Source organism: Prionailurus bengalensis, chromosome C1 (assembly GCF_016509475.1).
Source record: "Prionailurus bengalensis isolate Pbe53 chromosome C1, Fcat_Pben_1.1_paternal_pri, whole genome shotgun sequence".
Classification (NCBI taxonomy): Eukaryota; Metazoa; Chordata; class Mammalia; order Carnivora; family Felidae; genus Prionailurus; species Prionailurus bengalensis.
Genome location: NC_057345.1, coordinates 25257741 through 26411173, shown reverse-complemented (window position 1 = coordinate 26411173; position 1153433 = coordinate 25257741). Strand labels below are relative to the sequence as shown.

The following is a 1153433-nucleotide window of genomic DNA, read 5'->3' as shown; positions in this document are numbered from 1 at the left end:
GTTCCACCCATGTAGTTGCAAATGGCAAGATTTCATTCTTTTTGATTGCTGAGTAATACTCCATTGTATATATGTGTGTGTGTGTGTGTATATATATATATATATATATATATACCACATTTTATTTATCCATTTATTCATCGATGGACATTTGGGCTCTTTCCATACTTTGGCTATTGTTGATAGTGCTGCTATAAACATGGGGGTGCATGTGTCCCTTCAAAACAGCACACCTGTATCCCATGGATAAATGCCTAGTAGTGCAATTGCTGGGTCGTAGGGTAGTTCTATTTTTACTTTTTGAGGAACCTCCATACTGTTTTCCAGAGTGGCTGCACCAGCTTGCATTCCCACCAACAATGCAAAAGACATCCTCTTTCTCCACATCCTCGCCAACATCTGTTGTTGCCAGAGTTGTTAATGTTAACCATTCTGATAGGTGTAAAGTGGTATCTCACTGTGGTTTTAATTTGTATTTCCCTGATGATGAGTGATGTTGAGCATTTTCTCATGTGTCGGTTGGCCATCTGGATGTCTTCCTTGGAGAAGTGTTTATTCATGTCTTTCACCCATTTCTTCACTGGATAATTTGTTTTTTCGGTGTTGAGTTTGATAAGTTCTTTATAGATTTTGGATACTAATCCTTTATCTGATATGTCATTTGCAAATATCTTCTCCCACTCTGTCGGTTGCCTTTTAGTTTTGCTGATTGTTTCCTTCACTGTGCAAAGTGTTTATTTTGATGAGGTCTCAATAGGTCATTTTTGCTTTTGTTTCCCTTGCCTCCAGAGATGTGTTGACTAAGAAGTTGCTGCGGGCAAGGTCAAAGAGGTTTTTGCCTGCTTTCTCCTCGAGGATTTTGATGGCTTCCCGTCTTACATTTAGGTCTTTCGTCCATTTTGAGTTTATTTTTGTGTATGGTTTAAGAAAGTGGTCCAGGTTCATTCTTCTGCATGTCGCTGTCCAGTTTTCCCAGCACCACTTGCTGAAGAGACTGTCTTTATTCCATTGGATATTCTTTCCTGCTTTGTCAAAGATTAGTTGGCCATACGTTTGTGGGTCCTTTTCTGGGTTCTCTATCCTGTTCCATTGATCTGAGTGTTCCTGTGCCATTACCATACTGTCTTGATGATTACAGCTTTGTAGTATAGCTTGAAGTCTGGGATTGTGATGCCACCTGCTTTGGTTTTCTTTTTCAAGATTGCTTTGGCTACTCGGGGTCTTTTCTGGTTCCATACAAATTTTAGGATTATTTGGTCTAGCTCTGTGAAGAATGCTGGTGTTATTTTGATAGGAATTGCATTGAATATGTAGATTGCTTTGGGTAGTATCTACATTTTAACAATATGTGTTCTTCCTATCCAGGAGCATGGAATCTTTTTCCATTTTTTTGTGTCTTCTTCAATTTCTTCCATAAGCTTTCTATCATTTTCAGTGTGTAGATTTTTCACCTCTTTGGTTAGATTTATTCCTAGGTATTTTATGGTTTTTGGTGCAACTGTAAATGGGATCGATTCCTTGATTTCTTTTTCTGTTGCTTCATTGTTGGTGTATAGGAATGCAACTGATTTCTGTGCATTGATTTTATATCCTGCAACTTTGCTAAATTCATGAATCAATTCTAGCAGTTTTTTGGTGGAATCTTTTGGGTTTTCCATATAGAGTATCATGTCATCTGCGAAAAGTGAAAGTTTGACCTCCTCCTGGCCGATTTGGATGCCTTTTACTTCTTTGTGTTGTCTGATTGCAGAGGCTAAGACTTCCAATACTATGTTGAATAACAGTGGCAAGAGTGGACATCCCTGTCTTGTTCCTGACCTTAGGGGGAAAGCTCTCAGTTTTTCCCCATTGAGGATGATATTAGCATTTGGGTCGTTCATATATGGCTTTTATGATCTCAAGGTATGATCCTTCTATCCCTACTTTCTTGAGGGTTTTTACCAAGAAACTATGCTGTATTTTGTGAAATGCTTTCTCTGCATCTATTGAGAGGATCATATAGTTCTTGTCCTTTCTTTTATTGATGTGATGAATCACATTAATTGTTTTGTGGATATTGAACCAGCCCTACATTCCAGGTATAAATCCCACTTGGTTGTGGTGAATAATTTTTTTAATGTATTATTGGATCTGGTTGGCTAATATCTTGGTGAGGATTTTTGCATCCATGTTCATCGGGGAAATTGGTCTATAGTTCTCCTTTTTAGTGGGGTCTCTGGTTTTGGAATCAAGGTAATGCTGGCTTCATAGAGTTTGGAAGTTTTCCTTCCATTTCTATTTTTTGGAACAGCTTCAAGAAAATAGGTGTTAAGTCTTCCTTAAATGTTTGGTAGAATTCCCCTTGAAAGCCATCTGGCCCTGGACTCTTTGTTTTTTGGCAGATTTTTATTACTAATTGGATTTCCTTACTGGTTATGGGTCTGTTCAAATTTTCTATTTCTTCCTGTTTCAGTTTTGGTAGTGTATATGTTTCTAGGAATTTGTCCATTTCTTCCAGATTGCCCATTTTATTGGCATATAATTGCTCATAATATACTCTTATTATTGTTTTTATTTCTGTTGGGTTGGTTGTGATATCTCCATTTTCATTCTTGATTTTATTTATTTGGGTTCTTTCCTTTTTCTTCTTGATCAAACTGGCTAGTGGTTTGTCAATTTTGTTAATTCTTTCAAAGAACCAGCTTCTGGTTTCATTGATCTCTTCTACTGTTTTTTTGGTTTTGATAGCATCAATTTCTGCTCTAAACTTTATTATTTCCTGTCTCTTGCTGGTTTTGGGTTTTATTTGCTGTTCTTCTTCCAGCTCCTTAAGGCGTAAGCTAGATTGTGTATCTGGGATCTTTCCTCCTTCTTTAGGAAGGTCTGGATTGCTATACACTTTCCTCTTATGACCGCCTTTCCTGCGTCCCACAAGTTTTAGGTTGTGGTGTTATCATTTTCATTGAGTTCCATATACTTTTTAATTTCCTCTTTAACTGCTTGGTTAGCTCATTCATTCTTTAGTAGGATGTTCTTCAGTCTCCAAGTATTTGCTACCTTTCCAAATTTTTTCTTGTGGTTGATTTCGAGTTTCATAGCGTTGTGGTCTCAAAATATGCACGGTATGATCTTGATCTTTTTGTACTTACTTAGAGCTGATTTGTGTCCCAGTATATGGTCTATTCTGGAGAACGTTCCATGTGCACTGGAGAAGAATGTATATTCTGCTGCTTTAGGATGAAATGTTCTGAATATATCTGTTAAGTCCATCTGGTCCAGTGTGTCATTCAAAGCCATTGTTTCCTTATTGATTTTTTTAATTAGATGATCTGTCCATTGCTGTGAGTGGGGTGTTGATGTCTTTTACTATTATGGTATTACTATTGATGAGTTTCTTTATGTTTGTGATTAATTGATTTATATATTTGGGTTCTGCCACATTTGGCGCATAAGTATTTACAATTGTTATGTCTTCCTGGCAGATAGACCCCTTAATTACGCTATAATGCCTTTCTTCATCTCTTGTTACAGTCTTTATTTTAAAGTCTAGATTGTCTGATATAAGTATGACTACCCCGGCTTTCTTTTGTTGACCATTAGCATGATAGATGGTTCTCCATTCCCTTATTTTCAATCTGAAGGTGTCTTTAGGTCTAAAGTGGGTCTCTTGTAAACAGCTTATAGATGGATCTTGTTTTCTTATCCATTCTGTTATCCTATGTCTTTTTATTGGAGCATTGAGTCCACTGACGTTGAGAGTGAGTACTGAAAGATATGAATTTATTGCCGTTATGATGCTTGTAGAGTTGGAGTTTCTGGTGGTGTTCTCTGGTGCTTTCTAATCTTTTGTTATATATATACTTTTTCATCTTTTTTCCCCTCAGAAAGTCCCCCTTAAAATTTCTTGCAGGGCTGGTTTAGTGGTCACAAACTCCTTTAATTTTTGTTTGTCTGGGAAACTTTTTATCTCTCCTTCTATTTTGAATGACAGCCTTGCTGGATAAAGAATTCTTGGCTGCATATTTTTCTGATTCAGCACACTGAATATATCCTGCCACTCCTTTCTGGCCTGCCATGTTTCTGTGGATAGGTCTGCTGCAAACCTGATCTGTCTTCCCTTTTAGGTTAGGGACTTCTTTTTCCCTTGCTCCTTTCATGATTCTTTCCTTGCCTGAGTATTTTGTGAATTTGACTATGATATGCCTTATTGATGGTCTGTTTTTGTTGAATCTAATGGGGTCCTCTGTGCTTCCTGGATTTTGATGTCTGTGTCTTTCCCCAGGTTAGGAAAATTTTCTGCTATGATTTACTCACATAACCCTTCTACCCCTATTTCTCCCTCTTCATCTTTTGGGACCCCTATGATTCTGATGTTGTTCCTTTTTAATGAGTCACTGATTTCTCTAATTCTTAAATTGTGCTCTTTTGCCTTAATCTCCCTCTTTTTTTCTGCTTCATTATTCTCAATAAGTTTGTCCTCTATATCGCTGATTCTCTGTTCTGCCTCGTCAATCCTTGCCGCCACTGCATCTATCCGTGATTGCAGCTCAGTTATAGCATTTTAAATTTCATTCTGGCTATTTTTTACTTCTTCCATCTCTGCAGAAAGGGATTCTAATCTATTTTTTACTCCAGCTAGTATTCTTATTATCGTGGTTCTAAGTTCTGGTTCAGACATCTTGCTTGTATCTATGTTGGTTAAATCCCTGGCTGTCGTTTCTTCATGCTCTTTCTTTTGGGGTGAATTCCTTCATTTTATCATTTTGAAGGGAGAAAAGGAATTAATGAGGTAGAAAAATTGAAACTAAAAAAATTAAAATTAAAAAATATTAAAATTAAAAATTACACACACACACAAATCGAATAGATGATGCTATTTCTAGGTGTGTTTTGGTCTGGGTGTTGAAAGTGGTTTGACAGATTAGAAAAATAAGGGGGGTTAGAAAAATAAAGGAAATAGTTTGAGAATTTGAAAAATTCTCAATTCATTTAGTAGACTAAATTCATTTAGTAGACTAAATGAGATGATGGGGGTAAACTAGAATTTGAAAAAATATACACAAAAGTAAAGAATATAGTAGAAAAAATTAAAGAAAAATATTTTTAATAAAAATTAAAATAAATATGAATTTTTCATTTTCTGTATTTAAGAAAAAAGAAAAGAAACTAAAAAGAGAAAAAAGAGAAAAAAGAAAAAAATCGTTTGAAAATTTGAAAAAGTGAATACACTGTAGTAGCCTAAAATAAAATGATGGAAGTAAAGTAGAATTTGAAAAAATTACACAAAAGTAAAAAATAGAGTAATAAAAATTAAAGAATGATATTTTTGATAAAAATTAAAAATAAAAATGCATTTTGTCTCTTTCTGTATTCAAGAAAAAGAATTGTAAAAGAGAAAAAGGAAAAAGAAAAAAAACAACAAAAAAAGAGAAAGAATATTGAATAGATGAACCTGCTAACAGATTGAAGTAGGACTGAAATTGCTTCGTTTTCCCCTAGAAGTCAGTCTATGTGGCTCTTTATAGTCCATAAATTAAGCCGGTGGTGAGACTTGTGTTCTCAAAGAGCTAAGTTGGCCTAGTTGGGCGGGGCTTAGTGTAACAGCTCTGCTCTCCACTAGATGGCGCTGCTAGCCTACAGGGGTGGATTGTTGCAGTGCTCATAGGTGCGTATGCACATGCGCGGGAGCAGTGAAAATGGCACCACCCAGCTACCCAGTCTGTTCTCCTGGATCAGCAATTGTGCACCCATCCTCTGTCTTCAGCTCTTGTCCACTCCCAGGTTTTTCACTCTCTGTGACCAGGCCCCAGGAAGTACCTCTCTCCCAAGTTTTGTCTCAGATGTGGTTGTTTTCCCCGGCCCCTTACTTCTGAAGGACTGCGGCTTTGACCTGTTCTGCCCCTTTGTGGGAGCGTCTCACTGAGCAATGACTGAATGAGCAATGGCTGAATATCGGCTGCACCCAGGAACGCCCGCTGGACCCTGTTGTTTCCAGTGCCCCGAGACTGCGGTCAGGAGCCAGCCCGCCCCAGAAAATGTTCGTGAGACAGTGTAGCAGCAGCGTTTCAGGGATTATGGAAAATCACAACACACATCTGGCACCAGGCTTCACCCTTAATGACCTTGCTCCAGCACCAGTGAATGTGGCTGCCTTCCGGGGTCTGCTGGTACCAGGTGGATTCAACAGTCTGTACCAAATGTCCTTCCAGCAGTGGAACCACTTTTCCCCGTGTGTCCCAAGAACCTCCCAGATTCCACTCTGTTCCTGGGGATTCACCCTTCCCACCAGAGCACCACCAGGTATTGAGCTGAGGAGGTCCAGCCTTTGTGCTCTCCTTGTTTACAGTCTCAATGGAATTTAAACCCTCTCCTTTCTCCTTTCTCCCTTTTTAGTTTAGTCTGTGTGCTGTTTCCAATTTTCCACTTTCTCTCCAGCTGCTTTTGGGGAGGGGTGCTTTTCCCGTATCCCCCCCCTTCCCTAGTCTCCATCCTCTCTATGCCTGCAAAAGCAGTTCCCTACCTTTCACAGCTTCTCCCTCCCCAAGTTCAGCTCTCCATGCTGTGTACCTGCTGAATTCTGTGGTTCAGGTTGTGCAGACTGTTGTGTTAATCCTCCAGTCAGTTTTCTAGGTGTGTAGGATGGTTTAGTGTTGGTCTGGCTATATTTCATGGACACAAGACACACAAAAACTTCCATGCTGTTCTGCCATCTTAACTCCTCCCTTGAAAAAAATATTCTGAATACACATCTCTTACTAGGCATATGATTTGCAAATAGTTTACTTTATTCTGTGGGCTATCTTTTCACTTTCTTGGTGGTATCATTTGCAGCACAAAAGTTTTTAATATTGGTATAGTCCAATTTATCTTTTTATTCTTTTGTTGCTTATACTTTTGTTATGGGATTTAGAAACCATTATTTAACTTAAAGTCACAGATTTTATCCTATGTTTTAGTCTAAGAGTTTTATAAGTTAGCACTCATATTTAAGCCTATGATCCAGTTTGAAGTAATTTTTGTGTATAATTGAGGTAGGGGTTCAAATTCATTATATGCATGTGGATATCCTGTTGTCCTAGCTCCATTTATTGAAAGATTGTTCTTTTTCCATTGAATTGTCTTGGCACTTTTATTGAAAGTCAATTGGCCATAAATATAAGGGTTTATTTCTAGTATCTCAGTTCAATTCCATTGAGCTATATGGCTATCCTTATGCCAGCACCACACTGACTTGATTATAGTGTAATTTTGTGGCAAGTTGTGAAATCGAGAAGTGTGAATTCTTCCAAATTTATTCTTTTTCAAGATTGTTTTAGCTATTCTAAATCCCTTGGACATCTTCATAAATTTGAAAATCAGCTTTTCCATTTCTTCAAAAAAGGAAGTTGGGATTTTGATAGGAATTTTATTAAATCTGTAGATGATTTGGCAAGTATTACCATCCTAACAGTATTAAGCCTTCCAGTCCATTAACATAGGATGTCTTTCCACTTATTTAGATCTTTCTAAATTTATTTCAACAATATTTTATAGTTTCAATGTGTAAGTCCTGAACTTTTGTTAAATTTATTCTTATTTTATTTTTTTCATGCTGTTCTAAAGGGAATTGTTTCCTTAAATTCATTTTTCAAATTGTTTATTGCCAGTGTACATAAATACAACTTATTTTGATAAATTGATCATGCAGTGCTGAACTTTATTAATTCTAAAAGTTTTTTTAGTGGATTCCTTAGGATTTTCTAGATATAAAGCCATGTCATCCAAAATAGAGACAGTTTGACTTCTTCCTTTTCAATGTGGATGACTTTTATTTCCTTTTCTTGCCTAATCATATTGACTAAAACCTTAGAAGTCCCAGTGCAATATTGAATAGAAGTAACAAGACAGGACATCCTGGTCTTATTCCTAATATTAGGAGAAAAGCAGTCAGATGTTCGCCATTAAATGTGTGCTAATTGTGGGTTTTTCTTAGGTGGCTTATCAAGTGGAAGAAGTTTCCTTTTCTCCACAATTTCTTTTATTTTTTCTATCCACAATTTCTCGAATGTTTTTATTATGAAAGGAAATTGGACTCTGTCAAATGCTTTTCCTGCATCTTTTGAAATAATTTTTTGTTCTTTATTCTATTAATATGGTGTATTAAATGAAATGATTTTCAGATATTAAAACAATGTACATTCTTGGGATAAATTTCACTTGGTCATGGTATATAATCCTTTTCATATGTTGCTGGAATCATTTTGCTAGTATTTTGTTAAATATTTGTGCAAGTATATTCATAAGAAGTCTGTAGGTTTTTTTTTCTTTATGTGATGTTTTTGTTTTGTTTTGTTTTGTTTTGTTTTGTTTTGGTATCAGGATAATACTGGCCTTGTAAAATGAGTTGGTAAGTTTTATTTTTCTGGTTTTGGAAAATTTCAAAATTTGGTGTTGATTCTCTTTTGGGTATTTGGTAGAGTTCACAGTGAAGCCATCTGGGCATGGGCTTTCCTTTTGGGGAGTTTTAATATTACTAACTCAGTCTCTTACTTGTTACAGATTTTCTATTTCTTCCTGGGTCAATTCTGATAATTTTCATCTTTCCAGGGATTTCCCATTTCTTCTAATTTATCTGATTTGTTGGCATACAGTTATTAACAGGTCTCCTTTATAATTATTTTTATTTCCATAAGATCAGTAGTGATATCCTGGTTTTAGTATTTTAGTACTTTATATTCTTCTTTTTTAAAGTTTATTTTGAGAAAGAGAGAGAGAGCATGAGAGCAGGGGAGGGAGAGGGAAAGTGGACAGACAGGAGTGAAAATTCCAAGCAGGCTCTTCACCATCAGTGCAGAGCCCCATGTGGGGCTTGAACTCACGAACTGTGAGATCATGACCTGAGCCAAAATCAAGAGTTAGACTCTTAACCTACTGAGCCACCCAGGTGCCCCATATAGTATTTTGGTATTTTGTCTTCTCTCTTTTTTTCATTTGGTCACTCTAGCTAAAGTTTTGTCAATTTTATTAGTCTTTTCAAAGAACAATTTTTTTTCATTTTCTTTATGTTTTTTCCTATTCTCTTTTACCTTTCACACTTAGTCTTTATTATTCCCTTTCTTCAGCTTCCTTTGGGTTAGTTTATTCTTATTTTTCTAGTTTCCTTCTTTCTTTTTAAATGCTTACTTATTCATTTTTGAGAGAGAGAGGGAGAGTGCAAGCAGGAGAGGGGCAGAGAGAGGAGACAGAGAATCCCAAGCAGGTTCTGTGCTGCTAGCATGGAGCCTGACATGGGGCTGGAATCTATGAACCATGAGATCATGACTTGATATGAAACCAAGAATTAGACACTTAACTGACTGAGTCATCCAGGTGCCCCATTATTTTTCTAGTTTCTTAAGGTGGAAGACTAGGTTATTGATTTGAGTACTTTATTATAGTTTTGAGTATATGTTTACAGCTATCAATTTTCCTCTGAGTGCTACTTTAGCTACATTCTATGCATTTTGGCATTTTGTGTGTTCATTTTCCTTTTCAAGGTATTTCCTAGTTTTCCTTGTGATTTCTTCTTTGTCCCATTAGTTATTTAGGAATATGTTGTTTAATTTACATATATTTGTGAAGTTCTCAAATTTTCTTCTGTTATTGATTTCTGCTATTGATTCATTATGGAAGTTTATTCTGTGGTCCAGCATGATAGCTGGAGAATGTTCCACGTGTGTGTGAGAAGTATATTCTATTTCCATTATGTGGTGTGTTCAATCAATGTCTTTTAGGCCTAGTTGGTTTATAGTGTTGTCAAGGTCTCCTACTTTTTCTTTTAATTGAGTATCTTTCTAGTTGTTTTATCCATTATTGAAAGAAAAGTATTGAGGTCTCCAAAGATTATTGTTGAATTGTTTATTTTTTCCTTCAGTTGTCTCAGTTTTTGCTGCATGTATTTTGGGTCCCCGTTATTAGATGCATGTATATTCATAATTGTTATATCTTTCTCATGAGTTGAGATTTTTTTTTCGTTATAAAATGTCCCTTATCTCTAGTAACATGGATCCTCTTCCTTACAAGAGAAATGAAATGGAGCAGTTGAGATTCCAGTAGTCTTGGCCTACTGTGCCTAGAGTGGAGCTTCGGCCCTAGGGGTGAGGATAGAATGAGGGAAGGGAGACTGGTACTCTCTGCAGCATCAACCCAAAGGGGACTTCTGCAACCTGAGGCTGGGGGGGGGGATGGGAAAGGCTGGTAGCTTACCCCTGCCAAGATGAAGCAGTAGCTCCAGACTGGGAGCTGATGGGAGAGGAAGCTGTCTTCCTTTTGGCCACACTGACTTGGGGTAGAGATCCTATAATAATGGGGGTATGGGTTAGGGGACAAGGAAAGAGTTGTGGCTAAAATGCCAAAACCTGTCATCATTCTTACTGAAATTTAGTAAATTTTCTTCAAAGAATACTTCTCCCTTTGTTGTATGTCCTCAGGACAATTTCTAGAGATGGTAATTGATATTTTAAAAAATAATTTTCACCAGTTAAATAGTGGTTTTGCTGGAGAGGGAGTCTGCCAAGCTCCTTATACACCTTTCAGGAAGTCCTGCACCTCCATGTAAAATTTCAAAAGAATTAACAGGGCTATGTGTAGCTTGTAGAATGCTACCCAGAAATTCTTAACTGTTGAGGTTTCCATGACCAGAAATGAGGAAAAAACAAAACCTAGCCCTTGGTAGCACCAAATTACAAGGAAATAAGAGCTGGCTGCTGAGTGGCCACATATTTGCCTTTCACTTCTTTGAGAAATCAATCTCATTACTCAGCAACTCAAAATTATGGCAGCAATAAAAGTGCAATTGCATTTGTGTGAAGGCCTAACCTAGCCCAGTGCTTCGTATTGCTTATAAGCTCTGTGGGCAAATGCCAAGGCAGGAGGCTGATTAGAAAGAGGCCATAGATTAAAAAAAATCTAATTATGTAGTTAAAAGGGAAAGTGGAGCTTGGAAGAAGTGAAAAAGTACATTCCCAAACCGAGCGTCTCTTGATAGAAGAGAATCTAGTTTGTGGTAGGCTGATGTAGGCTGGGGAGGTCTCAGATCCTCCCCCATAGTAAAGAGGATCTTTACTATGTTAATGAGGTGACTTTGGAACTGCATCTAAGGATGGGGGCTGGTTCTGGGAAACCAACCATGCAATTAGAAGGCTGGAAATTTTGGTGCTACCCCCAGTGACCTCTGGGGGAGTGTGTAGGTGCTAGAGGTTGAATTAATCACCAATGGTCAATGATTTAAGCAATCATACCTATGCACTGGAGCCTTTAATAAAAACCCCCAAAGGTGGGGGTTTGTAGAACTTCAAGTTGGTGAACAGGTGGAGGTGCTGGGAGAATGGCACACCCAGAGAGGACATGGAAGCTCCACAGCCCTTCCCATGTATCTTGCCCTGGGCATCTCTTCCTTCTGGCTGTTCCTTAGTTATATTCTTTTATAATAACCTAGTAAGTAAAGTATTTCTCTGAGTTCTGTGAGCCATTGTAGCAAATTAATTGAACCCAAGGGTGGGGCCACTGGAACCTCCAATCTTTAGCTGGTCAGTCAGAAGCACAAGTTGATAACCTGGATTTTCAATTGGCATCTGAAGCAGGGAGCAGTTATATAGGACTGAGCCCTTAACCTGTGGGATCTGAAGTGATCTCCAGGTAGACAGTGTCAGAATTTAGTTGAACTGTGGGACACCCAGCTAATATCTGAGAATTGCTTGGTGGTGTGGGGAAAAACCCCATACTGGAATTGTGAGCAGAATTGTAATTAGCTTCCTGGAAGTCCAGGCAAAAGGTCAAGTATGGGAGTTGCAAAGTTGAGATAATCAGAAAGGGGGTCACAGGCCAGTTATTCAGGGCAAATTTACTTTTTTTCTTTCTGCTGACATTGGCCTTCAATACCTTGCTATTCTTGAAAGTAGAAAAAGACTTGTTTAAATTTCTCTTAAAGATGGGACAGAAATTTCACAGTGAATATTTATAAAGGAGCTTTGCTAGACTGCGTCTTGAAAAGTGAAACAAAAAGTATTAAAATAAGTTTATTTTATTGTACACTTAACAGAACTGAAGTTGCACATGCAACTAGCCACCTGCTCTTTGAATGAACAGTGTGAAGCATGGGCTGACCTTTTCGGTGGAATTTTCCCAACAAACGTATATGATAGAATGAAATATCATTCTCAAATTCATGTTTGATTTTTGCAGCATGATCATCAAAAGGGTTATTTTTGCAAAAACTCTTTGAGCACTTTATCAATTTTCTCAAGAGCCTCTCTTATTCCTTTGATATTCAGACTGATCTCTTTCAAAGTCTTCATGGTATCATCGTCCTTGCTGTTTTCCCCTCTTCAGTTGTTAACTGCTCTAATGCTCCCAAATACATATTTGTCAAACCTTTGCACATGATGTCAGTAGTTCTTCAACTTCACTTTCATGGACTTTATGAAATTCTGCCCCCTTTCACTGCAATATTTGCAATTATACTTTGCAATCAGTTTGCATTGTATTCCCAGTGTATTGATCATCCGTCAACCAGTGAGAGGTAGAGCAGCAAAGCTTCTATGGGATAGGAAGGAATAGACCCTAGGGTGAATGTGGGAGAAATGCCAAGGAGGGAGGGCTAATATTATAAATGGAGACTTTTGCTTCCCTAGCAAACTTGCAACTGTAGGGATTGAGGTATGAATATTTGAATAAAGGCAAATCTTGTACTAAACTTTTAGTTTTTCTCATATGGCCCCTTACAAAGAGAAACACAAAGTTAATGAAGCAGTAAGCAGTATGCTTAATAGCAAGTGTGCAGCAAAATTGGTGGCACATTTTACATGGCTGTTTCTTGTAACCATCTCTGATATAAGCTGGGGCAGAACATCCATGCATAGCACATGGAGGTGATTCTGTGAGGAGTTGACCTGATTTAACCCAACATGTAGTTTGCCTGCATTAGTTTTCTGCTGCTATATAACAAGTGACCCAAAACTTACTGACTTAAAACAACAAACATTTATTATCTCATAGTTTCTGGGGAAGAAATCCAGGAGTAGCTTAGCTGTGGGTCAGCCAGGGCTACAGTCACCTGAAGATTGCCTGTGTCTGGAGGGTCTGTTCCCAAGCTTGCTCACGTGTGAGTGGAAGGAAGGAAGCTTTGGTTCCTTGCTAGATGAATCTTATTATAGGGTTTCTCATGACATGGCTTCCTCCAGAACAAGAGATTTAAGAGAGAGAGAAGAACTGACAAAGACAGAAGCCACAATGTCTTTGCAACCTGATCTTGGAAGTCACGTACCATTATTTTTACAGTGTTCTATCACTCTGTACAGTGTGGGAGGTGATTATACAAGGTGTGAATACCAGGAGGCAGCAGACACTGGGGGAAGACTGGGAGACTGGCTGTAAAGGAGAAGTAGTTTTAATATAGCTAAGGACTGGGAAGAGGAAAGGTGTGAAGAGGAGGGTAAAAGGAGGGAACAGACAGAAAAGCTTATGGAGTAAGGGGTGTGGATTAGGGCAGCAGGGCTGCCCCATACACTTATTCTTGTTGTGCACTGTGCTACTTTAGGAGGCACCATTTACATAGATCATTTAGAGCCCTCAGTGGAGGTGAGCACAGCCTCTTCTCTGCAGAAGTTTGACATGGAAGGGGCTTCACTATAGTGAACTCTTAATCATGCGGAAATGACCCAAATGTGTCTGGAAACTGGGTTTATGTAAGCCCATTCTCTGTATAGATTAGGTGGGAGGTGGCTGCCCAGTGAGGGTCTAACTGGCATCTGTGAGCTCTTGGCTCTGGTATGACACTCCCTTCTACTAAGGGAACCAGTGGAGGTGGGTATTATGTGGGTGTCACAGGAGACCCTGGCTCCATTTGAGGATGGTGACATGACTCGCTAAGCAGGAACAACAGTGAGGCAGAACTGCTTTTTTACTTAGCGTCTGCAATTCCATTTACACCTCTGTCAGAAACAAGGGTTGACAGGGACACGATGACTTTGGAATAAGCTACAGAGTTTTATAGATGGGAAGTCAGAAAATTTCAAGCTCTATTTCTGGCATCATCAATGACTTTCTGTGTTGCTCTGTGTTATGGGCTGAATTGTGTCCTCCCCAAAATTCATATGTTGAAGTCCTAACCCTCAGTACCTGAGAATCTGACTGTGTTTGGAGATAGGGTCTTTAAAGAGGCAATTACATTAAAATGAGGTCATTATAGTGGGCTCTAATCCAATAAGACTGGTGTCCTTAGAAGAAGAGGTGATTAGGACACAGGCACACACAAAGGGACAACAGAGAGAAGTGAGTGAGGACATAGAAAGAAGGCAGCCATCAGCAAGCCAATGACCTTGATCTGCTGATCACCTTGAACTCAGACTTCTAGCCTCTAGAACTGCAATGGCTGAAGCCACCCTGTCTGTGATGCTTTGTTATGGAAGTCCTAGCAAATGAATACACTCTGGAGAAGTCTTTCCCCTCTGTGTCCTGGTCTTGCATAGCTCCTTGTCTTGGGTGCTTATAAGAATGCTATTGATCCATGTGGTGTTTTTGTGCAAATTAAGAAAAGATACCCTTTCTCCCAGGCAGTCACAGTCCTACATTGGGTCCTTGTCTGGTGGAGGGAGCATGGGTGAGGTTCCAGTGCTCCATCACCCCTAGGCTGCGTGCATTTGTGCTGGGCACAACCTGCATCTTTACATGGTGACCCTACCCATGGTGACCCTACCCTATTCATGCAAGAATCTCTGGATCCTCAGGATGTGGGGTAGGATGCCAGCTCTGGCTGGGGAAACCAACCATGCAGCTCTTCTCAAGGCGAAAGGTTGAGATGACATCCCTTTCTCCTCATTGCCCTTTCTTAGAGCAAACTCAGTGGAAAACTGCAAATGATGCATTAAACTTTTAGATTTACAACATACTTTGCAAGTCTACTGTACCTTAATAACATAACACACCAAAAGGTTGGAGAGAGCTCCTTTAAAACATTTTATGAATTCATGGCTCTGTATTCCATGTCTCATTCTCATTCTCAACCACAGATACTTACAAACCCAGAAATTTACATATTCATATATAGAGAAATGCCATCTAGCTCTCTATATAAATACATTTTAATATCACTTTGAGGAAATTTGTAGACCTGGCTACCTTGTCACAGATTAATGAATATTTGGTTAGATGAAACTGGCTCTTCCTTGACAAATTTTCTCCTCCTAAACCACAAGCTCAGGAGATGACATAATTCTCTTCCCATTGCATGGGCCTCTCAAGGAAATTCAGGAGAACTGGAGTAGGTCAGGAAATGGGGTCAAACAGACTGAACTTGAGTATGGCATGGCCACTGAGGTCTGTTTGGGGCAAAGTGCTAAGACCCAGCTACAGTCTCTGTAGCTCTGGGCTTGGGACTTTCCCCAGAACTACAGGAGGCTTCTCTGTGTGTTCTGGGGAAACAACAACCCCTGGGAGCAGCCCTCAATTATTGATTGATGGAAATTTGTATATAAAATCTCCCAGCTACTTTGCTGGGGTGTGTGTGGATAATTTTGAGATATGTGTTTTACAGAATTTCCTAGAGTTTTTGTCATGAGATTATGTAGCAGTCCTTCACTGGAGGATCTGGCATATTATCACATACATTTTGGCTGTCTTTCTTTCCCACTCCCCCATAGTGTTTCTGATGCTCCCCGCCATAAATTACTAGCACTAGAACCCTAAACCCTATCTCAGGGTCTACTTCCAGGGGAACCTAAACTATACCTCCCTTTTCATATGTTAAGAGACTCTGCTTTCAAACCTCAGCTTGGCAGGAGTGGATCTTTTCCCCAATTTGGTGCTATAGGGCACCTTTCAGGTTCATATCCTGAAACGCATCCAGTGTGTTTTATAACAACTCTATGAGGTAGACATTACTATTCCATTTATAAATTTTCAAGGTAGATAGAGCAAACAAGTTTAGGAATTGGAGGGATGGAAAGGGAATTTACAGCTAGTGCACACCTATTACATTCTAGATTCTTATACTTAAAAAACTTATAATTTTCAGCTAACAGATAAGTTGCAGTAATAAGATAAAACATTCTTTTATATTTCTCACCTCGCTTTACAGTGCTACAACCTGTGCTATCAACCCTGTATGATACATAGATACAGAAATACAGATGTGCATATTTGCATTGGTTGGTGCACATACCTACATTTCCTAGCTCTGTCTGATGACAGGGCCTAGAAGCAGTGACACCTCAGTAACAATGAGCACACGTGGCACTTAGTTCATGGCCTCTAAGCACCATTCTCCACTGCAAGGAACTGACATTTCTAAGTGAACTGGTTGATTCCAGTGGTGAGGAATGGTACATACAAGATGAGTTTGGAACGTCTGGAGGCTTGTTGAAAGAAACCAGGAGCCAACTTGATGGGGCCTCTAATGGTGAAGGCTGGAACAATTTGAGGTGCAAAAAAATAATTCTGGTACTGGATTTAAAGTTAGAGAATAAAATATATACATTAATTAAAAATTTTTTCACAACAACCCAAGGAAGTGGATATAACTATCCTCAGTTTATAAATTATTGAGGTAATGGAGAAGTAAAGATTCAAATTGAGTTTCAATATAATTCCCAAACTCCACTCTGCAACACACCTTCCCCACTATAGCAAAGCAAATAGCATAACTCAATGAATTAAAGCTCTTGCTTCTGCTTTGATTTGAGCAACACAGAAACTCTCATCCTCATGAGAGTGGGTTCTATTTTCTTTCTCCCCCTTTCCATCTTTTCAGCAAAGCATTAAATCCTACAGGCCTCACACTGACTTTCTCATTGAGTCACTATTTTGTTCACTCTGCTGGCTTAAATCAGAGATCACTGGAATGAGCATTACAATGATCTCCCTTTTCCAAGTCCAGGTGTTTCAAAGCAAGTCTTCCATTCTGTTGCACAACTCAGATAGTCTCAGGTCCGATCTGGGGAATTCTGGGACATGGGAGGGAGTTAAAATAAGAAGTAAGGAGGGCAGAGGGGTGGAAATGTGACATTCCATCCTTAATCACCCCTCCGTGCTTTGATGCCTTCCTTGATAACATGGGTTCCAAATTCCTCATCTGCTCACATTTCCTGGGGAGGAGGGCTGGTGGAGAGAGCTGAGCACACCACACTGCTATAAAAATAACGAAGGTGATGAATGGCCCCAAACAGCAAGGAAGGGAAGAAATGGCATTTCTTTGCCTCTTTCCCTTGGCTGCAGATAAATTGCACCTGTCGTGGCTGGGGCCATGGAGCTTTAGCTGTGATGTGGTTGGGTGGCTATCTGCCAGACCCTCCCTCCTCCACAGCCAGGAAACTGACCCTGCTGGCAAATTTTAAAAAGAGAATGGAAGAAAGGGTCCAGTCTACTTAACAGCTAAAAGCTCTGACTCTCCAGAGCCTGGAAACCTTCACCTCCACATTGGGCAGCTTCCCTCCTGTGCACTGTACAGAGCATTTGTCCTTCATGGCACCCATGGCTGACTATTTAGGGGGTTAAATGCAGACAGGTCCAGAGGCAGGGGGGTGGGTGAAATGACCTCTGACAGGCTCTTTCCTGCCACAGGTTAAGATTGCATGGTAATTCTTTCTAGCTTTATTGAGGTATAATTGATACACACACAAAACTGCATGTATTTAATGTAATTTGATAAGTTTCAGTATATATATGCCTGTGATACCATAACCACAATCAAGGTAATAAACATACCCATCACCTCCAGAAGTTTCCTTGTGCCCCTTTGCTTTTGTGTGTGTGTGTGTGTGGTAAGAACACTCACCGTAAGATCTACCCTCTTCACTTGTTAAGTGCATGACACCGTAGAGTTAACTATAGACATTATGTTGTATAGCAGCTCTCTAGGACTTGTTTATCTTGTATAAATGAAACTTTATATTCATAGAACAACTTCCCTTTCTCCCTCCCCCACTCTCCCACTCCCCCACTCCCCACCCATCCTTTGGCAACTATTGACCTATTTTCTGCTTCTGTAAGTTGACTACTTTAGATTCCTTATACAAATGGAATCATGTAATATTTGTCCTTCTCTAATTGATTTATGCCACTTAGCATAACATCTTCCAGGTCAACCCATGTTGTCACAAATGATAGGATTTCCTTTTTTTTTAAAGGCTAGGTAATATTGCATTACATGTGCATACCACATTTACCATATTTTCTTGATCCATTCATCTGTGGATGGACATTTGGGATGCTTCTACATCTTGGCCAGTATGCATAATGCCGCAGTGAGCATGGGAGTACAGAGAAGACCTACAAATGACCAACAGGCATATGAGATCATAGAAATGTAAATTAAAACCACAATGAGATACCACATTGACTTTGTTAGGATGGCTATTATTTAAAAAATGTAAACAATTAAAATACAACAATTAAAATATGACAAGTGTTGGTGAGGTTGTGGGGGAAATCAGAACTCTTGTGCACTGTTGGTGGGAATGCAAAATGGTTCGGTAGCTGTGGAAAACCATAAGGAAATTCCTCAAAAAATTAAAAATAGAACTACCATATGATCCAGCAATCCCACTTCTGGGTATATGTCCAAAAGACTTGCCCAAGGATCTTGAAGAGACACTTGCATGGTGGTTTTTGGGTTCCAGCCCCAAATTAGTCTGTGATAAAGCTCTCAGACCTATAAAGGAAAGTGGTGATGTCAGTTAATTCTGCGCCTTGTGATTTCAGTTGGGCTAAAACCTAGGAGTTGTTTTTGGCTCTTCCCTCTTTCCCATTCTCTTAGTCCAGTAGGATTGCATATCTTGATGCTTCTGTCTCTTTAACTTCTCCACTGTGTGCCTCTCCTCTCCTCCCAGGGCTCCTGCCTTGGAACAGTCAACTTTTCCCTGTCCTACTCCATGCAACGTCTTCCTAGTTGTCCCCCTGGCTCCACTTTCACCCTCTCGAATCCATCCTATAGACAGCTGCCAGAGTAAGCACACATCTAGGTACACATCTCCTCCAATTAAAGCCTTTCCAAGGGTGCCTGGTTGGCTCAGTCGGTTGAGTGTATGACTTCAGCTCAGGTCATGATTTCACAGTTCATGGCTTCCAGCCCTGCATCAGGCGTGCTGCTGTAAGCACAGAGCCCACTTCAGATCATCTGCCCCCCTCTCTCTCTGCCCCTCCTCTGCTCACACTCTCTTTCAAAAATAAACATTTATTAAAAAATAAAACTTTCCAGGGCCCTCATTCTCATGAAGATAAAATCCACATTCTACTGCATAATGCACAGAGTCTTGTATGATCTGGCCCCTGCTTATCAATCCAGCCTGCTCTCTCCCTGGTCTCTTTGCACCAAACCCTGGGAATATCAAATCTTCTTGTGAATCCTTACAAAAAACTTGCTTTTTCTTGCCTTCAGTAAGATGCTCGAACATGTTTCCATCTTCTTCCCCTGGAGCACTCCTATTTGTTGTCAGAACCTCAGCTCCAGCATCACCTCCTCTGGGAAGCCCTCCTAAGGCTGAATTTAGAGGCCTTCCTCTGCCAGCACATGGAAGCCTCCTTCCATTACTCACCTTGCAATCTCACCAGACTCCTGAATAACGATGCTCATCTCTGCTAGTCCAGCACAGACATTCTAGCACATGATCTGACCATTCAAATCCTTATACCTACCTTCTGTTTAGCATGTTCTTCTACAGATGATGAGTCAAGGCATAGAGAAGTTAAATAACTTTCCCAAGATTACAGAGCTTGTAAGTGACAAAGGCAGGCTTGAACCTAGCCCACATTCTTGACCCTTGGCTGTACCACATGCATTAAGTGACTGGCAGGCAGTTCTGCTTTCTCACAATTTTGCAATTTTTCTTTGAGAAGCTGGGCTGGTCCCTAGCAGCTGTTATCAGGATGGTAGGAGTCGCCCCTGAACTGCAAGGACTAAGGTAGGGAGGGGCCAATTATGCCTTGAGAGAGAGCCACCTGTTCTTGTAAATAGTTATACTGGGACAAAGCCATGCCCATTCATTTACATATTGTTTCTGACTGCTCTGGTTCTACAGTGGCAGAACTGAGTAGTGGGGAAGACATGGTCTGCAAAGCCTAAATATTTACCATCTGGTCCTTTAAGAAAAGGTTGGCAGATCCCCATCAGACAATCCCATATGGCTAATAAGTGGCAGCGCTGGGAGGGGGAAATGTGAACCCACTTCCAAGACCTCTCTCCTACAGCCAGGTGCTGGGATGGCTAATGCTCAATGAGCAATAAAACACAGAAGAAGGCAGGAAGGCCCCACTAGGTGCCTGGTGTCTCAGCTGAGGCTATTGGTTTCTAGACTCATGGGCTAGGCATCAAAGTCTCCATCTTTGCACTAAGTTCCTTCTGGAACAACTGGTCAGCCTCCTCTTGTCCGGTGCCAGCTGGCTCCCCCCAGGCAGGTGCCAAGAATTCATGCCTGCGTTTCCTCCAGCCGGCTTCCTCTCCTGGGGTCCCACCACAGACTGGTTTTGAAGCCACAGATGGACCTGGTTATAAAAATTCATCAATAAATGGAACTGGCAAAAGATAAAATCCCCAGCGTAGAGAAGAGCTGTGTGTATGTGTATGTGTCTGTTTGTCTGTCTGTCTAGCTGGCGTGCTGGAAGGTGTGAGTAGAAGAGCTTTGCAGGAAGGGAAGAGAGGGCAAAGGCCCCAGGAAGGGAGGGTTGTGCAAGGCTGTCAACAGCAAGAAGGGTGATTTAAAATCAATTTCCCAGCCAAGAAGAATCACTCTTGCCAGGGTGAAATATAATATGGAATAGGAAAGGAAGGCAAGCTTGGGCCCTGCCACGATATGCCTCAGGCCCTCCTGCTTATGAAGCAAATAAATAACCGTCTCCATAAGGCAGCCAGCCCAGCTCTGTGATCATAGCAGCGGCCAATGCTGGACACAATCACTCTGGGTGCCAGACTGGGGACGTCAGGTTCAAGATGGACAAGAGGTCCCTGAGGGCTGCTCTGGCTCTACTTGTGAGTGGCTTTAGCATCAACCATCTTGGGTCCCAGACTCACTGTGAGTTCACCCTTTGGCCTACAGTTCTGATATTAGAATTCTTTAGGTGGAAAGTAACAGAAACCCAATCTGATTTAGTGTATGCTCCAGGAGGTTCTATTGACTCACGTTTCCAAATCTCAGGCCAGGTGGGGGCAGAGTTGAGTGTCACACACTCAAATGCTGTCAGGGCAGGACTTCTGTTTCTCAGAATGTCAGCTGAATTCTCCCACATGGGCTTTCTCCACCAGGCTGGGGCTACTCTTGGACTCACAAATCCTAGCTTTCATCACCAGAGAGGAAAATACTCTATTTCCTTGATTCTTTTTTTTTTTTTAATTTTTTTTCAACGTTTTTTATTTATTTTTGGGACAGAGAGAGACAGAGCACGAACGGGGGAGGGGCAGAGAGAGAGGGAGACACAGAATCGGAAACAGGCTCCAGGCTCCGAGCCATCAGCCCAGAGCCTGACGCGGGGCTCGAACTCACGGACCGTGAGATCATGACCTGGCTGAAGTCCGACGCTTTAACCGACTGCGCCACCCAGGCGCCCTCTATTTCCTTGACTCTAATTTGAAATACCAAGGAAGGGCTCTGATTGGCTTCGCATTGACTCATGGCCTCTTCTGGATCCAGGTCCCAGTAAAACTAAATGGTTGAGGTTGGGGGAGGGATATGACTCCAAAAGAAGTGGGCATGTGGTTTCTAGAAGAAAGCAGTGGCTGGACATACAAACCATGATGTTCATCATAGTGCCCACCCCATCTCCCAGCAACAAAGTCCAAGCCCTTGGATCATGAAAGTGTTGTCTATTCTCCCTGCCTTGGTTTCTCCACTCCTAATTTTCTCCTCTGCACCTTGAGGTCTCTCTTCTGGTCCTTCCATCTCATGGAACATCTTCCTTGATGGTTGTGACAAGCTGGATCATTAGGTGAAGTCCACGGTCCCCTGTCTCATTTGCTTGGCCTCCTGTAGGACCTGTATAGTTATTATCCGACTGCAGCTTTGGGAGGTTCTCCCATCACTCTTATATGTGTGAAAGTGTGCTCTCCTGCTCTCTACCCACCTCTCTGACTACTCCTTCTCTAACCCTTCCTTGTTAGCCCATCTCCCAATGACAGGGTTTTCCTCAACTGCTGCCCTTTGCTCTTCTTCATGTCGCCACTCCCCTTTGGTAATTCTAGTTAGTCTCAGAGCTACATTAATACAAGTCTAGTGAACAGGGAAAGAGAGATGATATTCCTGCTCTGTAGACAGACCCCACTGATAGTAATATTCTCAGCTTGGGGCAGCATATTTCTAAAGGAGCAATGAAAAATTAGTACGTGTTCAAGGTCATAACGAGGATAGCAAGAGACTTCATATGGGGTCATGAAGGAAAAAAAAGTAGGAACTAGAAATGTTTTACTTGGGCAGAAGAAACACCTTTGAGCTTGAGAGGCTGCTTCTAGGGAGTTATCCATTTTCATTGCTCCAATCGTGGGATAACGGTGGGTCTCAGAGCAATGACAGGAATGACAGTGTGGCCAATTTCATCTCTGTGTTCCCAGGGCTAGCCCAGGCTCCAGCAGTGGAATGAAGGTCTTGAATAGAAGACTGGGTTGTTCTTTGTGAGAAAGAACCCCCATCCTGGAAACATACAAGAGGAGACATGATTCAGGACACACTGGACACACTGGAGGGGTATCAGGCTGGGTGGGAGCTTTAACTCCCTGATACTTACAAGTCCTTCCAATTTCTAAATCATTGGGGCTCTCTGGCTCAGGGATGAGATTTTGAAAGATGCCTGGGTCCTCTCAAGCTGAGGGGGTGGAGTCAGTGAGTCACTCCTTCCTAGGGGGTCTGGTTTATTCCTTGGCCTTGGGGAGATGCCTGTGCTCAACCACATCCTCCACCAAACCTCAGGGGGACTTTCTTCTCTGTTCAATTATCTTCATAGTATTTATTCAGGACATACTATTGGGTGGGCAGTGTTCTAGGAGCTAGCGACAAGGTGTGTGTAACAACAGCAACAGCACTTATATAGTGCCTACTATGTGCTGGGAACATCAAGGTAAATGGGTCACACAAAGTCTCTGACCTAACGGAGCTTATGTTTTAGCAGAAGAGAGGGGAATTAGCAAGTAAAGACACCTTCACAGTGGTGAATGCTATGGGAGTACACTTGGGTGGTGGGAGGAGTAGAATGGGGAATAAGGCATGCTGAGAGAGGGAGGCTCTGTAGGAAGGGTGTTCAGGGAGGTGCCCCCTGCCTGCAAGACAATTCTGCTTCAGTCCCCAACCCAGCCCCACAGCTGCTCCCAGTCTCCAGACCTCCAGTGGGGAGCTCAGTCAACTTCACGGAGGGACCAGACTCCCCACTGAGGCCAATAAAAAGGAGATTCGTTGACAGTGTCGATACACACAGAAAACACTCTAAGACATAATATCCAAAGAGCATAATGGATTTTATATCCTCCCCCCCCTTTTTTTTCTGTACCAGGAGGAGGTTTACCAAAGTCTGCATATATTGGTTGCGGGAGGGGCCGCACAAACTATTGGAAGCTCATTCTAATTCTTCCCCGTTTGTCACCCCACCACTTACCTCCTCAAGGCCCTTCTGAGCTCGGAGGGACTTTCTGGAGGAGAGTCGTGTGCTGTGCAATGGGTGCAGAGGGAATGTGGGCGACAGCACCCAGAGAATCACTGGCATCATCTTTGCACATTTAAAATTCGAGTTTATGGGCTTTGTCTCTTTCGCCTGCAGTTTCCTTGTTGTGGAGCTTACATTTTTATTTGCAGGAATAAAAGTCAGTGGCGGCTGATGTGGCCCTCTGGAGTTGGAAGCAATAACCATTGTGGGCAATGCAGCCTGGAAAATAATCATAATAATAAGCAGCAAAAGGGGAGACAGCTCTTTGAAGGTGGTTGATAAATGGCTATAGACTCAGGAATACCTTCAAACCCTCCTCACTGCCCCCCACCACGCACACACACCCCAGCCTCCCTTCAGCCCTGAAAGAATCCCAATAAAGAATGCAGCACACAGAGAGCCTGGTACACGGGAAGGAAGCTGAGGAGACTTCTCCCAAGTGTCCTCCAATTAGAAGGCTAAAGTAGCTGCTAGGATGAGCAGGTGTGCCTGGAACAGGGAGGGAAGGGGGATGAGACTCTTTAAGCCTCAGTTTCACCATCTGTATAATGGGATGAGTATAACCTGCTTCATAGCTGGTGACTTATAGAATATGTAAAGCATGGGGGTACCTGGGTGGCTCAGTGTTACCACCAAGGTACCGCCCTGGCACCTACTATCTGTGTGACTTTGGGCAAGGTAGCTGGGAGGGTTTTATAACAATGATGAATGTTTATTGAGTACTGTGGTAGACTGAATACTTCCCGTTCCTCCTCCCCAAAGATGTTCCAATCCCCAGAACTTGTGAATATGTTGCCTTTTATGGCAAGATGGGCTTTTAAGGATATTGATATGAGGGGCAGGGGGATTATCTGGGTGGGCCCAGATTAATCACAAATATCCTTATATGAAGAAGGCAGGAAGATCAAAAAGAGGAGAAGGTAATGTGAAGACAGAAACAGAGATTGGGGTGATGTGGCTGTGAGACAAGGAATGCCAGCAGCCTCTGGCAGCTGGGGGAAGAAAGGAATGGATTCTGCCCTGGAGCCTCCACAGGAGCTGGCCCTGCCCACACCTTACTTTTAGTCAGGGAAATTTCAGTTCATACCTCAGACCTCCAGAAGCGTGAGGGATAAATGTACTGTTTTAAGCCACAAAATAAGCACGGAGGCCAGCCTCCAGAGAGCTATCTGGAAGGTATGCCCAACCAGAATGCCCTTCATGGCTAGGTGCCAGGGCTCCCCCTGAGGTTCCCATCCACCCTACAGTGAGAACTACATTCTGGCTCTTGTTGCAATGTATACACATGTGTGGGCTGTATTTCATTCATGCCAGAATCTGACACATGGGCAGAATTTTTGTAGTAAGCATATGGCTGGGAACCCTCAGATAACATGCTCAGTGGGGACCCATTTTGAACCAAAATTTTGAGTGAAAGCATAATTCAGCAAAGAAATGAAGACTGGAATATGCACAGAAGAGCCCTTAGCCTTCAAATGTAGAACTCCCCGTGTGTGCGTGTGTGTGTGTGTGTGTATGTAGATGTGTGTGATGCCTGCTTGACTGTGCATGTTGGAGTATATCTGAAGGTGTGGCCACCTTCAGGTGTGAATTGCATGAGTCCTTGTGTGCCACATTGGGAAATGTGGCGATTCTGAGGGTTATATGAACCAGTAAGGGGGTCATGGTTTCAGAGTGTGAGTGTGTGCATGGGTGCGTCTGTGCATGTGTATGAGTGTGCCCTGAGCATGTTTTCACAAAAGCAGGTGAGTGTGTCATGTGTGAATAGTGGAGTAAAGACATGTGCATCTGGGAGAGAAAGCAGTTTGTGTGACCATACACACCCGAGTGTGAACTCGTGTGTGTGCGTGATGGTGTGAATGAGTGTGTGTGTTCTGCACCCCCGTGCTTCTGCATCTCAGTGAGTGCTCTTGGCTAAACAGACCAAGGTTGCCTCTCCAGCCTGTGTTTGCAGAGCCTGGTGTTTTATGACCGAGCCTCCCGGGCACAGTTTCAATGATGCCCAAACAACAAGGCCATTCAGCGAAAGATCCTGACAGATGGGCCACAAGTTTCCTTATCTCCCAGCCCCAGGGTTGTGTAGCTGAATTTAGATCCTTCTTTTAGCAAGAGTGCTCTCAGTAGTCCTTCCAGAAGGCCTTGTGGCCTGGGAAACTGCTGTGCACACCAGATCCGCAAAGGCTGTGCCTCCCAGCTGGTGCCTCCCAGCAAGCAAAGGAACACAGTCTTCATCAATTTCCTCGGGGTTCAGTCATCAGAGGCTGGACCTGGGGTCTGATCCCTCCATCACTGCTGTCTCACTCTGCAACGTTTTGCAATATGTTAAAATGGTATGCCCCAGGTTCTTTCAACTGGAGAGGAAAAGATCAGAAAGGATCACAAGGCTGCTTGCAGGAGGTAAAGGCTTTGACTTGGACACCTGTGGCCCATTTTAGCGGTTTGCAATCAAGCTGGGGACAGCAAACAGGTTACCCATTTTCCAAATGAGGGCATTTTCTCCAGTCTGTAGATCTAATGGGGAGTTGGAGGGTGAAGCTGCGGTGAGTTTGAGAGATGTCGGGCAGAGGGCGTGGAGTGCAAGGAAGTGCTGGAGAGGGATAAGTGCTAAGCACTATGCCTGCGGGGGCAGCTAGGCAGTGATCCCTCAGGCTCTGGTTGTAGTTTATGAAGTGCTTTCACATACAACATCAAACTTTATTGTCACAACAACCCTGGGGAGTAGCATTATTCATGTTTTATAGGGGACAAATCCAAGACTTAGAGAAGTTAAGTGACTTGCCCAAGGTCACACAGCTGTAAACTGCTGCAACTGGACTTGAATTTGGGAGAATAGGACTCTGCCGTGGCGTGAAACTTGTGTGATCTAAGTAAGGTCTCAGACTTAAGCAGCTTGTAAAAAGTCACTGTAGCTTGTTATGGAGGCATGTTCTCCCTCCACAGACACATCCACACTCAATCCCTGGGCTTTTTCTTCTATTTTATGTGTGTGTGTGTGTGTGTGTGTGTGTGTGTTGTCCTTTTTTTTTTTTTTTTTTTTAAATAATCTCTCCTTAGCCCCCAAATCAAGACAAAAAGTCATCAGGAGCTGCCGAGGGATAGCTGCCGTGGGTGTGCTCTGAGCCAGGTTTTGTAAAGTGATCAGTAAGAAGAAAGAAATTGTGGCCTTTGTTTATGACCTGCTACAGGAGGCGAGCTTCAAAGACCTGTCACTGTCTTGCTGGGTGACAGTAGGTAAGTCATTTGTTCATTTACTCTCCTTGACAGGGCCATCTGTTACTTTGGCTCTTGAGCAGCTACCCTTCCTTCATAGCTCTACCCCAGCTTTCCTCGGGGGACTCACTCCGCTCTCCTCACAGGGCACTCTCTGTGTGTCTGGATATGCCCTGGTGTCTGGATAGAGTGAGTGGCTCAGACCTGGCTGCTCACAACACTGTGCTCACCTGGCCACGGTGGCACAGGATGGGCATGTGACCCAGGTGGAGCCACAGAGGTATAAGGAGGCTTTGTCTGGAACAGTCGGAGGGGGGCGGTGCTCAATTCTGGACTGGACACAAACTGGCAGAGAATATGGGAGGCTGAGGCCGCATGAGCGGTCTACCAGATGGAGCCTGAGAAAGGAGCCAATGCATAGAGAGGACCAGAGTCCTGGAGAGAGAGCTCAGGTTCTGGTGGCATTGTTGGAGCCTCTGAAACCAGTTATGCTAAACCTGTAGCTGGCATATTAATTAGTGGCAGACTAAATACTATAATGAAGAGATGGACATATGAAATGGTGTAAGCAAAGCCCGTTTTCTTTTCAGGTAACAGCCCAGAGATAAGTGGTCCAGGGACAAGAGGATGGCCTTGCATCCTCAATTCATGGCCTCTTTCTCTAGGTCCAAGACAGCTGCTCAAGTGCTTGTCTTCTCCTTGTTTGGAGGGGGAAGGAAAGCAGGGGAAAGTATTTTTTGTTTTTAATCAGTTTTATTGAGATACAACTTAAGCCAATATAATCAGCCTACTTTAAGCATCCTGTTCCATGACTTTTGACAAATGTATACTGTCATGGAACCACCAGTACAATCAAGACATAGAACATCTCCATCCTTTACTGTTAATCTCCTACCCCAACCCCAGCCCCAAGAAACACAAGCCCATTATCTGTAACTATAGTTATGTGTTTTCCAGAATTTCATATAAATGAAGGCATACAATGTGGATGCTTTTCATCTTGCTTCTTTGATTTAACATAATGCTTTTGAGATTCAGTCATATTTTTGCATGTGTCATTTATCGTTTGTCTCTTTTTATGGCTGAGAAATCGTCTATTGTATGGATCTGTCATAAGTTAGTTTTCCATTCACCAGTTGATGATCATTAGGTCGTTTCCAGTTTCTGTCTGTTATAAATAAAGCTGCTGTGAACACTTGAGTAGAAGTCCTTTTGTGAATATTTGCTTTCATTTCTCTTGGGTAAATACCTAGGAATGGAATTGCTACCTTGTAAGCTGAGTGTATGTTGAACTCTGTAGGATACTGCCAGGCTGTTTTCCCAAATGGCCGCACAATTTTGCATTTCTATCATCAATATATCTTTAGCCTTTCTAATAGTTACGTAGCAGTGTCTCATTTTAGTTTTAATTTTAATTTTAATTTCCCTAAAAGTAACTATCTCCAACATCTTTTCATGTTCTTATTTGCTATCCATGTCTCTTTGGTGTTCAAATCTTTTTTCCACATACTAAAAATACAGCTTGGTCCATACCTTGTACCATATGTAACCATGAACTCAAAATGGATCATATGGATTTTCAGTAGTTCCAGTACCATCTGTTGAAAAGACTGTCCTGCCTCTGTTGGATTTCCTCGGCACTTTTGTTGAAAATAAATTGATCATATATGCAGGGCCTATTTCTGGACTCACTTGTGTCCCATGGATCTATGTGTCTATCTATTTACATACCATAGTTCTTCATTAATGTAATTTTATAGTAAGGCTTGAAGTCAGGTAGTGTGCATTCTCCAACTTTCTTCTCCTTTTTCAATATCATTTTAGCTATTATACTTCCCTTGCTTTTCTATATAAATTTTATTTATTTATTTGTTTATCCATTTGTTTGTTCATTCATTCATCCATTCATTTTTTGAGACAGTGCATGCATGAGCTTGGGAGGGGCAGAGGGAGAGATCATCTTAAGCAGGCTCCACAGCTGACTGTGTAAATTTTGGAAATAGCTAATGGATTTCTATAAAAATTACCCTGGAATTGTAATGGAAATTGTGTTGGGGCACCTGGGTGGTTCAGTTGGTTGGGCATCTGACTCTTGATTTCAGTTCAGGTTATGGGCCCAGGGTCATGGGATTGAGCCCTGCACTGGGCTCTGCACTGAGTATTGAGCCTGCTTGGGATTCTCTCTCTCCCTCTCTCTCTGTCCCCCATTCCAGTTCATGATCTCTCTCTCTTTCTCAAAAAATAAAAAAAGAAATTGTGTTGACTCTGCTGATCAATTGAGACAATTAAAATCTTAGTAATATTAAAACTTCTAATCCATATATATGGAATATCTCCCCATTTTTAGATCTTCCTGTTTTTTTTCCGTTAACTTTTAATAATTTTTGGCATGTAGGTTTTGCACATATTTTGTTAGACCTATATTTAAATATCTTAGATTTTATGGTGCTATTGTAAATGAAATTTTAAAATATAATTTCTATTATTAGCTACTAGTATATAGAAATATGATTGATTTTTGCACATTTTCCTTGTATCATATGACCTTGATAAACTTGCTGATTAGTTTTAGTAGACTTTTGTTTGGTTTGGTTTTGTTTTTTTGTGCCTTATTGCACTGGCTAGAAATTGTGAGAATGGAAATATTTGCTCTGCCTGTCTTTAACTTGAGAGGCAAAGCATTCAGTCCTTCAATACTAAGCTTATTAGTTTTGGTTTTCCTTGGATGTCCTTAACAAGTTGAGGAAGTTCTCTTTAATTCCTAGTTTGCTGCACATTTTTTATTAGGAATGATGCTGAATTTTGTGAAAGGTTTTGCTGAATCTCTTGGTAAGATAATAGTATTTTTTCTTTAGTCTATTGATATGGTGAATTATATGATTGACTATTAAAGCAATCTTGCATTTCTGGGAAAACTTCACTCAGTCATATAGTGTTATCCTTTTATATGTTACTGGATTAGATTTGTTACTATATTGTTAAGGATTTTTGCATTTGTAGTTATGAAGGATATTCTCCTATAGTTTTTTCCCCATAATATCTTTTTCAGATTTTGATACTAGGATAATGTTGGTCTCAGAATGAGGAAGTAGTTATTCTCTTTGGTATTTTCTGAAGGAGTTAGTGCGAGATTAGTATTATTTTTTAAAATTAAGTGTGTAATGGAATCACTTGTGAAGCCATTTGGACTTGGAAGTTTCTTTGTGGTTAAATTTTAGATTACAAAGTAAAATTCTTTAATGGATACAGGACTTTCAGGGACACATGATTTCTTTTGAGTGTGCTTTTGTGTCTTTCAAAGAATTTGTCCATTTCATCTAAGTTGTTGACCTATTGGCGTAAGGTTGTTCATAATAATCTCTTATCCTTTTAATGTCTCCAGTATCTGTAGTAATGCCCTCTTATTCCTTATATTGGTAATTTATGTACCCATAAATTTATGGGTACGTAAATTTATGTATTTTTTCTTGATCATTATAGCCCAAATTTGTTAATTGTATTCCTCTTTTTAAAAAACTTTTTAAATTTTTTTTTTTGACAGAGAGAGAGAGAGAGAGAGAGAGAGCATGGGAGGGGCAGAGAGAGAGGGAAACACAGAAACTGAAGCAGGCTCCAGGCTCTGAGCTGCCAGCACAGAGCCCAACATAGGCTTGAACTCATGAACCATGAGATCATGATTTGAGCCAAAGTTGGATGCTTAACTGACTGAGCCACCCAGGCACCCCTGTATTGCTCTTTTAATATTATTGATTTTTCTCCATTTTTTTCTAATTTTATTTTTCATTGTTTTTGGCTCTTACTTTTTTTTGTTCTTTTCCTACAATCTTGAGATGGAAGCTCAGATTGTTGGTTTTAGACCTTTCTGCTTTTACTGTAACCATTTAATGTAAAATTTTCTCTATGCACTACTTTATCTGCACCCCACACATTTTGATATATTTTATTTTCATTTTAATTGTGTTCAAAATAATTTCTACCATGCTTGTAATTTACTTGTTGACCTATGTGTTATTCAGATGTGTTGTTTAATTTCCAAGCAGTTGAGGTTTTACAGATATCTTCTGTTATTGATTTTTAGTTCAATTTCAATGGGATCAGCCCCTTAGAACTTATTATGGATCATTTTGTGGCACAGAATATGCTCCATATTTGTGAATATTTGTATGCTGCAGTTGAATGGAGAGTTTATTTAATAAAGGGCAACTAAGTCAAATTTCTAAGTGAGGTTAACTTACTGCCTTTTTTATGGTCTACTTCTTCTACTTTTTTAAAGAAGGCTCCACACCCAGAGTGGAGCCCAGCATGGGGCCCAACATGGGGCCCAACATGGGGCTTGAACTGACAACACTGAGATCAAGACCTGAATTAAGATCAAGAGTCACACACTTAAGTGACTGAGTCACCCGGGTGCCCCAAGTGGTCTATTTGTCTTTTCAATTACTCAAATTGGTTTATGGAAATTTCCAACTGTATCTGTGGGTTTGTCTTTTTCTCCTTTCAGTTATATCAGTTTTGCTTCATGTATTTTGAAGTTCTAGCAATAAGTACATGAATATTACTTATTAGTATATTGTCTTAATGAATTTATCCCTTTATCACAATTAATTTTCATTTTTTTGCCCATGGAATATTCATTGGTCTGAAATATTATTTATCTGATATTAATATAGCCACCCAAGCTTTTTTCAATTAAAGTCTTCATGGTGTAACTTTTTTCATTTTTAAATTTCTAACCTATCTATGTCTTTACTATTAAAGTGAATTTGTTTTAGGTGGCATATCATCAAATCTTGCTTTTTAATTTAAGTTGATAGTCTCTGCCTTTTAATTAGAATGTTTAGTCCATTTGAATTTAATAAAATTATCAATATGGTTAGATATACATCTGCTGTTTTGTTATTTGTTTTCTATATGCCCCATCTGTTATTTATTCCCATTTATTCTTCTGTCCATTTTCAGATAAAATATTTTGTTACAGTTCCATTTTACTTACTATCTTGACTTATTAATACATATTTTTTGTTTTACTTATTTTAAGAGTGTACATATTTACCTGTCACAGGCTACCTTTAAGTAATATTATGTCACTTCATATATAACATATGAACTTTTGGTCTTTGTGCTACAGTTGTTATACATTTTACTTTTATATGTGATATGGACCATAAATTCATTGTTTTTGCTTTAAAAAGTCAGTTATCTTTTATGTATATATGTATGTATGTATGTAGCCTCAGCAATGATACAAATCAACAAATATTGAAATAAAGTGTAAAGAGTCTGAGGAAGTAACTGTAAAGAGTCTGAGGAAGTAACAATCAAGAATTATATGCTAATAAACACAGATAACAAACTGATGGTTGCCAGGGTGGGTGCTGGGAGATGGGTGAAGTGAGTGAAGGGGAGTGGGAAGTGGAAGCTTCCACATATGGAATTAATAAGTCAGGGAGATGAAAGGTAAAACACAGGAAACATTCTCAGTGATATTATAATAGTGTTGTGTGCTGACAGATGGTAGCTCCACTTATGATGAGCAGAACATAATGTAGAGATTTATTAAATCACTATATTGTACATCTGAAGTGAATGTAACATTGTGTATCAACTATATTTCAATAAAAAATATATAACTGAATGCTAAAAAATAGACAATTATCTTTTAAAGTTATTTTTAAAATAACAAGATAAATAAATACTAAATAGTAAAAACCTTTATGTTTATCTATGTATTTACCATTTCTGTGGCTCTTTATTAACTTTGTGTAAATACAGATTTACTTCTGTTATTTTTCTTCTGCCTGAAGGGCTTTCTTTAGCATTTTGTGGTACTCATTAGTTGGTAATGAGTTTTTTATGCTGTTATATGCCTGAAAAAGTCCTTATTTTGCCTTCATTTTTGGAAGATGTGTTCACTGGTATAGTGACATTCTTTCAGTATGTTAAGTATGTAGTTCCACTGTCTTATAGCTTGCATTTTTCTATTGAAGTCTGCTGTCATTCTTAATCTTTATTCCTTTGTACATAATGTCTTCCTTCTTCCCTGTGCTATGACTGATTTTAAGGTTTTTTTTTTTCTCACTGGTTTTAGGCAATTTGATTATTAAGCACTTTGGTATAGTTTTCTTCTTATTTCTTTGTATTCATTGAGTTTTTTTTTCTTTTTCAAATTTTTATTTAAATTGTAAATAGTGTAATATTGGTTCCAGGAATAGAATTTAGTGATTCATCACTTACATACAACACCCAGGTCTCATCATAGCAAGTGCCCTCCTTAATACCATCACCCATTTAGCCCATCTCCCACCCACCTCACTCCATCAGCCCTCAGTTTGTTCTCTATCATTAGGAGTCTCTTATGGTTTGTTTCCTTCTCTTTTTTTTCCTCCCTTCCCATATGTTCATCTGTTTTGTTTCTTAAATTCTACATATGAGTGAAATCTTATGGTATTTGTCTTTCTCTGCTGACTTGTTTCACTTAGCATAATATACTCTAGATCCATCCATGTCATTGCAAATGGTAAGCTTTCATTCTTTTTGATGGTTGAGTAGTATTGCATTGTATACGTATACCACTTTTTCTTTATCCATTCATCAGTTGATGAACACTTGGACTGAGCTTCTTGTTCTATGAATTTTTCTTCAAATTTAGAAAACAATCAGCTATTATTCTTCCTATGTTTTCCTTCATATATTTTCATATATTTCCCCTTAACACCCCACATACATACATACATTTATTTATTTATTTATTTAGGTGGGTTGTGTATGTTAGACCATTTGCTATTGTCTCACAGACCACCAAACTCTTTTTTTAAAGTCTTTTTTTCTTTTTGTGTTGTATTTGAGATAGATTTTATTGTTATATCTTCAAATTCACTGATTTTTTTTTCTTCTGAAGTCCAATTTGTTATTAATCCTATTCAGTTTACTTTTTACTTCAGATACTGTAATTTTCATTGGTAGAAGTTCCATTTGAGTCTCTTAAAATGCCTTCTATTTCTCTTTTTATGTGTTTCCCCTTTGATATCTCTGAGTATATTTATAAGATTTATAATAGCTATCTTAAGGTCCTTCTTCTCCCAAATCCATAGTATCTTATCCTTTATGGGTCTTTTTCAATTGATTGATTTTCTTTCTGATTATGAGTTCCATTTACTTATTATTTACATGCCTGGGAACTTTTGATTCAATTCTGGAAATTGGGTAAATAATACTTTTGAGTGCTAGATTTTTATTTTTCTTTAGAATTTTGGAATTTTCTGATGCACATTTAAATTATTGAGGATCAATTTATGCTTTTGAAGCTTTCTTTTAAACTTTATTCTTGAAAGTCCAGAGCAGCCTTTACTTTAAGACTAATTCAATCACACAATGAACGTCTGAACCTTGTGAGGATTCTACTACCCATGATCTTTCCACTCCAGATTTTGGGATGTAAACTATTCTCAGCCCTGTGTGAACTTTGACTGTTTTTTTGGCTTACTGATTATGAGTGGTTCTTTTTCTGGTCTTGAGGAGTCTTACTTATGGATTCACAGATTAGTAGTCAGCCAAAAACTTACAAAGAACTTTTTTCAGGTGTCTGGAACTCTTTCTGAGTACAGTTTCCACTTTTCTGACATTCTGGTCCATGAACTCTAGTTCCTCTAGCTTCCCTAATCTCTGTTCTGTCTCCTCAACTCAGCAAGACCACTGGGCACCTCTATACACTTTATCTTGGAAACTGCCTCCAGACAGTAGGCAAGTGCTACCTTGTGCTAACCTTGCTTGTATTCCTTCTCTCAGGGATCACAGTGCTGTGGTGTCTGTTGTCCAATAAATGTTGTCTTATATATTTTGTCTCTTTTTCTAGTTGTTTACAGTGAGAAGGCAATTTATACACAAAAGAAGCAGAGGTCCTCCAGAGGAAAAAGTTAAAGGGCAAAATTCTGAAGTAGCCTATTTTAATTCTATTAACATTTGATTGTCAAAACTTAGTCATCTAGCAACGTTTAGTTACAACGATGGCTGGGTAATGAAGTCTGGCTGAGTGGCCATGTACCCAGCTAAAATTGCATTACATGGAGGAAGAGGGAACTGTATGCTGTTGTTACTCCTGGTCTTTTCATTTATGTGTCCCAGTTTGTGTTTGAGTATTCTTCCCTTGTAATTTAGAGTCTTGGCTGATAGAATTAGTCAATAGACAGAGGAAAACAAATGCTCAAAAATAAGGAGACATTTAATTTTTACTTAACCTTTCTGACAGTTTTCATATCTGCAAAATTGGGATATGTTATTTATCTCTCTGTTTCTTAAGTTTAATGATTTCATGAATGAGAAAGCCCTGTGTAAGTTGTCTAGTACTCTACAAACATAGATAATATTTATCAGTCTTTTCCTAACCCCCAAGTTCAATTTGTTTTCTTCATCCATTGTACACTCTTAAAACATCTGGTACTCGTTCCTACAGTTTATCTCAATTGTAATAAATATTCATTTGCATAATAATTTTTTTCAGGTTGTATTCCCCAGTAGAGTGAGAGATGCACAGGATGCTCAAAAAGTTGCTATTTTTCTTGTTCACAGCTGTCTTGCCAGCCCATTGCACAGTGACTGGCCTCTGTTGAGTTCTCAAGAAGTGTTTAAGTGAATAAATGTTAACTATATAAGATGACATATCATTGTATGACCTCTAAGGATAACTCAAGGCTCCTCTACAGTCCCTGTACTCCATCCAAAGAAAGGTCAGGATAGAAAGTACAGATATTTATCAGGTCAGGATGCTTGGGAGCCTGTGTATGGGCAGCTTCTCATGAGAATAAAGATTAAAAGTAGTTGTATTCATATAGCATATTTTGTGAGATCTTAATCTCTTTTTGGTTTCCCTTGGAGTAGTTATCTCCTGCGGGGCTGGTGCACTAACATGAGCCTGGAATTATATCCTGTTTAAAAGATGTGCCCATCCTAGGAAAGACTCATGTTCCAGGACTTTGGAAGAAAGGCTTCTCTTCCGTAGGTCCAGTTCAGTGGTAAGACTGTGAGATCACAGTCAGGAATAGGGTCCAAATAGGAAATGTAAGATTATTTTTAGAGTATGTCCCTTTCTTGAATGATCAGTTTTTCCCTCTCTATCTCATATATCCTATTTTCAAAACCATCTTTGACTTCAAACTCCCCCATTACCATTCCACTTATTGGCTTCCTTGTACAGCAAACTCCTTGGAAGATTGATTCTCATCTCTGCCCCCTTATCTTCATTTCCCCTTCCTTTCAACCAATACCCACCATTCTGTCCCCACTGCCCAATTACTCTTTTCAAGGTCATCAGTAAAATTCAATGGTCACTATTTTTCTGACTTGTCCTCTACACAACATTTAGCATAGTTGATCCTCTCTCCTCCTGGAATCACTTGCTTTTGCTGCCTTCCATGATACCACAATCTCCTTGATTGATTCCCCCTTCTCTATCTTGCCTTTAAATGTTGGAACATCATAGAATTATGCTTTCTCATTTCTCTGATTATGTACTCTGTCTAGGTGACCTCATCTAGTTCCATAGATTTAAATTGTACTTATATGCTGATGACTTGTGAATCTTTATTTGTAGTCTTGTCCTTCCCATGGGACTTCAAATTCCTATATTGCCTACATATATAATAGGTATATAATAAAGTCTTTTCAAATTAAAAGTGGCCCAAATAAAACTCATGTTGTGTGCCTCAATTCCTCCACCTTCTTCCTCATATCAGAAAAATGGAAGCAAATCCCCAATTGAAATGCTATTCTTAACTTCTTTCACTTCCCAAATCCAACTATCCAACTAATAAGCGAGTTCTGCAGATTCTACCGTCTACCTGTTTCTCTCCATCTCCAGCATCTACTCTAGCTCAAGCATCTTTCATTTCTCACCTGGACACTACAATGGTCTCATAACTGGTCTTCTTGGTAGCCAGAATTAGATCTGTAAAGTACAAATTTGATCGTGTCTGCCTCTCTTTAAAAATTCTCCTACCTCTCCGCATAACATGGAACAACAGTTGACATTTTATCCTGGTTTTAAAATTTTAATGTGATTTGAACCCTGCTTACCTTTTGGAGTGCACCCCATATCACTTTCCTTTCCCCTTTTCCACTGTGCTTGTGCCATCCTGGCTTGATCTCTGTTACTCAAACTTGCCAAACTGGTTCCCACTTTGGGGCATTTCTGCTAAATGTTCCTTCTGGTTAGACTGACTACCCCCTAGTCTTATCATGACAGACTATCCATCTTCTTTCCTTACCTGAGTCCAAATGTCAACAACTTAGGAAGATCCACCAGATATAAATTAGCTGGCTGGTTTTTACCCCATTACTCTATTTTGCTTTTCTACATAGCATCTTTTCACTATGTGATATCGATCTTGCTATTTTTTCTGTCTCCCTTTTTCTTCCCACTAGACTGTAAGTTTGAGAGTAGGGACATTATCTCCCTTGTTCACTGCTATAACTTCAGTACTTAGAATCACTTGTGGCACAATAAGTGCCTGCTGAGAGTATTAATGAAATCAGACAACTTATTTGTTTTAGAACAAGTTGTCCAAGTCTGCCCCCGCCTAGGTAAAAGGGTTTCTCATAGAACCCTTGGTCCAGCTGAATTTGCCGCAAGACCATAATGAGGTCCAGAACCGTTAATGAAGGCCATGATTTTGGTAATCTCCGAGCTTGGTTTGCCTCCCTCACCAAACTATGGCAGCACTACGTGCCTGGTGGAAGATTTGAAGCCTCATTTCAATGAACATCTGTCAGAGTCAGCAAGGTTTAAAAGATCCTGGTTCCTTGTCATCATACCCCAATCCCTGACTACCTCCTGACTGTACTAACCTCTGTTAGAATTGACTGTATTCAAGCGTTGAAGTGCAGTGGATAATCAGAGAAGAGAAATATTTGCTGGGCTTGCAGTTTTCATGGACTGTAGCTGGTCCATGGTAGGATTAGGATAGATGGGTGCAAGGAGGGATTGTGCTGACAAAGGCATGGTAATGGAGAAAGGGGAGCATTTCTGTGGGAGAGTGAGACTTTTAAAATGCCTGGAAACACTGAATCGATTTTTAATAGTTTTGGGGGTAGAATTTAGGAATGTTGTGTATAATTAAGCCATGTGCAATACTTGGTTTCTTTTAACAGCCTCTAAAAATCTAAAAACATTTATTATTATTATCCCATTCATTAACCTTCTTACCCTGGGCAGGAATGCCCGCTACCAGGGAACTGAAAGGTGGCTTCTAAAACACTAGAGGACTCACTCTCACACAGAGAAGGCCATTTAAATTTTAGAAGCTGGTTATCAGAAATATGTTCCTTATACTGAACACAAATTGCCCTGAATTGGCTGTTTAATGGTCCCTGTTTTGCTCTCTGGAGCATCCCAGAGTGAGCCTAAAACTCTATCCCAACTAATAGTCAGTAATGTACTGAATTATGTCCCCTCCCCAAATTCAAATGTGGAAGCCTTGATCTCAGTGTAAATGTGTTTGGAGGTAGGGCCTTTAATGAGGTTCTTAAGGTTAAACAAGATCATAAGAATGAGGCCCTAATCAGATAGGATTGATGTCCTTTTAACAAGAGAAAGAATGCACCAGGAGTGAATGCACAGGGAAAAAGACCACGTGAAGACAGAGCAAGGAGGTGCCTACCTGCAAACCAAGGAAAGAGGCCTCTGGAGAAAACAAACCTGCTGGCACTTTGATCTTGGACTTCTAGCCTCCAGAACTGTGAGAAAATAAATTTCTGTTGGTTAAGCCACCCATTCTGTGGTATTTTGTTATGGGAGCCCTAGCGGTCTTTGTACACATCAGGTAACAGAGAAGATTCTTTGTAAACTTCTCTTATTCATGCAAAGTGGCTCTAGTTTCTTCAACTCCTCCTCATGAGAACAGAAATGCCCATTAGATGAAGGGTAATGACTAGAACAGAACATAATACCATAGTGAAATATGGTGGATACTGGTCAGAACAGAGGGACCATCGCCTTACTTGTTCCATAGATATTATTTTCATAATAATACAACCGGAGACTAATGCTCTGACAGCTCTGATCTCAGATAAACTTCAGACAACTTAATCCACTCTCTCATAGGTTTTGCTCACACATTCATTGGCATTGTGCATTAAGTGCCTGACTTAACATTGGTCTGATTAGATTTCATCATGTTAGATTTGCCTCATTTTTCAAACCATCCAAATACACTCACTGTCTGCCCCCAACTGCTTGTTATCAGAAAATCAATGCCCTTCTTCAGACATTTCATAAATATGTTGAGTGGGTAGGGGTCAAGAACTGAACCTGATATTATGAATTATAACAGTAACAACTTACATCTGTATAGAACTTTACAGGTTATAGAGCTTTCTGCCAGTTTAGGGATACTGGAAAAATAGGAAATGAGTTTCATCTTTCATGACCTTTCCTTTATGAGTTACTCAGTATGATGAAAAAAGCCCAGGAACCAGGAGCGCTAATCTTAGCTTTGAAGCCACATTACCTCTCTCAGCTTTGATGTCCACCTGTGAATGAAGGGAAAGGCTGGATGATCCTCAAGGTCACTGTATCTTCAATACTTTCTGCTCTGGAAAGCCACCCAGCATAACATTTTTCTTCATGTGACAGATTTACAGATATAGAAAGACCTACATATATATAAAGTCCCTTTCAAGCCAAACACCCCCATTTCCTTAAATAAAGTTCTGTGTTTGGTAAACCCACACTGATTTCCAGGCTTTTTGCTGTTATCTCCGAAGCATTCACAAAACTTCTCAGTAGCTGCTAGTGTGATGAATGTATCTTTTTCTAAAGTAACTACCTCCCTCCATCAGCATCTCGCCTGTTCTCCTTGACACCTCATAGAAAACAGTGGTTTCGTGACTGCATCTGCAAGTCTTCCCAGTACTGTGGGGTGCAGTTCCTCCAGCACAATCTTTTTTGGCTTTGCAGGAGCAGCCAGGTGCTCTCCTGCTCCCTGTTCACCCATTGTGAGGGTTTCTGTCAGCTCTTTGGTCTACACATTTGATACTCATGTCTGCCATATCTTTATTCAAGAAGCCAATAAAAATACATTATGTATGACTTGGTCTGCTCAGAAAATGATCACGTTTTGTATATTTAGGGATGTAAGAGCTTGTAAAGGAGCAAAAAGTTGGGGGGAAATGTGTTATTTCTTGACAAGCAAAAAATCTTCAGAAAAATAATATTTTGGTTTCATTTCTCTCCGTCAACCCCTTCCCCTCCCCAAATATCCACATCTCAATCTAGAGCACATAGTGCCTAAGGGAAAAAAGAAGGGGTTAAAGCTGGATGAGTGGTGTGTAGCCAGACAGAAGTTGCCTAGAAAACCAGGTCAAGGCATGCTAGTTAAATACAGTGGACAGTGGGTAACCATTGAAGATTTTAAGCAGAGCTGTGATGCAGTGATTACATGTTTTCTATCTGTCTTTAGATGGTTCTGATCAGACCAGGGGACTTTCCAGAATTCCCACAGCCAAACAGATGTACATTTTGGCACTTGGCATTTCTTTATTGAGTAGCAGAAGCTTTCAAAGCAGGCTTTTTCAACCTTAGTGTATGTTTGTCTATGTGTGTGTGTGCATACATGCACATGATCCGTTAAAACACAGATTAATTGGATCTACCCCCCAGAGTTTTTGGTTCAGTCAGTCTGACATGGGGCCTGGGAATTTGCACAATTAACAAATTCCAGGTGATACTGATGCTGCTGGTTCAGGGACACATGAAGAACCACTCCTTCGAAGAATGACAGATGGGTCTTCTCATGACCTTTGTTCACTAATGTGATGCAGGCAGCAGTATGGGGCCCAGGAGTAGCCTCTAAGAATAGCTACATCTTTTTTGCCCATGGCAGGACCCAAGGCTACATGTTGGCATATATCCATACATTTTTCTTGGGGAGGCCTGCCTTCAGAGGTCAGATTTTTATAGCCAAAACCACTGGAATTTGAGGTTATGGTCCATCTATTATATATATTTTTAAACATTGTTATTTATTTTTGAGACACAGAGAGAGACAGAGCATGAACAGGGGAGGGGCAGAGAGAGAGGGAGACACAGAATCGGAAGCAGGCTACAGGCTCCAAGCTGTCAGCACAGAGCCTGACGTGGGGCTCGAACTCGCAAACCATGAGATCACATGACCTGAGCTGAAGTCGGATGCTTAACTGACTGAGCCACCCAGGCGCCGCAATGGTCCATCTATTATAGACTGAAGTTCCCCTTCACAACTGAATGGGCCAGTTCATAGATGTAACATTCATCGAATCATCTCCATCTTCCAGGATGTTGCAATTATCCTGGGAAGGATATAGATTAGGTACCAAGAAGAATCTACGTACAATGAAAACTAAATGCACTCAGGGGACACAACAGAAGTTACGGTATATCTTGTCTGGGCAAGAATTGGAAACAAGTTACATTTTCTTCAGTGTAGACTAAGTTCAAATTTTAGAATCAGAGAACATGGTTTGAATAATTTTTTCTGCCTCTTTTTTTAGATAATTTGCCTTGGAAAAGTCACTTAAGCTCTTTGAGCTTCTGATATTATATATATAAAATAAGGATTACCAGGGCTTTTTGTAAAGTTTAAGGAAAATAAAGAGAGTAAACTGTTCGGCACCTTGCCTGGCTCATAGTAGATGCTCAACTAATGTTAATTACCTCCCTTCTAATGTCCTCCTCCCACCCCATAAGAGAGGCCACTTTACCACTGGATATTATGATTATTTTGAAATATAGCAGGAAGGAAAACAGAAGCAGACCTGTAAGGGGAGAGTCATTTTCAGAGACAGCCCCATTGCTGCCAATTTGGAGATTAAATTTTCTCCATGGTTTGAGAACATCAGTGTGGTAAGGGATTTACCTACAGACTGCGGAGAGAAATCGACTCTGCAGGGGGTCAGCTGGGCTGCCTGCTGAGTGCCCCTGGGAATCTGCTTCCTGCTGGCAGAGGGGAGCCAGCAGTGAGTAAGTCTGTTGGGCCTCGGCACCTTGAACAACCTGTCAGAGTCCCAGGTTTGTCAGCTGGGTACTCACTAGGCCTGGGTAATGATCCATGGCAGTCTTGTTAATGGCCTTAGGGTTTCACATATTTCTGTAATTATTCAATCATTTGGAAGTTTTAAGTTTCTAATTATTAGGCACAAATTAAAATATCCTCTGTAATTCACTTCCCTTCAGGCCTTGAGCCAGTGGTGCCGGGTTCCTGTCGCATTATCCGTCTAGTGAATGGTGGGTTATCATAGTTGCAGTCAGCTTCTCATCATTTCTCAGTGTATTTTCCCTCCAGGACCTCCATGTTGTCATCAAGTGTCTAACCCATTACACTGATGTGCTCAGTGATAAATGCCAGATGCTCCTCCTTCTAAGTCTGGCCCTTAGTCCAAGATGAGATTCCCAGCTATGGCTGCATATTGAAATCTCCTCACGAGCTCATAAAATGCCTTTGTAAGGCCCCACTCCAGAGAATGTGATTTAATTGGTCTTAGGTAAGGTGTGGGCACAGTTATTTGTTAAGTACTTCTTAATTATGCCGCAGTCAATTTTAATGTGTAACCAAAGATGAGAACCACTACTTGGTCTAGAGATGGACCTCTGTATCTCCTAATACCTCACCAGAGTTCACTGCAACTTCCTACTCATGATTCTGTTGGGACATAGACTGAATCCCATTTCTAGCTTATTGATGTTCACCATAGACAATGCTAAGACCAGTATGGCAACCTCACCTCCCCTAAATGTAGAGTGGGGATATTAGCTGCCCTTATTTATCTCAAAAACTTTATCACAATAATTAAACAAAATAAGGTGAACATTGAGAATTGCAAATGAAAATGTTTAGCATTAATATATGGTTGGAAGAGGCTAGGGAAACAACAGAAAGGGTCTCAATTCTGGTACAGCCATTCTAGAGCTCATTTAGTGGAATTAGCTATGCACGTGCCCTGGGACCCAGAAATTTCACTCGTATGTATTTACCCAGAAAAATTCAAGTACAGGTGCATCTTGGAACATGGACAAAGATGTTCAGAGCAGCATTGTTGGTGATGGCAGGGAGTTAGGCAATGAAGACATCTGTCACTAAAAAATTGACAAGCAAAGTGTAGAGGATACATTTATAAACTATGGTGACATTAGAACAGAAAAATGGGTATATACACAGGAACACGAATAGAACTGTAACACAGTGATGAAAGAAAACAGGGGACAGCATGAAATCTGAAGCTCATGTCACTTATGTTCATTTAAAACAAACTCATTCACAAAGAAATACTGCAGATTTTTCACGGAGACATTTCATATCCAAGGGCATGTACCAAACGCAGTATAGTGATTATGGGAAATGAGACTGGGCAGAGGGGATGAAGGGGCAAATAATGAAACAAAATCTAGTAAGAGCAGGACCTTAAGCAGGCAGACGCTGATGGTATGTGCTTTGAACCGAAGAGTGTGATTAGCTTAGCTCTCTGCTCCTTCCAAAGGCAGAACAACTGAGCGAGAGAGGGAGGGAAGCAAGCTCTGAGTGTTTCACAGGTAGGAGCAGGAGAAGCTAGAGGGAAGAATGAGAGACCTTGGGAACCAGGAAAGAGAACCAGCAGCCTACCCTGGGCTGGAAAGAAAAATCTGTCTTTATTACTCCCCACAGTGAATCAGGAGAGGCAATGAAAAAGTTTGCTAGGTCGGAAATAAAGGCATTTACAAAAGCCCCAAGATAGAGGGGGAGAAATGTAAAGATATGAGCTGAGAAATTGCACTTCTAGACTTGGAAGGGAGTTTTAAGTGGGAGACTCAGGGATGTCTGCTGCTGCCCAGGTGAGGAATGTGTGGGTTCTGGTCCTCCTGACACCTGAGTTTCAGAACAAAGCAGTTTTCAGAAGAAAATATTTCCCCATGACTAAGGTCTCCTTTTCAGACTTTCCCAGATAGTGATCAAATCATTGAATCATCCAATGAAGAGCCATGCAGTGGGCTTCAACCATGGTCTGGGTAATGGGAAAGTGAGGCCAATCCCTAGCTTCAGACAGGGCCCACGTAGATGACAAAAGCATTCTTTGCTTTGCCGTGATCACTGGGGTTGGGCTGTGCACAATTTCTTTTAGCTTTGGCCCTAGGAAATCATCTACCTATAGAACAAGAAACCCAGTGACTCATTCACTGTCAACCCAGAGAAACACATGCTTGACCAGAAAGTCTTTCCATCTGGGTTATTGGTAAAGAATAATGAACATATGAATTAATACACCAAGGGATCACATACTAAGCTTCTTTTCTTTAGGAATCCAAGAAGAACAATACAAATACCATTAACTTATAGTTGGGAACAACTTTTACATCAGATTAGACTTGTGTACCAGCTAGATCAGGTCCTGCTGCAGTTGGGTGGGACCATGGAGCTGTGCAATCAAATTTAGACCCAAAAAGGTCGGGCAGGAAAGCTGGTGCTTGGGGGAGCCACCCTGGCTGGCCTCTGAAAGTCACACTGGAGTGGCTCTGAGAGCAATTATCCTGGTAGAGCAGCTCTCACTTTGCATTTAAGATCGTCCTCCTGAAAAGGTCATGTGTAAATCAAATTTAATAAATCAAATTCTACACTTCATACCTTGGGGAGGCTCTCTCTTCAAAGGAAGCTGTGAGTGAATCCCTTTTTAATAGAAGTAATCAACTCTTCATTTATCTGATTTGTAAGGTAAGATTTTTAGATATCAGATTTTCTTAAAGTGATCAGCAGAGTTTCTCTTTTTCCAGTGATACAAACCCCAACACAGAATGGTATAAGTGAAAAACAACAACAGGAAGCAAAAAGTTAAGGGGTCTACTGGTTTTAGACGTGGCTTGATTCAGGACCCAAACAATGACACTGAGATTTTGCTTTTTTTCCCATCTCTCACATCTGTCTTCTCTTGGCTTTGTTCTCAGGCTCTACCTGGGTAAAGCAGCCGCAACATCTTATCCTGCCAAGTTCAAGGCCAACAAGGAGGATTACTTGCTTTTTTTTCTCAGTAGTCTCAGAATTGGCTCTGATTGAATCATCTGCCCATCTCTGAATATGGAGTGAAGAACTGATTTGCTTAGGCCTGGTCACATGGGGCTCTACACAAACCACATGGGCCAAGAGTGGGCCAAAGAAAGGGGAAAAAAAAGAAGAAAATCAGGCAGTTATCAGAAGAAATGGGGAGCAATGTCAGGGAAGGAGGACATCAACTCAAATCTTCCCCCTCCCTCACTTTCACACCCAATCCATCACCAAGTTTGCCTGTCCTAGAAATATCTCACAAGGAATTATCTGCACAGCACCTGAATCAGAATTTCTTGGAGTGCTTGTTGACATGCAGGTTTTGGGGTTCTATTCCACACGACGGGAATTCTATTATCTTGGAGTAGGTCCTGGAATTTGCAGTTTTAGATCGTCTCCCAAGAAATTGTTTAAAAACTGTACACTGACTTTTAAGAACTATTTCCCAATGCTATTTCATCTTTTCCACGTCCACAGTAGCTGCCTTAGTTCAAGACCCACCGTGTCTCTGCTGGGCTCTTCTAGGCATCTCCTTACTGGTCCTCAGTCTTTAATGTCATGTCTTTCAGCCACAGTCCCCTCCTCTGCTATTTCTGCTCATGTTAAATAGCCATGATTTCCAAATTCTGACTCTGGTTTACCTCTCCAGCCTCCTGTCTTGTGAGATCTTCTCACTGATCCTGGATCCCAGCCACTGTCATGCCCTCTCACTCATTCCCTGGACTTCACAGGTCCTTTCCCCATGTTCACCTTGACTGCTCCTAAGCTTCCCTCTGCCTCCAATGCCACTCCCTTTTCTCTCCATCTGGTAAACTCAAACTCCAGCATTAAGCCCAATTCTGCTGCCACCTCTTCCCTGAAGCCCCTCCATTCCTTCCCTCCATTCCCCCTGCCCCCACCTCATTCTCCCAAAGAAACCTGTTTATATCTCTTCCTCATCAGAACTTACAAATTTATGTTTGCCATTCCCTCTGGTCCTACAAAGGGGCTCAATAATATGTGTTAAGTCTTGAAAATAAGTCATCCAGCTCAAGATATTGATGAGATATGTGGCTTTGAGCAAGTCACTTCCCTTCCTGAGCCTCAGTTTCCAATTTGTAAATGCAAATATTCATACCTACTGCATAGGTTTGTTGATGGGCTCAATTGAGATAATGAACAGAAATCTCTTAGCACAGTGCATGGCAACATAATTAGTGCAATGAATGCTAAATTTAAAAAATTAACCTTCAAGTCAGGGAAGCAAAAGCCCTCAATCGTACATGTAAATTCATATTTATATAACACTAAGCAACTGTTTCTTAAAACCACATTACTCAAACTCAGACTGTTGGGATGTATGGGTCAAATCTGAAATGGGGCAAATGGACTCCAGGCCTTAAACCGCTTTCCCGTGTCTCTGAGTTCTTCATACCCCTCTTTATCTCCTCCTGAGCTTTGGGCAGCTTTAAGTCCGTCCCTCTGAAATAATCACTTTCAGTCCGTGGAATGCTGACATGGGAGTAGTGCAGATCCCCACAGTGTGATTTCTCTGGACCATGGAAATGTTTCTGCTCCGTGAGAATGAGGAAAGCTAAGGGTGCCTGATGGTGGACAGCCAGTTCAGAAGTGGCAGCCTTGAGCTCGCATAAATGAAAGTCATTAAAGCTGCCTGAAGTGACAAGATTGGTCCAGGAATCGGAATGAATTGATGATAAGTGTAGGAGAGATAAACATTTCATTTAAATGGGCAGCAGGATGAATCTCAAGAAATTTAGCCCTTCTGCTGGCGACTCTTTCTGGCTTGTTTTATAATCTGCCTGAAATTGTCACTCCCTTTCACAATCATGCATCTTGCACTTGGCATGTAAGAGGATATGCAAAAAGCATCACAAACAGAAGTTGGGAAAAGCATAGACAGTTCGAGAACAAATGACTCCAAATTCCTAGTAATCTGCAATGCCCACTACAATGTAGCAGGCATGGGGAATATTTACATGTTGCATATTTGATGTATGAAAAGTATTCAGCACAGTAGCTAGTGCTTTGTAGCTACTCACTAATGTTGATTTCTTTCCTTCCTTCTATCCCTTGTGGAATTTAGTGGGTAGGGGATGGAGTGTGTGTGTGTGTGTGTGTGTGTGTGTGGTGTGTCCACATCCATGCAAGAGGTGGTAAGAAAATGACTTCTGAGTCCTTGTGGATTGCTCAGAATTTAGAGTATAGATCATTACACTAACCTGATCGAGTTTGTCTAGCCAACATGTTAGGGACTATTGTAAATTCAGCTCTCCTCTAGACCCAGGGAATGTGGAGTTTACCAAGAAAACAGAGGACAAAATCCTTGCCTTCCGGGAACTCATGATTAGAACATAAAAATAGACAAGTAAATAAACAAAATACAAGATTAGGCTCCCACGAAGCCAGAGATTAGGTTTTAGGCATTTTTGTTTCCCTAGCACCTCTAGGTTATTTTACAACATTCATAGGATCAAGAAACTATTAGTTTTAGAGACCTGCCTTATTTAAAATCAAATATAATGTCACTGCCACATTAAATATAAATTTTATATAACCATATAAGAGTTGTGCTGAAAAGCAGTTGACAGGTTGACATAAGGTTAGACTTTATAGACTTTCAAGTAGATGCTTGTTGATTTAATTTTGCAGTCTTTGTATTATGGAGGTGATATTAATTATTTTCAGGTCTCAAATATTTCCAGGAACCCTTGAAAGGCTTTTGGGCCCTGAAGACTGCTTTGATGGTGTAATCTATTAGATTACACAGCCCTCGAAACTTCACATCGTGCCTGGCACCCAATGGGCTCTTCATAAATAATGAATGAATGAATGAATAAAGAGATTGAGGATATAAGATAATGATACCATGTGTTACAGACTCCAGTTCCATGAATGAAGGGACTATTTTCATGGCTCTGGATTTCATTCCATATCTCAGTTGTGACTCTTTGAAAGCAGAGGTCTTTGGTTGCTAAGGGATCACAATGACTTGGGCCAAGTATTTCCTTCCCATTGGAAAACTAAAAAAGCCTGGTCCTGGTGGATATTTAGCAAAAGGCATTGAATGATCCAATGTGTACAGAGTGCAGTTAAGCATTGTGAGACTAAGCAGGTGCATTTGGCTGAATTCAAAATGAAGGGGGACAGTAATGTGGTACAAAGTCAGAAAACCTGAGGTACTAGAGGTAATGAAGAAGAGCATGGCCTTTGGAGTCAGACTGCCTGGGTCTAGATCCTGGCTCCAGTACTCCTGGTTGTATATCCTTGCAAATCTCTTAACTTCTCTGGAGTTTATTATTATTACTGTCATTGTTATTATTTTAATCTAAAAGGGGGGAATCATTACAGAACCTATTTCATAGGGTCATGGTGAGGACAAAATAATTTTAGTGGAATGCTTATCACAGTGCCTGACCTGTGGTTGGCATCTCCAAACCTCAGCCATTATTTTGATTTGTTTTGGTGCCATCAGGAATCAGCAGGATGATCTTGGACAAGTCTGCATCTACTTTGAGCCTCTGGTTTCCTTTCATTTGTACTAACGGATCAGCCTAATAGTGAAGAATGGATGGTGTCACCAGAGGTGGCACGGAGTCGGTGGCACACCAAGGCAGAGGACACCAGCTCACAGGAGACTATTGCTAAATTTTCAGGAATTCTGTAAGCCTGTTAGGAAATGCAGCCACTTAACAAAATTATATAAATTGATAACTAATTATATTTCCAAGCAAAGATAATAACTACTAAAACCTGACCAATTTCTAGTTATTTCTAATAACTATCTCTAACGATATATGTCATTTCTAATTGTAGTTAACATAAGATACAGTCTGCTTTACTATAATCTATGCTTTTACAGTTGTTTATTTGTGTCTATGGTATCATTATGATGGAAACACCACATGACCATGTGTTATAGTGTGTCTCCTCCCAACTTCACGTTGGAAACCACTACCCTGCCACCTTGAAATGAGCCATGGTGGGAGCATTTCCACAATGAAAACTGGCAGTGGAAGAAATGTGGGCCCTTCTTCCTCCTGAAAAGCCAGTTGCTAAACATTTACCAGTAAACCGCTGCTCAGAGTTGTCCATAAAGTAGTCCTAATTTCTGTCTTGCACAAATGGATTTGTGAGGTCTGGCCCCACCTGGAAATGTTGTTCCAGATAGAACCATACACTGAACTCAGTAGGAAGATCCTGACACTCACACCCAGCTGCTTGTGGATGTACCACCCTTGTCCAGCCTACTCCTGTGCCAGCACCAGTGACCTTGCCACTGAGTTACAGACAGAACTGTCTACAGGCTGCTTTTTGCAACAGCTTCAAGGCCCTGTTAGAGAGACGAGATTGGGCCTGTTGGAGTTTTTCTTACAGGGATTTTAAGAAAAAGTGGCTCTACATTTTCTCTACTGTGGGCAAATGGTGACATTGTCTTCACCTAACATGTGAAATGTCAACTCTCTTTGAGTATCTCTGCTGACCTGGTGCTCTGCTAAGCACTCAGTGAAGAGGTGGCAATGAATGACACTATGACATGGCCCTCGAGTAGTTCCCAGTCCAGTGGGGAGATGCATATAAGTAAACAACCCCAGGAGATTGTAATGTTCCTGGGAGAGGAGGCAGCACAGGGTTCTGTGGGAGCCAGGAACTGGGGATGACTTGCCTGCATTCAGGAGATAGCAGGAAAGGGAGTCCTGAAGATTTCAGGGCAGGGAAACTGTATCAGAGCTCTTAGTTGCAAACACACAAACCCACCCTGGCTCATTGAACAGCAAAGAGATTTAACAGAGGGTATTAGAGAACTTGGGGAATTTCTAGGAGGGCCTAGACTATGCATTCATGAGCAACACCCAAAATAACACTGTAGAACCGGCTCAGTGGAGATGTTCTGACAGCAGCCAGGGCATGGACACAGCAGCCCATGACCCACTCTGCCGATGCCGGGCATCGGACACTCTTGTCACACTTCCTGCTGCTAATGTCTCTGGCAGCTCATGCTGCTGCGGCCTCTAGATTCCACACAGTACCTGATTCTACAAGTCACAATCTTCTTGTTCAATGCCCAGTGTGATGTGTCTGATTGGTGAAGACTAAGTCATCCCTGTGTCCTTGCTGCAGAGGCAGTGGAGAGCAATGTGGCTTCTGTTAGGGGATTTGGAAGGTGGGTAACTCTCCAAATGTAGGAAAGGTGTTCAAAGATCTAGTAAGTCCAAATAATAACACATGTCCATTATAGTGTAACCTGTTGGCTGGGTTTTGCAGGAAGTTTAGAAGAACATCCAACTTACAAGATTTTAATACAGAATGCTAAACATAGTGGACAGAATATTCAAAGGCCCAGTGGACTGGAGAGGCTGGCACAAGTATTTAATCTAAAATATCTCAGTCTGGCTAGAGTGAAAGTCCTACGGGTGTGTGTGCGTGTGCTTGTGCATGTGTGTGTGTGTGTGTGTGTGTGTGTGTCTTCCTGTCTTTCCTCTGGCTCCTTTAAAATTTTTTTTCTTTCTGACTTGTTTCCCTCTTTATTACAAGCCAATACTGTCTTATTAAAAGCTCTATCAGAGAATATTTCTTTTACTTTTTAATTTTCATTTATTCTTTCCTCATATGTGAAAAAAAAGTTCTTTCCTAAGACAATGGTTTATATTGAACTAAACAAGAAGTGTCGAATCTCTGCAGTCAGTTTACATAGGGTGCTGTACAAAATCATATATTTAAGCCATTTGGTAAAAAAAAATAATTCAAACGAAAAACTAGCAATAATAATAGCTGACGTTGAACACTTACTTTTTGCCAGGTACTGTTTCATTTTTTAAAAGTTTTTATTTAAATTCCAGTTAGTTAACATACAATGTAATGTAAATTTCAGGTGTACAATATGGTGATTCTACACTTCCATACAACACTTGGTGCTCATCACAGGTGCACTCCTTAATCCCCATCACCTGTTTCACCCATTTCCCCACCTATCTCCCTCTGGTAACCGTCAGTTTGTTTTCTACAGTTGAGAGCCTGTTTCCTGGTTTGTCCCCCCCTCTCTTTTTTTTATTCCCCCTTTGTTCATTTGTTTTATTTCTTGAATTCCACATATAAGTGAAATCATATGATATTTGTCTTCCTCTGATTGGCATATTTCACTAAGCACAATACACTGTAACTCCATCCATGTTGCTGAAAATGGTTAAAGATTTTCTTTTCCTTTTGGCTTCATTATCATGTATTTAGATGTGGTTTTCTTCATATTCATTATGGTTAGGATTTGCTGGGCTTTCTTGCATCTCTGGATTAAGTTTTTAAACTCGAATTTGGAAAAAATGTAGCAATTATGTATTTAAAAAAATTTCTTAACATTTATTTATTTTTGAGAGACAGAGAGAGACAGAGCGTGAGTGGGGGACAGGCAGAGAGAGAGGGAGACACAGAATCTGAAGCAGGCTCTAGGCTCCGAGCTGTCAGCACAGAGCCCAATGAGGGGCCCAAAGCCGCAAACCGTGAGATCATGATCCAAGCCAAAGTTGGATGCTTAGCCAACTGAGCCACCCAGGCACCCCTGTATTTATGTATTTTATTTTTTTATTAAAAAATTTTTTTAATGTTTATTTTTGAGGCAGAGAGAGACAGAGCATGACTGGGGGAGGGTCAGAGAGAGGGAGACACAGAATCCAAAGCAGGCTCCAGGGTCTGAGCTGTCAGCAGAGCCCAACACGGGGCTCGAACTCACCGACAGTGAGATCATGACCTGAGCCGAAGTTGGACACTTAACCGACTGAGCCACCCAGGCGCTCCAGTATTTATGTATTTTAAAAACATCTGTTTTCTCTCTCTTCTCCTTTTGGGACTAACTTGCATGTATGTTAGATCATTTTATGTTAGCTTACAGGTAACTGATGTTCTGTTTAGCCCTTTTCTCTCTGTGTTTCCATTTGGATAATTTCTACTGACTTGATTTTAAGTGTACTGTTCATATCTTCTGTTCTACCCAATATTTCTATTAAGCCCATCAGGTTAGCTTTTAATTTCAAATAAATAAATTAAAATTTGTTTAATGTTTATTTACTTTTGAGAGAGAGAGAGAGAAATGGAGAGAGAAAGACAGTGCATGAGCGAGCAGGGGAGGAGCAGAGAGAGAGAGGGAGACACAGAATCTGAAGCAGGCTCCAGGCTCTGAGCTGTCAGCACAGAGGCCAATGCGGGGCTTGAACTCACAAACTGTGAGATCATGACCTAAGCTAAAGGCAGACGTTTAACTGACTGAGCCACCCAGGAGCCCCTCAAATAAATAAATTTTTAGATCTATGATTTCTACTTGGTTCTTTCTAATTTTCAAAGTTTTAGAATTTCTATCTCTTTCCTGATATTATATTTTTCTTCCTGTATTATCTTCATTTTTTTTCCCTACCAAATTCTCTGTTTATAATAGTTCTCTTAAAGTCCTTGATTGCCAGGGCGCCTGGGTGGCTCAGTTGGTTGAGCGTCTGACTTCAGCTCAGGTCACGATCTCACGGTTCGTGAGTTCGAGCCCCGCGTCAGGCTCTGGGCTGATGGCTTAGAGCCTGGAGCCTGCTTCTGATTCTGTGTCTCCCTCTCTCTCTGCCCCTCCCCCACTCATGCTCTGTCTCTCTCTGTCTCAAAAATAAATAAACATTAAAAAAAATAAAGTCCTTGATTGCCAATTCTGATATATTTATTGGTCTTCTGTGAGTCTGATTCTTCTGTTTTTCTCTTGATTATGTGTCTCATTTTTCTGCTTTTCATATATCTTGTAATTGTTTCATTGTGTGCCAGAATATTGCATATAAAAAAGTGGATAATAAGGTATGATTTTTGTATGTATATATGTATTTATTTGTTATTGCCTTTTTACCTTTCATCTGAATCCTTGCCATTGACTTTGACCAAGGGGTTGATCTTATTGAGATTTCAGAATTTACTGGAGAGAGAGTTGTGCTGTAGGTTCAAATAGACTTGAATCACTTTTGGATTAAATTGAGTCCAGCAAGACTGCAAAGTCTAAGAAACAAGGTTGCACAAATTTCCCTACTCTCCAGCTACATTTTCTCTGGTGGCTACTCAGCAAAATTCCTAAATGAGACAGGTGATTGATACTTATGTTTGGGCTCTTCCCAGATTCCTAGATTTCTTGCCTTAAGGTGTGGAAGCTGCCATTACTTTACACGCATCTAGGAGGGCTCATTCCTCTCTGGAATTCAATTTATCAAGGCTTCCTTGCATCTACTGCTCTTTGATATTTTCATAGTATTTTTTGTTAGCTTTTTCCTGGTTGTTACCATGGAAGTTATAGGTCTTTTACATATAATTTACATACCAACCAGAAATAAGAATGGCACCCCCCCCCCCCACCACCACCACTTCCAGAGTGTTATTTTCCCTTGGCAAGTACACTCTTTGGATTTCTGCTTTGAAGGGAGGCCTGTGAGCCTGGATGCCCAGAGATCCCTTCCCATCTTTCAGCCACCTGGGAAAACCTGACTCTCCTCCCCTGGTCTTCCTGCAAAGGCTGCAGCTACCTTGGTGCTAGATGTTATGAAATAGGCCTGGGAAGATGCCCAACCTCTCAGTGATTTCAGAGCATCCACTCTGTACATTTTCAGATACTTCCCTTTAATACCCAACAGGTACATTTAGGTAAATTTGTAATTCCCTCTCTTGTGATTGTTAAATGCCTTATGGGAGTTTTCTATTTAAAGGAAGCTTGTAGTTAATCCATTCATAATATGAATAATGAGAGTAATGAGTCACCTCCCTGTCCTTGACACCCATCCCCATTCCAGCTATTGAGTCTGACATAAAGAGCTTGGACATTGCAGTCAGATAGGCCTGAAATCAAACCCTCTTCTAAACACTTTATATGTGTGTGATCTTATCCTCTGTTTGCCTCAGCTTCATTAGTCATTCAAGTTGTTCTTGTTGCTCTAAATATTTTTCCTTCCTATCTTCCCTAGTTAGATTCAACTCCTCTTTCTGATCTCAACTGAAGAGTCACTTCTACAGGGAGGACTTCTCTGACCTCCTCAATTAGTTCAAATATGCCCAGTTTACATTCTTAGAACCCAGATACCTCTCTGTGGGAGCACTTGCCACAATAATGATTTTAATTTATTTATGTGATTATTTGTTTAGCATCTTCTTTCAGTGTAGAGCACAAGCCCCATGAGGGCAGGACCATGCATGTGTGCCCAGTGCCTCACACAGTCTTTGTCAAAGAGTAGGTGTTCAAAGAATGGATTCCAAAACGGAGAGTAATGATGCTTACCTCTCCAGTGTTGTTGGGATAGCTGAATTAGTTAATAGAAAGATGTTTTAGCTTGGACCTCCCCCAAACAGGGTTTTAGATACAAATAAGGTTTATTTGACTGTGATCCCAATAAGGGCAGTGAAGGGGTGGAAAGGTGAGACCATGTGGGGAGTAAAACCAATCAAGGGCGAGTTTATGAGTTGGTTCTCACTGTGACAAACTGGGGCTCAGTCCTGCTGGGGACTCTCTGAGAAACTAGAACACACCTTGGAATTTTTCCAACTGGGTTATTTATTCACTACCTCCTATGTTTCACTGCTTGAGGGTTACACCTGGAGCTTCACCTCCCAGGCATTCACTCTGTGGTCTCCAGAGAACATCCTCAAGCTGAGAGGTATGCAAAGCCAGGAGCTATTTGTAAGGGAACTGTCTACAGTTGACCTCCAGGGTGGGTGGGGTGCCTTCAGTGACCACTACATAAGGAACGCTTTCTGTGCAATGCAAATGCATATTAAAAGTGCTCTGAGAAATTCTGCCCTCACCTCATCTCCCACAGCTTCACTGGCCCCAGTAGAACTGGGCACAGTTACAGAGCTTATGCCAGGGCTTCCAATGCCAGTGGCCTGCCTTTACCACTGACCAAAAGCATCAGACACAGGGGCAGGTATAATGGTGCCATGAGTCCAAGCTTCACCCTACCTGGGGAAGCTCACTTCCCAGATTGACCTTGGGGACAGTTGGGGAACACAGACAAATTCACCTTGATGTGATTATCTGGAAGCAGTGGGTATTAATCTGACCCTTGCCTAGGATACAAATACAAGGCCCGGAGCCAACGCAAGACCTACTGTTTACCCAGAGCATCCAGCCCAGCTCAGTCCAGGCCTTGCACCTAGTAGCTGTGTAATAAATGCCTATTGAGCAAACACCAAGTCCACCCCAACTGAGGCAATATCAGAAGCAGGACCATCACAGTAAACATACACCAATATTTTACAAGGCTAGTGGCAATAGGAATGATTTGTGGGGATAAAAAGCCTATTTCTTTGATAGACGAGATGGGATGATCTTAATTCCCAGAATATGAAATTAAGGTTTCTTTATTTTCACAATGAGATGAGAATTTCTAGAACATTTGCGCTGCCAAATTTTAGCTCTGATTTAAAACACCTTTATCACAAATTCTGGCTGAGCATAGCTTTTTAGAATACAGAGAGCTGATTCAGCCCTCCCTCCCGAAGAGGAGTAGGTAAGTGAGGGGGGAAGAGGAAGAGGGAGAGGGAGAGGGGGAGAGAGACAGAGAGAGAGAGAGAGAGAGAGAGAAGAGAGGGAGAAGGGGAGAGAGGGAGAAAGGGGGAGAGAAAAGGAAAGGAGATAGGGGAAGTGTGGGAGAGAAGGGGAGAGAGAAGGAGGGAGAAAGGGAAGGGGGGGAGAGAGAGAGAGATTTCTTTTTCCTAGCTTTGCAAACACTAACGTATGTTCATAACTTTATGTATGTCTTCATGCATGGAGCACATGTGTTTCTCTTTTGACAAGAAGGAAAGGTTTCTTCTTTGGCTTTCTCTGTTTCCTTTGGTGTCTGCCTTTTTACCTCTGTGTGTCTCTGTTTCCCTGCCCATCTGCCCATCTCTCTTGGATGCTTTTCTGTCACAGTCTGTTTATCTGCCTGCCACTCCTTTTCTGCTGCTCTTTCTCTCCTCTTTCTCTGGCAATTGATTTTCTTCCTCTCATGTCTTTTGGCATCTGTCTTTCTGTTTTCTTCTGTGGTTTATTTGTCTCTCTATTTCTGTTCATCCTCTTCTTTCCCGTTCCCTCTCTTCCCCAGTTTCTTTCTCCCCTTCCCTTCCTCTTCCCTCTTCTCCCCTCTCCTCCCTTCCTCTCCCTTCCCCTCGTCTTCTGTTCTCTTCTCTCTGAATTGAAGCACCTTGATATACACACACATTCACAGTTTCTTAAAACAAGTACAAAGGTATTTTAAATTTTATCAGAAGGAAAGCGAAATATCTTCAATTTGCCTCCTTCCTCAAATAAATAAATAAATTAAATAAAACAAGGCGGGGGGGGGGCGTGGAATCTACATTACCTTGCTTCCTCCTTCTGTGGTCCTGGATGAGGCTCCCTGAAGAACTATAGAAAGGTCTTCCTTGTTCCTTGTCTGGTTTTGATGGATAACCCCAGTGTATTTCTTTTTTTAGGAGTGCTCATTCCATTCCAGGCTCCAGACCAAGCGGTTGGAGGTCCCCAGGGAGCCTGCCCAGTGACCGGGGTCCCCTGGGTATGTCCTAGGACTTGTCTTATGCAGATGAGGCACCCTAAAGACCCAAGGCTTCTTATTTCCGCTGTGCTCTGCAGAGTCACAGCACAAATCACGAGTGTTCTTTTGGGGCAAAAATGCTGAGTTAAATGAATTGTTTCAAATTAGTTGTGTTACCTCTGCCTGCCATTCTGCATTTAAGTCCAAGTTCCAACACCTCCTAGCAACTGGCAGGCAAATTCCTTTACCCTTTGGTGCCTTGCTTTCTCAACTGTCAAATGAGATGCTACTTATGTTGAAGGCTTGTTTTTAGAATTCGATGAGCTGATGGGTGTAAAGCAGTCAGCACAGCACTTACGGCTAAACTACAGATACAATAAGGAAAATGAGACCACCCTGTCCACTGCACACGGTTGCTTCAAGTGTTAAATGAAGCAACAGTGGAGAATGTGTTTTGATAAAAGGACCACGCATTACACAATGTTTACTGTTATTAAGAAGATAATTTTAATAGCTAACACTTATTGAGTACTTACAATAATACACTTAAAAACCCCTCTGAGGTGGGGATTATTTCAATTTTGCAGATGAAGAGAAAGAGGCACAGAGAAGTTAAATGATGGGCAAGTCACACTAAACAACAATAAAACGTATTTATGAAGCGCTTACTGTGTGCCAGGCACCATACCAAGGCCCTTACGTGCGTTATTTTATTTAATTTTTACAACTTCACCGAGGCGGTTATTATCTTCATTTTTTTTTTCTTTTTAGATTTGAAAATTGAAGTTTAGAGAAAAGTTAAGGAATTTGCTCAAGCTCCTGTGGCCAGAGGCAGAGTCTACCAGATGCTGAAATTTGTTTTTGAAACTTCTTGCTCTCCCACCAGTAAGCTGGGCCTGTGTTGGGTCCCTTGACTTTGAGTTATCACAAGGGGCGGTGGGGCAGGGTCGGAAGAGTCCCAGGCAGTAGGCACCCTTGCCTCAGGGCATGTGGGAGGTGACAAAAGCCATTCCCCTGGTTTCTTTTGTTCCTTTTCCTCCCCTATTCTTCTTGCCCGCATCTTCCTCTCCATAAGCCTCTCTTCACCTCTCCCTGGCTTCTTTTCTTCCTCCCCTTCCCTTCTGAGCCTCCTCTGACTGCTCCTTCCCTTCCTCTGACTTTTCTTCTCCCTTCCATCCCCCACCACCTCCGCCTTCTCACTAACTCTGGGCCCAAAGAGCAGAGCTGCCTGCTGTTGCCATGGAAACCCTCAGCCGCTGTTTGCAGCCTTTTCCTGGCTCTCAGCTGGCCTAGGACCAATAAGAGAAGCCTGATGACGTGGCCCCACATTTCCTTTCTCTCCTTCTCACAGAGACCCCAGAAACCCCTGTCCTCTCCTAAGGCCTGAGCCAGCTGTCCCTGGAAGTGCTAGGGGCAGAAACACAAAGGGTTATCTGGAGCTCAAGGGCAGTTTTGGGCATGGCTTTGGGCAGCTGTGACTTTCATTGACACCATCAGCCCCACTCTCAAAAGACTACCAAGCATCTCTGTGCACAATGCAGCCAAGAAAGAATTCCCTCTACCACCCAGCTGTGCACAGGGGTCTCCATAAAGCTGACTTGTGCCAGCCTTCAGCTAAGCGTCAAGTTGCAACCAGGATTTAGAGGACCAATACCTGATTTTTGCTTCTGCTGGTTGACTGAGAGCTTCACTTCCTAGCTGGCAATGAGAGAGGTCCCATTGAGCCTAAAGCCTCCAGGGCACGGTGGGAGCCCAACCCACAAGTCATATGGGCTCTCCTGGCTTACGCCTCATCTCCCTGCAGGAAAGCCAATCCTGTAGACTCGCTCTTCTCCAGGGAAAACAGTTTCAACTTGGGCTTGTTCTCTGCATCTGCTGCAGCCACCCACCAACTTTCTCACCATGGAAGGGAGATTCAAAAGACCTTGGCCACCTTCTCCTTTATCCCTCATACTCCCGAGTCCTCTGTGGCTTCATTGTTTTGATTTTAATTTAGAGAACATATTTCAATGATCAGTTATGTGCAAAAAATGCAGTGCGCTGGTATAAAGCCCATCTTTACAAATGGGTTACTAGTTTGCAAAGTAGGGAGCTTGTATTTTCCTCTCCTTTGCCTATTCCATTGGAGTGGAGCTTGCCTGGATTAACCCCCTGCCCCTGGGACCATGGCTGTATTAGCCAGCTTTTGCTGTGGCAACACCCTGCACTGCCACCTGCCAAATCCCAATGGCTTACAAGAGCAAACATTTATTTCCTGCTCACATTACATGAGGGCTCCTGGTCAGCAGTAGCTATGCTGGGTTCTTCTGGGTTCCGTTGGGCTTGGCTCAGTTCCACAGGTCTCCTACTCTGGGATCCTGGCAGAAGAGGCAGCGCCCATCTGCAGCGTGCTGTCCTCATGGCAGAGAACAGAAGCTCAAGGAAGAAAGAGGTCAACCAGCAAGCCCAGCAAAATGTTCTGCTCACATGTGGTGTAAGTCAGATTTTCTGGCACACCAGTGGGCAAAGCAAGTCACATGGCTCAGCCTCAGGTCAAAGGGGCAGGAAGTAGGGCTGCCTACAGCAGTGTGACAAGGACAGGGAGGGAATAAATACAAAGAACAGAGGCTGCTACAATGTCTAAACAATCCCATACTGGAGTTAATCTTTTGCCAAGTCTCTTCTCATTTTACTTTGAACAAAAGAACTGAGAGAACAAAAAGTGTATACAAGTTTGGAGTCAACCAGACATGCACTGAAATCTGAGTTCCTCTGCTTACTCTGTGTGAGGCCAGCTGACTAACTTCCCTGAGCCTCAGTTTCTGCATCTGTCAAGTGGGACTAATAACATGGATTTCACATGGTTGTTGTGGGGATTAAGTGGGATCATACAGTATCTGGCACATAGTAGGTGCTCAGCAGATCCTAGCTGGTACCATTATTAGTACTAGTGAATATTAAAAATGAATGAATTACTTTCATCAAAATAAATCATTGAGATATACCCAGATTTTTTTGCTTTTTTTCCTAGTTACCCAAGGTCATAATCCTTGGCCAGGTGCTGTTGGAGAAGGATAATAATAGCAAATGCTGCCAGTTATACTGTCTAAGGGGTTTTAGCAATGCTAATTCAGTCTTTACAAACCTAGGAAATATTTCTATTATTATCCACAGATTTGGGGTGACAGCACAGAGGCACACAGGAAGCTAGAGAGATGGCTTGCCTGTGATCAGGTACTTTGCTAGTGGCAGAGGCTGGACTTGAACCCCGGGCAGCTTAGCTGACAGTCCATGCTGTTAAACGTGCCATGCTGTCTCTCAGCTCAGCTGATGGCCAATGGGCAGACAGAGCCATAAACGGTGTGTGACTATGGATGTGATGCTAAGTCTAGCTTGTTGGGCTGAGAAGAAATTAAGGAAATGACCTGGATTCAATATCTATTTAGACATAAAGGAGCTACGGTGGGGGTGGTGTTGGGCAAAAGCAAGATGCAGAATCTGTGGGACAGTCCCTGGTCAGTTCAAATGGAGTATGATCCCAGTGGGAGGTGAGCAGACTTCCTGGAGTAGGGGGTGACTCTTCCATTCAGAAACCCCAGGCCTTTCTCTCCAGCTAAAGCAACTGCCCTTTGGAAGGCAGGTCTCTGAGATTCTGGTATCTGCAAGACTGGTTATTCTGGCCACCTTACACACAAAGGCAGTGGGATGGAAACTTCGCCCAGAAGCATCCTCACTGAGCTTTCCCAGCACAGCTGAGAATAGTGACATGCCACCCATAACAAAGGGGAGAGCTGGTGGCCCTGCAGGTAATACTGCAGCCAGTGGAGTTACCCACCCTCTTCTCCCATCACACAAAGAGCTGGCCACCAACTTGCAGGCCCAGCTGCTGAGAAAAAAGGCAGCAAACACCTTCTTAAGTCTGGGCCTTTAAGTCAGGCTAGGCCACACTCCTGTGTCCCATGGGACCTTTACCAGGGTGCTCTGGTTATCTCAGTCTTGTTGAAAGCAAAGTTCTTAACCCACTGGCATCAACTCACTAACTGCTTTTTGCTTCTTGCTCGGCATCTTTGTTTCCTCAGCCCCTGACTTTTGACTTCCACTCCCAAATCCCACATTCGCCTCTTAAATGTAAGGGCTGCTTGGGCCTCATTTGAATAGATTCATGGTTTTGATTTTGGAATCACCATCTGAATCCAGCCCCAAGTGTCAGCCTGCATGGCCAGAGTCCCTGGGCCGGCCTCGTTCCCGTGTAAGCCAAATATTGCTCCAATCCAAGTTGGGCACCCTCCTTGGATTTCATTCACTGAGGCCTCCTCCAGGGAACAGGGTCTGGACTTTGTGCCATCAATGGGGAATAGCATTAGTGCAAATTCATTCCTTTAAGAATCAGACTCCCCATCTCTGATCTGTGAGGAGAGTGCTGCTGTGCCCACTTTCACTCCCACCTCTAGACTGGGAGAGGACTTGGTTGGAAGGAATCACCTACACATTTTCTAGGGAAGGTATCTCCTTGCTGGGTAGACCCAATTGTCAAGAGTATAGTCCATATCGGCTTCTGCTGCACCATCTGCCCAGCCCTTGAGCCAGTGAGGACCCAGGCTGCAAGGCCCTCAGGAACCCCTTGCCCACCAGTCAGTAGGCTTCCAATCATCAGTTCCCCTTAGATCTGGTGTGCACAGGGCATGGGGAGTGTTTAGCCAGCTGGGTGCTCAGGGAAGCATCAGACTGCAGGCTCCCTAGCCTGCACTGAGTCTAACTGCCCTCTGTCCTTCTTCCTGGTTTCTGATTTTACCTTAGGGCTGGTTGTTCGAGCCTTTTATGTCTGTACCTTACATACTTTATATCTTACTTGTAATCCATACCATCTTTCTGACCTGTGTATTGTTTCTGCCAGACCTCTCACATGTACTCAGGTGTCCCTCTCATGTTTATAACTTAGGTGCCAGTCAGATGCAAGAAAGTGCTGCTATCTAGAAAACTCACCCAGACTCCTTGGGTATGATATCACATCAATCAGAGTACCTCTGAGTATACCTTCTGGAACACATGGTTTGGGCTGCTAACCTCTTCGTTCAGGGAACTAGCTCTCTTGTCCTGGGTAGTTTCTCCAAGAAAAGCGTCAGCTAGCTTTTCTCTCCTCCACATGGGCTTTTGGGATTCCTCATGGCTTTGCCAAGATGTAGCTATATCATCTCCTTAGATGGGGCCTTTCTTGGATGATTAAATTGTCAAATTTAACAAGAATGAGACATCAAGTTTTATCCATAAGATTGGCCAAAATGAACATGATTGACAATGCTTAGGAAAGGTTTAGGAAACAGATACTCTCAGCATTCTTGGGAGTATACATTAGCATCCCTGTCTACTTTTCTTGGAGGGTAGTTTGAAAATATGTATCAGAATTTTGACCTCAACGATTTGCCTTGTAGGAATTTATCAGGGAATTAGTTGGATGACTTTTCAAAAACATATATGTAAGTGCTTCCTTCAGTGATGCTCCTGATAGCAGAAAAAGATATGGGATTTGTTAAATAATTTATATGACATCCATAGAAAGGAATATGGTGCAGCTGTTAAAGACCTTGTTATAGAGTCACATGCATTGATGTAGAAAGATTTCCATGCCATACTGCTGAGTAATGAAAGAATTTGCACAATAGCTTGTCTAAGATAATCCCAGTAAATGGATTTCATATATATATATATATATATATATATATATATATATGGTGGGGACTGATATACACGTACAAAAAAGACAATTATGGAATGCATGGTCATTAGAGAAAGGGAGGGAAGAGAATTTAAGAGACCCAGAGAGACAGCCAAGCTAAGAATTGAATAAGGAGAAGAGTGATTGGAAGGGGAAGTTGCAGAGATCCAAGCAGATGTGTCTGGCAAATGGTTGGGCATATGGGCCTCAAATCATAGGTGTGACCTAGACCTTCTGCCGTTAGACATTGAGATCACTGGTCACAAGCCTCAGAAGATGCAGAAAACTTCACTGGCATGAGTCCCACAGATAGACCATTGGGCAACAGGTAGACTTGGATGGGAGCATTGATCTTTGGCCCTACGCCCATTGTTTGAGGCAGGGAAAGGCTCCATCTTCTTGAAGTGACTTTCCAAGTTATCCTTCCCTTGCTTGCCCTGCTGTGCCCTACAGCAAAATGACACTTAGTCACACAATCCATTCCATAGTTAAACTTGCACTTTATTAAAATTGCTCTGAATAACTCTGGGGGGAAAATTGTATCCGTCTCCATTCATCTTCAATGGCTTTTACACCTCACTCGACACAACTGTCTCCTTTGATTAAATCTCCATTAGGGCTCTGTTCCATATTCAGCAGCTCTATAAGCCAATTAACCCACCGTTCCATAGGTTAGGACAAAGAGCAGCGCTTCTTCAGAGAGAGAGAGAGAAGAGAGAGGAAGGGAGGGAGCAAGAGTGAGATCGGAAAGAGAAACTTATCTCCCCTGCTAAGGCTGTGGTTAATCAGTGTTTATCATCATGCTCTCATTTCTCTACACTTAATCTGAAGGAAATGGCAGGGACATTGCCAGCAAGATACAATGTCAATCCTGGCAACTCCGAGTTTGGCCGATCCATTATGCCAGACTCCATAGAAGGGATGCTAATTTCCTGAACCAAGGGGTGCTTAAGAGTGTCCACATATCTCTCAATCCTTTCCTCTCCTTGTTCAGCCAGAAGGCCCAAGGGCACTCACCCCCAGGCCCAGCCCCCCATACCCCACCCAGATCTGTGTGTTAGAAGGCCAGTCTCCACTAGCATATCTAGTCTAGTCTCATGGCTTAGGCCATGGGAGTGGAAGCTAAGGCCTGGGTGTCCACAAATCACCAAGTTACTGCCTATCCATGAACTTCCTTCCTCATCCCCACCTTACTGGAGCAGAATGTAGAACTAGCCTCTGTGTGGAGACTTGGCCAGTGCTCAAACCCTCTGGAAAGGCTGGATCCCCTAAAACCCCCTGACTCTCAGTCTAGTTGTCAGGGAACTTCTTCCTACTTGGTCTTGCTTGTTCCTTCCCCTGGGGGAAGTTCCCCACTCCTGGCCATGGGATGGAGTCCTGCTCTCAGCGGGCAGCACCAGTCTACATTTTGGCATTGCCTGAAGGTGGAGAATCCAGCTGATTCTCGGTATCCCACTGAATGTGTGAACACCACTTATTTGGGGCCCTAAATGCCTGGATCCGTGGCTGCACTGAATGAAGTGACCTTGAGCTAGAATTCAGGTGATGTCTTGCGTGGAGGCCAAATGTGCATGATTAAAATGAGGTGACTCAGAAACAAGAGACGAAGATAGGATTGGAGGTCAACCCAAGTCCAGGATGAGGGAACAAGCTGATTCAGACCTGAGTCCATCCAGCTGGTTGGAAAGGATCCATTAGCTTCAGGCTCTGCCCACCTCAGGTCAGGGATAATGGGAGAAGAATCCACCTAGCAGGCTGTCCAAAACTCTCTGTCCTTCTAGCAAATGGCCTTGGGAAGATACTTTTAACTGGTTTTTTTTTTCTTTGAGAAGTGAGGTTTTAAGAGAGAATGAATCAGGGGCCTAAAGGTAGCATCTCTCTGAGCCTCTCCAAAGGGGACAGGTAGAGGGGGTGGCATGAGCATCTGGAGTCCTCCAGCTCAGTTTTCTGACCCCATGGTGGAAGCCCAACCACTGTTCCTAGCTTAATGTCTGTCATTTCCCCCAGGGCCACGCAGCCTTGTCCCAGTCCTCCCTTGATTCCTATAGGCTTGCCTGCTGAGGAAGGGCTCTGATCCTGGTTTGCTCATCACCTCTGCCCTGTCTCCAGGTTCCACTCTGGATTAGGGCTCCTTAGACACTAAACTTCTCTACAGTTGAGGGCATGTGTATGACCTTTTCCTTGGGGCTTGGGCATTTTTTTCCTTCACTGGAATAGCAAAGAAGAACTCCTCTTCCATTTCAGTGTTAGCTCTCTCCCTTCCCCCTCTTTCAGGTCTGACGGAATCTAGACATTGCATGCTGGACCTCCATGGCTCAAGTCAACATTCTCTCAGCACTCTCTGTCTGCTGCAGATGCCCATGAAACCAGTGAGTTCAGAGGCAGCATTAGCACACATACAGCTTCTGGAATGAAGGAGGTGACTCTCCATGCTGAACCTTCACATGGACGGTCTGTGCTAACCTTCTGTCTCAGTTCTGTGGCACAACTGTGTGATCTTGGACAAGTTCATTCATCCTTTTGAGCCTCAGTATTCTTAGCCATAAAATGGAAAGAGGAAAATCTGCTTCACAGGGTTGCAGTGAGGATTGAATGAGATCATATACATCATCTGGCACTCTATAAGTGTTTGATAAGTGATAATCATTTAGTGGGGATGGCAGAAAGACTCAAAACCATTTTTATCAGAAATGTTTGGGAGTTCTGGATGATCAGCCTAGAAAAGTCTGGGGTGAACATGATGGGGATTTTCAAATATTGGCACTGCCTCAATGACAGGGATTAGAATCAGTAGAGTATCTGGTGTAGTTGACCTCCAGAGAGGCTCACTTTTTAACTCCCCTCTCCTCTATACAACAAAATTATTCTCAGTGATAAATGTAAAATGAAACAAACAATAACAATGATCACAAAGGAAAAGAAGACTCAAAACTTTCTTTTATTAAAAAAAATATATATTCATGCCAGTAAAAAAATAAAGCAAATATTACAGAATAAAAAAGGAAAAAAGCAATGGATTGATATTTTTTATTATGTTGGTATAGCTTTTGAGAAAAAAGGAAAACACATATATACAATATGCTGCAGAGAAATAATAACATTACAGTTTTATTTTCCTGATTTAATTCTTTAGTTTAAAAACATTAACAATTAAAAGAGGGTGAATTTCCATGTTAAAGATATTATTCAGATGCAATACAGATGAACGAGAAATTGCACTTACCAAGGAAAAAATACTGCACCTTGCAGTTTTCACTGTTTCAGTGTTTTAAATTTTAAATGCAAATAAAACGTCAAGTGGTCATATAGAATGTCAGAAGTGAAGCAGCTCGCTTCCTATTTTTTTGTGTGCTTCTACCATTATTGTGCTTATTTCTGCAAGTTTGCCATTTAAACAGAGGGACATGTAGTACCTCTGGGGTTGGAGACATGGGCTTGGATGGAAGCAAGCTGGGGTGGTGCAAACCTTAAGAATTTATTCTTGAAATGAACACAGTCTTGTATGTGTTGGCCACTCGTAGAACTGGAATTTCTCCAAATTTTTAGCACCCATGTAGAACACAGTGTTCACTCAAGGATAAGCAATCAAAATGTGCTACATGGACGCTTATTACATACAAATCATTATTATTAAAACTTAACAGTAACCATAACAATTGCTTAGAAGTTGACCAACAAAAACTTTTGTTAAGGAGGAGCATTTTACCACTGACATTTGTTTAGAATTGCCAGTGATGTTGATAAGGAAAAGGTAGAGAGACTTTTAGTTGGTTTGAGGATTGCTTCTCAACCGGTTGGGTGCCCCGCCCTCCATCACACCTTGCTCCTGATGTGCTCTGATTAGAGGGCCCTGAAAAGAACGAACTCAGTGGGAGGAAGAGCGTTCCAACTGTCAGGGCTCTGCGAGATGGAGTGGCCTGCCTCCGGAGGTAGTAAATCTCCTGTCACAAAAGGTGCTCAAGCATAAGATGACCTTTAAGGTCTTTCCAACGTGGGGACTCAATGACTCCATGAATCAGGGATGACAGAGCCTCCTTCAGTCCTTGGGAGAGCTGAGGACTTAGAGACGTCTGACGCTTGGGTACTAACCAAGCAGGACTGTCATAAGGAAGGTGGCAAGTGGAATGCCCTAGATGGGCCTCTTTCCTGAGGGAGGTCCTTCCCTCCATCTGGAGCTCCTCCTCCCAGCCTCAGCCTCAGGAGGGCTGGTGTGTACCCTGCTGTTTGCACCTGGGAGGGATAAAGCAATTTTGGAGAAGGAGTATCAACCCTTAAATTCCCGTCATTCTGTAATCCCCCTGTGGGAGACTCCCATTATCTCTCTAGTACAAGGTGCATTATTAATGGATTATGCCTATAGCAGGTAAAGGTCATTTTGTAATACTTCTAATGATTCCAGCCTAGGTTTTCTTTCCAGAGATAGTATTTTCAATGCTCTGGCTGTGAATATCAGCAGAAAATGGATCACAACCAGGGGCGGCACCCAAATGTGTCTGCCTCATCCTAGGGAAACACATCATTCTGAGTAGTCACTTGACAAGCATTTGCTGAGAGCGCTGGGTCACATGAGGTTCAGGGCACTGGATACCCAGAGATGTGAATGCAGCCTGTGCATTCAAGGCACCCACAACTTTCCCAGGGCAGTCAGACCTGCAAACAAAAGTTTACATTGCAGGCTGATAGATGCACTGATGGAGGTGTGGGAACAGTGCTATGGGAGCTCCATGGATTGGGTAAGCTGGCTTTATTCACTGAAGGAAATGAAAGTGGATTCTGGATAGGGTTAGTGAAAGACACTCAAATATCTGTTGGAATCAAGGACCATCTTGATCACTAAGCTTACAGGACAGAATGGCTCTGGGCAACTCAACAAAGGTAGTTCATAGACTCCTCTCTAGAAAGTGGCAATTTGTGGGTTCTCTTCCAATGACATCCCTGCTCCCCAGCCCCACCCCACCCAGTTTCTGTGTCATTCAGTTAAAATTCCAAATCCTGGGAGACGGGATCTGATTGGTCCAGCTTAACTTAGGTTTTGTCCCCTGAATACTGGAGCAGTTCCCAGAGAAAGGGCCATCATTGTGAGGAAGCCAGCTGCTGCAGAGACAAGGTAGCAACTAATGTTTTCTGCAGGATCAGAGAAGGCTGTTGGAGGTTCTGGCATTAGCATTAAACTTTGAAAGACAAAAGGAATAGTATGTGCAAAATCCTGGAAAAATTAAAGATCATGGCAGATGTGTAGAACTTTGTGTATCTTTAAATTAGACTGTCCACCATAGCACAGTGCTTGACAGTGTAGACTCTGAAGTCAAACTGCTTGGGTTTGGATCCTGCCTCAACCACCTACTAACTCTGAAACCTTGGGTTAGGTGCTCAACACTTTGTGTCTCAGTTTTCTCATCTGTGAAAAGGGATGACAATAGGATTTATTCCATAAGATAGTGGTGGAGATTGAATGAATTAATCCACATCAAGGATGTGAATCAGTGCCTGGCATATAGTAAATGTTCATTAAATGTAATTATTGTTATTATGAATGGACCATTGAGTGGGCAGAAGGAAGTGGGAGTGAGGAAGCTGAGCTAATAGCACTCAATCCCTTTAGGCCAGTGGTCTCCAAAGAACCAGATGTCCACTAGGGTGTGGGAAGAAAATAACAGAACATTTCTTTGTTTTGAGTTCTCATTTTGAAGATGACAAAAAATTTAAGCATTACCAGTATTTAATAAATGAAGCACCATGGTTACCCTCACTTGACCATTCATCAGACACTTGTGTCTCCTAGGGTGCATGAGGTCTCCTGAGGAAGGAGTGGGAGGTCCCCCATGCTGAAGGCTACAGAGGCAACCCCCTCATTCACCTTCAGCTTGATGAGTCACATAGCAGTTGACATGGGCTGGCAGAGTATATTTTAAGTGGTAGAATCTTCCAATAGTTTGTAATGAGAAGGGGAGTGATACTGTGCCACTCAGAGGGTCTCTTGCTAGCTTCTTGAGCTTAATGATGAGAGATATAATTTTCTTTTACAAAAAAAGACAAGTTTTCCAAATTTGCTGACCTTTCTGTGATGACAGGTGGCTCTTGCTATTAGATATTTTCAAGAAGTAAACATCTGTAATCCGCCCTTTCAAGGTAAAGGTGACATTTTTAACAATAAGTGAGAAAAGCACTGTTTTTTTTTTTTTGGAAGACGTTTACACGAAAGAAAGAACATTTAAAAACTGATGTTTGAAGTGTTTCCACCATTATGTGATCTTACTGCCTATAATATTGTCAGTGTGTCATTTGCAAAAACTGTCACATCCACACTCTATGAAAACTTGGAAACAGGATTTTTTAAAGTGTTAAAAAATATTCCAAATAAAAAATCGTAGAAGATTCTGAACACATTGGTTCAAAATGTAAAAATGTTACACCTTCTGATTTATTTGCAAAAACAACTGATGGGCATGTGGAATATGGAAATCTACTAACCAAGTGCCCACATCCTCTGTAATAATTGGTATATGGGATTGGAAAAATGAGTCTAATATGTGGAACATGTAGCCAGTAACATGCTTTCCCCATTTTGATGTCTGTCACACTAAAACCATGTGCAAAATAAGCATGCCTTCAACTTGACCTTAAAGTGATTATATCAAAAAGTGTTAAACTAAGATTTTTAAAAAAGTAACAAAGCATTTACAATGAAAAAACAACAGTCTTCTTCTTTTACTTAGTGGTACAAAAATTTTATATGCGAGGTATTTTATAATTTTCGACTTCACATATTTAATTCTTAAGCATTTTCTGCTGGTTGTATAAAATTTCCACAATACATTAGCACACCACAAGGTATATAATTTGGAAATAAATAAATAAATTTATGGTAAAGCTGCATTCTCAGAAAGTTTTTACTGATGATGTATTGATCATGAAATTTGGAAATTTTTCTTATAGGCAACGGGGCCATCTTAAGGGGAATTAATATATGAAGGCGATACGGACACATCTCTGTTGTAGAGAGGTGAGTTTGGCAGCAGGGTGGAGAATGATTGGAATCAAAGAGACCACAGACGAGGCTGATCCAGTAACTTTAGTGCAAGATGAGGAAGGTCTGAACCAAACCCAAAAAAGTGGGAAGGGAGAAGGAATGGATTTGGAATGCCTCTTCCCGGTCAGTGATGCCTGCTGAAGTCAAACATGTTTTATTCATCTGTCAAATCTTAGCGCCGGTCAATTACTCCAGGAAGCTTTCCCTGACTTCCCTGGACTGGCTTGAGTACCTCTCCTCTGTGCTTTCACAATGCCTGTTCTTTTCATAGTATAGCTCTTCTCACACTGTTTTGCAATTTGTCTTAGTTTTCTGTGTGCTACTTTGTCCAGTATTGATAGTCACTGGAAGGCAGGGAGCTAGTGCCTGAATTTTATTTCTAACTCATAGTAGGTACTCTGTCAGTACTTCTGAATGAACAATGCAGAATTTGATGTTATTCCTTGGATGTCAGGAACTAAAGACAGATTGAGAATTTCTGAGATCAAATCCTTCAAAACAGAGAGCTTATACAGGGCCCACAAATATATTTTCTCTGCTTTCTTGATGTTCTCAAAATTTTTTAATTAGCCTCTAACTTAAAAAATTTGGAGATTTCATGTTAATGTCCAGATTTCCAACTTCTTTTAAAAAATCAGAAGAGCAGGCGACTGGGTCCGTCCATATCCTATCCGGCAGCATCAGCTGGAGTTGGTGAGTGGCTGTCGTACCTGACTGGGGCATGCACTCCATTCATCTGTGTTACTTGTCTAGTTCCATTGGGCACTTTAGTTGGTGACGTTTGCTTTAAAGAGGTGTGCATTTAAAAATTGGCAATGCTTGATTGAAGAAAGAAAACTATTAACTAGGGCATTTCAGGCACCATTAGAAAAAGGGAACTCCCTAAAATTGCACTATAGAGATCACTTGTGAATCAGACAAATCTGCTGATACATACTTCTTGTTATTTGTAGCTATTCTTGCTTCTCATGGACCTTCTGAAGTAAAAATTATTTCCTTCCTCCTAAAGAGAGATACCTTTACCTAAATTCTTTCTCTCTACTAAGTGAGCTGGTCACTTTTTGAGTCTTCTAGTGGTGTTGGATCTCTCAAATCCAGGATTCCCTCATTTCTTCCCTAAAATAAGAGAACAGAGTTCAGGGAATAGAAGACTATCTTCTTCATCATTCTCTGTTACAGAGAAGTCAGTGATCAGCCTGAGTAGTCTTATGTTTATGAGTACTTAAGCCTAAGTAGGCTTATGTTTATGCGTACTTTCTTGAGAAATGCAATCCCAGAGAGCAGAAGTGAGGGACAGGGGAAGGAAACAGGTAAGAAGAGAGAGTCAATATATGGATGCATTATTCAGTTGATTATCACTAATGTTGACTAGTTGGTGGATCCTCCAAGATCATCAACAAACTATATGAAATGCATCTTAAGACCATGTGTCCAGGGATAGAAAGAAGAAAGTATTTATACATCATCTTCTTGTCATCTATCGGTCAAAAGTTGGCCCTATAAGGCATTAACTCTGCCACACTTTTGGATCACAGAGACATAAACACTGAGCATGTTTTCACAATATCCCACACTGTAGCATCAAAAAAGAACCCTCAGAGGGGAGGCAAAAAGTATATGCTGTAAGCCTGAGATAAGACACTCTTAAGTTTCCCTGTGCAAATCTGGTTAGCGGTCTGTGGGATATTAAGACAAATAGGATCTCCTCCATTGATGACTATGTGTGTGGCAGATAGCAGGAGAGTCAACATAGTCCTGGTACAAGAGAATGTGTACTGTTGTCCTTCCCATGTAAAGGTAAACTGCTTTTGAACATTCTCACTGATAAATATGAGGAACAATTCATTTGACAAATCAGTAATCATATACAATTGCCAGATAACATGTTGATCTGCTCAGTAAACATATCACATGACAGCTGTGATTAGGACAACCTCCTTGTTGAGTTTATGGCAATTTACTTTTATCTGTCACAATCCATTTGATTTTTGTATGAGCCACAAAGTAGACACAAAGTAGAATTGCAGAAAGAAACACCTTTAAGTCTTTTGTGGTGACACTGATCTCTGCAATTTTTTTCAAGGATGCAGGATGGCATCTAATTTACTATTGTAACAGGAGGAATGGGGTAGCAGTTTTAGGGGCTTCCACTTGGTTTTTCTGACTGTTGTGACAGTAATTTTACAGGATAGAGGGCCAGTGTGAGGGATATTTCATCTGTTAAGTATATCTATTCCAATTATAAACTTGGGGTTTGGGGAACTAACTACATGGTGAGCCTAGAATCCAGGACCCATTGGATCCTCTATGAGAAAGACTTAGACCAGAACTTCATTGATTACCTGCCTTCTGATGTTCTCTGCTTTAACTGGGGAGCCATAATAGTGTTTCAGATCGTCTGTTAGTATCACCTCAGTCTACATACCCAAATAGTCATCTAAAGGTCTATTTCTCTTTTCATCAGTGCACAGTTGCCCTGACAAATAGCCATAAGATCTTTGGGAAATGATCAGAGATATGTTTTTTATGTGTATTAGCAAAAGCATTGCACTATCCTTCCTCAAGAGGACTTGACCTCCTCTTCAACTAATAGGTCTCCATGACAGTGGCTGGTATCAACCTTCTGCTCATAAAGTCTTGATTTTTCAAAAAATCATACAAATGAAGATGTACATTAGTTGCCTGTCCACCTATTTGCCCCTAGAACACCTTGATATATTAGGTATCTGCACAGATCCCTGTGGATCAAGGCACACTAATTGCCATTCTAGCCTTGCTTCTCTGATGGTTAAGTGTTGACATTTGGCTTCTGATATTCCCATCATCCCCAAAGATCCTGGGGATCCAAGTTTCATGGCATTATCTTTCACTGTCCAACCAGGCCTAAAGAGGAAAACCACAGTGTCTCCAAGTTGATGATGCTATGCTTGCCCCATGCATTCCTTGTTGCTTTACTGGAAAGAGTATCTTCTGGTTCACCCTGGGGCCAGTGGTAGGTTCTTACTATTCTAAAATTCCTAACTCTCTGAGCCTTCAAACCTCTTCCCTGATACTATGCCAAGCCAATTCCAGAATCTCCATATCATTTACTGGAAGCTATGGTCATTTCCAAGTTTCAAGTAGTCATTCCAGTAGACTATTAGGACTGGCTCCATGTTTCCTTCCAGAATATTAAATCCCAAGTCACATATGACTTCCTCCATGCCAATAAATTCTCCCCTATTCCACATTATAACCCCAATTCCCTCCTCTTTAGCATCTTTCACATCCAATTCCACACATGTTCTCAAATTTCTGCTTCTATATACAATCTGAACACTGTTTCCTCCAGGAGCAGGGATCATACTTGAAGAAGCTGTGCTGAGTCCTGACCCCAGTTATTAGTCTGGGACAATGATAGTTGTAAGGGGCAGATATTGAGAAGGACAAGCTTTATTCTGCAAGCACTTGCACTGGGTAAAGTTACTGCAACATCTCCTGACTGGAGACTATTCTCCAGAGAAAAAGGGAAAGGGATACTTCTGTCAGTCTAGAGGGCTCAGGGGAATCTGGGCATTTAAGATTCTCAGGTTTGTCCACACAAATGTCCCCATCCCACGTCTCAAGTGTCCATTCCTTTCCATCAAGGCAACAAATTTGACATAGTAGACCTATTAAGACTGTGCATTCAGTTTTCTTTGCAGCGTTGTCACCCTTTCAGATAATGCTGGCCAGGATTTTGGCCCAGTGTGTCTTGTCACCACAGGAAATGAAAATTTCATAGAGGCCTTCTGGCTTTTACAGCATGGTTTGAATCTGCAGTTTGATATCTTGAGCATTTTACTGTCTTATTTCAAGGTGTTTAATGTGGTTTACAAAAGGCTACACCATTCTATAATCTGTATAATTAATATTGTCTCTATACATTCAAGTGCCACAGTCACCATAACTCACCCTCACCTTCCAACACCTTCTATCAGCCTCAGGTGTAAGTCTTAGATATTGTGATGCCACTAAATTCTGGGGATCATCACCCCTCCACTTAGCACTAGCACATTCTTATTGCCATGTGGCTGGTGAGTGATCCAGCACTAAAATCCTATTCTCCAGGTCTGTATTCAAGGCCACTGTGGGAAACAACCATCTTAGCTCAGAACCCTCAAAAGCAAAGCCTGAGATAAAGGCTTACCTACAAGTACTTTGTGGGCAACTGACCCCAGGGAGCAGAAGTAGAGAGAGTAAAGCAAGGTGGGAGAGTGAGCCAAAACAAGGATGCATTGCTTTGGCTACAGCCATGAGCAGCTGGTTGCTCAATCCCACAAGACCTTCTGATAAGCCCCTAGAAATGTACCTTGGGCAGTGCACCTAGGGATAGAAGGGGATATTTATCTACTGCTTTCTATCATCCATTGGTCAAAGGTTTGCCTCAAGGGGGATTAATTCCCCTGCACATCCAGGTTGGGCATATGTGGGGTGCTGGGCAAGTTCCTCAGAGTACCCCACACCGAGGTGTCACAGAGAAGCCCAAGGGAAGAGGTGAGAGGTGCACAGTATGGCCTGATCAAGGTGCTGTCATTTTGCACCTTCATAAAGCTGGCCAAAACCTGTGCCCAACTGGTTGCAGGACCAGGGGCTGGGATCAGAGGTGTGTGAGACCAGGAGGGTCTGAAGTGGTGCAGAGAGGTGTCTGCTAGTCAGCTTGGCAGGGACTTGCATAAATGAGCACTGTCTAGGATTGTCAGTAGCATAGCATGGAAGGATTGTCTACCTATCAGGCTGTGAGAATCACTTTGAAAGGAAACATTCAAGGAAGATGTGTGTGTGTGTGTGTGTGTGTGTGTGTATGTGTGTATTCACGTGCATGTAGTGGAGAGGCAAGAACAGATGCAGAGGTCTTTAAAGGTGCATTTACCATGTGTCTGAAAGCCCAATCAGAAGGGTACCTACAGAAGAACACTCATTAAGGGACTCCCATCTCCCAGTAACAGGACCACCCAATTGAAGTCACTTAGCCAGCACAGAGAGAGCTGGGTTTTGGCTGTTGTTTCTGCTGCAGAAGCTGCTTTCAGAAGTGGAGTGATACCTCCAGCAGTTTTCCTCCTGCCCAAAGCAATTAATGACAGTCGGGACTAGAACCTGGCTGAAGAGAATAAACAGAAGGTGGTCAGATGCCGATGCTGTATTCTTGGAAATGTTTTTCCTGAAAGGGTCTTTGGTAAATAATGAGATCTGTCTCCCTGCCTCCAACCATGCAGATATTCCAAAGGGGCAGCAGACTTCTGTTATGTGACAGATATAATGCTGGGTTCGTGGTGGGGAGAAGAGAGGTGGGTGTGATTGAAGAACAAGACACTGCCTGATGCAAAGTGTGAGCCCTGGACTAGAGACAGGAGAATGTAATGAGCTGGAATATTCTCTTGTTCTGGCTCAATCCTCATCGGTCATGGGGTCTCAGGGAATCATTCTCTCAACTGGGCTGCAGTTTCTTATCTATAAAATGAGGTGTTGGACTGTGTTGGTGGCTTCCTTCCCTTTCTTCCCAGTGGCACATGGGATACAAGTTGTCAACGTTCACATAATACTAGTCAGAGATCTACCCAGTGTTGAGTACTTCCTTGGTTTGAGCCAAATGCTGAGCATGCTTTGCGCCTTGTCTCATTTAATGATCCCAACAACCTTCACAGAGAAGTTCTGTTATCATCTCCATTTTACAAATGAGAATCCTGAGACTTTGGTAAATTAAATAGACTTTGGTAAATTAAGGGCAATGTCTTGCCAGTTTGGGTTGCTATAACAGAATACCATAGACCAAGTGGCTTAAACGACAAACATTTATCTTAGTTGTGGAGGCTGGACGTCCAAGATCAAGGTGGGGGCAGATCCAGCATCTGGTGAGAGCTCTCTTCCTGGTTGGCAGATTGCCCACATTTCACTGTATTCTCACCCGGTGGAGAGAGATCACCTCCCTCTTGTTTCTTCTATAAGAGCATGACTTCCACTCACCTTCAGGTGGAATTACTTCCCAAAGGCCCCACCTCCAAATACCATCTTAATGGGGCTTAGGCTTCAGCATATGAATTCTGGAAGTTCCAAAATTTTAGTCCATAACAGCCAGAAATATGGTAAGTAATACAAGTAACACAAGGGTTCCTTGAACTCGAGTCTGTCTGTCCTCAGACCTTTTGACATGCCTGACTGCTGCGTCAGAATTTTGGAAGGCTGTTCCTGATGTAATTGGGCAGTGCTTCCCAATCTCTAAAAGCTCACTGCCCCTTTTTGTTAGATGTGGAAATCTCACACTGCCCCCAGAGATTCTTATATATGCCCCTAAAGTGGAGTGTAGATTTGATGAGAATCATTGGGCCCAATCATCTCTAATAACATTTTACAGATAGTAGTTCAATGAGAGAGTTTGCATACAGCAGAGTCCTTGACACAGAGTCAGTCCTCAATATCTGTCAACTTTCGTGGCCTTTGCTAGTTGTCTCATTGGTGCCTATTTCCCCCTTTCTTCTTCCTAAAAGGACCCCCTCCACACATTTCCCATTTGTCCAGTGGGATGGACTTAACCTACTTCCTGTTCAGAAGTGGGCCCTGACTGGCTGAAACTAATAACATGTTCTCATTCACATCTGCACATCATATTCTTCCAGTTAGTTATTCAGGGATGGGCAAGTGACCCAAATTGGTCCAATCAGAGAAAATCCCAGGATTTTATTCAAGGTCTCATACTTGTAATAGTAGTGAATATTATATATACCTAGGTATATAATAAAATATCTAAAGGAAAGAGCTGGAAAACCTTTTTGCTCAAATGGTAGGCAATGAACCCATGAGGAAGAAATATGGGTTTGCAAATGGAGTAGAAAAGCATGATTTCCCTTCTATTTTTGTGTGTCTGCCTCTGCCCTTTGGCCATCCTGACCGCTGAGCCCACTGGTCCTGTCACCCATAGGTGCAGTCCTCATGTCTCCCCCCAAATCCCAGGTCAGTCTGGGCTGAAGCAGGAAACATTTAAGAAATCTGACTCCTTTTCAATCTTGGGGGTGTGGAGGTGGGATGGGGAGCAATGATCACTCTTATCACTCTTAGGCCACCTTCTAGTTTGACTCAGGGACCCAGAGCTCCCCCAGAGCCCTGAACTGTTGTTACCTGAGTTACAGATCATTTCCTCTGGAGACTCCAAGGTCCTTGCCATAGTTAATACCGTCCTCACCACCATGACATATAATTAGGCCTCAGCTTGGATCCCCTTTGAAATAACTTTCCAGGGGTTCTCCTGGTTCCCCAGATCCTGAGAGGCTTGAAGACTGGCCTTGCCTGCCTGGTTCTGAACTGTGCCCAGGATTTGCTGCATGTGGACTGAGCTTCCTGAGGGTAAGTGCCTGCCTGGATGTCAGCAAACCCCTGCCCAGGGCTTCTGGGACACATCTGTGCTTGCACCATGACTGATGGCTGTGCCCTTAGTTGTTGTGTTCTCTCCCCTCCCCCACCTCTGCACCCCAACATCTGTGGTTCCAGACTCCCCTGCCCTACCCCACTCCAGACCACAGTGAGCTAAACACACATAAAGGCTTCCACGTGGTGGTGGGTATAACCTGTCTCAGACTCACAGAGATAGGAGTGGGGTCTGAGCATTTCTAGCTTAGAAGCACAGGGGGCTGGCGCGGGAAGAAGGATTGCTTTTGAAAAGGTAATAGATGCTGGTTTGGGGAGCAAGGGTGGGCGGTATGGGAGCCGGTCTGAGCTGACAGCAATTTTTCCTGTTCCTCTGGATTCAAGATGACAATCTTGAAAGATGACCTGATGCAGTGGCTGGTCAGCTCGAGTGCTTTATTTTTATTTCTTATCCCCAATCAACAATTGCACTGCTTTTATTAGCAATCAGTGGCTGACAGCAGTGCTGAGGTCTGCGGCAGTAAGTGGGAGGAGCTGGCGAAGAGTGGGAGGGGCCTGCGGAGAGAAGGAGGGGCGGCAGAGGGTGGGAGGGGCCGGTGGAGAGTGGGAGGAGAGGCAGAGAGTGGGAGGCACTGGGGAGAGTGTGAGAGGTGGCTGGCCCTGTGGGCGGGCTGAGGAAGTGGAGGGGGAGGACGAGGAGGAAGTGGAGGGGGAGGAGGAGGAGGGGAGGGAGAACAATGAGGAACCTCGTTCGGTTTCTTGAGCCAGAAGAGAGCCAGGACTTCAGGGCTGCTCAATTGGGAAACTGGACAGGGGATTGGTGAGTGGGGGTGTGGCTTCGGGGGATTGTCTCAACATCCACTCCCTTCCCAAGTCCCTGAGTCTCAGGCTGCCCTGGTCTCAGTGGAGACTTTTTCCTCTAATGTCTGCAGCAGGGTGATGTTTCTAGAATGATTCCTTGTTCTCTTTCTCTAGGATGGGGAAGGAGAACAGGCACATTCCGATCAGAGACGACAAAATCCCGCTCACGTATCTGAAATGGAAAAACTAAAGTGTGAAGGGGACACAACCCTCCCCCTTCAGAAGGAGCTGGGGCCCAGATTGTGGCCTAAATCCTTAATAGGTCTATTATTTCATGGTCATAAATGGATCCCTTATTCTGGTTACAGCCTGAAAATGACCACTTGGGGTCTGAGCAGGAATTCAAATTTCTATTTTGCTGTAGAGCCGTTAAAAGAATGAACTTGGGGTCAGGCACCCCTCGGTCTGAATCCTGGCTCTGACCCTCATTCGCTGAGTGGCCTTGCCCAAATAATTCAACCTCTCTGACCCTGAGCCTCTTTGTTAGGGAAATGGGAGACTAAATGAGATCCAGGGGGCAAGCTGCCAGAAGGGCCCTGTGTGTCCAGGCTTCAAAACTGGCAGAGTTCACATCCCTGCTGTGCCAGTTACTGGTGGTGTGACCTTGGGTGAGTCACTAAGTCACCCAATCCCTAGGCCTCAGTGTCCTCCTCAAGTCCCTGTGTTGGCTCTGTCTGTCAGGCAGTTAGAATAGGGGCTGGCTCCTAATAAGCTCTGAGTTCAGCCGATTTAGTAATCTCCTGACTCCATGCGTGGTGTGGCGGGATATGTGGCGGGTATAGCAGCAACCATGACATCATTGTCTAAGATATTATTATCTAGGCTTGGCATCAGGAAGGGAGAGGCCAGCTGTCCTCATTAGAGTGTACTAGTAGCAAAAAAAAAAAAAGTTCGCCGCCCCTGCCCTAGAGCCTTATATCACTGACTGCTAGAAATGGGGTCTTTTTGAAGAAATACAGAGTCTCAGGCTCATTCTAGATTTACTGAATCAGCATCCGCATTTTAACAAGAACCCCAGGTGATTGTGTAGATGTTAAGTCTCGTGAAGCAGCGAACTAAAGCACCTAGGGGGGAGGGATCAGATGTATTCCTGGCGTTCCCTATGAGGTGGTACCCTCCTGCGAAGCCCTGGCACCCTTCGTGCAGCCTTTACCCCTGTTACCATTGCCAATGTACTTGACTGTCTCCCGTGCTAGCTTGTGGGAAACTTGGGGCCAAATCTGTCTCAGCTACCACTGAGAGATGGTATGTGCGGTGATGAAGAACGCTGGCTTTGGACCTGGACTGTGGCACCCTGATCCCACCTCTGTCGCTTACTAGCTGTGACTGTGGGTGAGTTATTTTACTTCTCTATGCCTCAGTTTCTTTATGCATAAGAAATGAAAAATACTAATCTCACAGGGTTGTTGTGAAGAGTGAAGGACTGAATGAGTACCAGGCCTTAGGCATTCAGTATTGCTGCTGCTGTCATCATAAATACCCCTAGAGCCAAGCCTGGTGCCAGGCACACAACACACAGTCAATAAACACTGACTGAATGAGCCATCTCAGCTGGTGCACATTAATGTGTTTCCCACCCTGACATTGGCAAAGCTCTCTCAGATATTGGACATTGGACTCTGCTTCTGTTGTGTGACTTGAATTCCCTGGGGAAGATGAGCGATTGGGACCAGACTCTCTGTGTCCTCCGAAAAGGAACCTGCTGAATGTGCAAGACCACACTGGCTTCTGTCTTCAGGGCCAGGTCAAGGAAAGAACAGCACTTTAAAAAATATGGTGATTATGGTTTACGGAGGCAGCCCTTTTGAGCCAAGTGAGTATGATCCAGGAAAAACAAATGCTGCTCATTTATATTTAAGGAAAAGGCAGGGGGCAAAGTTTTGACCCAGCTTGAAAGCATCCTCTTGCTCTTGAACAAGATATTGTACCTTCAGAATTTTGTCTTTTTTTGCCCAGGATCAACGGTTGGAGGAGGGAAATGAGAGGATCTCCGTACTAAATCCTTGGCTTCTACTTCCATGTACCCTTCTCGAGGTAATTGGAAATGCGGATTTCTGATTCTCTGCCCTCCCAGGCAGTGCAACCACCAGGGAATAGCACGCAGCATGTTACAAATGGCAGAGAATGTTCGAGGCACACCATTTCTGGACAAAAACACTGACTGCAGAAGGATAATGAAAGCATCTTACAGAGGGCTGCATCGGTGTCTATGATCTTGAATCGTCCTGGCAAGCTTGGACGCCTCTCTGCCTCCTAACCTGAGACAGTGGTAACTCTGGACCTGGTTTCCCCCAAGAACTTTGAGCTGAGGTTTCCTTACTGGGTCCTCTGCCTGGTGGTGAGAACTTTGAGGGTCATTATACTATGTTATTCATCGCTGTGTTCACGGAGCTCTGGCCAGGGCCTGACACATAGTAGGTATCAGTAAATGTCAATGTGAATTGAATTTAGCAAGGATCTGCAGCTCTGCAAAGACAGGACACTTCTTAGAAACCACTGTGGGATAAATTGAGGGGCAGGGACTGGAAGATAAGGATTCTGAAGTAATGACAGTAATAGTTTGTCAGCCTCTGAGCAAGGCCCATAACGTGCATTATCCATCATCCCCACATTACAGATGAGGAAACTGAAGCCTCAGTGAAGTAACTTGCTAAAGATCAAACAACTCATAAATCAGTACATAGTGGAGCCAGATGAATGCACTTTTTTTTTCCCTATTTCCTTCATTTACTCCACTAATGATAGTACTTAGACTGGAGACTAGAAATTAAAATCCAGGTAATCTGACATGAGAGGGCAGAATCTTTGTGTTTGAAATGCCTGCAAGTTCGTAGAGTGGAAGCAGCAGTCTTGTGGTGCTCCAGTAAATGGGAGGAGCCATGAGCAGGTGGATGTTAACTCATTGTGAGAACTTTCCAATAATGAAAGCGGGGTCACATGGAATCAATGGATGCTATTGAATAACTTTAAAAAATTGTGTTCCAGGGAATTTTAGACTTATATCCCTGGGGGAAAAATAGTATGAGCAAGGTAGAGAATTCTGATATCAAATAGTTTGAGAAGCCATATCCAATGTTCCTTCTTGAAGATCACAATGCACCTTAGCCCATGAAGTACTCAGAGACGTCCTGAAAGAGGAATGATTGACTTTCTTGAACCCAGTGTTTCCCACATTTATTTGACTAGTGAACGTGTGTTTCAAGTAATGTTTTTAACATTCCGTGGAACTACTATTACACTGAAACTCTGCTGGGGAAGATGGGCCTGGAATACACCCTCGGTGCTCCTTCCTGCCCTGTGCTCCAGTGAGTATGCTGTGGAGCTCTGTGACACAAAAGTCCCACTTAGCCAATTTGTAATGATTTCCTAAATTGGACAAATAACCTCATCCAAATGGCCGGGGTGATAAGCTCCCAGGAGGAGAAGGTGGCTGAGGAAGTGCTGTGTACCTGGCTGCACGTGGGTACCTCCAGTAAGGAGGTGCTGATAGCAATGTTTTTCTTGGGTGTTTGAATTTTTCATCCCACATTTATGTCTTAAACCACAGATAAAATTCACATCCACATTTCACTCAAGATAAACCTAACATAATAATAATACAAAAAGATTAATTCTTTGGGGAAAAATAGAGGGGAACATGGCCTCAGCTTAGAAAGAGTCAACACTCAAGACTTGGAGAATGCGTTTTCTGCAGGACTGCACTCCACACCGGTGTGGGAATCTGTGTGCAGTGCTCTTTAGCACACAAATGTCTGTGCATGTGCCATAACACGCTGCCATTCACATACCCACAAGTGTGACTGCCAGAGGTCCACTTTGAAAGCCCCTAACCTCAAGGTCCAGCCCACCACTTCGGACTCACTGTAGTCTTTTCTCTGAAGTCTTTCCTGACCATGTAGGCATAACTAACTTTTCTCTTCTACATCATCTTGGAGAGTGTGTCAGTCTTTTATGACAGTCTGGTGTGTAATCACTGTCTCCCTGACAAAAAAAAACCCAATGGCAAATAACAATAAGCATTTTTGACCTGCAGCATCTCATGTCTATTGGTCAGCTGGAGACTGGCTGATCTAGGCTGGGCTTTGGTTGTGGGTTTGGTTCAGCTCTGCTTCACACGTGTCTCATTCTTCTGATGCCAGAATGCTACCATGTGCATGTCCTTTAGGATTCCCCTTAAGACCTTGGCTTTGACGCATACACTGTTGCTTCTACCTGTGTTCCACTGGCTAAAGCAAGTTTCATGGCTGAGCCCAAGTTCTGTGGAGTAGGGAAGTGCATTTCTCCAATGAAAGTCAAGGGGAAAGGAGCCAATGTTTGATGAATAGCACATGATACACTTAGAGAGGGTTTGTAGTCATAACCCTGATTTAGGTGCTTGGTTAGATACCTCTGTGCTTTTAGGAATTGTGCTTCTGGGTCTGGCAGAGGTGATAGCATTGGAAGTGAGACTTGAAGAACAGCAGTTTCCTCCGACACCTCTGTGGTGCCTTATGTTCCCCACAACAGTACTGAAGGAAGGATGTAATTAAATGTAAAGTGCATGGACAGTCTGCACTTATGCATGGACACAGTCATGCATCCTGGCTCTGCTGTGTGCAGGTGACCTTAGCAAGCCCTTTATGACTTCTCAGTGTTGGATTTTGTAAGAGTCATAATTAATCATACCCCTCCCTCCTCAAAGTTCCGAAACCAATTTAGAATTATACATGTCAGTTTGATGGGGATGAGAATACTGACTTTTATAACTGGCAAAGCTAAATTTAAGAATAGCTTGGATCTGAAGCTGAAGGTTTTCTTGATACCTTCCTCTATGTTTGGACTCTGAAGACCACCTGAGGGTAGTTCTGGGTCTTCATAACAGATTTTTAGCTAGATGCATGGGCAATTGTGGCCAGGAGAGAGGCCATCCCTTGGAACGGTGTTTACACTTTAGAGAAACATGGACCAATGGGTGTCAACCTTTTGTCATCTTGAAAATCATGCCAATCTCTCCTCCACCCACATTAAAGAGGGTGTGAAAGGTGGAAGGAAAGATGGAACCATTTCCCCTCCTCCCCACCTCCTCTGAGAGGGAAGCCATTTCTGTTACATGGAACAGAAGGAGTTGGGGAGAAAGGTAGAGAGGCTGTAATGGCTCATAGAATAAGGGTGATTTTATATAGAAGGGGCCATTGTTGAGTCAGAAAGCACAGGGCTTTCTATGCCACTTGCTACAGATGAGCCACTGTACCATGTCTAGCATGCTGTGGCAACTCTCTCTTGCTGCCAAGTCCAAATGGGGAACATTCTAACTCCACCCTAAATTTATTCCAAATCTTAACCCCAGTCTTCTCCCATTTCTAACCGAACAAAGCCACGTGTGTTTGGTGAAGTTGTCTGTATATGCTTGCCACCTCTTAGGATGGAGTGCATATAGGTCAGGAGACTTGAATTCATTGTGTTAAATTAAATGCTCTCTTATACTCTTCCCTCTCATCATGGTTGCTAGTTTGTTCTGCAAACAGAAGTTAGAAATAAAGCATGGTGACTGGTCAGAGAGAAGGTGTGGTTAAGCTGAGTGTAAATTTCCAGAGTTTATGAAAAGCTACACGCTTAGCTGGGGGTTTATACTTATTCTTCTGGAGCATAACACTGAGTGAGGTGGAGCTGGAGGGAGGTGCTGTGAAAGAAGACTGCATTAGTGAGGACAATGGTGTCATTATTTATAGTGTTACATTTGATGATCCTAACAATTGAGTTAGGTTGAGTTGTTAAGAGCACAGCCTCTGGGGTAGCTTCCAGGCTTCTTCATATACCAGTTCTATGACTTTAGGAAAGTCTGTGTCCCAGTTTCCTCATTTGAAGAATGGTAATAAAGGAAGATATTGATAATACTTCCCACATAGTGTTACTGTGAGGATAAAGTGACTTAATGCACATGTTGGGCAACCTCTGAGATGGCTTCAGTGATCCCTGCCTCCAGGTAGCCACATCCTTGTGTAATCCCCATCTCTTGAGTGAGGGATGGACTCAGTGACTTGCTTCTAATAAGAGAATATGGCAAAACTGATGGGTGTCACTTTGAGATTAAGGTACAAGAGACTGTGACTTTCATCTTGCATGCCTTCTCTCTCTCTCTTTCTTGTTCTGATGGAAGTCACTGCATATGTGAGCTCCCCAGTGGAGAAGCTCATCTGGGAAGCACCTGAGGTGGCCCCTGGTCAATAGCCAGCTAGGAACCAGACCCTCAGTCCAACAGCCAGTGAGGAACTGAATCCTGCCAACAGCCATGTGAGTGAGCTTGGATCAAGATCCTTTTCCTTGATCATGGAAGTGACTGTAGCCCCCCCAACACCTTAACTGTGACCCATGTGAGACTCTAAATCACAGAACCCAGCTAACTCATGCCCATATTCCTGACCCACAGAGATCAAAATAATGTGTTTATTGCTTTAAGCCACTGTTTTGTAATTTGTTAGACAGTGATAGATGACTAATATGATATATGTACAATTCTTAGAGTAGTACTTAGTGTGTAGTAAGCCCTCATTAAATATGAACTATCTTTATTATTACACTTCACAGATGAGAATTATGAGGATCAGAGAGAGGTGATTTGCCCAGAGTTGCACACTGAATATGTAGTAGGATACAGTCTCTACTCTTGTTCTACCTCTCTTGAAGTCATTGTTCTCAAAGCATTACTATTTGAAAGATGTAGTTTGTGGGGGGTCCCTAGCAAAAGTTATTGAAGATGAGAAGGAAGGTTTTCATGGGAAACCCTGGAGACTAGAATGACTCTCTAAGGTTGCAGAGGGCCTGGACCTGGACTGGGGATACCCATGGCCAGCCCTTCATGGGGCTCTACATGGGGGAGAAGGACTAACAAGGCTTAGTTAGAGGCTAGGTACATGGGAGAACCAATGCATGGCTGAGTCTGTCCCAAGGGTTTTTAAGGCCTTATGTACCAAAGGATGGCGATCTGGTCTCCCCTTGCCTCTCTCATACCCTCCAGGAGCTCATGAGCACAGTGCCTCAGATAAGCCCCACCCAGAGAAGTCCCATCTGGGCAAAAACCATTTTCATTGCTCTCTTGTCATAGTATTGACAATGATGATGAATCATATTAGCTGACTAAAGGGTGGTCATAACCACATAGGACAGCATATTCTTTGAGTGCCGTGACTACTGGGAATGTCAGTGAGATCTTTCAGGTTGTATGAGCAGCAGATGCAGGAAGCCTGCAGGGAGCAGGTGAGGTGGCTGAGTTTTGAGGGAGTGGGTGGCAAGAGGGGTGCAGATTCAAGCTTTGCTACACAGACACCCAAAGAATCAGACAGATACACAGAAGCACACTGGCACTTTTATTAATACGAACATGCTCCCAGACACACAGCCACACTTATAGACATACCTACAGGAAGATAGTAACTCTCAGATATTCAGAGAGAATGACAAAAATGCTCAGATAAATGCCCAGATGTGAGGGAGGAACAATTATACACCACAACTCGTGTTTCCAAGAAGGGGAAGACATTTCTGTTGCACCATCCAGGAAAGAAAAGTATGGAAGAAACTCTTTACACTTTGCTCCATCCCTCCCATTTCTCCTCAGAGAAGTAACTTATCTGATTGGAGGCTGGAAGAAGAAGTGAGCATGCTCAATTTATCCCCTCCTAGGGCCTCTCTGTCTTCTGCCCTGGCCACTTGCAGAGAGGAAATGGCATTCTTGCCAGTTCTTTGGTACTGGGTAGCCAGGGTAATACTCCCAGCTCCCTTTCGGGACTTACCTGATGTGCTGAATAAGTCCATCTACTTCACTGGCAAAGGATTTGCAAACCCATTTGGCTACAGATATACAGTCACACTTTCCACTTGACTTTACCTGGTAGAGTTGACATTCTGATTTCCATCTTCTGTCTCATGGGTCTTATTTCTCAGATGGTTTCAAAATAATTTTCCCTGGTTCCAACACCAGACATTCCTACTGATAGAAAAAAACAGAGACACGGACTGATGTTCAAAGGCACTAGCATGGGCACATAGATGAGATGGTACCTTCATGGTTACAAGAGCAGTTCTTAACCCTGACTGGGCATTAGAATCACCTGGAAGATTGACAAATGCATGCTGAGGCCTAGGTCCCACCCCAGACAAACTAAATCAGAATCCACTGGGTGAGGGCCCAGGAAGTGGTAATCTTGAAAGTTCCCCTGTGATGTCAGTGGGCAGCAGACTCACCTCCCAACACGCAAAGGCTCACACATACTTTTGCCTCCACAGGGGGCCCCAGTGGTCTCTATGTCCTAATCTTTCTTTGACATTACCTGCTCCCAGGTACAGCTCCAAATTTCACTCCCACAGACATCCTGGAGATCCTAGTAGCAGCTGAGGGCTGTTTACTAAGCAGACAATTGCAATGGCCTGTGGCTGCTGCCATTCCAAGTCTTGTGACCCTTCTGATAGACCATGAGGACCTTCTCACTGCCCTTCAAGCTCCTGCCCCAGGGTTCCCAGCATACGTGAATGCTTGGGAAAACTTGGTCTTGTGGTTTTATGTGTCTTGCTCCAGTCCTGCTTCCCCTTGTAGCTCTGTCCCAGGGTCCCAGTGGTGCAGGTACCGGTATGCTGAATAGAGAGCAGCCCCCATGACAGTACACAGGCAAACACTGCTCTCCCCGCAGCCAACAGCACTTGCCCTACAGTAGATAGAGGCCAAACTTCTCCACCAGCAACAGAGATGTCAAGGCCAGGCTCATGGCTGTGATATGGGGAGCTTCCCTGGCACTGGACCTAGAGCTGCCCAGATTCCTTCTCTGCCTTTCTGTATACATCATAGGAAGCCATTGGCATTCCAACCAGGAATCTGGCCTTCTCCATCTGCCCTGTGCTGTAGGCCCAGAATTCTCAAATTTGTGTGCATCAGAGTCACCTAGAAGGCTTGTTAAAATACAGAACTGCTGGGCCTCTCTTCCAGAGTTCCTGACTCAGTAGGTCTGAGGCAGGCCTGAGAATTTTCATTTCTGACAAGTTCCCAGGGGATGCTGAAGCTGCCAGTCTAGGAACCACCATTTGAGAACTACTGCTTTATGCTGCTTCTCCTCCCACTCTTGAGTCAGCTTGGTGTGTTTTGTTTTGTTTGTTATTTCTCTTGTCATCTGAGGATTCAGGGCCCAGGAGGGGGCTCTTAAGTTACTTCAACTACAATGTTGATCGTGCTCAAGCTTCTCCTTACTGACCCCTGACTATGAGCCAGACACCATGCTGAGTGCTTTACATGCATTATCTTCCCAAATCTTCTCAACTATCCTGTAAGGAAGGCACTATTCTTCTGTTTTACCCACAGGGAAACTGAGGTTAGGTAACTGATCCAAGACCACATAACATGGAGTTACTAAGTAGTTGAGCTAGGACTGGAACCCAAGCCAGTCATGGTCTTAAAATATTTATTCATTCATTCATTTACACATGATAAATACATTGCACAAAAATATATTAAATATCTTCTATGTTATGGGCACTATTCTAAGTCTAATGATACAGCAATGAACGAGGCAGAGTAGATAGCTACTCCCATGGGCCTTAAATTCAAGAGGAAGAGGGAAGACATGGCTCGTAAATTAAAAGATGCACGTGGATTTTGGTCAGCTGTTCCTTTGTGGTCCACAGTGAGGGAGGACCTGACTCAGCATGTAGTCAGGGTTCTGGGAAGGGCTCCTGGCGCGGAGCAGGCAGTGTGGTCCTCGGCACCCCCTCGGTGCTCACAGCTGAGGTCAGTGGGTAGGAGCCTGCAGTTCTTGGAAGCAGGGCAGAGCTTGGGGGCAGGCCCAGTCTTGGGATTAGCAGTAATCACCCCCTACCCCCAGAACAAATCCATCCCCCTCAGAGAGCCACTCAGTTCCCTCCTTAGTCCTTTGGTAAGCTGCAGCCCTGTCGTGGTGGTATGGCTCGGTCCGGGCAAAGATCATCTGATACTCACTGTGTAAAGAGAAATGGTTTATTGAGCCACTTCACTGAACTCATTCACAGGGTGAACAGGTGAGGGGGCCTGACATGAAGCTTATTTTAGAAAGCAGCCATCAGCCTGATCTTTATACAATTCTTATTGAACACCCATGTGGATGGCGTGCTAAACTGTCCCCTATTGGTTACACAGGCCATCATCACAGCCACAGTCTGACTCTCCCTGTCATTTATTGATACGTGTCCTTAGCTTACTGTGCATTGTCAATGTAACTCAGTGTCAGGAGTCTGCTGCTTGGGGCCTCCATGAAGGCACTGAATGGATCTTAAAATTCTTAATTTCTGCAGTACCCAGCAGAGTGCCTGACCCTTAGATTTCAGTAAATGTTGGATGGATGGATGGATGGATGGATAGATGGTTGTATGGGTGAGTGAATGAATGAGATACTAACTCCCTGCCCTCTGTCTGTCCCTGCTGGCCTAGGCCTGCTTAGCTACAGACACTAATGACCTCCAACACACAGATTCAGCCTCTGACTCAGCCAGGCTGCATCTGAGGATCCCAGTCACATCAGCAGCAGGATCTGGGGCAAGCTCTGTTGCTCTCAGTGCAGTTTTTGGAGGGGGAGGAGTGGCTGGTCCTGAGTCCTCATCAACCTTAAGCTGCTACCCTCTCCTTTTCCACTGTGCCTCCTTCCCCCAGCCAAGCCCTCTCTGTATGAGTGCATGCCTGACTCAGTTTCCCAGTTTCCCACCAGTCTCTTGCATGGACTGAAACTTGCCTTGATCACCCCCCCCCACCTGTCTTTCTAGGACCCTGCCATCCCACCTGGATCTTTCCAGCCCCCTTGCTTGGGGGCTGAGCCCTGCCTCTGTAATTCCAGCTTTAGGCTGGACCCTCTGGGATCATAATCTCTGGGCTCCTGCCACTTCCCTTTAAGTATCACATTGAATCCATCATTGCACCTCCAGCCCACGTCTGCCATACTCCTTTACATCCCAGATCCCAGTGACTGGCACTGACCATTGTTCACCCTTTGCCTGCCAAGTTAGGCTCCTGAGATGCCAGACCCATGTGGTCCAGCTTCTCCCCTTTCCTTGGTGACTCACTGAGCCATCAGCCTCCCTGAGCATGAAGCCTGCTCAGGCCAGGATACCTCCTTTTCTTACCTTTTCTTTTTCACGAGTCTCCCTCTGGTCCTGGGAGGGTCTGATGAGCATCTCTTTCCCTCTTTCTGCTCACTCTGGGCCAAGCCCTCTGCTTACCCCCAGTGCCCTCTGTCATTCCTGGTCTGTCAACTGTCTCCTCCATCCCTTTCCTCTTTTCCTCATGTCAGCTTCCGACCAGACTCCATGACCTCCCTGAGCAATAAGCCATTCCAGACAAGAATCCCATCTTCCCCAAATCTTAAGTATTCCACCAATCTGCTCACAGGTGCCTTTGGTAATCCTGCTGAGAAAACTTGCTTTAAATATTTTAAGGAGCAGTTAATGTATCAGTGAACAGCCTAACTTCTGGTGTCAGACTGCTAGGATTCAAATCCTGACTCTGTCATTTTGTACTTGTACATCCTAAGGCAAGCTAATGAACCTCTCTGAGGGTTGGTTTCCCCATCTGTAAAATGGGGATAATAGCGATGCCTGCTATTAGGGCTTTTGTGAGACTAAAATGAGTCATTATATGTAAAATGTTACAAAAAAGCTCTAGTGCATAAGAAGCACTCTGTAAATGTTAGCTATTGTATTACACACACTGATTGTGGCCAAAGAGCTGTTTATTCATCCATTTATTCAAGATACAGCTATTAAGAACCTACTATGTGTCAGGCTCTACAAAGCCTGAATAGGGCATGTCTGGAGCTGCCAGTATGAAAGGAAGCAGGAGCAGGTCCAAACCATTCAAAGGGATCTGGGTATGTGTGAGCAGGATAGACAGGGGACAGGCACCCCAGCCCTCCCGGAGGGCTGCATATAGGGCTGCTACCTGAGGGTGGAGGGGGAGGTCTCAGTTATATCTTGTGCTTGAGGCAATCTTGAAGGTGAAGAGCCCCCTGGTCTGTGACAGGACACTAGGCTGGATAGGGAAGCATCTCTCAACTGGGGACACATGAAGCACTGTCCCCTCAGAACCCCAGGAGCCATAGACCCCACAACATGTCATGGTGCCCCAAGCAACAGGGCATCTTGCCTGGCAAGGGAGTAATCTCACCAAGATGTTGGTGGCACTAGAGGAAGTGTGTGGACGGAGCTCATTGGGTCAGTGGACATTGGCGTGAAGGTCTTTGCTACCCCAGAATGAGGCTTGTTTCCTCTCCCAGGTTTTCTTCCAAAGGATGCAGCCATGCTCCTCCCTGCCCTCTCTTGCCCTCCCACCTCAGCACCAGAAAGGGCTTTCTTTAATCTGTTTCTCATCATCTTTGTTGAAGCTTGAGGTCTTGTAGATTTTTTTTTCCCTCAGAATTTAGTGGAAAAACCACGACTGTGGCTTTCTTCTCCATTTTGTTCATGGTTTAAGTCCTATCTCTTCTTTGGGTCTGCCTTTGTCTTCTGCCCTCCCCAGTCAGCCGACTTCTGTTTGCCCACGTTTAGCCCCCACCCAGGATTCCTTGAATGGGCTGGTTCATCCCCAGGGAGCTCCCAAGAGAGGCCTGGAGAGATTGCTGTATCCTGGGGCTGATTACAGTCACCCAGCAAAGCAGTACTAACCACCAATGGTAAATCACTTCCTACACTTGTAGAGAAGATATGGGATATTCCACAGCTCAAATAAACTCAGCAGACAGAAGACAAACATCTCAATGGAGAACTCACAAGCACTCAGGACTTCATTATCCTGAGATGTCCCTAAGAGATCCCAGACATCTGGTAGGAAGCAATAAAAGCTTGCAATGGCCCCATTGTGAGCAAATGAAGCCTGCAGTCAAGGGTAGACCACCCTTTCTAGAAGTTCCCAGTGAAACAGGGGGAGAATAGGGTGGGGGTTTAAAAACCTAGATTGAAAGAGGGTTTTCTTTGGGGAGACTTGCACCTGTCTGGAGCCTGAGGGGCTGTGTGTTTTGAGGGGCAGTGTGAGGAGAAGTGTTTTGAAGGCACAGAAGTGGGGATGGGTGGTAATCAGGGGATAGGCTCCCTCAGGATAAGGGTGGGGCCTGGGTGCTTGTGCTGGAGGCTGGCACCCCTGGACAAGGGAAAGGAAGGAGGGCGGACTCCAAAAAGAAGCGTTATTTATGGAGAGCTCGTCCTGTCCCAGATGTCATGCTGAAAACTTCACACAGATTGTGTCCTTTCCCACCTCAGACAGGCACTGTCATGTCCTCATTGTCCAAGTGAAAAATCTGAAGGTCAACAAGGTTAAGTGACTTCCTCAAGGTCCCAGAAGTAAAAAATGGCACAGCCAGGACTTGAGAGTTCATGTTCCCAATACTGCTTTATCTGTGTTTACATGTTGTGCTTCTTACATTAAAATAATAAGCATTGCTTACATTTTTCAGTTCATACTCTGTGCTAGACACTGTTTTACATATGCTAACTCCTCATTTCCTCTGCAGCAGCTCTATGAAGTAGAGGGTATGGCTGCTGTCTTGTTCTGCACATGCAGTGGGTTGCCTGAGGTCACACAGCTAGTAAGAGGCAACACCTGCTCTTGACTCTGATGGACAGACTCGAGCCCAACACTTGACCCATGTTCCTCACTTCTCTTTTCCTTCAGTGAGAATATGGTGTGAAGGATGATGGGAGCAGAGGTGGGAAGTTCCCACCTGCTGGCATCCATGTTTCCTTGAAGGTGGAGGTAAAGGAATTTCTTGGAGGTGGTATGGGGTTGGAAGGTAGGCTAAGGAGGAAGGGAGGTGGGAAGGCTTCAAGAGAGCAGGAAGTGGGAACAGGGCTCAGGGACCAAAGAGTGGGCAGCAAGGCAGACCCAGTGGCAATTGCTCTGTCCCAGCTTGATGTTCCCTTCATGTCCTCAGCAGAGAGCCCAGCCTTGGGCCTGAGCTGGGTGCCCAGGGCTAGAGATCATGTGTCCTTGAGTCTCAGGGATCAAGAGCAGGTGGGCCCCATGTTAGCTTTGAGAGCATCTGATGGATAAAAGGGACTGTACAAGGAGAAGAGACTTGCAAGGGACCGAATATTTGAGTTCCCCCCTCCCTACCCAATGTGATGGTATTTGGAGGTGGGGCCTTCGGGAGGATGGAACCCTTATGAATGGGATTGTTGCCCATAGAAGAAGTCATGAGAGGCAGGATCGTTCTCTCTATGTGACGATATAACGAGAAGTCAGAAGTCCGCAAACAGGAAGAGGACACTCACCAGAATCCAATCATCCTGGAAACTTGATTTTGAACTTCTAGGCTTCAGAACTGTAAGAAATAAATATTTATTGTTTAAGCCACCCAGTCTGTGGTATTTGTTATAGCAGCCCATGATGACTGAGACAAGATCCCAAGGAAAAAAAGAGGCTGCTAGTTCTGGAGAGAGACCCCTAAGAATGTGCCCTTGGGGGTATTAATGGTAGATGTTTATCTTGGCACAGTTGACCACTGGTCAGCTCCCGCTATGGGGAACTGACTGAATATAGGTTTCCCAATACCAAGTATTCATGGTCTTTAAACCCTTGGGAGTAAGAATCAACCCTTCAGAAGAGACCCTGGTAAGAAACGTCCAGAATTAGTCAAATGACTGTAGCCCCTTCTCCCATGTCTCACAAGTCTCTTTCTGTCTTGGCCCTTTCTCCAGGGGTTGACCATGGCTACTAGCCTTGACTGGTGCACCTCTTGGTCTCTTTGTCTCTCTGTCTGATGATCTCCTCTCATTGGCCTTGGTTGCTCCATGGCTCTGTTTCTGGAATCATGAACTGAACTTGGTCCAGAATTGACCAAGGCTGGGCCTGGGCCTCATTCACCTGTGTTGTGGCTTTATATGCTCCCTGCACTTGAAACTCACTGCTATCAGTGTCCAGTGTCCAAACAGATAATAAGCTGCATGGCTCTAAGTGTGGCTCAGGTAATGTTTGATCCAGTAAGATGAAGCCTGTGGACAGATGTGAGGACAGAGAACTTTCTTTTAATTTTTAAAAATATTTATTTATTTTTGAGAGAGACAGAGACAGAATATGAGTGGGTTAGGGGCAGAGGGAGAGGGAGACACAGAATCTGAAGCAGGCTCCAGGTTCTGAGTTGTCAGCACAGAGCCCAATGCAGAGCTTGAACCCACGAGCTGTGAGATCATGATCTGAGCCGAAATCGGACACTCAACAAACTGAGCCACCCAGGTGTCCCTAGGACAGAGACCTTTCATTCATAGCTGTCCCTTAGGGTAAGAGCCTGGGGGCTCTTGTTCAGCTCTTGCCGGTTGGAAGAAGAGTAGTGCTCAGCTTCATTCTTGAAAGGAATCTCAGATGCAATGACCAGAGGAAGCTGTGCTCAGGAATTAATCTGGAGAGCTCAGAGGACTCATCAGAGCATCATCTTGCTCTGAGAAGTTGTTAGTTATAAGTCACGGAGGGTGGGGGGCTTTATTGCACCCCACTGAGAATTCCCACCTCTTTCTAGACACATATTATTGGGAAGGAAGAATTTTATAGAGAGTATAAGTGGCTAAATGTTCTGAGCATTATTTAAGCCTCACATAATCATGCTCTTTGGAACTGTAGAAACCCAACTCTGTGCTGACTGGGTGGCTATCAGAGCAATTGTGCTGGGGCAGAATTAGGTGACAAACAGACATCCTAATGGTAACACTAGCAGTAAGGTGAAGAGAAGCAGTAATTTATGGAGCTTCTAGACACCAGGCACTCTGTTTTGCACCTGTGCTAGGCTGAATAATGTTTTCCCAAAACATCCAGGTCCTAATCCCTGGAACCTTGTGATGGCAAAGGGACTTTACAGATGTGACTGCATTAAGGATCTTGAAATGGGGAGATTTTCTTGGATTGCCTGGGTAAGCCCTAAAGGTAGTGCAGGAAGATAGAAGGAGAGTCAGTTCAGAAAAGAAGGAGATGTGACAGCAGAAGAGACCATAGTGATGTGGCCACAAGCCAAGGCATGCTGGCAGCCACCAGAAGCTGCAAGAGGTAAGGAGTGGATTTTCCTCTGTAGCCTCCAGAAGGAACCAACCTAGCTGACCCTTTTACTTGAGCCCCAGAAGACTCTTCCAGTGCCTTGCCTCCAGGACTGTCAAAGAATACATTTCTGTTTTAGGTCACTAAGTTTGGGTAGTTAGTTACAACAGCAGTAGTAAACCAATGCAATACCTTCTATACCTTCACTTATTCAACCCTCATCTATCCTCTGCACCATGTACTATTCCAGTCTCTATTTACAGATGAAGCTGTGGCTCAGAGGGGCTGAGAGTTTTGCTCAAGGTTACGGAGCTAGCAAGTAGAAGAGCAGGAAATCAAACTCAAGTCTTTCCTGAGCTCATGCTCTTCACTGTGAATCTATGTGACTTGCAGCTACAACTCAGTATCAGCCATGGTAAAGGTGGCTAGCAAATCAGGCAGCTTCTGCAAGCTGGGCTAAGAAATCATGGAATTGTGACTGAAGCTACTTACTGGAAGGTCCTTGGTCATGGTCACTGTCAGGATAGAAACCTCCAGAAGGGAAGGAGGAGGAGCAGTTATAGGTGTCATAATCAAGATGTTGCCAGTGGTGGGAAGAAGTAGATGGGAGTCTGCCATGGGGAAGCAGAGGTAGTTGGGATGCCAGGCAGAGCAAGGTTGGGAGTAGAGTTACTGATCTGAAGTTTTCTACCCCTCAAAAGGGTGCCAGGGATCAAAACTGCCATGGGAATCTCAGTTATGACCAAGGCAATGTTAAAGGTGTTATTTCCCAGAGGAGTTCACTGTGGGATGGGGTGGATGTGTGTGTGACGACAGCCCTTTAGGTCAGACAGGTACAGCGTTTCTCATCCAGAGGGAGCATTGCCCAGCCCCTGTCTGAGGGGACAGGAAGGCAAGATACCAGCTCTAAGCCCTTGGTAAGGGGAAGAGTGGGTAAGGGTTTGGACCTCCATCAAGTGTTATGGGATAGGAAACAGGGCTCCAGTGGCAAGGGGACTGAGGTGCTGTTTGGGCTGACCCACTCTGCAGAGGCTGGGAAAGCTGTGACTCACTGGGCAGGCACATGCCCAGGGCTCATCTCAGGCCACTAGATTCTGCCGACGCAGGGCCAAGTTCAGCAGAAGCTCAGCCTGCAAGGGAGAGGCTGGAGTTCTTCATTAGTTCCCAGCTCTGCCCAGGACCAGCTCAAGGGAGACTTTCACAATCAACTGGTTGGGCCAGGGAGGCGGGGGGGGGGGGGGTGTAGGGGTTGGTTGGGTAAGAGGGACAACAGGGTGGGGAGGGGGGGTGGGGGGGGAGACTGGCAACAGAGTCCCCTCAGAGGGAATTCCTGGTGTAACCATTCAGGAAGATCCAGGACACTGCTTCTCAAGTGTGGTCCCCAGACCAGGAGCATCATCATCACTTGGGAATTTGTTACAAATGTAGATTCTTGGGGCCCATCCCACACCTACTGAATCAGAAACTCTGGAGTTGGGTCCCAGCAATCTGTGTTTTAATAAACTCTCCAGGTGACTCCAATGCAGGCTGAAGTTTAGGAACCACTGACCTACAGCACCAACTAGGATATCATTGGGTTCCCTTAAGAAGATTGGGGTCGTAGCCTAATGCTTTGCATTTTCTCCCCATGCCACACAGGTGGCAGATTTTTCAAAGATGTTCACAGCTGTAGCTAAAGCAATCCTCTGTATGAAAGGAGCCTTTTTTCGCCTTTCAGGGATGTGAATTCATATCAGCAGATGAGTATCTCCTTTCACTGGGGCTTTTGAATTATACAGGACTGTGGGAGGAGTTCAGGAGATCAGATATTAACTAGACCTTGAAATATATTTTTCCAAATGGATGCGTAGTCTTTATTTAAATAGAAAGCATTTCTGGTTAAATTTGGTGGCTCATTTGTAGGAAAACCAGCAGAAACCTGACTTCTGGGAGTCTCGATGATTTAAACCCTATTAATATTAGCTGCCTGTTGAATCATAGGAAGAAAATCGACAGATTCATTCTCCTGGGGGCAGGGAGGGGAGGGAGCTCCCAGCTGAGCCAAGAATCCGCAAGTGTGTGTCTGGGTGATTAATGGCATCAGACCTCAGTGCCCTCCTTAGCAGTCCAGCCAGTGGCCTCAGGGAACCCTGCAGCACTGGCTTGTTTATGTGGAGTGGCTCCTGAGCAGTGCTGAGGACAGGGTGTAGTGGGGGAGGGTCAGAGAAGAGAGCAGGCCAAAGGAACCATCTCCATGTTCCCTCCCCAGCTGAGCCTGCAGCTTCACGTGCCATGAAAAAATGATGGCTTGACTTCATTAAAGCCTTGTCATCTTTCCCCTACTGACAGCTTGAAAAGAGCACTCTCACCTGAGCAAATGGGATCCCAGAGGCCACTGGGGGCATGGAAATCACAGACTGAACTTTCAGAAAGGAAAATCTTTTTGACCGTGTTAAGCATATGCTGATTATAAAAATGAAGGAGCTGGGGAAAATTTTCCTCTGAGTTTAGGCAGTTCTGGGGCACATATAGCCCAAGGAACTCCATGCCATCTGGCCCGTCCTCTGCTCTGGCCACTTAGTGGAGGATTCTTGAGCTCGGTCATGGTCACAAGAGAAGTCCCCAGAAGGGAGGGAGTAGGAGCCATTACAGGTGTCATAACCAGCCAACATCTGACTTGTCTTGCCTGGCATCACAGCCTGCCTGACCCTATTTTGCCTGTTTTGATCTAATCTCCCTCTAGTCCACATGTCAAGTCCTTGACATCTACTGAACACTTACAAGGCCCTATGATGGGCACAGCCCTATGTGTGACCCCCTTGATGCCTTCTTTGAAGGTGGTATCATTACCTCTATGTTGCAGAAGCAGAGGCTGGGGGATGGGAAGAGAGACTGGGGTCTGGTGACCCAGAGATGACACCAGGTCTGGGGTACAGGCCTGTCTGACTCTGGTGGGCCTTCAGGTCATTGAGACATGGAAGAAAGCCTAGAGTTTCTGTGTTGCACTAAACCTCAGAGATTCAATGCCTTACTGATGGCCACTCAGTTGGTTAGTGGAGGGACCAAAACAGAACCCCAATCTCTGACATGTGCCTGGTGATCTTCTCATTCATTCATTCATTCATCAACTTTAAAGATATTTTCTAATTTCTAAAAAAAATTTTAAACAATATGTTCATATAGTTAAAAATAAATCAAATAACAAAAGGCTTATAATGAATAAGAGCAGTCGCTGAACTATTCTCCCCAGAGGAGGTCATTTAAAACTCTTCTGCATATTTCCTTAACTTTAATTCTCTACCTCTACATTTATGCCTGTACTTCTATTTCATGATTTCTGGGTTGGGATAATGTAGCTTTCTTACAGAAGCTCTCCCTATCTTATCCCCCAACCCCATCGTAGCATTTAGTCCTATCATCATTTTCACTTAGGTAATGATCAGAGTTTATTGCAATTATATTTTCCTTCTTGAAGTTTTGTTTTTCCTTAGAGTTTATAATTGCCTAGTATTCCCTTGCATCCTTTTCTACATTTATATCTTTAAAGTTAAAAAAATCAATCAGACCTGTCATCCGCATAGCATTAGTGTTTATAAAAATTCCATCATATCACATATTTTATTATGCCCCTTTTTATTCCTGGAGACCTCCATTGTAGGGAATTCTTTCCTCTATCTTCCAATTGTGCTGGTTAATTTGTAGACTCCTGCACAGCTATCCTCCAGGGATTTCCTTTACTCCTGTCTTGGGTTGGATCTACCATTTTTTAATTGTTCATCTTCCTCTTTCTTGAACTACTCCCTAATTTTGCTGCAACACACCCTCTAAGAGCTTCTTAAGAAAGGATGCATGAAAAGTAATTTTTTCCAAGCTTTTATGTTTTAAAATATTTTTATTTTGTCCTCACACTATTTCTAGTTTGGCTGAATATAAAATTCAAGACTAAAAGTAGTATTTATTTCAAAATGTTATTGCATTCATTGTTTCATTGTCTTCTAGATTTCAATTCTATGCTTGGGAAGTTAAATGACATTCTGATTATCTATCTTTTGCATAATTTTTTTTTCTCTTTGGAATCTTTTAGGATTTATTTCTTACCCCTGATGTCCCCCAAATTTATATAAGCCCTGAGGTAGAAAATGTAGTCTAGTTCCAGGAAATATTCTTTTTTTTTTTATTATTTTTTTCAACGTTTATTTATTTTTGGGACAGAGAGAGACAGAGCATGAATGGGGGAGGGGCAGAGAGAGAGGGAGACACAGAATCGGAAACAGGCTCCAGGCTCTGAGCCATCAGCCCAGAGCCCGACACGGGGCTCGAACTCACGGACCGCGAGATCGTGACCTGGCTGAAGTCGGATGCTTAACCGACTGTGCCACCCAGGCGCCCCCCAGGAAATATTCTTAACTCAATTCTTTGACCATTTCCTTTCTCTGTTCTCTCTTTCTAATTTTTCTCTTTGTCAGATATTGGATTTGCTGATGGGTTATCTAAGGCTCTTGCATTTTCTTCCACATTTTCCATCTCTTTTTGTTCTGTGCTGTAATCAATTTCATTATCTTTTTCCTCCAAATCTTTTACTAGATTATTGTATTTTTTCTACCCTATTCTTAATTTCTAACAGTTCTTTCTTATTCCTTAATTGTTCCTTTCTTAATAAACCCTATTCTTTAACGAAAGAAATGTCTTCTCTTGTGGGTCTAAGTGTACTAATTCTTTCATTTTTAATTTTTCTTCTGAGTCCTGCATTATCTCTACTTTCTTCAGTTCTTCCCACACTAGTTTTGATATCAGAATTGTCAAGGTTCTTTTTTTATGCTTTTTTTTTATGTTGGTGCATTTTTTCAGAAGTCTAGTAATCATGAAATAGGTATTAAATAGATGACTGAAATCTCTGTGTGTGGGGCTGGGGAGAAGGATTAACAACTGGTAGGTTTTCACCATAGGGTGATCAGATGCCAAACTGTTCCTTTTGGAAAGTCTCAAATGACAATGTGTGAGTCTTCTCTTTGGGGCCATTCCACTTACCCAGAAAAGAACCTTTCAATCCCTTGCCTGGTTGTCATGTTCTGGCATCTAAAAGGTTGGACATGGGACATGGGAAGGGGCCAAAATATCCATGTGCAGCTTTAAAAAGTATTTTTTATGCATAGTAAAATGTAAAAATCTTCATTGTATGTTGAATGAATTTTTATATTTCTGCCACTCTGAAAGTTCCTTCATGCCTCATTTATGCACAGGCTGTTAATTAATTCCTGTTTTCAGTGTTGTACCTGGTTCCCAGCCTCCCCTTCCCCTACACTCAATGCCTCTGAATCCTCTCCTCTCCCATTTCCTTCTTTAGAGAATAATCTTCTCCTCACCACCTCCAGGGTATAGCTGTAATGGATAGAGCCTTGACTTATACTACCTTAAGCAAAAATGTTATTCCATATAACTAGAAGTTCAAAAGGAGGGAGTGCTCTAGATATGGTATGGATCAGTAGTTCAATGATGCCATCCAGGATTTAGAGTTTTTCAGGCTCTTCGCCTTGCTCTTCTCAACGTCTGATTCAAATGAGTTGGTTCCCTTCATGACCAGAATATCGTGCCACAAGGAAATGAGCTATGCCTTTACTACTCAAAGCATGGTCCTTGGACCAGCAATATTAGTATCACCTAAAAGCTTGTCATAAATGCAGAATCCAAAGCTAGTTCCCAGACCTACTAATCAGAATCTGCATTTTATTATTTTTTTATTTTTATTTTTTCAACGTTTTTTATTTTATTTTTGGGACAGAGAGAGACAGAGCATGAACGGGGGAGGGGCAGAGAGAGAGGGAGACACAGAATCGGAAACAGGCTCCAGGCTCTGAGCCATCAGCCCAGAGCCTGACGTGGGGCTCGAACTCATGGACCGCGAGATCGTGACCTGGCTGAAGTCGGACGCTTAACCGACTGCCCCTGGAATCTGCATTTTAATAAGATCCCCATGTGATTCATATGCACATGAAAGTTTGAGAAGCACTCTTTTTATTATATACTTCAATATCCAACTGAAGAAAGTGAGAGAAAATCTCTCTGCTAGTGCTTTTTTTTTCTCTGATGGGGTCATCCTGCATCAACAGGCCACTCTTGGAGCCCATGTGAACCGTTCTGTGCTAACTGGCTCAGGCCAATCAGGTCTCATCTGATTGACCTGGGATTAGGTCTCCCCTTGAAGCACATGCTGTGTGCAAGACAGATTGGTCTAACAAGGCAGGGTTCTGTTAGGAAGGAGGAAACTGAAAAGTGTGCAGACTCCTCACATCTTACTGGAGAGTCTATTCGCCCAGTGTATCCACTTGGGTCTCTGTGTGCAGCCCTGAGCTTCACCTCTGCTCTCCATGGTACCCAGTGCCTCCAAGCCCTGACCTCTCCAGGGGCCCTTGGGCAGAGCACATGAGCTGTCTTCTCTCTAGAAGGACTTGCAGGTGTCACTTCTTCCTCTCTGAAAAAACAGTTACCACCCCTCCTTCCGCTTTGCATCCTCTAAAAATTGTTGAAATCTCTTGCTTGTTGCTGTTCTTTCCCCAATTCTCTTTATCCTTTAAAAGATTTTATTACTGTTATTTTTTAGTGGACCCCGGAGAAGTAGAGGACATAAACACTACGTTCCATCCACCATCTTCAACTGAAAGCCTTCAACACAGATGGGGTTTATAGAGATGTTATGGCACCCCACTTTTTTCTGATCCTTTTCTTCTCTAAGAAGAAGCCAAGGAAAAAGTGGCATAGTCTCTAGCTGCAAACCAGCATGGGCAGTATCAGAGCAAGGGAAGGACATGGCTGAGAGTGGATACATGAGTACAGGAGCCTGACTCTGAGGACAAGCCAAATGGACACTGCCCCAGGAGCTCCAAATCACTGCCCTGAAAGGCCAGTGCTCACCTTTCTCCACATCCCTGCCTTGCTTATCTCAGAACCACTCTGCTTTCAAGTTGCTTCAACAAAAAGGGATGTTTAAATAAATTATAGTTAACACATGTGTGAAGAGGAACATGATTCATCTATTAAAGTGACACTGTCCATATCTACTGATATGGACAGTTTCACACAATATATTGTTGAGGTGGTGGTGGGGAAGCCCATTTCAAAAGAGCAGGTAGAGAGTACATGTCTACAAATAGAATGTCTCAGACTTCACCAGCTTGTGAGAATATATTTCAGCTAATACTGTAAATGACTAGGCTCCATATCTTGGTTTTGCCTGATGTCAGGAGAGCAGGTAGAGTACATGTCTACAAATAGAATGTCTCAGACTTCACCGGCTGGTGAGAACATATTTCAGCTAATACTGTAAATGACAAAGGCTCCACATCTTGGTTTTGCCTGATGTCAGGAACAGAGCCTCCCTCAGAGGGTCATGTGTTCCTTTCTGAGAGTCCCCCAGGGCACGGTCTGCATGCATTGCCCTGCCTCTGCTTCCCTGCAAGCTCCAGGAGACAGGCTCAGTGTCCTGTATCTGGGACTGGTGATCTTCTGCCAGACCCTGCTGGTACCTCCAGGCTGGCCTTAAGAGGACCAGCATTGCTCTTCGTTTACCATTCTAACTCCAGCCCGGAAGAGCTCTTCCCTTAGTTACGTGGCACAGCTAGCACTGGTCTCTGCCTTTTCACTAAATTTCGGGATAACCAAAGGGAACCACCCCTCCAAGCAAAACTGACAAGTCCCAGAAGAAATGACTGCTTTTGATTTCCCCCAGGCCCCTCCTTGGGCACCCCTATGGACTCTCACTGCCTTGCTGCCACCTCAACCAAGCTGGAGGCCATCTTTGTCTCTGCCAGAAGTCTCTGTGATGTCCAGGCTTCCGAGGTCCTGGTTGTTTTAGGACCTAGGGAGAAGAAAAAAGATATTCTTCTCCCTGTCTGAGGCTCACCTGCGTGGGCCTCTCTTGCTTTCTCAGGATTATTCTTTCCTGGCTGACAGCACAAATGCTCATTTCTCCTTCAGTGAACTGGGCGGGCCCTGTCTAATGGCCTCCAAATGGACAACAGCATCAAGTACAATAGTTCAATATCAGTTCATTCCCCTAGAGCTGCAGGAGGGAGGTATTTGCTTAATGTTTTGTTCAAAGGGTTTTTCCCAAATAAACAGTTTACTCCTAAGGTCAATGCTAGTCTGTATCACTTTCTGGACCAAAAACTGTTTTATCAAAGCTTTAAACATCAAGATTTAAAAAAAAAGCCTTAGGTCCAGAATTTCAGCTTGACACATATTTATATATGCACATGTAGGTATTGCAGATTTGCACCAAAATGTGAAAAAGAGTGGTTATTTCAGAATAGTGGGATGGAGAGTCATTTTTCTTAATTTTCCTTTGGCCCATCTGCTTTTTCTGTAATAAACATAAATTATTTGTGAAAAAATTTTAAAGTTAAAAAAAGATGATGAACCACACTGTTCATGTTCCTTCAACCAGATCCTTAATAAAGATGCTAAATGCATCGAGTATGGGCACTGCCTGTTGTTGGCCATGTTCCCCTAAGAGAATCCGTCACCCTTACATTTCCCCAACAGTCAATTTTGCAGCAATTTCTGTCCATTATCATGTCCCAGCAAATGTGAATGCATTTTCAAAGAAGACTAACATCAGCAAACCTGTATTCTAGAATCTGAGTAGGAAAAGGGCCACTAAGATGGACGCAATGTTTTCTGATGGTGACCCAGGTGCACCTCCCTGCCACACCCCTGTCCTGGGAAGAGCCACTACTGGTAGCCACAACACCCTAAGGAGAGGACTAACTCAGGCAGGCTCAGGGCTGTGACAATGCAGGAGACAAAGCAGAGGTGGCCCGTGTGCCAGGAGCAGAGCTGGTCCTCGTCAAGTATGACTCACAAGAGGCTGGAGGGAGCTCCTGGTGTTGCCAAAGGGTCTTCAGGACCTGGGGTGTCAGAAACAGAGTCCACACATAGCCTCTGTGTAGTTGGGGGCTTTGGTCATGGGATCAGAGGACAAGGCTGATGGTGCTCAGATGCTCATGCTGGGCTCCCTCCCCCATCCCATTTGGGTGGGTGGCTCAGGAAGGTATACCCTGGTGCTGCCAAGGGTGTCTCAGGACCTTGACCCCCTGAGGTCTCACCCCAGCAAAGGGAAGATGAGAGTGCAACTATCTCCTTGGAGCAGGACCCCAGCATGCCAGGGAGTGGGATTTAAGGTCCACCTCCAACCCCTCCAGCAGAGGGGCTGGTAGAGCTCAGGGTCTGCCCATCAGGCCAGAAGGCAGGGGTGCAAGGCAAAGCTCCTGCCTCAGGGGAAGACGTAAACCCTGGGCAGAACAACAAAGCAGAAGCTGGCCTTAGAGGTGGACCACTCAACAGGACTGGAGATTACAGGAAAGGAAGTGACCAAGAGGTGTCTAGGTGGTGAGGCCTGTTTCAGGGCTTGAAGTCTGTCCAACTTACTGAGGAAGGAGTCTCCTGGGGTTCTTGTGCCAGGATAAAAGCATTAAAAGTGATTCCAGTCTCTACATCATGGATGGGAATGGGGCTTCCAATATGTTCTCAACCCTGTGGACCAGGCAAAGCAGAGTCATTTAGTGAGAGCACTTACTCTGCCACTGTCCTGAGTGCTTCACACATATTAACTCATGTGATTCCACACCAACTGCATGGGACAGAGAATGTGATCAGCCTCACCAAACTGATGAGGACACAGGTGCAGAGATGGTGAAGAGAACAATATCCTGCCCGAATGGACAGACAGTCCCACCATGTACTCTCCATCTTCCTCTGCCCTCACTTCTCCTGACCTGGAAATACTGATACTAGAACAGAGTCTCCCCGGGGTGGCAGACATAGTGGAGGCCCTGTCCTTGTCCTCTGCAGTCACCATCCTCTTCCTGGTAACAGATTGCAACTGCAAGCCCTCTCCCTGAGGGTGTTCTCTAGTCGGAGCATGCTTGGCGGGAGGTGGGGGTGGGGGTGGGGCAGGATGGCTGGGGAGTTCCCACCCTTGGGAACAGCCTTCAAGCAGCCACTGGAGAGGATGAGTAGCTCAACGCTCACTTTCTGTTAGGTGTGACAGTTCCGAGGCAAGTTCCACACAGTCTCCCAGGGGCTTCCTGAGGGGCTGAGACCCAGGTGCTCACGTCAGAGAGCGTGTTGGCTTCCTTTCCTTCCCTGGGTTACTCCCAACTCTTTCACCTGGAATCACGCCCCACGTAAGCGACCTAATCCTTGTCTCAGTCTGGTTCTGGGGCACCCAGCCCCACCCATCTGGCCTTCATTAAGCCTGACCTTCAGGACTTCTTCGGTGCACCCCCCACCCCTATTGGAGCTGGCCTCTTTCTTCCCTGGCGCACTCTCAAGGGGTGTGGAAGGATGGGGGAGGCACAGTTTCTGGGGACCTGTCAGCTCCGTCCCTGAGTTGAAAGGAACAATGGAACATTGTGCTGTCAGAGAGAGCTGCCGCTTTGCTCCTCAAAAGGCAGGTGCAGGAGCATCCCCTTCTTTACTTGTCTCTTAGAAGTACCGGTTCCCATCTGATTGAGGCAGTCTGTGGAAGACATGCAAAGATGAGGGTGCAAAATTCTGCTCTGCCATTCGGCAATTTGGGAGCAGTGTGCCGCCTCTCCACTGCACACAATTTAACCGGGAGCTCTGAACGACAAAGCCCAGAGGAACTTCCTCTTCTGATCTTAATGGGAGCTTGGGATCATAAAGGACCTGTTGCTGCAGTCAGATTTTCTCCGTTACTCCCCGCCTCGGTTTTCTCATCTCACATGTGGCAATAACGATCCACCTGGAGCACTGTTGGCGCAGAAGCGAGAGCATGTGGCCCACAGTATGTGTGTTTCGTTGTTTTTGAGATGATCAAACAAGGCTGCTAGTTTATTGGGAGGTCTCCACGGGAGGCCAGGGTGAGCTGTGGGCAAAGGGGCTTGAGGAGTGAGAGAGGAAGGCTGTGAAATTGGGACCAGGGGCATTGAAATCTCCATGACTGCAGTCAAATTTCCCTGAAGTTAGTGACAGCAGGACACGTGGTCAGGTCACTGGTAGATTTCTCATAGCTGCTGGCAAGGTCAGACCAATAGGGCAGCATCAGTGCGTGTGTGTGTGCACATGAGTGTGCATGCGGTCGTTGGGGGGGGTGGGTGTGGAGCATGAGCTTGGCCATGAGCTCCCACCGATGGATTGTCTGGTTCCCTAAACTCTTGTTAACCTTAAAAATAAAGCTCCCAGTTGTCTGACCAGCAAAAGATGGGCTCATTTGGGAACAGCAAAGAATTACAGTACTGGACAAGCAAGCTGGGGCAATACCATAGGCAAGTCCAATAAACAAGGGACAGGAACACTATTACTTTGTGGAGAAGAAAGAACTTGAGAGGGGTTGTTTTGAATAAAAGCCCAATGGAAGAAAGCAAGAGTTCAGGGTGATGATGGTTTCTCACCAGCTGAATTACAGGGAGAGTCAATTTCTTATTGAAGATACTGTGTATAGCTTTCCCAGTTGGGCCTGTATTTATTTAATGATTCTTTCCTGTCGAAATTCCTCTGTTAGGGTCTGTAATGGACAATTTTTCCTGTAATTGGCATTCAGTGGTAGGGCTCCCCCTTACAGACTCCCCTTCTAGCCTCCTCAGTCCACTTTAGTGAGGTTTCCCTTTATTAAGTTGAACACTCCCATATCCCTCCTGTCCCCCCCCAGAAAGTCTCTGGGGCCCATACATTCTCCTTAATGGCTGTGGAGTTTTTCCCACTACAGCCTTTGTGTTTAAGTGATATTAGCCCCATCATGACCTTAGTCATCAGGCTCCTGTGCGTCCCCTCTGACTGCTATATGAATGCCCATCTAACTCTCAGTGGTGCGAGTGCCCTTTATGTTCTAATATTTCTACTGGACTTGAACTCATAGGCCCAACTGGCCATTTTTTTGAGGAACTCGGGTAAATTTTATCCAGGGCTGGGTTTGAGGACACTGTTGGGTACCATACCAGATCCGAAGTGCCCTCTCTGAATTTAACCAGAAATAGCTACATTTTAAATACAGTAAAACCTTGGTTTGTGAGCATAAGTCGTTCTGAAAACATGCTTGGAATGCAAAATACTTGTATATCAAAGCAAATTTCCCCATAAGAAATAATGGAAACTGAGATGATTTGTTCCACAACCCAAAAATATTCATATAAAAATGATTACAATGCTGTAATATAATATAAAATAGGAAAGTAAATACAAAATATAAAGAAAAATAAACAAATTAACTTGCACTTACCTTTGAAAACCTTCATGGCTGGTGTGAGGGAGACAAGAGAGGAGGGTTATTGTGTAGGACCACTTTCACTATCACTAATGGAATCACTAATGAGCTACCTATTGGCTCAATGGATGGGGGCCATGGTACATGCTCTCATGGATGTTGACTATAGTACAGTGTTAATAAACTCTTGTCATCTACTGTATTTAATGTAACTGGCAATAAGGTAGCAGAGGAAAGGGTCTACATCAGCAGGCAGTCTGACCTAGAATGAAACAAAGTATTCCTAAGCTTAGTCTTGTATGGAAAAGCAAAGGACTGTTGTCCATAGGTGCTTTGAAGTGACAAAAAATACACTAGCGTCAGGTGTGGGCACCTTCCAACATTCTGAAAAATCACTGATTTCTGCCCAATGCCATGGCCTGAGACCAAGCATCTGAGCATGGGAGATGATCACCCACAATCTTGCAGCAAAAGAGAGAGAGAGAGAGAAGCATTGGCTCACTTGTGATCGCGTGACATTCGGCATCACGTACTACTCATATTGCAAGACATTGCTCATTTATCAAGTTAAAATTTATTAGAAATGTTTGCTTGTCTTGCAGAACACTCGCAGAACAAGTTACTCTCAATTCAAGGTTTTACTGTAACTTCTATTTAAATGAAAATTATAGGGGCGCCTGGGTGGCGCAGTCGGTTAAGCGTCCGACTTCAGCCAGGTCACGATCTCGCGGTCCGTGAGTTCGAGCCCCGCGTCAGGCTCTGGGCTGATGGCTCAGAGCCTGGAGCCTGTTTCCGATTCTGTGTCTCCCTCTCTCTCTGCCCCTCCCCCGTTCATGCTCTGTCTCTCTCTGTCCCCAAAATAAATAAACGTTGAAAAAAAAATGAAAATTACATATCCATTTTCAGGTATGTATTTCTGGGTCTAGTTAATATCTGACCCCTTCAACTCCTATATAAATCAAAGCTCCACTGAATGAAGATACTCTGCCGCAAGATTCCCAGATTCTTTGCTCTGGGTATGGGTATGGGCCAAGAAGGTTTTTGTCTTCTGATTTCCAGTTGGGTTTGGCCAACAGGGAACACCAGTAGATCCCAGGGAAGGAGGAAAGTAAGGGAGGATACTGTTTTCCCCTGCTTCTCTCTTTGTGGGGTTACCTTGAGCTAGCTGACACCACGAAAGAAAACCACAGCTCTTTCTGTCTCCAGATTCCTGTACATCTCTCCTCCCCTCATTCCTTCAGGGCTGAGGTCCTACACCACCTTTTATGGTGTCCCTGCACCCTGCCCACCCCTTTGAAAACTCTCTTTACTTATCCAAACTGAGTGTGCCACCTATTTTCTGCTGAGATCCAGACTGGTACATAGAGCCCAGGTATTTTGACTAGTTGAGAATCTTAGTCACAGGATACCACCTTGAGTCCCAGTTAGGGCACTGTTTCTTCCAGAAGATTCTCTACAAAGAGGTCACAACTCTTATGCCCTAGCACCTGAGACAGTGAGAAAATGAGACCCTGGCTATATAGTTAATGAGATTACATCCTTGCATTTCCGTGATCACTCAGAGCCTTCAAAAAAAAAATGGTGTTCATCATTTTTCTCTTTATTTGTATTTTCTTCCTTACAGATGTCAGTTTTCAGAAAAGGAAACATCCTAAGCCCTAGAGCCTGGGAAGAGGATGCACTTTTGGCATTTTTATAACACTTAACAAAATGAATGGCTCTCTGTTAGTATTTTCAATCGATTTTATTTACTTTCTTGTATGTCTGTATGAAAAGCCCTTTTTTCAAGATTTTTTCTCTTTCTCTCTCTTCTTCTTTTTTTTTTTTTTTAAACTAGAATTGCTGTGAGCTATCCCAAAGGGCCAGGAATCTGGCTGAAGGTTGCTTGTGAAATTGGCATTTTTCTTTTTAAAATGTAACTTTTCTTTAAAAAAAAAATCAATAAACCCATTGTGATACCTTTACTAGAGATTAGACCAGCTTTTCTTTAATAAATATTAGCTTTTACCTCGGGATACCTCGGAGTGATATTTCGACGTTGTGAGGAACTTGGGCCTTGAGGTATCATGTTCTGAAGGTCCTGAAAAGATCTGTCACGTGCCTTGCTTTTTGTTGATAGATGGTGATTTAGGGCTGTGGGTCCCAGGTGCTGTCTGTAGATTCTTGTCGGGCTGGGATAAGTCACCTGGCAGTGGCTTGCTTCCCTGATACATTCCTGACTGTGCTGGGTTGGCCGATCTGTACTCCAGGATGCACTGTGATGGGTGTAAACTGGGAGGCCCCCTTCCTGCAGCCCTCGTGAAGCCACATACAGCTTGCCTCCATCAGGGAGAAGGCAGGAGCCTTAGTTTCCCCATCTGGGTATTGAGGTCAATCATTCTACCTCACGGGCTATATCTTAAGGAGTTAAGGCTTGAAAATTATTGAGCATATGGCCCACAGTCAGTACTCATTGAATGTTTTCTATTGCTATTGCTGTCACTATGAGTATAGTGACATATAGATCCTCAAATTGACAAATTTATATCAACGAAAAAACCTGCCATGTGACATCATAAAATAAAATTCCACACTATCACTGTTCTGCACCCCAAAAAAAATGAAAAGCCCAACCTTTGGGGAAGATACGTTAATCTAAGTTTGCCAGCTGTTTGTTCTTAGGACTGTCGTTTATTCTGATATGTCCTCTAGTTTTGCTGTTAAAATGTCCATGAAATGATGGTGATCGTAGATTTTTTAAAAAATACCCTTGTTTGCCAAAGTAAAAAAAAAAAATTGTAAGTCACGCTTTTTAAAAACTCTGATGTAGAGGCTGGAGGGCTTGGGGCTTGTGCAGTGTCATGTGGAGGGTGACAGTGAGGGAAAGGAAATGAGGTGGTCACGGCCTGCTGTGTGTGAGGGGCTGTTCCCGGTTGTGTGTGGAAAACTCCACAAAGCCTTGAGCCGAGCCCCTTGTGTCTTGGGCACAAGGCACGTACCAAACCGTTGTAGAACATGTCTACTCACAGCGGGGAGGAGCACGGAAGGGAACCAGCATCACGGAATTCATTCATGCCGCCAGTGTTTACCGAGCGCCTATGTGCCAGCACTGACCTAGAGCTAAAGCTCTGAACAAAGCAGGCAGATTCTCTGCCCTCATGCAGCTCACGTTGCTGTGGGACTGTCTGCCCGAAGGTTTACAGTGCCATCCTCCAATAGCCCTGGTGGAATGGCTATAAGCCCTCCCTCCTCAGGGTGAGAAAACCAAAGTCCAGAGATGTTGAGCCACAAGCAGCAGCAGCTCTGGGTTAGCGCCTTGGTCTGTCCCCAAAGGAGCCAGTCCCTCCTCATGGTCACCACTAGGGGCACACTCTGCCAGCTGGATGCCTGGTTCCAAGGTGAGTGAGGACAGTTTGGCCTCAGGAGCTGAGCTACACGATGCACGCTTTTCACTCCGGAGCTCTTGTGTCAGCTGAAGCCACGGCCCTGATGAGAAGTACGGACTCTATCCTGTAAATCAGTCTTGGGTAGCGATGAAACGATGGAAAAGTTCCCAGCTCCAACCACAGCTCTGCCACTGACAGCTGGGTGACCTTGAGGCCGTCACTTATCCTCCTCTTTACTGTGGCCATAATATTCCTCCCTTGCAGAGCTTTTATAACTGTTCATAAAATAGCATATGTGGAAGCACTGAGCTCATCACTTGGCAAATATAGTTGCTCAATAAATGTTAGTTAAATTGGAATCTGAAAAATCGAGGCAGAGGCACTGAGCCTAATTCCTGAGCCTGGAGACCTCATCTGGCTCATTGATTTGCCTTTAAGCGACTGATTTTATATGCCAGGACACACATCAGGATGGTGCAGGAAACCCAATTTAGCAAGCTGGTTTTATCTGGTGCGGATGTGATCTGTGATTGAAATCAGGAGCGTTTCCACTCAGGGCATCCACGAGCTCTATAAACGGATGGCTCAGCACACACACCTGTGGCCTGTGTGGACCTCGGTGCCAACCTCACTGGCACTTCAGTGCCAGGTAGACCCTCCCTCCCCCACCCCCCCCACAGAGTCGAGCACCTTCCCGTCTCTACTAACTCCGCCACACCTAAGATGACAGCCTGATGCCGTCAGTGAACAGGGAGCTCGGGACCCTTCAAAGGCATTCCTATTTGGGTCAAGGAGCCAGCAGTCAGGAGCAACTCACCCCGCCCCCCCCAACGCCGCCCGGTCATTTCTTTAGATGTCAGTGAGGATAGTGAGACTCCCAGCCAAGGGAGCGGACTTCATCATCTTGATGCAAAAAATAGGCGGTGCTGGGTCAAGCAGGAGCTGGTGAAGGGACAGTTTCTTTGCAAAAAGTTCATACCCTCTTTTCTAATGGGGAAGCAGATAGAAAATAAGCTCAGCCAGGAAGTCCTTTGGGCAGACTGGAAAGGAGGGGTTTCTCTTGTGCATGGTTTTGGAGCCTGGGAGCAAGGGCCAGAATGGTGTCCCTGTGACAGAGGGCCAAGACCAGAGACAGGTGTCCATAAGGAGTCATCATGCAAATGTCCTTGTCAGGTGCAAGGGTCCAGAGGGGCTCTGCACTTGGACCTGAGAAGTGCCCATTGCCGGCTCCTGTCTACCCTGGGCATTAGGTGGGGCAAAGCTCTGGCCATGGACCTGACCTGGCCATGGACTCTGGCCATGGACCTGACCACATTAGGTGGGGCAAAGCTCTGGCCATGGACCTGACCACAGATCAGAGTGGACATGGTGGCCACACAGGGCAAAAGGGGAGGTCCCTGGACTCCTCCTGGTGGAGACCAGGATGCAGCCTGGAGGTCAGGCTGCTCCAAGGGCTTTGGCCATGGGGACAGCAGGAGGTGAAGACCTGACCCACCAATATGCACAGTGTAGGCTGAGGTGCTGTGAGTCCTGGACCCTGGTGAAGAGCTGGTGGCCTAAGGACACTTGGGCCACTCTGGGTCGGGCTGGCCACGGGTATGCTCCAGTCCTTGGGTGGCCCCACCCTCAGCAAATGTCTCACCTTCTGGTCGCAGGCTGCCAACTCCTGAACCCAAATGACTGATGTGTCATGCCAGCTGGTGGCCACGCAGTGTGTTCCCATAGACTCTGGCACCCACACAGCTGGTGGTTTGGGAGAAATCTATGGCAAGTGATGTGTAAGGGGGTAGCTGTTGGTAGACTCATCATTTGTCCACTGATTGTAGCTCTGACAAGAGAAGAAGATTCCTTCCCCTCCTTTGGCCCCTTGAAGACCCAGCAGGAGGCCCCCTCCTCAGCCAGCCTGAGCAAAGCAGGGAACTGAAGCAATTAGCCAGATTATTCAGGCAGAAGTCCCACAATGCAGCTATTGAGATGGAGAAAATGCTAGTGGCACCTTCCCTTTAAAAATCCTACCTTCTCTATTTCAATTGCTTTTTGAAAAAACAGAAACCCAGCCGTATTGTGTTAAAGTTACTTTGGAGGTTGACTCAGCTGGGCTCTCATTGTGCTCCCCCCAGGATTCCACATCAGCCCCAACCTTCCCCGCCCCTCCCAGGATGATGGCAGCATTGAGTTAAAATTGAACAGATTAGTAAATAGATTTCCATCTTCCTGCTACACAATAAACAGCATTGGAGGGAACACAGGAAAGGATTACTGGATTTAAAAAAACCCAATAAATCCAATAAGAGGGTAAGAAGTCTCTGCTGGGACAGCAAAGGAGTTTCAGCAAACACCTGGAGGAGTGGGGTGGCTGCAACCACTGAAGTCCCCACTGGGAACCACAGCTCCCCCTTTCCATGAACAGGGGTCCTTGTTGGTCCCTGCTCCTCCATTTTCTGATGAGCAGCAAACTGACCCATCAACAGCAATATCCACACTGCCCCTGAGCCCATGCTGACCCCTCCGGCTCCCAAGTTGTTCCCACCAGTCAGAGAGGCCCGGACTCAGGCTGTGTTCCTGGGCCTCCTGTGTTCATGGAACCAGGCTTTCCTCCTCCTCAGCCTGTGTGCCTGGCTGGCACACTGGCCTCTGCCTTGGGTCTCAGCAGTGTCCTTTGCATGCCCCAGTGCATCTCGACCGATGCCCAGCATGGAGCGATTTTGTTTTTTGGATGATGGAGGGGCATGCGTTAACAGGGGACTTCTCTGTGTCTAGGTCAAGCCCCTAATGGTCACATTCTGAGCATGTAGCAGGAACAGTGGGCTTCAAAATCCATTTTAAGCATACAAGATCCTGGGCTGACAGCAGTGTGGCTAAGCCTGGATCCACTGGGATTCTCACCCAGGCTGGCTTGGGTCAGGATGGGCTTGAGCCCGAGGGGGCCACACCCTGCAGGGATATCTCTAAGTCTAAAGAGAAGTAGGAAGGCCGTGGCATGACGGCACAGACAGTAGGCTGCTGGCTGACTGTATACAAGGGTGACCTGTGGCTCATAGTGGGGACTTTATCCAGTGTCAGCAACTTCTCCCATGCTAGCGTTTGCCAACACTGACTTCATGTCATACCCTCCTGACATGCAGGAGTCATCCCAGACTCCCTCCTGCTTATAACTCGACAGACTGCGTTGGTTGAATTTATTTCCAGTCATTTTTTTGTTTGCTAATTCTGGAGGTATCCATTTGCTGGTACAAAAATACAAATCCTTTTACTAGCATGATCAAATTTAACTCAATATGACAATCCCCAGCCTGATGCAAGCATCTCATCTTTCTAACCCACAAGGTCTCATAAGGAATGAATTTGGAAGCGTGTCGTGTCTTGGGAGTCAGGTGCTTAGCCTGAGCGCGTGTGACCTCTATATGGAGTTGGCCACTCCATATACTGGCCATATACTCCATATATGGAGTTGGCCACTCCATATACTCCACTACTGGATGTAGTGTACAAACAGGGGGGAGGCGTTGTGTCAGCCCAGCAGTGAGGGGACATGGCCACATACTGGACACTGGGCTGGCTGGATCCACCTCTCTTGTGCTTTCAGCCTTTTGATCTCAGAGCCTGGTCCCTGGCCAGCGGTACTCACAACTGCTCCCTGCAATTTGGTGGCTCCTCCCATCCCTCTCTGTGTGTTTCAGAATTCAACTTTGGCTTTGTTCTCCGCTTCGTACAGTCTTTCAATCTTGACGTTCTCTGGGGTCTCAGGTAAGATACTCCATTTTCCTCTTGCGTTCACCACAAGGTAGGAGCTGCTCAGAACTGCTCAGAGTCTCTGTCTGTGGATCTTCTGGGCCACTGGAATAGCAGAAAGAGTGCAGACTTGGGAGTTGAGTGAACACGACTTTGAAGCAAGTCTGTGCCTCCTTATTGCCCTGGGAATCAGCCACAGTTTGCTGCCCCCATTAAGGAATGCCATGCCTAGGGGCGCCTGGGTGGCTCAGTCGGTTAAGCATCTGACTTCAGCTCAGGTCATGATATCACGGTTTGTGAGTTTGAGCCCCACATCGGGCTCTGTGCTGACAGCTCAGCCTGCTTCAGATTCTGTGTCTCCTCCTGTCTCTGCCCCTCCCATGCTCACGTTCTGTCTCTCTCTCTCTCTGTGTCTCTCAATAATAAATAAACATTAAAACAAATTAAAAAAAAAAAAAAAGGAATGCCCTGCCTAAACAGATGACTCCATCGTTCTGCTGTCAGGGTTTCACCCTCATGGGCGATGGGACTGCGAAGGATAGGTTCTTGTTTTTCTTTACCAGAAGTAATGGACACCTACTGTTTTTGTCTACTTCGTGTTCCTTTCTCCCTTATAACCGCATCATCTTTTCACTCACCAGTTGCTGTATAACAAATCCTTCTAAAACTTAGCAGCTTAAAAACATCATGATTTGTTGTCTCTCACAATTCTATGGGTTGACTGGGCTCAGCTGGGTGGCTCCTGTCCTCCTGGTGTTGGCTGGGCTTTAGTCACCTGAGGCCTGATTGGGTGGGGAGGTCTAAGGTGGCTCACTCACATGCTTGTAGGTGGTTCTGGCTGGGAGCTGGGTGCTCACAGGGGCTGGTGCCCGAGCACCTCGCTCTCTTCCACACAGCCCCTCTATGTGGTGTAGGTGTCTCATAGCACTGTTGCTGGGCTCCTGGAGGGAACATCTTGGTACATGAAAGCAGAAATTGTGGGTGTGTTAAGCCCAGCCTTGTAGTAAAGCAGCACTATGTCTGCTACATCTTATTAGTCAAAACAAGCCAAAAATAGTCTGGATTATGGGGCACCTGGGTGACTCAGTTTGTTAAGTGTCGATTCTTGACCTCAGCTGAGGTCTTGATCTCAGGGTCTTGAGCTCACACCCTGCGGGGGCTCCATGCTAGGTGTGAAGATTACTAAAAATAGTCCGGATTCAAGGGAAAGGGAAATAATCTCCACCTCTCAATGGTAGGCATGCCAAAGAAATTTTGACCCTTTTAGTTTACCATGACTTCCTTTGGAAAACTGCCTGGTGGGGATGCCAGTCAGACCTCTAGCCCCCTGGCCACAAGAATGGACAATTGGTCCAGGCCTGGATGGTCAAATTTCCCTGTTTGTACTTCCATCCCCACAAGCCCCGCCATGACATTTGGCCCAAGAATGGGCAAGTGACCCAAGCTGAGTCACCCAGTCTTCTTCTTTTGGATCTAATATATGGGCAACAGAAGAGATAAGTTTCCTTCTTTGCTGTGGGGTTGGGTAACTGGGATGAGGTAAACCTGAGGTTACCCACAGCCAGAGTGCAGCTCCAAGCCACTCGTCATGGAAGCTCCTTTGACTAATGAAGCAAATGTTCAGAAAATAGTAGGAGAGAGAAAAAGGGCATGAGGAAAGCTATGGAGAGGATGGAGAAGATTCAGAGGAAAATGGCAATGATGGTGACAATGTCATTTGTCAAGACCTGGAGTCCCTAGACTTCCAGTTATATAAAACCAACAAATTCTCAATTTTGATAAAGCTAGTTTGAGTTAGTTTCTATTACCTATGATCAAAAGGGTTCACTCATTAAGGTTTGATTTCTCATCTAGAAAATAGTAACAATTCTAGCTAGAATGTCCTGAGCTTCTACACAGGGCCAGGCACTGTGCTCGGTGTGTTACGTACTTTTCCTCATTTAAGGTTCATTACGGCCCCAGAGAGCGTGGGTCCAATAGTACCCATTTTACAGATAAGGAAACTGAAGCTCAGAGAGTTTTAGACCCTACTCAAAGAGTAAATGGCGTAGTCATACTTCCAACTTTTTGAACAACCAAACGCCTATATTATGCCCACTACTCCGTAGTGCCCTGGGTTGGGTATGCAGACCAGCTGGACAAGGCCTGCTCAAAGTCAGCATGACGTTGGGAACAAGTGTGCCAACAGCACAAGGCCATTGTGAAAAAAAGGTGGATCTCTTGGTCCTTCTAAATCCTCCTTCTTTGGGGGCACCTTTCAGAATCACTAATTCATGGACAGAGTGCAGAATCAGGCCATAGATGATTCTCACGTTTTAGGGAAGGAGCTTCTCTTTACATTTCCCGTCCTAATAAACTCTGATTGTTGAGGAAGGGGAGAGGGAATCAGTAGTGTGTGAGCCGCCCACATCCCCTGCCCCCCACCCCCAGCTCCAGGGAAGAATTCATCAGGTTCTGCCCAAGTCCTGGGTCTCTTGGTCCGCATTCTTAGCTCTCCTGTGGGAGTCACTCCCCATCTGTTGTTTGCAAGTCAGTCTGACAATTGTCAACCAGATGGGTGTCTAACAAGGAGTAGTCATAGCAGAGCAGATTAGGGCATTTTTGGGATTGGACCATTTGACAAACGCAAAAACCACTTCTCTACCCTCATCCTAAACATCGATTCCAATACCCATTCTCCACAGGGGTCAGCTCAAGGCCGGGAAACTAGAGTCGGCAAATGTCTGTGAAAGAGGAGAGGTATGCATTTCAGTACTATTTACTGGGCACCTACAATACACCAGAATTGACCAACCCTGAAGCTTTGATGCCGTTTCTTTTATCAGGGGCTTATTATCCAAAATCTCATCCCTAGGCTTCCTGCCCTCTGCCTCCAGGCAAAGAATTCTGCAGAATTCAATTTGCTTCCTGATGGAAATGGACTTGAGGCCCTAGCGAAATATATAAATAAGCACACACCTGATGCGTGCAGCATACCTTTTCCTGTCATTCGTAACTCTGCCTGGCCCTTGCTTAGGCTGCACAGATTGAGGCAGCTTTTAAAATGACACATGCCAGACCCAAGACCCCAGAGATGCAGTGGCTGCCCTAAAACCTCACTGGCAGGGCAGGCTCCCCGGTGCTGGAAATGATGGTCTTGCCATATTTGTCCTCCCTTCCTCCCTTCCCCCATTTTATAGCCTGGGTTTGGGTATCATCTCCTTCACTCTAGATTCTCTCACTGCCCTTCAGAATAACCCTTCATGGCTCTAAAACCTGGAGAAACTAACTTGCCAGGAGATGTGAAAAATGTAGTGCAGGTGTGCGCACACACACGTAGCTCACAAAAGACATCAACAGTAATTGACCGTGGGAGAGGACTCTCCCCATTTGGGCGACAAGAGTGGGGACTGGCCTTCTCAGGAGGAAAGGCCCCTTTCTTGGCAATTTGGGAAAGTAGCTTTCGGACCTCCTGGGATGCTGGCTCTCCCCCAGATCCTGGTGGCCCCTCTGCTGAAGCTGGACCCTGCTTTCAGACATTTCCTGTATCTTCCAGTAAATGCAATGCACCCAAACACTGCCTAGAACTCTGGAAACCACCCCTTGCCCCTCCCCTTTAGGCCAGAATCCTTAAAAACCAAGGCTGCACTTGAACTTGCTCCATGTCCTTGGACTTGTGAGCAGAAATCACAGCCATCTTTACTTACCAGGAAGACCCTCTTCTCCTACCTCAGAAGGTTGCCCTGAGCTGTGCAGGAACCCACTCAGTTCCTCTGTCCCACCGCACCAGCCCCCACTAACCCCCACCTGCTCGCAACTAGGGCTGGGTCACACATGCCATTTAGGAAGATGTGTCAAATGTCAGGAATCTCCTTCTCTGTACCAAACTGTCCCTTTGCATTTGCACTGAGAAGCCTCTGCATCATCGGGGGTTGGGTGGTAGGGCAAGCCATGAGAGAGGATGTGCAGATCAGGAGGAAGGGTGTGGGGCTGAGAGAGTGTGTGCCAAATGAACTCTCAGTGTGGGTTTGTTAAGCATCCATCCTGGGGGTCAATGCACCAGGGAGGAAAGAAGGTCAAGTGGATGCTGGGAGCAGCCTCAGACGGACTGAGCCAGGAACTGAAGCAGCTTCATGTGGGCAGGGCAGCAGACACAGAGAAGAGAGGTGGTGGGGACTGAGCCGGCTTGCTTTGCCCCCCTAGAGCAAAGCTTGTTGTGGTGTGGGTGTGGGGGAGATTCTCTAGCAAGCGGCCGTGCTGGGACCCAAGGAGTGAGGCTGAGCCCTGTGGTCACAGCTCAGTTCCTTCATTCTAAGAACGGCTGGCTGGCTGTTCCCCTCTTTGGAAACCCTGTTAAACACTGAAACACAGCCCCGCTGCCAGCTCCCTTGGCCTGAACTTTTGCCTCTCAGAGGTACCAGTGGAGACACCTCCACAGGCCTGCGGGATGGCCTTTTTCTCCCATACCAAGGACCACACCTTTGGTCCGGTGTGAACTGCCCCAGAATGCCCCAGATGTGGTCCAGCCTCCTGTCTGCACGAAGCACAGAGACTCTGCTGCCTCCTGCAGGCCCCGTCTGGGTCCAGCACTCCCTGGACTCGAGGGAAGACTTCCTGACCTGCTGGCCACCTCCCACTCCCACCATGTCCACGTTTTTGTGGCCCCAGCATTTTCACCCTCCTGCAGGTTCGTGCATTCTTCACCCACTCACATAGTATGTATGTAGTACATGCCTCCTTACTGTGTGCTGGGGCTCCAGCAATGAGCAAGTCAAATAAGGTCCCTGTCCTTATGGAGCTTACTGACTAATTTGGAGCAGGCAAGCAATCCCATAAAAGCATAAAGGGCATATCCTCTGGTGAGAGGGCGCACCAGCTCTGGGAGCACCTAGCTGGAGCCTGCGTTAGTTTCCTAGGACTGCTGTCGCAAATTGCCACAATTTGGGAGTTTAACACAGCAGAAGTGTATCCTCTCATAGCTCAAAATCAAGGTGCTGGCCGGGCCGTGCTCCCTGGGAAGGCTCTAGGGGAGGATCCTTTTGTGTGCCTCCTTCGCGTCTGGTGGTTGCTGGTAATCCCTGGTGTCTTAGGCTCCCAGCCGCGTCTTTGCCTCCATCACCGCATGGCATCTCCTTCTGTGTCAATGTCCACCTTACCCTCTTCTTCCAAGGATGCCACTCATTGAATTAGGGGCTCATGTCAGTCTCATGTGACCTCATCTTAACTTGATTATATCTACAAAGACTCTTTCCAAGTAAGGTCACATTCATAGGTACTGGGAATTTCAGGATTTGAATATAGTTTAGGGGACACAATTCAATTCACATGGGACCCTTAGTATAGACTTGGATCATCAGGGCAGGCTTCCTGGAAGAAGTGAAATTAGCCTTTAAAAGCAAGTAGAAGTTAGCCAGGTAAAGAAGGAGGAGGAACAACCATGTGTGAAGTCCAGGGGCAGGAGAGGGTTTGGAGCGCTAAGGCTGTAAAGGGCATGCAGTGTGGCTGGGGCAGTCATAGGAGGTTGGAGTGACATGGTAGACCTTGACAGGGGGTGCTTGGTGCAGAGCCCTGTATCATGTGTTAAGGGGTTTGGATCCTGTCCTCAGGTTATGGGAAGACACTGAAAACTTTTATGCGAGGGACTGACATAGTCATATTTACACTAGAGAGATATCATTCTTGGAGCCGCACGGGGAATTGATGGGAGAAGGCAGCCAGGGGGTGGGGATGGGAAGGTGCGGGAGGAACCTTGGTCATGGTCCAAGGTAAAGAAGATGATGGCTTACACTGTAGTCAAGGCACAGGGAGTGGAGAGGAGCAGATGAGTAGGGGAGTATTTACAACAAGACTGCATGATTGAGGGCATATGGGGGAATGAAAGAAAAAGCCAGACAGGATTTCAGGCAGGCCTCTAGCCCAAGAGATTTCCAGAGAGGCTGGATCATACTTCCCAGGGGAGCTTATGCCAAGAAGGAGGGGGACCCCCACATAAGGAATGCACATAGATGTCTGAGGCTTTGATGTAAAACGCATACAGCATTTACACAGTGTGGAGCGAAATGCCCAGAGGGCAAGGGTCCTGTCTTCCTTCAAAGAAAGCTGCAGTCAGGTTTCCACCAACATGGGGAAAACACAAATTGTGACCTTATTTGGAGGAAGAAAGCTTCAAAGGGGAGCGGTCCAGTGCAGGGCACTATCTTTAAGACTGGGGCTAGGGTGGGGACTCTGCATGGGCAGAAACGGAGCAGTAAGAAGGGCTTCTGGGTCTCCATTCCACCTGACCTTTCTCTCTCTTGAGGTCATAATGTCCTCCCATCCCCTCTGCCCTCCCCCCACCCCATGCTCTGAGCTGCTGATTTTTATGCCCCGCCCCCAGCTGGCCTGACCTGTGTGCTCCTGGACTGCAGCCTGCAGGTCTGCTCAGCCCCACGGAAGCTTCCAGCAGACCCCCAACCTTGCCCCAGGCACTCGCTGCAGCCCCGGTAAGTGGTCTCAGGGGCTGCTGATCCAGCCCCCCTCCCATCAGAAAGCAGCTGACTGAGAAACATGGAAATGAAGTTATTTTTTTGATTCTGAGAATTAGTGGGGTTTGGGGACACTGGGTGAGAAGGGACCTCTGGTCGCTCAGTCAGTTAAATGTCCAACTCTTGATTTTGGTTCAGGTCACAACCTCACAGTTTGTAGCTTCAAGCCCTGCGTCAGGGTCTGCACTAACAGCGCAGAGCCTGCTTGGGATTCTCTCTCTCCCTCTCTCTCTCTGCCCCTCCCTTGCTTGCGCATGTGTACTCTCTCTCTCAAAATAAATAAATAAACCTAAAACAAAAACAAAAACAAAAAAAACCCTCCAGGATAATAGGATCCGCTGTTTTTGAAGCCAAGCACTGTGCTAAGTGCTTTGTAGACATCAGCTCATTTGACCTCCACACCCAATATTGTTATTTCCATTTTATAAATGGGGAGATGGAAGTTTGCAGAATGAAGTAACCTTCCAATGGTCACACAACTTGTCCAAGGTCACACGGCTGGTATGTGGCAAAGTCAAGGCTAAAACCCAGGACTGTGTGATTCCAAAGCCTGTGCCGACAGCCCCTCCATTCCCTGCCTCCCCAACCTGACCGTGGAGCCCCTGCCAGGAATCTTTGTGGTGCTGCATCCCCCACCCCCGCCCAGGATCCCAACAGCTAGTGTTAAGATGGTCCCAGGCCAAAACAGCCCCACGGTAGACTCACTTGAGATTAAAAACAAACAACAGATCTCAGATACGGAAATTATGTTTATGATACTCATTATCACAAAAAGTCTGTGCGAGGCCTTCTCTTGTTTTATGGGCTTTTTCCTACTTTATCCTCAGTCCTCATGCCTGTCCCTTCTCCTCCCCTCGGTATTCACTCCAGTGTGTCTGATATATGGCCTAACATCCTCATGGATCCTTGTTAAAATATAACGTTGTTTTGTGGTGTGTATGTGTTTTTAATTTACACTAATGGTATTGTGCCATAAATCTTGTTCTGTTTCTTCTTATTTATTTTTTTTCATTCTGCACTACGTTTTAAAGATCTATTCCTGTTGCTTTTTACATAGTTAACTTCAGGCGTGCCTACTGCCTTTCTCTTGCCCATTCTTCCAGGCTTTAGCTAACCCAAAGCAGCACCAGGATGGTCACCATGGTGCACGTGTCTCAGGAATCTGGTCAGGAACCTGTCAGGCTCTACACCCAGGAGAGGATTGTTGGGTTACGGACTTTCCACAGCACTTTCCGGGATGTCTCTGCTAATGTATGTGGTCACCAACAGGGGCTCTGTCTCTCTGTTTTTTTCTCTAACGCTTGGTTCCATCCACCTTTCTACATGTGTAACTCCCTTGAGATTGGCTGGCACCCAAGGGAGGGGATTACAAGACCACAGGACTGAGCCAGTCGCCTACCTCAGGATCAGCGCCTCCTTGGCTGCTGGCCTCCAGAAGTGTCCATGCACTGGCCCTGCCACTGCCTGCTCTGTGGTGTCTGTGAACCCCTCTCTTTATCTGCCTGTCCTGACTTACGTAGCCCTGTTTAATCAGAGTCACCCATCAGCATGAGTAGAACTCAGAATTAGTTGTGTTGTCTGGTGTTCTTGTGTCTGGGGATGTGCCCACCATACCAGTCCACCTCTAGGGCCTCACTAAGTTCGCTCCAAATGTAACGGGGCTCCTCCCTCAATTCTAGTGCTGGTCCATCAGGGCCACACTTATTTCTGCCTGTTTCCCTGGTCCTCTTAATCTCAGCTACTTATCTCCTGCCCCTCCCTCCCCACCCAACCTACCTAGGGGGGCAATCTTAGCAGGCTCCCCTCCCTAGGACAGATGATTATTTGCATAACAGAGTGACCTACTAAGGAGCTTGTTTTTTGGTTTTTCATTACTGTAGCAAGACATTTCCCTAGGGGGAACTCACAGAAAGGAACAGTACTCCTTCACTTTCACCGCACCCCCTGGGAAACATGGAACACTTCTTTGTGTTTCTTCCTGATTGGCTATCAAGTTCCACTGAGGAGTGGAGAGGTGGGTAAGTCCTTTGTGCCTGAGATTTGACAAAAGACACAGTCTGAGGCTGAGAGACATTCTAGGGCTGATGGTAGATTCCTGAGAACCAGCTCAAGAATCTATGAGGAAATCACATGTAAGAGGAAGAGAAACCAATGAAGTTGACCTTTCGGAAAAGAATAAATGAAGCAGAAGAACAGAGAAAAGCAGAGACAAAGACCATGAAGAATCTGAGAGCAGAAACCGAAATGGGGAGAATCCTGCTTGACACCTATGGCTGGTTAACAATTGCCCCCAAATGCTGTGTAACAAGCAACCATAAAATCTCAGTGTCAAGGGCCAAGTGTTCATGTAGCCTATGCTTCTCTTGGTCAGCTGGGATGGGCTCAGTTGATACTGGCTCAGCTTTGAATGTCTCTCATTTTTCTCCTGGGACTAATGGACTGGCCCAGGCATGTTCTCATGGCAGTGGCAAAGCGCAAGATAGGGGAACCTGGGTGGCTCAGTTGGTTAAGTGTTCAAGTCTTAATTTCAGCTCAGGTCATGATCTTGGGGTTCGTGGGTTCGAGCTCCACATCAGGCTGTGTGCTGACAGTGTGGAGCCTGCTTTGGATTCTTTCTCTCCCTCTCTCTCTCTGCCCCTTCCCTGCTCTCTCTCTCTCTCTCTCAAAATAAATAAACATTTTTTAAAAAGCACAAGATAGTAAGTCCAATCACACACATGCTTGCGGCAGCTTTGGGCACATGATTCTTGTCCTGATCTCAATGGCCAAAGCAAGTCACATGACAAAGGTGAGGAAATGAGAGGTGAAGATTTGGGGCCATGAGTGCACTCTACCATGCAAACTTTCAGTTCCTGTGAGGGTTAGTTGTGCTCTCTGTGGTTTAGTTTGCGAGTGGGGCCTTCTTCCCTTACAGCCAAACAATTCCCAGTCAAGGTGGGGTGTTAGGATATAGCTTAGGTGATAAGCTTGACTTCTCTTTGCATCGTTCTTATGGCAGAGGGCATGGGGCCAGAAAACACATTGGACTCTTGATAAGGAGAAACTGATGGGTTTGACCTGCCAGGGGGAAATGATCAAGAAAGCAGTGTTTTCTATGGCAACCTGACCGAGTCACCACATCGGACCCTGGTAGACTCTACTCCTGGCAGGGCTGCTTTCAGTGAGATTGTCTGCAGAAGTGGGGTAGGATGGACACAGTGGCTGGGCTTCTGGGCATGGTGGTTCTCAGCATCAGGTGGAGTGTCAGACAGGGAGGCCTCTCTGGGCCAATGTGAGGACTTCCAGAAGGATATTTGTCTCAAGAAAGGAGGAAGGACTGGCATGAAAGTAGACCCAGGGGTCAGAATCCAGCTGGTCAGGCAGCAAGTCAGCTTGGGGCCCACGTCCACAGAGAGCTGGGGTGAGAGCCAGGCACCAAGCCGGTGATAGAGAGAAGTCCCACCAAATGGAGAAGCAGCAAGAAAGGTTCTGGCTCCATGTTTGCATGAGAAGTGTGGAAATGAGGCACTTGGTGATTCCCAAATCCAGAGAAGCTCCTGGTTGCCTCTAGACCCAACTCTCACTGGCCTAGGGCTATGGGGTGAAGCCTTCAAATGTGTGTGTGTGTGTGTGTGTGTGTGTGTATTTGCGGTCTTATCACTCTACTTCAGTGGGCCTAGGACAGATAAGTACTACAGAAATAAGAACCAGAAGCCTGGAAACTTAGGTGAGAGCTTCCTTTCTCTTCCTCCACCTTCTAGGAGGATGGGAGCAGCCTTGGCTACCCCAGCTGCCTGCTAATGCTGCTCAGACTTATTGGTGGTCCCAGGGGCCCTATCCCTCACTTACAACAACTGCTCAGGAGCCAGATCTTTGGGACATTTATGGGAGATGAGAATGTATGACCCAGAACAAGTTTGACTCCCTGACCCCCCATTGAACTGGCAACAGGAGAAGTGAAATCAATTCTGGTAACCTGAGCAGCAGGAGAAAGCCAGCAAGAGTAACGGGAAACTGTCAAGGTCATTTTCTCACCCGCACAACAGGGAAGAGGAGAAAAAAATGAGCCAATAACAACAAAATGATCGTGTATTGATGCCCACTACGTGGCAGGTCTTGTACTGAATAATGAGATATGAAAGTGCATGAGGTATGGTCCCTGAACTGGTCCCAGACTAGAGCTGACAGTGAGGGGCACCTGTAAACACATAAATAAAACATGCATCCATGGGAGAAAAGGCAGAGTGCTGTTTGAGCCTAGAGGAGGCAAGACCAGCCAGCTTGGTCAGGGAGCATGTATCTGTCAGCACAAGCTAGGTTATACTGCAGTAACAAACAACCTCCGTACCTTGGAGGTTTTGAGCAAAGGTCTCTCCATTATGGGTTGGTGAGGCTTTCTGCTCCACATGATCGTTCTTACTGGGATCCAGTTTATCAGGGCAGCTGCTATCTGGAATGTTGCTACTTGCCATGTCACAGGAAGAGAAAGACGCTAGAGAGCATCACATGACAAGCAGGTGCTCAGGCGCAGAAGGGACATGTGTCATCCTGCTCAGGACCCATTGGCCAGAACTAGTCACAGGGCTTCATACACAAGAGGCCCAGAAGTGCGATCCTATTGCGTGCCCAGCATGTAGGAAAAATGAAATATCTGATGAGCAGCACTCATGACGGCCAGCAGAATGTTTGAAACTACTCAACAGAGTAGAATCTTGAGACAGGGCTTAGAGATGTAGATAATGAGGCAGAGAATAGGGAAGGATGTTCCAGGCTCATAGGCTTCATGGAGACATAAAAATGGGAGGCATGCTCCAGGAACCCTGGGGACACAGCAAAGTTGGAACCCAGGGGTGGTGGGTAGTAAAAGGGAGAAGAGGGTGAGGTGGCCTCACTCTGAAGTTTCCTGTGAGTCTTGCTTGGGAATTAGGAGTTTATCCTCCAGCAATGTGCAGGCAGCAGGCATGGTTCAGCAGCCCAGCACTGGAGATGCTTAAAAGGGAAATACCCGGGAGGATTTGGGGAGAGCTATATTGGGCACTGAGCTTCCCAAGCAGGGGCCTGCAGTCAGCTGGCCTCAGCCTTCATTGTCTTTGTTTCCCTGGATAATGCTTTTTATAACTCTGTAACATCCAGCACTCCCTTTTAGTATAAGATTTTTAAAACCCGCTGTTTTGACTAGGGTGCAGTTAGACCGTCTGAGCTGGGATTCTTAGGGTGAATGGAATCTTGGTTTTTGTTGTACTTTGGAGACAATACATACAAGTGAATGCACTGATGCCAAGAGCTGGGCAGCTCCCGGATGTGCCAGAGGCCGTTCTCAGGGCTATAGATCACACGTCGCCACGTGTGGAGACAAGAGCGGGCAATAGGCTTCTGTGGTCAGACTCCTGAGGACAGTAGTCTCTGGAGAGGATATACAGCTGCAGTTTCAAGTTGCCTGCCACCTCACATCTCTCTAGAGAATTCCATGCCAACATAAAGGGAGGAGGCTGGAAGGGAGGGAACTTTGAAAGAAATTGAGATGTGGGAAGGGCTCAGTCTAAAATACCTTTGTTAAAGTTGAGTACTTAGAGCCACGACTGAGCATTGTGCAGAGAGGAAGATGTGTTCACACGTGGTGCCCCTGTGGGGAAGCCCTTAGCACCCTCCCTGTCCCCTGCTTGTGCTGGGTGGAGAGGACTTTGTTCCTGGTCCCCAAGAGGACTAAGTGTTGGAGAAAGCTCTCTTGGTTTCTCTGTTCCTTGCACTATTGTGCTCCCTCTCATAACTGTGTCCTTTCTGTCATGAGATGAAGTTGCTGCCCACGTAGGTAGACTTTCTTCTTCCTCAAAGAAGACCTAACTGCTCTTAAGGGCTTTCAACTGATTAAGTCAGGCCCACCCAGGTTCTCTGGGGGATGATCTCTCTTACTTCTGGTCAACTGATTATGGAGTTGAATCACATCCACAAAATACCTCCACAGCAACACCTAAACTACCGTTTGCTTGGATAACTGGGGATTGTAGCCTGGCCAAAGTGACACATAAAACTGACTATCCCAAAGGGCACTGTCTATTTTCCTTATACCAGAGACTGATATTGCAGAAGATTCACTAGAGAAGCACACAGAAGCCTTTGGTATTGCTTGTTGGTGACCACAACAGGATAACAAACTCCAGAAGTAGCTTTTTATCAAGTGCCACCTGAGGTAAGGAGGAGTCTGGCTGCGGGATCATGCGAATCTACCCAGAGGTCCAAAAGAAGGATTTACATAGCCTCCAGGCAGAAATCCCAAAGAACTGAGCTCCCACATTGCCTCCGGTATAACATGGGAATCCTGATAGTTACTTCAGAGGGTGTTTCTGAGGATTAAATAAGCCGGCAATAACTTGTAAGCGGTAATGCACTGCTCAGATGTATCAGCTTCGTTCTCATAGAGATGATAAAATAATTTCTAAGTACCAGCCTCCAGTTCTAAATGTCTTCCCCGATAAGACTGGTGTTCCTCATCTATTATCAGTCATCTGTAGTTGTATTATATGTTAGATTGCAACAACATAATAAGAAAGCTTAGCTTTAAAAAGCACGGACCAGTATTCTAGAAAGTTATGTGAAGCTATTTCAAGAAGTGTGGCAGAAATGACATTTATGTGACTCGTTTTGTACATAATCTTGGAAAACGCCCACTTCTCACGTCTAACTGAAATGTCACCTCCATGGGGAAGGCTGTCCTCATCTTCCCAGTCCTGGTTCTGTGCCTCATCCGAGGGTGACCACTGGTGATGGCGGTCGGAATGCGGCCTCTGCCACTTGCTGCCTGCCTCAGCCACCCCGACCTCCAGCTCAACTCTAGCCCTCGCACTCATCTGACACCCATGTTCCTGCATGCTGGTGTGTTTGGAGCCCCACTCCCTTTGATGAAGGGGGGGCTGGAAACCTGTTCCCAGGAACTGAGGTCTGGGAGGAACTGAGCCTGGTACCCAGGGACATGTTAATAGCTGGGGATGGTCTGCCATGTTTTAGGCGCTGTACTGAATGCTTCATGTGCATTATTTCACTCATTCTAGAATACAATACTAAGAGTAACCGACATTTATATGTTGATGTATGGCCTTCTGTATTTCAGGTTCTTTTCTAAAAACTGGTCACATATTAATTTATGGAACCCCATAAATAAATGTACAAATAGGTACTATTATCCATTGTACAGATGGTAAAATTGAGCTTAAAGGTCTTGCCCAAAGTCATACAGATCGGTGAGTGACCGTCAAATTCATCTAACTCCACAGCCAATGTCCTCACCCACTATCTTGTGCTATCTTCATTAAAAGAGTCTATGGGGCACCTGACTGGCTCAGTCGGTTAAATGTCCGGCTCTTGATTTCAGCTCAGGTCATGATCTCACAGTTCATGGGTTCAAGCCCTGCATTGGGCTCTGCGCTGTCAGTGTGGAGCCTGCTTGGGGATTCTTTCTTTCTCCCTCTCTCTCTGCCCCTCCCCCACTTGAGCATGTGTGTGCTTTCTCACCCTCTCTCAAAAATAAATAAACTTAAAAAATAAGCACCCCCCTCCCCCCAAACTAGGAGTTTCTGTTCCTGTTTCAGTTCTTGCCATTCCCACCCCCACATGCACACACGCACCACTCAGGCCCCTAAGATATTACTTTTAGTTTGGAGTTTGTGGCACCCCAGACCTGGTGATCTGAGTGCCTCCTGCTCTCCTGACTTAGCTGCACCTCCCTCCCCTGTCAGCTCTCCGGGAGCCACAGAAGTCCAGCGACTCCTCATGTGCCCCCTCCCCCCCCGCCCGTGACACTGGCCCGGGCTTCTATTCTCTCCTTCACCACACTGTCTATATCTGATGTGTCTCCATCTCTTCAAGGGCCTGTGGACTCCTTTAGGGCAGAGATTGCATTTCCACCTTCCTCTCCTCAGATCCTGACTCAAAGGAAGAAATGATGGAGTGAGTCGATCTGTAGCAATGGTTGGAAAACCCCTTCTTTGGCACAGGGTGGAAATAAAACCAATTGAAAAGGTTAAGGGGACCAGAGAGGGCTGGATGTGTCCGTAGCTGCTGCTGGATAGGGCTGGAGAGCAGCAGTCTGCTATCCCACTGAGGAGCTGGAAAATTCACACAAGGACCCAGGCTCTGCCAGTTGGGGGTGTGATTAAATGTGGCTGATGGCTCCCCACTTCTTTTTTTTGTAAATTTTATTCATTTTTGAGAGACAGAGAGAGACAGTGTGAGTGGGGAAGGGGCAGAGAGAGAGGGAGACACAGAACTCGAAGCAGGCTCCAGGGTCTGAACAGTCAGCATAGACCCCAACGGGGCTTGAACCCACAGACTGTGAGATCATGACCCGAGCCGAAGTCCGATGTTTAACCGACTGAACCACCCAGGCTCCCCACCCCCGCCCCCACTTCTGCTCAAGCATCACTGTCTGATTTCTCTGCCATTCGCATTTATTGAAATTTGGTGTTATTTCCCAGAGAATGACAAAAGTACAAACAGACCCATCTTAAATAGCTTGGAGGAAGAAAATAAAGGAAGGAGAATGAGAGGGAGGAAGGAGAGGGCACAAGAGGGAAGGAGAGAAGGGAGGGAGGAGAAGATGGGGGAAAAAGTAAAAACAGGGGAGGAGAGGAAGAGAATATTTTAAAACAGACTTCAAGAGGTTCCATGGCTTGGCTGTTCAAACCAACAATCACGTTAGTGTGTTCTCATCTCATCTCTACCATCTGTCTCCAGAGTCTCAGTCTTGCCTCCTGTAAAATAGGTAGTAACACATCTTCCCCTACTCTAGACTCTGCCACAAAGAAGGACTTAGATATGATTTCAAGGATGTGGTGATTTCTCAGGATCTGCCTCCCTTCCCAAGAAGGTCACAAAACTTGTCAAGTCTTTTGCTGTGGAAGATAAATCAGCCCCACACTGCTCTTGGTTTAGGGGCACAGGGCTAGTTGGACCCCAACTCCCAGGGGGCTGCATGTAAGGATGAGGGTCTCTCAGCAGGAGGAGCAGCTATGAAAGATAACAGGGCTTGAGGGAAAGTACTGGAGCTGTTTGGTGTCTTAAAAATTATTGAGGATCCCAAAGAGCTTTTGTTATGTACATCATATTTATCATATTAGCATATTAGAAATTAAAGCTGAGAGGATTTAGGACAGCAGAATACACAGGCACATACTCCCTCACCTCTCTGAGCAGTGACACCATCAAACTTCAGGTGGGTGCTGGAGAACTCCACTGTATGCTTCGGAGGGAAAGGCAAATAGTGTCTTAGTGTAGTTATGAAGAATTTTGGTATCACAGATGCCTTGAGAAGGTCTTAGGCTCTCTCTGGGTCCCTGGACTCCACTTTGAGGACCTCTGATCTACACACAGAATGTTGTACTTAATGGAATTTCTCAAGCCCCCGGACAAGACCCTAGGACACTGAGCAGTGGAATCACAACCATGATTGGATTTCTTGAACTATGGGTATCTGTTGATGTGCAGACAAGTCAGGATGGCTCACCCAGCCAGAGGAGCAAAACCAGAGGGACCTAGGAGGAAGTATGGGCAGGAATTTGCAGAAAGCACAGAAGAGCCCTGCATCCATGACAGCTGTGAGATTTAGGGGTTTGGGCCCAATCTGTATAAATCTGCCAGAAGCAGAAAGACCCCAGGTATCATTGAGGTCCAAGCTTGTTGTGGTTATTCCACTCAAAGAACATGAACCCTCCAGTAGCATCTGTACCCAAGCTGTGAGGTCAGTGCCTGCCCTCAATCCCCCACTGCCCTCCCCTTCTCGGTGCTGGAGGAAACAAGAAGCTGCTGCAATCAAAATGAAATGTCAAATTTTTTAAAACCAGAGGAATAGCTGTAATTTGTGAGGAGACAGAATGCAATTAGCACACACTTGTCAGAATGGGAGCCGGTTTTGCGAGCCCCATGTAAGACTGGGCTGATTCCTGCAATTCCATTTGCATTTTGCCCCATTAATGGCCAAACCAGTACAATAAACAGGAAGTCAGTGGGGAGCATTCATGAGCAGCACAGGCCTGACCCTTGAGCTTCTTCATGGAGGACAGAGAGGAAGTAAGTGCCTGCCTGTGACTTTCTGCTTGGGGCAAGGGCAACTGAAGACCCCAGCCCAGGATCCATCAGGCCTCTGGTTTAGCACTTTGTGTAACCCTTGCTTTCCGAGTCACAGCTTTGGGGGAGAAGGCAAGAAAATCAGGGCAGATGGTAAGTAATAGCAGTGTTAGCCTGATCATCTAGATGAGGCCCTCGGGGGAGAGGGAAATCACAGTTCCATGGCAGGTTCCAGGGTGGCAGTTTCTGCTGGGGCCTCTGTCTCCCCTATGGACTTGTCTGCCCCTACCTGACCTTGAGGTTGCCACTGGGGCTTGCCATCCAACCCATTGTTTCTCTCATCGCTGCTGTGGCCTCTTTCCCTGGGTTCTGCAGATCCTTGGGTCTGGCCAAATTCCCTGGTGGGGTTGGGGAATGGGGATTACCTGCCTCTGGGACCCTTCGGACATTTATGTGTGTGTCCCCAGTCCTGCTGGAGCCTCTTCCCTGGGCTCCATTGAAGGAGCAGCTGTATGTTGAGCCAGCACAACCCACGGATACAGCTGAAGTACAGTTTTATTTTTGCTACCATTCTCCCTTTAAAATGTATGCAGCGAGGACCATTTCTTGCCTGAGGATGAGATCTCTGTCTCAGGCAGGGCCCATAATTTTCTCCTGGCTTTTCAGTAATAAAAAGATCTCTGGTCACTTTAAACCACAAATACAGCCTCAGTTCAGTAATTAAAATGGTCTAGTTCGAGATAATAAAAATTCTGAACTCGTTTTAATGCCAGCTCCCCCCCTCGCCCCTCCCAGCTTGGCCAACGCCAGAGGTCCTTTGCCATGGAGAAGGGGAAGGCTCTTTGTTCAGCTTTGAGCCCAGTGTTTCTCCTCTCCCAGCTGAACTGGTAGTTGCTGAGGTTTCTGATCCTTTCAGAGTCTGGCTCGGAGCAGGCAGGATGCGGAAAGGGCATGGTTTTTCAGGTGGGAGCAGTTTTGTTTTTTTGTTTTTTTTTGCAGACCCCTCAGCCTCTGGTTTTGCAGTGTCTCTGCCATGCAGCATCATCTTACTGGAGCACCTTTGCCTGGGTCTAAATGGACCCTTGGCAGGATTTGGACAGCCTCAGGGCTGCATGCCCTGCTTGGGGAATGGTGCACAGACATTTTGGGGGAGCCACCCTACCTCCCTCCTTAGCCATGTGTCTTGGTGGGGGTTGACTTCATCCCAAACCCAGCAGTGGGTCCTGTGGCTTAAGCCAATCAGCTTACTCTGTCCTTTCTCACCACAGGGACTGGCTAAGCTATGGGCGCCTCGCCAATCAGAGCAGAGAAGGGGGAGGAGACACAAGCTGGGATTTGTGTGTGGTCTCTGTTCTGTACAAGTGACCAAAATCAGCAACCTCTCTCTGCCTGAACAATGGGGTATAAAGCAGTGAGGTCTGGAATTGTGACAGCCATTTTGCTACCACAAGATGAGAGTGTGGAGCTGCCAGGGGACCACCAGTGGACCCTAGGATGAAGCCAGGACTGCAGAAAGCATGTGCCTTGACCAAGAGAAGCAGGTCCTAGTGACACTGCTTAGCATTCCCTAATGTCAGATCCTCAATGAGGGGATATGGGTGGCAGTTTTGCCCCCCAGAGGACATCTGGCAACGTCTGGGGGCATTTTTGGTTGCCACAACATGGCCGTTACTCCTAGCAACCAGAGGTAGAGGCCAGTGATGCTGCTAATCATCCTGCAATGCGCAGGCGAGGCCCCCACAATGAAGAATTATCCAGCCCCAAATGTCACCAGTGCTTGTCCATTGAGAAAGCCTGGTCTACAGCCAGTACTATATCTGGACTTTTCCATTATATGAGCCAATGTGTTTCCTTTATTTTTTGATTCAGTCTGAGTTGGTTTTCTTGTGATTTAAAATAGAATCTTAACTGATAGTTTTCAAAAACAATGCCACCTCTTCTTTCCTCCCCAAACTCTCTCCTCTCTGCCTCTCCTCGGCCTTGCAGATTTCCTCTTGGACACATTGACAGAGTGACTCCTTCTGCCTCCTTGTTAGGCACTTTCCAGAAATAGAGTCCTACCTAATCCCTGCGTCCCTGTCAAAAATCCCATCTCCTCAAGTCTTAAAGATACTTGGGTGAAAGCATTTACAATTTTGCTTAAAAATTTCAAGGTTGCTATTGAAAACTTTTATTGTGAAATATATCAGATGTACAAAATGAGTGATATAATAAGCACTTTCATGTACTCATTTTCCAGTTTCATATTCTTCTTCCTCAATAACACCTTCCTCTCCTTCCTCAGGAGAAACTAATATCTGAAATTTGAATTTACCTTCTCATGCATAGTTTTTGTGTTATACCATTCATTCATGTATTCCTAAGCAAAACTTAATATTTCTTTGTATCTTTTATATGCACGTATATAAAGTGCTATTACATTGTATGTGTTCTCTTGTGGCTTCTTTCTTTGTTATGTTTCTCAGAATCCTTTAGGATTTTAGGCTTTTAGATAGCTTTGGGTCTTCCAGGTCTGCATGGTGGTCCATTGTGTGAATTTCTAAATCCATTTGCATGGAGAATCATCTTCCAATTTTTCATAAGTAGAAAGGGTGCTGCTCGGAAGATTCATGAGCCTTTGTTCTAGAGTACATGTGCAAGACTTCCAGTAGGTCTGCCTAGGAGTGGAATTGTTGAATTACAGGGTATGTGCCACCTCCAGCTCTACTCACTGTTAGTCTCAAAGGCCACTTTGATTTTATTTATGATGTATGTGTTGTATAGATATGTTGGAGGACATAGATATTGTTCTTGGTCTTCATCTGTCTTGACCACTCCTGAGATTCATGGGGTCTTTGTGTACAAAGACTATATGAATAAGCGTGATAGAAAGAATAATAGCCTCTCAAAAATATATACACACTCTAATTTCTGGAATTTGTGAATATGTTACCTTACATGGCAAGAAGAACTTCGCAGATGTGATTTAATTAAGGATCTTGAGGTAGGAACATTATCCTGGATTATCCAGGTGGGCCCAATGTAATCCCAAGGATCCTTATAAGAGAGAGGCAGAGGGGTCAGAGTCAGAGAAGGGGGTTGGAGTGGTACAAGGAGGAGTCTTTAGCCAAAGAAGGTGGATGGCCTTTAGAGTCTGGAAAAGGCAAAGAACAGATTCTTCCTGGAGATTTCAGAAGGAACATAGCCCTGCTGACCTATTTTATACCTCTAATCTCCAGAACTATAAGACAATATATTTGTGTTGTTTCAAGCCACCAAGTCAGTGGTGATTTGTTACAGCAAGCCATAGGAAACTAATACACAAAGCCAACTCAGAATAAAATTGAGAAGGAAAAGCTGGTCTCTAGTGACTCCACATACTTACTATTGTACCTGATTTATAGCAGATGTTTAACAGATGTCTTCCCCTTCCCCTTCTCCCCATTTTCAATTTGTCCCCACTGCTGACCCTTCAGGCTTACCTTTAGGTTCTATCAAAGGGGCAATCTACCAATTCAGGTTCCAATGTGAGGATGCCTAGGAGAGCCTCAGGAGCTCTAATCCAAGAAAATCACACTTATTATATGTCAGGTGCTGCCCAATGTGCTTTCACACATATCTTATTTAGGCCTCACAACAACCCCAAATGTAAAAATAATAGTACAATAACCACTTACTACTGAGACTTTATTATTGGTTCCAGGATCCATTCAAAGATTCTGTTTAACCATACAGCTAGGTATAGTTTTCTCTTTTTTGCTGAAGAGGAAATTAACCCTGGCAAGCATTTGTAACCAAGGTTCATGTGATGTCAGAATCTCTGCTTCTTTTATGACCACTTCCTGAGAAAACAGCTGTGAAGGTTTCCCTCCATAGCACTCAGCTCTGGTCTTCCTCCTATACATGCCACATGGCCACCAGGAATCTCTATCCCTCAAATACAAGAGATACCTCTGTTCTGTGGTCACTGGCTATGTTTGCTGAAAGAGGAATATCTTCCTGCTGTTACTAAAGCATGCTGACAGGACACTCCCAGACAAAATACAGTAGTGACTTCAGAAGATGGAATGACTCTTCCCCAGTTCAAACACCCCTGCAAACATTTCCTCTTCCATCTGCTGATGATAACCTTCTGGTTTGCCTCCTCTACAATCAGAGGAAACTAGCACAGGGTATCTGTAAGCAAACTCTGATGGGTTGCTGTCAACGTGTTCCTGTGTGTGTGTGTGTGTGTGTGTGTGTACTTGTACATCACATATGTGAGTACTTGACTCCTGTGTGAGCCCCTGTATGATGACTGGGCTTGACCAAATGTTCCAAGCATGGAGATCACTGCAGTCTTTGATCTCTTGATGAAGCTTGGAGACAGGAGTGGGGCTGCAAATGAATGAGGAAGGTGCAATGGCCATTACATTTTCCTAGCAATGGCAGTACTATGGGCCAGGAAAATATCTCATCTCTGAACAGGCAGAAAATGGGTTTAAATGGCAACTCAGTTTCCCCAAAAGAGACAGATTTAGTTATGTCCTCCAAATCTACTGTCCTCCCCTCCTAAGCTCCATTGCTCCCTCCCCCAAATTTATTCTCTCCTTCCTTAGTACACATGTGCTCAGAGACTATTTCCCCAACTTTTCTTGCAGGTGGTTGTGGTCACATGACTAAATACAAGGCAATAAAGTGTGAGCAGAAGTGATATGTATAACTTCTGGGTCATCTCCAACAAAGACAAGCTGTCTTTCCTGGATGTGGCTCTGTTTTTCCCTTCTTGAGATCTGAATGCTGATGTGCCAGTGAATCCAGCTTCCACAATGCAAATCAGGGGAAGGTCCTACAGGAAGAGCAACAGGATGGAAGGGGTCTGGGATCCATCCTTCATGGAGCACAGCTGCCCATCAGCCTAGACTGTCTGGACTGCTACATAAATGGGAAATACACTTCTCCTTTATTTAAGTTGCCTTATCTTGGGGAATTTTTGTTATAGAAGTTGAGTAGTTCTACCTTAACATCTACACTATACACAGCACCAAAAGAGTGATTTCCCAGGCTTTATAATGCTTGCAGAAAGGATTAAAGTTATTTCAGGGAATAAGCCTTGATTTTTTGACTGCATGGATTACAAACTGGATTATTCCTTCATCTTTATTCTCAACTATACAGTACAATTGCATTTTAAATTGGGGTTAATTTCTGAAGTTAGGGCATTAGATAAAAATGATTAACACTCAAAATATGCTGTAATACTCTCAATACATCCAATGTAGCAGTATTTTCTTCAAACTTTGAAATGTGGTTATCTTTGGTTAAACTTAATGAAGACTGACGTTTAAGGACCTTATTGTATAAAGAATATATTTTTAATATGCTTGTTTTTTTCCTTTCTCTCCAACTTTTTCTTTCTTTCTAGTGGATAGAATTGAATGCACCTAAGTTTAATGTGTGTATGAAGCAATTCATCATAAACACTGGTGGCCAACAGCTTGGCTGCCAGGAATAAAGTGGACTCTGAATGCTGGAGGCCAGAGAGCTCCCAATCCATCTGGTTTGCTTCAGGTGCAGTCCTGCCTTGGGTTAGGGAGCTGGACACAGTGATTTAATGAGATTGCTTTGAGCAAAGACGGGCAGCTCCCGGAGTGGCAGAGGAAACAGTTGCTTGCATGGGTAATTATTTCTCTCTTTCCCCCTCCTCTCCAACATCTATCCTAACTATAGTCTGATTTACACTTAAAATTCCAGAATTAAAAATCTCTTTACTCTGACTCAGTGCATTAATACATGTTTCAACACAAATCATCACAGCATTTTCTATTTTCATCATTTACATATCATCTTTGCAGCCTCAACTTGCTTATTAAATGTTCACTATGGACATTTGGTAAAGAAAAAAATATATATAACTCGTACTCCTGTTACCCTGCCTCAACAACTACATTTATTTTAGTTCAATCACTCTCAGTCTTTGTCCAAATGGATATATTTTTCCTTACTTGTAATTAAATCAAACATACTGTTTGATATCTTACCTTTTTTTTTTCAAAGTTTATTACCAATATCTTTCTATGCAGCTACATCTTTGTAATTATAGTTTTAAGAGTTTCACAAAAGTCTGTTGAATTTATGTGCTATGTTTTACCACACAGCTGTCACAGCCTATAATGGAAAGAACAATATCCACTTCTCAGAGTTGTTGAGAGGTTTACGTGTGGTGCTTCGTCCAGCACCTGCTACATCACAGGATTAGTGGAGAGCATAGTTTCTGGACCCAGACTTCCTGGCTTAGAATCCCAGCTTCACCTCTACCTCACTGTATAGCCCTTCAGAAGCTATTTAACCTCTCTGCACCAGTTTCCTCATCTATAAGATGGGAATGACAGTATTCTAGATCACAGGTTTGTCATAGGAATTCAGTAAGTAAGGGCTATATGTGTAGTTGTCATCATTTTTATCATTGTGAGTTTCATTTCAATCCAATATACTTGGTCTTTGCCAAAGTCCGAGAACCAATCCTTTCAAGTAATTCAATTTCATGTCTTATTGCTTTCTCTAAAACTCCCACAATAATAATAAACTATTGTAAGGTTATTTGGCATAATTGTTCTGTTGCTTAAAGTTGATACATTTTTACAGTTATCATTAAGCATACAGTGGGGGTTTTGTATGCAGCGAATATCATTTTTTATATATAAAGGGGATATTTTTGTTCCTTTTGTTAGAATTCTGAACATAAGAAATAGCTGCTAGATTGTATCAAATGCTTTGTATCACCTACTAAAACAGTTGTGTTGTTTCTTGCTTAACTATTGAAGTGATGTCCATTTGTTCTTAATTAAATTTATGAGGTTCGGCATCTTTATCAAACTGTTTATTTATTATTTCTTCCTTTTGGTGTCTTTTGGGTTTTGATCTTGTTCTTTTACTGCCTCTGCCTACAGCCTCTATACATATATTAAGTGGTGAGAAAATTTACAAAGGCCAAGTGAGGTGACATGAAAGTTCTAATGGCCAAGTGAGGTCACATGAAAACTTCTTCTATTCACTTTTTAACATTGACATTCACAGATGACTAGCAACTAGGTGCCTAGTTAAAAGAATTTAATGCATTTTGAGTGCTTATTTACTTAACATTTGAAAATAAACCTAAGCATTTCTATAATATGTAATGTTAAATATTTCATCTATTTTGAACTTAAGAGGATTTGTTCTATATGGTTCTGTGACTGTTACAAGAATGGACTTTTGACAGAATTTGCTTATACCCTTGGACATCTGTATTTAGTCACAGACAATACTGTGTGACTTTCTCAAGAATTTTTTCCAGGATTCATTAAGTGTTATATCTCGCAAGAATATTATTATTAATTGTGTTTACAATCGAATATGTGCATAAATAATTAAATAGGCAATATTAATAACTATTAGGATCTTCCCAAACAGCATATGTTATGCCAAGTATGGCTGAGAGTAATAGATTTCCTCATTATAAACCACCTTTATTTTGCTGCAATAAATTATATATGCTCCTGGTATATTATTCTTTTATAGGGCTGATTTTACTTACTGATATTTTACTTCAATACTTTTATTTGTATTATTTACATTCAGATACTGTGTTGGTATAGATTTTATTTTGTTATGGTATCTTTATCAGATTTCAGACCTTGTATCATACTGACTTCATAGACTAATATGGGCACCCTGAAATTCTTTTCTTTGTTTTGTAATAGTTTATAGCACACAGAAATTACTTGTATTAGGAACAATTAGCAGCACATCTCAGTGACCTTTGTCATACATTTGATAATCTTCTACTAAAGCCTAACAATGTTTTCCAATTTTTCTTGCATCAAGTTTGGAATGCCATGTTTTAAAGCCTTTTTTTTTTCCATTTTATTGGAGTTATGTTTATCCGACAATTTGGCATAATATGCCTTTATAATTAGAAAAATATTTTATATTGGTTGTTACGTCAGATTTCTGATTTTAATATTGTTAATCTGAATTTGGTTTTGATTAGCTTTACTAGTTTAGTTTTCTTTATTTTGTCATTTACTTCGTTTTTCCTTTCTTTCTTCCTTTGAGGTTCAGTTGCTGTTATTTCTGCCAGTAGTGCCCTTGCCCATATGACCCTACTTCCTTTCCTTAGCCACAGATGTTTGGCTGATACAAGCATGGGTCTTCCAAAAGGTAGGGCTAACCATTATATTCTTGCTCACTAGCAATGCAGTAAGAGACCCAAAGACTGTGATTGCTGACTGTAGGGAGCCGAGCTACAACATCAGTGTATGTAGGAACCAATATTGTCACCAACAAAGCGACATGTCAGCTAAAATTAAGGGACAAAAGGATACCAGTCTGAGCTGTGGAAGCTGGTAGGGGAAAAGACAGAGACCTGCAGAGATAAGCACAGATTAGGGACCAAGTAGCCCCAGGGAGAGGAAGAAGAGAATCTAGCTGCCTTTTGTTCTTCCAGCCCCTTAGGACCTGACTTTATTCCTCACCATGAATTTCCATGAGGATATCCCCCTATTTTTATATAATTCCATTTTGTCCTTAAGCTGGAATTTCTGTTTCATGCAACTAAACACATCTTAAGATTTTCTTATGCTTTAAAGCTTCATGCTTATTTGACTTATTTTTTTAATAATAGAAGAATTTTAAAATTAAAAGCCTAAAGTAATACTAATCCATCATTTCTCACACTAATTATTCAGAAGCATTCATACCCCATGATTCTTTGATAATCTTTGCTTTGCCCATTTTCTCATATACCTACCAGCCAATAGCAGGACACAGTTTTTTTTCTCATAATGATTGTCTTAAGTTTCTGACAAATAGTTAAGGTACCAGATTCTCATCTCATTCTTTCTCTTTCTCTCTGAATTACAAATCAAATTAAGCAAAAAATCTTACAACATCTCTGTGAATATATATCTAAATCTACATAGGAAAAAAAAAGAAAATATACCAAAATGTTATCAGTGGTTATCCGCAGTTTTTATTTTCTCTTTTGTTCTTTCCTATTTTCTGCAAACAATAAGAGCACATTATTTTATAATCAGATAAATGTAATTATATGATACTAAAAAATGAACAGTTAATTTTCTCTGAGTCTGAATTTGCTGTACTACAGAGGTTTTATATATAGTGTTTTTATTTTCATTGATTTCCACATTTGCAATTATTTGACCTTAATGCAATTTTGCAGAGGATTTTTACTCTTGCAAGCTTTAAAAATGTTTTGTCTGTTCTAACTTATATTACTAATAGAGCATTATTTACCTGACCACCAGACTTGGAAGAAATAGAGTCACAACACTTGTTTCTCTTGACTGTGTGTCTGCTCTCTTAACTGGTCCTGAGCTGTCTTTTCCAGGCACTGGTAGAACAAAAATGACGGATGCAGGTACCTTTTTTCATTCATTGTTTTCAACAATTATTTGTGTGACGCTTACGGTGTGCCTATCGCTGTTCTAGGGTCTGAGGATACACCCTAACAATACTGAATCTTCCTATCCTTGAAAGTGGAGTATCTCTCCATTTATTTAGATCTTCTTGATTTCTTTTATCAGAGTTTTGTAGTTTTCTTCATATAGCTCTTGTACCTATTTTGTTAAGTTAATCTCAGTATTTCATTTGCGGGAGGTGCTAACGTAAATGGTATTGTATTTTAAATATCAAATTCCAATTGGTTATTCCTTACATGTATGAAAGCAATTAACTTAGGTATGTTAACCTTGTATCTTGCAACCTTTCCATAATTGCTTATTAGTTTCAGTGTTTGTTGCATCTTTGGAATTTTCTACATTGAAAATCATGTCAATTGTGAACAATGACAATTTTATTCCTGCCTTCCCAATCTTCATACATTTTATTTCATTTTATTGTTTTACTTCCTTAGCTAGTACTTCCAGTATGATGTTGAATACATCGGTAGGAGTGGAAATCTTTGTCTTGTTTCTGATCTTGGGGGCATCATCTAGATTCTCACCATTAAGTATGATGTTAGCTGTAGGTTTTTTGTAGATGTTATTTATCAAGTGAGGAAATTCCATTTTATTCCTAGTTTTTAAAGAATTTTGATCATGAATGAGCACTGGATTTTGTCAAATACTTTTTCTGAATCTATCCATGTGATCAAACGATTTTTTTTAGACTGTTGTTGGTGTGACAGATTACATTAATTGAGTTTCAAATGCTGAAACAGCCTTACATATCTGGAATAAATCTCAGTTGGTCATGGTGTATAATTCTTTATATATATATATATATATATATATATATATATACACACACATATAGTTGGATTTAATTTGCTAGTGTTTCATTGAGGATTTTTGCATCGATGTTCATGAATGATATTAGTGTGTAGTTTCCTTTATTTGATTTTAGTTTTAGGATGATGCTGACCTCATAGAATGAGTTAGGAATTTTACCTTCTGCTTGTGTTTTCCAGAAGAGACTGTTGAAGATTGGTATCATTTCTTCCTTAAATATTTGGTAGAATTCACCAGTGAAACCATCCAGGCCTGATGCTTTGTATTTTAAAGATTTTTAATTATTCATTCAATTTCTTTAATAAATGTTGACATATTAAATTTATCTATTTTCTTCTTGTGTGAGTTTTAGTAGATTGTGTCTTTCAAGGACCTGGTCCATTTCATTTAAGTTAGCAAATTTGTGGGCATAGACTTTTCATAATACTCCTTTATTATTCTTTTAATATTCATGGGATCACTACTGATGGCTCTTCTTCCATTTCTAATATTAGTAATTTGTGCCTTCTCTCTTTTTTTTTCTTGGTTAGCTTGGCTAGAGGTTTATCAGTATTATTAATCTTTTAAAAGAAACAGCTTTTGGTTTTGTTGATTTGCTCCCCATTGTTTTCCTATTTCTCTTTCATTGTATCTTTTAAAATTTTTATTATTTATCTTTTATGTTTAAAAAACATAAGTTTTAAACTTTAAGTTTATTTGGCTCTTCTTTCTTCCTCTAGTTTCCTAGGGTGGAAGTTTAGATGATTGATTTTAGATATTTACTTTTGTCTAGTATATACATACATTGCTAGAAATTACCTGCAGAGTATGGCTTTTTCTGCATTCCACAAATTTTGGTGTTATATTTTCAGTTTCATTTAGTTCATATTTAAAAATTTTCTGTTGATATTTCTTTTTTTTGACCCATGTGTTATTTAAAAGCATGTTGTTGGGGTGCCTGGCTGGCTCAGTGTGAAGAGCATGCGACTCTTGCTTTTGGGGTCATGAGTTTGAGTCCCATGCTGGGTGTAGAGATTAAATAAATAAACTTTAAAAAATGTGTTGTTTACTCTTCAGCAGACTGAAGGGGTACCAGGGGAAGCAGGGACATGAGTTAGAAGATATCACAGTCATCCATTCCAGAGTGGAATGGAGTGACCAGCCTGGTAGCCATAGGGATAGTGAGTAGTGATCAAATATGGGATGTATTTGGAGAGTTAAGCCAGTTGGGAAAATACAGAAGAAGAAAATTTAATAATACTTCTAATAGCTTCTTTCAGAATGAAAACTCTTATTACCAGCTGTCTATCTTTGTGTTTTTTACATATATCTGATATTTTATTTGCTACTTTCTCAAGTACGACAAACATTTTTCCACATAAATAAGTTCTATACTAAAGCCCAATTTTAATTAATACATAAGATTTGATTATGAGGTGCACCAAACTTTACTCCGCTCATTCTCTGTTGTTGGACATTCGTGTTATTGCCCATTTTTCACTGTCTTATAAACACCTACCACATGTTTATTCTATTAGCTAAATGCATGCATTCCTACTTATTTCTTTAGAATACCTTCCTAGATGCAGACAAATGGCTTGCAAGTTAATATACATTTATTAATTACCCTCCAAATTATCCTCCTATCAGCAGATTATGAATACCTTTTCCGTAGCACCCTTATTAAGCATTATCTATCTACTTACCACAGAGTATTATCATTGCATTTAATCTTTGCCAGGTTTCTAGGCAAACAATGTTATCTCATTGCTTTAATTGGCTATTCTTTGATTTTAAGTGAGGTTGAACATTTCCTTGACTGCATCGATTGACTCTTCCCTAGTCATTACTCTGGTCACAGTTCACCTGTGCTGGCATGAAGGCTAGACTAGGTGAGGGGGCGGGGCATTTCCACTGCAAGTGACAAACAACCCAACTAACATAATCGAAAAGTCCAAGGGTAGAAAAGCCATATTCAGGTCTAATTGGATTCAGGACTCAAAGGATATTTTCTGGGCTTCATTTGTCACTGTCGTTTTTAGTTCTGTCTTCTACAGTGTTCAGTTTTTTGGTCTCAGGATCATTATGGTACCTCTGTGGTGGTGGCCATGGCAGAGCTTACTCCTCTCAGCATCAAGCAGAGCTGGCAAAAGCACCTGCCTCTGCCTGGAAACCCCACCCAAAGCCTCAGGCATGCCATTGGGTCTGAGGGCTGAGCTGTCAATCCCAATCCAAGCCTGGGGAGGGTGGGGCTCTCATTACTTTGGATCTGGGGCATGTGTTCTGCCCTTAGGACTAGGGGTAGAGGCAGCCTCATCTGAAATGGACAGAGTAAAGGAAAATGGGGAGTCCCAACTGGACATTGAGGTGCTATTATCATTTTGGAGCAAAAATAGGAAGCTTCTACCACAGAGGAAATAAATTGCCCTTCTTTCTCTCTACCCTCTCAGATTACCTGAAGGCATCAAGGACTCTTTTCCTAACATGTATGGCTCTTGGCTGGCCATGAACAGAGAGTGGCTAACCAGCCTCGTCTTCAGTTTAATGCCATGTAGTATATATTTATTGATTATATACAATAGGCAAATAAATAACCATGGTGCTGGAGAGGAAGGAGAAAGATACCAGGGTTTCTTAGACATGGTCTCACCCCTTAGTGAGTTTTCCCTGAAAGAGGCAGACACAAACAGCCATAATTAAAAATGAAATTGAAGTGAGGTCTAAATGCAGGTGAAATGACTCAGGGAGACTAGATAAACCAGCAGAGGGGGGAACAATCTAGGAAGGCTCTGAAGGGGCAGTGCTTCAACTGAGCCCTCAAGCCTGAGCTGGTTTTCCATAGGTAGAGAGAATGGTGATGACACCCCAGAGCCCACAGCATTCAATATATGGCTTCCAAACCCTTTCTCGCAGAGCTTTGTGCAAATGATGACTTGTAAATTACAGGGAATTAATTGCATCATTTATATTCCCTACAGATCCAAGCCAGATCTGGTCTCAGCCTCTTTAAAGCAAACGGCACGGCCACTTTCCTCCCCTATGGCAGATACTGCTTCTATCGATAATTTAAGCTCATTTGCACCCGATGCTGGGGCTCAGCCACACAGATAGGCACTCTGGCCGATGCCTCAGGTCACCAGGAGTGCCAGGAAGGCAGGTGAGGCAGCACCAGGCTGGCCCCAGCTGCGTTCGGTCTGATTCTGATTGGGAAAGACTTGTTAGTCAAAAACCTTCCTAATAGTTACTGTTTTAAATTTCTCCTGAAATATCGGCAGGAGAAGACTGCGGGAGAAAAATGAACCTCGAGAGATTATTCATGGACACAAGGTGCAGCCATGCTCACAGCCATGCCAGGTTGCCCTATCAAAGGCTGCTCTGTCCATTCCCTCTCCCCAGTTCCCATCAATAACCCACTAACAATGACAAATTGCTACATGACATCCCCACTGTGCAGTTGGGGCTAAGCACCTGATGAGGTGTTTGCAGGAAACCTGACTCCTCTCCTTTCCTTTCCTGTTCCTATTTCATAGAGTCCACAAATATTTATGCAGTGTGCACCTCGGGCCAGGCACATAGCAACCAAGGCTGGGAAGGACCCTCCCTCTGTGATACATTCTATCATTCTCTGGAGGGACACAGACCCAGACGAAGAAAAACAAACTTGCCACTCTGCAGTGACAAAGGCTGCAGAGGAAAGAGAATGGGCTGTTGCGAGAGGGATCATTGGGCACTGAGGGAGGGAGAATATGTCCTATTGAGTGGTTAAGGGTGAACCAGGGGAAGAACAATCCAGAAAGAAGAGATGAGCCAGGAATGTGGGGGATGAAGTGAGAGGGTTGGGGGCTGAGCTGTCATGGGCTGAGGGAGGGGTGAAGCCATGGAGCACATGCCCTCTTCATCATCCTCTCTCTAACCACCCCCCACCCCCCTTGTCCCCATACCCTCCTTTGCCTACAGGATTCCTCTCTGTCACCCCTCGGTCTGTATCCTCCACACTCATTGACTTCTGGGAGTCCAAGATATTGGGTTTTTTTTTGTTTTTTTTTTTGTTTTTTTTTTTAAAGTTTGGCTCTTGGCAAAGAGCCAGCGCTATTTCCATCTTGTGTGGAAAATATAGAATTACCGTGAATTATATTGAAAAATTAGATTCATTCACTGCTGTGATAATTTATCTCCCAATCTGTCTCAGAGAGTTAGCAGCTGGTGAGAAAATAAAATGTAATTTAGGCAAAAAAAAAAAAATCACTTTTAATCTATGTCTGGCGGGGAGAGAGCCTATTAAGTGAGTTTACTCTTTGCCAATCAGGTGGTTTTCTTTCGCACCCCCTCAAATGAAATGTTGTGATGGAGATTAACGGGTGGCTTGTTTCCTTGGATGGGCCCTGCCGACCGTGGGTTGAGAAGTGAGGCCCCACTTAAAATTCAGGGCTTCCTAATGAGGCACTCCTCCCAGAGCTCATCTCCCACGATCCTACAGGACTCGCCCTGCTAAGAGAAGGATACACTTTATAGCACTGGGGTTTTCCATGATAGTCTCTGCTTCACAAAGGAGGAGAAACAGCCCCCAACTTTAAGCCTTATCGATTTAAGGTGTTTGAAATATTCCTCTCCAATTGGTAATGACGGTCATTTTTCTTCTCCGGAGTGCCTGATTATGTGCCCTGGAATTATCCTGACATCACTGCATGAGTCAGAACACTGAGCTAATCGTACTCTGCCCAGAGTTGAGTCCAGAGCTCCCCGTCTCTGTGAGTCAGCCCTCCCATTAGCAGGCCAGGCGAGGCCACTCGGGAATGGCGGGCTCCAGGCTGCACCTTTTGAGACATTGACCAACGCCCCTCCCCGCTGCATCCTGTAGCATCTGAGCAGGCTTCTCCCGCTCCTTGCAAGGGTCCTGGCCTCCCTGAGCAGAGCAGGGCAAGGTTAGTGCAGCCCACCTGCTTCCTGGAGAATGAATTCCCTGGGTAGCAAGGCTGGAGGGGCTGGGTAGCAGGCAGTTGCTGTTTTCCTTTCTCCCTAGCCTAGAATCCTGCATCCTTGGGGAAACTGAGGCACTACTGAGCAGGAGTGTTCTGAACTGGAATCAAGAGACTGGGGATAAAGTGGAGGTTCCACCATTTGCATATCATATGACCTTGGTGGGGAGTCTTCACTTTACTGGAGCTGCCTCTTCTATAAAGTGAGGAGCCTGAGCAAGATGGGCACATTCCCTTCAGCTCAGAGTTTATTAATCTGTGAATTTGGAATTCAGGCTACACAGATATGTGCCCAGCTCCACTCTCCCCCCACTGGGCAGAGCAAAGATCTTGCATCTGCATGCAAGCCTACCTGGAGTCCTTGCTCAAAAGACAGTGTCTCAGGTGACTTCAGGGAATGGGGGCGGCTTTCATTTGGGAGGTACCAAGTAGAGGGGCACACCAACTTCTCAGTGATTGCTTACACACTGGGTGCATCTGACAGGATAATTCACTGTGTCGACGGCTGGTTTTCTCCAGGTGACCTAGGGACTTCTCTTCAGCAGCCAGTGGGACCTTCCCGATTGGCAACAGTGACAGGGAGCTGCGGAGGGCCCTTCTAGAAGTCACCTGACCCAGCAGGTGTCACTCGAGACAGAACTGTGCCTCCTCCAGTTCCCTAAAGATCTCGACAACTTCTTGAACGTGACCTTTGAGGTCAGGCAAAGAGAGAAGGGTTTGATTTAGATTCAGTTTGAACTGGCAAGAAAGTCAGAGCTGTCATTAGAGATTCCACTTGCCCCGCCTCCTCCCTCCAGCCCTGGTCAGGTTAAAATTACCAGTGGAATATAAAAACAGGGAGAACATACACTGGTGCTGTAAAGTAGGCAAAGCTGATGGAAATGTAGGGAGACTTTTGAAAAATAGAAGGCAGGCTGGCCAGATGGAAGGAGGGCTGACAGTGCCTGCAAAGGAATGGGCTACATCTATTCACGCATCCAACAAGCACTTACTATATGCCAAGCACTACTCTAGGCATTGGGGATGCAAGCAGGAACAGGAAAGACACCTTCTCTGTTGTCATGAAGGTTCTGTTCCAATTTGGGGAGACAGACAGAAAACTAATACATAAAGATGTAAACGGGGTATTTCAGAGTAAGAAGCTCTGTGAGACCTAACAGAAAGAGTGTGTGGGTAGGCAGGGCCAGCCTTTCAGGGGAGGTGAGCTTCAGGCTAAGAGTTGATAGATAAGAAGGAGCCAGTCATGCAGACAACAAGGGGCAGGATATTCCCAGTGGTTTCTGAGATGGAAGCAGCCCGAGTGCTGGAGGAACAGAGGGGAGGGCAGAGTGGCCGAGGTGTGGGGAGGTAGGTGAGGAAGAGGGCCAAGAACGTAAACAGGCCAATCGTGTAGGGCCCTGCGGGCCATGGTGAGAAATCTGGCTTTTATTTTAAGAGTGATGGGGAGACACTGAAAGGTTTAAACAGAATAAATAACTGGTTTATATTTTTTACCAAGCACTCAGTCTATGGAGGATAGATTTAGTGCCCTCCTAAGTTAAAGCAAGAGATCCTGGCAGAAGCCCACTATTATCAGCCCCTCCCCCTTTTCAAAGGGAAGGCCTGAAGGTAAGGGTGGACTGTGGGCATGTCAGAGGCCTCTACGGATCCAGCCAGGGCTCAGGAAGCATGCCAGAGTCATGGGGGCCTCACTGTGCTCGAAGTCACAAGTGATAGCGGTTCCTGACTGGGTCCAAGGAAGTAAGAGCCACTTCCCCGTTACTTTGGGACACCTTGCCAGAAACATCCAGACCACCTTTTGGAGCTTAGACAAAGAGTCTCAAAGCACCTGTGTCTCTCCTCCCTTCCTCCTCCAAAATGCAGGGTCTCTAATCACCTAGGACATTTACAGTCAACCTGTTCTTTCCTCTTCTTCTTTCTGCCCAAACCTGACAGATTAGAACAGGGGCCCATCTTGACCATCTCCGCCAGAACTGATCTCACCTCTCAGTACTGAGTGAACCAGACTTGCCCCGGAAAGGCAAAGGGGCTGAAAATAACCAGACACAGAGAAAGAAACTAAAGTTCAAAAGAAGGTGTCCGTCTGGGACATTGGATAACAGGTCTTCCTAAATAGTAAAATTACGGGAAGAAGTGGGAGATAATTTTAGACAACTTTTAATATTCCTCTCAACGAGATTCAAAATGTCATTGCATCTATGAATCTAAAGCAGAAGTTCAGCCGTGAAACTATGAAGAGAGGACAAATTAGGACAAACTGGGCTAGAAGACCACACTGGGCGAGGGTGAGGAGGCTCAGCTGAGAACAGCTTCATGTTTTCTGGGTCTATGGTCCTGGACAAGTTCCAGAACTCATCAATTTCCCATGAATTGGGGATTTAAAATAAAGCTTCTTCCTAGAGCATTGCACATCTTAAACCAGACACTAGCGTAGGATCCATTCTTAGCACGATGCCAGGCCATCGAGAAGCACCCAACACACATTATTCCTCTTGAGAAAGTATGCAAAAACAGAATGTGACTGCCTGATGGATAGATCACTCTGAGGACAAAGAACAGCGGGTTAGATTCTGTAGAAAACCAACTGCAGAGTAGAAATCAAGTTTAGGACTCTTCTCTGATTTGAAGGAAAAGTAATAAGAAATGAAAATACTAAGGTGTTTTTAAAAAAAGAGCTATAAGTCACAGGGGCAGTAGATACAAGACAGAGAGAGCAGGTTGAGTAGGTGAAAACAGAGCAAATGAAGATGGATTAATTATTTTTTATACAATAAGAGACCATTTTATGCTATTTCTGCAAATTGAAAGAACTGACTGAGCCACAGGAAAGGAAAACGGACTGACTAGAAACATCCTCGTAGAAGTCTTGAATCGCAGAGCAAAGAAAAAAGATTTGCCGAAGGTAAAAGAAATATAAAAGAAGTTTATTACAAAGGAAGAAAATCAGGCTTGCTTTAGATCTCTCCACAAAACCAAACAGCGGACGAGAGGCAACACCAGAAGAAATGTACGATGGAAAATTCTGATTGTCATTCCAGATTATCATTCCTGTGAGGGCAGCAGAAAGGTTTTCTCATACATGAAAAGACTCAGAAGTACAACTCTTATGGGACTGGGATAAAAAAAAAAATCACTTGAAGATATGGCCTAATGCTTAAGAAATGAATTAAATATAGAATTTAAGACTGTGGAAGACATAATTTGAAGAACAGGAAAATAAACTATGAGATGGAGTTAAAGCTAACTGATTATCCTTAATAGCATTTCACAATATGCAAATATAAGAAATAAACCTGAAAATAAGTTACTACTAACTCAGGCTTGCAATCCTGCATTTCTTTTGCATTTTTCTGATGATTGAGCCTTGATTGATGATGTTGAACATCTTTTCATGCATCTGTTGGCCATCTGTGTATCTTTGGAGACATGTCTGTTCATGTCCTCTGCCCATTTTTAAATTGGATTATTTTGTCTTTTGTTTTGCTTTTTTGGTTTGTTTTATTTGGTGTTGAGTTCTTTACATATTTTGGATATTAACCCCTTAGCATATGTCATTTGCAAATATCTTCTCCCATTCAGTAGGTTGTCTTTTTGTTTTGTTGATTATTTCCTTTGCTGTGCAGAAGCCTTTTATTTTGATGTAGTTCCAGTAGTTTATTTTTGCTTTTGTTTCCCTTGCCTTCAGAGACATACTTTATAAGAGTCGAGATATGGAAGCAACCCAAGTATCCATTGATAGGTAAATGGATAAAGAAGATGTGGCATACACACACACACACACACACACACACACACACACACACACACACAATGGAATATTACTCAGCCACAAAAAAGAATGAAATCTTGGTATTTGCAACAACATGGATGAAGCTAGAGAGTATAATGCTAAGTGAAATAAGTCAGTCAGAGAAAGACAAATACCGTATGATCTCACTCATATGTGGAATTTAAGAAATAAAACAAATGAACAAAGAAAAAAGAGACCAAAGAAACGCCACTCTTAAATATAGAGAAGAAATTAATGTTTATCAGAGGGAAGGCGGGTGGGGGGATGGGGAAACATGTGAAGGGGATTAAGAGTACATTTGTGAGGAATACTGAGTAACGTATAGACTTGTTGAATCTCTATATTGTACACCTGAAACTAGTATAACACTGTATGTTAACTATACTGGAGTTAAAAGTAATAATAAAAGGCTATTTCAATTAAAAAAAGAAAAAAACCCTGCATTTCTTTTAAAAAGGTTTTATTGAGGTATAATTGATGCATAACATTACATTAGTTTCAGGTGTACAACATAATGATCTGATATGTATATATATTGTGAAGCAATCACCACAATAAATCTAGTTAACATCCATCACCACAAATAGTTACAAAAATGTTTTTGTTGTGCTGAGAACTTTTAAGTCTACTCTCTTAGCAACTTTCAAATACGCAGTATAATATTATTAACTATAGTCACTATGCTACAGCACATCCCCATGACTTATTTATTTTATAATTGGAGGTTTGTACCTTTTGACACTCTTCACCCATTTCACACACCCTCCACACCCCTGACTCTGGCAACCACCAGTCTGTTCTTTGTATCTATGAGTTTGGTTTTGTTTTAGATTCCACATATAAGTGAGTACATTTGGTATTGGTACTTACTTCACAATGCCCTCAAGGACCACCCATGTTGTTGCAAATGGCAAGATTTCCTTCTTTTTTATGGCTTAATAATACTCCATTGACATATGTGTCACATCTTCTTTATCCATTTATCCATCAGTGGACCCTTAGACTGCTTCTATGTCTTAGCTGTTGCAAATAATGTTTCAATGAACATAGGGATGCATATGTCTTTTTGAGTTAGTGTTTTCATTTTCTTTGGATAAATACCCAGAAGTGGAATTGCTGGATCATATGGGAGTTCTATTTCTAATTTTTTGAGGAACCTCCATACTGTTTTCCAGAGTGGCTGCACCAGTTTGCATTCCCATCAACAGGGCACAAGCGTTCCCTTTTCTTCACATCCTCACAAATACTTGTTGTTTCTTGACTTTTTGATAATAACCAATCAGCGAGGTTCTTTTTTTATTTTTATTTATTTTTTTTATTTATTTTTTTTACTTTTATTTTTTAATTTTTTTATTTACTTTCTTTAAAGTTTTATTTTTTATTTTTATTTATTTTTTTTTAATTTTTTTTTTCTGAAATTTATTGACAAATTGGTTTCCATACAACACCCAGTGCTCATCCCAAAAGGTGCCCTCCTCAATACCCATCACCCACCCTCTCCTCCCTCCCACCCCCCATCAACCCTCAGTTTGTTCTCAGTTTTTAACAGTCTCTTATGCTTTGGCTCTCTCCCATTCTAACCTCTTTTTTTTTTTTCCTTCCCCTCCCCCATGGGTTCCTGTTAAGTTTCTCAGGATCCACATAAGAGTGAAACCATATGGTATCTGTCTTTCTCTGTATGGCTTATTTCACTTAGCATCACACTCTCCAGTTCCATCCACGTTGCTACAAAAGGCCATATTTCATTTTTTCTCATTGCCACGTAATATTCCATTGTGTATATAAACCACAATTTCTTTATCCATTCATCAGTTGATGGACATTTAGGCTCTTTCCATAATTTGGCTATTGTTGAGAGTGCTGCTATGAACATTGGGGTACAAGTGGCCCTATGCATCAGTGCTCCTGTATCCCTTGGATAAATTCCTAGCAGTGCTATTGCTGGGTCATAGGGTAGGTCTATTTTTAATTTTCTGAGGAACCTCCACACTGCTTTCCAGAGCGGCTGCACCAATTTGCATTCCCACCAACAGTGCAAGAGGGTTCCCGTTTCTCCACATCCTCTCCAGCATCTATAGTCTCCTGATTTGTTCATTTTGGCCACTCTGACTGGCGTGAGGTGATACCTGAGTGTGGTTTTGATTTGTATTTCCCTGATAAGGAGCGACGCTGAACATCTTTTCATGTGCCTGTTGGCCATCCGGATGTCTTCTTTAGAGAAGTGTCTATTCATGTTTTCTGCCCATTTCTTCACTGGGTTATTTGTTTTTTGGGTGTGGAGTTTGGTGAGCTCTTTATAGATTTTGGATACTAGCCCTTTGTCCGATATGTCATTTGCGAATATCTTTTCCCATTCCGTTGGTTGCCTTTTAGTTTTGTTGGTTGTTTCCTTTGCTGTGCAGAAGCTTTTTATCTTCATAAGGTCCCAGTAATTCACTTTTGCTTTTAATTCCCTTGCCTTTGGGGATGTGTCGAGTAAGAGATTGCTACGGCTGAGGTCAGAGAGGTCTTTTCCTGCTTTCTCCTCTAAGGTTTTGATGGTTTCCTGTCTCACATTTAGGTCCTTTATCCATTTTGAGTTTATTTTTGTGAATGGTGTGAGAAAGTGGTCTAGTTTCGACCTTCTGCATGTTGCTGTCCAGTTCTCCCAGCACCATTTGTTAAAGAGGCTGTCTTTTTTCCATTGGATGTTCTTTCCTGCTTTGTCAAAGATGAGTTGGCCATACGTTTGTGGGTCTAGTTCTGGGGTTTCTATTCTATTCCATTGGTCTATGTGTCTGTTTTGGTGCCAATACCATGCTGTCTTGATGATGACAGCTTTGTAGTAGAGGCTAAAGTCTGGGATTGTGATGCCTCCTGCTTTGGTCTTCTTCTTCAAAATTCCTTTGGCTATTCGGGGCCTTTTGTGGTTCCATATGAATTTTAGGATTGCTTGTTCTAGTTTCGAGAAGAATGCTGGTGCAATTTTGATTGGGATTGCATTGAATGTGTAGATAGCTTTGGGTAGTATTGACATTTTGACAATATTTATTTTTCCAATCCATGAGCAGGGAATGTCTTTCCATTTCTTTAAATCTTCTTCAATTTCCTTCATAAGCTTTCTATAGTTTTCAGCATACAGATCCTTTACATCTTTGGTTAGATTTATTCCTAGGTATTTTATGCTTCTTGGTGCAATTGTGAATGGGATCAGTTTCTTTATTTGTCTTTCTGTTGCTTCATTGTTAGTGTATAAGAATGCAACTGATTTCTGTACATTGATTTTGTATCCTGCAACTTTGCTGAATTCCTGTATCAGTTCTAGCAGACTTTTGGTGGAGTCTATCGGATTTTCCACGTATAATATCATGTCATCTGCAAAAAGCGAAAGCTTGACTTCATCTTTGCCAATTTTGATGCCTTTGATTTCCTTTTGTTGTCTGATTGCTGATGCTAGAACTTCCAGCACTATGTTAAACAGCAGCGGTGAGAGTGGGCATCCTTGTCGTGTTCCTGATCTCAGGGAAAAAGCTCTTAGTTTTTCCCCATTGAGGATGATGTTAGCTGTGGGCTTTTCATAAATGGCTTTTATGATCTTTAAGTATGTTCCTTCTATCCCGACTTTCTCAAGGGTTTTTATTAAGAAAGGGTGCTGGATTTTGTCGAAGGCCTTTTCTGCATCGATTGACAGGATCATATGGTTCTTCTCTTTTTTTTTGTTAATGTGATGTATCACGTTGATTGATTTGCGAATGTTGAACCAGCCCTGCATCCCAGGAATGAATCCCACTTGATCATGGTGAATAATTCTTTTTATATGCCGTTGAATTCGATTTGCTAGTACCTTATTGAGAATTTTTGCATCCATATTCATCAGGGATATTGGCCTGTAGTTCTCTTTTTTTACTGGGTCTCTGTCTGGTTTAGGAATCAAAGTAATACTGGCTTCATAGAATGAGTCTGGAAGTTTTCCTTCCCTTTCTATTTCTTGGAATAGCTTGAGAAGGATAGGTATTATCTCTGCTTTAAACGTCTGGTAGAACTCCCCTGGGAAGCCATCTGGTCCTGGACTCTTATTTGTTGGGAGATTTTTGATAACCGATTCAATTTCTTCACTGGTTATGGGTCTGTTCAAGCTTTCTATTTCCTCCTGATTGAGTTTTGGAAGAGTGTGGGTGTTCAGGAATTTGTCCATTTCTTCCAGGTTGTCCAATTTGTTGGCATATAAGTTTTCATAGTATTCCCTGATAATTGTTTGTATCTCTGAGGGATTGGTTGTAATAATTCCATTTTCATTCATGATTTTATCTATTTGGGTCATCTCCCTTTTCTTTTTGAGAAGCCTGGCTAGAGGTTTGTCAATTTTGTTTATTTTTTCAAAAAACCAACTCTTGGTTTCGTTGATCTGCTCTACAGTTTTTTTAGTTTCTATATTGTTTATTTCTGCTCTGATCTTTATTATTTCTCTTCTTCTGCTGGGCTTAGGCTGCCTTTGCTGTTCTGCTTCTAGTTCCTTTAGGTGTGCTGTTAGATTTTGTATTTGGGATTTTTCTTGTTTCTTGAGATAGGCCTGGATTGCAATGTATTTTCCTCTCAGGACTGCCTTTGCTGCGTCCCAAAGAGTTTGGATTGTTGTATTTTCATTTTCGTTTGTTTCCATATATTTTTTAATTTCTTCTCTAATTGCCTGGTTGACCCACTCATTCGTTAGTAGGGTGTTCTTTAACCTCCATGCTTTTGGAGGTTTTCCAGACTTTTTCCTGTGGTTGATTTCAAGCTTCATAGCATTGTGGTCTGAAAGTAAGCATGGTATAATTTCAATTCTTGTAAACTTATGAAGGGCTGTTTTGTGACCCAGTATATGATCTATCTTGGAGAATGTTCCATGTGCACTCGAGAAGAAAGTATATTCTGTTGCTTTGGGATGCAGAGTTCTAAATATATCCGTCAAGTCCATCTGATCCAATGTCTCATTCAGGGCCCTTGTTTCTTTATTGACCGTGTGTCTAGATGATCTATCCATTTCTGTAAGTGGTGTATTAAAGTCCCCTGCAATTACCACATTCTTATCAATAAGGTTGCTTATGTTTATGAGTAATTGTTTTATATATTTGGGGGCTCCGGTATTCGGTGCATAGACATTTATAATTGTTAGCTCTTCCTGATGGATAGACCCTGTAACTATTATATAATGTCCTTCTTCATCTCTTGTTACAGCCTTTAATTTAAAGTCTAGTTTGTCTGATATAAGTATGGCTACTCCAGCTTTCTTTTGGCTTCCAGTCGCATGATAAATAGTTCTCCATCCCCTCACTCTCAATCTAAAGGTGTCCTCAGGTCTAAAATGAGTCTCTTGTAGACAGCAAATAGATGGGTCTTGTTTTTTTATCCATTCTGATACCCTATGTCTTTTGGTTGGCGCATTTAATCCATTTACATTCAGTGTTATTATAGAAAGATACGGGTTTAGAGTCATTGTGATGTCTGTATGTTTTATGCTTATAGTGATGTCTCTGGGACTTTGTCTCACAGGGTCCCCCTTAGGATCTCTTGTAGGGCTGGTTTAGTGGTGACAAATTCCTTCAGTTTTTGTTTGTTTGGGAAGACCTTTATCTCTCTTTCTATTCTAAATGACAGACTTGCTGGATAAAGGATTCTTGGCTGCATATTTTTTCTGTCTAGCACCCTGAAAATCTCGTGCCAATTCTTTCTGGCCTGCCAAGTTTCAAAAGAGAGATCAGTCATGAGTCTTATAGGTCTCCCTTTATATGTGAGGGCACGTTTACCCCTTGCTGCTTTCAGAATTTTCTCTTTATCCTTGTATTTTGCCAGTTTCACTATGATATGTCGTGCAGAAGATCGATTCAAGTTACGTCTGAAGGGAGTTCTCTGTGCCTCTTGGATTTCAATGCCTTTTTCCTTCCCCAGTTCAGGGAAGTTCTCAGCTATTATTTCTTCAAGTACCCCTTCAGCACCTTTCCCTCTCTCTTCCTCCTCTGGGATACCAATTATGCGTATATTATTTCTTTTTAGTGTATCACTTAATTCTCTAATTTTCCCCTCATACTCCTGGATTTTTTTATCTCTCTTTTTCTCAGCTTCCTCTTTTTCCATAACTTTATCTTCTAGTTCACCTATTCTCTCCTCTGCCTCTTCAAGCCGAGCTGTGGTGGTTTCCATTTTGTTATGCATTTCGTTTAAAGCGTTTTTCAGCTCCTCGTGACTGTTCCTTAGTCCCTTGATCTCTGTAGCAAGAGATTCTCTGCTGTCCTGTATACTGTTTTCAAGCCCCGCGATTAATTTTATGACTATTATTCTAAATTCACTTTCTGTTATATTATTTAAATCCTTTTTGATCAGCTCATTAGCTGTTGTTATTTCCTGGAGATTCTTCTGAGGGGAGTTCTTCTGCTTGGTCATTTTGGATAGTCCCTGGCGTGGTGAGGACCTGCAGGGCACTTCCCCTGTGCTGTGGTGTATAACTGGAGTTGGTGGGCGGGGCCGCAGTCAGACCTGATGTCTGCCCCCAGCCCACCGCTGGGGCCACAGTCAGACTGGTGTGTGCCTTCTCTTCCCCTCTCCTAGGGGTGGGATTCACTGTGGGGTGGTGTGGCTCGTCTGGGCTACTTGCACCCTGCCAGGCTTGTGATGCTGGGGATCTGGCGTATTAGCTGGGGTGGGTAGGCAAGGTGCTCGGGGACAGGAGGGGCAGGCTTAGATCGCTTCTCCTTAGGTGATCCACTTCAGGAGGGGCCCTGTCGCAGCGGGAGGGAGTCAGATCCGCTGCCGGAGGTTTGGCTCCGCCGAAGCGCAGAGTTGTGTGTTTGCGGGGAGCGAGCAAGTTCCCTGGCAGGAACCGGTTCCCTTTGGGATTTCGGCTGGGGGATGGGCGGGGGAGATGGCGCTGGCGAGCGCCTTTGTTCCCCACCAAACTGAGCTCTGTTGTCAGGGGGCTCAGCAGCTCTCCCTCCCTTTGTCCTCCAGCCTTCCCGCTTTCCGAGCAGAGCTGTTAACTTATGACCTCCCAGACGCTAAGTCGTGCTTGCTGTCGGAGCACAGTCCGCCCGGCCCCTCCGCTTTTGCAAGCCAGACTCTGGGGTTCTGCTTGGCCGGCGAGCCGCCCCTCCACCCCGGCTCCCTCCCGCCAGTCCGTGGAGCGCGCACCGCCTCGCCGCCCTTCCTACCCTCTTCCGTGGGCCTCTCGTCTGTGTTTGGCTCCGGCGACTCCGTTCTGCTAATCCTCTGGCGGTTTTCTGGGTTATTTAGGCAGGTGTAGATGGAATCTAAGTGATCAGCAGGACGTGCGGTGAGCCCAGCGTCCTCCTAAGCCGCCATCTTGCCGCAATAAAAAAGCGAGGTTCTTTTTTTAAACTGAGGAATGGGGGTGATAGAAAAGAAGCTAAACTTTATTAGATTTTTCCTCTTTTCACGAGGAAGTATTGATAAAGTGTTTCTTTTTTGAGTTGAAGTAGGGAGGAGCTGGTCATTTTTACATTGGAAAACAAGTTTTCAGGACAAAAACAGGGTGGAAATTTCAAATTCGTCAGACAAAAACAGAAAAAAAATGCATTTCCAGAAAGCAACAACAAAAGAGAACAAAGAATAATACACAACCATTGAAAACAAAAGCTTAAAATAACAGAAATAAAACCACCTATTTTTTCATTGTGAAAACAGCTATGAATGAGCTCAGCTCCTTTGTTAAAATTAAAAGACTCTCAATGAAATAATGAATTGAAATCCATCAAGTTTACACCACAGGAAAGTTAAAACAGTGCTCTAAGATGTAAAAGAAAGTGAATTAATGACAAAATGTACCATGTCCCTGGATAAGCAATCTCAACATCTTAAAGATTCAATTTATTTCTAATTAATTCATACATAAAATATCATTCTAATAAACATGCAAATAGAATTTTTTGGAACTTGGCAAAATTGTTTAAAGTTATTTTAGAAGAATAAACATGGGAAAAATCAAAGTAAAAATTTAAAAAAATGAAGCAGTGGAATAAAGGAAACACTTATATTTTTTATATTAAAACGTATTTTAAAGGTACATTAATTAAGAGAATGTGTATGGATATGAAAATGAAGATATCACTGCAATGTACTAGAAACCCCAGAACAGATCCACATAAATAAGGCAGCATTGTATACAGTTGGGTGAAGAATAAGTTATTCAGCAGTGCCCGGGTGGCTCAGTCAGTTAAGCATCCAACTTCAGCTCAGGCCATGATCTCACAGTTTGTGAGTTCAAACCCCCCTGTCAGGCTTTGTGCTGACAGTTCAGAGCCTGGAGCCTGCTTCAGATTCTGTCTCCCTCTCTTTGCCCCTCCCCCACTCACATTCTGCACTCTGTCTCTCTCTAAAGTAAATAAACATTAAAAAAATTTTTAAAGAGAATAAGTTATTCAATACATCATAGTGAAATAAATTGCTAATTATTTGCAAATTAATAAAAAATTGCATCACTACCTCATAGCACATGCCTAACTGAAGACCAGATGAGTTAAAAGATAAATGTAAAGGTAAAATCATAAAACAACTAAAATAAAATAAACGTAAAACAAAGATAAATGTTTGCTTGATCTCTGGGCAAAGAAGGGATTTCTAGACCCCAAAAACAAAGGAAGATAAAAAACACAATAGAAGAAAATGTAGGAGAACCTCATTATACTATATAAATATAATAATAATAATAATAATAACTCCTCTTTTTGAAAAAGCCCATAAATGAATCTAAAGGAGAATAAACAAGACTAAAAACTAATGTTTACACACACACACACACACACACACACATTAATACCTTGACTATATAGAAATTAATATTAATTAGAAAAAATATAAGCACCAAACAGGAAAAACTGGGAAAAATACACAACCTGGTGAATTACAAATAAAGAAACATAAGTGGCCAATCAATATGAAAATCAACCAATATCAACCTCAATAGTAAATAAAGATATTCAAATTCAAGCAACATGTCTATTAAATTGGAAAAGATTAAAATATATACAATTACTGAACGCTTGAATGCTGGAGAAGCTCCAAGAAACAGACTCCCTTACACCCATGGGTGGAAGTTTTAGCAATATACATCAAAATCCTTATAAACTTCAAGATCTTGGGTATCCCATTCCTAGGAATTTCTCCTAGGTAAACGTCCAAGGATTTGCACTAAGATTTACCTGAAAGGATGATCTTTACAGCCATTTAGAGGCAGGTCAGGATTGATATAACAAATGTAACACCTATTTATTGAGTACATAAAATGGACAGGCGCTCTGCTAAGCCCTCCACACACATCTCATGTTATTCTCAAACAGCCATGTGAGGTCCCTCCCATCCTTACCTCTGTTTTACAGATGGGGGGGGGGGTAGAGGATTAGAATGACTTCAATGCCCAGAAGAGGATGGGTACACGTACCATGGAACAAAATTAATATGAGTGTAGTATAGCCATGCAAAACCATATTTCTCAGAGAATATAAAGGGGCATCACTAAATGCTCACAGTACATTTGTAAGTGTCTGTGTGTGTGTGTGTGTGTGTGTGTGTGTGAGTGTGTGTGTGTGTGAGAGAGAGAGAGACAGAAAGAGAGAGACAGAGAGAGAGAGAGAGTGGGGTACCAAACATGTGCCCACGACTGTGGGGGAAAAACATATATAGAACATATGTATCTCCCTAGGAATGAGGATGGAAGGTGAAAAGAAGTAAAGAAGGGGGATGATGGGGAGGGGACAGGAGGAAAGGGGAGGGGGAGGGGAAGAGAGAGACAGTGAGACAGGGAAGTGGGATGGGTGGAGAGAAAGCTGTGAACAGTGGTTTTCTCTATCAAGGTTATAGAAAGATGATAATACTAATTTTCTTCTTTTTATTATTCTTTGTCTTCAAATTTTCTTCAGTGCACATGCAATTTTCAAATAAAATAGAATTTTATTTAAGGGGGGCAGATAATTGATGTCATTTCAAAGGTCTTTTTAATAGAGAAACAGGATTGTTTTCAGATTTATAGCTGAGCCCTAATGGTTTATCCAGGGTTGCCAGGTCACTAAAGTTCTCAGAGCTACCTGAGTCCAGAAGAAGAATAGGGCTGATTTATTTACCTTGGAATAATTCTACCCTTTGGTCCAGAGAGACTCTGACTTAAAAGACACTCCTTAGATCACTAAGTCCTCCCTCTGGCTAAGGGTTTTGTTCTGAGGCTGAAGCCCTGTGCATTTTCCAGCTAAATATATATGTCTTGATGCTGCATAGTGATATGTCTGAATACTTCCAACTCTGTATGCTGGTCTGGATGGAGCTACAAATTCCACTGATAATCTCCTGAATTTCCACAAGCCATGGTTTTCACTAACAGGGAAGAAAATCCAAAGATTTCCTGGTCCCATCATTGTGGCAAGGTAAGTGGGCTGCGGAGAGAGGGGCTTAAACATAGAAGGGGGTGTTAGGTCAAGTTTGGCTGGCTTCGGAAATGCAGCCACCATGATGACTACCAATGGATGGGTCACAGTATGCCCAAGGCCAAAACCCACAGCCTGGAGGGATCCTTCCAGAAGGGCAGAGCTTCAGAAATCTTATAGGGGATGGTCATCAGGTCAGGGAAATAAAAGGCTGTCTCCTTCTCAAATAAGGCAGAAGAATACCAAAAAGTCTCCTGCTGGCAATGTGTGGTTCTATTTGGTCTTTAAATTCACCTATTCAATCATTCATTCATCCATCCATTCATTTGTTCAAAAAACATCTATTTAACCCTTGAAATGTGCCAGACATTGGAGACATAGGGATGAACAAAAACAGATAAAATTCCTGCCTTAATGGAAGTTTATAGCTTGATAGAATTAGACACGCAATAAACAGGTACATACATAGACAAACAGGCCAATGCTCAAATAATGCAATAATTTCAGAAAAGGCTAAGTGCTCAGAAGAAAATAAAACAAGGTGATGAGATGAAAGTGATTGGAGATCACATTCTAGATGGCCATGGAAGGCCAGGCGAGCTGACAGCCAAGCCGAGATGATTGAGCTGGAGAAGCCAGCCATCCTAGACAGCACAAGACTTCCTATTTCCCCCAGCCTATGCCTGTCCACCAGGCCCATCTCCTCTGGGAAACCCTGGAGGACTTGGCCATGTTGCTGTCTTTTTCCCAGAGCACCCAGACTGTGCCACACAAACCATCAGATGCATGTGGGTGGCTATGCACACACAACACACACACATGTCCTGCCTTTCCACTAAGCTACATAGTCAGTGGGTAAGCTAGGGGTACATCCTGCTGGTCAGTCTACAGCTAAGGGGTCTGAGGTCTTCCCAAGTACTGTCCTGGATTCCCTGATGCAGCTGATCACTGAGTGAAGTCACCTGCATCCCCCCAATGCCTTGTGCTTTGTACATCTAGAACTGAATGCATTACTTTCCCCCTTCCCAAGCCTGCTCTTCCTCCTATGTTTCCTGTTTCGGTGACATCTCAGCATTTATTTCTTTAAGGGTCTGTGTCTGTCTCTGGCAGGATCGATGGTGTGGTTGAGCAGTTTGTGAAGTGCACAAAGGCCAAGAACATGAGTGGAAGCTGAAACCTGAACTGTACTCTCAGTAATCCAGTCCGTCCGGCACGAAGCTGGATTCCCCCAAAGGAAAGGATGCCTTTCTTTGGCCCAGTCCTGCACCACAGGTTGCATTTGCCAGAGAAGGTAGCTTTTTCTAATTTGTACAAAGATGCCAGCTTGCCAGGCCCCAGCTCTCCCCTATAGTGTGATCTTTCCAGCATATCTTTGTATTTCAAGTCAATCAATCAATATATATTTAACATTACAATCCACTGGGATTTTTTTTAGTTTATTTATTAATTTTGAGAGACAGAGAGAAAGAGAGAGAGAGAAAGAGAGAGAGCAGGGGAAGGGCAGAGAGAGGGAGAGAGAATCCTAAGCACTCTCTGTACCATCAGCACAGAGCCTGACAAGGGGCTTGACCTCGCAAACTGAGAGATCATGACCTGAGCCGAAACCAAGAGTTGGATGCTTGGGGCACCTGGGTGGCTCAGTCGGTTGACCCTACAACTTCGGCTCAGGTCATAATCTGGCGGTTCATGGGTTCAAGCCCCACATCAGGCTCTGTGCTGACAGCTCAGGACCTGGAGCCTGCTTCAGATTCTGTGTCTCCCACTGTCTCTGCCCCTCCTCCATTCACAGTCTGTCTCTCTCTCCCTCTCTCAAAAATAAACATTAAAAAAAAAAAAGAGTCAGACACTTAATTGACTGAGCCACCCAAGCATCCCAGTCAATATTTCTTCAACTACCTATACCTTCTCCAACCTTCAAGATCATTCTAAAATCCTCCTTCTTCCAGGAAGTTCTCCTGTATATGAGCCCACAGTAACCTCTCTCCAGAAGCCACAGCTCAGGTCTCCTGCACTGCTCTCCTCTCCTTGCCCCTACCTTCCGTAAGTGAGTCTTGCCACCCCAACTGGACTGGGAGTTTGCAAAGGCTGGGTTTGTGTGTTGGGCCTCAGGGCCATGCAATGAATAATGCATGGATCCTGGAAACCTCAAACATGCTCCCTCTCCCTGCACATGCCTCTCCACGTGGCACTGTTTTCGAGTGTGGCTTCCGCGGACTGTCTGCACCAGAGTCACCTGTATGTTCCTTGGCCCATGCTGGACGTACTACATCAGAATCCCTAGGGAGTGGGTCCCTGGGCTCTGAATAATCAAGAACCTCTCAGGTGGTTCCTCCACACACTGAAGGGTGAGAACCACTATGTCAGTCGCATGAAATCTCCAGAGAAAAGAGCACCTTGAAATGAAAGGACCAGGCTAAGAGGGACCCTGTGGATCACCAGGTGGTGGTTCACTGTTCCTTGCATCATCCTTACATGTTTCCAGCCCTTGGAAAGAATGACAGACACCTCTGAATGCTTATTGGAGCATTCATTTGTTTGTTTGTTTAGAGAGAAAGAGAGAGAGCACAAGTGGGAGAGAGAGGGAGAGAGAGAGAAAATCTTAATCACACTCCACACCCAGCATGGAGCTCCATGCGGGGCTTGATCTCACGGACAATCAGATCATGACCCGGGGCAAAATCAAGAGTCAGACACTTAATCAGCAGAGCCACCCAGGAGCCCCTGGAGCCTTTTTTTGAGATGTATCTTTAACTTAATAAAAGCAAAGTCCAGACATCAGAAGAGTATGTAGAATGCTGTAATTTGGTACAAATAGTTAGATGATAGATAGATGGGTGGATATATGGATGGATAGATACAGATGTTTATGCACATGTTTGGAGGTGCATACGATATCTCTGGAAGGATACATAAGAAGGTAGTAATGGAGGTTGCCTCTAAGGAAAAGAGCTTGTAGGTTAGGGTAGTTGAGAAAAAAATTTCCTCATATACATTTTATGGCCTTTAAATAAAAACAATAATTGTGCAATATAAAATTTCTCCCATAGTGTTATAGCAAACCATTATATAACAAGTACCATGTGCCAGGCACTGGTTTGTGTGGCTTTATCTGATTTAACAATCCTAAGAAATAGATACTATGATTCTTTTGCCCAAGTTCACACCAGTAATGACCAAATAGGCACATCTCAGTGCATTCTGAGCACATCTCAGCACATACAGGCATTCTGGCTCCAGAGGCCATGCCCTTGACCACTGGGCTGCACTGCTCCTAGGGTCTTCAACCCTGGATTGGTCATTGGGAGAAGTTCATTTGTACTTTGGCCCTAGCAGGGTCCATAAAGTTCCTGACCCAAGTATTTTCTTCTCTCTCCCCAGCTGATGGGCCAATTATAATGCCAGGCACAGGGCTCCAACCCATGTGTAGAATATCTAAAAGTGAATGAATGAATGAATGAATGAAGTCAATCAGTGAAGCAGGAGACCAGTCAATGGAGCAGGTTCTTTTACAAAGGCCATTAAAAGGCAGACCTCTCTGACAGATGAGGTTGGCCAGGAAAGGGTGAGGGGGGTTGGCCACGTGGAGGTGGAGGAAGTGTATGAATAGAGGTTAGTGTGTCTGGAGTGCGGTGAGGTGGAGCAGATGACCGGAGAGAATGGTTGGAGAAGTAAACAGGGGCCAGCTCGTGCAGGGCTTTACAGAGGATTTTGAAATGTGTCCTAAGAGCCACTGGTGGCCACTGGGAGACTTTAGGAGCACAATGACTTTCCCAGTTAGGCAATGGGGTGAGGTGTCAGCAGTTGGAAACTGCCCTGCATGACAGCTGCTTGCAGTTTAGAGGCTCGTGAAAAAACATGAACGGGGTTGGGGAGTGATTCTGTCTCTAGCACACAAATGGGGGGCCCAAGAGGATGCCCAGGAGTGTCTGAGGGGCTCTTAGAAAAGAACATGCTAGAATTCCCTACCTCTAACTTATGTGCTGGCTCTGGCCTCCGTCCATCCCACCCCCCTAGTTGGCCTGGACTCACCTTTTCTCCAGTCAGAATCTTAGCCAAGAGTTGGCCTTCCAGATGGTGGCCTGATTCCCCAGGATTCTGAGTCCTGGGGCCAGTGCTGGGAGAGGTGAGGAGGCCAGACACAGAGATGTCAGCACCTAACAGTCCCTGATCCTGTGGGGCCAGCCAGGCTTCTGCTGGGGTCATGAGGACAAAGAAAATTGAAGCACATAGTCGCCCAGGGAGGGGACAGAAGAAGTGGAGCCCATCCAGGTCCATGCAGCCCTTCAGCCAGAAATATTGCTCTGGCCTTGGCACTTAACTCACACTTGAGCTCTTCTCAATGCCCCAGCTGCATCAAAGAGCTGCATAGCCCACATCTTTGCAATCACCTTGCCCGAATCAAAAAGCTGGGACACAACTGTAGGTGTGAGACTCAGGGAGAAGTCAATTCATCTCATTACCAGTTGTGCTGCAAGTTCTGCAGGTACAGAGACACACAGTCTTTGCTTCTGGGACCCACAATCTGTGTGAGAAGACAGACTTCCGAGAAACGATCCTCTGACAGAAGTGATAACAAGTGCAGTGACAGGACAGATGGGCAGGGGTCCTCCTGCTGGGGGCAGGGGATCAGGGAGATTTGAGACAGAAGGAAACAGTTGAGCTGTACCTTGAAGGTTGAATAGAACTTCAAGGAAACAGGAAGGGGAAGAGCATCAGAGGCACAGACAGGGAAAGGATAGGCAAAGTCAAGTTGGCATGGGTGTCCTCATTGTTTCAGAAACAGACGAGCAGAGTGATGAAGCCATAGGACTCTGAAGCTAGACTGCTAAGGTTGGGATCTGATGGCCACTTACTAGCTGTGTGAGTCTGGGCATGTGACTTAACCTCTCTGTGCCTCCTTTTCTTCATTATTTAAAAGAAAAGGCAGTAATAATAGTAATAATAGTAATAATAGTACTGGCTTCATAGGATTGGAGTGGGAATTTTGAAAGTTACTATACATGAAGTTCTTAGAAGAGTGTCTGATGCGTTAAGCACTATGGAAGTAGTGCTGTTACTATTATTGCTATTGTTGTTGCCATCATCTTTGAAGGGCTGCCCAGGGTGGATTCAAGTGAAGCTACAGGTGGACGAGTGGTCAGAAACCAGAACCGGAGAGGGAATGGCAGAGCAGCAAGCATGTCAACCCTCCTCTTCCATGGTGATTCGCCGGAGCAGGCCAGAGGCGCAGTCAAGGGGAGGCTTACACGTGCCGGTACCCTGGGCCCATGGAACAGAAGCTCCCACAGAGTCGGAGCCCCAGGTTCAACCCCTGCTCTGGCCGTCGGGTGGGCTCAGTGTGTGCTCCAAAGATGACAGAATCACCCACAAATTCCCCCATTGGTCATGGGGGCCTGAAGGAGAAAGTGCAGGTGGCTTTGTTCAAACAGGACAAACTCAGGTGAGTCCGAAGGGCAGCCTGGAGGTGTGGGAGAACCTAGCTGGGGTCAGGACCTGCCTGCTTCATACACAGAGCTGACTCCTAAAGGAGATCTGGGAGTCCAAGGGCAAGATCGATGTGGGACACAGCTAAGGCCACACGGAAGGTGAGGACTGAAGCAGCAGTACCCATACCGAAGAGGGAATCCCTGGTGTGGGTCTGAGCCCAGCAGAGGCCCTGGTGAGAAGCAGCCTGGATGCCAGGGTCTGCTGCCAGGTGGGGAGTTCTGTGTGGGCTTCTGTCTCACTGGGAAGGTGAAGCATGTAAGATGATGCCCCGAATGAGCAGGATGCCAGGGTGAAAGCAGAAAACAACTTCCTTTCTCTCACACCTGTGCTTTTAATCTCTGCCTTCCTACCTCTGGGGTGATCTCATAATCTGGGCCACTCACTCCTTTACCATCAAGGCCTCTGGGCACTTTCAGGCACCCAAATTATCTTGTTTGTAGTAACTGAAGTGCCCTGCTCAGTATAATAGTTAAAACGCAAAGCTTTAGTTAAGCATCCTTCCTTCCTTCCTTTCTTCCTTCCTTCCTTCCTTCCTTCCTTCCTTCCTTCCTTCCTTCCTTCCTTTCTTCTTTCCTTCCCCCAGCTTGGGCCTCCTTCAGTACAGTAGGGGCAAGTGCAGGAGGGTGTGGGGCCATGTACTCTCTTACCCTGCTTGCACATCTCCTTTGCCTCATCCATGCCCAGCAAGCTGTCTCTGACTCCTCCAGGGATAAAGCAAGGAATGGGAGAGAAAGTTAGGGCAAGGCCTTACTAGTCCTGCTGCAATCAGTATGGATTCTCTCTGGGATTGGCTGATGTCTGTCCCTGCTCAAGGACGCTTCTTGGGTAAATTCCTTTTTTGTTGTTGTTGTTTTTTAGCTTTTATTTATTTTGAGAGAAACAGAGACAGTGCAAGTGGGGGAGGAGAAGAAACAGAGGGAGAGAGAGAATCCCCAGCAGGCTCCATGCTGTCAGCACAGAGCCCATCACGGAGCTCAAACTCACAAAACTGAGATCATGACCTGAGCCAAAACCAAGAGTTGGATGCTTAACCGACTGAGCCACCAGGCACCTTGGGTAAATTCCTTTTGAAGATTGCTTCAGGCCAGTGCTCTCCCTGTCCTTGTGACCCACGGGGAACGTGGCCTCCTCCTCACTGATGGAAGTATAGCTAGTCTCCAGTGCAACCTGCCCTCTCTCTCCTTCACCCCACCAGCCAAGATTTGACCTCTTGCTGTAGATTTCTCAGATGAGTGTCAGACACCAGGTCATCATCTCCCCTTATTTCCAAGGAGCACATTTCAAGATTTCCAAGAGGTCGCCTCAAAGTCCTCTTCCCTACTTGGCTAAAGGTGAGGAAGATGTCCCTCCTGTTCCCATAGGGTGGTGGTGGTGGATGCATGGCACATGGACTCTCTAGTAAATCACTCTGGCTCTCCCCCTGCAACATTTCAAACTGGACCCTGCATAACCTTGACCTGGATGATGAGCTAAAGTTCTCAAAACTGGTTTGGCCACCCCTTCCCACTAGCAAGTACTGCATGGGCAGTCATCTGCTTCCTTTCTAGATGGAGGGGTCCTGAGGACAAGGGTTGTGTCTAGCCACAGCTATCTTCTCAGCTCTCCAAACTGCATTGGACACTCTGTTGCTGTAGTAGGCAGAATAATGGCTCCCCCAAAATATACATGTCCCAACCCAGAGATCCATGAATATGGTAGGATGCATAGCAAAGGGGTTAAAGTTGATCAGACCTTGAGAAAGGAAGATTACTGGACTTTGCATGTGGACACAACAGAATCATGAGGGTTCTTTTAGGTGGAAGAAGGAGGCAGAAGATCAGAGTTGGAGAGAGATTTGAAGATGCAACTCTGCTGGCTTTGGAGTTGGAGAGAGCCCCAAACCAAGAAATGAGGGCAGCTTGTAGGAGCTGGAAAAGGCAAGAAAACAGATTCTCCCCTGGAACTTCTGGAAAGAAACACAGCCCTAATGATACCTTGATTTTAGCCCAGTGGAAGTCGGTTGGGATTTCTGATCTTTTCTGAATGTCTGTAAGGTAATATACTTGCGTCGTTTTAAGCTGCTAAATTTGTGGTAGTTTGTTATAGCAGCCACAGAAAACTAATGCCATCGGTGCTCAATAAATATTGGTTGAATTGTGATATTACATTGGAACGGAAAGTTGTCTGAAGAATGGGGAAGGAAGGAAACACATCTGGAGGGCTGTTTCTTCCAGACCACAGGGAGTCTGTTGAACCATCCCTGGATGCTCTGCCTGCCCACATCTGTAGTGACAGGTGTTCAGGTCCCTGTGCTCACTGGTGCTCTCCCACCAGCAGTGCTGGATCCACAGTGCCAATTCCTGGTTTGTGAGCTTCTCCCTTTCCAGTCTGCCTGCAGACCACTTTTTTTCTGCAGTGTTGTTGCTGTTTTTCAAAATTATAAATTGATGTATGCACCTGCTGAACGTTTTCCCTGCAATTCAGAGACATTTATAACAGAAAATAGAAGTCTCCCTGCTCCCAACCCTCATGTCTGATCTTAAGAGATAAATGACTGTTATTTCTGAGGATTCTTTTGGAATTTTTCTACACGTATACAAACATACATTTACATATTTCTTTGTGTATGGACATACGTGCACACAAACACACACACATAAAGTATTTTGACGCAAAATGAATCATGGTGTTCTGCAATACTGTTATGCAAAATATTGTTCTGCAATATTGCTTTATTCATGTTAAATCTTAGAGACCCTCTCCTGTTGGTACATATAAATACACTTCATTCTTTGGAATGGTTGCGTAGTAGTCCACCGTACTATAATTTCTAGAACTTTTGCCACAATGGCATTAAGGCAGATTGGTGTACAATAAAGCGGATTCTTTAATATTTAATTACATTCCCCCAAGACCACACATTCATGGGCATTTTGTGACTTTTATAGACCCTGCGTACTCACTGAAGTGCACCCACATTCCACATCAAATATAAATTTTTGTCGTAAAAACTGAAAGGATTTTTATGATTTTTGCTTTTGAAATAATTTGGCTCTAAGTAACTTCATTTAATTTATGGTTGACTACAATTTCTCAGCAATCATCATGCAGACTCAGGAATTCTCACAAAGTGAGACACTGTAACCTGCAAATAGTTTGTTAAGTGTGATGACATTTTTGTGGATATTAAATTTAATAATCAATGAATGTGACCTAATGTTACTCTTCACAGACATTTAAACAAACACTTACTCATTTTTGTTTTGCTGTTTTCTTTTTGTTTTTTAAGGCCAATTGTAGTCTTTGTCAGACCTCACATTTGTCTTAGGGCTTTGAGAAGATTGCATTTCCTAGAAATGATGAGTAGAGTACCCGAGGGGAAAATAGCCTTATTCCCACTATCCCTTCGTCACTGCCTGGGCTCACTTGTCAGGTGAAAGGGCAGGAGAATTTAGGTGTACCTGGGCAGGAAGCTCACAAGGCTCCCCAAATTGGTATTTCTCAAGGTCTGAGGCAGCAGAGCAGTGTATGAACTGGAATGGGTCATAAAGAGGAATGAGAGTCACAGCTAAAGAGTCAAGGGATATAACCCAGGGTTGGCCTTTTATGAAGGGAGACAGACAGGTCAGGACTTGAGTGGATTTCCTCATCCACATATTCCAATATTGTTTCTGAGAGGCTTATTTTATTCATTGTTATGGGGAGGGTCTCCCTCATTTCCCTCCCAAGGGATGGCCAAAACTTTAAGGCCTGGGGGTTTCTAATTTTATGCTCTGCCTACTGTAAAACCAGAGCAGGCGATGGATGGGCAAGTGAGGGGTCTCCATCAGGAGGTAAATGTCCCCATCTGCATAGCTACATGTGAAAATGTCATACTGATCAGAGCAGTAAGTGCTCAGGAGGGAAGGGCAACATAATGACAGAGACAATTTGGCATCTCATTTGATTTCCTCACACAAAAAAAAATTAACATTTTTGAAAAGATTGACTTTCTCCATGGAAATTCCTCTCCAATGTAAGCACTTGCTCGATGATGGGCTATTATAAATGCTTATGATCATGAGGATGAGATTTCTATAGCATCAGATGCTGTTATTACTTTGAATGAAATCACTGTGAGGACAATTTCAGGTCCTACAAGCAGCTCTTAGCTTTAAGAAGTCCCTGTGGATCAGAACACAATTTTCATAGCTCAGTAACACAGGCAGCCAAGGAGCTGGGCACAGCCATGGGGAGGGGAAGGAGGCCAAGGGCATGGGATGCTACGTGACCAAGAAAAGAATCAATGAGATGAGACAAAGATGCATAATCCTGTCTCTGGGGTTGTCCCACCTGGGATAGGGAAGAGATCACAATTTCAGGCACACACAGTATTTACCTAGTTTTGTCTTTATAGACTCTGTGGGACTCCTTGGAAGCTTTTTGCCAGGGTCCATGTATACTCTAGATTTTGGGGTTTTTTTTGGGGGGGGCCATCATCTTCCTCCTGTCTGCTATAGGTCACTGGAAATGACTCCTGCCACAAACAGCAAACACATCCTCTCCTATAGTGATGTTTAAGACATCAATATTGCAACTGCTATCCAGACTAGCCCTCCAATTCTAGATCAAGATTGATGTCACCCAGTATCAATGTTGTCTACCCCGGTGTTTTCTTCTTGTGGAAGAGAATGACTGTGGTTCCCCAATACCTATATATATATCTTTTTTCTTAGTAAAAGAACTCAAACTTTTAGCTAGACATATTGCCATCCATCAAGAAGATTGTGGCTTCCTTGTGGCTACATGTAACTGTGAAAGTAAGTTCTTACCAGTAAGATTTAAGCAGAAATTCTGTGAGAGACTTCAGAGACTTCTCAAAATGCTGAGAGTATGAAGGTAACCCTGCCACTTCCCTTTCCTTTCCTTCTTATTTTGCCCAAAATGCAGCAGATGTGATGGCTGGAGCTCTAGCAGCCATTAAAGACCCCAACATGACTTTGAGAATGGAAGCCACATTCTGAGGATGATAGCATCTTGCTCCCTAATGACACCATGGAGCCACCACACCAGCTTGTGTAAGCCACTTTCATTTTTGGTATTTGTTCATTCATTCATTTAAAAGCCAAAGTAGTTTCTTTCATATTTATTAAATAAGTTCTTAGAAAACACAAATAGGTGTTATCTACCATAACTTGCAGGATCATCTTCATTGTTTTTAATCAATATATAATTGGCCTATAACATTGTATTAGTTTCAAGTGTACAGGATAATGATTCGATATTTGTAGATGAACACCACTATAAGTCTAGTTAATACTCACCACCACATATAGTGACAACTTTTTTCCTTTTGATGAGAACTTTTAAGATCTACTGCCTTACCAACCTTCAAATATACAACACAGCACTGTTAACTAGAGTCACCATGCTGTATATTGCATTTCCAGGACTTATTTCTCTTATAACTTGAATTTTTTACCTTTTGAACTCCTTAATCCATTTCATCCACCCTCCTATCCCCCACCTCTGGCAACCACCAGTCTGTTTTCTGTATCTATGAGTTCAGGTTTTTCTCTTCTTCTTTTTCTTTCTTTCTTTCTTTCTTTCTTTCTTTCTTTCTTTCTTTCTTTCTCTTTCTTTCTTCCTTTCTTCTTTCTTTCTTTCTTTCTTTCTTTCTTTCTTTCTTTCTTTCTTTCTCAGAATCCAAATATAAATGAGATCAGGCAGTATCTGTCTTTTGCTACCTGAGTTATTTCACTGGGTCTTTGTGTTTTAAGCAAACTGTTTGCTAACTTATACACAGACATTGCTGTAAAAACTCCTGGCTCCAGAGCTTCTGGAAACCATACAGTGATAGTTCCCTGAGATTTTTCTCAGTGTCCATGGAAGTCTTTTTATCCTGTATCCAGACAGGAGTTCATGGAGGCGAGTGACACTGGATAATAGATGAGGCACTCTGCTAGGCTCTCTGTGTTCTGATAATCACACCCCTGACCACTCACTCACCACATCATACACCTCTACCCAGTCATTCCTAGGGTGACTCACACCCTATAGGCTCCTCCACATCCTATCAGAATAGATCCCTGGTGGACCAGCCCCAACAGTTGTTTGGCTCCACTTTAGTCTCAGGGTGGATACAGTTCATGATAAAGCCATGAGTCTTATTATATGTGAAATATATGTGCTTCCTGTGAAATATATGTGCTTCCTCATTCCTGACCTTCCTTCAAGGTGGCTTCCTTGAAAGATGAGAGGCTGTGGCTTCTTGTAGGCACATTGGACTTCCCCACCTGGCATCTCATAGCCCAGCAAGAAGCACGGTTGTGTGTGTGGGGGGGTACTTTTCCCTGTTATAACTGGGGGAGTTTGCCCTTGGGTCAGTGAGTGCTTCTGGATAGTGACTGTGATAGTTAGATATTTGTTTCACAGGTAATTTCTCCCTGTCGCCCCCACCTTTGTGAGAGGGATAGTCTCACCCACTGATGCTAAGCTTCACCATGTGACTGGCTTTGACCAACAGAATGTCCATAGAAGTGACAATATGAGAGGTCCAAGTCTTAAGACAATGTGCCTCAGGAGGCATCCCATGCTTCTGCTTGTCCCTCTGGAACATCCCACTTATGCTATGAGAAGAATATTCTGGGCTCCAGAAAGATACAAATGGAACAGGTCTTCTGTAAATAGCCTAGAGTATAAAGCAGAGGCACCCCAGCTGACCAATAGACCTGCAGGCTTGAAAATCAACAAGTACTGTTTTAAAGTTCCTAGATTTTGGGGTGATTTCTTAAAGTAGCATTATTTTAGTAAAACCTAGCCAATATGATACGATAAGAAGCCCCTCTTGTGCCTTACAACATCTTTCAAGTTCTTGGGTGGATAAAGACCCTTGAATCCACTAGATGTGAATTCAGATCTGTGAATATGGACAGAGTGGACTCAGGTTCTCTGGGGTCCTCTAACTTTTGATTTCTCTCTATACCAAAAGACAAAAGGTGTGGATCACAACTCTTGCCTGGAGGAGGGCCTGCTTCATCTGATTTGTTGCTAGTTCCCTCCAAGACCCACCATTCCCATGTGTTTTCATAAGCAGTAGATTCTTTTCAAACCACTCTCCAACACATAGCTAGAGCTGTCATCTCAGCTGGTCTTTGAACATCTTAACTGATCATGTCAGCCTCATGCTTACAACCCTTCAGCAGCTCTCTATAAATATTTAGTAAAAGTTCCCATTTCTTAGCTGAAAGGACAAGGCCCTTCATGATCTGGCTCCTCCCTCCTGGGTCTGCCAGTCCACACCAATTCCACCCCTCTAACTCTACAGAGGACTAGTAGTTCCCAAAGGCATCTTGCCAGCCCATGCCAATGCACATGCCTTCCGTGGCTTGCATGCCCTCCCCTCATTCCCTGGGATGTAATCGTCTCACAGTGACAATGATAGGATTGATAGAAAGATGCCAGCAGCCATAGGAAAAGAAAATGAGTTTCTTCAATATAAGTTAAAGGATACAGCTAACTACACAGAGCAAGGGATGTAGCAGTGGGCCCCATCCAAAAGGGCAGTAGTTAGGATCTAGTTTAACTGCTGTCACAGAGAGACCCAAATTCCCAATGCATCCTTCAAACCCAACTCAAATCTTACCTCATCAGGCCTTCTTTGGTCTTATTTGCCACCCACTGCCCAAGCTCTGGGCTCCCAAGGTAACTGACACACTATTGCACCGCTGATCTGTGCAGGTCAAAGAACCAGTCTGGGAGCTTGGGGAGGGCAGGTGATCTGTCATGGGCTTTTTTATTCCCCAGACATTACTTGGCATACTGCAGGTGCTCAGTGTCTATTTTATGAGCACCTGGGCTGATTGGGTTGGGGACTGGGAAAGGTAGCCGCCCAACTAGTTGATATGTGCCACCTGTATGACCTGCCATGGACTTGGAGGTATGCCCTTGTAGCTGCCTCCCTGCCTCTGGGCTTATCTCCAAAATGCAGCCAAAGCAATTTTCTATAGCACAGAACTGGCCATGTCACTCCCCTTCTTAAAGCCTTCCAAGAGTCCCCATTACTCTGAGGTTAAAATCTGAACCCTTCCAAGTGGCCAACATGGGGAGGGGGTTGCTATACTTAGCAAATCAAATAGGACACCCAGTTAAACTTGAATTTCAGGTAAACGGTAAGTAATTTTGATATAATTATGTCCTGTGCAACATTTGGGACATATAATAAAAACAAACTTGTTTATCTGAAATTCAAACTGAGTAACTTGAATTTTAGCTGGCAACCCTATTTGCAAAGCCTCTGGCCCTGCCTTCCTCAACATTTTCCATCTTCAATAAGCCTTTGCCCCAGCTCCATGAAGCCCTTCAGTCCCTCCCTTTCTTCCTCTGTACTTGCTCCTGTGAATATCAAATGAATTAAGACCCATAAAGTACTTAGAACAGTCCCCATTCTGTTTGGTTCATGGGAGGAGATACTGAAGTTTTGCTGTTAGTACCCACCCTGTTGGGCACTTCCACCCCACCTCATTGCCCTACATTGCCAGGCTAGCTCTTACCTACCCTAGAGCAGGCTGGTAATCTCAGATCATCGAGTCTCTACCTTAAGAAGCTTTATCCAACCACACTTTGGACAAGATTGGGAGTATATGCTCTCAAGTACCCCGCACTTACTCTGTCACAGCTCTCATCCTCCTGTGTTATAATTTCTTAGTAGTTATAAGTAGATTAAGTACTATAAGTAGTTTCTGTTTCTGTACCAGACTGTAACTTCCAAAAAGAAGGGATTGTTTCTATTTTGTTCATCTCTGCCCTTGGTGCCAAGCACAGCACTTAGAGTAGAGGCAGCGCTCAGTACATCTTGAATGAAGAAATGGCACTCTGCGGCCCCTAAATTATTCAGGAGATGGTTTCCTAGATAATTCAATCTCTTTGTGGCCAAGGTCAAGAGAGAGTCTCATGATGCCCAGTTGGGGTGCCTATTCCACTTGGGGTGCTCATTCCCAGGCTTTGTAGAAAGGAGGAAGAATAGCAGAGTTTCCAGTGGGGTTCTACATCACCATCTGCAAACCATGTTTGACATCAGGAAAGTTACTTCTGGCTCTGAATGTGGTGTCCTCACCTGAGATGTGAGACCATTAAATCCACATGGACAGACTTGTGGGAGGGTGGCAATTAACTCTGGTCATCCTGGTAAGAGGGCCTGGCACATAGCAGGTACTCAGCAAAATGCTGTTCCTCTCTCCCAGTAGACTGACCAGGGCCTTTTACCTTTAGAGGAAATACAAAGTTTGGAAGTAGGTGACTGACACCTGGTAATGTATTTAAAGCAATGTATTTTGGTTTCAGATCAGAACCAAGAAACCCCACACTTTAAAGATGAGAGAGGGAAAATGTGGACATGAGAGAAAGAGAAAGGCCACATGTAGGGACTTGAGAGAAAGAAAAAAGAGTCTGGCAGCAGCAGTTCAATCATCAAGGTGAAGACTTAAAAGATGATTGATTTTTCTCCTTGATGTCCACGTTTCAAGGGCCTTGTGGGATTCCTCCTGGGAAATCAACTTTGAGGCTCATCTGTTGTACAAAGTCATTTCCTCTGAGCTCTGTCTCCAGTGGCTCCCAGACTCTGGGCAGGGAAGAAACATCAGTCCCTTGAGATCAGTAGCCTGATCTTGGGGCCATCCCTTGCTCTTGCCCTGTAGCCCGATGGTGTCCAGAGCACTGAGCTTAGAGTACCTGGGTTCAACCCAGCTGCCTGGCTCTGTGGTCTTTGGTGAGGAGATTCACCTGTTTGACTGATAATTACCAGATAACCTCCAGGGGGCACCAGTGTGTGGCAGAGATAAGTAGACAGGATAGGGATAAGCCAGATGATAGGGACATGTGTCCTTGGGACCCTCAAAGTTAGCACGAGAGCCAATGTTTCCCAAGGTAGAGTGCAAGGAGCAAGAAAAAAATAGGGGTGGAGATGGGTACAAAGTGAGAAGGGAGTGGAAAAAGTAAAAAGGCCCATGCTTGCTGGGAGATGGGAAAGGCAAGGGGCAGAGGGTCTGGAATGCCCAAGGCCCAAGTTTATCTATCCCTGGTTGATGTGGGCAAATCTGGCTTAAAAGTCTAGGGTTAAGGTCGATCAGTGAGACTCTGACCCTACAAGGATGGCATGAGGATTACATGAGGTAGTGAATGGGAAGTCCTGTCACATAGGGCTTGATAAATGGGCTGAGTTAGAAGAAAAATATGAGTCAAAGGATAAAAAATGAATTGAAATTTATCTTCCCTGCCTCAGAAACATGGATTCTCTGCTGGACTCCTGGACACCTCAGGGCTCCTGTGACAAGTGTGACCAGAGCTGACCTGCCCCAAGCAGCAACCCAAGCTAAGCCTTCCCTATCAGCAGCCCCTGAAGTAGTATTGGGCTCTTTATCTGATTTCCTAAGGCACCTGGGACCTGTGGACCAAATCTGACCCAATGTCTATTTTTGCAAATAAAGTTTTATCGAAACACAGTCATGCCCAGTCTTTAACATACTGTCTTTGGCTGTTTTCATGCTACAACAGCAGAGTTGAGCCATTACAACAAAGACCATATGGCCTGCAAAACCAGAAGTATTTATTATCTGGCCCTTTACAGAAAGTGTTTGCCAGTCTCCACATTAGGTACATAAATGTTTGTGGGTGAGGCCAGACTCAAGACTTCTTGTCCTGCTCAGGCAACACCATCTTTTCCCAAAAGGCTTTGGAAGACTGCAGCTTGGATTTTGTTGTTCAAATCAGAGGAAAAAGGAAAGAAGGAGAATTTCAGGGCTGGAAAGAAGGAATCGTAGAAGAGACAAAAGGAAGTATGCTGGTCTGACAAAAATTTCTATCCTGCTCCCAAAGTGAGGGGCATCTGGGAAAAGAGGCAAATAGGATATAAAAGTTAAGAGCAAGTTGACTCAAGGTCAGTTCCATCCTTCCCTCTCCTTGCTGTGTGATCTTCGGCTGTTACTTAACCTCTATGAGCTTCAATTTCATTTTCTATAAAGTAAGAATAATAGAGAATGAGAAAAATAATTCTCACAGAGTGGGGAGTGATGTCATCAATGTGGCTACATAGATGTTCCTGACTTTACTTCCCCTCACAAGAAGAATGACTAATACCTACTCAAGAACAAGACACCATTGAGGGAATCCTAGAATACAGGAATGAGGCTGAAGCGCTCCCTGCACCACAGAGACCAAGACAGACTGCATTAAAAGGGTAAGAGAAGTGTTTACACAATGACCGCACTGCACCTCCCCCATGCAAGCACAGCCCCATGTCAAGAGGTTTCCCCTGAGCCTCCAGCTCCTCCAGTGGGAGACCCAGGGGGGGACAACCAACATCCTCCCCAGCATTGTGGGTCTCTTTGAAGGAGCCCTTACTCTGATCTCACACCACTGGCATTGAAGGGGAATCTATGGGGCTCAACCACTGAGAATCTGACTGTGAAGGAGAAGTGGGGAGAGGCTTGCAACAACCAGCAAGTGGATCATGGCAGGCCAGGTTCATACCTGTAGTGACCAAGAAGTAATCCCAACCATAGGATTTACTCATCTGCACAACCAAGTCAGAGGTGTACTCTGACTAGGGAACATGATGGGGAGCAGATCTGCCTGATTCAGATCCTTAAATGAGGAGTGTTGCTGTCCCTAGAGCCTGTTGTGTGTGCCCATGTCAGACAAATGCTAACTCACAGTCCCAGCCACTGTGGAGAGTACCTTCTGGCCCCATCTGACCAGAAGGGCTGATGACAAGTCCTGGAAGCAGTGTAGCCCAGCAGTGCTCGAGTGGAGAAACAGGCAGAGCTGATTGCCTCCAGCACAAAGGGCAGCATTTGGGAGAGTGTCTATTTGGGAAATTGAGCAATCAGCCCCTTCTCCTCCCACCCAGTTGGGGGAACTGTGATATAACCCCACCCACTGTGAAGAATATCTTCTGACCTCTTCTGACCAAAAGGGCTGGAAACAACCTCTGGAAGCTGTGTGGCCCAGTGGCACCTGAGCAGAGAGTTGGGCAGGCAGAGATGATAGTTTGCAGAGCAAAGCCAATGACCCTATTCAATCAGAGAACTTGGGGTGTGGGTCAACTTGAGTTAAGACAATCAACTAAGAGCTGTACCGGCTTTAAAGCTGCTTCTCCTGCTGTACCCAGTCAGGGAATGTGATCCATAGCCCTACTCATTGATGAATACAACCTTCAGACTACCAGAAAACCTAACCACAGCACACAGGAAGTTCCATAACCCATTCAATGACCCTATGTACAGTGACATTTGAACAGAGAGCATAGCCCATGGCCTGCTCCATCTGCAGAGCAGAATCAGTGGTTTCACCTGACCAGGAAATTCATTGTACACTCTGGCCTGATTCAGGTCCCCAAACAATAGCACTGAGTTGCATCCTGCTGCCTTTCCAAGGCAGGAAAGCTAACTCATAGCCCCATCTAGTACTGAGTATAGTACCCAGACCTGACCATCTAGTAAGCCTGACTGGAGAATCTAGGCAACCTTGGAGCCCATCCTACAACCTCACTTGGGCAGGGAATCAAGCCAGCAGTCCTATCCAATTGTTCTCATCCAGTGGCACACATACACATCCCTGTCTTCAGGGCTTCAACTTTAAACTAAAAATGGTAAAAAGAGACAAAGAAAGTCATTATGTAAGATAAAGGGACAATACATCATGAAGATATAGCAATTATAAATATTTATGTGCCCAACAGTGGAACACCTAAATATATAAAGCAAACACTAACTGAGCTAAAAGGAGAAATATACAGTAATACAATAATAGTTGGGGACTTTAATATCCTACTCTCAACAATGGATAGATCACCCAGACAGAGAATCAATAAGAAAACAGCAGATGTGAACACTATAAACCAAATGGATCTAACAGACATATATGGAATACTCTATCCAACAACAGCAGAATATACATTCTTCTCAAGCAAATATGGAACATTTTCTAGGATAGACTGTATATTAGGTTAAAAAAGCCTTAGTAAATTAAAAAAGATTTAAATCATACCAATCTTCTCTAACCACAATGGAGTGGAACTAGACATCAATAGCAAGAGGAAAACTGGAATATTTATCAACACATATAAATTTTTAAAAAATGCTCTCCTGAACAACCAGTGGAACATAGAAGAAATTAAAAGGGAAATAAATATTTCTTGAGATGGACAAAAGTGGAAACACAACATCCTAGAACTTGCAGGATGTAGCAAAAGCAGCTGTAAGAGGGAAGTTCATAGCAATAAAAGCCTATATTAAGAATCAAGAAAGATCTCAAAGAAACCAACCTAACTCTACACCTGAAGGGACTAGAAAAAGAACAAACTGAGCCCAAAGTTAGCAGAAGAAAAGAAATAATAAAGATTAGAGTAGAAATAAATGAAATAGAGACAAAAACAATAGAAAAAAATTAACCAAATAAAGAATTGGTTCTTGGAAAAGAAAACAGAAATGAAAACCCCTAGTTAGACTAACCTAGGAAAAAAAGATAAAGGACCCAAATCAACAAAGTTATAAATGAAAAAAAAAACATTACAATGGATACCACAGAAATTAAAAGAATCATGAGTCTACTATGAACAGCTATATGCCAACAAACTGAACAGCCTAGAAGCAATGGAAAAAATCTTAGAAACATGCAACTTACCAAGACTGAATTATGAAGCAATAGAAAATCTGAGTAGACCAATTACTAGTAAGAATTGAATCAGTAATCAAATATCTTGCACTGAAGAAAAGCTCAGGACCAGAAGCCTTCACTGATGAATTTTAACAAACATTTAAAGAAGAACTAACACCAATCCTTCATAAACTCTTCCAAAAAATTGAAGAAAAGGAACACTCCCAAACTCATTTTATGAGTCCACTGTTATCCTAATACCAAAACCAGAAAATGGTGTTACTAGAAAAGAAAACTAGAGGCCAATATCCCTGATGAATATAGTTGCAAATTTCTCAATAAAAGCAACCTGAATTCATCAGCACATTAAAAATATTCACCATGATCAAGTGAGATTTATCCCTTGGATTCAAGGATGGTTCAATATAGGTAGATCAATCAATGAGATACATTACATCAGAATGAAAGAAAAGAATCATGATCATCTCAAACATGATGCAGTAAAAGCATTTGGCAAAATTCAACATCCATTCATAATAAAAACTCTTAACAAATCAGGCATATAAGGAACATATTTCAACATAGTAGAGGCCATATATGACAAATCCACAGCTAACGTCATACTTAATGGTGGAAAGTCAAAACCGTTTCCTCTGAGATTCAGAACAAGGGTGCCCACTTCTACCACTCCTATTCAACATAGTACTGGAAGTCCTAGCTAGAACAATCAGACAAGAAAAAAAATACTATCAGAACTGGAAAGGAAGAAAATTGTCTATTTGCAGAGGACATGATTTCATAGAGAAAAATCTTAAAGACGCAACCAAAAAACTTTTAAGCTTAATCAATGAATTCAGTAAAATTACAGGATACAAAATTATCATAAAAAATCAGTAGCATTTCTCTACACTAACAATGAATTTTCTGAAAAAGAAAGAAATTGATTCCATTTACAATAGCATCAAAACCAATAAAATACTTAGAAATAAATTTATGGAAGGAGGTGAAAGATCTCTATTCTGAAACCTACAAGACATTGATGAAGGAAAAAAATTGAAGAAGACACAAATAGAAAGGCTTTTAACTTTTATAGATTGGGAGAACTAGTATTGTTCTCATCAAAAGGAAAAAAGTGTTTTTTTCAATATATGAAGTTTATTGTCAAATTGGTTTCCATACAACACCCAGTGTTCATCCCAAAAGGTGCCCTCCTCAATACCCATCACCCACCCTCCCCTCCCTAAAAAATTTTTTTTCCTTTTTTTTCCTTTTTTATTGTATCTACATGAGAAGATGCATGGTAGCTGAACCCATTGTGGTCTTCATTTCACAATACATGTAAATCAAACCATTGTGGCATAGGTCTTACACTCATACAATGATAAATGTCAATTATTTCTCAATAAAACTGTGGGGAAAAAGAAAGAAAAAAACAAAGCCAGCCTTACTTTCACTATCTAGATATAACTACTGTTAATATTTTCAGGTATTTTCATCTTGTTTGAATGTTGTGCCTGTTTCTAATTATCATGTTATGGTATATTAAAATTAAGGATAGTTTTTAAAAAATAATAGCAATTTTCACAGGGCAAAATGCATGTGAAGTATTTAGCATGGTGCCTGGTACATGGGAAACATTTATAAGATGCCATTATAATCATTGTCACTATAGACAATACTTGAGATGGAGAAAGGGGCCTATGTTCCTTTCACTCCCAAGTTCCCAAAAGGGAGCCATTTTTGAGTGTTTGAAAAATAAAAATTTCCCCGAGTACAGGAAAGGCTGTAGAAATTGTAAAGCAGAAGTCATGGTTCTACATATTCTGCAACAATGAAGTACTAATAACTGTCCATCACATGACAAAATAAAAGTTACATCTATGTCCATTTGACTGGTGCCACCTACCCTACCCCAAGTTTTTAAATTGGCCAATGAGCATGAGGTGAGGTGCTTCAGCTTCTCCTCCAGTCCCCATTGCAGCTCCAGCAGGAGGGAGACGTCTGCCCTGCCTGCCCTGTTTGTGCCCATCTCACTGCCATGGAAAGCTCTTCCCAGGCCTGTCCATCTCGCCCCCCTCCCACAGGCTGTGGCCTCCACATGTGGGTGAAGGATGCTGGGGGAAAGAGTCTGAGATCAGCCTCTCTCTCACCAGCCCCCAGTAGGGTGCTGGTTAACCAGCTCTCTGGGGAAAAGGAAAGAACTCTGGTAGCATTTGCTGGTTTCTGCTGTGTAAATACTCCCACCGTGGCCAATTTCATACTGTCAATGGCTTGAAAATACCTGAGCCAATGTGAGCCAGCTGCACCACATCTGTGTCCCTTCTACCCCCCATGCTGTACTTAGCCCTATTTCTCAGCTTCAGCTATCCTATTTGAGGGCATCTCTTTGCACTGCCTCTGGGGAACACCCTCTTGGCTCTGGAGCTCCTATTGAGCTCTTCCAAAGAGTTTGGGCTACTGAGGCTCTGCTCTTTATACCACCTCTGCCCCTGATTCTGGATGGGTCCATACTGTTCCTTACACCAGAGCTAGCCTCCCCTGTGACCCACCAGCTCACAAGCTCATCCCTTCCTCAAAGGCTCACCTGCATCTCCCCTTCTTCTACCCCACCCACCCATGACTTTCATTCAATCATACCATTTACTCCCAGACTTGGCTGCAGCCTCCTCACTGGTTTCACCAACCCCAGATATTCTCTCCCCAATTTATTGGGAAGAGAGCTCCCCAGAGCTACCTGAGAAGTCATTTTAAATCCCAAACAAAATTTTATCATCCCCTCCTGCTTAAAAAACCTAAAACATAGAACAAAAAACCAAAAAATTGTTTGTTTCCTATCCCCTACATGAATAAAGTGAGGAATACTTTTCATTATTAGAGTGGGATTTTTGTTTTGTTTTGTTTGGGGATCTTTTTTAGATCTCAGATACAAGAGGTCAAGTTATCACATACACTCCTTGCTCTGTGGGATGCTAATGTCATGATCTATGTAAGACCACTCTTGATTTCATTTATTTATGCGTGCTCCTCTCTCACTAATCCTCTCCTTATTAAAGGCAACTGCATGAATACATTTTGTGTGTATTCTTGAATTCCTATGCATCCTTGGAAAATAAGGATTGTTTTAATTTACAGAAGTGGTACTGTGCTAAAGGTCTTTTTATATTTCCTGTCTTTTCACTCAGCACTGGGTCAACTTTTCTCCACTCTGTCATTCATGCACCTGGTTTCATTGCTTCCAATACTTTTTAAGAACACCTAGCTGACCTCTTACTCCTCTCCTACAAGCCTTGCTGCTATGTGCATTCCTGTGCATGTCCCCTGTGGACTGATGTGAGAATTTTTCTGGGGAATCGTGGAGTCATAGAGTATATGCTTTCTTAGTCGACATGGTCCCACCACATTGCTCTCCAGTACAGTTGCACAGTCTATATCCCAGCAGCCCAAACCCCATCACCATTTGACCTCTGGCCACCTTCCACCCCCATCCTAAGTTTTTGCCACTCAAGATACTCACTCATTCATTGAAGGTGAGTGTGTTTGGAGACTGTTTAGCCCAATTCCCTTATTTTACAGATTAGGATGCAAGTATCAGGAGAGGGGACATTACTGGCTCAAGTTAACCTAGTATAGAATGGCTTACCTAGGAGACCCTGGGTGTCTTGACAATCCAAGACTTTTTTCACCTTACTCCAGGATCAATTTTGTCCCCCATTTTGCAAGAGTGGACAAGGAAGTTCCAGAATAATGAAGTCACCAACTGGGTTACATGAAAAATTATAAGAGGAAAGAAAAGTCATGGCTCTTTTGACCCTGAAATTATCTTCTTTCCTGGCATAGAATAAGTAAGAGCTGGACATTCATGTCAAAGAAGCCTGGGGGTTGTACTGGGCTCACTCCAAATCATGTAACACAACAATAGCCAGGGCTCAGATGGCCCACCCCACTGTGCTCACCTGTCATCCAGCACCAGACTGAGGTCTGGATGATTGAATGGGTCTTTTATCAGCCTGATCTTCCTGAGGCTTCAGCTAGGGGTAGTGCATTTAGAGTGAAGTTTGTTTCTGTCAATTACTCCAATGGATCAAAGTGGGTTTGGGAAACCCAAGGCTAAGTTTAGAAGTCAGTTTAAGCTTATGAAATTGTTTGGGGACAATAATAATGTAAACAAGCTGCCTCTTTAATATATTTTAAATGATTTTTTTTTCATTTTTCATGGGGTTTTCATCTCCTGTGTCCCCTGTACCTTCAGGGCATCATCATTTTTATACTGAAAAAGGTTGGGATGGAGAAAATGGAGTAGAGAACAAAGTGATATGCGGCTGCCTTCCTTGGGGTACCTTTTCAGGCAGACTAGTCACAGGGCACCCTTAGGGGGCTGTTCCTGCACTGAGTCAGAAAGGGAACTCCCCATCTGGACCCCTAGGTACCCATGGTCTGCATGCCCAGATTGTATCGCTTTCCAGCCTCTGATGTGAGAGGCAGGAAAATGGTCTTCTTTGGTGCCTGATCTTTATGCAAGAACAGCCACATCCTGCCTCCAAACCTCTGCCTCTCCTTGGCTCCCCAAGTCCACCCACAAGTTACAGGCAATTTAACAGGGAGATCTAATCTCACCAAGACTTCAAGTCTATCCCGCCAGTGCATTCTAACTCTGTTTTTCTCTGCCTGTTCTCAGCCTCCTTTTCCTCCTCCTCCTAAACTACATCACTGCAGAGACCTGTCAGAGGGATCAGAGGCTCTCCCCCTTTTGGCTTTGGCACTTTCCATTGGAATTCACAATGGAGGAATACAAAGTCTTTAGCCTTTCTGGTAAAATGTAGTACAAAATGACTGAAATCATGGACCCTGGAGCCAGGAAGCCTGGTTTTTATGCTTGCTTTCTGAACTTGAGCAAGTTACTTACCTACTCTGTGCCTATGCTCCCCAGTCAGAAAAATGGGAGTATTAACATGTACCTACCTATTAGCAGGACCTACCTCATAGGCTTGTGAGATTTAAATGTGTAACATGCTAAGACCAATGCCTGGTCAACATTAAGTGTCTCATCAGTGTTTGCCATTATGAGCATGATTGATTATGGTAATAATGGTGATAAAAATAATGGTGATGGTGATGATCAGCTTCAGGAGGGGAAGAGATTGTGGGAATTGGTAGAATTGATTATATGTGGATCATCTCTCTCCATTTTCCTTGGCACTCAGAGAGTCTACGTGTATACAAAGGAACCTCCAGGAAACAGGCTTAAGTTGGCTGGAGTGATGTCAGTAGTAGGAAGAAGTCCTGGACTTGGAGGAGAGTGGAGCTCATCTGATACAAGACTTCTGCCCAGATGGCAGGGATTTTATCTTCTTAGGACAGAGAATTAGCATCCTGCCATATGAGGTGTGCTAGTTTTTCACTACTAGTGAAAATTAGTGTGTCTGATAATGAACAGCATGAGCTCCCCCTGGAAGTTTATCAGATATGCAGAATCTCAGGTCCATCCCATATCTACTCAATCAGATGTGCATTTTTAACAAGATGTATGTATTTCAAAGTTTGAGAAGAACTCTTCTTGTCCAAATGCAAGGGGGTGGATTTGGTGGCCCTCCTATAAGGTCCCATTGGACTGTAAGTGCCATGCTGGCATGGACTGTGTCTGTTTTATTTTCACTGTGTCTCTAACGCTGGCATCACCCTTTCACTTGGTGAGCACACATAAATGTCTGGCAGAGGGATAGATGAGTGAGTAACTGAAGAGGACAATAGGTGAATGCATGACTGCTGGGCTCAGGAGCTCTGTTGGTTTGTTTGGTGTTTTTAGTGAGTAGTGCTGGGATATCCCAGCAGGAGACAAATGCCTGAAGCAGACAGATGTTTCTGCAGCACCTAATTCACCACTGAGATAGAGTGAGATTGGCTTGAGAGACATTCTGTTTTGTGTAGCTGGGCACAGCTGGGGCAGCCAGGGCCTGACCTCATGTCTACCACATGTCCCTGCTCTCATCCTCAAGTGTCCCTGACAAAGAACGAAATCAGGTCAGTATGACATGACTTGTTCTAAATGTGCTTGTGCAGCCTGACAGGAGCCTTGAGTCCTCATCAGGGCACTCAGCGTCCAGCCCCTACCAGCACTGGATATGCTTTCCTGGGTGCAGACAATGGTTTAGAGAACTCATCCTTTCCAAGGCTTTGAAAATATGAATGACGTTTGCCTGTTTCCAGGCTTTCAGTGGCTACCAGACTTTCATGATTTCTCAAAGATCAACAAATCACAGTTGGGCAATTATTGCCTTTGCAAGTGTTTTTAAATGCCTTAGCATGTCATTTGTCTGGGCCAAGAGGCAAGGGACAAACATAGTAGCTCAGTGTTTGATTGTAGTGACCTCTTCCTCCTCTTTTGGATGTCTTTTATCCCTACTAATATTTGCTCTAACCTTTACAGTCTAAAGATTATGCTAAAGATCTGTCCAAAGGATTGGGGCCTTGTGTGATAGACCCAAGGCTTTTGAAGATCTGTGGACAGCTCAGAGAGAACCCTGCTGTTTAGGGCTCTCTTTATCTTGGTCCCCGCTGACCCCTTCTCTGTGATTGCTCAATTATAGGAGAATCTTTAAGAAAGGAGGCAGAGGGAATGTGGTCAAGGTTTGATGCCAAACAGGGCTTGGATGCCAGCTACTGAGGAGCAGACCAGCAGTGAGTGCTGTTCACTGGGCACAAGGGAATCTACGTCCCTGCACACCTGTGAGTGTGAGGCTCTTCCTCTCCTCTCATCTTCCTCCCTGCCTGGCACTTCTCCCAAGCTCTTTCTCAAAGCAAAACATTCTTGCTCCCACTTTGTCACATGAGTTGGTAAGTATGGAGGACATAATGGTTGCCTACCCCCAGTATCCATTACCACCTCTGCCTTGCTCCTCCCCAATGGAACCCTTAGTTTCTTCTAAATCTACCTTCCTTGTGTTGCCCTGTCCCTCGGAGGAGAAGCCTTGGCTGTAAGTCCTAATGAGTCTAAACCAGTCTTGGCTGTTCCCATTTCCACTTCCAGGGACTGGGAATCAGTTCTGGACAGTAAAGTGTAAGGGAAGTCTGCAGAAGAGCTTCTGAGAGAGATTCATTTACTCCTGAAATCACACCCATGGAAAAGAAGGTATTGTCTTTTTCTCAATGTCAGCAGGTCTAGATGGGAGGCATGGAAATGGCTGAGGCTTCGGGGAGAACCAGACTTAAGACAAAGCAAAGATATTTTGGATAGCAGACAGAAAGTATAAAAGGAGCTTGGGTCCTTGATGACATCTATGGGCTGCTGAATTAATCAACCTGGGAACTGCCCTACCTCTGGACTGGTTGTAATATAAGATAATAAATCTTCTTATTGTCTGGAGCTGTTGAGTTGAGTTTGCTGCAGCCAAAAGTGAAAAAAGCAAAATATGTGATTAGATATAGACATCTCAGGAGGAGCTGCTGTACATCTGTCTCCTTTGCGGTGATTGATCTGAAAAGAAATCCAGTCCTCAGTGTCAAGCTTTATGCCTCTCATAAACACACACACACACACACACACACACACACACTTCATAGACACTCACACAGATGTGCGTGCCCAAAATCAGCCAATAAATGGAAGCAATTATGTAAATATTCTTATGAGAAGAAGCTAGTTATGCTTAAAGTCCAAAGTACAAGGGCCCAGTTTTGTTCAGATCAAGGAAATGAAGCACCACCAGGTAGGTTTGGTGAGAACAAGCCAATTAAATTGTGGCATTTATTAGCATGTTGTCCTTGAGTGTGGCCCTAATTGGTATAAGTTTATTTAAGAGAGGAATTTGGAAAACATAATTCTGTTTCTAAAACTAAAGCTCATCCTTTTGATACAAAAAGTCCTTCTCTTGCTCGGAGCGCATCATGTTATTTGAGAAATACACACTGTCTGAATTAAAGTTCTTGTGAGAAAGGTAAAGAAGATGGCACCAAGCCTGCCTCACTGAGCCTCATTCATGCCAGCATGTTGTGGCCCCAGGAGTCACCTTGCATCCATCCATTGTTTTCAGCCAAGCAAAATCCAGGACCTTATACCTGTCTTGGGAGATAGAGACTTGCACACAGGAAATCTATTGTGTAGGAATGGGGGCATGGGAGGGTGTGCTGTCAGGAACCCCTGAAGGGAATGAATGAGGGAGACAGGATTAGACAGAAGGGAAGTTTGAATTGAGGTGTGGTAGTTGTGTCTGAGATCTCAGCAGATACTACAGGGCACTTCAAAACTAAAGTGACCCTTCTAAGTTGGCCAGAATTAAGGCAAGGGGATTGGGTCTTTGACCCTACTCACAGATCAGTTATGGGATATAGGCTGTCCCTGGAGAAGGCATATCACCTTGGATGAGACAGCACCCTTTGAAGGAAGGAGGACATCTCTGAAACCTCTGATGTTTGAGCCACCCACTGCCAACATTCCTGACCTCTTGGGGAATAAGTGACTTAATCCTACAGGGGGCTTTGGGTGGCACACCACAGCATCCACTACACATCTGATGTAGATATTGGAAAGCGCTGAGCAGAAATGCTCTTACTCTCCCTCTATTCCCAACACCTTCCAGAATGCACATTGTAGGTATTTTGCAAACATTCTTGGATAAATAATGATGGACACGCAGGACCCAATTGAGACAAAGATGAAAGCATCCTGTTCCCATCTTCTCTTCCCTTCTATTACTCCCTTCAGAGGAATCACTGTTCCCTCCAGAGCTGTCAGGTATCATTTAAATTGCATAGATGTGCTTCAGATTAAGAAAGAAAGCATGACATGGCTCTGGGAGGGTTTGTTCACTATTTGGGAAAAAAAGTTTAAGTTACAGCAATTACTGCGTAACATACAACAAAATAAAATTCAGAGGTTAAAGAGTTAAATATAAAAGAATTGAAACCATGAAAAATGTTAGAGAAACATTCCAGAGGAATGTTTTTATAAACTTAGGGTGTTTGGGCCTTTCTAAGCATTACCAAGCATTCAAGCGTTTCCAAACAAAAACAATAAAGGAAAAGATTGATGAATTTGATTACTTAAATAGAAAAATCTTCACTGGGTCAAAATCATCATAAGCAAAATTAAAAGGAAATGACACAGTGGGGGAAAATGTAATAAACATATATTATAGACAAAAGGCTGATCTATAGGTTATGCTCTCAGAAGTCAAAATGGAAAAGATAAGCACCCCCATAAAAAGGGGTAATTGACATAAGTAGGCAATTCACTAAAGAAAAATTACAAATAGACAATAAACATAGAAGAAAACATTCAGCCTCACTGGGGACAAAAGATATGCAAATTAAATCCACAATGAGTATGGGAAATTGGGCATTCTTGTACACTGCTGGAGGGAGTGTAGTTTGGTACAAACTTTTCAGAGGGCAATTTGATAATACCTATCAAAAGCCTTAAAAATGTGCATATAGATATTTGACTTAGTAATTGTATTCCTATGAATTTATCTAAATGATTAAAGCAAATATATGTGCAACTATTAATATGTAAGTATATTCGATAAAGAATTATTTATGTTAATGAAACCTGGATACAATATGCATATTCAACCATAGGCAGTTGGTTAAACAATTTATGGAATATCCATACTATGGGATACTATGGAATCATTAAACTGAAGTTATAGAAGAATACTTAGTGACATGTTTGCAACATATGGATGAGTGAGAAAAGCAGGCTAAAAAATAATATAGATAACTCCATAAATGTTGTGTGCCTGTGTGTGTGTATCTAGAAACATGTACTTTCCAAATATTTATGTTTTACTTGATGGTGAATTACTGATTTTTATTTTCCTTGTGTTTTGCTATGTGTTGTCTAAATCTTCTGAATTAATCAAGAACTACTTTTGTATTTAGACAATAAAATGTCATGAACAAAATAATCAGATTTGATAGAATTAGCAAAATTCATATATAGTGTTGACTATCAGTAATGGACCCCTAATTTCAAGGTGAGTCACATTGCTACCTGTCTTATGTTTGAAGTTGAGGACTGATAGCCAAAGAGACACTCACCTGAGTTCCACAGAAGATGCCCAGTGTGAAGTGATTGGTGGTATAAGACCATTGGTGGTTTGAGGGCAGGGATGAGTCCCAAGTATCTCTGTGATCTGAATAGGACAGATAATGAGTTGAATAAAGGTATGAGTGAGTGGCATAATTATTAACCCTGCCTCTACCCCTCCCCTCTCATGTGAAGTTTACTACACATAAAAAGGCAAGCCCTACTCCTTGCTCCTGTGGGAACCAGCAGAATGCCCTTGTCACCAGGGCAACCTGATTGTGAACAGAGGTTGTGGCTCTATGGAGGCCACTTTCCACCTTGGTTCTCTTCCCCGTGCCTGTCCTTCCTCTCACCCTTTGCCTAAGTCTTGGTCTAGGGACTCCACATCAGTCGCATGGTAGAGAGAATTGATTGCTCTACACAAAGAGATTTTGTGTTAATCTTGGATTGAAGGCACAGCCACATAACTCCTGAGGCCTCAAATACACACTGTATTGATCCAGCTTTACTACTGGAACAGAGGGTGAAACTGTAGCTAAGCTTGGGTGGATGGATGGGTGGAAGGGTGGCTGGCTGACTGGCTGACTGGATGAGATGTTACATTAATTCTTATCCCAACCAGTTTCTGGTAAGCTCACTTCACATACACCTGAATTTCATTTAGACTCAAGATGGGATCCTTGTTAGAGTTGATATGATTCTTCTCCATTTTACAGATAAAAAAAAAAAAACAAACAACAACAAAACCTGAGGGCCAGAGAAGTAAAGGCCCTTGTCCAAAGTCTCACAACTAACAAGTGACAGAGCAGGGATTCAACCCAGGCCTAGTGGATGCTCAAGTCTTTTCTTCTTCCCACTCCACTATCTCCAAGGAAAAATGTTGGAATCTGTGGTTAAGGAGGTGCATGACATTGCCTCATGCAGGAGCTACATCACTGTCTGTCCCCTGTAGGATAGGACCTCCCAGACAATGTAGGCATTTCCTGCTTCTCCATTGCCCCCTACATAATAAATCCAAGCTAAAGTTCCCCATGGATGGCCCATCCCAGTAGCTGGTTTGCCTGCCCGTTGGGAGGAAGGTGGCAGCTTCATCTGGTGGAACCAGATTTTCCCCTGCTTATCAGCCAATTTGCATAGTGACATCTGAGAGACCAACTCTGTGCTGTGAGTCCTCCTGACCCCACAGGCTGCCACAGGCTTTCCCAACGATCTCTGGCTTAGAGGAGCAGCAGCCCTGAGTAGCATCTCCATGGGCATCTGGAGAAGATGGGTCAGTCCTTTGGGGTTGGTTCCACTAGTGGGGTAGGAGCCCTTTGGGGTCAGAGGCTCCTGAGAGGGAGTCGTGCCTGTCACATGGATTGGAGATAGGTCTCACAAGTCCCAAGCCACAGCCTCTTTGTCTTGGGTGTGTGCTTGGTTTCTACTGACAGGCTTCTGACCCAGTCCCTGGTGTTTCCTTCTGCCTCTAACTCCTGAATCATGGCAGATCTGTTGGCTGGGGTCTTGCCTCCCCTCCACCAAGATGCCTCCATGCCTCTCTCCAGACTTGTCTCATTTCCCTGTGCTTTGAGCCACTATGTGGGTCCTATGGGCCCACATAGTACATTCTCAGCCTGGCATGATCAGGGCCACCAACAGCTGCCTTATTCCTGCTTCTAGGACCAACGCTTTGGGTGTTGACCTTGACTCAGCCCAAAGTCCATTGGGCTTCTGAAAATTTGGGGTTGGACTGCTGGCCCCTCTCTCAAGCCCAAGTAGAGTCTCTGCCCTAAATTACTGCCAGGCAGAGCTCCATTGAGGCTTTCAAGTGGATAGAGCTGAAAACCATGGCTTTGATTTTCAGTGGGAGAGTTTGGAAGCTCCCTCTTGCAGAGAAGATAGGGCCTCCATAAACCTACAGCTATGATTCTGTAGATGAGGGGCCAGGTGATGCACAATAGTGAATGCCAGGCTGGACTCTACCCTGCAAAAATCACTAAACAAGAATTGGGAATTGGCTTCACAAGATTACACACATGTGCGTGCTTGTGTGAATTTTACTAAAGAGGCTTCCATTGCTTTTATTAACAACCACAAATATCTACTCAAACTTACTGTATCCCAGGCACTCTTCAAAGCTCAGACATATTTAGTGATTTAATCCTTATCACACCCTACAAGATGGGTACTATTGTTTTCCTCATTTTATTCACGAAGAAACAGGCACAGAGAGGTTGTGTAACATACTCAGATCACACAGCCAGCAAGAAATGAAAGGTTATTTGAACCCAGATTTTTCTGATCTCAAATCTATGCCTTTAGCCTCTACATTTTATTAAAGACTCAAAGATATGTGTGTCCCAACAAAGGCTAAGAGCCTCATATGAGGTAAAGAAGCTGAAAAGGTAGAAAGGTACCTTGACTGGGTCACATGCTGAGCAAGGGAGCATTAGAGAAACCAACATCTAGTAAACACTAGCAGCATTCTGTCAGGCCTTTGCATACATTTTTTTGTTTACTCCTTATGACAACTGAGTGTCTCAGGACTCACAAGGCCCATTTTACAGGTGAGTAAAGTGTGGCTCAGGGGGGCGCTATAACCTTCCCATGTACAACTTGCTAGTAACACATGGTGGTCAGAAATTCAAACCCAGACCTGCTTGAATCTCAAAGCAGTGCAGTGTGAGAGGTTCAGTTTGCTACTATTGGCTTGCACACCATGGGCAGGGGTGGTAGCGGGAAGAGAAAGGATCCCTGTTCCTCTTTCCTTGGTCCTGCCCATCTTCTCCCCTCCCCTGCACCTCCCACCTCCGCCCCATCCACCACACCTATCCCTCTTCACTTGCTGGGGATTAAGTTAGGAAAACAAAAATGAAATGAACACTGCTCCACCAACCCATCCCTGGAGACGCTGACTTACACGCGTCTGATGCTCTTGATGATGTTCTATCGATTTCCCCTCTAATTGCTGCAGCTGGATCTATATTCATTTTCTGTCTCAAACTTCTCCTTTGTTGGTTCAATCAGCTAAATGAAGGGCCCATTTCTCTCTGCTCCTGTCCTGAAAAGCCAAAGAAGTTTTAAATGAAGAGCTTTATTCAGAATTCAAAGAGGTCAGCAGACTTAAGGACAAAGAGGGTCAGAATTAGATGACTTTTGTTGATGACCTGGCAAAGAGCAAGGCTGGAAAACAGAGACCCAGGAGACAGATCCAGGTGGCAAGAAGCAAAGCTATCCCACCTTGAATTCACACACACAGCTGTTTACTCACTCATTCAACACTGTTATGGAGCACCTACCATGGACCAGATCCCATGGTGGGATCCAGAAATCTTCAGGACATAGAGCTGCCCTCATGGGGTTAAATGTGAAATGGATGGTGGATATTAGTCAAATAATGTCATGAATAAATAATTTGTGCTATATAAAATGTCTAGGTCAACCTCAAGCACTACAGGAAGGAAACTCAGGGAAGAAATCAGAATTAGTTCAAGCAAGATGCACCTTTTTCTTTGATAACTCAGGAAGCTTTTGAATTCCACTCAACTCAAGAGACACGATGAAGGCAGCAAAGTACTGAGGGGGATCTCCAATCTGGACAGGAATTGGTACCATTCTCCCAAGAGCTCACTATATTACAGGGAAGCCGAATGCTGAGGCAACTGCACCTTCTTGCATAGGACCTTGAGAAGAGGGTGCAGTGAATACAAAACCAATCCTCTTCCTTTGTGATTTGTATTTGGCTTTGGCCCTTTGGGGAAACGTGGCAATTTCTCTTGGTGTTCATTCCTGACTGTTCCTTCTTTGCTCAAGAGGATTTGATATTCAGTCCCTATGCTTGAAATCTGACCACACCTTATCTTTCCCACTCAGTCAATTGCCAGTTACTGGCCTTCGCCTGGCCATTCTTCTCTCAACCCTTTAATCATCAGGCCAGGTGAGTATATGAGTTATACAGTAGCATTAATCAGAATAAATTAGGTTATGCTGCAGTAACAAACAACCTCAAAATATCAGTGTCTTAACACAACAAAGATTTGTTTTTTACTCATGCAAAGTCTGCAGCAGGTTTAGGGGCCCTCCAGGGCCATTCCTTCCAAGGAGTGATTCAGGATCTGATGGCCTTCCATCAGTGACTCTGGCATCTCAACACATGTTTTCCATGGCAGGGGAGAGGGCTAGAGAGTCCTTTAGGAGTTTTAACTACATTTCCCCCAAAGTGGCACACATTATTTCTGTTTACAATCTCTACCAGAATTAGTCACATGGCATCACCTAACTTCAAAGCTTCCCAGGAAGAAGAAAAGAATCAGATCTGTAGAAGTTCTAGTAATGTTTACTATAATTTGTCCAGCCTCTGAACAGAGAATTTACTTGCAGACATTCTTACCTGGGGATACAAACTTTCAACCATCATAGCCCAGTTTCTTATATCTCATCCTTATTTCTTTGATGTGACCTTAATTCATGGTCCATATCTGTCTTCTCTAGACATATTTCTTAGCCAGTAACTGGTAGGCTATGTTTCAAGCTCATGGCTGTCTTCAAAAGGAAAATGCACACCTTTTCCTCTACCTTAGACTACCTCCATGGGAAAGCTCATGTGCTTGAAGAAATTCTGTTCTTTTGGGGACAGTAATCTTGGGTATATGAAAGGTAGGATAACTCATGTGTCAGGGTATGGAGTTTAGTTCATGAAGTGAGGCACATATAAGTTCAACTGTCAACTCTGCCATTTATTATTTGGGTGACCCTCAATGAAATGGCTTAACCTCCCATTTGCACATCTGTAAAATGGGAATTGTAATAGTACTAACTCAGAGTGGCTACAATGCCAAATGAGCTAATATAGTTAGTAAGGGCTCAATAAGCAGTTACTGCTATTAGTATTATTATAGATTTCTAGATGTCAATATCTAATTAAGAGTTTGATAGTGTGTTTCAGACTCAATGCTAGAGATTCTGGGAAAAGAAGGGGAGGGAGACAGAAGCACTTGGAGATCTGAGTTTTCTGTAGGCTCCAAATAAGTTGTCGGGCAATTAAGCTGCCAAGAAAGTCAGGATGGTGAAGGTATTTCAGGAATGCACCTCAAGAGTAATGGAGCCTGGAGATAGGGGTCGATAAATTTCTGAGTATAAGGAAGAGGTTAGGGGTATGCAGATGTAACCTCTTTTCTCTATTCTGCAACCTTGAACTTGGGCTGGCTCCAACATTGCTTGAATTAAATATCACCATGCTTGTAAAATACACAGCACAGTCCCAGGCTTATAGTTGATGCTCAATAAATAATAATTATTATCATGATGATAATTATGATTCTCATTCTATCCCAATAAGTTGGCACATTAAACTGGGAGATCATAACAAAGAAGTTATCTCAAAAGAGACTTACTCTATGAATTGCTGGTCTCCACCCACAGCTTGTTAGAGGACCCTATTCAAAAGCAAAGCTTCCCTTAAGTAAAGTGAGTTTAAAACTAAGAAATGCACTGTTACAGACCCTTGAGGAGCTTATGTTCTAGAAATAGAGTTGGATATGGTGCAAAGACTAAGTGTGTGGAGCACCTTGTCTTATATTGTGCACAAAACTAGTATGATCTCCAAGCCTCACAGTAGTCAAACAAAGTAGGTCTTATATTTCCCACTTTACAGATGAAGAGAATTAAGCCTCCATTCCTTTAGTCTTAAAACAAGAAACTTCCTTGACTTTCTATAAAGATTAGGCATAGCACCTATACAAGGCATGGAATAATTCTAGACACAGTGATATTACAGAAGATGATGGAGGAGTCTCCAGTCACAGAACATTTCTAATTAGTTGTCTGCCTGTACTAGGAAGGAATATGGGAGGGGTGGTTGGTGACCCAGGAGTCTGACAGCTGGAGTAGCAGATAGGAAAGATGTGTTGAGTGAAGGCACAGGCACTGGAGAAGGATGGGGAAATGAAGGAGGGAATGAGTGAGTGAAAGGGTGTGAGGGAGGTGATATAAAGCATGTCAGCTCATCCCTAGGGAGACAAATCTCAGACCTACAGGGGTGGCCAGTTGAAACTATTGCAGGGTTATGACCTGGGGCAGATTTCTCCCTGTCCCAAACCTCCACTCCAGCCCCCAACCAGGGTCAGGATAATCCGATGGTCACATCCAACTCCTAGCCTGAGATCTAAGGACTGCCTACAACTTTGGATTCTTGTATTTTCCTTAAGTCTCCTCTGTAACCAGCCAGATCCAGAAATCAATGTGTGGGGCAACTCCAAGTTTCCCTACAACCTACTACTCCCTCCCTCTGTATCATTTCAGGGTGTAAGGTTAGGGTTCTGCCTCTTATTCCCATTAGCTTCATTCTGGAATGTGATTTGGTACCATCACCTTCTCTGCACAGGCTCTGCTATATGTGCATATCTCCTTCCTCTCTGCTCCTGAATATATGACTCAAGGTGACATATTTACAAGACCACAAGGAAGACTTTTGCAAGAATAACAGAGACACATGTTTCTCATGGTTAGCTGGAAATAGCCACCTCTAGGGTAGACTTTTTGGAAGCCCCTTCAGTCCAAAATTCTCCCTTTTGTCTGTAAAAGTTCTATAAATTCCACCATCAGAGATATTTTATTTTAATTTGGATTAAGCTTCCTTTAAAGTGAAAATATTTCTAATAAGGGCAACATGTTATCAGAGTTCAGGCGAAGTCTTAAAAAGGGGGGCATCTTGATGAGGTTGCCTGTGGCAAAGCCAATAATCAGAACATAGCAGGATGGAGACAGCAGTCAGAGTGGACTTCATAAAACCATGACCATGGAGAGTTCCTTCCTGGCTTGTAGCAATTTCAGGAAACTTTCCAGATTTGCATAATCTCTGTAGCCACCATTGCCTGCAGGCCTTCAACAAGAGTTCTCTCACACAGACATTAGACCATCAGTACTTCATTCCTGGAGAAAGGGAAGGGTCTTTCTTCTGAACAGAGTGACAGCTTGGCTAGTAGTTTGTGCCCAAGAGATTGAATTGGGACTTAGGGACACAGACCCCTTTCCTGGACTTATCTTGATGATCATCATGATGGTGATGGTGGTGATGGAGATGGTAATAGTAATGACAACTAACACTCACTGTATATTTACAATGTTCCAGTGCCACTGTTTCATGTACTTCACATGGGTTATTCACCAAATACTCAGAATAAGCCTAGAAGGTGGGTACTATCATTCTCATTTCACAGATGAGGAGGCCGATACACAGAGAGGCAGGGCTTTCCTGTGCCACTGCATCACACACATCCAAGTGTCATTCTCCTTGTGGTCTATGTGAATGGTGCCCCTTGGAGTTGTGCAGGGCACAAATTGTGCGGTCTGCAGTAACTTACCCGAGGTCACACTGCTACTAAGAGGTGGACTTAGAACCAGGAAACAAAGTTCTTGAGTTCCTGTTCTTAAGCACTACACTTGATGAGACTCTCTTCATCAGGGCTTTCTCTTCAGGTAAATGTACTGTGGACATAATGGGTCAGGCAGTAGTTTTTAAATTCATTTTTAATCTTTATTTGTTGTTACAAAGATAATACATACTCCAGCGGCAAATTCAAACATTACAAAAGTAATCAATGCAAAGTAAAAATTCTCCCCCCTGGCCCTCTAAATTCACATTCTCCCCATGGATGTCTACCCTAAACACTTCCACCAATGCCCTACTGACAATAGGAAGGGAGGAGATGATGCTAGACTGATTTGATTCATATTTGGGAAGGGGGTGTTTATATAGGAAGAGAAAGAAATGAAGCTTGAATTTCATGACAAAATTTTGGCACTCACAGATGTCCCACTTGGATCTCTCCCATCTGGAGTGGTGAGACAGGGATTCATCATATATACAACTTTCAGGAGTATTTTTTTAAAAAGCTTAATGAATGGGGCTTTCAGAGCCATCAAATATCACCACCACCTATTAGACCCCAGCTAGGAGATCGAAGCAAGCATCAGTATATCATACCAAGAGCTACATGGCTTCTGCTCTCACTTTATGACTCCAAAGATTGTGTGGCTCTTTTGAGCACTTCCTTGGCCATAACCATAACAGCAACTGCAGGGACATTGCTAACCAAGGGTCATTCACCCTAAGATAACCCTTCTAATCTTAAAAACATATGCATTATTTTCCTTTATCAAAATGAGATTGTACTATATTTGCTATAGTTTTTCTGCTCGACGTACCATTACATGTCATGTGCATCTCCCCACATTGGGACAAAAATCCTATGCTTCTTTCTAATAGGGGTGTGGTGGCCCTCTGTGCAATAGCACTACAATCTTTTTGTCAGCTTCCTGCTGATGGGTATTTAGATTATTTCCAATTTCCTTTTTTAAAAACAGTTTCAAACAGTGCCATTACAATTGTTCTTACATATATCCTTTCATCTTGCACTAATATTTTTGTATGAAGGGGAATTGCTGTGTCAAAGGATATGCAATTGGCCAGTTTTAATGATATAGCCAGATGGCGTGAGAAACAAAGGAGACGCACTCTAATAGGAGGGTGGAGGCGTAACGGCTTGGAAGTGGTCATGAGGAGCGAGGAGAATGCTGACCTGAGTTTTTGTACCTAAGCAGAATGAGCAGTCTCCACTTGAGAGGATTGTGAAGGCGGCAGTGTCCTCTGGGGAGATTTCATTCTCTGTTAAGGTGGGGAGTGCAAGGACTATTCGGGAAAATGTCCAACTATGCAGGGAAGTCTGGGAAACAGACTGGGAAGGACTGGCAGGGTGGAAGTGGTGAGGCTGGATCAGGGGTGAAGGAGCAGAGAGCAGTGTGGGGATGTGAGGGCAGGAGGAGATAGAGCCTTGAGGGGAGAAAGATTTCCATCTATGAGGTGCATAGCCACAGACGACAATGCTGTGAGGTTAGGGGATTGTCTGGCCAGGAAATTCAAATGGATCTCAAGTGCTAGTCCCTGAATGGCACCCAGGGCTTAATGACATTTGCAAAACATGGTTTTAGTACAGTGTCTGTCTTGGGTCTGACTCCCTAGAAATAGAGCCTGAGAGATTTGGATGCAAAATCTCTCATTTGTTGAGAGAGGGCTCTTTAGGAAATCCTGTAAACAAAGGAGGGAAGCAGGATAGGGAATGGGAAAGAGCCAAGAAAGTCTGTCGCCTCAGGGAAAGTTTAACCTTGCTTGACCCAAAGGGTACTCTGGAGTGTCACATCACAGAGTGGTCATTCAGTGAGACAAAGGGGCCAGGTATTTGTGTCCTCATGTCAGCCAATTAAGTCATTGGACACCCCTGGAGGAGGGAGTGTAACATCCCAGGCTCTCCTGGCCAGGAAGTTCCTATCAGCCACAGATGCTATATGCAGAGAAGGTCACAGTTATAAGCCATTAGCTATAGCACTTTCAGCAGTTTAGGGAGAGATGAATGAACAGGTAAAGGGATCTGGGAGACCTAAAAGTACTACCAGCCAGGAAGGGAGTCTCCAGAGCTCTTGGTCTGAGCAAATCCAAACTGACTTTGCTCTCAGTTGGACTAATCTAATACATATGCCCTCAGAGACATACAAGCCAGACATAGAAGGGGGGCAGGGTTCACTCATTCCCAGGAAGCTTGCCCAAGAATGCCAGTGGGTGGGAGGACTCAGAATTCCTCAGGTGAATGGCTTGCCAAGGGCTGGCTTGGGCACACTTTAGAGGAACATTTGTTTTGTGAGGAGTGGCAGTTCTGAGAGCCAAGACTAAAGGCTGGTGCTGACATGGGGCATCTGAACTGGTCGTCATCAGAACTGGCTGTCATTTCAGGGCTGTAGAAGGATGTCCAGTGGATCCTGGAAGATGTGAAGTAAACTGCACACAAGGCTAGGGTTGTATACCCCCTTGGGATCTCCCTCTTGGGAGAGAGAATCCCAAGTAGGCTCCACACTGTCAGCATGGAGCCTGATGTGAGTCTCGAACTGGAACTCAGATCATGATCTGAGCTAAAATCAAGAGTTGGATGCTTAACTGACTGAGCCACTCGGGCACCCCTGGACTTAGGCCCTTTCTAACTAAATGAGCTTAAGTGAGTTACCTCACCTCTCTGAGTCTCAGGATTCTCATATGAAACATGGATGAGATCGTAATCACATCACCAAGTGGTTGTGCAAATGATATAGTGAGTATAAAACACCAAGTATATAGTGGATGCTCAATAAATGACAGTTGGATATATAGTTGTATCTTTAAATCAATATTATTGTCATAGTTCTGGAGTGTCTATGTCAGCTCTGTCTTTGCCTACAGGTTTAAAAACAAAAGAATTTCTCCCTGTCTATTCCTCGGAAAGTCTTGCCAAGCTCTGCTTCCTAACTCTGTTGGTCCACCTTGACTATTCCTCATTCATGACTGATTGCAAGAGATTTGCATTTTTATGATTTACCCAGAACAGGAATGAGATAGGACCAGATGGGACCAGGATTGAGCAGGTGGCTGTGCTCTGGGACGGGCATCCCAAAGAGGTCACCATCCATCGTTTATGTCGTACTGATAGGGGCATGGAGAAGTCAGGCTGGACTCCCACAGGCCCCTGCATAGGAGGATGAATTCAGCTTCAAGCAACAGAAAAATTGGTTTAAAGTGGTTTAAACAAACAGGAGTTTGTTTTTCTCACACCACAAGGAGCCTAGAGGTAAAAAAAACTTCTGGAAATAGCTTAATAGCTGGATGATGTCAGAAATGCTTTTGGTCTTTGAAATGCTCTTGGTCTTTATCTTTGCATTTTGCTTTATGATTACAAGATGGCTGCTACAGCTCTGGACATGGCACCCATGCTCAAGTCAAGAATAAGGATGAAGGGGGAAAAGGGAGAGACTGCGTCAACCTGCCTTTCCCCTTTTATCAGGAAGTAGAAGTCTTCCCAGAACCATTCAACAGACTTCCATGCAGGTCCAGTTGGCCTTTGTACAAGAAAAATTCACTCCTATGTTTCTCCTATACTGTCACACTACTGCCACACTTCACTATTGCTTACCAAATGCCCAGGGGCTCTCTCTATACATCAATAATTCCCCAAAACTAGCTAAGTGTCTACAATTTAACTCAATTCTGACACTATCTATATGGAGGTGGCATCAGATGCCACAGGTTAAAGGCTGTCCCACAAGACTCTTCCCTACTAGTTTAGATGCCAATTGTAAGTCCCAGGTTGGCATCTGTACTTCTAACCAACAGTCGTAAGTCAGGGTCCCCATGACTCCCTCCTTCAGTTTGATGATTTGCTAGAATGGCTCATAGAACTCAGGGAAACACTCACATTTACCAGTTTATTATAAAATAAAGGATATAATAAAGGTACAAGAGAGCAGCCAGATGAAGAAACATATAGGGCCAGGTCCAGAAGGCTCCTGAATATAGGAGCTTATGTCTCCATGGAATTGAAGTACACTGCTCTCCCAGCACATGAATGTGTTCCCAACCTGGAAGATCTCCAAAACCCATATGTTAGGGGTTTTATGGAGGCTTCATCATTTAGGCATGATCAATCGTCAACTTAATCTCTAACCCTCTCTCTTTCCCAGAAGATGGGGGTGGAGCTGTAAGTTTCAAGCTTCTAATCATGACTTGATCTTTCTTGTGACTGGCCCCCATGTGGAAGCCCACCAAGAGTCACCTCATTAGAACAAAAGAGGCTCCTATAACCCAGGGAATTCCAAGGGATTTAGGAGCTCCTGTGCCAGAAACCAGGGACAGAGACCACTATATATTTGTTTTTTATTATTTCACAACCCAAATGAGTCCAAAGGCCAGGGCTAATTGCCAGGAAAGCTAGGACTAGTATTGTCACATTTGGATTGGAGACTAATTAGAGATCATCTCCAAAGACTGGGCACATTGTTGTTCTGAACAAAATCAGAGTTCAGTGGGCAAGGAAGAAAGAAAGAATGTATATTGAGTAGGCAGTAAACAGAGTCTGCTCACCTTCATACCAAAGGAAGTCAATCATCAAGACTGTAGATCACAGCAGAGGAGCTACAGCTAATGACGGGTAACATCCGGAGTGTGTGAGGCACATGCCCTCACAGCTCTGCCTCAGCTCTCCAGATCCTTGCACCATTTCAATGCACCCAGGCCAAGGTGTGTTTGCTCCCATCCAGCTCCTGTGTCTCTTTGTTAAAGGGCTGTTGTGGGACACAGGAGTTCATTTGCCTGTGCACACAGACACCCAGAAGGCTATAAACGCTAGCTCCCTAGCTCCTGATTAGGGCAGCTCTGAGGTGTGACTTGGGTTGTCTTCAGACCCCCTTACAGAATTAAGCCCAAGTTACCCTAAATAGAATTTTGCTTGAGGTCACACCTTGCCTGGATTCTTTCTTCATTTGCCCCACTTTCCCACTAGCCTGCTAGATTTTCCTGGAAACCCTTGATAATAAATCACTTTCACATGGATCTTCAGGGTCTGATTTTGGGGGACACAACCTCACATCCTGTGACACTGGTATGATTCAAGTAGTCTGTTAAGAGGAGCCATTGAGAAAAGGGGGCAAGGCAGGGTCCTAGAAAGGCCTGAGCAGTGTGTTAGGGTTGAGCTGAGCAGGCTCGAATTTAGGACAAGTCTCCCAGCTCGGTAGTAACTGTGGGAGAAAGAAGGAAATGGAGGCAGAAGCTTGAGTAGAAGAATAGGAACAGCATCACAGGAACTAATCCCAGGCCACACCTCCCACGGTCTAAGGGACCAGTTGCCTTATAGCCTGGGTCAGGTTGTGCAAGGCTGGGGAATGAAGATACCAGCCCAGAGATCATGCTGAGCACTGTATGCAAGGAGAGTGATAACTCATGCCACCCCAGCTCACGTCACTTAGGTGAACATCAGAGCCAGGGGCAGTTTTTACAATGCAACTCCCAGAGCCTCTGTGCTTTTAGCATTGAACTTCCATATACAATTGCATTTGAACAAAAGGATCCACTGTTAAGAATAAAGGTTGAGGGGTGCCTGGGTGGCTCAGTCGGTTAAGTGTCTGACTTTGGCTCAGGTCATGATCTCATGGTCCGTGAGTTTGAGCCCTGCGTCGGGCTCTGTGCTGACAGCTTAGAGCCTGGAGCCTGTTTGAGATTCTGTGTCTCCCTCTCTCTCTGACCCTCCCCCATTCATGCTCTGTCTCTCTCTGTCTCAAAAATAAATAAATGTTAAAAAAAATTTTTTAAGAATAAAGGTTGAAAATCATCATTGTAGTTCAACCCCTTGGTTGAAAGCTAGTTTCTCCAGTACTCTAAAATTCCACCTGCACCTGTGTTCCCTGAATTTACCAACCTGATAAGTGAGAGTTAAGGTAAAAATAACATTTCAAGCCATGGTTCAAAGAGCCATAAATTCAGAGTGAGGGTCATTCTGCACAAGTGAGTTATCTTGGGTAATTGAGGTAGGATAACCAAGCAGTGAAGAGTGTGGGCTCTGAGTTCAAATCCTGAGTCCAGCACTCACCAGTCATACTACTAAATGATACTAGGGAACCAACTTCTCTGATCTCCCATTCCCCATCAATGAAGGGGAGGGGTGATAAATAAAATTCATAAAGTAAGACCCATACCTAAAAATTATTTGTTAAATGAAGTCTGTGAAGATCAGTAAAACCTGGCAGAGTGGCTTAGACATAATAAATACAGGTGAGATCCAGAATATTTACCAGCCAATATGGCACTAGTGCCAACCAGTCAGTGTGCTGCATTGACCAATCAGAGTAGATCCACTGTTCAGTAAGAATGGATGCCTGCCTGAACCGACCTCAAACCAACTCCCATGGGTTCTCTCTATAACACTTACAGTAGTTTTATAAAGGCTGTCCAGCTAGCATGAACTCCTAAACAATTTTGTTTTGCTCCTTGCTACAGAAATTCCAAAATGTTCCAGTTAATTTCTGTATCATAGTCAATAAGAACAGACTACTGTTTTCCTGAGTAAGGGTGATTTTCTGTCTTCCTTTTTCCCTAATATGGGCCTCCAATGACTATGGAGAGGGGGAGATCTGAATCATTGCTCCTCAGTCTTAGGCATGCCCTTGTCTGAACCAGAGCAGTGAGAGGAAGATCAACCATGGGAGCATCCCCCTGGGACTCCTTCAGCTTCTGTGTTGGGAAGCCAACATCTGGATTAAACCTCTCACTAAGAACAGTGTGTTTCACCCTGTGCCCTTGCTCAGGATTCAAAGTTTAGGGAGACAGAGTCTGAAAAGATGAGCTTTATTCATTGGTTTATTTTTGACTGTACCAAGGCACTGAGCAAAAGGATCCACCAGAAGGAGGTAATTCTCCAAAAAGAAACCGAGGTGTTAGAAAAGGGAGATGCCCAGAACATTGGGCAGCAAAAAGAGAGAGACAGACAGACAGGCATGTCAAATGTACAGATGAGTCACTCTTTAATGTTCATCCTCTAAGTTATGACAAGACCTCAATTCACCAACTCACTGGAAACCTTATCACATATACTGTATACCATTCAACTCCATTCATTCCAGTGATGGTGACCAGAGGAAGGCAGAGAGATGTCTCCCACCAAGATTTCCTCCAGGTCCTGCCAGTTCCAAGTGTCCAGGTCCTGCCAGTTCCAAGTGTGATTTCTTCTCTACATCTCTTTCAATTTGTGACCCTCAGCACCCCTCATAGTTTTCTGACAAATGTCTTTTTTCTTTAAGATACCCAACAAACCTTAACTAAAAGATCATAAATAACAGGTTCCCTTCATGCATAAAAAATATGACATGATTAATGGACACTTGTTGTACATATAATAATGATTGCACAGGTTGTGCAAAGAAAGTCACCCCAAACTTGTTTCTTTACAATCACACCACGACCTTTTTGCCTCCATGACTCAATGCATTTGTCAATGAGACAATGAGACAATGTCCTGTCTCATTGAAATAGCCATCTCTTGGCGTGGACATCAAGCCCATGATGACGCTTCTTCTTATAGAACTGCCCTGGATCAGTGGCGGGGTCTGAACTAGCTGAGCTGCTTCTTCTGGTCCAGCTAAATAAACCAGGAATTAATCTCTGACTCCAGGTGGGGCAATCAGATTCTTCTAGGAATCTGGAATTTTGAAAAGAGATGCCCACGGGTAGAGATGTTGGTGGAGGAGAGTTTGGTCCATGTATGCTCTCTAGAAAAGAAAATCATAGATCCCTGCCACCAGGGTCTCCCAAACTTCTGGGGTCTTGCCATTCTTGAGATTTACTTGTTCATCTCTCTCTTGGATTCCTTGAAACAACCAGGGCCCTTACAATAACAGTCTTTTATTTAAACTAATCCATCCATTTTTGTTACTTGCAACGAAAATAACCTTATTAACACCCTCCCAATTCTCTGTTTCTTCAAAACTGCTCTGTCCCTCTTTCTGTGAAGCCATCTCTGGTTCACATCCCCTGGCAGGCAAAATTGGGCCCCTTCCTCTTCTGTGTTCCCATAATACTTGATGCTCACTTGTGCTGTAGCATTTTGTATACTATTATGTAATTTGCTATGCATTTAGACACATGGGTTTTTCAAGAAAAGAGGCAGCTTTATTTATATTGGTGTCCTTAATGCTGATCTTAGTACTTGCAGCATAATAAGTGTTTATTAAATTCTTCTTGATTAACTGATTAAATGAATGAACAATTAGAGCTAAATTAGAGACAGGCTCCATGAAGAGTTAAACCTTATTCCTTTTGTGTATGTAGGTGAATGCTGCAGAGCGATGTCGGCAGCAAACCTGCTCCATTGAGCTCACATCTCTGCCACAATGAACTCTACAAGCTGTCAGAATCCCTTTGTCCTATTGGAGTGTCTGTTTATTGCATGTTGCTTAGAATGAAAGGCCATCAGATAGGGGACTAGTGATTCCCTTGGCTGTACAGAGATTTCTTGTTTCCAGAGGGCCTGATCTGGCGGACCTTCTGGCCGTCCTATTGACCTCTGGCTGTCTGGAGTAGGTCCCAGAGGAGTAGGGAAGGATGCCTCTCTGCCTGGGTAAGGAGGGCTGATGAGAAGCATCAGAGACTCTAGCCAACTTCTTGTTCACAGGATTTATTCTGAAAGGCTTCTGAGAGATTCCTGAGTGTGACTCTGAGATGATATTTAAAGACAATTGCATCATGGGTGGACATGAGGCTCCTGGCAAAGTCAGGATTCCAGAACAATTGCTCCAATGAATATAACTCTGACCCAAGCTGCACAAAGCAAGTGCAATTATGAAAAAGCAGGGTAAAAGTGAGAGATGAATCTGATGCTGATCAAAGTTCAAGCACTCAGAACAACTGCTAACTGAAAAGTTGGGCCACAAGGCCACGAGTTGGGCTTCAATTGAGCTGCAGCATCTATAAGAAAAATGCAATCAGCCTCAAGGGGTTGTATTTTTGCCATTTGGGCACTGGATTAGAAAGGTAGAAACAGCCAGAAAGGATAAGTTCTCTGAACCAAGGACCTAGGCAAAGGATGATTAAAATTATGATAAAATAGTGGTGATATATTAACAATAATAGCGGTGAACATGCCAGACACAGTTCTGAGTGCTCTAGAGGTATTATCGCATTCAATCCTCACAATATCCTTATGAGATCAATGCCTCTATCATACAAAACTGAAAACAGCCTTGGACATTCTAGGACTTGTCTAAGCCTACGTAACAGGTGGACTTGAGAAGTTGACCCAGGCAGCCTGAAACCAGAGCCCTCACATGGAGCCAGCCTCCAGGCCATAGATGCTCTTAGCTACTCTGGGCTTTTTCCTGCCTCAAGGCCTTTGGATATGCTGTTGCCTTTGCCTAAGACACTCCCAACGACTGATAATAATGTAGCATGATGGATACTTCCTCCAAGCCTCTGTGCGGTAAATCTCAAGTATTAGCATAGGTTGTGAGATAGGCCAGTCAGTAGAATTCAGTAGAAAAAGCAAAAAACCAGCCAAGTGTGGGCAAATAAATAAACTCTTAACCCTTTTGAAGGGTGTAACAGGACTGGTAGAAAAAGGAATTGGGGGAGAGAATATTTTAGAGAGTGAAAACTAAGGTACAGTGATTTTAACTTATCCAAGTTTACCCAAAAAACAGAATTTGGTCTGGGACAGGCTTATGTTGACCTTCAGTTTATCCTTTATGGCAGCTACGAAAATGTTATTCATCAAAACAAATTCCTTTTGGGAACCCTTGTGCACTGTTGGTGGAAATGTAAATTTCCATTGTGAAAAATAGTATGGGGGTTCCTAAAAAATAAGAAATAGAAATATCATATGATCCAGTAATTCTACTACTGGGTATTTACCCAAAGAAAATGAAAACGCTAATTCAAAAAGATATATGCACTCCTATGTTTATTGCAGCATTATTTACAATGACCAAGATATGGAAGCAGTCCAAGTGTCCATCAATAGATGAATGGATAAAGAAGATGTAGTGTGTGTGTATAGACACACACACACACACACACACACACACTGGAATATTACTTGGCCATAGAAAAGAATGAGATCTTGCCATTTGCAACAACATGGATGGACCTACAGGTTATTATGTTAAGCAAAATAAGCCAGGGAAAGCCAAATATCATATAATTTCACTTATATATGGAATCTAAAAAACGAAATAAACCAAACAAACAGAAACCAAACAGATTCAAATGCAGAGAACAAACTGGTTGCCAGAGAGGAGGGGGGAATAGATAGAATAGATAAAGGGGCTTAAGAGCTACAGACTTTCAGTTGTAAAATAAATAAGTCACACAGATTAAAAGTACAGCATAGGGAATATAGTCAATAAGATTGCAATAATGTTGTGTGGTAACAGATGATGACTACACTTATTGTGGTGACCACTGAGTAATGCATAGAACTGTTCAATCAATATGTTATACACCTGAAATTAATATTGTATGTCAATTATACTTCAATAATTAACTTTTAAAATACTACTATAGTCAGTTTAGGCTGCTTTTTTATTAAAAAGGTAGCATAAACTGAATGTCTCATCAACAACAAAAATTTATTTCTTACAGTTCCAAAGGCTGGAAAAGTCCAAAGTCAAGGTACCATCATATTGGGTGACTGGTGAGGGCCCACTTCCTGGTTCATAGACAGCTATCTTCTTGCTGTATCATTACCTGGTGAAAGGTGGAAGGAAGTTCCCTCTTCTAAGGGCACTAATCCCATTCATGAGGATTCCACCCTCATGACCTCAGCACCTCGCAAAGAGCCCACTTCCTATTATCATCACACTGGGGATTACTTTTCAACATATGTATTATTCAGGGATACAGGTATTCAGCCTATAGCAAAGACTAGTGAAATAATCCAGGTAGGAGATGATAATGTCTTTGGCCAGCGTGGTGGTGTCAGTGATGGTGAGAAATAGTCTTATTCGGGCTTGATTTTGAAATGAGAGCCACCAGGATTGGCTCACAAATTGGATCTAGAGGACAGACAGAGGCATTGAGATAATTCTAAGATGTGGAATTTGAACAGCTGGAAGAATCAAGTTGCCATTTTCTGAAATAAAAACCTTATGAGTCAGGTGCTCTTATTACTCCCATTTTGCTGATGAAAATACTGAGACACACAGAGAGATGAGAAGACTTGTCCAAGGCCAAGTAATAAATGACAGAGTTAGAAGTGGCATCTCAGCAGTTATAGCAAAGCACAGAGGCTCTACCATGACCACATGCCTCCCAAACACCCGCAAAAACCACAGAACCCTGGGCTTTGCCATATATCTTGGTGGCTCATGTAAAATCACAGATTTCCTAAATTTGGATACCAGATGGGGAAACACATTCTATTTATTGCCTAATTTCTAAAGGGCTCTAACTTAGCTCAAGTTCTGGAGGCATGCTTGTTTAACAGAGGCATTCTACCCCAATTACAAGAGTTGGAAAGGAAAAAGAATGATGGCTGGTAATTCATAGGCAGCAAATGGGGGTGGGAGAAAGTTTGCCTTGATTCCTAAACTTCCTTATGATTAACAATATTGTGACTCAACAGCACATCCACACACACCCACAAACATTTGCATTTTGGCTTTCCAAGGACAGATGCCGCCATATCCACCGTGCTTCTCTTTGAGTAGCCAGGGAAATGACCTCTTCATCCACCCAGAGATATCAAGGAGGTGCTTCACCTAAATATTTTAAAAAGTAGAATATTATTCCCCTAAATCCTATTTCCTTCAATGGTGTTAATTCCCTGGTTCCCGTGCCCCTTGAGCCCCTGACCATCTTGCCATTTTAAGCAGCTATTTCCAAATGTTTTCCATCTGCTGGGACCCAGCCATTGCTGCTTCATGAAGGTAACCCACCTTTTCCCGTGCATGACTGTTCCTGAGGTGACAATATCTTTTTGGTAAAAAGCATCAAATCTCATGTATAAGTGGTTGGAATTGTTAATTTTGCTTTCAGCACTCTTAAGAGGATAAACTGACCCATAAGACTCCTACAGGAAGAAATAGGTCAGTTAGGAAGAGAAGGGCATGATGGAGGTGCTTCAGGGCCCAAGAAAGAGCACAGAACACCAGAACAAAGCCAGCTGGAGATTTAGGTGAGATGGAGAGAGGCAGGGCTGCCCAGAGTGAACCATTTGTTTACGCGAAGGCCCCAGGGGTCTGCTGGGCTAAATTATGGCTACTGGACGTTTTTGATTTTTAAATAGCTCAGCCCATCTAAATAGGGTGGTGAGTGCTGCCTCCTTCCCTTTCAGATTTCTGTCTTGTGTGTGGTGATGACACTGACTGGTACCATCCCTTGGACCCAGGCACTAAAGGCTTATGTCTAGCCCTCCAGCCCCCCAGCTCCTGCCATTGCTTGGGCTGCCAGAGTGGACACCGACCCTTCTCCTTCCCTTTCCCAGCCTACTTGCTTGGAAATGGGGTAACCTCTGAGGACAGCCACCCCATCTCTCTCTCCAACACCAACTTTATAGGAACTGCAGGAGTGTTGTGGGCAGCACAGAGAGGAGAGACAGACAAATGCAGCTCTAGGTGACCCCAGGGGAAAGAAGTTACATAATGGAGGTCAGCAGTGAATTCAGGAGCCCCAGAAGAGCCCCAGGGAGCACAGCCGAGAGCCTAAGGGAGGAGCAAGCTTCACTGGGCACCCAGCACAGGGCCTGACAGCGGCAGGCTCCAAAATTCTGAGTGGCAAGTTCAAGGCCTGACACATAGCCGTGTCTCTGAAGCTTGCCTTCGTGGTGACCTAGAGTGGCTCTCCTGTTGCATTTTTTTTTTTAATTTAGTGAAGTAGTACATTTCATTGTTAAGAAATTAAAGAAGTTGGGATAAAAGGCAAAAAATCCTATAATCTCAACATAAAGACAGACACGTTCACATTTTGATATCTTTCCACCAAGACATCTATGTGTATCTCTACACATAAATATATTGTACACAGATGGCTTTGTACTGTATGTACTATTTTATAACCTTCTTTTTCACTTAACAATATGTCATATTCAGTTTCAATGTCAACACACCTAGCCCTACATCATTTTTAATGACTGCACTGCAATCCTTTGGGTAGGTATACTAAAATTCATTTAACCAACCCCCTATTGTTGGATGTTTATACTGCTTTCAATTTTTTTCCTATTATAAACAAAGCTGTAGTGAATATTGTTGGACATACAGTCTGTGCCCTTGAGGAAATCACAGTGTTAGGATTTGGGAGGGGGATTCCATTACTTGAGTTTATAGCAGGTGAAATAGTGTTGTTTTTAATGATAACACTGATAATATAAGCCACCTTCACTGAGCACTTACTTTGTGCCAGACACTGTGCTAGGGGCATTTACACACATACATCTGCCATTTGATCCTTACACCAACTCTGTGAGGTTGGGATTATTAATGTCCCTGTTTTGCAGAAGAGGAAAGGAAAGCTTGAAGGAGCAAGTGATTTGCCCAAGGTTTACACAAAGAGTGTGTGGAGGAGACAGGATTCAAGCCTAGGTCTGAAGGCTCCAAAGCACAAGCTGTATACCAAACACTAGACTTTCTCTCGACAGTTACTTGGAACCCATGTTCCTGGATTTTAGCCTCACATCCACTCTCTATCAGGTTCACTTTGGAATAATGGAACAGCAATGACAGAGCGCTTGTTAGGTGGTTTGTTCCCTCTGTATACGCACTCCTTCTGCAGGGCAAAGAGCTTCTCCCTTTGAGTGGAACCTGTTTCTCTAACTCTGGGATCAGTGTCGGCCTTTGTGGTTTGCTTTAACCAGTAGAATGGGGCAGATGAGATGTTGTGCCTGTTCCAGGCTTTGGCCTCAAAAAGCCCTGCGGCTCCTGCCCTCGTCTGGGAGCCTGCCTCTGTCAAGTGAACACACTCAGGCTAACCTGCTGGAGGATGAGAGCTATGTGGCTCAGTGGCTCTGTGTCCACACTGAAAGAAACTAGCTGATGGGCAGGTGACTGAAGCTGTAGGAAGAACCCCAACCAAGCCCAGCACAGCCACCCACCCAGTTGTGAGCTCACAATGCTTATTGTTTTGAGCTCACAAGCTGTGGGGTGGTTGTCAGGAAGCAAAAGCTGACGGGTCCCGGGTTCAGTTAGTGTGGGTGATGCAGTCCTGGAGAGGGGGGCTCTAGTGGGGGTTGTGAGCCACGTGGCTGGCAAAGCTTCAGAGAAGAGGTGACAGCTCGCGCGTTGCGGGGTGTGCAATAAATAGCAAAGCCTCCTGAAGCAGAACAGGGAGGTGGGCCTGCATGCACAATCAGATAAACCTCACCGCTGAGGCTGCAGGTTGCCCGAGACGTGTCTCCAGAGCCTGAATTAAGCACAAACCTCCCTCTGGCCGGAAAGGCAGCTAGACGTCATTTACACACCAATGCGAAAAATAAAACACCTGGCAGATTCCCTGGCAGCCTCTCAGGTGCGCCCTGAGGGCTGGAGCAGAGATAAGTCAGATGATGGGCTCCCTTTCAAGTGGAGAATTGGAATTCCAGTCTCGGGCCAAAGGAAAATGTTGCTCCTTTTCCTGCATCTCCTCCCGCAGACCAAGGCTTGGCCCTGAGGCATCCTGTGCCCTGGGAAGTCCTGAAGGAACAACTTTCCTCTACCCCCAGACAGGGTATGCAGTGCAAAATGTTTTCAGGAACCCTTACTCACCTGACATAGCAAGGCTGCTCTAAGCTCTGTCTTGATGGAAGAACTGAGTCAAAAAATCTGCCAGAATGAGTGGTTCAACAAGTCATTCATTCATTCATTCACTCACTCATTCATTCACTCACTCAGTCCACAAACAAACACTCCCACAGGGTCTAAGATGCCCCAGAGAAGCTCACAGCCTAGTGTTAAAAGCATATCTTAAAAATTCTGTGCCTTATCTTAACTAAATTTAGTTGGAAAAGCAGGTGGTCCAGAAGGTGGACCAAGAATGGACCCTTCCTGTTCTGGGTTTGTGTTAGAAGCAGTGAGCTCTCTTCTCCAGCATCTAAAGGAGCCTGGGGGCCTGGAAGCATCAGAAAAGAAGGATGAATGGTGAAGGGCTGTGTCTGGATGCTGAATTCAAGCACTTCTAGGTTTAGGTGTCCACAAGAAGGACAGTAGGGACAAGGGAGGAGTTGCTGAGGCTGTGTTCTTGTAGGAAGCCAACGTGATAGGTTGGAGTCCTAAGCGCACTGTCATCTGGTATTGTGCCATCATAGTAACAGCAACAATTTTTCACACCTGAAAGACTTTTTTAGCTCTTGTTTGTTAATGCTGTATGGTATTGGCCTGGTGGGAGGTTTTGGGAAGCTGAAAAGGATCCTGCCTCCAGAAACTCATGGCCTGTTGGGACACATAGGTCCTCAGACAAGTTACTGTATTCCAAGGTGATAGACACTGTAATGCAAACAAGCCCAAGATGCCCAAGAAGCAGAGGTGTAAGGCCAGGGCAGGGCAGGGCAGGGCAGGCTTCAGATTGGAGTTGGGTGAGTAGGAGTTTTTCGATGATGAAGGGACATGTCAGGAAGAATAAGGAATTGAACACACCAAGATGCAGTGGAATGAAAAACATAGAACACTTTAGTGTCCCTGAGTGTAAGATGAACAGGGTTTGGTGGGAAGCAGGCTGAAGCATGGCAAGCAGGAGTCAGGCCACCCAGAGGTTTATGGGCCAGTTGGAAGAGACTGAACTTCAACCTGTGGAAAAATGGGGAGCCCTTGAGAGGTTTTGAGCAGAGAATGATGTGGTCAGAGCTGTCTTTTCAAAGGAGTTCTCTGATAGCTGTGTGGGAGATGGTTTAGAGAAGGGGAAGACCAGGGTGGTTTTACCATTTGGGAGATGCTGAAGGAATCTCGGCAAGAGATGATGGTGGCAGATACAGTGGGAGAGCATTACTGCACTGGTTTTGCACAAAAGCTCTGGAGCCAACCTCAGGGACTCAAAGCTTACCTGGCTCCCTTACCAGCTGTGTGATCTTGGACAAGTTACTTAACCTGTCTGTACCTGACTTTCTTCATCTGTAAACTAAAAATAATAAAAGCAACTACCTCCTAGTAGTTGTTCTATGAATAGCATGAAATGGCCCATGTAAAGCACTTGAACCATCCCCGATACATGGCAAATGCTCATGATGACCGATTATTCTCATTCAATACATTAGACCTGATGATTGCACATGGACAGTGAGTAGAGGGTGAGTCTAGACTTACTTCTACAGAGCTGGTTAGGATGTTGCCATTCCCAGAGATTAGAAATATGAGAATATTGCAGAAAGTTTACTTCTTCCAGGCCCAATGCACAGAACTAAGCTTATGTCCTCCACTTCTCTCTGAACACTCGTAACAGTGTCTAGGTTTTATATTAGTAGACTAGATCCCTGCCCAAGACCAGCAGCAATAATGAACATCAGCAGAAGTTGTCATGCCTACATATCCTCTTCAAGCCTCACAATAAGCTTGTAATACTGAGACAGGTACTATTGTCCCCTTTTTGCAGATGAAAGAAACTGATGCTCAATGCCACTGCCAAGGAAAGATGGCTAAAAAGGGAAAGATCCATGAGTCTGAGACTCAGGTCTTCTGACTCCCAAATCCAGTACTCTTCCCATGACCCCAAGTTGCTACCATCATTTTGCTTCCTTGTGAGCTGCTTGCCAAAGTCCATGTGACAGCACAGAGCCCCACCAAAGCTCCAAACTGTGATCTTCCTGTCTTCCAGCGATGGAAGGGGAACTTCTAAGTACCAAAGAAGGGGTGGAGTAGGAGGGTGTCCCCAGCTTTGCTTGAGCTTCCATAGAAGGAATTCAACCCCTTGAATGCCCTTGCTACAAGCCTGGATGTCACCAGCAACAGCAAGAGGAGAGAGAGATGTGACACTTAGCCACCCTTTAGAGAGTGGCCCAAAGAAGATCAGAGAGAGAAGAAAGAGCTGTGATTCTTCTCTGAGTCCCGTGTTCCAGGTGCCAGACATTCATCATCTCATCGACTGCTCATATCCACCATGAGGTAATCAATATCATTTCCATTTTTCATACAAGGAGACTGAAAGCCAGCAAAGTAAGGTACCTAAATTCTCAATCATTCTCCTATGACAATCCTGCCTTCAGATGGAGAAATAAGGACATAAACCCTGTGTTAGGGCAGCCTCCTCAGACTGGGCATGTTTTCTTATCAACTCTGGAAGGTATTCTACCTCTAATCACTGCTTTTGTGAGGACAACCCAGTAAATTAAGTACTGTTTTTTGGTTTTTTTTTTGGTTTTTGGGTTTTTTTTTTGTAAATCAAAATGCACCAGCATTCTTCTCAAAGCTAGAACAAACAATTCTAAAATTTGTATGGAACCACAAAAGACCCCAAATAGCCAAAGTAATATTGAAGAAGAAAACCAAAGTGGGTGGCACCACAATCCCAGACTTTAGCTTCTACTACAAAACTGTAATCATCAAGAAAGTATGGTACTGGCACAAAAACAGGCACATAGACCAGTGGAATAGAATAGATAACCCAGAATTGGACCCACAAATGTATGGCCAACTAATTTTTGACAAAGCAGGAACAAGTATCCAATGGAAAAAAAACAATCTCTTTAACAAATTAAGTACTGTTAAAGGGGCTTTGTGGAGTAGTGGGAGTGGGGAAAGGGGTTTGTTTTTTCTCAGGCTCAATGTGTATCCGTCTCTAGCTTGAAGGAATATTTAACTGGAACATATTAACTGCCAAGAATGTGGTAAGTGCTTTATATACATGATTTCATTTACTACCCCCTAACAACCTTATGAACCAAGTTCTTTTATCATCATCCCATTTTTTAGCTGAGACACCTGAGGCTCAGAGTGGTGGAGGAGCCTCTTGCTCCAAAGTCATACAGCCACCCACTCAATGGCAGAGCTCAGTCCATTTTCTTAACTGATACCTTCTGAAGAAGAGAATAACCCTGATAGTGACAGGAGAGGGCAGGCATGGTGCATAGCCTGCTTGGGACATGTGGATCCACGTTGGAGTCCAGAGGGCAATCCCTGAGGTTAATTAATCTCTGATATGAGCCTAAAACAAGAGTTCTCAACCTTGTTTTTTGTCCCTGAATGGGGATCCACAAGCTAAGAACCCTATATCATCCCTAACTGGGCTTCACAGACCCTTGCTTAATAGATGGACAGTGACTGCTTATAGGCTAACAGCATTGGCCTGTGATATGAAAGACCTAAGATTCTGGTCCTACCACTTACTAGCTCTTTGACCTTGGGCAAGGGATTTACTTTGTTTGACTCTCAGATTCCTTATCTGTAAAACAAGGCCAATAATAGCACGCAATGTTCTAGTTACTATTGCTTTGTAACAAACTGTCCCTAAACTTCTCGGTTTAGAACAAGCACTTATAACTTTGAGGGTCAGGCATTGAAGAAAGGCAAGGATGGGAAGATCTGCTTGGAGATTCCCATATGACTGCAGTCATAGGTCATCTGGGGCTGCTGCCATATGAAGGCTCAACTGGGCTGGGAATACATGGCTGGCAGTTAGTACTGGCTGTGGGCTCAAGGCACAGGTGGGCTACTTCTTGAGCACTTACACATGTCCTCTGCAGCTTGGCAGTCTCAGGGTTGGACTCTTTTTATGGCAACTGAAAGCTCCAAAAGGAAGTTTCCTCCAACAAGGGGAAGCCACACCCCCTTTTTATCCATGAGCCTCAGAAATCAGAGTCATTTCCACTGCACTCTGTTGATTACAAGTGAATCATGGGGCATCCAGGTTTAAGGGTAGAGAATTACACTCTGCCTCTTAATGGGGTAAGGATCTTGAAGAACAGGTAAAACAGGAGGTATTGTGGCCACTTCTGGAAAAAATCATGTGCCAAACTTGCATTATGGAATTATACACAGATTAAATAAGACATTGCATGGAAGGTACTTAAGACAACACTTGGCATATAGAAAGTGGTCATAAAGGTTAGATATTGTTACTGGATGTCACATGTTTGTGAGATGTCTTTCGATACATCAGGAGATGGAAGGAGTGAGGAAAGACTAAAATTGGTTCAAAGCAATGACAAAGAAAGATTCCTCCTAGAGGTAGAGTCACTTGGCCATTTAGCTAATCAATGGCCCAAGGGAAGAGAAAAGGGAGAGTAAAGAAGTGGGTATCAGGTTTATGCTGGCTGAAGTGCTTGAAGTTTTGGTCAGGGAGGTGTAATCTGGGAGCCAGGCAGGAAGAGATGAGTGAGAATGAGAGCAGGACTGACCAAGGCTGAGGTGAGTGGGAGCAATGCATCCTGGATTCACGGAGCATGAGAAAAAGAGAAGACAAATCGAGGAGGGAAAAAGAGTTGACCAGGTCTGGCTGGGGTGCAACATTCAGTCTGGAGCTGCCCAGCTCAGTCCATGGAGACTGGGCTTGCATCTTGGCTGACCCCTGATGACAAGGAAGTTGGTCTATAAATGTGTTCACCTTGGGGGACAGGAGGATGGACAGGAGGTGTCTGCTTCTTGGTTTCCTTAAGCATTTCCTAACCTAGGAACTCTCAACAGAGGGTAAAGGTGGCCATATCTGAATTTCCTGAGAAGATTCAAGAAAATATTTCACTGTTTTATTATTGCTTTTACAATAAAATCCAAACTCTGTAGCATAGCCTACAAGAATCATTCGGCCTCTGCTAGCTCTGCAATTTCATCTTGAACACTTCTCTTCTACTTACTAGACTTCAGTTCCATTGAGCATCTTTCAGATGCTTCAGCTGTAAACTTCTTCTTGCCTCAGGACCTTTGCACCTGTTATTTCCTCTACTTAGAATGGCCCTTCCTCCTCACCTTTACATGGCTGGCCCCTTTTCATCCTCTAGACCTCAGATGGAATGTCACCTCTTCAGTGAGGGCTTTCCCAATCACTCAATCTAAACTGTCTGCTCCTTCTTATTCTCTTTTAATTTTTAAAAAATATTTATTTATTTTTGAGAGAGAGAGAGAGAGAGAGAGAGAGAGAGAGAGACCAGGGGAGGAACAGAGAGAGAGGGAGACACAGAATCTGAAGCAGGCTCCAGATTCTGAGCTGTCAGCTCAATGTGGGGCTCAAACTCACGAACTGCAAGATCATGACCTGAGCTGAAGTCGGACACTTAACCAACTGAGCCACCCAGGTGCCCCCCTTCTTATTCTTTTTTAAAACATGATATTGTTTCTTTTCGTATCATGTATCACAATTTTGTGTATTTATGTACTGAACTATTTTTCTTGTTTAGTGCCTCCTTTCCTGCCAGATTGTGAGCTATATGAGGGCAGAGTGATGACTTACTTTCACTCTATATCCCTAGCACCCAGCTAAGAGCCTGGTACTCAGCAGCTATTTAGTTAACTATCAGTTGTGAGAAAGTGTGTAATCTCAGTGTGGCTGAGCTAAGGGGTATGGTGTTGGTTCACTCTGCAGCCCCAAAGCTGGGACAGGTTACAATGTACTAGAATGTCAGAAGTGCTGGAGGCTGTGACCTTTCTCGTAGGAACCTGTGGGATTGGAGGGCTGAAGTAATGTTTGTTCCTGAGGGCCAAGACCTTCTGAAGGTGGCCATGTATGAAGCCGATCTCCCTCTGCTAGTGTGTTTCTTTTGAGATGATTTTCCACAAGACACTTTGCCTGTGCAGATGAATTAGAGCATTTGCTGATGTCAGAAAATGAAAACCATGTTACCCAATGTGCTATTGCTACCAGGAACAAAGTCTCATTTATGCGGACATCACTAGTACACGCAGGTTAGGCTGCTCTCCTTGGTTCTGATATGTCCTGTCTTTATACTGTGTCCTCTCAGAATCCTGCATCTCAAAATACCTGGAAGAACACAAATCCACATGTGCGTGTGTGTATGTGCATGTATACACACACACACACACACACACACACACACCTGTAGACACAAATACATCATAAACTCATCCACACGCACTCTCATGAATAGTGAGATAGCAAGACTCATTTGATAGTAGGCATTCTGTTTCTGCTGTATTCGTGCCAAGAACTAGGGTAGTTTAGTCTCTTTATAAAAAACAAAGCGTCACCATATTTCCTGAGGTAGGTTGTTTGCAACTCCACAGTTATTTCCCTCCATCCATGCTGGTGGCAAGGTGAGTTTATACATTTTCCCATCTAGAAGTACAGTCTATTTCCTCACCCTCTGAGTCTGGGCTGATTTTATGAATTGCTTTAGGCAACAGGAAGTGATAGAGGTGGGACTGTACCAGTTTCAAGCCTATATCTCAAGAGGCTTTGAACACTCCCATTTCCCCTGTTGGAAACTTGCCCAGCTGCCACATGAACAAGCTGAGACATTCCTGCTAGCGGATGAAGAACCACACAGGGCAGAGATGAGCCATCCTAGCTGAGCCCCTTCTGGACGAGTCAGTCCCCATAGGACAACAGGCACATGAGTAAAGGCTCCTGCAAGTCGACTGGCCCAGCTTGGGCCAGAAGAGTTGTCTAGTCAATCAGCAGGCGTATGAGTAATAATAAGTGGTTGTTGTTTAAAGTCACAATGTTGGAGGTGGCTTGTTACTTTAAAACAGCTAACAGATCCACTTCCTTACATGAAGGACAGAATCTGACCTATTCCTGAAAGTAATATGTCTTTACAAGTCAGATGTCTGTACGGGACCCTGAAGCAATTCTACTACTGATTATAAAGCCCCAGTAGGATGTGGTCAAAGAGCACAAGGAAGCAAGGAGATTTAAATCTGTGTCCTGAACTCTGCCACCAACTGACTGTGTGACCTTGGGCAAGTCACTTGACATCTCTGGATCTTGAGTCTTTTATAAATTGAAAGAGCAAGTTTAGCCTATTTTAGGCCTCCAGGCTCTGACACACATTCTGTGGTCCCATGCTTCTCAGTCTCTCCTACTTTCATCTGTAAAGCAAGAAAAAGATAATTCACAATTCTTTCTGTCTTGCAGGATAATCCAAAAGGATGAAGTGTTATTTCCTCGGTGGCACCTCTGCTTCCAGACACTTTCAAGAATTTGAGTGTCTATGTAGCAGGAACAGACACCCTGAGATGCTGGCTTTGTGATAATTCACTAGGTTTTATCAACATATGTGAACACACAGATTTTCAGTTAATATTAGAGGCTGAGATGGAACTGATGAATGTGATACCCAGGGAGTCTCCACCACATCTCCTGAAAGATGTGCAAGCATCCTATTGAAAGATGCATCCTGCCCCACCTTCTTTTCTCTTGGGTTCCACTAGAGGTTAATAAAACTTTATTTGTGAGATTGGTTTCCCAGGCCCAAAGAGATCCTGGGCAGGCAAAAACATATCACACCATGATTGTAAGGGAAGGTTGTTTAGAGCTATTTGCTTGCTTCTGACCACACATAGATCAGCATAAATGTTGAGTGGGGTACAATTATTCCTTTGGACAGTTCCAAATGAACTCTCACAATTTGACTGAAATGGGTTCCAGAAATGGTATTTAGGGAGTGCCATAGACACCAAAAGCTAGAGTCTGGCTCAAGACAGTGTTGGTGACTCAGAAGGACTGTGGGTTGTAGGACAGGATCAGGCATTCCTTGAGAGAACACCAAAATCAAGCCCAGCAGAGAGCCACCAGTCAGTCAAGGACTACGCACCCATGGTCAGTACCAATACGAATGCACAACAGAGGATAAAGTAAGTAGGGAATCTTGTGCAGGCAGTGTTTGAAGACAAGATGAATAGTGCATTGTTCACATTTTTTTTTTGACTGCAAATCATAGAAAATCCAACCCCAAATGACTGAATCTCAAAGAGTTTAGTGAATCACAAAACTGAAAAGGTCAAGGAAAAGGACTGTTTTCAGGCATGGCTTCATGCAGGAGTTGAAACAATGTTACCAGGACCCAGTTTTCTCTGCCCTGCTCTCCCCATGTGTTGTAATTGACAGGATCCTACTTTATGAGCACAATGAAGCTACAAACTGCACTAGATCTTTCATCCTCTACAATATACACTGGGTAGGAAGGGAGAGACTCTCATTCTGTCTCTCTCTCTCTCTCTCTCTCTCTCTCTCAACAGAATGCACCAAGTTCTGGGTCTGACCCTTGTTGGTCCAATTAGGTCACATGATCATACCTGTACCAATCCCAGTGCCTAAATAATGCATACACTGATTGCCTTAGGATGATGAGGGCTTACCCTGAGACCTGGCAGGTGCCAACCCCATCCAAGCCACCGGAACTTAGGAGAAAGAGTGCCTCCCCACAGGAAATTCAGGCCCACAGGTATCCACTGCAGGCAGCTATGGATAGAAATGTGAAATAGAATCAGAAACCTTCCAGGCTGAAGGTCAAAGATTTTCTGAAAATAAAGAGTAAAAGGTAATTGCAGATTGGCAAGGGTCTAGATGAAGAATATTAGTAAAATAAGTCAAATCATGGCTACCAATGAGGGAAACAGGCTTCCTGGAGACCTCCTTATGGATTGGAGGCCTCTGGGATTCTAAGAGTCCAGATCTTCTGGAGGTGGTATCCAGAAGAGGGATCTCCCAGCCCAGGTTGAATAGTGTTAGGCAATGCATCTGAAACTGTAAAACCAGTTAAATGGAATTGATGTTTCTAGGGACTAGGGCTCAGAGTAAAGATTAGCTACCACGAAAGGGAACAGGTTTGATTTTTTAAAAAATCTAGACATATTTTAAGGCATATCAAACAGAGCTCTGATTCTTTCGTTCATTGTGTATACCCCAAATGCAGCCTGAAGATGCAAAGGAGGTCACATTTAATACTCAAATTACCATAGCTCCAAGCTCCCACCTGCTGGATTACAACATTTATAAAACCGGATCATAGTCTTTACTACGACTCCCTCATACCCTGTCACCTAAACCCAAAGCAGTTCCGATTGTCCCCTGAGTCCACAATATCTCTCAACAAAACAACTCAATCAGCTGTTGGCTTTAGTCCTCTAGCCAGTAATGCTTAAACCTAGCACGTGGAAAAACTAGGGAGGAACAAATATCATGGCATCTCTTCCCTCTGTTTCTTCCATCTCTATCCTGTACCTGGACTCCAGTAAAATGCTGTCCTCCTCCCATAGCTTCTCAATAGATACAAATAAATATAAATGGGTGATGGTTCATTCATTAAACTAATATTTATTGAGTATATAATATAGTAGGTACTTGAGTTTACAGTTTAGTGGGAATGACAGAGAATGAAAAAGTAACGATGTCTGTGGGTGTGTGAGTGTGTGTGTGTGTGTGTGTGTGCATAACTAGGTTAAGTGTTATTAAAAACCACCTGGATAATAATTAATGTAATCCATCACATCAGCTAGCTAAAAAAGAAAAATCGTATGATCGTACTGACAGATGCAGAAAAAGCATTTGACAAAATCCAACACTGATTCATAATAAATACTCTTAGCAAAATAGGAATAGAGGGGAACCTCCTCAACTTGATATAGAATACCCACAAAAACCCTCCAGCTAATATCACACTTAATGGTAAGAAACTAGATGATTTTTGCTAAGACCAGGAACAAGGCAAAGATGTCCCCTTTCACCACTCATTTTCAGTTTCATACTGGAAGTCGTATCTAATGTAATAAGACAAAAGAAAAAAATGTATACAGAGTGTGAAGGAAGATATACAACTGTCTTTGTTTATAGATGACATTATTCTGTGGAATATCTCAGAGAATCATTAAAAACAAAAAACTGAAACTAATAAGAGATTACATCAAGGTTTCAGGATACAAGGTTAACATATAAAAGTCAATTACTTTTATATAAACAAGCAATGAACAATTGGAATTTGAAATTTAAAACACAATATCATTTACATTAGCATAAAAATTAAATAGTTTGATATAAATCTAACAGGATATATATAAAATTTGTATGCAGAAAACTAAAAAAGAATTCTGGGAAAAGAAACAAAAGAAGATCTAAACAAGTGGAGAGATATTTCATGTACATGGGTGGGAAGACACAATATTGTCAAGATGTCAATTTCTTACAACCTGATACATAGATTCAATGCAATGCCAATCAAAATCCCAGCAAGTTCTTCTGTGCTATAGACAAATTGGTTTTAAAGTTTATATGGAGAAGCAAATGACCTAGAATAGCTAACACGATATTGAGGGAGAAGAACAAAGTCAAAGAATTGATACTACCCGGCTTTAAGACTTACTATAAAGCTATGAAAAACAAGACAGAGTTGAGTGAAGAACAGACGAATAGATCAATGGAACAGAATAGAGACCAGAAATAGACCCCCACAAATATAGTCAACTGATCTTTGATAAAGGAGCAAAGGCAGTAATACGGAGAAGGGATAGTCTTTTCAACAAATGGGGCTGGAACAGCTGGACATCCACATGCAAAAAAAAAAAAAAAAACAATGACTCTAGACACATACCTTCTGTCTCATAGCTGAATAATATCCCATTATATTTAATATATGTAATATTTAATATATTATATATGTAATATAATATTTCTATATATATAGAAAAAATCAAGAAAGCAAAAACTCATTCTTCAAAAAAATCAACAAAATTGATAAATTTCTAGCAAGACTTAGAAAAATAAAAACAGAAAAGATGCATCAATCACCAATAGTAGAAATAAAATAGAGGTTATCATTGCAGAGCCTGCAGACACATTAAAAAGATAATAGAAGAATATTACAATTTGGTACTCATAAATTTGACAACATAGAAGAAATTAAGCAATTCCCCCAAAGCCCCAAACTACCAAAACTCAGCCAAAATGAATAGACAATCTGAATCAGTCCTGAAACCAACAAAGAAATTGAATTCCTAATTCCAAAGCTCCTAAAAAAGAAATATCCAGGCCCAAATGACTTCACTGGAGAATTCTAGCAAATATTTAAAGAAGAATTTGCACGAATTTTACAGAGCCTCTTCAGAAAATAGAAGAGGAGGTTGGTAAGCAGGATAATGATGCTGAAACCTGTTTCTGTTACTTTGCAGGGCAAAAAGGACTCCATTAAGAATTCTGGGATGGGGAGATTCTCTTGGATTATCCAGGTAGGCTCAGTGTAACCACAGGGGACCTTACAAAGTGAAAGAGGGTAGCAGTAGGGTCAGATTCAGAGAGAGATTTGAGGATGCTGTGCTGTTGGCTTTGAAGATGAAGGGAGAGGCCATGAGCCAACATCTGCAGTTTAGCCCAGTGAATCTCCCTCCAGACTTCTGACCTCCAAAACTGTAAAATAATACGTTTCTTACATTGCTAGTGTTAATGTGTTACAGCAGCAATAGGAGACTAATATGAATAGAAAACTAACACAGGGAGGAAACATTTCTCGGCTCATTTTATGAGGTCAGTATTGACACCAAAACCAAACAAACACAGTACAAATAAAGAAAGCAGGCCATTATTTCTTATGAATTTAGACACCCAAATATGAAAGCATTAGTAAATTCAATCCCACAATGTATAAAAATAATTACATGCCAATATATATATTGTATATTACCAATATATGCCATGACCAAATGAGACTTATCCCAGGTATGCCAGGCTGGTTCAATATTCAAAATTCAGTGTAACCCACAATACAAACTAAAAAATCATATGATCATATGAACCGATGCAGAAAAAGGTTTTAACAAGATTCAACACTCATTTATGACAAAAATTCTCAGCAAAATGGGAATAGAGGGAAATTATTTAGACTTGATACAAAGCATCTTCAGAAAACCTGCAGTTAACATTATACTATTGGTGAAAATTTGAATCTTTTCTCCCTCGGACTGGGAATAAGACGTTGGGATGTCCACTCTCAATACTTTTACTGAACAGAGCCGGAAGTTCTGGCCACTGCAAAAAGGCAAGAAGAAGGAAATAAAAGGAATACAGGCTTGAAAAGGCAGACATAAAATAATTTGCAGATGAGATGATCAAATACAAGGAAGACCCCCGAAAATCTTCATACAAAAAAAAAACCCTCCTAAAGTTAACTAGTAAGTTCAACAGGTTGCAGGATATGAGATCAAGACTCAAAAAGAAATTGTATCTTTACATGCTATCATGCACACCTATGAACATGCAGACACCAAAAACTAAAAACACAATACCTTTAAAAAAAAGCAATAGTTTTGCTCTAAAAAAAATAAATTAACTAGATATAAAATTAATAAGGCATGGTATTTGTCTTTCTCTGATTGATTTATTTCACTTAACATAATACATTCTAACTCCATCCATGTCATTGCAAATGGCAAGATTTCATTCTCTTTGATGGCTGATTAATATAATATTGTGTGTGTGTGTATGTGTGTGTGTGTGTACACACACACACACACACATACACACACACACACGTATATATATACATACACATACCTGACACATCTTCTTTACCCATTCATTAGTCAATGGACATTTCGGTTCTCTCCGTGGTTTGACTACTGTTGATAATGTTGCCATAAACATTTGGGTGCATGTACCCCTTCAAATCTGTATTTTGTATCCTTTGGGTAAACACCTAATAGTGCAATTTCTGCATTGTAGTGTAGTTCTATTTTTAGTTTTTTGAGGAAACTCCAAGGAAGGAGGCAGGAAGAGAAGAGAGGAAAGCAAGCCACAAGAGACTCTTAATGGTAGAGAATAAACTGAGGGTTGATGAAGACAGGTGAGTGGGAGATGGGCTAGGTGGATGATGGGTATTAAAAGGGGCACTTGTGATGAGCACTGGGTGTGGTAGGTAAGTGATGAATCACTGAATTCTACTCCTGAAACCGATATTGCATTGTATGTTAACTAAAATTTAAATTAAAAAATTAATAAGGCATGTACAGAATCTGCATACTCGAAATTACAAAATGCTGATGAAATAAAAATCCTAAATAAATGAAGAGTTGTACCATGTTCATGGATTGGGGTTCAACATAATAAAGATGTGAATTGTCCCCAAAATGACCTATAGGTTTAATGCAATTTTTCTAAAAATTTCTTCAAATATTTTCATAAACATAAACAAGACAATTTAAAATTTATATGGAAATATATCAATCTTAGAATAGCTAAACAATCTTTACCAAAAAAAGAATAAAGTGGAAGAAATTACCCAATATTAAGTCTTACTATATAGCCACAGTAACCCAAACAGTGTGGCATTGATGAATAGACAGATAAATCAATGGAAAATAATAGAGAATCCAGAAATAAAGCCACACAAATATGCCTAACTGATTTTTGACAAAAGTGCAAAAGCAATTGAATGGAGGAAAATAGTAATGTAAAAGTAAAGCTATAAAACTTAACAAAAAAACATACGAGGATGTAAATCAAACCATCATGCCTTGTGCCTTAAACTTATACAGTGATGTATGTCAACTACTTCTCAGTAAAACTGGAAAAACAATCTTGTTTCATCTTTAACCTATCAATTTTATATCTAGGAATTTGCTCAAAGGAAATAGAGAAAAAATACTTGCATTCATATTTAGCTATTAATAATAACAAATTACTTTAAAGCAACCTAAATACATGGTAGGTAAGTTGCCAAATAAAGTTTATTGCATCCTTACATGGAAAAAATGTGAGCATATTTTCAGGATCTAGGGCTAGGCAAAGAGTTTTAAATTTGACACCAACAGCATAATTCCTAAAATGAAAAACTTGATGAATTGAATCTCATCAAAATTTAAAACTTTTGCTCTGTGAGAGGCCATGTGAAAAAGACAAAAATATAAAACTGGGAGAAAACATTTGCAAAACACATATCTAGGAAAGGACCAGTATCTGGAATATATAAAGAACTCTCAAAACTCAACATTTTTTAAAAATTAGAAAATTAGCAAAAGGCATGAACAGATATTCTACCACAGAAGAAATGCAGATGGAAAATAATGTGAAAAGATGTTGAACATCATCATCCATCAGGCAAATGCAAATTAAAACTACACCGATCAGAAAGGCTAAAATTAAAAGTAGTAGCAACACCAAGTGCTGGCAAGGAAGCAGAGAAACAATCATTCATGCATTTTTCAGGGAATGAAAAATGGTGCAGCCATTCTGGAAAACAGTCTGGCAGTTTCTTTAAAAAATACACATGCAATTACCATAAAACCTAGCAATCACAATCTGGGGCATTTATCCCAGAGAAGTGAAATTTATGTTCACACAAAAATGTCCACATGAATGTTCATAGCACCTTTCTTTGTAATAGCCAGAAACTGGAATCAGCCCAGAACTTCTTCAACATGTGAATGGTGAAACAACTGTGCTACATAGATACCATGCAATACTACTCAGCAATAAAAAGGAAAAAACTAGTAATACATAGCACAACATAGATGAATCTCCAGGGAATTGTGCTGAATGAAGAAAGCCAATCACAAAATGTTGCAAACTGTATGAATCCATTCATATAACATTTTTGAAATGACCAAAGCTTAGAAATAGAAGACAAATTTGTGGTGACCAGGGGTTAGGAAGGGGAGGTGAGGAGGATGGGAGGGAAGTGGGAGTAGTTATAAAAGGATAGCATAAGAGACCTTGTGGTGTGGGAATTGTTTAGTATCATGACCATGGTGCTGGATACAGGAATTAACATGCATACAGACACACACACACACACACACACACACACAGCATACACAAACAAACAAGTAAAACTAGAGAAATCTGAATAAGATTGATGGATTGTATCAATATCCCTACCCCGATTATGATATTATACTATTGTTTTGCAAAATATTACTATTGGAGAAAACTTGGTAAAAAGTACAAGGGATCTTTCTTTATTATTTATAATAACTCCAGGTGAGTCTACATTGATCTCAATATAAATTTATATTAGAAAATCAATTAGCAAACAGTAGACCTAAATTCAAATGTATCAATAATTATGTTAAATATACATGGATTAAACATTTCAGTTGAAAGGCAGATATTTTCAAAATGGATTATAAGAATCATGGCCTACCTATACGCTGTCTATAAAATATACACTTTAAGGGGCGCCTAGGTGGTTCCGTCAGTTGGGTGTCTGACTTCAGCTCAGGTCATGATCTCGTGGCTCATGAGTTCAAGCCCCGCATCAGGCTCTGTGCTGACAGCTCAGAGCCAGAGCCTGCTTCAGATTCTGTGTCTCCCTCTCTCTCTGCCCTTCCCCCACTCACACTCTGTCTCTGTCTCTCTCAAAAATAAATAAATGTTTTAAAAAATTTAAAAAAACATATACACTTTAAATGCAAGGATATGAATCGTTTAAACATTTATTTATTTATTTATTTTGAGAGGAAAAGAGAGCACAAGCAGGGAGGGGCAGGGAGACAGGGAGGAAGAGAGAATCCTAAGTAGGTTCTGCAATGTCAGTGCAGAGCCTGATGTGAGGCTTGAACTCATGAACCGTGAGATCATGACCTGAGCCAAAACCAAGAGGCAGATGCTTAACCGACTTGGCCACCCAGGAGCTCCAAGAGTTTTTTTTTTTTTTTTAAAGAAAAAGAATTTTAAAAAGTAAAATAAAATAAAGAAATAAAAAGTAAAACAATTTCCCAAGCACAAATATATACTTAAAAGGCACCTGGGTGTCTCAGTCAGTTAAGTACCTGACTCAGCTCGGGTCATGATCTCGCTGTTTGTAAGTTTGAACCCCACATCTGGCAGAACGTACTTCAGATCCTCTGTGCCTCTCTCTACCCCTCCCCGGCTTGCTCTTTCTGTCCCTCAAAAATAAATAAACATTACAACAATAAATAATAAAATAAAAGTGAATAGGTTTCCTTAAAAAAATAATAAAACGTGAAGTGACATTATAAATATCAGACAAAATAGACTTTAACACAAGGAATATTATCAGAAATACACCTCATAGGATTAAAATGTCACTATTTTAGGAAAATATAAGAAGCATAAATATACATGCACATATTAATAGGGCTTCAAAATACAGGAAGCAAAACCTGATAGAATTAAGGGAGAAATGAGAAAATACATAATCATAGTTCTCTCTTAGGAATTGATAGTATAACCATATGTATGTGGTTAATATATATAAATTTTTATTTAAGTATATTATGTATATGTATATGTATATGTATATGTATGTATGTATATGTAGTATCTGTAAAGTTTTAAAGGAACTACGTGATATAGCCAAACCCTTTGACCTAATATGACAGAAAATATATGATTTCAGTGTTCACCAAGACAGATAATATGTTGGGCCATAAAACAAATCTTATACTTTTGAAGTATTGAAATCTTACCAAGAATATTCTGTAACTTAGAGATAACTAATAACAAGATACCTAGAAACCATAAATATTTCCAAATTAAATAATCCATTTCAAATCACAGAGAAGGATAGAACTAGTTCACAATGAATGATAATGAAAGCACAACATATCAAAATTTGTAGAATGCACCTAAGAGCAGGTGCTTAGAGGGAAATCTATAGCTTTAAGTGCTTATATTTACATGGTCAAAAATCAATTATCTAAAGTTGCACCTTAAAAAGCTCTAAAAAAGGTGCCAGTTTGGGGTAAGATGGACTTAGCACCTACACCCTGCCTCTCCTACTGAATGTGTCTATAAAGCCAGAAAGGATATGTGGAGCAGCTATTTGAAGACTCTGGAAAGAAAACAGTAGTGAGCAGATTGGAGAAGACAAGAATGCAAAACACAACTGGAGGTGAGTTGACCAGAATTTTTTCTCTTCCAGTATCCCTGACTCAATCTCAACACAGTCTCAAAACTCTGAAGTGAGCATTGGGATACAGGAAAAGAGAGCACCAAGAGAATCACTCTAGCTCTGGATCAAAGAGTACAAAAAGAAATTCCTAATACTCATAAGTGAGCACATAAAGTTCTGGTTTAGTCTCAGGATGGTGGGGGCAAAATCTCATTACTTTCTCACTTGCTATCTATGTATCTATCTATCTATCTATCTATCTATCATCTATCTATCTATTTTCATGTAGCTTGGCCTTGGATGTTGGTACAGCTACAGAAGCATGTGGCAGAGTCAGTTAACTAAAGCTACAACTAGCTGCCCAGAGCACCAAAGAGTGTTCCAAATCCCAAAGAAGGAGGAACTCAAGAAAGAAATCCCATAAAGTTGTTTGGAACTCTTGGGCTCTCCCTCCAGCTACACATGTATGAATCCAACCCAAACCAGCATATCAAAGACTTTGAGGATTAAACTAACATACAGACTAACATCTGGGTCCAAGACTAGCCTCAAGGTGGCACAAGGCGGTGGGGGGGGGTGGGAAACACTAAAACAGCACTGCAAAGGCTTCGAAAGCTCAACTGACATTGGAACCACAGTCCACAGAAAGCCTGAACTTGAAGCCTGATGCTAACCAGGTTGATTTGCCTGCTAAAACAATAATATCAACATCTGCACTGGATTTAAAGAAGACTCAAACTCTCATAGTATAATATTCAAAATGTCCAGAATACTACCCAAAAATTACTCACTGTACAAAGAAACAGGAAAATCTCAACCCTTGTGGTAAAAGACAGTCAAGAGATGCCGATCAAGATGGCACAAATGTTGGAATAATCTGATGGACTAAAGTAGCTCTTACAAAAATTCTCCAACAAGCAATGTAAACATTCTTGAAACAAATGGAAAAATTAAAAATTTCAGCAAATAAATTTTGACCTGAAAACACAAATGACTGAAATGAAAAACTCAATGGCTGGGCTTAATAGCAGAATGGAAAGAAGGAATTTGAGAATGTATCAATAGAAATGATCTAATCCAAAATAGGAAGAAAAAAAGTTTTTAAAAAGTGAAGAATAGAGCCTCAGGGACCTGTAGGACAAAAACAAATGTCTAATATCTGATGCATGCTGCAACATACTCATTAGAAGAGCAGGAATTCAAAATCAAAACCACACTCAGGTATCACCTCACGCCAGTCAGAGTGGCCAAAATGAACAAATCAGGAGACTATAGATGCTGGAGAGGATGTGGAGAAACGGGAACCCTCTTGCACTGTTGGTGGGAATGCAAATTGGTGCAGCCGCTCTGGAAAGCAGTGTGGAGGTTCCTCAGAAAATTAAAAATAGACCTACCCTATGACCCAGCAATAGCACTGCTAGGAATTTATCCAAGGGATACAGGAGCACTGATGCATAGGGCCACTTGTACCCCAATGTTCATAGCAGCACTCTCAACAATAGCCAAATTATGGAAAGAGCCTAAATGTCCATCAACTGATGAATGGATAAAGAAATTGTGGTTTATATACACAATGGAATATTACGTGGCAATGAGAAAAAATGAAATATGGCCTTTTGTAGCAACGTGGATGGAACTGGAGAGTGTGATGCTAAGTGAAATAAGCCATACAGAGAAAGACAGATACCATATGGTCTCACTCTTATGTGGATCCTGAGAAACTTAACAGGAACCCATGGGGGAGGGGAAGGAAAAAAAAAAAAAGAGGTTAGAATGGGAGAGAGCCAAAGCATAAGAGACTGTTAAAAACTGAGAACAAACTGAGGGTTGATGGGGGGTGGGAGGGAGGAGAGGGTGGGTGATGGGTATTGAGGAGGGCACCTTTTGGGATGAGCACTGGGTGTTGTATGGAAACCAATTTGTCAATAAATTTCAGAAAAAAAAAAAAAGAAGAGCAGGAATTCAAAGGATTGACAACAAAATATTAAGAAGCAGGTGGAGCCACCAGAACACTCCTACATTGCTAGTGGGGTTATAAAATAGTACATCTACTTTGGAAGTATTTCTGGACATTTCTTATAAAGTTAAAAAAAAAACTACCTACAACTACTCTGTGAGCCACTAATTCCAGTTCTGGATATTTATCAAGAGAAATAAAAACAAATGTCCAATCAAAGAGTTGTTATTGGCAACTTTATTCCTAAAGTTATTCCAAAAATAACCCAAATGTACAACAGTATGAGAATGGGCTTTAAAAATTGTGGTATAGTATAATGGAACATTAATCAGCAATATAAGGGTATGCCACTGATACACACAATATGGATAATGATCATAGATACTATAGTGAGCAAAAGAAGCCAGACACAAAAATTTTCATGTTATACTAGCCCATGTATATGAAATTTTAAAATAGACAAAACCAATGATGAAAAAAATCAGAACAGGTGTTTGCCTTTGGGTTGAGGGTGGGAATCAACTGGGAGAAGATATGAGGGAACTTTCCTGATAGGGATGTGGGTAACACAGATGTATTCATTTGTCAAAACTACACAGCTTATATTTGTTTATTTCAATATATGTTGCATTTTATTTTAAAAATAAGAACTATTTTTTTAATTACTAAATAAGACATGAAGTAAGAAGGAGTCAGTCATGCATGGTGGGGCAGAAGTATAGCCAAGGTAGATAGAACAGCATCTGTAAAGCCTGACTATAACAAAATGATTGTTCTGTTGAGAAGGTGAAAGGTCCATGGAGACTGGAACAGAGCTGTTTGGAAAAGAATGGAATGATAACATCACTGAGTTAGACACGTGCACATCATGTATGCCTGGTTAAGCCAGGATAAGTGGTATTCATTTTCTCTAAAGCATAGTGGAAAACTACCGGACGTTTTAGCAGGGAAACATCATGGTCCAATTTGTATTTTTTAAAAGACTACCCTTGCTGCTGGGTGGGGAATAAATCAAAGCCAAGAGCCAATCCACAGTAGCCAGAAGAGTCCTGTGCAGTTGTCTGGATAAGAAATTTGAAAGTCACTGGACTAAAAGTCAGCCACATCAGAGAAGGGAGAGTCTGTTGTTTCCAGCTATGTTCAGGAGATGGAAAGAATTGGACTTGATAAAGGATTGGACATGGGGGGAGAGATGGAAAGAGAGGGAGAAAGAAGGATGGCATCCAGGTTTCCAAGCAAGGAGGTTGAGTAGAAGGTGGCACCATTTGCAAAGGTGTGCGAAACTAGGGAAGGTTGGGACGTGGAGAGGAGGAGGATCCTGCAGACATTGGGACATGTTAAATCCAAGGTTGTCAGCTATGCATGCATGAAGGTTTGCTGTGGGGGTTTGAATTAAAGAGTCAGCAGCCTGGGATGCCACTGAAAGCTCTAGAAATGGTTGAGAGTGTGAGGAGAGAGCAAAGGTCCCAAGGTGAGACCTGGGGAACACAGAGAAGACAATACAGAAGTCTGACACACAGCAATTGATCAGAGAAGGGGAAACTTTAGAAGTAGCCAGAGGAGAAAGGGAGAAAATGGAAGAAAGTGATGTCACGGAGAGTGTGTTGAGAAGGGAATAATCAACTGTGTTAAATGAAGCCCAGAGGTCAAGAGTAAAATGAAGCATTAAAGTGCAGGATTTAGTAACAAGGAGGTTGCTGGTAACCCTGCCAAAATCAATTACACTTGGAGCAGTGGTAGCTGAATCCAGACCACAATGAGTAAAAGAATAACTAGGAATTGAGCAAATATAAAGTATATGTGGTCATCTCTTTCTAGAAACTTTGCTTTGAACAAGCTGAGAGAACAGGCATGGGAGGTTTGCAAGAAGAAAAGCATGGATTAGGTTTGGGAAAAGAGGCTAAGGATACAGGGAAGTTAGCCAATCAGAGCAGGAGTCAACATTAATGGCCTATAGTGTCTGTGTATGTAGACACATGTGTGTATGGTGTGTGTGTGTGTATGTGTGTGTGTGCGCACATTCTATCTATTTCCAAACCACCATTCAGCCTTTCCCATATTCCAAGCAATAACTCTCGTTTTCTACAGCCTATGTGGGACATTTTCACCACTTCAGATTGGTAGCTGAAAGAACCACACTTACTCAATGGTAACATTGGGCCATCTGTGAAATGACAGCTGACTCTCCCATTGAACTTTCAAATCCATTTGTCAATTTGTTCCTAGTGAGTAGTGCCCCCAAAAGCTCACACAGTCAGCTTTCTTTCCATTATTCCAAGGATAGCTTGAAGTTAAAGAATCATATCTTGGGATGTGGTGTCTCCGCTGGCCTCTCCCATCAAAAGGATCCAATTAAAGTGCCAGGGGACAAAATGCTTTTTTATTTCGTTGATGTAAGGCCAGGTGATTCCTCCCTTCAGATTTGTACATTAATGTTCAAAATAAGAAGTCAGCTGCATGCAGTGGCTTAAACTAATCCTACAAGATACATTTAGCCAAATAAGCATGTGCAAATGCAGAAATTTGAGTTTTGAGCCGGAACATCTGAAGGACAGGATGTGCCTGCACGTTTAGTACATTTTACTCCGTGGAATGAGCCAGGCACTTTACTAAGATGATGCATTGCCGAAGACTGTCTAGAAACAGAAAAATGAACCTGAGCCAGGGCAGGCTCAGCTTAAATAGACAGGAATCCAAAATGAGGACCTAAAGGAAATGGGCTGAATTTGAATTATCTTAATCACTAGGAGGAAAAAAATCAGTTTTTTTTTTTTTTTTCAAGAAATTGAATGTGAGACTATCTGGGCTTCTCTCTTTAAATCATGATTAAATCATCATGTAAATAATTCTATTTTCATTCATTCAACCAGAATTTTTAAAAACCATTTTGTTTCATGTCATATATTAGGTGCTGGGAATATTGAAAGGCACAACTTCTCTGTCTGAGGATCTCCTAGTCTAGGAGGAAGACAGACAGTTACAGATGGTATGAGTTGCCATTTGTCAATGGTCTAGACTAGATCCTGACAGGATCCTGTAGACAGGATCCTGGGGCAGAGAGCATCCTGATTTGCAAAGTTTTACTGCGTGAGGCATTTTCTAGGAAAAAAAATTATTTCACACATATATATGCTGCTTTAAAGGAGAGTGGATAAAGCTGTGGTTAATAAAAAGAATATTCATCTAAAAGCTTTTCTGAACTCATGGAGTTTCTTGCCATTATGTATTTTTCTTTTTCTAAAATATAATTTATTGTTAAGTTAGCTAACATGCATTGCATACAGTGTGCTCTTGGGTTTTGGGGTAAATCAATGGATATTAAAAGTATAGCTACACCTGGCAGATTACGAAATATTTTGAAGTTCAAAGAGGGGCTTCAAATCAGAAAGAACTAGGAACCAGGGGTCTAGTCACCAGCATGGAACCTCTGTTTCGAGGGTAATCCTAGCCCAGTGGAGTGCAAGGCTAGATGTTTCCTCTGATTCAAGGCTGAACCCCCATCTGGGTTCCAGATTCCATGGCCCTCTCCATTTTAGGAATCTCACTGCTGATTACATCTTCAATTTGATATCTTCACTCTCTCCTTACAAGAGCTTTGCTCTTATCCATATTCATGCTCAAGTCTCTTTATCTTTATAAGACTATTTTCTGTCATGTCAGTTTCACAGACATTTATTGGGCTTGTGTATGACCTCATCTGGAATATCACGGAAAGATTCCCTGAGAAGGTGGAAGTCGACCTCAGAATAATGAGTAAGGAGTAACCAGCAAGCAGAGGAGCAGGATGTAGAACGGGTGTTCCAAGCCTTTCACTTTATCTCCTAAAGTGCCGCTCAAAGTCATTTTTCTCCATCTCCAATACCAGCTGGCACAAACTGCCATCAACTCTTGCGTGGATATTATAATGTCCTCGTAACCAGTTTAACTGCAGTCGCTCTTGCTTTCTGTCTGTCTGGTCTCTACTCTGCAGCCAGAGGGGTCTTTTCAAAACGTGACTCTCCCCAACTTCTTGCCACCAGTGCCTCCAGGGCCCCAGTGGTCCAGCCTCTGCCTGACCCTCCTGCCTCACTGAAAATCCCTCAATCCCTCACTCCTTCCTCCCTAACCCACACTGGCATTCTGGTACTCTTGTGTTTGCTCCACTCACTCCCATCCTAGGAACTTTTCACATGAACTCAGCCTCAACTCAATGGTAAGGAATTTTATTTAATTTTAAGAGTGATAGGAAGTCTTGGAAGCAAAGGAATGGCTATACATGATATGACTTTCATTCCTGAAAGACCAGCCTGGCTACTGTGTGAAGAGTGAGTTTGAGGGAGCAGAGGATGATGCAAAGAGACCAGGAGAGAGGTTATTTCTGAGGAGAAATCATGGTGGCTTGGACCCAGGTGCTGGCAATGTAAATGGAGAAAAGTAAACAGACTTGAGGATTTATTGGGAACTGGAACCAATAGGATTTGGAGATGGATTCAGTGACAGAGAGTGAGAGAAATGGGTTTCTCAAAGATGACTCCTAAGATTTTGTCTTAAGCGATTAAATGGGGGCTGGTTTCGTTTACTGAGAGCCTGTGGAAGGGACAGATATGGAGGCCCACTATACCACCTCTACTGAGCATCTGCCCTTTCCAGCTCTTCTCAGGTTGTGAGTTGTTAAGGTAATTGGGATGTGGAGTGCTTGATTAGCAAACTGAAAGGCACTCCTTAAAGATGAACTTGAGATGTTACCTTCCTGGCCCATGACATCAGCATTCATTTCTATTTGTATATCAGCCCCCTCCTGTCTTTCCTTCCTTTCCTATCCAGCCTAGATCCCATTTCTCATCACTTCAGCCTCTCTCTTACCAAATACCCTTGCCCCACTCTTCCCCCAATTCAACTTCTGGCAAAACACCGACTTGGATGAATCCAGTTATTGCCTGTCTCTGGTTGCTAAGCACTGCTGGAAATCCACACAGATTGGTGTCACTGTAAATCACTGGTGCCACTCTGAATTTATGGTTCCCAACTCCAAATGGACCCTCAGTGCTGCCTGGAAATCCTTCTCTATTTCCCTTGTCAGCTCTCTCTCATTCTCCATGGTGGCTATTTCAGATTTTAACTATTTCTTAAACCCTACTTCCCCATCTCTCTGAGCAGATGAAGTCCCTTCTACTCTTCACAGAGAATATACAAGGCATCAGAATGGAGAACTGCCTCAGCCTTCTCCCATCAACCTTTATTGAGTCTAAAACTATCGTTTCTTATCCCTCTCCAGTTACATGTTTCTTCCTGAATCTAAAAGTAATTATTCAGCTGGCTCTTTTTACCTTTTACTTTTCAGGAATCTTCTTTATTTATCCCCATTCTTCTCTATATTGTTCAACCTTTACCTGCTCCTTCCCAATGGCATTGAAACTTGCTCAGGGCTTCCCCATCTTAAATTTTTTAAAGAATCTATTCTTCTCTCTATTCTTAACTAGTTATTGCCAGATTTCTCTTCTCCCTTCTCATTAAAACTTTTTGAAAATGTTGTCAACACTGGTTTTGTCTCCAATTCTCAATGCCCACTCTCTTCATAAACCATGGAAGTCTTACTTTCATCATGAACTGATCTTCACCATTGTCACCAATGACCTCCATATGGAATTCCAATGGTCACCTTTCAGTCACTGTGTTTCTTAGATTCTCAGAAGCCTTGATGCTGTTCACCACATCTCACATCTAGAACTCTCTCTCCCCCTTTGGCTTTTTGAACCACACTCTCCTCATTTTCCCATGACCTCTTAGGCTATTGTCCTGTCCGTCCAGTCTGCGTCTTCTTGATCTTGAATGACAGACTTACGTGCTGGGATTTATTTTCCTTTTCTTCTATACCTTAATCTTGGATGCATTCTGTGACAGATTATTTGCAAAAAAAATGGTACCAATGATCTATCCTTCCTTATATTTGTACTCTTTTTTATATAATTTTGCAATTCCTCCTATGAAGAGATGGAGTCAATTTCTCTACTTCTTGAACCTAGGCAGGCCTTGATTTTTTGACCAAAAGAATATGGTAAACCAATATTGTGCCAGTTCTGAGCCTGGGTCTCACTGTCACGTGAGCAGACCTGGGCTACCCTCCTGGACAATGAGAGTCCTATGGCCCAGCTGCCTCAGACAATAACCAACCAAACAACTGGTGAGTGAGGCCGTCTAAAACCAGCCAACCTCGGCCAATTTCCCAGCTGACCATAGACATATGAACAAGCACATCTGAGATCAGCTGAGCCTGACGCAGATTACAGAACTTACAAACTCTGGAACTGTTACACATGGTTGCTTTAAGCTATTAAGTTTTGGGGTGATTTGCTATGCAGCAAAAGCTAATTGACAGTTTCACCCCCTTTTATGCCTCAGTGGACATCTTTATGTTGATAATTTCCTAGACTACCTCTCTAACATAGATCTACCTCCTAAGGCCAAATTCACATTTATACTTACCTACTAGACAATAGCATTTATGCAGCTTTTTATATGGTCCATTTGCAATGCTACACACATTTCTCTTCACTTCTCAACCCCCCTAATGTGGTGGATTTTGTTCATTACTCCATCTGACAGGTGAAAAAATGGAAGCAAAAGAAATTTAATAACATGTGCATGATCCTACAGCATAAATTGGTAGGTCTAGGATTTGCACATGGGTCTTCTGGACTTCAAAATTGATGATTGCCACCATTATATTGCCTTCCCCCACTACTTGCATTCCAAGGACATACCACATTCTCACATCTCTCACTTTACTCATGTACTCATGTTGACTTTTCTTCCTTAGATGGTTTACCCTTCTGCTCTTTCTGGATAACTCCTACTCAGTTTTTCTGGCTTCCCCTCAGAACAAATTAGGTGATCTCTCATCCCCTGCCACCACAGCAACACCTGCATACTTCTACCTATTATCACTGCATGGTGTCATATTGAAGTTGTGTCTCTCTCCCTAGATTGTGAACCCCTTGAGGACAAGGATTCTGGCCTCAGGAAGGTGTCCAGTGGGTTCCAGACTCACTTCACCCAGCGAAGCACCATGATCCAATATATTCCAAAAGAATAGTTGCTCAGATATCACCTTGGCACAGCCCAAAGTCAGATAAGTAGAACTGGAATACCTAAAACTTCTCCAAATGCCAGCTATTCACATAGAAATGGAAATTTCAGTCTATTTGGCAATTTCTAAGACAGGGGGCCTTAGAATGAACTTTTCACAGACAGAGAATTTGCAGAGCCACTCATCCCAAACTCTAATATGTGGCTTGAAGAGAAACTGCAAGAGATTACAGAGTTCCTGCTCTTTCTGCTTTCTGTTGTCAATAGATACTTTCTCATGAAAACACACTCTAGAAGGTACTGGAAACAAGCGATTTAAGGAATGGATGAATCACGCTAGCCATATCTCAGGCAATGCAAGATTCAAATGGGTCCAAAAGGGCACTTTGCTTTTGCAATAAGAAAAAACCCTCTCTAGGGTGACCAGGGCTTCCCCAGAGACCCCTGTCTCAGAAGCTGCTGTCATCAAGCTGGAAAGAGAAGATGCCATATAGTATAGGGCCATCAATTCCACTTCAGGCATCTTTGATGTGATGAGACAGTGATGAAAAAAGCTGCCTTCAGGAGAGGAGAGGCCTTAGAGAACAGAATCTTGGGTTCTAGCAAATGTCTCAAGCAATTAAAAAAAAACATTTCAAAGTATGCAGGGCGCAAAAATTGATAAGGCGATATAACATGTCTAGAATACATTTTGCAAAGTTTCTCAGAGAAGCAGCTACCTTTTAAACCATGTACCTTTTTAGAGCTTTCTCTTAAAAGTCCTAGATTCTAAAATTAAGCACATACCCATAAGGAACTATGGAGCCAGTATAATCATGCGGGGCTTTGGGTTAGTTTGTCCTTGAGTTAGTGGTGTTTGCATTGTAATAATGGTTTGGTATTATTTTGACATGTAGACGTGTTGTACGTAAGTGGAGAATGATTAGTGATGGTTGCACAATGATGTGAATATATTTAATGTCACTGAACTATACACTGAAAATGGTTAGCTTGGTAAAGTTTATGTTATGTATATTTTCAAAAATTTAAATAATTTTTAAAAATTTTTAATAAGTTTAAAAAAAATTCCTGCATATGCCCAATCATGCTCTTACTCCTTTCCAACTGGCTGAAATGGAGACAATCTCAAGACAATCTTTGAGGCCAGTGAAAATATTGAAAATAACAGTCTCTATAAGCATGGTTACAAGTACTAGAGATAAGTTTCTATTGTATTTGAACCACTATACATACCAGGGTCTGTATTAATAATTTATTGCTGTGTAACAAATTGCCCCAACTTATAGTGGCTCAAAACAACACCACTGATTATCTCAAAGTTTCTGTGGGTCAGAAATCTAGATGCAGCTTAGCTGTGTCCTCTACTTCAAAGTCCTTTGCAGCCTGAAATTAAGATATCATCCAGGGCTATCATCATCACAACCTCAACTGGGGAAGAAAGTACCTGCTCCTAAGCTCACTCATGTCATTGTTGGCAAGATTTATTTCCTCATGGGCTGTTGGCCAGAGACAGCTCTCAGTTCCTGGCTATATGGACCTCTCCATGGGGCAGCTCACAACACGGCAGCTTGCTTCATCACAGCAAGTAAGCCAGAAGAGTCAGAGAGAGTGAGCAAGACAGATATCACCATTTTTTATAACCTAACCTCAGAAGTGACATCCCATCTTTTTGCTGCTTTTTGTTCATTAGAATCAAGTCACTAGGTCTAGCCCACACTCAAAGGGAGGAAATTACACAAGATTATGAAGGCCAGGTACAGGGATCACTGGATGTTATTTCTGAGTCTTCCTACTACAGGGTCTATTTGTTATAGCAGCTATCCTAACCTGACTGTTACAAGAAGCCTAATAGATCAGTTTGCAACTTTTGTATTAGTGAGAGTTTTGAAGGTTGTTTGAACATTTTATCTCTTGCATCCTGCATATTCCTGGGAACAGAAGCAGAAGTACTCAATTTCAGGTTATTCATAACTGAAGAGATAAGTGATGACATTTTAAAGAGGACTGAGTTTTCCTGGCATGATTCACAGCAGCATGATGACCACAGATGACCAAATCCAAGACCAAGTGGAGAATTAGTTTCTTCTTACTACCAGATGCTCCATCTTCCCTACACCCAGTGACTAAAAACCATGACAGCAGGATTTTCCCCGCAATGGTGGCTTTGCCACCAAGCATTCTGAAGGGTGTGGCCAGTTCCTGATACTTTGAAAGGTGGAGAAGAGCACATGGGTTTGGCTTTCACAAACCCTGGATCGAAGAGGGGCTGGCCAGACAGCTGTCAGATGCAAGGATCCTCCCTATGTGTATAGTTCAACTTAATTGCTCATCTGGCTAAGCCCCATTCCTCTCCAGATGTTGTATCACGGCACTGTTGGAATTGCTGCTTTCAGCCTCCTCTCATCACCCTAATTAAGCCAAAATAATAAGGCAACATGTTAGACACGATGATCAAGTTTTAATTAGACTTTGATAAACCCAATGTGAATTTGGTCTCGTCAGGTGCAACATTTTTGACAAGCAGTGAGGCCAGTGAATCATGAGATAGTTTTGGTATAAATAGCAGCCATGGTTTCAATCTGATCTATGTGGAGGGAATCCAGAGATTGGATATGTGCATAACCATAATAACCCTTTACATTAGAGGAACACTTTACAGTTTGCAAAGTTCTTTCAGCCCATCGTTATGTGATTGTGTAGGCTGAGGCTCATTTGGCAGCAAGATATCCAGGTCCAGATGGGGAGAAGAAGGAAGAAGCTAACATTTAGTCAGTTCCTAAGACATGCCAGGAACTGTGCTGGGAGTGTCATATATGGAATAGAAGTCAAATGTCTCACCCCAAGTCTCAGGACTTATGAAGTGTCAGGGTGAGAACGCCCACCCAGGTCTGTTCATTTCCTTTGCAGGACTCTCTTCTCCACTTCATGCAAACAGTCTTCCAAAGCCACCCTGAAAGGCAACCATCACAAAGGAAGAGCCACAGAATTAGAGCTGAAAGTGCCCTTAGAGATAGATGCAGCCTCTTCATTATACAGATGGGGAAACTGAGGCACAGAAAGGCACAGGCATGCACCTTGGTCACACAATGATTCGGTGGCAGAAACAGACAAGAACTTAAGTCTGATACTGTTGCTGTCCCTAATTTGTTTGACTCAGTCTGATTCAACAAATATTTGTTGAACATTTACTACATGCCAAGCACTATTTTAGGGATGTATCAATGGATTCAAAGGGATAATCATTCTGGGTGTTGGGTAACTGAGAGTAAACAATAGACAAGTAAATTATAAATATTTTAAGAAAGACTGAGTGCTATGGTCAAAATTAAAAAAGTGGGGCAGGATAAAGGGGACTGAGAATAAAAGAGGTGGGCAAGCTTAAATTTAAAACAGGATGGTTAGGGTAGGTCTTATTGTGAGAGAGAAAGCTTCCTAAAGGAAGTTTTTCTCCTTTCTTCCTTCCTTCCTCTTTCTTTCTTTCTTTCTTTCTTTCTTTCTTTCTTTCTTTCTCGAGAATTTACTGAACACTTACTTGTGTCCAGTCTTGTGACAGAGGTGGGCAGTGATGTCAGTAGAACCCAGCCAGTCATCTCTCTCAAGGGTCTCTGTTGAATTCCCAGGAACACCACCATGGTCTGAGGCACATTTTTACTAACAAATGGCATTCTCCCAGCTCATGAGCAGCCAAGTGGCTTCAGTGCTACTAACCATTTCTACGTGGCATAGAACATCTGGATGCAGGATGAAAAGTTTGATAGCCAAGCTGTGGTTGGGCATGAAAGGAACAAAGCATTCCCAGCCCCAGTGGTGAGCAGGCTGTTTGTCTGCAGGAGCCTTCCTCTCCTCCCTAATGTACCACACATTGCACCCCTACAGGTCTCTCTGGAAAATGCCCTACCAAACCTTTACCTGCCTCTCTCCTTCAAAATTTCCCTAGACTGGATCGAAGTCCTGTTTGAAATCCTTAGATGTCAGCTAATTACCCCTGTAAGCTACATGAATTTGGATTTGTGGATTCCTGTGTCTCTTCCAGTCTTCTAGTTGGAGTCTACTGACCCCAGGCCATTCATTTTTCCCTCCTACTAATTTGTTGAAGTAGCATTATAGAGATAAGTGGTCTCTGTCAGAGGCCTTCATGTTACACTATGTGGGAGCAATAATCTTTTGCATTTGGACAGAATTTTACAATTGACAAGGCACTTTCATATCCATCATGTTATTTGAGCCTCACAAAAGTGCTGGATCATTATTCCTTTTCTTTTCCCCAGATGAGTAAACCTATACTCTCAGGAACAAAAGAGTTTTCCAACATCATACAGCCACTGAAATACAACTAGATGTCCAGTGCTGTTTCTAAAGCCCCAAACTCCTGGCCTTGTAGACAACATTTGGTGGCAGGCCAGGGAGACAAAGTAGAGGTGGCCCAGCCTCAAGTTGGATGAAAAATAATAAAAGAGCATGAAATCTGGGAGCAGTGGAGTATAGTATTTCCCAAACTCTGATGTGTACAAAAATTTGCTGGGGATCCTGTCAAAATGCAGATTCTGGCTCTAAACGTCTGGGAAGAGCCTGTAATTCTACGCTTCTTTAAAACTCTCACGTGATGCCAATACACAGCTGGTCCTCAGGCCACACTTTGAGTAGCAAGAAGGTGACACAAGCCCACACACCAAGTCATCCTATTGGAAGGAGCTCAAATCGCAGTCCTTTAGCTGACTGTGACTTCAGGCAAGTCTCTTCACCACACCAGAACTCAGGGTGGTTGTTATGTTTTTCCCCCAAACTCAGCAACAGAGAAGTGCCGTGGTGGGCACTCAAATGCCTGAGACTATCAGGGAGGGTCAGGCAAGACGTGCCCTGCACCCATGGAAGGGTGCATATCAGCTGAAATCCAGCCTGCATTCTACTCACCATGTAGCATCCTCTGTACAGGCTGCATCTACACAAGGGTACTACGGGAATCCCTGGAGGCTTCTATACCTTGCCACCATCCTTGACATCTTTATGGTATAATTGATCCATATAATTATACCATCCTTATGGTATAATTGATCTGCTTTTATAAGGTTTGATCTAGTTGTCGGGCTTCTTGTTTACACTGTCTCCTTCTCATTCCGATAATGACCTCTGTGACTTCTCTTCCAGGCCTCTGCTAAGTCCCACCCCCATCAGTAGCTTTGTGGTGGGGTCCATGTTCATTCACTAGCATTCATTCATTCAACAGCAAGTATTTATGCAGTGTCTTCTGTATGCCAGGCATGGCTCTAGGCACTGAGAATATAGTCGTGAACAAAACCAGACAAAACCCCCACCCTTCTGGAACTACCATTCCTAAAGGAAAGAGACAATCAAATAATGTTTAGGATAATGGCAGGCAATCATATGCATAATGAGGAAAATAGGCAGGAGGTGACATTTGAACAAAACCTGAAGGAGGTGAAGGATAAGCCTTGTGGGCTGGCATTGAGAAGTGCAGTTTGGGCAGAGGAACAGTCTCTGCAACAGGTCCTAGAGCAGCAGTGTGCTTGGCGTGACCAACACAGCTGCAAGAAAGCCAGTGTGGCCAGAGAACTGTGCATCAAAGGGAGACTTTAGGTCATGTGGAGAACTTTGGGTTTTCTTCTAAACATGATGGGATAACATTTAAGAGCTTTATGCCACAGCCATTGCTGCTGCTCAGTTATGCCCCACCCCTTTGTTTCCAGTTTAAATGTTTTAAGGGGATTGGAACATGGCATAATTCATTCAACAAATTCAACATATGCATCTTGAGTCCCAACCATATGCCAAGCACTTTTCCAGGCCCTAATCTAGGTCCTGGGAATATTAGCAGTGAGCCAGATAGGAAAACTCCCCACCCTGATGGGGCTTACACTTTTTTTATTGAAGCATAATTAACATACGCAGTTATATTAGTTTCTTATATTCATTTCAGGCACACAACATACTGATTCAACAACTCTATACATTACTCAGTGCTCACCATGATAAATGCACTCATCATCTGTCACTATATGTTGTTACTATGCTGTAATAGCCCCCATGCTGTACTTTTCATCTATGTGACTTATTTATTTTATAACCGGAAGTTAGTACCTCTTAATCGCCTTTATCGATTTCACCCACCCTCTTACCCATATCTCCCTAGCAACCACGAGTTTGTTCTCTGTATTTAAGAGTCTGTGTTTAGTTTATTTCTTTGTTCATTTGTTTTGTATTTTAGATTCTGCATATAAGTAAAATTATATGGTATTTATTTTTCTCTGTCTGACTTACTTGACTTATTTTTCTCTGTCTACCCATGTTGTTGAAATGGCAAGATTTCATTCTATTTTATGGCTGTGTAATATTCTGTTGTATATTTACACCACTTCTTTATCCATTCACCTATTGACAGACACTCGGGTTGCTTCTCTATCTTGGCTATTATAAATAATACTGCTATAAACATAGGAGTGCATTTATCTCTTCAAATTCATATTTTTGTTTTCTTTGGGTAAATATCCAGTAGTGGGATTCCTAAATTATATCAATGGGAAATGAATGTCCATACTGCTCTCTTCCTGCTGAGATCCACATGAGGATGAAGGTAAAGAGACTCTGTTTAACAGAGCCACCTCTCTTTAGATTTACAAATTGGCCTGGAGGTGGGACAAGCCATAAAAGGTTGAGGGACACACTACTACCTACACACAAATGCTTTGTGTTGGTGACTCTTATGGAAATCAAGAATAAGAGGTTGATAACATGTTGGGGTCAAGGTGAGGCAGAGAAAAAGAATAGCCCTGGGAAAGAAAAGCCTGTGGGGCTGACCTTCCTAAGGGACCTGGAATTGACCTTGGGAGTGAACATAAGCTTTGGGAATGCACATAAATTCTGGGAAGAGAAGGAATGGGACAGGAAACTCAACATTGCTTGTATTTGCATGCATGGACGCAAGCATTCTGCCAAATTGTGCTTGTCCTTCAAGATCCAGCTTTAAGGACCATCCTTAAAAACCTTCATCACTTCTGCCTTCCAACAGATTTCTCACCTGGTATCAGTGCTTCCAATGCCTATTACATAACCTGGATCATAGCAGGCACTCAATTAATATTTGCTGAATAACGGGTAGATGGATGGATGGATGGACAGATGATATCATGCCCACTGGGGTATAGTTTTATCTCAGAGTAGCTTGTTGGCTCCAAGTGTGTGTCTGTGGGGTAAGGGAACCTGCAGGTAAGATCTGAGACTGATTAATCTCTTTATTCTATAGCACCTAGACTGTGGCCCTATACATAATAAGAGCCCAATAAGTGTGTGCTGAATGAAAGAAGATAAGCTTTGACCAGAAATATGAGCCTAAGGGTTCAGTTTTTCCCATGAAACTTTAATGCCAAAAAGGATTTCTGCATATGAAATTCACCCTTCTCTGCTCACCTTTACATAATTCAAGCAGCATGTGGTTCCTTGGGGACTTCTTGGACATTAAGTTCCCTCTCAGCAGTCCAAGGATTGAACAGCTGCACTTAAGCAATTACCATTGATTTGTCATCACGAAGGGGGTATGGAAGCAGTGGGAAGAAGGGAATGGAGATGAAAGCCAGGGGACAGAGGGACCCAGTGGCTGAGAAACACGGGGATTGCAGTTGTGGAGGCAGGGAGCTTGAAGAAGTCAGTGCCTCTGGAAGTACCAGAATGCTGGACAAGGCCATTAACACACCCCAGAGACATGAGAGCCTTTAAGCTGTTTCTTGGCATGCTTGTTTCTTTCCCCCTGATCAGTATCTAGCTCATGCCCCTCAACATCTGCTTGACAAGCACATTTCAACAGGCAAGACAGAAAAGGGAAGAGGTCGGAGAAGCCGCCTTTGTTTTGCAGCGCAAAGCCAGGAGATGATGAGGAAAAGCATCGAGGCACTCTGAGGATGGATGGGAGTCCCCAGGGAGCTGTCAGAGGAGCGGAAAATGGCTCAGACAGGGTTTGCCGGCTCCCCCACCCCCCAGCTCCCAGAAACTCCAGCATTGATGACTGCATAAGGAGAGAGGACTTGGTAAGTGTGGATGTCTGGATAAGAATAGATCAAGGTTGGAGGTGATCAGGACTGCAGAGGAGCAGCTGGCCAGGACCTTCCAGGGGGAAAGATAATAAATGACTCCTGCAGGGCCCCAGAACTCAGAAAGGGGAAGCCCTGAAAAAAAGAGGATTTCCCTTCCCTGACTCCTCGTTGAAAAGGAAATTCCCTCCAGTGGAGGTAGGCTAAGAGAAGAAATCCTTCATCCCATCCCACTTCGTTGTGAATTGGTAGTGCTAACCCCTCTTGAGGACAGAGACACCTGGAGAAAAAGTGGGGAGAAAACCAACATTTAACATCCACGCTGCTCTGCAACAAGCAGCTTCACAGACTTTGTCATGTCAAATCCTTACAACAATTCTCTGAAACAAGTCCTATGACACCCATCTGTAGTTTGTTGAATTGTGGCCGCCCCCCCAAAGGTATGTCCTGTGACCGGTCATTGTGATGTTATTTGGAAAAAGGATCTTTGCAGATGGAATTAAGGGTCTTGAGATGAGACCATGATGGATGGCAAATGGGCCCTAAACCTGATGACACGTGTCCCTATAAGAGACAGGACAGAAGACACCCACACAGTGGGGAAGGCCATATGAAGATGAAGGCAGAGGTTGGAACAATGCAGCCATAAGCCAAGAAACTGGGGCCACCAGAAGCTGGCAGAGGCACAGAAGGATCTTCTCCTAGAGCCTTCAGAGGGATTGCAGCTCTGCTCACACCTTGATTTCATATTTCTGGCCTCCAGAACTATAAGAGAATAAGTATTTGTTGTTTTAGGCCCCTAAGTTTGTGGTCATTTATATAGCAACCATGTTACATACTTCATAGATGAGAAAAATGAGGCTCAGAGAGGGTGAGCAACTTCTCTGAGGACACCTGGCTCCAGCAAGACAGTTCTGGATTACAGACCTGTGAGTGGAGCAAAAGATTACATTTTCCAAATAACACCTACAGAAAGGGTCCAGAAAGGCCAACTGAATACACCCCCATAGTCAAAAAGTTGGGAAACACTCTGTTTTGAAAGTTCTCTGTGCTAAGTGTGTATGGTAAAAGCTCTCAGAACCCTGCTTATACATTATTTCCTCAGCTGGGCTTCCCTTCTTTGCACTTACAACTGCAAGCCTAAGAAAATGAATATTTGGAATTTGTTTTTGACTAATGTCTTCCTCCCGAACCAGACCATAATTTTCCGTGAGAAGCAGGACTATGTCCAATTTCTTCCCCATGGTGTTCCTAGTTCTGGGCCCAACACTTGGTACAGGGCAGGTGCCCATTAATATCTGCAAAATGGATGATCAAGAAAAAATTGTTTAACTTTATTTACTCTAAGGTTTTCCAAACTCACATAACCATTAAACCCATCCCGCTGTAGCACCTGAGAATATCAGATTTGGGGAAGAGTGGGGGTATCTGCCAGCAAGTAGGTCTGATGACACTGTTTTCCCCTACGGGAGGCTTGAGTACAGAGCTCTCCAACCAAAGGGTCTCTTGACCCAAGGAGAATCTGCTCTCTCCTTGGGAAAGAAACACACTCATGAGGCAATGAAATCCAATGATCAGGTGCAAGGAAGGGATTTAGGGGGTGAGAAGGAACAGACCAACAATTTAAAGTCTGTAGGGAAAAACAAACACAATAGCCAGGGACATTCTGAAATTTAAAGGAAAGAATAAACAAAAATGACAAATATTGCCAGATATTAAGACGTAATAGAAATCTATAATACTTAAAACTGTTTGTACTAAGACAAGCCAGTTGAGTAAAGGAAAATAGAATCCAGACAGAAATCCAAAAACACACAGGAATTTGGTATGTAATGAATATGGTGTTTCAAATCAGGCAAAAAGGATTCTTCACCTAGGAGTGTGAAGACAACCAACTTACCATCTGGAGAAAAGTAAAGCTGGATCTCGTCTTCACTTCTCATGTCAAAGCAAATTCCAGATGGAGCGAAAATTCCAACATAAAAAATAAACCCATAAAAATACTAGAAAGGAACAGGGAAAACTTTTTTTTATGACTGTAGAGTGGAGACAGCCTTTCTAAGCAAGATACAACCTCTGAACTGAAAAAATAAAGAATTGATTCATTTGAGTAGAAAAATTAAACTTTTAGAACTTCAAAAAGTACCATAAGTCAATTTAGAAGTCAATCAACAAACTGGGATGAAAAGTATCTGCAACTCATGTGACAAACAAAGGCCTGGTTTACTTAACATATCAAAAGCTCTTACAGATCAATAAGAAAATGACAAATAACCTGACAGGGAAAAAATGGACAGAAACCAAACCAAAACAAAAAGCAGACAACCCAGAGAAAAAGATCTGCAGATAGCTAATGCTGTAAAGATACTTAAAGCACCTTTTACAGCTAAAGAAATGCACACTTAAAATGAGGTGAGCAAACCAGAAATTCAATACGACACAGTGGCAGCATGGGGTAGGGAAATAGGTACTGTAACGCCTATTGGTGGAAATATAAATAGGTGCAGGCCCTTTGGTGGGGAGTTTGGCAATCATCTATCAAAATGAAAAGAGTGAGCCAGATGCTCAACAGATACAGATCACTGCTGTAGCAGTGCTTGGCTGAACCCTGGACAGCCACTCTTGGTGTCCCAAGGCCACCTCTCTTCAGCCAACTAACAGCACCCACATCCCCCTTGAAATACGACCAGCACAGGAGACCTCCCTCTACCCCAGACCATCATGGGATTCTGTGCCTCCTGCATGTACTATCCATGTCTCGCCCCATGGGGGTGGAAAGGCTTTGGAGAAATCTGTCCTATCTTTTCTTCTCAGATCCCATTAAGAGAGGGAACATGCTGAGAAATCAAAAAGACTGAAGAGCCTACAATGTGGCTGAACTTTCTTCAGAGCACCAAGAAAGAAGCTTACGGCCAATGGGAGGGAGATCGAATCCCACAAAATGTGCATTTATGCTTTAACAAGGGTGTAAATTTGTTGTTAACAGAAATTGCACTACTTGGCTGCTGACCAAATGACCCCCACCTTGGGAATTCTCTAAGATCCATCACCTGCTAAATAGATGTGATCTATCAAAGAATGGAGTGACCATTGAACCAACTTCTCCACCATGGAACTAACTTCTACAAGAGGTGGCCTAGGAGTCCTTCATGGTAAGGTATCTTTTTTACAAGCACACTCTCAGAAGACAGTGACAGTGGGAGCTAAGTCCCAGGCTGGCTTCCTTATAGCCATGGGGGTGGCTCCCCAATGCAGTGCATATGCATCATTGGGTCCCCTTTAACTCTTCTATAAGCCATACCAAAACATCTACAATGTTTTCTGAGAACATTTCCACTATTCCTTCCATAAAGGAATCGTGTACGTCTTTGTCAGTACAAAAAATTTACAAGAAAAAGGCCCATCCCGTTTCACTGCAGGCCAACCCCACCCTAACTCTAAGGGAGAGAAGATCTATTCCCTGAAAAGTGAAAATCTTCAGATATGGATCTTCTCTCAACCCAACAGTCCAGAGCATAAAATTGGGCTTTTGTTTAAGGTTCATCATCCAAAATCTGCTTCAGCATCTGGGCTCCCAGCAAGTATAAAATGGAGCTGCTCTGTTCTAGCCAGACCCCTAACTTACAACCAGGAGGCAGAAACCCATTTCTGGGGTACATATCTCCATTACCAGCTGCCTTTGACACGTGGAGTATAGCCTGCAGGGAATACCCACCACCATCTCCTGGAGTCCTGAGTCAACCTCCTGCATGAACGCAGCCTCCTGGAGTATTTACAATGATACCTGGAGTATCAGGCATCACTTCCTAGAGTGCTGAGCTCTGCCCTCGGGAAAGCCAGGTACTACTTGCTAGAGTCATCAGGTCAGCAAACACTGCATGCAGTGCTGTTCTCTGGGGTCCTGAGTGCTCTGCCTTGACTGTTGATGGCTGGCTGTCTGGAGCACAGAGCCCTGCTTGCTTAGAGTTCAGAACACTTCTGTCCTGAGCACTTTGCTGCCGGGGACTTGAGCAGGGCCCCTGAGTACTGAGCACCACATGCATGGACCACGGGGTCGAGTGTGCTGAGGGTTTTGAGTGCTGTCTCTTAGAGATGGGATCATTGTGTCTGGCAGACTGGAAAGGATTTCTACCCCCAGCACTACCCCTTCGTCGTGAACCACCACTGTTTCAGACGAGATTTTTTTCTTCCTGCCATCTGACCTGATCTTCAGCATATTCCTTGGATAGCTCTAGCCCACAAAACAGTAACATATTTATTGAACACCTATTGTGTGCTGGATACATGACACATAGAAATCTTGTAGGATTGGTACTAATAGCAGAAGACGGGACCTGCTTCCTCGACCCAGGTCTTGCTCAGATGCATGCAGGGTGGTCTGGCAGTTTTCTGAGTTGCTCAGAGTGAGTTTAGCAGCCAGGATATAGATCTTGGCTGGCCAAGCTCCCAGAAAGCTGAGGACTAGAAAGATGGATTGACTTCATTTCAGGAGAGGCCAGAGGATCTCAGATTGGTTGTGAATGTTGATAGATTGGAGCCCAAGATGTGCCAAGTTAGTCTCAATGTGGATCAGGGAAATCCATACATGTCCTATGGGTCAGAGGCTAGACTAGGGGGTTGAGGGGCATCCAGGCTATGCCACAGTACCCAAGACCCTGTCTTTCTCCTGTCTTGGCCCCTGCATTGCCCACTCCTTCCCCCAACAACAATTCAGGCTAGAGTTATAATTAAACCACTCCAAGTCATGATTGCAGATTTTGTCAGGTGCTCCCTAGTAGGTGGCATCAGCTGCTGGCTTGCCTCTGGGCTGCCAACCTGGGCACATGGTCAATGGTTAACGTGGTAAATTTAGTAGTCAGTCTCTGCTGGGGGTCACTTTCTCTCCCACTCCTTCCCCATGCTGATCTATATCCCCTGTGCTGACCCAGGCTTTCTGGAGAAAGATGCCTCCAGGCAGTCTCACACCTGCTTGAGATACGTTGCAAATTGTAATATCAACCAGAAAGTTCTGCAGCCATGAATATCAGGTGTGTCACCTCTCATGGTGTCCAGTCGTAACTAAGCATAAGAGAGCCGAAGCCAGGACACCTGGCTGCAAATCTTAGTCACAGAAAATTGCTTAACTTCTTCATGCCTTAGTTTTTTTTTCCCCCACTGGCAAAAGGGGATAAAACTCGGATCTATTTCACAGGGTTGTTATGAAGATATAATGAATTCACATATCGAAAAGCACTTAAAATGATGCTGTCACAAACTGTGTGCTCAATAAATATTAGCTAATGTCGCTATTCACAATGATATGCCGCGTATCAAACACAGTCCTTCACACGCACCATTTTATTAGATTCTCACAGTGCTCAGAGGCAGGTATTATCATCCCCCTTTGATTATAATATTGAGTCACAGTAAAGCAAAGTAACTTGTCCAAGGCCTGATGTCTAGAAAGCAGGGGGGCTGAAATTGGAACCAAGGAAGTTGGTCCCAGAGCCCATTTTGACTCTAACCACTGGACTATACTGCCCAGCAAAACAGCCTCCTCAGATGGGTTTGTTAGAAGCATCACTGGACACCAGGATTCTTCAGAGTCAGGCAGTCTGCAAAAGTCCCCTTCTGGCATGCCATTCCTTCCTTGTGACACAGAAGGTTACTTGGCTGAGGTCACTACAAGAGTAGTTCTTGGTGTCAGTGAGCTGGCTCCAGCAAGTGCAGGGAAATCAGGACAGGTGTAGGCACTCATAACAGCTAGTGCTTACCTAGCACTGAGTTATACACTTCCTCCTCATTTAACCTTCAAACTTCAAGTAGCCCTGTGAATTAGATACAATTTTATCCCATTTTATAGATGATGAAGCTGAGACACAGACAAGTTAAGTAATCTACAAGATCACACAGCTAGGAAGTGACAGAACCAGGACTAAACCCCAGAGAGTCTGACTCCAGAAGCCGTGTCTTAAACACTACCCTAACTGGTCTGAAGTTGGCAGCCCAGAGCACATGCCCAGAGAGTTAAGCGTTGGCCCACCAGGACCTCCTACACTTCATCAAAGCAAGAAGACTGGATCCTGAGTGATCCAGGAAAATCCAACAATCCCAACAGGAGCATATATATGGAACCTGCCAGGAGGTGCAGGACTCTGGTCACCCCTTTGTGTTGGACTAAGATCTGCAGCGAGGAGACTGCAGAGCAGAGGGCTGGGGCCTTAGGAACTGGGTTCTTGTTGCAGATGTGTGACCTATGGAGTATCATTTCCCCTCTCTGAGCATCAGTTTTCTTGTTTGTAAATTAAGATGGCCAGTTCTCTTTTGTCCTGCCACTCTATGATGACAAGAGTATTATGGTCCATTCTGGGAACAGAGATTTGTCACGGGTTGATCCATCTGAAGCTGACACTTCCCAGAGAATGGGGATTACCTCTCTTGTCTTCAGAGGAGCCTGGCTGGGTACGAAAAATCTCATTAGCATTGGCAGATGCTGAGAAAGCGATACCTGTACCTCTGATGCCAGTGGTCCTTCAAGGGGCCCAAGAGGTGGGATGAATCCTGGGCAGCTCCTAGGTCAAGGTTTGGGCGGAATGTAGAAGCTGAAATAGTACAGAACTTAGTTAGCTCTTTCCAGGAAATTCAGTGTAATGAGTTATCCCTATGAACGAGAGAGCTCCCCATCACTGAAATTATCATGCAGAGACTCATTTTCATCGACAAAGGCCTTGCAGAGGAAGTTCTTTCCTTCCTCAATGGATTCTAGACACACCATTTCTTAGCCCGTTCATTTACTATCATTTATTCTCTCACCCAGTGAATATTTAATGAACATCTACTATGTGTCAGGCACTGGGCTAGGAACAATTGATACAAAGATGAATAACAAAGGTGTACCATAGTATCAGGGGTATTAAAAAGGACTCTCAATCACTGAGTTATAACCTTTTGGTGAGTCATGCACCCACTTGAAGAAAGCTTTGGACATGCACGCCTTCACAATATTTTATATCCAAATTTGAAGTCCACAGGGGAATGAGAGATGGTGTCCTGCAGTCAATGCTTCCAACTTGTTAGCTCCCATGCTCTCACAGCTGAGCAGAGACTGGCTAGTGGCCAGTGGTGCTGGGAAGATGGCGGATACATCCAGGTACAAGAGTAAGGAGCTAGAAGGGATGTAGGACAACTGTAGATGTCAGTCACGGTGACAGAATCCAAGCTTAAGAGGGCACAAGACCTATTCCACTAGTTCAGGGTCCAAGAGAAATTAACGTTTCTGGCAGGATGAGCAGGGAAAGATGTTTCAAAAGTATAGGGTAGAGATTAGAGGAGAGAGACTCAAAACCAGGAATTTCAGGAGGAAAACCAAAGTAAGCTTATTCTGGGGGCAGTGGGAGTTGAAATCCCAGACAAAACCAGGCTCCTTCAGTCCCTTGAAGGATTAGATGGAGAGGTCTGGTCAGAGAAGAGCAGGCAGGTAGCCCAATCTCCCACAGGGATTTCTCTGCTTTTTCTCTGCAGAGAGAAGTCAAAACTATTTCTATCCCACTGCTGTTTCCAGGACAAAATCTCTTTCCATTGGGCTCAGTGGGAGGATAGGTCTGGCCACAGACCAGGCATACCGAGAGGGGTAGAACTTGAATGGTCAAAGACTGCCAAGAACCTATAGAAACACTACTAGATTCCAAGCCCAGGGTCAGTCCAGGTCATGTGCGGGGCAGGCTGGGGCCTCCAAGCAGCCATCTCGGGGGCAGTCCTGGAGAACAGAGGGCCTGAGACCTCTCCTGAATAGGCCATAGAGATGGCAGAAAACTAGATGAAAGTTGGGATTAGAGACCTGCCTCCCAGACGGAGCTGACCATTGATTCATCTTCCATCAAGAAGGGATTCAAAGAGCTTCTGTCAGGGTGACGTGGTTCCCAGCACCGGTCTTTCATCATGAAAGCCTGGGGTAGCTGCTCTCATCAGCAGGAAAGCCCATAGCACAGAGGCAGCATGTCTCCATCCACCTCGCCATCAACTTTAAAAAGACACAGCCCACAATTTCCCTCCTACTGTATGCCAGACACTTCCGGCCACTTTGCTCACATATCTCCTACAATTCTCAGATACCATTGTTATCTTTATTAGCCAGGTGGGGTGGGGGGCAGAAAAGGGATGATATGTGGACCTTCATTCATTTTCTATGATCACAAGTTAATAAGAGTAGAGCTGGGACTCAGACCCAGTCAGTCTGGCAGCTGCCTGGGCAACCCTACCCCCTCATCACTTGTCCTGACCTGTCTCCTCCAGTGATGTTGCAGGGGCACCTTACTTCATGGCTTTTCACACTTTGGCATTTTGATGACCACAACAGCCACACTCTTCTTGGTAGGGATCTGGACTCAGCTTCTGGTTGGTCATCTCTCTGGCTTTCTTGCTCAGATGGCAGCATTAGCTCCAGGCGGCTGGCCCACCTACATTTCCACCCCCACTCTGGCTTCCTCCACATGGCAACTGACACCTCCATGCATGGGTCCTTAATGCCAGGGTTCCTTCTTTGGTGATATTTTTCTCCAAACTTCACAACAGTGCTATTGCTCTGCCTAATCCTCACTTGAGTATCAGCCCACCCATAGCTCTGCCAGCTGGGACACTGGAGGCCGGCCGGCTGGACCTGATGCCATCCACTTTGTCTCCCCCTCACAGTAATCCCTCCCTAAATATCTTCTGATGATGTCACAGGCTCTAAGCCTGAGCCTCATCCACATTTAGTGGATCATCTTTTTCCAAAACTGGTTCTGCCAGCTGAGATTTTCTATCCTCAAATGGTCTGCCCAGGATGTCCAAAAATCTGTCTCTAAGTTAACTGAGGTCTGCTCCATTGCATCTCAGCCCAGGGTAGATCTGGAAGTTCAGCATATTGGCCACCAGGATCCATAAGAGGAGATTGACCTACTGTTCCATCTGGCACATTCTGAACAAGCCCAGGCATTTGGACCCTAAACAAAGGCCATTGTGAATTGTGACTTAACTGTTTCTTCTTTTCTCACCTAGATTATAGTATCCTAAAGTTAGTCTCATACTACATGTTCAGAACAACTAACTGAATCAAGGATTGGATGAGGAAGAGAGGGAAACTCTCATTTACTGGACACCTACTTTGAAAAAGGCACTAAGGGACTGCTATGGACTGAAGAGTGTCCCCGTCCAAAGTCAAATATTGAAGTCTTAAACCCCTGTACGATGGTATTTGGAATGAGGCCTTTGGGAGGTGATTAGAGTTAGATGAGGCCATGAGGGTGGGGCTCCGATGATGGGATTAGTGCCCTTGTCAGAAGAGATACTAGAGAGCTCCCCTCTCCTTCTCCTACCTCACCACTTCTCTCCCTCTCTCCCTTTGTCTCTCTCACATGCACACACAAAGGAGAGGTCACGTGAGCACACAGCAAGATGGCGGGTGTGCAGCACCCGAGAGAAGAGGCCTCAAAATGAAACCTACCTTGCTGGCACTTTGACCTTGGATTTCCCAGCCTCCAGAACTGTGAGAAATAAATATTTGTTGTGTAACCATCCAAGTCTGTGGTATTTTATTATGGTAGCCCAGTCAAACTAGGATAGGGGCAGCATTCCATCTTCTACCTAACAACCATATAAGGTATTAGGGCAGGTTTCTACCTCAAGCCAGTCTGCCTTCTTCCTTAGTTTATAGAACCCCAATTTGCCTTCTGTATTAGGCAAGTCTAATGCACTTGGGAAGGTAGGTCCCTTCTCCATCCTCAGCTTCTCAAATTTCACCAGAATCTAAAGCTGAACTAGTGAACATGGCCTATAGAGCTTGGGCTCTATAGACAAATTCCCTGACTTCACATCTTACCTCTGATAATTATCTACTAAGTAGCTTTGGGCACAGTTTTTTAAACTCTCCTGCACCTTAGAAATAGCACGTATTTAAAAAAAATTTTTTTAATGTTTTATTTATTTCTGAAGGAGAGAGAGACAGAGCATGAATGGGGGAGGGGCAGAGAGACGAGGATTCACAGAATCTGAAGCAGGCTCCAGGCCCTGAGCTGTTGGCACAGAGCTTGACATGGGGCTCAGACTCCTGAGCTGTGAGATCATGACCTGAGCCCAAGTGGGACGCTTAACCAACTGAGCCATGCAGGCGCCCCTATTGGGATTGTTTTGAGTATTTAGTTAGCCCATGTAGGTATTTAGAAGGTGCTTGTTATGAACTAAGTAATCCATAAATGTCACCATTATTATTATTGTTGTTGTTGCCATGACTGGTAATGGGGAAGTCTCCTGGGTGCTTTTATGCAAGATTATACTCCTTGATAGAAAGGGAGATGACAAGAAAGGCTGCCCCCTTCTTTCTGCCTTGAATTTGATTGTGATATGATTTGTTGCCTGCAGCTGCCATCTTGGGATACTGAAACAGTAACTGAAGACCAAAGAAGCAAACACATAGATATGGTGAGATAGAAACTTGGAACAGCCTATTTCCAAACTTCTCTTTATTTGAGATAATGATTTGCCATACTACACTATTTTATTTTTACTTTTATTTTTATTTTTATTTTTGAGAGACAGGGAGAGAGCAGAGAAGGGGCAAAGAATGAAGAAGAGAGACGGAATCCCAAGGAGGCTCTATGCTGTCAGTGCAGAGCCTGATTCTGGACTTGAACCCACTAACTGTGAGATCATGACCTGAGCCGAAATTAAGAGTTGGACGTTTAACTGACTAAGCCACCTAAATGTTCCACAATTTTTCATTTTGATGTTTTGAGTACAGTTGACACACAATGTTACATTGATTTCAGACGCACAACATGGTGATTCAACAGGTTTACATTATGTTAGGCTCACCACAATTGTGCTATTCTTATCCTACTGTACCATTGAGGAAACTGAGGCTGGGGGAGGGCTGGGTAATGGTTAAGTAATTTGCTCAGGATCAGCTAGATGGCAGATCTGGGATCCTAAAGCAAAGCCCAGACTTTTCCCTTAGAACCTGTAGGTCTGGAGGCTTGGAGAGAAAAGTGCATGCCTTAGAGAGGAGGTGAGGGAGGGGTATGCTCTGCCTGACTCTGCTTCCTCTGGAAGAGGTGTATTGGAGCAGGTGCCTGCCTGCCTCCAGTGCCTTGGCTGTCAATAAAACCCCCAGCCTGGCTGTGGCAAGCTGCAGATTCATGCAAATTCAGGGCCTATATTTAGCAGTAATTTAGCTGTCATCAGTCAGAGGGAGAAGAAAAGCCCTCCCCAATGTAATGGTTATTCATATCGGCTACCTACTCCTCCGGTGCCTTATAAATCCAACAGAATTTGACTCAGAGTGGTGGTGGTGCTCTTGGGGGCTGGCCGTCTTGGATTATTTGACCCCCACCCCACCCCAAGCAGAGATGATGGGGCAATGGCCTGAGTACAAAGGGAAAGAAGATTCATATTCATTGGAGGGTGATGATAAGGGAGAGAGATGGAGAAAGATGAGTCAATCGTAGAAATCTAATAAAAAACCTGAAACAAGAAGGATGCCAATGAGTCAGAGGCTGTCGGAGCTGGGAGGGCCTTGGGAAACAAAGCAGTCTAACCCCAAGGAAACTGAGGCCAGGGAGGAGAGCAATTACAATAAAAGCTATCATAATTACCATAATTGAAAGCTTGTTCTCTGTGCCAGGTGCAGTACTGACCACTTCACAGGCAAGTAGTTACTCGGTCCTCCTAGTAACACTACAAGATCAGAATTATTGTCCCCATTGTACAGAACAAAGACTAGAGATGTGGAGAGATTCAGGCACTTTCCCCAGGCCCCAAAACAGCAGAGCCAGGATTTGAACCCAGATCTGCCTGATGCCACAGTCATTTATCATAACACTAACAACACTGTGTGATCTTGTCAGCAGTTTCAGGGTTAATGTCAGAGCTGGACCAGCTCTTGGCTTGACCGACTCCTGGTCCATTTTTTTCCTGGAAGAAGAAGAAAATGAACATGATAGTGGAAGGGAGAGTGGGTTGCACTTGAGGTGATTGGAAGCTTGAGGGAAAAAAAGAATGTGCTGTTTACTCCCTCTGGTGATGTGTCCATTGGACTTATTTGAAGGCATTGTGGGGTGTCTGGGACTGAGAGGAGAGGCTACTTTGGGAAGGATCGAGGCGGGCATGTCAGAGGAGGCAGGATGAGAGGGGGCTTCAGGAACATGGGCATCCAGTGGGTGGAGGCACCAGACCCAGAAACAGAAGACAATGAAGTTAACTCCACCTACTCTTGCCAAAGTTCTTCTGTTCTCTTGCTAAGGCAGACTAGGCACCACATCTCATGAGGAACTTCAGGAAAAGAGAGAGTCCTAGGAGGGAGTGAGGTGCAGGCAACACATGTGACCATATAATGGTTGGGCCAGGAGGGGGCCATGTCTCTGCTTGTACAGAACCTGACCACAGACTTCAAGAGAATTCAGAATGCACATCCTGAGCTGGTGCCAGGACCCCTCCGTCCCCCCAACACAAGCAGCCCCTCCAGGACTAAGCACATGGACTCTGGGGTCAAAGTGACTGACTTAAAATCCTTATTAGCTGGCTGACCTTGAGCACATCACGTGACTTTGCCATGCCTCAGTTTCCTCAGCCATACAACAGGAGTAATAATAGTCCCTGCCGGCTAGGGTTGATGTGAGGATGAGATGTGTGAATAAATGTGAGGCGCTTAGCACCACGCCTGGCATGGAGTCTGTGCTGTGTAAGTGTTAGCCATCACTCTTCACCCTGAGATGCTTTTTGTCTGCCAAAGCAGAAGGTCTATGGGACTGAGTGTGTTCCCTCCGTAAACTCAGGATGATTAAATTATCCCCCAGCTATGCCACAGAATATACACACCACTCAGATAATATGCAAAAAATATTATATTTCTATTCCTCTCCTTTTCTATCATTTCTCCCCACCTCACCCCACCCACCACCATATACACCACCTCCTCATCACTACATTTATCTGGATAATGATAGAGAAATAAATCCTCTGCTTTGTCCTCAAATTGCTCAGGTATCTCAAGGCCAGTTCATCTGGGGATACTTCTGCCCAGAGTGACTCTGGCCACACTCCTCTTCTGCCTGCACCACCACCCCCAGCCCAGGCTGCTAATATGCCATGTTCTCCCATGCCTGCCTCATGCCACTTGGTGTCATGGGTCACAGACCATCACATCCCTCCTTTCTGCCCTGAAAGTTTTAGACATCCAGTGTGGCTTCATAGTCAGCACTTTATATTCTGAGCAGCCAGCAAGAGGGATTGTCACCAATAACCGTGCTAATGGAGGTAATGGAAGGAGGGAGACTGATGTCTCCAGCTCCTGGGAGGGCTGATAGCACAGGCTTGCTGAGGCAAGCCTGGCTTGAACCCTCCAGCCAGCTGCTAGCTTCTAAAAGAGGAATGCTATGGACCAGGCTGCTGATAGCAACTGCATTTCAGGAAAGAGTCCCGCAATGCTCAGGTCTCGGACATTCTGTACATTCTCCTGCCTCCAAAATGCCTCCCCTAGATTTCCTTTTCAACATTCCTCAAAGCAGAGAAGTGTACAGAGAGTAAATGGTAGCATCCATTAGTGGCTCTCAGTGTGCAACCTTGGGCCAGCAGCATCAGCCTCACCTGGGACCTTGTTAAAAATACAAATTCCCAGGTTCCACCCCACATCTGCTAAACACTGAATCAGAAACTCTGGAGGTGGATCCCTGCAATCTGGGTTTTAACAAGCCCTCGAGGGAATTTTGAAGCATGTTCAAGTCTGAGAACCACTGGTCTAGTCAACAGTTCTCAAACTTTGCTGAATATTAGAATCACCTGGGGAGCTTTTAGAACTCCCAGCAGCCAGGCCACACTCCAGCCCAATTAAATCAGAACCCCTCAGGAGGGGATTCAGATATCAGTGTTTTTAGGTTTCTCCAGGTGATTGTGATATATGTTGAGTGCTGTGAACCACTGATCTAAATATTTAATAGACAAATCCACAAACAACCTTTTAAAAAATATAACTGTGCTTAGTAAAAGCTGTAAAGACAGTTTGCCTTCATGCAGGGAAATCGAGTTTATGCTGCATCTATTGGATCTCGAGATGTTATCGTGTCTATTTTACCAAGGCATAAAGGAAGGCATGTATTTGTTCGTAGCTTGTCCGAAGTTAAAAGCAAACCCCCCATAAGGCAAACCATACAAGTCATAAGCCAGAGCCTCTGGCTGGACAGTAGGTCTGAGGCAGACCACACCGCATACTGAGTAAGAGGTGTGCCCCACTATGGTCTCGACAGCAGCGGTTCCTTAAACTACCTCAGCTCTTGTGAAGAAATCACCAGCGACAGACGTCACATACGTGCAACCAGTGAGAACTCAGCAAAGCCAAGATCACACACCAGACACAGAGAGTAGTTTGTCTACACTAACAACACAAGACGGAAATTGAACTGTAGATGTAGAGAGTGTGGCATACTCTACAAAACATGAGAAACTCATTACCTCTGGCTAGTACCTAAGAATATAAATTAGAAATCTTTAAGCACCACCAATGGAAGATATGATGTTAAAGGCAAGAAATCAAAATCAGATTAGGAAACAGGACTGAAACAGTGGTTTAGTCCTGGCTGACTTCACACCCCTTCTCGCCTTGGCTCCTCGACTAGTAAGTTTCAGAGCCAGAATCTGAATCCTCCTCCACCTGATCTGAAGGCTCAGCACTCAATACTACTTTGGAGGATGAATCCTTAGGGAACAATTCCACACAGGCAAAAAACTTCTGGATAAGGGTATTCATTGAAACACTGCCTACAACTGAAAAAAACAAAAAAACACAGTAACAAAAAATTAGTAACAGTACTGGTAATTTCTATTCTTACTGAGTGAGAGTTCCCCATGTTTCTGGGACACTATGTTAAGAACTTTATATGTGTCACTCTATTTTAATTATATGTTATGGAAATTATCAAAATTTTCTAGTTCTCCCTAAGGCCCAGGTAAGATTGTACTTCTGGTCCCCATTGTTAGTGGGTGGAGCCAGGTTATTCTGTCAAGATAGCTGTAAACAGTTGACACATAATTTTTCATCAGCCCAAATCCTTAAGTAACTGCAGTGAACAGAACCACAGTACTACCAATGCCTTCCCACCACCAATTAATCCAAGATGCATATGTAACGTGACAAAAGAATAAACCTTTGCTTTGTTTAACTGAGATTTGGGGGTTGCTTGTCAACACAACATAACCTATGTTGACTCTCTCTCTCTCTCTCTCTCTCTCTATATATATATATATATATAATTTTAACAACATCCCTGAGTGATTAGTAGTGATTCCATTTTACAGATATAGACACTGACGCTCCATGATTAAGACCATGTTCTCAATCACTACACTAAGGAAATGGTATATCCACTCCAAACGACTATTTTGAAATTATTAAAATAAATAATTTTAAAGATAATGTGGAAACAGAGAAAGAATATGTCTGATGAAATAATAAATGAAATAAGCATATTACCAAATGGTGGAAACACTGTGTGATATATATGCACATATAGTATGTATATGAATTAAACCAATAAGGAAATACGCAAAAATAGAAATACTTGTTGTATTCAAACAATGGGATTATGTGTGACTTGTCAAAAGTTTCTCCAGTGTTATTTCATCACTGTTTCATTAACAAAACAAATCAATCTTTTTCAAATGCCTGCATCTGCACAATGTCAAACACATGGGTAGAAGGTAAAAAGTGCCATCCATCAGCAGCATGCATCTCTTGCCCAACGTTAGACATCTGGAAAGTCTGAATGAGCCAAATGACTGAATTTTGCATGCTTCACTCAAGATTTTGGGGAGTGGGGAGGACAGATCTCTCTGAATAGCTGGTGAGCTTCATGGAGAAACTGACTTAGGTAGAAATGCTGTGGACAGCAATGCCCCACTGAAAAAAAGTATGGGAGGGAGCAGAAAGTCTCCCAAGCAAATTGGATGAAAGATGTTTCTCTGTTAAGTCACCTCTACCTCAGCTCCTGGTGAGAAACATGGTCACTGGGGAGTGAACATCGAGCTGGTGATGGTATTTGGGTTGTGGGTGCTGTCTAGCCAAGCCCTGAAGACCCTCACCTCTGAATATGGGAAGCTCTGAAGACTGTTTCAACCCACCTGAAGGAAATGATATCCAGGTCAATATTAATCAAAATACAGTGCAGATGTAGCCTCCAAACAGGCATGCCCATCACTCCCTTACAATGGAGGCTTCTATAAAAGTTGTCATCTGGTGCAATGTGACCACCTTCACCAACACCCCAGCTGGTGCTACTACAAGAGAGAACCTAAGCCAAGGGGAAGACAAGCTGCAGGTTTGCCAGTGGCCTCTCGACTTGGTCTAGCCAGGAAGCTCTACTCAAAGAACAATGTCATCTCACAAGACCAAACCAACTCTCTCCAAGGGGAGTATTAACACCCAGTATATAACAGTAATGGAAGTGGAAAAAAAAAAAAAAAACAAAGGGAGAAGCTGAGATGAGACTGTGTTCCAGTCAACATCATGGTGGAGCATTGGACACACACTTGCTTCTGGGGCAGATGAGCAGTACTAAATGACCCACTATCATTAATCAGTGTTGGATCCTGGAGGATCTTCCAGTTCTGTGCTATCTTCCATTCTCAAAGTTGTGAGGCTGTGTAGCTGGCCCTAGGATACCTTGTTTGGGAATGTTTCCAAGGGCTGTTCCTATAACCTGGGGTCTACTGGAAGGACAAGAATATTTGCTCAGGGATTTAGTCTAGGACAGGGATGCCAAAGCAACAATGGAGGGAAGTGACCACCAAGTTCTGCAAGTGCACTTCCATGCATCTAATTTGTTGATCTAGGAATCAGCAAATTCCTGAAAGGGCCATAGTGTAAATATTTTCACTTTGGGGGCCAAATAGATTTTGTTACAATGACTCAACTCTGCTGTTGTGGCTTGAAGTGAGTCACAGACAATCTGTAAATGTTCACTTAAACATAAAGCTTCACTTATAAAAATCGACAGTGCTGGATTTGGCCTGTGGATTGTGGTTTGCTGTCCCCTAGGTTGGACCATCATGTCCCTCCACCTGACAGTAACACATGCATCTCAAGGATATTGTGCCTAAAGCTAATGAATGCCTTTCCTACACACAAGCAGCTGACAATGGTAGTGGAGGGATTAGTTCAGCAGAGCAACGACATTAGTCTCCTGCTAATGTCACCTTCTCCCACTTTGTGGCCTATAAGTCTTTTGCAGTTCCTGGATTGCAGGGACAGCCTGATAATGAGGAGATATAGGGGTGACAGAGGGCCCTGCCTCTCCTCAAAACTCCTCTGCATTCTGGGAAAAAAACAACTTCTTAAGGTGTGGAAAGATGGTGACTGTTTCTTTTTTTTTTTTTTAATTTTTTTTTTCAACGTTTTATTTATTTTTGGGACAGAGAGAGACAGAGCATGAGCAGGGGAGGGGCAGAGAGAGAGGGAGACACAGAATCGGAAACAGGCTCCAGGCTCTGAGCCATCAGCCCAGAGCCCGACGCGGGGCTCGAACTCACGGACCGCGAGATCGTGACCTGGCTGAAGTCGGACGCTTAACCGACTGCGCCACCCAGGCGCCCCAAGATGGTGACTGTTTCAAGAGAAGAAAATACCATCTGTGAAAATCCTCATCCGATAACATTCTCTTTGCTCATGGTGCTCCTTCCACTTTGCTCTCCTTTCTGTTCCTTGAATCCAGCAAGCCCTCTTTAGTCTCCAGACCTTCACACTTGCTGTTCCCCTTGCCTGGAATGCTCTTGCTCTGGTTCTTTGCATAATTGGCCTATTGTCACCACTCAGGTCTCAGTTCACATGCAACCAGCCCATGGAGGCTGCGGTATCTAAAACCCAGCCCTAAGTTACTGTCATATCCCCATCCATTTCCTTCATACCCTTTATCTTAGTCTGAAAGGATCATTTTGAATGTCTGTTTACTTGTTTATTGTTGCCTTTTCTGCTAAATTCTAATCTCCAGAAAGACAAAAATCTTGTCGGTCTGCTCTGCTGTTGCCTCTGTGAGTACCTGGCACAGATTCTATGATCAGTGAATAATTTTGGTTGCTTGAATGAGTAACCTCACCCCACAACATATGCAGTGGGGTTGGGGGGAGAGCCAGTGGACCTTCTCTCCTTTTCCTTCTCCCTAATCATTCAGGATTCTTAGTCTTAATTACTTGACTCGAATTCCCAGCTTATAGAAGGAAGGAGGGGGTGTGGGGGGGGCGGGGGGTAGGAACAGTTAACAAGAGATCTACCTTCTTAACAAAGTTTTAAGTGTATAGTGCAATAGCTAACTATAAACACAATGTTATACAGAAGATCTCTAGAACTTACCTTGCATAACTGGCTTTATACGTACTGAATAGCACTCCCTATTTCTCCTTCCCTTCCACCTCCCTGAAAGCTTTCTACTTCTATGAGTTTGACTATTTTAGATACTTCAAATAAGTGGTATGATGCAGTATTTTTCCTTCTGTAACTGGTTTAGTTAACTTAGCAAAATGTTCTCAAGGTTATCCACACTGTCACATATGGCAGGATTTAAGAAGGGGGTCTTTTTGAAGTGTGCTGGGGGGCCCACATGGACTTTGCCTCACTGCTAAGAGCAGGAGGAATCAGAAAATTGAGGATGTGTGAAGCACAAGATCCCAGAACAGCAGTGGTCCCCCATTGGCCTTTTATATCCTTTACTTCAAGGAAATCCCTTGACTGTGAGTTTCAGTATCCCTGTCTAAGATCTATAATAGCTACCTCATGGGGTACTATTGGGATAAATGAAAGAACATACATGAGGCTAACTTGGTGCAGAGAAACTCCAGAAACTTGGGGCAGGGCTAGTGTTTTAGGGTGCTTCCTTGGTAGGCATATTGACCAATGTCACTTCAGAGGAGTATTCACATTCAAAGACACTCTAAAGGAATACAGGTTTCATGGAGCAGAAACTTTGTTTTGTTGTTGTTGTCTGCCTAGTGTCTACAGCAATACCTGGCACATAGCAGGCACTCAAGATTCAATGAATTTATTAGTGGAAGCCAAGTGTTCTTGTTGTTAGTCAAGACTGAGAGACTGGAATCAGAAAAATTAGTCTGAGGGCTCCTGGGGGCTCAGTCAGTTAAGCATTTGACTCTTGGTTTTGTCTCAGGTCATGATCTCACAGTTCATGGGATTGAGCCCCAAGCTGGGCTCTCCTCTGACAGCATGGAGCCTGCTTAGAATTCTCTCTCTCCCTCTATCTCTGCCCCTCCTCCACTGTGCCTTCTGTCTCTCAAAATAAATACAGAAACATAAAAAAAGAAAGAAAGAAAAATTAGTGTGGGTTAACACAGCTCAAACCCTCTGTCCTTAGCTTTTTGTTTTGTTTTGTGAGCTTTACACCCAATGTGGGGCTTGAACTCATGACACTGGGATCAAGAGTCACATGCTCTGCTGACTGAGCCAGCCAGGTACCCCTGTCCTTAGTTTCAATTAAAAGGGAAAGGAAAGGGAAAGGGAAAGGGAAAGGGAAAGGGAAAAGGAAAGGGGAAGGGAAAGGGGAAGGGGAAGGGGAAGGGGAAGGGAAGGAAGGAAGGAAAGGATAGAAAGAGAGAGAAAAGGAAGGAAGGAAGGAAGGAAGGAAGGAAGGAAGGAAGGAAGAAGAGTATAACAGCATGGTCAGGGCTCAGAAATATCTTGAACTTGTTCAGGAGTAACTATAGGATTTAGTACTCTGCAGTCTTGTTCTGCTGGACTATTACTGCACCCTTCCCTCATCTCTCTCCTGTTTGGACTCAATATGTTTCCCAGCAGCAAGCTTTCCATATTACTTTTCTACCATGCTTCACTTCCCCTAGACAGACTCTGGGATTAACGTGGGCAATCCATTCTGTTCAGATGAGGGAACTCTTCATTTGGTCTGATCATGTATAAATGCAAGTAAATTATTCCCTCACAATCAGTCACTCTTTGTCGACCATGTTGAGAGCAGCACTCTGGGCTCGAGCCTCCCCACCTCCTGTTCTGGTGCCTGAGGCTGATGGTAATGGGGTCTCCAAAGTCGTTTGGTCCTGAGAGCTGCCACTTTCCTTCCAGGTCAGTTCCCAAAGTGAAGCAATTCACGGTAGACATTCAGGTGTCTAGACATACCTAAAGCAAAAACCAGGAACTACTACCAGCTTGGGACATGAGTCTGAACTTTCTTAGCAAAGTTCAGTGCATGGATGAAATTGGGGAGAGAGAGAGGAGGATCCCAAAGGTCATCTGATCCCAGCCCCATCCTAACCAGTCCTCAGTTTGCAAATGTCATGAACCTCTGCCTGGGATGCTTCTTCTACAAGAAAGAGTCTCCCTCTCCTTTTTTGGGGGGGGGGGGGACTTAGTTGTCCCTCAAGATTTAGCACGGCTACTTCCAGGAAGTCTTCCATAATGTCACTGAGTCAGGGGTGCATCTTCCAATCCTTGTGCTGGCTCCTAACACAGCCTGTAACTCACTATCTCCTCCATTACACTGAGAGCACTCCCATGGCGGAGCTTGTCTTATTCCTCTTTGAACACGAGTGTGTAAAACAGGAACTATCACATATTGGCATCAGTGAATCCACTGGGTTTGAATAAATGAAGCAACTTTTTGAAGATCACACAGCCCAGAAGTAGCAAGGCCTGGTATATTAGTCAGCTTTGAAGTATAACACACAGTCCCAAATCTCAAGTCTTCAAACAACACGCATTTACTTTGTGCTTATGTTGCATGTTGGCAGCTGCAAAACATCTGTGGTTCTACTCAGCTTTGCTCTGTGCATCTTCTTATTTGGGACCATAGTGGAGGAAGTATCCCTGTTTGGGATACACCTATGCTTAGGGCAGAGGGGAAGATCAAGAAGCTGACATGAACCACACATTTAAAGCTTTTGCTCATAGTATATGTCCAGTTCACTCACATTATATCAACCAAAGCAAGTAACATGGCAAAGCCCAAAGTCAATGGGGTGGGGAGATATACTTCTCCTTTGGAGAATATTTAAGTAGAATGAAACAGTCTGCCACACTAGAACAGTATGACTGCAAAGTGGCCCGTTGTACCTACCTTCTAGGTTAGAAGCTCCCTCCCTAGGGGCGCCTGGGTGGCGCAGTCGGTTAAGCGTCCGACTTCAGCCAGGTCATGATCTCGCGGTCCGTGAGTTCGAGCCCCGCGTCAGGCTCTGGGCTGATGGCTCAGAGCCTGGAGCCTGTTTCAGATTCTGTGTCTCCCTCTCTCTCTGCCCCTCCCCCGTTCATGCTCTGTCTCTCTCTGTCCCAAAAATAAAATAAAAACGTTGAAAAAAATTAAAAAAAAAAAAAAAAAAAAAGAAGCTCCCTCCCTAGACTTGATCCAGATGCAGAGAAGGAGGCTGGTGGTGAAGAATAACTGGAACACCTTTCTGAAAAAGCTGTGTTTATCTTCCATCTTGATGAAAAATTTGCCATATTTACACCATTGATGCACAAGTAGAACCATGACTTAAGTTGCACATCTCCCATAACCGATTTCATGCATTTTTTGACAGCGATATCATGTCTCAAGGAATCATAAATGTTCTTTCTCCTCCAAGAGCCATGTCCTCAAATTACAATGCTTACAGAAATAAAACACATACAACATAAGCTCAATTCTCTTCCCTCATCTACATTTCTGAGCTACAAAACAACAGGTGATGCAAGAAAGAATTGTCCTGAGCTGGTACCTGCAATGCAAGCTAACATCACAATACTCCCAGATGAGAGATGGCATGTATCCTCAAGAACATGGGCCTGACTTTCCTTTTCCTTAAATGCCCTGCATCTTATGGCACATGTAACATCAGGGTATCATTTTGACTCCTCAAGGATCTGGGAAGGAGAAGAAATTCAGAGAAGGACTAATGCCTACTAGCAAACAAGACTCCCAACTAGTGACAGGAAACATGAAAAAAATCTGGAGATATTACTAAAAAATCCAGATTTCTGGAACCTAGAAAAATTGGAAAATGAAGCAAGGTTAGTCTTCCTTCTCCTATGGCAATGGCTGGCTAGAGCTGAGTAATGGTGCCATTGAGTTATGACTATCCCCTTTAACTGGGACAGGAGTTCTTGTCTCCAGATGGACATAACCACCCACAAATGTTGAATGTGTACCTACCTACGCATTCTAGCCTGCTTCAATCATTTATAGTGCTTGTCAGGCCCCTGTTGGTACCTATAGTTTTTAACTCCTTATTTATTAAAAGCTTACTGTGTACTGTTCTAGAAGCTGCCTAGACTCCTTTTTCAGTGGCCTTCCCCAAGATCAATGGAAAAGACTTGTTCTTCCTTTCCAAACTTCCTATTAAATTTGCTGACGGGTTCATGTAATGACTTTGGGTCCAAGATGAATGATATGCCTAAGGTTCAGTGAATGGTCTTCTTTAGACCATTGATTCCATTCCTCTGGAACATTCCCTAATTATTCATCCATGTTAGCCCTCATAGTTGAAAGAATATAAATTTTTGGTCAAACTGACCTGAACTCAAATTCCAACTCCAAATCACATCAATTCTCCAAACCTGAATTTTCTCATTTGTGAAATAGGCATATTAATTCAATCTTGGTGGGTTGCTATGAGGACGGAATAAATGAGATCGTGTATGTAAAAAACAGATCTTCCATTATAAAATATTCAGTAAATGTTAGCTCCCTTCAAAAATCCCATACACTTACAGTCTTAAAAAATATGAATACCTTTTACATGTAATAATTATATAGAGAGAAAGCTAACAGATATGGGTGGGAATATTCTCTCAAAGGAATAATGAAAAACTATGTGGGTCCATCTGTTTTAGGAAAGGAATGCACTATTACCCATAAACACCATGTCATATGATGTGGCCTCCTGTGGATGAGCTAGTTCTGTTTGAGGTTGTGAAGGTGTTTTCTTATTTATCATTTGTTTGTGTTATATTTCTGACTGTTGCACTCTGCTTTATGAAGTTTGTTGGGCAGACATTGTCCTATCTTGTAGATAGAGAAAGTAAGGCTCAGGTGTTCTGGTCAAGACTCTTGGGTGCAAAAGCCAAAACTACTCAGGCTAACTCTGGTTAATCTAATTAACATGGGTAATCCAATGAACTCTGGGTAATCTAATGAACATGCAAGGACTGACACCAGAATACAGCTGAAACTCACAGGGATATAAACTGGCAAGTCAGGGAACCATGCCATTTTTCTCCTTGGTGCTTCACATCAACTCTCATTTTTTTTTCCTGTCATTATTCAGCTTATAATTGGCCCAATATGACCAGCAGCTTACCTCTATCCCCTATCCTTTTTAACTTATCAGCTTACTATAGCCCAAGGTTGAGTTTCTGTCCTGGAGTCTGAGTTTCTTGCCTTGTTGCTGGAAATAGGATGCCAGGTGGAGGACCTTAAATTAGATACTACACCTAAATCTATGAGTTTTTCCTCCCCTCTGGCCATTTTTCATAATATAATGGAATAAAGGAAATAATCAAAGTGATAATAACTTGGAATTTTCCAGAATTGGTAAAGGAATATATTAATATGTGGGTACATCTAAATACATATTGACTGTATAAGTCATAATTATAAGCATAATGCATAATCTGGGATGTTAAAAATACTGAACAACAATAAACCTGAAGCAGAAAGAGAGTAATTCTAGTTAAAGTCCTTGAATTTAGGGGGGTGGAAAACATATATTTTGCCTAATCTGTTAAATATGCATAATAAAATGTCTAAAGTAGCACTAAAAGAACAAATATAGGATATGTAACTTCTATACTACTTGAGGGATAATGGATAAGTTTAGTAGGGAACCAATCTAAAAGAAAGTTAAAAAGTATGGGGCGCCTGGGTGGCTCAGTCAGGCATCCAACTTTAGCTCAGGTCACAATCTCACAGTTCGTGAGTTTGAGCCCTACATCAGGCTCTGTGCTGACAGCTTGGAGCCTGGAGCCTGCTTAGGTTTCTGGGTCTCCCTCTCTCTTTGCCCCTACCCCTCTCACACTCTCTCTGTCTCTGTCTCTGTCTCTGTCTCAAAAATAATAAAATTTAAAAATTTTGAATAAAATTTTAAATAAAAGAATGTTAAAAAGTAGAACAGAGTGGAAACAAAATTAAAGAAAAGGGCAAGAATAATAGGAAGCACAAAATAAATGTAATAGAATAAAGTCCAACTCTGTAAGTGATCCCAAAAAATATAAAGTGACTAAATTTTCCAATTTAAATAAAAAGGTTACCAGGATGAAAACAATTTGCTTCTATACAGTATAAGAGACAGAAAGCAAACAGAAACATTAAAGCATAAAGATGGGAAAAGATACATCATATAAATACTAAACAAAAGAAAGCTGATATAGCCATATTAGTATTATCTGATTAAATAGATTTTATTTTTCAAATGTTTATTTATTTTTAAGAGAGAGAGAGAGAGCACAAGCAGAAGAGGGGCAGAGAGAGAGAGGGAGACACAGAATCTGAAACAGGCTCCAGGCTCTGAGCCTGAGTTGTCAGCACAGAGCCTGATGAGAAGCCCAAACTCACAAACTGTGAGATCATGACTTGAACTGAAGTCAGATGCTCAACCGACTGAGCCATCCAGGTCCCTTTGATTAAATAGATTTTAATGCAAAAAGCATTACTAGAGATAATAAGAGTCATTTCATATTGATAAAAGTTCAATTCACTAGAAAGACTAAATAATTCTAAACTTGTATGCACATGGTATTGCTTCAAAATAAATAAAACAAGAACAGTCCAGGTTGGCAGTATTTCTGTTCATATAAAATTCTCAAGACTCTGGTTGGCCTCCTGTGCAACTAATGGGAGAGCAAGCTATTAGACAAGAGAGTACTCAACATATCTTTCCTAAATAACACCATGTCTGTTCTTGGATTATGCTGAGATGGGTGAATGGGTCCATCAGTCACATTCCTAGTCTCTTTGGAAAATGGTTGTCCAGTTAAACCTTTGGCCCTATTTCCAGAGCATGCTTATCTGGATAAGCTGAGATTCTTCCAATCAAATGCTGTATTCTTTTTGCTTAGTAGTTCCTTCTTCAATTTACTTCTGTCTTCTCACAGCAAGGAGACACCATGTTGAAACTTCAACACTTTGCTTGGAAATCTCCTCAGCTAAACATCCAGATTCATCACTTATAAGTTCTTCTCTCCATCTTTCCATCCAAAAAACATAATTCATCCAAGTTCTTTGCCACCTTATAACAAAGGTTGTCTTTCCTTCAGTTTCCAATAGCATGTCCCTTATTTCTGTATGAGAACTCAACAAAAGCATCTTTAACATTCATATTTTTAGAAAAATTCTATTCACAATGATATATGTATTCCTTAAGACAACAGAATCTTTCCTTTCTGAGCTCTAACCAGAATCTTCTTTACAATCTGTATTTTTACCAAAGCCTCTTCAAGGCAATGTAAGCTCTAATTCAACCCACAACAATGTTGAAAGTATGATACATTATAAAGTTCTTAAATCAGACGTAAGAAGTTAAAGAAGCATATTATAAATCCCAGGGTATTCACTAAAAAAGTTTAAAACCCTAAAGTATAGTTACTCAGCCAAAATAGAAATGAAATGGAATACTAAAAACTAAGAGAGAGAAATTTATATAAAAGAAAGTAGGAAAAAGAAAAAGAAATAAAGAGCAGATGGAACAAATAGAAAAAAAATTACAAGATGATAAATTTAAACCCAACCATATTGATAATTATATTAAGTATAAATAGTCTATGCACTCCAGTTATAAGACAGAGATTGTCAGACTGGATTTAAAAAGAAAAGATTGGAGCAACATCAGAAAGATGAAGGAATAAGAAATTCCAGCTCTTGTCTCCCCACAAAAACACCAATTTAATAGCGATCCATGGATAAAAATACCTTTATGACAGCTCTAGAATCCAGCTGAGAGATTGAAGCACCCCAGTGGACCACAGAAATGAGAAAAGATGTATCAATACGTGTAAGAATAGTTTTTATTCAACCACATCAACCTCCCTCCCATAATCCAACAACATAAAGGAGCACCAAGAGATATCTATCCCTTGTCTCAAATTATTCCACAGGGGAAAAAGAAAGTGAGCCTGCCTGTGGATTCTGGCACAGTTCTGTCCACCTGTGGACCTCAACACCAGGTCTGCACTCCCTCCACCACCATGGGTTCTGCCACCTGGCCTACAGAGTCTCTGGCTAGGCTAACTGGTGAAGCCCTACCTGCTGAAGCCATTCTGTAAAAACTGGAAAAGGCAACTACTTCTTCAAATGCTCAGACACCAAGAGAACACTATAAGAATCATGAAGATTAGAGAAACATAACACCACCAAAGGGTCAAAATAAAGCCTCAATAACTTACCCTAAAGAAATGGTGATCTAGTAACTAACTAACAAGGAATTCAAAATATTTATGAACTACAAGAGAACGCAGACAACTAAATGAAACCAGGAAAACAATACATGAGCAAAATGAGAAGTTCAATAAATATATAGAAAACATTAAAAAGAGCCAAAAGAAACTTTGGAGTGGCAGAATACTGTGACTGAACTTTTAAAAATTTAATAGACAGCTTCAACAACAGACTCATCAAGCCAAAAAAAGAATCAGAAAATTCAAAGACAAATGATTTGAAACCATCCAGTCAAAGGAACAAAAAGAAAAAATAACAAAAAAGAGTGAAGAAAGCCTATGGGACTTATAGTACACCATCAAAAAAAATACAAAAACCAAAACCCCAATATGTGCATTATGGGAGTCCCAGAAGGAGAAGAGAAAGAGAAAGAAGCAGAAAGCTTATTTAAAGAAATAATGGCTGAAAACTTCCCAAATCTGGGGATGGACATAGATATCAGGCCCATGAAGCCCAAAAGACTCTAAATAGATGGAACATAAAGAAATCTACACCAAGGTACACTATAATTGAATTGTCAATAAAGATAGAATTTTGAATGCAGCAAGACAAAAGCAACTTATCACATACAAAGAATCCTTAAAAGACAATTAGAATATTTCTTAGCAGAAACCTTGAAGCAAGCAAAGAAGTGGAATAATATGTTCAAAGTGCTAAAAGAAAAAACTGCAAACCAAAAATCTTACACCCAGCAAAACTATCCTTCAAAAATGTAGGAAAGACAAAGACTTTCCAAACAAACAAAAACTGAGGGAATCTGTCACCAGTACCCCTGCCTTACAAGCGCTAAAGGGAATTTTTCAAGTTGAAATGAAATAAAGCTAAACAAAACACAAAACTATAAATCCCACTAGTAAAGGTAAATGTAAAGACAATATAGAATAATATAATACTATGATGTTCGTGTATATATCACTTTAGACACAGGTACAAAAGTTAAAAGACAAAAGTGTAAGAGTAACTATAGCTACAAAAATTTGTTAATGGATACACAATGTGAAAATAATATAGAGTTTTTGTGTGTGATTGTTACCAGCTTAAAATAAGTTGTTATAACTATAATAAGTTTTATGCAAGCCCCATGGTAACCACAAAGAGAAAACCTATATTAAATTAATAGGTGCAAAAAAAAAAAAGACAAAGAACCCAAGTATATCACTACAAAAAAAATCAAATCACAAAGAAGACAACAAAAGAGAAACAAAGGAACTACAAAACAGAAAACAATGAACAAAATGGCAATGGTAAGTCCTTATCTATCGATAATGAACTTAAATGTAAATGAATTAAGTTCACAAATCAAGAGATATAAAGTGACTGAATGGATAAGAAAGTCCACTTATATGCTGTCTGTAAGAGACTCATTTTAGATTTAAAGACACATATAACTGAAAGTGAAGGAATGAAAAGATATTATATACAAAAGAAAGCAGGGGTGGCTATACTTATATCAGATAAAATAGCATACAATATGGTATACTTATATACTTAGACAAAATAGGCTTTATGTCAAAAACTGTCACAAAAGACAAAGAAGGTCAATTGAATAAAAGACTCAATTGAACAGGAAAATAAAATTATTACAAATATTTATACATCCCACAGCAGAGGGTCTAAATATATAAAGTAAACATTGACAGATCTGAAGGGAGAAATAGAAATACAACAGTAGTAGGAGACTTTGATACCCCACTTTCAATAAAGGATAGATCACCCAAACAGAAAATCAATAAGAGCAGATATGAACAAAACTATAGACCAAATGGACCTAACAGACATAAACAGAACATTCAACCCAACAGCAGTAGAATAAACATTTTTCTCAAGTGCTCACAAAAAATTCTCCAGGATAGATCACATGCTAAGTCAAAAAAAAATGTCTTGACAAATTTATGAAGATTGAAAGCAATTTCAAGTATCTTTCCCAATCACTATGGAATAACAAAAGGAAAATGGGAAAACTCATAAATGCATGGAAATTAAACAACACATAATAACAGAGTTTCAAAATACATGAGACAAAAATGACAGAACAGAAAGGAGAAATGGACAAATCCACATAGTTGGATATTTCAACAGTTTTGTTTCAGTAATGGGTAAAACAAAGGGACAGAATAACAAGTATAGAACACTTGAATAATGCTATCAAAAAACTGAAAATAAGTGGTATTTATAGAACAATCTTTGCAATCCCTCAGACCACACATTCTTTTTGTACATTCAATATTCACCAAGATAAACCATAAATAACAAATTTAAAACAAATTTAATAACAAATTTAAGAGTATTGAAATCATATAGAGTATATTCTCTGAATAGAAGGAAGTTAAATGAGAAACTACTAACAAATATATGTAGAAAATCCATGGACATTGGGGGGGAGGGGAGGAGCCAAGATGGCAGAACAGAATGGAAGGGTTTTTTTGGTGTCTCATATCCCTGAAATACAGCCAGATCAACACTAAACCATCCTGCACACCTAGAAAACTGATTTGATGATTGACACAACAATCTGCATAACCTGAACCACAGAACTCAGTAGGTATGTGGCACAGAGAGGTGAATATGGAGAGAGAGAATCCATGGAGGGCAAGGAGCTGTTTCTGCATGCAGAGAGAGGACTGAGACAGGGAAGAATACAGGCAAAGCACCCCTCCCTCCAAAAGCAGCTGGAGAGAAAGTGGAAAAGTGGAAACAGCGCAGGGACTGAACTAAAAAGGGATAAAGGAGAAAGGAGAGGATTTAAATTCCATTAAGACTATAAACAGAGGGAGTCCAGAGTCTGAAACTCTGCAGCTCCATACCTGGCAGTTCTCTGGTGAGAAGGGCAAATTCCTAGGAGCAGAGTGGGGTCCGGGAGTCTTCGGGCCACACAGAGAGTGGCGATTCCCCTGCTGGGACGACATCTGGTAGAGGTGGTGTTGACACCCTAACAGGCAAAAGGCCCCAGTGGACCCGGGAGAACAACCACATTCGTGGGTGCTGGAACAAGGTCGCTGGGGTGAAGCCTGGTGCCAGCTGTGTGTTGTGATTTGCCATAATCCCTGAGACGCTGCTGCTACAAAATCCCGTGAACTTTCTCTGGGGCAGGCTGGCCCCCAGCCGCAGTCTCTGGGCACCAGCAGCACCAAGTCCCGTGAACGTTCCTGGGTGTGGTGGGCACCTGGGCAGTGCTCGGTGAGACCATCTACAGAGGGGTGGAGCAGGTCAAAACCGCAGTCCCTCGGATGTAAGGGGCCCGGAAACACAGCCGCAACTAAGATAAAAACTCAAGAGGGAGGTCCTGCCTGGGGCTTGGTCACGGACAGTGTAAAAGTAGGGAGCATACAGAAGCCGAAGACAAAGGGCAGGTGTGCCATTGCTGATCCTGGAGAACAGAGTTCTGATCCTAGAGACTGGGTACCTGGGTGACGCCCTTTTCACCGCTCCCGCGCATGTGCATGCGCACCTACAAGCGCCACAGCAATCCACCCCAGTAAGCTCAGCAGTGCCATCTAGTGGAGAACGGAGCCATTACACTAAGCCCCGCCCAACTGGTCCAACCTCACTCTTCAGGAACACAAATCTCTCCGCCTGCTTAATTTACAGACTATAAAGTGCTTCATAGTTTGACTTATAGGGGAAAATGAAGTAATTTCAATCGTATTTCAGTGTGTTTGCTGGTCCATCCATTAAATTTCCTTTCTTTTTTTTTTCTCTTTCTCTTTTCTTTTTCTTGAATACATAAAGAGAAAAAATTTATTTTTATTTTCAATTTTTATTAAAAATATTTTTCTTTAATTTTTTTCTACTATATTTTTTATTTTTGTGTATTTTTTTTCAAATTCTATTTTACTTCCATTATTTTATTTTATTCTATTAAATTGTATTCGTTTTTTCAAATTGTCAAACAATTTTTCCTTTTTTTTCTTTCCCCTTTTTTCTTTAATATATCAACACCCGGACCAAAACACACCTATGACCTACCATCATTCATTTGATTGTGTGTGTGTGTGTTGTTTTTAATTTTTTAATTTTAATTTTTAGAAAAAAATTTTACTGCATTAATTCCTTTTTTACCTTCAAAATGATGAAAGGAAGGAATTCTCCCCAAAACAAAGAGCAGGAAGAGATGATAGCCAGGGACTTAGCCAACACAGATACAAGCAAGATGTCTGAACCAGAATTTAGAATAATGATAATAAGAATACTAGCTGGAGTTGAAAACAAACTAGAATCCCTTTCTGAAGAGATAAAAGAAGTAAAATGATGAAATAAATGATGAAATAAAAAATGTTGTAACTGAGCTGTAGTGTCAAATAGATGCCACGGTGGCAAGGATGAATGAGGCAGAACAGAGAATCAGTAATATAGAGGACAAACTTATGGAGAAAAATGAAGCAGAAAAAAAAGAGGGAGACTAAGGCAAAAGAGCAAAATTTAAGAATTAGAGAAATCAGTGACTCATTAAAAAGGAGCAACATCAGAATCATAGGGGTCCCACAGATGAAGAGAGAGAAAAAGGGGTAGAGGGTTATATGAGCAAATCATAGCTGAAAACTTTCCTAACCTGGGGAAAGACACAGACATCAAAATTCAGGAAGCATAGAGGACTCCCATTAGATTCAACAAAACCAACCATCAACAAGGCATATCATAGTCAAATTCACAAAATACTCAGGCAAGGAAAGAATCATGAAAGCCGCAAGGAGAAAAAAGTCCTTAACCTACAAGGGAAGACAGATCAGGTTTGCAGCAGACGTATCCACAGAAACTTGGCAGGCCAGAAAAGAGTGGCAGGATATATTCAATGTGCTGAATCAGAAAAATTTGCAGCCAAGAAATCTTTATCCAGCAAGTCTGTCATTCAAAATAGAGGGAGAGATTAAAACTTTCCCAAACAAAACTTAAAGGAGCTCATGACAACTAAACCAGTCCTGCAAGAAATTTTAAGGGGGACTCTCTGAGGGAAGAAAAGACTAAATAAATAAATAAATAAATAAATAAATAAATATCAAAAGCAACAAAGACTAGAAAGGACCAGAGAACACCACCAGAAACTTCAACTCTACAAGCAACACAATGGCAATAAATTCATATCTTTCAGTACTCACTCTAAATGTCAATGGACTAAACACTCCAATCAAAAGGCATAGAGTGACAGAATGGATAAGAAAACAAGATCCATCAATATGGTATTTACAAGAAACCCACTTTAGACCTAAAGACACTTTCAGATGGATGAACCATCTTTCAGATTCTTCCCTTCAGATGAACTCCACTTTCAGATGGAGAACCATCTATCATGCTAATGGTCACCAAAATAAAGTTGGAGTAGCCATATTATATCACACAATCTAGACTTTAAAATAAAGACTGTAACAAGAGATGAAGAAGGGCGTTGTATCATAATTAAGGGGTCTATCCACTAAGAAGATCTAACGATTGTAAACATTTATGCTCCAATGTGAGAGCACCCAAATATATACATCAATTAATCACAAACATAAAGAAACTCATTGATAATAATACCAAAATAGTAGGGGTCTTCAACACCCCACTTAAAGCAATGAACAGATCATCTAATCAGAAAATCAACAAGGAAACAATGGCTTTGAATGACACACTGGACCATATGGACTTAATAGATATGTTCAGAACATTTCATCCTAAAGCAACAGAATATACATTCTTCTCCAGTGTACATGCAATGTTTTCCAGAATAGACCACATACTGGGACACAAATCAGCCCTCAACAATTACAAAAAGATTGAGACCATACGGTGCATATTTTCAGACCACAATGCTATGAAATTCAAAATCAACCACAAGAAAAAATTCGGAAAGGCAACAAATACTTGGAGACTGAAGAACATCCTACTAAAGAATGAATGGGCTAAGCAGAAGTTAAAGAGGAAATTAAAAAGTACATGGAAGCCAATGAAAATGATAACACCACAGCCCAAAACCTCTGGGATGCAGCAAAGGCAGTCATAAGAGGAAAGTACATAGCAATCCAAGCCTTCCTAAAGAAGGAAGAAAGGTCTCAGATACACAACCTAACCTTATAACTTAAAGAGCTGGAAAAAGAACAGCAAATAAAACCCAAAACTAGCAGAAGAAATGAAATAATAAAGATTAGAGCAGAAATTAATGCTATCAAAACAAAACAAAACAAAACAAAACAAAAAACCAGTAGAAAGGATCAATGAAACCAGAAATTGGTTCTTTGAAAGAATTAACAAAATTGATAAACCACAAGCCAGTTTGATCAAAAAGAAAAAGGAAAGGACCCAAATAAAACCAAGAATGAAAGAGGAGAGATCACAACCAACACAGCAGAAATAAAAACAATAATAAGAAAATATTATGAGCAATTATATGCAAAAAAATGGGCAAACTGGAAGAAATGGACAAATTCCTAGAAACATATACACTACCAAAACTGAAACAGGAAGAAAGAGAAAATTTGAACAGACTCATAACCAGTAAAGAAATCAAATGTAATCAAAAATCCCCAACAAACAAAAGTCCAGGCCTAGATGGCTTTCCAGGAGAATTCTACCAAACATTTAAGGAAGAGTTAACACCTATTCTCTTGAAGCTGTTCCAAAAAATAGAAACGGAAGGAAAACTTCCAAACTCTTTCTATGAAGCCAGCATTACCTTGATTCCAAAACCAGACAAAGACCCCCACTAAAAAGGAGAACTATAGACCAATTTCCCTGATGAACATGGATGCAAAAATCCTCAACAAGATATTAACCAACTGGATCCAACAATACATTAAAAAAATTATTCACCACACCCAAGCGGGATTTGTACCTGGAATGAAGGACTGGTTCAATATCTGCAAAACAATTAACATGATTCATCACATCAGTAAAAGAAAGGACAAGAACCATATGATCCTCTCAATAGATGCAGAGAAAACATTTGACAAAATATAGCATCCTTTCTTGATAAAAACCCCCAAGAAAGTAGGGATAGAAGGAGCATACCTCAAGATCATAAAAGCCATATATAAAAGACCCAATGCTAATATTATCCTTAATGGGGAGAAACTGAGAGCTTTCCCCCTAAGGTCAGGAACAAGACAGGGATGTCCATTCTCACCACTGTATAGCATTGGAAGTCTTAGCCTCAGCAATCAGACAACACAAAGAAATAAAAGGCATCCAGATTGGCCAGGAGGAGGTCAAACTTTCACTCTTCGCAGATGACATGATACTCTATATGGAAAACCCAAAAGATTCCACCAAAAAACTACTAGAATAGATTCATGAATTTAGCAAAGTTGCAGAATATAAAATCAATGCACAGAAATCGGTTGCGTTCCTATACACCAACAATGAAGCAACAGAAAGAGAAATCAAGGAATCAATCCCATTTACAGTTGTGCCAAAACCCATAAAATACCTAGGAATAAATCTAACCGAAGAGGTGCAAATCTATACACTGAAAACTATAGAAAGCTTGTGAAAGAAATTGAAGAAGACACAAAAAATGGAAAAAAGATTCCATGCTCCTGGATAGGAAGAACAAATATTGTTAAAATGTCAATACTACCCAAGACAATCTACATATTTAATGCAATCCCTATGAAAATAACACCAGCATTCTGCACAGAGCTAGAGGAAACAATCCTAAAATTTGTGGAACCAGAAAAGACCCCGAATAGCCAAAGCAATCTTGAAGAAAAAAACCAAAACAGGAGGCAGCACAATCCCTGACTTCAAGCTGTATTACAGAGCTGTAATCATCAAGACAGTATGGTACTGGCACAAAAACAGACACTCAGATCAAAGGAACAGAATACAGAACCCAGAAATGGACCCACAAACTTATGGCCAACTAATATTTGACAAAGCAGGAAAGAATATCCAATGGAATAAAGACAGTCTCTTCAGCAAGTGGTGCTGGGAAAACTGGATTACGACATGCAGAAAAATGAACCTGGACCACTTTCTTACACCATACACAAAAATAAACTCAAAATGGATGAAAGCCCTAAATGTAAGACAGGAAGCCATCAAAATCCTCGAGGAGAAAGCACAAATCTCTTTGATCTTGGCCACAGCAACTTCTTATGCAACACGTCTCCAGAGGCAAGGGAAACAAGAGCAAAATTGAACTATTGGGACCTCATCAAAATAAAAAGCTTCTGCACAGCAAAAGAAACAATCACCAAAACTAAAAGGCAACCAACAGAATGGGAGAAGATATTTGCAAACAGCATATCAGATAAAGGGCTGGTATCCAAAATCTATAAGAACTCATCAAACTCAACACCCAAAAAACAAATAATCCAGTGAAGAAATGGGCAAAAGACATGAATAGACACTTCTCCAAAGAAGACATCCAGATGGCCAACCGACACATGAAAAAATGCTCAACATCACTCATCATCAGGGAAATACAAATCAAAACCACAATGAGATACCACCTCACACCTGTAAGAATAGCTAACATTAGTAACTCAGGCAACAACAGATGTTGGCAAGGATGCAGAGAAAGAGGATCTCTTTTGCACTCCTGGTGGGAATGCAAACTGGTGCAGGCACTCTGGAAAACAGTATGTAGGTTCCTCAAAAAATTAAAAATAGAACTACCCTACAACCCAGCAATTGCACTACTAGGTATTTATCCAAGAGGTACAGGTATGCTGTTTTGAAGGGGTACATGCAACCCAATGTTTATAGCAGCACTATTGACAATAGCTAAAGTATGGAAAGAGCCCAAATGTCCATCAATGGATGAATGGATAAAGAAGATGTGGTATACACACACACATACACACACACACACACACACACAATGGAGTATTACTCAGCAATCAAAAAGAATTAAACCTTCCATTTGCAACCACATGGATGGAACTAGAGGGTATTATGCTAAGCGAAATTGGTCTGTCAGAGAAAGACAAATATCATATGACTTCACTCATATGAGGACTTTAAGACACAAAACAGATGAACACAATGGAAGGGAAGCAAAAATAATATAAAAATGGAAGAGGACAAAACATAAGAGACTCTTAAATATGGAGAACAAACAGAGGGTTACTAGAGGGGTTGTGGGGGGGATGGGCTAAATGGGTAAGGGGCATTAAGGAATCTACTCTTGAAATCGCTGTTGCACTATATACTAACTTGGATGTAAAATAAATAAATACATACATAAATTTAAAAATTTTTAAAAAGAAAATCCATGGATATTTGGAAATTGAAGCAAACTTTCTAAATAATCCACATCAAAGAGGAAAATCGCAAGATAAATTGGAGAATATTTTGAATGGAATAAAAACCAAAACAAAACATATCAAAATTTGTGAGATGCAGCCAAAAGAGCACTTCAAGAAAAATATATAGCTTATATGCTTGTATTAGAAAAAAGAAAGGTCTAAAATCAGTTTCCTAAGCCTCCATTAAAGAAAATATAAAAGGAAGAACATATTAAGACCAAAGTAAGTAAAAGGAAAGAAATAATAAAGAGCAGAAATTAATGAAATAGCCCAAATGTCCATCAACTTATAAGTGGATAAAGAAGATGTGAGATATATATATATATATATATATATATATATACATACACACACACACAATATAATACAAATATATATTGCAATGATGTGGATGAAGCTAGAATGTACTATGTTAAGCAAAATAAGTCAATCAGAGAACTACAAATACCATATTATTTCATTTATATGTGGCATTTAAGAAACAAAACAGATGAACACATGGGAAGAGAAGAGAAGGAAACAAACCACAAGAGACTCTTAATGATAAAGAACAAACTGAAGGTTGATGGGGGGAAATGGGTGGGAAATGGGCTAAATGGGTGATGGGTATTAAGGAGGACCCTTGTTATGATGAGCACTGGGTATTGTATGTAAGTGATCAACCACTGAATTCTACTCTTGAAGCCAATATTGCACTGTATGTTAGCTAACTAAAATTTAAATTAAAAAAAGAAATTAGTGAAGTAGAAAATAGTCTAAAATTTGAAAAAATGAATAGAATCAAAATATGGTTTTTGAAGAAAATTAATACAGTTGTTGATAAAACTATAGTGAGCTTGGTTGATAAATAAAGAGAGAAGACATAAATTACCACTATCAGGAATAAAGAGGGACTCCCTACGTATCCTGTAGGAAATACTATTAACTTTAGGCTAACAAAGTCAACACTTGAGATGAAACAGGCAAATTCCTTGAAAGACAAAATATATTAAACTCACTTAAAAAGAAGCAAGAATCTGAATAGTCTTACATCTATTAGTGAAATTGATTTCTTAACTTAAAGCCTTCCTACAAAGAAAACATATGGTTCAGATGGTTTTGCTGGTGAATTCTATAAAATATTTAAGGGGAAAAATAATACTAGCTTTATACAAGATCTTTCAGAAAATGAAATAAGAAGAAACACTTCCCAAATAATTTATGAGTCCAGAATTACCATGAACCAAACTAGACAAAGATATTACAAGAAAAACAAACTATAGGCTAATCTCATTTGTGGGCATAGACACAAAATCCTTTACAAAATACTAGCAAATTCAATTCAGCAATATACAATAAGATAATACATCTTGACTAATTTGGATTTATTCCAAAAGGCAATATTGGTTAGCATTAAAAAATCAATGTAATTCAGCATATTAGCAAAATAAAAGAGAAAAACCCTATTATCACCTCAACAGATAGAGAAAAATACATTTGAAAACTTCAAGACCTAATCATGACACAATCTCTCAGCAAACAAGGAATAAAAAGGAACTTTCTCAACCTGATAAACGATATCTACAAAAAACTCTCCAGCTAGCATCATACCAAGTAGCAAAAGACTAAATGCATTACCTCCTAAACTGGGAACAAGGCAAAGATGTCTTCTCTCCCTACTTCTATCCAATTTTGTACTGTTGGTCCTAAGCAGTATAAAACATCTGAAAAAGGATAATAAAAGTTCTAAGTAGAAAATCCTCAGCAATGCATAAAAATAATCCAACCAATACTAATAAGTGAGTCTAGCAAGATCAAGATACAAAATAGACTGTACTTATATAAACTGCCAATATTCAATTGAAAATTGGAATAGAAAAACAATGCCATTTATAGTAACATCACAAAACATGAAATTCTGAAGTATAAATGTAATGAAATATGTTCAGACCTATACACTAAAAAGTACAAAATAAAAACAGAAAGTGAAGAAGACTAAATAATGGAGAGATATATCGTATTGATGGATCAGGAGTCAATATTGTTAGGATGTTTGTCGATTTTCCCCAAACTGATCTATAGATTCAATGCAATCCCAATAAAAATCCTAGGAGGATTTTATACAAACTTTGAAAAGATGATCTTAAAATTTATATGGACTTGGAAACAACTAGAATAACAAAGACTATTTTTTAAAAGAAGAACAATAGAGGATTAATATTATCTATTTTTAAGGTTTACTATAAAGCTAAATATAAAGATATAGTAAGCAAGGAAATATGGCATTGCGTAAGGGGATAAGGGTAGACATATAGATCAATAGAACAGTATGGAAATAGATCCACACATATATGATCAATTAATGGTGCCATATTAGTTTTCCATTGAAGTTATAACAAATTACCACCAATTTTGTGGCTTAAAACAACACAAATTTATTTTATAGATCTGTGAATTAGAAATCCAACACAGAGCTCATAGAGTTGAAGTCAAGATGTCAGCAGGGCTATGAGGTTCTAGGAAAGAATCTGTTTCCTTGCCTTGAGGATGCCCTCAATCCTTGGCTTATGGCCCCTTCTCCCACCTTCCAATTCAGCAATGCTGGGTTAAATACTTTTCACATTACATCGCTCTAACTTCTATTCTGTTTCTTTTTTTTTTTTTTCCATTGTTAAGGATCTTTCTGATTACATTGAAAAACCCAGACAATCAGGAAGAGTCTTCTCCCTATTTTAAGGTCACTCTATTAGCAAAATTAATTCCACCTATAATCTTAATTACCCTTTGTCATGTTACCTAATATTTACATGTTGGGTTAGAACATGGATATCTTTGGGGGGGGGGCATTATTCTGCCTACCACATACAGATGCCAAGGTAATTCTATGGGGAGAGAGTAACTTTTTCAACATCTGTCATTGGTACAACCAGATATTGATGTGGAAAAAAATGAATCTGATCATTACCTTACCCCACCCACAAAATTACCTTGAAAAAGATCATACAGCTAACATCAAAATGAAAACTATAAAGCTTCCATAAGAAAATCTTTATGAGCTAAAGGAGGGCAAAGATTTCTTAGGACACAAAGGACACAAGCTAAAGAAAATCAGCCAATTGTTTTTGCATCAATGTTAAAAATTTTTTATCTTTAAAAGATGATATTAAAAAGTCAAAAGAAGCCTCAGAGAAGGAGAAAATATTCACGTGTGTATCTGACAAAGAATTTGTATAAGGAGTATATAAAGAATTCTTACAACTCAACAGAAAGACAAAAAAAATACAATTTAAAACACGGACAAGGGTTGGAACAGACATGTCTCCAAAGAAGATGTATAATAGAAAATAAGTACATGAGAAGACGATGGACATCATTAACATCCAGGAAAATTAAAATGAAATCACAGTGAGATGGATGCTTCTAGACATCCATTAGAAAAGCTAAAACTAGTAAGAGTGATAATGCTAAGTGTTGACAAGAATATGGTGTAATCGGAATCCTCAGATTCCAAGGTGGAGGTTTCTTATGTTAAATGTACACTTAACATACAACGCAGCAATTCCACTTCTAGGTATTTACCTAAGAGACATGAATACATATGTCCATACAAAGATTTGTACTTCAATGTTCATAGCTTTATTTAAAACATCCATTAATTAGAAACAATCCAAAGATCCATCTTCAGGAAAATTATAGTGTATTCATACAATGGGATATAATACAGCAGTGAAAATGAGTTGATAACTATTAAACACAATGCTGATTGAAAAAAAGACCAGGGGTTCCTGGGTGGGTCAGTCAGTTAAGCATCCAACTTCGGCTCAGGTCATGATCTCATGGTTCATGAGTTCAAGCCCCGCATTGGGCTCTGTGCTGACAGCTCAGAGCCTGGAGCCTGCTTCGGATTCTGTGTCTCCCTCTCTCTCTCTGCCCCTCCCCTTATCACGCTTTGTCTCTGTCTCAAAAATAAATAAACGTTAAAAAAATTTTTTTTAAGAAAAAAGACCAAGTCACAGAAGGATATATACAGAATGGTGTCCATATATAAGATGCATAAACATATAAATCATTTCTTTTAGAAGAATTATTCTAAAATCCAGGGAAAAATAAACATAAAATGCAACATGGTGTTTACCCCTGGAAGGATTAGGAAGGAGTATGGGTTCGCAGTGAAGCATGAAGGAAAAGTCAAAAGTCTTGGCAGTGTTCTATCTCTTATGCTGAATGATAGTAATACAGATTTTTATTCTTCCTTATAAGCATACATTATAATTATTCTTTTTGTATAAATATAACACTTATGTTTAAATTTTTAAGGGGCACCTGGATGGCTCAGTTGGTTCAGCATCCAACTTTGGCTCAGGTCATGATCTTGTGGTTCATGAGTTCAAGCCCCGCATTGGGGTCTCTGCTGTCAGCACAGAGCCCACTTTGGATCCTCTGACCAGCCCCTCTCTACCCCTCCTCCACTTGCTCTCTCTCTCTCTCTCTCTCTCAAAAATAAATTTAAAAAAAGAAAAATTTAAAATCACACCACATTTCATTTTTATTATTATTTAAATTCAAGTTAACATACAGTGTAGCTTTGGTTTCAGGAGTAGAACCCAGTGATTCATCTCTTACATATGACACCCAGTGCTTATCCCAAAAAGTGCTCTCCTTAATGTCCATCAACTATTTAACGCATCTCCCAATCCACCTCCCTCCAGCAACCCTCGGTTTGTTCTCTGTATTTAAGAGTCTCTTATGGTATGCCTCCCTGTGTTTTTATCCTATTTTTCACACAGCGTTTCAATGACAGAACTGGGACTTCACTGCAAGCCTCTTGACCCCCAATATCACGGAGTCTATGGACCCTGGGCAAGTGGGAGAGAAGCAGATCTTATCTTTCTGCTTCTAGGTTGAATTTGCATTTTGGGGGGAGGTAGGTAGTAAAGCAACTGGCTGGGAAGACAGCTTTTGCCCTGCTCTCTCCATCACCTATGGATATGATTGACATCATCTGCCTCTTCTCTCCATCAGGTATCTCCTCTAGGTACTAAGACATTGGACAGCAAATTAGATTCTACACAGGTTAGATCCCCACCACAAAGGAGATTTTCTCCTTCCTACTGAAAAGTGATAGACAATGAAGGTGCTGGCTACCAGCAAATGTTTATTGTATCCTGAGTCAGTTGGGATCTCGGGACCAAGCTCTCCATGAGATGAACAGTCCACTGGGCTACCTTCCCTGACCACAGGCAGAAAGAAAACCACCTCTGATATGAAGGAAGGGCTCATGAGGCTCTCTGGAAAAGATTGTATCCATGTGCCACCCACCCTCCTGGTTTGCATGAGGGGCCATTCATTTGTTGCTCCCCTAGGACTATATTAAAATGCACATTCTTTACCTAGGGCAACCTGTTGGCCCTCTCCCATTAGCACATCTACACTGAGGGGATCAAATCTCTTTAGAGGCTGCTCCTTCATCCATTCATTAGTCTAACATTTTTTAAGCTCCTACCAATTGCAAGAGCTGCCTTAGTGGATGGGGCACAAAGATGATAAAGCAGACAAGGTATCTTTGCATAAGGAGCTTATAAAAGGAGAGAAAATGTATCAACCTATAATTACGATGCATTAAATTTGGTGCTAATTGAGTTTTTACAGAAGAAAGAGTAGGAAACTACTGGCCTTGTCAGAGGAGGTGATATTTGATACAGGGTTTGAAAAAGGAGTAAGAATTCACCAGAGGAAGGGGGAGGTGCAGAGACCCTCTGAGAAGGTATGAGAGGTTCTGGCATGCTCTGGAGGAACAAGAGATCCTCATGGCTGGAGCTTGGCTGTATGTAGGAAGATAATGTGCACTTTAGGAGAGCTATAGATAGGAAAGGAAGAGCTATAGGTGGGAGAGGGAGATGATGTGCCCTTTAAGAGACCTGTAGGAAAGAAGAAGTTTGGAATTTAAGTTCTAGGCCAATCATCTTCAACCTTGAAGGGCTCATCTGAGACTTTAGGGGGGTCATGAAGTTATGTGGAAGAAATCTTCAAATTCTTACATGCACTGACTTTTGACTGTTCAATGAATAAATACTGTCAATACATATGCTACTATTTTAAAATAGAAATAAATTTTACAATGATTTTAAAAATTCAGATACATTTGCAAGTCTCGGTATTTTGTGGCATTGTGCATTTTTCAAATGACAATTATGGCAAGTTCAACCGTTGTAATGGGCTGAGGTGCAAGGAGGTGTCTAGGAACAGTTCTAATGTGAAAGATGGGGAGTGATGATCCTCCTAACTGAAGTCCAGGCATTCTCTGAGGCAATGAGGAGAAATAAGACAGTTTTAAATAGTGGAAGGACTTACCATATATCTGTTTTGGAAAGATTGTATAGGCTCCCCCAGGGTGCAGGCTGCATTACAGAAGGTAAGCCTCCCTGGAGACAGAGCCACCAGTTTAGAGATTCTTATAGTGATGAAATGAGAGGTACAGGTGACCTGAGCCAGACAGACAGTGGTGAAGGCAGAAGAGAGAGGCATTTCAAGAGGCATTAAAGAGTCAGAATTGTAGGGGAGGGATGAGTAGGCAAAGCATAGAGGATTTTTAGGACAGTGAAAATACTCTGTACGATATTATAATGATGGATGGATGTCATTATTCATTGATCCAAACCCATAGAATGTACAACACCAAAAGTGAGCCCTAATGTAAGCCATAGACTTTGGATAATTACTATGTGTCATTGCAGGTTCAATTAAAACAAATGTACCACTCAGGGAGAGGGGCTGTTGATAATGGGGAGGCTCCCTCTCCCTCTTGCTTGCCCTCTCGCTATACATGTTGAGAGCAGAGGGGAAATGGCAAACCTTTGTACCTTTCACTCAGTTGTGCTGTGAACCTAAAATTGCTTTTAAGAAATTAAATCTTGGGGCGCCTGGGTGGCTCAGTCAGTTGAGCGTCCAACTTTGGCTCAGGTCGTGATCTCATGGTTCGTGAGTTCGAGCCCAGTGTTGGGCTCTGTGATGACAGCTTGCCTGGAGCCTGCTTTGGATTCTGTGTCTCCTTGTCTCTCTGTTCCTTTCCTGATCACCCTCTGTCTCTCTCTCTCTCTCTCTCTCTCTCTCTCTCAAGAGTAAATAAAGATTAAAAAAAAGAAATGAAATCTTTAAAAAATAATTAGAAAAAAATCAGAATTGGTGGAATATAGTGGCCAACTGGATATCGAAAGTGAAGGGGATGAAGGAGTCCAGGGTGTCTCCAGGTTTCCAGCTCCAGTAGTAACTGAAGCCATTCATCAAGGCTATCTGCACTATCTCCTGTAATCCTATGATTAATCCCATTCCTGAGATGTCCTGGGCTTTGCATTTGGAAATCACTAAACTCTGAATTAAAAAAAAAAAAGCATGAAACCTTGACCAAGTGTTTCAGATGTAAAGAAGCAAAAGAATCAAAGAGAGAAGATGTAGCTACTGATGGGTCCTTATAGGGGAGAAGAGAATAAATGACACAATTCACTAAATGCAGGTGAGTGGTCATTGTCTGGGTCATGGCCAAACAAACAGGAAACATTCTGAGCCTGGATGTGACCAGTCCTGTCTATTAACTGCTCCTGTTGCTCCTGGGAACGAATGCACTGTTTCAGGATGATAAGGAGGGTAGTGCTGAAGCTGGGCTGGGTCTGTGTGGGCCTCTGGATCAAGAGGACCAGCTGCGGCAGGACCGATGGCCGCAGCCTGCTCTGGACAATGGCAAGTGAAGGATTGAGAGGTTGCTTATTTCCATCCAAGCTGGAGCAAAGGTGTGGTTGGGGGGAAGGGTCAGGAGACTGACAGTGCAGAAGTATGTTGAGACTCTATGAGGACACTTCACAAGAATCAGGTTTTCTGGGTCTCATGAAATTGATTTTATTTCTATGTCTTAAGTTTATGCCAGGATATAATTTCTCAGTTGAATTCATTCAACCACTTCTATCTCCAAATTATACTCTCATCCTACTCCTGTAGCCATGCATTCATTCCCACGTGCAAACAGGGACTGCAAGCAAACAACCTTGTTTCCTGGAGGCTAATCATGTTGTCAGCCTGTTGGCCTTGACCAAGAAAAGGAGCACTTTCCTGAGTCTCATAACCTGTGTGAAGTTAGACCTTCTCCCTTAACCATCAGTCACTGGTTTTGTTTTTTTCTTTCTTTTTCAAAATTTCTATTTGCCACATCCCACTTTTTTTCAAAACTGTAGAAATTCAGTGACTATCCAAGTTTAAAAAGTACCAGGAACACTAACCTTTACTTCCTGCCTTTGGCCTCAACTCACAGGCTCCATCCAAACTTCAGTGCCCTTGGGCAAGGCTACATCCTACTTAAGACTCTACTTGCCCTGGAGCTCTATCTGATAGAAGCAGCCTCAGGAACAAGCATAGGGGAAGGGGAGTAAGGATACATATTTACTGAACCCCAATACTGTACCCAGCAAACACTCTCTAGTTGAGTACTCACATTTACAAGACTCCATGCTAAGTACTTTACAAAAACCACAGTGGTCTTTTTTTTTTTAATATAATTTATTGTCAAATTGGCTAACTTATAGTGTGCAAAGTACGCTCTTGGTTTTTGGGGTAGATTCCTGTGGTTCATCGCTTACATACAACACCCAGTGCTCAGCCCAACGAGTGCCCTCCTCAATGCCCATTACCCATTTTCCCCTCTCCCCCATCCCCTCACTCGCCCTCAGTTTGTTCTCTGTATTTGAGTCTCTTATGGTTTGCCTCCCTCCCTCTCTGTTTGTAACTATTTTTTTCCCTCTTCTCTTCCCCCGTGATCTTCTGTTAAGTTTCTCAAGATCACAGTGGTCTTTTTAAATACAAATCTAAGCCTACCACCTTCCTTCTAAAAACCATTCAAGGATTTCCCACTGCTCTTAAGATGAAGTTCAAAGTGGAGTTCTTACCATGGTCTACAAAGGCTCTCTGTGGTCTAGTCCCTGACTATATCTGTAGCCTCACTGCATCACCCCCTCCTCCTTCAACAACTATCTAAACTCTGCTACTTAATCTTTGGATCTCAGCTCAGAAGCCACAGTATATGGAAGGAAGGGGGGTCCAGTGGTTTCAGGCATGGCCCTTGTAGCCAAATTATCCGGGTTCAAATCCCAGCTCTGGGCCTGGCTGGCCTGGTTGGATCAAGTGTTCATCAATAAGCCAAGCACTGGCCAAGGTGATGGAATACCCAGGGATGCCTCTGGGGTCCAAGAGTGAAATCAATTTTGCTGTGAAGATGTGGTTTAAAATCGGGGAGAGTGATTCACCAAGGCAAATCAGGAAATATTGCCCCAATAAGAGAAAACAGATGTAGGAATAACAAATGTCCACTTTGCTGTTTTACAGACTGTGACCACTGTGCTCTCTCTGTGATTCTTGCTTTATTCGTGTATCACACACACTATTATTTAATTTTCTGCCACTCCCTTTTTGTACTTAGAGCCTTATTTTAAAATAAATGTATTTATATCAGTGCTGTACATGAAAAACAAATATTACTTGCCATAAATAGGAGATAATCTTACGTATTTTTTACAGTGAAAACAAAACAATGTTATTAAATTCTAGCTAGAGATGGTGGCCTGCTAAAAATGCTCTGGGATTGTGGCCTTGTTCTCTCTTTGTTAAAAAGAGAGATTATCAGGTGTTAGAGAGGCGTAAAGACATACTAACACCAAACTGAGCCTTTCTCCCTGATGTAATCAGAAAGCCTAAGAAAGAATTGAAAAGGAAATTACTTTCTCACTATGTGATTCAATGTGATGTGATGCCATATCCATACAGCATTGAAAAGTCATTTTCCATGCCACTTGCAATCATCTGGTATACCACCAGTGCTACCTGCTCGACACTTTAGGGAACACTGTCTTAGAGTGTTTGAACTTGGTCAAAACTGTTGAATGAATGGCCAAAAACAGTGAGCCCAGGACTAGTTGGCTATCAGAGAGGGTGGGGAAGCAAAACAGCCAGCACATTTTGACAATAGGAAATTACTCTTTGTCTAATTGGATCTTTTTGATAAGATAGGAAAGAAATTAGTTTAAGTCCTCTTGTTTCTCTCCCTGCTTCCCACCAGCTTCCCCTCCTATAGTCACACACAGTCATTCCAAACTGGTGGCTGCATACTCGTCCTGATGAATGACCCTTCCTTCTGTCCAGCCAGAAAACTGACCTCCATTCTTGACACCCCCTATCCCTTCATCCCCCCTCACCACGACAATTTCCCCCAGCATTTTCAACCATTTCCACTGTCTATTTTCTAAAATCTGTCCACTTCTGTTCCTCTCCACTGCAACCTCTGTATTCACACCACCTCTGGACTACTACCAGTGCTCCCTAAGTATCATACTGCCTCCTCTTTGCCCCCATTCCCCTATCCACTTTCCACCTATCATCCAGAATGATCTTTTAAGAAAGTGGCTTGGCATACTCATTGCCTTTTATTAGGAATTGAATGGTTTATTGAGGTTAGAATAAAAGCATTAGTTAAGTCTACTTGACTGTGTCCTCTGGACCTGCCTCAGTCTCACACCTCACTTCATCCCACCCACAAAGTCCATCCCTACACTGGAGCCTCGTCATTCTTCTTCCCAGGACCCTGGGTCAGGTGGCTCCCAGTCCTTGGAGCCCACACTCTGCCCTGGCTCTTCCTCTGCCTCATTCCTTCTCATCCTTCAGTAATACCTTCCCTTGCCCCCAATACAAAGTATATATGCTTATCATAGGACCCCATTCTTTACCTTTATAGCATTTTTCACTGGTTTAACCATATGTGTGTGTGTGTGTGTGTGTGTGTGTGTTTACCCAATGTTATTCTCCTCCATCTTACTAAAAGCTCCATAAGAAGAGGGAAGAAATCTGTCTTTCTTATTCATTTTTACATCCCCAACCATTGGCCCAGAACTGGCACTCATCTATGTTTGTGGAAAAGCATAAATAAATACTGCCCATAGAGTAAATAATGTCCTTACTGTCCAAAATTGGCTAAGAGGGAAATGCATTGCATCAGAGAAGGAGAACTTATAAGTTAAGCATTAAGTATATTGAATGTATTTGGTAAGAAATTTGGTAGTTGATAAGGTACAATTATGTGGCTAAATATGTTTAGAGATTATTTGTATTTTATGTTTAGCTGGTGGAAAATTTTTTAAACCTGTTAAGTTGGGGAATTCAAGAAAATATTAAGAGTTCATTAAAACATTGGACAAAATGGGCAACTCAGAGGATGCTACATGTTTACCTCCTTGAGATCACAGGCATGAAGTGAGCCATGGACATGACTGCATTCCAAATAAGTAGAAAAAAGGACCTCACAAAGACTAAACCAGTTGATTTTCCCTGTACCTTTTGCTAATCACACCAGAAATGGAAAATCCCCCTACAAATGGAGGGGTACAACATGGGGTCATGCTAGCTCCATCTCAGAGAGGAATTGGGTAGAAATAGAAAAGATTTGGGGAGACTGTGACATCATATGGGGATGACACTGAGGGGTAATTAATAAATATATATATATATATGTATACACACACACACACACACACATATATATATGTATATATATATATATAGAGAGAGAGAGAGAGAGAGAGAGAGAGAGAGAGAGAGACTTTGTACTTGGGAACATCTTGAGAAAGTTACCTTCCTGCATGTTTCTCCTGCAAGCATGTGACAGCCAGTGTTAATAAATTAAGGATTTGTGAAGCCACATTTCCCCCCACTGTTCTCACCACTACTGCTCCTTGGGAGGGAACCCCATGGGGAGCAGAGCAAGGAAAAGTCAATAGTCTCCACCAGCTTTTAAAAGTCAAGTATCTTCCTCCCATTGTGCTGATAAGGCCAATAGTTCCAGCAGACATGAAATATAGACAGGATGGGTTCTGATGTGATCAGTACATTCACAGTTGTGTGTGTAGTCGGTGTATAATCCCCAGGACTTAGAAGTAAGATCACTCTTTGTGAGTGGATCTGTTGAAAGTGTCAATGAGAATGAGTTTAACCATTAACACAGGGCCCTAACTATGAGGCCCAAACTAGAGGTCTGTTGGAGGCAACTCTCAAACTTCAATTGTTAAATTTTCTGAAATTTTGTGAACTGGTTGTTAAACACAGACATTATTAAAAATTAAATTCTCTTAACCTACAATTAAATAAATTTTATTGTACAAAAGATAACAATTCAGAACTCATACTTCCTAATTATTTTACATTTTACTACTATCTATGCTCTTGGGGTTATTTACTTCTATTATATCTGTATAGTGGAAACACTACATAACAGTATACTTACTTTCTCTTCCCCACTCAGAATTTGGTGACATCATGTTGGTGGCTTGAAATTGGCCAAAGTGGGAGTATTTTTACCATGGAAACCAGAAAATGTTAAAAATCACAACTTGATTTATTGTTTGGTTGATTGTCTAGACTTAATATGGTGATGGAGGAAATATTAATAATGCAGATTAAAACTTGAAAGCCCATTGTGTCTGCAAATGTCACATTGGGAATGGCACAAAACTTGAGGATATATTCTTTCAGTATTTAGAAACCATTACCTGGTTCAGCAAAGCAGTCACTTACATCACTGGCAAACAAATGGAGTCCCAGCATGCTTTTCTTGTTTCACTTTCATCTTACTTGTTAACATAAAAGAAAATATCAGCCAACATCCATGTCACCATTCACCAGTTCCTTCCTTAGGTTGGCTGTGGGTACAAGCATTCAGCAAAAATCAATGAAAGCATTCTATGAGAATCAATTGACTATATGGAATTTACAAGAAATAGTGTTACAATTACATTATTTGCAAATTGCATGCTACACATCCTTTAGGTCAGTAGAATTTTAACAAATTTATGTATATAGGTCACCATGTACATATCTTTTTGAGAGCTGGTTATTGAACACTGACCAGCACATCACTTGGTACATCCCAAACCAAAGCAGAGGAATGAGCATAAGAGGTCACTGGGTTCTAATCAATGACATTGATAGTATTGCAGAAAGAAATGCCAGTGGAAGGAAGCTGAACTTCACAAACCCCAAGAGGATCCACAAAGGGGAATTTCACTCTTTACCCACTCATGTCCAAGTGAGAGGACGTGCGGAGACTGGGAGCAATAAGCTTTAGAGAAATCTTTTCTGCTGGGAAAGCAAAGGCTTTCTCAGATTTCACCATTGTCTACACTATGCTTTCTCAAACTTGGTGCCATTTTGGACCAGATAATTCTTAGTTGTGAAAGGCTGTCGCACGCATTGCAAGATATTTAGCAGTCTCCTCCAACTGTACCTGCTAGATGCCAGTAGCACCTCCCCAGTTGTGACAACCAAAAATGTCTGCAGACCTTGGCCCCGGTGGTAAAATTGCCCGTGGTTGAAGATCACTGTCTTTGATGAAATATACTTTAATTCCATTCAACTCAACAGTTTTTATCACCTGCTATGTGTGACGCACTGTTCTGGGCAATTGGGATACATAAATGAACAAAACCAACAAAGGGGCATGCTCTTATAGACCTGCCAGTCTACAAGCCTTTAATGACCCACTGAGTTGATTTTCTCCATCATGCAGTGACCTCCTTGAGAGCAGAAATTGTGTCTCCAGATCTCAGCCTGTTTCAGCACAAAACCTGGCACCCACGTTGTTGAATTGGAATGACCCCAATACCTCGGGTGGGTGAACACACTGCCTACCTCTGCAACCCACACCTTGGTCCACCACTGAGCTCCAGCTGCTCTGAACTGCTGCAGCTTCCCAGTGTCCTCATGCCCTCTTTCTCTTAAAGATCTTTCTTAATGTGACCCCCTGGCTGTGTTAGTTTTCTGTTGGTGTGTAAAAACTTGCTACAAACATAGCAACTTAAAACAATACCCACTTATTATCCCACGATTTCCGCAGGTCAGAATTCTAGGCACACCACACCTAGGTTCTCTGCTCAGATTCTCATGAGTCTAAAATCAAGATGTCAGCTGACTGCATTCTCATCGGGGCCTTGGGGCTCTTCTTCCAAACTTATTCAGGATGTTAGCAGAATTCAGTCCCTTGCTGACTGACTGGGAGGATGGGGGTGTGTGCTCAGTGCCAAGAGGTCACTCTCCTGTCCTTGTCACATGGGCCACTCCATCTTCAAAGCCAGCAGTGGAGAACTTGTCACATGTCAGATCCCCCTCATGCTTCGAATCTCTCTGACTTTGATCTCTTTCTCCAGGAAGGACCTTATCCCCTAAGGGCTCCTGTGAGTAGGTCAGGCTCACTGAGGATAGTCTCCCTTCCTTTGTCATGTGTGTCTACAACATAGCCTAATTATGGGAGCAATGTCCCACAATATTCACAGGTAGAGTTAGAGGGGGTTACACAGCATGGGGTCATTGGGGATTGTCTTAGACTTCTGCCTGCCACACATGGGCTCCCCTACTCTCCTCAACCCCTCTTCAACTTCGTTGCTCCAGCCCTCTTGCCTTTTAGGTCTCAGCTTAGGTGTCACTATTTGATGGCAATAGTTTCCTTTTAACGAGTTATTTCTAAAATCTGTGTGCCATACTTTACATACAGTATTGTATTTGCTTTTCACAATAGCCATATGAGATAGGTATTATTTTTATTCTTGGCACTTAGAATAATAATCTAAGACTCTTCCAGGTAATCGTTATGTTTATTCCTTCACTCCCTTCTGGTCTCCATTCAAATGTCACCTCCTCAGAGAAGCCTTCCCTGATGACCCTATCTAAAAACAGTTCATAGTAGAATACCAATTAATGAATGCGGAAGGGATGGTGGGATGAGTAAATCACCACTTGACAGCCATCATATTAGTAATTGATACAGGCAGGAATCATCAGTGGATGCTAAAACTAGTGAGAGCTTGATGAGGAGCAGGATAATTACACAGGCTCAAAATACTTATTAATTAGAAAGGAAAAGATAGTGACTTTATGATGGAGAAAGTTGGCAAACCCTACCTTGACTAAAGGATTAGAGTTAATATCACCAGTAATGGCACAAAGTTACCTTGTATGGCTCCTAATATGATGCACTGAGGAGGACACATTACTTCTGTGGTTTTCCTATTTTACCAGATCTGTCCAAATTGAGGAATCACACTGCAAAAATAACTAGGCTTTATTCTTCAAACATGTCAAGACAAAGAAAGCCGAGCAACTATCCCTGATTAAAGAAGATTAAAGAAACATGACAAGTAAGTGGGAGACATGTGATGCTGGATTGGATCCTGGACCAGAAAAGATAAGTGTTGTTGTTTTGTTTTGTTTTGTTTTGTTTTGTTTTGTTTTGTTTTGTTTTGTATAGGGTACATTACTGGTACAAATGTCAAAACTTTAATAAGGTCTACAGAATAGATAACCATGTTAAGTTAATTTCCTGATTTTGATAATTGTCCTGTGGCTGTGTAAAAAAAAAATGTCCTTGCTTTTAGAAACTATACATTAAAGTATTTAGGGGAAAAAGAGCATCATATATGCAACCTACTGTTCTGAATCGTTCTGAAAATAAATTACAAAATAATGATGAAGCAAATGTTGGTAAAATGTTAACTACTAGGGGACCTGAGCGAAAGGTATATTGGTGCTCCCTATACTCTTCTTGTAACTTTTCTGTATATTTGAAATCGTTTCTAAATAAAATTTATGAAGAGAAAAGAAAATATAGTAAGAATAGCTCACTGCCCCATTCTTCATACCTTACTCTGCTTTACTTTTCTGCATGGCCATTATTACCCCTGGTTAGAGCATGTACTATATCTAACTTTGACAACATCATATGAAGTAGGCACGTTATTATTCTTTGCCTTTATAACCTCCTCTGCCTGGAATGCCCTCTTCCCCAGGTCTCTGCAGGTCACTCCCTCACCTCTTTCTGGCCTCCATTCAGATGTCACTGGTGACAGCAACGATGGTAATTTCTTCCTTCACTAGAGTACAAACCCCATGAGAACAGGAGCTTTGTTTTGTGGTTGACCCTCATCTCCTTCCATATAGTAGTTATTCAATAAATATGTGTTCAATGGAGCACTCCATTTTAAAATAGTTTTTAATGTTTGTTTCTTTTTGAGAGAGAGAAAGAGAGAGAGAGTGCACGTGGGAGGGGCAGAGAGTCTGAAGCAGGCTCTGTGCTGACAGCAGCGAGCCCGATGTGAGGTTAGAATCCACCATGATCTGAGCTGAAGCAGGCTCTGTGCTGACAGCAGCGAGCTCGATGTGAGGTTAGAATCCACCATGATCTGAGCTGAAGTCAGACGCTCAACTGACTGAGCCACCCAGGTGCCCCAGAACATGTCCATTTTAAAGAAAATGAGGAAAGATTTAAGTGTTGTATCCAGGCTTTAAATTAAGACAAAATGGTTCTAGAGTTACTATTAACCACTCTGTCTTACTGTCTCCATTGTTCCAGGAAACACCTTAGCTTCTATGTACTCCTCTACTCTTGAATATGGGCTGGACCTTGTAACTCACTTCTAATGGATAAAATATGGCTAAAGTGATGGTATAACACTTCCATGACTAGGTCCATTGCAAAAAGTCTGTGACTTCCATCTTGCTAGTACTTTTTCTTGCTTTCTTGCTTATTTGCTGCCATGTTGTCAGATGATTAGAAAGCCCCATGTGGCTAAGAACCAAAGAAAGGCCTCTAACCAGTAGCCAATCTTGCCAACAAATGCATAAATATTCACTTTGGAAGTGGATACTCCCCCACTTGGGCCTTCTGATGCAGCAGTAGCCCCAGCAGATGTTTGAACTGCAGCCTGTGAGAGACCCTGAAGCAGAGGACCAGCTGAGCCACACCCAAGTTCCTGACTGACAGAAGCTGTGAGCCATTAAATATTGTTTTAAGTCACTACGTTTTGTAGTAATCTGCTACACAGCAATAGAAAACTACTACTACAGCCCTCTGTATCTCCACAGCTATGTTCTACGATTGCAGAAACATTTTAAGTGATACTTATCTGTATTTTCCACCCTCCCATCACCCATCCTATAAGCTCTTTGTGTGCATGGAATGGGGCTAGTTTATCATTTTATTTGTGCTTCATAGAACGTTGACTGTTTCATACTTGGAGCTCAATAAATGATTGTCAACAATTATTGACAAGTCCCTCATTAGAAATAAATTGGAGTTGGGTTTATACATCAACCTATGAGTTGGTCAGATCTAAGGACCCACATAATGCTCTTGAATTTTCAAAGCTCAGAAGCACAGCCTAAACTGTGGGCATTCACCAGTCTCCCCTTCCCCCACAAGAGGCCCCACCTATGTGGCCAGCTGGCTCCCTAGATGGTGTCTCTCTCAACTTCTTTAGCATCATAATTCTCGAAGCTGATGTTTGGAACACTAAACCACATGAGAGGACAAAGTGACCTGCCCATCCACCTATTCTGATTAATACACTTTTAAACCTCCGAAGAAAAACCATTTCTCCTCCTTCCTTTACACCAAACAAAGATTTAGCCATAAAATTCCGGCTTAGAGTAATCACATCCTGAATCAATGGCTTCTGTTCTGGGTTTAAAAAAATAAAAGAGAGAGAGCCCTCTAACATGTTCATTTTAATTTTAAAAATGCTATTTTAAATGGTAGGGAGCCTTTTAATTCTCCACTCTGGGTTATAAAAAAATAATAGATAGGCAGAAATGTGTTATTAAAGCTATTTTTCTTGGCGTTCTGGTAATTTAATAAACTGCTGAAGCTAAGCCTTGAGACTTTATGATGCAGCAAGAAGACGACTTGTCTGTTGATTAATAGTTTCTGATCATCCCCCACCCAACCCCCCTGCCTCCTGGGGTGATTCCTGAAGGACAACGGGTGATTTCTGAGGAGTGGAGATTTGGAGAAATGTTGTGCAAAAATGTCTTGTTCAAGAAAGTTAAATCTCCAGGAACATCCATACACCATTCTTTAGAACTTGGGGTGCTAGGGAGCTGGTTGAGGTAGGTCCCAGAAGGTAATGTTTAGGGTAGTTATTTCCATATATGACAACTTCGGAGCATTTCACTCATGTCAAGATCACTGGGGAATGTCTGAGAGTACTTGGGTGCCCATGACAAAATACCATAGACTGGGTGGCTTAAAGACAGATAATTATGTCTCAGTTCTGGAAGCTGGGAAGCCTAAGGTCAAGGTGCCAGCAAGGTGGGTTTCATTCTGAGGCCTCTTCTTTTGGGTGGTAGGAAGCTGCCATCTTGCTATGGGCTCACATGACCTCTTTGTGTACATGTGGAGAAAGATAGCAAGCTCTCTGGTGCCACCTCTAATATGGGCACTATTCCCATCATGAGGGCCTCACCCACATGACCTCATCTAACCCTAACTGCCTCCCAAAGGCTTCATTTCCAAATAGCATCACATTGGGATCACATGTTGAATATGAACTTGTGATGGGCACAACCATTCAGTCCATAAAAAGACTATTATTAGGTTATTATTACTAATAATTATTAATATTAATATTAACTATGTTATTAATAATAGTTATTAAATATTGTTATTAAGTCTTCATTACTTGGCTTCAAATGAACTCCCAATGATCCCAAACCTCTGCAGACCACTTTTCTGTTTTGTCTACTGTCTTTCTGTTAGGCTCTGTTGAGAAGGGATACTAAAGGGAGCCCCAAAGCTGGAGGAGATAGAAGGGGCTTGTTCGTTCTTGTTTGGCTCCTATTCTGGTCAGCATCACCTTAGCAACTTTCCAATAGCAACAGTTGTACCCAGGTTGCCATTTTCTCAGCACTTGTCCAATCAGCCTCACTGTGCCTTCTTAGAACACCAACATCAGTAGGCTGATACCTCCTCCTAAGAGGTCTTTATTCCTACCCCAAGGGCCCCTTCCTCTGAATCCAGACTCCAACACCAAACAGTCCCTGGTTCCCAGGCCCATATATCTGAGTTTCAAATCCTCAGTGCTCTTCCTCTGGGCTTCTAAGTTTTGGGTTTTTTTTGTTTTTTTAATTTGTTAAAACATTTATTCATTTTTGAGAGGCAGAGAGAGACGGAGCATGAGTGGGGGAGGAGCAGAGAAAGAGCGAGACACAAAATCTGAAGCAGGCTCCAGGCTCTGAGCTGTCAGCACAGAGCCCGACACGGGACTTGAACTCACTGACTGTGATCATGACCTGAGCTGAAGTCAGACGCTTAACCTACTGAGCCACCCAGGCAACCTTGGGCTTCTAAGTTTTAATAAATCCATCCTCTTCTCTTTGGATGGTATCTGCTCTCTGCAGTTGTTACTTCTGTGTTACCCTTGAATTCTTTTTCTTTTCTTTTTTCTTTTTTTACTTTTTTAATTTTCCAATTCCTTTATTATTTATTTATTTATTTGCATGTAATCCTTTAAAATGTAGATAGACTAGCATTTTCTAGGCCTGCTTCTCTCCTTGTAAAGGGAAGCAACTGGTAAATACATTTCATGTATGAGACTGACCTCACTAAGTCAAGTTTCTCCTCCTTTTGGGAACTGCTTGGTTGTATGATTGTGACATGGAAACCTTCCTTGTTGGAAAGTTTTCTTTCTTTAGAGTCAGCTAACTCTGTGATGGCCGAGAATAGGATTGTCCAACTGTGTAACTCAGCACCTAGCCCAATGCCCAATGTACAAGGCAAGTAGTCAATAAACTCCTACTATGTGATGAATGAATAATTGGATGGATGGATGAGTGGATGGAAGGATGTATGTATATATGTACATATGAATAAATGAGTGGGCGGATGGATGGATGGATGGATGGATGAAAAGATGACAGTCTGATCTCAAAAACATTTAGTAGTGGGATGAAATAATCCTTTTTGAAGAAATGGTGTTACTTCCTTTTTGAGTATGTGAATTAGGATCAAGTTTGGCTATGTGGGAAAGAAACCTATATGACCATGGCTTTTAAAAAGAGTTCACTGTCCTCTCACAGAAGCAAAGTTTGGAGATAGACACTCCAGGGCTGGCCCAGGACCTCCACTATTATTACAGACTCTCTTCTTCCATCTTCTTGCTCTACCTACCAACTTTATACTGTAGCTTTGACCTCTAGAAATCACACAAAACACTTTGCCTACATCTCATTTGGCTAGAACTAAGTCACATATTCTGGATGGCCATGTGCCAATCTGAAAAATGAAGTTCTCTTACTAAGGAAGAAGGGTGAGATGCATGGTAACTGGAAATCTTGTCATACAGAGGAACAAATAACACAAAACTGAGGATGCCTCCCCAAAGGAGAAAGGCTTGGAGAACCTGAAGTCCTGGAGGATGAGTTTCAAGGCTGAGAGTTGATCTCCTTGCTTCAGAGAATCCCTCCCTTCTGGGGCTGCTTCTCTCCCAAGTCTGCAGTTCACACCTCCCACTTCTTATGACAATGGATTCACACTGGAAAATGACTTAGTTGTCTGAAAACTTAATAGTCATTAACCGTATGATATAAGATCCAACAAAGGTCATTCACTCTGGGCTGTCTTAATATAAAAAGGGAAGGGAGAAGAAAGTAGGTAAGAACATTGAGTCACTTACTATGTGACCTTAAATAAGATACTTAATCACTCTGAACCTTAGTTTCTGCATATGTAAGACACATACTACAGTTATTATGAACATTACATCAGATAATAAAGGTGATGTATACAACAATGTGCCTGCTCCATTGTAAGTGCTCCATGATTAATAGCTGTTATTATTTTATTAAGTATTTCTGAAGCCCACAAAAACATGCTACTCCTCAACTTTGTTGCTTAAACCCCACACGGACTATCATTAGTTTTGAGATTTGCAAATAAATGTTCTGAGATAGGGGACTGGGGATTAGAACTTGAGAACATATCAGATGAGAATCAGATGCACGAACCAGAAATACTAAAAGAGTGATCACTAACAGAGTGATCTAACACTCTGAACTAGGGTGGGCATCCTGCTATGTTCTCTCATATATCCCCATAATAACTTCATTACTTTTTGCAGTAACTGTGATTTAATGTCTAAACTTATAACACAGGGGGGCAGGCACTGTGTCTGTCCGGCTCACCGCACATCCCTAAGAGTCTCAGTGAGTGTGTGCTAGATGAATGGGATGGAGAGCTGGTTGGAAGGGACACAGAGAAGAGCTGGGAGTTTTCAACCCTCTTCAGACCTCACTGTCCAAATCAGGGCAAGCACTCAGTCTCCCTTTCCCCCATTCCCAACCATTTCTAGAATTCCCTGAGAGGTGAGCAGAGTCAGGGAGTGCAACGCACTGGAAAGGCATTGGGCATTGGCTGCAGCCCTCCCTTAACTGTCTCCTCCTGATAAATTTCTTAGGGAAAAAATATTCCTGGGGACTTCTGGAAATCCGACTCTCAGACATCCTGGAATGAAGGCTTGGACAGCGGGTCTGTGTCAGAATGCAGCTCAATACAATTCAACAAGCATTTTTGACACCCAGCATGTGCCAGGCACTCTGTTAAATGGTGTTCTATATACAGTTTCTCTTCTTAATAAATGCTTACTTTTATGCACATAGTCTAAAAGCTAACTGGTGCTAAAAAGTCATGAACGAGGCAAGGACTCCTGTACCTCCATCCCTCCCAAACCCATTCTACTTCTCATAGGTGACTCCTTCAACTCTTTTGGCTCTTTATTTTGAGATTTACCTCCACATTTCTTGATAATTATGTGTGTTCTACTCTCTGGAATCATCGATTTTAGACATTACCTACTGACTTCCTCTTATGGTAAGTGAGGATTTTCGCTTTATTCATACCTCTCTTCTCACCTCCACCCTTTCACCACAGTTATAAACAATTTTTGATGCAGTCTATATTGGAGCTTTTTATTATTATGACCACGTAAATATTGTCCACTGCCAAGTTAACAATTGTTTCATTTTACACTTGAATTTACAGCTATGTCTTCCCACCCCCACCAACCGCTATAAAACAACTCTCAGCACAATTTTCTACACGGTCAACTCTGTCAGGATAATCTGGCATTTTCTTTTTCTCCAGCCCCTAGGGCCCACTGTAGACATACCTCCTTAGGTCTCCAGCTTCCTGCTGGACGGGTGGTAGTGGCTTCCCAGGCTCTGCCACATGGTTTTGAGCTGAGACCTTCCTCTTTTATCACCACAGATGCCTCCTTAGCCTCCCTCCTGCTCACGTTCCATTGGATACTTGCTTCCCACATTCTGTGCCTTTTTCGGCTTATCTACTTGTCTTAGTGGAGAACATCCTCCCTTAATTTGTTGCCAAAGGGGCAAAGAGGTAACATTTTTGGGATTTGCATGTCTGAAAACACCTCCATTCTACCTTTACAGATAAAAATTGAGTTTTAAAAATTCTAGGTAAAAGATCATTTCTGATCTAAGTAATGGCAGCTTTGTCCTGGGATCTTCTAAGTTCACCATATTACTGTTGAGAAATCTGATCCCGTTCTGATTCTTGCACATTTGTATGTGAGCGGGCTTTTCTGAAATGAGACTCCTACCTTTATCCCTGATATTCTAAAATTTTACAGTGATATGCCTGGGTGGGGGGGGGGGGGGGAGTTAGATCTTTTTAATTCATTTTGCTGAACACTGGTTTGGGCCATTATATCCGGGAAATTTTCTTGTGCTTTTCTACTAATACTACCTTCCCCTTTATCTTCACTATTCTGCCTAGAACTCTTGTTAGCCAGATATCTGGTGTCCTGGATTGATCCTCTCATTTTCTCATGTTTTATCTCCTATAATCCATCCCTGTGCCTTTTTTTAGTTCTCTTTTCCATGAGATCTCTCTGATGTTAGCTTCCAACTTTCTTTGCTAAAAAATATCAACTATCACTGCTTTAATTTCAAAAGCACTTTCTTGTTCTGATTTTTAAAAATAAGTATACAGCATATTGTCTTATTTTCTAAATGTACTATCTTATCTCCCCAAGAATATTATGGTCTGTCTCTTTTTTGGTTCCTTTTTACCTTTTTTTGATCCATTTCTTTCTTGTTGGGGATTGCCTATTCCTATTAAGACTCAGGTCTTTTGGAAGCCTGGGTGGCTCAGTCGGTTAAGCGTCTGACTCCTGATTTTGGCTCAGGTCATGATCTCACAGTCATGAGATCAAGCCCTGCATCAGGCTCTGTGATGGGCACAGAGCCTGCTTAAGATTCTCTCTCTCCCCCCTCTCTCTCTGTCCCTCCCCCACTTGTGCATGCTCTCTCATTAATTAATTAAAACAGGTAGTTAAAAGTTGATTTGGAGCTTTTGTGATGGACATAATCATAGGATAATTTTTATTGGTGCCTTCAAGTGTTTTGGGGTCAGTTCAGCTTCTCCAGAGGATCTCCCAAACCCCTGCCTCCTGGTTAAAATCTAGATGCTGGCATTAGGTGGGTATGTGTATTTTGGTTAATCCCCATTTTAAATCTGGACTCTCAATTCCACAATCCTTATGCATGGCGTCCAAGTTTCCCCAGAGAAAATGCCTCCTGTCTGCTATACATGCTATCCATGGCCCCTCGCTTTGTGTGGTCAGGATAGAACCTACCTTCTGCATCACATCCTGACTTTCAACCCTCTCCAGCCCACCTTTCACGGTGTCCAGTACCGGACTCCTACTGAGACCTTCAGGGCTCTGCAGAAGAAAATCGTTTGCTTCTTGTTGATCAGTGTCCTTCAGTGGGCATCTCAAGATGATCTTCCCCTGTTCCACTGAGGTATTTACTATTCCTCTATCCCATTTCTGCTTCTGTATATAGTGGATGGGATTGCTGGCTTCTCCTAGTTTTACTGAGAATGGAGTTCATATGGGTTTTCTTGTTCTTGCTATTTAGGGGGCGATTTCAAGAGAAGAGGGACAGAAACATCTTCACTCCACCATTGTAAAATCTCATGTCTGCATTAAGTAGACATAAATCTATATTAAGTCTACATTCTCTTTTAATCCCCACAACTATTCACATAGCCATTCATAGAGCTGAGGTTTAGAGAAGGTCGATGTCAGAAAGTGGCTTAGAACCCAGGTCTCGCCAAAGGCAAATCGATGCTTTTTCTCCTACTCTCTTCTATCTCCAAACACCCTGAGATCAAGAGATCAAGAGAGATCAAATGGTCCAACTTGTGGTTAATACCTGGAGATACAATGCCAAGAAGCCCTTCAGAAAAGGGGTCCTGAGTTTGTCCGAACTCCTTGGCAACTAGTATCTTTCAGAGTCCATGGCAAATCTAGACTGTTAGCCAAAGGAAAATATATATATACTAAAAATAGTGTCCAGCCTTGGGGAAAGGGGCTAATGAACTCAGAAGGAATCCAAGACTCAGGCCACAGAAAAGGGAAAGGGCCTAAGTCCTAAGAGAACTTAGAAGATAAATTGATTTCCAGCTTCCCAACAGGAAAGGCCAGTGAGGCTAATGGTGTCACCCTCTAAGGTCAAGAGTCATGCTCTTGTAAGCACGGGGCCAAGGCTGCCCCAAGACATCGGTGACTTCCAGACCCTGACCTGTCATCGCTGTCAGGATTGGGCTCAGCCAGGGTGGGGTTGAGCTTTCAGGTAACTAATAAGATTGGTAATAGAGTGACTTATAACTGATACTGTTGGCCTGTCTCATACGTGCATAGCTCATTTTTTTTTTTTGACCCAAGAGTAGGTCCCTAAATTAACTCTCTTTAATGTCATCTTGTTAGAGTTTTCTAAAGGATGATCCAGGGGTTCCATTTCACAGACCATCCCTGATCAGGGATGGCCCCCTGAACCACCATGGGGAAAATGATGGTGTGGCTTTTGTCAGGTCGAGGGGAACCGCTGCTTAGCGATGCCACCTGCCATGGGTGTGGGGGAGTTTAGTATGTGTGCTATTGCCAGATGAGACCATCATCTCTTCCCAGAACTGTGTCCTCCACATGTGTGGTCAGGATGCTCTCAACACCCTTATTCAAGTCACTGATAAAAGCTGATCGAGACAGATCAAAGGGCAGTGCCATCAGGTTCAGTTTTGTCATTGGCCTGGGGCTTGGCATTGATAGACAATCTCTGGATATAGTCCGTCACATTTAGGATTATTTTTGGAATTGATTTCCAGATCAAATTTCCCCATCTTGTGTCCAAGAGAGACTTTTTCTGTAAAACAGCCACCTGAGCAGGGTGTCCTTCTTTTATGTCCACTCCTGAGATACATCAGTTGGGATGTTGAGAAGTGAGTGGGTCACCGAAGAGAAGAGTAAGCCCTTCAGTTTATGGTCCCTGGGCTCCTGTATTTAGACAGCAGCACTTTGAGGACTCCGGCCTGTGGTTTCTTGTCATGTTCTGGGTAAACGCCGTGTCTCGTGCGTGGGAGAAATGAGCAGCGGAGAGAACACAGAACATCACAAAAATAAATAGGCACACTCCATTTCAAGCAGCTCTCACTTTTATCATAAAATACAAACGTTCTAAAATTAAGTGTCTTATTTCTATTTTACCAACAACAACAAAAACAAAAAATCACTCATGTCAGCTAAATACAGGTGCATAGATGGCTGAGCAGGTGAGTGTGAATATGAGGGAGGTGCATGCGTGGCGGGTGGTGTGTGTGAGGGGGGCTATGTGTGTGAGAGAGCTGGTCAACAGATGAGTCTGGTCTTGCTGTTTTCTGTCTATGACCTGGTCGGAGGCTTGCTTCTCCAACTTCATGCCACGCTGCTATTACAGAATCCAGAATTCCAGAGCCCTTAGCCCTGATCCAAGGGCTAAGGTAGGAGGGGGGAGAAGAGAAGACCATCTAAAAATTTATGCCATTCCCACTGGAGGAAAAATAGGGGCTATTCATCAAGGGCCCACCAGCCGTCGAGCCAAACCTGGAAGAGAGAGAATACAGTGTCATGATGAAACTCCTGATGTTAGCAGAGATATTAGAAAAAGTAATACATTAATTTTGTGGCTGTCAAGGACTGGGTAGATCATGACAGGCTTGAAGGCTAAACGCGTTAGCATAAAAAAAAAAAAGCTTTGGCTCTGGGAAAATAAAATATTAAAATGATCCAATTTGAGGGCAATAAAGAGCTTCTTCTGCCACTTTCTTAATGCAAGGAGCCCCTGGCAGCCTGTAAGGGACTGCCTCTCTGGGGCCAGTGCTCCCCCAATCTCCAGGACCACACAGCAGGGAGCTTCTCCGGATCTGAGCACCCTACCTGTGGGCCTAAAGCCATTCTACCTGCCTTAGAGGACCCAGGTGTGTCCTTCAGGAATGCCACCACACCACGGAACTCAGGGCCATGTCCCAGTGGGAGACCCCGGAGTCTAGACCATCCCAGGGCTCCCTGACCCCTTATCAACACCAAACAAAATCAGGCTTTCCGTTTCAACACCAGTGCGAGGAATAAGCACTGAGACGTCACTGAGTGCCTGGGACTTCGCTTAGACCAGCAGGGAAGGAAAAGCCGAGAGTATTTGAGCCTCACCTTCCAAGCGCAGACCACTTTTTCTCCCCGGCACCACACTCCCGTTCATACTTCAAAAGAGAGTTCAGAAGCCATCTCCTCCGTGACCCCTTCCCTGACCTCTCCAGATGGAATCATTTACTCACACTTCTGGGATCCTACAGCAATTTTTTCACCCATCTGCTAGGATACTTGGAATGAATGGGAACGGAGATCAGTACAAATCGCAGTGGAACAAATGGCTAGATTTAGTCTAATCCAGGGATTCTCGGTCCCTTTTCAGCTGGGCAGATGCATATTACAGAAGACGTTCACGTTCACCACACCCTCCCATGAATTAATGAAAGGAGAAGAGGGAGGGGGTGGGGGAGGGAAGAAGGAATGGGAACAAGCCACCGCATTAATTTGTAATGCCTCAGCTGGTATCCAGTTCTCTCGCTCACAGTGTCATGGGCAAGCAAGGCTTTGGGTTAGTTAGATTCCCCTTTCATTAAATAAATTCCAGGAGAGCAGGGACCTTATCTGGACTATTTGCCACTTTATGCCCAGGGCCCAGCCCACGACCTGGCACAAGGGAGATGCCTCATAAACAATTATGCTGGCTCTAACCCCCCCTAACCCCACCTTTTTTCTCTCTTCCAAAAATCACATTGGAAAAGAAATGATGGAAAGTGATATTATAGGGATACACTGGATTCCACTCTGATTTACAAAAAAGACCATACATAGCCCGTACTTCAGCATTTCATAATTACTGGTAACAAATTACTCAGGACACACCTCATATCGGATTGCCATGCCCCATGAATCTAGGCCATCCAGGTTGGGAACTTTCGATGGGTTCAACTGTCAAGGGCATGGTTTGGACAGGACGTTCATTAGAGAGCCAGGAGGAGAGGTAATCCCCATGGACTAGAGTGATCCAGGAGTGACTCCTGGAGGAAGAGGAGGAGCTTGAACTGCCTTGCACATGGCCAATTGTCCTGGTTTGCCTGCAACAGTCTCTACACTGGCATTTCCAGTGTGATTATTCTTTGTGCTCCTTTTAACTCTCAAACTTATTGTTGTTTGGAAGATAAACCGTGTGGTTATCCTACCCCGATGAATGCATGCAAACTGATATGGCAAAGGGAGGGGACCGCTCGGCTCCTCCTTCCCTGACAGCTACCTGCTCCTTCCTCTCCCTCTCCATATGGTTTAGTCTCTTGGTTTGCTTCTTTGCTCCTGACCCTACTTGTCTCCCGGACTACCCGGACTACACTCTCCCCCAGGGCCCCTGCATGCTTCCTGCCCAACGCCGCCTCTCCTAGACCTGTTCCGCCCAGATGACTGGGAACCCCAGACACCACGGCCCTGCCTGGCACTCCCTGCATCCTAGCCCACGTGCTCACATTGCTCTGTGACCCCTCCCTCTCCCCTCCAGGAAACACCTCCTCCCTGGCCTCCTATACTCCACCCTCACCTATTCCTTCACCCACCTCACTAACGCTCCCTCTTAGGGCCTCTGCTGCGTCCTCCACAACTCCCTAACCTCCCTACCTGTAGGAGGCCCAGGGCTCAGTCCTTGGGCCTCATCTCCTCTCGATGCACACATACTCCCTGGGCGATTTCATCCCACCCCGTGCCTTTAAATATCATCTATATGCTAATGACTCCCGAATTTATATTGCCAACCCCAGCCTCTCCCTTGAGCCCCAGACTCACACATCCACCTGCCTGTCAACAGCCCCACTCATATGTGTAACGGGCCTCTCAAATTTTGCATATCCCAAACCAAACTGCATCGACAGACCCGTCTTTAAGAGTCATTTTGACCTTAGTATTTTGGCATTTCCACTTGTTCAAATCAAAAACTGAAGAATCATGCTTGGCTTCTCTCTTTCCCTCCTTCCACATCCTGCATCATCAAGTCCTGTCAGTTCAACCAAGAAAATAAATACTCCAGATCTTTTCACTTATCTCCTTCCCACGGTCTCTGCCCTAGTCCACACCGCCAGCACCTCTTACTCCGACAGCTGTCAGGGCTCCTATCCTGCTCCCCTGCACCAGCTCTTGGCCCGTGGTCCAGGCTTCATACGTTGGCCAATGTCCTCTTCTTTAGACGGAGAATTAGAATACGTCCTCCAAAGGTTAAAAGTGTTAATGGCTTCCCACTGCTCTTAAAACTCCTCACCATGCCCACCAGGCCCTATCTAGTTTGGCCCTGCATCCTCTCTGATTCCAATCCCACCCACTCCCTCTCCTAGGCGCTATGCTCCAGGAACACTTCCTACCTCAGGGCCACTGCGCTTTGTATTTCTGCCCAGAGAGCTCATCACCTATATATAATCCCTCATTTCATTTAGATCTCTGCTCAGGAGACATCCCTTCATTCTCTCTCTCCTAACCTCTGGCCCCTGACACGTGAGCTGCTTGTTTATTTCAGAATTGTCTACTTCTTCTACTGGAATGAGAGAAGGAAAACCTTTGCCTTGTTCCCCCCAGGAACCACTGCCTAGGACAGTGCCAGGCACACACGAGGTCCTCAATAAACACCTTTTGAATGACCAAATCGCCCCTCTGGGGAGACCGGGGCCTGCCCCCACCTTGCCTCACTTGTCCCATCTCCCTTTCCTGAGCATGAATGTTAGTTGAAGATTTGGTGGGTGGGAAGGAGCGGCCGCGTGCTGTCCTCTTAAAACAACAAACATAACTTTATGACTGACCAGCAGGTAAAATGTGTGTGTAATTTTCGGCTAAAATGTTGAGTTTGTGTTGGCTGCTTGCGGTTAAATCCTTCTCATCTGCCGTTTGGGGCACTTCGGAGGAGAAGCGTGAGGAGCCCTGATAAGCAATGGGAGCCCCTTCAGTGGGCCTGTTACAAAGTCAACAGGATGGTGGAGAGATTAGCCTGGGAAGGAGCTCAGGGTGCAGGAAGTGGGGGGAGAAAGCTGTAAGAAGATCGCCTGGCCGTGTCCTGTTGTAAACCAAGCAAACAGGTAAAGGCGGGTGTGTTATGCTCCACTACCTGCCACCTGCTATAGACAGTGCGTCGTCATTCACTACAGCTCTGCAGCTACGTTTCTGCAGCCAGACTGTGGGGCCCAGCCCCCCGATGGGCCTACAGAAGGGGGCCGGCAGGCCCCAGACCGGCCTCACCTCCACACCGGACCGGTCCTCGACCCACACAGCCTCCTGACAGGCCCAGGGCCCCTCCCTCCCCTCAACCATGGAACGAACGTACCAAGAACACACCAGCGAGGCCCGGAGCACTCACCTCCCCTCCCCGGCAGCTTTCTGGGTACCAGGTGGACTCCCAGTGCGAGTTGAGGACTCACCCGTACGCCTGGGGGACGAGGTACTGCGGCCCATCTCCTGCCATGGGGGAAGGGTCTCGGGGATTGGCGGAGAGCTTTGGAGGTGTCCTCTGAGGGTACGGATAGCTGGGCTGCACAAAGGGGATGTAGCCCAGCAGGGGGGTGTAGGAAGAGCGGAAAATCTGCTGTCCCATCTGCTGTGGATTGTACGGTGTCACCTGCAGGTCAGAGATGAGAGAGGGGCTGGGTCCCGCAGAGCCCACTGCTTCCAAACCTCACGGTTCCCAGCTCTAACCCCAGCCCTAATCCCAGGCGCCTCCCCCCAGCCCCTTGCCCCTCACTCATTGGGGGTATACAGAAGGCAATGTGTTGAAACGGCAAAAGCACAGGGCTCAGCTGCTGTGTCTGACTGGCAAGGTACTTAATTTATCTGAGCCTCAGTTTCCTCATCTGTAGAATGGGCAAACACTCCCCTCCCCCAACGGACTCCCCTGAGTCCGCTGATATAAGTGAAGAGACTGGCACGTAATAAATAGTACATAAATTTTATTCCCATTCTCTGCCCCACCTCCCTACCTGTTCCTCTGTCAATAACCATCCCCAAAGCCCTTGTCTCTTACTTTTACTGTCAAAAAAAAGCTGTTGAGATTTATATGTCCCTGGCCTCTACCTCAGGATCTCAACAGATTCCCAATGCAAGACAGCCCTGCCCCGTGGAAATGCCCGTGACAGGTGATGGAGATGTCCTGTGTCTGCACTGCCCAGTATGGTAGCCGCCGGCCCCATGTGGCTATTGACTGACTACTTGAAATGTGACTGCTGTGAATGAGGAACTGAATTTTAAACTTTACTTAATTTTAATTGACTTAAGTTTAAATAGCCACATGTGGCTAGCGGTTACAGTACTGCACAGTGTGAGTCTGGGAGAAAGGGCACAAAAAGGCAGTGGGATTCAGCTCACACTCTGGAGAAAATTAGGAACTCAGTGGGGTTTCAGACACTACCTGGCTCCGACTCCCACCAACGGACACGCCAGGGACCCTATCTGTCTTATCTACTGATATCTTCTCAGCCTTAAGACAATGCCTGGCACACAGAAACTGCTCAATAAACATATAGTAAATGAATGAGTGCAAGAGAGAAAGAGAGAGGAAGAGGAGGGAGGAAAAAAGAGGCCACTAAGTGTCTGCTTGAATACCTAAAGTGATGGGGATCTCATTACATGTTAAGCACTACGTTCTACTACTGACAGCTCCAAACGTCAGAAAACTCTCTTGGACAGCCATCCTCCTGTGTGCCGAAGGGAAAATTGGGGAAACTTCTGGGCTTCCTCTTTGAAAGCAAGAGTCTGGGGTCCAAGCTGCTCAGGGATTCAGCACACAGACAACCCTCTCTCCAACACTTCACATCCTTATCTCATTAAAAAAAAACAAAAAACAAAAAAACTCACAAAGGCTAGGGTTTATTGAGTGCTTAGGGCATGCCCAGCCCTTCATACAGATTCTCTTACTCAAACTCCAAACAGCCCTGGGAGGCAGGACCATTACTATTCCCACTGTAGGAATGAAGAAATGGGGTTCAGAGAAGTTAAGACCTTGCGTAGTAAAGTGCTTCAAGGTGTCAGAGTTGTAGTGGGAAGCCCCAAGGCACACCGCTGTACCGCACCTCCACGCATGCTCCCTCTGGAGGCTGGAGGTACGCTCCTCCATCCTGGCCCTCCCCATGTCTCCCCCAGAGGATACATAGGACTGGGTGATGCTGGACATGGGCACCAAAACCCCAAGATGACAAGCTGAAAGTCAGAAAGGGCCAAGGGCTCAAAGAGAGAACCCAGGAAGACACCTCCCAGGACAGACACCTGCAAGAAAATGGCAGAAAATCCCCCTGGTTTTCTTGGGGGTGGGGGTGGTGGGTGGAGTCCCGGACCTGGGAGGGAACTGACGTGAGAGAGGAGACGGGGGTCCTACAGCTGATACAAACTTTCTTTAGAAAGGTACCCTAACTACATGTAACAGCTAAACACCATACAACGGCCACGTATGCCGTTCTGGAACCATCTCCAGGATACTCTCTGCTGACGAAACTAATGTTAGAACAGTGTGCCCAGAAAGCGGCATTTGTACAAAATGTTTGTATAAATAGATACCACTGGAAAGATGCTTGAGGAACCAGCAACAGTGACTCTGACATTTTTAAAAATTTTGTACCATGTTCTTATATTACTTTTTCAGATGCACACACGCCCAGAAGGTCGCCTCAGTGCGAACTCTTTGGAGCTAGGTGGGGGCTAGGTGGTTGGTATCACTGTTTGTGGGGTGGGGGTGACTGACTGAGATTCTGTGAGCCGGACTGTCTCCTCTCTGTTCTTCTTCAGGATGCAGATTCCCTACTGCTAGAGAAACAGTTCTGGCCCAGCTAATAAAGTAGGCTCTACCTATGGGCCCTTCTCTACCCTCTGGAACATTCCAACATACTTCAGGTCAGGGGGGCAGTTTGCAGAGAAAGGGTGGGGTTCCCTGGGGGGAGAAAGGAGAGCCAAGGAGTGTAAGTCTGAGTGTGTGTGTGTCGGGGGGTGGGGGGTCTGTCCACCTGTGTGTGAGGGGCCAAGACCAGCTTGGGGATGAAGAGCAGTATTAGCTTCTCTCCTCACACCCCCGTTGCTGCCCCAAGACTCTCAGTCTCTCTGAACACACTTGTGTGTGCAGCCTGGGGGCGTGCATATGACTATATCTTCATGTGTGTCTCTGTGTGTTTGCATTTCTCTCTGCTGCTTTATTTTGATACTGTGTTTTTGTGTATCTGTGTCCAAGAGGCAGTAAACCATGGTCATTGGCAGCATGGACTCTGAAGCTGAGCTGCCCAAGGTCAAACTCCCAATTTTGCCGTCGTGTGATTTTTAAGCACATATCCGCTACCCACGGAAGCAGGGGTGCCAGATTTAGCAAACAAACAAAAAAAAGATATCCAGTTAAATCTGAATTGCAGATGAACAGCAAATAATTTTTTAAAATCGGTGTGGCCCATGCAATATTTGGTGCTAACTTCTACTAAAAGTCTACCCACCGTCTATCTGAAATTTAAGTTTAACTGGGTGTCTCGTATTTTAACTGACAAACTGACATGGAAGGGTGTGAGTCCCCAGCCCCACTGATGCCGGGCAAACCCATGTGATTTTCCTTGGCCAGTGGAAAGCGGGTAGGCGCACATCCCACGCGCTGGCTCTACGCGAGGCGCTCGGAAGCATCACGTGTTTCCGCTCACCCCTCTGGCACTCCGGTCATCCACCGTGGCAGGAGCCAAAGCTACCGTGTCTTTTTTTTTTTTTTTTTTAATTTTTTTTTCAACGTTTATTTATTTTTGGGACAGAGAGAGACAGAGCATGAACGGCGGAGGGGCAGAGAGAGAGGGAGACACAGAATCAGAAACAGGCTCCAGGCTCTGAGCCATCAGCCCAGAGCCTGACGCGGGGCTCGAACTCACGGACCGTGAGATCGTGACCTGGCTGAAGTCGGACGCTTAACCAACTGCGCCACCCAGGCGCCCCAACCGTGTCTTGATCCCAAAAGGAGGTCACATGAAACAGGCTTGAACCCAACCCCAGCCCAGCTCAACCAACTCAGAGGCCTATGAGTGAAAAATAAGTATTTATTGTTGAAAGCCTCTGAGGTATTGAGGCCATCTGTTGCCACAGGAAAAGCTAACTAGTATGTTAACTTTGTGACCTTGTGCAAGTTATTTAATCTCTCTGTGCCTCAGTGTCCTCATCTTTAATCTATTTCATAGGGCAGTTGTGAAGTTCATGCAGGTAAAGCCCTTATCTTTTTCTCTCTCTCTCTTTTAAAGTTTATTTATTTTTGAGAGAGAGCTAGCATACTTGGGTGAGCCGTTGGGGGTGGGGGTAGAGAGAGAAGGGCACAGGGGATCCAAAGCGGGCTCCGTGCTGACAGTAGAGCCCGATGTGGGGCTAGAACTCATGAATTGTGAGATCATGACCTGAGCCGCAGTCGGATGCCCAACCGACTGAACCACCCAGGTGCCTTGCCCTTAGTTTATGCAGGTTAAGCCTGTAGAGAACGGCTGGCACATAGTGAGGGCTCTGCAGGTGCCAGCTCTTATCACCAAGGGACACTGGTTTGTCTCCACATGCACACTGGCCTCTGTGCCTGTTCTCTGGGGCTAAGGGCGGGCCAGGAAATATATGGCCAGTGCCCAGCTGGATAAAGACGAGGCAGCAGATGTCCTTCTGACTTGAAGGCCTTTGTGGAGCTGGGACAGAGGTGGGCAGGTTGTCTACTCACCTGTCGGGAATAACAGCCCAGCTGGGGGTGCAGGGCCTGCTGATAGGGCATCCTGGCTGCACGCTGTGGATACAGGCCCTGCAGAGAGAAGGGGGAGGCTCAGCAGTGTGGAGAAAAGGGCTCCCAGCCAGCCAGAGAGCGGTAGCCGCTCAGCCCAAAGACCAGCTCACGTGCCTGGATCGCCAGCCTGCTTGAGTCCGTCCCACCACACTGCCGGCCAGACCCACCCGCCAGTTAGTCCTGTCCAGCCATCAGGCCAAACAAGCACAACTCACCCCACACAGGAAGCCCCTTCTTGGGCAGGATTCATAGCCCTTGGGGTGAGTATTTAAGGTAAGACCTTGAGGAACCTGATTGCCTCTTGAATCCCAGATCTGCCCCTTGGTGGCTGTGTGACTTTGGGAAAATCACTTCGCTTCTCTGAGCCTCTTTTCCCTTGTCTACAAAATTATATGTGTTTGGACCTGGAAAGCCTGTGAAAGTAGCTACATTATTTTTTTTGCTATTTCACCCTTTGTCCTTTCCCCAAACCCCATTCCTGCCCCAAGACAGGAGGTATCGATGTACATCTGTGTGTATGTGTGTGTCAGTTTGCATTTGTGTTTATTTAAACACATCAACACGTGTGCTTCCCTTTGTGTCTGCAGCTGCGTGTTTCGGGTGCATTAGTTTGGGTCCCTGCTGCTGTGTGTCTATGTGCCACATGTACACCTGAGTCTGTACCTTATGATGAGGATTGGCCCGAAGATCAATGAGCTAGTGCATCTAAAGGGCTTAGAACAGTGCCCAGCACATAGTGAGGATTCTGCAAATGTTAGGGATTTTTAGAATTTCTCACTGCTCCCCACCCCTTGGAGAAGCTGTCTGGCAGTTCAGCCTGATGGAAAGTGGAATCTTTATTCCGAACTCTGTCTGGGGTGGCCTCAGGCATCCATGTATACACACACACACACACACACACACACACACACAGAATGTGCTTCTGTGGGTGGTGTCAGATCATGGCCCCTCTAATCTCAGACTGCCTCTACCTGCCAATTCAGAGTCATCTCCTCAGATGCTGCTCAAAGCACCCCTCAGGCCAGTATGTCTTTCCCAAAGATTCCAAACCCTGAGATGTTGCCTTCATTCTGGGCTCAGCTTGTGGCAACTATCAAAGTGTTGGTGGCTGACACTGTACCCTTGATGACTTCCTCAGAGCCCATGAGCTCCTCATCAAAGGCTCCAGAATTCCTGACATGGGGCCTTATCTTCCAGGTCCCCAAGTTTACACATCCTCTAAGAACCTCTCCTTGGTCTCTGCTCCCAACCAATTGACACAGACCGTGGTCAGGCCCCTCCTGCCTCCACCAGCCCCTTCACCTGCATCCCAGACCCTGCGGCCAGGGCAACCCCTTCACCACCATGACCACAGCCTAGTCTCTGTGACCCCGGCCGTGGCCTGACCCTGGACAGAGAAGTCGGACAGATGGGGCTGTTCCAGCCATCAGCCAGCTCCGAGGCCATGTTCTGTGTGTCCGTCTCCCTCCCCATCAGCCTCGGCTCTGTTATACACAGCAGAATCCCCCAGGCCACCATCCCCTCCACATCGGCCTGGGCCGGGCTACCCCTCGGGCCTGTGCAAGACAAACAGCCACCTTCCTGCTCCATCCTGGATGGATTTTCAAGAGGCTGGGCCACATGCATCAGCATGAGCAACACACTATCTGACTTTAAGGATGTTGCTAGTTGTTCAACTTGCAATTCTGGAAAATCGAAAGCAAGGTAAATAAACACTCATTCTTCTTTCCTTGAGGTCATGGAAAGAAGACCTTTCCCTCTCCCTCCTTAACTGGGAGCAGCATTCCTTTATGCCAAGCAGCCCAGGGCACTCTGGAGTTCCTTGGTGCTGTGGACTTAGTCTTTCATGGCTCTGCATCACTCCGCATCGCTCCACAGTAGGGTTCTGAGCAAATTGGCTTTGGGACCTCATCTTTATTCCTAACGCCAAGCAGGAAAAGAGACTAGGATAGACCATTCCCTGTGTCTCCTCCAGGTCTTTGGAGTTCCCTGACCCTGTTTCCTAGGAAGACCAGGGCTGAATAATAATAAAAACCAACATCTGTATCACACTTTAGATTTTTCAAAGCTCTTTCTCACCCATGAACTCAATTAACCTTACAAGCGAGTCAAGCGTATGCTGCTGCTGTGGCTGCTGCTTATTATTATGAGCCCATTTCACAAGTGAGGAAACCAGGGCTCAGAGCGTTTAGCTAGCTTTAACTTGCCCAAGGCCACACAGCTCGAAGGCAGTAGATTCCTTTAAACCCGAGTCTGCCGATTCCAAAACCTGCCTTCTTTTTATTAAATCAGGCCCCTTGACAAGCTGTCTTGAAGCTGGATGGCATTATGAAATCACGAGTAGCTGGAAGAAGGTAAACTGCACTGTTCCCCATCACTACCTGGGAGGGTGAGCGTCTCCAGCCGAGGCCAGGAAGCCGTGGAAGCAGCCCTGCCCTGCAAACACTGGCATCTCTGAAAACAAAGGGTCTCTGCTCAGGTACGTTCGAATCTCACTCCCTCCAAAAAGTCAGATCAGAAGCAGGTGTCATAGCAAGGAGCTGCTATCTCCTCTTTATAAAGCAAGCCATCATGAATCAGCTTTATATGCCGAGCCATGAGTGCACTTAGAGTGGATTGGTTTACACTGCATAAAAGTATGCAACTGCTTCTTTCAGAGGTGGGGTGTGCACACAGGGCTGTTCTTTGATTTGTTCCTGACGTGTGCTGGACTGTGAGCTTGTCTGTCATCTTCGAATGCCCTCGCCTGGCCAATGCTTGGCCTCTAGTCAGTGTCGAGCAAAGGTTTTTGAATTACTTAAATGAATGAGTAAACACATAAATAAAAATGAACACATCGGTGAGTCGGTGAATAAATGCCTGAAGAGTAAACAAGCAAACACAAACGTGCAAGGGTGAAGAGTACTGGAGAAGGGGTCGGTGAGTGGAGGAGGGCATGCGGGCACTTCTCTCAAGACTGATGTAAGGAGGATCCAGATATGGGACCCGAGTGTGAGGCTTTCTGTCCTGCAGGAGGAGAGGGCGGGCCCTTGTCGTCTTTAGCAAACAGACAAACAAAAAAGGCTTGAAAGCAAAACATCAAAGGGAAAGAAAGCTTAGCTTCTGTTTAAGATTCTGGGGCTAAGGCTGGTGCACCAGCCCAGAGAGGCTTTATATGGGGCAGAGAAGATCTGCCTTCTGCTCAGGGGACATCTAAGCCATAAGGCTTGCTGCTCTGCTATAAAAGAGGGAATGACACAGGGAGCCAAGGAGAAGTGGAAGAGGAAGGGACACAGAGAGAGGACAAGATGACTTTCAGGTGTCTTGTCTTCTCTATTTGCTCTCTCCATGCTTTGCTGGGCCAGGCTGGGGCAGCAGGTTCCCAAGGACCTGACTGTTACAAGTTGGCATGTTCCTCCAGTACACCCACGTGCCTCTCTGGAGAGGTGCTGGGGCGGGGGCCAGAAGACTAAGTAATCCTAGACACTGAGCGCCTTTCCTGGAGAAGCTGAGCACTACCTAAAGGGACTATTTAAGCTACTGAATTGAACTCAAGTTTAAACCAGAGTGGACATTGATTTGATTTTTTTCTTCCTTCTGCCCAGTGGGCAGCAACTCTTAAGGGAAATTGACTTAAATAGACAAACTAAAGAAACTACATTTTCCTGCATAAGTAAGTTCTGTGAGTAAAATTTCCAATCCTGCTACATGTGTTTCTGGTCACTAATTCCCTTTAGGCTATTAGGCTATGAACCCAAGACTGAAAATGTGTATGCCAGGCCACCTTCACTGGTACAAGCTAAGACCACTCAGATGTCGTTGAAATAAGATGGCCATACAGTTTGGCGTCCACACCAGGGCACTTGAGAGTGAAAGGACGTGCTTTTAATAATTATGCCGGGACAAAAGTCCTAAACCCGGACTGTCCTGAGTACTCTATAGGACACATACCATCCAGGTAACAAGGAAGCACTAGCAGGTGGGTGGGAAGCTGGGACCACACCATCATCCTATGCTGGGAGTCTAAGCACTTAAACAGCCAAAACTAGCAAAGCAGATCTGGAATACACAGCATAGAGTGAACTGGAATTCAGACAATGGAAAATTTAGAAGTGTGTGTGTGTGTGTGTGTGTGTGTGTGTGTGTACACCACACAGTTGGTCTGATGTGGCTGCAATGAAGAGAATAACAAGTCTAAAGCCTCTTTGTGAATCAGGCTCCCCATAAGCCACAGCTTCTCCGTGGCTGGAAGCTGGACAGCCAGATCCACTCACTCACCTGATACTGTGGGAAGGTGGAGTGATTTGTCAACACGGGCGGAGGTGGATAGTTGAGGTTGAGCCACAGTGGCTGGTTCAAAGTTGCTGAGGTCCAGGCTGTGGCAAAGCGTGGGGTGAATACATTCCCTGTGTACTTGAGGTTGTTCTTGTCGGCCACCGTCACAGGTGGGTTAACTGCAAGTCACAGGAGAGGTAGAGTATTTCAGGGATTGGAGAAGAAAGAGGCCAGGACACCCTCAGCACCGTGACTACCCCAGGATTAACGCTCTCAGATGTCAGGTCTTTTAAGCTCCAAGACTCGGGTTCTTCAAAGTTTGGGTGACTTTCCAACTACAGAAAAACATCGTTAGCACACACCTGGCCAATTTGGAAGAAGTGAGAATCCCAGCATGGTCTGGCTTAGAGCTCTTTCTCCATCATTCACTAGTAAAGGAGATGGTTTAGCAAGAAAAAACAATAACCCAGGTTGCTATGGCTATATTTCACCTAGGTACAAAACCAAATTCTTTCAAGTGCTTTACAAAAATCCAGTTTTATACCAACAATTGCTATGTCGTTGGAATTCATTCTTACCAAGTTATTAAAGCAGTCCCCTGGGACATGTACTTGGCAACACCAAGAACCTTATATAGGTTATTGTACCTATATTGGAAATTTTTAAAAATTGTACCTATATTGGAGATTTTTAAAAATCTCAAACATTATTTAACTAATATGGTACAACCCCAAGTTAGTCTGAATGAATGAGATTTGGTTGAGTCGTTCTGGGATATGAATCCTAGGTTCTCTCCCTCTATAATACGTCCTGTGAGCTTATCACAGAGTCAGAGCTGGGACCTCAGTTTCCCCTTATGGGCATCTTTTTTTGGGAAAGGAGTTCTGACTGAAACAGTTGTAAGGAGAGAAAGCAGGGACACGAATAATCTCAATGTAGAAATAATAAGAAGCATGGATTTTTCTTGGGCTTGAGCAACTTGAGGGGATATGAGGCACCCTGGCTCCGAGTTGTATTCAAATTGACCACTAATGATGCCCATGGGACCCTGAAAGCCACCTGTATTTCCCTAGTAGTTGTATTCCTGATAAGGGACATAGGAGAAAGTCATTTCCCCATTTTATGAGTTTAGAAACTGACACCCAGAGAAAGACAGTGACTCAAAGGCAGCCATTTGGCGGCAGAGTTTCTGGATTCCCTTCCTCTACAGATGCTCCCCTGGGCACGCTCAACTCACGTTTCAGCTCCAGCCCGTCCACCTCCATTTTGCTGCGAAGCTTCAGCTGCCCGCTGGAGTTTTTGGTGGCCCCAAGAAACTCATAGAGCAGGTTCTTCTCGGCTGGCCATACAGACTTCGTGGATGGCAGGGCCATGGACATGGAGCCCATTGGGTCACTGCAACTCTCCTCACCACCGGTGTCCTTCCGGCTCTGGGGCCACTGACTGAGAAAGAGGCTCTCTCGACCCTTGGTTGGATCCTTGGTGCTAGGGTTCCATTCTACAGCAGGAGAGAAACTGGGTCAATGGCTCTGGAAGGCCAAGTGCTGGATGCTGGGAGAACCCTCTTGTGGACAAAGTGACAGGTCCTCCCTAGCACACACCTGGGACTCAAAGCACTCTGGGGCCTCTCTGCCAGCCCAACCCAGTCCTACTCTTCTCCCTGGAGCCTTTGTGGACCATTGCCCATTCCAATCTTCCCCTCTCATGCATGCATACATGGATCCATCCATCCTCCATTTGTACCTTCCTCCCTTCCATCCATCCATTCTCCCTTTCTTCCATCCAAACTTCCTTCTTCCCAATTACCTTTCTTTTCTTCTCTTCTTTTATTTTCCTCCTTCCCCTTCCTTCCTTTTTCCCTCCTTTCATTCCTATCTTTTTTCTTTCCTCACTCCCTCTTTTTTTCCCTCTCTTCTCTCTATTCATCCACAGTGCCGACCCTGGATACAAAGCTGCCTTCAGGGGGCCCCTGGCTTAGTGAGGGAGACACACATTCCTGCAGAGCACATGGTCTGCACCGAGGTCCAGCCCCTCACCATGGACTCTGCTCCTGCTGTGCCGCTCGCTCATGGGCAATGCAGCCCGCCCGTCAGTGCCGGGCCCTGACCTGAGTCCTGAGGACACTGTGATGAGTCAGAGCTAGACTCAGCCCTGCAGGAGCTCACAACAAGGAGGGAGAGAGAGACAGACCCAGAAATAGCTCCAGGACAAGACAGATGGGGACCGTGAGGTGACAGAGGGACACAGTGGGAGAAGAGGGTGGCTGAGACGGCTTCTATCTGAGACGGTCAGAGGGTTTCCGGAAGGAAGCGGGCCTTCAGTGAGGCCTTGCATGCAGGAGTCTGGAAAGGTGGCACTGCGGGAGAGAGCGTCAGGGAGACACGATGAGTCCCTGCATGGGGATGGGGCCAGGCTCAGGTCTCCTGCCAAATAGACTGAGTAGACTGCCAGCATGAGGATGCTGCCTGGACCATTGTGGAACCCTCCACACCCGTATTTCCTTTTGAGCAAAAGGAACTCATTCTTCAAACAAAATTAACTATGGTTGAAATTATATACATGGGGGTTTGTTTGTTTTTAAGGCATTGTCTGGTTGGAGTAGTGCTCCCCACTCCTACCCCAACCTGGAGGTTTTGCAGGTCTCCCTGGAGCTTGGCTGGGAAACGGCCCTGGACAAACAGCAGGTGCCCTCAGATCGTTCCCATAGTGGCTGGATCGGAGGACCTGAGCCCCGTGTCACCTGTTGAGAGTGGATCTGATCCTACCAGCTCTTGCCCCCCCAACAGTCCAGTGGCCTGTGGCTGAGTGTGGACAGAACTGGGCCTGCCCTCCTAGTGCCATCCCAGCCAAGGAAAGAGTGCTATAGTCTGAGCCAATTTAGGAGAAAATGACATTTTTAGCAAAACATGTCCCTAGAGTCTCTTCCAAGAGTTTCTCTGGTTGCCAAGTTTAGCCCCCAGCCAGTGTGCTGAAATAATGGTACCCACTAATAATAGCCCTTTCCCCAGAGACCCACACACCTGCAGTCTCTCACCCACCTCCCATTGCCTTGAACACACTTGCCACTCACTCAGCTCCAAAGCTCCCTCTTCTAACATCTGTGTACACAGACAGACACACATACACACACACTCCTGCCTGTCATTCCTCCGCCTCACTCACCCGTACACAACTATGCACACAAGACACACACATTCAGATGCACTCACACCCGCATTGTTTCTAGCAAGCATACTCACATCTGTAAAGTTCCCTTTGGCACACCTGTGCCCACACATCTATACACACAGACACACACAGGTAGTGGGCACGGTGGGTGGGAAAGGAATACCTCCAACCCAGCGGCCCCATCCATCAGGGAGCTATCCATACATCCTTTCTGGAGAAGGAGATGGCAGGAAAGTCCCACCCTCCGGGTAGGGTTCCACCCTCACACGCACAGCCCATGGCTCTAAAGAGGCCACTGGCTCCCAGAGACTCTTCCTAGGACCCAGAGTCCAGCTTGCTGTCCCCAGCTCTGATTTCTCAGCCTTCCGATAATGCTCCAGAACACAGAACACGCACCTATTTTCTTAAGGAGAGGGAACTGAGCCTTCCCAACACAGGGATCTCAGCTATCCATCCACGCTCACAGCCCGGGGGTAATTTTTCTTTTGGTTGACAGGGGTATGGTCAACTCTCCTAGTAACTGCTGGCTGTGGGCAGATGCCACTGCCATCAGTCTGCCTTGGAACCGTCCAGTCTGAGTGGCTGGATCAGAAGGGGCACAAGATGCAGAACCTGGGAGTGGGATGGGGGGGGGGGGAACAGTCCCAGGGAACAAGTCCAGAGCCAAGAGTCTGAACTAAACGTGGAAGGTTTGCACATTCACTCCCAGGGCCCAGAGCGAGGACCAGTCCTCCTGGTCAGAACAGGTGCCTTTATCGGAAGCCAGATGACACTGTCTGCTAATCAAATTTCCCTCCTATCTGGCTTAAGGTCCCCATGCTGCAGTTACAGCTGGGGTAAACACTTCCCTCAATGTACTTTGAGTACCTGGATTCAAAAAATGAGCCCGTTACCAAATGTGCCTCTATCTCCCCTCAAAGTGCGCTGGGATCAAGGTCACCACGTTTGCTTAGACAAGCTGTGCCCCAGCAGAGGGGCCTGTGGGTGCAAAAAGCAGGCTGCACTTGGGGCCCGCACCCACCAGAGAGACCACTGCTCCCCACTCTGCACAGAGATGCCATCTGCACCTGCTGCAACCCTGATTGGCTTGCTGGTAAGTCCCTCCCTGCAGGCTCATCTACTGGCCCTGCTCCCAGGCCCACTCACCCATCAAGAGGTGCCCCTCCATAGCAGAGTCAGCCTCGGGCTTGGAGCAGATCTTCGCAAACACTGGGAGCTGCCTCTTCTGAGGAGGGAGCTCAGGGAGCTTCTCAGGGGGTGCAGACAGAGGCGGAGGCGGTAGCAGTAGGAATGGCCCCAGCCCCATGGGCTCCCTGGATCCTGGGCCACCGAACATGCTGTTCTGCAAGAAGTCCTTGATGACCCTTGTCTCCTCCAACACCATCTTGTTGTCAGGAGCCTTGGACGTTTCTGTGGACTTGAATGGGAACTGAGCCAGGAGCTTGCCGATCTCTGAGTTAGAGGCACCCAGGCTGTGGCCCCCATCTTCTGTCCCCTTGACACTCTTGACCTTAGCAGCACGCAGAATTCCCGTGACAGTAGACATGACAGAATCACAGTCCGGCCGGCTGCTGATGACAGACATGGCCACCTTCGGCTCAAGAAGCGTGTCACCAGCAACGATGGAGGTCCCCGGGTACTCACTGCTGTCCGCCACCGGAGGAGGTATGAGAAGGCAGGGAGCCAGCTGTCTGGGTCCCTCGGGAGAGGTGCCAGGGGCCTCCAGCTCCTCCGAGCTCTCTGTGACCAAAATGAGGTGTTCTTTGGTCAGGCTTAAGAACTCCTGCTCCACCAACAGGGAGATCTCATCTTTATCACGGCTGAGCTCCAGAGCTCTGCAAACAGGTCAGAAAGACAGGCAGCTTTAGTGCCAGCTCACTAGGGGTGGCTCCGTGGCAGGGCCCAGGCCCCAGGGAAAGGGGAGGAAGAAAACACGTCTCCAGGCCAAAGAAACCTACTGCTTCCTCAAGACAGAAAATGGACAAACAGTGGGTTCCCAAGAGGTTTCTACACATGCCAGCACCGAGAGCACAGTTCTGGGAATCGGGACACCTGGGTCCTCTCCAGACACTATGTCTTGCTGAGTGAGCTGAGCCTTAATTTCAATCCAGCCCTTCCTGTTCGGTTGTGCCCAGGACCTGAAACAAGGAAAGACCAGCTGCACAGGGGTCAGGAGTGAGCCGACAGCTCTGAGCGTAGAGGCCAGAGTGCTGGGGCTGAGCGCCAGGAAGCCCAAGACTCACTGCCCCGTGGCAGGGGGAGGGAAGGGACTGTGGAGTGGACAGCTGGACTCACGCCCTGCCTCCCTCACTTCCCTGCTGGGACCTTGGGTAGGTTGCTTAGCATCTTGACACCCTGTCTCCTCATCTGGTTAACAGGAATATCATAGATGTACAAAGCACCGTGGACAGCATCTGGGACAGAGTAAGGGTGACACAAGGGTGTCTACACCTGTGTCAGCTTGGTTGGGCTCTGGATCCTGGAGTCCATACCGCTTCCCCGCGGCTACCCATGTCCGGTTGGCATGGCCCTCCAATCAGACCACAGTCTCTGGGCTGAGCCCAACTTCCCGTGGGCAGCTGCAGTTGCTTGGTCCATGCACTGATTCACATGCGTCTCCCTGTACCTACACACTGGCCCCTAGCTGCACCTCACACAACAGGATGGCAATCCTGTTGGCCTGGCTTGTGGCCCAGCCTGCCGCACTAGCATCTTTGGCAAGGGGGCCTTGCCAGGGGCCAGGGTCCTCCCTGGCACTCCCAGAAGGACCATGACTACCTAGCTTAAAACCATCTGCTATCGATATTTGGTGGGCTCCCATAAGAAGTCGATGAGGTGCTCTAGAAAGAGCATTCTGAAAACTTCTCAGTGCTCCCTCCTGGGAGAGGGCGGTGAAGACAATGAAGGGGCAATGGGGGGGTGGGAATGAAAATGCCTCATGAATGGAGCTCTGCCAATGGGGACATCTGGAGCACACCCTTACTCTCACAGTTCATCCCGAGGGCTCAGTGAGTCCCACAAACAGGGACTATGAATGTTCCCAGCAGGGATGTGGCTTCCTGGTAATGCTCTTTGTATGCGAGCACATGCACGCTCACCTGTGTGCAAGAGCAAATGCACGCACGTGTGGGTGTATTTGACGCATACACACGTGCAGGCACAAAATGTCTCGCATGTTACCACACACAGAACCAGGGGGAAAGTCACTGCATTTGACAGCCAATCAGAATGGACATAGGCTACAGTCCCAGAGGCTTCCTCTGTGCCAGGTATTACCCACTTCGTTGCCAGGTCTTGATGAGGCCCAGGGGGGTGTAGCAAAGTCGCTGGGTGGCCAGGGTAAATGGGAAACATTGGGAAGAGCCAAAGATATGGGAGTGCCTCACTATTCTAACAACCGAGACAGCCATGCCCCCTGGTCACCAGCTGCGCACGCGGCCTCAGCAGACTTAGAAGCAGAGAGAGGTGCCAGGAAAAAGCAGACTCTGGCCAAACGGGTCTAGGTCTCAATAGGGTGCTAGTGCCTATTTCATGCCAGAGCCCAGAACCTCCAGGCCTCCCCTGTAGCACGGGCGTGACACCTGTACTGGCAGTAATGGCATAGGTCTGAGAACGTGGTGAGGTGCCCGGTGCTGGCTGCAGTGGGAGGGTCCTGGGAGCTCAGGAAGGTGGTGTGGCTGCAGGGAGGCTGGGCCATCTTCCATTCAGGCTTTCTTGATCCTTCCATGCTCTCTCCCCCCCTCCTCTCTGCCCTCTCCCATTCTCTTCCTTTCCTCCGTCCCATGTCTAGACTTTGTCTATAAATAGGCCCCACTCTCACTGCTGTGTCCCTGGGAACAATCAGAATAAAAGAGGCTACCAATCTGGGTTTTAGACCCCCTTCTTCTTCTTCATCATCATCCTCAAAGGGAACAGGTGAGTCCCGAGTCACAGACACCAGACATTTAAAGGACCACTTTTGACTCTCCCCTCTACAAAGCAAGCTATATACCAATAGATTTTCTAGAAAGACCTACTACAATGATATCAATTTTAAAACATTGTGATAATGGTATTGTGGTTTATGCTTAAAAAAAAAACTGAGTCCTTATCTCTTAGAGATACATACAAAGAGTTTACAGATAAAATTATGTTTAAGATTCGCTTTAAACTTAATCCAGCAGGGTTGGAGGGGAAGATGGCAGGGTCATAGATGAAACAAGATGGCCACACATTGGCCATCACTAAAACTGCGTGACTGATAGGTACATGGGTTCATCACGTGCTATTTGCTCTACTTTTGGCTGTTTTTTTTTTTTTAATACAAGTGTTAGACATAGATACACATAGAAAAAAGTCTCACCACTTACTTAAGGCCAACTCTAAGGAGAAGTCGAGGCAGATTCTAAAAAACCCTCAGGACCTTGGGGTCCCTGAATCAAAACCCAGCCACAGATGGTCCTTTCTCAGCACCTGATAAGACACTCCTACCTCTCCCCAACTCAGAATACAGGCAGAAACTGAGTATGAACCCCTATCCTTACTCTGGATACATCACAGCGGTCACGGGCCTCTTAGGAAGCTGGCATCCCCAGAAGGGACGGCACAGTGCCAAGAATGGAGGACCCACTCTGCTGTGGGCCGTCCATGTACCCCTGAAAGGCTCCACTCTGGCTGTGGGCCTTCCACGTACCCCTGAAAGGCTGCCCCCGGGCACCGAGGCTTCCCATGGGCCTCCACAAACCCCTATTCCCCTTGCGTCTGTCATAAATCCACTACAGAACAGACAGGAAGCCAGGCATCCACATACATGCTTGAATTTAATCCTCTCCACATTCCTGGGCAATAAACAGCATCATCCCCACTTTATGAAGGGGAAAAATTAAGCCTGAAAGAGGCCAAGGACCTTGTCAACTAGAAAGGGTGGGGATGCCAGTGGGTCTGGCTGCCTTTGCTGCCTCCTCCTACCACATCCGGCTTCCTTTCCAGGGTCAGTTATCCAGCAAGGACTCCTACTCCATGGCTGGGCTTAGTTCCCCAATCTGAGTGTGATCAGGGCCATTGCTGGTTTCATTCCATCACTCCAGCCTGTGGAGGATCATCGCGGTGAATCCTGGGTCTGTCATCCATGGCATTAGCTGTCCCTGACAGCTCCATTTCAGCTGCATGTCTGATGAGCACGTCTTTTGGGTCTTCCGCCAATTTATGGATAGAAATGTTGAAGGGAACAAGCCCAGGGCCAAGCCTTGGAGACACTGCCGGATACCCTCCCCGCAGCCTGACAGTAATCCTGGCTCAACACTTTGGGGGAATAAATCAATCCAGTCACTATCGGCCCATCTCGACTTCTCCAAGACAGCCTTTATCAAGCACCTCGCCGCAATCAAGATTCATCGCACAGTTACAAGCCCCTGATCAAGGGTCTTCCTACCTGCCCCACCCACTACCAAGAAAACAAGATTCATTTGCTCTTGTTTGTTCTAGAAAACTGCATGCCTGCAGAGTTAGGACATTCTCAGAACTCAGATCAATCCATTTCTCTGTTTATTAACCTCATGTTTAAGCCTTAATTTCAATCCATCCCTTCCTGTTCAGTTGTGCCCACTTAAGTGTTTATTTTCTTCATGGTATTAACCACTACCACACAGCATCTTTTTTTACATCTTTACTTCCCACAACAACATAACTTCCCTGAGGGCAGGAACTGTATCTTGCTCAGCACAGAGCCTCAAGGTCTAGAGCAGTGCCTGGCATACGACTCCAGTTCATCAAGAATTTGTTGAATCAATGGGTGGACTAGCTCATGAACTTATCTTGACATCTCTTGGAGCTCTTGACATCAAGAGCTCTATCGCCAAAGACTTCCCAGTTCCTTCCACTGGTTGCAAACTATCTTGCCTTGGTTCCATTTTCTAGCCGCCACGACTAGCCTGGCACCCCTCTAAGCTGGTCAGATGATACTAACCACATGCTCAGTCCCACCCTAAGAACTCCCCATCTCTGCACAGTGGTCCCACAGCAGACCCCACACAGAGCCCGCCTGATCTTCGCAACCACCATGGGCTCCCAGAAAGATTTTTCATTCTCCCCACGACTTTGCTGGGTTCACTGTCAAGTCTGTTCCCCTGCATTTCCTGGAATCTATCTTTTCTTCTCTCTTCCTAAGAAGTTTTGCCGATCCTGGCACCTCTCCCATGCTATTTGCTTTCTCCTTTGAGTTGGTTAAAACCATAAAATCTGCCACAGACTGTATCACAGTGAATCACTCAGGGAGGCTAACTCAGCTCCCGGGCACTGACAAAGAAAGAAGACAGGACTGGTGCCATGGCCCCAGGGGCCACCGCCACCTTTGTGTTCCCTACCTCCAGAAGTGACAGGTGCCTGAGTTAGTGCATCACGTCTGCATTCGCAGGGTACAGAGTCATATAAAAATAAAGGCTATTGACTGGTTGGCACCCCTTCCCAGAATAATGACTAAGCAAGCACACTGTTAGCTCCCAACAGCGGTTCTGTGTACATGATAACACAGAGCAAAGATGAAAACTGCTATTCAGCTGAGCCAGACAACAGAAAAATGCAAGCGGAAAATTGTTAGTGCTACAAGAGGACACCAAAACAAATATTTTCTTCCCACCGTGGCATTTCAGAACGACGACAAACACAGTACCCAAGCCCAGCGCCCAGGCAACATGGCTGACTGTGACTGAAGCAAGTGAAGGGCTCCAGGTCTGCCACAGACCTGAGCCTGAGTGACGGTCCCTCTGCAGACCGACCTCATTGACTGTGGATGAGGTTCTGACTTCCATACCTGTCTGCATGGCTGGAGCAGCAGAGCCTAGTGGCCAAGAGCTCAGTCCCTGGAAAGAGTCAGAAATGGGACTCAAACCCTCACTGGTTAATGGGGGCCATACCTTAAGCAAGCTGGCTGACACATCTAAGCCTCAGGTTCCAGGCTCAACGAAATACTAAGAAGGCTTAGCACTTAATGGAGAACTCGCAAACCAGCCAGGCACTGTGCTAGGCATTTTCCATGCAAAAGCCTCATTTTAATCCCCAAAACAGCCCCGGTGGGGTAGGGTGGTAGACTGATTACAGTGATACCCCCATTTTATCATGCCTTCCTGTATCCAGGCCCTTTGGTAAACCCCACCCATCTGGATTCAGTAATAAGCAGAAATACCTAGGAATAAATTTCACCAAGAAGGTGAAAGACCTGTACTCTGAAAACCATAAGACACTGATGAAAGAAATAGCAGATGACACAAATAAATGGAGAGGTACACCATGCTCAGGGATTAGAAGACTTAATGTTGATAAAATGTCCATACTACCCAAAGCAATCTACAGGTTCAGTGCAATTCCTATCAAAATGCTATCACATAACTAGAACAAATAATCCTAAAATTCATATGAAGTCACAAAAGAACCCGAATGGCCAGAGCAACCTCGATAAAAAAGAACAAAGCTGGAGGTATCACGCTCCCAGATTTCAGACTATACTACAAAGCTATAGTAATCAAAAGCGTATGGTACTGGCACAAAAATAGACACAGAGAGCAGTGTAACAGAACAGACAGCCCAGAAATAAACACACGCATATATGGTCAACTAATCTATAGAAAAGAGGCAAGAGTGTACAGTGGAGAAAAGACAGTCTCTTCGATAAACGGTGCTGGGAAAGCTGGACAGCTACACTCAAGAGTGAAACCAGACCACATTGTTATACTACCTACAAAAATAAACTCAAGATGAATCAAAAACTGACATGTAAGACCTGAAACTGTAAAACTCCTAAAAGAAAACCAGCAGTAAACTCTTGGATAACAGTCTTAGCAATATTTTCTTCATTGTCTCCTCAGGCAAGAGCAACAAAAGCAAAAATAAACAATTGGGATTACATCAACCTAAAAAGCTTTTGTACAGTGAAGGAAACTAACAAAATGAAAAGGCAACCTACTGAATGAGAGAAGATATTTGCAAGTGATATACCTGATAAGGGGCTATTATCCAAAATGTACTGAAAATTCATATAGTTCAACACCCAAAAAAAAAAAAAAACACCAAATAATCTGAGTAAAAATGGGCAGAGAATGTAAATAGACATTTTTCCAAAGAAGAATACAGATGACCAACAGACACATGAAAAGATATTCAATATCACTCATCATCAGGCAAATGCAAAGCAAAACCACAATGAGAAATCACCTCACAGTTGTCAGAATGGTTAGTATAGAACAGACAAAAAATACCAAGTATTGGCGAGGATGTGGGGGAAAGGGGACCCTCATGCACTGTTGCTGGGAATGCAAATTGGTGCAGCCACTATGGACAACTATGGTTCCTCAAGAAATAAAAATAAAAATACCATCCAGTCCAGCAATTCTACTTCTGGGTACTTACCCGAAGAAAATGAAGACACTAATTTGGAATGATATATGCCCCTCTATGTTCACTGCAGCATTGTTTACAATAGCCAGATTACAGAAGCACTTTAAGTGTCCACTAACAGATAAATAAGGAAGATGTGGTATACACACACACAACGCATACACACACGAAGATTACTCAGCCATAAAAAAGAATGAAATCTTGCCATTTGTGACAGCATGGATGGACCTAAGGGTATTATGCTAAGTAAAATAAGGCAGACAGAGAACAGCAAATACCGTAGGATTTCACTTACATGTGAAATCTGAAAAACAACACAAATGAACAAACAAAACAAAATGGAAACAGACTCATAAGTAGAGAACAAACTGGTGGTTTTCAGAGGGGCTGGGGGAGGAAGGAATGGGTGAAATTTGTGAAGGGAATTGAATTAAGAGGTACAAACTTTCAGTTATAAAATACCCCCCGCAGTACAGCTTAGGGACTGGAGTCAATAATACTGTACTGTAATAACTTTGCATGGTGACAAGATTTATGGTAATCATTCCATAATGGATACAAATGTTGGATCACTATGCTATACACCTGAAACTAATATAATATCGTATGTCAACTCTAGCTCAATAGAAATAGAATAAAAATTAAAAACAAATTATATTTTATACAGAAAAGGAAAAGGAATAAGCAGAGAGTGCTTGGACATTAGGGCTTAACCTCTTGTTTGTCTCGGGACTTAGCAACTTCCATGTGAACGAGTGCAGGAGAGCCTGCTGGACGATGACACAGCCCACAGAGGGAAACCCCAAGGTCCTCCAGTCAGCCATGCCCACCTGACTGCAGATGCAGGTGAACACGAGCCACGTGCAGTCAGGCCCAGCCCCTTGCAGAAGAACCATGCGGCTGAACCCAGGCCACATTGCTGAGCCACAGAAAAGAGAGCTAAGTACAGAGTTGTGGGGTGGAGCCACTGAGCTCTGGGGTGGTTTGTTATATGTCAAAGGCTAACTGACACAGGGAGATACAATTTTCCCAGATTTTAAAATGAAGAAGCAAAGAGACAGAGAAGTTAGGTAATTTTCCCAAGGTCACAGAATTAAGAAGTAACACAGTGGATGCACTGAGGCCATCTTGCTCAGATGGCCACTCTTGTCACCACCAGGTCATACGGCTCTGAAAACCAAGAGGGGGATGCTGCGAGCGGGAATTCTAGGGGCACGCACCCAGGTTAGGGGAGCGGAAAGGGCCTTGTTGAGTAAGTGTCATTTAAGCTGGGGGAGAAAAGACACAAGTGTGTATTCAGGTAAATGACGCAAGGAAGAGCTTTCCAGATGCGGGGAACTGCACGTGCGAAGACCACGAGGTGGGAAAGGGCTTGGTGCATTGGGCAGGACTGATGCTCAAGTGCCTGAGGCTCATTAAGGGCAGGGTCCCATCAGGCAGGGTTAGAGATAAAGGCAGGAGGGGGCACCTTCCAGCCTTGGAGTGATACTAGGGGACTTGATTCTAAAGGCAAGGGAAGCCACTGGGGAGATTTCAGCAGGCAGGTGCCAGGCTGTCGTTTCCCCAGACCAGATGTATTTCTCCCAAGGATCAGCCCAGAGGAGTGACAGGAGGGGACAAGGGCCCGAGCCAGGATCTATGCTGTGTCTTCTAGGTGCCAGGTGTTATACTTGGCACTTGTCCCCACAACAGTTACAAAGGATAGCTGGCATCTTCATTCCCAATTTAGAAAGAGGAAACTGAGGCTCAGGAATCTAAAACGTAAATTCAAGTTCACCCAAGAGCATAAGTGTTGGAACAGGATGGGATCCCAAGTCCACGTGGCTCCAAGCCTCTACCCACAGTCACCACTCCACATTGCCCAGAACAGTATAAGTGGGACACAGAACAGGGGCTTTGAGTTCAAACCCCAGCTCTGTCCTTTCAGCAATTCACTTCCCTTCTCTGCAGGAGGCTAGAGGCCAGGGAGCCAGCCAGGAACTAGGAGGTGGCAGAAGGCAGAACTTGGTGGGCAGGTGAGAGGTTGCAAGTGGGGGTGGGGAGGAGACACCAAAGGTCCCCAGCAAAGAGAAGCCTTCATCGTGGAGGCAGGGGCTCCGGCATACAGCCTGGTCCCATCCCTAGTGGGCACCACCCTTGTTTGACCGAGGGTGGTAGACGTTTCTGGGTCTTCCTGTCTGCATGAGGAGCAGAGACTCATTTTCTGTTGCCTTGGCATATTCATCACAGCACGCAGGATGCCCCACCCCACATGGAGGGAAGGGACACGGCCATCTCGGTCAAAGCTGCCTGTGTCTTCATCTGTCTTCCCTCTCCAGGTGTAAGATTCACTGAACCGCCCTGGGGCTCCCTCCTCATGCACACGCCACAGCCATGCACACACATACCAATCCATGTGTACACACAGACATAGTAGTCATGTACACAAACACACTATAGCCATGTACACATACCCAGGTGCACACACCCACGCACGTACCCATGCAACGACCATACATACAAGGCATGTGCACACACACAACAACCCCACACACACATGCAAACACATGTACCACATCCATGCACATTTGTGCAAATACACCTCACCCATGTGCACTTTCCACACCCACCACAGCCATACACATATACACCCAACACACACATACACGCACACACACGCGCGCACACACACACACACACACACACACAAACACTGCCACAGCCTTGGGGAAAACTGGCAGGAAGGAAAGGCTTGAAAAGGAGGGTGGATTCCACCCATCACAACCCAGGGTCCCAGGCTCTAAAGGGTCTCAGTTTGGGGCAGAGGGTCACTTGACGGAGGCTGCAAATCTGCCATCCCAGCTCCTGTGCAGCTGGGTCCCAAAGGTCCCTGGAAAGCTGCTGAGCTCTGTCTGTCTGGGGAGCGCAGGGGGCCGGGGTGAGGGCCTTCGGAAAGCTGGCCTCCACCCGCCCTTCGCTCTCGGGCTGTGGGAGGATTAAGTGAGAAGGTGAATGCGAAGCACTTGGTAAACTGTAACCAGCGCTATGCAAATGTTAGCAGCTCAGACCGACGGAGAGAGAGAGCCGGTGGTGTGGGAGAGCCAGCCAGCGGGCTACGGGCGGGAGCCCTGCTGACCCCGCGCTGCCCAGGGCCCGGGCTGGTGGGGCTGGAGAGTGGCGGAAGTCGCTGAAACCTTGTCATCGGCACCGTGCGGATGGCGGCGATACCACCCGGCGTTAGAGGAGGCAACCCTGTGAAATCCCTCAGCTGCCCCGATGCCAAGCCTGGACTTCACGTCCCTCTCATTTCTTCGCAAGGCCTTCACGTAGACTAGAGCCCATTTTTTATGACGTCCTTGGCACACACTTACAGCTCACTCAATAAAGCTCAGTCTCCTTCCTTCACGCGCTTCTTTGGAACACCTCCTTCTCAAAGCTATGTCCCTTTTAAATCTGAGGAGCTGTCATCTTTGACCCCCAAAGTACCTGAGAACTTTCATACATATGCACAGGAGTCTGGAAGGAAACTGTTCCAAATGCAGATCCCTGGGCACTCGTGGGGGGATGGCAGTTCAGTTGGTCCAGAGGAAGGTCTAGGCATCTGCGTTCTGAGCAGGTATCCCTCGGCTACCTTCTGTCTCCGCCCCTCTTGGTTTTGATGCAAATGAGGTGGGAATTTCCTTCAGATACCTTCCAGCTCCTCCCAGCTTGCCCCTTAGGGCAGGTGGGACAGAAAGCCAAGAAGGCAGAGCGAGACACCTCCCCCCCACTCCTCCCCACTGCCCCTGGAGGGGACAGGAGGGGACAGGAGAAGCTCAGAACCACTGGGAAGCAGGCAAGGGCGGGGGCTGGCCTGGGACTGGAAGGGTTTGGGGTGGGGGCACTCAGTGGGCTGGAGATTAAGACAGGAGATGCTGGGGAGTGACTACAGCAGTAAAGGAGCTTCGGCTACGGCGGCAGAGCTACAGAGTGATTCGTATTGTTCAAATTATCTTTAAAACTTTTCATTTGAATCTGTTTAATAAGAGAAGGCTTACCCTAAGGAAGAGGTATTTTTTTAATGTGACTTGGGAGCTGAATTGGAAAGAACGTTGCAACAAAGATATTAAAAAGGGGATTAAAACAAACCACCGGTGGCCCATCTCTACAGGCTCCCACAACCTGCGACACAGCTCCTGAAACCATAAAATTAAATTAAAAAGGGGGACACAGGACATGGGACGTTAATCGTGATTCATCTTCCCTCTGCTGCTCATGGCTCCTGGTGCTAAGCAGACACGGAAAAGCTATCCCGATGGGATCCCGGTGTCCAGGAAGGAGCTCAGGTCTCGAAGCCTCAGGGGGTTTCTAGCTCTGCTTCGCCCACTCCTAGCATAGCAGAAGGACTCTGGGCAAGTTGCCTGGACTCTGAGCCTCAGCTTCCTCATCTGTAAAATGGGAGTAATATTGACCATCTACTGGGAAGGGCTGCTAAGACAACGAGATACACAGAAAATTAAAATATAGAGCCTGGCATATATCAGATGTTCGAGAAAACATTAGTTCCTCTCTCTGCAGCTTAAGACAGAGGAGGGAAAAACCCTGCAATGTCTTGCCTTATTGATATTCTGTCCTTGGGTCACTCAATGCTTCCTCTGATGACTGTGACCCATTGCTTGGATCCTGGCCACCTCTGGGCTTCACGCTCTCCTTGCAGTGGCATTTTTATGGTTCATCCATCATTCACTTCCTCATTCATTCATACACACCGCATAGCAGCCACCAAGTGCCAGGAACTCAGCTGGGCACTGGGAAGACAAAGATGAGTAAGACACAGTCCTTGCCCTTAAGAAGCCATGGTCAAGTGGGGGTGGAGGGCTTGTTGCCACAAGGCAGTGTGCAATATGTGCCTGATGATCAGAAACCTCACGCCAGAACCTCACTGACAGATCCCATTGGGATGCTGTGGTATCCTCCCGTTCGGCCGATGGTCAACACAAGAGCTGAGCCCGAACCAACTTTTCCATTCCATCACCCTCATATAAAAGCCATATGGTCCTTAGAGCTAGGGAAGCACTGGTCGTTCCTGATGGTCTCTCCTGCTTTCTCTTATTAGATGATACAAGTTATAGAAACCAACTGCTGTGTTTCCACTATTTGTTCTGGCTGCCAAGAATCCCAAAGCAAAATGCTAGCCTCAGCGGAATAATTTCCATTAGCTGAGGTTTTCTGGTCTAAGTCTCCTCTCGCCATACCATTCTTGATTACTTAACGCCTGTTATTTTATCTTTGATCAGAACAATAATGGTGATGATGATGATGGAAAATAACTTGGGAGCCCTTATCTTATGCCAGGTGCTGTGTGAGTTTTGCATGCACTCTTTCATTAACCTCCAAAAGAATCCTTTAAGGTGGTTCATCACTAAGACATTTTCCATGTTTCAGAATGAAGAAAACGGGGCACAGAAAGTGTTAGCAAGTTGGTTACAGCTAAGAAGTAGGCAGGGATTCTAATCCCGCTGTTGCCTTATTTTGTTTTCTGAGCCACCTTTAAACTCAGGAAAACGAGAAGGCATACGCTTTATTTGAATTAAAAGGAAGAACATGGAAGAGGGAGGAAGAAAACAAAATGTTGAATGGGTGAGCGGTGAAAAATTCAGAAGATGACATACTTATTCTAGGTTTTTAAGGATGGGTAGGATTTCAACAGACAGAGATATGGAAGAAAGACATTCCTGGTAGTGGACTGGTCTGAGCAAGAGCAAGGAGATGTGTGGCTCATCTTGGTTTACAGAGAGTTTGGAGAACAGCAGGACATGCATCTAGACATGAAGGCAGGGCCAACACAAAGATCCTTGAGGACCAGGTCAAGGGGTTCAGAATACCATGAGGGGAGCCATGGAAGATTCCTGAGCAACACTGTTGACATGCTTCAGGAATACGAAGCAGATGAAGGGTGAAGGACATCCAGGAAGGAAAGAAACCAGACACAGCAAGATAAGATGTTCTGTAAACGGCAGAAGAGAGACCAGCAGAGAGGCAAGGAGTCAGACACCATCATGAAGACGACTGGAAGAAGGAAGGGGTGGGGGGCCTTGAACCTCTGGTCTGCCATTTCGTGCACTAATTCACTTGACAACCAAGATGGGGGGGTTGTCCACGTGACTGGGGTCATAGCAGTGGCTGAGACCCAGCCCCAGGAATCTTAAGGGAGGGAGATTCTTAAGTGTCCAGGAGAAAAGGATTCTAACGTGGGGCCCAGGGCATCTTTGACATTTGCAAAGTATGAAAGGATATAAGGATATATTCTTTTAACATTTTTAATGTTTATTTATTTTTGAAAGAGACAGTGTGTGATCGGGAGAGGGGCAGAGAGAGAAGGAGACACAGAATCCGAAGCAGGCTCCAGGCTCTGTCAGCACAGAGCCTGACACGCGGCTCAGACTCACAAACCACGAGATCTTGACCTGAGCCGAAGTTGGACACCTAACCAACTGAGCCACCCAGGCACCACCCCCTTTTATAAAAAATTTGTTTAGGGGCACCTGGGTGGCTCAGTCAGTTAAGCGGCCGACTTTGGCTCAGGTCATGATTTCGCGGTCCATGAGCTTGAGCCCTGCGTCAGGCTCTGTGCTGACAGCTCAGAGCCTGGAGCCTGTTTCAGATTCTGTGTCTCCCTCTCTCTGACCCTCCCCCGTCATGCTCTGTCTCTCTCTGTCTCAAAAATAAACGTTAAAAAAAATTTTTTTTAATTTGTTTAATGTTTATTTATGTTTGAGAGAGAGAAAGAGACAGAATATGGGGGGGGGGGTGCGGAGAGAGAGAGGAAGGAGTATTCTTTTTAAATATTTAAATGGATTTCCTTTCCTTTATTAGACTTTTCTTCCTTCTTGGGTCTGGTTCAGAGTGACACCCACCAAAGCCTGACTCTACAGACCAAGTTCTGTCTGACTTGGGGACATGGGAAGTTTCCGGAGTGCTGCCTGAGGGCCTGGAAGCAGCCAGAAAAGTGAACCACATCCAGCAAGCTCTTGGCCACCTTTCTGCTCTCCTCCAACCCCACACAGGATATGCCCTCAGCAGGGAGCTTCCTATCCTTCCCAGCACCTGCAGAATGCTTTCTGTAGGCTACTCCCTCTTTCTTCTCAAGACCCAGCTCAGGAGACACCACCATGGAGATCCTTGCAGTGACAATCCTGCCATCCTCTGCCCCCAAGGGGCCGTCTCTCCATCCTTCATCACACTCACAGTGCAGGGGTCTTGACTTTCCTTCCAGCTCTCCTCCCGCAGCCTCCTCCAGGAAGTTTTCCCCCAGCCATGTGCTCCCACAGCACTGGGACTTCACCAGCACATTAACCGTAATACGTTGTGATCTGCCTTCCTCAAGACACCAAAGGTCCCTGAAATTCAGTCCCCATCTTTCCCACCATTGTATTTGTTTCCACACTTCATCAGCATGCAGTAAGTGCACAATAAACACTATTGAATGTCCTTGTTGTCAGATGTATCTGGGTCCCTCCCAGCCACCGGAGTGGGAGCTGTTTGAGAGCAGGGCTCCTGTCCTACACATCTCTGTACCCGTGGGACCCAGCACCGGGCCTGGCACTGAGAAGGCGGCGGTGAGTGTTTGCTGAATGAGCCTGTAAACGAAGGAATGAACAAATGCTCCTTCTGAGTCAGGGCAATGGACTCAACAGCAAATCCAAAACTCCACTCCGAGGCTGTGAAGTTTCAGTAACGAGGGGAACGAGTGAGAAAGTAATCCTAGAATATGGGTCAGTAGTGGTTTGCCACGATTCTCTGAGCCCAAGTTTAAGTCTAATTAAAAGGTAACTGAGTAAGATTCTGCAGTTTAATGAACACTAGACAGAGTTATTGATTTCTGCCCCAAAGCCCATTTCTCCTGTTTCTTCCCCACCTCAGTAAATGGCACACTGTCCAAGCAGTGACTCAGGCCCGAGAACCTCAGGTTAGCCTGGTCATCTCCGTTTGAGTGTCCCCAAACCACCAGCAGGTCTGGTGGCTCTTCAGAACACACACTGACTCGCCTGCTTTTTCCATCTCCACTGCACTCACTCTGATCCAGCCACCACCGCCGTGGCACCTCACCTGGACTACTGTGGCATCTTTCCAAGGTCTTCCCACGTCCTCTCTCAGGCCCGCACACCCTCTCCACACAGCAGCTGGAGAGGTCTTTAAAAACAAGTGAATCTGCTCATGCTACACCCCCTTCTTAAAATCCTCCAAGTGTGCCCCATCACATGGAGAATCAAGTCCGAACTCATTACAGTGATGCCCCAAGCCGCCTACACCTTGCCGGCCTGCTTGTCCCATGTCCCATCAAACACCTGCCCCTGTCCCTCTCCATGTTCACCCCCACATCGGGTTCTTCTTTGTAGCTGCTCTCCCATCTGCCTGGAGGCCCTTGCCTGGATTTCACCTGACTGGCTCCTTCTCTGGATCTAGGTTTTACATCCCATGACCATCTCTCCTCAGAGAACCCTTCCCCCACCGCAATCTATCCAAGGGTGTTTCCCCTTGACTTGGTTTTATTTCCATCAGAGCGCTCTTCGCTATCTGAAATTATTTTATGTGTTCATTTTTATGTGTTTGGTTTCCTCCCACTAGAACACCAGTCCTTTTCACATACTGAAACTATCATGCTCTTTTATTTACTTGTTTTGTTTCTGTCCCCTTCTTGAATGTAAGCTCCAAGGAGAGCCTTATCCAGTTCCCGACTCTATCCTGCCAGCACAGTGCCAGGCACATAGTTGATGCTTATTAAATATTTGTTGAATGAGTAATAGAATGAAGGAGTGAATGAACTTTAAATGTGTCCACACAATGAAGCTGGCTCTTAGAGAAAAGTAAATGTGGCATCAATCACCATTACCATGAATACAGAATAGAAACAGGGAAGATCCAATCCGCACTAACTGGATCATACCTGGATTACTGTACTTGATTCTGGTCACTGCACTACCACGAGGACCAGCAGTGCGGGCAGGAAACTGACCAAGTTGGCATGCGAGGGGAAACTTAGAAGACCAGAGATAATCAGTTGTAGAAATAAGAAATCCTAGGAGGAATAGTGTTGCCATCTTTCAATATCTAAAGAGCTATTGAGAGAAAGAGGGGATTGATTTAGTTTACAGCCCTAAAGGCAGAATCCAGATCTATGGGTATTAGTTTGATAGAGATAGATTCGGCATAGGAAGAAAACGGTCTTTCGACAGCCAGCATTCATAGTAAGGGAAGGGACTACCTCACGAAATGGTGAGCTTTCCATCTAAGAAAGTGTACAAGTGGATAACCAGTTGGCAAGAACCTTCAGGAAGAGATTCAAACAGCAGAAGATGGCCTCCAATATCCCTTTCAACCTTGAGTTGTCTGGAGTTTTATGATATGTAGGGATTGAGTCAAGAAAAAAGATTCTGGCTAACAAGAGTTCTAGAACTTACTTCTCTAGTCACCCTGATGGCAAAAAATATCACCAAAACCAGGTCTACAAATTAAGCTGTGGGAACACTAGCTGAGAGGTATCTCGTGGGCTTGCAGCCATCCCAGAAACATACCGTACAGCTCACTGAATTTGAAATCTGTTGTCTATGTGTGACCATTCAGAACACCTGGCTGCCAAATATTGTAATGATCCAAAAAGATGCTTCCATTTCCAGGGGAACATAGACCACACTATCTATTCCACAGTAGCTAAGAATGAACCTGGGTTTGCTTTCTGAAACTCCATCACTTCCTAACTGTAGGGCCTTGGGCAGAGAAACGAACCCCTCCAACGCGTGACCTCATCTGCAAAAAGGATTTCATTTAAAAAGCGGGGAGGGAGGAATCCAAACAAGAATGGCGCAAATGTGGTAATTAATGGGGCTCTGTGACAGACACACAGACATTCACCACACTATTCTATTTTATGCATGGGAAGCTGCATAATAAAAAGTAAAAAGAGGGGGAGTCTGAAATAGTACCAACCTCATGTAGTAATTGCAGGGCTTAAAGAAATCATCATCATCATTATTATTACAAGGAATTTTTACAAATCCTAGTTATTACCGTTATTACCGGGAATGTTTAAATATCCCATTTAATCATCCCAACAGCCCTCTGAAATGGCGGTAATCATCTCCATTTGGCAGATGAGGAAACTGAAGCTCACATAAGTTAAACAAATCCCGCAGCTGGCACAGGGCTGCAACGCGATCTGAAACCCAGTAAGTGACTCCACCATCACAGCTGCCTTGATGTCAAGAATAGCTCCTCGTGTTCTACTTGGTAGAGATCTACGCGGTTATGACATCGCTTATGCATCTAAGGCAGTGGTTTCCCAGCTCGGTTCTCAGTAGCAGAACCTTTTTTTTTTTCCTCCCCAAACGCAGCTTTTACTCAAGACTCCAGGAAGCAAAACCCCAAAAAGCCAAACAGCCCTGTCTGAAGTGGGGATGGGGGCCCAGCAACCAGGCCCCTTGATTCGAGGGTGGCCCCTGAAGCACTCTGGGGTCTGTGAGCATAGTGCGAAAAGCCCATATTTTGAAGCCAGCAACAGCAACAAAACCCCTGAACTCTGAGAATTACATTTAAGGACAGCCTTCTTTGCATAATGCAGCTTTCGGTTTCCTGTCTCTATCACGTGTGATCCTCATTATCGACTCCGTGGTGGACAAGGCAGGGCACATCACCCTTAATTTGCAGATGAAAAAATCAAGGCCAAATGGAGTTAAGCAACTGGCCAAAGGTGCACCAGTTCACTTTTTGGCCAAGAGCAGACTGGAAGTAGAGTCTGTCTCCATTAACTCAGTGTGACCTGGCACAGAGGGTGCCATCTACTGGAAATTGCCACTGACCCTTGGTCCACAAAGTGGACAATCAGCTTCTTGGCCACTGAGAGCTAAGCACAGCCCCAAGGGCCCCCTGCCAAGGCCCTGTCCCAGAGCAGATGGCCATAGGCAGGGGAGAGGGGCTCAGTGCCACTGGAGGGCTGGACAGCAGGACTTTGGCTATAGACAGGCCATTCCCATCCCAGCCATGTCGTGCTGAGCACAGGGCAGGACACTCAATAATAGCTAAAGAGCATTCCACCTTCACCTGCAGCCTGAAAGGGGACAGCAGGTAGGGCGCACCTGGGTAGTGGTTATACTTCACCTTTCTTCCTAGCTCTTTCATAGAAATCCCTGAAACCAGACACATTTGATAATTGCCTAAATTATCCCCCACTCTAGCATCTCTGAGCTGAAGAGGAACATGTGTTGGAACAGGCGACACTTAATTATCACTTAGTCTTTAATTAGCACTTAATTATTAACACTTAATCCATCTGTAAAATGGGGACACTAATACCTGCCTCACAGGGACTCTGGGAGGATTAATTAATGTTTGCAGCCCACTTGGAAGATGCCAAACATTGAACAAGGGCTCAGCACTGGCATTAATGACCATGGTGGTTTACTTGCTTTTCCAATGAGCTCTCTCATCTTCCTCTCCTTGCGGATATCTGTCCCCAACAATATCTGCCCGCCTTTGCCCTGGTGGAGAAACATTTAGCTCTGTGTTTCCCAGACACAGGATTTCCCATCCAGGAAAAGGGCTATTTACAGCCATCTTCCCGCACTTTAATTTTCTATTATGTCCTCTGAATATGTCAATGCCTTCCCAGTAAATATTTTGATGTGTGCTCTTGCAGCGGCTTCTGTGGAGGCTGAATGGGACAGCTGCTCCCTGTATTAGGGAATTCCAGATGTGGTTTTAAACCACCAGACTCATCCGTGCCAATGCGTAGCCTTTGGGGGTTGAGAAAGGGAAGTATCACCCAGTTGCTTCCAGGCAAAGCCACGGGCATCTAACCTTCAGCCCTGGCCAGTGTGGGTTTCCGCCTGTGCAAAATGAAAAATGTCCCCGTAGTGGACTGATAAAGGGGCAACAGAAACCCAGCCCTGGTCTGGCCCTGCACCCAGTAAGTCCAGGACCCAGTCACCTCCCTTATAAAGATGGGACGAAGGACCACAACAGATGGAGGGAAAGTATACAGCCTTTACGGTTTAACCAGACTGAACAATGGGCCAGAACATTCCCCCAGAAGGTCCCACTTCTGCTCTTCCCTCCTCCCCTGGTGCCAGCTACATAGGGGGGACACTCACTCTTCTTGGAAGCCGAGCCCGTTGTCTCTTGGAGTCCCAGTCATGGGGGCAGACAGCTGTTCCTTTGAGGTCCTGGGCTGCAAGGCCTCGGGCAGGCCTTGAACTCTCTTCCAGATTTCGTGGCAAGTCTTGTCTAGGCTGTCTTGGGGTGTGTCCTGGTGGATCCAGATGTATCTGGGGAATGGGCCCAGGGCGGAGGGGCGCTTGGCCACCAGGGCCGAGGATGAAGGGAGCCCATTCCCACTGGCCATCCTCCTCCTCTCTTTCCGGAAGCTCCTTTGTCCACCCAGGGCTCCAAGACAGGGGGACCATCCACCACGGCCCCTCATTCACCGGAAGGGGAGAGGAGGAGGGGCAGAAGCAGGTCAGTTCTGTCTGGCTGTTCCTCCAGCAAGGCGACTATGTTCAGAGGCCTTCGATGTGCGTGTGAGTGGTGGCTGGAGGGCAAGTTTCTTCTGGGGAGGGGGAGCTTAGTTTGATTTCTTTTTATTTGCTCTCTCCTGACTTTTGCCCCCCTCCCCCTCTCCCTTAGAAGAAAATATTTGAAAGTCAACAAAAACCAGTAGCTTAGTAACCGTGGAATCCCCCTGAGCTCAGGAACCAGGCGCCTGAGCGGGCAGAATGACATCTGGGAACAGCTGGAGGGGGAGGGCGGGCTCTCCCCACAGTCCCTGGCACACCCCCGTCGTGAGGCGCCCCTGACACCTTGCGGAGCCTGTGGCTCAGCCCACTGTCGCCCGCTAAGCCGCGCGGATGGATGGGCGAGAGCCCGGCACTGGGCACCTTGCTAGGCGCCGTGGGGGCGGGGACCCGCCATCAGCTCCTCAGTGGGGCCTTCCCAGGGAACCCTGCGCACCGCCCGGGGCCAACGGCCCGCCGGCCCCACCTAGCTCGCCCCTCTGCCCGCCCGCGTCCCAGTCGCCAGCGCCGCTCCGCCGCCGCCTCGGGCGGGAAGGCCCCCGGGAGTGAGGCCGCCCGCAGCCCGCCCCGGCGCCCCCAGCAGACACCTGCCGCGCCCCCCGCGCTGGGCTGCGCTCAGCCTCGACCGGCCAGGGGCCCCGCGCCTCAACAGGGCGCTGTCTCGGCGGGCCGCGCCGGACGTGGCAGCTTGGGCCTATTTGCGTGTCGGTGGCTCCCACACCCTCCCAGTCCAGCGCCAGAATTCCTCTGTGGGTTTCAAACGCAACGGCTCGGTGCGCGGGCCGCCTCGGGTTCGGTGCCCAGGGCCCCACGGCGGGGTGGGGGTGGGGGCCCGGAGGACCCTTGCTGCTGTTGGAAGTCGAGGGCGCCGCGCCCCCGCCTGGCCCGCCGCTCCGTATGAAACCTCCGCGCCTGCCTGGGCCCTTGGCCCTGGGTCGCCTCATTTTACCCCAAACGGCCACTATGTTGGGAGCTTATCGTGTGCCTAGCGCTGGGCTTTCTGTGTCATATGCAACCTAACAAGCTTGTGAAGTTAGCACCACTGTGCCGCGGGGCCGGAAACCCAGTCTCCGAGTCAGAAAGGGGTGTGTCCAAGGCCCTCTTTCTAGTGGATTCAAACCCAGCGCGACCCCCACCCGCCCCAGGCCTGATGCTGAGCGCTCAGCCTTTGAGATCGACCAGTCCCTCCTACGCTGGGGGTGGAGGGTGGGCAGGTAGGAGTGGGGTCAGGGGCTCAGGTGCGGGAAGAAGGGCTAAGTTAGCAGTTTGCCCCCCAGTGGGCTCCCCCCCTCTCACTGGATGGGCTTCGCAGAACTCGGAGCTGACACAGCACCTTCCCCAGGCTCTCTGACCCCACGAATCATTGTTCCTCCAGGGTTTCACCCAGTAAAGGGAGAACCAGATGACTGGAAAGAAGAATGGACGGGAACCCGGACCCTGCCACCACCTAGCTGTGTCACGCCAGCCAATTTTTTGACGTCTCCCATGCTCCCTCCTTCATTTCCCAGTAGTGACTGAGCACCTCCTGGTGAGCGTTGGGGCAGGTGAACAAAGCATCCTGGGGTCCCTGCTCTTATGGAGCCTATATTCCAGAGCAGGGAGACAGGTCACAAACTAGCATAGCAAGTAAATAAGCACCAATTGCAGATGAAATAAGGGCCCTGATGGAAACTAACCAACAAAGGGAGGCAAGGGAGGGGGGAATGTGGCAGAATTAGATGGATATCCAGGTAGGCCTCTTCGGGAGCTAAGGTAACATTGGAGATGAGACGGAAGGAAGAGAAGGAACCTTCTTCTGTAAAATGGTGTTGATAAATTATTATGAAAACCACATTTCTGGCACATAGTAGGCACTCAATAAATATGTGCCGGATGAATTAATGGTATGCCATACGTAAAGCACCTGGTGGTACAGTGGGTGCCCAACACACATCCTTGCTGTTTGGAGAAGGCCCGAGTTCCTGGAGATGTTGACTCTCAATTTTGAAATCCGAGCTTCGTTCCCCTTTGATTTTCATTATAAAATTGAAGATGTGCTCCTTTGGGGAAAATTCTGAGGATCTAGACTGAATAAAATTATAGTTAAGAATGTAGAAAACCTTTTAAGATAGTGTATTTAAAGGAAAAGTGATCATTTCTGATGAAATATTAATAGTTCTGAAAATGTCACTCAGTGTTTGTGCTGCTTGGCATTTGGTTGGCTAACACCTATGCTTAAAGCAGTACACCAACAGCCCAGCACTGCCCAGGCCACAGGATTCTGGAAAGTTAGCCAGCTCACTCGCTCCTCCTCTTTCTCCCCTTCAGCAGGAGACTAGGCAACAGGGGCTAAATTGGAAAGGATTGCAAAAATAATAACAATAATAAAATGTAGCAGGGACAGGGAATAAAGATAGGGGCATGTTTCTTGGAGCACACAGCTGAGGTTTCTAGAAGATTCCGCAAGGGAACGCCTGGGTGGCTCCCTCAGTTAAGCATCCAACTTTGGCTCGGCATGATCTCACGGTTCATGAGTTCGAGCCCCACATCAGGCTCTGTGCTGACAGCTTAGAGCCTGGAGCCTGCTTCGGATTCTGTGTCTTCCTCTCTCCCTCTGCCCCTCCCCAGCTTGTGCTCGCTCTTTCTGTCTCTCTCAGAAATAATAAATGAATAAACCTAATAAAAAATAGAAGATTCTACAAAAAAACATAAGTGAAGTGATTAGAAATCGCATAAAACTATGTCCAATATGGTAGCCACTTGCCACATGTGGCTATTTTAATTCTATTTTAATGTAAATAAAGTTAAAAATGGTAGCTCCTTAGTTCCATCAGCCACATTTCAATATGAGTCTGGTGGCTACCATTTTGGACAGCACAGAGAACATTTTCATTGTCCTAAAACACATGGACTCTAGAACCAGACTACCTGGATTCAAATTCCGAGTTCATGTGTTCTGGCGATGTAGATTTAGGCAGGCTACTCTGTGCCTTGGTGTATTAGTTTTCTAGGGCTGCCAGAACAAAGTACCACAAAATGGGCGGCTGAAACAATAGAAATTTATCTCTTCACAGTTCTAGAGGCTAGAAGTTCAAGATCAAGGTGTCGGGAAGGTTCCTGGTGAGGCCTCTCTCATGGGCTCACGATGGCTGTCTTCTCCCTGTGTCTTCGAATGGTCTTCCCTCTGTGCGTGTCTGTGTCGTCCCCTTATAAGGACACCAGTCATATTGGAGTAGGACCCACACTAACGATCTCATTTTACCTTTACCACTCTTTGCAGGTTCTATCTCCACTTCTAAGGTATGTGAGGTACTGAGGGTTAGGACTTGCACATACGAATTTGGAGGGACAGCACGTAGCTCACAACACTGGTCTCATCTGTAAAATGGGATGATAAGGAACACCTGCTTGGTAGAACTGTAGATATACTATTACTAATGACTATTTAACACATGGCAAGTCCCTAGAATGCCTGGCACCTAAGAGGCACATAAAAGTGCTGTATATTAGTTCCTTTACATTGATTACACTGATTCCTTTACAGTTGATTACATTAAAATGTGTGCTACTGGAGTTTCTAAATAACAGCTTTTGTGCTATGTGTAGGGAGGGAGGACTTTAGCTGTACTGGGGAAATTGCTCTGTGATGGAGGGACAGACTCCAATCATCAACTAAGCCTTTCTAGGCTTGGTTCATTTTTGAGCATCTGCCACAGACCAATAATATTGTGCGAGGCGCAGGGCTAGGAGGTAAATAAGACCTCTCTCTAGCTTAGAGACTGTTACAGGCAAGTGAAGGGAGCAAAGCATTCCATAGGTGCTTGGTACACAGCAGATTGTGGAGGAAACTGAACTTATTCCATTCTTGTTCAGTATAGGTGGCTGTGTTCCTCCAGCACGTATAGATCTGTGTGCCCAGCACACGAAATGGCATCTATCACCACTGAGCACTTCACTTCAAGCTCTGGAAAAGGGCAGGGACCAGGCCTGTCTTCAGCACCTTGAGCGGTAGGTTCAATTTGTTTGGACAAATTCTTCAATTACCTGTTACTGCCCTTATTACCCTGGGCAGGTTGTTGAACCTCTGCATACCTCAGTTTGCTCATCTGGGAAACAGGGATAATAAACCTCATAGAGTTGTTTTGTGACTGCTGAGATAATGCAGGTGCACAGCTTAGAACAGGTACCCAGTGGATATTAAGCTATCGTTATTTAGGATTCAGGGATTCTTGCTCTTCTATTTAGAAGCAGGGAATCCTCAGGAAGAAGCAAATCTCCCTCCCTAGTCTCCAGCCCAAACCTCCACTTACCCGGCTTCCATCACTGACACTAACATGGACAGGATGGAGAGCTCATCCAGGTTGGGCGTGGCCTGCACTCTGTGAAGACCTTCATAGGCGCGAAACCGGCTTCCTCCTGTAGGCCCTATCCCTCATCTAACATTTTAAACACACCCACCTCTCACCACAAATATAACTTTTTGGCTGTAAAACAATTTGAAAGGCTTTTTGCCATTTTGCTTTTGAAAATTTTTGGCCATGAGTAATTTATTTCTTTTATGGTTGGCTATGATTTCTTACCCATCTTGGTGCCTACCTGGGAAATCTTGCACAGTGAGAGAAGTCCAACCTGCAAACTGTTATCAAATGAGATGAAATTTTTATGACTACTAAATTCAACAGTTAATGAAGTTGACATAATGTTACATTTTGCATTTAATTGAATATTTACTGATTTTAATGTTGTAGTTTTCTACTTGGTATTGTGGAGCTAATAAAAACATTCTTAGGCTTCAAATTTTCTTGTAGGCTCTTTTAAAAAACCACAGAGAAACCCCTTTTCTTACCAGGCCAATGATGCCTGAATGGGTCAAGCTGCCCAGAGGGGGGCCCATGCATAGGGAGCAACCAGGTAACCTTGAGCCATGTATCACAGGGACAAGCCTCCCCTGGATATTGTCCCAGCAACTGAACCTGGCCACAGAGTAGCCAGCCATTTCTAGGACTTTGAAAAGGACACCAGAATGCTCTAGAAGCAATGCTATGATGCTGTGACTTCTCTCTCCCAGCAACATCATCAGCAATCCTCACCATCGCCCAGGGAATATCAGCCCTTATTCTTGCCTCCATTCCTTGCCCACATGTGAGGAGATTGTTGAGAGCTTAGGCTGTGGTAGCCAACATACTTGAATTTGAATTCCTGCTCTGCTACTTACTGTGGAGTGGCTTTACACATGCTTAACTTCTCTGGCATTTTATCTTTCATCTGCAAAGTGGTTAAAACAATAGACAGGTTGGGAGGGGGCGAGGTTCAAATAGGAAAACACAAAGTCTCTCAGCACAGTGCCAGGCTTATTGTGTGCCCACAGTAAAAGATACCGATTATTATTATTATTATCAGCTATTATAGTGAAAATGGTAGCTTATGGGATCTCCATTTAAAGCTAGGAACAAGGAAGGAATGGAGGAAATGGAGGAAAAGAATACGACTTGGTAGTGGTGGGAAAGTAAGGTAGCAGAAAAGTCAGAATGCATTTGGCCTTTTGCTTCCTGCTCTGGCTTTCCTGCCAGACTCATCATGACAGGTACCCCAAGAATTTCTGGGGAGGCTTTATGTGGGATCCTTCTCAGCTACAAGCTTGGTGTTCTGCCCTCCCTTTCATAACTTCCGGGCCAGGATGTTGGTCACCAATATGCATTCGTTTAAGATTTGGACTAGCTGAGTGCTGAGATGATTTGAGGCAGCTTTCAGATTAAAAAGTAAAAATTACAACATTGAAGAATAAAGCAAGAACTGACTCCATCTAAAGAAACCAGAAAGAGTTGCTACTCTCAGGCACCTGAATTGGTCAGAACCACGGAGGTAATAAGGTAATAAAACTGAGTTTCCTTATTTGTCAGCTAAAGCAAAAATGGAAACACGTCGGAAGGCAGAGTTTTTATTTTCTGACAGCAGAAAATACACATCTTCATCTGTGGAGACAAAATGTTTCCTGGAAATAACCCCAAGCATGAATTTATCATGAGTCCTTGTGTAAAGGACACTGAGTGACATAGTGGGCAATATATTCAATTCTGTTTTCATAAAGACAGAAATGCCATTAAGTTGGTCAGTTTCTCACATCAGGGTTCTCTGAAGACATAGAGCATAACATTAAATCATAACTCAGAGAAGGCATTTCTTTAAGGAACTCCAATAATGAAGACTAGGGGAGACACCTTTGGGTCCATTCCACAAACATTACTGAGCACCTAGTCAAGCATCCATCCATCCTTCCGGCCAGCCAGCCAGCCAGCAAAGCTCTACTGAATGCCCACCATGTACCAGGCACTCTAAGTGGCACTGGTGAAGATTGCTTGCAAGAGCTGACACCTGGACCGAGTTCTGAAGGACAAACAGGAGGACGCCAGCCACAGCAGGAGGAGGACAGCATTCCAGGCAGAGGGAGCAGCATGCACAAAGGTCCAAGGCGATGGGGAGAGAGAAAGCACGCTCATCTCAGGAGCACAGAGCCTCCAAATGGCTAGAGCATGAGCGGGTGGGTTGGGGGAGCAGGGAGACAGGGGCTAGAAGAGCAGGCAGGGGCAGGTAATGGAAGCCCCTATTCAGAGAATCTAGCAGAGAGCTTGGCCTTCACTCTGGAGGTCATGGGGAACCGTCTTGGGAAGGTGTGGGAGCTGTAAAATCAGGGTAGTGCTTTTGAAATCACTGGTGGCAAAGAGGAAGCTATGTTGGATGGGGCGAGAGCAGAGCTGGGGCACTTGTGATGTGGCTGTTGTAAGAAACTGGAAAGACCGGGAGGGCCCTCACTGGGACCTGGGAGATATTAAGGAGGCAGAATTTAGATGATCTGGGGGCTGCCTGGAGTAGGGACTGAGGGGGTCTGGGATGAGGCCCCAGGTTTCCAGTTCAGGAGCCTGTGGACATGGAGGCACTGAGCACAGAGGCGGGGTGTGGTGACAGGTTAGAGGCAGGGGGAGTCAAGGTGTGAGCAGGCTGGGGCACAGTGTCCTGCGGGACATCCAAGAGGAGAGGATGACAGACACTCTGCAGGTACTAGGGACTCAGACCTTCAGGAGGAGGTTTCTGCCAGAGGCAACTCCCAGTCCACCAGGGTACAGGCGGGACAGTGAGAAATCTTACAATTACAGAGCCCAGAGAGTGCAGAAGGGAGGTTCTCCGCCCTCTCCCCCCCAGCCTCCCCCCCACCCTTCTGCCAGCATCCTGGGCCTCAGGAGTGCTGCAGAAGCCTCACTCTGTCTCCTGGACAGGGCCACCTCTCACCTGCCTTTCTCCCTAAACTAGGTCCGGAGCCCTCCTCCTTTCCATCCCATGCTATATCTCTCCCAGAGTAACTAGTCATGCTTTGTTGTTGAACTCCTTCCTCAATAAACTATCAACACCATGAGGGCAGGGCCTACTGGCCAGGCCTTATTCTTCTTCGTATTTGTTACCTCAGCACCCAGCATGGAACCTGGCATGCAGATTAATGTTTCAGACATGAACAAATGAATGAGTGAGTGAGGAGTAAGCCAATGACTACAGAAAAAAACACGAAGGGATGTGTGAGGGTACTGCTAGCTGCTGTGACATGCTCCCAATATCTCAGTGGCTTAATGCTGTTAGAGATCATTTCTCAGGGGCACCGGGGTGGCTCGATGGGTTGAGCACCCAACTTCAGCTCAGGTCATGATCTTATGGTTTGTGAGTTCAAGCCCCATGTTGGGCTCTGTGCTGATGGCTCAGAGCCTGGAGCCTGCTTCCGATTCTGTGTCTCCCTCTCTCCCTGCCCCTCCCCCACTCACACTCTGTGTCTCTCAAAAATAAAATAAACATTAAAAAAATTTTAAAAAAGATCCTTTCTCAGATAAGGGTGTGTTTCCGGTGTCCCTATTGGGTGGTAATTTTCCTCCACACAGTGATTTGGGATCCAAGATTCTTCCAGCTTGTGGCTCTGCCATCCCCAAGGGACCCACATGCTCAGCCAGCAGATGGAGGAGGAAGGATGAGAGGGTTTTATGGGGTTAGCCTTGCAGTGGCTCACACCACTTCTGCTTACATTCTTTTGGCTGGCACCTTGTTTCATGACTTCACCCAACTACAAAGGGGACTGGAAAATGTAGCCACTTCTAAGTGACACTTCAGCACTATTGACATTTTGGGCTGATTAATTTCGGGGGGTGGGGGAGATCTTCCTTGGGCATTGTAGGATGTTTTGCAGCATCCCTGACTTCTACTCCCTAGATACCAGTAGCACTCTCCAGCTGTGACAGCCAAAGAAGGTTGCAGACATTGTCAAGTGTCCCCCCGGTGGGGGGGGGGGGGCAATATTGCCCCTGATTGAGAACAGTGCTGTGTGCCATGGAAGGTGAAGCATGCGTTTTTGAGATCCAGCTAGCTGGCCATGCTGCAAGGGGCATCCAGCAGGGGGAGTGGGGCGCAGTTAGGAAAGGCTACCTGGGAGAGGCGACACTTGAGCTGAGTGATGGCTAGGACCATTTACTCCACACAGTGAGAAAAGAATGGTAGTGCAGTCAGAAGAAACAGCATGAGTAAAGGCACGGAGGCGTGATAGCAGAGCTGAGTAGAGCTTCAAGTAGAGACGGCAGCCTAGAATAGCCCTTGTCCTGTGCATTATGGCCTCTGACAAGCTGAGAATTCTGCCCTCTTTTGCCACTGATGTGAGCGCTGTCCCTTACCTTCTATCACAAACACATTTTTCTATAAGAAATGTTAAAATTTGGCGGCCCCAGCATTTGGTGGCCCTGGAGGAAGGGCTGACCATGGGCTCTTCTCACTTTCCCCTCCTGGATTCTGTGGTCCATAGCCTCATCACGCTTTGTTCTGGGCTTTTCCTTTCTCAACCCTTGCTGTCACCTTTCCCTGGGAAGCAGATCACTGTCATCTCCACAGTGACAGCCTTGCTCTTGGGAAATACTAGCTTCTGTCTGATCATGTTCATGATTTCAAATCCCCACCCTCCACTCAGACCCCAGGCTTTTCCTTTGAGCCCCTGCCTTTGTAGCCCTTCTCTGCAGTCCTGCTCACCCCTCAACATCCATTTCTGCCCTCACTATTTACAGCATTGTATTTGCCCACCTCCCACCCCTGGGCTTCAGAAAGCTCCTTCATTTTCTTCTTGGGTCAGAATGAAAATTTCAGGGCATCAAGTCTACAGCCCCTGTTTGAATCAGGCTGAATTCTCCAGCGCATCAGGTCTTGTTTTCTTTCTAAAATGAACTCTGATCTTATCTAGATATTAAGCTTATCTTGGCGAGTCACTATACTGCATTGGGCTTTTTTTGCAACATGATATCGTGGAGACATCTTGACCCGTGACTGCCTATTGCTCTGGGGAGAATGGAAGGGGCATGTAGGAAGCCAGCCCCCAGGAACTGGGCTGAGAGCCACACTCCCCTAGGCTACAGGGCCGAGGGTTGTTATCACCTCTTGGACTCCTGCCTCTCCCTTGTCCTGCAAATGTTCCTGAGGCTCCCATCTCTGCCTGTGCCCACATCACTTCCAGCAAAGACTACTGCGGTAACCTCCCCAATGCACTCTAGATATTAAGCTTATCTTGTCCTTCCCAACTCTTCCCTACAGAGAAGTCAGGGCACATGCCAGGCTGTGCCCCTTGGCTTCTACTTCCTAGAAAAAGAAGTCCACCTCTCCAGTATTCAGAGCTATCTACCTTTCCAGGGTATCTCTTGCTAAAGCAGTCACGCTACACACAGCCTTAACAAATCTCTCTTTAAATATATATTCTGACCATCATGCATTTGCTTTCTCTCCTCCCTCCACCTGAAAAGTCCTCTCCTCCTGTTATGGGCTGAATTGTGTCTCCTCCCCTAAATTCATATGTTGAAGTCCTAACCCCCAGGACCTCAGAATGAGGCTATATTTGGAGACAGGGTTTTAAAGAGGTAATCAAGTTAAAATGAGATTAGAGTGGGCCCTAAACCAATGACTGGTGTCCTTTTAAGAAGAGGCAATCTGGACACAGACACATATAGAGGGGAGACAATGTGAAGACATAGGGAGAAGGCCATCTACAAGTCAAAGAGGGAGGATTCAGAAGGAGACAACCCTGTGGACACCTTGAACTCAGACTTCTAGCCTCCAGAATTGTGAGAAAATAAATTTCTGTGATTTAAGCCACACACTGTGTGGTACTTTGTTATGGCAACCCTAGCAAACTAACAAACCTCTTATTTCTCACTGCCTAAGACTAAAATCCAAATTTCTCACCATCCCCTGTGATTCTGCATGATCTGGATCCTGTGCTCTCACCTCCTCCCTCACCTCCTGGGTGTCCCCTCTTCCTCACCTTGATGCAGGCCCACACCCCATCTCCTGTGTCCCTATCCCTTTTGGGGAGCCTTGCCCATGACCCCTGTACCAAAAATCCCTTTCCCACCTCTTGGCATGGCTGTGTTGCTTAATTTAGATCCCACTTTCAAGGTCACCGCCTCGGAGAAGTCTTCCCAGACCCCCTATTTAAGTTATGTTCCCTCATATTCTTTCTCATGGCATCATGAACTTTTCCTTCATTGCATCCTTAATTTGTGATGTTATATGTATTTATTTATCACCTATCTTCATCAAGCCAGGGACTGTTCACTTGGGTGTCTGTTCATTATCTAGTGTCCAGTGTCCATCATGTAATCATGCTCAATAAATATTTGTTGAGTAAATCTTCACCTTGCCAAAGTCTCTACCCAGGCCTCAGGGTCCAGCCAAAATCCTACTTCCCTCCTCGCATGAGCCTTTCGATTCTCCAAGTCCCAAGACAAACTTAGTCTTGATACGTCTCTGGAACATGTCCCTTGCGTCATGGTGATCACCACTGCCATGTGTGTGTGGTTCCCACCTGTGCCCCACATCCTCCCCAGCTGGACTACACACTGTCCACATCTGCATTGCCCACAGCATAGGCTGGCACAGGGCCCAGAGCCCAGGAGGCCTCAGTAAAAATGTACATGGACCCAAATAGATCAGAGAGGGACGAATAGTGGATGAAGTAACTGGGCCATTTACAGGAATGAAAAGTGCGCCCCTGCCCTCCACAGCCCCCAAAGAGAAGGATGATAAATACACCTTTTGCTAAGGAAGGTTTGGGGGCAAACCTCAGTTGTGGGCTGCAGCCAGAGAGCAAAGTTCTGGGGCCGAGAAGGCTGTAGGGAGAGTCCACTGGGCTGGAGCCCTAGAAGTATAGAGCGGCCCAGACTCTTCTGCCCAGCTGTGGGCTGCTGGGGAGGGCTGGGTATCTGCCAGCTCTTCGAACCTCGCTGGCAGAAGAGGGGGAAGGCCCCAGCTTTCGAGCCAGGAGCCCACCCCAGGGAAGGCCCCAGCCAATAGCCCCCCAAGGCCGCCACCCACTCACCGCAGAGCCAGTCCCTCTCTCCTCCCCAGGACTGGAGGGAAAGCCGAGGCCAGTCGTGGCTGGCTGAGCCCTCTCTTTCAGGGGCTGGGCTTGGACAATGGGAAGCGAAAAGCCCCCTCCCCGCCGCCCCGGGGACATAAAGCAGGCCTTTCACTGTGGAGTTCTGGCTGCTTCAGTTGGTTCTTGGCACCCAGCGAGGCAGCTTCTGGAGGGGCGAGAAAGCAAGTGTGTTGGGGGTGGGGATGGGCCGGCGATTCGGAGGAAGCTCGCCGGCCCTGGGCCACCGGGCAGGCTCCCCAGCTGTGGGATGAGCTCATGCAGGGAAACCGGAACAACTTGGGGTGGGGGAGGAGGGGCATCAAGGAGGCTGGGAGATCCTGGCTTTGGGGAGCAAGTTTTTCGTGGGGAGCAAGGACAAGCATCCACTCCTCCGACCCTGCCCAGCCCATCACCCTCCCCATCTGAGATCGACAACCTGAAAGCCCTTTCCAGGCTCTTTCCCAAAAATTCCCAGGCCCTACGGACCGCAGGGCACTGCCCCCTGGGCTCGCAGACACCCGAGCTCCGGCTTGGCCAAACCCCCTAAGCCCGGAGCGCAGCCTCTCCCGGTGCCTTAGGCAAAGGGGGTGGGGTGCTCACCGACTGTAGTGCCTTTCCGCTGGGCGCGCCAGCGGGGGCTTTCCCCACCCCCAGCTTTGCCCCTCCCGGTCCCCTCCGGCCTCTCCCCCCCCCCCCCCGTCCCCCCCGCAGCATCTCTTCCTCCTCGCCCAGAGTTTGGCGTAGACAGCGAAGGAGCCATCGTGACTGACGGAGGAGCCTAGGGAAGGCGAGACAGAAAGGGCGACCGAGTGGGGGTGGGGGATGGGGTGGGGACCGACGCTGAGCCCTAGGGGGCAGGCGGCAGCGGCGACAGGGGAGAGGTGGGGGAGCAGCTCACGCCACTGAGAGAAACTCGCCGGGTTTGGGGCCGTGGCTGGAAGGGGTGGGGGAGAAGCAGCAGGGTCCGGCTATTTAATTTTGAGGATAAATTGTACAAGTAACTCTCGCACCGTCCTTCCACCAACCTCACCTGCCCCAGGCACCCCCCTCCACTCCCTCCCCCACCTCAGCGCACACATGCACTCTTCCCTCCATCCCGATTTTGTCTTAGGGCAGGGGTAGGACCGCACCGAGCCAAAGGGACGGGTCGCCACCTCCCTCCCCTCCAATTCTTAACCCTGGATGTGCGCACGCACACCCTTCTCCTGGGATGGGGTAGGAGGCTATTGCGAATGGGGCTCCTAAACATAGTCCTCGGCCCCAGATTGTAAGTTCAAAGCCACCACCCATGATCAGCTCGTAGGAGCCGTGACTTGGGAAACCGCATCCTTCTTTGGTTACCTTTTCCCAGACAGTATTCCAATTTCCAAACGTGGAAGAGGCTGGTGTGTGTGTGTGTGTATCACTGTGTGTATGTGCGCGCGCGTGTGTATGGGGGGGGGGGTGGTGTATTAATGGGTAATCTTATAAATGGCAACGAGAGGACTGAACTTAAAAGAAACTGGTCAATTGTAAAACAAACAGGAATAAACAACCCTTTAGATGTAATTTGTGGTTTATCTGGAGGTGGAGGTGGCGCTGAAGAGGAACCCCCACCCTCCAATATTTTTTTCCTTTGCTGCGCCTCCACCCCCAGCATTTGGAGCGGCGGAGAAGCGGCTCCGGAGTGATTAATCCGGGGATAATTCACCCCCCCCCCGCCCCCCGGCGCGAACCCCGCGAAGCGGGATTGGAGCGAGTCATTTCCGAGAGCGCAGCGCGCCTCTCCCCGGCCGGGCGGACACTTGGTTCATTCCAGCCGCAGAAGCTCAGGGCTCCCGCGTACCGGGATTTTTTTCCGAGCAGAAAAAAGCTCCAGAGCTCTCCTGACCTCCTTTCTCCTCGGCGGCGAGCGGAGCCTCTCCCTCGGCGCTGCCGGCCGCGCCATGCCGCGCTCGCTGGGACGGGAGCAGGGGCGCTGCGGCCGCCCCGCGGGGAGGGCTCGCGGCGGAGCCGGGATTTCGGCGCTCGTGCCGGGCGCGGGGAGCCGCTGGGGCCGCCCGCCGCCGCCGCCAACGCCGCCGCCGCTGCTGCTGCTGCTGGGCTGGGGGCTGCTCGGCGCCTCGGCCGCCGCGGGTAAGTCCGGCCGCGCCGGGGAGACGCGGCGGCCGCGCGCCCCACCCGAGCCCCGTGCCCACCCCTCCCCGACACGGTCCCTGTCCCTTCCCCCGCTCTCCCCCTTAACCTTCCCCACTCCCAGTCGCCCACCCTCCTGCTCAGCCTCGCTTCAGTCGGCCCCCCATCCTCCCCCCCCCCCCGCCTCCCCCCCCCACCTTCAGCGGCGTCCTCACCTCCACCGTCACCCTCACTGCTACCCCCAGCCCCAGCCGCAACTTGGCCGGATCCGGCCGGCGCGGGGGCCTGGAAGACCGACATCCCCGCCAGGGGTTGAGGGGCACCCGGACCGTGGCTTCAGTTGCTCCAACCTCCCAGCCCCCCAAGGTGCCAGGCTTTTCCCCGATAAACTTTCCTGGAGCCCTCCCCCCACCGCCGCCTCCCGATTCCGGTTGGCACACTGGTCCTGGGGGCTGGAGACGAATGGCGTGCCCCCTCCGCGTTTCCGCGTTTGCGGGGTCTGCCCTTCCTGCCCCCGCCCATTTTCTGGTGAATGAAGCCCGCGCCCCAGCCGGAGCCGCCTCGAGACTGCGGCCACCACCTCCTCCCCAAGTGTCCCCCTCCCCCGGCTCTCGGGGCTAGAAGGGGGGAATCAGGTGGGCGCGCGCCCAGGGCCGGGGTCCCGCGCACGCCTTGCGGGAGGGCTCAGGTTGGGGGCTGGAGGGTGCTGAGCCACGGGGAGGCGGGGGCGGCGGTTGTGCCCGGGGGCGGGGGAGGGAGTGTCGCCGTCAGGTTCCGCGCCGCCACATTCCCCTCGGTTCCCACTCCGCGCCAAAGTGCCCTTTCCCGCGCCCTGCTGCAGCCGAGCGCTGGGGCTGCGGCTGCGGCGGCGCGGGCGGCGGGACCTGCTCCCTGCGACCGAGTCAGGGAGGGGGGCAGACCCGGCGGGTGCGGCGAGTCCCGGAACTTCGCGGGTGTTTGGCTGCAGCTGGCGTATTGGGGAAGGCACGCGGACCTTCGGGAGAACCCAGTCTCCAGTGGGGATCACTGGCCCCGACTGGTGCCCTTCCACTTTATCTCCTGCACCCCTCTGACGCTCAGCTCTAGCCACAGCCTAGAAAGTTCCGCGTGCCCGGGTGGGGACGGGTCCAACGGGCGATGCCTGGGGCCGCATTTTCATTTAGCCCAGAGGCTGACACTCACTGGGGGAGAAAACCGGTAACACCTGCTGCCTAGGCCTGGACTAGGAACACCTCCGGCCTGGATCCGTGCTGTTTTTGTTTTTGTTTGTTTTCTTGTTTTTTGGTTTTTTTTTTTTTTCTTCTTTTTTCTTTTAAACCACCGATTGAACCTCTGAAGGCTTGGCCTCCGCCACTCCAGCATCCCAAGTGCTCCCTTCTTAGAAAGTGCGCCCCTTCACGAGAGAGCTTTCCGCCCCGCTCTGGGCTCCAATATCCAGTGAACACGTACCTGCAGACGGTCACCACCTCCTTAGCCGGGAATGTTCCGGTTGCTGGTCTGGGAAGGCGCCCCAAGCTAGCCTCAGCTTTCCCATCCCGACTTGACAGGACTTTCTGGGTTCTCCTAAGAGTCATAGCTGCCGACACCCAGAGAGGGGCGCCCGCGGTGCGCTCGCCTAGGAGCTCAGGCCTCGCGCACACCCACACCCACTGGGTGGCTGCGCTGTTCACCGCGACACTGCTGGTCACCCAGACTTGCCACATGGGCGGTGGGGGAACCGCTGCTATGGACTGTCAGGCCTCTCCGACGTTTGTCCAGGTGGGGCCCTTGCTCTGGTTCAGCAGACTTAGACTGCTCCTGATGTGATGGAACTGTTTTTCTAGCTAGATTTGTCCCTGCCCCTTGGGCATGTCATGTCCCCGGGGAAAGAAAAGGGCCGACTCACAGGAGCTTGCACACTGCTGGGGGATGCTGCAATCTTGCCTTGTAGAGATCCATTGGATTCCAGCTCTGTGGTCAGTAGAGCAGTGGTGGTGGTGGTGGTGAATTGCTGGGGGGAGGGGGCATTCGTTCTCTGGCGGGCACTCTGACTTACGGTGCTTCCAGTGCATTTTTTTTTAAAACCTTTCCCGCATTTTGATGTGCTTTTTGGCCTTGCAAGCAGCAGAGATTTGGAAATGGACTTGGTGACAGATGATCGCAGAGTTTGGCACTTTAGAGAGGGAAGCACATTCATTTTGTGTTCTCTTCACTCTGTTGACTTTAAAAGATGCTCAGGACTGAGCTGTCTCCCTTCCTTGGACCAGGGAGGACTGAATAAAATGAATATAAGGATTTGAAAAGGGGGAACCTCCTCACCCACCTTTCTTTAGACCTCAACCCCTTCCATGTGGGCCCTGCCTCACACTACGCACCCCCCCCCCCGCCCCCACTGCAGCCTCCATAGAAACCTCTCATCAACCTCTCTTAACTGTGGGTCAGTCTGTCTCCCTTCTTCTGTTTCCCCTTGGCCTGTGAACAGCTTAATCTTTAATAGAAAACAAGCTAACCAGATTTCTCAGCCTTAGTGACCTTCTGTCTACCATCCCATCTCTTTGCCTTTATGAGTGTCTTCAAAGGGGTCAACTCACTTTCTTTGCTACCTCTCACTCACTGCAGGCTGCCTTTTGTCCCTAGGATAGGAACTCTCTAGGAAAGATCACCGATGCCCATCCTAATTATCAAACCCATCCTGCTTACTCTGTGTTTATTTTCCTTTACCTCTCTGTGACTTTGAACACTTTGGGTTACTCCTTTCAAAATTTCTCTTCCTTGGGTTTCTGGGCTACGGTGCTTTGCTGATTTCTCTCCTACCTCTTGGTTGTTCCTTCCCAGTCTCTGGTGGTAGCACTTCTTCCCCTCCTGTAAGTGTTTCCTGCAGTGTTCCGTTCCTTGTGTCTTTCTTCATTTCCTTTCACCACTTTGTGGGTGAGCTCACCAGGGCCCATCCCTTCCACTACCACGGTGAAGCTTCCAGACATGTCTCCTGCCAAGACACCTCTGATATAACTATTGGCTTCCTAGTCCATCGAAACTCTGGGTCTAGACAGCCCATATATCCGACTGACTCTTGGATAACTTCACCTAGATGTTCCCCTTCCAAAGCAAGCTCATTACTTCCTTTCCTGAGCCTCCAGTATTCCACGTGTAGGCTGGTGGCACCTGCAGCCTTCCACTTACCCAGCCCAGAAACCTTAGAGTCATTTTCAATGCCTCCCCTACCAGGTGGCCATCTAGTGCCGACCCTCAATTGCTCTTAACCTAGCTACTTTTCTCTGGATTCAGAGGCTCTGAGCATTGACAAGGCTGCCGTGCCTCCCATATGCTTACTAAGTAACTCAAAATAAAAGCCATATTGAACTGGAAGTATAAGGAATTCCTACGAACTTCTGATTTTTCCCATGCTGACCTCTTCATTGCTTAAAAAAAAAATCAAATAACAAATTATTAAAAAAAAATTCTCCCTGCTTTGCTTGTTCCCTAAGTGCTTGTTTCCAGAGGTTTCTTGCATACTGGGACATTGATCATACCCAGTGTTTGATTATAGTACGAATTGAATTGTATTCACAGTATTTATTTGTTTGTCTCCTGTATTAAACTATGAGCTTCCTGAAGGCAGGAACAGTACTTTATTTCTCTTGATATCACCAGCACTCAGCTCAGGACCTAGCATAGAATTGGAGCCTGATAGATGGTTGTTAAATCAGTGGATGGTTTTTAAATATATTTTTTTTCTTGGACCGTTTTTTAAGGACTGATAAGGCTAAATCAAGAGTTTTAGAGGGCAAGACAGCCAGAGGTGACGAAGATGCCCTGGTCCCCCGTTGCTCTCCCTCTAGAACAAAATATCACAGATTGGTAGATCATTCCTTAGATTTCAGAATCGATGCAACAAGCCTTTAGATATAACTGTCCCCACACCCCCAAGGAAAGGTCTTGAACCACTCAGTCACCAGAGTATGGATTTGAATTTCCATTTGCAATTGAGCAGCAAGTTTATGGTTTTGAAAAAAGAAGCTGAGCATAGCAGATGATGTTGACCGTATCTCCAGCTGGCGAGAACATGGCTTTGTTGAAGGTGAGCCTGGAATCATGTGCAAGGGGACTAGAGAACCAGATTTTCAGGCTCTTAGATTGCAGGGTTTGGGTTTGTCCAGAAGAGTCCAGCAGGTGGCTTCGGCAGCATCACCTTGACCTGCCTCTGCTTCATCATCATTTTCAGGCCAGCAGGTAATCTGATTGCCCAGCAGAGCCAGATGTTCCTTGTGGGAGAACTGGTTGATCTTCAGACCTCTCCAAGCTCACGTTCTCCACTTGGAAAAGGGGCAAGTCATTCCTGCATTGTGGAAAGGACTAGAAATCCGAAATGCACCAGATGCAGTGCATAACCTAGCTCGTCCAGTGTGCCTATTTAGTGGAAGCCAGGGCTGGAGCGGTAACCCTGAGGACAAAGGACTCAGCTGAGAAGCCTGTGATCCCTCACTGTGGCCTGCGCCTCCCCCCACCGCAGCTACCCCCTAGGTATCCAAGGGAGTAACACTAATAGCTGGTGGTCACTGAGTCTTCATCATGTGCTGGTACCATCTCAAGCACTTGCTTGTATTAACTCAACCATCACAGCAATGTGGTCAGGCTGGCAATATTATTATCCCCATTTTGTAGGTGGAGAAATAGGTTCAGAGAGGATATGTAACTTAACCACATAACAAGTCAATGGCCAAGCCAGGGCTTAAAGCCAGTTTGTCCAACTCTGAATATCTTACAACCCCACTGTTGTTCAACTTCTAAGGGGGCCCAGCTGGCGCTATGCCCCGGGGATCCTTTGGCCCAGGCTGCGTGCCTCTGCCCTGCTCTTCCCCCTGGGCTGCCCCCACCCCGAGTTATGCTGTGCTGCTGTTGGCACTCAAGGCCTGGACCCCAGACTTCCAGCCCCTCACCTCATGCGGCCCTGGTCCATGCATCTCCACCATAGCTCCTGTGACTGCAAAGATGTCACCTTGGTCTGCTAGTCCCAAACACCCATCTTGATTGAATTCTGCCATGAACTCTCACAATCCCCAAGCTCCCCTGTTGTAAAACTCATCAGAACATATTGGAATGTCTTGTTTAGCGAGGTGATACCTGTATGTATCCCCTGAAGTTCTGTGAACTCGGATACTCAATAAGCACCTGTTGAGAAGATCAGAGGCAGGTTCCCTGGAACCCAAGGCTTCCTGACCCTCAGACTGCCTTCTTGGACATTCCCAAGGCAAAGGATTTATGGGAGTGGGAAGGGGTGAAGACTCATCCCCTAGGTGGGAGGCAGCCCCAGCCCTTCTGTGTCTTACTGATAGCAGCTGCACTTCAGTGAGTCCGGCTAATGCGTCTTAGACATTACTATTCAATTCGCATAACAATCCAGGCACTTTATCAGATTTGAAGAGACAAAGGCTCACAAATTAAGCAGTTTGGCTAAGATTCTAGAGCAGATAGGTAAAGGAGGCAGGATCAACCCTCAGGGCTACCTGACTCCAGGGGCCATTCTCCTCATTCCTGGAAAGCATTGTCACGGTGCGGGACTTGGTTAGTATTCAGTATGTGTTACTGATGCTGCCGCCACCGCCCACGGCCACGGCCACCACCACCACCACTGGGGCTGCTGCTACTACTTTGTACACCGGCCTCTTAGAATCATGAGGGGAAGGGTTCTAACACAGCGCCCCTCTGAGGTACTGCTCTATGCATCTGCAAGAGTCTTCCCTCCCCGTTCCTCCTGCTGAAAGTACACCCGGCACTTTCAGTGGGGTGGCCCACTCACCCAACCATCACTCCTCTTCCTGGAGGGGTAACAGGGAGGATCCCATATCTCCCCCTAGAGGTTGGTTGATGTCACTGATACTGTCCTGGGGCCTTGCTCCTTGAGACCAGTATGGCCCTACTCTCTGTCCGCGGCACGATTTTCCACAACAGGGGACCATCTGGATGAACCTGAAAATGGAGGATTATTTCAGGGTCCTCTGCCTCACAGAGACACTGTCTTAGGATTCACTGGCTTTGAACACAACTTGACTCTCCCTTGGACCCACAGAAAGAAAACAAAGGGTGATCTATGCAATGTGGGGTTTTCTCAACCTGAAAATGATGGTGTGGTTCTTAGAACTTTTTTCTGGCTCTTGTAAGGTAAGAGAGACAAGGGAGACTCATATTTATTTTCTTTCTGGACTCTTTTTTTTTTAAGTTTATTTATTTATTTTGAGAGAGAGAGTGTGTGTGCTTGTGTGTACATGCCTATGGGGGAGGGGGAGAGAGAGAGAGAGAGAGAGAGAGAGAGAGAGAGAGAGAGAGAATCCCAGGCAGTCTCTGCACCCAATGTGGGGCTGGAATTCATGAACCATGAGATCATGACCTGAGCTGAAGTCAGATGCTTAACCACCTGAGCCACCCAGGTGCCCTATTTTCTTTCTGGACTCTTGAGAGTTCAGTTCCCTGGACTATCTTTCCATACCTTTCCTTTAAAGATGAGATTCTGTATCTTTTTTTCTCCTCTCCCACTCGGATACACACTCAACTGTTAGATGTTTGGGGGAGGGCGAGACCCTTTGGCTTTCTCACGTAGCTTCATGTAACACAAAGAATGGTCATGCCTCTGTATACAATCACAAACAAGAGCCTTGGCAAAGCAGTGTATGGGAGGGGAGGGAATGTAATGGAATACCACACTTTGGGATTGGAGGAATAAAATAATTTGAGATAGACTGAGATCATATAGGAAGGAATGAGTTGGGGTAGGATCAAGAATGCTGGGGAGGTTTTGGGAATGGGATGGGTAGGATGTATTGGGGTGGATTGGGATGGATGGTGGAATGGAAGGGAATAGGGTTGAGTGAAATACAATGGTTTGAGGTGGGTTTGAGAGGGTTAGATAGAGAGTGTTCAGGGGATTGACTGGTAGGATGGGGTGGGTGGGGTAGGGATGGGTTAGAATGAATTGGGGTGGAATGGGATAGGATGGGAGGGGTGGTATTGGGTGTGGTGGAATGGGACAATTGGGATATGGTAGAGTGTAGGTGAATGTGTCCTGGTGGGATGGGGTGGGATGGGTGTGCGTCAGGATGTATTGGGACAGCTTGAGTTAGGTGAATGGGATGGGCTACTGGGACATGTGGGGTGGGCACTATAAGGAAACGGAAATGAGCGAGGGCACCAAAAACTACCTGCTTCACATTATTGTAACATCTCTTTCTTCCTCCCCAGAGCTCCTCAGGTTTTTATTTACCTGAATTGTGAAATCCCAGCAGATAGAAAATCCCCATCAGCCCTTGCATCCAGTCTTGCATGGATTCTAAAATGCTGGAGGCGCCGATCTCCTGCTATCAGAGGTCACTCTTCAGGGAGAAATTGGGAGTCCTCTGTGGCCATCACCACAAACCCTATCAGAGAAATATGCCAGGCACATGCCAGGAGCCCCCGTGCAGCCTAGCACCAAAGAAGGCACTGTGTCCTCCCTAAAGCTAGGGAGTGGGGTGACTCTTCCCAAAAAAAGCAATTTCCTCCGTGGTATAGGGGTTCGCCTCAGTAGCACTCCTTTTTTGGAGCGTCTCCCCATTGGAAACTGCCTTTTACTTTCTACCTATTTGTTTCTGTACAATGTCAGAACATTTTAAATGGAATTGGTTTCTCCGAGGATGTCCATCTTATCCTTGAAAATCATCATCATAAGGAACTTTTATGATGCTAGAAATAATGTATATATGGTTACATTACTGATAGCACCAAGACGACTCTTAGAAACTTATTTGAAAATCTCCCATGTGGTCTAGAGCAGAAAACAAGGGCTCCTGTTGCGGCAAAATAGCCTTCCTCTCTGCCAATGTCCAATTTATACTCAATTAAGTGCAATTATCATCCAGAAACCTCAAAAAAAAAAATGATGTGGCCATCTTCTGGGTTTTCAAATCAGAGGTAGACTAAGTTCCATTATTAAGTAGTTACATCTGTGTATTGAATGGCAGTGAGCAAGTGTGATGGTGTTAAGCTTGAAGGGAGAAAGCAGAGAGTTTGAAATGTAGATCATTTGAGATACAAGTCTGTGTTAGAGAATGCACGGGTGGTTTGTGTGGCTTCTTCTAGGATGAGCAGGCGTGGTCGGGTTGACTCAGCCCTGGGAGGTTTGCCTGCTCGTTGCCTGACTGTCCACTCTCTGCCTGGGTCTCGCCTACCACTTACTGACCCTCACTGCTTCCTCCCTCACTGTTTCCTGAATGGGGGCTGAGTATGGAGAGAGGCGGAGAGATTGAGTGAGACTTGGTGAGGGTGTGTGGGCTTCTGGCACGTTCCTTGGCAATAAGAGGAGGTGAGAGTGTAATGATTCATTTTCAATCCACGTTAAAAAGTTCCTAGCATGAAAACAGCCACCTCCGGGATGGCATCCTCTCCTCCGAGGGACCTGTGTGGCCCTGCCCTTCTGCCCCTCTGTCCCTGGTAGGCCTGGAAGGGCTGACCCACAGCAGATCCACCGCTGGGAGGAAGATAGTCTCATGTGCTTGATATATGTCTAGAAATTTGGCTTGAGGGTCAGGAAACTAGTATTCCAGTCTCGGTCGTGCCTCTCTAACTTAATGCAACAATGATTTCATCTTTGTGGGCCTCTATTTCCTTGCCTATAAAATGGGGATAATATTACTCACTGTGTCTCTGTAATGCTAGACTTGGAAGCTCTTTAATGAACAAAACAAATAGGACCCGGAGATACTAGAATGGGCCATGAGTCTAAGCCCCATCCAGTGGGAGGTCCTGCCCAGTGGCCAGGCTGGCTTGGCTTCCCAGGGATGCAGACCTTCCGGGTACAGGGGTAGTGAGTGAGGAAGGGTGGGCTTGCTGAGCTTCCTGGCCCTGGTCCATTCTTACCCTCCGATGGACTGTGTGGCTGCTCAGGAAAACTTGGAAGGGAGGGGATAAGCAGTTACCACCCCCATCCCATCAGACATATGGTGCAGCCTTCTCTCTACCCACCCGCCAGCCCTGGGGCAGCATCGCCGTGCGTTCAGTCTGGGAGAGGTTGATAGCCCAGGCTTCTTCTTCACTAACACATCCATCCAGAGGACATGCTCTTCATTGAGGCCTTTTAACTGTAGCAAGATGAAAGTTCCAAGATCTTATATTCCAAGACCACTGGGACTCACATCTCCTTTGACAGTTTGCTCCCAGAAACATGGAAAGAGGAAAATGTTACAGAGGTAGTTTTCCTGAGTCACATGGAAGACACAGGTGCTTTTTGTTTTGTGCCTGTTTGTTTGTTTGTTTTAGCTCAGGTACCTGACATTGAATTAATCCCACCTTCAGACCATGACACTTTATGATCACCTGTCTATGCAAGGCTCCTCTCTTGTTTTATTTAAAATTTTTCCTTTCTTTATCCTCAATCCCAAGGCATTGCTGCCTTCCTTTATCTGTACCCACCCTGACATATTTGACAGATATCTTGAAATATGCATAGATCCTTATAATGTATGTAAGGTTGTTTAGTGTGTTATAGGTATTTTTAATTTACATAGGTGATCTTGAACTATACATTTCTTGCAGTTTCTTATTTTACTCAGCACTGTATTTTAAAGATCTAGCCCTGGGGCACCTGACTGGCTCAGTCAGTTGTGTCTGACTCTTGATATTGGTTCAGATCATGATTCCAGGGTTGTGGGATCAAGCCCCACATCGGGTTCTGCACTAAGCATGAAGCCTGATTAAGATTTTTTCTCTCTCTCCCTCTACCCCTCCCCGATTCACACACGCACTCTCTCTCAAATAAATGAATAAATAAAAGATCTAGCCCTGCTCCTGTGTTTGTCTGGTTTGTGGTTTCTAACTGCTGTGTTGCATTATGAGCTGTGTTTCCATCACATTCTGTATATCCATCCCCCCGGGAGAGACCCTGGCTTGGCTGTAACTCCTGGCCACACATGAAACTCTGAAGAACATCCTCATTCATGCTCTCTTGGGACCCTGTGTGAGACTAAGTCTGGGCTATATAAATGGACAATTGGGATCCTTAAGTTAATATGTTTATTTTCTATGCTGTGCCATAATGTTTTCCAGAAAGGCTGAGCCAGGACCCATTTTGACCCAGAGCGGACAACAGTTTCTGTCCCCCCATGTCATCACCAATACCTGCTCTTGTCCACCTTTCTAATGTGTGCCATCCTGATGAGTTTAAAATGCCATCTCATCGTTTTAATTTGCATTTCTCTCATTGCTAGTAAGCGTGAGTATCTCTTATATGCTTAGTGGTTTGAGTTTCTTTTTGCAAATTGTCTATTCATCGTCTTTGCCTGTGTTTAAATTGGACTTCCTGTCTTAATTTAGAAAAATTTTTGGTTGATTTGTAGAAGTTCTTTCTATATTCCAGATATTATCCTTGGTTAGTTTCAGAGGTTACAAATCATTTCTCCCCATCTTTCATCTGTCTGTTTGGTTTAGCGTTTTTCTTTGGACAGGGATGCTTCATGTTGATGTGGCCAGACCTATCAGTGTTTTGTAAAGGGCAGAAGTTGAGACATGTGAGGACATCTGGGTCTACCCTCTTGTAGGACTGGCTCTCTGTTCAGAGGGTTTTGAGGATTTCTAGAACCTTCCTATCCATACTGGGCTCCCAATTCCTGTGAAAGGTCTCTCTTCTGGCTCAAGGCCCTGTGTTTTCTGAAGATTCCAGCTAAAGGAGAAATTAGTTACCTAATGGGTGCCCCGCTTAGGGAATGGGAGGGATTACTTAGTCTTTCAGCAAGGCATTTACTGTGGGTCTGTGCTGTGCCCGACTCTCAGATGCCCTGGGGACATAGACAAGTTTCCTAGCTGCTTTAGTCACAATTGCCCAAAGGTGGAAGCCACCCAAGTGTCCATCAGCGGATGAATGGATAAGCCAAGTGTGGTGTATACACGGGCACAGGGGAATATTACATAACCTTAAAAAGGGAGGAAATTCTGACGCATGCTACAGCATGGATGGCCCTTGAAGACATTATGCTAAGTGAAATAAGCCAGTCACAAAAGGACCAATAGCATATGATTCCACTTAGTTGAGCTATCTGGAGTAGTCAAATCCATAGAGACAGAAAAGTGGAATGGGGGTTGCTGGCTCAGGGGAGAGGGGAGGGGAGAGTTAGTGTTTAGTGGGTACAGAATTTTAGTTTTGCAAGATGAGAAGAGTTCTGGAGTGGTGATGGTTGCACGACAGTGTGAATGTAGTTAACCAGCTGAACTGTATTCCTAAATGTGGTTAATGTGATAACTTTTACATTACATATATTTTGCTACAATTAGAAAAAAGGAGGGGTAACTGATTTTCCAGACTTTAGGGGACGAGGAAGGCTCCTAGAGCAAGCAGCGTTCTAGCAGTGGGGAGTCTGGAGGGTTTGAGCCGGGGTGTGACCTGTTTGGTTGGCTGGGTGGGCGGGCACAGGCCTCTGAAGGAAGGAGGAGTTGGGGAGAGAAGGCAGGGAGGGGGTAAAGGAATCCTCTTTTTTCTGCGTCCCCCCTCACCTCATTGCCTGCCTTCCCAGAGGGAGTAAACATGTGACAGCACTGTCAGGAGTCCAGGAACCCGGCTCCATAAATCATGGACCGTAAATCGCGGGGCTGTTAATCCTGCCACCATGAGAACATCACCAAACTTTCCGCCAGAAGGAATAAAAACAGGAAATCTCCTTACTTGGGTCTGACTCAGCAGACCGTCTGGCGGGGAGACCCTCAGAGCCCCTCCATATCCAGTCACGCGTGCCCCTCCCCACTTCCATCATTCCACCTGCTTGCCGCTCTCTTCCTCCTCGGCCCGTCTCCGTCCCCTTTCCTTTTCCCTCCCTCCTTTTCCTCAGTCCTGTGACCTCCCTGGCACTGTTGTCATCTTCTTCTCACCCCTGTCTTCACCTCCAGTTGGGCCCTCTTCCTGACCTTTGACCTTGTTGTCTCCACCTGACCCCCACCCCCACCTGACCTGGGACCCTCCCTGTCCATGGCCTTTCCTTTAGCCAGGCTCTGGCCCAGCAGCTCTGTCAACAAGGAGGATTTTTAAGGCCCTTGGCCACTGCCATCTGCTTAGGGACAGTGGGCTGCTTGCTGTGGCCCTGGGCTGGGGGTCATGCCTACAAATACCATTTCAAAGCCAGTACCTTCCTCTAAGGACAGTTATAAGCTCCCAGAGGCTCAGGGAGGTCTAAGAGAACAGAGGGGAGGAGGTGGCAGGCCGGGCCTCCCCCAGAGAGCAAGCAGACTCCCCAGGGGCGAGCTTTGGTCCCTTGGATGCTGAGGATGTGGGGTAGGAGGTGCTGGACAGGGAGTGGCTTGGACAAAGGCTGCAAACTGCAGGCAGCTTCTGGGGTGCGTGGTTTGCCTTCCCCTCCAGCCGCACCGCTGCCTCTGTCCTGGAAGCTGGAAGCTGTCCGTTAGGGAACACTCAGGCCCCTGGCTGCGAGCTGCACTTTCCTCTTCTTAAACCCAGTGCTCCCAAGAAGTCAGTCATTTTGCAGATAAGGAAATGGGAATCGAAGGAGATGAAGTTACTAGCCCCAGACCACACTGCGGGGCAGGGGAGAGGCCAGATTTAAAGCCGGTCTGATTCAGGCCCCTTAGGCACAACCATCACTGTAGCCCAGTTTCCAGTGACAAATGTAGAGTCCCAGGCCCTCCCCCTGGTCTTCTGAATCAGAGTATCTAGGAGCGGGATGTGCAGTCTGTATCCCTAACGAGTTCCTCCTACTATTACTATTATGCATCCGGGGTCTGTCTGGGAGCCTCTCAGGCAAACAGCTCCCCAGGTCCCAAGGTGGAGCTCAAAGGACATAGGCCTTCAACCACCCACTCCGGCTCACCTAGCTATGACCCTGGTCTTGACCCCAGGATCCCACAGTGGAAGCGAGCCCCGCTCCCCTCCCTCCGGCCTCGCCCTGGCCGAGGCAGGACCTGTGTCCAGAGGCTGCAGACCCCAGAGCTGACCAGATTTGCCCTGTCAGATTAGGTGGCTTCCTGAGGAGAAACCCCCAAGCTCTGCGGGCAGGCATTTACATTCCCAAACTGCTTGACCCACCCAACAAAAAGCCTGTTGGCGAGGGCTGGCCCGCCAGCTTGGAGCTCCTGAGTCCCAGAGCTCTTCCGCCAGGCCCTGATTTGCTAGGTGAGAAATCAGGGCACTCAGGGGAGTCTTATCCTCTACTTCCTCAGTGTACTAATTCCCATTATTCTAGAGTTAATACTCGTTGAAGAGCAGACACAAAGCACCGAAATGCCATTTTTCCTCGGGCCTTGTGGTGAGAGGCAGCTGGCATTTTAAGACAGAGGCGTTGCAGGCAGGCTAAGGCAGGGTCAGTCAGGCGGGGTCAGGGCGGGGTGAGGCTGGGGTCAGGGCTTGGTCAAGGCAGGCTTCTGGAGGAAGCTCCCAGAGTGAGGCCAAGGAATTCAGGTTCCAGCCCTCTTACCTTCCTGGCTGGAGCAGGACCGGCCCCCGGGGGAGGGGCCCTGACCTAGCGGAGAGTCTGTCTTCCCTGTGCGGAGCCAGGGACTCCACAGGGAAATCGAGGCAAAGGGCCAGTAGCGCAAATAAGGATGCTAAGGCAGGAAGTATAAAGACCCTGGGAGGCCCAGAGATGGCATTCATTTGTGGGGTTGGGGCTATTAAATGAGTGCCCTGGGAGAAAAATATTCATGTTCAGATGAGTTTGGGAAACAGTAGGCCCTTGGTGTCCAAGGTGTGGCCCAAAGCCTTGCCAGGAAACTTCTTAGAAATTCACCACCCACCTGCTGAATCAGAATCGCACTTTTACAAGACCCCAGATGATTCCTGTGCCAGAGAGTCTAAGAAGCACTAGGGGACCCACTTTCTCAGCACAAACTTTGGAGTTAAGTCCAACACAACACAGATCCTGGCCCTAGTTCATTCTGGGCCTCAGTTGTTTCAGTAGCAGGATGAGGCAAACAGCCTGACCTTGCAATTTCGCCTATACAGGTCTGTGTTTGTGAGGGGCCTGGCTCTGAGCACACAGCTCTCCTGCCCCCTTGTCCATGTAAGTCCATGCCCCACTGACGGGTTTGGGTTCTTTTGTTCACGCCAACAGTGTCCCTGGCACCTGAGACGGTGCCTGGAGCATGGTAGACTGTCAGTCTGTGTTTGTTGAGTGAATGAAAGCATATTGAATGGTCGTCAGGGAAAGCTCAACACCTGGAAGAGACACAGTGAAGTTTTCCTTTCTGTTTCCTGTTGCTGCTCCAGATTATGGTAGATTCCCCAAGGTTGCTGAGAGGCTGGGGCAAGGGGGTGGTGGAAATTTTTGATATGGAGTAATGAGATAGCTGGTGTGTGTCAGCCTGTGTTGCAGGAAGATTCTGTTGTCCGTTGTTAGAACTAAATTATTTTGAGGAGTGTTAGCCATTAACACTTTGGTAAAAAATGAGTTGATCAGTCTGGAGAGGTTAGGGTCAGGTAGGGTGGTAAAGGACCCACTGTGTATCTGACACCACTCAGCATCCTCAGGCCTCAGACAGTGAACCTAGAAGTTAGTCTGGCCTAACCTTACTCTTCTTCTTCCTCTTGATCCAACCCTTGTTGGCCTCTTCCACTCAGTGCAGTCCCTGGGGTAATCTGCCCCTGGCCTTTGTGCTCCTCTGAACCACAGGCTCTGTCTGGAGACCATTTTCACTGCTGGGGCAGTCTTGCCCCTTGGCTATCCTGAACAACCTTGTTTCTTCCATCACACAAAAATGGAAACTGCGTGAACCTCGCCGCTGAATTGGGGCTGGGAAGTGCTACCCAGGAATATGGCACAGGTGGAATTGGCATCCCTCCTCCCCACGAGCCCATAAACACACTTTGTTTTCTTCTTAAAAGCACACTGAACAATGTCCCTTCCTTGACTCTGCACCCCTTTCGGCTGTCACCCCCTCTCCCTCTGTTCCTAACCAGGCTTCCCAGGAGGGTGCCCGTCATTTCTCAGTGCCCGTCATCTGCCTTCCACCCTCCCCACTCCAGGAGGAAGTGCTGCAACCCAGGGCACCACGTGACTTCCTACTTCCCAAATCTAAGTGTCTTTCATGGCCTCTAGACCTTTCTCCATTCTGGCACAGCCTGCTCTTGACTTTCTGTCTGTCCCTTCCCCTTACCATGATCTGACACTGATCATCACTCCTTCCCCACCTAAAGTTGCGTTCATATCAGTGTCTCTAGGTTTTTGCCCTTAGCCCTCTTCTCTGTTGATTCTACATTTCCTTCCTTCCTGGGACTTAACGCGGCTGTCCAAATACTGATGATCCCTGCATCCTATGTTTAGGTCTCCAGAACTCCAGATCCAACACCACGCACATGGGCCCAGCCCACCCCCCCTCCCCCCCAGCATGCCACAAACCAAATTCTCCCTTTCTTTTGTCACCCATGTGATCCCACCCCAAGCCATCTCACCATCCCGTGCTCTTTTATGTCCCGACTCCTGGAATTGCCACACTAGCCTTGAATCTTTGTAAACTGGAAATCTGGGAATCATTCTTGAATTCTACCCCCCACCCACCGCCTCTCACTAATCAGATCTTGTGGATTCTGCCTCCCCAATAGCTCCTGAGCCTTCCCACATCTTCTCTAATGCTGCTGTGACCCGGGCCTCACCCTTTGCTCCCGGACACTTGGGACCCAGCACTCTGGCAATGGCGGTGGCAACGGTGTGGTCTACCCCATCCTTTCTCGCCTTCCTCCAATTGGTGATGTGCATTTTGGTCAGAGAGCAGCAGGGGAGGATTTACCCTCTGGGATAGAGGGGAGGGCACGGCAGAGATCAGTGGGGAGTGGCAGACACCGAAGCTGTTGGGATAAGCTCGAGCCTTGGAAGGAGTTCAGGCTGATATGTCAGTAACACCTGTCCCTAACACCCCCTCCCTTCTGGGGTTCAGATTGATGAGGTATAAGGACAGAGAATGCTAGTTGGATGGAAGGGAAAGGACTGATTCATTTATTAATAGCTGGGCAGGTGCCTGATACCTGTCAAAGCACAAGCTTTCAGGTACATCATGTTGAAGAATATGGCTCAGGGCCTGAGCCCAAGGGGTGCTTTCCACCTCCCACTCTGAGTGGAGTGTGAATCTTGGCAACCAAGCAAGCGCTCAGGAGCTTGTGCAGAGTTAGGGCTGGGACAGGGTCTAAGGACACACTCAGCATCCCCTTTCTTAAGCATGAGAATAATGGGCTTGGTCTCCCCACTGCTTTTATGTAGGACAAAGGGCATCTGGTGAAAACACTTTGCCTTTTAGTTCAATGGTTCTGCCCATTGGTAAAACATGGCCCAGCAAGGGGTGAGGAAGGAACGGACAAGCAGCAAAACTGCCTTCGGGACCTTCCCTAGCATGGGGTAAAGGAGGCCTCCCTCTTCTGTGTGCTGAGGCTGCCACGGGGTGTGGGGGTGGGGCATGGGGGTGAAGCAAGGCTGCCAAATCTCTCTCCTTTCCTCAACACATCCCAACTTTGTTATGACTGGGGATGCTGACTTCCTCCCAAGAAACTGGGGTTTCAAGGCACTGTTTCCACCAGACAAGCATTTATTAAGAGGGGATGGATTCTTTCCCCACTTTTATTCTTAAAAGACATACGTAACTGCCAGTTATTTTCTGATCTGTTGGCACTGATCAGCTCTTTCCCAAATCCCCCCACCATGTCCAAGAGCTTACAGGGAGACTCTGCTAGGGGGCTGGAAAGCTCGCCCAAGTCCCCAGCTTCCTTCAGGTCTGCCCCCAGACTGAGGAGGGCAAAGCCACATCCATGCTGGAAGCAGACATGCACCCCTTTCTACCTTCTAGCTCTCCTGTTCCAGAGCACGCCCCCCCCCCCATATGTTGTTGAGGCCATGAGGCGTTCATTTTTCTAATGGGTGGTGCTGATTTTGGCTCTGCGAAAAGGTGTCTTCTGGGAACTCCTTCTCATTCCTTCTATCTGAGGTTGAGCTTCCCCCCAATTCATCCCCCCAAAGTCACTTCATTACAGTCTCCCCTTTTGATGCAGCAGACAACCCTGCCCAGTGGCTACGGTTTCTCATGCAGTAAGCAGAGGGCCTGGGGAAGCCAACATCCCTTCATTCTCAAGCCTGTGGGGCCCTGGGAGGGCCACACCTCCGTGCCACCAATCAGAATGGACAAAGTGAGTGTGACCTCACTGGCTGGGCATAGTTCCAGCCCGAGGCAGACACTCGGCATTTATTTGGCCTGTGCGTTTTGATCGTGGACAAATGCAGTTTCTGTGAGGCTCTGTGAAATATTGAAAATAGCTCACAAACTCTCATTACTGCCTTTGAAGGCCCACAGGGATCCGGGAACCCTAGGCAGGGGCACCGGTCTTGTCCAGTTCCTGCTCTGTGCCCTCCCCACCACGCCTTTCTTCCTTCTCGAGTTTGGGGCAATCGGAGTGAAAGACGAGAGGAGTCAAATGGAGAGATCAAAATGTCAGCTTCGTTACGATGAAGCTGATTGGACAATGTGGCTTTGGCTATGGGGCCAGACTGGCTTGTTGATACATCACCCCTGAGTGGGAGAGATCTACCAAACCTTTCGCAGGCACTAGGGGACAAGCCTGCTGGGCAAGTTTAGGGAGGTGCCAGGCAGGTGGGGCTGAGCTGAGTGGGCCAGGTTCTCCCCCCCTCCCCCCCAGACTCATTATTTAGACAAGTTGCTCCCTGGAAAAATCCGTGTGCCCGCAGTACTTTGCCCTCTGGGGCACGGAGTGGGAACTCTCTCCCTTGCACAGACGGGCCTGGAGTGAGCGTGTGCTGTCCTGCACAGATCCTGCTGCAGCGGACCTGAGCCCGGGCATGTCGGCATCGCCTGCGGCTGAGGGTGGCGGGGCAGGCAGGACCTGTCCCACACGCCTTGAGCGCAGCTGGAGATGCTAGCCAGCCTTGGAACTCTCTCAAAGTCCCTATCCAGACGGAGAGATGTTACTAAGACGTGGATCATCTGGGCTGCTTATCTCTGTGACATACTTAAATAAGAAAATAAATTGTTCATTTTTCTTTTCCCTTCATTGTGTCCTGGAAGAGTAAATGGAGAATGAGCTTCATGCAGGTGAATTGTTAGGCAATGGGGCTGCTGTTTAAAATGCATCCACTCCAGAGTCAGACCTGATTCTCCTTGGTTAACTCCTTGATAGAAACTGATGTCAGATTAGGGCCGGGCACCATACATTTGCTTTGCAGATGAAGGTTCAGAATTGAGTGGAGCAGGTGGGGGATGTTAGGGGAAAGCAGTAGCAGGTGCCAAGACTTTTTCCTTCTTTCCTCTGCCTCCTTCCTTCGCCCCCTTCTTTTCTTCCTTCTAGGCATTCAACCATCCATGCACCCATTCAACCAGTTGTACCGAGTTCCCACTTTGTGCTGGGCACTGTGTGCGTTTCTGAAATGTAGAGCTGATGACGTGCGTGGTATCTGTCTCCACACTTACACCCCCCAAACTTCTATTCTTTCTAATTTATCATTTAAATGCAGTGTGGGGAGTATCACCATAGAGTTTGGCCCAGAGCTGGGATGGAGGTTATGGGCACAGAGAAGAAGGGCAGGAACCAGCCGGGGAGTATCAGGGAGGACTTCTGGATATACTCTGAAGGTGGAGCCCGCAGGTCCAGTGGGAGTCAGTCTGACACAGAGAAGAACAATCCACAGCTTTGTTACCTGGTAGCTATTGTTGGTAATGGCCTGGGAGGCTTTTTCCCTGGGGTGAATGTGTTACCTGGGTGGGGTGCCCGTCCTATTCTGCTTCTGGATTTGTGGAGCTGTAGCCAAGCACCGTGCCACAAGACCCCACGGAGATAAGTTGTATAGTTGCTCCCATTTTATAGAAATGGAAACTGAGGTTTGACGGAATGAAATGACTTGCCCAGGGTTCACACAGCAAGTAATAGAGCTAGGACATCGCCCGTGTGGAGTTTCTACAGCTGTTTCCACCACAGTGCACAAACTGAGGATCCCTAGATGAACCCAGCACTAACCCTAATCACGAGCCATTCCATTAGAATAACAATAATACCATTATCTTCATGTATGGAGTGGTGAGCCACTGTGCCAAGCATTCTATAGGTACCATCTAATCTAAGTCTTACAATAGGTTTGTAAGATACATGGCACTTTTTAAAAAAAATATCTGTTTATTTTGAGTGAGAGAGTGAGTAGGGGAGGGGCAGAAAGAGAGAGGGAGAGAGAATCCCAAGCAGGTTCTGTGCTGTGAGCACAGAGCCCGATGCAGGGCCTAATCCCATGACCATGAGATCATGACGTGAGCCAAAATCAAGAGTCAGATGCTTCACCAACTGAGCCACCCAGGCGTCCCAGATAGATGGTATTCTTATCCCCACTTTGCAGATGGGCAAACTGAGCCTCAGTGATGTTAATTAATGGCTCAAGGTCACACACGGTTGATAAATGTGAGAGCTAAATTAGAACTCACGGCTGCATGACCCCAGAGCTCATGCCGGTGCGGTGAGCGGAATGTTACTTGCTTCCTCCTCTGTAACTTCACAAGAAAACCTAGAGAAGGGGCCCTTCTCACTTTGCGTCACTCTCCGCACGTGTTCCTGTCACTTTCTGGGCCTCAGTTTTCCTTGTCTGTATAGAGGGGACAGTCGTTCCTGCCTGTCTTGACCAGGTGTGAGACGGGGACAGACTCACCAGGGCTTGAAGGGCCCGTTTCATTGGGTTTCAAAGGCAGTGGCTGCTGAGCATCAGGGCTCTTGTCTCCCGAGGGCCGGGTGTTGTTCGAAAAGGCAGAGAGGAGCCGCTGTGGGGCTCGGTGCCAGGGACCGGTTGTCTGATCTGGTCGTTCAGGTCCATTGTCTCTTGGCTGTGCACCATCGGATGTGAAAGGGTAAGAGCCTCTTTGGAGGCTGAGGGGGCAGCTGGGGCGGGACAGCCCCCGCCTCTCCCCCAAAGGCCACACAGCAAAGCAAGAGGAAGGCACAGAGCGGCAGCTCAGGGACACACTGTGACTCACGCACTCAGCGAGCATTAATGGACCTGGCTCCGTGCAGCGTTGCCGAGGGGAAGAGCTCACCTTCCGGTGGGGGCGGCACACGGGGACGCACACACGGTGCCCGTGGTGCCCAGGAACCTGGCCGTCCTCCTCAGCACCTCCCTTTCTCCTCTCCTCACCAGCTGTATCAAGCCATGAGCAAACCCTGTTGCCTCCACCTTCAAAATATACCCAGGATCTGCCCCCTCCTACCACCCTCATCACGGCCCTGGAGTCGGAGCCAGCGTCTCCTTGGCCTCGACTCCTGTGGATGTTCCCCCCGCGGTTTCCTGCCTTTCAGTCTTGCCTCTTGCCTGCCCAGCAGCTGGAGAGCTGTGAACAGTGTTGGTCAGATCATTCATTCCCCTCCCTGCCCAGAATCCTCCAGCGGCACCCACTGCATTCAGAAATAAGTCAAGGGACACCTCGGTGGCTCAGTCGGTTGAGCCTCCGACTTCGGCTCAGGTCACGATCTCACGGTCCGTGAGTTTGAGCCCCGCGTCGGGCTCTGTGCTGACAGCTCAGAGCCTGGAGCCTGTTTCAGATTCTGTGTCTCCCTCTGTCTCTGCCCCTCCCCTGTTCATGCTCTGTCTCTCTCTGTCTCAAAAATAAATAAACATTAAAAAAAAATTGAAAGAAAAAAAAGAAAGAAGTCAAGACCTCTCCACGTCTTTGCCCCTGGTTTCCTCCTTCAAGGGGTTTCGTCTTCCCCAGACTCGCCAGCAACTGTGCTCTCAGCTAGTCTTGGACACCACGCCCCCGGGTATCCACAGGGCGCAGTCCGTTGCTTTCATCAACTAGCTCGGATGTCACCTCAGAGAGGGCCCCTGACTCCCTATCCACAGTCGTACCCACCTTCACTCGCTCTGCCTTAGGTTTCTTCATAGTCCTTTTAGCTGCCTGACATATTACATATGCATTTCTTCCCCGCTTCCTGGCTGTCTCCCTAAGGAAGTTCCCTGAGGTCCAGGGGAGGGGCTTGTCTGTTTTGTCCTCTGCGGTCTGTCCAACTCCAGGATGGCATCTCAGACGTCGTAGGGGCTCCGGGGCTACGTGTTGCATGTTGGATGAATGGAGATGTGGAACGCAGGGAAGCCCAGAAGATGTGGAACACACAGACAACTCCAGTGTGGGTGTGGGTGGGTGGGGTCACTGTCAGATGAGGTGGCATGGAGGGTGGGATGGAGTGGAGGGAGCAGTTTTTGGGGGAAGGCAAGAAGCGGGGCGAGCCCTGGCAGAGCCCCCAGATCCCAGAGGGCCTGCGTTGCCAGGAGCAGAGGAGAAGTTCTGCCCAGTAGGGTGTGTCTTGTGTTGTGGCCGGGGTCCCTGAAATGAGCTGGGGCACATGATTGTGAACTAGACTCTGGGGCCAGCAGATCCTGCCCTGCAGGGACAACCCGTAAGTCACTATCTGATGTGGCTATTTTATCATCCTTCGGATGTCAGAGAACAGTTTTGGGCATTCTCAGAAGCATGAGGCTTTAGAGAGACATAGGCTTAAATCCTGGCCCTGCTGGGTGCTAGCCTCTGCTCAAGAGACTGAATAATCTCTTTTGGTCTTCATTCCCATCTCTACAACGAGAACAAAAATCTCTAATTCACAAAATCTTTGTAATGATGTGGTTAGATGATGTGCATGAAACACTTACCTAGGCCTGGCCTGGTCCTCCGTCATGGTTGCCAAGGCAACAAGGCCGGCTGAATCCTGTGGGATCAGGGACATTGAGAGAAACTTGGTTTTTAAGCTCTTGGTGGGGCCACAGGCATTCTCCAGACATTTACTGGGCACCCACCTGTGAGGGGCCACGTCTTTGCTCAGAGACTCTGCCGTCCAGCCTGCTCCTTCCTTTGGGTCCTTAGAGCGCCATGCTCCCCCCCTGCCTCTGGGCCTTTGCATGTGCTGATTCATCTGTCTGGAGTGTTCCTGCCCCCTTTCACTTCATTAACCAAGACTCATCTCTCACATCTTGGTTCAAGGTTCATGTCTTCCTCCTGGACCCCTGGTCCAGATCATTCTCATAGAATTGTGTTCCTTTTTCTTGGATAGCTTATCTCAGGTGGTAATTATCCATAGATCAGAGTCATTAATTTGTTATTATTGCTCTCCCTCATAGACGGTGAACCTCAGGAGGGCTGGGGCTGTGTGTGTCTTTGCCTGTCCTCTCTTTGGACATGGACAGTTTCTGGCAGATAGTAGGTGCTCAGTCAATATGAAGAATGACTCGGGACAGATGGAAGTTACATGCACAGCCAGAGTGACCTTGCCTTCCCCCGTTCCCTTCGCAAGCGAGGCTGGTAAGATTGAGGGAGGCCCTTCCCCGTGAACCTCACAACATTAGGAGGGATGCCAGTTCTTTTTAAATTTACAACATCAACAAAAACAATAATAAATAACACATACTCAGAGCTGCAGTTGCTCTGCTAAGTACTCTGTAGACATTACTTCATTTAATTGAAACGTCATTATTATTGAGTGAGAAAAGCAAGATGCTGAGAAGTGTGTATAATATGATCCAATTTAAAAAAGATAAACAATGTCAAGCCCCTACTATATATGTAAATGCGTATTTGGGAGTATGTAGGTTTATGTTTGTATATGGTTTTACGAGCAAGAATAAAAATGTGGAAAGATGCAAATGAGATTGTTGATGTGGGTTACGTAGCGGTGTGTGTTGGCTAGTGGGTGGTGTGGGTAGGTGAGGGTGGGGAATGAGGGAGAGAAAGCCAAGTGAGAAAAGGAAAAGTAACAAGCAAAATATGCATAATAAGATCATACTTATGTATTCATGCAAGACTATATATGAATTTGTATGTGAAAAGAAATACAAACATTGTTCCATCGAAAAAGTATGTGTGCAGGCAAGGGTGCGCCATGATGAGCACTTTCACAAACTGCCTGTAGGGGTGTAAATTGTTACAAACTTACTGGAAAGCAACGTGGCAATACTTTCTCAACAGCCTTGAGAATATTCATGTATTTGGCCTCAGTATTCCACTTTGGAGAACTTACCCTGAGGAAATAACCAGAGTGGCAGTCAACCATTTGTGTGCAAGACGCATAGCATTATTTATAACAGAGGGAAAATGGAAATAAATTAGCCAACAACCAGAGGTGAAACAAACTGTTACATCAAAAATAAGTTGTAGTAGTTATAGTCTTATGACAGTCCTGTAGACAGGGGCACCCTTATGGTCTCCATTTTACAGATGGAGGAGAGCAGAGGCTCAAGGAGGTGAAGCAGGTTGGCCGTAGTCACCTGGAAAGTGAGTGGTGAGTGGGATTTGAACCCCCATGGATTTGCAAAGACAGAAGAATCCCTACCTCATGGATAGGCTTGTGAACAGGGTGAACATCAGTGGCTCAGGTTGTTCTCCTGGAGGAAATGGTACAGCTCATCCTACCAACCCTTGAAGCCTCGATGCAGGGCCTGCACAATCATAGGGTGTGGAAAAGACCCTCAGAAAACTTATCAAAGTGACTTCACTTTCTTTTCTATGAAATAATATATAGGAAGCCTTTCTCCAGTCCCTGACAGAGTTGGTGCTCCCTGTGTCCTATACCTTATACTTTACATGATCATTTTCTATTAATTACAGAAACAGGAAAATGGGTCTTTTTTGTTTTTGTTTTGCTCATCATTCTGATTTCTTCTCTCTGGGTTAGCTTGGAAATTGCTCTCTTGGTGGCAGCTCATGGGAATGAAAAGGGCCAAATCTTGGGAGTCTGATCTGGGTTTGAATTCTGATACTGCCTCTGAGCAGCTGTGTGACTTCAGACAAATTACTTTGCTTCACTGAGCCTCAGACTCTCCTCCTCCAGAGACTGCCTAACTCAGAGAATTACAGTGTAAATGAAATTAGATGTCAAATAGAAAGTGCCTAACATAGTTCCTGCCTTGTAGTTGGTGTTTATTAAATGTTCCCAATTAGAAGACACATTCTTCAGCTGAAGCCTTGCTGACTGGCACTGGATTATGAGTGGTTTTAGGCCAGGGTGGACCAGGCCAGACCAGGATGTAAACTGGGGCCAGGGGCGTAAGCATCATGGCTGGGCTTTATCCTGGGCTAGGTTCAATGTGGTAGGTGGAGTAGGAAGGAGAGGAACATGTGGTTACCTGGACCCATGATGGTGCTAGAAGTTACAGGCAAGTTTTAAGCTCTTGTTGGTACTTAGAAGCCACAGCTGATGAGAGACCAATGGGAGAGCCTGGGCATAAAAGAAAGAGGAGGGATGCAAAATTTAGATAAAGACTCATTGTTGAGAGAGCCCAGATATGTCTTGAGTGAAAAGAGCTTAGTAGGCCTTGGGAAAGTAGCAGGGTTTTTCAATCACTGTTTGTTTTTCTTGTGAAGTCATTTGATGTTGGCTACCATAGTGTCTTCACCTCCAGAGGATGACCAGGTCCAGGCTATGGGGTGAGATGAAGAGACACAGTTGATGAATGGATGTGTGGATGGTTGAATGAATGGATGAATAGGGTGGATACATAGTCGATGATGGATGAGTGGATGAGTGGATGAGATAGTTAGACAGCCTTGTGGGATGGATGAAGGGATGGTTATGGGGGTGTGGATGAATGCATGAATGGCTAGGATGAAGGATGGGATTGATGGATAGGCTGGTAAAACAGAAGGATAGACGGGATAGATAGGATGGATGAATGGAATGGATGCATAAATGGACAGATGAATGGAGGGATGAATGGATAGATGGAAGTACTGACTTGGTAGAAGAAATGGGATGGCTGAATGAAAGGATTGAGGGAATGGATAATGAGTAGATTCATTAAGTGGGTAGATTTAAGAGTGTTTAGATAGACAAATGGATAAAAGCAAGGATCCAAGGATGCATAGATGGAAGGATAATTGGATAATGGATGGATCAGGGTTTTCATAATTTATTGTTCAAACAAACCTATTTGGGGGCTGGCTGCTCAAAAGTGGGGATAAAAGCTGAATAGGAGAATAAAGTATATCGGCTTCTTAGAGGGACTTCCTGGGGATATAGGAAGCTGAACTCCTCTTCATCATTCTCTTATCAATTCCCATGATGTAAGCACCAACATAGACCATGCACATACCTCTGTGAAAATGGGCTGTGTCTTTTCTAATGCACAAACATAGTCTTCATTGACTCTGACATGCAAATATGAGATATGTCCCACACTGGCATTTACACTCATATTTAATTTTTAATGGAGACCGCCTGTTTGTACTCTCCTGGAAACCAAATGACATTCAGTGGCCAGCAGACCACACACCCCCAGCTGGGTGGGATGGGCCAGCAGGAAGGAAAGTCACACACACCTCCAGGGGCTCAGGGGCCCTTGCCTTCTTTAATGGGTATGGGGTTTTATTTTTTGTTAAATGAGTATTTATTTCGAAGCCCCCAGTTCACTGAAACTAGTTACTTGTTCATCAAAGCAACCCAAAGCTAGGGCGCAGAAAAGGCCTTCAAGGTTCTCAGTTGGGCATGAATAGTCTCCAAGATGCAGTTGCCCAGATGCTCGAAGTTCCCTCTTCCCCCAGCTGTACTTCTCTCTCTTGTTTACTCTTTATTTTTCTTTTAAGTTAATTGGTTATGACTACTTTTCAATTACTATAATAGTAATATATACTTAGTGCAAGAATTCAAACAATGTAGAAGGGCATATGGTGAAAATAAAACCTTCTCCCTACTGCAGATCCCCAGTCCCACTTACTAATAACTTCTTCTGAATTACTTTGGAAATCTTCAAAACACACGGACAGAAGTATGACACAAGTTCTTTATATCTCACACAAATGGGATCCTTGTAGATACAGCAAATATACTAGTCTGTAACATGATTTTTTTTGGCATTGTCTCGTTTTTGTTTAAGAGGGAGAAGAGGGGGCGAGTGTGAGTGGGGGAGAAAGAGAGGGAGAGAGAGAGAATACCAAGCAGCCTCCGAACTGAGTGTAGGCTAGATCCTGCGACCCTGGGATCATGACCTGAGCCTAAATCAAGAGTAGGACGCTCCACCCACTGAGTGATCCAGGCGCCCCAATATCTTATATGTCTTTCTGGGTGGGCACACACTAGTCCTCCTCTACCCATGGTTCTGTTTTCCAGGGTTTCAGTTACCTGCTATCAGCTGGGGTCTAGAAGCAGATTATTCGCTTTCTGACAGATGGGCAGGAGGTCAACAGTGGCCTAAAGCTACGTGAAAGATACTTCACTACCCTCCTCACTTGATCTCATCACATAGGCATTTATATCACCTCCCATCATCACAAAAAGAAGGATGAATGGTGTTCAATAGGATATTTTGAGAGAGACAGTGACCACCTTCACATAACTTTTACTTTAGCATATTGTTATGATCTATTTTATTATTAGTCATTGTTCATCTCTTACTGTGTCTAATTTATAAATTAAACTTTATCATAGGTATGTATGTATAGGAGAAACCATAGTATATATGCAGGGTTTGGTATTATGTGTGGTTTCAGACATCCACTGGGGGTCTTGAAATATATCCCCTGCAGATACATAGGTGGATTACTGTACATTGTTTCACCTTATCTTATTAATGATTTCATAGTATTTCATAAGTTACCACAAATGACTCAATCAGTCCTTTATAATTTAGGGTTTTTTTTTCTAGTTCCTGGCTGCCCCAGATAATACTACAGTAAAATAATTGGGTGTGTGTGAGTGATCGCAACCTGAATGGACTAGTCTATAGAATGGATTTATTGCCTCAACAGGTATATGCATGTATGCTGAAGAAGGTGCCAAATGACATTAATTTAAATATTACCAATAGTATTTGAGGATTCTTGGTTTCTCTACATCTTAGGGCACATCCACATCAACCCAGATGGTTTGTCAAAGTACAGATTTCTGGGTCCAGGAAATTCTGATTCAATAGATCTGGGGTGGAATAGGTCTGGTGTAGGATTGAGAATTTGCATTTCCACCAAGTTCCTGGGTGATGCTGATGTGCTGGTACAGGAACCACTGCTCTGCACCTTTCCAACAGCTTTTTAGAAACTTGCCAATCTGATGTTTCCAGCATCTCGTTATTGCATTTCTTTAATTATAAGTTCAGTTGAACATCTTTTCATATTTCCTAGTCATCTTTATCTCTTTTCTTGCAAACTGTTCATGTAAATTACTAATTTTCTATGGCATTGTTCATATTTTCTCTTATTGATTTGTGAGAACTTTCTGCATATGAGAGACGTTGGCTCTTTATCTGTGGCAGTGTGGCAAATCTTTTTCCCAGCTTGGAGCTTGTCTTTAGATTCTACGGTTCCTTCCTTCCTTCCTTGCTTGCTTCTTCCCTCCTTCCCTTCCTTCATTCCTTCCTTCCTTCTTACATATAGAGGTTCTTCATTTTTTAAAAAATTTTTTTTTTCAACGTTTATTTATTTTTGGGACAGAGAGAGACAGAGCATGAACGGGGGAGGGGCAGAGAGAGAGGGAGACACAGAATCGGAAGCAGGCTCCAGGCTCTGAGCCATCAGCCCAGAGCCCGACGCGGGGCTCGAACTCACGGACCGCGAGATCGTGACCTGGCTGAAGTCGGACGCTTAACCGACTGCGCCACCCAGGCGCCCCTAGAGGTTCTTCATTTTTATGCAGTCAAATTTGTCAGTGTTTTGGCTTTCCTGTTTGTTTTATACTTAGAGAAAGGTCTTTCTCACTCTAAGATTGTGTAAAAGTTGACAACAAACGTGTATTAATGCTTGTTTTTTGACTTCTAATCTAAACTTAATGGAGCACCTGGGTGGCTCAATCAGTTAAGTGTTTAACTTTAGCTCAGGTCATGATCTCGTGGCTCATGGGTTTGAGCCTGTGTTGGGCTCTGTGCTGACAGCTCAGAGTCTGGACCCTGCTTCAGATTCTGTGTCTCCCTCTCTGCTCCTCCCCTGCTCACACTCTGTCTCTGTCTCTGTCTCTCTCTCAAAAATAAATAAACATTAAAAAAAATAAACTTAATGACAAAATAAAATAAAATGGGGCAGCAAATGTTACTATGGCAGTGCCATAATTACTTAATTGAAAATGAAAATGTGAAGTCTTTATATTTCTGAATTAACCTGAAGGGATCTTTTCAGCCTCTTCACCCCTTAGGCCTATAAGAGAGAAAAGAAGCGCCCCTTGATGATTTCACCCTCTTCAGGCTATTGCTGTAATGAGTTGAGACTAAAAGAAGAAAACAAAAAGGAGTTTGAAGTTTGAGGGCAAAGTGTGAAGGCTGTTTTCAGGCAAACAGATATTTCTAAAGTGAAGGAGGCCTAGAAAGAACCACGGAGGCTGCAAACATGAGGCACCACAGCAAACAAAGCTCCCCCCACTCCCCCTTCTGCCAGTCTGGCTGCCTAAGCTGCCCAGACTTTGATTTACACGTTCTCAGTCCCTGGGCACATGCTGCCTTCCACTGAGCTGCAATGCTCCAGTGCAGGGCACTGGAGAAGAAATGGCCAGGAATGGACAATCGTGAAACGTGCCCTTTTGCACTACCCAGAACAATGTATGCATCGATAAGCATGGGCTAACTGGTTAAATGGAACCCTCATGATTTTGAAAGGCATGTTTTTTCTATTACTCACACAACTTCCTGTTCAGGGTCCTGGGACAAGGTTCTAGATGCCGGGACAACATCCTTAACAAGCCACTGCACTGGCTTTGGAGGAACTAGCAGTCTAGTGGACAATTAGATAATGGTAACAGTGATGTTTTTAAAAAGAGAAAGGCAAATAGAAGGTGCTAGACTGTACCAGGGCAGGGATCATGTCTTACCCGTCATTCTGTCCTAGGACCTAGCACAGAACCTGACACTTAGGGTCTCAGCCAGTGTTTGGTGATTGAATGAATGGCTTTGGGGGCAGAAGGGAGGGAGTAAGGAGGGCTGCCTGGGGAGGTAACAGAGGAGGGCATTTATGAGTCTTAATAGGAAGAAGGGTGACAGAGAGAAGTGGGTCATAAGCAAGATGAGTGTCTGTGGGAGCCACCTGTTGCTCACCAGGGCTCAGGATGAACTCTATAGTGTCCTGTGGCAAGGGTGAAGGCGTAGGTTTTATTAGGGGAATAGAGTGTTGACAAAGTCATGGTCAGCAAGACACACAGCATGGGTTTGCCACTCTCCATTTTCTCTGTGGAAGGGCGTGCTGGGTTGACCATGGTACCATGCCTGATGTTCAGCTTGGGTCTGTGTTTCAGAGGGGGGTCACCTCATCTATGGCTCTTCCTCCTTACAGGTCAAGCATGCAAACTCTTTGAAAATCAAAAGGACATTTTATGCCTAGAATGGAATGAGCAGCTTGGTGAATAGACCCAGAGTGCCCACCTATCCCAGCCCACAGAGAAGCTTGGGCCTGGCAGCTCCGGATGGGGGTCAGCATGAGTCTGTGTCTGCAGCCTGCACCCCACCCCCCTTTCCATGATTCCGGGCAGTGGGCAAGCCCCTCTCAAGCTGGGTGCTGGGGGTGGAGCTGAGGGACGAAGTACAAGATGCTGAGGCCAACTCTAGTCTACTCACATGCCTACAAGAGTGTCGGGTGCAGAAATCCCTGGACTGGGCCAGTCTGCATAAATAGCTTATATGAAATAGTCACCTGTTTGTTTAAAAAAATCAAGGCCATGAGCCTCCACTGCTCCACCCCCCGACTCCATTGAAGCAGGCCAGAAAACTTGGACTCTAGGTCAGATATAACTTGGTCCTCATTGGGTACTGCTACTCCTAGCTATCTGTGCCACCTGGGGGCAAGTTATTTAATCTTTCTGCACCTCAGTTTCCTCGTCTGTAACGTGGGATTATAATAACCCCTGTCTCACAGGGTGGTTGGGAGAGAACATGTACTTGAAAACACTGAGCACACTGCAGGTGCTTGATAGTGTTTGTTAACAAAGACCAAACATCAGTTGGTGAGGTAAGAGGTGGGGGAAATTGGGGGAGGGGTGCCAAACCCTGGCCAGGAAAACACAGGTGCCATATTACAGATATACATTTATTAAGCACCTACTATGTGCTATATCTGGTGGGTAGATACATAAAGGAGAATGAGATGCCATGTCTATCCTTATGTCATAGATAAGATAGCATTGGTTTGTCCTTTAAACCAAGAGCCAAGTGCTGTGGGTGTATAGAGGTGGGGGCCAGGGAGGGTCTTCTGGGGAAGTTGCCTTTGAAAAACGGGCTCAGAAGGAGTTGGGGAGTGGCCTGTATAGCCTGGAGTCATCAGAGAGGGCATCCTGGGTGAGGAGTCCAAGGATGGGTAGGAGGGTGGGAGATGGTGGGGAGGCAGGGACAGGGTTGGGGGTCATAATGATGCAGGGTGAGTCCTTAAAACCCTCTGGGTCTCTCCCCAGGGACAGTAGCTCCCTGGCTGATCTGCCTGGCTTCCCATTGTTGTCACCTCCATTCATTCTTCACACAGCAATGAGAGAGATCCTAACACACAGGGATCAGAATAGGTCACCTCTCCCCACCACATGCATACAGGTAACACCATCCAGATTGGTCGTGGCCTTGACTCCCTCCTGCCCCCCATCTGCTGTGTCTCACCATCCACCACTCCTGCTGCATGGTCTACATCCCAGGGGTGCTGGCTTTCTTGCTATTACTTTGAAACCAAGCTTGTTCATTTACACCTGCCCTTTTCTCTGCCTGGAATATTCTCCCCCCAGATCTTCCATGGCTCACTCTTACTTCCCCTCAGATCTCTGCTCCAGAGTCACACCCTCAGCGGTGGACGACTGCAGATGAGTTCTACCACATCCCTCTGTCTGTAGCTCTGATCGTGCTTATTATATTGTCTGCCCATTGTTTACTTGCTTACCTCCGCCTCCCCCAGTAGAAAACGAGCTATGTGAGGATGAGCATAGGGCATTTGCAGTGCCTACAGCAGGCTTCACCCATAGTTAGCACTCAATAAAAACTTATCCATTGCATGAATGAGAGACACAAGGGGGGGTGGAAGGGAGGGAATGGGTGGTGATTAATGTTTATTGAGTTTCCTGTGCCTGGCATTTCACATCCATAATCTCATTTAATCTTCCCAGTGTGCCTGTGAAGGAGCTATTACCCTTCTCTTATGCCGAAGGGAGCTGAGGCTCAGAGAGGGTAAGCAGGATGCCCAAGGTCACACAGCCAGCAAGTGGTGGAGCAGGCAGTGAATTCAGTTCTGTCTGACTCCATAGGCTGAGCTTGGTCCTCACTGCTGTGCTGTGGGGCGCTTGCTGCACGTGTGCTGGGAACAGTGAGCGGGCCAGAATGGCTGATGTCCTGGCGTGTGTGTGTCTGCAGGAATGGGGTCAGTGCAGATTCAATTGTAGCTATGTATTCCAATGTTGTGTGTACACACACGTACAGGCACAGGCTTCTACTCACGTATGGGCAATTTCCCCAGGTGCGTGCACTGCCCTACCACTCACAGACGCAGCACCAGGTGAAGAGACGCTCAGAGCTTTGCCCAGATCCTTCCAGAAGGCCACTGGGGTCCTGGTGGAGGGCAGGGAGCAAGCAGCAGGAGGGCCCATCAAGCCCTCCATCCGGGCTGGTGGAGCGACGGCATGGGAGAGCGGCCTGTGCATCCATGTACTGAAGAGCTGTGTGCATGTGGCACAACTGTGTGTGAGGCACATTTGTGTGGGTGTATGCATGCACATAATGAACTTGGGTGTTTGTGTCTGGAGATGCCGATGTGCATGTGCCTCTGAATTCTGTGTGCCAGGAGTTCGGTGGCCTGAGGATCTTGCTTAGCCTGGAGCCCAGCTCCTAGCCTGCAGCTCCAGGGGGTGGGGGTCAGACCTTGACCTTCAAATCCCCCTTCCCCAGTTGCTGACCTTCTGGGCTGGCAGAATTTACCGGCCAGGCCCCTCCCAGACCACACTTGAGGGCTGGTTTTTCTCTTCTCCAAGCAGCTTTCCGATGACCCAGGATGTGAGCCTGTGCTTGGCAACCATGCCTGGCAACAGCCAGGGCCCAGTGAGGCCAGCAGCTGCACAGAACCGCGGGCTGGGTGGGTCTTTTGGGAGGCGCCGGCCTGGCACTCTGAGCTCAGCAGGATGGGGTTTATGCCTCCGCCTGACCTTCAGGCCTCCTTGAGCACCCAAGACTTCTCTTTTAGGGGAGCCTCTGCCTCTTTGAGAACCTGCTTTCTTGGAGCCAGCGCGGTCTGTGACTTCCAGTTGGAGGAGGAAGGGAGGAAACACACCCTCAGACCCAAGCAGAGCAGCCCTGCCCGTGGGCACAGTCTTCGGAGGAAATGTGATTCCTCAAAGCTTCTTTGAGCCCAAAAGGTTTTCTTGCCTCTGTCTCTTTATACTCAGTCTTTCGAGTGCTCTGAGGAGGAGCCTCAGAAGCTTCTAGAGCATCTAGGGTGGGTGAGTCAGGCTGAGGTCCGCTGCCTGGGCTTTGTTTACTGCCTCTGAGCAACTGACACTGAGTCTAGAGAAGCCCTCAAACCAGTCTAGACCAAGCTCAGAGTCCAAAGAAAATGTGAGAGAGAGGATGTGCGTGGTCCTGGGGTGGGGCAGAAGTGGGACCAAAGCGGGACCAGGCAGTGGAGGCCGACAGCTGAGGAGGAGGCTGATGCTGCTTCCCCAGCTGGATGAGCTGAGGATTACAGCCAAGGGCCCATTGAGGTCATGGCTGGCCACGACCCGCACAGGAGAGCCCAGGAGCCAGAAGTCACAAGAGGTAGGGAGGGTGATGGCGACACTCGGCCGTGCAAGGCCTCTTTAAAAGCTGGAGGCCTTTAGCAGGCCTGAGCAGCTCTCCTCAGCCCCTGTCCTTTAGGACCAACCCTTGAACAACTGTCCCATGGGGACCCTCCACCTCTACTCCTCTGCTCCCCCTGCTGTACACACAGCAGCTCTCTGCCTGCCCCTTGGGCTGTGAATCCTGCTGCCAGTGCGTTCTGAACCCAGTACAGCTTAGCTCGCTCTCCCCCACTGCCTCTCTCTCGATTACCAGGTTAGCTTCCTGCCTTAATCCTGAGAATGGCCATTCCAAGATGCAAATTCCTGGTCCATCTTAAGGTGACCTGGCCAGTACCCCACCGAGAACAAACAGACCATCAAGAGTGGACTTCTCCTATATTCTGTCCCTTTCTTACGTGCGCCTGTGGTTGCTCCCCCTCCCCCAACTCCCAGCAAGGTGGGGTCCCTGCTGCCCATCCCAGTTCCCAGACCTCTGGATCCCATCTCTTGTCTCTGGGGTTTGGCTCTTTTCTCCCTTTCACCTTTCCCATTTGATTTTTCTCCTCCACTAGTTTTGCTCTTTAAATTTAAAATATATTCATAGTAAAAAGGGGGCTGTCTTTGGGCCCTGAACTCCTCCGGCCATTGCTCTGTTCTTCTGCTGAAAGGTAAGCGGCTCCTGGTAGCCTGTGCTCAGTCTCCCTTTCTTCTCCATAGCCCCGTGTGGGGGCCTGTGTGTTAGGCGCCACCAACGGCCTTTGTCGGGGAGCTGCGGGGAGCTGGTGTTTCCTCCTGTTTCTCACACTCCCTCCATCTCTCTTGTTAGTGTTGTCTGTGTCTGCCCCGGATTTGGTCTTTTCCTTTTCTCTCTCGCCATGTCTGCCTTTGTGTCTCTTTTCTATCTGTCTGCCTCCCGTCTGCCTGCGTTTTTCTGAGCCCTGGTTTCTTCTGTCCTGGTCTTTCTAGCTTTCTACCTTCCACTGGGGTGTCCAGCCATGGGTGGCGTGATGAAGGGGGTCCTGGTGGGTCCTGGAGATGCCCCCTCCAGAGCCTCTCCTGAGGCCTGGACCAAAGCGGCATGGATCTGGCTGTTGTGGGGCCTGATGCAGCCCCCCATGTAAGGAAATGCCCTCCAGGCAGCAGTGGGGCTGAGAGCCCATCTCTATGTGGATCCGTGGAGGTGTGCAAACGGCGGGGGCCTGGAGCGCCTCCAGTTAGTGTAATTACATTCTTCCTGCTGACAATTCCCACCATGGTCTCAATTGGATGTGACATTCTTATTAAATAACTTCACCAGTAACTAGTAATAATAACACCGTCCTTACTTCGTGACCTAAATTGCTCGATGCTATTTTGGTGAGCGGCCCCGGTGCTGCAGGGCTTCTGCAGAACGGCCTGCCGGATTGCTGCCAGCACACACACACACACACACACGCACACACACACACACACACACACACACACACACACACACGTGCACACACACACGGACACGTGTGTGTGCATGACCAGGGCTGACGGAGTGTGCCTGTGCTGTTCGTGCACAGCCTACAGGCATGTTCCCTACGAGCACATTCCAGGGCAGTACCCACTCCAAACTGGGGTAGCCCAGAATCCCAGCCTGACTGTCACCTAGAATGGAGACTTGACTCCCAAAGGATCCCTTGACCCTGTGTCTCTTTCTTGCCCCTGCCCCAGCCTCTGTGCACTTATATCTGCCTTCCCTGGAGCTTATGCCTGTTTCGGGAGTTTCTGTCCCTTTTTTCTCTACCAGGCCAAATTTTATTCATCCTTCAAGGCCCAGTGCAGATGTTGCCTCTTCCAAGAAGCCATCTCTGATTCTGCCATGGTGGAATTAGTCATGCCCTGAGTTCTGCTTTATTTTGTCTGGTCTGGCACTAGGTTCTAATTTTGTTAGCTGGGTATAGGATTGTCATTTGGCTAATAGACCATAATTTCTTTAAGATCAAAGACAGGATCATAACCACTTACAATGGTGCACCCACCTAGTGCCGTTGGAAGACCCACTGTTTACTGAATGGAAGTGGATCTAGGTTTACGACGGGGGGGCGGGCATTGCTAGAAGCTGAGACTGGTAGTGGTGGTTGGGGGGGGGTCTCTCCACAAAGATGGAGTGCTTGCAAGGCCCCTGGTCTGTCTTTGTTTTTATTTTCCTTCTTGACAAAAAATGTGAGATGTTCACTCTCGCAGAACAAATAGAACTGTGACTTCGGTTTCACAATTTATGTGGCTGATTTGGTCTGCTTTTGACAGTTCTGTCGTGTTCCTGACAGTTACAATTTGGTTTCTCTCTGGGACCTCAGGATGATAAGTTGGGATGCCAACTTTGCATTGATCCGCTGGGGGGAGCACAGAGCCCCTTTCGCTTTCTTCCTGTTCTGTGCTCGTGAATCTGGGGTCTGTACAAGCCAGGGGAGGGACAGATGAGGAGATAATAAGGCCGTGAGTATGTGCAGGTGCACATGTGCTGGGGGTGGGACATCATCTGCATCACCTGACCCCACTGACCACCTGAGGGCATGAACAGTACCCACGTGGAGTTCCCCAGGCCTGTTACCCACAGCTGCTTAGTCTTCCAGGGGCAAGTCTAAACTGACTCCCTGCCCTCCTGTGCCCTTTCCTTCCTCCCCAACCCACCCACCAACCTGCAGCGTGTCTCCAAAAGCTGACATGAGCTCTTTAAGCAGAGGGGTCACAGCTGATTTCTCTCTGGATCCTTAATGCACAACACACAACCTCAGGAAGCATCAACACATGTGCACTGAGTGGATGATGAATGAACGAATGGATGAATAGATGAAGGAATTGAATGAGTCGTTCTCTATAGCCTGTAGTTTCCCTCCTTGACCTGAGCATAGAATTGAGTCTGTCTTAGATTTCATTCCTAGGTCCCCTGCTCACTAGCTGAGTAATTTTGCAAGGTTATTTTGCCTTTGAGAAGCTGATTTTCATCTATAATATCCAGAACAGAATCCAAGCCTACCTGGGTTGTTGTTGAAGTGAAAGGCATGAGGGACCATAGAGGGTGTAGTGGTTAAACCCATGGGCTCTGGACTCAAACTGCCTGGGTTCATATCCTCACTCATCTGCTTCCTAGCTGTGTGACCTTGGGAAGCCTACTTAGTCTCTGTGCCTTAGTGTACTACTCATCTGTACATGGGAATAATAGTGGTACCTATCTCCTAGGGCTTTGAGGAGGATTTCATGAGGCAAAGCATTTAAAGTAGGGCCTGGCAGATGGGAGCTACACTTGTAGTGAAAATAACATAACCTATAAACTTGTCGAATTACTGTGTTGCATACCTGAAACTAATATTTCTGTGTCAACTATACTTCAATTCAAAGAATAAAAATTAAAAACAAGGCAGAACCCGGCATATAGCAAGTGCCCAGAACCTGGGCACTTGGATGGGCAACTTGGTGGAGTCCCAGCTAAGATTCAGACATGAAGACTCAGGAGTCAGGCTATGTCCTCTCTAGGGAGCCCTTCTGTTTCCTGGTCAGATGTCTTCTCACCTCTCATGGAAGTTTTAGGTGATTGGCCACACCCATGGAGTTTAGGAGTTTCATGAGGAAGAACTTGAATTTTGAACACAGAGGAGGTTTAGATATATGTAGACCCATGTAATGGGTGGGGGGGGGGGCTCCATTAAAATTAAACTGTAGGGGCACCAGAGAGAAAATTAACCATGAATCAGTCAGTGATCAGGGTTCTGCGGCTTGAGGATCAAGAGAAGACAGGGGTTCTGGATCAAAGACAATCAAATATATCTCTAGATGTTGCCAAATGTTCCCCGTAGAGGAGAAAATCACCCCTGGTAGAGAACCGTTGTTCTGCTAGCTTGAAGGAGACAACTCCCTACCCTCCAGAGAGAGAAGTCAGTGGGTGGGAAAACCAGGACAGTTCCTTCCTGCTGCCTAAGAGTGTTAACGCTCCCACACATCCCAGATCAAGGTGGCAGGTCAACACAGGGCTCTTGGCAGTAGTGGAGTTTCAGTGGCCCTGAGACTATTGAGGAAGGGCACAGTGGCTGAATGGGATGGACTGCAGGGTCCAAAATGGTGGCTCGGCCTTCATGTGAGTTAGCAGCCTTGTTCTGGAACCCCACTCTCAGATGTTCTAATATAATCAGTCTGGGGTGAGGGGCCTGGGCATGGGACATTTACAAAGCCATCCATGTGCCACAAAGTTGGGAACCTGCCAATGTAAGCAACAACACTTACATTCTAGAAATAAATCCCATTTGGTCATGGTGTATGATCCTTTTAATGTTCATTGAATTCAATTGGTTGGTATTTTACTGAGAATTTTTTGCATCAATATTCAGCAGCGTCCATAGTTTTCCTGCAGTATCTTTGTCTGATTTTGGCATCAGATCAAAATCATACCACTGGCCTCATAAAATGAGTTTGGAAAGGGTTCCTTTTCTTCAGTTTTTTGGAAGAGTTTGAGAAGGATTGGTGTTTTTCTTATTTAAATGTTTGGTAGAATTCTCCAGGGAAGCCACTGGATTCTTTTCTTTTTTTGGGAGGTTTTTGATTACTGATTCAATCTCCTTTTGAGTTACAGATCTGTTTAGATTTTTTATTTCTTCATGATTCAGGGTTGGTAGTTGTATGGCTCTAGAAATTTGTTAATTTCTTCTAGGTTATCCAATTTTCTTGCATATAATTGTTAATAGTAGTCTCTTAAGGATCCTTTTTATTTTTGTGGCATCAGCTGAAATGTCTCCTCATTACTTTCTGATTTTTGTTTCTTTAAGTCTGCATGCTGTTTTCCTAGCTAAGGGTTTGTCACTTTCATTGACCTTTAAAAAAAATAACCCACAACTCTTAGTTTTGTGGACTTTTTGGTATTATTTTTCTATATTCTGTTTTATGTCTGTTCTAGTCTGTATTATTTCTTTCCTTCTGCTAATTTTGGGTTGAAGGCTTTGTTTTTTGTTTTGTTTTGTTTTGTTTTGTTTTCTATTTTCCTGGGATATAAAGTCAGGCTGTTGATTTGATATCTTCTTTCTTAGTGTAGGCATTTGTTGCTATAAACTTTCCTCTTGGTACTGATTTTGCTGCATCCCATAGTTTTACTATGTTGTTTTTCTTTTTCGTTTGTTTCAAGATGTTTTCTAACTTCCCTTGTGATTTCTTCTTTGACCCAGTGGTGGATCAGTGGTATTTGGTTTAATTTCCACATATCTGTGAATTTCCCATGTTTTCTTTCGTTATTGATTTCTGGTTTCATTCCATTGTGGCCAGAAAAGATACGTGGTATGATTTCAGTTTTCTTAAGTTTGTTAAGACTTGTTTTGTGACCTAACGTGTGATCTGTCCTGAAGAATGTTCTCTTTGTGTTTGAGAAGAATGTGCTTTTATTCTCTTGTATATGGCTGTTAGGTCCAGTTCATCTATAGTGATGTTCAAGTCCTTTGTGTCCTTGTTGAATGTCTGTCTGGTCGATCTATCCATTTCTCAAAGTGAAGTATTGAAACCTCCTACTATTACTGTATAATTGTCTATTTCCCATCAATTCTGTCAGTTTTTGCTTGATATATTTGTGTGCTCTGCTCTTAGGTGCATATATATTTATAATTGTTATATCTTCCTGGTGAATCAACCCTTTTATCAATATTATAATGTCCTTTTTTGTGACAATTAAAAAAAATTTTTAAGTGTTTATTTTTAAGAAAGAGACAGAGACAGAGTGTGAGCAGGGGAGGGGCAGAGAGAGAGGGGGACACAGAACTCGAAGCAGGCCCCAGGCTCCATGCTGTTAGCATAGAGCTGGACACACTGCTCAAATTCACGAACTGTGAGATCATGACCTAAGCTGAAGTTGGATGCTTAACCAACTGAACCACCCAGGTGTCCCTTTTTGTGGAGTTTATTTTGTCTGATATAAGTACAGTCACCCCTGCTTTCTTTTGATTACCATTTGCCTGGAATATCTTTTTCTGTAATTTCACCTTTAGGGTATATATGTCCTTATAGCTGAAGTGAATCTCCTCAACAGCATGCATTTGGATCCTATTGTTTTTTTCTGTTCACCCACTCCATATCTTTTGACTGGGGCATTTAATCCATTTACATTTAAAGTAGTTGCTGATAGAGAAGGACTTAACTATTAACATTTTGTTAACTGTTTTCTGTATGTCTTGTAGTTATTTTGTCCCTCTTTTCTTCTCTCATTGCCTTCCTTTATATTTCCTCCCTCACTCTGCTTCCTTTCTCATTTCCTTTTGTAAGTTTTCTATAGATACTTACCATTGGGATTACATAAAATATCTTATAGTTAATAAGTCTATTTTAAACTGATAATGTCAACCACACACAAAAACTCAACTTCTTTACATCTCTCCACCTAACTTTGTTATCAGTGTCATGAATGACATCTATTTATGTTTTGAATCAGTAGCACAGAGTTATAGCAATTTTTGTGCATTTATCTTTTAAATTCCATACCAGAATTAAAAGCAATTTTATACAATGACAGTATTACAAGAGTCTTTATTTTCTCTATATTTACCTTTACCAGAGAGCTTTATGTTTTCCTATGCTTCTGTGTTGCTGTGTAGTGTCCCTTCATTTCAGCCTGAAGGACTCCCTTTAACAATTCTTGTGAGGCAGGTCTAGTGGTGATGAACTCCTTCAGCATTTGTTGATCTGGGAAAGTCCTTAGTTCTCTATCCTTTCTGAAGGACAGTTCTGCTGGGTATAGTATTCTTGGTTGGCAGTGTTTTCCTTTTAGCACTTTTAAATGTATCTTCCTACTTCCTTCTGGCCTTCAAGGTTTCTGCTGAGAAACCACCTGATAATCTTATGAGAGCTTCATCATATGTGGCAAGTTGCTTTTTTTCTTGTTGCTTTTAAGATTGTCTGTCTTGACTTTTGACAGTTTGATTATAATGTGTCTCAGTTTGGGCCTTTTGGGGTTCATCCTAGTTGTAGTCTCTTGAGCTTTTTGAATTTGGAGTCCATTTCCTTCCTCAGATTTGAGAAGTTTTTGGCCATTATTTCTTCAGATCAGCTCTCTACCCCCATCTCCCTTCTCTTTCTTGGACTGCTATGATGTGTATTATTGGTCCATTTGTTGATGTCCCCTAAGTCCCTTGAGCTTTCTTCACTTCCTTTATTCTTTGCTCCTTTTTTGCTCCTCTGATTCAGTGATTTCAAATGACCTATCTCTGAGTTTACTGATTCATTCTTTTGCTTGAACAAGTCCGCTATCATCGTGAATTTTTCAATTCAGTTGTTGTATTCTTTAACTACAAAATTTGTTTGGGTCTTTTTTTAATAATTTCTTTTTGCTGAAATTTTAATTTTATTCATGCATTGTTTTTCTGACTTCATTTAGTTGTCTGTGTTCTTTTGTAGTGCATTGAGCTTCTTTAAGATGATTATTTTGATTTTTTGTGAGTAACTCATGGATCTCTATTTCTTTAATTTTGGTTTCTGGAGATTTATTTTGTTCCTTTGATTGGGCTATGGTTCCCTGTTTCTTCATGTGCCTGGTTATTTTTTTGCTCTGACTTATGCATTTGGGAAAGCAACCACCTCTCTCTATTTTATGTATTGGCTGCATACACTGGAAGAACTTCCCTAGTTAGCCTGGCTATAGCTTTTAGAGGTCACTCAAAACTTTTTCCAGGGATGTGTCTTCTCTGGGCTTATGCATATAGTTTCCCAATTAGAGAGGTTTGCCATTTTCTTTCTTGGGAGTTTGCAATTTCTTGCTCCCTCTTGTGTCTGTCTGTGTCACTGCAGGTTCTCTGGTGCTACAGCAAGTGCTGGGCTGGCTCCCTTTTGTTCCCTTTGGCTCCCAGGCATCCAAAGGATGCTGGTTCCTTGTTTGCACTCCAAGTCAGATGAGTTAGAAGCTGGTCCCTTGGGCAGTTCCCTGAAAAGCGTTGGACTTATGTTCTACCCTTCTCTTTCTTTCCCAAAGGAGAAACTGCTGGTTGGGCTAGTCTTCTTAATCATGCTGAGCTGTGCTGGCTTGGAGGAAAGGCTATCGTGGTTGCTGTGGAATGGCTTTTCTCACCTGTTTTACTAAGACTCTTCTTGATTTTGAGCTTGCCTGGGGTACTGTGACTTTGTAACTGGTTTCTGGAGTTCTCATAAAGACTCTTTGGATCATACATTGTTAAGTTGGTGATTTTGTGGGGGAACAAAATCTAGGGCTTCTTATTTTGCCATCTTGCTGATGTCACTCCTCAAGCCCCTTTTTAATAGCACTTCATCCAGGCACTGTCCTCTCTGTCTGTCAGCAGAGACCACTGGACTATAAGGGTTGTGAGGGTTGCCTGGGCCCTATACCTGTAAAGGCTTTGCTGGATCCTGCCCGGCAGGATGTGTGAGAGTTGAATGTAAGGTCATTATGCTTTGTCTGACAAGTGCAGCCAGCATGGTCTCCATGCTTCAGGTGAACATGTGCTCTTACCTATTTCAGGGACAGGTGTGTGTGTGTGTGTGTGTGTGTGTGTGTGTGTGTGTGTGTGTGTGTGTTTTAAGTTTATTTATTTATTTTTGAGCAAGAGAGAGAGTGTGTGTGCATGGGAGTGTGGGAGGGGCAGAGAGAGGGAGAGAGAGAATCCTGACTTGGGACTTAGACTCATGAATCGTGACATCATGATCTGAGCCAACATCAAGAGTCAGATGCTTACCCAACTGAGTGGTCCAGATGCCCTGGGACAAATGTGTTTTGAGAGGACGTTGCACCCATGGAGTTGCCAAGAGTCAGTTGTCCTGGGTACCAGCTTCACAACCCTGGTAGATGTGACATCTCTGGTTTCTCTTTTGTCATGTATGATCAGACCCACACTTCCCTCTTGGGAGGCACAAGGAGATGGGTACCTCTAGATCCTAAGAATCCACATGGGAGTGTCACCAGGAGGGGCACCTGGGGGGGGGCAGGTTCCCCAGCTTATGCTAAGAGATCTGAGCTAAAAGGTGGCCCAGCCAAGGGACAGCTTAGCTGTAAGCAATGAGGATGAAACTGGTCCCCACCTCTTCCTTGATGTCCCTCTTTCTCTCCTTTCTATAAATTGCGTGCCCTTTCCTGTTATACACCTGCTTGCCAGCTGCCATTCAACTAAGAGCATTGTTGGGGAAGCTCTGAATGTCTTGTAGAAGGCCCTAGTGAATACCCATTGAATTGGCTTGAATTCTATCCTTTCTATAGCCCTGTGCTACTCCTCAAGCAAGTGTGTTTCCTGCCAGAAATCTTCAGCAACTAGATTCTAGAGCCTCTTGTTAGACTTTGCCTCTTTACAGATTCTCCCGTTAGAAGGCCCAGTCAGTCCTTTGTTCAGCATTTGCTTTTGATTTTTCTTTTTTTTTTTAACATATTTTATTTTTTGAGAAACAGAGCATGAGTAGTGGAGGGGCAGAGAGAGGGAGACACAGAATATGAGGCAGGATCCAGGCTCTGAGCTGTCAGCACAGAGCCTGATGTGGGACTTGAACTCACAAATATGAGATCATGACCTGAGCTGAAGTCGGACACTCAACCGACTGAGCCATGCAGGCACCCCAACTTTTGATATGTCTTAAAGCCACCCAACAGATGACCCTGGGAGTTCCTGCCCCAGTCTCTGGCATGATGACATCATGTTGGTGTGGCCACAAGAGAAAGAAGCTAGAATTGCAGGATTTCTGGAGGCCTTAAAGGGTCTCTGGGACTCTCATCCACAGAACTCTGCAGAGCAGCCCTCTGGTAAGCACTTGGAGTGCCTAAGTGCCTCTGGATAGGACTCTCAGCTGGAATGAGGAGGCTACTGAGACAGCAGGTGGGTGATTAGGCAGAGGCTGTAGCTGACCAGACTGGAGGATGCCTAGGGTGAGTAGAGGCCACTAAGGCCTGCACTGGGCATCTGGGGAAATGGCCATGGAGATGTCTTCTAAGCAGAAGTATGAGGTCACTGGGGCAGGTTCTGAATTAGATGTTTTCACATGCCCAGCCTCATCATGTTGTTGGCTTGCATGTGTACAGGGGAGGGGCAAGAAAAGATCTGTGATGATTTCCTTTTATAGAGATTCTAAGAGGAAGTACATTTCTCCATTACTTCCTGGCACAATTTTTAGATTATCTATCCACCTACTCAGATACATTTTTCTCACAGTTCATTCAAGTTGAGAGAGAGAGAGAGAGAGAGAGAGAGAGAGAGAGAGAGAGAGAGACGGAGGGAGGAAGGGGAAAGGAATAGAGAGGAAGGTTTTCAAAGAATTAATTAAAATAAAGTCTCTTCTAGGACAAGTTGTGCCATCTTTGTGCTTCCTTTGGGGTGGGGGAGGTGGGGGAGGGGACAGAGCTATAATGGAGTCCTGTCCAGCCAAGAGAAAAAGCTTCTTAGCTCTGGTCAGCAATTTTACACATCCATGCTACATCTGGCATGTGGCCCACCCACTATCTTTCCTTCTTCTTCCCTCCCTTCCTTCCTGCCTCTATCCCTCCCTCCCTCCCTCCCTTCCTCTGTCCCTCCCTCTCTCTGTGTCTCTCTTCCTCCCTCCCTTTCATCCCAGTGCATATAGAAGTATATAGAAAATATATAGAAGTATATAGAACATATACTTTCAGGTCTTAGTCTCAGGAGTCAGACAAACCTGTGTTGAACCTCAGCTTTGCTGTCTATTATATGTGTGAACTTGGGCAAGTTATTTAGCCTAAAGCTTTGTTTAACAGGGTAAACAATAATGCCGACCTCTTTGGGATGTTTTGAGGTTTGAAAGAAATAATGTGAGGAGGATGCTTAGTGCTGTGTGGGGCACAAAGTCAGTGCTGGGTAAATGATGGCTGGAATTCCTTTATCCTTATGCTTACTGACATTTGATTCCTTTGATAGCCCTGTTCTGGGCCCTTAAGGATGTGTTGGTGAAAAAGGCAGACAATGTCCTTGGCCCTAAGGAGCCCAGTCTGGTAGGGAGATGGCCATGGAAGAAGCACTCAGGACCCCCCTCCCTGGTTCTAATTCTATTGTGAGCTGAGTCTGTGGGCCCTCCCATCCCAAACTGTTTTCAGACAGAGCCACATGAACTAGGTTGGCCTTCTGGGCCTTTAGGGAATTGGGTCCCCCTGAGCTGTGTATTTGTGAATGCACTGAATTATAGTTTATTCATTCATTGAACAAATATTTACTGAGTGCCTACCATGCACCAGGTACTCTTCTAGGCACTTAAGATGGAACAATGAATAAAACAGAGACTTTGCTTTTGTGAAATGAGTGGTCTAGCAGGAGGAAACAGACAATAAACAATAAACACACACAAGTAGACTACATAGGGTGCTATAGAGTGATACATGTTATGGGAGAAAGGAAACTGAATAAGTAAGGGAGATTGGAGGTGTTGGGGATGGAGGTGGGGAGTAGTGATTTTATTAAAGGCTGTCAGGGTAGACCTCATTGAGAAGAGGACTACCTTCTGAGCAAAGACTTAAAGGAAGAGAAGGAGTTTGCCGTGTTTTGGGAGAAAGGACTTTGTGAGAAGAGGGAAAAGCAAGTGCAAAGGCCCTGAGGTGAGGGCATGGCCCCTTGTGGGAGGAATAAGCAGGAGGCAGGAATGGCTGGGAAGGGCTGAGCTCTGTGAGAGCAGAGATTATGTCTGTCTGGTGCCTGGCAGGTGGTAGAAGTACAATGAGTATTGGTTGAATGAATGGATCCTTGCTGGCATCTACGTCTGACCTGAGCTGGGCCAGGCCAGGACTGACCTCATTGCTAATTTGCTTGAACAGAGAAGGCTGATTTAAGCTTTCCTTTTTGATGGAAACAATTTTCAAATCACCAACAGAGCTCATATAAAATTCAAATGTGCAATTGGGGGCATCAAAACACAAAGCTCTTCCCTTAGCATGTAAAAAGAGCAGCAGCACATCTGCTGAAGAGTGGGAAAAACAAAATGAAATTGCAGATGACCTTTGAATGCCTAATTTAAAGAAAAGTCTGTATTGAGCCTTCCCTGCAGCTTCTGTGAATCACTGAGTGAGCCATTTGTATTTCCAGCAGATGTCCAGTCTGAAGGTGCTGGAACAATGAGGAGTCAGGCCCTCTATGGAGGAAGAAGAGGCTGCACCCAACTGATGGTTACCATATGTCTTGTCATCCTTTTGGCCCTCAGGATGTCTGATTTTGTGTCTTACTCAGTATCTCAGGTCTCCCCACCCCTCATCTCTAGAGAGCTAGTCTCCTACCTGTCCTGTTGAGGACTCTTTGGCTGTTGAGTACTGAGTGCCAGGATCATCTCAGGGACTCACTCCTAAGGAAACACCCCCCATCCCTCACCCCAGGCCTCCTGAGGCAAACCATCTCAGTGTGGTCTCTGGTTCTGTCTGGTGTAGGGCTGGAAGACACTGTCTCAGGCACTCAAGACTCTGGAACTCCAATGCACTCTACCCTCACCTCTGCCTCATTAACCACCCCCCCCCCCTTGTTCTCTTTCTCTTTTTCTTTCTCTTTCTCTTCCCCTGCTTCTTAATCTCACTAACTCCTTATTTCCTTCTCATCTGGTGCAGAAATCCTGGGAGAAATTGGACCTGTATCTCCAGTAGCCTAGGGTCAGGAGAAACAACCACCCCCAAGGACATTGGTAGTTCAGGACCATGGATAGGGCTCTGTGGCTCCAGCAGCACCAACCACCTATTTATTCACTTGGGTCAGCCTACTCTGGCATTTCTGTGAAAGTGGCCTTGGGAGGCCCATTTTAAGGTTTAGGGGCAGGGGCCTATGTGACTAAGAGACTTAACCTTGCTAGTAAGTGGCAAAACAGAGTCAAGAGCCTAGGCTCTGAATCTTTCCACTGCATCATGTTTCCCGCCCCCCCATTTTTTAAAATTAATTTTCAAATATGAGTCACACAAGGGCAAAGGGCTTGAAGTTGTTTCCCTTAGGGATGAGGCCAGTTCCTCTGTGGATGTGTGTGTTATATAAATATATAAAACAGCAACCATGCGCTTTTAATGAATAGAGAAACAAATGAAAAGCAAAAATTTAAAAAAAAAAAAAAGGCACCGATGACAACTGGATGTATTAATCTACTTACTCAATAAATATTAGCTGAATGTTTATGAAATGACAAACCCCATGTTGGGTATTTAATAGTGAATCAGATGTGGTCCTTGCCACCGTGAGGTGATTAGGCAAGTGGGAGAGACAAAGGCATAAACTTGGCTTCACATATTTTTGATAATTTACTTGTTTCCCAGGTTACATTTTTTCTTCTTTTGGGAAGTACAGCGTGTACAGAATTCCTCATGTAGACTCCCTTCTGATGCTTCACTGTAGTAGGATCAGCCTTAAAAAGACAGGCAATGGGGCAGAAACCAGGAGTTCCAGCTGAGGTGATGGACACTTGAGTAAAGGCCTTCCCAAGGCAATGTTCTTTGCCTTAAGCATGCTGTAGAAAGAGATGTATCTTATCACATTGGCCAAAATAAGCATCTAGCCATGCCTCTCACCCCCCAATCCATCCATCCATCCACCCATCCATCCATGGAGAAGTGGTTAAGATGGCAGAATTTGGTACCAGAATGCCTGGGGTTGAATCCTGTGTCTACCATTTATCAGCTGTCTGACTTTGGTCAGGTTACTTAACCTTCCTGGGCCTCAGTTTTATTACCTGTAAAATGGGAATCATAATAGTACCTATCCAATACAGTTGCAAGGATGGAAAGAGCTTGTTAGCTGTAAAGTGCATGAGCAAGCTCTTCATACAGGAGAAATGTTTAATAATCTGTTATTATTAGACTAAACTCCATGAGGCCAGGGATAGTGCTGGAACACAGTGGGTGCTCAATACTATTTTTTTAAATGAGTCACTGAGTGAATTGAGCATTTTCTAAGACCTGAATTTTTATGTGTCAGCCCCTGTGCTCAATCCCCTGGGTCAAAATCACAGCTCAGATGTCTTCTCAGCTGAGGAGAACTCAATGCTAGCTCCCTGTGTTTTCTATAAAGACTGGGCCAGGGGCAGGTCCAACCTGGCAGAAGGCATCTGACTCCAGATATAGCTGGTCCCTCGTCTCCGTGCTGATCCAGGGATATGGTGCAACCTGATGAATGAGAAGCTCTGCCATCAGCAATGCAGAGATCCTTTTGCTGGTCCAGGATTCCCTGTCAACATAATAAACAACCCCTGGCTGGTGTTGGCTCAAAATGATGACAAATGAGCTGCCTGTGTATCGCCAGGCAGGGAAAATCATATTTGGAACACAGTGGTGGCTTCTGTGTTAAGCATGTCCAGGAGAATCAGAGAGCCTGGAGGTAGAATTAAGAAGCTGAGTGGCATGGGATTACTTCCCCAGAGCAATTGGATGTGGTACAGGGACAAGCCTGCTGCCTCACCCCATCTGCTGTGCATTGTTTCATACCTTTTCTGGATGCATCCCCAGCTTGAGAGGAGGGAGACCCTGTTTTGTTTTTATGTCCCTGAGGCACAGCAACTGCACTAAGCTCTTTTCAATAAATCCTAGGCTCTGCCCCAGTGCTGGGTGCAGTGTGGAAACAGGACTATAGCTTTGGAAGTGTGTCCCCAGATGGTGTGCAGAGTCCTCGCAGCCTGGCAGAGAGAGGCACTTGAGCTTTGCTTTCGCACAGACCTGGGTTTGAATCCCAGCTCTTCCACTTCTACCTGTTTGACCTTGAGTGTGTTTAAACCTTGAGGAGCTTCAGTTTCTTCATGTGTAGAGTGGTGGGATGGGACGTAATAGTCATTTCAAAGGGTCATTGCAAATGTTGGGGAGATAATGTTGGTGAGGCATGTGAATGAACATTGGTTTCCTTCTCAGACCTGCACAAAAGCACTAGTCTCTCTGGGTTCGTTTGTATGTGTTCTCCGCTCTTCCCCTGGGATCCCATAATGAGGTGTCCCTGAACCACTTGTTCAGTGGAGAGTTAGGAAGATGGGCCAAGTGTGTCTGTCTCTGTATCCCACTGTGAACTCCTTGAGGGCATGGAGCACTTTATACAAAATCCATCCTTCCCATCCCCTCACCCCCATACACAGGTGGTCTGCAACTAAGTAACCCTCCCCAGATTTGCTGAATGAAAGATTGAATTTGCTTGGATCTCTGGGGTTCTTGATAGAATCTAGGGGCTTCCTAACTGGGATGATGAAAATTGCATCTTTATTTTCACTAATTTCCTGTTGAGCCTTGGCATTTCTACCAATGATGAATATAAGCAACAGAGCAGAGCAGTGTTAGCAGTATTTATGAATTTGTCACTGATGAAATCACAGGTATTTTCATTACCTGAAAATACAGTTGTTGCAACCATCCAGAAATAGCGTTTATGGTTTGAACTGCAGTATTTATCAGGCCCACTGCTAGATCTTATTAATATTGCATTAATAGGGGAGTACCTATATGACCAGATGACAAATTTTCAAAATAATTTGAAAACTGCATTTCAATATAATCGGTTTCCTTTGCAATTCTATATATTTTGGTTTATTTTAAACATCTATTTCATTAAAAACATTTATTTTATTTAAAAACATAATTTGTGGGGTGTCTGGGTGGCTCAGTAGGTTAAGCGTCCGACTTCAACCCAGGTCATGACCTCGAGGTTTGTGAGTTCGAGCCCCATGTCGGGCTCTGTGCTGACAGCTTGGAGTCTGGAGCCTGCTTCGGATTCTGTGTCTCCCTCTCTCTCTCTGCCCCTGCCCTGCTCATGCTCTGTCTCTCTCTTTCAAGAATAAATAAACATTAAAAAAATTAAAAAAAAATGAAAACATCATTTGTGAAGACTTCATCAAGCTGCCAAAGAGGATCATGCCACAACAAAGGTGAAGAGCCTCTGGTGTAGGTCTGTGAATCCTTTGAAGTGAATGAAAAAGATGGAGGGTTAGCCTTCTTTGTATATTATTCTAGAGAGTATTTCTAGCTTTCATTAGGAACTCCAAAATGGCAAAGAATGCAATCAGTGGCTCTCTACTAGGGGAGATTTTTCCCACCTATGGGACATTTGGCAATGTCTGGAGATATTTAGGGTTGTTACAACTGGGAGGTACTACTTGGCAAGGCCAAGTGGGTAAGGCCAAGGATCCTGCTAAAAATGCTAGATGCAGAGGACAGCCTCCACAACAAAGAATTATTCTGCCCCAAATGCCAGCAATGCCGGGGCTGAGAAACCCGGGACTAGACTATCACACATATCGCAGAGAAATGGACATTTTTCTGATTAAGGTCTCTAGGAAGAAAAAAAAATCAATGCACAACTTCGTCAGAAACACCTGTGATAATTCCCTCGTCCAACCCTAATGCACATGTGCAATGTCTACCAGGTGTTGGTGCAATGTCTACCAGGATTACAGAGAGAGGCAGGGCCCTGGGGGGGCTCTGGGTCTGCACTTCAGTAGGATGTGTGACCTGTTAGGCTCGTGTGCAAGGTCTAGCCATTATGAACATCTCTACTGGGCACTTGGTGTCCAGGCAATGTGCTGGGTTCTGGGGATCAGTTTTAATGTGGCAGAACATGGTCTCTACCCTATGGAATCCACACTTGTCAGGGAAGACACATATGCCACGTGTGATGGTGGAGATGCAGGGTACTGTGAGGACACATGGCAGGGTGTGTGTTTGGATGTGTGTTGGAGTGCAGACAACTCACCTTAATGTAGTGGTGCATGAAGGTCTCTCGTGTAGGGTGGTAAATTTTGACCTGTGACCTAAAAGATCAATAGGAGTTGGCCAGACCAGAAGATGGGGAAAAGATGCTTTAAGGGAATGGCACGTTTGAAGACTCAAGAGTGAGCAAAGGAGCACGGAGCATTAAAGGAACAAAATGGAGGCTGGCTTAGACTGGAGTGCTATTTAAGGGAAAGAGTTGCAAAAAGTGAAGTGTGGGAGAGGGGCGGGGTCTGGCTCATGCAGGGGAGGGGTGTCTTGTGCACCTTATGTAAGGTTAAGGGCTTTATCCAGAGGAGCCATTGAAGGAGTTTAAGCGAGAGCAGCAGACCATTTTTGTTTTGTTGAAAGACACAAACTGGGAGAGAGGAGAGAAGAGACCTGGAATTTGGCCAATGGCTGTTGCGGGGAGGGAGGGAGAGTGAGAGGGAGGCAGAGAGGGTTGGAGGGAGGGAAAAAGGGAAAGAGAAAGGAAGAGGGGAAAAGACTGATGGAAGGAGGGAGAGAGGGAGGGAGAAACCTCCCAGGAAACTAGGAAAGGCTCCTCAGAGGAGGTAGTATGTGAACTGAATTTGGAACAGTGAGTAAGTTTTGCTAGGTGTACAAGGAAGGGGAAGGGCATTCCAGGCCAAGCAACGTGAAGGCCTCAAAGGGCCTGGGGTGTTCGCAGATGATGAACTGTTTGGTGTGACCAAAGCTTGTGTGTAGAGGAGAGGGGCTAAGATGAGGCTCAATGCCAGCATCTCCACAACCATTGTCTCTACCCTGCTCCTGTAGGGTGATTGCAGAGGGCCAAAGATACTGTTTGACCCCTGCTCCTGCCATCTGTTCAGACAAGGTGCCCCTGCCAGAGGGCACATAGACAACTGGGCCAGAGTCCAACTGGAGACTTGAGGAGCACAGTTGGCTCTCTGTGTGGCAGGCGAGACAACTTCAGTGGACATAATGATTTGCCCCACATCTGCAGCTCTCCTCTGAGTTTCCTCTTAGGGCGGTTTCATTAATTACATGGCTTCGACAAATCCATATCTCAGCCCAGTGTGCACTCCCAAATTCTAGTCTACAGCCCTAATTGCCTTCTGGCCATCTCCGACTGGATGTCCCACTGGCTTCTCCAACTAAATTTGTCCAAAATTGACCTTATCAGTCAATAAATATTTGCAGAATTGAATTGAATTTTCCTGCCAAACTTCTCAAAAGAGTTATCTCCTAAAAATTATCATTATTTGTGGACAACATGATTGTGTACCTAAAACACCCAAGGGACCCAACTGGGAAATCTTTAGAATTAATAAGAGTTCAGAAACCCAGTTGGATGCAAGATGAATATATAAAAATCAATAGGTTTTCTGTATATCAGTAATAACCAGCTAGAAAAATAAAATAATGGGAAAAGATGTTATTCACTAGAGCAACAAAAAGTGCATAAAATGCCTGGGAACAACCTTAACAAGATGTGACTGGGACCTATATAAAGAAAAGTACAAATCTTTACTGAAAGATTAGCTGGTTTTTATTGATCACTTATAGTGTGTTGGGTACCGTCTGAGCATTTAGCAATTTAGCAGGTATTATCACATTAATCTATAAAACCATCCTGGAGGTGAGTGTTAATTTTAAAGATGTCAAAACTAAAGCTTAAAGTGTTTACATAAAGTGTCCATCGAGTATTATGTGGCAAAAACTGAAATTTGCACCCAGGGTTTTTGCATCCAAACCCACACTTTTGACCTTTTCCTAAGCCATCTCCCCAATAAGCCATAAATAAATACACAGACAAATGAAGTTGGAAGGTGTTGTCTGCGTATTTCACAAAGATTAATTCATTTCACTCCTCCATTCATTCCCACAGTATGTACTGAGTGTCTACAATGGGCAAGTACTGAACTAAGTGATAGACACAAAAATATGAATGAACTCTCAAGGAATCTACTGATGGCGAAGCCACATAATTACATGTCATTATGTCACCATTGGTGAAGGCAAGGATATTCATAATGAGTGACTAGCAAGTAGAGGAAAAATACATGCCATTGTCTTGCGGGTTCCAAGATGGCTTTTTGGAGGAGGGAAGGAGTCTTAAAGAACCTGTAGTCAGCTAGGTGAAGGAACTGGAGAGACAGCATCCCAAGCACAGAGAGTTGGGTGGGCAATTAATATTTATGAATTCATTCATTCAACCAACAACACTTCTATAAGCATCTGCTATGTGCCAGGTATAGGTCTGGGAGCTGGAGATAGAGCGGAGAACAAAATAGCACCTCTGCTCTCATGGAGATGGCATTCTAATGGGAAAGGGTAGGAAATAAACAGGAAACTATATGGCAGTGGGTGCTAAATGCTATGGAGAAAAACAAAGCAGGAACCTAGAGCATCTGTTTTGAAAGTAGGGAAGCCTGGATTATATGTTGGGTGGTCTCTGAGGAGGTGATATTGGACTCCAGAGCTGAAGGAAGCCAGGGAGTGGGTCACCTGGCTACTGGAGGAAGACATTTCTGGACTCAAGGGTTCCAAGGTGGGTGTGTGATGGGCTTAAGGAAAGGATAGCCTGGAGGCTGCATGGCTGATTATGGGAATGAGGCAGTGGATGTCCATTCAGGTAGGGCTTTGAATGGCAAGGGCTATAGCTTTTATGTTGAGGGAAATGAGAAGCCAACCAGTCTTCCTAGAGAGGTCTTCCTGAGAAACATTAACAAGAAAAAGACAGGTAAATGTTGCTGCTTGCAAACTTAACATTTTAATCTACATGAAAAATCTAAACAAAACCCAAAGCACACAGCCAGGTAGAAAACAATATTTGCAACAAATAGAACAAAAGAGTAAAATCTGGATCCTCTAAAGAGTTAGTACAAATTGATAAGAAAATAGTAAGTACTTACAGAAGATCTAAGTACATAAAATTTAGAAAGCTCTGTAGGTCAAACATCCTCAAATTAAAAGGCCAAAACGGCCACAAATGTATATGTAGTATGTGTGATGTGTAGAAGATACAAATATGTAAATCAGTGAGAAAAAATAAACACCACAGTGGAAGATGAGCCAACGATTTCTCCAGATAGTTCCCAAATGGAGGATTTAGAATTATTAGGGAAAGTTGAAAAAAATGTTGAATCTGAGTTATAAAGAGATGCTAAATAAAGCAACATAGTTGTTTTCTTGGGTGTTTTTTTTTTTTTTTTGCACTATCAAGTAGGGAAAAACTTTTCAATAAGATGATACATAGTGTGAGTGAAGATGGCTTGAAGTAGGCATTCGTAGGCATGGCAGTTGAGGACAGAAGTGGAATATGTTTTCTAAAAAGTACTTGGGCGATCCAGAGCCAGAGCATCACAAATGGTCATACCCTTTGACCCAGTAACCTGCACTCGTGGAAGTATATCACAGGGAAATCATCCAAAAACAAATGCATGAAGAACAACCCAAAGTGTTTAATTCTCAGGATTTCCTTGGGGCCTGAAATGGGTCTCAGCTGTGTCTGGAAGCCACATTGACTGGAGAGAGACATGGGTGAACGAAGGCAACCCATCCTGGGTACAGAGAAAAAGATGCAAAGGGCCCTCAGGTTACAATCCGTAGCAGCATTCTCTTCTGGTCACTAGAAGTGAAGAAGAAAGAATATAAAAACACTCATTTGAAAAGATACGAGTACCCCTATGTTCATTGCAGCATTATTTATAACAACCGAGCTATGGAAGCAATCCAAGTGTCCATGGATAGGTGAATGGATAAAGAAGATGTGGTACATATAGACATGGAATATTACCCAGCCACGAGAAAGAATGGCATCTTGACATTTGCAACACATGGGTGGAGCTAGAAGTTATAATGCTAAGTGGAATAAGTCAGTCAGAGAAAGACAAATATCATATGATCTCACACATATGTGGAATTTAAGAAACAAACAAAAAAAGAGACAAAAAGTACAGATTCTTTTTTTTTTTTAATGTTTATTTATTTTTGAGACGGTGCGAGAGACAGAGTGCAAGAGGCGGAGGGGCAGACAGAGGGAGACACAGAATCCAAAGCAGGCTCCGGGCTCTGAGCTGTGAGCACAGAGCCTGACGTGGGGCTCAAACTCATGACCTGTGAGATCATGACCTGAGGTGAAGTCAGACGCTTAACTGACTGAGCCACCCAGGCGCCCCAAAAAGAACAGATTCTTAAATGCAGAGAACAAACTTGACTGTTAGCAGAGGGGAGGTGGGGGATGGGTGAAATAGGTGATGGGAATCAAGGAGGGCACTTATCATGATGAGTTCTGAGTAATGTATAGAATTGTCGAATCACTATATTGTATGCCTGAATAGAACACTGTATGTTTACTATACCGGAATTAAAATAGTAATTTGTTTTTGGTGGGGGAGAGGGGAAAGTGGGTGATGGGCATTGAACAGAGCACCTGTTGGGATGAGCACTGGGTGTTGTATGGAAACCAGTTTGACAATAAATTACATATAAAAATAAAAAATAAAAAAATAAAAATAATTCTTTTAAAAAAGGTAAAGAACAGGTAGCCCTTTTCTTGGTAAAAATTCAGCATTTTATTTTTTTTAATTTTTTAAAAATGTTTTTATTTTATTTTTGAGAGAGAGAGAGAGAGAGAGAGAGAGAGAGAGAGAGAGAGACAGAGCATGAGTGAGGGAGGGGCAGAGAGAGAGGGAGATACAGAATCCAAAGCAGGTTCCAGGCTCTGAGCTGCCAGCACAGAGCCCAACGCAGGGCTCAAACCCACGAACCGTGAGATCATGACCTGAGCTGAAGTTGGACGCCCAAACAACTGAGCCACACAGGTGCCCCAGAAATTCAGCATTTTGTAGGCTTGAAAGGATGTTGGACCCTTTTGGCATGGACTCCCCACTCTATCAGCATTTCAATCCGGAGTGGCTGCTCTCTGGGTTATAGCTTTCTCAATTCACTAATGAACATCTGATTTCAGGGAGACTTCCTAATGAGTCAGGCTTCTAGCACTATCTGTCTCCGACAGTGCCTGCCACAGAGGTCAGCCAGCCTAATGTGGACAATACCACCACCCCCAACCTCAAAACCAAAGCTGGATGCGGTTACTGCATAAGTGAACATTTGTTCTGGGACTCTGGCCATGGAAAGGCATTTTCCACTGCACTGACCAGCATTCATTCTGTCATCAGACCTTACTAAGTGTCCAGGTCTTATTTATAACAGAAAAAAAAAAATCCAGAAACAATTTAAATGTCTGACACTGGGAGAATGGTTGAGTAAATTCTAGTTTAACCATAGACCGGAATGTTGTGCGTCCATTTAAAATGCTGTTTATGAACAGATTGAATATCTTGGGGGAAAAGCTCATGTTATAATGTTTACTGAATTGTTGCACAAGAAAACCAAGAAATGACCTGAATGGCCATCAAGAGGGGAGTGGTTGAATAAATTGAGGTACATCCATGCTGTGGAATATTACACCTTTATATAAAAAATAAGTTAGATATGTATCTACTGGCCTGGAAGATGTCCCTGACGTATTGTTAAGTGAGAAAGCACGTTGCAGAGAAATGAGCTAAACCAGAATCTCTTTTTAAACAAAATAATAAAAATTCTCCCGGAATGTATCCATTTGTTTGCACAAGAGTGGAGAAGGTTGGAGAGGGACATATACCTGCCTGGTCACTTTGGATTGGGTGGAAGGGAGAGAGATAGGAGATCAATTTTTCTTTATATGTCTTTGTGCTGCATATATGGGTATCTGTGTATATTACAAATGCACCTTGCCTTTTGTAATTTGAGACAAGAATAATTTACTGAAAAAAGAGCATACAAAATTATATACACAGTATTAGCTCCACAATGTGAAATATGTATGGAAAAATCTAGAAAAAAAATGAAAATATTCAACAGCGGTTGCCTCTGGGAGGAAAGTGAGGTTATAATGCTTTTCCTTTTTTATCCTTGCCTATATTTCCCAAATTTTCTTCAATGAGCAAAATGTATAAATTATTGTTTAAAATATAATGGCTTCCACCTTCTCACTAGTCCATCTTGCCTTTACTTGCTACACTCTGGCCTCGGTCCACCTTGACTCCTGCCTCCTGCCTTTGCTGAAATTTATGTATCTATTCAGCACATCCTTACTGAATTCTAGGCAGTGGGGATACGGCAGGAACTAGGACAAAGCTCCCACTCTCTGCGATCTACTTCCGGAGGGACCATTCAGATATCAAACTGAGTGACCTTGCCCAAGACCGTCATCTGAGCCTGGTCTGTGGTGCTCAACACACTGAGTTACCTTATCCTGTGTGGAACTGCCCTCTGGTTCTCTTCCTGCCATTCTTCCTGCTCCCTACTGTATCACCTTTCTTGGCCCTGTGTGTGGAAAGGGGCTCTGTTCCGAGCCCCTTCACTTCTTTTTCCATAGCAGGAATACTGTTTATACCCGGATCCTGAATCAGAAATGGTAGATCTGTGCAGGTCTGAGCCCAGGCAGCAGCCCAGGATGCTGGGGATGGTGGTAAATGTTGGTATCAGTGGTTGTCCAGGACATGGATGAGAGTAGCCTTTGAGGTGTGGTATCTGTAGGGTCTATACTCCAGATGTTCTCTGTGCAGCCCCCATGTGGGTGTATTTGCTTATGTCTGGTCTAGGATCTGGGCCCCATGGTCCATCACAGGGTCTAATCTAGAGGAACTAACAAACGAATGAATGAATGAGTGAATGACATAATGCAATGACATCACCAGGTTTTAGACACCTGAGTAGATCTGGTGCCTGTACCAGTGAGGGGGAGTTCAGGGGAGTGGATTAGGGGCTCCTTTGAAGCTTTATTTCATTATTATTGTGGCTGAATATTTTTCTGGTTTCTGGGCCACTTATGTCTTATTTTGTAACCTAATTTGTTCAAGACCTTGTCCAATTTTTCAATTATAATGCTTGTTGTTTTCCTATTGATTTGCAATAGTTCTTTGTATATTAAGGCTATTACTTTTGTGCCGAACATTTTTGTATTCCTTTCTCTTTTGTTTCTATTTTTTTTTTAACGTTTATTTTTGAGACAGAGAGAGACAGAGCATGAACGGGGGAGGGTCAGAGAGAGGGAGACACAGAATCTGAAACAGGCTCCAGGCTCTGAGCTGTCAGCACAGAGCCCGACGCGGGGCTCGAACTCACAGACCTCGAGATCGTGACCTGAGCCGAAGTCCGCCGCCTAACCGACTGAGCCACCCAAGCGCCCCTTTTGTTTCTATTTTTGACATATATATACGTTTTGCATAAAACTATCAAGCTGGTAGTATTTTCCACAGCTTTTCTGTTCGGAAAATCAGTGAGATAGTTATTTGCCTATGTTTTTTTTTTTTTTCTCTAATTATTTTTTGGCTTGATTTTGTTTTAGCTTCTCTTTTCTCCATCTGAAATTTGTTGTAGTAGATGGTGTGAGTTGAGGAGGTAGCAGTTCTTTTCCCAGTTAAGTCGGTGACCATGCAAAATGTTTTTCTTTTCTCAATGATGTTTTAATGTTGTCCTACAGGTATTTCAGTTTTTATGTATATTTCTGCTGTTTCTGCAATACTATTTCCTGTTCTGCCTCTCCCCTCTTAGACCACTGCCCCACTATTTTCAGAAGCATCATCTGGTAATTCTGGTTAGTATCTTGCCAAAGAAAACAGTGCATTCACTGCCTTTTCAAAAAATATGCACTGTCTGTGGCCATCTCTTTTTCTAGCTAAATTTAGCTATCATTTTACCAAATTTAAAACAGGTCATTGGGCTTTTGGTCAGACTTGCATTAAACTTGTAAATTAACTTTTCAATAACTTTTCAAAAGGTTAATATTCTAAATTAACCTTTCAATAGTTAGTCTTTCCGCTCAAGATGACGTTATGTCTCTTCAATTATTCAATTTTTTAAATCCCTTTCTAAAAGTTATTTTCAGACAGTGCCTGCACATTTCTTACCAAGTTTATTTCTATGTAGTATATGCATTTTGTAGTTATCATAAAGAAGAACTTTTTTCTTTATATTTTTATCTGCCACTGGCATATGGAAATGGTATTGATTTTGTAAACTTACTTTGCATTTGACTTCTTTGCTGAGTTTTTTTTATTAGTTCTAAAAGCTTTATAATTGATTTTTTTGTTTTCGAGTATACTAAAATATCATTTGCAAACCATGTTTTTTTCTTGCTCCTTGCCGTGTGTGTGTGTGTGTGTGTGTGTGTGTGTGTGTGTGTCACATGAGTTAGCTCTCTTCCAATAAGCCATGAAACCTCACAGGTGAGAGTAGCATTTCTGTCTCATTCCTGATCTTAATCAGGTGTTTCACCATAAGTTTGAATGTAGGTTACTGTTCTAAAATGGATGCTTTATCATGATAAGGAAATCTTTTTTTTCCTAGTTCCAAGTGCTTATTTTAATCAGGGTTACATGTCTGATTTTATTAAATGCCCATTTAGCATTTATTCAGAAGACTTTAGCTTTTTTTTTTTCTCTCTTTTTTAATGGGATACTTTGTGTTAAGAGATTTCTCTCAATATTAAAGTCATTTCAGAGATTAACTGTCCTTTGTCAGTTAATCCCTAAAGTGGGCTTTAAAAAAATTAGCGTTGAGTCCATTTATCAGCATCACAGTTAAGGAGGTGGGTCTCAAGTGGCTGCTCCTGTGTGAATCCCATCTGTGAGTAATCATGTGGTTCGGGCTCCATTCCTTAGTATGTCTTTGCCTTAGTTTCTCATTTGTTCCCTGGAGGTAATATTAATAGTATTCACCTTATAGGGCTGTTGTGAAGCTTAAACAACTCAATATATGTAAAGTTCTTAGAAGAGTGCCTAACCAAACATTCACTAAATAGAAGCCATATATTAAATTATTGGGAATTTACCATGTGTGTGGTACTGAGCTTGGGGTATGGATTCAGAGACAGGAAAACTCACATATGGTCTGTCTTCTCATTGAGCTTACAGCCTGGCAAGAAGACAGATACTTATGAAATAATCACATGGAAGCATGGAAATTTGCTTCTATGATAAGTGCTATCAAGGAAAGGTTATGGCATCATGAGAACATGTAATAAGGGGATTGAGCTAGTCAAGGAGAGACACTGGACTGAAATTTGAAAGACAAATATGCACAGAAGGTAGGGAAGAGTATTCTAGGAAGAGAGAAGAGCATATACAAAGGTCCTGTGGCTGTGCAGGAAGATAGTATGGCTGGTACAAAGGACTGAGAGAGTGGGGTTTGACTGGACAGCTAGTGGACACTGGGTCTAAGAGGTCACTAAGAGCCAGACCATGCAGTGACCCTCCCAGGTCTACAAGTGATTTTTCCTAATTGAACAGCAACGAGGAGCCACGGAAGGTTTGGTGTAGGTCAGGGGGAAGGGGAAGTAACCAGATCAGATGTCTGTTTTGAGTAAGACGCCCCTGGCTGCGGTGTTGGCAAGGACCAGAGTAAACATGGTTGGCCAGTTAGGGAGGTTATCATGCAGTCCGAGGGAGAGACTGGTATGATTTGGCAGGAGTGAAGGGGACAGGGTGGTAGATGCCTGTGGGGCTGTGATGGAGAGGAAGGGGCCAGAGGAGAGGGAGGGAGGGGGACATCACTAGTCTGAGCATCCCAAAGGAGATGCCGGGGCCGGAGCTCAGAGGGAAGTCTGGCCTGCACTGTGATGTTGTAGGTTGTTAGCAGGCAAATGGGGAGGTCCTCTAGACTAGACACAGAGGAGAGGTCCCAACACGGAGCCTGGAAAGGAGCCAGAGAAAGAGCAGGGGAAGGAAAGGAGGAGTGGGTGGTGGCATGGGAGGAAGCCTGGGACCACGCTGCTCCAAGTGTGGTCCCCAACCATCAGCGTCATTGTATCACTGGGGGTCCAGTGAGAGGAACAGCCTCTGGCCCCACCAGGATGCTGTCCATTGGAAGGGTCAGAATTCACATTTCAGCCAGGCTCCCAGGCAGTGTGCATGCACGGTGAAGTCTGAGATGCTCTGGCCCAGCAGGAGTGTTTCCAGAAGGAGGGTGTGCATGACCAACAGCCTTAGAGGCAGCAGAGAGAGAGGTCTGTTAAAGTGAAGACTGGAAAATATCCGCTGGACCCATCAGTGACCTTCGCACACCTGTTTGGGTGGATCAATAGGACCTGAAGGCAGAAGTGACAGAGATGGAGAGTGAGTGGGAAGTAAGAAAATGGAGACAGAAAGTATGGACATATTGTGTTTTCTAGAAATCTGTCAGGGAAGGGGAAGAGAGAGACGGGGCTGGAGGGTGTGTGGTGAGAATTGTTTTCTTAGTGATGGAGTCCTGAGCACACTTAGGATGGGAAGGCTTCATCAGAGAGGAAATGATGGAGCCTGTGTAGCATATGTAAGAGAGGAACACGAATCAGGCTCTGGAGGGTACAATGGGGGCGGGATCGGAAGGGCACAGGGGATGATCATGTTTAGATTGGAGCAGGGGTGGCTCCTCCACTGTGAGAAGGAGGACGGCGTGGGGCAGGTTGGATGGGTTTGGAATCAGGGGGACCAAGGGATTCCCCCTTGTGGCTTTGTGTTCTGTGCAGAGTGGGAGGAGAGACAGCAGCTCAGAGGAGGGGCTGGGAGAATTGGGAGTGGAAAATGGAGAAGGTTGCGAATTATCGTTCTGGCATTTGATGTTCCAGAGGAGAAGCCTGCCTTCTGCCCGGTCCGGTTGCTTTTAGTTTCAACTCTCTGAGCCTCAGTTCCTCGCCTCACAGTCATTCTGATGCTGAAGTACAATGATGTACATTTTATCACCTGCACAGTGCATGACATGTGCAAGCTCATGCTCCATCTGTCATCCATCTTCCCTCCCTCTGCGCCACGCCTGGGGTGGCCTGGGAAGCACTTGGAAAAGCGGGTTAATATTCCTCCCGTTTCTCTGGAAGCTTCTAAGAGTTCTGGCCGTACTGATCTGTGCTCTTTCTCTTTCCCAGGCCAAAACTGCACATTCCAACTGCAGGGTCCCAATGGGACAGTTGAGAGCCCAGGGTTCCCATATGGCTACCCCAATTATGCCAACTGCACGTGGACCATCACGGCGGAGGACCAGCACAGGATCCAGCTCGTGTTCCAGTCCTTCGCCCTGGAGGAGGACTTTGACGTCCTGTCGGTGTTTGATGGCCCGCCCCAGCCAGAGAACCTGCGAACCAGGTACCCCCTGAGCTCATTACCGCAGTCACCAGCTGGGCCCTGAGAGCCAAGCTCGCTTGCCAACAAAGACCTCTGTTCTTATGGGGTCTGCCCTCAACTCCTTAGGCTTTCTTTATATTTCCAAATTCCTTTCTCCAGATTGGAAGTACCCAGTAGGCAGGACTGATGGTAGTGTACTTGGGAAGATAAGACAGAAGACACAAGGATTACAGAGAAATTTGAGTCTTTCTATTGAGACTGATTTTGCATGGATTGATGTGTATGTGTGTATATCTATTGGTGTATATTCTTTGCACACATGGAAATCTATTCTCTCCCCTTGGCCCAGCAGATATGTGCTATAGGCTAATAGTGAGTATGTCTCTTACATCCTGTACTTGAAAACCATCAAGATGGATTGTTGGAATTTGCCTTATGTTTACGTGGGGCAAAGTTCCCACTCTCTCAAACCCCATCCTGGTTATTGGAAGAGAAAACTACGGAGAGTGCTTTCCTGCACCCCATCCCCCAAGCTGTCTCCCAAGGGGGAGAGTTCACATCGAGGAGGGAGACGGGAAGGGAGGCTACTGCTTGTCCAGACTTGTCTGGGATGAAGGTCAAGGCCCGAGAGTCCTAGCACTCCAGGTTTTGCTGGCCTGGTGGCCTGCCGTGCTCTGTGGCAAGCCTTGTCTGGGTTCTGCCAGTCAGGCTCTGGGCTCCTCAGGGAGCCAAAGGGTTAGTGGTTTACCAGCCAAGCCCTGGGGAGCTCAGGGTGCTAATGAATGGAACAGTAATGATTAGTTTCCTGGCAAGTGCTTTAACTCTCAAGGTTTTGTTTAAAGATGCTTCTGTGCCCTCAGCTTGCGAGCTTCCAGAGCAGGGTCACAAACAACATTTATAGGGAAGCACCAGCCCTCTTCTCTCCCACCCCCTGCACTCTTAGGGCAGCATGGAGGTGAGGCTTCCCAGCCTGCAGCAGGAGTGGGGGCAGCTGGGACCCCTCTGATTAGTAGTTCCTCCTGAACAAACCTGGGCTTATCCATCTTACCTTGACATTCAGCAGCTTCCGCACACAGTAGGTCTTCAGTGAAAATTTGGGGAAGAGACTGGAGTCCTCTTCACTTATTCATTACACAAATATTTCAAGAGCACCTCTTATGTTCCAGACACTGGCCTGGGTGCAGGGGATGTAGCAGCGAGCAAATCAAAGCCGCTGTCTTCACTGAGGCTACATGCTAATGTGGGAGACAGGTGTGGATGTGAATATGTGAGTTTAGAGTTCAAGGACTTTGGGGCTAGAGATAAAAAATTGGGAGACTTGGGGTATAACACCATGAGACTGGATGAGGTTGCAAGGGAGAGAGTCCTCACCATCAGATGCTGAGCTCAGGTGACACCATCTGGGGGCACCTGTGTCTACATTTGATGAATGTTGAATGACGTTGAAAGATAGGAAGGCTAATGGGGTACTTGGTTGGGATGTGGACAGCGGAAGGCAGCCTCCACTTCTGTTCCAGCTTTCCTTACGCTTATATCCACATGGATGTGGTCAAACCTCTGTTTTCCGATGTTGGGTTTGCTCACTCTGAGAGTGAAGTACAGAAGACCCACCCACTGGAGGTGGGGGGATTGCTCTGGCCCAGAAGGGTGGCGGGGAGTGATGTTGGTAGGGGAGGCCCTGGATGTGTTTCCGGCCCCCACACAGCCCACTCTGGCCAACAAGCCGTGTTTGAGGACGAGGCTCCCAGGGTTTGCACCCTCACTACGTTTGTACCCTCACTACCCACTACCTGCTTGGGTTCTCCCTTCCGGTCACCTTCCCGATCTGCTCATTTTAGTTCATTTCCGTAGCCAGGGGCATGCAGGCTTGGCAGAGGGGAAGGGCTGTAAAGAGTGCTGTGCCTCTTGGGGCCCCCACAGCCAGAGGAGCTCACCCCTTGGAGGACACTAAGAGGGGATGTGATCCCAGAGGGCAGTCCTAATAGCAGGAAAGAGTGGAATATGCAACTCCTGGAAAGTTTTGGAATGGATCTCCTTTAAGGGTGGGGGACGGGGACAGCAAGTGTGTGTTCGCTGGGGTCCTTGTGCAATGTTTTCATGATTTTGCATGGTTATTGGGTTTTCTTCTTATTCAGGAATCAGTTTCTATCTGTATGTTTGTCCAAGAAATCATCCATTTATGGAGATTGTCAAGGGTCTCAGCTTAGAATCAACATATGGTTTCCCTTCTCGACGGGTCTGAGAACACACCTTCTTTCTTGCATCTGCTCCTGTGTGTTTGTGTTTTCTTTCTTTTTACTCAATTAGTATTGTCAGAAGTTTGCCTATTTTATTGGTCTTTTAAACATCCCACCTGTAGGGCTATCAATTTTATTCTTTCTCTGTTCTCTGATTCATTTCTGCTTTCATCTTTATTCATTCATTTTCTTCTTCTTACTTTAGGCTAATGTTGCTGTTTTGCTGATTTCATGAATTGAATTAGTTTCATTATTTCCTGTTTGATAATAAAAACATTAAGAGACATTTTCCCCTAAGTATAACTTTAACCATATCCCATAAATTTTGATGGATAGTCGTTAATTTAGGAAGAGTCTCTAATTGTGGTTTTGTGCCTTCCTTGACTCTGGGATTTTTTTTCCCTCAGATTTCCCTCAGATTTTTTATACTTAAAATGTTATTATCTAGTTGTATTGCATTATGATCAGATGATGATTTCTACTTTGGAGAATTTGTTGGCTTTTTTCCCCACAGCACAAGATCATTTTTCTGAGTGTTCTATGAGTATTTGAAAGAACATATGTGAAAAATTTGTGTTATTAACATTATGCAGTTTTTCTAATTTCTTATTTTCTGAATGATGTTTGTCAAGGATAAGCAATACATTTTTTCCCACATTTTTGTCATTGTTCTTATCAATTTCCCCTTTTATTACTAAGTTTTTACTTTATATATTTTGGTGCTATACTCTTCAGCATGTATGTTTAAAATTAGATCTGAAGAGTAAACTTGATTTTTTTTTCAGTATAAAAGTTATCTTTATTCCCCCAACTTTTTTGTTTTAAATTCTACTTTGATGCTAATACAGTCGCCTTCATTGTTTTTTTAGGTTTGCATTTATTGGGTCCCCCTCTTTCCCAATTCCTCTGTTTTGAATATTTCTATCATTATTTTAGGTGTATTTCTTAGTACAAAATATCATTGGATTTTTATTCTAAAACCTTTACTGAGAGTCTTTATTCTTTAACAGGAAAGCTTAACCTACTCACATTTTTTTTGGTGATAACCTATATGTCTGCTCTAGTCTAATATTTCATGCTTTCTGTTTTAAAGTTTTCTTACTATTATTTCCTCTCCTCTACTTTCTTTTTTAAAACATTTTTTTAAGTTTATTTATTTATTTTGAGAGAGAGCAAGAGTACTCGAGGAAGCGGGAAAGGGGCAGAGAGAGAGGGAGAAAGAGAATCCTAAGCAGGCCCTGCACTGTCAGCACGGAGCCAGACCTGGGGCTCAATCCCATGAACCATGAAATCATAACCTGAGCTGAAACCGTGTCTGACATGTAACTGACTGAGCCACCCAGGTGCCCCATCCTTTTCTCTAGTGTCAAGTGCACGTTTTCTTTGCCTTTGCCTTTTCTGTGATTTTGATTCAGCTAGTGGCTAAATTACTTCTTCAGATCACATTTTAAAGTGTATTTCTCTGTCAACATCTTGTCTGGCTAGGCTTTTTTTAAAATCAGGTCTTACTGGCACGGCAACCTGTAGAAATTCCTTAGTGTTTGTAGCATGTAGATACCTGCCTCTTTTTCATACTTTCCAGAATGGACATTTATATTGGCTCTTTTTAATATACCTTTGATTATTTCCATAAGAACTTAGGGGATCCGATTAAAGGAGAGTTTAACACATTGGCTTGGCTTGAACTGGAAATTTCCCTCTTGAACTGGAAATTTCTTTTTAGATTTGTATTCATTTGGATGCTATTGTTTTTTTAAAAGATATTTTTTAATGTTTATTTATTTTTGAGAGAGAGAGAGACCAAGTGTGAGCAGGGGAGGGGCAGAGAGAGAGAGAGATATAGAATCCGAAGCAGGCTTCAGGCTCTGAGCTGTCAGCATATAACCTGGCACGGGGCTTGAACCCACAAACTGTAAGATCATGACCTGAGCTGAGGTCAGACGCTTAACCAACTGAGCTACCCAGGTACCCCAAATTATTTTCTATTTTATTTCCGTTTTGGATTACTCACTGCTAATATATAGAAATACAACTGGTTTTCTTATTATTGGTCTTATGTCCTGTGACCTTGCTGAACTTATTAATAGTTCTGATGCTTTTTTACATCTGTGAATAAATATTTTTGTTTTTCTTTTGCAATGTAGATGTCTTTTATTTATTTATTTTTTGCTTAATTGCACTAGATAGGATCTTACAGTATGATCATGACTAGAAGTGGTAAGACTGGACATCTTTGCCTTGCTTTTGACCTTGAAACACTCAGTATTTCACTGTTAAGTATGATGTTAGCTATAGGTGTGTGCTAGATGCCTTTCAAGGAAGGTGTTTTTGTAAAGTTTATTTGTTTATTTTGGGAGAGAGAGAGAGAGGTAGTATGCTCGAGTGGGGGGGTGCGGCAGAAGGAGGGAGAGAGAGAATCTCAAGCAGGGTCTGTGCTGTTAACACAGAGCCCAGTATGGGGCTTGGTCCCATGAACCATGAGATCATGACCTGAGCCGAAATCAAGAGTCAGATGCTTAACCGACCGAACCACCCAGGCGCTCCCAAATGAAGGTTTTAGGTGGAGGATTTTGGTACAGTCTGGCTGCAGTGGGGAAAATACACTGGATTGGGGGCCAGGCTGGTGACTGCCAGGCCAGGCAGGAGACAGCCGTAGCCTGAGCTAGATCAATGAAGAAAGAAGATGGGTGTGGCTTTGTGTGATGTTAATGAAAAGGCATTGTCCTTGTCCCCGAAGCTAAGGGCAGATTTCTAAGGACTTGTGGAGTGGAAATAAGAAGAAGAAAGAGGTGGAGGATGACTCTGCAGTGTCTGGCTTGGAAGCAGAAAACAAGAGAGATCAGTATGCAGTGAATTCCAGTCTCCAGTAAAATGTGTTCTCACGGCATAGCCGGGTCTTTTCTGTACTGACGTTTTAATTTATTCGTCTTGTGGAACAGGAGGGCCACCTCCTCGCATGTTGTTTTTCTGTGGCAGGCCTCGATTTATATGCAGGTAGGTTCTACATTTATTAACGCTGTGATCTGTGCAAGGTTTGGCGCCTCTGAGCCTCATCTATAAAGTGGAAGTCACACAGCCCATCTTACAGCGTGGTTATAGGTCAGCCACCCTCTGCAGATCCCTTAGTGCTCCATCAGTGTTAGGAGCATCCTTCCCTGCCTGGGTCCTAGGAAGTTGGACTGCTCTAGAGGGCTTTGGTGACTGTCCTGACATTTCATCTGTGGCCCACTTACTAACTGGACTTTTTAGATCACAGGACTGCAGGTGTGGAGCACAGACACTGAAAAAGGAGTTGGGCTCAGGGCAGTCACTCACTGTGGGTGGTATCACTGAGCGTGTGGTAGCCCAGCAGTGGGACAGGACCACCAAGAAGCCTCTAGCAGGTTTCTCTCTGCCTGCGTAGTTCATGGTTTTCTGCGTTCATTGTCTAAAACTTGATGGGCTTAAGTTTTGCAGTCCTGCTGTCTATGCATCTTTGAACGCATCTCTCTTTTCTTCTCTTACTCTAACAGCGATCTTTTTTCACCCTATGCATGCATTCCAGCAAAAGGCTGAAGAGTCACCTCCCCACCCCAATCCCCAACCCCCTTTAACCTCACCTTTTCTCCAGCTGCTTGCTCATGGGTCGTGTTATGAGCAACAAGCTTCCTTCCTGGTTAGATTCTAAGCAACTTGAGGCTGGAAGTCAGGGCTTCCATCATGCTTTGCTGTGGCAGAACCATGCAGTGAAGTGCACCTCTTGCTGGTGGAGGACATGAGCTTGAGTTGTAGCTGTTCCTTAGCCGCTGGGCATCTGCCACTCACTTTGACTCTTAGCCTCAGCATCCCCATCTAGAAATGGGTGTATCAATATCTGCTTCGTAGGTTGGTTGGTGAGGATTAAAATAGATAATGTGTGTAAACCACTTTGAATTTTGATAAGAGATAAACAAAAGGAATACTTGTATATTTATAGCAGAAAATCAGGAAACATCATTAAGCAAAAAGACTCACAAAGCTCCACCCCCCCCCGCCCCCCGCCCAAGTAAATGTATAAGTCATTTGGTAGAGCAGTGGTTCTCAACCCCCAGGGGACATCTGGCAATGTCTGGAGACATTTTTGGGTGTCACAACTGGACAAGGGGCTATGGCATCTGGTGGGTCAAGGCCAGGGATGCTGCTAAATATCCTGCCATGCCAGGACAAAGGCCAGGAGCGCTGAGGTTGAGAAATCCTGATGTAGGCGATGGAGGAGTTAAGGCCTTTGGCATCAGACATACTTAGGTTCTAATCCTGTTTCAATGTTAGGGACCTTGGACAAGTGAAACAACCCATCCGAGTCGGAGCCTCAGTTTCCTCTACTGCAAAACGGGCGGCTCTCAGTGGTGCTCTGTGCCGACAGCAGCACCTGGCATCGTTAATGAAGAGGTGCCAGTAGACACACTGCGCACGGCTCGTTCTATATGCAGATGCCATTCATCTCCCAGCGACTCCCTTTCTCCACCAGGAGTTCAGAGCCATCTTCTTGAAAGCATCTCACATTTCATCTAGAGCTATTCACAAGCAGCCACATCCCAGGGTGCCAGAAGGCAGCGTCTGGCTGCTTGAAATTAAATTTACAATAGAAGCTGATCAGATTCTTCTCATAATGGATCAGGGTGGGAAGCGAGAGTAGAAGCTGGTCTTGAGAGCCAGGGAGCCTGTAGGAGTTTGGAAATGAGCAAGAAAAGAACAAAGAGCCTTCCAGATAATGCAGTGTCAGCCCTGCCTGGATGAATTATTGCAACAATCCCCACATCTCTGCTTTGGCACAATTAGATGGCCTTTCCATGCTGGCAGACATCCTTTTGCGTTGCAGTTTTAATGCGGGATGAAGTTTTCTAATGAAACGCAGGCAGACGTAATCTACGGAGACGCTGCTAATAAACAGCATCACCGTGTATTGGAGGGTTTATAGAGCGCTGGTGATGACTGCACCAGTTAAGCACAGCTAAGCATCCCTTAATTTAGACATTTGGGCTCAAGTTATGGGAAACACTACAACTCGTTCCCTCAATTACTGGCAATACGCATTCTGTCATCTGCCTAAGGTGGAAATGCAATTTAAGTCATTCGGGGCTGGTTGCAGATTTCACTCAACTGGCGTTAGACACCTGTTTGGAAGTTGTAAAAAATCCACAAATTTGCCAGATTTACTGTCTTCTTATAAATATGTATCGCAGCAGAGGCCCCTGAAGGACCTGTCTTGTTTGGATTCCTTAAAAAGTGTTCCTTGCACATCAGTAGGGGCTGTCCTTGGAGAATCTTCTCCCCGGAGTGCCTTGAGAATGTGCTCTTGTGTGTGGGAGGCGGCTGGAACGGCCCATGGGGAGGAGGGAGCATTCTTTCTGTACACGACTGAAACAGGGAGAGGATGCTGGAAAGGGGAAAGAAGAGATGGTGACGCTGAACACCTCTCATGGGCCAGCCGCCATGCAAGACACTCATTCGTTCCGTTTATTCAACCTTTATGGGATGCCTACCAGCAACACCAAGTGTTGGGGATGCAGCGGTTCGCAACACAGCTTCTGCTTCCAAGGAGCCTACAGTCTCTTTAGGGAGACACATAAATACAGAGGCAATGCTAGTTCACGATGCTACATGCTATGACCGGGGAGCTCTCTGTAGATGCTGATCTATCGGCCTGGAATGCCCTCCCTCCATCTGCCCCTTTGCTTAGTTATTGGTTACGCATTCTTCGAACCTCAACTCACTTGTCAATTCCTCACTCAGGGACTCCTCGGAGATACTCCTACTTCTCAACCTGGTCAGATCCTCCTATGATTACCCTCCTCAGATTACCGTGTATCCCTCCTTCATGGTTTTACATGTGCATATGTGTGATTATTTGATTTATGCCCATACTCCTTGACTGCAGACACTGTTTCTATTTTGCTCTCCATTGTACCTCCAGGGCCTGGCTTTTAGTAGGTGCTCAACAAATATTCAAGGAATGAATGAATGAATGCTCTCTAGAGGAAGGGCATGGAGGGCGGGATGGGGACAGTGTTTTGAACCAAGAGAATAGCGTGTGTAGAGGTACAGGTAAAATCAAGAGAAGGCGAGGTGCAGGCTGAAAGCGGGTTCATCCTGGGGGAGATTGTAGTGGAGAACTACAGGTGTGGCCGGGCCAGATCATCAGGGGCTCTATGTGCTGTGCCAGGGAACTTGTCATGTATTCTAAGGGAAGTGGGGACACCCCAGAAGGGTTTAAGCAGGGATTTCATGCGTTATCTAATCATTCAACAGCACCCCCATGAAATGAGCAGTGTTAATTTTCACTGCAAGAGTTAGATAAGCATCTGAGGTCTCTAAGCTACCAGGGGGTTAAAGGAGGAGTGGACCGTGGGTCTCCTAGAGCCAGAAAGAAACGAGGCATGTTTTCCCCCACACCAAAATGCTTCCTCACTACATTGGATTCATTTCATTTCCTTTTTAAAAATTCATTCCATTTTCCTTTTAAAGCAGTTTCTTTAAAATAGTGAAAGTAATAAGCGCTCACTACTTTAGAAAAGTCGAGCATTCCAGCGGTGCATAGAGTAAAACAAGGTAAGTTCCTCCCTCCCCAGGCCCCTGTCCCAGCCCTACTCCCAGGAGGTAACTGCTGTTAACAGTTTGGTGTGTGTCCAATTTCTTTTTAAATAAAGATTCATTAAACTGCCCGTGAGGCTTATTGGGACATCCATCAGCCCTTTAAAAATTGTTCTGATGAATTAAGTGTAAACTAATTAGAAACATGGATTCAATTACCCTCGAAACACACAAGGGCTTAATAATTAATAGGAAGAGGGCTTGAGGCCAAAGGCATTATGGATTTTATCAAACCCCTAACATCTGAAAAGTAAATATGTTTGATTCACCCTAAATGCTGGCAGATTTGCCATCCGGAGGCAAACCTGTTGGTAGAATCTTTGTATTTAACCAAGAAAGTTATCTGTGATTTGTAAGGAATCAGCTGAAGTGTGTGGAGGCCAAGGGCAGCTGCATATTGCTGGGGAAGGCTGCCTGGGACAGGGCAGTCTCTTTCTGGGTTATGGGAGTCAGCTTTGTTCATGATCTTTTACCAGGCAAGTTTGGGGGTCCACTGAGGTGCCTGATGACTTCGCCGACCATTTCTATGGGTCCAGGGTACCTGAGGAGCAGTACTAGGCCAAGAAACACTGCAGAAGTCATTGGGGAAGGGGGGAGGGGACATTCCATTTATCCCCTTGGGACTATGTGATGCATTAGATGGAATTGGAGGAGAGCGGGGTTGGGGGGGGAGGTCCAAGCACCTGTTGGGCCGGGTGGTTGATTTGCCCTATCTCACTTAATCTGCAACTTCCCCAGAGAGAGGAATTATTACCTCCATTTTTATTGCTAAGGAAACTGAGTCTCAAAAAGGCTACATGCCTTGGGGCGGCTGTGTTCAAACTCCTAGATCTGCTTGACAGCCGGCTTCACATAGGTCCACACAACTACACCAGGGTTGAAAGGGGTGGTGGAAGTGGAGGAAGCAGGGTCCGCCTGGCTTGAGGCTCAGGAAGCCAACTGCAGTGACCCACGGGGCAGCCATGTGCTCCATCACCTAATGCCAAAGGGTGGGTTTGGGCAGACGTGGTGGGGGGAGCGGTTGGCAGCAGTTGATATAGAAAGCCAGGTGGGCAGCAGTGTCGGGGTCCTGAGCAATCCTTCCATTCACAGTAGGACCCTGTGGTTCAAGGTCAAAGTCAGTTTTTGTGGCAAAGCTTCACCTAGGTTGTTCGCCAAGTCTGCTATTTAATAGCAGCCAAAATGTAAGGCCCCGTGGAGCACGAGTCTCATGCCAAAAGGCTACACAACTTCACCGCTCCTCAAGATTGGTTCTGCCCCCAGCGTTACCAGGTGTTGGTCAAAGATGCGGCATTGCCCCAGAATGGAGTGGGCCACCCCTTGACCCTCATCTGCCCCTTTCTTGCTGGTGGTGGCTGTCAGGGGGTTGCTGAGTTAGGAAATTGCCCCCTGGCTTATCCTCAGCTCTTATTCCCTGAACATTTAGGGCGATAGAAATCACTGTGCAAGGACCCTTGTAACCCAGGATACTGTCCTCAGGGTAGAGGCAAGTTTGGACATGTAATTCTAGTCTTTACTCTGTTCATCAGTAGAAATGGTACCCTAACAAGCCACCTCCCAAGTACTGTGTTCCTTGATCCTTTGGAATTAAAATAAATATAAAAGAAAACAAATTGTCAGCTTTTAAGTGAACCAAGAGCCAAGATATTACTTCCTGGTGTGGGTCTGAGCTGCCGCAGGATGTGGTGTCCAGAGCCAGTTGTGGGACAAGGAGACCCGGGTTCCATCCAGCATGGTTCCTGGCTTGCTTGTGATCTTCACCAAGTCTGTCCCTTCTCAGCAGCATCTTCCTGACTTACCAGTTGAGGGTATAAGTCCCTAAAAACTCCAAAGCTTCTTCCTGCTCTGAAATTGTGTGATTGAGTGATGCTAGAAACGTCTGGAGAAGGATTATAAAATACTCCTGATCTTTTTGGATTATGTCTGCCCTACTCAGGTACTGCTCTGGGATCTCTCAGCACTTCCACCATTAGTCTTTGGCCTCAGGGTTTTTATTTTCCAACAGCTTGTTAAGCAGTATGGCAGAGAAGGCTTATTGTCCACCATCTCTCTTGTTCTCTTTCCACGGTACAGAGTTGTCTGTGGGAAGCAGCTGCCTAGCCAGGGACACTGTTTCTCAGCTTCTTCTGCATCCAGGTGCACCTGTGTGGCTTAGTGGTCAACAGGAAGTGGATAGAAGTAACATATATCGCTCCCACGCTTGGCCCAGGAAAGCTCCCCTGCGATCTTGTGTTCCCTCTTCTTTTCAGGAGACAGGAGATGCCCGGATGACTATATGAAGTGGGACCCACCACCAGCTACCGATTGAGAAATAAACTCGTATACACGCTTAGATCTCTGAGATTCCAAGCTTTATTGTCACTGTAGCCAGTGTGTTCTTAGCCATTGTAAGCTCTGAGTCTAGCCATTAAGGAATTTACTTTAGAACCTAGAGGTAGGTGAGGATTCTAGATAGCAGAATCTGCATGCCTTCCAGAATTGACATTCGGTCTTATTTACTTTTGGGGAGATGAAGCTCCCGGGACAATCTGGCCTTTGTGCCTAAAAATTAGGCCGTGGATGCATAGTTGAGATATTTTTTAAAGCCATTTTTTGTGCTCCTGACTTTTGCTGGATTCCTCTTGGCACTACGTAGCTCTGGTTATAGTCCTCATCCCTGTCCCATCTCCTGGGACCCCCATGTCCTTGCTCTGTCTCTTACAAGCTGTGTGACTTTGAGGAAGTCACTCCTCTCTGAGTCTCAGGGTCTCTGCCCACAAAGTTGGGATTCTAGCAGCACCTACTTTGTAGGGAAGCTGTGAATATTCAACTACCGTACAAGGTATAAAGTACGTAGAAGATGCTGGACACATGGTGAGCTCTCAGTAGATGCTGGTTGTTGTCATTATTGTCCTTTCCAAAGCTCACGTCTTCCAGCTACTTCCAGTGCCACCACCCTTGTCCACCCCCACCCCCATTACCTCTTGCCTTGGTTATCACAGCAGCCTCCTGCCAGCTCTCCTTGCTAATGCCTTTGGTGTCTTCAGTCTATCCTTAATACCAGAGCTAGAGGGATCTTTTTATTTTATTTTATTTTATTTTATTTTATTTTATTTTATTATTTTATTACTATTATTTATTTATTTTTATTTTTAAGGAATAATCTTTTAACAAAAATATATAGAAAGGAATAGTTTTAGATTTACAGAATAGTTGTGAAGATTGTACGGAATTCCTATATATGGCTCACCCAGATTCCCTTTCTTTAACATCTCTCATTTGTGTGGTACATTTGTCACAATGAATGAACCGAAACTGATTTGTTATTATTAACCTAAGCCCATATTTTATTCAGGTCTCCTTAGTTTTTACCTAATGCCCTTTTTCTGTTCCAGGATCTCACCTAAGGCACTTTAGGTCCTTAGGTCTCCTTAGGGTCCTTTGGGCTGTGACAGTTTTTCCGACTCTCCTTGTTTTTGATGATGGACAGTTTTGGGGAGTACTGGTCAGGTCTTGTGTAGAATGTCCTTCATCTGGGATTTGTCTGATACTTTTCTCATGATTAGACTGGGGTCATGTGTCTTTGAAAGGAAGACAATGTTTTCATCACATCACATCAGGGGTATACCTACAGTCAACATGACTTGCCCCTGTTGATGTTGACCTTGATCACCTGGCTGAGGTCCTGTATGGTAACTTCTCCACTCCAAAGTTACTCCCTTGGGGTGCCTGGGTGGCTCAGTCAGTTGGGCGTCCGACTCTTGATTTCAGCTCAGGTCATGATCTCACAGTTGTGAGTTGGAGTGCAGAGCCTGCTTGGGATTCTCTCTCATCCTCTCTCTCTGCCCCTCCCCCCCCCCCTCAAAATAAATAAGTAAACTTCAAAACAAAACACAGTTACTCCCCTCTCCATACTGTTCTCTTGGAACTCACTGTGTGCATTTCACACTTGAGGAGTAGAGGGTTGTACTTCATCTTGAAGGCAGATTGTCTCCGTAAACTGTTTGAAATTCTTCGGCACGAAAGATCTGTCTGTTCTCTTCCATTTACTAATGTATTTATATCCGTATGGATCCATAGATAGTGACTTTATACTTTGGATTATAATCCAATGTTGGCTTATTTTGTTGCTCACATTGTTTTAGCCTTGGCCATTGGGAGCTCCCCTAGTTTAAAGGCTCCTCCTGTCTCCTTTGACATTTCCCATCATTGTCAGTTTTTGTTACTGATATTGGTGGTGATGCTGTTTCATCAACACTCTCCAGAGAAATGTGCTCATGTCCCTTTGATTGGAAAATGGTATTAGAACCCAAGATCTGGCTCTGTGTGTGTTCGTTCATTGCTCTTGGGGCATCACTGCTTCCAGACCCTCTTCGCCTACAGAGCGAGGAACTCTCTGTGTATACACGAACCCACGTATATACACCTATCTATAAATATTTTTATGTGTATCCGTCTGTGTCTCTGTTAAGCTGAACATGAGTTCATGCTGATATCTCCAACTCTAATCCAGTACCACCTGGATCATTCTGGACACCTTTCCTTGCTTATCTGGAACCTCCTACTCCAACAGTGAGACACCTGGCTGCCACCACCTGACATGCATTTATTGAAGTGTTCAATTGTGGGATGCATGGATAGCGGTACCAGAACTAGTAACCTGTACCCCGGTGGGAAATGACTTTTTCAAACTGGAGCACAGTGATTACACTCAGTTCCTTTTTGCCTTCAGGTTCACAGATTTCACTTGTCTCAAAAGTTACTTAGGTGAGCACCATGAGGAAAATACACATCAGGGAGCACCTGGATGGCTCGGTTGGTTAATCATCAGACTCTTGATCTTGGCTCAGGTCATGATCTTGCGGTTCGTGGGTTCAGGCCCTGCTTCGGGCTCTGTGCTGACAGTGCGGAGCCTGCTTGGGATTCTCTCTCTCTTTCTCTCTGTCCTTCCCCTGCTTGTTTTCTCTCTCGCTCTCAAAATAAATAAATAAATAAAGATTTAAAAAATTTTAGAGAAAATACACATCAGGGCAATAGTGTGAAGGGTAAGGGGTGAGATTTTAATAGAGTGGCCAAGGAACCCGTGTCACCAAGAAGGTGACTTGTGTAGAAACCTGGAGCAAAGTGAGTTTGGTGTCTCTGCCAATATTCAGATGGCTCTGGGCCACCTGTTTCATTGGGTTGTGTGTCTTCCGTGTGCCTCTTCCTCAGGGCCCAGCAGGTTTTTTTTTTAATTGTTTTTTTTTTAACGTTTTTATTTATTTTTGAGACAGAGACAGAGCATGAACGGGGGAGGGGCAGAGAGAGAGGGAGACACAGAATCGGAAGCAGGCTCCAGGCTCTGAGCCATCAGCCCAGAGCCTGACTCGGGGCTCGAACTCATGGACCGTGAGATCGTGACCTGAGCCGAAGTCGGACGCTTAACCGACTGAGCCACCCAGGCGCCCCGCCCAGCACGTTTTATTAAGGAAATTCAAAGGAGAGGAAGCATGTTTATCAGTAACTTCAGGTGATGTGAAAGACACTCAGGCACACGGATGGCACCTGTCCTTCAAAACCTGCCGCTGACCAGGGTCTCCAGGGCACAGTGAGAAAAGCATTGAAGGCAGTCAAAAGTGGTCTGGCTGGTGAAGTCAGAGAAGTGGTTTCTGACCTCATGATGCCCCTGAGTGTCGTGGAGGCTGGCAGTGTGTGTCTCCCAACCCAGCCAAAGGAGAAAGTGTCTCCACAAGGTTTCTATCGGCGAGCTCCTCTGCACCCGGCAAGGTCTTTATCTGTACCTTCCAGGTTCCATCCTTCCCCCTCCCCTTTGCCCCTTTCAATAAGCACTGGAAGTCTCATTAGGAAGGAGGTCTACACATTTGGCTCCAGCTTCCAACTAGTGGCTTTTTGATGTCCTGGCCAATCAGGAGAGGCACATCCAACTTCTGTCTTCTCCAGCATCCTACAGCCACCTGTCCCAGACAGGGTGGGTCTTAGACATCTATACACCCTACAAAGCAAAGGAAAAAGGTGACACCTTCCAGCTGTCCTAGTCCAGCTGTATTTCAGTCACAGCAGGAATTCATTGCTGTCCCTGGATGAACTCAGAAAGCTAGAAAGTCAGGGTCCTTGGTAAGTGGGGGAGTTGAAGACAAGAAGAGCACTCTTCAACGCTGGAGAGCGTTTGGTCTGCAGACCAAAGCATGTGTGGAAATATCCACCAGCTGCAAGGCCCCACCCTCTGAGCCCTCAGTGATGCTCCTCCCCTCTCTGTGAGATCACTTAAGCTCCTCAGACACATTGTGTTATTTGCTTTCCCGAGTAATCCAGTACTGGCCTCCTCTTTGGTCCTGGTTCACCGAGGAGAAAGCTGAAGTTCCAAATGTTGAATCAATGGTGAATGATAATAAGAGGTGACCAAGTTCTCAGTGTTTTCTACCTGCTCTGACTGCCTTCCGGCCATGTAGACAGAGGGGTCCGATGAGGGACAGGAGAGGGGCAACCTGGACACAGAGCCATCAATCCTAAAGGACATGGGGGGATGAAAGGAAACCTTCCAGAGATAGGATTCCTCTTCCACAGTCGACCTCTTCCTCTGTATTGGAATTTGCCTCGACTTGGGCCAAAAGGAGAGGAGAATGGAGTAATCGCCTTCCCTCTGCTGTGCTCTTCCTTCAGCGTTGAACTAGGTGAAGACCTCGACATGGCAAAGGCTTTGTAGAACCCCAAAGGAGTGGGTTCCTTCTATTTTGGAGTACGTAGAAGAGTAAAGATTTTCTTTAATTAGATAGTGCCGGATAGATTTAATTAAAGCTTCAAACCTGCAATTTTCTTTGTTTGATTGATCAGTTGGTGCTGATTGCCTGGAGTAATTACGAAGCGGGGGGGAGGTGGCGTTTTCAAAGTCTGGTGGCGATAAAGAAGCAGACTGAGTCAGCTCCTGGGTGCCTGGCTGTCGGGGTGGATTCTGAAAAGGTTTAAATTGCACGAATGTTTGTTAGTTGTGGCCAAATAAAAAATAAGGTGTCTAAATTACACTTTTGTCTAAATCGTGCTCCTGGCTGATGTGCTTCTGTAGAAAAGTTCCCTTTTACCTCCTTTCTCCAAATGTAATCACGCCCCCGAGACCAGGCGGTATTCTGTTATTTTTGTCTTTCTTTTGTGGAATAATTGAAACACATTGTGGGGAGTGTCTCATAGATGCCTCTTTTAAATTGCTAGAGTCCATGGAGGGTCAGGCGAGAAAGACAGCCTCCCAAAAGCTCTGCATTTAGGGAGCTCGAGGAGTTTTGAAGTCAGGTAGCCCTGGGTTTGAATCCTAGCTCTGTGACCTTGAACAGGTACCTTCTCTTTTCTCCCTGCTGCAGAGAAGAGAGTTGTGGAAAGGATCCAATGAGTCCGTGTTTGTATGTCTAGTGTCTGGCCTACCATGGGTTCTCCCTGGATGTCTGTCTCTTCCCCTTCCTGCCTCACTGAGGTCCCCACCATGACAAAAGCTTGGTGAGCTCCTGAAACCAGAGCCATCTTGCTCACCATTACAAAATCACTCCTGGTGTGACAGCCACAGCTTGGTACATGGCAGTTCTCAACAACTACTTGTCCAGTGGTGAGTAAATGAATGAGTACCCTGTGCATTAAGTGCCCCTAAAAGTAGGTGGCACCAGTATAGGGTGGAAGAGGTGGCTCCATTCATGAAAGCCTGAGGGGTCTTGGACCCCACTGGACACAGCATCAACAGCATGGCAGGATCTGCCATTTGAAAGCCTTGGCGGGAGAAACTGTTCTGTTTTCTTCTGAACTAGTCAGACAATCCCAGGAGACTGAGGCTACTTCTCAGTCGTGCACTGGAGGGGGGTGTAAGGGTGACAGTCAAGACTGTGGCAGCACAGAAAAATGTTTGAGTTAAAAAAAAAAAAACAAAGCAGGATGGGGCACCTGGGTGGCTGGGTCGGTGAAGCGTCTGACTCTTGGTTTTGGCTCAGGTCATGATCTCATGGTTTGTGAGTTCGAGCCCCATGTTGGACTCTGTGCTGACAGCATGGAGCCTGCTTGGGATTCTCTCTCTTCCTCTCTCTCTGTCCCTCCCCTGCTCTCTCTAAAAATAAATAAATAAACTTTAAAAAGCAGAATAACAACAAAAAAAGCAGGCTGTGGAATTGCCGGTGCATTCTGTATATCACTAGGTAAGAACGTATACTCTGGCAGGAAACACTGGAAGAAAATGCAGCAGCATTAAATCCTTAATACAGGTATTAAGATGGCTGGATTTTGAGTGATTTTTTAAATCCTTATTTAAAAATGTTTCTGTCACATAGTTGTGTTATTTTTACAATAAGAATGCATTTTCGGGGCACCTGGGTGGCTCAGTCAATTAAGTGTCTGACTCTTGATTTTGGCTCAGGTCATGATCTCATGGTGGTGAGGTCACAGTGGTAAGCCCGTGTTGGGTTCTGCACTGAGGACGGAGCCTCTTGGGATTCTCTCTCTCCTTCTCTCTGCCCCTTCCCCTCTCTTTCTCTCTCTCTCTCAAAAAAACAAAAGCATTTTCAATAAACACAAAGTTAGATGTAAAAGAAAAGCAAAAAGCTTCATTCAGTATGTTGTTCCTCACCCATATCCAGAGAAGAGACAGACAGTTCTTCCAAAGGAGAACGACCAGGATGAAGGGAGATTTAGTTTATGTTGCAAGATGGAAATTGAAGGACTTTGAGGTGTTTACTTGGAGGACGGAGACTCTTAGGAGAGATGATGGCTGTTGTCAAAGGCCCTGGGAAAGGACTCAAGAGCTGACATCAGATGGCCGTACTCAGGCCATGAAATGAAGTGTCGGGACAGCAAACTTCAAGCCATTTCCAACACTTGTATCTATCTAGAACTGGGACTCCCTGCTTCCTGCTTCTGGAAGAATCAGTGCAAAAGTTGGGCCTTCTAGGGCTGCCCCATTCTGGGCCACAGATGCCCCACTTGAACAGTGGAGTCTGGGATTCTTAAGATCAGTGATTCTCTACCTGGGGACTTGCCTTACCCTCAACCCTGACCCCTGGAGTTGGGACATTGGCCTCACATTAAATATTCTAGACAGGAGCCAGAGGGAAGGTATATATGCAGTTGAAAAGCATCTTCAGAATAACCAATGCTTTGATTTGTTTCTGTTCAATTTATTTTAAAATTCTAAACATTAAAGAAGAAAGTGATCCTCTCGTGTGGATCACAAGGGGCCCCAGGGTTTTAAAAGATTGACAAGCAGTGGTCTTGATAGGCACTTTGCAGACTTTAACGTGCAGGCAACTAACCTGGGGTTTTTGTCGAAGTGTCGACTCAGATTCCCAAGGTCTGGGGTGGAGCCCAAGATCCTACAGTTCCCAGTGAGCTTCTAGGTGATGCCAATGCTGGCTTATGGCCTACTCAGCATGATCTCTGAAGGCCTTCCTGGCAGTTCCTGGGGTCCAGGCTCCCTGGAATGGTAGCATATCAGTTGCTTATGTATCAACGCTTGGCCGTCTTTTATAGAGTCTGTTAAACGAAGAGGAACCAAGTAAGAATGAAGACCTAGGTGTGAATGAATCCAGGCAGGACTTGAGAACTGTGTTTTAGTAGCAATAGAACTAGGCATTCATTGCTCAGATTTACATCTGCACATGTTCATATCCATGCTCATGACCGTTGATCATTTGCAAATAATGCTCTGTTGTCTTAATCCTACTTTTATGGCTAATGATGTGTGTTTCATTCCGATCAAGCGGAGATTTTGAGTAAACATACACTTCTCAATATATTTCCCTCTGATCACGACCCAGGACTACGAATCATTGAAAGAAATCATGTGTGAGGGAGCAGGATGGTGTCTGGAACCCATCCCCTAACGGCTGCCTTCTCTGGCTGCTGGCTAAGGGCCTGGCAGGGGTGAGCTTGCTCATCCTTGGATGTGCCTTTCGCTGCTGGTTGAGGGAGACCGTGAGACTTTCTGCATGAATCTCCATGGGCTTGAGGGAGCTGCCAACATCACTGATCACTGGCCCCTGCAGAGCAGTCTCTCATTTCCAGGAATTTATGATGTTTCCAGTTTGATTATTCAGTATCGCTCTCCACTGTCCCCATTCCTGCTCAGCTGCAGACAGCATTGCTCCCCAGATCCCAAGGCCATCCTGCTCCAGCCTGACAGTGGAGAGGCTTCATCCTTACCAGAGGGTGGCTCAGGGCTTAGCATCCTGGGCCCGAGGATCTGAGCACCCTGGACACTCAGGTACCTGCTGTCCTGCAGCGTGCTGTCCCCCTGGCTGGTCCCTCCCCTGGGCCCCAGCTCTCTAGGCCAGGGTTTGGACTCTATTTGACTGTCTTTAGCCCACTTCTCCCAGCAGCCGGACTCTGTTCCTGACTCCTGACTACAGGTCAGACACGGTCCCCAGGGACCTGCCATTCTCCAGGCCATGAGCCTCCTGCTTCCCTGTGCGCCCTAATCCACCAGGCAGGCTGGTTGCTGAACCCCAAACTTCGATTCTTCCCCCTCCCTTCCATCCTTTGCCCCTTCCCCCTGCCAGAGCGCAGAGGGTGTTTCATGAAGCGAGCCAGCAGGGAATGCTGAGGGAGAGGCAATTCCAAGGCAGAGAGTGGGAAGCGGGAAGGAGCAAGGAGGAGGAGGGTGGGACCAATCAAAAGCTGGCTTTGGGACAGTAGTTCCTGACGACAAAAATGAACACATGCAAATATTTTTATATATATATATATATATATATATATATATATATATACACACACACACACACATATATATATATAGTTATATATGTAATTATTTCATGTCTTATTTACATACATGTGTGATTTTGTACAAAACACACACACACACACACACACACCACACTTATCATGCACGTGTGCCTGGCATTCTTCTAAGTTTGATACGCACACGTGCCATTGCATGCTGTCAACAACCCCGTGAGGTGGGTATTATTATTATCTCCATATTATGGGTGGAAACTGAAGCGGGTAGTGAAGGGACTGGCCGAGAGCACTTGGCTAGGAAGTGGCAGAGCCTGGATTTGGACCTAGGCTGGAAGACTTCAGAGATCCAGCCCATAGTCTTAATCCCTATGTCATATTGTCCCGAGTTCCCCACTTGGGCAGAGTGGGGGTTATGGACCCCTGTGAACATCTGATCATAGCCATGGACTCTCCCCCGCCCCCTAAATACACACACAATCATCTAACAATGTGTGTTTAACTCTGACCGGTGGATGCATAAACCCATGAGACCTATCTTTGAGCCCTAGAGCTTTGGAGGCTGTGTGGTGGACGGCAGTAATAATAACAACAGAAATGTATACTTCGTTGAGTATTTACTGTGTTCTGGGCACAGTGCTAAAGGCTTTCTGTGCATTGCCTTGTCACTCCTCACCTCAGTCTCGGGAGGAATTCTCACCCTCATTATGCAGATAAGAAAGCTGAGGTTTAGAGAGGTCGAGTCACTGTCCAGAGCTCAAGCATCTCCCCAGCCCCACCGATGGACTTAAGCCTAGGTCTGCTGGCTCCAGAGCTAGAGCCCTGTGTGCTCTGTAGCTGCCCTGCTGAGGGCTGGGTGGTGCTCTTGTATGCGCAGGGGAGAAACGGAGATTTGGGGGGATGGTTTCTAATGGGCGCCTCTTGGAGATTTTGACCCGCACGCAGGCCTGGTGGAGTCTGCTTTGCCATAGCGGCTTCCGGGCACAGCCAGAGGAGTTGCCCCATCTTTGGGAGCAGGAAGACAGCGTGAGGAAGAAAAGGAAGGGTTGGGGACACTCGGGGCAGAGCTGGGCATGGGAGAAGGAGGAAGGTTTGTTCCAGGAAATCTAGAATACGCTCCCAGAGGAAAGCACATTGTGAGGAGAGGAGGACAGAGGGAGGCCGTGGGAAAGGGGAGGGTTTCGGGGAGCATCCTCTTGCAGAATCGGGTCTGGGCATTGGTTTCTGCAGCCTGTTTAGTTGCTCTGCTTCTACAGAGACTGTCGGTTGTGCCGTCAGAGAACAGGGTCTTAAAGACTGGGCAGAAGCAAGGGTGGGGCTGGGGACCATCAAGCAGGATGGGCTACAGTGGAGCTGGGTCCAGTTGCAGAGATTAGAGGCTGCCCTTGGCTGCCCTGGCCTCTGGGATGGGCCCTCATTCTCTGTCCTCATGCTCATGGCCCTTCCCTGCCCACCCTCCCTGTCTTCTGTGTCCTTGTCTTCAGCACAGCCAGCTCAAACGTATGTCCTGAAACGTGGCCCCAGTAGGACTTCCTGGCTTGGTCATTTTGAAGCATCCACATTAAAGTGACAGTGTCAGAATATACAGGCCACTCTCTTGTTACCAGGTGTGTGTGCCATGGACACCCTTGATCGATGATGCCACTGACACATGCCACTTGGTAATAAAAATAGCTGAAGGCTTAAGGGTTTATTTTTAGGCGGTGTCCAAAAATGTTGCTGCCTCAAAATGCCATGGCAGAGTCTCAGAGGGCCTGGGTGCTTGCTGGGACTTGTCCCCAGCTCCTGGGTCCCAGTGAGGTCCAAGGCCATGGTAGAAGGTGCTCTGGATTCGCCAGGGTCAGGAGCTGAGGGTGCCAAGAGCCACAGCTGTCTCACTGAAGGGGAGGCCAGTGAATTCTCCACAGTAGGGTCTTGTCTCGTCCTGGAGCCCCACTGGGAGGATCCCATACCCAGATTCCATACCAGAGTTGGAGAGGCTTAAAGCAAGTCGCCTACCTCAGCTGAGCCAACCATCCCCTCACTGGGACCACGGGGATGTTACTTTTGACTTCTTGGACTGTATGCATGAATGGCAATAATAGTGACAGCTTGTAAGGACTCAGAGAGGACTGTGGGAGCCAGAACCAGAGTGTGAGTGTCTGGTGGTGGGGATGGGTGGCTGTTATGGTGAGTTATGGTGCCCATTGATCTGTTCCACTCACCTGGGTAATATTAATGGCTGCTATGTACTGAGCGCTTACTACGTGCCAGGCACTGCCTTAAGTACTAAGCGTGTCTTAACTCTTTTCAATAGTGCTGTAAAGTAGGTGTTCCCATTTTGCAGATGAGAAAGCGGAGGCACGGGGAGATTAAGTGAGGCGTACCTGTGGTGTTGGGATTTGAATTCAGGCAGTCGGGTCTCTGAGCCCCACTCTTGATAATCAGATGTGCAGAAACATAAGTGGTAGCCTTTGGTGCCCAGGAGAAGCCATGGCTTTGTCCTCTGCTGGAAGAGAGCCTTGATGAGTGTCTGGGTCACCCGAGGACAGACAGGTCAGAGTCAGAGGCTGCCTTGCTGTCGGGTGAGAGGATGGATGCCTGTGAAGGGCCCAGCACAGAGCCTGGCACACTGCCAGGGGCTTTCTCTCCTATGGCACTGCTTTCTTCGGCCCTGGGGTTTCCTCCATATTGTAAGAGAGTTAGCAGCGTCTCTGGTCTGCCAGTAGCATCCCTTTGCAGAATCAAAAAAATGCCTCAGACATTGCCAAATGTCCCTGGAAGGGCCACAGTTGCCCCTGCTGAGAACCATTGCTGTAGGGGGTAAGGAGATTCGAGCTTACATCTGCCCCCAGGTCTCCCCCCAACCTACAGGTTACCACCTCTTCTGTGATTAGCTGCCTCTAATTGCCGCAAAAAGCTGGCTTTCCTGGCCCCTAGGGAGGCAGGTGGGTGGGGCCTTTGTGCCTCTGAGCTTCATGGCAGAAATAGGGGTGGGGGCGAGGTGGGGCATGAAGGTGACGCCTGGCTGCAGTGGGGACCCGACAGCGACCAGCTTCCAAGCCTTCACGGCCTTTTTATCCTGCCCCATTAGCAAGATGCATGGCATTTCTGTTACAACGCTTCCACAAAGAATCAATTGAAAAGATAAAAAATATGGCATCTGGAGAGCTTAAAATTAAATTCTTACAAAATACAAAGTGGAAAAGAAAAGAAAAAAATAGAAACAGGGAGCCCCATGACTTGCACAAATCCTACATTTGTTGCCTGGAAGCTGAGCAGCCTGGCTTCAGATGAGAAGGAATCCCAGGCTGCCCAGGGGCACGGTCCACTGGGGAGCTGGGGAGAGGGGCCACCCTTCAGAACTCACTCCAGGCCGGCTGCCCGCCTCTCCTCCCTGACGGCCTCCCCATCCTCTGCCTCCTGGTCCTTCTTCCTTTCCTCTCCATACAGACACTTGCTTTCATTATATAAACAGATTCCTATTATAGAAAACTTGGAAAATTCAGATTATCATAAAGGAGAATTTTCAAAAATCAGCTGTATTGTTGCCACTGCAAAGAACCACTGATACACCCTGCCCCACGCACTTACACAGTAAGTTGATCAAAACCGCCAATACTGTATATCCTGTTTTTTTGTTTTTTTTTAATTTTTTTTAATGTTTATTTATTTTTGAGACAGAGAGAGACAGAGCATGAATGGGGGAGGGGCAGAGAGAGAGGGAGACACAGAATTGGAAGCAGGCTCCAGGCGCTGAGCCATCAGCCCAGAGCCTGACTTGGGGCTCGAACTCACAAACCGTGAGATCGTGACCTGAGCTGAAGTCGGACGCTCAACCGACTGAGCCACCCAGGCGCCCCTATCCTGTTTTGTAAGTACTTTATTTTTTCCCACTTAATTTGTTCCAGACCAATGGGAGGAATCCGGCTTTTCTGTGGTCTCCCTGTCCCTCATTCTGTCAGCCGTTAGACACCTGCATGAGCCTCCAGTATTGCAGGGGCAGAGAAGGACAGGAATGCCCCAACTCCCCTTGCATGCTCACAGGCTGGAAAGGGGCACAGGACCATTGATGGCCCGAGGCTTGTCACAGGGTAGCGTCTTTATCGGTAAAGACTTCCTGGAAGGACCCAAGCTGGGCTTTTGGAAGAATCAATCAGACTATCTAGAAGGAGGGACAAGGGATGCTGTTCCTGGGAGGGGGTACAGTGGCAGCAGTGGCTGGGGGGAGGGACTGTTCCAGGCACATTTTGGGGGGATCTTGGAAGGGAGGCTCAGGACTTACATGAAACAAGCACTCAGTCCTGCTGACCACATTGAGGATGAACAGGTGGTTGGAAAGGTGGGTGTGAGGCTGCTTACAGAGGAATTGGATTTTCCTGGAGGCATCGATCTGGGCAATGAGGGTGGGCTGATCTGGGCTGGTGAGGGTGGGCTGGAGGGGAAAGGGCTTGATGCAGTTCCTGGAGAACGCCCATCTTCTGCCTCCAAGGTCCTTGGGGCTGCAGCTGTGAGTTGGGCAGCTCCGTTTCGGGGTCTCGCACTGGCCACCTTGGTCACCCCTGTGGTCTAGACCACTCTGGTTTCCTCTTTCCTGCAGCCAGGATCATGCCTTCATTGGCCTGTTCAAACCTCCTCTGGCCTCCTGACATCATCCACCCTTCGCTTCTCTGCACAGTCAGGCCCAACTTCATGAGCGGGTGAGCTGTGTGCAGTCACCCAGGGTCCTATGCTTGGAAAGGGCCCGTGTTGGTTTAATGCTCTGCTGTCATTGTCTTGAAATTCCTAATCACTTTTGAATGTGGGGCATGCATCTTCATTTTGCATGGGGCCCCACATATTATGTGACCGGCCCTACGCGAAGGGCCCTCTCATTTTAGCAAGGGCTTCTTAGAGGCCCTCCTGCCGCACAGAACTGCCAGGTTTCCGTCTGTCCCTCTTTCCCCCAGGCCACCTTCTCCCTGGCTCTCAGGTGCATTCCCACTTGGACTGTTCCCCACAGATCGTCCTCCTCTGCACCTCGCATTCAGCTTCTTTCTGCTCCTTCGCGTCAGCCTACATTGGCTGGGTTATTACCTTTCTTCGAAAGTAAAAAAAATCACTATCTTGCACCTCTACTTGCCCATCCTTCCCAATGGCCCCACCCTCTCCTCCTTCATTTCCTAATGGCTCCCTGAGAAATCTCTGCTTCTTTGTCGGTGTCTGCATCATCGCTGGGGGGTCTTGCTTCTGACCCCCCTCTTCTATCTGCAGATCCCCCAGGAGGACCCAGGGGCCTTTTCTTAGCTCACCCTCCTTGCCCTCCAAGCCATCACCTCTCTGGGGCCTTCTTGTACTGGTTCTCTACTGGTCCTCACCAGTACAGGAATGGAATGGATCCATTCCACCTATGCCCGTGGCTTCTAGAAGCCCAGATAGAAGTGGCCCTGTGGCGATGACCTGATGGTTCAGCATGGCAGGGGGAGGGAGGGTTGGGGAGATGTACGCTGGGACTAACACAGATGAGATGGGAGACCAACCAAGTGACAGTCCAAAGGGTGGTGGCTGATGGGGACTCAGACCACAAGGATCTGGGACAGGAGGATGAGGAAAGTGAGAGACACCTCCCAGGACCTGGGTGTGCTTCGGTAATCACAACAGCGGCTTCTACTGCCTGCATTCATTCATTCATTCATTCATTCTCTCTCCAGTCACTGAGCACCCGTCAGAGCCAGGCACTGAGGGTGACCGTGTATAATGTGTTAATTATACCCAGCCATGTGGTCACCCTGCAGGGGTCAGCAAGGCATTGGGAAAGCAGTGGGGGGACAAAGACACCAATTCCAATTGTTCCCAGATTTAACCTCTAGTAGGAGAAATTAGTAAGTAAACAAAGAAAGTGGTTACAGCTTTTGATAAGCTTTCTGATGGAAATAAATAGGGTGCAAGAAGAGAGACTGGGAGTCTGGTGTGAGTCTTCACAGAAGGGCCCCCAGGATCTGAAGGGTAAGGTGGGTGCACTGGACAGGGGGGCTGCCAGGCAGAGACACACTTGGCAAAAGGCCCTGAGCCAGGGAGCGGAGGCCTTTACCAGGCACTGAAGGAAGTCTCCACTTGCCCGTGCCAGTGGTCTGGGCATAGCCTTTATTGGCGGCCAGAAACACCTTGACTCCTGGTGATATTGATGTATAGTAAAATATCATGAGCCTTCATGACTCAAGCAGTGCCCAGCCAGGCACATTACTGTGGTCATTGCTCATTTTTTCTTGTCCCGCGTGACCCTCCATGCTTCTGTCCCATGCAAGAACCTCAAATATGGGGTGGGGTTGGAAGCAGGGGAGGACTGGGCTGGGTTTCGTTGCCTGGGACAGTCACTGACAAGTGCCCAAGAGGCAGAGGGTCCTAAAAGCTGGTTCAGGCTGGGGTTCCCCCAAGGTGGAAAGCAAATTGAGATCTGAGAAGAGTATACCATCCAGCTTCCAGGCTGCAAAACCATGCAATTCGGGGCTGAAGTGTGGGGAGCAGGGTGCTGTCTTCTGGGGAAGGGGGCTGGCCAGAGCATAGTAAGGCAGAGTGAGCAGGGCTGAAGGCCAGGTGTGTGTATTGGGAACCAGGGCAGGGCACCCTGCAGGCATGTGTGGACCTTCAGGGCTGACCCCCACCCTGACACCCACCAACAGGAAGACAGCAGCACCAGCGGCAGTTCTGGCTCCAGACGGGGCCTCGGCAGGTATAAGCGTCCCTCTGCTGCCGTGGGTCCTTCTCGTTTTTCTATTCGGATCCCACAGCCTAGCAGACTGTGGCCTGACAGCAAATTCCTTCTTTTTCTTTATAGGTCTTCTTTTTCTTCATGAATTTTGTTTGATAGCTGTAGGAATGTAGAGAATTTGTTTTTATATCATCATCATTGTCGTCGTCGTCGTCGTTGTCATCATCATATCAACCCTTTATACCAGCATCAAGAAGAAATGAGGATCAGAGAGGGGAAGGGTGCCTATGGTCACACAGGGAGTAAATGGCAGAGCGGGGGGAGGGGGCGTCCTGAGTGGGATCAGCTCCTGTGTGACACGGGACCAGTGTGGGGGCTTCCTGCTCTCCCAGCACAAAGGCAATCCTTGGTGAAGGGACAGCACCCCTTGGTACACCTGGGTCCCCTCTGCCCCTGGCAGGTGGCTGTGCTCCTCCCTGTCCACCCGCCCCCACACTGGTTCCCTCTCTGCCTTCAGGTCCCCGAAGCCAAGCCTGGCAGCCTTTCTTGAGTTAAAGGAGCGGGTAGGAAGCTGCTAAGGCCAGTGTCACCGCCAGCCTAGCGCACAGCTCACCTCCCCGCCCCAGCCGCCCCACCCCCCGCTTGCCTGCCAGCGCTCAGATGTGTGGTGCTATAAAAAGCCGAATAGTAATATGCAAATCTCCCTGATTATTTATGGCCAAGTTAGTAAATAAGCCAAAGAGACAAGGTGGGTTGTTGTTTTTACGATCTCTGCAGTCCTCGCAGGAACATCTACGGTAAGCAGAGTTCGGGTGAGCAGAGTCAGAGCCCAAGGTTTAATAAACACAGCCTAATTACCAGGCACCAGGGACAAACAAGCGAGGGGATTGTTCGAGGCAGGGCTTAGCAACGCAGCCAGCGGAGTGGGTGAGGGGTGGAGGGGCGGCCGGAGGGCAGGAGTGGGCGGCTGGGTCCTCTCTCCGCCCACTTCTCTCTGGCCCCGCCTCCAGGCGCCCTTTGGGAGGGGCCTAGCTGGCCGCAGTCCCTGAACCTGTCTTCTGCGTGCTGCCCTGGGTCCTGCCAGGAGACTTCAGGCTACCCGGGCGGCAGAAGGGGTGTCAGGACGGAACTGGCTAGGGAGTCTCCGGGAGAGGGAGAAGGGGAGCTTTCTTCCAGCTATCAGCCTGGTGCTGAGGGTGGTGTGCCCCTGGCTGGTTTCCCCAATCGCTGCCGTGGTGGCCCCTGGGAAGCTAGGATCAGGATGGAGTCAGGAAGAGAGATGGGCCAGGCAGGGGTGTGGGCAGGGGCACTCCGGGGACTTGAGAGCAGAAGCCAGGCTGCCAGGGGCAGTCAGAAGTCCTGCTGGGCATCTGTCCCCCACTCCCTCCCCCAGATCGTGTGAGTATCAAATGGGAGTGGAGGAGACACTCAGTAGACCAAGTAGATGCCCTAACCGTGGGGCACTGGGTGGGGCTAGTGGCCCCAGGAGCACCACAGCCAACAATGGAAGGTGGTTTGGTGGATAAACACCCCAGCCTCCTGTCCCTTCAGTAGGACGACTGAGTTGCAATGTCCTACACCCATTCCCAGCATCCCCTGTGAGATTCAATATCATCCTCTCCTATGGGCACCGCATGTGACTAGGACCCCTTTGTGGATTGGCTTCCCTTTCCTGTCTCACTCCGCTTCTCCCTCACCATGCTTCCAGGGGTCAGTTCACAAACCCATCCGTACCCAAATCCCTCACACAGGTCCTACTTTTGTGGAAATCGGACCCAAATGACTATAGCTACCAGGTGCTAAACACTTTGATAGAATTAATTATATTAATAGTTGAGCGCTCACCATGTGCCAAGCACCGTTCTAAACATTTTACTTAAAATAACTCATTGAATCATCCCAATGTTTTATAAGATGAATCCTCCATCTGACAGAGCAGGCACAGAGATAATAAGGAAACTGACCAAGGTCACAAGCTAGGAACTAGCAGAGCCAGGATCCAAACTCAGGCACTACTAGCTTTAGAGATTTTTTAAAAAATTTTTAAATCATCATACTAAACTTCAGGCCTTTCAAATATTCTCCCAGTACCTCTTCATTCCAGGCCTTAGGCTTGGACCTTGGGATCTAGAGATGAACCAGATATGGGTCCTGACTGTGGACAGCTTTGAGGAGATGGGCAGAAATATAAAGGAAATAGACAAGGCAGTGTGGTTTGGAGAGATGTGCTCAGAGCAAGGAGAGTTTAGAGGCAGAGCACCTGGAAGAATCAGGGAAGGCACTACTGAGGAGGTGTCACTTGAACAAAGTCTTAAAGAAGGAATGAACTGGAAGATGACAGGATGGATGGGGTAGGAAGAGTCTGGGCAGAGGAACAGTGGGTGTGAAGGGGTGGAGTGTGTGCACCGTGGTGATGTTCTGGGAAGTGCCTGACATTCCGTGGCTAGAGAGTTGGGGTGAGTGGACTTTTTGCCTGTATGTTTATTGTTATTGTTGTTTGGGGTGGGGTGTGGGCCGGTGACTGATGGGCTGAGAGGCAGAGGCCAGATTGTGAAGGGTCTTGTCACCATGCCAAGGGAAGGGAGAGCTCCCCAGGGGACCTGACCATGTTTGCAATGCTTCATTTCCTTGCTGGTGTTGAATACACAGGTGTTCATTATATTTCTCTCCAGGTCTTCTTGTGTTTCTGAAAGATTCTTTGTTTTAAAAACAATTTAGGGGGGTGCCTGGGTGGCGCAGTCGGTTAAGCGCCCGACTTCAGCCAGGTCACGATCTCACGGTCCCTGAGTTCGAGCCCCGCGTCGGGCTCTGGGCTGATGGCTCAGAGCCTGGAGCCTGTTTCCGATTCTGTGTCTCCCTCTCTCTCTGCCCCTCCCCCGTTCATGCTCTGTCTCTCTCTGTCCCAAAAATAAATAAACGTTGAAAAAAATTTTTTAAAACAATTTAGGAAAGTAGAAGCAGTTAGGGGTAACCGAATCCGCACGGATAGACCAAAATCATCATCTCCTCCCTGTGGACACTAGTCCTGGGAAGACACCCCAAGGTCTCGTAAGCTTTCTTGGGACCAAGTTGCACAATCAGAGTCAGCCTCAAGCTCTAGGAGTGTTTGGCAACTACTTGTACAGTTTGGTTCTAGGACTCAAGGACACAACTTACTCTTCACTGCTGGTCCTCTGGATTAAGTCTGAGGGGACCTTTTGGATTTAGGTCTCGGTCACACCAGCCACAAGTTGACCATTGTGCCATCTCTGTTCCCATACAAGACATTAAAAATTATGGCGCTAAATGCAATGTGGTGTCCTGGATTGGGTGTTGGAACTGAAAAAGGACATTTGTGGGAAAACTAGTGAAATCAAAATAAAGGCTGTAGTTTAGTTAATAGTAAAATGCCAATGTTCATGTCTTTATTTTGACCAACTACCATGGTTGTGGAAGATCAGGAGAAATTGGGTGGAAGGTGTACGGTAATTCTCTGTACTATCTTTGTACCTTTTTACAAATCACAGATTATTCCAAAATAAGGAATTTATTTAAAAATTATGGTGGACAGAGGAGGACTGAGAATTGGCCTCTGTCGCAAAGCCCTGTTCCCAGGTGACATCTGCTCATGGTTGTTGAGAAAGAATCTATGATTGTGATTATGTACAGCCCACCTTTCCTCTTCTTGTGCACTTCTAAATGCCTTGTTGAAACCCAAATATTCCATACATGTCACAGTTTTCTGATTTTCCCACTTGGTAACTCCTTTCAAAAGGGAGTAAAGGTGATGGTAATCCACTTTGCAAAGAGCATTTCACTTGATCAAGAGACTCATCAGAGATTGCCTTGAAATGGCATGCTTTCTTCCTACCTTTTAAGAAGTTCATCTACTAAGGTTGTACTTTCACTTGCCTCTTTGGAAGTTTCTAGAGTAGTACAGACCTGTTTTCCCTAAGGAAGAGAGACCCGAAGAAGGCTTCAAGGGTGACAGAACCCAGCAATGACCCATATTGGACTCCCTATGTGTGCTATTAAATTTAACCTTCTTTGGAGATTTCTTGTCCCCACTTTGCTTGGAGAGACCAAGAATGGACTAATGAGGAGTCAGTCACCCATGGAAGTCACCATAGGAACACCTAGAGATAGTGAGAACCTTTCAGTCTTTCTTAGACAGTGACATGGCAAATTGTGCTCGTTCTAATTGTCCCTGCTGATAAATGAGGTCACTTATGGTATCAATTATTATCCTGCCAAGAGAATGCATATCAGACTGAAACAAATGCCCATGAACTTGCTTATTCTATTAAAAAATAAAGTAATGAGAGATGATTAACGGTATGTGCTCTGAGAGAAGCCACTGGAAGACACGGGCAGGAAAGAAAGGTAGAAATGAGCCTTTTTGACTAGGGGTCAAAAAAGGCTTTTGTTTAAAAGTAGCTTTCTATTGACCCTTTTCCTTTCAATGTCACTTCTTGGGGGAGCCGTCCAGACTCAGTCTCTACATCCTTCCTTCCTGTGGATAGCTTAACCCACTGTAACCCAGTTTCAGCCTTACCACTCCACATAGACTGCTCTGGAAAATCCCCACTATTCTACCTGCCACATCCATTGGGTCTCTGGTCCTCCCTTACTAGTCCCCTGGAAAGCGTTTGCTACCATTGACCTCATCCTTCTTGAAACCCTCTTTTTTCCCCTAACTCCTCTGACACCGCCAACTCCTCATTCATTCATTCACTCAATTTCCCACTGATTTATTGAGCACCTACCGTATGCTAGACGTTGAACATGTAAAGGTAACCAAGATGACAAAGTCCTTGTACTAAGTGGAGCTTATGTTCAAGCAGAGGAGGGTAGACAGTGACCAAATAAGTACATATAAATAAGGCATTTGGTGTTAGGAGTAGGAGGAACATAAAACTGAGCAACCAATGAATGTGAAGACCCAACAGCATCAGGGGGAGTGGTCGGTGGGACTGCTCTGTGAATGTGATGCTCCATCCTTTCACATGACAGTTCCTCAAATTTTGCCGCTGTCTCCAGGCTTCTGTGTCTTTCTTTGTGTCATTTCACCCCCCTGTAGACGTGGGCCGGACCTTGGGAATCACGGGATTGTCCTGGGTCAGTCCCTGCTTTGCACCAGGGACGACTGAAGATGTCATTCGGAGGGTAAAACTCAGTTCCAAATTCAAGATGACAGTTGTCTAATTCTGAGGTTCAGGGCAAAGAGATGAAGTCCGGGGATAAGGCAACAGTCCTGAACCCAGGGTCATCAACTGTGATATGAATCACATTCCTCAGAGTTGTGCAATATGGCGGCCCTGAAAAATCCCGGAAGCCAGACTGGAGTTAGAGTTTCAGGCAGACATGGGGGAAAAGAGCCTGAGAGATTGCCTGACCCCCTGCAAGAAGTCCCAGGTGACCAGGCTGTCTCATGGCCTCTGTGGTTCTGTCCTGTCAGGTCTCCAGCTGAGGGATCTTTACTATTAACTACATCTATGTCTTGTTTGGATATGATAATTTGGGTGGACCCTCCTCTGTTTGCAACCACCTTCACTGGTGACCTGTGACTGGCCTTCACGACATGCTTCATGCTGCATAGCTGTGGCCCAGCTTGCCCTGTTTCCACAGCCTAGCCTGGCCCTGGAAGCAGAGCCCCTGGACTCTTCCTGCTCAGAAGGGAATCTCTACAGTGCCCCCGCCCCAAAGGCCCTGGTTCTGAAGGCTCCTGTTCATCTTGGTTCCCAGAGTATGGGAAAACAGTGGACATGATTCCCTGTTGTCCTGGGTCTGGCCCTGCCCTCCGACTGTGTCCAAGAGGCATTTCTGGCCAGTTATAAGGATAGAGCCCGAGCTCCTCCACTTCATGTCCAGCACCTGCCAGAAGTGGGGGTGCAGGAGTTGATAGTGATGATGGTCATCATTCGCCTGGGCACAGTGTCACACTGGTAAAGTGTTGTCTCTAATATGGAGACCCAGATGCTTCAGACCAGGCTCAGAAGAGGCCCTGATGGCCAACAGGAAGGGCATCGTGGTGCAGGAGCAGGTAGGCGTGAGCCCCTCCATCCTCTCAGTACAACCCCCCCACCCTCTTGCAGATATTTTTAGCATCTTGAGCCTTCCAGAGCTCTCAGAGGCTCCACATGCTCCTTTCCCAGGTGGCCTCAGCAGCTGTCGGAGGCTAGGTGGCCACAAGTCCTCCAGGGGATGACACACTGGCTACTCACTGATATTTGGACAACTGTTGTTGTTTGTGTCTCCCTGGTGCCTGAGAAACAGAAAACGCAAAGCTCTCCCAGGCAGTGCCAATCCTAGTATGGTGCCATCTGTGGGCCTACGGAGGCCCCAGCTGCCATGGAGCCCCTTGGGGTGGTTCAGACATTAGGGCCAACCTTGATGGAGTGGGAGAAATTCTCATTCTCTCATAGAGAGATGTCACTGGCCTGATTTTCAGGAGGTTGACACAGAGGTGGCAGTCTCCTGGAACACCATGGCCCCTCTTCCTCAAAGCCCCCTTCCCCATCTTCAGCCCACATCCCATCTCTCCGTGCTGGAGAGTTCTCCCTCTGTCATGGAAGGGCAAGCTTGGTCAAGGTTTTCCAGGATCCCCGTGAAAGCAGATAAAGTCTGCATCTGCTAGAAGGCTGAGCAGCCTCCAGAAAAATCCCCTCTCTTGGGGAGACTAGTAATTAAGCAGTCATGGCAAACACATGGAGGATGAACAGCTGGTTGTATCCATTTGTTCTCCTGTCATTGGTTGGAGAACAATTTCATAAATTACATGTGGAGTTGGATTTTGTCTTTCCTCTGCTCATGCCTTCCCCTTTGCTTGAAATGACCTCCCTGTTCTCCTGCTACCCTCCATGACTTTTAGATGATTGTCTAACAATTTATCCTTTTGGATCAGCTCTGGCTGATGATGTCGAATTCCCTGGGCACATCCCTGTTGCTGAACTTCCTGGCCTCAGGTGTGTTTGGCTATTTTTCTTGCTGCAGGACTTCTCAGAGCATTTAATACATTCATGCAGATTCCCAGCATTTCATAGTTCGAAGTGCCATGAAGTCCTCCAGTTATTTGTCCATGGGTAAAAGAAATACCTATCAGCTCTACTTAGTAAGTAGTTAGGTACAAATGGCTAAATAAGTACATCCTAACAATTTTATAGCTGTTTGAAAAAAAATAAATATAAATTGAAACAAAAAATCATATTTTTATTTCATCCTTAAATAACCACAATTACTTGCTAATGGAATGTGTGTACTCGTTGGGCTATATAGAGCTTCTCAAACCTTGGAATCGAATTAGACATCATCACCCTTATAGCCTGTTCCATACTGATTTTCACACAGTGCCTGCTTTGTATCACACAGCGCCTGCTTCATATCACACCAGCCACCAAACACCCAGCTTTGCAAAGATACAATGTCACCTCATGGAATGTAGCTTCATGTTGAAGCTGTGAACTGCTTCGAGCTAATACTTTGTGTGTCCAACAGATATTGAGTGTCACAGATTCCTTTGAAAACTTAAAATAGGAGTATCTGGGTGGTGTAGTCGGTTAAGGGTCCGACTCTTGATCTAGGCTCACGTCATGATCTCACAGCTTGTGAGTTCAAGCCCCACTTTGGGCTTTGCACTGATGGTGCAGAGCCTGCTTGGGATTCTGTCTCTCCTTCTCTCTGCCCCTCCCCCCGCTGGTGCTCCCCACCCCCTCTGCTCTCTCTCACAAAATAAATGAATAAACTTAAAAAATTTTTAAAATATTCCACATTACTCTTATAAATTCCCTGCAGCCTCCTAGGGTACCGTGACACACGGTTTGAGAACCATGGTGCTTCTTTGTAGGCAGCATTTCCCAAAATTATTGTTTTCTCAGGCAAATTTACTAACATAACACTGGGTAGTATTCTGTGGAACGTGTTTTGGGAACTGTTGGGATACAGCATGAAGAGAAAATATCCAAGACTCCTTCCTGCAGAATCAGAAGCTGCAGTTCTATGGGAAATACTTCTGGGTGTTGACAGAGTTGAGTGTGCTTAGCATTTGCATTCTGAGCATACAGTGCTGCTTCCTTATTTTTAGCTGTCAGCAGGTGGGCCTGCTATGACTCCAGACTTTGCTTCTAAAACCAGCATGCATCCTAGACAGTGTATATGGAGATTTGGACACCTAGCATTGCTCCCACCCAGCCATACTTCGGACAGGTTTACTGGTCTCCCCAAAATGTATGTACATGTGCAGCTGAAGGCAGTGCTTTGCAAAGCCAGTGGATGTTTTCTGATAGACTGAAACATTTTAGAGAAATCTTTTGGACTTAAGCTGGGGTTTTTCAGCAGATATCTGGCTAATGCCAGGTCATCCTAGTAATGGGGGTTTATGACAAGGACTCCCAGATCTTGGGACAGCACAAGAACCATCTCTACAGATTTTTGGCTACTGTGGGTTTTAGGGTCTCTGAGACCAGGAGTGTGAGTGGTTTCATGACCAATGTGGCAATAGCATGAGCTCTGTGACCTGCCTTCTTCTGGGCATTTCATTTCCCAGAGAGTGTTCCACAGCACCCCAGGCCATTGGTTGCTCCAAGGAAAAGAAGGATTTATGACATAGACACTCAAAAGCATGGAAAACATATTTTTTTGCAAGTTTTCCAGTTTTAGAAGCTCTTGATCCAATGCAAATGGGACTTACCAAAGAGAACATGTGTCTGTAGGGGTGTATGTGTGTGTCTGTGTATTGTGTGTGATTATGACTAATGTCCATCAATTACCTGCAAATTACTAGACAGTGCCTGTAATGATAGTTCTGTTTTTAGCTTAATGGTTTATGTATCTAACTAGTGGCTGCTGTCTGGAGTAGGGCTGCTGGCAAATCAAAACACTATTTGCCAAGCCTGTCAGTGTGACAAATGTTGCTTGCATTTACTCTTTTATTCCCAAGGTCAATTGACATGTCTTTTTTTTTTTTTATCACTGCTTGATGTGCTAAGAGCCTTAAATGAGAGCCATCCAATAAAGGCCCAATTTGCTATATTACTGCTTATTCCTGGGTAATTCTCTATTAGTTGGGCTCTTTAAGATTTCAGGGAAGAGACACGCATGGATCACCCTCAGAAATAGGGGTTTATTGCAAGGATCCCCAGATCTTGGGACGGCACAGGGCCATCACTTCAGCCTTTTTGGTCACCCTGGGTTTTAGGGCTTCTGAGACAAGGAACACCAGCAGCCTGCTGGCCATTGTAGCAACAGCATGAACTTTATGACCTGCCTTCTCTGGACATATAATTTCCCAGAGGGTGTCCCACAGAACCCCAGCCCATGTTCTGCTCTGAGAATGAAAAGGTCTCTCATCAAATGGGTTGGGAACTGTTGGCATCATCTATTCCTGCCTTGGAAGTTTGCTGTTCACTTATTCAGTTCTCCGAAGAGCACTTTATTTTTGTTTATTTTCTGAAAACTCCTCGCTTAACTCTGTTTACCCAGCATGTCCAATTCTGCTTCACTGACAAACACCCTAGAATATCCTCTGAAGAATAATCTTGTATTCGTGCTTTCCAGAAGAATCTGGTTGTGTCCATTTGTCGTCCTCTGTGCTGGGGGTCCCTGCGACCACCCTCAGCTTCCACGATTTGCTGGGAGGACTCACGGGATTCAGCCTATAGCTGCATTCATGGCTTTGATCTGGCACAGTGAAGGACACAGAGCAGAATGGCCACGGAAAACTGTGCACGGGATGAAGTCTGGGGGAAACCAGGCACAGGCTTCCAGGAGTCCTTTCCCAGTGGAGTCGCACAGAACATGCGTAATCACCCCAACAAGGGACTGTGACAACATGTGTGAAATGCTGCCACCGGGGAAGCTTAGTGGAGACTGAGTGCCCGGACTTTTTATTGGGCGCAGCTAACATGGGCATTGTCCGCCTGGCGTGAGCCAAAGTTCCACACTCTCAGGTGTTTAGTGTGAACCAGAATGTGCATACAAAAAACAGTTTAGGCCACTCTTACCAGTTCTGGGAATGGTGGGGGCCCTCCTGAAATCCACATTGAATGCCAGTCAAGGGCCAGCCTTGTAAGCTGGCCTTCAAATGACAATAGTCAGGCCTTTTCTGTCCACTCTCTGATGGCTGAATATTCATTCATTCTATATTTGCCTTCATCAGCTTGGCTGCTATAAAAAATGTTCCATAGACTGGGTGTCTTGTAAACAACAGAGATTTAATTCTCATCGTTCTGGAGACTAACAGTGCAAGATGAGGGTGCCAGCCTGGTGAGGATGTGGTCAGAGCATGCCCACAGTCCAGGCCGCAGACTTCTAACTCTCCCAGTATCCCATGCGAGAGGGCTCCACCGTCACAACCTCATTTAGTCCTAATTGCCTCCCAAAGGCCCCACCTCCTAATTATCACATACGGGGGGTGTTGAATTTCAGCATATGAATTTGGGGTGGGAGACACATTCAGTTTGCAACACTAATGCATCTAGTATGTGCTGTGTACTAGTTAGTGATACAGAGAAAAAGGTAAACCTCGTCCTTGACTTCAACAGACCTCTCATTCAGAAGGAAAGACAGATACATCCCAAGTAATTCAATAAGAAAATCAAATCATTACATATGGAGTGAATATTGTAAAGGAAAAAGTAATATGCCCTCTGAGAACATTTATCAGGGATCCCTGAGGAAGTAACCTGGGAAGCTAGTGGGAGATGGGTAGTGAGATGGTGGCAACCTGGGTGGCTAAGGGGTGGGGAGCAGTGTGTGCAGCCATAGGGGCAGCAGATGCAAAGGCCCTGGGGTAGAAAGAAACATGGTACATTCAAGAAAAGCGTGTAGGCCAGCGTGGTTGGAGGGGAGAGAGACGTAAGCTGAGGCAGAGAGAAAAGCGGGCCAAATAATACAAGGACACAAAGCCTTGAGCCGCATCACCCAAGGGGTCAACCTGTCTGTCTCATCCCCAATTTATGCCCTGGGAGCCCACAGATCTCTGCTTTCACTTGAGGCCTGGAGCACCAGTCACAGCAGTGTTTATTCAGGGTTCTGCCCCTATCCCCAGAAGGCCGCCTGTGCCCCCCCTTTCTCTGGGGAACCCAGAGTAAACCAACTATCTTGTCATTCGCAATTGTCTCCTGATCTTCTGGCCTCACCACATCTAAATTATAGTAAAATCTACATTTTAAAACACTGTGGCAATGAACAACCCTCAAATCTCAATGGTTTATCTCACCAAAGTTTATTTCTTGCTCATACTACATATTCACAAACAGCTTGCAGGGGCTTTCTCCTGGGTGGCATCACCCAGAGACCCTGGCCGGCAGGGACTCAGGATCCCCACAGCTGGTGGGGCAGGGGGATTGGGCAAGAGGTGCACAGGCTCCTCAGAGCTCCCTCCTGGAAAGAGCACACTTGGCTGCTACCCACATATCCTGGGCAAAGCCAGTGCCCAGCCAGGCCTGCCCTCAGCAGCAACGGGGAGATGCCATTCCACTGTGTGTCTGGGAAGACACCACACCAGGGATACGGTGACTTCCACAGGGACCCAGGAGAATGCAAATAGATTGACTGGTCTGGAGGTCAAGGACACGTCTCTCAGAAACACTTAAATGTTGAGACACATGTGCCGGAATTTGAACAAGGAGACATTTTAGATGAGTAGGTGGAAGAGATGTCAGAAAGTGCTTTAAAAAGGAAATGGCATGTGCAAAGGCCCTGAGGAGGGGTGTGTTGCTCATCGGAGGACCTGAAGCCAGGAAGAGCATCCGGGAGAAAGGCAGGGAAGAACATTTCATCACTGCCAGTGTTTGGAGTGTGGACTCATGGGGATAATGTGTCAAGTCCGTTTTATTATCAGCTTCAGATTCTCCAGGGGAACTGCATCCCTTATTGCCTGCACTCTGGGCTGACCACCGGCCCCGCCCTTGACCAAAGAAGACTGGAGGGGCGGAGCCAAGTGGGATATAGGGCAGAGCATCTGGACAGGCTTTGTGGAAGTCCTAGTCCTAATCTTAAGAACCGTGGGAAGCCATTGGTGCATTCTGCACTGGGAGAGTGAAAGATGAAAACTGTGGGGTCTTGGACATCAGTTTCTAAGACCTTGGGTCATTCTGGGCATGGAGGCAGAAGCAAAGAGAAGGCTCTTGAGGAAGTGAGGAAGACAGGGTTGACAAAGTGGAAGGTGAGCGTTAGCTTACATGGGTGGCCACACCACCTATTTGCAAAAGCTGTTCTCTGCACACTTGAGAGTCAGGGGGAGAGAGCCCAAAGCAGCAGGGGCACTTGCAATTTTTGCCTTCATTTTTTTTACCCCATTTCTCTGATAAGTCTATATTCCACTCTTTTTTTTTTAAGTTTATTTATTTTAAGAGAGAGAGAGAGAGAGAGAATGAGAGTAGGGAAAGGGCAGAGAGGAGAGAGACCATCCCTAGCAGGTTCCACACCATCAGCACAGAGCCTGATGCGGGGCTCAAACTCACAGACCGTGAGATCATGACCTGAGCCACAATCAAGAGTCAGACACTTCACCAACGGAGCCACCCAGGCGCGCCTGGGTTCCACTCTTGAAGGATGCCTCACGCCTTTCATTATGGTCTCTACACTCATCAGATAAAAGATGGGAATGTTTGAAGTCTTTATGTGCTTATTCCAGCATACGGCATACAGCGTGGTAACTCTCTGTGACTGTGAGGTCATCAGTTTGTCTCAAATTTATTCAACGATAAAGAGTGGATGAGGGAAGAACGGGCAGTGGGGGAAGGGAGCGATGATTCAACTATCCAGAAGGGAGATTCAGGCTTTTTCACACCCCCTCCCGCATTAGCACTTTTGAGGAATCCTTCATGTTAGAATTTATCTACCAAGGCTGGGAAAGAAATAGCAGAATGGTAAATATCTGATTAGAGAAAATGCCTTGTAAGCCGCAATTCCATATATTGCAAGCAATAAAAGTGTAATTGTTTGTTGACAGTGTATATTAGCTATGCACAGCTTGTGTCAATATAGTACCAAGACACTAGGGTCTAGGAATCTTAACTGGCAGCTCAGAAATATCATGGAACGAACTAGGGGAATAAAATCAACAAGGTCCACCCGGTGGGGTGAATGCCATTCCCAGAGATCACTTCACGGGAGAGGCCTTGGAGAGGTGTGAGAGTCCTACATGCAGCTGTCTGTTGTTGAAGGAGGAGTGTCCCTAGACTGTCTGGGAAGGGCACCCAAGGGCATAATTGTGCAGGACATGGGTGAGAGGCAGCTGCTGTGAATTGGGCCCATTTGGAGGTGGAGACACCCAGGGCTGGTTGGGATGGGGCTTGGAGATCAGACCCAGATAGAGGTCTGGCCTCACTGGGGGACAGTTTGGTATTTTAATGCCAGGGTCCACTGAAGGCAGCAATCTGTCATCAACAGACATGAATATCTGGGTGTGGGGGAAGGGTATCTGCCACATGGGCATGTTGGAAGGAAGCCAGGAGAGGTGAATGATGGCTTTGGGGCTGTAGTATGGTTCTGGTGGTCAGTCCTTTTCCAGCAATGACCCAGCCAGTGCTGAGTGTGTGTGTGTGTAGTGGGGGAAGGGTAGGGTACAATGTAGGAGAAAGAATACACAGGAGGCAGTGGAAGAGAGGGGGTCTGGCAAAGACCAAGCAGGGGCTCAAGGCTCAGTCTAGGGGGACTGAGTTTAGGTCAGAACTCATGGAGGTCTCAGGTGCTGTCCGGTAGAAATGGAGTGTGAGCCATAAATATAATTTTTAAAAGCTTTAAATTTTGAATTCATTATAGATTGACAGGAAGTTGAAAGGATAGTACAGGGGTTCCGTGTACCCTTCCCAGTTTCCCCCAATGGGCACATCTAACGTAACTACGGTAAAATATCAAAGCCAGGAGGCTGATGTTACAGTGTCATTTTAGCACCTGTATGCATTCGTGTCACCAGCTCTGCAATCAGGGTGTAGACCTGTTCCATCGCTGCAAAGATCTCCCTCGTGCTGCTCCTTTATAGTCACCCCACCTCTCTTCCTCTCCCCATCCCTTACCCTTGGCAGCCACAAATCTGTTTGCCATCTCCTTAATGTCATTCCAAGAACCTGATGCAAATGAAATCATCTGGTATGTCATCTTCTGAGATGCACTCCTTTTTTTTTTTTTTCCACTTCTCGTGATGCCCTTGAGATCCATCCAAGTTGTTGCATGTATCAACAGTCCATTCCTTTTTCTTGCTGAGTAGTGTTCCGTGGTGTGGAGGTCCTGCAGTAAAGGGACTGGTGTTGGTCATTCACCTACTGAGGGACATTTTGGTCGTTTCCAGTTTTTGATTATTACAAAAAAAGAAATGCTATGAACAAGTGTGGACAGCTTTTGGTGAGGACACCTGTTTTCACTTCTCTGGGATAAATGCCCAGGCATGTGATTGCTAAATTGTATGATTAGGGTATGTGTAGACTTTTTTTTTTTTTTTTTAAGAAATGGCTTGTTTCCAGAGTGTCTGCCATTTTACATCCTACCAGTAAAGTCTGAGAGGTCTAGTTGCTCTGCATCATTGTCAGCATTTGGTGTTGTCGCGATATTTATTTTATCTGTGCTAATGGTATGTGGTCGCATTTCACCATGGTCTCACTTTGCAGTTCCCGAATGGCCAGCGATGTCGAACATTTCTCATATGCTTGTTTGCCATTATTTTTAAAATGTTTGTTTGTTTGTTCATTTATTTATTTATATGAGAGAGAGAGAACATGAACGAGGGAAGGGCAGAGATAGAGAGGGAGACAGAGAATCCCAAGCAGGCTCTGAACTGTCAGTGCAGAGCCCCAAGCAAGACTTGAACATGAGCCTTGGATCGAACATGGATCGATCCTTCGAACAAGGATCGAACGTGATCACAAGATCATGACCTGAACCAAAATTAAGAGTGGGACACTTACCTGACTGAGACACCTACGTGCCCCTTGCTTGTCATTCTTATATCTGCTTTAGTAAGCTGTCTCTTTGTGTCTTTTGCTGCTTTTTCAACTGGCTTGTTAGATCTTTGACTCACTGTCAGTCCTCGGGGAAAAGCATTCAGTCTTTGGCCATTAGGTGTGAGATTAGCTGCAGGATTTTTGTAGATGTTCTTTATCAAGTTCAGGAAATTTCCCTCTATCCTTAGTTTTCTGAAAGTTTGTGTTTTCCATCAGGAATGAGTGTTGAATTTTGTCAAGTGGTTTTTCTACATCAGCTTATATGGTCATGTGATTTTTTTGATTTTTGGCCTGTTAACATGGTGAATTACAATGATTGATTTTCAAATATATTTTAAATTTTTTTTAACATTTATTTGTCTTTGAGAGACAGAGGGAAACAGAGCATGAGTGGGGGAGGGCCAGAGAGAAGTGGGGCACAGAATCTGAAGCAGGCTCCAGGCTGCTGTCAGTACAGAACCCGATGCCGGGCTCAATCTCATGGACCACAAGATCATGACCTGAGCCAAAGTCAGACACCCAACTAACTGAGCCATCCAGGCACCCACAAATATATTTTTAAATGTTTATTTATTTATTTTGAGAGAGGGAGAGAGAGAAAGAGAGAAAGAGCAGGGGAAGGGCAGAGAGAGAGAGAGAGAGAGAGAGAGAAAGAATCCCAAGCAGTTTTCTCTCTGTCCGTGCACAGCCCTACACGGGGCTCGATCTCATGACCCTGGGATCATGACCTGAGCTGAAATCAAGGTTGGATGCTTAACCTACTAAGGCAGCCAGGTGGCCCTGAATTTCAAATATTAAACTAGCCTTGCATCCTTGGAATAAACTCCACTTGGTTATGGTATATAATTATTTTTATATATTGCTGAATTCTGTTTGCTAATAATTTTTAAGGATTTTTGTGATTATATTCATGTGGGATATTGGTCTTTAGTTTCTTGATTTGTACTCTCTTGGTTTTGGTATCAGGGTGATACTGATCTTATAAAATGAGTTTGGAAGTGTTCCTTCTTTTCTCTATTTTTTGGAAGAGATTGTGTAGAATTGGTGTTAATTCTTCTTTATATGCTTGGTAGAATTCTCTAGTGAAACCATCTGGGCTGGTGTGTATCTTTTTTGGGGATTTTTTAAATTACTAGTTCAATTTCCTTAATAGTGATAAGGCTTTTCAAATGATCTATTTCATACTGGGAAACTTACAGTCGTTGGTGCTTTTCAAGGAACTGGTCCATTTCATCGAATTTGTCAAATGTGTGTGTATGATTTGCAGTATTTCCTTATCATCCTTTTGATAGCCACAAGATCTGTTTTCTGTAACCTTTGCCAATTCTGGATATTCATCAATCTGAAAGGTGAAAAATGAGTCTTGTGGATTTAGTTTCCATATTGTTTTTCATTTGTTTTGTGTGTGTGTGTGTGTGTGTGTGTGTGTGTGTGTGTGAGAGAGAGAGAGAGAGAGAGAGAGAGAGAGAGAGAGAGAGAGACTGAGCGGGGGAGGGGCTGAGGGAGAGGGAGAGAGAGAATTTTAAGCAGTCTCCATGCCCAGCACAGAGCCCTATGAGGGGTTCAATCTCAAAATGGTGAGATCATGACCTGAGCTGAAATCAAGAGTCGGAGGTCCAACCAACTGAGCCACCCAGGTGCCCCTGGTTTCCATATTTTTAGTATTAAGTATGTGGATCATTTTTCTGTTTTTGTTTATTTAATCCTTTGTCATTTTCCTTTATACTTGTTCATCTTTTTCAGGTTGATTTGTAAGTGTTATTTATAGATTATGAATTCTTTCCAGTTTGTATTTTTCTCTTTATTTTTTATTTTATTTTATTTATTTAGTTTATTTTGCTTTGCTACATGTTTTTAATTTTCACATAATTAAATCAACCGATATTTTTCCTTAATCCTTCTGGGGCTTCATGCTGTGTCCGTCAGCAATAGATTGCAAGAGGTAGAACCCAAATCAAACTAGCTTGAGAACAACAAAAAAAAAGGAAGGATGGATGGATGGATAGAAGGAAGGAAGCGAGCATATAGAGGATGAATGTTGGCTCGTGTAACCAGGTACTGCAGAGGTAGATGTCTCTGCATGGCGAGATCAGGGATCTCAACAATGTACCATCAGGGTTCTGTCTCTCTTCTTTTACTTTCAGCTTTGTCTGTATCTGTGTGGGATATCATTTTGGAAAGCAGCTAGGCTCTGGGTAATGTTAAAAAGATGGCTGACAGTCCCAAGCTTGCATTCTAATGGTTTACAATCGAAAACTAAAAGACTCGGAATCTGTATATCCTACCCTACGGAAGGACTCAGAATGACCCTGCTTGGGTTTTGTTTCCTCCCTCTTCTCCATGACTTGAACCAGTCCGTGAAGATGAGGGCTATGCCATGATTGGTCATTTGCCCGGTTCTGTGGCTAGTGAGTGCATAGGGTACCCCACGTAGTGACAGCTCCCTAGAAGAATGATGGTAGAAGGTAGGACCCAAATGAATCCTCTAAACATGTCACTCTTAGAAAGACCTTCCCCAGCATATGATAAAAAAAAAAATAGGTTGTTTTTTTCTAATATGTATGGTTTCACTATTTTACATATAAATTTCTTTTTTTAATGTTTATTATTCTGAAAGAGAGAGAGGGAGACAGAGAGTGAGTGGGGGAGGGGCAGGGAGAGAGAGGCAGATACAGAATTCGAAGCAGGTTCCAGGCTCCGAACTGTCAGCACAGAGCCCAATGCAGGGCTTGAACTCATGGACCACAAGATCATGACCTGAGCTAAAGTTGGATGCTGGACCGACCTGGACACCTAGGTGCCCCTACATATAAATTTCTGACCCATGTTGGAAAGTCAGGGAAATGGAGACTGAAAGTCAGGGACAGGGAGAGGAGAGAATATGGGGTAATGTAGGCATCTTTTGCTGGGAGCTCTTATACTGGAAGAGAACATGATCTTGAAACTGATTTGGTCATCATAGCTCGATCACTTTCCTTCTCTGTTCCTTGAGTTTATTTTGAATTAATAGGAATCCTTTAAGATTAGGATGGTGGGAAGGGCAAGGGCTTCATCTAGCAAAAGGCTTTTCATGGGGGGCATTAACATATACCTGATTCAACTTGTCTGAACCCAGTGCTTATGATTCTAAGGGACATGTTGGCATCCAGATATTATATGACAATGGGAGGTATAGAGTGGGATCCAGGAGCACCACAGGTATCCCAAACTATTTGAAAATCAAGGTAAAGGTAAACCTTGAATTCCTTCCCAGAGCCCTGTCAGGGGTGCAGGAAGGAAGGGTGAGCCTCAGATAGGAGATAAAGGACAGAGGCAGACAGGGGACTGGCCATCTCACTACATCCTGTGTGTGTACTCAGGTCACCTGTGGGTTCCCAGCCGTGGACACCTTCTCTCCTAAAATATGTTCCCAAGCGTTCACTGAAGGCTTCATTATTTTACTTTTTTTTTTTTAACATTAGAAGAATCTTTTACAAATTATTCTTTAGTGCTGAAAACATATTATCTCAGGTTCAACAATTCCTTCCATTTCACCTCTGTTTCTTTTTCTTCACTGAACTCATGGAAAAAAAATTTTTTAAGCATTTTAATTTTAAAAGCATGTATAGTACGGTCCCATTTGTATGAAATTATTTCATTGATGATGGTCCCATCTATTGATCCCTCCATCTATTTGTACATCAACTGTCAAGAATGGTTATTTCTAGATTGCATTGGGTTTTTTACTTTTTGCTTTCATCCTTTAAAAATAATAAGCACTTATTTCTATAAAAGCGGTAGACTTATTCCTTTTAAAGAATAAAGTCTGTGATGAGAAGCATCCACCTTCTGCTAATTATAGTTGAGTATATTTTCCTCAGTATGCAATAAATGTTGTCTGTTGACAATTACTAGTTGTAACTTTGTGGTGAAGTCTACCCAGAGCCAGAAAGGGAAGGGACAGGAGAAGACACCCAAAGAGAAGAAAGGAGTAAGAGACCTACCTGAGACAGGTCCTCCAGGTTGCAAGATGGCCCATGGCTTCCGGAAAGTGGCCTCCCACGTGTCTGTGTCAGGAGACTGCTGGTTGCCGTCACCTCTGCTCCATCACCTCTTTGTCTTTGGACTCCTCGCTTATGCCCAATGTTAGGCTTCTTTCATATCCCTCCCTGTGCCTAAATCAGCATTGTGCATCCAGCAAGCACTCAATAAATGCATAACGGACGCTCACTTCCCAAGGGGGTCATTCTCCCTAAATCGCGCCTCTTTGTCTTCCAGGCTCACAGGCTTTCAGCTGCCAGCCACCATCGTCAGTGTGGCCACCACCCTCTCTCTGCGCCTCATCAGTGACTACGCGGTCAGCGCTCAGGGCTTCCATGCCAGCTACGAAGGTAGGTGCCTCATGGCCCCCACCATGGGGATCTGATGCGTCAGGTCGGAATAGCCGTAGGCGGGGCCAGGCTGCTCTCAGCTGTGGGCAAGGGATGCTTCAGATTCAGAGCTCCCGCCTTCCACAAGGCTGCCTACTATCCAGTAACTCAGTTACCTAAATTGTCTGTGCCATGTTCCCAGGAAACTGAAAATTGAAATCAGAGCTCAGGTGTGGTAATTCATCTTGAGGGCCTGGTAGCATCTATTTCTCTGTCCCCTAAATGCATTTTATTGTGTTTTTCTTTTTTTAATTCTGTTTTCTATTGGACTTAATTGTCCAAGTTGCCTCTGCTTGGTTTTAGAAGTAAGAGAGAGAGAAAACCTAAGGAAAAGAAATTAAAAAAATAAGTAGCAGGAAAAAAATTCTGCTCCATATAGGGACTGCAAAGAGTCAGTTTTATATCATTCAGAAAAGAACAATCAATTTTTCCTTAATAGCACAGATTAGGGTTTCTTGGTTTGAGTTATGCAAATAATTTCCACTTCTCTCGGCTTATTTAAATATGGTGTTGGCATTCAAATTAACACTAATATCTTCAGATTATACACTATTATTGTTATTAACTTTATTATATTAGTTCAGAAGGTGGAACTTCTAGATCTCTGTCATTTCCCTAGGAAATTTACATCTCATTAATAGGTAATTATGCTGCTCTTGGCTAAGACCACACTGCTATTTTGTGTTGAGATCATTAATAGGCATATTTTAAGACTGCTAATGATAATTAATAGCAGTAATGACATAACACCCTAGTAAAGCATGCCAGTTATTCAAAAACTTTCTTTCCCTTACCTCCAAGAACTTAAAGAATAGGTGATGCTTTCTTGAATGAAGCTATAGCAATATGGAAATAGATATCACCTTTGTCCTGGCTAGAAATACACCATGGAAAAAGGACAAGTCCTACCTCCTTGGCAAAGCCCACCCCTGGTAGTAGGGGTGTGAAGGACAGAGTCTGATGCTTCAACCTCAGCATTTGAGGACTCCTGAGAAAGGTCTCAATTAGTCTTAACCAAAGGTTCCTGAGAGGCTCTGTAGAAAGTTCTGCATGCCTTTAACTGAGGGCTTCTGACATAATCCCAGATCACTTTAACTGAGGGCTCCTGACACAACCACAGTCTCCTTTAGCTGAGGGCTCCTGACAAAGACTTAAGTATCTCTAAAGGACTCTTGAGATAATCCAGTTTCTTTGGAAAAACAAAACAAAAACAAAAGCAAAAACAAAAAACAACGATCAGTTTCTCCCAATATCAAGCCTGTAATCTTGGTCATTCTAGCTACATCTTCACCCTGAATCTTTGTCCCTGAACCCAAAGGAATTCTCTCAAAGTCTGAGTTACAGCCTCTTCAGAAGAGGCCTCTTCAGAAACTCCTTACAGTATCTCTGGTCATGAGTTCCTTCTATGACATACTAGGCTTGGGGAGACTGGCTGTGTTTGGGGACGGTGGTGGAATGAGTCAATGACACCAGAGTTGATGCCTGCAGAGATGCTGGGAAGGACTGACCCAGGGGGACCTGGCTGGGCCCTCACGATGTCCTCACTCAGCAGTCATTGTAGATATTTAGCTGAGGCCTGGATTTTTGTAAGGCTTTAGGGAAAAAGCGTCCTATTGATTCCTAACCACATTGTCCCCTCTGCAGAACAATGCCAAGCACTTTTCCACCACATAGAGCAGATCTGCGGTTATATTTGCTGAGGCCTTTTAAATCAGAAGTTGTATGTAGCCTGGACATGAAGGGTCTACCCTTGAAATTAGGGCCAAAATTCTGAATGTAATGGATATGTGTATTTTTTTAAGAAAAGGTCTAGGACAGAGATCAACAAACTATGGTCCCCTGGCTAAATCCAGCCCCTGGCTTGTTTTCGTAAATAAAGTTTTACTGGAATGCAGCTAAGCCCATTTGTTGATGTACTACATATGACTCCTGGCAGGTACTACAACTTAAGAGTCAAGCTACTGGTGCAGAGATCATGTGGCCTACAAAATCTAAAATATTTAGTCCCTGGCCCTTTACAGAAAACGTTTGTTGACCCTCGGTCTGGGGCTGCGCTATCCAGCGTAGTAGCCATTTGCCACAGGGGAATATTTACATTTAAACTAGTCAAACTTAAATAAACTTTACAGTTCATTTTCTCACTCACACTAGCTTCATATCAAGTGTTCAATAGCCACATGGTGGCCACCACAGTGGACAACACAGGTAGAGAACACTTCTGTCATTGCCGGAAATTCTACCGGAAGGAGCTGAACTAAAGCTTCCATCACATTCACCAAGAGTCTGTGATTCAAAAGAGGCCATACAATAGTGAAAAAGAGTAGAGGCTGGTGGGTCCCTCCTTCTATCTGCCTGGCACAGAGGAGGCAGTGCAGACATGAGAATGCTGCAGGACCGGTGGGCCAGAGGAAGGGCCTGCCCTAGCTCAGCCACATAACAGTGACATTGGTGGTAAGAAGACAAAACCTTGCAGGCGAGGCCCAGGCAAACCCTGAACCAGTGCAAACAGGTGGCTGTGGCTGAGTGAGCCCCCATGCGGTCACCCATGCAGGGTTTCTGCTGACTCCAGTCTGTGTGGCTGCTGTCATTGTGCTGCCTGGCAGAGTGGCTCATAGATGCGTGTGCTAACAAGGGAGCCACCCACAGAGAGGCCAAGGCTGGAACTCTCACCAAACCTCACTGATCTGGCCTAGGGACTGGACCACGGGGGTGCATTTGGAAGAGTGTGAACTGCACCGACTTGTGGAACACCTAAAGTTGGGGTGGGGGGGGTAAAAAGTGGAGAGGGTGGGAGGAGCCAGTAGGGGCAGCCTCTGCTGGGAATAAACCACGTGCTGCATGCATTCACCACGGTGGCCTGGGCCTGTCTGTCACCGGGCTTATCAACAAGATACCAGATAATCCCACATTTGGGGGTTGACTGATAAACACTAGCTTCTTAGGCCTATAACTGACTCACTGACCTTGGGCAGAATTTTTGGAACTACCCGGGCCTCACTAGAGGGGGCTCAGGAGATCCAGTAGTCAGAAAGACTGTGAAGATTTGGCTCTCTGGGAGAGACATCAGCCCCTCCCTCCATCACGGAGTCTGCCTCAGTCATTTGTGCCGGACAGTGGTAGACAGACAGACAGGCTCCAGCAGAGGAGGCCCCCCTACCAGCCCGGACTGCCCCCAGCCAGGACGGCCCCCTTACATTCTCTAGTCAGGACAGTGCTGCATCCGTTTAAAAGAAAACATCAAACATCGGGGCCCTGCTCTCGGCAGCTCCCTTTGGCTGATGTCCCCGAAAGTCTGCTATCAAAGCGAGTTTGCCTCCTCCACCGCATCGGGAGAGTGAAACATACAGATAAGGAATCGAACCGCTGTGGGGGTCTTTGGAGAAAGGTGAAGTCAGGTGAAGAGTGTCAGCCCACAGCAGCTGCCGCTTCAAGGGAAAGATCAAAAAGGCCAATCGTCTAACCCCTGGGATGACAGGAGATGCTTGATTTGTAATCCCCGGGGACGAGAGTGTGGGCTGTGGCCACGGACCAGAGGGAAGGGGATCAACTTGTATTGAGTGCTGAGTGTATGCCAGGCACTTTACATACATTATCTCACTTAATCCTCACGGTGGCCCTGCGGACCGACATCGCTATCTCTATCTTACAGATGTATGAGCCGCGCGCGACTTGAGAGTTTTGTGTTCAGCTTAAGGCTACCTGATGGCCAGAAGTTTTTACGTGGCTTCTCTGGCACTAAAGACTATACCCTTCTGTGCCGCACTCCCTGCCAAACTCCTGGAGTAGGGCAGAGATTGGTGACTCCATTTCATGGGCAGGTAAACTGGAGCTAAGTCAGAGGCAGGGAAGGACACGGGAAGCCTGCCTCACCTCCAGTGCACCTCCAGGCTGGTGTCAGGGTCTTCCCGGGGGAGGCCATAAGAGATATGTCCAGAGCCTCTAAGCTAGGGCTGCCAGACAAACTACAGGATGCCCAGTTAATTTGAATTTTAAATTATTCAGATTTAAAAACTTGAATATTTTAAAGTGTAAGTATATCCCAAATATTCCATGGGATATACTTATACTAAAAACTTACCCATTGTTCATCTGAAAGGCACATTTAACAGAGTGTCCTGTATATTCATTTGCTGGCTCTAGTAACCCTTTCTCGGCACAGAGTCCCCAGGAGTCCTCACCCCATTCACTTCCCCCTCCTCCTGCCCTCCAGATCTACCCCCACCCCATCCTGCTCTGCCCATCCGCTGCAGAGGGTCCAGCCTCACCTCTGCCATTCCAGTGAGTGTACATTTAAACAGCTCTCTGCACATGCACATGGGCACCTGCACATAAATGCAGATCCATACATATCGGGAATTATGCTATGTGCTCAGTTCTGTAATCTGGTTAACGAGGACAGAGTTTTTCTATGTTAATAAAAGTAGCCCTGCTTTGTTTGTCCTTCTTAATGAGTATCAGCGAGGGAGCCATTGTGGTTTGCATGTATCACAATTATTTAACCAGTAGCCTTCTGTGGACACTTAGGTGAAGAACATTCTTGTACATACAACTTAAACCCTCATCTAATTATCTTCTTAGAATAAATTCTTGGAAGTGCAATTGCTGGGTCAAAGAGTGGGTAGATTTTACATTTTAATACATAATTTCAGTGTTCTTAGAGAGGTTATACTGATATACACCTCCACCAACAGCACACGTGGGTCTATCCCTCTGCCCCCTACGTTGCACATTGGTGAGTTTTAAGTCAGTTTCATTGGTTAAGATGGGTGAAAAATGAAATCTCATTTGTTGTTATAATTTGCATCTCTTTGATGATAGGGAAGGTTGAGCCCCTGTCATCACTTACTGGCCTTTTGTAGAGCATTTTGTAAATTGCCTGTCCCGCCTCTGCCCATTTTTCTGTTGAGGCGCTAGTATTTTTTCTTATCTTTTTTGTAAGTGGTTTTTGCATATTAAAGATATTAAAGTTATGCGTTTCCTTTTGATGTGCAGGAGCTTTAGTTTTTATGCCACCAGTTTTAAATTAAAAATTTTTTACTTTTATGATCTACCTTTGGTGTCATGCTTAGAAAGGTCTCTTCTCTGCCACAATCAGATAAATATTCATACAAATGTTCATCTTATTCTTTTAGAGTTTTATTTTTACATTGCACTCTCAAATCCCGCTGGAATTCAGTTGTGTTTGTCTTAGTTTCTGCGACGGTTTCCGTCCCTGCCCCACCGGTGCTCTGCCTGTCTGTCCTTCATTCTCCCTCTTCGAGTATGTGGAAGCCGTCACTTCTCAGTTTGCCCCCGGTGATTCTCTCCCTGATATTTCGGCCTTGTCTTCAGGTATTATTTCTCCCAGCCTAGCTGCCAGACTTCTCGCCTTCTCCACACACAACTCTCAAAGACTGTGTGGAGATGTTTCTGTCTATTCCAGACTCCTCAGCAGGTAAACAGGAGTTATTATAAGCCGATCAGAAATGTCAATTAGATGAGTCTCTGCAGGTTTTAAATGCCTGATCTTGGTTGCACCTTTGCATTTTAGGACCATTAATCTCGAGCAGTCCGTCTGACACTTTGGCGAAGGAAAGCCCATCCCTGAGTGCTAAGTCTTAGTCGATCAGATCTATTTAATCATCGAGATCTGAAAACTCGTATTTATTTCTGCTTAGCTAAATCTGTCATCGTGGGATTTCACTATCAAAACATAGGAGGCTTCCTTAAAAATCAGGCCTCTCCACAGATTCTAGAAGGATGAAGGACCCTTATTTTTGCAAATTCCCATTAAGGGGTAACCATTAAGGGGAAAGGTGGCATAGTACAATGATTGAGACCTCAGATTCTGGATTCACCCATATCTGGAATCAAATCCCATCTCTGCCATTCACTTGCTATGAGACCTTGGCCAAGTAATTTCATTTCTCTGAGCTCTGACCTCCACATCTGTAAAATCAGGATAAGAATATGCTTCACAGAGCTGTGAAGACTAAGGAAGAGAATGCACAAGTCCCACGATGTGTTCAGGATAGGGCCTGGCAAATTATCCCTGCTTGATAAATATCAGTGGATTAACGAAGTCGCCCTCATGCTAACCTCACTTGCCTGGGACTATTTCAGGAGATGAAAGAAAAGATAATGTCATCACCAGAGGTCACAGCCCCAGCTCTGCCTCAGTCCCCTGGCTCCTGAGTTTGCCTAAAACCCTCATGCTGTGTCTAGTCTACAAACAGACCGTGGCCTCTCTGGGAAAGGGGCGGAGTTGTCCATCACCGTGAGCACCAGGACTGCCTGTGAGGGCACCCACTGGACAGGGATGAGGCCTCAGGTCCTGCCACCAGGTGGACCAGAACTGTCCAGGTCAAGGCCAGGAGCTTAGCCTTTTCATGACCTCTGCTCTTTCCATCAGAGAGGGTTGGCTCTAGAACTAAATATGCTCATAACACATCCAGCAGGCTCTATACATTGGGGATTGAGGTCATGAACTTGAAAGCTGTGACTGTCTTTGCAGACACACGTGCACACACACGTGTACACATGCATGCTCACACATGCACATGTGTGCACACACACATGTGCACATACACACACACACCACTTCCCTGTATTTCCTTTCATCTAATTCACATGCTCTGAAGCCCACCCACGAACCACTAGTCCACCTGAAAGAATGATCCCAGAGGGGCTGACATCACCCATAAAGTTGATGGTAGAGATTCTTTCATTCACTGAGCTAATATTTACTGAGTGCCTACTGTGTGCAGTTGCTGATTTTTCAACCGAGCCTCACCTTCACAACCACAGTTTCCCCCCTCTGCCCCCATCCACCTGTACTCCCAAAGGGCACCAGAACAGGGGAGGAGGAGGACGCACTCAATGCAGTGTCACTTCTGAAAGAACACCTTCGTGTGCTTTTGCTGCCAGTGGAAGGTCAGCAGTGTCACCCCTGGGGGTCAGATAGACACGTCTGTAGGGGACAGAAGAACAAAGATGGAGCTCCCTTGGATGCTAGACGAGGAGAGGCAGGTTTGCAGCAAACTTCGGGCCAGGGCGTGCTTTCGTGGCTTTTGGAGGTGGAGCAGGGTTGAAGGTGAACATGACACTGTGCACACAGGGAAACTGGGGTCCAGAAATGGGCCCTCCTGATTTTATTTCTTCCTATAATTAGGCCTGCTGATTCCCCATCTCCCAGTCTCTACCTCTTGGACAATTTCCTCATTCTGAAAGGGTTTCCCAATTCTGGGACATTATGCAGACATTTCAAAATTGGGCTAATGGAAGCTATTCAACTCTCTGTGTGTGTGTGTGTGTGTGTGTGTGTGTGTGTGTATATATTATATATATATATATATATATATATATATATATATATATATGCAATTTGCACCATTCAGCCTGCTCTGGGCCAGAACAGCAGGCCTGGTGAGGCCTCCTCTAGGGTGGGAGGCAATGAATGTCCATTTCCTCTGCCCAGGAGGGATGGTGCTTCCTGAGTGAACCTGCTCCATTTCTGATGGCTCTGCCTTGGGAGTTGGAGAACATTCCTTTTAATCAGTACTGTGGAGTAGCAAATTAATACATAGAGATGTGACATTTGAGACAAATTGGGCAGCACGTCTCAATAAGTGGGGAATCAGGATGAATTTCATATCACGTCCTCAATAATTCCACAAACAGTTCATCATGCACAGTGATATTTCCCCCCTTTGGGGAAGAGCATTAACATAATTTGACGATGATATCATACCAAACTCCAGTGCCCTGACCCTCCTCACGTCAGTGTGTTAGAAGACACGGTGATGAAGGGGAAGGAGCCTTTTCAGGTGGCCAGACTACCTGCAGGTAAGGCGGACATCCACTTTAGTTCTCTGCCTTCATTCATTCATTCATTCATTCATCATGCATTCAACAAATATTTGCCACAGATGCTCTATGCCAGGTCTCAAGGTAGGCTTCGAGGAATATGCGTGCATAAGGAGCCCCCAGCTTTAAAGAGCTCTGGGACCTAAGACTCTTGGAAGGGGGAAGGGCAAAGGAACAGGGGTCAGAAAGTGGTGGGTTCAAATGCTGGTTACCTATGAGAACTTAGGCAAGTCTCCCAACCTCCCTGAGCTGATTTTTTGCCAAAGAGAATCTGTAATGCCCCCCTCAAGGGATTGTAATGAGGACTAAAAGAGTTAATGTATATAAAATGCCTGGCACAGAGTCTCTATTCAATAAATACCAACTCCTCTACTGCATGGAGAAAATTGCTCTCCTGCCTGGTAGGGTCTCTGGAGATCATTGCCTTGTCCCCACTGTGTGACTTCGGGCAAGGCACCGAACCTCTCAGCTCCCTCCTATGGAAAATGGGATAACCCACTCTTCCTTTCAAGAGGAGCGTGAGCATTAGTGAAAAGGTCTGGAAAGCACCTAGCATAACATTTGGCACACAGTTGGCACTCAGTGAAAGGAAGCTCTTATAATAGGGCCTGGTGTGTTTTGTGGGCGTGAAAAAATTATTTCCCAACAAAGCCTTTGGTCAAGCCTTGTGGGTCTTCAAGAGCAAGGAAGGCCGCCTATTTTTTGTTTCTTCTGTCACCATGATACCTGAGTCCCAGGCGTGGCACGCAACAGGGACATTTCCCTGGTAGCTAATGCTTGTCTCTGCTAATCTGTATCCCTGCTAGTCCATATAGGGCTTCTGTGCAAATTAGCACAAGTGTCCACCCTGAGGGCACACTGCCCTGTGAGCATATGGCTTAGTGGATAGAGGAGAGGCTGGATTTTGGTTCTCATCACCCCTCTGTCTGGGCACCCTTTTGCGCTCACTGTTTTGTTTTTTTTTAAAGAGGAGAGAGAGAGAGATAGAGAGAGAGAGAGAAAGCACAGAGGGGGAGGGGGCAGAGAGAGAGAGAGGGAGACACAGAATCTGAATAAGTCTCCAGGCTCTGAGCTGTCAGCGCAGAACCTGACACGGGGCCTGAACCCATGAACTGTGAGATCACGACCTGAGCCGAAGTCGGACGCTTAACTGACTGAGCCACCCAAGAACCCCTGCACTCACTTTTTGTATTCAGCCTGAACGACTGCACAAGGGGGCCTTGCCCCAGAGCCTTCCTCTTAAGAGTCTGTAGTCACTCTTGGTCCAACAAAAGATTCAGAAAATCGTTAGATGCTGGGGTGCAAGGATCTCAGGGGAGCTCTCACTTAAACCTTCCGATTGCTTCCAGGATGGAGAGCAAACCCCCTCCAGTCATGAAAGCCCTGGACATCAAACTTACCTCCATCCCCTTCCTCCTCTGACCCCACTGGACTCTCTCCAGTCTCTGTCTCCCCTACATTCCTCAGACTCCTCCACCCACTTCCCCCCTGTACCACCACTTCGTTCCTTTTTTTGTTCTCCTCCCAGTCTCTGCTTAACCCAAACCCACAGGCTGCCGGTGGTGCAGACATGGCCTCTCAGCCCTGGGCCCATCTCCCCCCATACCACGCATCGCTTGTACCTTTCCTGTTCCTCCTTCACCTTCTCCATGCCCATGCGTGCTTCCGGATGGCTGGGACACGCAGGGGAGTGATGGGGAGCACTGAGGCTTCAGGCTCAGGTCTGGGAGGGAGAATCGGCTCCTAGCCCAGCCGGCTAGTAACCTTTGTGGGGGGGGGGGGGTGACCGCCCCTGTCATAGGAAGACACTGATAATCCCTCCTCCATGCGATTCTCACCGGGCACAAACAACGCCTGTTGGGCATTCCTAATGCACTCAGAAAGCAGACATGGGGACTGTTGTGATCACCGTTGACAGCTGTGTCTAGCCCAGGGTCCGACATGTGGTGGATGCTCAATAAACAATGATTAAATAAGATGGAGTTGACAACAGGTGCTCATCTCGCCCATGTAAAAGACCCCAACAAGGAAAGAGATTCGCTCAAGGTATCTGGGACCGTATTCCGCTGAATCTGAGATACCCTCTGTTAGAAGATATAGCTCGATTTGATGTACCACAGAGAAAGAAAAACATGTTGCCAATTGAAGTATGACATGCTATTGATTACAAAACACATCTCAATTTCAAAGATACTAAAAAATGGAAAAATGCGTGCCCTAGAACCGATGAAATATGGTAATTCCTTAATTGCTTTTGACCACGCCTCAGCCTCCTGTGCAGTGGCTCGTCCTTTTGACCTCTTCCCCGACCCAGGGCTCTCTGATGGTCCAAGCTCTTCCTTCTCAACATTCAGGTGGTGGCTCCCTCAGCCATGTGATCACCTCTTAATTTATTCTCTTGGCTCCGAGTCTCATTACTTCTCAATTTTCTGCATTGAACTCTATTTAACACCTATTAACACAGGTCTTCAGTTGATAAACGCCCTTTTCGCGGGAGGCTGCAGGATGCCCCAGCCTTGACCCTTCCTGCCATATCTGTGCCCAAGGCGGGCGAGCCCATTAAACCCAAACATGGCTCACCAGGGGCCATTGCCAGCCCGCTGCCAGCCCCTCCCATAATGGCCCCTGAGGCACTGGTGGGGACGGGAATGTGGTTTCCTCGGTTTGGATGGGAGGTGGGAGGGCCCGCCTTTAACCACTGTTCTGGCAGAGACTGTAGCTGGATGTTCACATCTGCCTCCCTCCCATGGGTCTAGGTCAGGTGAGCCCATCAGAACTTCTTCCACTGGCCCCTGCCCTGGCGTTTGAGAGGACACATGCCTTCCTACTTCCTCTTCCTTGGGGGGACCATCCCCCCCCCCAGCCTCGAGGATAACACCTCCACACAGAAGTATCAGATTGAATATTCCAATCTCCTCTCTTCCCATTGTTTGATAATTTGGAGGTGAGAAGCTACTGTTCTGGATTATTCTTTCCAGCTCCTCCCTTTAATAGTGTGGATAATTGAGGGTTTGCACCCATTGATATTACATTTTAACAGCAGGAGGGAAAACACCTAGCAGGTTAGGTGGGGGAGGCTGATTTGGCCGTTTGGGGGTGGACAGATTGCATCCCTGTCCTTCCGGTCCCATTGCATGAAAGCTGTTTCACAGTCCTCTATCCTCACACGAGCCACAGGATCCGCGCACACCCAGGGCCTTTGAGATGAAGAAAACAAAGGAACCAGCATGTGTTGAGCACCTGTGACGGGCCCAGCAATGCAATGGGAGCTTTGCAGACCCCGGACATCACCACCTCAAGAGCAAGGCCTTGCTAAGATCCCCATTTCACGGATAAGGAAGTTCAGGCCCAGAGAGGTTAGTTACCTCGCCTGAGTTTATACAGCACCTAAGGGGCATGCACACCTCTCCGCTCTGTGCTGCCTCCCAAAATAACTCCCAGTTGGTCCTCCAAACCCACACATAGGAGGCGCTGTGGAGTCAGGGTGCTGGGGTGTTTCCAAGCCTGCAGTTCCTAGTCTTGACCTTGATGAGGACACTTGCTGCCAGCGACCCTGTCTCATAGGTGATGGCTTTGCTTCCCTACTTTTCAACCTGCCCTTTCCAGTTCTTCATTTCCTGCTCTTTCCTTAAGACCTTTATCCAGCTATATTTTAGGAATAATGCAGATTGGGTTTGGTAATGAATTCCATTACCGGGAGTGGTTTTGTGGAGTGGAAGAGGGCAGAGAAATGGGCAAGCCAAGCATTTCAGCCTCAGGGCCTCCATACACTCTGTTCCCTTTGTCGCTGTGCCCTGGAGGCCCCGTAGCTTTCTGCCTTGTCTTTGCTTCAGGCCTCTGCTCAGATGTCCCCTCATCAGAGAGGCCTTTTCTGACCATACTATGTAACACAGCACCCCCACCACCCCTACTCCCTGTCACCCCTTGACATATGATAACGATTATTTGTTTGCTTATTGTCTATCTCCCCTATTAGATTACGAGTTTGGGGAGGGGGCAGGGTCTTCCTCTTTGTTTTGCGTGGTTATTATTCTCTGCAGAGTCCTCAGCTCCCAGAACAGGTCCTGAGGTGTTAGGCACTCAATAAATATTTGGTGAATGAATGAATGAATGAATGAAATCAAAGGTCAGAAGAAAGAAAGTGTAGTGAGCACCTGTAAGAAATCTTGCCTGGCAGAAGTGTAGAATATGAGAAGCTGGAGTAGCAGGAACTGAGCTGGACGAGGGTTGGAGGCCAGCTCCAGCAGGGCCTGGGAGGCCACAAGAAGGAGTTTGGGCTTTATTTGCAGAGAGAGGCCATCACCAAGGGGTGCTAGGCAGGGGAGTGATCCTGTGAGATTTGTACTTCAGGGATGGTGAGAAGGACAGGGGACAGATTAGAGCCAAGGGAGCCATGGCAGATGGGGACCATTGCCCAGCACAGAATGTGCCTGGACCTTCTTTAGCACTGTAGAGGGTGCCAGGACAAGGGGACACCTAGCCCAGGGCTCATGCCACACTGCCCACGTTCCTTATGGATGGGTATCTGAGCTGCTGAAATAGAAGAAATGGCCTACACGTGGAACACCTTGTTTTTGCCAATGGCTTAAACAAAATATGTATGGTATTCCTGTCTGTAGACATTCATGATGTGATTGTAACTGATTGAAAAAGCTCACCTCAAGAGTCCTGATGAACACATGATCCAGGGACTGGGATCTCCAGTGTTAAGTGATGGAGATGAAGCCTTAGGGATGACAGCCGGAAATTTTGCAGAGGATTCCGAGCAGGGAGGAAGAGCAAATACATTGGACACTGATGATTGTAACGATGAATAACATTGCTTCATCTCCTGCCAGGTGCTAGGGACTCTTCCAAGTGGCTTACGCGTCAACATTTAAGCCTCACAGCAATCCTATGAAGTAAGTGCAACCATTATCCCCATTTTACTGAGGAAGCACAGAGAAGTTAAGTAACTTGCTTGAGGCCACACAGCTAGTAAGAGGTAGAATGTGGGTTTGAGCCCAGGCAGTTTGACGTCAGCTGGCAAAAAAGAATAAAATACTTTCATGCAGCCAGGATTGTTGGATCAAAATAAATATTTCACTATAATGGAGCACAGTGCCAAGCTTTGTACTTTAAGGATCTAGCAAAAGGAAACAATGTGCTGATCTGGCTATATTCAAATGTGAAAGTTCTACATAACAAAACCCACCTACAATGGAGAGTGTTGAATAATACTATGCCAGATAGGGTAGGAAAGGTTGATTCTTTATATTATATAACGAGCCCAGCCAGGGTGGTAAGAAAGATATCGGGAGTTCACACCAGAGGAAATAGAGTCAGCAAGTAAATAGGAGAGCTGTTCAGTCTTGCTGGTAATCAACGGAGTGTCAATTAAAACAATGAAATGACACTTTATCCCTAGTCAATTAGCTTGAAGACCCTTAGGCGGAAAGATAGTGCTGGAGCAGATACAGAGAAAAGGCACACTCACAGTTGCTGGTGGTGATGTAAATGAGTCCTTTGGGAATCCAATTTGACAACATGTATCAAGAGTCATAAAATGCTCATGTCGTTTGACCCAGTAACTCCTCTCCTGGGAATATATCCTACGGAAGTAATTCAACAGAAGAAGAAAGTTCTATGTGTGAAAGTGTTGATTTCAGCGTTATTTATAATGATGAAAAATTGGAAACTGTAAAAATGTCCAACAATGGGGGATGCCTATGAAAATTATGGTCCATCTACCTAATGGATTTATGCAGCCATTTAAAATTATAATAGCATTATTTAGTAATATAGAAAGATGTTTACGATATTATTTTCAGTGGAAAAGCAGAACGCAAAATTGTTTCCCCATATTTATTGCAACTGTGTAAAGTAGGTCTTATACGGACAGGGACTGGATGAAAATAAAAAAGGGAAGCACTTGCTGTGGGAGGGCAGTGAGATTGTGGGTGTTTTTGACCTTCCTCTTAATGGCTGCTCTAGTGTTGATTGTGTGATAAAGGGTAAATAGGAGAAAATCCAAAATCCAAAGAGTAAACTAAAATCAACAGCAATGACGTCTGGCTTATGTGAAAACTACACAAAGCTTTCATTTGTCTGTGAATAGAACATGTGCCAAACATCACATGGCTGTATTGACAGAAGTATAGACACCGATCTTAGGAGGTGGACACATTCAGAGGAAGGAAACTCACACAATAAAGCGATGATCAGTAACAAGGTGTTTTTGAGGGTCAGACTGTATCTCCAGTGTTAAGACCCAGCACAGTGTAGGTGTTTGGGAAACATGAATGAGAGAAGTAATGATCTCTAAAGAATAGTTAAAGAGAGGACTTGGAGGTGACTTGAGGATGGGTTACATGCAAAACAAATAAATGTTTATTCTGAATTGTTCCAGAGAGCAGGACAATGTCCATTGCATAGATGTTTGAGAGGTGAATTCCAGCCAAGCCACAAGAAGAAATTCTGCATAGTTTTAATTATTGAGGTAATGAGCTCCCCATCTCTGGAGGTGCTCAAGCAAGGGTTTGACCAATCAAGTTCTACCAGAGATGCCATTAGAATACTTCTCAAATTGGTATGTGTACTGGATTGCATCAATTTAACATTCCATCAATTGTAAGATGCGCCATTATTTTATGCACCACTAAGAAAGAAAGAACACTACCAATTAAACTATGACACACTCTTGATTGTAAAACTCCTTTCAATTCCTGAGCTGTTTAAATGTTAAATGTGGGGAAAAAAATCAGTGAAATACTGTATAGTCCCAGGGGGCATAAGTGGTGTATTTTGAGTGCCCAAATCTACAGGCTCAACATGCCATATCTTCCAGTTTTATCAGGGGTAGCAGTATTAAAGCTTGTACCTTATATTACTATTTATATCTCTGTATCTCTACATACACACATACATGAAAGAGAGAGAGAGGGAGAGACAGGCAGGTCCAATACAAGTAGGCATTTTTTAAAAGACAAAGCAGGACACTTCACAGACACGCCCTGCTGGTGGCCAGCCACACTAGCTTGTTCCCTAGACCCTAGGTGCAGCATTCTTTTCCTGCTGAGGATTTCTTTGGTGTCAGAAGATGGGCTGAACTGGATAGGGACTTTCCCTAGATGCCTTCTATAATGAATGGAAGATCTACGAGTTGCTAATTCAATGACTCTGTGATTCTGGAACTCACTACTTTAATCAGTGATCCCCATCCATTAATTCGATTGACTTTGATCCAAAGCAATTTCTAATCCCTAGTACCGGCCCGGGCCCTGCCAATCAAGCCCCATTAACATTGAGACTGCAGGGATACAGGCACGCAGCCGGCCATCCCCATAAAAACCCTCTACCCGACCCATGTTCCAGCAGCCCCTGGAGCCGCTGCAGCCCTTTGTGACTCAGTAAGCTGTGGAAGGCCAGAGAAGGCATGTCACCTGGGACATTATCCTTCCTCAGGCACAGTACACCTAGAGCCAGTGCCCACATTGCCCCCTCATGCCTGCCACCTAGCTCGTCTTCCACCCCCTTCTAGAGGTCAGGGTAAAGCAGGAAACAGCCAGGACAGTAGAATGAGCTTGCACTTTGGAACCAAATTGTTCTTGGGTTCATCTGTCATTCACTGCATGTTATCTGGAGAACAGGCCGTGATATCTCCGAGCCTCAGTTTTGTCAGCTGTAAAATGGAGTCGATGCCTGAGCTCACTGGAATAAGACCAGGCTCATCTGTAGCCATGCCCAGTGGGATTGGGTTTGCCTCCTCCTGTAGGTCGTTCCTTGCTCTGGGACCATGTGAGAGTCTTGTAAAGCTTCCATATCCATCTTGAATGGATGCTGAGGTGTGGGAAGATTCCTTCCTTTCCTGGGAAATAATGTCTGGAAGGCTGAACTTTTGGCAGCCCCACCATTCCCAAGGCAGGGAGAATGTTCTCTTGCCCGTGCCGCACCCTCAGCTGTGTTGGAGAACAGCATGGGTCCCGCTTAGAGGCAGCACATGGGCTGGCTGGCTGCTGGTGAGGCTTCTGAGGACACAGACAGAGTAGATTCCTTGGTTTCTTGCTGTTCAGTCAAGCACAAAGAGGAGAAAATGTACCAAACAGTGTAAAGGTTATGAAAACCTAGCTTTTTTGTTCATCCATCCGTCAATCCATCTATCTATCCATCCATAAACATGGCTTGAATACATACTCTGAACAGGGCCTGGGAAAACACAGATGGGTAAGATCCAGTCCTTGATCTTGGACAACTATGAGCTAGTTGGGAGATGGATAAGAAACCCAATAGCTCTGATGCAAACTGCTTGAGAGATGAGGGTGTGGGCATGGCGGCTGCTTACTCAGGCCCAAGGAGGAGGGCTCCCTGGATGGACATCGGGGTTCCAGACCACCACGTCCTGGAGAATCCTCAGGCTCTGAGTCAGCAACATCCAGGAGCCCCTGAGGCAAGAGTTTGCCTTGTACATTTGAAGAACAGAGATGAGCCCGTGCGATCAGAGGAGACTGAGCTGGGGTAGAGAGTGGTAAGAGGTGATAAAGTCAGAGAGGGAAGAGGGGACCAGATCAGCACAGTCTTATGTTATGGGAAGGACTTGGCTTTTACTCTGAGTGCGAAGGGACCTGCCAGCAGGTCAGAGGAGGGCCTGACCCGACCTACCTTTTAGCAGCTGCTGTGTGTGTGCATATATTTGAGGAGGGCAAGGGTGGGAGCCAGGAGCCTGGGTGCAAGACCAGGGGGCTGTGACAAGGGCAGCAGCAGTGGAGGGGACGAGAAGCAGGCCTGTTCTTGATGGATTTTTCTGGTGGAGCCAACAGAAGCAGCTGACAGATTGGATGGGGTGGTTAGAGAAAAGTCACGGATGACTGCAAGGGTTTGGAGCAACTATAGCACAGAGCTGCCTCTAACCTGTGGGGAGCAGGCTCGGGGGTGCGAAGACTAGAGCTGAGTTGGGTCTGTTGGCCATCGGGAGGGCCCAATGGGGAGGCAGCTGGGTGCAGATGGTCTGTCTGCAGATACATTGGAGCCTTCTCTCTCAGAATGTAGACAGTATTTGAAGCCGTGGGGTCAGATGAGATGACTTTGAGAGGGAGCAGACTTTGAAAAGAGGGCTTCTCTTTACCCCCAAAGCTGTATTTGCCTGGGGTATCAAGAGAGGGCCCGTCACCCCTTTCTGCCAGTTCTGTCTGTTTCCTGGTTCTTACAGCAGCTGTAGCATCGATTGCTTCCAGAGGTCTGGCCTGCAAGGGCAGTACTGGCCCTGGCGAAGCAGAGCCTCTCCCCGCCCCGGGGCTTCCGGCCCCCTTCCTGTCTTCTGGGAGCAGGTGCCCAGCATCTGTGGAACTCGCAAAGTGCTGCTTGAGTGGAGGGTGTCGGGAGAGTGGCAGAGCCCGTGTGTCCCGCCCTGAGGTCCAGAGAGAAACAAGAGAGGCCCCCGTTGCCAAGAAGTCAATGCTCGGAGCAGCGAGGCAGGTCGTGCGTGCGTGTGGGTGCTGGAGGCCTGAGCCCTGGTGGAGAATCGCCTGAAGCGTGGGGAGTGGAAGCTTGGCTCTGCCTGGCGGGCACCTACTGCCCGGGGAGCTATGGATTGAAAAATCCATAATGGGCATGACAGTGAGTGATAATACTTGAAAGGAAATCCGCAACGTCTGCCTTCAAAGCAGTGCTTTCTGGAATGCAGGCCCCAGCGCTGTGCTGTTCCGTAGCTGTCCTTTGGAGATGTTCCTTGGAACACTTAGCCAGCTTGCTGCTTTTAGCACCCGGAGAGCAATTAGCAAGATTGTGGCTTGGGCTTGGTGTTGGGCTCCTTTCTAAAGGCTAATCGCTGGTTCACAAAAGTGAGGTCTTGGGTGGGGCCCCGGTTCCACCAGGTGGCTGACCCTGGTTCCAGTGATGACGAGGACGACATGCAGACAAACTCAGGGAGAGGCAGGGCTATCACCTGTGTCCCCAAGCCCTGACAGCTATAAGGGAAGAGCTGTTTGGGGTTTGGCAGTAATTTCACGGCTCCGTTCATGGGACTGTGTGCTTTTGACGGAGAATCATTCATTCATTCAACGAATGTTATTGAGCACCAGGCACAAGCTGACATTCTGGACTCGCAGCAGTGAACAAAGCAAACGCCCTCACGGAGTTTGCATTCCAGTATATAGAACAGATAGTAGACAAAATAAATGAGTAAAATATACAGTATATAGATGTTGATGAGTGCAAAGCAAACTGATAAGCAGAGAAGCGGGAGAGGACAGGTCTAGGGTGGGGAGGTTACAATTCTAGATTGGGTGGTCAGGGAGGCTCCTTGAGGAGGTGCTATTTGTGTGAAGACTTAAAAGAGGTGAAGGGGTGAGCCAGGAGTATGTATGGGGGAAGAGTGCTCCAGACAACAGGGATAGCAAGTGCAAAGGCCCTGAGGTGGGCCTGACATGTTCAGGGAGCAACAAGGAGTTGGGTGGCTGGAGGGGTGCCTGGAGGTGGGATGAATAGGAGGCAGAATCAGAGGCCACAGCGCCAGGTGACCTATGTTCTGACAGAGTGTTTCCCACATAGAAGAAAACTCTGAGCCATTCTGCCTATGTTGCCAATTCATCAGATGAGGAAACTGACCCAGTCAGGCAGTGATTTGTCCATAGTCTTTCTGTCAGTAGCTGACCTTGTTCTAACACTCACGTCCCCTGACATCCAGATCATTCCTTTTCGTTCAACTTACTTAGTCATTCAGAAAATGTTTATAGACATTTCACTCACTATTGGAAATGAAAAGTAAACAAAACTGATGGAGAGGCCCAGAGAACCAGAGTGGAGAACGGATGGGCTCTCGTGAGAAGATGCTCACAGACTCTCTGTTTTGACTTTCCATCTGGAAAGGAGCATTTGAAAATACCACCCCCGGGGCCCCTTGTTGGCTGAGTCGGTTAAGCGTCCGACTCTTGATCTCAACTCAGGTCTTCATCTCACAGTAGTGAGTTCAAGCCCCACACTGGGCTCCACACTGGGTGTGAGGCCTATTTAAAAAAAAAAAAAAAAAAAAGGAAAAAGAAAGAAAAGAAAAAAAAAAAGAAAGAAAACATCACCCCAGAGCCAGTGGAAGTTGGGATTTCTCTTGCCCAGTTTAACAGGCAGATTTCTGAGCTTTTGACCGTTTTGCCCTCAGTCCACCTCTAGCTACCTTTCCATCTAGAAGTTATTAGAGTTATTAGACCAGGGCTTGGCCTCCAGTGGGAAAAGAAGTGAAGCATGTAGTAATTTGAGCAGGAATTACTGGCACAGTGTAAGGCAGTGAGGCCCCACTGGTGATCTAGAAGCCTTTGCCCAGCCCTTCATGGAGCTCCGAGCCCAGCTGGGGGCCAGGCCTGCAGTCTGGCACCATGGCTTTGATGGGGTCGATGGGGCTGCGGGTGGGTAGGTGGACGGGTTAGACGAGTTCTCCTAGAGGAAGCAGAGAGGTGAAGGGTGAGAAGAGGATAGCAGGCCTTTCTGAGGCGGAGGGAGATCATAAGCAAATCATGGAGAGAGTTGGTGTGACCTTGGGGAAGTCCCTGAACCTCTCTGTCTCACTTTCCTCACGTACACATGTGAAAACGGTGGAAACTACCTTGCAGAGTTATACTGAGGATGAAAACGGAGAATGCAGGAACACCACCCAGCCCATTCTGCATACTTGCTCGATGGTCTATATCATCATGGCCTTCCAGTACGTAGAGTATAAGGGACCATAACCTCCTGTCTGGGCTCTGCTTCCTGGAGGTGGTGCCACTATGGCTGAACCTTAAGTGGTCCAGTGAGCCAAGGGAGTGAAGAAGTGGAGAGGAAGGCATTCCAGGCAGGAGGGGTGGCCTGAACCAAGACTTGGAGGCCAAGGCCAGCATGGCAAGTATGAAGAGCTCCGTGTGGGTCAGTATTCAAATTAATGAATAACAATTAGAAGGTAATGAAGGTGGTAAGGTGACACTGTAAAAACACGCGGGGTCAAGAGCCAGAGGCCTGTATGCATGTCAAGGATGTGAGTGTTGTCTGTGGTCGGCAGAAACCTGTGGAAGGGCTCTCAGAAGCAAGGCAGTGGCATCACCAGACGTTTCGAAAGGTCACTGTGGCTGCTGAGGAAAGGGTCCAAACCAGAGGGTGGGGGCCTTCCTAGGAAAACAGGTGCCAGGTGTGAGGCCTGAAGCCGAGATAATGGCAGCAGGGTTGGGGATGGAGAGGGGAGGCTGGGGTCGGATCGCACAGGGGCGAAATCAGCAGGCCTTGATATTTGATTAAATTTGGGGGATGGGGGAGGCAATGACAGAAAAGGAATATTCAGAGTGTCTCAGGAGGTCAAGCAGTTTTAGGAAAAGACACTCCCAATGGATTTACGAGTTTATAGTGTGTGTGTGTGTGTGTGTGTGTGTGTGTGTGTGTGTAAAGTGGGGAATTGGCTCACGGGATTATGGAGGCCAGGGAGCCCTACGATCTGCCACCTGCAGGCTGGAGGCCCAGGAGAGCCAACGGTGTGATTCAGTGTGAGTCTGAAGGCCTGAGAACCAGAGGACCTGATGGTACACATCCCAGTCCAAGGGCAGGAGAGGACGAGAGGAGATGGCCCAGCTCAAGCAGCGAGGCCAGAAAAAAAAGGTGCAGTTCCTCCATCCTCTGTCTTTTTATTCTATCAGGCCCTCAACAGCTTGGATGGTGTCCACCTGCAGTGGGAAAGGCACTCCACTTACTGAGTCCACCGATTCAAATGCTGCACCCTTCCAGAAACACCCACACAGACACACCCAGGAACAGTGTTTAGTCCGGGTGCCCTGTGGCCTGTCAGGCTGACACACGACATCAAGCATCACAGCATAGCAGTCAGCACCATGCGAGAGCAGGAGTCACCCGGGGAGAGGCCATCACCGGGATGGGTGCGGGAGGTGGGGGTCAGAGCCAAAACCCTGGGGGACACCCGGGGCAGGCAGAGGAAGTGGCTTACACAGAGGGGCCCTTGCTGGGGCTTTGGGAAGACTGGCAGTAAAGTGCACAGATGCCAAGGGGTCAGGGCCCCCACAAGAAGGGGCAACGGCAGTGGTAAATGGGGCCGAGCCTCTAGGAAGAACAAGCCTGTGCACCTGTCTACTGGGTTCTGCCCCAGGGGTGAGTGCAGTTAGCCATGGAGGTCTCCCTCACCCCCATGCAGGGGGCTGAGGCATGAATGGGAGGCAAGGAAGGAGAGCTGAGCATCCAGACACCTCTTTAGAGATGTTTGAATGATAAGGGGGGATGTGGGGCCAAGTGAGCTTCTGGGTTTCTTTGGCTCTGTTTTTACTATAAGAGAAACCAGGGTGGGTTTAAAAGCTGAGAAGGAGCTTGGGATGACAGAGTCCTGCGTGGTTGAGAAGGATTTCCAGAACCCAAACCTGGTGTTCCGCATAGTTCTCCCTGTCGGACAGGACAATGATAGAGCCCTGTGGCAGACCACTAGAGACTGCCTTCAGATGGACAGAAGCCCGCCGACTCTTTTGCCTTGTGCCCAGGCCTAGCACTGCTCCACCTTGACTCCCAGGAACTTCAGCCCATCCACATAGTGTTCCAGGGGACAAGCAGCAGCTGAAACACCATGGTAGATGGAGTCAGAAACCTGGATTAAAGTCTCAGCCTGGCTCCTCACTAGAGCGACAGGTTTGAGTGGGACCTTGAACCTTTCAGGACCTGCCCTTGCCCCCTTATCAAAATGGGGCCAGTGCTGATACCCGCCATGATTTCTTCATGCGGTACTTGGGAAGGTTGGACCGGGGGACGTGGGGGGAGGAAGATGGGTGGTCAAATGGAAAGCCTGAGCACAGCTGTGGTTTTTATTTCTCACCTGTGCCCACTTGGAGTCAGAGCCGCTGACTGATGAGTGTGGGGAACTGGCAGCACATTTCAGAATCCTGATTTGGCTGTGCGTGCTTTATAAAGCATAATCATTTGTTGGTTTAAGTGAGATCTCTAGGCTTTTTCAAAGAGTCAAACAATTTATACTCAAACTGCAGCTTGACAGCCAGATTTGGAGATGCACGTCTTTTTTTTTTTTTCTTAAGACCACATGTCTTGCTTTTATAGATTTTAAGAGTATTCCATGTTCATGGGAGAAAATGGGGGAGGTGCACAAAAGCACAAAGAAGAAAATTACAGTGAACTGTGATACGACCTTCTAGATATCACCACAGTTAATAGGTTGGTGTTTATCCCTCTGGGTATATGTTTGTAAATGTGTGCATTAAATTGAAATTTTATATATTTATATTGCTATAATTATTTAACTAAACTCCTGTGTTTAAAATTTGAATTGTTTCCACTTTTCCCCTATGATAATGTTGCAATGAAAAATCCCTATACATAAATCATTGGGTGCATCTGATTATTTCCTTAGAATAAATCCATAAGGGCATGGCCTATTTCAAAGACTTTTGGTAGGTGGTTTCAAATTGCTTTCCATAAAGATTTATCTTCTTGCCAGCAATGTACACACATTTGCTCACACCCTCTGCATCACTGAATATTAATACTTTTAAACAATGGTTCGCCAATTTGACAGGTTAAAAGGGGGGGCAGGGTGCGGTCAGAGGAGGCCAGTCCTGAGGGGCTGCCTGTATCCCAGCAGCTATAGGAATTACGGCAGAACCCGTGTTTCTCAGGAGTTTGTTGTTCTGTGGCCACTGCCCTGGCTTGCCCCTCACTTACTGAGGACCCAGTGAATGCCTCTGTGTGTTTGCCCCAGAGTGGGGCACTTCCAGGAGACTGAGGTCAGACAAAATGGGATAATGATGCTCAGGGGCATCTGAGTCCTGAAAAGAGAGGGAGGGAGGGAGGGAGAGAGAGAGAGAGAGAGAGAGAAAGGGCATTTCAGGTGGAAGCAGGCCAGTCCCCTGCATATCATCTTGTAATCCGGGCTCAGATTCTAGAGGCTTCTTTTGGGCATCGTCCACACTCTGGAATGCTCTGTTGTCCACGGGACCTGCCTCATTCTGGACTAGATGGAGACCTTCTGGGGGCAATGAATTAGCAGAGTTTTCAGAGTGTCCATGCTTAAGGCCACTGCCCAGCTGGCTCTCTAGAGGATGCTTCCCCTCCCCACCCTCCTCTGTTCTTTCTTGCTATCTCTCGGGGGCCTCTACTCTCCCAGAGTGGGAGAGTAGGGCAGAAGGGAAGTGCCCTGCTCCACCTAGGAATGGTCATGCCTCCACCCTGGATAAGCTGGAGGCCCGTGGGAGAAGAAGAGGCAGAGAGCAGAAACTTCCTGTGTCAGTACTCAAGAACAAACTGTGCGGCACATTCATTTATTCATCCCATCTTGCATCGTGCTGATATTAGGACAAAAATGAAGATGAACAGGACCAGGTCCTTTGATGCTTTCTAGGAGCTCACAGCCAAGTAAGACAGACAAGCTCATAAACCAGCAATCACAAACACAGGGGTGAGGGATAAGCCTCAGAACAGTTTCTTCCAGACAGTCTGGAAGCCCAGGCTGCTTACTTGTCTTCATCTGTTATTTGCACTTTGGAAAAAAAACAAAAAACAAAAAACTACTCCAGAAGCAGTGTGGGATGGTGAACTGGAGTCAGGGAATGAGAACATTCCCTGGGGTATGAGCAGTTGACCGGGTATAATAAGAGCAGAGGTGAGCAGGGTCTAGAGTCCACAGAATTTTCCAGGTGCATATGCAGGGTCCTCCCCCCCCCCCCCCCCCGCCCCAGGAGGCAAGATACTAGCCTCTGAGTTAGGGGCCACAGGAATCAAGGGAAGCCTGGGAGGACTGCCCCACAGGTGCCTGCTTTGGCTGGGAATCAGGATGGGCTTCGTGATGAACCAAGATAGATTAGAGCCTTAAGGACAGGGAGCCATGTGTGGACCAATAGGAGAATCTGGCAGACAGACCAAATGGCTCTCACCTTGAATGCTGGCATCAGTGAGTTGGTTGTGGCTGCCAAGGACCATGTGTTGAATCCACAGCTAGAATCACTGAGAAGAGTGCATAGATCAGCTAGTGATGTCTGTATGGGGGTAGATTAGAGAAATGTTGGCACGTATGCTATTTTTGTTGTCCATGATCCCCAGGAATCAGGGATGACAGAAAGATCTTGATGGACGATATTGCTGAATGCCAGAGAGGTCAGGGTCGTGATCGTGTGCATGATTTATGCTTGTCTCTGGGAAGCGTGGGTCCCACTGGAATACAGATCTGTGGTTTCAGAGGAGCGGGAGCCATCTGTGGAAGAAAAATTGAACTCAGCGGAGTGTCAGTGTCCCAGCCTTGGTGACCGGATTCAGCCAAGGCTCCAGTCTTAGGGGAGCTGTAGCATCAGGAAGGGAAGCGAGGCAGGAACCCAGGTAATATACACCCAGCCAACCTGGCCGGTGCAAGGGAGACTCCACTTGGTGGGCTCCCCTTGGCTCATGATGTTGAGCCTGGGGCCACAGAGCTAATTTGGATGCTACCTTCCAATGGCCTCCCTGCCCTATTTAGGACCAAAGCAGGACCTGGGCAACATCATATATACAGGGACTGGATGGGTTATACCTAATCATAAACATGTCATGGATTTCCACCCTCAAAGGTGGCCCCATTAAATGCCCAAGCCAAAAATGAACCCACAACCCATCACTGTCTGAGAAGTAGGTCTCTCACTCTCCCTCTGCCTCTTTGCCAAGGCGAAGAGAGCATCCATAGCTGAAAGTGCTTCTGTCTGGACTCATTGTCTTTCTCTGGGAAGATTTCTCCATCTCCGATCTGATTAACTTCCCATTGACAGGTCATTTTCCCAAAACGGGGACTCAGCTCATGAGTTGTCCATGTCAGTAGGAGAGCCATTGAGGGTAAGTGGTGGGAGATTGGGCCCCTGCTGTAACCTTTGCATGTGCACTGTCTTCAGTGGTAATTGGCGAATGACCACTAACAGCAGGACCTGGGCCCAGCCCAGCAGGGATTGGGCAGAAGTATTTGCTGGAGAAGAGGGAGGGAGAAAGGAACAAGAGCCAGAGGGGAAGTCCAGAGCCAGACAGGGAACCCTCTCTCAGAACGATGTCAAGCTCCCAGGTGCAGAAGAGAGTTGGAAATAATAGAATGGAATGGAATTAAGAAGAATTTCCCCAGGCCACAGGAATATGACCCTACCTCAGACCATCCCTTCTTGAAAGGCCCTGTAGGAAGCTCCATATCTCCTTGATTCTATGATGTACACCCTGCCCTCCTATACTCTACCTTGTAGTTCAGCCCTTCTGAAATCAAGACTAATCTCAAAACAGTCAACAAATATGGATCATGCTGTATTTTTCTTTCTTCTTTTTCCAAAAAAAAAAAAATCTTATATTGATGGTGCTTGTCATTACTGATGGCATGCTTCGATCAAGGAAATATGGTATATATACAAAGAATGAAGCTGGCAAATGACCCTTGATTACTAGATAAAATGGTGGCCCCAAATGCTCTTGGGAGCAATCTGGATTCCATCGAAAATGTGTTTAGCTTACTTCCATGATCCTTTTAGCAGTTCACAAGAAAAAGCCAACCTAAGGAAACTTGAACACCAAAGGAAATTTATTGGCTTGGTTTCCAGGGAAGTCCAAAGGGTGGATGGCTTCAGGAACAGCTGGTCCAGTCTTGCCAGTACTCTCTTCATCTTTCATCTCTGCTTCATCCCTTTTAGGTGGCAACAAAATGGCTTCCGGGAGCTTTGGGCTTCCATGATCCTGGGGACAGTGATCTTATTTCTTCCAACATCCATACGGAAGAACTGTTATTGACCAGGCTTGCATCATGTACCACCCCCAAGAGAAATCATATTGGGCTGTGGATGAGGTGTCATATTGATGAGCTAGAGGGTAGGCAGGGCATTGTGATTTGATGGACAGTCGGTACAGGGCCACATGGGACATAGGCAGGGCACTTCTCTAATGGGAAGAAAGAAATGCTGGGTAGATAAAAGCTACAGCTCTCCACTCTTTGATCAGGCAGAAGGGCCTAGAACCAGAATTCTTCCTCCCAGAGTTTAATCTCTGACCACTCTGACTCTGACCTCTTCTGTTCAAGGAAAGGCTAGTGTAGAATAGCCCACTGGACTGACAGAGGACAAGGAGAGGCAGGGACAGAATATGGCAGTGCTCCAGTGCCTGGCCAGTGCAGCACGTCCCTCCCAGGCGGGGGCTGCCTCTGGGCTCATTCCCCACAGAGGGGACCTGAGTGTCTACAGAGAAGGAGCAAAATGTCTAGAGAGGCTTAAGGCAGCCTAAGCTGTGCCGACAAGGAAAGAAGAAGCAGAGGAGAGACTGCATCCTCTGTGAAGATAATGCATGGGGATGCTTAGCCCAGTGCCTGGCACCCGGTGCCCAATCAATAAATGGTAGCTATTATTATTACCCATTAGGGATCATCCCTCAGCGCCTGCAGTCTGGACATGATGGATGCAGGCTGTGTTTGTGTAATGGGGATTATTTATTAGTCACCTTGTAAAAAAGCAATGACAGAAAGGCACAAAACTGTGTTACCACAGAGGGATCTTATCTCACGGAAATCAAAAGCTTCTGTTTTTCCACTAGGAAACAAGAGCTCTTGTTCTCAGAGATTAAATCCAATTCCTCTGTTAAGACCTAAAGGGGAAGGAGGAGATGTAATTCTCACCGATCTCAGCAAAGCTTTTAGGATAATTGTCCTCCAGTCCCTAAGTAAGTACCTGGGACAGGGGTATGCACATGTTGGTGTGGTGGGGGGGTGCGGGGGGCGGGGTTGGAGGGAATGGGAGCTGGTGAAAGTGGGGTGATTGGTCCCCCTGGAGCTCACTTAGGACTTGGCCCCAACTTCCCTACCCTTCCCTGGTTCAGGGCAGAGACGCAGAGGTGATGTTTATGCAAATCCCTTTCTACTGGTTGGGGGAGGCTGGACCACTCTGACCACTCTTCCTCCCCAGCCACTCCTGCCTTCAGCTGCCTCTCCTCCCTCAGTGCTGACTCAAGAACCATTTTATGAAACTGTGACCATCTAGCGGCATATACTATTTTAGAACTAATTTAAAAAAATGTTGTTTGGGGCGCCTGGGTGGCCCAGTCAGTTAAACGTCCAACTGCGGTTCAGTTTATGATCTCATGGTTCATGGGTTCAAGCCCCGCATGGGACTCTGTGCTGACAGCTCAGAGCCTGGAGCCTGCTTTGGATTCTGTGTCTCCCTCTCTCTCTCTGCCTCTCCCCTGCTCACACTCAGTCCCTCTCTTTAAAAAATAAATACAAAACATTAAAAATGTTTTTAAATAAAAAAAGTGTTGTTTAATTTTATATTTTCAGTTAACAAGGTAGCAAGAACATATTTATGGGGCAGTGCTCATGTAACAATTCTGAGCAGCTGCAAAGTCCCCAAGCATGAGATTAGGTCTTCTGCCAATTATTTGTTTAATGACGGGTATGCCTAACAACAGTTGAAGACTAAAGACAGCAATCAGCCATGTTTCGTTAAAGAACAGGGGGACATTTTAGATTTATGCAGAGAGTAGAAGGAAGTATACAGATCACTTCTTATTAGCATGCAATGAGACTTAGTGGCCACTCTGAATCTAACATTTGTTAAGCACCTTATCTTAATTTAAACTCCTTCAAACTATTCTCTGACAGAAGTGCTGTCACCCCCATTTTACAGGTGAGGAAACTGAGGCACTGAGAGATTCAATAGACTGGGGAGTGTTGAACCCAGATGGTCTGACTTCAGAGCTGGTGCCTGGGTTGGTGTCACCTCATCAGGATGTAAAAAGGGATTATGGTTTTATTCTCCTTAAATGATTCACGTTCATCATAAGTTTTAAAGAGATACAGTAAAATTATAAATACAAAGTGTTTTGTAATTGCGCAGAATTCCACCAATACAAACGTCAACCGTTGGTAGCATTATGAGACCATCATTCTAGACATCTGGCTACCTAAGGAGATAGCAAGTTAATGAGGCTGCCGGACAGAACGAATTTGAGACAAAAATGGGGCTGCGGCATGCTCTCCATTTTATTTTTACTTTTTGAAAATTGTACATGAATTTAACAGATGGAAAAAAAATTAAGGAGAAATGGAAGGAATTGTGAAGCTTGAGATAAATAGACATCAGTTCCTAAAACATCTCTCGAAAGCTAAGGACAAAGATTACAGAACACATTGAGAACTTGCAGTCAAGTTTCTGCTCCTGCTTCTGCTTCTCCTCCTTCTCCTCCTATTCCTTCTCCTCCTTCCTCTCCTCCTCCTCCCTCTCCTCCTTCTCGTCCTCCTCCTCTCTCTCCTCCTCCTCCTCCTCCTCCCTATCCTCCTCCCTTTCCTACTCCTCCCTCTCCTCTTCCTTCTCCTCCTCCCTCTCCTCCTCTTCCCTCTCCTCCTCCTCCCTCTCTTCCTCCTCCTCCTCCTCCCTCTCCTCCTCCTTCTCCTCCTCCCTCTCCTCCTCCTCCTCCTCCCTCTCCTCCTCCCTCTCCTCCTCCCTCTCCTCCTCCCTCTCCTCCTCCTCCCTCTCCTCCTTCTCGTCCTCCTCCTCTCTCTCCTCCTCCTCCTCCTCCTCCCTATCCTCCTCCCTTTCCTACTCCTCCCTCTCCTCCTCCTCCTCCTCCTCCTCCCTCTCCTCCTCCTTCTCCTCCTCCCTCTCCTCCTCCTTCTCCCTCTTCTCCTCCCCCTCTCCTCCTCTTCCCTCTCCTCCTCCTCTCTCCTCCTCCCTCTCCTCCTCCTCCCTTTTCTCTTCCTTCTCCTACTCTCTCCTCCTCCCCCTCTCCTCCTCCTCCCTCTCTTCCTCCTCCCCCTCCTCCTCCTTTCTCCTCCCCCCACTCCTCTTTCTTCTCTTTCTCCTCCTCCTCCTTCTTCTTCTTTTCTTCTTCTTATTTTTGCAGTATTTATTAACCTCCCTCTTCAAAACATGGAAAAATCAGTGCATTTATATTTATTTTAATTTCTTCAGCCTCTTTTTTCTTGGTTAAAACAATTTTTCATCTTTTTGTCCGGCAAGGTCTATAACATTTATATTATTTTTGTGCTGTCATTTTCACAACTGTGTTATCTTGGCCACATATTTATAAAAGGATTTAACACTCACCACCAATCTTTTTACCACATGTTTTATATTCCAGAGTTATGTATTTTGATTGATCACTTGGTTTGCTAAAGTTCAATCTCAAATACTTTTTGTAAGAATGGTTCATGGATGTCGTGTTCTCTGAATTCCTATGTGCTCAAGAGTATCTGCCTGTTGTCTAAATAGTTAAATGACAGCTTCACTGGCTATATAAATCTTAAGCTGTAATTCTCATCAGAGCTGGATCGGATTGATCTAAGGCTGTATAGACTTATTTTTCTGTTGTTTAGCTTGTTTTTTTTGCTTGGATGCCCATATGAATTCATCCTTTTTGCTTGAAATTTATTGAGTTTGCCAGCATGTCCTGGAGGTGATTACTGTCCGTAAAAGTTTTGGAGACATCGTGTGCCTTTTGATCTTCAGATTCAGCTTTGTTGATTTCAGGATGTTTTCATTGATTATATCTTTGCATATTTTTCTCGATGGATATATTGGATCTTTTCTGTCAATATTCCATATCTATGATCCTCTCCATAATCATGTTTCTATATTTGATCTTTTCCATTTGTTTGTTTGTTTAATTTTCACAGTTGTGTCCACCACATTACTGATTTGGATTTTCAGACATGCCTAACTCACCCCTCCCCCACCCTCTTCTTCAGTTGCTTTAATGTGATCTTTCTGCCTTTTTCTTTCCCCTGTTCTGCCGGCCTGCCTTTCCTGTTTATCTTATAATTTCCCTTGTTTATCTTATAATTTCCCATTTAAATCCTTGAAACTCTTCTTTCAATTTCCTTCTTTCTTTTTTAATCTGGAATTTCTTTGACACTAGAGAACTATGTTTTTCTGAACTTCTGTTGTTTCCTTTGATAGTTCTTTCTGAGATACTTGTTTTCCATAGCCTTTTACATTATTAATTTCTTCTTTTCTTCTTTTGTTTATTTTTCAAATTCAACTTGTACCTCTGGCTAGTTCCCTACTCACTATCTATTATTTTGAATTGGACCAAATATTTGCTGCAGAATAGTGTGCAGAACTCTGGGGCTTGGGAAATGAGGGATTATGAACTGAGCAATCCTGCATTGCAGGTCAGGCTTTGTAGCTCAGGTAGCCTCCCAGTAAAGCCAGTATTTCTGTTTACCCGGGGTCAAAGCTTCTCTGATGGGTGGTTTGGGAATGGATGCCTCACTTGTCGGCTGCCTTACTCTGCAACCTCCTAGGACAGAGGTGGGGCCATAGCTCATTCAAGTGAACGGCAGCCTGGCCCATCCTTCAGCCCCCTCACCTCCTTTCCTGCTTCTCATGCTGATGGGGCATCTGGATTTCTCCCAGTTCTCCCATGGCTGGCCCGTATTCTGACACCTTGTCAGTTTCATCAGAGATTCATGGAAGCCTTTCGGGTGCTGAGATACTTTATTTTAGGAAGACCTGTGCTTTGCTGAGGGTCTTAGGATGACCTCAACATCCCCTCTTGTCTAGGTCCAAATTCTGCAGTATTTGGTGAATATGCTTAGTGGCTTTTGGTTGGGAGCATTTCCTATTTCACCAAGAACGCAGCTTTTACTTGTTCTTTTTGTTGCCGTCTGTGGATTTTAAGAGAAATAATAGTGTAAATGCCCTTGCTTGATATTTTATTTAATTAAAAATTTTTTTTGACATTTTACCAAAGAAGTCTTTTGTGGCATCATGGTTGTGTAGAACTCCACGGTACCAATTAGCAACATTTCATTTACTAAAATTCTCTGTTAAGGACATTTCTGTTTCCTTTTCTTCTTTTTGAATATAAACAATGCGGTGGTGAATATCCTTGGATATCTGTCCAGTTGCCCTCACCCACATTTTAAAGAGCTGGGGAAAGGCTCAGAGAGGGTAAGAGACTTGTCCAAGGTCAAGAATCTAGTTACTAGTAGGTGTGGGATGGGGCGGTGTTCCAAAGCTGTGTAGTCTGTTCCACAGGCCTCTGTCTCTGTTCATTCTAGCAAAGACCCTTCCCACTACCCATCCTCTCAAATTTTACTGCCTCCTCCGGCTCTACATTCTTGTAGACTTAGCCCCTGTTCTCAGAGGGATTAACTGTAGGAGGATTTCTGTGCAGCTTTTCTCCTGGATTCGCACAAAAGGACTTAGATAAGTCTTGGCTTATGGGGCCTTAATGGGCCATTAGGGGGAACTGGAGCATCTGGGGCCAGCTCCAACCAGAGGAAGGCATCCAGGAGGCTAGGACATGCCTGGGGAGGGCCTTTCAAAACCTATTCTTCAATGCCCTCTTGAACAGCACACTCTGGAAGTCTGGGCTGCTTATGTGACCCAGATATTTAGGATTTCTAAAATTGAGGATTTACCCTTTGGGGGCAGCCACATGCAAATGAAAAATGATTGAGTATCTAACATATACTCAGGGCTGGCTTCAGAGACATTGCACAGGGTGCTGTACTTGGACGGGCCCAAGCTTGGCTTCGTGCCGTGCTGTGGCCCTCCTGAAATTCTTCATTACATTTGAACCAGGGGCCCTGCATTTAAATTTTGCACTGGATGCTGATTATGTCGCTCATCCTTTGTGTGCCAGAGGTAGTACCGAACTCTTTTACCTAGGCTATCTGTGGCTGTCTTAGGGAGAAGCACAGAAGAGGGTCTGAGAGGCCCCCAGGCTGAGGGCTTTCAAATCCTGTAGGCTGCAGTCCAGGCAGCCTGTTGTGAGACCAGCAGCCGGGCAGACGGGAGTACACCTGGACAAGGTGACTGCCCTCGGAGCCCACAGCTGGTCACTCTGCAGAGGCCAGCCATGGGGTTGGGGGGGAGCGGGGGGCGGGTCTCAGGGCTGTACCTGAGATGCCCATCTTGCCTTCCTGGACTGCGGTCCGCTGATGGGGGCTTCTAGAAAAGGCTTTCACTTCCTTTCTGTCCCGTCACCAGCACCATCAGCAAAGAGAAGGAGCCCAGTTTCAAGAATTGTGCAGACAGATCTCAGCGCTCCTACTTAGCTGTGGCTGTAAGACAGCTTCCCTCTCCCTGTCCAAGTCTCTCTCTGTCTCTTTTCTGTCTTCTGTTTTATTAGCTGCACAAGAAAAGATTTTTATTACTCAAATGAGCTCTCAGCACGTCTGCTAATACACTCCTAATGGGTTTTAAGACTTAAAAGCAACAGCACGGATCACCATTTGCTTGCTCAGCAAGAATTTGCCTGGTGGGAGGGCAGGATGAGGGAAGGGAGGGAGGCAGGGAACAGGAGATACCTCTGTTGGCCAGACCCACCATGCAAATAAGCTGGGATGCGGTCCCAACATATTAAATGGATCAGAGGAGCTTCTCGTTCACATGGGCAAATTAGATTAATCAGACCAGACGCAGAAAGAGAAGAATAATAATGCCGTTACTAAGGACACATAGGCACCCGTAGGGACACGCAGGAACTGGACTTGGACTGGAAATCATCTTTGGGCGATGGGTCATGACCTGGCTTCTCTCACCCAGCCATCTAGCCGGGTCCAAATCCATCAGATGATCCCTGTCTTGCCAGCCATCCAGGTCCTGCCTGTTGGGCCTGGCAGCTTCCAAAGGCACCGACGAGGAGGAAATCTGAATTTCTCGGGTCTCAAAGAGACGCAATATGGTCTGAGGGTTCAGAGCACTGATGACACTGACCCACTGCATGACCTTGGGAAAGTTCACACCTCGATCACTCTGAACTTCTGTCTCTGTAGGGTCGATAACTCCCGCCAGAGCTTGTTCAGTGGATTAAATGAGGTAATATTCTCACAGGAATGCCAGACGCAATAAATGTTAGCTGTGATTTCCTTCCCTCCTTTTTTCTTCAGTTCCTGTTTTCTTGGAGTAGATTCATAAAATCCATTCCGTGATCTCTCTAATTTGATCTTCCAGGAGAGTTCAAACCCATACAAACCCATCCCACCCAGAGGGGGCGCCCTTTGAAAATTCCAGCTGTCCGCCTGGAGTAGCCCTGTGGGCAGGTGCCCCGAAACTTCCGTCCTCTCCTGTTCCTCCGTCTCCCTTCTTGAGGGCCTTGGCTCAGCCCTCTTGTCTGCACAGGTCTCAGGAGCCCCAGGACAATTAGGACCACTGCCAAGACATTCTGTTTGCTCCCCGCATGCTGAGCTCTGACAGCCGATACGCACAGAACTCACACACCTGTCGCGATCTGTGGGCAAAGAGAGTTTTGTGGCAAAGTCACGAGCTAGGAGAGAGGAACTTAAAGCTCAATAGGGCATGGCTTCTCATCATCCTTGGATGCTCTCACATTCCTCTGTGCTGAGTTTTATTTCGGCAGGCGGTGAGTGCCCTGTGTAGGGGCTGGAGGGAAGGGTGGCTGGCGATATAGCCAGGGAGTGTGGGCATTGCGTATTGCTCTGCTTATCAGTGAGCTTGAACATCTTTCCGTGTCTATTAGCTATTTGTATTTCCTGTGTATTTTCTGGTCATATCCTTTGCCTGTTTCCTGGGGTCCTTTGAATTTCTTTTCCTTTTTCAGTAATTTGCAGGAGCTGTCAATAATATCTGGGCATTTATTCTTTGTTATGCATTTTGGGCATATTTTCTTCCAGTTGTCTGCTCACCCTTACTTTGTTGATTGCGTTTTTCACCTTGTGCATCACCCCGGCTGACCTCAGTGAGGCCTGCACCAGCGCCAGGATGGGCACCGTTACAGATGGCTAGGGCCAGTCACACCTGGGAATAAGAACTGTCGAGTGTGCATCAACATAAAAATCTCGATGGACCGCTGCTCCAGGTTACTGAATATTAGCACAACTGGACTTGGGGAGTTTTGAAGCATTGCGTTTCCTATTTGCAGTAGGTCAGTTTCTTGCAAAGAAATTGCAGTTGCTTGTGAAGAGAGAGCAGAGGCATGACGAGCTCTCATAGTCCTGCTGGAGCCGGGAACTGAGTATGAATGAAATTGGGGGAGAATACTCCAGGAGCAGGGGCTAGTGAAACAGCTGCTGTGTTTTTCTATTTCCTGAGAACTAAGGTTGACCTAAGGCTCTGGGGGATGTGAAGGATCTGCATAGGCCCAAAGTCTTGATCAGGAGGCCAAGTATTGGCGCAAAATCCCTCCACAGGAGGCCGAGCCGTGGCTTTTGGTCCTAGATTACCAGGCTGGTGAGAAGTGGTGTTCAAAGGCACTGGGGCTGATGTCAGAGCCCCACCTGAGGCAGCCACCTGGCAGCCTCTGATGGTGACCGCATCACAGTCCACCAGTTCAAATGGATGATTCCAACGTTGGCAAGGCCAAAGACCCCTCCCCCCCCCAACGTGAATGCCAGTTGGGGGCGGTCGTTCTGTGAGAAGCCAAGACAAAACAGGTAGTCCAGGTAGGACCTCGTGGGGAGTCTCCCTGGATCCGTGGTGAGAACTCACAGTCTTCGGCAGCATTTCTTCCCTTTCTCTTCCTCACCGAGAAACACATTTACCACGCGCCTCGTGTGTTTGGGACTGATGGGAGTTCATGGAAGTATTCCTCCGTTGCATAAACCAGCTGGCTTGAGGTGAAGTGAGGTGAGGTGTGTGAGAAATGGAAGTGGCTTTGGGGAAGCAGTCCCAGGGGAAAGGAAGTTTTAGCTAACAACTGGCTCTTTTTTTATGAATATTTATGTAATATCTACCATGTGTGGTGTACGGGTTGGGCTCTGGAGAACCAACGGGAAAGAAGAACAGGTGCATTCCTTCCCTTCGTGGATCTGAGGGAAGACGTTAATCCAGGAACGCAGAAACACACGGAAAGGACAACTGTGGGAAGGACCACTAACGCACAGCCCACGGTGCTGTGAGCAGGAGAGGGGGACAACTGGGCCAAGCAGGAGGCGGAGATCCCTGAGCCTGGAGCTGGAGGGAGAGGGATTCACTAGGGAGCACGGCGGGCTTTCCCAGCTCGGTAAACTGCACCCCGCCATCACCCATCCCCTCTCCTGCTCACCTCCCCCGCACCCTTAACCCAAAACACACCCTCTGTATCCAGTTGGTGACACACCCTATTTATTCGGCCTTCTAGAAATCCTGGGATTCTAACCCCAACCCCCCACTTTTTCATGGGCCCCCACCGCATCTGCCTCTCTTTTCCTCTCTCTGCCAGATTCCTCTAAGGATGCCTTCACTGGTCCCAGCAGTTCCCTCCACTAAGTCACACATCCTGGCATCAGGGGTTGCCTCCATACATTGGCAAAGACCTTCTGTACAGAACATGTTCCTTATTCAGTTAGCTGTTGGAAGGTGGTCGTAAGCTAGGCACCCGGGAGGACGGGGGACTTACCCGGGAGAAGGTTTTGGGTTTCTTGGAAGGAGCAGGCTTTGAGCTGCCAGGGCAGAATGGATAGAATTAGACAGAAGGGGTGCAATTCAGTAATTGAATTACTGAAGGGGTGGGTGAGGAAGCCACAGCAGACAAGTCAAAGAGCCGTGGTAAGTGTTGGGGCCCAGGGTCATGAGGCTCCAGAGAAGGCCAACCAGGGGAACTTCCAGAGCAGTGTTTCTTTAATTTGGCGGGAGCACAGGAGAACTAGATAGCACAGGATTGTGAGTCATGTGAGCCGCAGGCAATGGGATAAAGTCCTCTTTCAAGAGGCTGGGTCAGCCAGAGGCAGGAAGTAGCCCCCCCCACCCCCTGCCCCAGGACGCAGAAGTGGGGAAGGGGCAGGAGAGGAGAGCAGCTTACTGATAGAGAAGGGCCCCGAGGAAGCAGAACGGGCAGAGGCAGCCCAGAGGGGTCCAGGGCCCCAGCCCTGAGCCTCACCTTGGACAGGAGGAGGGAGGACCCTTGGGGAGGCGCTGTGAGAATGGGGACGAAGCAGAGGGAGGGAGGGAGCCATCTGACCCCATCCTTGTCCTGTAACCCAATTTCTAAGTGAGAAAATGCAGAAGTCTCTGAAGTGAAAACAGTGCCCGCCTTCACTCATTTGCCTCTCAGATTTTCAGGCCTCACGGTTTGCTGTGTAATTTAGATCTTTTCTGTACATTTGCACCATTGTGCATCTATCGAGATAGAGATATATACATATGCATAGACACAGGCACACACATACGCACACACACACCGATATAGTTATACTTCTTTATATAAATGTGATAATACAAAATGTACTATTCTGAAACTCCTTTTTTTTTTTTTTTAATGTGCCATATGTCTTAAGAGTTCTTTGTATATTTGGACTCATTCTTTCTTGTGGCTCCAAGGATGTCTGTGCCACGAGTTGGCTATTTTACTGATGGACGTTGAAACTGTTCCCCATGATCTCCGTTAAAAGCAACAGTTGGAATGAGTATCATTTTTCATGCACGTCTGTGTGTATACGTGCAGGTCTGTGTGTATACGTGCATGTCTGTGTGTATACGTGCACGTCTGTGTGTATACGTGCACGTCTGTGTGTATACATGCACGTCTGTGTGTATACGTGCAGGTCTGTGTGTATACGTGCAGGTCTGTGTGTATACGTGCATGTCTGTGTGTATACGTGCATGTCTGTGTGCCTACGTAAGAATGTTTATGGGATGGAGATCTAGAAGGGAGATTGCAGGGCCAGAGAGTATGCAGGTTATAATTTTTATATTGTTAATTGTTCTCCCCCAAAGCCATAGTAATTTAATTCCCACCAACAGCCTAGGTTCCCTCCCCTTTCCCAACACTAGATTTTCTCAATTTTTTATATTTCTGCCAGTTGGATTGTCAAATAATGTTATCTCATGTTTTTATTTGCATTTTCCTGATCTTTAATGAGGTACATCTTTTCATATGCTTATCCTCCATTTGTATTTTTTTTCTCCAGTGAATGACGTGTTCATATCCCCTGCCCATTTTTTTCCCCTGTTGGGTCACTTTCTTTCTCTTACTGATTTGGAGCTCTTAATATATTCTGGCCATCACTGTTTTATCCATTACACATGTTGTGACTTTTGTCCCCTACTTTCCCATAACTAGAATTTTAACCTTGTCTTGAGGCCCATTTTACAGATGAAGGAACTGGGTCAGAGAGAGATTTAAGATGACTTACCCAGAGCTATCTTCTGGCTCCCAGTACTCTCTCCACCAGACTGACTCTTCCTTTGCAGAGCAGCGAGGCTGTGTCCTCCCCTGGTTCCCAGACAGAAGGATTGGTACAATTGAAATCACCACTAGGGGTGAGCCAACGTCTTACCAAGCTGCAGAGCCTGGTGAGGAAGGGAGACTCAGCTCTCCTCCATCCCCTTCCATCTCCTTTCTGTATTCCAATGGAATAGTTTCAAAGGTTTACCAGCCCACAGCTCATGTTGGCTTACAAGCTGCTGCTATAAACAGGAGGGTTTCAAGCTGTGTTCTCTGGATCCCTAAAGGTTCTAGGATAGTGTACCCGGGCCACCTGGAATAAGGTTGCTAGATCTCACAAACAAAATTAATAGGACACCCAGTTAACTTTGAATTTCAGATAAACAACTAATACATTTTTAGTACAAGTGTACGCCTTATGTAATATTTACTGATACTAAAAAAATCATTCGCTGTTGATCTGAAATCGAACTTGAGTGGGACCATTATTCTACCTGGCAACACTAACCTGAGGAGGTGGGAAAGGTCAGAGCAACTGGGTAGGCTTGGGTCCCCTTCCCCAGCCCCCAGCGTCAACCAAAAGTTGACGCTTTCAAATGTCTTAGATGTTGAGATTTAGAAATTTACGGTACAAAGAGATCAAGTGACTTGGTGGAGCTGGGATCCAGCTGTTCCCAAGAGATGAGCCCATGATTTTTCCCATGTGTCCTGAATTGGGGGAGGTCCGCTGTCCTCTTCATGCCTCTCACCGTGCTGGGCAGCAGCAGCAAAGGGGCTGAAGAAATAGACCTGTAAAGGGCCTCCCACGTGGACAAAGTATAGGGTGAGGGGAAGAGTAGGGAGAGAGAGTAATGCGTGTTTTCTGTAAGACTCTCATCACCTTAAATGGAGTGCATCCACATTAATTCAAATTAAATAACTATTTAATTGGCTCGAACTCCATTTCCAGGGGCTCACAGCCCATGTGTGCATCCTTGGGCCTCTGATCGCTACAGATCTTACATTACTACACATCCTATTACCGGTTTTTGGTACCTGTTTTGAATGTTGTTGTTGTTGTTGTTGTTGTTTTTTAATCACCTTTATTGAGGTATAATTCACACACAACAAAATGCACCAATCTTAAATGTACAGTTGGATGAGTTTTGACAAGTTTTTGTATCCGCCTAACAACATGGCAATCAAAACATAAACATGTCCACGACCCCAGAAAGTTCTTTCGTGTTCCTTCTAGGTCATTCTCCTCCCTCCCCAACCCCAGGTAACTGATCTGCTCTCTGCCATTTCAGATTAGATTTGTCTTTCTTTGAGTTTCGTATAATAGAGTCATACAGTGTAATCATACAATGTATATTCTTTTGTGCCTGACTTTTTTCACTGTCGTGATTCTGAGACTCATGCTTGTTGCTATGTGTATCAGCAGTTCGTTCATGTTTACTCCTGAATGATGCCCAGTTGTACTAATACACCATAATTAGTTTATCCATTCACCTGTTGATGGGAATTTGGTTTATTTCAATTGAAATTGCAAGTTTTGTGCCATCAAAAAGCTGCTCGGAATGAACGTTCCTATAGAAGTCTTTGTGTGGGCATATGTTTTCATTTCTCTCTGATAAACACCTAGGGATGAAATTGCTAGGCCATGTATGCAGGAAACTGTGTAGAAATTTGCTTGACTGTTTTCTGAAGGGGCTGTACCATTTTACATTCCCATCAGCAATGCATGATGGACATACCCTCAATGTCCTCAGTCTTTTGAATTGTGACTGTTACTAATAAGTGCTTAGTAGTATCTCATTGTGATTTTAATTTGCATTGCCCTGATGGGCAATGGTGATAAACATCTTTTCATGTGTTTATTGGCCACTTTTGTTTGCTCAAGTCTTCTGCTCATTTTTAATCGAGTTACTGAGTTTTTTGGTCTTAGAGTGAGCTACCAGATTATTATACATTAATAAATACATGTATATTTATATATACAGAGAGTCAGGTTCATTTTCTCCCCATATAAATATGCAGTTGATCCAGTACCTTTGGTTGAAAGGCCATTAGATTCTATTAAGATGGAACATGATTGATTCCTTATCAGCCCTTTGACTTCTTCACCTTTTTTCCCAATTAAGGAATATTTGCTGAGTCTCTGCTACGTGTCACACGTTGTTTTAAGTGCTGAGGACCAGCAAGTGGAACAAGTCCCTTCTCTCATGGAGGCCCTAGCCCAGCGGCAGGAGACACACAATCCACACCTTAACCGAAAGCACTAACAGCAGACCAGGTACTAGAAAGGAAAATAGGATGGGGTCAGGGGCCGGAGAATGGCAGGACATGCTGGAGCCAAGGGTGGGGGGCAGGGGACAGCGGGGCTTCTGACAAGGCAGGCTTGAGCAGACCCGAAGGGTGCAGGGGGCAGACTCAGCTGTCTGCAGATGGGCATTTTGGAAAAGCCTCATTGCAAACACCCCGCATTGCCTTCTCAGCTTCTCAGAAACCCCACTCTTGTAGCAGGTCCCTCTACAGCGGCCTGTGTCCTGTGAGCAGCGATTTCGCTGCAAGTCCCCTGGGAGTGACCTTAGTCGACTTCACTCCTACATTCATTTCAAAGGCCACATGTTAAGCCCACTAGGTGTGTTTGACACTGTGCGTGAATCTGGGGAGAAAGAGATGAACAAATAAAGGGGGGTGGGGGTGGGGAATGGGCCTGAGTTACTGCTTCAACAGGAGCCGGTCCGAGAAGAGTCTGAAACGCGCTTGGTACAGTAGGTGTGTCCTCAGCAGGAAGAGGGGCTCCGTGGAGTGGCTGAGGCAGTGACTATTCTTGCTGTTGTTAAGCTCCTGGGTTTCACTTAGTGGAGGGAAATGGGGGACAAATAGGGCTGAGCCTAGCAGACATTGCAATCGTCAGACAGGCGTGATTTAAAGCAGTGGAGACTGAAGGGGGGAGGGGAGTGGGAGAAGGACCCTCAGGTGACTCCAGGTTTCTGAATTGAAGGAAAGGGGCTGGTGGTGCTATTGATGGCTTTTGGGGACACAGGAGGGAGAGCAGGCTTGGAATGGGTGGGTGAGGTGATGATGATCTCGTTTGGGGGCATGCTGGGAGTGAGGTGTGCCTGGTAGAAATGTCTAGGAAGCAACTGCACTTGAGGGTCTGAAGCTCATGAAAGAGGTCTGGGCTGGAGGTCAGGCCTCGGGAGTCCTCCACAGAGAGATCACTGTTGATGCCAGAGGTGGATGAGATATTCCCACGAGGTCTCTAAACAAATACTTACCTGTGTCATGCTTTGCTCCCGGCACTTTGCTAAATGTATAATATGGTATTTATGACATTAGGTTCTGATGCTCAGCTCTGTGGGTTCAAATCTCAGTGCTCCTTTTTACTAGCCACTCACTTCACCTCTCTGGGCCCCTGCTTCTATGTCTACAAAACGGTGATGCTAATACTTTTTCTGATAATAATAAGTTTGCCTTGTGGCAGTCTGGTGGGGATTAAATTATTTAGAACCTGAATAGCACTGAAAACAGTTTATGCTTGTGGTCGGTAAATATTAGTTAATTATGATGTTCTTTAGTTCTCTCAGCACACTTATAAAATAGGGATTAGGATTACCCATTTAACAGAAAGGAGAACTGAGGGTCTCACAGGTCCCTTCCCAAGGTCCAGGAGTCATGCAGTGGAAGAACCGGGACTTCAACCCACCCAGGTGTGCGTGTCCCAGAGTCCACCCTGCAAGACTGCCTCCTGAGCATTCATTGACTTCTTGACTAACTCAGCCCCTCCAGGCAGAGGACTTCTGACACATGGCTGAACCCCTATCACCATTGTGCCATCAGCCTGCGTCAGCTTCTTCCCACCCCATCCTGGAGCCAGAGGGCCCAGCCGATTGCCTGTGGGCCTTATGCATGTTTGAGTAGGACCCCGCTTTTCCTAGCTCCTCCAGATACTTCAGGATCTGATCCTCGCACCTCTTCCAGGAAGCCTTCCCTGACCACCCCAGTTTCTGGAACCTTCTTCCTCCAGGCACCCCTAGCTCTGATGCCCTAGCCCACTTACTTGGGACACGCACGCACACTGCCCCGGGCAACCTTTGTCATCTCGTGGCATGATGTTCTTGTTCCGATTGTGCTATGTCTGAGTCGGGTGCTGTGTTGTGTCTATGGCAGGGCAGAGGGAGAGAGGAGCCTTCGAGTCAGTGCTGACAGAAGCTATTTACTATGCCCGGGGCCCTGGGTTACCCTCCAGGTGGCCTGTTTGGAGAAGAGGGCTAGTCGGGAGCTCTGGCTGAGAGAGCATGGTGGCCGGGGGTTGAAGCCAGGAGAGCAGACTTGGAAGGACTTGAGGATGTTAGCAAATAAAGCACAGAGAGAGGCCAGCAGCTCTGACAGGAACTGGGGTTGAGGGGCTGGCGGAGTCCCAGCGCAGCCGGGAAGCAGGAAGGCAGCCAACCCTGGGGAGGGCACCGAGAACGAGTAGTCCTGGGCTGGAAGCCTGGCTCTACTTAGTTGCACGATCACAAGATGCCCTGCCTCCCTGAGCCTCCATTTCCTTAACTGTAAAATGGGTGTGACATTGGTACATCCCTTCCAGGGTTGTGAGAACTTTGTGTGGTGCACAGAGGGGGGTTACATGTTACCTTGCCTTCCCCCGTCCCTGCCTCCCCAGGGAGGGAAAACTTCCTACAGAGGGCAAGCCTTAAGCAGCATTTGGGAGACAATGAAGGCCCTGGACTGGGAGAGCAGGGGGAAGAGGATATTGCTGCACGGGTCTGAGGCCTGCAGCCCAGGACATCAGCTGAGCCGAGGGCTCTGGGTGGAGAGATTAATGGGCACACATCTATGAAGAGGGAAGAAAGTGGCTACTGTCATTCTATGAGTCCCTCATGGGGCTAAGGTGGATGTTGTGCCACATCTGTCCTCAAGGAGCTCCCAGTGGGGGGACAGTCAGACTCCTCATGGGGCATCTCCATCCGGGGAATTTGGTGATGATCAAAGCTGGCCCCGGGACACAGATCTCCGGCCAGAGGGTGATTCTTTCTGCATTGACTGAAGTGGCCTGGCAGCCTGTAAGTGAGCTGAGACCCCTGTGTTCCTTGAAGGTGGGGAATCAGAGAGGCTGCACAGGATGCATGCTGGAAAGAGAGCACAGCTTTGTGTAAGCAGGACTGAGCTGGCAGTGCCCTGAGAACCTTGCCCTCCAGCTGGGGAAACACAGGGGTGTGAGCTGCCCTGCAGAGCTATGGCCGTCACAAATGGCATGCCACTTAATCCCCCCTGATGTCCAGAGTGTCTCTTTTTTATCCAAAGCCCAGCGAGGTCAAACAACTTACCCGGAATTGCCCAGTGAGGGAATGGCACCACCAAGGTTCCCGCTGGGGTCCTTCCGGCTCCACTAGTCTTATCTTTCCCACATGCCCCCTCCTGCCAGCCTTGTGGCTTCCCAACAGATGGGCCACTCCCATGTCTCTGCCAAGCCCCACAGACACAGCTACATCTTGCCTTCCTCCAGAGGAGCCCAGGCAGCCGCAGGGCCTGGCCCACCATGGTCCCTCCTGTCCTCCCCAGCTGCCAAGACACTAATTAGTGGGCCTGGCGTTGTGGACTCCAGCGTGCTTGAGCAATTGTTCCTCGCAGCTTCCCGCTCACCCGTGCCTCCCCTCCAAAGCCTGGCTGCCGGCTATATTTAGCTGTGGCTGCTTGGCGGGGAGGGGTGGGGTGGATGCAGAGAAGGAAGGTTAAGTCTGGAGCTTTAAGTCTGCACACTGAGTGTGGGGGGGGGGGGTAGTCAGAATAGTCTCCCCTCCATCACTGGCAGGTGCGGCCTCGACACTGTGGTGCTGAGGCTGCTGTACGTATTGGAATATGATGGATGCTGAGGTCCGTGTAAGATAGCAACAGAAATCTCGAAGTCAGACTTCATCAAAGCTGCCTTGTTTTCACTGACGGGCTTTACAATAAGCAAGCATTATACATTTGTACGCATACGATACTTTTATATAGTAATGTTATCTGTTGCATACATTGGGGTTCCGTGCAAGGTTTCTTTTGAGATGGGTTCGTTTCCTTAATGAAAAAAAAACGTTTGGAAACCGGAAGCTTCAGCCTTTAGCGTCTGGTGGCTCAGAGTGTGGTCCACGGGCCAGGAGCATGGGTACCACCTGGGAGCTTGTTAAAATGCACAATCTTGGGCCCCACCCCAAACCAAGTGAATCAGAACCTGTGCTTTATAAGATCCCCAGGTGATTCCTCTGCTGTTTGAGAAGCACTGCCTCAGTATAAGTCAGAATCTTGGTGGGGGTGGGGGGAGTGGGAACTTGTAAAACGCAGAGTCCCTGGCCTTGCTCTGTGGGATTCTGAGTCAGGTCTCCTGGAGGGCCCAGGTAATCTCCATGCCTCATAGCCCCCTGGCGATGCCGATGGCCCCTTCATCTGCTCTCGGCGATGGGAATGTCTGCACTCTGCTGGCAGTATCGTGGAGGCAGGCTGGTGAATGATGTGTGGAATCAGGTTTTCCTGGACAATCTCTTTGTCTCCTTTTCAGAGACATTCTCCCCTAAGGTCCCTGACCCCAGGGGCTGTGGGATGGGTGATGGCCTCTCTATGTTCAGTCCAGGAGGGAAACACACTTGTGACCACAGCTCCACAAGTCTTCCCTTTGGCCTTGTCCAATGACGCATCCTTCAGCTGCAAGGAGAGAAGGGCTAAGACGGCAGACACTCTGGGGACCAGAGGAGGTCCCCAAGAGGAGGCAGCCATGGTCCCAGACCAGATCTGCACGCTCTTCCAGATCACCTTCTATAGACCACTCACCAAGGACTTCATGCTATGTCTTTGCTCTCCTTTCTGCCCTGGCCAGGCTTTCCCACAGGGAAAAGGTCCCGAGGAGAGAGATGATGTCCCAAGGGAGGTGACAGGAAGAGGAGACAGGTGATCAGACCTGCTGGATTATTCACATGCCACAGGATGAGGCCCTGAATAACTTCTTGGCACCTGCTAAGTGCTCAAAGATACCTGTTGTGTATATATGTGTTTACACATACATGTCTACATATATATAGAAGACCATGCCTCACCTGGGTTGTTGCAGGAGCCTTCTAATGAGCCCCCTGCCTCCAGTCTCCCCCATTTATCTCATCCTTCTTAGGGCCTCGAGGCCCTGCCTTTCCTTGTGCTGAGTCCTGTGGCTTCTTGACAATCTCAGGATCTGGTCCACATGCCTCACCGGATTTACAGGGTCTGGTGACCTAGGCCCTGTCAGGGCTGTCCTAGAGGACAGAACTACTGGTCACCGAGGACCCCAATCAGAAAGCTGCAGGTCATATTGGCTCTGGCCTCTGCATTGGCCAGTCCTGTCTGTCTGCCTCCTAAAGTCTCTCACATCAATCCCCGGCCACCTCCCGGCCCCAGGTCCCCTCGCCTTGCACCTGGATGACTGCAGTAGCCTCTTAATATTGCCACAGCCTCTTTCATGCTTGCCTTCCTGTGAGCCATTCTTCCCAGAAACCAACAGGTTTGTGGCCAGTCTGACCAGGTCCCCTGGCTCCTGCTGACCTCACGGGCCACCCTCACTGTCTGTGCTGCTACTGTCACCTGGCCACTGTCAGCACTGCACACGTCAGCCCATCTGCCTGGGGGCCCTTCCCAACCTTCACCCTCAGCCCCACCCGGCCAGATTGAATTGTGCCCATTCTTCAGCTCTCAGCTCAAGATTCATCACTCCGGGCGACCCCCTATAATCACCCCTCCAGTTCGCATACTTTTGCTGTCTTCATGGAGCTGTCTTGAGATGATGCACTTATCGGTGTCATTACTTTATGATCACTTGCCCCCTTTATGAGACTGAGAGCTCCAGCACAGCAGGGACACGTGTGCTGTGGTCGTCACTGTATACCCCGCACCTGGCAAAATCCGATGCAGAGTAAGTGTGCCAGAAATACCCGATGCGCAGGTGAAGGAGTGGCTATAAAATCACATGAGAGAGTGTGTGTAAAAGCCCATGGTACAGTCCCTAGCATCAGACAGGCACTCGATTATTGGCCAATAGTAATTGCTCTTGTTGTTAGAACTCATCTTGAGCAAGCCTTACCTGATGCCCAAAGGGGATGGAAATTGCAAATAACTGGGATGGCGGCTGCAAACAGCTGGAGAGGGATTATACAGAGCTGAGCGTGGTAAGCTGTAAACAGCTGGGAAGGTGACTGAACAGCTGGAGTCATGGTGACAGCAACTAGCTGAGGGTTTTGTCTGCCAACACTCCTGAGGACGAGGCCCGCTAATAAGTGGGTAGTGACTACACACAGCTGGAGGGTTGAGCTGCAAATGGCCAGGAGAAAGGACTGCAAACATCTGGGGAGCAGTACATGGCAGGCATGCATGCGTGTGGGAACGGCCTGCTTTTCTGCATCTGTCAGTGCAGCACCCTGGCCCCAGCACGTTGCCCTCTCTCCTAACAAAGTGTGCCAAGGACATCCCAGAGGTGCCTCTCGTGGTCCACCGTCTGTGTCGGATCACCCAGGTGACTTCTCTCCATTCTTCCTGTGCTCCAGCCACACCGCCTTTGCTCCATACCCCAAATGGGCTGTGCTTCCTCTGGCCACCTGGCTTTCGCAGGTGCCAGTCCCCTCCTCCTGGAAGTCCTCACCCCATCCTGCAGATCTGGGTTCAGTATCACTGTATCAGGAGGACTAGCTGGGATTCTCCTTCTCCATCTTCCTTCCCTTCCTCTTCCTCAGCGAGGACACCGGTCACTCTTCCTTTGTTTGCAGATACTTGTAGGGTTTTATGACTAATTCCCACCATCCCTACTAGACTATAGCTTCTAGAGAGCAGAAGCCATGACCGCACTCAGCACTGTACCCTGAGCACCTGGCCCTGAGTGCAGCACACAGTAGGTGCTCGTAAATGTGAGACGGGGCAAGGATGGATGAAGGAACTGGAGCAGTGGCTGAGAGGGGGGCATAGGTCCATAGGTCACACTCAGAGGTGAAGAAAATAACTATCGTTTATTGAGTGCCTACTGTATACCCGGCCCTGGGATAAGTGGTCCCCTGCTAGCTGGTGCTCAGGATGCACATGAGTGAACCGCTGTATGTTTTTCCAGAGTCCAAAGGCCTCTATCCCCCTGTGGCTCAGCCACTGCTTCGCTGTGGGAGCTGGCCTGTGAGAAAGTCTGTTAGGAAGGACAAAGCAGGCCTACCGGTGCACACACTGACAGCCACCCACTCCTCCAGCCTGCTTCGGACACAGCAAGGAAGAAACCAACAAGCTCCAGGCCTCAGTTTCCCCATCTTTAAGAGAGTACGCCTAGGTGATGCCTGAGGACTGGGGCAGGTGTGATAGTCTGAGTCTGTGGCTAATTTCTCAGCCTGGGACTTCTATTTTCCGTCCAGAACTAGCCAGGCCCTACAAACCAAGAGTGTCAGCCCCGAGACCAGCATCAAGGTGTCTGTCCACTACCTTGGCCAGGAGAGGGTCCAGAGTGAAGGCTCTCCCCTGCTCCGGGTCACACATTGTATCCACTGAGTCGCCTACAGGAATCTCACAGATCCATAAAGCAGGCACAGAACCCAGACTCTCACAGGCACAGAAAACTACAAAGAGACCCCAAATAATAATAATAGTCAACCCTTAAAGCACTGGCTAGATGTTCCCAACTGAGGTTCAGAGAGATTAAGGAACTTGCCCAAGGTCACACAGCTAGTAGGTGACTGGCCTGGGCTTTGGGCTGAGACACTCAGACACACCCCCCACCAGACACACAGACTCCCCAAAGTACACACACATGAAACATACATGGGCTTTTTCAGAGAAGCTGACAGCGTGGCCTCTTTTCCCCTCCTCTCCTGAAGCACAATGAAGGCTCTGCCGGCTAAAAGCTCTGCACAAAGATGGAAGAGGATCTCTCGATAACAGTAACTTTCTGTCTCAGAGGTGTTCCTGGTCTCTGTGCCATCCAGGTTGGAAACGAGGCTCAGCATGCCCTGAGCCTGCGGTTCCCTTGGATACTGTACCCATGGTTGGGGGAAGGGCCGGGGCTGTTTCTCTGCGGGCCCCTGGCCTGGGTTTGACAGCTGCTTTGGATGGTAGCCGAAATGCCTCCTTTGTCATTGTCCCATTAACTCAAAGATGCCATAGGAAACCTGTTAAGAAAAAAAGCAAAATAGGCCTGCCTGCACTCTGCACCGCCAGCGGCCCTGCCTCCTCCCTTCATTCCACACAGCAAGGAAGGGATCCCAGGCAGCCATGAGGGGCTCCTGCCGGGCACAGCCACCTGGGCATCTCACCTGCAGAGGATGGGGCATGGAGTGGGCAGGGGGAACCTGAGCAGAACTGAACTAATCAGCTAAAGGGATGGGAGCATGATAGAGGGGTGCATAGCGCAAGACAAATGTGGGGACGAAGTCCAGGAGCTTCTAGAAAAAGGATGTATGTGTACCTGTGATGCTGGTGTAAACAGTAGAATGGGAGGGGCTGTGGCTGCGCTGTGTGTCTTCGGGCCAGCTACTTGACTCTCTGTGCTTCGGCTCTGTCCTCTGTAAAAGAGAGATGGCGAGAATACTGACCTCTTGGGCGTTGAGAAGATTCAGTGGAGATAGCTTTGTAAAGGGCTTGGTGCAGTGCCTGTGTGTCCTCAGCAGAGTGGTTGCCAGCTCTGATCACTGGAATGAGGAGGAGGAGGATGCGGTGGGGGAGGGAAAGCTAGAAGGGACTGTGCCAGGGGCCAGGGTCCTTGCCAGCCACCTGGAGTTTCTTCAGCTCCTTGGACGTGCTGCTCTGTCCTGGTCTTGCATAGGCTGTTCCCTCTACCTAGAGCCACTCTTCCCCAGTTGTCCTCCAGAGTAATTCCTGCAGTGGGTGCTAAGTAAGTATTTTGGGAATAAATGAAAGAAGTGCTCGTATGTCAGATATTAGAATCTTGTCTCGTTAAGCCCTGGCATTTCTTCAAGACCAGATTTGGCACCTGTCTCAGCATCTTGCTGGTTGCAGTCAGGAGCCCAGGTTCTGGACTCAAACTTCCTGGATTTTTTAAAAAGTTTTATTTATTTCTTTTGGGAGAGAGAGAAAAAGCATGAGCAGGGGAGGGGCAGAGAGAGAGAGAGAGAGAGAGAGAGAGAGGGAGGGAGAGAATCCCAAGTAGGCCCAAGCTGTCTCAGCTGTCAGCCCAGAGCCTGACTTGGGGCTCAATCTCACTAACAGTGTGATCATGACCTGAACCAAGGGCAAAAGTTGGATGCTTAACTAACTGAGCCACCCAGGTGCCGCGGACTTCCTGGCTTTTAATCCCATCTCCTTCCTTTGTAGCTGTGTGGCACTTAACCTTCCTTTTTCTCAAGCTTCTCATCCACAAAATGGGAGTAACAACACCAAGGCCCTTGGGAGGATGAGCGGGTTCTTATACTTCAATGACTTAGGACAGGGCTGGCCCAGGGTGAGCTCTGGGTAAGCCTTGGCCATCTTGGACTTGATGTTCTGCCTGATGTCTGCCTTGCCCACACCAGCCCCTCCTCTCTTCTCTTGGCTGTTTTGGTGGGTTGTGGAAGCTTCTGTGACTTTTCCTCATTGAATGTTGGCAACGTTTATGTCCTCACAAAAAAGCCCCACCAAATAGTATAAGGTTCAAAACAGAAATGAAAGCCATTTTGGTTAGGGCAGGGTGGGGTCTCACATTTCAGCCTTGGTCAGTGAGGCAAGGCTTGCCAGGCCCGATCTGGGTGGCTGGGCTGGCAGCTTCTTTTTTTTTTTTTTTTTTAATTTTTTTTTTCAACGTTTATTTATTTTTGGGACAGAGAGAGACAGAACATGAACGGGGGAGGGGCATAGAGAGAGGGAGACACAGAATCGGAAACAGGCTCCAGGCTCTGAGCCATCAGCCCAGAGCCTGACGCGGGGCTTGAACTCACGGACCGCGAGATCGTGACCTGGCTGAAGTCGGACGCTTAACCGACTGCGCCACCCAGGCGCCCCTAGGCTGGCAGCTTCTGATGCCTCCCAGCCCCCAGCCCCATCTGGGCCCAGGACAGCCCCATTCAGGGCATCCCAGGCTGGCTCCACAGGCTCACAGGCACCGGATCATGGCCTGGCCAGGTTGTTCTCAGCCAGATGCCCTGAGAACAAATGCTGGTGTTCGTGAGTGTGTGTGTGTGTGTGTGTGTGTGTGGGTGGTGGGCAGTCAGGCCATCCCTGTCCCTGCTCATGGCCTTGCATGTGATCTCAGTCTCTGTTTCTGGACTAATTGATTTGTCTTCTGGTTTCTGGCTTGGGCTAACGGTCTCCTCCAAACTTCAGCCTGCTTGTCTGAGTCCTAACATCCTGCAGGCTCTCACCAGCCCCTTCCCTTGGGGTTGGGTCTGCTGTCCATCCCTCTAGCCGCTAGCTGGACTTGCTTCACATCTGGCAACCTCCCTTTCCCACATCACCCAGAACTCTGGTGTAAATGCCTCCCCAGGTCAGATCTGAAGGCCCGTACCTGCTTTACTCATGCTGGACCCTGGCCAGTGCTCATTATGAGCAAACTTCTCTTGAGCCCCTGCTGCACCAGGCACCGAGCTAAATGCAGCGGGCACAGTGGTGAGTGAGACACGACCAGGAAGATGGACCAGAAAATTACCTGCTTGTCATAAATGGCAGATGATCCAGCTGCTAGGGGAACACAGCAGAGGGAGGAGCCCCAAATGCCAGTCTGAGAGGAAGGTGTCTGAGTTGAGGCTTCGGTCCCACTGACCAGTGGGGTTCTCTAGCCCGAGCTCAGCTGTGTTGAAGGGTTGAGCTGGGGAAGGGCGTTTGGGGGACAAGAGACAGGGAAGAGTGTAAATGGAGCTTTGGCGGCCACTCAGTGGTCCAGGAGGCTGAGGTGCTGGGAGGGCTTGATTTGGGTGATGGTGGGTCATGGCGAGAGTTTGGAATCTAGCCTGAAGATAGCAGCAGGCCACTGAGGGCTAAGTAGGGGAAACTTCAGGGTGACATCTCGAGGGAGGCATCCAGAGAGGAGAGTGTGTGGGGTGATGGATGGGGGGGTGTCTGAACACTCCTAAGCTGAATCTCCTACTTCCCCATCTCTCACTGCCTCACACTAACAGGGTCTACTTATGCATCTGCCCATTCCCCTCCCACCCCTACTACCAGGCTGGCACACCCCTGGGCAGGGTCCTTCCCGCCTGTCTCCTTCCCCCAGCACCCTGGACAGGGCCTGGCCCAGAGTACCATGTTCCCTTGGGAACAGAAGAACTGTGCCTTCTTCCTTCCTCTCCTCCTAACTCCTAACTCGTTTCCTCATCTTCCTCCCTCTGTCTCTCTCTCCCTGAATAATGGTCTGGGCCATGAATGGATTTCTCTCCTGTTTCCCCTGCCTGCTCACTCCCATCCCATCATCTGCCACTTCTTTGCTGGAAAAGCTCTGAACTCAGCGACATTTGAAGAAGCTAAAACGGATGGGTTAAAAGAACCAATGTCAGTCGAACCCCTTTTATATGCCAGAAACTATGCCAGGCACTTTACATGAATTACTTCATCTAATTTTGAAACTAACCCAAGGAGGTAGATATAAGCGTCCCCATCTTATCAGTGAGGGTCAGAACAGTTCAAAGCTGCCCAGTGTCACATTGTGGTAGGGCTAGTCCCCTCATCAAAATAAAGGCCTATAGAGGTGGATGTCAGGCGTTACAGTAGGGCAGGGGGAGCGGGATTTAGGAGCAAGGAGTCCTTCCCACGCCACACACATCATGTCCCAGTGATGATGTCCTGTCCCTTCTGCCTTGAGTCAAGGATGCCCGATAGCCCTTCTCTGAGTCTGATTCCTTCCACTCCCCTGCACTGGACAGGGCCCTGAGCAGGCGGGATGAGCATACAGCTCAGGCATGGCTGAAAAGATGGTGTTGGAGCCGGACGAAGAAAGAATGAGGCCAGAGGCCACGTCCCCAGAGGTGTATTGTGGGGTTAAGTCCACACCTTATCCCGGGATCCCCTGGGGGGCCTGAGACCCTTTGTCATCAGTTCCTCCATTTGGATCCATGTCACCATGCCCTCGGTCACCTCTGCCCCCTGCCCCTATGCATGTCTCCTTGCCCCTGTCACAGCCCTTGGCTGGTACAGAAAGCTTTTGTTCTGGACCTCACCGCAGCTGATGGAAGTCCTGAGCCATGCACACCCTGAGCTTCCTCCGAAATTTAAATCAGTACATTCTACTCAGGTGAGAAAGCGACCCTGGTCCCTTGGCTCAGCATCAAAGGGCCTGGAATGATCAGCAAGTTGCTTTTGAAAGAGTAGAGAAACAAAGCATGCGAGGATATAACTTTTAATTTAAAATACTGTGCCCTCTGCCTTTGGGTGTCAGGAGGGATCATGAGTGACATTTGCAGAGTTTCTGGGGTGAGCGTGTGAGGTCAAGCATGCTCATTAGCCGTGCTCAAAGCATTGGCAGAGGGAGTGGAGAAAAAAAACGGTTCCACCAGCTGGGTTTCTCCCTGCTGGAGGGAAGCAGAGCTCAGATTCACTTTGGCATCCCCCAGACAGGGCCACAGCCACACTCACAGAGTAAGCATCCACAGGGGTCACAGTGAAGCCTCAGGAGGAAATCCAAATGGCTCCAAAATGACCTTGGCCCACTAGGGAGGGGAGACCTACAGGTGGCCCCCTTAGAGGTAGCACCATGTGGTATTGTCTCTGCTTGGAGGAAACCAGATTTGGGCTACCCGGAATTTTTATCAGGGAAGGAACCTGGATGACCAGACACTGTGTAGAATTCCCTAACTTAAGGACCTTGGATAGTTACATGGTGTGTGTGTGTGTGTGTGTGTGTGTGTGTGTGTGTGTGTGCTTGGAAGGATCCATAGATCTATTGAATTTCTTCAGATTCTCAAAGGGGTGTAATTTTTTTTTTAATTCATTGAGCAATTACTATATACTGGCACTGTTCTAGGCACTGGGGACATAGCAGGGAACAAAAACAAAGTCTGTTTATACTGTAATACAGGAGGCAGAAAGTGACTACGTGAACAACACATCAGAACCATCCTTGGTGGTTTTGTGTGTCATGAAGAGTAAAGCTCAATAAAGAGAATAAAGATGGATGGGTAGTAGTGCTGTTGGGTGTATGACCCTGAAACCATCAAGAGCCCTCGGTATAGACAATAAGTGGATTCCAGTGCCTGGATCCATTTCACCTTCTAGAACACGTCTGGGTACAAGCCTGGGTACAGGCCCTGGGGCGACACAGTGACCCCTACTCCCCACCCCCCCGCCTCCTTGCACCCAGCCCAGTGTCAGGCGTCTGAAGGGAAGTGTAGAGCTTGTCTAGCCAGGGGCAGTCAGAATGCAACTCTGCACGGTGGAAAGCACCTGGCTTGAGTTCCCAGAGCTGGGTACGTCCAACTGCCTCGTCCCTTGAGAGGTGAGCTGAGTAAACACATCAAGCACCTGGCTTTGTGCCTGGTTCTTGGTGGCTGCTCCCTTCACAGAGTACTCATCTCCTTGGGCTTGTTAGGGACACTCACAAATAAAAAGTGTGTAAACATCCAAGTGTGCTAGTGTGGGAGGGGCCAGGAGACTCTTGTCCTAAGAAGGTCACTCCTTGAGAAGCTCCCTCTCCTCTCTGGGACTTGGTGGCTTCACTGTGCAATATGGGGGCGGGGAGGGGGTGTTGGGTTCTGAAATTGGCCTGTGGTCCCCTTCCCACTCTTGAGTTCATGTTCAAACACTTGCCAGTATTTTCCTGAGGGCTGCTTCGTGCTGAGCCCCGTGCGGAGATGAGCAATGCTTAGCCCTGGCCTTGGGACGCTCAGTCCGGTGGAGGAAATGCACAGTCCAAGCGGCTCTGCCACTGACCAGCCCTGTGACCTGGAGCAAGTTTCTTCCGCTTCCTGGGTTTCAGTTTCCTCAGCTGGAAAATGGGGATAGCCAGAACACCGTCTGGGGGGCTTCTGCAAGGACGAAGTGAGTTACAACATACAGAGCACTCAGAACAGCACACAGTAAAAGACTCCTTGGGGACAAGCCGCCTGACTTACTCATGCCTGCGTGCCTGGTGCCTGGCCCAGTGCCGGGTCCAGAGAAGCATTTCCAGGAGAAAGGCAGAACGAGCAAAGCGGCAGGCGGTATCTCTTCTGCATGCTGGGTTATCAGTTTCTGGAGCCACGTGAGATTTGTGAGGGCCCCTGTGACCCTCAGACAGCTCTCGCAGGCTGCTGTAAAGCTATCGCCAGCACCTGGCCCTGTGAGCCTCCGCATTGTGTATTTGAGCCTTTGATATACGGCGGATGTTTGCCAAGGGAGAGAAATGTTATTGGACATTTTTTTGTGGTTGTAAAGATTACTTCTTGATGAAAACACACACAAAGAAAGACTTACAAGCCGCCCTTAAGGTAGGCAAATGAATGATGTGTGTTTACAGCATCCCAACCATTGCTCAGGGCTGTCAGATCTGTGGCTTCTCGCGGGGGCGGGGAGGGGAGGGGAGGCAGCCCAGTGGCCACGTGCACATGCGTGAACAGGGGACAGTTCTGTGCTGAAACCACAGCGGCCCATTGTTCTGAGCCATCCCTGGACTCCCCTTTCTCCTCTCAGCTTGTCTAAGTTTTTCCTGTAAAAGACTCGGCCTTTTCCTTGAGTTCTGGCCTGATCGCCGCCCCCCCTCCCCAGACTGGAGGGGACCTTGTGCTGGGCACACCTGCCGGGAGCATCCGTCATCTGCCCTGGCACCCTGGGGGCTCAGAGTCTCCCCCCGTGGGAGTCCTGTCTGCTCAGATGGATCCTGAGTCCAAAAGGGCAGGTGCCCTACACTGGCGGCTCCTGGAGGCCTGAGTGCAGCCCCCTCCCTGAATTCGACAGGCAGTCCAGAAAGGGCTGTGGTCCAGCGGGAGAGGGGAACAGACTTCAGGCAGCCGTGTGGGCACTTCCTCACTGTCCTCAAACACTGTCCTCCTCAGCTGAACCTCGTCTCATTCAACCCAGGACGCCCCTCGGGGCCTGTAGAACTGGGGCAATTCATGGAGTGAATAATGAGGCACATCTTCAGCCTCCTTGCTGGCCCTCCAAGCCATTTCAGACCCCGTCTCCTTTGCCAGGAAGCCCCTTCGGCCACCCTCCCGGTGGGGAGGAATGTTCTCTCCCGGCTAGCTGGACTGTTCCCCTCTGGGTCTTCTTGCTGCCTGGCATTGAGAGTTCTCCCTGCTCCACAGGCACATCGGTGCCCTTGCTGTAAAGATGGGGGCGTGCCAAGCTGCCAGGAAACAGCCCCGGAGCATCCTTAGGTAATCAGTGTGGCCAGGGTGGATTCCTGCAGGGCTGGGCTCTGACTGGGTTGAGCCTGGCCTCTGGTTGAGGAAGGAGCCAGAGCCACGCAGGGCCTGGGTCAGCAGAGGTGGCTGGGAGCTGGGACCTGGGGTTTAGAGGCCAAGATTAACCTACAGCTGTGCAAACTTGGACGGATGGCTTACCTTCTCTGAACTCAGCTTTCTCTCGACCGTGAGGGAGAAGCCTTGAATGGAGACCTTTTAGTCTTCTAGCTGTGGGGCTCCCCCCCGCCCGCTCCAGCGTTGTGCCGGGCCTTACAGGGACGTCAGTGGATGGTCGGCAGTCTTCTTGCAGTTCATAGTATGTGTACTGGCTTCTTATTGTCACTGTGACAAATTACTACAAATCCAGTGGCTTAAGACAACACAGATTTATCTTCATATGGCTCTGGAAGCCAGGAGTCCAAAGTCAGCCTCGCTGGGCTGGAGTCAGGCTGCTGAAAATGCTGGCTCCTTCTGGAGGCCGGAAGGGAGAGACTGTTTCCGCTTGCTTCCATGGTCACATCTCCTCCTACCGACACTGGCACCTTTCGATTTCATTGTGCCTACCCAGATGGTCAGGACAACCTCCCCGTCTCCAGACCCCAGGCTTAATCACATCTTCGAAGTCCCTTTTACCATGTAAAGTAGCACATCCACAGGTTCCAGAAATTAAGATGTGGACATCTTTTGGTGGGGGAGATGGGCATTGTTAAGCCTCCCACAGTGTGATAGGTCATAAAACCATTCATCAAATAGTCATCAAATAAATGTATTATTTTGAGCACTGTGCTGTGTGAGTTATAAGGGGGACCTGGCTTAGCCTGTGGGGACTGTGAGGTCTGGGCCACATTTCCCACCTCCCTTTTCTCAAGCCCTGTCTGCCATCCAGAAGTTCCCAGTGAGTCCCTTTCTGTAGCCACCCTCCACCCATTCCCCCTACCCCGGCCCTGGCCCTGGCCCTGGCCCGGGCAGCCATGGGGGTCACCAGACTGTAAGAGTGGCTAAAAGAACTTTAAAATGTTTCTAGGCAGCATGTGGTCCTAGATAGACCAGCTTCCCTAGGGAATATCAGTGACATAAATATAAATATTTGTCTCCTGAGCTGAAAGAAGTTTCAGGCTGTAATTTATTTGGTCAGTTGTGCTGGCTCTCTCTCACCCACCCACATCCTCCAGAAAAAAGCCCTTAGTATGTCTGTAAACAGTAGTCCACCTGCCTCTTTGGAAGTCCTCTGGAAACAGGTTTTACCACCAACCTGGAGGGCTCCCGGGCGGGCTATTGAGGATAGTCAGGGTTGGGCTCCCTGCCAACACTGTCCCTCATCCCTCTCCTACCTTGCTGAAGGTACTAGGACATCCCACTTGGCCTTCCCAGAGCTTCTGGAAAAGGCAAAGGAGCAGTCAGCCCCCGCACCACTGGGCCCCATGGCGAAACCACAGCCTGAGCTGCTCAGAGCTGGTGGCTCTTCTCCGGCCCGTGCACACACAGAAGGGACATCAGAACATGCCTGGCATTGCACAAAAGCTGAAGCAGTGAGGATCAGGAAAAGGGCCAAGGTGGGTGTGCTGCTGCCAGGGACCCTCCCAGAGTTGGCGGAAGATGGGTCACGAACGCCCATGTCTACGAGGCTGCCTGGCCGTCTCACCTGTGCACCCAGGGCCCTGGGGACCCCAGAAGTCACGGCTGCTGTGGCCTGGGCAGGGCATCCTTGGAGGACAGATATCGATGTTCAAACACCTATTAATCTTGGTCATTCTCTCCGGGAAGGTGTCTCTGGCCATGCCAGAAGCCTTGAAGGAGAGCCTCCTAACTGCCAGCGACTTTCGAACAGTCCCTGCGGATGCCACAAGGACCGCCAGAATGATCATGATAATGATCCTGATAATGGTAATCGCTCCCATTTCCAGAGTGTTTCTGCCACGCCAGGCACTGTGCTAAGCTCCTCACACGCAGTCTCCCAATTAATCCTCCCAGCAGCCTGATTATTACCATCCCAATTTTACTGACAAGGAAACTGAGGCTTACGGAAATAAGCAGTGAAGCAGATGGCCGGTGCAGGAGGGAGGTAGTTATGGAAAAAAGAACACCCGTTTTGGAGTTATGCAGATCTGGATTAGAATCCAGAATTTGCCACTTACCAGTTCAATGGTCTGCAAACACTTCCCTGCTCCATGTCTCAGAGGCAGGAGAGGGCGAGTGGGCACACGCAGGTCTGCCTCCTCTGGGGCCCAGTCCTGCCCCCACGTGCATTTCAGCTCAGTCCCTGCAGGCAAGGAACAGCCTCTGGGGAGGCCCCCTCCCTCCTGGGGAGGCTCAGGCTGGCAGGCAGGGCAGGGGGTGGGAGGGTGCCAGGAGATCTTCTATAGAACTGCCTGCTCCCAGGTGCTAAGCCTGAGTTCCATCCGTAGTGCCACTCAGTGTCACCTTACGATTCTACCAGGCTGGCCTCCCTTGAGGTACCAGAGACCAGGGGGGAGATCTGAAATGGTGGTGGGATCAGTATCTGCAGAAAGAGATTCCAGAGGGAGAGTGTGTGGCAGCTTCACAGAGGAGGGGGGGGTGCGTGGGAGGGAGGGAAGCAGGGGTGAGTTCTAGGGTTCCACAACCCAGCCTGCCCTTGCCTAGCTAGAGAGCTTGGTGGCGGGGCTTCCATCACATTGGACACATACACATTTACTCACCCGTTCATGCATCTGCAGAGCCGGCAGAGCATTGGGTACTGGTGCTGGCTGTTGAGTCCCATGGCCGTGGCTTTGCATTTCTGACTCTGTATGAATTCTTGGTGCGACCTTGGGAAGAAGATCACCTAATCGCTTAATCCCTCAGAACCTCACTTTCTGGCTTGCAAAATGGAAATAACAATATCTAACTGACAGAGTAACAATAAGGATCAGACGACATAGAGTCTGGCATCAGTAAATGCTTGCTAAGTAATTCCAAAATATCTATCTATCTATCTATCTATCTATATATCTATCACTCTGTTTAGTAGAAATATAATGTAAATCTCAAATATGAGCCATGTATGCAATTTTAAATTTCTAGTAGCCACATTAAAAGAGTAAAAAGAAATATTGTTATTAAATCTGATAATATATTTTTTTAGCCTAACACATCCAAAATATTATTTTTTAAAAAATTTTTAATGCTTATTTATTTTTGAGAGAGAGTGTGAGTGGAGGAAGGGGCAGAGAGAGAGAGAGGGAAACACAGAATCTGAAGCAGATTCCAGGCTCTGAGCTGTCAGCACAGAGCCCAACACAGAGCTCGAACTCATGAGCTGCGAGATCATGATGTGAGCTGAAGTCAGATGCTTAACCAACTGAGCCACCCAGGTGCCCCCCAAAATATTATTTTTAATTTTGTGATCCTTGCAAAATATATTGAGATATTTTACATTCTGCCTTCCATGTTAAGTCTCTGAGATTGGATACATTTTTATGCTTATGGTACATCTCCGTTCAGACTAGCAACCTCTAAATGTGAGCATTCCATACGGTTCGGTTTTTGTTCTGATCTTCTCTCGACCTATTCTTTCTCCTATGATCTCACTGACTCCCACAGTTTCAATTATCACCTCTAAGTGCATGATGATGGGAATGTCTCTTAGGGGGCCTTCTCCAGGGAACTAGGGAACAGACAGGATGTGCACAGAACGTGCCAAGAGGGGCACACAACCAAGAAAGCAGGGGTTGGGTGGGGGTGGGGTTAGCAGAGGCCTAAGAAAGTAGCCTCAGGGTGGCAAAGTCCCAATAAAGCTGGGTGTAGTAGTTATCATCACAATGATCCATGACCACAATTATGGATTATCGTGATTATAAAATTATCACAAATTTAGAAACCTAACACAATACACGTTTATTATCCCGTGATTAATAACATTAATGCAGTTATCCTGTGGGTCAGGAGTCTGGGCACAGTCTAACTAGATCCTCTGCTCAGGATTTCGCAGGTTGCAGTCAAGTGTTGACTGGGGTGCATTCTTATCTGGAGGCTTGGCTGAGGAGGAATCCTCCTCCATGCTTGTTCTGGTGGCTGGAAGGCTTTGTTTCCTTGCAGCTGTTACTGAGGGCCCCCAGATTCCTGCTGGATGTCAGCTGGCTGCCCCCCTTAATTTCCAGAGGAAGCTCTTGTGTCCTAGAGGATACTTCCAGTTCCTTGTCACATGAGCTTCTCCAACATGGCCACTGAGTTCATGGAGTCTGCAGAGAGAGTTTGTCTTCTCCAGCCTAAGACAGAGTCCTATATAATGTGACATCATTGTGAGGGTGACATCACCTTTGCTATATTCTGTTGGGTAAAAGCAAGTCACAGGCCCCACCCACACTTGAGGGGATGGTATTACACAGTGGTATGAACATCAGAAGGCAGGGAATTTGGTGAGGGGGTCATCTTGGGGTCCATCTGCCACCTGGGATTTGTGAAAAACTGTAAAGGTGAGTAACAAGAGTTCAGGGGACTTAAGATACTCCTCTTATTTGAGCTCTAAGTCAAAGAAAGGGGATGCAAAGATACCTCACCAAACAGGAATCAAAGAACTAGTTCTACTTATAACTGGAAAGGCTGCGCAAAGTGTAGGACTTTGGTAAGGCTAGACTGGAGAATTAGGTAGGGCTGGCCATCTTTCTTCCAAAGGGAAGACACCAAGGCTGCCATGGTTTACCCACTTGGCCACAAATAGAAATGGTGGACCAGAAGGAGAGAATGGCGTGCTTCCCTCTAGAAGGCAGATTAAATTGGAGCAAAATGCAAGAGTCAGCCCTTTTGCTGTTTAAAATATGGCCCGGTGGATTTTAGGTTCTCAAAAATCGGTTGTGTTTCTCCTCTTTTTTTGAGGAGGAACAAATAAGAGGGCAGGAGATAAAGTCTGGAATGTCCTCTCCTCTGTAGAAGGGAGATAGAGACCTGCCTTCAACAAACATAAATGGAATTTACAATTTTGTCGAAGCGGGAGGAAATGCCAGGCCCACTGCTAGTTAATAACTTCTCACACGTGCACTGGAATTCACAGACTCCCAAACACTTTCATGTCCACTGACCCACTGCATCTTGAAAACAACAAATCAGCAGGCGTGATAGTGCCCGTTTTAGAAATGAGGAAGCTGAAGCTCTGAGTGGCGAAGTGACCTTGCTGACAAGTTGCACAGCTAGACCTTGAATCTAAGTTTTCCAGTCCTCCACCTAGCCCTCCTCCCATTCTGTGGCCATATGCTGGCCACAGAATGAAGACAGAATGAAGAGCAGCTCAACCTCTCTCTCATGTCTGCTCAGATTTTTCTGTATTAACCTAAGGGAAAATTTAGCAAGAACTGCTAACTTAATAGCTAGAGAGTATCTTGGTGCTGAACCTGCAGAAGTACACCAAGAATATGTCCCATAAGAAATTAAGAAAATAACCCCATTTACAGTTGCACCAAAAATAAAAAAAAACACCTAAGAATAAATTTAACCCAAAGAGGTGAAAGACCTGTGCTCTAAAAACTAAAAAAACTGATGAAAGAAATTGACGATGACACAAACAAATGGAAAGATATTCTATGCTCATGGATTGGAAGAACAAATATTGTTACAATGTCCATACTAACCCAAAAGCAATCTACAGATCTAATACAGTCCCTATCAGAATACCAGCAGCATTTTTCACAGAACCAGAACAAACAATCCTAAAATGTATATGGAACCACATAAGACCTGGAATAGCCAAAACAATCTTGCAAAAGAAGAACCACACTGGAGGTACCACAATCTGAGATTTCAAAATATACTACAAAGCTGTAGAAATCAAAACAGTATGGGACTGGCACAAAAATAAACCTACAGATCAATGGAACAGAATAGAGAGGATAGAAATAAACCCATAGTTATATGGTCAATTAATCTTTAACAAAGGAGGCAAGAATTTTCAAGGGGAAAAAGACAGTCTCTTCAACAAATGGTGTTGGGAAAACTGAAGAGGTATATGCAAAAGAATGAAACTGTACTCCTATCTTACACCGTGTGCAAAAATAAACTCAAAATGGGTTAAGGACTTAAACGTGAGACTTAAAACCATAAAAACCTTAGAAGAGAGCACAGGCAGTAATTTCTGTGACATTGCCCATAGCAACATTTTTCTAGATATGCATCCTGAGGCAGGGGAAACAAAAGCAAAAATAAACTATTGGGACTACATCAAAATAAAAAGCCAGCAAAGGAAACAATCAATAAAGCTATGGACAAAACTAAAAGACAACCTACTGAATGGGAGAAGATATTTGCAAATGACACATCTGATAAAGGATTAGTATCCAAAATATATAAATAACATATTCAACTCGCTATCCCCAAAACAAATAATCCGATTAAGAAATGGGCAGAAAACATGAACAGACATTTCTCCAAAGAAAACGAACAGATGCCCAAGAGACACATGAATAGATGCTCAACATCACTCATCATCAGAGAATGCAAGTCAAAACTACAATGAGATGTCACCTCACACCTGTCATAATGGCTAAAATAAAAAACACTAGAAACAACAAGCTTTGGTGAGGTTGTGGAGAAAAAGGAGCCCTTGTATAGTGTTGGTGGGAATGCAGATTGGGGCAGCCACTGTGGAAAACAGTATCGAGGATCCTCAAGAATTTCAAAATAGAGCTTCCCATAATTACTGGATTATGATCCAGTAATTCCACTACTGGGTATTTACCCAAGGCATATGAAAACACTAATTTGAAAAGATATACGCACCCCTATGTTTATTGCAGCATTATTTACAATAGCCAAATTATGGAAGGAACCCAAGTGTTCATCCATAGATGAATGGATAAAGAAGATGTGGTGTATATATACAATGGAGCATTATTTAGTCTTAAAATGTAATCTTGTCATTTGCAACATGGATGGATCTAGAGAGTATTAAGCTAAGCAAAATTAGTCAGAGAAGGACAAATACGGAGAAAGACAAATCTGATTCCACTCACATGTGGAATTTAAGAAACAAAACAAACGAACACAGAAAAAAAGAGACAGACAAAAAACAGACTCAAACTAAACAACCTGTTGGTTACCAGAGGGGAGGTGGGCGGGGGGATGGGTAAAATAGGTGAAGGGGATCAAGAGTACACTTATCGTGATGAGCACTGAGGAATGTGTGAAATTGTTGAATCACGATATTGTACACTTGAAACCAATATAATACTGCATGTTGATTTTATTGGAGTTTAAAAAAAACTTTTAAAATTTACCTTGCTTTGGACGATTGGCCAAGCACTGAAACAATATCCGATGTGGGCAGTTCCCATGTTTTGTTATCTAAGAGTGCTTCAATTAGGGTGGTCCTTCGTCGCTCAGGGAACTGTCCAAGGAAGACTTGATGTGCTTCTGAGTTTCTGTTATCCCAGGGGATGCACCCTTCAAACTAGCCCTCCTTCCCCTGTCTCAAGGCTTACCCTGCTCCACCAAGGCCCTTCCTCACAGACCAGACTCTGAAAGTGCAGTGGGAGAGGCCCATTGCCCCAAGTGAGGCATTTCTCTCGGGTTAGTCCAAACCACTCTGCATTGAACTCATTGGGCTGGCCTGATGGGGCATTTCTCCCCAACATGGAAGCCTTGACTTCCTGCTTAGCACCTCGGGTGGGGAAGTGACCACAAATTGTGCGGGGCACCTGGGTGGCTTAGTTGGTTAAGCGTCTGACTTCGGCTCAGGTCATGATCTTGTGGTTTGTGGGTTTGAGCCCCACGTCGGGCTCTGTGTTGACAGCTCGGAGCCTGGAACCTGCTTCAGATTCTGTGTCTCCCTCTCTCTTCTGTGCCCCTCCCCCTCTTGTCCTCTCTCTCTCTCTCTTTCTCTCTCAAAAATATGTAAACATTAAAAAAGCAACTGTGCATGCATTTTCCTCTGGATACCTCTAGAAGACCCTGTTGAGTGACTTGTATGGACCTCGGCTAGGATTTGACCTGGGGAATCAGGAAAGGAGGAGGCGTGATTGCCATGTTTCGAAAGAGAAAGATGTTGGTAGAAATAGCCATGTGGTGTAGGGGAAAGGGTGCACCCTGGAGCCTGAGTGTGCCTGTGAGTGCAGGTGTGCTGGGTGATTAAGCAAGAGCATGCTTGTGTGTGTTCACACCGGGGTGAGTGTGTGTCCCTGGGGGTGCAGATCCTTGAAATCCAAGGAGGGTATATTCTGAGAACCTGACATTCTCAAATCCTCAAATATCTTCACAGAATATTTCTCCTCTTAAAAAATATCAGTAAAGTGTGCACTGAAAAAAAAGGTATTCTGGTGACCTCCTCAGACCTTTAATGATTCCATAAATATAAGACCAAAGCCGTTTATAAAATATTAAAATCAATTCTCCACTAAAATAACTCCCCTCTGCGTTGACTCACATCATTACTTGAGCAACATCCATGTGGAGTTTAAGTAAAGCTTGTAAGCCCGGATAGGATCATGATGAATAATAATGCCACGCCCCTGTTAACTTCTCCCTCAGCCAGGGAAAACACTCTGGAAAAATGTTTAAACCTTCCTTTGTGCTTAAAGGTCAGTTCAGCAGCCACACAACTGCCTCCACCACCTGGCGCTTTATGGAAACATTTATGGGCTCCCAGCTGCCTTCCAAACGCATTTCCAGGGACAGCCGTGGGTTCCCCGGGCACATTCTCCCAAGTGCCCAGCCGCCTTTGTAGCCGTCGCCCAAGTATTCGTTCCCACTCAGCGAGCAATTTTTGCCCTGGCTGAAGCACTTGCTGAAATGATTTCATAAATCGTCTTTTTCTTGTTTTCAAACACTCGCAAATCAGAGCCCCCATCAGTTTCCACATCCACTCCTTAATTCACCCACAGCTTCTCTTTTCTAGCTCAAAACCATTACTTCCTTAGACTCCCTCCCTTGCTTTGCACTTCCATTACCACCCCGGGCAGTTGGCTCTATTTTGGGAGATGATTTTTCACAATAAAATAGAGATTTTCATCATTTCAGAGGAGTCAGTGCAGAAGCCCACAGAACCAGAGACGTGGAGTGGTCGGTGAGGTTTCCTCGCTAGCTGAGCGTCTCCCTGGCGAACTGGCCCCCAGCATACGCGGCCCACACCTCGGCCTCAGCCTAATTGGGAATTACGGCCTGGGGCAAAGGTTCACTCTGTGTGGACTGGGCCTGCAAGGATGTGGAGGTGGGACCCAGGTTGACCTAGAATCACAGTCCTTTGCTGAAATTCCCTGCTGACAGGCTGGCTAGACCCGAGGTCAAGACCAGAAACTCCATGGGGCACCTGGGTGGCTCAGTCTGTGAAGCATGCAACTCTTGGTTTCGGCTCAGGTCACGATCTTGTGGTTTGTGGGATCGAGCCCGGCATGGGGCTCTGTGCTGGTGGCTCAGAGCCTGCTTGGGATTCTCTCTTCTTGTCTCTCTGCCCCTCCTCCACCTATTTCCCGCACCCCCCTTCTCAAAAAAAATAAATAAGCTTAAAAAAAAAAAAAAAGACCAGAAGCTCCATGGACCAGGGAACTCCCTGGAAATTCAAAGAGCCTTATGGGTTTCCTCTCCTATAAAATTCAGATCTTGCATCGTTTCTTTTGGAAGCTACCCCTGACCGGCCCCTTGCCTCTGCACAGCAGGATAGCTACTTCCATGAAGTTCATACCCTCCCCATCACACCTTGGCCATTGGCCCTATTGCTCTGTTCTGTATTTACCTGCTGACTTCTTTCCTCCTCTGTATCCAGTATTGGACTGTGAATTGAAAGCAAGCGCCGTCCTCCCTGTCCCCCTCGGCCCAGCCTTCATTCTGTCTCTCCTCGATTTGTGCCCTTTATGTAGCTTCTTGCACTGAGGACCAGCTTCTCGGACCTGTGGCCTCTGCAGTCACACAGGTGCCGAGGGCCCCGCGTGTGGCTTCGTGCACTGCTGCTATCTTGAAATTGTTAACCGTTTTTTTTTTTTTAATGTTTATTTTTGAGAGAGACAGAGAGAGAGAGAGAGAGAGAGACAGAGAGCATGCGTGGGGGAGGGGCAGAGAGAGAGAATGGGAGACACAGAATGTGAAGCAGGCTCCAGGCTCTGAGCTTTCAGCACAGAGCCAGACGCGGGGCTCAAACTCATGAACCACAAGATCATGACCTGAGCTGAAGTCGGGCGCTTAACTGCCTGAGCCACCCAGGTGCCCCTCAAATTATTAATCATGTTTTTGAGCAAGGGACCATAAATTTTAAGTTTGTGCCGGGCCCTGAAATTATGTAGCTGCTCCTGCCCGTGTTTAATAAATTGGTGAACAGGAAGGCTTGATGTGCCTAGGTGTTTAATGTTGGTGTGATGTTAAATGAGACTCCCTGAAGGCACGGACCGCAGTTTTCGAGCACATTCTGATGGCACCCGAACTTGGGCAGTGGCACATCCTTTACCATTGCCCTTACCCCCTGGCCTTGGTTGGGGCAAGTTGGAAATCAGGAGGCAGTTACCTGCACCTGGGAAGGACCCCTCACCCGGAGCCTTAGACCTACACCTGAAGACTGTGTGTTTGTGGCAGTAAACTTGGGAGGCGTTTGTCTTCTGGCATGATTTCAAAGCCAGACGGCAATAAATCCAGGGATGACAGGCTCTGATGAGGCCTCACAAATCAGGTAGGACACAGCACCATAAACCAGAGCTTTCTATCAGGACTGGTCCCAAGAGGACTTCGGTGGGAAGCAGGAGGCGGGGAGTGGGGGCCCTTAGCCCCATGGTTAAGGGGACGAGGATGAGGGGTGAGCCTGAATAGAGGCCAGCTCCATTGTGGGTTGGCTTCCATTCAGGCTCCGTGAGGTACACCAAAGGAAAGCATGCTGGATAGAGGTACCTGAGCAGGGCCGGCCGTGGGGCAGGTGTGGGGGGCGGGGGGCGGCGGGGGGGGGGGGGCAGGCAGCCTCTGCCTCTGTCCCTGGGAGGTAAAGAATGAGAGTGAGCTTTTCCTGAGTGTTCCCCACGTGCCACTTGTCACAGTGCTGAACGCTTTACCCACCGGTTCCCATTCAATCTTCCCCAGTCCTGTGAGGGAGGCGTTGTGATGGCCATTGTATAGCTGAGGAAGCTGATCACAGAGAAGTCCCATGTCCTGTCCATGGCCACCCAGCTAGTTAGGGACAGAACAAGGTGGAAACCCAGAGGCACCTGGCACTACTCTGGACTCCCAGTGTCGCACCTCACGCTATCCCCACCTGAGGCCAGGAAACCCCTGCACTCCCCAGGTGGCCTCTGGGGTCAGGGGCAGAGCTTTGGATGAGGGGAGGGGGTCATGCACCCATCCTTCTGGACAGGACCAGAGGAAAATGGAGGTTTGAGGTCCCTATCCTCGGGAATAAAAACAGAAAAGCAGAAGTCTTGATGGGAGGGGGAGGGGTGAGTCCCGGAATTACCTCAATGGGCATCAAGAGCCCGGAATGTGTGGACCTCGAGCATTCTAGAACCTTTGTCATTGCCCCGCTCCGGTTGCTCATTTGCCCATCCGACAGTCATTTCCAGAGGGCCCAAAATGTGCTAGGCAAATTTTCTGGGCACTAGAAGTATAGAGATTAAAATATAATTGCAAATATTTACAAGGTCCTGAACATGTTCCAAGGTCTGTCTCAAGCACATTTACATGCACATTCTCACAACCCTATGAAGCAAGTTCTGTTGTTAGCATGCCCGTTGTATAAATGCGTCATAGAGAGGGTAAGTGCCACATCTGTAAGTGACAGAGCTGGGATTTGAACCCAGGCAGTCCTGCTCCAGAGCCTTCTCTCAGTCACTGTATGGCACAGCTTCAACTCAAAGATCGTTTTGATCTGTTTAGGGCAGTTGTTCCAACCCCCAAACTGCAGATTAGAACCACCCGGGAGATTCTCAAACCCTCATGCTCCCGGTGACTGCACATGCGCAATGCACAGTGGTACAACCACCATGGAAAGAAAGTTTGATGGTTTCTTAAAATGTTAAACATAGGCCTGTCTTATGCCCCAGTCATTCCACTCCCGGCTGGTACCCCAAGAGAAATAAAAGCCTGTGTCTTCACAAAGACTTGTGCCCAAATGTTTAGCACCAAAAACTGGAAAATAATACAAATTGTCCACCAACAGGTGAATGGGTAAAGAAGCTTTGGTATATCCATCTCATGGACTATTACTCAGCAATAAACAATGAACTACGATGAGATATACAACAGGGATGAATCTCAAATGAATTGTCCTGGGTGAAAGAAGCCAGACAAAAGAGACCGTATACCGTATGCGTCCAATGATATAAAATTCTAGAAGCTGCAAACATGTGAAGAGTGAAAGAAGGCAGATCTGTGGCTGTCAGGGGGTGGGACGGACAGAGAGTGGGGGAGAGAGAGCAGCTACACGGGTCATCGGGAAACTCTCAAAGGTCATCAGTACCTTTGTTATCCTGATTGTGGTCATGACTTCAGGAGAGCAGGCATAGGCTAAAATTGATCCAAGTGTGCACCTCAAATATGTGTGGCTTGTGTGTCAATTATACCTCAACAAAGCTGTAAAAAAAAAAAGACAACACACACACAAAACCCATGCTCAGACCTTGTCTCAGATCAAATAAATCAGTCTTTGGGAGTAGGACCAACACACTGATATTTAAAAAAAAATCTTTAAATGTTTATTTATTTTTGAGAGAGAGAGAGAGAGAGAGAGAGAGCATGAGTAGGGTAGGTCAGGGAGAGAGGGAGACACAGAATCCAAAGCAGGATCCAGGCTTCAAGCTGTCAGCACAGAGCCCGATGCAGGGCTCAAACTCACGAGCCATGAGATCATGACCTGAGCGGAAGTCGGACGCTCAACTGACTGAGCCACCCAGATGCCCCCATACACTGACATTTTTAAAGCTCCCCAGGGCCTGCCAAGGTGCAGAGGCGCTCATGCATCAGAGAGACAGGTGCGCAAAGAGACGGTAGGTGTTCGGAGAGAGCAGGGCTGCCAGACCCATCCTGGGCACCGCTCAGGGAAAGCGGCTCAGACCGGTGATAGCTGAGGCATGCATGAAGTAACCGTGTTTTGAAGGCTGAACAGGAGTTTTCCAGGTAGGGAAGGTGGAGGAGGCAAGAGAGCTTGGTCCAGCCACAGTGGGCAGCGCCAAGGTCAAAGATGCAGAGGGTGGAGGAGAGGACAGCCTCCAAGCAGGAGCATCATGTAGTCCGTTGCCTGCATCTCGGAGGTTTAAGACACACAGGAAGACACATTCTGCCTTACACATCCTGTAAGGCACAGAGCTCCTGCATGCTCCTGGAGAGAGGCCACAAGCCGGGCCAGGGAGTTTGGCCTTTATCTTCCTTTATTTTTTTTTAAGTTTATTTACTTATTTTGAGAGAGAGAGAGAGAGAGAGAGAGAGAGAGAGAGAGAGAGCATGTGCATAGGCACGTAAGAGTAAGCAGGGAAGGGATAGAGAGAAAGAGAGAATCCCAAGCAGTTTCCACCCTCTCAGCACCAGTCTGACATGAGGCTCAAACTCATGAACCGCAAGATCATGACCTGGGCTGAAATCAAGAGTAGGATGCTTGACCGACTGAGCCGCCCAGGTGCCCCGTATCTTCCTTTACCTTGAAGGTCCCCTTGAGCGTGAGGGAGAAGCCCGTCATCAGGTGATGGCACTACCCTTCCCCCTACGTAGCTCTCCCTGCTGGGAAGGCTTAGGGGCAGCATGGGCTGTGGGAGGAGCTCAATGAGGGGCTGGAAGGAGGAGCGTGAGAAGGGCAGGGGTGTGCTTAAGAGAGCGCTCTGGGGGCTGGGTGAGGAAGGCAGAAGAGGGCAGGACCTAGGCTCTCAACTCCTTGATAGCAGAGTCCTCGCTCTTGGGTGGGTGGCTCCCTCTCTTTGTTCCTCACTTCACTTATTCATTCGGCAGATGGTTACCGAGAGCAACGAGGGCCAGGCACTGCTCTCAGCTCCAGGGATAGGAAGGAATGAAACAAAAAGAAACCCCTTTCCCCACAGAGCTTACCTTCTAGAGAACATAAACAACATAATTAGGCTAAGTATGTCAGGTGCTTCTAAATGCTGTTGAGAAAGCACGCACAGGGAATGGAGATTGGGAGTGGCGGGGCTACAGCTTGTGATATGAAACAGAATGGGCAGGAACAGTGTCACTGAGAAGCTGACATGAGAGGAAACACTGGAAGGAGGTGAGGGAGTGAACTTCGCTGATCTTCTGGAGGAAGATGGTTCCAGGCAGAGGGTGCTGCAAGTGCAAAGGCCCTGGGGCAGGAGGGGTGAGTAGAGGGAGAGCAGTAGAGAAAAGGGCAAGAAGGTATCATTTGTACGGGGCCCTGAGGGCCACTGCAAGGACTTCAGTGTTTACTCTGAGAGCAGAAGCTGTTGGAGCATTTGAACACAGAAGAGGAATAAATCTATTCCTGCAGGGCTGTTTGTAAATCAGGTGTTTGTCAAATGAATCCTGCTTAAAATCCCCTACGAGAACCCGGCTGACCTAACAGTTCTTGCTTGGAGGTGGCTGGTTCCCATGGAGCAGGTGCACTTGTGGAAACATTGCACATGCTTTCTCTGAATTAAATCTTGCCCCACCCTTTCTGGCTGAGAGAGCAAGCCCCCCAGATAGCAGCGCTGTCCACCTGCGGGGTTCCCTGTTCCTCCCTGGGGACTGTGTCCAGGCTGAGCTGTGCCCCTCTTAGAGGTGGATGAGGAGAGAAGAAAGAGCTTGTAAGGGTGATGTCAGGTGGGGGAGGAGTGAGCCACGGCCCTACAGTCAGAACTCCAGACCCAAGGAGCCTGCACACTTGCTCTCCAGGCCAAGCCGCACGAATTTGCTCGAATGCTTTCCACTGCAGCCAGCTGAACCAGCTACTGTGCCCTTCACTGAGCACTTACTATGTGCCAGGATCAGTGGTAGGTGTTTGCATGATGGCTCATTTGTCTCAACACTCCTGATTCCTCATCACTCCCATTTTGTGGATGAGCTCAGAAATGTTTTGCAAATGACGGCTTCTGTGTCCACCGGAAATGATCATGCCCCCACCCCCCACCCCCAAGGGCTCCCACGGCACCTGGCACGGGCTTCAGCTCCAGCACCCCCTCATGTTCCTGGAATTACGTGCTCACACATTTTTCTCCCCACAAGGCTGCGAGCCTTGGTCTGAGCCAGGTCTGAGTCTGATCCATATCCCTGCTGCCGATGCCTGGCCTGGGCTGCTCCATAGAGTTATAAAATAAATTAATGAATAATTAGGAAAAGCTGGCTGCCAGAGAGCACCAAGGTTCCGAGTCAGCGGTCTGATAACGTCTGTGTGAGTGAATCCAGCTCCTGTGTGTGGATTGTGGGTGTTGAATAATTGAGTGAGGTATGCTAGAGGCAGAGCAGATGTAAGATTTCTTGAACCCGACAAACGAAAGAGAGTTTCGATGCAGAGGAGGTGGGGTTGAGACCCATCCTGGGGGTTCATCCTCTGGGGATCCCTGGTGGGGCGGTAAGGAAGAAGGGGTGGGGGAGGGGTGCAGCTTGGCATAGAGGACAGTGGGAAGGACAGCACAGCACTGGACATTCCAGGAACGACAGAAGGGGGCCAGGCAGCTCCGCTTTCTGAGACCCAGAGGGCTGCTCATGTGGTTCCTGAAAGTCGAGGTAGAAGATAAGGCTTCATTTATTCAGTTCAACATGCGTCCTTGGCATGGGGACCCAGCAGTGATCAAGACAGTCACTACCCTTATGGAGGTGACTTCTAGCATGGAGACCGGTCAACAAGTAAATAATCTCATATCAGATTGGGGTAAGTGGCCCACAGGGACAAGAGCAGGGCCAGGGGAGGAGAGCCGTGAGCTGCATCATTTGGGACAGGGCAACATCCAGGAGGACTTCTCTGAGGAGCTGACTCTTGAGCAGACACCTGAGTGATGCAGAGGAGGTCGTGATTTGGTGGCTGGCAGCCCAGCATGAGTGAGGAGCTGTCCCAGGGCCCGTGTGGCCAGAGTCAAGGACACGGGGGGAGAGAAAGGGCAGGTGTCCCACTGTGTTGCTGTGGCCAGCCCAAAGGGCCTCCTGGGACATAGGTCTTTACGTATGAAACCTGGAAACATCCCAGGCAAACTGGGACTAAGTGGGTCATCTAGAGGCAGGGCATGAGAACAGACAGGGGGGCAGGGGCCAGAACATGCAGGGTCACCTTTGCGGCTGTGATAAGGGGCTTGGCTTTTATTCTCCATTCAGTGGGAATGGAAGAATAATGATGGCTCGTTTTTGATTTAACAAATAACTCTGAGTGCCTCCTCTGCGCATGGGCTGTGCTGGCCAGTGAGCAGGGACGAGGTCCACACTCCTGCCTTCGTGGCGTTTCGGGCTTTTGTGTTCTCTCGCGTTGGCAATTAAGCCAGCGGTGGCCCACTGTCACCACATGCCTTCTCTTTTGCATTTTCTGGCCAGGCTCAGGGCAAACAAAGAAAAGCATCCATAGCAGGCCCTTTTCTTGTCCCTCCAGAGCAACAGGACCCCGTGTGCAGACGTCATCTCATTGTGAGGGAGAGGGATGTGCGTGTTATCTGATCCTGTGTTGCGGTCCAGGTCACCCTGAAAATCGAACACTGGCTCACTTTGCGCACTGGAGTGGGAAGGTCACAGGACAGCCAGGGAGGCAGAGATAAGCAGGCGGTTACACCGTAGCACAGCGAACGCCATGGTAGCTGTATGGGCGGGGCCGTGTTGCACCCGCAACAGGGGACATCGACCAGAAGCTAACCATATCAGTTTCTCAGTGCTGTGTACCAAAATGCCACCAACGTAGCAGCCTAAAACACATTTATCTCACGGTTTCCTTGGGTCAGAAGCTTTGGGCATGTCTCAGCTATGTTCTCTATTCAGGGTCACACAAACCTATCATCAAGGTGTCAGCTGAGGCAAGGGTCTTATCGGAGGCTTGGGGTCCACACCTCAGCTCATGTGACTGTTGGAAGAATTCATTTCCTTGCAGCGGCAGAACCATGGCAGCTTGCTTCTTTAAGATCTTTAAGGAAGAATGCTGCTTCAAGTCTCTGACCACCAAACCCTTGGGCTCACCTGATTTGGTCAGGCCCACCCAGGGTAATTTCCTTTTTGATGAACTCCTAGTCAATTGATTTGGGCTTTAATTACATCTGCAAAAGCTCCCTTCACCTTGGCCAAGTATCTTTATCCAATCATGGGAGTGACACCTCGTTGTATTCATGGGTTCCACCCACATTCAAGAGGAGGGGATTATGGGGGTGGGACCAGGGGGCGGGACTCCTGGGGGCCATCTTAGAGCTCTGCTTATCATACCAGCCATGTAAGGAGTGCCGTACTCACACCAACTCATTTCATTCTCAGGACAATCCCGTGAGATAGATACTGTTAGTGTCCCCATTTTGTAAATGAACAAACTGAGGCAGAGAGAGGGTAAGTGACAAGCCCAAGGTCCCACAGCTAGGAGGAGCCAACGCTTTGGTAAAGCATGGCCTCTTGGAGCAAGGATCTCTGTGACAGCCAGGGAAGGAGGAGGGGGGGAGCCCCCCCAAAGTTCCCATCACTGGTTCGTAAAGTGTTGCCATGGAAACCCTGCAGGAAGCATCACTTAAAGAGCTGTTTGATTATTTTTTCAGGGTGGCATCTGCAGCCACATCGCAGCACCAACACAAGCACACACCGTGGTTGAGTTAATGGGTCTGGGGGGCTGGCACATGGCAGGAGGTCCGGAAGGTCCCTGGGTACAGGCGCACACTCATTGGCAATATTGGAGTCCGGCTGCAAGGAACTCAGATCTGAGGAACATTCAAGGTCCCAGGGGTCGTGGCGCTGCCAGTCTTCACTGACCACGGGCTCAGAGGGACTGTGTCTGTCACTGGCCCTTGCCTCCCACCGACCTGCACTCCTGGCCCATCCTTGCCCTGCTCTTGGTGGGCCTTCTCACCGTGGCCCAGTCTTAGTACCTTGGCCCAACTGGGGAGAGGGCTCAGACAGTGTGCAGTTTGTGGCAGGCAAGCCTGGACAGCAGACCTAGGAAGGCCACAAACCTGCTCACTAAGCCCCTTCGATGAGTTCAAACTCCCACCATGACACAGAACGTCCTGGATGCTTAATCATCTTGTCCCACATCTTCAAGTGAGGGTCAGCCTCTCAGATCAATGAGGCAGGAGGTCCAGGGCTATAATTATGATGACAGCAGTGACCGAAATGACTGCCACCTAGTATGACTTTTTGCCAGGCCCCCCGCGAAGGGCTTTGTGTGAATCGTGTTTAATTGCTTATCTGTCAATTCAGTCAACAAATATTTATTGAGCAGTGACTCTGTGCCAAGTTCTGGGTATCACTAGTGAAACGGTCAGATAGCATCCTGCTTATGGGAACCTCGCCTTCTAATTCGAGGAGACGGAATAAACAAAGCAGAAAAAATATCTGAGTGTGGTAAGTGCCATGCAAGGAATTAGAATAGAACAGTGTTGCAGAGAGGGTCGGGAGACTTCCTTGGTTTCTGTAGTGAGTGCAGGCCTCTCTCAGGAGGCAACGGTTAAGCAGCTAGTTCAGCAGACATCTCAATGAAAGGCTGTGCCGGGGAGAAGCGACAGCTGATGCAAAGGCCCTGAGGTAGGAACTGTCTTGGTGAGTTCCAGGAATAGAAAGAAGAGCCCTGAGGCTGGAGCATGGCAAGTAAGGAAGAGAGGATACAAGCAGAGATTGGCCAAGTAGCCTTGGTAGGTCCAGGCAATGTGTGGATTTTACATGAAGGGAGATTAGAAGCCTTTGAAGGCTGTTGAGCAGGGGAGATACATGCTCTAACTTGTGTTTCAGAAGATCACTTTGGCTGCTGTGTGAAGAGCGGCTGTGTGGGGGACGAGTGTGGAATCAGGGAGGCCAGTTAGCAGGCTTTTCGGGGACCGGATGAAGGATGCTGGTGGCTCGTGTCACAGAGGTACGTGGCAGCTGGAGAGGTGTACATGGGTGGATTCAGGTGTGGTCACCTGGGCTGGCTCACAGTGTGGATGTCGGGGCAGAGGAAAGGATTCTGGATTATTTCTCGTTCTTGGTCTTGAGCAACAGGTAGATAGAGATTCCATCCCCGCAAAAACTCGAAGGTGTTTTGTGATCTGTGTTTCAGATCTTAAAAAGCAGATGCGCAAATGCCTGACGGATGCTGCAACATGGGTGAACCTTGAGGGCATTATGCTAAGTGTGAGAAGTAGTCACATTCATAGAGACAGAGAATAGAAAGGCAGTTGTCAGTGGCTGCCGGGAGGAGGGATGAGGAGTCCGTGTTTAACGGACGGACGTGGAGTTTCAGTTTTGCAAGATGAAAAGAGTTCTGGAGGGGCGCCTGGGTGACTCAGTCGGTTAAGTGTCCAACTTCGGCTCAGGTCATGATCTCATGGTTTGTGGGTTCAAACCCCGCGGCAGGCTCTGTGGTAACAGCCCAGAGCCTGCTTTGGATTCTGTGTCTCCCTCTGTCTCTGTTCCTGCCCTGCTTGCGCTCTGTCTCTCTCTGTTTCTCAAAACTAAATAAACTTAAAAAAAAAAAGTTCTGGAGATGGAGGGCAGTGATGGCATCGTGACAGTGTGAATGTACTTAATGCCACTGTCCTGTGCACTGACAAATGGCTAAGATGGTAATTTTTACGTTAGGTGCATTTCCCCCAATTAAAACAAGAAGTACCAAACAGGCCTAGGATCACACATAGTGGCTAAGACGTCCAACCAGGTTTTGAACTGTGCCCAGTGAACTCCAGAGCTGGTGTGTTTAACTGCCGTGTAACTTGTCCCCAGGAACACGGGGTCCAGGCCACATGGGAGCTCACCCACCACCCCAGGTGTGGCTGCTGTGGCAACTGGCTGTGGGACGTTTAAATGGAGAGGGGGCAGTAGAAAGCCGACTGAATCCCGGGACTTCGTTTTGTTTAATAATAACATTGATACATACAAAGAAATGATGATGGTGATGATGGGGCCGATGACCACAACAATAACAACAAAATGACAAAAATGTCAGCTCCCACACCTGGACATAGGTGTGACAAGCCCTTTGCATGGAATATTTTGGCGGTCCTCACTATAACCCTACAGTGGAGGTGCTTTATAATCCCCATCCTACAGATGAGGAGACTGAGGCTGAATGCCATGAAGAGACTCGCCAGGGGCCATCCGCCAGTAAGTGGGAGTAAAAATTCAAAGCTTGGTCTGCCTGTCTGGAAACATCTGGTAATGGCCCAGGGTAAGCGAGAGGACTAATTACAGAGGGATAACTGTACCGCTTCTCAGTGTTCAAGTTTGGGGGGCCAACCTGAAGGGACACAGAGTAATTATTTCCTGGAATGAGCATCTTCGGCACAGGCCCCAGGATGCTCCACGCTCAGCCTCCCGCATGGAAGCTGACACCGCCTTGGCTTGGTGACAAGTCACAGCAAGGCTCGGCACGCTCCCGCCCCGCCCCACTCAGGCGGCACCTCACGGGGTGGGGGCAGTGGGGGGAGAACAAGATAAAACAAAATCCAGCTGAGCTCCTAATTCACATTCCATCTCCGGCAGCTACTCGATGATAAATAATTCTGGAATTGGAAATGAGGTGGGAGGGAGGCCGATGCAGATTTGGGCAGTGCGGCTCAGCAGACCTTTCCGCTGGGGGGGGTCTTCCTCTCTGCTTCTCGGGGCAGCCAGTGGGGCAGGGCCATGGCGGGCCAGTGGGCACCTTTGCCTCCTTCTGTGTCATTCTCTCTCTCTCTCTCTCTCTCTCTCTCGGTTGCTATTTTTAATCCTGGTGAAATAGACATAACAAAGTTTACCGTCTTAAACAATTGCATGTGTATATTTCACTAGCATTGAATGTGCTCCTGATGTGCAACCATGCCCGCCATCCATCTCCAGAACTTTTTCAGGTCCCCAAGCAGAGACTGTGCTCATTAAGTCCCACTCCCCTGCCTCCTCCCAGCTCCTGGCAACCACCATTGTACTTCTGTCCCTAAGGATTTGACTACACTAGGTACCTCCCGTAAGTGGAATCATACAGTATTTGTCTTTTTGTGACTGGCTTATTTCACTCTGTGTTATATCCTCAAGGTTCACCCGTTGTACAGCGTGGCAGAATTTCTTTTCTCTTTAAGGCCGAATAGAATTCTATTGTATGGATATGCCAGTATTTGGTTTATCCATTTGTCCCTTGGCAGACCCTTAGGTTGTGTCCACCTTTTGGCCATTCTGAATGATCCAGCTGTGGACCTGCCCCCTTCTCCTCTACCCCAGGCGTGACCATGACTGTATGATCAGGGTATTCAGGTAGCTGGGTTAAGTCTGTGTCCCCCCCTTCCCCCCACACCTGGACCGGAGTGCCCCATATACCCCTCACCTTGCCTCACTAGACCTCATCCCAGGCCCTGCAGGTTTCCATGGCAACCCCATGTCAATCAGCTGTGAAAGGCAGTCGAGTGCAGCAGTTTGAGTCCTGGTGGTGTTGCTTACCAGGTTTGTGACCTCAGGCAAGCTATTTCATGGCTGGGGTCTTTAGTTTTTTCACCTGTAGAACCTGAGTCATATGCACCAGGCATCATACTAGGTGCTTGGCATGGATTATTCAACGTGGCCCTCACAACTACCCTAAGGAGTAGTTATCCCCTTAGTTGGTACAGCATTATCTATAAAGTTGCCTGCTTGCTGGATGAGGAAACTGAGTCTCAGGGAGGTGAAGGTCTTTCTTGAGGTCCCTCGCCAGTAAGTGGTGAGGCTGGAGTTCTGAGTACTGGGCTTGCACTCTTGCCTGATGCTTTATTCTGCCTCCTGTGCATGGCAGGCACCTGGCACAGGATCTGGTCCACAGGAAGTGCCCAGCAAATGAGGACCAGTCTGATAAACTTTGGGATACGGCCATAGATGCCTTCTGACTTGATGACATCAATCCATCTCCCCCAGAAGCAGAGGCAGAGTTGGCTTTAACAGGCACGACCCTTGTTTGGCCTGGACATTCTGATCTTGCAGCTGGGCTGACAGATCAGATCTGCCGTGCCAGGCAAAAGCATTTGGGATTTGTGCCTGACCTCGGTGATCTGTGGTTCCTGTCTTCCTGGGAAGAGGGTCCACATGTTTTATCATTTCTCAAAAGGTCCAGGATCCCAAAATGAAGACCTTCTGGGATTCCAAGGCCCATGAATCCCAGAAAGAGCCACGGGCTCTGAGCCTTGTGAGCAGCAGAGATTGTGTTATGCCAAAGCTCAGAGAGGGGTCAGCTCCTGGGTCAGTGAGGCTGCAGTTGTTACGGAAACATGGCCGGTCAGCACAGACGTGTGCTGTGGGACAGACAGAACCAGTCAGGCCTGGGGTCATATGAGAGAAGCTGGTCTTAGCAGCAGGGGTGATGAGGTCAGACCACCGAGAATGGCAGGCTAGGCTATGATAGTCAAAAACACCAAACTTTCCACAGCTCAGAAATTAGAAGTTTATCTCCTGTTCATGTGTCAGTCCTGGGCAGGTATTCACTTTGGTGGGGCAGCCCTCCTCCACATGGTCATTCAGGGATGAAGCCTCCTTGCATCCCAGAGACCCACCATCCCCTGGGGTCTGGCCATCCAGCCAGGGTGGAAACTGTGTGGAGGATTTTATGGGCCTTAGGTCACCTTCGCCCAATTCCATTGAAGACAGCCCAGCTGCAGGGAATCTGGGAAATGTCATCTAGCTGTGTGCCCAAAAGAAAGAATGAATTTTGGTGGACAGCTGACCTTTTTTTTTTTTTTTTTTTTTTTTTGCCGCATACAGCCAATTCAACACTTTCAGATGCCTACTGTCTTAGGAAATGTCTAAAGAACAGAAGTAAGTTCAGTAAAGAGGGGTTTATGATGAGTATTCAGCAGCCGATCTCACAGAAGTCTAAGTAGTACATGAAGGTTGCCATCCATCCACTCATTTATTCATTCATTTGTGCAAACCAATAGTTTTTAAGTGTGTTGGCCACTGTGTGATGTGCTGGGATACAAACGTGAAAATGTCAGACAAAGTCTCCCCATGTGGCCCACCTCATGGTGGGAAGAGGGGAATAAACAACAACAAAAACAATAAGAACGTATAAAATGATTACATGTGGTGGTTAGTACTCTGTGGGTAACATAAAAGGTGGTGAGACAGAATAATTGAGGTCGGATTAGGTGTCAAGGAGGTCTCCCAGAGGAGGTGACATTTGAGGTGACATACGGTGGATGAGCATGAATGAACCATGCAAAGCAAAGGCCAGAGAACTTGTGGGCCAGGGAAGGTTGTGCAAAGGCCCTGAGACAGAAAAGAGCTTGATATACTTCAGAATCACCCGCCACCGCTGCTGTCATCCTTATCCACATCTCTTAACCCTTTCCTCTGTTACTTTTCCTCTGTTTAATTCTGCTGGTTCTCTAGCAGGACCCCCAAATTCAGTGGCTCTGTTTCTGCCCTTTCTGGCCTAAGCTCTTAGCAGCCCTTAACACATTGCGGACGATGTTGTCATTCTCAAGGTCCTCTGGGGCACCAGAACCCTCTTGGTCCAGCCATCCCTCTTTGTACAATCTTCCCAGGTCCCTGCTCTTGTTCTCTGTGCCTTTGCTGCAGGGGCCTCCCCACCAGCTCCTCATTCTGGGTCTTCACGGAGGTGAGTGCAAAGCACCTGGGACTATTTGACTTCCTGGAGGAGAAAGACAATGCTTCCCAGAAGTGACATTTGAGAGAAAGTGACACTCAGGCTGAGTCTTGAAAGGTTGAGTAGAATGCTTGTTGCCAGATGAGGAGGGACAGAAGACTACTTCACAGAGGGGACAGCAAATGCAGAGATCTGGGAGCATGAAGGGCCCTAATGGAGGAGTCAGGGAAGGACAGGTGACAGGGGTGTGCATGGTTGGTGTGGGGGAGAGAACACCTGGATGGATGTCTGAGTCCGGATGATAATAAAGGACCCTGAAGGCCTTGCTAAGTAAGAAGCTGACCATTAGCTCTGCCATTCTCAAGGAGCCACAGGAAGCTTAAGAAGGGTGACCAGATTTGTTTCATAGGCAGGAAGGTGTAGAGGCAGAGTGGAGGATTGGAGAAGGGAGAGAGGGGGGCAGGGAACCCGCAGAGGGGGCTGGGTGGGTAGGTGGGAGAAGACCTAGGAGGAGATCCGTTTTTCTCAGCAGTCAGGAATGTAAGGCGCCAGCATAATGCCTGGCACAGAGTGGGCCCACAGGTGTCGTCACCTCACCTCCTCGTGGAGCTACAGCCTGGGGCGGGTGCTCTGTAGTTTCTGAACGAAAGGTGCATGACCTTCAGAGTGTAAGCACTAGCAGGGCAGGAAGGGTGCTCACCATTGGAGCCCCAGCACCACAAGGGTGCAGAGGCGTTGGTCGGATGAGTGAATGGGTGTGCGAGCGGCTCCTGCAAGCCAGCGTGCCTCTTGAGCAGCTGACAGTGTGGAATGACAGATTCTCGTCACTTTGCTTGAGGGTGAGCAGAGAGAACGAGGCCTGTTCTAGACCCCGTCCAGCCCTGGAGATGCCTAAGGATTTGAGGGTGTGGAGGCCAGAGACCCAACCCATGGCAGGCAGGAATCACTGTGGGTCACACTCAGAAGCAGGACAAAGGGGAAGGAGAGACTGGAGTCCCAGGATGTCTAGAAAAACTCCCGAGGTTCTGGGTGAAGCTGTGACACCAGGCTGTATGCAGTTAAGAGCTAGAATTGAGAGCTTGTCTGTCTTTGGGAAACAATCCCAGTGACAGTGATCGGGGACATCAGTTCTCTGGAGACATAGTGGGGGTCCATGTGCTCTGGGGCCTCTCACCCCCTCCTTCTCTGAGTGGGAGTGAGAGCAGTGCTCTCCTGGGAGAAGGGACCCAGCTTCTTCTCCGTGTGCAAGGCACAGGACAGCTGCAGGCCAGGTCTGGAGATGGTTGAGACTCCCTTCATTTTACTTGGGGAGGGGAGGGCTGGTAACTTCTGACCCTTGGGCCCTAGTTCCCTGGGGCTGGCAGCAGTCTGGCTTTGCTGTGAACACTGGGTCTTGCCCCGCTGTGCCAACCATGGTGTTCTCAGCTCTGTCTCCCAGCCCCCCATCCTCAGCAGGCTTTCGTATGATTCACCTGTCCCTGCACATACCCACATGTTACATACATACACAAATTTCATATCTCCAGTCTCTGGATGTATCCACATATGTAACACCAGCAAACGAGTGCACTCGCATAGACTGTGGAGAGACAGTATTCTTGTTCACACACACACACACCCTGTGGCGGAGGAAATATAAGGGGGTGAGTGTCGCTAGAACATTAGGTGTGAGAAGAGACCTTGAGTGCTAAGGTTGGAGACATGGGTGCGGCCAGCTTTTGAAGAACATCAAGTGACATTTGAGGGAGTATGAATCCCACGGGAGTGATGGGAGCCACCAAAGCGCTTTCACAGGGAAGCGACGTGACCCTATCAGCTCTCTGGAGAATGGGCTGTATTGGGGCAAGTCTAAAGACAGAACAGGGAGGAGGGGACTGTCTCTAAGTCCCTGAGAAGAAGGTGGTATGGGGGAGGTGACCCTGAGGCCTCAGCAGAGGGGTGTGGAGGAGGGACGGATAGGAGAGAGGAAAGCAAACCCCTTCCAGAGACTGACGTGGGAGGTTCTGGTGAGGGCCGCTGGACAGACCAGCCAATCCGGGGGACAGGTGGGTTTGGGGCAAGGACAGGAGTTCACTTGGTCCAGGTGCAGCTGGAGGCATCTATAAGACTTCCACGTGGAGAAGCCTGAAGGTGGTAAGACGTAGGGCCTTGAGCCTGGAGAAGATCTGGGCTGGGACTTTGCAGACAGATGAGGAGTCAGCCACGCAAGGGACAGCTTGGAAAACAGGAACGTGCTATGGGGGCTGCATGCTCCTGGCCACGTGCCAGCTCCTCTACCTGGAATATCCTGCCTTCTCTGCCAAGACCATACCTAATGCCTCTTCCAGGAAACTCCTCCGAATTATTCCTTCCCAGCATCCCTGAGGCTGTGTGCCACTGGCTGGGGCAGCAGAGTGCAGCCAAGGAGAAGGGGGGCAGGGGGCAGGGTGGGGCAGGGTCCTGGGCCAGTGTCTGTCACCTCCTGGGCCCCTGTGTTGTCTTCATTTCCCTAGTTACTTTGGAGCTGGGTAGGACCACTCAAATTCTTCTTCTGTTTCTTTTTTTAAGTAGGCTTCACATTCAGTGTGGAGCCCAATGCGGGGCTTGAACTTACAACCCTGAGATCAAGACCTGACCTGAGATGAAGAGTCAGACGCTTCACCCACTGGGCCTCCTAGGCGTCCCCAGAAACTAGTCTTACTAGGATCTAGGGGAGGCCTATCAGACCGGCAGCAGACTAGAAGCAGGCGAAGCAGGCCCCTGCTCAGCTCCGTAAAAGTGGTATCGGTCCAAGTGATACCGCCTGCCTGGCAGAGCCACGTTTCTCCTCTTCCAGGTCCTGGGGCCCATCTGCTCTCTCCAGCTACTGTTCCAACTTACTCTCTTTCTTTCAGCTCTGGCCTCGCCCACACCACCCTGGCAACCTCTCCCAGGGAGCTCCTGGAACTTCTGTGTAATCACATCCCAAATTTATTGAGCATTTGCTATGTGCCAGACACTGAGATAAGTGCTCGGTCTGGATGATCTTACTGAATCCTCTTAGCAGCTCTCTGAGCTGGGCGCAGTGATTATCCCCATTTTATTGGCAAGAAAACTGAGGTGCAGGGTGGTGAAGTAACTTGCTCGGTAAATAGCAAGGTAGGGAGCCTTCTGTCTCCAGGGCCCCCTCTCCTCGCCAGTGTGCTCTGCTAACTGTTATAAATTAGCTGCCAACCTGCAGCCAGAGGGCAGGCGAATTCACAGCCAGGTCTGTGGGACGCCAGCACCATTCTCCAAGCCATGATGCTCTGTGCCTGCCTGACCCCGACAGCCTCACTGCCCACCTCGGGGCTTGTGGTCTGCACCAGCGGCCGCTCGAACCACCTCCACAGCCGAGTCTGCATCCCCGCCTCACTCCTGCCTTCCAGTCTGTGCCTGGATGACAACAACTTCAACACAGGAGCCAGGCAGGCCCTGTGAGTGGGGGGATGGTGACCCTGGCTTCCAAGAGGTGCTCTGCTTGTAGGAGACATCTGTCAGAAAGTGTTAGTCACCCGCGAAAGCTTTGCAGAAGTGGATCTTTATTTGTTATTTTTTTTAAGTTTATTAATTTTTGTGTGTGAGAGAGAGAGAGAGCGTGTGTGCACGAGTGGGGGGAGGGGCAGACAGAGAGGGAGACCGAGAATCCCGAGCAGGTTCCGCACTCTCAGCACAGAGCCTGATGCGCGGCTTGAACTCATGAACTGTGAGATCATGACCTGAGCCGAAATCAAGAGTCAGACGTTTAACTGACGGAGCCACCCAGGTGCCCTAGATCTTTATTTTGATACATAAACATAGGTTGTTTATGTGTGGGAGGGTGTGTTGTGTCTATTATCATACATGTAAATGCAAGAGCTACGTGCAGATGTGTTCTGGGTTGGTCTGTTTTTATATGTGCATGTTTGAATATGAGAGAGAGAGAGAGAGAGGATGTGTGTGTGTGTGTGTGTGTGTGTGTGTAAAGGAGAGCACTTGAATGGATTTGTGCATATTGGATGTGAAAGTTCACCCGTATGCCTGAGTTACATGTAAGAGATCGTGGGGTCCAAGTAAAGAGCTTCTCCAGGGCAGAGACAGTTCTAACTCCTGTAGGGCCTAGATGGGTGGTCTCTACCTGCACAGGGGGCTCCATGAAGCCTTTGGACTTAGGGCTCCAGAGATGAACAAAATTGAACAGACAAGCAAGAGGCAAGGCCTTTCCTTTCTTACTGTGCCTGATTCTCAAGCTGCAAAATGTCCACCAGGCACCATCTTCGGCCCTGTGGGGGGCACCTGTGGGCAATGGGGCCTTCAAAGCAGACTTCTCAGCCGGCAAGATGGCCCCATGCCTCCCTGCCCTTCTCCACCGCCTCACTGTCACACAGCAGCTGAGAAGGAGGGTGTGGAAGTCAGGTGGACTGGAAGGACGTCCCAGCTTCCCCAGTTGCTAGTTGCGTGAATGTGAGCAGGTTACCCTCTGTGAGCTCAATTTCCTGACCTGTGACATGGGGATCGTGCCCATCTCACAGCGTTGTTAGAGGATTAAACGAGACGGGGTTGACTGTACAGTTAGACCACAGAAGTGGTCAGAAAGCTCTGGGCCCACTGATGGAGAGAGGAGGGCTCACAGACCCACGTGGGGACTCAGACGCAGTGTTTCGTCAGCATCCTGGGGCCACTGTATCTGTCATCTCCTGCAGAAGGCATGGGACATAGGGTGATGACAGTGGGTAGACACCTCCCTTCTCAGTCGAATTCTTCTTAGAAAGAGGGAAAACCAAGGGGTCCAGAGCCTTTCGAATATTGTGCCTTCTTCCAGTGGGATGCAAGCTAAATCATTTCTTGCCTTAAGATAAGAGAGGCTGTGAGGAATGCTGGGGATTCCCAGGCCCTGGACAGGGAGCCACATGCAGGAAATAGGGGCCCTGGGCTTCCAGAAGGGTATAGGGGACTAAGGCCCAGCCCTGGGGAGGGGGTTGCAAAGGTTAGGGAAGGTTCAAAGGAAAGCTAGGCCAAGGATACAGCCTGGTGGAATAGCCCCAGCCAGGGAGGGATGATCCCCACTGTGGGCAGCCTCCCTCAGGGTTATGAGCCCCAGTCGCCCTGCCGAGCCAGCTCAGGCCTCCCTGTCTTCAAGCTCCTTTGCCAAGATAGGTTCAGGATTCATGACTTCCTCTCTACGGCTGGGCAGGGCTGAGGGCCTAGCAGGGCTAACCCTAGCCGGAAATTTCTGGAAGTCCCAGCCCACCGGACCCAGGGTCATTCTGCCCCAGCCAAACAGAAGATATATCCTGCTGTAAAAGGCATCAGATGGAAGAAAAACCCTATACTTTGCCCTTTTATAACATATGCTGCATTCAACTGGAGGTGATAAGTTTAATGCTTTGGTAAGAATTGATCCCACCCCTCAAAACTACTGACCAATAGAGCCCAGGAAACCTCAGGCCATCCCAGCTTCCAGAAGAACATAGGTTTGCCCCCCCCCCGCCCCTTGTGCCAAAGGGGGATTATGTCTGTAAAAAAAAAAAAATTTCATGTTAACCCGGAAAGTTCTATGTAAATGTCAGCTATCATTGCTGTGGTCATTTTCTGATGGTGATGATTAATAACATAAATAAAACAACTCGGGTTTATCTTATCTTAGACTCTAGCAATTCCCAAAATGTGTTCCATAGACCAATTCAGAAGTGAAGTGTTTCTGAGGGAAAACAAAAAAGGGAGAGGAGAGTTTCTGAAGTTAAATTTTGGAGATTCTGTTTAAGGTTACACAGGTTTCTCTCCTGAAGAACCTCTTGGATAAATTCATGACAATTGGTTTCTTCTAGAGGAGGGCGTTTCTGTACTATTTCTGCAAAATCACTTGACCCACGGATTGCTTTTCTCATGGAATTTATTTCCCAGTGTTGTCTGGAACATACTTTGGGAAGCATTTCTCAGCTCCATTCTGTAGTTAATCAGATTTAGCCCCAAATTGCATATTTAGCTATTCTAAGTGTAACACTGACCGTATTTTGCAGCATTTCCCCCACAGGGCACCACTGATTCTCCATGCGTCGCTATATCCAGACAAGTTTCAGAGTCCCTGTGCTCGGGTGTCGTGGGGTGTGGAGGGCTGGGCGGGGAGTGACGTGGCTTGGGGCCGCGGAGATCCACAGAGGCTGATCACGGAGGACCTTGTGCCAGCCTAAAGCTGCTCATCAGAGGGGCTGAGGCTTGCCACTGGCTCTAGAAGCAGAAGGACATGTTGGTGCATAGTAACACAGGCTGGAGCGTCCCTTGGGGAGTGACTGGGGGAAGAAGTGGGTAACACAGTCCACTGATCCTCTGTAATCCTGCTGCACCTCAAAATGATGTAGGCCCCACCCTGGGGGGCTCTGAACTTCCCCATCCACAGCCTCTCTTTTTTTGTTTGGTGTTGTGTTCTCTAAAGGCAGGGCTACCTCTCTCCTTTTCGTCTTCCCCATTTTTCCAGAGAGATCCCTGGTGCCTTAAGAAGCTGAAGTCATTGATGTGGAGGCAACTTCCCCCCTCTGGGACAGGGTTGCCAAAACTGGCAAATTAAAATACAGGGTGCCCAATCAAATTTGAATCTCAACTAACAAATACTTTTTAGTATAAGTATAACCCAAATGCTGTGTGGGATATACCTATGCTAACGAAACTATTTGTTTCTCTGAAATTCAGATTTAACTGGGCATCCTTTGTTCTAACCTGCAACTCTATTCTGGGGCATAGGATGTAGCCTTTTCAGTAATGCTTCTAAAGCATGTCAGGTGAAAGTGAGGAGGCCATGGGGTCCTGTGGTTGCAAAGTGCCGAGGAGAATTCCACACTGTCAGCCCCTCTGTGGCCTCTGCTGGTGGGAGAGTGGATGCGTGGACAGCCCCAGCTCATCGGGATGGGGAGAGGGGGCCAACAAGGATTTGAGTGGGTGTGGGTCAAGCACGCTGTAGGTCTGGCAGCAAGAGGAACTGTGTAGGGGCCCAGAGCACTGGCTCCATGCTGGGAAAGCAGACTTGAAGCTGGGGAGATCAAGGTTACCACCTGACCAAGGACACAGCACTGTGGCCAAATGGCGCGAGTTTCATCCCTTGCCCTGATCCCAACCAGCAGTCTGACACTGGGTCACAATGAGCCCTGCTGTTCCTCATCCCCCAGCTCTCAAAAGGGGACAGCCATCGTTCCTCTGTCAGGGGAAGATGTAATAGAACAGCCCAGATAAAGTGCTGAGCGGAGGAGCGCCCGGCTCATATTAAACATCCAGATGGTGGCCATAACTATCATTACAATTAGCCGTGCAACTCTTTGGCTCTCTCAGTTTAGCTCTTTTTCCTACAGTGGGGTTCATGGATGCCAACCTAAAGAGTAGCATGAAGACTGGGGCACCTGGGTGGCTCAGTCGGTTGAGTGTCTGACTTCGGCTCAGGTCATGATCTCACAGTTCATGGGTCCGAGCCCCACATGAGGTCTCAGCTGTCAGCGCAGAGCCCTCTTTGGATCCTCTGTCCAGGCCAACCCCCCCCCCCGCCCCGCCCCTCTCCCACTCATTGTCTCTCTCTCTCTCAAAAATAAGCATTAAAAAAAAAAAAAGACTAAGATAAGTCTGATTTTAATGGGAAAGAGTGGAGACTGAACATAGGCAAGCCCTTCCCTGAAGCCAGCACAGTGCCACCTGTTTCCAGGGCCAAACTGAAGGGAAGGGAAATGTGACTTTGGTCTCAGTCCTCGGGTGCTTACTGCCTGTGTTTGCCCTGCCCACTTTCCACTGGTCACCTCTGTCCAGGGCTCTCACCTGCTTGGTTCACTCTCCTCCCTGCCCCTTCCCATCCTTGATGCCTAGTAAAAAAAAAAAAAAAAAAAAAAAAAAAAATCATACACCTCAGCTAAGGGCATAACTGAATACACACCAGTTCAGGACCGCCAAACTATGGGCTGGCTGCCTGTTTTTTTTTAATTTTATTTTTAATGTTTTTATTTATTTTTGAGGCAGAGAGACAGAGCTTGAGCAGGGGAGGGGCAGAGAGAGAGAGGGAGACACAGAATCCAAAGCAGGCTCCAGGCTCCGAGCTGTCAGCACAGAGCCTGACGCAGGGCTTGAACTCACAGTCTGTGAGATCATGACCCGAGCCGAAGTCGGACGCTTAACCAACTGAGCCACCCGGGTGCCCCATGGCTGCCTGTTTCCTAAGTAAAGTTTTATTGACACATGTGTTGTCTGTGGATGCTTTTGCACGACAGTGAAAGAGTTGAATCATTGAGAAAGAGACCATAAGGCAAGGCCAAAAATATTTTCTATCTGGTCCTCTACAGAAAAATAGTTTGCCAACCCTGCACTAGTTTATTGCTTTATATATATATATGCTAATATATAATGCATATTCTTATATTTATATTATATACATTATATATATGTACACATATAAAATTCATTCAACACATTCCAACAAGACACCCTCTTCCTTCCAGGCATTAAGTCGAACACTAGATAAATAAAGAAGTCATTCCTGCCCCTCGGGGGAGTCCAGAGATGAAACAGGCACCTAAACAAACAATTACAGGCAGGCTCAGCTCCTGCTTGGAAGCCAGGGTGTTGTAAATGAATGGATGAATGAGTTGCAATGTCATATGACAAGTGCAGGAATTAAAGTGCAACTAAAATTCCAACGTAATTCTGTAAGTGGGATCCACAAATTCCCAATCATGTAAGATGTGGGACATGAGATCACAAAATGAAGAGATGACCGGGGCGGTGATAGGGGGTGGGGGGGACCCTCTGTAGTTAATGGGCTGGGAGTTCCGGGACTCTGGGAGCCAAAGGCCAATGGCATTATGCTTGGATGCTTGGATTTACATTCTATCACGATGTGTTCTCCCGGGATTTTACAGTTTCGACAAGACACGAAGGGTATCAAGGAGGGCTTCCCAGAGAAAGTGACATTTAATGTGGCTTTGAAGGATGAGTAGGAATTTTCCAGATGGGAAATTTGAGAGAAAAGCAAGATGTGCTTAGGGTGCCTGTGGTTTAGAATAGCCATAGTGGAGGGGATAAGATTGGGGGGACCAGGAGATAAAGCAGAAGCTGCTGGCAGGGGCCGCCTCACGGAAGGATGGGGCTGCATGAGCCCAAGCTTTAATTTATTCTGACAGCAATGGGAAAGCTCTCACAGTTTTCTTTTTCTTTCCTTTTATTTCTTCTTATTATTAATTTTTCAAATCATTATTTATTCTTGTATTAACCAAGCAAAGACCAGAGGGCCTGCATTCGCCATTGCTTGGTGGTAGGGAAGCCTTTTTGACACATGTGTCCCTGATGGGGTGTGAACAAGGCAGGGCCGTGGTGAATTTGCCGTTCTGGAATGCTCACTCCAGCAGCGGCGAGGAGGTCAAAGAGTGGGGTGCAGAAGTCCGGGGCAGGGATGATGAGGAACGACAAAGGAGAGGGAAGGCTAGGGCAAGTCTGATTTATGGAGCACAGCAAAGTCCAGGAGCGAGGCCAGGCTTGCTGCCCCCAGAAGTCAAAGTCCAGCCATAAGAAAGGCCCTGGAGATTGAACAGTTCACAGCTCGGAGAGGTAAACCCAACAGCGTTAATGGAATAACCAACATGAACAGGTTACTGTGAGTGGTTGTCAATCTCAGTTCCACGTTGCAGTCACCTACATGAACCCAAGCTCCACCTCTGATTCAGTAGGCTGGGGGACAGGCATCAGTATCTTTAGGAAACTCCCCACGTGAGCCTGATGCTGAAGGTTGCAAAAACGGCAAACAAAAGCCGAGAGAACATGCTCGCGGTGGAGGGCGTACACCCGGCACTGGTCAGGGAGGGGCCTGACGGGACAGGGCCCTGTGAACTCGTGGGCGGCACACCCCATCCGAGGCCCTGGTGTCCTTGCCTTTGTTTGATTGACAGGCAGCAGGCAATGGACAGGACCAGGCTCTGGTTGACGCCCCAAGACCTCCCCGAGGAGAACGAGTGTAAGTCCTCTATGACGATGTCTCAGGATATACCAGCCACTGTGGACTCTGTGGAGTCGTCAGTGCGAGCACTGCCTGGTGAGGATGCGAAGGGCTCAGCTGCCAGGCACTGCTGTGGAAACCCAGCCTTCCCCCGCAGCGAGCCATGTGGCCTCGAGTAAATGGCCCGGCCTCTCTGGCGATCATGCTCATCTCCACAAGGGATAATAATAGCATCTCTCTCAATGCGTTGTTGGAAGGATTAAATAAGGTCATTAAGTCATTCAATAAGCTTTTATCAAAGTATTAGTATACATGAGGTGCGGCGTTCTAGGAACTGGAACACAGAAGTGAACAAAAGAGACTACAAACTGTCTTTGTGTAGCTTACATAGTACCAGGGTGAGACAAAGAATATTAAATGTATCAAATATGTAGTGTGTCAGATGGGAGGAGAGGAAGTAGAGACAGCGAGTATACCCGCTTCTCTGAGCACAAAGCACATGGCACTGAGGATAGCACATAGTAAGTGTGCAATAAACTATGTTTACAAGGCCAAACAGCTAAAAGCAAGAGAGTTATAAAGAATAACTAAGATCAGGGTGCCTGGGTGGCAGAGTCGGTTAAGCGTCTGACTTCAGCTCAGGTCATGATCTCATGGGGCGTGAGCTTCAGCCCTGCGTTCAGCTCTACGCTTACAGCTCAGAGCCCAGAGTCGGCTTCAGATTCTGTGTCTCCCTCTCTCTCTGCCCCTCCCCCTCTCATGCCCTGTCTCTCTCTGTCTCTCAAAAATAAACATTAAAAAAATGTAAAAAAAAAAAAGAATAACTAAGATCATGTGTGATGCAGAAGTAGGTACCCAGAAGATAATGGTTTTTATTCCTCCCTCCTCTGACTGCCCACTAACCCTCAGTCACATACGTGCACACGCGCGCACACACACACACACACACACACACACACACAGAATGCCATCTCCTTTTTCCATGTTGAGAGTTGTGGGAAATGCAATCCTTCTCTCTGAATCTTTTTTTCCCAGCCATCCTGCCACTTAGTATCAACCGTATGGCCATGGAGATGAAACAAGTGACTTGATGGAAGATAAGAAATCAAAACATATGGAGGGTGCTTGTCCAGAGAGCATAAATGACTCTTCATTATAATATGGGAACTAAAGTCTCAAATTAAAAATAAAAGAAGGCACGGTGTAGCTTTTGCTGCACTCCAACCACAGAGGAGATTCATTGTCATACAATCACTGAGAATATTATATTGATTGGCAAGAGCCAGGCTTTATAGAAGGGACAGAATTCCCCACAGCTAATCTACAATGGAATTGTTCAATGTCAGGCACAGCTTTAATAATATTGTTCTGGACTGCATTGGATGTAAATATCCCACTCTTCATTTTGTGAGCAATCAAAGGGAAGTTTTATAGATGGGAGAGCATGAACAGCTATAATACCTGTGCCAAAAAACACACGGACAAAATCAAAAAAATCAAAGAATGCCTCACCTAGAAAGGCTTGTTGCTTTGTAGCTTATCTCCGATCTCCTCTGTCTGTCCAGCAAGTTGCACATCAGATACATGACAAAAGCCCACACTTTAAATGTTGCCCTTGACATTATTAAAAAATACCAGGTTAGTAAATCAGACTGGAGAAAAAAAAACAGACTATTAAATCTGGACAGTCAGGTAATCACCTTTCATCTTGTCGTGGCACCTACAATGGTGGAGGGGGGAAGGGAACTCTGGTAGATTAAGCACCCACTGTATGGTGGGTGCTCTTAGTATCACAGTCCATTTAAGAGTGCTGAACAATGGAGCCAAAAAGACTGAGATTCACAGCCCAGCTCTGCCATTTTCTAGCTGTGTGGCCTGGAGGAAGTCACCTAAACTCTCTGTGCCTCAGTTATTTGCATCTATAAAATGAGGATAATAGTTATCCCACCGGAATAGTTTTGAGGACTAAGTAAAATACATTTGTAGCCCAGGGCCTGAAACATTCCAGGAACTCAATAGCAGGTGTTATAGATCTGGTTTTACTTACTGTGCACAACAGCCCTGCTCTAGGTTGAATTGTGTCCCCCAAAAGATCTATTGAAGTCCTAAAACACCTAGTAGCTGTGAATTTGACCTCATTTGGAAATAGGGTCTTTGCAGATGAGGAAGTGAAGATGAGTTCCTTAGGGTGTATCTCAATCCCGATCCAGTATATTGGTGTCCTTATAAAGAGGTGAAATTTGGACATAGAGAAACAATGCCAAGTGAAGACAGAGGATGGGAGTGAAGCATCTATAAGCCAAGGGATACCAGAGATTGCCAGAAAACCACCAGACACTAGGGAGACTCAAAAATTTCCCATAGACTTCTAAACCTGCATATTGTCAGACAATAAGAATCTGTCTTCTTTTTTTTAAGCCACCCAGTTTGTGGTACATTGTTACAGCCCTAGGAAACTAACACAATACCCCCCATGGGAAGGAAAAGTATCCTTATTTTTAGATGAAGAATTGAAGGGCAGAGGTGACAATTACAGCTCAAGATCACTCAGCTAGAGGTGGTTCAGTTGAGAGTGGAATCCACACCTCTCTGAGCCCAACATCTGCCCTCCCGCCTGCTTCACCGTGTGGCCTCTCAGGAGCGGCACTCAAGATAAAAAAGGAGGTGGTGTTGGGAACGAGCCCCCATTCATCACACCCAAGTCCCAGTGGAGGTGCCAGGTCAGAGTGGTCTGATTACGAACAGCTCATTAAGTAAAGAGCAGTGAGTGTTTGAGAGTGACTTTTTAGAAAGAATCGACTTTTATTTATAGTGACGTTCCAGTCATTAATTTCGAAGGAAGAAAGCCCAAAGCAGAAGCAGGTTCATTAAAAATTTGACATTAGTAATTTAATTAAATTGGGTCTTTGCGTCTCGTTGCGGAAAATGGAACGTTAGTTCTACACCAGTTCTCAGCCCATTTCCCCTGGTTGGCTCCCTCCCCTCACCTTAGCTTGCTTTCTTCTCCAAATGTTTACCTGACCCGCCCCTCCAACCCCCTGACACTCACAAACACACACATATCACAGTCACTGCCTCCGTTGCCGCAAGCCAGTAGCACGAGCTCATGGGAAAGGCCGAGGAGGCGGGATCACGGGAACACCCGAGGAAGCCAGCAGCATGGGGTCACGGGAAATGCTAAGCTGGGCTAGTGGACAGGTTGATGGAGGTAATCCTTTCATCTGGGTCATCTCACCTGGTAGAGGTGGAGAATGGACAGGAGAGCTCTTCAGTCCTTGAGATAAGTCTCTCACAAAAACATAAGCCTCTTGAGGGCAGGGACTGGCTTTGTCTAGTTCACTGCTATAGTCCCAGCACAGTAGGCCTGCAATGAGTTTTCGTTGCATGAAGGAATTATTACATGAATAACTCCTCCACACAACCAATTAATGAAAATGTAGTCACGTCCCTACAAGTGCCGGAGTATTGCGTTAGGCTCCCAGGGTACACCCTGCCCTCATGGCCCTATGGCCTGATGGAATAATGCATCTGCCGTTTTCTGAGCACCTACTGTGTGCCGGGCACTGTTGTCAGCCGTGCACCATCTATTATTTGTAACGCCCTCAACCACTAGATATTATTGTTCTCCTTTCGCAGTTGAGGAAACCAAGGCTTAGAGAGGTCACAAGGCCACAGAGTAAGACAGAGACAGGACCGGGCTGCAGAGCCAGATCATGGTGATTCCAAAGTCTGCCATTTCTCTCTACACTATGCTTTCTCCTCCTGGAAGGGGAGGTTAAGAAGAGAGAGGGGCAGACTTCTTTTGGAGGGTTATAACATCAATGCTGGTAGAGAGGGTCCTGGAAGACAACAACGTGGTCAGGAAGAGGGCACAGCAAGGGCCCGGGAAGCCCTCTAGAATCCAGGCTGGCCACCTGTACTTCTTCGTCTTTACTTCTCATCCTGGCCACCCCTGCCCTCTTGTTTCAGGCTGCCTGAGCTCCTAGATTATCTCTGGCCTCAGGGTATTTGCACACGTTTCCTCTTCCTGGAACACTCTTTGACCTAGCTAATTTTTACTGATCTCTCAGGATCCAGCATAGATGTCACCTCTTCCAGGAAGCCATCTCTGACTGCCCCAGACTGGGTTTGGTTTCCTGCCTGGTCCCTATCACATCATAACATTTAAGATACCTTTAATTATGCACACTTCCCATTAAGTGCGGACTGGGAGCTCACATTCACATGTGTCATTCTCACTGTGTGCCAGGGTCTGTCCTGAGCACTTCCCAAATCTTAGCTCACTTAATTCTTACAAGTACCCCGTGGGGGATGAAGGTGCCATTGTGGTCCCTGTCTTGCAAGTGAGAAGACTGAGGCACAGGGGGTTACGAGACTTGCTCGGGAGCCCGCAGGTAGCAAGCCATCAGGCCAGGATGTGAACCCAAGTTCTCGAGTCTGTACTTCCCACCACCCTGCTCCACAGCCTTTCAGTGACACCTTAGCAAATCATCGCCTGGTGATGGACACGCACTTGGATGGCCCTCTGGGTGTGGCTGTGAGCCGCTGTCCCTGACCTGTGGGGACATCCTGGATTGGTAGGAGGTATGACTTTCAGGGCACAGGCAGTTCTAACTCTGGGGAGACAGGCAGAGGACTGGGGGAGCCAGGCCAGGTTGAATAAGCGACTTGGGCAGAGGAGCCGCGCCCAGCCTCCTTCCTCAGACTGGCAGGTCGTGATGCTCTTGCACCCTCCGCGGTATCCTCTGGATAATGAGGCTACACGCACCGCTGGCCGTGACTGCTTCGGCTCTGGTCGCACACGGAACATCATATTCTCCAGCTCCCCAGCTCCCCCTTTAAATGGCTCAGTTGGATCAGAGCTGGGGTTCTCACCTTCCCACTCCACTGCCTGTTCCAATGCTAACGACCCCTTCGACTCTCCCAAACCCACTGGGCCAGAGTACCCCTCCAGCGGCCAGGGCAGACGCACATGAAAGAAAGGACACTCGGTTTAATGAGCACCTACTCCATTCCATGCTCTGCGTCCCTTCCCTGGTCGTGAGAGGGAGTGTGGACTCTGAAATCAGGGCAAGCAAACCCAAGAGATGAAAGTGATTTCCCTGAGGCATCTCGAGTGATGGGACAAACGTAATCCACAACCATGGCTGAGCTGGAGAAGAGGCAGGAAACCTGGATGGCTGGCTATACGCTGCCAGTGTGGCTCCGCCTTAATGCCTGACAACTGACAGTATGGAGGGACTAGGCAGCCTTGAGAGGGCGGGCTCGTCTGCAGGAGAAACGAGACCCGGGGGGTGACCCGCCTGGGCGGGTGCTGTGCAGAAGCAGGTGTCAGGTCTCGAGCCCAACTCACAGGCTGTGTGTCTCCCTCTCACAGTTCTCCCCAGTCACACGTGTGGGAACCCCGGGCGGCTGCCCAACGGCGTCCAGCAGGGCTCAACCTTCAACCTCGGGGACAAGGTCCGCTACAGCTGCAACCCCGGCTTCTTCCTGGAGGGCCACGCCGTGCTTACCTGTCACGCTGGCTCTGAGAACAGTGCCACGTGGGACTTCCCCCTGCCCTCCTGCAGAGGTAGGTGGCCGGGGAGGGTCTGGGCGGGGTGGGCTGTGACTGGATGGGAGGCGGGAGCTTCCAGTGGGACCTGATCTTCAGTGGGGAAACTACACCATGCACTCCAGCAAGGCCTGGGGTACTTGCTATGGGGAACACATGTCTGGGGGCCACCAAGGGTGCTCAGGGTCCCCAGCTATTCTAGAGGCTTCTCAGCCTCACTTGACCTTCTAGCCCTCAGGTGTGCACTCCCTCAATCCTCTACCCCTACATCAACAAACTTATTTTTAGCCAGTCTGCCCTTCTGTCTAGAAGAAACATCTTTTGTTTTCCATTACAGAGTCTGTCCTGTGCATGGCTCTCCCCAGCTGCTTTTGTTCTTACTGACCCCACCCTGGCGATTAGTCTTTTCTCTTTCCTATAAATTCAGCCTCCTCCCTGTTTAATGGGGTCTTAGCCTCCAAATATGCTCAAAACCTGTTTACCCCAACAGCCCCCTCAAAACCCACTACCTCCCTTCGGTGCTATATCAGCCTTAGCCTCCCAGCTATGATGGCTGAGCATATCCTGGTTTCCCTGGGATTTTTCCCATTTTTAGCTCTGAAAGTCCCACATCCTGGAAATGCCCTAAGTCCCAGGCAAACCGGGACAGTAAGTCACCCTCTTCCGAGCCTATTTCTTTCTTTCTTTTTTTTTTTTTAGCATTTATTTATTTTTGAGAGACAGAGAGAGAGTGTGAGTGGGGGAGGGGCAGAGACAGAAGGAGACACAGAATCTGAAGCAGGCTACAGGCTCTGAGCTGTCAGCACAGAGCCTGATACGAGACTCAGTACATGAACCTCGAGATCATGACCTGAGCCAAAGTCGGATGCTTAACTGATTGAGCCACCCAGGTGCCCCTTCCCAGCCTGTTTCTTATTGCCCCTCCACCCCATCATAACTGAGTTTATTTCTAAAGTAATTCCCATTCCTGTAATCTGATGATAAAAATAACATATGATCATTTTTAAATGATCTTATAAAATACGGAAAAGGGTAAAGAAGAAACAAAATTTACCCATTTTAATGATGATTTTTCAGGTATTTCCTTCTCATCTTCTAACACACACTGCAGTATGTATATATTATGAATATGTGTATAATTGAGATTATCATGCATGTAGATTTTTTAAGCCACCTTTCAATGGCTGTGACATTGCACTATAGCATTTCCCCAGGCCACCAAGAACACCTAGCATCTCAAAAGCTCAGTCCGTCCTGGTCTCTCCCCCAACTTCCCATTTACTCCTCTGGAGACTGGCCTTTGGCCCCAATATTCTGCATCATGTTGCCAAATCAGATGGGAATTGCTTTGGCCCTGATATTTCTTGACCTCTCGACAGCCTTCTGCACTATTGACCACTCTTTTCTTCTTGAAACTCTCGTCTTTAAATTGTATGGATCCCTGAACACTCAGATATAGGTCTGGGGGGGATCGTTTCAAGGAGTCGAGAAATGATTGGAACATGTAGCTCCCTTTGGGTTCAAGCTTTGCCTTTCTCTTAGAGGCAGGTTTTCTGTAATTACTATCCAAAGACTAGCTTGAGGAGACAAGCTCCCCACTCCCGCTATAACTATCTACACCAGAGGTGGAAAATACTTGGCACATAGATCTCTTCCCTTGCTCCCACTGCAATGGCAGACATGATTAATTGATCCCAGCACCCTTTCTTGAGCTCACACATGGCAGTGAATTCCTTCCTATGAACAGGCAATCCACAACCAGTCAGTGTGAGTTGCCATCTGCCTCCATGTTTGTTTACTCCTCTTCAACCATGTTGGCCTGTCTTGGTGGAACCCAAGGGAACTAGAATCTCCCTTATCGCCTTCCTAAGTCTTCTCTTAGGCCCCTTTTCTAACTTAGGATGTGCTTCTCATCACATGATTGGTATCAGGAATGACCAAACCCATCGGGTGAGACCTTGGCCCCTCCACACCGGTGTGTGGCCCTGAGTGGCCAACCACGGCTAGAAGCTGCTGTCTCCACTCCTCTTGGAGCATCCCTACCCAGCCCCTGCCCAGAGGGTGCCACCAGTGAACACTCTGACCTTCCAAGGAGGGGTGTCAAGAGTTGTGACATGATAATAGAATATGAAACCTGATAGTAAATGGAATCAAGTGTTCTAGTTGTGAAACAAAACCCACAATTCTCTTTCCTCCCACAACACTATAAATACCATGCTCTTTTAATATGGAAATGAAAAACAGAGGTAGCCCAAGAATCAGGGGCAGAGGGGCTGTCATCCATCCTGTGCAATATACTTCACGTCAATATCTACCTCAGTAAGGTGGAAATCCACAACCCCGCCCAGTGTCTTCAGGGATCTTCGTCAGCTTCAGCCCTCTCTGAACCTGGAGCTCGACCGCCATGCCTCAACTCCCTGGGTTCTGCTCTGCTAACTTAGGTCAGGAACTTGGCCTATTTTTCTTCCATTTCTTCCTGTCCTGGGGGAAAAACAAAACAAAACAAAAAGGACAACCCACTGATAAAGGTGTTTGCATGCAGCGCGGCCTTTATTGAAGGTTTGTGGCAACACAGGGAGTCTGCATCCCAGCAAAGCAAATGGCTTAAAATGAAAGTCTGAGCAATCATGAGCCTCCAAAGCTTTTGGCCCCTTCTCCCCGGAAGCTTGTCCCTGGCTTCTGTCTTAGCAGCCTTAGACTTCCCTGAGCTCAGACATTGCCCCTCTCATCTCGTTCCAGCCTCCTCCACTTGGTGCCTCTTAACTTTGGCCTCGCTGTGGGACTTGTGTCCGCTTAGGCACAAGAGTCCCATTGCCCCTTGACTTGCCCTCTCCTGATAGAAGCATCCCTTCCCAGCCAAGCTATGTAGGCATCAGGTGGTATTGTCCTGAACAAAGAGAGCTTTCACCTGGAAGAAACTTGACTGGCTGTGAAAATACTTTTTTTTATTAATCCACTAGTAAAAGATAAGTGATAAGGGTGACCTCCTGGAGGCTTCCGTTGCTGGCTCGGCTCACTGTCCCCAGTCTAATGCCTGTGTGTCAGGGTGTGGGAGGCAGAGTGGGCTGGGGTAATGCTGCCTCCCCCCCGCACTCACGTCACAGCAGTGGCTCACGGGTGTGGGGTGCCTTTGTGGGGCACGACTGCCTCCCAAGCCTCTCTTCTTCCTCTTTTGGCCTCTTAGGTGATGACCATTCTTTCCCTTAAATGCTGGAGGGCTCAGCATGGCCTCATCTCTGGGAACATCTTACATCTCTTGGAACTTCTCATCCACTACATGGCTTCTAATTGCTGCAGGGAGGTGGCTCTTCAGTCTCTGTCCCCAGCCCCACCCTCTGTCCTATGCTTCAGGTCCACATGGGTCTCAGACTCTACTCAACATTCCCCAGAGAGTGCTTCAAATGGGGCACATCCAAAACCTAACCCTGTCTTCCCAAACCTGCTCTTTTTTCTGCCTTCCCTCGCTCGGTGAAGAGTGTCACCATCCAAGGTGCCCAAGCCAGATGCCCCCTGCACCATCAGCCATCGTGCCCTGGTACATTTCCCTCTGCACCAGCCCTCCCCTCCATGCTTCTGCCAGTGATCTGAGGCCCCGTCTGGTAACATCCAGTGACGAGCCGTTTGCCTGTCCCCCGCCACACGCATCCCAGTCCATTCTTCACTGCTGGAGCAAACTTTCTAAGCCACAGATCTGACAGAATCACTTGCTGCTTAGAATGCCAGTAGTGGCTCTCCATCACTGACGGGGTCAAGTTCAGATTCCTGAACATGGACAAGGCCCATCCAGAAAGACTCCCAGGCTGATCTTTCTAAGTCCTCTCTAAGTACCTTCCAATTTAGTCACACCAGAGAATGCCCTCTTTTGGAACACACTGGGGAAGCCAGCCAAGGACGTCAAGTGTGGCTTCCAGAAGGGCTTTGGGTCCCAGAGGCTCCCTGGCATCTGAAGGAGATGAGATGTGGCTCCTACTCAAAGACTGGGGGAGCACAGGTGGCTCTCCCACTCTCCAAGCCCCCACGCCTCCCCCGTTCTCTGGGCTTCAGGTCCATTTCTCGTTTCTAATTCACCATGAGCCGCAAGCATAGTCTGAGAAACATCCTCAATAACGCCAGTGATTTTTCTGAAAGTGATTTTCCAAACTGTGCTTCCTTAGGAGACCAAGTTGTATAGGAACTGAGGGTGCTCATCATGTGCCCATGCGATGCCAGGAGCCGCGGTCATGCCAGAGTTAACGGTTCATACTCTGGAAGGATTAAAGCCTTTTGGCCTTTTTTCCTCTTGTGTAGAACTCTCAAGGGATGGCATCTGTGCGTGGATAAACCTCATCCACTGGGCAGTGGTCCGTAAATATTTGCTGAATGAGCGGACGGCCGGATGGGTCCTATTCACCATCAGGATCATGTAAGGCGTACGAGCCCAAAAGGCAAATTCCTGGCCTGGGTCAGCCCACCTGCCCAGCAGCACTGAGTGACACAAACTCTGAGTCCAAGGCTTCCTGGAGCAGGTTGGAGGGCATTGTGTCTCTACGTCAAACAGGAAATGCCACACGCCTGCCCGAAAGGTAGACTCAGTCTGGGGACACGGCCCAGGCTAAGGGGGAGTAGCTGGGATCAGGGGGCAGAGCAGGTGTGAGGCTGACCTCCATCGAGGCCCATTCTAAGGCTGCTGGCACTTTGAGGCTTGGTCTAGCTGGCAGAGGGAAGGAGGCAGGGCCCGTGATCCCCCTTTGCTTTGTGTCATTCTGGGCACATCCACCCTAGGAGTCTCTGAGCTTTGTGGAGCCAATTTGAATCACAAGAAGGAAGACCATGTGGGTTTCAGCAAAATGGCCCCTGACTTGTGAGGGGCATTGGCCCTGGAGCAAAGAAGGCTGCGTGGGGAAGGGGAAGGAACAGGGTTCAGATGTGCTGGGTGCTGAGAGGCAGGTGGAGAGAAAGCAGCCTGAGCGAGAAATGCTTGGCCTCAGAGGTTCAAGCCAGGCGCAGCGGGCCGTCCCCTGACAGGGAAGGGGGCACTGGTCTGCAGAAGCTCAGACTGCAAGTGTCAAACTGCGTTCCAGATATTGGAGCCCCGAGGGAGGAACCTGCAGAATGCGAGATGGAGGCAGTGTGCTGGGCATGGGGTCAGACAGGACCAAGTCAACTCTGGCCGTCCTGTGCCAGCTCAAAGCTGCGTGTTGCTAAGTCTCCCCGAGTTTCCAAGTGGGGAACACGAGCAGCAGCCTTGAAGGTTACTCATTCACTCAGGATTCATGCTTTTCATGCACGCCTACTGTGTGCCACCGTAGTGCTGTGTGCTACTGAGTTATGAGCTCAATCCTTAGTTGCAAAGTGCCGATTGTTGGATATTTACCATTCTAGATACAGAGAATTGCAGTGACGAGAAGTCAGACCAGATCCATGATCTCGTGGGGTTTACATGTGAGCAGCTGGGAGGCAGAAAACAGATAAAAATCAAATAAACAAATTTCAGATCATGAGGGAAATGAAGCAGCTAGTGACAGGAAGGCTACTTTAGATGGAGTTGTCAGGAGGGGACTCTCTGAGGAGGTGACATCTGAACTGAGTCCTGAATGATAAGAGGGGCTTGTTATATGAAGACCAGGGGAAGGGCATCCCCAACAAGAGGAACAGCTGGTGTGAAGGTCCTGGGGCAGGAGAGAGTTTGACGTGTTAGAGAAATAGAACACAGTCCCCTGTGGCAAAGTTGAATGGGGGAGAGGGGTTGCTATGGTGGAGCAGGACAAGAAGTTCAGGTTTGGTTCTAAGCTCAGGAGGGAGTCAGGGAAGAATTTTAAGCTCAGGCATGGTGCAGTTGAATCTACTTTTTTAAAAAGATCCTTCTGGATGCTAGGATGAGAGGGATTGTAGTAGGCAAGAGGTGCAACCAGGAGGGCCAGCTAGGAGGCAGCTGTCACAGGCAAGCAGACTGGAGATTCTGCATTTCGGTCAGGGGTGGCCATGGCAGAGATGGAGGGGAGATTGGGACCGTGGTTTGGGGGCATGGCCGATAGTCTTGCTGATGGAACAAAGGGTCAAGGTTGACTCGTAGGCTCTTTCCAGATGCTGGCAGGGTGGGGATGTCGATAACCGAGATGGGGATGACTGGGACAGGGCGTAGGGGGCATGTGCCCTCAGGGGAATCAAGAGCTCATTTTGTCCAGGTAAAGTCTGAGATGCCCATGAGACATCCAAGTGGGGGTATTAATTCTGTGGCTGGGTGGAGTTCTGAGCTGAAAAGAGGAAGGAGAGGGATACGAGATCCTAAGGTGGCGATGCAGATGGCAGAGGGGGTCTGGGAGCCGCACGCTGGGCCCCTTTGATCATATACACAACATTTAGAAAGCACCACTTGTCATCCAGGCAGTGAGGACCTTGTGGAATGCACCATGGCTCCCAGATACCGTTCCTAACTATGGGGTTCCTCTCCTACCACTGGAGTCACCAGTCCTCTAATCACCTTTGTCATCACTGTTGCTATAGCAGAACCATCCAGAATGTGCTCTGGAGTCCAATTACCTGGATTCAAATCCTGGCCTTCCCACTCATGCCCACTAGCTGAGTGACCTTGGGCTTGTTACTCAACCTCTCTGTGCCCCGTTTTTCTCACCTGTAAATAGTAAGAGTACACTACTCAACTCATAAGGTGGAAGTGAGGTTCGAGTTGATAAATGTCATGCGTGCAGCAGAAGGCCTTGCTCGTAGTAATGACTCAGGGAGCATTAGCTGTTGTGATTCTGACTGCCACGGCCACTGCCGGCTGGCATTTATCAAGCACTAACTATGTGCCAGACCCTGCCCTCTCTAATTTAATCCTCACAGGATCCTCACAGAAACCCCTGGAGGTTAAGATGTTGTTCTTCCCTATTCCACATGAGGGAACTGAGGCCTGGAGAGGCGAGGTACTTTGCCTGTGGTTGCACAGCTGGAGGGTAGTGAAGCCAGGATTCTACCCAAGCCCATGTGTCTACCAGCCACGTTCTTGACCATCATTGTTTGCGGCAGACCAGGACGATGGCCTGTGAGCCCTGACAGGAGACTCATGATGACACCGTTACTTCCAGAGCTCCAGCTTGGTGGCCCAGGGCCTGAGAGCTTGATCCTCATAGGTGATCCTCGTAGGTGCACCCCCTGATGAGTCCACCTGGCCAGGGACTTCCTGGTCTCCCGTGGTTCCCCCTTGACCCTCCTCAGGGAAGGGGCCCGAGGTTGTTCTGCTGGGCAGATGCCGCTGCAGGTAGGGAGCCAGGGGCTGCGGGGGGCTACTTTCATTCTTTTTTCTTTTTCATTCTTTTTTAACGTTTATTTATTTTGCACAGAGCCCAGTGCAGGCTCAAACTCATGGACCACAGGATCATGACCTGAGCCCAAGTCAGACACTTAACCACCGAGCCACCCAGGCACCCCTGCGATTTCCTAATTTTAAAAACGGGTGTCCTTGATAAAGCCAAGGATAAGGGGGCAGAACTCCAAGCCCCCAGAAGAGGGCACTGATGAGACCGAGCCCCCCCTCCACGCCTCACAACACTGAGCCACAAAGCACAAGGAAAAGGGGGAGCATGGAGGCTTTAGGGCAGTCACACCCTGGCTCCCTTTGCCTCACACCTGAGTTGTCAGAAGTCAGCGTCCCCCCCAGGGCCTATGGGGATTTTTGTTTTCTCAGAGGCGGAGTAGCCTGGGGGTGGAACTGAGGAGACGGGAGTGGAGGACCCCAAAGCTTGCAGGCCTCCAGGCTTGTGCACTGGCGCTGGCCTGAAATGCAGGCAGGGGAGGAGCAGGATGGAGGTTCCACTGTCCCTACTGAAATTTGTGGGTCACCGGAGAGTTAGCAGACATCCAAGGGGGCCGAGGGGTAGTTCTCTAAAATTATATAGTTAATTGAAGGAATTTCAGTGGAACTTAGAGTCGATCATAAATAACGTCATAAACTTGGAAGGGCGACTCTCAGCGTAACACCTGCACCTTCGAACATACACCACTTAATGGCGGTGCGGAAGGCCTGTTCCCAGAGAAGGAGGAAGTGTACGTTAATATTTAGGAAGTGTACGTTAATATTTTAGGATCGTGGTATCAGCTGAGGGTTATATTTTATGGCTCTGAAGTTGTAACCGTGAAATATGGTGCCTTGTTTAGAGTATGAGAAAATCTCCAAACAACTTTTAGAGCATCTTCAATCGACACAGGATGGTTCGGGAGCAAGGGTGTCGGAGAAACCCGGGAGGCAGGCATGACAAAATGTAAAGGTGCCACCTTCCAAGGAGGGGACTGGCGGCTCCCCCCAGAGGGCCTCAAGCTCTTGAGTCCTCAGTTCCAGCATGGTCTAGAAATCATTGACTATCATGAGGAGCTTTGAAGATTTGGGGATGGCTTTGCCAGACTGCTTTCAAGCAGGAACAAACGGTGTCATGAAAGAGGCCACAGTTCTCATACCTGGGAGACCCACCTGGATTCCTGATTCGCTGTGCATTGTGTGACCTTAAGGAAATTACTTAACCTCTCTGAACTTCAGTGTCCTGTTTCATTTCTTTGTTCAACAGATGTTTACTAAGTGCCTGCCACTTGAGAGGAAGATTGGTGAATGCAGGGGCCATTTTTATTTCTTTAGAGCTGAGTGGCCTCAAGGCTCCATTAAACCCTTTGCTTAATCCCAACAGTCCTTTGTACTTCCCAGCAGGAGAGTACTGCTCCTGAAGTTCTGGGTCTAGAGGCAAAGGTGTGTTGTTCTGAAAGACATGTCTTAAGGTGAAACTTACAACTCACACCTAGAGCAAACTTCCAAAAGCCTCTGACCGTGGAGGCTCCCGGACCGCAGAAGGCACTTAGAAATGGCGATGAGGGGCTGGATGCCATGGAACCTCAGTGACTGAGGAGGCCTGTGCCAGGCCTGCTGCCCACGGACATGGTCCCTGCTGTAGTGGAGTTTACAGTCTAGACATTAGATAAATGGCATAACCGACCAATTAATTTGCGGAAATAATTCGTTATGGGAAAGTATGTCATGCTTTGAAAACTTAAGATAGGGGGAAGGGGTTTCTGTATCTGGAAAGATCCTTGAGGAAGTGACACTTAGACTGGGACCTAAAGGCTGAGGAGGGGCCAGCCAGGGAAGAAGGGAGGTAGGGAAGAAGATTCTAGAAAGAGAAAATGGCACTTTCCAGGTCCTGGAACAGGGAGATGCTTGATACATCAGAAGAACTGGGAGGAGGCCAGTTTGGTGGCAGGAAAGTAGGCAGGGAGAGACTGGTAGGAGGCAAAGCTCTGTAAGGTCCTTATAAGCCACAGATATTCTATTCTATCCTGAGTGACAGTAAGAGTTATTGAAGGTTCTTACGGAGAGGAGTGGCGTCCTCAGGTCTGTGTTTCCAGGATCACTCAGGCTTCTGGTGAAGAATGACAGGCTAGAGCAGGAGGGATATTTGGAGACAAGGAAAGAGGCCTCATGGCTGTGGTTGACTTGGATCATGACATGGCTTTGAGTGGAGCAGGTGCAAGGCAGATGAGAGGCCCATCAAGAACCACTTACAAGGAGGGACGGGGTTTGGTCCCTGGCTACGTGTGGCGTGTGGGAGAGGTTGCCCATGGCCCCAACCTCTGGCGTGAGACATTGGGTGGATAGCGCTGACAGTCTCCGGGAAGGAAACACCAGAAGGTCAGGTTCAGTGGGAGGAGAGCACCAGGTGGTCTTTGTTGGGCTGAGGCTGACAACAGCGTAGGATGTCTTAGAATTCCAAGAACTACGGAGAGGCTGCCGAGTCTCCCCCCATCACCTGCTCCCCTCCAACATTGCCTGCTGCTGTGCGGCCCACCAGGACCCATGGGCCCGAGCAAGTGGGACAGTGTGGACCCAGGGCTTGCCGCTCTGTCCTGCATTCCTGACACTGCTCCCTCACCCCCCACTCTGCCCCCAGGCTTCCTGACCCTGACCCTGACTGCTCTTACACAACTTCCTTTCAGGTGCATTTGCTTTTGCCTGCTGATCATTAAATGTCACTTCTTCCCAGGTCTTCTTTACTCCCCTGGAGCCAGAGTTGCTCTTCCTCCTGCTGACTCCCGGCCTCGCAGGCCCCCTGGGCATCTCTCCTGCCCTCTCTCCATGGGCATCACCACCTGTTTACAGAGTGCAGAGGGGCGGTGGAGGAGGGCCATCACCATCCCACAGAACTGCTTCTCCTCTGGGGCCCCTGTTTACCCAAATAGCATCGTAGTCTGCCCTGCTGCCCTGTTAGAGACCTCCACGTCCTCTCTCCCTCCTCCTCTCCTTTGCTGACCACTCACAGGTGGAGACTGCATCCTCTCCCTTCTCCTCATCCTGGCTCTTGAATCCTTTCTGTTCCTTCTCTTCCTCCCACTGCCGTTGCCATTCATTCAGGTTTTGAAGATTACACCAACCTCTTCACTATCCAAGTTGGCATATAGAAGTAGGCACATTCTCTTGAAATGGACCTTGACCCGGTAGAATGACATTAACGAGACTAGTTGCGGACCACTGAATAAACTCACCTTGACCTCCATCCCACGCTGCTTCTGCATACCCAGCCGTCAGCTCCATGTCTACACCAGGACATCCCACATACATACTCAGCCCTGGGATCCGAAACTGAACCCCTGCTTGCCTTCCCCACCACAAAGCAGCCCCCTCCTGGGTCCCCTGCCACAGGAGACATTTTTCAGCCTACAGATTCTCATGCCCGAAACCTGAAACTCATCCCTCACAACTGCCAAGTCCTATAGATTCTGCTTCCTAAATCTCTCTGAAATCAGTGCTCTTCCCACTGTCCCCATGGCCTCAGCTCAGAGCTCATCTGGCCTCCTCCAGACTTCAGTGACTTTGTCCTACCAAAAGCATCCTGCCCACTCCCGTGATTCAGACCTCCTCCATGCCACAGCCCCAGGGATCTTTCTAAAATGCAAATTTAATCATATCCCTTCACTACCTTTGATTCTCAAGACAAAGGGGAAGGAAAAGGAGAACTTAGCATTTGCTGGGCATCTCCATGCGCCAGCCCCTGGCTGATGTTAGGAACCATCACATTAATGATCCCCGTCAATTATCACAGCAAACCATTGTTCAGAGAAGCAACATGAAGCTGCTGGAAATAAATCTCCCAAGGTCGCATGGCTGGGGAACATGGAGCCTGAATTCAAACCTAGACCTTCCTGACCCCCAAATCCATTTTATTTCCAATAGAGTCCTCTGCTTCCAAATCTTCTTGGCCATGTTCTCTGTCAGGGGCTCCTTCTACATGTCCATTACCATCACCCATCCTTCCTCTCTCTTCGCTGTCTGATAAGCCATCTAGAGCTACTTATCTTGCACATGTCTTGTGATTTTGTGCTTCTGTGCTTATGACATCTGTGCCCCTGTTTTCTTAAATGCCATTCCCTTTCTTCTCTCCCTAGGGAACTCCTATCCATCTTCAAAATCCAGCTCTCCTGGCATCTCCTCTGTTAAGTTTTCCTAAATCGACTCACCCACGCAAAGTAACATCTTGCTTTATCTACATCCTCCAAATATGAACTGCACTCCTGGGAGATAGTGTATTGGTTAAGAGTACAGGCCCTGGAATCGATCTACAGGGCTTAGAATCCCAGCTCCTTTAGTCGCTGTGAGCTGTGTCACCTTTGGCAAGTAACTGAATCTCTGTGTGCCTTGGTTTCCTTACCTGCAAAATGGGAATGATACTTCACAGGGTCACAGGAAGGATTCAATGAAATATGTAGCATAGTTAGAATAGCACCTGGCGTAGTGTAGGCGCTCCATAAATATTAGCTTTTATTGTTCTTATTCTGCTGCTCCTGGTGCACATTTGAACCCGGGTATTGCATTTTTTTCTCTCTTCATCAGTTAGTCCACACCTCTAATACAACATATGCTAAGTGTAGTGTAATCACTTACTTGCATACAGGCTCCAGGACAACAGGCTTAAAGTCTGGATAACTTCTCACTGTGTCACCCAGCTAGTGAGCATCAGGGAAAGGATTCAAACCGAGGTCTGCAACAATTCAAAAGCCAGTGTTCTTAACTATTCTATGTCAGAGCATGTTTCCCAGATCATTTTTTCTGAATATCAAATCTCAGCTGGGATTTCGGCTGGACCAGTGAGACTGCCAGGTTCTGGGGCAGGATGAGTAAAACATGGTCCCTGCCCTTGGGGATTCCTGGTGGAGCTCAGAACCAGAGTGGAAGACAGATGTATGAACAGATCACTCAGCACGAAGTACCGTGTCTGAAGTCGGACCGCTGCTGCGGGAGCCCAGAGGAGAGAGCGGTCACTAAACACTTGGGGGAATGAGGCTTTACCAAGAAGTGGCATCAGAGTTGGATCTCAAAGCCTGAGGAGAACTGCTCTGGACAGAGGGCATCCTTGGCAGAGGGAATGGGGTGATCAAAGATCAGGAGGCCCGACCATGCGGGCGCGAGGACAGAGCTGGCCTGCAGACAAGGAAGGGCCAAAGGAAGGATGATGGAGGTCGGGCCTGGCAACCCTTTGAGTTTTGCCCCAGGGTGCTGGGTTGAGTTTCACCACATCGGAGTGTTACTAAGATCTGGTGGGAAGAGATGTCCTATTCACCACAGTCGTGACCGTGGAAATAAATGTGGCAGCTGGCTCATGGCAGGGCAGTATATGTGGTACTCGGAATGTCAGAGTTCAAATCCCAGCTCAGTGGTTGTGTGACCTTAGGTAGGTGACTTAACCTCCCTGGGCCTTGGTTGGCTCATCTTTCAATGAGAACAACACTATCTGAAATCCTCAGGACAGGGCCTGGCACATGGTAAGGGCTATGGAAGTGTTTGGTACCACTATTACTAGGCCAATTCAGACTAGGATCTTGGTCCATCCTGCCTGTGCATCACATTCTGGGACCCTCTATGCCTGTCACGGGTGAAGGCCACGAGTGCCAGGACCTGGGAACCAGACCACCTCACCCGAACCTCTTCTCTTTGCACCCGCAGCGGATGATGCCTGTGGCGGGACCCTGCGCGGCCAGAGCGGCATCATCTCCAGCCCCCACTTCCCCTCGGAGTACCATAACAATGCCGACTGCACGTGGACCATCCTGGCCGAACTGGGAGACACCATCGCCCTGGTCTTTATTGACTTCCAGCTGGAGGACGGTTACGACTTTCTGGAAGTCACGGGCACCGAAGGCTCCTCCCTCTGGTAAGCACACTGTTGCGTCCCCTCCTTGGTCCCTTGGGAAACTGTGCCTCACCCACAGTCTCCTCGGCATCTGGGCCTGCAGTCTGAGGCCCCTTGGCCACATCCTGATGAGTTGATGGGTTTGGTTCTCATCATAATGAAAACTCACTGCACGTTTTTAGAACCAGGGTCCATTTTTACAGAGATTTGGATACCCAATGTGATGTGCACCCTTGCTGAAGAATTTCATGATGGGCCTTGGTGGAGTAACTTGCACTGAGACTGAAACTGTCCTGGTCTGAGGGTGTGGACAGGGTCTCCGTGCAATGATCTGAAGTACTGTTCCATCTCTGCAGGGCGTATTCAAAGCATCCAATGAAGGGAATAGAATCTTAAGTGGAAATTCCCACTCCCGGGGCCCTGCGAAGGAAGGGCAGGGCATTCTGCCGAAGTTTCTGATGGGAAGGACTAACCTCCCTGTCGTTCTGGCTTTACTAAAATGCACGGGCTTTTCTGTGGTGTGCCCCACTCACCATGGAGACTCTCGATGATGATGGGTTCAGGAGTGGAGGGATGATGAGACTTATCAGCCCCAGTTGCTGGTACTGTCCGAGATTTAGATGCACAGGACATGCCCAAGCAGGGGCTGGCTTTGGGAAATGTTCAACTCTGTTTGGGTGACAAACTTTGAGTGGTGGTGTGGCACTTAGAATATCCTCTCTTATTCTCCTTGTGGCTGTGTTATCAGGCTGAGGGCACAGGGGGACCTGTGTCAGCACACCAGGTGCCCACAGAAGGATGTGTCCAGATGTGCTTCAGACAAGATATGGCATCTTGCAGACTTCCATTGCTGCACGGGGGAAGGCAGGACTCAGGGCCTGGGGATGAGGGCAAACGAGGTGTCCCTGAGGATTCTGAGGGACTCAGAAAGTGGGTAACTGCAAGAGTTGGGGTAGGATAGCTCCTGGAAGGAGATGTGGCAGTCAGTGTGAATGGGGAGGAGGGGAGGGAGAGGGAGCAGGGGCACATTTCCTGAACACCTCTTTTAGACCAGGTTTCGTGCCTTGTGATAGAAACACCAGTTGTGTAAGACATGGTCCTTTGAGGGTGAGAAAATCAGACAGACCCATGGCAGGAGCCAGTTATGACTATTTCAGAGGCAAAAATGGGAACAGATTCCTTCCAATATGGACTCAGAGGTCTGGGGACCAGTGTAGCCCGGAGAACTCAAATTTCCTGGTATGGTGGAAGGCGATCTGACCTGGGAGTCAGAAGACCTTGGTGTCGTAAGCTTGTCCAGTGAACTTGGCCAGATCATTCACTACCCTGGATGGGGGGTTGAGAGAAGCGCATGTGAGCCAAGGACAGACCGCTGTGTACAGGTGGCTATTCCGTCAACTAGTCTGGGACAGCGGCTGGACATTTGGGGCTACGAGCGGGGATGAAAGCCCGGGTGACCCTCTTCTGCACTGGAATCCCAGTGACCTGGCAGCCTGGAGGCCCTCTGTCCCCCTACCCCTCTTTGTTAAATACCTATTTTTATCATTGTAAATGTAATGCATATGCTTCTTGTAGAAAACAGAGGAAATATAAAAAGGTATGGAGAAATGAATAAGAAATATTAAAACTTTGATATATTCTCCTTTGGCCTTTTTGCTTTGCTTGGAGCAAGCTAGCTGCCTATTTATATATATTTTAATATTACAAAATTCAGATCTGAAAATCTATCTGTAGTTATATATTTTTAACTTAGAATTATGTAATGAAAATTTTCCCTGTATTATGGCAGAGGCTTCCAAAACATAATAGGTGTGATAATAGCATCGTTTATTGAGCATTTATTGTCAGCATGTCCTAGTTTGGTTCTAAGCTCTTACAGCAATAATTTCATCTTTCCTCATAGAAACTTCATGAAGTAGGTAGCATCATTTTCCTCCTTTTACAGATGAGAAAAGTGAGGTCCAGAGAGGTTATGTCACTTGCTTGAAGCCATACAGCTGATAAGGAGCAGAACGAGGCTTCAGCCCCAGGAGAGTTGGACTTGAAAGGCCATCTCCGTAGCCATGGCAGCATGTCACATCCTGCTCCATTTGTGAAGGGTCGCCAGGGCTGTGTGGCATGCTCTCGTAAGAAGGACACAGTGTACTCATCAGATCTCTTAGTAGGTCGTTTCCAAGGTTTCACTTGGATGAGCAGATGCCATGATGAATAGCACTGCCGGGTCTGGCTCTTCCAGCCCCAAGGCCTCTTCGACTCACTTGTTTACCCGTGGGCCAAGCAGTCCCCCACAGCCTCTGCCCCCCCAGGTGTGAATCCACACATTGTCCAAACTTCTGGAGTGAAACAAATCTTAAAGACTATTCCTTTTCCTATTAAGTCACTCAGTGGGGGAAGGAATTAAGCGGAGGAAATCGTTAGGGGAGTCATTCAGAACTCTTCGCTATAAGATTAAGTTATAATTATTTATGGGGTTGGTGTCACCATTTCCAGCCAGGATGCATTTGTTGTTCTAATTTATACTTGCATAGCAATTATGGATAAACAAACTTGGAGGCTCGGGACGTGTCTGCAAAGAACCCGCTTTCTCCCCTGCCCCTCTCCTTTATGGATCCCTGGATCCCTGTGAACTGTGAAGCTGCTGGTTTATGAGTTGCTACTTTATATCACCGTGCATTAAGATTTTAAGATGTTTTCTTGAGTTCTGTGCCAAGCCATAGAAAGACTGCAGATCCTGTTAGAAAAGATGAATGTGAACAACTGGGCATCCCTTCACCTATTGAGAAGACAGAGATACCTTCGAGAGAAAAAAATCCACTACCTCCTTTACCAGATAGCAGATTCCCACTGATTCAGGGTTGTGGGTGGGGCATAGAATGTTCCTGACTCAGTTTCCACACTCTCCTCCCCAATGGGCCAAGAGCAGGAGACTTTTAATTGGGGGTTCCGGTTGTTTGGATTTCGCAGGCAAGTAAAATTGCCAAACAATTGAGGAAATGGAGGGTTGAGATATATATATATATATTTTTTTTTTTTTTTAATTTTGCCAAGTGAGGACATTAGAAAGAAACCTGCCAACTCCTCAGAACGTTATTTCACAAAACAAAGGACAATTCAAAGCCAAAAACGTAGCAGGATATAATCAGTTGGCAGCTATGCGCTGGCGCGGAGGAAGGCAGGTGGGCGGAGCGCACAGAAATAGCGGTGTGTGCCCGGAACCACAGAGCACGTGGTGTGCGTACATCAGCCACCGCACTGCTTCTTCCTGTTTCCCGGTCCCTGAGTGGCCACAGGGAATCGGGCAGTACACGTCTTGGACAGGAAAAGGCTGTTAGGATGGTGAGCACTGAACCCTGTAACTATGACATGTTGAGAGGTCCCCAAGTATTTTAGATGTACTCCCTCTGATGTTAATTGCTTTTTTAATTTTCGTTTTAACTTTTATTTTGTGATTGACTGTGAGCAAAAGCTGCGTTTGAACTGAAAGTTACAATCCAGATAGTGTATTTGGATTCCTCCCCAACTGCTTGCGTGCGCGCGCACAAACACACACACACACACACACACACACACACACACACACACCACCCTTGACACATGCCCCTCCAAGTCACCACCGTATATTGCGCCACGTCAGCCGCTCTTACGCATATGCTCTTCTGTCTCTAGTTCACTGAACTCAGTTTAGGGACCAGGTACTCTCTCACTGATCCTTCTTGGTGCGGGGGATGGGGGTGGGCAGCTTTGTTCTGCTCTGACCAAGTCAGTTGGCTCTGTTCTTCATGGAGCCCCATTCCTTCTCCTCAAATGCTAGGAAAAACTCTCACCGTTGCTAAAGTTCCTCATGAGGCCCCTGGACTTTTTCAGATGGCTGGGACTGGGGTGGGTGGTGGTGCAGAACTGGGGTTTAAAAACTCAGTTTTTTATGACCCTGGGTTCTGTGTCCCTGGAGGGTAGCAGGATCATGTTATAACAAGTACAAGCGATTGCCAGCCCATTATACAGCTGGCCTCTCCATTGTGGAGAAAATCAATGAATTAAAGCCCACCGAGAAGACACAAGAGCTAGAATCTCTGCTCTCCTTCCTCTGCCTCATGCTTGTCACTCTCCATTTGAATCTCTCCAGGCTCTTCTTCTGGGGCTACAAGGAAGGAGAGAAAGCCAGATATCCCCTCCAAGAATAGGAGAGGGGGTCTGTGTATCTTGGCATCTAACTGAGGAGAGAGCAGGTCTGGGAGCCAGACAGACTTGAGCTCAAAACCCTGATCCACCTCTTAGTGGTTGTTAAAGCCTATTTACTTGCCTCTGAGTCTCAGTTTCCACATCTGAAAAATGGGGCTCATCACACCAGCCTACAAAGCATGTTGAAAGGGCTGCACACGTAAACTGCTGCCTGGCTCACAATGGAGATGATACTCCTGGGATGGCGACCAGAGTTAGGGGCTCACCCTTTGAAGGGAAGAGGATAAGTGAGGCGTCTCCAGCAGCCCAGAGCCTTGGTGGCCTCATTCTTAGTGATCCCCCTGAGGCCGTTCTTCCCAGCCTGGCAGCTCAGAGGCCTCTCACCGGGCAGGAAGGCACAGCCTGGTCACCGCAGCTGATTCAGCTCCCCAGGGAATTGCCTGGAAACCCAGGTAAGGAGGACTGGGTCAGACCGGAGGATGTCCTTGCAAAGGTCAGAAGAGAGGGTGGTGATTTCGTTGAAACTGCCTTCCCAGAGCTGCAATTTTTGGGCACGTTGCAGGCAGCATCACCCCTTCTCGCCTGGACCCAGCCCCAGACTGACCAGTTAGCTGCCTCGTCCGAAGAGCGGAAGAAGAGTGGACTGCTGCAGCTACAGAGGCTGCTCGGTGCAGGCTAGGAGCAGGGGACACTTCACTGGGGTACAGGCACAGCACCTGCTCCCCGGGGCCTGCCGCATAGGGGAGAAGGAGCAGAGAGTGTGGAGAAGACAGGGGACCACTGTACCGGACCCAGAGAGGAGGCCCATCTCTGCCCGGCATCATCTCGCTGCTGCAGAATTCAGTTGGGCCTTCGTCTCTCTTTTGCTCCTTCTCTTTCTCTGCTTCTCTCCTTTGCTAGGTGGCAGTTTCCTCCTATAGCAGGAAGGGCAGGCAGGGCCTGACCTGCACTCAGAATTGAAGCCATCTTTTCCCTGGGGGCTTCCAGAAGTGTGTTTGTGGTGGGGAGGCTGGTAGAAGGAGTCCATAGCTCCTTCCCACATGAGGGGTTTCTGTGCAGACCCTGGAGCCTCTCCACCATCTTCTTGGCTCTCCCGCTGTGGGTCAGTCTCTGCCAGTGATTCCCAGCCTCTCTTCCTTGCCCCTTTCAGTGTACTTGGACTCCCATTCTTAAATTTTTCAATATTTTACTTTAGAGAAGAGCATGCCAGCTGGGGAGAGGGGCAGAGAGAGAGAGAGAATCTTAAGCAGGCTCCATGCTCAGCATGGAGCCCAATGTGGGGCTTGATCCCATGACCCTGGGACCATGACCTGAGCTGAAATCAAGAGTCAGACGCTCAACTGATTGAGGCAGCCAGGCGCCCCTGGACTTCCATTCTTTATTTGTTTCACTCGGGTCATTTGCAATCTGCCTGTGCATTCTCTGTGTCCCCACCCCCCAAGCCAAGCCCCGTGGACCTCTATGTGATATATTTGCCTCCACCAAACCTTTAAGTAGGAAAGGAAACAAGGCATACTGCAGGAAGCTGCCCTCGGGTGGGAGGAGCAAGGCCCTATTGTGGGGGCTGCATTTGAGACAGACCTCACAGCGTGGGTGCTATCTGGATGTGGGAGGGGAGGAGGCAAGGAGAGCATCATCCCCGGGCTGTAGCCTGGCATCCCACCCCAACAGGAGCTCCCCTGATCCCTGGGATACAGGTCCAGGAAGTGGTCCCAGGATTCTCTCCACTGTGCACCCACCCACCTTGCCTCTGAGCCTACCTGGCCCCTCTGACCAGAGAACATAGAGGAAACTCTGCTGTACTGTCTGGATTTCCTGCCCCCGGGGCCACCCCATAGACCCCGGGCTGTTTCTAGAAAGAGAATTTCCCTGGAAAGCAGGTTCAGCCTACTCTCTGGATCCAGCTCTGAGATTTTTCTTTGCTTTGTTCCCCTTCATTTTTTTTTTTTTTGCTTTTGTTTTTGTAGGTAGAGATACAAAAATTCCCGTCTACTTTACAGACATTCAGTTTGAAAATTTTGCTAGCAATTCTTTTTCCTCTTTGAAAGACTTTGTTTTAATTATTAAGCATTTTACACATGAAATTTGAGCCAACTAGAACCATTTGATCTCAGCGACTTTTAACTAGATATTTCATTCAGGAGTCATTAGATTCAGATATAATTAGAATGAGAACAGCATGCCAATGGGGATTTGTTAATAATAACTATTCACTTATTTATTCATTCACATGTACTTTATCAAACCATTGGTTTAGATCATTTACATTCTTTGTTACTTTTCCCCTATTTATTTTCAGTAATCATTTATTGAGAGCCTTCTATGAACTAGGCTCTCCTAGGTGCTAGGGAGACAAAGACACAGTCCTATCCCCAAGGAGTTGTTTATTCCCTCCGCAAATGTTTATGTAATAGCCATGTATCATGCTGGACCCTGGAGCTCACAGTCAGGGTGAAGAAGCAGAATATAATTAAATGCTTGACAATATCATATGTTAGATGCCTTTACTAAAAGGTATAAAGAAGCTCCCATAGAGACTGAAAAGAAAAATGTAATAGTATTCTTTTGGTTCAAGAAATAGATACCCACCTCCAGCTGACTCAAGCTAAAAAGGGAATGTGTTGGCTTCTGTAACTGAAAAGTCGAGGGATTGGCTTCAGGGATTGCTGGATCAAGGTATGCAAATAATATTATCAGAATGTGTTTCTCTCCCTCCCACAGCTTTGCTCTCTTATGTGTCAGCTTTCTCAGGCATGCTTTCCCCATGAGGGAGCAAAGGCAACCACCATCAGCTCCCTCCATTCTGCTGGTTTAGCAATCCCAGCAAAAAGGAAGCTTCTCTTTCCCGATGGTTCCCACAAAAGCCCTCAGATGAACCTTAATTGGACCAGATTGAGCCATGTGCTCAGGCCTCAACACCAGTGTCCACAGAGAGTGTTCTCAATGACCAGGCCTAGGTCACATGACTATCTGTCCTGCTCAAACCCCCTGGCTGGGAGTGGGGGAGGGGTGGTTCACCAAAGGAAAATTGGGTCACTGAGAAGATAAAGTCTTCCTATCATGATGGGAGGGGCTGCTAGAAGGACTCAGATGAATGAATCCCAGAAGGGGTGACTTTTGAATTCAACGCAGGAATTAGAGTTTGCCACTGTCACAGAGCAGGAAAGGACCCTGGTGTGTTGGGGGCATTGCAAGTGGGTGCAGGGTAGGCACAGGGAGAGTGTGGGTCACTAAGAACCTTGTCCGATGTTCATAAGCTGGGAGGGGATTCCAAAGACTGTAGAAGGCAATGGAAGTGTTCTAAGCGGAGATGTAACATAGTCGCTCTGAGTTTTAATTGGGTCCAAGAAACCAGCTATAAAACTTTTTTGTGACCACTCAGCCAAGAGACGATCCAACCTTGAATTATGGCAGCTGTGAAGGGATGAAGAGGATGGGGTGGCACCAAGCCACATCTCAGATGCAGAATCAATTGCTTTGGGAGGTTCATTGGAAAGGAGGAATGGAGACAGGGGAGAGTCTGAGGTGATCCCCAAGTTCCTGCCTAATGACTGTTAGGATTCTTCACCAGCAGAGGGCTTGGTGGAGTGGGGGATGGTGATGCTCTCTGGCCTCCCCAGGGCAAAATAGGCACAGAGAAGGAAGTCAAGGCCACAGCAAGGAAGGAGATGAGCCTGGATACAGAGACACAGGTGCCCTTGGTTATTGATACACAGTTTTTGGGGGATCTGTAATGGAGATGGTCAGGGGAAATCAACAGCTGTGCCTAAAAAATGGTGTTCGGGTAAATACTGTGGCAAGGCTTTGAGAAGTTATTGTCAGGAACAGCCCGGCACCATCGTTCTCGGCAGTGTCTCCATCATTGCCGTCAGCCTTTATCACCAAACTTTCCTTCATAATGTATCCATTCAAGCAGATTACGTAGGCCCTTCTGTTGCCTGGCATTGGGCTTGGCATGGAATTATAGTAGTGGAGGAGACAGATACAGACTCTGCTTTTGTGGGACTTCTGGTTTACCTGGGGGAGACCTATACTAATAAAGCCACAAAACAAATATAAAATTCACTCGTGTTGAGTGCCGTGAAGGAAATGAACAAGGTGGGGAATAGTAGCAGTGGGGCCCGATTAAGATAAATGAGCCGGGGAGGCCTCTCTGGGGGGGTCAGATTTAAGCAGAGACCTGACTATTGAGCAAGAGCCACAGCGGGAAGAATTCAGGGACCAGCATTTCAGGGTGGAGGGAATTGCACCTGTAAAAGTCCATCATCACGATGTCCTATATGTCCTTAAACTTGATACATGGGAGTGTCATGGGCCTAATGCCTGTCTTCTGGGGTTTCAGCTTGTTTTAATGTCAAGAGCAAGGTAGGGACAAGGTCTCAAGCTGACAGAGATGCTCAGGAAGCAGCTGAGATGGAACATGACCAAGGCTGCCGAACCCAGTAGCACTTGGAACCAGTAGGGGGATGAGACACAAGCACCTGCCTTCCTGTGGGTTCTTGAGGCCCTTGCTTCCCCCTCCTTCCCTGCCACATCACAATTCTTTAAGCCACCCCAAGAAGCTGTTCTCTTCTGATGGAGCCCATGAAATTGCATCTGTTGTAGCCATCAGGAGCCAGGCCATAAATAACCAGCCCTTTAAAATCTCATCTTCCATATCTCCCAGAGTTGGAAATAGCATTCCAAGCCCCACAGCCGAACGCTAGGAAAGGATTAGTGCCCTAGCATGCTGTTGGCAGAACATGTCTGGAGAGTCAGGGCCAGGGCCCCTGCACTCTCCACAGAGTATCAGCGTGACTTCCTGCTCCCCTGGGTGAGAACTTGTTCTCAGAAAGAGAACAAAAGCCACAGCTAGAAGGAGCAAGAAATGAGCCGGGGCTGTCCACTGTTGGCACAGCGGCTCTGCTAGGGCTTGTGATTTGGCAAAGTCCTGTGTGTGGGAAGCCAAGGTCAGGCAGCTGTCTCACCCCCCGTGGGGCCGACTGCATGCAGTAGGTTTGCACTAAGTACATCGTCTGCACTGACTGCATGCAACAAGTTTGTACTAAGTACATCGTCTGTGCGGGGGCCCGTGCCAGGACTGGGAAGGGCACCAGACAACAAGATGCTCTTTTCGACCTCTCTCTCAAGGAGCTGCCAGATGCCTGATGGTGCTGCTAAGACAGATGGAAGGAGCTGTTCTGGGCCCTTCCAGAGGCCTCTCATTCTGGCAAAACCTGCCTTCCAGAATGACCTCAGTTCATTTAGAATGTTCAAGACCCCATCCCTGGTCTCTCTTTTCATGCTTGGCCATAAAACTTTGTGGGACTCCCTCTTGGCCTCTCTTACCCCATGGTTCGCCGTGATTTTACCTGTCTCTTGCTCCTACGATTTTTTTCTGGCTTCCTGAGCCTGACATAAGCCCTTAGTTCCAACCCTGAGCCTATACTTCTTTCATTCCAGCTTTTCCTCATTCAGTGGCTGGGTGGCCAGTGTGTGACCCTCCCAGACTCACCAGGGAAGCAGGATTCCCACAGAAAACCAGCCGTTGACAATCTGATGAAATGACAGATGATCACTGTTGAAGTCAGCAGATCTCATCATCTGGGAAGTGAGAGGGCCAGGTTGGCTTGAAAAGTGGGAGGCTTCCTGGAGGAGTAGAACTCCATCACCTCCAGGAACTTCTCATTCGAGGTCTTGGACCAGTGGTCTTCCTTGGAGTCCTCTATCGGCATTAATTGCTCACCTGCTTCTCCATGGCTTCTATCCCCTGCCTTCCCCTGAAAACATTCACATTAAGATTATTGTCAGAGAAGCACCCCTCACCCCAAACACTAACCACTTCCAGTGCCAAATCCACAAGATAGGTTTTAGGTCTCCTCTTACTGGCACCTCCGCATTCCCTTACATCGTTGGTCATTTTCTCCTTTTAGAACTTTCTCTTCGCTTTATGCTGCTCTCTCTGATGCTTCTTGGACCTCTCTGACCATTTCTTCTGTTTCCTTTGATGCCCCCCAAGACTCTGCTCTTGTCTTACTGCTGTCCTCATCGCCCACACTCTCCCTGGGTACTCTTCTCTGCTCTCATGGCTTCAGGTACCACCTGTTTGTTTAGAACTCCCGAATCTGGCTTCCCAGCCTGGCCTCCTCCTGAGCAGCAAACTGTAGAGCCCACACCTGTTGGACATCTCCACCGTGACATCCACCAATATCTCCAATTCAGCATGTCCCAACTTCACTCATACTTGGCTACTAAAATGGTCAGAGTCTGTTTCCTGTCTTAGTTTATGGTACTCCACTCTACCTAGTCATCCAAGAATCTGGGAACCATCCCTGTTCTCTGAGGTCTCCCAGTGTACCTCCTGTAACATATTTTTCCATCTTTACTGTCACTCCCCCAGTTCAGCCCATCATCTTTTCTTCTTTGTGGGTTGTAATAGCCTCCTTACTGATCTCCTAGCTTCTTGGCACTCTTCAATTCAGCCTCCCCACTGTTACCAGAATGGTTTAATTAAAATGCATATCTGACATGCTAAGCCTCAGGCAGAAACTTTCAATCATTTTCCATTGTCTGTGGAATAAAATTCCAGCCATTGATAAGGCCCTTTTTGATCCAACCCTGCCTATCACCGCAGCCTCATCTCTTGCCATTTCCTTCTCTGAACTTCATTAACCCTGCAATTCAACACATGGTGTAACACCACAAAGGTTTCTTTTTCACTCATGCTACATGACTGCCATGGGTCAGTCGGGAGTGACTCTGATCCACATGGAAATGCAGGCGGGTGTCCAGTCTCAAGGAAGTTCCACCGTCTTATAGATGCACCACCCAGAGTATGTGGCCTTCCCCACTGCCATGGCAGGGAAGAAGAGTGGAGAACCTAGCATGGGCTTTTCACTGCCCCAGCCCAGAGAGAGACACATCGCCCACCTCGTATTTCATTGGCCAGAAATAACCACGTGGTCCAGCCTAGCTGTAAAGGAGCCTGGAAACATGATGCACAGATGAAATGGCTGGTGAATCAGTATCTCTCTGCCACGCCTCATATTTCAGTAGACGTGATGTCCTGGCTCCTGTAAAAAAGCCAGCCCCTCCTTTTATGTTCCAGACCTCATATTCCCCAAAGACTTCCCCTACTAAATTCATCTCCTTCTTCTCACATTCATTATTATTTTTCTTCTCCTGAGTACCGCTAGCAGCACAGAGACATGTTCTAATATCTATTGTCTAAAATAAAAAAGCCAGTGCACACCAAAACCCCGTTACTCATGCCCAATCAGCTACTGCCAGTTACTGGAAATGGACCCTTTCTCAGGGTCTGCCCCACCTGCCACTAAAAGTGACCTTGATAAGATTGCCAGTGACCTCCAGGTTGCAAAATTCATTGTTGCTTCTCCATTGTCCCTGGACTTGGCCTCTAGGCAACACACGATATTGGTCATCTGTCCTTCTTGAACCGTTCTCTTGGCTGACATGGAATGACACAGCTAGCTACCTATGGCCACTCCTGTTCTACCTCCTTTTCTGTCTCTTCCACTGTCCAGCCTCTGTCCAGCCCTTACACGTGGACTGCCCAGGCGGTCCAGGAAACCCTCCTCTTCTCCATTTGCCCTCTTTCCCAGGTAACCTCAGCAAATCACATTTTGTCTTTCAGCATCATTTTCTTTATATGCCATTGGCACTCAATTTAAATGTCCAGGCTTGGGGCGCCTGGGTGGCTCAGTCGGTTAAGTGTCCGACTTCGGCTCAGGTCACGATCTCGCGGTCTGTGAGTTCGAGCCCCGCGTCGGGCTCTGGGCTGATGGCTCAGAGCCTGGAGGCTGCTTCCGATTCTGTGTCTCCCTCTCTCTCTGCCCCTCCCCCGTTCATGCTCTGTCTCTCTCTGTCTCAAAAATAAATAAAAAAACATTAAAAAAAAAAATTTAAATGTCCAGGCTTGAGGAACCTCCTGGGCTCCCTATATCTTAACTGGAATCTGAAAACCTTAACAGGAATCTCAAAATGAACACTTCCAAGCAGATTTTTTATTGTGGTAAAATACACATAAAATTTACCATTGTAATCATTTCTGGATTTACAATTGAGTGGCATTAAGTACATTCACATGGTTGTACGCCCAGCACCTCCATCCATCTCTGGAACTTTCTCACCTCAAACTGAACCTCTGTCCCCATTAAATAACACCCCACCTGTTCCCATCCCCTGATAACCACTTTTCTGTCTCTATGAATTGGACTACTCTAGGTATTTCGTTTTAAGTGGAATTATACAGTATTTCTTCTTTTGTGTGGGCTTATTTCACTGATGATGATGTCAGATTTCATCCATGTTATAGCACGTGCCAGAATTCTAATCCCTTTTAAGGCTGAATAATACTCTCTGGTATATACATATCACATTTTGTTGATTTATTCTTCAGTCCACGGACATTGGTTTCTCATTCCCTCCTCACCCCTAACCTGTCCTCTGCCCAGCCTTCCCCACCTGTCTGCTCCAAAGAGGAAACTGCTTGTGCCCATTCTCTGCCCCAGCATCTCTGGCTGCTCAGTGGCCTTGTCTTCCTGCTTCTGTCCCTCCTGTAATCCATTCTCCATACGGCAACTCGGATGACTGATGTTTATATACATCACATCATGTCTCCCTTGTTTAAGGCTTGCCAACAACTTCCCATGGCACTTAGAGTAACATCCTACAAAAAGACTCTCCGTTACTGGGTCACTGCCCAACTCCTTGACTTCCCTCTATCGCTCTCACCCCGTCACTGTGCCCCAGCTGCACTCACCTTCCTCTTGTCCCTTGATGGGCTGAGCAGTCTTCCTCCTAGAGCCTCTGCACTAGCTGCTCCCAGGGCTTAAGATTCTCTTCCTTCAAAGTGAGGTTATTTTTTAAGACCCATCTTTTTTAAATGCAAAAATTCCACTTAAATCTTCTGTCCTTAGAAAGGCCTTCCCTTTGCATGAAATCTAAAGTAACCCTCACTCACTATCTCAGCATCTTATTTTATTTTAGGCATTTGTCAATACTAGATGTTTTCTTGCTTGCCTATTATGTGTGTGTTTCTTTTCTGTGCCCCTCCCCTTCCCCACCACTGCCTGCAGAACCTTGAAAGAGCCTAAACGCAGTTCTTGGCACTTAGTAGGTGTACAAGTTTGGCTTGTTTGGAGGAGAGACCTGCTTCTGTCTCACCAGTAACAATGTCCTGTGGCTAATTGCAAAGGTTAACGTGGAGCCTCTCCACCAAATATTTTAAGTGATAACCTTCCTGGGGGACATTTGCAAATTAGCCCTGACTCTTGCTGATTATTCATCCTAAACTCAGTCTGATTAATAATTAATCAGCAAACTGCTTGGCCAGAGCAGGCTGATCAGTGCTAGAAAGGATCTTAAATTATGCAAGTCACTTGGCCAGTGTTAAAAAATAAAAAGCTCAGCAGTCGACAGAACTGGAGAGGTTTGATTGCAGTGTGAGTGAGGTAAGGGTTCGCAGTTGTTTGTTTTTCCTTTTTGTCTTTCTTTTTCCCTTTTGACGAAGAAATCAATTAGGCTCAAACTTGCAACCTCAGAGAGAGACTGTGTAGCACAGAAATAGAAATGTGTTAAATATCACTTTCTTTCTTTTTTGTTCCTTCCCTTCAAAAGAGTTCTGGTCTGAGAGACAGAGGGTAAAATTAGCCAGTTTGTTAAGCAAATGGGTGTCTGGCACCTGATGTCAGTTTCTGCAGCCACATCAGTTTCAGCTACCCCTTTCACTTCCTCTGAGCGGCAGCACGCTGGGCCTGGCAATAAGGAGGTGAGGGATTTGATGGGCACTGCTCACAGCCGGCCCTGGGGTTGGGGCAGAATCAATTTACTGGCAACCTGTCCCACTAGGAGTCCTTCTAGTACTCTTTGCCTCCTGCCTACAAACCCCAGGGAGACGGGAGAAAAGGCAATCAGAGGGTGATGAACACGTTCCCCGTTCCGTTCCCCGTTGCCAGGTGAACTCGGTGACCGCTGGCGACCCTTCTCATCCTCGGTCTGTAGCCTCTGTCCTCAAAGGCAGGCTCTGCATGCGATTTCCTCTTTCTTCCAGATTCCACTTCAGGTCATCGGAGATGTGGCTGACGGGGAGAGTCAGAGACAGCCTGAGGTGTCTGTTAACATTGATCTCTGGGCCAGAGAGAGAAAAGGTGCAGGGATATAGGATTCAGTGAAGTTAGTGCAACCCCGATGCTTGTTAGAACCAGCCGGCCTGGGGTGGGACCCAGGCAGATGTAGTTTGAACGCTCCCCATGGGATCTCTGCACCAAGGTGGAAATCATGAACTGGTGAAGCATGCTAGGCTTTTAGGAAAGAGATAATGAAGGACATCCCAGAGTGAAATAAGAAATGAGCTTCTCATGACTTGATTGTCTTCCCCAGACTTGCCTGGATGGTGTTTAGAATGCAGAATCCTGGGTTCTACCCTAGGTGACTACCTCTGAAATTTCTGAGGATGGGGCCTAAATTCGGTATTCGTAACCGTTCTCCCAGGTGTTCTGAAGCAGATTAAAGTTTAAGAGCCACGCTAGACCTAAACAGAACTTTCCAGAGCAATAATATGGAGGGGGTGGATTTTTGCTCATTATGAAATGATTCATCTTTTCATGCATGGTTCCGTGTTTTAATTTCTTGGCGTGGAAATTCCTGGGTTGCATTTGGCTTATATGTTTGGTTGTGGTTTACATACCAGTTTGGGCAAGCATATCTTTTACATAAAATGAGGCACATTGACTCCTCAATATTGTTTTTTATTAATTTTTATTAATTTATTTAACAAATGATTTTTGCCTGGGGGGTGCCTGGGTGGCTCAGTCGGTTGAGCATCTGACTTCAGCTCAGGTTGTGATCGCGCGGTTCGTGAGTTCGAGCCCTGCATCGGGCTCTGTGCTGATAGCCCAGAGCCTGAAGCCTGCTTGGATTCTGTGTCTCCCTCTTTCTCTCTGTCCCTTTCCCACTTTCACTCTCTCTCTCTCTCTCTCAAAAATAAGTAAACATTAAAAAAAAAAAAGAAATGATTTTTGCCTGCCTACTCTGTGTCAAGCTCTGTGTTAAGCCCTGCAATTACAGTGCTGAACTAGAAAGTCCCAACCCTCTGGCTTTGAAGTCTAGCCTCACCTCCTTGTCTACCTGATGTGGGCCTAAGCAAAGGCTGTCTCCTTTCTGAAAACTTGAGACGTGGTGGTGTCTCTGTCCCCACCCTCTGCCAGGTTCCTGCTGCGCTGGCATAAGCCACTTAGCTTCTCTGGCATCCTTCTTCCAACATAAACTCTTAAAGACCAGGAACTTACCCATCATCTCTGAATCCTCAGTGCTTAGCCAAATCTGACAATCCCTGACAATCTGTTGAATAATCAAGAAACTATTTGCCTGTTTATTTGTCTTGACATTCATCCTGTTACCAAAAGGCCCTGAGACCAGGCAGGGTGAATCTAAGTGCCATATGCCTTTCTTTTTGATGGTGGTGAGATGGTGCTTCAGGGGGATGGGGGCGCTGAGGTAGGAGGGTCCCTTGATTGTCTCTATGAGCCAGCTGGTTTCTGCACTGAATGACATCACACATCTCGTCTCACTGAACCTTTACTACCATCTGCGGGTTAGGTATTTGCATACCCACTTTGCAGATGAAGAAATTGAGTCTCAGAGGCTTAGCTTTCTCTTCCCCTGCGCACTGCCCTCTCCAGCTGGGTTCTTCCCATGACGTTCCCTCTGTGGATCCTAGGCCAGCCATTCCAGGGGTCACATCTTGCTCTTTGAGCGGGCACTGGTACAGTCCATCTGGTCTCTTCCAAGTCTCATTATCTGCTTCCTTCCTGCCTTGAGGAGTGGAATAATCTTTAAGAGCCACTGTGTTTCAGGCCCTGTGCTAAGGGTGTCACATGCATTATCCCATTTAAATCCCTACAAAGCTCTTGTGAAAGAATGTATCATCCTCCCTGTTTTTCGGGTAGAAAAGCTGACTCCAAGAGGTTAAGACACCTGCCAGAAGTCATACAGCTAGGAAGTGTCTGAGTCGGGATTTGGGCCCTGGCTCTCTACACCCTAAACCCTGGTCCACACCCACCCACTCACCCCCACCTTCTGTTCCTCTGAGCTCTGATTCCTTTTCTGTTCTGACCCCATCGTTGACATGGCTTTTTGGTTTTCTCTTCTCGAGTCTCCCTGTCCTCTCTGCCCTCCCTGCATGGGCCCTGGTGAGTCAGTGCTGGGTCCTAGCCCACAGAGAACAGCCCCCGCCCACCCTGCACTGCTGATCCTCCAAGGATCTTCTCCTCATGTCCCAGGACAGTCCAACCTGCAGCCAGTCCCTGGCCCTTGAATCAAGCATTCAGTTTTGGCTAGAAGTAGACTAGTGTCTTTTGTGTTCCTAGGGCAAACCATGGAACGTTGGGGGCTGCTCCCCATGTGGGGGGTTGGGGTAATGTGGTTTCTGCACAGCACTTCTCCCATCTCCCAGGTCTTTCCTGACATTCTATGTCGCCAGCTCTAGGAAGGTGGAGGATGTCTGTGACAGGCCCATCTAGAGGATGTTTGTCGGTGGAACACATGGGCTAACTCCCAAGTTGGGTGCTGAGCACTCCCAGCCCCATGCTAGGTCTCCAGGGGCTTGGTCCTCCTACTGAGATGCCCATATTCTTTTCCATGCTGCCATGACTCCAGGTGTCCATGGCCCAAGTGGGGAGTAACAAGGGCTTGGCCTGCTGGACTCCCAGCTCTGCTTCCTGAGCCCAGGTCTGCAGGGAGGAATCAAGTATCAGGGTCTCCCCTCCGGCACCCTGGGAAAGATCCCCAGGACTCCCTGCTCAGCTCTGAACCTCAGGGAAGGCAGTGCAGAGTAATGAAGAGAGCATGGCTTTAGGAGTTAGTGTTGGGTTCAAATCCTGGCTCTGCTGCCAATAATCACATGACCGCAGTTAACTTACTCTCTTGGGGCCTTGCATACAGGTACAAGAAACATTTGCCGTGAAAGACTTTGAACAGGCCCAGCTTCCCAGCGTTTAAATCCTGCTTGTGTCCTTTCTCTGACCTTGCATGGCTAAAGCACCTGGAAGGGCCTCCTCTACCCCACGTGCTGCCCCAACCTGCCCCTGTTCACTCTGCCCCCCCTACCCCCACTCCACTCCAGCAGCCTCCCAGCCTGTGCGCTGTGCAGACAGGTGGCTGCACACTGCTTCCTTCAGAGGTTCCCAGGTGTTGTGGGTCTCAGCCTCTCAGCTGGTCAGTCGGGGAGGCATCTGGGGGCTGGACCCGAACGGGAGGCAAGAGATGGTCATCACGCTCTGGGCCAGGCAGCTCCGAGATCCCAGGGCCATTTGGGTGGTAGCCTGGAGGGCACAGGGAAAGACCAGGGTGGACAATATGGCTTTGACACTTTTCCCGAGCAGGGTGCTCGGTTTCTGAACATCACCCGCCCCACAGTTTTATAAGGCAAGTGGTGGGTCCTTCACACTCTCCCCTCCCCACTCAACCTGCCGGGAACATGCATCTTGGTGCACAGACTTCCTAAATTCTCACGTATAAACACAACACCGCAGATTCCCCTCCAACAGGATCCACCGCCTCCCCCAAGGTGATTTTTCTGGAACTTGGAGGGTTTTGTTGTTGTTTTCTGTATTTGATTATTCACTAATTTATTTATTTTTAATGTTTCTTTTTTATTGGAGTATAATTGACATACAATATCCTGTTTAGTTCCAGGTGTATATCATAGTGATTGGATATTTTTATGCATTATGAAATGATCCCCATGATAAGTCTAGTTACCATCTGTCACCACACAAAGTTATTACAGTATTATAGACTCTTATTCCCTAGGCTGTACATTACATTCCCATGACTTGTTTCTTTTATAACTGGAAATATTTACCTCTTAATCCCCTTCACCGATTTTGCCCATCCCCCCCCCTTTCTGCCCTCTCCCCCACTTTGGTAATCAATAATTTGTTTCCTGGAGGATTTCAGGAAGAAAAGACAGGTACTCTTTACAGAGTGTCAACTCCGGGCCAGGCGTTTACATCGAATCTTTCCTTTGCATCTCTAAGTAACTGTGAGAAACTGAGGCTCCATGAGGTCACATGCCCAAGGTCACAGAGCTGGGAACTTGCAGGTTGACGCCAGGGCCCTTTGCCTTCCAGCCTCTTACCCTTTCTGCCCCTCGGGACTGAGGTAGGGATTCCAGGCTGGGAAGAGACTTTGGGTGTTGGGGAAGGGCGCCCCGGAGCTCCAGCCTCGCTCCTGTTTTCCCTTGTGCTGCTTTTGTCCTTTGGGCTGGGCTTGGTTGGAGCTGGGGGCCGGCTTCCCCGCAGCCAGGCTCATCGAGACCTCGTCTGCCGCTACCTAAAAGACGCCCTGCGAGCACAGGACAGACTGCCGGCGGCCTTCCCCGGTAGGAGAGCCCTGTCACTGCAGACAAATGGCCCGTGTCATTCAGCCACGTCCTTCTCGTTGCTGGTCTGAGGCCTGAGTTGTCCAGATAACCCTGTTCATTTAGTGCTGTCTTTAAGGACGCCATGAAGGTCCCCGGGCAGTGACAGCCCAGCCTTTGCCCCAGCCAAGAAGAGACGCAGGCAGGCCCACTTCCTGACTTCTGTTGGCTGCCCGTTCAGCTCTTGCAATTATCAGAATCTGTCAAGCTCCATCAAGTGGCGTTTTTCACATAAAGGCAAGTGTCCCTTAGGCCTGGCTCCGAGCTGCGGATGACATCCTGGATGCTAACGTGGCTTCCATTCTTCCACTAGCAATTTCCTTCCCAGTTGTGTCTCCCAGCCCTTGCCCATCGATGCCCTCCTCGGCTCCCCTCAAAACGCCCCCAGCCCCCCAGCTGGTAATTACCCTCCCCCAGCTCCCCTCCAGCTCCCGCTGCCCTGGCAAGTAATTACCTTCCAGGGAAGTTGACAAGTCTCTGGCGACTCCTAGCCCAGCTGGAAAAGATTCATTATTCTGTATCTGGAAATAACCAGGCCCATCAGCACCGGGCTGAGATAACACCAGTGTAAAAGTTCTCTATTCAGGAGAATTAATTAGGATTCCTTATTAAAGATCCCATTAGGCAAAAGGGCATTTTTATCTATGATAGTCAGCTGCTTCTATTTTTCTAAAGCTATAACTCCAAGTTTTTTTTTTTTTTAAAAAGGAGAAAACCAGGGGCTGTGTTTTCCTCTAAAACAATTCAGTGTCAGTTATGTCTTCATCAGGATGTGAAAATAGATTTTCTCATTCAATTTGCAATGCTTTATCTCTTCAGAGTCTGGTAATGACTCCACTATATCCCTTTAGCAAAAACCACAGCCCCAGATGGGTATTTGGGGAGTGGGACGTTTAGCTAGAATGACTGCAAGAGAAATTGTTTTTTTAGCAACCTGGGCTGGCAGGAAGTGCTGACTCTGCCATATATGGTCTGTGTGGCTTTGGGCAAGGTACTTAACCTCTCTGAGCCTTACTTTCTTCTTCTTTAAATCTACCTCCCACTGCAGGGGCGGCAGGGGCTCAGGAGTACAGTTGACCCTTGAACAACATGAGTTTGAACCGTGTGTCCACTTAACATAGAGTGTTTTCAATAACTACAGTGCAGTCCTGTAAATGTGTTTCTCTTCCTTATGATTTTCTTAACATTTTCTTTTCTCTAGCTTCTTTTATTTTGAGAACACAGTGTGTAATACATATAAATACAAAATACAGTTGACCCTTGAACAATGTGGGGGTTAGAGGTGCCAACCTCCTGTGCGGAAATCTGCATATAACTTTTGACTCCCCAAACACTTAAGTACAACAGCCTACCGTTGACTGGAAGTCTTACGGATAACATAAACAGTCAGTGAACACATGCTTGGCATGTTACATGTTTTCTCTGCTGTATTCTTACAGTAAAGTAAGCTAGAGAAAAGAAAATGTTATTAGGGCAATCATAAGGAAGAGGAAATTCATTTACAGCCCGGTACTGTAAAATATCCACATGTAATGGACCCACATTCCAAACCTGTGTCATTCAAGGGTCTACTGTATGTGTGTCAACCTCTCCGACCAAGCCTTGGTTTCCTCCTCTGCAAAATGGGAGGAAAATCCCTCCTCCAAGGCTCTGGAAGGGTCAAAAATGAGCAAGTGAAAGTACCCCGCCTGTGGGGAGCACTCTACACGTGTATGTCAAGCCTGAATCAACCTATTTTGTCTTTCCCTCAGAGGAGCCCAGTCAGGACCCCTGGAGAGAGCTGTTCCTCTCCCCACCCTGAAAGAACGGAACTCATTTGCCCGCAGCGGGACCCGGGTATTAACTTCCTGCGTGATTCTAAAGTATAGCTGGGGCTGTGACTCCCGCTCCGCTTCATCTAGGTGAGCTCCGTTGATCGACACACTGTGTCCTCCGTGGCTCTCAAAGGAGACAGTACAGGAGCGGGGAGGGGTCACCTCTTGACCTCAGGGGCTGTCTGCTTTGCTCTCAGCCTGGGACCCAAGGCTCAAAGTCCACCTGGCTGTGTGACGCGGACATGCTCGCTGTAACCCCACAGAGTCTTCTTTGCGTTGTTTAAGAGTAGCCGCAGCTAGTTTATCCTCGGAAAGAGAAGAATGGGAGGAATAACAGAATCTGAGGCTTCCAGAAAGTTCTGTACAAGGTACCTTGTTCTGCTGCCTCACCCCACAGATAAGGACATGCGCCCCAGCATCACTCAGCAAGTGCATGACACAGCCGGGGAGTCCAGGCTTTCTGAGTCTGCTCCAGACCAGTTTCCACCACCTTTGATGCTATCCAGCTACCTGCCACGGCACCAGCTTTTGCCAGACTTCTCATGAGAGAGCCACAGCTTTGTCACTGTGTGTCACTGTGTGTAAGGTCTGTATCCACACAGACTCTCCTTCACACCACATTCTTCTGTCTGCCTGTCCTGACACCCTGTTGCTTGTGCCTCAGTTTCCTCAGTAGAAGAGCCTTATCTTCTGGGTCATCTTCTCACCTCTCCTTCGTATCGTTTTGACCTCGACATCCTCTGTTAAAGCCTCCGACCCCGCTTCCCCTGTTACCTCTCTGACCTCCCTACTCTCTCATCCACTTCTGTAGCCACACTGGCCTCCTTACTGTTCCTCAGACACCAGGCATGCTCTCCCCACCTCAGGGCCTTTGCACTCGCTGTCCCCTCCACTCAGAATGCTCTTCCTCCCAGTCACCCATGTAACTCACACCCTCACCTCTTGCAGGGGTCACCCCTGAGGTCAAAGCCTCAGCGAGGATTTCCCTGACCACCTATTTAAATTTACAACTGCTTCTTCCTACTCTTTAGAACGTCCGTTTATATCTGTTTGTTTTTTCTCAGCTGGATCCCCACATCTCAGCATACCTAGCACACAAGGAGCCTAGAATTTGGGGGTCCCGACCCCTCCCCTTGGCTCCATCCCTGGAGGCTCTGTGCAGAGCATAACGCCCAGCATCCTCATTCTCCAGATGAGGCAGCTGAGGCAAGGAGGTGGCATGTGGCCTCCCCAAGGTCACGCAGGCAGCTAGTGTCATAGGAATGACTGTACCAGGTAACCTGTAAAGGTCGTTGTGCGCTCGGGTTGTTTGTGTCTGTCTGCTGTCTGCATGGTTTGCCCCGGGCCTTGGGGTCTGACTTTACTAGGTGAGGCCTCCCGGGTGCAGCCGTGTTCAACACCCACGTCATGGAGACAAATTGCCCTGCTGCTCAAATGTGTTGCTGGGAGAGAACACAGTCTGGGCTGAGAACCAAGAAATCCTCTCCCCCTCGGTACTCCCCTCCTCACCCCCCACCCCCCTGCCAATTCCCCCATCAAATAATTCCTGATAATGAAGTTAGGATGATTCATTGGTTTTCTGATGAGCGTGAATTCATCATCAAAATCTACATATTTCAATCCCCTGATATGTGCTCTCAGATTCCTAACCTGATTAATATGTAAAGTGCTTTATCCTGTGACTTCACAAGAGAAAACCCAGCTTAGTTTCAGGGGCCTGCGTGGCTCCCAGCCTTGGGGGTTCCGGACGGGGTGGGAGATGCTGCTGGCTCTGTGTTTGGGATGCTAGAAGCAGCAGCAGGCACCTCGGCCGAGAGGGCGTTGGCTGCACAGGGTCAGGCCCTGAGAGGCCAAGCAGTGCAGCTTCACACCCACCGTCTTGTAACCCAGAAAACCCTGGATGCAAAGTTGTTCGACATTCACATCCCCACCAACTGCATGGTCCACACCACATGTCTGGGCGCCTGGAAGAGATGCAGCAGCCCCCCCCCCCCGAGCCCTTCTGGAAGGCCAGCCAGTATGGGAGCCACCTTTCTGCCAAGGCTATCTAAGCCTGATCCCGCTGCACCGTGTCCCCATGCCTCTCCGAGGGCAGGCTCCAGTTCAGCAAGCAGCCTTGAGCCCACCTTCCCCAGCCCGTGGAGCTGGCCTTGGTGCTGCTTACCTCTTGTGCTAAGATGCCTGCCTTGTTAGATCCAGCCCCCGTCATCCCCTCACCTTGCCCACCATACATCCCCACCCCTCCCCCCCCAGATTCTGCTGGGGCCCAGGCTGCACCAGTTCTGGCCCACGCCTCCTTGGATTCAGACTGTTGCCTCATACCCCTAGGCAGGGCCACCCCTGCTTCTTTCAGCCCCCTTCTTCCCTGACCCACAAACCCAGATGCACATCCACACACACCACAGGACCTCCCACCAGGTGCTGTGGCCACAGACCCCATGTGTGGCTGTCTGGCCAGAGGGCTGTAGAGTCACATGAGTTCAAACCTCAGCTCTGGGATTTGGGCAAGGTATTTCAGCTCTCTGAGCCTCTGTTTCTTTAGCTTTAAAATAGGGCCATCAGGAATAACAATTTATCCTACATCAGGCTGTGAATTTCATCCTAGCACTAAGCAGCATGTCTAGCATGTAGGTGACACTCAGTAATGTCGCTGTTGTTGTCATTCATTGTCCTAGCCACTGGCTAAGGTGAGCAGGTGCTCCTGTTTCTCTGGTATGGAAGAGGAAGCTCAAAGATGTTGAGGTTGGGATGTAGTTAAGGGGAGCAAGGTAGCACCTCTTCTCCATAAAAGTCCCTGGAGCCTCTTGGGAGACAAGGATCTGGGACCCTGCAGAAGATGGGAACCCCCCCAGAGATGGGTCCCCATCAGTGGCCTGGACACCCCAACAAGGTGGTGGTCACAGCAGAGAAGCACTGCTTCTCAGTACATCCTGTGTCTGATGCTGGAATTCTTGCCCCTGGTACCAGGGTATTTTCCTAGTTTAGGTTTTTCCAAAAGCAGACCTGAGACAAGGATTCGAGGGCAAATAGTTTGTTTGTTTGTTTGTTTGTTTGTTTGTTTGTTTGTTTTTGAGAGAGAGAGAGAGAGCATGCACAAGCAAGGGAGGGACAAAGGGAGAGGGAGTGAGAGAATCTTAAGCAGGCTCTGCACCCAGCACAGAGCCCAGTGCTGGGCTCAATCTCAACGACCATGAGATCATGACCTGAGCTGGGATCAAGAGTCAGACACTTAACCGACTAGGCCACCCAGGCACCTCTAAGGGCAAGTACTTTATCGGGAGGCACAGGTAACACCAGTAGAAAAAGGGGAGGTGATACGGAGAAGGGAGACTATGTATGGTGACACCAGCCACCACAGTGGGGGCCTGGGGCATAATCCCACAGGGAGACTCTGGGCAGCCCAAATCTGCAGAAGCCGGGTCTTAGAGTCATCCCACCCCAGGAACAGGGAGCTAGGGTATTTATATACCAATTTCTGGAAGTCATCAAATGAGGCTGCTCCTGGGGGATTAGTAGTACCTGGCCCTTCCAGCCTGCTATGCTTGCAGGCAGAGTTGCCTTCCTTGGGGAGAAAATGCCCTCAGGGGTACAAATGCTGTCAGCTGACAGTCAGCTGTCCCATGCTGAAAGATCCAGGATTACAGGTGGGGTACTAACCTGCTACAGATTTAAATATATAAAGATGTGGTGTGGAGATGAACTGAAAGAGTTATAACTCTTGGGGCCCAGGCAGCTTACTAGACATGATCTTGGGGAAAGAGCATCTTCCCTAAGGCCTTGAGGAGCCACTGAGACTGGCAAATCCACAGAAACCTGATGAGGGGGTGGTGGCTCTGGGAAGCAGGTGCAGAGGACAGCAGGACTCCGCTTTCCAGGTAGCCCCATATATGTGACACTAAGCCCCCTCCCCACACCACCACTGCTCTGACAACAGCCTGGAAGCCCCTCAGGACAGGGGGAAGGGTAGACCCAATGTCAAGGTTAGGTCTGGATCTCCTACCCTTCTCAGCAGGTTGTAGTCAGCAAACAAAAGGACCCTTTCAGGGACCAGCATCAACTGCCCCCCCGAGGGGCCTTGGAAAAGACTAGGCTGTCTGCTAGTTTGGCAATTAGCCATTGAGATTTGGAAGATCAGGAGACATGAAACCTATTTTGTAGTCACAGAATGGTAAGTTCTGTGGATTTAGGTCACACACACACACACACACACTCTTACAAAAACCAATTATTCACTGGAAGGTAAGAGTCTGCTGTCAACATTCAAATATTTTTGGAAAGTTTCGCTTTTTTCTGGCTGTGCATGAAGTGAAGTCAGGCTCATTCCACCAGTTGCAGGCTGCAGGGTGAAGTCATCGAGAGCTCATGCATAGTTAAGCAGCAACGCCCACTTGGGGGCTTTATTTAGACACACCCCAGTACTCACTTCATCACTTTCTGCAACCACCTTGAGGAGTTTCAGAACTCAGCCTGGGGAGAAGGGAAAAGGCTCAGAGTGGGAACAGATTCCTGACCCATTTACTCCTCCTTGTAAAGTGTGTGGGTGAAAAGCTCCTCCATGCTTCGCTCCCACACCCTTCCTCCTCTCCCACCCTCCACCGGGCAGGCCAGGAAGAAGAGCCCAGGGCCTGGAGTCACATAGATTGAGTCCCATGGGTCAGCCTGGGGCAAGTGCCTAATCTCAGTGTTCTGCTCTGCAAAGTGAGCACAGCAGTGCCAACTGCGGCACTCCAGAGGCAAGTGGGATATAATAGGTACTCAATGAGTTGTACTCTTCTACCTTCCTTATAACTTTACTTCTCTGTGTGCTCTAAGTTCTCCTCTCCCTTCCTCTGCCATCCAGATTGCAGGAGGCAAAGAGAGAACCAGATGTTTCTGCTGATGTGAGGCATGGCTGGGAGGATAGGGTGGTGATCCACTCATAACCATAATGAAGCATCATCAACTTATCACACACCTACTACTACATGACGAACCTCCCATTAATCATTTTTAAGGTGAGAACACCAGCCTCTCACCAGGCCCATCTGCTTGCTCACATCTCCATTTGGTCACTCACCTCCAGCAGAAGCCCCCTAGTCCCAGCATCCCTGGGCCCCCACCTTTTTGCTTCCGAATCATCCGACCAGCTTCAGTGGACAAGACAGAAAGCATAATCATTTTACTGATTGGCTTTCAGCAAAAAAGGAAACGATGTAAAAAGAATAGAGAGTATTTGTTTTTTATTTCCATTGTAGATTGTAACACACGTCATTAAAGAAAATTTAGAAAATAGAGAAGATCTGGATAAAGAAGCTCTTATGCATGAACATTTGACGTATTGCCTTCCATTTTTTCTAGGCATGGCTTTGTCTTGTTCTTAATTTAAAGAGCTGTGTTCTTGCGGCGTGTGTGTGTATATATATCCTTTTCATTATTTACAAAAGCAATTCATGCTCATTGTGAAAAATTCAAAACACACCCAAGAGTACAGAATAAAATGTTAAAAGTCTTCTGTTTGTCGAGCCCCCCCCTAATTCCATCCCCCCCAGACAAACATTAATAATGAGTTGGTATGTAGACCTGTCCCTATGCGTTTACACACACGTGCGCACTCGCACACACACAGGGGTTAAATGTAAACATGTCACAGCTTGTTTTTATTCTCTTACGTGTGTATGTTAGATATTCATCTATGTTACTTCCTAGATCTGCCTCATTACTTTTTTAACAATTGCCTTCGTACCGCATTTTTCACCATCAAACAATGGTACCGTTAACACCTTCATGCGTCTATCTTCATGTATGCATTACAACATCTGTAGGACAGCTTCCTTAAAGTGCAGTTTCTGGGGCAAAGTGTATGTTTTTGGTTTTTTTTTTGTTTTTTTTTTAAATCAGATTCTGCCAGAATACACTCCAAAAGAGCTGTGCTAATTTAACTTTTTCATCAATCATGTATGAGGCCTACATCCTTCCCAAATTAAAATTTTGCTATTTTTATCCATCTCAATGGGTGAAAAATAACACCTCCTTCTTTTTTTTTTTTTTGATTGCCATTCCCTCAGTTATTAGCAGTTGATAATCTCTTCATGTGTTTATGATCATTTTTGTTTTATTTTTTTGAATCACCTATTTATATGCTTTACTCGTTTTTCTGTTGAGTTGTCTGTGTTTTTCCTATTGATTTTTGGGAGCTCTTGTATATTTTGAATATTAATACTATATCTGTGGCTTACTCCATTCAGCCTGTTCTAATAAAAATACCACAGACTGGGTAGCTCATAAACAACAGAAATTTACTCCTCACAGTTCTAGAGGCTGAGGGTTCCAAGGTCAAGGTGTCGGTAGACTCGGTGTCTGGTGAGGACCCGCTCCCTGGTTCGTAGTGGACAGCCCCTTGCTGGGTTCTCAGGTGGCAGAAGGGAGCTCTCTGGGGCCTCTTTTATAAGGAATCCTATCACAAGGGCTCCACCCTCATGACCTGCCTACCTCCTGAAGACCCCACCTCTGAATACCATCACACTGGGTGACAGGTTTCAACAGATGAATTTGGGTTAGGAGGACACAAACATTCAGTCTGTAGCCATCTGTCCTGTATGTTGTAAATATTTTCTATCAATCAACAACTCGTCTTGTTTTCTTCTTCCTCGCAGCACACATTTTATTTTTATGTGACCAGACCAGTTGATCTTTTTCTCTGTGACTCCTGGGTCTTGCTTGTGTCTTGGCTGGGAATCTTCACATGGAGATTATAAAAATAGTCTCTTTTATTTCTTCCAGAACTCTCAGGATTTCATACGGTACAGTTAGGTCTTTAATCTGTCTGAATTATGTTGTGTGCCAGGTGTGGGATATAGCTCTAACTTTTAGTCCCACATGAATAATGAATTATCCCCAAACCTGTCCATTCTCATTTGAAATGGCCCTTTTATCATAAACTGAGCTCACAAGTATTCATTGTTCTGCGTCTGGATTTTTTTCTTGTATTTCATTTATGCATTATTCTCTTTCTATGCCAGAATCACATATTTTCAATTACCACGGTTTTTTTTAAGCCCTCTCTCATTATTATTTTCAAGACATTTTATTGGCAATTCTTGCACATTCACTTTTCCAGACGAATTTTAGAATACGTTTTTCGGACTTCCTCAAGATATTCCACTGTGATTTTGCTTAGAATCTCACTGAACTTGTAGATTAATTTGGAGAGAACTGACATTTTTACAATAGTGTATTTCCTATACAGGACCACGGTATGCCTCTCATTTTTCAGATCTTTGTTTATGTTCTTTAATAAAATTTTATGGTTTTCTTCATTTAGGCCTAGTAAATTTCTTGTTAGGTTTTATCCCTAGGTAATTTTATAGTTTTTATTATTGTGAATAGCGTCATGTTGCCATTGCATTTTCTAATTGTTGATTGCTGGTGAATAAGAAGAACATTGATTTTGTACATTTCTTTCATGACCGACCATCTTCTTGAACTCTCTCTTTATTTAGATCTAGTAATTCTAAAGTTGATTATTTTAGATTTTGTAAGTTAGACAATCATATTTGCTGCAAGTTACGTAATGTTGTTTCTTCCTTTCCGATAGGCTCACTGGTTGGGTTTTGTTTGTTTGTTTTTTGTTTGGTTGGTTTTGACCAGTGCCCATGGAATTGGAAGTCAACTAACCTCACATTAAGTTTAAACATTATTATCTGGTACTTAAATTAATTAATTAAAATTAAAAAAAGAGAGACGAAAGTTGTGGCAGCCTCATGAGTTCTGCACAGGAGAGGCTTACAGGCAAACACAGATTTTTCTAAATACTGTATCCCAGATCAATACAAATTGCACACTTTCTAAAGAGGTTTTAATTCTCACTTTATATAAGACTGAGAAATCATGTATTGTCTCTATTAAACAATGTTACTATTTTTAAAAATCTGGAATGATTTAGAAGGGGCTGATGGATATTGGAGGGACAAGTGCCAAGAAAGGCAACCCCAAGCAGCTCCGTGGCACCATCACTAAATGATGTGACGCATAATTTCACATCCTGATTATTTCACACTTATACCATTGGCATTTCCCCTGTTGTTACAAACCCGTGGCCCCAAAATATTCCATTAGTTGGATATATCACAACCTACTTAACCATTCCTTTCTCTGTGGGCAGTTAGATCATCTCCAGTTCTTCATGTTATAAATATTGCTGTGAAGAACATTGTTGTGTGTAAAGCCCGGTTTTTTTTCCCTCTCTCTGAATTTATGATTATTTCTTTAGGAGCGATTCCCAGAATGAATATTTTTTAAGACTCTTGATTCTTATTGCCAAATTGCTTTCTAAAAGCATTCGATCATTTTACCCTGCCACTAGCAGTATGCGAATGTCTGAAGAAATGGGACTTTCAAAATTAAAGATTATGAAATATGTTGTAGAGGAAAGAGGATGGGCTTTGGAGTCAGAGATAGTTGAGTTTGGATTCCTGCACTGACAAACTGATCAGATTAAAAAAAGAAAAAGGCTGTTGAGCCTCCATTTCCCTACCTGTAAAACGTGAGGCTAATTCTGCAGTCATACTTGAGGCTGCGTGAGGACAAATGAGATGGCGCTTGGTGCAAAGTAACCGTAAACGTCTTCCTTGTATTTGAACTATTTTCAGAGATTTTTCTTTTCTAACCAGCTGTGGAGACTTCCCCCAAAATGCTTGCTGCAATTAGGAGTGACTTCTGTCCCTTAGCTGAGGCCGGTCTGCCTTGGGGGAAGCCCTTGCCCGCTGCTGTCCACTGGCCCCGGCTGCGTGCTCCAAGACCCGTTCCGTGGAAGAATTTCCCGCGGGCTGAGTGCGGGATCCTGCTCTGTGGTTGGGCCACTCACAAGCCCCGTAAGCATGGGGACAAGAAGGAGCAGCAAGGGCAGCCTTCCCAGTGGAAACAGCGGCCAGGGGCTTCCAGAGAGGCCCTGGCTTCTCTCCTGACTCACTAACTGATTCTCTCCTTCTTGGACAGTGCACAGAGCAGGGCAGTTATCACCTGCTCACCTTTATGGGTTGTCAGCTCCCACCAGTTCTACCTCTTTGATACCTTTCCAGTTTGTCTCTTTCCCTGCAACCTCAGGACCCCCGACGTCGTTCAGCTCTCGCGCCCAGGACACTGAAGCACCTGCTGCCCGCCTCTGGTATTTCTGTCTCCTGTCCAACCTCTATTCTGGCCCAGGGTGATCCTGCTAAAAGCCCATGTCCCACCTTGCCATTTCACTGCTGAAAACCTTCAGTGAAGGCTGTTATCCATAGAGTATAGTTCACACTCTTGGCTTAGCATCTGGGGCCTTCCAGTTGGATATCACTCTCAAGTTGCACATTCCATGTATGCCTCTGTTTATTCAGAGCCATTAATTATCAGGGACCAGGGGGCCTGCATGGCTCGGTCAGTTAAGCGTCCAGCTCTTGATCTCGGCTCAGGTTATGATCTCATGGTTCGTGGCATCTAGCCCCACATTGGGCTCTGCACTGACAGCATGGAACCTGCTTGAGATGGTCTCTTCCCTCTCTCTCTGCCCCTCATCCACTCAGGCACATGCTTGTGTGCTCTCTGTCTCTCTCTGTCTCTCAAAATAATAAACTTAAAAAAAATAAGTATCAGAGATCAGCTAGGCATTGGAGTTATACCTGTGATTTGTTTCAAGCCAGCCAGTCCAGAATAAGAACTGTATTGGCTAATGCTTTCTGTGCTCCTTTCAGGCACTTGGTGCTTGTGTAATCTCTCCTAACCCTTTCAGGAACTCTATGAGGCAGGTATGATTTTTATTTCCCTTTTACAGAGGAGGACACCGAGGCTCAGAAAGTTAACATAAGCTGTCCAAAGTGGCTCTGCTGGGAAGTAGCAGAACCAAGTCCTCTGTCGCTGGAGCCCATGCTCTCAGCCACTCATACATCCCAGTTTCTTTCATAGGTATTATACCTGAGAATTCCCATTACACTTAACTGGTGGCATCCTCTGTATATACATACCTTGTAAGAAATATGGGCAGAGACTTCACAATCCTAATTAGGAAAATTATAGAACTTGCCACTGACCGGGGGCTAGCACGAGAACTTGGCAAGTTCTCCACCGCCTAAGTGCTCCAGGGCAGCCCACGAGATTCTGGCCTTGAATTCCTGTTCCCAGCACTCCAATTACTGCTTTCTCCTAGTGCCCCATGCATAGGTGGGTTATGACTTCCCAAGAGGTGTCTCTGCCTCTCTTTCTGGACCTTCCATAACCAGCCCTCGAAGGGTGCGTAGTGGCCATTCGATAACCACACTGAATGAAATTGGATTCAATTGAACTAAATTGAATCCAGAAGCAGACATTCCCCAGCAGTGGCTAGGATTTAAGTTCATTGTTGTCCTAATCATCTTGTTGTAGATAACATTGCTTCCTCCATAAGCCAGGCTAAGCACTTAGGTGTTTGAGGGTAGTTTATCTTAAGGGGTTTCTGTTCAGACAGGGTGGCTTTTTCTGCATATACCATTGGAAATATATCTGAGTTGTGTGTGTTCTTTGATACAGTTCTCTGATATGCCTCGGAAGTGGGACAATCTGGGCTTAAGCATCACCTGTACCACTTGTACTGCGACATGACCTTGGGCAAGTTACTTAACCTCTTGGAGCCTCTGGTTCCTCATCTGCTCCTGTCCCATGAGGATATTGCAAGGATTAAAATGAAAAATTGAATATAAAGCTCTTACTATAGAGCTTTATGTGCACAGAAAGATGCACAAGTCATAGTAATAGCTCACGGATGTTGACAATAATTATAATAATTGTTCTTCTCTTCCTGTCTCTCCTGTCTGTACTGAATTGCATGGAATGGGGGCAGTGACAGTAAGGGAAGGGTAGAGGGAGGTAATCAGAAGCATGGTCTTCAGAGAGATTTCTCAGTCCTGGGGCCCTGGAAGGAGGAGTTCTCTGGTTTCCTGCCTAAAAAGTAGCTGAAGGATTTGGAAAATGGAGATGGGATGAGCCTAAAGAGGTAGATGGAGGCCAGAGTATTTGCATTTAATTTTGGGGTTAATAGGAAGCCACCAAAAGGTGTATAGCAGGGGACTGACATGATCAGCTTTGCATTTTTGAAAGAGCAGTTTGGCCGCTGCTGGAGAACAGGATGGAGGGAATGGATGCGAGCACAGACACAGACTGCTTTTTGTAGCTGTAACCCAGGTGAGAAATGATGAGGCTGAATTAACACAGACGGTAACAGTGGAGACTGAGTGGAGGGGTGGATTTAGGAGACTGGAAGAACAGAAACACAGAATCATTTGGTTAGTGATCTAGTGATCCTGAGGAACAAAGGAGGAAGAAGAGGAGGAGAGATGGCTCCCAGCTCTTGGCTTAAGTAGCTGGTGGATGGCTGGAGGTGGCCAGGGGAGTGATGGCATGTTAAGTTTCAGATGCCCATGGCATCTAAGGTAGATGGATGTAAGGATCTGGAGTTTGGGCAGGGTGTGTGTTGTATATAGACATTTGGGAGCCATCAGCAGAAAATTGGGTGCAAGGAGAGAACTTACATTGAGAGACAGCAGGGAAAGAGAGTGGCATATGAAGGAGAGAGGGTGAGAGGATGAGGTGAATACACTGGTAGGTGTGAGCACTCACTCAGGACCCCAGCTCCTCCAGAAGGTGGGTCTGGGCTTAGTCACACTGACATCGGGTGTATCAGGGCATTCTGCTGTCCACTGTGTTTCTGCTGTGGTCATGGTGGCCCTCCAGCTCCCTGCCTGGCCTGGAGTGTGCCCTAAGTGTCCACCTGCTTGGCTGGCCAATAAGCCCCTCCGCTGCCCTGCTTCTCCCCCTCCTAAAGGCTGATCCTCTCTATGAAGATTACAGAAATAGGTAAAGTCCTGATCTACCTGGCAGCAATTTCCCAGCCCCCTCCCCCTTCCACATTCCAAATCCCAGGATATGGAGGGACCTATCTCTACTGTTTCTCTCTGAGAGTGAGACATCCTGAAAATGGTGTCTTGTTCCCAGTTCAGAGGCATGTGTCCTCTGGGGTGCCCCCCCCCCCGGGGATCAGATGGGCCCTTGATTGTGGACCCCTGAGAAGCTTTGGAATGTTCTCATATGTGTTAATGCCTTCCAACTTCTTGTCAGCATGGATACTGCTCTGAACTAAACAAATATAAGAGTTTCCAGATCTCACTCTCACAAGACTGCGCTTTAGTAGATTTAGCGCTATGACCTAGAAATCTACATTTCAAATACTCACCCTGGGCCATCATGATGCAACAGGTCGGAAGGCACCTTGGAGAAATAGGACTCAGAAAAAAGATAATGCGAAAGGACCCAACATCTAATCACCACCCCCCATTTTACCATACTGCCAGCATTTCATTTGGTACTCACTACTCCCCCATGAGATAAATGCATCATTATGTGTGGTCTAGAAATAATTTGAGACTCAGACATGCTTAGCAACTTGCCTGGAGCCACACAGCTTGTTACTAGCAGAGTCAGAATTGGAGCCCCAGGTCTGTCTGACTCCATTTATGCTCCAGCATATCACCTACTGAGAGGAAAATGGCACCTTTCTCCAGGTAGTTAAATGTCCACATAGGAAAGAAAGTTTAGGTAATTGGCAGAAACTGAAACAATGGGTAATTGCAGGAGTCAAACCTTGACTCAGCACAAGATCTAAACAGAGGAGCTTTCTGGGGGGAGACCGCTGGAGTGTTAAGTAGGTGCTGGACAAACACTCGTTGGCAGTGTTTTGGATTTGTGGAGTAGGTTGCAATGTGACTGAATCGCTTTCAAGCTTGTGATGTCTACAATACAATGTTTTGACGAGATGACTCCCTGAGTCTGATCCTCATGTTTGCTCTAGACTTATATTATTGCATTTGCAGCCATGAAGGGAGAGAGAAAGGGAGAGGGGAAGAAGTTAGCTTATAGTTCAAGGTATGGGTATTCAGAGCTATGGACTCTGAATCCTTTATCCCTCATGGAGTCATACCTCAATGAGGAGAGAACTGAGGAGACGTGCCTCATGTTGACTTGTTCTGTAAACCCAGGGCATTCATGAGGCATCCTCCTTGAATTCAGATAACTAGACAACTTTTCATATGTGCCCTTCCTGCTAATTCCAGCCCAAAGCCTGGATCTACAAGACAGTAACAGCCAAGAGAAAAGTAGCTATGTTTCATTTCTCTACAGTCTGAACACTCTCAAGTGGGAAGTCATGACCCAGGCAGCTTGAGAGAGAGAGTATGAAATTGCATGTGTTGTCTGCCAAACAGCCTGTCCTTTGAAGCTGTTTCATTAGACCATCTATCTTAACAAGAGTGTGTTTCAGTCCTCCAGACTCAGCCACCTCTGGTCATCCCATTCCCCTCTCCCCACCAAAGCTCCACCATTGCCCTGTAAACCCCAGTGCCCATGTTCAATTCTCAGCCTCCCAACTTTCAAGATGTTTAATCTCAGGCAGGTCACTGAACCTCTTTGCTGGGATTATAAATTGGCACAACCTTTTTGGAAGGTAGTTTGACAGTAGTGATTAAAATGTAAAAGGTGCATACTACTTTTAGGAATGTATTCCAAGGAGATAAAATGACATACAAAAGGATGTTCATTGCAGTGTTATTTATTATAGTGGGGGAAGGAAACAGTGTATCTCCAACATCAATGGTTCAATAAACTGTGGCCATTTGGCTGATAGGACATATAGCAATTAATTTCAAAGAAATTGGAAAATATTCAAAGAAACTGAAAAATGCTTAATATATTGATATTAAGTGAAACAAACCAACATGCAAAACTGAATATGAACTAATTTTTTACATGCATACATATATAATAGTCATGAAGAAGAAGAAAAGAAAAAAAGAGGTGAATGGGGTGTGAATATTTTTTATGTTCTTTTATCTTTTCTAAAAGTTTTAATACAAGCCTGTATTTCTTTCTGGGTACAGAAAAATCAACACAAGTTAAAATACATTTAGCTCCCACCACCTACCAGATGAAGAACAAACTTCTTAACAGAGGATTTTCATATTGTGACCCCACCCTAATGTAGCAGCTTCATCTTCCTCCACTTCCTGTCGTCATCGGCCCCCCACACCATGCCCATGTGCCTTGCTTTAGCCACTCCAAGCTACTTGCCATTCTATAAATACATCATAGCCATTCATCCTGCCATGCCTGCATCGTGCCTGCACTCTCCATCAGAATGACCTTCTCCACATCTTTCAAGAACCAACTCAAGTATCTCCGCCCCTTCCTTGACAGTGAATTATTTCTTGCTTTTTACTCCTGCAGAACTTTTTATATATATGTAATAGTTACTTATTTAGTGCCTGTCAACCCCCACTTTCTCTTTCTTCAAGATTTTATGGGAACCCCAAGGAGGAAAGACTAATAACTCTGTTTTGGAGAGTCAGGAAAATATTCACAGCGAAGAGGACATTTGACTGGGTTCTTAAAGAATGAATAGGAGTTTGTCAGGTAGACCAAAGAACAACAGACATCCCACACAGTTTTGGAACAAGCTTTCAACTGGCAAGTTCTTGTACCTATTCCTGTCATCACCTTTATCTCACTGCATAGTGTGCTGCATGGGAGAATTGTCTATCCCCTACCAGACAATAGGTCTTCCAGGCCAGAAAATGTACCTTGCTTTCCTTGCCATGTGCAGCACAGTGCCTGACACATGCTAGGCATCATAAATCTATTTTTGTACCAGGGTATGAAGGCATGAAAGTACCAATCCAGGAATTACCTTTCTCCTTGTCTTAGTGCAAATGGGGAAAAATCATATTCTTACTGTCTCTTATCACTGGTTTCAAGGAAAGACTCAAAGATGCTGAAAACACTCTATAAATTATCTGTTGATTTGAACCAAATTGAAGAAGTTGCTCACCTGGCAGCCATTAAGAGGATCTTCTGTAACATTTGGACTTCATTTGAGTATAAAAATTCCACCAATATGAGCTTTGCTTCCCCTTTAAACAACATGCCACAGTTTCAGAATGATGCCTTGGAAATAAATCCTGTTTGAGTAATGTTTCTCTTGGACTCATAAAATCTTTATGGCAATCTTTTTCATCTCACAGACTATGAGAAGGAAGAGAGAGCCAGAACCACTGAGCTAGAAGTGGGGAATGCAGTATTTTCTCATATGTGGGTCACACATTTAATGTAAATAGTTTTTAAATGCAAATCCAATACTGACTACACATTAGCTCAAAAATCCTAGCTCTGTCCAAAGTGCTGAATCTGTGAGTACTCTCTGATTAAAGAGTAGGTGGTATGGAAATGATCTATCCGTTCGGATGGAAGGTTTGAATTAAAACATCTAGTAATAGCCATACTAGGGATAACAACACAAATGGCAGCAGAAATGAAACGTGGATGAACAGCTTAGTGCTCCCACTGCAGCAGAGAGAGGAGAGGGCAAGGGTGAGGGAGAGGGAGCAGGAGGGAGAGAGAGAGAGAGAGAGAGAGAGAGAGAAAGGAACAGTAAGTTGATAGAACTGAGCTCTTAATGCAGTTATGCAAAGGAGCACTAAATTGGGAGCCATGCATTAATTCAACTGTACTGTACTGTACATTATACCAGGACATTAAATTAGCTAACTCATAATCTTTGGTCTCCACAAGATCAGCATTTGCTGAACTACTAACCAGCTGTTGACCTTGAGCAATTTACTTAAACCTTTCAAATCTCAGATTTCTCCTTTAAAATTTTGGGATAATAGGATCTCACAAGATTACTCTGCAAATTAACTAAGGTGATGCTTACAATGCACTTTGCACAGAATTTAACATGTTGTAAACTCTCAGTGAACATTACATGTTAGGATCATGCATGGTACATTGTGCTGAGTTCTTTATACCCATTATCTTTTATTCTATCATTTACTCCACACCAGTCACATAGGATAGGTTTTAACATCCCCTTTACATAGGTTAGGAAAGTGAGGCTCAAAAGAATGGAGCTTGTTTACTTGCCCAAGTTCATACAGTTGGCCAGTCATGTGGACAGAATTCAGGGCCAGCACTTTTTACTCTAAAGCCAACGCTCATAATTATGGTGATGCTGGCTAGAGCAGGACTTGAAAACTGTCCATTCAGAAACCAAGGAAATAAGGCCAATTCCACCCTCATCTTGGCTGGCACTTTTGGAAAGGCACATTCTCAGAGAATGGGGTGGGCACCCAACCCAGGTGCCTGGGTGAATTTTAGGTTAGGGATACTTACTGGTTGATGAAAACGAGGAGGATAAATCCCAACCTCCAGGAGACTAGAGCCAAACTCCAGCCATCCAGAAAGAGTTTAACCAGGCTCTCAGCCCACAAGGGAGCAAGAAGAGGGATCAGAAACTGGAACAGACCAGTCTGGCAGATGGGCCACACTTAGATAGGGTGGTTAACTACAAAAGCTGCAGGGGCTAAATCGCACAGGGCACCTTGGATTGGTGGGTGGGCAACAGACTATTTCCAGAATCCATTTGATAATACAGGAAGAGGGTCATGATGAATTGCCTGCTGGAGACTCACTGGCACCTAGACAGGGAAAGTTAAACCCAAATATACGGCTAAGCTCTAGAGGCTGGGCAAAAGCTGGCATCACAGAAGTCACTGTCTCACATACTCCATTTGGAACCTCCAGCTGAGCAAAATCTATGATTGTTCTGGTCTGTGCCCTGTGGGGCAGCAGTGATGGGGCTTCTGAATTAGTGACAACACATTGCTATTTCTATGATAAGAATGTTCTTTTTCTTTTAGTCCAAGAGCTTATGATTCAGTCCTATAGACTCCACATAAATATATATTCTCTTTGCTTTCCTCCCTGTGGGAAGTATAGGGCTACAAAGCCCAACAATACTCCCTCCTCCCCCAAAGCTCTTCAATAAACAATGGGAACTTTGGGCTCCTTTGATTGTAACCAGAAAGGTCACATCTCAGTAGTGTCTTTGGGTCTTGCTTGTCCCATTTGTGACAACCCTGAGCTGTCATGGGGCCTTCTTAAGGTGCCCTTCCAGCTCTGACCTTCCATGGGTGTCTTTTATACATAGAGAGTCATCAGCCATCAGACAGGTAAACAATCAACGAGGGCTGTTCATCGAATTGTGCTCCCAAGACCTCTGTGTCTGCTGCCTTCCACCCCTGCTGCTGCTGTCAGATCAATGGGGGGACCAGATGGCTATGATGTGTCATAACTAATCCTTTTACAGGGTCTTTTCTCAGTCCTTCTCCTTTAAGCTGGGAGGCCATGGGCAACCATGCCCTACACCACAGCAGCTCTGGGGAGGCCCATGTTGGCTTCTGATAAAGGTCAGCAGGGGTGTCCAGAATGGATGGCATGCTGATCTTCCATTCACCCATGGTGCCATCTGGTTTGTCCCCATTAGATGGGAAGTGTAGTTGTTCCCATCTCATGTACATGGCACTCATGGGGCCTGGACTCATGTTCCACTAAAGCTAAGGTAAAGCATGTTGTGACAGAAAGTAAAACAGGAGTTTTCAGTTTATTTCCAATGCCTCACCTTCCTGCAGTAATGGCCTCATGTGCTGGTTCCTGGCTCAGGAATTCAAAGGGTTTATTGAACAAATACAGAGGACAGAAAGTGCTGAAGAACATCTCTCTTGGGTACTGGATAGTCTATTCCCCTATCTCTTGCTTGTTAATCAGTACACATGGTCTCAAATGGTCACTCCAGACCCTGGGTCAGACTGACTTCCAGTTTCTATACCTCTTGATTCAAATTATCAAGAGAGAGAATCTGATTTGTTCAGCTGGCTAGTCAAGTATCAACTCCCATCCAATCAGCTGATACTAAGAAGGGGCACCCTCAGCTGGGACAAGCATAGCCACAGGAGCCCATCCCTCTAGCGGTGGCAACAGGAGGCAGGTGAGGAGCAGGGTAGCCCAAAGAAGAGGGCATGGGCTGGGCACAAAACCCAAGATGTAGCTTCCTCAGTGGTATAAGCTTTCCACCTGCTCTTTGGTCTCCCTCAAAAAAAGTGAAGAAAACTTACTCTTTTCATCCACCTCCTTGAACTAAACAAAATAAGACAAAGGGCCTGGCACTCCATGAAGAGAACTTGAGAGAAATTTCAGGGTGTCCTCACCACCACAGTATTGTCTGTCTGGATTTCATAGTCTGCAAAAGGAAGCTCTGTAAATACTAGGGATTGCTGTGATGATTACAAATCCTCTAAGACTCTAAATTTCCCAAGTTCTCAGAGTTGTAATGCTTAGGGATTTAGAGATGTAATTAAGAACAGATGGGCCTCAAAAAGGTTGATGACAATGATCTGGGGCTGTAGGAAACAGCAGAGAGGATATTGAAGGGAGGTCCAGGACTTTGTCTCCCCCACGTGGTGGCAGAACGCTGCCTTGGGGGAGGGGGAGGGGAGAGGTGAATGGCCTGAAGGACCTTGGTCACTAGAATTACTGGGTCCAGGAGTTCCTGCCCCCCAGTCTCCCAGAACTGTTGACAGAACCTATAAACCCACTCAACAGGTTAGAACCAGGCAGTGTGGAGTCAGCCTTGGACCATGGTGCTGTGGCAATGGTTTTCTGCTGTTCTGGGACTGAGGGAGACCAGCCGCAGCTGGTCCATTTCCTCTAGGGCAGCCATTTGCCTTCTGCCCACACATCAGTCTTGCCACAAGAGGGCTTCTGCTGCCTCATTGGGCCGTTCCCCAACACGCTTTAGTTTTTACTCATTTCCCAGTGTTTTTCTCTGATTCCAGTACTTACTAACAGGCATGGAAATACCAAAAGGCAATACTATGTTTTATTTGATCTATTGACCACGGTGGCCTGAATCTACGGTGTCTGTAATGCCAAGATTGTTTTGACCTTCTAAAAGGCAATGAATGCTCTCAGAACCACAGCCAAGCAAACAGCTTAGACCCATCCACAAGCAAGAGTCTGGGACCCTGGGAGTTCCAGGGCATTAAATTGCCATCAAAATTTGACCAGAGTCTTGAAACCCTTGCAGCTATGGAAGGGAAGGAGCAGTGACCCAACAATTTTCATGAGAGGCCATAGAATAAGGATGTTAGAGTCAGAATGCCTGAGTTCTGATACTTGATAGCTGTGTGACCTCAGATAAGTTGCTTAACCTGTCTGTATTCCATCTTCTCACCTGCAAACCAGAGATTATTATAGACTCTGCTTCATGGGGTTGCTATATTAGATGAGTCAACACATGTGAGGTACTTAAAACAGTGTCTGGCATGCAGCACATGCTCAGAGTGGTCTCTCTTGTTGTCAGGTGGTACATAGGCACTCTACCCTGTGTCTTTTACTTTTGTTCTCACAATAACCTTAGGAAACAGAGTTTTGTATTCCTATATGCAAAAGAAGAAATTGAATCTCTGATGTTCGATAAATTGCCCAGGACCACCTAGCTAGCAAATGGTAGGGATAGATTTCTAAAGTGGAGATCTCTGATTCCAAGGCCTATGTTCTTTCTATTCTCTGCTGTGGCCAATCCCCATCATGGACCGCCTTGCTTCCCATAATCATACCCCCTCCCCTCCCGTTCCCTTTGCACCCACCCAAGTTAAGTCCAGTGACTCTGGAATCACAGCACCACTTTCGGCCCATGACAACTCTCTGAGCCTCAGTTTCCCTATTTGTGTAAATTGGCACAATCCCAGGGCCTGCTGAGAAAGAGAGCAGCAGCCCCTGAGGGCTGGAAACCGGCCTGGCAAAATCAGGCCACTGCTTCGCTGGGAGCTGGCCTGGCACCCACAGCAGACCCTGGTGTTGTCCTGTTGAACATGAACATCAGCATCACACAGGCCGTTCTATGACCATGATGGGTTAAGACAAAAACAGGACTGCTTCATAATCACATCTGAACTCGAGCACAAGCAAGAACATTACCAAGACACAAAGATGACCGACCAGTCCCCTCCCTCTGCATCTTGGCTGACATGAGTGACAGCTGCTGCTCTACCAATTACAACTTTAGTCCTGCTTCATTCTTCCTGCCTTCTAGATAAAATTTATGAACTACCCAGTTGTAAACATATGCCTACTTTGTGACAGCATCTAATCCACAGCAAAGCTCTACTTCCTTGAGCCCTCCCCAAATCACCTAACACAGGCTTGAATCCTATAGTAGGTCCTTTCCAATACCCCCTTCCTGGGACCTCCACAGTTCCCAGTGGTGTGCACTCTGGCTCATTGCCACAAGCCAAAAATGCCAACTTTGTTCAACTACAGGTGGATTCCTGGTGGTCTTTGGCTGTGGTTTGGTGGGTGGGATGGGCATCCACACTGCTTCTGGAATTAAATATGGTGATGCTTGAAGAGCACTTAGAAACGGGGCCTGGTCCAGGGAAAGTGCCCAATACATGCTAGTTACTAGCACTGTATTTATTGCCAAAAATGTCCCTCTTTGGACAAAGCTGGTGCACACCCGTTAACTCTAACCAGCTTCCTTCTTTTCAGAAGTCCATGCAGACACCCTCTCAGGTTTGCCATGGGCACTGAGCATGTCCCATTTGCACTTTACAGACCCTTTCCTCCACACCGCAGAACTCAAGCCCATAAAAACCTTTAGTACCCATGACTTTTGGGACTGCTGTCTGCCCACTGGGGCTCCGCTTAGAGAACACCCCCTCGGGGTGTTTTGACAGCAAGGTGGGTAGAAGAGAGGCCAGGCTGGCAGTGGAGTGATGATCAGGCTTCAGCAGTCCCCTTTCTGCTTGCTGGCAGAGTAGACACTCTACAAATGGAAGTTCCCTCACCCGCTTGCCAGAGCTGCGCAGGCCAGAGGAGTCTGGCCAGATTCTTCAACCCAAATGTACTCACAGCTGCATCCACGAGGGGCAGCCCCAGGGATGGCAGAGTTCTTCATGCCCACTGCTGCTAATTGCAGATAATGCATTAAAAATACAGAGCCACATCTGTTCATTTCAACATGAGTATCGAGGAATTTACGTGGTTTATAATGACAGAGTGTGAGGGGAGGAAAATGCTCACTCTGCCTGCAGACCAGACGCACAGCTGTGAGCAGAGAGCTGGAGGTGTGGTTTCTGGTGCCCAATAAATTCTCTGGATGCCAGCCAAGCCCTTTCTTGGAGGTGCCAAGGGATAGATCCAGGTATTTCTCTGGAAATACTACATTATGTAGCCAGTCAAGCACAGAGTGTGTGTGTTGGTGCTCAAGAAGCCTTCTGGGCCAGCTCTGCTGTATGCAGAGTTCCCATGAGGAGGGGACTGACTACTGCCAGCCACAGGACAGGAGGAGCAGTGTGCCTCTCATGATTCCAACAAGCAGGCACTGAGAAGCTGGCCTAGAGTTTCAGTTCCTTGCCTGCAAAACGGAGGTGTTTAAAGTTCTTGCCTCATTGGGTTTATTAGCAAATCAAATAATTACATCTGGTTCACCCCAAACCGTACCAGGCACAGCATAGGCATCCAATAAATGTTTACTATTATTATTTTACTGCATGTCAAGCATCGTGTAAGATTTTAAAGGGTACCGGGATGAATAAGGCAAAGCCTCTGCCCTTCTCCTCAAGTTTGGGAGACAGTTGATACAATGTGATCTGCAGTGGGATGATGATATGTTACGGGAGCACAGAGGAGGGTGGGAGAGTCAAAGAGGGCTTCCTGGAGGAAGGGCCACCTGACCTGACTCTCATCTGAAGGTAGACGTTTACCAGACCTAAAAGGTAAGGAGGATGGTCCCAGCCTGGAGTAGCATGTGCAAACCCCTGAGGAGAGTGTCAAGGTATAACATTTCTGGGGGAAATACTGCATAGCAGGGCCTTTGGGTGGATAATAATAAGCATCTATTGCTGTGTAACAAATTTCCCCAGAACATACAGCTTGAAACAACATTACCTCACATGTTCTGTGTGTTAGAAATCTGATTGTGATTTAGCTAGGTCCTCTGGCTCAGGGTTTCTCACAGGCCACAGTCAAGGTGTCTGCCAAGACTGTAAGTCATCTCAAAGCCCAACTGGGGAGAAGGGTTTGCTCCAAGCTTACTCACATGATTGAAGGATTGAGTGTCTCCGTGCTGTCAATCAGAGACTACCTCAGTGCCTTTCTGTCGGGCTTCAACATGGCTGCTTACCCCATCAGAGCGAGTCAGAGAGGGAGAGGATAAGATGGGAGTCCCAGTCCATTATAACTTCATCTCAACAGTGGCAGCTTACTATTTTTGCTGTGTTCTACTTGTTAGAAGCAATTCACTGGGTCCAGCCCACACAGAGGGGAGAGGATTGACCGAGGGCACAAATGCCAAGAGATGAAGATCATGTGGTCATTTCTGAAGCTACCTACCACAGGCTGCCCTCTGGCCCCCAATGACTCGTTCCTCTTTCACACACAAAATACAGTTACCCCGTCCTCGGGTCCCCAAAGTCTTATCCCATGATAGTATTAGCTCAGAGTATAGAATACCATCATCTAAATCCGGTTCAGGTATGGATGAGGCTCGTGGGTGTGGTTCCTTAAGGGCAGGTTCTAGAAGACGGTTACTCTGGTGCTATAGTTCTACAAAACCAGAGAGAAAAGTTCTTGGCCCCCACATACCCAACACACAATGGTGGGACAGGCATAAGGTAATGGTTACAGACATTCCTACTCAAAACAGGGGGAAATGTAAGGCATAAAGCAATCCCTGGTCCATAACAATTCTGAAATCCACCCAGGAAAATACTGGAACTTTCTTGATTACCTTCAAAATCTGGGAATAATTCTCCATGAGTGTTCGCTCCACCTTCTGAACTCTTGGTTTCTCCCTCTGAGTCATTTTTTTTCCCATGGGAGAAAGCATATATTGAGACTGGGGAGTCCAGTGACCTCTTTTTATTTTGTGCTGACTCCATCCCTCTCAGTCCTTCTTCTGATGATAGTTTTCTCCAGACCTTTGTGGGTCTTCGCTAAATCTGAGATTCACTCTTTACACAGAAGCCATGCCCACAGATTTCTTTGAACAAAACCCTTCTCTACCTTGAGTTTCTGCTAAGGTGACCAAGGAGCGATACTCTGATGCTTCCTAGAGGCCTTGCTGTTTGATCTGGAGGACCTGTGAGACCACCGTCATCTCTCTAAAGGGCCTTGTGTGACTGAATGACGCCCTGCTCTTTTGGTCTTCCTGAGGTCTCAACCAAAGGCTGCACAGCCTTACTCTCAGCTTTATCTCCAGACCACCTTTCCCTGACAGCACTGGAAAGCCATTTCTTGATTTTAGTGTCCTTTGCTGTCTTGGGAGATTGAGAGTTTTCAAAACTATCAAGTCCCAGAGTACCTGTGTGGCTCAGTCGGTTGAGCATCTGACTCTTGATTTTGGCTCAGGTCATGATCTCAGGGTTGTGAGATTGAATCCCACATCAGGCTTGGTGTGGATCTTGCTTAAGATTCTCTCTCTCCTTCCACCCCTCTGCTCCCCACTCTTGCTCGCTCTCTCTCTCTCTCTCTCTAAAACAAAACAAAACAAAACAAAACCTGTCAAGTCCTGACTCCTTTTTAAACAATTTTTCCCTTGATTTATCTCTTCTCACATAAATGTCAAGAAGAAAGTGGTCAGTGCCTTTGGCACTTTGCTTGGACCTCTCCTTGGCTAGGTTACTAAGTTGAGTGGGCCATGTTGCGCTTTCACATAACTCCAGACAATAGTGTTGCTAAGCTTTCTGCCACTACAAAACAAGGATCCCCTCCTTCCAGTTTCCATAACATGCCCTTGCTTCCTTTTGAGCCTTCACTGGCAGCATCCTCAAAGTCCAGATTTTTCTAACAATCTTCACAGAATATTCCCCTAGACTGCCCACTGTTTCCAAAGCCATCGCACGTTTTTAGGTATTTTCCATGATACTGTGCCTCTCTTGATAACTCAATCTGGATTATCACCTATTGGTTTGTAACAAATTACCCCAAACTGTGGTTGCATGAAACAACAGCATCTATTAGCTTAGTCTCTGTGAGTCAGGAATCAGAAGTGGCTTATCTGGGTCACAAGGCTGTTCAGTAAAGGTGTCCACTGGAGCTGAGGAATGATCCACCTCCAAGCTTATTCATAGTTGTTGGCAGGATTCATTCCTTGTAGGCTGTTTGAAAGGGGAACTCAGTTCCTCACTGGGTGTTGGCCAAAGCCACCCTCAGTTCCTTTCCACATGAGCCCCTCCACAGGGCAGCTTTCAACATATCAGTTTGCTTTGAGCAAGCAAGAGACAGAGACTAGAGAGACCATTTTTTACACCCTAGTCACTGGTACAGAAGTGACATCTTATCACTTTTGCCCTATTCTATTCATTAGAAGTAAGTCGCTAGGTCCAGCCCACACTTAAAGGGAGGTATTACACAAGGGTGTGAATACCAGGAGGTGGGGATCACTGGGAGCTACTGCAGAAGCTGAGTGTGGGCGGCAGTGCAGAGGCAGCAGGGGCTCGTGCTGTGTCAGACTGCCATAGGCGATGGGCAACCACTGAAACACTTTCCTGTTGAGGGGGAAGAGTCTTACATCAATCAGGCATCAGAGGAAGGACTGGAAAGGGAGCAATGGGTAGTGAGAGCTATTGCATGGAAACTTACAAGGGGATGGCCACATGAGCATATTCATGGCATCCCACCAACCCAGAGGTCAAGGCCAGCCTGGAACATCACATGGCCCCCTTCAGGCCCCTGGCTAAGCTTTCTTCTGCTTCAACTGCCTTTTTCTGTGTTGTTCTTCTCTTCTTCAAACCATCCTCTAGACACCAGGGCAGGCACCCTCATTCATAGGGTCCTTCTTACACACCAGCCCTCATTTACTGTGATATCCCAGATGTTTTGTGTACTCTCCAGCACACCTAAGGGCAAGTATTATTTTGGGGAGTGTGATTAGAGGTACATGACAAGAGAGTGTCATCCCCTTGGTGACTTAACCCTAAGGACCATGCTCTGTGCATGGACCTGATCCTCAGACTTAAAGGCCCAGAAACTGGATCATTTCATCCTCAGACAGTTGGTGCTTTAGTGGCATCTAAAATAAGCTATAAGATCCCAACACAGTTATGTGTTCCAGATGCTAATCAATTGTTTTTCAACTGGGATCAACTCCTCTGTAGGGATTTGAGGTAAACCCAATACATAAATATGCTCATTCCCATCAGGTTTGAAGTCCATTGGCAGGTGCAGGAGAAAAACATGAGGGTCAGCCTGTAGCCTCTATTACCAATGAAGTAATTGGAACACAGACCTGAGCGCACTCTGCAGCCAAGGAGGGGTGAGAAGAAAGAAAAGGATGGTCAGCTCCTTCTCTCAAACCCAGTAGGCAGATAAGTCTCACTCACTCTTCTAAGTGAATGGCTGGGTTGCAAGAGGGAGAAGAATTCATCTGTGAGCCCGGGACTAGCAGCATCAGTGTCATCTGGGAACTTTTGGAAATGCAAAGTTTAGGTCCAACTCCCAGAAAAATGACATTTTGGGGGACATAGCATTCTGTGTCCAACATGCTCAGAGGTGATTCTTTTTTTTTTAATGTTTATTTTTTAGAGAGAGAGAGAGAGAGAGAACAAGCAGGGGAGGGGCAGAGAGAGAAGGAGACAGAATCTGAAGCAGGGTTTAGGCTCTGACCTGTCAGCACAGAGCCTGACGTGGGGCTCAAACTCACAAACCACGAGACGACCTGAGCCGAAGTTGAATGCTCAACCGACTGAGCCACCCAGGTGCTCCGGAGGTGATTCTAACATAGGCTCAAGGTTGACAACCACCACTCAAGTGAAAGCTGTTCCACATGCAAACATGAGACCTGGGAAGAAGTGTCCTTATGGAACATTCTGCCACCCATGCCTACCCTTATGAATCACAGGAGTAGAAGTTTCACACTTTTCATGTTTGATTTTTAGCTTACAGTTGCTCCCACGAGTACCAAGTAGAGGCTCCTGATTTTTTCCCCTCCGAAAAAGAGACATGTCATGGGCTTGATATTTGTTAACCTTGCCTCTAGCTCTTGCAGACCTTGGAGGGGCTAGCATCTCCTTGTTGGCACTTGGTAGTCTCTGAAGACTCTAGAATGCCCAATAACCAGAAATCAAAGTGGATGTACATGGCTCGCCCTGCAGAAAACTCTGTGGCTTCCCACTGTACTTAGATGTTAAAATAAACTCCTTTCTAAGGTCTGCCCCTCTCCAGCTGCATGGCATCCACTTGCTCACACCTTGTCATTCTGGCCTCCCTTCCCTCCCTCTAATATGCCAAGCTCACTTCTGTCTCAGGACCTTTGCACTAGCTGTCCCACTGCTTGAAGAACCCTTTCTTCAGACCTTGGCATGCCTGGTTTCTACTTGTCCTTTAAATCCAAACTCAGATGTCATCTTTGGCCACTGATTTAACGTGCCCTCAACCTCCCTTGTCACTGTTTATCTCATTACCCTTGTTTATTTTCTTTGGAGCACTTGGCACTATCAAAAAATGATCCGGTGTGTTTATTTGTTGACTTATTATCTGTCTTCCCCTCCCTGGAACGTAAGAGATCACAGACCTTGCTGTATTCCAAGCATCAGAACAGTTCCTGGTATATTGCAAGCATAAGATTTACATAAATATTTGTTGAATAAATGAATAAATGAATGAATAAATGAACATAGGAAAAGCTTTAGGAGAGAAGGATCAGAGTGCAGTGATTCAGCCATTGAGACAGCAGTGGGCCCAAAGACTCTGCCTTCCTCTTCCCAAGGGCAGGGGCACAGAGCCCACCTGAGTGGGTCTGGAGCGCTGGCTCCACGCCACACTTCCTGCCTGCTTCTCCTCTAGCCCACTGACTTAGTCCAGGCTCCCACCTCTCCTCCTCCTCCCCCTCCTCCTTCTCCTCCTCTTCCTCCTCCTTCCCTCCCTCCTCTGTCATTACATTACAGTCATTAGAAGCCTACAGATTCACACCCTCCTGTCGCCTTTTTCATAAAGGAATGTTAATGGAATTTGTCTTCAGCAGGGGCGATGCAGACTGTTGTCAAAACTATGACTTGGCCACCCACATTCATGTAATTAATCACACAGGAAACCAGAAAGGGGCAGTATGAGGGCTGGGCCCGGCTGTGTGGCAGCCCACTTCCCAGAAAGGAGTGTGGTACAACACCCAACTGCTACCCATCAGGAGCCCACAGGTCAGGCTGGAAACAACTTAACTGGAACCACTACAGAGGAGTACAAGCCAGGATGGACTCTGCCCAGGGCAGGGATGGAGGTGGTCTTTTCCACCTTCAGGAAGTTACAAAGGAAAGGAAATTAAACAGTTAAAGTAGAGGCTAGAGAGAGACATAAGGCTAAAGACAGCCTCTTCTAGAATTATAAGAAATCAGGCATTTATTAAATACTGTATTGGTTATCTATTGTCACGTAACAAATCACCATACACTTACTGGCTTAAAACAATACACATTGTCTCATGGTTTCTGTGGGTCAGGAATCCAGTAACAGCTCAGCTTGGCTGTGAGACCTCACAATGCTGCAATCAAGGTGTCAGTGAGGGCTGGGTTTTCATCTGGAGGCTCAACTGGGGAGGGGCCCACTTCCCTGCTTATGTAGTTGCTGAACATTCAGTTCCTCATGGTTGTAGGACTAGGAGCTTTAGTTTTTGTTGGGCTATCGGTCTGAGACCACCCTCAGCTCCTAGAGACTTACCACCATTCTTTGCCATGTGGGTTTCCTCAGCTTGGCTGCTTCACCAAGCCAGCACAGAGAATCTCTAGAGCAAATCAAGTAGTAAGATGGAGTTTTATATATCATTACATAATCACAAAAGTCACATCTTATCTGTTTTCCTTCATTCTATTGATTAAAAGCAAGTTACATGTTCTGCCCATATTTAATCAGAAGGGATCATACATGGGTATGGATACCAGCAGGGAGAATCATGAGACAGCCACCCTAGAGGATGCCCACCACAGTACCTATTATGTGTTAATGACTGTGTCAAGTGCTCTTATATGTATTACATCATTTATTCACTAAAGCAACCTGCAAGGTGGGCATCATCCCCATTGCACGGGGGAGGACTCAGAGGAAAGAGAATTTGCCCAGGGTCTTGCAGACATTAAGATCAGAACCATTTGTACCACAGCACCAAGCCAATCTGTGCAAGCTTAGAGGCTGAAGGATTTGCATCTTTTCAGTGAGGAGCAAGGGCCTGAGGGAGGCAGGGGAAGCAGGGTAGCAAGTGCGTTACAGCTTCCTGTGAGACTTCAGACCAGGAGGAAGGGATGGGTGTGGATTACATGTTGAGAAAGAAGAAAACAGAGCACTTAGGTTTGATGATCTCTGCTTTCTCAATGAAATAGAAAATGAGGACGTCTCCTGAGAGAGTGGAGGTTGGGCTGCAGGGGAAGCAGAGCCAAGTTGGAACAACAACTGTAGGAAACAGGGAATGGGAAACAGGAATCTGGCCAACACCAGTACAAGGTTGCCAAGTAGGATAAAGCTGCTTCCTCCCTGAAGACTTCAAAGGTTGCCTTGGTAGGGGGTACCTGCTTCCACCCCGGCACTTTGTACAGTCTTCACTTTAACTGTGCCTTGTAGTGCTGTCGCTTATGTCCACAACCATCTCTCTCATCAGAAGGAAAGTTCTTTCAGGGCAGGCACCTAAGAGTAGTCTATGCGGGGCCTCCCGGTACCCAGCACAGGATCTGCCACATGTGAGTCTCCCACAAATAGCCTGATTCCAGACATTGAATTTTGAAATCACTCCACTCTATTACCTTCTATTCCCTAAAGGCTCACCCAGTCCTATAAGACTTTTCAAAGTAAGCCTTTTTACTTTTGTTTTGAGAGTACAAATAGCAGTACAGTATGAAGTGTAAGTGCATCATGGAATAGGAATAGAGATGGAATTAGGGAAGCCTCTTGCATGCATAACCTGGTGACAAAAAAGCATTTTTGCAATTTGGCCCAGTCTTTTTGATGTCAAGAAGCCAAGAGCCATTTCAAAATAGTTCGTATCAATCTATATTGATATGAAACATTGCCCATAGTATACTGTTGCCTGAAAAATAGTTACAGCACAGACACAAAACAATCTGATTTGTGTCAAATTACCAGTTTTGACTTTAAGTGGCAGAAAACCTAATTCAAACTAACTTAGACAAAAAGATGGAATATGTGGGTTCATCTTCAATGAAAATCTCAAGACTATACCCTGATGCCATAAAGACTAACATTGGGGCCCAAGAATGAGGCAAATGGCCCACAACAGCCTCAGGGCTATACTATACAGGGCCATAGGATCCCTTGCAAAAGTTCTGTGGTCCACTCTGATTGGACCAGCATGGGTCACATGACTGTAACTGAACCAATCAGTGTGACTGGAGGACTTCATCTGATCAAGCCTTGGATGGAGGCAGGTGCTATGAACAAGAGGAGAAGGGATGGATACCAGGTAGTCAGAAAGGCAACAAATGTCCATGCCCATGTGTGTTATGCTTATAAGCATAGAAAAATGAGTGGGTGGATGCCCACCAAAATTATGACAGGGTTTTCTCCAAGTTGTAGGACTTGGGCAGAGTCAAATGTCTGTTTTTGTAAAATCAGTCCAGAGCTTCATCCCCACTAGAGTAGGGATCACCACTGGAGTCTCATCTTGGCTAATGGTATGTAAGGCTTGCTGGAGGAGCAGTTCTAGAACTACTGGAGAAACCAAACCCCCCAAGGCCCACCTAAACTCCAGTTTCTCAACCTCTGCTGGGCCTGAACTGGGAGTGCAACTTGAACTCCAGGCTTTCTGGCCCTCCTGCTGAAGAGAATGGCAGGACTGAAGGACCGGTGCTCATGCACCTGACCCTGAGGAGAGTCTTCTGCCCTAGATAACCACTTGCAACCAGGATTCCCTTACCTCCATGACTTCCACTTTGCACCTGGAGACTCCCATCCGACCTGCCCAAGCCAAGCTCTGTAGGTACTGACCTCACGGGCTGCTCTGTGGACACCTTTGCTACCTGTCTCAAAGCCAGCCCTCCCCAGGGTCAGCTTCCAAACCCCAACCTCAACTACCACCCCACTCACTTCCTCCAAGCAGCAGCAGCCACGGCCGCTGTAATGCCACACAGGAGACCAGAGACAGGCAATACAGTTGAATGACATTTTATTTCTAATTGGATCCGTCAGCCTTGTCCGACTCCATTTTCCCTCTTCGCTGGTTCTTAGCTGACCGTTGGTGGCCCTTGTTGGCCTTACGTTGTTTACGGTAAATTTCCAGGTCCTCTTGGTACTTGGCTCTCAGGAGAGCTGCTCTTTGCTCATATGGCTGCTTTTCAGCACCTGTTGTTGCTGACCACATCTTCCCTGAGGCCTTTGCCACCTGCACTACAGACCAGTTCGGATTCTCCCTCTTCAGCTGGGCATAGTGGTCTTGGCAGAAGAGCAAGAAAGACGATGGGGGCCGTCTGGGTGCGTAGGGGTCCCTCTTTCTCCTCTTCTTCTTCTTGCCACCATAATTCATCATCTCTTCCTGGTATCGGGCTTTGTCGAGCTTGGCCAGGGCTTCATATTTGGCCTTTTCATGTTTTGAGATGGATCTCCATTTTTCCGAACACTTTCTAGAGAACTCTTTAAAGCTGAGGTAGGTATTTGGCTGCTGCTCTTTGAACTTGTTCCTGTAATTCAGCAAAAAGTGGATGTAAGAAGAGACATTTGCCTTGGGCCTTAGCTCAATTTCTTTTCCCATGTTCATAAGGTCATTTTTTTTTTTCTGGATTCAGTAACTTGGATAGCAGAGACTTCTGTCTCCACACTCCAGGAACAATCTAGAAGGTGCTCTGCTTGCGGTGAATTTTTCTCTCTGAAGAGCTACGGTCAGGAGTCAGCCTTTTCAGTGGTGGTGGCATTATTGAGTCAGAGGAGGGGACTGTGACATCATTCACCAGCCTGCAGCATTTGCATACAGCCACTCTTATTGGTTGGTTACTTGAGGGTCCATTTCTGCTTCTCATGAGCAATGGTGGTTCATCCAGACGAGGCTAGGGAGCAGCCCCTTCCTCTAGAATATTTCTCCTTGGCTTCCTGGAGGCCACAGGCTTTGCTCAGCAATGGGAGCTTTCAGTCCCTCAGATGTAGTAAAGAGCCATGGGGTCTGCCTTCCTTGCCGTAAGATTGTCAAGATGCCGCATGATCCCTTCCACAGTCAGGATGGAAATAACGAACATGAGGAGGTGGATGGCTCTGAGCTGTCATGATAAAATGTGAAGTCTTTCTGTTTGCCTTGAATGGTGGCAGCTCACACCATTCAAAGAGTTTAGTAGTGACTCTAAAAATAATCAGGTATGACAGCCGTGACTCGGTTCCTGTCAGGACAAAGTTGTCTAATTTAAAACCCGAGCATTTGGGCTATACATCTAAATTCTTCATCGCTCTGAAGAACTGGGGGGCGGGGTAGGTGGAGGGAGGAGAACCTTGAGGTTTTACTAATTACACTTGAGTCCATGAAAGTGGGGTCAAATCCTTGGCTTATCAGGAGGCCTCTCTGCTCTCATCTCAGGGATCCCTGTCTCTCAGGGTTAGAGAACAGAGCCCTAATGGCTACACTCAAACTAGCTGGCTTCTGATTTGTTGTGAAAGCAGTTGCAAATATTCTACCCTTCTTCCGGATGAAGGAAGAAAGAAAGACAATAGAAGTGTCATCTAGTGACCTTTGGACACTTTAAGGTCCTTGCTTGGAAGGTACTGGGGTTAATACAACTCGGTGGTTGATAATAGTGCTGAATCGATAGGGCTGGAAAATGGAGCCTCATTAACACAAAAATTAGGGTAAAATAGCCACTAACAGGTGGGAGTCTGAATTTGGGCTGATTTGCGTGACTCAAGCTTGTGCTTCACGTGCTGCCTCCTCAGAACTGGTGCCTCCGAGGCCGATGGTTCCAGTGTACGGCCTCGGTTACTGAGCCTGATGAGAAAGCTGCCTAAGACTAGTCCGACCGCACTTACAGTCATTCCCAGGGCTCCAGGACTGACTTCAACATCCATCTTCTGTAAAAGAAATATGAAAATTGATGAGCGTCCCTAGTCCTGAATTTTATCCCCAGCTCTGCGACAAGGCGACTGGACTACTGACCAGCCCCTTCTTTCCTGTAAGCCTATGATTTCCTATCTGTAAAATGGGTGCTTTGGACTGGCCAAGAAAGACCCTCTGGGTGACATGCTTTAGTTTTATGGCTGCATTTAGGGGCCTGTAAAATATCAGATGCCAGCTGAGGCAGTCTGGGCTAGTGGTGGGGGCAGAGGGGTCTGGCCAGTGAGAACATTTCTCAGCCTAGTTAGCTTTTTGTGCTGCAGTCCTTTTTCCCAAGGGCCACCGCAGGTTGGCTCACCTGTTTGTTGGATTTGAGCTGGGCTACCAAGGGGAATGGGACATAGCTCCTCTCCAAGATGGAAGGACTTGGCTAACATCTATAAATATTAATCAGACTCTGCTCAGTCTCACAAAAACCCCAGCGGCTCATCTGTGCCTCCATTCATGACCTCCTACCCTTCTCATGATGAAAAGATCCAGAAGGATTAACCCCATGATAATCATCTGGAGCCTAACAGATCTAGGAAGACAAGGTGGTGAAAGGTAAAAGCTGTGGCCACCCTTTGGTGTCTGGGCCACACTCTCAACTTGAAGAGATGAAATGGGGACATTGTCTGGAGGACCTTAAGCATGGTCAACATGCCTGGATTTCTAAATCAATGCTATGTGTGTTGGTAGCTGAGACTTTCCAACCTTCTCCACCCTGCCCTTTTGCCCTGGGAAGGTGAGACCACATCAATGAGTCTCATGCCATCTGGCTTCCATTTCAGTTTGGCCAATGGGGACCCCAACAGTAGATCAGGGAGAGAGGAAGGTGAAGTCAGGACACTTATTCTGGCTCCCTCTTCATGGGTTCTCCGACCCGGGACTGAGGTCTTGGCTCCAACTAAGGGTCTTTTCCAAGTGATTGACTCCTTCTAGGTTCAGGAATTGCTCCCTCTGCTTGTTCTCTCCTGCCAAGGGTGGTAAGAGCTCAGCTTTTACTAGCCTCTGAGGACTCTGCTATGCCTGTGACTTTTCTACACCTTGCCCTTCCCTTTGTAAAGAGCTTCTTTATTAAACACGCCTCAAATTCTTCTAATTTGAATGGCCATCTGTTTCCTACTGGGACCCTGACCGGTGTACCATGTTTCTGGCTTTCCACCATGAACAGCCATGGAGGTGGATAAATAAAGCAAGCGTGGGCACCAGTTCAGTGTCGAGGGTAGTGAGCTTCTCAAGGCCCAAGCACCCAGCAGTCACACAGCCCAGAATGGTCTGCAGGGGCAAACATGCCTGCCAGGGCAGTAGCAGAACAGGGCCAGATGGCCTCAATAGAGGCATCTAACAACACTTGTATTATGAGATGACCTCTAGGAAGGTTTATGGGTCTGGATAACCAGATAGTAAATATTTTCAACTTTGTGGGCCATATGGCTTCTATTGGAAGTACTCAACTCTACCATTGTAGCTCAAAAGTAGCCATAGACAATATATACACCAATGAGTGTGGTTATGCCCCTGATAAAACTTTACAAAAACAAGTAGTGGGCTGGAGGTCAGAAATCTGCTGACGCTGGTCTAGAGATATGAGTTCAGTGTTTTCTAACTTGTTAATTGCAGTTTACAATAGGAAATACATTTTACATTATGACCCATTTGTGCACATGCATAGTTCATAATATTTATATACTGCTTAATGTGTGCCAGTCTCTTTTCTAAGTGCTTTACCTACATCAGTTGATTTAATCTATAACAACCGTGTGTGTGTGTATGTGTGTGTTGGAGGAGGTGCTATTTTTATCCCCACTGTAAAGATAAGGGTCTCTAAACACAGAGTATACAGAAACAAAAGCTTTATGAAACTATACTTACTATGTGTGTGATATACTCTTTTCTATCCTGTTATAGTTCCTATTTTGTTATTTAAAGTGCAACCTGCAGACTGATCTCATGACCTACTTTGAACTGATTTGAAGAACACTATATAGGCAAGCTGAGGGGTAGCTCCTACTTTAGAGACTGTGAGATCCTCTTGACTTAGCAATGAATGATAACGAAGTGGAAAGAACATGGCCTAGAGTCAGGGAGACATGAGTTCAAATGTTAGCTTTGCCGCTTACTAGCTGGGTCTAGCTTGTTACAACCTTATCAATAAAGAGCAATGAGGTGGTAACAAAGCAGTATGGAGCAACTAACGAATGATGAGAATAATGTACCCATGCCATGTGGGCTGGACGTAGGGACTCACTTCTAATGAATAGAGTGTGGAAAAGTTCAAATTGTGTCTTTCCAGTGGAGAAAACTGACAGATACCACCTTAATCAAATAACGATTATCTTTCCCCAATTCCATAACCCATGGTCTAATCATGAGAAAATGTTAGACAAGCCCAAATTAAGGGATATTCTACAAAATACTTGACCGGTACTCTTCAAACATACCAAGGTCTTTTTTTTTTTTAATTTTTTTTTCAAAGTTTATTTATTTTTAAGACAGAGAGAGACAGCCTGAACGGGGGAGGGGCAGAGAGAGAGGGAGATACAGAATCGGAAGCAGGCTCCAGGCTCTGAGCCATCAGCCCAGAGCCTGACGCGGGGCTCGAACTCACGGACTGCGAGATCGTGACCTGGCTGAAGTCGGACGCTTAACCGACTGTGCCACCCAGGCGCCCCAAACATGCCAAGGTCTTCGGAAAGCAAAGAAAGCCTGAGAAACTGACACAAATTAAAGACTAAGTAGATTCAGTGTCTCAGTGCTATGGAAGATGTGGACAGGATTCTGGACCAAGAGAAAAGGCATTGGTGAAAAGACTGGAGAAATGCGAATGAAGTCTTCCATTGGGCTAACAGTACTGTACCAATGTTGATTGCTTAGTCTGGATACATGTAGCATGGTTATGTAAGATGCTAATGTTAGAGGAAGCTGGGTGATGGATCTACAGGAAATTTCTGTACTATCTTTGCAACTCTCTTCTCACTTCAAAATAAAAAGTCTTTCGAAAATCTCCCCAGCTGACAGTAATGTGCACCCAGAGTTGAGATACCTTGACCCTTCTCTTCCAGAAATCTCAGGGCAGATTTGACCCTCAATTGTAGTGGCGTATGATCTTGGCATATCTTCTGTAACAGTGTTCCCCAAATTTGGGGGCATGCTGGAACCATCTGAGGAGGTTTCAAAAATCCCAGTGCTCAGGCCACAAGAAGAAGAGCAAAAGTACCAGGCTTGGGCATCTAGTAAATGCTTTGATGCTTCCTTCATCCCCCTCCTGCCCCTCTTCCAGTGGGGTAGGAATCAGTGACTGCATATGCCCTCTGAGGAAGGTATTTGTGAGGAAGGTATCCTCTTGAGGAAGGATAGGTATGATAACGGCTCCACAGAGATGTCCACATCTGAAACCCAGAAGCCCATGATTGTGTTATCTACCTTCCATGGCAAAAGAAAGTTTGCAGATGTGATTATGTTAAGGATTTGAGATGGGTGGATTATCCTGGGCTACCTGGGTGGACTTTATGTAATCACATGGGTCGCTGTAAGAGGAAGGCAGGAGTGTCAAAAGTTTGAGATGGAGATGTGGTGACAGATGCAGATTATTAGATGCAGCACTGCTGGCTTTGAAGATGGAGAAAGAGACCACAAGCCAGGAAACGATGTGGCCAGAAGTTGGGGAAGACTAGCAAACAGATCCTCCCCTAGAGCTCCAGAGAGCACAGCCCTGTAGACACCTTGATCTTGGCCCATCGATACCCATTTTGGACCCCCATCCCCCAGGATTGTAAGACAATCTGTGTTGTTTCAGGCCACTAAGTTTGTAGTAATTTGTTAAAGCAGCGAGAAGAAAGGAATGTAGTATCTTTCTCATCCAGCTGATGGTCTGTAACATTTCCTGTGCTATTCTTAACCTCTGTTTGTGTTAATAAAGATGAAAAATTTATGCCACCGCTTATTGGATTAGTTGTGGGAGCAAGGAGCATGATCTACTCAATTTTACACACTCTTCTTCACTCACTTGCTGACTCATTAAGTCACTAATTCACTCGTTTGCTTACCAATTATTTCACTCTTAGATTCTTTCAGTTCATTCACTCACTCATTCGCCACTCATGTACGTGCACACATGCGCATAGGCACACACACATCTCAATAAATAGCTGTGAGTTGCTGGAGCAGTGTGACTGATTCTCTGATGGCCACTTATAAGCAGTAATTGAAGGACGGATATTGTCTTAGGAAAGGAGATGGTGGTAGAAAGAGGTATCTGAAATTTCCTGGAAGCCAGACTGGTGGGGAAGGCAGGGTTGTCAGCAGCTAGGCCTAGGCTCTTTGGCATTCACCTCATGCCAAGAACTGTTGCTCAATCGCATGTGACCATAATATTTTAATAATAGTGATGGTAATGCTTTAGGTATATCATTGCCAGAAAAGCCTAGAGAGAGATTAATTTTTCCAAGGCCACACAGCAATGAGTGGCAGAGCCAGGCCTCAGACTCTGGTTGGTTTGACTCTTAAGTCCATGTGTTTAGCCTCTACTGGGAGTCCCGGAACTCCTTGGCTGGGGCCAAGGAGAAGAGGAAGCCAGCAAGGAACAAGGCCAAGTATTGCAGGAGGAGGGCAGGTGGAAGGACCATAAGGAATCTAAATCTCAACACTTAAGGGATTCAAGGGAGACTTTTCTCATTTGGGTTGGAGGATCTCTCATTCCAGATGGATCTGGTCAGTTTATCCACAGTTCGTAGAATGCCCTGAGTCGAACAGGTAGACTGACTGGGGTAGCCCATAGAACCACACCAGCATGTGCAGGTAGGTCCACATGGAACGTGGGTCCACTACTGAGGACAAAGGCTGGTCAAAGCAGTGGACTAGTGAACAAGTAGACAGGAAATGGGACAGATGATCAGGCACAAGAATGGGATCAGCGTGGTGGGGGTCAGGCATACCTGCTTACCTCTGGCGGGATACAAAAAGGGAGGAGAGGATGAGATCTAGAACAAGACCAGCTTTGGGGAGATAATGCCCACAGTGAGCTGTGGATACCTCTCACAGGCCTTGACAAAGCCACTCTCTTATACCACAGAGTAGGAAGAGTGGTCACTGGTTTTTTTGTGTGTTTTTGTTTGTTTTTTTTACAGAATGTGTGTGTGCAGGGGAGGAGCAGAGGGAGAGGGACAGAATCTTAAACAGGCTCCACACCCAGCCTGGAGTCCAACACAGGGCTCCATGTCACAACCATGTGATCATGACCTGAGCCGAAATCAAGAGTCAGACACTTAACCAACTGAGCCAGCAGGCACCCTGGTCCCTGATCTTTTTGTTCAGCCCCCTGCCTCTTTCAATCACAATGAACATCTTTCATTTTGTTCACCTAGCACCAATCCCTCCCTCCCTTTGAGCACATTCCTTCTTTTGGAGAACGGTCCCAAACAGGTCTAGGAGGGGTCCATTCCCTTGGCTCCAGGAGTGGTCACATATGCCAGCTGGACTAATCAGAGGCTTCCAGTGGGCTTTTTCTAATTGGAAGGGAAGGGATCTCTGTATTGTTTCTGGGGAAGTGAAGGTGTGAGGGTGAATCGGAGCTGCTAAGGGAGGCCATGGTTCCAGACTTAAGCATCCGCCATTCGCAATAGAGAGAATGAAGCTAGCAGACAGAGCATAATAGAGATAGGGCACAAAGAGTGGGGCCTTGTGGTATCTGGGTCCCTGGGTCTAGTCTAGTCATCCCTGGGGCCAGCTACAGCTTGACTACAGCAGCCAATAATTTCTTCTCTATTCCAGGCTGATTTGATCTGGATTTCTGCCATTTGAAACCAAAAGTATTACCCCAGATGTGATGGAGATGAGCTATACGGGAAGACAGGAACTCTCCTCTCCCCTGTTTGTCAATTCTGTCCTTCCTATCTCCTTCCTCTCCCCTCGACTTGCTTGTGCTCCACCGTACAAACAGCTGGACCTCTGGTTTGTTATTCAGAAAGTATACATACAACACTGGCACATTGTGGGCCCTTAATAATAATAGTGAATGCACTTTGAGCACTTGCTATGTGCCAAGCACTGTACTTAGAGCTTTTATACCTGTTATCTCTCTTAAACCTCCTATCAGCTTATGAGGTGGGTGCTATTGTTATCCTTAGCAAATAGATGGGGAAACTGAGACCCAAAGCAGGTCAATTACCTGCCCACAGTTAGACAGCTGGTAAGTTTAGATCTGAGCCCTGAACCCAGACAGGTGCTTCCTAGAGCCCATGTGCCTAATCTTACCCCAGACTGCTTTCTTTCATGGCCCTTTGCCCATCAGTCTCCCTTCCTGCATGGAGACATGCCATGATCAAGAATATGTGGCTGTTGCGTCTTGAAGCCTGAGCAGGAGTTTACGAGCATCACCACATCACCCTGAATCATCACAATGCACTGTGAGACACACACTGGTAAAGAGAGACTCATAGAGATGCAGTCTCCCAGGGTCACACAGCCAATGGGTATGAAGCCAGCATCCAAATCCAGCAGCGTCTTGACTAGGACCCCTTGTTCACCGGCCTGCACATCCCTGAAATGTTTTAGGCCATACATCCTCTAGCCGACTGGAGGCTCATACCCTCAGCCTGGGCTTCAGAGCTGCCAGGATCTCAAGCAGGGCTGGCTAGCTGCCTCCTGGAGGGGGAGGGGCACATCGATGATGCTCAGGCTCAGAATGGCAGCCGAGTGGCAGGCAGAGGCTGGCGTGGGAGGCTCCTTGGTAAGCCATCTGCAAACGTTTCCTCTGGATGAGAAGTACTATCCAGATATAATCCCCAGAGGCCTCTGCAAGGTATAGATGGCTACCCTCCCTGAGAGGGGGACAGGTCCCTTCTCTGACTCATGTCTGCCAGTGACAGGTGGAAGATGGACAAGGTTGAGAGAGCAGGAGCTGGTGGAGGTCAAGCTGGGGCTGCCCAAGGAGGAGGGAAGGTGGCTGCCACTTGGAATGGCTACCCTGGGTGCCACAGAGTGCCTTGTCCTTCCCCTTTCCCTCCCCCCCCCCCCCCCCCCCCCCCCCCGCCTCCTGCACTGTTCTATCACCAGAGTGGATGCAGGCATCCTTACTTCTCCAGGGAAACCTAGGTCAGGCTACTCTGAGGTCTGCTTAATCCCTGTGTGCTCTGGAAGGTAAGGTTCAAGGCACTGATAAGATCCCATCCCTTCTCCCTTCAAACCAAAGCATGAGAAGAAAACAGTTCACATTTGTGAGGCACTTGCTGTGTGTCAGGCACAGTCCTGGACACCTTATATATACACAAGTTCACAGGACCCCCATTGCACAGATTAGGAAACTGGGGCCCAGAAGTTTTGGCACATACCCACATTTACACAACTAGAAAACAGCGGAATCCAGACTCAAATACAGGGCTGTGCTGATTCCAGAGGCCCGACCCTTAACCTTTGACCTCCCTAAGCCCATTGCCTCTGTGTAGGGGAACAAGACAGGTGATGACCCAGACAGGTGACATCTCCACCCAGGCAGAGACCTGAGGCAGGAAGGCGAGAGGGTCCAGGTAGAGTGTGAGTGTGCCTTGGTCCCCAGCCAGGCTCCCACGGCCTGCACCCCGTTCCTGGGCCAGGCCTGAAGGGGCAGACTTTAACATCTTAGGGCATAGGACCATCAGGTCTCCAGGCCGGATCGCAGGTCTAACCTAGAGCAACAGAGGCACTGGCTGAGGGCAGGGGATGGCTGGCTAAGGCCAGCTAAGGGTTCAGCAGCAAGGCAGGGCAGAGACTGCTCTTCGATTCTGTCCCAATCAGACCGGAGCAGGACGGGGAGTAGGACAATGAATGTACAAGGCACATCACGTGTTGTAAGAGCAATGAAGCAGGGGTGGCAGCGACCGAGGTGCAGACAACGACGCTGGGCCACTCCTTTGCCGTATCTCCTTTGCAGGGCCCCTCTTCGGCTAAGCCAGTGCACGGTCCGATCAGCCGATTGGCCCCGCTTGGGTCACATGGCCACCCTGATCCAATCAGCTGCGGCCTGGGGGTCACGTGGTTCCGGTGGGAAGCCTCATCTTTAAAGGCTTGTGGCTCTGCCTGATTTAGTCGCGGAGACAGAAAATGAGGGAGGCGGGCGTCCCCTGAAAGGTAGTTGAGGGCCGGCCACCAGCCCCCTCGCCCAAAGCTTGGCCCCGGGCCGCACCTCGGTCTGCAAGACCCAGCGCCAATCTGCTCCGGGCAGCATCCTGAGCACAGCCTCTGCGCAGAGACAGGAGACGCCCCATGCCGCAGCCCTCCTGGGTCAGCCGCTGAGTCGGGAACGCAAGGAACGGACGCCCCAGGCCACTCCCAGACCTTCTCAAGGTGCCATCCCCAACACGCAAGCCCCAGGGGCGCTCACCCGCAGGTGTTGACACCCACATCCCAGGAGCCCTGCCCCTGGCACTCCCGGCCTCAGATACACGCCCTCCAGGGAGCGGTGCTTCTGGAGGAAAAGCGTTTACCTGATGTAGTTTGTGTGGGTTCCCCGGAGCTAACAATTAGCTGAGCAGGGAAGAGCCCTGATAATTTGTGGAGTTTATTGAGTTGCTTCTGGGGGAAGAAGGAACATTTGCCCACATTGATTACCAGACTTCGCTGATCCTGCCCTGGGGATATGTCAGGACGGGAAGAATCCCCCAGAAAGGTACCAGCAGCTGCCAAGTGAATGGGGAGCACAGTGAGGGCTGAGGGACCAAGGGGCTGGGGCGGCCTGGCTTCGTCTTCGTGGGAAACGGAGATGAAACCCAGCCTGGCCTCAGAGGCTCTCCCTACTGTCTCCAGGCTCACCTGCTCGCCTGCCTTTCTCCCCACATATGCCCTCTTCTTTCACCGGCAGGATCTCATTCATTCGTTCATTCATTCAGGCGTTCCTTCTTCTAGTGAGTGGTATTGACCCAGCCCTTTCCATGTATTAGCTTTCCATGCAAGGTACTGAGGAAAAAACTTAAGTAGTAAGACATGGCTCTTGTCTTCAGAGAGCTCACAGTTTGGGGGGTGAGGCAGACCCCTGGACGATGCTTGGTGAGACAAGTACCAGGGTAGAGGAAGTGCAAAGAGTCACAGATACACGGGGGCAGCCAACCAGATTCTCTGGAGCCAGTGGCTGTAAGATCCCCCCTGAAGGTAAGGAAGTAGCTAGAAAAAGGATTGCGGGTGGATCAAAGGGGACAGGGAGAATTTGGCAAGGAGCTGACCCTCTGTCGAGAATGCCGTAGATGAGATCCATACATAGTGAACCTTTAGGCCTAGGAGTCCTCTGAAGTCCTCCTCAATTAGGATTTTAAGATTAGTTGATTCCCACTCTCCTGATAGCCAAGGGGATGTAATTAGAACAGATGCCCCACTATTGAAAGCAAGAGGCCACCCTTCCTTCCTTCCTTCCTTCCTTCCTTCCTTCCTTCCTTCCTTCTTTCCTTCCTTCTTTCCTTCCTTCCTTCCTTCCTTCCTTCTTTCCTTCCTTCTTTCCTTCCTCCCTTCCTTCCTTCCTTCCTTCCTTCCTTCCTTCACAAAGCACAGATAATAAAAGTGCTCAGTACTTAGCCCTCTCCACCAGAGCAGCTCCCTGGGGTGGCTGGCACTCCCACGGCCTTGCTAGATCTTCCTGACCGATGCCTTGTGGCACGTGAAGTGCCAGCTGCCTGCTGGCCGTCTCCCACCCCCACCCTCAATGCCCATGCACCTCATGCTCCCACCAGCTGAGTCTTGCACTTTCTGAGAATCAGATGGGTCTGTTGCCAACTCTCTTGGTGCCAGTCATACTTGTTATTGTAATTATGTGATTTAAATTAAACATCACATAAGCTGATGAAATATGAGTGTGAAAGGAAATAGAGTTGCATCTATGGAAACTAAATTGAATGCTTTGGAATGACTCCATGAAGGAGAATCTCTAAAAAGAATTACTCCCTCAACATTAGGTGTGAGTGACTGAGACAGTTGCACCCCATTGGGTCAGTTCCATTGGGGCAGGGACCAAGTCCATCTTGCTCACTGCGGCCTCCCCAGTGCCCCACACAGAGCCTGGCACATTGTAGGTGCTCAATAAATATGTGTTGAGTGAACGTGCCATAGAAGAGTTAAACATGGTGAGCAATGAACTGTGGGTGTAGTTTGTATAAGGCAGACAGTGTGGAGAACAAAACCATGGTCAAAGGAAAGACCTTGGTCCTACATTAAATGGATTGACGAGTAAATGTGCATTTAAGTATTTGCACACTATAATGAAATGCTTTAGCTGTGTGTGTGTTCTTATGCCCTCCTCACAAATTACTTTTTACCAACCAACTATGTCATCTTCAAGGCTTCAAGGTGTTAGTAAATGTTTCTGTAAAGGGTGAGATAAATAATTTGGGCGTTGCAGGTTACAGTGTCTGCCACAGCTACTCAACTCTGCCGTTGCAGCATAAAAGCAGACAAATGTAAATGAATGATCCTGGTTGTGATCCAATAAAACTTTATCTACAAAAACAGACAGCAAGCTCTAGTTTGCCAACCCCTGTTCTAAGGAATTGATTTGTTCTTTGTGCCAGGCACTGTGCTGTGTTGCTAGACATATCAAGATAAAGGAAATCCTGTCCTAGCTTTTACAGAGCCTGGCTTCTGGTTGAGAGATGGTTGTGATTTGGGGTATCGGCATGATGGTAAGGGCTTGAGCGTGGTGCAAAGGGGTCACAGTGAAGGCAAATGCTTCTCCCGTGGGGGTAGGGAAAGAGAGATGTGGAAAGAATGAGACATTTGGTTAGGTGTATGTGATGGGTGATATTTCCCCAGGTAGTCAGCTGGGGTGACAGGAAAGGACACTGCAGATAGAGGGAGTAGCATATGCAAAGGCACGGAGACATGGAAGAAGCTGGAGCTCGAAGTGGGTGTCACTGGAGAGGGAAGGCATGAAAAAGTCTAGATTTTATGATATTGGAGCTGGTGGGCCTCTGCTTCTGGGTTTCCAACAAGGCAGGAACTTGGGAAGATCTCCCCACAGAGTACAGAGATGGACTGGGGACAGAGGACAGATCAGAAGGCTGACTCAGTAGTCCAGGTGAGGATGACAAAGTTGTGAGGCCCAGAAGACTTGGCCATGGAGGGCAGGAACAGGAGAAGTTAAGAATGATGCTTGGGTTGGGTGACCAGGAGGATGGTGTGGATTATGGGGAGAAAGAACACTGGGGAGCTAGACTGATTGGCAGAAGCTTGGGTTTGTTCAAACAAGCCCCCAAACATCCAGGTAGGTAGCTGGGATTTGAATCTTCATACCGTGGCTCAGCTGCTCAGAGCTGCCTGAACAAGTGAGGTGGGTAGGCACTGCTGAGAACCGGAACCTTGAGATGTCTTTCCAAAGACAAGTCTAAAGACTCAGGGACTCTGGCAGTCCATATCCAAAAGGGAACTTCATTCATCCTGGGCATTTGCCCGATTCCAGGAAAGTGTGTAACATCCTGGGTTTGTCTAAGGAAAAGCATTTGTTTTGACATAGCAAGAATCCTAGGTATTTGGCTAAGGAAAACTGATACTGAAATCATTGGTGATGAGAATGGGTGTGTCAGGACTGAGTCAATAAAGTCTCACTTCTGAAATGAGAGGTGGCTTGGGTGGGGGAAGTGGGAATCGGTTTCCAGCAAAGGCCTTGGTGTCCTTTGCTCACTACCATCAAGGCATCCAGAGGGTTTCCCTGGTTGCATCGTGGTGCCCTCTCCATCCCCCAAAGAGGAAAGCAGATGGCAGGTGGGGAAGGAAGAGAGTTTGGGAGTGGGGATAAAGTGGCCAGCACCTCCTATATTTCACATTCTCCCCAGCCACCTTTGTGGTTGGAAGGATGGTTTTTGTTCGACCCTAGGATGCAAAGAGTCTTCAACCCTGAGTCAAATCCAGGCTGTGCACATAGCTTAGCTAAGAGATAAAGCCCATAGGAGCTGCTCTGGAACACAGAAGCCAGATGCCACTGCCTGAGGAGTGGTGGCTGGGCAGAGAAGGGGACATTACAGTGGAATCTGGTAGATTTCAGGCTTTGCAAAGACTTCCCATATCCAGGGAACAAGTGGGAGTGGCACCCACTGGCAAGCACAGTGCCTTTTATACAATGTGTGCTTGGTGAGTAAATGAATGAGTGAATGTTCTCCCGAGGATGTCAGTTTTCAGGAATACTGAAATCTAAGGCAGAATCTTCTAGTACTCCCCCTCAGATTACAGGTAGGCAGTGATTCCTTGCAGACTCACTGTTTTCATCTCTGCGCCCCAACATCCTAACTGTAGAAGAAGCTTCTTAAGAAGAAATGCTTTCCATGAAGTCTGCTCTGAGCTGTCCTATTACCAAGAGAAGAACTTAGAGCTTTCTGGAGGGGAATTCAAAGCCACTTTTCCCATAATCAACTACATGCATTAAAGGGAGCGTTTGTTTTTTTGTTCTCCCCAAGCCAGATTCCATTAATGAAGCCCCATTTAACGGAAGTCAATTTACCAAAAAGAAAAAAAAATTGAGTGTAATTGCTTAAATACATTTTATGCTGTACTGCAATAGCAATTTCCTGGGCGAACTTGGAATTCCCAAGGCCCCCCAGAGTGAAGTTAATGTGGACAGAAAGGTTTGGAGGGGAGAATCTCTCTTTGTGTTTCTCTCCTTTAATTATGATTCTAAGAGGGAGCAGAATTAAAGAGGATCCTGGGGGGAAGCGGGAGGGGAAGAAAAGAAACAGAATGGAATTCAGCCTAAACTGTTCCACCGCCTTCCTTCATGCTTGCATATATGTGGCAGTATACAACACAGTGGCTGAGTACATAGGCTCAGAGTGGAGTGGTTTGAGTTTGACTGCCACCTCTGCCATTTCATGGCTGTGTGACCTTGAACAAGCTTCTTAACCTCTCTGTGCAGTCAGATGGTACAATGGGAAAGGGCAGACAGAGCAACAAGTACAAAGACAGAGAAGCACAAAAAAGCAATGTGTGTTCCGCTACAAGTAAGGTCTTCGTTTGATTGGAGATGGTGTGTGTGTGTGTGTGTGTGTGTGTGTGTGTGTTTGCACATTTACACGTGTGCTCAGGGAAGGAAGGCAGGCAGGAGTCAGACCAGGAAGACTTCACTAAGAAGGTGACATTTGATCAAAAACTTAGAGGAACTGAGGAGGTGAGCCACATGAACGTCTGGGAGAAGAGCCAGCTAGCAGGTAGGGAGAATGTCAAGTGCAAAGGCCCTGAGGCCAAAAGAGGTCTGGCCAGCTTTGAACCGCAAGGAGACCTGTGTGACTGGAGCAGAAAAAATAGAGATGAGGAGGGGGGAGGTAAGAGAGGTGAGAACACACTGGCTTTTTTAAAGCCTGAGGCCACAGTAAGGTCTTACTCTAAGGATAGAAGCCACTGGAGATTTGTTTTTAATGAACTCTGATCAGGTCTAATTTACACAAAATAAAATTACCCATTTTTTTCAATGTTTATTTACTTTTGAGAGAGAGAGAGAGAGAGAGAGAGAGCGAGAGCCAGAGCATGAGTTGGGGAGGGGCAGAGAGAGAGGGAGACACAGAATCTGAAGCAGGCTCCAGGCTCTGAGCTGTCAGCACAGAGCCCGATGCAGGGCTCAAACTCACGAACTGCGAGATCATGACCTGAGCCTAAGTCAGACACTCAATTGACTGAGCCACCCAGGCATCCCTAAAATTACCCATTTTAAATGTTTTCAGAGCTTTGACCAACATGTACTTCCCACATAACCACCATCTCCTTCAAAATACAGAACATTCCCATGACCCCAGGAGGTTCCCCTGGGGATCCCCACCTGTACCTCTCACCCCCAGCTCTGGCATCTACTAATCTGCTTTCTCTTACTATCGATGAGTCTTTTCCAGGGTTTCATATAAATGGAACCGTACAGTATATACTTTTTAATCACCCAATATAATGCTTCTGATAGCTCCCTGTGTTGTCGTGTGTGTCAGTGATGTTGGAGAGTTTCCAGTGGGGCACGGCACCATCTCAGTGGCAGAGTCTGATGTGATGACTCCAACATGTAAGACCCCAATTATGGGATAGTTGCCAGGAAAACTCTCACATATGCGTTTACGTCCAAGGAGGCAGGAGCAGAACAGAGTAAAGATGTGTAGGCAACACAGGGCCCCAAGAGTTTAAGCCTTGGGGGTGAAGAGTTACCAGGAGTCCTCAGGGTGGGTAAAGGTGTGGGAGAGATGGACAACGGGTGTCCCTCAGAGTTTCTCCAGGCTGCACGCTTGGGGCTAAAGCAGATACTGGGACTGGAGAAGCCTCACTGGCTTCCACTTACCATAGTCGTGATCATGACTTCTCATCCTGCTCTGGGACCCCGGCACCCTCCCCAGATCCCATTTTGCAATAAACATCCTTTGGTTCTGAATTATTCAGGTAAATTCTCCCTATTTCTACTTCCCTTATGTAAATAGTCCCCAAGCTTTGTCATTGATACAGAATTGAACTTGGCCTGGGGGGGAAAAAAACCCACAATACTGTTTGTGGCTCCTTAGAAAACTTCAGTGACTCAGACTGTAATAAACTATTTTGAATGGGATCTGGTGAAATACAGTAATTGGTTTCTATAATAGCTCTTACCAATGGTAATATGGGTTATATTATTAGAATTTGGTGTGTGTCAGCATTTTCATTACAGTAAAAACTCAGTTTTGCAGGGTATGAAGCTCCTTGGTTATTTCCTTTGTTCAATACACATTTATGGGGACCCACCATGCTGGATCTCTTCCATTTGCCCCCTCCAGATCCTCTCCCCAACCTTTTCCACTCTGTTCCATATCTAGGAAGACTTAGCTATAGGGCTGTATCAATATGCTCCTTTGCTTCTGGCTTCTGATTGGGATAAATCAACAGAAGCATCAGTAGGAGGTTGGAGGAGGGGAAAGAGGAGAGTGAGTTCTGGGTTTGCATTTCTTTGCCCCCTCCTAGTGGGACTTAAATGCCCAAGATCTAGGTCCTGTGTGGTGACCTTCTGCATGCAGCCTTCTTTTTCAGGGATAATCATTTCTTCTCCAGGCTCCTAAGTGGTAACAAGCAACAGCCTACTGCCCCATCCCTGGTGGTTTCCCCACTTTTTTGATAAAGAGTCCATTCGTTGAACTCCTGGAATTATTCTCCTATGACTGTGCCATCTGCTTTCTGTTGGAATCCTGATTTGCCTGCTTTGTACCAACCATGGTGCTAGATGCTTGGTACAAGGACGAAGAATAAAAATGACAAAGAATAAAATAGCAGCTGCCATTTACCAAAAGCTCTCTATTTCCCAGGGACCATGCTAAGGCCTTTTTTTGTGTGTATCATCTCATTTAATCTTTGCAACTCTTTGAGGGAATGGTTATTATTGTCCCCATCTTACAAAGTCACAGAGAGTTGAAGTAATTTTTGTAAGATAACGCAGCTCATCCCTCCAGAGCCCGGTCTTCTTCACCATCAGACTACAATGCCCTCCTTGAGGAGTTACCTTAGGGAGACACCTAGATGATGAATCATAGGTGCTGTGGCATCACAGAGGAGGAAAAGGAAAATGCCGTTTCTTGAGCTAATGTGTGTCAGATACTGGGCTAGGTTCTTTGTCCATAGGTAGGTCGCACATTTATTCCCACAGATGCTTCAGGCTGGGCTTAGTATTCTCATTTTCAGAAAGGTTCAGTAACTAGTCCTAGGTCACACTGGTACTAAGTGGTAGAGCCTAGATCTGAACCCAAATCTGTGTGGCTTCCAAGCCAAGGAGAGTAGGAAAGGCTTGCCCCAGGATGTGATGTTTGAGGGCTTCCTGAAGTCCTCTCAGGCAACATGGGTGGTGCAGGAGAGAGGGCTCTGGGTGGGTGCATTCCAGGCAGAAAAGGCAAAGATGTTGTAAAGGACAAAGCATGCATGCTTAGGAGATGTCCTCAATAGGGTGTCCCCGCAGGGGTGGGAGCAGGCAGGAGGGAGGTGTGAGGCTGCCGGGGGGCGGGGGGCAGGCATCGCTATGTTTTGTACCTGATTCTTATGTGGGGAGGAAAAGAGGGAAGACACCAGTGCACAGGCCAGCTCAGAGGCTGTGGGGTAGAGGGGGAAGACAGAGGGGATTCCTGGGGTGCAGAGAACAAGCACAAGGAGGGGGGCTTCACAGCTTAGCCTGAGTGTGGTGGAGAGGGCCAGCACTGAGCAGAGACTCATTCCAGCAGGGGGAAAGGTGGAAAACTTGAAAGGCTATTCTTGTGTAGGCACTAGGGAGCTGCTGAAGGTTCCTGTGCTCCAGGAGGAAGGGTCTGGTGGACTTGGAAGTTGGCTCAAGATGGCAGTTGGTCAAGAGGCTGGGGTAGTGACCAGTGATGGCAGGAGAGATCCTGGTGCCCCACCCCCTGGGCTGGACTGGCTGGAATCCAGAAGAAGCTAATTTAAGGGAGGGGGAACAGACCTAGCATGGATGGGGAGGCGTCTTATGGACGCAACAGGAATAGGGGAGGAGCCAGAGGAGACCCGGGGCCCAGCGAGTGACCTTAGAATGGGCTCTCACAGCACTGAAGGGCCATACTGCCTGAAGTGCCTTTCTATGGACTCCTTGGGGGGTCTGCGGGGCTCACTAGGGGTAGCTGGTCCTGTACCTGGGGGTTGTAGGCTGGACTTTTGCTGGGGGATCAGGGTCTTGGGTACAGGTGGGTATGTGGACATCTGCTGGGAAGGCTGGGCCTCTCTTCTGCCTGTGGTCTGTTGCCCAAGGGAGTGACACTTGTCAACACCCCTGGTGGGGGGAGGGGGTGGGCCTCTGCTCCTGGCCTGAAGGATCCACTGTCTGCACTGCATCTCAAGGTAACCCAATGGTGGGAGGGGCCCCTGGGAGAGCCTGCGGAAGCCGCTCAGGCCCCAGGTTTCTGGAGGGCGGCCTGGGTGGCCCAGCCCTTTCCTCCTGCCCCAGGCCTGGGCAGAGGCCCTACCACCATGGGAAGTGGGGACAATGGATGCTGGCCCCTGCCTCACCGCTATCCCCGCCCACTTGGTGTCCTCACAGGTTCACCGGAGCCAGCCTCCCGGCCCCCGTCATCAGCAGCAAGAACTGGCTGCGGCTGCACTTCACCTCTGACGGCAACCACCGGCAGCGTGGCTTCAGCGCCCAATACCAAGGTAGGCGGGGACTGCTGAGCCTCCTCAGCGGGCCGCAGAGATGATTCCCGGGGAGCTCATCCTGTCCCCAGACTGGGTCCAGCCTGACTGCAGGGAGGACATACGTCTCTTGTCCTGTTCTCATTTGCAACCCGGGGCCTCCACATCAGCAGCTCTGCACCTGCCATGGTGGCCAGCTGCCCGAGGCAGTGATGCTGCCCCGAGCTGCCCCTCCCCAGGCCCCTCTTCGAGCCAGACTCGTCATAGTAGTTACTACCGAGTGCCTTTGAAGAGCCAGGCTATGTGCTGGGCACTTGACAAACGTCGTCTCATTTATCCCCCATCATTCCAGAGTAAATGCCATCACTGTCCCCATTTTATGGGCAGGGAAGTAGAGGCTTGGAGAAAATAAGCCAGTTTCCCAAGGCCATCTGAACTCCTGCCTTTTGACTCCAGAGCCCAAGCTCTTAACCGGGAGAGTTTAGCCTACGCTGGTGTAAAGTGGGAGAGGAGCCATATTCTAGCTCTGTTTTGTGTTAGTGTTACACAGAACACGACTGTATTGGCACACCCACGGGCAGAGGGGCTGCAGGAGTGCTGGATAAGGGGTTCAAATCTGCGAAGAGCTGCCTGGCAGCAAGGGATCAGACCAGGAATGGCAGGTGGAAATCGCAGGCAAGCAGATTTGTGCTCCAATCCTGAAGAATTTGCAAACCCAAGGCAGGGAGCTCTTAGGCACTGGAGGAGATCCAGAGTCCACTTGGTGTATGGGAGCAGATGAGGGCATCCCTCTCAACCTTGAGTTTACTCGAAGCACACAAAATTTATAAACACCAAGGGGGGGCTTTATAACTTGCTCATTAAGCCCTTAACTACTACCATTTATAGGCTGATGTTGGTTCTGATTGATTCAACGGCAAACTTGTATTGCACACCTATTAAGCATAAGGCCCTGGGGAATAAAAGGAGGGGTGAGTTTGTGTCCTGAGTGAGTGAGGAGTGAGGCATATTGGTAGTGTGCACAGAATGGGACAAAGTAGGCCTGATAAAAAGCAAGAAGTGTCTTCCCACGAGGGTGTGCTGGGGTAGGAGCACCGATTCTCAGGGTGGAGCAGGGTGGCTGGCCCCCTCCAACCCCACCTCGCAGGCTGTGGTTCTGGACAGCACCAGCCCATCACTCACCTGGGTGGGGCAGGGGCAGAGTGGAGCCCCTGCCATGAGGCCAGGCTTTCAGCGGGAAACTAGGATAAAAGCACCGCTGCAACTAGAAGCATTACCTTGAGAATCTGGACCTTTCATAAACAGCCTCCTTTCCTTAGCCACCTGTGAAATGTTTACAGAATAAACGTAAAAACAGAGTGGCTGGGTGGCTCAGTGGGTAGAGCATCCGACTCTTGGTTGCAGCTCAGGTCATGATCCCGGGGTCGTGGGATCGAGCCCTGAGTCGGGCTCCATGCTGTGCAGTTTCTCACAGAGTCTCCTCCAAGTTTCTCTCTCTCTCTCTCTCTTTCTCTCTCTCTCTCTTCCTCTGCCCCATGCACATGCTCTCTCTTTCTTAAATAAACAAATAAATAAAAATGAAGTAAAAAAAAAAAAAAAACGAAATCAAAAACCAACCTGATCTGGCCAGCCTCACAAAGCCTCACTCTGAGAGCTTTCCTGGAGGCATTTTTCCACTGCCGATGTTGGGCTTCTGTGAGTGAAGCCCCTGCCTGGATCTTTTCATTGTATTTTCCAAAATAGAAAAGCAGAGACGAGTGTCATCAGTGCGTCTGATTAAGTAGGTGCCGGTGTTTCTACTGTTTCAGGTTCCTGAGGGCCTGTTTGTCGTGGTCATAGGCCACAGCGTAAGGCCAGGCAGTGGGCAAAGAGAACCCAGACACGGCAGCCTCTAGATCAGCAGCACGCTTGCTGTGCACCAGGCCCTGTACTGGGCACTGTGCACACTGCCCCCATGTGGGCCTCCCCACAGCACAGTGACAAATGTGTTTTTGATTCCCACGTTTCGGGACACCTGGGTGGCTCAGTCGGTTAAATGTCTGACTCTTGATTTTCAGCTCAGGTCATAAGATCATGGTTCGTGAGATCGATCCCCAAGTCAGGCTCTGTACTTGGAGCCTGCCTGGGATTCTCTCTGTCTCTCTCTCTCTCTCTTTCTGCCCACATGCATGTGTGTGTGCTTGTTCTCTCTCTCTCAAAATAAACATTAAAAAAATACATTTTAATTCCCACGTTTCAGCTGAAGCAGCTGAGCCTCAGAGAGGTTGTGTAACAAGCCCAACACACACAGATCACACAGGCTGTAAGTGGGGAAGCTTGAATTCATTCACAGGCTCGTGTGAGTTTTCTGCAAACCCAGAGGGCCATCTCTTAATGGTGTTTTGAGTGCCTTATCTTTCCTATTCAACTGGTGGCTTTTCAACTATGTTTTGTTAATCTCATCCCGCTGTAAAGAAGTACATTTTCTATCACAACCCAGTACTCACATCTATCTATAGAACTAAAAGGAAAATGTCACCAAGTGGTATTTATCCTTACTAAGCGTGATGCACCCTGAAAACTTCCAATTTTTAATGTTAACTGCAACCTGTAAATTAATTTCACAAGGCTATAGCAGGGAAAAACCCACAATCTGAAAACCTGCTTTACTTACGAACTTCTCAAGAGGAGGCCCTATCCTGTCCTCTCTCTGTGTCCCTTAATACAGCCCCAAACGAGGTTGTACATTCATATGTGTCAGTGTTTACAGAGGGCTTTCTAGGTCTCAAGCACTTGGCGTTTATTACTTCATTTAGCGCTAACAGCAAGTGTGTGAAGGAGGAACTACCTTTGGCCCCATTTTACAGATGAAGAACCAGGGTTTCAGAGAGGACTCCTGGCCGGCTCCAGATCTCATCGACGTAGTGTGGGAGGCAGACTTGCACCCCAGCAGTATTTGTCTGCAGCTGGCGTGCTTATATACGGGGGCTTAGATATTGTGTTAATAAGTGATTTTACTCTGGGAACTTCTTTTTCTAGTCTTTACCATACTGAGGGCACATAGTGCAAAGCGCATACAGTAATCATTTAGTAACTCAACTGAGGACTCAAGCAGGGTTCCTTGACCTCAGCACTATTGACTTAGTGGTGTGGGTAGTTCTCTGTTGTGGGGGGTCATCCAGAGCATTTGGGGATGTTTAGCAGCATCCCTGGCCTCCATCCATGAGCTGCTAGATGCCAGTAGCATTTCCCCACAACACACGTAGTCATGATAACCAGAAAGTTTCCCCATGTTGCCAAATGATCCTTGCATACAAAACCACCCCCATTGAGAACCACTGCCCTGAAGGAAAGGAAACTTTGGAATGACTACAATAATCAAAGTTTTTCAGCTTGTAAATACAGCACAAAAACATGGCAGAGATAGCTTTTAGTCAGGGGACTAGCAGGAGATAGAAGGCATACTGCCTGGCTTTCACCGAAGAGGGTTTAGTGATGGGACCCTTTACAAAGGATAGGATGGAATTAAGGAACACGCAGGGATGATGAGGCCCTCGGGGATCACGCAGCAGGGAGGGCTTTGCCACAACTGGGAAAGGGCCAGAGGGAGTAGAAAAGGCACTACCTGGCAGAACTGAGGAGCCTGACCACTGCCAACCCACTGCAGGATGAGGGGGCCAGGAGTCAGTAACCAGAGCAGGAAGAGGGGCCAGAATCAATAAGCAGAGCAGGAAGAGGGGCTAGAATCAGTAACCAGAGCTGGAGGAGGGGGGCAGGAGTCAGTAACCAGAGCAGGGAGAAAGGGCCAGAATCAGTAACCAGAGCAAGAAGAGGGGGCCAGGAGTCAGTAACCAGTGCAGGATGAGGCCTGGGAATCAGTAACAAGCACTGCAGCAAGGACCTGGAATCAGTAACCAGAGCAGGAAGAGGAGGCCAGAATCAGTAACCTGATCTCTCTCTTCTCCCTCTCCCTCAAGTTTGCTGTGCCTCCCATCTGCCAACCCAAAAGGAGCCAGGAATAAGGAACAGAGTCCCTGCTGTGTGGGCCTGCTGTGTGCCCTGGGAGACCATGAGCCTTCCCAGCGGGACCCCTTGCTGTAGCAGTCCACAGAGGTCAGGCTTCTGGCACAGAGCAGGCCAGAGAAGCGTGAGGACTGGACCTGGGGAAACAGCAGCACAGGGTCAGTCTTAACGGCGCTCAGCTTTATGGCATTAGAGTCTCAAGTGATTTATGGCACTTCGGAGCTAATAATTACAACCCCCGAACTGTATCGGTGGACAGTTCTTTTCTCAGAAAACAAATCATAAGTTGAACGAATAAACAAATAACCTGAAACACGGTGCATTCCATTCCTGTCTCGGTCCGGTCAGAATTTAGGGCTATTCCTGGACACACACGATCTTAACTACGACTACAGGGAACCAGGGCATCAGGGCTCTAGTGTGACTGTGCCTCAAGCCGGCTGTCAGAAAGCAGGTGAGCGTGTTGAATTTAACAAGCACTCTTGTGTGACACCAGTACCACGTGGAAGAAGAGAAAGGTGGACATGGCCAGGCCACGCTCTGCTCTCAAGGAGGACAAGTTAAAGAGAGGAACAGGCATAAATCTAGAAATTGTGGGCAGCAAGATAAGAGCTGTAATTGAGGCCCAGTGAAGGGTTCTAGGATAAGAGATAAAGGAGCAATTAGTTTTGCTGGAAGCACTTAAAGAAGTCAAAAAAAATGTAGCAGTGACATCAGTATGGGCCTTGGAGAGATGCCACGCAGACCATGAGGAGCAGTCCAGGTAGAACAGAGGCAAGAGAATATGAAAGCGCTGAGTCTCAGGAACCCCAGACACCTGTGTGCGTCTAGAGCAGAGTTGGTCAAGTACAGCCTGCAGGCCAGATGCAGCCCTCTGTTTTTAAAGATTGAAGCAGAAAATCAGAAGAAGAATATTTCATGACACATGACAACTGTATGAAATTCAGCGTCGGTAAATAAAGGTTTATGGAACACAGCCTCATTCATGTACGAATTGTCTGTAGACACAGTAGTGCTGGCAGGCCAGAGTTGGGCAGTCTGCAGCTGAGACAGATGGCCCACAGCCTAATACACCTGCTCCCAGGCCTTTCAATGAAAACATGTGCCGACTGAGCGTGAAGCCTGCTGTCCAGGACACAGGTCAGCAGTGAGGGCAGGGGGCCCTGGGGTCAGAGAGGGAGGCAGGGGTCACACTGTGAAAAGCTGCCCTGAAGACAGGGGATCAGAAGTCTTGAGCAAGAGGGAGATGTGATCACATTTTATTTTAGGAAGATCTTTCATTGCTCTCATATGAAAATGAGAGAACAATTAAGAGTCTTTGAGAATTTGGAGACTACAAGGATCCAGGGTTTAGGCAGAGGCAGAGGCAGAGGGAGACCAAAAGAGGCCTTCCCATGGTCACTTTCCTGGACTCGTTAGATCCGGGAGTGACAGGGGTGGAGGAAGGAGGCAGAGGACTCAGGCCTGAACCTTTGGTTTCTAGCCTGAGTGAGCGGGTAAAAAAATGAGGCTATTAACCAAGGTGGTATAGGGCAGAGGCAGAAGAGAGTGGATTTACTTGGGACACGTTGATTCTGGGGCTGTTGGCATTTCAGGGGCGGGGTGGGGGGGCTGTCTAGTAGGAAGCTGGCTGGTCTGTCAGTCTGTAGCTCAGACAAGGGTCTGTGCTGGAGAGAGAGAAGTGAAGACTCAAGGCAGCGTGGAGTCAGAGGCCACCGATCCCCTCTCTGGGCAGGAGACCTCCTCATAACGATTGTAACTTGAGAGAGGCAAGCCCAAAAGAGTGGCTTGCAAAGTGAGTTCCTTGGAGGCCAGAGGGGTTCTCCCAGCAGCTCTTTTGATAGGGACTGTGTGGGTGGGGCTCCTGGTTCACCCCCCACACCACCAATGTTAACCAGAGCCATTGCTCTTTGATTTGTTTTGCGTAGTAAACATTTACCTAAGAGCGTAATCATAGGCTCCTGCACCAGAAGTGTTTGGCAACCACAGAAATCACAGTTGCTTCCAGTTCTGGGAGACCACTGAGGTTATGTAATCAATCCTTCTGCCTCCAGGCGAGGGCTATTTTCAGTCCTTCTCAGAGCGTTAATTGCTTTCCTGCTTTCTCTTTAAGCCTACAAGGAACGGCAGTGAGAAGAGCCTTTCTTAAATGCCCCCAGTGGTTAATGATCACAACTGGTGAGGGTCTTCCCTGGCAGAGAGGGCAGCACACTGCACTGTTGCCCTGCTGGTCTGCAGAGAGGGAATAATATTAACCCCACGGGTCTACTGGCGATTAAAAGGAGACCCTGTCACAATATCCGGCACATGGCAGGTACACAGGAAATGGAACCCTCAAACCTCAGACTCCACCGGTCACCAGTCTCCCTGTTATATGGGGAAGCCCTTGTGCAGGGAGAGATTGAGCTGGCGGCTCTGGCTTCTCAGACTTGGGCTCTTTGCTGCCACTCTGAGGTGATGGTCATTGTCTACTGCCCGCCCCCCCCCCCCCCCAGCCAAATCCTAGCCCTACTCTGCTGTCCCTCCCACTGCCTATCTTGTCAAGTTAACTCTGGTAACCAGTAGTTGGGAGATATTCCACAGTAAGAGAATCGGCCCCTCTGCTTTCTAGAAGTCCAACTCTAAATCTTAATTGTCTGCAGAATAAACTTGTCCATTGGAAACCAATTTGCATTTATCGAGATGCTTTTTGTAGTAACAAACCAAAGCTTCCGTTTTCCACATGAACTTGTCTTTTTCTTGCTTGTGACTGAGTTGTAGTCTCAGACCAGAGCAGAAGTGCCTCACGCAGCCTGTGGTCCACGCTGAGACTCTTCCATCCTATTCCTGTCCACCAACTAAGCTGTTAAACCCTTGCTAGCCTCATTTTTTAGGTTCTGTGCCTCCAGGGCCTCTGAAAAAATCACAGGGTTGTTGCTACCAGGCTCAGGAGCCCAGAGCTTGGGGTCTATGAAGCCAAGCTTCTAAATTCAGTCAAAATGAGCCTGAACTGAAAACATCCTGAGCATAAAATATGCCATCCCTCACCTCACCTCCTTTCAAGTGTAACTACTTCCTTTGCCAGGAAATGAATTCAAAGCACATATTCTTCTAACAGTTGGTCATTCATCCACTCAGTCATCAGACTCTTCAAGGGAACTGTCTGTGTGCTGGCCTCTGTCAGTCACAGGACATAGACATAGGAGTTTGGGGGACAAATAGCTGGGAGAACAGGACACGATGTTGCAGTGTGATACGGGTTTCAACACATGTCTGAACCAAGTCTTGTGAGGGCAGTGACTTCTCCTCAAGGTGTAGACACAACCACAGAGAGGAGATGGCTGTTGACTCAGGCCTTTACCAATGAGAGGTAGCCACACAGAGAAGAGGGGAAAAGATGTGCCAGGTAGAGAAAACGGCATTGCCAAGGCCACTGAAACCAACAACCGATGGCCATAGGGATTCCTTTAAACATCTTTCTTCTGGTCGTTTTCTCCAGCTGGCTTCTCAGAAGTTGCTTGTGAAGACCACCCTGCAGCCCATTAACAATGGCAAAGCACTATTCTAGAAATTAGAACATGCCCCTACCTGCCACCTACCATGCTGGGGTCCTTTTCTTCTTCAGGAATTCTAGTGGCCATGAGTTTTGCTGTGATTAACCAAGAGGCCACACCAGCAGCAGCCAACAAAGTACTTCTTAGAACCTTTAGTTGCTTTGTACATCTTACAACCCGTGGCTGCACTGATGAAAACATTACCCAGCATAGTGCATAACCAGCTTCTGAGGAACTGTGCATAATTCTCTTAACTATCCATAATCTTTCAACACCTGCATTCTTGGCAGTGGTCACTGCTGGAATTTTGAGTGTTCTTTCATTGTTCCTGTAGCAATTTTTTGCTCTTCATTAGCGGGAGCAGTGAATTCAAGCCTAGAAGGCACCAAAGCAAAGCACCCAGGCGGTGCCTTTTTCAGCAGCAGGTCTTGTATCATCCAGTGCACCTGTGACTGTTTCTCTTCCTTCCCTTCCACGTCCCTTTTCCCGGCAGCCTTCAGCACAGCTATGCCATCTGAAGCAAAAGCCAGGTGTCCCTTGAACTTTTCTTTTCCATGGTCACCAGTAGTGATTCCTTGAACATTTCTCATTTTGAATCTTGTCACCTTTCCCTCGTAAGAATGTGGCATCATCTTCAGTTACAATAACCTCTCCAACCTTTCGTAAGTCATTGAAGCAAAATAGCTTAAAAATTCAGAGTCCGGCTCTCTTTTCCAAACACCACACCATCAATAGCAGCAGCTTTGTGGGTTCCTTCTGTGACGCTAGAACTTGGAGCTTGGGCTCCTTTAACCTGAAAGTCAGCTTTATCCTGTTCTAAAAGAGAGTACTGAGAGCATTGTCGGCAGTCATAACCAAAGACTTCCACTGGGCAGTGGAAGTTTCAAGAGTGGGTACCATGGGCCGGACGGTGGAAATCCTAAGCATCCTGGAATTTCCACTTCTGAACTTTGGATGTATTATTCAAGTAAGGAGATTATGGAATCTTAGTCGAATTCTGTGCCTCCGATTCCTGATTAATCATTCAGGGTTTTCCTGCCCTATATTGTGGGAATGCTCTTTGAACTTCCGTGATCACATTAGAAATGATGCTGCCAATTTGTCTGCCTCCATCTGCAGAAACTGTAGCAAACTGAGCAGTATCTTCAGAAATTATCACAGCTTTCGGGCTCTCCCTAAGTTCAGCCGTAATAGCATCAACATGCGACATCACACCTTTTCTGATTTCCACCGGATTAACAGCTTTGCTAATCTTCTTGAAGCCTTCCATGACCATGGAACGTGCCAGTACAGTAGCAGCAATGGTGCTCCCAAGCCTCACTCTTTGTGTGTTGGCAACATCCTGGTCAAAGCTGGCACAGTAGTTTTATATTTATCCTTCAGGTCAACTGACCTCGCAACAGACACCTCAACTTTTGTGACATCGAGGCTTCCCCAGCTCTGTTCCATATCACTGCTCTTCCCACTGTTGTTTTCCATAGTCTGTACCTTGAAGCATTATATCTTGGGCATCTGCAGCAAATCTTACATCTTTGGCATAGATCTGAGTGAGATGAGGAGCCAGTGTGCTAGATACTGACTTCATCTAGCAGAGAACTGTGAGTAATGCAAGCATTTGTGCAGGGCTGGTGGCCAAGCAGGAGGCAGGCCCTCAATGATGAGGGAGGGGCAGAGTGCAAGATGCATACCCACCAAGTTTTCTAAGGGAAAAATCAGATTCCAGTTTTGAGGAGCTCATGCCCTACAACATTTTGGGGAATGGTTTACAGAGAGTGAATAAAATCCAAGCAAAAAAGAGTGAGTTTAGAATCCTGAAAGAAAGATATACATTGCAAATTTTTTCTAAGGTTGGTTGAACTGGGTGTGGTGAAGGAACAGGTGTGGGGAGATGAAAGGATGGTCCAGCCATCAGGACAGCCAAGTGGTGGGCAAAGGGGAGTGATCGGGGTTAGTGCAGGGGCTCCCCCCTTGTGAAGGGAAGTTTGGCTTCACAGGGGCGAGAAGAAGCTGCAGGTTCCATTTGCTTCGTGATTCCCAGAGCCTTGGAGACAGGCTGAGCACCTCCCCTCCTCCACTAACAGGTCCTTGTCTCCTGCTAGCTCAGCCCAATAACTCATGCTGCAGACTAGAGAGGCATTTGTATTGCCAGATTCTTCTAGCTAAATGTGTACCATGTGTCCCGCTAACCTTTACAACAGCGGGGAAATGTCTTGTAATTAACCAGAATATAAAGGATGAATGGAGCAGCCTGGCAGTCTCCTGTAGTCATTATCATTCGGAGGAGATGAATGTACCTAGTAAGATTTCCATCAACCAGTTAAAGCCAGCACTCTTCTCTGGGAGCCCTGACTTTGTTCACATACAGTGAAAAAGCATGTACAAGTGTGAATTCTATTTTGTATGTGTTTGTAGCTATGTGTACATGAGTACACAAATGTGTTGTTGAGGGCATGTCCTTGTAGACGCGAATGTGTACGTGTGCACGGATATATGTGCAAGCATGTGTTCATCAGGGGTATGCGTTCAAGTGTAGCCAGCCCCGGGGTTCCATTTTATCTGCAGTGCATCAACAGATGCAGAATGGTTACAGAATCCATTTTAGAGACTGGAGCTCCAGTGTAATATCATTGGCACTAGACTAGTGGGCGCTCCATGAATGAATGAATGAATGAATGAACAAATGAACAATGTGAATGAATACATGCCAGAAATTCTGTAGGTCCTTGCTACTTTATCCTTCATTTATTATGTCTGTCAGTAGTGTACTGTGGAGATCTAGAGGGAGAACTGCCCTTGTTCTCTGATGCTTCGTACCTAGTCTACCCAGCTAGTTCTTTGTTGAGCCATTTTGTGGCTGGCTTCCCATGGTGTTCCTTTTTCCCTGATCACTCACCATCTACTTGGTCAAACTGTTTAAAAGACAAATTGGCTATGTATCATTCAGGGTGTGGCCACTTCCTTGGGTTTGCTCAAAAACTGAGACCCCAACATACGGAGGTGATTTCTTGATGCTAACATCTCCAGTGATGTGGATCTTGCCCAGGGCTGAGCCCCAACCAAGGACACTTTCCTGACCCATTCGTCAGCTCCTAGGATGGTGTGGGCCCACTGTATGGGCTCCCCTCCCCAGAACCTGGGCCTGGGCCAGCTGGACCTGGACATACATTTTCTAGAGACTCCATTGTTGGTGTGAGGAATCCTGTCCAGAGAGACCGGCCCCTGCCTTCCCCAGGCTTGTGTGTGGTGCACACAGACAGCATGGGCGACACAGCTTTGAGACCAGCTCAGAGGAGTAAGTGCTCACAAAGTTTATGTGTAAATTAAGAAGCTCCCTGAAGCTTTCCAGTTTCCTTTTTGTTCACTTTTTCTTGCCACTGTAACAAGTTCCATCCTGTGGTAGGTAGAAGGAAGGAAACAAGGGAGGACAGGAGCTCCTTCCTGCTTGGGAGGATGATGACATTATCCACTGCTAACTGTTGCTCCAGGCGTATAAAGCACTGACCAGTCTGGTTACCCAGCCCATCTTGGAGAGGACTAAGTAGAAAGGGTGGGCACAGAAATTGGAAGGATTCCTTCTGGAGCCTCTTCCATGAGAAGAGAGGAAGAAGGGCTCCCTCTTAGCCACCCCTTCATGTCCACATACACCTCATGCTCCCCCTTCAGCAGCTGCAAGGAAAACTCAAGTAGCATTTGGTGCTGGGAATGGCATTCCTGGTGCACTGGCCCCTCCTCAGCTCCCTTCCTCCAGAGAACACTAGAACGTGAAACAAGGCTATTGGAAAGACTCTCACCTCCTTGTTGGCCAGGTGCCTGGAGCCATCTGCACAGACCTCACCTTGAGTAGGAAGCACTGAGTCATGGAGGCCCCTCTCCCCACCCCAGCCCCAGTGCTGGGACATCCGGGAGAAGAGCTTGAACTATCCCTACAGTACTGGGACCAGTCCTGTTCTCTTAGGGATGACTGAATCATAGGAATTTCCCCCCTGCTGCACTGTATTAGCTAGGCTTGAATAATGCATGTTTCCCTACTAATACCCTCTGTTTGATAATGGGTCCACGTTAGTGTTCATTGGAAATTTTCCTGCTGGATACACATGGAGAGTAATGCACATTTATAAAAAGGGTTTGAATGCACGTTGGGAAGCAGTGACTCTGTGGTGGTAACTGAATTTGATCAGGCGTTCAGCTTAGCAGCTTGCCAGGGGACAAACCCTTGGGGAACTTCGTGATGCAGGCAGAGCTGGGGGCTGTCTGGGACTGAGAGATGGGCTCCTACATGCCTGATCATTGTGGGCTTTAGTTTCAGGACTGGCATGTTACCTTGTATGCAGAGTGAGTACCTGAGTTTTCTGGGCCTGAGCTGGGGCAGGGGAGAGATTCTGGAGGCTAACGGGGCCCCTTAGGGGATTGCTCTGGGGCCAGGTCACGAGAGAAGATGCTAAGGTTCAGCCAAGAACACAGCTGCCTCCTGGCTGTGTGACCTATAGCAAATCACTTGAGCCACCCTGAGCCACAATTTTATTATCCATCAAGTAGGTATAGTAACCACGGGTCAAGGCTGTTGAACATATAAGGAGCACACAAAATGATTATCGAGGGCCCACCATGTACCAGGCTCTATTCCAGGCACTGAGGATACACCAGTGATCAAAAGACAAAAATCCTTGCCTTCATGGAACTTAAGCTGCAATGCGGGGTGACAAAAAATCATGAAGTAAATGAGCCAGTGTGTTAGAAAGTTAGGGAGATAAAGTAGCGAATGGTGCAGGGGAGCTGGGGTGCGATGTAATTGTGAACAGTGGTCAGAGAAGGTCTCTGAGGAACTGGTGTTTGCACAAAGACTTCCAGGAAAAAGAGGAAGAGAGTCGTGAAGATACCCTCAGAGAAGAGCATTTTAGGGAACTAGCAGGCTGAAGCAGGAACATGCCTGGCATATTTTTGGAACACCAGGGAGGCCTGTGTGGCTGGAGAAGAGTGATTGAGGTTGAAGATAAGGTCGGAGAGGTGCTGGGAGGGCAGATTGGTCTGTGAAGGCCACTCAAAAGACTGGCTTTTTTTATATGAGAGGCAAGTTGCAGCTGTAGAGTTTTGAGCGAGATGTAATATGGTCTGACTTATGTATTAAAAGGATCCCTCTGGCTCTTGTGTTGAGAATAGACTATGTGGGGCGGGGAAGATGGGAGGTCACGGCAACCAGGGGAGATGTACCAGAGACCTGGAGCAGGGTGGTCGATGTGGAAATTGCACTTGGGATATACTTGGAAGGGTTTGATGGATCCTGATAGATCGTGTGTGGGTGTGGGGGAAATAGACAAGTCAAGGATGCTCATACAAGTAGAGAACTTGAAAGGCATTTAGCCCAGGGTCCGACACATAGGAAGTGCCTGGTCGCAGTTGCCACTTCCATTGCTGGTACCCATCTGAGAGGGGCTGGGTCACCTGGCAGGGGCCAGCTGGGAGGTGGCATGGGGGTCTGGGGCACATGCACCAAGCAGTATATGGTGAAGATCTACATCCTAAAGATAGGATGAAGCCCTTAGAGGCCAGCAGAATGCCTTGGGGAATGGGGGCAGTCAGACACAAAGGAAGTGGATAGATTCAGAGGAATGGCCTGGGAACTGTGCACTTTGGGCTCTGGTGCTTTTTCTGTGCTATGTAGCAGACTCCTGATGAGCTGTGGACTGGACTTAGAGATGGGATCAAAATCCCATTCAGTCATGGGGCCACCACCTGGATGAGCCAGGCACCATCCCCCAGTGACCTCCAGGACTCAGCTTCCCCTGGCCACAGTAAGTCAGCTAGTATAGGCTGGGCTCGGCAAAGCTGATTGGCTCTGCTCCCCATGTTCCTCATCCTCCTGGGACCAGCCCTGTCTTCTCCCAGTGATGGCAGGGATGTGAGAGGGCAAGCCTGATCTGGCAGGCAATTTTCAAGCCTTCAGGCATGTCAGGACCTCCAGAATCCCAATGGCCAAACCCAAAGTCAACGTATGAGGAACTAGACTCCATCTTTTTAATGGAAAGAACTATAAAGTCACATTGCAAAGGGTGTGGATACAGGGAGGGTGACAATTTGGTATATCCTCACCCAGAGGCACTTCTGGCTCTGACCCGCCCAAGCCAAGAGAGAGGGGATCATTCTAGAAGGACCCCATCCCCAGTCACAGATAACAACTTAAACTGTTTTTCCTCTTACCTCCTCTCTAGTCAAGAAGCAAATTGAGTTGAAGTCTCGAGGTGTGAAGCTGATGCCCAGCAAAGATAACAGCCAGAAGACATCTGTGTGTAAGTGTCTGCCTGCCGAGCCTCTCACTTGGGGTCAGACCTGCTGGCGCTGTGACCGCGGGGAAGCCAGATGATGCTGGAATGATTTCCCTTCAATCCTGCCTCCTTCTGTCCTGGGTTCTGCACATGGATATGCTGACCTATGGGCCAGTGAGCAGCCCCAGGGTCTGTCCTTTGCCTTCTCCTCCCCCTCCCCTCCCCACTTCCCTCCTTCCTCCTCTTTCTCCCTCACTTCCCATTGTAACTGCCGTCCAGGGAGTCATTACTGCTACATTTCTCTCTTTATTTTTCCTTTTGATCACTTCCACCTGCTAAGACAGTCCTCTTTCTGTTCCTTGCCTGGGAGTCAGTCACCCCCAGCTGGGATCTTGGAGGCTGCAGGGGCCCAAGTCCAGCTCCCAGGGCAAGACCCTGCACCAGGGTCCCTGGATCTGGCAGGGCAAAGAGCCGGCTAGAGGGTAGGCTCCTGTGCTCAAGCCTGTGGGGCAGTGCTGGGGTCTCTGTGCTTGGCCATGGGAAGATTTTGTCTATGGGAACATGTTTCTGCTATTGGTGTTTGAAAGATAAAATCCCAATGGCTGGGGAATGGGCTGGAATGTCACCCTGGAAACAACGGATTAGAGCCTGTGCTAATGGGCTCTTAGACTAGAGCATAAGAAGGGGTTCAGGAAGGTTCTGGGCCACCCCAGAAGGCTGGACGTGAAAGCACTGGAGATTTTCCAAAGAATCCAGTTTTGTTCAAAGGTGAGTGTAGAGAGCTTTCCCTGGTCTGGGACCCCCCAGAAGACTGGCCTTCTTCTGCTCTACCTCCTCTGCCCTTCCTTTGCTTTCCTGTGTCTCTTTCCCTCCATTCCCCTCCCTCCTTCTTCTGCATCCTCTCTGCTGTCCGCTCCTTCTGTTTCTCCCCTTAGTCTTAACCTCCTTTCACCTCACCTCTACATGCTCCCTTGCCTTGAGGTGCTGGAAGTACTTCCTGAGAGGGATGGAGAGCAGCCGGTGGTGGCTCCAGAGCTGTATGCAGATGTGGGCAGGGAGCAGGGGCAGGAGGCGGGGGGCGGGGGGGGGGGGGGGGGAGAAGCCGCGACCGAACTGGGCCTGGCTGTGGCATTTTCTCTGGTCTTTCAAGTCTCCACTCTCTGTCTCTGGGGACCATCAGCTCCTAGCATTCTGGCCTTGATGGCAGAGGGCAGCCAGGAGCCCTGCTTCTGTGGTGGGCTACAGGAGCAGGGGAAGGGGTGCGGAGAGCCAAGGGTTAGGCCAGGAGTCTGCAGAGCAGGCTCCAGCCACGGCCCTGGCCCTCACAGGCTCATTGTTTCTGTAGCCACAGGAGAGCACACGAACTGAGGTCAGCATGAGTTCATTTCAGACTTTGCCCCGGAGCCAGAAGCAAACTTCAGGGAAATGGCCCAGAGTTTGGAGAGCAAGTTTTTATCCCAGTGTGTTTTCAGGTGACTGTGGTACCCCAGGCACTGGCGTCTCAGGTTCCAAATCTGTGAAATGGGATGCAAAACCTTACCCTCCCTTCTTCCCAAGGGTGCTGTCGGATCTCACATGGGCCATCTTGACCTAGGACTTAAAGAGGTCTGTGAACTAGCTAAAAACTACGTGTGATATTGTGAGTGCATTTGCGGGGGGCAGGGGGTGGGGCATGCTTTTCAGTAGCTACTCAGAGGTGCCGGAAGCTCTCTCACAAAGATGAAGAAATCGTATTCTAACGAAATAATGCAGAAACTCTGGAAAAAAAAATAACACTTCTCTCTACTACAAGACACTGGTCTCCGTTCTAAGATTTCCTCGGGGAGGGATGGGCACACAGCTCAGCTGCCAAGGAGGCACCACCAAATGTCTGCAGGTGTCCCGCCCTTTGTGTTCTGCCCACATTCCCTGTGGACAGATGTCCTGAACTTCAGGCGAAGAGTGGGCCCCACTTACCTATCCTGGACCCCACTTGCTGCCTTCACGAGGTGGTCCGTGGGCACCACCGACCCCTGGCCACAGCCATGACTGCCCATGTGTCCATGTCTCCTTCCCTTTGGGTGGGAGGCATGGCTTTTCTGAGTGTGTTGTGGGTTTGGGGGGTAAGGTCCACTTTCCCGTCTCTTCCATCCCTCTGTAGCCAACAGTGAATCAATAAGCAGCTGGTTTTGAATAGGCGGGGGAGGCTGGGATTAAGGAAAGAGAGGGGAAAGCCCTCTTGATGCCATAACTCAGACAGTAAAGTGTTCATTGAGATTTACCTTTGCCTGTTTCCTGGGGAGCCTGGAAGTTCTTGCTCTCAGTCCTCCCAGGAAGACAGGGCCTCGGGGGCGGGGGGTGTGAGCACTTACCCCTGGGCTGGTACCTTCCAGGATAGTGCCTGAGCCTTACTTCCAGGGGGCGGTTTAAGGAGCCGGGGGGGGGCGGGGTGCAGTGTTGGCTGCGCATGTCCAGGGCTGTGGTTGGGTACGTGGGTACTGCCGTGGCCTCTCCTCTCTGGTCCAGCTGCATCCCCATCCCAAAGCCTATGCTCTGTCTGCTCCCTGGGTGGTTTGAGTACTGAGTGATAGGGCAGGAAACTGCTGTACCGTGTTAATGTGCTACCGGCTGGGCACGGTTCCCATGTGGTGGGCGCCGGGGACTTTGGGATGGGTGTGGTCCGTGGGCAGGGGTGAGTGGGCCAAGCCTGAGGAAGGCAAATGCTTAGCTGACAAGTCCTCAGTACCGGGTGGATCTCGGTGAGGCTGGCTTAGATAAAGCACACGCGCAGCTCAGGACTGACATCCTCATCTTCTTAAAACGGAGCCTTTCTGCCTCCCTGGGGATCCCAGAGGACCCGTTGTCTCCTTCCTTGCCATTGTTTGCAGAACACTGAGGCTCCGGGTAGCAGGAGCTTGCTCTGGGTTTGGAGACCGCACTTCCATCTTATTATCCCAGCCTGGAGGGTCCTGGACAGGAAAGTTTTGGAAGGAGAGGCTTAGCAAGGAAGGGGATGGTATAGGGCTAGTGCCCGCTGGGAGTGGCTGGCTTTACCCTGGCCCTATGGAATGTTGGAGAAGGGGAGGCTGCCCGAGAGGCCTTGAGCTCAATGTCACACGGCCAGGAAGACACCGGGAGTCTGGCTTGTGTACAGTCTGTCCAGATCCCCAGGTCCCCTTGGCCAGCCACACCCTGCGGTACCTAGAGGTTTGAACGGGGTCTACACCAGCCTTCTAACTGTAGAAATGAGCTCCGAACTCAGTGAGTCTAAGATGGGGCTTCACAGGTCCCCAGGTGAAGAAATCCCTTGCTCCCTCCCCCCACGAGTTAGTCTTCCATGACCCCTGGTTATTCTTTCTTCACTACTTCCACTCCCATCCCTTCACGTCAGTCCCCACCGCCAGGCACAACACTCCCCCGCTTGTCCCACAGGAACCGGCATCCCCCTGAGCATCCTACTGTGCCCTTCCCCCTCAGGACTCTTCAGTGGCTCCCCATCACTTTTAGGATCAGACTCTAACCCCTGAAAAGTCTGACCTCTGAAGCGTCACCCCCCACCCTTCCACGTCACTCAATGCCCTCTCTCCTATTCTGGCCATACTGGGCAACCCTCACGTTTGTTTCCATGTCCTCACTTCACCCTTCATGCTCCTCTGTTTGTCTGAACTGCCATTCCTCTGTCACCATGTGTTCAAATCCTGCTGTCTCAGAGGATCCATGTTAAATGGCACCTCTACTAGGCAGCTTTCCATTCTTTTCAGCAACAGAAGATGGGTCTTCCCTTTCAATCTCCCTGTGGCTGCCACTTTCATCACTTCCCCATCGTGGTTCTGCAGTTTGTTTCTATTTCATGTCTTCACTTGGCTGGGAGCTCCTTGAGGACAGTGGTCATCTCTGACATCTGACCGTTGCATCTCCTGTGGTATCTAAATTAGGGTCTTGTACACACTAGGTGCTCAATTAATGCTTGCTGTGCACTCATGTGTGGGAATGAGTGAGTGGGTGAGTGGGTGAGGACTGGAGCCGTTGCTCATATTGTGGGGCATTGAGTGGGTAGGAGGCACACGAGCCAACTCAGAGAATGTCGCTGCAGACCCCCCGTCATCTCTGTCTTGAGGGTGCTGTTGGGATCATGGGATTGGTGAGGCCTTGAACGGAAGTCCTCTGGCCAAGCTGTGTGCCTGGCCCCAGCTCCTGGTCATCCCGAAAGCCAGGAATCCAGGGGTGTGAGAGAGTTCCAGCCTCATGAGTATGAGCATCTCGAGAACAGTAAGCCAGCAGGGGCTGGAGGGTTTCTACCCTGTCCACTGGAGACAGGAGAAAACTGTGTGTATCCGCCGCCCCTGACCAGGCTTCTCCTTTGGCAGAGATGACTTTGTACATGGTTGTGTAAACAGAACTCGGGTGCTGGCAAGTGTGAGAGCATCACACCATCTGCCAGAACCACCGCCGGGGCCATCTTCGCTGGTGCCCTTGGCTGGTGGCATTGGACAGGGGGTGCTCTGGTTATTGCTTACTCAGCTTGAGAAGGCATCTGATGGGAAGAGCTTTCTTGGCAGAAATATCCACTTTTGAGCTAAAGTCCCTGCTTTGAACCTCAGACTGCAGCTTTCTCGTACATTCTTTACCGTTCCTGATCACACATCCACCTTTTATTTAACTTTCTTTGAGTCATTTCTCCATTGGGGGCTGAGGTTGGGGGTGATCATCCCATCTAGAGTCACCACCCCTGGATCCGAAGCACAGGGTGAGGAGGTCACCGGGGGCTGAGGGCCATCCACCTCTGGTCACTGGGGTGGGATGAGGGAATGGGGTGGTTGCCGGTCTGGGGCGCCTGCCTCTGATCCCAAATGCTCTTGATGAATTTCACTTGGACTTGGCTCGCAAAGGAATTTGTCAAAAGCACCTCCCCACCTTACATGCTCGTAAAACCTGAGCCCAGGAGACCCCACAGCCCCACACAGCCGCACGGAGCAGGGCCTCATTCCGTCTCTGTGTCCACCCCCCACCCTGAGCCACTGCCCCAGCTATGCCTTCCTGTGATTACCCATCTCTGTTTGTGCTGTTTTTTGCCTTGTAGTAACTCAGGTTGGTGTGTCCCAAGGGCATAATATGTGTCCAGACCCTGGCATACCTGAAAGGGGCAAAAGACTAGGCTCGGATTTCAGGTAAGACCTGTTCTGGAACTTTCTGACTGCAAGAAGGGTGGGTGGCCTGGTTTGGGGGTGGGGGAGACAGGGGCTGATCTTCTTGGAGATACAAAGCAGAGGAGTGTGGATTCAGGAACAGACACTTTCTGAGGAAGAACCATGGCCTCTGGTGTTCTTTCCTGGGCCAGTCCTGGGAAGACTGCCTGTAGCCTTAAGGAGGAGGGAAGGGCCACAGCCTGCCAGTGGTAGCCAGCACACCTATCCCTGGGGTACAAGAACTGCCCTCATCAGTAATGATGTGACAGCAGGTAGCTTATGTCTCCCATAATCTGGAGATCCAGGGGCCCAAGATGGTGCATCTTGCAGAGTTTCTAATAATCAAGGCATCTTCCCATAATCCTCCATTTTCATTAACGTGTATGGGTATCATCCGCCCACTCTTAGCTGTCCTAATTGGTACTTATCTTAGAGCATGACTGTTTTGCTCAAAAGTCACCTTTTAACTCAATCCTGAAACCATTAAATGGTCCAAAAAAAAAGACGATAAGGAGCAGATGTTCCTTTCAATGGAGACTTTAAGTGATGAAACAGTGGAGTAGAGATTAAAGGCCAGAGGAGAAATAACGTTCGGTGTGGTACTTCTCTGTGGAAATGGGAAGCACTTGGGTGGGCCTGGCAGGCCCAGGGCTGAGCTCACAGACACGCCTTGTCTCCCAGGTTAGGATCCAGCGTCCAGTTCACCTGCAGCGAGGGCTATGACCTGCAAGGGTCCAAGCGGATCACCTGTATGAAAGTGAGCGACATGTTTGCGGCCTGGAGCGACCACAGGCCGGTCTGCCGAGGTGAGGGCACCCTGGGAAAGGGAGGCTGGCCAGGAGCTGGGCTGCGTGTGCAGGATGGAGCCCAGCTCCTGGTCCCTGAGGTCCAGGCTCTCATCCAGACGGGCCCGCCTCACACTCAGTACTCCCCAGGCCTTGGGCTCTGGGTTCATTGGCTAATTAACTTATTACATTTAGTTAGCATCTTCTCATATCACGGCCTGTACTAGGATCGGGAGATACAGAGGTGGGGACGAGAGACATGGCCCCTGCCCTGCATGGACCTTACAGTCTAATGGGGAAGACCCATTGTAGCAGGTTGCTAACTCGTTGTACAAAGACATCACAGCTATACCTAGATGGGAAGGAAGGTCACCTTGTATGATGCTACCCCGAATCTTTCCATTATAACACATACACACCCCAAACCCTCCTTCTCAATGCCTTTGTTTCTTTCTACATACTCAGCAATAAACAGACCTATCAACTCTAGAAGAATGCTCTTAGCGAGGCAGGAGCAATGTGGAGGACCATGATATCAGAACACTTCTCTGTGGGAATCTTCTAACCCCACACGTGGTCGTCTTGTTCTCAAATGCCCTGCCACCCACATCCTCAGCTATCACATGGACTGAGGCTGGCCTGGCCTAGCCCCCATCCCCCAAATCTTAAAATAGTATCCTGAACGTTTTCCTTCACTGGGACAGGACAGCAGCTGCCTGTGTGGTAGAGAAGTCCCTGGCCTCATCCCCCAGGACAACATTAGCTGGCTTTTAATTTTTACTCTCTGTGTGCATCTCTCTTCTGTTTGTACACATGACTGGAGATGGGTTCTTGGTGCAAGAGTAAGCAACCTCTCTGGAGTTTGTGAACAAAGCCAACAGTTGCTCTTTTATTATTATTATTTATTTGTTTGTTTTAAGAGAGAAAGAGAGCACAAGTGAGTGAGGGGCAGAGGAGAGAGAGAGAGGGAGACAGGGAGAGAGAACACAGGGCCCAGAATGGGGTTTGAGCTCACCCGAAGTGAGGCTTATGCTCACCTGATGTGGGGCTCAAACTCACACACGGTGAGATCATGACCTGAGCCAAAGTCATCTGCTTAACTGACTGAGCCACCCAGGTGCCCCAACAGTTGCACTTTTGAGTGCCCCTTTGGAAAAGGAGGTGCACCGCCCACCATAAAGTTATATTTTGGATCCTTCCTAGTTTGAGAAGGAGATGCTTTGCCTCTCTCCAGGCTTATACACCAGGATGAAATTTATGCACAGAAAGGGATCCAGGAGAAAGGGCTTAGGTTAGAGCTGAGACCCACTTCCTTTTTTTCACGTGTTGATGAGTAATCTTGGAAGAGGGTCATGAAAACCCCTTTGAAATAAGCCTTAAATGTATTAATTCTCACTCAAGTTTGAGGCAGCCATGAGCCACAATTAATAATGTACTTTTTGTTCCCACTGATCTTGGCTATATTATTTCAAAGATTCCACTTAGCTAAGATATTTTTAAAAGCAAACCAAAGAAGAATCGTTAGGTATAACTCTCAGCTTTGCCACCAGCTAGCCATGGGCAATTTGGCAAATCATCTATTTTCCCTGAGCTTATTTTCTTACCTGTAACTGTAGATGATGGTACCTACCCTGCCCATCTTGTGTTAATGTGGTCAGATGGAGTTGTGGATATGGAAACATCGAATGAATCGAGAAGAGCTTGACAAGGAAATGAACATCCTCACTCTGGAACACCAGCTCTATAGGGCAAGGACTTTTGTTTTGTTCACTTGCCTTTAACAGGGCTTGGCACATAGTAGGTGTTCCATAACATATGCTGAATGGATGATTGAATTAATGAATAATCAGATAGCAAACACTCCATTTCCAGGGAGCCAAGAAACCAGCTGTATAGAGAGGCATAGAGTTATGAAGTCTGAGGACCAAGGGAACCTTGGCCAATCTGTTCTTTCAAAACTCCTTTTGAGGAGCCAGAATAACAATGCCTTTAGGCAGTAGTGGAATCTGATCTCTCCCAAGATCTTTTCATTGGTGAAAGACTATTCTCTTAGTAACAGTGGTAGTTTACATGACTTTGCCCGGGGTAGGGAAGGGCTGGTGTTTCAGAAGGAAGTTCACAGTCGAGTGGTCCACTTATCTTTTTCTCCAGACATGTTGTGTGGCCCACTCAGGTCATCTCCAGTGATTTTGACACACTGGACTCTAAATTCTCCACCACACTGTTAACTGAGCTTTTGCCTAAGCTTTACACATCCGTTCTCATTTCCTACTCTGCCCCTGGGAAGCGGAGGAAAATCATGGAAAACAAAGCCAGTCAGAACTGCATTCAAATCCAGCCATCACCACTTTTTAGCTGGGTGTCCTTGAACTAGTTTCTTCTCCTCTCTGAATCCCCCGCCACCCTGCCCCCCTCCACCCCGCTCTCTTTCTGCTAAAAGGCAAGGATTATAGACCATGACTCCATGGCATTACCATGAGGACTAGACGAGGTGGTGGCTTTGAAAGCACTCCCTGGGAGATGATCCTGGTGTGCCTGCGAGGCTTGTGCACACTAGTGTTTAGTTTCAGTTTAGTTTCAGCGGCTGAGTTCTGTCTGCACACAGCTTCCCCCAGCCTGGGAGCACACCCTCAGCCTCTATGGTTCACAGATTTTTAGAAGCCTCTTCCCTCACGGTCTTGGCCAATCTTCCTGCAATCACACAGCTCAGGAGGCACACAGACTTTGATGTAGATCACAACTCTGCTGCATTAGCTTGCTGGCCCTGGGCAGGTTCCTGCATCATTTTTAGCCACAGGGCCCTCACTTGTGAATTAAGAAAACAAAACCTCCTCTCCCTAGTGATGGTGAAATTTAAACAAGCCATTTTATGGAAGGTGACCAGCACCCACTGTGGTGGAGAGGGAATTCTCAGCCCAGGTTAGAATGCCACTACCCCCTCCTGTTTTCTCTCTCCAGGGTCACTGGAAAGCAGGAAGAGATAGGCAGACCCTCCTGGGTTTGGACTTGGATGGCCTCCTCTCCGGCTTTCCTGAAGGCCAAGGGCTGAGACAGATATCAGATTCAAGGGTTCCTCTTATTTTGGCCGTTTTGAAAGTTTTTCCTTTAAAAAAATTTCTTGTTTTTAATTAGTTAGAATTACTATCATAATTGTAATATTTTGTTGAAGTTTAAGTGAACCCCACTTTAAAAATAAAAAGGGACAAAACTCTTTGAATTCCAGGATAGCTCCACTAATAAGCAGGTTATCAAAAAGATCATATTCTAAAGAGGATTCACCACTAATAACAGTGGTATTATTTTTCCTCTAATGCATTTAAAATATGATTTGATTTTAAATATTCATTTTCCACACAATTAATTCTACTAAAACATGGAGCCTGGCAAATAATAGGTTCTCAACAAATGTTGAAGGATGACCTGAATGAACCGGTGATTGAAATGAATGAGCAATATAGGACTGTGCCCTCATTTTGAAATTTGAAATTAGGTATTCACAGGTTTTTCTTTTCTTTCAGTCCCACCAAAGAAATAAGTTCCCCAAAAAAAAAAAAAAAAAAAAAAAAAAAAAGAAGAAGAAGTTTCTAATTTGACTCCTAGACGAGTTTGATCATCCAAAGTACACTGAGGTCAACGTGAAACCTACTCATTCTCTTCAGCCCCAGATAGAGGCGGGGTCATAAAATATAGAGCTTGTAGGACTTATTTTACATACAGAGCTCAATATTTAAAAATAAGCTTTTGCAGAAGCCTAATAAATAAAACAGATACAAATGGAGCTTCTTCCATTGAAGTAGGGGAAGGGGATTTGGGGCTTCCCCTTCCCTCTGAGCAGCCTCTAGGCTACCCCAGAGGGACCCTGAGGCTCTAGGGAACACTGTTTGTAAGCCACTAATAGAGTGAAGAGGACCAAACTGACAACCAGGAAACCTGGAGGCCTGGTTTCTTGTGACCACAAATCGGTGTTGACAGAGAATAGGAACGGAGTACCAGCCCCGGATGAGACACAGTTAGTGAGCCATAGAGTAGATACTTGACAGAAAACCATACATTATTTTTTTTCGTGGAAAAATCAACTATTTGCTGTACAAATATATATGTATATACATACATATATATTACAAATATATATGTATATACATACATATATATTTACACATACTTGTGTATCTGTTTAGAAAAAAGCCTTTTTGGTGGATAGAACACCTGACTCAAGACTCAGAGACCTAAGTACAAGTTGCAGCCTTGCTGTTAACATACCATATGGCACAGGGAAAATGACCAAAATGCTCTGAATCATCTCCCTCATTCTCAGAAGATGGGAGTGGAAGATGGGAGTGAAATGTGGGAAATATGGCACAAATTGGCGGAATTAAATGCCATGAAAATTAACAGGTGGCTGTCTTCCTTCTTGGTGGCCTTCACTGGACCAGCTTCTCAGGCCCACTCCTTAAACACTAATTTTGTTCAGAATTCTGTTTTCATCCCCTCTTCTCCTGTCCCCTCCCCTCTCTCTCCTCTACCACTCCTACCCCTACCTTCCTCTCCTCTCCTTTGTAGTTATTACCCCTAGGTGATGTACTGACTGTGCCAGAATATATATATATATATATATATATATATATATATTCTGTATATGTATGTATGTATATGTATGTATGTATATATGTACATGTATATGTGTATATGTATGTATGTATATATGTATATATATCTATATATATCTATATATATCTATATATATGTATATATGTATATATATATTCATACATATGTGTGTATATATATATATTAATGATAAAGCTCCCATTTATTACACCATTTATACTTGTATAAAGCATTGCAGTATGCATTTTTCATAATTTATTTGTGAAGAAAGTGGAAATATCCATATTTTATGTTTAGCTCAAGCTTAGAATGGTCAACCTTCTTGCTCAAGGTAATAAAGCTAATGGGTTGAGCTGTGATAAATCCTGACTCCAAAGTCTCTATCCTACTTGAAAATGGCACCTGGACATCCTTTGGAGTCAGTATACTGGATGGAACCACATAGAAGAACACCCTCTTCCCCCACTTTTTAGTAACTTTTATTATGATTTAATTGTAAACTCACAGACAATTTTCAGGAAATGTGCAAATGTGCATTCTTTACCCAGATTTAGACAACTAATTTTGAGGAGTTAATGAACAAGAAGGAGGCTGAGAAGGATCAGTCAGAGAGGTAAGAGAAGAGCAAAGAGGCAACACAGAAGCCAACAAATGTGAGTTTCACAAAGAGAGAAGGAGCTGTAGGGTCAGATTCTCCAGAGAGGTCAAATGTAGCAAAGACCAGAAACCAACGCATAGGGTTCAGTGGCTCAACTGAGTGGCAAATGTTTGAAGTTGCCTCCGTGAGAAATTGTCAAAGAAGAACACAGATAAGGGAGAGGGCTAACTTGCACTGAAGCTTCAATTACCATGGAAACCATGAATCTACATGGTAGAATTCATCAATGGCAGATATAAGACTATTGAGGGTGTAAGAGTATTGAGGTCTAGACTGGGTAGTGAAGGAAGGGCCAGGTAGGGATCAGTAGGCAGGGAGAAATGAGGGAGCCAGAGGGCTGGAGGGGCCTATGTTAGGACAACAGGAGCATTGAAACCTAGTAACTCTGCTTCATATAGAGGCGACAGGGGAAAGAATGGAATGATGGAGTTTAAGATCTCACAGGTGGACTCTCCTAAGTCCCAGAGCAGCAGGCCCTGGCTACGCTCATGGACATGGTTGACCTTGGGCAGGGACACCAGATCTCATGAGGAGGGGCTGGCCTCTGAAAGGCGAAGGAGCCATCTCTCTGTTGAAATCTGAAGGGAAGAAGTAGATGAGCACATAAGCAGACAGGAGTGCAGATTTGGGGGCTGAGAGAGAGGCTATGCCCACCAGATGTCCTCTGTTTCATCCACAGAGACTAAAGCAAGGTCATCAACTGATAGTGTGGGGAGGCTAAGGGAAGGGTGAGAGGTATGGGGGCATGTAGAAGGCTTAAGTCTTTGAGAAGAGTGTAGAGCTAATGGCAGAGTCACCGGGCAATATCTAGGATTTTTGGGGGTGGGTAATCATGAATTAATAGTGGTATCAATCTTCCTATTCATGTGCCTTTCCTTTAGCAAAGATCTGTTGTATGGGGACAGGGCCTGGAGAATGTAGGTTGAAGGGTTCATCCATGATTGCTGTCATCCAGGCTGATAAAAGGAAAAAGGAGCAAGAGACTTTGGTGGGTCTGTAAGAAAATGATCATAATGGTGGACCGTGGAATCAAAGTTAGATAAGGACAGAAGAGAGGATGGGGAACTTATGGCTAAAGAGAAAATGTTGGTGTCTGTGGGGTGATATCTCAGTGAAGATCAGAGGAGAGTTTCTTAGGGGGTCCAGCAAACATTTGCGAAAGGAAATACTGGGGGGTGGGAGAAAGCTCTCCACTGCAGAGGGCTGCAGGGGAAACACCAGCCTGGGGAGAAGGAGACAGGCTTCAGTCAAGGCAGGAGGTAGATGGGAGGTTTTGAATGATGTTGCAGCTACCAGTCAGGGTTTGTTTGCCTTGGAATTGGTGCTGGGAACCTGGTTTGAGAGGCCTGGGGAAAGGGCAGAAAGGAAGGTCAGTAGCAGGAGAGGTGGGGCAAGGCAGCATGGAATAGGGTGGGAATAAGATTTGGGGAGAAGACCGAAGATCAGAGGCACTAGCATCTGGAGTAGTTCCCTTTCTGGTGCCTAGTTGTTTCAGTGCCAGAATTGGCTCTGGATCCCGGTGGTATCTCCCTAAGCTCCCCTAAGCTCCCCTGGGTTGCTATCTGTATAGCTTAGGCATGAAACGTCCTGGAGAAGTCTCTCATAGAAGTTATCCAGAAGAGCATTTGATAGGAAAAGGCAGATAGAGAAACACAAACGTGTTTATTCATTTATTCAGACCTTGTCCGAACACCTACCATTTTGCCAGCCTGTGTGGGTGGCATCGATGAGCTGTCCATCTGTCGGTGGGATCCCAGAGTCTGGCTGCTCAGGGGGATGTCTGTCTGTCCACAGACCTCCTGACCCTATCCAGACAGCAGAGGGGAAAAGTGCTCTATTCTGAACCTATCTTAAGGTGCCCCGTGTTAACTGTCTTCACATTGTAATATTTAAGCCCTTCAAGCCCCTTAAAGTGGTAAATGCCTTTTTGACCTGTTCTCTCTAATGATCTTCAGCATGTTTCAACAGAATGCAAACACATCTAATTTTCAGAAACAAGTACAGGATAAATTGAGTCTGAAGCTGAGGGCTTTTGAGGCAACAAAAACTGACTTTCCAGAAGAGGTATAAATGGTGCTTGCTAGTGGATCTGTAGGGATTTCCTGCAGGGCTGGGGTTCTAAATCCCCAAGTCCTCTTTGCAAGGGTGGGTGGGATCATGGTTTTGGTTTTGATGGTCTTCTTCTAATTTGGATAGTAATGAATCCTATGTAAAGAAACCGAGGAAAGTAGGAAAAAGATCTTTGGCCTTGAGAAAGGAATGAACATGGCATCAGGAGTCCGACAGTCCCCTTTGTTGAATATTGATGATGTCCCAGGATCTGAATGAGTCTTCACATCCAGTATCTCATCTAATTTCATCCTCACCATGCCTTGATGAGGTGGTATCACTAGCCCCATTTTACAGATGAAGTAGGATCAGAGAGGCTTTCCAACCTAACCAGGCTTAACCAACCAGCAAATGGATTTAAAATCCAGAAGGCTAAGCTGGTAAACTCCACAGCCTGTGCTCTCCTCCTCATGGTGGGCTGCCTTCAGGCTCAGTTGTGTCGAGTACAGTCTACGAATCTAAGAGTTTCCCAGCACAGAATTACAGGCACAGTCAGATGTACATGAAGGGAATGGAGTAAAGGGTTCCCCTAGGGCTTTGTTCAAACTTGACTCAACCGCCATTGGAGCTCATGAGAGAGAAGATCCTTCAGGTGCAAGACCAGGGTGAGCCACCAGAAGGAACATCCTTGCTGAAGGGACTGAACTCATAGAGAAGGAGCAATTCTGAACCATGGCCACTTACAGATCACCCTCTGGCAGCATTCGCTCCACTTGATTGTAGCTGTTTTCATACCTATTTCCTCCACTTGCCAGTGGCCCTTCCGAGAGGAGGAGTTGTGTCCTAGATATTTTTCTCTCCCCACACTCTGCCTGGCCCATAATAGGCACTCAATAAATGTTGGAATGAGTGAGTGCAGGAATGAGTGCATGAAATGAGCAGATTAAATATGTCCAGGGGCCGTGGAACCGGCGTCCCAGGCCCTGGAAGGAAGGCTTTCCTGGGAAAGGTTTATCATGGCCGTTATCCGCATGCGGAGAGGAGCCCTAGGATATTTTGCCCCATCAGAGGAAACCAGGTTTGACACCACTTTCATTTTATATACTTAAGCTTGTTGAATTTGCCCACTATTTCTTTACTGTTAGGCACTTTGCCTACAATTAGGATAAATTGCCATGTGGGCAGCAACAGAACAGACTCATAGAACTCTTTATTAAAATAGCTGAGCGCTAACATTGAAGAATGATGTGGCCAGAACCAAAGAACACGTTTTTAAAGGAGGCAAACACCTAGGTACAATGTAGTACCTTAACTGTTATCAATCACTACTTAATCTAATTAGTTTAGAAGCTATTTTAAAGAGCTTAATTAGATTAAGCTGTGATTGATAACACTTTATATCTACTTGAGTAGAGCACTTCTTCTAATTCACCTTGAATCTTTATGCTTCCAGTCAAAAGCCTGTTTCAGACATGTGCTGAGCGTGGGGAAGGAGTTGGGAAGTACTTGATTAGCACTGAAATCACTCTGGGTGCCCAGCGCCAGGCTGAGCTGGGGGCCTTGGCAGAGTCCTTGGGTGCAGACATTCTGAGACCTCATGGGGTGGCCTTGACAGGGACATCTTGAGATTCTACTTCAAAGAGGCTGAGAGCAAATGGGGACACACAGACAGGTCAGCAGTGCAAGGGGTGAGCCACTTAGCAGGCCCATAGGTGCCTGGGGCCTACCTGGCTTTAAGTCAACATGGGGAGTACTAGTCCATACCCTCTTGGGGGAGACGAGCTGCGCAATCACAGTAGAGTCAGGCTAGGGAGGCTTGCCTAGCCTGACCATGGAGGCTCATCATTGTCTCCAGAGCAGCAGGTGAGGACACGTGGGGCCTGCCCCTACCCCCATGTTCCTGGAACTGTGACTTTCCTTTGAGCCTGCTGAAAACTGGGGAAGGAAATAGGAAGCAGGTTATATTTGGGGAGGGGCTGTATAGACTTCAGGCCCTTCTGGCTCCAAGTAGGAGGTGGGGACGGGAACTAGATCTAGTCTAAACTAAGATGCTTGCCTTTCATCTCCTCTCTGCAGCCCGCATGTGTGATGCCCACCTTCGAGGCCCCTCAGGCATCATCACCTCCCCCAATTTCCCTATTCAGTATGACAACAATGCACACTGTGTGTGGATCATCACAGCACTCAACCCTGCCAAGGTAAGGCTGCCGGGGGAGGATGGGAAGTGTCCCATGGGCAGGGCTGGGCTAGGAACAGTTGGTCTACAAGGGGTTTCAAGCCTAGAACTTGCTTGTGGTAGATTCTCTGCAGGCAGTTCCTAAAAACTGTTTTTCTTAAATATCAAGGAGTAAAATGCATAATTGTAAAATATGAGTAAAATATAAAGAGCATCAATACAACCAACAACTGCATAGTCATCTCCCAACTTAACAAAAACCAGAGTTACCTTAGTGATTCATGTCCCTTACCAATCTCATTCCATTCCCTATCCTTCAGGTACCTTGACTGTGTACTTGTTATTCCTCTGCTTTTCTTTATAGTTTGCATGTCAGTGTGTATCCTTAAAAAACATTATTTAGTGAGCAAGCATTTGGACTTTGTATAAACATAATCATGTTGTATGTATTCTTAATCAACTTTGCTCAAAATTGTGTCTCTAAGATTTATCTATGTTGGTGTGTGTACTTCTGAACCGCTGTATACATCTCTTCATATGTTTATTTCACATTTAGTTTTTTCCTGTGCAATGCCCTTTGTCCTCATAAATTTTACAAGTATCTGGCCAAAATCCACAAAATAACATGTTTGAATCTTTATTTTAATTATGACAAAACTACAGATGAACTCGAGAAGAACTGATATCTTTATGATACTGAGTCTTCCAGTCCATGAGTATGGTACATCTGTTTCCGTAGGGCTTCTTTAATGGCTGTCAATAAACTTGTGTAATTTTTTTACACAAAAAAATCTATTTAATCTGTTTACCTCTAGGTAGCTTTATTTATTGTTACTATTGTAAATCATATCTTTTAAAATTTCATTTTATCCCTAGTTGTTTCTAGTGTTTAGAAATACTATTAATTTTTATTCTTTGATTTTTTTTTAACATAGCAACTTTTATAATAATTTATCTGTGAATTATTTGGGATATCTACAAAGGACAAAGAATGATGGTTTCATTTCTTCCTTTCTAATGTTTATACCTTCTCTTTTTCTTTTTCTTGCCCTCATGTATAATATCAATCCTGCAGTATAATATCAGTCATTGTGATTGATGGGCACACTTGTCATTGTTCGATGTTAAATAGAATGTTTTTATTTTATCATTAAGTATGATGTTTGCTGAAGTTTTTTTTAATTTTTAGTTTCTTTCTTACCCTAGCTTTCTAAGCACTTTTATTGTGAATGAGTGTAGAGTTTTATCAAGCACCTTTCTATATCTATTGATATAATCATGATTTGCTCCTTTATTTTCTTAGGGTGGTGAATGACATTGGTTGATTTGTCTAATATTAAACCAACCTTGCATTCCTGGGGTAAACTCAAGTTGGTCTTTTAGTATTATTGTTATAAATGCCTGATTTGCTAATATTTTGTTTGGTAATTTGCTTCTGTTTTGTTAGTGAGATTGGCCTTTGTTTTTCATATTAACCTTGCCAGATTTTTTCATCAAGTTACTTTTAGCCTTATAAAATGATTTGGCAAGTGTATCCTCTCTTTCTGTCCTATGGAGTTATTAGCAAAGATTGGAATAACTTCTGCCCTGGAAGTTTTGTGGAGCTTTTCAGCAGAACTATCTGGGTTTGGTGTACTTTGTTGGAAGATTTCAAACTATAGATTTAATACTTTTAATGACCAAAGGACTATTAGGATTTTTTTTCTTCAGTCCCTTTTAGTAAGTTTTCAAATTTATTGGTCATAAAGTTGTGCATACTATCTCTTACTATATATATTTTATTCCCTCTTTTATTTCTAATTATGTATCTTTTTAAATCAATATTGCCAGAGGTTTCACATTTTTTATTCTTTGCAAATAACCAGTTTTGGTTCCATTAATATTTCTTTTGATATATTTATTTTTTACTTCACCAATTTCTTTCCTTCTGTTATATTTGGGTTTATTCTGTTATTCCTGTATTTAGCATGTTAATTTTGATGCTTAATTCATTATTTTTCAAACTTATCTAAGCATCTAAGACTATAAATTTCCCCCTGAGAGCTATTTTGGCTACATTCCCACAGGGTTTTATATGTTGTATTTCTATTATACTTTAATTAAGAATATTTTCCAACTCTATTATTCTTTTATCTTTTAACCATGAATTTTTTAGAAATATTTCTTAATTTTCAAGTAAAGGATTTTTCAAACTGTCCTTTTGTTAGTGATTCTAAAGCTCATGGTCAGAGAACATTGTAATTGAATCATTTGAAGTCTGTTGAGACATGCTTTTGGATCAGAAATGTCATTTTTCACATATATTCTTTGCGTGCTTAAAAAATAAACTGTATTTTGTAGTTTTTGTGTTCTAATATCTTCGTTACATAACCCTGTTAATTGTGCTTATATCTTTTTTATCTTCATTGGTTTTGTCTTCTTGATCAGTCAACTGCAGAAGAAGGCATATTGAAATCTCCCACTATGATAGTAGTTTGCCTATTTTTCCTTGAAGTTCTGTCAGTTTTTGCTTTATATTTTTTGAGACTGTGTTATTGGACATGCAAGTTGAGAATTATATATCTTGCTGATGAATTGAACTCTTTCAAAAATAGTTATATAATGACTCTCTTTACCTATAGTAATGTTTTTTACTTTAAAACTTTCCCCCCACACTATCCATCAAGCTTTTTGTTGTTGTTGTTGTTGTTGTTGTTGTTGTTGTTGTTGTTGTTTTTGGTTGGGGGAGGGTCGTTTAACAAATCTTTTCTGTTCTCTTGTTTTCAAATTTTACTTCCTTATGCTTTATGTGTGTCTTATGTATAGCTGGATTTTTAAAAATCCACTCTAACAATTCATCTTTCAGCTAGAAAAGTTAGACCATTTAAATTATACTGTCACTTCTATTTTTTAGAGTTACCCAAGACATATTAATTTGCACATTTAATAAAAGCTAATGTAAATAGTAATTTTATGTTCCTCTTGTAAAGTGAGAGCTCTTAGAGGATTTTAATTACTCCCTCCCAATTCATACTGTATGGTGTGTATTTTCATGTTGCCTTTCTTTTCCTCACAAGTCATGATTATTCTTGTTTAATAAAACTAATGTCCATTTAGATTTACTTGCACATTTACCACTTTGTTCACTATTCCTTCTTATGTATATAGTCCTTCTCTTTGGAATTTCTTTCTCCCCAAGTCCATGCTTTAGAATTTATTTTCCTGTTGATGACAAAATTTCATAGTTCTTGTTTGTCTTAAAATGTCTGCTCTCCCCTTGTTCTTCAAAGAACATTGGTATTCACTAAGTATTTGATTCTTGGTTGATAATCATATTCTCTCTGCACATGGAAGTATTCCAATATCTTCTAGCTCCCATTGTGGCTGTAAGCTTATTGTCATCCCTTTGTATGATATTCTTCTCACTGCTTTTATGGTCTGTTCCTTGTCTTTATTGTTCTGCAGTTTCATAATCAAGTGTCTAGTTGTGGCTATCTTGGTATTTATCCTGCTTGACTTCATTAAGCTCTTGAATCTATGGATTGTTATCTTTCATTGATTTCGGAAAATTTTTAGCCATTGTCTTTTCAACTGTTTTCTCTCCTTTATGCTCTCTCTATCCTGCTCCTGAAATCTGGCAAAGCATATTAATCTTTCTCACCCCATCTTCTATGTTTTATAACTTTTACCATTTTTTAAAAATTTTAAAAAAATTTTTTTTAGTATTTTTGAGTGAAAGAAGTAGACAGACAGAGTACAAGCAGGGGAGGGGCAGAGAGAGAGGAAGACACACAATATGAAGCAGGCTCCAGGCTCTGAGCTGTCAGCACAGAGCCCGACACAGGGCTTGAACTGCAAGATCATGACCCGAGCTGAAGTCAGATAGCTAATCAACTGAGCCACCCAGGCACCCCAACTTCTACCATTTTCTCTCATTCTTTTCACTAATTCTCTGTTAAGCTGCATCTAATCTCTGTTGAATTCATTCCCTGAAGATTTGCTTTAATTTCAAATAGCACCATTTTTATTTTATGAGGTCCTATTTGTTTTTTTAAGTGTTCTTGATCATATTTTATAGTATTTTGCCCCCTACTCATATGTTTAGACCCCTCTTTAATTCTTTAAGTATGTTACACATACTTATTTTATATTCTGTACCTGTTAATCCCAAATCTGAAATCTTTTTAAGTTTGGTTCCGTTATCTGTCATTTCTTACTTCTTGCCCATAGAACCACGTTTCCTTATTTTTTCTGTCTATAACTCTTGACTGTGTGGTTAGAGTCATAAACCTTGTGGGACTTCTCTGAGACCTGGGGAGAAGGTGGTTTCTTCCGGAGACAGCTTACATTCACTTCTGCCCAGTGACTAGTGGCATTACCAAACCAGAAACCTTTTGATAGTAAATTCTTAGTGTGAAGGTTTCAAACCACCCAAGTAATCTGCACACCCATGTGAAGGCAGACTTACTGTGAAGGAGTCTCAAGGGAAGTTTTCTGTGTGCTGTCCACTCAGTGTCAAGATCTCAGATAAATAATCAGCCTCCAGACCAGCCCAGAGGGCAGTCATGGCAGATGAGAAGGCAGGCATGCTTGTTGCTCACTCACCCTCACACTAAGGCTGCAGCTTTATTCAGGGGTGTCACACTAGAGTCCCCACCTTGGTGGGTCCTGATCTTTGTCTCCTGTTCCCTCTTCTCCACAAGGCCCTGAAAACCAGAGCTCTACTTTACCAGTCTTTAAAAATGCACTCAAAGCCAATGCCAACTTCATGCTCTAAATCACATTTAGAGTCCCTACAATCACTGGGTTTGGACTCTGAATATTATTACTTTATTAGTCTGCCCAGACTGCCATAACAAAATATAGCAGACTTAACAAGGAACATTTTTTTTCTCACAGTTCTGGATGCTAGAAGTTCACAATCAAGGTGCCAGCAAACTCAGTCTCTGGCAAGGCCTCTTCCTCGTTTGTAGATGGCCTCCTTCTCATATGGCCTTTCTTCTGTGTGAATCCAGAGAGAGACTTTCTGGTGTATTCTGCTCCTCTTATAAGGACACCAATCCCATTGGATTACAGTCCTACCCTTATGACCTCATTTAACCTTAATTACCCCCATAAAGGCTCCATATCCAGATTCCATCACATTGGGGGGTTAGGGTTTCAACATATGAATTTTAGGGATATATGATTCTGTTTATAGCACTTAATAATTTATAAAAAGCTTTTTTTTTCCTTTTTAAATTTTACTCAGTATTTTTAAGTTGTTTGGTCAAGGTGCTTAGGACCACAGTGCTGGGGACAATGGAAACAGATTTCCTCTATGAGGCATTTCATAAAGAAAGAGTTTATTTCATCAAACCGTTTGATGATGAACCTAGTCAAAGGGGAAGGATGCTTCAGTCACATGGGGATGGAGGCTGGCCCAGAAGAAGGACTTACTACCACAAAGTTATTAAGTTGTTGATGAGAAGACTCTTTCTTGGGTATTGTTAAAGATACTTAGCTCAGTCTTCTTTTGCACCTGAAGATGAAGTGCAAGAGAAAGTGTAGGTAAGGCCTGAGAAGTTTATGAGAAACAATTTGATTCACCCTCCCCTCCCCTGCCCAGAAGAGCTAGTCTTGGCTGGTGTGTGAAGGTCAGTGGCCCCATATCAGTCACTCCCTCACATGTCCTGCAGGAGGAGGTCACACCAACCTGGGTTCCTGAAAACAGCCTCTCCAAAGGGTATCCCTCAGAATGAAGCTGTAAAAAAGGATGTTCCTGTCATCTCCATGGGTTCTTTATGAACTTCAGGCAGTGCTGAGAATCCCAGAAAGGCTGAAGGAAGTCCCTTACTGACACCACACTGGAGGAGAGTCAGGGAGCATTGAGGGCAGAAAGATGGGGGTATAAGTGGGGCAACTCAAAATCCAAGACTAAAGAATCAGAACTGCCTTCCTGCAAACATCAGGGGAAATGCACAGTGTGTTTCTAACTTTGTCCACTGACCCACAGGGGAGATACAGGTGTGTCCAAGGACTGTCTGTCCAATCCCCTTTGGAGCATTTCCCACAGCAAAAAGCACAGTCTCTTCAAGTTCACAATATGTCATGAGATGAGCACTTTTTCATTCATTGACTATAGATATGATCTCTGCCTTTGAGGAACAATACATAGGAGAGAAGACAGGCCTATAAATAAAAAGCTAGAGTTTGGGTAAGTGCTGACGGAGGGGTATTCAGTTCGCTATCTTGGAAAATGTTGGAAGGAGCCACTAACTGGAAGGTCAGGAAGTTTTCACAGAGGAGGAGACATTAGAGCAGGATCTTAAAGGATGAGTTGGCTTGGAAATCATTATCTGAGAGTAGATGCAGGTGTAAAGGCACTGAGATGTAGAACACCTCTCAGAACTGAAAGTAATTCAGCGTGTCTGGATCAAGATGAGGATGGGAAGGTCATAGGATCCAGATTATGGTCAACCTAGATGCTTGGCAGAGAGGCTTGGGTTTTGTCCTGAAACAGATTTTTAAGGGTACAGGTGTTAGACCCTTGAAAATAACGGTAACAGTTTATATGCTGAGCACTGAGCTAAGCCTTCTGTATAAATGATTTTATTTCATCCTCTTCACAATTAATTAGGTTTTAAGAGACCCACTTGATGGATAAAGAGCGTGAATTGTGGATAGGTTGAAAGGGTAGGAAACTTAGCCATAGTGCGTAGCCAGGGAGTGGCATCACCAGGATTGAAACCTGGTCTTTGTGACTCCACTGCCCATACATTTCAGTGGCTGGGCTATGCTGCTGGATGGAACAAGGTCCCAGAGTAAATGGGAGGGTGTAGGACTGACAGCCCTGGGATCAGCCTTGGTAAGGATGAGAGTCCTGCTTTCTTCTGAACAAAAGCAATAGCAGGAAGGTCTGAGTTTTTGAAGGATCACTCTGGCAGCAGTGGAGAGGATTCAAGAGGGATACTGGAGGGAGAGAGACCACTTAGGAGGCAGAAGCAATTACCCAAGTAAGAGAAATGGGGACACCAACCAAAGGCTTTGGAAACATGGAGAGGGAGACAGATTTAAGAGAAATGTAGGGAATGGAATGGGACTTGGTGGCTGACTGGCTGTGAGGATCAGGAGAGAAAGAGCGTCTTACTCAACAATGTATCCCAAGTGACCAGCACAGTGCCTGGAACATAATGATCACCCAGCAAACATTGACTCAATGGACAGATGAATAATGACTTGATACTTTCCGACTTGGCCCAATGGGAGTCTTTAAAAGAAAATGAAACAGGAAGAAGTGTTTTCAGTGGTCAGGATGGAAACATGGTACATTTGAAGTGCCTGTGTTTCATCCAGTGACATTTGGATACACTGGTTGGACACTGGGTCAGTCTGGGTTCAAGAGAGAGATTTGGGTGTTACTTCATCAGCACATGGGTGAGAATAGAAGCCTAAGGAATAGACAACACTTCCTGGAGAGAGTGAAGAGAATAGGAAGATTCTGAATGGATCTGGGAACACCATCCTTATAGATGAAAGAAATACAGTGCAAGACACAGGAAGAGCAGTGTAAGGTAGGAGAATCACACCACAGAGGGAGGAAGGGTTTCCAACCAGAATATGTCTGACAGTGGTGGTGATGAACAAGTCTTGTTGGGGAAAGCACTGGAAAGAGACTGTTGCCTTTGGCCTTGGAAGAGGACCTTTCAGTGAAGCTTTGGGGACGGAAACAACTGTGGGGCAGGAAGTGAATGGGTGCGAGGGGAGGCTCTAGGGACAAGGAGCCTAGATAGCTCTTTTGATAAGTTTCAAGGTGACATAAAGGAAGGAGAAAGGGCATGAGAGGGAAGGAGCGTGGACAGAAAGTTTGGGGCTGCTCAGAGTGTTGGTTTGTTTAGGACGCTAGAAACTAGAGTATGTTTGTAGGCTGAGGGCGGAGCAGGCAAAGAGGAAGAGAGTGAAGATGTAGAAGTATCTGAAGTAAGTGAGAGGCACCTAGGACTGAGACGACAGGGTCTCCCTTGCAAGGAGCAGGTGAAGAAGGATGGTGTTAGGAGAGGCTGAGGTTTGCCTGCAAGTGAGCAGAGCGGGACACATGTCCCTGCCTCTCCTTATGGTCATGAGATGATTATTCATCCCAGGCACCTGGGTATCTGTGGATGTGAGGACTCTTCCTGGAATTCCATTCCCCTTCTAGAACCTTTGCTGGCTGAGCTTAAGAGGGAGGAATGTTCCAGTAACTAGGACTCCCCTCCCCCCGCTGCCCTCAGGAGCCATAAAAAGGTCCAAAGAGAAATAAAATGCTCTGGTGTGGAAATTGCCAAGAACCTATGTCAAGACACCAGCATTGATGGAGCACCTATGGGCAGAGCACGAGCTCTGCACGGTGGGGACAAGAACTTACAGTCTTATTGGGGCAGTGGGTGAATGGTAGGTCTGTACTCAGTAAACTAAGAATAAAACAATTACAAATACCCAGTCCATCTTCCTGGAAGCTTAGCATATTCAAGGAGAAGAGACAAGGCTCAGAGCAAGTGATGCTGGCCTATTCCAAATGGCTCCACATTCTCCCTTTGATTGAGATATCCTTGAGAAATGTCAGCCCCACCTTGGCCATGTGGGCTATCTTGGTCCTTAGAGTCATTCTACCCACAATAATATTCCCAAACTTTGGTTAATCATCAAAAATACCCAGAGAGGTATTTTGAGGCACAAATTCCAGAGCTCTTTGAAGATATGATTCAGTGGATCTGGGATGGATGCCTGGAACCTGTACCTTTAAAGGGTGCCCCTGAGGCTCTGACCAGCCAAGCTTATGGATAAACAACAACCCCCTTGCCTTGCAGCAAAGCGCACAGGGCCCACCCGTCCCTCCGTCCCTCCACTCAGGCAACCCTGGCTTCAGCCGCACTGAACTCCTAGTTTGTAGACATACCTGGCCCTTTAAGACCTCTGTCCGGGCACATCCTATCTCAGTGTGCCTTCCTTTCCCCTCCAAATTTCTGTCCCCCTTTGAGACACAGCCCAAATACCCCTTCTTCTGAGAAGCCCTCCTAGCTCCAACCAAGTCTTTGTTCTACTTCGGTTCCTATAGCATTTTATCAGCACCTGTCGTCTGTGTGGGTTTCATGTCGTGCTATGTTTAGAATCTCCTTCTCCCATAGCCCATGAGTGCCCTGAAAGCAGGGATGGCATTTTGTTGAGTCCTTCTTCAGTCAGCGTGGGTGCTTGGCACAAAGGAGGAGCTCAGCAGATGTTTGAATGTGCAAAGAACTGATGGAGAAGACCTGTCTCTGGGTCAGGTATCTCTCAGGTACAGCCCTGCCACGTGAAGCCTGGGGGCCTCCTGTCAGGTCCTCTCAGTTGGGCCTCCCAGAAGACATACTGATGCCATTTTTGCAGTCAGAACTGAAGCCCAGACCCGCGTCGGTGCCCCCTACCTGCACACATCTACCTTTTTTCTGAAGCTCCTCGGTGTGAACTCAAGACATGATCTGATTTGCACATGAACCTCACTGGATGTGAGCCCGAGAGTCAAGCCACGTTCGCTAGAGAGGAAGTAAAAGCAAGGCAGGGGAGACAGAGAGAGGTGGGAGGAGGAGGGCGGTGGGCCAAGGAAAGGAGAGGGAAAGGAAAGCTCCTGTTATGAACCTCAAAGCCAAAGATAACAGCCTTTTGATGATTGTTCCTTGGGGATTACCAGTATCACTCCCCCTTTGTAGACCTGCAGAACTGAGAAATCACGCCCCAGGCAAATGATCACTTGCTAGTGCAAATGTCAGGAGCACATTTGTTGGCCCATTTGTTCACTCACTTGTGAACATTCAGCAAACATGTACTCATGCCCTGTCCATGCTGGGCCCCATGTAGAGGCTGGCTGGCTACCAGAAGGGTCTCCCCCAAGTCCCCCAAGCCCATTCCTGGAGTGGGACCCTTTAATGACTTCCTGCAAAACCTGCTAAACCTGATTCCGTGCCTCTTACCCTTGTCCTCACTGTATGTCACCTCTTGGTGTTCCTTTCTTCCTTGACCTGGCTGTGGCCTTGGTGTCCCCCCACCCCCTCCTCTGTTCTTCAAGGCAGGCCCTGCTCCTCCACTGTCCAGGACTTTCTGTGGCCCTCATATGTGCCCCATCCCCATGCGTCCACAGTGCCAGCACCCGTCACACCGCGTGGTGTTTTCCACATGCTCCCGCGTCTCCTCTTCGAGACTGAGGTCTCTCAGGACAGTGGCCACGTTTCGCTTGCCTGCAGCTGCCTCTCCAAAGCAGAGCACTTGGCAAATGCATTTTAACGGTTGAATGAATAAGTGAATAAATGAATTCATCAGTCAGTGAGTGGATGAGCCCATGAATGGATGAAAGGCTTTGCTACTCTCAGAGCCTCGAGAATTCAACCTGAGTTAGTGACCAAAGTTCCGGAACTTCTGAAAGTTCTTAGTTTCTGCCCCTGGGCTTTCTTTCCCAGCCTCCGCCAAAGCCTCAAGGGTACTGGCGGCCGCTCCCCTTCAACTCCCAGGGTTACGGTCAGCCTTCCCACTGGCCTGCCTTCCTCCCCAACCCCAAGAGCCACCTGTCCAGCCCTGATCTGAGCCCTCAGCAAGACCCGGCCAGGAATCACCATGCAGGCTGTGCCCAGGAAAAGGGATTCCCTCCCTTTCATGGAACTAGTGGTCAAACTGACAGCAGCATTAGTAAACCGAGGCTGGGGGGGCGGGGGGGGCATGGTCAGCCCTCAGGGGCTCAGAGAAGTGCTCTGAGGCAGAATAGGGGAAGTAGGACTGGAGCAGACCATGGTGGAAGGGAGCTCTAATGAGCTGGGAAGGGGCAGACAATGCCATTTAAGCCTCAGATTTCCTTGCCAAGATGCTGAGCTTAATCCTGGGGATCAAGAGTTGGCACACTTTTCCATGGTGATGAAGCCTTTCTTCAGAACCTGTAGCCAGTAGGTCGTGATTGGCTCTGAACTGGAGAAAATGCCTCCACAGAAGCTTCAGCAAAACAGTTTATTCCCTCATAGACCAGAGGCCCAGAAGTGAAGAGTCCAGGGCTGGTTTCATATTTCATTCAGGTCTCAAGCACCTTCTATTTTTCCCTCTGCCGTCCTCTGTGTGTGGGCTCTTGTCCTCATGATCACAAGAAGGCTGTTCCACCTGGGTCCTCACATCTGTATTCTGGGAAAGCAAGGAGAAAGGTGGGGAAATGCCCTGAGGGCTCTTCAGCTCATGTCTCATTGCCCAGAATCCTGTTGCTTAGCCATCCTTAGCTCTGAGGTTAGCTAGGTTCATTGCTGCACTCCACACTCAGAGTTCTGTTAGGTACGGGTAAACGGAGGGAGAGACATTGAGTAAGCCACAGTCGATGTCTATCACAGAATCCCCAAACATGAACTAGATCAAAAGGAACTGCTTTGGTTGGAGGAGGGCTCTGCCCACTGTGGCTCCCTCTCCACCTGTGTTGGTGGCCAGGGAAGTACCTTCATGGAACCCTCCGGTGCCTGGGAAGTCAACTTGAAAAACCTTGCTCTAGGCCTGGCACACTTTTTCTGTAAAGAGCCAGATGATAAATATTTTAGGCTTTGAGGACCACGTGAAGTTTCTGTTGCACATTCTTCTTTGTAATGGCTTATTTGTTTGTTAAATATTTTAAAATGTAAGAGTACTTCTTAGCTCAAGGGACCATACAAAAACAGTCCACAGGCCGATTTGGCCCAAGGACCATAGTCATCCAGCCCCTACTCTAAGGGATCCTGGGGCACAGAGCTTTGGGTACAGAGTGAAGGAAGGCAGCAGAGGCAGGGAGTCCAGCAGGGAGGCTGTTACAAAAATTCACTCCTTGGACAAAACTGTCTCAGGCTGGGTCTCTTGGATTCCAGCTTCCAAAAAAAAAAAAAAAAAAAAAAAAATATGCCTGTGAGCTGTCAGATCCCTGCAGCCTTACTGAGGCACTGGGCACAGGCTGGCAGGCCTGGGGATCCCTGCCCTTTGGGAGGCCCTGGGCAGTGTTCAGGAAGCAAAGACTGGGGCTCCTGGGTGGCTCAGTAGGTTAAGCATCTGACTTCGGCTCAGGTCATGATTTCAGGGTTTGTGAGTTTGAGTCCCGCATCAGGTGATCAGGGTTTGTGAGTTCGAGTCCTGCACTGGGTGAGTTTGAGCCCCGCTTCAGGTAAGCTCTGCTTCGGGTAAGCCCTGCTTCTCTCTCCCTCCTTCTGTCTCTCTTGGGATTCCCAATCTCTCTCTCCCTCTCCCTCCCTCTCTCTCTCTCTCAAAAAATTAATAAATAAAATAAAAAATAAAAGTAACGTTTAAAAAAAAGGGAAGCAAGGACTATCCTCCAGAACCCAGGGTGCGCATTGCACATGGCCTTACTCCCACCCCCCACTGTTCCCCGGAAGGCAGCTGTGTGCTGAGGTGATAGTCTCCAGACTCCTCCCCCTTCCCACCACTCCAGGGCCCTGTACCAGCCTCCTGACAGGTCTCCCTGCCTCCAGCCCTCCCTTCATGCTGAGTTACAGCTTCCCCTCATGTTCACCATCAAGTCCAGACCACCCGCTCTGGCCTGCCAGGCAAAAGCCAACTGCAGACCCCACCAGGCTGCTCTCCCCCCTCACCCCTGCCCTGCCTTGACTGCCTTCCCTGCTCTTCCTTCCTAGTTCACTATTCACAGGATCTACTGGACAGAGAGCACACCCTTCTCCATCCTGTGGGGCCCAGCACACCTCCCTCCTTGGGCAGCCCCCTGTCATTTTCCCCTTCACTGCCATCTCCAGCCATTACCATCCTCACCGTGCTCTCAGCATTGGGGTTCTGCTTCTAACCTGCCAGGCAGGCGAGGTAACACTTGGGAAGCAGCTAGCTCGGTGCTTGGCACATGGCAGGTGCTCAGTCACTCTGTGCTAGATGATGGGTTCATCTACTCATAATGGGCGCAAATTGGGTGTCTGAGCTGTATACAAATATGCCTCTTTGATCACGCCTGTTTCACGTGCTGCCACTCTCCTGTCTCGGGAAGACACTTTGCGAATGTGATTGATGTGTGTGTTAGTTAATGAGTCATTATAGGATCTCATCTTTAAACAAAGGCCAAAGAGAGGAGGGAAAAAAATGAAAGCATCAGTACGTTGTGCACTGGGGGCCTGCCCCAAAACTGCAATGTTATGTCTGTTATACGGTCTACTCGGTGTAATTATCTCCTGCGTTAGGGTCAGATGCTCTAAAATGCATTTCACATCCATGGCTGCTCTAACCAGTGATGGGAATCATTTTATGGCTCTGGGTTCTGGCCTTCCAAGCAATATTTTCCCATTATAGACATAATAATCATACCCTGCCTTTTTTGGAGCTGGCTTGGTGAGCCAGTGTCCTCTGCCCCAGGGCTGGCTGCAAGGGGGTGATGGTGGCAAGAATGTGCATCCAGGGCCATTATTCCCTGCAGAGGCCAGGCCCCTCCTCCTGCAAAAGGCACTGCCAGCCTTGGCAGGATTTTGTGTGCCCAAGCATTTGCCATGCTGCTGGGATTCAGCAAAAGAGCTTAGGGAGGGTTTGAAAGGGTAAGTCATGGTCCCTACCCAGTGGACCTAAGGCCTCACTGGGGCTGCTGTGAGGCAGCAAGCGGCAAAGAGCCTGGCCTCTGGTGGCCTGGTGAGTCCCAGTTCTACCACTTGGCCGTGTGATCTTAGGCAAGTCGCCTAACATCTCTGTGCCATTTGTAAACTGGAGGTATTCATAGTAGCTACTGTTGTGAGTCAATGTGAATTGATGCATCTAAACTGCTCAGAGCAGATTGAGCATGCTGTAGGGTCAGTGCTTGTAGTGAAGAACTCTTGTTACAAAAAGATGATCAAAAACTGTGATTAGGTGTCTCAAAGAATCTCCTAGACCAGGGGTCAGCAAGCTAGCGTTGCTTTTTTTTGTAAATCAGGTTTTACTGGAGCACAGCCATACCCATTCACATATATATTATCTATGGCTGCATTCGTGCTACAACAGCAGAGGTGGGTAGTTGCAACAGACATCATATGCTTAAATATTTACTCTCTGGCCCTTTACAGAAACAGTTTGCCAGCTTTTATTCCACATGGTAACTTGTATGGGGGACTGGGAGCCTAGCAATCTGTCCTTGCTGGAGAACTGGGAAGGGTTTGGAAAATGTTCTCTGATTTAGCACTGTCTGAGCCCCTGGCACGTGCCTGGCACATGTAGTGGAGGAGCAGGTAAACAGATCAGTGCCAGTACAGCAGGTAAGTGCTGACACAGAGGTGAGGAAGGGTATCAGAGCACTTGGAGAAGACGGGCCTCAGGGAGGAGACGTTGCTAGGGGAGCCCATGGGGAAGGAGGGGTCTGTACAAACCAGAGTCGCCAATGCCCAGATCCCAGCAGATCCCCCGGTCTCCTCCATGTGTGTCTGGCTGGGAAATGGTGACATTATTCTTATAGGACAGGACCAGGGAGGGTGAGAAGGGAAGGAGTTTCCAGCCTGAGCGGATGGTCCCCCAGTGATGCCATTGGCCATCAGGGAGCGTGGGGGGCGATCTTGCCTGTCAGTGGGAAAACCAGAGGGGCTAAGGCATCCCCACTCACTGTTGACAGTTACCTGCTGTCCCCTCTTTCCTAACGCACCCCAGCCGCTGCCTGCTGCAGGCACACATACCCCCCTCACACACACACTGCCACAGCTCAGGCTCTCCTGGGTTTCCCACCAGCCCTCAGTGCTGTTGCTGCTAAAACAAAAATGACACGTCATACCTTTCCTCACAAATCGTCCATCATTTCCCCTTGTCTTTAGGACAAAGCCCAAATCCTTAGCATGACAGACAGCCTTTCCTAATCTGGACCTCCCACTTCCTCCCATCACCAGCCTCCACTTGCATCTGCATTAAGCCACTGTCAGGAGTCTCTAGACCTTTGCCCGTTCACCTGCTCCTCCCTCCGCCTGGATGGCTTCCCCTTCCTCATCCATTTAGGTAACTCGGGTTCATCTCCTGAACTCAGCCTGGGCTTCATTTCTTTTGGGAAGCCTTCCTTCCAGCCAGTGGCACTCATCTCCTCTGTCATCTTGTTCTGTGCTCGAGGGTGTACTTATAACAGAGATGCTCCCCACTGTGAACACCATGCCCCGTGCAGAGGGGCCCTCAGAAATGGTGGCCAGGCTGATGAATCAGCGCAGCAGCAGCTGGCCTCTGAGATCCCTGAAGGCACCTGGGGGGTGAGGCTGTGCAAGTCCCCTAGCAGTTTGTGGGTTTGCACAGAGGACACCTGCACAACAAGGAAAAACCATCCATGAGAATTCTCTACTCCTTGGGTCATAGAATAGAACACAAAGAACACCTCCAGCCTCCCCACTGGGAGGGGAAAGTCTTCATCAGATTGGAACCACAGATGAATGGATAAAGAAGATGTGGAGTGTACACACACACACACACACACACACACACACACACACAATGGAATATTACTCAGCCATAAAAAAGAATGAAATCTTACCATTTTCTACAACACAGATGGGGCAAGAGAGTATAATACTAAGTGAAATAAGTCTGTCAGAGAAAGACAAATACCATATGATTTCACCCATACGTGGAATTTAAGAAACAAAACAAATGATCATAAGCAGGGAAAAAAGAGAGACAAACCAAGAAATGGACTCAAGTATAGAGAGCAAACTGATGGTTACCAGAGGGGAGGAGGAGATGGGGGAGGGTGATGGAGGTTAGGGAGCGCACTTGTAGTGGTGAGCACCAGGTGTTGTGTGGAAGTGTTGAATCACTATATTGTACACCTGCAAGTAATATTACACTGTAGGCTAGCTAACTGCATTTTAAATAAAACCTTTAAAAAAATGAAACCGATAAAAAGAGGCCCAGATTAGCCATTAGGAGTGGTGCCTCTCTGTGTCCTGTCTTCATGAATGGCACCACCATCCACCTGTTCGGAGATCCACAAGTCATCCAGAATCCCGTCCCCTCCCTTGGTCCCCACACCCATCCAGTCACAAAGCCCTAAATATTGCCAGGCCCTGTCTCTCGTTTCCAGCCCCCCCACCCCCCCCACCTCCATCACTCACCTAGTGGAGTACAAATGCCTAGAACCATCCTCACCACTCTGGCCTCACTCCCACCACATCCATTTCCACACGAGCAGCCAGACGGATGTTTTTCTCAAACGCCCATGTGCCCCTGCCACCCACTGTTTAAAACTTTTCTACCACCTCTCCCTCAGGATAAACTCCAACTCTTTGGATCAGGGGAGATTATAAGACCCTTTGGACTTAGCTCCAGGCAAAATTCTCAAGTTCTGGACCTTCTTGAGTCACCTCCTTGCACTGAACCTCCAACCACATCGTCCCCCATAGTGAAACAGCTAGCAGGTGTGCTTAGTGTGTGGACCTTCCATCAACAGACAGTGAACACTTGTTCTAGAATGTCCCATCTCTGCCACAGCTCAGGCCCTGTGCCTCTGGCTCCTCGGAATGGTCCTTCCCTCTCCCAGCATCTTCCTGCAGCCTGACCGTCGTCTGTAGGCTTCAAAACCCTCAGCACTACCACGGACCATCTTCCTCCTACCCCCGGTGCAGGCTCTGTGAGCCACAGGCCCCTCACCGGGACACCTATCAACCAGCATGGCAATTCTCAGTGTACTTTCTGTCTACCCTGCTCACCAAATGCAGGGACCATGCTCACTGCTGAAACCCCACCTCCTAGACCTGGCATATGCTGTGTGTTTAGTAAATATTGTCGAAGGCAGGACTGGAACAAGAGAGAACATTGTTGAAACCTCCTTCCTGGAACATTCATTTATTCAACAAATAAAGAGGGTGGAGCAAAGCAGGAAGAAGAGAGGCTAAGAGAAAGTTCTGCCCCCCAGATCCCTGGGGGCTAGATAGCTGAGATGCCACATGTGGCCTGAAAAATTGACACCAAGTCCAGGAGATTTCTGTGCATTAAAGCATGAAGAAAGAATCTAATCTTCTCACAGGCAGCCAGATGTGCCTGATGTTCCCATAACAGTCCCCAGAATTGGCCAGATGTGCTGTGAACATCTTTGGAAAACATCAGGGGACTCTAGAGACTATGGCCTGGAAAAAAATAGCTCATGCTCCAAGAGGTGGCATGGAAATGCTCAGTTTGGATCAAGGGTTATGTGGGGAGGTGTCGCAGGGACTCTGGGTATCGGGACCCAAGGAGGGAACTTCTCACTGTCCTCACAGCTGTACGCGTGTCTCTTGGCAGCCCCTACCTGCCCCCTAACCCCATGCTCCCTCCCCAGGTGATCAAGCTGGCCTTTGAGGACTTCGACTTGGAAAGGGGCTACGACACCCTGACCGTGGGGGACGGCGGGCAGGACGGGGATCAGAAAACTGTCCTCTACGTGTGAGTGAAGTGGGGCTGTGGTCGGGAGGGTGGGAGCACATGCCCCTGGCACAGGGGTGGTGGAATGATGCATCATGTCCTTTCTGGTCCCCGGGCCACACCGTGTCAAGGACAGGGGTCCTGCTGTGCTGCTGGTTTCAGCCCCTCTGTTCCAGAGCACTGGCCAAATTCTCGCAGGAAGAGAGTATAGAGTGAACCATTTCTCAGGGAGCAGGGAGAGTCAAGGCTTTGTGTGCACGCCTGGAGCATTCCACATGATGGTCTGCTTCTGTGTAGACCCTGCTTCTGCCATCCTCCAGCTTCTTCTCAAGGCCATGTCCATTTATGGCAGTCTGACTTCAGACAGAGACAGGGGAAGTGTTTTGCTAACCTCCCACATGCTAAGAACTATCTGGGAAATGGATGGTTTCAGGGATCTGGGACCACATACACATAATGGCCACATTTCCTGAGCAGCGAAACGCTAGTGTCATGTGGTCTAGTTAAGGGAGAGGGTAATATCTAGCTGTCCTGGGATTCCATTGTGTTGGGTCTTGCATCTGGTGGGGAGCATTAACTCCTCTTTTGCCCACCACCACTAACCTGACATAAACATAGGAAAACACTCCTGTTGGTGCATGTGGCCCAGCACAAACAGCCTGATCTTGCTCCTCTCCCCTGCCCAGATGGCAGAGAGAGGAGGGAGGAGGGTTTCATGTACACCAAACATCCGCCGTGTGCCCAGGTACTGGGAAGGGAAACTTCACATCCGATATCTCATTTAATTTGTGTTATTATCCCCATTTAACAGGTAGGGAAACTGAGACCCAAAGGTTACAAAGCTAGTTGGAGGCAGAACCAGCACTTGAGTTCATGCCTTTTGATTTTAGTCGAGGAGAGCATCCCATGCCATACCCCTTCCTGACCAGGCTAACACCCTCTGCTTTTAATGCTGAAGGAGAAATGGCTATTCAGTAATAGCTTCCCTGTCCAGGAGCTGTTCTGTTCTGGGCCCTTCCCACACCTGCCAGAGAAGATCCTGTCAGGACAGTTAAATGACTCATGACATTACCCTTTGAATCAGGTGACATGGCTGGGACTTGGAATCTCTTAGGAGAAAGAAATGGAATGTGAGCCTGAAGGACATCCCCTCCCCCCTGCCTACTCCACTGTATTCATCAGGGTTCTCCAGAGAAACAGAACCAATAGGATGTACACAGAGAGCAAGGGATTTATTTTAAGGAATCGGTTCACATGATAATGGAGACTGACAAGCCCCAAGATCTGCAGGGTGAGTCGGCAAGCTGGAGACCCAGGAGAGCTGTTGATGTAGTTTTAGTGCAAAGGCCAGCGGCTCTAGACCCAGGAAGAGCTAATGTTTTTATTCAGGTCCAAGGCAGGATGGATGGATGGATGGATGGACAGACAGACAGATAGATAAGCAAGCAAGCAAGCATTGTCCCAGCTGGAAGTCTGGCAGGCAAAAAGAGTTCTTTTTGTTCAATGTAGGACTTCAACTGACTGGATGAGACCCACGCATACTGAGAGGGGGAATCTGCTTTATTCAGTCTACCAATTTAAATGTTAATGTCATCCAAAGGCACCTTCACAGAAACAGTCAGAACAATGTTCGGCCAGCTATCTGGGTACTCTTTGGCCCAGTAAAATTGAACCACAAAACTAGCCATCATACCCCCTTCCTTCTGTTGGTGGATCCTCATCACTCATCTGCCCTATATGTTATATCAGTTCAGTGTGCCCAGAAGGCCAGGAAACCAGTTCTGTCTCCTCCAAAGACAAAATCCCAGTGTACTTTGTCATAGAGAGAACCTTCCAAACAGCAGAGCTGAAAAGATTCTTAGGGATCATACAACCCAAACCCCTTATTTAACATGAAATAAAAAATCCCAGAGTGGCTCAACCACTTGCCCAGGGCCCCACAGCAAATGAATGGCAGATCCAGGGTTTACATGCAGGTCTCTGGACCTATGTAGTTTGGGTGAGTTCCCAATAAGTTCTGTAACAGCCCAGGGGCTCTGCCCTCACACTCCTATCTCTTTAGGCCAATGTCAATCTCAAACCTCAGGGAAACACACAAAATGGTTGGACTCCTTTGTTGTCATATTTGGGTCAAACAGACTCTGCCACCCTAGAGTCAGGAGCCAGCCCTGGCTTGGCCTCAGTCCTTACTACAGAACGCCAGCACCCTAACCCAGTGATGTCACATGGGCCAGGCTGGTGTACCCCAGGTGTAGCTCCACCCCTATGGCACTCATGCTGCGATCATCATCCCTGCAGCCAACTCAATGGCCCTCCAAGCTTTGAGACCCCAGAATAGAGCAGAGATTAAGACCCGTTGATCCAATCACACCATCTACAACCAACTCCCAATCTGTGCTGGTGATCTGTCTGGTCTCAGCAGCAAGAGGATGGTTCCTTATGGAAACCCCAGCCTATGCACGGGACTCCGGCTCTACCGCTCTCCATCAGGCTGACCTTGGTAAAGCCACTGTCCATTCTACACCCTGGTCTCATCTGTACAATGGGGATAATGCAACCCCTCCCTCCCTGGCCTACTGGGGTCATTTAATAAGATAATAGATGAAAAATTGTCTTGTTTGGATAGGTTTTGGTAAATGTGAGTTGAATCAGAATCTTCCCCATGCTTAAACTCTGTTCTTCAGAAAGAATGTGGCCCCAGAGTGACAGTTGCACTTTAAGACTTGCTTCATATATAGAATGGAAAGAGATGCCTCATTCAAAGGAATGGCTGGATTCCGACTGCAGCAATGGGTTTCTGTCTGTGTCTTTTCTGCAGTACAGTTCACATGAGAGATCGAAGGTGGCAGGATTGTAGACACCCCTTCATTAGATCTGACTACAGCTATTCTGTCCCCTGAGAAAGCAAGGACACAGATCACCCTCCTGAGCCCAGGGGCTAAATCCAAGCCCCACCTGTGGCTGAAGGGGAGAGGTGGTGAGTCTTCCTGCCCCTGGAGCACATGCTCTGGGCTCCAGAGTCAAATAGTGTGGGGCCAGGGATTTGCCTGAGTGGCCAGGGCTTCTAGTCATTCAGTGGGGTGCCATGGTGGGGTGCATGCTCTAAATCTCTCTCTCCTGACAGCCTGACAGGTACGTCGGTCCCAGATCTCATTGTCAGCACCAACCATCAAATGTGGCTCCTCTTCCAGACTGATGGCAGTGGCAGCTCCCTGGGATTCAAGGCTTCTTACGAAGGTAACTGCTCTTGAGGAGCCAGTACATTCACTGTAGGATCAGACTTGGGGTCTGGATGTGGAATCAGCAAGCCCTGGGTTCGCATCCTGGTTCTGCCCCGTTCTAGCTTCCTGTCTCCTTAGGCACGTTATCCGACTTCTCTGAGCCTCACCTCCTTCATGCAGTGGGTCCCTGGACTGTTTTGAGGATTATCTGGGATAAAGCACGTGAGGCACAGACCACACAGCACCAGACGCATACATTAGTTTCATCCGCAATTCATACCTGGCTTGTGTAGACCTTTAAAAGACCCCATAAATTTTGGAGCCTTGCTTATTTTTTTATCTTTAGACTGGAAGAAGTAGCTTCCCAAGCTCCCATATATGGGTCACAGTGATGAGTAACTGCGCACAGGGCTGGGGACACACACACCATTGGTGGCCTGAGGAGGGTACAAATGCAGATGACCTGAATCTACTGAGAATCAGCATTAAGGGAACAGCAAACCCTGGGCCCAGGAGAGACCACCACCATCAGCCTTATGTGCACCTCCAGACTTCCTACTGATGATGACTGCCAATGCCAGTCCCCACAGAAAGGGGAGCAGAGGCCATCCCCCTGGACATTTGGTCACATTTCTTTGGTGGCAGAGCCTAGCCCAGCACTAGGGGATCCGATGCATCAGATCCGAGCCCCTGCAAGGAGTTCACACTCTAGTAGTGAGAGGAAAGAACACACAAGCTATCACTGAAGCAAGATACCTGTGGCAAACAGCCAGTGGGAGCACAGAGAAAGAGGCATTCATCCTTTGTGTGGCATCAGGAAAGGCTCTATCAAGAAAGTGAGCCTTGAGTCTTGAAAATGACTCGGTGGCTATCAGAGAGACAGGGCAAGGGATAAGGGAGAGAAGGTATTTACTCACCCCCATCCAGAGACCTGATCATTCTACATGAGATGAGTTGGGGGAGAAACTCCTAGAGACTCTTCTTCTGCTCAGTGTGTCCCAGGGACCAGGGACCAGGACTTCTTCCTGTACCAGGACCTGTGCTCTGTCTCCAGATTGGGTACACAGGAGGTGTGTTAGTTTCCTACAACCACTCTGGAGAAGGCCCACGAACTGGGGGGCTTAAAAGAACAGAAATGTTTTCTCTCCCTGTTCTGGAGGCCAGGACAGTGAAAGTACTGTTGTAAGAATGGGAAGCACGTGTCGAGGTGACACAGAACAGCAGACAGAGAACACCTACAGGGTGACAGGTGCTGGTGGGTCCACATCCTGTTTCTCTCACTTTCTAGCTCCATGGCAGGTCAGGGAGCCTCTCTGGCACTCTGTTTCTTCACCTGTGACATGGATGTAATAATATGCCTTAGGACACAGGGCTTCTGCAAACAGTAAGTTTGATAAAGGATGTGAAAATAAGAATTGCACAACAATTATGAGTGACTAGTGAGTGAGGACACAGGTAGTTAAACCAGTGTCTCTTTGGGTACCAGAGTTATATGCAGCTCTGGGGGGCAGCGGAGGGAAGTCAGGAGACCCTAATTCAGGCCTCTCTGACACTCAACCCCTTGGAAAATGGGAATGGATTTGGACTCAGAGTTTTCCCCATTTCTGAAATTCTGTGCATGTTCAGCACTGAATGTTTCCAGAAGTGGGGGAAGTGATCCTGTGCCACCCACGTGCCCTTAATCTGTCCATATTTTATCAATGGCATGGATAAGACATGAATAGCATGAGCCGGAAAGGGACGACAGTATAGGAATCAGCAAACAAGGTGGAGGAAGACCTCGATGGGTCGGAGCAGTTGCCCAAGTTACCAGGATCAGATGCAGTGGGAATAAATACCATGTCCTCTGTTAAGGTTCAGAAACTTAGTGCCTGGAATTTACCTCAGGGAGTTAGTTGTGCTTTATTCTGTTCTGCCCAGGCACCGAGAATTGGGCTTAATTGTGGGGACAGGTAGGGAGAGGGCTGAAGTCAAGCCCAGTGGCAAAGATTAACGGCCCCCTGAAAGTATATTTGGGGGAAGAGTGGACTCAGGAGAACTGAGAGCTGCATCTAAGTATTTGAAGGGTTGCCACGTGGGAAAGAGGAATTAGCTTTGTTTGGTGTGGTTTCACCAGAAAAGAAAGGGACAGAACATTGAATGCCCTGTTATGTGTCAGGAGGTTTGTGCTAATTTTCTCAAGGTTTTCAAGCAGTGGTGTGCAAAGACTTAGGGTACCCTCAGGGACCACCAGGGTCAGGGAGAGGGTGCCTAGCAGGGAGGGTTCTGCCGCTGCCTCCATGTCTTCTCCATCCTTCTCTTCCTTCTAAGCCATCTTTTACGAGGGGATTTGTGGCTAAACACCAGTTTGAGAAACTCTGCTTCATCTCGCTCATTGTGACAGCTAGCGGACGGCTGCTCCTTTGTGCACGAGGAACCTGAAACTCAGAAGGGTGGAGTGACCTGCCCGGGGTCACACGAAGTCTGGGACCTGGAAGAGCCGAGATTCGATTCTATGTCTCTGGCTTCAAAGCCCACGATTTCCCCCTCTACCAGCGGTCTCCAAAGGGACAGAATTTCAATCCCTTATAAAATCTTTATGGAAGCCAAAGCTTTGCCCTGGTCAAATGGGCCATAGAGCATGAGCTGGGCTCCTCATTACTGATGGTCAGAGTTTTGTTTGTGAGGTCATGTGTCCTCCCGCCCAGCCTGGACTGATGATCCTGTCACGTGAGCAGCACGCAGCTGGGTGCTGAGACTGCAGCAGCAAGCCGCCTGGGCCAGAACAGAAAACCAAAGCCGTCTCAAAACTGTCCTGCCTGCTAGTCACAGACTAGGGATCAGCAGGACCTCTCCTTGACCCCTGGCAAATCAGGAAGATAGTCTGGGCGTTTATGTACATGGCCAACCCACCGGGGCCACATGGGCTCTGCTCACAGAGGCAGCCGGTTCTGTGAAGAGGGAACAGGCTCGGAAGTGGGCCAGACCTGGTGAATCCTGGCTGGTCTCCGCTGTGGGACTGCCCGAGTCATAGGATCTGTCTGAGCCTCAGTTTCGCACTCAGGAAATGGAGGTGATAATGGTGACCATAGAGCCTTGTGATGAGAGTGAAATGGGGTCACAGAGAGCTCTTTGCACAGTGCCTGGCGCAGAGAGGCGCCTTCCCCTGGGCTGCTAACTTTCCCCTGCACCCATGCCTTCCATGATTACCACTGTTCCCCACTGCGGGGTGTGTCCTCTTCTGCCGGGGAGCACATGGCTCCTTGCCTGTCCTGCAGGTGGCCTGGGCTTGCGCTGCTAGGCCTGGCGCCGGGTCCCCGCATCCCACCTGCACTCCGCACCTGGGACCCTCACTCCCCACACTGGCCGAGAATTGAGATGGTTCCTGTGGCCACAGTGTTGTAGGAAACAGAGGCAGAAGTGGCGAGAGGTCACTGAGAGCCTGGAGGCCTCATAAAGAGTCTGCACTTTGTCCATAAGGAAGAAGAACCCATGAATTCTTAAATGTAGGGATGGGCCGGCCTTTCCCTTCTTGTCCCTTCCAGCTTCGACCTTTTATTTGAGGGTAGGAGCCATCAGTGAAGGAGTCATCCTCTACTGTGAATAAAGCTGGGTCTATTGCATCCCCTGGCCTCCTGATGTGACTTCCCATCCTGGGAGCTTCTGCCGCCTGCAGCCTCCTGGGTGTCCACCATCTCTCTGGCTGGCCCCTCGCTGCCCCTGCAGAGCAGGCCCTTCTTGGGGTCTCTCCTCAGCTTTCTGTCCTCTTTCTTCTAGAACCCTCCACAGTTAATTGCATCCATTCCCGTGGCTTCCATCTCAACCTAAACACTGGTGACTTCCAAATCTGTTCCCCATTTGTAATCTTCCTGTGACACAGTTGATACGCTTCTCCCTCAGACATCTCAAACCCAAGGCACGCACATTAGGCTTCTCAGGCAGATATAACAAGACACCATACACTGGGGGCTGAAACAGAAATTTATTTTCTCACAATTCTGAAGGCTAAAAGTCCAAGATCAAGGTTCTGGCTGATTCAGTTTCTGGTCTGGGCTGTCTTCAGACTGCAGCCTATGACTGTGTTCTCACATGGTCTTTCCTTGGAGGCGGGGGGGGGGGGACACAAGCTCTGTAGTGTCTCTTCTTATAAGGACACTGATCCTATCAGCTTTGGGCCCCACCCCTAGGGCCTCATTTAGCCTTTGTTACTTCCTTAGAGGCCCCATCTCCAAATACAGGCACATTTGAGGTTAACACTTCACCATATGAATTTGGGGAAGACACACAGGTTCAGTCCATTAACATCACCCAAACTGAGCTCACCATCTCCACCCCCATGCCACACCCCCTGCTCCAGTGTCCCCGTGTTGATGAATTGTGCCACCATCCATACCATCACTGGGCCTCACCTCCTCCTCCTTCTTCTCGCTCTCTCATCTCTGACTCAGTTCCCAGGTTGTCAGTTCTCCTGCTGCAGTGTCCCAGCCCCTCTGTCACTCCTGTGGCTGAGGCCGTCATCACCTCTCACTTGAATGATGGCCCAGTCCTTCTTCTTCGCCTCCCTGACTCTAGTCCTCCCCCACCCACCATCGGCCACACACATCTCAGCGATCTTTCCAGGATCCACATCTGGCAGAATTCTCTCCTACTTAAAAATTCCTCATGATGACTTCTCATCGCTCTTAGGGTTATCATTCACATGGTATCCAAGACTCTCCATTTATGGTAACTCCAAGCCACATTCTGGCTCCTGTGAACCCACAGAGTGCCCAGTGCCTGGCATACAGCATGCGTTCAGAAAAGCTCTCAGATTAAGGTTTAATGACTTCCTACACAAGCACAACCAAACACCCTTCCTCCACACCCTCTCCATCCCCTCACGGCCCATTTTATCGCCTCTCAGAGCTCAGATGCAAGAGCCAGGCATTCTCCGTTGTCCCCCTGGCTTTGGGGTCAGACAAACTCTGTAACTGAGTTCTGCCATTGATTCTGTCTGTGGTCTTAGCCAGTCCTTCCATATCTTTGATTCTGAGTTTTCTCACCTGCGAAGGTGGACTGATAAACAATGATCTCATGGGGGTTCTTCCCAGGGCTCCGTGTAGTGAGGCTCCCAACACAGGGCCAGCCTGTAAACAGTTAAAAGCCTGCCCCTCAGGGCCAGCCAGAGTAAACAGTTAAAAGCCTGCCCCCTTGCCTGCTTCCCCAGGTCCGCAGCTCCTCTCCCAACCTGCACCCTTGGCCCAGAGCTTCAGAATGACCTCCGTCCCCATCCTAGCCCTCCTTTTATCTGCTTCTGGGGAATTCCATACATGACAGGCCCCTTGGCTCGGTGATAGGAGGATGTAGATGTTCCACAAGTGGCATGAGGCATTCGTGGGCAGAGACCACCCTCCAGGCACTCCTGGCCCCATCATCATCAATAGGCCCTCTGCCCCAGCTCAGGTAAAGAGAAGCTTCCTTGGGGCCGGCAGGTGGCACTGCAGTATAACCTCCCTCCCCTCATTAAAAGTGTGAGCCCTGGGTGGGAAAATTGGGGGATTTACTTTCTAGAAATTCTTCCAGTTCTGCTTGTCACTATCACAGGTCAGGGTGGGGGAGGGGACTCAGGCTCCATCAATGTCTGAGTACTTGGAGCCTGGAACTCAGTCCCCCTCCATGGGGGCAGCCAGCTGTAGGAAATGCATTCAGAGTTGCAATTGCTTTGCTTCCCAGTAGAACAAGAAATATTTAAGGAACAGGCAATTAGCACTTACCAGAAACATTATAAAATTACATACAACTTGCTAACAAGTTTTAGCATCAATCTGGGAGTCTCCTTGCTTCCTGACTCAGAGCCTGGAATCTGGCAGCCTAATGCTAAATCTGGGGATTTGGCTGGCACAGGCAAGGAAGGAGCTGAGACCTTGACCCTGGAGACAATGAAGGAGCAGGGTAGTAGAGATTATACAGAAAGGATGCCCAAGAGCGGGGACCCGTGTTGGAAATGAGGTCAGCTGTGTATTCAATATTATTTAAGCTCCTATTGTGTGTTGCAGACACTATTCAGGACATTGGGGCCCTGAGGACAAGAAGAAAATCTCTGCCTTCACCTAAGTCATAGCCTATGTTCAGTAGAGTCAAGGAAGTCCGAGAAGATGAGGAAATATCAAGGAGGGGCAGATAACGTTGCTTGAGGGCATCAGGGAAGGCTCTGTGGAGGAACAGGTGTCTGGAATGGAGAGTTGTGTAAAGGATGAGAACAAGTTGGTCAGAGGTCCCTGAGAGAGAGAGAACATGAAGTCTGAGAGTGAGTAGGGAGAACACAGGCAAGACTAGCCCTCTGCCCCCCGCACCTCCACCCCCTTCCCAAGAACTTAATGTTGCTGGGAGACATAGGTGAACTTCCTAAAAGTGACAGCCTCAGAGCTGGGCTGGAAAGAAGGCCAAGGACAACAGACCGGCATCATTGGTGCCACTCCTTTTTGGACCCTGCCTCGCTTCAAGCACAAGGCCATTTTTCGCCTCCAGTCAGCTCTATTCAGGATACCTCTGCTTTGTACGTTATCCCCATGAGCTGAGAGGCCCAAACTCCCCAACTTGCCAGGAATAACACTAAGCATGTTCCTAAGACACTCCCTGAGTTTCCATGAGACCCTTAAAGCTTTCTCAGGCACAGAGAGCTAGGGTTTAGCTAGATGCAGGCAGCAGTTTCCCGCTGTCAGGAAAGCCCAGTGGGATCCACGCTGTACCCAAGTCTGTCCTGGCCCCTGGGGGCGGGGGGTTGGCAAACAACAGAGAATGCTGCACCATTAAAATTTGGCAGGCTGCAAGCGGTCTGCAATAAACTGGCATTATGATACTGAAGAGAAAATTGGCAGGAAGTAATTTGTCCATGAGATATGCTCTCTAAATACACGGGCTTTTGCAAATAGCAAGCTCTAGCTTGGGGCTGATGCAAACAGCTTGGAGGCAACCCCAGTGCTCTGTATGTCCACATTTACCCCCTGTCCCTAACCTCCTTCAGCTGTGACATCCCCATGATAGTGTTGTGGAGGAAGGAGATGGGGAAGGAAGAACGTCACCCACTTCATCTACCCACACTTCCACCCAATTTGTGACAGCCTTTGCAAAGAGATGCATGAAAACCCAGATGCACATACAGAAGGATGCACTATGCCCCAAGCCTCCTTGTACCCTTCCCATCAGAAGCAGAGAAGTGGAGTGGGATGTGGTTCTAAGGAAATCCATGAGATCTAGGCATGCCCAGGGGTTGTCTTAAGCACCACAGTGTCTCTGTCACTCGAAAGGGGTTTGTGCTAATTGAACAATGGGTCTGGGCCACTCAGTATGTGTGAGATACTGTCCTTGGTTCTGGAGATACAGAGGGCAGAAGGGATGGGACCCCTGGCTTTGAGGAACTGATAGCCTCCAAGACAACACATAGATGACTCCTCAGTCATGGAACCAGGCTCTTCACGGTGCCCCTCAGACCCTCTCTGTGGTCTCATCTCTCTTCACTGTCACCTCCAGCCACAGTGAATTTCTAACTATTCTCCAGATACTATACTCTCTTCCTTCATTCGTCCTTCCTGCTTCTTTCCTTCCATCCTTCTCTCTGTCCGCCACTCATCATCCTGCAAATATGTACTGAATGCTCCATCCGTGCCTCCCACTCTGCTAGAAGCTGGTAGTATAGACTTTTCAAAAACAGTCTTGGTCCTCAAGAAATTTTTCATTTAACATGCATGCCAAAAATGACAGCAATGGGGCCATGGCAGAAAACTGTCCAAAGGGCTGGGAGTGAGAGAGAAAGATCCCCTAAGTCTGCCTAGGTGATTTGAGGGAAGATCCCAGATTAAGAAGCACTTGAACTGACGCTTAAAGGCGATTCCTCATCTGACAGAGGAGCAGGGGGTGTTCATTCAGGAAGAGAGGACACAGGTGCCATGTGAGAGCCATGTGAGAGCCGGCTGGGCTCCACCAGGCACCGGGTGATAATGAGTATGGGGAAACACCTACTGGTTACTGGTTACATGCCATGTGCCAGGCATTTTGACAATTGTCTTCTACACATAAGTTCATTAAATCCTCAGAACAACCCTGAAAGGTGGGCGTTATTACCATTTCCATTTTACAGATGACAAAAATAGGGCTCGGGGAGAATAGGAAATGTGCAAGATCTCCTACTTATGTCAGGGCCAGGATTTAGATCTCTGCTCATCACCACTGCACTGTTTTGTCTCTCCACAGACCGCTCAGTTTGGGGATGCATAAATCTCAGGGTCGGTGATGGCCAAAGATGAGTCTGGAGTGGGAGGGGGTAGGCAAGATCCTGCCATGTCAAGCTGTTAGGGGTTTAATCTGTGGATTTTAGGCAGCCATGAAAGAATCAATGAACAGGGCATAGTAATGATGGGATTTTTCTTTCGGAGCCATCTCAGCCTGCTTTGCTGAGTACAGAATAGAGGCAAGAGGCAGGGGACCCACTCTCGCCTGATGCCACCATCCAGGTAGAGGGTAGACTAGAACAGTGAGAGAGGGGCTGGAGAGCAGAGGGTGCTGGGATGTTTCGGAGGGGGGCCAGGATAAGGCAGTTAGTGAGGCTGCAGGTGGGGAGGGGAAGGCAGAATCCAGGCTGATTCCCAGGTTTCCAGCTTGGCAGCCTCAGTGAAGCCTCTTTGCCCCTCCCACTCCCTCTGAGTTTCCTCCTCTGCTCTCCCAAAGGTTGTGTGGTCAGGTGCACACCTCCTCCCTTGCCCTCATCATTTCCCTTGTACATAACTTCTGCAGCCATTTGACTGTGACTCTCTAAGGGCAGGGACCATGGGTCACGCCACTGTCTGTCTGTAGTGCTGAGCATGGCATTTGGCACAGTTTCCACGCAGCACCTGTTAGCTGGATTCGAACGTTAAACAGCGTTCTCTGTGTTCCAAGCGCTGAACTGAGTCAATAACGCATAACCAATGCCTGCCTCTGTAGGACTGACATTCCAGTGGACAGGAAACAGGGGAGCCAACCTGGCAGCCAGCGGGAGCGGGGGGGCAGAGTGGGTGAATCATTATGTCCTTCACACCCATCAGACAGTAATCATCTTGGGGGCAGAGATTCTTGTCCTTTTTTCCCCACTGCTATACCCCCAAGTGTCTAGAACAGTAACTAATCACATGAATCAAGGCAGTGTCATGAAGGAAAAGATGGGGAGCCAGGAGAGGCAAGAAAGCGGGAACCACATAAGGTGCATGGTCAGGGAAAGCATCTCTGAGGTGGCCTCTTAAGCTAATCCACAGAGTGACGAGTCGGCCACGTAAAAAGGGGAGGAGAGGAGGGGGTAGCCCAGGCTGAGGGCACAGTGACTAGATGAAGGGACAAATGAAGTACTACCCCTTTGGAAAGGCAGCAAGTCACAGCCCAAGCTTGGACCCCCCTTCCTCCTCCGAGTGGCGCTGTCCTTCTCGGAGCAATCAGATGGTGGATTTAGAGAGACATGATGCAATCGCTCCTGGACAGACGTTGTCATGAAAGAGAATTCCAATTTGGTATTAGAAATGGAAAAACCCAGAAGAAGACTGTAAGGTTGATCACAGATGATGGGGATAAAGCCGCCAAGCAAATGGAGAGCAAATACTTCGAGCGGCGAGCCCATCACAGTGGAATTCTGAAGCACTCACCTCATGTTTGCCAGCTTGCTTTTTGTAGGCAAAAGGAGAGAGGGAGGGAGGGAGAGAGAGAAAGAGAGAGAGGGAGCAAGTCTTATAAAATGGAATTATATTAACCAGATGATAGAAATTGCATGCATGATTTTCTCCAAGTCAAAATTTGGTTTATCAATTTGCTTTTCTGGGCCCTGACATCAGACTGGGTCAGACCGGGAGGGTCAAGGTCAAGTGCCTTTCAGGCAGGCAGAGGAGCACAGGGAGCCTTCTCTGAGAGGGCGAGGGGCCTGGGTCCCTGTGCCCCCAGCAGAGGTTGGCCCTGGGCTTGGAGGGAAGGCCCAGACAAAGACAAGGAGCGTCTGAGGAACACAAGCCAGCCACTAGCCCCTCTGTCAAACTCTCCAGCCACCCTGCTCTCCTCTTCTCCCCTACACCCAGTCCCGGCCCTACACATATCCCTCTCCTATTCTGGACCTCTTCACCAAGTGCTCTCTTAAATCTGACTTCCCCTTGAGGGCTACCATTACCCGGTAGCCCTCTCCTGTGCCAGTCCCCACGAACTTCACGTTTGAGAGGCAGGTTTACAGTTCATCCTCCAGTGCCATTCTGGCCATGTGTCCCCCATCTCCCTGGATCTCATGCTGTCACCACATCTGGCTCTTGTCCCCTCCCATCAGTGCCACCAGCCTCTTCCTCTCTACCCCAAGTCTTGCCGTCACCTTGCCTTCCAGCCACTTGACCTTCTCACTTCATAGCGCTGCCCTCTGGCTGCAGCTGGACCTTGCTCTCCAGCACCTCTGAAATCTGAGCTGCACCCAGCCTGCGCCGGGCCCTTTGTCCCCTCAGCTCTCCCTACCCACTCTGCTCCTGATCATCATCCTCCCTTGGCCTCCCGATACCCCAGCCCCTCCTGCTTCCCCCTCCATCCCCCCACCCCCATTAGCCTGAGCCCCAAGGGTACACCTCTGCCATTCTTGTAATGGGATCCTCAGCTCCTTGCCCCAGTGGCCTTCCCTTTCTCCAAACCCCACCCCTCCATCAGTCCTGGAGCCCCCTTTCTCCACTTCTGCATGCACCAAGCTACTGAGCTGCTCGGGGGCGCCCCGTACATGCATCATCTCCACCCTCCTTAGGCGCTAGGTGGCAGTCCATCCAGCCATGATCTTATCCAGCGTGAGTGCCTCAGACATTCTTGTCAATGTTAAATCCCTTTCCCCACAAGCAGGCCCTGTCCTTCAGCAATGACCATGAACCCTTCCTCCATTGGGAAGTAGAGCCTGTGCCATCGCAGGACCTCCTTCATCCTCCCACACCATACCTGAAAGCTTAGTGATCACCTCCTCCTTCCTGTCATGCAGGAAGGAGCTTCCTGTTGGCTCAGGCTATCCTGCAGTGTGCTCTGGGTCCCCTGCCCTACCTGCCCCAGAGCCTCCGGCTGTCATCCCCATCTGTCCTCCAAATCTTCAGTTAGCCATTTACTCTGTGTGTCTGTCTGTTTGCCTGTCTGTCTCCTTCCCTAGCATTTAAATGTGGTTAAATTTCTCTGATCTTAAAAATATGTTTAAGCTGCCTACTTCAAGGCCATGTTCCTCACAAGTTACCACCTAAGCTCTCTCTATTCCTTCACTTCCAAGAAATGGCTCCTTTAAAAGTCATCTGTTCCTCCTGTATCATCTTTCTCTTCTCCCATTGCATATGGCCCCATCACTGTATGCAACCACTCCTGCCAGTATCAGCAGTGACCTCCTTCTTCTAACCTGCTTGTCAGCCCCACCTAAGCTTCCCTGAACCTTCGAGGCTAGAGATCTGCTCCTCGAAAACCATTTTTCTCCAAGCCTCTGTGACCCTGCTCTGCCAGGATTTCAGTCCAGCATTCCACTGGGCCATCCAGTATTCCTAACTATTCTGTCCAGGACTGACATCTCACTCTCTGTGGGTGGTCACATCCTTCTCATGGCTTCTTTTATCATATGTGAGCTGAATCTCAAATTATGCACCCCTACACTAGACTTTTCTCCTCAACTTAAGACCCATGTAGCCACTTTCTGCTAGATGTGTCCACTTGGAGGTATCACAGGCATCCCCAAAACTCCGCATGCCTTACTGATGACCATACACACCTGCTCTTCTCCCTGCATTTTTGTCTCAGTGAGTGTGCACCCAGGTGCCCAGGCCAAACCCTCAGGCATTGTAGACCCTGGCCTCTCCTTTATCCCTGGCGTGCTCACTCTCAGGATAGCCTGTGGCTTCCTGCTGTCCCACCTCCCAAATCTGTCTACCTCTCCCCATCCGCTCTGTCTTTGCCCAGTCCAGGATGTCACCAAAACATCCCCCACCTTATTGTGAGCCTCCCACCAGAATGGAAACTTCATGGAGGCAGGGCTTGTGTCTGCCTTGTTCTCTGTTGCACCCCCAGTGCCCAGCACAGTGACTTACACTAAGTAGACATTTGTGTGTTTGTTGAATGAATGAATGATCCCCTTGCCTCCAGAATTGCTGCCCCCAGACCATTCTGCAGATAACAGTCAGGGTGATCTTTTAAAATACACGATATGAGGGGCACCTGGGTGGCTCAGTTGGCCAAGCGTCTGACTTTGGCTCAGGTCATGATCTCGCAGTCCGTGAGTTCAAGCCCCACATTGGGCTCTGTGCTGTCAGCTCAGAGCCTGTAGCCTGCTTCAGATTCTGTGTCTCCTTTCTCTACCCCTCCTTCTCTCTCTCTCTCTCTCTCTCTCTCTCTCTCTCAAAATAAATAAACATTAAAATTTTTTTAAAATAAAATAAAATGCACAGTATGAAATGCTAAGTAAAATGAAACCCTTCGTTAACTCCCCACTGCCTCCTATCTGCAACCTAGTCTTGTTAGCAGATTATACAGTGTCTTTCATGGGTTGGCCCTGCACACCTTTTCCAGCCTCGTCTCCCACCAGCTTGTAGAAAATATCTACACTTGTACTTGTAGAAAGGCAATGTGGTGCAACAGTAAGAACCCTGGAACCATATGTTTGGATCTGAGATAACTCAGATGACCTTGGATAATTGCATGATCTCTCTGGGCCTCAGTTTCCTCACCTTTAAAATGAGAATAACAGTACCTAGCTCATAGGGTTATTATAAGGATGAAATATTAGAATGATCAGAGTGGCTTCCAGCACATATTCAGCACTAGAATTATCAGTCATACAACTAACTTAGTTATAATAACGATTAGTGAGTTATTATCTCTGCTTTCATTGCAATCCTACAAACAGTGTCACCCCTGTGACTTTGCATGGCCTCTTCTCCATCTGAACGGTCCTTCTTCCCCCTTTCTCCCACTCATTCCTTTCTTTTTTTTCTAGCTTTATTGAGTTAATAATTGACATATAACATTGTGTAAGTTTAAGGTGTAGAGCATGATGATTTGATATGTGTATGTATGGCAAAATGATTACCATAATCAGGTTAGTTAACACATCTACCACAACACCTCACAATGTGTGTGTGTGTGTGTGTGTGTGTGTGTGTGTGTGTGTTGAGAACTTTTAGGATCTACTCTCTTAACAACTTCCAGATATCTGATAGCATATTGTTGACTGTAGCCACTATGCTGTACATTACATCCCGGAACCTCTTCACCTTCTAACTGGAACTTTGTACCCTTCGACCCCCTTCATCGGTTTCCCCTCCCTACTCCACTATACCCTATCCCACTCATGGCAACCAGCAATCCACTCTCTGGTTTTATGAGTTTGGGTTTTTAGATTCCACGTATAAGTGCGATCACCCAGTATTTGTCTTTTTCTGACTCATTTCACTTAGCATAATGCCCTCAAGTTTCATCCATGTTGTTGAAAATATCAGGATTTTCTTCTTTTTTCTTTTTTACGGCTGAATAATATTCCAGTGGTGTGTGTGTGTGTGTGTGTGTGTGTGTGTGTGTGTGTACATTTACTATATTTTGTTTACCCATTCATTCATGGGTAGTTAGGTGTTTCCATGTCTTGGCTAGTGTGAATAATGCTGCAATGAATCCCACCTATTCCTTTCACCTGCTGGCTCTTGCACAGCCTTCAGGCCTCATCTTAGATATCACCTTCTCCAAGAATCCTTCCCTGATGGGACTGAGCTGAGATAAGCAGTCATCCACCTTGGGCATGAATTGAAAAGAAGCCACCAAAATACTCAGTAATTAAGTTAAATAATTTAATGCAGTATTTTTTTTAAACCAAGATTAATGCAAAATATCTATGATAAAAATGTCAACATTTTAAATAATAAGAAACTCAGATGGCCAGGACTAGGGGGAGGCCAGTGAAGCGAGTCACACAAGTGCTGGGTCAGATCTGATCTTTAAGTTCTGATTATTTTTTTTTCTTTGTGGGCTTTATTTATATGCATTAATTTTGATTTTCTAAAAATGTTAAAAAATAACATGAAGATGTTATTTATCTTGATTGCTGAGGGTTTTTTTTGTTGCCCCCTAAAATTTTGTGCTAAAGTTTAGTGTCTCACTCCCCACACTGCGTTTCCAGCCTCACCCTCTAAATTTGAGTTAAGTGCTCCTTCCGGATGCCTACACACACACACACACACACACACACACGATTCTAGCCAAAGAATGCTTTGTTCTGCCAACTCTCAGCAGAGATCTGGAAGCCCTAGTTTTCGGGGTAATATGAATGTGACAGTCAAGAGCCTGTCCATATAAGGCAGTGCATGGGGCTAGCCTGATCAGCCCACAGAAACCCACCAGTTGTGCTAAGAAAATTTTTGGAGAGTCATCCCTGATAGGGTCACGCACAGCAACTTCAGGGACTCTGGCTCCATGGCTCATAATGGTGTCTACGGCAAAGGCAGGGTTCCTTTGGCCTGACGATCCTGGGAAGGTGTCCAACAAACTTCCCTGGTTACTCCAGTGGCCTCTCTTCCAAATCACAGGCCCCTACCACCCTCACCTCGCTATCTGTCCCTTTGTCCATAACTCCCTGTCTTTCCTGCAAGATGCCTTCCTCCCTGGGAACAGCTCCTCCTCCTCTTCTCCTTCCTCCCCTCCATCCCCTTCGCCCCTCCTTTCCACTCCATCTCTCACAGCACCAAGCACAGGGTTCCGGAGGAAGCTAAGCTCCAGGGACTTGGCCAGGGCATACTCCTTTCCTGAAGTCTCCAGGGTCTAACTGTCCTGTAAGGCGGCCGGCCCATCATGCCCCACCGTGCCCGCACCTCCTCCCGCCCCCCCCCCCCCCCCCCCCCCCGCCGAGCTGTCTCAGGGAACCCACTTGGTGTGTGACTCACCACCGTGGAATCCAATGAACTTTAAAGGCATTCTTAGTCATTTGTTCCATTTTACCTACACCATCTTCAATTGAATTAAAAAAAAAAATTCGGGAAAGTGCTTCCATGTCAGAAGGCAGCGAATATTGATTCTCACTTAATCTCTGGTTTGGGGAATGGCAGCCAGTAAAGCCTTCTCATTTCATGCTTGTCTTTGCTGCTCAGGAATGGACTGAGCTGAAGGTCTATCTAGTCATCTGAGCGCGGAGTCAAGTTCAGTAAGCTCCAGACTGAGATCTGTTAGCTCCGAGACAGGTATCTCATAAAGAATGTAGACCCACCTTCACTGAATGAAAATATCCAAGCACCTAGTGTTCTCTGTGTGGACACAGAGTCTCTGGCATTTGTCAGCTGGAAGGCACATTCATCCCAAGATGCAGTTTTATTTTATTTTATTTTATTTTTTTTAAGTTTGTTTATTTTCAGAGAGTGGGAGTTTTAGTGGGGGAGGGGTGAAGAGAGGGGGAGAGAAAGAATCCTAAGCAGGCTCCACGGTGTCAGCGTGGAGCCCAATGTGGAGCTTGAACCCACAAACTGTGAAATCAAGAGTCAGACATTTACCTGACTGAGCCCCCTGGGCGCTCCCAGGATGCAGTTTTTTTTGTTGTTGTTGTTCTAAAATTTTGCTGGCATTTTATTATTTTTTTCAATATATGAAATTTATTGTGAAATTGGTTTCCATACAACACCCAGTGCTCATCCTAAAAGGTGCCCTCCTCAATACCCATTACCCACCCTCCCCGCCCTCCCACCCCCCCATCAACCCTCAGTTTGTTCTCAGTTTTTAAGAGTCTCTTATGTTTTGGCTCCCTCCCACTCTAACCTCTTTTTTTTTCCTTCCCCTCCCCCATGGGTTTCTGTTAAGTTTCTCAGGATCCACATAAGAGTGAAAACATATGGTATCTGTCTTTCTCTGTATGGCTTATTTCACTTAGTGTAACACTCTCCAGTTCCATCCACGTTGCTACAAAGGGCCGTATTTCATTCTTTCTCATTGCCACGTAGTACTCCATTGTGTATATAAACCACAATTTCTTTATCCATTCATCAGTTGATGGACATTTAGGCTCTTTCCATAATTTGGCTATTGTTGAGAGTGCTGCTATAAACATTGGGGTACAAGTGCCCCTATGCATCAGTACTCCTGTATCCCTTGGGTAAATTCCTACCAATGCTATTGCTGGGTCATAGGGTAGGTCTATTTTTAATTTTTTGAGGAACCTCCACACTGTTTTCCAGAGTGGCTGCACCAATTTGCATTCCCACCAACAGTGCAAGAGGGTTCCCATTTCTCCACATCCTCTCCAGCATCTATAGTCTCCAGATTTGTTTATTTTGGCCACTCTGACTGGCGTGAGGTGATACCTGAGTGTGGTTTTGATTTGTATTTCCCTGATGAGGAGCGACGTTGAGACAGGAAACCATCAAAACCCTAGAGGGGAAAGCAGGAAAAGACCTCTCTGACCTCAGCCGTAGCAATTTCTTACTTGACACATCCCCAAAGGCAAGGGAATTAAAAGCCAAAATGAACTACTGGGACCTTATGAAGATAAAAAGCTTCTGCACAGCAAAGGAAACAACCAACAAAACTAAAAGGCAACCAACAGAATGGGAAAAGATATTTGCAAATGACATATCGGACAAAGGGCTAGTATCCAAAATCTATAAAGAGCTCACCAAACTCCACACCCGAAAAACAAATAACCCAGTGAAGAAATGGGCAGAAAACATGAATAGACACTTCTCTAAAGAAGACATCCGGATGGCCAACAGGCCCAGGATGCAGTTTTAAACAGGGCAAGGCAAGATTTCTCATGAAAGGTCCTGCCTGTGCCACTCTGAGCACTGACTCCTGGCAGAGGTACAGCAGAGCATGTAACGTGGGCCTCTGGCTCCAAGAGAGGTCGGAAGTCACCTTTCGTGTCTGTTTTCTCTTCTTCCTGTCTTTCAGAGATCGAGCAGGGCAGCTGTGGCGATCCTGGCATCCCTGCCTACGGCCGAAGGGAAGGCTCCCGGTTCCGCCACGGTGACACACTCAAGTTTGAGTGCCAGCCTGCCTTTGAGCTGGTGGGGCAGAAGGCAATCACGTGCCAAAAGAATAACCAGTGGTCGGCTAAGAAGCCAGGCTGCGTGTGTAAGTGAGCGGGGAGGAGGCCGCTTTGGGGTCTTCATCAAGAGGCAGGGGGCCCCGTTTCCCAGCTAATTCCAGGGCCCCATCCTTGGGAACCTTGCGGGTCATAACAACAGCTTCTGGTTGGTTTCTTTTCCTCCCAGCGTTGCTGGTTGGGTCCTCCTTTCTGGCAGTAACGTAGACTGTGGCACCGAGAATGATCGATCTTGACATTTGGGGGCCTTCTTCAACATCGTCTTCCCTTCCGTGGTGATCCTTGAGAGCAAGGTAGAGGCCACTGGGGCTTGACCCACCAGGCTCTGAGCCAGACATTTGCTCCTCACTCTTGTTGCCGCCAGTGACACCATACAATCAAACCAGGGTGGAAGGGACGGGCAAGTTTGTAAGACTGTCAACTCTGTACCAGCCTCTGCGTACTGTGGGAAACCACAGCCTTGCCAGGATATGAGAAGCTTTCCTCAAATTGCTTCCTCTTGGATTGGATTTAGGGAGGGATGGGTAATCAAGCTGTCTTTGGATTGTTGATCCTTTGGAGTGCCCATCCAATGGAGATAACAAGGAGGCCCTTTTTTCTTCCTCTGGGAAGGTATGACCTTACCTTCTGGCACAAATTGTACTTTAGGTCCTGGGCCTGGTGGGATTGGCAAGTGTGAGGGGATGTATACAGCAAAGAGCGGAGCCCGCTTGGTCTCTGTTGAGAAATCAAAGGCTCACTCTTCTCTGGGCTACCACGTCTTCTTCTCCCAAGCTTCGCCACCCCACCTCCTCCGTCTCTTTCCATCTGCTTCTTGCAGGGGAGGGCGGAAGCCTGACCCTCTGATCATTTCTCCCACTGCAGTGGGCTGCTCTGGGTCTCCAGGTGCTACACATACTAGACTGCACCGCCCCCCACCCCGCCCGGGGCTGGGGGAGAGAATAACCTGGGGGTTATGAGGGAACGTCAGTTAGGACTGAGACTTTGGTATACGAGTCAGTGAGTTTGGGTCATACCTTTTCAAACAGAAAAATCACTTTGTTTTGACAGAGCATTTGTGATGACTTGTGAGTTTGTGTGGAAATTCTTGAAGAGGTTTAAAGAACAAATTGCTCTTAGATATACATCAAATTGCCCTTGGATACACCCTTGTTGCAAAAAAATAAAATTGCATGAAATCTGCCCATCTCTGTGGCTGGATGTGGTTAGAATATAGTGCCCAACGGTGTTGGCCTCATAGCACACTGGAAACCAGAGGGACTGGGGCCAGGAGAGGCAGGGGAGCCTGGGACAGAACAGCCCAGGACCAGCGGGAATGAGGCCAGAGTGGGTGGACGGAGCAGGGCTCTACCCAGCAGGTTGGAGGCAGGCAACCTGCCTCTGGAGGCAGTCGGCAAAGGTACAGACTGTGGGAGCCCCAGGCGTTGTGGGGCTTTATCTCTGAAATCCATTAGATGAAACAAGGCAAGGACAAGTGGAAGAGGGTCAGGCCTCTGGAGCAGAGAGCCAGTAGAATGAAGTGGGTAACAGAGCCAGCTGGCGTCTTAGGACAGGATGAAATTTCCTGCCTCGCAAGCTGAGAGATGCAGGTAGCAGACCACTACCTGAAGGCTGTCACTCAAGTCCTCCAAGAATTTACTGGACTCTTTGGCCCTTAGGAGGAGCTTTAGGAAATCTTTCTAGAACCTTCAGTAAGAGCAAAGGGTCATGAAGTGCTTGTCAGCAGGCCCTTCATTTCCAGGAATGAGGCAGGCAGCCTCCAGTGAGCTGGGCATTGCTTACAAACAGCTGAGAAGGAACAAGGGCAGAGCCAACCTGGCACATGTGGAGCGGTACATTCTGTGGTTTCAAGTAAGGAAGAGGAGCCTGAGGCTTATTGATGAGAACTGTGAAGGAGACACTCTGGGGGGCAAGCACGGTATTTCTTCCTCTGGATGGTTCTGGGATGTAGGGGGTTGGCATCCCCTAGGCACTCCCATTGCTCAGGTTTTTCTGGTCATTTGGGTGTAACAGAACACAGCTTGAGTCTCAGGGATGCTGGCTTTGTGAAGGAGGCTGGAGAGAGCCAGCTGGCCCCCATGCCTTTTTGCACCACACAGTAAGGTCGCGTTCCTATTGCATGAAGTCAAAGGAGCGCCGTCTGTCAGCTCTCCACTGAGTCCCCAGCCCCTAAACTGACACTTCCACAGGTGGCGGGCTTTGCCCTCAGGTTGCTCACAGTCTAACTGGTAGTGAGAGACGGCACAAAGAAGCCCCAGTGCACAGAGATGGCTTTGGATTCAAACTCTGGAGACTTGTTTCTCAGTCCTGGCTCAGCATCATGACTATGGCCAGGGCATCTTCTCTCTGGTTTTGGTTTACTAATCCACCCAGTGTGGTAGCACTCTGTTCTGGCTCCCCAAATTCCATACCTCTCTCTGATCGTATCTCTGGAACAAGATGACTATGGCACAAACAGTCCTCACTGCCCACAATGAGTGCTTGGAAACCACTTCCGAAAAGTGGGTCACTGACAGAGCGGGTCATGTACTTTGATTGAGGGACATGCTAAACTGGGGCTCCACTCCTGACCTTAGATCAAACGTGTCATAGTGTGTGATCTAGAAGCATCTCTAAAAATATCAAATCATACAGTCTCTGAATCGTATAATGTAGTGATGAAATGTACGTACGAAAGCACCTCTAGCAAAAGTCAGCGTAAACACCCTAAATTTCACCATGCGTTGTCACAATAAATATTAGTACAATATTTAGCAGACAAACCCTCCTTTCCTTCTTAGCATTTAGGAGGAGATTGGAGAAAGAGTTTGATGGTTCAGATTTCTGTGAACAATTGTCCAAAGAAATGCAAAGTGGGGCCTTGTTCTTCTCTTGAAACATTTTCTTCAAAACAGCTCTTTACTAGGGAATTGCCCTGCTGAGACCATACACACTCTTTCCTTCATGTTTCGAAACATTTTCTGTAGCAAGCAGAGACTTCAGAATCATTCCATTGGCGTTTGAGCTGCCCTCGCGGTAGTAGGTGCTCAGTAGATGGTCTTTTTCATCTAGGTTTTAAAGAAGATGATGTTTCTCACAATGAAAAGCATTTTGAAAGAAAAGATGGAACCAGCTTCTCTCCTGTTACTCTCTTCCTCCTTGGTTAATTCCCATCTCCAGGGATTGCCGCTCAGAATCAGTTGGAGGTAGTACCACTTTCCACCCATCTGAAAATATTTACTGAGCACCCATCCTGTCTCAGCACCACATAGTGGATTCGGAGCTGTTCGGCCCCTGCCTAGAAAATGTGCTCAAGCTGGTGTCCTGGTGAGAACACTCTGGCCAGGCTGCACAGTGTCTTCACTCTCCCAGAGCCCTGCCCATCTCACCCCGTTCCTTGCAAAAGAATTGGGAACCTTCTCCACACAACTGCATCCGGTTATTCTTCTACCATAAGAGATACAATGGGAAGGAAGAGACAAATAACTCTGATGGTGGTGCACGATATTTGATGCTTTGTTGACAGGCTAGCAGAATGCTTCACACTTCATAAGGAAGGCAGGAAACCAATTATCAGTCCATTAGCAGCCACTTGCAGAAGAAGTTTCAAAACAGGCTACACCAGAGATATGCCAAGACTGCACAAATGCAGGCTTTCTTACGCCATTTTGTAAACCACTCAAGGAAGGTGTGAATCCTAATTGCTCAGTTCCTAATGTATGTAGCGTATGTGTGAAATGGGAAGGCAGGGCCTACTGGGATGGATACGGTGTAAGTTGTGAATCAGCAGCCAAACCCTGAGAGACCAAGGGGAGGAGAAATGGGTCCTTGGGCACCCAAAGAAAATGTCACAGAGGAACCAGGGCTTAAGCTGGGCCTTGAAGAGTTGACAGGTAAAGGAGGGTGTTCCACACAGGTACGCTTCAGGAAATGGTCTGTTAGTACGACCCTCCTGTCCCTATTCCCCTGAGTTTGTCCCACTAAGCCCCCCACCCTCCCCCACGCTGGATACACACACATACACACACATCTGGACAAAGGAGTGGACGGGGTCATAGGGTCATCTGAATTCGCAACCTTAGCACTATTGACATTTTGGACCAGATCATTCTTTTGGCGGTGGAGGGGCAGTCTTGTGCATTGTTTTAGCAACATCCATGTCCTGTACCCACGAGAAGACAGTGGCACACACAGCCCTCCCGCTGCCAGTTGTGACAACCAAAATGTCTCCCTCTTGGACATGGCCAAATATCCCCTGAGGCAAAAACCACCCAAGATTGAGAACCCCAAGTCTAAGATACCCTGGGCTTATTGAATTCTAAATATGAGGAAATCTGTGTTTTAGCATTTTAAATGAGGCTATGATTAAAGTCTATAGGATTATCATGGTGAGAAACCTGGGGGTAAAGGAGGATGGCAGTATCAAATGTTTTATGTCATTGGGAAGATAGAAAATCTTCCCTACAGCTTTGGAATATTTACTCTCTCATTTTACCGATGAAAACAAAGTTTAAGGAGATGAGGTGACTAGCTCAGAAGTCATAGAAACACCGAGCATTGGGCTGGAATTTGAAGTGTTAATTGACAGAGCAGGGTTCCTACTCCAAACCCCATCCTCTCTCCACTGCTCTGGATTTGCAGAATCCAAGGGCTCACCTGCAGCAGGAAGGACAAAGAAGCCTTAGGACAAAAATACTAGGCCCAGAGCACACAGGCAAACTGTTGGCTGAATCCCTCCCATGCAGTTTCAGAGATTAACAAGCATTAAAAAAAAAATTCGTGAAGGCTGGACCCACGGCCCTTGTTGGAACTGTATGAATGTTGTATACCAATATGCAATATACTGGCGACCAAGCCTTTCCCTAATCTTCACTTTTTTTTCATTCCTTCTACCCATCCATTTATCCATCCATCTTTGATATATTGAGCACCAACTGTATACAGAGTAAGCTGCATAAGAGGATATGGCTGTTCCTGGTCAAATTGGAACCTGGGGGGCCTCTGGGAATGATCTGGCTCATCTGGGGATGGGGTTGAAGGGATAATCTCTTAGTGCCGTGCCCTGTATACTGTGCCGGAACTCGTCCAGGAAGTATCTGGAGCTCAAGGATCAATACTCAGCACAGGCTCGTGGTATATTCTAGTATTAAAAAGCTTAAATAAATTTAAAGATTTAAACAAGTAAAACACTCTTAATGTTTACTTCCTTAAACCAAAACTAATTTCAGACTTGGCCATTTTTGTTCTATCCTTGCTGCTGCACACACATATTTTGTGTGGTTTTCGTCGAAGTGAATATATCTCACATTCTGTGCTTTAAAGTTCACATCGTGTTGTGGGTCTTATCACGTTGCTGCGTGTCTTTCATACTTTTCGTTCTTAGAGCATCTGTGGAATATTCTGTGTAGTGAAGGGAGCCATGACTTAGTCAAACAGTTACGTTCAGTTACTTTACATAAAGCTGTGATGAACATCTTCATGCACATGGCTTTCTTCTTTTTTCTCTTGAACTGTTTCCTTAGGTTAGATTTCCAGGAGTGAGGTTATCAGGCCAGAGCATGAACACTTTTATGACTCTTGACGTACACTCTTACATTGCTCCCCCAAATTGCTGTTCCAGTTCCTAGTGCCAGTAACAAAAGTTATGTGATGAAGAATAAGATTCATATAATATGCTGCCTTCCCACCCAGAAACATGACATCTCTGTCTTTCATGTTCATGTGCTTTCACTTTTCTAGATACAACAACTTGGTGGTCTTCTTCATGTAGGTCGTATGACGTATTGCTTGCAACCTTTATCTACATCACCAGACCTCAAGTTATTTGCGTGACCTTTTAAAAAATTGCTAATTTAATAAGTATAAGTTGAATATATCCCTGGTCGACTTCTCTAAAGTGCCAAATGTCATGATAAGTGCTACAAATCCAGAGATGAATCGGACACAGCTCGCCCTGATGAATCACAGAGCTCGCTCTGATGTAGAGATAGACATAATTATGTAAATTAAAGTGGGCTCTTGTGGTTCAAAATTTAGTTTTTCATTTAGAAAGCATTGGTGATACAGACGCATTTAGGATCTGCCCCACAAAGATTCATTCTTTTATTTAACACCTATTGGCTGAGTGCCTGTGATGCGGCAGATATCGTAGCGGGTGCTGAACGGGGGAGCAACAGCCCGCCTTCTCATGGAGCGTAGAGAAGTCATCGCTGTTAGAACAGTGGGGCCTAAAGGATGGGAGGGCAGAGTGGTTCTCCTGTTGGAACAGGAACATCCAGGGGGGCAGCACTGGGTTCTGAGAGAAGCCATGGGGGTCGGGCCTATGCAGCAGGGGGTGTTCAATGGATTCATTGATGCACACATGTGCCTACATGCATGCACCCCCCATCTGGATCCTTGCTTTGGGTGCTTCCTAAAGGAGTTGGCCGCTGCCAAACGGATGTGAGTGGAAGAAGGAAGGTGTGGGTCCATGGGAGTAGCATCTGGAGAGAGACCGCTGGGTACCCATGGGCCAGAGGCATGTCCCTGCTGGGCCAAGGGATATGAAAGTGGCATCAGGATTTCTGTCACAGGAACCTCGACAGAGATGCCAGTCCTGGCTTCCCTCCAGCCAGCCTGGGTCCATTCCTGTCTCGAGGGGACAGGAGCGCTTGGTGTTTGTAGTCCCTGTGTAGCAACTATCTGTACTGACATGTGGCCACAACGGTGTTGTGTTGGTGTTTTCCTTCCCAATTTGAAGGTACTCTTCCTATACTGTGGGTAGAAACTCTTTGCGGTATTTGATACATGTGTTTTCCCAATCTCTTGTTTCCCCCACTCCTTTATTTTATTTCATTTCATTTTTTTTTCCTATTTTGCATTGTGCATTTGTTTTATATAGACAAACCCTCAATATTTGTGATCTCTTTTCAAAGCTGACAGAGTTATCATTCTGCCACGGATCTGAGAAGCGGTCTGTCCTATTTTTGGTTATTTGTCAGTAATTTGATTTTTTTAAAAATATAATTTGTTAATCCATCTGGAGTTTATTTAGAGGAATGTATAACGTATGGTCCAAACTATTAAGCAGTTTTCCAACACGATGCATTAAGCAATTCGTTTCCCTTTTGATTTGAGGGAAATGAATTGTTTTATCGCACACTGAATCCTCACATGTAGTTAAGTCTGTTTCTTGAGACACGCTTTGTCCTGCTGCTCTATTTCTATCTCGGCCCCGGCATTGAATAATTTTAATTGTTGTTTTATAATATGTTCTAATATCTGGCAGTGCCGAAAACTCCTCCTTCCTCCCTTAATTATTTTTTCTTTCAGAAGTATTCATTGTTATTCTCATCTGTTTGTTGTTCAAGATTAATTTTAGAATCATTTTGTCAGAGTAAAAAAAAAAATCCTATTGGGATTTTGTATGTGCACTCCTATTAAACCATAAATTAACTGGAGGAAAATAGACATTTTTATAATACACAGCCTCCCCATCCGGAAACCTGGCATGTCACTCTCTTTGTTCATCTACTTACATTTCTCTAAATATAACAGCTTTGTGGGTTTTCTTCATATAGGTCACATACATCACTTGCTACCTTTATTTTTAAATAGGCAGGTACTTTATTCACTCTCCTCCCACTCCGACCTCAATGCCCTGTGCACAGGTGAAGCCTGTCCCTTTTCCCCCTCCTCTCTGTGACTGAATCCTGGCTTTTCCTGTAAATATATACTCCCAGATTTTTCCAGGACAAGAACAATTTCAAATATCCTTTCCTTTGGCCCAGAAAATATGATTGCAGTAGCTAGGGTCTTCGGAAATTGCCTTTCTCAAATGTTTGGAGCCGGAATCGGGATCAGCTGAGGTTTGAAAGCATCAGCCTCCGTGCAGGGGATAATATTCCTGGGCACTGCTTGTGATCAGGGGCATGGGGCTGTAACAAGAGCTGTGTGAACATCCTCTGCTGATGTAATGTTCTGCTCAGTTCTCTAGGCTGCCTTAAAGGCCTCGATAACCCACAGGTGGCCCCAGGAGAGGAGCAGGGAACCTGGGGATTGCTTTGGTCCAAATTTGTATTTCAGGCCAATTCCTAGAAATTCAAAACCAGCATGTAAGCTTCTGGGGCCACCTTCTTCTGTTACCCAGTCCTCAAGAACCTGGACACTGAAGACTTGTGGTCTCACTGTGTTAGTGCTCTGCAAAGTTGGGGTGGGAGGTAGGGCACCTGCTCTGTAGAGGGCCTCCAGTAACCCAGAAGAGTCATTTCCTTGGACAATGTCCTGGTGGGGTGGGAGGCAGGGAGGATCTGTGTCTGCTCCTGCACTGGGGAAGGGACACTACATTCATGGCTGTGAAGCATTTCAGCACCACAGGGGCAGCATGGGGAGGGTAAGCCAGGGTGGAGGGAAGCCAGGGCTGGGAAAACTGACCCTGGATGAAGGGATGGCTCATAAAAGTGGCTGCCAGCGTTTCCTATCAGAATGTTCTAGGAAGTAAAGTCAACACTTGCCCTACAGGCCAGTGTGGGTCATACATTGCTTTTTACCTTTACTTCTAAATAGGCAGATACTAGTGGAGGAAGGCAGCTTCTAGGTTGAATCAAGTCTTCACCCAGGAGAAGAAGCTCTACCACTGCAGGGCATCCCTGCCCCAACCAGAAGCTGCAGGATTAGAAAAGGCCTGGAGAGGAAACCAAGAACCAGAGCAGAATCCCAGTCCCGAGGCTGGGGCACACATGGAGTGGATGTGACAGAGAGGAGGGTCCTCAAACCACTGGGCATATGGCTGGGTTGGATTCCTCACAGGCCCACTCAGACTTCACCCCACTGGCTTGAGGGCATAAGACTTCCCTTGACCGTGAGGCAGGTCTGGGCCTGGGCTCAGGACCTGGCTGTAAGAACTGAGCCCACGGAAGGAAGGTCATCAGCAGACCTGACTGAGCAGGGTGTGATCAGGCAAAGACTGGATGAAGGGATGGCTTGCAAAGGAGCCGCCAGCATGTTCAAGGAAGTAAAGTCAACACTCCCAAACAGGCCAGTGTGGGTCACAAACATTACTTACTATCGCTTTATTTTTAAATAGGCAGATATTTTATGGGTGAAGGAGGTGTCTTTGGTGGCCCTGTGCAGTCTAAAATGGGCCCAAATGTAGCCAATCATTAGAATCACTCATAGGCTTTTTAAAATACAGAATCTTCATTCCCAGAAATTCTGATTCAGTAGGACTGGGATGGGGCCCAGGCATTGTAGTTCTAAAACCTTCCTAGGAGATCCAGCTGCTAGGTCAGATTTGTGAGCCACTAACATGGAACATGCACTGTGTGCCAGTTGTTTGCAGGGGAGTTTTGCATTCTTGCTGAGGAGTGTGGTCCCCTGTCTAGATGGCAGCCCCTTGAGGCCTGGAGCTATGATATATGTGGTCATATGTCATTGCTGTGAGTCTCACCAGGCCGAGTCTGCCATAACTCGGTCATTGTGACGGTGGTAACCTCCTGGGATCCAAGAAATGTTGACCTCCATGTTGATACCCGGTGAGGAATGGGATGCAGAGTCCAGTACTCTGACATTCCAACTTGATGCTGCCACTGCCTGCCTCTCGTTTCGTTGGAAGGCAGCAAAACGTGAATGGGCGTGCCTGCTGCACACTGGGCATTGTGCTCACAGTCAGAGAGTAACAGGCATGATTCTAGCATGGCTCTTGCTCTCGAAGAGCTCACAGTCTAGCGAATGTGATAAGTACATACTTGTATTATAAAGCAGCGTTTGAATCATTACAATAATAGACATGGCCACAAAGTGCCCCCAGAATGTATAGGAAGAAAAACATATCCCAATTGAAAGATTCTCAGAAGATTCCTTGGAGGATCATAGCACAGGCGACACTTCAGCCCTGTCCAACTCAAGAATCTGTCCAGAACCAGACTGCAAACACAGTTTAGTATAGGGCCCAGTCTGAGTGCTAGATTCCTACAGCTAAGAGTCCTACTCCAAGGCATCCTGGGACCATACCTCTAGCTACTTGGGTAAAACGAGGCTGGGAAAACTGATCAAGCTTTAGAGGTCTAATCCTGGACCGTGACCCCTGCTTACAGTGGAATGGGGTCTCTATGCCACCCTCACTTCAGCTTTCACCTGTGGGAGCATAGCTAACAGGTTCTTTTCTCTGTAAAATTTCCCAAGTTACGTCTATGCTAAGTGTGTTCCTGTGGCCTCGTTGCAGACCATGCCTTCTCCACTGTGCTCTCCCATGTTTGACTAAGAGAACTATGGAGGAAACACAGAGTTTCCCTGAGGAGGGGCTGTTTTCACAGATTCTGGCTCAAGAGCCAGGGCTTGAAGCTCACTCCCTCACTCAGGAGAAGAGGGACTGAGGACCAGAGAGCAAACCTTGGTCTGGAGTCTTGCTTTGTTGAGCAATGGGCTATGCAAGGGGAGGGGTGGGGAGGCATCTCTCCTGCTGCCTCAGTAGGCTGGTTGAGACTTGGAGATGTGCTGAACAGGAGCATGTGTGGAGACATACCCATCAGCAGCAGAAGTAGGAAGTGCCTCGTATTTCAAATTCAACAAAAATTGATTTTATACCTCCCACGTGCCCAGGCATGGTGCCGCACTCAGTGCCTTCAGAAGCGTAACTTCTACTTCACAACACAGGTGTGATGTAAAAGTTACTAGTCCAATTTTTATACGTGTGGAAACAATGTCAGTGAAGTACAGTAGTCCCCCAATGCCACCTCCCAAAAAAGGTATACAACTAGTAAGTGGAAAATAACAGGCAAACTGAAATTTTTCAGGATTCACATTTGTTCCAATTTGGGGGTGGTGGCTTAGCTCGGCTATGTATATTTTCCAAATAATGTATGATCTGTTTTCAAGATAAAAGCTGAGCCCCAAGAATATAGACTCAGCTTCTTCCCAGGAGTGCAGAGCAGAGATTTTCTTCATGCTTTGTTCCATAAGGTTCTAGACCTATCCTGGGAGCCTGTGACAGGAGTCCTCAGCCAGCAGCTAAGGAGTACATAGGACCCTAGTTCAGAGCTTGGCTTTTAATAGGGTCTAAAAGCTATGCTTAGCACCAGGAATGGTTTGGGTAGGTATTGTTCCTGAGGTGTGGCAAAAAGCAGTCATGGCTGCAAGGTAAAAACCCTGGCAATGGGTTATTCCAAGAGTTGAACAAGAGCGGCCAGGAGCGGCATTGTCAGTTTGTGACAAGAACCTAGCCAACCTCTAGGCAGGGTATGGGGGAGCAAGTCTAGTAAGGGGAGGCAAGAATTTAGCAATGGTCAGAACCTCACCAGCGAGCTTCACTTTAAGACTCCAGCTCCAAGAGGGGATTGGATTGTGAATGAGGAGCTTAAGGCAAAAGCTACCCCCTCAAGATAAAGAGTACTTTTGTGGAAGGAAATAAAAGTACCATGAGTGGGGTGACCACACGTTCATATCTGCTTGGGACAATCCCAGTTTATATCTGTGTCCTAAAGTAATTATTAGTAGTACCATCTTTCATTCTCAAAAGTGGTCCAATTTGGGCAAAGTATTTGTGGCTACTCTAACCACGACCCAACAAACTTTATGCCAAGAAAAGGATTGGTTCTCAGCTGAACGTTTTGGATGCTGAGGGTGATCTCTGAGCCAAAGGTCTATGAAGCACGATATGATTGACCCCTTCTTACCTCTCCCCTCATCCCATGCCACTCACCCTCTCACTTCCTCTGCCCAGACTCATTGCCCCCCTTTCATATCCTCAGGTACCCTAAATTCCTTCTACCCCAGTGGAAGGGGTAAGCTGCAAGTGCAGCTCTCCCATATTGGAATGTTCCTCAGATGGCTGCATCATCCTTATCACCTGTTAACTGTCCCCTCCCCAGAGAAGCCCTCTCTAACCACCTTATCCAAAAGGCAGCCCTTCACTTTCTGAGTTCTTCATATCCCTTTTCATGGTGTATTAGTCAATTTTTGCTATGGTATCAACAGTCCAAAAATCTCAGTGGAACTGAAACAACAGACATTCATTTCTCGTTCACGTCCCATGAGGGCTGTAGGTCAGTTATGGCTCTGTGGGGCTTGGCTGGGCTCTACAGAGCCTCTCATCCTGAGACCCAGGCTGAAGGACCAGTCTGTACAGAGGGCATCTGTTCTCATGGCAGAAGGGAGAAGCTCAAGAAGATAGGGTGAAGCCAGAGCAGGCACTGAGTGAGATGAACCTGGTGTACAGGTTCTATGTACAGAACTCTGTGTACAGTCCTGGTGTACAGGACTCTCTGACTATAGCTAGGAAGGATGGGTGAAAGGTAGGAGGGACCCACAGCACTCAATAGAAGGGATGCTTAACAGAGTCTTCCAAGTGGACAGGAGGAAAGAACATTTTAGAAAGGGAAAATAGCTGGGAAAGACATGAAGTTAGCCTTGCATACTGCAGGGCTGTGAGTAGTCTAATACGGCTGGAATGTAGGGTGCAGTGGGGGAGTGGGAGGGCCTTGGGTCTTTGGAGGTCTTTTGTTTCCTTTTGAGGAGTTTGGGTTTTATCCTCTGTGTAATAGGGAGTATTTAAAGAGGTCCAGGAAAGGATGTAACATCATGAGAATTTATGATTTATGAAATTCACTCAGGAGCCAATACAGAGGATGGACTCAAGGGGAGTGAGCTTTAAAGCTAGGGAACCAGGTAGGCCAGTGCAGCAGGAAGAGCGCCTTGACTTAATAGTGGCATGATGGGGATGTGACAAGTACAAGAGATATTGAAGAGATAGAATCAACTGAAGTTAGTTGCTGATGGAATATGGGAGTGTGGAAGAAGAAGTTGCTATATTTCGCTTAGGTAACTGGGTGTTGTCATTCATGGAGATAAGGAATGACGGAGGCTTAGGAAAACAGATAAAGAGTTCAATTTTGGATATGCATTTGAGACGCCATTGGGATCCCCAGCAGACACGTTCGTCAGACAGTTCCCTACCCAGTCTGCCGCATGCAGGAGGGCCTGGGCTTCTGGAGTTTACTTGGGAGGCAATGGCATAAAGCTGAGTGGCTGGGCAATGAGAAGAGGAAAACCTATAACTGAGTGCTGGCAGGGCTGAAACATTTGCTGACACCAGCGAACATTCCAGACCCTAGAATCTAGGGGAACCAGGTTTGGGAAAAAAAGGCTTTGGAGTTCAGTATTGGACGTATTTAGTTTAATCTGCTGTGACAAAAGCCAAACTCCTTCTCATGGTCTGAAAGACCTTGGCCATCCTCTTCATCTCATCTCACGTTCCTAGTAGCTCTGTGGTTCACTTTGCTTCTGCCACGGTGCTCCCCCCCTCCTCTCCCTCATATGTACCCCCTCCATCTGCAGTGATCTTCCCCTAGGATGGCTGTCTTCTTGTCATCAGGCCACATCTCCGAGACTGCCTCCTCAGACAGGCCGTCTCAGGCCTCCTCATTGAAAGTAGACCTACCCTCCCCCCCCCCCCCCCCCACTGCATTCACTGTTCTCCCTTCACCCGGGCTTACGTTCCATTACAATGTAGATTTCATGAACACTGCGGGCTTGCTTACCTGCCTTGTTGGTTGCCAACCCAAACCCAGAGCAATGTTTGATACACAGCAGGTGCTCCGTGGATACTCAGGCTGGGTGGAAACATTGCAAAGACCACAGGATATAGAGGTCTGGGGATCGGAAGAGTGGTCTGTCCTGGGGGCATACATCTAAGAGTCACATCTAAGAGTGTGGGCTGGGGTGCCCTAGAGAGAATGCAAGATAGGAGAAGACAACTCTGAAATCCATCCCTTCATGTTCCAAATTACGAATGTCAAGTAGAGGGGGAGAGCTTTCCAGTGTTGGCAAAGGGGTGGTCATAGCCAGAGGTGGGAAACCCAAGTGTGTGAGATGGAGGACAGAATGGACATTCTTCAGGAATTAGGGTGGGATCAGCTCTGTGGAAGGCCCTGCTCATCTAACTCAGGGCACCAGCGCCCCAATCTTGCCTGCCTGGGAGGTGGGAATTGGGCCAAAAAAAAAAAAAAAAAAGAAAGAAAAAAGGAACACAAAACCATGAGCACAATCCATGGCCTGTGGATTGGATTACATCCAGTATGAATTTAAGAGGGCACACTGTGTGCTCAGGAAGTATGTGGCCAACATTGCCAGCTTATCTCCGTTGCTCCTTTTGGAAGGTGTGAGTTTCTATAAGGCATCCTCAGTATTGTCCGCACAGAGAACCCACACCTTAACTTAATCTTGTTTATGATAAGGGTGAGCCCTGCCTCACTCCTCCTGCACAGGAGAACTTGAGAACAAGTTCCTCAGGCCCAACAAAGTTAAATAACTCTCTACAGGCTCCAGCACCAGAGATGATGTTAGGGTAACTCCGATGAATATTAACATTATGCTGAGCTTCGGAGCAGGAGGCACAAGAAATTCAAGGGTGGTTTTGTGAAGCCTCTGCTTCCAGCTCAGCTATGGCATCAATCAGCAGAGCTGCCTCAATTTACTGGTCCAAGGACACACAGTGAAACAAGAGCAACCTGATTGGGCGTCTCCCGCTTGGGCGAGCACTGATGGAGAAAATCGCCCGACCAGGCAAACTGACGCTGCTGCGGGTTCATGGGCGCCAGTCTCAGACCTACAGCAGTGCTCAGCCAACATCCATTTGTGCTTCTCCAGTCAGCCCGAGGTTCTCTTCTCCGTGGAAGCTGTCCCAAACACTTGCCACTCCCCTCAAGCCCCTGAGCAGCCCCTGCCCTCACCTTGCCCTGGAGAATGACCTTGACACCCCCCTCATGGGCAGGCAATGTTCCTCAACTTGCAAATAGCAAAGACACCGAGCCTGTAGATTATACTCCTTCTCATCCTTCTCACCCTCCCACCTTTTGTAACGGAAATGTTAGCTCCTCTCTCCCATCCAAAACCAGGCCCCCTATAGATTATACATCCCATTTAGGCTTTGAATCAGGGAACTTTGAACACCTTTGAGCTCACAGTAAGAAATGCAATTTGGTGCACACTCACACACACACTTACATATAATTGAAACAGACGATTCACCACAGTTCTTACTTTTAACGTTTACAGGGCACTCAGATACTTTCCATTCTCTTCCTTTTTTTTCTTTTTTTTTTCTTTTTTTCTTTTCTTTTTTTTTTTTTTGGAATCCAACTCAATATCCCTTTCACGACGACATCACTTTTACAACCAGTGCTTAATGGACTGTTCCAAAAATCTTGCTATAGAGTCTTCTTCACCTCGCACCTTCTCGGGAACCTTTGCCTTATATATAATCTGTCCCCCTTGTTCTGTCTCTCCAGCTCTCCCTGTCTGCCAAGTCCTCCCGTCACCAGTTAAACTGCCCCGTGTCTCTCTTAACTTAAAAGTAGAGATCACCTTGCTGGTTCTCTAATGCTGTCCTTTACACCCAGACTTCTCTGACAGCATGTCTTCCCTGCTGCGTCCATTCCTCACCTCCTGCTCCCTTGTCACCTGCCCATTCTGACCTCTGTGCACCCCACACCTGGGGACAGCTCTCACCAAGGTCGATGATGAGCCTTGTGTTGCTAAGACACAGGGGTCGCTTTCAGCACTCATCATACACAGATGCTCAGCTGTATTTCAGAATGGATAGCCCCTCCCTCCTTCTGGAAACCACTCTCCTGTTTTTCCTCCTACCTTGGCTGCTTGGTCTCCATCTGCCCTGCCAGCTTCTCTCCATTCTCTTGCAAAGTTCCATGCTGTCTGTCTTTCCTCTGCCAATTTGATAGCTCTGTCATTTGACGTTTCTGTTTTCTAGTCATATTGTACATTTGCAACATCTCTGTTGACCAGCTTTATTCTTCCGTTAGTGGCCTCTTAATTTCCTTGGCCCATATTTCTATTTTGAGTGTTTATCTTTTTATTGAGTTGTAGTACTTTATATGGTAAACATAGTAAATATTTAACTGTAATAACCTCCAACTATTTCCTCTCCATTTACTCCTCAGTATTTAGCTTTGTTTATGGTGATTTTTAAAGTCCAAAAGTGTTTCATTTCTGTCATTAAAAATGTCATTTCCCTTATGATTTCTAACTTTGGTGTAATGCTAAGAAAGTCCTTCCCCACCTCTGAGATGACACAAATATTCCTTATTTTTTTTGTCTAGTACTTCTGTAGTACATAGAGCGAGGCACGAATCTAATTTTTCCACAACTGGTTAGCCATTTGTCCAAGCCTCCTTAATTGGTCAGTCCGCCTTTGTCCTCCCAGTTTGAAAAGCCCCCTTTGTCATATACTAAATTTTTAGGTGTCTGTGTCTGTTTCTGAACTTTTCTTTTCCGGCTCCATTGATCTCTCATCTGAAGCTAATACAATACAGATTTTACTATTGAAGCTTTATGTCTGAGTTGGCAAAGCCTCCTTACACTGGGAGAAAGCAGGTGTCATGGCTGAGAGCTTGGGCTCTGGAACTGGTTTGACTGGGTTCGCATCCCAGCCCATTACCCACATGCTGTGTGACCGGAACACCTGCACTCAGCTTCTACATCTGTAAAACTTGAAAGTAGTATCTACCTCAGAGGGTTGTTATGAAGGTTATGAAACGCCCAGAGTCTAAGAGACCCCCAAAAACGAACCACCAGAGTCCAGAGTCAAAGCTAAGCAGCAAGGGTCATTTATTGCAGGTTCGAACCTGGACCTCTGCGCCCCCGTTGCCGGTGACACCAAGAGGCCCTGAGAGAGGTTTTTACACCCCTTTTATAGACAGGTACAAACAAGTCATGGGGAAATCAGGAATTTTCCACAGTTACAGAGCTGCTATTGGTTGGTGTTTAAAGTTGGACACTTAACAGTATTCGATTGGTTCCTGCCTTTAGGTCAGACCACAACCGGGGGTACGGGTATCACAATGATTGATCAGGAATACACGGATGTGCCAAGCAACAATGATTGATCAGGAGTACACGGATGTGCCAAGTAACAATGGTTGATCAAGAATATACGGATGTGCCAGGCAATAATGATTGATCAGGAATACATGGGCGCGCCAAGCAATTGTACAGAAGCGGAACAAGCTGGTTAAGCTTGGTTAGGTTTCAGTTTCCCATAACTTAAGCTTTTAAGTTTCAATTTTCTCAGGCCTCTCAGTTAGTGAGTTAAGACATATGACGATTTTGGAATGCCCACTAACACCTCATACTTTAAGAGGAGGTTGGCTCTTTTCACTTGTGTATTACAATTGTTCTAAGTTCTGGAAGAAAAAAAATTTGTGTGAGTCACACCTGGAATTATGTTCAGTTTATACAATGATTTGAGGATAATTGTCATTTTAATTATATGAACTCTTCATCCAAAATAACAGGTCAATAGTTTGTCTCCCATTGTTTTTTAATGTTTTTAATGTTTATTTATTTTTGAGGGGGAGGGAGAGAGAGAGAGAGAGAGCAAGCAGGGGAGGGGCAGAGAGCGAGGGGGACACAGAATCCGAAGCAGGCTCTAGGCTCTGAGCTGTTAGCACAGAGCCCAACATGGGGCTCGAACTCATGAACCTTGAGATCATGACCTGAGCCGAAGTCAGACACTTAACCAACTGAGCCACCCAGGCTCCCCTCCATTTTTTAATTTTCTTTTCTACCCATTAGTAAAGTTTTGTTGTTCTCATTACATAGGTTGTGTTTTTCGTTGTTTTAGGACTGAATTTAATTTGCTAGCAATTTGCATATAGGATTTCTTTTTACACAGTGTGTATGTTGGTGTTTGAGTAGGTGGGTGTGAATATGTGTATCATACAATTTTGTGGGAGTATTTGTATCAAAATTAATTTAAATAGCATAGCTATGATGGTGTGTTTAAAATTTTAAAGTTCTAGCCATGAAACCACCTACTCCTTAAGTATGTTCCAGTTTCCTCAGGTTTTTCCCTTCACACAATTTTGGTAATTCAGAATCCTAGAACCTTTTGTTTTGTCAAGAATTCAAATTTATTAGTATGTTATAATACTATTCTTTTATAATTGGCTTAGCTCCTTAATTTTACTATGCTGTCTCTATGTATACATACACTCTCTATTTTTATTTCTTAAGTAGATCAGTGAGAAGTTTCCTGTTTATTGTTCCCTCCAGTTATTTTTTTCTGTTTTTATCTTAACTTTATTCTCCTTTCTTTGATCTTGTTCAGTTATTCTCTCTGTAGCTTTTAAGCTTACATTCATTTCACTCATTTGTCTATTATTTAATAATGAATAAGGCTATGAATTTTCTGTGAAATACAGCTTTGACCTAATATCATCATCATTAATATAACTAGTCTGTGTTGACAGAGTCTGTTCCTTTTTGAACTCAAGGTATTAAGGAGGGCCCTTGTGGTGAGAACTGGGTGATGTATGTAGGTGACAAATCACTGAATTCTACATCTGAAATGAATATTGCACTTTATACGAACTAATTAAATACAAGTAAACAAACAAACTTAGTTAAGAAAGGGTTCTATGCATTCTCAAGTGATTTACAGATCTTTCTGTGTTCTTTTATTACTGATTCCTAGTTCATTTGCGCTGTGAACAGAAAATGTGGCCCCCACAGCTTTTGTTTTGTGGGGAAGTTTGTGTAGATTTCCTTGTAGCCTAAAATAAAGTCTATTTCTGTAATATTCCATGGGCGCTTATAAGGAGGGTTATGCTCCTCATTGCTACACAGTTTCATGTAGCACATATACTCTCAGAGTATTTTATAGGTCCTCTTTATCTTTATTTACTTTTGATTTCAGACAAGTATATTTTTCTCCAACTCTTGTATTTTTTAAAAATAGTTGATTTGGTCTGCGTCAGTGCTTTGGGCCATAACATATCATAACTATCATATTTTCATTTTGGGATGTGTGCACCATCCATCTTCTCAATATCATCTTTGGATTTTGTTTTACTTTGTCAGGCCCCCAGTAATTGAATTATCGTTTTGAAAGCAGTGAAGCCAGCAGTGACAACACCAAAAGACAAGATAACAAGAGGGGGTTTTTCTTTTTTAAAAAAATTTTTTTTCAACGTTTATTTATTTTTTGGGGGACAGAGAGAGACAGAGCATGAACGGGGGAGGGGCAGAGAGAGAGGGAGACACAGAATCGGAAACAGGCTCCAGGCTCCGAGCCATCAGCCCAGAGCCTGACGCGGGGCTCGAACTCATGGACCGCGAGATCGTGACCTGGCTGAAGTCGGATGCTTAACCGACTGCTCCACCCAGGCGCCCCAAGAGGGGGTTTTTCAACACGCCCCTTGCGTTTTTCACTCAAGATCCTGTCAAATAACAATCTGATATTACACACAGTAATTAGGCATGCACCCGTTAATGAGTTTGCCACCTTTATTATTTTTCATAAGTCTGAGCCAGGTAAGAGCCCTCTGACTTAAAGGTTTATCCAAGGTCAAGATCCATGAACATAACTACATCCGAATTGGGTAGGCACCTTATCTGCCTCTTTTAACCTGGACAATTGATGGTGATAAGATCCAATGACAACATTTCATGTTTTCCTCATTTTGGACACTGAGAAGCAAACTTTGTTCTCTTAATGGAAAAACTTCAATGTAACATGCAAACATAATTTTCCAGAGTGAGAGAGATTAGACCTTTCTGGAATGATACATGCTCCCTTTTCCTGTCCTGGCAACAAATCTGAGTTGTCTTTTGTGGTGTTAAGACCAAGCTTTGCAGGACCACATCCTTGTTCTATTAGTGTCTCTTTACAAGCTCATCTCCTTCCAGGTACAAGAAGAAATATGTCTTGGTAGCTGCCATAGGACTGTTGACCAGAATAAGGATCATCCACAAGTCCGGTGTGATATTATAACATCCAAGAGGTTGATCTTAATATTGAAACTCCTTATTCATGTGGTTTGCATTTGCCTCCACCAGTCCTTCCGAAAATTTGGTTGCACATATAGGGTCACCTGGGGAGCTTTTTAAACCTGTGATGCTCTGGACCCACTCCACCAAATACACAGGAATTTCTAGAGCCTCGGCATTTGTAAATTCTAATATTCTTCTAATGTGAAGTCTGAGCTGTCTTGGCCCCTTTCTTTTTAACCTCTGAGTCCCTTTGTGGAAGCTACGTATGTTATTCCAAAATGAGGATTATAATTTACTGGGATAGATTAACTTGTATACATGTACTGTCATAAATAATGTTTGTCTCTTGTCTTTTATTTTTTAGCATTTACTTTACATTTCCCCTCTTTATGCTTCCTTGTTGCTTTCCTTTGAATTCCATTTTTTGCTAAATTGACTGCTTTCCTTTTTCCCCTTTGGTAATTTTGAAGATAAGATACTTTATAGTCTATTACTAATTACTCTTAACATCTTTAAAAACATGCTCTAACCTATATTTCTCTAATTAACCACAGAAACTATATAACAGAGTTTCTTGCAAGATGAGGAAATTAACATATCTCCTTGCTCCAACTTTACGCTTTATATCAGTGTCATCTGCAGTGTTTACCCTGGGGTTTAGGCAGGAGTGATATCTTTTATCTTCTCTTCAAAGGAATATTTGTTACGCTTGCATTCTGTTTTAGAACTGTGTTTATAGAAATTATTTAGATTCTTTACTATATGTTTTATTTGCTTCTTACCAGTCTTTTTCATTTTATATTAACCATAACTTCCTCCCATTTGAGTTCTTCATTTTGATTCATCTCTCAGTTGTGTAGAAAACATCTTTGAGGGGCGCCTGGGTGGCACAGTCGGTTAAACGTCCGACTTCAGCCAGGTCACGATCTCGCGGTCCGTGAGTTCGAGCCCCGCGTCGGGCTCTGGGCTGATGGCTCGGAGCCTGGAGCCTGTTTCCGATTCTGTGTCTCCCTCTCTCTCTGCCCCTCCCCCGTTCATGCTCTGTCTCTCTCTGTCCCAAAAATAAATAAAAAACGTTGAAAAAAAAAATTAAAAAAAAAAAAAAGAAAACATCTTTGAGTGTTTTTTTTAATGAAGGTTATGTGCATAATAGATTTTTTATGGCCTTTGACATTGGGAGCAGTTTCTACTGGCTTTGCTGTTTAGCAACTTGGCTGGGTCACTCTCTTTTCTACTCTAAGTTATTTAGGAACAAATCTGTACTGTGTGTATGAGAAATGCATTAAGGGTGATGGCACAGTATTTTTTCCAGAGCTATCCACCTGTTTTTCAGACTTTGGTCAATTCTGTTGCTTTGGGGTTGGAACGCAATGAGGAAGTGAGGCACACGTATTCATGTCCCATCTTTTCAGATGGTATCAAACGTTAAATACAATGAACCCTTGAATGACATGGGGGGTAGAGGCGCCAACCTGCCCCCCAAACCCTGTACAGTCAAAAAAATCCACATATAACTTTTAACTCCTTAAAAACTGAACTACTGGGGCGCCTGGGTGGCGCAGTCGGTTAAGCGTCCGACTTCAGCCAGGTCACGATCTCGCGGTCCGTGAGTTCGAGCCCCGCGTCGGGCTCTGGGCTGATGGCTCAGAGCCTGGAGCCTGTTTCCGATTCTGTGTCTCCCTCTCTCTCTCTGCCCCTCCCCCGTTCATGCTCTGTCTCTCTCTGTCCCAAAAATAAATAAAAACGTTGGAAAAAAAAAAAACTGAACTACTAATAGCCAACTGCTGACCAAAAGCCTTACCGATAACATAAACAGTTGATTAACACATATTTTGTATGGTATGTGTATTATATATTGTATCCTTACAATAAAGTAAGCTAGAGAAAAGCAAATGTTATTAAGAAAGTCATAAGGAATAGAAAATACATTTACAGTACTATGCTGTATTTATCCAAAAAAAATCTTTTTTGACATGTAAGTGGATGTGTGTAGTTCAAACCTGTGCTGTTCAGGGGTCAACTATACTCATTGATTCATTCAGCAAGTATTGATTGAGCACCCACCATGAGTGCACCATGCACAGTGGGAGGCATTAGGGACCCAGAGGCATCAAACAGACAAGATTTCTACTGTCATGGAGTATATGTGCATGTGTTGGGGAGAGGGAGGGATGGACCATAAATAAACGAGTAAACAAGATAATTTTAGAGAGTGATAGGTAAAGCTACCATATATATCTGGCCAAAATGGTGCCCCTGGAGCTTTGCAAGATGGCAACCCAGAAAAAAGGGTATAAAGAAAAAAGAATAATGTGACAGAGTGATGGAGTGGGGGTGGGGGACTCAGATGATGTTCATTAAATTCTCCTGTGCAACAAACCCATTTGTGCACATGCTTCCGTGATGGTCTTCCCTCTGAAATCATAGCACTTCTCTTTGCCTCCAGTCCACTCTGGTGTGGTTCTCCTGGTAGGCAGGGCTCATGATTTTTCCCCTTGTCTTCAAGATCGTTGGCCTTGTTGGGTTAAGATTCCTCACAATTGCCATTATGCTTGCAGCTGGAGATGGCATGGGTTGGGGGGGGGGCATCCATGGCCAGCCTAGAGGCCCCCCACTTCAATGCTAATGTAGTCATTAAGACTGATAGACTGATATTCAGCAAATTTTGAGAACACTCCCAAGGACTCCATTAGGCCCAGTGGGCAGTACTATTCTCAAACTGGAAGAAGATGTTGAGGGGTGGCTATGAGCTTGGCTCCTGGAGTCAGATGGCTTTGAACTTGATGTTTGTTACGACTTACTGGCCGAGCAACCCTGGCAAATTACTTAACGTCTATGTGCCTCAGTGTCTTCATCTTTAAAATGGGCTACCTACCAAATAGTGTTATTGTGACAGCTAAATTGAGTAATTGATGACAGTGCTCAGAACAATGCCTGCACTTAGTAACCGCCACTAATATATTATAATAATCACTGTTAATTATATATTGTGTTGCCTAAAAGCATTTTCATGTCCAGCTCTCTCCTTGGCTCAGACTCTTTCTATACCTCTAAAACACAGATATTACAAGGGTGAGACTGAATGTGTCTTAGGGACGAGGTTCACTCTGCAGAACTGGATGGAAGGGCTTTGAGTAGCAGGTTGGAAAAGAAATACCTAACATAGAAAAGGGGAAGACTGGTAGAGTCAGGGGAAGGAAGGAGAAACTCAACATAAAGAGTGACCGGTTCCTTTGTTTTGTGTGTTTGTTTTGCAAGCATGACTTCATTATTATTTTTCACCTGAGCTTCATTATAAGAAATAAGCCAAATACTAGGCTTACCGAAGTTTCTGTAGTATGAACACCAAACATCAACATAAATGTTATAAAGAGATTCAGATGTTTGTCCATATTATTTCCTACCCTCTTTATACTTTTACATTAAAAAATTTTTAGTATAAGCCTATCTCATTTTTTGCAGTCAGGAAAATTAAATATTGTTTTCATTTTGAAAAAGTATTACCCCAAAACCTATTACTCGGAAACAATTTTTATTCGGGGGCTCATGTCCAGTCTTTATCCACATGTAAATAAATATGTAATAGCTATAATCAGAAGTATACATATAATTTTATGATCTACTGTTTTACTTAAATTGATGCTTAACGTTCTTCTTTCTACAGGGTCATATTTATCACTTTAATGATTTCGCTCAAACAGCATCGCATTAAAGGCTATAATTTACCACCTATTATTAGGCTCGTATATAGGTTGCTCACATTTTTTCTCTGTAATAAAATTATGTCACTATAAACATCTTTGTCCATGTGGCTCTTTTTCTTTTAAATTAATTCCTAGAGATTACTGAGTCAGAATATTTGAATAGTTTTGTGGCTGTTGATAAGAATTCATATACTCCCTTCCGAAAGGATTATATCAACTTTACTCTGCAACTGGCAATAAATACACATGAGTTTCCACAAAGCCTTAACAATATTGGGCTGTATATTTTTTCTTTATTTTTTTACTTGTGAAATGGACTGTGTTTTCATATTAATTCTATTTTTTCTCCTATGAATCCTGTGAGCATATTCTTTGCTCATCTTTGTGATGTTCTTATACAATTACGAAGACTCGAATTTAATATTGATATTTACCCTTTGGCATATCTGTTGCAATTTTTTTCATTGTATTATTTTCCTTTTTAATTTTGGTTTAATGTTCGCTTGTTTGTTTTTCCATTTATAGCATTTCCCTTGCCTCAGCCTTGTTCCAGGGTCTGTTAGTCACTGGCATGAAAAGGGTTGAAAATAAGGATTTTCAGAAGAGTGTGTCCTTAGGGTAAAGTAGGAGAGAGGACAGGAAGAGGGCAAGGCATCCAGATGAGGCACCATGACCCCTGCCCCAGGTTTCTTCCAAAGCTCTGGTCTCTGAGAGACAATGTTTACCCAGCACCTCCTTAGCATACGTATGTAACTTCGAGGTTGCCAGAATCCCCAGGGCATACCTATTATTTTCCCACCAAAAGTGTTTAAAGAGGAGAAATGGACTTGGCATACCCAGACCCTGGTTACCAGCCAACGGATCACCACCAGCTAGGAGAAGCTGGGCTCTGTGACCCTACTTAAGCTTGAAGGATGGTTTTTCCCCGATACAAGGGACCAGGAGCTTACAGACACTTCCTGGGATGAGCACGCTGTAAGGGGGAGAGGGACCAAGAGTAGACCAACTCCACCATGTCTGTGGTTTGCCAGAGGGGCCCTTCCCAGCACCATACTGAGCATGGAGCCAACGTGTCTCCCTCCTAGAGCTCAGAGCCCAGCCAGTCTGGCCCAACCCTGTGTCATCATTTCTTTCTGCTGCTCTTTAGGCTAAAGAAATGTTCCCTGTGCCAACCCTCAGTAGCCCAGGCAGAGTGCAGGGATGCTCACTGACCTCCACCGCTCTTCTCTTACAGTTTCTTGCTTCTTCAACTTCACCAGCCCCTCTGGGATCGTCCTGTCGCCCAACTACCCAGAGGACTACGGCAACCACCTCCACTGTGTCTGGCTCATCCTGGCCCGGCCTGAGAGCCGCATCCACCTGGCTTTCAACGACATCGATGTAGAACCTCAGTTCGACTTCCTGGTCATCAAGGATGGCGCCACAGCCGAGGCCCCAGTCCTGGGCACCTTCTCAGGAAACCAGCTCCCCTCTTCCATCACAAGCAGCGGCCACGTGGCCCGTCTCGAGTTCCAGACTGACCACTCCACAGGGAAGAGGGGTTTCAACATCACTTTCACCAGTGAGTCCCCATTCGGTCCTTCTGCACATCAGCCTCTGGGCCTGGTCCAGGGTGCCCCCACGGAGGAGCATTGACATGGGTGGGCCAGCTCCAAGGGCTTTGCAGGGCTGCAGTGCCCCGGCATGGTGTTCCGGCAAGGCCAGGAAAAAGCAGAAAGCGCAGGCTGCTGGCCAGGGTGCTCTTTCCTACCACGTGGCTCTCTTTTGAGCATCTATTTCCTATAGGCGCCATATGTAATGTATAACAAGGCTGGAACCTCATTTTTCCCTCTCCGCCTCCCCCTCCTAGAAGGCCCAATTAGAACCAGGAAGAGCCCAAGGGAGATGAAGCCTGTGTCAGCCACACATCGTTGCCCATCCCACTCCATTGTGCCCCTCCCTGTCCTTGAACACCTGCTTACTGTTGACTTCAGGGAGCCCCAGTGGGGCTCTTGCACCACACTTTGCCCAGTTCCCACCCCCATAGTCAAATCAGAAACAATGGTCCCAAGCAGTGTTTCTGCTTGGAACTGAGCTTTCTTAGCCTTGTTTTAGGGGCATTTCCTCATTGCCCCTCTCAGGCCCACAGTCCAAAAGTTATCACCTCCAGTTTTCATACTGGGCCCCTTCTCTAGAAGCAGCTTGAAGCTAAGGGATAATTCTTTCCATGACTGTGCCTCCTGGGGTGATAGGGTGGGATGGAAACAGCAAGCTGCCAGTGATAGCAACAAGTGCTTATCAGGTCATAATGAGTTTACTGTAGACCCAGTGAACTTAGCTAATGGCAAACAGTCAAGTGGGGCTGAAGCTGGGTCTGCCTGAGCAATTAACCTCTTCCAGAGGCTTCTTGTGAAATGCAAGCCCCCAATTCACACTTCACTCTATGCACACAAACATTCACATAGTGTGGTACTTTTTTTTTAAGAGAGAGTGGGGTAGGGGCAGAGGAAGAGAGAGAGAATCTTAAGCAGGCTCCATGCTCAGCTCACAACCCGATAAGGGGATTGAGCTCATCACTGTGAGATCATGAGCTGAGCCAAAATCGAGTCAGACGCTGAACTGACTGAGCCACCCAGGCGCCCCAGTGTGGTACTTTTTGACAGAACTGATCTCCTAGCCCCCACCCCACTCCTTGGCATAGAGGTCTTGCTTCCTTGTCCCGCCTGTCCCTGGGGTCTAGTTGAGCTGAAGACAGCAGGTGCCAAATGGTGGACCATTGGGGACCTCAGATTCTAAGGAACTACCCAAGCTAAAGCCCTTTCCTGATGTTCCCTTCAGCACCTTCTTCAGGATAGTAAACTTGCTAGAAACCATCAGTCTTCTCAGGGCATGCCTCCTCCAGGGATCTGGAGATCTTCCCACCATCCACAGGCAGGAGGAAGCAGAACCCAGTCTGTCTTCCTCAGTCTTCCCAGTCTAGCGCTGCCGCTCTAGCTTCTAGCTTATCTACCCTCATCCTTGCTTTACCATGAGATAGTGAGCTCTGGAAAGGTACGGGTATGCACGCATATCTTCCTATCCTCTCTGCCCAGCACAGGGTCTGCGCCTGGTAAGGATCAGTAAATATTTACTAAATGGAGAGATCCATGAATGAGTAATGCCCTTTTTCTCTCCCTGGTAGGAGTAGGAAGAAGGGTAAGAGGTATGCCAGGGAGCCCACTTTGCAGCATGGTGAGGGCTGGAAACTCCGCAGGTTCAGCAGGTGCAGATGTCAATGGGGAGCCTGGGACAAACTGGCTACTGAGTCTCCTAGCTAAACCTAGGAAGTGCCCTCTTTCCAGAAAGCAGCACATGCTAAGTCCCCAGGGGTGGGGGGAGAGGCAAAAGACAGCGGATCTGACCTAAGTGAGGATCGAGCTATTGCCTAGCATTCCTCTCCAAGGCTTCTCTACCACTAGAAAAATGACATGCATCTAACACATAAATACTCAACAAATGGGGCAGATCAAAGAGAAAGTACTAACTACGACCCTAAAATTCCCCCACCCAGAAATGATTCTTGCCAGTAAACATTATTGCAGACATCAGATATTTTTCTGTGCATTTATACAGATAGTTGGATGGATAAATAGAAGTAATTGTTTTAAATCCAGGCCGCATTGCTGAATCAGAATCCCTAAGGGGATGAAGCCCCATAATCTACATTTTTACAGGCTTCTGAAGTGATTCTGCTGTAGCTGGTGCAATAGTCCATGGGCAAGTGTTTGGGGACTCGGACATCAAGCTCCTCTGTCACATGCAGATGATGATCCTCTAGGCTGAGCTTTAATTTGCCCAGTGTCAGGGAGCTCATCTCCCAGGTAGCTTCCCCATAGCAAGAGAACCCTGGGAGGTTCCCCTTGTGCTGACTTGAAGCTTGATCCGGTAACAAGGATCAGTGATCCCATTTTCATCCCCAGCGCTCCTCAGAGCTAATCCTTCTGTGGGGCATTTTGAACAATGTAGATGGTAGCTGCTGTCTCCTGAGCACCTGCTGTGTAAGTGCCTCTGTGGCCATCACCACCAGCTGCTCAGCAGAAACTTCAGTAGCTAAGCTCTTTCTACCCCTTCTACATGCCAGGAAACTGAGGCTTGAAAAAGTGCACAGGTAGAACTGAGCAGTATGTAAATCCTTGATTTAGAACCTTTGTGCCCAGATGTTGGAAGTAGCTTCATATCCCTGCATGTGTGCGTCCCTGTGTGCATGCACATGTGAGCGTGCGCACGTGTGACTGATTGGGTTTTGAAGAGACGTGTGTGTCCAGACTTCTGGGCCCCGAGCACCACTCTTCTTCCCACACCATCTTTCTAAATGTCAAAGCAACCTCACAGTCACCGTTGCTAATGAAGGAAGGTGGGGAGACTAAGTCTGGGCTGAGCTGGGCTTAGCAATTCAGTGGGAAGAGTGCTGGGGCATCCGCAAGGCTGCAAGGGATCATCACAGTCATCTCCACATCGCATGGTCCCGCAGCTCCCCATCAGTAGGAAGGATCCCTAGCTTTTCAGGTCTCTTGCCTCCAGCAAGATCCCGCAGCCCCCGGGCCCCTTCTGTTTCTGGTTGTGCAAATGTTTCAATCACTAGGGAATTTCAGAGGCTTGCAGATTGAGTTCTTAATTTAAGGGGGCATGTGCCTGCGCAGCCATGGAGCCTGGTCTCGCCTGGAAAGCGCCACGCTCACAACAGCAGGGATGCAGACGGGGTGTGGCTCAGAGACCTGAGTATGAGAACCACGGCACCCCTAATCAAGGCAGGCTGGGAACGAGCTCAGTGGAGACCCAGTGGGGAAGAAGGAAGGGGACTCATACTCAGGGAGTACTTACCATCTGTCAGGTGCAGTCCCGAACATTCTCCACTTTCAAATTCATACCAACTTCCCTATTACTTCTATCCCAGAATGACCCTGCCAGTGTAGTACTGTCTCCATTTTATAGGTCAGGAAATGAAGGTTCAGCTAGATTATATAAGTTGCCCAGACCCATGTAACTAACAAGAAGCAAAGCTCAATCAAACCGGCAAGTGCTCTCTTTCCTCTGCCCCATCCCCGCTGCGGTATCACTTACCCAGACAGAGTGAGAGGCAACCTGACAACACACAAGGAAATGAAGGAAATGGCTTCAGACAGGGTTGAGTCCAGGGCACCTACTTTATAATGCTTAGTGTCTCTTAGTGTCATAGGACTTGGAGTCCAGCTCATCTGCAACATAAATGATCTCATACTGTCTGAAGTTAGGGACGCATCGAGTGGATGTGACAGGAGGAGGCAGCCCTGCTCCTAAGCCACGTTGAACCTCAGTTTCCTCATTTGTAAACTGGGGTGATCGTGTCTACTTCCCGGAATCATATGATGTAAATGAACTACATGAGAAATACTTAGTCCACTGCCTGATCGATATATGTTTCTTAGGACGAAATTGGATTCAGTGCTCAGGAAGGCAGGAGATCAAGTCTAACAACCACCCACTTCATGCCCAGTGTGGCTCATTGGTTCTGGGGTACCTGCCTCTAGAGCATCTGGCTCTCTCTCCAGCGTGGCAGGTTCTCGCGGAAGTGGTGGAGGTCTAGGGTTGACTATCATAATGGAGCTTGTTTTCTTTGGGGGTCCCTCTGCACACCGGCTCTACCTAATCACGTCCTTGACCCCCGTCCCCACAGCCTTCCGACACAACGAGTGCCCAGATCCTGGCGTTCCGGTAAATGGCAAACGGTTTGGTGACAGCCTCCAGCTGGGAAGCTCCATCTCCTTCCTCTGTGACGAAGGCTTCCTCGGGACTCAGGGCTCGGAGACCATCACCTGCATCCTGAAGGAGGGCAGCGTGGTCTGGAACAGCGCCGTGCTGCGATGTGAAGGTACGTGCCTGCCAGGGCTGGGGACTGTGGCTGTCAGCCAGAGAGGTTCCTTCCTCTTCTTTCAGGACCCAGGCCACCCTCTCACCCTCACACTGGGATGGCAGGGGCTTTACAGAACTACTTCATGTAGAAATTTGAATTGTAACCAGAGATTAAACTGGAGAAATTCTGGGTTCAGATGTTCAGACATCAAAAACACTTCTTTCAACTGGGAGCTCTCTCAGTACCACAGCTCTTAGGAGCCCTGCTTCCAGCTCCTGCCCAGGGGAGCTCCATGAGCCCAAAGCATTGGCAATGCCATGGAACTTTGGGTCTTTCCGGCTGCTTGCCTCTCTCTCCTCCACGTGCTCATCTTCCCCGGTTCCCTGGGACATCTCTCAGCCCTGGCCTTTGTGCTCCTGTTAAATGCTGCCTTCGTGGGGCGCCTGGGTGGCGCAGTCGGTTAAGAGTCCGACTTCAGCCAGGTCACGATCTTGCGGTCTGTGAGTTCGAGCCCCGCGTCGGGCTCTGGGCTGATGGCTCAGAGCCTGGAGCCTGTTTCCGATTCTGTGTCTCCCTCTCTCTCTGCCCCTCCCCCGTTCATGCTGTGTCTCTCTCTGTCCCAAAAATAAAAAAAATAAACGTTGAAAAAAAAAAAAAATTTTAAAAAAAAAATAAATGCTGCCTTCGTAGCATTTACCCTTGGGGTAAGCCTTCAGAAGGCTACGAGCAGACCAGCCAGAAGGAACACAGCTGGAAGCAAGCACGGGGTTACTATGGCATCCCCTCGATCCTGCCTCGCCGCACAGAACAGGTTTTGACTTAGTTGCAGAGACCAGCCATCCGTTCTACCAAGCTGCAGGCATTTAAAACACAGATTAAGCTTCTCGAGGGCAGGAATCATATCAGATGTGCATACCAAGCACTGTGCCTGGCACAGAACAGGTCCCTGATAATGATGGATGAAAGGTGAGTATCCACGGGCCCCTTGGAGGCCCCCCTTGACGGGGGCCGTGGAGGTAGGGGCTGTAGTCCTCTCCTTTCGGGAGCAGAAAGCTTCTTCCTGTCATTTCACATGATGGACAGAGTTGGAGACCTAACTGACCTCTTTACGTACCCAGTCCCCAGGCCCAAATCTGAGCACCCTGGCCAGCAGGTGGGAAGAACAGGAGAACAAAAGGGGGCCTTAGAGAAAGCACTGCCCGAGAGGTGATGGGTGGGGGAGGGGAGACGACAGGAGAGACCACTGACCACTCAGTGCTTGTGGCAGAGGGTCTGGGTTTACAGTGGGCTTTCGAGTCCTTGGGGTGTAGGCTGGAATCCTGGCAAATCACCTTTTCCCTCTTAGCCTCTGCTTCTTCCAGCAAAAACAAAAGGGAGGGGATAATAATAAGATACATATATAAAGGGTAGCTCCTGGCATAAAGTAAGTACCCCAAACTGTTAGCTGTGCTGTCACTGGTTTGTAAGCTCCGTAAGATTGCCCCTTATTCTCCCTCATTCTGTCCTCTGACTTCTTTGGTTGTCCTCGTCTTGGCCCATCTCATCCGAGGCATCTTCCCCGCTGCCTCTCACTCTTCCCCGCTGTCTCCCTCCCTTTTCCTATTCCTTTTGTTTGCCTTGGGCCACTGCTGGACCACTCTATTGGACACTTGGTCTCAACACCATATCATTTTTCTTTACCAGTTCCGTGGCCTTTGGTCCTGTCTCCCCACCTAGATTCTCTTCCGGGCAGAAGCCCAGTCTCCCAGGGTCCCAAAAGCCTGTGGCAACTTGGTCTCAGTGGAGCTGGCCCCCTCTGAGGAGGCAGAATCCACTTCCTTGCCCACCCTCCTGAATCGGGTGCTTCTAGACCCTAGCTCCACCAGTGCAGTGGAATACTCGAGACCACGTATGAATGCATGGGAGAATTGGACCCACGTTTCATAGGCACAGTCCTAATTTTGAAATTAAATCTCATCCATTCCCTTGGGAGGATGGCGGACCCGGGCGTTCGTGGTCAGCAAGAAGCCAGAAATAGGGGGCAGCCCGTTGGAGAGACTCTGAACTTGGCCCAGGGGAGAGCCTGCTCAGTTTCCTCAGGGTGGTGAGCATTTGCTGCCAAACTGGTTTTCGGGGACTTAGGGAGCGACATAGCAGAGGGGCACGTGAGGGACCCCAACTCAGGTGGCCAATCCCAGACTTAAACCAGTGGAGCAGATGGGGTGGAGGAGCCCCTGGGACCTGGCCTCCCCGTGGCTCCTTTCCCTCAACATCCCAGCCTCAGGAGAACCCCACTTTGTAATCAGCATCTTTTGTCTTTTCCATTTTTTCTAGTTTTGTTTTTGATTAAGTATCCCCACCTTGTGGACAATTAAATGCAGAAGCTAATGGTCTTTTAAAAAATCTTTTAATATATGCTAAGAGCCACTTAGCTTTTGAGAGGCTATAATGGGACAAGGGAGAAAATGGCGTCTTCTCCTAAATTTAGAAAGAAGGATGATCATCTGGTTGCTCTAAAACGCAAGTCGGCAAACTTTCTTAAAGGGCCAGCGAGGAGGTATCTTTGGTTTTGTGGGCCTTATGGGTCTCTACTCGACTCTGGCATCATTACACAGACACAGCCTTAGACAGTGCTTAAGTGGATGGGCCAGATTTGGCCCCCAGGCTGCAGTTTGCTGACCCCTTATCTAGAGAACTGAGGACATAGGGGATCCGTATGTTTAAAGCCAGAAATGTACTAAAAAAGCCTTCCAGGCAGTAAAGGCGTCTACACAGGCTTGCCCGGTTATCTGTCCCCCACATTCACCTCTTCCTCGTCTTTTTTCCGGAAGAACCAAGTAACCATACCCCATGGGGATAAGTATTTTACAGGTGTCACCTCATCTCAGCCTTGCATCAGGCAGGAAGTAGGTATAATTGTTGTCCCCACTGGGGTGCAGAGAGGTTAAGTCACTTGCCCGGGGTCCTCCCAGCTTGTAAGTAGTGGAGCCAGAGTTCAAACCCAGACTCTTGGCTCCACTGTTTCTGTATTTGTCTTGAATTATTTCACTACAGAGAATATAATTTCCACCCTGTTTATGAAAGACTTCAAAGTAGCCACAAATAGGATGAAAAGCAACTTTTCTACTCCTATCCCAGTAGAAAAATAAAACAAAAGGAAACATATTGCCTGTTGCAAAAGGCAGGACACCACATGGAAGCATCAGAAATTGACAGCATAGGGGCGCCTGGGTGGCGCAGTCGGTTAAGCGTCCGACTTCAGCCAGGTCACGATCTCACGGTCCGTGAGTTCGAGCCCCGCGTCAGGCTCTGGGCTGATGGCTCAGAGCCTGGAGCCTGTTTCCGATTCTGTGTCTCCCTCTCTCTCTGCCCCTCCCCCGTTCATGCTCTGTCTCTCTCTGTCCCAAAAATAAATAAACGTTGAAAAAAAAAATTAAAAAAAAAAAAAAGAAATTGACAGCATAAAACAAAATGACAGCTGTAAGACAAACATATCAGTTATGGCAGTAAAGGTAATTAAACTCCTTATTAAAAGACAAAGAATCTCAAACTGGGCTTAAAAAAATATGCTACTTATAAGAAATACACTGGGGGAAAAAGGAGATAAATTGATTCTCATTTTTACAGTAATTCTTGGTGGTTGTAAAAAACTTAAACAATACGTGAGATAAAGTTCAAAGTGAAAATTTTCATTTCCCAGTCCCACTCCCTAGAGGAAAATGGTTTGACAGCTCGGTGTAAACACGTCCACATTGTTTTTCTCTGTATGTCTGCCAGATGTGTTACTTTTATAATCAGAAAATTAAAAAGTCCTGTAAAAAAGACAGAAGGCCAGTCCTCCCCATTCCCACGAGAGGAATCAAAGTGGTAGCTGTAGCTCATTTAGGCCTCCGAGGAAGAAGTAAGAGGAGTTATTGGGTCTCTAATGTGATCTCACTTAATCTTCTGGTCACTCTTGTGAAAAAGATGCAATCATGCTGTAAGCACGAGAAAGCTGCAAATCAGTGAGGTGAATTGACTTGCCTGAGATCCCCCTGGCCAGTAACATTTGAGCATTTACTGAGTGTTAGATACTAGGCCAAGTGCTTTGCATGCATTGTCCTATCGAATCCTCATGACAATCCGAGGAAGTAAGTCCTGTTAGTGTCCTCATTTCACAGATGAGAAAAACTGAAGCACAGAGTAGCTAAGTAACTTGCTCAAGATCACACAGCTAAATGAATGGGAGAGTCAAGATTCCAACCCAAGGACTCTTGACTCCAGAACCACCACTCTTAATCACCAAATGAGGTCTGTCTGACCCCCGAGTTCATTCTCCTTTTATTCTGACATAAAATGGTGGAGTTAGCAGACCCCAGGGCAAGGCTTACACTACTTCTTGTCATTCACGCTCAACACCTAGTCACCTAAAACCCCTCTGAGGGCAGTATGAGGGTGGGCATTCCCACGTGGTTAGCAACCACTTAAAATTTCTGGAACCAGACCACCCGGGTTTGAATCCTGTCTCTGCCACTTCCTGGCTGTGTGCTTCAGTTACCTACCCTCCCTGTAACTGTTTCCTCAACCTTGAAATGAGGCTAATACCAGTACCCTCCTTATGGGTTGCTATGAAGGTAAAACATACAGGAAAAGAAACAGCACATGTAGATCGGTGTCCAGCACCTTGTGAGGCTCCCTGAGGACTAGTTCGTCATACTCTTGTGCTCTGTCACTGTTCCCGATTGCTCCTTGCCTGGCACAGCTTTAACCTCAGAGGTCAGGAGAGGTGGGCCGTCCCTCAGTGGGGACCACCAGCCCCTCACCAGAAGCCCACTGTATTAGTCATCTCATGTCATTGTAACAAAACACCACAGCCTGGGCAGCTTAAACAACAGAAATTTGTTTTCTCTCCATTCTGAAGCCGTAAGCCCAAGATCAAGGTGCTGGCAGGTTTAGTTCCCCCTGAAGCCTCTTCTTCCTTGGCTTGCACATGGCCACCCTCTCACTGTGTCCTCATGTGGCCTTTTCTCTGTGTGCACATCCCTGGTGTCTCTTCCTCCTCTTATAAGGACACCAGTCCTCTCGGATCAGGGCCCCACCCTGACGATTTTATTTAGCCTGAACGACTACCTGTTTAAGGCCCCCTATTAATCAATTAATGCAATCAAACTTCCATGATTATTTAACACTTTATTTTTAATTTTTTAATGTTTGTTTATTTTTGAGAGAGAGAGAGAGACAGAGACAGAGCATGAGCAGAGGAGGAGCAGAGACAGAGATGGAGACACAGAATCCGAAGCAGGCTCCAGGCTCTGAGCTGTCAGCACAGAGCCCAATGCGGGGCTCAAACCCACAAACCGTGAGATCGTGTGACCTGAGCCAAAGTTGGACGCTTAACGAACTGAGCCACCCCGGCGGCCCTCTAACACTTTATTTTTAAAATATTTTTAAAAAATCAGAATCCTCCTTAGGTTCATACATTATAGTTAGCATGTGTGTTTTACCTGTCTTAATCGGTGGATGTCTACCCCCACCCCTTGCGATTTTTTTTGTTGAAGAAGCCAGGTCATTTATCCTGAGGTGTCTCCTGCACTCTGAATTTTGACAATTATGTCCCTGGGAGGTTCTTTAACATGGTCCTGTCTCTCTTATATTTCCTTTAGTTGGCAGTAGGACTTACAAACCTAATCAGATTTAGGTTCCATTTTTTGACCGGAATATTTTACGGGCAGGGCTCTGTGCCACCATCAGAGGCGCAAATGCCTGGTTGTCTCTCATTTGAGGATGTTAGGAGCCATCAGTGGCCCTTGCCTGGGGAGTGCAGAATGCCTACATGCTATCATTTCATCTTTTATAAGCTGGAATACTTAAAGAAAACTCACCCTCATCAACTATTTGGTTACCCTGAGGTACAGTTCATAAAGGAAAGGCAGGAGAAAAACTTAATTATTTTCCTTTTTTTAGCAGTTTTTGTATCAATGAGCTGATTCCCTGACATCTTCTAAAGTTGAACATTTTTAAATATCATTACAGTCCAGTGGATTTGAACATATTTTATGCATTTAAATCCACTGCAATTATTATTCTAACCGATGCTCAAATTGTCCCATCGGCCAGTGGGAGCCTTTTGAAAGTGGCCCAACCTCATCTTGAACATTTTCTGTCCCTGACCTGGAATCAGCCATTTCTCCAAGGAGCCCTGGTCCCTTTTTTAGTGGAAAATGATACTTAAGAGTCTGGGCACCAGGCATAATTATTACTATTGAGTAGGCCCTTGTCTCTAAGGCTTTTCAATGAACAGAGCTAAAGAATCATTTTTTAAACATAAAATGCATAATGGGCTCATTTCATTTCAGATGTAAGAACACTTACTTTTTCACTTTCTTGATGTCATATCAGGACCTGCTCTCATTCCTGCTGAAAATTCCGGCTCCCTACAACACCAGCGTCATTTCTCATTCCCTAACACATACTCAAGAGTCTCAGAATTGAACTACCACCACTGGCAACAGCAATGTGATCACTGCAGATGGTTTAAGTTGCTTTACTTGCAATTCCTCTCATTCCGGGATCCTACTAGGGATGGACAGCGCTCTAAAATCTCTTTCGCTGTTTCTCCATGCGTGATGGTGCTAGCAAGTGACCCCGTACCGTATTCATTTCGTTTACTCTGTTGTTGAGTTTTGAGAAACCGTTTATCAACTTTAAGTCTTTCTTTTTAGTGGTGAAAAAACAGTTACACAGTTCCAAAGTTAAACCCCTAAAAGAAGGTATGTTCTGAGAAAATCTAGCTTTTACCCCTTTCTTCTCTACCCCCTTTCCTCCTCCTCTCCATAGGTAATCATGAGTTTTTGGCTTACTCTTTATCGATTGTTAACATGAGTGAGTGAGTGTGTGTGTGTGTGTGTGTGTGTGTGTGTGTGTCCCTCCCCTCTCTTAGCTAAATGGAATCATACAATTACTTTTTACCTCTTTACCTTGCTTTTTATTCACTTGCTAATATATTCTGGGGACCACTCCCTGGCATTATATAGAATATTCCTCATGCTTGCTCACAGCTGCATCGTACATCTTGTTGATACCCCAGTTCATTCAGTCTGCTCCCCGTTGCTGAACATTTGGGCCCTTTCCACTCCTTTGCTATCACAGGTAGTGCTGCCTTGTATAGCCCTTGTAGGTATACACGTCATAGTTTTGCAAGTGTATCTTTGGGATAGAGTTCTAGGAGAACTGCTGGGTCAGAGAGCGAACACATAAGAGTTTTGCTAGACATTCCCAAATTTCACTTCCCAGGGGTTGGGCTATTTTGCATTTCCACCAGCAAGGTGCTAGAGTACCAGGTTTCCCTTAGCCTCACATGTCATTAAATTTGGGTTTTGCCTATCGTATGGATGAGAAGTCATTTCTCATTGTAGTTTTAGTATCTATTTTGTTAGAGTGAGACTGAGCGTCTTTTCAAATGTTAAAGACACATTGCATTCAGGAGCCCTCCCCCGCCTCCTCTGTGCCTGGCACCTGTCACCCTGGCATGTGAAAATGAACCAGCGGGTGTGAAGGACTGAATGCACAGAGAGGTCATCTGAGCATCACATGGGCAGAAGAAGAGGTGAACCAGCCAAAGCACGGAAACAACACAGCGGAGAAACACAAAGTGGTGACTAGCAAAGGCAGGATCTGGGTTTCCCTGTTTCAGACAGGGTTTTGTTGAGATTTGTGCCCCGAAGTAGCTGTGTGAGCTACAGCTTTCTGGAGAGTAAGTAGTGAGGATATTGCAATCCACAACCCAAGAGGCAGGGCCCTTGCTGAATTGAAGCCAAGAGAGAGTCCCAGCTTCTGCTGAGGCTAATACCTGCATGGAGACCCCAGGGACGGAACAGTAGGCCCACTCCCCTCCACCTCCAAGGTCTCGTGTATCCATCGGAGAAACAGGGGAACACATTCGCAGGTTCAGGGAGGTGCAAGGATGGATCCGGAAAACTGGGATTACCCAAGAAGTGACAATCCTCACGTTGCACTTTACTCTCTTGATATTTGGTATAAATGCTATATTCCTACTTAAGTTTCTCCAAGCCTCAACTTAACTGAAAATGGGGTGATAATCCCCACCTATAAAATGAGGATAACAGTAGTATCTGTCTTTTAGTGTTGCAGTTGTCACAAGAATAATCCACGTTAAGCCCTGACACACAATAAACTCTCAGTCCCTGTGAGCTCATTCCTGCCACTTAACAGCTGTCTACCATTACGTGCCGCAGGGGGATTTAGAGACAGAGGTCTTGAAGTGAAATCCCAGCTCTGACTCCATTAGTTCTTGATCTCATCTTTTAGCCTGCTTAGCCTTAGTTTTCTCCTCTGTAAAATAGGCATAATAACTGTGTAAATGTCGTGTGCCTTTCAATGAGATAATACACATAAAGTAGCATCGTAAGTCATTGGCATGGGTTTCTACTTCTAGTGCGATTATTATTGTTATTATATCTCATGTTAATTAAACTTCCTAATGTAACATTCTATGAAGAGTTCTTGACAATTATTTTTAGATGTTTCCAAGAAGTTTATAGAATTGAGAGAAGAAAAGGTGTATATTTGACCATGTTTTATGAGACTGATTACCTAGAGATAAACATATACAATATTGCAGAGATACAAGTGTGGATAGCTTTTTATTTCCTTCCTGGTCCTGTTCAGGGCATTTTTGGCATCTGATAGCTTCATAGCAAGGGATTCCAAGGGAAGCAGAGGTTCTTTTAAAACTGGGAGCCTGCTTAGTTTAGGATCTCTGGATTTATGCTGTCTTCCTAGGTCTGAATCCAGGCCCTAGTACTTGCTAACACAGGGCTGGTTGCATAACATCCATAACCCTCTCTTAGCTGTAAAATGCAGAGGATAATAGCACCACCCTTACAGGGTTTGTGTTTTATGAGGAATGAACGTGACTGTCTGTGTGAGCCCGTGAGTGGCAGTGGTGGCAACAGTGGCCACAGCGTGGGTGTCAGTTGTAGTCCTGGGGAGGCATGTGTATTAGTCTGGGTGGGCTAGGTTAGACTGCACTGACATACAACCTCTAAATCTCAGTGGCTTGAAAACAGGAGTTTATATCTCACACAGACTACCTGAGCTGCATGTTTGACACTGGTCATCAGTGGCTCTACTCCTCAGAGTCACTTAAAGGCCCAGCTTGGAGGGACTTCCATCTTGACACGCTCTCACAGTCACTGAGGCAGGAAACTGCAAACCGTGCACCGGTTCCTAAAGGTTCCCCGTGGGCATGACACGTGCTGCTTCTGTCCTCACTTTATTGGGCAAAGCAGTCACGTGGCCTAGCATAGCTTGCAAAGGGGTGGGTGATGAAAGCTGACCACGTGCCTGAAGGAGGAGGACTGGAGTAGCTCTAAGGAGCACCACAAGGACCAAGAGTCTGGAGGCAGGAGAGGCAGTGGTGAGGCGGATGGGGACGGGACGCTGAGGGATGGGCAGAGAGAGACCAAAGGACTGAGATAACAGGCGTGGCAGGATCAGAGGCGTGTCTGGACCACGCAGTGTCTTGTGGAGCCACCTGCCATGAACCTTCTATCCATTCATTTATTCATTCAAGCAGCAATCACTGATAACTGTGTGCCAAACTCTAGGCTAAATGCTGGGGATCCCAACTTGTATTAGACCATTAATAAGGTCCCTGCCCTCATGGAGCTTATAGTAGAACAGGTTGTGCTGGTGCTCCAAGCCTAGCATCGGGGTCTGCCCATTGCCCAGTGCCAGACCACGCCAGGCATGAGGAGATTGCCTGGTCTCTGCCTTTGCCACAAGCCTGCTGATTGAGCGAGGAACAAAGTGAAAAACCAGTGTGACCCAAATATCAGCTGTACTTCAGCCCCTCCAGAATGGCAGAGGACTTTGTTTAAAGGATTATTTTTATTTCTCCCCTCCGGCCTTTAATAAAAGTCCAAATGATGTAAGTGGGCCGTATCTATAAAGATCCCAATAGACAGAACTCACAGCTTATATAGTTTACGTAAGTCTCCATAAAAACAAAAACAATACTTGTTGGCAGATATGTTTTATAGAGAGAGTTTTTATCTGTTTGTTCACTTGTCCCCTCAAGAAAACTCCTTCTCTCCCTTCTGTCCCCCAGCCCCCTGCGGTGGTCATCTGACTTCACCCAGTGGTACCATCCTATCTCCAGGCTGGCCTGGCTTCTACAAGGATGCTCTGAGCTGTGCCTGGGTGATCGAAGCCCAGCCAGGCTACCCCATCAAAATCACCTTCGACAGGTACCTGCACCCACAACCTTGGAGGCAACAGCAAGGGGGTCTTCTAAGGAGTGGTGTGGGAGGGCACCTGGGGTTGAGGGACAAGGACCAGCACCGATGCTGAAATGTCAGCCAAGCCAGAGAACACTGGAGCAAATTGCCCTGGGGAGTGGGGACAGACCACACTGGCTTTGCCCTTGGCCTTGGTCCCACCTCAGTAGTGGAGTTTGTGCTGTTTATGACCAGAGGGGTGAGCAGAAGGTGGAGGTATCACTTGGGATGTCAGAGCCTCTCTGGCTTCCTTACCCCCAAGGAGGGAGAATGGGAGATAGACCCACCAGTCACTGAAGCAGTCATTGGCATCTGAAGAGCAGAGCTCTGAAATTTGCAATATGGGAGGGCAGCCTTCCTGACCTCTGACCCAAAGCCTGCTCAGATGCCCCCACTTCCCCCTCCCACCCCAGGTGCTTCCCTTGGGTAGAGAAAGTAGTCACCCAGGTTTGAAGACAAACTTCTTCTGTACAGAGCATCCCCAGCCTAGAACGGCAGTGCTCAGACTTTTCCGTGAGAGCCCGATAGTAAATATTTTAGGTTTTGTAGGCCATTTGTGGTTATCTGTTGCATATTTTTTGCTTTTTAAAAACATACCTCTAGGGGCGCCTGGGTGGCGCAGTCGGTTAAGCGTCCGACTTCAGCCAGGTCACGATCTCGCGGTCCGTGAGTTCGAGCCCCGCGTCGGGCTCTGGGCTGATGGCTCAGAGCCTGGAGCCTGTTTCCGATTCTGTGTCTCCCTCTCTCTCTGCCCCTCCCCCGTTCATGCTCTGTCTCTCTCTGTCCCAAAAATAAATAAACGTTGAAAAAAAAAAAAAATTTAAAAAAAAAAAAAAAAAAAAAAAAAAAAAAAAAAACATACCTCTATATAAATGTTAAAAACCATTCTTAGCTCTTAGGCCATCCAAAAATAGGCTAGAGAACAGATTTGGCCCTGGGCTATAGTTTACTGAATTCTGGCCTAGATCCTTCTGACCCCCATGAGTCTAGTCATTGCACCTCTAGGTCTTAAGATAAGTAGTCTTGGTCCAGGCCACAAGGAGGACTAAGAGAGCTGCCTAGCCGTGGGAGGAGGGGGAGGGGCTAAATGCAGTAGAGAATGCCCTTCTGTATCACTATTGTATTTAAATGTCCCAGCCAGCCAAAATCTGGTTGTTCTGAAGCCCTGGGTCAGGCAGGGCCTTTTGTCATTTGCAAATTAATAAACCTCGAGTTTCTCAAGAAGTCTACATTTCCATCTTTGGCAGATTTAAAACCGAGGTCAACTATGATACTCTGGAAGTTCGAGATGGACGGACATACTCAGCGCCCTTGATCGGGGTTTACCATGGGACCCAGGTTCCCCAGTTCCTCATCAGCACCAGCAACTACCTCTACCTCCTCTTCTCTACCGACAAGAGTCACTCAGACATCGGCTTCCAGCTCCGCTATGAAAGTGAGTCTTGGCAGGGAAGCCGATGACAAGGTGGGCTGCAGTGGGTGAAAGGACCCAGGACTGTTCCAGCAGTGGGCCTCCATCTTAGCCCCATCCCCATGGCTTTCTCAGTTAGGCTGTGCTCCTAGGGGAGGGGGCACTCCCTTGCTCTCAGCCTCTGTCAGAGCCCATGGGAGCTTAGAGGGGAGCCTTTGGAAACAATGAAAGCTGATGATCTACACACCATAAGGCTTCCTCTGCGAGCAGGTGGTTGGGTGCCACTGTGCCGGGCTCTCTGGGGACAGAGTGTTTGAGGATCGTGAGGTTAAAAGGTGATGGCATCTCCTGCTCACCCTCACCCTCCCTCATCACCTTCTGCATCCATCTCTGGTGCCTCAGTTGAAGAAGATGGATGTCCCTTCCATTCTTTGTAGACCAACATAGAAAGTCATGATTGAGAGCACCATGAGGAAAGCCTCATTTTCTTACTCATGTTTGTATCCCTAAGACTTAGTCTGGTGTCTAAACCATAGTGGACACTCAACTTCTGTTAATTAAATGAATGAATGAATGAATGAATGAACAAATAATAGAACCAACTTGTTTTCTCTGACAGACAGGTCTTTAAATACCCTCTCAGCAGATATTGACAGCCACGCTTGATGCATGGGTAAATAGCAGCTTCAACTTTCTGTAAATCAGGGCTCTCTCCTCCTTCCCTTTGTGAGCCAGCTGGGGTCTCTCTATGGTGATGGTGAGCTGTCTGTTCCAGCTGTGGGCTCTCTTTTCCAGCTATAACACTGCAGTCAGACCATTGTCTGGATCCAGGGATCCCTGTAAATGGGCAGCGCCATGGAAATGACTTCTATGTGGGTGCTCTGGTGACCTTCAGCTGTGACTCAGGCTACACATTAAGTGATGGGGAGCCCCTGGAGTGTGAGCCTAACTTCCAGTGGAGCCGGGCCCTGCCCAGCTGTGAAGGTGAGATACACTGTATGGGGGTGCTTAGGTAGTGGATTCCTTTCCTGCCATGAAAAAAAGGAGCTGGCAGGGGCACTGACTCTCCCACTCCATCAGTGAGGGCTGGGGGTGGAGAGGAGATGGCTCCCAAGTTCCCAGGAAGATTGGTTGGGGTGGGGGAGCTCCCCAAGCCACTCCAGTCTTTGACCACCTTCTTCACTCTCGTAGCACTCTGTGGTGGCTTCATTCAAGGCTCCAGTGGGACCATCTTGTCACCAGGGTTTCCCGACTTCTACCCCAACAACTTGAACTGCACCTGGATTATCGAAACATCACATGGCAAGGGTGAGTGGTTAGGCCTATAGCAAGTATTGGGATGTGACCTGGTCAGGGCCCCATGTTCCCCAGGTCGATGTGACTTCCATGGGGATCTCCCTATGTAGTGACCACAGGGCTTAGTCTGAATTTTTCTCATCAGCAAGGAAACTCCCAGAAGCTTCATATCTCTTTGAACCAACAGAATTCATTCAATAAATATTTTTAAGAATCTGAAATCCCCATGCCAGAAGAGATCATAGAGATCACCCTACCTAATGCAGGAATCTTTTTGAGTTGCTTTCTACAAGATGGCACCACACCGTCTGCCTAAACACCCCCAGTGGTGGGAAGGTGGCCAACCCATTTAGCAGATGGGCACCTGCTGTCATTTTTTGATGGATCTGACCCCTCCTAATAGCTTTTTAGGTATTCCTGAAAATTTTTCCTTGTTCTGTGTCCTAGAGGAACATAGGATACACCTACTCCCTTTCCCCATGTCCCCCCTTCAGAAACTGGACCCAGTGATCCTTTTCTTACATAGCTCAACTCTTCCTCAGATGCCATGTTTTCATATTCCTCACCAGGCTGGAGTGTTACCTCAACTTCCCTACCATGAATGATCTTTGGAAACCCATGTTCAACTTAGGGGTTCATGTTAAAAATAAACAGTAAATAATATAGTCTTTGATTCAACAAATATTGATGGAATGCCACCCATGTTGCAGACACTGGGGCTGGGAATAAGCAGTAACCAGGCAGACATGGCTTCAACCCTCAGAGCTTATTCTGAAGTTCATCCAGAGTCATGGTTCTTAACCCCTCTGCACTTCAGCAAATATATTAATGCTTAGACTGCACCCTGGAGATTCTGATTCTCTACATTGGAGGTGGAAAATAAGCATCTTTGATTTTAGAACACTTCACTAGTAATTCTGATGCATGCTGTTGAATAAGAACCTCTGTCTGGAAGAGTTAACATGTAGAAAAGTCAAGAAAATTTTTTAAAAGAAGAGTAACTCTTCCAGATATTAAAGTGTTGTTATCGGCTAACATAATTTTAATGATGTGGTATGAGTATTGGCGTGGACACACATATCAATGGGGGAGTGTAAAGGTCCAGAAGTAGATTCCTTTGTGTATGTGTGTGAGTGTGTGTGTGAGAGAGTTTGTGCACGCACACACACGCACAGTCCTGTGTGTGTGTGTGAGAAAGAGACAGTTTGTAGTATATAATTAAAGTGTCATTTCCAATCCATTGAAGAGAGGATGGATTATTTAATAAATGGTTTTAAAACAGTAGGCTTAAACACTTGGGGAAAAAAAGAAAAGAAGCAAACAGACCTCATACATTTAACCACATGAATTCCAGTACTTTCTAGTCTAACCTCAGGTGGAGACGTACTATAAAGAGTAACACTGAAAGCAGAAGCCATAAGTGCAAAGACTATATAATATTTGACTAAATAAAACTTTAAATGGATTTATGTAAAAATAAGCCATAAAAAATTCAGATAGTAAGTGGACAAAATTAGTTTCAACGTGTATAATCAAATAAAGATTACCAACCTGATGCATCAAAGAGCTCCTAAAAATCTTTAAGGAGAATATACCTGGTCCCTACACCTGTAAAATAAGCAAAGCGATAAGTGCTTCATGATAGAAGAAAGACAAATGAAAAGGACATTGACCCCACTCATAATTAAAGAAAAGAAAACTGAACGAGTAATTAAACACCATGTCTTTTTTCAAGTCAGCAGAGAAAATCATAACAGTGTAGGAGACATTGTAGAGACACAACTGCTCTTCTTCAATGCTGACATTGTGTGAAATGGTTGACACTTTCTGGATAATGGTTCCGTGATGTGAATCGAAAGCCTTCAAAATATACATGCCTTTGGACCCAGCAAATTCCTCTTTTGGAATTTATATGGAAAAAAATAAGTACAACAGTACATCAAGATTCAGCTACAAGGACACCTCCTAAAACACTTTGTTACTTGGAAGATTAGTTAGCTACTCAAATGTCCATCAATAAGGAAATGTTAAATAAACATAGGGTACCTGTGTATAATTATGCATTATATGTGCAGCCTCTAAAAGGCATAATGTGAAAGAATATTTAAAGACCCACAGAGGTAGTTGCAATATGTTGTTAAGTCAAAAGAGATGTTTCCCAAAAGAATATATTCAGTTTATAAAAAATGTACAAGGATATATGCATAGAAAAGTGTCTGAAAAGATCTATCCCAAGATGTTAGTGCTATTACTCTCTTATTTTTATCTTCTCATTTTTTCTAGTTTTGAGCGATAAACATGTATTACATGTAAACTATACTATTTGTATAAAGAAAGAAAATTTGAAAGAAAAGTAAAGTTCCACCATGTGTACTTAAGTGCTTTCTTTCACTCTTGCCTTTAATAGGCCTGACCTAGCTGGGGTTAGGATGACATGGGGCTTCTTGGGAAGACAGGAACCTCCAGGCAGTCAGGGCAGTCAGAGGGCCCGTTGTCCCCTTCTCCCCACAGTATTGTCCCTGAGGAGAGGAACAGAGTCCTTGTTCATCCTGCAGAGCTGTTTCCACCAGGTCCGGGCCAGCATTGGCCACTGCAGGAGCCAGGAGCTCCTCCATGGTATCAAGAGGGAAAGAAAGGCAGCCCCTCGTGATCCCTAGAGGAACAACCCCCTGTAATTTATAGGGCTGTGTGTTTCCCCTTGGCTTTCTATGTGTGTCTTTGCCTAGAAGTCAATGCAATTAAACAAATATTTACTAAATGCTTATTTTATACTTGAACTTACACTGGGTGCTAGGAAAACCCAGAAGAACAAGCCACTCTGGCTTTGCTGCCTTCATGAAGGTTATAGTCTAGTGGTAGAGACAGACAGTCTAATGTACCACGGCCAAGAGCAGATAGGGGTGGGAAACATCCAGAGGCCAGCCTAGAGCTTGGTTAGATAGGTGTCCTGGGGTTGAGACTTAGGCCAGTCTTCAAGGATGAGCAAAAATCAGCCAGGATGAAAGGCGTTCCAGGCAGAGAATCAACAAGGGGTCACTGATGTATGGCAAGGTCACTTCTTCCTTAGAAGCATTTAAAGGCTTCACCAAACCCTTAGCATGGAGCTCTAAATTGTAAAATAGCTGGCATGATCCTATAGCCCTTGCTCACCTCTCTCAGCCTCCTTCAGAGCCCTGTAGACGCTACATTCTAGCTACACTGAAACTCTTTCAGTTCCTGAAGCTTCCCAGGCTTTCATTGTCCTCTAGAGCTTTGTGCATTGAAATGATTTTCTTCTCTCTGGAACACTTTCTCCCCCTGCACCGTCTCCACCAACCCTCTTGTGTGGCCAGCTCTTCATCTTCTGAACTCACTTCCTTTCATGAGCCTTCCTGACCCCCTTTCTCCAACCCTGAGTGTGAGTTGGGTTCCCCTCCATGGGTTCCCACATGATGCTATACTTCCCAGCTCTCATACTTTGCCACACAGTACACAACTTGCAGCTCCATTTTCTGTCTCCCCCTGAAGACTCTCAGATCTTTGAGAGACATGTCTGCCTTCCTTGTTTCCTGCAGCTTCCCCAGGTTCTGGCTCTATGCCTGGCACATCAGGAACTCAAGAAATATTTATATGAATTGAATTAAACTGAACCAAGACCCTTCTCCAGAGGGCAGTGCCTGTAAGAGTGTCTCAGGTTAACAGATCCATTAGGTCACTGACTCTGATTGATCTTCAGCAGACAGAGGAACAGCTGGGGAAACTCTAACCTGTGCGAAATTCAGAATTATTCGATTTCCCAGCCAAAGGGAACGGCCAATTCAGGAGTCCAAAGAACGTGCCCTTGCTGAGACCCTGGAACTGACATTTTTTTAACCATTAAAGCTGCCTGAGAGATGAGTTGAGCAAAGAGAGCACCTACTATGTGCCAGGCACCATGCTGTGGGCTTTGCATCTGCTAGCCCAGTCATGCCTCGCTCCGAGAATTAAATGTCATCTATGAGGAGATGCTATCACCTGCATGTTAGAGTGGAGGAGACTAGAACTCAGGACGTACTGAACAACTGGCCCAGACCCTCTAGCTGGTGGACGGGCTGTAGATCTAGGTCTGTCACCACCCCCACCCCCCCAGAGCCCATGCCTTTTCCACAGCTCTGAATGTGTGCTTCGGCATGGTATCCACGTCTGTCATAGGCTCCTGCATGGTGACTCCGGTCAAGTATTGGTTTGTGTGTGCATCCATCACACCAAATCTGGATTCAAGCCCCAACATGGGGCCTCTCTGTCCCTGTGACAATGTCTTCATTTCCTCACAATGGCCAAAAGAGCCCCAAGCAATCAGCACAGCTGGAAGAGTCTCAGTTGTTTACTCATCCTTAGAATGCCAGCCAAATGTTTATTCCTATGGAGGGGCTGTGTGTGCACGCTAAAGAACAGAGTGTGGGGCTTAGGGCTTAATCAACTCTTGACTCCTTCTACTGTGTCTGACCCACTCTCCGCCCAACCCGTGCTCTAGCCCAGAGGAAAGGACATATATTCCACCAAGCCTTTTCCCAAACTCTGTAGACTGAGAATGGTTTCTCATGTGCACACATGTTAATGTATTGAGAGTATAGGATACACGTGGGCACACATACCTGTGTGTCTCCAAAACGCTCACATCCCTCATGCCAAAGAAGTCTTCCCAACCCTCCAGGAGTAATTGCCACTCTTCTTCTATGCCCCCATTCTGGACTCTCACTATTGATGTGTCTGTCTCCTCCACTAAACTGGGAGATTTTTCTCAGGGCTTAGCTCAGGCCTGGCACTTAGTATGTGCTTAGGATCTGCTTCTTTGAGGAAATAAATAGATGCATCTCAGTTGTCTGGGCACAGGGCATTACAAGCTGCATGCCTGGCTCTACCACCTCTGTGGGGCTCTGTTTCCCCTGCCCACCCACCCCCATAGAATCCCAAATACTCTGGGGTCACCAGCTCCTGTCAACAGAGAAGCAAAAATATGAAAACATCTAAACTGTTTTAGAATGAAGAGCTTGGATCCAACCATCATTTATCAAAAGCCTGTCAGTAATTATCTAGAGAAGTATTCCTCAAACTTTTATGTGCCTACAAATCTCTTGGGCATCTTGTTAGCATGCACATTCTGATTTGGAAGGTCTGTGGTAGAGACTGAGATTCTGCATTTCTAACAAGCTTTTGGGCGATGCCCATGCTACTGGTCCATGTACTTTTAATAGCAGGTGGACCCAGCCCCCCTAGTCTACCCAAGCACCTGCCCTTAGCACATCCAAGGCATGTATTCCCATAGGCATGCTGACGTGTGGGTGGGCATACATGTACACACATGCCCACCCACACACAACTGCCATCTGGATGAGTTCAAGAGTTGCTTTGGGTGTTAAGATCCTGCCACCCCATCTTTCTCACCACCTGACCTGCCTCACCAGCTGGCCACTGTTACTGCCTGCTCTCTCTCTATAGCTTGAGAAGCTAAAACCTTCTCGGTCAACCCCTACAGCCAAACTGCACTTCAGATCCCAGCTCTGCCACCTGCCAGCTGGCTGACCCTGGACAAGTGACTTTATCTCTTTGTGCTTCAGTTTCCTTGGGTGTCAAATGGAGACAAAAATAATCATACTTATGTCATTGGTGGGATTAACTGGGTTTCATATCTTCTCTTCCAATTGATAGGGACCAGCTACAGGGCAACTAAAACACACGGCTTGGTGACACACAGATACTTAGTGCTGAAACGTTAGTGAATATTATTGTTTTTCTTTAGTGCTTTCCAGTCTGCCCCTAGCACATTCTGAACTATGTTCAATATAGCATGTCACTCTGAACTGTAGCTTATTTTTTTTAATGTTTATTTATTTTTGATAGAGAGACAGAGCACAAGAAGGGGAGGGGCAGAGAGAGGGAAACACAGAATCCGAAGCAGGCTCCAGGCTCTGAGTTGTCAGCACAGATCCTGACACACGGCTCGAACTCATGAACTGTGAGATCATGACCTGAGCCAAAGTCAGACACTTAACCAACTGAGCTACTTAGTAGCTTAGTAGTTTAGAAGTAGCTACAAGTAGCTTAACCCCTAGCTACTTGTTTAATGTCTTGTATATCATATCCCCTTGCACCTACTTGACCCTGGATCCCAGCCCATAGGAAGCACCCATCAAATATACAAATACTTGTTGAAAATTAGTGAGTGAATCAGTGAATGAAAAAAGGCTATGAGGCATTCTCATGGATCTAGCCATAAGTCTCCCTTTCAAATTTGATGGCCATAAAGCAGTTGTCCTTCTCCCTGACTTATGGACAGCGGCATGTTCTGGTTCATTTGGGTGCAATCATTCCTGTTCACCCGTATGTATCGATCAGTACATGCTCGCAGTCCTACTCACTGATACAGGTTCACAAATGTTTGTGCAGATCCTGTCTTGCATCTGGGCTGCTTCAGCCATCTCACTTTGTCACCCGGACCCTTCCGGTCTCTTGGCAGGTGTGTTCTTCACATTCCACACCTTCCACCTGGAGAGTGGCCATGACTACCTCCTCATCACTGAGAATGGCAGCTTCTCCCAGCCCCTGAGGCAGCTGACCGGCTCAAGGTTGCCAGCCCCCATCAGCGCTGGACTCTATGGCAACTTCACTGCCCAGGTCCGCTTCATCTCTGATTTCTCCATGTCCTATGAAGGATTCAACATCACCTTTGCAGGTAAAGCATGTCAGGTCCCCTGGGGGAAATGATGGCAGAACATTCTGCCTCTCCCTCTGCTGCCAGCCTCTGGTCTTCCCAGCCCATGGATATCGATCCACTTTCCAATCTCTGGGAGAATGACCTCACTGCTGCAGCAAAGGATAGCTGGGTTAGACACAAGGACAGACCTCCCTGTAATGGGCTGGGAAGCGGGTTTTTAGGGGACTCTCCTTCCCTGAAGGTGTTTAAGATTCACTCTGAAAATCACCTACCCAACTGGTTGGACTAAGAGGTCCCTTCCTACCCTAGTAACTCCTGATTCGTCTCCTGATTTCACTTCCATTGTTTCACAATCCCAGCAATTAAAAAAAAAAGTAAGAAGGGGATTTGAAATTAACATATTGGAGTATTTGAGTATCGTTTGGGGACTTCTTCACCAATGCTAATTTAGTAGCAATAGATATTTATCTCTGTGTTTAGGAACCCTGAAAAGAAAGCTCTTTAATTTAGTATTCAGGGAGAAAAGAGGACCCTTCATTCTTCTTGTCCCAATTACTCCCACCACTCTTGTGCCATTGCCTCCCAGAACCCCCTTCTCATCACATGGATTTCCCCAGGACAGGAAAGAGATATATGGCCTCTAGGAACTGGGACATGGCCAGCTTAATCCCATGCTGTCCCTCCAGCAGAAGCCACCTGCCATGTGCCTGGGCCAGTCTGGCCAGTGGGACATATCCAGTCACTGTGTCTCCTCCCATATAAGAGACCCTCCTTCTCTTTACCAAATAGAGCCCCAGGGACTGTGTCCCAGAGGGAGATACCCTTGGGGGACAATTGAAATTGTCACTTCTGTGCCACCACTAGAAGTATTGTGCAGATCCCTGGCTGATAAATGCCACCCCATCATGCTTGCCATCTGCCTCAAGTGTCAGCGTTACCGACATAGCTTTGAGTGAAGCATTTGGATTCTTTCTCCGGGTGTAAGTTGCCTTCGGCTGGGTCATACATTCTGACCCCTAGGACCAAGCAGATTGAATTTATCTGGGTCAGTGCCTAGGGAGAGAGAGGCTGGAAAGTCTTCAAGCCCTGAGGCCTGGGGTTAATATGGAGATGAAGGGACAGAGGAGGGAAGGGTCAAGTCATGAGGAACCTCATAAATACTCCCAGGAAGCATGTTTCCAGAAACACTGTGTCCTCTCTCTGCTTGCAGTATAAGGCATCCCCACAGCCCAAAGCACTGTGTTCCTCACCTCACTGTATGTCTCTCTCACCCCTGTTCATCTTGGGGTCTCTCTTCTTTTCTCTTTACCTTTTGTGGGTCAGTGTGCATATATTCTGTACCTCTGTCTTTATCTCTGGCTCCTTACTCCCCAGTGTTTGTGTCTATATGTTTCCATATTCTGTGTCTGACCCCAGCTCTCCTGCTGCTTTTCCAGAATATGACTTGGAGCCCTGCGAAGAGCCTGAGGTCCCAGCCTACAGCATCCGGAAGGGCTTACAGTTTGGCGTAGGCGACACCTTGACCTTCTCCTGCTTCCCCGGGTACCGTCTGGAGGGCACAGCCCGCATCACGTGCCTGGGGGGCAGACGGCGCCTGTGGAGTTCGCCTCTGCCAAGGTGTGTTGGTAGGTGGTCACGTGCTTTCATTTTGCTTCACTAATGGGGTGGGCCAAACTTTAGTCGATTGGTATGAGGTAGCGAAACACATATGGGCCAAAAGGCCAATAGGCCTGGGTTTGAGGACTGCCTGAGCACACACTCTTGCCTGCAGTGGGGCATTGGGTGGGAGGCCTGACCTCCTTGCCAGTCTCTGGAGGCTGTTCAGAGCTCCAGGCTTCAGGGGTGGGGAGAAGTAGGGTGATAGCCCAGGGAGCAGGGACAATTGCTGGCTGGCCCTCGTTTATAAAGTTGATGGCTCTGCTTGCTCAGCACTTGCCACACAGGGCTGGATGGAACACAGGCTAGATAGTGGAGTGCTTACCATGCTAGCTGTTAGCATAGAACCCATGCGTCCCATGAAATCTCGCATGAAACCCCAATATACCCCGTAGCTGGAAGCAGCAGTGACTGACTGAAACAGGAGCCCTGAGGTCAGCCTTGCCTGAGACATCCCCGTGGAGCCTGGGGCTCTGCGGAGGACAATTGTAAACAGGCTGGCAAGATGGGCCTGGCTGGCCCTGTATGGTCACACAGGTTCAAGGTCGGGTCTCTGCTCAGCCACTTCCCAGCTGTTAGATCTTAGGCAGGCCACCAAACCCCCTCGGCCTCAGCTTCCTCGTTTCTAAAACAGAGATAACAATGTTCAACTCAGAGGCTTTATTCCAGTTTAGATGACATAATTTACATAAACCCAATGGGGTGCTGTATAATTATCATCATTCTGCCAATAACCTTTTTATTGTTATCTATCAATAACCAAGAACCTCTCACAATCTCAGAGAGCAAACCTGAAGACACATGGATGCAAAATTCCATTTGGATCCATTAAATAATCCCAGAGCTTATCCTTTCTCCTGTAACTACCCCCCCCCCCCCCGCACCTGACCAACAGCATCCATGCACCCTGACCCGGGCACACATTGAAGCACACACATTCAGACCTACACATTCCCCCATGTACATTCAATTTTTCTCCAGCTACCAGAAACTCATTCCTTCTCCAGGAAAACATCCTCAGCTAAGTAATTCTGGGGGAAATCTTTCTTGAATGGGATTATTCAGGACCACAGATGCACACACTCCTTAAGCTCTTGCCTCATTGATCTCATTACATAAACTCATTCTTTAACTTATTATTCCAATTACTGTTTGTTCATGACACCTCACAATATTTTCATTATTACATTTGTCTTCTGTTTCGTGTGTTATTAATAATGCACGGCAATTATAATCACCTCTAATTACCACCAGCCCTGCAACAGAGCCTCAGGCTGGAGGTATCATGGGAAAGCCCACCCTGGGGATGCTCCCAGTTGCTACATGCACTGTGGGTGTAAATTGGATAACTTAACCCACACAGTGTTACCAGGAGACATTCCCAGCTGTGAAGGAGATGAACAGCTCTGGGCTCTAATTCATGGTGTGATAGGGTGACACAGCCCCTGACCTCAGGGACCCTTGGACTTGATGTGGAAGAGACAGCCCTGACTCCAGGGGACCCAATCTGCAGCAGGAGACATGTCTCTGTCCTTGGGAGCCCTGGTGTGATGGAGAAGAGCAAACCCTCTGCCTCCAGAGCCCCAGACTGATGGATAAGACACAGCCCCTGCCCTTAATGAGACCTCTCCTGATGGGGACGACAGAAGTCACAGATGCCACAGTCAGTGGCAGGACTTTCCTGTGCATATGACTGTTTGTTTCTCCGGCACAGTTTGTTTCCATTTATACTTGTGTTTGGCTTTTCAGTGCATCTGCTCACCTCCCCTGTTACTTTGGAAATTCTCCCAGAAGCAAATGTCTTGTCCCTTTACCTTCCTGTACCCTCCCCGGTGCCCAAGACAAAAGCCCTGGCAGGGAGTCAGGCTCTGGTGGTCAGCCAAGGACTGGCCCCATCTGAAGCTACCAGCTCTGTGTCCCTCCTCATAAAGGTGTTGGGTGGTGGCAAGAGGAGAGGGGCATGCTGAGGCAGAGATGAGCACAGAGCAGTTGTGCTCGAAGCCAAGACCAAGAAAGGTGTCCCATAACATGCCAAAGCCCATGCTTAAGGGAAGCCAAATTTAGGAACTAGGCAGAGGGCAAGAGGCATCAGGAATAGCGAGGGTGCCGTGAACACTGGGCAGCTAACGCACACTTCCCAAGAAGCTTCTTGGGCTGTCTGCCAGTCCCAGAGCACAGGCAGTTAAGGCTCCAGATGGAATCAGGTAAGCCACGTAGATTCACCTGGGATGGATGGGGAAAGAGAGGAGGAATAACACTTGTTGAGGGCCTACTATATGCTGACCAATCCTCATATGGTCACTTATTTTATCATAAGATCTCATGTATTTATTCTCTATAGTCTTATACAGATGCTATTATTGCCCAGATGAAGGCAGATGAAGAGAGCGAGGTTCAGAGTGTTGATATAACTTGGCTGTTCATGCTCATCTCACTGCTCCACAGGCCTCTCCCTAGATGGAGGGGAATAATGCTTCACCCCAGAAACAATGGAGAGCTGCTTAAGAGTGCTGCCCATGTGATATGACTGAGTAATAATAACATGGCTAAAAGCCTTCAGCACCCTCTCCCCAAATCCCTGCCCTCATCCCAGGGCACCCAGAAAATGTACACGGGGTGCCTGTCCACTGCTATTGCTTTAGTTTTTTGCCCCAGCTCAGCACATTCATTGTACATATTTGGACACTTTGCAAACAGGCTCTAAGACAAATGGTGGCTGTCTTGGTCAGTTCAGGCTGCTATAAGGAAAATGCCATGGGTGGCTTAAACACTAAATATTTATTTCTCATGGTTCTGGAGCCGAAGCCACCCAAGATGGAAGGTGCCAGGAGATTCAATGTCTAGTGAAGGTCCTCTCCTAGCTTGCGGGAGGCAACCTTTTTGCTGTATCCTTACAAGGCAGAGACAGGGCTCTGGTCAGTTCTTCAGCTTATACGGTCACTAATCCCAATCACATGCCAAGGGCCGCACCTCCAAATACCATCACATTATAGATTAAGGCTTCAACATACGGATTTGGCACAGGATCGTGAACATTTAATTCATAGTAATGGCTTATGTAAACTAGGAAACTGAAGCTGTCCTGAACTGGACAGAGCCCAGGGAGTAGGGTCCATTGAAAAACTAAGGGCCTGTTGTAGAACACAGACATGGTCTTCAAAGGTCTAAGGAGCAGCCTGAGGGACACAAGAATATAAACCAAGACCACAAGAGGCTCAACTCTGTATCACAAGTTCCATCTACACTGCCTTGGCCCAGTACACTTCAGGCTTAGGACAATTAGGGTTAACTAGGTGGTGCGTTGGTCGGTGGCCCATTGATTGACCTCAGAGCCCTTCCAGCAAATACTGTGCCTAGAATAGGGATACTGAGGGATAGTTTGGAGAAAGCAGACTTGCTACTGTCAACCCCAGAGATTCAAGACATGCTCCAAATTCTCCATATGTCCAGACAAATAATGTGCCTGCCATCTGGACTTGTATTTACATCCTTCTGGAACCTAATTATTTTTAGGATGGTACATCTTCTGAGGTCAGTGTCCTCCATATTCATTCATTCATTCATTTGGCAAATATTTATTTTACAGACAATCTGGGCTGAGCCTTGGAAGTTCATAGATTCATTAAGCATGACCCGAGCCCTCAAGTAACTCACAGTTTAGGTGGAAGATGCCGGCAAGTAAGAAGCAATCAGGGTGCAATATGGTAGGCACTCTGATATAGGGAAGCACAGGGAGAGGATCTATTAAACACCCGAGAGAGATAATTGCAGGGTTCTGCAGCCCTGCCCTGCCACCGAGCTACCTCCCCTTTCATCTGCTCATGCCTGCCCTACCCTGGCACTGAGTGGGTGTTGGGCATAGAGAAATGTGACCACATCCCAGAGGATCGACAGTGGAGGAGACGGAAATGTTAACAAATAGGTGAAGTAAAATGTGGTGACTGCTATAAATAAAGATATGGGAGTAATGGGGAAAGAATGACTCATTCTGGAGGAGGAGGAAAAGACTTCAAGAGGAAGGTGTGAATTCATTAGCTGTCAAATGAAACAGGGTTTCAGTGGGTCTATGCTAAAACCTTTTCCAAAGCCTCAGCAGCCTTAAATTCCAGGACCAGGAGGGTTGGGCTCTCAGCCCCCTCCTCTCGGTGAATGGAGAGAATTGATCTAAATGGTTAAGTACCAGATCCTTTATTTTTAAAACAGGGATGATAACTATGCCCACCTTATGGGGTTGGTTGTTGTGACTAATGATTGAAATAATCCTTGTAAAGTTTCAGGATGCTAGCAATACTTACTCAGTTTTCACCTCTCTGAGTTTCTATCCTGCCGTCTCTCCTCACTTTGACCACCCCCATCCTCCCTGCCATCCTCCTCAATCATTCTGCTGCTGTGATACTGTATGAACAGGTATGGAGAAGGGCTGCCTCATGCCACTAAGAAAGTACAGGATGCCTGGTGGGGTAATCTCTATTCTTGCCGATGAGAAACAGACACACAGAATAAGACAGAGAAAGAAATTGGGCAGAATTTCTTTAAAATGCCTACAGATGGGCAGATACTTTAAAAAAAACTTTGATATGCAGTCCTATAGGCCGGCAGACAAATGGACAGAGAAACAGGCATTCGGGCAGATAGACAGGCAAACAACGTGCCATCTTTGTGAGGTTCTCCAGCGCTGTAAGTTGTTTTCCACATGTGGCTGATGGGGGTTAATCTGTGATTATTGTGATTCTCTTTCCAGCTGAGTGTGGGAATTCAGTCACGGGCACTCAGGGTACATTGCTGTCCCCCAACTTTCCTGTGAACTACAATAACAACCATGAATGCATCTACTCCATCCAGACCCAGCCGGGGAAGGGCATTCAGCTGAAAGCCAGGACATTTGAACTGTCTGAAGGAGATGTGCTCAAGGTAAAACTGATAGATTTCATAGAGGATGTGAGTTACGGTATACAAAAATGTGCTCAGCACCTACTTGTTTCTCTCTGTGTGAATGACCCAAGCTTTCTTCTTCCCTCCTGAGTTCCAGGATATTGTCCTCACTTGTCTGGGAGAAAGTGAGAACCCAAAACAGAACAGTCCGTGAAGGTCTAAGAATGTGACTTTAGAGTTTGCTTAGGACTTGACTGTTCTCAAATACATAGGTGGTGGAGTACGGGTTGACTGCAGAATAAATAATAATAATAATAATAATAATAAATTCAGTTGGAGTGGCCATTGGGTCAGGTTTTTCATCGTGACTCTGACCATCATGCTGGATAGTGAAGAGCTCATAGATTGTGCATCTGTGCGTGTGTATGTGCATGTGCATTTGTATAGATATGTGTTTGTGGATGTAGATCCTTCATAAATACATTTCCACGTGTGTATGAATCTGAGTCTATGTGTTTGCTTGGTTCAAGGGACCAGTGTTTGTGCAGACTTGTCTCAGTGTATTTTGTGCATGTGCATCTGGGTATGTCTTGAGGATATGTTTCTGTAGACTAGCAGGGCTGTTTCAGCAGCTCAGTATGCCATGGTGCTGGCCCATATGTGGCAGCAGGGTTAAACAAAGTGGATTTAAAGAAGTGACGGTGCTTGATTATGGATTGTTATGACACTGAGCACACGTACAATTTGTATTTCTTTGTGTGTATGTGATTAATGTGTATCTCCAGTAATGTATGGTGTGTGAGTATGTGTGTAATCAAAGCATGGACTCTGGAGAATTTGTCAAAGAGATGCCTTATTAAAATGGATTATAAGGAAAACCTCACACAGAGTTGTCCATTTTCATCCAATGCCAAGAAACTTTTTTAGCTTATCCTAATACAGTTTTATTCCCCATAGCCAGAGAAGTCTTGACATTAGAAACAATCAGAGGTCACTACTCTGAAAAATCCAAAGAGCAACCATTAAGTGATCCCCATCCCTTAGGATTCTCTCTGGATATGATGAATGTACTGTGCTTTTTAAGCAGAGATGATATTCTTGACTCATTCTCTAGGGCATGTGTTTGCTGGGGTACGTGAGTGGGTGTGGGTGTGGGTGTGCACATGCATTTGGAGGGTGTTTCTCACTCTAAACTGATTATCCTTGAACCCATGAGGTGACCAGTTGGGACCGGGTATGCCTGAAATAAAATATGTGAAGCAGCCCAGGGGGATCAGGGCCCAGTCACTGGCTTCTTTTTTTTTTTTAATTTTTTTTAACATTTATTTATTTTTGAGAGACAGAGAGAGACAGCATGAGCAAGGGAGGGGCAGAGAGAGAGGGAGACACAGAATCCGAAGCAGGCTCCAGGCTCCGAGCTATCAGCACAGAGCCCAACGCAGGGCTTGAACCCACAAACTATGAGATCATGACCTGAGCTGAAGTCAGATGCTTAACTGACCAAGCCACCCAGGTGCCCCCACCCCAGTCACTGGCTTCTTAAGCTCTACTTTGCAACCTCTGAGCTCCCCAGACAGAAAAACGGTGCATCTCCTTTTAAGTGAGCAATATACAAGACTTTATAATTTCCAAGGGCCATGTCTTCAGGCATCCCCCAGACCTCACCTCTCTCCATCCATTTGTTCATCATCAACACCAGATCTTCAGAGAATATAACCGGGGTCAGCAAGGCCAAGGTGATTTCTTCTCTTCAGAGCTGCAGATGGAATTGGTGAAATGTAGAGCCCTTCTTGCATGAAGGTCATTGCCAACCCTGCAGTGAAAAGAATTCTGGAGACATAATTTTCAGGTTTTAAAGGGAATATAGCAGCAGTTCTGTGCATGTGGTCTGATAGGATCAGCAGAAGGACTCCTTGGCTGCCAGAGGTCACATGGAGTGTGGCGGCTACCTGAGCCTCTTCACCAGGGTGGTCTAAATTCAAAGAAGCACCTAAGACATGGTCAACAGGTGTGCACACCCAATTACCCTGTCCATGTGGTGTCTAGGTGAGCAGCTCAAATGAGAGAAGAGAGACTTTTTGAGGCACTCAGGGTAAGAAGGGAGAGACACAGGCCATAAAACCCAGGTCAGAGGTCAGGGAGGACTTGTATAGGATGCAGGACCCCAGGTAGTCCTGCAGGGTTGTGGAGAGAGAAGGATGAATTCCTGTTTTATTGGGGGATGTTCCCAGTCTTCAGACTTTGTCTTAGAGCCATCTGCCCAGCTGGTCCTGCCACCCAGCCTTCTAATAGTGGGCTCCGCCTTCTTGCCGATGACCTTCCTCCTGCTGTGCCCAGGCCTCCTGAGTGTCCCCCTCAGAAGGCTGGGCTATGGCTCTGACATGGCACAAAGGCCACTCATGGGACCCTGTGCCCCCCATAACTCCTATAGAATGGAACCTGGGGAAGGGAGGGCAAGGCACCAAGGGAGATGGGATGGCTTCGTGTCATCCCTTCCTGCTCTAACTCTTTTCCTCAGATCCTGGTCCTCCTGAGGGAGAACCTGGGACATGAACAGGTACAAAACTGTTTCAGAACTAAAAGAAACCCACAGTTTGGTTTCCCAAATAGTCTCCAGAATGGCCGTTCACCCGTGTCAGCCGTAGCGGCACTGCTGTGCCAGCCTGTGACTCTGGTCATCCTCGACAGGAACGTGTGCGGGAGGAGCCCAGCATACCAGTCAGCTCCAAGAACACCTTGTTCTTGCTGTGCTGGAACTCACCCATCTGCCGGAACACTGGCAAATTCCTCACCCTGAGGCCTTGCCTTTCCCTGCAAAGAAATCCCGGTGCACACCAAGGAACTCCTGACCTGTCACCTCCTCCACACCTTATTTATTGCCCAAGATACAATATATCATACATCTGATCAACCTTCCAATCTTTCCATATAGTCTTGTAATCCTGACCCATGGAGTGACTCTTGACTTGCATTTGTGACCCCTGATCTGTGTCTTACCTTTAATTACCGAAAATCCCTTAAACCATGCCCCTATACATACTTCAGCTTGTCTCCCCTAATTACCCGATTCCTTTTATTTTGGCCCCCACCAGAATTTTGCTCTGACCTCAGTAAGATAGGAAGGGCCTCTAAATTGCAATGGTATGGAAAGATACCCTCCAGCTGAAGATGGCAAATGAAACACATGTGTATATATGTATATGAAACCATCCTGCACAGGTCCCCACTGAAATGACTAAAAGGATACAAATGCAGGGGAAAGTGCCCTCACCCATGGAAATTAGGCAAGGGCACATTTCACATATAGCTTAAAAGAATTTTCGCCAAATGGAATATCCAAAAAAGAACCCACGTTGAGAAAGGGCCTAATCAAAGTATGATTCATGTACCTGAAGTGAATCCTGCCCATGGACTCAGTGCCAAAACCCTTAAGGAAATCACATCTAAGAGCAGCAGAGCCTAGAGCCAAGGACATGCCATGTACTGTTGGCCTGGACCAGATCTCAATACCACTAGCTCTTCCAGAAGTGTGCTAGGTGTGAGAGACCACACAGAGCCACGATTCCCTCTCAGCAGGACGCACTGGGCCTGACTTGGCTTCTGTCAGCAAGTCAGATAAAGTAGGGCAATGCCGTGGTTGGCGCCCAACAAAAGTGGTCAGGCTCATCAGAAAAGAGGCTGCCACAATCACACATGCATACTTTAGCACCAGGAGCAGGAGAACTCCTGCTATGCCCTTTTCTCGCTAATTCCTCCGATCCCCTTTAGACACCACTGGGCATTTCCATTCTCCTATTTTATTCTCCCTCTGTGATGGTGTGCTAACAAGAAAATTAATGGGATATGTATAAATATTCCAGAGATCAGAAGAAGGGGACCGGTCTGAAGAGAGTGAGCTAATTGCCCCTCTGTAAGCAACAAAGAAGTAAAACTTTAAAAGCTCCTAATTTGTATTCTTAACAGGATTTGAGAGAATATCATATTTATGACACAAAAATAGGCAATAATGAAAACTGAGCAATCCAAGATGAGGAAAGATTAAATTGAGATGAAAAACAGGATCACCCAATTAAAAAATGGAATGGAGGCCAGGAACAAAAATGGTAAAGCACAGAAAAATGAAATCAGTTTGTTATAAATTTAAGAATTTCTCTCAAGTCTCATAAGGAAATTTAAAAGAGGATTCTTTTATGTTAATAAAATGTACAATCAATCCACAGTAAAACTTTATGTGCCAAATAACATAGCACGAATAAATTAAATAAAAACTGCTAGAAAGGGAAAAAACAAAAATAAAGTTAAAGTCAGGGTGGAAGATTTTAATATACCTCTGTTAGTCTCTGACACATCACCTAGGTTAAAAATAAATAAGGATCTAGGTAGCTTGGATAATATAACAATAAGTCCAAAGAAAGTAGGAGAGAGAGACTTCTTAAAGTCAAAAATGACAGAATAAATACAGCTAAAAATACAGGAGCAATTGTCAGCAAAACCAACTGGTTCCTTGAAAAATAACTAATAAGAGACACAAACCTTGCAGGACTGATCAAAGAATAAAGAAGCCACAGGTACAGAATTTTAGGAACAGAAAAAGGAACAGTCACAGATGAGGTAGAGATTATGAAACAACCAGAAAATATTTAGGAACAACCCTAAGCTAAGAAATCTGAAAGCTCAGGTAAAATGGGAAATATTGACAGATAAAAAGTACTAATATCAAGAAAAAATAAGGGTGCCTGGGTGTCTCAGCTGGTTAAGCCTCTGACTCTTGATTTTGGCTCAGGTTATGATCTCACGGTTTGTGAGTTCTTCATGAGTTCGAGCCCCACCTCAGCCTCTGCACTTGTGTGGAGGTTGCTTGGGATTCTCTCTCTCCGTCTCCCCATCTGCCCCTCCCCTGCTGCCACACTCTCAAAATAAATAAATAAACTTAAAAAAGAAAAAATAAAAACCTGAATAAACCAATAATTACTTAAAAAACTGGATCCTCAGGCACCTGGGTGGCTCAATCAGTTAAGTGTCCGACTTCGGCTAAGGTCATGATCTCACAGTTCATGGGTTCGAACCCCGCATTGGGCTCTGTGCTGACGGTTCAGAGCCTGGAGCCTGCTTCGGATTCTATCTCCATCTCTCTCTGTCCCTCCCTGCCCCCATGCACTGTCTGTCTGTCTGTCTGTCTCTCTCTCTCCCTCTCTCTCAAATATAAATAAAACATTAAAAAGAATAAAACTGGATCCTGCCCATATCCTGTCTCACAGGCCCCAGGCGTAGACTATTTTGCAGGTAAACTGACAAAAGTTCGAGGAATAACTAATCCTGCAATAATCAGACTGACTCAGAAAAGAGAAAAATTAGCATCCATATCCTAATTCATTTTATTTAAATGAGCCAAGTAGAAATATTGATAGCAAACTGAGTGAGGGCCATAGAAGAACAAACTATTGGACTAGTCACTTATCATAGATCTAAACACCCTACATACATACAATGTCATATTGAATCTAGCTGTGTCTGAAAGCAAAAATGACCAAGTGGGATTGATTCCAGGAATGTGAGGATGTGTCAATATTAGAAAAGCTCATGATATTATGTACTAGACAAACCCTATGAAATTGCTGTCTTCGTAGGTCAAAACCAGTCACATATTGGCAACTTCATGTGATTCAACCTAATATCCTAAACAGATTAGAAGGCAAAAGTATGTGATCCTGCCAGTCACCTCAAAACATCACATGATGAAATTCAGTATTCATTCATGATTCTTAAAAAATACCTCAAAACTATGAAGAAAACTTTATTAATCTGATAAAAAGTTCCTACCGACACCTATGGCAAACATTTTTCTTAATGACAAAACTTCCAGTGAAGCCAGTAGCAAGACATGAGCTCTGTTATCACCACTAGTATTCAACATTTTGCTGCAGATCGAAACCACTACAATCAGATCAGAGAAAGAACAAAGAAACTATAAAAATTAGAAAAGAATATATAAAATTATCTCTCTTCTATTTAGAAAATATGAAAGACTCAATGGATAACACATCAGAACCAATAAGACAATTGAGCAAAGTGGCTGAAAACATAAACTAAACTAAACATAAACTAAAATATAATCAGAAAAAAAAAGAGCTCATTCCTAATGGAAGCAAAAACTATAAAACACCTAGGAATAAGTCTAAAAGATGTGCATCATCTTTACTGAGAAAATTATAAAACTTTATTTGGAAGGACATACAATTGAAATAAATGCAAGGAGGTTTCACACTCATGGATGAACAAAGGATATGGACAAGCAATTCACATAAGAGGAAAGTGGAATTATGGGTAAACACATGAAAAGATCCTCACCCTCAGGGATAATCAAAGACATACAAATTGAAATAAGATAGCGTTTCACACCCATCAAATTGGAAAAAATTAGAATGCCTGAAAATACCAAGTGTTGGCGAAGATACAAAGCAATCAAAGCTGTCATACGATGTCAGAGGGATTAAATTTGTATTACTCTTTGGAGAGCAATCTGGCAATATCTAACAAAGCTGAAAATGTGCCTTCCCAGCAACCAGCATCTCCATTCTTGGCGTATGCCCTAGAGAAACTTGAGCACGTGTGCAGGCAGACATACAGTAGTGTCCCTAGGAGTGTCCACATTGTTTGTAACTGTATGTACAAAGCTGCCCACGTAGTGTGGTTATGTTTAAGCCAGCCATCTTGCTGAGCTGTCGTATTAGATGTAATGGTATGGGTCCCTGAAAATATTAAGTGGTACATTTTAATTATCTGCAATTTTTTTTTCTTTTTTTTTTAATTTTTTTAACGTTTATTTATTTTTTGGGGGACAGAGAGAGACAGAGCATGAACGGGGGAGGGGCAGAGAGAGAGAGGGAGACACAGAATCGGAAACAGGCTCCAGGCTCTGAGCCATCAGCCCAGAGCCTGACGCGGGGCTCGAACTCACGGACCGCGAGATTGTGACCTGGCTGAAGTCAGACGCTTAACCGACTGCGCCACCCAGGCGCCCCAATTATCTGCAATTTTTATTTGCCAGTTATACCACAACAAAGGTGAAGAAAATAAAAACATCTACTCGAGAAAGAAAAGGGAAAGGTTAGGTATAGTGGATGTGTATGGGTTCTCTCTGATTACTCAGAGACAAATCCATCACCTGTGTATGATGATGAACTGGACCATCAAAGCATTCTTATAAACAAACAATATTCTGTTAGAGAATAAATGTATACAAAGGCCCAGATGTATCCCAATTGTAATAAAAAGTATAAAAACACCCAAAAATAAGTACAGATTTTTACTGAGAGACATACAAAACAACTTGATTAAATGAAGCCAGATGCCATGTATATGGATAGGAAGATTCAATATCATATAGATGGACTTTTTCTCTTATTAATCCATACATTTTATTTTAATCAGTCAGAATTACACACGTTGGGGAGTTTTGGAAGATGGAGCCGGAGGTCTTTTTTTTTTTTTTTTAATTTAAGAAAGCTCATCTTGAGTTTATCGAGAAGAATAAACATGGGAGAATAATTTTTTAAGTTAAAAAAAGACAAGAGAGGACTTGCCCTACTAAATATTTGAGTATCTTATAAAACTATGGTAACTGAAACAGTATGGGTCATGAACAGGAAAAGACAAATAGGTAGCGTAGTAGAAATAGAAGAGAATAGAAAGTTGACAGACAAAGCCAAATTTATACAACAGTCTATGTGACAAAGGTATATTTAAAATTGGTGGTGGATGTAATATTTATAGTGTTGGGTTAAATGGCTTATCAACCAAGGAGAAAAAGTAGAATCTTATCCTCCTATTCCAGGTGGATTTGAGGACAAGAGTACTAGAAGAAAACATTGGTTTATTTATTTATCATACATTTATTGAATGCCTCTTCCATGCCAGGCCACACATTCCAGACAATGATGTGTGAATAAGGATAGTATGGGTTGGTTTAATTGTATGATGGAAAGTCCTACAGTTATTTAAATGCTGTTGGGGAAAAATATGTAATGATTCAAAAAATATGCACATTATATTAAGTGGAAGAGTAGGTTACCATATAGTATCTATAGTTTGATCTTGTTTTTATTGAAAATTAAGGAAATAAGTATATATAAGGAAAGGCATGCATAGAACAAAGCATAGAAAGATCATCTCCAAAATGTTGTGAGTGTTGAGAGTTATCTTCTGTGTGTTCTTCTGTTTTCTGCAATGAATATTTATCATAATGACACATTATGAACATTTTTGTCCTTAATGAGTTAGAATGAATTATACTTAGAAATTAAGGAAATAATCCTGTTCCCATTACACTTTTATTAATTAACAACAATTTCTTAATATCATCATATATCCAGTGAATATTCAAGTTTCCAATTATCTCATAAATGTCCTAATATTTTTTCTTAATTTACAGTTTATTTGAATCAGGACCCAAATAAGGCCCAGACATTGGATTGGTTGTCTCATATGGTTTTTAATCAATGGGTTTCTGCCTCCATCTTTTTTTTTCCCTCCATCCCTTGTAATTTATTTGTTGAGGAGGTCAGGTAATTTTTCCAGTGGGACTTTTCATATTCTAGGTTTGCTGAACATATTCCTAGAGTATCATTTCATATATTCCTGCGTCCTCTGTACTTCCTATAAGTTAGAAATTGGATCCAGTGACTTGATGTGACTCAGGTTTGATTTTTTTTTTTTTTTTAGCAAAATGACTCCATAAGTAAGTAGTGGTGTTCATGATATCTGCTTGTTTCTGTTACTGTGATGTTAGCAAGTATTGACGATCAATGCCTTGATCAATTAATTCCAGTATGTTTTAGTGGGTAAAAATATTTTTAACAGCTTGGGTGCTGCAGTGAGCACTGGTGAACTGGTGTCATCTCTATGTCTGTTGGAACTCCAGAATTCTCTCAATCTATCAGTGGTGCTGTACAAGGAATCTGGAAACAGACTTGAGGCTCCCAGGGGCCTAAACAAATCTCTGTAATATACTGCACAGTTCGCTTAAAGGATGGCTTCTTTTAGAAAGCTTTGCTTCATAAATAGTAGAATGGAAATATTGTTCCAATTTGCTGGCAGCTGGCACCACATCCGGTGCCAGGCGCAAATATTCATCACCCACCCATAGATCCCATCTTTGATATTTACCAAAGCACTAGGGGGGTCCTTCACTCAATCACAACTTCTGTTGTTATTTGTACAATTATCTGGAAAGGAGCAGCAACCTCAGAACCTGGGGAGCCAGTTCATTATTCTGATGACTGTTGTCTTTGCTGGTGCTCAGAAGTTCAGGGGACAGATGGGAGTGAGGGAAGCCAGATGCCTGCGCGATTCCACCCATGGCAAGCCCAGCAGGCCCTCGCTGGAGCCCTCATTTCAGGAGGGAAGGGGCAGAGGCTGAGCTTGGGGAAAGGAAAGGCACCGTGACACACTGGTCATTTTAATTCCATGCTGCTGCATCCCAGGGGCCATGTCTAGAAGAGTAGTCAAGACAGGCCACTGCCACGGTGGGGTGGGGTCAGGCGGGAGGACTGCTATTTCATCTGGAAGGACAGGATTATTTAGCAATGCAGAGACGTCGGGTGCTTCCAGTGTGCCTGTGTGCAGAAACAGATGGCTTGGGCCTTCAGGCAGCCCCCTCCTTGCCTCCCCAGGCTGCTGAAGAGTAAGCTAGTGCCATATGGGGTTTGGAGGGACAAAGCAGAGCTCCACTGGAAAGGTTAGAACAGCTACCGGTTCCTACAGACCAGATTCGCACTGAGATGGGCTGGGCACAGACCTGGCACCTAGGAGAGACAAGAGGGGCTGATCACTCACCCTGTTACTGGCTCACCGTGCCATCTACCTTGCATCTGATGCCTCACTTCCCCTCTAACAGACATCGTTGGTGCTAAACTCTGGGGATATAGGCCGTGGGATGAGAAACTGTTGTTCAAAATAAGGCCATGCTGACATCAGGTGGGGGGTCTCTCCTACATCCAGGTCTATGACGGCAACAACAAGTCCGCCCGTTTGCTGGGGGTGTTCAGCCGTTCTGAGATGATGGGGGTGACTTTGAACAGCACGTCTAGTAGTCTGTGGCTTGACTTCATCACTGATGCCGAGAACACCAGCAAGGGCTTTGAGCTGCAATTCTCCAGTAAGTCTCTGTTGCATCAGAGTGGACGATGAAATCAGGCTTTCCCTAGTTCCGCAGATGGGGAGGTCTGTCTCTGGGGCATCACCATCATTTTGCAGGTTTGGTTTTCTCTGGCTCACGCTTAGCGGACTGTTTCCTCTAAGACACAGGTATGCCTGTGCTTTGAGTAAGCTGCCCCTTGGCATACAGCTCTAAGGTTTAACTCTGTGGTTAACTGAGGGTCACAGCATACCTGTTACTGACTAATACTTGAAAAATATGAACGCCAAGGCTTTTAACTAAAGCAACCAAACCAAGCCTTTCCTAATCGTGGCATTTATAAAATAAGGTTCAGCTGCAGCCAGATGTAAAAAGTGTGAATGTTAATGTACAATTATGTTATTTTTCACTACTCCCTGAAGAGTTGAATCTTGCTTCTTTCCCTTTTGCATGATTTTTGCTTTGTCTTTTACTCCCAGAGTGTCAAAGACAGAAAGCCCCCAGGTTTGTATGCAGGCCCGTAGTACTTGGGATTACATCCCCACACTTTGGCTTCACAGCCATCGTATTAATTTATTTGAGCTCCTGGACCTTCCCAGTAGATACAAAGAAATGTGCTTTTAGGGCTTATTTTAAAATCCAATGATTATCCATTAGCTGATAATGGATGAACACAATGTGATAGATCTGTCCATACAATGGAATGTTATTTAACTGTTACAAAGGAATAAAGCACTGGTCCATGCTACACCATGGATGAGCCTTGAAAACCAAGTGAAAGCAGCCAGTCACAGAAGGCTGCATGTTGTATGGACTGTCCAGAACAGGCAAATCCATAGAGATGGAAAGGAAATCGATGGTTGCCGAGGACTAAGAAAGTTGGGGGGCAGAAATGTGGACAGGGCTCCTCCAGAAGCGATGAAAAATCTGCAAGTGGATTGTGATGAGAGTTACACAACCCTGAGAATATACTAAAAGACCGAACACTTCAGATGGGCGAATGTTCAGTATGTGAATTATATCTCAATAAAGCTGCTAGGAAAAAAAAAAAAAAAAAAACCTCAGTGAGTCCACTCAAGATTCCTCTCGCCTGGCCTTTAGGCCATCTGGCATAGGGGTCTATGCCTGTTACAGCAGACACATCAGTGGAAGAGAATTTAAAATAGAGTCACATGCGAATTCCATCTCTGTCATCTGAGAATGTGTGACTTTTAACCATTTATTGAACCAGGTCATGTTCTCAGTTGTAAAATGCAGATACTTATACCTCCCTGTAAGACTCCTGTGGGTAACAAATGAGAGCCAGCACAAGTAAATTGCCAAATAGTAGGCGCTTTGTAGAAACGCTCTGCGTAAGCCTTCTCTAGCCTCTCTCAATAAAGCATATTTAAGCAGGACATAATTGAACTTTGAAATATGCATTTGAAGGGAAGTTTCCATATTACACTATCCCATCAGAATGTCTCAGTGAGCAAGATGGAAAGAGCAGCCTTGCTAACAAAATGCTCTGGGGGTCATACAAAGGAAATAGGAAACCCAGACCTTATGTCTGAAAACTATTATAAAGGCTGTCCTGGGAGAAATAACTGAAACCATCACGTGCGGGGGCAGGTGTAGCATCACCTCTGCTGAGCACAGCAGTGTGGTGGCCCCAGAGCAGTGAGACTGCCAGAGGCCAGAGGCACGTGCCTGGTGGCTTGCTTGAGGGCGCAGGCTTCAAATTGAGGGAAGGAAGGGAATGTGGTTTCTGCCACGCCGGGTCTTGCTTACCCCATCTCTCCTCTCGTCGGCAGGTTTTGAACTCATCAAGTGTGAGGATCCAGGAACCCCGCAATTTGGCTACAAGGTTCATGATGGAGGCCATTTTGCAGGAAGCTCTGTGTCCTTCAGCTGTGACCCTGGATACAGCCTGCGGGGCAGTGAGGAGCTGCTGTGTCTGAGTGGGGAGCGCAGGACCTGGGACCGACCTCTCCCCACCTGTGTCGGTAGGAGGCCTCTTGCTCTTTAAGTGACTCCTCGGGTCCCCTCCCAACCCCATGCTCCCAGCTCTGGTCTCATGAAAGCTGTCCCGTCGGACCCCACACTCCAGCACTGTGGGACTGCCTAACTGGACTGAATCCTCCTGTTCACGGGAGTCCTCGCTTACCCTGCCCCCGCTTCTCTGTTCCCTCACTTTCACACCTCATTACACCCGTGTTGCAGCAGCTCAGTCAGGCGGGTGGCAAGCCACCATTGTGACACATTTAGCCAAGTGGGACCACAGCCAAGCCATGCCCTCAGAATTGTAATGCTGGCAACAGAGGAAAGTTGGGAGAGTCAGTTAAGAAGAGGTGGAGCTTTTGCCGGGGTTCCCAGGGTTCTTGCAACACTCAGACTCAAACGAGTCTCTGACTCACTCTGGGCCTCAGTTTCCCCATAGGCAAAATGGGGTTTATGCTCCCTTTCCTGGAGAAAGTTGGAAGAAAGAGTAAGAAAATGAGCTAGCACCTACCTCATTCTTGAGGAAGAATATAATAATGAACCAGCACTTTCTTAAGCCTCTGGTGCTTCCAGAATGTCAGCAGAGGCTCCCTCTAAGCTTTCTTCATGTGTCATAAGATGAGAGCAGTCTGGTCCAGGGCAGAAGTATGAAGTAGGCAGAACCTATCGTTCGGTCCATCTGGCCTTTTCATTTCTCACCACCTACCTCACTGCACCTGTTCTCCTCCCTGCTGAACAAGATTCCCACCCCACTGCTTTGTCCTGCTTCCCCACCCCCAAACACCAGGCCTCTCCCCCATCCCCTTCCCCTTGTGCCACAAACTCGCATGTCTGTACAGTGCTGGTCAATCCTATAAGAACAAGACATCCACTGGGAAAACACTTAAGTCCGTACCAAGAGCCACACACCAGAATTGGTGCAGCTATATGTTTGGGTATGTGCAGAGGCAGAGAAGTAAACAAAGAAAGAATAAAGTATTTTTCCCTACCCTTGGGAAGCCCATAGCCTAGCAAGGCAAATAGACACATAAACAGATACTTATAATACAAGATAAGCACTGTGCAAAGAGTTAGGGCAAAGTGTTGAGGAGATACAAGGAAGTTTTGCACAGACTCAAAAGGATGGGTAAGAATTCACCAGCAGGAGGAGGGTGGGGTGAGGGTTGGGCTTCTGGCCTAGCATGTGTGAGTGCTGAGGGTTTGAACCAGTGTGGTGGACAACGGTAATGGCCAATATTTTTCCCCTAGACAGTTTCATTTTAACAGGATTTCAGCACTGTTGTACAACAGAGGGTCTAAAAGAGAAGATGTTAAGCCTGACAGTGGACAGACCAGCATGGCGACCTCTAAATAGCCTCTCCCTTTGCCCTCTAAGGTTGACCCAGTCTGCAGTCATGCCCCTTCCCTTTCTCCCTGCATCCTGTTTTTGTCCCCTTCTTTCCTTCATGTGCCAGGTCCTATGCTGGGCACTAGGAACTCTGAGGAGGGCAGATCCCCGGCCAGCGAGGGGGGGACATATGCATAAATGGATGACAGTATGATGCCACAGGCAAGCTAGAGCAGGCGAAATGCGAAAGGAGATGATTCATGTTACAAGACAGTTGCTTTGCAGAAAGGATTCACTGTAAGTTTCTTTTGAATATCAGATGTGCTGGTTGGGCTGAACTCAGTGGATCCACTCAAGCAGTGCTGGGAAGAGTACTTAAACTTTGAATCTCGGAGATTTTCCCCGTGGAGACTCCCTCAGGCCCCACACAGAGGAGTGAGGCTATGTATTTGGGGTTGTGGGTGTATATGTTTACACACGTCATGTTGTGGTGGACTTCATCACGGTCTAGCAGAAATGACCACTGTAGTTTAAGACATCGCAGAGGCTTTCTTTGTCGATGAGTGGGTGCTACAGCCCACATGAGGCAGCCAAGGCTCTAAGGATGGGAAGAAGGGTGACAACCAGAAAGAGTAGAGTCTCATGGTCTTGTCAATGAATCTGCAGCATGCCGGCCTCTTGGCTCCTCCCAGATGTTGCGTCCGTGAGGAAGAACCCCCACTGCTGCTGCCTCCAAACACAGGAAGGGCTTCTCCATCTGGAATATGGAAGGAAGCTCTAGCCAAGGGCATGGATAAGGTCCTGCCACCTCTCCACTACCTCCCCCGTTTGTGGGGCCAGACAGTCTTCCTCCCCACACCCACTTGCCAATGGGGCCTCTTGCCCACACCCACTCCCCAATGGGGCCCATTCAGCCCTGCGTCCTTCAAGCACTTCCCGTCCCAACAGCACATGGGGGGGGCGGGGGGGTACTCACAGCAAGGCACGTGCAAAGGATCCAGTCTCGTGAGCAGGCTTACTGGCAGAGCGCCTCCTCCCTGACCGTGCCATAGTGGCCCCGAGTGAAGCCAAGGGGCCCATGAAATACTTAATGAAGGTGAAGGCCAGTCTTCTATCTGCAACCTGGGTCCCATCTTCTCCTGTTTCTTCTAGGATTTTGCATAGTCACTCATTCCCTTTTCTAAAACACTCTTGCAATAATTCTCCTCTTCATTGTCACTCATGCTCCCTTGACTCCGACCCTTGTAGTAATTTTCCTGGAAAGCAGTAAGCGTCCTCATTCATTTGATCATCCATGGATCTCTCCATTCAGTAAACACTTACTAAAACATCTGTAACATGCCAGGCACTATAGCGGCACTGGATGCACAAATACAAGTAAGACAAGGTCCTTGCTGCCAAGGCATTTGGTCTTGTGAAGGAGACAGATGTGACTGTAACATGGTTGTGATTTTAAAAAATCTGCTTCTGTTAAAATGGAGACACAAAGGAGGACAGTGGCAACTGTACCTGGGAGGGGACGGGTCACAAAGGTCCCCCGAGAAAGATGTTTTCACATTGTCAGTCCACATGAAGGCATGAAGAAGCCTCATTGTCCTGGCTCCTAGTGTTCATGAGTCTTGGCTAGACCAAGGGGTGTTGGGAGGGGCCCAAGAAGCCAAAAAGAGCTCCTCTGGGGCTTGGACTTCATTCTGGGAAGGAAGGTTTGAAGCAAGCAGTGACCCAGTCAGTTTGCATTCTAGAAAGGTCCCTCAGGTGGCACTGCTGGGGGTGGGCAACTGTGCCACCCAGAAATGGCCAGAGCCTCGGCCAGGACTCTAGCAACAAGGTCGAGGGAGGTCCATGTGACAAACACCCCAGGGGTTCAGGGGCTGGGTCTCGGAGGCAGATCAGATGTGGGGAGGAAGAAGGCCAGAGGACCACCAGCTTCTGACCTGGGGACTAGGTGCTCCGACGGAGAGTGTAGACCTGATCCCCTGAGTCCAGCTCCACCCTTCATGCCCCAAAGACTGCCACCAGAGTATACTTCCTAGTGTGTAAAGTTCACTGGCGTGTAAGGTGACTGGTTCTTCCCCCGGAGAGTCCCCAGCCTCATGCATGGCGTCCTTGGATGTCTGACGCTTGACCAGCTCTGCGGCCTTGTCTCCCCTGTTGTCCCCTGTCCCCTCAGCCTGCCACACCATGGCCCACTTCCACGACGTTTGCCCTTTCTCTTTTCCATCTGCAGCATCCTCTCCCTGATGTTCCTCCCCCGCCCACTCCACCCCTGCTCCTCCTCACAACTCCTCCTGCCCCAAGCTAGGGGAAGTAGCCCCCTCTCCTCTGAGCTGTCATCTGCCACAAATGCATCTCTGTTGGGGCACACTGTGGCTGTCTCCTCCTCTAGACCATTGGCCCTTGGGATGCTTGTTTTCCTCTGTGCTCCTGGCACCCCATGCAGCCCCATTGCTGGCAAGGCACAGGTTCAAGTGTATGCATCATCGAGGAGGCTTTAAGGAGTTTGGCCGCAGAGTAAGCTGTCAGCCCTCCACCCCAGGACCTTTTTTTAAATGGCTCTATTGAGATGTAATTCACATACCATATACTTGAAGCCCAATGCTTTTTATCTGTTCACAGGGTTCTGCACCCATCACCACCATCTGATTTTTGAACATTTTGTCCACCCAGGAAAAGCCCTGTACCCATCGGCAGTCACTGCCCCCTGCACACTCCCCCCAGGCCCAGGCAACCACCAGCATACTTTCTGTCTCTATAGATTTTTCTGTTCTAGACATTTTATATAATCAGAATCACATAACACGTGGCCTTTTGAGCCTGGCTTCTGTCACGTAGCACACTGTTTTCAAAGTCCATCCATGTTGTAGCAGGTATCGATCCTTCATTCTTTTTTTTATGATCAAATAATATTCCACCATATGGATGACACCGTATTTGTGTATCCGTCCATCAGCTGATGGACATTTGGGCTGTTTCCGTCTGTTAGCTATTATGAATAATGCTGCTGTGCACATTTTTGTGTGAACGTATGTTTTCATTTCTCTTGCGTCTATGCTTGGTAGTGGGATTGCAGGGTCATATGGTGACTACGCTCAACATTTTGAGAAACTAGGAAACCGCTTCCCAAAGCAGCTGCACCATGTTGCAGCTGCACCAGCAATGCGCGAGGGTTCCAATTCCTCCACATCCTCACCGACGCTTTTTCGTGTCTGGCCTTTCGATTACAGCCATCCTTGTGGATGTGAGATGCTATAGCTCATTGTGGTTTTCATCTGCATTTCCCTGATGACTAGTGATGTTGACCATCTCTTCCTGGGCTTCCTGGCAGTGTGCACACCTTCTTCAAAGAAATGTCTGTTCAGACATTTTGCCCATTGTTTGGGCTGTTTTTCTTCTCATCACTAAGTTGTAAGGGTTCTTTGTAGATTGTGGATATAAATCGCATCCAGGGACCTTTCTGTATGCTGTGCTCAGTCACCTGCAGGGCACAAGAGGGACTTGGGCACACTGACAAGAGGAGCCACTGAGTCACTGCTGGCAGTGCAGGCCACCCTATAAAGCTCACTTTTTTGGGATTTCTTTCAGCTGAGTGTGGAGGGACAGTGAAAGGAGAGGTGTCGGGCCAGGTGCTGTCACCCGGGTATCCGGCTCCCTACGAACACAATCTCAACTGCATCTGGACCATCGAGGCTGATGCTGGTTGCACCATCGGGTAAGTGTCTAGGCTGGTGAACTAACCCCTGCCTATGGCTCAGGACGGTCCTCACCAGCATCAGCACCAGGCCACTCAGCTGGTAGCTGGGCCTGCCCCAGAGGCCCTTGCGATCAGTAGTGGTTGCCGTGCCCCCAGGCTTAGGCTGAGGCCTATGGAAAACCTGGAAAGGCCAGTCTCAGCCTCCCAGGACTGCAGTTCAAGTTCAGACAACTCTCTGGCCTCAATGGCACAGTTCCAGCAGAGTAGCTGAGGGCAGAGCTGGAGGTCATACAAACCCCAGCGTGAATCCCAGCCCTGCCACTTGCTGTTTGCAGGACTTTGGGCACAGCCTTTATTCCCTCTGGGTCCCGCTATCTCCTGTGCTGTATCGCTTACAGTAGCAGAGCGTCAGGATAAGGCACTTAAAGGAGACAGCACATGCAGTGCACCCAGCATAGTCTTTGGAACATACTAAATATTTAATAACGCTTCTGTGGTTACTTCTCAGACAGTAGTGTCGGCACAGAGCTGTGTGATCCCAGATTGCTTGCTGTTCTCGGTCTGCGTTTCCTCATCTGTAAAATGAGGACAAAAATGCTGGTGTTTTAGGGTTGTAGAGGGAGTCATTACAAAAGCCCAGCACAGTGTCTGGTGGTTCATATGTACGCCCTCAGAATAGAACTTCCTTTCCATACAAGCATCTGACCAGCAGGAGTTACTCCTGGGAGTTCCAAAGAGTCAGAGAAGAAAGGAACGTCACCATTTACACAGCACGGGACCTGGCACGTATATTGTCTTATCAATTCTCCACAATAGCCCTGTTAGTACTGATGGTAAGTCCCAATAATGAATGGACATAGTTCTCATTCACATTTTATAAACAAGAACACTGAGATCCCAAGAGAATGCACAGTGACTCAGAAAGCTGGGATGCGAACCTGGGTTTTTCCGAATCTTTACACTATTCACACTGCTGGCCCAGCTGGGCCTTAAGCTATGGTTCAGATGAGCTGTGCGAAGAGGAGCCGGTTAGGGGTGCAGGATGAGCAGAGGTCTGGAAGGAGGACTGACAAGACAGCTGGCTGGAGAGGGGGAAGCATGTGGACAAGGAATAGAGCGTGGAGAGGGTTGGAGCATGGCCTGGTCATGGAAGATCTTAAATGCCAGTAGACAAGAGGGAGCTATGGTAGGTTCTTAAGCAGGCTTGTCCCACCGGGGCCTTTTCCAGTGGAGAGAACTCACGCAAAGAAAACCAGTCAGGAGAGGGGCACCTGGGTGGCTCACTCAGTTAAGCGTCCGACTTCAGCTCAGGCCATGATCTCATGGTTCGTGAGTTCAAGCCTGGTGTCGGGCTCTGTGCTGACAGCTCAGAGCCTGGAGCCTGCTTTGGATTCTGTGCGTGTGTGTGTGTGTGTCTCTCTCTCTCTCTGCCCCTCCCCTGCTCATGCTCTGTCTCTTCTCTCTCAAAAATAAATAAACATTAATTTTTTTAAAAAAAAAAAAGAAGAAGAAAGAAAAACAGGAGTCTGTTGTAGTGACCCAGGAATGAAGGGTTGAAGATGTGCAATAGTGGGGAATCAAGGCAAGGAGAAGCATAGCTAGAGACGATCCTGCCTTAGAGAGTCTTCAGTCAAGGGGAACTGGCTGAATGGATATGTTGCTGCAAGACGTACATACAGATACTTGTGTATTTGCTGATGTACATAGGTCCTTAGACTCCATTCAATTAAAATTAAAGAAGTGCATTGTTTGCTATGTGCAAGTTTTTGAGCTAAGCCCTGTGCAAAACAAGGTCAGAAGAGCTCTTAAGGGTTTTGCACTATTAGGGGCACAAGTTAAATGTACAAATTCATCTTGCACATTTCTGCTAGAAGAAGCTGCTGGAAGCACACCTGGTCAGCTCACCTGCTAACCAGAAACCTTCCATGGCACCCACGTTCACAGAAGCTAAACATCTTATCCTGGTTTTCAAGGTCTTCATGACCTCAACCTACCTCCCCAACCTTATTTCCCTCCCTTTCCCTTCAGTGACATCCCGGCAGAGCCAAACAACTGGTGTCTCCTGTGCATATCTATGCTCATGGCCTCGCTCTGTGCATCTGTTTCCACTCTGGCCTCCCTGGAATGCCCCCCTTGCTCCAACGGCTTATGTCTGAAATTCCCCATCCCTCAAAGTCAACTACATGTGTCTGCTCACCCAGGAAGTCTTCCCGATCCCCTCTCTTGGACTCCTGGGAGTCATGTCTCCCTCTTTTGAACTCTCTTTGCCTGCAGCCCGCATTTTCCTTGACACTGACCACTTTGTGCTATATTTGTGCTCCTGCCTTACCTTCCCAGCCAGAGCTGTGGTCTCCACCTCATTCATTTCTACAAGTCTCCCAGTTCTCAGCACGGTGCCCCCAGCACCTGGATCCATAAGTGTCAAGTGATGAATGAGTGAATGAATGAATGAATGAATGAATGAATGAATGAAGCAGGAGTCAGGCACAAAGGGACTTATATAACTAGTAGATCCACAAGAGTCCCTCAGTAAATGTTAAGTGCACAATGAGTGAATGAGGAGTGTAATGACTTTTACTTTAGTGTACATGTGTGCAAATCAGAAGGCTTTCCTACCCCGGAACATCATTCATTCATTTATTCATTTATTCATGTAACAGCTGTCTGTCTGTTTATCACATGGCATTGTCTGGGCAGGGTGCTGGCATTGCATATGTGAATGAGACCCAGACACTGTTGGCAAAGAGGAGACATGTGTATGCACAGTGAGATGGAGAGATAGGGAGGGATAGGGAGTGAAAGACAGTACAGACCAGAGATGCTATCCTGGAAAAGGTGAAAAAGCTGAAGGATGGAGAGGAAGTTGCCAGGTAGCCAGGGAGGAAAGCTGGTGGGAGGGGAAGGGCCTTCTAGACAGAGGAAGTGACATGACATGGTCAGGTGCAAGGGCTGGAGCATCAGCTTCGATTTTGTGGCAGGAGGCAATGGTGGGCAATAAAGCTGGTGGAGCAGGCTGCCGCCCAAGCTTGGAGGACCTTGGAGGCCATGAGGCTGTGTTTGGACTTGTCCTGGCATCCTTATGGAGAATGGAGTGACCTGGGGCTGGGAGCCCAGTGAGGGAGCTGTCCCAGATCGTGGTCGGGATGAGAAGCCTGAACCCTGGCAGTGACAGTGGGGGGTGAAGAAGAAGGGACGCATTCAGGAAACATTGAAGTGTTCACACCAGCTGGTCTCACTCTCGTCAGGAAATATGGAAAGTGTGGTTTCTTCTGTTCCCCTGTGTTTTGTTGCATAACATACAATACGTAAAATACACAGAGAAGTGGGAAGACCAGCCCGTGAGCACCCGAATGCCTGCCACCCAGGCTCAGCCACTGTGGAGACTCTCCCATATTGGCGTTCTCTTTGTTTTTGCCTTTATCCCCGTTTTGCTGAATCACTCGAGAGTACATTGTGGACATCATGGTACTTCATTCCTAAATACTTGAGCACACATCTCCTAAAGCGGAGGCTGTGTGTCTCCATGACGCGGCGGCATTAGCAGACCCAAGACAGGCAGCGTGATCCCCAGGAAGGAAGGTTTAGAACGAGGGCCGGAGGAGAACAGAGGGCCCTAGGAGCAGCTGACAGGCGAGCACAAGAAATCAATGATGGAATTCTGGGCAAGGGTGAGGACCGTTGTCACCTACAGGAATAGTGGGCACGGGGTGGGCTGGAGGGGAGACAGGAGGACCCCTTCCTGAGAAGATCAAGACAAGGACACGGAATGTCCTCTGCAGGGTGACATAGCAAGGACTATAAAGTCATAGGGATGTGCTAAATGTGTGTGTGAGGCCCCTACGATGGGGAACAGCAGGGAGAAGGTGAAGGTAGCTTTGGTCCACCCTCTAGAGAGCTTCTGGGCATCCCACAGCCTCAAGGGAGCTGATGCCCAAGGAGCAGAGGAGGGCTCCCGGCTGCACTGAGAGCAGCCAAAAGATGGAGATGAGAGACAGGACGCCTTTCCCTTTCTCGTTCAGTCCCCCACCCAGCTTGTCTTTTCCTGACAGTGCATGTGATGTCCACACACACATCTGTGCTCGTGCCTGTTTTCTCTCCTCTTCTGTCTCCCTCCCCCTCTTCCCTCTTTCTCTCTCTTTGTCCCCCTCTCACCTCCTCTCCCTCAGTGCCCCACACAAGCCCTTCACCTGACTAACCAGCAGCAAAGTGAAGGGAATTCATGATTAGACCCTAATGAAGACAAACACAAAAAGCCCTGTTTGTGTTTGAGTCCTTATTCAGAATAAGATCTAGCTACTACTTTTATTTTTTTAATGTTTATTTGTTTTTGAGAGAGAGGCAGCATGCAAGTGGGGGAAGGGCAGAGAGAGAGGGAGACACAGAACTCGAAGCAGGCTCCAGGCTCTGAGCTGTCAGCACGGAGCCCGACACGGGGCTCAAACCCACAAACCGTGAGATCCTGATGCTTAACCAACTGAGCCACCCAGGCACCCCTAGTTGTTATTTTTAAAGTGGGAATATCTGTATAGGATTTTTCTATATAAAAAATAGACACTTGTTTTGAAAAATTCAAAATGCAGACAATAAAGAAATTTGTAGAGAGCAAAAGTCCCCTGAATCTGACTCTGTTCTCCTCCACACGGCCCACAGAAGAGAACCATTGAGATCAGTTTGTTCTGGTAATTCTTTTAGTTTGTATGCCGGTAGATGCATAAGGCAAATGCAGCAAATGTGGTTTCTAAAACAAGATAATCTCCATGCATGGCTCAGTGACTCGCTTTTGATTTACTGTTTAATCCTGTATCATCATATTATTATGTCAATATATAGAGATCAGCCTCATCCCATTTGATGGCCACAGAGAATTCTGTTGGAGGCACAACTATAATTTATTTTTCTACTCCCCTATTAATAAAGTAAATATTTTCAGTTTTTCACCCCAGTGAATATCCTTACACATGAATCTTTGAACAGTTGTCCAATTATTTCCTTAGGATATATTCTTAGAGGGCAAATTTTAATACATGATCTCACATTTCCCTCTGGTCACTGTGGCAATTTACGCATCCACCAAAAGTCTGCCTCCCTGCATAGCATCACTAGCTGCTGTCAATCCTGTCTGTGTTTCTCAGTTTGACAGACAAAATGATATCTAACTGTGTTGGCTGCTTCCCGTTCTCGGTATATTTTTCCTTGGGGGAGGTTTTTTTCTTTTCCTACAGAGGACTCAACTGGGTTGATTTTTAAATAGTGTATAATTTCAGTGTAGAATTCTTTTTAATCCCTATTTAAAACTTAGTAAGTGGTGGGGTGCCTGGGTGGCTCAGTCGGTTAAGCGTCCGACTTGGGCTCAGGTCATGATCTCACAGTCTGTGAGTCCGTGAGTTCGAGCCCCACGTCGGGCTCTGTGCTGACAGCTCAGAGCCTGGAGCCTGCTTCGAGTTCTGTGTCTCCCTCTCCCTCTCTGCCCCTCCCCCACTCACGCTCTCTCTTTCCTTCAAAAATAAATAAACATTTTAAAAGTTTTTTTAACTTAGTGGTTATGTGTTTCATGTGATTTACTTGCTATTTTTACTGCATTGCACCCTTTTTACTTTTTGAACTTTTGTGTTATTTATGTTCCATGTATACTCGAAGAAAGTGAAAAGAGCACAGGGTTTTTGTATATTTCTTTTTTTTTTTAATTCATTTATTTATTTGGAGAGAGACAGAGACAGTGCGAGCAGGCAAGGGGCAGAGAGAGGGAGAGAGAATCCCAAGCAGGCTCCACACTGCCAGCACAGGGCCAGCTGTGGGGCTCGAACTCACAAACTGGGAGATCATGACCTGTGCCGAAACCAAGAGTCGTACGCTTAACCCACTGAGCCACCCAGGTGCCTGTATATACATATATACGCATATATATCTCTCTTTTCCATCAAACGTACTATGCTCTTTTCAAACAAAACAGATGATGCATCCTTATTGTTTTCTTTCATTTTTAACTCTTCCTATTGTCAGCTGATTTGATTTAATTGGCTTTGTTTTTCCTCTAGTGATTTGAAAGTTCTGTATCCTATTTTTTTTTTATTCTGCCAGCGATCTTGTGTTTTCATTAATTCTGTTTTCAACACTACTCATCTTGCTCTCCTTTATTTTGGGAATCTTGTTGTTTTCATTTTTATTTTAAGGAAGCTATTCTTTTTTGTTTTCACATTGCCCTTGACAGCTTACTTTTGTTATTTCTATGTATTACCGTCTTGCACCTCCCTGAAAATACTGTTTATGTTCTGTTTTACAATGCCTCCTATTTTTTCCTGCATTAACTGCATCTTTCAGTTGGACCATTTAATCTGATTAATCAGCTGGATTCCTCTGAGGAGCCAATTCTCTTTACATCCCCAGGGGTTTTGTTGTTCATTCAACATCGAGTTGCAGCTCAGAGCTGGACTCTGGCACCAGACTGCCCGCCACTCTGATGAGCCGTGTAGCTTGGGAAGGTCTTTAAGCAGGCACTCTGGGCCTCTGTTCTCTAGGCTGTAAAATGGTGATTTAAGACAGTACCCATCACCTAAGGTTACGATGAGGTTAAGTGAGTTAACATATCTAAGCACTTGGAACAGTGCCTGGCATGTAATTCCCAAGTGACGAGAAACCCCTCCTGGAACTGGGAAGGCGGTTCATTTTACTCAGATGGGGCCCCTCGGCAAAGCAGGTTGTAGTTCACCCCTGAGAGTCCCAGGTGGTGGGTGCCATGCTGCTGGTGGGAACAGGTGTCAGGCGGGCTTCCCCTTGGTGTCCCAGATGGGACCCGATGTGGGAAAGCCCACAGGCCAATCCAAGGGACCATCCCCCGGGGCACAGACAGCAGAAGGCCTGCAGACACCTCTCCTCAGCCTGCCCTTGGCCCCAGCCGAGCACTGGAGATGATCAGAGGGATCTGTGGTCAACCTCACCCCAGCAAGCCGGGCAAGGAAGGACAGTGGGTAGCTGCAGGGATGGCCCTCAGTCCTGGGTGGGGTCCCGGCAGGGAAAATGGGCCCTTCTTGGGTGTGCAGGACAAGCATAGGCTGGCAGTCAGATTCTGCCCTGGAACCCAGGGGCGTCTCCAGCATTTGGTAGGTGTGTTTTCCCCTGAGTGCCAAGAATCGGACAGGCTGACCAGTGAACTCCATCCAGGCCTGACAACCAACAGCAGGAGAGCAGACTGTGCTGCACCCTCCATGTCACTCTTCCTCGTGTGGTCAGTATGTAGAACGTGGAATTTCATCCCCTATGCATGAGACGCCTTCTCAGTTTCCAGTGTTGGGTTAGAGTTTTCCCTGTTATAATCAGTGGACCAGCTCAGAGAAAAATTGAAGAGAGGGAAGCAAAGCCGTCTGCTCTTGGTCCTGCCCTCTACCTAACATTTATCAAACACGTACCTCGTACCACATTCTTGATCAGTTATTACTGTCCCCATTTTACAGATGAGACTGCCGAGGCTCAGAGAGGGTGAATATCTCACAATTACCCAGTGATGTGGGTTTCAGACCCTTTCTGCCTAGCTCCAAACTCTTCTCTCCCCAGTCTGGCATTCTGACCCTGGTTTAGTTCCACTGAACAAAGCGCACATTGAACACTTTCTCTGCACCAGACACTGTGCAGTGGGAAGCACAACAATTACACTAAGGCCAGTCTTTGTCTTCCAAGGGCTCACATTCCGTGGGAGGAAATAGTCAAACGAACAGGTCCCTCCAAGACAAAGCAGAGACTGTAAGCAGGTGCAAGCCAAGTTCAGCAATGGAAAAGAGAGAGAGAGAAGGCCTGCCTGGAGGTGTAGAGGCGAGCATTCCAACTGAGGGGAAAGAGAGCGAAGGCACGAACACAGGGCAAAATGTAGCGTCTATCCACCAAAGAGTGCTCCCTTGACGTGGCTGGGGACCGCATGGGGGAGATGAGGTTGCTCGGGTAAAGAGGGCTCTCCGCAGGACCCTGCAGGCTAAGATGAGGACTCTAAATGGATTTTTCAGTATAATGAGAAGCCATTGGAATATTTTGAAGACAGTAACGACATTCAGTTCAATTAAAATACTTGGAGCATTTACTCAGTGCCAGGCGTTCTGCCAGGTACTGAGGGTATAAATATAAATAAGAAACAGTCTTTTCCCTTGAAAGTCTCAGTCGTATGGGTAGAAATTTCATCAGCTAGGAATGGAAGTAGAAAAACTGACTAAAGCTGGCTTCAACAGATGGAGGTTCACTTTTCTCTTGGAACGAGGATCTGAAGGTCCCGTCTAGACCCAGGGCGGCCGCTCAGGATGCTGTTGCCTCTCTTCTTGCTGCACTGCCCTCGGCTGTACCCTCATGCTCGCCTGGTTAGCTGCTGCGGCTCCACACCTTGTGTCTGTGTCGCAGTCTAAAAGAAGAGGGGAGAGGACAGGGCACAGATCTTTCTCCTTGGGACGGTTTGTGTATTTCTTCAGGAAGAATCACCATCCTTACAGACGTCTTCCTACACTTTATTCATCAGAACTCGCCATGGATGCCCGGCTGGGAAAGCAAGAAATCAATCTTGTTTCGCTGTTACAGTTTCACTAGTAGAGATAGACGAGTTTTTGGAAATGGAGTGCAGATAGACCGTCCTACAGGGTCTGCTACAGATTCTAATATAATGCGATAAATGCTGTAGTAGAAGTTTGTACAAAGCACAACTGAAAAGCATTTGCAAGGATAGTTCCTAATCCCAGGTAGCAGTTGGGGGCAGGGTGTTAGAAGAGGAGCTATTCTAGGTGCATTTGAAAGCATAGTAGTAGTTTGCCATGCAGGGTGGAGGTAACATGAAAGGGAGGAAGGGGTGAATGTACAGAACTGCTTCTGGAGGAACCCATTGTCTGATGTGACATGATGGTATCTCCATTCCTAAAAGAAGGTCACTGGTGGCAATGCCAAGGAGAAATTGACTGGGAAACCAGGGAGGAGTCTAAGATAACTGTTTGAGAGGCCCTTGCTATATTCAGGAGAACTGCGCCTTGTTTCTGAGTACAAATCTGGCTAGGCTTACAAGCTATATGTGAGGGGCTACATGGAGGGGAAAGGGGGGAAGGGAGAAGAGACAGTCTTCTCCAGGTGTGCTTTCCCTAAAGAGATCTGGGGCCCATGGAGGGTGGAAATGTTGTTCTGGAAGCTTCAATTTCTGCTCTTAATGCTCATACTTGGCTAATGAGGATAGTTTGTTGATTTTTAACTGTAGGGATGCTTTTTAATGATTAATGCAAAGGGTGACCTGGAAACTCCATTCTTGGCTGTTGGTCACCAAGCAGTTGGATTACCGAGGGGTGGGAGGGAGGCACAGTTTTGATGAACTAGAACCCCTACCCAGTGGAGCTTGTCTTCCTGGGAGGAGCCTGAACTAGACAAAACATCTGGCTGCACCGGAAATCCGGACTCCCTGCCTGCGGTTGCATATCAATCATGGGGCAGCAATCCCCCACTGTGGTCACTGTTGTTCCCCTTCAACAGCAAGTGGGCAGCTGGCCCAGAGGAGGCAGAAGGCACCAGAAGTGAAGCTTCTGTTCGTAGCTCTTGCCAGGAATCGTGGCCGCAGGTTTAGCTGCTTCCAGAAGGTTTGTTTTTGAGCCATGGCACTAGTTAAACCTTCAACAGAGAAGGTCCATGTACTTGCACTCCAAGAGCTGACCTCCTGAAGGAGCTGAACAGATAAGCACGTACCCGGCGGGGTGTTCCTTTGTCAGGCTTAAGGTTTCAACAAATCAGGAAATCGCCAAAAGGAGCTCAGAAGTTTTTTGAAGGAGAGGGTATGGATAACCCGGTAGGTGTAAATGTAGATGTAAGTGTGGCGATGCTCTCTGGCAATTTAGTTTTCATGGATCACCTCTAGAAAAAAGAAACACAAATTACTTCAAATCATCCAAGAATAATAATCCAGCTGGGCTACACTGGATAGTTGAATTGGCCTGTAGACATCAAACTGACTGCCAGTTTACCATCCCAAAAAATGAATTCCAGGATTTCTTAGAGGGGGGATTCCATTCAACTGAAGAAAAGTAGACTTCGTTGGACCAGTATAGATCCCCCCCCCTCAAAAGATAAGGAAACCAGCAAAAAATAAATAAAATGAACTTGTATGATGCCACTTAACACATACCATTCTTGAAAAAGAATCATTTCCCTAAAGAAATAGAAACATAGGTGCGCCTAGGTGGTTCAGTCGGTTAAGCCTCTGACTTTGGCTCAGGTCATGATCTCACGGTTAGTGAGTTCGAGCCCCATGTTGGGCTCTGTGCTGACAACTCAGAGCCGGGAGCCTGTTTCAGATTCTGTGTCTCCTTCTGTCTCTGCCCCTCCCATGCTCTCTCTCTCTCTCTCTCTCTCTCTCTCTGTCTCAAACATAAATAAACATTAAAAAAAATTTTTTTTAATGGAAACATATTTTCTGAAAAAATTTTACTCTAGTAAACGAAAGAAAACGTAAACGGATTTATGGATAATATTCTCATTGACATATGAGAAGTAGGGATGATCGGTAGCAGAAGATTGGATGATGCAGTGGGGGAGGGGAGATCCTGAGATAGAAGGACAGTGATAGAGGCAAGCAAAGAATGAAAAAGAAGCTAAATACACAGGAACCAGAATCCACAAGAGCAGCATTTGCCTTGTAAAAAAATAAAAGCATTCAAGTAAGAGACAAGCTGGAGGATCTGAGATTGCAGAGAAAAACTACAAGAATGTGGAAATAAATGAAAGAGGAGTTGCCAAATGCAGAGTACCAACCAGGCGGCACATGTGGAGAAGAACGAGGAGCAAATGGAGAAAGGGGTAATAAAATACAAGCTGTGAGCAAAGTCCTCTGAGAAGGGGCAGACGATGGACCAGGGCTAAAGCATCCTGGTGAATTGAACGGACTCACTGAGTTCCAGGCAAAACTAATTAGATACAACTTGATGAACAAATCAAACAGTTCCAAGAATAATGAAATCCCGGAAAGCCTTTGGGAAAACACACCCACACAGGTAAGCACACCATCATTCCCCCTCAGATAAACAGTCATTTACAAAAAGCCACCACCGCAGAGAATCCAGTCCTTCTAAAATCGCTTCCCCTTAACATCAAAGGCCGAAGCCAGTGGTGTTGTGAGACCCAAGAACCATTGATCCAGCCAGGATATAATATGCACAGAAGACACAGAAAATTGACACTCAGGCTTCTTGAAAAGCTTGCAAAGACATTGCAGCAGGCTGTATGATGGCCCCCAAAGATATCAGGTTTTAATGACTGGAGCCTGTAAACATTAGCTTACTTGGAAAAAGGATCTTTGCAGCTGTGATTAAATCCGGGCCCTTGAGATGAGGAGGTGAGCCTGGATTCTCTCCAGGTGGGCCCTAAATGCAATCACATGGATCTTTATAAGAGGGAAGCAGGGGGAGATTTTATACACACAGAGGAGAAGACAGACACAGAGACTGGAACGATGGAGCCCCAAGCTAAGGAATGCCAACAGCCACCAGGGACAGAGAGAATTATTTCATGGGAATAGTGTCTATGCCATAATAAGGCCAACAGTCGTGGATCTTTATGTAACCTAACAAGGAAACATAAAATGAAATCTGTCGTAAATACAAGAAATTGACAATCATAGAGGACTTTAACACATCTCTTAAGTAAGTATAAAAAAAAATGTTGTACACCTGAAACGAATATAATATTGTATATTAGTCACACTTCAATAAAAATAAAGAGAACAAAAACAGAATTTGTTTTAGGTGATTTTACCACTTATTGATTTTACACTATGTATCAGGCTCAGTGCCAGGTACCTTTATATGTGATTTCATCTACAATAATTCTCCTAGCAACACAGCTGGACAGATGCCCAGTTACTGCCATTGTACAGACAAGTAAACTGAGGCTGTGCAAGTTCACCTGAGTAGCTGTCATAGAACTAGATTTGAAGCTATGTCTTTGGCTCCCTAGCCACTGTTTCTTTTCCACTGTGCTACACAGCCTCTTCAGGAAGCATGAACCTTTCATTTTATGGAAAACACTTCTTCCAAGAAGGATAAAGACACATCTGCCTCTCACAGAATCCCCTGACACCTCCAGGGCAGGTTCTGGCTAATGACAGTCAGGGAGCCTTCGTTTACAAGGTGCTGATGACGAGACGGAAACCAGTGCAAGGTCAGCCAGCAAGGAAGGGTGAGACATGAGGAATAGCTCAAGTCCTGCATCTGTATGCTTGCCCCAGAATGGAAACTGTGGCCGGGTGGAAACTGTGGTTTCTTCAGTGACCAGAAGCTCAGGTTTATTCTCTTGCTCGCAGAAGTAACAAAAGAATCACTTTTCTATTGAATACCAGCTGGCCCCAGGAAAGAAGAGCCTTTCATTTCGCTCTAGACACCAATGCTTGCTTTGGGCTTTGGTCTGTCTTCTCCGCTTTTGCTCTTTGGATGGCGGGATGATTTAATTATTATTGTCTGCTATTATGATCATGGTTTAATTGTTGGTTTGCAGCTTCGTGGCTCAGAAGGGGGCATTTTATAAAACAAGTATTATTTTCTTATTGTCGTTTCCAATGTCACTGAGGATAATTTAGGTTGCCTTCTCATTTGGGGGCAGGAATGATTTCTGACCCCCTTCCCCACCGTAGCAGCTGTTCGTTTGTGTGCTGTTTTCTCTTGTTGTAAAAAGATCCGCAGTTAGGACTCGTATCTGTGCAGCATCCATTTGTTCATGGAGTGAACAGTTGTTTGGGAGTACCCAAGGCCCTTTCACATTCGGGGGCCAGTCAGAAGGCAGGTGAAATCAACATGTCAAGATGTTTTTGCTTATCTTTCTAATGTGCAACAGATACAGATGAACCACCTGTAAGCAGCAGGGCATGCGGTATCCAAAAAAAAAAAAAAAAAAAAAAAAAACCCAATGTGTCCTCATTTCCTTGGGACTGAGAGAACTGGGGACCAAATCCCAGAAGCAGGATTTGCCTGCGAAGTACAGGCGCCTGTAGTGAAAATCGAGGTTCTCCTAGCTTTTCAGATGGAGATTCTGGTAGAAAACTTCTTCCTGTCTTTGAGGCCGAGTATCAATGAACCGTACTGCCTTACCAGCAAAGTCTGGCCGGCTCTCAGTGGCGGGCTGGTGGGAAGAGGTCAGGGAGCAAGGGCCGGGTGGAAGAGGCCCTCCCCGGGGCACCTGCTACAGGGAGACTGCGGTGGGACTCTGCAGAAACACCACAACAAAAAGGTGTATGGAGATCCTGGAACAGGGACAACCCCACAGTTGAGGGTGCCCTGTAGTTGAAGCAGGTGGCAGCCAGCTGTGCAATGAAGACCCAGCTCCAGAGAGAGCCGAGTTTCAGGGCAGCCCCCAGGGGAGTAGGAGAAAGAAGCAGACACCCAGGTTGTACCCCCGGAAAACCAGATACCAGACTTAAGACCCTGAGACCAACTCGGGCCCCTCCTTTGGTGGGAACTGGGCTCCCCGCCCCTCTCCCCAGTCCTGCCCCATCACCATGGAAACTCTGTCACTAGAATCACAGGGGCCACACCAGCCTTGTGTTCTGCACAGTTTGAACGATATTGCCATCATTGCCATTCCTCTGAGACTGTCTTCTCTCTTGACTTCTAGGGCTGCACCCGTTTCTGCTTTTCCTTCTAAGTCTTAGTCTTAGTTTCCATGGACTTCTCTTCCCCTGCTCATCCCCAAAGCCAGCGTCCTCCAGAACTCGCTTCTCTGTGCACATCTCACGCTGGGCGTTGGGCGTGCTTGTCCAGACCCGCCCACCTGCACCCCATGCTTTTGTCCTCCTGAAGAACCACTTCTTTCCTGGGGTGCCCATCTCTCTAGCCATTCATGTCCTCATGCAGGCTCTCTTCCCTCCCTGGCATTCCCTTTTCTTCTCATACTCCTCGTCCACCCCGTTCATCTGGACGCATCCTGTTCATCTGGCGAGACTCAGCTCCATTGTTCCCTTCTCCCGGGGGCCTTGCCTCACCCCGTCTGCGTGAGGTAGGGGCCTTCTCTGTATGCACCTTCACCATAATCCCCATCACACCGCATTTAGGGGTAGGGCTATGCCATATTCCCATCGGTGTCACCAGTGCCTGGTGTGACTTTCAGTGTCTGTATGGGTTCAGAGAACCCACAAGGCTGGACTTAGTGAGTGTAGACCGTGGTTGCAGCCTCCCCACATCTCCTGGGTTTGGACCAGGCTGTTAGCTCTGGCCTAGAGTCTGTGCGGCTAGGTCCTATCTCTTTGGTGGTGATAGAGCACCAACCGTACAGTTGTAAGATCCAAGGAGCTGGAGGTGGGCAGTAAAGAGAGGTGTCAGAACCCCCAGCAATCTAGGGGTATCTTCCTTAGCACATAGGATTTAAATTGCCTCTTGCCACATGACAGGCACTTGACCTGGGTGAGTTTGGTTGAACCATGGGTGTTCCTGAAAGATGGCAAATGGTTCATTCATTCATCAGTTCAACCAGACCAAGAGCTTAGTTTGGGCCAGGACTTGTGCTGGGTACCAGAGATACAGAGATGAATGAGTCACAAACATAGCAGTCAAGGAGCTCGGTAAGATAGGTAAGTCAATGGATGGCTCTGATACAGCAGGAGCACATAGAGGGAGCATCTCTCCAGACTGGGGCCATGAGGGGGATATGGGGAAGCCCAGGAAAAGCCTCACTGGGTGAGGGGCACCGACTGGTACACATCAGTAAGGTGGTGTATTCGTTTACTGGGGCTGCTGTAACAAGCAGAATGGCTTAAAACAAGAACAGACATTTACTTGCTCACAGTTCTAAAGCTTAGAAGTCCAGAATCAAGGTGTCAGTGTAGCTGTGCTCCCTCTGAAGACTCCAGGGAGCAATCTGTCCTTCTTCTGGCTTCTGGTAGTTGCCAGCAACCCTTAGCATTCCTTGCCTCACAGATGTGTCACTCCAGTCTCTACTCTGTTTTCACCTGGTCTTCTCCCCGATATCCCTTCTGTATCTCTGCATATAGTCTCCCTCTCCTTTCTCTTATGAAGACATCAGCCATTGAATTTAGGGCCCACCCTAATCCAGCATGACCTCATCTTAATTTGATTATATCTGCAACAATGCATTTATTTCCAGTTAAGGTCACATTGACAGGTAGAGGGGCTAGAACCTGAGCATATCTTTTTGGCGGAGACAACTCAACCATGGCAGGTGGTGTGAGGGTGCATGGGGGTAGGAACATTCCAGGCAGAGAAAAGTCTCTGAAGCAAGAAGATAAGAAGAAAATGGGTGAAGACTAGAGAGGCTTGGAGGATGGCAGTTGGGGCTCCCGGAAGACTTGGTGAGGGAAATCTCTGTTGCCCCAGGAGCAAGGTATCTCTAGGAAGGACTACTTTTCGCCTCTCTCCCTCCCTTCCCACCTGGGGGCACCGTGGGAACAGGGTCCTCAAATTGTTTCCAGTATTTCAAAAGCCAAAGAAGACTGATATTCACCTGCACAGGAGCCGCTCAGGGAAGCCTATAGTCTGCTTTGGCCTGGAATTAGCCCTATCAATCACAACCTCTGATTAGCATTTTATAGACTTTGATTTCTATAAGATGAGAAAAAGTCTTCAGTAAGAGTCTTAATAAATGTGGTCAGTTTCGCAAAGCAAGTCTTACCTGGCTCTCATCAAGGATTTCTAATACAAGAGGTCCCCGGCCCCCTGCTACAGCCCCCAGCTACCTGCCCTGCACCTGCTCTTGCCCCTGCCACTATTCTCATCTGGGCAGCAAGAGTGACCTTAAAGTGGAAATCGGATCCTGCCAGGCCTCAGCTGAAGAATCTCTCAATGAAACCCAAACTTTTCCCAGACCCTCAGGGCCCCACCCGACCTGGCCTCTGCCTGCCTTGTCTTGGGCCAGCAACAGCTTCAGCGACCTTTCTGTTACTCGAACACTCCAGGCTGGTTGCCTTCGGGGGCCTTTGCACACGCTGCCTTTATGATAGGAAGTGTCCTCCTACCTCCTTCTCTGCCCTGCTCTTCCCAGGGCTGGCACCTATGAGCCTCTCCTCTTGATTCCACATCACCTCTCCAGCCACTCTCTTGAAAGCGGGTACTCTGTCTCAGCACGCTGCCTCCTTCACTGCCTTTGCCACAGCTGATAATCTTTTAATGGGTTTGTGTATGTGGGAGTATTGCCCATCTCCAGAAACAACTGGAAAATGACACTCTGTCTGTCATCTTCACCATTATCTCCCCGCACCCAGCGCATGGGAGGTGTTTAAATAAATGAATGCAGTAAGAGGTCTGCACCTTCAGCCTCTATCCTTTTGACTGCTGAATTGCATTGTTTCTGCAGGCAAAGGACCTCGGGCTCCCTCCTCTTGCCTCCTGCTCCCACTTCTCCAGACCCCTTCAATGCCAAGCCCTTGACTTTATCTGATGATCAGATAGGCTAAGCTGAATGCAGAAAGCTGGCCTTTGTAATTCATGGTCTCAAAGATCAGCCCTTTAGCCTTGTGTATGATTCACCTGTAAACTATTGATTACTAATAGGGCCTCTCCAGCCCATGCCTGGCTCCCGGTCACAGCCTCTCCTTTCCGGAGGTGCGGGCAGCATTGCCAGGGAGAAGAGTGGGAGCACCAAAGTTGGACCCGGACTATAATTATATAATGTAATACTGGCTCACTCTCAAACCAGCCCTTGACCTTGGGCAAGTTACTCAACCTCTCTAAACTTCTGTATTCTCATTTTTAAAGATGGGAATGAAGCCATCTTTACAAGATAAAGATGGTTGTGTGGGCTAAGCACATGCAAAAGTGCTTTGTACACGGTGGTTGTTATATGAACAACCTCGTTTTCTTTCATTTCCACCTCGTCTCCATATTCTCTCTGCTCAGCTTCCTATCAGATGGCTCCCCCTGGGATTTCATTCATTAGTTCATGGATTCATTCAGCCATTCAGTAATTCGCCCTCAGGGAGCTCAGTGGGCCTCTAACTCAAAGAGGACAAAGCACAAGTTCCTCTAGCTAATTCCGGAGCCTCATTATCTTTACTCTCTCAGCCCAGCTCTGTTTCCTAGGACATCCTGACGCCACTTGAACTCCAGTGTGGGAGTTGCCTCTCTTCCCAGCCCCTTGACCTCCCTCTGCCTTCGGGTCTTGTCTCATGCTATTAATCCAAAGAAAACACACTCCCTTTCATGCTGTACAGACTTCAAGCCTCATCAACTCCTTCCTTCCCCGACAAGTCTGGCCCAGAGCACCTCTCTTTCCCTCGAGCATGCACAGCAGCCCGCACCGCCTACCCCCTGGTCTGCTCCTGTGGTTGGGGTCAATTTCACAGTGCGTCGAGAAACGTAGAGAAAGCAGACAAGGAAGGGGGCAGTTGGCACAGCAGGGAGTACACCGGTTTGCTCTGCTTCCTGGGGAGCTCCTTCTTCCTCTTTCCAATCAAGTGCGGGGCCCCAGGCTTCCAGTCTGGTTCCTGCTGAACGCCTTGAAGGGAAGCCCATCTGTCTTTACTCTGCCAGAAACCCTCAAAGGGGTTGCCTGCCAGAGGAACTAGAACCCACACAGCTTCTGGTGTGGAGGACCTCCACCTAGATCTGTAAAAGGGTTTGCTCGGGAAATCCAGGAGATTCATTTGAATCCTGTTAGAACTAACTGATACCTGAAAATAAGAAACACACACATCCAATAAGAAATATGTAACTAACGATTAAATCTCATTCACAATGGAGTTTTTAAAAAATAATTCAGAGGTGCCTGGGTGGCTCCATCGGTTTAAACGTCCAACTCTTGATTTCAGCTCCGGTCACGATCTCACAGTTGGTGAGATCAGGCCCCGTGTTAGGCTGTATGCTGACAGCGTGGAGCCTGCTTGGGATACTCTCTCCCTCTCTCTCTCTGCCTCTCCCCCACGCTCTCTCTCTCTCTCAAAAACCAGTATTTCAAAAAAGAATTTAATACAAAGTATACAAAAGAAAAACATGACAAAGAAGAAAACCATGAAACTTTACCAAGGTAAATGAACTAAGCCCTAAATAAGTTATCTACAGTGTTCCTGGCTGGGGAAAATAGCATAAAGATATCAGTTTGCCCAAATTAATCAACACATGTGTGCAATTCCAATCAAAGTATCAGTGGAATTTTTTTGGAACTTGATAACTGTAAAGTTCGTGTCAAAGGATAAGTTTGCAAAAATAGCTAAGAAATTTGGGAGGGAGACTGGAATATGAAGAGGGACTTGCCCTGTAAGAATATCAAAATATGATGGGGCACTTGGGTGTCTCAGTCCGTTGAGCATCTGACTTTGGCCCAGGTCATGATCTCACAGTTGTTGAGTTTGAGCCCACATCGGTCTGTGTGCTGGCAGCTCAGATCCTGGAGCCTGCTTCGGATTCTGTGTCTCCCTCTCTCTGTGCCCGTCCCCTGCTCATGCTCTGTCTCTCTCAAAAATAAATAAACATTAAAAATAGTATTTAAAAACAACCAGAATAACTTTAAAAACATAATATCAAAATATGAAATAAGAAAACAGAAGTAAGTTGAGGAGGCATGTTCATAGTACCACAAGTAGCATCCATATAGACAAAGGAGGAAGGCCCTGGAACTAAGGACAGCATCTAGAATCGGACTCATGACCAAACCTATAGCATTTCAAACCCATGGGGGGAGCCTGGATTATTCAGCAACAAGTGTCCTCCTTCCCCAGGTATTCATGAGCACCATCCAAAGTTGTCGGGCACATCCTAGGCACTGGGGCCTACCGTCGTGAGTAATACCTGCTCTCACACTCATGAAAACGGTCTTCTAGTTGGGGAGACAGGTAGTAAACAAATGAATAAACTAAGCACGGACTATAATAAATAGGAGGAAGTAAACAGAGCATTTTGATAGTCAAAACATGGGTGGTAGTGGGACAGTTGAGTGTCCATTTGGAAACATAATGAACCTGAAAACCTCAAAAAATAGAACTAACAAAGTCTGGGGAAACATTAAAGTTTTGCTGTCCAATCATTGTGGGAAGGAGCGGATTTGCCCAAGCATAACATGACCCCCAGTATCCTTAAAGAAAAAGATTACCACACTTGATTATATAAAATGAATAACCCCTACACCGAAATAGACACTGTGGACAAAATTTAAAGGGCAAAGAGATACCAGACGTAGGAGAAAATATTAGCAATGTATGAAAAACAAATCAAAAAGTATAAAAAAAATTATACTAGAGTTACAGTTAACTGTAAATAGAATTTTAAAAGACAAGTAACTCAATTAAGATGGGTAAAGTTTGTGAAGACATACAAATGGCCAATGAATATATGCAAAGATATGTACCCTAACTAAATTATCTAAACTTAAAACACCAGTAAGATTCCATTTTGGCTTAGCAGATGGGCAAGTATTTAATATAGAATATATTTACAACATTGTAATATCTGATGTTGATGAGGTAAAGTTTAGAGAGAAGAGTCTTATGAATGCTGTTTAGTGGGAATATAAATCAATATGATCACTGAAGAGAATAATTTAGCAGCATTTATCAAAAATTGTTAAGTATGACCCATCTTCCCCCCAAAATTCTTGCTACAATCAACTGAAATATTAACAGAAATGTGCAAAGCTACCTGAAGATGGGAGCACTCCTTGTAGTCTTTTGTGAGATAGTAAAATATAACCATGTCCATTTTTGTAGAGAAAAAAATGAACTGTACATATTAGGTACATAAAAGAGTCTTAAGTAAAAAAAGTGACATGAAATTATGTAAAATATGGTCCTATTTGGGGGGAAAAATGCAAGTGTGCAACACTGAAAGTCTGGAAGGATATACACCGAAACTAACATCAAGTAAAAAGCTTTGGAGAACAGATTGGTTTGTGTAAGAAAGAGACTTTTTAAAAATTCAGTACATCTATATATTGTTTGTCTTTTTCTGCCTTGAGCATGTCTTATTTTTATAAGTTAAAAAGAAATTTTTTAAAGGAGATAGTGATAAATGGATTAGATCCTAGAACAGAAAAAGGACATCAGTGGAAACACTGGTGAAATCCAAATAAAGTCTGGAGCTGAGTTCGTAATAATGCACTGATTTGGTTCCCTAGTTGTGACAAATGTACCCGGGAAATGTAAGACATGAACAATGGGAGAGAGAGTGAGAGGTCTATGGGAATTCTCCATATTATCTTTGCAACTTTTCTAGAAGTCTAAAACTGTTCCAAAATAACAACTTGATAATAAAAGAGATTGAGAGAGAAGAGAGTCACCCAGACTAGTAGTCAAAGTAGCTTTGGCAACCAGAACATTTTGTCCTGGAAGAATTCAGGATTCCTACTCAGCTACCCTGCTCTGGGAGCTCTGTCTGTGGCCTGCAGTCACCCTCCACATGAAACCCCTGCCTGGCCTCCTCGAATCCCTAGGGATTATCTACACCAAGCCTATGTGTAGCCAATATCCTGAGTTCTGTTCCTAGAGACCAAGAAGTAGGCTCACCCGTCTCCCCACCACAGCTCTGTCACCCCAACAACTCCTTACCTTTACCCGTGCCCACACACACACACACATACACCTCTTTTCCTAAGACTTAGTTTTGTAGAGCAGATTTAGTTTCACAGTAAAATTGAGACAAAGGTGCGGAAATTTCCCATTTGCCTCCTGCCCCCACACATGCACAACCTCCCCCACTGTCAACATCCCACACCAGAGTAGTACATTTGTCACAAATGATGAGCCTACACTGGCACATCATTATCACTCAAAGTCCGTAGTTTCCATTAGGGTTCACTCTGATGTACATTGTATAGGTTTGGACAAATGTACCATGAAATGGATCCACCAGTATAGTACCCTAAGAGTGTTTCCACCACCCTAAAAATCCTTTGTGCTCCACTCATTCATCCCTCCCAGCCATCCGGCCCCTGGCAAGCACTTATTTATTTATTTATTTATTTATTTATTTATTTTACCATTTCCATAGTTTTGTTTTTTCCAGAATGTCATATAGGTGGAATCCTACAATGTGAAGCTTTTTCAGAATGGCTTCTTTCACTCAGTAGTATGCATTCAACTTGCCTCCATGTCTTTTCATGCCTTTTGAGCTCATATATTTTTAGCACTGAATACTATTCCATCATCTGGATGTGCCACAGTTTATCCGTGCACCTACTGAAGGAGATCTTGGTTGCCTCCAAGTTTGGGTAGTTACGAATAAAAGTGCTCTAAACGTCTGTGTGCAGGTCCTTGGACAGACCTAAGTTTTCAACTCCTTTGGGTAAACACCAAAGGATGTTGGTGGATGGTACGGTAGGAAGAGTATGTTTACTTTTGTCAGAAATGTCCAGACCATCTTCCAAAGTGGCCATACCATTTTGCATTCCCACCAGCAATGTGTAAGGGTTCCTGTTTCCCTCCTCCTCAACACTTGGTATTGTTGGGTGTTCCGGCTTTGGGACATTCTAAGAGGTCTGCCGTGGCATCCCTTTGCTCTTTTCATTTGCATTTCCCTGGTAACATGATGTGGAGCATCTTTTCATATGCTTATTCCCCATTTTGTGTATCTTTGGTGAGGTGTCTGGTAAGGTCTTTGGCTCATTTTTAAATCAGAATTGTTTGTTTTCTTATTGTTGACTTTTAAGAATTCTTTGTATGTTGGGGCATCTGAGTGGCTCAGTTGAGCATCTGACTTGGTTTCAGCTCAGGTCATGATCTCAACGATTCATGAGTTGGAGCCCCACTGTCAGTGCAGAGCCTGCTTGGGATTCTCTCTCCCTACCTCTCTCTGCCCCTGCCCCACTCACACTGTCTCTGTCTCTCTCAAAATAAGTAAAACTTAAAAAAAAAAAAGAATTCCTTGTATATTTTGGATAACAGTCCTTTGTCAAATGATGTCTTTTGAAAATATTTCCTCCCAGTCTGTGGCTTGTCTGCTCATTTTCTTCATTTTCTTGACATTGTCTTTTGCAGAAGAGAAGTTTTTAATTTCAGGGAAGTGGAGCTGATCAGTGGTTTTTTCCACGGATCATGCCTTTGGCATGTTATTTAAAAGTCATCCCCACACCCAAGGTCTTGTAGGGTTTCTCCTATGTTGTCTTATAGGAGTTTATAGTTTTATGTTTACATTTAAGTCTGTGATCCATTTTGAATTAATTTTTATGAAGGGTTTCAAGTCTAAATTCATTTTTTGCATGTGGACATCCAGTTGTTCCAACACCATTTGTTGAAAAGACTGTCTTTGCTCCTCTGTCAAAGATCAGTTGACTGTATTTACATGGGTCTATTGCTGGGCTCTCTATTCTGTTCCATTGACCCACTCATCTGTTCCTTCACCGACACCATACCACCTTGATTACTGCAGCTTTGTAGGAAGTCTTGACATCAGGTAGTGTCAGTCTCCAGTTTCATTCTTCTTCGATATTGCGTAGCTGTTCTGGGTCTTTCACCTCTCCATATAAACTTCAGGCTCAGTTTGTCGATAGCCACAAAACGACTTTTTGGGATTTTGATTGGATCTAGGCCTTCTCGGCATCCCCCTCACAGTCTGGGAAATGGATGTGGACTCAGGAGTGATGTCTGGGGACTGTTGTGTGCCGTGGAGGGACGGGTGGGGTTCGACAGTGGCAACATGAAGCTCATAATAATAAGCTGCACAAAAGCCACACCCCACCACCCCTGCCCCACTGTTAGGGACCCCCAGTGGGAGGAGCAGACTGGATGGAAGCCGTGCTGCCGGACACTGCTTTCTCTTCCTTCTTGCAAGTCTTTCTTAGGTTTACGACCTTCTCTGACCGGAAGCCCCTGGGAAGAAGGTGCTGGGCCCAGGGTGACTGCCTGCCTCTTCTCTCTGTTCAGGCTCCACTTCCTGGTGTTTGACACGGAGGAGGTCCATGACGTGCTACGCATCTGGGACGGGCCTGTGGAGAGTGGGGTTCTGCTGAAGGAGCTCAGCGGTGCAGCCCTGCCCAAGGACCTACACAGCACCTTCAACTCGGTCGTTCTGCAGTTCAGCACCGACTTCTTCACCAGCAAGCAGGGGTTTGCCATTCACTTCTCAGGTCTGTGCTCACTTTCTGCCCTTCCCTCTCCATCTGTCCTGCAGCACGACTCCAGCCTCCCCCACCAACCCCTCTCCAGTGCCTCCTTTCCTCCATCCCTCCCCCACTGTGTGGAGATATTCATTGAGCAGGTGCTATGTGCCTGGGACCCGGTTAGCACTTGTTCAGATATATGTGCTGAGCTCACTCGGCAGGCAAAGACAGGCAGGCAGCCTAAGAGACACTAACATGCAAATTTTTGAGTATCTGGAGGGTGAAATATAAACTATAATGCTCACCTTGGAACATCAAGGAAGATGTTCCGGGAAACACAGTGTCCAAGCTCAGACCAGAAGCATGAGGAAAGGCAGTGTTTCAAGGAGGGGGTAGTCGATGATCATGTGCAATTGGAGGTGCCATGGAGTAGGACCTGGGGCATCTGTGGGTCCCTGTTAGATGTAAAAGAGAGAAAAGGGCATCCTAGGTGCCAAGAGCATGTGCACAAGTAGAGAGGCAGGATAACAGCTTTCAGACATGTAGGCTGAAGCAAAGGGAGCGTGGAAGGGGGCAGGCAGGCACGAGGTGATGGCGATGTGGGGCTCGATCATGGAAGAGCCACTCTGACATGCCTCACACGCTGGTTCTTAGTCTAGTGCAAATCTCCATAAGGACTGGGAGCCAAACATGAGTGATCTAAATTCGATTAATTATGTACTATAGTAGCCAATTATGGAGGAGCATAACAAAGAGCTACCAAAAATGGGCAATGCTCAACATCCAAATCCCAGTATTAGATAATTCATGTATTGGTCCTGCCTCCCCCTGTGATGCATCATCTCATCTCCTCTGAAGTGCCTCTTCCGTCACTCATTTCCCTGCACGAGTGACTCTGCCTCGGTTTATGCTTATGTTTATTATACAGCAGCTGTCTTCATTACCATCTCCTTACTCCACTGTGTGTGTGTGTTGGGGGGGTGGTTTCCATGGTGATTCCGGAGCAAGCCTGTGTGGCACCCCTTGCCACGGCTTTGCCTCCACAGTCTCACCTGGTTGGTATACTGACTAAAGGTGGTTAGGTATATTTCTGGCACCAGTTAGGCTGTAATGGTGTCACAAACCCTACTTCCAGCCCTTGTGTGCATCTGTTTTCTCCATGGAGATGAGCATTCAACAGTCTGTAGGGGAGATAAGGGTCTCCAGGATTATGTTCCTTTATACTCACTAACTTGCCCGATCAACACTCATGCAAGCGTCCAGCCTAGCAAGGAATAGCTCCTTGCAGGGCTCATTGGGAGTCTTCTTACTTGAAATCCTGGCACCCATTTGTCAATACCACAGAGACTCTCTGGGGACCATGGAGTAATGCTGATCTCATCTGAGATTAGGTTCCCACCACAGGGCAGCAAGGGAATCATTTTAGGTCAGCATTTCCCAACATCTGTTCCCTGGAGTTCCATGGACTGTTAATTGATGTTGCCGGAAAAAGAACTTTGCATGATCAAGCAACGTTGAGAAGGTGCTTCGGTCAAGGCAGACCTAAAGAGGCGATCTGTGATTTGGGACCCCTGAGAACTTCTAGTATGCTAAGGCAGGTAAATTCAGAAGGTATCTATCTAGTGGGTCACAATTCCCAAACATATTTCACCATGGATGACTTTTTCCTAGACTATCTCAAGAGACTAGCATTTTACGGGACAGACTTTGGAGACTGCTGGGATATGCTATAAAGGATCCCCCAGAAGTGAGGAGAGAACATTAAAGAGACAGCTCAGTCCACTCTCTGGGGAAAGGAGGACCATGAATAATTAAACCAGACATGTATTTTTCTCTGACTGTGCCCCAGCTAATGGTTATGGCTGGAGGAAAAAGAAAAAAAAACTCCTCTTAATTGCACTGAAAATTCCCCCATAGATTTGCATGATCTGACTTCCACTGCACGTGCAGTGTGGCCACATGGGACAGAGTCCCTGGGCACTCTCGTGAGCCGTGCCTCTGCCCAGCAGCCCATTCTGCTTCCTCATGCCACTCCCAGCCCGTAGACATAAAATTCACCCTTCAAGGTTCCTGTCAGGTGCCACTTCCTCCTAATCTCTCCGTTCAGAATAAATTGCTGTGGCCTGTGGCACCCCTAGCACTTTACTTCTGCTTCTTCAGCACATTGTCAACTCCAGACACTCTGCCTTGGCTTGGAGGTGGCCACCTACTTGCCATTTCACAGGCAGCTCTTCGAGAGTCAGGACCAGGTCCTGCCTTCAGACTCCCCCACAGCATAGGCCAGAGGTGCTCACACACTGCTTCCTGAATTAACAGCCACGTGACCACCTGAACGCACGAATGGCTGGTTTTCTCTAATGCAAGCGTGTCTTGAGACAAGATGTCCGGAGCCTCGCGTAGGTCTGCAGAGAGGGGAGTGGGCAAAGGTATCTAGCCTGGGCTCCAGAAAGGCTGAGACCACCTGGCCCAGGGTCTGGGTGTAACTGAGGTTCAGGAAAGGTCACCTTCCCTGTTGCTGCCATCAGTGAGCAAATACCAGGACTACTCTGGGGAAGGGAGAATGGCTCACCCCATGTTAACTTTATAGTGTGTGTTTGATGGGGGATTGTACAGAAATGCCAGAGACGATTAGTGCAGGCTTGGCTTTATTAAGTAAACATGACCGTGTAACATCTAACATCCTGTCTGAACCACGTGGATCCAGCATTTCCCTGGGGCTTTGCCAAGCAGCTCGAATTCAGGAGCATTCAGGAGCATTCAGGAGAGAAAGTGGGAACAAAGAAGGTCAGGGAGACCCTGAAGGAGAGGGAAGCATAGTCACTGCCACCCACTGAGCCGGCTCCACGCTAAAGCGCTCTGCTAATAATTTTCACGGAAACCTTAGAATATGGTGGCCATTATTAATCCATGTTGCAGGCATGGGCTCTGGGGCCCAGAGAGGTTTCTCATACAAGGTCATCTAGTTAATAAGCAGCACAGACTGGATCAAAACCCCCGTGTCTGATTCCCAGACCTAGGCTCTTAATCATTGCACTCTGTCGCCTCCCATATAAATAATCTTTCTGAATATGGTCAGAACAGTGAGCTATTTTTCTTCCAGGGAATCATTTACATGTGTACAGCACACTGTAGAGCTAGAGATGAAAGCTAAGTCTGTTTTTAATTGGGAAGGAATAAGATTGATTCTTATTTGACTTTATAAATAAATTCAGTAAGTGTCAGATGGTGATGATTTGTTCATTTATTTATTCATTCAACAAATATTTACTGAGCATGGCTGTGTGCTGGGTAATGTTCTAGGCCCTGGGGAGACAGTTGGAAGCAAACCAGCCGAGGTTTCTGTTCCCACAGAGATGCACAAGTGATATACAATAAAGAAGCAAACAGACGAATTAGCAAGGTTATTACAGATTGTGCAATGAAACAAATGAAACAGGATAATGTGACAAAGTTGGTGGAAGGGGGTCAAGATTTGAGCCCAGAAGAATGCGATCAAAGAGGCCTGTCTGAGGAGGTGATATGGGAGCTAAAAACTGAGTGACAAGATGGAGCTGGCCCAGGAAACTCTGTGGCACCTTCGTTCTAGGCAGAAGGGCCAGCAGGTGCAAAGGTCCTGGGGAGAAGTGGGGAGGGGACTGAGTTTAATGTATTGGAAAATTTTACAGATGTGGCTGGAATATAGTATAGCATATGTAAACAAATGAGCATGCCCATATTCTAATAAAACTTTATTTACAAGAACAGGCATAGAGCCAGATCTGACTGTGGGCCCTAGTTTATTGTGTATTGTTATTGGGTATAAGGTATCAGATACTCTAACTCCAGGCTCATCCACACAGTCCTAGATCTTATAATGGGTGGTATTGGTGTGTACAGCTGCCCTGGGTGCGGGCTTCTCGAGCTTTTCCATTGAAAAGAGCAGAACGGAGTGCATGTATATCCACCTGCAGATCTGGAGGCTGTTAAGAGGCTAAAATCTTTTTGAGGCTTCACATTTTTGCTGAAGAACTAACGTGAATTCTACGTTCTAAAATTTTTTTTTCAATGTTTATTTATTTTTGGGACAGAGAGAGACAGAGCATGAACGGGGGAGGGGCAGAGAGAGAGGGAGACACAGAATCAGAAACAGGCTCCAGGCTCTGAGCCATCAGCCCAGAGCCCGACGCGGGGCTCGAACTCACGGACCGCGAGATCGTGACCTGGCTGAAGTCGGACGCTTAACCGACTGCGCCACCCAGGCGCCCCTTCGTTCTACTCCACAATAAATTCCTTTCGTTTTGTGCATGTTATTTTCCCCAAAATTTTTGGGTGGGGGGAACTGACCCTCCAAGCAAATGACCATTGTGCATCCTGTGGCCTCCAGAGCCTCCTGTCCCTGGGTCCGGCTGACCACAGTCTGAACAATGACACAGGTGGGGTCTGTGTAGGCAGCTGGAGCTTGCAGCTGTCCCCGATTCTTTCTCTGGACTTTTTCTTCCATCATGTCCTTTGGTGTGTCTTCTCATGCTGCGTCTGTTCACTCATTCATTCATTCGTTCATCCTTTTATTTATTTATTCCTTCCCTCCGCCATTCATTTGACATTTGCTTTTAAAATACGTGATCTGTTGTATGCGAAGTTAGGTTACCAGCCTGGGAACATCTCCCACATTCCCACATTTTTGAATATTTGATACCTCTCAGCTACACATATCTATTTTGAACTCTGCTTTATCACTTGCTACGAACATCAGACTTCCCTTTGGTTTCAGTCTGATGGGTGGTTGGGCATTTGCCATGCAAGGGAGGACACAGCCTTCACCGGACTCCAGTTCTCCCTGCCCCTTCACACCCGCTGCTCAGTGCTCAGGCAGACCTGCTCCCAACCCGTTGGCAGACCCTTCTGATTGAATACGTGGAGTTTAGACTTAATCACCTTGTCACTCCTGTTGGCAACATGATGTACACAAAATTCAAAGCTTATCTATGGAACAAGGCTTGTGTCATTAAATCGAATTGAACTCACTCCTACAATCGTGGCTGTGTAATCACACCTAAGTCGTGGTATCTCGTGACAGGTGAAGGTACTACTGGTAAAATAGCTGGTGGTCCCCAGTGGCGGTGGAGGCGGTGACAGGAAATGGGGTGAGAACAGAAACGGTGGCACTGTTGCTGCAGCCAGCGATGCCGGTGGGAGGTGACAGATTGTGGCAGTGGCACTGGCGGTGGGCGTGGTGATGGCAGTGAGGGTAATGAGCTGGAGCCTCATTGTCCGGCAGACATCTGGGCAACCCCACTTCTTCTGTTCCCTCATCCCAGTGTCCACAGCAACGTCCTGCAACGACCCTGGGGTCCCGCAGAATGGGAGCCGGAGCGGCGACAGTTGGGAAGCCGGAGACTCCACGGTGTTCCAGTGTGACCCTGGCTATGTGCTACAGGGGAGCACAGAGATCAGCTGCGTGAAGATCGAGAACAGATTCTTCTGGCAGCCCAGCCCACCAACGTGCATTGGTACAAAGCAGCTGCAGAGCGAATCCTGCCCTCTGGTCCCACCGGTTGTGTGTTCCAGACCCTGTGGCATAAGTGGCAGCTGCCTCTAGAGGCTGGCTGGGAGAATTCGAGCAGCTGAAAGTTGCAGAAAGCCCACAGTTTACCCTGCTTATATGCGCACACACACCCCCTCACATTCACACACTCACACTCTCTATACATGACAAATTCTTCCCTCCCCAAACGGGCCCCCAAATTGCTAAGCCAGGCATGTCTGCCTCCTTTCTCCCCTGGCTCAGGCTATATAGGTTGGGAGGAAGGTGATGGGTGAGCTCAGGTAGGAAGGTCAGCGGGTTCCCAGATGCCCCTTCCATTACCTAAAGCACTGGAAGGGCACCCATAGGCTCAGGTATAAAGGAAAGAAGTTTGCCCTTTCTCTGCTCAAGGAAAGTATTGGTTACCTGGGTGTCAGATCTCCAGATATGTCCTTAGTCCTAAAAATCTCCCCATTTGACCCATGAAGAAATGGAAACTCTGAGACTTGCCAAGGTCAGGGAGCTTGTAAGAGTTGGGGTGTAAATAATCGTGCTCCCTGGCCACTGGAGACTGGGATGGGGAAGGAGCTTGAAAGGAGGAGAAGACTGGAAAGAGAAATAGAAGCATCCAGGTGCTTACTGCCACATGGCCCTTTTTCTCAGGCAAAGTACTGAATGCATTTATCTCCTGTGTCAACGACAGGTGTTAGAAGAGAAGCGATAGTCCCTGAGTCCCCTTGCTGTGTGCCAGCCCCATACTGGATGTTTTCGTACACAGCCTCATTTGACTTTCCCTACAGCTCTCCAGAATGAGCACCATTCCCTCATTTTACAGTTCAGGAAACTGAAACTTAGACAAATTTGGATATCTTGCCCAAATCACAGGGCTAGGGTATGGCAGAGCCAAGATTCACACCCACATCAGTCTGAATGCAAAGCGTTTCAATTTCCTACCTCCCACACTGACTACTGTGCCGGGGACAGGTCCCAGGGACTTTCTGAGACACAGCCCAGCGGCTTCCACCCGGCCAATGCCCTGCAGGCACCTCTTTCCACAGAGGCTCCAGGGGAGGCTCTGTCCAGGCATCCAAGGACTGGCCTTTGCCGGCCAAGCTCTGAGGCTTGGCACTGAAGGGGACACACTGAATCCCGTCTCTCACAAGTAATTGGGAGCGACCCAGGTTACATGGTAGGAGCATGGTGAACATACAGCAGACAGGAAGCTGAGACCTGGGTTCCAGGAACAGCTCCATTCTCAGCTACATGGAGCCATGTAGGAAAGAATATGGGGTACTGAAGGAGACAGATCGGGGTTCAGATCCTGGCTGTGCCATTGACTAGTTCAGTGGCCATGGGGAATCAATCCATCTCTGAGCCTCAGTTTCCTATTCTGTAAAGTGAGAGTAGATATACTTCGCTTGGCATTGTGGGGTGAGGACATAACTAACCCAAATCTCAAGAAATGCTAATTCCCTCCTTGCTTTTCTCTTTCCTTCCTTCCTAACTTCCTTCCTTCTTTCCTTTCCTCCTTTCTCTGTTTTCTTCTTTTCAGTTTTAGGACTCCCCTCCCTCCCCTGAGCCAGAATCCCATCTGGGAAGGGGAATTCTGGTGAGGCCCAGAAGGGAATCAGATGACCTCTGAGGCCCCTTCCAAATTTAGCTTTCTACAGGGCTGTGATTCCTTAGGCTTCTCTTACAGAAAAGCAGGTCCTGAGATAATACTGTCCCAGGTGGAGGAGGGGGGCTGCACTGTGTTAAGCTGTTGAGAGCAATAAATGTGCAGCAAGCAGGGCAAAGAGGTTAATTTAGCTTTCATTACCCATTCTTCTGTACTCAGCTTGGGGAAACGTTCCTCAGGCAACAAAATGAATGTCTTTGTCTCTTCGCTCAAACAGTCTGGAAATCCCAGTGACAAGCCCCTAATTTCCAGCTCCCTTGGCAGTCTGCCATGACCGGTCTGGCTGGCCTTGATATCCCTTCATTATAGGGAAAAAGCAAGGGGGGGAAAACAAGTATTTATTGAGCGTCATCCCCATGATAGGCACCGGGCTAGACATTTTAGCTGCATTCTTGCAAATGGAATCACCAGGTGGTAAGTTTTGAGCTCAGGTTCTGGATTCCAACCACCGAGTCCGGTGGCTTCACCACAGCAAGCTGTGTGGCCTTAGACAAATTATTTAATCTCCCTGTGCCTCATTTTCCTCTCCTGTAAAATAGGGACAATGATAGCACCTACCTCATCACGTTGTTTTGAGGATTAAGTAAGGTCATACTACAAAGCACTTAGAACCACGTCTGGTTCATGGTGAACACAGTGTATGTTAGAAGCCATTCTCATCATTTTCTTTTCTTTTTTTTTTTTCAATTTTATAAGTGGGGAAATGGAGGCCCAGAGAAGGGATAGCTTGCCCAAATTCACAGCTAGTAAGTGGGACAATCAGAATTGGAACCCAGGACTGTGTAACTGCAAGTCCGGTGGCCTTTTTCTCAACTCTCGCCCCACAGTACAGCCTGCCCACTACTTGGCCCTCTGGGGTGATCAACCACGTGCTTCCACTCCCTCCTGGGCTTCCATGGTTTGTAAGCTCGAGCCTGGGTCTGCAGGCCAGAACCTGCCTTCTGCTTCTGACTCACAGTAGGGAGAGGGCAGGGCATGACCGTGGGTGAGGGGCAGGCACCCTGGATTGGGAGCAAGACCCAGCTTCTAGTTCCAGCCTGCCTTCCCAACCCTGTGGGTCACCTGCTAAAAGGACCAGGCGATGCTAGGATGTTGCCAAGGCCTCATTTAGTCTGCAACAGCTCAGTTGTCCCGCTGGCTTGCCAATGGGACTGGAAAGGGAAGGCATTTCCTTCCTCGGCATACTCCTCAATCAGCTGCAAACAGGAAGCAGCTAGGAGCCTGGCCAGGCCTTTATACACAAATGGCAGAGGGCAGTGAAGCCCACATCGGGGTCCTGAGTGGGAAGCAGGTGCCTGATCATCCGATGCCAGGGAACCATCTGGAGGGTGACTGTGCCATAGCAGAGGCCTAGAACCCAGACAAACTGTGAGCACTTTGGGGGTTGGCAGAAGAACAATACAGGAAGGTTCAGAAACACCCAGACTCACCCCAACCTGTGGCTAACTTAAGGGGGAAACCCCTGTGCCACAAAAGAGTCTCATGCCTGGTGGCCCTTGCTCTAATGGAGGCATCACTCTGCCCCCTTAAAAGGTCCTCTGGGAGTTCAGACTGCCCACATGACCTGCATCAGTTTCTAGGCCATGGGTAGGGCCACTCTTAGGACCAGGCAGTGGGTCCTGCTGTGTTAAGTGCAAGATTTTATCCTGATCACACAGGCCTCCAGTGCATCTCATTCATGTAACCCTCTTCTCTAAGAGAGTGCAGGGGAGGAGTGAATGAGACACAAAGCAGACCTGATGAGAGGAACCATCCTTTTTCGCAGGCTTTCCTGCAGCTGGGGCTGCTCCCCTGCCAGCCTATAGGGAGGAGCACTCCTCTGCTCCCTGGCCAGCCTATAGGGAGGAGCACTCCTCTGCTCCCCGGCCAGCAATTCCCAGCAGAATAAAATGGGAAAGGGGCATCCTTTGGAGCCAGACAGATGAAGGTCGAGTCTCAGAGTGACTCTGGGCAAGGTCCTTAACCCCCCTGAGTCCCAGCCTCCTCATTTCTAAACGAGGAAGAACAATCCATAGCTCATGGAGCTGTTACGAGATGTAAATGAGATGATGTATGTAATATGCTATACGTCATGTCTGACATATAACAGGTGCCCACTTGAGTGTTCTTGGTATTCAAGTTGATACTTGGGATGTACTTTCCATGGGAGGGAAAAAAAACCCACTACTCTTGACCACTCAGGTTTTATGTTCAGCCGTGTTAGGGCTTTTATGGCCCTGAGGACTACTGTTGTTGTTGTTGTTGTTGTTGTTGTTGTTTTGAAAGACCCTGTGGGCATTGATCTAGTGCTTTAAGCCTTACCCTGAGTGAAAGGTACAGCATGAGGCCATAAAACTCAGCTCTGTGACAAGCAATTGGCTGCTCTTAAGTTCAGTCTTAGATACACCCTTGGCTCCTGCCTGTGTGTCACATCTTGGATTTTCTGGCCTCTCCTTGAATGGCTTTCCAGGCTCCGGTGGGCTCACTACTGGCCTGCTGTACTTCAACCTCCAGTTGTGCCCTGTGGTTTTTTTCTCAGACCAGGCCATATTTACAGTCTCGGCCAGATTTCCTGTTAGTGACCCCGTATACTTTCCAGCCTCCCCTTTCTCACACCCTACTGCTACAGCACAGTGACCCAGCCATTCAGGGAAGAACCTGATTCAGAATCTGGGAAATGCCCCCACAGGGCTCTGGGCAAGCAACTTCTTGTATCGCCAGCCAATTTCCTGCTGCCCGCCTGCTTGAAAGGCCTGTCATCTCAAGCCAGATGGGGTGGGGACCACCATGGCCTAACGGAGCTCCGTCATATCTCCATACAACTGAGGGGCACACATTCTCTCAGACAAGGTCTTCCGGAAAATTGGAAGGTGTCTGTATCCCCAAGCAGATGCCGAAAGCACTGACAGCCAGGAGGCCAGCCACACTTGGCGGGTGAACGCGATTGTGTTTTTCGCTCCTCCTGGCAGCGAGTGACGTGGAACGCGGGATAAACACCCACAAAGCTCACCTGAAAACTGGATGTGAGGCGGTGGAAGGAGACCATGTGTTTCAAATGTCTCAGAGATAAATAAGGGCTCCAAATACTGACTGCTTACTGTATGCCAAATGCTTTAACCACCTCTCCAAAATTTTTACTACCATCCCCAAGGGAAATATAATGTCTTCCTGCAATAGAGAAAGGATGCTGAGGTCCAGAGAGGTTAGGTAAATTCCCTAAGGTCACATAGCCAGGAAGTGGCAGAGCCAGATATTTTGTCTTTGTTTTTAATAATTTCCTGAGGTGAGGGGCACCTGGGTGGCTCAGTCGATTAAGCATCCGACTTCAGCTCAGGTCATGATCTCATAGTTCGTGAGTTCAAGCCCCACATCAGGCTCTGTGCTGACAGCTCAGAGCCTGGAGCCCGCTTCAGATTCTGTGTCTCCCTCTCTCTCTGCCCCTTCTCCACTCACTCTCTGTCTCTCTATCTATCAAAAATAAACACTAAAACCTAAATAATAATTTCCTGAGGTGAAATTCATGTAACATAAAATTTGCTATGTTAAAATAAATGATTCAGTGCCATCTGGTGCATTCGCAATGTTGTGCAACCACCACCTCTGCTAGTTCCAAAACATTTCTGTCACTTCAGGGTACAACCTTGAACCCATTCCATCCCACCCTGCCCTTGGCCCCTCAAGCCAGGTTTTAACCCCCCTGCACTGTGCCTTACCAGTGCCCAAGAAAACGTGACCCGGTGAGGGGAAAGTCTGACCCTTGTCTTCCTCTCTCCCCAGCTCCCTGCGGGGGAGACCTGTCGGGTCCATCAGGAGTCATTCTGTCACCAAATTACCCAGAACCTTACCCGCCAGGCAAAGAGTGTGACTGGAAAGTGACCGTCTCTCCGGACTACGTCATCGCCCTGGTATTTAACATGTATGTACCTTTCCCCCGGGTGGGAGATGAGGGGTTCAGAGCAACTAGGGGTTTTAGACCCCGGTGTCCAGGTGAGTACACATAGGCGTGCCAGGGGTAGAGTTCTCCATTCCGTGGAAGGTGAAGGAGTCCAAAGGAAGGAAACTAGCATTTATTGGATGTCTCCCGTGTGCCCTGAGCTGTGCTCTTTGGTTTTACACATACTATCTTATTTAATCCTTATGATAATTGATGAAGTAGCTATTATTCTATCTTTTTTTTTTTTTTTAACCTCCGAAGGTGTTGAGATTCAGAAAGCAGGGCCTCTCTGGATCCTTTTTCCCCTGCTCTCCTGTGTTTTCCCCTTCTGTTGCCACCTGGCCCCTTCCATCACGCTCCCTAGAGGGGAACAGGCTCAAGTTTTTCTCAGGTTTTCCCCCATCCAGCTCCTGCACGGTCTCCTTCATCCCTCTAGAGGCAAACTCTTCAAAAGAATCATCTCTGCTTGTGTCTCCGTCCTGACCTCCTCCAACCTGTTCACTCTCCAACCACTGAAATCTGGGTTTGGCCTCCACGGTCCCGCTAGCAACTCCATTGATAAAAGACACCAGCGAACTCCTGGTCGCCGCACAAAATGGAACTTTCCATGTTTTAGCCCATGGCACTTCTCGCTCGCTCCCTCCATCCTTACCCTGCTTTTTCTCCTTGGTTTCTGTGAAGTTCCTCCCTTCTGGTTCTCCAGGTTTCTGTGACTTTGTGGCTTCCTTTTCGTGGCCCCCTTCCCTGGCCAGGCTCTATCTCCAGCCTCTCCCCTCCTCATCCACACTTCCTTCCTGGACCAGCCCATCTGCTCCGATGGCTTCACCCTCCTCTTGTAACCTGGAGACTCCATGCAACCACAGCCCAGACTGTCTTCTGAGCTGCAGCCTCCCATTTCCAACTGGTGGAGGTCTGGTACCCGCAGCAGCGCGTACAGAACTAAGCATATGACTTCTCCCCTCAGAAGAGCTCTCTTCTGACCCCTAGGGAGTGCCGCCATCATGCACCTGCCCTGCTCCTTCCATTAGTGAGCAAGGCTTGGAGCCTGTGCGGCCTTAATTCTCCTCACATTTTCCCCTCTTCTCCAGCCTCCCAGCTACTGCCTTGCTTGAAACCCTTATTATTTCTCAACTAAATTACTACCGTAGTCTCTCCTGACTGGTTCCTCTGCCCCCATCTTCCTCCCATGCCAACCTCTTCTCGAGCTGGCTGTCAAAGTGACCTTGTCTGGCGAAAATGCTAAAATAGCCACCTCATTTTCCATTTGAACATATGATAATGTGCTACTCAGCAGTAAAAAGGAATGAACTACTGATACAGGCAACATGGCTGAATCTCAAAAATACCATGCTGAGCAAAAGAAAACAGATACAAAAAAAGACATAATGTATGATTCCACTTACATGAAATTTTAGGATCAGCAAAATAAGTCTATGGTGATAAAATTCTGTTCGGTGGTGGCTTCTCAGGGTAGGGAGGGCTGACTGGGAAGGGGAACATTCCAGGACGCTGGAAACATCCTGGGTCTTGTCATGCATGTGTCAAAACCGATAGGGTGGTATACTTAATTGCTGATCATTTCATGGGGTGTGAGTTATACCTCGACTTGAAAACGAAGACACAAACAGATACGTCTTTTATTTTAAAATCCTGTAGTGGTTATACCTCCATCCTATAAAATCAGAATGTTGAGGGACACCTGGGTGGCTCAGTCTCTTAAGCATCCAACTCTTGATTTCAGCTCAGGTCGTGATCTCATGGTTCATGAGTTTGAGCCCCACATGGGGCTCTGCGCTGGTGGTGCGGAACCTGCTTGAGATTCTCTCTGTCTCTGCCCCTCCTCAGGTCCCACTCTCTCTCTATCTCAAAATAAATCATTAAGCTGTAAAAAAACAAAACAAAAAAAAAAAAACTTTGAACTTTTCAGTCCCATCTATCTGGCCTCTGCCTACCTCTCCATTCAGTAACCCCCCCAGCCCCAACCCCATTCTAACCCCTGAGCTCCAGCCAGACTGAACTACCCACAGCTTCAAGACTATTTCTTGCCCTTGTGACTTCACCCCTGCTTCTCCTTTCTTGGCGACTTCCTTTTCTCTCCTTGTCCAACTACTAAGGGTCTCTGCATCTCCCAAAACTTCCTCCAGCTTGGCCTCCACGAAAGCTTTCACTTCCTCCTCCCCAAGGAACTTTGTGTTGTGATCCCATGTGCCTGTACAGACCTCATGCTTTGCTTAGTTGTCTTCCCATCCATTGCTTCCTTTGGCCCTATCGCCATCTTGAAGGAGGGGTGTCATCTGATAGATCCCTGTGTCCCGAGCACCTTGCACAGTGCCTGGCACATTGAGAGTGCGCAGCTAAAATACAATGATGGAAGGAAGGCAGGGACAGACAGAAGGCAGTTAGGAAGTGGCAGAGATATCATCTGTGACCAAGACTGGCTCTCTTCAAACCACTCCCCTGGTGACTTGGGAAAAAGCACATTGGCTGGAAGCTGAATTATGGGAGCAAGAAGACCATACCACCTAGAAGTGGTGGTGTGACCCTGCCGCTGACCCCAGTGCGAGGTGCCATGGAGGAAGGAGGCCAATACACATCTGGCTCCACCCCCCTGTAACTTTCGGATCCCCATCCCATCCCCCTGCCAGCCCAACCCACTTTGTCCTAGAGATGTCACGGTCCCCTCTCTCTGCCACATGTCTTAGCTAAAGAGTAGAACTGCTATTTCATTCTTAGCTGGGCCAAAAGGAATATCTGAGTATCACAGCCCGTGGCTCAGCTCTAAACAAGTTTGCATCAGAAATCTGTTCCCAACTCACATTCTGTCATTTTCATCTTTGCACACCTGATTAGTGTCCATTGCTTTGTTGCATACGTACCTAAGACTGGACTGACTGCATCACAGGGCAGGCATATGTTCAGATCTAGTAGGTGTTGTGAAACAGTATACCCAAGCGGCTGAGCAAATTTACCTCCTGCCAGCAGGGCCCGAGAGCGCCAGTGGCTCCATGTTCTCTCCAGTCTTGGTATTTCCCATCATTTTCACTCTGGCCAATCCGGTGGGATCAATGACACTGAAGAACTCTAGTACTCAATTTGCCAAACTAAGACAGTTTTTTCAAATGGATTTTTTCCCATGCAAGAGTCAAAATAGCCAAGAAAGAGGCATGCTTGTGGGTGCCAGAGTGGGATGGTTGCGAATCCCAAGGAGAGCTGAGAACTGGCTTGGGGATAAGGGGATGAAGCCGAGCTCTTCATGAGAATGGACCCCTTCCTGCCTGAGAATGACTCCCTGGGTGACTCTTTGCTCTTGGAAAAGGAGGTGCAGATAGCACATTACAGAGAACATCAGAGGCAAATAAGTGGACTGCTCTAGCTGACCACTCAGTATGTAGAATTGGTAACTCATTTTCCCTTGTGCGCACAGAATAGTGAATACAGACAACAATATTGTATTACAATCATCAAACTTGCTGAGAAACTAGATCTTAATTATTCCAGCCACTAGAAAGAAGTGATAACTATGTGACGTGATGAAGGGACTAATTGTCACTACTTTGGCAATCATATTACATCATATAAATGTAGCCAGTGGACATGTTACACTCCTTAAATTTACACAATATTGTATGTCAAGTGTATTGCAATTAAAAATATTTGTGCAGAAAGAGGCTGCTAGATTTTCAGCTCCTGGTTTCCAGACACCAACTCTGGGACCTGTCTCCTCTGCCCCCACGCCTGACTTCTCCATCTCCTCGCCTGACTGGGAGGCCATCATGGGGCTTTACCATTTTCCCCCTAGCCAGGAAGTGTCAGGAATTGGGTGCCGGTGGGGTGAAGGGCTCACTGTCTGGGAGGCCCCATCCTTTGGTTGAGAGCCTAAGGCACAGTATGAGCCTTTTTTGACCTTAGTGGGGTGGGGGTGGGATGTTTTTGTTCCCCAGCTTTAACTTGGAGCCAGGCTATGACTTCCTCCATATCTACGATGGACGGGACTCCCTCAGCCCTCTCATAGGAAGCTTCTATGGCTCCCAGCTTCCAGCCCGCATTGAGAGCAGCAGCAACAGCCTCTTCCTCGCCTTCCGCAGTGACGCGTCCGTGAGCAGTGCTGGCTTCGTCATCGACTACACAGGTAGGGCCCTGGTGGCAGAGAGTAGTGAGGGCAGGGCCAGTGAGACTGGCAGAGGGGAGGGGTAGTGAGGAGGGCCCTGGGCTGGGTCACCAGCAGCCTCCGCCGGCCCTGGTGCCACTGAACCTGCAGAGAGCCCCTGCCTTCCCTGCGGCCCTGCGGGTGGTTTAGCCTTTCCCACCTATGTGCCCCAGGCCTTGGAGAAAGTGGGGGGCTGGCATTCTTCTCACACTTCATTTCTATCTCCACATCTCTGCTCTTCTTCTGTCCTTTTTCTGTGAGGGTCATTCCTTGCTCTTCTTTTATAACCTCTGTCCAGACCTAACAGCTCACAGAGGCTCTGATGTGAAGCTCAGTCTTCCTCTCTTCCTCAAAGTCTCCCACCATCCCGGGAACTTCAGTGTCCACGTGGACGGCTCATCCAGCTTCTTGGCTATACTCTGGCACCCTGTCATAGCCTGGACCCTTTCTGATACTTCCTGATTCCGACCCTCACCCCTCCAGCTGTCCCATTCTTTTGCTGCCATTGTATTTTGAATTAAGGCAAGCTGAACAGGATAGAGGTCAAAGCAGGGGTCAGCACATGTTTTCTTAAAGGACCAGATAGTCAATATTTTAGGCTTGTGAGGCATATGGTCTCTGTCACAACTACTCAGCGCTGCTGCTGGGGTAGCCTAAGACCAAACATAAAGGAACGGGCATGGCTGTGTTCCAAAAAGCATCTACTTAACAAAAAAGCAGGGGCACCTGGGTGGCTCGTCGGTTGAGTGTCAGAATTCAGCTCAGGTCACGATCTCACAGTTCATGGGTTCAAGCCCCGCATCGGGCTCTGTGCTGACAGCTCAGAGCCTGGAGCCTGCTTCGAATTCTGTGACTCCCTCTCTCTCTGCCCCTCCCCCACTCACACTCTGTCTCTCGCTCTCAAAAAATAAAACATTAAAAAAAATTAAAATTAAAAAAAAAAAGCAGGCCTCGCTCACTACCTGGTCAAGAGCCTAGACTGTCAGATGAACTGGGTTCTGGGCTCATGTTTGCTAGTTAGCAGTTGTGTGGCCTTGGGTGAATTTTGTAACCTCTTGAAACCTCCATTCCTTCATCATAAAACGAGGGTGGCCTAATCCCTGCCTCACAGAAATGCTGTGAAGATCAGTGATTCTGTGCAGCAAAGCCCCTGGCCCGGTGCCTGGCACGTCTCAGGCACCCTATAATGTCTAAGCAGCAGCCATAGTAAGAGTGGCTCCAGGCTCTGGGCCACTCCAAGTTCTTCTATCCTGTTATTGTCTTCATGACCTTTTCTTCCCTAATCGTCCCAGACGCCTTTATCCAAATCCTAGATCCACTTCTTGCTTGATTGGTGAGCTTGGCAGGCTATTATCTCTTGGAAGCCATTCTTCCATCTATAAAGTGGTGGTAATAATAATTACATTGCAGAAGGTTAAAATTAAAAGATATTTTATACATCCATATTATATGCATGAGTACAATGCCCAGTAGGTACTGAACACTCTACAGATACTCTAGAGATGATGGATTTTGTTATTGTTGCTCTCAGCCAAGTTCACCCAGGCCTCATCAGCCTGTGTGGACAAATGGGGTCATATTACCTGTTAAAATTTAAAAAGTTTCTGGCTCATGTCCCCCACTTGCATAGTGTAGGACCTCAGCAACCTTTGAAAGTGTTCCTTAATTACACATTTCTGGCAACTGCTGGGAATAGCTCACATGCGCTCACAAATAACACCAATCATAACAATAGCTAACTTAGCAACTACCAACCGCCAGTGTGGTCCTAAGTACTTCACATCCATCAACACATCAAAATCCCCAAAACTATCGCTTGTCTGCTATTTGTCAGGTACGGTTCTAGAAGATACTTCGTGCACAAAGTAGAGAATGTTTTGCTGTGGTCTTCCCTTCCCGTGGGGCTGGCCGAGATGATGGATATTTTGCTGACCTCTCTTCCTGCAGACGCCTGCCATTCAATAAACCTCCCATTCCCGAATCCTCCTACATCAGAACAAACACAGTCACATAGTGTGGAATTCTAACAGCAGCACAACTTAGACTCAGACTGGGACCTGTCACTCCGCCACCCCCGCTGCTGTATTGTCATCTTCGCTTTTCTTATTGTTCACCTCTTGCATCACACTTACAGAAAGAACAGAAGTACCCTCAAGTCCCCTGCCCCCCTGGCCCTTCTGTTGCAGCCTTGCAAAATGGCATCCTTCATCGCACCCACATGCAAGTGGCTGAACGTGACCAGAAAAAGTCACACAAATGTGGCACTTGTTGCCACCGCAAATGATGTCTTTTAACCCTAGACGAGCATTAGCAACCACCTGAGCCACCTCCAACCTGTCCTACCTGGGGTCTTCTCCCTGGTGGAGATTCCAAAATGTCACCCCACATGTCACCCCATGATGAGATGATCATCATCTGTGGAAACAGTAAGCTACTGGGTAGAAATCACGGTCTCCTGGCTGCAGGCATCTCTCCCCCCATCCCCTCCACTGAAGCCACGGCCTAGAGCCACGCTTTCAGGGCCTCTTTCCCAATGAAGCCCCTTCCACTTTCAGCTGTTGGCCCAAGACCACATCTACAGGGGCCCCCAGCTCTGAAACACAGCCCCAAGGAATAAGGCCTTCCAGGCTGCCATCTCAGCCAGCCACGCAGCTAAGAGGCCAATCACTGGGACGAGGGGAGAGGTGATGCCCACCCATGCACCCTCCGCCGCCTTGTTAGCATCTGTGGTTCAAACACCAAGATAAATGCGCGTGTTTGGTGCAGGAGGTACCTGGTGAGGCCTGAGGCAGCTTTCCCTCCTTCTTGGGTGGCACACTCCCTAATATTAGTCCCTTCTCTACTATGGCCTCAGCCGCTGGTCAGGCATCCCATTTTGTGGGACCCTTGCCTTGCCGCATGGTCTCCTCCACATCCCAAGATCTCTGGATTCCTGGAATGGATCTACTCTGCTACCAGATCCCATGGCCTCGATGATATCCCCCCATGTTCAATATCTTTATGGGGTAGCCTCCATCACTTACTAACAGTATGGCCTTAAGCAAGTCTCTTACCTTCCCTGAGCATCCCTTCCTCACCCATCAAGGAGGGAGAGCACACTACATGGGAGAGGTGGTGTGAGGGTAGTGGACAGGAACAGCACCTAGCACAGGGCCCAATGCCAGTAGGTAGTAGGCACATACTTTGATCCACCTTCTCTATCCAATTGCCTTCTTTCCTGTGTAATGGGTATTTCATTTGTTCTGCTCTTGTTTGGAAAAGAGAAGGGTTTGGAGCCTTCCTCATGGGGCTAGCCCAGTATGATGCAGTCAGTACATTTTCTTTCCTGTTTCATTTTCTTTTCAGTAGAATGCAGTCAGTACCTTTTCTGTTTACTGAAGATATAAAGTGGGAGATGGTGTTCTGCATACATATACGTATGAGCGTGAAATATTTATAACATGAATATTGGTGACGTGTATGTATGTGTATCCTATATATGTCTCCTGTCCATGGCAAAGAATTTAGACGCTGTGTTCTGCAAGTCCATAGAACACCATAGACTGAGACGTAGCCCACGAAGGACTTGCACACTGAGGCAGGTCTGAATCCTTAGGAAGAGAAGAATTGGCCTCATCCATCTATATGCCATCTTGTTTCCAGAGGCAGAATGCTGTCTTTCAGAGAGTACTGCCTACCCCTTTCCCCAGCTGAAGTGAAAGGGGCTTCATTGGGAAACCAGACCTGGAAGTATGGCTCTAGCCTGTGGCTTCAGTGGAGCAGATGGGGGAAAGGTGACCACAGCCAGGATGCCATGAATATGGGGATTTCTACCCAGTACCACACTGTACCCAGGATGATGAGATGATTTAGGGCTCCTCTAATGCTGAGTATTTGGGTCCTCCTGGGGGCTGTGGCTTCAGGGTCCTGGATTGGGAGATGAGAGGAGCCACATAGAGAGATGTTGCTGGACTTAGCTGAGCTTAGCCCAGTGGCAACCACTCTTTGAGGTCAACCCCTCCTCTGACCAGAGGCACACAGACCAGGGGCCTTGCCCCACATCCTGCCAACTTCTCAAGTGGGAAGCAGAAACAGTGTGGTCACATCTGAGTCCGGGATCCTTGAGTTTCAAACTGAGAAACCCACTCAGACCAAATTCAGCAAAAAAAAGGGGGGGGAGGGTAAAAATGCAAAGACCTAAAACTCATTCAAAACCAACTTGAGACAGAAAGGAAACTTTATTATAAGAAAAGTAATGGCCAATATAATTTAAGCCAAAAAGTGTTCTGTATTTTAACAGTACACATCACAAAAACCCCCTCTAACATAACACAAAAAGGGAATATATTTTTCATAAACTTCCAAGGGATTGAGATCAGGAAGGGAGAGTCGAAGGTTGAGATTGGCTCCTGTCTCCAGGACCACTTGGTCTCCTCCCTGCTTCATCCTCTTTTTGCAGATTAATGGTCATTGCCTCCACTAGGGCAAGTATGTCCGCCTCACTCTTGACTCTGAATTATTTCCCAGTTTGTGTCCCAGTTCCAAATCCCAAAGGACTTGAAGACTGACCAGGCTTAAGGCAAGCATCCATTGACCAATGTCATGGAATTAGGCTTCTTCATAAGGGGCAAAGTCAGATCATGCATTTTTACTCTTCTGTTCACACAGTAGATATTTATTCAGTACCTTCTATATGCCAGACCCTGTTATAGGGGCTGAGAACAAAACAAAGTTCCTGCCTCCATGGACTTCACGTGCCAGTGACAACCAGACAGGTAGACATTTATGCTACCAATGAGATCTTGGAGACTCACCTAATTATAAGGCAGTGATGGGAGAGTTTGTAGGTGTCTCTCTTCAGTTGCTGCTGGAAGGTGGTTGTGATGTCTGTGTCATTCTAGGCAGGTCTTCTAGATGATTCTGAATGCAATCATGTCATTTGTGGATTTTTATAAGACTGCTCTGAGGTGTTCTCATCTGAATTCAGCTACCTGGGTAGCTTTACCCTTTGCTAGAAGGAAACAGGGAAAAATAAGGAGGATCTTGTTTTTTTGATACAATTACTAAAAATGAGTCCCAGAGAGACTTACTGTCTTTCCCTAAGCCAAAAACATCGGAAAATGGTGGTGGTGGGTCAGGGGGAGGGGAGGCAGAGCTTTACTCTCATTTTCCAGCAGGTGTGGTGGCTCCCTTCTGGGCAGGGACAGGCTAGCATGTTCGTGCATGAGTGTGGAAGCCATTCACTCACTCAAAAAACTGCTTACTGAGCTCTCACCTCATGCCGCACCTTGTGCTAAATATGGAGGCTATGACAGTGGGCACAGTGGTCATGGTCCCTAAGATAACATAAAGGTGAGTGAGGGAAACAGACAACAAATACATAGATCAACAAGGAGTAAGAAGCGGAAGTTAGGAAAGAGCAAGCTGCTGAGAAAGAGAAATGGGGAGTCTGCCTCAGAACAGCAGTTGGTGAAGGTGAAGGCTTTGCCCAGCAGGCATCATTTAAACAGACCTCAAGGTTGAGAAGAAGCCCACTGTGCAAGAACAGGGTTGGGGGAGTGTTTCAGACAGAGGGAGTTTGAAGAAGTTCAGAAGAAGAGTTTGAAGCCTGTGTTGGAGAACCTGAAATAACTCAGGAAAGACCAAGGTCAGCTTCTACCAGAAGGTACTAAAAAGCACCTGTTTTCTCTTTTAAGCCCTTGGCTGGAACACTACAGGCCAAGGAGTTGCAACCAGGTTTCCACACTGCTCCCACTACCACCACTACCAGGAACCACCACTGCCATGGGTCTTTCTTTTTATTTATTTTATTTATTTTTTATTTAAACTCAAGTTAGTTAACATACAGTGTAGTCTTGGCTTCAGGAATAGAACTCAGTGGTTCATCAGTTATATATGACACCCAGTGCTCATCCCGAAAAGTGGATTGCCTTAATGCCCATCACCCATTTAACCCATCCCCTCACCCATCTCCCCTTTAGCAACCCTCCGTCTGTTCTCTGCATTTAGGAGTCTCTCAAGGTTTTCCTCCCTCTCTGTTTTTATCTTATTTTTCCTTCCCTTCCCCTATGTTCATCTGTTGTGTTGCTCAAATTCCACATATGAGTGAAATAATATGATATCTGTCTTTCTCTGACTTATTTCGCTTAGCATAATACCCTCCTTGTTTCCATCCATGTTGTTGCAAATGGCAAAATTTCTTTCTTTTTCATTGCCGAGTAGTATTCCACTGTATAAATAAATAACTGTATACCCACATCTTCTTTATCCACTCATCAAAGACATGAACAGACACTTTTCCAAAGAAGACATCCAGAGGCTAACAGACACATGAAAAGATGCTCAACATCACTTATCAGGGAAATACAAATCAAAGCTACAATGATCACACCTGTCAGAATGGGTCTTTCTTTTTAAATTCAAAATGGAAATACCTTCATTTTTTGCCTATTTTAAAAATAAAATGTGTTTGCTGGAAAAATGCAGACAATACAGAAGCACGTAAGAGGTACTCTAAACACTTAACACCTACCGTTACTACCATCCCCTGGAGCACCATTGTTAACAGTTTGTTATCTTATTCCAGATATTTTTTATAAAAATAAAATAATGTGAATTTTATAACAAGGGTTAGAAAACTTTTTTTCTATAAAGGACCAGACAGTAAATAGTTAGGCTGAGCAAACCACATAGTTTCTGTTACATCGGCTCAACTCTGCTGTTGTAATGCCGAAAGAGCCATAGACAGTATTGAGACAAATAGGGGAGGTTGTGTTCCAGTAAAACCTTATTACAAACTTTATACAAAAACAAGCAGTGAGACTGTGGGATATAGTTTGCTGATCCCTGTTCTATATGAATAGAGATCACACCATATGTACTAATCTGTCATATGGGTTTGTTTTTACTTTGTTTTTGGTTTTTGTCCAATGATAGATCCTGATCATTTTTCCATATCAGTATTCAAAGACTTTTGCAATTCTTTTTAAAGCCTGCTTGTATTTCAGTGGATGGCTGTAATCCAATCTTTTTAACCAGTTCCTTACTGGTTGCGTGTGCATATTGCTATTTTCAGTGTCTTGCTATTACAGTGTTTAGAAATGTTCCTTATCTATTAGGACAAAAAGAAGCTGGTTCTTTTGCTATTCCCATTTTGGGCTTGGTGTTTATTTATTATTATCACAATGATATTTCAGTCATTACAGTTTTATCATTCACAGCTGAGCTCTGGTTTGGCTGACTAAAGACCTGATTTTGGTCTTAATTCCACTTCTTACCAGCTGAATGGCTTGGGAAACTCATTTAGCCTCTCTGATCACCACATTTCTCATCTGTAACCTGAACAGGAGCACACCTGGCCCTGCCTGCTGCAGAGGCTATTGTGAGGCACAAATGAGATAACAGATTGGAAAGTAAGTTGAAAATTATAACGTGATATTCCTCTGTAAGGGGCTATCATCATTATCATTACCCTTGTCATTTTCATTAATGTGATAATGCTCAGAATGATGAGCTCTTCTTGCTCTGACATGTGAGTAACTATAAAATACAGTCTGTAGTTGCGATCATTGATGTGACTGTGGATTTTCCAAGCCCTGGGGTGTTCAGCCAGTCAATTCAGCATCCATTTATTAAGCGTCCATTGTGTGCCAAACAGAACCAGCTCCAATACCAAGTTCTGTGCTAATTGCCACGGTTATGAAGAGAATAGGTAAAGGTTCCTGTCCTTTAGGAACTCAGAATCCACTGGAAGGAAATATACTTATCCAACCTACCAAGATAATGCCACACATGCTATCATTCAGGAAATAAAAACAGAATTCTGCCAGAGAGAAGGCAAAGTACAGGAAACTTGCTCAAGAGAAGGTGGCGTTGAAAAGTGTAGGAGTTTGGGGTGCCTGGGTGGCTCAGTCAGTTAAGCATCTGATCTTGATCTCACCATTTGTGAGTTTGAGCCCCACATCAGGCTCTATGCTGACAGCTCAGAGCCTGGAGCCTGCTTCAGATTCTGTGTCTCCCTGGCTCTCTGCCCCTCCCCCACTTACACTCTGTCTCTCCCTCTCTCAAAAATAAATAAACATTAAAAAAAGAAAAAAGAAAAGTGTAGGAGTTTTTGCGATTATGGAGAAGAGAAGAAAGGACTCTCTGACAGTGTAAAGTTCTGGGACAGACATGCCCAGCTATTACCCAAAAGCACAGCTTCTTATGTGAGGTAGAAGTTTATTCTCCTTCCTATAAAAGAAATCTAGAGATTGTCATCCAGGGATGATGAGGTGACCCCTTCCCCAACCCTGGCTCCTCTTGCCTTTCTGCTTTACCATGCTAGGACATGGTTCCCATCCTCATGGTTATCTCAGGATCCAAGATGGAGACTGGAATTCTAGTCATCATCTCTAAGTTCAGACTATGGTGAAGAGGAAAGAAGGAAAAAAAAGAAGGACTAATGAGCATTCTTTCAGCTGAGTCACTTGCTCTTAAGCAGGCTTTCTAGAAGTCCCACATTTGTCCACTTGCCAGGCACTGGACTAGAGCAGTAAATAAAACTGGATAACTTCCTCATGAACCTGCACTCTAGTTGAGAGAAATAGGAAAAAATGGATGAATATTTAGTGCATGAGATAGTATTGGTGCCAGTGCAGAGAAACAAAGCAGAGAAAGGTGACCAGGAGTGCTGGGGAGAAGAATATCAAAAATTTAAATAGCTAGTCAAGGAGATGTCTCTAAGAAGGTGACACTGTTAAATCCTGAAGGAGCTGAGAGAGAGAGCCATGCAGTTGAAGAAACATTCCGTGAACAGCAGCCAATGTGGTTGGAACAAAGTTAGCAAAGGGATGATAGGAGTTGAGATCATAGAGCGGTGGGGATTGGGGACAGAAGACCCAGGACTTTTAGACCCATAAGGATTTGGGCTTTTACTCTGAGTGAGACAGGAGACTGTCTGACTTGACTGTGTTTACATCTCTTTGGCCAGATGTAGCTGCTTGGAAAGCTAGAAGATGTAGATTTTAGCTGGTGCTTTGGTAGTCTGGATAAAATCTGGTTTCTATTATTTAAGGATGAAGGGGAGAAGTGGATACTGGGGGGCCCCAGCTAGTTCTGCCCCTTATGAGCTTCTCTGAGCTTATGAATTTCTCTGAGCTTCAAATTAGGTTTGACCGACTTTAATTTGTAAAAAGGACAGATGAAATATAAGACATGGTGACAGTTCCCTGTAACTCTGTGATTCTCAGATGGGTTACCTAATGACCAGTTCTATTCTGGCCAGAGCCAGTGAGCTTAGGGAAAGGACAGGTTTGATTGAGGGGTGAAGGTGACACGCCATAGGACCCATGAGGAAACCACTGAGGTGTCTTCTGCTAGATAAGGGACCATTTTCTGGGTCCCACTTGAGTTTAAATGTAGTAGCATATCCAGGACGGCTGCCCCCTTAGCCATAGGCAAAGACAAAGAGCAGGGCCATCATAGGGCTCAAATGCAAGAGTGGCGGACTTGGCAGGATGTGGATGCTCAGAGCCCCATCCCATCAGTCCATGGGCTGACTGGCAGCTGAGCATCCCCTCGAGCAGTGGCTGCTTCATATTGGCAGCCTAAAAGATGCCCAGGTGACAAGGACAGCCTCAGCAAAATTCCTCAGCTATTCATCCCTGAACTCTGAGCCCTTCTGTTCTGGTTCTTTCCTCCTTAAATCTGTTATTTGAACTTCTGAACGTCTGAGTCCACCTGCGAGGGCTGTCAGCACCTTTTTGTGAGCCCCATCCCTAGACCTCCCTGTAGCATAGCCTCCAGGAGTCTAATGGAATCCTGATACTCAGTGGCATTTCCCTGACACTGCCCAGCCATGATGACAGGCCTCTTGACCACCAGTGGTCTTTGACCAAGGAGGATGAGGAAAAGCAGTGCAAGTGCAAGTGAACAGTTGGCTCCCAAGAGCTGCTCAAGATTCCCAGCTGATGGTGAGGGAGGCTGCACAGTGCTCTTTTCCAGAGATGGGGGTTCCCGAGTCATGCTCTCAATCGCTCAGGCAGCACCAAGTTCGCGCTCATAGAGGGACAGAGTAGATGCCTGTTAGGTGCAGCATGGATGCCTAATTGGAGAGACATATATGCCACAAAAATCAGGTAGAAAAAAATACTACTGTTTTAATAAACTAGCAAGCACCCAATACCCCGATGCAAAACCCGGAAAACTGTTTAACCCTAGATAAGTCCGGAGGTTAAAGTAGGGTTTCCCTTATGATAAAAATTCTTTACTTGGAATTAAAATAAATAAATAAATAAATAAATAAATAAATAAATAAAGTAGGGTTTCCTACTTCCTTCCTGAATCTAAGGACTGGTGCCCTTGCAATCAGAAGTATCTGCAAGGTATAGATATGACAGCAGTCAGCCTCCCCTGGAGAGAGTGGGTCAAGGAGTGACAGAGGGCCCCTAAGGTTTAGCTGCAACTCGCTCCTTTGTGGATCAGGGCAAGAATGTGGAGGAGGAGAGGGAAAATTTCATTCTCCAAGATGATCTCTAGCCCTAGATTTAGAGACGTTTTCAGACCTGAAGGGAAAAGAACCAGAAATCCCAAATCCCCATATGCCCTGTGGCTAATTAGAGTCAGGGTCTCCTCTTGGCTGTTGCACCATGGAATTAGGCCACTAATGAGTTTGTGTGTGTGTGTGTGTGTGTGTGTGTGTGTGTGTGTGTGTGTGTTTCTTTTTTCCAGAAAACCCACGGGAGTCGTGTTTTGACCCTGGTTCCATCAAGAACGGCACGCGAGTGGGGTCCGACCTGAAGCTGGGCTCCTCCATCACCTATTACTGCCACGGGGGCTATGAGGTTGAGGGCGCCTCTACCCTCAGCTGCGTTCTGGGGCCTGATGGGAAGCCCGCGTGGAACAACCCCCGACCAGTGTGCACAGGTGGTGGGACAGGGGCGGGAAGGAGTCAGAGGGAGTGAGGGCATGCCAGAGGCAGAAGGGGTTGTCAGCTGGGGGAAGGGAGGCATGGGACATGGTCCTAAGAGCGGGCTCTTTGAGTTCACTGTGAATGAGAGAGGCTGGTAATTCACCAGGTAGACAGTCCCTATCGACATGTCCTCTCTCAGACCACCTAGTGTGCCCACTCAGACAGAGGCCATCATCAGTGGCCCCCAGACATGCCAGCAAGTCGTATGAGGGAGATTGGAGGTTAAAGATAACCTGGGCTTAGGGAAAGTCACTGAGAGATCATATGTGTAAAACTAAGGCCAGCGGGGTGGGCTGACTCCAGCAGGTCTAGCTTAGCTCTGGGGCCCTGACAAGAGAGATGGGATGGAGTGTCAGAACTTCAAGAGCGTGGTGGCCACCCCAAGTTGGAAAGCAAGGAGGCCCCTTTGCCCAGGTGAGAGAGGCTGGCTCTCAGGGCCACCCCTCATAGAACTGGGCACCTTGGATGGGAACAGAAGGTGGCTGGGCCGCATGGGACAGCTGCTCCCAGTGGGGCTAGCCTGGGGGCACTAACTCATGTGGAGACATGCCTGGGGCAGACATCAGCCATGGGACAGAAGGTCAGTCCTAGGCCCCTGTGCCTCCAGGGACTGGTGCTAGTGTTACTAGTTAGGGAGCAGGGTCTGACATGTGCCCAGGAGGGCCCTTGACAGCATCAAGGAAGGTTTCAGGCCACATGCCAGGCCAGGGAGGTGCTCTGAACTCCCCTCCTCCACACTAGCTGCTGCACACCTCAGGGCAGCCTCACGGGACCAGTGCTCAGGCTGGGGTGAGCATGACAGCTGATGAGAGGCCTCAAGATCACCTGGCCCTCCCTCTGATTTCTCTTCCAGCCCCCTGTGGGGGACAGTATGTGGGTTCAGACGGAGTGGTCTTATCCCCCAACTACCCCCAGAACTACACCAGTGGACAGATCTGCCTCTATTTTGTCACCGTGCCCAAGGACTACGGTATGTTTATTTATGTTTCCCGACCTCTTCCAGGCCCCCGGGCCCTTTCCACTCGTGCCCCCGGCTCCACTCTCAATTGTATCCACTCCCATTGTGGGAACGGGTAGACCATCTCCGGTACAGGACTCCTGGGTGCAGATGCCATGCAGTGGAAATAAGATACACTGTCAGGTGCGCTCCTGACGTATGTGTGGGAGGAGCACTAGCAAGGCCAACAGCACAAGGGGATGCAGCTGGGGAGGAAGTAGCCAGGACGGAGGGAAGGCAGGGATGCCGGACACTAGTCAGCACAGCCCACATCTGACTGGAGGTGCTGCAGATCCAGGCTGACTGGGAACCCAGGGGAGGGTGACCAAAGGGCAGGAAGAAGGAAGGAGTGGGACAGAGCTGGGAACCCCAGTGTTCCACCATCCCATCCGAGACTGGGAGCCTAGCCCAGCAGCTATAGGTAGGGCAAACTAGAGAAAAGTGGGGGGCAGGCCAGTGTCCTGAGAAAGCAGAAAAACTTCCAGATTCCAAGAGACTCAGACAAAAAGAAGCCAGGCTTGTCACCTGGTTGGCAGTGGGGACATTTAAGAGTCCTGCCATCCCTGAAGGATTTAGGAAGTTCTAAGGGGCAGCCAGACTGGTTGTACCTGAGCAATCAGGTGACCCACCCGGATACTTTCTCCCTGGATCTCCTCTTTGTAGGAGGAGTAACAACTATTTTTAAACAGGATTGGTGTTGGGTGGGGTAAAGGACACTGATAAATCCTGACCATCTAGGAGAGGGATGGGGCAGCAGCTGGCTACTTATGCCCAAGATAGGGTGGAGGGAGCATAGGGCAAGGCCTGATGCCACCAAGCATTTATGAAGCATCTCTCAGGGACCACACACTCTGTTGCAGACGTGAGCGACACGTGCTCCCTGACCTCTGTGAACTCCCCATCTCACCTTAACCTACCACTCCAGCCATCACGCAGCACTCCCACCCCAGCCCCTGCACACATACATGTGTGTGTGTGTGTGTGTGTGACGCCAGCCACCCCAGCATACTTATGTGGCAGGAGCTTTGGACCTGCGGGTTCACAGTTAGAAAAGTCCTAAAACGTTGTCCAGTCCAATCTGCCACTCAGAACAGAATCCTTGATTAGTGGTGTGCAGTTTGTGCCTGGATCCTCCCATAATAAAGAGCTCGGCCTTTAAAGGAAGCAACCCCAAGGCTGGTCAGTTTCATTGGGCTGAAACAGGCACACAGAGAGCCAGTTCGAGGAAGGGCAGTGGTCTGTCCCAAGTATCTTGTCTTTGCCAAGGATGCTGAGCCCCGGAATTCGGGGCAGACTTTTGCCTCTGCAACACTGGCTCCAAGCTCAGGTCTCAGCTCTGACTTCCTCTTCTAATCTTCCTTTGATCTGCTACCTAAAGTGACCTGCCTCATTCTATCATGTTTTCCCATTACCTCTAGGACTTAATTTTAACTATCTGAAATTATCTTCCCTATCTCTTTGCTTAAGTGGGCTTTTTCCCCCCTTTATTGACTGTCTCTTCCCACTAGAATACACACTCTGAAAGCAGGAATGTTGCCCATCGTGTTCACCTCTGCAGGAGGGAGGACGGAGATACCTCTGCCACCACCTCAGTACCCATTTTCAGGGTTCCACAATGTGCTCTCCCTCCTGCCTCTCCCTCCAGCCCCTCTGGCCCCTGCTCCTCTCCCTCCTACCCTGCTTCTTGCCCCCAGATATGCCTGGCAAACTGGTAAGCCAGCACAGGCAGACCACACCAAGTTCAGGCAGATAGCTGAGTTAGAGCTGTTCGCACTGTGGGATCAGTGATGCCAGCCCCTCCTGCAGTGCCTGGAAGAGAGGGGCAGCTGAAGAAATCCCGTGTGATTTGTAGCTGGTGGCATGAATAGCCATCAAATGGCAGGGCCCTTAGGCCTCATCCGAGAGGGGCTCATCAAGACCATGGACCACCAGCTTTTCAGCCCCTTCCTGGAGTGAGCTGAGTGCCCTTTGGGGAACATTCTTAACTTCTGAGCCTCAGTTTCTTTGTCTTTAAAATATGAACATCTAAAAGAGGCACAGTTGAAGATGATACATCTGGCAAACATGGTACCTGGCACACAGTAGGTGCTTTGTAAATACCATTTTGCCTCTTCCCTTGGCTTTGCCAGAGGGAAATGAGCTCAAGATGTTTGCCCATTCCTTAGACAGTCGCTCTTTCCCCAGGAGCAGCTGCTTTTCACCACCCTTATTCCTCTTAACCGTGGGGCATCGTGTATCAAAGGTTGTCCTGGTCAGCAGGATTTCTGAAGAAAAAAACAAAGGAAAATACAGGGTCCTGAGAGCACATGGAAAATGGGAGGTGTTGCCAAAAGCCCTTCCATGTCCTTAAGTAGCTGCTGCCACTGCTATCTGGGAAAGGAATGGGGTTGGCCCAGCTCCAGTTCCACCAGGCCTGACTGTTATGTTCAGTCTTCAATGTTATCTTGACCCATGAGGGAGAATGCCAGCTGGCCCTTTCCACCTCCCCACAACCCTGTGCCTGGGGTCTGGCCAGTGTGCTGATCAGCCAGTAGAAGCCTCAGCAAGCAGTCAGCCCCAGGAACCAACAACTTCCGCGGAGGCTTCCCTGCTCCTGGCCTGCAGCCCCCACACCTCCAGTCCTTGCCCCCAGCATGGCGGCCAGTCTTCCATGCTGAGGTCTCCACACCATGTCTCCTTCGCAGTGGTGTTTGGACAGTTCGCCTTCTTCCATACGGCCCTCAACGACGTGGTGGAGGTGCATGATGGCCACAGCCAGCACTCCCGGCTCCTCAGCTCCCTCTCGGGCTCCCACACAGGTACCCAGGGCTTGGCCGGCGTCGGGGATGGTGGCGGGCTGAGGGCATTTCGGGCCCGCTGAAAGGAAAGAGGTCCTGTAAGCCCAGCCACAGGTGGCACCACACAGCTTTGTGTCTGTCGTCCACTGGTGCTTTCTCTACAACACGACAGTCAGCTCCTGGTAGCCCAAATGTAGAAGGGGGCTTGGGAAACTACCCTCACCCTAAGGTGTGTCTACACTGCTGCCCCAAGTGGTGTAGTATTCCCCTGTTGGTTTATTCTTAGACCCAACATGTTTTTCTGATTATAAACATACTGCTTTTTCAATGTAGAAATCTTAGAGGCAAGACAAAATAACTGTATGGAGAATTAAAATAAAAACCACCCAGAAAGAACCACTGAAAGATGGGGTGTATTTTCCCCCAGCCTTTATATCTACTTAGACTTAATCTTTTGTATATTTTATTGAATAAAACAATGTACATATTTTTATTGAAATGTCCATTGTGAGCATTTGTCATTATTTCCTTCTATAATAGGATTTTTAAATGCTGCAAAACAGTCCATCATATAGTTACTTAACATTTATGTTAAAAAATTTATGCAATGAATTCCCTATTATTGAACATGGAGATTGTTTCTAATTTTTCACTCTTGTGAATAGTAACCCAGTGTATTATGCATACGTCTCTATACACATCTCTATTACCTTAGACTATCTAGAAGTAGAATTGCCAAGTTAAAGGATATGTGCGATCTTAACTTAAGGCTTTTTGTGGGAATCTAACTATATTCTTTCAAACTTAGTTAATCAGTTATTTTAACAGAATTATCAAAATCCCTGATTTTGACATATGCCAAAATGCCAAACATCCCTCTAGAAAGTCCTTGCCACTCTGTTCACCAAAAGTGAATAAGAGATCATGTTTTACTCTCACAAAAACTAGCTAATTAAGGAAACAAAAGCATCATCAGTTTGAAAAGTGAGAATTGTATCTCATTTCTTAATTTGCCTTTTTTTATTATAAGTTGGGGTAAACTTTTTATAATGTAATTATTGGCCCATGCATTTTTTATTTGTGAATTTACTTGTGAATTGCTGTTGATTTTTCTATTACCATTTATCTTCTATTGACTTAGTAGACCTCCATATTATTACAAGCTGTATGTATCATATGCCATAAAAACCTCTTGTCTATATTAAATGCTATAAAATGCTTTCCCCTACACTTTGTCATTTGCCACTTAATTTTCTTCAGGGTATATTTTAATGTCAGAACATTTAAATTTCTCCTGACATCAAATCTATCAATGCTTTCTTTTATAATTTTCCCCTTTACTTTTCTGCTGATGAAGTAAATATTCTTCTGTGTTTTCTTTTGCTTCTTTTCAGTGTGATTGTTTTGCTTTAATACCTTTGGAATTTATCTTGATTTGTTATTTGTTATAGGGAATCTAACCATATTCTTTCAAATTTAGTTAATCTGTTGTCCTAACAGAATTTTCAAAATGCCAGACTTGCATCTATTAAGTTTTTATGAAGTTAAGGATGTTTCCAGACTTTATATCCACGTCTTTAAGTGTCTGTGTATTTTTCTATCTGTATCAAAAAACTTAGTGTAAGGTTATAAAAATGTTTAATATTAGGATAGTTTTAAACATATGGTAATGTGAGCCCCCAAACTTGTTCCTTTCTTTTGAATTTTTTATTGACTGCTCTTCTTTATCTTTTTTATTTTTTTTCAAGTTTATTTATTTACTTTGAGAGAGAGAGAGAGAGAGAGAGAGAAAGAGCTGGGGAGGGGCAGAGAGATGGGGGGAGGGAGAGAGAGAGAGAGAGAGAGAGAGAGAGAGAGAGAGAGAGAGAGAATCTCAAGCACTGCCAGTGCGGAGCCCAACTTGGAGCTCAAACCCATGAACCATGAGATCATGACCTGAGCCACCCAGGCGCCCCGGACACGTAATCCACTGAGCCACCCAAGTGCCCCTGTTCTTGTTTATTTTTGCTTGCAAATAACTTCAAGAAATATTTTGTCAAGATAAAAAAATTTGCTTCAGAACTTTCATTGGACTTCCATTAAGTTATTGGTTAATTGGGGGAGAACTCACATCTTTATAACAGTAACCCTTCTTCCCATCCAGGAACATGATGTGTCTCTCCATTTATGTATCTTTTGTAACCTTGGGAAAGGGGCTTTAATTTTCACTTTGGCAGTATTGATTTTTTTATTAACTTTACTCCTAGATATTGGATGGCAATTTTTGTCATTGTTTTTGTTGCTGCTGTGAACTGGTCCCCCCTCCTTCCATTGTATTTTCTAACTGGTCTTTGATAGTATATTAGATGACTGGTATTTTTGGTGTAGTCATTTTGTAAAGTCAATGAACCCTCTGTAATAATGCTAACACTGCCTACTGATCTCTCCTGGGCCCTTTAGGCAAGAAGCCATATCTTCTGCAAATAAATTTGCCTCAATACTTTATTTCTTCCTTATCAGTGTTTTTTTTTTCTTTTATTTTTTTCCATGGCTATTGGTTTATTCAGGTATATGAGCCTAAGATCAATGCTGATATTTTATGTTTTAGTAAAAAACCCATTTTATAATTATTTTAAATTCAGCAACACAGGTTATATATATACTATGATGCTATATAATCTCCTGGGTGTCAGAGGTTATATCACCTGCCTTTACTGATTGAGCACTGTATTAGTAGTGACCCCTCTTTTTCCCACCTAGATGAGAGGTTTTGTGTTGTTTCATTTCGTTTTTGTTTTTGGGGGGGGTTTTTGTTTTGTTTTGTTTTGTTTTTGCTTTTACTTATCAGTTCTTCTGTGGCCTTTGTTATTTTTTAATTAATTAACTTCTGCATTTATTTCATGCCTCTCCTCCTGTTTTTCTTCAGATTACATTGTGCTTCTTATGCTAACCCCTTGAATTGAGAGCTTTCCTCTTTTCCCTGTGTAATGAAGAGCATGTTTACAGCAGCACATTCACTTCTAAGCATAGTTTTGGCTCTGTGCTGTAAGAATTGTCACATCCTATTGTCCTCCTCATTACTTTCTAAATAATCTGTCACCATGTTTTCTTCTTTCTTGCCCAAGAGTCATTTAAGGCTGCCTCCTCTTTTCCTCCAGGAACCTGAATTTTGTTCTTGTTACATTTAAACATTTGTGTTAATTTCTAATTTTGTTACCACACCGGGAGAGAATATAGCCTGAACCACTTCCATTTCGGGGTTAAATGAGGTCCTCTTCCATAGCCAAAGATGGTTTTTTTTTTTCATTCCTTGAGTATCTAAGAAGAGAGTGTGTCCTCTGGACAGTTGAGAGGCTGCAGAGAGACGGGCAGCTCAGGCCCAACACTCACTGCCTGCCAGCGAGGTGCCTATAGGCCCGGTGGTGCTTGACTGCTCAGAGCTGCAGTTCCCTCGGCTGTAAAATGCAGAGAGGAAAACCTGTGCCTCCTAGAGCTATTTGTTAGAGTGAAATTAGTTTAGTAATAGCCATTAGGTCAATCTTGCTCAATTTTATTATTCACATCCATTCTATCAGTGATTCTCAATGAAATGAGTTTTGATATCAGCACCCCATGTATGCCCACTCAGCCAGGAGTGTAAGTCAGGATTCCTTGGGGTAGGATGCTTTTTCAAAGCCTCATGATTTTCAATATAGATAAATAGAGGTATAAATTTAGCTATAAATATAGAAGCATTGGTACAGGCAGAGAAAGAGAGAGAGAGAGAAAGAGAGAGAGAGAGAGAGAGAGAGAGGTATACATTTAGGACCTGTATATGTAAATGTAGATATAGATACAAGAACACATATAGATGTAAAGGACCAATGGCTAGAAAGAAGTAAGGATGGACGGATAGATGGATGCAGATATAAGACCTATAGATGTCAATATCAATATCCTCAGATCATCTTATTCCTCATTTGGAGAAACACTGATGAGCCACTCACACTGATGGAAGTAATGTGTCCCTGTCCTGAGGTGTGTTGAAGGGGCAAAAAGCTTGAGGACCACTACTCAGCAGTCTTCATTTTGTTTCTCTATTTGATATATCAAACGTCGTGGATTTTGCTCATTTAAACATCCCACTACAACTGTGATATTTTGTTATCTTCTTGTGTTTCCAACCATTTTAGCACCTGTGTTTGCCTGCTATATCTTTCTTCATTTCCTTGGAGAGTCTTTTTCTTAAGAGGATGTTTACTTACTTATTTTACATTTGTTCTGGTATCTGTCGTCTGGTTTTGTTCTTTGTGAGTTTGGGGGGCTTTTTTTTTTTATTTTGCTTTCTTTTCCATTCCTGTCTGACCCCTCTCTAATTTCCAAGGCTCTTTTTTTTTTAATTTTTTTTTAACCTTTATTTATTTTTGAGACAGAGAGAGACAGAGCATGAATGGGGGAGGGGCAGAGAGAGAGGGAGACACAGAATCGGCCACAGAATCTGTGAATTCTGTGGTGGCCACAGAATCTGCCATCAGCCCAGAGCCCGACGCGGGGCTCGAACCCACGGACCGCGAGATCGTGACCTGAGCTGAAGTCGGACGCTTAACCGACTGAGCCACCCAGGAGCCCCAAGCCTTTTTTTATATATACATTTAGAATTTCTAATGAATGCTATCAGTAAATTATTTATAAATTATGGACTTCTTCCCCCAAGTGTCTACTTTTACATTTAATTTTGCTACCTCGTTGACAATAATTATTTGGGCTTAACTATCTTTTCCTGGTTGTCTTTATCCCTGAGAGTTTTTGATTTCCCTACTTCTGTTCATTTTTTTAGTAGGCTTATCGCTGCAGTACTTTCCGCCACCTTGCCTGTATGACTGTGTCTTTCCTTTGACACATCATGTGAATGACAACTTGATTGTAAGTCAAATTACAGGTCACAAATTTCTTTCAAAACTCCTGCCACCGTCCCACTTCATTCCAACAGTTAATATTACAGACAAGTGGAGTCCAACCTGATTCTTTACCCTGATAGGTAACCCATTCTTTTCTCTCTGGATGGCATTCATATTTTTTTTAATTTTATTTTTAAAATCTGAAAGCCCACTAGGATAGGTTGCAATGGAAATCTCTTTTCATTAATTACATCTGGCACTTTGAGAATAATTGTAGTCTGAACCTCAGATCTTTCTTAAGCTTAGGAAAGTTATCTTCTTTCTTAAACTATTTCTTCTCCTTCAGTTTCTCCTATCTTCTCTCTCTCTCTCTCTCTCTCTCTCTCTCTCTCTGTCTTGAATCCTTGATGTATGCACACTGGAGTTTCTCTGATCTATCTTCCATGTTGCTTGTGGTTTCTCTCATTATTTTCATCTCTTTATCTTTTACCTGTGGATTCTGGAAGAATTTCCCCTAACTTAATCTCTACTTCCCTGTTCAATTTCTACAGAATCCAGCTGCCACATTCTGGTGCTTCTCATTTTTGAAGGCTTTATTGATCTCATAACTTTCCTTTGGCATGGCTGCCCTCTCTGACTTCACAGATGCAATGCTAGATTTAGTCTTGTGGCAACCACAACTGAAAGTCTTCTCGAGATATTTGCCTGCTCTTTCTGATAGTTCACATTAAAATGTTTGGTTTGATTTCTGAGTGGTTTTCACCCTTAAAACTTTGAGAGCTTGTCTTTTGTCCAGGGATTTTACTATGTGCTTGTCCATGGAGAGGGATGTCTGTGTTCATCCAGGCTTGGAAGTTGAAATGGGTTTGTGAGAGATTATAGGGGTCCTAATCCACGTATCATGCCAGACAATGGGAGGATGGAAACCTAGAGTTTTGTTCTGCTCACACCTGTTAAAGAGCTCCAGACAGTGGTGATAATAAAGACAAGCTTTTTCTTCATGAGTTTCTTTTTGCTTTGGCAGCCAGAAATTATTGGGTCAATGACTCCCAGCCAGGATCAGCCATCTGGGTCATGTGTAAATAGTATGTTGTGCAAAACTCTCCACTCTCCGTGGCCAGTAGTGTTACATGGGCTTTCTGTAAGCATTGGTTGCCCTCAGAAGTGCCTCCCAGTGGTTCCATGGCTGGTTCCAACTCCAGCCCTCACTGCAGTGGAGACTTAGCCTGGCTGTCTGCACCCCCAGCTTCCCTTCTGACGGTGGGGTCAGCAGGCATCTCAGGGTTCCCTAAGACTGTGGAGGGGCACACTCAGCGATGCAGAGTGGCCATGCCACTACCTGCTAAGCCATAGTCCAGTCCCTCAGCTGCCTCAAGAAACTGACCACAAGCAGGACTGCACTTCACAGCTGTAGGTCCAGCTGGTGTTGTCTTCACTCTTGTCCATCTATACCACGTCAAGGAGAAGATAGAACTTTATCTTCTGATATAAAGGCGTCCTGTGCCCACGCAGGTCTTCCTTAAGCTGTGTTATCAGTTGGGTGACAATTCGTCTTGCTTTGGTTGTCCCGACGTAATTATTAATAACATGCCCGTTGACTCTCAAAAGTGTCCTAGTGTGAGCAATAAATTATACAATTGCTGTGGTTATCTGTCATTTTATAGGATCTGGGAATGGCCAGTTACTCTCAGATACTCACATCACCCTCCTTCCCAGAAGCTGATGCCATTTTTCTTTTTAATGTCAGTTTTCCAAGTAAACCACCAGTCAGTTTGGTAATGGCCATTCTCCTCATCCTTGTGGGCCAATGTATGTCTGAAAGCTTTTTCCTTTCCGGGAAGGTCATTTAATCTTTCTGATCCTCTCTTTCTTGACCTATTAAATGAGGGCACCGAACTCTTGTCATGTCAGCCTCCAAAGACCATAGGTCAAGGTAAAACCATGGATGCTAAAACCTTCTGCAAACTTTAGAGTGTAAAGTGTAGTAAAACTGTGAGGTTTTATTTCTGGGAGAGCTGGGATATGGAAGGAATTGCTGTGGGGGGTGGGGGGAGGGGTGGTATGGGCAGCCCCTCCTTCCTGGCCAGGATTTTCTCTGCTGGGCCCGCCTGCCGGACTCACTGTCTCCCTCTCCTCCTCGCCCCTTATCTTGGCAGGAGAATCGCTGCCCTTGGCCACCTCCAATCAAGTTCTCATTAAGTTCAGTGCCAAAGGCCCAGCACCAGCCAGAGGCTTCCACTTTGTCTATCAAGGTATGCAGGGTGTGGATGTGAAAGGTGTGAAGACATCTCAGTTCTCTAGTGACTCCCTGACCAAAGGAACTGGGACTTTTGACCCCTAAGTCTAGGCCTCAGTCCTAGGGTGTGTGGAGGCAGTTACTGATTTGTAGGGCAGTTCCTTGAAATTCAGTTGAATTTAGACACTCATTTACCCAACAGACAATTCTTGGACAAAACTCCATGTCGAACGAGGGGGAAAATCAGACATGGGATGCTAACTCCTGCCCTTCTCCTCCCCCACTGCCTGGCAAGGTCCCAATGGCATTGGGATGACCAGCCCAGGCCTTGTACCTAGACTCTCTCCCATGGAGTTTGGTCTTCTCTACAAGACACAGTAAAGATGTGGGAAAAACACAGACTTGGGATTAAGATGGACATGGCTTTGAATCCCAGCTCTGCCAGTTTCTAACTGGGCACCAGCTACTCCATCCCTCAGAGCCCCAGTTTGCTCACCTCTAAAATGAGGGTAAGCATATTACCTCACTGATGGAGTTAAGAGAGTTCACAAAGTAGTTGACACCAAGCAGGTGATGGATGTCTGTCCCCTTCCTTCCTTACTGGCTTTGAAAGGCAGAGTCGTGGAGCATCCTGACTTTCACCTCTAGGCCCCTACCTCTCCTTGTCCAGAAGGAAGCCCACTTTTCAAGGGCTCATTCATTCCACTGCCCAGGAAGAGCTGTATTCCCCTGCCACAGAAGGATGGCATAACTGGGGCCTGGGTTAAAGGGTCCTGTCCACCATGTGGGCAGAGTAAGGGGAGATTCAGATGCAGGTCATGAGAACAGAGCCCTGGGCAGAGGCCAGGGTAGGGTGAATGGAGGAATAAAGGCCATTCCTCCTGTAAGGGGATGTGGGACTTCATGGGGATGGGAGGGCACCATTGGGAAGCCACAGAACACAACTAGGCCTAAACTCTGCCATCCATGGTTTCCAGAAGCTGTGCTGCCACCTTGTGTATCCAACTATGTTTTAGTAAAATCGTCCTTGTCCTGGAAAGTCCCTACCCCTGCCCTGAGAGAAAGTGCTCAGAGCCTGTCAGGGTCCCATCCAGACTGTCTCAGCTCCAGTCCCATTGTGTGTCCATCCTTGAGCCAGTTTCCAGAGGGGCGAGGCCTGCCCCTCAGTGCCCTTGTCCCCCGCAGCGGTACCCCGAACAAGCGCCACGCAGTGCAGCTCTGTGCCGGAACCCCGCTATGGCAAGAGGCTGGGCAGTGACTTCTCGGTGGGGGCCATCGTCCGCTTCGATTGCAACTCCGGCTATGCTCTGCAGGGGTCCCCAGAAATCGAGTGCCTCCCCGTTCCCGGGGCCTTGGCCCAGTGGAATGTATCAGCGCCTACCTGTGTGGGTGAGTGCCTAGACAACCAGGACTCCTGGGAGAGGGTGGCCGGTGACACCCAACAGCAGCCCCTGCCCACCAGAATAACTTAAATAGGGTGTCCCATTCAGGCCAAATCACTAGTCCCGTGGGTTGGGTGTGTAGACAGCAAGGAGGAGGAGCTGGGGTTGCTAGGGGAGGGATGCATGTGAAGGAGGGTTGTAGGGACAGGAGCCACAGAAGAAGCAGGGATGGGGGCCTGCGGGAGAAGCCAATAGCCAGCAAGGGAGGCCCTGAAGGAGTGTTTGGCGGGGCTCCCATGGGGTACCCACAAAGACAAGCAGGAGAAACCTCTGACCAGAACTGCCTCCTTCCCAGTGCCATGTGGAGGCAACCTCACAGAGCGCAGGGGCACCATCCTGTCCCCCGGTTTCCCAGAGCCCTACCTCAACAGCCTCAACTGCGTGTGGAAGATCATGGTCCCTGAAGGCGCTGGCATCCAGGTAGGGGCTAGGAGATGCCTCAGTCAGGCGGGTGGCTGGGAGGAGACATTTCAACCCCGTCCCTGCCCCTCAGGCCAGATGCGGAGGTGAGGCCCACAAGCAGAAAAACGCAACCGCTCAAGGCCCAGAAGCTTCAGGGGGTGTGAAGAGAGAGCTGGGTAATTTCAGGAAAGAGGAGTGGCACAGGCTCATGCCATCAGGGAAGCCCAGAAGAGGAAACGGGCCTGGACTGGGATATAGAGATTGGGCAAGATTCATAGATGTTTTTCAGATGGCTTGAAGTCTTCTTTTCTCAAGATTATGGGGGAGAGAAGAGGGGACATTGCAGGAAGGAGAAAGGAGCAAACAGATGAAGCATGGAGGAGCCCCAGACACACACCTAGGCATCACACCCACAGTCTGAACTGTAGGAGCAGAATGGGGGCCACAACGGGTACCCAGTGGCGAGAGCCAAGTGAAGAAGGCCCCGGCACTGGGATGGCAGCATGGAGGAGGGTCTGGTGCCTGCAAGGGCAACAGGGAGGCAGCAGGTAGAGATTCAAGGTGGGCGGGTCTGGCCAGGAGTGGGCTACTGGCTTATGGCTGCAGGATATCTGCTGCAATCCAGACAGGAAAGTGGGAAAACCCAAGCAATGTTTCAGAGATGGGGAGGAGGCCATTCAAAGTCAAGTAGTCCCACTTCCTGAAATTTCCTTTCCCTACTCTCTGCCTGACAAAGCACCCCCACTGTCTTGCAGTCCTTCATTTTACATTCTTTTCCCTGTCTGGACAATGAGGTTCCCGAAGGTAGGGACTGCATCTTACTCTTAGCGGCAAGACCTAGCACAATGTCAGGTGCAGACTGACAGTTCCAATAATGGAATTAACTACATGAATGGAGAAGAAGGGAGGCAGAGAGAGACAGACAGACATAGGCTGCCTAACCGACAATTCAATCCCTCTGCCTTCCCAGATTCAAGTCATCAGCTTTGTCACAGAGCAGAACTGGGACTCCCTGGAGGTATTTGACGGTGCAGACAACACTGTAACCATGCTGGGGAGTTTCTCAGGTGAGGTGGGACTTCCAGGGACCTCAACTCAGGGGGCAGTGGTGGACTTCATCATCATCATCATCATCATCACCACTGAGATCTAGTTGACATGCCATAAAATTCACCATTTCAAAGTGTACAATTTGCAGATGTTAACTGGATGCATTTTGGTGATTATATTACAAAATATACAAATACTGAATTATGTCACACCCCTGAAACTAATATAATGTTATGTGTCAATTATAGCTCAATAATAAAATGATAAAAGTGCCACAGTGAAAAGATAGTGTCCAATTCAGTAGTTTTTAGTATATTCACAAGATCCTAAAACTATCACTGCTATCTAATCCCAGAACATTTTCATCACCCCAGAAAGAAACCAGGTACTCATTTGCATGCACTCCCCATCGCTCCCCCTCCCCCATCCCTTGGCAACCACGACTTGGCAACCTACTTCCCATCTTTATAGATTTGCTTGTTCTGGAAATTTCATATAAATGGAATCCTACAATATGTAGCCTTCTGGGTCTAGCTTCTTTCACTCAGCATAATTTTTCAAGGCCCCCCCATGTTGTAACATGCATCAACACTTCACCATGTGGCTCGACCAGATTTCACTTATGCATCCATCAGTTGATGGACATTTGGTTGTTTCCACTTGTTGGCTAATTATGAATAATGCTGCTATAAACATTCATGTAGATATTTCTGTGGGACATGATTTCAATTCTCTCGGGTATATATACCTAATAGTGGAATTCCTGGGTCATGATAACTCTATATTTAAATTGGGGGGGGGGAGGGGGACTGACAAACTGTTTTTCCAAAGTGGCTACACCATTACCAACAGTAGACTTCTCACTGAGTGTGGTGTGTGCTTTTGCCCAATGCCCAGGATAATTACCTGGGTCTTTCAGGCTTCAGAATTCCATGTTGCCAAGATAGAAAAAGGAGTCATGTGCACCGTATACACTGTCTACACTGCCTGGATTGCCTAGAGAATTCTACGTGTCAGAGTTATTTGAAGATGGCTGGAAAGGGACCAAACTCTTTGGCTGCCTGTGCAACTCCCTCTACCGTTGGCACATGGCTCTGCCACTGCTCATTCTGCAGAAAGTTGTTTGAGGCCTCCTCTCCCTCGGCCACTGGAGACCCAGCATTCTCAGAGGGTGCTAATGTAGCAAATTTGTCATGTAGCAAGTTTGATAGTTGGGGAGATGTGAGGGTCTTGGAGCAGAGTGTCAGCAGGTAGCAAAAGCAAGAGATATGGGAAGGAGCTTGGGGGCCGGGGGTGGCTAATGGTGAATGGTCCCTGTTTCCTTGCCCTAGGAACAACCGTGCCTGCCCTTCTGAACAGCACCTCCAACCAGCTCTACCTTCATTTCTACTCAGATATCAGCGTGTCAGCAGCCGGCTTCCATTTGGAGTACAAAAGTGAGGATCCAAAGTTTCAGCTGCGTACAGGGCTTAGGGTGGGGATTGACAGGTATCAAGGACCCACAGTGAGCAGGGGTCACACTGGGGCTGTGTATTCTCCACCCCCATGTAAGCCTGACCACAGACTTAGAGGAAGGTGCTGAAGCTCAGGGAAGGTCTGAAAATCCTCAAGACTCCGCAGCCAGTAAGTGATGGAGCCAGGATTCTCACCCCAGTGTCTGCTACTCAGACACCTACGGGCTTCCCCTTTGTCCACACCAGGACTGGGAAGGGAGCACAGTCATTGGCCTCGGTGCAGTATATACTTTGGGATGTAATAAAAGAGCGGGTGCTCTCCCCTGGTCCTAAACTCTGTCCTCTCCAACCCCTGGTTCTGTGATTCAACTGCCTTTGAAGTTCCTGTCCTCATTAGAAACTTCACTCCTCTTGCACCAGATTTCTCCCCCTCAGCTCAGAACCTTACATCCTGGTTTCCAGTGTCCTAAAGTGGTCACAACGAAAAACTCGTAAAAGAGAAAGGCTTGTGGATGCGCCTTTTGGGACAACAAAGACAGAGGTTGCTGGGAGACTGTTGTCATCCTGGGACAGCCTGCCGTTCCCCTTCCCCACTGGGTATAGCAGAGAATAGATAGACAAAAGTACTTGTTTTACATTCATCCAGCAAATAGTTATGGAGTGATTACAGTGTGCCAGGTGCTCTGCTGGGTTTTTCTAGGTTTGGGAAAGATCAAGATGGTTAAGTCCTCTCAGAGTCCATTAAAGAGAGGCAGACGTATGGACACAGAAGCGCATTAAAGTATTACAGGTGCTCTCCTCTATGTCCCCAAATGTCCCCAAATGGTAGATCAGTGGTTCGAAGGAGAGAACAGTCACTTCTACCTGAGACAGGTGGAGAGGTCAATGTCATAAAGAAACATTGAGTGTCTACAATGTGGCAAGCCCTGTGCTAGATGCTCACAGATAAGAGGTGAGTAAGACATGGCTTTTGCTCTCAAACACAGAGTCTAGGAGAATAGATGGACAAGGGAGCAATAATTTTAGTGCAACCTAATATGCTAAGAAAGTGCAGAAGAGGGGAGCTAAACCTGGCCAGGTGAGACCTTACAGAAGGGAATGCGTGAGTTAGGTGTGGAATGAAAAGTAAGAAATGTGGAAAGGTAGAGTTGGCTTGGCCATCTTTGACAGCATGGGCCCATGCAGATGGAAGCCTCAGCTGGTGCCAGAGGCCTGGTAGGGTCAACACTGGAGGTTATGCAAATGTCCAGCTGATCTCCAGAATGAATGAGCTTTATCCAGATGGTTGGGAGAGGATTAGTTGGATCCCAGGATGCTCATGGGCTGAAAGAACTGAAATGTGCACCTGATAGGAAAGACCTCGGGCAGCTTGAAGCAAGGACCCTAAGGAGCAGAGGATAGGACACGGACCTCTGAGACCTTCCTCCCTGCAGACCTCAAAGGCTTACTCTCCTTGTGGACTAAAGTATTCTGAGTTTCTTGAATAGTTCACATTTTTTCTTTTATCCTTTTTTCTCTGTTCTGTCCAATTTTGTTTCTTTATTTAGTATTTTAATTTGAGTCCTTAAATGTTCCCTAAAATCTTTTCTTTTCTTTCCTCTTCCAAAGATATACTTTCTCTTGTCATTCTGCTGCCTCATTACCAGAAAAAAAAAATTCACCTCTTCTCAATTTGTGGTTGTTGTTGTTGTTCAAGGGAACTGGTAGTTTTCTTAGTAGCTGATGTTTATCATGCATTGTCCTCTGATGGTGGGAAGGGCTGAGGGAAAATTGAGGTCCCCATTAGTATTTGGTGACTGGAATTCCTAGGAGCCAAAACCGTTTTTGTTTTGTTAACCTACTATTCTGTTAATTTTTGATAATCTACAAAGAGGATGCAGAAGGGAAGAATTAACTGCTATTGTGGAGGCAAATGGTTTTGAAGGGTACTGAAAAGTCATATCTACTGCTATGACTCACTTAATGTTGATTTAGTTGAAATGGAAATAGAACAATATGCTTTCCAAAGCAATAGATTGCATATGATAAAATAATTCTTCCTTTGTTGTAAGCATGGCTTAAATGAAGTCAAGCTGTGCAGTGTAAGAGAAATTAGAATGGACTTTTCTCTGTCTCCCTCTTTCTTTCTCTCTTGGATTTCACTTTTTTCTCTTACCATATTCTTTTGCTCTTGCCTCCTCTCTCTCTCTCTCTCTCTCTCTCTCTCTCTCTCTCTCTCTCTCTCTTTGCCCCTACTTCTCTACTGGTAAGTAAGTCTCATGTTACTAAGTGGTAGCACCCCAGTAAATGCTGAGTTGCATCATACTTGAAGTTCAGGGAGGAGTGGGGAGAGAGAGACAAGATGAAGTACTTCAAATTCAGCTTAATGACTATTCTAATACTGTCTTTGGGGTATTTAGCCCAGCTGCTGAGATTTGTGGACATAGGCCCAAATAGCCTTCATTTCCAAGAATCACATTTACTTCTTAAAAGCATATGTAGGACAGGAATTGCCTCGGGAAGGCGCAAAGGAACTTTCTAGAAGAGTGAGCAGTGTTGTGTGGCTTTGATAGGGGTTTGGGTTATACAGGTGCATGCATTTGTCAAAACTCAGCAAATGTACACGTAAGATCTGTACATTTTGTTATATGTAAATTTTCCTCAGATGGAAAAAAGCATGTGTAGTTATCTCGTGCACACATCGACTCTCAGCTCTCAAAGTGGAAAGAGGATGAGGATTCATCAGCTGCCACCCAAGAAGATGAGTCTAGTGCTTGGTGGTCTAGGGAGGCCAGTCCTTCCCATTCCTTTTCCACAAGTGCATGGCTCCATGCAGGCTCTGCATACACATGGCTTCCCCATGGAGCTTGTATCTCCCAAGGGATCGGGATCTACTAGGAGGGCTATCTATCAGAAGGTATCTAACCAGGAATCTAACAGGAGGGCTGAGGCTGCCCCCTCCCAAACTCTCTGGGCCATCCAAGTGCCTGGAATCAGACCCAACCGTGAAGTCTGTTAGCCCTCATCCCTGGAAAACCACACTGCAAGTCTCATGCAGCAATGCATGGGGATTTACGTAGTACCTCTTATTTATTTGTGTATTTATTTATTGCATCTTAAGTGCCCGCACCCGCAGGGGGGCCCCTGCAGGGCACAGGAGAGGCATGAAGCCCACCAGTCAGGAGATGCTCTACTCCCATTTGCTGTGGGTTTCCACCGAGAGAGAATTCAAAGCAGGACGAGGATGATTTCAGGAGGGGACGGGAGGGGAGCAGGGTTGGGTCTCGCATGAGCTCATGTCACCTGTGAGTTTGGCCTCCGCTTGCACAGACCTGGAGTCACACTGGTCTTGGTTTGAATCCCAGCTCTATGGCTTGCTAAGGGCACATCTCTGGGCCTCTTGGCCTGTATCCTCACCCGTGAAAAGGGATGTAAAGACTCCTTCAAGGGATGAGATGATGTGTGTGACACACTGGCCCCAGTTCTGCTTGTGGGAAGTCTCAGCAAGTGCTGCCCCAGTGATGGTGGTGGGTGGGCAGCGGGGAGGAGGACCACAACGAGGAAGATTAGGATGGGTGTCCTAGCAAAGCGCTGTGTACAGTGCTGGGTATATTATCAGGACCGAATGAGTGCAGATGAAGTTGAAAACTCGAGAAAGGAGAGTGAAGGAGAGTTTGAGAGCCCTTAGAGGTGATCTTGGAAAGGGATGGAGCCAAAATCATGACAGTCCTAGAATGTCCCATGAGAGGGTGAGATTTCATATAACACTCAATGGGGACCCATTTTGAATTGCTGAATAAGGAAGTCCATGATTCAAGGAGAGAGCCTAAGAAACGCCAGTTGCCTGTGAGTGCAGGATGGCCTAGGGCACGGAAGGAGAGGGAGGTTGTGAGGGATCTGGCAGTGAGACAGGGCCGGAGCTGACTGTGAGGGCCAAGCAGGAGGAGACCCCAGTACTCCTCCCAGAAAGGAGTTGGTCTCATCTTAAAAATACAACAGCAGAAACAAGGCAGCCGAGGGTCTCATCTGCTGGCAAACGTTTTTCCAGGAAGTCTGTCCTAGAGAGCAGGACTGTCTGAGCCCCCGGAGCGACACTGACGGATCTCTCTCTCTCATAACTGCTCTCCTCCCTCCTTGCCTTTCTTTCCCCTCTCCCAGTTTCATAGCCCACGGGAATTGTCTTCATAGAGCAAGGAAAATGGAGGGAAGTTGGGGGTCTGAGAGAAGTGAGGGAGGAGCCTGGTGAAGAGGTCTGGGGGCTTGGAGCCAGGTGGGCATCTCCCGAGCTCTCCTGCTCCAAAGTACTTCTGCTGATCCCAGGGAGCAGCCACATGGCCCACGGGACGCCTGCCTGCCCCAAGGAGCCTCTGTCCAGCCTCTGAGCCATATAAATATTCTGACTTTCTCTGTGCGCTCTGAGGGTTAGCACTGGCCTAGAGGCTAAGAGCAGAGAAAGCACAAATTAGAGCCCTTTCTCCTCCCTGCTGCCAGCATCACCCTCTGCCTACCAGTGCACTGACCTGCCGGGCTTCTCCATTCTCCTTTCTGTTTGCCTCTGTCTCGTCTAGCTGTGGGCCTGAGCAGCTGTCCAGAACCCACTGTGCCCAGTAATGGGGTGAAGACCGGCGAGCGCTACTTGGTGAACGATGTGGTCTCTTTCCAGTGTGAGCCGGGATATGCCCTCCAGGTACCTCCCCTCAACACCCAGGTCAGGAAACAGGTATCCCCTGAGATGTGTTGGACCAGCCTCATGCCAGCCTAGCTGCAGTCACCAAAGAACAGGGGAAAGACCCTGAGGTCCCCAGGGACCATTGTCCTTTCCCGGAGCTGTTCATGCAAAAGATGAGCTTTGCTGACTTTGGCGATTTAGCACAAGCCAGCCTCAGAATGTGTTCCCGCAAAGTTTTGGTTTGATTAGACTTCAGGAAAATTTAATCTTCCTTTGAAGGCCATGAGGGAATCTAGTAATTAAAGGAGTCTCACAAGGAACCTTTAGTAATGAGAATTCTTTAGTAATGGCTGTTAATAAGCATCCTTCCCCAAAGTCTCTCACCCTCTGCCTCATCCCACCCCACAGAGGGTTTGTGTATCTTTGTGTATCTTGTTCCTCAACGCAAGGCCCCTGAACAAACCCCCTCTTCTGGGTTGTACATATAATTGTGCCCACGGGGGCAATCAGCCCATCCCTGTTCCTGATTCCTCCAGGGCCACGCCCACATCTCCTGCATGCCTGGAACCGTGCGCCGCTGGAACTACCCTCCGCCACTCTGTATTGGTAAGAGAGCCCCGACCTTTTCCGTTCATTCATACCCATTTTCTACCAGGGATTTGAGCTCAGTGACATATCGTTGGGATCAAGTTCAAATCAAAAGACAGATTGGTATTCTGAGTCTGTGCAAAGACAGTAATTTTCGACTGATGGGCAGCTCTTCAAGGGGGTCATGACTTCTGCAAACCTTCGCCCACCCAATGGAAAAATCACAGGAGGCTTGCCCATTTGAAAACACGATGATGACCATTTGGATTCCAGATAATTGACCAAAGCCTGAATGGAACCCCTGGGCAATTGAGCCCTTCCCCTATGACTTTTCATGGGACAGACAGATAAAATCCACTAATAAAAAATGTGGAGGGTTACATGTGAAACAAGAACTTAGCTTGGTTGGGTTTCTTACCCTGTGCTAAGCAATGATGAAGAGATCCATGGATACAAGAAAAGACAAGGTCTCTGAAGCTTCTAGTCAGGGTGAGGGAGAGGGAACGTGACATTTATTGAGCATCTATTACATGCACGTCACTGTGCTACGAGTTTCCTCACAGCAGCTCTTCAGAGGAGGTATCATTGCCCTCGTTTTGCAAATAAGAAAACCAAGAAAAAAAAGAAAGAAAACTAAGGCTTTTAGGATTATAAAGTGACTGGCACCATTAGGAACGGAAACCTACTTTTCTCTGATGCCCAGCCAATGTAAAGTGCAAATCAAGGCTGACCTTGGGATAAGAAGCAAAGTGAGTGGAGAGAGCATCATTTGGGCATAATGGCATTTCCCCTCTGTGATATCACCAGGGTGCAGGGTTTGGTCACCTGCTCAGCAGTCAGAAATGTGACTGGCCCAGGAGAGGCACCTCTCCCCATTACATATTACAAAGTTCTTGCCAAGGAAACCACTCATGGTAACAGCAGCTACAGGCCATAGAGTAGCTGTCGCCAGTTTACTGTGTGCACCAGCCACTGTTCCAAGTGACACAAAGTCCTTCCTGTTGTAACTTAATGACAATCCTGTGACATAGGTGCTGTAATTGGCTCCATTTTACAGATGAGGGAAACTGGGGTTTGAAAGGGTTTAGAACGTGCCCAGAGTCACACAGGAAGTGAAAGCATTGGGATTGTGAGCCAGGCAGTCAGCGCCAGAGCCCCCCAACTCTGAACCCGGACACTGTTGCATTCAGGCCTGTTTGTCACCCTCTCCCCAAAATGCCTTTGCTTAGACACTGCAGATCCCTCCCTCCACCTCTTTCTCTGGCTCCCATAACAAGCTAGTCGCTTGAAGCTGCATGACTGTTTCCTGAAAGATGTGAAAGAAGAGAATGGTTGTCAACTGACCAGGCTGTATTTATGCTCCAGCCCTGCATCTGCAGGTGAAGTCGCCTTGTTTAGAGTGTCAGGTGCCCCAGCCCCTCATGATTGGTTCCCCATGGAATGCTAATCACAATCACTTCGGTTGAGGGCAGAGGGCAGAGTCTGAGGGTGGACACCTAGTAGGGCCACCCAACCCCATGGAATGTATATTTGTAAAGAGTTTGGCATGGTGCCTGGCACAGAGTGGGGACTCAGTGCATGCTAGTCCCCTTCCTTCCTCCTTTCTCTTCAGTCTTGGGAGAGTTGATTGGACAATGATAGAGGGAGATTTGAGGCATAGTGTAAGAAATGGTCACACTGCTCTTGGAGCAGACCACTTTTGCTGCATGACCTTACTAAGGGAACTGACCTGCGAAGGGCATGCTCAAGGTCAAAAGTCATAATTTGGGTTTGTGGACCATTGGGCGGTCCCGGGATGCTGAGCCACCCTTTCTGCACTTACACATGTTCTCAGTTTTGCCCAAGTCTGCAGCTGTGTAAAGAGATAACCTGTAGATTCCTTTGGATTCTCAAAGGCATTTATGACTTGGGAATGGTTAAAAAAGCTGCTGCTCTAAGGGAACATCCAAACACTGACATGGCCCCATATTCTCCTCCATGCTGTCCTAACCTTCTATCTGGTCTCATTGTCACAGCACAGTGTGGGGGGGCAGTGGAAGAGATGGAAGGGGTGATCCTGAGCCCCGGCTTCCCAGGCAACTACCCCAGCAACATGGACTGCTCTTGGAAAATAGCGCTGCCTGTGGGCTTTGGTAAGTCTCCATGCCCAGGCCCCAGTGCGTAAAGTAACCGTTCCCTGCAACCGTTCAGCATAACCTTGGCCAAGACAGTATAGCACTCTGCCTCTCTATTTCCTCATCTGTTTGACCTCTCGTACGATTGTGAACATCAGTTAAGAATGGTAGAAATGAACACTTTGGGCACATAAAACATAGAGAAAATAATCTTAGGGATGGCCATTATCATTATTATTTGAGTAGTAAGCTGAAATTCAGGACTGTGGAATGAGAAATTACTCAGGGATGGTTGAAAAAGAAAAAAATCTTTTACAGAGACTGGACCTCAAGTTGTGCTTTTAACTTCAATATCCCATTTCTCATCCTAATTAAATTATACAGCCAAGGTCAATATGATATAGAGTTTGCATTCTTTATACGCACATTCTGGCTGGTCTTAAAGATTGGGAGATTTTGTGTGTGTGTGGAGATGGAATATGCCAGGCACGGGGGTTGACGGGGTGTGGAGGACATCGGTCTGGGTACGAAATTTAATTGCTGATGATTCATTCCTGACTGGGAATATAATTTAACCCCAACATCTCTGTTGGAGAGGTAAATGATTTGTGTTGACGTGGAACTAATGGATCATCTTGCCTGAGTCACTGCCCTGCTCCTAGGGGACAAAATGTCCTGAGGGGATTGCTCCTGCGTCGGCCTGCGCTCTCCCACTCTGTGACCTCAGGAATCAAGGCCACCTCTTTGCGTCCTTTACTATTCAGCCTAGAGTAGGTCTTATGATGGAGAAGGGGCTTTCAGGAGAAAGGGATCCAGTTGACCTACTTCAAATCTGTTCTCAGAGGAGGAAAGAGGTTGGTGAACCTTCAGAGGATGGAGTCTTGTATTTAGAACCATCTTCTGGAGGAACCTGGGGACGGGTGACCAGGGTACAAAATGGTGAGGACTTAAGCAGCCTTGGGAAACTCCAGATTTTAGACAATGGGGGAAGAGGAGCTAGGAGACCTTATAGCTCTGCATCCAGACATGGGCCACGAGAATCTCAGATGATAGAAGGATGGAGGAAGTGCAGCATCCAAAGGAAAATGGAAGTTTAAATGAGAGGTACGTCATTGTTCTCTGTAAGTCCTGATGTTCAGCCACCAGAGCTCTCTATCTCAAAGGCCTGGGTGCTTATTCGGCCTCTGCTTATAAGCCCCCTGCAGGGTCCAATCACAGAAGACCTTGCTTTCAAGTGAAGGTTGGACTCCAGCACCCACCCTAATATGGCACCTGGTTTCATTGTGTAAAGAGCCTCTGAATTTACAAGCTTCTACCACTAGATGGCAGTGGTCATGCCCAGTTCTTTCCAAGCCCATTCAATTCAGAAATCCTGGAATCCTTGAAGAGCCCCTTCAATGGACATGCTGCCCACAGTGTTGGGATGATGGATGGGCTGCAGACGACATGTCCAGAAGTGATCATTGTCAAATTCCATATTTTGAAAACAATCTTCATGTGCATTATTAGAGCAGTGAATAATGTAGTTGGATAATTCATAAAGTGGAATTAATTAATATGTAGTTAAAACCAATGAACTTTATATATCAACAAGGATAGACCTTGAAAAACACAATATTGAGCAAAAAAAGTTTACAAAACTATATGTACAGTATAACAACACTTATGTAAATGTTCAAGACAAATAAATCAGACATATATTTAAGAATCTAAAAACATGAACTGAAAGATATCTTTCCAATTCATGAGAGTGGCCTTCTATTAAGGGAAGAAAGAGAATGGGAGAGAGCAGGAGACATGACGGGTCCTCAATGTTATAAGTCAAGTCTTTATTTAAATAATTAGACGCAAAAAAAAAATCACGTATGTGTGTCCATTCTACAAAACTTAGAAAGTACAGAAAAGAACATTTTAAGGATTAGAATCCATCTGTAACCCCACCATGCAGAGATAATCGCTGACAACTTATTCCTCGCCATTAGAATGTAACCGCGGTGAAGACAAGGGCCTGGTAGTTCTTGTTTATCCCTATGCAGTGCCTAGTGCAGCCCTGATATATGGCAGATGCTCAGTAAATATTATTAGTGAATCAGTGAACATTCTTCCAGTTTTTTAATACCAAAATTAGAATTACATAATGCATGCTACTTTGCAGTCCAATTTTCACAATTAACATAGTGGACATTTTCCTATTTGCTTAGTAAATATATGTCTTCAATATCATTTTTAATGGTAATCTAATTTTGAGAAATCTCACCAGTAAACAAATGTCAATCTTCCCACCTCCATTCTGCAGAGTATATTAATATGTAAGTCAAGCGCTTAATTAGATCCATTTAACCTGTCAAGTGGTTAGGAGATCTTGATTAATCCAGTAAGATCCCTGGGTATAAACTTCACTGATAATGTATTCTTCTAATTTCTGAATTATCCTAAGTGTTCGAGAAGATACCAGTATGATGGAGTTCATGTCTTTTGATTGGATATAGTTATTTTTAAGTGGTGGCATTTTTAAGTAAAAAGTTTATTTTAGCAAAGCTATCTTTATACTAATAGTAGGCTTATGAACCACAAGTCAAATATTAGCCCTGAGCTTTGTTTTCAATAAAATGGACTAGGGATAGAGCTCTGGAATGACCAGTGCCCTTTATTCTGAGTGAATAATATATTTTAAAGTTGAATCCTGCCTCAAGACAAAAGACTGGAATGGACAGTAACTCCCAGAGTTGTGTTCTGGGAATCTTGGTTGGGTGCGAAGCCGGTAGTAGGGACGCATGAGGTCTGGCAGGACAAGCTTCCATGAGGCCGCATGTTTGAAGCAGGACTCTATTGCTTTGGACACTGTCTGCCTCTGTCTTGCTCCCAGGAGCTCACATCCAGTTCCTGAACTTCTCCACTGAGCCCAACCACGACTTCATAGAAATCCGGAATGGCCCCTACGAGACCAGCCGCATGATGGGCAGATTCAGTGGAAGCGAGCTTCCAGGCTCCCTGCTCTCCACGTCCCACGAGACCACTGTGTATTTCCACAGCGACCACTCCCAGAACCGGCCAGGATTCAAGCTGGAGTATCAAGGTAAAGACAGGGAGTGCCCGTTTGCTCCTGTCCAACCCCTTCTCTTACCCATAGCCACCATCTTCCCAGCCTTCCACGTAGGGGAAAAAAAGAACACAAGAAGGGCTGAGGGGTGGGGGGGCAGGCCTATCTATGAAGGCTTCCTTTTGGTGGCATGTCTCTGTGGCCCCATGAAGATATCTAATCTCCTTTGGCAAGCCTCTTCCAGGGCTACAGGCCCAATGGCCAACAGTTTTCCCTGAGCTTTCCCATCGGGCATCCCTGAGCGTCCAGCCAGCCACTTCCCCTCAGCCTTGGTAGGCTTACTTAGTCCCTCTGGGTCCTCTCCTGTGTGTCAAGCCCAATTGCCTCAGCAAAGCTCCTATCACATGACAGAGGATTCTGGTAACAACCCTGGAGCGCCCAGTGAGCCTTCACAATGAGACAAGCCCATTGACTCCTACTGAGGGTTTCCTGACCATGCTCACTGGGGCTCTACCTTGCCGAGGTGAAATCCTGTTATAGGCCCCACCCCTCCTGGTATGCTTTTCCTGGAACAAGCCCCCTCCTCTCCAACCCAGGCTTTCCTGAGTGAGGGGGCCCTTACCTGTGGCTGTGCGGACTGCGCTCAATCTGTGTAGCTATACACAGCAGCCCTAGATGGGCCCAACTTCTCCCTCAGATGCTGCCCTAGTGCGACTGGATGAACCATTTGTTCTAACCTCTTTTTCCAGATTCTTTTGACTTTTTTTTTGTAATTTTGGACTTTGTTCCAATCTTATACATGCTTATAAAAAATTAAAACATTACAGATGTTTTTGTGAGTACATCACTGAAGGACAAAATTCTCCCATAATCGCATCTCCAACCCCACCATGCAGAGATACCAACGAAAGCCCCATTTTTTTCTGTACATATATTGATGTAACTATATCATTATATTATATCCAAAATTGTATCATACTATAAGTACTGTTTTGCAATTTTCTTTTTTAAAGTTGATTTTTTAATTATATAAGCAGTTCACAAACACACTCACCTTGTTAAAAAGAAAGAGAGGGAGGGAGGAAGGATGAAAGGAAGGAAGGAAGAAATTAAAGCCTTATGGGTAAGGCCAAGCCTTCCTTGTCTACAGCCTCCAACTCCAGGCCCATTCCCCAGAAGTAATCACTGTTGTTTTAATATGATCTTTCTGGATCTTTTTCCATGTGTTGACATGGAAACATATAACACATGTTATATGTACCTGTGAAAATATGTAATTTTTCGTGAGTTCTTTGGTTGTATTTCCTATATAAATATATAGAATGGTCTATATACATAACACTCTGATATTAGACTTTTTCATCCCTTGTCAGAGATGAATACTGACCATGGATTCAGGCTTGTCATTTACGGAAAGGGGTATTCTACAAGGTGGGCACAGTTGGGCCGGTTATACAGGCACTGCCTCCTTAGAAGGAACGCCAGGGAGTGTGGCTGGGCTTGCCACCACCTGGGACACCTCGGGAGGAGGAGCTGGGCCTCTCACAGTGGCAGGGAGATGCTGTGTTTCTCACCCAGAGAGTGCTGGCCTCCTTGGTAGGAGCAAAGCTGCCCCACCCCAGGAAGCTGTGTGTGAGCTCATCACAGAGGCTGGCCCTAACCAAGAGCACATGTACCTGTCAAGGGCACACGGCTTCAGTGGGGGCGTGAGCTGTCAAATGGGTCATGGCACATCAGACGGCCACATTCTGTCACATGATCAGCGCTACCCTCTGGGACACACACGTGCCTCTCTCAGGTTTCCCCTGTGTCTTCGTTTGCCAGGGCTGCCGTAACAAAGTACCACAGACTGGGAGGTGGGAGTGGGGGACTTCAACACCAGACATTTATTCCCTCACAGCTCTGGAGACTGACAAGTCCTGAGATCAAGGTGTCTGCAGGATTGATTCCTTCTGAGGGCTGTGAGGGCAAATCTGTTCCAGGCCTCTGTCCTCGCCTCTGGTGGTTTGCTGGCAATCTGGAATTCCTTGGCTTGTAAAAATATCACCCCCATCTCTGGCTTCACATCCCTATATGTCTCCAAATTTCCCTGTTGTATAAGGACACCAGTTATATTGGACTAGAGCCCACCCTAATGACCTCGTTGTAATTTGGGTAAAGATAGGCAAAGACCCTCTCTCCAAATAAGGTCACGTTCTGAGGTATTAGAGGTTAGGACTTCAACATATGAATTTGGGCAGGGGGCACAATTCAACCCATAACACCTCTGACAGGCCCAAGTGCTCTCCCTGAGGCTTCTCCTGTTGGATAAATGCAAGCATTGATGACGCTACCATTGTGACAGGGACGGCTCCCCTGGGGCCTGCCACACACGTTGTGCATTCACCCCTGTGACAGACATAGCCCTGCCCACTGGGTCCACATGATGGCACCAGACACTCACTGAGTTCCCCATGTGATAAGCCCACTTGTCCCTATAAAAGTTGTGCCCCTGAGTCCCTCAGACTTCATTGACGTCTCCCCGTAGAAGAGACCTACTACTTCCACAGAGCCCTGGTCTCAAGCTCAGTCCCTCTCACTCCTACCTGAGCTTCTGAGACACAGGCCAACACTTGGCCAGCAGCCCTCTTGTGGCGTATGCTTCACTCACACTGGAGCTTCGTGTGTTCAGAAGCCCAGTCCACTGAGGATTTCCCCTTGTTGGGGGGAAGCAAGGCATAGGGCAGGGGGGTTCTAAGTATGCATTCAGAGGCCCAACACCTCCACCAGGAGTGGCTCCAACTGTGTGAGAGGCCCAAAGATGGTGGGCCTACCTCCTCCCATTTTACCTTCATGACTTGGTGGATGTTCCTCTTGAGGCTTCCCTCAGGTCACAGGCCCAGCTACTCCCTCAGTGCCTGCCTAAGCCCCACAGACCTAACGATGCCTCCTCTTATGACTAGACTTACCAAGGCCCACTGTTAGTGTCAGAGCAGCTGCTTCCCTTCAGATTTGACCTCGACTTTCATTAGGCTTCTCGTTTGTGATGGCCCCAACCACTCAGACTGGGTTGTCTCTAGTGCCAGAGACCCAGGTCCTCCCACCAAGGCCTCCTAATTTATGACAGGCCCAAATAGGGCCCACATTCTCCACCTATGCCCTCCTTAGCCCCATGGAGCTGTACCTTGTACACAGTCTCTGACCACTCACCCCAGGTTTTTCCTTTATGAAAAGACCTGTTTCCAAAAGAGCCATCTGTCCCCACTGAGAGGCATTCTGTCAAGCAGGCCCCGGTCTTTGTGGTCCCACGACTTTCTTTGAAGAAATCCAACTCCTTACTCTTTCTCAAAATTCCTTCTGTTAGATACTCTGAACTTTCTAGGCTAGAGTTTTCCTTTCTCCTCTCAGGTAATATTCCCATAAAATTTTTACTAACAGCATAAGCCACTCTTACTGGGTCTCTCAGTGTGACAAGCTAAGCTTATTTCATTAAAACTTCTTGGGGCACCTGGGTGGCTCAGTCAGCTAAGTGTCTGACTTCGGCTCAGATCATGATCTCATGGCTCAGGAGTTCAAGCCTCTTCCTCCCCGCCCCCCTGCCCCCCCACCCCCCACCCCATGTTGGGCTCTGTGCCGAGAGCTCAGAGCCTGGAGCCTGCTTCAGATTCTGTGTCTCCCTCTTTCTCTGCCCCTCCCATGTGCGCTCCCTCCCTGTCTCTCAAAATAAATAAACTTTAAAAAGTTGTTTTAAAAACTGTATCTGTTCCCACCATAGTGTCTCCCTGTGGGGCAAACCCAGCTGCTCTCCCTGAGGAGTGCTTCTTTAGGAGAGCTAATCACTCTTTGGGTTCATTTCTGCCTATAGGCCCAACCTCTCTCTTTGAAGCTTCTTCTGCTAGAACAGGCTCTGAGATTTTTGAAAGCAGTCCAAGTACTCTCACGTAAGTGTCTGTCTTTCTGAAAAGCCCAGCTCCTTCCACGTGAGAAAGTTCCTATAAGAGACTCTCCCTCTGGCTGCTCCTAGGTTCTGTTGTGAAGCCACTCTCTTCTGGCTCCTCACCATTGCTGGGTCCACAAGTTCCCACTGAGGCTTTTCTATAGAGACCCAGTCCATTCATTCAGTCACCTCACTGGGCAACAGGCTCCCTGCTTCTGCTAACCTTCATTTGCCAAATTGCCCAGTACCCCTTGCTACTGCCAGGGCCACGTGTCTTCTTTGGCTGACCAGCCACCCCCTCCCACCACAGCCGCTCCATTTTTTGACACAGGCAATTACCTCAATGATTTCCCAGTGAAACCTGCCCGGTTCCTCCCACTGAGGCCTCCCTCAGGAAGATGTTGACTGGAAATACACAACATAGTCACCATCCCAGAAGGAGGGCTCTGAAAATGTCAGCTTCGTGATCATTGTTATTTATGTTGTTATTACATGTAATGAATTCATCCATTTCCGTGGAGCATTCATTTGATCTCAACTCCCACTGAGAATTTCCACTGTGGAAAGCTCTGTCTACCCCACTGCCAGTTTCCTGTGTAGGGTGGGCCTGATTCCGGACACAACAGCTGTTCTTTTTCCTGTGGATCCAATTAATCAGAGTCTATGCTCTGTGCACATGCTCAGTAAACCCCTCTGCAACCCCTCCCTGTTGGAACAGGCCTCCAGTACTTCCATCAAGGTACCTCCTTTTGAGTTGGACTCACCTATTCTCAAGGAAGTCGCTTTCTTGCTCTTTGGAGGGACTTTTTTGTATTACAGTCACACATATTCCTTTTTATCTAACAATTCCCTCTGACAAGCTTTTCTTCTAGTCACAAGATTGACTTACTCATGCCAACTTCCCTCCATCTTGAAAGGTTCTAGTTTCTCAGAGTCAGGAAGACCCCACTCAAGTCCTCCCCTGACTGCTTCCTTTGTTTGTGATCTAGAACATGGTTGTCAGGATTAAATGAGATGATCCACATGAAAGAACCAAGGTCAATGCCTGGCCCCAAGCAGGCACTCAATGAATAAGGGTTCAACCTAGCATTGTCTTCCCTAAACCTCTTTCTCCCATGGAGGCAGTCATAACAGATAACATTTATTTAGCTCTTACTATGTGCCATACTGTACACAGAGCTATGCATATAATATCCCACTTAATCCTCACAATAACCATTTTCTAAATAGGAAAACAGAGGCAGAGAAAAATTAAATGTCTTACCCAAAGCCAACAACTAGTAAATGACAAAGGTCCATCGGAGTCCAAGTCTTGGTGCTTCACCATTATGCTTACTTTCTGCTGCTCCTATATTCTGGTTGAGGGGAAAATGTCCAAAGAGAATAAAGTAACCTTCTCTCCTGATCTTTTCCAGCCTATGAACTTCAAGAGTGCCCAGACCCAGAGCCCTTTGCCAATGGCATTGTGAGGGGAGCTGGCTACAATGTTGGACAATCAGTGACCTTCGAGTGCCTGCCAGGATATCAACTGATGGGCCACCCCGTCCTCACATGTCAACATGGCACCAACCGGAATTGGGACCACCCCCTACCCAGGTGTGAAGGTATGTCCCTCCTCATCCCTAGTGATTCCTCCTAAGGAGACTGATCAGAGTACTCCCATGCCCCATGGAATCACCCATGCTGGGGAGTCCAGGAAAAACTTGTCCATCCTGTTTTCATATGGAAAGGACCCAGCCTGTCTGGGCAAAGAGTCCTAGGCACAGACCTCTGGGCCAACCTCGGGAGGACCTGGAGGAAATGTGGGCCATAGCCAAGGGAATACCTACTCAACCCTTGGGAAACCCAACCCATCAGAAGGGAAGACTCTGTAATCTTTATCTCTTTCCTGAGATCTACACTTGTATATCCAAAAACTTTTTAAAGCGTTTCACTTATCCAGAGGCACCTAAATCCTAATATATTAGAAATTAAAGGCATCATCTTTCTGTCATTTAATGGAAATCCATCTAGTGAAGGGCACCTTTAGTCACCTGGTTACTTGGCCCTTATTTGGGCCCCTCCCTCTCCCCCATCTGACTTATTCACCAAGTCTTGATAATTCTACATCCTGATTACCTTTCAAATGCATCCACTTCTCTCTGTCTACTGCCTCTGCCTTAATCCAGGCCACCACTTTGATGAGGCTCCTCACTGGTCTCCCAGCCTTCAGTCTTGCCCTCCTCAATCCATTTTTCCGAGTGTAGCCAGTGTGCATTTTCAAAACCATCAACATACTCCAGACACTCCCCTGCTCAGAAGCCAGCAAGGCATCCTCATCTCTCTTGGGGTAAATTCCAAACTCTTTTAGGTAGCGCACCATGTCCCTCAGGGCCTGGTCCCTGCATACCCCCCAGGATTCTCCACGCTCGCAGATTTTATGTCTGAAGCTGAAATACTTGCAGTCATCCCAGTGTGCCCTGTTCTCTTGCCTCTGGTTCTTAGTACATGCTGTCCCTCCCTCATAGAACATCACTCTCCTCTCTTGCCTTGTCTACTTAGCCTTGTCATCCCTCAGGTCTGAGTCTAAATGGAAATAATACCAAGAATCCTTGCCCACCCTCACAAGACCAGAGAAGGGGTCCTCCAGTTGTTCCCGTGGCATTCCGTGTTGACAGCGTGTTCCACCCTATGCTGTAAACACCAGTCTACTTAGCTGTATCCCAGTGGGCTGTGAGTGCTACAGAGCAAAACCAGGTGCCACGGTATCCTTGCTCCCCTTCATTTCCCCAGGCTGCGCCTGACACTGACACTGAGTGGATGTCCAGTATGTGTAGGAAAGGGGGTGTGTCCATGCATACCCCTTTCAGGATGCATGTGCATTCACAGGAACCGTTATCTTCTGCCTAGAGGCATTGGGATTCTTTCTCTTCGCTTTAGTCTGCCCCCATCCAGATGTCTGCTTGTTGCCTCATGCCAGCCACATGTACTCATTAGTCTGGACCAGGGGGTGTTTGTATGTATGTTTGGGTTTTTGCCCTTTTTTATCCTCCCTGGTGACTGAATCAGAACATTATGGAGACTTCATGGCCTCTTCATCCCCTTACCCAAAGCCTACATCGGGGTGAACCTAAAATTGGGTGTTACTTTCAAGGGACAGGATAATAGGGATAGAAGATCATATCTATGCAGCAAATGCCTTCTCTGTGATCTGAATACCAAGCTGGATATTTTACTTGCCTCAGTTTATGGAACCACCACCACAGTCCTACATGGGGATACTCTTATTCCCATTTCACAGGTGACAAAAGAGTCTAGACTAATGTCTAGGGCCATCCAGCCAATAAATGGTTTAGCCATGATTTGAACCCAACTTTGGTCTTCACTACAAGAATCCTCATCTCTTAGGTCAAGACCAAATGTACCACTCTAAGAATCTTGAAGCAAATAAAGAGAGAGAGAAGAATACTCCCGTAATTTCCTAGTTCATCCCAGCAAAAGAACTACAGCCCTGACTCTGAATTCTTTCCTCCTCTCCATTCCTAGAAAGGGAGAGGGGAGAGCTCCAGTGGGTCCTTCCTTCTGGGCTGGTCTCATCCACAAGAAGAAGAGAGAGGCCAGGGGCTGAGGCTGGCCCCCAGAGGCATGTGCTCTGAAGGTCAGGGGCCAGATGGGGAGTGGTGTGCTAGGACCAATGGGGAAAACCACACATGGTCATCTGCAGCCCCATCGCCTCTCCCCATGCCTCCTGACCTCCCTGAGCAGGATAATTTGTGCTGGGTGCCTGCACTTTGTAAGGAAGTCATCTGAATTTTCAGGTGGGGGGTGATCTCCCACACTCATCTGTGTTTGTGTCCCTTCCCTGGCAGTCCCCTGTGGTGGGAACATCACCTCTTCCAATGGCACTGTGTACTCCCCGGGCTTCCCCAGTCCATACTCCAGCTCCCAGGACTGTGTCTGGCTGATCACCGTGCCCATTGGTCATGGCGTCCGCCTCAACCTCAGCCTGCTGCAGACAGAACCCTCCGGAGACTTCATCACTGTCTGGTAGGGCCAGCTGCCATGTCGACAGCCAATTAGAAAGGGGTTTTAATTGGGCTCTAAATTGGGGTTACTCATTTCTTTGTTTAGAAAACCAAGAGCTGCATGGTTTTAAGTGGTCATCCACCTCCTGGCTTTCAAATAAACACAGAAAATGAGGGCTCAGCTTCAAATTACCTTTTGTGACTCCTGGAAGGGAGAGGAATGGCAGGGCAGTGATTTCCAACCTGGAGTCCCACCTCGGGGTCAGAGGACAAGTGGGTGGGTGTGTGAATAGGAATGGTCCTAGCTACACAAACTTTTCTCAGTTTTTCCAGAGTCCAAACCAAAATCCTACATTTACCTAACATAAGCTACCCAGACTAGCGACAGTTTGGGGGTAGAATTCTGTGAAGTCCCACTGATCATCTCCTGCTGAGCCAGTATTGTCCAACACAACATTCAGCAGTAATGGAAACATTCTGTATCTGTGCTGTCCAGTACCATAGCCACCAGCTACAGGTAGCCATTGAGTACTTGAATGTGACTAGCGTGACTGAGGAACTGACTTTTAAACTTTATTTAATTTTAATTAAATGTAAACAGCCACATGTGGCTTACTGGTTACCAAATTGATGATTCCACACTGAGTGAGAGTTAGAATATCTTGAATGAATTTTAAAATTGGAAAATGAATTATTAATCAATAAGCGTAGTCTCCTAGACAGTCCTTTCCAAACCACCGGATCTTTGGACATATATATAATTTAAATTTTTTTTTGTTTGGGAGTTACTGCCATTCTGGGAATCAGCAGGGGATCGTGGGATTCTCTTGCCCAAATTCCCAGGGCTGGATAACCATAATCAGACTGCCCTGGATTAATTTCCAGTTTCCTTTCCAGGCTATGGCTAAGAACAGATAGGAGGGACTAGATACGTTTCCAGGGAAGAAATCCTTTGCCTAGAAGGACAACTGGGGATATCTCTGCTTGGGGACAAGGAAGTGGGGCTGGCATGGATAGTAACATGAGCTTCCTGCAGCTCTTCCTCAGCCCCATCCTACTGCTGCTCAGACTCAGAGAACCTGTGATAAGACCTGCATCCCTGCCCAGTGGCTCCAGTGGCTTCTTGGGTGAGACTGTTGCCCCCAAGCCCATTATGGAGGCTGGGCTGGTGAAGAATCAGGTGAATGAGGAGTCAGTGTGAGCCTTGCTGGCTCTATCAGCTTTGTCAGCAGACTGAGTTGGGAGAGATTAGAGGGAGGTCTACAGGACATTGGAGAAAGACAGTGTCAAGCACAAGAAGAGTCACAGCCTCCCACTCCAGGTCTCTTTGAGGGCCACTGATGCAACCGGGTGGAGCAGGCAGCCGTGGTAACTCATGACATGCCAGCCCCTTCTTTCCTATGTGCAGGGATGGGCCACAGCAGACAGCTCCACAGCTTGGAGTCTTCAGCCGAAGCTTGGCCAAGAAAACAGTGCACAGCTCATCCAACCAGGTCCTCCTCAAGTTCCACCGTGATGCGGCTATGGGTGGGATCTTCGCCATAGCCTTCTCTGGTCAGTATGAAAACCTGGTGTGAGAGAGGGACACTACGCTCTTGATTCAGGGCTGCACTTGACCCCTGGCTCCACTATTTGCAATTGTGTGATTCTGAATGAGTTACATAGCTTCTCAGCGTCAGTGTCCTTGGAGTTATAAGACTTCCATGTATTCACCTATGTGAAATCTCCCAGCACGGGGCTCCATACTTGTAAGTTTTCCTCCTTCACACACACTCTAGGGCAGAGAGGCACATGATGCTGACCCTTGGTGCCAAATCCAAGCTTAGAGGCAGCAGGATGAGGCTTCTCACCCAGCTGGTTCACATCCACTCACTGGCTGGGTTTTCCACTTACTTGTGCCCCAGCTTGTCCCTTGGCACCCTCTAGAGGGCTGTCCCACTCCGCTGGAATCCAGGGCTTCTGTTGACCTCACAGGAAGTGCTGTGCACAAGTGAAGTCATGGAGAATTCAAGCAGGAGGAGCATGAACAATTCAGGGTAGGTTTGTCCTTATTGGCAGCCAGTTTTCTTCTGAGAGCCCCAAGTTGCGGACCCGGATACTTCCTCATTTTTGTTATAGTGGATATAGCAGAGAAAAACTTATAGAAAGTTCTCTGTGGGCTTATGTCCATCTATAGAATAATCTTCCATATTACAGTTTGCAGAGCATTACATATATTTGAACTGGAAATCAGGAAAGCTTGACTTTATTCCTGGCTCCATCTTGTAAACACTGGCTTTTATCAGATTTTAAAATTTTTGCCAATGTGGTGGATTCATGAAATAGCATTTCACTCTTATGTTAATGATGAGGTGAGCATCCTTTCATATCTTCATTGACTATTCATGCTTCCTGCTCTGTGAAATGCCTGCTCCCCATAGAGCTTTCTTCCTCCAAGGAGACAGAGATAACAAACCAATAAGCAGACAAATAAAATCTTTGCAATTTGTAATAAGTTGCTATGAAGGAAACAAATAAGATAGCAAATGAAAGGTGCGGAACTCTGCTTCATGTAGAATAATTGTGGAAAACCTGTTGCGAGACGATATCTGAGACAAGAACTAAAGAAAAAGAAGGAGGTAGACATGGAGATTGGGGAGCAGGACTGGTGTGGGGGAAAGAATGTCTGCCTTTCTGTAGGCAAATATTAGCTCTAAATAAATTCCTTCCCATATAAGGACTAATAAGTATAAAAGACAAGTACCTTAAAGAGACCTATGAACAAGATTCTGCAGTATTTTTTTAATGAGAAAATAGGATTTGAATTGCAGAGAAAAATGCCCTTGAAAACATATAGTTTAGGAAGTAGAAGTAAATTTTGGAAAGCATAGAAGTCTAGACGATATGGACTCCAAATAAGAGATCTCCAAATAAGAGATAAAAGGGGAGCTAAATGTCTTCCCTTCCTGAACAATTCAGTCCTAAAGCTGTTAAATGGGACGAAGCAAAGTGACATCCATGCCTTCAGGGCATGAGCCAGGCTGGGGTGTCAGAGGGGAGAGGGAGTCCACGCTGCCCAGGGACAGGGCTGGCATGGGGTGTCCAGGCTCTGAGCAAATGGAAGGAACATCCATGTGGGGTAGGAGCCCCAGCAGAATGAGGAGGGTATCCACACTGAGGACCCGTCAGAGTCTGGGGTGGGGGATGCAGTGAGTAGGGTATTCATATAAGGGGGCTGTGGCAGGAGAGATGGGCTCTCAGTTCCCTACAGGTGACTGATCAGATAAGTGAATATATCAAGGACAACAGGTGTCTCACTGAAAGAGAAGAGGGTTAGAAATATGGAAAGAACAAAAACTAGAATATACCCAGGGAATTGGGTTGGAATTGGAGGTATCAATGTCAGCTATGGTTTTCAATATGTACATACAGATATAGAAGGAAATGAGGGTGTGAATGTGGGTGTGTACACGTACATACATCCCTTAACTCTTTCCACTAAAAGGGCTTTGAAGTAATGACTCCTCAATAGCAATGAACACATCTAGCTCCAGTTACTGGTTTCCAATACCATTTTCACTTGAATGGACCAAAACACCTTAAAGAAATGCTGACTCCAGGACTGAGGCAGAGAAAGTACAAGATGAGCCTGGAACATTTTATGGCAGAAAGCAAGGAACTACTCAAGGAATGATGCAGACGTGACAGAGGGACATAGACACGGGCTTGAAGGGGCTCCCATAATGGGGATAATTTGAGCATCCAAGGAATTAATATTGGTAACAAACTGTAGCTGATTGAATAAACCAGGACACCATGTATATCCAAACAGGTATAAGTTAGTTAAACAGTTATTAATTAAAATATTATGAGGAACAGAGTATTTCCATAGCTTCAAACTATCTCCTCACACGATAATCACAAAGGGAAAAAAGAACAGCTTTAGAGTGGAGAAGCCTGGAGGACAGCACCTTAATTAAGTGATCCAGGTGAGCATCATGAATAACAGGACGAACTGAAATCATACCCCACCAGACTGGGTACAAAGAGAAGAACCCAGCATCCCCTCTGTGATAGTCCAATAAAGATGCACAACTTGAATCCAGCTATGAGGAATGTGTCAAACGTAAAGTGAGGGTAATGTAAAATAGTATTACAGACTAGCAATTAACTGCCATAGAATTTTCAAAAGTGTAAAAGCCATGAAGGTCAAGGAAAGACTTTGGGACTCTTCCAGACTAAAAGGACATGACAACGAAATACAGTGTATGATTCTGAACTGGATCATTTTGCTATTAAGGATTTTACTAGGACAAGTGGTAAAACACTAGTGGACATGGTGACTAGTTGGAAGTACCATATCAGAGGTAATTTCCTGCTTTTAGTGCTTGTATGTGGTTTTTCAGGGTAATGTGCTTGTTTGTTGGAAATGCACACTAAAATATTCTGTGGTTATGGAGCATAATGTCGGTCACTTTCTTCTGGTTCATGAAAAATGTTTTTTGTACGATGCTGCCAACTTTTCTTATACCTTTGTGATAGTTTCAAATTAAAATTTTTATTTACAAGGGGAGCTAGATAATAAAAAAAAAGTTTAAAAAACAAATGTAGCAGCACAATTAAATTGGCATAAGAATCAACAAAGAGCAGAGTCAACAGTGCAGAAAAACAGTTCAGAGATGTGGAATAAAAGCCCAACACAAAGAAGAAAGTGAGCAAATATTTGAAAATTATAGAGGAGAGAATGGCAAATAGATCCAGTAAACAAAGAACATACTGATTAAAAAGTATCTATGACAAAAAGAGCCAGATGGAATAGAAATAATAAAATAAAACTCTTCTGAGATGAGGGAAAAACTGTGCGTATAGAACAAAAGAGCTCACTACATAGCAGGAGAAATCAAAACCAGCCTGGCAAGTTTTTCAAATCTCAAGGCTGAAGGGTAGAAGAAATCTACCAGAATCCAGGCTGAGAAAGTTAACTACAGGGAGCCAAAATCAACAATCCTGTGCCTAATTATTCTTGGCATTCAATTCCAGAAAATAAAAGAGGCATTTTTATAGATGTTTAAGGAAAAAGAAACTTGGGAACGTCACATGTGAAGGCAAGGGACAGTCATCTGCAGACATCCAAGAGCTTAAAATCATTGTCACCCACATCTCAATTTGAATTGTTCCTCAAGGATGTAGCCACCCACTGAGGAATGAACCAATAACTCAATTCAGAGAAGTTGTATGAAAGATTAAAACGGAAGCACTAACTAGCTAACCACAGATTTAAGCAATAATAATGGAAAACATAGATTCCAAACAGAATACAAATAATTCTTTAAAATTTTTAAGAAATCATTTCATATTAACAAATACCCAAGTAGTTAGAAGAGGTATAGGAGAAAGGAAATATCCTTTTCTCTCATGGGGGTAGAATCAGTAGATATTATTCAATTACTAACTTTGATAATTAGAAAAATCAGGGTTCTGAGTATATATTTTAGTCACTAAGAAGTTGAAAATAGATTATAGCGCTTTTAAATCACTGAAAGAAAAAAAGTAAGCAAAACATAGCTCATATACAAAAGGTGGAAAGCAATGGAAACTATAGGAATAAAGATACAGACAGTGCAGAATAAAACAATAAAATAAAATTGTTCAGTTACTATGGCAAATACAAATTTATCAAAGCCCAATTCCCTATGAAAAATGCAAAGACTCTTAGATTAGGTTAAATAAAATTTAGCTATATTTTCCATCCGGGAACACTACTAAGGTACAGTGACAGTTTGAACATAAAAGGATGGGTAGTGATGTATTTGGCAAATACAAACAACAATAGCAATCAAAGAGTAGCCTTCAAAGCAAAAAGCATTAAATGGAAAAAGTAGGCTCTTAATATTAGAGAATAACCTGTAATAATGTTTAAAATGATAATCCTGATGGGAAGATTGCAGGAAGATGCTCCCTTGGTGGTGGGCAGTGTGAAAATGCATATCAAAAAGCTATACACAATGTGATCAGCCACAGTCAAACATTTTTGGTTGTCTGCAGAGCTCGTAATGATCTCCTTAGCTGCCTCTCTCACATGGGCAATTGTCAACTATGTTTGTATATTCTACCCCACTCCATGTCCACCGCCAACCCCAGCCACAGTGGCTTGAACCATAGGTGGGCCCTGACCTGACTCCAGCAGAGGGAATCAGGTGTCCTCTCTCGGGAACTTGAAGTTGAACCAAAGAGATTCTAGATTCATCTGCAGAAGAGGGACGATATAAATCCAAGTGCCCTGGATTGCCTGTCTTCTCCTGTCCTTGTAGACTGAGAAATAGAAAGTTCTGATTTGTGGAAAGAAAGTGACCAAGACATGTGGGGAAGGTTTCCTGGGTTCCTGGTGGACCCCAGTTCCTTGTCCTCCACCTGTATGAAGCCTGTATACAAATCCACATTTGCATTCTCTCCTCTCTGAGAGGCTTTTTGTTTTTCACGTATTCTTACCCTGAGTTGATTTGTGTTACTTACAGCCAAGATTTCTAATTAATAATGATCTAGGACCCACCAATCCTATTTCCGGGAATTGTGTAAAGATACGTATATAAAGATATTCCTTGAACTGTGACTTAAAACTGATAAATTAGAAACAATCCAGGGCATCTGTGTGGCTTAGTCGGTTGAGCGTCGACTCTTGATTTCAGCTTAGGTCATGATCTCACAGTTCATGGGATAGAGCCCCACATCAGGCTCCGTGCTCACAGCATGGCACCTGCTTGGGGTTTTCTCTCCTGCCCACATGTCTCTTCATATACTAACTTGGCTTTAAAAGCTTCATATGAAAGGCCAGCCCAGCACACCCAATAGAATGGAAAAGAGTATGTCCAGAAAGAATCCATAAGAGGGTACAACATGCAGTGACCCACAATGGCTGTTGCTGAGCTGGCTACCACTTGTCGTAAAGCAATGAGCCCTCCCCACCAGTTAACATGTTAACCTATACTGGAATCTGATTAGGCTGTATCAGGGCTTCACCCCCAAGGAGCAAGGGAAGTAAGGACAAAGTGAAACAGAGGAGTCCAAATGTCCTCCCTGCCCTTGAGTTCTTTAACAATAACATGGTAGATGTAGTGTGTGCTCTGGAAGGAGGAGGGGTTGTCTGTAAAAGACCGAAGGTCATGCACCAAAAGGCTAACGGTGGTTATGCCTGGTGGTGGTGGGACTTGGGGAATTTTCATTTTTTTGTTTTTCAGTATTCCACCAGCTTTCTGTATTGAGCAGAAATGTGTAATTCTTTTTAATGTAATGGGAAATCTACCCCAATCAAACTAGTAACCACAATATATTAAACACTCAGGCTGTGTTTAAGTGAGGATTTCTTGTTACTGATTTTTTTTCTGGAAGTTAGGCACCTACTTAGCATCTTTACATGGAATGTCTGATTTCCAAGAATAGATTATTGATGTTCAGTAGGAGATGCTCATACTTTAAAAAGGTCATACGCTTTAATCATTCCTGTTTTTTTCCTTTTTCTCAAATTTTTATTTAAATTCCAATTAGTTAATATACAGTATAATATTAGTTTAAGGTGTAGAATTTAGAGATTCAACAATTCCTTACATCTCATGGTGCTCATCACGACAAGTGCCTTCCTTAATCCTCATCACCTATTTAACCCATGTCCCCCACCCCCCACCTACCTCTCTGGTGACCATGGGTTGGTTCTCTATAGCTAAGAGTCTGTTTCTTGGTTTGCCTCTCAGTTTGCTCCCTATGTTTGTCTTTTTTCTTAAATTCCACATATGAGTGAAATATTGTATTTATCTTTCTCTGACTTCTTTCGCTTAACATAATACCCTTTAGCTCCATCCACATAGTTCCAAGTGGCAAGATTCCATTCTTGTTATGGTTGGGCAATATGCCATCGTATATATACACCACATCTTCTTTATCTGTTCATCAGTCAATGGACATTGGGGCTCTTTCCATAATTCGGCTATTGTTGATAATGCTGCCATAAACATCAGGGTGCATGTATCCCTTTGAATTATTATTTTTGTATCCTTTGGGTAAATACCTAGTAGTGTAATTGTTGGATCCAAAAACGTATAAACAGCTTGGAAAACTCAACACCTAAAAAATAATCCAGTTTCAAAATGGGCAGAAGACATGAACAGACATCTTTCCAAAGACATACAGGTGGCCAAGAGACACATGAAAAGATCCTCAACATCACTTATCATAAGGGAAACAGAAATCAAAACTACAATGAGATATCACCTCACACCAGTCAGAATGGCTAAAATTAACAACACAGGTGTTGTTCAACAGGTGTTGGCGAGGATGTGGAGAAAGGGGAACCCTCTTACACCGTTGGTGGGAATGCAAACTGGTGCAACCACTGTGAAAAACAGTATGAAGATTTCTCAGAAAGTTAAAAATAGAACTACCCTATGATCCAGAAATCATTCCTAGTTAAAAAAAAAGAAAAGAAAAAGAAAAAAAACTCATAAAGGATGCATATATGGAAGGATGTTTATCACAGTTTTATTTTAAATTGCAAAACCTTGGAAACCTAAATGGTTAATAATAGAGCATCTATTAAATAAATTCTAGTCAATCATACAACTAAATCCTATGAACTCATTTCAATCATTTTTTAAGAAATTTAATTACAAGGGTGCCTGGGTAGCTCAGTCAGTTGAGCATCCAACTCTTGATTTCAGTTCAGGTCATGATCCATGGGTCATGGGATCAAGCCCCATGTCAGGCTCCTTGCTGAATGTGGAGCCTGCTAAAGATTCCGTCTCTCTCTCCCTCTGCCCCTCTCCCCTGTTTGCACTCTCTCTAGAAAAAAATTTTTTAAAGAAATTTAATTACATAGGGAAATTCTTGCAATATAAGAGTGAGTGCACAAGGATCAACTCAAAGTACACAACACGCTGCAAATGTTGTAAGAGAAAAATATATGTGCAGAAAGTATATACTATAAGAACTTACAGTAAAAGGTTAACAGTGGTTATCTGAATGACCAGTGGAGGACTTTAATTTTCTTCCTACTATTTTCATAGAAAATCTCATATTTTCTCTAGCAATCATGTATTACATTTGCAATTTTTTAAAGAGAATGTTCTTTTTTAAAAAACATAGCGGGGTTTGGGGTGACTTTGGAAGTCATCATAACAGCAGCAACACTGGCAACAGCAGCTCACACTTGCCTAGCACCAAATTGTATGCCATGTAGTAAACGGAAGCCAAGTTATGAGCCCATATTGGGCTCTGCCTCAGTAACACCATGCACACACAGTCCAGTCTCTGCCCAGAGGGATGGTTTTCCATTTGGAAAGTCCACCGAAGCCAGAGATGTTTGGCCAAAGGTCAGAAGGGAAACCAGCTGGCTTTAATGGGCACTCACATGAGCCACACACAGTACTTAGATGCTGAGCAGTGGAAAGAATATGGGATTTGAGAGCAGCCAGACCTGGATTCAAGCCTCCTGTGCCACTTAGTTCCTGTATGACCATGGAGAAGTAACTGAACCTTTCTGAATCTCAGCTGCCTCATAAATAGAGTAAGAATGCCTCACAGGGGGACCAGCCATCATGAGAGTTAAAGGTGACAGTGTGTGAAGGTGTCTGACTTATAATAGGTGCTCAGGAAATGCTTCTCTCCCCTTCGTTCAGTGCTAGTGACCATCACTGACTTCTTAGATGCTCTCTCCTTTTTGTTGGTGTTACCATATGGCTCCTAGGTTTCGCATCAGAAAAAAAAAAAAAAAAAGATGACAGCAGATAAGCAAAACAGTACTTGGCTAAACTTACCCTGTGTACAGATCAATAGTCACTAGGATCTATGTGAATGAATGAGGAAGGAGAAGGTGAGGGATTGAACGAGTAAATGGCTACATGCCCCAAGAATGGTGTTCTTACACCGGCTTGTCTGCTTCTGTCTTTTCAGCTTATCCACTCACCAAATGCCCTCCTCCCACCATCCTCCCCAACGCTGAAGTCGTCACAGAGAATGAAGAATTCAACATAGGTACCCTCTCCCAAACCAGCAAGGACTGTGCAGTTGAGGAGGGACTGGGGTGGGGTGGGGCTGGCCAGCAAGGCTCATCTGTCCCTCCAGTCCACAAGAAACAGTAGGCCCAGTGCAAGATGGGTAATGTTCTGTCAACAGAGTCTGCACCAAAAATACCAATACTTCCTTTTAGCCATAGCTAGACAGAGGAGACAGGAAGGCAGTTTTCTTCTGTGATTCAAGTCAGTATGTTTTTGAGAAATAAGTCCACACAAGACACTATAAAAAGTTCCTGGAATGTGGAAACATTCTTAGGCTTAGCAAGGCTGAGCTGTGAGAAGTAGGCAGCAGTTTTCTGGGTCATTTGAGTGGAGTTAAGTGGTTATTTAAATCTGAACATAATGGAACCCATCACTGATTGCCTTGCCTAAAAGTGGGTTGAACTACTAAGGGATGCTCTGTCCAGACTTCTCCAGGGAACCCCTATATTGGTCTCTCTTTGGCAGGTGACATCGTACGCTACAGGTGCCTCCCTGGCTTCACCTTGGTAGGGAATGAAATCCTGACCTGCAAACTTGGAACTTACCTACAGTTTGAAGGACCACCCCCAATATGTGAAGGTAATTGCACGGAGCCATGCCTTTATGGATCTGGAGTTCCTCCAAAACATAGCCTTTGTCTTACTCTTCCCTATATTCCCAGTCCCTGCCCATAAAGTAAGAGGTCATTTGGTGAATGTCTGTTTGTTTGGATTAACGATTGCTCTAGAGAGATTCTCTGTCCTACTCTTAGGTCTGGGGCTACAAATTACCATAGTGGCCACTTGATCACTTCTATTTCTGTTTTCCTTTGTTCTAACTGGTATTCTCTGGAAACGGCATACTGATCATTGGAAGGAAGAGTTCTGGGACCTTGGGAAGAGGTGGGCTTGCACACCAACCTGGCCCTACTGGAGTGCAGATATGCTCAAGGTCCTGTGTGCTGAACTAGGCTACCAAGTTGTCTTCATTCTAGTGTGATGCCTTGACAGAAGACGAATGGCTTCATCAAGATATCCCAACTAAGACCAAAAACCATACTCTCCACTCACCAGACATCTGACCTAGGACAAGATACTTAACTGTCCTGTGCCTCAATTTTCTCATCTCTAAAATAAGGATAATGATATTACTTATGCCATGGACTTATTGTGTGGAATTCAATGGGTTAATGATGTAAAGCACGTTAGAACTATGTCTGGCACATAGTAACTGCCCAATACAGGCTATTAAATTCTTACTACTGCTTCTGGTACTATTGCTACCAAATAATATTTTAGTAGTCTATGAAGAAACAGGTCGGCTTCTCCCCCACTTCTCATAAGGCAAGAGTAGAGAGTCTGCAATATAGATTGTTAGTGAGAAAGAAAGAAGCCACAGCCCTAGAACTAGGCTGCCAATACATAAAGTCATTATCTATGAGTTGAGCTGACCTACCCATGTACCAAACAACCAGTCCCCAATAAAAGTGGGCTGTTGCTTTGATCTTGCTCCAGAACCTCCCTGATTTGCTCCAGACTTAGTTTCTCATCTCTGACTCTGTTTCTGTGTCTACATGGCTCCAGCCTTCTTGGCTTTACTCCTGTTCTCAGCCTCATACTTCCGTCTAGGACTTGATGTTGTACTTGGCTTCTCAAGATGTGACCCTTCACTGGCTTTTTCTTTTTTTTAACAATAGCAGCTTTATTGGGATATAATTCATGTACCATGTAATTCATCCATTTAAAGTGTATAGTTTGATGGTTTTTAGTATATTCAGAGCTTTGTAACCATCACAGAATTTCAGAAGATTTTCATCACCTCAAAATTAACCCTGGACCCCTCAGCAGTCAACTCCCATTTCTTTCCAGACCCTCCTTCCTGCAGTTCTAGACAACCGCCAATCTAGTTTATGTCTCTATGAAATTGACTATTTTAGATCTTTCATATAAGTACAATACTACAATAGGTAGTCTTTGTGACTGACTTCTTTCACTCAGCACAATGTGTTCAGGGTTCATTCATGTTGTAGCATGTGTCAGTGTACGTCATTTCTCTTTATTGCCGAATGACGTTCCGTTGTGTAGGTACTACATTTTGTTTATCCATTCATCAGTTGATGGACAGTTGGGATATTTCCACTTCTGGCAGTTATGAATAATGCTGCTGTGAACATTCATATACAGGTTTTTGTGTAAACATGGGTTGTCATTTCTCTTAGGTATATAGCTACCAGTGGAATTGCTGGGTCATATGGTGACTCTGTGTTTAACCTTTTGAGGAATGACCAGACTGTTTTCCACAGAGGCTGAATCTTTTTCCCGCCATCAGTATATAAGGTTGCCAACTGTTCCACATCTTCTCTGTTACTATTATCTGTCTTTTAAATTACAGCCATCCTTGTGGTATAAAGGGTGTCTATCTCATTGTGGTTTTGATTTGTATTTTCCTGATGACCAATGATGTTGAGCATTTTTTCATATGCTTACTTTCCATTTCTATATTCTCTTTGCAAAAATGCCTATTCAGATCCTTTGCCTATTTTAATTAGGTTATTTATCTTTTCATCATTGAGTTGTAGGAATTCTTTATATATTCTAGATACAAGTGCCTTATCAGATACGTGATTTGAAAATTTTTTCCCATTCTGTTGGTGTTTTTTTCACTTTCTTTTTATTTATTCAAAAAAATGTAATGCTTATTTTTTGAGAGAGAGAGAGAGAGTGTGTGTGTGTGTGTGTGTGTGTGTGTGTGAGCAGAGGAGGGCAGAGAGAGAGGGAGACACAGAATCCAAAGAAGTCCAGGCTCTGAGCTGAGCCTGGTGTGGTGCCAAACTCACAGGACGTGAGATCATAACCTGAGCCAAAGTCAGACACTTAACCGACTGAGCCGCCCAGGCACCCCAGTTTTTTCACTTTCTTGATAATGTTCTTTCAAGTACAAAAGGATTTTTGTGGGTTTTTTATTTTAATTTTTATTTATTTTGAGAGAGACAGAGAGAGAGAAAGTGCATTGGGAGGGGGGGGGCAGAGAGAGAGAGAAAGAGAGAGAAAATCCCAAGCAGACTCTGCACAGTGTGGAGCCCGATGCAAGGCTTGAACTCGTGAACTGTGAGATCATGACTTGAGCTGAAACTAAGTCAGACACTTAACTGACTGAGCCACGCAGGTCCCCCTCAAGTACAAAACTTTTTTAATTTTGATGATGTTCAATATATATTTTTTTTCCTTTGGCTGTTTGTGCTTTTCATGTCATATCTAAGGAAACGTTGCCTAATCCATGGAAGATTTACATCTATATTTTCTTCTAAGAGTTAATAGTTTTAGCTCTTAAATTCAGGTTTTTGATATGTTTTGAGTTAATTTTTATCTATAACATGAGGTAGGGGTCCAACTTCATTCTTTTGCATATGGATATCCAGTTGCTGTGACACCATTTATTGGGAAGACTATCCTTTCCCCCATTGAATTGTCTTGGCACTCTGTTGAAAATTAGTTGACTTACATAAATTTGGGGATTTATTTCTTGATCTTCAGTTCTATTATTTTTTTTCTGTAAGTCTATTCTTTTTTTTTAATTTAAATTCCAGTTAACATACAGTGTAATATTAATTTCAAGTATAGAATTTAATGATTGAACACTTCCATACATCACCTGGTGCTCATCACAAGTGCATTCCTTAATCCCCATCACCTACATAACCTATCCCCTCACTCACCTCCCCTCTGGCAACCATCAGTTTGTTCTCTGTAGTTAAGAGTCTGTTTCTCGGTTTGCCCTCTCTCTCTCTCTCTCTCTCTCTCTCTCTCTCTCTCTGTCTCTCTCTCTCTCTCTCTCTCTTTCCTTTTGCTCACTTGTTTCGTTTCTTAAAGTCCACATATGAGTGAAATCATATAGTGTTTGTCTTTCTCTAACTTACTTATTTCACTTAGCATAACACTCTCTAGCTCCGTCTATGTCATTGCAAATTGCAAGGTTTCATTCTTTTTTATGGCTGAGTATTATTCCACCATATATAGCTAGAGAGTGTTATGCTAACTGAAATAAGTCAGAGAAAGACAAACACTGTATGATTTCACTCATATGTGGAATATGAGTGTGAGATAGATAGATAGATAGATAGATGGCATCTTCCTGACTTGATCATCTTAGGCCAGCACTATACTCTCCTGATTACTGTAGCTTTGTAGTCTGTTTGAAATCAGGAAGTGGGAGTCCTTCAACTGTGTTCTTCTTTTGCATATTCTAGATCTGTTGAATTTCTAAATTAATTTTAGCACCAGCTTATCAAGATCTGTAAAGAAACCAGCTGGGATTTTTGTAGAGGTTTAATTGAATCCATACATCAGTCTAGGTAGTATTGCCATGTTAACAATATTAAATCTTCCAATCCATACACATAAGTTGTATTTCCATTCATAGTCCCTTCAATATATAATTTCCTTTTTTCTTTTGGCTTGTTCTACTCCTTTATACCTCAGCCATTGCCCTGTCCAATGATATCCTAGTCCCTTATGACAAGAATCAGACACTTTTCTATTATTTCAAAAGCATGCCTCTTTACCATGGCAATATAGAAAATTTGGTGAAATTAAAATCTAAAACATTACAGTGCAATTATAGAACATCAAGGAAGTTAAAGCCATCACAAAGAAAAGACACATCAGACTCAGCATTATTTGCATCACCAAAAGACAAAATGCAGCAGAAAAAAATAATTATAAACTCAAATTCCAGACCCAGCCAAGTTATCATTTAAGAGTGGGAATATATTAATGAAATCTTCAGGCAGACAAGGACTATGTAAAGTTACTGCTTACTAAAAGCATAATTAACAGATATACTTCAGTGCATTAGTCAGGATAGGTCAGGCATATGTTACATTAACAAGCAATCCCCACATCTCAGTGGCTTAACACAACAAAAGTTTATTTCTCCTTCAGGCAAAATTTGCTATAGTGCAGTGACTATAATGCTGGTGACTCAGTGATCCAGGCTTCTTGAATCTTGTGCTGCCATCTGAAAACTGGGCCTGCTCCTGGATCCTACAGTGCAACAGAGTAAGAGAGAATGAGAGTTGCTTAAGGGCTTTTCACGTCCTCAGCCCAAAGTGGCACACATTATTCTACTCACATCTCATTGACCAGAAATAAGCACATGGATGGAAAGTGAAGTTTTTTGTATGCTCAGGAAACAAAAATAAAACCTAATATTTGTAAAGACTGGAAATATCTACCACATTCATTAAGAAAAAAAATGAATACAGGGGTGCCTGGGTGGTTCAGTCGGTTAAATGTCCAACTTCAGCTCAGGTCATGATGTTGCAGTTCATGAATTCAAGCCCCGTGTCAGGCTCTGTGCTGACAGCTGAGAGCCTGGGGCCTGCTTCAGATTCTGTGTCTCCCTCTCTTTCTGCCCCTCCCCTGCTTGCTCTCTCTCTCTCTCTCTCTCTCTGTCAAAAATAAATAAATATTAAAAAAAGAAAAAAGTGAATACAGGTAATGATTCAGATGCAAAAAGTGACAATGAGCTAAGAAATCAGTAAAATAGGGTAATAATCTAAACAATACTGACTGTAGTAAACTTAAAAATACAAACACAACTGGACAGATAAATGACATTGGAGAATCTATTTAGAAGAAAGAAAAAGTGAGTTGAGGACCCTTGCTTGTTGAGGAGAAGCATAGATATTGATTAACCCTCTACATTAGTTAAAATACGTGTATTAAAAAGAAAGCTTAAATTTATAGGTCATTTTTTTAAAATTATGGATAACCATGGTATCTGTAAGTTCTAAATCCATAATCAAAAATAAAGATAATAAAGATAACTCCATTAATCCTATAGAAGCATTAAAGGAGAAAAAAATTATGGTAAACAGAAAACACAAAATAAGGTAGCAAAACTAAGTGTAAATATATGTGTAACTATAGTAAATATAACTGAATAAAACTGCTAATCCAAAGAGAGAGACTTCCAGATTAAGTAAAAAACAAGTTTAACTATAGGCTCTCCATAAACTTAGACTTGAATATCTTCATCTGCCTCCCTAAAGACATAGCTAGAAAGATCTCACTCATCCCTGTTATGAAACAAAACTTTGAAAAAATAGCAAGTACTAACCTCTAAAATCTTGTGTAGTAAAGATAATATTAGACAAAATAGAATTTAAGGCAAAAAGTTTTAAAATAAATAAAGAGGAAATTTCATGCTGATAAACATAATCTATCAAACATATATAGCAGTCATAAACTTCTGTGTACCTAACAACATGATATTGAAATATATCAAGGAAAAATTGACAGAATTATGGGGAAAAAAGGACAAATTCACAATTACAGTTGTAGATTTTCACACACCTCTTTGAATGACAGACCAAAAATAAGTAGGTACATATAATATTTGAATGATATAGTTATATCAGTAAGTTTTGCTGCATAAAAACCATGCCAACATTTAGAGGTTTTAAACAATAACCACTTATTTCTTGCAAAAGATGCAGTTTAAATATAAATACCAGATAGATTGAAGAAGTAGAAATGATATACATGCAAATGTTAAACATAAGAAACATAATTTCAGATAATACTGCCAGCAAGGAGTATTACCAGAAATAGAGAAATTGTATAATGACAAAAGAGTTCATTCCATTACAAAAGATATATATGTTATATGCATATGATAAAAGAGCTTCAAAAAATATGAAGGAAAACTGACAGAACTAAATGTGAAAAGTAAAGGCAAAGTATAGAATAAAAAAAGATATTAATGATACATATATTTTTGAAAGGACTTCTGTCTAGACTATGTAAAGAACTTCAGCAACTCAATAATAAGACAATCCAATAAAAATATGGACAAGAGACTTGACTAGACACTTTACAAAATAAGATGTATGAATAGCCAATAAGTATATGAAAAGATGCTAAACATCATTAGTCATCAGGAAAATGCAAATTAAAACCCTAATGAAATATTACTGCACACCCACTAGAATAGCTAAAACTTAAGACTGAAAATACCAAGTGTTGACAAGAATGTGGAGCAAGTGGAACTTTTATACATTGCTGGTTGGGATGTAATATTATACAGTCACTTTGGAAAATGGGTAATTTCTTTCAAAGTTAAACATATACCTGCCCTATTACCAAGCAATTATACTCCTAGTTATTTACCTAAGAGAAATGAAAACCCATATCCACAAAAAGACTTGTATATGAATTCCATAATAATCCAAAACTGGAACTAACCTAAATGTTCATTAATAATAAACAGAATGAATGAACAAAAAAATTGTTCTGTGATTGCTACAGAGCAATAAAAATAAATGAAGTAGTAATACACAAAACATCATGGATCGAATCTTAGAAACATAATGTTTAGCAAAAGAAACCAGGCACAAAAATAACAACATGTATGATTCCAATTGCATGAAATTCTAGTATAATCAAAACTAATCTGTTGTTATAGAAATAATATCAGTGATTTCCTGGAGCATGGGGCAGGTCATACTAATTAATTGCAGAGAGGCATGAGAGCAAGTTTCTGAGTGACAGAAAAAATCTATATCCTGATTATGGTATGGATTGTGGTTACACAGGCATATACATTTGCTAAAGCTCATTAAACCATGCGCCTAAGATCTGTGCATTTCATTGTACATAAATTATATTTCAAAAATTTTGAATTTTAAAAAATGAATGAGTTATAAAATGCAAAAACAGCCTTACTGATAAATAAAAAGAAGAGCCTGGAACAAAGAGCCACAAAATAATCAAACCATTAGGTAAATTAAACAGAGAGAGAAAGGAGGAATATAGAAAAATAAGAAAGGGAAAATGGACTATAACCATTGAAGCAAAAGAAAATTTTTTAATTATGATCTTGTACAAATCTTGTACAAATCTGTGCCGATAAATTAATGATATGAATGATTTTCTAGGAAGGTATAATTTGATAAAATTGACCCCAGTAGAGATATAAAGTTTATACTTTCCTAATTCTTTAAAAGAAATAGAGATCAGAGGAAACCCCATTAAAGACATCAAGACTAGATGGTTTCGTGGAAGAATACTACTAAACCTTCAAAGGCCAGACATCTTGAACATAAGGAGAAAGAAAAACTTATAAACACTAATGCCCAAATCTGATAATTGCACACAAAAAGGCAAACCTGTGGAACCAATCTCATTTGAGAGGGCGTGCCTGTTTCCCCTCAATGGAGGAGTTTCAAGTAGAAAGGTGAGAGCTTCCATTGTGTATATAAACCACAATTTCTTTATCCATTCATCAGTTGATGGACATTTAGGCTCTTTCCATAATTTGGCTATTGTTGAAAGTGCTGCTATAAACATTGGGGTACAAGTGCCCCTATGCATCCTGAGAAACTTAACAGAAGACCATGGGGGAGGGGAAGGAAAAAAAAAAAGAGAGGGAGAGAGCCAAAACATAAGAGACTCTTAAAAACTGAGAACAAGCTGAGGGTTGATGGGGGGTGGGAGGGAGGGGAGGGTGGGTGATGGGTATTGAGGAGGGCACCTGTTGGGATGAGCACTGGGTGTTGTATTGAAACCAATTTGACAATAAATTTCATATTAAAAAAAGAAAGAAAGAAGGAAAGGTGAGAGCTTCAAGAGCAGATCTGGTACCACCTGGACTGTACCACAAAGCCTAGGGGGAATTAAATATCAGCATACTTCCGTGACCTGTAGATATCAGGATAGTGAAATTGGAAGCATTTCAAAAGCAAGGCCGTTTTAGTCCAAGATGCCATTTTCTTTGCTTTCCCATTTACAAAATAAGAAGGAAGTTCTCCCAGGAGAAGCTAGTTAGTGCCTTCCAAAGCTCCCCCTTTCAGTAGCCTAGCTGGCTCAGTTGGTATAGCATGTGACGCTTGATCTGCAGGTCATGAGTTGGAGCCCCATGTTGGTTGTAGGGATTACTTAAAAAAAAAGGGGGGGGGGTGTTGCAACGCTACTCAAAGGAATCCCAGATGAGCTGTGTGAATTCTGGGCCATAGAAAGCATTTTGTTTGTTAGCCCAGACCCAGTGCTGATTAGAAAGCCTCATTTCTGTGAAGGCAGAAGGTTTGAAGGAAACAGAGGAAATGGGTGGAGAGTGAGTAGCTAAATCCCCTCCCCAGACAGCCTCATCTCAAATTGTAATCCAGGAATTAGTCCTTGGCCTTGCAGTTCCAGAAACTCTCCTTTGTCAGTGTCCTAGAATCCAGCACATTCAGGAAGCCTGTCTAAAGGCACATACACAGCAAAATACCAATTTCTCTGTTTGCAGTGATTGGGATAGTGATTGGGATACTTGCAGCTACTGCCCAGGGCATGTGTCTTTCAAGGTACTGAAGAAGTTGATTCAGTCCTCAAAACTTTACTGTGGAGTCCTCAGCCCAAGCAAATAGAGGTGGATCATCCTCAAATTTATTTCAAATAGGATTTAGTGACACTTCCCTGTACCCTCAGGAGAGAGCACCTCCCTGGTTTCCAGGATGTGCAGGGCTCCTCTGAACCAGAATCTTCTCTAGCCTCCCTGGTGACAGACACAAGAAACCCAATCTAGCCCCTCCAGCAACTCCTGTTCTAAGTTCTACATTGACTGTCTTCCTTAGGGTGACATATTTGTCTTTAGATATCTTAATACTACTAATCAAGCCATAGCCAAGCTCTGCTAGTTTCTTCTGTTCCTGGTGTAATTACCATCATCATCTCTACAATTTATGAAAGAACTATGTTGCATGCTTTAAGTATGTTATTTTCTATAATATTATATATATTATGTTAACTAATGTACAATTATATAATGTTGTATAATACAATAACCCTGTAAGGCAGGTGTTATCTTTCTGCATTGGAGGTGGAGAAGCTATTGCACAGAGAGAAAATAATTTGTTCAAGACCACATAGCTAGTAAGTGACAGTATAAATCCAGGTGTGTTTGACTCAAGATTCTATGTACTTACCTCTTCCCTGTACTCTTCTTTGTACAAATCAAACCCATTTACTAGATTAACTCTTGGATTTAAGGATGCCTTACTGTTGTTTCTGTATGTATGTATAATCCTCAGTTACTCCAAAGCCCATATCTGAGCTAGGATGTGATCCCAACAACTGGCCTCGCCTGAATCCCAGGAATATAGTACCCTTGACACAGAATCTGAGGTCCCCTCATGCCATGGTGCAGTATAATGATGGGTGTTGGGATCTTGTTTGAATGTGCTCAAATACTCTTGTTCCAGTGGTTGTCTTTTGTGACAGAGAAATGTGTTGGCCCCAGATCCATCTCCATCCCGTGTACCTGGTATTTCTCTTTCTTTCTTTCTCCAAGTGCACTGCCCAACGAATGAGCTTCTGACAGACTCCACGGGTGTGATCCTGAGTCAGAGCTACCCAGGAAGCTATCCCCAGTTCCAGACCTGCTCTTGGCTGGTGAGAGTGGAACCTGACTACAACATCTCCCTCACGGTGGAGTACTTTCTCAGTGAGAAGCAGTATGATGAATTTGAGATCTTTGATGGTAAGTCAGTCAAATGTTGAATAGTTCCCTGCTGCAGATAGCACAGACCTGCTTTAGAACCTGAGGGATCTGTGCCATTACCTCCGTATTAGAGCTTTCCAGAGGCTCCATGCAACATCTTTCTGTACCACAGAAATCCCAATACTTTGGTAGCTGCTGAATTGTATGGACATGGGGCAAAGCTGCTTGTATTGTAGGCTCATCCTGCTACAGAACCCTTTCCTACTTTAGCACCTCTTCAAAGCAAGTACCTTGAATGTCATTCAACAAATGGATCATAGCAGTATTCCCACATGAAGAATACGCTGCCTCTGAAACCCAAAGGAGGGGCCACCAAACACTGTGCTTCTTTCTTGGTAGTAGAAGGGAAAAGGTCACTTGCTCTTTAATTTGGAGAAAAAGTTTCAGCATGTCCTCAAACCACTGGGGAAATTTCACCCAACTCTTTGTAGGACTTATCTCTTACCCTCTGGAGCCATGTGTCTTACAAAAGCATCTACACTAATTGTCCCTTCTGGCTCATCAGAGGCAATTAATACAACATCATCATATAGAGAACCAATATGCTATATTCTGCAGAATGTCCAGATGGTCCACGTCTCTTCATACTATATTATGACAGTGATCAGTAGAATTAACAATGCTCTGGGGCAAGGCCATGAATGTATACTGTTGTCTATCTCATGTGAATGCAAATTGCTTATGATCCTCCTTTCTGATGGGTATGGAAAGAATGCATTGCTAGATAAATAACTTCATTTCATGCAACCAAGGCTGTGATCATCTGCTCTAATGAAGATACTACATCTGGTACGTCTACTGCAAACGAGGGCCACTACTTGGTTAAGTTGGTTCTGTGAGGTGGATCTGGGCCAGGATTTCATTTATTACCAACTCCAACCCCCAGACACCTCTACTCCAACAGAGGAGCCAGCGATAGTGCTTCGGGTCCCCTGGTATCAGCATTAATTCACGCTCTGTATCCAAAATGTTTGGAATACCTGGACATTCCCTTTTTTCCAGTATTCAGTTGCCTGAGGAAATAGCAGTAGGTCTTTAGGGGGAAGGACTGGCAGAATCACTACTATCTATAATTGATAACATTTTGTAGGGCCCTTTTTCATGGGGACCCAATCTCTCCTTCAGGCAAAGTGTTCTGGAATAAGAAATGGAACGTAGCTCAAGTCTCCAAACTGGATGAGGGATTGCAACTTTCCATTGGCGTCAGCTTTTCTCACCTTTTTGACTATATATCCACGATCTGTTTTGTTCATCTATTCATATATTGGGAGGCTGCCTGTCTACCTTGCCCTTAAGAATATCATGTTTTGGGGACACCTGGGTGGCTCAGTCAGTTGGACATCTGACTTCAGCTCAGGTCATGATCTCACTGCTCGTGAGTTTGAGCCCCACATTGGGCTCTGTGCTGACAGCTTGGAGCCTGGAGCCTGCTTCAGATTCTGTATCCGTCTCTCTGCCCCTCTCCTGCTCATGCTCTGTCTCTCTCTCGAATATAAAATAAAACATTAAAATTTTTTTTAAAAAAGGGGGGCCGCCTGAGTGGTGCAGTCGGTTAAGCATCCAACTCTTGATCTCAGCTCAGGTCATGATCTCACAGTTCAGGAGTTCGAGCCCCACGTCGTGCTCTGCACTGACAGCAGGGAGCCTGCTTGGGATTCCATCTTTCTCTCTCTCTCAGCCCCTCCCCTGCTCATGCTCTCTCCTGTCTCAAAATAAATAAACTTAAAATTAAAAAAAAAAAAAAGAATATCATGTTTTGTGAGACATCACCATAGATCATGCAGGGTAGGCCCTCCCAGCTACCATTCCAACCTTGCTGCACATTTTAGTAATTATGCAAGCCTCTGCCTGGCCCCTGTTTTCTACAATCTTCTCATCTCCATCAACACCAGGAAGCCCTATTCTATGGCAGCATCTCCTTCCATCAGTTTAGGCCAACAGAGGGTAGATAGGTGTTACTCAGGTTGTCGATGATGCTGGTGTTCACCCCCTCACCAGTGTGTTCCTCTTTGCTCTAGGAACTGGAGTATATTCCAGGGCTTCCTGAGAGACATGGTCAGCTAGTGGGTGTTCTGGTCTGATACAATAGACCTATTCTGGCAAGCCATTTCTCTGAGCCTTTTGACCCCTTCCTTCATGGTTTGTCACAGCAGTTCTGATGGCTCTATTTTGTTTAATGTGGTCCATTGCTTTTGCCAAGCTTCCAAGAGCCATCTCAGCAGCATATCAGAACCATCACTCAGGACTATTTCCAGGGCAATAAATCCTGTTCTGGATTATTGAGCTTTATACTCTGCCTCCCTTGAACCAACTGCCTTTAATGCACTCCCAGGCATTAAAGGTGGGGAAAAAGAAGAGGGAGGGCTTTCTGGAAGAGCCTTGGAAAGGATTATTGGGGAACAATGTTGTGTGTAACATTGAAACATGATGTTTGCATGTAGCTTTATTGCTATTTATTCATTTAGTACATACTTTTTCTATATGGCAAGCACTGAGCTATTTTTAGTATGCACATGAGAAGTAGGTGGCAAGGTGGAGGTTCCCAGTTTGCAAACCAGCTCTTGCATTAACCAGCTGCTTGACCTTGGCAAGTCTCAAGATGGCAGATAGATTTCATCTCTCCTGCCAACTCCTATAAATTGGTACTGATTTCCTGGAGCACTGCTTTAGGGCTCAGGAGGAAGGAGCACCCAGCACAGTGGCTGGGGATGCAGACAGAGGAGCGGAAGTAGACCATTGCACCGGCCCTGACCATCTGAGCCTAATGTCTTCTCTTGAGGAAGGGAAATGGCAGCTGGTTACATTTCAGGTATCGAATCAAGGTACCTAATCTCTAGCACCCATGCTAGTCTGTAATTCTGTGTCCCGTACTCTCACCCAGGTCCCTCAGGACAAAGTCCTCTGCTGAAAGCCCTCAGTGGGAATTACTCGGCTCCCCTGATCGTCACTAGCTCAAGCAACACTGTGTACCTGCGCTGGTCATCTGACCACGCCTACAACCGGAAGGGCTTTAAGATTCGGTATTCAGGTGAGTAAAACATAAGGACTCAGGAGAAGGGCTACAACCCCTGAGCCCTTGAAGTTGCTCACCCAAAACAGCCAAGTAAGCCATGGGCCACATCCTAGTCAATGGCAGAGATCCTACCCGGGGACTGGCAGCCTGTCTCCTCTGAACCTCTCTCACTACAGCTGCACAAATGTCCCTGGCCGTCTCCACCTCCCCTCTTTTGCCCTTTTCCCCACTTTAAACTCTTCCCTCTCTTCTTTTTGTACTTCCAGCCTATTATGTCTTTTGGATAAGTTTATTATATATCATCTGATAATGCCTATGAGGTGATCCCATCCCTAACACTGTTGAAACATTAATAAAAGTTCCTAAAAACTGAGAAACCCTAAGATGTGGGTCTCCACGTGGGAAATGTTAGGCAGCAAAGGATGGCCTATATTTTAAGTCCAGGAGGCTTTGTTCTGCTCTGCCAGCCAGAATCATAGGCAGAGGCAGGTCAGGGGCCAAGCCAGGCAGACGGCTGACCAGGGCCGCAATCTACAATGGAGCACAGAAATATCCCTGGAAATGTAATGAAATGGAGAAAATGGAATTTATCTGAACTCTTATGGTGATTACTGTCTCTGGTTGGAAAGAAAACTTGATAAGCAGCCTGATGCCCATTTCGAAGGGGAGTGGGTCCATGAACTTCTGGCTGGGCTCTGCAAGCCTGGAGGCAGAAATGAATTACTTGAGACCATGAGGAGTTCCACAGGTGTGGCTTCAGGAAAAAGCAAACCAGATGAAGCTGAGGAGAACCCAGAAGGAGAAGGTTCTTAACTGTCTTAGGGTCCATTTTCTCTGCAGACTGAACCCTAAATTCCTTTCCAGCCACACACACATGAGGAAGGGGCACTTCCTGACCCCCAAGGCCAGTGACCAGCTCTGTCACAAACCAGCCAAATGATTCCTAGACAAGTCACTGAACCTTTTCAGGCTTCAGTTTCCTTATGATGAAAAAGAAACCGTAAGGTCCCTGTCAGGTGAGGTTCAGGCCACTTCTTGGCAGTTCCCAGCAGCTGCTTACACAAAGGAAAATATAGCATGTAGTTAGCAATGCACTGTGATGGATGCTAACCTAGGAACTAAAAGCCATTAAGGAGTTGCCCTTTCCTTGATGTTCTTAAAGACCAATCACAAAAACAAAACAAAAGCAAAAAACAAACAAACAAAAAAGAGACCAAACCAAAGAGAGCAAACCAAACAAAAACCAAACAATCACATGTTTGGTCACAACTGAGTCAGTTGTAATTAGAATACTCACTCACAGAAAATGACTTAAGTACATGGTGAAACAATTAGTACTTCATGAAAATACAGTAGGCTTGTATACTTTGTACACACATCCGACACTATGATCAAGTGTATTTTATAACTGAGATTCCTATTCTTGACTGATGTAAACACATAGGTCCGATATACGCAGGACACAGGTGGCGAAGCAGGAGCAAGGAAGCACGTCTGGCCTAGAAGGGCGGTATTTAAAACACCATTTTCACCAGCAGAGGGATGTGGACCTCAAATATGAGACCAGAGGACCTCACCATGGGGTGGCTGTAGTAAGGGCCTTGGCACCTTCATCCTCCTGTGTCCCGTGCCTGCCTGGGAGACCTGGCCAGAGACTCTTAGAGCAAACAGAGGTACACGTTCCGAGTGTTCCTCTGGCCACCCTCATTCCCCGCCTCACAGAACTTCCTCTGTGGATCACTGGCAGGAGTCTTTATGGTCAGCACCCTGAGGCCAGGATTTTTGACTATTTTCTTCACAGTGGTTTTCCCTGTACTTAGAACATCACCTGGCACATAATAGGTGCTCCACGTCTGTTTGTCAAATAAGTGAATGAAATCCCAGTTGAAGCCATGAAGGGGCTTCACTGAAGGGGAAACAGGACCGTGGATTTCATGTCCTGGATTGCCACGGCTCCCTCTCCCCCAACCCCCTACAACAGGAAGGAGAAGGACCATTTATTGAGCACCAAGTCCCCTGCACTGGGCTGGGGACTTTACAAACACAAACCCGTTTGAATTGTCCAAAAACCTGTGAGGCAGGCGTCTCAAATCCCAAAACATAGGTGAGGAAAGTGGAATTCAAAGAGCTTCAGTGATCTCTTTGTCTCAAGTCACAGAGCTAGAAAGGTCAGATACAGGACTCCAGAGTCCACACCCCTGCAGTCACACTCTTCTGGAACCAACCCCACTGGGGTCTATCTCCTGTGCCTCTTTGGGAGCTGACAGGATTTGAGAGCCTGAGCTCAGCTGCAAGATCAGTACTGCCTCCGGGTCACAAACGGGACCCAGGGCTTCATGGTTTTTTCTCTTCTTTTCTTTTCTTTGGCTTTACTACACTGGCCATTTCTCAATATCAACCACTCAGATCTTCCTATATAGCAGTGGGCCTGGCAGTGGCAGAGACAAGGAGATTGGTGAGGGAGAGGAAAGGGGAACAAAAGGGGCGGCACGTGCAGGAAAGAGCACATCTATCTTCTGCTTGCACGTGGTCCCCTGAGCCTCTTCTTGTTGTTCAGCTCCCTACTGCAGCCTGCCCAGGGCTCCACTCCATGGCTTCCTTCTGGGCCAGACCAGCACCCAGCCCGGAGGCTCCATCCACTTTGGCTGCAACGCCGGCTACCGCTTGGTGGGACACAGCATGGCCATTTGTACCCGGCACCCCCAGGGCTACTACCTGTGGAGTGAAGCCATTCCTCTCTGTCAAGGTGAGGAGTACCTTGGAAAGGGGGTGCCCAGTGGCTCCGATCCTTCTCACATCACTTGGGTTTGTCCCAGGACCCATCACTTCCAAATATGGGTTTCCTCATTGATAATTCATTCTTTCAGCGAACATATATTGAGGGTCCATAATATCTCGAGCCCTGGGGATATACATATGCATAAAACAGTCTCAGGGTGTTCAGAACAATAAGGGAGAAGATACGTAGCCACATAAATGCAAAATGGCAGGGGAAGGAAGTGCTGTATCAGTAGTACAAACAGCATTGTGGGAGCCCAGAGGTCAGATGGGACCTACCTCCCTCTGGACAGCTAGGGAGGACTCCGAGAAGAGAGGATGTTTGGGCTTGGGCTTCTAGAGCCGGTGGGGGTTGGGGCCAGGCATTAGCAAGGAAAATATTCTAGGCAACAGCAAGAGCATTTGCAAAACCAGGAACCTGGAGAGAGATCAATCACAAGATATGCAGAGCAACTTGGGCTGCCTGAAGCAGTAGGTCGGAGGAGGTGAGGGACAGAGGGAACCAGGGTGGAACAGCGACCATCACCATGTTCATTGTCAGCAGTCAAGCCCATGATATGTATCAGGTAGTCTGGCACATATGAAAGGCCTGCATTGCCTTTCATAATTGATGGGATTTGTTTTCCCTTAAAGCAATATAATTCAGACTAGAGATCGGGGGAAAAAAACTATGGATAATGCAAAGCGTTGCTGAAGGGGAGGTGGGTGGGGGGACGGGTTAAATGGGTGATGGGGATGATGGAGGGCACATGTGATGAGCACTGGGTGTTGCATGTAAGCGATGAATTACTAAATCCTACACCTGTAACTAATATTATATTACATATGTGAACCCACTGGAATTTAAATAAAAACTTGGCAGCAAAAAAAAAAATGACCTATAATCCCATCAGCTGAGATCACTGTGTAACATTTCAGCACATTTCCTTTGATCTTTTATATGTTGTTTACAAAAATGGCATCCTCAGTGCACAAAGCTCTTGATATTTTCTTAGCATCTGTCACGTAATTAAATACAATTCCTCATCATTATTTCCCATGGTCGTGTAGCATCACGGAAAAACTGTCATTTATTAAGTATCATCCTCTTGTTGGTCATTTGAATTCCTGTATTGTTTGCTACTGTGAACAGTGCTGCTGTTAAAATCCTTAGAATCCCATCATTGTGAGCATCCATATTTATTTCTTAAAATAAATTCCCAGAAATGAGATTGTTGAACCATTACATGTGCAGAATCTGCAGCTTTTGACATTTACTGCTCTCCAGAATGTTTGTCTTCGCTTCCACCAGCATGGGAAAGTTGTCTTTTCTGCCATAGTCTCAATATTATGTACTGCCTTAAAAAAAAAAAAAAAGAAAAGAAAAACTTTGCCCATCATACTGACAAAAACAGGAAATCACACTGATGTTTGATTTTCCCGTGCTGTGGTTCCTAGTGTGGTGGCGTACTTTTTAGGGATCTGTCATCTCTGACCCTCTTGCCTGTGCCTGAGCTTTCTCAAACAGTGTGTTCCCAGAGAATGGACTGTCCACAAATGGCAAATGTCATTTGGCTTTGGTCTCCATGTCTCCAGCCTTTCTTCTGAAGCTGCGGTTGGAACCTACCATGCCTCTCATATCTGTTTTCTTTTGCCACTTCCCCAAACTAAACCTCTCTAGGCTTCTGTGTACTCATCCCCATACTACTTTGTACCTGGCCCCATCCCCAGGCTTTCCACTGATGCCCTTCCACTCAGCCATTCCCCCTGAGCTCTCTGGAATCCTGGTTTCATGGCCAACCAGCATATACCTTTGGCCACTACCCAGAGGGCCGTCTTCGCTCTCCTCTCACAGAGACTAGCTCTCTTCTGAGAACACAGATTCTGGGGGCCTTTTAAGCACAGGGTGTTAATCCCCCATTCTCCACATAACCCAGGACCAGGAAAGGCCTGGCATTCTTCCAAACCATGACTTTCCACCAACAAATATATCTCATTAGAAATCCTGTGCCTTCTAATTAGCTTTCTCTCTCCTTCCCCAGGCCATTCTTTCCCTACGTAGTCTCTCCCTGAGAGATCGCATTCCACCACCAGCTTCCAATACTTGGCAATTCTGTCCCCACCTCTCCTACCCACAGGAAGTGTTCCTCCTACCTCAGAGTTTGTGGACCGTGTTTTGGCATGGAGATCAGGTCTCAGACTAGGAAGTTATCCTCTGTCATCTTAGTTATCCACAAGGGAAGAGCCGGACCGCAAGCCATGAGAAGCAGCCGCCATCTACCTCCTTCACCTGCTGTCTCCAGACTGCCTGACTCCTCATGCAGAATATCAGTGGGGATCCAAGTATTTCTTCACAAAAAGTTCAAGGAAGCAGAGCAGTTGATCACAATTTGACTAACCTAGTACCACCAAAGGAGTTTAAAGTCTTGCTGTTTAGGCATTAAAAGAGCATCAGGGCACCTGGGTGGCTCAGCTGGTTAAGTGTCCGACTCTTAATTTTGGCTCAGGTCATGATTTCATGGTTTGTGAGTTCGAGCCCCACATTGGGCTCTGTGTTGACAGTGTGGGGCCTGCTCAGCATGCTCTCTCTGCCCCTCCCCCATGCGTGCACGCACGCGCACAGTCTCTCTCTCTCTCTCTCTCAAAGTAAATAAACAAAAAAAGAGCTTCATATTCAAGTGCTCCTTATTTCTTCATTCCTCATGTTCTCCTCAGTTCCTCCTAATTTACTCATTCCTTCTGTTTTCCAGTCTTTGAAGCCTTCCATCTTGATATCCCAATCCCCCTCTCTCTGGACAATGCATCCTTCCCCATATCATAGTGAAACCCTGGCCCTGTATCTCTTATTGGTTCTAGTAGCACCGAGTATCACTATTGGCCAATGTGGATGGGACCTTCCTCTACTTGACTTTTTCTGGGTCTGAATGAGGGAGGTCTGAGCTCTAGACTAGTTACAGAGGTGGGGATGGATGAGGAACAACAGTGGGTACTCTGATTAACTCCCCTCCATCTGTACTAACTCCTGAACTATCAAAGGGCAAACATAGTTTGTAAGTATTGATTTCTTTCAAAGACCACACAAGCTACTCCTACCTCAGTAATGTGTGTTCCTCCAACAAACGTAGTGTTGACCCTACTCCTTATAAAACAATGACCACAGCCATGTTGCTGCACACCTTTGTCTCCTGAGCCATCACCTTGAAATTCATTTCTTTGTCCTCTTGTGTTAGCACTATCATTTTTATATCCCATATCTTACCCCTTCTTGGTTTGCACCCTCTTTCTGATAGAGTGTAGCCTTAAGTAAATTCCTCGTAAAGGGTTCTTGAGAAGGAAATTCTCTGAGTCTTTAAATGTCTGAAAATATCTTTATTTTTGCCCTCACATATGCATGGTAGGTTGACCAGGCAAAATTCTCGGTTCCAAATCACTTCCTTCAGAAGAGCATTCCATTTGGACATACATTGCTGCTGATAGGAAGTATCATGATTCTGATTCTCATTCCTTCTCAGGGATGTCCTGTTTTTTTCTCTCTCTGGGAACTTGGAGGAACTTGTCTTTTGTCTTCTGAAATTCCATGATGATGTATCTAAGAATGGGTCTCTTTGCATCCTTTTGTCTCCCTTTCAATCTGAAGACTTGCATCTCTCCAGCTGTGGGAAATTTTCATCTGTGACAGTTCCACCCCTCTACTTTCTCTGATCTCTCTTTCTGGAATTCTGACCTGTTGGATGTTGGGCCTCCTGCACATTGACCTCCTGTGTTTTCAGTCCCCTTTTCTCATTTTCAGGTTGTCTGTTTGGTCTATATGCTGGGAAATTTCCTTTACTTTTAATCTCCAGCCTTTCTATTTAATACTTATTTTATCATATTTTTTAATTATTTTTTATTTTTTTATTTGAGAGAGAGAGAGAGAGAAAGTGAATGGGAGAGGGGCAGAGGGAGAGAGAGAGAGAGAGAGAGAGAGAGAGAGAGAGAGAGAGAGAATCTCAAGCAGGCTCCACTCAGCATGGAGCCCAAAGTGGGGCCCAATCCCATGATTCTGAGATCATGACTTGAGCTGAAATCAAGAGTCAGACACTCAACCATCTGAGCCACCGAGGCACCCCGACAATCACATTTTTAATTTAAGAGAGCTTTCCCTTGTTTTTGTTGTTGTTGTTGTTGTTGTTCCCTTTTCAAAGCACTCTGTTCTCATTATATGAATACAGTATGCCACCTTGACTTCTCAAGACACTGCTAATCAAAAGTTTAAAGATTATGTATCGTCTATTTCCTGAACTGTGTCTGTTTCCTAAAGGAGAAGTCTATTTCCTTTTTTTTCTATTTTTTTAACTTGTTTTATGTTTGTTTGGTTTTTTTATTTACATCCAAATTAGTTAGCATATAGTGCAACAATGATTTCAGGAGTAGATTCCTTAGTGCCCCTTACCCATTTAGCCCATCCCCCCTCCCACAACCCTCCAGTAACCCTCAGTTTGTTCTCCATATTTATGAGTCTCTTCTGTTTGGTCCCCCTCCCTGTTTTTATATGATTTTTGTTTCCCTTCCCTTATGTTCATCTGTTTTGTCTCTTAAAGTACTCATATGAGTGAAGTCATATGATTTTTGTCTTTCTTTGACTAATTTCACTTAGCATAATACCCTCCAGTTCTGTCCACATAGTTGCAAATGGCAAGATTTCATTCTTTTTGATTGCCGAGTAATACTCCATTGTATATAGATACCACATCTTCTTTATCCATTCATCCATCGATGGACATTTCGGTTCTTTCCATACTTTGGCTATTGTTGATAGTGCTTCTATAAACATGGGGGTGCATGTGCCCCTTCGAAACAGCACACCTGTATCCTTTGGATAAATGCCTGGTAGTGCAACTGCTAGGTTGTAGGGTAGTTCTGTTTTTAGTTTTTTGAGGAACCTCCATACTGTTTTCCAGAGTGGCTGCACCAGCTTGCATTCCCACTTTTTTTCTATTTTTAATCTTATCTTTATGTCTTTCATACTACTGGTTTTCTTCACATATATAGTGATCCTTGATTATTCATATTTTAAAGGAAAGTCTAGATTAATTTTTCCAGGTAGCAGATGTGGGCTACCTTTGTTGCGATTATATACAGATATCGTTACCCACTAGGTCTCTCACATGAATAAGAAGTTAAACTGAGTATGCAGTAGAGATGAGCAGGCAAAGGGGCAGATTTTAGGCTAAGAGCCCTTATATCCTCGAATTAAAAGAACTTTACTCTGGGATACCAACTCACACCTTAGCAGCCCTGATTCTTTCAAGGGAGTTCCTATTTTTTTCCTCTAGGAGGAAAGACAACCTTCTCTCCTTTATGTGGGGAACAGATGCCTGAATGCCTCTTCACTGGTTTTGTGGGAAAGGATGGAGGAGAACTGGTCTCACCTGCAGCTTCTCAGCTCCACTTCATTCTCAGCACACTTCTATCTACAATCCATCTTCCGAAGTTTTTTTTTAAGTCTCCTCTGCTGCTGATCCTCCCATTTTGCTTTTTGTTATAGGCTCTTCTGCTTTACCAGTCTTTACTGTAATTTTATTAGGGCCTTGGGGGAGAGGAAAGATTAAAATATGTTCTCAGAATACCATCTTGAACCAGACATGCTCATGTTATTTTTTTTCTCTTTGCTAGCTCTTTCCTGCGGGCTTCCTGAGGCCCCTAAGAATGGAATGGTGTTTGGCAAAGAGTACACAGTGGGGACCAAGGCTGTGTACAGCTGCAGCGAAGGCTACCACCTCCAGGCAGGTGCCGAGGCCACAACAGAGTGTCTGGAGACAGGCCTTTGGAGCAACCACAATGTCCCCCCACAGTGTGTCCGTGAGTCCTTGGGCAGTGGAGGTGGGCATAAGGAGGGGCTGGGTATGCAGCTGAAGAGATTCCTGCAAGGAGTGAGCTAAAAACCCCATAATGAGAGGAGCGCCTGGGTGGCTCAGTCAGTTAAGCATCCAACTCTCAATTTCGGCTCAGGTCATGATCTCACAGTTCGTGAGTTCGAGCCCTGCGGTGGGATCTGCACTGACAGTGCAGAGCCTGATTGGGATTCTCTTTCTCCGTCTCTCTCTTCCCCTCTCTTGCTCACTCTCCATTTCTCTCTCTCAAAATAAATAAATAAACATTTTTAAAAAAAATAATAAAAAAAAAGCAGGTACATGGAGACTGGGGATTCAGGGAGCAGAGACAGGTGGATAATGTCATCTGCCAAGTTGGGCTTCCATTTGGCATTGCTCTCAAAACATTGATAGAACATTGCACCCTGAGATGGTTCCATAAACCCTCACAGAATTTAGGAATAACTTGCTCCAGTTCCTTTTAGAAGGAAAAACTAGCAGAATAGTTGCACAAGTGTCCTTTTATCACAAAACCCTAAAATGTCAGAGGTACAGTTCAACTTTAAGGCTGGAGTCACAAACTGGCAGCCTACTAGGTCATATCAAGTCTGAAGATACAAGCTTTTGCACTTTGGTTTGATTTTGTTTCTTTGGCCTGTGGTGTGCTTTATGGAATTTTTCATTGCTTCCCAACATTTTAAAGTTGGGAGAGTTTACATAAAAATCCATAATTCTAGCTTCTGGTGAAAAATGAAGACCTGGCCAAAGAGAACTTACAAGTTTCACATGTAATAATATGTACTGACTAACCTCCACCCACCACCAGAATTAGTTTTTGTTTTTTTCGGTGGGTGGGGGGGGGGGTGGTTTGGATCTGCCCATCCCAGTTTCCTGCATTCCCCACCCAGCCCATTTCATTCATTTAACAAACCTGCCTGGCAGCTGAAAATTCTTGAATTCATCATTACTGCATTACAGTCTCCCAGTCTCCAGTTCTGGAGTCTTGCCAGTGTCGTCCATAATTAATTAATTAGTTAGTTAATTAATTAATCAGTCTTCCTCCCTGCCCCTTGTCTCCCCAGCTGTGACCTGTCCCGATGTCAGCAGCATCAGCGTGGAACATGGCCGATGGAGGCTCATCTTTGAGACACAGTACCAGTTCCAGGCCCAGCTGATGCTCATCTGTGACCCTGGCTACTACTACACTGGCCAAAGGGTCATCCGCTGTCAGGCCAATGGCAAATGGAGCCTTGGGAACTCTATGCCCACCTGCCAAAGTAAGCCCAGGATGGGATGGTGGGCAAGTTGGCCCAGTGCCTCCTACTTGAACTAGACCATACATGGGAAAGGGGAGAAAGGAGGTATCACAAGGGATTGCAATGTACCTCTTTTTGAACTCTCATCTAGAGTGTGGAGCTGGGGAGCTGCCTACTCCTTTAAGGAAGTACTTCTCAGCATCTTATTAAAAAGCTCCCTTTGTTCAGGAGAGCATCCACTAATTCACATATTCAACATTCACGCCAGGTATTATAGAAGTATGAAGATAAAAGGTTGTGACACCTACCGAAAAGAAGCTTATGGTCTGCTGGAGTGGCAGACAAAGTAAGGAAGCAATGCTTATGGGGTGTGAAAGACCCGTAACGGGAATGTGTATAGGAGGAATGGGTATAGCACAAGGGGCAGGCACCTAAGTGTGTCTGCCTTTCCTTCTGCATTGTTAGTTGTGTTTGTTGGTTTCTTCAAGACAGTTTCCAAGGTCAGGGTCCCTGGGGAAGCAACTCTGAGACAGAGGTTTATTATGGAGTACTCTTAGGATTACTGCCATCTTGTGTAAGGGAAGGGGAGGAAGAAGCCCTGGGAAGATGGTGAAGTTGAGCTCTGATGCACTATCAGTGAAGCCCTCAGCTGACCCCACAGGGAGCTCTGAAGCTGGGATGGTCCTTCAGAACTGCCACAAGTTGGAGCAAGAGGCCTTTATGCCTACACAGTGACCAAACTTGGGGTACAGGATGGCCCAGGAAGAGGGCGTTATCTAGATGGGAGGACTCTGCAGCCAAGGCTGTCTGAAGAGGGCTAGTAGCTGAGGGTCATTTACCAGCAGCTGGGGAAAGAAGTCCTTTGGTCCTAAGTGGGGGTCTAAGTGGCCCACCACAACACCCACTACAATAGGGATAGACTCATAATATTTACGTAATCAATACAGATGTGATAGAGGAGGTAGGTGTTTGTAACAGGGTAAAAGGAAATAGCTTGTCATTGAGCAGTAGAAAGTTTGTGATTGGGTGGGAGAAGGAGTGATATCCTCCCTACACTGATGATTCAAGTCACTGTTGTCTTTATGTATCCAAGTTTAGACCCCACCATGGACTATAACCATGTGTGTGACAGAGCAGAAGTCACAAGGGTCTTAACAGCTTTATCACCATGAAGGATTTCACATTCAGTGTAGTCTTGGCCATCGGGCCTCATCTCACATGCCAGCCAGTGGCCATCTCCGGTGCCCTATTGAGAAGGAATAGGAGGCTTCTGCTGCACTCAGCAGAAAGGACAAGGGATTGATTGGTAGTGTCTGCCCTGGACACCAAGGACACCACAGAATCTCTGCCTCTAGTGTAGTGGTTCCTAACCAGGGTACATATCTGAACTGCCTGAAGAGTTTTTCTTAAAAATGCACAGGCCTGGACCTTATCTCTATAGATTGTGAGACGTAGGTCCAGAGTATAGCCTGGGCATTTTAAAATCTCCTCAGGTGTTTCTGGCCACACTTCCAGTTGAGAATCACTGCTCCAACTGTAACATCACGCAAGTCACTGCCATGTCTCACATTCGGCTCATGAGTCCCAATAAAGTTAAACAGGTCTCATCTTTGTCATTATTCCTACTACTCAGAAGCAGCCCGTGTCCCTCCCCTTCATGCTGGCTTTTCAGAGTACTTTGTGATTTCTTTTTCAGTCATCTCCTGTGGAGAGCTTCCCATCCCACCCAGTGGGCACCGCATTGGAACACTGTCTGTCTATGGGGCGACGGCCATCTTCTCCTGCAATTCTGGATACACGCTGGTGGGCTCCAGGGTGCGGGAGTGCATGGCAAATGGGCTCTGGAGTGGCTCTGAAGTTCGCTGCCTTGGTGAGTGACCTCCCCAGATCTATCCGCCTCATTTTTCTCTCCTCAAGGCAGATTAGAGCTTTCTAAAGCTGATTGTAGTCTTTGAACAGCATCATTCTACCTATGGACTAAAATGCGTAATCCAACACCAGCTATTGGGCATGCCCCATGACTAAAACCCTGAACTTACTTCTCTTGGGGCACCCAAAAGAATGGGAAGAATTTCAAGTCTGATAAGACAAAGTTATATAGTAAGCAAATGACAAAAGCACAAAAACAACCTGGCTTACAAAGGACAAAGTTATGGTTTCCCCCACGGCTAATGCATTCTCTACCAAACCTTAGATTCTAAGGTTTTCTCTCCTCTCAATTCTTTCTTGGAAACCTCAAGTCCAAAGGAGAGTCTCAGCTACACAGACCTGACAGCATAGATTTGAATGTCTGTTCCAGACTGAACAGTGCTGCCCTCCCACTGTCTCAGGCTTCTTGTTAGGGATACAGTCATGAGTTATTTCCATACAGATTCAAAGAATACCAGTGGAAATTCTAGGAATATACTCTACCCAAACCCCACTCAATAAAAGTAACCCACCTAGGTTAAGTTGTCTGTGTCTCTTGCCACTCAAGGAGAAGGAAAGGTGGGTTTAGCCAAATCACCTGTTTGTGCATAGTCATTTCCAACTCAACTCAGCTGGGCTTTGACTGCTTTAATGTAGACCAGGTGCCCTCCATTCAGTAGATGTTCAGTCAATGCTACCTGATGAAAAAAAGAGGGAGACGACCCCAAAGGCAGGGAACAGTGATCATTTCTAACCCACAGACAGATACAGAAACTACAGTTCAGAGATGGATGGCCTTCTGGGATTCAACCTTGGGATCTGGGGATGCCATTTCTGTCATGCTAGGATTCCTAAAGCTATTCCTGGATAGCTACTCTCAGAAGGAGGTGGAGAAAATAATGGGTGGCTGGGTCCTTAGTCCTCTTCCTCACCATCCATGTCTCCCCAACCCTGACCCAATCCCTACTCATCTTATATAAGCTCCTCTTCAATTTACACTCTTTCCTCATCTCCCACCAAAGCCGGACACTGTGGGACCCCTGAGCCCATCGTCAATGGACATATCAACGGGGAGAACTACAGCTACCGGGGCAGCGTGGTGTACCAGTGCAATGCCGGCTTCCGCCTGATCGGCATGTCGGTGCGCATCTGCCAGCAGGATCATCACTGGTCGGGCAAGACCCCTTTCTGTGTGCGTAAGTATGTTATCCACTCTCCCTAGTCCCGGGCTCAGACTCAACGTGGACTTTCTCCCTTGTCCTCTTGATTAGGTTAGCTGGAGGTTTTGCACACTTGGTTACTTTTTTTCAAAGACCCAATCATTACATCTCTTGTTTTCAGTTTTCTGTATCATTAATTATTGCTTTTGTCTTCACCATTACCCTCCTTGTGGTTTCCTTTGGTTAACTTGTTTGTTCATTTTCTAGCTTTTGAGTAGCAAATCCAATTCATTTATTGTCATTCTTTCCGGTTTTTACTGTTATTGATGTAAGTGCTTAAGGTTATAAAATTTCTTCCAATAACTGCTCTAATCAGATCCCATAAGTTATAATAATTAATGTTTGATTGCTGTTTAGAAATTCTATACTTTGGGTTATAAATTAATTTCTTCTTTCACTGAAAAAATTTTTAATAGTTGTTTTCTTTTAATTTCCAGGCAGAAGGGACTTTTTATTTTTATTTTGTTATTCATTTCTAATATTACTGCACTGTGTGTAATATTTCTACTTCATTGAATTTATCGATGCTCTCTTTATGGCCTAATATTTGATCAACTGTTATGAATGTTTCATGTGCATTTAAGAAGAAAGGGAATTAGGATATAAAGCTCTGTATATAGTCATAAGGTGTGCCTTGATTATGTTGTCTGTACCTTACTGACTTTTGTCCACTTGACCTGTTTTGTTCCAAGAGGTGTGTCTCAAAGTTTTCTATTTTTAGTGGTCTTCTATCTTTTCTTGCATTTCCTGTAGTTTCTGCTACATAAAGGTAGTTGCTATGTTATTTGGTACATGCTCATTCAGAACTATTATATCTATGCAAACTGTGATTTTAGCCTTTAAAATGTCTTCTGTCACTTTTAATAATTTGTAGTTCGACTGGCACTGGGCCTGATATAGGGCCTACAAGCCCTTCTTTCATCCTTTTTCCATTTGCCTGGTACACTTTGAGCCATCCCTGTATTTTAGCCTTTCTGAATCTTGTACACAGCAGAGAGTTGGGCCTTACCTTGTGAGCCCATTTGAAAACCATTTCCTTTAATAAGTTAGTTATACTCATTCACATATATTGCTGTGACTTACATGCTTGGTCTTATATCTGTCGGGTTTTATGTAACTATTGAGGGTAAGATATACTCAGGAATTTCTTTCTCTATATGATGTTTTCCTTACTCACCACCACCCCCCCCCCATTTCTTTTGGTATTTAGGGAAGTTTGTAGGTTTTTATGCCCATTTCCTGTAGTCAGTGCACTGACATACCAGGATCCTTTTTCAGTTTGTTCACATTTACAATAGACTTTCTCTAGATCAATATCAGGCCATTCCCTGCTCCTCTCTTCTCTTTTCCGAACAGTCTTGCTTTCCACAAAGGCTTGCAACAGAAGCATGAGACACATTTTGCCTGGGTGGCATATTTGTTTTTCCACTTACACATACTTTAAAGTTTATAGCATTCTCTGTCTTTTGGTTATGCTGCAGGCCTGAGCTTTCTACAGTTTTATTCGTTCTTCTTGTTAATCTGCATTTTCCTCGTTTTTTGGATGTAGATGACCACCATTCTTCTCAGCTGCCTAGAAGTAATTTGGAAAATTCTTCACTTTTTAAAGTTCCCTGAAGTGAGCCTTTATGTAAAGTGCAGGTTGTGTTGTTTAATTTTGTAATTCTTCTTCATTTGGCTCTTCCTATATGAGATGGAGCAATACAATAATGAGACTTATTGAATGAGCAATGCATGAAAAATTAGTCCTAATAGCTGCTTAAGTATTAGGATTACACAAAGCAAGACCCATCTCTATTCAGTCACTCTTCCAGAGGGGTCTAAACTAAACATTTGGTTTCATCCAGATGCAAATTCCAGTGCCTTCAAGGAATTGGCACAGAATGTGCATGCAAAGATGTGGGTTATAAATAATAGGGAATGTTGGAGTCAGAAAATAAATGGAGAATGTCTGCCTAAAGATGTTTAATTTTAGAGCTGGTATGCACTGAAAAGCAGTGTAGTAAGGTATTTAGACACTTGGACCCAGGACCTAGATTGCCTGGATCCTACCCAGAATCCAGTACCTCTGGGACCAACCCCCATTTTATTCTGGAGTACAGAGATGTGGGGAGTACCTGGAGGAGGAAGAAAAGAGAAAAAGAACAAGCATTTATAAGTGATTACCCTGAGGTCGGCACTGTGTTAGCTGTCACCATGTGTAAATCCAAGGTTTCCATATTACTCTCCAAACCTTCTGGCAATCCCATATCTCCTCGGTTAGCTCTCTCATCCATCCCCAAACAGCTACTGCACGATTTACCTCTTCCCTGAACACCCACCCTCCACCTCCTCCACCTACATTCGCAGCAGATAGTGAAGGCAGATAATGAACCTGGCCTGAAATCAGAGGAGGTGGTTTCAGAGCTCAGAAGAGCCACCTGGAAACAGTGCCCCCAAACAAGTCTCCCGACTGCTCTGAGGATGACAATGGTGCCTACCTCACAGGGTTGTGGGGACTAAATGAAATAATGCAGATAGACCCCAATAATTATTAGCTGATTAGATAACCTCACTTTCTATTTTGCAGAGATGATAGAAGCCATCAAACAATAACTCCTTCTGCTTCCTGCTTCCCACCCACACATCTATTCTTCTCCCTTCCCTCCTACCTCTGTAGAAGAGTCTCTCTCTCCAGGCCCGAGGCTGTGCCCTCCATTGATTCTCAGATCCCCTCCCTCCTGCCTCCTTAGCGAACTTAATCTATTTTTAACTGTCTCCTGTGTACTGCTTACCTTTCCTTTCTATTAATTTCCCTCAAGCCCCAGTTAAGTGTTCAAGCTTCACAGAGACCTCTATTTTCCTTCCTAGTGGGGTGTTCTCCACCTCTTCTTTGCAGCCTGTACCAATCAGGGTCCCCAGAGAAACAGAGCTATCTGGGGTATCTGACACCTCTTGAGGCTCTCCCTGTGGCTTCTGGGACACTCCCACCCCCTGCTGGGCTTTATTTTTTCTACTTTGCTGACCACCCCTCAGTTCCTTTGCAGGTGCTTTCATGACCTGTCCTTCAAGAGGTGGTACCCCCAAAGGTTTACTACTCAACACTCTTCTCTCACTTTTATGAGTGGTCCTTAGCCTTTGAGAAGGGGCCTCATGACCTTTTGTGAATCTGGAAGACGGGTGAATCCTCTCCCAAGCACACTGCACCCACCCAATATTTTGCATATCATTTCCGTGAGTTCAAAGACCCTGTGAAGATTGTCTCCCTTCTCCTCCCACCTTGCTGTTCTGGCAGGGTCCTGTTCATCCATGAGATCCAGTGTAGATGGCATGCTGTTTCCTCTGGGAATCCTCCTTAACCCACTCTCTCCCCTGTGGAGGGTAGATGCCCCTCTTCTTTGTGGGCCTCTATCCCAGCACCAGCACACTGTGTTCTAACAGTCTGCTTCCCTGGACTGGGAAGTGGCTCCCTGAGGTTGGAGACCATATCATATTCCTCCTTGTATATCATCAGAGCAGAGCAAGGTACCTAGCACATAGAAGGAACTCAGTAATGTTGAATGAAAAGTAAATGTCTGAATCTATTTTCAAAGCAAACCTATTAATGCAATTCAAAATCCTTACTTTAGAGATACAGAAAGTGAGCTTGGAGTGAATTGTCCAAAGTAAGGAAAGGGCAGAGCTGAGTAGTAAATCCTGGTCTGCTGGCCTCCACAGCCCACCCTCATCCTAGCACACCAGGCAGTCTCAAACCCCTGCAATCCACTAACACATGTGTCCTGCTCTGCTCGGCCCTCTCTGCTAGAGTCAGGGATACTACTGTTGAGATTTACATAAGAGAACTGACCCAGAATGATGCCAGAGTTGGCCACAGCAAAAACTGGGCCCCGCCTCCTGCCTGCTCTCGCTCCGCCATCTCCATTCACACCATCATGGTTTGGGGTGGGCTCTTCGTGGATCCAGTTGTTGGGGTAAGAAAACATTCCTCGTGGTTTCTCAGCCTCAAAATCCAGAACCAAGAGAAAGAGCTGGCAAAAGCATCAACTGAGACTTCAGTCTGAAGAGACTAGGTGGGGTACCAGGCAGGTGCTACAGAGAACTAAGGGCTAAGGAGCAAAGCAGAAACCCTGGTACCCACGCATCCATGTGCTCACTGGTCTTCCAGTCAGCAAGTATTTATCAAGCTCCTCCTGTATGTCAGGCACTGGTCCCCACCCCAAGGATGTCGCAAGAAACAAATCAAAGAACCTGCCCCCATGGAGCTGACCTTGAGGTGGAGGGAGATAACAATGAACAAAGAGCTGCATGTAGAGCATGTCCGTTACTGTGGAGAAAAGTGGAGAAGGCAAGGGGCCCGGGCAGTGCTGGGGAGGTTGTTTATTGGGTCATAAGGGATGGCCTCACTGAAACGCTGACATTTGAGGGAAGACCTGAAGATGTGAGGGCAGGAGCCAACGGATGTTCTGGCAGAGGGGAAAGCAAGTGCCAAGGCTCTGAGGCAGGCACTTATTTTCAGGAGACCTCAGAGAGACCAGTGCCACTGCATGGAGGGATCAACTCCAGCTCCAGGAGGAAGGACGAAGCTGGGACAAAGTGGTGACCCTCGCACTCTGGGGCCAGGCCTTCGAGCACTGGGTTCTCCCCCACTGCCCTGCCTATAATTGAACAAATCACAAAATAAAATGGCCTGCAAGGATTCCACAATATCACCTTTATTACTAATAAAACCTATGTTGGAAGCCATAGTTTAAAGTAAAAGCCATATGGGGTCTGCTAAAAAAAAAAAAAAGCAAACCCAGAATGGGGTGGATTCACACCATCAGAGGCAAGGCTGCAAGGACAGCACCTCCCCCGCCCCATTGTTGGGGAGAGCCTGTCTCCAGGGGAGCAGCAGAGAGCACTGCCACTCACAGGCGCCGGGTCCCAAGAGGAAGAGGGCAGAACTGGGCCAAGCATGACTGCTCATTCTTCCCAAATTTCACAGAGAAGGACCAGAAATTACACAGATTGCACTCCCTTCATCTGGAAGGAGTAGAGGGGAAGGACTGTGCTCTCAACAACAGCTTTGGCTGAGCCACTGGTCTGGCATGGGGAGCAATCCCTCCATTCGGGTGTAGTTAGCATTGACTCTGGCTCTGTCAAGCTCAGCCAGGAAGTAGGTTGGGCCTGAATCCACTGAGGGGTAGTCATCGCATCCAGTGATGGAGAGTGGGCATGGGGTACGACAGGGATAGAGGCAGAGAAAATGAGCAGGACTGACGACCCGGACAACAGAACTACAGTCCAGGCCTAATGCCTCATGGGGAGTCACAGAGTGATTTCTCTCAAGTTGTCCAAGCTACAGATGTGCCTTCAAGGAAGAAGGTATGTCCCCATGCTGATTTCAGGAAATAAAGGTTTTATAGCTAAGAGACTATAGTTAGACTTAGGCCTGAACTTCACTCATGGGCATGAGAAACACCAGGTGAGAAAAAGGATGCACTTTAGGGGTATGGAATAATAGAAGGGCTTACCTATTTTCTGTTTTGGTTGCAGCAATTACCTGTGGACACCCAGGCAACCCAATCAACGGCCTCACTCAGGGCAACCAGTTTAACCTCAACGATGTGGTTAAGTTTGTTTGCAACCCTGGGTATATGGCTGAGGGGGCTGCTAGGTCCCAGTGCCTGGCCAGCGGGCAGTGGAGCGACACGCTGCCCACCTGCAGAAGTGAGTCACCATTCTTCTCCCACCTCACCCCCCGTACCGCTACCATCTGTGGGGGTGACCCCGCAGCACAGGCCAGTGGATTCAGTCCTGGTGTTATTTTGATTCGGATAGGGAAAACTGAGGGCAAAGAAGGGTCATAAATGAGGACTTTCTCATCCCCCAGATAGAGCCATGTAAGATTTCATCATTGGTTATATAAGCAAAACAAACAAGTTGCACCTTCCAAAACAGAAATGGAAAGCAGTCTTCTTGCTTACATTTCATAGAACAAATAACTCATCCTTATCATATAAAGCCCCATTCTTGACAAAAGAAAAAATCAGAAAACTTAGAATGAAAAATAAAAAGCAAAGAGCATAGGGGTTGGAATGAAGCAGGGAGGAAGAAAAGAACCCAAGAAGCAGAGACTGAGCAGAGGATGTTCTGGCCTCATCTGGGCTACTTAAGATATAGTTTCTAAAGCATTTCATGGCTGGTCACAATAGTAGGGGCAAATGGAGCTGCCTCATACCGGGAATAGCCTGGCAGACTCAGTGACATCTGAGTGGAGTGTCAAAGCAGACAGAACGTGAACGACCCCAGCCCTGACATGGAGCTTGATCGAATTGCTATAGTCATGAGGACACAGTCTCTAGGAGGATGGTTCCTCATTGCAGTATGTGGGGGTGCACGGTGATTGGCTGTGTAGTGTGTCACAAGTCATTTGTAACTGATATTAAAGGACCAAAATTTTCAAATAAATGAAGATGCAACACAACTACCCCTAAAAATAACATCCCTCTGATAACATTTTAAGATGCCATTTTGAGTGAGAGAAAGTCTCAGAAAACACAGGGAAAACTTCCATAAGCTGGTGTTGGGCCTTCCTTCGATCATCTTTTCAGGCAGGAAAGAGTTTAGAACTTGGTTGCTTTGGGGTATTGTTACCCACATCCCCTATCAAGAGCTGTGCTCCATCTCCCCAACATGAGATACAAATTCTCCTGTAACTGCAGCTCCTGCCCCCACAGGCCCCTGCCCAGAGTAACAAACTCAGGACCGGTCTCGGAATCAGAGGGCTAAGGTAAAATCTTAGAAGTCATGGCCTCCAGTCCTGCTCCCACCAGCCCATTGTCTACCCTGACAGAGTGGCCAGTCTAAAATGCAAATCTGATCAAGCCATTCCCTGTTTGAAATGCCTTCCCAGACTTCCCAATGCCCTTACAATGGCACTGTCCTCTGCCTCAGCCTCACCTCTGCACTGGGCCCTGGCCCCTGGCCACACTGAACTTCTTCCTTACACGTGCCCTGTGCTCACTCATCCCCAGGGCACTCCCACACAGTCTCCTCAAATGCGTTCTTCTCCATCCCACTTTGTCTGGATGACTTTTACCCAACCATCAAGAACCAGCTTAGGGGCACCTGGGTGGCTCAGTTGGTTAAGCGTCCGACTTCAGCTCAGGTCATGATCTCATGGTACATGAGTTCAAGCCCTGCATCGGGCTCTGTGCTGTCAGTTCAGAGCCTGGAGCTTGCTTCAGATTCTGTGTCTCCCTCTGTCTATGCCCCTTTCCCACTCACACTCTCTCTCTATCAAAAAATGAATAAATGTTTTTTAAAAATTAAAAAAAAAAATAACCAGCTTAAATGTCACCTTTTCTTGGAAGCCTTTCCTGCTCCACCTCCTACACCGGGCTAAATGCACTGCTTTGTGCTTCTAGAACATTCTCTGCTACCCCTATCAGAGCACTTATCAAACAAAATAATTGCTTGTTTGTCCTTTTCTCTCTAGACCAACAGTTCCCAACTGGGGATGATTTTATCCATCCTCTGCCCCAACAGGGGACAGATATCTAGAGATATTTTTCATTGTCACACCTGGAGGGTTTCTATTGGCATCTAGTGGGTAGAAGCCAAGGATGCTATTGAACATCCTACAATACATAGTTCTGCCCCCACAACAAAGAATTAGCAGCCAAAATGTCCACAGTGCCAAGGTGGAGAAATTCTACTCTCAATTGAAAATTCTGTGGTATCTTTACTGCCCAGCACACTGCTTGGCATTCAATATATGGCAATAAAAAGTGAGAATCAATGCATGTTATGCATTTATTTTGTGACACCAGCCTCTCTGAGCCTCAGAGAAGTTCGTCAAAGGTAGAAATATCTTACATTTTAAAAATTTATCAAAGATTTTTAAAAAATACCTATCCTGGGATGCCTGGGTGGCTCAGTGGGTTAAGTGTCCAACTCTTGATTTCAGTTCAGGTCATGATCTTACAGTTCTTGAGATCAAGCCCCATGTAGGGCTCTGCACTGACAGCACAGAGCCTGTTTGGGATCCTCTCTCTCTCTCTCATTCTGTCCCTGCCCTTCCCCAGCTCCTGCGTGGTCTCTCTCTCTCTCAAAATAAATAAACTTTAAATAAATAAATAAATAAATAAATAAATAAATAAATAAATAAATGAAAATTTTAAAAGTGGTTAAAACACTTTCCAAAAAAGACCAACCCCTGTTGCAGTCAGCTCAGCTGCATCTGTTCTACAACGATCAGCAGCCTTGCTGCACCAGGATTAGCGCACCCAGAGACAAGGGAGTCATGCCCTCAGGGGACTCATGTATTCAAACAACTCACCATCTAGGCTGATAAGGTCAGCAGTAGAGGTTCGTGCAAGGGAACACTGCCAGGGCAGAGGTTAACCAGTCTGGGAGGAGGTGGGAAGGCTTCTCCAGAGAGGTGAGTTTAGCAAGACGTGGAAGAATGAATCCCTTAACCAGGCTATCAAAGTCAGTGATCAGGAAGTACAGCAGCCTGAGGACCAGCTCACCCTCCCAGGCAGGATTGGCTTCGTGCTACCAATTTGTCTGGACATTTTGCCATACTGGGAATGCATGCCTGTTTGGACATGTGAATTCCTGTTTAGAAGCATAAGACAATCTTTGCATCCTGGTTTCTGTGTCTAATTGTCCCCTTTCATTACAGTCATCAACTGCACCGATCCTGGGCACCAAGAAAACAGCCTGCGTCAAGTCCATGCCAGCGGCCCGCACAGGTTCAGCTACGGCACCACTGTGTCTTACCAATGCAACCACGGCTTCTACCTCCTGGGCACCCCGGTGCTCAGCTGCCAGGGAGATGGCACATGGGACCGTCCCCGCCCCCAGTGTCTCTGTAAGTAGATGTCATCGACTCAAAGTGATCACCCGTGCAGACTGACGGGATGGCCCATGTCCAAGTACATGTCCTCCTCGTGCGTGTGTGTGTGTGTGTTACATCACAATTACAGTCACTCTGTCTGCATCTTAGGCCCTGTTGGGTTAGTTTCACACCAACTTATGCACTCTCTCTCTTCCTAGCTAGAGGACTTTCCTCTTTCTCTTTCCTCTTTGCTGCACTGCTATCCTCTTTAGCCCTCAGGGCACTCTGCCTTCACAACAGACTGCCTGGCATGACACTGTCTCAAACCTTACCCCTTCCTTGCTTTTCCAGAAAAATAACACATGAACCCCTTTCTTTTGAAGGACTGAAGCAGAAATGCCACAGACTCTGGAGGCAGATTGACTGAGATGTGAATTCTGGCTTTGCCCCTAAGCAAGCTGTTTGGTTTGACAAAAGTCTATTAAGCTTTCAAGCCTCCATTTCTTCATCTATAAAAATGACCCTAATACTTATTCCATAGAGTTATTAAAGGGTTAAATTAGAAAAGCACGGGGCACCTGGGTGGCCCAGTCAGTTGAGCATCAGACTCTTGATTTCAGCCTAGATCATGATCTCATGGTTGTGGGATTGAGCTCAACATCAGGTTCCACACTGGGCATGGAGCCTGCTTAGGATTCTGTCTCTCTCTCTCTCTCTCTCTCTCTGTCTCTGCCCCTCCCCCCGCTAATGCTTTCACTCTCTCTAAAAAAAAAGAAAAATAGAAAAGCCATAAAAAGTGCCTAGTATAGTATCTGTTACATCTCCATCAACAATGACTGCATAATTATTATTAGAAAAAAATATATGGGAACAACATGCTAAAAATGGTGGGAGAGAGAAGGGAGGTGCTCAGAACCCTGATACTCGGTTACTAACCTCACACATCCACATGAGGAAACTGTCCCTTGACCTCCTGCTCTCTCCTCTTGTTCCTGCAGGTGAATCTCCACTACCCCTATATCCCTGGGAACCATTACTCTACCTTCTATCTAAATATTTGCCTATTCCAGGCATTCCATGTAAATATACATGTGGCCTTGTGTGTGTGGCTCCTTCTGCTTACCTTAAGGTTTTCAAAGTTCGTCCATATCGTAGCACATATCAGTGCTTCATTCTTTTCTATGGCCAAATACCATTCTAGTGTATGGGTATACTACAGTTATTTATCCATTCATCCGTTGATGGACATTGGAGTTCTTTCCACTTTTGAGCTATTATGAATAATATTGCTGCACACATTTATGCCTGGGTCTTTGTGTGAACATATGTTGTCAGTTCTTTGGGGCATATACCTAACAGTGGAATTGCTGTGCCAATTATATAGTAACTCCATGTTTAACTTTTTGAGGTTAACTGTTTTCCAAAGTGACCGCACCATCTTACATCCCCACCAGCAGGGTAGGAAGGTTCCAATTTCTCTACACCCTCACCTCCACTTGTTGTGTCCATCTTTTTCATTATAGCCATGCTAGTGGGTGTTAAAGTGGAATCTCATTGTGGTTTTGATTTGCATCTCCCTAATGACTAATGATGTTGAGCATCTTTTTATGTGCTTCTTGGCCATTTGTATCTCTTCGTTAGAGAAACTTCTACTTAAGGTCTTTACCCACTTTTAAATCAGATTGTTTGTCTTTGTATTACTGAGTTTTAGCAGTTCTATATATATTCTGGATACTATACCCCTATCAGATGTATCATTTGCAAACTTCTCCCTTTCTGTGGATTATCTTCTTACTTCTGGATAATGTCCTCCAGTGCATGAAAATTTTTAGTTTTAATGAAATCCAACCTATGTATTTTTTTTCTTTTGTTGCTTGTGCTTTTGGTGGCATATTTAAGAAACCATTGCTTAATCCAATGTAATATAATAGTCCAAGATCATATCATCTGTGAATAGATATAATTTTATTTCTTCATTTCCAATCTGGATGCCTTTTATTTATTTTTCTTACTTAATTGCCCTAGCAAGAATTTCCAAGACAATGTTGAACAGAAGTAGCAAAACAGGCATCCTTCCCTTGTTCCTAGTCTTTGGAGAAAAGCTTTCAGTTTTTCACCCATTAAGTATAATGTTAGCTGTAAAGTTTATGTAAATTCCCTTTAGGGGTGAGGAATTTCCCTTCTACTCCTAGTGAGGAATTTCCCTTCTACTCCTAGTTTATTGAAAATTTTTAGCGTGAAACAGTGTTGGATTTTGCCAAATGGTTTTTCTGCATCTATTGAGATTTCCCCTCTTCATTGTATTAATATGGTATATGACACTGATTGATTTTCAGATGTTGAACTACTCTTGTGTTCCAAAAACAAATCACACTTGGCCATAGTATAATACTTTTAATATGCTGCTGGATTTGGTTTACTAGTATTTTGTTGAGGATTTTTGCAGCTATGTTCATAAGGGATATTGGTCTATAGTTTCCTTTCTTTGTGATGTCTTTGGATCAGGGTGATGTTGGCTTCATAAAGTGAGTCAGGAAACATCCTTCTCCTTATGTTTTCAGAAATAGAAAGATTAGGGGCGCCTGGGTGGCGCAGTCGGTTAAGCGTCCGACTTCAGCCAGGTCACGATCTCGCGGTCCGTGAGTTCGAGCCCCGCGTCAGGCTCTGGGCTGATGGCTCAGAGCCTGGAGCCTGTTTCCGATTCTGTGTCTCCCTCTCTCTCTGCTCATGCTCTGTCTCGCTCTGTCCCAAAAATAAATAAAAAACGTTGAAAAAAAAAAAAAAGAAATAGAAAGATTAGTGCTATTTCTTCTTTAAAAATTTGATATAATTTAGCAGTGAAATCATCTAGTCCTGGGCTTTTCTTTGAAAGTTTTTTGATTATTGTTTGGTTCCATTTATTTGCTATAACTCTATTCAGATATTCCATTTCTTCTTCAGTAAGTTTTGGTAGTTTGTGAACATTTAAGAATTTGTCCATTTCTGGAGCGCCTGGGTGGCTTAGTCAGTTAAACATCTGACTTTGGCTTGGGTCATGATCTCATGGTCTGTGGGTTCGAGCCCTGCGTCAGGCTCTGTGCTGACAGCTCACAGCCTGGAGCCTGCTTCGGATTCTGTGTCTCCCTCTTTCTCTCTCTGCTCTTACCCTGCTCACACTCTGTCTCTCTCAAAAAAATAAAATAAATTTAAAAAAAAAAGAATTTGTCCATTTCATCTGAATTATCTGATTTGTTTGCATACGATTGTTCATGTTCATAGTTTTGGGTTTTTTCCTCTATTTTCTATTTCATTTATCTCTGCTACTATCTTTATTATTTCCTTTCTTCTGTTTGCTTTTAGTTTAATTTGCTTGTCTTTTTCTACTTTATTAAGGGGAAAGGTTGGTTTGTTGGTTTGAGATCTCTTCTTTTTAATGTAGGCATTTGCAGTTATAAATTTCTCTCTGAACACTGCTATCACTACGTCTCATGAGTTTTGGTATGTTCTATTTTCATTTTTGTTCACCTCAAAGTATTTTCTAATTATTCTTCTGATTTCTTCTTTGACTTATTGGTTATTTAGGAGTGGTTTTTTAATTTCCATATGTTTGTAAATTTTTCAAATTTCCTTCCATTCTTGAACTTTAATTTCATCACATTGTGGTTGGAGAACATACTTCGTATGATTTCAATCTTTTTAAATTTATGGAGACTTATTTTATAGCTTCACACATGGTCTAACCTAGAGAACATTTCATGTGCACTTGAAAAGAGCATTTATTCTGCTGTTACTACAGGGAGTGTTCTCTAGATGATTGTGAGGTCTAGTTGGTTTATAGTGTTGGTCACCATATTTCCTTGTAGATCTTTGTCTTGTTCTATGGGGTGGTGAAATCTCATACTATTATTGTTGACTTATCTATTTCTCCTTTCAATTCTGTTATTTTTTGTTTCATGTATTTGGGATCTCTGTTAGGTGCATATATGTTTATAATTGTTTTATCTTATTGATGGATTGATCCTTTTATCAATATAAAATTTTCTGTGTCCTTTCTGTGTTTAACGACAATTTTTGCCTCAGAGTCTCTCCTGTCTGATAATATCAGATAGCTGGTCTGGATAGCCATACCAGCCTCTGTTTAGTCTCTGTATGTATAGTATATCTTTTCCCATCTTTTACTCTCAGTCCATTTGCATCTTTGAGTCTAAAGGATGTCTCTTTTAGACAGCATGTAGTTGGATCATGTTTTTTATTCATTTGCTAATATCTGCCTTTTATGTATTTAATCAACATTTAGTGTAATTATTGATAAGGTAGGCTTTATATCACCCATTTTGCTATTTGTTTCCTATGTATCTTATGGTTTTGTGTTTTTTGGTTTTTGAGTTTGGAGAGATTTTTTGGTTCTTTGTTCTATTGCTGTTTTCTTTTGCGTTAAATAGATCTTTTCTAATTTAACATTTTAATTTCTTTGTTATTCACTGTGCGTTTCTTAAGTCATTTTCTTAGTGGTTACTCTGGAAATTACAATTAACATCTTAACTTATAACAACATAGTTTGTAATAACACTAACTTAATTTCATTGTATGCAGAAGATTTGCTCCTACAAAGCTCCCTTACCTCCCTCTCCTTTGTGCTGTTATTGTTATACAAATTACACCTTTAGACATCGTATGCTTATCAATACATATTTCCAATTATTGCTTCATGCCATTTCTCAGACAGAAGAAGAAAGATTACAGACAAACAAAAAAACACTTATTCTGCAGTTTATATTTACCTATGTAGTTACTTTTACCTGTTTTAGGATTTTTTAGTTCTTCATGTGACTTCAGTCCTTTCATTTCAGTCTGAAAGACTTCCTGTAGAATTTCTTTATAATTTAGAATTTCTTTCTAGGTTTGCTAGTGATGCATTCTCATACTCAATGTTTGTTCATCCAGAAATTTGTTAATTCCACTTCATGTTTGAAGGATAGTTTTGCTAGCTATAGAATTCTTGGTTGAAAGTATTTTTTTATCACTGTAAACATGTCATATTACTGATATATTTAGGCTTAAATCTACCATCTTATTTTGTGTTTTTGTTTGTCCTACTCAGTTTCTTTTTTCTCTTTTTTTTATCGGATTAACAACTTTTATAATTCTATGTTTTCTTCTTTACTAATAAGTAAGTTATACACTCTACATTTTAATGGCTATGTTAGAAATTATAACAGGAACAACTTCACTTACCAAAGTCTAAAGTTAATATTTTTCTCTTCTTCCTATATCATACAAGAACATTAGGACTCTTTAACTCCATATGTTTTTCTGGCTTTTACATTATTGTTTTCTTATATCTTAATTGTGCCTTGTTTTTTTATTTATTTATTTTTTATTTTTTGTGCCTTGTTTTTTAAAACCCACAATGTATTATTGTTGTTGTCCTGTGCAGTTATTGTTTACTCAGATTTAGCCACATATTTGCCACTTTCTTTGCTTTTCATTTCTTCTTATACCTTGTCCTTCCTCATGGGATCATTTTCCTGCTATGTGAAGAACATTCATTAGAATCTTACGTAATGAAGATATGCTGGTGGCAAACACTGTCAGTTTTTGTTTGTCTATAATACATTTATTTGTCCCTCATTTTTGAAAGATATTTCCGATAGTTTTAGAAATCCAAGCTGTAGCTATTTTCTTTCAGCCCATTAAAGAAATTTCTCTAATACCTTCTGACCTCTTTTATTGCTACAGAGAAGTCAGCTATCAGTCTTTCACTCCTTTGAAAAGTCTGTCTCTGTCTTTGGTGTCCTGCATTTTCCCTAGTTATTAAATGATAATTTAGCTGGATCAAAGTCCACATTGACACATTTCCCTTGGTGCACTCTGCTGGCATTTATTATTAATGAGAAGTCTGCTTTCAATCTAATCATTGTACTTTTTAGGTAGCCTTATTATTTTTTTACCTAACTGACTTTAAGATCCTTTCTTTCTTGTTGGCATTCTGAATTTTTTTACACTGTGTTTAGATATTTTATTTATCCTTCTTAGGATTCATTAGGCTTCCTAGATATTTTTTGACATCTGGGGAATTCTCAGCTATCAGTTCTATATTGTCACCCCTCATTCTCTTCTTTCACTACTTCTGGGTCTCCAAATTAGACCTTCTTGTGTGATTCTCTGTGTCTGAAATTCTCATTCATATTGTTGATCTCTGATAGATTTCCCCAGGTCTCTCCACGTTAGTAATTTACACTAATATTATCGTTTTTTTAGGTTGAACTAATTTAAAGTTGAGCTAAAATTCTGTTCGGGATAATCAACTATCACTGGGCTTGGTGGGCTTTCCCCGTCTACCTATAAATCTAAGGAAACTTCACTACCTATAAGATCCCAAGTGACTTTAAGTGAAACCATTTTCACTGATATTGCATGATTATCATGACATTATATTAGTGGGCTAACTAAATTTTTACTTCTGGAAGACCAAGTTACCTGTGAATAGGCTTGTGGAAAATTATAGAGTACCTTATATATCCCCTAATCAACCCAGTCAATGAAAATCAACGGTTCCTTCCAGGTTAAGGCAAACTGTTTTAATTGGCATGGATGTGCAGGGACCAAGGAAAATGTGTGACCCAGGTCTATAGCATATGCTACTTCCCTGATAAAGTGCTTTAGAAAACAGTGGGAGTGCCAGGGGCTGGCCAGCCATTACTACAACTTTCATACAACTTTCAACCCACATGGTGTCCTTCTGCTGTAGGACCTAGCGTAGTCTATTAATTGCTGATTTGTATTATTGTCTTTGCTGAATTACAATTTATGCTTTTTTCTCAATCCCCTGTTATATATGTATTCTGTGTAATGTAAGAAAATTTGCTACTATTAGCAGTGCTAAATATCTGTCTTACCAATTTTTATGTACACATTTAAACTTACTTGCAGCTAGGGAAAAAAAATAAAAATAAACTTATTTGCAGTTAGAAACTAAACAGCCACTGCAGTGTATCCCATTTGGACACAGGCATGAACATTGAAAACATTTTTAAATGCTTTTATATTTGACAAACTGAGAAATACAACAGCTGTTATTCACCTTCTCTTTTGTTCTTCACCTCCCCGATTTGAATGCAAATATACAGTGAATATAAGTTGTTCCTCTTTATTATCTTACATCCTTTCTTGATTTTCCTTACCCACAGCAGCTGAATGGTATTGACAGTGCTTTATTTTTTGTCACATTTTTATGGTTGACTTTTTCCTCCTTTAAAAGAATAAACCACAGGAAAGGAATAAAACAATAGAGTATATTCTGGTTACTAATTTTACAGATACCCAAGTAGCCTAGATCAAGCCAATGACAAAAAAAATAATATCAGGCATTGCATATACTGTTTCAGAGATTATATTAGATATTACCATAATTTAACACTGTCCTCAAATTAGCCAAAGAAATATTTTAAAGGCAAATAAGAACATCAGAAAAACAGCCAGCCAACTGCAATCACAGAAATCATTAGGAATAGCCAACGTATATGTGTTCATCAATAAACATGAGCAAAAATGTTCTTATCAGTGTTATTCATAAAAGCCCCAAATGGGAAAAAACCCAAATGTCTATCAACAAGAAATGGATGAAAAAATGCAGTATATTCACGCAGTGATAGAGCAGTCAACCTTGAAGATGGTCCCAATGACCCCCACCTGCTGGTGTTCTTGCCTTTACATAATATCTTCCTACACTGTACCAGGGTTAGTCTGTGTCAACTGGTGGTGTGTGACTCACAAAGATATATCATAAAAGACATTTCTATCTCCAACTTGCTCTCTTGGATCAGTCACTCTCAGGGGAAGCCAGTCAAGCCTTCAGATGACTGCAGCCACAGCCAACATGTTATCTACAAACTCATGGAGAATCTTGAGCCAGAACCATCCAGCTAAGCCACTCCTAAATTTCTGACCCACAGAAACCATGAGCGATAGTAAATGTTTATTGGAGCAATTTATTACACAGCAAATAATACAAATGGTATATAGCAGGGATTAGCAAACTTGGCTCATGAACCAAATCCAACCTGTGGCTAAGACATAAGAATTTTTTTTTTTTTTAGAGCAATGTGGAAAAAAACAAGAAACAAAGAAGAGTATGCAACAGAGACTATGTGTAGTCCTCAAAGCCTAAGATATTTACTCTCCGGCCTCTTACAGAAAAAGTTTGCTACCTCCTGGTATATTGCAGTGATAATGAAAGATGTACTGCTAAACATAGCATCGATGAATATCATAGACATAATGTTTAGTAAAAGAAGCCAAATACAAAAGAATATATACCATATGATTCCACTTATAAATTCCACTTATAAATTCAAAAATAGGCAAGCTAAATAATGGTGTATGAAGTCAAGATGGTGGCTTACTTTGGGGAGGAGGAGGTAGATAGAAGGCATGAAGGAGCTTCTGAGGTGCTGGTGATATTCCATTTCCTGATATGAATGGTGGTTACCTGGGTGTATTTGCTTTGTGACAATTCACTAACCTATATGCTTATGCTTACTGTGTTTTTCTTTTATGTATGTATGTTTTATTTCCATTTAAAATGGGGTTATTTGAAAAATCATTAGAGAGTTTAAATTGGACAATTTCTAGAAATCCAGAAATTTCTAATAAACTGTCATAAAATCATTTAAATTATAACTAGAGACTCCATTCCTTGCAGAAGGGCAGAATGCATTCATAGTATTAAAATAGTATTGCAGGGGTGCCTGGGTGGCGCAGTCGGTTAAGCGTCCAACTTCAGCCAGGTCACGATCTCGCGGTCCGGGAGTTCGAGCCCCGCGTCAGGCTCTGGGCTGATGGCTCGGAGCCTGGAGCCTGTTTCCGATTCTGTGTCTCCCTCTCTCTCTGCCCCTCCCCCGTTCATGCTCTGTCTCTCTCTGTACCAAAAATAAATAAAAACGTTGGGGAAAAAAATTTAAAATAGTATTGCAGAAATATGACCTTTTGTAGCAACAAGGATGGAACTACAGAGTGTTATGCTAAGTGAAATAAGTCATGCAAAGAAAGACAGATACCATATGTTTTCACTCTTATGTGGATCCTGAGAAACTTAACAGAAACCCATGGGGGAGGGGAAGGAAAAAAAAAGAGGTTAGAGTGGGAGGGAGCCAAAACATAAGAGAATCTTAAAAACTGAGAACAAACTGAGGGTTGATGGGGGGTGGGAGGGCGGGGAGGGTGGGTAATGGGTATTGAGGAGGGCACCTGTTGGAATGAGCACTGGGTGTTGTATGGAAACCAATTTGACAATAAACTTCATATTTAAAAGATAAAAAATAAAACAAAATAGAATAAAGTAAAAATAGTATTGCAGAAGAGAGTTAATTATGATACTTAAGAATGTGACCTCTGGAGTCAATTTGCCTGGTTTTAAGAACTAATTCTACCATTGAATAGGTCTGTGACTTTGGGTAAGTTATTTTGCTTCCCCATGCCTCATTTTCCTCATCAGTGAGATTGAGATTAAAATAGTGCCTACCTTATAGGGCTATCTTAAGGATAAATAGATATATCAGTTATGTATTGCTGTGTAACAAACATCTCAAAACTTAGTGCCTTCAAATACCAAATGTTTATATTTTCTTACAGTGATATAAGTCTAGAATTCAAGGCTTAGCAGGTAGATTAGTCAGAGTTCTCCAGAGAAATAGAACCAGTAAGCAATGGGAGATTATACAGATACAGATACAGATTTAAGGGGGTGTAGATAGATCTATGTTTTTATCTATTGTTTCACACAGTTATGGAGGCTAAGAAGTCTCAAGATCTGCATTTGGCAAACTAGAGACCCAGGAGAGCAGACAGTAGTCAGAGTTTGAAAGCTCAAGAAGCAGGAGAGCCAATAGTATAAATTTTAGTCCAAGTCTGAGTCCAAAGATAGGCAAAGACTGATGTCCCAGCTCAAAGACAGACAGAAAAAGAGAATTCTCTCTTACTCTGCCTTTTTGTTCTATTCAGGCCTTCAAGAGCTTGGTATCAAAGAGGGCACTTGTGATAAGCACTGGGTGTTATATGTAAGTGATGAACCACTAAATTCTACCTCCTGAAACTAATATTACACTGTATGTTAACTAACTAGAATTTAAATAAAAACTTGAAACATAAAAAAAGAGATAGATTGGATGAGGCCCACTCACAAATGGGGAGGGCTGTCTGCTTTACTCAGTGTGCCTATTCAAATGTTAATCTCATTCAAACCCCCTCTCAGAATAATGTTTGGCAAAATATCTGAGCATCATGTGGCCCAGTCAATTTCACACAATGACATAAAATGAACCATCACAGCAGGGTTGGCTCATCTGTGCCCCACTGGCTCAATTAGGACTAGAGAGTCCAAGATGGCCTCTCCTACATCTTTGGGGCTTTGTGCCGACTCTTCTCCCTGTGGCCTCTGTCCATGTGGCTACTCTCTCTAGCAGGATGGTTTAGTCTTCTTTGCTTGGAGGCTGAGTTTTTAGAGCAAAAGAGGAAGCTATAAGATTTTGATTCAAGGGCAGAGGAAATAATAGGTATAAGTGGGAGGAGTAGGATGCATGCACACGGAAGGAAAAAAATTGTTGGTGGCCATCTTTGCAGACAGTGTGCCACAGCCAGCCTTTGGCCACCATGATTCGTATTCTTCCCACATGCAATATACAGCCCCTACCCTCAAGACTTCCAAAGTCATATCCATTTAATTATAATTTAATATATAATCCACAATTATATATTGTGTAACAAATCACCCCAAAGTGTAGCAGCTTAACGCAACAACCATTGTATCACTTCTGGTTGGCAATTCAAGCAGAGTTTACTGGAGACAGCACATCTAGCTACTGAGGCTCAACTAGACCTAAAGATCCAAGATGGAAACTTGTCAGGAAACATGGTCCCAGCTGTCACCTGGGGCATTGTGGTTGTTCTCCACATGGCCCCTGTCTCCATGTAATTTTTTATCATTCAGTAGTGTAAGCCAGACTTCCTTACATCATGGCAGCTGTATTCCAAGAAAATGAAGGCAGAAGCTGCCAGTCCTCCTAATCCACAATATCATTTCTACCACATTCCAGTGGCCAAAGCAAGTCACAGGCCAGCCCAGATTCAAGGGGAGGGGAAATGGACTCCATGCCTGATGGAAGGAATTTTAAGCAGTAGTCTCGGCAGATAATCTATAGACTGGGGCACCTGGGTGACTCAGTCGGTTAAGCATCCAACCTCAGCTCAGGTCATGATCCCACAGTTTCTGGGTTCAAACCCCATGTTGGGCTCTATGCTGATAGCTCAGAGCCTGGAGCCTGCTTTGGATTCTGTTTCTCCCTCTCTCTTTGCCCATCCCCTGCTCATTCTCTCTCTCTCTCTCTCTCTCTCTCTCTCTCTCAAAAGTAAACACTAGATAGATTGATAGATAGATATGTAGATAAATAGATCATAGGCACTTAGAATAGGACTTGAAACACACCAAGACCACAGCGAGAAATAAAGATACCCATGACCTATTCATGCCATCCCTGTGTATGGCCAAAATTCCATCATCAGGGACGTCACTGGCCCAACTCACATTTTATCCCTTTGGTCACCTGTCTGGTTCATCATATATGCTGTGACCTATGCCCTTTTTGGGTACAAGCAATGACTACAGGATCTCCTACCCTACCACAAAGTTTAGTCCATCCGATTCATTGTCATCTCTTCTTGAACTACTGCAGCAGCTCCCTCTTTCTTGCCACACACTGGAATGTTTCCTACATTATAGCCGGAATGATCTTGTTAAAGTATAAGTCAAATCACATCACTCCAGTGGTGTCCCATCATGCTTATAATAAAATCTGAATTCTATGCGATGATCTGGTTCCTAGCAACCTCTCCAAACATGTCCTCCATTCTTTCTTTGCTCAGTTCATTCTGCATCTCTGGCTTTCTTGCTGTTCCTCAAAAACACTAAGCTCATTGTGCCGCTGGGCCTTTACCCCTGATGTCCCTTCCCTCAGAATACTCTTCCCACGTATCTTGCATGACAGACCTCTTTAGATCATTCAAATCACTGTTCAAATGACACTTCCTCAGAGAGATCTTCCTTGATCACCTTACTCAAAAATAGCACTCAGTCTACCCCTGAATATCTTTTTCCTGATGGAGCTTTGTTTCTCTTCATAACACCCCTAGAATTGCATATTTAATTATTTGTAGTCTCTTTTTTCCACTAGAATATAATTTCCATGAGAGCATAGAAATTCTTCTCCCAAACACATAAAATAGAGCCTAACGCATAATAGGCACTCAATAAATATGTGTTGAGTAATTGAAAGAACCTGGTATCAACTTATGGCAAGAACAATGGGAAGCAAACCCAGTGACATTGACAGCATTTCCCTGCCCTGTCCTGTACATCTCAATTCTGGTATTCTAATCTTTCTTTTTTAATTGAGGTATAATTGGGGCGCCTGGGTGGCGCAGTCGGTTAAGCGTCCGACTTCAGCCAGGTCACGATCTCGCGGTCAGTGAGTTCGAGCCCCGCGTCAGGCTCTGGGCTGATGGCTCAGAGCCTGGAGCCTGCTTCCGATTCTGTGTCTCCCTCTCTCTCTGCCCCTCCCCCGTTCATGCTCTGTCTCTCTCTGTCCCAAAAATAAATAAACGTTGAAAAAAAAAATTTTTTTTAAATTGAGGTATAATTGACATACAACATAATATTAGTTTTGGGTATACAACATAATGATTTGATACTTGTATACATTTGTGAAGTGATCACCACAGTAGGTCTAATAAACATCCCTCACCATACATAGCTATAGAATTTTGTTTCTTGTGAGAACTTTTAAGGTCTAGTTCCTTAGCAACTTTCAAATATGCAATACAGTATTATTAACCATAGTCACTATGCTGGACATTACATCCCATGACTTATTTATGTTATAACTGGAAGTTTGTACCTTTTGACCTCCTTCACCCATTTGGCCCGCCTCCTACCCGCTGCCTCTGGCAACCACCAGTCTATCCTCTGTATCTAAAAGCTCCATTCTGGCTGACTTATTTCACTTAGTATAATGCCCTTGCAGTCCATTAATGTTGCCACAAATGACAAGTTTCATTCTTTTTATGGCTATATAATATTCTGTTGTATCTATACACGACATCTTTATCCACTCATTTGTCAGTAGACAGGTTGCTTCCATATTTTGGCTATTGTAAATAATGCGGCAGTGAACGTGGGGTGCATGTATCTTTTCAGGCTAGTGTTTTCATTTTCTTCAGATAATCTGGTATTCTAATCTTATCACTGGTGTTCAGTTACAATTTGGTGTCTCAGGAGAGGGAGCTTGCAGACCGAAGGGGGCAAATTGGAGACAATTGATGTGGGCACCTGTACGATGCAGTTGGAAAAGGACTAGAACTGGCCCTTATTCCGGAAACTGTAGCCAATGCAGACAGTCGTAGGGTGACAGATCATCTGTTCTGTCTTATGTTTACTATGTGTGCCACCCTGCTGCCAGAGACACCTTGGGTATGTCCTACGGCAGTGAGGAAATAGAGAGCGGTGAGCACAAGAGGCAAAGAAGAAAGGAAATATATTATTGCATACCTGCTACATGCTGAGCAGTTTCCCACCTATTATCTTATTCAATTCATAAAAAAACAGTATTACTCTTCACTTCACAGATACGCAAAATGTATGGCAAATTGAGTAGGCATTGTCTGCTGATGCCAGGTAGGTGTGCCAGCAGGAAGCAAACTTCAATAGATACCCAAGGTTTCTCTTCTTCTCTGCCTGTCGCTACAGAAAGCCTAACATGTTTCCTATGATGATGATCCATCCCTGTGCAGAGTTGCTGACATATTCGCTTTTCCCCACAGTGGTGTCCTGCGGCCATCCGGGCTCCCCACCCCATGCCCAGATGTCCGGGGACAGCTATACTGTCGGAGCAGTCGTGCGTTACAGTTGCACCGGCAAGAGGACTCTGCTCGGAAATGCCACCCGTATGTGTGGGCTGGATGGACACTGGACTGGCTCCCTCCCCCACTGCTCAGGTAAGGAGCCTGGCATGATGGAGGAGGCTCCCATGGAACACTTGGCTGGTGGGAGATGGATGAGTTCCCAAGGTGTGAGTGTGACAGATGGACAGGAGGGAAGCCAACCTTTTGGACCCCCATCTTAACCTTCATAGGCAGAGAGCACAGCTATGAGAGGTCCCAACCAGACTTCAGCTTTTGGTGGTCTGAGCCCAGCTTCATCCCCTTCGTCTACTCTGGCCAAACCCGTACAGCCAAGAGATTACAAAACTAGGGAGGATGCAAGCTTGTGAGGTCCCCCTGTGACCAGAGTCCTATCCAGACATTTGTTTCCATAGGTTTCTGGGAAGACTTCAAGCCTCCCTGTTGCTGGGCCCAGGTCCAAACCCACTCCTGTGTTCTTTCTTTCCCTGTTTGGGACTCCAAAGCCCCAGCCTGCTTCCCTTACTTTCTTACCACTGCCTCTCCAACAGGTCTTATGTCAAGGCTGCCTAGTGGGATACAGGTCTCCACTACTGCCCTCACACACCAATCTCAGACTTTCTCTATTAATAAATTTGTTTTACTGTTAATCTCTACGGGGACACTGACATGTTTTCCGAAGAGCAAATGTAAGAAACTTCCATAGCTCTTATGTCCATATTATCCAAACCAGAAGTTTATCTGTAATGTCTTACCAGAACAAAATATTTGAAATTGAATTGTCTCACCAATGACAGAAATTACCAAGCAAAAGAATAGCACCCCTGATCTTGGTCTCCTTTCAGATGAGCCTTCCTGGCCCTCAAAGGGATCTCATAAAGAATGTCACCCCCAAGAAGGTAGTTCCTCATATAGCTTTTTGTTCCCCTAGGAAGCCCCCCTTGAAGCCCCTATCCCTTCCCATGCCAGACCCCCTCTAGTGGTAAGAATCCCAACCTTCTGTTGTTGACGCCTTCTCCTTGATTTGGGACCTCATCCACAAGACATGTAGCTATTCTTGCATTTTGAGCTCCTAGATGATCCTGTCTCCCAAAATTTAGGGCACTGCCAGAATATTGAACCAGATATTGGTTAGGTCTTCCCAGAAAGAAGAACTTCCTGAATACTGACCACTGTTTCAAAGGGCTGCTGGCTGCCCAGGACAATCTCAGACCTATCACTTATATTACCACCCAGGACTTTGGCCCCTCACTTTTATTAATCTCATTAATCATCCACTTCATGAACTGGGCAGGACTATGTATCAGCCACAGAGACTCCTTTAGCCCAGACTAGTGGAAAGCCTGTTAACCCATTCTGTTTGTACTTCTGGTGGAAGTGACTTGGGGAAGATAGCATGGAAAAGACAGAGTCATGTAAATTGAATCCTCCTGAGTTATCCATAGAGCAATTTCCAGGAGGAAAAGGAATTCCAAAGAGGAAAGACAGGCATTTCCCATCCATATGCCTGCCCAAGCATGCATTTGCACCAGTCCCTTCTATGAATCGTCCCTTTGCATAAAGTTCCTCCCTCTAGACGCTTCTCTAGGATATTGGGCCAATGGTGTTCTTAAAGCCAATTTTATCTATCTTGAGGATATTTTTTCTCCATGGGAAAGGGAAGTACAGAGTACAGGAGAAAGAAGCCAGAAAGAAAGCCTTGAGCCTCTACTGTCTGTTAGCAGGGGTAACCCAAACATACAGCCATTCTCCTGGCCCAAGGCATGGAATCCAGAATCTTTTCTCCTCAATGTAATTTCCCTTCTCTGGAGTTGTGTTAGCAGATGCTGGAAAATGACCTACTTGAAACAGTAGTGAAACAGTTCTTGTCTAGAAAACCTCCAAACCATTTCAACCCCAATTTCAAAATTTTGTGACTTCCTAAGCATTAGTCTTACATATGAAAGAAAGGGCTCTTCCTTGGCCACATCAAAGGTCAAGGGAGACTAGAAACAAGCTGACTCCCTGGGAACATGAAAAAGTAAGAAGCAAGAAAGGAACCATTAGAAGACATGGACCCCCCCCCCTCTTTAGGGGATGTGTTGCATTCAGTTGTTGATCCCTGACCTGAATATTCTGAAGAATAGTTCTCATGTGTATCCAACACTTCTCCTGTGTATCCATCAAGGATGACAAACACTTTGGAGATGAGAATCATGGGCAGAGTTTTGCTGGAGATCTCTGAGGACAGGATTAGAAGGGATTATAGTAGTGCTAAAGCTGAGGAATTAATAAATCTTAAATGCTTTAGATAAGAAAATGAGAGATGAGAAGAATAAGTAATTAGGAAGCAATGTTAGATATACATTGGTGAGTATAATATAATTCCTCCCTTCCTGAAATTTATAGATATCATCTTTAGCAATAGCATCTCCTGCCAGTCCTAAGAAATATGCATTCAGAAGTTCAGGGTCAAACTTCTGAGCCTCATTCTGTATGACCATACACCCAGGTGATGCATAACAGGTTTTAAGTCCCTGGGCCATCAGGACATGCAGAGATTTCTAGCATTTGAGAAATACATCAGGTTGTTCATTGCCCACCTCTGCAATGTCATCATCTTCCTGATATACCTCGTAGAGGGCCAACAGTTACCATCTGCCCTCATGGTACAATATTCTATCCTAGATTCCTATCACTGAAACAGATTCCTAAACACCACAGTGAGGACCATTCTGTCAGAATAGGCTCCTGGGGGGCACCTGGGTGGCTCAGTTGGTTAAGCATCCAATTCTTGATCTCAGATCAGGTCTTGATCTCAGAGTCGTAAGTTCAAGATCCATTTTGGGCTCCAAACTGGGTGTGGGGCCTACATTAAAAAAAAAAAAAAAGAATGAATGCTTTTGGGACGCCTGGGTGCCTCAGTTGGTTAAGTGTCCAACTCTTGATTTTGCCTCGGGTTATGATCTCATGGTCATTAGATCAAGCCCCACATTGGGTTCCATGCCGGGCATGGAGTCTGCTTAAGATAGATTCTCTCTCTCCCTCTCCCTCTGGCCCTCTCCCATTCACGTGCATGTGCGCTCTCTCCAAAAAAAAAAAAAAAAAAAGGAAAAGAATCAGCTCCTAGGACTGGAGAGTTCCATTCTCAGGCCTATTGTTCAGCAGGGCAGCTCCAGCTGAGGTCAGCTGGCCGGTGTGAGAATTAGTGTACTCACCATCAGAACTGCTTTCAATAGGGCCCAGTACTGCCTGTTGCATGAGCTACACCCTGGAAAAATTCAAAAAAGAAGAAAATCTAGCCAAATGTGGTGGGCCTTCTTTTTCCAAATGTTTGAGTTGAAGGTTGAATGAATCTCCCTTTTTTGGTAGAGAGCAACATGGGATTGTGTAGTATTCTCACAGACTGAAACTAAACTAGAAAAGGAAATAATTCCAAGATTGAGAAAAGACATAAATAGTAAATAGTGGGGTATACATGACTTAAATATTTATTTACTTCAAGAAACTAAATGCTCATTTAGACATTACCATTTGATGCCCACACATGTGGGTTCATGAGGAGATACATTCCACATCATCTTCTCATAAAGTTGCCATTTATTCCTTAATTTTCCTCTTCCTTCCTCACACTTAGCATGGCCTAGTCTGAGCTAATGATGTCTCCTATACATCTTCATATTATGAGGGGTCCTGGCTCCCACAAGCCTAGATCTTGTGGCTTTGTCTCTTGTTCTGTACCATCCTCCACCTCTTGGATCCTTAGCACTTTCTCGGGTGGATCTGTACAATATCAGGACCCAGATAAATGCAGAAATGTAGCAGGAGGCAAGGAGCAAAGAAAGAATGGAATGAGATGGTCTAAAACATTTCAACTAGAATTCACCAGTGTTGCATAATTTGTGAATAGGGAATCCTCCCAGGATCCAGATTCAAGCCAGGCTGTTGAGAAGACAAACCTACACTAAGGAGTTTAGACTTTAACCTGAGGGCAACAGGAAGCCAGTGGAGATATTTCAGCAGGAAAAAAAAAAAAAAAAAAGATCAGTGTTTGGTGGTTGTTCATTGTCTTCGTTTGAGGATAAAGTGGAAGGTGGGTTACAGGGAGAGTTTAGGAGATAAGGACATTAGTTGGGAGGCTCTCACAGTAGTTTGGGCAAAAGGACACTGGGCATCTGAGCTAAGATGCTGGAACTGGAAACAGAGAGGGCACAGAATCTGCAGATATTACAGAAAAGAGGTAAAAGGAAGAAGGAGATGCGGCCAGCTTGGACCACTGACATTCCACACGGGCATGGGCCAGAGGTCAAAGACCTGATCTCCACCACAGAGCCTTCCATCTACTTTCTTCCCTTGCTGCGTGGTCCCCAGGGATTCACCCATGACCTCAGACCTTTGTAGTGTCTGACTTCCGCATAGTAAGATAGGTAGTAAGGTAGTAAGTAAGGTTCAAGTAACTGGGGCAAGGCACACAGTCCATCTTCACCCTCCTTATTCCTGGGGTCCAATATCTTTCTCTCCCGGTTCCCCACTGCCACCTCTTCAATGCTGAAACAATGGGCTTTGTTTGCTTCTGGTCCACAGGAACCAGCATGGGAATCTGTGGTGACCCAGGGATCCCAGCACACGGCATCCGTTTGGGGGATAGCTTTGCCCCAGGCAGTCTGATGCGCTTCAGCTGTGAAGCTGGCCATGCCCTCCGGGGGTCATCTGAGCGGACCTGTCAAGCCAACGGCTCATGGAGCGGCACACAGCCTGAGTGTGGAGGTAATGTATGTGACCATTCTGCTTTTCCCCTTTGCCCAACCCCGGCTGCTCCTCCCCCGTCTTCCTATTCCCAAGCACCTGCCCTCACACTCGCAGACAAAATACATGGCCCCATTTGAACCCTTGGCCTGGAGGATAATGGTCATCAATAGGTAGTTCTCAGTCCTGCCCATTAGTGATCCAAAGATGAAAAGATTCCCTGAGCTCACCTAAGGAGGGAAGAAACCAGAAGGAACTAAGTTTAGCCTGTTTATTCATTTATTTCCCATTTACCTTCAACAATCACGTGCCAAATACTGTAGTAGGTGCTTGGGACACGACAGTGCCAAGACAGACACACCTCGCCCTCTTGGAGTTTAGTTTAAGGGAAGGGATTGTTTAACGAGCACCCAAAGTGCCAAAAGAAATACAAATCTAATTTTTGAAAGACCCTTTAAAGGTAATAGAAGCCCCTCCTGATGTTCCCTGGGGTGGGTCCAGTGGGGAAAATATATTTCTCCACACACTCCTAAATTTCTGAAAATAGCTTTATTTTAAAACCTCTCTCCCCAGAGTCTGACTTTTTGTAGCTGCTCCCTGGATCTCTCTCTGTCTCTCTTTAAAATACAGCCTGCATAGCACTCTCCTAGTTGGGAAGCTGAGTGTAAGGGTATATGACAAAGTGCTGGAAGAGGAAGGAGACCATATGAAATAGTCACCTAGCAAGGGGGGCGGGCAGGGAATAGAATAGGGATGTAGATCATTGCCAGGCAGCACCAAGGGCTCACTTAAGGAAAGAGGCCATTGATTTATTTTTTTTTTTTACATTTTTATATGAAATTGATTGTCAAGTTGGTTTCTATACAACACCCAGTGCTCATCCTCAACAGGTGCCCACCTCAATACCTATCACCCACTTTCCCCTCCCTCCCATCCCCCATCAACCCTCAGTTTATACTCAGTTTTCAAGAGTCTCCTATGGTTTGCCTCCTTCCACCTCTGTAACTTTTATTCCCCTTACCCTCCCCCATGGTCTTCTGTTAAGTTTCTCAGGATCCACATAAGAGTGAAAACATATGGTATCTGTCTTTCTCTGTATGACTTATTTCACTTAGCATAACACTCTCCAGTTCCATCCATGTTGCTACAAAAGGCCATATTTCATTCTTTCTCATTGCCAAGTAGTATTCCATTATACATATAAACCACATCTTCTTTATCTATTCATCACTTCTTTATTTTTTTTCAATATATGAAATTTATTGTCAAATTGGTTTCCATACAACACCCAGTGTTCATCCCAAAAGGTGCCCTCCTCAATACCCATCACCCACCCTCCCCTCCCTCCCACCCCCCATCAACCCTCAGTTTGTTCTCAGTTTTTAAGAGTCTCTTATGCTTTGGCTGTCTCCCACTCTAACCTCTTTTTTTTTTTTCTTTCCCCTCCTCCATGGGTTTCTGTTAAGTTTCTCAGGATCCACATAAGAGTGAAAACATATGGTATCTGTCTTTCTCTGTATGAGGCCATTGATTTAAAGTGAGAGTAGTCGGCATTGGCCTGTGTTTTTGTTCAGCCACATTTTGCTCCATAGGTGCAGGCACAGGGTAGGTGAAGTGTTAGGTATACAGTCGGGGTTTTATCAGGCAGCTAAGACGCTGGCAGCAAGTGGCCAGAGAGGTGCGGGTATATGCAAGGTGGGGATTATGATGGATCTTGGCTCCTGTGCTGGATAAGAAGGGAGCAGGATTATGAGTGGAAGAAGGGGCAGTGAAAAAGTGGTAGGATCAGTAGATGATAGGTCCCATTAGAACCAAAATATCTCCAGAGAATGAATCCCAGAAGGCTTGAGCTGGTCAGAGAATGGCTCTTGACATTGAGGTTGTGGAGTAGTTTTATAGAGCCAGGGAAGACATTCTGGCCCCTGATCAGGGGACCCCTTCCCACCAAAGGATACAGATGGAGCTAATGCCCTCTCCCACTTGTCTGCCTGAAGTCCTTTTTTTATAGTTTTTTTAAAATTTATTTATTTATTTTGAGAGAGAGAGAGAGAGAAAGAGAGAACACAGGAGGGGCAGAGAGAGAGAGAGGGACAAAGACAGAATCTCAAGCAGGCTCCACACTGTCAGCACAGAGCCCAATGTGGGGCTCAAACTCACAAACCATGAGATCAGGACCTGAGCCACGATCAAGAGTCAGACGCTTAACCAGCTGAGCCACCCAGGCATCCCTGGAAATCCTGCCTTTGAGGGTGCTTTTGCAAAGTTAGTTTCCATAGGAGTTTGCAGGCATAGTAAGAGGTTTGTAAAGTGTATCAACAGGGGGAGAATTTTGTGCATTGTTAAATATCCACTGTGACCCAGGTCTCCTTTCATGCCACTCAGATCCCAGCATGGACTCACGCACCATGTCAGGAGTGTTCAGGGAACAGAAAGTGGGTGGCTGAGAGTCTGGACCTGGAAGTGAATGCTTTTGGAATAAGTGTGTGTGTGTATGATATGTATATGATTCTTCATGACTTTCCTTAACAAGCTCCCACTTACCTTTCAAGGTACTACTCAGATTCCTATCTCCAGCCCCAATTATCTCCTCCCTTCTTAGTGTGTTTTTTTTCCTTCAAATATAACACTTATTACATCATATTTTAATTCAACTGTCTGTAGGTAGGTTCTTAAGATGGACTGAGCTCCTCAAGGGCAGGGGATATGATTACTACTGTGTTCCCAGCACCTAGGAAGCACAAATACTTGGTGAACCCATGGGTGTTAAGGCCTATCTGTTGTGCTCGTTAAAAAGGAATCATCTGTAGATTTGACTTTCAGACCACATGAATGTTGTATGTACTTAGTAAAGTAAAATTAAAGCAAAACCTAGAAAACAGCAATCTCTAAATATCAAAATCAAGATGAAAACAAATTAACCTAACTACATATTAAGTTGGTGATGTAATAACCCAGAGAATCATTTTAACTGACTGGAAAAATTGGCATTTGACTATGGCATATATATCCTAAGGATGGAGAATGGCAATGAAATCTTAAATTGTTTCTAGCAATCAGATCGTTAGTAATAATATTGATATTAATATTCTGAAACTACTTGAAAACAAAATTTGCCAAGATTTTCAGCATTAAAGAGATCTAATATAAAAATAAAGAAGTTAGGGAAAAACTCTTAATCCTAAATTTGGATTAATAATATCAGCATAAACTCATAATGAATTTTCAATTTACAAGTGTATTGTCCCAGCTCTACCCATTCTAAAAGTCTAGTATCAACAATGATCTCATAGCAATGAGTACCCTTAACTTTCAGATTATGGTTTTTGAATCCATTCTCTGTTAAGAGGAACCAGAGCTCTCTAGACAAATGGCTGATTCTAGGACTAGGGCAGAATATATAACATGAACATGACACATCTTATCACTCCAGGGAGGAATCTACCACAGACAAGTGAGATCATGTCAAAGGAATGTAGGAGCCAACTTGGAGAGGCTCCCCTAGTCAAAGATGGGATAACTTAAGCATCAATAATAATAGTGGCAATGGGAGGCAACATATAAGTTTTAAATCCATACAGCCAAATGACTATTGGTCACCACTGGATCTTGCTAGGAAACCAAATCATTATCTGACATCTGATTTAAAAAAAAAAATCAAGCATTATCCAGCCTTCCTTTATGAATTATATCTTAGGGTAAGCAAATATTTGATGATGGGCAAGTTCTTGATTAAAGAACTCTAGCTAATGCAGAAAGAGTGATAGAGCTAGTATCACCATTTTCTGTCCCCTAATGAAATAATAAATCAACAGTCAGCAATTGCTGCTTAAATCAGTAAGTGAAACCCAATGGCAACTTTGTAATGCCAGACTGGGTGGACAAGCCTGAACCCAATGATCAGCCTTGCCATCCTGAACCAGGAAACAACCAAACATGCTGTGCCCCTTGGTGCAATACAGTAGGAAAGACAGAACCACCTATGAAGTACCCTTGCCAGGAAGCAGAACTTGACTACAGGAACTGCAGGGGACAGAGCAATAAGTCAAACGATACCTCACTGGTGGAGTTAGCAACATCTGGAAAGTAGGAAACTCCACTGGAGAAATGCCCTGGTTTCTGTACAGATAAATTATAGGAGAGGTAACAGGATTCTCTGAATTCAAAGAGTCTTAGAGACATGCCCATCAGATGTCATATTTGAATCATGATTCAAAGAAATCAACTGTAAAAAAAAGAGGGGGGGGGTCGACAATTGAGGAAATTAAGGAAACTAAGCTCTGATTGGATATTTGGTAATATTAAGGAATTATTTAAAATTTTAGGTGGGATGATAAAATAGATATAGTCTTTACTTTTTAGAAATTAAAAAAAAAATTCATTCAGATCTCATCTTGAAAGCAGCATGAGAGACATTTCAATCACAGGGTTCTTATAGGGCACGTGATTTGCACTCTGGGCCGTTCTCAGTCCCCCGGGTGACACCTCTCCTTGTTCTGGTGAATAATGTGCTCCTCTGGCTTCCTAGTGATCTCTTGTGGGAACCCTGGTACTCCAAGCAATGCCAGAGTCATGTTCAGTGATGGCCTGGGCTTCTCCAGCTCCATCGTCTATGAATGCCGGGAAGGCTACTACGCCACGGGCCTGCTCAGCCGACACTGCTCGGTCAATGGCACCTGGACAGGCAGTGACCCAGAGTGCATAGGTAAGATCCCAGGCCCTCTGGTCTCCATGGCAAGTGGTAGCCAAGGCAACTGGTCTCCTCCATGCCAAAGAAGGCTGTGTGTGGGAGATTGGGAGGCTGGCTACATTGGGGAACCCATCTCTGAATGATGGTGTCTAATTATTCAGCACAGACTGTGTGACCACCACTGAGCTGAGGGTCTTGTTTTATATACATTGTGCCATTTGACCAGTAGCTACTGTGAGCCCCACTTACATATGATGTGACCAAGGCTCGGGGAGGTTAAGAATATATACGTTTGCTATTTCTCAGGCTCTAGCCTGTTCCTTGGCCATTCTTGTTCTCTTTTAAAACAAACTCCCCAGGCTCAGCCTGATTCTCTTCCCACTTTAAAGCTGCCACCGTCTGCCATCTTTGTGGGTTCCTCTCAGCCTTGGACCCATTCCCCACCCACCCCGAGCCTGGCTCCCAAGCCTGGGATAGCTCCACTGCTCCCCTTTCCTGCTCCCCTTTCCTGCTCCCCTCAGGGGCAGGCCCAGACCTTTCTCCTCGGGAAGGATGTCACTGTCACTGTGGGACCCAGATGGAGGGAAGGGATGAGATAAAGGAATCTGAAAACACGGCCCCTTTCCAAGCCCTGGCTTATAACTTCAAGCTCTGACTAAATCCCCATGTCAAGTTCACTTCTGTTGGGAGGCCAGAGCTCACCAAACCCCACCCTCACTTGATACTGTAACAAAGATACAGCCATTGCAAGGTCACAAGGCCCTGCTTCTAAGCCGCTGGCCCTACAGGGGCCTCCTAAGCAGAACAACAAGTAGTGACATGCGCCCCTCAGCAGACAAATTGTCCTGTGAGGCCCAATAACACAGTTAGGCTTATCAACCTGAAAACTTCCCTCTCTGGGCGCCAGCCTCATTTAGGAGCTAAGGCCTCTGGGTACTTCCTCTTAGAAGGGGTGGGCTTTAAATAAGGATGGTCTTCATAGCCCAGGTTGCTGGGATGCATAAGAATGGTGTGGGTGAAGACAGTGGGGATGCAGGAAGGCCTTTGCAGACTTGATCAAAGTGACTTTAGAACAGGCAATACTGAACCAGGAGTCTGTGAGAAGACAGGGCATCCCTGATCTGACCCTCTTCCCTCCTGGACATGTGCAGGGAACACCAGGGATGGTACTGGAATGCTGGGGAGAAACAGGGTCTGTACTGAAAGCGAACAATGCTTTATTTCCCTTATCCCAGTCATAAACTGTGGTGACCCTGGGATTCCAGCCAATGGCCTCCGGCTGGGCAATGACTTCAGGTACAACAAAACTGTGACATATCAGTGCATCCCTGGCTACATGATGGAGTCACATAGGGTGTCTGTGCTGAGCTGCACCAAGGACCGGACATGGAATGGTACCAAGCCAGTCTGCAAAGGTGTGTCTGAGGGCTGCACATGTGGACAGAGGGCCAAAGAAGATACAAAAGTGAGACATGGGCCTTGAACATGTAGAAGGGAGGGAGGTGACAAGTCAGAGCCCTAATAACATCCTATCATGGGGGGTGTGAGGTGAGGACTGGTCCCTGAACATCTGCAAGGAGAGAGTCAGAGGTACCAAGGTAAGGCCTGGGCTTTGAACATCAAAGGGAGGGCCATGCAAAGAGAGGAGTGGGTCGTCACACTTGAGGGCATTGTAAAATGCAAAAGGACCCTGGCTCCCAAAGTAAGAGGGGGCATTCCTGATTCTCCCTGCTTAACCCAGAGTCCCAGAGGGTTCAGGGTAGCTGGTGACATCGGAGCTGGGTGAGTGGGGCCTGGTTTCCTAGGATGGCACCAGAACTCAGCATGCTTTGGTCTTCCCCTCCCCCAGCTATCATATGCAAACCGCCTCAGCTCATCCCCAATGGGAAAGTGGTGGGGTCTGACTTCATGTGGGGCTCAAGCGTGACGTATGCCTGCCTGGAGGGGTACCAGCTGTCCCTGCCTGCGGTGCTCACCTGTGAAGGGAATGGATCCTGGACTGGAGAGTTGCCTCAGTGTTTCCGTAAGTTGCTCACCAGGGCCTTTGTGCATCTTATCTGCTGGCTCCTGCCCGTTCCCACCTCAGAGCTTTGCTACTGGAAGGCCTAGAATAGGTAGTGCCCTCCCCAAAATCAGGGGCGAGCTTTGTCAGAGATGCTATTAGAGGGGATTTAAAGGAAAATAAGGAGAATATCCTAACTGAGCTCTGGCTGTGGACACTGTGGAGTGACATTGGAAGGAAATGAAGCTGGAGATAAGGGAAGTGTTTCTTAACATGAAACGTTGTTCGCTGGATAGGATAGTTCCCAAAGATCTGGAAGGGACCCATGCTGGAAATGTATGTGTCTTTATGGAAAATAGCCTGTGCAGAAAAGATTCCTGGAGCATTCATGACTTTTTGGTGAAAGAGTTTATTTCTTATCCACCTGGCCTAATTTTGTCCCCAGGAGCCCGATTCCATCCCATTTTATTTTTATTTTTATCCATTATATATATTCATTATATATAATGAATAAATATATATCCATTATATTTATCCCATTTATTTTTATTCCCTTATTCTTGTCATAGCACATAATTGGGCCCTAGAAGGTTTTGTTGGTGCCCATGCTTTAGACAAACACTAGGACCTATTTTTTTCTACTTGGCATTTATCTAATTCTGTAGAAAACTACCAACATACCCATGACATTGTTTGGGTGCCTCTGAAAATTCACTTCCATTTGGGAAATTTCAGCAGGAACTAGAACCAGCAGCTCAAAAAGTGGATGCAAGAAAGGCAGCATTTAATGCACGGTTAACCCCTCAGGCCTTTGCACACCTTCAGAAAAACATTAGGAAGGTAACAAGTTCAGGGTTGCATGTAGACTCAGAAACCTTGCTTTTCTTCCTAAGAAATAGCCAAATTGCTTTTGAACAATGAATTATGGTCATCATAAAAAAAAAAAAAAAGTACCGTATCTGAAAATACAAAGAAGAATGTAATTGTCATCTGAACTCTCACTTCCCAAAGATAACCCAGGTTAAGTTCTTGGCTGTGCTTCCACACCGACCGCAACGCTTTCTTACATAGATAGCAGGAGGTGTGCAGTTTTCCGTAAACGGTTTGGAATCATGCTGTGCTTACTAGTTCATGACTTGTCTTCCCTGATGGGCCGTCACCACCTTTCTCCATCACTCGATACGGATCTACACATCATCATGTGTAATAGCATAAAGCATTTCTTTGTTGTAGATACCACAACTGGTTTAATCTTCTCCTACTGGTGATGAATTTAGGTTTCTCCAGTTTTAATCTTGTTAGAAGCAGTCCTGCAATAAATGTTCTTGAGGATAGCATCTCCTCACTCTTGTGATGAAGTCCTAAGAGAGAGAAAATGCTGAACCAACAGGCGTGCACTCTCTACATCCTGACACCTGTTGCCAAACTGTCTTCTAGAAAGCACACTCACACTCCCGCCAGCAGTTTATGAGAATATGTCTTGACTCACATCCTCATTAACAATGGATTTTGCCAATATGTTTTAATATTTACTAGCCCAAGAAGTTTTAAAAGGTATCTCATTGTTTTCTTTGGCCTCACCTTCCTTATCAGCAAGATGGAGCCGTTCTTTCTTTGTCATCCATTTGTACTTGCTCATTGAGCTGCCTCTTCTGGATTTGGCGACATCTGGTCAACTCGGCCTGTAACTGACTTCTGATTGGTTAGGCTAGACTCACCAGCTTCCATAGAGGATTCTGCCAGCATAGCCTGCTGGTCCTGCTTCCATTTTATTTTGGTTATGTTTATGAACCTCTTGACTCCGTGCACATACTCACATTCATATCATAGCATCAAGGGTGTTCTTCATGCTTGAAGTGGTATCTTTGGGAGCTTTGCCTTTGGTAGCCCATTTTCTTGTAGATTGCTGGTAAGAAGTCAGATATCTTTATTTCTCACCCACTGTGCTCCACAACATATTTACCATGGCCAAGTGGCTGACCACTGAGGTGTGCAGTAAACCGTGGAATTCTTATCACTGGTTCATACTTTGCATCTGGGCCTCCCACAGTTCTTGGTGCTTCCTCTTCCCTCCTCCAGATTGCATCTCTTCCTCTGTAGACCTGCTTCTCAAACCTGGTCATTCTCTTGCTGTATTATTGCAAATGTATCCTCGTAACACCATTCTTCCTCATAGAACTCCCTAAACATGGTCAAGGATTTTGTCCCCATACTGTAGCAGATCAGGATCAATTCATTTTCAGCCTCACCCACTTTCTACATGTTCCCCAGATCCACTCAGCTCTTTCCATGCTACCTTCTCATTTGGCTGGGCCGCACCCCTGTTTTTAAGAAAGAGCTTCTCAACTTGACTTCTCCCTGCCGCCCTGCCACCCCCGATTGCACCATTTCCAAATGTGCAACTTCCATTTCTTCTCCTGAGTATCTAATGCACTTGTGTACTTTCAGTCAATTTTGTTGATGCTCAAGCCATGTTACTGAAAATTGGTACCTTTCATCTTTTACACCCTCCTGTGTTATCTGACTTAGATTCCAAGATCTCAGAAGGCAGGGCTCATGCCTGCAGACTTATTTGCCTCCAGCAACAGCAGAAAATCAGGAGCTGAAAGGTGTTTAATAAATGGTCTTTGAAAGTTAATAGAGAAGGAAGTGAATCTAACTCAAAGCAAAATAGGAATGAGGAAGAAGAGTCACCCTGGGCCTTTAGCTCTGCTCTGATTACCCACATGTGAACTCATCCACTGAGAGGTCACAGCACATCAGTACATCCATACAGACAACATTTTACATTTCGCAGTGCTTTGTGTTGCCTCCTCAAGGGACGTTTGCACACATGGTCACATCTGATGCTCACAACGACATATCCTGGGAGGTGGGCAGGAGAAGTCCCTTCTCTGGTGGCTGGTGGGGAAGATGAGGCTCAGAAAAAGGACCTGACATAGCGAGTGAGTGACAGAGTCTAGTCTGAAAACAATCATCGATCCAATTTTCTCTGAAACTCTCACTCAAATTTATAGCTCATGCTATCACCACTAGCACTTTGAAGACAGGAGAAAAGAATAGACATAAAATTTAATTTTTCATTTTATACTGCTTCAATAAATGGAACTTCAGAGCCACATATGATCGACATGAGGCCCTTTCTTTTAAGCGGAGCACATTAACAGTGTGAAGACCCATCCGGCTGCTCCCCACAGCAGCTGGTTTGTTCGGGGCTTGGCGATTTGTAGAACTGCCACAGCAAGTGTTTACAGAAAAGAAGTGCAAGTTGAGCGTGCTTTCCGACCAACACGACACAAGAGTGCTGGCGGTCCCCTGGGCCTACTCACACCACACCACACACCACTGGTTGTTTATTATCTTTGGGCTTGATAGCTGTTTCAAAGTATATTGATTCAGGGTGCCTGGGTGGCTCCGCTGGCTAAGCCTCCGACTTCGGCTCAGGTCACGATCTCCCAGTTTGTGGGTTCAAGCCCCGCATCAGCCTCTGTGTTTACAAGCTTGGAGCCTGGAGCTTGCTTTGGATTCTGTGTCTCCCTCTCTCTCCGCCTCTCCCCTGCTCAAGAGCTCTCTCCCTCAAAAAAAACCAAACATTTAAAAAAAATTTTTAATAAATAAAAGTATATTGGTTCTAAGAACAAAACTACAGGTAGAATCCCTTTGTGCTTATTTTAAAAGGCATCAAAATCACTCTTGCAGGCAACCCCCTTTAAAACACAGGTCTGTTTCTGCAACGTCCTAAGGAAATAAGAATTTTTAGTAAACTATGTATGCAAACGCTTAAGACAGTGAGCTGAAGGGACAGAAGAGGGGCCTGCCTTTATTCTATTTGCTGTCACACAATTTGAATTTGGTAATCATTCTTTAGTGAATCTCCCTGATGACCTCAATGAAATGGGCACATTCATACACTACTCACTGCAGCTTAAATGCACTCTTTGGAAAGCCATTTCCAGTCCACGTCAAGACCTGTAAACACGTTGAAACCTTTAAACATACGAAGTCCTAGAGAATCCCCCTAAGAAAACACTACCAGGGAAAGAATAGCCCTATAACATCTAAGGTTATAATAATAGAAAATAGCTAATACAAATGATTAGCTATGATAAACTACAGTTACGGCACAACCTTTCATTGCATACGTGGCCAGTTGTGATAACGGTGTCATTAACATGGAGAGTGTTTACATGCTAATAAGCAAACAAAGCAGGGTTTACAACACTTGGACATCGGGTTCACAGCCACGCCCAAGGTTACATACAGCCGAGCGTAGGCTAGAAGAGAATGAGCATCAAAATGGAAAAAAAGTTTCGGTAGTGAGTTTTAGCTTATTTTTTCTCAACGTTCTACACTTCCTAGAACATTACTTCATTACTTGGGGGATTATTAACAAGCAGTTTGAATATGGAAAGGAGAGGAAGCACACGGCAGCATGTGTGAGAGGCAAGTGTGATCTTTTCCCCGGGGCTGCCCCCGTGTGCAGAGTTCAAGTAGAACCAGGAGGAGAGCCAGCCTGGGGTGGCAGACTGGGTTCTAGAAAGCAACTTAGACCTGCCTTTCTCCCTTCGTCTTTCCAGCCGTGTTCTGCGGAGATCCTGGCGTCCCAGCCCATGGGAGGAGAGAGGACCGAGGCTTCTCCTACAGGTCGTCTGTCTCCTTCTCCTGCCAGCCCCCTCTGGTGCTGGTGGGCTCACCACGGAGGTTTTGCCAGTCAGACGGGACGTGGAGTGGCACCCAGCCCAGCTGCATAGGTAAGAGGTGGTCTGGGGCAGAGTGTCCCAGCTGGTGGGCATCCTTCTCTCAGGCCCAAGATGATGCCTTTCCTTCCCTGTCTTCAGTGCTCTCATTTGCAAAAGGGAACAAGTCCTCCTCTGAGCTTCTTAAAGCAGGGTGTGATATTGAAATAGCCAGAGTGAACTTGCTTCCGGGGATCACATAGCCCGGGGGTATGACTCGGGTGGAGATACCAACAGGTGGGGGAGGCAGGATCTGGCTCCATTTTCCCCTCCTACCCCTATTTCTCAGAGTGAGCGGAGGCGATGAAAGCTTCAGTGCCCGTGTGGTCTGTTTCTCTGTTTTGCAATCCAGACCCAACGCTGACCATGTGCGCAGACCCCGGTGTGCCGCAGTTTGGGATACAGAACAATTCCCAGGGATACCAGGTAATGAGGTCAGCCAAGATCGGGCCTTCCTGCCTCCTGTCCCTTCACATCGCTGTCAGCCTCGAAAGACTCAGGGATCTTCCCTGGGGCAGCACCAGTGGGACACAAAACCTTGGAAGCTGGAGACAGGAAGCGCTCTGCCTCTTTGAACCGTGCCACACAGGAGCCCATTCAGAAACAGAAGGCACTTACACCAATCCAAAAACCTGATGTGGGAGAGCAGATTCTCACATACTGACAGCACCACTTCCCAGCAGGCCCATGTAGTTGGGGCGGGTGGTTATGGAAAGACAGAGATGAGTGAGACAGATAACCTTCTGTCCTCACGGCACATATCCCCTACTCACAGACACAGGGCTTAGACAGAGTGGCAGGAGCGAGCAGATGCCACACGGGAGGCAGGCTCCATGGACACCTTCCAGGAGGATACAGGCTTCATGGACACATCTCAGAATGAGCTTCAAGGAGAAGGAAGGGATTTGGACAGCCATGGATGGGATGCACAGAATAGAGAACAGGAAGCAGGAAAGTACGGTTGTGTTCAAGGTGGGACGATTAACTGGAGCCCAAGATGTGCCCAGAAGAAATGGCACATTGGGATCCAGCCAAGGAATGTGACTCATTCACTCAATCTGCATTCATTTAACAAATATTTAGCGGCGTAACCTCTCCAGGTGCTAGGAATACAGTGGGAACAAGACAGGCCAGGTGCCCGCTCTAGGAAGCTCTCCATTTGGTGACAATAAACAGGATAATTTCTGACAACAATAAGCACTACGTACCATATAATATAAAGGGGCGTGATGGGGTGGGTTGCTATTTTAGGAAGCGGGGTGAGGGAAGAGGCCTCCTGAACTTGAACTGTGGCCTCTGTGATGAGAAGGGCCAGCCCTGGGCAGAGCTGGGTGGGTATTTCTGGCAGAGGGAGCAGCCAGTGCAGAGGGGTGTCAAGGCAGGGGAGTGCTTAGCAGGTTGGAGGACTGGTAGGTGGGCGAGCCAGCAAGTCCGGAGCATTGTGAACAGAGGAGAAGAGGCCAGAGAGCTGGGTGAGGTTTGGAAACGGGGCACTGTCTTATAAAGTTAAATATTCACACATGCTGTGACCCAAGAGCTCCATTCCTGGAAACTAACCCCAAAGACACTCTTGCACATGTTACCAAAACATGAGAAAAATTGTGGTAAAGTCACACAATGGTGTATTAGCAGGGCAGATGAATGCACTACAGCTCTACGCAATGCAGTCAGGGGGGAGCCCTGGTGGCTCAGTCGGTTAAGCACCCGACTCTGAATATCAGCCCATAATATCAGCCCAAGTCACGATCTCACTGTTCATGAGTTCAAGCCCTGTGTCAGGCTCTGCACTGACAGTGTGGAGCCTGCTCAGGATTCTCTCTCCCTCTCTTCCTGCCCCTCCCCACTCTCCTTCTCTCTCTCTCTCTCTCTCTCTCTCTCTCTCTCTCTCTGTGTCCATGTCTCAAAATAAATTTAGAAAACTTTTTTTAAAAAAGAAACATAGTATGGGGCGCCTGGGTGGCTCAGTCGGTTAAGCGTCCAACTTCCACTCGGGTCATGATCTTGCGGTTCATGAGTTTGAACCCTGCGTCGGGCTCTGTGCTGACAGCTTGGAGCCTGGAGCCTGCTTTGGATTCTGTGTCTCCCTCTCTCTCTGCCCCTCCCCTGCTCATGCTCTGTCTCTCTCTGTCTCAAAAATAAATTAAAAACATTAAAAAAAAAAACCTTAAAAAAAAAAGAAAAGAAACATAGTATGGAATGACAAAGGTGGTATGATGCTATTTCAAAAAGATTAAAACTAGGAACAACATCGTTGAGAGAGATATGTGCCTGTGTGTGATAGAATTCTTTTTTAACAAAGCAAGGAAATTAAAAACAAAATTCAAGGTAGTAGTTACCACTGAGGGGGAGCAGAGGAACAGGGCAGGGAAGGAGCACGCAGATAGTGACAACTGTGTCACTAGCCTTCTAGCCCTTACGTGGAGGGGTGCACTCCACTTAAGATGTACAGTTCCTTATGACAGGTCATTTCTGTATATGTTCCACATAGACTTTTGCATGCATCAAATATCACATGATAATTTTTTTAATGTTTATTTATTTTTGAGAGCGAGACAGAGAGCAAGCAGGGGAGGGGCAGGGAGAGGAGAGGGAGACACAATCCAAAGCAGGCTCCAGGCTCTGAGCTGTCAGCACAGAGCCTGACGTGGGGCTCAACTCCACAAACTGTGAGATCATGACTTGAGCTGAAGTCGGACGCTTAACCGACTGAGCCCCTCACGTGATAATTTTTGAGAAGAGAAAGCCATGGGCCAGGTCACCTAGGGCCCTCAAGGCCACAGTGAGCATTTTTGGTTTTATTCTAAATGTCACAGGAAACCATTTGAAGGTGATTCTGATCCAGCATTTGCACGCTGTGGAGAGAGTGAATGATGGGGGTTAAGGAGGGAGGCACCAGACAAGTAGGATGCTGTTGCAGTGGCTCAGGAGGAAGGAGGTAGTGACAGTGACACGGGGAGAAGTGAAGGGGTCGGGGTGGGCTTTGTAGACAGAACCAGAGAACTTGTTGGATTGGAGGGAGAGGCTGAAGCAAAGGGAGGAATCAAGGCTGTCTTGAGGGTTTTGATTTGCACAACTGGATGGACAGAGGTGCCATTGCCGAATGAGATGATGAAATTCAAGACACAGCAGTGAGGCCTGGAGGAAGGGAGTGCGAGTCAAGAGTTTCACTTTGCGATTGAATTTGCTCCTGTGCGTAATAGGGACACGTGAGTGTTCTTAGCTGGGAAATAGGGAAATCCGAGTTGCAACTTAGGAAGCTGATCTGACCCCGCCATGCCACGCAGAGGGCGGAGGGAGAGACGGAGTCGGTGGCTGCAGGGGTGTAGAGTTGGACAGTGAGGGCTGGTGGAGGGTGAGGATGGGGAAAACAACTGAGCAGAGACTTAGATGGCAGGAAGGTGGCAATTCCGTCCGACAGATACTTACAAAGCAAGTGCCAGATGCAGCTATCTGGAGAGAAGACAAGTCTCCCTTCCTTACGGAATGTATCGACTCGTAGAAGAAAGAGACACGCACAAGCAGTGATTCTGTTTCGTGCAGTGTATAAAAAGCTTTCAAATCCACCACTGCATTTGAGTGTCACGACAGTGTGCTGTAGGCGTGGCAGGGCTGGTCACCCCACACTCTCCACCAGAAGACTAAGGCATAGAGTCCCCTACAGCCTGTCACTCAGTGAGTAGACGTGGAAGCCGCAACTCTGATCACGATCTTCTGATTCTGAGTCAGGCACTCTGTCCGCCACAGCGGAGAGTGATGCTTCCAGTAACAGCATTGATCTGGCTCCGGGGCCTGGGTGAGGGCTTGCGGAGAAGGCGGAGTGGAAGCTGCCTCAAAGGGGGTAAATAATATTTAACCGGGCAGAGAAGTGGAAGTAGGATGTTGCAGATGGAGACAGGGGTGTGGGTAGGAGCTCGGTCACGCGAAAGTAAGTAGTCAAGCGACAGGGTGTGAAGCATCGCTGGGCAGAAAGTGATCAAGGAACCTTCCCTCCTCCCCACAGGTCGGAAGCACAGTGCTCTTCCGCTGTCAAAAAGGTTACCTGCTTCAGGGCTCCACCACCAGGACCTGCCTTCCCAACCTGACCTGGAGCGGAACCCCGCCCGACTGTGTCCGTGAGTGCAGACTTCACCTGCATCCCACGATGGTGCCTCTTGGCAATACGTTATCTCCCCCAGCTGGGCACCCGGGCCGTGCTCAGACGTTCTGGATGACGGGGAGCTCATGACTTCTCATTGGGACCAATACTGCGCTCTTTGTAGTCCTTATCCCTTGGGGCCTCACGGAAGACACTGCCACACAAAAGCCTTTCTGATACTGGAAGGCAATTCCTATGCCTTAGCAAAAAAGAAAGAACTTTCCAGTGGCAGCAAAAACGAACTGCTACAAGGTCAGCCCTCAGGATGAAAGATTGCAGGCTTTTGACCATAATTATTCCTCTTCCCTCAGGAAGAGTGCTGCAGTCCCTCCAGACTGACTAAGCCAGTATCTACATCACCTCCATCGTAGCCATCTGTATAGACATCAAGGCTGGGATGGAGGGGAGATTTGGGGAGGGCATGCTGGACATGAAAGGGGCCTAGAAAGCAAAGGAAGGGGATGTTCCATCTAGGAACAGGAATGGGCAGAAGGCCTTCTGAGGACCCTAATCCCCCAGGCCCAACACCATCTTTCCTCTCGTCCAGCCCACCACTGCAAGCAGCCAGAGACGCCAACCCATGCCAACGTTGGGGCCCTGGACTTGCCCTCCATGGGCTACACCCTCATCTATTCCTGCCAGGAGGGCTTCTCCCTCAAGGGTGGCTCCGAGCACCGCACCTGCAAAGCAGATGGCAGCTGGACAGGCAAACCACCCATCTGCCTGGGTGAGTGTGCCTGCTCGGTGAACTTCTCCAGCAGGGGAGGCCAAAGGTGACAGCTGAGCTTGGGGGGAAGACGGCAACAGAGAAGGAAGAGGGGCGCCCGGGTGGCTCGGTTGGTTAAGCCTCCACCTCTCGATTTCAGCTCAGGTCGTGATCTCACGGTCTGTGGGTTCAAGCCCCACGTCAGGCTCTCTGCCGACAGCGCAGAGCCTGCTTGGGGTTCTCTCCCTTTCTCTCTCTCTGCCCCTCCCCCCGCTCTCATTTTTTCTCTCTCTGCCTCTCAAAATAAATAAATATTTCTTAAAAAGGAAGGAAGAGATGTGATTTCCAGGAGCTGGATCCTGCTTCTGATTTTCTGAGGCATTGAGCCTCTAGGAGATGTCAGTCTAGAGAGGCACAGGGTAAAGCCATCCCAAATTTTATTTTGCTACCTTCTCCCAGGATTATGTGTAATCATTTCCACCAAACCAGAATAACTCGTTACACATAGTATAACCTTGATAAAACAGCACCCACCCACAGATCCCTCGGCATTACCAAAATGCCCCAGACCTCCCTTCCCCTCGTCTTCATTCATTCATTCTGTTTATTGAGCATTATCACCACACATGCCTGTGCTAGGGATAGGGAATTGGAAGGTGAAAGACACAGACCCTGCCCTAAAATAGCTCACGTTCAGCTGCAGAAGACACATTATCAAATGTAACCGAACCTTCAGGAACATGGCAATGCACTGAATGCCGTGGGGATGAGGAGGAAGAGGACCAATTCAGCCTAAGTAGGGGAGGAGAGAAACCAGGGAAGGCTTCCTGGAGAAGGTGATCTGAGTCCAGGCTTAACAGAAGGGTCAAGCAAGGATAAAGGATCAGTTTGGTGCTGGAACGGCATTAAACTCTCTTACAGATTCTGATCTCACCATATTTCAGGTATTAAGTAAAGTCTAAGCACTTTGTGTGCGCTAACTCATTTAATCCTTAACAATCATCCTAAGAGGCAGGGGCTATTCAGATTTAACATATGAGGAAACTGAGACACAGAGAAATTAAGCAACATGCCCAGGGTCACCAGCTGGTAAAGGAAAAGTGCTGAGATTCAGATCCTGAAGCTCTAACTTCAGAATCCCTGTTCCTAAGTACTTTGCAGTTCTGCCTCTCAGGGAGAGAAAATGTCAGAGTCAGAGCCTTTATCAGGGCCAGAATGTAATAGTATTCTTGTATTTTCACTGCATGAAGTGTTGTACGTTTATTTTACTTATGAAAAGTAGTATTTGTTCTCCACATGTGGTAGTGAACTCTTCTAGAGTACATTTAAGTTCTTATTGTGATAATACAGTCATAATATAAAATTTACCAGATGAACCATTTTTAAGTGCACAGCTCAGTGGCATTAAGTGCATTTACCATACTGTGCGCAACCATCACCACCTTCTCCAGGACACTTTCATCTTCCCCAACAGAAATTCTGTCCCCATTATCATTTGTCTCAAGATAGTTTTTGATTTCCCTTTTGATTTCTTCTTCAGTCCATTGGTTGCTCAGGAACATGGTATATAATCTCCACATATTTGTGAATTTTCCACTTTTTTTCTTATAATTGATTTCTAGTTTTATATCATTGTGGCCAGAAGAGATGCTTGATATGATCTCTATCTTCTTAGATTTATTAAGAATTGTTTTGTAGGCCAACATATGCTCTGTCCTGGAGAATGTTCCCTGTGCACTTGAGGAGAATGTATATTCGGCTGCCGTTGGGTGGAATGTTCTGTAAATGTCCGTTAAGTCCGTCTGATCTCATGTTTAGTTTAGGTCCAGTATTTTCTTACTGATTTACTGTCTGGATGATCTATCTGTTGTCGAAAGTGAGGTATTGAACTCCTCTACTGTTATTGTATTGCTGTCTGCTTCTCCCCACAGATTTGTTAATATTTGCTTTATATATTTAGGTGTCTTGATGTTGGGTGCATAAATATTTATAACTGTTATATCCTCGTGATGAATTAACCCTTTATCATTATCTAATGAACTTCTTTCTCTCTTGTTACGGTTTTTGGCTTGAAGTCTATTCTGTCTATATAAATATAGCTTGCTCCGCTGTTGGTTTCCATTTGCATGGAACATCTTTTTCCTTCACTTCATTTTCATCTACATGTCCTTAAAAGTCAGTCTCTTGTAGGCAGCATATAGTTGGGTCTGGAGTTTTTGTTTGGTTTTTGTTTTGTTTTGTTTTGTCCGTTCAACCGCTCTCTGTGTTTGGATTGGAGAATTTAATCCATTTACATTTAAAGTAATTTTTGAGGGACCCCTGGGTGTCTCAGTTGGTTAAGGGTTCAACTTTGGCTCGGGTCATGATCTCACGGTTCATGAGTTCGAGCCCCACATGGGACTCTGTGCTGATAGCTCAGAGCCTGCTTCTGATTCTGTCTCCCTTTCTTTTTACTCCTCCCCTGCTCACACACTCTCTGTCTCTCTCAAAAATAAATAAACATTTAAAAAAATTACAGGGGCGCCTGGGTGACTTAGTTGGTTAAGCATCCAACTTCAGCTCAGGTCATGATCTCGTAGTTCATGAGTTCAAGCCCCACATCCAGCTCTGTGCTGACAGCTCAGAGTCTGGAGCCTGCTTCTGATTCTGTGTCTCCCTCTCTCTCTGCCCCTGCCCCCACTCACACTCTGTCTCTCTCTCTCAAAAATAAATAATAGGGGCGCCTGGGTGGCACAGTCGGTTAAGCGTCCGACTTCAGCCAGGTCAAGATCTCGCGGAACGTGAGTTTGAGCCCCGCATCAGGCTCTGGGCTGATGGCTCAGAGCCTGGAGCCTGTTTCCAGTTCTGTGTCTCCCTCTCTCTCTGCCCCTCCCCCGTTCATGCTCTGTCTCTCTCTGTCCCCAAAATAAATAAACGTTGAAAAAAAATTTTTTTAATAAATAAATAAATAAATAAATAATAAAAAAATTTTAATTATAAAAAAATAAGTAATTTTTTATAAGTATGAACTTCCTGTTGCCATTTTCTTAATTTTTTTCTGGCTGCTTTGTAGTTGCTTTCTTCTTTTCTCACTCTCTTCCTTTGGAATTTGATGAGTTTCTGTAGTGGTAGGTTTTGATTCCTTCCTCTTTTTGTGTATCAACTATAGGTTTTTGTTTTGTGTTTACTGTGAGGCTTACATAAAACATCTTATAATTATAGCAGTCTTTTAGAGCAAATAACAACTTAACTTTGAGTGCATACAAAAACTCTACGTTTTTACACTCCCTTCCTACCTTTTATGTTTTTGAGATCACAATTGACATCTTTTCATATTGTGTATTCATTAACAAATTATTATAGTTATAGTAACTTTTAACACTTTTGTCTTTTAACCTTTACACTAGCGTTATGACTGATTTACCCACCACAATTACAGTATTAGAGTATTCTGAATGTAACCATCTATCTTTATCAGTGAGATTTATACATTTATATGCTTTTTTGTTTAGATCTCTTCTTTTACTTGAACTCTTACTGTTGAACCTTGTGTAGCTGTACATTCAGTGTGTCCATGGCGTGGGGGGTGGGGGGAGGGAATTCAGGAGCCTTCTATGTCACCATCTTGCTCTGGAGTCTCTTCAAGAGTTCTTTATATATCTAGAATATAAGACCCTTATCAGATACAAGATTTGCACATATTTTCTCCAATTTTACGGGTGGTCTTTCACTTTCTTTATTTTTTGTTAAGTTTATAGTACTTTATCCTTTATTTCATTCCTCACCTAAAATGAAATTAGACTGTCAATTTTAAGCTCCACTTTAGTCCTCTGTTACATTGTTTTTTCAAATGTGGGAGGTATTTTTTACAGCCTTATTGAGATATAATTTGTACATTAAACTGCACATATGTAATGAATACAATGCAATAAGTTTGGACTTTTTTTACCTTCTTTTGATGTCCTTTTGAACACAAAAGTTTTTAATTTTAGTGAACTCCAATTTATCTATATTTTCTTTGCTTGTTTGTGCTTTCCTATCATATCTAAGAAACCACTGCCAAATCCAAGGTCATGAAAACTTATGCCTGTGTTTTCTTCTAAGAGCTTTATAGTTTAGCTCTTACATTTAGGTTTATTTTGTGGGGGTTTTTTTGGTGCGGGTGGTTGTTTGGGGTCCAAATTCATTCTTTTGCATGTGGCTATCCAGTTATCCCAGCACCATTTATTGGAAAAACTATTCTTCACTATTCTTTTTTTCTTTTCAACGTTTATTTATTTTTGGGACAGAGAGAGACAGAGCATGAATGGGGGAGGGGCAGAGAGAGAGGGAGACACAGAATCGGAAACAGGCTCCAGGCTCTGAGCCATCAGCCCAGAGCCTGACGTGGGGCTCGAACTCACGGAGTGTGAGATCGTGACCTGGCTGAAGTCGGACGCTTAACCGACTGCGCCACCCAGGCGCCCCTATGCTGTCAATTTCTGATGCTTCCATGTGGTGTCCTGCCTTTTGCAACAGGCAATATGTTTCCTTTTGTTTTATTTTTCTACTGGGATAGGAGTAGAAAAGTTGCTTTTCATCCTATTTGTGGCTACTTTGAAGTCTTTCATAAACAGGGTGGAAATTATATTCTCTGTAGTGAAATAATTCAAGACAAATACAGAAACAGTGGAGCCAAGAGTCTGGGTTTGAACTCTGGCTCCACTACTTACAAGCTGGGAGGACCCCGGGCAAGTGACTTAACCTCTCTGCACCCCAGTGGGGACAACAATTATACCTACTTCCTGCCTGATGCAAGGCTGAGATGAGGTGACACCTGTAAAATACTTATCCCCATGGGGTATGGTTACTTGGTTCTTCCGGAAAAAAAGACGAGGAAGAGGTGAATGTGGGGGACAGATAACCGGGCAAGCCTGTGTAGACGCCTTTACTGCCTGGAAGGCTTTTTTAGTACATTTCTGGCTTTAAACATACGGATCCCCTATGTCCTCAGTTCTCTAGATAAGGGGTCAGCAAACTGCAGCCTGGGGGCCAAATCTGGCCCATCCACTTAAGCACTGTCTAAGGCTGTGTCTGTGTAATGATGCCAGAGTCGAGTAGAGACCCATATGGCCCACAAAACCAAAGATACCTCCTCGCTGGCCCTTTAAGAAAGTTTGCCGACTTGCGTTTTAGAGCAACCAGATGATCATCCTTCTTTCTAAATTTAGGAGAAGACGCCATTTTCTCCCTTGTCCCATTATAGCCTCTCAAAAGCTAAGTGGCTCTTAGCATATATTAAAAGATTTTTTAAAAGACCATTAGCTTCTGCATTTAATTGTCCACAAGGTGGGGATACTTAATCAAAAACAAAACTAGACAAAAGATGCTGATTACAAAGCGGGGTTCTCCTGAGGCTGGGATGTTGAGGGAAAGGAGCCACGGGGAGGCCAGGTCCCAGGGGCTCCTCCACCCCATCTGCTCCACTGGTTTAAGTCTGGGATTGGCCACCTGAGTTGGGGCCACCCAGGCGCCCCTATTCTTCACTATTCTTCATTGAACTGTCTTGGTACCCTTATCAAAGATCACTTGACCATAAATATGTGAGCTTATATCTGGATCCTCCATTTTATCCATTGAGCCATGTAACTGCCTCTATGACATCACCACAGATCTGATTACAATAGCTTTGTAATAAATTTTGAAGTTGGGAAGTGTACATCTTCCTTTTTGTGCTTCTTTTTCAGGATTGTTTTGGCTCTTCTGGGCCCCTTTTATTTCTAGATGAATTTTAGGATTGGATTTTGAAGTTCTGCAAAGCAGACAGCTGGGATTTTGGCAGGGATTGTGGTAAATCTGTAGGTCAGTTGGGGGAGTGTTGCCGTCTGAGCTATATTAAGTCTTCCAGTCCATGAACATGGAATGTCTTCCCATTCATTTAAATCTTTAATTCTTTCTAATGATGGTTTGTCATTTTCAGCATATAAGTCTTGCACTTCCTTGGTTACATTTATTCTTAAGTACTTCATTGTTTTTGATGTTACTGTGTACTTATATATAAAAACACAAAATGCTTTAGATGCAGTTGTATTTTACCTGTCCCTTCCTGTGTGACCTTGGGCAAGCCTCTTCACCTCTCTGCCCCTTAGTGGGTTTCTCTTCTATAAAATGGAGACAATAATCTCTACCTCACAGGTTTTTTTCATTAAAATGTTTCATGTTATTTACTTATTTTGAGAGAAAGCATGAGCAGGGGAGGGGCAGATAGAGAGGAAGAGAGAGAATCCCAAGCAGGTTCTGCACTGTCAGCGCAGAGCCTGACATAGAGCTCGATCTCACAAACTGTGAGATCATGATCTGAACCAAAATCAAGAGTTGGACACTTATCCAACTGAGCCACGCAGGTACCCCTCTACCTCACAGTTTTGAGAGCAGGCGTAAGTGAAATAACATGAAATACGTGGCCTGGCATAGATCCTGGCCCATAAAATGCTTTCTCCCTCTCACTCCCTCATCTTATAAAACCTAAGACAATTAAAGGCATTTTGTTCATAAATTTGCTTTTACTGAGTCATTGTGGAAAGTTTGTCCACAGCCTTTTGCAAAAGCAAACATAAGCTAACCTCCAGAGTCAGAAGGATTATGCTAAAACCCTGGCCTCCTAAAAGAGACAGTAGGGAGAGTCAGCCCTTCCTTGGTGACAAAACAGATATTTCTGTTGTTTCTGTGTCAAATAAGGAAAGACATTAACATTGGCTGACTGTCACCTCATTTATTTATCACAGACCTATAAGGTATGTTTCAGTATTTGCCCATGTTTCCAATGAGGAGACAGAGACTCTAAGTGGTAAAGTAACTAGTCAAGGTCACACAGCATTAAGTAGCACTACTGGGACCTGAACCTAGACTGTATGGCTCAGGCCCAAAACTTGTGCTTTTGCACGTGCTTTTGCCTGTGAGGGCTTCTCAGTCTTTTATTTCCCACACACATAAGTGATTCATTGGATTCAGTTGTAGACTGATGGGTATATAAACTGCTGTGAAAGGGGTGAGAGCCTCAGGCCATGGGCAGCTACTAGGAAGCTCCATAACCTTTTATGATCTCTGAAATTGCTTAGAGAATCATCAGTGAGCCAGTGACAAAAATAATGGTGAATATAACAATCAGAAGGAGGCCCAAGACCAGGTGCTGGATGTGCAGGCACTCGGTGGCAGAGTCATAGGCCTGGGCCTCTGTCACATCACCCACCCTCTTCCAGTCCCTGGGCTTCACAGAGTAGCCCAGGCAGCACAAGTTCACAAAGACTATGTTGAACAGGGACCAGATGATGTGATCACGCACAGAGGTTTTGCTGTGAATGCCAATCGTGGTGGTTGCCATGGGATCCAAGCCTTGGGTCACCCCAAGTACAGCCACCTCGTGCTTCTCCTTGAGCATCTCATATGTTGGGGGGGATGTGGTGTGGATGCCGGGAAAGTAGGGCTGAGAATTGCAGTTCATAGTGCCAGATGGAGCAGCTGTTGGGGGCTTCTTAGTCTTCATATCCTCACTCCAAAGGAGGGAAGCACTCCACTGAAACCCCCACCAATGCTCAAGGAGTTCGCTTTTGATTGGTGGAAGGTCCTCCTTGGTGCCAGGCATCTGGGAGGAAAGTAGAAACAGTCCGGGACAGGGCTGTTCAAACTAGGGTCATCCGTAGGGATGTTCGGCAGATCTCTATACCAGGGTGGGAAAATAACTTTATTTTCCTTTACCCTTTACTGAAATTTAGCATTTCCTTTCATTTGGAATGTAGACAAAAACCCAAAACAGTGTTTACAACACCTATAATTTTGTAACCAGTAAAAATTGCAGAGATTTTCATATTATATTATCATTCTCGCTGATATCGTGAAATATTGCGTATGTTCCTGACTGATGTTCCTAATGAAACATTAGGGTAGTGACTGGACCTGCTGCCAGATCCTGTTACTTAATGCAGTAGTAAAGAATCACATATCTCCCTGCATCCTAGTTCTTTGTTTAGTATTTCAATGACTATAATCGATGGAATGGATTTCCCTTTAGCTCTTTACGTTTGATTATTCTGAGAGGGGCCCATAGCATCACCAGACCATCAAAGTATCCACTCCCAGTCTAAAGAGGACAAGTCCAAAACAAGATCTCAAAGAAACCATTGACCTAATGTCAGAGAGGTGGCCATTATTTCTCCAGTAGAGTGTAGACCAGAGGCTGAACCTATTTCCCTCCTTTCTCTTTCCCCAGCAGAGGTGCGGCCTAGTGGGAGACCCATCAACACTGCCCGGGAACCACCACTCACCCAGGCCTCCGGTAGGTATGGTTCAGATCTCTGGCTCAAGAAACTGGTGTTGCTTCCTTCACCTAGTTACACATGACTTTCTAAGTACTCAGTGAAAGGATGTGAAAACTGTCTACAGAGCCAAACGGGTCTCCCCACCCCAAGCAGACTTCAGGAGGAAGTGAAGGAAGGAAAGGAAACAAAAAACCTCATCCAGAAGAGAGAGCCCAAGCTTCCCAGAAACACATCCAGAGCTTCAAGCTCTGGAGCCATTGATTACCACAAGCCCAGCCCCCACCCCCCAACCCAGTATGTGGTCATACAGACACAAAGACCCAAGTCCTGCCTAGGGAGCTTCCTGGAAATGGTTACATTTTTAATACAGGTATTGTATCTTTCAAAGTGTGATGTCCATAACTGGGCACATAACTACAGGTGTGGCCCGACCAGTGCAAGACTATTATAGACGATCATATCCTTTTTCAAACTTTATTCTTTTATGTACCACATTAGTGTGTTATACAAGAAGGAAACTAGATTTGGCATCATATTCAGCTCTAATTCCATTCTGGATCACAAGAGGACTCGAGCACTCCACCATCCTCCCCTGTGTTAGGTGTTGGGGGAAAACAATCTCAGTGAGTGAACTGGGATCAACCATCAGGTGGCCGCAATCCTATCAACACATATGTAAGTCCCTCTCATATCTGCTCCCCAATTCCTCTAGTTCCTGGTGATGTTTTTGCCAAGAATTCCCTATGGAAAGGGGCCTATGAGTACCAGGGGAAGAAGCAGCCAGCCATGCTCAGAGTGACTGGCTTCCAGGTTGTCAACAGCAAGGTCAACGCCACCATGATCGACCACAGTGGAGTGGAAGTGCACTTGGCTGGTAAGGAGCAGGCCACCCCCTTGAAAGCCTGGGTGTGGCAGGGGTGGGTGGGCCCACGCCCTCTGCAAGAATGTGTCTACTCTCATTGCGTCCTCCTGTCCTTGTCTGGTGGGGAGCGGGCAAATAATGTGTCTATTCATTTTTGCTTGCATGATAAAACCACTGGGACTAAAATGAAGTGGTTAGATAACAAACAATAACTTGAACATAAAAGCACTCCTAACTAAAGAGGAAAGAGACCAATATCTCTAAAACTGAACCAAAAATAGGGACAGAGAACTCCCAGAAGCCAAAATACAGACAGACAATAAACAAAAGAAAGTACACGTTTCAGCAGTAATCAAAAAACTGAAAGTAAACACAAAATGCCATTTTCTACTTATCCCCCTAAGATTTTTTTTTTAAGTGATAAACTTTAGTGCTGGTCAAGGTCAAGTGAAGACACTGATGCGGTGAGGGCCAAAGTATGAAACAGTGCAATTCTAGAAAACAGTTTGGAAACTTGTGTCAAGATCTTTGAAAATGAGTGAACCCATTAATTATATTTCTAGGAATTTTTTTCATAAAAAAGCTATGGAGGGAGTCAAACATTTATGAATAAAGGATGTTCACATAACAGGGCCATTTGTATCATATCAAAACTGGAAGGAGAAAATTGTCCAAAATTAATGAAATGGATGTATTAATTATAAGAGATCTGATAGATAAAATAGCTTGCCAGTTTGGTGGAAAATGGACCTATCGTAGTGCACGTTAAATGTGACTCCAGTTTTTAAAGGAAAAATTATATTCATAAGAAAGAAAGCTGGAAGTAATTATACCAAAACGTGAACAGGGGCAATTTCTTAGTGATGTCAGGAATGATTGTGATTTTCTTCCTGCATCTCTGCATTTTCCAAAATTTCCCCAATTTTCAATCTTCCTATAATCAGAAAACTAAATCTCTCAGAAAACAAATGCAAAGATAAAGGCATACATGAGCAAATGAAGGCACATGTTAATACACAACCCACGTGCACTCATATCCGCCCATTCATGCGTGTACACACCAGCACAGCTGAGCAGTCAGTTTCACGCATCTGCTATAAGACATAGTCATAAAGATGTGCACATAACCCCGTGTACGTGCCTCCTGCATTCCCACACCCACCAAATTGTAAAACATACTCGTGTGTTAACTGACACATTAACGTATCCAAAGTCCTATTCACTTTATTCCGCCATGTGCATGTTTTAAAAGGGTCACAATTACGGGCCAGTGATTTAGTGGTCAGTAACACACATTTGCACATTTGTGCACATCCTCTCATTCAGCCCATACAAACTCATGGGCAACACTATACTTACCGACTTATGGTTATGTATGGAATGTTTATATCAACATCTACATGTGAAATTTCACCAGGACAGTCACACCCACATCCCCACAAATATGGGTTTGGCGATTTTCCAGATCTTTAGTCTACTCTCTGAACTTTCTTTTCCCAGGAATTTACAAGAAAGAAGATTTCCATCTCCTGCTCCAGGTTTACCAGATCACAGGACCTGCGGAGATCTTTGTGAATAAGTTCAAAGATGACCACTGGGCTTTAGATGGGCATGTAAGTTCAGCAAAATCTGCCCTTGACCTCCCTGTGCCCTATCCCCACCACTGATTCCCAGATCACTGGCAGGGAATGGGGGAGAAGAGAGTGGAAACGCGTAGGATCAACATGGAAACTTGGGGTGTGGGTTCTTTGGGACGAGGACAGGGAGCAAGGGAGCCCTCACCTGCTCGTGAAGTGGGTAAAGGAAAAGATAAAGGGACCAGGAGGCTGAGTGTCCAGAGGGCCAGCACATCTGAGTGATAGGGAGTAGGTTCTGACGTTAGAGCAGAAAGCAAGGAACTAGAGGTCAGCGGTGTAAGAGTAAATTCAAGCAAGCTGGAGGTAATGACATGGTGCCGGGACATGGGAAAAGGTGGTGGGTCCCGGGTGACTACCTCAAATATCCACTCACATTTGAGGATGCGGATTACAGATGATTTAGCACAGCTAGAAGACCAAGACATAGGGGAGGAGACACAGCTTCCTTGCCTTCTCTTGTGGGGGAAGACTTAGCGCATTCTAGGGCATTCTGAAGGCAGAAGGCAGGTCCACAGTGATGCTCCTCTTCCAATTTCACAGGAGGGGAGTTGAGCATCATGTCATGTATCACACCCTTGGCTTCCCTGTCTTGGATCTTTGATGCTAGAAATGGAAGGCCGGGAAGGAGGGAGAGTCACAGAGGCCAGAGTAGCAGAGAGCTGAGGAGTCAGGGTGCATCCTCAGGGACAAGACAGCAGATGGACAACTGTGGATTTGTGGCTTTGCTTTTCAAATACATAAGGAGAGGGGCACCTGGCTGGCTCAGTCAGTACAGCATGAGACTCTTGATCTCAGGGTCATGAGTTCAAGCCCCACGCTGGGCATAGAGCTTACTTAAACATGTAAGGAGAAGCAAGTGGCTTCCCCCAAGGGCTGGCACATCTGGTTAGTTCCTTGGTATTTTTGAGAGTATCCTGTGGACCCCCCTTGGATACCCCATTGGGTAGCGAAGACCCGGCTGCTTCAATAGCAGTAGTCCAAAAGCCGTGCAAGAACAACAGACCCTACCATGCTGGGAGGGTCGCCATAGAGAACAAGGGTCAAAGTTAGGAGATGGATGGGGCTAGGAGTACAGGCCATGGGCTAGAAGCGAATGGAGCTCTGGAGGGCCAAGCCGCTGGAGCAGCTTAGGACAAGAGCCAACCATCAGGCCTACTTCTGTGGCCACCCGTGCGTGGTTTGGGGCACAGATGGCACAGTCCGCCTAGAGCACAGTGGACGGAGGACCCCACCTTGGGGATGGAGCAGGACCTGGGAGGTGTGCAGTAGCCAAACATCCTCAAAGCATGCCCTCAGCTGAGCAGCACACGGGCTTTGTGTCCAATGACCCCATCTCACTGCCTCTGCCCTCACCCTCACAGGTCTCCTCAGAGTCCCCCGGAGGTACCTTCATCTACCAAGGCTCCGTCAAGGGCCAAGGCTTTGGACAGTTCGGCTTTCAAAGACTTGGTAATTAGCATTGGTCCCCTGGAAGGGTGTGCTCGTGGGGCGGGGGAGACACTTGAGTGCTGGGGCAAGGGATTGACGTTCAACAGCCAGATCCAGGGGTCCTTAACCATTTGGGGGCCATGGCCACCTTTGAGATTCTGATAAAGGCTATGGAATATGTTCCCAGAAACAAGCACATAGACATAATACGCTCAATCTTTGCCAAACAGTGTCAAGGCCCAGCCTCAATTTGAGACCCCCAGCTTAAGGGACGTTGGGTCTCAGAGACAGCTGCCAGCAGCACCACCCAGCCAGCCTTCAGGCATCACACAGACACCCCGAACAAGCAGACGTGGGGTTATCAGGAGTGCCTTTACTCACAGTGCCCTTTCCAACCCCGAGCAGTCCCAGAAGATGGTTCTCCCCTAGCATCTTTACCCTGACTGCTACACATCATTGGCACCCAGCCAGCCCTCAGGCATCACACAGACACCCCGAACAAGCAGACGTGGGGTTATCAGGAGTGCCTTTACTCACAGTGCCCTTTCCAACCCCGAGCAGTCCCAGAAGATGGTTCTCCCCTAGCATCTTTACCCTGACTGCTACACATCATTGGCATCCAGTGTCCTCACTTCCTCGCTGGCCTTGACCCAGAGCCTCCCGGTCAGAGCCTCAGACTCTAGTCGGAGGAGGGCACCTCGCTTCTCAGAAGTGGTGGAAGGGGAGGCAGGAGGCAGTCATGGGTGCTCAAGTGTCAGCTCCACACATCTGGGTACTGACACCCACCATTCCCAGGGGCTCTGCCTGCCTTTCTCGCTGCTCTGACCTTCAGGAAGCTTCTCCTTGTCTTAAGCAGAAATCTGTTTCCCTGGTTCCCACTCCACACTGTTCCTGCCCCAGAGGTATTCTTAGCTCCCCCTTGTGAGCAGCGTGGAGTAAGACCTCTGTCTCCTCCCGACGCACACAGTCCCTCAGTCCCCTGGCCCCTCAGCGCCACACACCAGAGTTGGCCTTCACCGCTGACTCCCTGTCTCCCGAGGCAGACCTGTGCCCTCTTGGAGCCACTAAGCAGGCAGTGTTGCCTCCCCATGGTCTCCAGAGCAGAGCACAAGGCTGGGAGGGCCAGAGCAGAGGAGGGGAGACGGTCCCCAGGCTGCTCAGCATCTCCTGTCCCCCTCCCCCACCCCCACCAGAGCAGCTCGCCCTCACCTGTTTTCTGTTGTGGCTTCCTTGTAAGCTTCTATCCGATAAAAGGCTCTGGTAGACAAAAGAAGTTTCGAAACTTCTGAAGGGCAACACCCTGTAAGGTTTTATCCTGCCACACGGCTTTAGGTTCTCTGGCAGATGGGCTCCCCCAGGACTGATGGCTGTCCTTTGCATATGACCTGACAGACTGGTGTGGGGAGTCTTCTCCCCGGGGAATGTCTGAGTGTGGGGGGAGGCAGCTGCAGAAGGTGACATCCCTAGCCACGGCCACACCTCCCACTGGGGCCGTCCCCTCAGATCGTGTGTCTGTGAGCTGAGGTTTATGCTCTGGGACTTTGCAGACCTCAGGCTGCTGGAGTCCGACCCCGAGTCCATCGGCCGCCACTTTGCTTCCAACAGCAGCTCGGTGGCAGCCGCAATCCTGGTGCCTTTCGTCGCCCTCATCATTGCAGGCTTCGTGCTGTATCTCTACAAGCACAGGTACAGGGGAAGAAGGCGGCATGGGGGGAGGGGGGCACGCAGGCCCATCACCCACCCCAGCCCGCCCACAGCCTCCCCAGCCCAGGAGAGCTGTCATCTTGGGAAAGGAAGACAGAACTTCCTACTCCCTCCTCTCCCCGTTCACACCCCTGAGCCTCTCCCTCTTTTTACGTTTTGGTCACTCTCTCTCTCTCATTCCCAGGAGAAGACCCAAAGTTCCATTCAATGGCTACGCCGGCCACGAGAACACAAACGTTCGGGCCACATTTGAGAACCCAATGTACGACCGCAACATCCAGCCCACAGACATCATGGCCACCGAGGCGGAGTTCACAGTCAGTACAGTGTGCACAGCCGTATAGCCACCAGGCCTGGCTGCCACCGCCGCCGCCACCGAGAGCCCCGCCTCCGGCAGCCGGTGAGAGGGGGCGTGGGAGGCAGTCGCGTAGCGGGCTTGCGCCGAGACTCGCTCTCCCACGGCCGCATCCAGTGGGAGGAACCTATGCCCTGAGTGCCGTGGGGCGCCAGACCCTGAGCCGGGCGCTTCCCTGTGCCCTGTCATTGTCCCCATTAGATGGGAAAACGAGGTAGAGAAAGGAATTCATTTGGCCAAGATCACACGCCTAATAAGTAGCAGGGTCACAATCCAATCCATCCAACCCCAGGCAGGCAGACTCCAGAGACTGTGCTCTTAGCCCTTTGGGCTTGGCAAAATATCTAGGCGGACTGTATTAGTGAGGAGTCTCCAGAGAGAGAGAGAGAGATGCATACACACATAACACATACCTAAGATATACATACCTATCTATGTGTGTATATGTATATACACATATATGCTTATCTCTATATAAACATCTAAATATCTATATCCACATAGAAAGATGTATGTATATGTATATCTAGATATATAGAGATATCCATATAGAGACGCATGTATATTGTATATATACAGAGAGAGAGAGAGAGAGAGATTTAGTTTAAGGAATTGGTTCACATGATTGTGGGCCTGGCAAGTCTGAAATCCACAGGGCAGGCCTGCAGGCTGGAAATTCCATCAGGAGTTGATTTAATCTTGATCCAATGGCTATACGGAGACAGAATTCCTTTCTCTTCAGGGACTTCAATCTTTTCTTCTCGGGCATTCAACTGATTGGATGAGGCCCACCTCCGTGGGGTGGGTAATCTGCTTTACTCAGTCTACTGATTTAAATGTTAACATACCCAAAAAATTCCTTCACAGCAACATTTAGACTGGTGTTTGACCAAACAACTAGTGTTTGACCAGAGCCTTGGCAGGTTGACATATCAAATTAACCATCACCTAGAGCATGATAGATGGGCTGACACGATCCCTGCCCTCCTCCAATTCTCCCCTTCCTTCTTTGAGTCCACTTTCTCCTCTAGAGTATTTCTCTTGCTTAAGTCTAAGCTTAAAATTGTAGGTATTGAGATAATTTATACATGAGATGAAAATTATTTTCAGAATACATAAAGGCAACTATTGAGTGCAAATAATTAAATTATTGAGCTTTTCTGCATCCTTTTACATCCATCTGAAACAAACATTTAAAGGAAGAGAAATTATTCCAGAATTCCAGAATTAGTTCTGAGGTTTCATGTCTATGATCCCTGTGTACTTTTTCCTACTCAGAACTCATACAAATAGAAGCAAAAAAGAAAAGGTAAAATCCCTTCCGATGACATAAATCAGGCCTCACCAGTGATCAGTAATGACTCTGAATTTCGAGTTGCTGAATTACTGAACAATATAAGGAAGAAACCAGAATGCCCTCTGACCTGCATATCCCCCCCACCACCCCAACCCCTGCTCCCTACCTCAGGCTCCACTGCGTCCCCATGCCTGTGTGCACAGTGTGTCACCTCTGGGTCATGTGCAGTTCAGCAGCGCTCAGCATCACTCATCATGAGCATTCAGGGCCTCTGAATATTCCGCCCAGCCCACAGCTCTCCACAGCGGGCTCTTCTGGCAAGGGGCCCACCTTGTCCTGCCCAGAGCAGGAACACAGCGAAAACACAGAGAAAGCTGCTCTTGGTTCATGGAGGCGATGTGTGAAAAACCATGTGAACACACACACCCGTCTTTAGAACGAGTAATTAGGTGATAAATTCAAATAATGCCTAAAAGAACAGCTGAAATTAAAATAAGAACCCAAGGGGCGCCTGGGTGGCGCAGTCGGTTGAGCGTCCGACTTCAGCCAGGTCACGATCTCGCGGTCCGGGAGTTCGAGCCCCGCATCAGGCTCTGGGCTGATGGCTCAGAGCCTGGAGCCTGTTTCCGATTCTGTGTCTCCCTCTCTCTCTGCCCCTCCCCCGTTCATGCTCTGTCTCTCTCTGTCCCAAAAATAAATAAACGTTGGAAAAAAAATTTTTTTTAAATAAGAACCCAAATAGGCCATTCATGGAGGCCTGTGGGGTCAGTGAGTGAGGGGGCAGGGTGCAGGGCTGTGCTATGGGCTTTCATGGGCCCTTTTCTTCCATTAAAAAATGTATATTAAACATGGTACCTTACAATAGTGTTGTTACAAAGCTGAATAGAACTCAGTCCGGACTGATTATTACAGGTCCATTATTATTCCAATTTTGAAAGAATTGGATCTTGAAAAACATTTTCCTGGGCCCCTAAGTGAGCCCACTGTGGTGGCCCCTAGGCATTGGGTCTCCTGTGCCTAATGGGTAAGTCGAACCACCAGGGGAAGAAGACAGTATTGGGAAAATGTATGTCCTGTTGTGGGTGTTCCCCACCTATACCCACTCTCGGGTTCGGGAAGATCAAAGGTCAAGGTAACTAATTTCCTTCTTTCCCCTTTATTCCTCTTTGCTTTGCCTCTTTTCTCTCGCCTGCTTCCGCTCCCCACCTCACCCTGCCCACCCCTCTCATTTACAATCCCCGCGCGATCCGTTTGTCCCCAGTTGTCCAGGGGACAGGCCGTCAGCCCCCTGAGCACAGTGCCCGGTGCCCATCTTCGTCTGTCTCTCTGCCCGTGTCTGCTACTGCTGGGACTTGGGTCCTCACCCCGCCACCACCTGCACCCGCCACCCCAGAGAAGACTCCTGCTGGGCCCCAACTTCGGGGCAGTACAGGAAGAGGGGCTGCAGACGGACACAGGAAGCTTATGGATTTAAAACAGCAAAGCATCTTGTGGCTGTGGAGGGGCGGGGGGGGGTGCCGAGCACACACAGACACACATGCCTCTCCTTCATTTGAGTCCTGCGAAGAGGCCGCGGAAGTTTAAAAAAGAGAAATGTGTGTGAAAGATGCCCCCCCGCCCTGCTCCCCACAAACACAGAGAAGAGGTGAAGAGGAGGCTGCACGCCCCGCCGGCCCTGTGTGAGGAGGCGGCGAGTGTGTTAGGTGGTCAGTGTGTAGAAACCAGCCGTCCGCAACTGGCTGTTCTCCTGCAAAAGTGACAGCAAGGATTACCCCAAGGGCAGGAAAACATCTTAAGAAGTACTTTGGAAATCAGTTTATTTTTTCCAACAGAATTTTATTGAGTTCTAAACCCAGTGAGTTAAAAAGTCATTCTGGGTCCTGGGCAGCACTGGGGAAGGAAGGGTGGGTTGGGGGAGGTAGAGCAGGAATCTGGCCTCGAGTCTAAGGTCAGGTCTGGCTGTCAAGTGACAAAGAGAAGAGAAGCGAGGCTGTAGCCCAGACGGAGATGCCGAGTCGGCAGCATTGGGAAGGTGCTGATACAGCAGAGCAGGCCTATCCCAGTGTCCAAAAACTCATGGCTGCCTTGTGTTGAGTTTCTTCTCTGTGCCTGACACTTTAGGTGTATCATTTCTAGACCTTACAACAACCCAAAATGTAGGAATCGTTATTCCTGTTTTATAAATGAGAAAACAGAAGCCCAGAAAGGTTGAAGAGACATAAGCCACACCGTAAGTGTGGAGTCAGGATGCTAACCCAGGTGGGTCTGACCCCAAAGTCCACTACACCAGCTGCCAGAAACCCAGGTCCAAAAGGGGCACCAAATACAGGGAGGAGCAGGTGAATCTGTATAGTAGGACTGTGGCGGGGCTGGTGGGCCAGGCAGAGGACCTGTGTGTCCTGTCTGGGCTCTTCTCCCTCCGTCTGGGCAGCCTCAGGGAAAGGGACCTCCTAGAGCTGGTGCTGCCCCCTTGGCCCCCAGCAGCCCCTGGCTACAGCAGACACAAGACCTGGGAGCTCCTGAACGGAAAGAACGGAGTGAATGAAAGTCACAACCTCTCCAGCTCCTTGCGAGAAGATTTGATTCATTCTGAGTTCCACTGTGCTTGGGTCCTTATTGAACTCCATACAAGTATTGTTGGGACACTAGCAAGTTTAGGAATCAAACTGTGGCATTTAGAGCCATTTTCTCTGTCCTCGGGAAGGTCCCTATGGGCTTAAGCACCTGTGCACGTGTGACATGCTGGCCTGAGATGTTCATATCACATATACTGAAATAAATCGAAATGGAAGGGAGCGGAGTGGCAGGGACACCTGTTCTTCAACAGATGAGACGATCTGCCTCACAGTAAGAGGGGCCGAGTACAGCGAGAGGCGTCAGTTCCCAGCAGATGGGACTGAGGCTGGCAATGGCGGGAGCCCCGTGCCACCCACACCCGCTCTGGGTCACAGCATCCCTGGGCTTGGCGGGAGAGGGCCAACTCAGCCACACACACGCACTCATATCTCTCTTTCCCGGAAACAAATGCAGGAAGTTCTTTGGCTGCTCCCTTCCTCCCTTCTTTCACTCCTCCCAGACCAACCAGTGGACTCTCCACCAGCCCTGCCTCTGCCCCCTCCCCTGTGTCCCCGCAGATGCCCAAGGAGCACATGCCAGGGGGGGCACCCAGCACTCGGCTGTGCATTACCGTTTCCCACCTCCGGCATTCCTGCACCACCTCCAGAGGGTCGGAAGGAACCGGGGCAGTCTAGGCCTTCACTCGCCATCCACACCATACACCCACCACCATCCCATGAGGAGGAAAAAAAAAAAAAAAAAGTAAAACAAAAACAAACAAAAAAATCTTTTGTACAGAGATATATTTTTATTATACAAAGTTTGTACAGTACCAAAAAAAGAAAAAAAGGTGTACATTTTTTTTCATTATTGTAGGTAAACGGTAGTGGAAGCCTTTTTTGTAAATGTAATAAAATGTATAAATATGGTTTTCAGAAAACATCAAGGACTGTAAATATGTAATCTACACACCTTCTTGGCTTGTCTGCAGTATATACATTTAATTTATCTGTCTCTGTATATGAGGCTTCCCCTGGGGTCCTGCATTATGGTACTTTCCTGAATTTGAAGGCAATTTTAAATTTTTTGAATTCAAATAAAATATAAATTTTTGCATTGGTTTCTTACATCCTAATGGCCTTTTTCATGGCTAGGGGGCAAATGTTTCTTGGGGAAGGGAAGGAAAGACACATTTGGGGCCAGAAGCCAAGAGTGGAAATGTGGAAACCTACCATATACAAAAACACAAAATGGATCACATACCTAAATATAAGACCTAAAATATAAAAGCCCTATAAGAAAGCATGGGGGAATGCTTCATGACATCCAATTTGGCGATGCTTTCTTGGATATGACACCAAAAGCACAGGCAACAAGAGAAAAAATAGATAATTGGACTTGATCAAATCTAAAAACTGCTTCAAAGCACGCAATCAACAGAGTGAAAAGGTAACCTACAGAAGAAATATTTGCAACTCATCTGATAAGGGATTGATATCGCCCAAAATGTAAAGAATTCCCACAATTCAACAAAAACAGACCTGATGTTAAAATGGGCAAAGGGCTTGAACAGACATTTTTCCAAAGAATATATACAAATAGCCAACAAGCACATGAATAGTTGCAAAACATCGCTCATTAGGGAAATGCAGTCAAAACCACAGTGAGATGCCACCTCACATCCATTAGGACTGTGAGAAACACAGAAAAAGGGGACCTTGGTAGCTCAATAGGTTAAGCCTCTGACTTCAGCTCAGGTCATGATCTCACAGTTTGTGGGTTCGTGCCCCGCATCGGGCTCTGTGCTGACAGTTCAGAGCCTAGAGCCTGCTTCGGATTCTGTGTCTCCCTCTCTCTCTCTCTCTCTCTGCCCCTCCCCCACTTGTGTCCTCTCTCCCTCTCTCTCCCTCTCTGTCTCTCTCTCAAAAATATATAAACATTAAAAAAAAAAAAAAAGCCAGAATATACCAAGCATTGGTGAAGATGTGGAGAAAGTGGAGCCACAGTGGAGTGTTGGGGGGAACGTAAGGTAGTACAGCCACTGTGGAAAACAGTATGGAGGTTCCTCAAGAAATGGACCACTACGTGATCCAGCACTTCCTCTTCTGAGCATGTATCCGAAAGAACTAAAAGCAGGGTCACAAAGAGATGTACGTACACCCAGGCTCATAGCATTATCTGCCGCAGCTTAGGGGTGGTAGCAGCCCAAATGTCGACTGACAGATGAATGGAGACACAAGATGTGGTGTATACACAGTGTAGTAGCCTGAAAAAGGAAGGAGATTGTGACACATGCTACAACATAGATGAACCTTGAGAACGCTGCGCTGAGTGGAATGAAGCAGTGAAATGAACAAGACAAATCCTGCATGAGTCCATAGAAACAGAAAGTAGAATGGTGGCTGCCACGGTGTAGAGATGACATAAATAAAAAACTTGTTTAAAAAAGCATTCCAACACTAGCTGAATACAATTAAACAAGCAATTGCAAATATTAAGTACAACACACATCAGGGGAATGCAAACAGGCATACAAGAGGAAGATACGAAATAAAGAGTTTTCACCAAAAAAAAAAAGGACAAACCCATCTTAGAAATTAAGACCAAACTGCAAAGTATCCACGGGACAACAGATTTAGGAAAAAAAGTATAATCAAGGGCATATGGGAAGAAAATTAAAATGTGTAAGAAAACAAAAATCAAAGGAGTAAAAGGTAAGAAAGTGAGATACAGAAGACAAAGATAAACTGATTTACGTGCAGTAGAAATCCCTGAAGAAGGAAACATAAATAAATAGACCAGAATTAATATTTAAAATTATGCTCTCAGGGTCACGTGCTTCAGCTCTGATCTCGCGGTTCGTGAGTTCAAGCCCCGAGTCAGGCTCTGTGCTGACAGCTCAGAGCCTGAAGCCTGCTTCGGATTCTGTGTCTCCTCGCTCTCTGCCCCTCCCCCCCCCCAAAATAAATAAACGTTAAAAAAAAATTAATTATGCTCTCAGAAAACTTTCTAGAATTAAAAGAAATTACCGTAGGGGCGCCTGGGTGGTTCAGTTGGTTGAGCGGCCGACTTCAGCCAGGTCACGATCTCGCGGTCCGTGAGTTCGAGCCCCACGTCAGGCTCTGTGCTGACAGCTCGGAGCCTGGAGCCTGTTTCAGATTCTGTGTCTCCCTCTCTCTGACCCTCCCCTGTTCATGCTCTCTGTCTCAAAAATAAATAAACGTTAAAAAAAAATTTTTTTTTAAAAAAGAAATTACCGTATACATATAATTAACTTATATGTTGAAAGGCCCACCATGCTCCTGGGAAAATTATCCTGGAATGGCCAGATCTGGGACATACCCCAGTAAGACCATATTTTAAAAGGGGGAAAAAACATTCTCTGGGCCTCCAGGTTAAAAAATAAGTCTGTGGCAAGAAAAGAAAATCAGGTCGTCATCAGACTTCCTAATAGCAGCACACAGTAAGAAAACAAGAGAGGAGCAGTGTTTTCAACCAGCTGAAGGGAAAATGTGAGCCAAGTATTATCCAGGCAGTAACTGTTAAGACTATGAAACAGTATTAAATATTCCAGAACTCAGGAATATTTTACTCAGGAGCCCTTCCTGAAAAGTCTCCTAATGAGAGGACAGGCTTCATCCAACCAAGTGCCAACTAGGAACTTTAGCAAAAAGACTGGTTTTGAGAAGTGATTATATTGAAATCTAAAATGAAGATGGCGACAGAGACAGAAGAACAGTATGTAAATGCCATGTGTCTGTCAAAGTGGAAATCGTTTTTTAATGGGAAGGGAAGGGAGAGGAAAGGGGGGAAGTAAAATGAACCCACTGATGGCCGCAGAGAGAAGAGGTTGGAGTCAAAAGATCACGTAAAGAACGGTTTCTCAAACTTGGCACCATTGACGTTTGGGGTGGATACTTTTCTCTGTAGTGCTTGGCTGTGCTGTGAATTATAGAACGTTTAGAAGCATCCCTGGCTTCTACCCACTAGATGCCAGTAGCACCCTCCTCCAGCAGTGACAACCAAAAAATGTTTTCGGATATTGCCAGATGTCTTCTGGGAAGCAAAACTGATACACACACACACACACACACACACACACCTTCCCTCCCCTGCATTGAGAACCACTATTATAAAGCTTAAAAAATAATAAGAACCTAAGTAGTGAAAAGGAGGATGAAGGGCAGTACATAGGTGTATTAGTATAAAGGAAATCATTAGAATAAAAATATAAATTTTACTAAATATTAATGCACATTTTAAAAGGACCCAAAATATCACATTCTGAAAGAACCAGTAAGGACAAATACACAAAGCAAATACAACATAAAATAGGACAGATCTGAAAATAAACACAGCCATTGTATCACAGCATGTAATTAGGTTTAATTCACTTGTTAAAAGGTTTCAGATGTGTTCACAAAGTAAAACTCAACTCTGTGCTATAATAAGAGGCGTACCTAAAATAAAGTAAATCAAAACAGCTAAAACCAAAGGAATAGGCATATCCTAATGGTGAAGGCTCGGATTAAGGCATAGAATTCAGCCCGTTGTGCTGACCATCCCACAGGTAGGGCATTGGCCTCTAGGACTTCTGTGGTTGTCATTGTGTACCCTGCCTTTCAAATGCCCTCTGTGATGAAACTGCTACCATCACTGAACAAGGTGAGGCCTGGGTTCTGTAGGGCCTGGTCACGCAGATGTGGGTGGCTTGCGAATACTTCATCGGTCATCTCAGAACAGTCATGATCTGGTGTCCCTTCCTCAGAAGGTAGGAAAGTTTCAGGGTTCAGCGTCCACACTGTTTCAAGAGTGACCCATGGATTCTCGCAGAGGAGGCCCTGGTATTATGTTAGCCAAGAGTTGGGAAGGAAGAGGTGTCTGTGAGTGTTCATGAGAGACACAATAGCATGAGGGACCTTGACGTCTAGTTGTTGTTCCAGGGTGAGTTTATCTGCCTCCTTAATGAGCAGAACTGTAGCCGATGGCGCCTTAAGGCACGGTGGCCATCCTGCCACCACTGGGTCCAGCCTCTTCAACAGGTATGCTATTGGTCATTGCCAAGGGCCAACGGTGTGTGTGAGAACCCCAAGGGAGACCTTTTCCACCTCATGCACAAAGAGATTAGAAGGCTTTTCTATGTCTGGCAGGCCAAGGGCTGGTGCCTACCTCAAGGCGGCCTTTGTCTCTAGGAAGGTGGCTTAGGCCTCCTCTGTCCAGACAGGGGCTCTCGATCCGGCCCTACCAAGAGATTATAAGAGGGGTCTTGTTATTGCCGAGAATCCAGAAATCCAGATCCGGCAGAATGCTGCAGCCCCCAGGAATTCTTGTTACCCCCTCTTAGTTTGGGGCTGGGGTAAGGAGGTAATAATCTTTTTCTCTCCGGCCCTAGAGCTCTTTGTCCATGGGTGAGGAGCAAGCCTAAGTATTGGACTTGCTGTTGGCAGATCTGTGCCTTTTTTCATGACACCCGATACCCTGAATCCAACAGGAGTTGGAGGAGGGCCCTTATGCCCTCTGTACATTTCTCTCGGGTATTGCTGGCAAGGAGGAGGTCATCCACATACTGGAGAAGGGTGCAACGTGTGTCCTCCCTTGGAAAGCTGGCGAGGTCTCCGGTCAGTGCCTCCCCAAAGAAGGCGGGCAAGTTTTTAAACCCCTGTGGGAGGCGCGTCCAAATCAGTTGCATCTGATGCCCTGTGTCTGGTTCGGTCCATTCGAAGGCAAACAAGGGTTGGCTCTGGGGGCCAAGTGGAGGCAGAAGAAGGCATCCTTTAAGTCTAGGCAAGTAAATCATCTGATAGAGCCTGGGATCTGGCTGAGGAGGGTGTACAGGTTCAGGAACACCAAGTGCAAGGAGACAGTCACTTTGTTGATAACTCATAGGTCTTGGATTGGTCAGTACACTCCTCCCGGCTTCTTGACTGGCAAGAGTGGGGTGTTCCCGGTGATTGGCATTCAACCAGCATGGCTGCTTCTTTGAGTCTGGTCAGGTGTTCTTGGATGCCCGCCCTTGTCTCTTGTGGCGGGAGTATTGCCACTGTCTCTGTGGTTGAGCCCCTGGGATTAACTCTACAATGACGAGGGCCTGGTTGTGGGCAAGTCTGGGGGGGCTGTCCTCGGCCCATACAGTGGGGAAGGCAGTCCTGAATTCAGACAGGCCACTTGGTTGGGCCTAGGCGCAGAATAGCCTTCATTTGGATCCAGTCGGAGGCTGGTGTGTCCCATTGGCTCAAAGGTTATTTGGGCCCCCAGCTTTGAGAATACATCCCAGCCGAGGAGAGGGATAGGGCACTCAGGTAGATAGAAGAATTCATACTGTACCACGTGGCCCCCGAATTCACATAAAAGTCATAGTTTGGCCCCCTACTTTCATTTTGACCATGGGCCCATGGGGGCCAAGAAGTGAGCCCAGTCCCCCTCAATCTGAATCTACTCCTATTAGGCCTATGAGGTCTTTCCTGCAGCGTTCTTCTGCATATCAGCTGGGTTTCTGGGACTTTCCCCAGTTGGGATATTTATTCTTTCAACATCCTTTCTCCTTGCAGTAAGGCGCACTGATCCCTTGCTAAGGAGGTTCTGGGCCTGAGGATCAGGGTGACCCAGGTCCCCTTTTGGCAGCTCTCTTGTGCCTCAGGATCAAATGGGGTGTAAACATCATAAGCCTTGAGAGCCTGCCATAATAATCCCCAGGGGATTCCCCTAGCTTCTGGGCATACTCATGGGCTTCTTAGCCCCTGCTCAGATCCCCCAGAGGAGAGCCTCTTGGTACTGGCAGATGTGGACCGGCGTCTGGAGAGTTCCTGCACCTGGCCAAGGGCGCACTCTGGCAGCTGGTCCGGGGGAGAGAGGACCTGCTGAGTCCAGAGTGGTGGGGAGACTGAAGGTGGCGGAGTATTGGGAACCGGGGGGGTTGGGGGCAAGATTGGTTCTTCCTGTAGATCACTGGCAAGAATTTGTGGAGGTCGGGACTTCTGTTGACCTTCCTTGGGCTGCTTTGTCGAGGCATCTAAGACCCTAGCCTGTCCCTGTTTGTTGCAGGTAAATCTTACCCAAGGGGGAAGGGTTTGGGCAATCCCTAACCAGGAGTCAATATATGAGAACTGATCAGGGTGACCCGGGTCCCAGATGAAAACACGCCAGACACGGCGAACCGTTAGGACATCTAAGGTTCCCTCCGAGGGCCATCCTACACCAAAAGTGGGCCATTCCAAGTTACATAGGGTCTTAACTTGCTGGGAGTCGTCTTAATTCCGTAGTCTCCCGAAAACCCCTTTTTTGCTCTGTCACACCCCATAGTGTTCCCGTGAGAAGGAATCGCAAAGACAGAGGAGTAGGGGTGCCCCCTTTAATGAGGAGGCCAGTCAGATGCCTATCTGACCGTATCCCAAAGGAACTTAGGTGACACTTAGCCATAGCGGTCTCAGCTTTATGACACGACTAGAAACTATTCCGATGCCGCCATGGGCTGCGTGCCGTTCACCACGGAATCGCAGATGGGCCCACTCAGACTCCATGGACTTTTGGGGACCGTAAGGGTGCCCACCCATGGAGCCACAGAACTGAACTCGGCAGGCAAGCCAGACCGAGTCGCACACTCAGGCTCACATACACACCAGAGGTTAGGACATTCCCTCCCACAGAATTCCGATGGGTGAGACCACTTGAGGTCTCCGGGGAGTGATCAGGTCCCGCTTCCACCCCTGTAGGTGGGCTGGACAGGACAGAATTGGGTCCCAGGCCTTACCGGTATCTGACGTCGGGTCCAGGTCGTCACCTGCCAAGTCTCCTCCAGTCCAGCGGGAACAGCGGAGCAGGGCCAGCCTGAAGCCACCGAGCAGGAGACTGCCGAAAATCAGGCAGGGGGCGCCTTCTCCATTGCAATTCCTCGCTCCATCACCGCCTCGCCATTTTCCCAAACCGATGGCAACAACGGGCCACCACGGTTGGGTTTCCCGGTCAGAGAACCAAATGTTACAGAACCTGGTCTGATCACCCAGTGGAAGAACCGAGCAGCACCCAGAGATGTTGAAAGGCAGGAGGTTGATTTCACACCAGCGGGCTCAGGGGAGATCATTCTCCAGAGGTCTTAACCCCCAGCGTAAGCAGAGGGAACAATTTACAGTCTGTTACTTCCGCATTCCGCGTTAGGAGTAATTTGGCATTTGGGCAAGCGGGGCGGGAAGAAGAACCCGGAAGGGGGTTCTTAGGTCGGGGACTGGAATTTCCCTATCAGTCCTGTCGGCCATCTTTTAACAGATTTTTCCCTATCAGGAAGGGATATGAAGACAGGAAGGAGGTGATAATAGAGGAGACGGGGTAAGGGGGTGGGGAGTGGTTAGGGACCGAAGGTCCTTAGGTGTATTTCCTCCCCACTGCAGAAAGAAGAAACCCAACTCAAACTAACTTCACAACAAAATGCGTTGGCTCACGTGACAAAGTCCAGTAACTGAGTGGGCTGTGACTTAGCCAGTATCTCCAGCTCCATTTCTCTGGGGTTCCCTCGGCTATGTGGCCGTGGCTCCAGGCAGGCTTTCTCAAGGCAGTAATGTTCAGAAACTCATCTTCTATTCCCACCCCCCCCACCAGTTATTTCATTGATGCAAATTGGGTCACCCATTCCTGATCATCCAATCCCTGTCATCATGAGAATGTCATCATTGCATAGCTACTTGTGTTCCTAGTTGGGAAACAGGCCAAGTAGATGGGATTATCCCCAGACAAAGCAGGCCCTGTCTGGAACCCAAGGAGGGGAAGCCCTGAGACACATGGGCTTCCTGGAAGGAAAAGTTACCTAAACAAAAACTACAGTACTCTTAAGAAGGGGGGAAGTGGGGTGCCTGGGTGGCTCAGTCGGTTAAGCGTCCGACTTCGGTTCAGGTCATGATCTCACAGCTGGTGGGTTCGAGCCCTGCACTGGGCTCTGTACTGACAGCTCAGAGCCTGGAGCCTGCTTCGGATTCTATGTCTCCCTCTCTGTCTCTGCCCCTTCCCCACTCACACTCTGTCTCTCCATCTCTTAAAAATAAATAAACATTAAAAAAAAAAGAGAAGGGGGGAAGCGCCCAGCAGTGTCCACCACAGACACTAAGAAATAAACATGTAAAAACAGACTGGGTTAATGCAAAGAGAGCCGGGTAGGAGTCCATGGCTTTCAAATTGAGTCCTGAGAGAGGGCTTCCAGGGAAGGTGGCTGAGTAGGAGGATCCTGGGCTCACCTCATCCCATGGATACAACTAGAAAACACATCAGTGTAAGTAACCCAGAAAATGACCCAGAGTCTGGCAGAACAGACTCTCCACAAGTCAAGGCAGAGAAGAGGCCTCATCGAAGAGGGTAGGAAGGATGGAGATGCAGTCAGGAGCTAAATGGACCCCGGAGACTGTCCAGGGGAGGGAGGGACCTGTGAGCATGGAGGGGAGAGGACCCTGGAGAGACCACACAAGGAAGACGAATCCCCCTAACATTTGGCTTTGAAAACCAGGGGGGGCCAAACTTCACGAGTTCTTATCATCAGCGGGACTCAACACCTGGAACTTTAAAAGTCAGTGAGTGGGCTTGGCTCTGGGAAACTGAGTCCCTTCCCTTAAAGAGATAGTACAACAAACAGCCCACAGACATACAGCATAGAAGCAGCAGTTGGAAACACTCCTGAGACCTACAAGAGGGAGATTTGTTTACTCATCTCAGAGCGTGTCACAGAGGGACAGTGATCACGGGGAGACTCCTCCAGGAACAAAGGAGCTGGTGGGCATCTGGCACCTCAACATACACCACAGCCACCTGTGGGAACCGGCAGGTCACCAGACTCCCTGCCTATCTTGCTAACAGCACACCCTGCCCTCCACATTTCCCTGCAGGCCCGCCCCCTCCAGCCGGGCCTCCGCTCCAGGTCCCCTCACGCAACAGACAAGTACAAACCTTGCTAACCCCACGTGTCCCACCCCAGTGTGCTTCTGCAGATCCCCCTCGCCCCCCACAACCCAGCTTGCCTCGGTCTAAGTGGTTGCAGGTACCCTCCTGCAGGAAAGACCCTAAGTGGGAGTAAGAAAAGTAGGAAGCACAAAAGCAGTAAAATTGAGTATGTCTATAAAAATCAGTCAAGGGGGATGCACAAAATAAAAGGATGTAAAGCATGACACCACATACCTAAACAGGGGGGAGAGGAGTAAAGAATGGGCTCAAACTGAAGCGACCATCAATATACTGTAGACTACCATATGCATAAGGTGTTATATACAAACCTAATGGTGGCCACAAATCAAAAACCAGTAATAGATATGCAAAAAAATAAAGAGAAAGAAATCCAACGATATCACTAAAGAAAGCCAGCAAACCGTGAGAGAAGAGAGCAAGAGAAGAAACAGAAAAGAACTATAAAAACAACCAGAAAACAAGAAACAAAATGGCAATAAGCGCATACCCATAAATAATTACTTGGAATGTAAATGAACTAAACAGTCCAATTAAAAGACATAGGGTGACAGATTGGATAAAAAGCAAGACCCATCGATATGCTGCCTACAAGAGACTCATTACAGACCTAAAGACACATGCATATGGAAAGTGAAGGGATGGAAAACTATTTATCACACAAATGGAAGTGAAAAGACAGCCAGGATAGCAATACTTATATCTGACAAAATACACTTTAAAACAAAAACTGTAACAAGAGACAAAGAAGGAGGCAATCCAACAAGAAGATATAACAATTCTAAATATGTACGCACCCAATATGAAAGCACCCGCATATATAAAGCAATTAATAACAAACATAAAGACAATAGTCAAGAGTAATATAATAATAGTAGGGGACTTGTTAATACCTCAGTTACATCAATGGATAGATCATGCAAACAGAAAATCAACAAGGAAACAGTGGCTTTGAATGATACATTGGGCCAGGTGGATCTAACAGATATAATCAGAACATTCCATCCTAAAACAGCAGAATAAACATTCTTTTCAAGTGTACATGGAACATTCTCCAGAATAGATCACATACAAGTCTCAACAAATTCAAAAAGATTGAAGTCATACCATGCATATTTTCCAAAGACAATGTTATGAAACTAGAAATCGACCACAAGGAAACATCTGGAAAGAACACAAATGCATGGAGGTTAAATAACATGCAAATAGATCACATATTAGGTCACAAAACAAGTCTCAACAAATTTAAAGTAATTGAAGTCATACCATGCATTGTTTCCAACCACAATGCTATGAAACTAGAAATTGACCACAAGGAAACATCTGGAAAGAACACAAAAACATGGAGACTAACATGCTACAAAATAATGAATGGGTCAACCAAGAACTCAAAGAAGAAATAAAAAATTACATGGAGAGGGCTTTTGGGTGGCTCAGTCAGTTAAGGACCCAACTTCGGCTCAGGTCATGATCTCATGGTTCATGGGTCCGAGCCCTGCACTGGGCTCTGTGCTGACAGCTCAGAGCCTGGAGCCTGCTTCAGATTCTGTGTCTCCCTCTCTGCCCCTGTTCCTTCACTCTCTCTCTCTCTCTCTCTCTCTCTCTCTCTTTGTATCTCTCAAAAATAAATAAAAATTTTAAAAATACATAGAGAAAAATGAAAATACAACAGTCCAAAATCTTTGGGATACAAAAAAAGCAGTCCTAAGGTTTATAGCAATGCAGGGCCACCTCAAGAAGCAAGAAAAATCTCAAATAAATTGAGACCTGAAAGATGAGTGGGCACTAGCCAGGTGATGAATGCAGGGAAGAGGAATCCATGAAGTGGGAACTGCATGTGCGAGCATTGGGAAGAGCTCACCTGTTGGAGGAACAGAAGGGAGGCCACTGTGGCTAAAGTGTATTAAAGGATGGGAACAGTGTGTGACAGAGAGCAAGTGCAAAATCATGCACCCGGGGTGGAAAGCCCAGTGACCTGACCTGATTTATGTTGTAAGAAAATAACATGCAACTTTTGGAGCTTGGGTTGAAGAACACCAAAAAGCAGAAGTAGGAATGCGAGTTAGGAGGCGGCTGCAGCTGACCAGGTGGGTGATGGTAGCCAGGACGAAGGCAGTAGCCATGGGAATGGAGAGCAAGGGGTAGAGTCAAGATGTCTTTTGGAGATTTAGTCCCCATGATTCGGTGATTGGATATAGAGGCAAGGGAGGAAGAAGAGTCAGAGGTGACTCTTGAGCAACTGGATGGATGATGCTACTCTTTACTGGGATGAAAGAGAAAGAGGTTGGAGGGCTAGGAGCAAGCTTGGGGGAAAGCGGTGTGGACCTGCTGAGTCACAGAGGAGACGCCACGAACTAGTTATGCGAATCTGAGCTCAGGAGAGAGATTAGTGGCCGAACTAGTTGCATTAATGATACCACAGATGGTGGGTTCCAGGACAAAGGTGGCTGAGCTGCTAAGCTGGAGTGGTCAAAGCCTGCGTGGCCCTCCTGTGGTTGTCTGAGCCCCCCAAGGGGATGACAAGGAAGACTGCCAGCCAGGGGAGGAGGTCTTCGGTGCTTGCAGGGGCACATCCAGGGGGTGGGGGGCTGACACAGGCAGGGAGGGCTACGGGACAATACAGGTGAACTGCAGGGGCACCACAGGAGCAGACTTTCAAAAGACCCAATGGTGGCACGTGGCCAAGTGTGCAGGCCCTGGAGCCAAACTACGGGACTGGAATCCGGGCTTTCCCACGGAACTAGCTGTGTGGCCTGAGGCGAGTGATGAACCTGAGTCTCTGTGGCCCCCAAACGGGGATAATAATGACACCACTTTACGGAGGTAGTGGTGAGGCGGAAATGCTGTCATCGCTGGCCCTTGGCAGAGTGCCTGGCCCTCAGGTACCTAATACATGTGAGCCTTTACAGCTATTAGCTCTCAGCTCTCGGTCACGTAAATAAGGGAGGAAAAGAAGGACCGATCTGGAGGCAGCAGCCAGGCGCGAGGAAGACAGCAACCCCGCCTCCCCACCAGGAGGAGGGTTCCCTGCTTCTTCCGGCCGGGGTGGGGGGGGGGCGGTGCGCAGGGGCATCCAGAGAAAGGCAGGACCCGGTGGTGCCACACACGTTAGGTGAAGAGAGGGGGGTGTTAGGGGCTGATGAGTGTGGAGTAGGACTTCTCAAGGGGGATGCACAGGCCTAGAGGAGAAGGCAAGGGTCTGAAGAGGCGGGCTCAAGGAGACGGCGGCCCAGGGCACCGAGGGATGGTCAGTAACTTTGGCATGTGAGGTTGTGCTGACACGTCAGCCTCAGAGAGAGAGTTCAGCTGAGCGCATTGCTTTTGGACGGCAAGAGAAGGCCCAGAGAGGGCGTAGAGCGGTAGTCCCCTGCAGAAGCACACACAGCAATGTGCAAGGGGTAAGAGAACCGAATCGGGCCACCCAGCGCTCTGGGATGGGCAGTGTTGGGTGGACTTTAGCCCTGACTTGGCATACAGATCAGACAAGACGGAAGTTACTGCCTGTGTGTCCGGGGCAGGCCATGAGATCCACCTTCGACGCCCTAGAGTCCCACAGAGACCAACAGTAAATCAACCTTGGAAAGTCCTGACCAGAAGTACCTAACGTTCTTGCTTTTCCTTTGCCAGGAGAGTGGGAAAGATGCCCAATTGTGGTCAGTGGTCTTCCTTTTAATCCTCCTTAGCCATAAAACTCCTAGAAGAAAACACAGGCAGTAAGCTCTTGGACATCAGTCTTGATCTTGGACATCAGTCTTGATCTTTGTTGTGACAGGAGTCTGGGTCACAGGAGAGTGGAACAGGGGAAGGATATAGACTGGTGACCCAAACAGTCCAGCCCTCTGTTTCTAATTCGGGAACTGTGAAGAAGCTGCCTCCTGTCTCCCTGCTTCACTTCCCCCTCCACGCGCTCCAGTTCTTGCTCTCCCCGATTCAGCTCTGCCTGCCCCACCCCCCACCTCTCCTGGCTGTCTGTCTACCTCACTCGCTGGACACCCAGGACAGCTGACACCTGTTTCTACCTGTTACCCTTCCTATCTCCCAAAGTCGACTGCCTTCTCCCCTGACTGTCCCTTTGTTCTTTCTCTTCCCTTGTCTGTTTCTTGCTCTCCCCATTCACACACCACCATCTTTTCTGACTTGTCCCCCCTCTTCTCTCAATCCTTCCTTTGTCCCTGACCCACCTCCTTCTACAAGCTGCCTAAGCCCTGTAACTATGGAGTCCCTCACACCTTCTCTTCAGACCTCAAGCCCAGGGATGCCCCAATCTCACCTGGTGATTCCCAATGCCAATCTGGGAATTAGGTGCCTAATCAGGTTCCTGGCGCAGCCCAGAACTTGTGACAACACAGGCACCCAGCAGCCTATTGACACGAAAGCCAACAGAAAGCCAGCCCCGGCCCAGGAGCATCTCTCTGGGTTTTTTCCTAGTATTGCTTTCTCGGTCGTATTAGTCATAGCCAGCTCTAGCTATCTAGATTGATAAAAGTTCTTGTTCCTGCCTGGGTTGGCTGGTCAACTTTCATGGCCCCTGACATTTGTAACTGACCTCTGGGCCCTCCCTGCTAATGGCAAGAACATGGCAATGAGTTGCCTGTGCCCTCTGTCCTGTCTTCCAGGAAGGCAAACCCTGTGGATCTGGTCACTCTCAGAGTAACTGCTAGAAAGAGGTTATATGAAAACATGTCAACACAACCTGGAACTTCTCTTCCAGGGTGACAATGACTAATTTTCTCCCAGATCTCATCTTTGTCCCCAGATGTGCAGACCATTAGCCCATCCCAACCACTACTATAATCTACATTGGAGATTCTGACTCCTACAGGAAGAAACAATTTCCAGTGGATTCCGATCAAGGCCAAGTCCAAATCTGAAATATCACTCTCCCCACCCTCTACCAGTTCACAACCAGAATTCAAGGACAGCAGAATTTAAAAGGCAAAGAGTTGCCTATAACCCACTTCACAAAAATACAGACTGAAATTTGATTAGGAAACTTAAGTGTCTTCAGCCACAATGTCTTCTGGACATTACCAGAAGGGGTAGGTGAAGAAAGGAGGGGAAAGAACCCCCATAGAGACCCTCCACCTGTCCACCTGGGCCCTCCTCAAGTACAAAGTGTGTCAGCTCTGTTCCTGAACTGGGGGGGGGGGGGGTGGCAAATCAGAAGAGTCAGGTAAAATTCGGCCCCTTTGGCAAGCCTTTCTTTCTTTTCATCCATAATCTTTGCATCATTTGGGTCCCAGATACTTCAGATTTCCTAGCACAGAGACCCCAGGGGAAATATCAAAGCAGACATGTGGAGATGGCCAGCAGACCGAGGAGCCACCTGTTATGGACAAAAGGCAACGCCTCATGAGCTCGTACATCCACTCATGTATGAAGAACCACGGAGAACAGTGAAAGGAAGATACCAGTCCAGCACAAAGGGTATGAGATCATGCGCCCCAATCCTCCCCCACAGCCTCAATGTGTATCCCTGATTTACACCCCCTTTCCTCCATGCTTTGAGTTCAACAAGGAAAATGCCAGAAGAATCCAAAAGTTTTATTTTTTCTTTGTTTAATCAGAATAATTTATTAATTCATCAGGCCACTGCATCCCAAAATAGGATTTGACCAGCTTTAAGAGATGTACATAACACCACCAAAAAAAAACCAGAAAATAGTAAAAGATAAGGAAGTGAAAACAAAGCCAGACAAAATGAAGTCAGGGATCGATGCACAAATTGCTAACCAAAAGGGCCTGCTCAGTTTTTGGAACTGGATCTTGAACCTCTGAGCCTCCTGGTGGCCAAAATTTATCGCATTTTCATTTCACAGTCACTAAGATCAATCACCAATGTCTAGTTTTCATAAGAAATTAGTTGCTCAAGGGAAGTCCCTGGAGAAAATGCCCAGGATGTGCCGGAAGGGCTTAGCGTGACCTCCAGCCCGGCTTGCCTCACCTCCTCTGTTTCTGGGAAACTTCAGGACTGGGGTTGGGTCAGGGGCTGCATATATGATCGTGAACAAGCTTTTCCTTGTCGGCTGCTGTCTATAGGGGTATTCTCCTGCCCTGCCCACCCCCCTACCCGGTGAAGTTGGAGTGAGGGTCTTAAAGCAGCTCCTCACCATCACCAGGACATGCCCTTGACCCTCATACTCATCTCCATTGCCTCTAACTTTGCAGAAGCTTCTCCGTGGTCTGTGGACGCCCCAAAGAACTGAGGCCAGGCCATGTTCTACATTGAAGAAAGAAGGGGAGTCCTTTCCCCCACGTGTTATATTTGTCACTTGGCACCACAGTAGGGCTCCCTGAGCCCCGGTGACTCCCAAGAGATTCCAGTGCCAGTGGCTCGGTCACTGCTGCCCGAGGCTCCTCTCCTGCTTGGGCTCGCATGAATCTCTAAGGCTGATCCAGAACCAGCCTTAGAGGCACATTGTGTTTCCTTTTTCTCCCTTCCTCACCCTCTAGGCGCCACAGTTATGGAGTCTTTTCCAACAATGAAAATGTGAAAAATAAATGTGACTTCAGAAAGTACTACGTAATAGCAGACAGGATCAGAATGGTTCCCATATCAAGGGAATCCCTCACCGCACCCTCATTAGAAACGTGATGTCTGTGTGGACCCTTATTCTACCTGTTCACTGTGTGTAGGTAAAATTGTTCAACTGGATCCTGCCCTTGCCCGTTCTGACGCTCTTGACTCAGCTAAGTGGCTCTTAGAACAAAGCGGCTCTCAGCCTTGAGAAGCGGGGAGCCTGAGCCACACTGAGAAGAGGGGCCTCTTCCTCCGGGCAGCACAGGGCAGGGTCACCGGGCGCAGACTCCTCCCAGGGTTCTGACAGGGACCGGGTGGGAAGTGCACCAGAGGGCAGTGAGGTCCCCAGCGTGGGGCGGGGAAGTAGAGGGAGGTGGAGATAGTTCCAGATTTGCCTCTAGTCAGAGTGATGGAAAAGATGGCGCTAAAGACACAGTAGTGGTAATGGTGGTGTCGGGAGAGACAGCAGCAGGAGCCGTGGGAAGCAGCGGCTGCCCCCCTGGACTCCGGCACAACTTGAACCCCTCTCCTGCCAGGCCTTCCCTGACCTCGCGCTACATGTAGCACGAGCCTCCAGTCGCAGCCTGGGCAGGGGCTCGACACTGGTGTCTGCTGCTCAGAGAGGACACTAAGGAGCATCGGAAGGAGAGGTGGCATCAAGACTGAGAGAAGGGGATGCTTCACCACATTCATTCTGACCGTAGGCTCCCCTGGGAAGACTGCCCGCGGTGCTGGGGAACCACGGCCCACTGGAAAATGCCCTTAGGAGGGAGAGCGTGTCTGGGGCCCTGAGTCTGTAGGAGTCTGACTGTGTGTGCCTCACCGGCGTTGTGTGAAGGAGGCTGCTTTGTGGGCCAGTGTGTACGTAATGTGCATGCCGAATGGATGGGCCCAGGCTGAAGATGGCTGCAGGGGTCACAGTGCGTGGGGGGGGGGGGGGAGGGGGAGGGAGGGAGGGGCACGGGTGGCTGGAGAGGCCCCGGAGTCACTCAGGTAGGACTGGCAGGGAGGAGACCGGGCTCCTAAGAGGAGAGCCCAGGGCAGGAGACAGATCTGGAAGTCCCGGGCACGTACACACTGGGAAGCCAATGCCATCCGCAGCAGCCCCAGGACGGAAGTTCAGACAGCAGCCTGTGGCTTCGCACCACACCCGCACCCACTCAGTACTTCAAAGCTCTGCACCCCCGTCCCCAAAGGGGGTTACCCTTCTCCACAAAGTGACTAAACACAAACTTCTTTTTGCAGCCTGGAGGCAGGGAGCTATCCCCGACCAGGGGTGCAGGAATGGGATAAAGCAGGGAGAACCCAGGGCACCCATAGGTCCTGACCGCTGCATTCTTCAGCATGTGAGGACCCGACTGCCTCACGCTCCTTCTCGCAGGATGAAATTGTGCCACGCAGCTGGGCTGCAGGACAGCATTCAGTGCCCTCTCAGTGGGAGCACACCACCTCCTCCCACCTCCCCCCTGATCAGCCATGGCATGGCCATCAGAAACACGCTTCCGCCAACAGGGAAAGGCCCGGGGAGGCAAAACTAGAGGCCCAAGTTCCTGTAAGGCTTAACGTTCAGTTCAGCCAAGTCTAACTTGAGCAGGACTGACTCCCTGAGGAAAGGGAAATTCTTAAACCCCATTTCCTTCCCCAAAGCAGTATCTCATGGGGAGAAACATCACTGTGGTTACGGGTCTTCCCTGTCTCAACCCCCTGTATCTCTCACCCATATTGTTGCAAAGATAGAAATCCACAGCAAGTGCTTTAATAATAGCTCAGCCTTGCTCAAAGCATTGCCGGTTCAGACCATCCCAGGCCCTCTGCTCTTTAGGGATTCTCGGTTTCCCTATTTGCTAAAAGGAGAATTCATAAAGGAATTTTAGTAGGAAATGTGGTCCACAAAGTGCTTTGGGATCCTCACACCTGAGTTACCTGCCCTAATGCAGAAGGGGATTCAGGAGAATGGTCAGGAACACCTTAGGCTCCAGAGACAGATCTGGTTAAAGCCTGCCTCTGCCATTTTCAGATGCGCCACCAGGCAAGTTACTTGGCTTTCCCAAGCCTCGGCTCTCTCCTCTGGGAAATGGGGACACTATTAGTACCTATCTCCCGGCACCGCTGTGAGGAGGAGATGAGATGATGTGCACAAAGTGCTTAGCACGGAGCCTGCCAGAGTAAATGCTCGATAAATACCAGCTACTTTTGCTATTGTTAATAATTTATCAAGGACATCACTGAGGTTCCTCCTCTCTGCTGAGGTCATGGCGGTCTGCTTTAAGCCACTGATTCCCAATTATGCCCTCTCTCGCCAGTCTTAAAGCTCTCCTGTACGGATACACCCCAACCGAAATCCGCCACGTGAGAATTTGCTGATGTGTGCCAACAGAACATCTGTACCTGTGGACAGTGTGAAGGCACAGCGAGGTTTGGACTCACTGCTCAGGACCCCTGATGTACCTCTAAACTCCTACATGACCAGTTTGGCTCAAACACTGATCAAGTCCTCACGTGACAGCAAATATAAGGAGGGCCTGAGGGTTGCACAGGGTTTTTTTACAGGAGAAAAACAAATTACACTTAAGAAAAGTGCCTTCAAATCCAGACCTTTAGCATCTGTAATTCACTTCCAAATAACCTGGATTAGGCCAAGATAACTTGCCTGGGTATACACCAAGCTTAAGAATTCGGAAAGCTCCTAGCACACATCTTACGCTCTGGGGAGATTTCAATATGCGTTTATCTCTTTGCCGTGACGGGGGGCGGGGGGGCCTCCTACGATGCTTTTCCTCCTGCGTGGGTTCTCCGGTGGGCGCTGAAGTGGGAGCTATTGTTGAAGTCTTTGCCACACTCTGTGCACTTGTAGGGCTTCTCCCCAGTGTGGATTCTCTGGTGAATAATGAGACTGGAGCTCTGGTTAAAACATTTCCCACACTCTCTGCACTTGTAAGGCTTCTCTCCCGTGTGAATCCGCTGGTGAGTAATGAGGTTGGAACGGTCACGAAAGAACTTGCCACACTCCAGGCATTTGTAGGGTTTCTCTCCCGTGTGCACTCTCTGGTGCGTGATGAGCTTGGAGCGCTCACTGAAGCCCTTCCCACAGTCCACACACGTGTATGGCTTCTCCCCCGTGTGGGTTCGCTGGTGGTTAGCCAGCGTGGAGCTCTTACTGAAGTTCTTCCCACATTCAGCACATTCATACGGCTTCTCTCCCGTATGGATCCTTTGGTGACTAATGAGGGCAGAGCTCTTAGAGAAGGTTCTTCCACATTCAGGACACGGATACAGCTTTTCCCCTGAGCTGCTGCCGTGTGGGCCAGAATTCAAGTTCTTGCTGGCACTCTGAGGTTGTTCAAGAGATGTCTCTTCCGTAGAGTTCCTCCAGGGAGCACTGAAGGATGGGCTTTGGCCAAAGGTTTCCCCTGCCTCGCAGCAATGATCAGGATTGCCTCCCACGTGGATTCTCTGATGTTTCAGGAGGTTGGAGCTCTGGTTGAAGCTTTTCCAACATTGCCCACATTTATAGGGCTTTTCCCCTGTGTGGATTCTCTGGTGGGTGACAAGATTGGAGTGATCGCTAAAGCTTTTCCCACACTCAAGGCACCTGTAGGGCTTCTCTCCTGTGTGGATTCTCTGATGGGTATTGAGGTTGGAGCGATCGCTAAAGCCTTTCCCACATTCAGGGCATTTGTAAGGCTTCTCGCCTGTGTGGATCCGCTGGTGGGCAATGAAGTGCGAGCTCCGACTGAAGCTTTTCACACACGTGTCACACTTGTAGGGCTTCTCTTCCAGGTACAGGCCTTGGTGGTCGATGAGTTTTTCTAAGTCCTCTTCAGAAGAACATTCTTCCCACTGCTCCTGGGGGGGATTTCCCCACTGCCCTTCACCTCCACCTTCATTTTCACTGTCTTGCCCCCAGTCATGAGGGTGGCAAACATCCTTTCCAGTACATTTTGATAAGGCTCCAGGCAAATCCTCAAAAATATCTTGCTCTGAAATCTGGTCTTCGTCCTTATGCCTCATCTCAAAACCTGAAAACACACAGAAATGCAGTTTTCTTCGTTCATTAGTTAATATCTACTTATATATCTTATCTTGTGTCTTACAAATTTAGCTACAATGATATCTTATATTTTCTTTTTTTTTTTTTATGTTTATTTTTGAGAGAAAGAGACTGTGTGAGCAGGGAGAGGGGCAGAGAGAGAGAGAGAGAGACACAGAATCTGAAGCAGGCTCCAGGCTCTGAGCTGTCAGCACAGAGCCCGATGTGGGGCTCGAACTCACAGACTATGAGATCATGACCTGAGCTGAAGTCGGATGCTTAACCGACAGAGCCCCCAGGCACCCCATGTATCTTATATTTTCTATCTCACATCTTATGATGTGACTAACGTGAAACTGCTCAAGTTCGGGTGCATATATAAATGTGTGACCTGCAAAGCAGAGAACAGAGCCTGGAACATGGTGACCCTGCCAAGGGAGCCATGAGGCCCAGGCCACACACACAATCAGCTAGTCAGTCTCTCTGGCCAACTTCCCCATCCCTCTACTCAATAAGGAACACCTCCCTCTCCTAGTACATTCCATATAGCCTCTTATCTTGTGAAACTGAATAAACTCTATAATTTACCAAAAAATCCCAGTAAAATCAAGACCTGACTACTTCTCTCATTTGGGCAATTACACTAAGCAAATCACAAATGCTTTTCCTGGTCAATTCCACCCACTCGTGTAGTTCAGAGGCAAATGATAATGATCTGGCCCCCTTAATCTCTCATGCCTGTGGATTTGGTGGACATCAAATTACTCCAGGCTTACCAGTGTCTGGGGTGTCTGGACACAGGGTGGGAGATTTGAGGCCAACTTCATCTGCCATCTCATCCCAGGCCTCCTGGTCATCAGCCTCAGTACTGCTCTGCCCAGACCTAGAGAGACTCGCTGCCTCCCTGAGGGTTCCCATGGCTCTGACCGCAGTCCGTGCCCTCATCAGTGAGTCCAGCTCCTCATAGAAGGGGCAGGTCCCTGGTGGGTGGCTGCTCTTGGCTTTCCGGTAGCTTCGAAGGAGGTTTTTGAATCTGTACCGACATTGCTCCAGTGTCCGCAGGAAGCCCTGTGCACACAGCCGCTCTGCAATGGCCCGGTAAACCTGGCTGTTCTGGTGGCACGTGCGAAGCTTTTCAGAGAATGGGGACTCACTGAGAATGGTCAGGAAGGCCTTGGTCTCCTCGTAGCCCCAGTGCACACCTGCTGTCAGGAGTGAAGAGTTCAGAACTGTGAGGCATAATGAGACTAGCCCAGGTCATCAGGGATCAGGGGCCCCCGTTCCAATCCAATTCTCCAATACAGGCAACGGAGAAATTTCCCAGGCACCTGGGGCACCAGCAAAGAATATTCCCTTGCTTCTGAGGGGTGCGCCAGAGCCTCCCACCCCCACCCAATTCTAAGACTTTCCATTAACTCTTGAGCCTTAGTTGAAAAAGATATAGGTGGCCATATTATACCAGGTGACCCCACTTCTGGCTTCAGTTGACTGGTGTGGGGAAAGGCCTGTAATTGGGATCTAAGAGACTTTCTCTATATCCATTCAATACATATCCTCTAGTTTTATTTTATGAACTTTCTTCTGAACAAACAAGGGAACTGAGAGTCCCTAGACAGAAACGTAACTCAAATAATGTTACAAGAGCATCCAACTAAGGATGCCCTTTCCTCTTTTTGGAGGAATGAACAGGAAGTGTTCTGTTCTCAGTTCCTCGGCAGGTAAATGATGCAGCCTGGGGAGGCAGCATCGTGGAGAGGAAAACTACATAAAGATGGAGGCAGGACCTCTGGGCTCTGATCCTGACTCTGCCCCTACCTCATTGTGTAACTTTACATAAGACATTCCATCTCTTGGGCTTCAGTGTTTTTCCACTTTTACAATGACTGGGTGTTTCTCAATCATCACTTGTTCAACTATATACTGTTGTGATTTCTGTTATATATTAAAAACTTCACTCAGTATCTTTCCTTACCTAAATTTACCGTAAAATCACAAGTTGATGTTCTCATGCACATTAAACTTAAAAGTACACTCGTGTGGAGCACCTGGGTGGCTCGGTCGGTTAGGCGTCCGACACTTGGTTTTGGCTCAGGTCATAATCTCATGGTTTCGTGGGTTTGAGTCCCACATCAGGCTCTGTGCTGGTGGCGTGGAGCCTGCTTGGGATTCTCTCTCTCTCACTCTCTCTGCCCCTACCCCAGTCACACTGTCTCTGTCCCTCTCAAAAAAATAAACATTAAAAACTTAAAAAAAAAAAGGAACACTCGTGTAACACTATGACCATCCATACTCCTAGTGACACACTTTGGCAAATATAGTTGATGGGTTTGAACTGCAAAGATTCATTTATACAACAGATTTTTCTATATATATAATACAGTAGTGTAAATGTATTTTCTTATGATTTTAACAACACCTTTTCTCTAGCTTGCTTTACTGTAAGAATATACATATAATACATATAACATATAAATACATGTTATTTATACTATCAGTAAGGCTTCTGGTCCGTAGTATGCTACCAATGGTCAAGTTTGTCGGGAGTCAAAAGTTGAATGTGCATCGATCAAACGAGCAGAGATCAGTACTCTAGCCCTGCATTGTTCAAGGGTCAACTAACACTGAATTAGCTCTTTAAGGTCCCTTAAGTTTTTAAAAGTTTGCTTCTATAACTAAGAAAACTCATTCTAGGAAATTGATCATAGAAGGAAAGAGTAGGAGTTTGAGGACAATCTAAGGAACTTAACACCAGTGGCATCAATCTGGACTTGCGATCCGGTCTGTGCCCTGAACTCAGGGAGCAGAGGTTTGGCTGGTAAGAGAGTTGGAGTCAGGATCCACTAAACCCCCTTGTTCTTACCAATACGACTCTGGAACAGAGCTGGGCCCCCTGGAATCCTGGGCTCCTGGACAGACTCATCAGTGGCCAGGTCATCACCATTACAATCTTCTGCTGTCTCTTCAGGCTCCCAGCCCCCTTCCTCCTGTTCATCCATCTCTGCATCACTGTCCCCCAGCCTGGGGAGCACCACAGCCTCTCCTGGGCCATCAGTGGCTCTGATGGCCGTCCGCGCCCTCACCAGGGCCTCCAGCTCCTCATAGAAGGGGCAGGTCCCTGGTGGGTGGCTGCTCTTGGCTTTCCGGTAGTTCCGCAGGAGGTTTTTGACTCTGTAGCGACACTGCTCCAGTGTCCGCAGGAAGCCCCTTGCCCTCAGCCGCTCTGCAATGGCCCGGTAAACCTGGCGGTTCTGGTGACAAGTCCGGAGCTTTTCAGAGAAAGGAGACTCACTCAAAATTGCCAGAAAAGTCTTGGTCTCCTCATAACCCCAGTGCACACCTGACACCTTCATGTCCTCCGTGTCCCATTGGTGTTGTTCCTCCCAGGCCCTGGAATCTCTCCAGGCCGATGCCTGGGCTGGTTTTGTTTGCTCATTATCCAAGGTGTAATCTGCAGTGTTCCTCTTTCCAGAATTGATAAAGCTCGGACGCCAAAATCCTGGTCCTTGCTCTCGCTGGCAGTTGATACCTGGTTTGGAAACTGGAGCCCCTAATAGAAAGAAAGAAAAGAAAAGATTAAGTACAAATGACACATTGAGCAGAGTGCTCGTCCAAACTGCCCCTGGAATGGAGCACTGCCCTGCACACAGCTATTCAGACATTCCCATGCCAATTCCCAACATTAATTGACCAGTTTGCTCTGTTCATTTGCTTTCTTTGTTGTTGCTACAAAACATATCACACAAAGAGTGAGTGTTACTGGTCCACAGATGGGCACGTAGCCTAAACTAGCCCAAGCAGAATGAATTTAATGGCTGGAGGAAAGTTTTCCCTCTCTCTCACTCATTCAGTGTGTGTGTGTGTGTGTGTGTGTGTGTGTGTGTGTGTAAGAGACAGGGACAGAGACAGAGAGAGTCTCTCTCACTAGGAAACTTGTGAGCCCAACTGCCATTGGCATGTATCTTTTGATTATGACACATGATAACTTTAGTGCAAAGCTGACACTGAGGACGGCAGAGGAGAGAAAAAGAACCTAGGGTCTGCCGTGACACTGCGGAACCACTTTGTACTGTGATTGGAGCATGTCCTCCTTCAACGTCCAAAAACATGAGAAAATATATTTTCTTATTTTTTAAAACACTTTGCAATGTCTAAAGAAAGGACTGCTGTCCCAACAGCTCCCAGCCCTAACAAAACAGCCTTATCACAATCCCAGACTTTAGCCTCTACTACAAAGCTAAAATCATCAAGACAGCATGGTATTGGCATAAAAACAGACACATAGACCAATGGAATAGAATAAGAGACTCCAGAACTGGACCCACAAAAGTATGGCCAACTAATCTTTGACAAAGCAGGAAAGAATATCCAATGGAAAAAAGTCTCTTTAACAAATGGTGTCAGGAGAACTGGACAGCAACATGCAGAAGAATGAAACTAGACCACTTTCTTACACCATTCACAAAAATGAAGGACCTGAATGTGAGACAAGAAAGCATCAAAACCCTAGAGGAGAGGAGTTGCGGCAAGATGGCGGCTTAGGAGGACGCTGGGCTCACCGCACGTCCTGCTGATCACTTAGATTCCATCTACACCTGCCTAAATAACCCAGAAAACCGCCAGAGGATTAGCAGAACGGAGTCGCCGGAGCCAAACGCAGACGAGAGGCCCACGGAAGAGGGTAGGAAGGGCGGCGAGGCGGTGCGCGCTCCACGGTCTGGCGGGAGGGAGCCGGGGCGGAGGGGCGGCTCACCGGCCAAGCAGAGCCCCCGAGTCGGGCTTGCAAAAGCGGAGGGGCCTGACGGACTGTGTTCCCACAACAAGCGCGACTTAGCGTCTGGGAGGTCATAAATTAACAGCTCTGCTCGGAAAGCGGGAAGGCTGGAGGACAAAGGGAGGGAGAGCTGCTGAGCACCCTGACAACAGAGCTCAGTTTGGTGGGGAACAAAGGCGCTCGCCAGCGCCATTTCCCCCGCCCATCCCCCAGCCGAAATCCCAAAGGGAACCGGTTCCTGCCAGGGAACTTGCTCGATCCGCGCAAACACTCTGCGCTTCGGCGGAGCCAAACCTCCAGCAGCGGATCTGACTCCCTCCCGCTGCGACAGAGCCCCTCCTGAAGTGGATCACCTAAGGAGAAGCGATCTAAGCCTGCCCCTCCTGCCCCCGAGCACCTTGCCTACCCACCCCAGCTAATACGCCAGATCCCCAGCATCACAAGCCTGGCAGGGTGCAAGTAGCCCAGACGAGCCACACCACCCCACAGTGAATCCCACCCCTAGGAGAGGGGAAGAGAAGGCACACACCAGTCTGACTGTGGCCCCAGCGGTGGGCTGGGGGCAGACATCAGGTCTGACTGCGGCCCCGCCCACCAACTCCAGTTATACACCACAGCACAGGGGAAGTGCCCTGCAGGTCCTCACCACGCCAGGGACTATCCAAAATGACCAAGCGGAAGAACTCCCCTCAGAAGAATCTCCAGGAAATAACAACAGCTAATGAGCTGATCAAAAAGGATTTAAATAATATAACAGAAAGTGAATTTAGAATAATAGTCATAAAATTAATCGCTGGGCTTGAAAACAGTATACAGGACAGCAGAGAATCTCTTGCTACAGACATCAAGGGACTAAGGAACAGTCACGAGGAGCTGAAAAACGCTTTAAACGAAATGCATAACAAAATGGAAACCACCACAGCTCGGCTTGAAGAGGCAGGAGAGAATAGGTGAACTAGAAGATAAAGTTATGGAAAAAGAGGAAGCTGAGAAAAAGAGAGATAAAAAAATCCAGGAGTATGAGGGGAAAATTAGAGAATTAAGTGATACACTAAAAAGAAATAATATACGCATAATTGGTATCCCAGAGGAGGAAGAGAGAGGGAAAGGTGCTGAAGGGGTACTTGAAGAAATAATAGCTGAGAACTTCCCTGAACTGGGGAAGGAAAAAGGCATTGAAATCCAAGAGGCACAGAGAACTCCCTTCAGACGTAACTTGAATCGATCTTCTGCACGACATATCATAGTGAAACTGGCAAAATACAAGGATAAAGAGAAAATTCTGAAAGCAGCAAGGGGTAAACGTGCCCTCACATATAAAGGGAGACCTATAAGACTCGTGACTGATCTCTCTTTTGAAACTTGGCAGGCCAGAAAGAATTGGCACGAGATTTTCAGGGTGCTAGACAGAAAAAATATGCAGCCAAGAATCCTTTTTCCAGCAAGTCTGTCATTTAGAATAGAAGGAGAGATAAAGGTCTTCCCAAACAAACAAAAACTGAAGGAATTTGTCACCACTAAACCAGCCCTACAAGAGATCCTAAGGGGGACCCTGTGAGACAAAGTCCCAGAGACATCACTATAAGCATAAGACATACAGACATCACAATGACTCTAAACCCGTATCTTTCTATAATAACACTGAATGTAAATGGATTAAATGCGCCAACCAAAAGACATAGGGTATCAGAATGGATAAAAAAACAAGACCCATCTATTTGCTGTCTACAAGAGACTCATTTTAGACCTGAGGACACCTTTAGATTGAGAGTGAGGGGATGGAGAACTATTTATCATGCGACTGGAAGCCAAAAGAAAGCTGGAGTAGCCATACTTATATCAGACAAACTAGACTTTAAATTAAAAGCTGTAACAAGAGATGAAGAAGGACATTATATAATAGTTACAGGGTCTATCCATCAGGAAGAGCTAACAATTATAAATGTCTATGCACCGAATACCGGAGCCCCCAAATATATAAAACAATTACTCATAAACATAAGCAACCTTATTGATAAGAATGTGGTAATTGCAGGGGACTTTAATACACCACTTACAGAAATGGATAGATCATCTAGACACACGGTCAATAAAGAAACAAGGGCCCTGAATGAGACATTGGATCAGATGGACTTGACAGATATATTTAGAACTCTGCATCCCAAAGCAACAGAATATACTTTCTTCTCGAGTGCACATGGAACATTCTCCAAAATGGATCATATACTGGGTCACAAAACAGCCCTTCATAAGGTTACAAGAATTGAAATTATACCATGCTTACTTTCAGACCACAATGCTATGAAGCTTGAAATCAACCACAGAAAAAAGTCTGGAAAACCTCCAAAAGCATGGAGGTTAAAGAACACCCTACTAATGAATGAGTGGGTCAACCAGGCAATTAGAGAAGAAATTAAAAAATATATGGAAACAAACAAAAATGAAAATACAACAATCCAAACGCTTTGGGACGCAGCAAAGGCAGTCCTGAGAGGAAAATACATTGCAATCCAGGCCTATCTCAAGAAACAAGAAAAATCCCAAATACAAAATCTAACAGCACACCTAAAGGAACTAGAAGCAGAACAGCAAAGGCAGCCTAAGCCCAGCAGAAGAAGAGAAATAATAAAGATCAGAGCAGAAATAAACAATATAGAAACTAAAAAAACTGTAGAGCAGATCAATGAAACCAAGAGTTGGTTTTTTGAAAAAATAAACAAAATTGACAAACCTCTAGCCAGGCTTCTCAAAAAGAAAAGGGAGATGACCCAAATAGATAAAATCATGAATGAAAATGGAATTATTACAACCAATCCCTCAGAGATACAAACAATTATCAGGGAATACTATGAAAAATTATATGCCAACAAATTGGACAACCTGGAAGAAATGGACAAATTCCTGAACACCCACACTCTTCCAAAACTCAATCAGGAGGAAATAGAAAGCTTGAACAGACCCATAACCAGCGAAGAAATTGAATTGGTTATCAAAAATCTCCCAACAAATAAGAGTCCAGGACCAGATGGCTTCCCAGGGGAGTTCTACCAGACGTTTAAAGCAGAGATAATACCTATCCTTCTCAAGCTATTCCAAGAAATAGAAAGGGAAGGAAAACTTCCAGACTCATTCTATGAAGCCAGTATTACTTTGATTCCTAAACCAGACAGAGACCCAGTAAAAAAAGAGAACTACAGGCCAATATCCCTGATGAATATGGATGCAAAAATTCTCAATAAGATACTAGCAAATCGAATTCAACGGCATATAAAAAGAATTATTCACCATGATCAAGTGGGATTCATTCCTGGGATGCAGGGCTGGTTCAACATTCGCAAATCAATCAACGTGATACATCACATTAACAAAAAAAGAGAGAAGAACCATATGATCCTGTCAATCGATGCAGAAAAGGCCTTCGACAAAATCCAGCACCCTTTCTTAATAAAAACCCTTGAGAAAGTCGGGATAGAAGGAACATACTTAAAGATCATAAAAGCCATTTATGAAAAGCCCACAGCTAACATCATCCTCAACGGGGAAAAACTGAAAGCTTTTTCCCTGAGATCAGGAACACGACAAGGATGCCCACTCTCACCGCTGCTGTTTAACATAGTGCTGGAAGTTCTAGCATCAGCAATCAGACAACAAAAGGAAATCAAAGGCATCAAAATTGGCAAAGATGAAGTCAAGCTTTCGCTTTTTGCAGATGACATGATATTATACATGGAAAATCCGATAGACTCCACCAAAAGTCTGCTAGAACTGATACAGGAATTCAGCAAAGTTGCAGGATACAAAATCAATGTACAGAAATCAGTTGCATTCTTATACACTAACAATGAAGCAACAGAAAGACAAATAAAGAAACTGATCCCATTCACAATTGCACCAAGAAGCATAAAATACCTAGGAATAAATCTAACCAAAGATGTAAAGGATCTGTATGCTGAAAACTATAGAAAGCTTATGAAGGAAATTGAAGAAGATTTAAAGAAATGGAAAGACATTCCCTGCTCATGGATTGGAAAAATAAATATTGTCAAAATGTCAATACTACCCAAAGCTATCTACACATTCAATGCAATCCCAATCAAAATTGCACCAGCATTCTTCTCGAAACTAGAACAAGCAATCCTAAAATTCATATGGAACCACAAAAGGCCCCAAATAGCCAAAGGAATTTTGAAGAAGAAGACCAAAGCAGGAGGCATCACAATCCCAGACTTTAGCCTCTACTACAAAGCTGTCATCATCAAGACAGCATGGTATTGGCACCAAAACAGACACATAGACCAATGGAATAGAATAGAAACCCCAGAACTAGACCCACAAACGTATGGCCAACTCATCTTTGACAAAGCAGGAAAGAACATCCAATGGAAAAAAGACAGCCTCTTTAACAAATGGTGCTGGGAGAACTGGACAGCAACATGCAGAAGGTTGAAACTAGACCACTTTCTCACACCATTCACAAAAATAAACTCAAAATGGATAAAGGACCTAAATGTGAGACAGGAAACCATCAAAACCTTAGAGGAGAAAGCAGGAAAAGACCTCTCTGACCTCAGCCGTAGCAATGTCTTACTCGACACATCCCCAAAGGCAAGGGAATTAAAAGCAAAAGTGAATTACTGGGACCTTATGAAGATAAAAAGCTTCTGCACAGCAAAGGAAACAACCAACAAAACTAAAAGGCAACCAACGGAATGGGAAAAGATATTCGCAAATGACATATCGGACAAAGGGCTAGTATCCAAAATCTATAAAGAGCTCACCAAACTCCACACCCAAAAAACAAATAACCCAGTGAAGAAATGGGCAGAAAACATGAATAGACACTTCTCTAAAGAAGACATCCGGATGGCCAACAGGCACATGAAAAGATGTTCAGCGTCGCTCCTTATCAGGGAAATACAAATCAAAACCACACTCAGGTATCACCTCACGCCAGTCAGAGTGGCCAAAATGAACAAATCAGGAGACTATAGATGCTGGAGAGGATGTGGAGAAACGGGAACCCTCTTGCACTGTTGGTGGGAATGCAAATTGGTGCAGCCGCTCTGGAAAGCAGTGTGGAGGTTCCTCAGAAAATTAAAAATAGACCTACCCTATGACCCAGCAATAGCACTGCTAGGAATTTATCCAAGGGATACAGGAGCACTGATGCATAGGGTCACTTGTACCCCAATGTTCATAGCAGCACTCTCAACAATAGCCAAATTATGGAAAGAGCCTAAATGTCCATCAACTGATGAATGGATAAAGAAATTGTGGTTTATATACACAATGGAATATTACGTGGCAATGAGAAAAAATGAAATATGGCCTTTTGTAGCAACGTGGATGGAACTGGAGAGTGTGATGCTAAGTGAAATAAGCCATACAGAGAAAGACAGATACCATATGGTTTCACTCTTATGTGGATCCTGAGAAACTTAACAGGAACCCATGGGGGAGGGGAAGGAAAAAAAAAAAAAAAAAAGAGGTTAGAATGGGAGAGAGCCAAAGCATAAGAGACTGTTAAAAACTGAGAACAAACTGAGGGTTGATGGGGGGTGGGAGGGAGGAGAGGGTGGGTGATGGGTATTGAGGAGGGCACCTTTTGGGATGAGCACTGGGTGTTGTATGGAAACCAATTTGTCAATAAATTTCAGAAAAAAAAAAAAAAAAAAAACCCTAGAGGAGAAAGCAGGGAAAAACCTCTCTGACCTCAGCCACAGCAATTTCTTACTTGACACATCTCCAAAGGCAAGGGAATTAAAAGCAAAAATGAACTATTGGGACCTCATGAAGATAAAAAGCTTCTGCACTGCAAAGGAAACAATCAACAAAACTAAAAGGCAACCGACAGAATGGGAAAAGATATTTGCAAATGGTGTATCAGACAAAGGGCTAGTATCCAAAATCTATAAAGAACTCACCAAACTCCACACCCGAAAAACAAATAACCCAGTGAAGAAATGGGCAGAAAACATGAATAGACACTTCTCTAAAGAAGACATCCAGATGGCCAACAGGCACATGAAAAGATGCTCAACGTCACTCCTCATCAGGGAAATACAAATCAAAACCCACTGAGATATCACCTCACGCCAGTCAGAGTGGCTAAAATAAATGAATCAGGATACTATAGATGCTGGAGAGGATGTGGAGAAACGGGAAACCTCTTACACTGTTGGTGGGAATGCAAACTGATGCAGCCGCTCTGGAAAACAGTGTAGAGGTTCCTCAAAAAATTAAAAATAGATCTACCCTATGACCCAGCAATAGCACTACTAGGAATTTACCCAAGGGATATAGGAGTGCTGATGCTTAGGGGCACTTATACCCCAATGTTTACAGCAGTACTTTCAGCAATGGCTAAACTATGGAAAGAGCCTAAATGTCCATCAACTGATGAATGGATAAAGAAAATGTGGTTTATATACACAATGGAATACTACTTGGCAATGAGAAAGAATGAAATTTGGCCATTTGTAGCAACATGGATGGAACTGGAGGGTGTTATGCTAAATGAAATAAGGCATATAGAGAAAGACAGATACCGTATGTTTTCACTCTTATGTGGATCCTGAGAAACTTAACAGAAGACTATGGGGGAGGGGAAAGAAAAAATAAAAGAGAGGGAGGGAGCCAAACCATAAGAGACTCTTAAAAACTGAAAATAAACTGGGGCACCTGGGTGGCTCAGTCAGTTGGGCGTCTGACTTTGGCTCAGGTCATGATCTCACGGTCCATGGGTTTGAGCCCCGTGACGGGCTCTGTGCTGACAGCTCAGAGCCTGGAGCCTGCTTCAGATTCTGTGTCTCCCTCTCTCTCTGCCCCTCCCCCGCTCCAGCTCTGTCTCTGTCTCTCTCAAAAATAAACAAACATTAAAAAAATTTTTTTTTAAAAACTGAAAATAAACTGAAGGTTGATGGGGGGCGGGAGGGAGGAGAAAGTGGGTGATGGGTATTGAGGAGGACACCTGTTGGGATGGGCACTGGGTGTTGTATGGAAACCAATTTGACAATAAATTTTATATTAAAAAAAAAAAACAGGAAGCCTTTCATTAAAATAAATATTCAAGGTCAGGTGCCTGGGTGGCTCAGTCAGTTAAGCATCTGACTTCGGCTCAGGTCATGACCTCATGGTTTGTGAGTTCGAGCCCCACATCAGGCTCCATGCTGACAGCTCACAGCCCAGAGCCTGCTTCAGATTCTGTGTCTCCCTCTCTCTCTGTCCCTCCCCTGCTTGTGCTCTCTCTCTCTCTCTCAAAAATAAATAAACATTTTAAAAATTTGTAATAAATAAATATTCGAGGAAAACTAGATGAAAAAGAGTTGAGAGCTAAAAGAAACTTAAGGATTACCCAGTTCAACACTTCCCAAAGTTTGTTCTGCTGAACACTATCTTCCCAAGATATCATGGTTTATGTAAAAAAGGAGTTATGCTGTCAGGCAAGGTGCCCACAAGCTTCCCATGTCTCCCCTCACCGACAGGAGGCGGGCCTATCACTGTCTCTTCCACTTTATCCCTCTCTCACGTCTAACCCATCATTCTGACCCAAGCTCCGCAGGGAAACGGTTCGTGTTTGTTTGGCTCCCGTGGAGATGCACTTACGAAAACAGGAGTCGGTGCTGGCCGTGTGGGTTTTTGAGCCCCGTGACGTTTACTTCTCACTGTGGTTTAGTACATCAGTCTCATGGGCTCAGCTCACTGGGGACTGCCCCTGAGAGATGGACCCTGTTTGATGCTGCCAAGACTGGATTTCTGAGACAGCCCCAGGAGCATGCTGAGTGTACTGAGGAAATGAGGAAACGACCCCCAGAGGGCAGGCCCTCGGAAGCCAGCCGCCAGCCTCTATCCGGGCAGACCCCACGCCCCATGCTCCACCCCTGCCACCAGTGCTGTGGCCACAGAGCGCATGTGTTCTTCCTGTGTCTGAAGCTCCAGACTTCGCAGAGCCCCAAGTCTTAAGGGAGTGATGAAACAGCCTCTGGGAACTGAGTGTACCAGAAACCCGACAACATCTTCTTGAGAGGGCACGGTTTCCTTACCCAGGGACACGCCATTCCCACAGCTGTCTCCTGGGGGGTCCTCGCAGAACTCCTTCTCAGCGTGTTTACTGGGGCCCAGGGCTTCCTGTGAGATGTACAAGACAAGGACCTCAGTTGGAAATGGCCTGGCAACGCGACCAGGCCCCGGGAAAGATAACGGATGCAGGGATACCATGTGTGAGGCCAGTGTCACAAGGAGCAGCATGACCGTGGAGAGGCCAGCAGACTGGGGGCCAAGGGCAGAGGCTAATACCCCAGGACATATGTCCTTCTGCTGAGGGCAGGCCACAGAGTGAGGAGAGGGGCACAGGCGCAAGGGCACAGGAGGAGTAAGGACAGGAAGGAAGGGACAAACAGCAGCTTACCTGGGACTCAGCAGTCACCTCCCAATCTCCAACACTCCCCGTCTTTGGGAGAGTAGGGACTCGGGGAGTGAGGACAGCTGAGGAGAAGAAGAAGTCTCCTAAACCCAAGCTCTGGTTCCCAAGAAACCACCCCTCCCGGCTCCAGCTTTCCAGATGCCATGCTTGCATCAAGCTGGGACTGTCCTGGTATCCCGGGCAGATGTCCCCTTTTACTTCCATCCTAGAGTGTCTGGCTCCTAAGATGCCTCGAGAGATGGGCCGTGTGTAAGATGCCACCTCACACTCCTATGATCACCACGTGACCCCGGCCCTGGCCTGAACTGGCTGCATGACTCAGTGGGGCGCCAACAGCGCTGGGCGCTTCCTCTCCTTGCACAGCGCTTACCTGCCTTACTTCCCAGTGTGTCCACCAGACACCAATCCACCCCCTGTCTTGAATTCTGCACATCCCTACTCCCTGTGCACCCTTCCTTACCCCCTCTACCCCTCACGTCTCCTCCCGGACATTCCCTGATTCTTGGTACTCACCACTTTCTTTCAAGGGGTGTGGCACTATCTTGGTGTCTAGATGCTCGGGAAGGTCAGGGCATGAGTTCTTCACCCACTGCTTCTGGGACTGTCCCTCAGGCCAGTGATTCACTGGCTGCAGTGGACAGTGCTGAGATTCCTGCATTGCCTTTAAGGACCCAGTCTCTTCTGCACACAAGGCCAATTCCTACACAGACAGTCAAAATTCCCAATGGTCAGTTCAGTAAGACCAATTATGGTAGGGCAGGGAATGTTCTGTGGAGTACAGCTGTGGTCCAGAGGTTAACAGACTCTTTTTAAGATCCAAAGATGACTCAAAGTATGACAGCAAAGCCATGAGACTGACATTAGTCAACAGACCAGCGCTTATACCACCAAATGAGTAATGTTTTGTTCAACACAGGGAAGCTATACAAGCATCTCAATGAGGCTGCTACTGTTCCAAACATTTTTGAATCATAAAGAGATGAGTCATGTAAAGTTTTCATGACATTAAAAACTAATCTCTAAACATCAAAAATCGATTAATTTTTAAGTTATCAAAAAAAGATAAAAAGTTAACCAGGTATACATTAAACGACAAAAGGAAACATAAAAACAGATACACCAGTAACTGAATATAATTGCTCTAAATATTCCTGCTGAAAGGCAAGGAAAATTCAAAAAGAAAAAGGAGAGACAAACAACTACAAATGGAATTTTAAAATGCAATAAAAGTATTTGCTGCTTTAGAAAGTCTTATCTACTCTTCAAACAGAAGGAGAAGCAAAGAGAAGGCACTATAACTCGAAAGGAAAGTAGAAGTGGCTACTTAAATTCAAGGTAGAAGTTCAGGCGAACGAGTACTCAGAGATACAGGGCATGTATATAATAAAAGGGAATAACCAATTAAGAGAGGACAGTACCCACTCAGCATTACCAATCATAAAGCTCATTTCTTATCTGTCATTTGGTTCCAAATTGAGAGATGGAAGAGATGTTATTTCCTGGCCCTAAAACCCCAACAATGTAACCACCTCACTGCATTATAGAAACTTAAAAAAACGTGTTTCAATTTTTTCAAAAGGTAATTTTCAATGCTCACATGGTTCAAAAACAGAAAATATGAAGGTACATTTAGTGAAAATACCCCATCCCTACCCTGTCCCTGTCCCATCTGCCCAGGGTCTTCCTTCTCCCTACCCTTCCCCACAGGTGACTACTGTTCCACATCCTTTTGGTTCTTTCTACACAAGCATCTATGAATATAGACTCTTACTTCTTCCCTGTTTTACAAAAGGTAGCAATTATATACATTGCTCTGAGTCTTATTTTTGGACTCAAAATATTAACATCCACCTTCAGCAACTTAATGAGTTTGCCAAACTTCCAGAACTCCAAAAAACCTTTGGCTGGTGGGAAAACTCCAATCCTCACTCAAAGAGAGGGATGTTTATCCTTAAGATATAAAGGTATGGGCCCAGAGCATAAAAATCCATTCCAAGTGAGGCCATCCACCAATGTCTTGTGTGGCTCATAGGGAGCAAACCTGTGCTTATCCACATTCTACTGTGGTTATTTAAGGAAAAAAACAAATAAATCTCTTTGTTATAGTTACAATCTTACAATCTACAGAGCAACTGCAGGACTAGACTCCACAACAATCCTCACTCCCGGCTCTAGCTCCTCTAACTACTGCCACGCCTATGCAAAGGTTTTGATCCCGTAGATGGCAACTGTAGACAGAAAGAAGGAGATTCAAGTGACAAGGAGAAGGAAAAAACTGGTAGAATACTGGCTGGAGTCGGGATGAGTAAAGAATTCATCAAAAATGCCTGTGCACCACACAAAGCCTGCACATGGATGTTTATAGCAGTTCTACCCATAATTGCCAAAACTTGGAAGCATCCAAGATATCCTTCAGTAGGTAATAAACTGCAGTACATCTAGACAATGGAATGTTACTCAGCACTGAAAAGAAATGTGCTATCAAATCATGCAGACATATGGAGGGACTTTAAATGCATACTCCTAAGTGAAAGAAGTCATTCTGAAAAGGCTACATACATACTGTATGATTTCCGACTATATCACACTTTGGAAAAGGTGAAAGTATGAAGACAGCAAAAAGATCAATGGTTGCTAGGGGTTGGGGGAAGGGAAGGATAAATATGCGGAGCACAAAGGATTTTAGGGCAGTGAAACTATCTTGTATGAACTATAATGGTGAATACATGTTGTTATACATTTGTCAGAATCCACAGCATGTACAACACCAAGAGTGACACCTAATGTAAACTATGGACTTTGGGTGATAAGGACGTGTCGAGGTAAGTTCATCGATCATGATCAACGTGCCACTCTGGTGGGGAATGATGTGCGTGCATGGGGACTGGAGGTACAGGAGCAACCTCTGCACTTTCTACTCAGTTTTGCTGTTAACCTAAAACTGCTCTAAAAAATAAAGTCTGTTTTTTTAAAAAGTGCCTCTGCAGGGACACCTGGGTGGCTCAGCTGGTTAAGCATCCAACTGTGGCTCAGGTCATGATCTCACAGTTCATAGGTTCGAGCCCTGCGTCAGGTTCTGCACCGACAGTGTGGAGCCTGCTCAAGATTTTCTCTCTGCTCCTCCCCAACTCATGCTTTCTCTCTCTCTCAAAATAAACAAATAAACTTAAAAAATATATTTTAAAAAAATGCCTATGCACCTAATGGGGAGAGGGTTGCTGCAACAGGGTGACGACAGAGTCAGCAAGCCAAAACCCACCCAAGAGCACAGCTGAGAGGTCTCTTTAAGGAAAATATCTTGGAGGTCATTTAGCCCAGCAGCACTGCCTTTTCCAGGCGGTTCTCTCTGAGGAACGGAGTTAGCATACTTCATTCCATTAGTAAGACTTGGAAAAGTCTTCCTTGCAAAAAATGTAACTGAGTCAGGTACCTTGCAATGTAAGATCACAAGCATATATGTGGGGGCAGGGGAGCTCCTTTGCTACTTATCCATTTGTTTTGACATCTGTGAGCACTCAGGAGCAGGTAAAAAGTTAAAAAATAAAAATAAAAGTCACAGGAAAATAATACATAATGGAGCACATTCCATTACCTTATTATTTTTTTTTTTTTTTCAATTTTAGAAGCAATTCAACCTCTGCTCAGCTCACAAGGGTATAGTTTGAGAACTTCTGGTCTAGCCCAACCCTCTCATTTTACAGATAAAGAGTCATTAAGACCTTGATTTAAATCAATTCTCAATTAACTCAATTCTGGGTCTCAAGTTCATTTGTTTTTTCACTGCCACTTAAGCCAGATGGTTTCTTTAAAAGAAATAATACGGGAGGGTGGGTGGTATATTAGAATAAGGCACACTCTCTCATACTTAGTTCTATAACTTTAAATCATATGTTTTCTGTGTCTTCAATCAGTTTGTAAAAGAATCCAAAAAGCAGGGGCACGTGTGTGGCTCAGTCGATTAAGCATCCGACTTTAGATCAGGTCATGATCTCACGGTTCGTGAGTTCAAGCCCCACGTCCGGCTCTGTGCTGATGACAGTTTAGAGCCTGGAGCCTGCTTCCGATTCTGGGTCTCCCTCTCTTTCTGCCCCTCCCCCATCCATTCTCTCTCTCTCTCTCTCAAAAATAAATAAGCATTAAAAAATTAAAAAGAATCGAAAAAGCAAACCCACAGACGATAAACCTTTCTTCCCCCAATCTCACATCTGTACAGAGCTTCACCTTTTATGATGTACAGAAAACCCCTGCCATTTGCAAGGGATCTTCTCAATCTATAATTTCCCCCAACAATACATCATTAAATATAACATCACAAAAATTACTGACCGTGTAACAAGGGGAAGGAACAGGGGTATGTTGAGATGGAGGTTCTGGGTGGCTGGCTCAGCCCGCAGCCAGTTCAAGTATTTGCTCTACATATGCCAGCTCCAAAAGCAGGATTCAAAAGTCGTGCCCTAGAAAAACTATAAATGATATCATGGGCCTTCAGTCTCTTGCAAATTGTTGAAACTATGAGTGTTAAATCCACGATGCTTTCACTTCCCTTATCTTGGCTCTACCACTTAAGTTATATAAATCTACACGTCACTTACCTCTGAGTCTCTGTTTACCCACTTGAAAACCAGTGACATAACAGTACCTACCTCATCGGGCAGCTGTGCTGATTAGATGAGCAATACATACAGAAAGGTTAGAACGGTGTCTGACACACAGTGAGTGCTCAAGAAATGTCAGTTACTATCTCATTTGAGCCTCATGCCTCAGAGGTATTTTAATTCCCATGGCTTGCACATGAGGCATCTGTCGTGTACAGAAAGAACAATGAATTTGGAACCTCAGGATCTGGATTTAGGCTCTGGTTCGGAGTGACTGCGCTTTGTGAGCCACCTGACTTTTTGGGCCTTAGTTTAGTGTATACAATGAGGAGGATAATGCTACTTCTGTCTACCTACCTACCTTACTGCCTTAAGCACCCAAAGAGATCACGTATGTAAAAAGGCTTTGTCACGTGTGAAACACAATACAAATCAACTGCACCGTGAATATGGTCCTGAAAGGCAGTTTAGGCAGTGGTTCTGAATGTGTCAGCCTTCAGTGTCAACCTGCCTGAATTCACGTCCTGGCTCTACCGTCTAATGCCGTGTGACCTTGAGCCAACTACCTGTTTTTCTCTGCCTCAGTTTCCTCATTGGTAAAATCAGGATAACGGTATCCATCTCATTAAACAGGATTAGGTGGAAAGCACAGAAGACAGTGTCTGTTACACAGCAGTGCTCAATAAATATGTCAGTTGGTCGATGATAACAACAATTATTACTATTACTGTGGTTTTGGCAATGATTAATCTAGTCATAGCCCCGCCGCCTCACCCTCTGTCCCGCAGCCTGGACCTCTCGGTGCCAGTCCTCCACCAGGGCCACCGCCTCCTCACCACTCTCAGGGTGGCGCGCCTGCACCCAAGCCTGGACCTCCCTGGGTAGGATAGTCAGGAACTGCTCCAGCACCAGCAGCTCCAGGATCTGCTCTTTGAGGCGGATCTCTGGCCGCAGCCAGTGACAGCAGAGCGCCCAGAGCTGGCTGAAGGCCTCGTGGGGTCCGGCTGCATCCCTGTACCGGAACTGCCTGAAGCGCCGGCGGGAAGCCTCAGGGCCAGGGTCGAAGCCCTCCTCCCCAGGTTTGCTCTCTGGTCTCCATGAGTCCCCTTCCAGCTTTACAATAAGGAGTTCTTCGGGTTCCGGTCGGGGAGAGGCCTGGGCCCGGGCTTCCAGGGCCATGGCCATGGCCTGTTCCGGACACCTTGCTTCAGCTGGGCCGTCCTCGTTCAATGTCTTCCTGCATTTAAGGTGTGTACTTCCAGGGATTCCTGGGAGAGGTGATGCTCCCCAAGGCTCTGAAGGCAGAGGGACAAGGGACAACAGACAATGTGAGTAAGAGGACCCCGAACCTTCCACTGCCTTTGCACGGAGCAGGGCTGCTCAGACAGGAATAGGCACAAGCAGGAAGACAGACCACAACCTGGCCCCCAAGCTGGCAGCCAGCACACGCTGGAGGAGGACAGTACAGCACGAAATCCTCTGTGATGTGCTGAACGCCGTGTTCTGGCATCGAGGCCTTCACAATCTGGCCCCAGCATGCCTTCCTTCCTCTACACATGCCCAGTCTAACCCTTCCTCAAGTTGGGTTCCAAATGCCACCCCCCTCCACAGGGCCTTTCTCTCCGGACCTTCAGCTTTCCTTTAAGGGTGCTCCCCTTGCAAAACCCCTCTCACTCTACATTCCCTCTTGGCCAACCCATCCATTTGGCATTTTTCACCATCTTGAAACTGATGACTCCCAAAGCTCCAGCCAGGACCTGCCTCCAGACCCCAAATCCAATCATCTACAGGATATTTCCCACTTGACTGTCTATTAGGCACCTCAAACTCAGTGGGCCCCAAATTGAATTCATCATTTTCTCCTACAGACCCGTCCCTCTTCTGGAGCTCTCCATCCAGCCAAGGCACCACCTTCTATCAAGTTACCCATGCCAGGGGCACCTGGGTGGCTCAGTCGGTTAAGCATCCGACTTTGGCTCAGGTCATGATTTCATGGTCTGTGAGTTCAAGCCCCATGTCGGGCTCTGTGCAGACAGCTCAGAGCCTGGAGCCTGCTTCGGATTCTGTGTGTGTGTGTGTCTCTCTCTGCCCTTCCCCTGCTCATACTCTGTCTCTGTCTCTGTCTCTCTCTCTGTCTGTCTCAAAAATAAATAAACATTTAAAAATATTAAAAAAAAAAATTTACCCATGCCAGAAACCCAGGGATCATCTCCCACATCCAATTCATCACCAAGCTGTGCCTCCTGGCCTCCTAAGCATCTAGACCCCCAATGCTGCCACCTCAGGCCAGAGAGTCGCCATGCTTTTCATTGGATCAGCCTAACTCATGTCCCTGCCTTCTCTCCTCTCACCCCAACCCAGAGTTCTTCACACAACAACCAGACTAGCTCAAAATCTGACCAGGTCACTTCCTGCTGAACACCCTTGGATGACCTCCCACATCCTTCACAATCAAGTGTGAACCTTGCCCAAGTCTATACCTCATCTCTTTACCATATTCCACTGGTCAGGGCACTCCAGCCACACAGCTTGCTGCCCTTGGAACCCTCCCACATGCTGTGGACCATCTCCTTTAGGAAGTGTCCTCCCTTTCTTCACCTAGCTAGGTCTCAACTTCAATTGTACTCTTTCCAAGAAGCCCTCCCTGTGCCCTGAAACAAGATTCAATCCTTCCTATGCCACAAGCTTCCATGCCACCTACGTTTCTCTACCACAAACCTGATCATGCTCGATTATAATTATCTTACCCACTAGATCCTAAGCTGACCAGTACAGTGCTCAGCACACAGAGGCAGGGTAAACAATCAGCTCAGTCAGACAACAGTCAGCTCATGATGGTGATGTGTCATGAAGCAAGGGTTATAACTAATCCCCTTCTGCACACACTAGATTTTTAAATGACCTTCTAGATCATGTCAGAAGGAATTCTTTCCTCCTTTCTATTTCTATCTCTGTCACACTTGCCACTTTCTATGTTGTATTAGAGGGGAGTGTATGTGTGTGGCCCCAGAGAGATTATGGCCTCACTGAGGATGAGGAACATAGTTTACCCCTTCCCTCCTCCACCCCCACAACAAGCATGATGCTACACACAGAAGGCTCTCCGAAAACACTTATTGAGTGGACAACTGGGATTGCTTCTTTGACACAAGGAAGACTCTGACAACACTTGTGCTGGGTGATCTGGAAAAATGAGCTCTTTGTGTCATTCCCAACAAATCTAGATGACATAAAAGCACCCACTCAAAGGAAACTATCAGCTCCTTCCAAATGGGAATGACACAGCCAAATTGAGAGTGGAGAGGGGCTGGTATTTAGATTTTAGGCCATCTGACTGGACTCTCCAGGAACAAGGCAAGGGTGATGAAAAATAAAGACTTGTCCTAAAGACCTCTACATACTCAGGGAGGAACTACGAACACAACTCATGACCATCTAACAGCTTCCTGCTTGTCCCTCAGCTACCAGGTCAATGTCACCTCATCTGTTAAGAATTCCTTAACATGCCTTTGTCATGCCCTGACCCATCCCTGCTTTCCCAGAATCGCTTCTCCAGTCCTGTATTCCCAAAGCAATTGGCACATGCCTTTACTATAAAGTGGTATCCTACACTGTTGTAGTTACCTGTCCTTACCTCTGACCATTAAATTGTATTATTAGGGCCAGGACTCTATCTTACTCATTTCTGTATCCATAATGCCTGATAAATAGCAGGGCCATTGGAAGTGTTGTTGCCTTTAATTAAAATGGTAAATCCAGTATCTCGAAAGCCTATTGGACTATGGAAAGTCCATCATTTATATTAAGCTAAAGAATTAACTTTTCATGAAATTTCTTTTTTAGTCACAGCCTTAATCACGCACTAGTCCAAAAGCATTTGTGTCACTCTCTCACACAAGGACTAATTCAGTCATTTACAGAGTCCCACTGTGTACCTGCACTGTACTGGTATCTACACAGCCAACAGTAACTGGGAAAGACGGTTTGTACCTTCATGAAAGTTACTTTCTAATGAGCGAGCAAAGAAGTCTGTGCTCCTGCACAGAGAGACTAACACTACAACAAAATAGGCAATTAGTAGTCCCACCAGTCCCAAAGCCAAGAGCCACAGATAACAGGTATTTTCTTCTAGGAAGACTTGAAAGTTCAAGGGTTAGTTTCAAATACAAATCTGACATTTGCAAATGACATATCAGATAAAGGGCTAGTATCCAAAATCTATTAAGAACTTATCAAACTCAATACCCAAAAAACAAATAATCCAGTGAGGAAATGGGCAAAAGACATGAACAGACACTTTTCCAAAGAAGACATCCAGGGGCGCCTGGGTGGCGCAGTCGGTTAAGCGTCTGACTTCAGCCAGGTCACGATCTCACGGTCCGTGAGTTCAAGCCCCGCGTCGGGCTCTGGGCTGATGGCTCAGAGCCTGGAGCCTGTTTCCATTCTGTGTCTCCCTCTCTCTCTGCCCCTCCCCCGTTCATGCTCTGTCTCTCTCTGTCCCAAAAATAAATAAACGTTGAAAAAAAAATTAAGAAAATAAATAAATAAATAGGATCACAAATCATAAAAAAAAAAAAAAAAAGAAGACATCCAGATGGCTAAAGAACACATGAAAAGATGCTCAGCATCAATCATCATCAGGGAAATACAAATCAAAACCACAATGAGATACCACCTCACACCTGTCAGAATGGCTAACATTAACAACTCAGGCAACAACAGATGTTGGCAAGGATGCGAAGAAAGAGGAACTCTTTTGTATTGCCGGTGGGAATGTAAACTGGTGCAGCCACTCTAGAAAACAGTATGGAAGTTCCTAAAAAATTAAACACAGAACTACCCTATGATCCAACAATTGCAATACTAGGTATTTATCCAAAGGATACAAAAATGCTGATTCAAAGGGGCACATGCACCCCAATGTTTATAGCAGGACTATCAACAATAGCCAAAGTGCCCAAATGTCCATCGACTGATGAATGGATAAAGAAGATGTAGTATACATATACAAAGGAATATTACTCCATGATCAAAAAGAATGAAATCTTACCATTTGCAACAACATGGATAGAACTAGAGTGGATTATGCTAAGTGAAATAAGTCAGTCAGAGACAGGCAAATATCATGATTTCACTCGTATGTGGAATTCAGAAACAAAACAGATGAACATAGGGGAAGGGAAGCAAAAATAAGATAAAAACAGAGAGGTAGACAAACCATAAGAGACTCTTAAATACAGAGAACAAACTGAGGGTTGCTGGTGGGGTGTTGGATGGGGAGTATGGGCTAAATGGGTGATGGGCATTAAGGTGGGCACTTACTGAGATGAGCACTGAGTGTTATATGTAAGTAATAAATCACTGAATTCTATCTCTGAAATCATTACTACGCTATATGTTAACTTGGATATATATATATATATATATATATATATATATATATATATATAAAACAAATACAAATCTGAAAGCTTTTCCTGCTACTCTCTTAGATAGGAATTGCAGCCTATCCACAGAGGGAGATCAATACAGTCAGCAAATGGCAGGGTGACTTTACACAGAGCTGGGAGAAAGAAAGGACAAGGGCATCCCTCAGTCCTAAGATGACCAAGAATGTCAGGGCCACACCAGGATCAACAATCTCAAAGAGTACCCATCTCCTGAGTGCCCATGAGGTGCCAGGTCTGGTGCTACGTGCTCTAGATTCACAATCTCACTGAATCCTCCTGGCAAGCAAGTCAAGCGTCATTAGTGTGGAGTTGCACTACACTGATCTCTAACTTACGTGTATTAAACTGCATGCAAACACCAGAAAGAGAAAAAAAAAAGCACATAATTTAAATGGTGCAGCCAGTTCTGTTCGCTATGTGTCTATTCCAGAATAAGCAGGATTTTCTTGGTCCCCAGGTTGGTCTGAATTCCCTCAAGCCTCTCTCTCCAGAGTATGAACAGAGAATGCTTCATACAGCAGCGTCCCTAAACACAAGCCAACTCTTTCATCTGACATTCAAACAAGAAAACCCAGCTGCGCTGGTTAGCTTATTGAAAGAGAGCATGTTGGTTTCTAAATGGCTCCTTGCCAAAGGATTTTCAAGCTGACTGTGATTTTGGGCTAAATGAGATTTCCCAAAGTCAGAGTGCTAACTTTAGAATAGAATTCTCCTATAAAGTTGAGTCCACTATATCCTCAATTTACATATAGGGAATTGAGCTTCTGTGAAGGGACTCACTTAAGGTCACACAACTAGGAAGCAGCAGAGTTGGGACTAAGCCAAGATACGTTCTTTCCAGTCATTTTTCTTAACTGCACCACATAGATTCCTCTAGGTCTGCCAATCACCCAAACCCCTGTGAAGATGGGAGGAGAGTGGAAAGAACATTAAGGCAGGAGGGAGCTAATCAGGGTTCCAGTTCCACTCCTGCCATTATTAGCTGTGTGACCCTGGACAGGTCATGTGGACTCTGCAGCTGCCAATCAAGACTGAAGCTTACAGGAGCACCTGTGATGGCTCAGTTGGTTGAGCGTCTGACTTCAGCTCAGGTCATGATCCCACGGTTCGTGGGTTCAAGCCCCACTTCAGGCTCTGTGCTGACAAACTCAGAGCCTGGAGCTTTGGATTCTGTGTCTCCTCTCTCTGGCCCTTCCTCACTCGTGCTCTGGCTCTCTCTGTCTCTCAAAAATAAATAAATGTTAAAAAAAAATGTCAATAAAATAAATAAATAAAAGACTGCAGCTTACAGCTTGACCGTACTCAGCATTTGCCCCAGATTCCCCAATTAGTATGATGAGAATAGAGCAAAGGGGCAGGAAGACTCAAGTCAGTGGCTACAAATTTAAATGGCTACAGGGGCCAGGCAATGTAAATCGGTAAATGAGTGGAGTAGGGGCTGTGACGAACTACATAGCACCAGAGAGAACACTGGCCAAGTTCCCAGGCCACCTACTTTTTTCCAAGAGAAGCTAGAACTCTGGCTTTTTAAATATTGGCAACCAAATCAAAAATCGTTTCAAATACCAGGACTAAATAGTGGATGATGATAGGCTTCTGTCATCATGGGCTGTCGTCACTTTACCACCTTTCAAGCTAAATACTCTGAAAGAGCTCTTCCACCATCTAGGAAGACCTAGAAAGCGTACTGACTCCCCTAAGCAATGAGGGATAGGTATTGACTGGGTCAAGATCCCTTTACAAATACAGGGGAGAAGCTAAGGGGCCTCCTGGCTCCTGGGGTATTGAGTATGGATGTGGACTTAAAAGCCCACCCACTGAACAGTGGGATGGTAAGAGAGCTGCCCCAGTCCCATGGGAAAGGCCAAGACTGGTCTGTGACTTCCGAAGAAGAAACTAGGAGCCCCCAAACGCTAGCCAGTGTATTTGGCTGATGGTCCAGGCTACTGCTTAAACATTTAAGGGTTTAAACCAGGGAGAGCAAACAGGCTTCATGTAAAGCACCAACTTCAGTCACTGTGCTAAGGACAGAGTCGTTAGCATTGTCCATGTCAATATCTGAATCCCATGTCAACATGTGTTGCCACCAATTAGCTATGACCACCAGACACAAGAAGAAAAAGTGGTACCACACATTCTATGTATTTGCCATCCCCGGCTTAAACTCCCATTGGTATTGAATCAGCATCCAGCAAAGACAGCCCTGACAGGCACGAAAAGACTAAAGCCTCATGTCCTTGGAAATCCACTGGAAGAAGCAGTCTTTAAGACTGGCATAAAAGGGGCGCCTGGGTGGCTCAGCCGGTTGAGCGTCCAACTTCGGCTCAGGTCATCATCTCACAGCCTGTCAGTTTGAGCCCCACATCAGGCTCTGTGCCAACAGCTCAGAGCCTGGAGCCTGCTTCAGATTCTATGTCTCCTTCTCTCTCTGCCCCTCCCCTGCTCACACTCTGGCTCACTCGCTCTCTCTCTCTCTTAAAATAAACAAACATAAGGGGCGCCTGGGTGGCTCAGTCGGTTAAGCGTCCGACTTCAGCTCAGGTCACGATCTCGCGGTCCATGAGTTCGAGCCCCGCGTCGGGCTCTCGGCTGATGGCTCAGAGCCTGGAGCCTGCTTCGGATTCTGTGTCTCCCTCTCTCTCTGCCCCTCCCCCGTTCATGCTCTGTCTCTCTCTGTCTCAAAAATAAATAAACGTTAAAAAAAATTTTTTTTCAAAATAAACAAACATTAAAAAATTAAAAAAAAAAAACTGGTACAGCAAAGCTCACCCTGGATGGTCACTGTTCACACATTCATTAAGTATTTACCGATTTACATGATTTACATCAAGTATTTACTATCCTGGGCTGGGCAATGAAGAAATGGCGGTGACTCAGAAACTGTTCCTCTCCTGGATAAGCTTACAGTCTAGTGGAAGAGACCAAAAAAAAAAAAAAAAAAAAAAAAAAAGTCACAGATAATTATGATCAAAAGTGGTAAAAGAGGCCTGTGAGAACTGGGGTTGGGGGGGTGACTTAATCAGCTTAAGGTAAACTGAACAAAGTAACACTCAAGTTGGTTAGCTGGTTCTCCAAAGAATAGTTCTCTTGGCAGAGAACGGTCGGAAAAAGTGTACTCTAAGCAGAGAGAAGGGCATACATAACGGTGGAAAACCAAACAGCCTCCCCAAGAAACCAAAAAAAAAAAAAAAAAAAAAAAAATAGCATGGGGTGCACAAGATTCGGCTGCAGAGGGAGTTTATGAAAAGTCTGGACTATCCGGCTAAGGTGTTTGGACTTAATTCTACAGGTGATGAGAAAGAAGGTTTTTAAGCAGAAGGCACAATCAGATTTGTGGGTTAAATAGGTGACGCTGACTACAATGTGTTTTTCCAGTCTGGGGAGGTGAAAAGATGAAAGCCTTGTGCAAAAACCCTGACCAGAAAAGGGGCAGATTCAGGACACATAACAGAAACTGAAAGGTCTGAAGATCCCTGGACGTGGAAGAATCCAAGAGGAACCAGAGCGCTAAAGTGGACGAAGGTGCCATTCACTTCCATCGGGCAGAAGGGAAGCGGGTGCGGATTTGGGGCAGAACACGATAGCCAGTCCCACCTACTGGGTTCCAGAGGTCACAACCATTAGAGGAAGTGTAAGGGGATATCAGATTTGCTACGTCTGTCGAGGCGGGCGAGTAGAGACTGGAACACCATTTTTAAGGTCGGGCTTCAAGCTCCGGCCTTTTTCTCTTCATCTTGCCAGGGCCCAAGAACCCTCTATCCTTCCCTCTGTGGTTTCCAGACCCTTCTAGGACTCTGCTACCTCCAGAACCTCTCTCTGTCTCCTCACCTACATACCTTTCTAGAACCGTCTTCGCTCCCAGGGCCTTCTATCTCCCTCCTCATCCCCGACCCCTCTATGACCCTTCCCATCTCCGGACGCTCCATCCTCTGGCCGCCCCTCACCCTCACCCCCCGCCCGCCAAGAAAAGCTGCTTTCTCCCCTCTCACCTTCCCTGGCCCTCTAGGACACCACCACCTCCTAAGCTTCCAGCCCAGAGCCTGAGTCTCAGCTGCCCCCGCCCCACCACCCGGACTCACCCACCGAGACACCCACTTCACAACAGGGCGGAAGTGCTCCGGGGTTCGCGCAGGGAATGCTGGGACGCGGAGTCCGATCGGTGCCACCCGGGAAGGGAGCGTCTAAGACTGCAACTCCCAGAAGGCACCGCGCGAGCGCGAGCCTCCGTTGGCTGCCTTCCCGATATCCTCAGCCAATAAATGTGTCATCTGCTCCCGGTCTCGGGCACCGGAACAAATCGGAACAGGGTCTATTCGTGGGGGCGGAGCCTGTCTCAACCCTGGTCCTTTCCGCAGGTTCCGAGATCATGGCACCGCCCAGTGGGCGGGCCCTCAAGCTGAAAGCGAAGGGGTCTGCTGCCGGAAAGAGGCCAGAGCCTGTGGGCATCGGAGAGGTGAGAGCAGAATTAGGGACTAAGAGGGTCAACGGAGGTGACCAGACTGGTAGGCAGGAGAGAGTTGGACAATTGTACGTTCCATCTCCAGCTCACAGTAAAACTTAGATGACGGGGGGGGGGGGGGGGGGGGGGGGGGGGGGGCGCCTGGGTGACTCAGTAGGTTAAGCCACCCACTCTTGGTTTTGGCTCAGGTCATGATCTCACCGATTGGTGAGTTCTAGCCGGCATCTGGGCTCTGCGCAGAGAGTGCAGAGTCTGCTTGGGATTCTCTCTCCCCCCTCTCTCTCTGCCCCTACTCTGTTCGTGCTCTCTCTCTCTCTTAAAATAAAAAAAAATTTTTAATTAAAAAAAGTTTAAAAAAAAAAAGAGCTACATAACTTGGGATGGATGGTGAACCTCTGGTTCTTCTCCTGTAAAGTGAGGATAATAATAGCACTCGTTGGCTGGGTTTTTGTGAGGCTTCAATGAGATAATACACCTAAGACGATTAAATCAGGGCCTGGGTCCTAATAATACACAGTGAAATGTTAGCCATTATTATGTAAATCAGTTAGTACAGAGCTTGGCACTTCTGGGTGTTGGAAAAATGTTAATCATTATTTGAATAATAATAATCAGAATAATTTCAATATAAATGCAGTCGCTTTTTACCATTATGAATAGGTCGGGATATGAGCAGTCTAATAGGGGGGTTGAACATGTAGGGTTTTGTAGTCAGGCATGGATCCAAATCCCTACTTCCTAGCTGTGTGGCCTTGAATGAATTACTGCATCGCTTTATCACTTTTGTGTTTGGTTTTTGCATCTGTAAAATGTGAGTGATATAACAGAATCTACATTGTAGAGTGTTGTATAGATTAAACAAGATAATGCAGGTAAAGCATGGTCTCTGGAATCACACTACTTGTGTCTGAAACTTCTTTCAAATGCAGGATGTTGGCTTTGCCCCTCACTAGTTGTAAAACCTTGGGCAAATTACTTAACCTCTTTGTACCTCCGTTTCCTAATCTGTAAAGTGGGAATTATCATAATGGCATCTACTTAATAGGGTTTGTGAGAGGAATAAATGTAGAAAAGTTTATAAAGGACTTGGCACATTTCTGGCAGGAGGAGTTTAATCATTATTCTTATTTTTTACTAATGGGTATGAGACTTTAGGGAAAGTGACAGGACGTGGAATTTGGCACGTGGTCAGTACATGCTGGCTTCTGCTAAAATTAGGGGAACTCTAGATTTTAGTTTTAAAGGCGTAGTTTCTCACGTTCATGAAACATGTTCCAACTTATTCATAGTTAATAACTCGTATGATTGTGCTCAGTGAACATAACAGTGACCCATGCACCACTCCTTGCTATTGAAGTCTTACAACAGCCCCATGAGGCTGGTAGTATTACTTTCAATTTACAAGGAGGAAATGGTGGCTCACCCAGATGAAGTGACCTGCTCAAGATCACATAGTAAGTGTCAGGCCAGAATTTGAATCATTGGGCTGACCCCAGAGGTCTCTTCTGGGTCCCACGCTGCATAGGGAAAAGATCACAGGTGGAGTAGGGTGGAGGTTGAGTGGGGAGACAGTGTGTCAGACATTTGAGAGAGTGTCCGGATCTGAACTGGGAAAGTCAGATTTGCGGGGTGAAGGATGGCTGCTTCAGGATCATCTGTCTGGGAGAAGCCTGTGGTGAGGATGTAGAGAAAGAGAAAAACACCGTTCGGACACAAGAGGGCGCCCCTCACCCTAAATCCAGCCTGGAATTCTTTGATAGTTTCCCTTAGCTTTTTTTTTTTTTTTTTTTTTTTTTAATTAAAGCCTGGGATTTTACAGAAGAGGAAAACTAAGACCCTAAGAGGCCAAGTGCCCTGCATAGTGTCATATAGAAATAGTCCACAGAGACTGAGCCAGACCCCAGTTTTCTGCTTCCCCATCCACCAAGATTTTTTTCGGTCCACAGTTGTCTACAAGACCCCCTCTGGGCCAGCCCAGCCCTAGGCTCTAAAGATGCAGAGATAAATCAAACTGGTCCGTCTCCAGGGCCTGATCTCCAAACCTTCCAGATCCAGTTTCCTATTAGTAAATTGGTAATGCTTCCTATTAGTAAGATATTTTTGAATACACACTCTCAACGTGTTATTTACGTATAAGGATATGAATGTAGTACATATATAATTGCACAAAAAGCTAACTTTTATTGAACGTTTATAATGCATTACTAGGTCCTGCTCTCAGTGCTTTATACATATTCACTTAACAGTCACAAAATCTTCTGAGCAAGAGTCTAATACTATCCCATATTACAAAAGAGGAAACTGAGGTACAGAGGTTAAGTAACATAAAGCCATATAAAGCAGGCAGTCAAGCTTCAGAATAAAATGAGATCAAAGAATAGAAATATGTATGAGTTTTAACGTTTTGTTCTAAACCTCCATGAATCATCTCGGGCACCCCTCTTTGGAGACCAATGCTCGAGGGGCCCCCAGGCCTGTGTGGGCCAGTACAGTGTAACCAGTACTTTTGGAAAGGGAAGTGCAGGGGCTGATGGGAACCCACAGGCAGCAGCTTACCTAGGCTGGGAGGTCAGGAAAGGCTTCTGGAGAAAGTTGGTGGCTAAGCTGGATCTTAAAAGATCTGTAGTAGCTCCCCAGAGGAGAGAAATTGGGGGAAAGTGTGTTTCTGGGTGAAGGAGCAGTGCATGCAAAGGCCCAGAGGCAAGAGCACGTGGTGTTCCAGGAGCTCCAAATTGGAGCAAAAGCTCCAAATAGTTTGGCATGGCTAGACATGGAGTGCCAAGGGGGTGGGTTCTTCCTCCCAGTGTTGTTATGAGGCTCAAATAAGACCATAGGTATGACCACGCCTTCATGTTTTTACTGAGGGAACAGGCGATCAGTCTGCTGCCTCCTGGGCAGCATCCCAGCTTTTCGGTCCTCAGCTGCCAATTCCTCTATAACCCAGATGGCAAGAGGGGCCCCTCTGCCCCTTGAAGATCTGATTGAACTTGGCACAAACCCCCATTTCACAGTTGAGGACTGCTCCCGGCACTGCCTCCTCTCCCGCACCCTCCATGAATTTCCAACTTCACTTCCTCTGGGCTACAGTTTCCGTGACCCCAGCCCCTTCGCCTTCTGCCTCATGTGGGTTTCCATCGAAAACAGAAAGTCCAATTAAGCCAAGCATTTCACGGATTTAGTAAATTTACTCAGGATTTGGAGATCTTGAGATCACATCACATACCCCACGGCCACCTGCCATCTCCCAAATTTTCTCATTCAGCTTCCAGAGACTTCCCAAAGCCTGTGTTCCCCAAATCACCAGCTGATCCTCCCTACACGTGCAGCACCCCCACCTCCCACCAGAAGCTGTGTTCAGTCCCATGCACCCACACATACCCACTCTCTCCCTGTCAGGCTGGCTTGCTTGTCTTATCCCTACCTCCAACATGCACACACCCACTCTAGCCCAACCCAGGCTGCCCTAGCCTGCTCCCCAGCCACGCCCAGAAGCCGTCCTCTCTTTCGTCTTCTTTGGGCCACATATGAAAGTCCTCTCAGCGGAGCAGCCAAGCCAGTCCATGGTAGCCAAGGGAGGTGGTGGTGGGAGACAGGCTTCAGGAAGACCAGCAGCAGCACCGGAGGATGGGGGAGCAGCCGGCAGGAAAGTGGCCAGGTGACGCTCCAAGCAACTGTGTGAGGTGTGCAGGACCTGGTGACTCAGCACACAGTGTGAGCCGGCTGCTTGCCGTGTGCCGTCTGCCACATTGTCAGCCACATTGTCAGCCACATCCTTGCCTGCCTCGGGATCGCGCTTGGGGAGGCAGAGGCACAGCTCCTAGCCGGTAGGAAGGCTGCTCTCCAGAGTAGACAGTGGCCCCCGCACCACCCAACTCTGGTCTTGCCCGCAGTGGGACACAAACACATCATAGAGGAACCTCTTACTCTCCCCCTTCCAACCCCTGAGATCCTGAAGACCAGCCCTGAACAAGGCTAGAGATAGAAGATCCAGGAGTTTCTGGCTTCATGTAGGAGGAGCTAGGATATCAGCAGAAGCAGCAGGCAGAGTGGCCCCAAGAGAGTTCCGGCTCCCAAAGTTTTGAGGCAGTGGCTCCAGAGAAAAGAGAAAAGGGGATTCTTGGGGGTGGCCCCCAGCTTTTGGCCAGCACGGCTAGTGTGATACCTTGTTCGTGTATGTACTGGGGGAACCACTCAAGCCAGGGCTCCACCCAGGCACTGGCACACTGGCAGGCTAAGGAAGCACCCAGAATATACAGATACTGGGGTATCTGGGGACTGTGCTCCTGGGGCCTGCCATCCAGAACAAAGCCTGTCTTCCAGTCTAGCACTACAACCCGGAGACCTCCAGGGCTCCGGAAAGCAGCAGCAGACTGTATCTCCAAACCCGCTTTGGCCAGCTCCTCAAGCCACCCTGGGCAGGGTCAGGCTGGGGACCACAGTGCTTGCAGCTTTAGCTCCCATAGGCTGGGCAGCCCCATGATGCATCAGGCCCAGGGCTATGCCCATCCACCCATACCCGCAGATACTGGAGTCTGGCAAGCTGCCAAAAGAAGAAGCTAGAGGCACCCGGGAGCACAGGGCCTCCAAGCTATTGCCAAGCAGGAGGAGTTGGCAAAAGGCAGGGAAGATCTTGGCGACATTCCGGGTCCCCAGCTGCAGTGCCTAGCCTTTCAGAGTCAGGGTTTGCAAGACTGGAAAAACATGCGGAGCCAGCTTCCAAAACTTCCTCTCTAAGGCTGCACAAAGCTCTAAGCTGGCCAGCCTCTTGGGCAGGGACAACTCTACCCCAGAAAGGCCAGAGGGGAACTACAGGCTCAAGCTGTGTGGACTCTCTGGGCCCTGGAAGTCCAAGGCCAGGCTCAGCACCATGTGGGTATCCAGCAGGTTTAGGCTGATCTAGTGCGAGCAGAGGGGCTACCAGTGGATTCCTGCCAAGCCCACCATCTCCAGCCTCAGGCCCTGGAATACTTGGCCCTCCAGATGAGTCACGTGGTTTCCCTGATGTGGCAGCTCCCCAGGAGGAAGTGGCTAGGGACAGGGTATGCACCCCATTGTTGGACAGACCCAGGGCCCCTGTTTCATATGTGCACAGTGTGGCGCTCCGCAGCCGATTGCTGTTCAGCTTCAGTCCCTGAAGCCTGGGCACGGCAGCCAGGAAGCCTGGTTACATCCTGTTAAACCTGGTCAAACCGCTGTTAAGACCCAAGATCTACAGGCTGTGGCAGGAAGCCAGAGCCTCCAGAGCTACGCACCCCATTAGAGTAGTTCCCAAGTTCAGCTCGTGCAGCTCAAAAGGGGCAGCTGCCCCGGCAGGCAGCTCAAGTCCAGTCTCTGCAGCCCCAGTCCTACCACTGCAGTTGCCTCCATCTTGGTGTGGCCCAGACACAGAGCCTCCAGCCCGAGGCCCTGGAGGGCCCAAAGACTGGCCATTTTCAGCTAGGTGGTGAATGGCAGGTCCAACGTGTCTAGGCGTCACCAGAGGAGGGGCCAAGCACCAGGTCTGAGAAGATGCCGGCCAGCTCCCTCACATTCTGATACCAACTATACTTGACAGCTAGCTGTGTAGACCGGAAGGCAACTGAATACCCAAGTTCCCATCTAGGCAGGGCCCCAAGAAAGCAAGGTACTAGAGGAAGCTCAGGTTGCCCGAGATGTCAGGGGCAGAAAGAAGTAATCAGTTCAGGGTCCAATGAAAAAGCTGCTATAGCTGCCCCAAGCCCCCGGGACTTCCTGGCAGGAGCCGGGGAGATGCAAATCAGCCCCAGGACCTGAGCTCAGGAAAGTGGAAGAGGGCATCCGGGGGCAAGACAGAAGTGGAACCAGTGAAACAGACTTCCTCCACGCTCTATGGCACAGCTGCCAAGGCCTGTGTCAGGTTGGTCACCGAGAAGACTGCTGCAAGGAAGGGTGGACTGGAGTCCAGGGGGCAAATCAGGAAGAAGTGGGAGCTCAGAGGTGGCCAGGAGCTTTCCATCACCGGGCAGCTGGAAGCAGTCCAGCCTGCAGTCAGAGGAAGGGATAAGAGTGCTCGCCCATCTTGGCACCAAGCCTGGTCTGCAGAGAAGCAGAATCAGAACCCCACTCTCTCCTCCCTTCCCTTTTCCAGAGGGGAACCCAGACCCTATCCTCCACTTACACACACACACTCACACACACACACACACACACACACACACACAGTCACAGCCCTGACAGGTATACAGCCCCCAGGGTACCCGGGAGGCTCTGGAAGCAGGGGCAGAAGGCCACAATGCTTCCAAACCGCACAGCTTCTGGAGGGTGATACCAGCCTGAAGATGCTTGGAGCCCAGGGTCCAAGGGCCAGAGAAAGGCAGAAGTACACTAGTGGGAGGAGAGACCCATCTCACTTTTCTGCTGTGAATGAGCACGCAGTCAGTGTTTCTGAGCACAGGATCTGGGCCTAGAGGTCCAGGATCCCACTCGGCCATCGTCCTCCACTGCAGTACGTTTCACCTCTCTGAGCCTCAGTTTCCTCCTCTGTGCGTCAAGTGTACTAATACTGGCTTGATAAGATTGCTACAAATGACATATGGTGGCAGTATGGCAACACCCCCTTATAGTACTTGCTTTCCTCCCCCTAGTAGAAAGGAAATCTTGAGTCAATCAGGATTTTTTAAAATGCAGCTGTTTTATTAAGCAAAATAATACATCAAAATGATGCCTTTTTAAACATCTTGTAATGCTCCATGTGGAAGAGTCCAAAAAGCCCAAGAGTTTTCCAAGAAGACCATAGGGGTCCATTCCTGTCCTTCCAGGCCGGGGCTAGGAAGAATGGTCTTCGGGGCCTTGACCTTGTGCACCACCAGGATGGAGTCAGGACTCCAGGGGAGAGCAGAAAGAGGAAATAGAACTTTATGATTATCTCAAAGAGTGCAGTAAACGATTCAATAGTATTCAATCTGATCATTATTTTAAAAATAATAATAATAAACTCAGAGAGAAGAAAAATGCCTTGAACTTATAAAAGAGTATTTACCCGGATCTGCAATGCATTTAATTCTTGATGATAAACAGCCTGTTGCATTCAATTTAAAGCCAGGAACGAGGCAACTACAATTACATCCAACATTATAATGGAGGCCTTAGCCAGGAGAATAAGAAAGAAAAAGAACAAAAATTAAAATTATAAAATTGTAAGTGTTTGAAGAAACAAGAGGGTCGCCATTTATAAGATGCTGTGATGGCCCACACAGGAATTCCAAGAATTTCTAGACACAGACTATTAAAACTAATGTTGAGCAAGGATGCTGGATTCTAGATATATTAAAAAAAAAAAAAAACAATAAACAAACTTGCTAATACACCAGTGCATTACTGAGAGCCCCAACAGGAAACAGCACATTCAAATTACAAGTTGTCAAAGAGGTTTGTGGGTAAAGAGACTAATCACAAACCTGTTAGCAGGGCTTCATGGTACCACCAGGGGTAGTGCGGGAACTGGGTCTGCAGCTATCTGTCTCCACTCCTCAAATTATAAGGAACTGTACTTCATCAGTTTGAAGATGTTCATTTTTTCACATTTTTAACACCTTTGAACAATTGTAGGGCTGTGTCCTACGATTAATAACACCTGGCTATTGCTGGTAACCAGGCAACATTCAGGATGCGGTGACTGTTGCCCATGCATATGCATAGTTGGGTCGTAGCTGTTCACATTATCAGCACATCAACTGAGATACAGATATTCTTGATCCCACCTATTTTAGTTTGGTCCTCCTTTACAACATCTTCTGAAATATGACACTATAATTCCACATTGAAGTAAAAAGTTATCGTACGTTCAAGAAGAGCATGGAAAGAAAGCAGCGGGGGTGCATATTCTGTGTTGGGGAAATAACGTGGGAAGAGCTCAGAGGAGCACTATGAATATGAAGGAATTTGAGGAATGCCACAATCAATCAATTTTTCTTACATTTTAATTTTTTGTGTGTACAAAGTTATATAAGATAAAAAGCTGTCTAAATATGTATAAAATCGCTCCAAGTTATAAGTGGTGAGAAAGCATTATGTTGTCATTCAACTGGATCATTTTCCTACATAATATAATGGTTTGTCTTGCAACTGTTCTTTTTTTTTAATTTTTTTTTGGCATTTATTCATTTCTGAGGGTGAGGGAGGCAGAGTGTGAGTGGGGGAGGGGAGAGAGAGTGGGAGACACAGAATCTGAGGCAGGCTCCAGGCTCTGAGCTGTCAGCACAGAGCCCAACGGAGCTGGAACTCATGGACTGTGAGATCGTGACCGGAGCTGAAGTTGGACATTTAACCAACTGAGCCACCCAGGCGCCCTGTCTTGCAACTGATTCTTAGACTCAATCAAATGCAGCAATTTAACTATCTTAAACTCATTTTTCTCTTCTTTCCTTTCCCTCATTATTATTAGTGTGTTGGTGGTGGTTAATTTTACAATTTATTGCTCAGATTATAGAATTTCGAGACAAGATAGTAGTCATCACAGGAGGTACCATATCCCACAGATCATGGATTGGCAGCTGGATATAATTATTCATGAGATTTAGGTTGACTCCTTTGGGGAGGAGTGAATATATTAGCGGTTGTATTATACTTGATGGAAGCTTTACTTTGAAGCATAAGTACTGGGAAAAGGGGTTATGTCAATAGACAAGCCAAGGAGTAGATGATAGTAGGCATTTGTCATTCATTTAGCATCTGAAGCCCCCTTCTATGCCTATAAGTAACCATGCCCACCTTGCCTGTAGTAGTTAAGTGCTACTGCTTGGGATCTGCTGCTCTAGGGTCCTGGGAGCACTACTGAAATTAGGCAGCCCATATCAACTGTAGCTTCCTATGACTATCCCCAGTCTCACAGAGAACAGTCATAATAGAGTTTTCCAAAGATGACAGTGTTCCCCTCACTAACGCATTTCTCAATGCTTTCAGAAAGAGATTGTCTTCTGGGCCTATTCTAGGAATACAGTGAGAAACACAGCGCATATGGAAATGTACTCTCAACCTCCCCCCTTCTAACTTATACCAAGGAATTTATGGCATCTTAGCTTTGTTTAGTAGACCACTGATTAGTCCAAGATCTAATCAACCAACAAAGCAAACAAATTAGAACATTCCTGGCCACTCAAACTAGTCTAATGCAATAAAAATCTCTGGTCAATGCATCCATATCGATACGTTCAGTACAATCTAAAATTATGTTGCTTCCTCCTTGGTCCCACACCCTCAGGGCCTGCTTCCACGTGTATTCTTTAGATTTGGACAATATAAATGAGCAGAACATCTTTATTTGCCTCTTCCCTTGGATTTACTTTGTAATTGCCTTCTACTGGAATCTGATGCTAGTTATACATCTCTAAACTGTGAAGAGGATGGTTTTCCATCTGTACCAGTTCTGGGCCTGCTTCTTGAATCCACACCTCTGCTCCACATCACTGGCAAGCCAATACCTGCAAGTTATATTCTCTGACTTTCCCGTGAGTGAGAAGAGGTAGGAGGGCAAGAGACAGTGCCGGGATGTTTCCCCCTCCTTCTCTGTTGGTGGCATCTTCAACACCAGCTGCAATTCTCCCATGGTGCCAACTCCTGCAAGGCAGGCCTGCCACAGTTCCCGCTTCCTCTGGTTGACTCTGGGCCCTGGTTCCAGTAATTACTACCTCTTCCCCTTGTTCCTGCCTCTGCAAGAAATTTGAGATTCTTCAATCACAGTCATAAAACATCCTTAGATTTTGGGTGGACAATCAAGCTGAGTAGTTAGGATATGAGCTTGAAGTCTCCGTGCCCCTCATGCTGCTCCATCGCACGGCCACTCAGCCTCTAGAGCCTTGCTTTCGATGAGCACATCATTCCAGGTGACTGGGATTTTCATAAATTGACTCCTTCACCATTGTACGTCTGATCTGTCAGAGTGCTCTGACTTAAAGCTGGGTTTTCACTGCCCTTGGTCCCAGTTCTGCTGCTGCTGGCCTTAGCTTGCACTGCCGATCCCCCAGAAATTAGATGCTGGAGGTGCTGCTCCTTCTACCCTATTACCAAAAAGGGATTCTGCCTTAAGTTTCCCTTTCTTATGGTAACCAGGAGTCTGATTTGCTTTATCCCAATTCCTCACGTAGGAGTTGAGAAGGCCAACATTGATGGGAAACTCTGGGATCCTTTCCTGCCTCATTTGGTCAGGAATCTGAGATTTAAGACTGCCTGAGCTGGAAAGGTCCTCTGAGTTCATCTAGGCCAACACCTTCCTTTTCAGATGGGGAAACTGAGATGCAAAGTGGGGAAAGGGATTTTCTAGGGCCGAGCAGAGGGCAGGTGGCAGAGCTGGGATTAGAACCCAGAGGCGTGGGCAGGCCAGGGGAGGGTGATGGGATGGATGGAGTGTTGGTGGCAACAAGCAGCCTCCACTCCTGACCATTGGGAAGTAAGTGAAGCTCTTAGAGCCCAAAAGACCCCTCCCACTATCCCCTTGGCCCACTGCACCCCACACACATTCAGAAGGCTGGGGTCTCACCATCACTTCCTTGGGATGTGATGTGAGGAGTTTATGGAAGGAAGCTGAGGTCAGACTGATTCTCATGTGGTAGCTCTGGGAAGAAGGAGAATGGAGAAAACAGCTTTGCAAAGAAGTGAAGTGAAGTGAAGTAAGGTGAAGTGAGGTGAGGTGAGGTGGGGTGAAGTGAAATAATAAAATAAAATATAGGGGCGCCTGGGTGGCTCAGTCGGTTAAGCGTCCGACTTCGGCTCAGGTCATGATCTCGCAGTCCGTGGGTTCGAGCCCCGCGTCGGGCTCTGTGCTGACAGCTCAGAGCCTGGACCCTGTTTCAGATTCTATGTCTCCCTCTTTCTCTGACCCTCCCCTGTTCATGCTCTCTCTCTCTCTGTCTCAAAAATAAATAAATGTTGGGGCGCCTGGGTGGCTCAGTCGGTTAAGCGTCCGACTTCAGCTCGGGTCACGATCTTGCAGTCTGTGAGTTCGAGCCCTGCGTTGGGCTCTGGGCTGATGGCTCAGAGCCTGGAGCCTGCTTCTGATTCTGTGTCTCCCTCTCCCTCTGCCCCTCCCCCATTCATGCTCTGTCTCTCTCTGTCTCAAAAATAAATAAAATGTTAAAAAAAAATTAAATAAATAAATAAATGTTAAATATATATATATATATATATAAATAAAATATAATATAATATAAAATAAAATGAAATAGATGCCTTTGCTTTGGTCAGGGGCCACTTTCTGGGGGTGCCTTCTTTCTCTCTCCATTCACCCATCTTTCTTGCCTCCACGTTCTGCACATCCTTTCTCCCCTACTTTCTCTCCATCTTTCGTGCCTCCACGTTCTGCACATCCTTTCTCCCCTACTTTCTCTCCATCCCCTATCTCCTACTTCCTCTTTCTCCCCCCACCCCCCAACACTGCCTAGGCACTCCTGTCCTCCTGGAGGATGAAAGGGCGGGCCTACGCTGGCCGACTCCATCTTGTTCTGTGTCCTTCACCTTGACCACACCTCCTCCCCTTGAGTAAACCCCCCCTCACCTGCCTAACAGGACTCGGACCCATCCCCAGGACCCTTCCCCAGCCAATCGGCTGAGGCCATAGCCATCACCTCACCAACTGCCCCCAGGCCTCAATAAAACCTTTGTCCTTTTGAAACTCGCTCTCTTTCCCCGGTATCTCACCGCTGCTGCATCCGTGCAGGTAGGGGATTGAGCTTGAGCTAGCTCGAATAAAGGCTCTTTGCTTTTGCATCGGACTCGGCTCCCTAGTGGTCTTTGGGGATCACGAATTCTGGGCATAACAGAGGACAGACTTCTGATGAACCCAAGTGACCACCTTCTCTATGAGGTGTTAACTGGTCAGCAAATATAATTTCTACTCATAACCAGTTCTTAGTGATTTCACCGCATAAGCAATTCAAGTAACGTCACTGGAATTCTAAATAAAATGAAGAGATGTTCGCTAGACAGCTCCACCACCACCAAATCAAATGGCTTTTGCTTGCCTGAGTTCACTTCAATTCTTGTCCCAACTTTAAATACTTTCCTCGGAACCACCATTTCTCATACCTTCCTATAGGCCAGGCATCCTGAGAAGCACATTAAACAATATCAGCCCAGAGATGTTTTACGTCCCAGAATCCCCCTTTTGGGGGCTACCTAAAATCCTTTTTAATAATAAAAATAACTAACATTTGTTGAGAACATACTGTGCCAGACACTATGCTCTCTTTCCATCCTCATGACCCAGTTTCTGTACACTTTTCCCTCACGTTCTTCAGATGCAAAAATGTGGCCCAAGGAACTTCAAATGGCCTATGCGAGGGCGTCCCTGAGGCAGTTAGTTTCTTCCTCTGTAAAAGGTGAGACTGTCCTAGTTACCACTCCCCATTCGGGTTTTCAGGGACCATTGGGGTTTGACTGTGAGTTCCTTTGTTGTTATGGCCTTTGTGGCTTTGCTGTTTTCAAGTGTAATTCCCAGCAGCCCTGGGTAAGGATGCCCTGTTTCCTGTTATTTCAGACATCACAAGGGCAGAGGAGTCCAAACAAGGGCTATAGAATGAGGATGGAGATACTGATACACAGAACAAATGGGAACCCAGCCGAGGCAGCTGGGCTACTCCATTGTCTTAGCTGAGGTCCTTTTGTGTTCAGGAACAGAAATCAACACAGACTACCCCGGGCATATTTTGTTGGGAAGATGCAGGGGTATCTCATGGAATCCTGAATCAGCCAGGCCTGGGGGAGGACTGAAGCCGGGGGGTGGGGCAGTCAGAGACCTTCTAGTAGTTTCTCTTTCTCTGTCATCTCTGCTTCAACTTTCGGTTCTCTCCTGAACAGCCATCTTTGCTTCCACATTTTCATGGCTGACAATGGTCACTCCATCCAATGGGAATACCAGGCTGAGCTAAACCAAAGTCCATTTTGGAGGGTGCAGAAGCCCCACCCCCTCCTTGCCCTAGTCATGTTTCCCCCTCCCATCCATTCCCACCACCCACCACATCTGCTCCATGTTTCCCCCCCACCTCACCCACCCCACTCCACATCCAAGATCTACTGTGGGAGCCCTGAGGGAAGAGAACCCAGCATCTTCCTTCCTCAGGGACTACTGAGAAATCCCTTTCCATATGGTTCCCTGTCTGTGGTGTGACCTTGCCAGGATGCTCTGCTTGGGGATGAATGGCCTTCGCTACAGTTCTGGGGAAAGAGGCGAATAACAGGGTGTTATAAGAGTTGTAGGAGACGAGGCCAGGAAGGTCATTGAAAGAATTTTGGCAACTCTGAGTGAGACAGGGGGTGATCACAGGGCTTTCAGAAGAGGTGTGACACAATCTGATTTCTACTGTAAAAGAATCATTCAGGCTGCTATGATGAGAGCAGAATGGGTGAGGGTAGCAGTGGGAAAGTGAGAACAGAAGTATAGGGACAAGCAAGGAGCTATTGCAAAAATGCAGGTATGAGATGATGTCAGCTTGTACCATGATGGCCAACCAGAGAGGAAGGAAAACGTGGTTAGATTTTGGCTGCATTTTGAAGGCAGAACTTGCAGCCTTGACTGATGGGTTTGAGGGGGGATATGAGAGAAAAAGAAGTCAAGGATGGCACCAAGACCATGGAAGAACAGGTTTAGGGAAAATAAGAGTTCGACTTTTGAAACATTGAGTTTAAAATGATTATTCTCTTGGGGCTCCTGGGTGGCTCCGTTGGTTAAGCATCCAACTTCAGCTCAGGTCATGATCTCACAGTTTGTGGGTTCAGGCCCGCGTCAGTCTCTGTGCTGACAGCTCGGAGCCTGGAGCCTGCTTTGGATTGTGTGTGTCTCTCTCTCTGCCCTCTCTCTCAAAAATAAATAAACATTAAAAAAAGTTTTTTAAATAAATAAAACGAGTATTCTAGGGACACCTGGGTGGTTCAGGCAGTTAAGCATCCAAGTCTTGATTTCAGCTCAGGTCATGATCCTAGAGTCATGGAATTGAGCCCTGCCTGGGATTCTCACTCTCTCTCTCTCTCTCTCTCTCTCTCTCTCCCTCCCTCTGCAAACTCTCTCTCTCTCTCTCTCAAAATAAATAAATAAACTTTAAAAATAAAATGACTATTAGATAGCTTAGTAGTGATGGCAAATTATGTGAAGTACTAGCTAGGTTAGGGGTGTGTGTGTGTGTGTATGTGTGTGTGTGTGTGTGTGTGAGTGCACACGCGCACACACGTGTGTGTGTGTGTGTGTGAGTGCACACGCGCACACACATGTGCAGGTATATCATACTTAGACCTGGTTCTGTCTTTTGGTGGCTGTGTGATCTTGGCAAATCACCCAGATTTTCTGGAACGTAGACCCCATCAGGCCAACTTCTCAGGGCGTGGTGTTTTTAAAACATGTCTATAATTTTTTGACACTATTCCTAACCACAGGCGGAGTGTAATTCCTCTCCCTTTGCATATGGGAAGACCTTAGTGACCAACTGCTAACAAGCCAAATGCACAAGTGATGTAACGTGACTTCCAAGCCTAAGTTAGAAAAGCTTCCACCTCGATCTCAGTCTGGCGACACTCACCCTTGGAACTGAGCCACTCTGTTGTGAGAAAGCCCAGGCCTCACGTAGAGGCCACATAGGTGTTCCAAATCACAGCCTCAGCTCATGCCCCAGCATCCAGTGCCAGAAGTGTGAGTGACAGGGCTTCTTGATGGTTCCAACTGTCCTTGCTGATGCCAAGTGGAACAGAGACGAGTTGTTCCTGCCAAGCCCTGCCCAAATTGCGGGTCTGTGAGCAAAATGAATGTGGTTGTTTTGGGTTGCAGTGTTCCACAGTGATAGACGGCTAAACCAGTGAGAGTTGTGAAAGCATTTTGTACACCAGAAAGCCATCTACAGAAATGGATCATTAGTCAGTGGACATCCTGAGCTCCTCATCTCATGACCTCAGCTACAAGTCCTTCTGAGCTGGGTGTCATCTCGGGCCAGGCTCTGATTCCTTCCTGCAGCGGGTAGCATTACACGTGACATCTCAGCCATAATCTGGCCCCAGGCCTCCTCTCAAGTTCCCCCTAACATCAGCTGCCCCCTTTGCTACCACCCCCATAGAACCCCCTCAACACACTATATCCAGCTATGTCTCCATGCTTTTTCTCATTCTTTTCTTCTTTTTTTTAAGTTTATTTATTTATTTTGAGAGAGAGAGAGGAGCAGGGAAGGTGGAGAGAGAGAGAGAGAGAGAGAGAGAGAGAGCGAATCTCAAGCAGGCCCCACAATGTCAGCACGGAGCCCGAAGTGGGGCTCGATCTCATGAACCGCAAGGTCAAGAGTTGGACACTTAACTGACTGAGCCACCCAGGTGCCCCATCTCATACCTTTCTTCTGACTAAGTAACATCTTCCTCCTTAGGCTCCAAGGACTTACTTCACCAATCTTATCCAAGGGAGGACCCAAAACCTTCCTGTGGGAAAGAGCCTCTTCTCACATCTCTATTGAGATCTGAGGGCCACTTGCTAAAATATGCAGGACCTGGTGCCTCTCAGCAATACAGTCCCAGTGGATGGGGGAGCAAGGTGGAAGGGAGCCACCATCACCTGCCAACGGAAAGGTAAGAGAGGGGAGGAGCTGGAACAATCTGCGTGGGTTTGGGACAGTGATTTTTGAGTGATCAGATGGTCTCTAGCTCCCTGTTAAGTGTCTGCACCAACTTGTATTGATTCCCAAACATACCTCACTTCCGTTCAAGGAGAAGTCCTTTCCCACCACAGCCAGGCTGTTCTGCTGACCCTCAACCCTCTCCATACTCCTGCTGAGCTGACTCATCCTTCAGGGCCTGATTGCCACCGCCGCTCCCGCCAGGCACAGCTGTTGTTGGCCACACCTGCAGCCATGCCTCCGGGGTCCTGGGCAATGCCACTGCCCCTGCTTGATTGCAGGCCACAGCATGCACAGGAGGCTATCGCTTCTTGGGGGAATACCTGAACACCGCAAGCATGCTTTGTCAACGTCTTCCCCTATTTTGATCTGGTGCCTGGACCTTCCTTCCATGCCTCCCCCTCCCACACCCAGGCCCGGCAGCACTCTGATCCAGGAGCCTCCCTCTGTGTGACAGGGATAACCTGGATGCTCACAGACCTCGTCAGCCTGCGGGAACGAAAGAGACCACGATATCATTTGGACACATATGTTCCTAATTCAATACTGCGTCATCCTAACCGAGGTAAACTGCAAGGCTCAGAATCGTCACAAGCTCGCTGTGCCCTTGGCATCTGGGGGAGTCCCAGCGTTGCCCCATGCATGCTTCTGCAGCGGTCAGATCTGTTGCTTTTGCTGCCTCCTCCGCTCTGCCCTGGACATCAGTGGGGCAGATGTTCCCGTGGCAGGGCTTGCCCCTGAACGTCTCTCAATAGTCTGTCGGACTGCTGGTCAGTGCATGTGCCCCGCACACTACCTCTCACCTCCATGGGTTCCTTTCCCTCTTTCTTCTCCCCCAACCCCGAGTTGTAACAGAGAACACACAGCTGCCCTGCCGGATTCTACATCCCCCAGACTTCCCACAGATAAGTATGGCTATGTAGCTGTGGTTTGTTGTCAATAGGAGGTGAGCAGAAGCGATGTGGCAGCTCCCTTGGCTTACCCCTGGGGCTGTGGACTCAGAAATGGGAGCCTCATTTTGAGAATAGTAGCATCAAGCCACCAACCTGGGTCCCAGATGACTCTTTGGGACAGAGCTGGCCCTGCCAGCTGTGAACTACTCATATCTAGACTTTTCATGTGAGAAAAATAAACTTGCATCCCATTTAAGTTAGCCTGTATCCTAAGTAATAGAGTATTGACTCAAGAACAGTCAATCTGTAGGCGTCCAATCTAATTTAGATCCTCTTACACCCCTTTATGGCACCCTGTACTTCTCCTTCAAAGCACGTATCACAACTTGCAATTAAATAATTATTTGGGTAATGTAGTGTTCGCTATCGATTGCCTTTCCAACAGCTATCTCCCCTCCCTCCTTTTTATCTCATGAAATCCCAATGTCATTCAGGTATTCATGGCTTCCTCCTTCAGACTCATGCTGCATGAAAAGATGAGAGTAAGCCCATCAGATTGTCTCTCTGAGATTTTGAAGTAAGAAACAAATAATAATAATGAGAGGGAGCGGCAGGGAGTAACGAAGCAGGCAGATTGTGCCCTTGATGACCTGTGCATCGTGTCTGCTGAGGATCTGCAGCCACCTGGATCCAGGATCATGTCCCCATTCTAGTCTCTGTTCTTGATCTTCCCTAGACAGCCTCTAAAATGATCCCTAAAATACCATCTTTCCCTGGGCTAACAAGAGTGCTCACTTGTTTCTCATAACTGAGCAGGCCTGGATAAAGCGGTAACTTTGGGCAAATTTATTTAACAAAGGTCTTTGAACACCCACCATGTCCTAGGCACTGCTGTACTCACTAGGGGTACTAGGGAGAACAGATGGATCACCTAGAGCATCTCTCTGAGAAGCAAAGTCAACTACACTCCTCTACCTGCTTAGAATTCTTCAATGGCTTCTAGTTGACCTCACAACAAAGCCCTAAATCCTTACGGTTTACAGCCAACCTTGCGTGATACAGCCTCTGTCTGTCGTTTGAACCTCTATCCTGTTACTTTACCCCTCTTTCTACTTACACCAGATCAGATCACTTTCAGGCCCCCCGGTGTGCAAGCTTCTCTCATGCTTGAAGCTGTTGTACTTACTCTTCCATTTACTCGAGTGTGGTAAGCAAAGGTACGAGGCAAGGATCAGGATGGTGATGAGGATAACAATAATACTACCACCTGAGCACTTACTTGTACTTTGCATGTATTCTTCTTAGTCTGCATAACAATGTCACAAGGTAGGTTCTGTGTTCCCCGTCTTACAGACGAGGAAGCTGAGGCTTCGGGAGTTCAGTAACCAGCTTCAGACCACACGCTTAAGTGGTGGCAAAGCCAACGTTGGAAGCCAAGCCTATTTGACTCCAAAGGACAGGCTGTCTGGGCCAGCTGTCATCTCTCTACCACTCTTTCGAGTTGAGCTGCTGGAGGCGGACAGGCTTGGGTTGGAATTCAGGACTCTACCACTTTCTGAGTGGGTAGCCTTGAGCAAGTTACCCAATCTCCCTGAGCCTCAGTTTCCTCATTTTACAAATGAGGCCAGCAAGAGAACCTACCTGAGAAGGTCACAGTGGCATTAAAATGAAAGCATGCACGTTAAGGCATGCCCTAGACCAGTGCACTTGGTAGATACCATTTCCTTATCACCGTTATTACCTTCTCCACTTAGGCGAGTAGCTCTTTCTTTCTCCCTGTCCAGGTTAGAGCCCTGCATCTTGTCACAGACACGGCCTAAGAGCTGCTTCTCTGCCAGGCCTCCTGGGGCCAGGCCTGCACAACTCTGTGGAAGGAAGCTTGGGCCCGCACAGGAATGGCCTGTAATTGATCCCAGTTAGAGGTGGACAGGCCCTGTCCTCCTCGGCTGGGGCCTCAGGAAGCAGGGCGCTGCCTGATTTATGTCCCTGCTGCACCGAGGATGACCTGGTGACCTCTCTACGTGTCCTAGCATCAGACAAGGCCATAAAACAGAATTGGTGTTGCACATTTGTTCCTATCAGGGCCGACTTGTACACTGGTGCACCCAGCTTAGGTCAGTCCCCTGCAGGGCCCTCCCCAGGAAAGGCTGGTGTGTGTGGCCGCTCTGTGCGGCCGGGCCACCGGAAGTTCAGGGACGGTGTACAGAAGGGAAATCACAATCTCGTATGTTTTCATGGCTTCCGTGACCATCCTCAGTGAAAGACACCCAATCCACATCCTGAACCTTCAGCTCCCCCACACACCCCCCGGCCTCAGACCCAGTCTCAGTGACCTGCTGGACACCTCCTCCTGCACATACCAAAGGCCTCGTCTGAACTCATGGTGTTCGCCTCTCTGCTGGTTCTTCCTCCCTCTCTGTCGGCCCCAGGAGCCGACACCTGGGCCAAAGAAGTCGCTTCCTCCCTGGCCTGGTGCAGCTTCTTTGCACAGACTCCTTGATAGCTCTGACCACACCATTTTGTGGTTAGAACAACTTATTGCAGCTTTCGCCATTATCTGTATCTCTGTCTCCTCCAATAGACTGTAAAGTCCTACAGGCAAGAGACCACATTTGATTCATCTCTGCACCCCCAGGGCCTAGTGTAGAGCCTGGCACAGAGGACCTGCCATGAACCTTTGATGAATGAATGAGTGAATGGATGGATAAATAGATGGATGGATGGCTGAATAATGAGCATAGATGTGTATCTTTCGAGGTAGTTTTCAAATAAAGAACAGGGCTTCTGAGGAGGGACTCCCAAGTTCCCCTGGGAATAGTGTGATTAGATATCAGCATCCTACAGCCAGATTAACCTTAAAATTGCATACTCTGAGCTATACTAGGACCTCTTCCATATTCAGATGACAGAGACCCAGAGAGGTTAAATAACTTCCTAAAGGTGAACAGTGATTTAGTGGCAGAGCCCCCGGATGAGCCCCCAAACTTCCTGTCTCCACTGTCTGCGGCCTCTTCCTCTCTTTCTACGTGCTGACCTTTAGTGAGCTCTTCATGAACTCCAGAGCTTGGCTTCCAGAAATAGAAAGCAGTGGGTCTTCTGGACTATCTACAGGGTTTTATTACCAACAAGGTGATCCATGGCAGAGAAATTGAGATGAGCTTCTCAGAATTTGCAGTTCTAAGAGTAGCATAGGACTATATGACTACATGGCCCTTATCTTCTCTGAGCCTCAGTTTCCTCGCCTGCAAAATGGGAATAAGAATAGGATCTGTCCCAGCATAATGCATGTTTTTCACTTTAGGCTCTTGTGATAGGTTGTATTATTATTCCCAACTATTTGTTGAACTCTCAGTAAAAGGGTTATCCATCTCTGACCATAGCAATGAGACTCACAGTGCTTCTCTGTGGGGAGGGCTATACCTCACTGCCCCCTTGGTGTCTGCCTAGGCCATTCGCTTCCTTTGGCCAATGGAACATGAATAGAAGCTACATGTGCCACATCCCAGCAGATGCTTTAAGAGTCATTGTAAGACTCAGCCACGGCATTTTCGCTTCTGTCTCTGGAATGATATAGCGGCCACTCCTTCAGTCTGAGACCCAGAATGTGAACACATATAGAACAGGACCTCAAATGACCTGCTGTCATGTGGCGTAAATAAGAAATAAACCTTGTTGTTGTCAGCTGTTGAGACTGTGGGGTGGTTTCTGCTGCATAGCCTAGCAAATGCTGACTAGTAATCTTTTGCTTATAATCTAGACAGACTCGTTTGGGACATCTTAAAACAGAGGGTAGAGTTTGTCACAATGATATCCATAAAAATGCATCAAATCCTTGGGGGTCCTAGAGCTAAGTATTAGGCAGTAGTCGGAGAAGCTGCCATAATAAGAGGCTTCAAAATAAAAGTCTTAAACAAGGTACACATTGACTTCTTTCCTAAAACAGAAGACGTAAGTGACTGGTCCAGGGTGGTTAGGAAGCTCTGCTGGGTGAGGTCACCCAAACATCCAGTTTCTCTGCAACCTGCATCCCCCACTACCATCCAAGATGTTCTCCTCATCTCTACCATGTCCACATTCCAGCCTGCAGGAAGGAGGACAGAGAGAGCTGGAATGACCAGTGCTCCTGGTCATAAGGAGGTACAGAGAATCTGCCCACATCGCTTCTGTTCATAGGCCCCTGACCAGATCTTTATGTGGCCATAGGTCTCATGTGATACAGGGCACAGGTGTATATCACAGCCAGTTTCCAGCCAAGTGACCATGAGCCCTGATGAAACACAAAGGGGACTTTTTGTTTGTAGAAGAAAGAAGGGGACAATTCGGTGGTGTTTGGAACGGGCTTATGTAGGCTCATGAGAGCCAATCACATGCATTGCCCCCCTTCCAATTCCTTATTCATTGATATGACTTCTTGAAATCAGCCTTGGTGGGAGTATTTACACCAAAGAAATTGGCAAATACTACCAATGTGGACTTCCCTCCAGCACTCCCAACCGGCCAGAGAACCTGTTATTAGACATTTTGCCAGCATGGAGGGTAACAGATACTGGCAGGCAATTACACTCTCTTGCTAGAGTTGGGTCACTTTTTCTTTTTCTTTCTTTCTTTCTTTCTTTCTTTCTTTCTTTCTTTCTTTCTTAATGTTTTATTTATTTTTGAGAGAGAGAGAGAGCAGGGGAGGAGCAGAGAGAGAGAGGGAAACAGAGTATCTGAAGCAGGCTCTGTGCTGACAGCAGAGAACCTGATGCAGGGCTCAAACTCACAAACTGTGAGATCATGAGCTGAGCCCAAGTCGGATGCTCAACCGACTGAGCCACCCAGGTGCCCCTGGGCCACTTTTTCTTGGTGTCTCTGCTGGCTTCTCCCACTCCCAAGCAGCTTCCTCACCTTCTGCTCTATAAGAAGTCCTCCTTGGTTCAAATTTGGGAGTACAGCTCATCTTTCTTGCCTCTTCCTAGCTCTAGATTGCCTGTCCTGGGCCAGATGCCTATGCCTGGGCTCCTCAGCTATGTCCATGGGTGGAGGGGCTGGATGGGGATCATACCCAAAGCTGCCTTCAGAGGGGCTGTGGGTAGAAATGACCCCAGAGGCAGACACTGTGCATGGCTGAGGAGCGAAAGTTCTTTCTCTGACCCTACCACAGAGTTTAGGTTGTAGGAGACCATCCTTATCCAGTTTGTCAAATATTCCTCTTTATTGTGGTAAAATACGCTTAACATAAAATTTACTATCTTAGCCATTTTTAATTGTACCATGCAGTTACATCAAATACATTTTAGTGTTGGGCAGCATTACCACCATCCATCTCCGTATCTCTGATATTCCTTTTTGTACCTCTTGTGACTAGATGGCCCAGTTTGGTGAAAGATGTACTTGCTGAGGTAGCAGAGGGCCTCTGGCTGAGGGACAGCTGTGCCCTATATCACAAGGTCAGTAATTTGTGGTATAGACAGGACGGCTCATGCCCTCTCTCGAAAATAAGTAAATAAACTTTAAAAATATAATGAATGAATGAATGAGTAAACAAATTAAATTAGTTAACTTCTTTAAACTTCACCTGTAAACAGGAAGGTATTTAAAATATCTAACTAGTAAAATAAAATAAAATAAAATAAGATAAAATAAAATAAAATAAATAAAGTAAAATGATATAAAATAAAGTAAAATAAAATAAAATAAAATAAAATAAAATAAAATAAAAGTCTAACTAGTGAGGCAGAGGCAGGAACACATCAGAAAACATGCCCAAGTGTTTAAGCCAAAGTTCTAGAGTGGTGAGTATGCTGGAAGTTCCTGATGTGCTTGGTATTAACCTTTTAGTTGCTGGATGGTATAGAGGTCTAGGGGATCCCAGGGAAGAAACCAGGGTGAAAAGCAACTGGAGTGGCACTTAGGAGAACTGGAGCGACAATCAATAAAAAAAAATTTTTTTTTTTACTAAGTTAACAAGCATTTGAGGCTGTACTGGTGTAAACCAGCTAAATGTCATCCCTGTCTATAAAATGGAGGAATTGATACCTAGTTGATCAAAAGGGGTGCTGGGGAAAGGAACATCAATCATCCCTGTGACATGCTAGGAGAGGCAGGCCTGAGGTAAAAACAAAACAAAACAAAACAAAAAAACACCAGAAGTTCAGAACATACTAGAACAGGAATGGCTGTACTCCACCTTCCTGTTCCCACCCCAACCCCTATCCCCAAGACACAGAGACATATCTTAATAACCAGCTCCAAGTGTGTGGCAGAAATGCAGCTCAATTTGGAAAGGGGTGTCCATGTCTGAGGAATTGTGAATATAAAAGAACAGAGCAGGACCACATGGCAGGAGAGACTGTGGCTCTCTGGAAGATTCTTCCTTAATTAAGGAGAGTTAGAAATAGGAATCCCTCCCATGAAAGGCCTGGCCAGGTCCCCTCTAGTGTTCAAGACCCTGACCTCTGTGCTCCTCAAGTTCTTTGACCCAAAAGCTCAAAGTAGGAACAGAAGCAATTTGGCCCCAAGACTCCAGACCTGAATTTGCTTCTCCCTTGAGCTGCCCTTGAAAAACTGATCTCTTGAACATGGAAGACACGTTGCTGGAGGTACAGCCTGTCTTCCAGGCAGCGGGGAAAACAAGAGATGCCTTACATCTGACTTCAACACAAAGAGAAATTTATTATCAGAATAGAAGATGTGTCACAGAATCTAAGGTTAGGGACAGCATAAGGAGGCAATTAGGACCCTCAGCATCCTGAAAAATTCAACCATGGGCTTTGCTTTTCTTTCTTGCTGCAGACTGATTTGCTCTTTTTCCTAATATGTATGATAGAAGATGTCCATTGCCAACAGCTCCTAACATCACCTCCATTCAAGAAAGCAGCCAGAGGCAGGCAGCAAGGCTTTAGCTCCACTCCAGGGTCTTGAAGGTGGGATGTGATTGGCTCAGCTTGGGTCAGTTGCCTGCCCGACCAATAATCTGTGGCCTGGAGCGAGGGCAGAATCACAGGTGTGTTTAGCTGTTCTCTTCCTGGCTCTGTGGTTAGGGGAGAGGCAGAGCCATTCCTAGAACATGGATACACAGGAAGCAGTAGACAAAGGTACCTTCTACATGTGATTTGTCTGATGTCACTTAACTAGAAAATGGCGAACGAAATCCAAATGATTCCTTTGTTCTTTCCATTATGTTCCGTTTCAAGGAGCAAATGAAGGTAATTAGGCTGGAGGGACACCAGACGGGAAGCCCAGAGCTTCAGACTCCAATGAGAGTTTGGAAGGCAGTGAGTAGAGCAGTGTTTCCCAATCCTGGCTTCCCTGTTAGACTGTAAACTGGGGAGGACTGTGGATGTCTAGCATGGGTCCTGGCAGGTAGGCGCACTCAGTAATTAATGAAGGAAGGAAGGGAGGAAGGAAGGGAGGAAGGAAGGGAGGAAGGAAGGAAGGAAGGAAGAAAGAAAGGAAGGAAGGAAAGAAGGGAGGAAAGGAGTGAGGAAGAAAGGAAGGTAGAGGAAGGGAGGGAGGGAGGAAGGACTGTGTTTCTAAATCACTTGTACTTGGGTAAAAATAAAGATTACAATAGTAAATAACATTTATTGTATTTTGAGATTTGGCATATATTAAACAATCTGCCATCAAATCAATAAGCTGAATATTATTATTACCTTTTATAGATAAGCTACTGAGGCACAGAAAGATGAAGAAGTACCAACAGGGTCACCGGTTAGTGGCAGAACCATTGCAGTTCTAAGCAGCCTGGCTCCGGAGCCTCCGAGTGCAACCTCCGCATCATACAGCCTCTCAAGATGTCAGCAGCCCACCCCAGACCTAAAGAATCAGATCCTCTGAGGGAGGGACATGGGAATCTGCATTTCAACAAGTTTCAAATAGGTGGTTCTGATGCACAGCCAGAGTCAGACTGCAGATCTAAAAAGTAGCAGCAAGCCTGGGGCTGCGTGACTAGAACAAATAAGTCTGCTTCCGGGATTTTCAAGTTTGTCTGATCATGTGAACATGAGGCCTGCTGAATAATGTTGATGAATTGTGTCCTCTTTGTGAGGGGGGAACCCAAACCCAGGTCAATCACAAAGAACCTGTGAGCAGAAGGCCAACTCAGGAGACCTGCCCATGAGACATTTTCTGAAGGGGCTCCAGCCACTGGCCACCATCCTTGGAACTCTGTGTACCTGCCTAGTTCCTGGACTTTGATCTCCCATCTGACCTCCTTCTCACCCCTGCTCTGATCTGACAACTCCTGCTGGGTTGACCCCATCTCTGACCCCAGCCCGCCTAGGTTTTCAGTCGCACTGCTCCAGGCTGAAGTCTCACAGGATGACAGCCTGAGGCAAGACAGTATTTGCATCGGCCACCAATAATGGGAGCAGGATGCCACCTCTTCTAATGATGTAATGACAAGTGGAATATTCATGTTAAAAGAACTGTGACTTTCAGGGTGGAATTCGGGTAATCTCAAACCAACTCTGTGACCATCACTGAACGTGGAAAGTTGAAATAGAAATAAACAGGCCTTCATCCCAACTGAAACAATGTTCTTTCACTCATTGAGTAAATGGCTACTGAGAGCCAATTCCATGACAGTTTCCCTGTCAGCACTGGGGACAAAAAAGGTGGAGTTTCTGTATGCCTGATTCTGCTGTGGCATCCAGAGAAGGTGATGCGTCAGAGATTAACCAACAATTGGTCCAAAAGAAAAAAAGGCTGCAAGATTGCACTTTCAGATAAGGGATGGCTCTAGCTTTGTCCAAGGTTCCGAAGTCTCTCAATGACAGGATCTGCCTATGGAAGTTTAGGGAAGCCAGTAATGAGCCTCAGACACAAACACCTTTTAAAAACCTAGATCTGTCTGTGCACCAGACGTTTAGACCCAGGGGGTGGGTAGCCTTCTTGGTAGGCATCAGAGAGGCTCAGGATTGGGGCTTGGGCTACCCCATTCTGTTCTTGGCTGTCCTCTAGTTTGATGTGGAATCCTCGACAACTCATCTTCCCTCTCTGCACCTCAGTTCCCTCTGACCATTTCTGTCCTCTGAATGCCCAGCTGCCCAAAGAGTATTTGATAAATGTCTGTTGAATGAATGAATGAATCTCTAAAGTCTCTTCTAGGTCTGGTATGGTGAGTCTATGAGCTGGAGACATCTTTGGGAAAGAACGAGATTGGCCAAAAAGAAAAACTTTAGTCTCATTCCTATGGGACCCATGGTCACCCTCTATTATTCAAATATGATCTGCCCCTTATGGACAACCTCCCCTTTCTCTTCATCCCCTTCCTTCATTTTTCATCTCCTCTGCACATATTCTTGTGGGTTGAATTGTGTCCCTCAGAAAAGATATGTTCAAGTCCTAACCCCCTCATACTGGTGAATGTGACCTTATTTGCAACTGGGGTCTGTAGAGGTAATCAAAGTGAGATGAGGTTATACTGAATGAGGGTCGGCCCTTCTCCGAGAGAACTGGTGTCCTTACAAGAAGAGGGAAACTGGGACATAGACACACAGGGAGAGTGTCATGTGAGGGTGGAGGCAGAGATTGGAGTAATGCATTACAAGCTAAGGCGTGCCAAGGATTGCCAGCAGCCACCAGAAGCCAGGAGAAAGGCATTGAATAGATTCTCCCTTCGAGCCCCCAGAAAGAAACTGACCCTGCTGAGACCTTGATTTTGGACTTCTGGCTCCTGAGTTGTGAGAGAATCCATCTGTGTTGTCTTAAGCCACCTAGTTTGTGGTTTATAGCAGCCCTAGGAAACTAATATAGGTCTCCAAGGCCGTTATTTGGAAATCACGCCACTGATGCATGTTAACAGAGCCCTAAAAAGCACCAGCGGCCCTGACAGCTCTCCAAATGTTCACTGCAGATGAGTCATCGTTGTGCCTATTGTGGATCTCTGAAACCAAGAAGCCTGACACCCCCGTGGGGGAAGGAAGAAGGCCTTCCATACTGTTAGTTAGCAGGAAGAGGATGCTGGGGGTGGAGAGGAGGGTTCCCAGCTGCTTTCCTTCCCCACTGGGGACAGCCCCAAAAAGGAGACTATCATCCCTATTAAATGTCACCGCCATTCACTTTCAGTCCTTCAGTAAGAGTGTGTGGAACACTTATGGTGCTGGGTGTTGCTGGGCACTGGGGGAGAGCATGTGCCTGTGGATGGGGGAGGAATCCTAAAGAAATAGAACACACATGCCGTGAATTGTATGAGCCATGCTAGAACAGGGGTGGGCTTGCAGTATGGTGGGTGACTGGCATGGACTCGAAGATCGGTCCAGCTTGAATCCTGGTCCCGCCACCACCTTCCACTGTGACCTTGGACAAGTTACTTCATCCCTCTGGGCCTTCGTCTTATTTTAAGTATTAAATAAGATGATGTATATAACACAAGGCCAGATTAAGTGCTCAATAAATGTTATTTTCATTGTAGGAGAGCAAAGATATTCACCAGAAACAGCTCAGTAAACGAGCAAGGTGATTATGATCAAGCAGGACCCCATCACTTCTTGCCAGACACTATCTGATCAAACGCTCAGAGCAACTCTGGGAGGAAGTTAGTCTCAGTTTACAAATAACATAACTGTGGCTTAGGAATGTAAAAACTTGGCCAAGCTCACAGAACGAGGACAAGTGGCAGAGTCAAGGCTCAAACTAGAGTCATTAAGCACACATTCTTTTTCCTGGGCAATCTTTATTTACAAGTCAGAATGGGGAGGGCAGCCTACAGCATATAGTTGAGGGACAGAGAGAGGGCCTAGGGCACTTTGCTTAAGGCTGTGGTTGCCTCGAAAGTACATTGTTTGTACTGGACTTACATGTTTATTTTGTTTCATTAGCAAATACATTAGCAATACATTTCATTAGCAAATATAGGGCATTCCAAGCACTTTGTGTCAGTAACTCATTTATCCTCACAGGAGACTCAAAGGTGGGTACTGTATTATTCCCATATTACAGATGTGGAAATTGAGACACAAAGAGGTTAAGCAACTTTTCCAAGGTAGGGGAGGCAGGACTCACACTTGCTTCTTTAGCTCCAAGGGACTATGCTCTTAACCATTGTTCTATACAGCATTATCTTTTGGGGTGGTGGTGGGTCGGCTGCCCAAGTGTATATGCCGGGGGAAGAGGGGCGAGAGAATTAACACCCCCCACACAAGCCACCCTTTGGTGCTATTGCTGCAATAAGACCATGAGTAATTTGACCCTATAAGGTGAATGGCAGGATGGGGGCTGTTTAGCCCTGGGATTCTCTGAGTCAACAGCTTTTCATCCCTGCCCCACTTCCTGAAAACTCTTTGCTCCTCAGCTTTGGAAATCCTTTGAGCACAAAGAGCTCATTTCCTGTGGCCAGGAAGGACGGACGAGTGCCTGATGACAGCTCATCTCCCTCATTAAGGCGCTCATAAAAGTGTTTCAAGGAGCCTGACTTATGGCTCCGCTGTTTGTCAAGATCCCCTTCTGCAAGGAGCCACTCTGGTAATTTGGTGCTAGGAGATGTGCAGGAGAAACCAGCTCCTTTGAGTCCAGGAATTATTTATGATCCTAAGAAGAGGGAATGTCATTGGAGAGATAACAAGCCTTCACCAGCACAACAGACTGTTTAATATGCTACGAGGGATGGTGGGGGGGGGGGGGGGGGGCAGCTTCAACATTTCAAAGCTAGCCAGGAAACCTGGAGAGATTCTGTACATGGGGGTTGTCAGTTCCTATGAAAGCTCCCGGGGCAATAACAGCTAACAATTATGGAAGTTTTACTGTGAGCCATTTACTTGTGCTAAATGCTTTTTATATGTTAACCCATTTAATTCTCACGCCATTCCTGTCCTATTTTACAAGTGAGGAAATTGAGGCACAGAGGGGTTAAGTAACTTAGCCAAGGTCACACATTAGTGAGTAGCCAAGTCAGGATTTTATTCCACATAAGTCTGCCTCCATGGTTGTGCTTTTGAACACCAAACAGTCACAGCTTAGGAGGAAATTAGGTTTTAAATCAGCCCAATAAGATGAAATGTACATATATTCGAAGTTACCTTTAATAATCCCTTAAAATGCCTATAAAGTTTAGCATATTTGATTTGAGGAAAATGGCCTTGTCCAGTAATCAGCTAACTTGTCCAGTTAGCTCAGTGGCTAACTGAGCTAACCTAAAGGGAGGAGCAGAAGGAAAGTCCAAATGCAGATGCTAATATTTTTAAACTACTCTGCCTTTAAAAGGCAAACTATCAAATCCCTAGGGGTAAAAATCAAGAGGCAGGGAATTATACAGTGTACTTCCTACCTTGCAGGGGTGACTCTGTTCTCTTTTAATATTTAGCCTGTGACCTTAACGCATATCATTTGTCACTTGATATTTTGCTGGCGCAAGAGAGAACGTAGTCACATTTTAAGAGGAGAGGTGGGAAAGTTCTGTTCTGCAAGTCCAAGTCCAAGCCTAAATGAAATAAACCTGGTGCAACAAGATTTCATGAGACTAGTTTGGAGCCAGATAAACCTAGCTTTGAACCTAAATCTGCTATTAACTAGCTGTGTAGCCTTGGGTAATTTGCTTAGCTTCCTAAAGCCTCAGTTTCTTAATCTGTAAAATGGTCATAGCAACACCACTGCATTGAGAAGATTGAATTTAAAAGTTTATAAAGTAGTGAGTTTGAGTATAAATCATAGAAATTAAGTACTAGCCCTTAATAGCTATTTGACCTGAGGCAGGTCATGTTACCTTTCTAAGCCTCATTTCTCCTCATCTGCAATAGGGACATAACTGCTCTGCCTACTAACCTCAAAGGTCTTTGTAAAGAAACACTAAAGCACTGTACAAGGGTTGTATGAGTATCTTCCGGACGCTTAGTATACCTGGAATTGTGAGGAGGTGCTGGGAGACCCCTGCTGGAGAAAACAACTCAAGAGAGTCCTGGCCTGAAGTCAGAAATGAGCTCAGACCTCCACTTTTAACATTTGGTGTGGCTGTGTGACTTTGGGTGAGTGACCTAGCCTCTCTGAGCCTCCACTTTCCCTTCTATCAAGGGGGGTTAACCGTACTGACATCTCAAGGTTACCCCGAGAATCATGTCCAGGAGAAAAGTGTTAGGCACGTGGTAAGCGCTCGGTAACTATTTGCTGAGTCTGAATCCTTCTGAGAGGAGCCAAATTCAACCCCTCTCCCTCCGCAGGGTGTGAAAAGTGCACGGTGTCTCCACACAGAATTCAGGTAGTGGAGATGCTCCCGCGGGGCCACTGGGCTCCGGTGCCTCCCCACTCCCCCGCCCTCCCAGCCGTTGCCATGACCACCGGTTCAGGCCCGGAGCAGCACCTAGGCGTGTTCGCCCCAATCCCCGCCTTCCAGAGTGACCATTGGCTGGAACGGGCACGTGACGCGCGCTGGTATGCTAATATATGGTAATCGCCCCCCACGCCCCTCCTCCCCGGGCTGTGTCCGAGTAGCCAGCAGGGTGCGCGGCGCCGAGCCGAGGGGGCGGGCTGAGGGGCGGCCCCCGGGAGAGAGCGGCCAGGTGGAGGAGGAGCGCGAACGCGACCGCAGGTAACGGGCGGGCGCGTGCGCGCTGGGGCCAGCTCGCGGCGGACGGGCAGCGCGCGGGGCACTCGGGCCGCCGCGCTGCCGGCTTAACCCTTTGGGCACCCAGCTGTCACGGCCGGGCCGGGGCGCGGCGGCCGGGTCGGGCCGCGCGGGGCGGGGCACTGCCGTGGGCACCGCAGGCAGGCGGCGGGCCGGCGGGCGGCCTGACCCGGGATCCGCGGCGCGGGGCCCGCGTGGGCACCCAGCAGTCCGGCCGGCGGAGCGACCGGCCGCGGCGCGCGGGGTGCGGGGACCCAGCGGCGACCAGGGCTGCGGAGCAGCTGCGGGGCCGGCACTTGCGGCAGGCTGCGGGGTGACCGGCTGGAGCACCGGCGCGCGCGCGCGCGGCTTCTCCGGGGCTGAGCCCCTTCCGCGCAGAGGCCCGCGCAGAGGCAGCCCGTGGCCTGGCGCGGCCTGCGTCCCCTGAGCTCGTCCCACAGAGTGTGAGGAGACCCTGGGGTCCGGCCTGACCTCGGCGTCCCCCACACAGCCGGGCCTGACAGCCCAGCCGCCGGCACTTTTGACCCGGAGTCACGCTGGGGCCCCTTGTGGGACGAAGGCGAGATTGGTGCTTAGGGGGCACCGGCGGAGGGAACTGGGGACTGTCGGTGCTGGGAGGAGAGGACAATCCCCTAAAGAAAAAGCAGGCCCCAAGATTTGCCAGGTTTGAGAAGGAGGGATGCCCAGGAAAGGCACTGGCCCCTTGTTTTCTGTGCTGGGTGATGACCTGACACTCATGGGCAAAGGTCACTGCCGGACACCTGGATCGGGTCTGTCATGTCCAGAGGAAGCGGCTGTTTTGCGTGAGTTTCTAACAAATTTCTTATAAGGCAAGGTTTAAATTCATCTTTCTTCCTCACCCTTCTAGGTCTGCTACAGAAGTGTGTTCTTTTAATTATCCCCCCCCTCCCCCCAACCACCACCAGTTCGCTAAGATCTGTGGCAGCTTTAGGCTCACGGTGTCATTTAGCTTGCACTACAACAGAAATGGTAGGATGGACCATGTGCCACTAATGTTAAGCTTGCCCTGGGAGCTTCATGGAAGTGTGTGGGTGTGGGTGTATGTCGTGTGGTGGGGGGGGGGGGGGGGGGGGAGGGAATGCTGCTATCATCAATGGGGATGAAAAACTGGCTAATGTGCCAGATATATCAATAGAATTTCCTTTATGAGTCTAAAGTCGTTTCTTCCAAATCAGGGGAAAAAACGGGGCTACACATGAAAAGTACTAGGAACCAATTTGATTTTTGCAAGGGAAGTGCAAATTGTACTTTCATGTTGTTCTTGATGTCTTTCATCACAGAACAACAAACACTTGCTATATGCCAGGCACTCTGCTGTGCCTTGTGCTATGTCTTGGGGATGCAGAGATGAATAAGATAATTAGTCCTTGTCCTCAAAGAAGTAGTGGGAGAGACAAATAAAATTGCCAGTAAAAGTGATCGCATAATAAATGTGTATATAAAGAGCTGTGGAAACACAAAGGAGAAAACAATTAGCTGTCTGAGAGGGTCAGAGAAGGCTTTCCAGAAAAGAACATGTTTAAGCAAGATCTTGAAGGTTGAATAGGAGTTTGCCTTGCAGAGAAGATTGAGAAGGACAGGAAGGGCAGCCAAAAAAGAGGAAACAGTAAATACAGACAGCTGAAGAGTGTGGTATCTCTAGGTAATTGCTTTATATTGCAGCCATGGTCTTTTCCCTTTCTCAATGAAGTAACTTCCCAAAAGTAATCTAGAATTTCTAATTGCCACTATAATTTTCCTTCTTATTGTTCTTCCTCTTATTTTCCTTCGTATTGTTCTTCCTCCCCACTTTTCCCCCTCATCAGTTTTTCTGAGCCTCATTCCATGCAGCAAGAGGAAAATACAGGTCATAACCAGGGAAGCAATGCTGAATGTCAAATCTGTGAGGTCAGATTTCTGAGACCTGAGGAAGTGAATAATAAGGTCACAAGCTGGGAGGATCTGGAGCAAGAGAGGATCTGGCCTGTGATATGGGTCAGGACAGGCAGTTCAGGACTGAGACCATGAATCATGCAGGAGTGACAGAGTCCTCTGTTACACGGTGCCAGCTGCAGAGGACAGGGTTAGATCTGACAGCTTCAAGCAACTATTCAGAAAAGGACCTCAATAGAATATTTCCTCCGTCTCCTCAATAGAATATTTCCAGCATTTCCTTCTTTCTGTTCTCTCTCCCTCACTATTACCCTCTTTTGATCCCATTTTCCATCCATGATGCACTTTTATTGGGCCTCTTTTACTGAGGACTTAGCTACCAAAGCAGAGAAATCCTGTTCTGCTGCCTTAGCATCCACCTCCAGAACTATAAATAGTCCATTTTACCTCATAAGCCATCAACTAGCCAGCCTATTTTTACTTCCTAATCATTTGGAAATAGCAACGATGGGCCTAGCGGTGGTACAGTGGGCATCCCCAAAGCTCACCTAATGTTCGAATCAGATAAAGGCCTTTTAGCTTTGTTTAAACCAACATTTATTCTTAGAATGGATAGTGGTGAATTTTTGGCAAATCCCTGGTCTTGAACTATATTACAGAGGAAGCGATGTAAAGAGGTGATGTGCTTAATGTGGACTGCTAAGATGGACAATTCTGTAAGTACTAGAGAGTCACGGGTGCTATTTAAGCAATTTTCTCGATCACCATGTTTACTGAGCACCTGCTTGTGTGCAAATTCTGTGCTGTATTTGTGGTTTGGAAAACACAGGAAAATGAGAGAGGTGGTGTCGTCTGGGAATTATTCTCTGCTAAACAAGGATTTGGATCCCAGTTCCAGCAGTTACTTGCTATGTGACTTGGACAAGTTAGTTGACTTTGTTTCTTCATCTGTAATAATGCCACTCACCTCATGGAGTTGTGAGGATTAAATGTCAAGCAGCCATTCAGTAAGTTTTCAAAGTGATGAAACATGCGGTATTATAGAAGTTGAAGAAAGAGAAAGATCATTATGGACTATGATTCCCAAGGAAGGCGTTTTTCAGAGGCATCGTGAATTTTGTTCTATAGAGAGAAGGAGGGTGGAAGGAATTTCCAGATGGGAGAAATCATCTTTATAAAACACAGGACTGGAGTATGGAAGAAAGTTTTCAGGGACCAATCTGGCAGGATCAAAAGGTTTAAGTAGAGAAGTTCTAAGACTAGAAGTGTTGGCTGCAGCCAGATTTTAACAGGCATTGAATACTGAACTAAGGAGTTAGAACTTTATCCTGTATGATGGAAAGTCTGAAGATGTTTGGTTAGGGAAATGTGGGGTCATGAGAGTCTCAACAACAGTGTGGAGAATAAACTTTAGTAGGGATGGGGTGCCTGGGTGGCTCAATCGGTTAAGTGTCCGACTTCGACTCAGTTGGTGATCTCATGGTTCGTGAGTTCAAGCCCCGCATTGGGCTCCATGCTGACAGCTCAGAGCCTGGAGCCTGCTTTGGATTCTCTGTCTTCTCTCTCTGCCCCTGTCCCGCTCATGCTCTGTCTCTCAATAAATAAACGCTAAAAAAAAAGTGTTTTTTTAACTTTAGTAGGGATAGAAAGAGAACTGCACAACCAGCTAGTACATTATTTAAGTAGTCTAGGTGTGAGGGGGTAAAAAATTGAATTAGGGTGATGGAGTGAAAATAAAAAGATGGGTTCAATAAGTATCATAAAGGAAACATGAACAGGACTTTATGACTGACTGGATACAGAGGTCAAGAAACAAGGAAAAATCAGATCTAGCCTTGAAGATGGTTGACAAGATTAACAGAGATAAGACAAAAAGGAAAACCAGTTTGGGGAGAAGAGGAAATGCTAGGTGCTAGATACCTTTTTTAAAAATGTTTATTTATTTATTTTGAGAGAGAGAGAGAGAGAGAGCAGGGAGGGGTAGAGTGGGGAGGAGCAGAGAGAGAGAGAGAGGGAGAGTGAGAATCCCAAGCAGGCTCCACGCTGTCAGTGCAGAGCCAACTTGGGGCTTGATCTCACAAACCATGAGATCATGACCTGAGCCCAAATCAAGAGTCAGACGCTTAACTGACTAAGCCACCAAGGGAGTCCACTAGGTGCAAAATATCTTGAGGTGATACTGGAACTTACAAGTGGACATGTCCCATAAGTATTTGGAAGTGAGAGACTTATGCTCAAAACAGAGAAGCCAAGGAGTATTGTGTATAGAAGATGATAACTGAAGCCATGTGATTAGCTTGGCCCACCAGTGGTAGCAGCATAGAAACAGAAGTATGGAGGACCAAGGGCTAAAGCTTGAAGATTGCCCACATTTAGGGAGGTAGGAAGAAGAAATGTAGTCAGTATGGTAGGAAAAAAAGGAATATCAGAGAAGCCAAGGAACCATCTTATTTATTCATCCAACAAATGCGTTCCCTTTGTGTACCTGAGAGATGCGAGACTGAGTAGACATTCTGTTGGCCATGAGGGCGCATATCACCAAAGTCAGAAGAGAGGGTTTCAAGCTGGAGGAATTGGTCACCAGTATGAAATTGTACAGAGAAAGTGGGAAATGCCCATTTCATTTAGTAAACATGGGGTCATTAGTAACTTTTTGAGAACAATAGCTTTAGTTCTTGCCCATGGCAGGTGTTCACCCATGGGGGTGGCCACGGGGATATTAAACACCAGAGTGAAAAAGATGTGCCATGAGATGTGGTTAGGAAATGAGGATCGCGTGCGGATCACCCTTTGTATGCTTTGTAAAAAATGGGAAAAGAGAAGTAGGAAAGTGGTTAGAGAAGGCAGAAGAGCCAAGCAAAAGATTTGATCTTCCTTGTCTGCTTCATTATTTTAGTTTTCTTAAAACCTCAGTCTCATGCTTTCATGTCCTTTATAGCAGTTCAGTAATTCATTTCCCAAACTTACTGCTCTGACAGTTACCTGCATATTTCATTGAACAATAATAGATCAGCTACCACTTATTGAGTGCTTACTATGTGCTAAACACTTTGTATTCGTTCTATTCATTATCCCACTTAATCTTCACAATACTGGATTATCTCTCGGAAGCATGGAGAGGCTAAATAAATTGCCTAAGATCACATAGGGGATCTGGGATTTGGACCCAACTCAGACTCTAAAGCTCTTCTAAAGGACCATGCTGTAATAGTCCCTGAAGGCAGGGCCAGCTTCATGAGTGTGCAGCCTATGCAACCTCTCGGGGCCCTGCATTTAGAAGGGCATTCTTCTCCCTGCATCTCCTCATTTGGTTTAATGCTCTGTTGTTGTTACCTTGAAATTCTTAATATTTTTTTTAAGTTTATTTATTTATATTTGAGAGAGAGAGGAAGAGGGAGGGACAGAGAGAGAGGAAGAGAGAGGATCCCAAGCAGGCTCTGCCCTGTCAGCACAGAGCTCAATATGGGGCTCAAACTCGTGAACCATGAGATCATGACCTGAGCCAAAATCAAGAGTTGGACACTTAATCAACTGAGCTACCCAGGTGCCCCTTAATAATTTTTAATGAAGGCCCTGCTTTTTCATTTTGCACTGGGCCCCACAAATCAGGCAGCGAGTTCTGCCTGCAGGTATTGACACTTTGCCTAAAGCAGGAAAAGCATGTTGTGCTGGATCCCTTGTTTTGCTTGTGTAGTGTATCTAAGTCCTTGTTGTGTCATGGTGCACGGTCACATTTTCCTGTGGGCTTCTCACTTTGGACTCCTGATGGAAAAGGCAAAGGGGGGATATTTTGAAGCTCAAGTAGATAGCCAGTAGGAAAATAGAGAATAAAGAGGCAAGGAACTCTTTACCCGGAATGGCTCCTGGAAACTCATCCATCGAGTCTTGAGAGTATTATTAGGTAGAGTTATAGTCCTGCTGCTTGCTGTCTTTACTCCCAATTTAAATAAGAAATGAGTTCATTTCTATTCCTTTTGTAGTCAAATAGTCCCAGTTGCTTGTAGGAAGCTATGGCGACCTTTTTAAACCTACTGAAACAGAAATTGGGGTTGAACAGGTATAATACAACTTGTCTGCCCTGATCTGATGTCTTTTTAGCCAGGCTGATGCCTCCCCTGCACCCCCATACCGGGGACCACCCAGAAGCTGTGAACCATGCAGCCCCATTTACCTCATGTGTCTTGAATGTCCATGTTCCACCCTAATCTTCGTTGCCTGCTCTATTCCTTTATCTACCCACATGAATCATGGAAGCCAGGAAAACTTAATCTTGGATATTATCTCTTATTTTTGGCTTTACAGTCATTACTTGGCACTGACACCAAATGAAGTTTTTCTGGTCCTCACGATTATTGCTCTCTCAAAAAACAACTTTTCCTTACCCTCTTGCTCCTCCCACTCCCGGTCCCTCTGTGTAATCATTCGACCAGTACTGACCAAGTGCTTATAGCACTTGATGCTAGCTGACCACCTGACCAGGTCCCAGCACCAGCCAGCTTAGATCCTTCTGTGGAGGATATCAGACAAGACTGTGATTGTGTTGCTTCCTCCCATTATCTGTGTCATTCCCGTTCAGAGTGCCTGTTCTCACTTTCTTTTTTGTTTTTTAATTTTATTTTTTATTTTTTAAATTTTACATCCAAATCAGTTAGCATATAGTGCAACAATGATTTCAGGAGTAGATTCCTTAGTTCCCTTTACTCATTTAGCCCATCCCCCCTCCCACAACCCCTCCAGTAACCCTCAGTTTGTTCTCCATATTTATGAGTCTCTTCTGTTTGGTCCCCCTCCCTGTTTTTAGATTATTTTTGTTTCCCTTCCCTTATGTTCATCTGTTTTGTCTCTTAAAGTCCTCATATGAGTGAAGTCATATGATTTTTGTCTTTCTCTGACTAATTTCACTTAACATAATACCCTCCAGTTCCATGCACATAGTTGAAAATGGCAAGATTTCATTCTTTTTGATTGCCAAGTAATACTCCGTTGTATATGTACACCACATCTTCTTTATCCATTCATCCATCGATGGACATTTGGGCTCTTTCCATACTTTGGCTATTGTTGATAGTGCTACTATAAACATGGGGGTGCATGTGTCCCTTCGAAACAGCACACCTTTATCCCTTGGATAAATGCCTAGTAGTGCAATTGCTGGGTTGTAGGATAGTTCTATTTTTAATTTTTTGAGGAATCTCCATACTGTTTCCCAGAGTGGCTGTACTCCTGTTCTCACTTTCTACTCCCAACATGGACCAGGTGAGCCTAAGGAAAACTCTTTATAGTTTTAAAGAGATTTAGAGTATAACCCTATGGCATATGTCACAAAACAAAGTTTCAATGGCCAGGTGTTCTCCATGGTCTCCTACTTGTGCTGGTGGTATAGTCTCCATAAGGTCCTGTAGTAGTCATCTGCTGCTATGTAACAAATTACCACCAAATTTATCAGCTGAAAGCAACCAACATCTCTGTCTTTTAAGAGTCAGTTCAAGCATTGTATCTCAGAAGCATTTCCCAACTTGCTTTTAACGAATTAGTATCCTTACTCTCTGGTCTTCCTTTGTACTTTAACATGTCCTTATAGCACTTACCACAGTGTTGTAATTGCTAGGCACCAGGTCTTTTTCATATCCGTAGCTGCAATTCCTCAAACCATTCCTTGAACATAGCTGATGCTCAATAAATAGTTGTTGAATATGCTTAAAAATAGCTTATACCTTTATATACTTTCTACTCTAGAAAACTTATATATACTACAAAGTATTTAGCCTTATGCCCTATGATAAATATACCCTTCTTCATCTCCCTGTCTAAAGGCTCAAGTGTCAATGTTGTTGAAGATGTAAAGAAACCATTGTATATGTCAAAGACTTGTTGACACAGCAACTCACCTATTCCAGGGAGGACTTGTTGAACTTGTCTGGGTTAAGTCCCTGTTTCATCCATACTCTGAAACCAGTTCTGACCTTTGTAGGAAATTGTATAACAAGCCCCTAGCCCAAAGATACTTGGCTCAATAACAAAGCCAGCATTGGTTCACTATTTAAATATTTGACTATAAACTTTATGAAGGCAGGACCTGGGTCTGGCTTATTCACTGCTGTATTCCCAGCACCAAGTACTATTTGATGCTTAATAAAGACATGGGTGATGAATTAGTGACACTCCATTCTTGAGTCGCATGTTCCATTCCTGTTATCCAGGTCCCGAACTCTGATCACCCAGAATCTTAGGCCTGAGTTCTTCATTTCATATGGCCCATTTTGTCTTGCTCCTTGACTCCTCTTTTCCAGCTCCTCATCATAGCTGATCTTTGTGAATTTGACCCCTTGCTTATTCTGAATTAAGGTTCCTCTTCCTGTCTTGATCTTTCTAATAATATTGGCCAGATGCCCTTAGGAGACTATTCTTTTCTCTACCTATAACCAGAAACTGTATGTGTTGAAAAGTATTGAACTGAAGAGAATTCCATTCAGATTTCAAAAGAGAGGAGACAGGCCCCTTAAGAAGTGAATTTTGGCCAGAAACCAAATTGTAAAATTTTGTGAGTCTGTTAAACTGATTAACTTGTAAACTTAAGCAGTTCAATGCAAATTAATTTTTATACCAACCAGCAAATCCAAGGAGGGGAGGGAATTAAGTGAGTGTGTAAATATGGTTGCCAGGGAGACTTTTCCTGACAGAAGAGAGAACCTCACAGGAATGTATACAGGCCCAAGAAAGCAATGTAACCTGATCTTTCTCTGTTCTCTTTTTGATGGGGGAAGAAAACAATGTGGAAACCATGGGTACAGATAAGGGTGGCTTTAGGCTCTTCTAGAGACTGGAGGAGTAAGTTCTCCTTCTTGAAACAGGGCTGAGTAGTAGAGTTTTCCAGAGCAAAATGACTATTACAAGGCACCTATTCCTTCCGAGGAAACTTCTGGAAATGTAGAGCACTGAACCCATCTCTGAAATAGCATTCATTCATTCAACACATGTTTATTAAGTACTTTCTAAATGGCCCATTGCCCAGATAGGAATATGGTTATAAGGATTGATAATAGTTTGAAGGTACTGTATCATATCTAGTGGATGGTCTTAAATTTTTGTCTAAATAAATTTTTTGAAATAGAAGGTAATATATGGACCTAAATATTTAATGTTTTTTAAATTTTTAAAATGTTTATTCATTTTTTGAGAGAGAGAGACAGAGCGTGAGTTGAGGAGGTGGAGAGAGAGAGGGAGACACAGAATCTGAAGCAGGCTCCAGGCTCTGAGCTGTCAGCACAGAGCCCAACGTGGGGCTCGAACTCATGAACGTGAGATCATGACCTGAGCCAAAGTCAGACACTTGACTGACTGGGCCACCCAAGTGCCCCAATGCTTTTTTTTTTTTTTTAAATAACATTCTTTTATGTTATGTCATGTTAGTCGGTTGAGTGTCCGACTCTTGATTTCTACTCAGGTGATGATCTCATGGTTCGTGAGATCGAGCTCCTCATAGGGTTCTGTGCTGACAGTGTGGAGCCTGCTTGGGATTCTCTTTCTCCCTCTCTCTGTCTGCCCCCCCGTCTCTCTGTCTCTCTCAAAATAAATAAATAAACTTAGAAAAAATAAAATTCTATTTGTAGTAAAAGCATGAGCACAAGTGTATTTTCTGCTATTTTTGTATTCTCAGGTCATTGCTCTTGAGAAAAACCTAACGTGAAAATTGATCCATAAAGCCACACCTCAAGGTGGATATTCATCTAGTGACAGTGTCATCTGAATTGTAGGTGTAGTACCAGTTAAGGACAAATCCATCTCCTAGAGAGCTACAATCCAAAGAGACCCTAATATTTTAGCTACAAATGATGGGTGATTTGAGGTCTAAAATCTTGGCTGTAAAATGCATTTGGGTTGAAGTGTGTAACACTGTCACATATCTGAGACCTACCCTTCAGCGTCTCCCCATGTACTTTAATATGCTGGAGTTTTGTACTGTGTATGGTGCCTTTCAGTGGCCTGCAGAGAGAGAAGTAGAGGGTAATGGTTAACAGCATGGACATGAGAGCCAGACTGCTTGGGTCCCAGCTCTGCCTCTACCACTCGTTCACTGGAGCTTCACAGCTTTCTTCAAATCCTTCCCCCCTCTGCTCCAGTCTCTGTGCACAGTGAGGATAATGATAGTACCTAGCTGGAAGAAGTATAGAATCAAACAGGTTAATACGTGTGAGGTGCGTAATAAGTACCATGTAAGTTGTACCTCTTACTACTTCCTGTGTCCTAGAGAGTAGGGTTGATTCCATTTGAAGGAAGAGCCAGTTGAGATGTATAGAGGTAAAATTTCCCTAAAGTTGCGCAGTAAGTTTGGGCTCAAATTATTCTCTTTCTTTCTTCCTTTTTTTTTTTTTTTTTTTTTTTTGAGAAGGAGTTTGCTTTACTGGGGGGAGAGCACTGTACATAATCAACAGATGAAGGCAGCCCAGTGGGCATCCTGCACATCACACTCAAAAAGGTACACAGGAGGTTTTGCTAAGAAAGATCAACTGGAACATGGGTTCCTCTGGGTAACTTCCCCAAACTCATCCCCCCTAGGAGCTGGGACACTCCTGACCATTTCCTTGAAGGCAAATGTGGTCATTACAGATAGAGCCCCTCAGGGGTGCATTCTTGTTTTTTATAAAGAACATTTTCTTTAGATTTTTTTTTTATGAAGAACATTTTCTTTAGATTTTTTGAAATCTTCATTTGTTGCTTTCATTCTACATTCTCTCAAGGCCATCAGACCAGCTTCTGTACAGATTGCCTCGATGTTGGTCCCAGAAAAGCCATCTTTAGCCATGATGAAGTCATCCAGGGCCGCATCATTGGCCAGCATCATCCTGCTTGTGTGGGTCTGAAAGATGTACTTCTTAGTCTTTTCATCAGGCAGGGGGAACTCAATTTTCCTGTCTATGTGGCCTGGTCTGACAAGTGCTGGATCCAAAGTTTCTATTCAGTTTGTGGCCATGACTTTCACAAGTGAAATCCATCCAACTGGTTCAACAGTTCCAACATTGTTCATTGAATTTCTCTCTCACCGCCACAATTTGAGGCATATCTTTTTGTTCCAGTGGCTTCAATTTCATCAATAAACATGACGGATGGTGCATGTTCTTCCACAGCTCGAAACAATTCCCGAATGAGTTTGGGCTTCTCACCTAGGTACTTCTGAATCAGTTCAGAGCCAACCACTCTTAAGGAAGTGTCTGAGGCTTAGTTTGCTACTGCTTTGGCTAATAAGGTTTTACCTGTGCCAGGTGGACCATAGAGAATGACCCCCTTTGGGGGCTTTATACCCATCTCTTCATAATATTCAGGATGAGTAAGAGGAAGCTCCACAGGTTCCTTAATTTCCTGGATTTGGTTGTCCAACCCCCCAATATCAGCATAGGTTTCCTTGGGGTCCTTTTCTACCTTCATCACTGTGACCAAGGGATCTGTGTCATCCATGAGCATGCTTATGATGGCATGCACCTTGTGGTTGAGCAGGACTGAGCAGCCTGGCTCCAGCAGATCCTTGTCTACAAAGGAAAGAATGCTGACATTGTGTACTGTGGGCTCAGATTATTTTCATTCTTAATTTAGCCCTGAAGCTTTCCATTCTACTTAGTAAGAGAGACAGAAAATGAGAATTGGAGTAGGAGAGACGAACTTGGCTTTGGGAGCATTTTGAAATAGGGATTATTTCACAAAAGATGCTGGCACTACAGCATACGAAAATGAAGTTGTCTTCTCAAAGGCAAAAGAGTGTAAGAAATGGTTGGGAGTCATATAAGACAGGGGATGTCATACAGGGGCAGGTCTGTCGTATGTTGAGCCCCAAATTCTGTCTCTGATCATGATAACAAGGGACAGTTGGAGGGGGTACCGTAGCTGCCATCCATGATGGGATCTTCTGGTTATAGGGATGGACCCACCCATCCCTAACTGTCTTAGGGTCCTGCCTAAGGACACTAAGGCTAGTTCACTCAAGGATTTAAGCTCTATTTCTATTTTGGGTCTTTAAAATCTGTTCATTTATTCAACATTTTTAAAACTCTGTACCCCCATGCTAGTAGCTAGGGATGCAAAAATGACTAGAACCCAATCCTGGCACCCCAGAGGTTTATAAAGGAAGACAGATGTGGAAATGTTGATTATGGTATTGTACTTGGTGCCATTAATAGGAGTATGGGCAAGGTGTTTTGAGAGCTTAGAGGAGGGATCACTTAATTCTGCTTAGAAATGTCACCTTCTAGAGAAAGTGACATTTTAAATGACGACAGGAGCATAAGGAGTCCTCAGGTGGACAGTGTGGCTCAGACAGGAACACTATGTACCAAGGTGGGGTGTTTGTGTATGGGAGAGCAAGTATACTTGGAGAGTTCCAAACATTCTGACATGTTCAGAACAAAGCGTACAAGTAGGGTAGTGGCAGAAACAAGGCTGAAAAGTAGGTCAGCAGCAAATACAAAGGCTTGGCTGGCCAAGCTAAGGAATTTGGACTTACTGTGCAAGGCCCTGAAGAGCTATTGGAGCACAGGAGCAGTGATGGGGTCGGGCCTGCCTTTTGGGAAGATCAGAGCGGCAGTGTGGAGGGTGGTTTGGACTGAAGTGAGACCAGAGACAGAATCACAGGGTTAGAAGAGTGTCTCTAATTCCACTTCTCATCTCCTGCCAGTATTTTTACTGTCGAATATATGTACTTGTTCCTTCAGCCCAGATTTATCAATGGCATGCCAGGTACAGGGCTAACTGCTGGAAATTCTAGAAGAAACCACACACAACCCTGCCTTGGAGTTACTTACAGGGTCTTACTTGTCCTAAACAAAAGCTTGCTTGTGTTTTTAGTCCTCCTTGTCTACCTTATGCCTCACCTTGGTCCCAGGGCTGGAGTTCTGTATATGAAGATGAGCTGTATTGTGCTGGCCTTGTCTATGCTCATCATGATGTCCCTGTCCCCATTATAACTCCTCTCAACCTTCATCTCTCCTAAGCACAAAGCTCTCATCACTTAATGAATTCCTATGGAGAATGAATCGATTACATCCCCTTTTTAGACTTCTGCTATTTAAATTCTTAATTTACTCTCATTTCCCCAAACGTCAGGCACTCTACATTAGTTCTCTTAGTCACATATTAAACATTTCAGGCCCTACTTCCTATCGTTTACTAGCTTACAAAGTCCTTACTCTCTTCATTCTTTTTTTCTTACCCCAAGGACACAGATACCAGAATTGCAGACTGCGTTATTTTCCATGTTTTTTCTTTTTTTCTTTTTCTTCTTATTTTATTTGAGAGGCAGGGTGTGTGTGTGACCAGGGAAGGGGCAGAGGGAGAAAGATTCTCTCTCTTTGAAAGAATCTTTTTTTAAAATTTTTTTTCAATGTTTACTTATTTTTGAGACAGAGACAGAGTGTGAGCAGGGGAGGGGCAGAGAGAGAAGGAGACACAGAATCTGAAGCAGGCTCCAGGCTCTGAGCTGTCAGCACAGAGCCCTATGTAGGACCCGAACTCATGAACTATGAGATCATGACTTGAGCTGAGGTCGGACACCCAACCGACTGAGCCACCCAGGCGCCCCCTCTTTGAAACAATCTTAAGCAGGCTTCACACTCAGCACAGAGCCCAACGCGGGGCTCAATCCCATGACCCTGGGATCATGACCTGGGCGAAAGCAAGAGTTGGACACTCAACTGACTGAGCCACCCAGATGTCCACCCCCCACCCCTCACTACCCCATGCTTTTTCTATGTGGCGTTAATGCCTTTCACCCATGAGATCACAGTCCCCAAAGGAAAAACTCCTCCCACTCTGAAAATCAGGAAATTGAAGATGAGAGGATATTTCCACTGCAATAGAATAACAGAATTTTGTTAGAAATAGTAGTATTTAGTCCATAATAATACATTGTGATTATGGTTTATTGAGCACTTATTACATACGCTAATTGCCATGCTAGAACTTTAAATGAATTCTTATTTAAACCTCAAAGCAACTCTGCAGGGTAAGAACTCTTATGACGCCTATTTTACAGATGAAGAAACAGGCTCAAAGAGGTGCAATGATTTGTCCAAGGTCACATCGTTAACACATAATAGCATCAGATCCCGAACTTAGGCCTGATTCTAGAAGTGCATTTCTTCACTACTGTGGAGCACAGAGTAAAGGTGCAGGGTCTGAGTGGAGGTACCTGTGGCCATCAAGAGTGAGCCAGTTGTCTTCAATGTTTAGCCATAACTGCAATCATCAAATCTAGTTCTTGGTTCTTTTTTTCTTTTGTAATTTTATTTTATTTTGGAGAGAGAGAGCATGCTCAATCAGCAGGAGAGGGGCTGAGGGTGGGAGAGAGAGAGAGAGAAAGGGGGAGAGAGAGAATCTTAAGCAGTCTCCACAATCAACATGGAGCCTGACATGGGGCTCGATCCCACAACCCTGGGATCATGACCTGAGCCAAAAATCAAGAGTTGGTCACAGAAGACTGAGCCCCCCAGGCGCCCCTCTTGGTTCTTACTAATCATTTTAATAAGCTATTTTATTTGGATCATAATGGCACAGTAATTTTCTGGTAGCAGCCCCTCCCTCCAAAGTTGTGATGTTTGTCATAATTTTATAGATTTGACTTTGTATGTTGGCCCTACAGAGATGTTATAGTTCATGACAGATGCTATGCTCATAGTTCTGGGACCTACTTCAGGTGAACAGACTGTGCCTTGGCATATGGCTGCATATTCTAACAGGTTTGTTGTAGAGACACCTAAATGTCCTTTTAAAAATGTTATATATGGGGGCACCTGGGTGGCTCAGTCAGTTAAGCATCTGACTCTTGGTTTCGGCTCAGGTCATGATCTCACGGTCATGAGACTGAGCCCCAAGTCAGGCTCTGAGCTGAGTGTGGAGCTTGCTTGGGATTCTCTCTCTACCCCTCTTCTCCTCCCCCACTCGCATTCTGTCTCTCTCTGTCTCTCTCTCTCTCAAAATAAATAAACATTTTTTTTCAATGTTATATATGTTGTAGTTTCCACACAACCTCAGTCTACCCCCAGGGATGGGTGTAGTAGGCTGAATAATAGCTATCCAAAGATAATTAGGTCCTAACCCCTGGAACCTATAAATGTTACCTTATAAGGAAAAGGGGTCTTTGCAGACATGATTATGTTAAGAATCTTGATATGGGGAGATTATCCTGGGAATCTGGACAGACCCTACCTCCAGCCATAAATGTCATCCTAAGGGAGAGGCAGAGGGAGATTTGACAACAGAGATGAGGAGGCAATGTAAACACAGAGGGAGAGATTACAGGGGTGCAGCCACAAGCCAAGGAATGTGGACAGCTGCCAGAACTCAGAAGAGTCCAGGAGTGGATTCTCCATGAGAATCTCTAGGGGGAGTGCAGCCTTGTCAACCCCTTGGTCTCAGCCCAGTGAGACTGATACTGAAATTCTGGCCGCCAGGACTGGGAGAGAATAAACTTCTGTTGTTTTAAGTCAGGGATTTTGTGGTAATTTGTTATGCTAGCCACAGGGAACTAGTGCAATGAAAATGGTCACTTTTTGTACTGCTTAGTTCATTTAGAGGGCATATACCATGTCTTAGTAAAGGTAACAACCAACTACTATAACATGAATAATAATAGCAATAGTTTCAGCAGACAATTGTGTAATGCTCACTATGTGCCAGGTACTATTATACACATTTGAGATGTATTTACTCATTCAATTTCCTTTCTTTTTTAAATTTTCTTTAATGTTTATTCATTTTTGAGAGAGAGAGAGAGAGAGAGAGAGAGAGAGAGAGAGAGAGAGAGAGAGAGACGGAGTGCGAGCAGGAGCGGGGCAGAGAGGGAGAGAAACACAGAATCTGAAGCAGGCTCCAGTCTTCAAGCTGTCGGGACAGAGCCCGAGACAGGACTCAATCTCATGAACTGTGAGATCGCAACATGAGCCAAAGTTGGACACTTAACCAACTGAGCCACCCAGGTGCCCCTACTCATTCAGTTTTCATAACAGCCCTATGAGGGGAGTTCTATTACTGTCTCCACTGTAAGTGGGAACATTGAAGTACAGAGAAGTTGGGTAACTTGGCCAAACTTAGGTAACTAGTAAGTAGTAGGGCTAGGACCTGAACCCAGGCAGTCTGGCTCCAAAAGTTCATGCTGTGAAACATCACCGCACCACACAGGAGTTTGCACGTGGGAGGCGTTCAACAAAGGACACTGTGACACTGTCAGTGTCAGTCCTCTGGCCACTTCCTCTCTCCACGTTTTCTGCCATGTTCGCTGCATTTGTCTTCCTCCATTTGTTCTTCTTATCTTTAATGTCTTGTCTCTGTTTTGTTTTTTTTTTTTTCTTTTTATAATAGCCTTGTGTGGTTTTGGTATCAGAGTAATCCTGGCCTCATAAAATGGATAAGAATTTCCCTTTTCTGTTTTCTGGAAGAGTTTATATAGCATTGGTTTTATTTCTTTTTTGAAATTTGAATTCACCAGTAAAATCATCTGGGACTGGCATTTTCTCTATGGAAAGCTTTTAAACCAAGAATCTGTGTTAATAGATAAAGAGCTATTCAAGTTATTTCTTCTTGAGTGAGCTCTAATAGCTTGTATCTTTCTAGGAATTTGTCTGTTTCATCTAAGTTGATTACTATATTGGCTATAGGATCCTTTTAATGTCTGCGGGATCTTTCATTCTTATTATATATGGCAATTTGTGTTTTTAATCTCTTTTTTCCCCTAGTCAGTCTGATTAGATATTTATCAAGGTTATTGAATTTTTTCAAAGAACCAGCTTTTCATTTCATTGATTTTTCTCTATACTTTTTCTGCATTCTATTTCATTGATTTCCATTCTTATCTTTATTATTTCCTTCCTTATGTTACATTTCATTTGCTCTTCTGTTTCTAGCTTCTTAAAGTGGAAGCAAAGATGAATGATTTGAGATCTTTCTTGTTTTCTAATATAGGTGGTTTAATTCTATAAATCTTCCTCTAAGTATGGCTTTAGCTATATCCCATAGATTTTGGCATGTAACATTTTTGTTTTCATTTAGTTCAGAATATCTTCTAATTTCCCGTGTGATTTCTTCTTTGACCCAGGAACTATTTTGAAGTATGTTGTTTTGTTTCCACATATGTAGGATTTTCCCAATAGCTTTCTGTTACAGATTCAAGTATAATTTTGTTATGTTCAGAAAATATAGTTTGTATGATTTTAATTCTTTTAAGTTATTAAGACTTATTTTATGATCCAGAACATGTATTCTGTTGTTATTGATATATATATTATTTGGTCCTCTGTAATGTGTCTTTTTTTTCCCCTCTGGCTACTTTTATTTATTTATTTTAATGTTTGTTTATTTTGAGAGAGAGAGAGAGACAAAGCATGAGAAGAGGGAGGGCAGAGAGAAAGGGAGATATAGAATCTGAAGCAGGCTCTAGGCTCTGAGCTGTCAGCACAGAGCCTGGTGCGGGGCCTGAACTCATGAATCCGCTAGATCATGACCTGAGCTGAAGTTGGATGCTTAACCAACTGAGCCACCAGGCGCCCTCTGTCTGGCTACTGTTAAGATTCTCTTTTTGTCACTTCAGCAACTTGATTATATTTCTTGGAATCATTTTCTTTCTATTAATTCTGTGTGGATTTGTGCTCCTTAGATCTGTGGATTTATAGTTTTCATCAAATTTGGAAAATTTTTAGCCCTCATTTCTTCATTTTTTCCCATCCCCTTCCTCCCCAGATCTCTTTTCCTTCTAGAACTCCATATTCATGAATGTTAAATTGCTTGCTATTGTTCCACCATTCATTGATGCTCTGTTCATTTTATTCTGTCTTCTTTCTCTCTGTGCTTCATGTTGGATAGTTTCTAAGGCAGTGTCTTCAAGTTCACTGATCTTTTCTTCTGAAGTTCCCAATCTATTGTTAATCTAATTCAGCATATTTTTACTTTCGGGTGTTATGTTTTAGGCTCTAGATGTTTAAGGTCTTTTTAAAAAATTTCTTTCTCTTGTCCTCATTTTCCTCTACTTCTTAAAGATGTGGAATGTATTTGTTAAAGGTATTTTAATATCCTTTTCTGCAGGCTCTTTTGTCTCTGTTATTTCTGGGTATGTTTTTATGTAAGTGTTTTCTCCTGGTTAACAAGTTTCTTTACATGCCTGGAGACTTTTTTTATTGCATACTGGACATTGTTAATTTTATATTCTTAGCTGCTATATTTTGCTGTGAAATGTACTTAAATTACCTGGAATCATTTTGATCCTCTTAGGGACTGCTTTTATGCCTTGTTATGAGGGTCTAGAGCAGCCTTTATTCTAGGACAAATTTAGCTCCCACTACTATGGCAATACCCTTTGAGGATCTAATTCCTTATGTATTACAATGGCTTTCTACTCTGACTGATGTGAACACAAATTATTTCCAGTCCTGTGTGAACTCTGGGAATTATTCTGCTTACTCTTTTATAGTAGTCCTGAATAGTTTCCTCTCACGCATGTACAAATCTCTGCTCAGCCAAAGACTCCAGGGAGGCCTGTCTATAGATAGATCTGTGGAGTATGTCCTGTCCCTCCTCTTCTCTCTCTCTGTACAGCACCATTCTCCCTGGCGCTCTATGCCACAAGTTCTACCCACTTGGCCCCCTGGATCTCTGATCTCAGTCTCCTCAACTCAGTGAGCTCTGTTTGGGCTCCCCATCTTTATACTACTTCCTGGAAACCACCTTCAGGCAGTAAGCTGGTACAATCAAAGGGCTCACTTTGTTTCTCTTTTTTCAGAGAGCATAGGCCTGCATTGTTTATCGATCAGTGTCTGAAAAACATTGCTTTATGTATTTTGCCCAGTTGTTTAGTTGTTTAAGGCAGGAAGGTAAATCTGATCCCTGTTTTTTCCAATTTTTAGTGAAGGTCTCTAACATCTTTTCTAGGGACCTTACATGTTGATAGTAGGTTTTTTGTTTGTTTTTTTTTTTAAGGAAACTTGGGTCACTTCAGACATGGCTTTTGAATAGTTGAAAAGTAGATCTATATTTAAAGTAATAGTCAGGGCGCCTGGGTGGCTCAGTCAGTTGGGCAGCCAACTACAGCTCAGGTCATAATCTCGCAGTCTGTGAGTTTGAGCTCCACATCGGGCTCTGTGCTGACAGCTCAGAGCCTGGAGCCTGCTTCCGATTCTGTGTCTCCCTCTCTCTGCCCTTTCCCTGCTTGCTCTCTGTCTCTCTCTCTCTCAAAAATAATAAAACACTAAAATAAATAAATAAATAAATAAATAAATAAATAGTCATACATCTAGATAAATCAAAAATAGGGTTTAGGAAATCTAAAGACTGATTCATTGTTATTAGGATGGCAGGAGATCAAAAAGGAATTTCAAAATAGGGCTAACTCTACCCAGATGGTGATTTACTGAGGTGCCATGGTTGTTCAGGGCTGTATCCAGTTACTGAGTCTTGGCTTACAAGGGTTTTAACTACCCTACCACCTATTTAAATTCTTTCTTTGCTAATGTTTAGTTTATGCCTCACCCCAATATTCAAACAAGAAAGAAACACTCAGAACCACTGAGATAAAGATCAAAACCATAGTGAGACAATTGAAGCAAATTCTAAGTGTTTGAAGTGTGGAATCTCCACCCACTACTGACTGTCTGACCTCAGAATTGATATTTCTGTCCATCCTTGCGGGCCACATTAAAGTGAGGCCAATGACAACAGTATATCCTTAGGCTAAGGGCAATAAATCAACCTCAACTGTTAACTGTGTGAGAGAGACAGAGAGAGAGAATATGTACAAATATGCATGTGCACATATTTAGCATTTGATTTGCGCCAGGCAGCTCATTTAATCTTCATAATAACCCTATGGATTTGGCTTTTAGGTATTACATATTAGGTATTCAGTGAAAAGGCTGAGATTCAGAGATACCAAATGACTTGTGCAAGTTCACGATGCCATACTGCATTACCCTCAGTGGCACCATAATTCTGTTGTCAGTAGACCATAAACACAACCTGGAACCGTTCATCTTGCAAGTCTGTACTCTGGGCCACAAGAGGTATTATAAGACAGAATTGGATAGATAATCACAGTGACTTTCATTAGAAAAACAATTCAAAGTTCATAATTTAAACACAGTGGATCAAAACAATAAGGCAGTGAGGGCAGTACATGATTTTTTTTTAAGATTTATTTATTTTGAGGGAGAGAGAGAGAGAGAGAGAGAGAGAGAGCGAGCACAAAGCAGGGGAGGGGCAGAGAGAGAGGGAGAGAAAGAATCCTAAGCAGGCTCCTGCGCTATCAGCCGAATCCAACAGCAGGGCTTGATCTCATGAGATCATGACCTGAGCCAAAATCAAGAGCCAGACACTTAAGCAACTGAACCACCCAGGCGCCCCCAAGGACAGTACATTATTATCTATATAGGCCAATTTAACTGAAAAAGACTGGTATACTTCCAATACCTCAAAGACCAATATTTTAGTTTGAGGTTGTAGTTACTAGCAAAGCCCAACAGTGTTTGCAATTTTGTCTTTTAAACTTATGATCATCATAAAGAACCTTCACATTTGAGATTGCTACCATGGAATGTTTTTTCTGTGGTTGCTTTCCCACTGTGCCATGTTGTATAAAATTCTACATCGAAGTCATAATTTTATCTACTTTGCTGGCAATTTCCTTGACATAGTTCATCACGATGAAGCTACCTCAAGTTCCTGCTCTAATTGTTTTTTCTACCTATGCCCTGTCTAGTGTTGGTAGACTGGCTATATTTCAAGACTTTGCTATTCAATAGTAGGCTCAATAAATACTTGTTAATTTAGCAATGCTAGTTAATCTATTATTCATTCTATTTCTGGTAAAACCTTGATTATAACTACTTAAAAATCCATATGTAAAGTCCCTGATGATAACCCCAAGTTTCTTCCATAAAGACATAAAAGCCTATACTTTGGCTTGTGGTTAATTGGATATTAGTGCCTTACTTTCGAAGTCTACAGCAGTTTTTAAAATTCTGTTTTTGAATTTGTCAATGAACATGCTATCCTTCGTATACAAGATTCTGGTGCATCATGAGTACTCTTTTGCTTTTTTTTTTTTTTTTTTTTAGTTTATTCATTTTGAGAGAGGGGTGGGGGCAGAGAGAGAGAGAGAGGGAGAGAGAGAGAGAGAGATTACCCTAAGCAGGCTCTGCACTGTCAGCATAGAGCCTGATGCAGGGCTCAAACTCACAAACCACAAGACCATGACCTGAGCCAAAACCAAGAGTTGGATGCTTAACCAACTAAGCTACCCAAATGCCCCTCAAGTTTTGGCTTCTACTATTAGAGATAAGTTGTACTGAACCAGAGCATTTGCCATTTATCTAGGTAGGGTCTAGGCAGGGTACCTATATCTGAGTAGTGTTAGTGAGGTTTTATCCAGTGTGAAATGTGCTTACCTCTTAAAAGATTAAAGGTATAACTCTATCAGGCAATCAACCATTGTGCTTTTTATATACAAAATGAAGAGTCAGGATTCACATCTTGTTTTTTTCTTTCTCTTCACCAAAATTTAAGGTGAAGCTAGTAGTCATTCAATAGAATAGAGATGATGTTAGTGTTTGTGTGTATGTATATAGTAACACCTTGACTATTAAGTGGCCATATAAGTAATAGTTATGAGGAGGACCCTTTCTGGTATTGTATCTTCTGACTGTAATAAATGCACGTTAGTTCTAATAGGTTTTTGATATATTCCTTAGGATTTTCTACAAACACAATTATGTCATCTGCAAATAAAGACAGTTTTACTTCTTCCTTTCCAAGCCTTATGCCAGTTTTGCCCTGCCTTATCTAGAACCCCCAGAATAATATTGAATTGTCATTCCCAATTTTAGAGAGGAAGCATTTGGTCTTTCACTAAATACACATGTTGTTCGCTATAGGTTTTTGTTACATGTCCTTTGACACATTGAGGAAGTTTTTCTATTCCTAGTTTGCTGAGAGCCTCTAAGATTGGGTATTGAATTTTGTCAAGCGTTTTTTACTTCATCTATAGCGAAGATCAAGTGACTATTTCTTTATTCTGTTAATACAGTGATTTGCATTGACTGATTTTCAAATGTTAAATTTTTTCATAACATAACAAAGAAGTGGAGATAGTCTACTACATATTCTGTGCATTTGTTGGATTTCTGGCAAATTGTAAGGTAGTTTAAAATCTCTGGGCTTATTCCCTAGTCGTCCCTCAATTACAAAGCTATGTGTTAAAGACATAATAATCAACAATAATACACCTTTTTGGGGAGAACAGTGATTATTTGAAGTCTTCCCAATTTGTGATTTAGATATATTTTAGTGAAATCTGAACCTAGTGCAAGGAGAATATAGTATTTACACTGGCTTTCTGACCATTTACTTCTCCCTTAGTTCACAGAAATATAATCTTGATTCTTTTGAGATCTTCCTTTTTAAATAAATGAATATACTAGGTAATGAAACTAACAGGTAATACATAATTGTTGAGAATTAATTCGCTGTATATTTAGAAGTTATTTTGGAGTGAAAATCGTAATAAGCAGAGTTTCCAGGTGAAGAAAAGCTTGGTTGTTCATCTAGTGATAAAGAAAAGGAAGACCCCCCAGACTTGGTGCCTTGATTTATCATGCTTGCTGTTCAACTATGACCATAATATAATGTTCATTCTCTTTACAGGAAGGCATTTTTATTGTTTGTTACTAGGTATTACTGGGCCTGTTTTGTTATAGCGACTGCTATTTTGGTAAAGAAGGCATTTAAATATAGTAAGAGTGATTCATCCCCCCCCTACTGCCACTTCAGTTCTACAAATGGAAACAGCACTGAAGGGGGACATCAGCTGATTTAGTCTTCCATTGAGGTTCTATTTGCAGAGCCCACAATTGCTAAAGGCTCAGTCTGCCCGCTACCTCAACAGACCTTTTATACAAATGAAATTGAATCGAGCAAAGTGAATCGGTGTGTCTGGAACATGGGCCTGCAATCTCATTGCCCTTCTCATGTGCATAGCTGCATTTCCCAGGCCTCTCTGCACACACACCGTGCGTGGGGTCAAACCCAATCAGGTGCTCTCATCATCTCTTTTACAGGATGGGCCTCTTCAGCTTCGAGAAGCAGCATGACCTGTTCCATTCAGCTGCTCTCAAGCCCATTCTTTAGCTTCTTCTCTTATGTTCCTGTGGAGCGAGGCTCTGGGCTTGTCCCGCACATGCTCCCTAAGAGAGTCATTCACAGAGCCAGTCTGCTCTCTAAGGGGAAGCAGTGAGCCAGTGAGGAAAGAGATGACGGGTTGCACCAACCAGAGGGGATGAGTGAGGCATATTAAGAATTATATCAGTGCAGTAATCTCACAGGGTCTTGACTTGAGCTGGTATGTTTTTCCTGGAAATTCCAGTTGATTCCTGGCATTCATTTTTTCTATTTAAAGGACTGGGATAGGTTTGATTCTCTCCAAACCACAGAAACAATTAAACAGCAGAGGCAATTAAGAGCCTTATTGACCGGCACCATACAGAGCTACTAAATATGCAACAGACAGACCTTCCAGGGGAAATACATGAGGCTGTTATACTAATGACTTTCCCTTTGGGTATTCTCTCAAAATATTTTTATTTAGTTTGCATGTGAGAGATAATATAAAGTCATAAGGATAGTTTACTATGGAGATTATGTGGTAGAAACCAATCGTATTGTAAGTATATGACATTCTGTTAACAGAATTCTGTTACTCATTTATGTGGGTAAATTTCTGACTATTAGTGATCAGTTCCGTTCAAGAAATGCATATTATGAGTCATCTACCCACTGGTGATGGATGAATGTTACTCCATTCTGGGTGGCCAAAAAGCTGAGAAAAGCTGTATATGAACCAAGCATGGAGAGAGGATAGAATTAGGAGAGTACAGACTTCTGTGCTAATCAGTGATAGATGGGTTGGATCTAGAAATGACTGGTCTGAGGTGGCCAATTACATTTATCTATAGGGAAAGGAACTCTAGTTTATTTCATAATAATCAAGTTTTTCTTACTATAAAAGTAATATGAAAAAAGTAATATGTTTTCATTATAGAATACTCAGCAGGAAAAAAGTACACAAAGACAAGAAAAAACCATTGCTATCCTACCACCCCAAAGTAATGCTGTTAACATTTTGTTTTAGATCCTTCTAGTTTTTTTATGAATACACATATATTTTTTTACCAAAAAATATCTTACCATATATGTTCTTTCATAAATTACTTTTACCATCTTATTGTGAACATTTTTGTTTCATTGGAGTATTCTATTATATAAAGGTACAGTTACTAATCCCCTTCTGATGAGATTTTAAGTGTTTTATCTTTCCTCTCATGATGATCATCCAGGTAGCTAAATCTTTGTGAACACCCATGAATATGTTTTTTAAGTTTATTTATTTATTTTGAGAGAGCACAAGCAGGAGAGGGGCAGAGAGAGAGGGAGAAGGAGAATCCCAAGCAGGCTCCATGCTGTCAGCATAGAGCCCAACATGGGGCTCGACCCCACAAACCGTGAGATCATGACCTGAGCCAAAACCAAGAGTCAGATGCTTAACCAACTGAGCCACCCAAGTGCCCCAACATCCATGAATATTTTCAAGAGAAATTCATAAACATCTAATTAATGGGTCAAAAGTTGTATAAAATACAATGGTTCTTGATGCATATTTTAAAAATTTCCCCCAATTTATGCATCTGTCAACAGTGAGTGTGTGAAAAAAGTCTGACCTTTAAGTTGCACATAATTGAACAGTATCAAACTATTTGTATTTACCTACTTGTATATACTTGCACTCTGAAGAAATCATCAAAGTTGATATAGTTTTCATTAAAAAAAATTAAGTAGTTTTCATTGCTTTAAGTATTCAGCTAATGTCCTACCACAGTAGGTGGGAGACAAGGAAAGAGATGAATTCCTGAAAATCTAGTTGTTCTCAGGTGCCTTTAAGCCCGAGGATGGTAATAAAGAAGACTGGAATTTTATCTTTTTTGTCCTAGGTCCTCGATAAAAGGGGGTACTCCTTAAAAACAAGAAGGATCTCTAATCTTAAGGGTGCCTTGCTGGCTCAATTGGTAGTGAATGTGACTCTTGATCTTGGGGTTGTAAATTGGAGCCCCATGTTGGGTGTAGAGATTACTTAAAAATAAAAATCTTTAAAAAGAGAGAAGGTAAAAAAAAAGAGAGAGAGAAGGATCTCTAATCTCAAGAGCTTACTATCTTGTTAGGAGAGAGGACCTATGTGTACAAACATCATGCAAATAACAAATTCACATAATTCAAATGGTTATTTTATTTTTGGTTAACATTTTAAATATGTTATCCCTTTTGCTTACAAACAGAATCTGACAGAATGTGACCAACTTGATTCCTCCCTCCCCTCTTTAAAAGTCATCTGTTGTTGGGGCACCTGGGTGGCACAGTTAGTTAAGCATCCAGCTTCAGCTCAGGTCATGATCTCAGGTTTGTGAGTTCGAGCTCCACCTCAGGCTCTGTGCTGACAGCTCAGAGCCTGGAGCCTGCTTTGGATTCTGTGTCTCCTTCTCTCTCTGCCCCTCCCATCTCTCTCTTTTTCTCTCAAAAATAAACATTTTAAAAATTTGATAAATAAAAATAAAAGTCATATGTTGGCTTCCCATCATGCTTAATCTAGGAACTTTCATTGCTGGTAGTGGTAGCCTAGATGATTAGGACCAATGAGGAGAATTAGAAAAGTTGAGAGAAATATTCTTGTTATTTTTTCTTAAATGTATCAAAGAGCTAACAAAATAGTAAGATAGTACTGCACTGTAATCTAAGGTAAAGCAAGAACCGAGAAGGCAAGGTCACCACTCGAAGCCCCTTTTTCTCTGAAGGCATTTGCTAGTCTGGAAGAAATACTTGTGAAATAAAACTGAGTTTTTGGTAGCCTTATAGAGCAAGGGAAGCAGGAATCAAAACCTAACATTTAACCTAGGTAAGAAATCTAATAAACCCTCCCCTTCTCTTAAGCTGGGAATGTAAAGAGTTACACCTTCAGAATGACAGTAACCTGGAAGTAAACCATCCCTGGAGAAGTTCAAATTTGTGTCACTTAGGTGGTCCATGGAACTGCAGACTTTTAACTTAGCCCAGAATGGTTCCATACTAGTAGTGTCTTGGGGTGCCTGACAGAAACAAAGGAAAATCCTTTCTAAAGGATGGTGCCATTATCCTAGGACTCAAGTTAATTTTAAAATAATTTTTTCAAGTATAATAACCAGCAATCAAAGATAATAAAAAATAACAAGATACCCTGAGTAATAGCCAACAGAAATAACAGACAACACAAGATCCCACAAAACTTCAGATATTGCAATTATGAGACCAACTATAAAACAGTTTTGCTGACTATACTTAAAGACATTGTTAATTTTTTTAGTATTTATTTTGTGTGTGAGGAGGGGAGGGGCAGAGAGAAGGAGAGAGAGAATCCCAAGCAGGCTCCATGCTGTCAGCATAGAGCCCAACATGGGGCTCGACCCCACAAACCATGAGATCATGACCTGAGCCAGAATCAAGAGTCAGATGTTTACCCAACTGAGCCACCCAGGCGCCACTAAAGAGATTTTTTTAATAAGCTTGAAAATATCTGCAGGAACAGAAATCTATAAAAAGCATTTTAACAGATTTGAAAAAGAACTAAATAGAGCTTCTAAAACTGAAAACTACAATAGCCCAAATTAAGAACTCAGTGAACATATTTATTAGCAGATTATACACAGCTGAGGAGAGAACTGAATGATCTGAGGAAATTATCCAGAATGCAGCAGAGAAGATAAAATGATAGAACATATACAAGATAGGATATTTGAAGAGGTAATGGCTGAGAGTGCCAAACTGCTGAGTTCTAAATTGCTTCTTCACACTTTCTGAGGCTCTCATTAAAAGCATGTTAGGTCTTCTTATTCTATCCTTCATGTCTCTTATCCTATCTTGAGATAGGATTTCTAGAGATAAAAGGTGTTACTTCAAAAGAATAAACATTTTCATTTATCAGAAAGATATAAGAATTTTAAAATTATATGCACCCAATAAAATGGTCTCAAAATGCATAAAGCAAAAAATTTGCAGAACTCTGAGGACAAAGATAATTTTATAGTCAAGATATCTTGTTTACTTTCTCTTGTATATGCTATAACAAGCAGGAAAAAAATAATACATAAGATTTGAATAACAACAAATTTCACTGATGGACATAATATAGAACACTAAACCTAACAACAGCAGAATACATAATCTTTTCAAACACACATGGAAAATTTATAAAAATTGACCTTGTACCAGACCATAGAGCTAGTCTCAACAAATTCTACAGGATTAAAATCACACATAATTATGCTCTCTGACGACAGTATAATTATACTAATAAGATAAAAGTGACTGGAAACATACACTGTGCCATAAACATTTAGAAATCAAGCAGTATACTTCTATGTAAATCATGGGTCAAAGAACAAATCATAGTAGACATCAGAAAATGTTAACTGAATAATGAAAAATATTATACATAAGAACTCCTGGGGTATAACTAAAGCTGAATTAGAATTTTATAGCTTTAAACTCATCCATCTCAAGAGGTTAGAGGAAAAACAACAAACTAAACCTGAAGAAAATAGAAGGAAGGAAATCAGAAAGACAAGAATAGAAATGAATGAAATAGAAGATATTCACAGAGAATTGGCAAAGCCAAAGTTGACTCTTTATGAAGACTAGTAAGATTATAAATCCTTATAAAGACTGATCAAGAAAAAAATACACGAATAACCAAAACCAAGAATGAAACAGAAGACACTTCTGTAGATCCTACAGACATTAAAAAGCATACATTTAGGGGCCCCTGGATAGCTCAGTCAATTAAGCGTCTGACTCTTCATTTCGGCTCAGGTCATGACCTCATGGTTCATTGGTTCGAGCCCCGAATTGGACTCTGCACAGATAGCATGGAGCCTGCTTGGGATTCTCTCCCTCTCTGCTCCTCCCTTGCTCACATGTGCTTTCTCTCTCCTCTCTTTCTCGAAATAAGCATTTAAAAAATACATTTATAAAAGAATGAACTCCAATTTCTTATTTTGTGTGTGTACAGTCCTATGTTATCTAATCCCTGCATTCCTCTCATTTTATGCCAATTGCTCTCTTGTCTACTATGCAGTTGTCAAACACGGCCAAGTTTGTTTCTATCTTAGAGACTTAACCAGTCACTTTTTCTAGGATCCAATGACTGTCTTCTTGTAATTTGAGCTCAATTTTAATTATAACATCCTCAGAAAGACCTTTCCTTATCATCAGTCTAAAGTAACCACCAGTCATTCTCTGTCACATTTCCCAATTTTAATTCCCTAAACAGCACATAACACTACCTGATCTTTTAATTGTTTGCTTTTTGCCCAAATATAAAACACATGAAAGTAGGAATTTATCTTGCTCACCACTCTGTCCCAGAGTGCACACAGTAGGTGCTCAGTAAATATTTGTTGATTGAAATACCATCTCCTGATTCAGTTATGGAAAGGGAGACTGGAGAAATAAGGTAAAAAATAGAAACAAAATGAAGAAAAACTCAAACTAAAAACCTATTGCATGCAAAAATATAGCATAAAAAAGGAAAGAAGAGACAAAAATGTGCACAATGGATTGAAAGAGAAGAAAATATATAGTACTGTTGTGTTTCAAAAAATTCTTAATTGGAGAAAGGAACTAACTTTATTGAGCTCCTTCTTTGGAGGAGGCCTAATTTCCAGATGATGTTGTTTCTTGAAAGGTTTCAGTCCTACTTAGAGCTACGACCAAAGTAATTTTCCTTGTTTTCAACCACTTTCTAGGAAGAAAAGGGAGCAAGTTTTTGTTTTTGTGGAATAATACTTGCCCAGGACTCCTGGTACTGCCGTTCAGTGAGACAGATTACTAGAAAAACTCATTCTGGAGGGAAATCATGAGTTTCAGGGTGTTTTTTTTTTAAGTTTATTTATTTATTTTGAGAGAGAGACAGTGCAAGTGAGGGAGGGGCAGAGAGGGAGGGAGGTGGAGTGAGAGGAAGAGAGAGAGAGAGAGAATTCCCAAGCAGGCTCTGCACTGCCAGCACAGAGCCTGACGCAAGCCTCGAACTCATGAATTATGAGATCATGACCTGAGCCGAAACCAAGAATCAGACATTTTAATGAACTGAGCCACCCAGGCACTCCAGAGTTTTGTTTCTAACAGGTTAAGAGTTAGAGGCTTTTAAACATCAAGAAGAGATGTTGACTAGATAATGGGATACATCAACCTAGAACTCAGAGGAGAGGTCTGAGCTGGAGGTCTAAATCTTTGATATACAGGTGGTAATTGAAGCCATGGGCGTGGATGTGCACGTCTAGAGAGAGAGAATAGAGTATGAAAAAATGAAGTTCTAGGGATGAACCTTGAGAAGCTCCAACATTAAATGGTCAGGTGTTGGGAGACAAACCATTGAAAGAGATTGAGAAGGAATGGCCAGGAGACCATAGTTTCATGAAAGCCAACATGGGACACCTTATCAAAGAAAGAGGATAGTCCACAGTGTTGAATGCTGCTGAGGTGTCAAGGAAAATAAGGAATGAAGTTGGTTTTTTGATTCGTGACAGTAAAGCCTTTGACCTCAGTGGAAGTAATGTCAGCAGAGTGGTAGTAGAATCTGAATCAGTCTTAGTTATGCAATTACAGTGCCCTTGCATACAGTAGACACTTGATACATTTTTTAATTTGTTTTAGTGTGAAGTGTTTAGTTGTACAAAACAATGCATAATATATATGTGTAGAATTTAAAGACTATAGCGTGAACATTTACTGATTGTCCAATAGAGCTTTAGAAGACCCTTCTCTGGTTGCATCTACCTTCTTCCTCCATCCAGAAGTATCATTCGACCAACCATTGTAATAAGTATCCCATGCTTTTCTCTAATGGCTTTACCATGGATGAATGATTTCCTAAACAATATACTGTTATTTTTACAATGTCATTTTAGTTTTGACGGCTTTTGAATTCTGTGTAAATGGAATCCTACTGTATCCATTCTTCTGGGTCTCACTTCTGTTGTTCAACATTATGCTTTACAGATTTGTCTGTAGTGATGCATGAGACTGTACATCATTCATTTTTACAGATGTATACTATTCTATTGACTACACCACAATTTATTTTTACATGCTGCTTTTGATGGAAATTTCCAGTTTTTTTGCAATACCAAGCAAATACGGCCATGAACATCATAATCCATGCCACCTTATGAACTTATATGTAAGAGCTTTTCTTGGATGAGTGTATACATACAAATAGAATTTCTGGGGCATGGGTGATAGGTCTGCTCAACTTTGTTGTGAAGTACAAACTGTTCTCTGAAGTGGTTGTATGAAGTTACACTCCTGCCCTCTCTTGGGAGAGTTACCGTTGCTCCAGATCCTTCCTAGTGTTTGATATTGGCAAACTCTAAGATCACTCAGTATTATGGGTATGAAACTTTATCTCATGATGGTTCTAATCTGCATTTTTCCTGACCATTAATAAGGTGGGAAAATTTGGATGGTTCTGGGCCATGAACTATTTCACAAAAGAGGAAATCCAATTCAAGACTGTTCATTTTTCGCTGTTGTATCTTTTTCTTATTAATTCATAGATAATTTTTAATACTTTGGATACAAATTCTTTTTTGGTTATGTCTGTTGAAAATATTATCTTCAGTAGAAGGCTTGAATTTCACTTTCTTTATGATTTCCTTAATTAATAGAAGTATTTAATTTTAACATAGTCAAATTTATCAGTCTTGTTTAAAAATCGTTTCCTACTCTGAAGTCATTATGGTTTTCTCCCACATTTTCTTCTACAAGTCTTATATTTTTGCCTTTTCCACTTAAATATTTAATTAACTAAAATTAATCTCGGGGGTTGGTATGAAGTGGGGAATCAGTTTGGGGTGTTTTTTTTTTTCATATAGACACCAGCACTATTTAATGACCTGTCCACCCCTTCTGTATTGACTTGATATACTCATCTGTCATATAATAAGTGTTCACAAATGTATGGATTTGTTTGGGGGATCTCTATTTGGTTTCATTCAGTGGTATGCTGGTAAATGTTTCACAACCAGCTCTGCTCTCTCCTCCCCGATACATACAAAAAGCCCTGATTTGTAGCATTTCTTGATTTTTGTGGTCTAAATACTCCCACTGGTCATAGTGGGAGAACCCACATAATGTCACAGAATGCAAAAGTTGGGAAGAGATGCTAGCAATTGGTTCCCAAGAACAATTTATCCCAGAGCTAATATACTTTTTAAAGAAATTTTTAAATGTTTATTTTTGAGAGAGAGAGAGAGAGAGAGAGAGAGAGAGCAGAGGAGGGGCAGAGAGAGAGAGAGGGAGAGAGAATCCCAAGCAAGCTCTGTGCTGTGAGCGCAGAGCCCGATGTGGGGCTTGTCTCACAAATGGCAAGATCGTGACCTGAGCTAAAACCAAGAGTTGGATGCTTAACTGACTGAGCCAACCAGACGCCCCTCATACTTTTTACATTACTGTACCTTGATAGCTGGTGAGGCAGTTCTCCCCAGATTGTCCTTCCCTTCAAGCGTGATGTGCCTATTCTTGGTCTTTTGCACTTTTCATGGAAATTCTGAAATCAGCTTGTCAAGTTTATTTTTTTTTAACTTACTAGGATGTATATTGGAATTACACTTAATCTATGGGCTGATTTGGGAATAAATGAAATTCACATAATACAGAGATTTCCAAGTCATGAACATAGTATACGTCTCCATTTGTTTCGGTCTTTTTAAGTGTCTTTCAGTGAATTTTTATAATTTTCTCCCGTAAGTGTCTTGTATACCTTTTGTTAGGTCTATTCCTGAGTGCTTTATATTTTTTGGTGCTGATATAAACTGTTTATCTTTTCAAATTTCATTTATAACTCTTTGTTGCTAGGATATAGAAATGTAATTTATTTTTATATATTAACTTTACAGTCCAAAAATTTTTGCAAACTCTTATTCATTCTATTTAACTGTAGATTCGGTTGGATTTTCCATATACACAATCATGCAATCTATAAATGATGGCAGTTTTGTTTCTTCTTTGTATGAGTATTTTTACTCATACATTTGAATTCTTTTTCTGCCAGAACAGGGTGGCTGGGACAGCCAGTACAACATTAATAAAGTGATAGCAGGCATCCAGTCAGCTTTCACCATAAAGCATGGTATCTCAGTGCATACCTGTGCAGTTAAAAGCATATTGAGGATTAAACTGAGAGGTGTGGATTAGAAAAGCTATAGCTGCTTTGAAGAAGCAAGGGCTTTGTTGTTTCAGGAAGGTTCTTGATGGACATCCTGATATCCGGACTGAAAAGACTTTGCCCAAATAAGAAAGGCATGCCAGGACAAGAGGAGGAGAAGAGCAAGAACAAAGGTAGAAATGAGCTTGGAGTACAGGTGGCAGAATAGGAGGCTAAGTGATTATAGTTCCTTTTGATGAAATCAGCAAATCCTCTCGGCTTACCCTTTACGATATATTCAGAATCAGACCCCTTCTTACTACTTGTATCGAGACAGCCTATTGCCAAGTACCGTTATCTCCTGCCAGATCTCTGCAAAAGCCTCCTGGCAGCTCTCCGCTTCAGCCCTTGCCCCTCTACCGTCTGTTCTCCATGCAGCAACCAGAGCGATACTTGGAAAATGTAGCTTAGACCATGTCACTCCTTTACTGCCAGCCACTAATTGCTTCCCAGTTTTTTTGGAGTAAAATCCAAAGTCCCTGCAATGGCCTACAGGGCCATAGATCAGTGCTCTTCAACCTTGACACTACCGCCATTTGGGCCAGATAATTCTTTATGTAGGGGCAGTCCTGTGCATGATAGATGTTCAGCAGCATCCCAGGCCTCTATCCACTGGATACCAGTAGTATCCCAGCCCATGGTTGTGACAACCAAGATATCTCCAGACATTGCCCAATGTCCCTTGGGGGGTAATATTGCCCTCGGTTGAGAACCACTGGCCCGCATGGTTCAGTGTACTCCACTCAGCTTCTTTGATCCTACCTTGGCCACACTGGGGCTTCCCTCTTTTTTTTTTTTTAACTTGACTCTTCCTCAAACCTACATGAAGCATGACCTGACCTTAGGGCCTTTGTGGCAATTCTTCTCTTTGCCTGGGACACTCTTCCTCCAGATAACTACATGGCTCACTTCCTCCCTCATTTGTATAGGGTTTCTGCTCAAATGTCCCTAAAAAGGAGGGTCCTTCTGTGACTACCCTGTATAATAACAACATTCCCTCCCACCCCAGGACCCCTGTCCCCTGGATCCCACTTCACGTTTCTCTAAAGCATTTAACACTGCCAGACATTTGTTTTCTGTCTCCCCCAGCTGCAATATACACTCCACAAGGAAGGGGCTGTGTTTTGTTCACTGCTGTATCCCCAGTGCTGAGAATAATCCCAGGTGCATGGTTGATGTTCAGTACTCTGTTGAATGAATGAACGGCGATATCGGGGTAGGCGGGGCCAACGCCCACTGGAGGACACAACTCTCACATTAAACTGCACGAATTCTTTCCTGAAGTTTAACTATTAAGGGACTGAAGGAAAAGTCAGTGGAAGTTATAGATGTAAACAGCATCCTAAACCAGTGGGGCTGGGCACGGTGAATTAGAGAAGTGACATTAGCTTCTAGAGGGAAAACCTGTGAGAACAGAACAGCAGTTCAGCCACATTATGATGAGGGAGCAATCAGAACACAAAAGAACAGAGAGAAGAGAGACCCGACAGGTAGCTGCCAGGCGCAGAGCGCCCTGCCGTAACTTAGGTTTCACCGGGACACGTGCCAGCTGTGCCGCATTTCCTAAAGAAACCCACACCCCGCACGCTGGTCCAGCCTTTCCGAGCCTCCCATTCACGTTGCTATTATAACACCCGCACATGTTGTTCCTCCGTGCGAACAGTCTCCCTCGAAAAACTTGAATCATAGCGATCACTTCTCTTTATGAACAAATCTGCAAAGGCTCTGTGCCTCACTTGAAGGCCAGATGTTAGTTTGGCCTTCAAGTTTCTCTTACTACCCTTCCCACCTTCTTTCCCCTCCTATCCTGAGGAAATGGGTTAGTGTAGGAACACCTGCTATTGACATTTAATTTACATTGACTAGCCCTCTTCCCAAACACTAGGGTGGTCTTTTTCACGTTAGGGAAGAATTTATATATGGACTGGAGGCCTTTCATTTCCAGACAATTTCCCCAGTGCTGTCATTATTTTTTAAAATATAAAGAAAAATAACGTAATGATCCACTGCTGAATCTTTTTTATTCACACAAAGCAGGGGCAGCATCTGATGTTACTCTAGCCTGGATCTTTTCGGTTGGTAATTTGTCTTCTCGATTTTTCCATATCAACGTGTACAATTCTGATGAACTCCTAACTGGTACAGAGTGTTCTGGCGTGTGTGTGTGTGTGTGTGTGTGTGTGTGTGTGAGAGAGAGAGAGAGAGAGAGAGAGAGAGAGAGAGAGAGAGAGAAAGCATGCTAGTGAGAGAGCCTGCATGTTCATGCGCGAGTGAGCACATGAACTCTGGAACCAGACTGTCTGCTCTGCCACCTACTGTGAGACTTTAGACAAGCCTCTTAACCTCTGTGAGCCTCCTCTTCCTCATTTATAAAATGGGTAAGTAGCAATACCTATCTCAGAGCTGTCCCGAAGATTAAATGAGATCGTGCGTGTAAAGCATGAGAAACTGCCCACCACATAGTAAGTGCTCAATAAATATTAGCGGTTACTATTTTCACTGTTATTATTTCTGGTGTTTTTACCATTTCTACTGCAGCACTGCTGATGAATACTTGATTTGTTTCCAGGTTTTGGCTGTGACCAACAGTGCTGTAGTGAACATTCTAGCATATATATCTTAAAATACCTTGGGAATGTATATCCGAGGGTAAATTCCTATAAGCAGAATTGTTGGGTCAAATGGCATGTGCTTTAAAATGTTGATATCTCTTGCCAGATTGCCCTCCAAAAAGGATATTCCAAATATCATTCCCACCAGCAGTATAAGAAATGTATTTACTCACGTTATGTCAGCCTGGGGATTATCAAATTTCTGAATGTTTGCCAGTCTTATAGGTGTTAAATAAAGAGCTATAAATCAATATTTTTGCAGCTCTTTAAATATTAGTCAGGTTAAACATCCTATTAGAGGTTTCTCTCATAATTTTTTTGCAAGTGACGGTGAACTGTTTATTCATATCCTTAGTAGGAAAATAAACAAAGTTAATTTTGTTTTTCTTACTGATTTCTATGAGCCCCCAAGTCTTTATAAATAAAAATGTTGGCAATCAATTTTCAGAAACATAGTTACTGGGGAAAATCAGGTATTACTGAGTTAGTTACATTCATTTACTATTACAAATATTTTAAAGCTTCCTCTTCCACATCACTGCCCCACATATATCCTGAACATTCCCACCTAAAATTTCTTGGGGTCAGTGCTGTGACTTCTCTTCCTGTGTTCTCTCATCTCCCCTAGTCCCCAGCAGCATCTGCTTATTTGCCAAACTCAATGACTGGTAGAGGGGTCTTGCTATAGAAATTTCAAACGAGTGGACTGAGTCACAATCCTAAGACATAAGCCACCCATTGGGCCTTGTAAGCCTTAGAAAACAAGAAAAGGGATCCAGAGGCTAAGCAGGCTCCCTACATATCTCCAAAGGCAGCCATGTTTAAGTCCATTATAGCAAATGGAAAGATTGGCCTGTTTGTGAGGCATTGGCCAGGAAAACTTGGAACCAGTAACTGTAATTGTAGGGCTCTGTGGAACTTTTCTAAATGGGGAGAGTGATGATGATAATGTGACTACAGTGTAGCCCCTCATGGCCCTTGTCAGCTCAGGGTCCAAAATAGGAATGATTGCAGTACCTTTTGTGAGTGCACCTCCTGGGCATCCTGCCTGTTCCTCACAGCATCCCTTCAAGGGTTGCTGTCTCCATTTTAGAAATGTGGAAACAGTGACTCACTGAGGTACGGCACCTTGTCCTAGGTCACACTGGAAGTGGATGGCTGAGGTGGGTCCATCCCAGGCCTGGGTAGCCCCAAAGCCACTGCACCACACTGCTTTGCTCCCCTGTTCACTTTGTACATATCTGGCAGAATTTTTCATATTTGGCTTTGCGTTATAGCTCCTTAAATCTATGTCTGTCATCCTTACAATACCGTCAAAGCCTTCGAAGGCAGAAACGGTCTTTCTCGCCTCCCTTCAAGCAGCACTAGGGGAGGTGAACTAGACGGGGCAACTTGCCCCAAGAACACCTCGTGGTCAGTATCTGAGTCAGGAGTCGCGGGCTCTGCGGGAACTGACCCAGGCATCTGGTGTCTCCCATCTTGGTGTGCTTTCTAGCTCTGCAAAATACCAAATAGTTCCCAGAACCATTGGAACAGGTATTTAGGAAACAAGGAATGCCTCCAGCCCTGGGTCAGCAGGTGTCTGGATGCTGTGGGCCAATGTGGACAAACCTGCACCACCAGCTTCTGAATGACCAGGACTTGTTCAGATGGAGAAGGAGCACCCTTTCCCTGAGGTTTTCGTTTTCCACCTCTGTTTTATGCTAAGAATATTGTGATGTTTCAGCCCCGATACTTTAAAAAAATACAGACGATTTGGAAAATAAAGAAAAGCAGAAACAAAAAAATAAAAATCAGCTGTGACCATACCACCGTAGGCAACCATTATTAACATTTGGTATGTTTCTTCCCATCTAGCTCTCCATCCAGTAACATGTAATTCACAAAAATGGGATTATATCATGCATGTTACATTCGTAACATGCTTAGCCCCCTTCATTTTGACTGGTTAACAGGAATCTGGTGAAAGCTTTGTTAGAAGAAAGTCCTCATCTTCCTCTTGCCAAGACTTAGCAGGATGGAGGTGGGGTTAAAGCATAATTACACTTACTTAATACCATTTAACAGTCTGTAAAGTACTTCACATCCTAATGAGCAAAAAAACGTAGTCTTGCTCATAGCGCCGAGGCGAGATCAGAGTCTATGTCTGCACGCCAGCCTCAGAATCTTTCCACCACTGTGTGTTCCAGCTGTCCACCATGCTGCAAACTTTCAGGTTTCAGGAGGAGAGAGAGAGAGAAAGCAGGACGATTATAAGTAGAGCTAGATGATGTAATGGCAGGGCCAGATGGGGTATTGTTTTTAATTGCTTTTCTATCTGAGGCATTCTTTTCAAAAATTATTAACTAACTTCTGAATATGTTTTACATGCATAGGGAACAAAACTGTAAAGAAACAAAAGGGTATACAGTGAAAAACAGCCCCCTCCCGCCCTGTCTCCCAGCTGCCAAGGCCCTCGACCACCTAGTTGCCCACTGTGGGGCATCACCGTTAGCAGTTCTTGTGTGTCCTTATCTAAAGCACTCGGAGTTCAAAGGACAGGAGTTCACAGAGGTTATCAAGGGTGAGAAGAATGCTCTTCAGTATTTTCCTTCATCACATCAATATCCTCCGCTGAGGTCATCTGAGTAACCAGGACTCAAAACCTCCAACACAGTCCAAATGGAACCAAAGTTCCTCCTTCCAAAGGCCACTATGGATAATGTCAAGTCAGGGTGAAACCACCACCATGGAAGCCACTGCAAGGGAAGGGAGCAGAACCCCTTCTGCCACTGGAGTAACAGCCTCGGGAAGGCCCAGCCGAACCTGGACTAGTCTCAGCATCTGGGGACCAAAAGGCTCATCTGGGCTCTCCCGTGGGCCTTAGCTTTACCTTAGCTTTCTGGGCTGCAGTGTTTGACCAGGTAATCCCCGAGGCCCTTCCTTCTCTGACCATGCAAGATTTTTTTTTTTAAGTTTATTTATTTTGAGAGAGAAAAAAAGCGTGAGTGGGGGAGGGGCAGAGAGCAAGGGGGGAAAAAGAATCTCCAGCAGGCTCTGCACTGCACCGTCAGCGTGGAGCCCGATGCAGGGCTCGAACCCACGAACCTGGGGATGCCTTAGCGTGGATTGCTATAACATAATACCATAAACTGGTGGCTCAGAAAGAACCAAAATTCATTTCTTACAGTTTTAGAGGCTGGAAATCTGACATCAGGGTGCCAAGGTCATCAAGTTCTGCTGAGAGCTCACTCTGAGTTGCAGAGGCCAGCTGCTTCTTGTATCCTCACAGGGCAGAGAGCCGAGCAGAGGAAGAAAGTGCTTGCCAGCTCTTATAAGGGCACTCTGCCCCCTTAGGAGGGCTGCCCCCTCATGACCTCATCAAATCCTAATCACATTCTACAGGCCCCACCTCCTCAGTCAGCCCATAACTGGGGATGACTTGAAACAGTGCTTTTCAAGTTTTCATATGCCTATGAATCAGCCGGGAATCTTGTTACAGTGCAGATTCTGATTCAGCAGGTCTGGGGTAGGGGCCAGGATTCTTCATTTTCAACCTGCTCCCAGGTGATGTGATCCTGGGGCGATCCTGAGGACTTTGACTTGACTTGCATAGCAAGGACCGAGCTGGCCTAATGGCCTGTGACTGAGGGACTAGAGATTGTTCTAGGGACCAAGCACCTGGGAGTTTGGAGTAAGGATTACTCTGAAGCTGAGCAGCTCCTGGAGAACCGTGGCATCCAGTTTCCTAAGATTCTTCTCTGCTGGAGAAGGCTGACATCCTGAGAGCTCTACAGTGTGCCAGGCACCAAGCTAAGCCTCTGTCTCACTCCTCACAGCTACCCAGTGAAGTCAGCACTGTGATCATCCCCATTTCACAGATGAGGGCATGAAGCCTTAGGTTAAGGTGCTCAAGGTTGTACAGCTGGTAAGAGGCAGAGCAGGCATTCCCAGCCAGACCCGGGGCATCTGGCTCCAGCCCCCTCATCTTGCCTCTTGAAAGGAAAGAGCAGAAGGGTGCTCTCGGTTCCAGCCTTAGAGGAGAACACCGTAGGATTGCTGCGGCGTGGTGCCTCCTCTTGTGTGTCTGTGGGAGGCAGACGCTGCTGGCTGTCAGCTCAGAGCGTCTCCCCCAAGGAAACACGTCTCCACTCGCAGACCTATCCTCAGCATCGGATTTTCTTGATAACTCTTAAGCGGTTCTGACTGCAGTAATAGCAGTCATGGGGTAGGAAGGCTTCTTCCACAAGACTTCTCTGTCCCTCAACAAGAGAGTTCCTTGGCTGGGAAAACACTCAGATTGTGTTATAGGAAGGCCATGGGCCTTAACAGGCCACATCCATTTTCATTTACCTTCTGAAAGAAGATTAAGGAGAAAATTCAATTTTGCCTAATGCCTCCCCCAAATGGCTAATTTATATGCTAATTAGCAAGATAAGAATCGATGAAACTGGTAATCAATATGATATCCAAGGCACCCGTAATGAAATTCATTTTGAGATACACTGCCAGTGGAAATGAAGCAATTACGCAGAATAAATGGGGCAGCTCAGGGAATAGGGGCTCCATATTGCACTTGACCGCATTATTTCCCTTCCGCCCCTCCCCTCACTCTTTCCCCACCCCACTGGAATCAACTGTCCACTCAGATCCTCTGGGGTTACACACACCAGCTTCTTCCTCCCCGAATACCTGACCCCACGTTATCTCTGTGGATTTGTGGTCCACCAGGGGAAGTGGAGCTGGGGAAATTACAGTCTGAAAAGGCTAGAGGTATAAGCCCTGGAGGAAAATCAGATGCTAAAAAGGAGTTTTTAAGCCACGTAGAGAGTCATGAATAGCACTTTACTCCTATACTGGCTGGGGTGGGTTTACAGCTTTTTAGTTCTAGAGCATAAATATTTAATATGGCCCAGGTTTTCCAGAACTGTCCTGATTTCAAGTATTTTGTCCCATCAGACCATATATCTAGTGATGGATCCAGTGCGAAGTGGACCATGGTGTCTCTACAAGATTTAGCCTGACCCTAGGAAGTCTTGCCTCAACCTGGACATTTATTCCAGGGTTTCTGATTGTTTTTCTTTTCTTTCGTGTCTGTGTTGGGGGTGAAGGGGGTATGATTACAATCATCTCTGGAGATGAGAAGCACAGCATTACTCATTTCATACTTTTCAACCAAGATAATTGAAATTTGTCTTTTATCCCAATGTCTGCCCATTAGAATCACCTGGGGAGCTTCCCCCCAAATTTTATTATGAAAAATTTTAAATATAACAAAAAGTTAAAAAAATTATACAGTGAATATAGTACATGTATTTAGGTTGTGCAATTAACATTTTTCCAGATTTGCCTTATCACATATCTGTCCCAATTATCCATTCATCTATCCATTCATCAGCCCATCTTATTTCTTTGTTCCACATTTCACAGTAAGTTGCAAGCATCAGTATACTTCACCCCTAAACACTTCTGGCAGGCACGTCATTAACTAGAGTTCAATATCGGTTTCTTTCTTCCAAGGTGAAATATACATACAGTGAAAAACACAAAGCTCAAGTACACATTCTATAAGGTTTGACAGACAAGCACACCGATGTAAAACGACCCCCTCTCAACATTTAGAACATTGCTGTCACCCCATGTGTTCTCTCATGCTGCCTCTGCACTAGCTCCCTACCCCTCCTCCCACCCCCCACTTACAGAAGCAACATCCCTCTGATTTTTTCCACTATAGATTAACTTTTCCTAGGGCACCTGCGTGGCTCAGTTGGTTAAGCATCCAACTCTTGGTTTCAGCTCAGGTCATGACCTCACGGTTCATGGGTTCGAACCCCATGTCAGGCTCTGCACTGACAGTGAGGAGCCTGCTTGAGATTCTCTCTCCTTCTCTCTCTGCCCTTTTCACATGTGCAGGTGCATGCTCTCTCTCTCTGTCTCTCAAAATAAATAAATAAACATTAAAAAATAGATTAATTTTTCCTGTTCCTAGAACTTCATATAAATGGAACCACTCAGACCATACTCTTGTGTAAGGGTTTTTTTTTTTTTTTGTCATCTAGCATAGCATTTTTGAGATTCATCCATTTTGTTGCCAATATCAATTGTTTGTTCCATTTTATTGCTGAGTAGTATTCCACAGTATGGATATACCACAATTTTTTAGCTAGTATCAAGCTGCTAGCAACATGTTTGTGCAAGTCTTTTCAGACTTTTTTTTTTTTTTGAGAAAGAGAGAGAGAGAGTACACACACATGGTCAAGTGAGGGAGCTTCAGAGGGAGAGAGAGAGAGAGAGAGAGAGAGAGAGAGAGAGAATTTTAAGCAGGCTCCATGCCCAGTTTGGAGCTGGATATGGGGTTCAGTCTCACAACTGGGAGGTCATGACAGGAGCCGTAATCAAGAGTCCGACACTCAACCAACTGAGCCAGCCAGGCACTCCGTGTACATATGTTTTTATTTTGCTTGAACAAATTCCTACCAATGGAGGTAGATGTATGTTTAGTTATAAGAAACTCCCAGACCATTTTCCAAAGTGCTGTGCTATTCCTGGGAAACTCTTTAAAAACACTGCCTCCACCCTAACCCCCCGAAATTCTTAATTAATTCATTGGTCTGGAATGGGACGCAGGCATGTGTATCTCTGACATGCTTCTCTGGTGGTTCAAATGTACAGCACAAGGTACAAGCCACTGAAGGTTTAGCAGTTAATGCCAGATGATAGGTACCTTTGGGTACCTATAATAAATGCAAAAAAAATCAATTTCTTATTTTTATTTTGAAAGGTGGCTTCCTGTTGCTGACCTCTTTTTTTCCTTTATTTAAAAAAAATTTTTTTTAATTTTTTTTAACGTTTATTTTTGAAACAGAGAGAGACAGAGCATGAACGGTGGAGGGTCAGAGAGAGAGGGAGACACAGAATCTGAAACAGGCTCTAGACTCTGAGCAGTCAGCACAGAGCCCGACGCGGGGCTCGAACTCACAGGCTGTGAGATCGTGACCTGAGCTGAAGTCGGCCGCTTAACCGACTGAGCCACCCAGGCGCCCCTAAAAAAAATATTTTAATGTTTATTTATTTTTGACAGAGAGTGAGACAGAGCGTGAGCAGGGGAGGGCCAGAGAGAGGGAGACACAGAATCAGAAGCAGGCTCCAGGCTCCGAGCCATCAGCACAGAGCCCGATATGGGGCTCGAACCACGAACCATGAACCATGAGATCATGACCTGAACCGAAGTCAGACACCCAACTGACTGAGCCCCCCAGGCACCCCTCCCTTTATTTTTATTGCTATAAAGACGTGGGCATGATATAGGATGATCTGGACATTGCAGTGCAGACTTCAGAGTAAAAATATCTGCTTTTTAACCCTAGCTTTGCCACTTTGTAACTGTAGAGCTTGAGCAAGTCAGTCATCAGTTTCCTCTTCTGCAAAATGGGGTTTATCGTATGTATTCCAAGGTAATCATAAAGGTGTCAGACTCAAAGAATTTTCTGAAATTCACTATAGACCAGAGTGGGAAGAGTGTTTTCCAACCCTCCAGATGAGTTAAGATTCCTTAACTCTGCCTTTCAGAACAAAGGCAGGTTTGACAATTTTGTGGTTTTGTTTTTGTTTCGTTTTGGGGTTTGTTTGGTTTTGGTTTTGGTTTTTTGGGTTTTTATTTTTTGTTTTTTTGTTGTTGTTGTTGTTGTTTGGTTCTATAATAAATATGGCTCTGGATGGTAAGGCTGTGAATGTCAGACGTTGGAGAGCTGTCACTACTTTCCTGTAATGATCGGAATATAATCACCTCTGTCTTACAAACATGTAAAAGCCACAAGTCAATGAAATAGGGGTTTTGAACTGGTTTTCTATCCTGATGGTAACTTAGGCTGATCCTTCTATGCACTGTCCCTGTGTAGCCAACAACACCTTCCCAAGACTGTTGGCTAGAGTTCGTATTCAGAGAACAGTGAGGAGCTATCCAGCAGCTGAGGTCACAGTCTTTTCTTGCCTTCATGCTGGATTACTGAGCATTGGAGTCAACAACAACAAAACAAACGACTGAAATCTGATTCCTACCGTCTAAAGCCTGGGCCATTCTCTCAGAGGAGACAGGCCTGGACACTGCATCTTCTGAATCCACTTCTCATTGTTCCAATCCAGATCTGAGTGAGCTAGCACCTGGCCCTTACAGAAAGTCGGTATGCGTGGCTCCAGGCAGTGTTTTATATCAAATGCTCAGTGCTTGCTGGGAAAACAAGAACGACAGAAATATCTCTTTAAGGGGTCTTATGAGTGGTGTGGCTTCTCTCATTGTTCAACCATTTGAATGAGGATTTGCTGGTTGGCATCAGGAAGAATGCAGTGGTAAACAATGGATTTTCTCATATAAGATAGGCCAGCATGGGCATAGATAAGACTCTTAAATCAGGCTAGAAGTGCCACATTTTAGCTCCTTTTTGAACAAGAAGGCTGTGGAGGATTCTCCTTCATGTCCTCCCCGGACAACTACTAAGAATGCGGTGTTCCTTGCCTTCCCAGGAAGGTAGGGTTTGCAGAGGTTGCTCTGGGCTGCACTTATCAGTACAGAAATCCAGGGTGAAGGATGGTGGCTAATGAGCCTCTTTTCAACTTTTCGGCCTCCCTGTGTGTCTATCTATGGAACCTGCATGCTTTTGTTAGGGGGTACAAGGCAGAGGCAACGAGGGAAAGAGATCAGATGGCCTGCTATCCGAGGCATGTGTCTGTCTTCAATAGTCCCCTTTTGGGTTGGTTTTATTCTGTAATGCGTCCCCTGAGAAGACAGACTAAGCAGCCTGGGTTACCCTGCAATTTCTCCAAACTATTTGCATGAAATACTGCAGGCAAAAAGCCCAGCCCCTGATTGGCTGTTGCTAGGTAACAACATAATCATCAGGAAATTAGGCTGTCCTTTTTTTTTTCCCCCAACCCAGAGTATGTGTGTGATTGCAGCGTTGTGCAGGAAGAGAGAGGGAGTGAAACAAAGAGAGATAAATGGGATGGTCTTGAAGGCGGGGACACCACAGCCACAAACCTGCATCCCACGGTAGGACAATCTGCTTTGGGTTGGGCTCTTTACTCAGTCAAGCCAATATTGGTACCTTTTCTTTTTTTATAAGAATGACAAAGGTAGCAGGTTCTGCAGACAGCAGGAACAGAAGCTATGGAAGCAACTTTGACATTTGAAGTGATTTTTAGAAGCAGGATGTAGTGCTTAATATATGAGAAGGACTCCAAGTGAGGATGAATAAATGAATGTGTCTACAGAACGTGTGTAGGCAGATAAGAATCCATTAGCATGGCTATAGAGTGCCTGCGAGGAACAGAGCGTGAGAATGCGCATGTGAATGAGGCGTGTGACAGAAAAAAAAGCATGCTTTACAATGTGGAAGGAAGGCCCCTAAACTGAAGTTCAAAATTGTGTCGCTAAAACTCTACCAGTGTTTACGCATGTGGTCCTTCTGTTATTCAGCCAGGCAGTCCTCAGCCTACCTTTCCGCCTGGTTAAACTTGGCAAGTGGATGAAGAGTAATATAAGGAGAGCAAATGTGTGTGTGTGTGTGCGCACGTGTGTACACGCAGGTGTGTGTGTGTGTACATTTGTGTGTGTGCACGTGCACTGAAGCACCTAGTTCATTTTCAAGGTTGTATCCTAGCATAACAGCATGTGGCCCCCTGACAAGTATACGGCTACACCTGGACACTTCCCCTGGGTAATAAATATATGTGGAGACCATGAGGGCTTTCCTTTCCCTCCCTGCTAACCCCAGATGGCTTTCCCACCCCTAACCTCCCTTATCTTGTCCTCCTTTTGAGTTCCCTAGCAATGACCCTGTCCTTACACTAGACCCCCAGTTGCCATAATGCGTACTTCGTTGGCTTGCTACAACCCGGGCAAACTAATTGCCTTTTGCCATTCATTGTCTCCCAGATTAATGACTCCTCCTGTGACTGGTTGCCCATAGCCTCCTCTGAGATTCCTCTGCATACTCTCTGACCTGTCTTTCCTTTCTATCCCCTCCTAGCCCAGCCTCTCTGGGCTCCACATCTGACTTTTTAGAAGTCATTGAATCTAAATGCTAAAACAGAAGCACTGTCTTTTTTTTTTTTTTTTTTTTTTTTTTTGACCTGATCAAAGGAGGTAGTCCCCGGAATAATGCAGACAGGACCATTTTGTAGCAGTGGTAAAAATACACAAAGTTATCAGGAGCAAGACAGAATGTATGCCGATAACTAAGATTCACAAGGGAATATACTCCCAACCACACGGGCCCCACAATGACTTGCTGCCTCCAGTGGGCGAGCCTAATGAGACTCCAGGCTCCTGCTCTGGCAGAAAAAAGCTCTTAACCCAATTTACAGCGGCTTGAAGCTCCTCTCTGAGTACATGCACTAGATGGAATGAGGCCGGTGCTCTGCAGAGCAGCCACGCCCCGTATGCAGATATAACAGATATTCTTCAAGACGGTTGTTTTCAGAGTGTGGTCCCTGGACCAGCAGCCCCCGAAACCTTGGGTGGGGCCCAGCAATCTGTTTTCCAAACCCTCCAGGTGATTCTCACATATGCCAAAGTTTGAGAATCACTATGGACCTGAAAACTTGCACTTTTCATAAGTTCCCAGGTGATACTGACCATTCTTTGAAAACCTCTGCTATAAAAATAGAAACCGGGGTAATGTATAATTGTCCTTCCTTCCACCTCACTAGTCCCCTCCCTATTGTCACAGTCTCAATCAAACCCATCCTTAAAACTTATCCCAAATGAAACTTCTAACTGATTCCACCAAAGGTGATCACCTCACACCTTATTACATGTTTTGGGATTGGCAAACTAGGGCCCACAGGCTAAATCCAACCCACAACCTGTTTATGTAAGGTCCCAGAGATAAGAATGGCTTTTACATTTTTAAATGGTGGGGAGTGGGGGTGGGTAGGGTGATGGTTGAGGATCAAATAAGAATATGCAACAGAGCCTATATGTGATCTGCAAAGCCTGAACTATTTACTATCTGGCCTTGTACAGAAAAAGTTTGCCTACTCCAGTTATATTATTTATTTATGTGATTTTCTTATTTCTCCTCTGAAACTGTTAACTCTTTAAGAAGAGTCAATATCTGAATCCTCTCTGTATTCCATTCAGTACCAAGCACATAATGGTTGTTCATAAAACATGGGAAGAACGGATAGATGGACTGTGGTTGGGTGAGCTATTTGGGTGGTTAATTAGCGCTCTGGAAATCCAAAAGAGATCAACTTTCCTGCTTAGCCACTCTGTGGCTTCCCCATCCATGAAGTAAGAACAATGGTTTCCACCATCTTGAGTAGATGAGGAGAATCCAGAAGTTCATACTAATGCAATTTATTCCTTTCATTAGTAACCAGAATGATGAAAACCATTTAGAAGCCGTCCTGCAGCTTGACAAACAAGGTTCACATTTAGAACATTAATAAATAACATTCGTAAATGGAAGAGTTTAAAAATAAGTAAAAAGCTTAAAATTTCTGTTGTATTTCTGGCATCCAGTAAAAGATTTTCATGGAATCATGTGCCCGCAGTGTTAAAAGAGATCCTGGAGGCAAGGCTTCTCGCATCACACCTGCCGTGTGTTTGCTCCGCCTCTGCCTGCGCGGCTCCACCCACTGGAAACTCGCTTCACAAAGCCGCCCACACGGTGCCTTCTCACAACTCCGGTTGTTAGCATGTACTTTTCTCTGTTGAGTTGAAATCTCCCTCCTGACAATGTCCCCTCTGTAGTCCTATTTCTGCCTGTTCTAGCTATCAGAATTAGCTACCTACATTTCATAAATCTGCGAAGCGAAGTAGTGTAAAGTTATATTTGGCTGGAAAGAGTGGAAGATCAAGGGGGATCTACCACATTTAGATCATTTTCCCCTACAAACAGGAACAAAACAGGTTGGAAATAGAAGAAGCTGAAAGCCAACAGGTATGCTAAGGGAGGAAAAGCAAATGTATGGGTAGAAAATGGAAGCGAGCATAACATTCCAAATACAATAGGAAGCAAAAGGCTGGTGGTCACAGGAGATCATAGTCTGACCACAGACGTGCAGTATGTTTCTGCTGGAGAGGAATGTTAATAGCAATTAGAGGCCATTATTTGGGACAAATGAGGGAAAGAAGGCCCCAGAGCTGGGCCCTGGGGACTCCGGGATTGCTTTGTGATTCCAAAGCTCTGAAACAGCTGCCAGGACAAGTTGCTAGGGCAGAAGCAGAGCAAGAGAAAGCCTCTTAGGAATGGCTGAGGCTTCTAAATGGTGGGCTGGGCCACAGTAGTGAGGGCCCAGGGAGGGGACTGTCCCAGGGAGGACGAGGACAGGAGGAGGAGCAGAGAAAGGAAGCTTAAATCTCCAATTGTATGCCTGTGGACAATATAATGTAGTCAATATTAACCCCAACACCTTACGAACTGATAAATCAATCATTGCATCAAACATAGCTCTAAGAAGAATGTTTATTGATCACTTACTTTCTGGATTTCTAAAGCACTTTTACTGCACAGAACTTGGTGTCTTGTGGGGAACTTACTAATCTGGCGGTAACAGTCACTAACTAGCTTCCAGTCTCTTCCTTCCCCCTCCCTTCCCAGCCCACATCTGTACATGAGCACACATGCATGAATGCCCGTCTCCCACATGCACGTACACACTGTGGTTAAGTCTACCCTGCTTATCACTTACTTCCCCTGTAGGTGGGCTGTTTTTCTTGTTTTTCTTTTCTTAAGAATAAAATTCCTAAGATTTGAAAACGGGGCTTTACGGACCCTGGTGAAAAGCTGATGATCAAGCCTGGACTAAAAGTATGTGCAGTAATTGCAAAGGATTAAAAACCCCAAATTTTTAGTCTTCCTGCTCCACTTTTTCATGGCATTCACCTTTTACTGGGACCCACTTAATAGCTTTATGGTCTCAGGTGTGTTATCGCTCAGAGCCTGCTTCCTCATCGGGACCCACCACTCTAAAACGAGGTGCAAGGGCCAGGCAAAGACAGGCTGATAATTATTAAATGCCTATTCCATGCTGCACACTGTGCTGGCTGCTTAGCTTGCAATTTCTTATTTACTTTCCCCACTACTTGCAGATGAGGAAACGGAGGCCCAGGGAGGTGAAGTAACCTAAGAATTCCCAACAAGGGCAGAGTCAGGAATCAGAACAGTGTTCTCTGAATACAAAGCTCCTCCTCTTTCTTCTGAATCTTGCTGCCTCCCTGGCACCCCTCCTGGCTCCTGGTGGGCAATCAGGAAAGGGAGGTGTCCTTCGTCCCTTCTCTCCAAAGGACCTTGGGGCGGTTATTTTTGTTTGGTCTCACTTTTCAATTAAATAGTTAAAGACGATTTTGTAAACACTGCTAACAGGACCAGCTGTACATGAAGGTAGGATAACCGGAGAATACTTCTGAATGGGAAAGGCCTACAAATATTAGACACGCCCCAGTGACTACTCCACACGCGATTTCCAGGCTACAAGGCAGACTCCTGGAGAGTCAGAATTGACAGGTTTGCCATGGAGTGACCTCCCGGCTTGCGATGGTGCTTGCAAGATGGTCTGTCAGACAGAAGGAAATAGGAGCCAAGGCACTTCATAAGAACCCACTGGCCCAGACTGGCCTAGACTGGAGTTAACACAAGTAATTCTGCCTCTTGGGCAGGGACTTGCAGCCCTGGGTTCAGATCCTACACCTGCCATTTGCCAATGCCGCGGCCTCAGATAAGCTGCTGGACCTCTCTGAACCTCGATTTTCTTGTGGGAAAAATGAGGAAATAATCCCTATGTTATAGGGTCGCTGTGAGGAATACATGAGACAAAGCCCTGTCCCTGAGCAATAAATGGCAAGAATTCTCATTTCCCAGGACCAGTCCTAAGACCACTGGCCTCCTAATGGGTAAAAGATCATTTACGTATAGAACAAAAGCCTTCGTAACAGACTAACAGGCAGTCTATCTCTTCATAATCTATCAAAGTCCATAAAGCCCCATTCCCGAAACCCCTCCAGGGTTATATAGAGTTTCTATAAAGAGAAACTCTAAGGAGGGAGGCTACACTCTTGGAATACATTCTGGGGGGAACATGCCCAGGTGAGAGCAGGAAACCAGGACACCCAGTATAGTCTCCACTTTTCCAAGGCACTCTCAACTAGTGTTCCTAGAAGTAAGCAAACCCCTACCCCCAAATGCCACACAACACTGGGTTAAGTGATACCAACCTGGCCCCAACAGATCTGAGCCATGTCCCAGTTTGGAGGAGCAGAAAAAGAACAAAAAGAGGAAAGAAGGCTAGTGAGGGACTTACAAACAAATCTCTATGACCTTGAACAATTATTTTGAAAGCCTGGCCATTGTCCATGATCCTGTGCTGACTTAGTTATGCTTGTTAGGAAGCAGCAGAGGCACAAAGACCAGCCTACGTGCCTAACTAAAGACTGGCCTAACATCAGACCAGTTCAAGGCTGAGGTGGAACTTAGAAAATGGCAAGTCCTGGAAAGTAAAGGAGTGTGTGTGTGTGTGTGTGTGTGTGTGTGTGTGTATGCGGGCCTGCTTTGTAGAGAGACTTAGTATGGACATATTTTGTTTTCACTGAGGTATAATTAAGACAGAACATTGGGGGTGCCTGGGTGGCTCAGTCGGTTAAGCATGCGACTTTGGCTCAGGTCATGATCTCGCAGTTCGTGGGTTCGAGCCCGCATTAGGCTCTGTGCTGGTGGCTTGGAGCTTGGAGCCTGCTTCGGATTCTGTGTCTCCCGCTCTCTCTGTCCCTCCCCTGCTCACACTGTCTCTCTCTCTCTCTCTCTCTCTTTCTCACTCTCTCTCAAAAATAAAGAATAAAAACAATTTTTTTAAAGATAGAACATTGTATTAGTTTCAGGTATATAACATAGTGATGTGATATTTGTATATATTGCGAGATGATCACCATAAGTCTCCTTAACATCCATCAGCATACATAATTACAGAATTTTTTCTCCTGTCATGAGGAATTTTAAGATCTATTCTCTTAGCAACTTTCAAGTATACAGCATAGTATTTGTAAACTACAGTCACTGTGCTGTACAGAGCCTCCCCTGGACTTCTTCATTTTGTAACTGGAAGTTTATAACTTTGGAGGGATTTTTACAGAGGTCTTTTTTATGGCCTTGGCTTCTGAGATTTCTATGTACAAATCCCAGGAATGCATAGCTTTACTAAGGAAAAACAGGAAGAATTGCCTGAAGGAAGAATTTACTATGTCACCAGATACCAAAAAAATAAAAAAATATTTTTCAAACTGTGAGATTACTGATGGAAATAAAAGTATCTTTCCTCTGGAAATAGTCTTCTTCAATTCTACCCCAACTTATGCTCTTTCCAGCCTGTGCCACAAACCACGTGGCTTAAAATAATAGAAATGTATTGAGATTGTTCTGGTATCAGAGGGTCTGCAGGACCATGCTCCCTCCAAAAGCCTTCCTTGCCCCTGCCTAGCTTCTAGTGGCCCCATGGGTTCCTTGGCTTGGGAAAGCCTAACTCCAATCTCTGCCCCCACCTTCACATGGCTGTTTTCTCCTGCATATGTCTGTCTCTTCATATGACATTCTTTTCTAAGGACACCAGTCATATCGGATTAGGGGCCCACCCTATTCCTATATGACCTCATCATAACCACTTACATCTGCAATGACCCCATTTGCAAATGAGCTCACATTCTGACATACTGGAGGCTGGAACCCTCACTAAGCTTTTTGAGGAGGCACAGTTTAGCCAGTAACAGGCAGCATTTGAGGTGGAGGGAAAGGACGTGGACATCATGTGTGATGGCTAGCTAGGAAGTTAAAGCAATGGAGGCCTTAAGGCTAGTCGCCACCTGAACAGAATCATTGGATCCAACTTTGTGTATGTATTTGTCTTTTGAGCAACCAGTAGAAAAGCATTTCTATTTAAGCCCTGGAATCAAAGTTCTTACTGAAGAACCCTTAACAGTGTCGATAATAATGAAAATGTCGATGGTGATGATGATGATGGCAGCTACCATTTATTGTTTGTTAAGTACAAGGCATGGCTCCAACTGTTTACATGGATTAACTCATCCAATACAGCAACCTGCAAGATGGCATTATTGTTCCAGTTTATAATTGAGCCTGAAGCCTGAGGTCCTGTAATTTGCTCAATCACACAACTAGGAAGCTGAAGTTCTTGGGCGTCACAGTATAGAGGCTGACTTTCTTTACATCTTATGTTCATAAGGAGCCTTCTAGAAAAGCTACCCTTAAAAAAAGAGAGAGACATGGGGCGCCTGGGTGGCTCATGGTTGGTTCATGGTTGGTAAGGTGACCGACTTCAGCTCAGGTCATGATCTCACTGTCCGTGAGTTCGAGCCCAGGCTGGAAAGAGCCTGCTTTGGGCTCTGTGCTGACAGCTTGGAGCCTGGAGCCTGCTTCAGATTCTGTGTCTCCCTCACTCTCCATCCCCCCACGCCCCACTCATGCCTGCGCTCTCTCTCTCTCTCTCTCTCTCTCTCTCTCTCTGTCTCTCTCAAAAATGAATAAACATTAGAAACCATTTTTTCTAAAAAGAGACAAAAATTTAGACAGGTAAAATGGACCATGGTTCTTTTAAAGAGGAATTTTTAAGTGTAACTATGATCTGTGACCAATCATGAGAAATAACTTATGGGATCCTCACAATTTGAGGTGAAAGGAATTGTTCTCCAAATCCCAAATTGGCTTCGCAACCTTGCCGGTTATCACATGCTTACTGTTTGCTAAATATTGCCCTCAGTGCTGTATGGACACTCAATTGAATCCATATAACCGCCCTGTAGGGATATATGATCTCATTTTACTGGTAAGGAAATTCAGGCCCAAAAGATGACACAATTTGCCCCAGAATACACAGCTAGTGTGTGGCCTGGTTGGAACTCGAACCCACGTCTTCCTAACAAAAAAAGGTCCTATGCTGTTAACCAATATGCTATAGGTACCTTGTCAGCCATGTGGCTGATGTGTAAAAATGACCTTGCCACCGAACGGGCATCCTGTAAACTACAGCCTGTGGACTAAACCCAGCCCACCACCGTGTTTGGTAACTAGTGTTTTATTGGCACACAGCCACACACCACTTACCACTTGTCTGCGGCTGCTTTTGCGGGAGCAGAACTGAGTAGTCGTGGCAGAGACCGTATGCCTGCAAAGCCTAAAATACTTGCTATCTGGTCCTTTTCAGAAAGGACCAATCCCTGCCATAGGAGATGCAGGCATGAAGATGCCCCGTCTTAGAACAATGGGACTAAAGCTGCCTGGGTCTAGACACACTCATGCTTGTGCCTCAGTCCCATCTGCACCTGCATAACATGGCTTACCCATACGTTCCTTCCTAGAGAAATCAAATCCTTCTTTTTCCTCTTCACATGCTTCAACCAAGGAGCATCAGCTTGTTACAGAAACTCTTTTTTTTTTTTTAATTTTTTTTTCAACGTTTTTATTTATTTTTGGGACAGAGAGAGACAGAGCATGAACGGGGGAGGGGCAGAGAGAGAGGGAGACACAGAATCGGAAACAGGCTCCAGGCTCTGAGCCATCAGCCCAGAGCCTGACACGGGGCTCGAACTCACGGACCGTGAGATCGTGACCTGGCTGAAGTCGGACGCTTAACCGACTGTGCCACCCAGGCGCCCCTCTTTTTTTTTTTTAATGTTTATTTATTTCAAGAGAGAGAGCGCGCGCGCACACGCGTGGGGTAGGGGGAGAGAGGTGGGGGACAGAGGATCTGAAGCAGGCTCTGCACTGACAGCAGAGAGCCTGATGGGGGGCTCGAACTCACACGAGATCCTGACGCGAGCCGAAGTCAGAAGCTTAACCAACTAAACCACCCAGGCACCCCCGAAACTCCTGATACAGTTTGCTTTCTATAAGTTATGCAGAAAACAATGAGGTTTCAAAAAAAGTCTATTTAAATTTATGTGGCTCTGTTTCACAATGAAATCATACTATTTTGATTGCTTGGGCTATGTGATCCATTTTAATTTCTCATCCTTCATTTCTGTCTTTGTTAGCAGCCATTTATTTACTTTGGTTTCTAGAGACACTGAAGGAGGCCACATGCAGAGGATTGGGGAGAGAGAGGGAACTTTTTGAGGAGATTTGAGCTGAATCCATTTGGACTGCTTCCAATGTATCAGTAGCCTCTGACAGCTGCCAGAGGCATAATGAGACTGGTGTAAATCAGGATACTTATGTTAATGCAGGAGCTCAGAGGTATAAGGCGGTCTCCCCCAGGTCCCCTAAGTCTAGAGAGCCTGAACACTTTGCTATTATTGACTTAGACCTCGGTCAGAGAAGCAACTGTAGAGAGGCAGAGCCAGAGCAAAGGAACACCATCACCCCCTCAGCCGGCCTTTCAGACTCTCTGTACACAAGCCACTATAGGAATAATAATACCAGCAGCCTTTGTGGGGCAGACTAGACCTCTCATTTCCTGTCAGTCTCCGATTCCATTAGGAAAAGCTCCCACCCCACTTTACCCCAAGGGCTTTAGGGTCAGGATTTGGAGAGCTCTGTTTTTAGTATCTTTCTCCTCCACTTCCCTCGAAACTCTGCCACAGCTGTAATCCGCAGCAAATGGATTTCCCTGACCCTGGGGACAAAGGCCTAGTGTTCCCTAGACTTGGTGGCTCCTGGCAGGGCAGAACCATCAGTATTTCTCCAGCTGCTGGTCTCAGGCCCTGTGGGCGGCAGAGACCTGTAATAAGATCACTATCCAAGGCTAGTCCGTTTGGCATGTCATTCAAAGCGGCCCCTTGCGGTCGGGAGAGGAGAACTGACTAAAGTAGGAATCACAGCCTTCAGAGCTTGGGCTCACCTAAAACCACACAGTGAGCTGGAACCCAAAGCAAAACAGACTTCCGGTTCTGGATATTGGTCATCAATCAGACTTGGCTGTGGTTCACAGTGGGTGTCCATAAGGATGGTGGCCTTGGGGAAGAAATAAGGAACTAGTTAGAAGGAGGAGAAGGGAGGAAATCAGAGTAGGAATTAAAAGGAAATTGAATAGGGGTGTAGAAGGTGCTGAAAGCTTAGATGCTATGAAAGTTTAAAGGTTCAGATTTTCTAATATGAGGCCTCAGGGTTGGGGGCATATAATGAGAGTCCACAGATCCCATATTGCGGCTCCGGATGCCTCGTTTGCATCCCACAGACCAGAGCTTTGAGGCAGAGAGAAGTCAGGAGTAGGTAAACACTGAAAGCTTGGGTTCAAAAAGAGGAACTCTATTAGAAAAAGTGGGAATGCTAACATATCGGTCCACGCTTTCTAATTCCACTGTTTCTCTCCGACACGAGTTGCCTTCTACCAGGAGACCATTGAGAAAGTGACATACGGCAAGACCCTAGCTTCTGATTTCTCCTCAGGGTCAAACTCCAACCCTCTGATTGAGTAAATCCCCACCACCACAAGTCTAGTAGGTTTCTGGGGGGTTCCTTCCTTGTCCATGCTACTGGAGGAGAGTCAAAGGAGCCATAACTCCTTGAGTGAGCCACTTCCCTGAAAACTGGGCTTCAGTTTTTACATAGCAAAAACAAGGGAGATTATGGTCGTGTCTGATTTCTTAAACTGGTTGGTGGGTACATGTGCATATTATCTTTTATGTATGTATTAGAGAGGGACGGATTATTTTGTAAATATAAAACATTTAATAGACATAAATAATTAAGAGTTTAAATTCAGTGATCTCAGTTCCTTTCTACTTCTGAAAGTCTAGTATGCTTTGAGAGGGGCTTTGCCCAATGCCACTGAATAATGGCCCAAGGTGAGACTATAGGCAGAGTCTCAGAGGTGTAATGGGAAGAGCTCAGGCCCAGTTTTGAATCCTAGTTCAGTGATGACCTTAGATAAGTTACTTAGGTATGTTCCTCACTGACAAAATTGGGAGAATAAAACCTACACCATAAGGGAGGTCATGAGTATATGTAAAGCATCGCTTGGGGTGCCTGGGTAGCTCAGTCAGTTAAGCATCCGATTCTTGATCTCAGCTCAGGTCATGATGTCACAGTTCATGAGATCGAGCCCAATATTGGGCTCCACGCTGTCAGTGCAAAGCCTGCTTGGGATTCTCTCTGCCTCTCTCTCTGTCCCTCCCCCTCTCATGCCCATGTTCTCTCTCTGTCTCTCTGTCTGTCTGTCTCTCTCTCTCTCAGAAAATAAAAAATAAACTTAAAAGATATAAAGCATTTCTTATATTGCTGACATGTAGTAGGTGCTCAATAAATAACCGTAGTAGTATGGACACTCTTGGTGGCAGGTGCAGATATTAAATCACCAGTGATGTATGTTTTAAACTAGTTTTGGAGAATTCAGTAGAATTCAGTAGAAATTAAGCTGAGCTTTCAAATGAGAAGTAGGACCAAGTGTGGTGCCTTTCAAAGAGTTCTATTTAACAAACATTTATTGAATGAAACACCAGGTCTATATGGGAAAATATGATATGACCCCTGTTCTCCAGGAGTTCAGAGTGCAGTGGGGAAGACAGACACAAAAGCAAATCACTTTCTTGCAATACTACGTTATGAGTGCTAGGAAAGAGGTAAGCACACAAAGAGTTGTGGGGAAGCCATCCAACTGGATGGCTTAACGGAAGATGTCAGGACCTAGATCGAAGGAAGCAAGAGAAGTGTTGCTTTGAGGTTGCATTGAGTGAGCGTTTCACAGGGGAGACTCAAGTTGTTTTGAAGATCAAGTTGGTTAATTGCAAAATGGAAGCGAGGCATTTCGGGGGAAGGGGATAGCATGAGTAAAACTACATCAGTAAACAGGGAACAAGGCATCCAAACCTTCAAGTTGTTTGGCATATCCTGGGTGAGAGTGTAGTGTGGAAAAGGGTGGGTAATGAGGCCAGGGAGTCAGGCAGGGTCAATTCGTGGAGGGTTGATCTGCCATACTCAGAAGCTTGCTGGGGAAGTCGTGTGGGCCCAAGAACAGAAGTAATTCAACAAATGGTGCAGGGACAACAGGAATGTCCACATGCAAAAGAATGAGGTTGGGAAAACCAGTTTGGTGGTTCCTCAAAAAGCTACACATAGAATTGCCATATGGTCCAGCAATTCCGTTCCTACATAATTCCCAAAAGCGTTGAAAGCAGGGATTCAAACATCAATGTTCATAGCAGTGTTATTCACAGTAGCCAAAATGTGGAAACCACCCAAGTGTCCATGAACAGATGAATGGATAAAATGTGTATACATATAATGGAATTCAGCCAGAAAAGGACGCACACTACAACAGGGATGAACCTTGAAAACGTTGTGCTACATGAAATAAGCCAGACACAAAAGGACAAACGTTGTAGGATTCCACTTACATGAGATATCTAGACTAGACCCATTCATAGACACAGAAAGTAGATTAGAGGTTACCGGGAGCTGGGCAGGGGGAAGAGGAGAATGAGGAGTTCCTGCTAAAATACTGACAGAGTTTCTGTTTGGGGTGGTAAGAAGTTCTGGTGGTAGATGGTGCCAATGGCTTCCCAACATGGTGAATGGCAAATTTGATGTTATGTGTTTTTTACCACGGCTTAAAAAATGAAAACGAAATAATGTTGTGCCCTTACCTCATGCTATATACAAAAGTCAACTCAAAATGGATCGAAGGCCTACATTAAGAACTACAACTATAAAACCCTTTGAAGAAAATTTAGGCGTAAATCTCCATAACTTTGGATTAGGCCGTGGTTTCTTAGATATGGCAGCCACCAATAAATAAATAAATAAATAAATAAATAAATAAATAAATAAATAAATGGGACTTCATCAAAATTAAAGAACAGAAGAAATCCTGAGCACATTGTATTTGGTGAAAGAGAGCAGAGCCCCAGACAAGAGCAGTAGACTCGCATCATGGAATACAGGCATAGTTCTTTTCTTCTTCACAGGTACCGTGTTTTTTTTTTTTTTTTTACAAATCAAAGGTTTGTGGAAACCCTGTGTCAAGGAGGTGTATTGGCGCCATTTTTCCAACAGCATTTGCTCACCTTGTGTCTCTCTGTCACATTTCAATAATTCTTGCGGTATTCCAAACGTTTTCATTATTATATTTGAACAACTGCAATCTCACGATAAAACTTTAACAGATGAAGAATTGATTCTTGTGGATGAGCAAAGAACGCGGTTTCTTGAAATGGAATCTCCTCCTGGTAAAGATGCCGTGAAGATTGTTGAAATGACAACAAAGGCTTTAGAACAGTACATAAACGGAGTTGATAAAGCAGCAGCAGGGTTTAAGAGTCCTGAACTCCAATTTTGAAAGCAGTTCTACTGTGGGTAAAATGCCATCAAACAGCATCACATGCTACAGAGAAATGGCTTGTGAAAGGAAGAGCCAATCGATGCAGCAAATTTCATCGTAGTCTTATCTTAAGAAATTGTCCCAGCCACTCCAGCCTTCAGCAACCACCATCCTGACCAGGCAGCAGCCATTGACATCGAGGCGGGACCTGCCATCAGCAAAAAAGATTACAGCTCATTGAAAGCTCAGATGATGATTAGCATTTTTTAGCAATAAAGTATTGAAAACTAAAAAGGGTTTTTTTTTAAGTTTTATTTTTTTATTAAAAAAATTTTTTTTAATGTTTATGTTGAGAGAGAGAGAGAGAGACAGTGTGAGCGGGGAGGGGCAGAGAGAGAAGAAGACAGAATCTGAAGCAGGCTCCAGGCTCTGAGCTGTCAACGCAGAGCCTGACTCAGGGTCGAACTCATGAACCATGAGATCATGACCTGAGCCAAAGTCGGATGCTTAACCGACTGAGCCACCCAGGCGCCCCACATTTAAAAAAAAATTTTTTTATGTTTATTTTTGAGAGCGAGAGCAAGCCAGGAAGGGGCAGAGGGAGAAGGAGACAGAGGATCCGAAGCAGGCTCAGCATTGACAGCAGAGAGCCTGATGCAGGGCCTGAATCCACAAACTGTGAGATCATGACTCGAACTGAAGTTGGACGCTTCACTGACTAAGCCACCCAGACACCCCTCAGTTTTTTTTAAGTTTATTTATTTATTTTAAGACACAGAAAGAGCACACATGAGCGAGTGTGAGCAGGGGAGGGACAGAGAGAGAGGGAGAAAGAGATCCCAAGCAGGCTCCATGCTGACATAAACCATGAGATCATGACCTGAGCCGAAATCAAAAGTCAGACTTTTAACTGACTGAGCCACCCAGGCGCTCAGCAATAAAGTATTTTTTAAGTAAGGTATATACATTATGTTTTTAGACGTACTGCTATTGCATACTTAATAGACACCTGTAGGGCATAAATATAACTTTTATGTGCACTGGGAAAACAAAAAAGTTCATCCCACTCCCTTTATTGTGCTATTCTTTGCATTGTGGTAGCCTGGAACCAAACCCACCATGTCTCTGAGGCATGCCTGTATAAGGTTAGAAAGTGAAATGGGGCCGAGAGATTAACTCACACACATACACCACCACCACCCCACCAGGGTGCCCAATTTTGCAGGTTAGGAAACTAAGAGAGAAAGACTGCCTTGCCCAACACCATACAGTGGCAACAGTGGGCAGGTTCCCAAAGCTGGCAGTAACCAACTTCTAATTCCATGCTCTGTCTCCTTTAGTACATTGCCTCTCCTAGGAAAACCGAGCCACTGGAGAAAGTCCAGAGGGATGGGCTGGGCACTGTCCATCTCACAGTCATGACTGTTTATCCAGCAGCAGCGTAGGTCTGGGCTTCATAAAGCCTGAAGTAAACCCTCCTCCGCTGTCCATCTATCCCACTGCACACATACCTTGCGCCTCACTCTTCTGAACACTAGCAAATGTTGTCCCCATCACTCATTTGGAACTCGGCATACGGTAGCTAATAATATTTTTATCTTTGAATATGTGTCTCCTGCCATAGGTCTACCTAGCAGAGCTGCCTAGTCCAGAGTTAGTGGACAGGCTTCAAAAGATTCGTTAACCTCTGCAATTGTAAGCACATTTTTGTGTTTGTGCATTTTTTTGTTTCTGGGGCAAAAGGCCTTAGGGTTCACCATTTCTGATATGCCTACAAAAGTGAAAACCTTAAAGTGAGGATCCACATCTTCTACCTCTTTTCTATCCCCAGTCCTTAGCAAGAGCACCCTGAATGTGGTAGATGTTCAGTAAATGTTCAGATTTGGGAGGAATTAGGACTTTGTTGATCGCAGAAGGTTCTAGAAGTGACTGAGTAGAAGGGGGGATAGGGCAGCTTTATGCTGTGAAAGCGAGAAAGTGTGGGTTCTGGCAGCTCAACTGTCACTTCTCCTTTTAAGTGTTCCCTCATCTCCTAGGCAGTCTGTCCTTCCCTCCTCTGCTTTGCGTGAGTGAGTGAGAGAGAGCCAAAGAGGGAGCATACACTTGAGAGATAGCAGTAGTTATCAAAAGCCTGAGCTAGAACAGGGAGTGCCAGCCAGAGAGATGGAGGGAGAGGGCGGGTACACGCACTATCTAGAGCACGCCTTGAATGAAGGCAAGAGAATTTGCTGGATCAGGACAGGGTGGGGTGGGGGAGAGGAGGCTGTAGATCCTCAGACGGGAAGACCATGAGAAAGAAGAGAGAGAACTAGAGCACTGGAGGCAAGACAGGCAGCGGCAGAGTGAGGGCAGTCATGGCCAGGACAGGTGAGTGGGGTCAGGACACTGTTGGGAGAGAGCAGAGGTCAGGAACAGGGAGAGAGAGCTCATTACAGTAAAGCAGAGCAACCACTCAGGATCGATGGGACCTGGGTAAGTGAGAGAGGAGGGGGAGGGGGAGACGCATGCACACGTTCCAGACTTTCAGAGAGAAAGAGTCAAGAGCCAAAGCACAATCCAGGTGAGTGTGATCCTCCCCAGGGAGGAGGATGGGGCCAGCACCAGGAAGCACAGATATGACAGAGGATAGGGATAGGGGAGCAGGAACAAGAATGGGAAAACCGAAAAGTCAGGGGTTGGGGACAAAAATTAATGAGACAGAAAAGGCCAGGTGGAGGCGATGGGGGCAGAAGCCAAGAATGCAAGAATGAAGAGAGAAGGGAAAGGCTTGTTTAGCAGCAGAAGGAAGGAGACAGGCAAACAAGAGAGTTCAGGAAGCGCGTTGTGTCTGTGTCCCCATGTTGCTAAGTCTCCCTCCCCAGCATGGGGAGCAGTTGGTGTCCTCGCCTGTGCAGTGTTTCCATACAGGAGGGTCTTTAGAATTTTGTCCTGTTTTATTTCTCAACAAGGATCGAGTACACTCTGTGCACGAGATCTGCCCTAGCTGCTGCAAAAGGAAGACAAAATAGAGCTGAGGCTTGATCATTTGGGATGTGTAGATTACCCTATCCTTAATTTGCTGTGGCTGCTGCCATCTTCTCAGTTTATGTTTTATGGTTATGAGTACTTCCACTGAGACCTCCTAGAGCGGAATGAAAGTAGGAACTGAAACCCAATTCTGGTCAACGCTTTGGGAAAGGGAGGTGAGGCATCTAACTAAAAGAAGACTTCGGGATTCTATGGGATCTTCCATGTTTGAACAGAACTCTGATTTGTGGGTGGTGATCCTTGAAATTTCAAGTGAGCCTCATCTCTACAACTAGTTTGTCAGTTTCTGCAAGATCAGAATTATGCCTTCTACTCCTTTCTATGCAGCCTACCTGTCCCTCCTTAGAACATAAGATATGGGGGGCGGGGGGGGGGGTAGCTGAGCAGAGCACTGGAAATACTTGTTGACTCTGAGGTGTCAGTGATTCCCGCATTGTTGTTTTCATTACAAGAATCCTTGACAAGTGATGGCCATAATGAGGCCCAGAACTGAGTGTAGCTCTGGACAAAGGGAACTCATGGACAAGGGCCCTGCCCTGTAGCACTAAATACAGACATGCGGGGGCACCGGGGTGGCTTAGTCACTTAAGCATCCAACTCTCGGTTTCAGCTCAGGTCATGATCTCACAGTTTTGTGAGTTTGAGCCCCGTGTCGGGCTCTGTACTGACAATGTGGAGCCTGCTTGGGATTATCTTTCTCCCTCTCTCTCTGCTCCTACCCCGTTCACACTTTGTTTCTCTAATAAATAAATAAACTTAAAAAAAAGAAAAGAAAAGAAAAGAGAAAAGAAAAGAAAAGAAAAGAAAAGAAAAGAAAAGAAAAGAAAAGAAAAGACAAGACAAGATAAGACAAGACAAGACAAGACATACAAACATTAGGGAAAATCACTGCTCAAGGACCCAGGTCCTGAGTGCTGTTTGCAGGTTGCTGTCCTGCCTTTGAAGCCACAGGCCTCCGAACTTCAACTTGCCAGCTGGGAGTGGCCTGGATTTCCTTACCCTCACATCCCTGCCTTTTAGCCTTCACCCCCACTTTGTTCAGCTCACTGTGAAACCCACCCAGTCAGAAGTTGACAGCCTCCAAACTGAGCGGCCGTGGGAAGAAGACAACAGGACATTAATGACAATTTTAGTTTTTTGTACTAATCAATGCTCTTGTTAGTGTGAAAAATCATATTATTTCTTCCATTTATGAAACTGGCATACTCTGCAAGCAGAGAATTCAGTGTTTGTGATGGGATGATGAGTGTTGTTTTTAGATACAGGAAAGAATAGGCAGAAGGAAAAGTTCATATATAGAAATGAGAATTTTAGGAATAGCATGAAAGAAGAAAGAGGGGAACTCGACCGCAGATCTGGGTCTGCCTTCCCCACCACCCCTCCTTCCCTCCGAGCCCCCCATCCCCCAACACATGCTTCAAGGGGATGTGTAGATTTCCCATTCTGAATCCAGATCACAGGGTGGTCCCTGAGGGAATTTCTGGCACTCTTTAGTGACTGGGATAGAAGGTTCCAGGAGGCTGTGCCAGTTCCACCTTGGAAGGGGATTGCTCTGTTGGAACCGGACTGGGGACAGTTTTAATAACCACAACAACAGCCAATGTTGTGGAGCATGGAGTATTTGCCTGACACTCTACTAAGCACTTTGTGTCATTATTTTACTTTGTCCTCCTAACCAATTCGTGTATTCTTACATCTGACAGATTGAGACAGAAGGTTGGAGAAGTGTGATTTGCCAGCGTTTCCCTTCGAGTAAGCGGCAGAGCCAGGACTCAAACCCAAGTCTTTCCGGTCCCAAGGCCTGCAGTTTTAATCACACTGCCTAATGTAGTGCCATGCTCAGCGTTAGATCAGAGAGCACTCACTAAATACTTCATCAAGAAAACAGAGACTCCAAACACACTGGCAGCTCTTCTGGCCTTGAAAGACAAAACCAAATAAACACTTCAGCTTATTTTATTGCCTCCTGATCTGTCTCTTTCTCCCTCTGTTCTCTCCAGACCTTTAATCCCATTTCTTCCACTGATCGGCTATACACATACAGACAAATAATAAGTACTGTGCTGCTCAGTTTCTCCATCCCAAAGGTGAAGAGGTAGATTGGGGGGGGGGGGGGATGGGGTGAGAGATGACCCCTAAGATGACCGCCAGGAAGGCCATTGTAGGAAATCTACTTCTGTGCAGATTTCAGCCCCTCCAGCAGAAGGAGGGAGTGCCAGGTCATACACTTCAGAATCAGGCAGATCCGATTTCAAAACTCACCTGGTGAACCACACCTGGCCGTGTCCTTCCGCGGGCAGGCGTGTCTCAGGCCTCATCACCCTGGGCTGATGGAAAGCCGATGAGTATGTGTGTGACCTATAGGAAGCATCTGGTTGACATTTCACTTCTGCCTCTTTGCTCCCAGCATCCGCCTGCTCTTCTGCCCTCGGAGCTCGCTGACCGTGCCAGCCCGCAGGCCATGGAGAATGAGCTGCCAGTCCCCCATACGTCCAGCAGTGCCAGTGTCGCCAGCAGTGCCAGCAGCGGCTGCAGCAGTGGCAGCAGTGGTGGGAGTGGCCGCCCTGCCGGGCCCCAGATTTCTGTGTACAGCGGCATTCCTGACCGGCAGACCGTGCAGGTAAGATTCCGGCTGATCTAGAGATTGTATTCCTCGATCATGTTGGGGTTAGCTGGGAGGACATGTTGGCATGGTCTGGGGAATAAATGGGCATGGGAGGTAGAGTGGGCATCGGGGAGGGTGTTCAGGGATATATGTTGAGGCACAGTTAGAGGAGATGTGACGTGAGATGGGTCCGATCAAGGAGCTTTGGGGAGAGTGGGAGAACTTCGAAGACCTGGAAAATCCCTGTCTCACCTGGTGATTCAGATCCCAGAGTGCTATTTGGGATGATAGGCAGGTGAAAGTGTAAAAGGGATGTGGGGGTGGGGACAAGTAAAAATAACAAGCAGGAGAAACGATTGGGAGCTGCTCAGCCAGAACCTCGACCCACTATCTGAAGGACCATTGCCCCGTAACAAAACTTAAGTGTCTGCGAGGAAAAAAAGGAACCCCAAGGCAATCTCCCTAAAGCAGCGGTTTGCAAAGTGTCTCCCGGGTGATGTGTGCCACAAGGCCTCCCAGGTGATGACACATGGCTCCAAACGCAGTCGTGCCCACGCATCGCCATCTGCTTTGGTACCCGCGCTGCGAGGATCACGGCAGGCCTATCTTCTCCTCCAGCTGAAAATGGTTATCAAGCACACTTCCATGGTTGAGAAGACTGAGGCTCAGAGAAGGCGGTAACTCGTCCGGGTCAAGACGAAAAACAGCACAGTGTTTGAGGTTCCCAGATAAGACAGACGGAAAAGAGCGTGTGCAGCTGAGAAGTGTTTACTCCAAGTAACTTTGCTCATCCAGCATGGATGTACCAGACCAGTGACCTCATCCTGCCTTGGCCCTGGGCGCAGATTAGAGAGTGGAGGAGGGGCCGCAGCAGACTGTGAGAGCGTCTGAAGACACCATCAGAGACTCTGGAATCTTTCCTCTCCCAGTTACCTCTGCCTCCCGTGGAATAAAAGCACGTTTCCCGCACCCATCCTTGCCGCCCCCCACACTAGCCTCCTCCCGGCCCCTCCGATCACGAGTGTTTGAGAACAGTTCCCAGCATCCCACTTCGGGATGTGCCATCCTCCCAGCCCTCATCCCATCCCCGGGATGGGTACAAGGAATATGGGGTTTCTGCTCCGGCAGATGGAATCACCCGCGGTCGTGTTGCGTACCCAAGCCGAACCGTTCAGGGTCCCTGCCGTTTCCACTCCCTGACACCAAGCCTCTGGTGAGGAAGAGCCACAGTATCTCTCCGCTGCTGCTGCTGCCTGGACTGCGGGGGGTCCAGGAGATCAGGAGTCCAAGGAAAATAGAGAGGCATAGGTGAAAGGGAGAAGAGGAAGGAATTCTGGGAGAGTACAAGGAATAAACAGAACTGAGGGGAGAGAATGCTGAAGGGGAGTGGGACCTGAAGAGTTGAGATGGGGTGGGGGAAATCAGGAGACCCCAGAGCCCATGAAGAATCTGCGATTATCAGCCTGGTTTTACAGTACCCCAAATCTGAGCCCACGAATGGCTTTGTCCTAGAGCCACCGACCCTAAAATCCACGCTGAGCCAGAAAGAGCCAGACTGGATGCTTGCCAGTTGGGGGCAGGAGCCAGGGTTGGGGGAAGCCCCATGGCCAGGGAGTTAGCAGAGTTAAGGGTAGCAAGAGGGCCGAAGCCTGGCCAGGACCCTCATGGAGCATCAGGCAGCAAGAGATGGCAGGAGGGTGACCAGGTAAGGAGGAAGGAGGAGAAATGTCCCTGGGGCTTAGGAGAAGAAGACAGAAGATCTCAGGGCTGGAGGAAAGGCATTCCCTTTTCTCTGTTCCTGGGGGCGAGGGGATGCTTTGGGGGGCTGGGAGTGAAGAGCAGGGAGCGGGATCAAAGGCAGCCTTTGTCATTTCCTAGAGACGGTGGCAGGAAAGAGGAGCAGCAGTAAAGCCAGGTGATGGTGACGGTGGTCAGAAAGAGGGACCGACGGGGAGGGGGAAAGAATACAAGAGAAATGCGTCATCCCTGTGGCTCTGGTCTGCTCTCCAAGACCAAGGGGACCTTCTGAGGGACGGATAGGACTTCCCAGGCAGCTAGGGGCAGACCCTGGGAGGCAGCCCCGGCCGGGAGGCTGTTGCCCTTGTTTTCATTTGGCTAGCCGTGTTGCTAATGCTGGAATAGGCCCCCCTTCGGACCTGCCTCTCTCTCCCCTACCCGCTTCCCTTCTCTCTGCTTTATTGAGCTTCGGTTCCCCTGCTGTCACCATCCAGTGTCCCAGTCACCCAGATCTGAGGGTGGGGAATGACTGGAAGGGGGGCTGCCGAACAAGCCGGGCACGGGACACAGTGTCACCGGAGGCTTACAGGACCCGCTATCTCCCTGTGCCGCACTCCCCCCCCCCCCGCCCCCACTGCCCAGAGCTGGTCAGAGCATCACTGTGCTGCTCTGACTTTCCCCAAGGGGGCTGACGCAGGAGCAGGTGGATTGGAGAGGAGCACAGGAGCCCAAGATGTGCAGGACAGACAGACGAGGCAGAGGAGTGTAAAGTCCAAAAGGCAGTTGCCTTCCCACCTCCCTAGGGCGAGGAGCTAGGCCCCAGGGTTGTCCTCTGACAAGGCCTCGTCATGGAAGGGGCGGGTCCGCAGCGAGCAGGTTGACGGCGTCCCCACGGCTCTCCCCTCCCAGGTGATCCAGCAGGCGCTGCACAGGCAGCCCAGCACGGCGGCTCAGTACCTGCAGCAGATGTACGCGGCCCAGCAGCAGCACCTCATGCTGCAGACAGCAGCGCTCCAGCAGCAGCACCTCAGCAGCGCCCAGCTCCAGAGCCTGGCGGCCGTGCAGCAGGTGAGAGCGGGCCTGGCGGGTGGCAGAAGCGAGAGGGAGGGGGAGCAGGTGCCGCGCGCACTTCCCCGGGCCTTCTCTTCCCCTGGCGTGTGGGCAGGACGGTCATGGTCCTTTACCCAAGAGAGGGTCCGGCATCTTCCCCAAGTTCACTCAGGCCCGTGAGTGCAGGGGTAGAACTCTCTGGCCGCAGGAAGAAGGGCTGGGGGGACCCCTCCTCCCCACACCACCACACCACCGGGAGGGGCGAGGGTCCACGGGGGTGTCCACAAGAGAAGGCCGTGGCCCACCCAGCTTCCTGTCTGTCCTTGGTGGCTGAGAGGAACTCATTCATTCATTCCTTCATTCATTCAACAAAAGTTTTATGCACCTACCACAGACCATGTCAGACACTGAATACTGTGCACCCCATCTTCTCAGAGCTTAAAGCAGGGTGACAGCAAGTAAACAGAACCCCAGAGAGACCAGGAAACAGAATACCTAAGTCTCTGAGTTGTGATAAGCACTCCAAAAGAGGAGCAGCTCGCTCTGACTGAAGAACAAGGAAGTGCCCTGGATTGGGTGGCCAGGGAAGGCCCGTCTGCTGGGTGATGGGAAGCTGACCCTGGAAGAGTGAGAAGCCAGCCACGGGGAGGGGGGCAGGTTGGATGTGCCAGACAGCACGTGCACGACTCTCTGGCAGAGTCCGGGAGCCCGATCTGATAGAGCCGGGTGGAGCAGAGGGCTTCAGAGACCTAGGAAGATGGGTAACAGTGATAGCTAACGATTTGAGTGCTTATGTTAAATGCTTTGCCTCGTTTAATCCTTTCCGCAGTGCCACAAGGTAGATTCTGTTATTATCCCCACTTTATAAAGAGGAAACTGAGGCCCGTGCTTAAGGTCACACGCAGATGAGGTAGAATGGGGGTTTGACCCTAGGCGTTTGACAACTGACCGCTGTCCTATAGTACTTCCTAAAGTCCTTCCTTTGAGAGCTCGGGGACTGATGGGGGGAGATCTGGGACTCTAGCGATACAAACTGTTCTTTTCTAGGCAAGCCTGGTGGCCAACAGACAAGGGAGCACTTCAAGCAGCAATGTGTCTGCACAGGCCCCAGCCCAGTCATCCTCGGTGAGTAGGTTGGGGAGCCGCAGGTAGAGCCCATAGCTCTGGGACCAGCTCCTTCCTCCTTGCCCCGGATGCTTGCAGTCTCCCAGCCCCAGGTGGTGAATCCCTAGCCGTGTGCAGTCATGGCTGGAACCTATTACTCTTGCCAGAAAAAGAAGCATTTGCCTCTTTCTAACCCTTCAGTAAGTCTCTGTCGTCTTTCATGCCGGTGTCCAGGCTCTGTCTGTGTTTACAGTTCAGTCTCTCCCCCGTTGGACCCTCCCTGCAGCTCCACATGTAAGCCAGAGATGGGGCAGTGCTGAGGGGCCCAGGGACCAGAGATGGTCCTAGAGAAGGCCGAATCCACCAAGGAACAGAAGAGGGGGAAAGAAATGGATGAGGGAGGCACAGAGGTTACTAACAGAACTTCCTGTTTCCCACTGTGTGTGTCTCTCCCATCAGATCAATCTAGCAGCCTCCCCAGCAGCAGCCCAGCTCATCAACCGGGCACAGAGTGTCAACTCAGCGACAGCCTCAGGCATCGCCCAGCAGGCCGTGCTCTTGGGTAACACGTCTTCTCCGGCCCTGACTGCAAGCCAAGCGCAGATGTATCTAAGGGCACAGATGGTGAGTACCCAGCCTGGGCCACGGCTCAGGTGGGCTGGAAGGACAAAGGCAGACAAGTTGGGAACTAGGAGGCTAGAGAGGTGGGTGGGAAGGAGCACCAAGGGACAGGCAGCAAGAGGTAAGGGGTGGAATAAATAAGAGGGCGCCTGGAAGGCTGAGTGGGAGCTTTGGTACAGGCTCAGTGACCCAAGGACAGGTGGGGTTCCCGGCTGAAATAGAGAAGGTTGCCCATGGTGCCTCCTTTCCTTCCCTAATTGTCTTCTTCTTCTCAGAAACTGCTCCCCCAAATTAATTAGGGTAGAAAATGCAGGGGCTCATGCCCAGATGGCCAGTACACTTGGTCACTTAAGATAAGCAAACGCACAGACATCCAGGTACTGTACAGAAATGGGGTCTTGGCCCCTGTGGCCATCCTTGTAGGGACTGGCCACCGCTAGCTCAAGAGCCAAAGGTGTATTCCAGCCCAAGTCATGAAAGTGGCATTCAGCTCCAGGACATGCTGCTGCCTCCACTGCTCTCCCACCTGGGACCCCATGCCCATCAGGTCACTCTATCACTCATTAATTCAGCTTGTTTGAATGTGTAGAATGTGCTCAGGACGGTATCAGCCCTGGACGTGCATACCTAGAATCTGTCCTTTATACCTGTCCCTAAGGGATGCAAAGGTCCTTAGGAACCTTATGGGTTCCTAACATTTAGAAGAATTTCCAGGGAAAACAGCAGCATGCTCCCCAGGAGGCGATAACTTCCAGCTCTGTGTTGGGCTCAGATCACAGACTCTGATCTCGTGTCTCCCATCCTGAAGATTTCTCCCTTCAGCTCCTTGACATGCCCTCCTGAAGACAATACAGTCCTACCTGCGCGCCCCCCCCACCACCTCCACCACCGCTACCACTTTGATTCTGTGACCAGAACTTGACGCTTGGAGCTTTTCGGGTCCTGACCCAGCACTTCCTTTCTTGACTCTGAGTTCATTGTTTGTGGACGTTCCATTCCCAGGGAATAGCTTCATAGACACACAGTACACGGAACAACCTTCTACTTCCTAGGGAACGGGACGGCTGCAGTGTGACACTGCCCAAACCTGCCCTTGTCTTCAGTTTACTCATTCCCTTGTCCTCCTCACCTGCCCCAGCTAGAGTCCTGAAGCCCGTCTGCCTCCGTCCCCAAAGCAGGGCACGCAGGCACAGAGGAGTAGACATTGACATGCCTCTCGGAGGTCTGGGGAAAGCAGCCTGTGGGACACCAGCACGTCCACATGGGCACCAAGCTAGGCTCATGGGGTGGAAGTGTCATGCAGAGAGCACCACGTAGCCTGTACCCCACGGAAGGAGGGGCAGACATGAGTATGGCTCTGGGCGCCCTGGTTCCTCTACCACTGTTATCCCTGCACACCCCCTACCAGAATCTAAATTTGGCTACAGACTGAGAAAAGAACACATCTAATTTGATCCCTCATGCAGGGGAGTCCTGTTCTGGCCCAGACATGGAGTCAGGAGTGGGTTAGACCTGGAAAGAGGTCCTAGGGCATCTGTGTGCGCCCTAGGTCCCTGCTCCCCAGGATGCTGTGGAGAGAATGACTTCAGGATGTCCCGGGAATGTCGGCCCCTCTAGGATGAGCTCCTCATGAGCCACTCCAGAGGCTTCTGGAGTAAACCCGACCTGCATCCCCAGACTGGCTCTCCTCCACCCTCCCCTTCACTGCCCAGCCTGGATCAGGACTCTACAAGCCTCTTGAGACTTTCAGGTGGCCCCCTTTGGACTCTTTCCCTCTCCTGCCTCCCTGTTTCCCCATATCTGCTCCCTGGCTGAACCGTCCTGTCCTGTGGCTGAGCCCACATTGGGCAGGTAAAAGGCGCCTCGTTTCCTGTGATTCCAGGCCCAGCCAGGTAACCTGGTGCAGGTAGCTAGGAGCCTAGGCGGCACTGTTCCTTTGTCCCCTCAGCTCATCTTCACGCCCACGGCCACCGTCGCTACTGTGCAGCCTGAGCTCGGCACTGGCTCCCCCGCCCGGCCCCCCACCCCCGCCCAGGTGAGGATTCCATGCTGGTGGGAGGGCAGGGGGGTGGGCACCTCCGTAGAGGGGTACTGAGACTGGGTATGGGCACAAGGCCTGGAGGAGCTTGGACTCTGGAAAGGTTGGGATCTTCTAGGAAAGCCGGGGGGAGACAGGACATCCCGATGCTCCCAGACGTACTCTACTCCTTAATGAATTCCCTATTGAGAAGGCCTCAGCCACCCTTGGCTCTGTTCTATTCCCTCACAAACATAGATCAGGAGTCAGAGCACAGCATACTGAGGCAAACATGGCTGCCAGTAATGGGTGGTCATTGCTAGCTTTTTACCTGACACCCTCCCCAGTATATCTTCTGCGTTGCTTTTCAAGTGGAAAATCCCACTCTGGTTATACACGTTAGCACCTCTAGTTTGGGGGAAGATGGCATGGAAGAGGGAGCAAAGATAAGTCCTGGGTCCCCACCTTCTGCTGGGAGCACACAGATACTGCTGTGGCTGTAAAGATTCTATGGGCAGTGGGGCAGAACCCCCCACCCCCACCCCAGCTACAGAATTGGAGAGCGCTTGGTAGCCAAGATCATCAGATTTGTCAGAGCAGGTCTGGCACAGCCTCCGTGCGTCCAGCAGAGGGCACCAGGGGCCAGGTTGAGTAAGCACACGAATCCTGGCCTAAACCTTATTTATTCTGAGGACAAGATAAATCTTTGCCTGGTGGCTGTGCTGGTCAATTAACTTTCACTTCTGCCCTGGCCTTTTTGAGTATGGGAAGCCCCATGCCCCGCTGTAGCTGGGAATTCTTTCTAAATGCAATGCATCCCATCCTGATAGTTTGGGGGAGGAGAGGAGGTAACAAGGGAGAGAGAGCCCGCCCCAGCCTAGACAGTCATCCCTTCTCAGAATTCAATTTCTTCTGCCGGTGGATGCAATCACTAGCACTCTTTCTTGTCCCCTTTAGAAACTCTACCTGCTCCTGGTTCCTTTTTCAGCCCCTAACTCATTTTCTCTCTTTCTCTCCGATTTTACAACCCACTATCCTGTATAGCCATTCCTAGGTCCATCCCTAACTCCTTCCCTATCTTAACTGTGTATTGCCGTTGCTCCTACCCACCTTCTCTGGACTCCTATAGACCCCTCTTTTCCAGGTACAGAACTTGACCCTCCGAACACAGCAGACACCAGCTGCAGCAGCCTCGGGCCCTACCCCCACTCAGCCTGTCCTGCCCAGCTTGGCCCTGAAACCCACGCCAGGGGGTAGCCAGCCTCTGCCTACCCCGTCACAAGGCAGAAACACCGCTCAGGGTTCCCCCGCAGGTGCCAAGCCTGGCATAAGTGACAGTGTGATGGAGCCACTCAAGAAAGGAGATGGTAACAACGGTGTGCCAGGGAGCATGGAGGGCCGGGCTGGGCTCAGTCGGATGGTGCCCGCTGTGGCTACCCACCCCCTCGTCGCACCAGGTAAGGGCTCCAGGAACAAGGATCCTATCCCTGAAAACTCAGGAGCACTACGGGGTAGGGGAAAACTTCCAAACGTTCCTTTTTCCCATGGACGTGCTAAGATACCAGCCCCATGTCTCTCTGGCCTCTTCCGATCTTGAGAAGTTCACCGGTTCCTGGTTCCGTACCAGGCCTCCTTCTAGCTTGAGAGAAGGAAGCCACATCGTTTGGAGTAAATGAGTCCTTCGCGATGGGCTTGAAGGTGGTGAATCTCGGAGCACACAATCATAGCTCTCAGCCGTGAGAGAGCGGAGGTTGGCAGCCGGACTATTTTGAAATTCTCTAAGTGTCAGCAAAAAGGACAGGGGCCAGCCAGATGCACGTAAGAACCACTCAGGGAAATGAGGAAGTGTGGGAAGTTGATTTTCTCATCATTCAACAGACATTTGTTGACTAATCTCTGCCAGTTACGTTGCCAGTTCTGGACGTGCAGAGATAAATGAGACTCAGGCCCTGCCGTCCAGGGAGGGCCCTGTCTGGGTGGTAGACGAGTGCCGTGAAGTACAGTGTGGTAAGCGCCGTCATATCCGTGAGCTCTGGATACGCGGGAGCACAGGGGAGCTATCTAGCTCTGGGGAGGGAATCCCAAAAGGCTTGCCAATGAGGGCGACACTTGAGAAAAAAAAAAAAAATCTAGAAGATTAAAAAAAAAAACAACAACAAAAACCAGATTACTTGTGAGGCAGAATCCGTGGGGGGTTGGGGGATGACTCAGCATTCCCTGAGGCTAGACCTCTCTCCCTGCCTGCTAACATTCTCCCAGCCTTGCCTACCGTAGGCAGTCTTTCTTTAGAAAAGCTGCAGAGAGGGGCACCTGGGGGGCTCAGTCGGTTGAGTGTTAGACTTCGGCTCAGAACATGATCTTGTGGTTTGTGGTTTCGAGCCCCATGTCGGGTTCTGTGCTGACGGCTCAGAGCCTGGAGCCTCCTTCGGATTCTGTGTCTCCCTCTCTCTCTGCCCCTCCCCTGCTTGCACTCTGTCTCTTTCTCTCTCAAAAATAAAGATTTATTTAAAAATTTAATAAATAAATAAACATGAAAAAAAAATTTTTTAATTTAAAAAAAAAGAAAAGAAAAGCTGCAGAGAGCCTAGACTTACCAGTCTAGGGAATCAGACCAAGCTGTTAGACCATGGAAATACATATGGTGAGAGACCACGTGGCTTTGCATTAAAAAGAGAATCACCGTGGTCACACCCCTGAGGTAACCAGTGACCCTTTGTCCTCATCCAGACCACTTTACCGTCCAATCTCACCTGCATTTTTTCTTTCTTGAGAACCTATGTATGCTGGTTACTGGATTAACCAAGATGGTCAAAATACACATCCTTACCTAAGCGAGTGTGCAGTCAAAAGGAGGGAGCCAGATATATAAGCAAATCCGTTCAATTTCATAAATTCTATTATAGAGTAAGTCCAAGGTAGGTATGGGCACACATGGCCAGCTCACTGCCGGGAGCATGGGCCAGAGATCCTGTCCCTCGGAGAAAATGGCACATGAGTCTTGAAGCATGAGTAGTTCACCCTACAGACAAAGTTGGGGGAGGTATTTAAGACAGAGGAAAGCACAAGTCCAATGTCATGATAGTGAGCAAGGCAGAATCTGAGCTAAAGTCCTTTATTTACCTTTTTGAGGTTTCAAGGACAAATGGTTGGTTTATCTCTGCCTTCTGACAGTCACTGCTAAGCTGAGGAAGGCAGCCCCCTACCGAGGCCTCACTGCCCTGTGATTCCAGATGTTTCTCACCGGCTGGCATTGCTTTCTTCAGAGGTTAGTCCAGCCTGTTCTTACAGAGAAACAAACTAGGCTCAAAGGGTAAAGGCTGGAGATCTTATAATGAGTTGACAGCAGCTTGGACTAGGGCAAGGACCCCAAATCACCACTTCACCCTTCCCATTCAAACTACAAACTCTACTTCCTGAGAACCCCATTCCCACCCAAGCCAAAATGTAGCCTCTCCCCAGATCTAAGCCAGCCCCCTAGATTCTAAGGACCCTTCAAAAGAAAGGCCAGTTCTTGAGTTCTTCCTAAAGGTGCTAGGCAACCCTGGAATCTCAAGAAAACCGGGAAGAAAGGGGACCAGCACTGATAAAACATCTACTGTATACTAGATTATACACTAAGCATTTTTTTAAGTTCATTTATTTATTTTGAGAGAGAGGAAGACAGCGTGAGTGGGGGAGGGGCAGAGAGTGGGAGAGAGAGGATCCCAAGCAGGCTGTTCGATCTCATGAACCATGAGATCGTGATGTGAGCCAAAACCAAGAGTCAGATGCTTAATCAACTGAGCCATCCAGACACCCCCATACCCTAGGCATTTTTATGCACACCACCCCTTTTAACCTTCGAAAGAACCCAGTAAGGTAGCCATGTTTATCCATTTCAGATAAGAAGACTAACCCAGAGAAGTTGCCCAAGAACTCACTACATAAGCCACTCAAGGTCACATAAGTAGTAAGTGGCAGAACCAGGAACCAATTCTGTGGCTGGCTTAGCCAGATTCTGCATTTTTTAAAAAATGTTTATCTTTGAGAGAGACAGAAAATGAGCAAAGGAGGGGCAGAGAGAGAGAGGGAGACACAGAATCCGAAGGCTCCAGACTCCGAGCTGTCAGCACAGAACCCGTGGGGCTCGACCCCACAAACCGTGAGATCATGACCTGAGCCAAAGTTGGCCACCTAACCACTGAGCCACGTGGGCACCCCCAGATTCTGTATTCTTAATCATTAAGCCATATTTGCCTCTTTCATTTCTTATAGTAATTTGGGCCTTTCCTAGGCCTTTCCTGTACCTGATCCCAAGCTCAAAGAGTCTGATGGTTCTAAATTCTGCAATTTACAGAGTCTAGTGGGAGGCTTTCTTCTCTTGAACCTTGTAAAGGTGAACACCAGTGAATTACAGGCTGAGGTCCAGGGCCTCAGGCATGGCCTGGGATTAGGGTTATGTGTGTATACGCAATACAGAGAGCAGTGGTTCCACAGAACTTTCCTATGGAGCAGCTGGGAGCCGTATCTAGACCACACAAATCGGTGGGCTTTGCATGGTTCCGGCCTCCTACCGGCCCCTCCCATTCTTTCTTTCTCCTTCTACCCCTTCCTCTCTGTAAGCGCTTGGATTCACTGCCCCACCCCCACCTCCTAAATGGAAGGCAGTGGGGAGGGTTAGGATGCCCTGGATCCTCTCAGGGCCTCTGGAACAAAAAACAAGATGGAAATAATCCCTATGACCTGGTGGGGGCAGCCTGAAGCAGCACCTGCCCTGGGTCCTGGGTCCCCAGGCAGAGGTAACTTCTGGCCTCCTGCCCAGCCAACCCACTGCAAAGGAACGGAGGAATCAGAGCATGTGCGCATGCGTGTGTGTGTGTGTGTGTGTGTGTGTGTGTGTGTGTGTATGAGAGAAAGAGAGAGAGAGAGAGAGAGAAAAGGGGGGTGGTAGGTTTTGTTGGTTATTGGAGCATTTTCGAGCTGGCTGGCTGGTTGCCCCCAGGGAGAATAACCAGTGGAGACCTATGGTGAGGGGCAGTGGGGGATCATAGCGGAGAGGAATGTGTCCCCCTGGGGGCCGTGTCCTCCCAGAACAGGCAAATGCTGTAGTCCCAGCTGGGACTGCTCCCACTGACAGCTGTTTGGGGGCAGAGCCCCTCCCCCATGGCTCCCTGCTGTTCCTGCTCCTGTCACCTTGGCAACCAGCTTCTTTAGGATCTGCAAATAGAAAAGGTCCCTTATGCCCTGAAAAGGGGTGGGTTGGTAGGTGGGGGGAGGGGAGTAAGGCGTGGAGAGCAGAGCCTAAGAGGTTGGGCTTTCTCGGAAATTCAAGGATGGAACCAGGGAGGGCAGAAGTAGGGCAGGCGGCAAGGTCCAGTAGGCCTGGCCTCCAGGGAAACCGAGTCCTGAGGGAGCTGGGCCACAGCAACTCACAGTAGGCTTGGTTCTTGGAGTCCTCATTCTAGGGGATAAACCCAGGACCTTGGGTGCACACTCAGGCCCAAAGGCGAGGAGAAAGTTGCTGACCAGGAGATAGATGCTGTGAAAAAAAGAGAACTGACAGATCATGGAAAATTCTAGACCCTTTTCCCACAATTGTGCTCCAGATGCCAGGTCTTTGTTCTGTCTCCTCATCTCTCCTCAGGTCTCATCAGAGGAGAGAAAATTCTCTGCTGGGAAGGCCTGCCACATAGCGGCTTTGTTTCATCACAGAGAGGGGTTTGTGTCAGGGAATAGTGATTTCTGTCTGCGATAGGCCTGACAATGTGATGCTTGCTGATTCTAGGACTCTTGGGGACCCCATTTCTCTCCCACAGCAGCTGCCAAACTGTGAGGTAGACACTTTTACTTAGAGAATCCAATAAAAAACAAAATATACAAGTGGGCTCATTATCTAGCTGGAGTCAAAATTTGCAACAATTTGATGTTAAATACCGTGCTATCAGCCATGAAGGTCATTTCTACTATCCACTGTAGGACCAAATTTAGATTACCAAGAAGTTCCTCTTATGTCAGGAGAAAAAATCTAGAGGGTATCAGTGGAGGAGTTTTATAGTTTGCTTAACATACCTCATCGTGGGTGTGCACGCTCACGTGTGTGTGTGGTAAGAGACAGAGACAGAGAGACAGAGACAGAGGAAGAGAGTACCAGCTGTGATACACAAAGGGCCTTGGAACTGTTGAGCCTTCCTTCTTTCCTGAAATCCTTCACCCCTAGGCTCCCGTTTGATTACTTCCATGGATGGATTGTTGCCAGCAAATAGTAATACTTACCAGCTAATGAACAACGGTGTCCCAGGCACTGTACGAAATACCTCACCTACATACCTCATTTAATCCTAACGGTGATTATTCCATTCCCCAGATGAAGAAGATATGGCTCAGAAAGACTAATTAACTGTCGTCCCCAAATAGTTTCTCTCTGTCTCTTTAATTGTTGAGTTCAGCTCAATAAATACTCATTTAGCACCTATTATGTGCCAAACATAATGCTAACCATATGGGAGTTGCAGAGATGAACAAGAGTTTAAATTCTAATTGGGGTTGTGGAAATCTGAGTTGTGCCTGAAAAATGGGTAAGTTTCAAGAACGGAACAGAAGGAGGATGATCTCAGCTGGCACTGGCAGGCACCTAAGCCCAGAATGGCCGCGTGTGCTTGTGACCATCTGTGCGTGTAGGTGGGGCCTGCCCCTCCCTCCTTTTCCCTTGCCCCACTGCCATTAGCTGTGGGACTCCCAAAAGACTCAGCCCTGTCCTCCTGGTGTTTTACTCCAACACTTACCCCCTCAAGGAGCTTGTCTGTTCTTACATTTCAGACACCTACCACCTGTCTGCAGGTGACGTCTCAGTACGGTCCATCCCTGTCTTTCTTCCCCCTCCCTGTAGAGTTCCTGTCTACAGGATATTCCCCCTTGGATATCACCCCACCTGCATACACAGCTTTAAAATTGACAGAATTCGTAAACAAAACAACAGCAAAAACCTGGATGTCTTCCTCTTCAGGAGGATCCCCTTTCCCAGTTTCCCGGCCACCACCCATAGCCGTGAGCTACTCTTATACCCCAGGCTCACGGTCTCAGGGTTATATTGACTTCATTTTCTTCTGCCGCAGAGGCAGAGTGTTATAATGGGAAAAGCATGGGCTTCAGAGTTAGATCTGGTTTCAGACCCCAGCTTCCCCACTTGCTAGTTTTATGACCATCATCAAGTTACTTAATCTCTGTAAACCTCAATTTCCTCACCTATAAAACAAAGATGACTGCACTTCCCACAGGCTGTAAAGATGAGTGCAGTGGGCTGCAGAGGTGACCAGCACAGAGTAGGCTCGCGACAGGTAGGAGCTCCCTTTCCCCCTCGGTCCCACCTTCCATCACCACCCAGCTCACCACCAGGCGTTGATGATCCTTCCTGTGTATTGGCTCCCTGCTTCACTCCAGGCCTGCCGCCTGTAAAAGGCTTAACTGATGGTCAGGAATCCCTACCCACAGCTGCTAGAATCGTCTTCCTCAGAGACCGTTATTTCTTTCTTGTTCAGAAACCTTCACTGTGTCTTTGTTTCCTACTTTATCCATTGCAATGCCTAGCCTGTAGGAGGGACTCGATAAATAGCATGTTAATGACTTCTGATAAGACTGACTCTGACTCCATGGGGGACGGCAAGACCCTCCCCACATTGCCTGATGAACCACTCTAATCGCTCATGGCTTCCCTACACAGATCTCCTGCCTCCTCGCCCCCACTCCTACCCTTTTGTGACTCACTTGACCTGTCACGTACCTTTTACCTCCCTGCCTTCTGGTATAACACTCCCTCGTCATTGGCCTTCCCTCCAAGATTACCTCCAAAGGTCTGAGCAGCCTCCAACCACTATTCCAAGGCCAAGGCTTGCCATTTTCCTTGGTGCCTACTGACTTGAATTATTCACTTGCCCATCAGCATTTTTGAGTGTTTGTTGTGTGTAAGGCGCCGTGCCTCATTTGTCAAGTAAAGTCAGTTTTCCCTTAACGCACTGCATTGCAGAAGCCAAGTGGAAACCAGTCTCAGTTCTTGCTTGTAAAATGGGAACACTGCCCGTTTGCTTCATAGCCTCATTGTTATGAAGACATGAGATTCAGATTACAAAAATGCCTGGAGAGGTTCAAAGCGACATGCAAATAGCAGATCGTATTTGAAGAATAGCTTCCATCTGATAAGCATCTACTAGGTCTGAGCAAAAGCAGTAGGCCTTTTTGTAACTCAAACATAATATTCCAGGGCACATGGGTGACTTAGTCGGTTGAGCGTCCTGCTCTTGGTTTAGGCTCAGGTCATGATTTCACGGTGCGTGAGTTCGGGCACCATATTGGGTGCCTTCATTGACAGTGCAGAGCCGGCTTGGGATTCTCTCTCTGTATCTCTCTCTCTCTGCCCCTTCCCTGCTCACTCATTCTCTCCCTCTCTCTCTGCCTCTCCCTTGCTTGTGCTCCCTCTCACTCTCTCAAAATAAATAAACTTTAAAAAGAAACTTAAGATTCCATGTGATGCTAACATCTACTCTATGTGGTATATATTACCACTTACAGAACAGGAAATCAAGATGCAGGGAGGTTAAGCAATCTGTCTAAGGTTGCACGGTCTCCAGGTGGCAGAACCAAGATGCAAACCCAGATCTGACTCTTAAATCCACGCCGTTAGCCACGTACCCCGTACTGCCATCCCTCTGCCAAGGGTCGGGTTGGGGCAGAGATGCAGCAACCAGTTTCTTTATTAATGTTCCAAGCGGCCTTATTAGGAATTCTGCTCACAGAGGATATTTGGTAGTTTTTCCAGACGCTGCAGAGCGGGCCGAAAGACATCAAGGCACAGGCAGGCCACCAGAGAGTGCCCCAGCAGTTGGCAGTCCTGTTTTTATAACCTAGTTTCTTCTTACAGGGAAACTTCCCTTAGTCTCCACTTTCCCCCTCAGACTCGTGGTCCTCAGCACCAAGGAACCACATCAGAGAAACTTCGTGTGGCTGCTGCTTTAGGTTTCTCCAAAAGGAGCCTCCGTGTCTATCTGTGTGTGCGTGGAGCTCTGACTCTAACGTCAGCCTCAATCTCAGTTACCCTCGAGGCCTGATCCCATGAGATCTCTTCAGAGAGGAGCAGCCTCTGGCGGGTGCTAGCATAATCTAGAAGCATCCTAAAACTGCCTCCTCTTCTGGCCCCTCTTCTGTAGAGGCCCTGAGTTCAGCTGTACGGGATGCCCTACAGGTGCCTGAATACACCAGGGTATCTTAAGGCCCCGGGTCCCCCACATGCTATTCCTTTTGTCATCTTCTTAACTCTGAGTCATCTTTGTTTTTTAAATTTTTTTGAAGTTTATTTATTTATTTTGAGAGAGAGCATGCACACCAGTTGGGTTAGGGGCAGGGAGAGAGAGGGAGTGAATCCCAGGCAGGCTCCTTACTGTCAGCGCAGAGCCTGACACGGGGCTCGAACCCACGAGCTGCGAGATCCGCGAGATCACGATCTGAGCCGAAACCAAGAGTCAGACACGTAACCGACTGAGCCACCCAGGCAGCCCTTAACTCTGAGTCATCTTAAACGTTGCTTCTGGGAAGCCTTCTCTGCCCTCCTCAAGCTGAATCCCCATTTCTGTGTTCTTGATATTCCGTTCTTCTCTCCTATCGTCACATTTACCAAGATACGCTGAGTAAATATCTCTTTTACTAGACTATAATGTATCCTAGGGACCATGTTTCAGCCAGCACCAAACATAGTACTTGCTTTGTAGAAGGTGCTTGCTAATGTTTGCCGAGTCAATGAATGGTTAAAAGCATCTCTTCATTTTCTAAACCGTGAAGAGTAGTGGGCAGCAAAGAATTATGTCATCCTCTCTCACAGGCATCCCTCCCTCACCCAGAGACCAGGTAACTCCAGTAACTCTAGTCCATTATAGCAGAGTCCTAGAAAAATAAGTATACAAGAAAGCCTGCAACCCACGAGGAGATGTCCAATATATTTTGGGACAAGCTTCCATATATTTTGGGACAAGAGTCTCAGCATTTCTGGGGCAGTGAGCTGTTTCTTGCATACTTGAAGCCTTGAGATCAATAGAGATTAATTATTGATGAATTCTGACAGTGGATGCAATGAAGGGGGCCTGCCAGTAATCCCTCCTGCCTGGGGGACCTTAATCCTCTTGTTGCTAACAACCAACTGGTTTGGGAGCAGTGAATTGGCCTCTTGAGATTCTAAGCAGTGTTCAAGGTTGGAGCACCAGACGGGAAGATGAGCATGGCCTAGAGTCTCTCCTTCTAGCTTACATTTGACCGCAGGACACGGCAGCGCAAAGCAGAGAGACCTTGGTGTAGCTCAGAGAAAGGGAAGAGTCCCCCTGGCTGTAAGTCCTCTCTCTTTCTGGGCTCTAATTTGTGGAGGCCCTGGGCCTGCCTCTCCCATGCTCCATAACAGAAAGGGCTGATGGGGCCTTCCAAAGTGGTGGTTGAGGTCCCTTGGAAACAACCCTTTGTTCCTTAGGAGCAGTGGACTTCACAGCAGGAGGGGATGGGGGAGCCACAATGGGTGCAAGGGAGAAATGAAGCTACTGGGCATTAGGAAAAATTAAGAAAAGAAAAAAGAGACTTCTGTACATTAACATTTCATAAATTGGGGCGCCTGGGTGGCGCAGTCAGTTAAGCGTCCGACTTCAGCCAGGTCACGATCTCGCGGTCCGTGAGTTTGAGCCCCGCGTCAGGCTCTGGGCTGATGGCTCAGAGCCTGGAGCCTGTTTCTGATTCTGTGTCTCCCTCTCTCTCTGCCCCTCCCCCGTTCATGCTCTGTCTCTCTCTGTCCCAAAAATAAATAAACGTTGAAAAAAAATTAAAAAAAAAATTTCATAAACTAATATGCCCCATCCTAGCTGTAGGGAAGAGGGGCATGGCCTGCTCCAGTATCATGGCTGCAATCAGATATTACCCTCGCCACCCCACACTGAGTGGGAAGGCATGGCAGAGGGAGAAGCATTCATTGATCTTACCGTGATCACCAGCAGACGTTCGCTAAGCATCTCCAAACATCTGGAGTATCATGTCAGACAATGTGGAAGGTGAAAGACACATAAAAATCATCCAGCTAAATTAAAGCACATATCTTTTAAAAAAAAATTATCTATTTTTGAGAGACAGAGCATGAGTGGGGAAAGAGCAGAGAGAGAGAGAGAGAGAGAGAGACATAGAATCAGAAGCAGGATCCAGGCTCTGAGCTGTCAACACAGAGCCCGACGCGGGGCTCAAACACGCGGACCGTGCAATCATGGCCTGAGCCGAAGTCAGATGCTTAACCGACTGAGCCACCCAGGTGCCCCAAAAGCACATCTCTTAAATTAAAAAAAAAAAAAGAAAAGAAAAAGAAACAGAGAACATGCCTTTGACTGAAAAGGATAGTTGGATAGACAGGAAGTACACACACAAAAGAGTAAAAGTATGGCCGTTTCATTTAATCTAGGACACCACTGATTATGAGGTGTGGCATTATTTTACTAAACTCCAAGGAGGAAAAGCACTGCCATTGAACCAACAGCAACCGCGATACACATGCCAATTTAAGGGATGTTATGTTAAAATGAGAAGGGGAATAAGAATCAATTTTTAAGAATCAAGGAAATATGTATACAAGATAGTACATGTTAAATCACAAACGAATCCAAACAAACAATAAAAACTTTCAGGAATTCTGAGGGAAAACCCATAATTGAGGGTTAAGGCAAAGAGGGAGACAACAGGAGCTGAGCCTGAGCCAAAGAAGCTTAAGCCTTGGATCACTGAAGCAGAAGGAGGGCATTCCAGAAAATGGAAGCACTGAAATCAAAGCCAAGCAGGCACGCTAGGATATGACGTTTTATGGACAGCAAGTAGAGCAGTTGGGGTGGGTTGTGAGTCAGTGCAGGAAGGTAGCGAGCGGGGGTTGGACAGGAAGAGGGTCTTCAATAAACCAGGGTGCTGCTTAAACTAAAATGATCTGTGGGTTTGTATCCCTCTCATCCATGCTCTGGTTCTGAAGAGGAAAAGTTCTGTGGAACAGAGTCCCACCATGTTGTCATTCATTCATTCATTCATTCATTCATTCATTCCCCAATACTGATTGAGCATCCACTAAATCCAAGGTTCTTTGGATGAAACAAATGAATCCCATAAATTCTGCCTCTGAAAGGAGATAAGTCATTTACTGAAATAACTATGAAATAAGTATCATCATTACCCCTTTTAAAGATGGTGACACAGAGGTTCAGAGAGGTCAAGTAACTTGCCCAGCAGTGTACTGCTGGTAAGTGGCAGAGCTAAGATTCAAATCCGAGCACTTTGACTCTAGAGCTTATCCTTGACCGCTGGACATGCTGCATCTCTGAGGGCCGTGCAAAGCAGAGAGATCTTGGTGTAGCTCAGAGAAAGGGAAGAGTCCCTTGGCTGTAACGGCAGGGAAAGGATGACGAGGGTTTGATTTGTGTGACACTCTAAGCGGGATGAGACAAAGCACAAGTTCTGTACAGGGGACAGTGAGTAGTAGATTGCTCTGATCAAAGAAATAATAAAAATTCAAAGGTTGTAATGAGATCTTGAATGCCAAGGGCTTTAGACAACAGACAAAGGAGGATCCCCGATGGCTTTTAATCGGGGGTCAGATCTGTGCACTAGGAAGATTAACTTGCAAAAGAAAGATTACTTGGCAATCCATAAGATGGATTATAGAGAGAAGAAACAGGAATCAGAAAGACCAATTAGGAAGTCATTGCAATACTTTACATAAAAGGACTTTTGACCCAGGATAATGCCAGAGCTAAATCATGGTCTTTGCTTTTTATTAACCTCAAAAGGTTACGGGTGTACACTCCCCCAAAATACCTTCGGTCTTTGATCTGTGAACTCATCTACGCCTTCATGAGCCTTGTTTCCATCCCTAGCATACGCTAGCATCATCTGTTCTAAAACAATGCATCCAGTTTTCCAGGAGCAGCATAGAGGGGAGAGAGCGGGCCGGATGGGGAGGCCCTGGGATAGAGGGCCGCAGGCCGGCGGTCTCTTTTCCAGTCTTGTCAAGCAAACGCGTATTTTCCCTAACTGTACTCTGTGCGCTAGAGATCTAGAACCCTTTTCCTCTCGAATCTTCTCGCCACCTTATAAATCCCCAATTTTCAACTACTTTCCTACGAGAGCCACCCTCATCAGATTAGAGCTGGGAGAGACTCATGCGCTCACCTTGCCCAAACCTCCTGTTTCAGATAAAACTCTGAGTCCCTGAGAAGGAGCAGGACGCGCCGTGGGCCACACAGCCAGGGAGTAGCGGGACACGCTACTGATGCTCGGCTCCCTGCCCTGCACCTGCGCCAGCTCTCACCTCACAGGGGCAACCCGTGGAGCGGCCTTTCCCAGGGCAGGAATTTGTGACTTTGTACTGAGAGACAGAGAGGTTTGCTTGCTTTTTCAGTGATAATGCCCATCCTTCTACAGGTCTTTTTGGCCCCTCGAGCCTAACAGGGCACCACGTGGCCTCTTTGGTACCTCTCCAGTATCTTGTTGACAGTCATCTTAAAAAGTCCTGATTGTTTAGTTTGCCTGATTAACAATTCTGATTGTTAAGTTTTGTGCCATTCAATGTGGAATTGGGAGACAAGGCTAAAGTTGGAGGCGGGGCAATTTATAATCACCAAATAAATGCCTACTGGCAATTTCCATCTGGATGTTCCACCACCACCCAAACCCAGGAAGTTTCTCTAAAAGCCACATTGCCTTCCAGAGTTTCCCTCTTCTGTATTCACTGTCATCCAGACTACAGCCTGTGGGCTGTCCCTTTTCCCTCTCTCGGCCTACAGCAGTCAGCCACCATGGGCCGCCTTGTTTTCCTTTAACACCTCTTGTTTCCCTCCCTTCCCTTCCCTTTTCTTTCTTTCCCTTCCCTTCCCTCCCCTTCCGTTCTGTTCCATTTCCTTCCATTCTGAATGGCATTCTCCTTGGAACTCTGTGTTGGGCTATGATGAGATAGTGTGGGTAAATTGACCATCTTTAAGAAAGAAGCACCCCCCCCCACACACACACACACATGCTCTGAAATCTGTTTGCTTTGCACCTGTAAGGATCATAGGATCCTTTTAAAATGTTAGCTTAGGATCCCAAGTTTGCCTTTATCCTTGTTGCCTTTATCCTTTGGTTGTAAAAATGCATTTGTGAGCTTCCAGCTGTGACCCTGTGTATTTGTAAGACACACCCCTTCTCTGGTGGCTCCCCTCCAGCTGCAGAGCCTTTGTGGAGGGCCACCGTGAGGCAAGACACATTGAGCTGAGCTAGCTGCCCTCATGCTAGGCTCGCCTGGATGCTGCTAGACAGAGTGAGGAGGAAGGACAATCAATCTCCGAGCTGAATTTCTGAATCCCTAGTGTATACAAGGCATGAGCTAGACGCTGAACAGATTACTAAAAAAGTATAAGAATCCTCACCTCCAAGAGAGGGCCTGGTTAAAATGGGAGAAGAAAATGCTAGTAGCACATGACAACAAATGAATTCCAGTTCAGGACAAGAAGTTTATTTCCTTAGCACCCATCTGATGTCAGGCATTATTCCAGGCTCTGGCTAAAGAGATACAGAATAGTTTCTGACCACAAGGAGTTCAAGATCTCGAAGGGAAGAGAGCTAAGAAGAACTTACAATGCACTGTGATACACGTTCTTATGATAGATGTATAAGTCCAGGATGCTTTGAGAACCGAGACCAAGATTGAAATCATCATTTTAATTATAGCTAGAAATGATTGAGCACGACCGTATGCCAGGCACTGTGCTATGAACAGTATGTCACTTGTTTTTCTCATTATATTCACACAGTTTTTTTCTCATTTCATCCTTACAACAACTTTCTGGGCAGGAACTATTTTTATTTCTGACTTATAGAGAAGGAAGCCGAGGCCTAGAGAGGTTAAGCAGCTAGCCCGAGGTCCCTCTGTATATAACAGAAGGAACCAGAAGTCCAGCCCCCATCTATGTGAATTGGCTCTTCCTGGAGGAGGCCCAGCCTGAGCAGAGCCAGAGGGTGTGAATGAACAGACAGAGCTGGGCTGGGCGATGGGGGGGCCACACAGACCGTAGGCTGGGAGGAAAGTGAGCCAAGGGCACAGAGGAGAGAGAGCACACGGCACCCTGTAGAATCCAGTGTTCCTCTGACCAGCAGGCATGGTCCAAGAAGGCTTCACAGAGGAGGTGAGCTTTGCTTTGGGCTTTGAGGGGCAGCCAGAGGGAACAATGTTGCAGCACAGGAAGAAGGCGAGGACACAGAGACAGCTGCGCTGTACCAGTGGCCAGGCAAGGCTCTAGGTGAAAGCTGAAAGAGATCAAAGCAGGAGACCTTGAGTTTGGGAAACCATTGTGATATGGAGGTGGGAGGGGCACAGTTGGGGACACAGCAGAAGATGAGGTCAAGCCGTGCCCCCTGACCTGCTCTTTCCCCCCTTCAGCCTATGCTCAGCTGCAGCCCCACCAGCTTCTCTCGCAGCCGTCCTCCAAGCACCTGCAGCCCCAGTTGGTGCTCCAGCAGCAGCCACAGCAACCAGCGCCACAGCAGCAGCAGTCACGGCTCCAAGCCCAGCCCCAGCCCCAGCTCGCCTCGGTCCCCCCCAGCCTGGCCCCGCAGTCCAGCCCTGAAGCCCATGCCATGCCACTAGGCCCGGTCACACCCGCCCTGCCGCTGCAGTGCCCCACGGCCAATCTGCACAAGCCTGGCAGCGCTCAGCAGTGTCACCCTCCCACGCCAGAAGCTGGGCCTCACAACGGATACCCTGAAGGCCTGGCCCACACCCCTCGCAGGCTCCAGCATGCTTCGGCTGTCATCTTACAACTGCAGCCCGCTTCACCAGTGGTGAGTAAGCCAACGCCAGGGTCCGAGGAGCAAACGGGGAGGACAGCTCGGGCAATCCCACAGCCCCCTTTCGGATGTGTTTTGGTCAAAGTCCTCTCTGGGTGTTCCAAGAAAGTAAAGGGGCCCCTCCCTAATTTGGGGCTGGCTGAATCTTAAAGTCCTCACCTGCTACCCCAAATCCTCAGAAGACGGGGCGTATCCAACGATGTATAGGCAATTTATGGGATGATCTCTGTCTTGTCCCTTAACAGCCCCAGCAGTGCACCATGGATGACTGGAAGGAGGCGGTACCTGGGGAGAAGAGTGTGCCTGAGACTCGCGCTGGCCCATCACCACATCCCCAGGCGATCATCACGGCCATGCCTGCAGGCCTGCCTGCCCCCAAGAGCCCTAGTGTCCAGCAGTCCCCAGCTCACGGTATGAAGTGGGGCGGGGCCCTCGAGGGAGGGGAGAGAGTTGGCTTTCCTTGCCACTCCCTGGCACATTTCAGTTGGGTGTCTGGCATGGGCGGGTAAACCGTTGCAAGCCCACGAGGCAACAAGGGAGCTGGGTAGGTGAAAACAGAGAGGGGGAAATGGGAAGATGAACCAAAGCTAAAGAAAGGGGACACAGAAGATATAAAAGGATAAAGAAAGGAAAGTTGAAAGTTCTAGACCGAGACTCTGAGACCTACATGTCACTGCTGTCAGATATGTTTGCATATCCATATGCCAAGCTGAGGGTTCAGGCAGGTCTCCAGTTGTCTCAGTTCTCTGCTTCATTTGGTAGGAGAGGGAGTTCTTGAAATTGGAAATATGACAAATGGCTGCCGTAGATCAAAGATACGACAAATGCCTAGGGGGAGCTAGAAGGGGATTCAGAATGAGTTCAGCTCGTGGAAAGCATCTTTGAAAGAACTGCCCAGCTCTGGGATCCCCAAGAGTCTGTGAGTGCCCAGTGACAAGTGGCCCTTCTCCACGACTGGGTTTCAGTTGGAGGATCCCTCTACCCTGATGGGAAAGTCACAGCATGATCTCTGCCTTCACAGCGGTCCCTTTGCCTTCCTTCCCCTCCCTGCTGGTGTGCACAGCAGTCTTGGCCCGGATCTGTGACATTCTGGGCAAGTCAAGGAGGCAGTTCCAGTCATCAGACTAGGTGTGCGCTGGGAGCCGGGGTGGGGAGAGCCGAGAGACAAAGAGCATGGGAAGTCAGGAGGGAGAAATGAGAAGAAAAGCACTTGGGGACAGAGTAGGGGAAAGGGCTATGAATGTCCTAGAAGGAATAGAGGATGGGATCAAGGAAAGGAAAAGCGAAAAGAATGTGGAGAAAGAACATCAGGAAAATTAAAAGACAGGAAGGAGGTTATCCGTTCTCTTGGCACACTTGCAAGAGTAAGGGGTTCACCAATTTGAAAAGCAGCCCATTTCACTGTGGAATCGCTCTAATGATCAAAAAGTTGCTCTTCAAATTGAGCCCGAACCAGTTCTCCTGGAACTTCCACTACTGGCTGTGAATTGTAACAGAGTCCCTCTCTGGCAGTGTCTGGAGACAGTTACCATGTCTCTTTCCCCTCCCTCCCATTGAAAAAAGGAAAATCTCCAGGCTTACATAGCTGAGATCTTCTGCTTTCTTTTTTTTTTTTTTTTTTTTTTGGTTACCCATCCGGTGTCAAGACCTCCCATTCCCACCATCTGGTCATTCTTATTTAGCCACATTCTACCTTTTCATTAATTCTCCCAAAGTGTGAGCCCCAAAATTAAGCACAGTAATTCCAAACATAAAAAGCCACCAGCCACCATAAGTTGGCACCTGGACCTGGCTTTATAAGCCTTTCAAGGGGCAGGACTGTTTCCTGTATCTGCATGGTATGGTAGGGGGGAACTGACATTTGTTTGAACACCTATTGTGTGCCAAGGACTGTTCCAAGATTTTCCTGAACTCAACTCATGATACTCCTGGGAGGTCAATATTACTGTTCCCATAATTCAGAGGAGGGAGTAAAAGCCTGCAGAGGGTCAAGGCCCCACTGCTATTAAACTGCAGTGCCCTGACTCTGGCTCCAAGTATAACTCCCTCACCTTCCTTCATTAGCATGATACACCCAGAGCCCCACATTAGCTCCTCGGATGCAGGGGAATGGCACCCTTGGTTCACCGAGCACTGAATCACCTGAATTCCAGAGGGTTGGGTTTGGGGGTTATTTTTTAGTTTGTTTTTGAGGTTTCTTTTTACATGGGCTGCTATCATTCCAGGTCTCCTCACTCTCAAACTTGTACAATTTATATTTTGAGCCAAAATATAGTTAATTATATCTGTTAAATGTTATTTTGTGAACTCAGCCCATAGTTCCTGCCTAGCCAGAAAATAGTAATAGTTAATAGCTAATATTTACTGAGCCTTCTCTGCTGGACTTGTTGTGTATTTCCTCATTTAATCCTGACAGTAACCCTCTGAGACAGGAACTTTTATCATCTCCATTTTAAAGATAAGAAAACAGAGGCACAGAGAGGATAAGGGAAGGGGCAGGAATGTTTTATATCTGAATTTTGTTATTCATTATATAGCATGTAAATTATATAGCATGTTCTCTTTGTCTTTAACCAATTTGCTGATAGAAATATTGACTAAGACCCGACTGAGGACACATGCTCTGTCTGCAGGTTGGTGATAACATACATTCTTTGTTCAAGTACATCTTATCCCACAACTCCTAAATGAACTGACATTTGCCTAGCTTTCTCTATCTTCTCTATAAAGCTCTCAAAAATCTCTTTCTGAAATCTATACATATAACAAGCATCCTGTTCCTGAGGTACTGTCTCTTGAGAGAAGTAAGCTTTGCACAGTGGAAACTATTGTCAACCACCCAAGTCTTAAATGTTTATCAATTCTGTATATGTTTGCATGCCTGCTCCATGCAAAGCACCGTGGGATGGGAAGTAATATATAGAGAAATAAGGTCTGTACCCTACATTCAAAGAGCTTAAGTTCTGTTGGGAAAGATGAGAAATGCACAGGAAGGAAACATACAATAAAACCCAAAATGTGATAAATGCCATAGAAGGATTATATGTAAGTACTTTAAAAGGTAAGAGGGAAAAGTTACTACCACGTAGAGATTATCAAGGTAGATCACTGGGAGGAAGTGGCGTTGTTCTAGAGCAAGGGTTGGCAAACTACATCCCAAGGGCCAAATCCATCACAACACAAGTTTTTGTAAACCATTGAACAATGGTTTTTACGTTTAAAAAGTTTTTTTTTAAGAATCAAAAGAATACTTCATGATATGTGAAAATTATATGAAATCTAAATTTCAGTGTCCATAAAGTTTTATTGGAACACAGCCACACTTATTCATGTGTGTCATGTGTCCATGGCTATGTCCTGCTACAACAGCAGAGCTGAAGAGTTGCAACAGAAAAAGTATATCCTGCAAAATCTAAAATATTTGCCATCTGGTTCCTTACAGAAAAAGTTTGCTGACCATTTGTTCTTGAATCCAGAGTTTGAAGGATAAGTGAGACCTAGACATGCAGAGTTGAGGAAAGGGCAATCTAGGAGGGACTAGAGCAAGTAAAGTCAGGGAGGCAGGAAAGTAGAAGTCGAGTATTCTATCCTATGTTACCTTTGTTTATAAGTGTAATAAAGGAGGTTCGAAAATTCAAAGAAAAAAAAAGGAATAAGGAAAAGAGGGAGTGAAGTAAACAGAGCATATAAAATAAATGTAAGACGCAGGAACAAAGAAAGAGGGATGAGGCCTGAAGGAAAAGGCAGTGGGAGGGGAGAATACGAATGCCAAGAAAGGCAAGAAAATGGGAAAATGTTGGGAATAAAAAGAAGTCAAGCATGGAGAAAGAAGTTCGTGTCATCTATTCCTGATAAAGCTGGGGGGCGGGGTGGTGAGAAGTGTTGAGTCACCCTTGTACATCTTTGGTATCCCCTGCAGCTCCTAGCGTTATCTACTGACTAGGAATGTGCTTGCCACGACAATTCAGTTTAACTCAGTGTGGTTTAGGAAGAGAAGTAACATTTATTGGGCTCCAACTGTGTGCCAAGCACTGCAGGCAATTTGAGTAAATGTCCTCACTTAACCTTCACAGTAAGCCTAAAGAGTAAGCATTATCCCCGTTTATGGAGGTGTAACTGGGTCACTTTGGTCATTACTTAACATCTGTGATCCTCAGTTCCCAGTGGGGAGAATAATGACTACTTGTAGGGTTATTGTGAACCCAAAGTGGGAATGCGTGCGCGTAGGGCTTGACACACTACTGCTAGTCGTTATTATTATTGCTCCGAATTGGCGGGGCGGGACTCCACAGTCCACCACCGCACTGGGGACTTCCGACGGGCCGCGCGGCGCTCGCCTCCCTAAATCGAAAGCCCAAGTCCCTAACCCGCCGCCGGGCTCGAGGCGCCTTCCGGAGGGCGCGGGGCGGGGCCGGCGCGGCTGCACAAAGGAAACGCGCGGCCCGGCTTCCGCGCCGGCGCCCCGCCTCCCGGAGGCCCCGCCCCGCATGACCCAGGCCCCGCCCCGCGCCGCGCCCCGCCCCCGGCGGAGGCGGCCGCGGGAGCCCTGCCGGGACGCGCCGCATTGTCTCCGCGGCGGCTGCAGCCCTCGAGCGCCCGCCGCGCGCGCGCAATCCGGCCGCCGCCCGCGCCCCCGCCCCGGCCTCGCGCCCCCGCCGCCCTTTGTTGACGCCGGCCGGGCCGGTGCGGTCGGATGCGCCGCGGCAGCCCCGGGCCCCGGCTCGGAGGCTCCCGGCGGAGAGGAGGCGGCCCGCCCGGGCCCGGGACCCCGTGCGAGGCGGCGCCCGGCCGAGGGGCTGCGTAGGCCCCGCCCGGCCAGGCCCAGCCGGGCCCTGGACAGGTCAGTGTCCGTGGCGGGGGAGGGGTTCACGCCAGGAGGGGGCCCGCGGCCCGCGCTCGTCGCACTGGAAGCCGGGCACCGCCCTCCGGTGCCACTCGCGGCCCGGGCCTGCTCGGCTGCCAGGCCGTGCCAGCCCGCGACTCTCGCCCTCTCGGCGCCTGGGAGGTGCCCTCTGCCTCCCCCGTCGCCGGGGACCCTGCCTGCCCCGCACTCCCCCGGAAGCCGCTGTGTCAACCTGGGCGTGCCGAACGCTTCCGTGTGTCCGCGCCCCTGCCCCCGGTCCCCGCGCACCCCACCCCCACCCCCGTCCTCCGGGGACGGCCATCCACCGGGGGATGGACCGGCCGTTTAGGGCCAAGGCTGCTGCCGTCCGCCGCGCTCTGTTGGTAGGGGACTGCTTCGCTTGGAGGGCCTGCCGCTTCGCTGGAGAGTTTTGTTTTTAATCTAGTTCAGTCTCACGAGGTTTTTAATTGGATGGAAAGGGACAAGCTGTTCTGTGTCTGTCCTGTCTTCCATTTTTAGAAGAGCGTTTTCTCCCTTTCTGTGCCAAATGAAGGTATACTGAATTGTGGATTCTTTACATAAAAATCGGGATTTGCGAGATTCTGTTTAAATTGAAGTCCGCAGAGGGGAATAATTTGCCCAAGGCTAGGTTGCCATTAGTTTAATGATGAAACTACCATCTGAACTCCTGGCCCCTGACTTCTATATCGTTGGATACCACCAGTCAGTGCCAGTGATCCCACCTCTTCGTCCCTTCCCCACTCCTGCCTTCCATACCTAAACAGATTTCACTGACATACTTTCAGTTCTGATCAACTTTCCTTTCCTGCCTACTCCATAGCCAGAATGTTCCCCTTCTTCCAGTGCGGTCTACAGACACACTCTTTTATTCTTTTTCCTGCTTTACAAATCAGTGACAGCTTTCCCCTTAGATGTCTCCCATCCTAGGGCTCTAATCCCCTCCATTAGCATATTGGGCCCAGAGGATCCCTTGTTGTGAAATAAGCAACCGACCTAAATCCACCATATGTCCCCGATTTTTCTAGGACAGCCCCAATTTAGAATCTTCCATTCCATTGTCTATCAGCCCAAGTGTCTTGATTTTTGGTTTAGAAAATAATGTCACTTTAACTTTATCAGACCCTGCTGTCCTGGCCTTTTCCAGCCATTTGGCTCTGGGGCATAACTGGGTAATCCAATTATCATTCACCTGGGATTTTTCTTCTCCTCCTGAGTCAACCCAAATGTTGGAACTGCCAGGATTCCTAGGTGAGTCTGAAAATGACAGGCTAATGAAGGAAAGAAATTCCTTGTTGCACCTATATTTCTGCCTCCCTGCCCTCCCCATCTTTTATTCCAGTACAGGGCAGCAGACCTGTGGCAGTGTCTGTGGATTAGGGCTTAGGTTTAGGTCACAGGGATGTCGGGTTTCATATCATTCCACTGTAAAATAGGAAGAAAGTAACTAAGTGTGTTGATTATAGGGCAGAAGGTTCTGTCGGGAATCTTAAGATGCCTGCGTAGCTAAGTAGTTTTGGTTTCACCCAGATTAACACACTTTTATTAGGCTCCTGCTTCATGTAAAGCCTTGCCCTAGGCACTGTGGAGAATATAAAAGTGATTTTCCCACGTAGCCCCCAACATCTGGATCTGTATTTGGAAATATCCACCCTTTTTGAATCAGCTGATAAACTGTTTCTCACTGTTTCTGTCCCTAAATTCCAGTCCCTGCAAGGCAGGAACCAAAGTTTCTGGTTTGGCTCATTCCCAGGGGCTGGCTTGTTTCACAGAGGGTCCAGCAGATGGGTAATGGTGCTCTTTTGGCACCTGCCCTTTCCAGGCACTCTTCATCATGGGAGCCCTGCCCACCCAAGATCTGTTTCTAGGCTTGTCTACACACACTGGGAAGGATAGATGCCTTTTCCCCTCCAACCTTAATCTTGAGAAAGTAGGTGGTTTCTTGGTCTGTATTTCTGTTGTTCTTGAGTTGGTTTCTCAGTTACCCAACTGTGTTTTGCTTGAGCAGTCTCTCCTGTTGTCACTCCTGTTTTTTTTTTCTTTCCTTTTTTAAAGCTGTTGTTTTACTGAGATGTGGCACATAGATGCTTCAGGAACATTGGTATTTCATCATGTACTCACTGCCCAGCTTTTTCCAGTTCTCTTCCAGGTCCTGACATAATTTCTAATTTACCTTTGTCAAGCACACTCAACGTCTATTATTTCCACTTCCCTCAAAGAAAGGAGGAAACTCCAGCTCTTCTTCCTCCTGTCCCTGTAATGATTCTCCTGGCTGTAGGCCTCGTCAGCTATTGCTTCTCTGCCTTTCAGTAGAGGATAACCTTTTAGGAAGCTGTTGTTCTGCTTCTCTGGACATAAGTCCTGTGTCACTGACTTTCTAGTCTAAGCTGATTGAACCTGAGACTTCTGTTCCTGCCACCAAGACCCCCTCCCCCATCTATGACCCTGTGCCTGTTACTCACTCTGGCTCAGCCCCAGAATCCACTCTTTTTCAGACCACATCCTTCTTCCTGCCTTACTCATTTCCTGTCTCAGATACTTGGGATCCTTTAGTTCTGATCTTTCCAAGGGAAAGAGAATAAACTAAGAGAAGAGGAATACATGGATAGATGGTCTTATAAACTTGAGCTGTTCTTTCTCTGGTCTCTCACACTCTCACATAGGCTGTCCCCTCCCTAGGTTTTCTTGCTTAAGAAAAAAAGAAATGATGACTGTCTCAGAATTAAGAATCAACACGTGTGAGTTCATGTCTTTTTGTCTTTTTTTTTTTTTCCTACTGTTGTGAATGTGGAAAGACAAGAACTTATCCTCAGACTCATCCTCTAAGTTTCTGCCCTCCTTTGGGCTGTGGGCCTCAGGCTAGCCATTTGGTAACCATTTGCCAAATAAAGATCACCCACATCCTATCAGAGTCCCTTGCTGGATCAGTAAACCAAAATAAAATTTAAATATACAAAACTAGGGAGTGCAATGGTGGTTCGAGTTCTGATAGTGCTGCCCCACGCTAGTAGGCTTTTTACCAAGGGTTTTATTTCCCCCCCTCTTCTTTGAGTCATTCCAAGTTTATATTAAAGTTTCTCCCAGCTATTCAGTGTCATTTGATCTCCAGACAGACTTGGTCCCGCCCTCAAAAAGATTCTCTTCTGAAAAGATATATCTACTAGAGAGGAGAGTCGGGAAATGAAAATAAGGAGTCTCCATGAATGATATTTTCTCTTTTATTCCCTTTTGTTTGAGCCATTTGGCAACTGGAAGATGAAGATGATGACTTTCTGTGGTCAGGAGGAATGTCACCAAAGTGGCTGGAGAGAGGATGCTATTGTGTTTTCCACCCCCGTGGAAAAGCAGGCTGGGGACTGCTGCCTTATGCAATCTGCCCTCCTGAGGCCTTTGTGCCAGTAACAGAAATGACTCTCTCTGCAGTGACTTGGCACCTTGTTTGTTGGAAAACATGGCTGGACTACCCCTCAAAGTGGATGTATGAACGTGTGTAGCTTTAGGTTTTAAGAGCTTCTATGGCATGGTTCAGACTATAATGTGAGTCACCATTTAAAGATTCTGCTGTGTTTTATGTTAAAAAACTAAGAAGTGTGCCTATTTAAGATTACTTATTCATCTCTCGAATAGATGCAGGTTTCATTTTGAGCACTAATTTCAGAATTTCACTTGGAATTACTAGCTACATCAGACCACTGATTTGAGAAACTCAGAGGCAGACCACCTTGAATTCAATTTCATGACACTTGAGGAGTGGTTAGGAAACTAATCAACCATTTGTTTATCCAAGACAAAAACCTTAAAGATTCTGGATTTTGTCCCATCAGTAACAAAAGTAGAGAATGATGGACGCAGCCAAGCAATGCGCTGTTTTATAGTTAAGCAGGAGTTATACAGTTACAAATGTTAGGGGTTTTTTAAAAATTTTTTTAATGTTTATTCATATTTGAGAGAGAGAGAGTGCGAGCAGGAGAGGGGCAGAGAGAGAGAGTGAGAGGAAGATGGATGATCTGAGGTGGGAGCAGACTCTGTGCGGACAGCACAGAGCCCGACGCAAGGCTTGAACTCACGGACTGTGAGATCATGACCTGAACCAAAGTCGGGTGCTTAACTGACTGAACCCCCCGGGCGCCCACCAATGTTAGTTTTTGAAGATAGAAGGTGTAGTAAGAACCATAACGCATAATTTAATACATTGTTGTGTGATTCATCCTAAGATCATCTCAGCCAGCATGGTAAACTTAACAGGTTTTTTTTTTCCTTCCCCTTCCAAATTATTTATAGTTCGTGAAAAAGGATGTGCTTTTCTTTCAATTTCCAGGTATTTTTTTTTTTAGTTTAGATAAGTCTAGAAGAAGAGCACCTTCTTTCTGCATTGCCAGAGAAAGGATTGTTATTAAACAGGGATTGCCAGTTCTGACATAAGTTCAGATGTTGAAGAGTATTGCCATTTACTATTAGGACAGCCTTTAAAGCAAATATCTGTTTTCTGGATGATTTTCTCCTCAGCAGAGAAATTTATTATAGCTTCTCTTAAAAAGAGATGACTGTCAGATGGAGTGTCCTAACCAGCTCTTCCCCAGTAGATTAGGAGGACCGGGCTTGACACTGAAGATCGAGACTATTGGCAAGAAAATGAGAGCTCATGACCACTGGGGGTTATTGTTAAGGCCCTAGCTGCATGGCTGTTATGTCTCAAATACTATATAATTATCCCGTTACTGATATCTTGAGCATATTTGAAACCATCCGTATGTGACCTAAATCCATACAATCCAAATCTATATTAATCCAGTCTATACTAAAACATGTTTAAAACAGTCAAAGCAAATGACACTTCAGATGGAAACAAAATTAATACCAGTCAAATATGTTTTTTTTAAAAAATCGATTAAGTCTATATTTTCAGGTATCCAGTGGTCAGTATTAATCTATTCTGTCAGCTGATTGGTAGGATAGGAAGGTGATTGCAGACTTGGACAATGGTTTTAGGAACGGAGTGATGTTTTCCAAGAGCAGAAATGATCGGGAGGATTGGTTTGCAAGTTAATATCATCATCCCATTATATAGATAAGACAGCTGAGGCTTAGCTTTTTCCCCCTCTCTCTGTCTCCCTCCTCCTCCTCTTCCTCCTCCTCTTCCTCCTCCTCTTCCTCCTCTTCCTCCTCCTCCTCTTCCTCTTCCTCTTCCTCTTCCTCTTCCCTCTCCCATTTATCTAAGAATATTAGTGCTCCTGCACTTGGTAAATAAATAAGCATATCAGGCAACATAATGGCCTTTACTTTTATCAACCTGAAAATAATTAGAGAATTCACTAAATATCTCTAGTCGTTTGTGTGTCTTTTTTTAACAACTGGATTTAACAAGAAATCCATCTTCCATAATTTTACCTTCAGCCTTTAACTTCTTTCCACAGGCTAAACTGCCTTTGTAGTTTAGTTGCTCCAAAGTTATCTTTTCTGGTTTCTGGGGTTCTGCACTTCTCTGTGATACCCTGGGACTCCTTACGAAAGAACTGTGTACAAAGGGAATGTAGTGAAAGAACTGTGTACAAAGGGAACATAGTGGTTGTCTCGTCCTTTGGATTAATCACTGTTGAAGGTGAATTGAGACCTTTGGTTTGCCCCGAAGGCAAGTGCATTTCTGTTATGTTGTAGTCATTGTCAAAGTGGAAGTAACTCTTTTCCCTGAAGCCTGACCTCAAAAGGACAAGGACTTGACACCCTGAGTAGCCCAGGGTGTCTGAGGAACATGAAAGGTACCTGAGTTTGGGCCAGTGGGAGAATAACTCTGCCCCGAGGCTACACGAAGCCAGGCTCTATGAGAGCGAGATTAAGAGATTAAGGCGGGTTTCCTAATCTCTCAGGTTTCAGTGATGTTAGCCCTCCTATGGCCAAGTCCTGCCTGATCCGTGTGTTGTCCCTGCATTATCTTATTGAATCTTTACTGCAGCCATGTGAGACAGGTCTAAGTACCCATTTTATGGATAAGGAAACTAAGGCCTAGAGTAATTTGTCCAGGATTACAAACTAGGATTTAAGCCTAAGGGCTTTCTGATCCTAAAGACTTAGCTGCCTTGTAGCACAGCTTCTAAATGTGATCAGCGCCACATATCTTACATACAAAAATTCTATTCACTGTAACCTTGTAAGATAGGCAGTGTGATCCTCTTTTTTATAGACGGAGAGACTGAGGCTCAGAGCAGGTACCAAGTGCTCGCAGCTCGTGGGTAGTCAAAGGTGGAGCCAGAGGATGAACCCAGAGCCAGAGTCTTCCTCTGCCATGCTGACGTCCACCTCCTGTGATCTTGAGGTCTCGCGTGCACAGCCTCTCCCACTGGTTCCAGACATTTGGTCTTTTGAAGTCCTAGCATCCGCCAGGGAGCCGTGATGGGAGAGTATCTGGGAGCCCTCGGCCTCCGCCTTGGATCCCGCGAGAGGTAGCTGTGATTCCCAGGTGCGCCGACCTGTCCTGTGGGAAGTCACCCCGTGGCCCTGCAGGTGCTGCTGCCGAGTCTGCTGGGTCCGTGGGCCGGGAAGCCGGCCCTGCAGCTGTTCGGAAACCCCCGTTGCTCCCGCTGTCCTGACCTGTATGGGGGAGGGTGGCTGTCCGCTCCATTGATTCCTGCCTTCATCGCCGGGGGTGGCAGCTTGGAAAACATTCAGCTGTTTACAATTCAGCTTATGTACACTGTGGCTGGGGATTGTGGGTGAGTCAGAAGGGCCGCTCTCTCGGCCTGTGTCCTGAGAGACAGCGTGAAAGTCAGCTGTATGGTAATGGCTGCCAGGGAGGAGGAGGAGGAGGAGGAGCCCTCCCTAGCAGATGCCTGGGCCGGAGCCGCTCAGCCCCGGTGCTTCAGGTCTGAGGAGCACGTCTGCCCTCCGGTCCTCTTAACCCGGACTCAGCAAGGTCGTTCGGCCGTGTCACTGAGAGCGGGTGTGGGGCTACCCGGCTCAGCCTCCCCTTGCGTTCCGCCGGCTGGCTCCCCCACAGGAGTCCAGGCATGGACCCAGAGCCTCGCCCTCCTGCGACTGCTCAGCCAGGGGCCCCGGAGCCCCCTGTGACAGGAGCCCCCTGTGACTCTTCCCCTGAAAAAGTTACGAACATTGGGCATTGGTGCCTCCTGCCTTGTGATACTCAGAAGACCACTGGGGTAGGAAGGGGCCTGCGGTTTCCCCGTGACTAAGAGCTCCTTTTGTGCATGTTTTAGAAGCTACTGTCTTCCACATACAAGGCAGCCACCCTTGCCTTAGTTCTGAAATGCTTTCCTTCTGGAAAATTCAGATGCTAGACTCCAGTCCTGTGTGATCTAGTGCCCATGATCCAGAAGGATCACTGTCCACTCCCACCCTTCCCACCAAGCCTGCTGTCCCGAAATGGGGAGGAAAGCTGTCTGCTTATCTGAGTGGCTCACAGCAAGGTGTGAATGACCACAGGTGTCTATTTACATTTTAAAGGTTGTTAACCAAATGATTCTCTTTAATTGATGGACTCGTGAGGTCCCAGGATGGAGCCATAGTCCTCCTTCTCTTGCCCCCTTGCCCTTTGTCCCCCCATCTACCTGTGTCTGCCCACCCCTTTCTCCCTCGTCACCACCCCCCTCCCCGCCACTTCAGTTTCCTACTCCGTGGGGCGGTGGTGGGGATGCCAAAAAACGTGTTTATGAAATATCTGACCTTCCTCACTTTCAGAATGGCACCAATTTCTTTACTTATTTCTTTCTGAATAACTAAAGAGACTGTAAGAGTGGCTGGTGGGGTTTTCTGCTGCCCTCAGCTTACTGTGCTTTGTTACTACCCACCAGATCAGCTGCTCTCTGCCTCCTGGATATGGTTTCCCTGGGCATTCACTTCACAGGCGCTCCACTCGGGCTCTCTCTAGAGCAAGCGGTTCTTCAGGAATCCTGCTGTCCCCCATCCTGGCCGCATGATTGGGCCTGCTAAGCTGAGGCACAGTGAGCATGATTTCAGAGCCAGGGGCATGGAGAGAATGCTCTCTGTTGTATAAGCAACCTTGTTTTGCCATTTGTCGAGCAGAATTTGCTGCAGGCAAATGACCCATGTTATCACCTACTTTGCTTCCTTAAATTCTTTATTAACTTCATTAGCTCTGTCTTACTCCTGCTGCAATCAAGCAAGGGTAGTTAGAAGTCTTGTAAATTAAAATACTCCTCCTGTCTGGAGAAGATAGAAATGAAAGCCACGGACCACGCTGAGGGGGCAGGAGACGCTCCGCTTGCCTTCCATGTCCTCTGAAGCAGGTCTTCAAGGACTTGCTTTAGGGGCACACAGAATGAATAGCCAGACCACCTGATATGCCCATAATAACTGTTAGTACTAAGCCATGTTCCAGCATAACTGATTTTTGTTTTATCTGCACACGTGAAGAACATCAGACTTAGTTCTAAAATGACCCAGATTTCGCATAGCTGTGGCCATCCAGACCTCTGTCTTCAGTGGGCAGGAGAGCTCAGCCTCTCTAGACACCTAGTGACTGGCCCTGAGGCTGGGGCCATTTTTATAGGAGCCTCCCAGGCTCTGCCTCTAGAGGTCATCATGCTTCCAGATGCCTAGAGCCCACACCCATGTTTCGAAGGGGCCAAGGAATCCAGCACTCCAGCCTTCAGGGCAACTTAATGCCCCTTCTTGCTGAAGAAATCCCCACCCTAACGGGATGAAATGGGCTAAGGAATAACTCTTGTTCTTCGTGACCAGGTACCCAGAAATGCCGCTCCTGTAGGAGGCACTGGCCTAGCTACTCTCAAATCATTATAGCCTCGGAAAGTAATTTACAGATCTCAGATGGTGTCAAGTTCCCTGTCTGAGACTGAGGAGACTGGCGAAGACTGAGACCATGGGTTCCAGATGATCCAGTTTAACAGACATTAAGTAGCTGTCCTATAGCGGGCATGGGGTTAGTTCCTGAAGATACAGAGGTAACAAGACATAGCCCCTGCCTAAAGAAACTTGCTCTGCCTAGCACAAAGGATGAACCCCAGTGCAGATAATCTCACAAACAGGCTGCTGGGTGGTCCACATTTCTGCCAGAACCTATGAATGAGACCAGAATTGAGAGGCAACCTAGAGGTTGAGACCTACATAATGTTAACAACTGCCCCAGAACATATGTCCTGTTCATTCCTATCTGCATACTTGGCCCTTTGTGGGCAGCTTCATTAAAAGACTAGATTCTCCCTCCCTGGCCTGCCTCCCGCCCCCAACCCCACCCCCACCCCCACCCCCACCACCCGCAGCCTGTCGTGCTCACGGCATCCTGGCCTCCACCTTTCAGATTTGGGTGCCTATTTGTGTATAATGGCTTTTGAGACCTGTGGAAATCTTCAGCAGCACCACCAGCCTCAGGACTGGTCAAGAGAATTGAGAAAGCAAGAATTCCTGAAATAGAGTCTTTCTTTCTATCTTTTATCTGGCCGCAGGGCCGGCAGGACAGGTTTCTGCAAGTTTCACTATTAAGCTGCTTTCCCTCCAGCAGGCTGCAGAGCAGTCTGGGAGAGCGGGAAGCAGATTAAATTAATCTCAGAGTGCTGAGCTTGGCAGGGGGTGAGATTGTGTTTGGTCATTCCAGAAATAGCCCAGACTCCTTTGTTCCTAAAGCAGATGAGGAGGCCTTGGCCCACAAGAGGACTGCCAAGCAAATAGTCGCAAACCTTTGTATATTTGTAAATCGCCCTCCCTCTGTCCCTTGGTTTCTGTCTCTTCTGCAACCTGCCCGTTATAATGGGCAGTGATAGCTTCTAACGTTAGGGTGAAAGGGTTTATTTGTTTATTCTCCTGCTTAATAAGATCCTTCTTTTAAAACTGAGATTCCAAGAAGTCTTTGCTTCCCAGAGTTAAGCATCGGCTCTGTAGACTCGGAGCTACTGAAACGTATCTGTTCACTACTGTATTTGGCGTGAGGGAAGAATCTGACCTCAGGAGTTCTGCCTGCACCGCCCTGTCTTGCAGTGCTCCAGTGCACATTAATAGACACTGCTCTGAGACACAAGAGGGGAGGGAGTAGTGGTGGGGGAGGGAGAAGAATCAGGCAAGGATGGAGAGATCCCATAAAAGGAGACAAGGTATCAGAAGCAGTTTGGTGATGAATATCTAAAGAGCCAGAGGTGGGAGTGACCCCAGAATTCAAGGAGAAAGGAGTACTCGCACAGAGGAATTATAAACCAAAACAAGGGAGTCCTGTGTCTCCCTCCTCCTGTGCTCTCAGTCAGGAATGTGACCATGTTTCAAAGAAACAAAACAAAAATCTTAACCAACCCCATCTCCTAGATCAGTGCGCTTGAGTTTTCTGTTGGTGTTGACTGGGTCCCTGACTTTAAAGGATGTAAACAGAGAACACCTAGGATGATGATGAACTTGCAGCCTTTCGTGGAAGGAATAGAAGCAGGAGAGGGCGTTTGGCCTGAAGGAGAGAAGATAGAGTGTGGTCGTGGGTGATACACTTTCTGACACCAAGAGCATTTCGTGAGCACTTCTAGTGTGCTGCTCTGTCGGGGGATTATCTCCTGCAGTCCTCATAGCCACCCGACACTGTAGGGTAGGTGGTGTTACTGTCCTTAGTTTACAGCTAGTGAGAGAGCTAGTCTCAGAGAGACCACGACTTGCGCCTAATTCGTTTGAGTGATAAAGACCAGTCTCTAAGCCAGGTCGAAGCCTGTGTTTTTGCCCATTATACAAATGCAATTGGCCTTCTTCTGTATGGTCTTAAGGAGCAGAAAGGTGGGCAGAAATTAACAGGAGATAGAGTTTTGGCTCACAGGAAGGAAGAACTTTTTAACCGAACTGCCCACACTGGGAACAAACCACTCCAGAGGTAGTCCGTTCCTTTGCCATCAGAGCTGTTCAGACAGATGCCCCAAAACCACTGGGTGGTGGGAGTATTACAGAGAAGGTTCAAGCATTGGTAAGGGAATGAACCAGACTTTCTAATCTTGTGATTCTGTAATCTGTAGTTCATTAGAGAAGTCAGGAAATATTTTTTTTAATTTTTTTTAACGCTTATTTATTTTTGAGACAGAGAGAGACAGAGCATGAGCAGGGGAGGGGCAGAGAGAGAGAGGGAGACGCAGAATCTGAAACAGGCTCCAGGCTCTGAGCTGTCAGCACAGAGCCCGACGCTCACAGACCGCGAGATCATGACATGAGCCGAAGTCGGACGCTTAACCGACTGAGCCACCCAGGCGCCCCAGGAAATATTTTACTAGGCTCTAATTAGATGTAAATTGCCACCCTCTAAAAATAAAATGTTAACTTCTATAGTCAGCTGTATATTTTAACAGCATTTATTCATCAGTTTAAGTAAAATACATGTTTTCTTGCCTATTTAAAATATTAAATAAAAGAGAAAATGTAATTCTGTAAATGCAGGCTTAAATATTTAACATTTAAAAGCAGAGAAATTTAATTTGATTGATTTGATTTGATTGACCTGGTCCTCCTAGTTATTCATGGACAGTTAAGAAAAGATTTTTTGATGTAGTTCCCAAACACCTTCATAGTTTAGAGAGGCGAATTCCAAAGGGGAAAATTTTCATCTCTACAGTAAAGTCAAAGCTGTCAAAAACTTTTTTTTCAAACGACTATAAACACTTAAAGGAATTTTTCCAACTTGCTGGTGTGAATGTGTCTCAAAAATTAATTTTAAAAAATCTCATCATTCATATCTCTTAGATGGCTCGTGCTTAGCTCTGAAATTTATTATAGTTGAATTATTGAGGTCTGATTAGTGAAGGCATGTGTCATAGTCGATTCCTTTCTATCAAAAAAGATTTATCCTGGTTTATTGAGCATTAGGACTGCTAGTAATAAAATGAACCAGCTATAAACCTTTTCTAAAATGTGTTTATTTTTATTTCTTATGCTACATATCAGACTCTGAATTCCTGTTCCATGGTGAGATTTTCAGTGTTTAACATGAAATAAGAGCATCGACATACAAAGTTTTATGCAAAAATTACTAAACTAATGTACTGAAATCGTTTTTCAAGAATGTAACACACACAGGAAGGGTTACGCTTAATATCAATAGGCTTGTTGTAATAAAGAAATGGCTTTTTCTTTCTCTTTTTTTCTTTTTTAGGAAGTTCCAGGTTACAGGCAACTTCAGCTCACACAGTTGGTGTGGAATGGGCCTGGGAAGGGGGCGGGGAGGGGGCTGCAAAAGTGAGGTAATGAGGGTCTGTACCTCTAAATCATGGAGCAGCTCAGGAGAGGGGCCGACGAAGTGGAGAAGAGGAGGGTCCCCTGTGGTGTGTTCTGTGTAGGCACCTTGACACACTTTTTACAGCACGCTGTCAGGTCCTTCAGAGGAAGGCCAGCAGGCCCGCAGGGGAAGAGACCTCAGGAGGGGAGGACTCTGGTTGGCTAAGGACTGGACTGGATGTGGAGCTGAGAACAGGGCAAAGGGGCTTGATCAAGAGCACAGGGCCAACAGAAGCAGCATAGAGCCCCCCACCTTGGGGGAGAAATTGAATGCAGGTGTATCTTAATGCGTGACCCCCAATAACCAGCCTCCTATGGATAGCACCGTGTTCACTTGGGGCTCAACCCTCGTGTTCCCTTTGTGTTCATCTCTGGGGTTTGTACTTTGACCTTTCACAGGCTGCTTAAAATCTAATCCTTTTCCATGGAAAACTTTATAGAAGGTTTAACCTCTCTCCCCCAGACCCCATCACACCCCAAGCCCTGTACCTAGTGCAGCTTTTCATCCTGGTTGTAGTTATCACCTTAAATACATTCTCTCCCTTGAACTGAAGATTGCCTTGTTTGTCCAGATCAATATTGACCGAGGTCTTAACTCCCAAAAGAGAATTATTATCTGTTTGACTTGGTTAACTATTCTTAGCACAGTTGGGAAATTAAAAAATACTGCTAGCTGATTTGCTGCCTGGTTGCAGGACCGATTATAGTCCCACTTGGTGGTGTGTCCATCAAACCTGCCACTTATAAGTGGGTCATTGACAGAGGGGACTGCTTGCTTTGCATTGTCGTTTGGCTCCATGGAAAAAGCCAGGCACATGCTGAGTCCCTGCCCTTCCTTCTGCTGGTCTGGACCCAGTTCTGACCTCCCCTGCTTGTGTTTTCCTACTCTCCCCTTGTACAGAGACAGGGCAGGGCATTGTTCATGCACTGACCGACCTCAGCAGCCCCGGCATGACCTCAGGGAACGGAAATTCTGCCTCCAGCATCACCGGCACTGCCCCCCAGAATGGTGAGAATAAACCACCACAGGCCATTGTGAAACCCCAAATCCTGACGCATGTTATCGAAGGGTTTGTGATCCAGGAGGGGGCGGAGCCTTTCCCGGTACGGACTACTTCTTTTCCCCTCTTTTTTTTTTTTGTTTTTGTTTTTTTTTTTTTTGAAGTATATTTTGGATGTGTATTAGAATATTTTTACATTTCCATGTAAAATGTCCAAAAATGTAAACAGTTTGCTCTTTCCTTGCTAATTTCCCCCCCCCCCCCCCCCCCCCCCCCCCCCCCCCGCAAAAGAATGTCAGAGCCATTTTCTTTCTAGGATTGAGTGTCTTCCTAAGGTCCAGAAGGGATCCGTGATTAGGAATAATTGGCAAGGTCCCTTGGTTAGAAGTTATCCACACACAGACTCAGCCATGTTCCTGCCTGGTGATGTGTGACCCCCTTAGTTAGAAGGGAATTCACATTGAGGTCTTGGGGGAAAGATGATGGGTTTGGGGAAATGAGACCTCGTTCAGTTTTGAATGCCAGAACCTCTGAATGGCAAAACTTTAGCCAATTAGAGAACAAAAGGAAACCGTAGAACAAAATTTTCAGGATGTGTCTGAGATGAAGAGAAGAGAACAGGGTTGTAGCCTGAAGCTTCTTTTCTGGTGACAGAGCCTTGAAAAGAGAATGAATGAGAGTGAGGGGTACTTTAGAAAGGCCACAATCAGATGTGTCCAATGAGAGCATAAGACCAAAGGGAAATATAAAAGAATCAAGAAAATGGCTTGTTAGAACAAAACACCCACAGCTGATTCTATGCGGTGTGAATTGGTGAAGACAGGTGATGCTCTTATACAGGTGGGAGGAGCCCAGAGCCAGGTGCACACCGGCCTCTCCTGTGATGAGATTATCTGGCTGTTAGAGAATACCATCTTCATGGGATGCCATCTGCCTTCTGCTCATTCTTCGGGTCCCTGAGTGGTTGGAACAGTCAGCAGAAGACTCTAAGCTTGATTGACTGAGCTGGCTGAACTGCCCTTCTAAAATGCCAGAAGACAAATAGGTTCTTGTCCTCTTTCCCTCTGAAGGTTGTTCAAGGCCTGTGGCAAAGAAATCTACCTGGAGCACCTTAGCTATAAGTAGCTCCAGCCCTGTCACGTCCGCTCCCTCATTAGACTAGGTCTTGGCCTTGGTCTCCTAGAGAAACACCAGAAACCAACCGATCTGACAGGGTGGATGCAGATTGAATGGCTCCCCTACGGCATCGCCCCAGAGATCTAGCCACCAGGTTGCCTGCACAGAGGCAACGAAGGAAGGACCAAGAGTGAATAAGCCCGTCTAGATCCTGGCAGCCACACAGGGCATTTGCTCTGTGGCCCAGAGTCCATTTCCTCCTGCTCTCCTCCATGGCTGCCTGTGTCTCTGGCTTGGGTAGAGCAGCCGTAAGGTGGGGAAAAGTAGGAAACGAAAAAATGGTTGCCGAGTCCCTCTAGTGTCATACATATACTCACACACACGGCCTCGGCTGTATTCCTGCCCGGTGACATGTGAACCCTGGGTCCTGGCAGCTTCGCTGGGGGTGATTTCTGTCTCCATCTCTGCCCCTCACTCACTTGGAAGAGTAGGTATTTTCCTAACCTCCTAAGCCGTCCTTTGGTCCTGGATTGAAGCCATCCCTGTACTTGGGGGACAGTTGGCATCTTGCCTCCTGAGCTGCTCAGCAGAATAGGGCCTTGAGCAAGGCACACTTGGATGATGATGTGGAGGCTGGCATCTGCACCTAGATGCTTTATATTTGTAATTTTGATGAGGCTGGATAACAAGGCAGTGTCTCCCACCTAACCCTCATGGCCTCCATGTCACCTTGTCCTCTAGGTGGGACGCTCGTCCCTGCTGGTGGGGAATCTCAAGAAGAAGTATGCACAGGGGTTCTTGCCTGAGAAACTTCCACAGCAGGATCACACCACCACCACTGACTCTGAGATGGAGGAGCCCTATCTGCAAGGTAGGCCTCTCACACCCCAAATGCCTTCCGATTTGGCTGAGCTGACCGGGAAGTAGACAGGGCCACAAAGGCAGGCCTCGCACACTTCCTCTAGCCGTATCCATGGAGGAACCCTGGCCAGAGAGTGGGTTAACATATCGGTCTACCAACCATTTCCCCCGGGCCCTGCCCCCTAGAAAACAGAAGAGGGAAAGTCCCTGCCCTCGGGGAACTGTTTGTCCCCCGCCCCACCCCCAGCCCCACTCCGGCCACGCACGGGATTCCAAGAGTTGCTTTTCCTGTGGGAGTCGCTGGCAGGAGGTGGGAGTGGGCAGGCAGGAGTGCTCCTCCTTCGCTGCCTCGGGAGCCGGCCCTCTGGCGCCACAGTGGCCAGGCGACGACTGCACTTGCAGCAGGAGCCACTGACTGAGCGGGGGCTACGTAGGATACAGAACTCCTGGGTTCTGTGATCCAAGGCAACAGCTGACCAGACGGGTCACGGTAGGGTAGGGTAATTCCAGATCAGTTGTGACAGCATCCAGAGTATTCCCCATGAGCCTCCTCTCTTCCAGAGGGGTGTTGATTCTTCACCACCTGTGTTTGCCTCAGGCTTGTAGCACTCGGACAGAAAACCTGTTAGGTGTCCGGGGGTCCATCACCAAACACCACTGCTACTGGCCAGGGTGGAAGAAACGTCTCTTCCCAAACCAGCAGCGAAAGCAGATGGGCATTTTCCAAGCCAGACCAGAAGGGAGGCCTCGTGGGGTCCTGTGGGGGTTGCTCGTCTTTACACTTACTCTAGTTTCCATACTTTCCAGAATCCAAAGAGGAGGGTACTCCCCTCAAACTCAAGTGTGAACTCTGTGGCCGGGTGGACTTTGCCTACAAGTTCAAGCGTTCCAAGCGCTTCTGTTCCATGGCGTGTGCAAAGAGGTGAGTGGCCTCAGCCCTGTCGCTGTGCCAGCCCTTCCGCCTCCTCAGGATCGCACCTCGTGTCACGTCCTACCTCCCTTCAGCAATCGATCGTCCATCCTGGGAGACCCTAGGTGTAGCTTATCTGCGTTCCATCTTCCTCCACCTGCCTGGAAGTGGCACCGTGTCGCTAATCCGCCAGGTCCTGGAACCCAGAGCTCGAGTGAGCAGCCCCAAGTCCGAGGAGAGGAGGCAGTGCTTCAGCTTGGCTGTCCCTCCTGGGCCCCGTTGAACCCGTCCTCTTTCCCTGCCCTTGGCAGCTACCGTCCCCATTGGGCAAGCCCTCCACCAGAGGCTTCGCGCCGAGCCGCTGTGCTCATTGTAGATGTTCTCTTTGTGCGCTTCACCCAGCGTAGACCGATGATCCTAGTCAGACACAGCATCGTTTGCTGCGTGCCTGCCATGTGGTAGGCGCTGCTCTAGGCAGTTGATACGCCCTGGGTCATCTGGTCTTCAAAATAACTGTGAGGCAGGCATAACTGCTGTGCCCTTCACACGCGCTAGGAAACTGAGGCATAGAGGATAAGTAGTTGTGCCGAGCGGCATAGTTGGGGAGTTAGACCCATCTGACTCCAGAGCCCTATGTGGTCTTCGTACCAAGGCAGAAGAGGCACCGATCCCAGAGCCCTGGACCCTCAAAGGAATAGAACTCTCTCAATCCCTAGGCAGAGAGGGGCTCCGCATGCTGGCTGGAATAAGGCTGTCCTCAGCCCTGTGCTGGAGGTAATCAGGGTACCTCTGTGAAGCTCTGCCAAGCTACAGGCATATCTCATTTTATCATGCTTCCCAGATACTGCGCTTTTTACACATTGAAGGTGTGCGGCAACTCTGTGTCAGGGAAGTCCATCGGCCCCGTTTTTCCAACAGCATTCGCTCACTTCTTGTCTCTGTGTCACATTTTGGTAATTCTTGCAATATTTCCCTTTTCGTTATTATCACATCACAGCGATCAGTGATCTTTGATGTTACATGATTGTTCTGGGTTCTGTGAACTACTGCCACATAAGATGGTGAACTTAGTAAACGTCATGTGTGTTCTGAGTGCTCCACCAACCGACCGTTCCCCTGTCTCTCCCTCTCCTCAGGCCTCCCTATTCCTTGAGACACAACAATGTTGAGATTAGGCCCATTAATAACCCTACTGTGGCCTCTAAGTGATCAAGTGAAAGGAAGAGGCACAGGTCTCTCACTTCAAATCAAAAGCTAGAAATGATTAAGCTTAGTGAGGAAGGCATGTGGAAAGCCAAGATGGCCAGAAGATAGGCCTCTGGTTCCAAACAGTTAGCCAAGTTGTGAATGCAAAGGAAAAGTTCTTGAAGGAAATTAAAAGTGCTACTCCAGTGAACATGCAAATGATAAGAAAGCAAAACAGCCTTATTGCGGATATGGACAAACTTTGACTGGTCTACATAGAAGATCAAACCAGCCCCAACATTCCCTTAAGCCACAGTCTAATCCAGAGCAAGGCCCTGACTCTCTCCAATTCTGTGAAGCTGAGAGAGGAGAGGAAGCTGCAGAAGAAAAATCTGAAGCTGGCTGAGGTTGGTTCATGAGATTTAAGGGAAGAAGCCATCTCATTTCATAAAAATGCATAGTGAGGCAGCAGGTGCTGATGTAGAAGCTGCAGCCAGTTACCCAGAAGATCCAGCTACAGTAATTCAGGAAGGTGGCCGTGCTAAACAACAGATTTTCAATGCAGACAAAACAGCCTGTTATTGGAAGAAGACACCGTCTAGGACTTGCGTAGCTAGAGAGAAGTCTGTGCTTGGCGTCATAGCTTCAGAGGACAGGCTGACTGTCGTGTTAGGGGCTAATGCAGCTCTGGTGAGTTGTTGGAAATTGAAGTCTATGCCCATGGACCATTCTGAACATCCCTTAAGAATTATGCTGCATCTACTCTGCCTGTGCTCTGTCAGTGGAACAACAAAGCCTGGATGACAGCACATCTGTTTATGGCATGGTTTAGTAAATATTTTAAGTCCACTGTTGAGACTTACTGCTCAGGAACAAAGATTTTTTTCAGAATATCACTGCTCAAGGAGCCTGGGTGGCTCAGTCGGTTAAGTGTCTGACTTCAGCTCAAGTCATGATCTCATAGTCTGAGTTCAAGCCCCACGTCAGGCTCTGTGCTGACAGCTCAGAGCCTGGAGCCTGCTTTGGATTCTGTGTCTCCCTCTCTCTCGCCCCTCCCCCCCCCAAAAATAAACATTAAAAAAAAAAATACAGAATGTCACCACTCACTGAGAGTGTACCTGGTCACCCACAAGCTCTGATGGAGATGGCGATGAGATTTCATGTTGTTTCCATGCCTGTTAACAAATATATCATCCATTCTGTAGCCCATGGATCAAGGGGTCATTTTGACTTTCAGGTCTTTTTTAAAAGTGCATTTTGTAAGACTCTAGCTGCCATAGATCGGGATGGTGGATCTGGGAAGAGTCCATTAAAAACTTTCTGGAAAGGATTTGTCATTCTAGATGCCTTTAAGAATATTCAGGATGCATGGGATGTGCTCAAAATAGCAACATTAATGGAGTTTGGAAGAAGTTGATTCCCACCCTCATGGATGACCGTGAGGGGTTCAAGACTTCAGTGGAGGAAGTCCTTGCAGATGTGGTGGAAATAGCAAGAGAACCTGAATGAGGAGTGGAGCCTGAAGACGGGGCGGGGTTGCTACCATCTCGTGATGCAACTTGAGTGGATGAGGAGTGGCTTCTTATAGAGGAGCAAAGAAAGTAAAAACGCGGTGGGTGGAATCTCCTGGTAAAGATGCTTGTGAAGATTGTTGAAATGACAACAAAGGATTACATAAACTGAGTTGATAAAGCAGTGGCAGGGTTTGAGAGAAGTCCCAATTTTGAAAGCAGTTCTGTGGGGAAAATGCTATCAAACAGCATTGCACGTGACAAAGAAATCGTCCATGAAAGGGAGAGTCCATCACCATGGCAGACTTCATCGTTGTCTTATTTTAGGAACTTGCCCCAGCCTTCAGCACCCACCACCTTGATCAGTGAGCAGCTGTTGGCATCGAGGCGAAACCCTCCATCAGCAAAAAGGTTATTTATGACTCACTGAAAGCTCAGATGATGGTTAGCGATTTTTAGCAATAAGGTATTTTTTTATTTTATAAAATTGTTTTAATGTTTATTTTTGAGAGAGAGAGAGAGAGACAGAGCACAAGCAGGGAAGGGGCAGAGAGAGAGGGAGACACAGAATCCAAAGCAGGCTCCGGGCTCTGAGCTGTCAGCACAGAGCCTGATGCGGGGCTTGAACTCACAAACTGTGAGGTCATGACCTGAACCAAAGTCAGACGCTTAACCAACTGAGCCACCCAGGTGCCCCAGCAATAAGGTGTTTTTAAATTAAGGCATGTACATTGGTTTTTTTAGGCATAATGCTATCGCATGCTTAATAAACTCCAGTGTAACGTAAACCTTACTTTTATATGCATCAGGGAACAAACAGAAGTCATCTGACTCTCTTTATTGCAAGTCCTCTCTGGAACCGACCCCGCAGTGTCTGTGAGGTGCGCCTGTACCTCCCAGCAGGACTGCAGGCAGCTGTCTTCTGGCACCAGTGACGTTCAGTGTAGACCATGTCGGCCACGAGTTCTTCGCATGACCTGAGTTGTCATGTTGAGCACTTGCCACATGTTAGCTCATGTCACTGTTGGACCGAGTTCGGGAAGTGAGCCGTCTCATCCCCAGCTCCAGATGAGGAAACTGAGGCTCAGAGATCCAGTGGCTTACCCAGAGTCACACAGCTAGCAGTCAGTGGTAGACCCAGGATCGGCGCAAATAGACAGACTCAGATGTTGCTGGAGGGCCCGGCTGCTGTCATGCTGCCCGAGGCCCGTACTCCCCATGACTGTGCTCTGACTTCTGTCCTTCCCCGACTCCGGCAGGTACAACGTGGGGTGCACCAAACGAGTGGGGCTTTTCCACTCGGACCGGAGCAAGCTTCAGAAGGCAGGAGCCACGACCCACAACCGCCGCCGGGCCAGCAAAGCCAGTCTGCCACCACTTACCAAGGATACCAAGAAGCAGGTGAGATGCCGGCTTGACACAAGTCCCCGCCAACTTCCCTTCTTAACAGGCCCGGGACACCCGCATGCCTTTCCCACTGCTGACTAAGTATACTCTGTTATGTCCTCATTTCTCACAACCTTCTCAGGTCCCTTAAGGGGCCCTTGCATTTGGACCCATGGATGCTTAGGGGTGGTTTCCCTTGCCCCTTCCTCACCTCTCCCCTTCCAGTTTGCTTCCATCCTTCTGGGAGCATGGAAGTGGGGTCTCCTCTGCCTGGCCCTGTGAAGAGACAAACCGTCCCGGTTATCTCATGTCTCACGTGGAGGGCGGGGTGGGGAGGCAGCCTATACCCTTTCCCCCACATCTCATTGGCTCTTTTTGTTTTTTTTCTTAATGTTTATTTTTGAGTAAGAGAGAAAGAGCATGAGCTGGGGAGGGACAGAGAGAGAGGGAGACACAGAATCCGAAGCAGGCTCCACGCTCTGAGCTGTCAGCACAGAGCCCGACATGGGGCTCGAACTCACGAACCGTGAGACCATGACCTGAGCCGAAGATGGCCGTTTAACCAACCAAGCCACCCAGGCGCCCCGTCATTGCCTCCTCAAACACAGAGCACTGAGTTCTTAAAGCCTCTACCAGGACCATGGGTATTCACTCGTTAACTATTTTGTAGCCCCAGGCGTATGCTGAGAGGCGCTGTAGCGCTGTGAGGCGCTAAGGCTCTAAGTCACCCTGCGGGAGCCCACGGCCTAGTGGGACATTTCAGAACCTGATGTATTTTTGCTGCTTGTTGTCACTTGGGTCATAAACCTCTTTAAGACTCTGAGGAAAGCTGCCATCCAACATGCACATGCCCAGGAAATTCTCCATGCTGTTTCGTAGACCACCCCTGAAACCCATAGAGCCCTGGTTTAAAACCCCACATCTAGAAGAAACAACAGACATAGAGTCAGGTCATTGCCGTGCAGTGCGGTGCACGTGCCAGTACTGGGAGGACCAGAGAGGGGACAGCCCGGAAGATGCTTTGATCTAGGAATTCAAAGGTATGTAGTCATGGACCAAGTAGAAGGAGGACACCACTTGCTTTGCCCGTCACTCTGCTAGACGTGGGTGGTTCTCCCATCAGGAAGCCAACCATTCTCTCTGCCCCCCAGCCAACAGGCACCGTGCCCCTCTCGGTCACAGCCGCGTTGCAGCTGACACACAGCCAGGAAGACTCCAGCCGTTGCTCGGATAACTCAAGCTATGAGGAGCCCCTGTCACCCATCTCAGCCAGTTCGTCCACCTCCCGCCGGCGACAAGGCCAGCGGGACCTGGAGCTCCCTGACATGCACATGCGGGACCTGGTGGGCATGGGGCACCACTTCCTACCAAGCGAGCCCACCAAATGGAATGTAGAAGATGTCTACGAGTTCATCCGCTCCCTGCCAGGTAAGACCCCTGACAGTCCCACACCTGCCCGGGATAGCATCGCACAGGAGAGAGGGAGAGACCTCCCCTCCCCCGACCAGGAAATGACTCAGTTGATGACTCAGGCTCACGAACGGGAGTGCAGAGATGAGTCAGTGAGGTTCCCGCCTGGAAGAGTGTACTTTCTAGTTCAGAACACAACTGTAAGTTAAATCCTGTGCCTGTAATGAGGTGTATTTGCTGCCATGGTGAGCCGGCTGTGTGAAATGCAGAGGGGACGGTGAGTCGACCCTGTGTCTCTCCTGGGACAGAGTGTGAGAGGAGCCAAGTGGAATGTAGGCAACCTGTCAAGGAGAAAGCCAGCAGAGGACAGTGGGAGCTGGAAACCGCGGGCGGGCAGGCCTCGGCCAGCTGGAGAGATGGCACCAGGGGGGGCGTGTGAGCAGAGGCACACAGACGTGCAAGTCTGCCGCATACCCAGGACTGCACACAACCCTGGCGGGGAGTGCACGTGGTTTTGAGGGCTACAGTTTAGAAATGAACCCTGGAAGGCAAACCTCACGTTATTCACAGATGCTCTCCGTGGGATCACACAACCTCTCTACTGTTGTTTCTGCCCAGTCTCACCTGGCCGCTGGCCACACCAGGTACAGAGGGGCCGCCACAGGCCTGGGACTCCAAGCCTGGAGTGGAAATAGTGGTTGAGAGCACAGCCTTGTGTGTCAGGACTGGGCTCGCATCCCGGCTCTGCCCCTTAGCTCAGTGTGTTAGTCATCTGTTGCTGCGCCCCCAGAATATATCCCCACACGGTCACTGTCGGGAAGGAATCTGGGAGTGGCTCGGCTGGGCAGTTCTGCCCCAGGGCCTCTCACAAGGTTGCGATGAAGATGTGGCTTCCCTGGGGCTGCGGAATCCTGTTGTGAGGTGCCGCACTGCCCTGATTCTCGAGGAGGGTATGGCTGCCCACAGCGGGTGTCAGTTCCTCTCAGTATGGGCCACTCACGCTTGGGTGTTCCCAGGACATGGCAAGCACTTGCCCTACAGCTGGTGGTCCGGGACATCAGGTGGAAGCCACTGTGCCCCTTTTGATCTAGATTCCGAAACCACGTGGTGTCACTTTCACACTATCACACAGGTCGTAAAACCACGTGGTGTCACTTTCACACTGTCACACAGGTCGTGCCTGCGGGGGCATAAAAGGGAAGCCAGGTTGATTTGGAGCTGTCTGAGGGCCGGTTACCATAGTTCCCCAGTCACTGGCCCCAGTGATTCATGTCCCTCCCTCAAGTAGACCACCCCCACCCCCACCCTGACCGCATAGGCCTCATTCCATGACAGCAGGGGCTCGAAGCCCAGGATCTCAACCAGCGAACTCAGGTCCAGGCGTGGATGAGCTCCTGCGGCCAGTTCCTCTCGATCTGAACACCTGAGAGCTAGAGACATGTGACCCGTCTCCTTCCACAAACCCCAGATCTGGCGGGACAGGCACAGGGTCACCGCAGTGGGCATGCTTGTTCAACAAGGGGAAAACAGGGGATACAGGAGCCATGGCACTAGTTCCGAAACCTAGCACAGACGCATGTTGGCATTTCCCGAATTAGGACTCAGAGCCTAGGAGTGACTTCCTTTCCCTTTCTTGGTTCCACCCTCTGAGTCATCCTTTCTTTCCCATGAAAGGCAGCCTGGGCTTTCAGCAGGGGCGTTTTCTCAGCCTGTTTGTACTGCTCCTCATTTTCTGACTTCTGACCCTTTCGGTTGGAGCAGTGTCTGTGCGAGTACGATTCTCTTAAAATCTTTGTGGGCTTCCTATGCGAGTTGTTGGGGTTCACTCCATTAGACAAAACCCATACCCAAAAATGCTCCAAGGTAAGCCTTCCTCTCTGTCGGCTTCTTCTGAAGCTGGGGGACCGTGCCCCTAACCTCTCAGAAGTTCCACTGTTGAATGGCGAGGATCTGTGAGGCACGCCCATGACATCCTTAGAGAGCCCTCTGAGGCAGCACCTTCATGCTTCCAAGGTCTTAGCGAAAGGTTGATCACACCCTCAGTTCCGTCTCTAGCCCGTGTCCCACGTCCTGGCTTTGACCTCTGCCTAGAGACTACTTCGTAGTTTCAGCCTCATTTGCTGTCAGAGAGGCTAGCGATTTTCAAACCAGCCAGTCCTAGCTCCTTGATGTGGAACAGTTCTGCCTTTTCCTTGCCTCTCCTCAGTTTCCTGTGAGCAGCATCAGACGCCAGGCGAAGCCTCTGGCATTCTGCTGGAAACGTCCTCAGATTGCTCAGTTCGTGAGGCACGTTAAACTCACCGCGTGACCCCCGCGGCAGGGCGGCCACATTTGCTCCGTTTTTTCCGATTTCCAGGAACAGTTTCCTCACTTTCCTCGAAGCCTCACCCAGTTTCCTCACAGGCCGTCAGACTCCCGCCGAGCCTCAAGCCTCTCTGAGTGTCTGAGACGCCTCACTGACTCACGGTCCTTCCAGCTGCCGCCTCCTGGCCATGGAAGCACCCCTTTTCCGGGAACCAAACTTCATTCGTTACCCCAGAGCATAGTGGCTGCTACCCCGGGTTCTGTGGGTCGGGGATGCGGCTTAGCTGCGCAGCACTGGCCTGGGCTCTTACGAGGCCTCCATCGGGATGGCAGCCAGAGTGCAGTTGTCTGGTCTGGAGCCGAAGGACCGGTTCCAAGGTGCCCCACCCAGGCGGCCTCAGTTCCTGTCCACCTGGGCCTCTTCGGAGTGCTGCTCCAGGGTCCTCACGATACAGTCGCCAGCTTCCTCCAAAATAAAGCAAGGTGGCAGCTGCTGTACCCTTGGTGACCTAGGCCTGGAAAACACACGCGGTCACTCCTGCAGCACCGTGTTGCTCTGCTGGGTCCGCCCAGTCCATTGAGGGGAGGGTCCAGTGAGGACACACGTGTGAATGAGGAGGTGGGACCACTGGGGGAGTCGCTTGGCCTCTGACGGCAGGATGGCCTTCCTCGAGGTGCGGGGCGGCCGGGAGGGTTAGACGAGATCGCACGTCTCCTGCGCAGTGACCGCCGAGCGCGAACGCGGGAGCTCAGGGTGATGCGGTCCTTGGTGGTGTCCCCTCAGGCTGCCAGGAGATCGCAGAGGAGTTCCGCGCCCAGGAGATCGATGGGCAAGCCCTGCTGCTGCTCAAGGAGGACCATCTGATGAGCGCCATGAACATCAAGCTGGGGCCGGCCCTGAAGATCTACGCACGCATCAGCATGCTCAAGGACTCGTAGGGCCGGCCGGAGAGCCAGGGGTCTGGCCCGGGCTCCTCCTCCCGACTGAGCAGAGCCAGGCGGACGTTCCTGAGGGGCCCAGAAACGGGGCCAGTCGGAGGGAAGGGCTCTCCCTGTGGGGCGTGGCTGGTGAGGAGGGCTTGGCACCCCCTCAATGGCTCTCAGGGGCCTTTCTTTCTGTGGGAGGGGCAGAGAGGTAGGTGGCGCAGAAGATGGGGCTTTATGCTTGTAAATATTGATAGCACTGGCTTCCTCCAAAGTCCCAATACTCTAGCCCCGCTCTCTTCCTCTCTTTCTGTCCCCCATTTTCCAGGGGGCATATGGTCAGGGCTCCCCAACCTGAGTTGGGTTACTTCCAAGGGCAGCCGTCAGGCCTGGATAGAGGCCTCGCGAGCCCTTGCCTGCCTTCCTCCCGCTTCTTTCTCCAGGCCTGGCTAACTCTTCCGTTGCCAGCTTCTCCCCCTTCAGCCCGTTTCTGAAGCAGCCAGGGGCTCTCCCCCTTCACCCTCTGCAGGTGGAGCGAGAGAAGCTGGGCCCGGTTCGGCCACGCCCACTGGCACAGACGCCTTAACGCTGTGTGTGTGACTGGATGACTGTGTAGGAGCCTGGACTGACAGATGGGCCCAGAGCCACCCTCTGGCACCTCCAGGTGTTCTGTAGCAAACAGCCACTTAGTGCTTTGTCCTGGACTCCACTCAGCCTCAGGATGGGGAATAGAAAAGGAGGGCAGCCTCTGTGCAGAGAGGCGAGATCAGGCGGTTTTCCTTTCCAGAGTGGGCACGCTGTCTCCGAAGCCCTTCCCACACTGTGAAGTCCCCCCGACTGCCCTGCTGTGCCACGAACAGCATTAAGGGAGCTGCTGTAGGCCGGGCGGGGCCTCCTGGCCTGCCCGCCCGCCCGCCCCAGAAGCCCCTGAGTGGGGGCCCAGAGAACGCCTGAGGGCAGAGAGGAGCCAGGGTGGTGTTGCCGCGAAGAAGGTAGCCTTGGGCCTCCAGCTCCCACACTTGTTTGCCTCTGGAACTTGCTAGCAATTTGAGCTACCTGCGGAGGAGGCGGGGCAGGAAGGGCGAGGGCCTGCCTCTGACTTGCCCTGTCCTCGAGGCTCCTGGGGGAGGAGCGGGGCTCTCCCTGGGAACAGGGTGGGCACCTTTCTCAGCTTGTTCTATTCCCCACACACACCCCCAGGCAGGGTTGGAAATGAAGGACTTTTTTAACCTTTTGTTTTCGTTTTTTAAAAATAAATCTGTAAAATCTGTTTCTTCTGTGCCTTTCTCCACTGGCTCCTTTTCGTCCACAAGGAGAGGGGTGGTTTCCTGGGTTGGGGGAGGGACGGCCTTAACTGGACAGCACGCCCTCCGCGCTTTGCTGGGGCCCGGTCCGTGGTCTGAGGGCGCCCTTCGCCCCATTTCACAGGAGGAAGCTGACACGGCCTCTCTTTCACCCGTGTCCCTTGGAGTGGGAGGGTCCAGAGCCCCTTAGCTCTGAGTCCCCCTCTCACTTCCCGAAGGGGAGACGCAGTGCTCTTGGGCCAGGAATAACCTGGAACACCTGGGGCAGAGCCCAGACTCTTCCATCCCCAGGCACACACCCTCGGTTGTTGCTGCGCAGTGGCTCCGTGTCCGAGAGCCCTTGGGATGGCTTTGGTTCACTCGGCAGTTTCTGAGCAGTTGTGGGATGTTGGAATAGCTAATTACTAGAGGCTTTGTCCTCGCGCAAGTGACACCTAAGTCTTGAATGAAGAAGAAAGGGCATTCTGGACGCAGGTGGCTCTGCAAAGGCATGGGGGTGGGGTGTGGATGGTGGGACTCGAGCTGAGCTGGCCGGAGTAGGCCCGGTTGTGTGCGGCCAACAGCGGCTTCTGTGGCCCTGTGCCTCCCTGAACCAGGCCTCCTGGAGCGCAAAGCAGCCCCTGCCCTGCCCAAATGGAGCTGAAACTCCCTTATGAAACTCCTGCGCCTGACCTCCTGCTCCTTCTGGCCTCTGGGTTTTTCCTTAAGGCAGTGTTTCTGCTTGTTTAAAATGTGGGTTTGAGGCCTGGGCCCCAGCACACTGAATCAGTCTCCAAGGGTGGAGCCTGGGAAGATATGGCATAATAACTTCTAGGAGTTTGATACCGCCTCTTTGGAAAGCCAGTTAAATTGTAACTACTACCTGGAGGAGGAGAAGGAGAAGCCGACTTATGAGTTTGATTACCCAGAGGCCGGAGCCCGGACTGGAGGGGCGGCTCTGCCAGGGCCAGGTGGGGTGGAACCCAGGGGAAAGCGGGAAGGCGCGGGGAACCACCCGGTGGAGGAATGCAGGCCCAGCGGGCAGGTGCACTAGGGCCCCGTGCGGATCCAGACAAGCCCCTTCACCCCAGACCCCCATTTTCCCTTCTGGGGAAAGTGAAAGCCAGGCCTCTCCTGAATTTGTTCTTCATGTGTGGTGAAGGAGGAAGACACCGAAACTCCTAAAAGGGGCCACGGTGAATTCGAGGGCACTGACACAAGCAAGTACTGGTGGTTTTGTTCGGGTGACAGGCCCCACCTGTTGTAAGTGGAAGGGTGCTTCTTTAAATTTTTTTTAAACATGTATTCATTTTTGGGAGACAGAGAGAGACAGAGCCCAAGCCGGGGAGGGTGAGAGAGAGGGAGACACGGAATCGGAAGCAGGCTCCAGGCTCCGAGATGTCATGTCAGCACAGAGCCTGACGCGGGGCTCGAACCCACAAACAGTGCGAGTGTGACCTGACCCGAGTTGAAGTAGGAAGCTTAACCGAACCACCCAGGCAACCCGAAGCTTGCTTCTTTAAATCCATAGGGAGAGCCCCTGCTTGCGAAAGCTCACGGTAGGCCACTTTTACCAAAACCCTACAGCAGTACCTGTTTCCACTAAGGAAAACAAATGCCAAGAGGGTTTTTGTTTTATGAAAAAAGGCAAAAAGTGAAAATAGCCTTTGCTTTGCAGCAAGCTGCCATAGAAGCTCATGCAGTGCTAGGCCCTTCTGGGGACCGGGGACCCAGGGACCGAGCTCCTTCCGGAGACCGTGCTCCTCCCGGGGACCTGGGACGTGTGGCATCTCCGTCCCCACAGCTCTGGGAGCATCTGTGCTTTGTCTCCATTTATTTTGTGTATCCGTTAGCAAGGCGACAGTGTCCTAAGGGAGCAGAAAAGCCCACCATGGGTTACCCTTTGGATCCGGGAACGCTGAAAAAAACTTTCCATATAAAGTA

General features: G+C 45.9%; 6 protein-coding genes, 1 long non-coding RNA gene and 1 pseudogene across 17 annotated transcripts; 3 read left to right on the top strand and 5 right to left on the bottom strand.

Moving 5' to 3' along the window:
• Positions 1 to 304701: 304701 nt before the first annotated feature.
• CC1H1orf94 (chromosome C1 C1orf94 homolog) lies at positions 304702 to 342447 on the bottom strand. 2 transcript variants are annotated; one of them, XM_043574415.1, is made up of 7 exons: positions 341276 to 342447; positions 321951 to 322639; positions 318874 to 319134; positions 317640 to 317815; positions 313323 to 313400; positions 309046 to 309242; positions 304702 to 305146 (listed from the first exon to the last, which is right to left on the bottom strand). In XM_043574415.1, the coding sequence occupies exons 1-7, from the start codon at positions 341602 to 341604 to the stop codon at positions 305071 to 305073; spliced, it is 1806 nt and encodes a 601-aa protein (XP_043430350.1). In that variant the 5' UTR covers positions 341605 to 342447; the 3' UTR covers positions 304702 to 305070. The 2 variants fall into 2 exon arrangements, with proteins under 2 accessions (XP_043430350.1, XP_043430351.1); XM_043574416.1 differs by lacking the exon at positions 313323 to 313400 and having other exon boundaries at positions 341276 to 342446.
• A 72158-nt stretch (positions 342448 to 414605) lies between these two features.
• Positions 414606 to 958376, top strand: CSMD2 (CUB and Sushi multiple domains 2). The gene is given in 72 exon segments (XM_043573327.1): positions 414606 to 414612; positions 415398 to 415614; positions 460962 to 461074; positions 554098 to 554292; positions 567230 to 567437; positions 636740 to 636852; positions 650573 to 650650; positions 655686 to 655773; positions 656473 to 656597; positions 665968 to 666089; positions 683289 to 683392; positions 686496 to 686608; positions 703468 to 703650; positions 728303 to 728629; positions 732740 to 732934; positions 743007 to 743145; positions 744423 to 744610; positions 745382 to 745570; positions 745778 to 745894; positions 752358 to 752573; positions 753992 to 754180; positions 758953 to 759122; positions 769083 to 769239; positions 771012 to 771203; positions 776108 to 776234; positions 799003 to 799205; positions 804476 to 804667; positions 810116 to 810254; positions 814214 to 814401; positions 825109 to 825303; positions 826203 to 826319; positions 829031 to 829144; positions 836136 to 836231; positions 837401 to 837604; positions 837953 to 838077; positions 839030 to 839126; positions 840441 to 840545; positions 845111 to 845229; positions 845748 to 845817; positions 847815 to 847931; positions 850780 to 850989; positions 856285 to 856473; positions 858718 to 858895; positions 860282 to 860427; positions 868792 to 868872; positions 869361 to 869474; positions 879207 to 879395; positions 882298 to 882444; positions 884987 to 885175; positions 890842 to 891027; positions 892121 to 892315; positions 893991 to 894164; positions 895225 to 895398; positions 900937 to 901110; positions 904073 to 904261; positions 918080 to 918253; positions 922721 to 922903; positions 927408 to 927584; positions 928805 to 928984; positions 929419 to 929592; positions 934149 to 934322; positions 934660 to 934733; positions 938308 to 938419; positions 938990 to 939169; positions 947373 to 947438; positions 948134 to 948295; positions 949784 to 949896; positions 951282 to 951369; positions 952954 to 953034; positions 953237 to 953452; positions 955966 to 956135; positions 956137 to 958376. Coding segments are annotated over 72 exon segments (10854 nt in total). The 3' UTR covers positions 956179 to 958376.
• Positions 617846 to 618706, bottom strand: HMGB4 (high mobility group box 4). Its single transcript, XM_043578673.1, has one exon. It carries the CDS (start codon positions 618448 to 618450, stop codon positions 617869 to 617871), a length of 582 nt encoding a protein of 193 aa, XP_043434608.1. The 5' UTR covers positions 618451 to 618706; the 3' UTR covers positions 617846 to 617868.
• LOC122482130 (interferon-induced transmembrane protein 3-like) lies at positions 945948 to 946816 on the bottom strand. The gene has a single exon (XM_043578674.1). The coding sequence runs from the start codon at positions 946746 to 946748 to the stop codon at positions 946221 to 946223; it is 528 nt and encodes a 175-aa protein (XP_043434609.1). The 5' UTR covers positions 946749 to 946816; the 3' UTR covers positions 945948 to 946220.
• A 14364-nt stretch (positions 958377 to 972740) lies between the features above and the next one.
• On the bottom strand, positions 972741 to 1005167 carry ZSCAN20 (zinc finger and SCAN domain containing 20). Of its 4 annotated transcripts, none has more exons than XM_043578668.1 (8): positions 1005061 to 1005167; positions 996306 to 996826; positions 991450 to 991636; positions 990922 to 990998; positions 990557 to 990641; positions 980604 to 981290; positions 978520 to 978948; positions 972741 to 977732 (listed from the first exon to the last, which is right to left on the bottom strand). In XM_043578668.1, exons 2-8 carry the CDS (start codon positions 996714 to 996716, stop codon positions 976477 to 976479), a joined length of 3132 nt encoding a protein of 1043 aa, XP_043434603.1. In that variant the 5' UTR covers positions 996717 to 996826; positions 1005061 to 1005167; the 3' UTR covers positions 972741 to 976476. The 4 variants fall into 4 exon arrangements, with proteins under 4 accessions (XP_043434603.1, XP_043434605.1, XP_043434604.1 ...); XM_043578670.1 differs by having other exon boundaries at positions 978520 to 978945; XM_043578669.1 differs by having other exon boundaries at positions 1005065 to 1005154.
• Positions 1005168 to 1014758: 9591 nt separating this feature from the next.
• LOC122482128 lies at positions 1014759 to 1030437 on the top strand. The gene is made up of 2 exons (XR_006296990.1): positions 1014759 to 1014904; positions 1029573 to 1030437. It is a non-coding gene; the product is annotated as an uncharacterized LOC122482128 (long non-coding RNA).
• Positions 1030438 to 1035332: 4895 nt separating this feature from the next.
• On the top strand, positions 1035333 to 1151476 carry PHC2 (polyhomeotic homolog 2). 7 transcript variants are annotated; one of them, XM_043578663.1, is made up of 15 exons: positions 1035333 to 1035430; positions 1097952 to 1098164; positions 1100796 to 1100954; positions 1101984 to 1102061; positions 1102500 to 1102664; positions 1104610 to 1104696; positions 1105823 to 1106135; positions 1120118 to 1120518; positions 1120770 to 1120935; positions 1138500 to 1138702; positions 1140457 to 1140586; positions 1141384 to 1141498; positions 1145442 to 1145583; positions 1146720 to 1146996; positions 1150067 to 1151476. In XM_043578663.1, the coding sequence occupies exons 2-15, from the start codon at positions 1098006 to 1098008 to the stop codon at positions 1150219 to 1150221; spliced, it is 2550 nt and encodes an 849-aa protein (XP_043434598.1). In that variant the 5' UTR covers positions 1035333 to 1035430; positions 1097952 to 1098005; the 3' UTR covers positions 1150222 to 1151476. The 7 variants fall into 7 exon arrangements, with proteins under 7 accessions (XP_043434598.1, XP_043434596.1, XP_043434599.1 ...); XM_043578661.1 differs by having other exon boundaries at positions 1104544 to 1104696; XM_043578662.1 differs by lacking the exon at positions 1035333 to 1035430 and adding an exon at positions 1035868 to 1036269 and having other exon boundaries at positions 1104544 to 1104696.
• On the bottom strand, positions 1045575 to 1047412 carry LOC122479380 (annotated as a pseudogene).
• Positions 1151477 to 1153433: the final 1957 nt, after the last annotated feature.

What these genes read in the sequence shown, in the direction of transcription:
- CC1H1orf94 (XM_043574415.1), bottom strand. Translation starts at nt 341,604, where the DNA reads ATGAGGGGCCGTGGTGGATGGTCCCCCTGTCTTGGAGCCCTGGGTGGA. An exon ending in CCACCTTCCCACAGTATCAG is followed by an intron (nt 313,401 to 317,639) that starts GTGAGTGAGTGG and finishes TTCTCTCTGCAG; the next exon opens with GGCCTGTATCCACAGCGTGC. An exon ending in CTCGTCCCCCAGGCGTACGG is followed by an intron (nt 305,147 to 309,045) that starts GTGAGTCCTCAA and finishes TCTCTCTTCCAG; the next exon opens with GTTTGGCTCGACGGCTGGTG.
- HMGB4 (XM_043578673.1), bottom strand. Translation starts at nt 618,450, where the DNA reads ATGAACATGGGAAAAGAAATTGAGCTAAGGCCCAAGGCAAATGTCTCT.
- LOC122482130 (XM_043578674.1), bottom strand. Translation starts at nt 946,748, where the DNA reads ATGCCTGGCACCAAGGAGGACCTTCCACCAATCAAAAGCGAACTCCTT.
- ZSCAN20 (XM_043578668.1), bottom strand. Translation starts at nt 996,716, where the DNA reads ATGGCCATGGCCCTGGAAGCCCGGGCCCAGGCCTCTCCCCGACCGGAA. An exon ending in TCTGTTCCAGAGTCGTATTG is followed by an intron (nt 978,949 to 980,603) that starts GTAAGAACAAGG and finishes CACTCCTGACAG; the next exon opens with CAGGTGTGCACTGGGGCTAC. An exon ending in TCCAGACACCCCAGACACTG is followed by an intron (nt 977,733 to 978,519) that starts GTAAGCCTGGAG and finishes GTGTGTTTTCAG; the next exon opens with GTTTTGAGATGAGGCATAAG.
- PHC2 (XM_043578661.1), top strand. Translation starts at nt 1,098,006, where the DNA reads ATGGAGAATGAGCTGCCAGTCCCCCATACGTCCAGCAGTGCCAGTGTC. An exon ending in CTGACCGGCAGACCGTGCAG is followed by an intron (nt 1,098,165 to 1,100,795) that starts GTAAGATTCCGG and finishes CTCCCCTCCCAG; the next exon opens with GTGATCCAGCAGGCGCTGCA. An exon ending in CCAGCAGTCCCCAGCTCACG is followed by an intron (nt 1,120,936 to 1,138,499) that starts GTATGAAGTGGG and finishes CCCCTTGTACAG; the next exon opens with AGACAGGGCAGGGCATTGTT.